At 44.6% G+C, this 1,153,433-nt stretch overlaps 2 protein-coding genes across 3 annotated transcripts; one reads left to right on the plus strand and one right to left on the minus strand.

Moving 5' to 3' along the window:
- Positions 1–399,358: 399,358 nt before the first annotated feature.
- On the minus strand, positions 399,359–407,555 carry LOC123398603 (serine/threonine-protein phosphatase 2A 65 kDa regulatory subunit A beta isoform). 2 transcript variants are annotated; one of them, XM_045093056.1, is made up of 13 exons: positions 407,412–407,555; positions 405,590–406,006; positions 405,073–405,319; positions 404,084–404,196; positions 403,853–403,932; positions 403,560–403,701; positions 403,394–403,474; positions 401,806–401,910; positions 400,997–401,179; positions 400,409–400,501; positions 400,002–400,141; positions 399,852–399,918; positions 399,359–399,761 (listed from the first exon to the last, which is right to left on the minus strand). In XM_045093056.1, exons 2-13 carry the CDS (start codon positions 405,980–405,982, stop codon positions 399,642–399,644), a joined length of 1,764 nt encoding a protein of 587 aa, XP_044948991.1. In that variant the 5' UTR covers positions 405,983–406,006; positions 407,412–407,555; the 3' UTR covers positions 399,359–399,641. The 2 variants fall into 2 exon arrangements, with proteins under 2 accessions (XP_044948991.1, XP_044948992.1); XM_045093057.1 differs by having other exon boundaries at positions 399,359–399,749; positions 407,412–407,550.
- A 429,675-nt stretch (positions 407,556–837,230) lies between these two features.
- On the plus strand, positions 837,231–848,900 carry LOC123395691 (protein ACTIVITY OF BC1 COMPLEX KINASE 7, chloroplastic). The gene is made up of 18 exons (XM_045090727.1): positions 837,231–837,514; positions 837,922–838,544; positions 838,797–838,940; positions 839,132–839,257; positions 839,682–839,769; positions 840,213–840,306; positions 840,868–840,961; positions 841,714–841,768; positions 842,449–842,540; positions 845,824–845,994; positions 846,145–846,201; positions 846,291–846,374; positions 846,463–846,547; positions 847,404–847,465; positions 847,786–847,860; positions 847,963–848,067; positions 848,236–848,377; positions 848,572–848,900. The coding sequence occupies exons 2-18, from the start codon at positions 837,939–837,941 to the stop codon at positions 848,643–848,645; spliced, it is 2,154 nt and encodes a 717-aa protein (XP_044946662.1). The 5' UTR covers positions 837,231–837,514; positions 837,922–837,938; the 3' UTR covers positions 848,646–848,900.
- Positions 848,901–1,153,433: the final 304,533 nt, after the last annotated feature.

Consider the following 1,153,433-nt stretch of genomic DNA (forward strand, 5'->3'; position numbering starts at 1 on the left):
GTGCGGCAGGAAATATAACAATAACCACTTTCTTATTGTCTCTAGGGCATATTTCCAATGGTCTCCCACTTGAACTAGAGTCAATAATCTAGCTCACATTACTATGTGATTTACATTGTAATGATTCTAACACCCATACAGTTGTGGTGTTGATCATGTTTCGCTCGTGGAAGAGGTTTAGTCAACGGTTCTGCAACATTCAGATCCGTGTGCACTTTGCAAATACTTATGTCCTCTTCCTTTATGTAATCATGGATGGAATTGAAGCGTCACTTTATGCGTTTGGTACTCTTGTGAATCCTTGGTTCCTTGGTTAGAGCAATGGCACCAATGTTGTCACAGAACAAAGTCATTGGATCAAGTGCACTCGGCACAACTCCAAGATATGTCATGAACTCCTTCATCCAGACACCTTCTTTAGCGGCCTCCGAGGCAGCTATGTACTCCGCTTCACATGTAGAATCAGCTACCACCCTTTGCTTGAAACTCCACCAGCTTACCGCTCCCTCATTGAGAATAAATACGAGTCCGGTTTGAGACTTAGAGTCATCCGGATCAGTGTCAAAGCTTGCATTGACATACCCCTTTACAAAGAGCTCTTGATCACCTCCATACACGAGAAACATTTCCTTAGTCCTTTTTAGGTACTTCAAAATATTCTTCACCGCTGTCGAATGTTCCATTCCTGGATCACTTTGAAACCTTCCCGTCATACTTATCGTAAGGCTGACATCACGTCTTGTGCACATCATTGCATACATGATAGAGCCTATGGCTAAAGCATAGGGGACGACACTCATCTTTTCTCTATCTTCTGTAGTCATTGGGCGTTGAGTTTGACTCAACTTCACACCTTGCAATACAGTCAAGAACCCTTTCTTGGATTGATCCATTTTGCACTTCTTTAAAACTTTGTCAAGTGATGTGCTCTGTGAAAGACCTATTAAGCATCTCGATCTATCTCTATATATCTTGATGCATAATATGAAAGCATCTTCTCCTAGGTCCTTCATTGAAAAACTATTATTCAAATATTATTTTACGCTTCCCAAAAATTCTATATTGTTTCCAATTAGCAATATGTCATCCACATATAATATTAGAAATGCTATAGAGCTCCCACTCACTTTCTAGTAAATACAAGCTTCTCCATAAACTTGTATAAACCCACACGCCTTGATCACCTCATCAAAGCGTTGATTACAATTCCGAGATGCTTGCACTAGTCCATAAATGGATCGCTGGAGTTTGCATACTTTGTCAGCATTCTTTGGATCAAAAAAACTCCTGCTTCCATGATATACAACTCTTCCTTCAGAAAACCGTAAAGGAATGTTGTTTTTACATCCATCTGCCAAATTTCACAATCAAAAAAACCTTCCGGTTGCATCATAATTGAAAAATGCAGCTATTCTAACATGATTGTGACGGACTTAAGCATCACTACGGGTCAGAAAGTTTCATCATAGTCAACTACATGAACTTGTGAAAACCCCTTTGCCACAAGTCGAGCTTTATGGACGGTGATATTACCGTCCGCGTTCGTCTTCCTTTTTAAAATCCATTTATTCTAAATGGCCTTTGGCCCTTCAAGTAATACTTCCAAAGTCCACAATTTTTTCATACATGGATCCTATCTCGGATTTCATGGCCTCTAACCATTTGTTGGAATCCGGGCTACCATTGCTTCTCCATAGCTCATAGGTTCATTGTTGTCCAACAATATGACTGTTAAGACAGGGTTACCATACCACCGAGGAGCAGTGCGTGCCCTTGTCGACCTACAAGGTTTGATAGCAACTTGATCCAAAGCTCCATGATCATCATCATTAGCTTCCTCTTCAATTGATGTAGACTCCACAGAAACATATTTTTGCGCCGCACTACTTTCTCGTTGAAGTAAAGGTTCAACAACCTCACCAAGTTATATCTTCCTCCCACACAATTCTTTCGAGAGAAAGTCTTTGTCAAGAAATTTTCCGTTCTTAGCGACAAACACTTTGCCTTCGGATATGAGATACAAGGTATACCCAACTGTCTCTTTTGGGTATCCTATAAAGATGCATTTTTTCGCTTTGGGTTCCAGCTTTTCTCGCTGAAGCTTTTTGACACAAGGATCACATCCCCAAACTTTAAAACAACAACAACCTTGGTTTCTTGCCAAACCACAGTTCATATGGCGTCATCTCAGCGGATTTTGATGATGCCCTATTCAAAGTGAATACAGCTACCTCTAATGCATAACCCCAAAATGATAATGGATAATTGGCAAGAGACATCATAGAACGTACCATATACAATAAGTACGATTACATCGTTCGGACACACCATTACGATGTGGCGTTCCAGGCGGTGTCAAATGTGAAACAATTCCACATCGTCTTAAGTAAGTGCCAAACTCATAACTTAGATATTCTCCGCCTCGATCAGATTGTAGGAAATTAATCTTCTTATTACGATGATTCTCAAGTTCACTCTGAAATTGCTTGAACTTTTCAAACGTTTCAGACTTGTGTTTCATTAAGTAAATATATCCATATCTACTTCAGTCATCGTTGAAAGTGAGAAAATAATGATATCCACCGCGTGCCTCAATACTCATCGGACCGCACACATCATTATGTATGATTTCCAACAAGTCACTTGCCCGCTCCATTATACTAGAAAACGGGGTCTTAATCATGTTGCCCATGAGGCATGGTTCACATGTGTCAAGTGATTCAAAATCAAGTTACTCCAAAAGTCCATCGACATGGAGCTTCTTCATGTGTTTTACACCAATATGACCTAAGCAGCAGTGCCACAAGAAAGTGGTATTATCATTATTAACTTTACATCTTTTGGCATCAATGTTATGAACATGTGTGCTATCACTATCAAGATTCAATAAGAATAAACCCCTCACAATGGGTGCATGACCATAAAAGATATTACTCATATAAATATAACAACCATTATTCTTTGATTTAAATGTGTAACCATCTCGCAATAAACAAGATCGAGATATAATGTTCATGCTGAACGCATGCACTAAATAACAATTATTCAGGTTCATCACTAATCTCGATGGTAATTGAAGTGTGAGTGTGCTGACGGCGATTGGATCAACCTTGGAACCATTTCCCACGCGCATCGTCACTTCGTCCTTCACCAACCTCCTTCTATTTCGTAGTTCCTACTTTGAGTCACAAATTTGAGCAACCCAGCCGGTATCAAATACCCACGCACTACAACAAGAGTTGGTGAGGTACACAATAATAACATCTATATCACATATACCTTGTTTGGTGTTGGCTGCCTTCTTGTCAGCCAAATACTTGGGGCAGTTCCGCTTCCAGTGACCAGTCCCCTTGCAAAGAAAGCACTCACTTTCTGGCTTAGGTCCAGTCTTGGGTTTCTTCATGGGAGGGGCAACTGCTTTGCCACTCTTCTTGGAGTTACCCTTCTTGCCCTTGCCATTTTTCTTGAAACTAGTGGTTTTATTGACCATCAACACTTGATGTTCCTTCTAAAATTCTAACTCAGCGACTTTCAGCATCGTAAATTGCTCGGCAGCTGATTTATTCATCCTTTGCATGTTATAGTTCAACACAAAGCCTTTGTAGCTAGGTGGCAATGATTGAAGAACTCTGTGAGTGATTGCCTCTGGCAGGAGAACAATTCCCAACTCAGTCACACAGTTGGAATACCCAGACATTTTGAGTATGTGTTCACTTATAGACCCGTTCTCCTCCATCTTGCAAGCATATAATTTATCGAAGGTCTCATACCTCTCGATCCAGGCATTCTTTTCAAAGATAAACTTCAACTCCTGGAACATATCATATGCTCAATGACGTTCAAAACGTGTTTGAAATCCCGGTTCTAAGCCATATAAGATTGCACATTGAACTATTGAGTAGTCAGCAGACCACGCCTGCCAGACGTTCGAAACGTCTTCACTCTCCGGGAGGATAGGTGCATCACCAAGCAGTGCATCAAGGACATAAGCCTTTTGGGAAACCATGAGGACAATCCTCATATTTCGGGCCAAGTCTACAAAATTACTCCCATCATCTTTCAACTTGGCTTTCTCTAGGAACACATTAAAATTCAAGGGTGCTATTGAGCGAGCCATTGATCTACAACATAAATTTGCAAATATTACTTAGACTATTGTTCAAGATAATGAGTTTAGTTAATGATATTACTAAAAATGTCCTAATCAAATTGAAATTCCTCTAATTATTCGAGTGATACATGATCCAAATCCACCAACCCAAGTCCGATCATCACGTGAGATGAGGTGGTTTCAATGGTGAACATCTTCATGTTGATCATATCTACTATATGATTCATGTTCGACCTTTTGGTCTCTTGTGTTCTGAGGCCATATGTGTACATGCTAGGCTTGTCAAGTTTAACCCTGAGTGTTCCGCATGTGCAAAACTTTCTTGCATGTGTTGTATGTGAACGTAGAGTCTATCACACCCGATCATCACGTGGTGTCTTGAAACGATGAACTTCTGCAATGGTGCACACTCGGGGAGAACACGATTTTATCTTGAAATTTTAGTGAGGCGTCACCTTATAATGCTATCGTCGTCCTAAGCAAAACAAGGTGCATAAAAGGATTAACATCACGTGCAAATCATAAGTGACATGATATGGCCATCAACTTGTGCTTTTGATCTCCATCTCCAATGCACTGGCATGATCTCAATCGTCACCGGCACAACACCATGATCTCCATCATCGTGTATCCATCAAGGTTGCCGCGCCAACCATGCTTCTACTACTATTTCTACCATTTAGCGATAAAGTAAAGCATTACATAGCGCTTAATGATTGACACTCATGTCATACAATAATTAAAGACAACCCTATGGCTCCTGCCAACTAACGTAGCATCCACATGCAAGTCAATATTAACTATTACAACATGATCATCTCATACATCAAATATATATCATCATGTCTCTGGCCATATCATATCACCACATACCGTGCAAAAACAAGTTAGACATCCTCTAATTTGTTGTTGCATGTTTTACGTGGCTGCTATGGGTATCTAGCAAGAACGCTTCTTACCTACGCAAAAACACAACGGTGGGAAAGTTGCTATTCAACTAAGGTGGGAGACACACACACCTGCCAGCCATGTTATGCAACAAAGTTACATGTCAGTCGATGGAATCGGTCTCTCGTACATGGACGAGTAAAGTTGATTTGGGCCCCTTCATCCCACAATACCACTAAATCAAGAAAAGACTAAGGAGGGAAGAAATCTGAATATCAACGCCCACAAACTCTTTTGTGTTCTACTCGTGATGTCGTCCACACATAGACCTAGCTCATGATGCCACTATTGGGGAACATTGCATGGGAAACAATAAAATTCCTACGCGCACCAAGATCGATCTAGGAGATGCACATCTATGAGAGGAGACATTGAATCTACATACCCTTGTAGATTGCTAAGTGGAAGCGTTCAAGAACGCGGTTGATGTAGTGGTACGTCTTCGCGATTCGACCATGATCCGTCCCACGAACTCCCAATCAACCGCCAAATGGACGGCACCTCTGCGTTCAACACACGTAGGCTTGATGAATCCTTCACCTCCTCGATCTAGAGAGCGATGGTGAAGTAGCAGCCTAAGTCTCAAAAAGCATGACTGCATGGTGAGGTGATGGTGGCGACAGCTTAGCACGGCTTCACCGCGCGATTTTTAAAGGAGAAGAGCTATGAGGAAGAGGAGGAGCAGCGCGTAGCATGTTTGTGGTGCGGCTTCCCTCTCTCTCCCTCTTTATATTTAGGGGAAAGGGAGGAGGGGACGGCATCCTAGGGTTTCCCCTAGGGGCCGGTGGCCAAGAGGTGGAGGCGGCGACCAGATTGGGCCCTCTCACCTAGGCGCCTTGCCAACCAAGTTGGGCTCGCCAGCTGCCCTAGGGGGTGAGGCCCTCCCTTGGCCGAAGTGGGTTGGGGTGTGGGTGGTGCCCAGCCCCCTCTAGGCTGGTGTGCCACCTCTCCTTGGCCCATGAGCCCCCCAACACTTGTCGGGCCCCCCCAAAACTCCTTTTGGCACTCCGTCGTTTCCCCGATATGCCCGGGAACACTTTTGGACTTTCATACCCATCATCCTATATATGAATCTTCACCTCCGGACTATTCCCGAGTTCCTCAACACGTTCGGGATCTCATTCGGGACTCTGAACAACCTTCGATCGCCAATACAATGACTCGATTATGCTTATATCGTCACCAAACATGAAGTGTGTAAACCCTGCGGGGTCGAGAACTATGTAGACATGACTGAGACACTCTCTGGTCAATAACCAATAGCAGGACCTGGATGCCCATATTGTGTAGCGACCCGACTCAACGAGTCAAGCCTCTGGTGTTTCTGTACCATCCCAAGATCATGCTGGTACACACACAGTACATAATGTATATATTCAAGAGTGCAATCACACAGCTTTATTAATCGAAATCTCATAAAGAGTACTTTATTACAATAAAGGAGTACAATAAAGTGGCTTAAGGCCAACTCATGAGATTATCTAACGAAGACTAAGCGGAAGCATCAGGTAGACGAGTCCATCCGACTCCAAGGGCATGTCGCTGAGCGTAGAACGGTAGCCTCACTCCTGGTCGGAAAAGTACTCTGCAACATGATACGTTGCAGCCGTTTAGGTCAGCATATTGAATATGCTGGCAAATCATCAAGAGAGGGAGTAAAATAATCACTATCTCTACATGCATATTTGGCCGGTGGAGCTAAGTTTTTTTTTTGCATAAAGCTAGTTTTATCCTACAACAAAAGGGTTTGAAAGCAAAATATTACTACATAGTTTGTTGTTAACGAGATGGTTCCGCCAACCAATTCTCGTACCCGAATAGTTGTTAACACCCACATCATTATTAAGTTGTGTCGAGAGTTCAGGGGAAATTCAATGCCTTCGGCTCAAGTTGTCCATGACCGTGGACACGGCTAATCGATTAGGTTGAGTACTCTGCAGAGTTTTGCACACGTTCCCCACAAGATTTGATCGCCTCCGGGTTTGTCCTCGCACTTCAGGGTGTTTGAAGACCGGATGATCAAAACATGGTCTTTCAACGGGTCCCTCTGAATCCCTGTCGGTGCCCATCCATTCCTACCGTTCGTCTACATCTGCTAGCACCGCCTGTCCAGAGTCGCCGCGTTGTCCAACCAAGCCAGAGCCCATAATGACTTGTGGCTGTGCAGGTAAGCCTTGAGTCTTGAAGTCTCCGTCCGTCCCTTTGAGCCTGGGTGAAGCTTTCCGCAGGATGACATGGCCTCTCCAGCATCCCGGGCATCCACTGGGTTTTCCAGGGAGCCGATCAACCGTCCTTCACCCAGTGTTGCATTGCGTCCGAGGTCTTGAAAATCTTGTCTTAGTCCGGTCTTGATTATTATATCAACCTCGCATCACTCGTGGAATACGCTCAACCGATAACCCGTCTACTAGAGCATAGCATATATAACATTGTCGTCCCGGGGCCAAGTATCGGGGTGTTGGTGTTCCTACCACATGATACTACACCTATGACTAAAGTTTCCAAGTACCTAGGCAGCATGCAAATAGGGCAAAGAAGGTGATCTACTATGCATTGAAAACATAGGTAAAATAACATGATCAAAGATGACTTGCCTTGATGATAGTTGTCCTGCTCGAGCGTCTCTAATTAACACGCTTCGCACTCCGGATGATCTACCGATACAAACACAAAGCACACCATAAGCAATTCAATCATTCCACGAGAAAAAAAAATAACATCACATGCAAAGATTGGCAAACGACTACGCAAAAGAATTTTATCGCACGTCGGTAGGACAGAAACTTGTTTCTGTTGAAAACACTAGTAAAAATACTTGGAAAATTCTGAAAATTCTACTAAAGTAAGGTTTTATCACTAGAAAACAGCAGCAAAAAGAATCAACTCAATATCATTTTTCAAACTCCTGGAATAGGCAAAACAGTGTTTAAACTAAATCTGCTCTAACTTATATTTGAAAATTCCCAACACAGAACAATTATATATTTTTAAAAACTACAGGAAATTTGTGAGCTACTGGAAAAAAGAATCAATGTCATTGGACGTAGGGATAAAAAGTTGTGATCAAAACAAGATTGAAAGTTTCTGTTTTCGAAATCTGGACAGAAATTACGAAACTGCTAGTGCTAATGAGAGGCACACGTGGCAAGCTTCTAATGGCTGAGATGGAGTGCATGAAATAGAGAGAGAGAGGTTGCTACCTGCTGCTGGAGGTGTTGCACCGGCAAGAAAAGAGATGGCCGGCGAGGAAGGAGGGAGTAGCTACGGGCGGTGGGGCGTCGGGCGGCGGCGGTGAGGTTCCTCCTCCGCGGGGAAGAGGCGGCGGTGGAGAGAGAGTTCGGGGAGGGCTCCTCCTCCGCGGCGAGGCCGAGGTGCAGCAGCTTTCGGGCTGCTGCCGCCGCTCGCGGCGGCGGCTAGGGCGGCGGTGGGGTGAGGCGCCGGCGGCGGCTTGTGGAGGCGGCGGTGGAGAGACGGCGGCTAGGGTTGGGGAGAGGTGGAGGTGGGGGGGGGGGTTTATATAGGCTTAGGGGAGGAGAGTAGAAAGGAAGGAGAGGGAGAACTTTGGGAAGGAGATCATGGGAGAGAAAAATAGGAAAGAGAGGGAGGAGAAAGAAGGAAGAGAGAAATAAGGAAAAGGGAGAGAAAATAGGAAAAAGTAGACGTGGGGAGGGAAGAGAACGTGGGAAGGGGTGCATGCATGGCTGCATGCGTGCATGCATGGGGTGGCTGGGCTGTTTTGTTTTGTTTTTTGAAAAAAAAAACAAACAAACAGCAGCAACAAAAAGAAAGAAAAAGAAAAAAAACAAAACAGAAAAAAATATTTTCCTAGCTAACAAAAATACTAGAAACAGAGTAGGTACTAATATACGTATATGCGCTAGAATACTTAGGAAAACAAAATACATATACAACTAATATATATATAATACATATAGGAACCCTAGTTCCACCTAATGCAATTTTAAAAAAAAGTTTTATGCACTAGGATCACACAACGCGATCGAAAAAAAAACTCGACCAAAATAATTCGGAGTTTGGAAAAATTTGCAAAAATAAAAAAATGATGACTTTAACTCACAGGGGAGAAGTCATATTATCTCCGCTCCGATAAATTGCCTGCAGTCACATAACGATAAAAATTTTCAGAGGAACACAATGATGCATAAAATGTGGGATGCAAATGAATGATCTATTAACATCCGAATTTACGAAAATTGGGATGTTACAAACCTACCCACCTTAAGATGAATCTCGCCCTCGAGATTCGGGTTGACTAGAAAATAGGTGCGGCTGGTCTCGACGAAGATCCTCTTCTCGTTCCCAGGTGGCTTCTTCCTCGGTGTGGTGGCTCCACAACACCTTGCAGAACGTGATGATCTTGCTGCGGGTAACTCTGTTGGCGGTCTCGAGAATTCGGACGGGTTTCTCCTCATACGTCAGATCGCTGTCAAGCTGTATGGCCTCTAGGGGCACTGTATCTCTCAACGGAACATCGGCCATCTCAGCGTGGCATTTCTTCAACTGGGAAACATGGAAGACATCATGAACTCCGGACAATCCTTCCGGCAGTTCCAGTTTGTATGCAACTTCGCCTCTACGTTCAAGAATTTTGTAGGGGCCAATGAAACGTGGTGCTAGTTTTCCTTTCACACCGAATCTCTTGATTCCTCGAAGTGGAGACACCCGAAGATATGCTCGATCTCCCACTTCGTATGTTACTTCCTTGCGTTTGCTGTCGGCATAACTCTTCTGCCTGGACTGAGCTATCTTGAGTCGGTCACGAATAAGCTTGACCTTCTCTTCAGAATCTCGGATGAGGTCGGGACCAAAAAGTTGTCGGTCGCCAACTCCATCCCACGTCAATGGTGTTCTGCACCTCCTTCCGTATAGAGCTTCGAAAGGGGCCATCTTCAGACTGGTCTGGTAGCTGTTGTTGTATGAGAACTCGGCATACGGTAAATTGTCATCCCAACTAGACCCATAGTCTAGTGCGCAAGCTCTCAACATGTCTTCCAGAATTTGATTAACTCTCTCGGTCTGTCCATCTGTCTGCGGGTGAAATGCTGTGCTGAACTCCAATCTTGTTCCCAAGGTTTCGTGCAGTTGGTGCCAAAATTTTGATGTGAACTGAGTCCCTCTATCAGACACAATGCTCTTTGGTACTCCGTGCAGACATATGATCCTCGTCATATAAATCTTGGCCAGCTTGGCACTAGTGTAGGTAGTCTTCACCGGAATGAAGTGAGCTACCTTGGTCAACCGATCGACCACAACCCAAATAGAATCATAGCCAGAACGGGTCCGAGGTAATCCTGTGATGAAGTCCATACCAAGCTTTTCCCATTTCCATTCGGGTATCGGCAGAGGTTGGAGCAAACCTGCTGGCTTCTGATGCTCGGCTTTTACTCGCTGACAAACATCGCATATAGCTACGTACTCGGCAATGTCTTTCTTCAATCCTGTCCACCAGAAACTTTCTTTCAGATCCAGATACATCTTGGTGTTACCAGGGTGTATCGAGTACGGGGAATCATGAGCTTCCTGAAGTATCAACTTCCTGAGTTTGGGATCATTGGGCACATAGATGCGATCCTCAAACCATAAAGTTCCGTGTTCATCCTCACGAAAACCTTTAGCTTTCCCGTCTTCCATTTTCTGCTTAATCTCAGCTATCTCTTTGTCAGCTTTCTGTGCTTCACGGATCTTTTCCGTCAAAGTAGACTGAATTTCCAGTGTGGCAACAAATCCTCTTGGAACTATCTCCAATTTGAGATCTCGGAGATCATCGACTAACTCCTGGGGTAATCCTCCCGCTGTGAGCGTGTTCACATAACTCTTGCGGCTCAACGCATCGGCTACAACATTTGCCTTGCCTGGGTGATAATGCAATCTCATGTCGTAGTCCTTGATCAACTCTAGCCATCGCCTCTGTCTGAGGTTCAACTCCTTCTGCGTGAAGATATATTTCAGGCTCTTGTGATCAGTGTAAACATCACAACTATTTCCGATCAGGAAATGTCTCCAGGTCTTGAGAGCGTGCACTACGGCAGCTAGTTCCAAGTCATGTGTGGCATAATTCAACTCATGAGGTCTGAGCTGTCTGGATGCATAGGCTACAACTTTGCCTTCTTGCATGAGCACTCCTCCAAGTCCTTGACGAGAAGCATCACAGTAAACCTGGAAATCCTTCTGAATGTTCGGCAATATCAGCACTGGGGCTGTCACAAGACGTTTCTTCAGCTCTTGAAAACTGGTTTCACAATCCTCAGTCCAAACATACTTGGATTCCTTCTTCAATAACTCTGTCATGGGCTTGGCAATCTTTGAGAAATTCTCAATGAACCTCCGGTAATATCCGGCAAGTCCGAGGAAACTGCGGATCTCCTTGACTGAAGTGGGTGCTACCCATTCGGTGACTGCTGCGACCTTGGTAGGGTCCACTGCTATGCCTTCTCCTGAGATGACATGTCCGAGAAATCCGACATCCTTCAACCAAAACTCACATTTGCTGAACTTTGCATATAGCTTATGCTCTCGAAGCTTCTCCAGAACTAGACGCAGATGTTCCTTGTGTTCCTCTTCGTTCTTGGAGAATATCAGTATGTCATCGATGAACACCACGACAAACTTGTCCAAGTACTCCATAAATACCTTGTTCATCAGATTCATAAAATATGCCGGAGCATTAGTCAGTCCAAATGACATGACCGTGTACTCATACAAGCCGTACCGAGTGGTAAAGGCTGTCTTGGGTATATCCTGTTCACGAATCTTCAACTGATGATACCCGGATCGAAGATCGATCTTTGAGAATATGTGAGCTCCAACTAACTGATCAAACAGATCATTGATCATCGGCAAGGGGTACTTGTTCTTGATGGTCACATCGTTCAATGCACGATAATCGACAACCATTCTCAGGGACTTGTCCTTCTTTTCAACCAAGAGCACTGGGGCTCCCCAAGGGGAAGAACTTGGGCGAATATACCCTTTGTCCAATAACTCTTTAATTTGCTTCTTGATTTCTATCAAGTCATTTGCGGGCATCCGATAGGGTCTCTTGGATATCGGGGCTGTTCCGGGTAATAGCTCAATCAAGAACTCAATCTCTCTATCGGGTGGCATGCCCGGCAATTCTTCCGGAAATACATCTGGGTACTCCTGTACAATCGGTACTTCCTCCTGGACTACTCCCGTGAGAGAGTTTACTCGCTTACTCCGTGTCGGGCGCTGTGACACGTACTTAATCCGCTTCTGCTCGGGGGTGGTGAGCAAAATAGACTTAAGGGCACAGTCGATATTCCCTTCATACTTGGCCATCCAATCCATGCCTAGGATTACATCCAATCCCTGGGACTCTAATACGATGAGGTCGGTGGGGAAATTATGGTTCCCGATGTTGAGACTCAAAGCATGGCATCCTATCCCGGCTGTCATCATGCCTCCTGGGGAACTGACCTTAATAGGTTGGCTGAGGGTTCTAGTTGGCAAACTATACTTTTCCACAACTACCCTTGATATGAATGAATGCGTTGCACCAGAATCAAAAAGTACCAATACTGGATGTGAATTTAGCAAAAACTTACCAACCACAGTATCGGGGTGATCATAGACCTCTTCCACATCAATGTGGTTCACCTGAGCTCGAGGAAAAGGATTGGGCTTCTTTGCTGCAGAGTTGCCGTTGCCGTTGCCGTTTCCATTTCCCTCCTTGTTCTGGGGACAATCAGTGGCATAGTGTCCCTTCTTCTGACACTTGAAGCAAGTGATGTGAGTCAGATCCTTCTGAGCTGGAGCTGACTGCTGCTGAGTGCCAGTACCGCCATTCTTGAAGTTGCTGTTGTTGCGATGGTTCCCATTTCCTCCATGGTTGTGCACATGGTGGTTATGCTGAACATGTCCACCAAACTTACCGGATCCAGTCCCGGTATTCCCTGAATAGGGGGTGTAGCGAGGCTTCTGCTGAGTGCCGGAGTTGAACTTTCCAACCCCATACTTTCGCTTGCGGTTCTCCATCTGCTGATGTTTCCCCTCCAAGATGAGGGCCTTATCAACCAGCTCCTGGTAGTTGTTGAAGGTGGCTACCATCAACTGAATGCTCAGCTCATCATTCAGTCCTTCCAAGAACTTTTCCTGCTTGGCCGCATCATCGGCCACATCTCCGGGTGCATAACGGGCGAGCATGCTGAAATCATCAACGTACTGGGCCACAGTGCGACTCCCCTGGCGTAAGTTGCGAAACTCACGCTTCTTCAGACTCATTGCACCAGCTGAGACATGCGCGGTGCGGAAGGCTTGCTTGAATTGCTCCCAAGTGACTCCAGCAATGGGATAAGTGGTGGTGTAGTTCTCCCACCAAGCAGCTGCAGGGCCTTCAAGTTGATGCGCGGCAAAACGCACCTTCTCAGCTTCAGAACAACCAGCGGTGACGAGCTCATGCTCCATCTTGCGAAGCCAATCATCTGCCACAATGGGCTCAATGCTGCTGGAGAAAGTTGGAGGGTTCAACCTCAGAAAACGGGTAAGGTTGTCGGCCTGGGGTGGATGATGGTTGTTGTTGTTCTGGTTCTGGATGATCAGTTGCATCAAGGTGTTTTGTTGCTGGATCAACTGGGTGAGTTCCGGCGGAAAGTTGGAGGTAGGGGCGCGTCTTGGAGGCATCTGATGTTTGTAGAGGGGTGAGATTAGCATAGAACAATGGTCTAGAGGAATTACACTACCCATATGAATGCAACACACAAATATCACACCACACATTTTATTCAAACATCACAAAGGTTCACACGAGGATACAAAATCGATAATCCTAAACATCGGCCTAAAACGTAAAACGATAAAGTAAAAATTGGTGGTCTAGTCTAAGTGTCCTCCTCAAAATAGCATAGTGTCGGGTCCTTCGGTGGAGCTTTCTTCATAGTCCTCGTCGTTGCTGATCACGGGGGCTACGTCTCCTTCAGGATGAAGGTTCTCGCCCATGTCCAGTTCCTCCTCCAGGTATGCAACTCGAGTCTTCAGCTTCTCGATCCGCTCCAGAAAGTCCTTCACTTCCAGCTCATGCTCATAGTGGGCTTCCTGGGCTGCATCTTCAAGCTCAAGCTCGCGGAGTGACAGTTGCTTGATCTTCTTGGCGTCCTTGATCGCGTGATACTCTAGAGTTACGCTGTGCTTCTCCAAGGTCTGGGCATAAGATAAGAGAGCGTCGTTGGTCTTGCTTGAGATGATGTCTCCGTCTTCATTTCTCCAGGATACAACGAATAGGTCTGGAGAAATAGGGCAGCCTTTGTATTTATCCTTGATACGTCCGAGTGCACAATGGATCGCCATGTCCCTTCCGAGAATCCAGCTGGGTGCGATGAACTTGAAATCCATCGGCTCAGTGCGCGGCTCGAATGTCCTTCCGGGAATATGCACCTCGATCCTGTAGCGTGAATCCTCCGGGTAAGATGAAGTTGGCTTCCCTGTGATAGTCGGCACAGCAATCCTCAAGTCTTTGGTGATCTGCACCAGCTCTTTTCCGAACGGCATAGTGGTGTCGGGCTGGCAAAACTCCGTGAACATAACAGGGATGAAGGTGGCCATCTAAACATTGGAAAATCGGAGAGAAGTCAGAAATGATCAGAAGAGGAAATAGAAGATTTTAGAGAAAATAGTTTTCTTCCTAAGGCTTTTCCATTCCTAGAGGTTACGTCCTAAGGTCAGCGTGTGCTCTGATACCATTTCTGTAGCGACCCGACTCAACGAGTCAAGCCTCTGGTGTTTCTGTACCATCCCAAGATCATGCTGGTACACACACAGTACATAATGTATATATTCAAGAGTGCAATCACACAGCTTTATTAATCGAAATCTCATAAAGAGTACTTTATTACAATAAAGGAGTACAATAAAGTGGCTTAAGGCCAACTCATGAGATTATCTAACGAAGACTAAGCGGAAGCATCAGGTAGACGAGTCCATCCGACTCCAAGGGCATGTCGCTGAGCGTAGAACGGTAGCCTCACTCCTGGTCGGAAAAGTACTCTGCAACATGATACGTTACAGCCGTGTAGGTCAGCATATTGAATATGCTGGCAAATCATCAAGAGAGGGAGTAAAATAATCACTATCTCTACATGCATATTTGGCCGGTGGAGCTAAGTTTTTTTTTTGCATAAAGCTAGTTTTATCCTACAACAAAAGGGTTTGAAAGCAAAATATTACTACATAGTTTGTTGTTAACGAGATGGTTCCGCCAACCAATTCTCGTACCCGAATAGTTGTTAACACCCACATCATTATTAAGTTGTGTCGAGAGTTCAGGGGAAATTCAATGCCTTCGGCTCAAGTTGTCCATGACCGTGGACACGGCTAATCGATTAGGTTGAGTACTCTGCAGAGTTTTGCACACGTTCCCCACAAGATTTGATCGCCTCCGGGTTTGTCCTCGCACTTCAGGGTGTTTGAAGACCGGATGATCAAAACATGGTCTTTCAACGGGTCCCTCTGAATCCCTGTCGGTGCCCATCCATTCCTACCGTTCGTCTACATCTGCTAGCACCGCCTGTCCAGAGTCGCCGCGTTGTCCAACCAAGCCAGAGCCCATAATGACTTGTGGCTGTGCAGGTAAGCCTTGAGTCTTGAAGTCTCCGTCCGTCCCTTTGAGCCTGGGTGAAGCTTTCCGCAGGATGACATGGCCTCTCCAGCATCCCGGGCATCCACTGGTTTTCCAGGGAGCCGATCAACCGTCCTTCACCCAGTGTTGCATTGCGTCCGAGGTCTTGAAAATCTTGTCTTAGTCCGGTCTTGATTATTATATCAACCTCGCATCACTCGTGGAATACACTCAACCGATAACCCGTCTACTAGAGCATAGCATATATAACATTGTCGTCCCGGGGCCAAGTATCGGGGTGTTGGTGTTCCTACCACATGATACTACACCTATGACTAAAGTTTCCAAGTACCTAGGCAGCATGCAAATAGGGCAAAGAAGGTGATCTACTATGCATTGAAAACATAGGTAAAATAACATGATCAAAGATGACTTGCCTTGATGATAGTTGTCCTGCTCGAGCGTCTCTAATTAACACGCTTCGCACTCCGGATGATCTACCGATACAAACACAAAGCACACCATAAGCAATTCAATCATTCCACGAGAAAAAAAAATAACATCACATGCAAAGATTGGCAAACGACTACGCAAAAGAATTTTATCGCACGTCGGTAGGACAGAAACTTGTTTCTGTTGAAAACACTAGTAAAAATACTTGGAAAATTCTGAAAATTCTACTACAGTAAGGTTTTATCACTAGAAAACAGCAGCAAAAAGAATCAACTCAATATCATTTTTCAAACTCCTGGAATAGGCAAAACAGTGTTTAAACTAAATCTGCTCTAACTTATATTTGAAAATTCCCAACACAGAACAATTATATATTTTTAAAAACTACAGGAAATTTGTGAGCTACTGGAAAAAAGAATCAATGTCATTGGACGTAGGGATAAAAAGTTGTGATCAAAACAAGATTGAAAGTTTCTGTTTTCGAAATCTGGACAGAAATTACGAAACTGCTAGTGCTAATGAGAGGCACACGTGGCAAGCTTCTAATGGCTGAGATGGAGTGCATGAAATAGAGAGAGAGAGGTTGCTACCTGCTGCTGGAGGTGTTGCACCGGCAAGAAAAGAGATGGCCGGCGAGGAAGGAGGGAGTAGCTACGGGCGGTGGGGCGTCGGGCGGCGGCGGTGAGGTTCCTCCTCCGCGGGGAAGAGGCGGCGGTGGAGAGAGAGTTCGGGGAGGGCTCCTCCTCCGCGGCGAGGCCGAGGTGCAGCAGCTTTCGGGCTGCTGCCGCTGCTCGCGGCGGCGGCTAGGGCGGCGGTGGGGTGAGGCGCCGGCGGCGGCTTGTGGAGGCGGCGGTGGAGAGACGGCGGCTAGGGTTGGGGAGAGGTGGAGGTGGGGGGGGTTTATATAGGCTTAGGGGAGGAGAGTAGAAAGGAAGGAGAGGGAGAACTTTGGGAAGGAGATCATGGGAGAGAAAAATAGGAAAGAGAGGGAGGAGAAAGAAGGAAGAGAGAAATAAGGAAAAGGGAGAGAAAATAGGAAAAAGTAGACGTGGGGAGGGAAGAGAACGTGGGAAGGGGTGCATGCATGGCTGCATGCGTGCATGCATGGGGTGGCTGGGCTGTTTTGTTTTGTTTTTTGAAAAAAAAAACAAACAAACAGCAGCAACAAAAAGAAAGAAAAAGAAAAAAACAAAACAGAAAAAAATATTTTCCTAGCTAACAAAAATACTAGAAACAGAGTAGGTACTAATATACGTATATGCGCTAGAATACTTAGGAAAACAAAATACATATACAACTAATATATATATAATACATATAGGAACCCTAGTTCCACCTAATGCAATTTAAAAAAAAAGTTTTATGCACTAGGATCACACAACGCGATCGAAAAAAAAACTCGACCAAAATAATTCGGAGTTTGGAAAAATTTGCAAAAATAAAAAAATGATGACTTTAACTCATAGGGGAGAAGTCATATTATCTCCGCTCCGATAAATTGCCTGCAGTCACATAACGATAAAATTTTTCAGAGGAACACAATGATGCATAAAATGTGGGATGCAAATGAATGATCTATTAACATCCGAATTTACGAAAATTGGGATGTTACATATTGGTTCCTACATACTCTACAAAGATCTATTTCGGTTGAACCTCGATGTCAAGTATTCGATCAATCCCATATACAATTCCCTTTGCCCATCGGTATGTACTTGCCCAAGATTCGATCAGTAGTATCTCTATACCTAGTTCAATCTCGTTACAGGCAAGTCACTTTACTTGTTATGTAATACAAGATCATGTGGCTAACTCTTTAGTCACATTGCTTGCAAGCTTGTTGTGATGTTGTATTACCAAGTGGGCCCTGAGATACCTCTCCATTATATGGAGTGACAAATCCTAGTCTTGATCCATGCCAACTCAACAAACACCCTCAGAGATACTTGTATAGCACCTTTATAGTCAGCGAGTTACGTTGTGACATTTGATACACACAAGGTACTCCTCCAGTGTCAGTGAGTTGCATGATCTCATGGTCATAGGAACACATACTTGACATGCAGAAAACAATACCAATAAACTGACACGATCATATGCTACATTCATAGTTTGGGTTTTGTCCGTCACATCATTGTCCTAATGATGTGACCCCGTTATCAAATGGCAACTCATGTCTATGGCTAGGAAACCTTGACCATCTTCGATCAGCATCCTAGTCCTTTAGAGGCTCACTAGGGGTAGTGTGTTGTCTATGTATCCACACATGTATTTGAGTTTCCAATCAATCCAATTCTAGCATGGATAATAAACGATTATCATGAACAAGCAAATATAACAATAACCACTTTATTATTGTCTCTAGGGCGTATTTCCAACAAGTTGAGTATGTGAACTTGCTACAGTAAAAAGCTCTTACATAGACTCTTCTCTCGAATATGATGAATTATGATTATATCAATAACTAATAATATAGATTATTTTGATTGTCAATAGTGATTATGCCTTATACTTCAAATATTGTGGATGGATTGTTACTTGCTTATGAGAAGCTATATGATGAAAATCTTGCCGCTATGTCAATATTCATGACGCCCTCGTGTCCGTGTTCTATTTTTATTGACACCACTCTTTCAAATCACGTGTTCATTATTATCGAGTACGACTTTCGCTTGAGGCCAAGCAAGGTCTAAGCTTAGTTATGAAACTTTGACCTATGTACCTTGTAGCACGTATTGTTTGTTCACCATAACTCATGAACCCAGTTACCATAGGGAACATATTCATTCTAAATATCTATGAAAAACATATGTTTCTTTCTCTTGTTTGGGAGAGCTTTTGTGTTGAAAATGTACAATTCTTATGCCTTTTCTCTCTAAATATGCAAGGTACACCACGAAGAGGGTGTAGGATTCAAAGCATTTCTAAAGGGGGGTGACTAGACTACTTGACCAAATAAAACTTAGCATTTTCCCAATTTTAGTTGTGGGAAAGTTTTAGAAATTGTAGCAAGTCAAGCACACCCTACACGTGCAAGTTTAAGAGTACAGTAGTGGAAAGTAAAGACATGCACATGTAAATAGAGGGTGGGGATCGGAAGATCAAACGCAAAGATTAACACGGAGATTTTTGGCGTGGTTCTGATAGGTGGTGCTATCGTACGTCCACGCTGATGGAGACTTCAACCCATGGAGGGTAATGGCCACACGAGTCCACGGTGGGCTCAACCCATGAAGGGTCCACAGAGAAGCAACCTGTCTATTCCATCACGGCTTACGTCCACGAAGGAGTAGCCTCACTCGAGGTAGATCTTCACGAAGTAGGCGGTCTACTCGCCCCTACAAACTTCTTGGTTCAAATCCACAACACGAAGGAGGAGGCTTCCAAGCGACACCTAACGAATATAGGAGACACCACTCTCCAAAAGGTAATAGATATGGTAGTATGATGAACTCCTTGCTCTTGTGCTTCCAAAGATAGTCTGCTCAACACTCAATCACTCTCTCACAGATTTGGCTTGGGTAGAAGAGATTGATTGGGTGGAAAGCAACTCTGCGGAGGCTAGAAATCAAGATTCATATGGTAGGAATATAATATCTTGATCTTAACACATGACTAGGTGTATCTCTCTCGAAAAATGGATATGGAATGTGTTGGTTCACTCTGAGTGCTTCCTCTATGAATGAGCGGTGTGGAGGGTATATATAGGTGATGTCACACAAGCGTATGGGATCGCAACAGTTTTCGAGGGTAGAGTATTCAACCTAAATTTATTGATTCGCTCACAAGGGGAAGCTAAAGAATATTCTCAAGTATTAGCAGCTAACGTGTCAGATTCAACCACACCTGAAAGATTAGTGTCTGCAAGAAAAGTATCAGTAGCAAGGTAGTATGATAACAACAGAGCCAGAAACGATCTGGTGACAAGGCAGACTATTCCTAACTGTTGTATCAATGGCGCCAGTAAAAGCTTTGACAATCCCCAGCAATGGCGCTAGGAAAAGCCTTGTTGACAGTATGTTAGCGCCAACAAAGTCTTGCAACAAGTAACAGCGGACTAGCAAGGAACAATAGTAGCAGCAACAACAAAGTAACAAGTAACAGCAGTAGTGACAGCAGCAAAGTGGCCCAATCCCTCTTGTAGCAAGGGACAAGCCTAAGCAAAGTAATGTAGCGAGAACCAGTAGTAAGAGACTCGTAGGCAGTGGATCGGTGACGGATGAGTGTGACGGATGTGATTCATCATGTAACAGCTATAACACAGAGAGATATGTGGCTAGCTCCCATTCATCAATCTAATGTAGGCATGCATTCCGTATGTAGTCATACGTGCTTAGGTAAAAGAACTTGCATGACATCTATTGTCCATCCCTCCCGTGGCAGCGGGGTCCTAATGGAAACTACGGGATATTAAGGTTCTCCTTTTAATAAAGAATCGGACCAACGCATTAACACGCGGTGAATACATGAACTCCTCATACTATGGTCATCTCTGGGAATGGTTCCGGCTATTGTCACTCCGGGGTTGCCGGGTCATAACACATAGTAGGTGACTACAACTTGCAAGATAGGATCTAAGACACACATATATTGGCGACAACATCATAGGTTCAGATCTGAAATCATGGCACTCGGGCCCTAGTGACAAGCATTAAGCATAGCCAAGTAGTAGCAACATCAATCTAGAACATAGTGGTTACTAGGGATCAATCCCCGTCAAGAACTAACTCGATTACATGATAGATCTCATCCCACTCATCACCGTCCAGCAAGCCTACGATGATATTACTCACGAACGATGAAGAGCATCATGGAATTGTCGATGGAGAAAGGTTGATGATGACGATGGCGACGATTTCCCCTCTCCGGAGCCCGAAACGGACTCCAGATCTGCCCTCTAGATGAAGAACAGGATTTGGCGGCGCTTCCGTATCGCAAAACGCGATGAAACCTTCTCTCTGATTATTTTACAGGCGAAACGGAAGATATAGAACTGAGATTGGGGGCGGTGGTGCCACGTGGGCCCCACAAGCCCTCATGGCGCAGCCATAGGGGGTGGCCGCGGCCCAGGGGCTTGTGGCCTACTGGCATGCCCCCTCACGTGGAACTTTGCACATGTATTTTTATTTTATTCCAAAAAAATCTCCGTAAAATTTTAGGACATTCCGAGAACTTTTATTTCTGCACAAAAACGACACCATGGCAATTCTGTTGAAAACAGCGTCAGCCCGGGTTAGTTCCATTCAAATCATGCAAATTAGAGTCCAAAACAAGGGCAAAAGAGTTCGGAAAAGTAGATACGACGGAGACGTATCAACTCCCCCAAGTTTAAAGCCTTGCTTGTCCACAAGCAACTCAGTTGACAAACTGAGAGAGACAAAAGAAAAACTTTGACGAACTATGTTTGATCTTGTTGTTGCAACTATGTCTAACTAATAACCAGAATTTAAGCAACATCACAAGCAAACCACATAAGCAAATGAGATCTAGGTCTCACAGTAAACTCATATCAATGGCATAATCAACCAGCGAGCAAATTATAATAAGCCTCAAATGTCAACACTTCAATCAAAACAACATGAAGCAGTACGAATAGATGGTATCTCGCTAGCTCTTTCTAAGACCGCAAAACATAAATGCAGAGCACCTTAAAAGACCAAGGGCTAACTAAACATTGTAATTCATGGCAATGAAGATCCAGTCATAGTCATACTCAACATAGTTAAAAGCAAAGCACAAAAATGACAGAGGTTCTCTCTAATTGGTGCTTTTGTAAGAGGAGGATGACTCAACATGAACATAAATGGACAGGCCCTTCGCAGAGGGAAGCATTGATTTGCAGAGGTGCCAGAGCTCAAGCTTTGAAAACAGAGATAATAATTTTGGGTGGCATGCTTTCATTGTCAACGCAATGACTAAGAGTTCTCAACATCTTCCACGCTACACATGCTATAGGCGGTTCCCAAACAGAAAAGTAAAGTTTTGACTCCCCCACCACCAATCAATCACACTCCACGGCTAGCCGAATCCTCGGGTACCGTCCATACAACAACAATCCTGGGGGAGTTTTGTTTGTAATTATATTTTCGATTTGAGCATGGAACTGGGAATTCCAATTACCGGCCCCTTTCTCGTGAATGATAATGAATAAACACATATCGAGGATAACACGCCTAGCATGGAATATACCAATGGCCCCCTGTCACCACATGAGCGGTTCGGGCATGCAAAACAGATTATTTCTTGAAGATTTAGAGATTGGCACATGCAAATTTACTTGGAATGGCACGTAGATACCGCACATAGGTAGGTATGGTCGACTCATATGGCACAACTTTGGGTTTATGGGAGGTGGATGCACAAGTAGTATTCCCGCTTAGTACAAGTGAAGGCTAGCAAAAGACTGGGAAGCGACCAACTAGAGAGCGACAACAGACATCAAAATGCATTGAGAGTAACTAACATTGAGTGCAAGCATGAGTAGGACATAAATCACCATGAGCATGAACATCATAGAGGCTTTGTTGATTTTGTTTCAACTACATGCGTGAACATGCGCCAAGTCAAGCCACTTGAAACATTCAAAGGAGGATACCATCCTATCATACTACATCATAGTCATCTCAACATTCATGTTGGCAACCAAGACAAACCATTATAAGCTCCTAGCTAAGTAAGCATGGCATAATCAACTATGATCTCTAAGTTTTCATTGCAAACATGTTTCTCTCACAACAAAGTTGAATCAGGCATGATGAGCTAGGCATATTTACAAAAACAAAATAGAGCAAGTTCATACCAGCTTTTCCAGGCTCAATCACTTCATCATATATCGTTATTATTGCCTTTCACTTGTACGACCGAACGATGTGAAAAATAATAAGCATGCTCATGCATTGGACTAAAGCTGGAATCTGCAGGCAAACACAAAGGAGAAGACAAAGTAATATGGCTCTTTGAAAGATAAACAGGTATGCATGCAAGAGCCACTAAACATTGTAACCAATATCTTCTACCTTGACCCAAAGAAAAAGAAAACTATCTACACGGGAAAGCTCCCAACAAGCAAAAGAAGAAAAGAAAATCTTTTTGGGTTTTCTCAAACTAGACAGACACACGAAAAGAAAATGAGAAAAAGAAAATAAACTAGCATGGATGATACAGTGGCAAAGTGTGAACACCGGCTAACAAAGTGAAAGCATAAGCAAGAATGTAAAGTCGGTGAGAACACGTACTCCCCCAAGCTTAGGCTTTTGGCCCAACTTGGTCTACTCCCAAGGATGGTCCTGGAAAAACCCAAAATCATAATGGGGGTTATACGGGAGTGCTGCAGCCACTGCCTGAATAGCTGCCTTACGGAGACGAGCAGCCTTTGCCTCCCTCTCATAATCCACTGCCTCTTCTCTGGTTATGTAATATCTCCGTTTTACCTGAAAGTCAAAGAGAGCAGGAGCAGGAAGGGTAATATGGAAAACACGCTGCCGGTTAAATATCACTCGGTATATGAGGGATTCATCATCCCTCTCAAGGAACTGGTAGCGTGTAGCGACCCGACTCAAAACGAGTCAAGCCTCTGTGTATCTGTGCCATCCCTTGATCAGTATGCTGGCACACACAGTACATCAATGTATATATCAAAGTGCAATCACATGTAAATAGCGTAAAACTGATATATACCTTAATTATTTCAGCGGAAGCAGTCAAGGGAGTGGAGTCCCAATAAACACCAACGACAAGTTGAGTGTAGACCGTAACCCTGAATCGTACTCTTACTCGTCGAAGAAAAATATCTGCAACATGAGACGTTGCAGCCGTGTAGGTCAGCATATTGAATATGCTGGCAAGTCACATAAGAGAGGGGTGAAAAGTAATCATCTATACTATATGCATATATGGCAGGTGGGGCTATAAGTTTTTAGCGTAAAGCAAAATTTTCTCCTACAACAAGAGGGGCTAAAAGCAAAATATTACTACAAAGGTTGATTGTTAACGAGATGGTTCCGCCAACCAGTTCTCGTACCCAAGTTGTCAATAATTACCCTCATCAAATATATTTAATGGTGTTGAGAAGTCCAGATAACTTCAGTTCCTTTGGCTCAAGTTGTCCATGACCGTGGACACGGCTAATTGATTAGGTTTGAGTACTTTGCAGAGTTTTGCACACGTTCCCCACAAGATTTGATCGCCTCCGTGTATGTCCTCGCACTTCAGGGTGTTTGAAGACCGGATGATCAAAACATGGTCTTTCAACGGGTCCCTCTGAATCCCTGTCGGTGCCCATCCATTCCTACCGTTCTTCTACATCTGCTAGCACCGCCTGTCCAGAGTCGCCGCGTTGTCCAACCAAGCCAGAGCCCATAATGACTTGTGGCTGAGCAGGTAAGCCTTGGGTCTTGAAAATATCCGTCTGTCTCTTTGAGCCTGGGTGAAGCTTTCCGCAGGATGTCATGGCCTCTCCAGCATCCCGGGTCATCCACTGGGTTCTCCAGGGAGCCGCTCAACCGTCCTTCACCCAGAGTTGCATTGCGTCCAAGGTCTTGAAAATCTTGTCTTAACCGGTCTTGATTATTTAATCAACCTCGCATCACTCGTGTTATGCACTCAACCGAAATCCCGTCTACTCAAGCATAGCAATATGAAATTTGTCGTCCCGGGACCAAGTATCGGGGTTGTTGTGTGCCTACCACATGATACTACAATCTATACTAAAATTTCCAAGTACCTACTCAGCATGCAATTGGGCATAGGATGGTAGAACTACGATGCATAAAACATAGGTGATAGTATGATCAAAGTGACTTGCCTGGTGATGTTGACGAAGAAGAATTTCTCGAGAAATAACTTGATAGACTGCTCGTCACTCTCCAATGACATCTATATAACAAACATATCATTCACATAAGCACTCATACTAGCAATCATTCTAGCAATCAAAACAAAAGAGAGAGAGCGAATAGGAAACCGAAAGAAACTTCACTAAAGCTAGGAGTCTTCCACTACGTCAAACACTAAATAGTTTTTGTCTAACAGAAAATAATAACAAGGAACTAAGATATAAGTTTAACTAAGATAAAATAAAGTATTTTTCACAAAACTTTTTGAAAGTATTCCCAAACGGGATTTGAAACAGTGCGGAAAACAATTGCAAGTTACTAAGGAACTAGAATTGATTTCATGAAAACAAATAAAAATAAAATAAAAACTTGTTGCAAAACTACTGTTTATCTAACAGAAACAAAACATAATATTTCTGAAATAATAAATAAAATATTTTAAAACAAAGCTAGAAAGGAATTTAGCCGAAATCCTAAAAGAGGTGAAACACAAATTGTTTCACATGAAACAGTGAGTTAAGATACTCAAACAAATCAGAAATTTTTACCACTGATACATAAGATCACTAGTGATCAGTACCAAAAGGAATCAAATTAAAAGCTATTTTTAAACTCCTGGAATAGGCAAAACCAGGTTTAAACTAAATCTGATCTAACTTATATTTGAAAATTTCAAACATAGACAAATTATATGTTTTTAGAAACTACAGGAAATTGGTGAGCTACTGGAAAAAGAATCAACTCTATTGGACTTCGGGATCAAAAGTTGTGGCCAAAACAAAACAGAAACTTTCTGTTTTTGTAATTTAGACAGAAAAACTGAAGTTGACTAGCTAACAAATAGGGGGTAGACGTGGCGTGCTATGATAGGCTGCGGGGTGTGTTTGTTGCAAGGTTAGGAGCAAACGGCCTAGCTCTAACCGAAGCTACCGGCTAAAAGATTAAGTGAATTAAAAACCGCCGGTTTTCTACTCTAAACCGAAGGGTTACACTGGGATCTAATCTAGACCATCTAATAGAGATCCAAAGGCTACAAAAGAGAAAAAAAAGAAACAACAGAGAAGAGGAGAGAGTCCTTACCGTGGCTGGAGCTGCTCCCGTGGCTGATGGTGGCCGAGGTGGGAAGGAGGTGCTGCGGTGGGGAGGGGGTCCGGTGGGAGGTGGGGAAGGGGGGGCGAAGGTGGGGGCTCCAGGGAGGGGTGGTGGGCGAGGTGGAGGGAGGGCTGCAGGGAGGGGGCGAGGTGGGAAGGGAAAACTGCTGGTGGTGCTGGTCGCTGGTTCCAGGGGAGGAACCGAAGGGTGGAGGGCGACGGGGTGGCAAGGGGGTGGCGGTGGAGGGGGCCGAGGTGGTGGGGAGAGGTGGCCGAAGGGTGGAGGTGGAGGAGGTGCAGGGAGGTGGCGAGGTGGAGGAGTTCTCTGGTGATGGGAGGAGTTCTGGGAGGTTTTCTGGTGTCGACTCCGGCGAGGGGTGCGCGAGCTAGAGGCGAGGAGAGGCGGCGGTTTCAACAGGAATGGAACGAGGAGGACGTGGGGCTTCTTATAGAGGCGACGGGAGGCGCTGGGAAGGGATGTGCTTCGCGAATCCCGGAGGTGGGGATCTCCCTCTCCATGGATGGAAGATTTCCTGTCACGTGAAGAAGAGATGGAGGTAGGAGATGATGTAGATTGGGCCAAATAGGATAGTGTCTTAATTGGGCCAGCTCCTATTTCCTAATAAAAGTGATTCTATTCCTATTTTCAAAACTAGGAAACTAAAACGTTAAAAAGGAAATCAAATCAATCAGGAATAAAGAGTTTTTATATACTAAAATTATCAGAAAAATAAAATATAGATGATGGGCATTTTTCCACGGCAAAAATAAAAACTTCAGAAAAATTATTTTCACAAAATTGCCTAAAAGATTTATTTTCTTTTGCAAATAATTTTCAAATGACCCTCCAAGTTTTAGGGTTCAAATAAATTTCAAAATGCCCGTGTGTTTGAGGGTCATGTTCCTCCTCTCTAGAATGTATTTCCTGGCATTTCTTGCATGAAGAAAACGAATGGAAATGCAAGGAAATTCAAATGCAAACATCTCCGTTCAAATTCTTTATAGTTGAAGAAGTCATGTAATCTTCTCTCGTTGCTTTTAAAAAATTGAATTTGAATTCACCGGAGAAGGGGAAAGTCATTTTATTCCCTCTCATTCAAAAGTTTCGAAAAGTTTCAAATTTCACACAAGTTTCATTCACTCAGCAAACAAACAAACAATCAATCCAATAATTATATTAACATTCCAAAATTTATAATTTTGGGATGTTACAAACTACCACACTTAAAATGAATCTCGTCCTCGAGATTTGAAGAGGCTAGAAAGAAAGGTTAGGGTTTGGGGGTCTTCTAACAATTCCAATCTCCGGCAAAGTGGGATGCTACCACACTTAAAATGAGAGGTACTGGTCCCTTAGGATTTTAACAATCCTCTGGGGTTTTGGCATCTGACTCTTCACAGTCTTCATACCTTCCGCTATATTCATAACGTTTCCATTAAAACGAGGGTCCTTCTGTTGATATAAGCCTCTTCCTTTACTGGGTCTTCTTAACTGACAAGTCTCGTGACCATTCTAAATAACCTATCGATGATTCTCATGGTGGTCTACCATTTGTGGCTATCCTGCAGGGAGAGGGGTCTTGGTTTCATTCTCACCGTAAAATTTCCTACGTGTGACAACAAATGCCATGTACTTGGGGCTTTCCGTGTACCATTCTAAGGCTTAAACAAAAGCTTCAAAGAACGTCGTCTCTCTATATGTGTAAGTCTCTCAGATTTACCATTCCGAATAGCAAGATAAATGATAAGAGTAAGTCGTCATGGTGATCAATCCATTCTGCACCCAAATCATTTCTCTGTATAAGGTTTAGCGAATCTCGCATTCTAACACTTCGGCATCCTCACAAGCGTTGCAGAATTTCTCTTGTCCACGAACGAAGTTCGGATAATCCATTGGTTCTGCAAGCTGAACGAAACATCTATCGTATCTTCACAACTCTCAGGTTTTCGTATGCTCCTAAGAAAACGTTTTGCTGATCCATCATAGCTTCTTCCATAAATCATATCCATTTCATAATCAATCCTTTATTACATCCTCAAAAACTCCAATTCAAAAGTACTTTATACAAATGCTGCCATCCACATGGTTCGTTATGGTCGAGCATTTCTGCCAACTTTATTCATCTGCCTCTCTTGGAGGTACTTTAGTTCCACTAGAACTTTCCGATGTGCTCCTTGAAATCATCCATCTTTTGCTTCATCATGGTGGTCATGAGCTTCATCTCCATCATTTCCGCGTGCACTTCACTCAGGTATTCCTGGGTATGATGGAGTCTTGCTTCAAGTATTTCTCCGATCTGACGGATGGCTTCCATGGCAGCTTCACGAACAGCATCAAAGAAGGTTGCTCGTGGTTCACGTGAAATGAAAAAGTATTGCCCCATAGTCTTTGGACAAACTCCTTTCACATGGTGGAGGTGTACTTCCACATACCAAAGTTCTACTCCATTTTCCATGAATGGGCAGCCTTTGTAGACTGCATCTCCTTCAAGGTGAATGTGCTTCATCATGTCCTTCAGGATTTTCGGGTAATCATGATCACTGGTCAGGGTCATGATCGTTTCTGGGCCCTTGAGGAATGACTCGTAGAGAGTTGTCATCTGCAGGTGTCAGTAAATAGGTACTCAGAGGAATGTATGTGTCTCCTTGGTAATCATGGTACACTCCTACTCAATGGATCCTGTGGGTTTACCGATTACTACCACACTTAAATGAATTATACTCATGCCTGCATAGACCATATTTTCTCATATCCTCATAATTGTTCAGAGATCTTTGTTCGAAGAGAAACAACGCATACAGTTTCAACATAGACAATCATGAGACAATAAATTCCATTTATTCATGATGTTGTTACAATCTCAGGGACTTCTGCTACAAAAATTTCCCTCCATGATCTCATGAAAAACAAGAGTGCTTCAGATTACACTTATTGCCATGGTCAAAACTTAACTACTCCATTCTAGCTTTCTTCCTTTGTGGACAATCGCTGGCAAAATGTCCCGCTTCCTTGCAACAAAAGCAAATGATTTCTGACAAGTCTCGAGGCTTCTTAGCTTCTGCTTTTGCTCCTTGGATTCCCGGCTTCCTTCCTGAGCACATGTATTTGTGGTGGGCAAATTTCATACACTTGTAACATCTGACATGACTCAGGTCTATGTCTGCAGAGATTTGGTTCTTCCGAGGGTACTTTTTCTTCTTTCTGGACTCCTTCATTTTGGCCAGTTCTTCTATTTCAAGTGGATCAAACTCCACTTTTTCCGTCGGGAAGTTTCCCAGATACTCTTGGCTCTCTTCGTGCAATCCTGTGAATAATGTCCTTCTTCTCCACATGAGTAGCATGCATTGGAGAAAAATCTGGTCAGACCTTGTCCTTCAGGGTCTTCAATATATTCGATCATCACCGGTTCTTCTAGAATCTTCTTCTTGAGGGTTTCCTTCACTGCATCTTTCTGCTGCTTGACAACTTGTTGCACCTTGGGGTAAATGTGACACTGAGCTGGGTAGTGGGTGGTTCCTTCACACAAGAAACAAGTCACCTGACTACTTGGGCACTCCTCAGCTGGGTGATTTTCTTCACAATGAGTGCATCCATGCTTGTGTTCTTCCTGAGTGTGTCCTATTTCTCCACAGATCTTGCATGCACAAGTCTTCTCCTTCGGATTATCATAGCACTTCTGAATAAGACGGGATCTTAACAAAGTCTTCTTGAATTCGTCCCAGGTTTCTGCTCCACTAAATCCTTGTATGGCATGATGCATTTTCCACCAGATTGCCGCACTTTGTGTAAAGTACTGAAGAGCGTGTTCCACTTCATACTTCCTTGAGATCAAGTTTCTCCCGAAGTGGTTCTCCATGTTTTGCATCCATATATCAACCTCCAGCTGGGTCACTGGTCCAGAGACTACAAGTCCAGCTTCATACTCCATCTGGTAGGGTTGAGGTTTTGGGGATGAGACGGGTAAGAGAGAGGGAGATACACACAATACAAGCAATATTTTTGAGAATAGGTTTTAGTTGTGGCCGTCGAAAAACACACACCAATGACGGCTCACAAATCATCGTAACTAACGTGGGTATATAATTGGGGTTTGGACTTCTAATGGTCATATAAATATTCGAACGCTTCAGGGTCTTCGAGTTCTTTGGGTCTTGAGAGTCTTCAACTTGTGTAGCTTCAATTGCATGATGAAATCCTCTTTACTTTGAAGTAGAACACCGTTGATTCTTCATGAGGTCAAAGGGGTAAGGGGATTGTATAACTATTTGTGGTGAGAGAGAACATTTGATGAAATCAGAAGAGATGAGAAGTGAAAGGTGTTCTCGAAAATAAGATTTTTGAGAGATCCTATCCTAGGAAGTTTCCAGTTTCTAGGGTCACGTCCTACAGTCAACATGTGCTCTGATACCTTTTCTATAGCGACCCGACTCAAAACGAGTCAAGCCTCTGTGTATCTGTACCATCCCTTGATCAGTATGCTGGCACACACAGTACATCAATGTATATATCAAAGTGCAATCACATGTAAATAGCGTAAAACTGATATATACCTTAATTATTTCAGCGGAAGCAGTCAAGGGAGTGGAGTCCCAATAAACACCAACGGCAAGTTGAGTGTAGACCGTAACCCTGAATCGTACTCTTACTCGTCGAAGAAAAATATCTGCAACATGAGACGTTGCAGCCGTGTAGGTCAGCATATTGAATATGCTGGCAAGTCACATAAGAGAGGGGTGAAAAGTAATCATCTATACTATATGCATATATGGCAGGTGGGGCTATAAGTTTTTAGCGTAAAGCAAAATTTTCTCCTACAACAAGAGGGGCTAAAAGCAAAATATTACTACAAAGGTTGGTTGTTAACGAGATGGTTCCGCCAACCAGTTCTCGTACCCGAGTTGTCAATAATTACCCTCATCAAATATATTTAATGGTGTTGAGAAATCCAGATAACTTCAGTTCCTTTGGCTCAAGTTTTCCATGACCGTGGACACGGCTAATCGATTAGGTTTGAGTACTCTGCAGAGTTTTGCACACGTTCCCCACAAGATTTGATCGCCTCCGTGTATGTCCTCGCACTTCAGGGTGTTTGAAGACCGGATGATCAAAACATGGTCTTTCAACGGGTCCCTCTGAATCCCTGTCGGTGCCCATCCATTCCTACCGTTCTTCTACATCTGCTAGCACCGCGTGTCCAGAGTCGCCGCGTTGTCCAACCAAGCCAGAGCCCATAATGACTTGTGGCTGTGCAGGTAAGCCTTGGGTCTTGAAAATATCCGTCTGTCTCTTTGAGCCTGGGTGAAGCTTTCCGCAGGATGTCATGGCCTCTCCAGCATCCCGGGTCATCCACTAGGTTCTCCAGGGAGCCGCTCAACCGTCCTTCACCCAGAGTTGCATTGCGTCCAAGGTCTTGAAAATCTTGTCTTAACCGGTCTTGATTATTTAATCAACCTCGCATCACTCGTGTTATGCACTCAACCGAAATCCCGTCTACTCAAGCATAGCAATATGAAATTTGTCGTCCCGGGACCAAGTATCGGGGTTGTTGTGTGCCTACCACATGATACTACAATCTATACTAAAATTTCCAAGTACCTACTCAGCATGCAATTGGGCATAGGATGGTAGAACTACGATGCATAAAACATAGGTGATAGTATGATCAAAGTGACTTGCCTGGTGATGTTGACGAAGAAGAATTTCTCGAGAAATAACTTGATAGACTGCTCGTCACTCTCCAATGACATCTATATAACAAACATATCATTCACATAAGCACTCATACTAGCAATCATTCTAGCAATCAAAACAAAAGAGAGAGAGCGAATAGGAAACCGAAAGAAACTTCACTAAAGCTAGGAGTCTTCCACTACGTCAAACACTAAATAGTTTTTGTCTAACAGAAAATAATAACAAGGAACTAAGATATAAGTTTAACTAAGATAAAATAAAGTATTTTTCACAAAACTTTTTGAAAGTATTCCCAAACGGGATTTGAAACAGTGCGGAAAACAATTGCAAGTTACTAAGGAACTAGAATTGATTTCATGAAAACAAATAAAAATAAAATAAAAACTTGTTGCAAAACTACTGTTTATCTAACAGAAACAAAACATAATATTTCTGAAATAATAAATAAAATATTTTAAAACAAAGCTAGAAAGGAATTTAGCCGAAATCCTAAAAGAGGTGAAACACAAATTGTTTCACATGAAACAGTGAGTTAAGATACTCAAACAAATCAGAAATTTTTACCACTGATACATAAGATCACTAGTGATCAGTACCAAAAGGAATCAAATTAAAAGCTATTTTTAAACTCCTGGAATAGGCAAAACCAGGTTTAAACTAAATCTGATCTAACTTATATTTGAAAATTTCAAACATAGACAAATTATATGTTTTTAGAAACTACAGGAAATTGGTGAGCTACTGGAAAAAGAATCAACTCTATTGGACTTCGGGATCAAAAGTTGTGGCCAAAACAAAACAGAAACTTTCTGTTTTTGTAATTTAGACAGAAAAACTGAAGTTGACTAGCTAACAAATAGGGGGTAGACGTGGCGTGCTATGATAGGCTGCGGGGTGTGTTTGTTGCAAGGTTAGGAGCAAACGGCCTAGCTCTAACCGAAGCTACCGGCTAAAAGATTAAGTGAATTAAAAACCGCCGGTTTTCTACTCTAAACCGAAGGGTTACACTGGGATCTAATCTAGACCATCTAATAGAGATCCAAAGGCTACAAAAGAAAAAAAAAGAAACAACAGAGAAGAGGAGAGAGTCCTTACCGTGGCTGGAGCTGCTCCCGTGGCTGATGGTGGCCGAGGTGGGAAGGAGGTGCTCCGGTGGGGAGGGGATCCGACGGGAGGTGGGGAAGGGGGGGCGAAGGTGGGGGCTCCAGGGAGGGGTGGTGGGCGAGGTGGAGGGAGGGTTGCAGGGAGGGGGCGAGGTCGGAAGGGAAAACTGCTGGTGGTGCTGGTCGCTGGTTCCAGGGGAGGAACCGAAGGGTGGAGGGCGACGGGGTGGCAAGGGGGTGGCGGTGGAGGGGGCCGAGGTGGTGGGGAGAGGTGGCCGAAGGGTGGAGGTGGATGAGGTGCAGGGAGGTGGCGAGGTGGAGGAGTTCTCTGGTGATGGGAGGAGTTCTGGGAGGTTTTCTGGTGACGACTCCGGCGAGGGGTGCGCGAGCTAGAGGCGAGGAGAGGCGGCGGTTTCAACAGGAATGGAACGAGGAGGACGTGGGGCTTCTTATAGAGGCGACGGGAGGCGCTGGGAAGGGATGTGCTTCGCGAATCCCGGAGGTGGGGATCTCCCTCTCCATGGATGGAAGGTTTCCTGTCACGTGAAGAAGAGATGGAGGTAGGAGATGATGTAGATTGGGCCAAATAGGATAGTGTCTTAATTGGGCCAGCTCCTATTTCCTAATAAAAGTGATTCTATTCCTATTTTCAAAACTAGGAAACTAAAACGTTAAAAAGGAAATCAAATCAATTCGGAATAAAGATTTTTTATATACTAAAATTATCAGAAAAATAAAATATAGATGATGGGCATTTTTCCACGGCAAAAATAAAAACTTCAGAAAAATTAGTTTCACAAAATTGCCTAAAAGATTTATTTTCTTTTGCAAATAATTTTCAAATGACCCTCTAAGTTTTAGGGTTCAAATAACTTTCCAAATGCCCGTGTGTTTGAGGGTCATGTTCCTCCTCTCTAGAATGTATTTCCCGGCATTTCTTGCACGAAGAAAACGAATGGAAATGCAAGGAAATTCAAATGCAAACATCTCCGTTCAAATTCTTTATAGTTGAAGAAGTCATGTCATCTTCTCTCGTTCCTTTTAAAAGATTGAATTTGAATTCACCGGAGAAGGGGAAAGTCATTTTATTCCCTCACATTCAAAAGTTTCGAAAAGTTTCAAATTTCACACAAGTTTCAATCACTCAGCAAACAAACAAACAATCAATCCAATAATTATATTAACATTCCAAAATTTATAATTTTGGGATGTTACATAGCGTGTCATAGCGACGCGGTCAAGGAAAACTGTATGGAGCAGGGGGTCTCCTGCGCGGATGGGTACTCCAAGAAAATTTGCTATGCGAGTGGCATAGATGCTGCCAAAGAAATCCCCATCAATAGCATTCTTATTCAGCCTCCTTGCTATAATAGCTCCCATGTTGAAGCTTTTGTCACCCGTCACTACGCTCTTAAGGATACTAAGGTCGGGTGCACAGAGGTGAGAATGCTCAATCTTGCCATTAATGCATCTCCCTGTGAAGAGGGCAAAGTAATGCAAGGCAGGAAAATGAATACTCCCCATGGTAGCTTGCGTAATGTCTCTAGTTTCTCCAACCGTAATAGCAGCGCAAAAATCTCGAACCGAAGATTTAGGAGGATCACTGAGGCTACCCCAAGTGGGTATTTTGCAAATTCTACTGAAATCCTCTAAGTCCATGGTATACGATTTATCATAGAGATCAAACAGTACCGATGGCTCACGGCTAGCTGAAAATTTGAATCTACGAACAAAAGAGGCAGTGAGAGCAACATACTGTTCACATTTATTGGAGATGAATTCTTCGAGTCCGACATTGTGAACAAGTGCATCGAACTCATCTTTGAAGCCTACCTCAATCATAAATTCGTCAGAAGGCCATTCACACAGTTGTACGTGCGTGTCTCTAGGCTGGTAAGGATCAGGCTCCCGAATTGCCAGACGAGGACCTCTCTTGCTTGAGAAACCACCATGAAAGTTTCTCCTGAACATCTTCCTTTTCTGAAATTTTCAGTGACCCAAAGGAAAGGTGAACAAGGTTCAACTAAACTTGTAGCAACTACTCCCACAAGTGCCTAGAGACCATATTACGCATCAAAACTACTTGGGACTAGCTAGAATCAGCATAGAAATCTCAAGAACATGGTAACCAAGGCAGTAAAAATATGCGGAGTATAAGGCACTAGAGCAAAAACTAATTAGACCAATGGAGGAGTCACTTACCAAGGAGTAATTTCACTAAAACAGTTCGTAGAACGGTGATTTGAGCAAAGAGATCGAAAATCCCAGCAAGAGGAGCAAGAACACGGGTTTGAGCTACGAAACGATTTTTTCTGGAGGTAGGAGAACAGGATGGGAGCAAGAATGAGTGGAGGGGGTGCCTGTGGGCCCCACAAGCCTGGGTGGCGTGACCAGGGGGTGCCCACGCCCCTAGGGCTTGTGACCCAGTCGTGTGGCCCGAGACAGACTCTTTGTCCAAGTATTTTTCAAATAATCCAGAAAAAATCATACTTGATTTTCACAGCGTTCGAAGAACTTTGATTTTTGGGGTACTTTTCTACCGGACGCTAAAACAGGAACCAGGGAAAACTAAACTAAATCTATAATTTTTCTTCTAAGCAACCCAAAGTTAAAGCTTGGAACAGAGGTTTGTGACTCCTCGATTCATCCATCTCATGGTGATCGAAAGAAGTCCGTCAATGGGGTTGATCAAATCCCCTCGACAAAACTTTCTCGAATCGCAAAAGAAGATGGAGAATTTTCGAATAGTCACTAGGCCACCTTAATGGGGATGTGTATCTCCCCAACAAGAAAATCATACTTCATCTTGACACGAGGAATAGGGCATTCAAAGCTCGCAATAAGAATCGATGAAGTTTTTTCGATAGCATTGATGCAATGTACTCGATATTGTTTCTTCGGAAAGTGCACCATATGCTCATTACCGTTGACATGGAAAGTGACATTGCCTTTGTTGCAATCTATAACAGCCCCTGCAATGTTTAAAAAGGGTCTTCCGAGGATGACAACCATGGCATCGTCCTCGGGAATATCCAAGATAACAAAGTCTGTTAAGATAGTGGTATTAGCAACCACAACACGCACATCCTCGCAAATGCCGATAGGGAAAGCTGTTGATTTGTCGGCCATTTGCAGAGAGATTTCAGTGGGTGTCAACTTATCCAGTTCGAGTCTACGATAAAGAGAGAGAGGCATAACACTAACACCGGCTCCAAGGTCACATAACGCAGTTCTAATGTAGTTGCCTTTAATGGAGCAAGGTATACTGGGCACACCGGGATCACCTAGTTTCTTCGGAGTTCCACCCTTGAAAGTGTAGTTGGCAAGCATGGGGGAGATCTCAAGATCAGGTATCCTCCTCTTATTAGTCACAATATCTTTCATGTGCTTAGCATACGGAGACATCTTGAGCATATCAGTCAAACGCATCTGCAGAAAGACAGGTCTGATCATTTCAATGAATCGCTCAAAATACTCATCATCCTTTTTCTTGGATGGTTTGGGAGGAAAGGGCATAGGTTTCTAAACCCACGGCTCCCTTTCTTTACCGTGCTTCCTAGCAGTGAAGTCATTCTTATCGTATCTTCTATTCTTAGGCTGTGGGTTATCAAGATCAACACTAGGTTCAATCTCCACATCCTTTTCATTGCTAGGTTGAGGACCTTCATGAACATCATTATTGATATTATCATTAGGCTCATGTTCATCACCAGATTGTGTTTCCGCATCAGAGACAGAGACATCGTTTGGACTCTCAAGTGTAGCAGCAACAGGGCTGCTAGCGTGCAGGTTCCTATCATCTTTCTTCTTCTTTCTAGGATGACTAGGTGCATCATTGCTAACTCCTTGAGAATCTTGTTCAATTCTCTTCGGATGACCCTCAGGATACAAAGGTTCCTGGGTCATTCTACCGCCTCTAGTGAAGACTCTGACGGAAGTGTCATTCATCTCATTGAGCAAGTAATTTTGATCTTTAAGTACTTGTTCTACTTGAGTAGTAACCATAGAGGCATGTTTACTCAGAAGTTTAAGATCGTTGACATTTCTGTCCATGCAAGCACTTAAATGACTAAGCATACGAGCATTCTGTTCCAATTGTCTGCTAACATAATCATTGAAACTTTGTTGCTTGACAATGAAGTTATCAAATTCATCCAGGCATAAGCTAGCAGGTTTATCAAAAGGAATATCACTCTCATCAAACCTACGCCGAGAATTTACTTCTACTACCTGTATCGGGTTATCGAGACCATGGATCTCTTCGATAGGTGGTAGATTTTTGACATCTTCAGATTTAATGTCTTTGTCTCACATAGATTTCTTGGCTTCTTGCATATCTTCAGGACTGAGGAATAGAATACCTCTTTTCTTCGGAGTTGGCTTAGGAGGTGGTTCGGGAATAGTCCAAGCATTCTCATTGCACAAGATGTTATTCAACAGAATCTCAGCTTGTTCTACAGTTCGTTCCCTAAAACACTACCGGCACAACTATCTAGATGGTCTTTGGAAGCATCGGTAAGTCCATTATAGAAGATATCAAGTATTTTGTTCTTCTCAAGAGGGTGATCAGGCAAAGCATTCAGTAGCTGGATAAGCCTCCCCCAAGCTTGTGGGAGACTCTCTTCTTCAGCTTGAGCAAAGTTGTATATTTCCTGCAAGGCAGCTTGCTTCTTATGGGCAGGGAAATATTTTTCAGAGAAGTAGTAGACCATATCCTGGGGGCTACGCAGACAACCAGGAGCAAGAGAAGTGAACCAGGTCTTAGCATCATCCTTTAGCGAGAAAGGAAACAGCTTGAGCATGTAGTAGTGGCGGATCTTTTCCTCACTAGTGAATAGGGTGGCTATATCGTGCAGTTTGGTAAGATGGGCTACAACCGTTTCAGACTCGTAACCGTGAAAGGGATCACATTCGACCAGAGTGATTAACTGAGGGTCGACAGAGAATTCATAATCCTTATCGGTCACAAAGATAGGTGAAGTGGAAAACTTCGGGTCGTATTTCTTCCTAGCATTCAGAGATTTTTCTTTCCACTTGCGCAGAAGTTTCTCAACATCATAGCTAGCCTTACACGCAAAAAAATCCTCAGCTATCTCTCCCTCCATAACATAGTGCGTATCAGGCATAACAGGCAATTCAGGCATAGTAGCAGGTTCTACTACAATAGTATCAGCAGTTTCAGAAGTATCATCACATCTAGCAGTAACTCTAGCAATATGTGCATCAAGGGCACCAAGTGGCAAAGCAGTATCAAGCATAGCATCATCAGGCATAGTATCAAGCATAGCATCAGGCATATTATCAAGCATAGTATCAGGCATAGTATCTAGCATAGCATCAGGCATAGTATCTAGCATAGCATCATCATAAGCATCATGGACAACAGAAGTAGCAACATCAAGCACAGACGACATATCAAGATTTCTAGCAGGAGGTGAAGTCGCAAACTTACTCAAAACTGAAGGTGAATCAAGTGCAGAGCTAGATGGAAGTTCCTTACCTCTCCTCGTAGTGGAAGGTAGGATTTTGGTTCTTGGATCTTTCGGATTCCTCATAGTGATCAGCAGATGTCAATCCCAAGTGACTCACAGAATATAGTTGTGCTTCCCCGGCAATGGCGCCAGAAAAAGCCTTGATGTCCCACAAGCGTATGGGATCGCAGCAGTTTTCAAGGGTAGAGTATTCAACCCAAATTTATTGATTCGCTCACAAGGGGAAGCTAAAGAATATTCTCAAGTATTAGCAGCTGAACGTGTCAGATTCAACCACACCTGAAAGATTAGTGTCTGCAAGCAAAGTATCAGTAGCAAGGTAGTATGATAACAATGGAGCCAGAAACGATCTGGTGACAAGGCAGACTATTCCTAACTGTTGTATCAATGGCGCCAATAAAAGCTTTGACAATCCCCAGCAACGGCGCCAGGAAAAGCCGTGTTGACGGTTTGTTAGCGCCAACAAAGTCTTGCAACAAGTAACAGCGGAGTAGCAAGGAACAGTAGTAGCAGCAGCAACAAAGTAACAAGTAACAGCAGTAGTGACAGCAGCAAAGTGACAACAGCAGCAAAGTGGCCCAATCCCTCTTGTAGCAAGGGACAAGCCTAGGCAAAGTAACGTAGCGAGAATCAGTAGTAAGAGACTCGTAGGCAGTGGATCGGTGATGGATGAGTGTGATGGATTTGATTCATCATGTAACAGCTATAACACGGAGAGATATGTGGCTAGCTCCCGTTCATCAATCTAATGTAGGCATGTATTCCGTATGTAGTCATACGTGCTTAGGGAAAAGAACTTGCATGACATATATTGTCCATCCCTCCCGTGGCAACGGGGTCCTAATGGAAACTACGGGATATTAAGGTTCTCCTTTTAATAAAGAACCGGACCAACGCAATAACACGCGGTGAATACTTGAACTCCTCATACTATGGTCATCTCCGGGAGTGGTTCCAGCTATTGTCACTCCGGGGTTGCCGGGTCATAACACATAGTAGGTGACTACAACTTGCAAGATAGGATCTAAAACACACATATATTGGCGACAACATAATAGGTTCATATCTGAAATCATGGCACTTGGGCCCTAGTGACAAGCATTAAGCATAGCCTAGTAGTAGCAACATCAATCTAGAACATAGTGGATACTAGGGATCAATCCCCGTCAAGAAATAACTAGATTACATGATATATCTCATCCCACTCATCACCGTCCAGCAAGCCTACGATGAGATTACTCACGAACGATGAAGAGCATCATGGAATTGTCGATGGAGAAAGGTTGATGATGACAATGGCGACGATTTCCCCTCTCCGGAGCCCGAAACGGACTCCAGATCTGCCCTCCATATGAAGAACAGGATGTGGCGACGCCTCCGTATCGCAAAACGCGATGTAACCTTCTCTCTGATTTTTTTTCCAGGCGAAACGGAAGATGTAGAACTGAGATTGGGGGCGGTGGTGCCACGTGGGCCCCACAAGCCCTCATGGCGCGGCCATGGGGGGTGGCCGCGGCCCAGGGGCTTGTGGCCCACTGGCACGCCCCCTCACGTGGAACTTTGCGCATGTATTTTTCTTTTATTCCAGAAAAAATCTCCGTAAATTTTCAGGACATTCCGAGAACTTCTATTTCTGCACAAAAACAACACCATGGCAATTCTACTGAAAACAACGTCAGTGCGGGTTAGTTCCATTCAAATTATGAAAATTAGAGTCCAAAACAAGGGCAAAAGAGTTCGGAAAAGTAGATATGACGGAGAACTATCAATAGGCATCTCCAAAAATCCAACCGTTACAACATTATTCCCCAACTCGGTGAAACCGAAGTAAAACTCTATGGCACCGACTTGTGCAAGATGTGGCAATTTTTTTCTTTTCGGTGAGACCGATATATGAATCTTGGTGGTACAAATTTTGGACCGATTCTCAAAACTCAAAAATTCTAATTTTAAGAAGTTGGTTAACAGAGCCGGGGGCACTAATTTCGGTTGCGTCGAAATGGAATTTGGTGGTATCGAGAATCTAGGATTTGTCATGGGATTTGTGTGGGGTAAAACTCGGTAGGGTCGAATGGAGAAGTTGGTGGTACCGAATTTTGGATATTTATGATTTGGACAGAATATTTGTGGGATAATTTCATGTGTATTTTTGGTGGCTAACTCAAGCACTTGAGAAAAGAGATCATCGTAGTCACCTCATCCCCTTTTAATAGTATTGGCTTTCCTATGGACTCAAATGTGATTTGTCACAAAATATAAAATGTAGAGTATTCAAGCTTGTTTCTAATAGATGTTCCTTGCATATAGGAGTTCTCCTCACAAACCTTATCCAATGCACCATTGAACTTTTCCTGAAATATACTATATAGAATCATTAGATCAATGACACATATGTTGTTATTAATTACCAAAACCACCTTGGGGAGAAGTTGTGCTTTCAATGTCCCCCTTTTTGGTAATTGATGACAACATATAGATCAAAGTTTCGACATAAGATATAATCAATGAATAGCATTATCGCTTTGAGAAGTATGTGAAAAGCCACAACTCCCCTAACTTTATGCATCATTTTAAATTTGCGGTTGAATACAAATGCGCAAAAGATTAGGATTATGGGAAACTCTTCCATGTCACATACATCTTGGTGGTGATTATAAATGACATGAATGAATAGTAATGCACATTAAACCAGTCAAATGAGTGAATGATCACCATATAGATAGATCAAGGATAGGAATTAGTAGCATCAACAATCAAAGCATATGATCAAACACGATAAAATTTAAGACTTCCAAAAGAACCAAATGTTCTAGAAAACCAAAGAGAGCAAAAGAAACAACACACACACACACACACTCTCTCTCTCTCTTGAAGCCCTATTGATCTATACACTTCCCCCCTTTGGCAACAAGTTACCAAAAAGATAAAAGATCTAGAACTATGCATCGCTCTGCGCTCGATCTCCTCCGATAGCAGTTGATGGAGTCGAAAGGAGAGCATTGGCAAAGGCTTCAGTAGATGTCCTCTAAGGTGGTGGTGTAGACACTAGAGGTGAAGGAGCTGGTGGAGTTAATGGAGTTGATGCTTGGGCTGATGAAGACGTTCTCGACTCTGGAACTGTTATAGTTGTAGATCTGGCCTGGGTCTTAAACTGAGTGGAAGTCTCAAGAGACGAATCATCATTATCATCACTGGTGGATCTAGGATTGGGAACTACATCAACTTCATGCTTCAACTGGTTGACTGTGGCTGTTAGCTTAGTCACCTTGATATCTAGGTCATGGAATTTGGTTTCCATGATCCTCTCAAGACTCTTCTGATTCAAAAAGATATTCGTGATGTTCTTCTCGATCCCTTGGATGGTGCTTATAAGAAATGCCATTTTATCTCCTTTGGATCTCATTGGTGGAGCACTAGCTGCTCTCGCTACCTCTACCTCTGCCTCATCACGTATCTCTGCCTATGTAGTAGCTGAAGTGGGATGACTCGGATCCATCACCACTTAATTGTCTTCAAAATCTAGTTTGAGTGGCGGGTGTTGACAATCAAGCAGATACACATTCTTCCCAATCTTGGAGTTGATCAGCATCTGAATGTATGGTGCATATCCGCAAGACCTCTTCTGATCAGCAGTAGTCCTTCTTATTGTCTCTACAATTAGGTGCATCACCCTGATCCTGGTGTCGGTGTCTACAACGTGGAGCATATTTATGGAGTACCCCCTGATCATCTTATCATCACCTAATTTAGGCATCAAGGTGTACCTCATTATGGCGTTGGTTGTGGGTAATCATGCTTGCAGAAAGTAGACAGAGCCTAGCTTGTGGGTCTTCGAGTATTGCGTTGGCACTCTCTTATACATGTTTTCCATATAGTTGTGGTTCATCTTGGCCTTAGTATAAACACCCAAGTCTCTCTCTTGTACCTCTAGGGATCCTAAGATGGTAGCCTACTCTTCAACTGTGGATTGGTACCTTGAGCCTTCAGTCATCCATAGAATTCTACCATCAAGATAAAAGTGAGTTGTGGAGTAGAATTGCATGATCATTTCGTTGTTTCATGTTGTCATCTTTCTACCATGTGATTGCTCCTCATTAATTCTTGCCATCCTCCTAATCACCTCCTCATTCCATGATCTCCTGCCTAATGATCATGCCATGTGTTTAGGATAAATATCTATTTTCACCAAATATTATTTTACCAAAAAGCATTTCTTTGAATTAAACTTTCAAACCCCTGAGATGAGGTTTGTACTACAAGTCCTCAAATTAGGGAAATTCTTTTGCACCAATTATTTTATTTAAAACCTATTATCAAAATGTCTTCCAAAAACAATCATATTATTATTTTAAAAGTTATTTTATTATTTTATTCAAAAGCCTTTCTGTGAGGCCAGAAATGGTCTCCTATGAAGGAAAGTTATTTTTATTGCTTTCAAAATATTTAAGAAAATTTAGGGAAACTCAGTGGATATATTTATTCCATATTTATGAGTTTCAACACATGGTCATGTTCAAAATATTGGGCAAACCCCTCCGAAACCATTCCTGCCTATTTCAAGCTTTTGGAATATTTCTATAAGAAATATTCTCAATAAATTCCAGTAAAATTCTAGCATGTCATCTATGATATTCTTGATGATCTTGCCAAGTTTCATTTTAATCCAGGTTAAGTTGACTCCCCTAATCACTCTAAAACCCTATCTATCCATAATCAAATTTGAGCAACTCTACATTGTGAAGTGTCTCCAATTGCGCTCAAATTTGGTGGACATGTTCCAATACTCCAATAAGGCATCCACACCAAGTGGTACATCAAGGAGAATAGAGGAACTTGTCCTAAGACCCCCAAAACCCTCTATGTTGATTCTGACTTTGGTAAACTTTACATTATAAAGTTTCTCCAATTGACCTCAAACTTTTTGTGCATGCTTTAATGCTCAATTAATGCCCCTACACCAAATATTGGATTTGTGGGAATTTATTTGAATAGGGTTGTAAGCAGAAATTCATTTCTGCCCATTTCAAGGGTTTTCCAAGCCTACATTGGAAAACTTCTCCAGCAAATCCAAAATTTGGTGTGCAAGCTTATTTTCATATATTATTTGACCCTGTTAAATTTCATAGCCATTGGAATCCATCTGGTAGCCTAACCACAGATCAAACACCTTGTGTGCACTCACTAAATTGGCTTCTTTGACCCCTTCCTCTTTTACCATTGAGCTCAATTTTCTACCACAGCCTCACATAGTTGCATTTTACCTCTAGTAGCATCCCCATGGCCACTGGTCCATTATTGGGGAAGGACCCTTTGTAACTTTCTCTCATTTTCACCCTTGGCAGCACTGTTTTACCCTTCTTCCCATTCTTCTGGTTAACCCAAGGCTCCCAACTCTTTCCAGAGCATCTATCCTATGCCAAAGCTTCATTTGGAACCCAGATATAGCATGCTCATGTGGAGAAAATGAGCAGCACCTTCTCAAGTTGATTTCTGGCCAAAATATAGGATTGCACTAGAAGTACTAGCTAGGCTCACTTTCCTGAGCTGAAATTTGGCAGGCTAGTAGTCCTTCTATTAACAAGAGTGTTGGACATGGTTTTCCCTCAATTAACTCCCTGTGCAAACTAGTTTTGCTAGCACTAAGTTTGTTGTTGCAAACTAAATCAAAGTCAGCACCCATTCAAACCTCTTTCACTTGGCTCCAAACTCCACCACTGACCTCGGGCAGGCATGCCTTGCATGAGAGTCATCTTTGTCAGGTCAAACGGTCACCCTGGACACGCGTGGCCATGCTGACCACGCTGTCAGCCTGCACTAATGGTGCTTTGCACCACTTCTTTGTCTCCTTGCTCATGTTTCGCAGCGGCAGTGTGCCCTAGAGCGCCAGAGCATCCCCTCCTCCACCTTTTACCCCTCCACGACGCTAGCAAGACTCCAAGGTGGCTAAGGGACGTGTGGCCGCCGTGCCCTGGGTGCACCAAAGAGCTCCGAGATCCTTCTGGTCTCCTCCCTCCCCACTTAGAGCATTCCTCGAGCACCTGAGCCTCCCAAAACCTCTCCCTCTCCTCCTGGGATCTGTCCTGGATCCTCCTCGAGCTCTCCCGTCTCCCCTAAGCCTTCCTCCCCTCCTCCTTCTTCCATGGCCGCGGGGTAGAGCTTCGGCCTCCTACGGGCTGGCGTGCTCGGAGCCTCCCCTCGCCTCCTTCCACCCCTGCCTGAGACCCCCAGGCCGCCGCAATTCCTCTACAGCCCCTCCAGCTCTCTCCCTTCGCTGCTGGTGCCGAAACCAGGGGGTAGAGGCCTCCCTGTATGCCTCGTCGGAGGCGCTCATGCAGCCCTCCCCTGCAGGTGCTGAGCAGGGGAACGGGTGCGGCTAACCGCCCCGAGTGTGCCGGTGGCCGGCGCACCGCCAGGGGGTGGCCGGAGCCATCTGAGGAGCCCCTCCCTCGGCCGGTCTTTCCTCCCCGCCTCCCCTGCGCTCGGGCAGGAGGTAGGAGAAGGCCCTGACGAGGGGACCCTCCCTGTAACTCAGTCGAGCCGGGCCTAGTGCCTTAAGTGGAGGCGGAACTCTCCCGGTGCGCCTACCCGCTTGGGAAGCGCATTCCACGGAGTGCGCCACTGGCGTGGCCCTCTGCTGGCGCTGGGAACCACTGGGCCGGCCCGAAGGCCTAACTAGCGCCTAGTGCGCAGGATAGCTAAGTCTGGAGGCCACTTTCCCTTTTTATTTATCTGCAATCTTCAAAATTCCATTATAAAATCACTCTGACTCCAAATCTGATGATTCAAATTTCTGCACGTCTCTAAAATGAAGATCTATCCAAATATTGACTTTGCACATTTTTCCAAACAACTTCCATAATGTATTTATATTTAAATACACATTTCGTATGCTTCTAGCTCCCCTTTCAAAAATCCCATAGGCTTCAGATCAACTCCAATTGGAGTGATTCAAATTTCCATAGCCTTCTTAAATCATTCCCTATTTTTAGAACCCTCGTCAACATTTTTGTGTGACTTATTTCTGTTGCATCAAATGAATAGCCCCCTTTGCTATTTATTCCACATTGTAAAATCTCTAGAATATTCATACCAACTCCAAATCCAGTGAAACCACTTCCTAAATGTTTCTAAAATCATTCTCTGTTAAATGGGTGCCTCCACTCATTTTTAACAGAATGATTTCTGTGAGCTTCTTCAATAATCACCTATGCCTCCTTTCCTCCATTCAAACACCCCTGATGATCCAAACCCCTTGGCAAAGATTCAGGTATTTTTCTTATGACCAAAGAGGTCCAAGAAAAATATAACTTCTATTTTTGTGGCACTTTTATTTCTGCTTGTTGTGTGGCTTACTGTGGTTGTTTCCAACGATAGTTGACGGTAGACGGAGTATTCGGAGTTGGAGCGGAAGACCTCGAGGACCCCGAGGACTTACGTGAGCAAGGCAAGAAGCCCTTTGACCATGACTGAGCATATGTTACTTTGCATGTTAAGATAGCAAGTATTCCCGTTGCATATGATCATAAGTGTCGGTAATCATTTGATATGATTTTATCGAAGGCTCCTCCAGAGTATTTGCATTGACCTTGACTCTACCCCTTGAGGGTCATGCTAATACCATGTTGACAAGTAAAAGTAGCAGTAGTTCTATCATGAGCATGATGTTGTCATAAAGCAAGAGTTGATGAAAACCCCATCGGGTGCCACTAATGCCCAAGGGTGATGATGAGTTGGTGGTCACTTTTGGTGAAGTGATTCACCCGGTATTTTTGTGAGTAAGGTTTCGGAAATGGGATTAGATTTATGATGTGTCGACCATCCCAACCTTACTAGTACGACCACGTTACCCCTTATGGGACGGGGCTATGTTAATTACTCTGGTCGGTGTTACCAAAGAGCCACATTACTAGTGGCGGGAGTGATTGTAGTCACTCTCGTGATGGGGTCCTGCCGGGTAGGATGACTATGCCATTTTTATGAGTTCCAGTCACACCGTTGGTCCCCGCATGGTCGGTACGGTCCAGAGTTGGTGCTACGTACGACATATGGGCTGGGTACCAATCGAGTGGACCTCTTTGTCTAGTATCGTCAAGGGAAATGCCTTGATCGGGTACTTACCTCGGCTATGTGAAATACCGCGAGTCGTGGATGACACGGAAGTTTCCCGCATCTCGTGGGTCCAGCATACTACCTCTGCAGAGTGTAAACTATTCGAATAGTCGTGTCCACGGTCAAGGACAGTTGGATAATCCTGCTTAAACTACGTCCTGATATTTCCGCATGAACCAAGTGTGTGTGAGTGTGTGTGTGTGTGGTGTTAAGAAAAGGTGTTGTTATGAAAGTAATAATATGACCAAGTTCGGCGACTTGGCATATAGGGTGAACCCGGGTGGTTCAACCCTCAACTGATATATCGAGGATATGACCAAGTATGGTGACTTGGCATATGGGGTGAGCTCGGATGGTTCATCCCTTAGCAGATATGTTGATATATATAACCTGTTCTTCAAGAGTAATTCTTTAACTTGATGCATATTCATGATCATTCCACCGAGATGAGTTACACTAAAGATGCATGATATTGTTATCCTTCACTCTTAATGTTCATATCATGGGCTGTTTGCGAGTACATTCAAAGTACTCATTGGCTTGCCACTGGTTATTTCATTGACCAGGTATGAGAGAACAGGATATGGTGAAGATTAACTCGGTGACGTTCTTGCAAGCTAGGACGCTTCCGAGTCAGAATGCCTGTAGGTTAAGGCTGATGGCATGGGTTCACGCTTTCAAGCAATAATTCCGCTATTGGTCTAGTTTGGTGTGTTGGCCTATAAGGCCCTGTATATCTAAGACTCGACCGAAGTGATCATTTATTGTATCAAACGGTATGTATGGATGTAAGACTCTTTTATTCGATATCTGTGTTCGGTGAACATCGATCTCTGGGATCACTTAGCATGGCAATCTCGACTCGTAAGTCGGGGTCCCCACAGAGCTGGTATCAGAGCCATCCTGACTGTAGGAAGCCCTTAGTTAGCACGGACGTTAGATAGGATAAAACTGCTTTCCAGATCCTTCAAAATACTTACAAAACCTGTATATTTTCTCGACTCTCCTAAATCTTTAAAGAAATTGAAGGTTATGCTCTAGCCTTCCACTCTTATTTTCTTGACACTCCTCGCCTACTTTTTGAAAAATTGCAATTGGTCGCTAGAACCTTATGCCCTCTAACCACGGGATAAATTGAAATCCTCATGGGCAGCCCGGAAGGAAGTAACCTTTCCAGGCAAACACCTGTGCTGAAAGACAGAGAAGGAAACTCTGCGACCATACGACACCAACAGAAGTACCTCCATGAGGAACAAGGACATCGAGGCTTAGAAGATGGTGAAACCTTGGGCACTGTTCCATGGTGATGCCACTTGCACCTACGATAATCTGGACATAATATATGCAAACCTTGATCTGCATCCCTAATAGAGCGACCCTGTCAGTTATAAGGAATTGTGTCAACCACCACCGGTGGATGATAACCTCGCCATTTGGTCTGCCTCACCTTAGTGAGCAGGAAAACAGTTCTCTTCATCCCCCGCTCTAGGTGTTGACATCGCAATTAGTAAGATTGACAGATCAGAACTCTATGATGTCATGCAAATATCGGTGCATGAAGATGTCCACTTGAGACTCTCAAAGCCTCGGAAGACAAGAAGACACTGACAAGATCATGAAGACAACAGAAGACCCTGTCAATGACAGCAATGAAGAACTACCTTCGACAACAACTCCCCAGATGCGAAGTCCGCAAGGATCCCTTCAACTCAACCCCAGAAGTTCGCCGAGCAACACCAAGAGACATGGCAACACCATGAGAAGGTCCAGAAGACTTAGCGGACTCCTCTCCGGAGCACGAAGCAAGCACGACTGTCGAGTCCCAGAACCTAGGATAGGATGAGTCGTGAATCCCTATGCGAAGTCGAGTCTGTGAAATGGTTCGGATGGACCATGTTATGTGTTGCTTGTTTTGTTGTTTGTGCTTTGATATAAGTAACACTTTTGCTTAGGCAACAAGCATGCGGTTATATCACTCGTCTTATTTTGATGTTCAAAATAATTTTAGCACTTGTTTGAGTTGACTTTTCAAAGCTTGTTTGATTACACTGAAACCCTTAGACACTCCCCTGTGTGCTCTATCTCTCTCACCCCTCTCGACAACTGAAGACGGCAAGGCAAGATGCACCAAAGATCCACTTCGAAGGATGGCTGACACTGAAGAAACTAACTATGCTATGCTTAACCACACGCAACCCGTAGTAGTTATGCTATCCCCTCAAGATTGGGAACCATACTAGACCAGACTAACCTCCACAAGCCTTTCTGGCTCAAAATTGCTGGTCACGTGTCTAGTACACGGATTTGCCACAACACGAGTAGGTCCCCGATAAACCCCGCCTAGCACCGGGTTCTTAATGGGACTAGTGAGCGCAGTGAACAAGTACCCTTCAATCTTAAGCTAGCACTGTAACCTTGATGCCATAAGAGGATCGTTCTTGGACATAGAGTATTAGTCTAAAGACTGTCATGGTGATGATGATATGTGTCTTGAGGATATAGCTAGACTATTTTGGTGGATCGTGAGAACCTTATAAAGGTAGGTGGATTTGGTGGAACGAGTTGATACAGTAGCATAACCTACATAATCTGGAGTAAGATTGGATTTAGTAGGATGATTATGATCGCGAACAACAATATTCTCGGTGGTATACATGACTCTAGCAAGTAGATGGCATGGTTTGGAGATAATTATCATGATGAATTGGGGTATCAAGTAGACTTCTTATTTGATTTGAGTCTTGGATTTAAATAGGTAATCTTAATAGAGGTACGAGGATGACATAGACCACATGGTTCGGAGTAAATTGGATTTAGCCCGATAATCTCGATCATGATACCATGTTTCTCGGTGGATATAGAGTGCGTGTACACGGAGTTGTCAAATTGATTTACAACATATGTGGTTTGGCCTTGGAGATTAGATGGCCATGATTATTGAAGTTGGTGGATATACTATGACGTAATCCTTGCCGTAATATGTGAATTATGAGGACTCTAAGAGATCATGTAGAACTCCATTAATGATGGATTTGTAGGAGTGATAAGTCCAATAATGATTGATCGGATTGATGGATCACTTGATCGGATTCGTAGCAGGGAAACCAAGATATTGGATTGGTATACTATGTGGTTCCTTAATATAGTAATGTAGTACCCTGTCCATTGGATGACTTAGATGGAAATTTTGGATTTGTTGTGTCTTAAATTCAATCATAGGAACTTGTATGCCTCCCCGAGGTTCTTGCCTAGTGATGCATGTGCATCGTAGCTACACCATACTTGTAGTGTTTGGGTTTAGTTCTTCACTCAACCCGGAATTGGCTAGCGTGAGCAGTGTGGAGTTGACCCACGTGGGATGGTACCTTTGATGAGATGAGGTGATATCGTCCCAAGATTAGAAGTCGAACTACTGGCATCTAAGGGAATGTGCTTAGAGATAAGATGATAACTGTTCACCCACATCGTAAGATCCTTAAGACCCTAAATCTTCGCTGAGCCACAAGGTGGACGGATTACGACCATAGAAGACGACTCTGAGTCGTTAAAATATGGCCAGTACCCGCCCATACAAAGGTCCGTTCTCCTCGCCTGACTTTTGAGCACTATGTTTATGTCTTGTTTGGGGAAAGTATGTGGTCATCCTCACTGATGACACACTTACTCACCCAGTAAGAGGAAGAACACCTTAGCCTTGTTTGGACGAGCCCCAGGAACGTCGATTGTTATGCCTCTTGAGGGTACAGTGTTATCTCGAGAAGGTGGGCTTCTCGAAGCAGTCCCAAGACGGTCGAAGTCTATCCTACTCAAGTCGAGACGAAGAACCGCCGTGATGAGGAAGCCACGACAACGACGATGAAGCAACAGAAGTCAACCACCGACCGCGCACCGATCACATCAACGACGTCAAGAAGCCTCGACAATTCAAGATGATGAAGCCTTTGGACAAGAGAAAGAATCAGAAGACCTTTCCTTGGTCCAAATCAAGGACGAGAGTACTAGTAGGTCGTGGTGAAGACCTGCCAAAGGCGATTCACCCACCCCCTGAGTCGCAGACCTTGGGAATGGATGACTGGTCTATACTCTTGGGTAGCCGGCTCATCCAGAATCCCTCGCAAGCCCACGAGATGGCAGGACCTGTTCTGGACTCTGAGCTTCCGAGCTTAGGCTCATAGGTGAGACCCAACCCGGACCCTTTCACGATAAGCCTTCGAAGACCATTTGCGACCATAGCGTGACTACCGAAAGGAAGTCGAGGACTTTCCTGTAAGCAGGAAGCTACCCGAAGACTTTGGCACTGCGTTCTAACACGAGACATCTTGATGTCACTAACCGGCATGCGAAGCCCGAGGACCAGAAACTGGACACCCCATCTTGCCACATATTCTGACTTCGGAATACACTTGCAAGCCAGAACCTTGCACAGACTTAGCTCACCAAGCCCTTGACCTCGGTCAAGCATAACTTATTGCTAGATCCCGCTCACGATCACACAAGGACGTGCGGACATTCGAAGTTGTATCATCAAGCACCTCAAGACCACAACAACAACATGGGGACATGAAGACTACCTCCGATTCAAGATTTTGAATCTCTCCAACCCCTTGCCAAGAATTCTCGGGGACGAGATTTTCTTAAGGGGGTAAGATTTGTCACACCCTGTTTTTGGACCTTCCTCACTAATTAACTTATTTCAAAAATTAGGACCAATTAAAATTTTTGTGAATGCTTGTGATGCTTGAGCTGACTATTGTTTGCGTGTTTGCTTGAATGCATGTGATTGCTCCCCATTAATTCTTGCCATCCTCCTAATCACCTCCTCATTCCATGATCTCCTGCCTAATGATCATGCCATGTGTTTAGGATAAATATCTATTTTCACCAAATATTATTTTACCAAAAAGCATTTCTTTGAATTAAACTTTCAAACCCCTGAGATGAGGTTTGTACTACAAGTCCTCAAATTAGGGAAATTCTTTTGCACCAATTATTTTATTTAAAACCTATTATCAAAATGTCTTCCAAAAACCATCATATTATTATTTTAGAAGTTGTTTTATTATTTTATTGAAAAGTCTTTCTGTGAGGCCAGAAATGGTCTCCTATGAAGGAAAGTTATTTTTATTGCTTTTAAAATATGTAAGAAAATTTAGGGTAACTCACTCGATATATTTATTCCATATTTATGAGTTTCAACACATGGTCATCTTCAAAACATTGGGCAAACCCCTCCAAAACCATTCCTGCCTATTTGAAGATTTTGGAATATTTCTATAAGAAATATTCTCAATAAATTCCAGTAAAATTCTAGCATGTCATCTATGATATTCTTGATGATCTTGCCAAGTTTCATTTTAATCCACGTTGATTTGACTCCCCTAATCACTCTAAAACCCTATCTGTCTAGAATCAAATTTGAGCAACTCTACATTGTAAAGTGTCTCCAATTGTGCTCAAATTTGGTGGACATGTTCCAATACTCCAATAAGGCATCCACACCAAGTGGTACATCAAGGAGAATAGAGGAACTTGTCCTAAGACCCCCAAAACCCTCTCTTTTGATTCTGAATTTGGTAAACTTTACATTATAAAGTTTCTCCAATTGACCTCAAACTTTTTGTGCATGCCTTAATGCTCAATTAATGCCCCTACACCAAATATTGGATTTGTGGGAATTTATTTGAACAGGGTTGTAAGGAGAAATTCATTGCTGTCCATTTCAAGGGTTTTCCAAGCCTACATTGGAAAACTTCTCCAGCAAATCCCAAATTTGGTGTCCAAGCTTATTTTCATATATTATTTGACCCTGTTAAATTTCATAGCCATTGGAATCCATCTGGTAGCCTAACCACAGATCAAACACCTTGTGTGCACTCACTAAATTGGCTTCTTTGACCCCTTCCACTTTTACCATTGAGCTCAATTTTCTACCACAACCTCACATATTTGGATTTTACCTCCAGTAACATCCCCATGGCCACTGGTCCATTATTGGGGAAGGACCCTTTGTAACTTTCTCTCATTTTCACCCTTGGCAACACTGTTTTACCCTTCTTCCCATTCTTCTGCTTAACCCAAGGCTCCCAACTCTTTCCAGAGCATCTATCCTATGCCAAAGCTTCATTTGGAACCCAGATATAGCATGCTCATGTGGAGAAAATGAGCAGCACCTCCTCAAGTTGATTTCTGGCCAAAATATAGGATTGCACTAGAAGTACTAGCTAGGCTCACTTTCCTGAGCTGAAATTTGGCAGGCTAGTAGTCCTTCTATTAACAAGAGTGCTGGATATGGTTTTCCCTCAATTAACTCCCTGTGCAAACTAGTTTTGCTAGCACTAAGTTTGCTGCTGCAAACTAAATCAAAGTCAGCACCCATTCAAACCTCTTTCACTTGGCTCCAAACTCCACCAGTGACCTCTGGCAAGCATGCCTTGCATGAGAGACATCTTTGTCAGGTCAAACGATCACCCTGGACACGCGTGGCCATGGTGACCATGCTGTCAGCCTGTACTAATGGTGCTCTGCACCACTTCTTCGTCTCCTAGCTCATGTTCCGCAGTGGCAGTGTGCCCCAGAGCGCCAGAGCATCCCCTCCTCCACCTTTGACCCCTCCACGACGCTAGAAAGGCTCCAAGGTGGCTCAGGGACGTGTGGCCGCCGTGCCCTGGGTGCACCACAGAGCTCCGAGATCCTTCTCGGCTCCTCCCTCCCCACTTAGAGCGTTCCCCGAGCACCTGAGCCTACCAAAACCTCTCCCTCTCCTCCTGGGATCCGTCCTGGGTCCTCGTCGAGCTCTCCCTTCTCCCCTAAGCCTTCCTCCCCTCCTCCTTCTTTCGTGGCCGTGGGGTAGAGCTTCGGCCTCCGCACGGGCTGGCACGCTCGGAGCCTCCCCTCGCCTCCTTCCACCCCTGCCTGAGACCCCCAGGCCGCTGCAACTGCTCCGCAACCCCTCCCGCTCTCTCCCTTCGCTGCTGGTGCCGAAACCAAGGGGTAGATGGCCTCCCTGTATGCCTCGTCATCAGCGCTCATGCAGCCCTCCCCTGCAGGTGCTGAGCAGGGGAACGGCTGCGGCTAACCGCCCCGAGTGTGCCGGTGGCCGGCGCACCGCTGGGGGGTGGCCGGAGCCATCTGAGGAGCCCCTCCCTTGGCCGGTCTTTCCTCCCCACCTCCCCTGCGCTCGGGCAGGAGGTAGGAGAAGGCCCTGACGAGGGGGCCCTCCCTGTAAGTGAGCCGAGCCGAGCCTAGTGCCTTAAGTGGAGGCGGAACCCTCCCGATGCGCCTACCCGCTTAGGAAGCGCATTCCATGGAGTGCGCCACTTGCGTGGCCCTCTGCTGGCGCTGGGAACCACTGGGCCGGCCCGAAGGCCTAACTAGCGCCTAGTGCGCAGGATAGCTAAGTATGGAGGCCACTTTCCCTTTTTATTTATCTGCAATCTTCAAAATTCCATTATAAAATCACTCTGACTCCAAATCTAATTATTCAAATTTCTGGCGGTCTCTAAAATGAAGATCTATCCAAATATTGACTTTGCACATTTTTCCAAACAACTTCCATAATGTATTTATATTTAAATACAGATTTGGGATGCTTTTAGCTCCCCTTTCAAAAATCCCATAGGCTTCAGATCAACTCCAATTGGAGTGATTCAAATTTCCAGAGCTTTCTTAAATCATTCCCTATTTTTAGAACCGTGGTCAACATTTTTGTGTGACTTATTTCTGTTGCATCAAATGAATAGCCCCCTTTGCTATTTATTCCACATTGTAAAATCTCTAGAATATTCATACCAACTCCAAATCTAGTGAAACCACTTCATAAATGTTTCTAAAATCATTCTCTGTTAAATGGGTGCCTCCACTCATTTTTAATAGAATGATTTCTGTGAGCTTCTTCAATAATCACCTATGCCTCCTTTCCTCCATTCAAACACCCCTGATGATCCAAACCCCTTGGCAAAGATTCAGGTATTTTTCTTATGACCAGAGAGGTCCAAGGAAAATATAACTTCTATTTTTGTGGCACTTCTATTTCTGCTTGTTATGTGGCTTACCGTGGTTGTTCCAACGATAGTTGACGGTAGACGGAGTATTCGGAGTTGGAGCGGAAGACCTCGAAGACCCCGAGGACTTACATGAGCAAGGCAAGCAGCCCTTTGACCATGACTGAGCATATGTTACTTTGCATGTTAAGATAGCAAGTATTCCCGTTGCATATGATCATAAGTGTCGGTAATCATTTGATATGATTTTACCGAAGGCTCCTCCAGAGTATTTGCATTGAGCTTGACTCTACCCCTTGAGTGTCATGCTAATACCATGTTGACAAGTAAAAGTAGCAGTTGTTCTATCATGAGCATGATGTTGTAATAAAGCAAGAGTTTATGAAAACCTCGTCGGGTGCCACTAATGCTTGAGGGTGATGATAAGTTGGTGGTCACTTTTGGTGAAGTGATGCACCCGGCATTTGTGTGAGTAAGGTTTCGTAAATGGGATTAGATTTATGATGTGTCGACCGTCCCAATCTTATCAGTACGACCACATTACCCCTTATGGGACGGGGCTATGTTAATTACTTTGGTCGGTGCTACCAAAAAGCCATATTACTAGTGGCGGGAGTTATTGTAGTCACTCTCGTGATGGGGTCATGCCGGGTAGGACGACTATGCTATTTTTATGAGTTCCAGTCACACCGTTGGTCCTCGCATGGTCGGTACGGTCCAGATTTGGTGCTCGTAAGACGTACGACATGGGGGTTGGGTACCAATCGAGTGGACCTCTTTGTCTAGTATCGTGAGGGGAAAGGCATTGATCGGGTACTTACCTCGGGTATGTGAAATACCGCGAGTCGTGGCTGACACGGAAGTTTCCCAGATATCGTGGGTCCAGCGTACTACCTCTGCAGAGTGTAAACTATTCAAATAGTCGTGTCCACGGTCAAGGACAGTTGGGTAATCCTTTTTAAACTATGTCCTGATATTTCTGCATAAACCAAGTACGTGTGAGTGTGTGTGTGTGTGGTGTTAAGAAAAGGTGTTGTTATGAAAGTAATAATATGACCAAGTTCGGTGACTTGGCATATAGGGTGAACCCGGGTGGTTCAGCCCTCAACTGATATATCGAGGATATGACCAAGTATGGTGACTTGGCATACGGGGTGAGCTCAGATGGTTCAGCCCTTAGCAGATATGTTGATATCTCTAACCTGTTCTTCAAGAGTAATTCTTTAACTTGATGCATATTCATGATCATTCCACCCAGATGAGTTACACTAAAGATGCATGATATTGTTATCCTTCACTCTCAATGTTCATATCATGGGCTGTTTGCGAGTACATTCAAAGTACTCATTGGCTTGCCACTGGTTATTTCATTGACCAGGTATGAGAGAACAGGATATGGTGAAGATTAACTCGATGACGTTTTTGCGAGCTAGGACGCTTCCGAGTCAGAATGCCTGTAGGTTAAGGCTGATGGCATGGGTTCACGCTTTCAACCAATAATTCCTCTATTGGTCCAGTTTGGTGTGTTGGCCTATAAGGCCCTATATATGTAAGACTCGACCGAAGTGATCATTTATTGTATCAAACGGTATGTATGGATGTAAGACTCTTTTATTCTGTATTTGTGTTCGTGAGCATTGATCTCTGGGATCACTGAGCATGGCAATCTCGACTCGTAAGTCGGGGTCCCCACATAGTCCCAATCTACATAACTCATATCGCTGACAGTTGGACTCTTGTCCAAAAGAACACACTCATGAAAATCCCGTTGCTCCTTAGTATGGAAGCGAGCATCAATGGCAGTCATCCTCCTGATAGGATACGGATCAACTGCTCTCCACTTTATGAGCCCTTGATGTTCTCTGCAATGGGGTGTTCATCGTTGTGTTCAGGCAGGTGAGGTCTGAGCTTCCTCAAAATTGTAAGTTCTTCCTCCTCTGCTGCATCATCCCTTGATGCAGAACCCTTGTTCTTTTCAGCTGCACGTACGTCTCTTGTATTCCTCTTAGTCTTAGGAGCTACAGGCTTCTTATCCTTGGGAGCAGATGTCTTGTCCTTGATAATAGGCTTGTTGGGCATAACATCTCCTATTATTGTCTTCTTCTTGGAAGGAGTTGGATTAGTTGGTTCATCTTCCTCTTCTTCCTCACATTCTGCTGGATCTTCATTCATGGAAGTTGGCCTTCCAACAACATGCACAATCCTCTTCCTGACTCTCTTCTGTCGTGGCTTCTTGTCTTACTTGGAGGTGGTAGTAGCCACTAGAGTTTTAGCTCCTCCTTTAGCAGTCTCAGGAGCTCTCATTGCATCTAGATTGGCATACTCTTTTCTCACGGTCTTCTTGATAGTGACTCTCTCCTTTTGCTTGTGAGAGATTCCTTCCTCACGGATGAAATAAGCACCTTCTTCATCTGAGTTGATCCCGTTCCTTGTCCTAGTTTCTACCTTGGGCACATCGTGTGATCTAGGAGTGCCTGGATGTGAATCACTCCTCGCAGGATTAGTGCCTGAGTCCACTTCCACACTCTGCTCTTTGTATGCATTCTGGCTTTCCTCAGACTCTGATCTACTGACAAGATGACCCTGTGAAGAGATATAGTAGAGTAGGAATAGATGAGCATCACAAAATACAAACTTCTGCAAAATTTTGAATTCAAACTTTTAGTTTTAAGTTTCAGCTAAGTGGGGTTTGGTTCCACTGAGTTGTAAATGTCTCTTAAACACAGACTTGGCCACTCTTTTCAGTTTCACCAAAAAGAGAGACTCGGTCTGAGTGAGACAGTTCTCAGAAACCCTAACAAAGAATCGGTGACACCAATGCAAACCAACTCGGTGACTCCAAGACACACAGAACGGAGACCCAAACCTAAAAAACTCGTTCGGCTAATCTACTGGATTTGTTTTGTGGATGGATCTATTTCAATCAATGGCACGATGGGGAACAAGTCCTAATGCGCAAGATTCGAATAAGTGGAGCGCAAGTGTGACGCCCTTGGCTTAATCGTACGCTAACCATACACGCAAATGCGTACGATCGAACCCAAGGACTCACGGGAGGATATCACAACACAACTCTAGACACAAATAAAATAACATCAGCTTCATATTACAAGCCAGGGGCCTCGAGGGCTAGAATACGAAAGCTCGATAAACACACGAGTCAGCGGAAGCAACAAATATCTGAGTACAGACATAAAACAAGGGGTGCCTTAGAGAAGGCTAGCACAAAAGATACAACGATCGAACGAGGCGAGGCCTCCTGCCTGGGAACCTCCTAACTACTCCTGATCATCAGCGGCCTCCACGTAGTAGTAGGCACCGTCGGGGTAGCAGTCGTCGGTGGCGGGGACCTCCATATCCTGGGCTCCATCATCTGGTCGCAGCAAACGGATCAAGGGGACAAGGGGGGAGCAAAGCAGCGGTGAGTACTCATCCAAAGTACTCGCAAGTCTTACCTCAGAACTATTCTAATTATGCATCAGTATCAAAGAAGGGGGGTTATATGTGGACTGACTGCAGCAATGCGAGAATAGAGAGAGAAGGCCTAGTCCTATCGAATACTAGCATCTTCAGGGTCTTGCAGCAATAGACGAGAGTAGAACAGGGGTAAAACATAAATAGTCATATTGTTGCAGCAATATTAAAGTGAGGTCACGCCTAAAGATCCTCCCTCGACTCCCTGCGAGGAAGCAATCCCGAGGAAAACTAACTCCAGTTAAGTAACAATTGTAGTTGTAAAAGATCGGGGCACAAGTCCAAGTCCTCCTGTAATCGTGGACACAGCTATCCGAATAGTTAATTTTCATCCCTGCAGGGGTGCACCACATGTCCCTTTCACGCTCGATAACAATCTGGCCGGACATACTTTTCTGGGTCCTGCCCGGCCTCGGAATATCGACACGTCGCAGCCCCACCTAAGACTAATCAGAGAGGCCAGCCCGCCGGTCTAAATCCTAAGCACAAAGGGTTCGTGGGCCCAGTTCCCCTTCACGCTCCTGCACGTGGCGTGGGCGGCCGACGTCAGTCCTAGCATCCCTTAATCACAAGCGCGATGCATCTCGGGACCACTCGGGCGCGCGCCGCTACATTGCTGGCATCTGAAAAGCTTCGGCTGATACCGCGACGCCGAGTACCCATAATTCTTCCTGCGTAGCCGGTTAGTGCGAAAAGGTCTCCGACCAACCCAGATCAAATACCCAAATCCATTAACATTTTAATTAGGCCAGCAACACAGTCTCACGGGAATCCACCCGTCTTACAACTAATCACCAATGATCCCAGTAACATGGTCGAGTAACTGTGTGGTTGTAACATCGGGGGGAATCCGAGGTATCACCCTCATTGGATTTCGAACGATGTACCCGTCAAGGTGGGCTTAGAGGAATCACCCTCGGGGGTCCCACACTTGAGGGGATGCACGACAGAGGCGTCATCGAGAATGGTGAAAGAGGAATCACCCTCGATAACCACGACCGACTAGCTATACTACAGAGATATCATCAGGAGTACTTAGCGAGGTGTCACCCTCGGTACCCGATAGTATCTCTGTAGCGTCGTACAACGAAGGGGGTGAATGTGTTGTGTCGGGTCTGGCTCGTCGATCAGAGATCGAGATTTGAAAACAAGCGGGGCAACTGAACTACGGGGTCAGAGGGGATGACTGCTCCACCTATACTAAGCAGATTAAAGGTAAGGACTGAAAGCAGGAGTTCATCAAAAACAGGCTATGCATCAGATATAGGAGCTAACTACAACAGTAGCAAAATACTAATTCAAGCAGTAGGAAGAAAGACATAGGCGATATAGGAATGATCAAGGGGGGTTTGCTTGCCTTGCTGCTCTGCGGCAAAGGACTGATCGGCGGGGTCGTAGATGTACCCGGCAGCAGCGTCAGTCTCGGGGTCTACCGGTAAGAAGAGGGGGAAGAAAAAATAAATAATAGCACCGATGCAACACAAAGTATGACATGGCAAGATGCAGGCTAGGCATGAGCTAACGCAGCAACATCCGTCATAGACGGGTCGGAAGAATATCTGACGATATTTTCCGGGTCTCGAGCTACTACCGGTTATAGTGGAAACGATGGAAAAGTTCCATGTTTGCTATGCTAGGGACGCGTGACAGACGAACGGGCCGTGTATCCGGGTTCGTCTCGATCTGCTGATCAACTTTCATGTTGAAAATAATTTGATGTGACTTACGGATTATTTTATATTAATTTTCAAAGTTTTATTAAACAACTAGGAATTAAAAACAGATTTAATTATTTTAATAAAATCCTATTATGACATCATCGCGATGTCATGCTGACATCAACATTTGACTGGTCAACTCACCAGTGGGTCCCGAACGTCATAGGCACAAGTTTTAATATCGATTAAATATTGATTTATCACATTAATTTAATGAGGGATCCACGTGGCATTCTCTCATTATTCTAATTAATTAATTAAACTAATATATATATTTAACTAATTCATTAACTCACTAATTAATTATTATATCTATTTATTTATTTATTTAATAAAAACATTATTTTTATTTTTATTTTAACTATCGCGTGGGGCCTCCCTGTCATAGACAGCGGGTGCGTTGGCCCCACCGGTAAGTGACCCTAGGCCAAAAACACATTTTTAATCACAAATACATAACCATACAAATGTCGTATTTCTCCACATGCCTATATACGCAAATAAATACATAAATACGGGTATTAAATACATACATACATACGGAATACAACATTTGTTTTTTTTTTATTTTCTCTCAAAACTCTCATCTCCCTCTCTATGTTAACAAATATAACACACAGGTTCTTTGCTAACTCCACATAGAAGAACCAAATGTTCAATCTTTCCTACCGGAGTCTACCATCGACGGATCGAAGCCTCGTTTGCCGGAACGGAACCGGGACGGCGAGGAGAATGACATAGTGGGAGGAGCCCGAGGAGGGGCTCACCGACGTTGACGGGAGGGGCCGGTGAAGCCGGAGTTCGCGGGAAGGGGCGGAGGAGACGGCGTGGAGGCGGACGAGGCGGTGACGGTGACGGTGACGGCGCGGTTCCGGTGGTGATGCCGGTGAGGACGGTCGCCGGAGAAGTCGTGCCGGCGAGGTCTTGCCGAGAGGGGCCCCGATGAGGAGGGCCCCCGGGATGGAGCCGCCGACGGGGAGGGGCTCGGCCTGCGGGGCTCCTGGGGTCGGTCTCCACGGGGGGGGGGGGTGCCGCGGGGTGAACAAGGGGCCTCGGCCGGCGGGGAATCTGGGGGCCGCCGGCGGGATGGAGGGCCGAGGGGGGAACACCGGAGGGAGGAGGTCAGGGTGGGGAGGTGCTGACGGGGGCTCGCCGGCGGGAGGGCTCACCGGCCAGGGAGGGAGTGGATCTGAGGGGGGGGCGACGGGAGGAGAGGAGGGTCGTGGGGGAGGGAGATGGGGTCTGCGAGAGGGAGTGGGCTCTCGTGGGCAGGGAGAGAGAGAGATTGCGAGAGGGGAGGGAGATGGGGGGCGCTGTCGGTGGGGGTGGGGCCCCCCACGAGGGGGAGGCTGGCGGCGCTAAGGGGAGGGAAGGAGCGAGGCAGAGGCTCCCTCGCCACGGGGGGGCGCTAGTGTTTGGAGGGGTGGGGTGGCCGGCTGGGCCATTTGGCCGAGTTGGGCCGGTTGGTTTTGTTTCTTTTTTTTTCTTTCTTTCACTATTTATTTTACTATTTGATTTTTCTTTTTAAATACTTTATTTTTCTTTATACCTTATTTTATCATTATTATTTTTAATACTTTCCTTTTTATATATATCCTTTTAATATTTGTAATGAACTTATAAAGTATTTTTCTTTTGTTTTCAAATTTTGAATCCGGATAGACTTGAATCAACGCGGGTCTGAGATGGGAATTCTCGGTGATGTGGCATCATTAGCGGGTGATCATTGTAGCTTAATTACAATAATTACTGTAGCAAAAGTCGAGGATGTCACAATTCTCCCCTACTAACAAGAATTCTCGTCCCGAAAATTAAGAGGTAGAGGGAAAGAGCCCGGGGTATTCATCACGAAGATGATCCTCGCATTCCCAAGTGGCTTCATCTTCAGAGTGATTTGACCACTGCACCTTAAGGAACTTAGTGACCTTGCGACGAGTCTTACGTTCAGCTTGGTCGAGAATGCGGACCGGATGCTCTTTATAAGAGAGGTCTTGTTGTAGTTCAAGCATATCGTGATCCACTGCTCGAATAGGGTCCTTGAAGCAGCGACGGAGCTGAGAAACATGGAAGACATCGTGAACCTGAGAAAGGTTCGCCGGCAGTTCCAATTGATAAGCCACTCTTCCACGCCTTTCGAGAATAGTGAAAGGACCAATATAACGAGGAGCTAACTTGCCCTTGATTCCGAAACGGTGTGCACCTCTCATTGGTGTGACACGAAGATAAGCCTTTTCGCCAGGTTGATAGACCATATCTTGATGATGACGGTCATACTGACTCTTCTGACGAGACTGAGCAGCCTTCAGATTCTCATGAATAATGCGGACTTGATCTTCGGCATGTTGAATAATATCCGGACCGAAGAGTGATCGTTCCCCAGTTTCTGACCAATTAAAAGGAGTTCGAGACCTTCGCCCATACAATACTTTGAAAGGGGCCAGCTTCAGACTAGCTTGATAGCTATTGTTGTAAGAGAACTCGGCATACGGGAGAGATTCCTCCCATTTCTTACCGAAAGTAATGACACAAGCTCGAAGCATGTCCTCGAGAATTTGGTTGACTCGTTCAACTTGTCCCTGGGATTGAGGATGAAATGTAGTGCTGAAGGACAGATGAGTCCCCATAGCCTTCTGAAAACTTTCCCAGAATTTTGAAGTGAACAAGCTGCCACGGTCCGAACTGATTACCAACGGAATACCGTGAAGTGAAACAACTCTTGACATATAAAGATCTGCGAGCTGACTAGCATTAATCGTTTCTTTGACGGCCAGGAAATGTGCAACTTTGGACAGTCGATCAATGACGACAAGAATAGCATCATTACCTTTCTGAGATCTGGGAAAAACCAGTGACGAAGTCCATTTCAACATGGTCCCATTTCCACTCAGGAATAGAGATAGGCTGCAGAGTTCCAGCAGGCTTTTGGTGTTTTGCTTTGATACGCCGGCATATATCACATTCTGCCACATAGCATGCAATGTCTTGTTTCATATTGGGCCACCAGAATCTTTGCCGGATGTCTTGGTACATCTTGGTACTACCCGGGTGAATAGACAATGGTGTGTCATGAGCTTCTTCCATCACCTTTCCAGTCATCCTGAGATTTTCCTTCTTATTTGGGACGAATAGGCGACCCTTGAAATACAAGGCGCCACCTTCATCAATAGTGAAAAAGGAGGGTTTACCCTTCGCAATATAGCTCTTAATCCTGTCGACATCATTGTCAAAGTCTTGCAGATTCTTTATGGAGCTCACAAGATCTGGTTCAACCACTAGGTTACTGAGGGAACCCTGATTAACAACACGAAGGTTCATCTTTTGACACTCTTCAGGAGGGGGAACAAGGTAACCTGAGGAACAATGTGGAGGTTCAACTTACAGAACTCCTCTTGCAGACGACCGTGAACCTGATGAACCTGAAGGTCGTTGCAGTATGACTTGCGACTCAAGGCATCAGCCATTACGTTAGCCTTGCCAGGGGTATATGATATACTACAGTCAAAATCTACTATACGCTCCATCCATCTTTGTTGACGCGGGTTCAGCTCCGGTTGAGTGAACAAGTACTTCAGACTTTGATGGTCGGTGTAGATTTCACAGCGATTACCGACAAGGTATTGTCGCCATTCCTTCAATGCATGAATGACTGCGGCAAGCTCGAGATCATGAACTGGGTAGTTCTCTTCATGAGCACGCAGTTGACGTGAAGCATAAGCGATCACCTTGCGATCCTGCATTAGGACACAACCTATTCCTTGACGAGAAGCATCACAGTATATGACGAAATCCCTTTTCGTATCTGGAGGAGCAAGTACTGGAGCGGACGTCAGTTTGTCCTTGAGCGCTTGGAAACTTTCCTGGCATTTATCAGTCCATTCATACTTAACACCTTTGTGAAGCAGGTTCGTTAAGGGCTTCGCAATCTTGGAGAAGTTCTCGACGAATCGACGGCAATAGCTGGCGAGTCCGAGAAAACTTCTGACTTGCTTGACATTCTTCGGGGGAGTCCAGTCAAGAATAGCTTGAATTCGTTCGGGGTTGACCGCAATACCATCCTTGGAAATCACATGACCAAGGTAAGTCACTTCTTCTAGCCAGAACTCACATTTGGAATACTTCGCATAGAGTTTATGCTCCCGAAGCTTATCCAGTACAAGACGAAGATGCTCAGCATGCTCTTCTTTGTTCTTCGAAAATACCAGAATATCATCTAGATATACCATGACAAATTTGTCGAGGTAGTCCATGAATATATAATTCATCAGTCGAGAGAAGGTTGCCGGTGCATTGGTTAAGCCGAAGGACATGACGGTGTACTCGTATGATCCATATCGAGTAACAAAGGTGGTCTTTGGAATATCCTCCTTGCGAACACGGATCTGGTGGTATCCCAACCTCAAGTCGAGCTTAGAGAAAACGGTGGAACCAGCAAGTTGATCATACAAATCATTTATCCGAGGGAGAGGATATTTGTTTTGAATAGTGGCCTGGTTGATAGGACGATAGTCTTGAACCAATCGATTTGTCCCATCCTTCTTAACAAAGAGAGAAGGTGCTCCCCAAGCAGAGGAACTCGGACGGATGAAACCCAGACGGAGCGAGTTGTCAATTTCTTGCTTAAGTTCAAGGAGTTCATGTGGCGGCATTTTATAAGGACGCTTGGCAATAGGAGTGGTACCGGGTACCAAGTCAATGACAAACTCGACAGCTCGAGCAGGGGGAATCCCCGGAAGTTCTTCTGGAAAGACATCTTGATATTCTCGGACCACTGGTATGTTTTCAATCCCTTCCAGAGGCGACGCATTTAATGCATTCAAAGCATACAGTCGTGCCTCAGCATTACGGACGAGATGCGCATGGTAGCTTATTACTTCATCTAAAGGGTGTAGGAGGTGGACGGTCTTGGTGGCACAAACGATCGATGTCGTATGAGCTTTCAACCAGTCCATCCCCAATATGAGATCAATGTTGGATGACTTTAGTAGGATGGGGTTGGCAAGGAATTCTAATCCTTCAATTTCAACTGGAACATGGGGGCAAACCACAGAGGTTCGGCATTCGCCCCCAGGGGTGTTTACCACTATCGGGATGTTCATCTCTTCGCTCCTAATGTCATGCATGTATGCAAAATTTTCCGACATAAAGGAATGCGATGCTCCTGTATCAAACAATACAGAAGCAGGTACTGAGTTAACGAGAAGTGTACCCATCACGGTAACAGGCTGGTCTTGAACTTGACCCATATCAATGTTGTTGGCCTGGCCACGAACATAAGCAGGCTTAGTGTTGAAGTTGCGGTTCTGGTTGTTGCCACTACCAGTTGCGGGAAGTGCCAGCTGATTCGGATTCTGCCTGCAGTCTCTAGCACGGTGACCTGGACGGCCACACTTGAAGCACAACCCGTCCTCAGGGCGGGAAGGAGGAACTCGAGGCGGTGGAGCTGGAATCCTCGGCTGCCTAGGTGGTGGAGGAGGCAGGCGAGGTGCAGCATAGGACGACCTCGGAGTAGGAGCACGTGCATGGTACATGTTGTTGGGATTCCAGATCTTCCGCTTCTGTGCAGATGAGCCTGAAGATGAGCCCATGTCACGGTTGCGCTTGCTGCTATCTTTGTATTCCTGCAGACCAGTCTCAACCTGAATAGCCTTGTTCACCAGGGTGGCGAAGTCAGCATTGTCCTGAACGAGGAGTGTCAGCTTGATATCAGGGTGGAGGCCTTCACGGAACTTCTCCTGCCTGCGTGCATCAGTCGCAATGTCTTCTTCAGCATAGCGAGATAATTCCAGAAATTCCCGCTGATAAGCATCCACAGTCTTGTTGCCCTGGACCAAGTTGCGGAACTCACGCTTCTTCCGGTCCATGATTCCCTGGGGAATGTATCGAGCACGGAAAGCAGCCTTGAACTCTGCCCAAGTGATGATAGTTCCATCGGGCTGAGAGCGCCTGTGGCTGTCCCACCATTGAGCAGCGGGACCCTTCAGAAAGTAGGCGGCAAAGTTGACATAGCTCGCCAGGGGCACATTGGCAGACTCCAGCTCATAGGAAATGTCATGGAGCCAGTCATCAACATCTAGAGGCTGAGTTGAGCTGCGGTAGATCGCAGGGTTGAGACGGCAGAAGTCTTGCAGTGTCACGCCTTGTGGTTGGTTCATGTTCGGCCTTTGGAACTGATCCATGAGCCCTTGCATAAACTGGCGGTTCAGCTCAAACTGTTGGATCATCCCCGCCATATACTCAAGAGGCGGGGGTGGTGCATCGTTGGTAGGGGCACGCGGGCGGCCAGCTGGTCTAACCATCCTGTTAAATATTTAGCAGGGGTAGTTTAGCTTAAAGTAATTGCAAAGGCATCGCACGCATTCATGAAGTAATTAAGCATAATGAAAGGGAAATGGGATAGATACTCCATAGTAGTTGAGTTCGACATACAGACCCATACATAAGTTCGATTACAGACTAACGATTACAAATTCGAAATTTGGCGATAGCCCGGACGCATTAGACGATACCCTGGACTCACTAGGCGGCGCGCAGGCACGCGGTGGAAGAGTACCACAACGAGATGTAGCGATAAGGCTACATCAACGTCGGAGAGGACGATCGAATCCTGGTAGTTGGCGGTGATAGAAGGTAGGGACAGGACCCTGTGTCCCGTTGTGACTCTGGTGAGGGTACCGCATCCAGTCGAGCAGCTGAGGTCCAAGTGCAGGGGTTCTACCCCCAACATCAGTCCACTAGAGAGCTGATGATAGCTCTGTCCTGCTCGGCTCGCGGATGCGCATAGGTGGAACCCTCGGACAGTATGATGGCTGTAGCTCTGTCAACGCGTCGTAAAGACGAGCGCGTGTAGTATACAGCTCCACAGTCAGAGCTCGGAGAGCATGATCCATTGCCTCAGTGTACTGCACCAGAACCCGCGCGTCGTAGCGACGCGTCACATAGGGGGCGCAGACAGCGACGTAGGAACGGTTGCTGCGCTCCCGAACGTCAGAAGCGTAGGCAGTGAGATCAGACCCAGTCTCATCCCGAGCAGGAGCATGCGGGATGTATCTGAAAGGGCTCTCCTCCAGGTGAGGGTACGCTCCACGAAGACGGGTGATGGCGATGTAGGCCGCATCATGGACGGCCATCTCGACCGACACTCCAATACCACAGAACACATGGCGCTCGAGGGTCTCGCCGCCCCTCTGGTCGAAGATGCGAACCTCAGCCTGGTACTGGTACTGGTTGTACTCGCGGAAATCCTCGAACACAGTGTACTCGGGGTACCAGCGATATCCCAGCCTGGTCATAAGATCGACCAAAATGGCCGGGAACCCAGTCGTCTCAGTGGCCTGTGTCAGGCGCACGTGTTGTCTTGCGGGATGCATCTGAAAATAAGATTGACGGATGTCAATGATAGTGTGTGTAATACATATTCAGGAGAAAAAGAGTAGATAGTCCAGCGCTCCGGATCGATGTGATTCGAGAACCTAATGTTAGAGTTAGTAAAATCTTTGACCCGAAAGAGAAGAGAAAGTAGAGCCCAGAGTATAGGAAAGGAGTAAAAGATACTAATACCACCCAATTGAGATGTGGGCCCGTAAGCCACAACATTAGTGTTAGTAAAGTTTTTCCAACACTAGACTCAACTTCGCCCAAGGAGTTGGAAAGGGGGCTACCTACAGGCAGTCGGCTCTGATACCAACTTGTGACGCCCTCGGCTTAATCGTACGCTAACCATACACGCAAATGCGTACGATCAAACCCAAGGACTCACGGGAGGATATCACAACACAACTCTAGACACAAATAAAATAACATCAGCTTCATATTACAAGCCAGGGGCCTCGAGGGCTAGAATACGAAAGCTCGATAAACACACGAGTCAGCGGAAGCAACAAATATCTGAGTACAGACATAAAACAAGGGGTGCCTTAGAGAAGGCTAGCACAAAAGATACAACGATCGAACGAGGCGAGGCCTCCTGCCTGGGAACCTCCTAACTACTCCTGATCATCAGCGGCCTCCACGTAGTAGTAGGCACCGTCGGGGTAGCAGTCGTCGGTGGCGGGGACCTCCATATCCTGGGCTCCATCATCTGGTCGCAGCAAACGGATCAAGGGGACAAGGGGGAGCAAAGCAGCGGTGAGTACTCATCCAAAGTACTCGCAAGTCTTACCTCAGAACTATTCTAATTATGCATCAGTATCAAAGAAGGGGGGTTATATGTGGACTGACTGCAGCAATGCGAGAATAGAGAGAGAAGGCCTAGTCCTATCGAATACTAGCATCTTCAGGGTCTTGCAGCAATAGACGAGAGTAGAACAGGGGTAAAACATAAATAGTCATATTGTTGCAGCAATATTAAAGTGAGGTCACGCCTAAAGATCCTCCCTCGACTCCCTGCGAGGAAGCAATCCCGAGGCAAACTAACTCCAGTTAAGTAACAATTGTAGTTGTAAAAGATCGGGTCACAAGTCCAAGTCCTCCTGTAACCGTGGACACAGCTATCCGAATAGTTAATTTTCATCCCTGCAGGGGTGCACCACATGTCCCGTCACGCTCGATAACACTCTTGTCGGACATACTTTTCTGGGTCCTGCCCGGCCTCGGAATATCGACACGTCCCAGCCCCACCTAAGACTAATCAGAGAGGCCTGCCCGCCGGTCTAAATCCTAAGCACAAAGGGTTCGTGGGCCCAGTTCCCCTTCACGCTCCTGCACGTGGCGTGGGCGGCCGACGTCAGTCCTGGCATCCCTTAATCACAAGCGCGATGCATCTCGGGACCACTCGGGCGCGCGCCGCTACATTGCTGGCATCTAAAAAGCTTCGGCTGATACCGCGACGCCGAGTACCCATAATTCTTCCCGCGTAGCCGGTTAGTGCGAAAAGGTCTCCGACCAACCCAGATCAAATACCCAAATCCATTAACATTTTAATTAGGCCAACAACACAGTCTCACAGGAATCCACCCGTCTTACAACTAATCACCAATGATCCCAGTAACATGGTCGAGTAACTGTGTGGTTGTAACATCGGGGGGAATCCAACGTATCACCCTCATTGGATTTCGAATGATGTACCCGTCAAGGTGGGCTTAGAGGAATCACCCTCGAGGGTCCCACACTTGAGGGGTTGCATGACAGAGGCGTCATCGGGAATGGTGAAAGAGGAATCACCCTCGATAACCACGACCGACTAGCTATACTACAGAGGTATCATCAGGAGTACTTAGCGAGGTGTCACCCTCGGTACCCCATAGTATCTCTGTAGCGTCGTACAACGAAGGGGGTGAATGTGATGTGTCGGGTCTAGCTCGTCGATCAGAGATCGAGATTTGAAAACAAGCGGGGCAACTGAACTACGGGGTCAGAGGGGATGACTGCTCCACCTATACTAAGCAGATTAAAGGTACAGGACTGAAAGTAGCAGTTCATCAAAAACAGGCTATGCATCAGATATAGGAGCTAACTACAACAGTAGCAAAATACTAAGCAAGCAGTAGGAAGAAAGACATAGGCGATATAGGAATGATCAAGGGGGGTTTGCTTGCCTTGCTGCTCTGCAGCAAAGGACTGATCGGCAGGGTCGCAGATGTACCCGGCAGCAGCGTCAGTCTCGGGGTCTACCGGTAAGAAGAGGGGGAAGAAACAATAAATAATAGCACCGATGCAACACAAAAGAAGAGGGGGAAGAAACAATAAATAATAGCGTCAGTCTCGTCTCGATCTGCTGATCAACTTTCATGTTGAAAATAATTTGATCTGAATTACGGATTATTTTATATTAATTTTCAAAGTTTTATTAAACAATTAGGAATTAAAAACAGATTTAATTATTTTAATAAAATCCTATTATGACATCATCGCGATGTCATGCTGACATCAACATTTGACTGGTCAACTGACCAGTGGGTCCCGAACGTCATAGGCACAAGTTTTAATATCGATTAAATATTGATTTATCAGATTAATTTAATGAGGGATCCACGTGGCATTCTCTCATTATTCTAATTAATTAATTTAACTAATATATATATTTAACTAATTCATAAACTCATTAATTAATTATTATATTTATTTATTTATTTATTTAATAAAAACATTATTTTTATTTTTATTTTAACTATCGCGTGGGGCCTCCCTGTCATAGACAGCGGGTGCGTTGGCCCCACCGGTAAGTGACCCTAGGCCAAAAACACATTTTTAATCGCAAATACATAACCATACAAATGTCGTATTTCTCCACATGCCTATATACGCAAATACATACATACATACATACATACGGAATACAACATTTGTTTTTTTTATTTTCTCTCAAAACTCTCATCTCCCTCTCTCTGTTAACAAATATAACATAGAGGTTATTTGCTAACTCCACATAGAAGAACCAAATGTTCAATCTTTCCTACCGGAGTCTACCATCGACGGATCGAAGCCTCGTTTGCCGGAACGGAACCGGGACGGCGAGGAGAACGACATGGTGGGAGGAGCCCGAGGAGGGGCTCACCGACGTTGACGGGAGGGGCCGGTGAAGCCAGAGTTCGCGGGAAGGGGCGGAGGAGACGGCGTGGAGGCGGACGAGGCGGTGACGGTGACGGTGATGGCGCGGTTCCGTTGGTGATGCCGGTGAGGACGGTCGCCGGAGAAGTCGTGCCGGCGAGGTCTTGCCGAGAGGGGCCCCGATGAGGAGGGCCCCCGGGATGGAGCCGCCGAGGGGGAGGGGCTCGGCAGCCAGGGAGGGAGGAGGTCGGGGTGGGGAGGTGCTGACGGGGGCTCGCCGGCGGGAGGGCTCGCCAGCCAGGGAGGGAGTGGATCTGAGGGGGGGGCGACGGGAGGAGAGGAGGGTCGTGGGGGAGGGAGATGGGGTCTGCGAGAGGGAGTGGGCTCTCGTGGGCAGGGAGAGAGAGAGATTGCGAGAGGGGAGGGAGATGGGGGGGCGCTGTCGGTGGGGGTGGGGCCCCCCACGAGGGGGAGGCTGGCGGCTCTAAGGGGAAGGAGGGAGCGAGGCAGAGGCTCCCTCGCCAGGGGGGGGGGGCGCTAGGATTTGGAGGGGTGGGGTGGCCGGCTCGGCCATTTGGCCCAGTTGGGCCGGTTGGTTTTGTTTCTTTCTTTTTTTTTCTTTCACTATTTATTTTACTATTTGATTTTTCTTTTTGAATACTTTCTTTTTCTTTATACTTTATTTTATCATTATTATTTTTAATACTTTCCTTTTTATATATATCCTTTTAATATTTGTAATGAACTTATAAAGTATTTTTCTTTTGTTTTCAAATTTTGAATCCGGATAGACTTGAATCAACGCGGGTCTGAGATCGGAATTCTCGGTGATGTGGAATCATTAGCAGGTGATCATTGTAGCTTAATTACAATAATTACTGTAGCAAAAGTCGAGGATGTCACAGCAAGAGGGGTGAGATCTTTACCCTAACTTGCTGAAGATCCCCTATGGCGGCAACGACAGGGTTGGTTACAGTCGCCGATGAAGGACTCCGGTGGCGAGGGCACACAGAGATGAAGTCGCGAGGTCCGTAGTCGCGAGCGCGGCAGCAAGGAGCTACGGAGAGCGATGGTTGAAGATTAATTTCAAAAGTCGGGTCCGTTGGATATATATCCCCTTACTGTCACTAACACCGATTATGAAATTTCCGTGGCACCGAGTTTCTTAATTACCAGGGGTATCGAAATTGGATGAGTCCAAGATTTAAAAATCGATAGTACCAAGGTTCATAAACCAGATTGTGACAGCCCGAAACCGACGTTCCAGAAGATTCCCCATTTATTCCGTTTTCGTCGTGTGATTATTTTTTACTTGTCACATCATCATCGCATCATGCGCATCATCCGCATTGCATCGGCATCCCATTGCCGCCAGTTTTCAAACTTGCATCTGTTATTAGTTTCCGGTGCTCTCCATTTTCGTCGTCGACCGTCTCGAGCCTGACCACACACCCACGCGCCCGCGGCATCGTCAAAACCTTGTTTTTAAAAGTGTGTTTAAAACTTTCTCTGATTGGGTTGAAACTTGGTGTGCGGCCTTATTTACATGTAGGTAGGCCGCCTCCCAAATTTCTTCGCAATTGGAGTCTGTCTGGTACCCGAACGGTCGACCGTAGCGGCACCGTATTCGGTCTATCATCGGACGTTTTTCGGTGTTTTAAAATCACGTTGCCCGGTGCCGTTTCCTTCTCTTTCCCGGCTAGCCTACTCTACACGGCCACTTAACATGTCCCCGTGTGCGAGACCGTCCGATTTAGATCGCGCGGTTGAAACCGGGCCGAACAAAATTCTAAACCTAGCACCCTCCATTGTTATAAGTAGACCCCCATGCCATTTTAGGCAGCAAACCCTCTCTCTCCCTCGTTTTCCGCGCCCACTTAACCCTAGCCGCCACCTCCACCTCCCTGTCTCCCTCCTCAGCCGCCGGGCCCTCCAGGCCCACAGCAGGCCCGTCCTGGCCCGGATCCCCGCCGCCGCCGCTCTGCCCTAGCCCCCAGCCGGCTCCCTCCTCCTGCTCGAGCGCCTCCAGCCGGCCATGCCTCGCAGCGCCGCCGCCTTGGGTCCCGCCGGCCAGCCAACCCGATCTGCGACGCCTCGCCGCCCCTCGGTTCCCGCTCCGCCCCCGGTCGCCGTCTTCACCACGGCAGCCATCCTCGAGCCCTCCCTGCCTGCGCTGCCGCCGCCGGAAACCGCCTCCAGTCTCCCCGCGCGTCGCTTTGCCAGCCCCGCCGTTGGATTCCGTGTCGCGTCGCCCGGCAGTAGCCCCCTCCTGCGTTGCCGCCGGCCGGATCCGGGCTAGATCTGGTCCGGGAGCCTTCCTCGCGACCGCCCTCTGTCTCCCGACCGCCTACCACGTCCCACCCTCGCCAGATCTGCAGCGCGCCGCCGCGCCTCTGCCTCGAGCGGGCGAGGAGGAGCCTCCCTGCTCGACCGTTCCTCGCACTCGCTCACCTCGAGCGTTGACCGCGTCGTCGCAGCGCCTGGTCGCGGCCCAGGCAGCGCCCACGCCGGGCCTTGGCCCACCAGGCGACCCCAGACGTGCCGCCCAGGCCGGCCTCCTCCAGGCCAGGCGCCGGCCTGCCTCGCTCCCCCGGCCCAATTCCTCTCCAGGCCGCCCTAGGCGTAAGGTGAGCCAACCCCGTGGCCCTCTGACATGCGCCGCCGACGAAGTTTTATTATCCCGCGCTTGCCCTGTTAAGCTCATGAACGATTTAGATCCGTTAGAATATTTTAGCATTTTAGGATTTATTAATTCTGAATATATTAAATATCTCGAACGCCCGTAGTTTATTAAGCATGCATCGGATCGGAACGAATTATATATGAAACTTGTGTAGTTTTTGCATAGATTCATAATTTGCAACTTGCATGCATGTTTGAAGTGATTTAACTTGCCATATGCCTAGAAACACGTGTTGTCCCAATAGGTTGCTTATCCCGTATTTATTTTCGTGCGTGTCCGTATTGCTCGATTCCCGTAGTTTAAATGCTCATGTTTTTAGGGACCTTTTGCCATGTATTTTAGAGTAGTTGTTTTTATGTTTGCATGTAGGATTCCGTCGCTAGTTTGCTATATCATGTTTAGGACATAATTTTGCATATTTGTGTGGCGTTATTTTTATTTTGCAACCTCTCATGTTATATGTGTTTTCGGGGTAGAAAAATCCATAGAATTTAACTGTGCATTTAGTTTTAGTTTTTTAGCAAGTTAGTGCACGTGATATTGTGCCATGTTGCCCTTTTGTTTATTTTGTGGGATTTAATCCGTGCATGATATGAATGAGTGGTCAACATGAGATATGTCCTTGGGTGTGTATGCTAGCCCTTGGTAATTTTGGTTGCAATAGAAATCCATGTTTAGGTGTTGTTTGCTTGCTCTCAACATGCTAGAAAATAATGTTGATTTGGAGATGCTGAAATATTTCTAAGTCTGAAATCTTTTATATTTTGTTGTTGTCTTGTCATGAGTTTATCTGATGATCTGTAGCTCTTTTGAGGTTGGTGCAATGGAGTTAGTTGTAGCACTTAAGATTCTCTATCATGCTGTGAATGCTCACGTTATTTGGAGCACTGTAGCTTATAGATTTGTTGCTATCAATATGCCTTCAAATCAAAAACTGCACTGTCAAAACTGTGTGTGCGATGCCATTTTGTGAGTTCTTTTCCTAGTGATCCATGCTTCCATGCTAGATGTTATTAGTAGTATGTTGTAGTGCATATTTCCCTGTACTGTGTCATGCCTTGTTTGAGCATTTTGGATTTGTCTAGCTAGTTGTTCGAGGGTATAGAAAATGCTATGTGGCTGATTTTGGCAGATTATGACTATTTCTTGTATAGCTTGTAGTTGTTGAACCGTTGCTCCGTTTTGATCGTGTCCTATATGACACTTGCTTAGAATATCGTTTAGTTTCATATTATCTTGCTGGGTGTATGTTTTGAAATGCTCGTGACTGTCGTTGCACACATATTGCATTCATGCCATCATATCTTGCGGTGTTCATATCTTTTGAACCGTAGCTCCGTTGGAGATGTTCTCTATGTGTAAATTGATTGAAACAACGCGTATAATCACGTGAACCTATTTGTTTTTCCATTTAACAAATATTTAAGCGTGTTAATTCAGAACTGGACAGAATTATAAATTGACGTATGAGGTCATCTCGGAGATGCTATATGTCATTTCTGAGCTCATTTAAAATGCCTAGATAGGTAGTTTAATTACGCTTCACCTCTTGCCATGTTTAACCAACATTTATTATTGTCGTGTACATAATCAGGATCGAACTAAATAATTCGTATGTGGAGTTTCGTCAATATGCAACTCGTGGCATATTGAACTTCACTTAATGTGTAGTGTTTGGTTTGTTGTGAATTGCCATGCAATGTCTTGCATATATTCAACTGTTTATCCATCATATGTGTTGTGGATCGTGTGGTGAATATTGTGTGTTGATTCTTGTTTTCGGTTTGCTTCGTCTCGATAGAGTTCCGACCGCTTCAGAGAGTGAGGATCCGTTTGACTACATCGGTTCGTCTGCGTCACAGAGTCATTCTTCTACCAACAGGGATCTCAGGAAAGATGACCATTTCCCTAGATACCATTACTATCATTGCCATGCTAGTTTTATCGTTTCTATCATTATGTCTCGTTGCCTACCACCTGTTAAATATCAGCCTCTCAACATTGCCATGAAAACCTTCAACCTGTTCACAACCTAGCAAACCACTGATTGGCTATGTTACTGCTTGCTTAACCATGTGTTAGCGTTGCTAGTTACAGGTGCACTTGCTTCCATGTGATAACATGGGTTCCTTGTTATATCACCATATTAAATGTTATTTAATTTAATGCACCTATATACTTGGTAAAAGGTGGAAAGCTCGGCCTTTCTAGCCTGGTGTTTTGTTCCACCATTGCCCCCTTAGTTTCGGCTACCGGTGTTATGTTGCATAATTGAGCGCTCCTAACAGGATCGGGGTTGTTATGGGGACCCCCTTGATAATTTGTTTTAGATTAAGACTGGTCTGGCAAGGCACAACATTGGTTTTTTACGTCTCCCTAATAACCTAATAAAATTGCATAGGGATTTTCCGGACCATGAGGATAATTAATCAACCCTGGGCCAGTGATCAGCATGAGTGTTGGTCCAAACTGGCAGACTAAGGGGCCACCGCGGGGCAACCCGAGGTTTGGTTTCTCCTAGTGTGACCCATCCGTCGTGTCCTGAGAACGAGATACGCGGCTCCTATCGGGTTCGTCGACACGTCGGGTGGCCTTGCTGGATTAGTTTTACCTTTTACAAAATATCTTGTGCATCGGGATTCCGATGATGCTTTGGGTAATCTCAGAGTTGACGTTTTCCACTAAGGAGTCTGACGAGATCGCGAGTTTCGTGATCAAGGATTTCTATGCGTCTTATGGTAATTTGTGATGACTAGTTGGAGCACCCCTACAGGGTTAAATCTTTAGGAAAGCTGTGCCCGCGGTTATGTGGCAATGTAGAAACTTTGTTTAACACTGGTTTTAGATAACTTGAAGTTAACTTAACTAAAACATGCCAACTGAGTGCGTAACCATGACTGACTCTTTCGTGAGTTCCTTCTCCGATCGAGGACACGGTGGGGTTATGCTTGACGTAAGTAGGTGTTCAGGATCATTCATTTGATCATTATTACTTCACGTCCGCTAAGCGTAGATCATCCCCCTCTTTATTCTTGTACTCGTAAGTTAGCCACCTCATATAATGCTTAGTCGCATGCTGCAGCCTCACCACTTAGCCATACCTCACCCATTAAGCTTTGCTAGTCTTGATACCTTTGGAAATGAGATTGCTGAGTCCCTTGTGGCTCATAGATTACTACAACACCAGTTGCAGGTACAGGTAAAGGTTACTTGACGCGAGCGCGTTGATTGTTCATTTGGAGTTTCTTCTTCTTCATCATCGGTCTAGGATGGGTTCCATGCCGGCAACCTGGGATAGCAAGGATGGACGTTGTTTTATTTTCTCGTTTGTTTTCATTCGTAGTCGGACCCTGCTCTTCTTTATGATATTTATGTATTGTACTGATGTGACTCTGATGTAGCTTGTGGCGAGTGTAAGCCAATTCCATATACTCTTCTCTTCAGTACATGTACTTGTAACAATATCCATTCTTGCGAAACAACGATATGCGCTTCTATCCCTGATTAGGCCCTCGTGCCAAATTAAGGATAGGGTCGCATCTTGGGCGTTACAAGTTTGTATCAGAGCAGTACCGACCTAGGAGCCCCCTTGATTGATCGAACCTGGCCGAGTCGAGTCTAGTGAAAAATTACTTTGAGTCTAGTTATATATCGGAGAGTAGGTTTATTTTTCTCCTCATCTATGCTCTTGTGAGGTTCACGACTTAGGAATTTTAATTCTACTCCTCTTCTCACTCAAAAAAAATTTAGGATCACGCAAATATTTTGGAATCTATATGATGTCGATGTGACGGAGTTCTGTCTTGGTGCCTCCTGTCTGACTAGATTTCTTCCGGGGAGTTGAGCTCCAGGGGATTCTCGAGCACATCGTTATCATTCAGATTTCTTAGTATCTCAGGACGAAGGATGTTCGAAATTGCTTCAATACTAGTCGTGGCGAGAGGAGTCCGGCTTCCCCAGTGCTGGTGCAGAGAGTTCCAGATGTATCGCCATACTTTGTATCGTTGTGATTACGAGTGTCTGAGATAGATGAAGTTCCGAGATTCTGGTTATGTGTAGATGGATGTGATACACTGGATGAGTTAGTATAGGAGTTGACTGATATATTACTCCTTGTATCCGTGGACCAGATTGCATGACCAGAAAATTCGAGAGTTCTTAGGTGGGAATTCAAGCAGTTACTTATTGGACAATCTTCCAACAAATGCATGATGTTAGGTTGGGGTTCGATATCTAGTGGATTCATTTGTTCACGGTCGACTTACAGCGGTTCTCGTTGTGTCTTAAAGAGTCCTTGTAGCTTGCTACGACTCTCGGATGCTTCGTATGTCGTGTGCACTTCCTTGCACATGATGGCTACTGTAAGGATTGAGCCCATGCGATCCTGTCCACGAAAATATCAAGCGAAATCTCTCTCATGCATTTGTTCTGGCTTGTTTCATAAGCCTCACCCCTTTGTTTTGTTGGAGTACGCTAGTTCGAGTTGCTTCGATGTCAAGTGGTGAATTAATTACCTTCCAAGAGGTGTTCTCGTGTCTTATGGGAATGCTAATTCTTTTGCTCAATCAATTGTCATATCAATTCCTTTTCAACCGGAGTTGTCATATCAATTCTGTTCAACCAGTATGCTTCTCTTCAAGTCAATTCCATCCTTTTCAAGTCTTGCAAGATCAATCTCTCTTTCTTTCCCGAGTTGTCTCATCCGTCCCAAGTTGTATTTGTTTTCCCGCCCTCCCGCCCTTTTTCTTCAGTGATTGGATTTCATCCAAGTGCATTTCATTTCTTTGATGCTTTCGCTATCTGTTCTTTTCTCTCTTAGCCGGTGATTCATTGGAAAGATTCTCAGGAGCTTCGTGTTCATCTTTATTCAATGTTGTTATCTTTTCCGGTGAATTCAGTTCAGTTATCCGTGTCATCATATCCTTTTCATCCTTGTAATTCTTTCCCATGTTGGAAATTATGTCACGTCTTTCTTGTTTTTCATCTCTCTTTGTTCTAACCGGAGTGCTGAAGTTATCTCAGAAGTTTCTTGTTTTCAATTCTTTCTATTATTTTGAGGTGCTAACCTCATCTGGTTTTCCTTATACCGGTGCAATATCTCTCTTTCCGAGCAATCTTTTCAACGGTGGTTTCTTTGAGTGGTCCCATAACCCACAGGTTCTTTCCCAGCATCTTAGCTAGCTCTTGTAATCTTTCCGGTGCTCTCTAATTATTTTCAACTATGACGTAAGTATGAATTTCATCAGTCATATTCCTTCTTCCAGATCAATTTGAATTGTTTCTCGTCTTTGGATCAACCTTTCATTCTTCATTATTCCGGAGTGTCTCAATATCCTTGGTGTTGTTTCTCGTCATCATTCTCAGCTTGGAAGACCGAAGGCGTGTTTCTATCAAATCTTAGTCCATTCTCTTGATGATTCATCATTTCAGCCTTGTGGCATCATCTTGAATTGTTCCCAATCATGAGTATCCCTTTCTTGCTAACCGGTGCTTTTCTGAGTTGTTTTCATTTATGATCCTCCGAAGGCCATCATTTTAGAAGATTTCTTCGTTCTCAGCTTTTAGCTTTCATCCTCAATTTTTTCTCAATTGTTGTCTCTTCGTTCGTCTCTCAATTATTCCGGTGCCTTGTTCTAGTTTTCTCTCAAGTGGATCATGATCTCTTCATTCTCATGTGTCTCCATACATTCCTGGTATCCATTTCGCTTGCATTCTTACCGGTGCTTCATTGAAGATTTCTTCAGTTTGTGCTCTATCTTTCTCTATTCAATCTTTTCAAGAAGAATAAGTGGTACGCTAAATCCGTTGCTTGTCATCAATTAAACTTGATGAAGGATAAGCATAACATAATTCATATTCTTGTTCAGAGTGATCTGAATTCTTCTTCTCATGATATCAATTATTTGTCTCAAGGTGTTCTTCAAGATTCTTGATGTAGTAGTTTTCATTTTATTCCTTGTTCTTTTCTTGCCAAGATCTAGTTTTTATTCGCTGTAACGGAGGCTTTCTCATGGTGCTCTCTTCAATCTATTATTTTGTCTTTTCAAGATCATTTTGTTCCCTTGCTCAATTTAGTTGTTTGTTGTGAATCTTGTCTAGTTCTCCTTTCTTATCAAATTTTTGTCCCCTTTTCCTACCAAAGTGCTACCGAAATTTTGTGTGAATTCTTGATTGTTCCTCATATCATTCTTCATCTCTTTCTAACCTCCAAGGACCGTTGTTTCCACTCGTTTGTCAGAAGCAACTAAATTTTCTTACCTCTTGCTTTCTCATCCTCTTCCCCTTTCATTCTTGGATCTCGGGTCGAGATCCTCTTGTAGTGTAGGAGAGTTGTGAGAGCCCGAGACCGACGTTCCAAAAGATTCCCCTTTTATTCCGTTTTTGTCGTATGATTATTTTTTATTTGTCGCATCAGCATCGCATCATGTGTATCATCTGCATTGCATCGGCATCCCGTTGCCGCCAGTTTTCAAACTTGCATCCATTATTAGTGGCCGGTGCTCTCTGTTTTCGTCGTTGACCGTCTCAGGCCCGACCACACGCGCACGCGCACGCTGCATCGTCAAAACCTTGTTTTTAAAAGTGTGTTTAAAATTTTCTCTGATTGGGATGAAACTTGGCGTGCGGCCTTATTTAGATGTAGGTAGGCCGCCTGCCAAATTTCGTCGCAATCGGAGTTTGTCTCGTACCCAAACGGTCGACCGTAGCGGTACCGTATTCGGTCTATCTTCGGACGTTTTTGGTGTTTTAAAATCACGTTCCCGGGTGCCGTTTCCCTCTCTTCCCCGGCTAGCCTACTCTACACGGCCACTTAACCCGTCCCCGCGTGCGAGACCGTCTAATTTAGATCGTGCGGTTGAAATTGGGGCAAAAAAACGGCTAAACCTAGCCCACCATTGTTATAAATAGACCCCCATGTCATTTTACGCAGCAAACCCTCTCTCGACCTCGTCTTCCGCGCCCACCTAACCCTAGCCGCCACCTCCACCTCCATGTCTCCCTCCTCAGCCGCGGGGCCCGCCAGGCCCGCAGCAGGCCCGCCCTGCCCTGGATCCCCGCCGCCGCCGTTCTGCCCTAGCCCCCAGCCGGCTCCCTCCTCCTGCCCGAGCGCCTCCCGCCGGCCATGCCTCGCCGCGCCGCCGCCTTGGGTCCCGTCGGCCAGCCAGCCCGATCTGCGACGCCTCGCCGCCCCCGGTCGTCGTCTGCGCCGCGACAACCGTCCTCGAGCCCTCCCTGCCTGCGCCACCGCCGCCGGCAACCGCCTCCGGTCTCCCCGCGCGCCGCTTCGCCAGCCCCGCCGTCGGATTCCGTGCCGCGCCACCTGGCCGTAGCCCCCTCCTGTGTCGCCGCCGACCGGTCCGGGAGCCTTCCCGCCGACCGCCCTCGGTCTCCCGGCCGCCTACCACGTCCTGCCCTCGCAAGATCTGCAGCGCGCCGCCGCGCATGTGCCTCGAGCGGGCGAGGAGGAGCCTCCCCGCTCGAGCGTTCCTCGCGCTCGCTCACCTCGAGCGTTGACCGCGCTGTCGCAGCGCCTGGTCGCGGGCCAGGCAGCGCCCCACGCCGGTCCTTGGCCCACGAGGCGACCCTAGGCGCGCCGCCCAGGCCAGGCGTCGGCCTGCCTCGCTCCCCCGGCCCGATTCCTCTCCAGGCCGCCTTAGGCCCAAGGTGAGCCAACCCCCTGGCCCTCTAATATGCGCCGTCGACGAAGTTTTATTATCCCGCACTTTCCATGTTAAGCCCATGAATGATTTAGGCCCGTTAGAATATTTTAGGATTGTCGGATTTATTATTTCTGAATATATTAAATATTTCAAACGCCCGTAGTTTATTAACCGTGCATTGGATCGGAACGAATTATATATGAAACTTGTGTAGTTTTTCGCATAGATTCATAATTTGCAACTTGCATGCATGTTTGAAGTGATTTAACTTGCCATATGGCTAGAAACACGTGTTGTCCCAATAGGTTGCTTATCCCGTTTTTATTTTCGTGCGTCTCCGGATTGCTCGATTCCCGTAGTTTAAATGCTCATGTTTTTAGGGACCTTCTCCATGGATTGTAGAATACTTGTTTGTATGTTTGCATGTAGGATTCCGTCGCTAGTTTGCTATATCATGTTTAGGACATAATTTCGCATATTTGTGTGGTGTTATTTTTATTTTGCAACCCCTCATGTTATATATGTTTTTGGGGTAGAAAAATCCATAGAATTTAACTCTGCATTTAGTTTTAGTTTTTGAGCAAGTTAGTGCACGTGATATTGTGCCATGTTGCCCTTTTGTTTATTTTATGGGATTTAATCCATCCATGATATGAATGAGTTGTCAACATGAGATATGCCCTTGGTTGTGTAGGTTAGCTCTTGGTAATTTTGGTTGCAATAGAAATCCATGTTTAGTTGTTGTTTGCTTGCTCTCAACATGCTAGAAAATAATGCTGATTTGGAGATGCTGAAATATTTCTAAGTCTGAAATCTATTATATTTTGTTGTTGTCTTGTCATGAGTTTATCTGGTGATCTGTAGCTCTTTTGAGGTTGGTGCAATGGAGTTAGTTGTAGCACTTAAGATTCTCTATCCCGCTGTGAATTTTCATGTCATTTGGATCCCTGTAGCTTATAGTTTTGCTGCTGTCAATATGCCTTCAGATCGAAAACTGCACTGTCAAAACTGTGTGTGAGATGCCATTTTGTGAGTTCTTTTCCTAGTGATCCATGCTTCCATGCTAGATGTTATTAGTAGTATGTTGTAGTGCATATTTCCCTCTACTGTCTCATGCCTTGTTTGAGCATTTTGATTTGTCTAGCTAGTTGTTCGAGGGTGTAGAAAATGCTATGTGGCTGATTTTGGCAGATTATGACTATTTCTTGTATAGCTATAGTTGTTGAACCATTGCTCCATTTTGATCGTGTCCTATATGAAACTTGCTTAGAATCTCGTGTAGTTTCATATTATCTTTCTGGGTGTATGTTTTCAAATGCTCGTGACTGTCGTTGCACACATATTGCATTCATGCCATCATATCTTGCGGTGTTCGTATCTTTTGAACCGTAGCTCCGTTGGAGATGTTCTCTATGTGTAAATTGATTGAAACAACGCGTAGAATCACGTGAACCTATTTATTTTTCCATTTAACAAATATTCAAACGTGTTAATTCAGAACTAGACAGAATTATAAATTGACGTATGAGGTCATCTTGGAGATGCTATATGTCATTTCCGACCTCATTTAAAATGCCTAGATAGATAGTTTAATTACGCTTCACCTCTTGCCATGTTTAACCAACATTTAATATTGCCATGTACCTAATCGGGATAGAACTAAATAATTCGTATGTGGAGTTTCGTCAATATGCAACTCGTGGCATATTGTACTTCACTTAATGTGTAGTGTTCGGTTGTTGTGAATTGACATGCCATGTCTTGCATATATTCAGCTGTTCATGCATCGTATGTGTTGTGCATCGTGTGGTGAATATTGTGTGTTGATTCTTGTTTTCGGTTCGCTTCGTCTCGATAGAGTTCCGACCGCTTCGGAGAGTGATGATCCATTCGACTACATCGGTTCGTCTGCTTCACGGAGTCATTCTTGTTCCAAGCAGGATCTCAGGCAAGATGACCATTTCCCCAGATACCATTACTATCATTGACATGCTATTTTTATCGTTTCTATTGTTATGTCTCGTTGCCTACCACCTGTTAAATATCAGCCTCTCAACATTGCCATGAAAACCTTCATCCTATTCACAACCTAGCAAACCACTGATTGACTATGTTACTACTTGTTTAACCATGTGTTAGTGTTGCTAGTTGCAGGTGCAGTTGCTTCCATGTGATAACATGGGTTCCTTGTTAAATCACCATATTAAATGCTATTTAATTTAATGTACCTATATACTTGGTAAAAGGTGGAAGGCTCGGCCTTTCTAACCTGGTGTTTTGTTCCACCTTTGCACCCTTAGTTTCGGCTACGAGTGTTATGTTGCATAATTGAGTGCTCCTAACACGATCGGGGTTGTTATGGGGACCCCCTTGATAATTTGTTTTAGATTAAGACTGGTCTGGCAAGGCCCAACATTGGTTTTTTACTTTTGCCTAATAACCTAATAAAATTGCATAGGGATTTTCTGGACCCCAAGGATAATTAATCAACCCCCGGGCCAGTGCTCCGCATGAGTGTGGGTCGAAACTAGCAGACTACGGGGCCACCGCGGGGCAACCCGAGGTTTGGTTTCTCCTAGTGTGACCCATCCGTCGTGTCCTGAGAACGAGATACACGGCTCCTATCGGGTTCGTCGACAAGTCGAGCGGCCTTGCTGGATTAGTTTTACCTTTTACAAAATATCTTGTGTATCGGGATTCCGGTGATGCTTTGGGTAATCTCAGAGTTGAGGTTTTCCACTAAGGAGTTCGACGAGATCGCGAGCTTCGTGATCGAGGATTTCTATGCGGCTTGTGGTAATTCATGATGGACTAGTTGGAGCACCCCTGCAGGGTTAAATCTTTCGGAAAGTTGTGCCCGTGGTTATGTGGCAATGTGGAAACTTTGTTTAACACTGGTTTTAGATAACTTGAAGTTAACTTAATTAAAAAATGCCAACTGAGTGTGTAACCATGACTGACTCTTTCGTGAGTTCCTTCTCCGATCGAGGACACGGTGGGGTTATGCTTGACGTAAGTAGGTGTTCAGGATCATTCATTTGATCATTATTAGTTCACGTTCGCTATGCGTAGATCATCCCCCTCTTTATTCTTGTACTCGTAAGTTAGCCACCTCATATAATTCTTAGTCGCATGATGCAGCCTCACCTCTTAACCATACCTCACCCATAAAGCTTTGCTAGTCTTGATACCTTTGGAAATGAGATTGTTGAGTCCCCTGTGGCTCATAGATTACTACAACACCAGTTGCAGGTACAGGTAAAGGTTACTTGACGCGAGCGCGTTGATTGTTCATTTGGAGTTTCTTCTTCTTCATCATCGATCTAGGATGGGTTCCAGGCCGGCAGCCTGGGATAGCAAGGATGGATGTCGTTTTCTTTTCTCGTTTTTTTTTTGTCCGTAGTCGGACCTGCTCTTCTTCATGATATTTATGTATTGTACTGATGTGACTCTGATGTACCTTGTGGCGAGTGTAAGCCAATTCCATATACTCTTCCCTTCAGTACATGTACTTGTAACGATATCCATTCTTGTGAAACGACGAGATGCGCTTCTATCCCTGACGAGGCCCTCGTGCCAAATTAAGGATAGGGTCGCATCTTGGGCGTTACACAGATCAACCCTAGTGCTTCAGTGGGTACGAGTTTGTGGAGTTGGTCACACCTAGTGGTACATGGAGGTTTTGGAAGTTAGCTCTTGTCAAGACTGAACTTCGAGTGCACCTCACACAGAGGGTCCGAAAAGTGCTTGCTCAAATTTTTTGATAAGCATGAATAGAATTTGAGACGAGAAACCATAGGTACCTAGAGAGGGGTACTTAGGCATTCTTGTATATCCAATTGGCCAAAGAAAATGAAAAACCAACTAACAACAATTGGATATCCTCGAATGATAAAAAAATGCATACCAACATGCTCACACAATAAGATGTCAAATAAAATATGGCAAACATGCACAACCACTCTAGTATCTACCAAGCACTTTGGCGATGGCGAAGTCATCTATATATGAGTATATTGGCATAGGAGCCATGTAAAATACTTGATCGTAGGTCATACTCATTGTTTAAGCACAAGTGGGGTTGTCACTTTTACATAAATCTTTCAATGTGTTCACATGTTAAGATATGCTTTCACTCAACTCTTAGAGTAAAGTACCCCCTTGATGTGACATCCCCCCTAAGAGGGACAAACTAACCTTGGGTTTTGTCATGGAAGACTTCATGTAGTTGTAGTAGTGATAGATGCTCATTGTTGATGAAGATCATCTTGAGTTGGGAGCAATTCTTGTTGTTTCATACTCTTCTCACCTACATGGGTTTGTCCCACACAAGGAAAAAATACAAGGATATCTATGGACATGGAGTGAAGTATATATGAGATGATGTCCATTGATACATTTATTACCTTGTCCTTTGCTTACCTTTAAGGGAATATGTGACTCCTTGAACTAACGCATAGGGTTGAAGTTGATTGCATATAGTTCTTGACAAAATGAATAAGAGTGAATTTTGTTGGCAGAGTTACCCCTCAAGAACTTCTCTAGTTCTTATTCTTAGGGAGGATCCTTGGAGTTGAGGTAGCGCTTGATGAAATAGAGATAGTGGTGGCCTTGGGAATCCACTTGACCATGGCTTGGGATTCTTCTTCAAATGGATCAATCTCCTCTTGAAGCTTGTCCTTGACCTTGAGCTTGTGGTCTTGTGGTGGAAGATCATCTTGAGCATTTGTTCCCTTTGGAAGAGTAATATCGTACTTTTCCTTTTGGGGAACAAACTTCGGGTTGGGGTATTGACCTTCTTTCCACTCAACTCCATTGACATTGAAGTAGCCAATGTCTTGTTTCTTCTGATATCCTCCTTGCTTGCATACAATATTCTCGAATTGCTTACTTCCGTCAAGGCTCTTGAAGACAACTATCTCTATAATTCCTATCAATAAATCGTTTTCTTGTTGAAGTGTAACTTGGCTAAGAGAATCATTAGTGGACTCAAGAGAGCTACTAGCAACAACATCATTATATTTAGCATTAGTGTTGTTGTTACTTGATGAAGAAACTTTCTTGCCTATGTTAATAGTTTCCTTAGGTTTAACTTGTGGAGCAAATATAGACAAGAGTAATCTTTTGGCTAGATAAGAAAAACTCTTCTTCCGAAGATCATCATTGATTGTTTTTAGGAACTCATGCTCTTTCTCTAAATTTAGTTTCTCGAAGCGTAGCTTCTCATGAGTTCTTGCAAGCTCTCTATGATCTTCTATAGTAGATTCATGGGCTAACTTAAGAGTGTTTAATTCTTTAGTTAGACCCCCAATCTCCTTCTTATCATAATCACACGACTTATCTTGACTAGCATGATTACCATCAAGTTCATTTTCATTGGTATCACTAGTTTTATCAAATAGCAAGTCATCATCTCCAAGTAAGTCATCCTCATCACTATTAAAGTCAAAGTAATAGTTAGACATGAAGCACTTTCCAGTTCCTTCATTTGGTGAATCAAATGTGTAATAGGAGTTGGAGGATACGAGTGGAAGACCGGAAACACCTTCATCTTGTATATAGTGGGAGTTGGAGTGGTAGCTTCTCTCGGATTGGTTGTTAGATTCGGAGCCGGATACCAATTCACCAACATGAGCTTGATGTATTCTTCTTGAGTGGCTCTTGGTGTACTTGTCCTTCTCCAATTTCGTGCTTCTCCGTGAAGGTCTTCGTTCATAACGATCTTCGCTACTCCTTCTCTCTCTTCGAGGTGACTCATCTCTTGAGCTTCATCTTCTAGGTGACTCTTTGATACGTCTCCATCGTATCTACTTTTCCAAACTCTTTTGCCCTTGTTTTGGTCTCTAATTTGCATGATTTGAATGGAACTAACCCGGGATGACGCTGTTTGCAACAGAATTGCCATGGTGTTGTTTTTGCACAAGAATAAAAGTTCACGGAATGACCTGGAAATTTATGAGGATTTTTTGTGTAATATATAAAAAATACTGGCGTGAGAATCACCTGGAGGGACGGAGCCATGAGCTCACAAGCCCACCAGGCCCCCCCTGGTCGGGCCTGGCAGGCTTGTGAGCCCCTCGTGGCTCCGCAGCCTCCAATTCTAGCTCTATATATTCTCCTTCGACCGGAAAAAAATCAAGGAGAAGAGTTCATCGCGTTTTAGGATACGGAGCCGCCGCCACCACCTGTTCTTCCTCTGGAGGGCAGATCTGGAGTCCGTTCTGGGATCCGGAAAGGGGGAATCGACGCCTTCGTCATCACCAACCATCCTTCATCGCCAATTCCATGATGCTCTTCACCGTTCGTGAGTAATCTCATCATAGGCTTGCTGGACAGTGATGGGTTGGATGAGATCTATCATGTAATCGAGTTAGTTTTGATGGGGATTGATCCCTACTATCCACTATGTTCTAAGATTGATGTTGCTACTACTTTACTATGCTTAATGCTTGTCACTAGGGCCTGAGTGCCATGATTTCAGATCTGAACCTATTATGTTTTCATCAATATATGTGTGTTCTTGATCCTATCTTGCAAGTTGTAGCCACCTACTATGTGTTACGACCCGGCAACCCCGGAGTGACAATAGCCGGAACCACTCCCGGAGATGACCATAGTATGAGGAGTTCATGTATTCACTAAGTGCTAATGCTTTGGTCCGGTTCTCTATTAAAAGGAGACCCTTAATATCCCTTAGTTTCCATTAGGACCCCGCTGCCACGGGAGGGATGGACAATAGATGGCAGGCAAGTTCTTTTCCATAAGCACGTATGACTATATACGGAATACATCCCTACATTACATTGACGAACTGGAGCTAGTTACAAATCTCCCCATGTTATAACTGTTGCATGATGAATGTCATCCAGCATAATTATCCATCACCGATCCAATGCCTACGAGTTTTTCCTACTGGTCCTTGCTACGCTACTTTATCGCTATTGTTGTCACTGCTGCTACTGTTACTGCTACTGCTGTTACTGTTGCTACTGTTATCGTTGCTACCGTTGCTATCACACTACTCTGCTACTGAAACTTTGCTGCAGATACTAAGTCTTTCAGGTGTGGTTGAATTGACAACTCAAGTGCTAATACTCGAGAATATTCTTTGGCTTCCCCTTGTGTCGAATCAACAAATTTGGGTTGAATACTCTACCCTCGAAAACTGTTGCGATCCCCTATACTTGTGGGTTATCACTCTTCTCTTCTTTTATGGGGGGGGGGTCGAGCACTCATTGGAGTAGTGTCCAGGCCTTCCACAATTGTAGCAGTTTCGGTCACGACTAGATGAACGTTTCTCTTCATATATTGAGTTGGAGCTTCTCTCTTTGCCTCTACTCTTGTAGAACTTGTTGAATTTCTTGACTATGAGGCTTATATCTTCATTAGTGATAAGATTTTCATTTGAATTATGGGAGTATCACTTAAAGCTTTGTAAGCACCGCTTGACTTGTTATGAAGCTCTTCTTTGTCCTTGAGTGACATTTCATGAGCAACAATCCTTCCAATGACTTCTGTTGGCTTGAGATCTTTGTAGTTTTGCATCATTTGGATCAATGTGCACACGGTGCCGTACTTTCCATCCAAATCTCTAAGGATCTTCTTGATGATAAATTTGTCACTCATTTCTTCGCTTCCTAAGTAGGCAATCTTATTTGTGATGAGAGCAAGCCTAGAGTGCATCTCAGCGACGCCTTCACCATCCTTCATCTTGACCTTGTCAAGTTGACTTTGTAGCACATACAACTTAGATTCTCTCATGGATTTGGTACCTTCCTGCATATCAACCAAAGTATTCCAAATATCCTTTGCATTCTCAAGACGGATAATCTTGCTGAACTCTTCGGGGCATAGGTAGTTGAATAGGATGTCGCATGCTTGAGCGTTGTATTGCAACATCTTCGATTACTTTGCGGTCGCTTCACAATCCGGTTCCCTTCCATCACCAAACAATTCACCTTGCAAACCAACACAAACAACAACCCAAACGGCGGGGATATGGAGAAGAATATGCATTTTCATTTTATGCTTCAGACTAGCAAAGTTTGTACCAACAAAGTATGGAATTCTACGGTGGTAATTTCCCTCACTAGATACCATACTCTCCTAGGTTGTGAAACTAATGCAATGGAGACCAAAGCTCTGATACCACTTGTAGGATCTGAAGTATGTCTAGAGCGAGCGTGATTAGACTACTTGACTAAATAAAACTTATCATTTCCCAATTTTAATTGTGGGCAAGTTTTAGCAATTGTAGGAAGTCAAGGACACCCTACACATGAGTATAGCAATGAAAAGTAATGACATGCACATGTAAATAAAGGGTAGGAATAGGAAGATCAAATGCAAACACATTATAAAGCCAAAGCATTTGAGGCCACCTCAATTCCATTTTTTTGTATTTTTGTTTAATAAAACTAAACTAGTGAAAAACAAGAAACTCGAAGATCTAATTGCAAGATCTGAATATATACCTTCATGCACTCACCTCCACGGCAACTGCGTGAGAAAAGAGCTTGATGTCTACTACACAACTTTATTCTCGTAGACTCTGATGGGCCTCCAAGTATAAGTTTTGTAGGAAGTAACAATTTTCCCTCAAGTGGATGACCTAAGGTTTATCAATCTGTGGGAGGTGTAGGATGAATATGGTATCTCTCAAACAACCCTGCAATCAAATACAAGAAATGTCTTGTGTGCCCAACACACCCAATACAATGGAAAATTGTATAGGTACACTAGTTCGGCAAAGAGATGGTGATACAAATGTAGTATGGATAGTAGATATAGTTTGTTATCATCTGAAAATATAAAACAACAAGGTAGAAAATAACAAAATTTATCATAAACGGTATTGTAATGCTTAGAAATAAGGCCTAGGGTTCATACTTTCACTAGTGCAATCTCTCAATAATGCTATCATAATAGAATCATATGATCACCCCTCAACGTGCGACAAAGAATCACTCCAAATTTCATAAGTAGCGAAGAACATAAGATCAAATTGTTGTAGGTAGTAGAACCACATCAAAACTATTATTTCCGATCAATCTATTGAGTTATTCCTATAAGTGTCACAAAGAGCCCTAGAGTTCGTACTAGAATGACACATGTGATACATATCAATCAGCCCTAATGTCACCTAGATAATCCAATGTCACCTCAAGTATCCGCAAGTTAATTATTTGACATGCATCAAACAATTTATGATTCGTCATATTCAATCAACACAAGGAACTTCAAAGAGTACCCCAAGATTCACTACCAGACTATTCCCCTATGCTGACGGCCCCCGGTCGTCGGCATAGGCCCTATTGCCACCGGCCTACCTCTATGCCGTCGGCATAGAGCCGCCGACGTAGAATACGTCAGCGTAGTTGTGTCAGACCGTTGGCATATATAAGCCGTCGGCATAAGGGTCTATGTCGATGGCTTTCGTATGGCTGTTGATACGTCTCAAACGTATCTATAATTTCTGCTTGCTCCATGCAAGTTTTGGGTGATATTGCTATGTGTTTTGTACACTTTATACCTTTTTAAACATATTTGGACTAACCTACTAACTCAGTGCACCCAGTGCCAGTTTCTGTCTGTTGATGTTTGTGAATTGCAGGTTTATACCCATATTTACAGTGCCCGAAAAATTCCACAAAAAATATATAAAAAATCAGCGTAGCAGAAGACTCCAGACGACCGAAGGAGGGCCAGAGGGGGCCACCAAGCCTCCAGGCGCCCTAGTGGCGCGGCCTGCCCCCTGGCCGTGCGAGGAGGCCGCGTGGGTGGGGGCCACCCCCTCTCGTGCCCTACCTTGGCTCCTATTTTTACCCCCGTGGAGGAAACCCTGATTCCTAAACCCTTTTCTCCAGAAGCAATTCCAATCTCCGGAGCCATCGCCAACAAGTTTCGGGGGACCAGAATTCTCGTGTCGGCACCGTGCCGGGACGGGGAAGTGCCCCCAGATTCATCTTCATCGACGTTGCTTCCTCCCTCCATGAAGCGGGAGTAGTTCCTACTCGGGGCTAAGGTCTTCTAAAGTAGCTATGTGGTAAACTCTCTCTCCCATCATGTGATCTTGATTGTGATCATAGGCTATGTTAATCTAGGGTGATCCCATGATGTTTCCCCTTCTTCTATGTATTGGATTGATGTACTCACTTGATCTTATCTAGTATAATCCCCGAGACCATGGTGACAGCGGTCTATTGGACATGGATTAGAAGAATATTTTCATTAGTGATTTCCTGTTTTGTGAATTGATTGAAGATTGAGAGTCTCTTGCTGCTTGTATTTGACTATCCTTGAGATACGTTGTGTGATTGTGGTACTCTGTTTGGATGGCCGCGGTGACATTGGGAAATCCATAGATGAGAACTACAAACTCTAAGGTGTGCTTTTGTAGCCCTACATAATTCTCGTCATCTCTTTATCACAAAGGAATGAACTCCGAGTACGTCACCATTGCATGTTTTAGTGGAAATATCATGTGATTAGACTATGTTAATGTTATTGGGAGTTGCCACTAGTGAAAGTATGAAGCCTAGGCCTTGTTTCTCACCATTGTTACACCGTTTATGCTCACTTTTGTCACTTGCTACCTTGCTGTAATTTTTATTACAGATTTATATTACCTTGCTTTGCCACACCTATCACCCATATTTTACCATCTCTTCGTTGAACTAGTGCACCTATACAATTTACCATTGTATTAGGTGTGTTGGGGACACAAGAGACTTCTTGTTTCTTAATTGCAGGGTTGCTTGAGAGAGACCATCTTCAACCTCTACTTCCCTGAGTTCGATAAACCTTAGGTCATCCACTTGAGGGAAATTGTTGTTGTCCTACAAACCTTTGCGCTTGGAGGCCCAACATAGTCTACAAGAATAGAAGCGTGCGTAGACATCAAGCTATTTCTGGCGTTGTTGCCGGGGAAGTGAGTGCTTGAAGGTATATCTTTAGATCTTGCAATTAAATCTTTTCGTTTCTTGTTTTTATTTTCACTAGTTAGGCTTACGGAAAACTGCACTCTTAGTTCACTACTTGAGGAAGGCCGCTTTACCACACCCGTGGTAGAGAAGTCTCCTCCACCTACGGAATGTATCACATTCAAAATACCACTTGGGATAATTGAAATAATTAGGAAAGATTGTTATGCAGGAGATGGAACACACAATCCTAGTAATCATTTGTTGAAACTTACAGAACTTTGTGAGTTGTTCAAGATTTCAGGTTTGAAAAGAGATGGAGTCATGAGGAAATTATTTGCGTTATCACTGAAAGGAAAAGAATTGGAATGATATAGGCTACTAGATGATTCTCACCTATGGGATTGGGAAGAGGTCCGGTTTCGCTTTTACTCCAAGTTTTATCCTCTTCATGAAATCCATGATAATAGGAATTATGTTTATAATTTCTAACCTCATGACGGAGAGAGCATAGCTCAAGATTGGGTGAGACTGAAAACTTTAATGCTAAAATGTCCTAACCATGGGATCCCCAAAGATATGATTATTACTAATTTCTATGTGAGGCTCTCTCGACAGGATAAAGACTTGCCCGATGCTTCCTCTATGGGTTCTTTCACAAACCAAAGGATTGATGCTAAATGGGAACTCCTTGAAAGAATTCACAGGCGTGTGGTTATTTTTATTTGTCGCATCATCATCGCACCATGCGCATCATCAGCATTGCATCGGCATCTCCGTTGCCGCCAGTTTTCAAAGTTGCATCCGTTGTTAGTTGCCGGCTCTCGTCGTTGTCCATTCTGAGCCCGACCACACACGCACGCGCCGCGGCATCATCAAACCCTGTTTTAAAAGTGTGTTGAAAACTTTCTATTATCGGGGTGAAACTTGGCATGCGGTCGTAATTAGTTATAGCTAGGTCGCCTGTCGAATTTCATCGCGATCGGAGTCCGTCTGGAACCTGAACGGTCGACCGTAGCGGCACCGTATTCGGTCTACCGTCGGACGTCTTTCGGTGTTGTTAATTATGTTGCCGCGCCGCCCGCTTTCCCTCTCGTCTCTGGAAACATACTCTACACAGCCACTCGTCTGTCACGCGTTCGGAATTAGTTGAATCCGACCGCACGGTTGGATCCGGGACGGAAAACCGCTAAACCTAGCCCCCCTTTCCTATTTAAACACACCTCCCCTTCCATTTTAGACCTCCCCTAATCCTGCGTCGAAAACCGTGCAATTTCGAAACCCTAGCAGCCATCTCTCTCTCCTCCCAGATCTGATCCAGACAGGGCACCGATCTGGACCGTCGGATCTCTGATCCAACGGCCCAGATCCGCCCCATGCCAACCCTTCTCCTTCCCCGAGCTCCTCTGCTCCTCGCCAGGACGCCCTCGTCACCGGAAGCCGCCCGTGCCCCGCGCCTAAGCCCCAGCCGCCGCCTGCCTGGGGTGGACCCCGCGACCTGCAGGTCCCTTCCAGGCTTGCCACGCCTCCTGGCAGCTACAGCCGCCGGACACGGCCACTGCCCGGCAGCCAGGAACCTCGCCGCGTCTTCCCCGCCGCCGATCTGCTCGCCCGATCGCCGCCTCGAGCCGCCACCACCGGGAACGGAGTCCCGGTGGCCAGATCTACCCCCGCCGCCAGTTCCTCGTCTCCTCTGCGTCTTCCCCGCCTCCGGCTGCAGCCGCCGCCGCCGGCAGCCACCAGCGTCTCAGGTCCCGTGCGGGAGGACGAGGCGCTCGATTTCCTCCCACGTTGAACGGCCCTCGCTCGCCTAGGCTCCCAACCGCTGCGGCCCAGGGAGCCAACAGCCAGCCCAGGCCAGGCCAGGGTGCCCCCGCAGTGGCCCAGCTGGCCGCCGGCTCCTCCCCTTCGGCCCACTGCCTTCTCCTCCGCTTGGGCCAAGCCCGCAAAGGTGAGGCCCCCTCTCTAGCCTATAACACGCACTAGGCGCTAGGTTTTAACCTGCGCCCCCCTGTGAAGCCCAATAGCGTTTTTTGTGTGTGTTAGTTTTAGAATTATAATAAATTCCAGAAATGGACGTATATATTAACGTCCGTATCTTTTATTCCGTAATTCGGATTGGAGTGATTTAGATATGGTTTTGGTGTAGAATTGCGCGTAGAATCCGATTATAAAACTTGCATATTTGTTTGACGTTGTTTAGCGTGCCAAATGCCTAGAAACATGTGCTGTCTTTATTGTTTTGTCCCGTAGATTTTTTTCGCGCAAGACCGGATTGCTCGTATGCCGTAGTAGAAATGCCCATGTTTTAGGAACCACTTTTCCATGTATTTTAGAGTACTCATTGGTATTCTTGCATGTAGGGATTTGTCGCTAGATTATTTTCTATGTCTAGGCATTATCTCGCATTTACGTGTGGTAATATTTTCGTGTTGCAACCCCACGTATTTTATATGTTTTCGGGGTAGAAAAATCCATAGGATTTTTATGTGCAATTAGTTTTAGCTTTTGAGCAAGTTAGTTCGCGTGATATTTTGCCATGTTGCCCTCTTGTCTTTTTTGTAGGATTTATTCTGTGCTTCGTTTGATTAAGTTGTCAACTAGGGAGTTGTTCTTGGATGTTTACTCTAGCCCCTGGCATTTTGGTTGCAATAGAAATGCATGTTTATGTGCTAGAAATAGTGCTGATTTGGAGGTGCTGAAATATTTCTAAGTCTGGAATCTGTTATATTTTGTTGCTGTCTTGTCTTGCTTCTAACTTGTGATCTGTAGCTCTTTTGAGGTTGGTGCAATGGAGTTAGTTGTAGACCTTGTGTTTCTCTATCATGCTGTGAATTTTCATGCCATTTGGAGTCATGTAGATATTGATTTTGCTGCTGTCAATATGCCTTCAGACCGAAAACTGCACTTTCATGAAGTGTTATTTTCACTAAGTCTGAAATAGTGTGTGAGACGCCATTTTGTGACTTCTTTCCCTAGTGATCTATGATGCCATGCTAGTTTTTGTTAGTTGTTTGTTGTAGTGCTTCTTGCCCTCTTTCTTGTCATGCCTTGGTTGAGTAGATTGGAGTTTTGTAGCTCGTAGTTGTGGGGTGTATTAAATGCTATGTGGCTGATTTTGGCAGATTGTAGTGATTTCTTGTTCTGCTCGTAGTTGTTGAACCGTAGCTCCGATTTGACCGTGTCCTATATGAAACTTGCTTAGAATCTCGTGTAGTTTCATTTTATCTTGCTGGTTGTATGTTTTGAAGTGTTCATAGCCGTCGTTGCACACATATTGCATTCATGCCATCATATCTTGCGATGCTTGTCTATTTTGAACCGTAGCTCCGTTGGAGATGTTCTCTATGTTTAAATTGCTTGTCACGACGCATAGAATCACGTGAACCTAATTGTTTTGCTGTTTAACAACTAATTATATGTGTTAGTTCAGATCTGGACAGAATTGTAAATTAACATATGAGGTGGTCTCGGAGGTGCTATATGTCATTTCCGACCTCATTTAAAGTGCCTAGATAGGTAGTTTAATTACGCTTCACCTCTTGCCATGTTTAACCACATTTAATATTGCCGTGTATCTAATCGGGATAGAACTAAATAACTCATACGTGGAGTTTTGTCAATATGCAACTCGTTGTATATTGAACTTCAGTTAAGGTGTAGCATTTGTTTGTCGTGAATTGTCATGCCGTGTCTTGCATGTGTTGAGATGCTCATGCATATTTTGTGTTGTGCATCGTGTGGTGAATATCGTGTGTTGATTCTTGTTTCCGGCTTCCTTCGTCTCGCTAGAGTTCCGCAAGTGTGTCGGATTGTGAGGACCCGTTCGACTACGTCGGTTTGTTTGCTTCACGGAGTCATTCTTCTTCCAAGCGGGATCTCAGGCAAGATGACCATTTCCCCAGATACCATTACTATCATTGCCATGCTAGTTTTATCGCTTCTATCGATTATGTCTCGTTGCCTACCACATGTTAAATATCAGCCTCTCAACAATGCCATGAAAACCTTCAATCTGTTCAACCTAGCCAACCACTGATTGGCTATGTTACCGCTTGCTTAACCATGTTGTTAGCGTTGCTAGTTGCAGGTGCAGTTGCTTCCATGTGATAACATGGGTTCCTTGTCATATCACCATATTAAATGCTATTTAATTTAATACACCTATATACTTGGTAAAAGGTGGAAGGCTCGGCCTTTCTAGCCTGGTGTTTTGTTCCACCTTTGCCCCCTTAGTTTCGGCTACTGGTGTTATGTTCCTTATTGAGCGCTCCTAACACGATCAGAGTTGTTATGCGGACCCCCTTGATAATTTGTTTTAGATTAAAGCTGGTCTGGCAAGGCCCAACATTGGTACTATTTGCCCAACATAATAATTCTGTTAATTTGAAATGCATAGGGAGTTAGCGCTACCCGAGGAGTAATTCTACATAATACAGGGGGCCAGTGCTGATGGTGTTGGTCCCAAACGGTCTGCCTGCGGGGCCACCACGAGGAAACTTGAGGTTTGGCAACCATAGCTAGTTCCATCCGTCGTGTCCTGAGAACGAGATACGCGGATCCTATCGGGATCATCAACACGTCGGGCGGCCTTGCTGGATTAGTTTTACCTTTGACGAGATATCTTGTGCATCAGGATTCCGGGGATGCTTTGGGTAATCTCAGAGTTGAGGTTTTCCACTAAGAAATCCGACGAGATCGCGAGTGTCGTGATCGAGGATTTCTATGCGGCTTGTGGTAATTTGTAATGGACTAGTTGGAGCACCCCTGCAGGGTTAAATCTTTTCGGAAAGCCGTGCCCGAGGTTATGTGGCAACGTGGAAACTTTGTTTAACACTGGTTCTAGATAACTGGAAGTTAACTTAATTAAAACATGCCAACCGTGTGCGTAACCGTGACTGTCTCTTTCGTGAGTTCTTTCTCCGATCGAGGATACGGTGGGGTTATGTCTGACGTAGGTAGGTGTTCAGGATCATTCATTTGATCATCAGTAGTCACGTCCGTTATGCGTAGATCATCGCCCTCTTATTTCTTGTACTCGTAAGTTTAGCCACCAAATATATGCTTAGCCGCTGCTGCAACCTCACCACTTAACCTTACCTCCCCCATTAAGCCACCATGTAATGTACTGATGTGACTCTGATGTAGCTTGTGGCGAGTGTAAGCCAATGCTATATATATCTCTTCTTTTCAGTACATGTACTTGTAATGATATCCATTCTTGCGACACGACAAGATGTGCTTCTATCCCTGACGAGGCCTTCGTGCCAAATTGAGGATAGGGTCGCATCTTGGGCGTGACAGCCACATCCCGTTCTTGCCCTGGAGGGCAGATCTGGAGTCCGTTTTGGGCTCCGGATCAAGGAGATCATCGCCATCATCACCATCAACCTTCTTCCCTCTCCAATTCCATGAAGATCTTCATCGTTCGTGAGTAATCTATTCGTAGGCTCGCTGGGCGGTGATGATTAGGATGAGATCTATCATGTAATCGAGTTAGTTTTGATGGGGATTGATCACTAGTATCCACTATGTTCTGAGATTGATGTTGCTAATACTTTGCCTTGCTTAATGCTTGTCACTAGGGCCCGAGTGCCATGATTTCAGATCTGAAATTATTATGTTGTCTCCAATATATGTGTGTTTTAGATCCGATCTTGCAAGTTGTAGTTACCTACTATGTGTTATGATCCGGCAACCCCGGAGTGACAATAACCGGAACCACTCCCAGTGATGACCATAGTTTGAGGAGTTCATGTGTTCACCAAGTGCTAATGCGTTGGTCTGGATCTTTATTAAAAGGAGAACCTTAATATCCTGTAGTATCCATTTGGACCCCGCTGCCACGGGAGGGATGGACAATAGATGTCACGCAAGTTCTTTTCCCTAAGCACGTATGACTACACACGAAATGCATGCCTACATCACATCGACGAACGGGAGATAGTCACATATCTCTCCGTGTTATAACTGTTGCATGATGAATGTCATCGGGCAAATCACCGGCCCATTGCCTACGAGTTTGTCCCACTTCTGCTGTTACTTGCTTTGCTCTGCCGTTACTACTATTGCTGCTACTCTTACTTGCTTCTACCGTGTGGCAGCCCGATGCCGACGTTCCCGAAGATTCCCCTTCTATTCCGTTTTCGTCGTGTGGTTCGTTTGTTTGTCGCATCATCATTGCATCGTGCGCATCATCTACATTGCATCGGTATCTTCGTTGCCGCCAGTTTTAAAACTTGCATCCGTTGTTAGTTGCCGGTTCTCGTCGTTGTCCGTTCCGAGTCCGACCGCACACGCACGCGCCCGCAGCACCGTCGAAACCCTGTTTTTAAAGTGTGCGTAAAACTTTCTCCGATTGAGCTGGAATTTGTCGTGCGGTATTATTAATATATAGGTAGGCGCCTGTCGAATTTCGTCGCGATCGTAGACCGTCTGGTACCCGAACGGTCGACCGTAGCCGCACCGTATTCGGTCTCCCGTCGGACGTCTGTCGGTGTTTTAAAATTCGTTGCCGCGCCGCCCGTTCTCCCTCTCGTCTCCGGTAAACCACCCTACACGGCCACGTACCCATTCCCGCGTTCGGAATCGTCAGAATCCGACCCCGCGGTTGGATCCGGAACGAAATTCCGGCTAACCTAGCCCCCCCTTTGCCTATATATAGACCTCCACCTTAATTTTAGGCAGCAACCCCTCTCTATCTCGAGATCCGTGCGAAACCCTAGCCTCTCCCACTCTCTCTCTCCTCCCTCCCTTCTCTGCGCAGCCGCCGGCCCACCCCAGCCCGGATTGGGCCCTCTCGGGCCCATCTGGCGAGCGCCGCCGCCTTCCCGGACAGCAGAGCCCCGAGCTCCCCCAGCGAGCCCGTGCCCCGCGCCTCAAGCGCCATGCCCGGTGACCGAGCTGCCCCGCGACCCTGTCCGACCCCGCCGCTGCGCCACTCCGACGAGGTCCCACCGCCGGCGAGCCTCGCCCCGTTCCTCTCTCTAGTCTCCTCTCTTTTCTCAACCTGACCGGCTTCTCTTTCTTCCCCCGCAGATCCGACGAGCCGCCATGGCAAGCTTCGCCGCGCCCCTCCAGTGATCCTGCCCGTAGCCGGTCGCGACCACCCCGCCGGAGATCCGACCAAGCCGCCGTTCAGAGCCGCCTCGCCGCGGGATCCAGAAACGGATTGAAGTCGAGACCGCCTCGTTCCTCGTTGACCCGCGCCGACGAGGTCAACACCCGCTCGAGCGCTCCGCCTGGGCCCCGAGCCGGCCCAGGGTCGCCAGGCCTCGCCCCGGCCCACCTCCAGCGCTGGCTGGCCAGCAAGCCAACTCCACCAACCGGCCAAGAGGCCCCCACTCAGGTGAGCTTATCCCTCGCCCTGAGCATCTTAGTTAGGTTGCGCCCCTGTCCGGTCCGTTAGCTATTTAGGTTTTTTTTGGAATAAATTAAATTCCAAAAAATAGCCGATTTTATAACGTCCGTAACTTTTAAACCGTGTAACGGTTCGCGACGTGTAGCATATGTATTTGATGTAGAATTTCGCGTAGTATCCAAATATTTAACTTGCATAGTTGTTCGATGTAGTTTTGCATGCCGTATGCCTAGGAACACGTGTTGTCCCATTATGTTTTGCCGGTAGTTTATTTTCTCGTGTATAGGTAATTATCTCGCATTTATGGGTGGCTTTATTTTGTTGTGCAACCCCACATATTTTATATGTTTTCGGGGTAGAAAAATCCATGATTTTTCTGTGCAATTATTTTTAGCTTTTGAGTAAATTTGTTCGCGCGATATTTTGCCGTGATGCCCTTTTGTTTATTTCGTAGGATATATTCCGTGCGTCGTGTGACGGAGTTGTCAACTAGGAAGTTGTTCTTGGGTGTTTAGACTAGCCCCTGGTATTTTTAGTTGCAATAAAAATGCATGTTTAGGTGTGTTTTGGTTGCCCTCAAGTTGCTAGAAATAGTGCTGTTTTGGACGTGCTGAAATATTTCTATGTCTGAGATCTGTTATATTTTGTTGCTGTCTTGTCTTGCTTGCATCTTGTGATCTGTAGCTCTTTTGAGGTTGGTCCAATGGGGTTAGTTGTACCCCTTGTGTTTCTCTAGCAGGCTATAAGTTTTCATGCCATTCGGAGTCCTGTAGCTATAGATTTTGCTGCTGTCAATATGGCTTCAGATCGAAAACTGCACTTTCATGAGGTGTAATTTTCACTAAGTCTGAAATAGTGTGTGGGATGCCATTTTGTGTCTTCTTTCCCTAGTGATCCATGATGCCATGCTAGATGTTGTTAGTTGTTTGTAGTAGTGCTTCTTGCCCTCTTCCGTGCCATGCCTTGATTGAGCATATCGGAGTTGTGTAGCTCGTAGTTGTGGGGCGTAGAATATGCTATGTGGCTGATTTTGGCAGATTGTAGTCATTTCTTGTTTTGCTCGTAGTTGTTGAACCGTAGCTCCGATTTGATCGTGTCCTATATGAAACTTGCTTGGAATCTCGTGTAGTTTCATGTTCTCTTGCTGTTTGTATGTTTTGAAGTGCTCGTGGCCGTCGTTGCACACATATTGCATTCATGCCATCATATCATGCGATGCTTGTAACTTTTGATCCGTAGCTCCGTTGGAGATGTTCTTTATGTGTAGATTGCTTGCCTTGACGCGTAGAATCACGTGAACCTATTTTTTTTCTGTTTAACAACCAATTAAATGCATTAGTTCAGATATGGACAGAATTGTAAATTAACTTGTGAGGTCGTTTCGGAGGTGCTATATGATATTTCCGACCTCATTTAAAATGTCTAGATAGGTAGTTTAATTACCGCTTCACCTCTTGCATGTTTGACAACATTAATATTGCCGTGTAATTAACAGGGAGTGAACTAAATAACTCATATGTGGAGTTTCGTCAATATGCAACTCGTTGCATATTGGACTTCACTTAATGTGTAGTATTTGATTGCGTGAATTGACAGGCCGTGTCTTGCATGTATTCAGCTGCTCATGCATCATATGTGTTGTGCATCGTGTGGTGAATTCCGTGTGTTGATTTGTGTTTCTGGTTTGCTTCGTCTCGTTAGAATTCCGCAGCGTGCCGGATTGTGAGGACCCGTTCGACTACATCTGTTCGTCTGCTTCACGGAGTCATTCTTCTTCCAAGCGGGATCTCAGGCAAGATAATCATTTCCCCAGATACCATTACTATCATTGCCATGCTCGTTTATCGCTTCTATCGCTTATGTCTCGTTGCCTACCACATGTTAAATATCAGTCTCTCAATCATGCCATGATAACCTTCAACCTGTTCGACCTAGCAAACCACTGATTGGCTATGTTACCGCTTGCTTAACCCTGTGTTAGCGTTGCTAGTTGTAGGTGCATTGCGTCCATGTGAAAGCATGGGTTCCTTGTTATATCACCATATTAAATGCTATTTAATTTAATGCACCTATACACTTGGTAAAAGGTGGAAGGCTCGACCTTTCTAGCCTGGTGTTTTGTTCCACCTTTGCCCCCTTAGTTTCGGCTACCGGTGTTATGTTCCATAAATGAGCGCTCCTAACACGATCGGGGTTGTTATGGGGACCCCCTTGATAATTCTTTTAGATTAAAGCTGGTCCGGCAAGGCCCAACATTGGTTCTACATTTGCCCAACAAAATAATTCTGTTAACATTGAAATGCATAGGGTGTCATGAACCCGAGGAGTGATTTTACATAAATAGGGGGGGACCAGTGCTGATGGTGTTGGTCCCAAACGGTCTGCCTGCGGGGCCACCACGGGGAAGCTCGAGGTTTGGCACCCGTAGCTAGTTCCATCCGTCGTGTCCTGAGAACGAGATACGCGGCTCCTATCGGGATCGTCGACACGTCGGGCGGCCTTGCTGGATTAGTTTTACCTTTGACGAGATATCTTGTGCATCGGGATTCCGGTGATGCTTTGGGTAATCTCAGAGTTGAGGTTTTCCACTAGGGAATCCGACGAGATCGCGAGCTTCGTGATTGAGGATTTCTATGCGGCTTGTGGTAATTTGTGATGGACTAGTTGGAGCACCCCTGCAGGGTTAAATCTTTCGGAAAGCCGTGCCCGCGGTTATGTGGCAACGTTTAAACTTTGTTTAACACTGGTTCTAGATAACTTGAAATTAACTTAATTAAAACTTGCCAACCGTGTGCGTAACCATGTGTGTCTCTTTTGTGAGTTCCTTCTCCGATCGAGGACACGGTGGGGTTATGTCTGACGTAGGTAGGTGTTCAGGATCATTCATTTAATCATCAGTGGTTCACGTCCGTTATGCGTAGATCTTCCCCCTCTTATTTCTTGTACTCGTAAGTTAGCCACCAAATAAATGCTTAGCCGCTGCTGCAACCTCACCACTTAACCATGCCTCACCCATTAAGCTTTGCTAGTCTTGATACCTTTGGAAATGAGATTGCTGAGTCCCCTGAGGCTCACAGATTACTACAACACCAGTTGCAGGTACAGGTAAAGGTTACTTGACGCGAGCGCGTTGGTTGTTCATTTGGAGTTGCTTCTTCTTCTTCTTCTTCATCGATCTAGGAGGGGTTCCAGGCCGGCAGCCTGGGATAGCAAGGATGGACGTCGTTCTTCTTTTCTCATTTGTTTTCGTCCGTAGTCGGACCTTGCTCTTACTCTTGATGTATATGTAATGTACTGATGTGACCCTGATGTAGCTTGTGGCGAGTGTAAGCCAATTCTATATATCTCTTCTTTTCAGTACATGTACTTGTAACGATATCCATTCTTGCGACACGACGAGATGTGCTTCTATCCCTGACGAGGCCCTCGTGCCAAATTGAGGATAGGGTCGCATCTTGGGCGTGACATACCGTTACTTGCTTTGTCCTGCTGCTGCTGCCACTACTATTACTACTATTGTTACTTGTTGTTGCTGTTACTTGCTACTGTTGCTACTTGCTACTGCAGTCACTACTGTTGCTCCTTGCTACCGTTGTTACTCGTTACACTGCTGCTACCTGCTACAATACTTTTCTGCCGCCGTTGATACAACCGTTAGGAATAGTCTGCCTTGTCACCAGATCGTTTCTGGCACCGTTGCTATCATAGTACTTTGCTTGCACACACTAATCTTTCAGGTATGGTTGAATCTGACACATTCAACTGCTAATACTTGAGAATATTCTTTCACTTCCCGTCGTGCGAACCAGCAAATTTGGGTTGAATACTCTACCCTCGAAAACTGCCACGATGCCACACGCTGGTGGGCCATTGCAAGACAATTGCTAATTGTTGAGCAACTGGAAGCAACTCTTTTCTGGCGCCGTTGCCGGGGAGGCATCAAGTCAGGAATAGTTGTCCGTCAACAGCATTTTTCTGGCGCCGTTGCCGGGGAAGGATAGCTATATTCTTTGAGTCACTTGGGATTTATATCTGCTCATCACTATGAAGAATTTGAAAGATCCAAGAACCAAAGTCTTGCCCTCAACTACGAGGGGAGGTAAGGAACTGCCATCTAGCTCTGCACTTGATTCACCTTCAGTTATGAGTAAGTTTGCGACACCACCTCCTGCTAGAAATCTTGATTTGTCACCTGTGCTTGATGATGCTTATGATGCTACTATGCCTGATACTGCTAGAGATGCTATGCCTGATACTGCTAGAGATGCTATGCCTGGTACTGCTAGAGATGCTATGCCTGATAGTGCTAGAGATGCTATGTCTGATACTGCTAGAGATGCTATGCTTGATACTGCTTTGCCTGATGATGCTAGAGATGCTATTTTGCCTAATGATGCTATGCTTGATACTGCTAGAGATACTACTTTGCCTGATATGCTACCAGGGGTATTCCTTGATGCTCATATTGCTTGAGTTACTGCCAATGCTCATGATGCTTCTGAAACTGCCGATACTGTTGAGATAGAACCTGCTTTTGCTCCTGCTAGATCTAGCTCTCCTAGGTATGAATTGCCTGATATACCTGAGGGTTATGTTATGGAGGGAGAGATAGCTGAGGATTTTCTTGCGTGTAAGGATGCCTATGACGCTGAGAAATTACTTCTCAAGTGGAAGGAAAAATCTCTGAAAGCTAGGATGAAATACGACCCGAAGTTTGCCACTTCACCTATCTTTATCACCGATGAGGATTATGAATTCTTCGTCGACCCTAAGATAATCTCTCTAGTCGAATATGATCCTTTCCACAGTTATGAGTCTGAGACGGTCGTACCCATCTTACCAAACTACACGATATAGCTACCCTTTTCACTAGTGAGGAGAAGATCCGCTACTACTATATCCTTAAGTTGTTTCCTTTCTCTCTAAAGGATGACGCTAAAGCCTGGTTCACTTCTCTTGCTCCTGGATGTGTGAGTAGTCCTCAGGATATGGTCTATTACTTCTGTGAGAAATATTTCCCTGCCCATAAGAAGCAAGCTGCCTTGCAGGAAATATACAACTTTGCTCAACTCAATGAAGAGAGTCTCCCACAAGCTTGGGGGAGGCTCATCCAGCTACAGAATGCTTTGCCTGATCACCCTCTGAAGAAGAACGAGATACTTGATATCTTCTATAACGGACTTACTGATGCTTCTAGAGACCACCTAGATAGTTGTGGCGGTTGTGTTTTTAGGGAACGAACTATAGAACAGGCTGAGATTCTACTGAATAACATCTTGATCAACGATAATGCTTGGACTATTCCTGAACCACCTCCTAAGCCAACTCCTAAGAAAAGAGGTATTCTATTCCTCAGTCCCGAAGATATGCAAGAAGCCAAGAAATCTATGCAAGAGAAAGGCATTAGATCCGAAGATGTCAAAAATCTACCACCTATCGAAGAGATCCATGGTCACGATAACCCGATACAGGTAGTATAAGTAAATTCTCTGCATAGGTTTGATGAGAGTGATGTTCCTTTTGATAAACCTGCTAGCTTATGCTTTGATGAATTTGACAACTTTGTTGTCAAACAACAGAGTTTCAATGATTATGTTAGCAGACAATTGGAACAAAGTACTCGTATGCTTAGTCATTTAAGTGCTTGTGTAGACAGAAATGTCAATGATCTGAAGCTTCTGAGTAAACATGCCTCTATGATTACTACTCAGGTAGAACAAGTACTTAAAGCTCAGAATGACTTGCTCAATGAATTAAATGACAACTCTGTCAGAGTCATTACTAGAGGAGGCAAAATGACTCAGGAACCTTTGTATCCTGAAGGCCATCCTAAGAGAATTGATCAAGATTCTCAAGGAATTAATGCTGATACACCCAGTCATCCTAAGAATAAGAAGAAGGATGATAGAAACCTACATGTCAGTTCACCAAATACTGTCACGCCTGAAGAACCAAATGATATTTCTGCGTCTGATGCAGAAACACAATCTGGTGATGAACATGAACCTGGTGACAATATGGACAGTGATGTTCATAATAATGCTCAACCTAGCAATGATAAGGATGTGGAGATTGAACCTACGGTTAATCCTGATAACCCACAACCTAAGAGATATGATAAGAATGACTTCACTGCTAGGAAGCATGGTAAAGAAAGGGAGCCATGGGTTCAGAGACCCATGCCCTTTCCTCCTAAGCCATCCAAGAAAAAGGATGATGAGGATTTTGAGCGCTTTATTGAAATGTTGAGACCCGTCTTTCTGCAGATGCGGTTAATTGATATGCTCAAAATGTCTCCATATGCCAAGTACATGAAAGATATCGTGACCAATAAACGGAAGATACCAGAACTTGAGATCTCCACCATGCTCGCCAATTACACTTTCAAAGGTGGAACTCCTAAGAAACTTGGTGATCCCGGAGTGCCCACTATACCTTGCTCCATTAAAGGAAACTACGTAAGAACTGCCTTATGTGACCTTGGAGCCGGTGTTAGTGTTATGCCTCTCTCTCTTTATCGTAGACTTGAACTGGATAAGTTGACACCCACCGAAATTTCTCTGCAAATGGCCGACAAATCAACTGCTTTCCCTGTCGGCGTTTGCGAGGATGTGCCTGTTGTGGTTGCTAATACCACTATCTTAATAGACTTTGTTATCTTGGATATTCCCGAGGATGATGCCATGGCTGTCATCCTCAGAAGACCCTTTTTAAACGCTGCAGGGGCTGTTATAGATTGCAACAAAGGCAATGTCACTTTCCATGTCAACGGTAATGAGCATACAGTGCACTTTCTGAAGAAACAATATCAAGTACATTGCATCAATGCTATCGAAAAAACTTCATCGATTCTTATTGGGAGCTTTGAATACCCTATTCCTCGTGTTAAGATGAAGTATGATTTGCTTGTTGGGGAGATACATATCCCCATTGAGGTGACTTAGTGGCTACTCGACAATTCTCCGTTTCCTTCTGCGATTTGAAAAAGTTTTGTCATGAGGATTTGATCAACCCCATTGACGGATTTCTTTCGATGACCATGAAATGGATGAATCAAGCAGTCACATACCTCCGTTTTAAGCTTTCACTTTCTGTTGCTTAGAAGAAAAATGATAGATTTAGTTTAGTTTTCCCTGTTTCCTGTTTTAGTGTCCCGCAGAAAAGTACCCCGAAAATAAAAGTTCTCCGATGGTCCTGAAAATCAAATATGATTTTTTTCTGGATTTTTTTGAAAAATACTGGGACTAAGAGCTGGCCTGGGGGCCACACCAGTGGGCCACAAGCCGTGTCGCCGCGGCCTCCCCCCTGGCCACGTCCACCAAGCTTGTGGGGCCCACAGGGACCCCCTCCACTCATTCCAGCTCTCATCCTCTTCTTCTACCTCCAGAAAAAATCGTTTCGCACCTCAAACCCGCGTTCTTGCTCATTTGGCTATGATTTTCGATCTCCTTGCTCAAAGCACCATTCTCCAAACCGTTTTGGGGAAGTTACTCCTTGGTAAGTGACTCCTCCATTGGTCCAGTTAGTTTATACTCTAGTGCTTTATCCTTCGCGTATTCTTGCTACGTTGGTGACCCTGTTCTTGAGCTTGAAATGTCGATTTTAGCTGGTCCCAAGTAGTTTTAGCGCGTGATACGGTCTCTAGGCACTAGTAGGAGTAGTTGCTACAAGGTGTGGTTGGTCTTTATTCACTTTTCTCTTGAACTTCAAAAATTTCAGCAAAAAGAAATTATGTTCAGGAGGAAGTTTCATGGTGGTTCCTCAAGTAAGAAGGGTCCCCGTCTTTCTATTCGGGAGCCTGATCCTTATAAACTAAGGGACGCACCTGTACAACCATGTGAATGGCCTTCCAATGAGTTCATGATCGAAGCAGGCTTCAAGGATGAGTTTGATACACTTGTCCGCAATGCCGGGTTAGAAGAATTCCTCTCAGATAAATGTGAACAGTATGCTATGCTCACTGCCTCTTCCGTGCGTAGATTTAAATTTTCAGTTGGCCGTGACTCATCCATACTGTTTGATCTGTATGATAAATCCTACACCATGGATTTGGAGGATTTCAATAGGATTTGCAAGATACCCGATGGGGGTAGTCCTAATGATCCTGCTAAGTCTTCGGTTAGAGATTTTGTCTCTAGTATAACTGTTGTAGAAACTCGAGACATCACGCAAGCTACCATAGGAAGCATTCATTTCCCTGCCTTGCACTACTTTGCCATCTTCATAGGTAGATGCATTAACGACAAGGTTGAACATTGTCACCTATGCGCATCCGACCTTAGTATCCTTAAGAGCGTAGTGACGGGTGACAAAAGCTTCAACATGGGAGCTATTATAGCAAGGAGGCTGAATAAGAATACTATTGATGGGGATTTCTTTGGCGGGATCTATGCCACTCACATAGCAAATTTTCTTGGAGTACCCATCCGCACAGGAGATCCCCCGCTCCATACAGCTTTCCTTGACCGCGTCGCTATGACACACTACCAGTTCCTTGAGAGGGATGATGAATCCCTCCTATACCGATTGATATTTAACCGACAACGTGTTTTCCATATTACTCTTCCTGCTCCTGCTTTCTTTGACTTTCAGGTAAAACAAAGATATTACATAACCAGAGGAGAGGCAGAGGAGTATGAGAGGGAGGCGAAGGCTGCTCGTCTCCGTGAGGCAGCTATTCAGGCAGTGGCTGCAGTGCTCCCGTATAACCCCGATTATGATTTTGGGTTTCGCGAGGACCGTCCTTGGGAGTACGTGTTTGCACCAACTTTACATTCATGCTTATGCTTTCACTTTGTTAGTCAGTGTTCACACTTTGCCACTGTATCATCCATGCTAGTTTATTTTCGTTTTCTTGTTTTCTTGTTTTGTGTCCTTCTAAGAAAACCCAAAAAGATTTTCCTTTCTTCTTTTGCTTGTTGGGAGCTTTCCCGTGTAAATAGTTTTCTTTTTCTTTGGGTCGAGGTAGAAGACCATGGTTACAATGTTTAGTGGCTCTCGCATGCATACCTGTTTAGCTTTCAAAAGAGCCATATTACTTTGTCTTCTCCTTTGTGTTTGCCTGCAGATTCCAGCTTTAGTCCAATGCACGAGCACTCTTATTATTGTTCACATCATTCGATCGTGCAAGTGAAAGGCAATAATGATGATATATGATGAAGTGACTGAGAATGGAAAAGCTGGTATGAACTCTTTTTATTTTGTTTTTGTAAATATGACTAGCTTGTCGTCCCAGATTCAGCTTTGTTGAGAGAGAACCATGTTTGCAATGACAACTTAGAGATCATAGTTTCTGATGCCATGCTTAATTAGCTAGGAGCTTATAATGGTTTGTCTTGAATGCCAACATAGATTTTGAGATGACTATGATGTAGTATGATAGGATGGTATTCTCCTTTGAATGATTCAAGTGGCTTGACTTGGCGCATGTTCATGCATGTAGTTGAAAAAAAATGAACATAGCCTCTATGATGTTCGTGTTCATGGTGATTTATATCCTGCTCATGCTTGCACTCAATGTTAGTCAAACTCATTGCATCTTGATGACTGTTGTCGCTCTCTAGTTGGTCGCTTCCCAGTCTTTTGCTAGCCTTCACTTGTACTAAGCGGAATACTGCTTGTGCATTCACTTCCATAAACCCAAAAGTTTTTCCATGAGAGTCCACCATACCTACCTATTTGCGGTATCTACCTGCCGTTCCAAGTAAATTTGCATGTGCCATTCTCTAAACCTTCAAGAAATAATCTGTTTTGCATGCCCGAACCGCTCATGTGGTGATTGGCGGCTATTGGTATCTTCCATGTTAGGCGTGTTATCCTCGACATGTATTTATTCACTGTCATTCACGAGAAAGGGGCCGGTAATTGGAATGTCCAGTTCCACGCTTAAATCGAAAACATAACTGTAAAACAAGACTCCCCCCGGATTGATGTTAGTATGGACGGTACCCGAGGATTCGGCTAGCCGTGGAGTGTGATTGATTGGTGGTGGGGGAGTTAAAACTTTACTTTTCTGTTTGGGAACCGCCTATAGCATGAGTAGCATGGAAGATATTGAGAACTCTTGGTCATTGCATTGACAATGAAAGCATGCCACTCAAAACTATTATCTCTATTTTCAAAGCTTGAGCTCTGGCACCTCTGTAAGTCAATGCTTCCCTCTGCAAAGGGCCTGTCTATTTATTTTCCCGTTGAGTCATCCTCTTCTTATATAAGCACCAATTAGAGAGCACCTCTGACATTTTTATGCTTTGCTTTTGATTGATATTGAGTATGACTATGACTGGATCTTCGTTGCTATGAATTACAATGTTTAGTCAGCCCTTGATCTTTGAAAGTGCTATGCATTTATGTTTTGCGGTCTCAGAAAGAGCTAGCGAGATACCACCTATTCATATTGCTTCATGCTTGTTTTGATTGAATTGTTGGTATCTTAAACTCATTATTATTTGCTCGCTAGCTGATTATGCCATTGATATTAGTTTACCGTGAGACCTTTCTGTCACTTGCTTATGTGGTTAACTTTTGATCTTGCTGAAATTCTGGTTATGAGTTAGACATAGTTGCAACAACAAGATCAAACAGAGTTTGTAGAAGTTTTTCTTTCTCTTTCAGTTTGTTAACTGAGTTGCTTGAGGACAAGCAAGGTTTTAATCTTGGGGGAGTTGATACGTATCCATCGTATCTACTTTTCCAAACTCTTTTGCCCTTGTTTTGGACTCTAATTTGCATGATTTGAATGGAACTAACCCGGACTGACACTGTTTTTAGCAGAATTGCCATGGTGTTGTTTTTGAGCAGAAATTAAAGTTCTCGGAACGTCCTGAAAATTAACGGAAAATATTTCTGGAAAATATGAAAAATACCTGCGCAAACATCCACCAGAGGGGGTGACCCAGTGGGCCACAAGCCCTGTCGCCACGACCACTGATACGTCTCAAACGTATCTATAATTTTTCATGGTTTCACGCTATTATCTTGTCATCTTTGGATGTTTTATGTACCTTTTATATCTTTTTTGGGACTAACTTATTAATTCAGTGCCAAGTGCCAGTTCCTGTTTTTTGTGTGTTTTTGACTCTTTTCAGATCTGATTTTGGAACGGAGTCCAAACGAAATAAAAACCCCAAAATGATTTTTTTCCGAACGGAAGAAGATTAGGGGGCCTCTGGGCCAAGCCAGGTGGGCTCGAGGGAGCCCACAAGCTCCCACTCCGCCACCAGGGGGAGGCGGCGGTGTCAGGGCTTGTAGTCTACCTGGCCACCCCCTGACCTAGATCCTTGGCCTATATATTCCCAAAAATTCAGCAAAAAATCAGGGGAGCCTCGAAAATACTTTTCCGCCGCCGCAAGCTTCCATTTCCGTGAGATCTCATCTAGAGACCTTTCCCGGCGCCCTGCCGGAGGGGACTTTGGACTTGGAGGGCTTCTTCATCATCATCATCGCCCCTCCAATGAATCGTGAGTAGTCCACTTCAGACCTACGGGTCCGTAGTTAGTAGCTAGATGACTTCTTCTCTCTCTTGGATCTCCAATACAAAGTTCTCCATGATCTTCATGGAGATCTATCCGATGTAATCTTCTTTGGCGGTGTGTTTGTCGAGATCCGATGAATTGTGGATTTGTGATCATATTATCTATGATATATATTTGAGTCTTTGCTGATTTCTTATATGCATGATTTGATATCCTTGTAAGCCTCTCCGAGTCTTCAGTTTTGTTTGGCCAACTAGATCTATGATTCTTGCTATGGGAGAAGTGCTTGGTTTTGGGTTCTACCATGTGGTGACCTTTCCCAGTGACAGTAGGGTCAGCAAGGCACACATTAAGTAGTTGCCATGAAGGGTAAAAATATGGGGTTTTCATCATTGGTTTGAGATTATCCCTCTACATCATGTCATCTTGCTTAAGGCGTTACTCTGTTCTTATGGACTTAATACACTAGATGCATGCTGGATAGCGGTCGATGTGTGGAGTAATAGTAGTAGATGCAGAAAGTATCGGTCTACTTGTTTTGGACATGATGCCTATAGATATAATCATTCCCATAGATATCGTCACGACTTTGCGCGGTTCTATCAATTGCTCAACAGTAATTTGTTCACCCACCGTCTACTTGCTTTCATGAGAGAAGCCACTAGTAAACACTACGTCCCCCGGGTCTATTCACATCCATCGTTGACACCTCCGCTTTTACTTTGCTTTGTTACTTTGTTGCTTTCAGTTCTCACTTGGCAAACAATGTATAAGGGATTGACAACCCCTTCATAGCGTTGGGAGCAAGTTTTTTGTGTTTGTGCAGGCTCTTGTGATACTCCTCCACTGGATCGATACCTTGGTTCTCAAACTGAGGGAAATACTTACCACTGCTACGCTACATCACCCTTTCCGCTTCGAGGGAACACCAACGAAAGGCTCCAAGGCCACTGGGGAAATCCTTTGCATACTTTCCTAGGAAGTCCCTTAAGGCGTAGCCGCAGCAGAAGGATCAAGCCAAGTGTTCTCCCGTCAACGTGCCTATTTCTGGCGCCATTGGAAGGTCTTTTGTTGAGTAGCAGAAGGATTTCTGGCGCCGTTGCCGGGGAGGAGAAATCAAGATCTATCCAAGTAGGTCTCACAAACTCATCTCCTGCATTTACTTTTTTTGCCAGTTGCCTCTCGTTTTCCTCTCCCCCACTTCACATTTGCCGTTTTCATTTGCCTTTTTTCGTTCGCCCTTTTCTCTCGCTTGCTTTCTGTTCGCTTGTGTGCCATGTGCCTTCAATATGCTTGCATCTTCGTTTGTTAATCTCTTTAAGAGACCCACTTATGTGGAACGAATTGCTAGTGAGTTGAGGACACTTGACTATCTTTATGGAGTTTTGCTTGAGATGCGTGAATCTGAAATTGTGTGGAAGAAATTCATGAAGTGATTCACGAGGGCTCCTTGGATGAAAAGCATGATTGCAATGATTTCACTATAAATCCTATTAGTGACAATCATGCTAAAAATATGCAAAACCCTAAGCTTGGGGATGTTAGCTTTGCTATGTCCACTACTTGTTGCAATAATCATGATTGGGGTGATGATCTTTCTTATGATCTTGAAAATTTGTTTAAGCCTCATGATGAGTGTGATGTTTGCAATATTATTGAAAGTGGGTTTGGAGACGTCATGACTTTAGTTGATGATAATCCCACTATTTTTGAAGAGCGTCAACTTTGCATGCATGTGGATCAAGAAAATAATATCCTATGGGATAGGTATATTGTTGAATTTGAATATGATCCCACATGTAATTGCTACGAGAGAGGAAAATATTTTGGTAGAAACTTTCATGTTACCAAATCACCTCTCGTGATGTTGAGATTGCTCTTGTCTCTTTCTTCTTCCTTGCATATGGCAGCTATTGGTTGTCTTGACAATTTGTTTTCCTATAAAATGCCTATGCATAGGAAGTATGTTAGACTTAGATGTGATTTTCACATGGTTTAGGATGCTCTAGTTGTGCTTCAATTCTTATCTTTTGTGAGAGCATCACTTTTTGCCTAGCTAAGGGCGTTAAATAAAAGCGCTTGTTGGGAGGCAACCCAACGAATCTATCCTTTTTCTTTCTATTTTGTGTTTTCCACACTTTCATAATTATTTTATATTGTGTTTTTTGTGTTTCTTTTTGCGTTTGTGCCAAGCAAAACCGTTATGATTAGTCTTGGGGATGATCGTTTGGTCATGCTGGAAAAGACAGAAACTTTCTGCTCACGAAAAGAATTTTCATTTTTTTGCTGTAAGAGCTTTTGAGTTGATTCTTTTTGCTGCTGATTTCTATGCAAATTCTTCAGACTGTCGTAATTGTTCAGAAATTTTGAAGTACCAGAGGTATACAAAATATACAGATTGCTACAGACTGGTCTGCTGTTAACAAATTCTGTTTTTGTTGTGTTGGTTGCTTATTTTGATGAAACTATGGATAGTATTGGGGGGTATTAGCCATGGAAGATTGAAAGTACAGTAACCCAACGTCAGCACAAGTAGAATTTAAGTTTTCTACAGTACCTAATGAAGTGGTGGTTTGCTTTCTTGTACTAATGTTATCACGAGTTTTTGTTTAAGTTTCATGTTGTGAAGTATTCAAGTTTTGGGTGAAGTTCTTATAGACAAAGAGATAAATAGTGGCAAGAGCTCAAGCTTGGGGATTACCAAGGCACCCCAAGAGATTCAAGGATGCCGTAAAAGCCTAAGCTTGGGGATGCCCTGAAGGCATCCCCTCCCTCGTCTTCAATCCATCGGTAACGTTACCTGGGGCTATATTTTTATTCACCACATGTTATGTGTTTTTGCTTGGAGCGTCTTGTATCGTTGGAGTCTTTTATTTTTGTTGTGTCACAATCATCCTTGCTGCACACCTAGAGAGAGAGAGAGACATGCACTCACCGTGATTTTGTCGAGCTTCACTTATATCTTTTGGTAGACAATTCACCTCACATGTGCTTCACTTATATCTTTTGAGCTAGATACTTTTGCTCTGTGTGCTTCACTTATATCTTTTAGATCACAGTGGTGCGTGGCTTGGTAGTTGATCTATGCTTTGAAAGTAGTCACAAAAGGGGTAGTTATCCAAAGGGATACGAAAACTTCCACCTTCATGTGCATTGAATAGTTAGAGAAGTTTGATTCATCTCAATTAGTTTTGAGTTGTGGTTATGGTAATATTGAAGTCATGCTAGTAAGGTGTTGTGGATCTAGAAATACTTGTGTTGAAGTTACTGATTCCCGTAGCATGCACGTATGGTGAACCTCTATGTTATGAAATCTGAGCATGATTAGTATATTCATTGTCATCCTTTGCGTGGCGGTCGGGATCACGCGATGGTTTATACCTACCAACCCATCCCCTAGGAGTATGCGTTAAATGCTTTGTTTCGATTACTAATAAAACTTTTGCAACAAGCATATGAGTTCTTCATGACTAATGTTGAGTCCATGGTTTAGATGCACTTTCACCTACCACCATCACTATCTTCTTAGTGTCGTGCAACTTTCGCCGGTGCACAAAACCCACCATTAGCCTCCCTCAAAACAGCCACCATACCTACCTACTATGGCTTTTTCAAAGTCATTCCAAGATATATTGCCATGCAAATACCACCATGACATGTGCCACCACGTCTACATTGCCATTGCATGATCATAGGATAGCTAGCATGATGTTTCCATTGATGTCTATGCCATGCTAGATCATTGCCATGGTACACTACCAAAGGCATTCCATATAGAGTCATAGTTGCTCTAAGTTTTGAGTTGAAAGTGTGATGATCATCATTAATGGAGCATTGTCCCATGTGAGGAAATAAAAGAGGCCAAAGAAGCCCACCAAAAAAAAGAGGCCAAAGAGCCCACCAAAAAAAATGAGAGAAAAACAGAGAAGGGACAATGCTACCACTTTTTCCACACTTGTGCATATTAAGCACCATGATCTTCATGATTGAGAGTCTCTCGTTTTGTCACCACCATATAGCTAGTGGGAAATTTTCATTATATAACTTGGCTTGTATCTTCCAATGATAGGCTTCCTCAAAATTTCCTTAGGTCTTCGTGAGCAAGCAAGTTGGATGCACACCCACTAGTTTTCTTTAAGAGCTTTCACTTACTCGTAGCTCTAGTGCATCATTTGTATGGCAATCCCTACTCATTCACATTGACATCTATTGATGAGCATCTCCATAGCTCATTGATATGCCTAGTTAATGTGACTATCTTCTCCTTTTCTGTCTTGCAACCTCCACCACATTCCACACCATCTATAGTGCTATAACCATGGCTCACGCTCATGTATTGCGTGAGAGTTGAAAAGGTTTGAGAAAGTAAAGGTGTGAAACAATTACTTGGCCAATACCGGGGTTGTGCATGATTTAAATTCGTTGTGCAATGATGATAGAGCAGAGCCAGACTATATGCTTTTGTAGGGATAACTTTCTTTTGGCCTTGTTATTTTGAAAGTTCATGATTACCTTGCTAGTTTGCTTGAAGTATTATTGTTTCCACGTCAATAGAAAACTATTGTTTTGAATCTAATGGATCTGAACATTCATGTCACATAAGAGGAATTACAAAGGACACCTATGCTAGGTAGCATGAAAGCATCAAAAATTCATTCTTTATCACTTCCCTACTCGAGGACGAGCAGGAGTTAAGCTTGGGGATGCTTGATACGTCTGAAACGTATATATAATTTTTGATGGTTTCACGTTGTTATCTTGTCATCTTTGTATGTTTTATGTACCTTTTATATCTTTTTTGGGACTAACTTATTAATTCAGTGCCAAGTGCCAGTTCCTATTTTTTCTGTGTTTTTGACTCTTTTGAGATCTGATTTTGTAACGGAGTCGAAACGGAATAAAAACCCCGAAATGATTTTTTTCCGAACGGAAGAAGATCAGGGGGCCTGTGAGCCAAGCCAGATGGGCTCCAGGGAGCCCACAAGCTCCCACTCCGCCACCAGGGGGGAGGCGGCGGTGTCAGGCTTGTGGCCTCCCTGGCCGCCCCCTGACCTAGATCCTTGGCCTATATATTCCCAAAAATTTAGCAAAAAATCAGGGGAGCCTCGAAAATACTTTTCCGCCGCAAGCTTCCGTTTCCGCGAGATCTCATCTGGAGACCCTTCTCGGCGCCCTGCCGGAGGGGACTTTGGAGTTGGAGGGCTTCTTCTTCATCATCATCGCCCCTCCAATGACTCGTGAGTAGTTCACTTCAGACCTACGGGTCCGTAGTTAGTAGCTAGATGGCTTCTTCTCTCTCTTGGATCTTCAATACAAAGTTCTCCATGATCTTCATGGAGATCTATCCGATGTAATCTTGTTTGGCGGTGTGTTTGTCGAGATCCGATGAATTGTGGATTTGTGATCAGATTATCTATGATATATATTTGAGTCTTTGCTGATTTCTTATATGCATGATTTGATATCCTTGTAAGTCTCTCCGAGTCTTGGGTTTTATTTGGCCAACTAGATCTATGATTCTTGCAATGGGAGAAGCGCTTGGTTTTGGGTTCTACCATGTGGTGACCTTTCCCAGTGACAGTAGGGGCAGCAAGGCACACATTAAGTAGTTGCCATCAAGGGTAAAAATATGGGGTTTTCATCATAGGTTTGAGATTATCCATCTACATCATGTCATCTTGCTTAAGGCGTTACTCTGTTCTTATGGACTTAATACACTAGATGCATGCTAGATAGCGGTCGATGTGTGGAGTAATAGTAGTAGATGCAGAAAGTATCGGTCTACTTATTTTGGACCTGATGCCTATAGATATAACGATTGCCATAGATATCGTCACGACTTTGCGCGGTTCTATCAATTGCTCGACAATAATTTGTTCACCCACCGTCTACTTGCTTTCATGAGAGAAGCCACAAGTAAACACTACTGCCCCCGGGTCTATTCACATCCATCGTTTACACCTCCGCTTTTACTTTTCTTTGTTACCTTGTTGCTTTCGGTTCTCACTTGGCAAACAATCTATAAGGGATTGACAACCCCTTCATAGCGTTGGGAGCAAGCTTTTTGTGTTTGTGCAGGCTCTTGTGATACTCCTCCACTGGATCGACACCTTGGTTCTCAAACTGAGGGAAATACTTACCACTGCTACGCCACATCACCCTTTCCGCTTCGAGGGAACACCAACGCAAGGCTCCAAGGCCACGGGGGAAATCCTTTGCATACTTGCCTAGGAAGTCCCTTAAGGCGTAGCCACAGCAGAAGGATCAAGCCAAGTATTCTCCCGTCAACGTGCCTATTTCTGGCGCCATTGTAAGGTCTTTTGTTGCAGTAGCAGCCACCCCCAGGCGGCGGCGTCAGGGCTTGTGGGGCCCACGTGGCTCTGCCGCCCCCAATTCCAGCGTTATTTATTCCCTTTCGTCCCAGAAAAAATCAGGAGAGAAGATTTCATCGCGTTTCACAATCCAGAGGCGCCGCCACATCCCGTTCTTGCCCTGGAGGGCAGATCTGGAGTCCGTTTTGGGCTTCGGATCAAGGAGATCGTCGCCATCGTCATCATCAACCTTCTTCCCTCTCCAATTCCATGAAGCTCTTCATCGTTTGTGAGTAATCTATTCGTAGGCTCGCTGGGCGGTGATGAGTAGGATGGGATCTATCATGTAATCGAGTTAGTATTGACGGGGATTGATCCCTAGTATCCACTATGTTCTGAGATTGATGTTGCTACTACTTTGCCTTGCTTAATGCTTGTCACTAGGGCCCGAGTGCCATGATTTGAGATCTGAAATTATTATGTTGTCACCAATATATGTGTGTTTTAGATCCGATCTTGCAAGTTGTAGTTACCTACTATGTGTTATGACCCGGCAACCCCGGAGTGACAATAACTGGAACCACTCCCGGTGATGACTATTGTTTGAGGAGTTCATGTGTTCACCAAGTGCTAATGCGTTGGTCCAGTTCTTTAATAAAAGGAGAACCTTAATATCCCGTAGTATCCATTTGGACCCCACTGCCACGGGAGGGATGGACAATAGATTTCATGCAAGTTCTTTTCCCTAAGCACGTATGACTACACACGGAATGCATGCCTACATCACATCGACGAACGAGAGCTAGTCACATATCTCTCCGTGTTATAACTGTTGCATGATGAATGTCATCTGACAAATTACCGATCCATTGCCCACGAGTTTGTCCCAGTGCTGTTGTTACTTGCTTTTCTCTGTCCTTACTACTGTTGCTACTACTGTTACTTGCTGCTACCGTTACTTGCTTTGTCCTGCTGCTGCTGCCACTACTGTTGCTACTACTGTTACTTGTTGTTGGTGTTACTTGCTACTGTTGCTACTTGCTACTGCTATTCCTTGCTACTGCTGTTACTCGTTACTCTACTGCTACCTGCTACAATACTTTTCTGGCGCCGTTTATACAACCGTTAGGAATAGTCTGCATTGTCACCAGATCGTTTCTGGCACCGTTGCTATCATACTACTTTGCTTGTAGACACTAATCTTTTAGGTGTGGTTGAATCTGACACATTCAGCTGCTAATACTTGAGAATATTCTTTCACTTCCCATCGTGCGAACCAACAAATTTGGGTTGAATACTCTAACCCTCGAAAACTGTCGCGATCCCACACGCTGGTGGGCCATTGCAAGACAATTGCTAATTGTTGAGCAACTGGAAGCAACTCTTTTCTGGCGCCGTTGCCGGGGAGGCATCAAGTCAGGAATAGTTGCCCGTCAACAGGTGACTACAACTTGCAAGATAGGATCTAAAACACACTTATATTGGTGACAACATAATAGGTTCAGATCTGAAATCATGGCACTCGGGCCCTAGTGACAAGCATTAAGCATAGCCAAGTAGTAGCAACATCAATCTAGAACATAGTGGATACTAGGGATCAATCCCCGTCAAGAACTAACTCGATTACATGATAGATCTCATACAACTCATCACCGTCCAGCAAGCATACAATGAGAATACTCACGAACGATGAAGAACATCATGGAATTGTCGATGGAGAAAGGTTGATGATGACGATGGCGACGATTTCCCCTCTCCGGAGCCCGAAACGGACTCTAGATCTGCCCTGCAGATGAAGAACAGGATGCGGCGGCGCCTCCATATCGCAAAACGTGATGAAACCTTCTCTCTGATTTTTTTTCCAGGCGAAACAGAAGATATAGGACTGATATTGGGGGCGGTGGTGCCACGTGGGCCCCGCAAGACCTCATGGCGCGACCATAGGGGGTGGCCGCGGCCCAGGGGCTTGTGGCCCACTGGCATGCCCCCTCACATGGATCTTTGCGCAGGTATTTTTCTTTTATTCCAGAAAAAATCTCCGTAAATTTTCAGGACGTTCCGAGAACTTCCATTTCCGCACAAAAACAACACCATGGCAATTCTACTGAAAACAGCGTCAGTCCGGGTTAGTTCCATTCAAATCATGCAAGTTAGAGTCCAAAACAAGGGCAAAAGAGTTCTGAAAAGTAGATACGATGGAGACGTATCAAACTGCGCCAGCTTACTGCACCCCCATTAAGAATAAATACGTATCCGGTTTGCGACTTAGAGTCATCCGGATCGGTGTCAAAACTTGCATCGACGTAACCTTCTACGACGAGCTCTTTGTCACCTCCATAAATGAGAAACATTTCCTTAGTCCTTTTCAGGTACTTCGGAATATTCTTGACCACCGTCCAGTGATCCACTCCTGGATTACTCTGAAACCTGCCTGCCATACTTACGGCCAAGCTGACGTCTGGTCTAGTGCACAACATTGCATACATGATAGAATCTACGGCTGAAGCGTAGGGGACGGAACTCATTTGTTCTCTATCTTCCGCACTTGCTGGGCACTGAGTCTTACTCAATTTTATACCTTGTAATACTGGCAAGAACCCTTTCTTGGACTGATCCATTTTGAACTTCTTCAAAACTTTATCAAGGTATGTGCTTTGTGAAAGTCCTATCAGGCGTCTCGATCTATCCCTATAGATCTTAATGCCTAGAATGTAAGCAGCTTCTCCTAGGTCCTTCATAGAGAAACATTTATTCAAGTAATCATTTATGCTCTCCAAAATCTCCATGTTGTTTCCAATTAGCAATATGTCATCCACATCTAATATTAGAAATGCCACAGAGCTCCCACTCACTTTCTTGTAAAGACAAGATTCTCCAACCACTTGTATAAACCCAAATGCTTTGATCACCTTTTCAAAGTGCTTATTCCAACTCCGAGATGCTTGCACCAGTCCATAAATGGATCGCTGGAGCTTGCATACTTTGTTAGCATTCTTTGGATGGACAAAACCTTCGGGTTGAATCATAGACAACTCTTCCTTAAGAAAACCGTTAAGGAATGTCGTTTTGACATCCATCTGCCAGATTTCATAATCGAAAAATGCAGCTATTGCTAACATGATTTGGACGGACTTAAGCATCGCTACCAGTGAGAACGTCTCATCGTAGTCAACTCCTTGAACTTGTGAAAAACCCTTTGCTACAAGTTGAGCTTTATAAACGGTCACATTACCGTCTGCGTCCGTCTTCTTCTGAAAGATCCATTTGTTCTGAATAGCCTTGCGGCCTTCAGGTAGTACTTCCAAAGTCCACACTTTGTTCTCGTACATGGATCCTATCTCGGACTTCATGGCCTCCAGCCATTTGTTGGAATCCGGACGCACCATTGCTTCTTCATAATTCACATGTTCATTGTTGTCTAACAACATAATTGATAAGACATGATTACCGTACCACTCAGGAGCAGTACATGATCTTGTCGACCTGCGAGGTCCGATAGGAACTTGATCCGAAGTTTCATGATCATCATCATCAACTTCCTCCTCAACCGGTGTCGCAACGGCACGGGTTTCCCCTTGCCCCGCGCCACCATCTAGAGGGATTAGAGGTTCGACAACCTCATCAAGTTCTATCTTCCTCCCACTCAATTCTTTCGAGAGAAACTCCTTCTCAAGAAAAGCTCTGTTTTTAGCAACAAACACTTTGCCCTCGGATTTGAGATGGAAGGTATACCCAAATGTCTCTTTTGGGTAACCTATGAAGACACACTTTTCCGCTTTGGGTTCCAGCTTTGCAAGCTGAAGCTTTTTGACATAAGAATCACATACCCAAACTTTAAGAAACGACAACTTTGGTCTTTTGCCATATGCTGCGGCAACAAAAGTCCTTCCTTGGCGTTTAGGAATTCTTCTTGTGACTTCTCTGGTTTGCGTCGGTTTTTCCCTTGAAGAGGAAAGGGTGATGCAGCACAGGAGCAGTAAGTATTTCCCTCAGTTTGAGAACCAAGGTATCGATCCAGAAGGAGGGCCTCGTCAAGTCCAGAGTACCTGCGCAAACACAAACAAGCTTGCACCCAACGCTTCAAAGGGGTTGTCAATCCCTTCAAGATTGTTTGCAAAGTGAGATCTGAAGGCGGAAAGTGCAACGAAGTAAAAAGTGTAAGGCTGAAAATATGGTGTGGAGTAGACCCTGGGGGCCATAGTGTTCACTAGAGGCTTCTCTCATAATAGAAAATATCACGGTGGGTGAACAAATTATTGTCGAGCAATTGATAGAACCGCGCAAAGTCATGACGATATCTAAGGCAATGATCATACATATAGGCATCACGTCCAAGACAAATAGACCGATACTTTCTGCATCTACTACTATTACTCCACACATCGACCGCTATCCAGCATGCATCTAGTGTATTGAGTTCATGACGAACAGAGTAGCGCCTTAAGCAAGATGACATGATGTAGAGGGATAATCTCAAACCAATGATGAAAACCCCATCTTTTTACCCTTGATGGCAGCAACACGATGCGTGCCTCGCTACCCCTTCTGTCACTGGGTGAGGTCATCGCACAGTATGAACCCAAAACCAAGCACTTCTCCCATTGCAAGAATCATAGATCCAGTTGGCCAGACAAAACCCACAACTCGAAGAGAAGTACAAGGATATGAAATCATGCATAAGAGAGATCAGAAGAAACTCAAATAAGATTCATAGATAATCTGATCATAAATCCACAATTCATCGAATCTCGACAAACACACCGCAAAAGAAGATTACATCGGATAGATCTCCATGAAGACCATGGAGAACTTTGTATTGAAGATCCAAGAGAGAGAATAAGCCATCTAGTTACTAGCTATGGACCCGTAGGTCTATGGTGAACTACTCACGCATCATCGGAGAGGTCATGGTGTTGATGAAGAAGCCCTCCGTGTCCGAATCCCCCTCCGGCAGGGCACCGGAATGTGCCCCAGATGGGATCTTGCGGAGACAGAAGCTTGTGGCGGCGGAAAATTGATTTCGATGATCTTGTGTTTTTTTTGGGATTTTTAGGGAATTTATAGGCGCAACCCCTAGGTCAGGGGGCACTCAGGGGGCCCACAAGCCTGGATGGCGCGGCCTCCCCCCTGGCCGCGGGGTGGGGGCTTGTGGGGCCCCTGAGGCTCCCCTGCCTTGGCTCCCAAGCTTCCCGATCTTCTTCTGTTCCAGAAAAAATCTTTTCGGTGATTTTCTTCCGTTTGGACTCCGTTTCAAAATCTCCTTTGAAAGGGGTCAAAAACATGGAAAAAACAGGAACCGGCACTTGGCACTGAGTTAATAAGTTAGTCCCAAAAAATATATAAAAGGCATGCAAAACATCCAAAGTTTGACAAGATAATAGCATGAAACCATCAAAAATTATAAATACGTTGGAGACGTATCAAGGATCCCCAAGCTTAACTCCTGCTCGTCCTCGAGTAGGGAAGTGATAAAGAATGAATTTTTGATGTGGAATGCTACCTAGCATAGTTGTCCTTTGCAACTTATTTCACGTGGCATGAATGTTCAGATCCGTAAGATTTAAAACAATAGTTTGCTATTGACATGAAAATAGTAATACTTCAAGCAAACTAGCAAAGTAATCATGAACTTTCAAAATAACAAGGCCAAAGAAGGTTATCCCTACAAAATCATATAGTCTGGCTATGCTCCATCATCCTCACACAACTAATGTAAATCATGCACAACCCCGGTATTGGCCAAGTAATTGTTTTCGCACTATTACTTTCTCAAACTTTTTATAACTATCACGCAATACATGATCGCGAGCCATGGATATAGCACTATAGGTGGAATAGAGTGTGGTGGTGGTTGTGAGACAAAAAGGAGGAGATGGTCACATTGACTCGGCGTATCAATAGGCTATGGAGATGCCCATTAATAGATATCAATGTGAATGAATAGGGATTTCCATACAAAGGATGCACTAGAGCTATAAGTATGTGAAAGCTCAAAAGGAAAACTAGTGGGTGTGCATCCAACTTGCTTGCTCACGAAGACCTAGGGCAATTTTGAGGAAGCCCATCATTGGAATATACAAGCCAAGTCATATAATGAAGATTCCCACTAGCATATGGTAGTGACAAAGAAAGAAGCTCTCAATCATGAATAACATGGTGCTATCATGACGCACAAGTGTGGAAAAACATAGTAGCATTGTCCCTTCTCTCTTTTTCTCTTTTTTTTTCATTTGGGCTCTTAGGCCTCTTTTTTTCTTTTCTTTTCTTTTCTCTTTTTTTTGTTTTTGTTTTTGGGATCTTTGGCCTCTTTTTTTATTTCCTCACATGGGACAATGCTCTAATAATGATGATCATCACAATTTTATTTACTCATAGCTCAAAGATCACAATGATGATGACAACAAAGGAAATGCCTCCGGCAGTGTACCGGGATTTGCAACGATCTAGCATGCCGTATGATGTTGAAACATCTCGCTAGCTATCTTACGATCATGCAATGGCAATATGATAGTGACGACACAAGTCATGAGACGGAACGGTGGGAGTTGCATGGCAATATATCTCGGAATGGCTATGAAAATGCCATAGTAGGTAGATATGGTGGCTGTTTTGAGGAAGGAATTTGGTGGGTTTGTGCACCGACGAGAATTGCGCGGCACTAGAAAGGCTATCAATGGTGGAAGGTGAAGGTGCATCTATACCATGGGCTCACATTAGTCATGAAGAACTCACATACTTGTTGCGAAAGTCCTTATTAGTAATCGAAACAAAGTGCTAAACGCATACTCCGAGGGGAAGGGTTGGTAGGTGTAAACCATCGCGCGATCCCGGCCTCAACACAAAGGATGACAATCAATAGATCAGTTATGCTCCGACATCCTAACATAGCGGTTCACCATACGTGCATGCTATGGGAATCACTAACTTCAACACAAGTATTTCTAGATTCACAACACCTTACTAACATAACTCTTAATATTACCAAATCCATGTCTCAAAACTATTTGAGAGGAATCGAAACTTCTCTTTCTACTCAATGCACATGAAGATGGAGGTTTTTGCATCCTCTTTGGGTATCTATCACTTTTGGGACTACTTTCATAGCATAAGCCAACTACCAAATCATGCACCGCCGTGCTCTAAAAGATATAAGTGAAGCACATAGAGCAAAAGTATCTAGCTCAAAAGATATAAGTGAAGCACTATGAGCAAAAGTATCTAGCTCAAAAGATATAAGTGAAGCACTATGAGCATTCTAGCAAAATCACGATCAGTGCATGTCTCTCTCTCTCAAAAGGGTGTGCAGCAAGGATGATTGTGACACAACAAAAGGAAAAGACTCCTACGATACAAGACGCTCCAAGCAAAAACACATATCATGTGGTGAATAAAAATATAGCTCCAAGTAATGTTACCGATGGATTGAAGACGAAAGAAGGGATGCCTTCCCGGGGCATCCCCAAGCTTAGGCTTTTTGGTGTCCTTGAATTTGGATTGGGATGCCTTGGGCATCCCCAAGCTTGAGCTCTTTCCACTCCTTATCTCTTTGTCCATGAGAACATCACCCAAAACTTGAAAACTTCACAACACAAAACTTAAACAGAAACTTGTGATAACATTAGTACAAGAAAACAAACTACCACTTCTTTTGGTACTGTAGAAAACTTGAATTCTATCTATATTGATGATGGGCTACTGTATTCTCACTTTTCCATGGCTAGTACCCCCCGATACTAACCAAAGTTTCATCAAAACAAGCAACCAACTCAACAAAAACAGAATCTGTCAAAAACAGACCAGTCTATAGCAAATTGTATACTTCGTATACTTCTGGTACCTCAAAAAAATCTGAAAAATTACGACGGCCTGGGCAAAAATCATATCAATCAGCATCAAAAATAATCAATTCAAAAGCTCTTTCTGAATAAAAATGAAAAATCATCTCGTGAGCGAAAAGTTTCTATCTTTTTCCAGCAGGATCAAACAACCATTACCAAGACTAGTCATAAAGGCTTTGCTTGGCTCAAACAAAAAAATAAACACAAAAAAACACAATCACAACAGAATTATGAAAGTGTGGACGCAACAAAACAGAAATAAAAAGATAAATTCATTGGGTTGCCTCCTAACAAGCGCTATTGTTTAACGCCCTCAGCTAGGCATAGAAGCGATAGAATCACATATCGTCGTCTTTGGTGCTCAAACCATAAGTGGCCCTCATCATGGATTCATAAGGCAATCTTATTTTCTTTCTAGGAAAGTGTTCCATGCCCTTCCTTCAAGGAAATTGAAATCTAATATTCCCTTCCTTCATATCGATGATAGCACCAATAGTCCTTAGGAAAGGTCTACCAAGAATAATGGGGCATGTAGGATTGCAATCAATGTCAAGCACAATGAAATCTGCGGGTACATAGTTCCTATTTGCAATAATAAGAACATCATTGATCCTTCCCATGGGTTTCTTGACAGTAGAATCAGCAAGATGCAAATTAAGAGAACACTCTTCAATCTCATTAAAACCCAGAACATCACATAAAGACTTTGGAATCGCAGAAACACTAGCACCCAAATCACACAAAGCATTGCATTCATAGTTTTTGATTTTGGTTTTTGATGGTAGGTTCCCACACATCATGAAGCTTTCTAGGGATAGAGACTTCCAATTCAAGTTTCTCTTCAAGAGATTTTATCATAGTTTCGACGATATGATCGGTAAAGGCCTTGTTTTGGCTATAAGCATGTGGAGAGTTCAACATGGATTGCATCGAAGAAATGCATTCAATCAAGGAGCAACTATCATAATTGAATTCCTTGAAATCCACGGTGGTAATTTCATTACTACTCACAGTTTTAACATCTTCTACTCCACTTTTAATGCTTTTAGCATCAAGATAGATGGACTCCGAATCATTGGGGCACTTTTCAACCAAAGTGGATTCATATCCAACCCCATAATCATTAGGTTTGACACAAGAAAACAAAGATTCAATGGGAGTCACACCAATCACTTTAAGATCTTAGTGATTCTCATCACGAGAACACGCCTTTTTAAGCCATTCATGTCTAGCACGAATTTGGGCGGTTCTTTCTTGGCTCTCAATCATGGAAACACGCATAGCTTTCAAAGTTTCATCCATGTTGATTTTGGTAGGAGCACATCTAACTTTCAAAGCATCAACATCACAAGAAATTCTATCAACGCTCTTAGCCAAATCGTCAATTTTGAGTAGTTTTTCCTCTATGAACGCATTGAAAATATTTTGAGAGTTGATGAACTCTTTGATATTACTCTCTAGATCAGAGGATAATCTATTGTAATTTCCATGAGTATTGTTGTAGGAGTTGCCAAAGTTATTAGTGGAGTTACTAGGAAAAGGCCTAGGAACACAGTTTCCTCTAAAAGCATTGTTGTTGCCAAAGTTATTCCTACCAACAAAATTAACGTCCAAGCTAGCGTTGCTACTCTCAATCAAAGAAGACAAGGGCATATCATTAGGATCCAAAGGAGCACTTCTACTAGCAACCAAATTCATTAACTCGTCCATCTTAGCACTTAACGAGTTAATTTCTTCTATAGCGTGTACCTTCTTACTAGTAGGTGACCTTTCAGTGTGCCACTGAGAGTAGTTTGTCATGATGTTGTCTAAGAGCTTTGTGGCTTCCCCTAACGTGATTTCCATGAACGTTCCACCTGAGGCGGATTCCAAGATATTTCTAGAAGCGAAATTTAAGCCAGCGTAAAAGATTTCAATAATCATCCAAAGACTCAAGCCATGAGCGGGACAATTTCTAATCATTAATTTCATTCTCTCCCAAGATTGTGCAACATGTTCACGATCAAGTTGCTTGAAATTCATGATATCATTACGGAGAGAGATGATCTTAGCCGGCGGAAAATACTTGGATATATAAGCATCTTTGCACTTATTCCAAGAATCAATACTATTTTTGGGCAAAGAAGAAAACCAAGTTTTTGCGCGATCTCGCAGCAAGAAAGGAAAAATCTTCAACTTAATCACATCATTATCCACATCTTTTTTATTTTGCATATCGCAAATCTCAATGAAGGTATTGATATGGGAAGCGGCATCTACACTAGGAAGGCCAGAGAATTGCTCTTTCATAACAAGATTCAGCAAAGCGGCGTTGATTTCGTATGAGTCCGCACTAGTGGCGGGAGCAATCGGAGTACTAATAAAATCATTATTATTAGTATTCGCGAATTCACAAAGTTTGGTGTTTTCGTTCATGGTGACTTCAGCAAGCAAGCAAGCACACAAGCAAGAAAGAACAGGCGAGAAAAAGGGCAATCGAAAAGGCGAACGGAAAAGGCAAACGAAAAAGGCAAATTGGTGAAGTGGGGGAGAGGAAAACGAGAGGCAACTCGCAAACAAAGTAAATGGAAGAGATGAGTTTGCGACACCTACTTGGATGAGTTCTTGACTTGATCTTCCTCCCCGGCAACGACGCCAGAAATTCTTCTGCTGCGGCTACAAAAGTCCTTCCTTGGCGCTTAGGAATTCTTCTTGTTACTTCTCCGGTTTGCGTCGGTTTTTCCCTTGAAGAGGAAATGGTGATGCAGCACAGGAGCAGTAAGTATTTCCCTTAGTTTGAGAACCAAGGTATCGATCCAGAAGGAGAGCCTCGTCAAGTCCAGAGTACCTGCCCAAACACAAACAAGCTTGCACCCAACGCTTCAAAGGTGTTGTCAATCCCTTCAAGATTGTTTGCAAAGTGAGATCTGAAGGCGGAAAGTGCAATGAAGTAAAAAGTGTAAGGCTGAAAATATGGTGTGGAGTAGACCCTGGGGGCCATAGTGTTCACTAGAGGCTTCTCTCATAATAGCAAATATCACGGTGGGTGAAAAAATTACTGTCGAGCAATTGATAGAACCGCGCAAAGTCATGACGATATCTAAGGCAATGATCATACATATAGGCATCACGTCCCAGACAAGAGAGTGATACTTTCTGCATCTACTACTATTACTCCACACATCGATCGCTATCCAGCATGCATCTAGTGTATTGAATTCATGAAGAATAGAGTAACGCCTTAAGCAAGATGACATGATGTAGAGGGATAATCTCAAACCAATGATGAAAACCCCATCTTTTTACCCTTGATGGCAGCAACATGATGCATGCCTCGCTACCCCTTCTGTCACTGGGTGAGGTCACCGCACGGTATGAACCCAAAACCAAGCACTTCTCCCATTGCAAGAATCATAGATCTAGTTGGCCAGACAAAACCCACAACTCGAAGAGAATTACAAGGATATGAAATCATGCATAAGAGAGATCAGAAGAAACTCAAAGAAGATTCATAGATAATCTGATCATTAATCCACAATTCATCGGATCTCGACAAACACACCGCAAAAGAAGATTACATCGGATAGATCTCCATGAAGATCATGGAGAACTTTGTATTGAAGATCCAAGAGAGAGATAAGAAGCTATCTAGTTACTAGCTATGGACCCGTAGGTCTATGGTGAACTACTGATGCATCATCGGAGAGGTCATGGTGTTGATGAAGAAGCCCTCCGTGTCCGAATCCCCCTCCGGCAGGGCACCAGAACATGCCCCAGATGGGATCATGCGGAGACAGAAGCTTGCGGCGGCGGAAAAATGATTTCGATGATCTCCTAATTTTTTTTGGGATTTTTAGGGAATTTATAGGCGCAACCCCTAGGTCAGGGTGCGCTCAGGGGGCCCACAAGCCTTGATGGCGCGGCCCCCCTGGCCGCGGGGTGGGGGCTTGTGGGGCCCCTGAGGCTCCCCTGCCTTGGCTCCCAAGCTTCCCAATCTTCTTCCGTTCCAGAAAAAAATCTTTTCGGGGATTTTCTTCCGTTTGGACTCCGTTTCAAAATCTCCTCTGAAAGGGGTCAAAAACATGGAAAAACAGGAACTGGCACTTGGCACTGAGTTAATAAGTTAGTCCCAAAAAATATATAAAAGGCATGCAAAACATCCGAAGTTTGACAAGATAATAGTATGAAACCATCAAAAATTATAGATACGTTGGAGACGTATCACCATACCATAGTTCGTATGGTGTCGTCTCAACGGATTTTGATGGTGCCCTATTTAAAGTGAATGCAGCTGTCTCTAATGCATAACCCCAAAACGATAACGACAAATCGGTAAGAGACATCATAGATGACACCATCTCTAATAAAGTACGATTACGATGTTCGGACACACCATTACGCTGTGGTGTTCCAGGCGGTGTCAATTGTGAAACAATTCCACATTGTCTTAAGTGAGCACCAAACTCGAAACTTAGATATTAACCCCCACGATCAGACCGTAGGAACTTGATCTTCTTGTTACGATGATTTTCAAGTTCACTCTGAAATTGCTTGAACTTCTCAAATGTTTCAGACTTGTGCTTCATCAAGTAGACATAACCATATCTACTCAAATCGTAAGTGAAGGTGAGAAAATAACGATATCCACCGCGCGCCTCCGCACTCATCAGACCGCACACATCTGTATGTATGATTTCCAGCAAGTCACTTGCACGCTCCATTGTTCCGGAGAATGGAGTCTTAGTCATCTTGCCCATAAGGCATGGTTCGCATGTGTCAAGTGAATCAAAGTCAAGTGACTCCAAAAGTCCATTGGAATGGAGTTTCTTCATGTGATTTACACCAATATGACCTAAGCAGCAGTGCCACAAAAACATGGCGCTATCATTGTTAACTCTAACTCTTTTGGTCTCAATGTTATGTATATGTATATCATCGCTATCAAGATTCAATATGAACAATCCTCTCACATTGGGTGCATGACCATAAAAGATATTACTCATAGAAATAGAACAACCATTATTCTCTGACTTAAACGAGTAACCGTCCCGCAATAAACAAGATCCAGATATAATGTTCATGCTTAACGTAAGCACTAAATAACAATTATTTAAGTAATCCTGATGGTAACTAAAGTGAAATTGTGCCAACGGCAATTGCATCAACCTTGGAACCATTTCCCACGCGCATCGTCACTTCATCTTTCGCCAGCCTTCGTTTATTCCACAGTTCCTGTTTTGAGTTGCAAATATGAGCAACAGAACCGGTATCGAATACCCAGGCACTACTACGAGAGTTGGTTAAGTACACATCAATAACATGTATATCGAATATACCTGATGTTTCCTTGGCCGCCTTCTTATCAGCCTGATACTTGGGGCAGTTGCGCTTCCAGTGACCGAGTCCCTTGCAATAATAACACTCCATTTCAGGCTTAGGTCCAGCCTTGGGTTTCTTCGTCGGATTGGCAATAGGCTTGCCGCTCTTCTTGAAATTACCCTTCTTGCCTTTGCCGTTTCTCTTGAAACTAGTGGTCTTATTGACCATCAACACTTGATGCTCTTTACGGAGTTCAGACTCTGCGACTTTCAGCATCGCAAACAACTCGCCGGGAGACTTGTTCATCCCTTGCATGTTGTAGTTCAACACAAAGCCTTTGTAGCTTGGCGGCAGTGATTGAAGAATTCTGTCAGTGATAGATTCTTGCGGGAGTTCAATCCCCAGCTCAGCTAGACGGTTTGAGTACCCAGACATTTTGAGCACATGTTCACTAACAGACGAATTCTCCTCCATCTTGCAAGCATAGAATTTATCGGAGGTCTCATACCTCTCGATCCGGGTGTTCTTCTGAAAGATAAACTTCAACTCCTGGAACATCTCAAATGCTCCATGACGCTCAAAGCGACGTTGAAGTCCCGACTCTAAGCCATACAAGACAACACATTGAACTACTGAGTAGTCCTCCTTATGTGTTAACCAAGCGTTCTTAACATCTTGGTCAGCCGTAGCGGGTGGTCATCTCCTAGCGCAGCATTAAGGACATAATCCTTCTTCCCAGCTTGCAGGAGCAACTTAAGATTACGAGCCCAGTCTACAAAGTTGCTTCCATCATCTTTCAACTTAGCTTTCTCTAGGAACGTATTAAAATTCAGGGTGACTGTCGCGTGAGCCATTGATCTATAACACAAATATTTCAAAGTGGACATAGACTATGTTCAAGATAATTAGAGTTTAACTAATCAAATTACTTGCTAAACTCCCACTCAAAAAGCACATATCTCTAGTCATTTGAATGGTTCATGATCCAAATTCACTAACTCAAGTCCGATCATCACGTGAGTTGAGAATAGTTTCAGTGGTAAGCATCTCTATGCTAATCATATCAACTATACGATTCATGCTCGACCTTTTGGTCTCTTGTGTTCCGAGGCCATGTCTGCACATGCTAGGCTCGTCAAGCTTAACCCGAGTGTTCCGCGTGTGCAACTGTTTTGCACCCTTTGTATGTGAACATTGAGTCTATCACACCCGATCATCACGTGGTGTCTCGAAATGACTAACTATAGCAACGGTGCACAGTCGGGGAGAACACAATTTCGTCTTGAAATTTTAGTGAGAGATCACCTCATAATGCTACCATCATTCTAAGCAAAATAAGTTGTATAAAAGGATTAACATCACATGCAATTCATAAGTGACATGATAGGGCCATCATCTTGTGCTTCGTGATCTCCATCACCAAAGCACCAGCACGATCTTCTTTTCACCAGCGCCACACCATGATCTCCATCATCATGATCTCCATCAACGTGTCGCCATCGAGGTTGTCGTGCTACTTATGCTATTACTACTAAAGCTACGTCCTAGCAATATAGTAAACACATCTGCAAACACAAAGGTTAGTTTAAAGACAACCCTATGGCTCCTGCCGGTTGTTGTAGCATCGACGTGCAAGTCAATATTAACTATTACAACATGATCATCTCATACATCCAGTATATCGCATCACATCATTGGCCATATCATATCACAATCATACCATGCAAAAACAAGTTAGACGTCCTCTAATTTGTTGTTGCATGTTTTACGTGGCTGCTATGGGTGTCTAGTATGATCGCATCTTACTTACGCAAAAACCACAACGGAGATGTGCAAATTGCTATTTAACCTCTCCAAGGACCGCTTCGGTCAAAACCAATTCAACTAAAGTTGAAGAAACCGACACCCGCCAGTCATCTTTATGCAACGAGGTTGCATGTCAATCGATGAAACCAGTCTCTCGTAAGCGTACGAGTTATGTTGGTCCGGGCCGCTTCAATCCAACAATACCGCCGAATCAAGAAAAGACTAAGGAGGGCAGCAAACTGAACATCACCGCCCACAAAACCTTTTGTGTTCTACCCGAGATAACATCTACGCATGAACCTAGCTCATGATGCCACTGTTGGGGAACTAGCATGGGAAACAAAAAATTTCCTACGCACATGAAGACCTATCATGGTGATGTCCATCTACGAGAGGAGATTTGTATCTACGTACCCTTGTAGATCGCACAATGCTACTTCTCAAACAACAGCGCCAAAAATTGACACGTTGACGGAGACTTGCTTGCGTTGTTTTTCCCTTGAAGAGGAAAGGGTGATGCTGCACAGGAGCAGTAAGTATTTCCCTCAGTTTGAGAACCAAGGTATCAATCCAGTAGGAGAATCTCGTCAAGTCCAGAGTACCTGCGCAAACACAAAAGATCTTGCACCCAACGCTATAAAGGGGTTGTCAATCCCTTCAAGATTGATTGCAAAGTGAGATCTGAAGGCGGAAAGTGCAATGAAGAAAAAGAGTAAGGCTGAAAATATGATGTGAAGTAGTCCCGGGGGCCATAGTGTTCACTAGAGGCTTCTCTCAAAATAGCAAATATTACGGTGGGTGAACAAATTACTGTCGAGCAATTGATAGAACCGCGCAAAGTCATGACGATATCTAAGGCAATGATCATACATATAGGCATCACGTCCGAAACAAGTAGACCGATACTTTCTGCATGTACTACTATTACTCCACACATCGACCGCTATCCAGCATGCATCTAGTGTATTGGGTTCATGATGAATAGAGTAACGCCTTAAGCAAAATGACATGATGTAGAGGGATAAACTCAAACCAATGATGAAAACCCCATCTTTTTACCCTTGATGGCAACAACACGATGCGTGCATCGCTACCTCTTCTGTCACTGGGTGAGGTCACCACACGGTATGAACCCAAAACCAAGCACTTCTCCCATTGCAAGAATCATAGATCAAGTTGGCCAAACAAAACCCACAACTCGAAGAGAATTACAAGGATATGAAATCATTCATAAGAGAGATCAGAAGAACCTCAAATAAGATTCATAGATAATCTGATCATAAATCCACAATTCATCGGATCTCGACAAACACACCGCAAAAGAAGATTACATCGGATAGATCTCCATGAAGATCATGGAGAACTTTGTATTGAAGATCCAAGAGAGAGAAGAAGCCATCTAGCTACTAGCTATGGACCCGTAGGTCTATGTGAACTACTCACGCATCATCGAAGAGGTCATGGTGTTGATGAAGAAGCCCTCCGTATCCGAATCACCCCTCCGGCAGGGCACCAGAACGTGCCCGAGATGGGATCTTGCGGAGGCAGAAGCTTGCGGCGGTGGAAAAGTATTTTCGTGGCTCCCGTGATTTTTTCTGGATTTTTTGGGAATAGGCGGAAGACCTAGGGCAGAGGAGGCCCAGGGAGCCCACAAGCCTGGGAGGCGCGCCCCCCTGGCCACGGCTAGGGGGCTTGTGGGGTCCCTGGTGGCCCCCTGCCTTGGTTCTCAAGTTCCTCGATCGTCTTTTGTTTTGGAAAAAATCTTTTTGGAAGTTTCGTTTCATTTGGACTCCGTTTAAAATCCTCCTGTGAAAAGGGTCAAAAACACGGAAAAAACAGGAACTGGCACTTGGCACTGAGTTAATAAGTTAGTCCCAAAAAAGATATAAAAGGCATACGAAACATCCAAAGTTTGACAAGATAATAGCATGAAACCATAAAAAATTATAGATACGTTGGAGATGTATCACACAACAGGAAGCGTTAATAAACGCTGTTGATGTAGTGGAACGTATTCACATCCCTCGAACCATCCCATGAACCGTACCTCGATCCGTCCCACGATCCGTTCCGATCTAGCGCCGAACGGACGGCACCTCCCCGTTCAGCACACGTACAGCTCAAAGATGATCTCGGCCTTCTTGATCCAACAAGCAAGAAGGAGAAGTATATGAGTTTCCCGACAGCATGACACGCTCCGGTGGTTGTGATGATCTACTCCTGTAGAGCTCCGCCCGAGCTGCGGAGAAATCCGATCTAGAGGAAAAACTATGTGATAGAGGTTTGAGTTGCACGTGGCAATGTTGTGTCTCAAATCAACCCTAAACCACCAATATATATAGGAGGGAGCGGGAGGGCTAGCCTTGAGGGACAAGGCCCCCAAGGGTGCGCCGGCCAAGGGAGGAGCAGGACTCCTCCTCCAATTCGGTTTGGGAAGGAGGACTCCTCCTCTTCCTTCCCACCTCCCTCTTTCCCTTTTTCTTTTATTTTCCTTTGGTATTTTCTTATGTGGCGCCATGGGCCCCTTGGGCTGATTCCACCAGCCCATTAAGGACTTGTGGAGCCACCCTAGTGCCTTGGGCTCACTCCCGGGTGGGTGAGCCCCTCCCGGTGAACTCCCGGAACCCATTCATCACTCCCGGTACACTGTCGGAATTGCCCGAAACTTTCTGGTGACCAAATGAAACCATCCTATATATCAATCTTTATTTACGGACCATTCCGGAAACCCTCGTGATGTCCGTGATCTCATACGGGACTCCGAACAACATTCAGTAACCACACATATAACTCAACTATACTAAAACATCATTGAACCTTAATTGTGCAAACCCTGCGGGTTCGAGAACTATGTAGACATGCCCCGAGGCACTCCTCGGTCAATATCCAATAGTGGGACCTGGATGCCCATATTGGATCCTACATATTCTCTAAAGATCTTATCGGTTGAACCTCAGTGTCAAGGATTCATATAATCCCGTATGTCATTCCTTTTGTCCTCCGGTATGTTACTTGCCCGAGATTTGATCGTCGGTATCCACATACCTATTTCAATCTCATTACCGGCAAGTCTCTTTACTCGTTCCATAATACAACATCCCGTGACTTACACTAAGTCACATTGCTTGCAAGGCTTGTGTGTGATGTTGTATTACCGAGTGGGCCCCGAGATACCTCTCCGTCACACGGAGTGACAAATCCCAGTCTTGATCCATACTAACTCAAGGGACACCTTCGGAGATACCTGTAGAGCACCTTTATAGTCACCCAGTTACGTTGTGACATTTGATGCACACAAGGTATTCCTCCGGTGCTAGTGAGTTATATGATCTCATGGTCATAGGAACAAATACTTGACACGCAGAAAACAATAGCAATAAAACGACACGATCAATATGCTACGTTCATAGTTTAGGTCTAGTCCATCACATGATTCTCCTAATGATGTGATCGAGTTATCAAGTGACAACACTTGCATATAGCCAGAAAACCTTGACTATCATTGATCAACTAGCTAGCCAACTAGAGGCTTGCTAGGGACATTGTTTTGTCTATGTATCCACACATGTATCTATGTTTTCATCCAATACAATTATAGCATGGATAATAAATGATTATCTTAGGAAATAGAATAATAACTATTTATCATTGCCTCTAGGGCATATTTCCAACACCCCTACCCCCGACCCCCGATGCGACTGACCCCCAACCCCCGACCCCCGACACCTCTTTGGCCTCTTGTTGACCGAAAAGACCCCAACCCCCGACGTCAGTGACCCTCGACCCCCGACGACATTGACCCCCGACCACCAACACAACTAACCCCCGACCCCCGACACCACTGATACCCGACACCACCGACCATCGACGCCACTAAGCCGACGGGGTCATAGTTTTGTAAATTATGAGTTAGGTCACATATTTTTCGATTATGTTAATTATAAAAACATCATATTTGTGTTGATCGGGTGAATTTCAATGTGGAGTTGTTTGACGACCTCCACGTGCGTTGGACGAGCTCCGCCCGTGCGTTTGTTGGTGAGCACAAATGACTTCTCCTCCTACCCCCTTAATTTGCTCTGTTCCGGTCTTCGTGCCGATGAAACTTGCTAGCTATAGGTTTCTTCAATCATGAGTATGCGTGACCACTATGTGTCTCCCGTTCGAAAGGGCGACATCTATAAATATGCATGTCTTTGCATATTTATAACCGCCATCCTTTCGAATTGTCCAACATTATCCATGGACAGCCCGAGTATGTGTAGATTGGGTTCGTTTTCCCGTATGTTGTGCTCTAGATCCGATGCGGAATTACGTCAGTGCCTCCCTGTTGTTCTCCGGGTACACATCCTCTCTGCTTATTGCGGAGACGTGTATTAGGAGAACAGCGTGGAGGTGTTGCCGAAATTCCGCGTCGCATCTGGAGCAGAGCATGGGAAAACGAACCCAATCTACACATACTCTGGTGGGATTAGGACATATCTTTACCTATTAGCGTGTAGGTTGCATGGACGTAATAAAACTGACAAACTTGATTAGCGGATGAATATAGATGAAGAATTATATATTTATTTCTTGTGCGCCCATAGGTAGCTAGGCAACATGAGTGATCGTTCTTGGATGTACACTGGTCACCCTAGTCAGAAATACATGACCCACGAATGGTTAACAAAAACCACGGGGTTTGTGTGAGCCGCATTTGCAAATGGCTAGCAAAAAACATGGTGCCCCTGTCCCAACTGCGACAACTGGAAAAAGTAGACAGAGTTTGAAATGGGTAAACACCTGCAGAAGTGGGGTTTTACGCCTAATTATACGTGCCAAAGCTGAGGTGATTCGTCGTTGCACCCACGAGCATGGTACCGGGATCGAAGACATGGTGCAAGACTATGATGATGCTCGGGATTCGTACAATGAGATGGAGGAATCTGCAAAGGCCTTCTATGAAATGTTGGAGTCTTCAAAACATCCTCTCCATGAGGAGACTGAGATTTGTCAGCTGGATGCCACCGTGCAAGTAATGGCTCTGAAGGCTCAATTCAACCTAGGCACATAATGCTACGACGCGATGATGACGATATTTGGACGCTTTCTACCCAAAGGACATGTACTGCGTGCAAACCTGTACCAGTCAGAGAAAATCCTCCGTGTACTTAAGATGCCCTATGAGAAGATACATGCATGTGAGAATGGATGTGCCTTATTTAGGCTTGAGTATGTGGCCTTGAACTATTGCCCCATTTGCAATTCTTCCAGGTATATTGTGGTAGACAACGGTATGGGTGAGAAGAATCAGACCAAAATCCCCATTAGTATTCTTTGGTATCTGCCAATCGTACCTAGACTTCAACGTCCTTTCATGGTCGAAGGGACGGCCAAACAGATGACATGGCACAAATTGGGCAAAAGAACCGAACTAGATACGGATGGTAACAAGATGCTGGTACACACTTCAGATGGTTTTGCGTGGAGGCACTTCGATGCATTACATAAGGATAAATCGGAAGATCCAAGGCATCCTAGAGTTGCCATCAGCACGGATGGGTTCACTGTGTATGTTATGACGGAAACACAATACAGTTGTTGGCCTGTATTTGTCATTCCACTCAATTTCCCACCCGGAGAGATTATGAAAAGAAAGAACATTTTTCTGACGTTGATAATTCCAGGGCCCAACTATCCGAGGAAGAATATGAATGTGTACATGCAGCCACTTAAGGATGAGTTGCAAGAAGCCTGGGATAATGGGATCAAGACGTACCACGCCGCTACCAAAACAAATTTCAAAATGCATGTGTGGTACATGTACTCGACGCATGATTATCCGGAGTTTGCGCTATTCGCTGACTGGTGTATGCATGGAAGGTTCCCATGCACCACATGCAAGGCAGCTCTTCAGTTCCGTTGGCTGTAGGCTGGTCGCAAGTTTTCTTTCTTCGACATGCATAGACAGTTCCAGGATCCTGACCATAAGTTCAGATAAGACAAGCAGAATTTCATCAAAGGTAGAGTTGTCAAAAACACTGCACCAGTGATACATCTCCAACGTATCGATAATTTTTGATGGTTCCATGCTATTATCTTGTCAAACTTTGGATGTTTTGTATGCCTTTTATATCTTTTTTGGGACTAACTTATTAACTCAGTGCCAAGTGTCAGTTCCTGTTTTTTCCGTGTTTTTGACCCTTTTCATAGGAGGATTTTAAGCGGTGTCCAAACGAAATAAAACTTCCGAAAAGATTTTTTCCGGAACAAAACATACACACGAGACTTGAGAACCAAGGCAGGGGCCACCAGGGGACCCCACAAGCCCCCTAGGTGCGGCCAGGGGGGCCTGCACCTAGCAGGCTTGTGGGCCCCCTATGGCTCGTCTGGCCTACCTCTTCCGGCTATAAATTCAGAAAAATTCCAAAACTAAAGAAGAGATCCACGAAAATACTTTTCCGCCACCGCAAGCTTCTGTCTCCGCAAGATCCCATCTCGGGCATGTTCTGGTGCCCTGCCGAAGGGGGGATTCAGATACGGAGGGCTTCTTCATCAACATCATGACCTCTCTGATGATGCGTGAGTAGTTCACCATAGACCTTCGGGTCCATAGCTAGTAGCTAGATGGCTTCTTCTCTCCCTTGGATCTTCAATACAAAGTTCTCCATGATCTTCATGGAGATCTATCCGATGTAATCTTCTTTTGCGGTGTGTTTGTCGAGATCCAATGAATTGTGGATTTATGACCAGATTATCTACGAATCTTATTTGAGTTTCTTCTGATCTCTTATATGCATGATTTCATATCCTTGTAATTCTCTTCGAGCTGTGGGTTTTGTTTGGCCAACTTGATCTATGATTCTTGCAATGGGAGAAGTGCTTGGTTTTGGGTTCATACCGTGCTGTGACCTCACCCAGTGACAGAAGGGGTAGCGAGGCACACATCGTGCTGCTGCCATCAAGGGTAAAAATATGGGATTTACATCATTGGTTTGAGTTTATCCCTCCACATCATGTCATCTTGCTTTAGGCGTTACTCTGTTTGTCATGAACTCAATACACTAGATGCATGCTGAATAATGGTCGATGTGTGGAGTAATAGTAGTAGATGCAGAAAGCATCGGTCTACTTGTCTCGGACGTGATGCCTATATGTATGATCATTGCCTTAGATATCGTCATGTCTTTGCGGGGTTCTATCAATTGCTCGACAGTAATTTGTTCACCCACCGTACTATTTGCTATTTTGAGAGAAGCCTCTAGTGAACACTATGGCCCCTGGGTCTACTTCACACCATATTTTCAGCCTTACAATTTTACTTCGTTGCACTTTCAGCCTTCAGATCTCACTTTGCAATCAATCTTGAAGGGATTGACAACCCCTTTATAGCGTTGGGTGCAAGCTCTTTTGTGTTTGCGCACGTACTCTGGACTTGGCGTGATTCTCCTACTGGATTGATACCTTGGTTCTCAAACTGAGGGAAATACTTACTGCTCCTGTGCTGCATCGCCCTTTCCTCTTCAAGGGAAAAACCAACGCAAGCTCAAGAGGCAGCGAAAAGATTTCTGCTGCCGTAGCAGAAGAATTTCTAGCGCCGTTGCCGGGGAGGATCAAGTCAATAACTCATCCAAGTAAGTGTCGCAAACTCATCTCTTGCATTTACTTATTCCTGCCTCTCGTTTTCCTATCCCCCACTTTTGAAAAACAGAAATTTACAAAAATATTTGCCTTTTTTGTTTGCCTTTTTCGTTTTCCCTTTTCTCTCGCTTGCTTTCTGTTCGCTTGTGTGCTTGCTTGCTTGCTGAAGTCACCATGACTGAAAACACCAAACTTTGTGACTTCTCGAATACTAATAATAATGATTTTATTAGTACTCCGATTGCTCCCGCCACTAGTGCGGAATCATACAAAATCAATGTTGCTTTGCTGAATCTTGTTATGAAAGAGAAATTCTCCGGCCTTCCTAGTGAAGATGCCGCATCCCATCTTAATACCTTCATTGAGCTTTGCGATATGCAAAAGAAGAAAGATGTGGATAATGATGTGATTAAATTGAAGCTTTTTCCTTTCTCGTTGCGAGATCGAGCAAAAACTTGGTTTTCGTATTTGCCCAAAAATAGTATTGATTCTTGGAATAAGTGCAAAGATGCTTACATATCCAGGTATTTTCCGCCGGCTAAGATTACCTCTCTCCCTAATGATATTATGAATTTTAAGCAACTTGATCATGAACATGTTGCACAATCTTGGGAGAGAACGAAATTGATGATTAGAAATTGTCCCACTCATGGCTTGAGTCTTTGGATGATTATACAAATCTTCTACGCAGGCTTGAATTTCGCTTTTAGAAATATCTTGGACTCCGCCTCAGGTGGAACGTTCATGGAAATCACGTTAGGAGAAGCCACAAAACTCCTAGACAATATCATGACGAACTACTCTCAGTGGCACACTGAAAGGTCACCTACTAGTAAGAAGGTACACACTATAGAAGAAATTAACTCGTTGAGTGCTAAGATGGATGAGTTAATGAATTTGGTTGCGAGTAGAAGTGCTCCTTTAGACCCTAATGACATGACCTTGTCTTCCTTGATTGACAGTAGCAACGCTAGCTTGGACGTTAATTTTGTTGGTAGGAATAATTTTGGCAACCACAATGCTTTTAGAGGAAACTATGTTCCTAGCCGTTTTCCTAGTAACCCCTCTAATAACTTTGGCAACTCCTACAACAATACTCATGGAAATTACAATATATTACCCTCTAATCTAGAGAGTAATACCAAAGAGTTTATCAACTCGCAAAAGATTTTCAATGCGTCCATAGAGGAAAAACTACTCAAAATTGACGATTTGGCTAGGAGCGTTGATAGAATGTCTAGTGATATTGATGCTTTGAAAGTTAGATGTGCTCCTACCAAGATCAATATGGATGAAACTTTCAAAGCTATGCGTGTTTCCATGAGTGAGAGCAAAGAAAGAACCGCCCAAATTCGTGCTAGACATGAATGGCTTTAAAGGGCGTGTTCTCGTGATAAGAATCACGAAGATCTTAAAGTGCTTGGTGTGACTCCCATGGAATCTTTGTTTTCTTGTGACAAACCTAATGATGATGGGGCTGGATATGAATCCACTTTGGTTGAAAAACACCCCAATGATTCGGAGTCCATCTATCTTGATGCTAAAAGCATTGAAAGTGGAGTAGAAGATATTAAAACCTTGAGTATTAATAAAAATACCACTTTGGATTTCAAGGAATTCAATTATGATAGTTGCTCCTTGATTGAATGCATTTCCTTGATGCAATCCATGCTAAACTCTCCACACGCTTATAGCCAAAACAAGGCCTTTACTGATCATATCGTCGATGCTATGATAAAATCTCTTGAAGAGAAACTTGAATTAGAAGTTCCTATCCCTAGAAAGCTTCATGATGAGTGGGAACCTACTATGAAAATCAAAATAAAAAACTATGAATGCAATGCTTTGTGTGATTTGGGTGCTAGTGTTTTCGCGATTCCAAAGTCTTTATGTGATGTTCTGGGTTTTAATGAGATTGAGGAGTGCTCTCTTCATTTGCATCTTGCGGATTCTACTGTCAAGAAACCCATGGGAAGGATCAATGATGTTCTTATTATTGCCAATAGGAACTATGTACTCGTGGATTTCATTGTGCTTGACATTGATTGCAATCCTACATGCCCTATCATTCTTCGTAGACCTTTCCTAAGGACTATCGGTGCTATCATCGATATTAAGGAAGGGAATTGTCGTGGGTATAGTCTGACAGTAGATGTGTAGGGTACGAAAGGATGGGCAGAGCCTTAGCTACGGCGTGGTTGTATGAGTTCAGGCCCCTCTACGGTGGAGGTAAAAGCCCTACGTCTCAGTGCTCTTGGAGCTTGTTGTCGAGTGGAATATGGATTACTATGAATTGCTAAGCCCTGCACCAATGGGGAAGGGCGGCTTATATAGAGTGTGCTGCCCTTCACAACGGTTTGGTGCACAGGGGTGGAGTAGTGGCGAATAACTGCATACGTTGCAGGTAACGTATGTCTTAAATGCTAATAAAGGTACATGGAAACGTATGACCGTTGCCCTCCAGGGGGGTTACGATGTATAGAGTGGAATCCAGTCGGTAAGTTTGATACGCTCCGAATGCTCATCTCCGACTGGATGATGTAGGAATCATCACCGACTGGATGATGGGAAGTCCTTAATTCAGTCGGAACTGACTAAGGGCCTTATCCCTTATGAAGGGTAGTCCTTGGGTAGGACCCATTAGGCAGGCCTATGACCCTACCCTAGGACTATAACCCCATCATTAGTCCCCGAATGGATTGGGGTTGGAACGACGAAGCGATGCTTGGAGTACGGATCCGACTGGTATGGATGCGACTTTGGCGTTGTTTGCCTCGATCCATTTTATCCGAGTGGATGTATTTGTGAAACGAACCGTCAGGGACCGAGTTTTCTATGGAGTCTTTTGATGTGACTAGTAAACTGACAGCGGCGGATTTTCTGGGATCCTCAAATTTCGGTTGCCGCGCGCTCGGCGGGGATGACGACATTGTAATAGAGTAGTATCTGCCGCCTCGATTTCCGCGCCTTCATCTCCTCCAGTAATATCGCAACGAACGGTCGGGGGATAAGATTTCGGGGCCACCTGCTAGTGACCCAGTCAGAACCTTATTTAAACCTCTTCAGTGAGGGTTTTTCGTTGCACTCGCCTGATAACTCGCACTTGCCCCGCTTCTCTCCTGACCTCCTGTGCATCCCAAGCTCCTTCCTTCAGAGGTGATCCATGTGGAGGAGGACGATCAGAAGAGGTCCGAGCAAGCAGCGACGCCTGTCCTTGAGGCTGTTCCGTCTGTTACTACTCCCGCCATGGACACGCCGCCAACCGAAACGATGCCGTCGACTGACACGGCGCTCGTCGTTGCTGAACCGACTGGAGCAGGACTTGGGATGCCCAAGGAGTCTCTTGTGGTGCCAGGTCCGTCGACCGTCCAGTTCGACGCCCAGCGCCTTCTGGAAGATCAGGTGGGAGCTGCCAAGGAGGCCATGGTGCAGGCGGAGTTGATGGCGGGTGATGCCAAGAGAGCGTACGACTCCATCGCGTCTGTATACAAGCGAAGCTTGCAACTCCGGGACGATATCCGAGTAAGTGGGCTAGTAAGTATTTGCTTTCCCCTTGTAACCCAGTGGGTGTTTAAGAAATATACTCGGATGCAAGATGATTATTTTGCAGTGGGTTCACTCTTAGTGAACCCAGTGGGTGTAGTCCCCGAGACTTCTGTCGAGTGCTTGCACCGGTAGTTGTCTTTATATACATTTTCTTTAAGTTGATCTGATCAAAACAAATCTGTTCGAATGTTACCGGTGGGGGCACTCCGAGTGCACCTACTGGATTAGTCCCCGAGAGTAATTTTACTCAGGTCGGGTAGTAGTAGCCTCATAGGCTTGTTTTTGTTATGTATCTCAATAGGGCGGACCTGTTTGAGCTTCATGGCAGTGGGGTCACTCTTAGTGAACCCACTGGGTGTAGTCCCCGAGACCGCTGTCGACTGCTTGCGTCGGCAGGGGTCTGAAGAACTTTGAGTTTTTATTGTTTTCCTTGCTGAATTTGTCTGATCGTCTCTTCGCGCTGACTTGCAGAGGACTTGCGAGATGGGATCGGCGTACAACACTGTGAAGGCTGAAAAGATTCAGTTTGCTGCGGAACTGGATGCAGCAATGCTTGCCTTGGCTGGTCTGAAGGGTGTTCTGGCTGAACGAGAAAAGTCCTTGGAGGAGTCCCGTGAGGCAAACAAGGCATTGGTGGCCGAAATGGAGAAAATGGGGAAACAAAGAACCGAGCTGATGGGGCAGATGAAGGTGATGAATAGGCGGTGCTTATCACACGAGAAGTACGTCAGTGACTGGGCAAGGAAGATGATTGCGCTTCTCGGTGGTAAGCTCTATTTTTCCGAGTGCTTCTTGACTGTGTATCTCATTCCGCGCTTACTTTCTGCTCGTCTTGTCTTTGTAGATTTTTGTATGGACGCTGAAGCTGAAGCAGCTGACGTTGAGCGGTCGGTTATTCCGAACGTTCCACTCGGCGAGGACGCCAACCGAGACCTGCTCCGAGCGCACATTCGCCTGGGTAAAGTGGGACCTTTCATCGGTCGACTGAGAGAGGTCGTCGGCCGAATCGACAAGGAGCTGTGGCCCGAAGACGAGTCCCGACATGAGATGGAAGGGTTGATGACTCGGCTGGAGGACGTCCCGAACCGAGTGCAGGCGTGGAAGAAGTCTGCTGCTCGCTGTGGTGTGGACGTGGCGCTGTCGCTGGTCCGAGTGCCTTGCAAGGAGGCTCGCGAAGAGAAGCTGAAGGCGCTGCAGGTCGCAAACACCAAGAAGCTTCGATTCGAAGATTTCATGGAGACCTTCCTTGAGAGCGCCACTCGCATCGCAGACGGGATCGACCTCGACACTTTCGTGGAGCCTGCCAGTCCCAGTGCCAGTCCTGACGACGCTTTAGAAAACTTTTACCTCGGTATGCCGAGTGTTAGTTGTATGAAACTTTGGCCACTGCTGTTGGCCGTCACATTCGTGGTTCGGTGTGGATAAGCTTGACCTACACCGAACCAACTATCTTTAGACGAACTTTGAATTTGAATCAAATCTTTTGCTCTTCCTTTGCCAAAGAGTTGTTGACACGATTTTGGCTCGTGGTTTTTTTTTGGTGTTTCTTGGTGAAGCCAACGGCAAACATGCGGAGCATGTAATTGTCAATTGTCTTGACATCGGCATGAGTCTCACTGAGGGTCTGCTGAGTCTCCGAGTGGATCTATAAGATACACTCGAAGGCAATTGTGTACTTAGGCGATTCGTGATCGCGAATAAGTCTTCGAGTGCGACTGTAAGGTCGTACTCGGAGCGAGTTGTTACTCATGTAATTGTCAGTTGTCTTGACATGTACATGAGCCTCAATGAGGTTCTGGTACTCATGTAATTGTCAGTTGTCTTGACATCTACATGAGCCTCAATGAGGTTCGTGCTACTCATGTAATTGTCAGTTGTCTTGACATCTACATGAGCCTCAATGAGGGTATGCAAAGCCTCCGAGTGGATCTGTAAGATACACTCGAAGGAAGATTTCTACTTAGGCGATTCTTGGTCGCAGACCAGTCCCCGAGTGCGACGTCTAGTGCACACTCGGAGAAAGCTAATACTTAGGCGATTCTGGATCGCGGCTAAGTCCCCGAGTGCAACGTTTAGTGCACACTCGGAGAAAGTTTGTACTTAGGCGATTCTTGATCGCAGCTAAGTCCCCGAGTGCGACGTTTAGTGCACACTCGGAGAAAGTTATTACTTAGGCGATTCTGGATCGCAGCTAAGTCCCCGAGTGCGACGTTTACTGCACACTCAGAGAAAGTAAGTACTTAGGCGATTCTGGATCGCAGCTAAGTTCCCGAGTGCGACGTTTAGTGCACACTCGGAGAAAGTTATTACTTAGGCGATTCTGGATTGTAGCTAAGTCCCCGAGTGCGACGTTTAGTGCTCACTCGGAGAAAGCTAATACTTAGGCGATTCTGGATCGCAGCTAAGTCCCCGAGTGCGACGTTTAGTGCACACTCGGAGAAAGTTATTACTTAGGCGATTCTGGATCGCAGCTAAGTCGCCGAGTGCGACGTTTAGCGCACACTCGGAGAAAGTTTGTACTTAGGCGATTCTTGATCGCAGCTAAGTCCCCGAGTGCGACGTTTAGTGCACACTCGGAGAAAGTTAGTACTTAGGCGATTCTGGATCGCAGCTAAGTCCCCGAGTGCGACGTTTAGTGCACACTCGGAGAAAGTTTATACTTAGGCGATTCTGGATCGCAGCTAAGTCCCCGAGTGCGACGTTTATTTCACACTCGGAGAAAGTTTATACTTAGGCGATTTTGGTTCGTAGCTAAGGTTTTTTTAGACCGGGGTCTGCAAACGCGGAAGGATTTTGAATCTGCAAAAGCTCAATCTGCTTTGTATTACTTCAACGATACTTGTTCTTTACATTGCTTCAGTCGACGGTCACGTGTAGAAGCGCTTCAGGAGATCTCCGTTCCATGCTCGCGGCGCGTCCATTTCCCTGTCGAGGTTGTAGAGTCGATATGCTCCATTGTTCAGCACCTTGGAGATGATGAAGGGTCCTTCCCAGGCGGGAGCCAACTTGTGAGGTCTCTGCTGATCCACTCGGAGCACCAGGTCGCCTGCTTGGAATGTACGACTCCTGACGTGTCGCGCGTGAAAGCGCCGCAGGTCTTGTTGTTAAATGGTTGAGCGAGTCAGTGCCATCTCGCGCCCCTCCTCTTAAAGATCCACTCCGTCTTGCCTTGCTTGCTCTGCTTCAGCTTCGGAGAAGAGTTCAACTCGTGGAGCGTTGTGAAGCAAGTCACTCGGAAGGACTGCCTCTGCTCCGTAAACGAGGAAGAACGGGGATCGCCCTATAGATCTATTTGGGGTTGTGCGGAGACCCCAAAGCACCAAAGGCAGCTCGGTGACCCATGCGCCGGCGGCATGTCCCACTTCTCGCAGGAGTCGAGGCTTCAAACCTTGCAGAATAAGTCCATTCGCCCGCTCTGCTTGCCCGTTTGTTTGGGGATGCGCCACAGATGCAAAATCCACTCGGATACCTTGGCCTGTACGGAAACCTTCGAATCTGTCCGAGTCAAAGTTTGTTCCATTGTTAGTGATTATGCTGTGAGGTACCCCGAATCTGGAGATGATGTCCCTGACAAACTTGATGGCCGTAAGGGCGTCGAGCTTTTTGATGCGCTTGGCTTCAATCCACTTTGTGAACTTGTCGACTGCCACCAACAGATGTGTGAATCCCCCTTGGTCTGTCCTGGATGGACCGACTGTATCTAATCCCCGTACTGCAAACGGCCAAACAAGAGGGATTGTCTTCAACGCAGATGTTTGTTTGTGGGACTTGTTAGAGTAGAACTGACAGCCTTCACATTGGTCGACCATATCTTTCGCCATCTCATTCGTCTGCAGCCAGAAGAAGCCAGCTCTGAATACTTTGGCGACGATTGCCCTTGAGGAGGCGTGATGACCGCAGGTTCCCGAGTGAATTTCTTCCAGGATTAACTGTCCCTCCTCAGGGGAGATGCATCGTTGAAGGACGCCTGAAACGCTTTCTTTGTACAACTGGCCATCAATGACAGTGAACGACTTTGACCTGCGGATGATCTGTTTGGCTTGGACTTCGTCTTCTCGTAATTCTTGCCTCAGGATGTATGCAATGAACGACACAGTCCAATCGGGGATGATAGCAAGAATCTCCATGATCGAATCAACCACAGCAGGGACTTCGACTTCAGCCGGATCTATCGAGCTCTTTGGTTGTACTGGTTCCTCTGTGAAAGGATCTTCTTTAACTGAAGGAAGGTGGAGATGCTCGAGGCAGACGTCACTCGGGACTGGTCTCCGAGTGGATCCGAGTTTTGCCAACTCATCAGCCGCTTGGTTTTTCAGTCGCGGAACATGGTGGAGTTCCAGACCTTCAAACTTTTTCTCGAGCTTCCTCTCTGCATTGCAGTATGTGGTCATGGTGGGCTTCCTGACTTCCCACTCCTTCATCACTTGATTAACCACCAAATCCGAATCACCATAGACCATCAGGCGACGGACGCCGAGTGCGATGGCCATGCGCACTCCATAAAGGAGAGTTTCATACTCTGCCTCGTTGTTGGAGGAATCAAAGTGTATCTGCAACACATACTTCAGTTTGTCACGCTTTGGTGATATGATCACAATGCCAGCGCTCGAGCCATTCAACATCTTGGACCCATCGAAGAACATTGTCCCATGAGCCGAGTAGATTTGGGTCGGTTGCTGTTGTTCTACCCATTCTGCTATGAAGTCAGCCAGAGCTTGAGACTTTATAGCTTTCTTGGCCTCGAACTTGATGTCGCAGTATAACATCTCCATTACCCACTTCACCACTCGGCCCGATGCGTCCCGGTTGTGTAGGATTTCCGACAACGGAGCATAAGAAACGACGGACACCGAGTGGTGTTGAAAATAATGAGCCACCTTCTTCGCAGTCATATAAATCCCGTAGATATGTTTTTGATAATGGGGATACCTCTGCTTGGAAGGAGTCAGGACTTCGGAGACATAATACACTGGCCGCTGAACCTTGTATGCTTTGCCTTCTTCTTCCCGTTCGACTGTGAGAACAGTGCTGATGACTTGATTTGTAGCCGCGATGTAAAGAAGAAGGGGTTCTTGACTGAGCGGAGCAGTAAGAACCGGCTGGGTGGAAAGTAGGACTTTGAGGTCGTCGAATGCGATTTGGGCTTCGTCTGTCCACTCGAAAGTATCTGATTTCTTCATGAGTCGGTACAGAGGAAGTGCCTTCTCGTCGAGTCGACTGATAAACCTGCTCAAAGCCGCTAGGCAACTTGTGAGTCTTTGAACATAATGTATTCTGACCGGCCGCTCCATTCGGACGATGGTCCCGATCTTTTCGGGGTTGACGTCGATCCCTCGTCTGGAAATGAAGAAACCGAGTAACTTTCCGCTGGGGACGCCGAATGAAAACTTGGCTGGGTTGAGCTTGATATCGTACCTACGAAGGTTGGCGAATGTTTCTGCCAAGTCAGACAGCAGGTCGGAACCTTTGCGTGACTTGACTATGATATCATCCATATACGCCTCCACATTCCGACCGATCTGGTTGAGGAGGCATTTTTGGACCATGCGCATAAAGGTTGCTACTGCATTCTTCAAACCAAATGGCATAGTGATGTAGCAGAAGCACCCGAATGGGGTGATGAAGGCTGTTTTTAATTCATCGGGGCCATACAGACGGATGTGATGATAGCCCGAGTAGGCATCAAGGAATGACAAACACTCGCAACCCGCAGTCGAATCGACAATTTGATCGATGCGGGGGAGCGGAAAATGGTCTTTTGGGCAGACCTTATTGAGATGCTTGAAGTCAATGCACATTCGGAGCGACTTGTATTTCTTGGGCACCATGACAACATTGGCGAGCCACTCGGAGAGGTGTACCTCGTGAATGAAGTTGGCTGCCAAAAGCTTAGCCACCTCTTCTCCGATTGCCTTCCTCTTTTGCGCGGCGGACCGACGCATGCGTTCTCGGACAGGCTGAGCGGCGGGATCCACATGCAGTCGGTGCTCAGCCAACTCCCTAGGTACACCTGGCATGTCAGCGGGCTTCCATGCGAAGATGTCCCAGTTCTCACGGAGGAATTGGATGAGCTCGGCTTCCTATTTAGGATCGAAGGTGGTGGAGATGTTCGTCGGGGCAGCGGTGTCGTCCGTCGGGTGGATGCTGACCTTCTTCGTCTCTCCCGCCGACTGGAATGCGGACTCCGAAGCTGGCTTCTTCGAACGCATCAAGTCGGCGGGGTCGACTATTTTCTTGTACTCGTCAAGCTCGAGGATAGCCATCTGCTGATCTCATAGTGATCACACCTTTTGGGCCTGGCATCTTCAGTTTAAGGTACACGTAACATGGATGGGCCATGAAACGCGCATATGCCGGGCGGCCCAGAATTGTGTGGTACGCACTCTGGAAGTCCACCACCTCGAACATCAGCTTTTCCTTGCGAAAGTTCTTGTCGGAGCCGAAAACGACGTCCAACGCGATCTGGCCGAGTGACTTGGCCTTTCATCCAGGGACGACTCCATGGAACTGCATGCTGCTCTCGCTAAGTTTGGACATCGGAATGCCCATCCCCTTGAGAGTGTCAGCGTACATGATGTTCAAGCCACTGCCGCCGTCCATGAGGACTTTGCACAGTCGGACTCCTTCCACCACCAGGTCGACGACCAGAGCCTGCCTCCCTGGGTGGGTACGTGTGCTGGATGATCCGACTGGTCAAAGGTGACCGCAGTCTGAGACCATTTGAGGAACGTGGGGTTGGTCGGCATGGCCATGTTCACCTCCCTGTTCACCAGCTTCAGTCGACTCTTGCTCTCAACGTCAACAAAAATCATCAGTGTTGCATGGACTTGGGGGAACGGATCATCCTTGTCCTCCTCATCCTATTCATTGTCATTTTCACTCGGCTGCCCTTCGCCGAACCCCTGGATCAGGAGGCGACATTGTCGAGTGGTATGCTTCGGGAGTATGGCGTTGCCCTCTTCATCCATCTTCGTGTGAATTGCACATGGCTGGTCCAGGATGTGGTTTCCGAACTGCTTCTTCTTGGGGGTGAACTGAGCCTTCCCCTTGCCCTTGAACTTGGCATTGGTAACGGCTGCGGCCTCTACCTGCAGAGTGGACGGAGCTTTCTGCTTCTGCTTCCGAGTGTTGTTCCCATCTCCATCGGCGGCTGTCTTGTGCTTGCCGCTACGGATGCGGTCCTCTTCTTCGCCATTTGCATAGCGTGCCGCTATCTCCATCATCTTGCTCATGGAGATGTCGCCTGTTCGACCGACTTTCAGGTACAGATCTTTGTACCGCACGCCTGCCTTGAAGGCGCAGACTGCTTGGTGCTCTGTGACGTTCTCCACCGTGTGGTAGAGGGTCGTCCAACGCTGAATGAAATCGTGCAGGGGCTCATTCTGCTTCTGGACACAGTGCTGGAGCTCCACGAGACCAGCAGGGCGTTTGCACGTCCCTTCAAAGGTCCTCTTGAAGACTCGGGCCAGATCTGCCCAGCTGTAGATGCTTGAAGGGGCCAACTGGTTCAGCCACGCTCGCGCCGAGCCATCGAGCATCAGGGGGAGATGTTTCATGGCGACCTGGTCGTCTCCACCGCCGATTTGGACTGCCACTCGGTAGTCGTCCAGCCACGTTTCTGGCTTGGATTCTCTTGTAAACTTGCTAATTCCCGTCGCCAATCGGAAGTTAGGAGGGATGTATCCTCTTGCGTTAGGCCCGTCGCCAATCGGAAGTTGAACGGATGGCTCGACTGAAACAATCGGGCCCAGAGATGATGGTCCTGCTTCCACTCGGACGGTCTATATCGTGTCCATCGCGATGGGCCCGGCCCCTGTCTACCCTCCTCTGGGCGATGTATCCTCTTGCGTTAGGCCTTGGATCATAAGTGTCACCGACCGAACGCCGATCATCATGATGTCGGGGCCCGTAGGGCCCACCCCACAGAGGGGTGCGTGAACGGCGACGATCTTCGGGATTCATGGAACGACTGCCTCCCCTGTGTCGCTCATGAAAACCGGGGTTGTGAACTGACCGATGCGTGTTTGCGCGAACAGAACTATTGTGGATCCTGTTGTGCGACTGGGAGACCGCCGAATTTTGCTGCTGCGCTGTGTGCAGCAGGGCACGGATCTTCTCGATCCCTCTGCCAGCCTCTGAATCAGTCGGCTGGAGGGAATCGGCTATCTTGGCGGCGACAACCAGGTTGAGGACGGGTGTGCGGAACACCTCCACGTTGCTCTGACGAGTGCGCCGACTGGCAGAACGGCGGGGCTGACGGCGAGAGCCGGAGGTTTCGCCGACCTCGTGCTCGTTCTGGCCGGTTTGGCGGGGACTTTCATGGGAGTTGGCCATGTGCACTTCAGCTGCAAGCCTGCGACCCACGTACCCGGAAGGAAACTCAGTCAGAACTGAGTCCGAGCGCTGGGACGGCGGCGCTACCACAACCGACTTGAGGACGGCCACTTGTGAAGACGCGCTCTGGCGCGCCTGGGCGTGTTGCACCCAACGCTGGAGCCGCGGACGGCGAGACTGCTTGTTGCGGCGCACGACAGGGGCGAAGGTCGACACCAGGGCCGACTGCTCGAGAAGAAGGATGCCGCGGGCGCCGGCACGGAAGTGCGTAGCCCCGCGACTGGGGAGCGCCTCGACATCGAGAGGAGCATCCCGAAGCCATGCCGAATCGTCGACGATGAAGGAGAGAGCGCCGAAGAGGATCTCATGACCCATGCACAAATCTCCACCGGACGACATGATGAAAAGATGTAGTCGCAAACTCGCAGAAAGTCGCTTAGACGCCTGCCCCAAGGTGGGCGCCAACTGTCGTGGGTATAAGTCTGACAGAGGATGTGTAGGGTACGAAAGGATGGGCAGAGCCTTAGCTACGGCGAGGTTGTATGAGTTCAGGCCCCTCTACGGTGGAGGTAAAAGCCCTACGTGTCAGTGCTCTTGGAGCTTGTTGTGGAGTGGAATATGGATTACAGTGAATTGCTAACCCCTGCACCAATGGGGAAGGGCGGCTTATATAGAGTGTGCTGCCCTTCACAACAGTTCGGCGCACAGGGGTGGAGTAGTGGCGAATAACTGCATACGTTACAGGTAACATATGTCTTAAATGCTAATAAAGGTACATGGAAACGTATGACCGTTGCCCTCTAGGGGGGTTACGATGTACAGAGTGGAATCCAGTCGGTAAGTTTGATACGCTCCGAATGCTCATTTCCGACTGGATGATGTAGGAATCGTCACCGACTGGATGATGGGAAGTCCTTAATTCAGTCGGAACTGACTAAGGGCCTTATCCCTTATGAAGGGTAGTCCTTGGGTAGGACCCATCGGGCAAGCCTATGACCCTACCCTAGGACTATAACCCCATCAGGAATATTATATTTAAATCTCCTTTAAAGAAGGGCATGAAACATTTTCCTAGAAAGAAAATAAGACTGCCTTATGAATCTATGATGAGGTGTACTTATGGTTTGACCACCAAAGACGACGATACGTGATTCTATCGCCTTATGCCTAGCTAAGGGCGTTAAACAATAGCGCTTGTTGGGAGGCAACCCAATGAATTTATCTTTTTATTTCTGTTTTTTTGCGTCCACACCATCATAATTCTGTTATGATTGTGTCTCTTGTGTTTTTTTTGTGTTTGAGCCAAGCAAAACCTTTATGACTAGTCTTGGTGATGGTTGTTTGATCGTGCTGGAAAAAGACAAAAACTTTTCGCTCACGAGATTATTTTTCATTTTTATTCAGATGAGCTTTTGAGTTGATTATTTCTGCTGCTGGTTGATATGCCTTTTTCCAAGGCAGTAATAAGTTTTCAGAATTGTTGAGGTACCAGAAGTATACGAAGTATACAGATTGATACAGACCGGTCTGTTTTTGACAGATTCTGTTTTTGTTGAGTTGGTTGCTTGTTTTGATGAAACTATGGATAATATCGGGGGGTACTAGCCATGGAAAAGTGAGAATACAGTAATCTAACACCAATATAAATATAAATCAAGTTTGCTACAGTACCTAAAAATGTGGTAGTTTGTTTTCTTGTGCTAATGATATCATGAGTTTCTGTTTAAGTTTTGTGTTGTGAAGTTTTCAAGTTTTGGGTGATGTTCTCATGGACAAAGGGATAAAGAGTGGAAAGAGCTCAAGATTGGGTATGCCCAAGGCATCCCAAGCCAAATTCAAGGACACCAAAAAGCCTAAGCTTGGGGATGCCCTGGGAAGGCATCCCCTCTTTCGTCTTCAATCCATCAGTAACATTACTTGGAGCTATATTTTTATTCACCACATGATATGTGCTTTGCTTGGAGCGTCTTGTATCATAGGAGTCTTTTCTGTTTGTTGTGTCACAATCATCCTTGCTGCACACCTTTTGAGATAGACATGCACTCATTGTGAATTTACTAGAATGCTCATCGTGCTTCACTTATATCTTTTGAGCTAGATAATTTTTGCTCTATGTGCTTCACTTAGATCTTTTAGAGCACGGCGGTGCATGACTTGGTAGTTGGTTTCTGCTATGAAAGTAGTCCCAAAGGTGATAGGTACAAAAGAGCATACAAAAAAACTTCCATCTTCATGTGCACTGAGTAGAAAGAGAAGTTTGATCCCTCTCAATTAGTTTTGAGACATGGATTTGGTAATATTAAGAGTTATGTTAGTAGGGTGTTGTGAATCTAGAAATACTTGTGTTGAAGTTAGTGATTCCCGTAACATGCACGTATGGTGAACCGCTATGTTAGGAAGTCGGAGCATAATTGATCTATTGATTGTCATCCTTTGTGTTGCGGTCGGGATCGCGTGATGGTTAACAGCTACCAACCCTTCCCCTAGGAGTATGATTTTAGCACTTTGTTTTGATTACTAATAAAAACTTTCGCAACAAGTATGTGAGTTCTTCATGACTAATGTGAGTCCATGGTGTAGATGCACTTTCACCTTCCGCCATTGCTAGCCTCTCTAGTACCGCGCATTTTTCGCCGGTGCACAAACTGAAAGTGTAGTCATGCCCTTAATCGTGTTTTTGGTGTTGCTGACAACACACATATAAATAATTAATCACTAACCCCCTTTTAAGCTATTGTGAATGATCATGTGTTGATAAGGACAAGCTCATGTGCTAACAAGGACAAGATCAAGATAAGCATTCCTGAGCACTACATGCTTGATCCTTGTGGATGTTCACATGGTGGACAAATGAAGATGAATATATAAGCTAGGCTTTCGACATTGTGTATGGGAGAGCTACTTGAAGACTTCATCATGTCTTGCTTTCAACATTGAGCCAAGAAGGAACAACAACATCAAGCTCAAGTGAAAGGGCTAACTCAAAGGTATCAGTTCCTTTGAAGTTAGCGGTGCGGAGTGATGATCGGCGAATAAAAGTATACACTCAAGTATGGATCATCGGTACCCCTTTTACAATTATTGAGTCTTTAGGGATCCCGCACTATTAAGAGGGGATCACAGGTTTTGTGATGAACTTGCTCAAACTAGATATCCACTGTTCGGCTCATACCACATCTCCACTGCTCTGCTGTTATCAGAAAACAGGACCAGTGCCTCGGACATACGGCCTCCTCCGGACGTCCGAGGGCCGGACGACCGACTGCTTTGGAAATCCGGAATCCTATACCAGAGAAATCAGAACCATATAACTAGGATTTCCGGCTCCCTCCGGACGTCCGAGGGCCGGACGTCCGACCAGCTTCGGAAATCCGGAGCTTCGCACCAGAGAAACTTGAGCCATATAACTCGGACTTCCGGCTCCCTCCGGACGTCCTAGGGCCAGACGTCTGTCCACTTTGGGAAATCCGGAATCGTGCACCAGAGAAGTTTGAGTCGAATAACTCGGATTTCCGGCTTTCTCCGGACGTCCGGTCCCTGTTCAACTACCTAGTGGGTCCAGATATATTTGCATCCCTCGGACGACCGACCCGTGTTGGACGTCCGACTCCTTGTGGACGCCCGGACATCCGTGAACTGCCGGATGTCCGACCCCTATGTGACTTAAAGTGTCCCCAACGGCTGTTTTACTCTCCCCACTATATATACCCCCTCCCACTTCGTGAGAGGGTGCCCAACACAGCCATATCCTCATAAGAACATATTTCTACCCCACATACATTTGCTCACACCAAATCTTAGATCCCAAGAGCATTTGTGAGCCCCTTTGAGAGTTGTTCCAATATAAAGATAGATCGTCTCCCTCTCCTTCTCTCAACCCAAGCTATTTGAGATTTGAGCAAGTTTTGAGCATTCCCCGTGATCTTGTTACTCTTGGAGGTTGGAGACTCCTAGGCGGTACGAGTTCTTCGGAGAGGAATTAATCCGTGTGATTACCCCCGGAAAAGTTTGTGAGGGTTTGGAAGCCACCTCAAAGGCTTACCACTAGTGGTTGAGAAACACCTTCGTGGTGTTATCCCAAAGGGAGAATAGGGTGAGCCTTCGTGGCGTTGGTGTGCCTTCGTGGTAACATCCACCTCTCTAACGGTGACTAGCTTCCCTCCAAGGAAGTGAACATCGGGATACATCTTCGTCTCAGTGACCTTGGTTATCCTTAACCCTAACTCCTTACTTGTGGTTTACTTGTGTTACTTGAGCATACATACATTGCATATTGTTTGTGCTCATTATATTGTGTTGGCTATTTCTTGTACAAGATTAATCATTCAAGCATACCCTCTATATCCACACGTTCACACTTGCAGCTTTTGATATATCGTGTGCTATAGTGTGATCTAGTATCTTGTGTCGTTCACCTACTTGTCGTGTGATATAGCTCAAGTAAGTTTGTGTAACTTACTTGTTCTTGTTAGTAACTGTATTGTGTCCATCTTGGTAGATCGTGTTGTTGATACACGTTGCAGTGCCTAGTGCATTTAGGATTTGTGCTTGACAAGTATCCTCTTAGTTTATTTCTGCATTAGGTTTAAGAAAAAACTGAAGAAGTTTTTTAAATAGCCTATGCACCCCCCTCTAGGCGTCATCGAGGTCTTTTCAATTGGTATCAGAGCAAGGTCTCTCTTTAATTAGGTTTCACGACCTAGAGAGTATCGATGTCGACTATTGGATTAGTGCACAATGACACCTTTGATTTTGATGGCACAAATTATACCCTATGGAGAATTCGTATGCCTCATCACTTTTGGGCCATGGGCCCAAATACTTTACGAATTGTTCTTGTAGGGATTGCCGACAAAAAGGGTGATGCATCTTCATCTACTAATGAAATGTATCTTGATTGTGAGGCTTTCTTGGCATTCATCGAACCATAAGTCCTGAAGTGTTTAAGTCTATCTCGACTTGCAAGTCAGCTCATGAAGTTTGGCCTAAACTTGAAGATATATATGGTGGGTCCAATCTTGATGAAGACGATATTATGATGAAGGAGTTGGTGCATGAGATCTTCACTCTTTTCAATCATAAAGAGTCCACCACTACTTCCATATCCGATTGCTTGCACACCTCAGCATCTTCAATCTCACAAGGTAACGACATGGTGAGTGAAGAAATACATGTTGATGAAAATGTCATAGCCTCCATGGACACGAGCATATCTAGCACCACACATAGTGTAAATTATTGTGCTGATAGGTCATGCATTTCATCTAAAGATCCCTCGACAAATGTTTGTGGTGATATGCCTGCTTTCCTGTGTCCTCTTGATCAAAATATCTTGTTTCTCCCTAGTTGTTCTATGACTAATCATTTAGGGGAAACCAAGAAATATGAAGTACTGTTGACTAAAGAAGAATCTGATTCACCAAAAGAATCATCATCAACTCTTCCAGTTCACATGTGCCTCATGGCAAGAGTTAATAATGAGGTATCATCTTCCCTGTGCAATAACGATGATATTTGCGATGAGGATGATGATGATGACTTGACTGAAAATATGTATGTGATCAGTAAAATTCTTCATAAAGCTAAAAATAACGCTCTTCAAAGAATCCAAGATGTTCTTGCTTACTTTGAAAATTTTAATGATCCACTTAATCATGAACAAGCTAAAAGTGAACAACTTGAACATGAACTTGAGAAGAGTCATCAAGCATGTAGAGACTTAAGATCTTCAAAAGGAGAGATTGAAGTTGCTCATGATAAACTTAAAAAGGATTTTGAGGTCCTTCTCCTTGAATGCAAGAATGCCAAGGGAGAGCTCATCAAAACCTCTAAGATCTATGAGGAGCTTCAATCTACTCATGAGAAGTCTCTAATCGCTACTTACTCCTCTCATATTGTTGATGATACTTGTACATCTAACCCTATCTCTTTTGAAGTATCAACATTGAAGGAGAATGTTGAGCTACGTGCTCAACTTGATTTACTAACTAGCAATTATGGGAAGTTGGAACAAAACCATGTAATGCTCACAAGCTCTCATGCCGATCTTCTAACATCCCATAATGTGCAAAAGTTAGCTCATGAGGCTATCATCACCAAGGTAACATCAAAGGAAATCGAAGAGCTCAAGGCCCAAGTCACTAATTTGAAGAAATACTTGGAACAGTGTCATGAAGGGATGTCCACACTCAACAACGTCCTGTGTGAGCAAACATCTCCGAATGACAAAAATGATGTTGGAGTAAACTCAAATAAGAACAAGAGTGACCTAGAACGAGTTAGGAATTCGGCCAAAATCATTTGCTTCAAGTGCAAAGTTAAAGGGCACCATGTTAGGTCTTGCCCTCTGAAGACGAAGTCTCAAAGTCACAAGCAACAAGGGAAGTGGCCACAAACTCAATCACACACTCAGCTACAAGTTGAAGGAAGGCCTATTCCCAATAAGACCCAAGCCAACACTCCCCGAGGTGAGAAATCAACTGGGAAGAAAACAAAGGGTAGATGTTGCTACTTATGTCGTGAGAAGGGTCATGTCGATTCGTCTTGCACGAGAGGTAACTTATCCAACCCAATCACTATTGATGATAGCTATTCCCTTGGGAAGGATAAGGTTGGCAATGTGTTTGCCAAGTTTGTTGGTACTCAAAATGGTGTCAAGAAAAGAACCATTTGGGTTGCCAAGCCTATTGTGACTAACCTTTTAGGACCCAACGTAGTTGGGGACCAACAAGCTCAAACTTGATCAATAGGTGACTTTGGAGGACATTGGAGACTTGGATACACAATGAAGATTTGAGGACTCTTCATCATTCGTATCATCTCAAGCCAAGTCACTTGGATTATCGAGCCCATATCCCATATCCAATGTGCCTCTTTGCGGTGATTTGTACTTAAATTGTTTACATTGAAAGTTGCCTCCCCCACTCCTTCTCATGTCTAGGTTTGGTACCTAGCATGTACTTTGACATGTTGCGCCTACTAGTATGATTGTTATATGTTATCTATCATGTATAGGTCATTATGTATGTCATATAGTTGTGTGTAGTCCTGATCATTACTTGCATCCTAGTTGCACCGTTGTGTGGGTCTTTTGAGACGTTAATAGCTCATCACATTAAGGGGGAGTGTTCTGCTCTACGCACACCACGAACCCAAAATGTGTATATATGTATTGGACTCCATGTAGTATTCACGGTGCAAGATTATGCAATCAATTAGTTTGATGTCAAAGCCATCCGAAGTTTAAATTGGCATCCACTTATCACCTTAGTTGGATGATTGATTGCCTCGTATGATAAACACATGGATTATCACATTATGGGAGTATGATATGCTTTGTGCATGTCACATCCCCTGGTAAGATAAAACATCCGATGTATGCCACTCAGAATCTACCACATGGGGTTATCCTATAACTGTGTGGCGTGTCATGCTCCACATATCTTAATTCGCATAATAAGCCCTGTTGGTATCTAAATCCCTTAGATGTGCGTGAGTATAATGTCCTACTACACCAATGCTCATGGCTTAGCCGCTAGATCGTATCTAAAAGAAGGGCATAGTTGATGCATGCCTTTCGAATTATTTCTCCACACTATGATCTAACTAATTGGGATGTTAACGTATGACATCTAAACATTATGCTTATGGTTGAACTCCCATATCACACTTGTGTGAGTATAAAACGATCTTTGTGCTCGTTTGGAACCTACCTCCACTGATAACTCTAAATGCCATTGTGTTCTCTCACACATGGTATCTCTGGCTTGGTAGTGTTTTTCATGGTCATTTTATTTTGGCTTTATCTTCAGTTGACCTACATAACTTGCCGAGAAATTCATGTGTCTCCCGGTAGAGCTCGCACTATTTATTTCATAATGTTGTGGGAGTTATAATCATATTACCTACACTTATACATCTACTCGGGTGAGACATGCATGTAAGGTTGTGCAAAATGCATGCCTTACATGGTTTGATGCCTTGACCGGTTCATGTGTTGAACTTGGGGTGCTACCATATGTTGATTTGTCACCCTGATCCATTTTGGACGACATGAATGTTCTGTAATAGAAAATTATGTGTTCATTTGTCCAAATTGTATATCCTTGGATTTTGATAGGATTGTGTAGGCATATCTACTATGTGTAGATGCACATGTCGTGTCTATTGTATCTTTGATCCAATATATGTATATGGTAAATCAGACGTATCCATTAAAAGGTTAGGGTGTGCTTGAAAGTAAAACTTATACCTATATGCACATAATTGAGTGATCTTACCCTATATATATTGTAGTTGGAATAACTACTTCGGACCCAATAAGTTTGGGGACCATATTGTGCTTAATTGGTGGTTTAGGTACTTTGGAGAAGCATTGCTATCTTGACTTATTCTCAGAAGAAGATGGTGCTGCTCACGAAGAAATTAGAGTCAAGACAGGACTCGGCTACTTCTACGCCATACCAATGCTTTTCCGGTAACAAGTATTTACTTCATGCATGTACAACATTAGAGTCAACACTGTGTAGGTTGCATCATGGCATGAACAAAATACCTTTTCCACTTTGTAATTTCCTGCATGTCCTTGTCAATCACACTGATGAAATGCTTAGTGTTGGTGTTCTCTTAGCTCCTCATGGTCATATGAATGAGACAAATTTGTGCCATGACCCTTGTGTCATGTGCCTTGCTCTTATAAGAGGATAACTTGTGCATGATTCTATGCACTGATGCGTTTGACGGTATTTTGGACCCACACTTATCATAGTAATCGTATTAAAAGACTTACATCAGACCATGTCCAAAATATGTTAGTTGAGAGGTCCCTTTGGTTGCTACACATGCGAGAATACTCCTTATCACCTCATCATCCAAGTCCCAGAAGTTGCCTCTGCCTTCTCTCTCGGTCGTCCGACGGATCTCGGACGTCCGACGGCTAAACGCACTCCGGTCATCCGGCACATGTCGGTCGTCCGACGACTAAACATTCTCCGGGCGTCCGACGCCCCTCGGACGTCCGACACTTCGGGAGCTCTATAAATAGAAGGGCGCGGGCTGGGCCTTTCCCTAGCCCCCACCCGCTTCCTGTTCTCCCAGCCGCCGCCGCCAGCGCCACAGGTGCTCGCCGGCACCACCACCAGGGGCCCTGCTCCGGGATCTGACTGATCTCCTCCACGGGATCCGATCTCCTCCGCGGGATCTGTCTTCCCTTCCTCTCCTCTCTCAATTTGCACGTATCCCCTCGGTCTCACTCATGTTTGGTTCCGCTTTCTCCCAAGATTCATGTGTTCGTTCATATGGTTTGACCGTCAATGTTCCCCATTGGGTTTCCAACCTTGTAGGCCTTGTTCACCATTCCCAAGACTAAGCACACCGCCTGGAAGAACACTGCTGGCTCATCCGCTCGTGCCCCTACTGGCACGGGGTCGGATGACTCCGATGGGCAACGCCGTCCCTTCAAACGGCTCGCCCGACGTCCTCCACCTCAATAGCTCCCCTCGTCGTCTGATGGCTCTGACTTCGAGGATGAGCTTGCAGCTGAGGACCGTGCTGAACAGCCTGCCGTTCGGAAGTCTATGCCGAAGCCTGGGACTCGCAGACCCTCCTATATGCCACCACCTCCTCCTGAACAGCCCGAAGGTGAAGCTCGTCGCATCTCTCTTGAACCTCCTGCTACTTTAGGTCGTGAAGTCAAGAACTTCACCACGGTTGCTAAGTCTTCCTACCTCGCTTTCTGCCGCGACGTTGACCAATTCTCTGTTGTACGTGACTCTATGTACTCACGTTTTCGCACAAACGTCTAGGCGAACATCTTTACTACGGTCATTGTTCCTAAGGGTCTCTTTGTCCATCACTTTATTGATGTTGAGCATATTCGCACGCACCCGACGAAATACCCGGGTGCCATTGAGCTCATTGAGTCATCGGGGCTTGCTGCCCCCTTTGCTTTTCGGTGCGATTTTAACGCTGCTGCTATTCACCAATTTTATGCCACATGTTTCTTTGGCCCAAACAACACTGTTAGCTGGATAACCTCGGACGTTCAGTTCACAGCCTCTTATGATAAGTTTGTTGCTGCACTCGGTTTCCCCGACTCCGGCTTCAAAATCCATAAGAATGATCCTAACCATGCACATAAGCCAATTGAGGCGTGTGGGTATCTCCTCAAACCACTCCGTGAACTTGATGGAGACGAACGGATGAAGGATCTTAACCAAGTATCCATCTGGCGCTCTCCCTACTTTATCATCTTTCAGTGTCTTATCCTCACCATCTATCCAAAGATGGGTGATAAGGGATCCTGCAGTGGCTACTTTATTGACATCATGTCACGTTTGCACGAGAACCCCAAGGGAAAAATTAATGTGCCTCACTTTCTATCCCATGAGATTCGGCTCGCTAGTTTTCAATACAAGCGAGCCTTCCCTCACGCCCACTTTATCCAGGCTTTTATTAACCATGTGGCTGAATTCACTGTTGCTGTCACTCACATGCATCACAAGTGGGTCATTCCTGCTCACATGGCGGATAACTATGCTCCCAAGAAAATCCAACCATCCACCTCCACTCGCCGCACTGCTGCCCGGACAGCAACCCCTTCATCCAGCTCAGCTCCTCTCGGTCGCTTTGCCAAATTCATTGGCAAGGCACATTCTGCTATGATGAAGGCCTTCTCTTTCCAGTGCGGTCAAACCCATGATGTGGTTTCTCGTCTCATCTCCTCCAAGAATGCCCTCAAGGCTCGTCTGAGAGACTCGGGCGCTCTTGATGTGAGTGACGATGAGGCCCTTCCTGATGCTCCTCCTTCCGACTTTGGCTTCCCATCTTGTCCTGAGTGGGCTGATTTTCTTGACGAGGCTGGTGGTAGTGGTTTGCCTAACAATGAGGATGATGATGATGAGGATGATATTTGAGTATGTGATAGCATTGTCGGTTTTCCCTCCTTTTTGGTCCTTGATGCCAAAGGGGGAGAACACTATCTTATCTTAGTTTTGATTTTAGTTTCTCTCACAATGTATGGTATGATGTATTATGTCGAACTTAATGATGTGTCATCATGTAACGATACTTATGGATGGTGTGCTATGCCATCACCTATGGATGGTGTATTGTTGAACTATCATGTGGTGATGAGATATCATGATATTATCGTTGTGTCATATGATGATGAGTTTTATGCTATCCTATTGATTCATATGATATGCTATGTATTGTTGAACTATTATGGTGTTATATCATGCTATTATCTTCAATGCACACATTAAGGGGGAGCTCCAGCACTTACCTATTTTACTATGCATATAATAAGGGGGAGCTTCATAAGCATCATAACAAATCTCTCCTAAGCCACACATGTCTATTACTATTTTTGAGAGCTATATGTATGTTGTCATCAACTACCAAAAAGGGGGAGATTGAAAGTGCAGTCATGCCCTTAATCGTGTTTTTGGTGTTGCTGACAACACACATATAGATAATTAATCACTAATCCCCTTTTAAGCTATTGTGAATGATCATGTGTTGATAAGGACAAGCTCATGTGCTAACAAGGACAAGATCAAGATAAGCATTCCTGAGCACTACATGCTTGATCCTTGTGGATGTTCACATGGTGGACAAATGAAGATGAATATATAAGCTAGGATTTACACATTGTGCATGGGAGAGCTACTTGAAGACTTCATCATGTCTTGCTTTCAACATTGAGCCAAGAAGGAACAACAACATCAAGCTCAAGTGAAAGGGCTAACTCAAAGGTATCAGTTCTGATGGGGTTATAGTCCTAGGGTAGGGTCGTAGGCCTGCCCAATGGGTCCTACCCAAGGACTACCCTTCATAAGGGATAAGGCCCTTAGTCAGTTCCGACTGAATTAAGGACTTCCCATCATCCAGTCGGTGACGATTCCTACATCATCCAGTCGGAGATGAGCATTCGTAGCGTATCAAACTTACCGACTGGATTCCACTGTGTACATCATAACCCCCCTGGAGGGCAACGGTCATACGTTTCCATGTACCTTTATTAGCATTTAAGACATACGTTACCTGTAACGTATGCAGTTATTCGCCACTACTCCACCCCTGTGCACCGAACCGTTGTGAAGGGCAGCACACTCTATATAAGCCGCCCTTCCCCATTGGTGCAGGGGTTAGCAATTCACTGTAATCCATATTCCACTCGACAACAAGCTCCAAGAGCACTGAGACATAGGGTTTATACCTCCACCGTAGAGGGGCCTGAACTCATACAACCTCGCGGTAGCTAAGGCTCTGCCCATCCTTTCGTACCCTACACATTTACTGTCAGACTTATACCCACGAAAGTTGGCGCTCACCTTGGGGCAGGCGTCTAAGCGACTTTCAGCGAGTTTGCGACTACATCTTTTCATCATGTCACCCGGTGGAGATTTGTGCATGGGTCATGAGATCCTCTTCGGCGCTCTCTCCTTCATCGTCGACGATTCGACATGGCTTCGGGATGCTCCTCTCGACGTCGAGAGGCTCCCCGGTCGCGGGGCTACGCACTTCCGTGCCGGCGGCCGCGACATCCTTCTTCTCCAGCAGTCGTCCCCGGTGTCGACCTTCGCCCCTGTCGCGCGCCGCAACAAGCGGTCTCGCCGTCCGCGGCTCCAGCGTTGGGTGCAACACGCCCAGGCGCACCAGAGCACGTCTTCACAAGTGGCGGTCCTCGAGTCGGTTGTAGTAGCGCCGCCGTCCCAGCGCTCGGACTCAGTTCCGACTGAGTTTCCTACCGAGTACGTGGGTCGCGGGCTTGCAGCCGAAGTGCACATGGCCAACTCCCAAGAAAGTCCCCACCAAACCGGCCGGAACGAGCACGAGGTCAGCAAAACCTCCGGCGCTCGCCGTCAGCCCCGCCGTTCTGCCAGTCGGCGCACTCGTCAGAGCAACGTGGAGCTGTTTCGCACACCCGTCCTCAACCTCGCTGCTGCCGCCAAGATAGCCGATTCCCTCCAGCCGACTGATTCAGAGGCTGGCAGAGGGATCGAGCAGATCCGCGCCCTGCTGCACACGGCGCAACAGCAAAATTCGGCGGTCTCCCAGTCGCACAATAGGATCCACAATAGTTCTGTTCGCGTGAACACGCATCGGTCAGTTCGCAACCCCGGTTCTCATCAACGACACAGGGGAGGCAGCCGTTCCATGAATCCCGAAGATCGTCGCCGTTCACGCACCCCTCCGCGGGGTGGGCCCTACGGGCCCCGACATCATGATGATCGGCGTTCGGTCGGTGACACTTATGATCCAAGGCCTGACGCAAGAGGATACATCGCCTAGAGGAGGGTAGACAGGGGCCGGGCCCACCGCGATGGACACGATATAGACCGTCCGAGTGGAAGCAGGACCATCGTCTTTGGCCCCGATTGTTTCAGTCGAGCCATCCGTTCGGCTGACATCCCTCCCAACTTCTGATTGGCGACGGGAATCAGCAAGTTTACAGGAGAATCCAAGCCAGAAACGTGGCTGGACGACTACCGAGTGGCAGTCCAGATGGGCGGTGGAGACGACCAGGTCGCCATGAAACATCTCCCCCTGATGCTCGACAGCTCGGCGCGAGCGTGGCTGAACCAGTTGGCCCCTTCAAGCATCTACAGCTGGGCAGATCTGGCCCGAGTCTCCATCAGGACCTTTGAAGGGACGTGCAAACGCCCCGCTGGTCTCGTGGAGCTCCAGCACTGTGTCCAGAAGCAGAATGAGCCCCTGCGTGATTTCATTCAGCGTTGGACGACCCTCTACCACACGATGGAGAACGTCACAGAGCACCAAGCAGTCTGCGCCTTCAAGGCAGGCGTGCGGTACAGAGATCTGTACCTGAAATTCGGTCGAACAAGCGACATCTCCATGAGATGGATGATGGAGATAGCGGCACGCTATGCAAATAGCGAAGAAGAGGACCGCATCCGTAGCGGCAAGCACAAGACAACCACCGATGGAGATGGGAACAGCACTCGGAAGCAGAAGCAGAAAGCCCCGTCCACTCCGCAGGCAGAGGTCGCAGCCGTTACCAATGCCAAGTTCAAGGGCAAGGGGAAGGCTCAGTTCACCCCCAAGAAGAAGCAGTTCGGAAACCACATCCTGGACCAGCCATGTCAAATTCACACGAAGATGGAAGAAGATGGCAACGCCATACTCCCGAAGCATACCACTCGGCCATGTCGCCTCCTGATCGAGGGGTTCGCCGAAGGGCAGCCGAGTGAAAAGGACAATGAACAGGATGAGGAGGAGAAGGAGGATCCGTTCCCCCAAGCCCATGCAACACTGATGATTTTTGCTGACGTTGAGAGCAAGAGTCGACTGAAGCTGGTGAACAGGGAGGTGAACATGGCCACGCCGACCAACCCCACGTTCCTCAAATGGTCTCAGACTACGAGCACCTTTGACCAGTCGGATCATCCAGCACACGCACCCACCCCAAGTAGGCAGGCTCTAGTCGTCGACCCGGTGGTGGAAGGAGTCCGACTGCGCAAAGTCCTCATGGACGGCGGCAGTGGCTTGAACATCATGTACGCTGACACTCTCAAGGGGATGGGCATTCCGATGTCCAAACTTAGCAACAGCAGCATGCAGTTCCATGGAGTCGTCCCTGGACGAAAGGCCAAGTCACTCGGCCAGATCGCGTTGGACGTCGTTTTCGGCTCCGACAAGAACTTCCGCAAGGAAAAGCGGACGTTCGAGGTGGTGGACTTCCAGAGTGCGTACCACGCAATTCTGGGCCGCCCGGCGTATGCGCGTTTCATGGCCCGTCCATGTTACATGTACCTGAAGCTAAAGATGCCAGGCCCAAAAGGTGTGATCACTATCACCGGCAATCGGCAGCGGGCCGAGGAGTGTCTGCAGCAGGGGTCGAGGATCGCCGATCAGCAGATGGCTGTCCTCGAACTTGACGAGTACAAGAAAACAGTCAACCCCGCCGACTTGATGCGTTCGAAGAAGCCAGCTTCGGAGTCCGCATTCCAGTCGGCGGGAGAGACGAAGAAAGTCAGCATCCACCCGACGGACGACACCGCTGCCCCGACGAACATCTCCACCACCCTCGATCCTAAATAGGAAGCCGAGCTCATCCAATTCCTCCGTCAGAACTGGGACATCTTCGCATGGAAGCCCGCTGACATGCCAGGTGTACCGAGGGAGTTGGCTGAGCATCGACTGCATGTGGATCCCGCCGCTCGGCCTGTCCGAGAACGCATGCGTCGGTCCGCCGCGCACAAGAGGAAAGCAATCAGAGAAGAGGTGGCTAAGCTTTTGGCAGCCAACTTCATTTGCGAGGTACACCACTCCGAGTGGCTCGCCAATGTTGTCATGGTGCCCAAGAAAGACAAGTCGCTCCGAATGTGCATCGACTTCAAGCATCTCAATAAGGTCTGCCCGAAAGACCATTTTCCGCTCCCCCGCATCGATCAAATTGTCGATTCGACTGCGGGTTGCGAGCGTTTGTCATTCCTTGATGCCTACTCGGGCTATCATCAGATCCGTCTGTATGGCCCCGATGAATTAAAAACAGCCTTCATCACCCCATTCGGGTGCTTCTGCTACATCACTATGCCATTTGGTTTGAAGAATGCAGGAGCAACCTTTATGCGCATGATCCAAAAATGCCTCCTCGACCAGATCGGTCGGAATGTGGAGGCGTATATGGATGATATCGTAGTCAAGTCACGCAAAGGTTCCGACCTGCTGACTGACTTGGCAGAAACATTCGCCAACCTTCGTAGGTACGATATCAAGCTCAACCCAGCCAAGTGTTCATTCGGCGTCCCCAGCGGAAAGTTACTCGGTTTCTTCGTTTCCGAACGAGGGATCGACGTCAACCCCGAAAAGATCGGGACAATCGTCCGAATGGAGCGGCCGATCAGAATACACGATGTTCAAAGACTCACAGGTTGCCTAGCGGCTTTGAGCAGGTTTATCAGTCGACTCGGCGAGAAGGCAGTTCCTCTGTACCGACTCAAGAAGAAATCAGATACTTTCGAGTGGACAGACGAAGCCCAAATCGCATTCGACGACCTCAAAGTCCTACTTTCCACCCAGCCGGTTCTTACTGCTCCGCTCAGTAAAGAACCCCTTCTTCTTTACATCGCGACTACAAATCAAGTCGTCAGCACTGTTCTCACAGTCGAACGGGAAGAAGAAGGCAAAGCATACAAGGTTCAGCGGCCAGTGTATTATGTCTCCGAAGTCCTGACTCCTTCCAAGCAGAGGTATCCCCATTATCAAAAACTTATCTACGGGATTTGTATGACTGCGAAGAAGGTGGCTTATTATTTTCAAGACCACTCGATGTCCGTCGTTTCTGATGCTCCGTTGTCGGAAATCCTACACAATCGGGACGCATCGGGCCGAGTGGCCAAGTGGGCAATGGAGATGTTATACTGCGACATCAAGTTCGAGGCCAAGAAAGCTATAAAGTCTCAAGCTCTGGCTGACTTCATAGCAGAATGGGTAGAACAACAGCAACCGACCCACATCTACTCGGCTCATTGGACAATGTTCTTCGATGGGTCCAAGATGTTGAATGGCTCCGGCGCTGGCATTGTGATCATATCACCAAAGGGTGAGAAACTCAAGTATGTGTTGCAGATACACTTTGATTCCTCCAACAACGAGGCAGAGTATGAAGCTCTCCTTATGGACTGCGCATGGCCATCGCACTCGGCGTCCATCGCCTGATGGTCTATGGCGATTCGGATTTGGTGCTTAATCAAGTGATGAAGGAGTGGGACGTCAGGAACCCCACCATGACCACATACTGCAATGCAGTGAGGAAGCTCGAGAAAAAGTTTGAAGGTCTGGAACTCCACCATGTTCCGCGACTAAAAAACCAAGCGGCTGATGAGTTGGCAAAACTCGGATCCACTCAGAGACCAGTCCCGAGTGACGTCTGCCTCGAGCATCTCCACCTTCCTTCAGTTAAAGAAGATCCTTTCACAGAGGAACCAGTACAACCAAAGAGCTTGACAGATCCGACTAAAGTCGAAGTCCCTGCTGTGGTTGATTTGATCATGGATATTCTTGCTATCATCCCCAATTGGACTGTGCCGTTCATTGCATACATCCTGAGGCAAGAATTACAAGAAGACGAAGTCCAAGCCAGACAGATCGTCCGCAGGTCAAAGTCGTTCACTGTCATTGATGGTCAGTTGTACAAAGAAAGCATTTCATGCATCCTTCAACGATGCATCTCCCCTGAGGAGGGACAGTTAATCCTGGAAGAAATTCACTCGGGAACCTGCGGTCATCACGCCTCCTCAAGGGCAATCGTCGCCAAAGCATTCAGAGCTGGCTTCTTCTGGCTGCAGGCGAATGAGATGGCGAAAGATATGGTCGACCGATGTGAAGGCTGTCAGTTCTACTCTAACAAGTCCCACAAACCAACATCTGCGTTGAAGACAATCCCTCTTGTTTGGCCATTTGCAGTATGGTGATTAGATACAGTCGGTCCATTCAGGACAGGCCAAGGGGGATTCACACATCTGTTGGTGGCAGTCGACAAGTTCACAAAGTGGATTGAAGCCAAGCCCATCAAAAAGCTCGACGCCCTTACGGCCATCAAGTTTTTCAAGGACATCATCTCCAGATTCGGGGTACCTCACAGCATAATCATTGACAATGGAACAAACTTTTAGTCAGACAGATTCAAAGGTTTCTGTACATGCCAAGGTATCCGAGTGGATTTTGCATGTGTGGCGCATCCCCAAACAAACGGGCAAGCAGAGCGGGCGAATGGACTTATTCTGCAAGGTTTAAAGCCTCGACTCCTGCGAGAAGTGGGACATGCCGCCAGCGCATGGGTCACCGAGCTGCCTTCGGTGCTTTGGGTCTCCGCACAACCCCAAATAGATCTACAGGGCGATCCCCGTTCTTCCTCGTTTACGGAGCAGAGGCAGTCCTTCCGAGTGACTTGCTTCAGAACGCTCCATGAGTTGAACTCTTCTCCGAAGCTGAAGCAGAGCAAGCAAGGCAAGACGGAGTGGATCTTCTAGAGGAGGAGCACGACATGGCACTGACTCGCTCAACCATTTATCAACAAGACCTGCGGTGCTTTCACGCGCGACACGTCAGGAGTCGTACATTCCAAGCAGGCGACCTGGTGCTCCGAGTGGATCAGCACAGACCTCACAAGTTGGCTCCCGCCTCGGAAGGACCCTTCATCATCTCCAAGGTGCTGAACAACGGAGCATATCGACTCTACAACCTCGACAGGGAAACGGACGAGCCGCGAGCATGGAACGGAGATCTCCTGAAGCGCTTCTACACGTGACCGTCGACTGAAGCAATGTAAAGAACAAGTATCGTTGAAGTAATACAAACTAGATTGAGCTTTTGCAGATTCAAAATCCTTCCGCGTTCGCAGACTCCGGTCTAAAAAAAACTTAGCTGCGAACCAGAATCGCCTAAGTATAAACTTTCTCCGAGTGTGCACTAAACGTCGCACTCGGGGACTTAGCTGCGATCCAGAATCGCCTAAGTATAAACTTTCTCCGAGTGTGCACTAAACGTCGCACTTGGGGACTTAGCTGCGATCCAGAATCGCCTAACTACTAACTTTCTCCGAGTGTGCACTAAACGTCGCACTCGGGGACTTAGCTGCGATCAAGAATCGCCTAAGTACAAACTTTTTCCGAGTGTGCGCTAAACGTCGCACTCGGGGACTTAGCTGCGATCCAGAATCGCCTAAGTAATAACTTTCTCCGAGTGTGCACTAAACGTCGCACTCGGGGACTTAGCTGCGATCCAGAATCGCCTAAGTATTAGCTTTCTCCGAGTGTGCACTAAACGTCGCACTCGGGGACTTAGCTACAATCCAGAATCGCCTAAGTAATAACTTTCTCCGAGTGTGCACTAAACGTCGCACTCGGGGACTTAGCTGCGATCCAGAATCGCCTAAGTACTAACTTTCTGTGAGTGTGCACTAAACATCGCACTCGGGGACTTAGTTACGATCCAGAATCGCCTAAGTATAAACTTTCTCCGAGTGTGCACTAAACGTCGCACTCGGGGACTTAGCTGCGATCCAGAATCGCCTAAGTACTAACTTTCTCCGAGTGTGCACTAAACGTCGCACTCGGGGACTTAGCTGCGATCAAGAATCGCCTAAGTACAAACTTTCTCCGAGTGTGCGCTAAACGTCGCACTCGGGGACTTAGCTGCGATCCAGAATCGCCTAAGTAATAACTTTCTCCGAGTGTGCACTAAACGTCGCACTCGGGGACTTAGCTGCGATCCAGAATCGCCTAAGTATTAGCTTTCTCCGAGTGTGCACTAAACGTCGCACTCGAGGACTTAGCTGCGATCCAGAATCACCTAAGTAATAACTTTCTCCGAGTGTGCACTAAACGTCGCACTCGGGGACTTAGCTGCGATCCAGAATCGCCTAAGTACTAACTTTCTCTGAGTGTGCACTAAACGTCGCACTCGGGGACTTAGCTGCGATCCAGAATCGCCTAAGTAATAACTTTCTCCGAGTGTGCACTAAACGTCGCACTCGGGGACTTAGCTGCGATCAAGAATCGCCTAAGTACAAACTTTCTCTGAGTGTGCACTAAATGTTGCACTCGGGGACTTAGCCGCGATCCAGAATCGCCTAAGTATTAGCTTTCTCCGAGTGTGCACTAAACATCGCACTCGGGGACTGGTCTGCGACCAAGAATCGCCTAAGTAGAAAGCTTCCTTCGAGTGTATCTTACAGATCCACTCGGAGGCTTAGCAGACCCTCATTGAGGCTCATGTAGATGTCAAGACGACTGACAATTACATGAGTAGCACAAACCTCATTGAGGCTCATGTAGATGTCAAGACAACTGACAATTACATGAGTACCAGAACCTCATTGAGGCTCATGTACATGTCAAGACAACTGACAATTACATGACTAACAACTCGCTCCGAGGACGACCTTACAGTCGCAGTCGAAGACTTAGCCGCGATCACGAATCTCCTAAGTACACAATTGCCTTCGAGTGTATCTTACAGATCCACTCGGAGACTCAGCAGACTCTCAGTGAGACTCATGCAGATGTCAAGACAACTGACAATTACATGCTCCGCATGTTTGCCATTGGCTTCACCAAGAAACGCCAAACAAAAACCACGAGCCAAAATTGTGTCAACAACTCTTTGGCAAAGGAAGAGCAAAAGATTCGATTCAAATTCAAAGTTCGTCTAAAGATAGTTGGTTCGGTGTAGATCAAGCTTATCCACACCGAACCACGAATGTGACGGCCAACAGTAGTGGCCAAAGTTTCATACAACTAACACTCGGCATACTGAGGTAAATGTTTTCTCAAGCGTCGTCAGGACTGGCACTGGGACTGGCAGGCTCCACGAAAGTGTCGAGGTCGATCCCCTCTGCGATGCGAGTGGCGCTCTCAAGGAAGGTCTCCATGAAATCTTTGAATCGAAGCTTCTTGGTATTTGCGACCTGCAGCGCCTTCAGCTTCTCTTCGCGAGCCTCCTTGTAGTGCACTCGGACCAGCAACAGCGCCACGTCCGCACCACAGCGAGCAGCAGACTTCTTCCACGCCTGCACTCGGTTCGGGACGTCCTCCAGCCGAGTCATCAACACTTCCATCTCATGCCGGGACTCGTCTTCGGGCCACAGCTCCTTGTCGATTCGGCCGACGACCTCTCTTCTTCGACTGATGAAAGGTCCCACTTTACCCAGGCGAATGTGCGCTCAGAGCAGGTCTCGATTGGCGTCCTCGCCGAGTGGAACATTCGGAATAACCGACCACTCAACGTCAGCTGCTTCAGTTTCAGCGTCCATACAAAAATCTACAAAGACAAGACGAGCGGAATGAGATACACAGTCAAGAAGCACTCGGAAAAACAGAGCTTACCACCGAGAAGCGCAATCATCTTCCTTGCCCAGTCATTGACGTACTTCTCCTGTGATATGCACAGTCTGTTCATCATCTTCATCTACCCCATCAGCTCGGTTCTTTGTTTCCCCATTTTCTCCATTTCGGCCACCAATGCCTTGTTTGCCTCACGGGACTCCTCCAAGGACTTCTCTCGTTCAGCCAGAACACCCTTCAGACCAGCCAAGGCAAGCATTGTTGCATCCAGTTCCGCAGCAAACTGAATCTTTTCAGCCTTCACAGTGTTGTACGCCGATCCCATCTCGCAAGTCTTCTGCAAGTCAGCGCGAAGAGACGATCAGACAAATTCAGCAAGGAAAACAATAAAAACTCGAAGTTCTTCAGACCCCTGCCGACGCAAGCAGTCGACAGCGGTCTCGGGGACTACACCCACTGGGTTCACTAAGAGTGAACCCACTGCCATGAAGCTCAAACAGGTCCGCCCTATTGAGATACATAACAAAAACAAGGCTATGAGGCTACTACTACCCGACCTGAGTAAAATTACTCTTGGGGACTAATCCAGTAGGTGCACTCGGAGTGCCCCCACCGGTAACATTCGAACAGATTAGTTTTGATCTGATCAACTTAAAGAAAATGTATATAAAGACAACTGCCGGTGCAAGCACTCGACAGAAGTCTCGGGGACTACACCCACTGGGTTCACTAAGAGTGAACCCACTGCAAAATAATCATCCTGCATCCGAGTATATTGCTTAAACACCCACTGGGTTACAAGGGGAAAGAAAATACTCACTAGCCCACTTACTCGGATATCGTCCCGGAGTTCCAAGCTTCGCTTGTATACAGACGCGATGGAGTCGTACGCTCTCTTGGCATCACCCGCCATCAACTCCGCCTGCACCATGGCCTCCTTGGCAGCTCCCACCCGATCTTCCGGAAGGCGCTGGGCGTCGAACTGGACGGTCGACGGACCTGGCACCACAAGAGACTCCTTGGGCATCCCAAGTCCTGCTCCAGTCGGTTCAGCAACGACGAGCGCCGTGTCAGTCGATGGCATCGTCTCGGTTGGCGGCGCGTCCATGGCGGGAGTAGTAACAGACGGAACAGCCTCAAGGACAGGTGTCGCAGCTTGCTCGGACCTCTTCTGATCGTCCTCCTCTACATGGATCACCTCTGAAGGAAGGAGCTTGGGATGCGCAGGAGGTCACGAGAGAAGCGGGGCAAGTGCGAGTTATCAGGCGAGTGCAACGAAAAACCCTCGCTGAAGAGGTTTAAATAAGGTTCCGACTGGGTCACTAGCAGGTGGCCCCGAAATCTTATCCCCCGACTGGTCGCTACGATATTAGTGGAGGAGATGAAGGAGCGGAAATCAAGGCGGCAGATACTACTCGATTACGATGTCGTCATCCCCGCCGAGCGCGCAGCAACCGAAATTTGAGGATCCCAGAAAATCCGCCGCTGTCAGTTGACTGGTCACGTCAAAAGATTCCACGGAAACACTCGGTCCCTGACGGTTCGTTTCACAAATACATCCACTCAGATCACTGGTCAAGAGGATAAAATGGATCGAGGCAAACAACGCCAAAGTCGCATCCATACCAGTCGGATCCGTACTCCAAGCATCGCTTCGTCGTTCCAACCCCAATCCATTCGGGGACTAATGATGGGGTTATAGTCCTAGGGTAGGGTCATAGGCCTACCCAATGGGTCCTACGCAAGGACTACCCTTCATAAGGGATAAGGCCCTTAGTCAGTTCCGACTGAATTAAGGACTTCCCATCATCCAGTCGGTGACGATTCCTATATCATCCAGTCGGAGATGAGCACTCGGAGCGTATCAAACTTACCGACTGGATTCCACTGTGTACATCGTAACCCCCCTGGAGGGCAACGGTCATACGTTTCCATGTACCTTTATTAGCATTTAAGACATACGTTACCTGTAATGTATGCAGTTATTCGCCACTAGTCCACCCCCGTGCACCGAACCGTTGTGAAGGGCAGCACACTCTATATAAGCCTCCCTTCCCCATTGGTGCAGGGGTTAGCAATTCACTGTAATCCATATTCCACTCCACAACAAGCTCCAAGAGCACTCACACGTAGGGCTTTTACCTCAACCGTAGAGGGGCCTGAACTCATACAACCTCGCCGTAGCTAAGGCTCTGCCCATCCTTTCGTACCCTACACATCTACTGTCAGACTTATACCCAAGACAAGTTCCTTTGAAGTTAGCGGTGCAGAGTGATGATCAGCGAATAAAAGTATACACTCAAGTATGGATCATCGGTACCCCTTTTACAATTCTTGAGTCTTTAGGGATCCCGCACTATTAAGAGGGGATCACAGGTTTTGTGATGAACTTTCTCAAACTAGATATCCACTGTTCGGCTCATACCACATCTCCACTGCTCTGCTATTATCAGAAAACAGGACCAGTGCCTGGGACATCCGGCTTCCTCCAGACGTCCGAGGGCCGGACGACCGACTGCTTCGGAAATACGGAATCCTATACCAGAGAAATGAGAACCATATAACTCGGATTTCCGGCTCCCTCCGGACGTCCGAGGGCCGGACGTCCGACCAGCTTCGGAAATCCGGAGCTTCGCACCAGAGAAACTTAAGCCATATAACTCGGACTTCCGGCCCCCTACGGACGTCCGAGGGCCGGATGTCCGTCCACTTTCGGAAATCCGGAATCGTGCACCAGAGAAGTTTGAGTCGAATAACTCGGACTTCCGGCTTTCTCCGGACGTTCGGTCCCTGTTCAACTACCCAGTGGGTCCAGATATATTTGCATCCCTCGGACGACCGATCCCTGTCGGACGCTCGACTCCTTGTGGACGCCCGGACATCCGTGAACTGCCGGACGTCCGACCCCTGTGTGACTTAAAGTGTCCCCAATGTCTGTTTTACTCTCCCCACTATATATACCCCCTCCCACTTCGTGAGAGGGTGCCCAACACAGCCATATCCTCATAAGAACACATTTCTACCCCACATACATTTGCTCACACCAAATCTTAGATCCCAAGAGCATTTGTGAGCCCCTTTGAGAGTTGTTCTAATCAAAAGATAGATCGTCTCCCTCTCCTTCTCTCAACCCAAGCTATTTGAGATTTGAGCAAGTTTTGAGCATTCCCCGTGATCTTGTTACTCTTGGAGGTTGGAGACTCCTAGGCGGTAGGAGTTCTTCGGAGAGGAATCAATCCGTTTGATTACCCCTGGAAAAGTTTCTGAGGGTTTGGAAGCCACCTAAAAGGCTTACCACTAGTGGTTGAGAAACGCCTTCATGGTGTTATCTCAAAGGGAGAATAGGGTGAGCCTTCGTGGCGTTGGTGTGCCTTCGTGGTAACATCCACCTCTCTAACGGTGACTAGCTTCCCTCCAAGGAAGTGAACATCGGGATACATCTTCGTCTCAGTGACCTTGGTTATCCTTAACCCTAACTCCTTAGTTGTGGTTTACTTGTGTTACTTGAGCATACATACATTGCATATTGTTTGTGCTCATTATATTGTGTTGGCTATTTCTTGTACAAGATTAATCTTTCAAGCATACCCTCTATATCCACACGTTCACACTTGCAGCTTTTGATATATCGTGTGCTATAGTGTGATCTAGTATCTTGTGTCGTTCACCTACTTGTCGTGTGATATAGCTCAAGTAAGTTTGTGTAACTTACTTGTGCTTGTTAGTAACTGTATTGTGTTCATCTTGGTAGATCGTGTTGTTGATACACGTTGCAGTGCCTAGTGCATTTAGGATTTGTGCTTGACAAGTATGCTCTTATTTTATTTTCGCATTAGGTTTAAGCCAAATCCGAAGAAGTTTTTTAAATAGCCTATTCACCCCCCTCTAGGCGTCATCGAGGTCTTTTCACAAACCCACCATATGCCTTCCTCAAAACAGCCACCATACCTACCTAGTATGGCATTTTCATAGCCATTCCGAGATATATTGCCATGCAACTCCCACCGTTCCACCTCATGACTTGTGCCGTCACTCTCATATTGCCATTGCATGATCGTAAGACAGCTAGCGAGATATTTCAACGGCATACACCAAGCTAGATCGTTGCAGATCCCGTTACAGTGCCGGAGGCATTTCCTATAGAGTTATCATCGTTCTAAGCTTTGAGATGTGAGTAAATAAAAGTGTGATGATCGTCATTATTAGAGCATTGTCCCATGTGAGGAAATAAATAAAAAAAGAGGCCAAAGAGCCCAAATAAAAAAAGGGAGAAGAGAAAAAAGAAGAAGAGGCCAAATAGCCCAAATAAAAAAGAGAGAAAAAGAGAGAAGGGACAATGCTACTATCTTTTTCCACACTTGTGCTTCATAATAGCACCATGTTCTTCATGATTGAGAGCCTCTTGTTTTGTCACCACCATATGCTAGTCACTACTGGAAAATAGTTTTTTGCCATCTGCCTAGTCTTTGCCTCCTGCTAGCTGATGGAAAGAGTGTCTTTGCCGTCAGCTTGAACAAAGCAGACGGCAAAGCACTGGCTGATGGCATAGATTGTTTTTGCCATCAGTCACATCTTTGCCGTCCGCTAGCAGACGGCAAAGAGTCGCATAGCAGACGGCAAAGATGTAGATGGGCCCACCTGACCGCGGGGTGGTTAGGTCAAATTGGAGTCCCTTCTTTGTTGTCTGCTAGCGGACGACAAAGAGTCCGGAGGCAGACGACAAAGAGTCCGGAGGCAGACGACAAAGAGTCTAGACTCTTTGCCGTCCGCCGGCAGACGACAAAGCGCTAACTCCGTTAACAGCTCCTTCCCCCCACCCCGCCCCTCTCTCTCTCTATAACGGCTCACCCCGCGCGCCCCTCTCTCTCTCCCAATCCCCGACACCCACCGGCCGCCGCCGCCACCGTCGCGCCGCCGCCCCTGTCGCCCCCACCACCGTCCCTGTCGCCCCCACCGCCGCCACCGTCGTGCCACCACCACCGTCCCACCGCTGCCCCACCTCGCCCCCGCTACCACTGCCCCACCACCGTCGTGCCGCCGCCCCTGGCGCCCTCGGCCCCGCCCCGCCACCCCCAACACCCCGACTCCTCCACAGTCGCCCCTCCCGATGAGCCCCCACACCCCCGCACCCGAATTATTTTTTAGTAGTTTTAGTAGTTTTAGTAGTTGTTATTGTTAGTACTTTTAGTGGTAGATTTAGTTAGTTGGTAGATTTAGTAGGTAGTTTAGTGGTAGATTTTGTTTTGTTAATTAGTGGCAGCTTGTTAAATTAGTTAGGTTAGTTAGTTAGTTTGGTTAGTTAGGTGGAGGAGGAGAAGAGGAGAAGAGGAGGAGGAGGAGGACGAGAAGAGGAGAAGAAGAAGAGGAGTAGGAGGAGGAGGAGGAGGAGAAGAAAAAGAAGAAGAAGAGGAGAAGAAAAAAATAAGAAGGAGAAGAAGAAGAAGAAGAAGAGAAGAAAAAATAAGAAGGAGAAGAAGTAAAGAAGAAGAGAAGAATAAGAGAAGAAGAGAATAAGAAAAAAATAAGAAGGAGAAGTTAGTTAGCTTGGTTAGTTAGCTAGATTCTTTTTTAGTTACTTAGTGGTAGATTCTATTTTTGTTATTTTTTTGCTGTTTAGTGCTATCTAGGTTTAGCGATAGGTTTAGTTAGTTTGGTTAGTTAGGTTAGTTAGTTAGTTAGCTTAATAGAAAGAATAGGAAGAAGAAGAAGAGGAGGAGGAGGAGAAGAGGAGAAGAGGAGGAGGAGAAGAAGAATAAGAATAATAATAAGAAGAAGAAGAGGAGGAGGAGAAGACAAAAATAAGAAGGATAAGTTAGTTAGCTTGGTTAGTTAGCTAGATTCTTTTTTAGTTACTTAGTGGTAGATTCTGTTTTTGTTATTTTTTTGCTGTTTAGTGCTATCTAGGTTTAGCGATAGGTTTAGTTAGTTTGTTAGTTAGGTTAGTTAGTTAGTTAGCTTAATAGAAAGAATAGGAAGAAGAAGAAGAGGAGGAGGAGGAGAAGAGGAGAAGAGGAGGAGGAGAAGAAGAATAAGAATAATAATAAGAAGAAGAAGAAGAAGAGGAGGAGAAGACAAAAATAAGAAGGAGAAGAAGAAAAGAAGAAGAAAAGAATAAGAGAAGAAGAAGAGAAGAAGATAATAAGAATACCTTATCCTCCTTCTCCTTCTTCTCCTCCTTCTTCTCCTCCTCCTGCTTCTCCTTCTTCTCGATTTCTTCTTCTTCTTCTCCTCGTCCTCTTTCTTCCCCTCTATCTTATTCTCCTTACCTTATTTTCCCGAACAATGAGATAATTAGCCCATTTAGCTACAAAATGGCATAAAAACCTTGGTTAGCTCATGAATATTATATTCTTAACTTGTTTTCCTCTAAAATGACATAATTAGAATATTTGTGTTGATCGGGTGGATTTACATGTGATAGTTGTCTCGTCGCTGTGAGGTCTGCTGTGCGAAGACCTCCCCGTGTGTTGTACGAGCTCCGCCCCTGCATTCGTGCGTGAGTACAAATTTCATCTCCTCCCCGCCCCTTCATTTACTGTGGCTCGGTTTCCGGATGAAACTTTCTAGATTTAGGTAATTAAATTAATTTATCAGTATGCGTGACCAGTATGCGTCTCCCGTTCGAAAGGGCGGCATCTATAAATATGCATGTCTTTGCATATTTATAACCGCCATCCTTTCGAATTGTCCAACATTATCCATGGACAGCCCGAGTATGTGTAGATTGGGTTCGTTTTCCCGTATGCTGTGCTCTGGATCCAATGCGGAATTTCGTCAGTGTCTCCCTGTTGTTCTCCGGATGCACATCCTCTCTGTTTATTGCGGAGACGTGTATCAGGTGAACAGCGGGGAGGTGCTGCCGAAATTTTGCGTTGGATCCGGAGCAGAGCATGGGAAAACGAACCCAATCTACACATACTCGGGTGGGATTAGGACCTATCTTTACCTATTAGCGTGTAGGTTGCCTGGACGTAATAAAAATGGCAAACCTGATTAACCGATGAATATAAATGCTAAATTATATATAAATATATTTCTTCTGTCTTTAGTAGCTAGGCAAGATGAGTGATCGTGCGTGGATGTATACCGGTCACCCTAGTCAGAAAGAGATGACGAAAGAATGGTTTGTAAAAACAAAGGAATTTTTGAAAGCCGCATTCGCAAATGGCCAGAAAAGAACTATTGCCCCTGTCCTGGATGCGACAACTATAAAAAGACGACAGAGGTTGTAATGATTAAACACCTGCAGAGGAGGGGTTTTAAGCCTAATTATACGGTGTGGACATTTCATGGTGAGTCTATACAACGCACAAGAGCTGAGGTGGTCCGTCGTCGCACGGACGAGCATGGTACCGGAATCGAAGACATGGTGCAAGACTTTGATGATGCTCGGGATTCGGAAGATGAGATGGAGGAATCTGCAAAGGCCTTTTATGAAATGTTGGAGTCTTCAAAACGTCCTCTCCATGAGCACACTAAGCTTTGTCAGCTGGATGCAATTGCACAAGTGATGGCTCTGAAGGCTCAGTTCAACTTGGGAAGAGAATGCTACGACGCGATGATGACACTATTTGGACGCTTCCTACCCAAAGGCCATGTCATGCCTCCAAACCTGTACCAGTCGGACAAAATACTTCGTGTACTTAAGATGCCCTATGAGAAGATAGATGCATGTGAGAAAGGATGTGTCTTATTTAGGAAGGAGTATGCACACTTGGACTATTGTCCCAATTGCGAGTCTTGCAGGTATCTTGTGGTAGACAACGGTATGATTGAGAAGAGGCAGACCAAAATCGCAGTTAGTGTTCTTCGGTATATGCCAATCATACCAAGACTTCAATGTCTTTTCATGGTCGAAGAGACAGCCAGACAGATGACATGGCACAAATTGGGCAAAAGAACCGAACTAGATGCGGATGGGAATAAAATGGTGGTACACACATCAGATGGGGAAGCGTGGAAACATTTCGATGGATTGCATCAGGATAAAGCGGCAGATCCAAGGAATCCTCGAGTCTGCATCGCCATAGATGGTTTTAATCCCTTCGGCATGACGACAACCAAATATAGTTGTTAGCCTGTATTTGTCATTCCACTCAATCTCCCCACCGGACAGATTATGCAAAGAAAGAACATATTTCTGATGTTGATAATTCTAGGGCCCAATTATCCGGGGAAGAATATGAATGTGTACCTGCAGCCGCTTAAGGATGAATTGGAAGACGCTTGGGATAATGGGGTCAAGACATACGATGCCGCTAGAAAACAAAACTTCAAAATGCATGTGTGGTACATGTACTCTATGCATGACTTGCCGGCGTATGCACTATTCTCTGGATGGTGTGTGCATGGAAGGTTCCCATGCCCCCAATGCAAGGCATCTCTTCAGTTTCATTGGTTGTAGGAGGGCCGTAAGTATTCTTGCTTTGACTTGCATAGACAGTTCCTCGATCCTGACCATCAGTTCAGAAAAGACAAGAAGAACTTTACCAAAGGTAAAGTTGTCAAAAACTTGGCACCACCTACGTTGACAGGCCAACAAATCTTGGATCAGTTAAATGCCCTCGAGCCTGATCCAGAGCGTCCAGGGTATTTCAAGGGGTATAATTCAAAACACGCCTGGACTCATAAGCCATGCTTCTGGATCTGCCTTACTTCAAAGACGTCCTTCTTCCACACAATATCGACATGATGCACACTGAAAAGAATATCGGAGAGGCTATTTTTGGTACATTGTTCGACATAGATGGGATGACAAAGGATAATACTAAGGCTAGAGTCGATCAATATACACTATGTCATAGACCGTTACAAAACATGCGAGAAGGCAAAGGAAAGCAGAAGTGGTCGAAGCCAAAGGCCTGGTTCAATCTTGGAAGGCCAGCTATGAGGGAAAATATCTTGTGGGTCAAAATGCACTTGATGTTCCCCGATGGGTATGCAGCGAATCTAAAGAGGGGAGCGAGTCTTGAAAAATTAAAAATCTTTGGTCTCAAGAGTCATGATTGGCATATATGGCTAGAGCAGGTAATGCTGGTGATGTTACATGGCTTTATTCCTGAGGATGAATGGCCAGTACTGGCGGAGCTGAGCTATTTCTTCCATGTTCTTTGTGCGAAAGAATTGTCGCCTGGCGTGGTAGAAGACATGGAGGAGTTTGCACCAGAGTTGTTGTGCAAGTTAGAGAAGATCTTTCCACCGGGCTTTTTTAATCCAATGCAGCATTTGATTTTACATCTACCGACCGAGGCAAGATTGGGTGGGCCCGTGCAATATCGTTGGTGCTATGCAACTGAGAGGATGCAGAAGACCCTTCGAGCTAAATGTAAAAATAAGCGTAGAACTGAAGCATCGATGGCTGAGGCATTCATTACTGAGGAGGTGGCAAACTTTGTGACAGCACACTACGAAGCCAAAAATCATCATTTGCATAATCCGAAGCCTGGGCACAATGATGCAGACCCTAAAAAGGTGGGTCCAACCTCAGCCTATTCAAAGGGAAGCTCGCACCAGCCGGTGCTTCGAAACCAATAATGTTGGATGTCGAAGAATGGCGGAACATTTTGTTGTATATCTTCAACAACCTAACAGAAGTGTGGCCGTACATCGAGTGAGTTCTCGGCACATTTTCCCGTAACTTCTAGTTCCTTTGAACTGCTCTTATTCCTGGATATTTCAAACATCCATTACGTCGCCAAATTCTCGGATGAAGCGGTGATCGAAAATGATTCCGTCGAAGAGTATGAGCTTCTGTCAAAGACAAGAGGCGGCTATCCCGGTTTCATCTCTTGGTTAAAACAAACCGTAATTATCAATAATGGACCATTTCATTTCTTGGTCTAACTTACGGCTAACGCAACAATCGTTTTGTATTAAACTTGTAGGCTAATTCAGAGTCTATGGACGCCGAATTGAGACAAGTCGCTAATGGTTTTCACTATAAGGTCCGTTCATTTGAGAAATACAACATCAACGGGTATCTCTTTCGTACCTTTGGCAAAGAACTATCTATGCCCGACCGGAAATCTACAAATTGTGGTGTCTCTGCTATCGGCAAAGGTGTTATCGAGTATTATGGAAGAGTTGAAGCAATTTATGAACTTCAATTCTATGGTGAAAACCCACCGAACGTCGTAGTCTTCAAATGTTATTGGTTCCATCCGAAGGAGACTAGAAGGACTCATGAACATATAGGACTAGTCAAAATCAATCCAAACACCCATTTAGATGTTCCCGATGTCTATATTACGGCTCAGCAGGCGACACAAGTTTTCTATCTACCGTGGGCATGCCAAACGGATAAGAATCTGGAAGGTAGGTATGTTGTTTATGAAGTGCCGCCACATGTCAGACCACCTCTCCCAAATGAACAGGATTATGAACCTCACATTAACCTAGACACATATGATGGAGAATTCTTCCAAGAAACACGTCTTTCGAAGAAACGTTTCAAGAACCGTCGTGCTTCACCCAAGAACATGGAAGTAGACAGCAACAATGAATCCGATTCCACCCCTGAGCCGGAACCAGAAGACCTCGAACTCGTAGAGGTTACTGATGCAGATGACCTGTCAATGCTTCAACGATTAAAGAAAGGCCTTTCACAACTTCACGCCGTTGAACCCGACGAGCAAGTCATTCATGAAGACATGCGTGATAGTGATGATGATGATGCATTTATTGATGATGATTATTAGTTTGTAAGATTCACAAGTTAAATTATATATATTTAAATGTTTATTATTCATGTACATATTATTATTCATGTCAGTTATTCAATTTTTTATGTTGTACTAATTTCTTTTAATCTTCATCGTGGCAGGTCACCAGGTGTTGAAAGATGGTGGGCGTTGGTCCAGAGCGCTCGACGGGTTCTTCCGAGCCGCCCCGCACGAGGGGTGGTACTTCCCTTCCACCCCTATGTCTCCATAGAGCCTTGGCAGACAGTCTGTCGACACCACCCGTGGGTTCTTATTCGTCGGCGGCATTGCCCACTGGAAGAGGTGCTGGTCGGGTAGGGAAGAATGGGAAGGGTACAGGGAGAGGTGGTGGCCACGGAAGATCCAGGAGGACTGTTGAGTCGTCCTCGCAACCACCACCAGCTCATTCACCCGAGCATAGGACTACTATGGTCGACCCGTTTGAGGAGGAGGCTATGGGGACTCCGGTCCAGGAGCCTGGTGTTGACAGGCATTCGTCCCATGAGACTCCGGTCCAGGATCAGCCTCGGGTCGAGGTGCATTCGGCCCACGAGACTATGGTTCCGGAGGCTTCACCCGACGTGGAGAGGCCCGGATGGGATACCTGGCCGGATCGGACCGAGTTGCCGGATTGGACCGAGGGTCCGGGTGGCTCAGGGGGCGGGGATGGTGGGGATGAGTTTAAGGATAGTGAGGGCGATGTGGAGGTGGACGGGGCCACCGTGTACAAGCGTGGTAGTACACGTCTCCCGGTCGTGCCAGCTACCCGCGAGCAGAGGCCGGTGATTAAACCTGAAGGAGATAGGTAAGTACATTTACTCTTTTTTTAGCTTTTGCCTTCAAGTTTGTTCAAATATCTAATGCGTTGACCTTATCATACTGCAGGGGATGGGTACACCCTCTTGGAGTCCGTAGGCCGAACTCCGTCCTTGGTGTGCTTTGCCGGACAAATTTCCCGGGGTTTGTCACGTTCCCTGGTGAGGGTCAGGTTCCTACACTAGGATTTTCCTGGGAGCACTACCAGGCTGCGCAGGCCCTGCCGGAGGATATTATAGATGGTGTCTTGTGCCACACGAGGGCCGAGATGGTGATCAAGAGCTTTTGGGTAAATTATCCTTTTACACAATCAAAAATTAACAATATAGCTTATTATTGTACTAATCGATGTGTTCACGTTTGATTGCATACCTTCTATAGGTGTGAGTATGGATATGAGGAGGCGGCGGCCAAGGTTCTCGAGGCCGAGTGTAGGTGGTTACTACAGAACTTACGCCACGAGGCTCGCCGCAGGTTATTCGAGACTACTACGCCACGCGTGGTATTAAGAACCAGAACAAGGATTGCCGCGGAAAGTTTCTGAAGAAGGAGCAATACATGAAGGTAATTACATATTCTTAAGTCCTTCTACGTAGTTTTCTTGATTTCATTCATACGCGTAGCGCTCAAAATTCTTTCTAATAACTTACAGGTGCCCCCGAGATGGTGTGCGGATAAGATGGATTGGTGGGAGGCATTGGTTGATGAGTGGTGCACAGGCAGCTGGCGAGCCGTCCACGAGAATGCGAAGGATCGGCGTAGCCAAATGGTTGGTGTGCCACACCATCAAGGCAACGCCAACTTACCTCAGTTCGGATGAAACTGGGTATGTGATTTGCTTCATGATTCATGCAATTCATTCTTCATGCTAATATTTTGTTCCTCTCTTTTAGGCGCATCACAATAAGACGGAGATGCCACACTTGTATGACCTTTATGACATGGCCCATACTGCCTCGTACAAGAAGGCGAAGACATTCTCTGAGTCTGACCTGGATGATCCCAATAACTTCACCAGCATATCATCCCACCACAAGCTCGTGGCATACAGGGACGCGGGGAAGGCTACGAAAGGGGATGACTTTAACCCTAGCCAGGAACCTTTAGATCAAGAGCTGGTGATGATATCTGGTGGCGGGAGGCCCCATGGCTCGATAGCCATTGGAGATGGGATAATACATTGTCCACTCACTCTCTCGGAGATCAAGGCGCGCCAGTCGAGCAGCTGTCCTGAGATAACGCGTCGTCCATGGCCAGTCGATCTCGCCATCGAGGTTAGTTGTACAGACTAAGAACACTTTCATCCATTTCATTATGTGTGTCGCCATAGATCATTACTATGGTAACGAGGAATGGTGTTTCAGGCTGCTCTTCAGAAAGAGAGATTGGCAAACTAGGCTGCTCTTGAGAAAGAGAGATTGGCAAACCAGGCTGCTCTTGAGAAAGAGAGATTGGCAAGCCAGGTTGCTCTTCAGGCTGCTCTTGATGAGAGGGACCAGACCACGGCACGATTGATTGAGGAGGAGAGGTCCCGGAATGAGGAGGGTCAACGGGCCCTGTACGAGATTTTTGTGGTAATTTTTTTTTCACATTAGCCAAATCATGTGTGTAATGTCTGTTTCATTAGTAACTAATACGACCCACTCTTCAGGGTCTGTGCGAGAAGAGCGGTCAAGTCCCTCCGCCGATGCCCGTCTTTTCTTTGATTGTCACGGTGAGTTTCATTATAAACTAGTATTAATAATTTAGTGTCATCATGCTAACTGAGACATTGCAAAATATCTATTCTGCAGAATAACTCCCGAGCGGCATCACACGACTCTTCTCCATGTGTTTCTCCTCCTTGATGACCACTACAGTAAGTTTCTCTTCTCCTCTTTCATATAATGACATAGTTAGCTAATTTAGCTCCAAGAAGAGGAGAATAGGAGAAATGAAAAGGAAGAAAAAAAGAAGAGAAAGAGAAGAGAAGGAGAAGGAGAAGAAGGAGGAGGAGAAGAAGGAGAAGGAGGAGGAGGAGGAGAAGGCCAATGACCTTCTAGTCCTTCTCCTCCTCCTCGTCCTTCTCCTCCTTCTTCTTTATTTCTTCTTCTTCTCCTCCTCCTCCTCTTTCTTCTCCTCTTTCATATTCTCCTTGCCTTAATTTACCCAACAATGACATAATTAGCCCATTTAGCTCCAAAATACCATAATAACCTCAAAATGGCATAAGAACCTTGGTTAGCTCATTAATATTATATACTTAGCTTGTTTTCCTCTAAAATGTGATAATTCGCCCATTTAGCTCCAAAAAGACACAGTTAGCTAATTTAGCTCCAAGAAGAGGAGAAGAGGAGAAGAAATAGGAAAAATGAAAACAAAGAAGAAGAAGAAGAAGAGAAGAAGGAGAAGGATGAGGAGGAGGAGGAGGAGGAGGAGAAGGAGAAGGCCAAGGACCTTCTAGTCCTTCTCCTCCTCCTCCTCCTTCTCCTCCTTCTTCTTTATTTGTTCTTCTTCTTCTCCTCCTCCTCTTTCTTCTCCTCTTTCATATTCTCCTTGCCTTAATTTCCCCAACAATGACATAATTAGCCAATTTAGCTCCAAAAAGACATTATAAGCTCAAAATGGCATAAGAACCTTGGTTAGCTCATTAATATTATATACTTAGCTTGTTTTCCTCTATAATGACATAGTTAGGTAATTTAGCTCCAAGAAGAGGAGAAGAGGAGAAATGAAAAGGAAGAACAAAAAGAATAAGAGAAAGAGAAGAGAAGGAGAAGGAGAAGAAAGAGAAGGAGAAGAAGGAGAAGGAGGAGGAGGAGGAGGAGGAGGAGAAGGAGGAGAAGGCAAAGGACCTTCTAGTCCTTCTCCTCCTCCTGCTCCTTCTCCTCCTTCTTCTTTATTTCTTCTTCTTCTCCTCCTCCTCCTCTTTCTTCTCCTCTTTAATATTCTCCTTGCCTTAATTTCCCCAACAATGACATAATTAGCCCATTTAGCTCCAAAATGCCATAATAACCTCAAAATGGCATAAGAACCTTGGTTAGCTCATTAATATTATATACTTAGCTTGTTTTCCTCCAAAATGGGATAACTAGCCCATTTAGCTCCAAAAAGACATAGTTAGCTAATTTAGCTCCAAGAAGAGGAGAAGAGTAGAAGAAATAGGAAAAATGAAAAGAAAGAAGTAGAAGAAGAAGAGAAGAAGGAGAAGGAGGAGGACGAGGAGGAGGAGGAGAAGGAGGAGGACGAGGAGGAGGAGAAGGAGGAGGAGGACGAGGACCTTCTAGTCCTTCTCCTCCTCCTCCTCCTTCTCCTCCTTCTTCTTTATTTCTTCTCCTTCTTCTCCTCCTCCTCTTTCTTCTCCTCTTTCATATTCTCCTTGCCTTAATTTCCCCAACAATGACATAATTAGCCAATTTAGCTCCAAAAAGACATTATAAGCTCAAAATGGCATAAGAACCTTGGTTAGCTCATTAATATTATATACTTAGCTTGTTTTCCTCTATAATGACATAGTTAGCTAATTTAGCTCCAAGAAGAGGAGAAGAGGATAAATGAAAAGGAAGAATAAAAAGAAGATGAGAAAGAGAAGAGAAGGAGAAGGAGAAGGAGAAGGAGAAGAAGAAGAGAAGAAGGAGAAGGAGGAGAAGGAGCTCTCCTTCTTGTTCCCTCCTTATTCTCCTCTTATTCTCTTCCTTCTTCCCTCCTTAGCTTATTTTCCCCAACAAAGACATACTTAGCCAATTATCATGCAAAATGACATAATTAGCTTAGTTAGGTAAAAACATCATAAGAACCTTGGTTAGCTCAATAAAATGACTAATTAAGCTCCTAAAAGACATAATAAGCTCAAAATGGCATAAGAACCTTGGTTAGCTCATTAATATTATATACTTAGCTTGTTTTCCTCTAGAATGACATAATTAGCCCATTTAGCTGCAAAAAAACATAGTTAGCTAATTTAGCTCCAAGAAGAGGAGAAGAGGAGAAATGAAAAGAAGGAAGAAGAAGAAGAAGAAGAGAAGAAGAAGAGAAGGAGAAGGAGAAGGAGAAGAAGAAGAAGGAGGAGGAGAAGAAGAGAAGAAGGAGAAGGAGGAGAAGAAGGAGAAGGAGCCCTCCTTCTCCTTCTTCTTCTCTCCTCCTTCTTCTCCTCCTTCTTCTCCTTCTTCTTCTCTTCTTCTTTTTTCTTCTCCTCCTCCTCCTTCTCCTTCTCCTTCCCCTCCTCCTCCTCCTCCTTCTTGTTTTTCTTCTCCTTGTTCTCTTCTTGCTTCTTCTCTTTCTTCTTCAATTTAGCTTATTTGTCATATATATGTTGCTGTTCTTCTTCTTCTGACTTTCTTATTCCCATTTTGCAGAATGGATGTACTACATGCATGGAAGCTGGCATTGGAGTGCTTTAGTTCCCGTTTTTTTTGAGTTGATGAACAATGTGGAACTATATGTATATGTATATATGGATGAACAATATATGTGCAACTATATGTATGTATATATGGATGAAACTTTGTATGTGTTGGTTCTTTTGATATATGGGATGTACATTGATGAACAAATGGCATTGATGAGCTTTATATGTATATAATATATGTGTTGTGACCTATTTATCATATATGTGCTATGAATTATATATATATATATGTTGTGAAATAGAAAAAATATATGTAACAATATAGGCTCTTTGCCGTCTGCCAGCTGATGGCAAAGGCCTTTGCCATCAGCTGGCAGACGACAAAGGTGCCACGTGGCGCCCAACTGTGCAACATGGGCAGCACCAGCTGGCCATATAGTATCTTTGTCGTCAGCTTCAAGGGGGGGGGGCAGACGGCAAAGAAGAGGGTACAAAGGAGGGGGGGGGAGGAGGTGGAGGCCGACGACAAAGAAGAGGGGGAGGCAGACGACACAGAAGAGGGGGGAGGCAGACGACAAAGAAGAGGGGGGAGGCAGACGACACAGAGGAGGGGGGAGGAGGACGGGGAGGCAGATGGCAAAGAAGAGGGGGGAGAGGCAGACGACATAGAAGAGGGGAGGCAGACGGCAAAGCCTCCGTTAGCCCCTAACGGAGGCAACGCCTGCCGGCTGCCGTCTCGACATATTTGCCGACTGCTCTCATGGAAAGCTGACGGCAAAGCTCTTTGCCGTCCGCTTCGGTGAGGAAGACGGAAAAGAAGCTACAATGCCTTCGTAGGCTGACGCAGAAATTTTGCCGATAGTAAGATTCTTTGCCGTCTGTGATATGCTCTTTGCCGTCTGTGATATACTCTTTGCCGTCTGTGATGGAAGACGGCAAAGAATCTAATTCCTGTAGTGAGTGGGAATTCTCATTATATAAATTGGCTTGTATATTCCAAGGATGGGCTTCCTCAAATTGCCCTAGGTCTTCGTGAGCAAACAAGTTGGATGCACACCCACTAGTTGTCCTTTTGAGCTTTCACATACTTATAGCTCTAGTGCATCCTTTGTATGGCAATCCCTACTAATTCACATTGATATCTATTAATGGGCATCTCCATAGCCCTTTAATACGTCGAGTCAATGTGACCATCTCCTCCTTTTTGTCTCACAGCCACCACCACACTCTATTCCACCTACAGTGCTATATCCATGGCTCACGCTCATGTATTGCGTGATAGTTGAAAAAGGTTTGAGAAAGTAAGAGTGCGAAAAGAATTACTTGGCCAATACCGGGGTTGTGCATGATTTAAATTAGTTGTACGGGGATGATGGAGCATAGTCAGACTATATGATTTTTTAGGGATAACTCTCTTTGGCCTTGTTATTTCAAAAGTTCATGATTACCTTGCTAGTTTGCTTGAAGTATTATTGTTTTCATGTCAATAGCAAACTATTGTTTTGAATCTTACGGATCTGAACATTCATGTTACATGAAAGAAGTTACAAAGGACAACTATGCTAGGTAGCATTCCACATCAAAAATTCAGTCTTTATCACTTCCCTACTCGAGAACGAGCAGGAGTTAAGCTTGGGGATGCTTGATACGTCTCCAACGTATCTATAATTTTTTATGGTTCCATGCTATTATCTTGTCAAACTCTGGATGTTTTGTATGCCTTTTATATCTTTTTTGGGACTAACTTATTAACTGAGTGCCAAGTGCCAGTTCCTGTTTTTTCCGTGTTTTGACCCTTTTCAGAGGAGGATTTTAAACAGTGTCCAAACGGAATAAAACTTCCGAAAAGATTTTTTCCGAAACAGAAGATACGCGTGAGACTTGAGAACCAAGGCAGGGGCCACCAGGGGACCCCCAAGCCCCCTAGGCGCGGCCAAGGGGGGGCACGCCTAGCAGGCTTGTGGGCCCCCCTGTGGCTCGTCTGCCCTACCTCTTCCGCCTATCAATTCAGAAAAATTCCAAAACTGAAGAAGAGATCCGCGAAAATACTTTTCCGCCGCCGCAAGCTTCTGTCTCTGCAAGATCACATCTGGGGCACGTTCTGGTGCCCTGCCGGAGGGGGGATTCGGTTACAGAGGGCTTCTTCATCAACACCATGACCTCTCCGATGATGCGTGAGTAGTTGACCATAGACCTTCGGGTCCATAGCTAGTAGCTAGATGACTTCTTCTCTATCTTGGATCTTCAATACAAAGTTCTCCATGATCTTCATGGAGATCTATCCGATGTATTTATTTGAGTTTCTTCTGATCTCTTATATGCATGATTTCATATCCTTGTAATTCTCTTCGAGTTGTGGGCTTTGTTTGGACAACTTGATCTATGATTCTTGCAATGGGAGAAGTGCTTGGTTTTGGGTTCACAACCGTGCGGTGACCTCACCCAGTGACAGAAGGGGTAGGGAGGCACGCATCATGTTGTTTTCATCAAGGGTAAAAAGATGGGGTTTACATCATTGGTTTGAGTTTATCCCTCTACATCATGTCATCTTGCTTAAGGCGTTACTCTGTTCGTCATGAACTCAATACACTAGATGCATGTTGGATAGAGGTCGATGTGTGGAGTAATAGTAGTAGATGCAGAAAGTATCGGTCTACTTGTCTCGGACGTGATGCCTATATGTATGATCATTGCCTTAGATATCGTCATGACTTTGCGCGGTTCTATCAATTGCTCGACAGTAATTTGGTCACCCACCGTATTATTTGCTATTTTGGGAGAAGCCTCTAGTGAACACTATGGCCCCCGGGTCTACTTCACACCATATTTTCAGCCTTACAATTTTACTTCGTTGCACTTTCCGCCTTCAGATCTCACCTTGCAATCAATCTTGAAGGGATTGACAACCCCTTTATAGCGTTGGGTGCAAGCTCTTTTGTGTTTGCGCAGGTACTCTGGACTTGGTGTGATTCTCCTAATGGATTGATACCTTGGTTCTCAAACTGAGGGAAATACTTACTGCTCCTGTGCTGCATTGCCCTTTCCTCTTCAAGGGAAAAATCAACGCAAGCTCAAGAGGCAGCAGAAGGATTTCTGCCACCGTAGCAACCAGCTGCGTTCACAGGCCAACAAACCCTTGATCAGTTAAATATTGTCGAGCCTGATCCTTTGCATCCAGGGTACTTCAAAGGGTATAATACGGAACACGCCTGAACTCACAAGTCATGCTTATGGGATATGCCTTACTTCAAAGACCTCCTTTGCCCACACAACATCGACGTGATGCACACTGAAAAGAATATTGCAGAGGCAATATTTGGTACATTGTTCGGCATAGAGGAGAAGTCAAAAGATAATCCTAAGGCTAGAATCGACCTGGAGGCTCTATGTGATAGACCGTTAGAAAACTTGCGACAACGGAAAGGAAAGCAAAGCATAGCGAAGCCGAAGGCATGGTTCAAGCTTGAAAGGCCAGCTATGACGGAAATGCTATTGTGGGTGAAAATGCGGTCGATGTTCCCCGATGGGTATGCTGCGAATCTAAAGAGGGGAGCGAGTCTTGAGAAATTGAAAATATTTGGTCTCAAGAGTCATGATTGGCACATATGGATTGAGCGGGTAATGCTGATGATGTTGCGTGGCTTTATCCCTGAGGATGAAAGGCGAGTACTGGCAGAGCTCAGCTATTTCTTCCGTTCTCTTTGTGGAAATAACTATCGCCTGGCGTGCTAGATGAAATGGAAGAGTTGGCGGCGGAGTTGATATGCAAATTAGAAAAGATCTTTCCACCGGGCTTCTTTAATCCAATGCAGCATTTGATTTTGCATCTCCCGACCGAGGCAAGATTGGGGGGGGGGGCGTTCAAAATCGATGGTGCTACTCAACTGAGAGGATGCAGAAGACGCTTCGAGCTAAGTGTAAAAATAAACGTAGAATTGAAGCATTGATGGCCGAGGCATTCATCACTGAGGAGGCGGCAAACTCCGTGACAACACACTACGAAGCCAAAAATCGTCATTTGCATAACCCGAAGCCTCGGTACAATGATGGCGATCCAAAAAAAGGTCGATACAACCTCAACCTATTCAAAGGGAAGCTCGCACCATCCGGTGCTTCGAAAGGGAAATCGTTGGATGTCGAAGAATGGCGGACCATTTAACTATATATCTTCACCAACCTAAGAAAAGTGCGGCCGTACATCGAGTAAGTTCTTGGTAAATTATTGTTCCGCAACTTCTAATTCCTTTCAACTACTCTTATTCCCAGATATTTGATATAGTCGGTACGTCGCCGAATTCTCGGATGGAGCGGTCATCGAAAAGGATTCCGTCGAAGAGTATGAGCTTCTAGCAAAGCATGGAGGCGATCATCTCGGTTTCATCTCTTGGTTCAACCAAAGGGTAATTAATTACCATTAATGGGCCATTTGATTTCTTGGTCTAATTTCCGGCTAATGCATCCATTCTTTCGTATTAAACTTGTAGGCTATTGCAGAGTCTATGGACGCCGAGTTGAGACAAGTCGCTAATGGTTTTGACTATAAGGTCCGTTCATTTGACAAATACAACATCAACGGGTATCACTTTCGTACCTTCGGCAAAGAGCTATCTATGCCCGACCTAAACACTACAAATTGTTCTGTCTCTGCTATCGTCGAAGGAGGCACCGAGTATTATGGAAGAGTTGAAGCAATTTATGAACTTCTATTCTATGGTGAAAACCCACCGACCGTCGTAGTCTTCAAATGTTATTGGTTTGAGCCGAGGGAGACTAGAAGGACTCATGAACATATAGGACTAGTCGAAATCAATCAAAACACCCCACTTAGTTGTTCCCGATGTCTATATTACGGCTCAATAGGCAACACAAGTTTTCTATCTACTGCGGGCCTGCCAAACTAATCCAAATCTGAAAGGTTGGGATGTCGTTTATGAAGTGCCGCCACATTTTAGACCACCTACCCTCAATGAAGAGGATTACGAACCTCACATTAACCCAGGCACATATGTAGGAGAATTCTTCCAAGAAACACGTATGTCCAAGAAACGTTTCAAGAACCGCTCTACTTCACCCCAGAACATTGAAGTAGACAATGACCGTGAATCCGTCTTAACCCGTGAGCCCAAACAGGAAGAGCCGGAAGAAGAAGAGGTTACTGCTGCGGATGATCTGTCACTTCTTGACCGATTACATAATGGTGGACTTCCACATGTTGTTCCTAATAGTGATGATGATGATGCATTTATTCATGATAGTGATGATCATGATGCATTTATGGACCCTGAAGCATATATAGACGAGCACGATTGTTATTAGTTCATGTCAGGTATTCAACTATTACTATATATAAATTTTGAGTTCATGTTAGGTATTCAATTTTTATTAGTCAGGTTCGTATTTATGACGATGATACACTTAAATTATATACATTTTATTACTCATGTTGGTATTTATGTTGTAATAATTTCATTTACTCTTATTCATGTCAGATGTTGAAAGATGGTGGGAAAGGGTCGAAAGCACTCTGCGGCTCCTTCTTCGTCGACGGGTGGTGGGATAGGTACTTCCATTCCTGCCTCGCCTCTTCGGAGAGCGTTGCTCTCTACTCTGCATGGAGTGGCCGCTTCTTCGACTCTCGCGGCCCCCGTGAGAGGAGGTCGACCCCCCGCGAAGCCGAGAGGTACTAAAGGTATTACTCATGTTGGTATTTATGTTGTACTCATGTTGGTATTTATATACATTTTATTACTCATGTTGGTATTTATGTTGTACTAAAGGTACACGTGGCCGCGGGACAGGTAGGGCGGTGGCTGCCACGCCTTCCTCGCCACTACCCCAAGCTGATTCACCTAAGCATAGGACTTCTAGGGTGGATTCGTCTGAGGTGGAGGCTACACGGTCTCCGGTTCGCGAGCCTCAGGTCAACGAGCCTCAGGTCGACGAGCCTTCGACCCATGAGACTTGTGTCCCAGAGGCTTTGTTCCAGGCAACTCCAGAGCAAAGCAGGGATGAGTGTACGTCCCCAGAGACCCAATGGGATACCTGGGCTGATCTGGGTCAGCCTGAGCCAAGTGGCCATGTTGATAGCGACGAGGAGCTGGGTGAGGGGGTCACCGTCTACCAGCATGGTAGTTCGGGGATCCCGCTCGTGCCGGCGACCCGCGAGCATAGGTGGTCGATTAATCCAAATGGGGACAAGTAAGTTAATTTACTATTACTTAACCTTTTGCCTTCACATTTTCCCATATATCTAGTGTTTTGGCTTTAATTTGCCATACTGCAGGGGTTGGATTGTTGCCAAAGGGTGTCCGCAAGCCCAACAACGTCCTTGGTGTGCTTTGCCGTCAAAACTTCCCAGGGTTTGTTATGTTTCCCGCTCGGGAGTGAGAGGTAGGAATGACCTGGGAGCACTACTTGGGTGCCCCGGCCCCGTCGGAGGTGGAGATCGACGGTGTTTTGTGCCACACGAGGACCGACATGGTGATCCGACAGTTCTGGGTAATTTCTCCTTTACACAATTATAAATCAACCATAGCTAGTTATTGTACTAATGGGTGTTGTCTCATTTGCAGACCTACTACAGGTGTGAGGAGGGATACGAGGAGGACGCGACAAAGGTTATCAAAACCGAATGTCGCCGCCTACTTCAAAACTTTCGGCATGAGGCTCGGGTGCAGGCTGTTCGAGACTACTATGCCTCGTGGCATATTAGGAAGGACAAGGCAAAGTGCCGCAATTCTAAGATGGAGAAGGAGCATTAGATGAAGGAAATTACATATTATTAAGGCCTTGTAGTTAGTTTCCTTTATTTGATTCTTACGCGTCGCGCTCAAATTTCTCTTTATTAACTTAGGTGCCCCGAGATGGTGTGTGGATAAGATGGATTGTTGGGAGGCCTTGGTGGATCCGTGGTGATCCGAAACGTGGGAGGCCAGCCACAACAATGCCAAGGAGAGGCGTGGAAAAATGGTTGGTGTGCCACACCATCAAGGGAGTGTCAACTTAATCCAATTTGGCGAGAATTGGGTATGTGGTTTGCTTCATGCCTCATGCAATTCATTCTTAATGCTATCTTGAGCCCTTTACTAATACATTTTTCTTCTCTCTCTCTTTTAGGCGTGTCACAATAAGACGGAGGTGCCACAGATGTACGACCTATATGCGATGGCCCATACTTCCTCGTACAAGAAGGTCAAGGCATTCTCTGAGTCTGACCTCGAGCATCCAGAAAACTTCACCAACATATCCTCCCACCACAAGCTCGTGAAGTACAGAGATCACGGGAAGACGAGGAAAGGGGAGGACTTTAACCCGAGCGAGGGGCCTATTGATCCAGAGCTGGTGATGATAGCTGGCAATGGGAGGCCACATGGCTCGATCACCATTGGGGACGGCCTTATATGTTGTCCTAGCACTCTCCGGCAGATAAAGGCACGCCAAACGAGCTCCTGTCCTGAGATAACACCTCGTCCACGGCTAGTCGAGCTCGCCATCGAGGTTAGTTTAATGGACTCAACTATATTTCCGCATTATGTTGTGTGTGGGAACCAATATGATTACAATGCTAACAATGAGTTGTGTTGCAGGCTGCTATTATGAAAGAGAGAGAGGCAATGCATGCGCTTTTGGCGGAGAAGGATAAGGAGATGAAGGAGCTGGAGGAGAGGACAACTGCATTGGTGGAGGCGGAGAGGGCACGGAATGATGCGTCTAACAGGGCCATGTACGAGCTCTTCGTGGTAAGTTTCTTCTTCATATTATTTCAAATCTTGCATTTTAATTTCCGTTTCATTAATAACTAAAAAGTTTTACTTGTCGAAGCCAAATGTACGGTCTATGTGCGAGAAGACCGGCCACGTCCCTCCGGCGATGTCAGTCATCAATATGGCGGGGACGGTGAGTTTCCTTTCAATGCAGTGATCTCAAGAGTGTCATCATGCTAACGACACATTGCAAACGATGTTTGGGGCAAAATATCTCCCGAAACGCATCGCATGACCCTTCTACAGTGGAGCCTTCTCGAGGGCAGCCTTCTCCAGGTGAAACAAGCCACAACCACCGTGCTTCACCGCCGTGATGACGATCATGGTATGTTATTTCTAGTGTTTTGCTTAACAACGACATAATGGTCCAAAATGGTTTATTAAGCATACTTAGCTCCAGAATGACATATTTAACCCAAGTTAGCTCCAAAATTACATATAGTTATCTTGGCTTCCACCTAAATAACATAGTTAGCTTAGTTAGCTCCAAAATGACCTATTTAATAAAAAATGACCTATACTAAGCTAAGTTCTCTCCTAAATGACATAATAAGGCTTCCGTAGATACAAGATGACCTATTCCCCAAAAATGACCTATACTTAGCTAATTATCCTCCAAAATGACATAATTAGCTCAAAAAGGCATAATTAGCTAATTTAGCTCTAAGAAGAGGACAAGAGGAGAAGAAAGAGGAAAAATGAAAAGAAGGAAGAAGAAGAAGAAGAGAAGAAGAAGGAGTAGAAGAAGGAGAAGGAGCCCTCCTTCTTCTTCTCTCCTCCTTCTCCTTATTTTCTTCTTCTTCTCCTCTTCCTTCTCCTTCTCCTTCTCATACTCCTCCTCCTCCTCCTCCTTCTTCCTCTTTTTCTTCTCCTTCTTCTTCTCTTCTTGCTTCTTCTCTTTCTTCTTCTCTTTCTTCTTCTACGTAGCTTATTTTCCCCAACAAAGACATACTTAGCTAATTATCCTCCAAAATGACATAATTAGCTTAGTTATGTAAAAAAATCATAATAACCTTGGTTAGCTCATTAAAATGGCTAATTTAGCTCCAAAATGACATAATAAGCTCAAAATGGTTTAATAACCTTTGTTAGCTCATCAATATTATATATTTAGTTTGTTTTCCTCTAAAATGACATAATTATCCCATTTAGCTCCAAAAAGACATACTTAGCTAACAATCAACTATTAAATAGCCTAAAATTAGCTTAGATAGCTCCAAAATGCCTTAATAATCATAGTTGGCTCCAAAATGACATATTTTATCCAAGTTAGCTCTAGAATGGCCTATACTTAGCTTGACTTCCACCTAAATGACGTAATTAGCTTAGTTAGCTCTAAAATGGCCTATTTAAATAAAAATGACATATACTTAGCTAATTATCCTCCAAAATGACATAATTAGCTCCAAAAAGGCATAATGTGCTAATTTAGCTCGAAGAAGAGGACAAGAGGAGAAGAAAGAGGAAAAATTAAAAGAAGGAAGAAGAAGAAGAAGAGAAGAAGAGAAGAAGAAGAGAAAAGAAGGAGAAGGAGAAGGAGAAGGAGGAGGAGAAGGAGAAGGAGCCCTCCTTCTTCTTCTCTCCTCCTTCTTCTCCTTCTTCTTCTCCTTGTTGTTTTCTTCTTCTTCTCTTCTTCCTTCTCCTTCTCCTTCTCCTCCTCCTCCTTCTTTTCTTTTCCTTCTCCTTCTTCTTTTTCTTCTCCTTCTTCTTCTCTTCTTGCTTGTTCTCTTTCTTCTTCTACGTAGCTTATTTTCCCCAACAACGACATACTTAGCTAATTATCCTCCAAAATGACATAATTAGCTTAGTTAGGTAAAAACATCATAAGAACCTTGGTTAGCTCACTAAAATGACTGATTTAGCTCCAAAATGACATAATAAGCTCAAAATGGCTTAATAACCTTGGTTAGCTCATGAATAGTATATATTTAGCTTGCTTTCCTCTAGAATGACATAATTAGCCCATTTAGCTCCAAAAAGACATACTTAGCTAACAATCAGCTATTAAATAGCCTAAAATTAGCTTAGCTAGCTCCAAAATGCCTTAATAATCATAGTTGGATCCAAAATGACGTACTTTACCCAAGTTAGCTCTATAATGGCCTATACTTAGCTTGGCTTCCACCTAAATGACATAATTAGCTTAGTTAGCTCCAAAATGGCCTATTTAATAAAAATGACCTATACTTAGCTAATTATCCTCCAAAATGACATAATTAACTCCAAAAAGGCATAATTAGCTAATTTAGCTCGAAGAAGAGGACAAGAGGAGAAGAAAGAGAAAAAATGAAAAGAAGAAGAAGAAGAAGAGAAGAAGGAGAAGGAGAAGGAGAAGGAGGAGAAGAAGGAGAAGGAGCCCTCCTTCTTCTTCTCTCCTCCTTCTTCTCCTTCTTTTCTTCTTCTTATCCTTCTCCTTCTCCTCCTCCTCCTCCTCCTCCTCCTTCTTCTTTCTCTTCTCCTTCTTCTTCTCTTCTTGCTTCTTCTCTTTCTTCTTCTACGTAGCTTATTTTCCCCAACAAAGACATACTTAGCTAATTATCCTCCAAAATGACATAATTAGCTTAGTTAGGTAAAAACGTCATAATAACCTTGGTTAGCTCATTAAAATGACTAATTTAGCTCCAAAATGACATAATAAGCTCAAAATGGCTTAATAACCTTGGTTAGCTCATGAATATTATATATTTAGCTTGTTTTCCTCTAAAATGACATAATTAGCCCATTTAGCTCCAAAAAGACATACTTAGGTAACAATCAGATATTAAATAGCCTAAAATTAGCTTAGCTAGTTCCAAAATGCCTTAATAATCATAGTTGGCTCCAAAATGACATATTTTACCCAAGTTAGCTCTAGAATGGCCTATACTTAGCTTGGCTTCCACCTAAATGACATAATTAGCTTAGTTAGCTCCAAAATGGCCTATTTAATAAAAAATTACCTATACATAGCTAATTATCCTCCAAAATGACATAATTAGCTCGAAAAAGGCATAATTACCTAATTTAGCTTGAAGAAGAGGACAAGAGGAGAAGAAAGATGAAAAATGAAACTAAGGAAGAAGAAGAAGAGAAGAAGAAGAAGGATTCCTTCTCCTTCTTCTTCTCTCTTCCTTCTTCTCCTTCTTCTTCTCCTTCTTCTTTTCTTCTTCTTCTCCTCTTCCTTCTCCTTCTACTCCTCCTGCTCCTCCTTCTTCTTATTTTTCTTCTCCTTCTTCTTCTCTTCTTGCTTCTTCTCTTTCTTCTTCTACGTAGCTTATTTTCCCCAACAAAGACATACTTAGCTAATTATCCTTCAAAATGACATAATTAGCTTAGTTAGGTAAAAACATCATAAGAACACTGGTTAGCTCATTAAAGTGACTAATTTTGCTCCAAAATGACATAGTAAGCTCAAAATGGCTTAATAATCATAGTTGGCTCCAAAATGACATATTTTATCCAAGTTAGCTCTAGAATGGCCTATATTGAGCTAAGTTTTCTCCTAAATGACATAATAAGGCTATGTAGCTCCAAGATGACCTATTCCACCTAACTTAGCTATTAAATGGCCTATAATTAGCTTAGCTAGCTCCAAAATGGCTTAATAATCATAGTTGGCTCCAAAATGACATATTTTTCCCTAAGTAGCTCAAAAATGTCATAATAAGGCTATGTAGATCCAAGATGACTTATTCCCCTAACTTAGCTATTAAATGGCCTATACTTAGCTAAGTTCTCTCCTAAATGACCTATACTTGTATTCTTCATCTAGTCTTATTCTTCTAACTTTGTTATTTGCCATTTTGCAGATTACATTCACTTCACGGGAAGCTTGGATTATATTGATGGAGTGCTTGAATATGGTTTCTTCTACCATGGCTTCACGGAAGCTTGGATTGAAACTATTGTAGTATATGGATATATATGAAACTTTGTATGCATGGATGACACTTGTGTATTATATGGTTTGGTACGGATGCAACTTGCATAATATGTATGTATTATGGATGAAAGTGTCATGCCCAAGATGCGACCCTATCATCAATTTGGCACGAGGGCCTCATCAGGGATAGAAGCGCATCTCGTCGTGTCGCAAGAATGGATATCGTTACAAGTACATGTACTGAAAAGAAGATATATATATATATATATATATAGAATTGGCTCACACTCGCCAAAAGCTACATCAGAGTCACAACAGTACAATACATAATCATCATGAAGAAGAGCAGGGTCTGACTACGGACGAAAACAAACGAGAAAAGAAAAATGACGTCCATCCTTGTTATCCCAGGCTGCCGGCCTGGAACCCATACTAGATCAATGAAGAAGAAGAAGAAGAAGAAGAAGCAACTCCAAATGAACAATCAACGCGCTCGCGTCAAATAACCTTTAGCTATGCCCGCAACTGGTGTTGTAGTAATCTATGAGCCACATGGGACTCAACAATCTCATTTCCCAAGGTATCAAGACTAGCAAAGCTTAATTGGGTGAGGTAAGGTTAAGTGGTGAGGTTGCAGCAGCGGCTAAGCATGTATTTGGTGGATAAACTTACGAGTACAAGAAATAAGCGAGGGGAAGATCTACGCATAAGAGACGTGAGCTACTGATGATCAAATGAATGATCCTGAACACCTACCTACGTCAGACATAACCCCACCGTGTCCTCGATCGGAGAAGGAACTCACGAAAGAGACAGTCACGGTTATGCACACAGTTGGCATATTTTAAATAAGTTAACTTCAAGTTATCTAGAACCAGTGTTAAACAAACTTTCCACGTTGCCACATAACCGCGGGCACGACTTTCCGAAATATTTAACCCTCCATGGGTGCTCCAACTAGTCCATCACAAATTACCACAAGCCGCATAGAAATCCTCGATCACGAAGCTCGCGATCTCGTCGGACTCCTTAGTGGAAAACCTCAACTCTGAGATTACCCAAAGCATCACCGGAATCCCGATGCACAAGATATCTCGTCAAAGGTAAAACTAATCTAGCATGGCCGCCCGACGTGTCGACGATCCAGATAGGAGCCGCGTATCTTGTTCTCAGGACACGACGGATGAGCGATGGTTACCACGCCAAACGCTGAGTTGCCCTGGGTAGCGTTAGTAAGCTGCTCTGTTTTGGACCAGCACCATCAGCACTGGCCCTCCCTGTATTATGTAGAATTACTCCTTGGGTAGTGCTAAATCCCTATGCATTTCAGTTTTAACACAATTATTATGTTGGGAAAATGTAGTACCAATGTTGGGCCTTGCAAGACCAGCTTTAATCTAAAACGAATTATCAAGGGGGTCCCCATAACAACCCTGATCGTGTTAGGAGCGCTCAAATATGGAACATAACACCGGTAGCCGAAACTAAGGGGGCAAAGGTGGAACCAAACACCAGGCTAGAAAGGCCGAGCCTTGCACCTTTTACCAAGTATATAGGTGCATTAATCTAAATAGCATTAATATGGTGATATAACAATGAACCCATGTTATCACATGGAAGCAATGCACCTGCAACTAGCAACGCTAACACAGGGTTAAGCAAGCGGTAACATAGCCAATCAGTGGTTTGCTAGGTTGAACAGGTTGAAGGTTTTCATGGCATTGTTGAGAGGCTGATATTTAACATGTGGTAGGCAACGAGACATAATCGATAGAAACGTAAAACTAGCATGGCAATGATAGTAATGGTATCTGGGGAAATGGTCATCTTGCCTGAGGTCCCGCTTGGAAGAAGACGACACCGTCACGCAGACGAGCCGATGTAGTCGAACGGGTCCTCACATCCGACACGCTTGCAAAACTCTATCGAGACGGAGGAAACCGGAAGCAAGCATCAACCCACGATATTCACCACACGATGCACAACACATATGATGCATCAGCAGCTGAAAACATGCAATACATGGCATGGCAATTCACAACACTCAAACACTACACATTAAGTGAAGTTCAATATGCAACGAGTTGCATATTGACGAAACTCCACGTTTAATTATTTAGTTCTGTCCCATTTAGATACACAGCAATATTAAATGTGGTTAAACATGGCAAGAGGTGAAGCGTAATTAATCTACCTATCTGGGCATTTTAAATGAGGTCGGAAATGAATATAGCATCTCCGAAACGACCTCACATGTTAATTTACAATTCTGTCCATATCTGAACAAACACATTTAATTAGTTGTTCAACAGCAAAACAAATAGGTTCACGTGATTCTACGCGTCGATACAAGCAATTTACACATAGAGAACATCTCCAACGGAGCTACCGATCAAAAGATACAAACACTGTAAGATATGATGGCATGAACGCAATATGTGTGCAAATGGCATCCACAACATTTCGAAACACACAAGAAGAAGGATAATATGAAACTACACAAGATTCTAAGCAAGTTTTACATAGGACACGATCAAAACAGAGCTACGGTTCAACAACTACGAGCAAAACAAGAAATCACTACAATCTGCCAAAAATAGCCACATAGCATTTTCTACACCCCACAACTACGAGCTACACAAATCCAATATGCACAACAATGGCATGACACGATAGAGGGCAGGAAGCACTACAACAAACAACTAACAACAACTAGCATGGAAGCATGGATCACTAGGAAAAGAAGTCACAAATTGGCTTCTCACACACAGTTTCAGACTTAGTGAAAAATAGCAGCTTAAGAAGCTGTAGTTTTCGATCTAAAGGCATATTGACAGCAGCAAAACCATATGCTACAGGACTCCAAATGACATGAAAACTCACAGCATGCTAGAGAATCCTAAAGTCTACAACTAACTCCATTGCGCCAACCTCAAAAGAGCTACAGATCACAAGATAGGAGCAGGACAAGACAGTAACAAAATATAATAGATTCAAACTTAGAAATATTTCAGCATCTCTAAAACATCATTATTTCCTAGCAAGAAACAAGAAAACCACACCTAAACATGGATTTCTATTGCAAACAAAAAAACCAGGGGCTAGACTAAACATCCAAGAGCAACTCTCTAGTTGACAACTCGTTCAAACGAAGCACGGAATAAATCCTACAAAATAGACAAGAGGGCAACATGGCAAAATATCGCGTGAACTAACTTGTTCAAAAGCTAAAACTAATTGCATAGATAAATCTTATGGATTTTTCTACCCCGAAAACATATAAAACATTTGGGTTTGCACAACAATAATATCGCCGCACGTAAATGCAAGATAAGGTCCTAAACACGGAAGATAAACTAGCGGAAAATCCCTACACGCAAAAATACCATTGACTACTCTAAAATACATGGCAAAGGGGTTCCTAAAACATGAACTTTTCTACTACGGAATTCGAACAATCCGGACACGCCCGAAAAATAACTACGGGCAAAAATATAATAGACATCACACGTTTCTAGGCATTCGGCACGCTAATCACGTCAAACAATTATGCAACTTACAAATTCGAATTCTACGCAAGATTCTACACAAAAACCATATGCTAGACGTCGCGATCCGACTTACGGAATAAAAGTTACGGGCATATTAATATCGTCTATTTCTCTGGAATTTAATTAAATTCCGAAAATTCCTAAACTATCTAACGGGCCGAACAGAGAGGGCGCAATATAGCGAAAAGGGCCTAGGCGGGGAATAGAGGCGGGAGCTGGCTTGGGCCACGAGGAGGATGTGGCCTGGAGGGGCCGAAGCTGCCGACGGGGCTCTGGGTCGCTGCGGGTCGGTAGACGCGGCCCACGTGGCGTTGCAGGTCAACGCGGGGGGGGGGGGAGCCCAACGAGCGCAACTCCTCGTCGTCCTCCCGTGCTCAGCAGGGCGGCGGTGCAGCACATGCCGGCAGCACGCGCCGGCGGGGATGGAGGCAGGCGGCGCTCCGACGGACGGTGCAGGCGGGCGCGGCGGCCAGCGGATTCGGTAGGCGAGCGACGACGAGGCAGCCGCCGCTGCTGCGGACTGACGGCGGAGGCCATGGCGCGGCTTGCAGGGAGGCGAGGTAGGGTGAGGTTCCGGTGGCGCCCGGAGGGAGGCGGCAGCGGCAACGAAGCTTGAGGCGCGGGGCACCGGCGCACGCGGCGGGCCACGCCATGATGCTCGGCACGAGCTCGGGCAGGGAGAGGAGCCGGCGGCGGCGCTGCCAAATGGGCTTGGCCGGGCCCGATCTGGGCCTGGCGGGCCCGGCGGCTGCGCAGAGGAGGGAGGGAGGAGAGAGAGAGTGGTTTAGGGTTAGGGTTAGGCACTGTTTTCGAGGTGGAGAGTGAGGGCTGTCTAAAAATGGCATGGGAGGTCCTATTTATTGGCAAAAGGGGGCTAGGTTTAGCGAAATTTCGACCCGGATCCAACCGCGCGGTCGGATTCGAATAATTCCCAACGCGGGACGGACAAGTGGTTGTGTAGAGTATATATCCGGAGACGAGAGGGAAAACGGGCGACCCGGCAATGCGAATTAAAATATCGAAAGACGTCCCATGATAGACCGAATACGGTGCCGCTACGGTCGACCGTTCGGTTACCACACGGACTCCGATTGCGACGAAACTTGATAGGTGGCCTACCTATATTAAAATAAGACCGCACGTCAAATCTCTACCCAATCAGAGAAAGTTTTACACACATTTTTCAAAAGAAGATTCGAAAGATGCCGCGGGCGCGTGCGTGTGTGGTCGGGCTGAGAACAGACAACGACGAGAACCGGCAACTAACAACGAATGCAACTTTTGAAAACTGGCGGCAACGGGGTGCCAATGCAATGCTAATGATGCGATGATGATGCGACAAAAGAAAATAGACACATGACGAAAACGGAATAGAAGGGGAATCTTCTGGAACGTCGGCATCGGGCTGTGACAACTCTCCTACACTACAAGAGGATCTCGACCCGAGATCCAAGAATGAAAGGGGGAGAGGATGAGAAAGAACAAGAGGTAAAAACTTAGTTGCTTCTTTGACAAACGAGTGAAACCAACGATCCTTGAAGGTTGCAAAGCGATGAAGAATGAAATGAGAAAGAAGCAAAAATTCACGGAAAATTTCGGCAGCACTTCGGTAGGAAAATGGGACAAATAAAATTTGATAAGACGGGAGAATTGGACAATATTCATAACAAACAACTAGAATAAGGGAACACCATGATCTTGATAGAACAACAAGATTGACCCAAAATAGCAACATCACAATGCCTCCGGAACAAGAGAATAAAACTAGATCATTGCGAACAAAGAACGAATAAGAGAATGACAACTACTATCACAAGAATCTTAAAGAACTCGGGAGAATGGATTGAAACCTTGATGAACCACCATGAAAAACCTCTTGGGGAACACTGGAATGAAATGATGAAAGAATAAGAATAAGACCTTGCAATGATTTAGATGAAGCTTCTCAAAGAGATACTTGAAAGAACTTGGAACTCCGGAAAAGAAAGATAAGCACTTGAGAAAAGAATTGATAACATGAGCCACTCCGGAAGAAGAATTCAGATTACTATTAACAAGAATAAGAATTATGTTATGTGTATCCTTCATCAAGTTTAATTGATGACAAGCAACGGATTTAGCACACCACTTAATCTTCTTGAAATGATTGAGGAGAGATATGAGCACAAACTAGAAGAAATCTTGAAAGAGACACCGGTGAGAATTGAAAGGAATGAGGCAACCATGAATGACTGGAGATACATGGGAAAGAAGAGATCATGAGCCACCTGAGAGAAAACTAGAACAAGGCACCGGATAATCGAGAGACGAATGAAGAGACAACAATTGAGAAGAATTGAGGACGAAAGCTGAAAGCTGAGAACGAAAAATCTTCTGAAATGATGTCCTTCGGAGGATCGAGAAATGAACACAACATAGAAATGCATCGGATTGCAAGAAAGGGATTACTCATGATTGGAACAATTAAGATGATGGCACCAAGCTGAAATGATGAATCTTCAAGAGAATGAACCAAGATTGAGAGAAACACTCCTTCGGTCTTCCAAACTGAAAATGATGAGGAGAACACCACCAAGAATAACTGAGACACTCCGGAATAAGGACAAGGAAATGTTGATACAATGACGAAAATAAATTTGCAACGATCTTGAAGAAGGAATATGACTGATGAAATACATACTTACGTCATAGTTGAAAAGAATTAAAGATCTCCGGAAAGATTACAAGAGCTATATAAGATCCTGGGAAAAAACCTGTGGGTTATGGGCCCACTCGAAGAAACCACTGTTGAAACAATTACTAACAAAGAAAGATACTGCAGCGGTAGAAATGAAAACTTGATGAGGTTGAGCAACTCAAAATAATTAAAGAATTGAAAACAAGAAAATTCTGAGATAACTTCAACGCTTTGGATAGAATAGAGATAACTGAATAAACCAGATATGTTGATAAGAATCTCCAACATGGGAAAGAATTTAAAGGATGAAGGATAAGAGAAACACGGATAGCTTGAACTGAATTCACCGGAAAGGATAACAAGATTGAAACAGATGAGCACGAAGCTCCTGAGAATCTTCACAATGAATCACCGGATAGGACACGAAAGAAAAGATAGCGGAAGCTATAAAGAAATGAAATGCACTAGGATGAAATCCAAGCACTGAAGAAAAGGGAGGGAGGGCTGGGAAAAACAAAGACAACTGGGACACATGAGATGAGCTTCGGAAAGAAATGAGAGAATGATCTTGCAAAATTGGAGAGGATAGACTAAACTTGGAGAGAAACACACCAGGTGGAAAAGAATTAACATGACGACTCCGGTCGACAAGAACTGATAAGACAACTGATTGAGAAAAAGAATTAGCGCTCACATAAAAATATGAGAACACAAATTAGGAAAGATCTGAAATCACCACTTGACATTGAAGCAACTTGAATTACCATATTCCAACAAAACAAAAGGTTAGGCTTATGAAACAAGCCAGAACAAACTCATGAGAGAGATTTCCGTTTGATATTTTCATGGACAGGATCGCACGGGCTCGAACCTTACCGTAGCCATCAAGTGCAAGGCAGTGCACCCGACATACGAAGCGTCCCCGAGTGGTAGCAAGCTACAAGGACTCTTTAAGACACAACGAGAACCGCTGTAAGACGACCTTCAACAAACAAATCCACTAAATGTCGAACCCCAACCTAACATCATGCATTTGTTAGAAGATTGTCCTATAAGCAACTACTCGAATTCCCACCTAAGAATTCCCAAATTTTTTGGTCATGCAATCTGGTACACGGATACAAGGAGTAATATGCCACATAACTCCTATACTAACCCGTCCAATGTATCACATCCGTCAACACACAACCAGAATCTCGGACCTTCATCTACTACAAACCCTCGTGATCACAACGTTACAAAGTATGGCAGTACTCCCGAACAATCTGCACCAATACTCGGGACATCGGGGTTATGTCGCCACTACTAGTACTGAAGAAATTCCAAACGTCCTTCGTTCTGAGATACTAAGAAATCTGAATGATAGCGATGTGCTCGAGAATCCCCTGGAGCTCAACTCCCCGGAAGAAATCAAGTCAGACAGGAGGCACCAAGACAAAACTCCGTCATATCGGCATTATATAGATTCCAAAAATATCCGCGTGGTCCTAAAAAATTTTGAGTGAGAAGAGAAGTAGGATAAATTATTACGTCAAAATTCCTCACCAGAGCATAGAAGAGGATAAAAAAGAATCCTACTCTCCGATATATAACTAGACGGAAAGTAGTTTTTCACTAGACTCGACTCGGCCAAGTTCGATCAATCAAGGGGGCTCCTAGGTCGGAACCTGGCTCTGATACCAACTTGTCACGCCCAAGATGCGACCCTATCCTCAAATTGGCATGAAGGCCTCTTCAGGGATAGAAGCGCATCTCGTCGTGTCGCAAGAATGGATATCGTTACATGTACATGTACTGATAAGAATATATATATATATATATATATATATATATATATATATATATATATATATATATATATATATATAGAATTGGCTTACACTCGCCACAAGCTACATCAGAGTTACAACAGTACAATACATAATCATCATGAAGAAGAGCAGGGTCCGACTACGGACGAAAACAAACGAGAAAAGAAGAACGACGTCCATCCTTGCTATCCCAGGCTGCCGGCCTGGAACCCATCCTAGATCGATGAATAAGAAGAAGAAGAAGCAACTCCAAATGAACAATCAACACGCTCGCGTCAAATAACCTTTACTTGTACATGCAACTGGTGTTGTAGTAATCTGTGAGCCACATGGGACTCAGCAATCTCATTTCCAAAGGTATCAAGACTAGCAAAGCTTAATTGGGTGAGGTAAGGTTAAATTGTGAGGTTGCAGCAGCGGCTAAGCATGTATTTGGTGTCTAAACTTATGAGTACAAGAAATAAGAGGGGGAAGACCTACGCATAACGGACGTGAGCTACTGATGATCAAATGAATGATCCTGAACACCTACCTACGTCAGACATAACCCCACCGTGTCCTCGATCGGAGAAGGAACTCACGAAAGAGACAGTCACGGTTACGCACAAAGTTGGCATATTTTAAATAAGTTAACTTCAAGTTATCTAGAACCAGTGTTAAACAAAGTTTCCACGTTGCCACTTAACCGCGGGCACGGCTTTCTGAAAGATTTAACCCTGCATGGGTGCTCCAACAAGTCCATCACAAATTACCACAAGCCGCATAGAAATCCTCGATCACGAAGCTCGCGATCTCGTCGGACTCCTTAGTGGAAAACGTCAACTCAGAGATTACCCAAAGCATCACCGGAATCCCGATGCACAAGATATCTCGTCAAAGGTAAAACTAATCCAGCAAGGCCGCCCGACGTGTCGACGATCCAGATAGGAGCCGCGTATCTCGTTCTCAGGACACGACGGATGAGCGATGGTTACCACGCCAAAGGCTGAGTTGCCCCGGGTAGCGTTAGTAAGCTGCTTTGTTTTGGACCAGCACCATCAGCACTGGCCCTCCCTGTGTTATGTAGAATTACTCCTCGGGTAGTGCTAACTCTCTATGCATTTTAGTTTTAACACAATTATTATGTTGGGAAAATGTAGTACCAATGTTGGGCCTTGCAAGACCAGCTTTAATCTAAAACGAATTATCAAGGGGGTCCCCATAACAACCCTGATCGTGTTAGGAGTGCTCAAATATGGAACATAACACCGGTAGCCGAAACTAAGGGGGCAAAGGTGGAACAAAACACCAGGCTAGAAAGGCCGAGCCTTGCACCTTTTACCAAGTATATAGGTGCATTAATCTAAATAGCATTAATATGGTGATATAACAATGAACCCATGTTATCACATGGAAGCAATGCACCTGCAACTAGCAACGCTAACACAGGGTTAAGCAAGCGGTAACATAGCCAATCAGTGGTTTGCTAGGTTGAACAGGTTGAAGGTTTTCATGGCATTGTTGAGAGGCTGATATTTAACATGTGGTAGGCAACGAGACATAATCGATAGAAACGTAAAACTAGCATGGCAATGATAGTAATGGTATCTGGGGAAATGGTCATCTTGCCTGAGGTCCCGCTTGGAAGAAGACGACACCGTCACGCAGACGAGCCGATGTAGTCGAACGGGTCCTCACATCCGACACGCTTGCGGAACTCTATCGAGACGGAGGAAACCGGAAGCAAGCATCAACACAAGATATTCACCACACGATGCACAACACATATGATGCATCAGCAGCTGTAAACATGCAATACATGGCATGGCAATTCACAACACTCAAACACTACACATTAAGTGAAGTTCAATATGCAACGAGTTGCATATTGACGAAACTCCACGTTTAATTATTTAGTTCTGTCCCGTTTACATACACAGCAATATTAAATGTGATTAAACATGGCAAGAGGTGAAGCGTAATTAATCTACCTATCTGGGCATTTTAAATGAGGTCGGAAATGACATATAGCATCTCCGAAACGACCTCACATGTTAATTTACAATTCTGTCCAGATCTAAACAAACAAATTTAATTAGTTGTTAAACAGCAAAACAAATAGGTTCACGTCATTCTACGCGTCGATACAAGCAATTTACACATAGAGAGCATCTCCAACGGAGCTACGGATCAAAAGATACAAGCACCGCAAGATATGATGGCATGAATGCAATATGTGTGCAAATGGCATCCACAACATTTCAAAACACACAAGCAGAAAGATAATATGAAACTACACAAGATTCGAAGCAAGTTTCACATAGGATACGATCAAAACGGAGCTACGGTTCAACAACTACGAGCAAAACAAGAAATCACTACAATCTGCCAAAAACAGCCACATAGCATTTTCTACACCCCACAACTACAAGCTACACAAATCCAATATGCACAACCAAGGCATGACATGATAGAGGGCAAGAAGCACTACAACAAACAACTAACAACAACTAGCATGGAAGCATGGATCACTAGGAAAAGAAGTCACAAATTGGCTTCTCACACACAGTTTCAAACTTAGTGAAAAATAGCAGCTTATGAAGCTGTAGTTTTCGATCTAAAGGCATATTGACAGCAGCAAAACCATAAGCTACAGGACTCCAAATGACATGAAAACTCACAACATGCTAGAGAATCCTAAAGTCTACAACTAACTCCATTGCGCCAACCTCAAAAGAGCTACAGATCACAAGATAGGAGCAGGACAAGACAGTAACAAAATATAACAGATTCAAACTTAGAAATATTTCAGCATCTCTAAAACATCATTATTTCCTAGCAAGTAAGGAACAAGCAAACCACACCTAAACATGGATTTCTATTTCAAACAAAAATACCAAGGGCTAGACTAAACATCCAAGAGCAATTCTCTAGTTGACAACTCCCGCAAACGAAGCACGGAATAAATCCTACAAAATAGACAAGAGGGCAACATGGAAAAATATCGCGTGAACTAACTTGCTCAAAAGCTAAAACTAATTGCACAGATAAATCTTATGGAATTTTCTACCCCGAAAACATATAAAACATGTGGGTTTGCACAACAATAATATCGCCGCACGTAAATGCAAGATAAGGTCCTGAACACGGAAAATAAACTAGCGGAAAATCCCTACACGCAAAAATACCATTGACTACTCTAAAATACATGGAAAAGGGGTTCCTAAAACATGAACATTTCTACTACGGAATTCGAACAATCCGGACACGCGCGAAAAAATAACTACGGGCAAAAATATAATAGACATCACACGTTTCTAGGCATTCGGCATGCTAAATCACGTCAAACAATTATGCCACTTGCAAATTCGAATTCTACGCAAGATTCTACACAAAAACCATATGCTACACGTCGCGATCCGACTTACGGAATAGAAGTTACGGGCGTATTAATATCGTCTATTTCTCCGGATTTTAATTAAATTCGAAAATTCCTAAACTATCTAACGGGCCGAACAGAGAGGGCGCAATATAGCGAAAAGGGCCTAGGCGGGGAATAGAGGCGGGAGCTGGCTTGGGCCACGAGGAGAAGGTGGCCTGGAGGGGCCGAAACTGCCGACGGGGCTCTGGGCCGCTGCGGGTCGGTAGACGCGGCCCACGAGGCGGTGCAGGTCAACGCGCGCGCGGGGGGGGGGGGGGAGCCCAACGAGCACAACTCCTCGTCGTCCTCCCGTGCTCAGCAGGGCGGCGGCGCAGCACATGGCAGCAGCACGCGCCGGCGGGGATGGAGGCAGGCGGCGCTTCGACGGACGGTGCAGGCGGGCGCAGCGGCTAGTGGATCCGGCAGGCGAGCGACGACGAGGCAGCAGCCGCTGTTGCGGACTGACGGCGGAGGCCATGGCGCAGCTTGCAGGGAGGCGAGGCAGGGCGAGGTTCCGGTGGCGCCCGGAGGGAGGCGGCAGCGGCGACCCGGGCAGGCGGCGAGGAAGTGGGAGGCGCGGGGCAGCGGCGCACGCGGCGGGCCACGCCATGGTGCTCGGCACGAGCTCGGGCAGGGAGAGGAGCCGGCGGCGGCGCTGCCAGATGGGCTTTGTCGGGCCCGATCTGGGCCTGGCGGGCCTGGCGGCTGCGCAGAGGAGGGAGGGAGGAGAGAGAGAGTGGTTTAGGGTTAGGGTTAGGCACTGTTTTCGAGGTGGAGAGTGAGGGCTGTCTAAAAATGTCATCGGAAGTCCTATTTATAGGCAAAGGGGGGCTAGGTTTAGCGAAATTTCGACACGGATCCAACCGCGCGGTCGGATTCGAATAATTCCGAACGCGGGACGGACAAGTGGTTGTGTAGAGTATGTATCCGGAGACGAGAGGGAAAACAGGCGACCCGACAACGCGAATTAAAATATCGAAAGACGTCCCATGATAGACCGAATACTGTGCCGCTACGGTCGACCGTTCGGGTACCAGACGGACTCCGATTGCGATGAAACTTGACAGGCGGCCTACCTATATTAAAATAAGACCGCACGTCAAATCTCAACCCAATCAGAGAAAGTTTTACACACATTTTTAAAAACAAGATTCGAACGATGCCTCGGGCGCGTGCGTGTGTGGTCGGGCTCAGAACGGACAACGACGAGAACCGGCAACTAACAACGAATGCAACTTTTGAAAACTGGCAGAAACGGGGTGCCAATGCAATGCTGATGATGCGCATGATGCGATGATGATGCGACAAAAGAAAATAGACACACGACGAAAACGGAATAGAAGGGGAATCTTCTGGAACGTCGGCATCGGGCTGTCACAACTCTCCTACACTACAAGAGGATCTCGACCCGAGATCCAAGAATGAAAGGGGGAGAGGATGAGAAAGAACAAGAGGTAAAAACTTAGTCGATTCTTTGACAAACGAGTGAAACCAACGATCCTTGAAGGTTTTAAAGCGATGAGGAATGAAATGAGAAAGAAGCAAAAATTCACGGAAAATTTCGGCAGCACTTCGGTAGGAAAAGGGGACAAATAAAATTTGATAAGACGGAAGAATTGGACAATATTCATAACAAACAACTAGAACAAGGGAACACCATGATCTTGATAGAACAACAAGATTGACCCAAAAGAGCAACATCACAATGCCTCCGGAACAAGAGAATAAAACTAGATCATTGGGAACAAAGAACGAATAAGAGAATGACAACTACTATCACAAGAATCTTAAAGAACTCGAGAGAATGGATTGAAACCTTGATGAACCACCATGACGAACCTCTTGGGGAACACTGGAATGAAATGATGAAAGAATAAGAATAAGACCTTGCAATGATTTAGATGAAGCTTCTCAAAGAGATACTGGAAAGAACTTGGAACTCCGGAAAAGAAAGATAAGCACTTGAGAAAAGAATTGATAACATGAGCCACTCCGGAAGAAGAATTCAGATTACTATTAACAAGAATAAGAATTATGTTATGCTTATCCTTTATCAAGTTTAATTGATGACAAGCAATGGATTTAGCATACCACTTAATATTCTTGAAATGATTGAGGAGAGATATGAGCACAAACTAGAAGAAATCTTGAAAGAGACACCGGTGAGAATTGAAATGAATGAGGCAACCATGAATGACTGGAGATACATGGGAAAGAAGAGATCATGAGCCACCTGAGAGAAAACTAGAACAAGGCACCGGATAATCGAGAGACGAACGAAGAGACAACAATTGAGAAGAATTGAGGACGAAAGCTGAAAGCTGAGAACGAAGAATCTTCTGAAATGATGTCCTTCGGAGGATCGAGAAATGAACACAACATAGAAATGCACCGGATTGCAAGAAAGGGATTACTCATGATTGGAACAATTAAGATGATGGCACCAAGCTGAAATGATGAATCTTCAAGAGAATGAACCAAGATTGAGAGAAACACTCCTTCGGTCTTCCAAACTGAAAATGATGAGGAGAACACCACCAAGAATAACTGAGACACTCCGGAATAAGGACAAGGAAATGTTGATCCAATGACGAAAATAAATTTGCAACGATCTTGAAGAAGGAATATGACTGATGAAATACATACTTACGTCATAGTTGAAAAGAATTAAAGATCTCCGGAAAGATTACAACAGCTATATAAGATCCTGGGAAAAAACCTGTGGGTTATGGGCCCACTCAAAGAAACCACCGTTGAAACAATTACTAACAAAGAAAGATACTGCAGCGGTAGAAATGAAAACTTGATGAGGTTGAGCACCTCAAAATAATTAAAGAATTGAAAACAAGAAACTTCTGAGATAACTTCAACGCTCCTGAAAGAATAGAGATAACTGAATAAACAAGATATGTTGATAAGAATCGCCAACATGGGAAAGAATTTAAAGGATGAAGGATAAGAGAAACACGGATAGCTTGAACTGAATTCACCGGAAAGGATAACAAGATTGAAACACATGAGCACGAAGCTCCTGAGAATCTACACAATGAATCACCGGATAGGACACGAAAGAAAAGATAGCGGAAGCTATAAAGAAATGAAATGCACTAGGATGAAATCCAATCACTAAAGAAAAGGGAGGGAGGGCGGGGAAAAACAAAGACAACTGGGACACATGAGATGAGCTTCGGAAAGAAATGAGAGAATGATCTTGCAAAATTGGAGAGGATAGACTACACTTGGAGAGAAACACACCAGGTGGAAAAGAATTAACATGACGACTCCGGTCGACAAGAACTGATAAGACAACTGATTGAGAAAAAGAATTAGCGCTCACATAAAAATATGAGAACACAAATTAGGAAAGATCTGAAATCACCACTTGACATCGAAGAAACTTGAATTACCATATTCCAACAAAACAAAGGGTGTGGCTTATGAAACAAGCCAGAACGAACTCATGAGAGAGATTTACGGTCGATATTTTCGTGGACAGGATCGCACGGGCTCGAACCTTACAGTAGCCATCAAGTGCAAGGCAGTGCACCCGGCATACGAAGCGTCCCCGAGTGGTAGCAAGCTACAAGGACTCTTTAAGACACAACAAGAACCGCTGTAAGACGACCGTCAACAAACAAATCCACTAAATGTCGAACATCAACCTAACATCATGCATTTGTTAGAAGATTGTCCTATAAGCAACTACTCGAATTCCCACCTAAGAATTCCCGAAATTTCTGGTCATGCAATCTGGTACACGGATAGAAGGAGTAATATGCCACACAACTCCTATACTAACGCGTCCAATGTATCACATCCGTCAACACACAACCAGAATCTCGGACCTTCATCTACTACAAACCCTCGTGATCACAACGATACAAAGTATGGCAGTACTCCCGAACAATCTGCACCAGTACTCGGGACATCGGGGTTATCTTGCCACTACTAGTATTGAAGCAATTCCGAACATCTTTCGTTCTGAGATACTAAGAAATCTGAATGTTAGCGTTGTGCTCGAGAATCCCCTAGAGCTCAACTCCCCGGAAGAAATCAAGTCAGACAGGAGGCACCAAGACAAAACTCTGTCACATCAGCATCACATATATTCCAAAAATATCCGCGTGATCCTAAAAAAATTGGAGTGAGAAGAGAAGTAGGATAAATTATTACGTCAAAATTCCTCACCAGAGCATAGTAGAGGATAAAAAATAAACCTACTCTCTGATATATAACTAGACTCAAAGTAGTTTTTCACTAGACTCGACTCAGCCAAGTTCGATCAATCAAGGGGGCTCCTAGGTCGGAACCTGGCTCTCATACCAACTTGTCACGCCCAAGATGCGACCCTATCCTCAAATTGGCATGAGGGCCTCTTCAGGGATAGAAGGGCATTTCGTCGTGTCGCAAGAATGGATATCGTTACATGTACATGTACTGATAAGAAGATATATATATATATATATATATATATATATATATATATATGTATATATATATATATATGTATATATATATATATATATATGTATATATATATATATAGAATTGGCTTACACTCGCCACAAGCTACATCAGAGTCACAGCAGTACAATACATAATCATCATGAAGAAGAGCAGGGTCCGACTACGGACGAAAACAAACGAGAAAAGAAGAACGACGTCCATCCTTGCTATCCCAGGCTGCCGGCCTGGAACCCATCCTAGATCGATGAATAAGAAGAAGAAGAAGCAACTCCAAATGAACAATCAACACGCTCGCGTCAAATGACCTTTACTTGTACATGCAACTAGTGTTGTAGTAATCTGTGAGCCACAGGGGACTCAGCAATCTCATTTGCAAAGGTATCAAGACTAGCAAAGCTTAATTGGGTGAGGTAAGGTTAAATGGTGAGGTTGCAGCAGCGGCTAAGCATGTATTTGGTGGCTAAACTTACGAGTACAAGAAATAAGAGGGGGAAGATCTACGCATAACGGACGTGAGCTACTGCTGATCAAATGAATGATCCTGAACACCTACCTACGTCAGACATAACCCCACCGTGTCCTCGATCGGAGAAGGAACTCACGAAAGAGACAGTCACGGTTACACACAAAGTTGGCATATTTTAAATAAGTTAACTTCAAGTTATCTAGAACCAGTGTTAAACAAAGTTCCCACGTTGCCACATAACCGCGGGCACGACTTTCCGAAAGAGTTAAAATATCGAAAGACGTCCCATGATAGACCGAATACTGTGCCGCTACGGTCGACCGTTCGGGTACCAGACGGACTCCGATTGCGACGAAACTTGACAGGTGGCCTACCAATATTAAAATAAGACCGCACGTCAAATCTCAATGCAATCAGAGAAATTTTTACACACACTTTTAAAAACAAGATTCGAACGATGCCGCGGGCGTGTGCGTGTGTGGTCGGGCTCAGAACGGACAACGACGAGAACCGGAAACTAACAACGGATGCAACTTTTGAAAACTGGCAGCAACGGGGTGCCGATGCAATGCTGATGATGCGCATGATGCGATGATGATGCGACAAAAGAAAATAGACACACGACGAAAACGGAATAGAAGGGGAATCTTCTGCAACGTCGGCATCGGGCTGTCATAGAAAGTTATTTTAATATGGTTATGAGTATGGAAACAAAATTATTTCTGTCAAATATATATATATGCTGATTATTGTGAAAATTATTCCTAATTTGTGTGAAAATTGCTGGATATAATAGAAAATAAAATAAATAGGGGCTGTTTCGAGCCTTTGCCGTCCGCCCATCGACGGCAAAGGGCTTAGGCTCCACAGCGTGGGACAAAACACACTGGGGGTGCCCCCTTTGCCGTCTGCCTCAAACATGGCTGATGGCAAAGGGGAAGGGGAAGACGGCAAAAGAGGGAGGGGCAGGCGGCGAAGGTGGAGGAGAGAGGGGTTGGGTGCCCCACTTTGCCGTCGGCCTCAAACATGGCTGACGACAAAGGGGGGAGGGCAGATGGTAAAGGACAGGTGGGCCCAGCAGGCTGCAGTTAGCACTTGACGGCAGCGCCTTGCGGATCTGCCGTCCCATTTTATTTGTCGTCACCCCCCATGGAAAAGATTCTTTGTTGTCCGCCATCTAAAGGCAGACGGCAAAGAACCTCTTCACCGGAAAAATCTTTACCGTCTAGTTTGCCATCTATTGACGGACGACAAAGGCTTTGTCGTCCGGGGTACCCCCCCCCCCTTTGACGTCTGCCGTGGCACATGGCAAAGTCTCAGATTCCTGTAGTGTATTGATCCGTCCATTTTCTATCATGCTTTTATGTTGATATTTATCGCTTTATGGGCTGTTATTACAGTTCGCGGTACAATACTTATGCCTTTTCTCTCTTATTTATAAGGTTTACATGAAGAGGGAGAATCAGGCAGCTGGAATTTTGGTCTTGAAAGGGAGCAAGTTTGAGATACCTATTCTGCACAACTCCAAAAGCCATGAAAATCAACGAGGAATTATTTTGGATTTTACAAAAAAATACTGGGCGGAAGAAGTACCAGAGGGGAGCTATGAGGAGGCCAAAAGCCTGCCAGGCGCGACCTACCCCCTGGCTGCGGCTAGGTGGCTTGTGGGCCCCCTGTTGCCCCTCCGGCTCCCATCTTCTCCTATAAGGAGGGTTTCATTCTAGAAAAAATCAGGGAGAGGCTTTTGGGAGGAATCGCCGCCGCCACGAGGCGGAACTTGAGCAGAACCAATCTAGAGCTCCGGTAGGGCACTCCTGCCGGGGAAACTTCCCTCCCGGAGGGGGAAATCATCGCCATTGTCATCACCAATACTCCTCTCATCGGAGGGGACTCATCACCATCAACATCTTCATCAGCACCATCTCATCTCCAAACCCTAGTTCATCTCTTGTATCCAATCTCCGTCTCACAACTCTGATTGGTACTTGTAAGGTTGCTAGTAGTGTTAATTACTCTTTGTAGTTGATGCTAGTTAAATTACTTGGTGGAAGATCATATGTTCAGATCCTTAATGCTATTCATTACCTCTCTGGTCATGAACATAATTATGCTTTGTGAGTAGTCACTTCTGTTCTCGAGGACATGAGATAAGTCTTGGTATAAGTAGTCATGTGAATTTGCTATTCGTTCGATATTTTGATGCGATGTATGTTGTCTTTCCTCTAGTGGTGTTATGTGAACGTCGACTACATAACACTTCACCATTGTTTGGACCTAGAGGAAGGCATTGGGAAGTAATAAGTAGATGATGGGTTGCTATAGTGACAGAAGCTTAAACCCTAGTTTATGCGTTGCTTCGTAAACGACTGATTTGGATCCACTAGTTTAATGCTATGGTTAGACTTTGTCTTAATTCTTCTTTAGTAGTTGCGGATGCTTGCGAGAGGGGTTAATCATAAGTGGGATATTTTTCCAAGTAAGGGCAGCACCCGAGCACCGGTCCACCCACATATCAAAATATCAAAGTAGCGAACGCGAATCATATGAACTTGATGAAAACTAGCTTGACAGAAATACCTATGTGTCATCGGGAGCGCTTCACCCCATATAAGAGTTTGTCCAGTCTTGTCCCTTGCTACAAAAGAGATTGGGCCATCTTGCTGCACCTTTGTTACTATTGTTACTTGCTACTTGCTACGAATTATCTTATCACACAACTATGTGTTACCGATAATTTCAGTGCCTGCAGAGAATACCTTGCTGGAAACCAGTTGTCAGTTCCTTCTGCTCCTCGTTGGGTTCGACACTCTTACTTATCGAAAGGACTACGATAGACCCCCTACACTTGTGGGTCATCAAGACTCTTTTCTGGCGCCGTTGCTGGGGAGTGAAGCGCCTTTGGTAAGTGGAATTTGGTAAGGAAAATTTATACAGTGTGCTGAAATTTATTGTCACTTATCACTATGGAAACTAATCCTTTGAGGAGTTTGTTTGGGGTATCTTCACCTCAAACGGAAGCACAAGGAGTTGCTCCTCAACCTACTACACCTACTGAAAATATGTATTATGAAATTCCTTCGGGTATGCTAGAGAAACTGTTGGCTAATCCTTTTACACGAGATGGAACATCACATCCCGACTTGCATCTAATCTATGTAGATCAAGTTTGTGGTTTATTTAAGCTTGCAGGTTTGCCCGAGGATGAGGTCAAGAAGAAGATCTTTCCCTTATCTTTGAGGTATAAATCATTGACATGGTATAGGCTATGTGATGATACTGGATCATGGAACTACAACCAATTGAAATTGGAATTTCATCAAAAGTTTTATCCTATGCATCTGGTAAATCGTGATCGGAATTATATTTATAATTTTTGGCCTCGTGATAGAGAAAGTATTGCTCAAGCTTGGCGGAGGCTTAAGTCAATGTTATATTCATGCCCCAACCATGAGCTCTCGAGAGAAATTATTATTCAGAACTTTTATGCTCGGCTTTCTCATGATAATCGCACCATGCTTGACACTTCTTGTACCGGTTCTTTTATGAAGAGAGATATTGACTTAAAATGGAATTTATTGGAAATAATTAAATGCAGCTCTGAATATTGGGAGTTTGATGAAGGTAAGGAGTCAGGTATGAATCTCAAGTTCGATTGCATTAAATCCTTTGTTGAAACAAATACTTTTTGTGATTTTAGCGCTAAACATGGACTTGACTTTGAGATAGTAGCTTCATTATGTGAATCATTTGCTGCTCATATTAATCTCCCTAAAGAGAAGTGGTTTAAATATCATCCTCTCATAGAAGTCAATGTAGTTAAATCCAATCCAATTGAAGAGAAAGTCATTCCTTATAATGATCCTATTGTTCCTAGTGCTTACATTGAGAAATCACCTTTCCCTGTTAGAATAAAGGATCATGCTAAAGCTTCAACTGTGATACGTAGGGGCTACATTAGAACACCTACACCCCGTGAGCAAATTAAGGTTGAACCTAGCATTGCTATTATCAAAGATCTCCTATCCGACAATGTTGATGGGCATGATATTCACTTCTGTGAAGATGCTCCTAGAATTGCTAAACCTCATGCTAGAGACAAAGATAGGCCTGTTGTTGGCACGCCTGTTGTTTCTGTTAAGATAGGAGATCATTGTTATCATGTTTTATGTGACGTGGGTGCTAGTGTTAGTGCAATACCTCAATATTTATATGATGAAATTAAAGACGAGATTGCACCTGTCGAGATGGAATCTACTCATGTTACTATTCAGCTTGCCAATAGAGATACTATCTGCCCTTTGGGGATTGTTAGAGATGTTGAAGTCTTGTGTGGTAAAACCAAGTATCCTGCTGATTTTCTCGTTCTTGCTACCACACAAGATAGCTTTTGTCCCATCATATTTGGCAGACCTTTCCTCAATACTGTCAATGCTCACATTGACTGTGAGAAGCAAACTGTCACTGTTGGCTTTGAAGGTGTGTCACATGAATTCAATTTCTCCAAGTTTGGTAGACAACCCCATGAAAAATAATTGTCTAGTAAGGATGAAATTATTGCCTTAGCTTCTATTGATGTGCCTCCTACTGATCCTTTAGAGCAATACTTGCTTGAGCATGAAAATGATATGCATATGGATGAAAGGAATGAGATAGATAGAGTTATATTTGAACAACATCCTATCCTTAAGAATAATTTGCATGTTGAACTACTTGGAGATCCACCCCCACCAAAGGGTGATCCTATGTTTGAGCTTAAACAATTACGTGATACACTTAAGTATGCTTATATTGATGAAAAAGAGATATATCCTGTTATTATTAGTGCTAGACTTTCGGCGCATGAAGAAAAGAAGTTATTGAAAACTCTGAGGAAGCACTGTGCTGCTATTGGATATACTCTTGATGATCTTAAGGGAATTAGTCCCACTCTATGCCAGCATAAAATTAAAGCGGATCCTGATTCCAAACCAGTTGCCGATCATCAACGGAGATTAAATCCTAAGATGAAAGAGGTAGTAAGAAAAGAAATACTAAAGCTCCTGGAAGCAGGTATTATCTATCCTGTTGCTCATAGAGATTGGGTAAGTCCGGTGCATTGCGTCCCTAAGAAGGGAGGTATTACCATCGTCCCTAATGATAAAGATGAATTGATCCCACACAGGATTTTTACTGGCTACAGGATGGTAATTGATTTTAGGAAATTGAATAAAGCCACTAGGAAAGATCATTACCCTTTGCCTTTTATTGACCAAATGCTAGAAAGATTGTCTAAAAACACACACTTCTGCTTTCTAGATGGTTATTCTGATTTCTCCCAAATACCAGTTGCACAATCTGATCAGGAGAAAACCACTTTTACCTGCCCTTTCGGTACCTTTGCTTATAGGCGTATGACTTTTGGTTTATGTAATGCACGTGCTACCTTTCAAACATGTATGATGGCTATATTCTCTGACTTTTGTGAAAATATTGTTGAGGTTTTCATGGATGACTTCTCCATTTACGGGTCTTCTTTTGATGATTGCCTCAGCAACCTTGATCGAGTTTTGCAGAGATGTAAAGATACCAACCTTGTCTTGAATTGGGAGAAGTGCCACTTTATGGTTAATGAAGGCATCGTCTTAGGACATAAATTTTTTGAAAGAGGTATTGAAGTCAATAAGGCTAAAGTTGATGCGATCGAGAAAATGCCATGCCCTACAGACATCAAAGGTATAAGAAGTTTCCTTGGTCATGCTGGTTTCTATAGAAGGTTCATTAAAGACTTCTCTAAGATTTCTAGGCCTCTTACCAATCTCTTGCAAAAGGATATTCCTTTGGTTTTTGACGATGATTATGAGGAAGCATTTGAAATACTTAAGAAGGCCTTGTTAACTGCATCTATTGTTCAACCACCTGATTGGAACCTACCTTTTGAAATTATGTGTGGTTCCAGTGATTATGTTGTTGGTGCTATTTTAGGACAAAGAGTTGATAAGAAATTGAATGTTATTAATTATGCTAGTAAAACTCTAGATAGTGCCCAAAGAAACTATGCTACTACTGAAAAGGAATTTTTAGCAGTCGTGTTTGCATGTGAAAAGTTCAGATCTTATATTGTTGATTCCAAGGTTACTATTCACACTGATCATGCTGCTATTAAGTATCTCATGGAAAAGAAAGATGCTAAACCTAGACTTATCAGATGGGTTCTCCTGCTACAAGAATTTGATTTGCATGTTGTTGATAGGAAGGGTGCTGAGAACCCCATAGCAGATAACTTGTCTAGGTTGGAGAATGTTCTTGATGACCCACAAATTATTGATGATAGCTTTCCTGGTGAACAATTGAATGTCATCAATGCTTCACGTAGCACACCTTGGTATGCTGATTATGCAAATTATATTGTTGTCAAATATATACCACCTAGTTTCACATACCAACAAAAGAAGAAATTCTTCTTTGATTTGAGACATTACTTTTGGGATGATCCTCACCTTTATAAAGAAGGAGTAGATGGTGTTATTAGAAGTTGTGTACCTGAGCATGAACAGGGATAGATCCTACAGAAGTGTCACTCCGAGGCTTACGGAGGACACCATGCGGGAGATAGAACTGCACATAAGGTATTGCTATCCAGATTTTATTGGCCTACTCTCTTCAAGGATGGCCGTAAGTTTGTCTTGTCTTGTCATGAATGTCAAAGAATAGGTAATATCAGTAAACGTGAGGAAATGCCTATGAATTATTCACTTGTCATTGAACCATTTGATGTTTTGGTTTTTGATTATATGGGACCTTTTCCAAAGTCTAACGGGTATAGGCATATTCTAGTTGCTGTTGATTATGTTACTAAGTGGGTAGAAGCTATCCCAACTAGTAGTGCTGATCATAACACCTCTATTAGGATGCTCAAAGAAGTTATTTTCCCTAGATTTGGAGTCCCTAGATATTTAATGACTGATGGTGGTTCACATTTTATTCATGGTGCTTTCCGTAAAACACGTGCTAAGTATGATGTCAACCATAGAATTGCATCTCCTTATCATCCTCAGTCCAGTGGTCAAGTAGAGCTAAGTAATAGAGAAATTAAACTAATTTTGCAAAAGACTGTTAATAGGTCTAGAAAGAATTGGTCTAAGAAGCTTGATGATGCAGTGCTGGGCTTATAGAACTGCTTATAAGAATCCCATGGGCATGTCTCCGTACAAAATGGTTTACGGTAAATCATGTCATTTACCTCTTGAGCTAGAGCATAAGGCCTATTGGGCAATCAAAGAGCTCAACTTTGATTTCAAACTTGCTAGTGAGAATAGGTTATTTGACATTAGGTCACTTGATGAATGGAGAACTCAGGCATATGAAAATTCCAAGTTGTTTAAAGAAAAAGTTAAGAGGTGCATGATAAAAGTTACAAAAGCGTGAGTTCAATGTAGGTGATTATGTCTTGCTATAGAATTCTCGTTTAAGATTTTTTGCAGGCAAGCTTCTCTCCAAATGGGAAGGTCCTTACATTGTTGAGGAAGTATATCGTTCCTGTGCCAGAAAGATCAACAACACGAAAGGGAATTTTCCTATAGTTGTAAATGGGCAAAGAATCAAGCATTATATCTCAGGTACTCCCATAAATGTTGAAAGCAATATTATTAATACCATAACTCCGGAGGAGTTCATAAGGGATATTTATCAGCCTGTTTCAGACTCCAAAAACGAAGAGGTATGTGATTGGTAAGTAAACCGACTCCAAAACTTTTCCAGTAGCAATTTTTCTCCGTTTTGGAATTTTTGGAAAAATAGAAAAATTTAAAGTAGTCCAAAAAGCGCACGAGGTGGCGACAAGCCTGCCAGGCGCGACCTACCCCTCTAGCCGTGCCTGGGAGGCTTGTGAGCACCTCGTGTGCCTCCCGGACTCCGTTTTCTTGCGGAGTACTCCTTCTAGTCGGGAAAAATTCGTTATATATTCTCCCGAAAGGTCTGACCCTCGTATCACGCAATTATCCTCTGTTTTTGTTTCGAGCTGATGTGCAGACAGATCTAGATCGCTATGGCATCCCCAAAAGTTCTAAAGGACAATTTCTTCGAGAAGGTCATCAATCCCTACCTCGCGGGAGTGCTGCAACACCCTCAATCTATCGAGATGCATGAGGGGGATGCACATCCGTGATGTTGAGGGGCCTAAGAAGACCGGAAGAATGGAGGCGAGGCTCGAAGCAATGGAGCAGCAAGTCTTCAAGTGCCAAGGGATGGTGGAACACGGACTCAACAACAACCACATGATGACCACGGAGTTCACCAACAAGCACAAGATCGATGCCAATGACATCGGGAAGCACCTCTCCAGGCTCTATGACAGAATTAATCACCTCCAAGCCCAGATCTACGACCTGCAGAACCAAAACTGTGAGTATGAGTATAGATTTATATCAATACAGTTGGCTGCAGATTTGAGGATTCCGGACACTCGATCATCTTTCCATGATGGAGCATCTATGCCTTGGAAGACGGAGGATCAACCCCAGATTGCAACAACTCCACCACCATCACCTTCGAAGGAAGACAATTAAGCACGGGTATGGGCACTCCTCTTGGCTTGTGCCAAGCTTGGGGGAGTTGCCCCGGTATCGTATCACCATCACGTCTTTTGCCTTTATCTTTTTCTTAGTTCGATCCTTTTTGGTTTTATCTTTCTCTAGTAGAATAAAGTTCTTAGTAATTTATAGGCTTGAGTTTTGCTTTGTGTCTCCCCCAATGTAATCGTGTTCGTGAGTCATATAATAAAGAGTGTTTTTGTTAAGGGCCTTGCTTCATGCCATGATCTAAAGAAAAGAATAATAAAAGAACAAAAGCATGAAAGATCATGTAATGATCTTATGGGAAGTGATGACTTCACATATAGAAAGAATGTTGATTGAAACTTGTTGTGGGTGGACAAACGTAGACCTTGGTCAATGTTGCAATTAATAGGAAGAAATAAAGAAAGAGAGATTCACATATAAATATATCATCTTTGACACCGTCCATAATTGTGAACACTCATTAAACTATTACATGCTCAGAAGTAGATGTTGGACAAGGAAGACAACATAATGAATTATGTTTTCTTGGTTCCGAACAATGTATATGACTAGAGATCCCTTAGCATGTGACGCTTGCTTACACCTCATCTCAGCCAAAACTTCCACACTAAGTAGAGATACTACTTGTGCATCCATAAACCTTCAACCTAGTTTTGCCATGAGAGTCCACCATACCTACCTATGGATTGGAGAAGATCCCTCAAGTAAGTTGTCATCGGTGCATGCAATAAAAATTGCTCCCTAAATATGTATGATCTATTAGTGTGTGGAAAATAAGATTTGTACGAACCTGTGATGAGGAAGACATAAAAGCGACAGACTGCATAATAAAGTTCTTTATCACAGGAGGAAATATAAAGTGACGTTCCTTCACACTAAGAGGTCACACATCCAAACCTCAAAAGCGCATGACAACCTCCGCTTCCCTCTCCGAAGGGCCTATCTTGTACCTTTACTTTTTATCCTGAAAAGAGTCATGGTGATCGACGCCAATTCCTTATTTCACCATTATCTTGGTTAACGTCATGTGCTAGGGAAAGATCTATATTCATATGTCAACTTGGAAGTAAGTATTCATGAATTATTATTGTTGACAGTACCCTTGAGGTAAGTAGTTGGGAGGCGAAACTATAAGCCCCTATCTTTCTCTGTGTCCGACTGAAACTTTGATCTCATGAGTACCACATGAGTTTTAGCAATTGTAGAGACGAAAGGATGATTGAGTATGTGGATTTGGTTTACAAGCTCTTATTTGACTCTTTCCGATGTTATGATAAATTGCAATTGCTTCAATGACTAAAGGCTATTGGTTGTTAATTCTCAATAAGGTTCTTGATCCATACTTTACTTTGTGAAGGAATTATCACTTTAGAATAAGAGATGATATGACGTTATTGTTGTTCTAATTATGATCATGATGCCTACATGTCCGTATTTTGTTTTTTCGACACCTCTATCTATAAACATGTGGGCATATTTATTGATCTCGGCTTCCGCTTGAGGACAAGCGAGGTCTAAGCTTGGGGGAGTTGATACGTCCATTTTGCATCATGCTTTTATGTTGATATTTAATGCTTTATGGGGCTGTTATTACACTTCATGGTACAATACGTATGCCTTTTCTCTCTTATTTTATAAGGTTTACATGAAGAGGGAGAATGCTGACAGCTGGAATTCTAGTCTGGAAAAGGAGCAAGTTTGAGATACCCATTCTGCGCAACTCCAAAAGCCGTAAAAATCAACGAGGAATTATTTTGGATTTTATAAACAATACTGGCCGGAAGAAGTACCGGAGGGGAGCCACCAGGAGGCCACAAGCTTGCCTGGCGCGACCTACCCCCCTAGCGGCGACTAGGTGGCTTGTGGGGCCCCTGTTTCCCCTCCGGCTCCCATCTTCTTCTATAAGGAGGGTTTCTTTGCAAAAAAATCACGGAGAGGCTTTCGGGAGGAATCGCCGCCGCCACGAGGCGGAACTTGAGCAGAACCAATCTAGAGCTCCGGCAGGGCAGTCCTACCAGGGAAACTTCCCTCCCAGAGGGGAAATCATCGCCATCGTCATCACCAACACTCCTCTCATCGGAGGGGACTCATCACCAGCAACATCTTCATCAGCGCCATCTCATCTCCAAACCCTAGTTCATCTCTTGTAACCAATCTCCGTCTCACGACTCCGATTGGTACTTGTAAGGTTGCTAGTAGTGTTAATTACTCTTTGTAGTTGATGCTAGTTGGATTACTCGGTGGAAGATCATATGTTCAGATCCTTAATGCTATTCATTACCTCTCTGGTCATGAACATAATTATGCTTTGTGAGTTGTCACATTTGTTCCTGAGGACATGTGATAAGTCATGCTAATAGTAGTCATGTGAATTTGGTATTCGTTCGGTATTTTGATGCGATGTATGTTGTCTTTCCTCTAGTGGTGTTATGTGAACGTCGACTACATAACACGTCACCATTGTTTGGGCCTAGAGGAAGGCATTGAGAAGTAATAAGTAGATGATGGGTTGCTAGAGTGACAGAAGCTTAAACCTAGTTTATGCGTTGCTTCGTAAGGGGCTGATTTGGATCCACTAGTTTAATGCTATGGTTAGACTTTGTCTTAATTCTTCTTTCGTAGTTGTGGATGCTTGCGAGAGGGGTTAATCATAAGTGGGATGTTTGTCCAAGTAAGGGCAGCACCCAAGCACCGGTCCACCCACATATCAAAATATCAAAGTAGCGAACGTGAATCATATGAAATTGATGAAAACTAGCTTGAGAGAAATTCCTATATGTCCTCGGGAGCACTTCACCCCATATAAGAGTTTGTCCAGGCTTGTCCCTTGCTACAAAAGGGATTGGGCCATCTTGCTGCACCTTTGTTACTATTGTTACTTGCTACTCGCTATGAATTATCTTATCACACAACTATCTGTTACCAATAATTTCAGTGCATGCAAAGAGTACCTTGCTAGAAACCACTTGTCAGTTCCTTCTGCTCCTTGTTGGGTTCGACACTCTTACTTATCGAAAGGACTATGATAGATCCCCTACACTTGTGGGTCATTGATACGTCTATTTTGCATCATGTTTTCATGTTGATATTTATCGCTTCTTTGGCTGTTATTTCACTTCCCGGTACAATTCTTATGCCTTTTCTCTCTTATTTTGAAAGGTTTACATGAAGAGGGAGAATACCGGCAACAGGAATTCTGGCGTGAAAGTGGAGCAAAGTAGAGATACCTATTCTGCGCAACTCCAAACGCCGAGAAAATCAACGGGGATTTTTTCCCGATTTATCAAAAATACTGGGCCGAAGAAGTGCGAGAGGGGCACCAGGGGGTGCCCACAAGCCTGCACGGCACGGCCACCCCCCCAGGCCGCGCCATGGGGGCTTGTGGGCAGCCCACTCGCCCACTGGCCCCCCTCTTTTGCTATATGGAGGGTTTCATCTAGAAAAAAAATCACAGAGGAGCTTTTTTGTCGTTTCGTCGCCGCCACGAGGCGGAACTTGAGCAGAACGAATCTAGAGCTCCGGCAGGATGATCCTACCGGGGAAAGTTCCCTCCCCGAGGGGAAATCGTCGCCATCGTCATCTCCAACACTCCTCTCATCGGAGGGGACTCGTCATCATCAACATCTTCATCAGCACCATCTCATCTCCAAACCCTAGTTCATCACTTGTAACCAATCTCCGTCTCGCGACTCCGATTGGTACTTGTAAGGTTGCTAGTAGTGTTGATTACTCTTTGTAGTTGATGCTACTTGGATTGTTTGGTGGAAGAGTTTATGTTCAGATCCTTGATGCTACTCATTACCTCTCTGGTCATGAATATAATTATGCTTTGTGAGTAGTTACTTTTGTTCCTGAGGACATGGGATAAGTCATGCTAATAGTAGTCATGTGAATTTGGTATTTGTTCGGTAATTTGATATGTTGTATGTTGTTTTTCCTCTAGTGGTGTTATGTGAACGTCAACTACATAACACTTCACCATTATTTGGGCCTAGAGGAAGGCATTGGGAAGTAGTAAGTAGATGATGGGTTGCTAGAGTGACAGAAGCTTAAACCCTAGTTTATACGTTGCTTCGTAAGGGGCTGATTTGGATCCACTAGTTTAATGCTATGGTTAGACTTTGTCTTAGTTCTTCTTTCGTAGTTGCAGAATGCTTGCGAGAGGGGTTAACCATAAGTGGGATGCTTGTCCAAGTAAGGGCAGTACCCAAGCGCCGGTCCACCCACATATCAAACTATCAAAGTAATGAATGTGAATCATATGAACATGATGAAACTAGCATGACAGAAATTCCCGTGTGTCCTCGGGAGCGTTTTTCCTCCTATAAGACTTTGTCTAGGCCTGTCCCTTTCTACAAAAGGGATTGGTCCAATTTTCTGCACCGTTGCTACTTTTGTTACTTGTGGCTTGCTACGATTGATCTCACCACACAATCACTTGTTACCGACAGTTTCAGTGCGTGCAGATTTTTCCTTGCTGAAAACCACTTGTCAAATCCTTCTGCTCCTCGTTGGGTTCGACACTCTTACTTATCAAAAGGACTACAATTGATCCCCTATAATTGTGGGTCATCAAGACTCTTTTCTGGCGCCGTTGCCGGGGAGTGAAGCGCCTTTGGTAAGTGGAACTTGGTAAGGAAACATTCATATAGTGTGCTGAAATTTGTTGTCACTTGTCACTATGGATACTAATCCTTTAAGGGGCTTGTTCGGGGTATCTTCACCTCGAACGGAAGCACAAAGAGTTGCTCCTCAACCTGCTGCACCTACTGAAAATATTTTCTTTGAATTTCCTTCGGGCATGCTTGATAAACTACTGGCTAATCCTTCTACAGGAGATGGAACATCACATCCAGACTTGCATCTAATCTATGTAGATGAAGTTTGTGGTCTATTTAAGCTTGCAGGTGTGCCCGAGGATGAGGTCAAGAAGAAGGTATTTCCTTTATCTTTGAAGGATAAGGCGTTGACATGGTATAGGCTATGTGATAATAGTGGATCATGGGACTACAGTCGGTTGAAATTGGAATTTCATCAAAAGTTTTATCCTATGCATTTAGTACATCGTGATCGAAATTATATTTACAATTTTTGGCCTCGTGACAGAGAAAGCATCACTCAAGCTTGGGGGAGGCTTAAATCAATGCTATATTCATGCCCCAATTATGAGCTCTCGAGAGAAATTATCATTCAGAACTTCTATGCTCGGCTTTCTCATGATGATCGCACCATGCTTGATACTTCTTGTACCGGTTCTTTTATGAAGAGAGATATTGACTTCAAATGGAATTTATTGGAGATAATTAAATGCAACTCTGAAGATTGGGAGCTTGAAGAAGGTAAGGAGTCAAGTATGAATTTCACTTTTGATTGCGTTAAATCCTTTGTTGAGACAAATACTTTTTGTGACTTTAGCGCTAAGTATGGACTTGAGTCTGAGATAGTAGCTTCATTGTGTGTATCCTTTGCTGCCCATATTGATCTCCCCAAAGAGAAGTGGTTTAAGTATCATTCTCCGGTAGAAGTCAATGTAGTTAAACCCACTCCAGTTGAACAGAAAGTCATTGCCTATAATGATCTTGTGGTTCCCAGTGCTTACACATTGAGAAACCACCTTTCCCTGTTAGGATAAAGGATCATTCTAAAGCTTCAACTGTGATACGTAGAGGCTATATTAGAACACCTACACCCCCTGAGCAAATTAGAGTTGAACCTAGCGTTGCTATCATCAAAGATATTCTGTCTGAAGAAGTTGAGGGACATAATATTCACTTCTGTGAAGATGTTGCTAGAATTGCTAAACCTCACGCTAGAGACAAACATAGGCCTGTTGTTGGCATGCATGTGGTTTCTACTAAGATAGGAGATCATTGTTATCATGGTTTATGTGACGTGGGTGCTAGTGTTAGTGCAATACCTCAATCCTTATATGATGAAATCAAAGATGAGATTGCACCTGTTGAGATAGAACCTATTGATGTCACTATTCAGCTTGCCAATAGAGATACTATCTGCCCTGTGGGAATTGTTAGGGATGTTGAAGTCTTGTGTGGTAAAATGAAGTATCCTGCTGATTTCCTCGTTCTTGCTACCGCACAAGATAGCTTTTGTCCCATCATATTTGGTAGACCTTTTCTCAATACTGTCAATGCTCATATTGATTGTGAGAAGCACACTGTCACTGTTGGCTTTGAAGGTGTGTCACATGAGTTCAATTTCTCGAAGTTTGGTAGACAACCTCATGAAAAGGAGTTGCCTAGTAGGGATGAAACTATTGCCTTAGCGTCTATTGCCGTGCCTCCTACTGATCCCTTAGAGCAATACTTTCTTGAGCATGAAAATGATATGCATATGAATGAAAGGGATGAGATAGATAGGGTTGTCTTAGAACAATATCCTATCCTTAAGAATAACTTGCATGTTGAACTGCTTGGGGATCCACCCCCACCAAAGGGTGATCCTGTGTTCGAGCTTAAACAGTTGCCTGATACTCTTAAGTATGCCTATCTTGATTGAAAAGGAGATATATCCTATCATTATTAGTGCTAGCCTCTCAAAGCATGAAGAAAAGAAGCTACTAAAAACTTTGAGGAAGCACCGTGCTACTATTGGATATACTCTTGATGATCTTAAGGGCATTAGTCCCACTCTATGCCAGCATAAGGTTAAAACCGATCCTGATTTCAAACCAGTTGCTGATCATCAAAGGAGATTAAATCCTAAGATGAAAGAACTAGTAAGAAAAGAAATACTAAAGCTCCTGGAAGCAGTTATCATCTATCATGTTGCTCACAACGATTGGGTGAGTCCGGTGCATTGCGTTCCTAAGAAGGGAGGCATTACCGTTGTCCCTAATGATAAGGATGAATTGATCCCACAGAGGATTATTACTGGCTATAGGATGGTGATTGATTTTAGGAAGTTCAATAAGGCCACTAGGAAAGATCACTACCCTTTTCCTTTTATCGACCAAATGCTAGAAAGGCTGTCCAAACATACACACTTCTGCGTTCTAGACGGTTATTCTAGTTTCTCCCAAATACCAGTTGCACAATCTGATCAGGAGAAAACCACTTTCACCTGCCCTTTCGGTACCTTTTCTTATAGACGTATGTCTTTTGGCTTATGTAATGCACCTGCCACCTTTCAAAGATGTATGATGGCTATATTCTCTGACTTTTGTGAAAAGATTGTTAAGGTTTTCATGGATGACATCTTCGTTTACGGGTCTTCTTTTGATGATTGCCTCGGCAACCTTGATCGAGTCTTGTAGAGATGTAAAGACACCAATCTTTTCTTGACTTGAGAGAAGTGCCACTTTATGGTTAATGAAGGCATTGTCTTGGGACATAAAATTTCCGAAAGAGGTATTGAAGTTGATAAGGCTAAGGTTCATGCAATCGAGAAAATGCCATACCCCAAAGATATCAAAGGTATAATAAGTTTCCTTGGTCATGCTGGTTTCTATAGAAGGTTCATTAAAGACTTCTCTAAGATTTGTAGGACTCTTACCAATCTCTTGAAAAAGGATATTCCTTTTGTCTTTGACGATGATTGTGAGGAAGCCTTCGAAATACTTAAGAGGGCTTTGATAACTGCATCTATTGTTCAACCACCTGATTGGAACTTGCCTTTTGAGATCATGTGTGACGCTAGTGATTATGCTGTTGGTGCTGTTCTAGTGCAAAGAGTTGATAAGAAGTTGAATGTTATTCACTATGTTAGTAAAACTCTAGACAGTGCCCAAAGAAACTATGCTACTACGGAGAAGGAATTTTTAGCAATTGTGTTTGCATGTGAAAAGTTCAGGTCTTACATAGTTGATTCCAAGGTCACTATTCACACTGATCATGCTGCTATTAAGTACCTCATGGAGAACAAGGACGCTAAACCTAGACTTATTAGATGGGTTCTCTTGCTAGGAGAATTTGATTTGCACGTTGTCGACAGAAAGGGTGCTGATAACCCAGTAGAAGATAACTTGTCTAGGTTGGAGAATGTTCTTGATTACCCACAACCTATTGATGATAGCTTTCCCGGTGAGCAACTGAATGTCATCAATGCTTCACGTAGTGCACCGTGTATGCTGATTATGCGAACTATATCGTTGCCAAATACATACCACCTAGTTTCACGTACCAGCAAAAGAAGAAATTCTTCTTTGACTTGAGACATTACTTCTGGGATGATCCTCACCTTTATAAGGAAGGAGTAGATGGTGTTATTAGACGTTTTGTACCTGAACATGAACAGGGACGGATCCTACAGAAGTTTCACTCCGAGGCCCACGGAGGACACCATGCGGGAGATAGAACTGCAGACAAGGTATTGCAATCAGGATTCTATTGGCCCACTCTCTTCAAGGATGCCCGTAAGTTTGTCTTGTCTTGTGACGAATGTCAAAGAATAGGCAATATTAGCAAACGTCAGGAAATGCCTATGAACTATTCACTTGTCATTGAACCATTTGATGTCTCGGGCTTTCATTATATGGGACCTTTTCCAAAATCCAATGGGTATACTCACATCTTAGTTGCTGTTGATTACGTCACTAAGTGGATAGAAGCTATCCCCACTAGTAGTGCTGATCACAACAGCTCTAGCAAGATGCTCAAAGAAGTTATCTTCCCTAGATTTGGAGTCCCTAGATATCTAATGACCGATGGTGGTTCGCACTTCATTCACGGTGCTTTCCGTAAAACGCTTGCTAAGTACGATGTCAACCATAGAATTGTGTCTCCCTACCACCCTCAGTCCAGTGGTCAAGTAGAACTAAGAAATAGAGAGATTAAACTTATTCTGCAAAAGACTGTCAACAGGTCTAGAAAGAATTGGTCTAAGAAGCTCGATGATGCATTGTGGGCTTATAGGACTGCCTATAGGAATCCCATGGGCATGTCTCCGTACAAAATGGTGTACGGTAAAGCATGTCATTTACCTCTTGAGCTAGAGCATAAAGCTTATTGGGCAATCAAAGAGCTCAACTTTGATTTCAAACTTGTCGGTGAGAAGAGGTTATTTGATATTAGCTCGCTTGATGAGTGGAGAACTCACGCATATGAGAACGCCAAGCTGTTCAAAGAGAAGGTTAAGAGGTGGCATGATAAGAGGATACAAAAGCGTGAGTTCAATGTAGGTGATTATGTCTTGCTATATAACTCTCGTTTAAGATTCTTTGCAGGGAAGCTTCTCTCTAAATGGGAAGGTCCCTATGTTGTTGAGGAAGTATATCGTTCTGGTGCTATCAAGATCAACGACATGGAAGGTAATTGTCCGAGAGTTGTAAATGGGCAAAGAATCAAGCATTATATCTCAGGTACTCCCATAAATGTTGAAAGCAATATCATCAATACCATAACTCTGGAAGAATACCCAAGGGACATTTATCAGCCTGTTTCACACTCCAAAAACAAAGAGGTATGTGATTCGGTAAGAAAACAGAGTCCAAACTTTTCGAGTAGGAATTTTTCTCCGTTTAGGAATATTTGAAAAAAATACAAAAATTGGAAGTAGTCCGGAAAGTGCGCGAGGAGGCGACAAGCCTGCACGGCGCGGGCCCACCCCGTGGCCTCGCCGTGAGGGCTTGTGGCCACCTCGTGCGCCTACCAGACTCTGTTTTCATGCAGGGGACTCCTTCTAGCCTGAAAAAAATCATTATATATACTCCCGTTTGGTCTGACCTCTGCATCACGCAGACTTCCTCTGTTTTTCGTTTTGAGCCTGTTTTCTGCCGCACATCTAGGTCAAGATGTCGTCCCAGGAATCTGTTGGGGAGAACAACCTCCGTCAAATCTATGGAGAAGTTCATGCTGATCTGAAAAGAATGGAGGTCATGGAGGCTAAGGAAAGGCTAACTAAAGAAACCAAGGGCAAAGCTAAGGAGAAGGATCAAGCATGGGACGAAGTGCAATCTGTGCTCAACAAGGAAGAAGTTGAAGAAGTGGATTTCCTCCAAACCTACCTCCACCTACTGTCTCCATCTTTGACTGAACTCTTGAGGTTTTGTGAAACAACTCGTGCTCGCAATACTTGTCTCACTTGTTAAGTTGTTTTGCTGGAAAAACATATCGCAGGTCTCCAAGGTATAAATCAAAGATTAATGGCCCTCTTGGAGTCAAAGATTGCAACAACTCCACCATCACCGCCAAAGGAAGACAACTGAGAATTGGTATGGGCAATCCCCTTGGCTTGTGCCAAGCTTGGGGGAGTTGCCCCGGTATCGTATTACCATCACATCTTTTGCATTTACCTTTGTTTTAGTTTTCCTTTTCAGTTTTCTCTTTCTATAGTAGTTTAAAAGTCTTAGTGTTTTAGTCTTGAGTTTTGCTTTGTGTCACCCCTGATGTATTCTTCCTCGTGAGCCATATAATAAAGAGTGTCTTAGTTGAAGGGCTTAGCCTGTTGCCATGATCAAAAGAGTGAGAATAGAACAAAAGCATGAAAGATCATGTAATGATCTTGTGGGAAGTGATGGCTTCACATATAAAAAGAATGAGGATTGAAACTTGTTGGGGGTAGGCAAACGTAGACCTTGGCCATTGTTGCAATTAATAGGAAGTGATAAGGAAGGAGAGGTTCACATATAAATATATCATCTCTGACACCATCTATGATTGTGAACACTCACTAAACTGTTGCATGCCTAGAAGTAGATGTTGGACAAGGAAGACAACGTAATGGATTGTGTTTGCTTGGCTCTGAACAATGTTATATGATTAGAGATCCCTTAGCATGTGACGATTGCTTCCACCTCATATTAGCCAAAACCTACCACACAAAGTAGAGATACTACTTGTGCATCCATAAACCTTCAAACCATTTTGCCATGAGTGTCCACCATACCTACCTATCGATTGAATAAGATCCCTCAAGTAAGTTGTCATCGGTGCAAGCAATAAAAATTGCTCTCTAATATGTATGGTCTATTAGTGTGTGGAAAATAAGCTTTATACAAACCTGTGATGAGGAATACATAAAAGCGATAGACTGCATAATAAAGTTCTTTATCACAGGGGGCAATATAAAGTGACGTTCCTCCGCACTAAGAGGACACGCATCCAAACCTCAAAAGCGCATGACAACCTCTGCTTCCCTCTGCGAAGGGCCTATCTTGTACCTTTACTTTTTGCCCTTGAAAGAGTCATGGTGATCTTCACCAATTCCTTAGTTTGCCTTTGTCTTGGCTACCGTCACATGCTTGGGAAAGATCTATATTCATATGTCAACTTGGAGGTAAGCATTCATGAATTATTATTGTTGACATCACCCTTGAGGTAAGAAGTTGGGAGGCAAAACTATAAGCCCCTATCTTTCTCTGTGTTCAGCTGAAACTTTGATCTCATGACTACCACGTGAGTTGTAGCAATTGTAGAGAACGAAAGAATGATTTGAGTATGTGGATTTGCTTTACAAGCTCTTATTTGACTCTTTCTGATGTTGTGATAAATTGCAATTGCTTCAATGACTAAAGTCTATCGGTTGTTACTTCTCGGTAAGGTTCTTGATCCATGCTTTACTTTGTGAAGGAATTTTTGTTGGGGAACGTCGCATGGGAAACAAAAATTTTCCTACGCGCACGAAGACCTATCATGGTGATGTCCATCTACGAGAGGGGATGAGTGATCTACGTACCCTTGTAGATCGTACAGCAGAAGCGTTAGAGAACGCGGTTGATGTAGTGGAACGTCCTCACGTCCCTCGATCCGCCCCGCGAACAATCCCGCGATCAGTCCCACGATCTAGTACCGAACGGACGGCACCTCCGCGTTCAGCACACGTACAGCTCGATGATGATCTCGGCCTTCTTGATCCAGCAAGAGAGACGGAGAGGTAGAAGAGTTCTCCGGCAGCGTGACGGCGCTCCGGAGGTTGGTGATGATCTCGTCTCAGCAGGGCTCCGCCCGAGCTCCGCAGAAACGCGATCCAGAGGAAAAACTATGGAGGTATGTGTTCGGGCAGCCATGAGAAAGTCGTCTCAAATCTGCCCTAAAAGCCCCATATATATAGGAGGAGGGAGGGGGACCTTGCCTTGGGGTCCAAGGGATCCCCAAGGGGTCGGCCGAGCCAGGGGGGAGGATTCTCCCCCCCCCAAACCGAGTTGGACTAGGTTTGGTGGGAGGGAGTCCTTCCCCTTTCCCACTTCCCCTCTTTTTTTTTCTCCTTTGATTTTTATCCTTGGCGCATAGGGGACTTGTGGGCTGTCCCACCAGCCCACTAAGGGCTGGTGTGGCTCCCCAAAAGCCTATGGGCTTCCCCGGGGTGGGTTGCCCCCCCCCCCCCCCGGTGAACTCCCGGAACCCATTCGTCATTCCCGGTACATTCCTGGTAACTCCGAAAACCTTCCGGTAATCAAATGAGGTCATCCTATATATCAATCTTCGTTTCCGGACCATTCCGGAAACCCTCGTGACGTCCGTGATCTCATCCGGGACTCCGAACAACATTCGGTAACCAACCATATAACTCAAATACGCATAAAACAACGTCGAACCTTAAGTGTGCAGACCCTGCGGGTTCGAGAACTATGTAGACATGACCCGAGAGACTCCTCGGTCAATATCCAATAGCAGGACCTGGATGCCCATATTGGATCCTACATATTCTACGAAGATCATATAATCCCGTATGTTATTCCCTTTGTCCTTCGGTATGTTACTTGCCCGAGATTCGATCGTCAGCATCCGCATACCTATTTCAATCTCGTTTACCGGCAAGTCTCTTTACTCGTTCCGTAATACAAGATCCCGCAACTTACACTAAGTTACATTGCTTGCAAGGCTTGTGTGTGATGTTGTATTACCGAGTGGGCCCCGAGATACCTCTCCGTCACACGGAGTGACAAATCCCAGTCTTGATCCATACTAACTCAACTAACACCTTCGGAGATACCTGTAGAGCATCTTTATAGTCACCCAGTTACGTTGCGACGTTTGATACACACAAAGCATTCCTCCGGTGTCAGTGAGTTATATGATCTCATGGTCATAGGAATAAATACTTGACACGCAGAAAACAGTAGCAACAAAATGACACGATCAACATGCTACGTCTATTAGTTTGGGTCTAGTCCATCACGTGATTCTCCCAATGACGTGATCCAATTATCAAGCAACAACACCTTGTTCATAATCAGAAGACACTGACCATCATTGATCAACTGGCTAGCCAACTAGAGGCATGCTAGGGATGGTGTTTTGTCTATGTATCCACACATGTAAATGAGTCTTCATTCAATACAATTATAGCATGGATAATAAACTATTATCTTGATACAGGAATTATAATAATAACTATACATTTATTATTGCCTCTAGGGCATAATTCCAACAGTCTCCCACTTGCACTAGAGTCAATAATCTAGCCCTCACATCACCATGTGAATCACATTGTAATAAATCTAACACCCATACAGTTCTGGTGTCGATCATGTTTTGGCCGTGGAAGAGGTTTAGTCAGCGGGTCTGCTACATTCAGATCCGTGTGCACTTTGCATATATTTACGTCCTCCTCCTCGACGTAGTCGCGGATGAGGTTGAAGCGTCGTTTGATGTGTCTGGTCTTCTTGTGAAACCTTGGTTCCTTTGCTAAGGCAATGGCACCAGTGTTGTCACAGAACAAGGTTATTGGATCCAGTGCACTTGGCACCACTCCAAGATCCGTCATGAACTGCTTCATCCAGACACCCTCCTTAGCCGCCTCCGAGGCAGCCATGTACTCAGCTTCACATGTAGAATCTGCTACGACGCTTTGCTTGGAACTGCCCCAGCTTACTGCACCCCCATTAAGAATAAATACGTATCCGGTTTGCGACTTAGAGTCGTCCGGATCTGTGTCAAAGCTTGCATCGACGTAACCTTTTACGGCGAGCTCTTCGTCACCTCCATACACGAGAAACATCTCCTTAGTCCTTTTCAGGTACTTTAGGATATTCTTGACCGCCGTCCAGTGATCCACTCCTGGATTACTCTGGAACCTACCTGCCATACTTATGGCCAGGCTAACATCCGGTCTAGTGCACAGCATTGCATACATGATAGAGCCTATGGCTGAAGCATAGGGGACGGAGCGCATATGCTCTCTATCTTCATCAGTTGTTGGGCACTGAGTCTTACTCAATCTCGTACCTTGTAACACTGGCAAGAACCCTTTCTTGGACTGTTCCATTTTGAACCTCTTCAAAACTTTATCAAGGTATGTGCTTTGTGAAAGTCCTATCAGGCGTTTTGATCTATCCCTATAGATCTTAATGCCTAGTATGTAAGCAGCTTCTCCTAGGTCCTTCATAGAGAAACTTTTATTCAAGTAACCTTTTATGCTCTCCAAAAGCTCTACGTTGTTTCCAATCAGTAATATGTCATCCACATATAATATCAGAAACGCCACAGAGCTCCCACTCACTTTCTTGTAAATACAAGATTCTCCAACCACTTGTATAAACCCAAATGCTTTGATCACCTCATCAAAGCGTTTGTTCCAACTCCGAGATGCTTGCACCAGTCCATAAATGGATCGCTGGAGCTTGCACACCTTGTCAGCATTTTTAGGATCGACAAAGCCTTCGGGTTGCATCATATACAACTCTTCCTTAAGGAAACCGTTAAGGAACGCCGTTTTGACATCCATCTGCCAGATTTCATAATCGAAAAATGCAGCTATTGCCAACATGATTCTGACGGACTTAAGCATCGCTACGGGTGAGAAAGTCTCATCGTAGTCAACTCCTGGAACTTGTGAAAAACCCTTTGCCACAAGTCAAGCTTTATAAACGGTCACATTACCGTCAGCGTCCGTCTTCTTCTTAAAGATCCATTTGTTCTGAATAGCCTTGCGGCCCTCAGGTAGTATCTCCAAAGTCCACACTTTGTTCTCATACATGGATCCTATCTCGGATTTCATGGCTTCTAGCCATTTGTTGGAATCTGGGCCCACCATTAATTCTTCATAATTTGCAGGTTCATTGTTGTCTAACAACATGATTGATAAGACGGGATTACCGTACCACTCTGGAGCAGCGCGTGATCTCGTCGACCTGCGTGGTTCAACAGAAACTTGAACTGGAGTTTCATGATCATCATCATTAACTTCCTCCTCAATAGGCGTCGCAACGACAGAGGTTTCCCCTTGCCCTGCGCCACCATCCAGAGGGATGAGAGGTTCGACAACCTCATCAAGTTCTATCTGCCTCCCACTCAATTCTCTCGAGAGAAACTCCTTCTCGAGAAAAGTTCCGTTCTTAGCAACAAACACTTTGCCCTCGGATTTGAGATAGAAGGTGTACCCAACCGTCTCTTTTGGGTAACCTATGAAGACGCACTTTTCCGCTTTGGGTTCCAGCTTTTCAGGCTGAAGCTTTTTGACATAAGCATCACATCCCCAAACTTTAAGAAACGACAACTTTGGCCTTTTGCCATACCACAGTTCATATGGTGTCGCCTCAACGGATTTCGATGGTGCCCTATTTAAAGTGAATGCAGCTGTTTCTAATGCATAACCCCAAAAAGATAATGGCAAATCAGTAAGAGACATCATAGATCGCACCATCTCTGACAAAGTACGATTACGACGTTCGGACACACCATTACGCTGTGGTGTTCCAGGCGGTGTTAATTGTGAAACAATTCCACATTGTCTTAAGTGAGTACCAAACTCGAAACTCAGATATTCACCCCCACGATCAGACCGTAGGAACTTGATCTTCTTGTTACGATGATTTTCCACTTCACTCTGAAATTGCTTGAACTTTTCAAATGTTTCAGACTTGTGCTTCATTAAGTAGACATAACCATATCTGCTTAAATCGTCAGTGAAGGTGAGAAAATAACGATATCCGCCGCGTGCCTCCACGCTCATTGGACCACACACATCGGTATGTATGATTTCCAACAAGTCACTTGCACGCTCCATTGTTCCGGAGAACGGAGTCTTAGTCATCTTGCCCATGAGGCATGGTTCGCACGTGTCAAGTGAATCAAAGTCAAGTGACTCCAAAAGTCCATCAGCATGGAGTTTCTTCATGCGCTTTACACCAATATGACCCAAGCGGCAGTGCCACAAAAATATGGCGCTATCATTGTTTACTCTAACTCTTTTGGTCTCAATGTTATGTATATGCGTATCGCTATCGAGATTCAATATGAACAATCCTCTCACATTCGGTGCATGACCATAAAAGATGTTACTCATAGAAATAGAACAACCATTATTCTCAGACTTAAAAGAGTAACCGTCTCGCAATAAACAAGATCCAGATATAATGTTCATGCTCAACGCAGGCACTAAATAACAATGATTTAAGTTCATCACTAATCCCGATGGTAGTTGAAGTGACACTGTGCCGACGGCGATTGCATCAACCTTGGAACCGTTTCCTACGCGCATCGTCACTTCGTCTTTCGCCAGCCTTCGTCTATTCCGCAGTTCCTGCTTCGAGTTGCAAATGTGAGCAACAGAACCGGTATCAAATACCCAGGCACTACTACGAGAGCCGGTTAAGTACACATCAATAACATGTATATCAAATATACCTGATTTTTCTTTGCCCGCCTTCTTATCTGCCAGATACTTGGGGCAATTGCGCTTCCAGTGACCCATACCCTTGCAATAGAAGCACTCTGTTTCAGGCTTAGGTCCAGCCTTGGGTTTCTTCGGCGGATTGGCAACAGGCTTGCCTCTCTTCTTCAAATTGCCCTTCTTGCCTTTGCCGTTTCTCTTGAAACTAGTGGTCTTGCTCACCATCAACACTTGATGCTCTTTACGGAGTTCAGACTCTGCGACTTTCAGCATCGCAAACAACTCGCCGGGAGACTTGTTCATCCCTTGCATGTTGTAGTTCAACACAAAGCCTTTGTAGCTTGGCGGCAGTGATTGAAGGATTCTGTCAGTGATAGCTTCTTGCGGGAGTTCAATCCCCAGTTCAGCTAGACGGTTTGAGTACCCAGACATTTTGAGCACATGTTCACTGACAGACGAGTTTTCCTCCATCTTGCAAGCATAGAATTTATCGGAGGTCTCATACCTCTCGATCCGGGCGTTCTTCTGAAAGATAAACTTCAACTCCTGGAACATCTCAAATGCTCCATGACGCTCAAAGCGACGTTGAAGTCCCGGTTCTAAGCCATACAAGACTGCACATTGAACTATTGAGTAGTCCTCCTTACGCGCTAACCAAGCGTTCTTAACATCCTGATCAGCCGTAGCGGGTGGTTCATCTCCTAGCGCAGCATTAAGGACATAATCCTTCTTTCCAGCTTGTAAGATTAGCTTAAGATTACGAGCCCAGTCTACAAAGTTGCTTCCATCATCTTTCAATTTAGCTTTCTCTAGGAACGTATTAAAATTCAGGATGACACTTGCGTGAGCCATGATCTACAACACAAATATATTCAAAGTGGACTTAGACTATGTTCAAGATAATTAGAGTTCAACTTAATCAAATTATATGCTAAACTCCCACTCAAAATGTACATCTCTCTAGTCATTTGAGTGGTTCACGATCCACTTACACTATCCCAAGTCCGATCATCACGTGAGTTGAGAATAGTTTCAGTGGTAAGCATCCCTATGCTAATCATATCAACTATATGATTCATGATCGACCTTTCGGTCTCATGTGTTCCGAGGCCATGTCTGCACATGCTAGGCTCGTCAAGCTTAACCCGAGTGTTCCGCGTGCGCAACTGTTTTGCACCCGTTGTATGTGAACGTTGAGTCTATGACACCCGATCATCACGTGGTGTCTCGAAACGACGAACTGTAGCAACGGTGCACAGTCGGGGAGAACACAATTTCGTCTTGAAATTTTAGTGAGATATCACCTCATAATGCTACCGTCGTTCTAAGCAAAATAAGGTGCAAAAAGGATTAACATCACATGCAATTCATAAGTGACATGATATGGCCATCATCACGTGCTTCTCGATCTCCATCACCAAAGCACCGGCACGATCTTCTTGTCACCGGCGCCACACCATGATCATCCATCAACGTGTTGCCATCGTGGTTGTTGTGCTACTTATGCTATCACTACTAAAGCTACATCCTAGCAAAATAGTAAACGCATCTGCAAGCACATATGTTAGTATAAAGACAACCCTATGGCTCCTGCCGGTTGCCGCACCATCGACGTGCAAGTCGATATTTCTATTACAACATGATCATCTCATACATCCAATATATCACATCACATCGTTGGCCATATCACATCACAATCATACCCTGCAAAAACAAGTTAGACGTCCTCTAATTTTGTTGTTGCATGTTTTACGTGGTGACCAAGGGTATCTAGTAGGATCGCATCTTACTTACGCAAACACCACAACGGAGATATATGAGTTGCTATTTAACCTCATCCAAGGACCTCCTCGGTCAAATCCATTCAACTAAAGTTGGAGAAACCGACACTTGCCAGTCATCTTTGAGCAAAGGGTGTTACTCGTAACGATGAAACCAGTCTCTCGTAAGCGTACGAGTAATGTCGGTCCAAGCCGCTTCAATCCAACAATACCGCGGAATCAAGAAAATACTAAGGAGGGCAGTAAAACGCACATCACCGCCCACAAAACCTTTTGTGTTCTACTCGAGAAGACATCTACGCATGAACCTAGCTCTGATACCACTGTTGGGGAACGTCGCATGGAAAACAAAAATTTTCCTACGCGCACGAAGACCTATCATGGTGATGTCCATCTACGAGAGGGGATGAGTGATCTACGTACCCTTGTAGATCATACAGCAGAAGCGTTAGAGAACGCGGTTGATGTAGTGGAACGTCCTCACGTCCCTCGATCCGCCCCGCGAACAATCCCGCGATCAGTCCCACGATCTAGTACCGAACGGACGGCACCTCCGCGTTCAGCACACGTACAGCTCGACGATGATCTCGGCCTTCTTGATCCAGCAAGAGAGACGGAGAGGTAGAAGAGTTATCCGGCAGCGTGACGGCGCTCCGGAGGTTGGTGATGATCTCGTCTCAGCAGGGCTCCGCCCGAGCTCCGCAGAAATGCGATCTAGAGGAAAAACTATGGAGGTATGTGTTCGGGCAGCCGTGAGAAAGTCGTCTCAAATCTGCCCTAAAAGCCCCATATATATAGGAGGAGGGAGGGGGACCTTGCCTTGGGGTCCAAGGGATCCCCAAGGGGTCGGCCGAGCCAGGGGGGAGGACTCTCCCCCCCCCCCAAACCGAGTTGGACTAGGTTTGGTGGGAGGGAGTCCTTCCCCTTTCCCACTTCACCTCTTTTTTTTTCTTTTCTCCTTTGATTTTTATCCTTGGCGCATAGGGGACTTGTGGGCTGTCCCTCCACCTACTGTCTCCATCTCTGACTGAACTCTTGAGGTTTTTTGAAACAACTCGTGCTCGCAATACTTGTCTCACTTGTTAAGTTGTTTTGCTGGAAAAACATATTGCAGGTCTCCAAGGTATAAATCAAAGATTAATGGCCCTCTTGGAGTCAAAGATTGCAACGCCAAAGGAAGACAACTGAGAATTGGTATGGGCAATCCCCTTGGCTTGTGCCAAGCTTGGGGGAGTTGCCCCGGTATCGTATTACCATCACATCTTTTGCCTTTACCTTTGTTTTAGTTTTCCTTTTCAATTTTCTCTTTCTATAGTAGTTTAAAAGTCTTAGTGTTTTAGTCTTGAGTTTTGCTTTGTGTCACCCCTGATGTATTCTTCCTCGTGAGCCATATAATAAAGAGTGTCTTAGTTGAAGGGCTTAGCCTGTTGCCATGATCAAAAGAGTGAGAATAGAACAAAAGCATGAAAGATCATGTAATGATCTTGTGGGAAGTGATGGCTTCACATATAAAAAGAATGAGGATTGAAACTTGTTGGGGGTAGGCAAACGTAGACCTTGGCCATTGTTGCAATTAATAGGAAGTGATAAGGAAGGAGAGGTTCACATATAAATATATCATCTCTGACACCATCTATGATTGTGAACACTCACTAAACTGTTGCATGCCTAGAAGTAGATGTTGGACAAGGAAGACAACGTAATGGATTGTGTTTGCTTGGCTCTGAACAATGTTATATGATTAGAGATCCCTTAGCATGTGACGATTGCTTCCACCTCATATTAGCCAAAACCTACCACACAAAGTAGAGATACTACTTGTGCATCCATAAACCTTCAAACCATTTTGCCATGAGTGTCCACCATACCTACCTATCGATTGAATAAGATCCCTCAAGTAAGTTGTCATCGGTGCAAGCAATAAAAATTGCTCTCTAATATGTATGGTCTATTAGTGTGTGGAAAATAAGCTTTATACAAACCTGTGATGAGGAATACATAAAAGCGATAGACTGCATAATAAAGTTCTTTATCACAGGGGGCAATATAAAGTGACGTTCCAACGCACTAAGAGGACACGCATCCAAACCTCAAAAGCGCATGACAACCTCTGCTTCCCTCTGCGAAGGGCCTATCTTGTACCTTTACTTTTTGCCCTTGAAAGAGTCATGGTGATCTTCACCAATTCCTTAGTTTGCCTTTGTCTTGGCTACCGTCACATGCTTGGGAAAGATCTATATTCATATGTCAACTTGGAGGTAAGCATTCATGAATTATTATTGTTGACATCACCCTTGAGGTAAGCAGTTGGGAGGCAAAACTATAAGCCCCTATCTTTCTCTGTGTTCAGCTGAAACTTTGATCTCATGACTACCACGTGAGTTGTAGCAATTGTAGAGAACGAAAGAATGATTTGGGTATGTGGATTTGCTTTACAAGCTCTTATTTGACTCTTTCTGATGTTGTGATAAATCGCAATTGCTTCAATGACTAAAGTCTATCGGTTGTTACTTCTCGGTAAGGTTCTTGATCCATGCTTTACTTTGTGAAGGAATTTTTGTTGGGGAACGTCGCATGGGAAACAAAAATTTCCTACGCGCACGAAGACCTATCATGGTGATGTCCATCTACGAGAGGGGATGAGTGATCTACGTACCCTTGTAGATCGTACAGCAGAAGCGTTAGAGAACGCGGTTGATGTAGTGGAACGTCCTCACGTCCCTCGATCCGCCCCGCGAACAATCCCGCGATCAGTCCCACGATCTAGTACCGAACGGACGGCACCTCCGCGTTCAGCACACGTACAGCTCGACGATGATCTCGGCCTTCTTGATCCAGCAAGAGAGACGGAGAGGTAGAAGAGTTCTCCGGCAGCGTGACGGCGCTCTGGAGGTTGGTGATGATCTCGTCTCAGCAGGGCTCCGCCCGAGCTCCGCAGAAACGCGATCTAGAGGAAAAACTATGGAGGTATGTGTTCGGGCAGCCGTGAGAAAGTCGTCTCAAATCTGCCCTAAAAGCCCCATATATATAGGAGGAGGGAGGGGGACCTTGCCTTGGGGTCCAAGGGATCCCCAAGGGGTCGGGCGAGCCAGGGGGAGGACTCCCCCCCCCCAAACCGAGTTGGACTAGGTTTGGTGGGAGGGAGTCCTTCCCCTTTCCCACTTCCCCTCTTTTGTTTTCTTTTCTCCTTTGATTTTTATCCTTGGCGCATAGGGGACTTGTGGGCTGTCCCACCAGCCCACTAAGGGCTGGTGTGGCTCCCCAAAAGCCTATGGGCTTCCCCGGGGTGGGTTGCCCCCCCCCCCCCGGTGAACTCCCGGAACCCATTCGTCATTCCCGGTACATTCCCGGTAACTCCGAAAACCTTCCGGTAATCAAATGAGGTCATCCTATATATCAATCTTTGTTTCCGGACCATTCCGGAAACCCTCGTGACGTCCGTGATCTCATCCGGGACTCCGAACAACATTCGGTAACCAACCATATAACTCAAATACGCATAAAACAACGTCGAACCTTAAGTGTGCAGACCCTGCGGGTTCGAGAACTATGTAGACATGACCCGAGAGACTCCTCGGTCAATATCCAATAGCGGGACCTGGATGCCCATATTGGATCCTACATATTCTACGAAGATCTTATCGTTTGAACCTCAGTGCCAAGGATTCGTATAATCCCGTATGTCATTCCCTTTGTCCTTCGGTATGTTACTTGCCCGAGATTCGATCGTCAGCATCCGCATACCTATTTCAATCTCGTTTACCGGCAAGTCTCTTTACTCGTTCCGTAATACAAGATCCCGCAACTTACACTAAGTTACATTGCTTGCAAGGCTTGTGTGTGATGTTGTATTACCGAGTGGGCCCCGAGATACCTCTCCGTCACACGGAGTGACAAATCCCAGTCTTGATCCATACTAACTCAACTAACACCTTCGGAGATACCTGTAGAGCATCTTTATAGTCACCCAGTTACGTTGCGACGTTTGATACACACAAAGCATTCCTCCGGTGTCAGTGAGTTATATGATCTCATGGTCATAGGAATAAATACTTGACACGCAGAAAACAGTAGCAACAAAATGACACGATCAACATGCTACGTCTATTAGTTTGGGTCTAGTCCATCACGTGATTCTCCCAATGACGTGATCCAGTTATCAAGCAACAACACCTTGTTCATAATCAGAAGACACTGACTATCATCGATCAACTGGCTAGCCAACTAGAGGCATGCTAGGGACGGTGTTTTGTCTATGTATCCACACATGTAAATGAGTCTTCATTCAATACAATTATAGCATGGATAATAAACTATTATCTTGATACAGGAATTATAATAATAACTATACATTTATTATTGCCTCTAGGGCATAATTCCAACAATTTTCACTTTAGCATGAGAGATTATATGTTGGTATTGTTGTTCTGATCATGATCATGATGCATGCATGTTCGTATCTTGTTTTGTCGACACCTCTTTCCCTAAACATGTGGTCATATTTATTGAACTTGGCTTTCGCTTGAGGACAAGCGAGGTCTAAGCTTGGGGGAGTTGATACGTCCATTTTGCATCATGTTTTCATGTTGATATTTATTGCTTCTTTGGCTGTTATTTCACTTCACGGTACAATTCTTGTGCCTTTTCTTTCTTATTTTGCAAGGTTTACATGAAGAGGGAGAATACCGGCAACTGGAATTCTGGCCTGAAAGTGGAGCAAAGTTGAGATACCTATTCTGCGCAACTCCAAACGCCGTGAAAATCAACGGGGATTTTTTTCCGATTTATCAAAAATATTGGGCCGAAGAAGTGCCAGAGGGGAACCACGGGGTGCCCACAATCCTGCATAGCGCGGCCACCCCCCAGGCCGCGCCATGGGGGCTTGTCGGCAACCACTGGCCCACTGGCCCCCTCTTTTGCTATATGGAGGGTTTCGTCCAGAAAAAAATAACAGAGGAGCTTTTTCGTGGTTTCGTCGCCGCTACGAGGCGGAACTTGAGCAGAACCAATCTAGAGCTCCGGCAGGACGATCCTGCCGAGGAAACTTCCCTCCCGGAGGGGGAAATCGTCGCCATCGTCATCACCAACATTCCTCTCATCAGAGGGGACTCATCACCATCAACATCTTCATCAGCACCATCTCATCTCCAAACCCTAGTTCATCACTTGTAACCAATCTCCGTCTCGCGACTCCGATTGGTACTTGTAAGGTTGCAAGTAGTGTTGATTAATATTTGTAGTTGATGCTAGTTGGATTGTTTGGTGGAAGAGTTTATGTTCAGATCCTTGTTGCTACTCATTACCTCTCTGGTCATGAATATGATTATGCTTTGTGAGTAGTTACTTTGTTCCTGTGGACATGGGATAAGTCATGCTAATAGTAGTCATGTGAATTTGGTATTCGTTCGGTAATTTGATATGTTGTATGTTGTTTTTCCTCCAGTGGTGTTATGTGAACGTCGACTACATAACACTTCACCACTATTTGGGCCTAGAGGAAGGCAATGGGAAGTAGTAAGTAGATGATGGGTTGCTAGAGTGACAGAAGCTTAAACCCTAGTTTATGTGTTGCTTCGTAAGGGGCTGATTTGGATCCACTAGTTTAATGTTATGGTTAGACTTTGTCTTAATTCTTCTTTCGTAGTTGCGGATACTTGCAACAGGGGTTAATCATAGGTGGGATGCTTGTCCAAGTAAGGGCAGTACCCAAGCACCAGTCCACTCACATATCAAACTATCAAAGTAACGAACGCGAATCATATGAACATGATGAAACTAGCATGACAGAAATTCCCGTGTGTCCTCGGGAGCGTTTTTCCTCCTATAAGACTTTGTCCAGGCTTGTCCCTTGCTACAAAAGGGATTGGGCCACTTTGCTGCTCCGTTGCTACTTTTGTTACTTGTTGCTTGCTACAATTCATCTCACCACACAATCACTTGTTACCGACAGTTTCAGTGCGTGCAGATTTTTCCTTGCTGAAAACCACTTGTCATATCCTTCTGCTCCTCGTTGGGTTCGACACTCTTACCTATCGAAAGGACTACGATTGATCCCCTATACTTGTGGGTCATCAGTCATCATGTATGCCATAGACCGGGATTCATACCAGACTCAACCCAAAGCCGACCTTTGGCACAAGATAGCCCAGACTGGAGGCACTGCACACCCACTATGCTTCACAAATGAAGTAATGCAACACCATTTTCCGGAGGGATTCAAACCCGCCAACATAGAGCAGTACGATGGAACTACGGATTTCGCCATGTGGATAAAAAACTTCCTTCTCCACATTCATATGGCGAGAGGAGATGATCTCCACACCATCAAATACTTACCCCTCTAGTTGAAAGGGCCAGCATGACACTGGTTAAACAACCTGCCCGAGGACTCGATCGGAAGCTGGGAAGATCTCGAAGAAGCCTTCGTGTCCAATTTCTAGGGGATCTATGTCCGACCCTCGGATTCCTCCGACCTAAGAAATGTTGTCGAAAAGGTGGGCGAGTCGGACAAAGAGTTCTGGAACCGGTTCTTAACGAAGAAAAAACAAATTGTGGACTGCCCGGAGGCCGAAGCAGTAGCCTCTTTTAGGAAAAACATTCGAGACGAGAGGTTGGCTCGCCGGCTCAGACAGGACAGGCCGAGGACAATGTCCTCCCTCACTTCCCTCATGGCCCTCTTTTGCGCCAGCGAGGACAACTGGCTAGCTCGGCGTAGCCACAACACGGACAACCATGTAACCTCTGAGGTTTGGGACGGAAACAGCAAGCCAAGGAAAAACAAGAACAAGCGTCGCCTCCGCGCTGGCGACGCCGAAGACACAACAGTAAATGCTGGATTCCACAGCTCCAAGCGAGGACAGCGGAAGAAACCCTTCAAAGGGAACAAAGACGGGCCAACCCAATGGGAAAGAATTATGGAACGACCCTGTCAAATCCACAACACCCAAGACAAGGCAGCCACTCACACGAACCGTAACTGTTGGGTATTCAAGCAGGCCGGCAAAGCAGCGGCCGAAGAACAAGGCAGGAGTCCTCGAAGCAAAGACGATGAGGAGCCCCATGGCCCAAACAATGGGGGCCAAAAATAGTTCCCTCCTGAGATAAAACCGTAAACATGATTTATGTGACTCACATACCCAAGAAGGAGAGGAAGCGAGCCTTCCGAGAAGTCTACATCGTAGAACCTGTAGCTGCAAAGTATAATCCATGGTCGGCATGCCCGATCACATTCGATCGCACGAATCATCCGACCAGTATCCGTCACGGAGGGTCGGCCGCCCTCTTTCTAGATCCCATCATAGATGGGTACCACCTCACTAGAGTCCTCATGGACGAAGGAAGTAGCCTTAATTTGATTTACGCAGATACGGTGAAAAAGATGGGCATTGACCCATCTAGAATAAAACCAAGCAACATTACCTTTAAAGGAGTGATTCTAGGCATTGAAGCCGCTGCTCTGGTACCATAACGATGGAAGTCGTGTTCGGATCACTCGATAACTTTCGCAAGGAAGACTTGATCTTTGACATTGTCTCCTTCCACAGCGGGTACCACACACTGCTCGGTCGCACCGCCTTCGCCCGATTCAACGCGGTGCCTCACTATGCCTATCGCAAGTTCAAGATGCTCGGACCCCGAGGAGTCATCGCCGCCAACGGCAATACAGAACAATCTCTCTAGACCGAAGAACACACCGCAGCCTTCGCGACCGAAAGCGAGCACGACGACGAAACGTCAAGTCAAAAGCCGATCAAGCCGCGACATGCAGGTAAGTGATCCCGAGATCAATCAGGTCCTCTGGAGAGTTCCTTGGCTCCGAATACATAGGGGCACCTCCCACATCATGCCCCGAGAACCTTCAAGGTATGTCCTTCGCGTACACAATTCCATTCACCGAATAACATGGGATGCTGTAGGAGCCTTCGAACAAGTATCATGTGCTCGGCTAGACCTAAATATGGTACCAACTTTTTCCCGGACACATAAGGGATACCATAAAGAAACTCCCAAGCGTCAAGCTCTATGTCATCGACAACTTCTCGTGGCTCTTCGATTGAAAGCCCGTCTGTCATATGCAACAACCTTTTAAGGTCCTACCCTCTCTTCAATGTTTTGTAGAATTAACGCAGACAGAAACCAGGTGTACGTGAAGTCACTCGCAAAAACATTGTAGGGAGGCATTGCTTAATTTCGATAGTTTCCTGTACACAACGGCTTTGGTGTCGAGAATTATCAAAATTCCTCGCTCATATCTGTCATAGATTCTCCTCTTTCCCCTTTTAATTTACTTATTTTTATGCATGTTTCTCTATTGCATGGCGCTGACAGGAGAAATTTATTTCATGATTGCTAAAAAAGTGTGAACGGCTACTAAACCAGGGCTGGGATAAATTAACCGCCTCGAGCACTACACCGTCATTCTTGCTTTTACATCTCTGTTCGGTTTCTCGGGATTTTGCATTATATCCATCGGTTCTGAATTATGTCTTGGGTCTACAGTTGTATTGCCCCGCTTCTGTGCTTACCCCCTTACGTTCCGTTAGTTTGGCTAAAGGGGTAAAGGGAGAACCACTGCGATTATATTCCTAGAGTACCTGGTTTTGAAATACCTCAGTGGAGAAAGCTAAAAATTGACAGTCATAATGAGTGAGAACTGGTTTGTAATCCGAGATTATTCACATAATCGATAGAGGCTATACCATGTCACACGGGCGGGTTTGCACCTAAACAAACCCCACGGTAATCATTCCGGTCTTCAGTTTTTTCGATTACTGCAAACAACGGGGGGGGCTTGTCATTAGCCCCCGCTTTATAACATTCCTAAGGCTAAGTGAAAGCGATAAAACCTCATAGTCCGATTGCCTCGTTTCCCTCCTACACTACCACCTTCGGGCGCTGACTAAATCGGCTAAGGGCTATGTGCAGACGATGAAACACCCTGAGTAGTATCTACATGGGGGCTGAAGCCGACAACCGGCAACTTTTAGATTAAAACGGTCACAACAGGAATCAAAATAATATAAAGCATACTCAACGTAGGACATGTATTGCTTAAGGCAGATTGTTCTTAGTTACATCAACATATATTTATTCTAATACTACATCCTTGGAGCATTGCGATTTGATCGCGTGAGCACCTTCCATGGCGGAAGAGAAGTATAACTCGGGGCGCGTGTGCTCCTTTCCAGCGGGCACAGATCAGTAGACATCTTCAGTGGCTTTACCCCTGGGAATTGCACCATCGTCCGCGCAAAGTCCATCTGAGCCCCCTCTATACATGTTGAGCGTTGTAGGGCTTCAATCTAAGGTGCAGCATTGATCAACTTCTGCACCAGGGCGAAGTAGCTGTTCGGCAAGGGCTCGGTAGGCCACGACCGAACACACAGGTCCTTCATAGCCAGCTCGGCAATCTTGTGTAGCTCCAGGAGCTGCTTCATCTGGTAGCTCAGACTGGGGTTAGACTCACGGGTCTCAAACTCAGCCCAGAATAGCCATTGCTTGACATCCCCGTCGTGAGCCGCAAAGTAATTGGCTGCATCTGTCGCATTCTGTGAGAGGTTGGTAGAAGCGCATGCGGAACGCCATATCCGCGTAAGAAAGGAAAATCGGTTCCCACCAAAGGCATACTGTAGTAAGTATGGCTTACCGGTTGCCATAAGCTTGGCCTGCGCACCTCTTCTTCATAGAACCTCCGCTCCACCTGCTCTGATTGGAGCTCGGTCGATAGCTTGGTCTGATCGGCTGCTTGATCTTTGGATTCTTGCTCAAAGGCCTCGCACGTCGCGCTCACCTCCTCCAGCTCTTGTTGGACCTCCGTCACCTTGGCCTCATATCACTTGTTAACGGTCTTGAGTGCGCCCAGCTCGACAGCCGCCTCCTTGTGGGAAATGGCCTCTTGTTTGGCCCTCTCCACCTTGTCCTGGAGCTTTTCAAGCTCTTTGTCTTGAGGTACTGACCAAAGATAAAATGACAAAGGTCAGACGGCACGGCCAGGACATTCCGTCAGATATTGCTAAAAGGCAGTACTCTTACACAACTTACCATGCTTCTCGTCAAACCGACCATTGATGCAGTCAAGCTCTTCATAGGATATTTGCACTTTCCGACTTAGTTCGACTATTTCCAACATATTAGCATTGACAGCCGATGATGAGGCCTACAAAGTGCACAATCCGTTAGCATGGTTTCGGCCTATTGAGCTAACCTTGCTTGACCACGTTTCTTAAAAACACGTATTCTAAGCAAAATATTTGGGCTATTTTTTGTGCATTCCCTTTTTGAGCCATGGGTTAGCTTTTCAAACTCGCCCGTGGATTGGGGGCTGTCATACCAGTAAAAGTATATTTCAAATATATAAAACAATATTGACAAATGAGTGATTTACTATAACATCCCAATTTTCCTAATTGGGAATGTTTTACATTGTAGCTAAGCATCTATGCATATTGTTTGAAATAAATTTAGCACATGAATTTTCCTTCGTCTTTGATTTGCATTTCCATTTTTTTCCTCGCAAGAGAAATGCCCGGAGAAAACTCTCTTGCACGCAAGAGAGAGAGCGGAGGAAAATGACCCTCCAAAGTGCGGGCAAATTTCTGAAATATTTGATCCAAGAAAACCCAAAGTTCTTTTGCAAAAATAATTGCAAAAAAGAAATAAAGCAAATTGGGAATTTCTGAAAAAAAACATTTTTTTAAAGTTTTTATTTTTGCTTTGGAAAAATGTTATTCGGCTAGAGATTTTTTTTCTGATTTTTTTGGTATATAATACCATATATTAATATTTTCATTTACTTTCCTTTTTTTCGTTTTATTTTCTATCTCGGAAAAGTTATAAATAGGAAGGTAATTTTTTTCTTTTGCCGCCGCCCCCGAGCGCCATATAGGCCGTGGGCCGATCCCCAGCGCCAGGGAAACAAATCCCCTACGGGCCGGCCGACCGACCCCTCTCTCCCCGCCCTTCTCTCACTGGCCAGTGGCCCCCCTGGCCGAGCCTACTCTCCCCAGCGGCCACCCTTCTTTCTCCTTCCAATTCCCAGCCCGAGACCGACTCCTCCCCAAGGACCTCGGGATTTCTTCCCCGTTTCTCTCCCTCTCCTTCCTTAGCACCCCCCTCCTAGCCTATATAAACCCAGCCCCGAGCCGACCCCGTTCCCAACCCTACCTCGCCGCCGCCGCCGCCCGAAGCCCCTGCACCACCTCGCCGGCAGTAGTGCTGCCCACCTGCTGCCCCGCCTCCAGGAGCAGCCCCGAGCCCCTCTCTCCCCCGAGCGCCCCCCCCCCCGAGGAGGAGGACTGCCCCACCGCCGCCTCCCCATCTCCCCCAACCCCCCCCCGGAGCTCCCTCAACCTCGCCGGCAACCGCCCCTCGCCGGAGTACTGCCCCCAGCCAGCCACGGTAGTTCTTCTCCCTCCCCTCTCTGTTATGTTTTTCTCTTTTTGTTAGTAGCCGTTGGATCTTAGCTATAGGGCTTAGATTAGATCTTAGGAATACCCCTTCGGTCTAAATCAGAAAACCAACGGTTTTATTTCCACTTATCTTTTAACTAGCAACTTTGCTTAGCCTCGGCCGTTTGCCCATATCATTGCAACAAACACCCTCCGCAGCCAATAGCAACTTGCCACGTGTACCCCAATAGCTAGCTAGTTGTTTTCAGTTTTTCTGTCAAAAATTACAAAAGGAGAAACTTTCTGTTTTGTTTTGCCCACAACTTTTTATCCCGAAGTCCAATGACATTGAATTGTTTTTCCAGTAGCTCAAAAATTTCCTGTAGTTTTTAAAAACATATAATTTGTCTATGTTTGAAATTTTCAAATATAAGTTAGAGCAGATTTAGTTTAAACCTTGTTTTGCCTATTCCAGGAGTTTAAAAAATGATTTTGAGTTGATTCTTTTTTCTACTGCTTTCTAGTGATAAAATCTTACTGTGGTAGAGGTTTCAGAATTTTTAAAGTATTGTTACTGGTGTTTTCAACAGAAACAAGTTTCTGCCATACCGGCACGCGATAAATTCTTTTACTTAGGCTTTCGCAAATCATTACTTGTGATGTTATTTTTACTTGTGGCATGATTGAGTTGCTTATGGTGTGCTTTGTGTTTGTATCGGTAGATCATCCGGAGTGCGAAGCGTGTTACTTAGAGGCGCTCGAGCAAGACAACTATCATCAAGGCAAGTCATTTTTGATCATGTTATTTTACCTATGTTTTCGATGCATGGTAGATCACCTTCTTTGCCCAATTGCATGCTGCCTAGGTACTTGGAAACTTTAGCTTAAGTTGTAGTATCATGTGGTAGGAACACAACAACCCCGATACTTGGCCCCGGGACGACAATTTCTTAATGCTATGCTTGAGTAGACGGGTTATCGGTTGAGTGTATACCACGAGTGATGCGAGGTTGATATAATAATCAAGACCGGACTAAGACAAGATTTTCAAGACCTCGGACGCAATGCAACTCTGGGTGAAGGATGGTTGATTGGCTCCCTGGAGAACTCAGTGGATGCCTGGGATGCTGGAGAGGCCATGTCATCCTGCGGAAAGCTTCACCCAGGCTCAAAGGGACGGACGGATATTTTCAAGACTCAAGGCTTACCTGCACAGCCACAAGTCATTATGGGCTCTGGCTTGGTTGGACAACGCGGCGACTCTAGACAGGCGGTGCTAGCAGATGTAGACGAACGGTAGGAATGGATGGGCACCGACAGGGATTCAAAGGGACCCGTTGAAAGACCATGTTTTGATCATCCGGTCTTCAAACACCCTGAAGTGCGAGGACATACACGGAGGCGATCAAATCTTGTGGGGAACGTGTGCAAAACTCTGCAGAGTGCCTAACCTAATCGATTAGCCGTGTCCACGGTCATGGACAACTTGAGCCGAAGGCATTGAATTTCCCCTGAACTCTCGACACAACTTAATAATGATGTGGGTGTTAACAACTATTCGGGTACGAGAATTGGTTGGCGGAACCATCTCGTTAACAACAAACATTGTAGTAATATTTTGCTTTCAACCCCTCTTGTTGTAGGATAAAACTGGCTTTATGCAAAACTTAGCCCCACCGGCCAAATATGCATGTAGAGATAGTTGATATTTATTTTACTCCTCTCTTTGATGACTTGCCGGCATATTCAATATGCTGACCTACACGGCTGCAACGTATCATGTTGCAGAGTACTTTTCCGACCAGGAGTGAGGCTACGATCTACGCTCAGCGACATGCCCTTGGAGTCGGATGGACTCGTCTACCTGATGCTTCCGCTAGTCTTCGTTAGATAATCTCATGAGTTGGCCTTCAGCCACTTTATTGTAATCCTTTATTGTAATAAAGTACTCTTTATGAGATTTCGATTAATAAAGCTGTGTGATTGAACTCTTGAATATATACATTATGTACTGTGTGTGTACCAGCATGATCTTGGGATGGTACGGAAACACCAGAGGCTTGACTCGTCTTGAGTCGGGTCGCTACAGAAATGGTATTCAGAGCACACGCTGACCTTAGGACGTAACCTCTAGGAATGGAAAATCCTTAGGAAGAAAACTATTTTCTCTTATGTCTATAAATCTTCTATTTCCTCTTCTGATCATTTCTGACTTCTCTCCGATTTTCCAATGTTTAGATGGCCACCTTCGTCCCTGTTAAGTTCACGAAGTTTTGCCAGCCCGACACCACTATGCCGTTCGGAAAGGAGCTGGTGCAGATCACCAAGGATTTGAGGATTGCTCTACCGACTATCACAGGGAAGCCAACTTTGTCTTACCCAGAGGATTCATGCTACAGGATCGAGGTGCATATTCCCGGAAGGACATTCCAGCCGCGCACTGAGCCGATGGATTTCAAGTTCATCGCACCCAACTGGATTCTCGGAAGGGACATGGCAATCCATTGTGCACTAGGACGTATCAAGGAAGAATACAAAGGCTGCCCTATTTCTCCAGACCTATTCACCGTATCCTGGAGAAACAAAGACGGAGAAATCATCTCAAGCAAGACCAAGGACGCTCTCTTGTCTTATGCCCAGACCTTGGAGAAGTACAGCGGGACTCTGGAGAATCACATGATCAAGGACGCCAGGAAGATCAAGCAACTGTCACTCCGCGAGCTTGAACTTGAAGAAGCAGCCCGGAAAGCCCACTATGAACATGAACTGGAGGCGAAGGACTTTCTGGAGCGGATCGAGAAGCTGAAGACTCGAGTTGCATACCTGAAGGAGGAACTGGACATGGGCGAGAACCTTGATCCCGAAGGAGACGTAGCCCCCTTGATCAGCAACGACGAGGACTATGAAGAAAGCTCCACCGAAGGACCCGTCACCATGCGTTTCTGAGGAGGACACTTAGACTAGACCACCAAATTTACTTTATCGTTATACGTTTTAGGCCGATGTTTAGGATTATCGATTTTTTTTATCCCCGTGTGAACCTTTGTGATGATTGAATGAAATGTGTGGTGTGATACTTGTGTGTTGCATCCATATGGGTAGTGTAATTACTCTTAGACCATTGTTCTATGCTAATCTCACCCCTCCACAAACATCAGATGCCTCCGAGACGCGCCCCTGAGTCCAACTTCCCGCCGGAACTCACCCAGTTGATCCAGCAACAAAACTCCCTGATGCAGCTGATCATCCAGAACCAGAACAATAACAACAACCGTCCCCCACCCCAGACTGATAACCTCACCCGTTTCTTGAGGTTGAACCCTCCAACTTTCTCCAGCAGCATTGAGCCCATTGTGGCAGATGATTGGCTCCGCAAGATGGAGCGTGAACTTATCACTACTGGTTGTACTGAAGCTGAGAAGGTGCATTTTGCCGCGCATCAACTTGAAGGCCCTGCAGCTGCTTGGTGGGAGAACTACACCACCACTTATCCCATTGCTGGAGTCACTTGGGAGCAATTCAAGCAAGCCTTCCGCACCGCGCATGTCTCAGCTGGTGCAATGAGTCTGAAGAAGCGTGAGTTTCGCAACTTACGCCAGGGGAATCGCTCTGTGGCCCAGTACGTTGATGAATTCAGCATGCTCGCCCGTTATGCACCTGGAGATGTGGCCGATGATGCGGCCAAGCAGGAAAAGTTCTTGGAAGGACTCAATGATGAGCTGAGCATTCAGTTGACTGTAGCCACCTTCAACAACTACCAGGAGCTGGTTGATAAGGCCCTCATCTTGGAGGGGAAACATCAGCAGATGGAGAACCGCAAGCAAAAGTATGGGATTGGGAAGTTCAACTCCGGCACTCAGCAGAAGCCTCGCTATACCCCCTATCCAGGGAATACCGGGACTGGATCCGGTAAGTTTGGAGGACACGTTCAGCATAACCACCCGGTGCACAACCATGGAGGCCACAACCATGGAGGAAATGGGAACCACCGCAACAACAACAACTTCAAGAATGGCGGTACTGGCACTCAGCAGCATTCAGCTCCAGCTCAGAAGGATCTGACTCACATCACTTGCTTCAAGTGTCAGAAGATGGGACACTATGCCACTGATTGTCCCCAGAACAAGCAGGGAAATGGAAACGGCAATGGCAACTCTGCAGCAAAGAAGCCCAATCCTTTTCCCCGAGCTCAGGTGAACCACATTGATGTTGAAGAGGTCTATGATCACCCCGATACTGTGGTTGGTAAGTTTTTGCTAAATTCACGTCCAGTATTGGTACTTTTTGATTCTGGTGCAACACATTCATTCATATCAAGGGTAGTTGTGGAAAAGTATAGTTTGCCAACTAGAACCCTCAGCCAGCCTATTAAGGTCAGTTCCCCAGGAGGCATGATGACAGACGGGATAGGATGCCATGCTTTGAGTCTCAACATCGGGAACCATGATTTTCCCACCGACCTCATCGTATTAGAGTCCCAGGGATTGGATGTAATCCTAGGCATGGATTGGTTGGCCAAGTATGAAGGGAATATCGATTGTGCCCTTAAGTCTATTTTGCTCACCACCCCCGAACAGAAGCGGATTAAGTACGTGTCTCAGCGCCCGACACGGAGTAAGCGAGTAAACTCTCTCACGGGAGTAGTCCAGGAGGAAGTACCGATTGTACAGGAGTATCCAGATGTATTTCTGGAGGAATTGCCGGGCATGCCACCCGATAGAGAGATTGAGTTCTTGATTGAGCTATTACCCGGAACAGCCCCGATATCCAAGAGACCCTATCGGATGCCCGCAAATGACTTGATAGAAATCAAGAAGCAAATTAAGGAGTTATTGGACAAAGGGTATATTCGCCCAAGTTCTTCACCTTGGGGAGCCCAAGTGCTCTTGGTTGAAAAGAAGGACAAGTCTTTGAGGATGGTTGTCAATTATCGTGCATTGAACGATGTGACCATCAAGAACAAGTACCCCCTGCCGATGATCAATGATATGTTTGATCAGTTAGTTGGAGCTCGCGTATTCTCAAAGATCGATCTTCGATCCGGGTATCATCAGTTGAAAATTCGTGAACAGGATATGCCCAAGACAGCCTTCACCACTCGGTACGGCTTGTATGAGTACACGGTCATGTCATTTGGACTGACTAATGCTCCGGCATATTTTATGAATCTGATGAACAAGGTATTTATGGAATACTTAGACAAGTTTGTCGTGGTCTTCATCGATGACATATTGATATTCTCCAAGAACGAAGAGGAACACAAGGAACATCTGCGTCTAGTTCTGGAGAAGCTTCGAGAGCATAAGCTATACGCAAAGTTTAGCAAATGTGAGTTTTGGTTGAAGGAAGTCGGATTCCTCGGACATGTCATCTCAGGAGAAGGAATAGCAGTGGACCCTGCCAAGGTCGCAGCAGTCACCGAATGGGTAGCACCCACTTCAGTCAAGGAGATCCGGAGTTTCCTCGGACTTGCCAGATATTACCGGAGGTTCATTGAGAATTTCTCAGTGATTGCCAAGCCCATGACAGAGTTGTTGAAGAAGGAATCCAAGTATATTTGGACTGAGGAATGTGAAACCAGTTTTCAAGAGCTGAAGAAACGTCTTGTTATAGCCCCAGTGCTGATATTGCCGAACATTCGGAAGGATTTCCAGGTTTACTGTGATGCATCTCGTCAAGGACTCGGAGGAGTGCTCATGCAAGAAGGCAAAGTTGTAGCCTATGCATCCAGACAGCTCAGACCTCATGAGTTGAATTATGCCACACATGACTTGGAACTAGCAGCCGTAGTGCACGCTCTCAAGACCTGGAGACATTTCCTGATCGGAAATAGTTGTGATGTTTACACTGATCACAAGAGCCTGAAGTATATCTTCACGCAGAAGGAGTTGAACCTCAGACAGAGGCGATGTCTAGAGTTGATCAAGGACTATGACATGAGATTGCATTATCACCCTGGCAAGGAAAATGTTGTAGCCGATGCGTTGAGCCGCAAGAGTTATGTGAACACGCTCACAGCGGGAGGATTACCCCAGGAGTTAGTCGATGACCTCCGAGAGCTCAAATTGGAGATAGTTCCAAGAGGATTTGTTGCCACTCTGGAAATTCAGTCCACTTTGACAGAAAAGATCCGTGAAGCACAGAAATCAGACAAGGAGATAGCTGAGATTAAGCAGAAAATGGAAGACGGGAAGGCTAAAGGTTTTCGTGAGGATGAACACGGAACTTTAAGGTTTGAGGATCGCATCTATGTGCCCAATGATCCCGAACTCAGGAAGTTGATACTTCAGGAGGCCCATGGTTCCCCGTACTCGATACACCCCGGCAACACCAAGATGTATCTAGATCTGAAAGAAAGTTTCTGGTAGACAGGATTGACGAAAGACATTGCCGAGTTCGTAGCAATATGCGATGTTTGTCAGCGAGTAAAAGCCGAGCATCAGAAGCCAGCAGGTTTGCTCCAACCTCTGCCGATACCCGAGTGGAAACGGGAAAAGCTTGGTATGGACTTCATCACAGGATTACCTCGGACCCGTTCTGGCTATGATTCTATTTGGGTTCTGATCGATCGTTTGACCAAGGTAGCTCACTTCATTTCGGTGAAGACTACTTACACGAGTGCCAAGCTGGCCAAGATATATATGACAAGGATCGTATGTCTACACGGAGTACCGAAGAGCATTGTGTCCGATAGAGGGACTCAGTTCACATCAAAATTTTGGCCCCAACTGCATGAAACCTTGGGAACGAGATTGGAGTTCAGTACAGCTTTTCACCCGCAGACAGATGGACAAACCGAGAGAGTTAATCAGATTCTTGAGGACATGTTGAGAGCTTGCGCACTAGACTATGGGTCTAGTTGGGATGACAATTTACCGTATGCCGAGTTCTCATACAACAACAGCTACCAGACCAGTCTGAAGATGGCCCCTTTCGAAGCTCTATACGGAAGGAGGTGCAGAACACCGTTGATGTGGGATGGAGTTGGAGACCGACAACTTTTTGGTCCCGACCTTATCCGAGATTCTAAAGAGAAGGTCAAGCTTATTCGTGACCGACTCAAGATAGCTCAGTCCAGGCAAAAGAGTTATGCCGACAGCAAACGCAAGGAAGTAACGTATGAAGTGGGAGACCGAGCATATCTTCGGGTGTCTCCACTTCGAGGAATCAAGAGATTCGGTGTGAAAGGAAAATTAGCACCTCGTTTCATTGGACCCTACAAAATTCTTGAACGTAGAGGCGAAGTTGCATACAAACTGGAACTGCCGGAAGGATTGTCCGGAGTTCATGATGTCTTTCATGTTTCCGAGTTGAAGAAATGCCACGCTGAGATGGCCGATGTTCCTTTGAGAGATACAGTGCCCCTAGAGGCCATACAGCTTGACAGTGATCTGACGTATGAGGAGAAACCCATCAGGATTCTCGAGACTGCCAACAGAGTTACCCGCAGCAAGATCATCAAGTTCTGCAAGGTGTTGTGGAACCACCACACCGAGGAATAACCCACCTGGGAACGAGAAGAGGATCTTCGTCGAGACCACCCGCACCTGTTTTCTAGCCAACCCGAATCTCGAGGGCGAGATTCATCTTAAGGTGGGTAGGTTTGTAACATCCCAATTTTCCTAATTGAGAATGTTTTACATTGTAGCTAAGCATCTATGCATATTGTTTGAAATAAATTTAGCACGTGAATTTTCCTTCATCTTTGATTTGCATTTCCATTTTTTTCCTCACACGAGAAATGCCCGGAGAAAACTCTCTTGCACGCAAGAGAGAGAGCGGAGGAAAATGACCCTCCAAAGTGCGGGCAAATTTCTGAAATATTTGATCCAAGAAAACCCAAAGTTCTTTTGCAAAAATAGTTGCAAAAAGAAATAAAGCAAATTGGGAATTTCTGAAAAAAAACATTTTTTTTAGTTTTTATTTTTGCTTTGCAAAAATGTTATTCGGGTAGAGATTGTTTTTCTGATTTTTTTGGTATATAATACCATATATTAATATTTTGATTTACTTTCCTTTTTTCGTTTTATTTTCTGTCTCGGAAAAGTTATAAATAGGAAGGTAATTGTTTTTCTTTTGCCGCCGCCCCCGAGCGCCATATAGGCCGTGGGCCGATCCCCAGCGCCAGGGAAACAAATCCCCTACTGGCCGGCCGACCGACCCCTCTCTCCCCGCCCTTCTCTCACTGGCCAGTGGCCCCCCTGGCCGAGCCTACTCTCCCCAGCGGCCACCCATCTTCCTCCTTCCAATTCCCAGCCGGAGACCGACTCCTCCCCACGGTCCTCGGGATTTCTTCCCCGTTTCTCTCCCTCTCCTTCCTTAGCACCCCCCCTCCTAGCCTATATAAACCCAGCACCGAGCCGACCCCGTTCCCAACCCTACCTCGCCGCCCGAAGCCCCTGCACCACCTCGCCGGCAGCAGTGCTGCCCCGCCTCCAGGAGCAGCCCCGAGCCCCTCTCTCCCCCGAGCGCCCCCCCCCAGGAGGAGGACTGCCCCGCCGCCGCCTCCCCATCTCCCCCAACCCCCCGGAGCTCCCTCAACCTCGCCGGAAACCGCCCCTCGCCGGAGTACTGCCCCAGCCAGCCACGGTAGTTCTTCTCCCTCCCCTCTCTGTTATGTTTTTCTCTTTTTGTTAGTAGCCGTTGGATCTTAGCTATAGGGCTTAGATTAGATCTTAGGAATACCCCTTCGGTCTAAATCAGAAAACCAACGGTTTTATTTCCACTTATCTTTTAACCAGCAATTTTGCTTAGTCGCGGCCGTTTGCCCATATCATTGCAACAAACACCCTCCGCAGCCAATAGCAACTTGCCACGTGTACCCCAATAGCTAGCTAGTTGTTTTCAGTTTTTCTGTCAAAAATTACAAAAACAGAAACTTTCTGTTTTGTTTTGGCCACAACATTTTATTCCGAAGTCCAATGACATTGAATTTTTTTTCCAGTAGCTCACAAATTTCCTGTAGTTTTTAAAAACATATAATTTGTCTATGTTTGAAATTTTCAAATATAAGTTAGAGCAGATTTAGTTTAAACCTTGTTTTGCCTATTCCAGGAGTTTAAAAAATGATTTTGAGTTGATTCTTTTTGCTACTGCTTTCTAGTGATAAAATATTACTGTGGTAGATGTTTCAGAATTTTTAAAGTATTTTTACTGGTGTTTTCAACAGAAACAAGTTTCTGCCATACCGGCGCGCGATAAATTCTTTTACTTAGGCTTTCGCAAATCATTACTTGTGATGTTATTTTTACTTGTGGCATGATTGAGTTGCTTATGGTGTGCTTTGTGTTTGTATAGGTAGATCATCCGGAGTGCGAAGCGTGTTACTTAGAGGCGCTCGAGCAAGACAACTATCATCAAGGCAAGTCATTTTTGATCATGTTATTTTACCTATGTTTTCGATGCATGGTAGATCACCTTCTTTGCCCAATTGCATGCTGCCTAGGTACTTGGAAACTTTAGCTTAAGTTGTAGTATCATGTGGTAGGAACACAACAACCCCGATACTTGGCCTCGGGACGACAATTTCTTAATGCTATGCTTGAGTAGACGGGTTATCGGTTGAGTGTATACCACGAGTGATGCGAGGTTGATATAATAATCAAGACCGGACTAAGACAAGATTTTCAAGACCTCGGACGCAATGCAACTCTGGGTGAAGGACGGTTGATCGGCTCCCTGGAAAACCCAGTGGATGCCCGGGATGCTGGAGAGGCCATGTCATCCTGCGGAAAGCTTCACCCAGGCTCAAAGGGACGGACGGATATTTTCAAGACTCAAGGCTTACCTGCACAGCCACAAGTCATTATGGGCTCTGGCTTGGTTGGACAACGCGGCGACTCTGGACAGGCGGTGCTAGCAGATGTAGACGAACGGTAGGAATGGATGGGCACCGACAGGGATTCAAAGGGACCCGTTGAAAGACCATGTTTTGATCATCCGGTCTTCAAACACCCTGAAGTACGAGGACATACACGGAGGCGATCAAATCTTGTGGGGAACGTGTGCAAAACTCTGTAGAGTGCCCAACCTAATCGATTAGCCGTGTCCACGGTCATGGACAACTTGAGCCGAAGGCATTGAATTTCCCTTGAACTCTCGACACAACTTAATAATGATGTGGGTGTTAACAACTATTCGGGTACGAGAATTGGTTGGCGGAACCATCTCGTTAACAACAAACATTGTAGTAATATTTTGCTTTCAACCCCTCTTGTTGTAGGATAAAACTGGCTTTATGCAAAACTTAGCCCCACCCGCCAAATATGCATGTAGAGATAGTTGATATTTATTTTACTCCTCTCTTTGATGACTTGCCGGCATATTCAATATGCTGACCTACATGGCTGCAACGTATCATGTTGCAGAGTACTTTTCCGACCAGGAGTGAGGCTATGATCTATGCTTAGCGACATGCCCTTGGAGTCGGATGGACTCGTCTACCTGATGCTTCCGCTAGTCTTCGTTAGATAATCTCATGAGTTGGCCTTCAGCCACTTTATTGTAATCCTTTATTGTAATAAAGTACTCTTTATGAGATTTCGATTAATAAAGCTGTGTGATTGAACTCTTGAATATATACATTATGTACTGTGTGTGTACCAGCATGATCTTGGGATGGTACGGAAACACCAGAGGCTTGACTCGTCTTGAGTCGGGTCGCTAAAGCGTGTCAATAACCGGTAAAGGCTTCATTCAATCCGCTATTAATTGACTGAGTGCTCCGCAAAACCACACCCATTAAGGTGTGGTGCTCATCAGCAATGAAGGAGTTGGCTAGGATCTCCTCCGTCACTGTCGACCCCTCGAATGTAGCCTGTTATGGCATGGGCGGCACCGAGGGTGGCGCGGAGGATGTTGGAGGGAGCTCGGGTGAATGACGACCCTCCCTTCCACCTTTCGATGGGCCAATCTCCCGGGTTGCATCGGCCGGGGAGCTGGCCTGAGCCAGAGCCTCCTGGTTCACGGTGAAAGTGCATTATATCGACTAGAGGGGGGTGAATAGGAGATTTTTAGAATTTCATCACTGAGGAAATTCCTTTTGAGGAAATTCCTCACTGATGACTAACTTACAGTGGAAACAGTAAAGGATCAGGAGTGCAAAGTTTCACTACATCAGTTTTTCAGTATGAAGAATGTGAAAACAGATTGCACGGTAAGGAGGCATGCAGAAAACAGATCAGGATTAACTTGCGTGAAGAATTTGGGGTTGAGGAATTTCAGAGAAAGTCTTCAGCAAATTCTTCAAACAGTGACAGTGAAAATCATCAACACATAATCTGAGGAATATAAAGAGTTGACGAATTAGAACCCGTTTCACAGCGAAGACAGTAGTTGATGACCCAGTTCCAACTATTGTGACAATTGTACATCTGGTTTGGAGCGGCTTGGTATTGAAACCAAAAGACACACAGTCCCAGGACACATAGTCCCTACCGTATTCTCCTTGGGCTAAGAACAAACAGTCCTCGCCCAACACTCGTGGTAAGTCTTCAGGGTAGACTTCCAAACCCTCACAAACTTGGTCACCCGGCGATCCACAATTGACTGCTGGATTGCTCTAGACCATGACGCCTAACCGTCTGGAGGATGCACTGTCCTCAAAGGTAAAAGGGTTCAGTCCCACACAGGAACAACTTCTCCAGTGATGGTCAATCACTTGGTTCTCGGTTTGTGGTTTGGTGTTTGGGGTATTTCCTCACTGATGAATTACTCTCGAAGACTCTGAGGAATTCGGGTTGCTCTTATGACAAGTGTCAATTTCTAACGGATCAGCCAACCAGCTAATGGTTGTGGGGGCGGCTATTTATAGCCTGGGAGCATCCCGACATGATTTGACAATAATGCCCTTAAATAATATGACTGTTGGTGTGGATAAGACTAATGATGTGGCGTGGCTATCGAAACGGTCGGGACCCTCATCTGTGAGAGTCATCATGTCACTCATATTCCTCACTTGAGGCTTTTGGTAGGATTAGGCTTGGGTTGAGCATCATGAGGAAATTCATTCCAATGTGTTCCTCGACCCCCTTTAACAGTACGATGTTCCTATTACTCAAGTGTGAAGAAAAGAAAACTGAAAGAGTAAATCTTCATGCTTCAAAGTCTTCGGAATGATTTTCTTCAGGACACACCGAATTCCTCAATTTCAATATCTTCATGAGGAATATCAATTTTCATCGCAGATTCTCCATGATTCAAATCTTTAGCTTCAGACCAATTTCTTCAACCGAAGATGTACATTTTTAGGGGTCGATATTCATCGAATATTTCAAACTCCTCAGCTACTTATAGATCCTGTGTACACTCATGAACACATTAGATACGTAACCTATAAGTCTTTAAACCACCAAAATCACTAAGGGGCACTAGATGCACTAACAATCTCCCCCTTTTTGGTGGTTGTTGACAATTAGGTTAAGTCTTCAACAGGGATAAAAATATGAAGTGTAAATACTCATTTGAGGAATTGAAATCAAGATTCAGAGAGACTCCCCCTAAAGACGTGCATATCTTGAGGATTTGCTTTTCACAGCAAATGCACATTGATGATTTATATCATGGAGATCGCCCCCTAAGTCTTACAAATCATGCATACATACGACATATAGTATGAAGAAATTGAGGATGCATGATGACAAATGGTATCTGACGAATTCCAGCATGCGTGCATTAAAATTTTGAGGAATAAGCATGCGAAGAAAAATGTTCAAAAGCGTCAGAGTACCATCGGGCTTAAGTTACAACTCATTACATAAACACTTTAGAAGAGCCAAGAGTTTGTAACTTAAATATAGTTCATAAGCCCCAAAATATCCCGCGTGAAGACTAACTCACAAGTTTCTCCCCCTTTGTCATCAAGTGACAAAAAGGGACAAACTGAGGACTAACGCCCGTGAAGACTTTCACTCCTTCGCGGTTGATGAAGACGCGTGAGGATTCTTGGGAGAAGTCTTCCTCCTTGGACGGGTGACAGTGTCTTGTTGTCCTTCATCAGATTCAGCAGTGCGGAGTGAAGAAAAAGAACTATCCTCAAGGTATGGAACTGGAATTGGCATGAATTTCTTCTTGGGTGGCCACGACCAGTCGAAGTCTCGTGCAAACTCCAATTCTTCAAGTTCCGCCGAAGTCTTCAGATGAGCCAGTGTAGCCCAGGTGCGATCAAAAACCTCATGAAGATAATAGTGGTTAAACTTCACAGGATTCCGCGTTTCATTGAGGGTTTTCACAATGGCGTCAAACTGGCGTTTGACCCACTTGTGATTCTGATCCACCTTTTGGTGAAGACTGAGAAGAAGCTCTCTGGTATTCAGCACACGAGGAGCAACAGGGCTTGGAGGATGAGTCTCTGTATCACCCCATGAAGAATATGGTCCAGGCTCTCTGAACTGGCCATCAAGGGGCCTATGGCCTTCATCAATGACAGACTTTCCTTTTCCTTCAACGGGCTCGAAGGTCTTCTTGTTGACCCTGATAGGAGGCATATAACCAACATGGTTGTTGCAATCAGCGTGAAAGTTGATGCTTGTCCTTGTCCTGATGAATCTCATGATCCATGGAGCATATATCTTGTGGTCAAAAGGACACATTGCATTGTCGGCCAAAGTCCTCAAGAAGAAATCATGGATGTTGATAGGAATACCATGAATGATGTTGAAGAGGATATTCTTCCTGAGGCCTACGACATCTTCTTCATCATCATGGCCCTTGATCGGCGCAAGAACACTACAGAGGATTCTCTAAACAGTCCTTGGTTCATATTTGAGCTCATGGATGAGGAAAGTCGTTCTTGGTGGTTTTCCTTTAGCCAAAGGCTTCATGAGGACTTCCATCATCCCGTTGGGCAGCTCACGTTCATCATAAAGCTTCACAGCTTGCTCTGAGGGAATTGACACTGGCAGTTCACGCAGGAGCTCAATGGTAGGAGCCTTGTGGTGTGTTGTTTGCGTCATCCAGTCAAACACCCAGGTGTTGATGTGTGCGGGATCTCCAGAAATGTGAAGAGTGGCATAGAATTGAAGAATAAGCTCACTGTTCCAATCACAGATATCTAAGCACATTGGGAGGAGTCCAGCTTCATGAAGGACGTTGAGGACTCGAGCCAGGCATGGTATTTCTTCAAGCTCAACCTGAGGAACATGCCTGTGCTGGAAAATCTTGTTTCTTCCACACAACACAGAGGCATAGTAATTGAGTTGTGTCCTCGTCCAAAACTTCACATGCCTAATTAGAGGCTTGTCATAGGGATTTTCTCTGATGAAGAACATGCGTTCTTCAAAGAAGGCCTCCTTTTGAAATTTTGGCCGCTTGGAGAATGGCTGACGCTGCATTGGCTAAAGATTTTGCTGTTGGACTTGAGGGGATACAACAATTGCTGACTCTGGGTTGAGCACGACGAAAGCATTGTTTGGGTTTGGTGCATTTTCCTCGGCATGGTCCTCAGGGTGAGGAATTTCATCAGCTTGAGCTTCAAGCTGAGGAGCATGCTCTTGTTGCGCTTCAGGCTGAGGAATGGGATCTGGCTGAGCTTCAGGCTGAGGAATGTCGTCAACTGGAGCATCCTGTTGAGGGTTTTGCTCCGGAGGAGGAATGAGTTCATCCTAAGCCTCAGTTTGAGGATCTTCCTCCGGAGGAGGAGTTGGGTGAGCCTGATCCTCAGGTTGAGGATCTTGCTCAGGACTCTGAATTTCATCAGCTTGAGGATTTTCACTTTGTTCTTCCTCAGCTTGCTTGGTGACAGAGCCAGATTCATGAGCTGGTGCAGCTGATCCTTGAGCAGTCTCTTCATGAGGAATGGAGGGCTGAGGACTATCATCAATGCGAATTTGTTCATCAGTATGTTCCTCAGATGCAGCATCCTTCATTTCCTCATCAGGCCCTTGCTCCTGGTCTTCGCTTACGAAGGTAACCATTTCATAAGATGGAGCGATGTTGAGTGGTACAGGATCTAGTGGAGCATTTTCTTCAAGTGCTTTGAGGCGCTTGGCCTGAGCGTGTTCTTCTGCTGAAGAGGCCTTTCTCTTCTTGGCTTCCTTTTCAGCAGCCCTTGTCTTCTTCACGTCTGATGCAGACGGAGTCATCTTCTTCACCTTTGAAGCTTTTGGTGAAGGTGTTTTCTCAGCAGATTCATCAGCTGGCTTTGAGGAACCAGCTGGAGCAGAGTCATTAGCTGGCTTTAAAGCAGCAGCTGGAACAGATTCATTAGCTGGCTTGGAAGCAGCAGCTGGAGCAGGGTCTGTTTCACCAGCTGTAGCAGATTCATCAGCTGGATTGTCAGTGGTGATTTCCTCAATTTCCGGTTCATCCACACGGCTTTCTTGAGGGATTTCCTCAGCTTGAGCAGTTTCATCAGCTGGTTCTTCAATCATAGGCTGAGGAGTTGGTACTGGAGGGGCACCTTTCTTATTGTAGTCATTAACAGCTTGAGTAGCAAGTTTGATGAAATTGCTTTTGAGACTTTGGCGATCAGAAAGCTTGGAGTACTTATCTGTCAAAGTCTTCAACTCTGCTTGTGTTGACACAAGGTCATCAAGCGTCAGATTGAGGAGATTCTGCTTGAGGAATTTCTCCTTCTTGAGCTTAGCCACCTTGGCCTGTTTAGCTTGCTGCTCCTTCCACTTGGCCTCATTGATGAATGTGGCCACCATGTGGCTGATGCGAGGGGGAAGTTTCAAATCATCAAGTGGAGTGTTGGGGTCCTCATACCAGATATTGATGTAGTTGAGGAGGACTTTTGGGTCCATGGCCAGAGGAATGGAGCTGCCAGAAGCTTGAGCTACCCTCTCTTGCTTGTTTGTGATCATTGCTTGCAGAGTTTTATCATCAAATTCATCACTACCCCTCTGATGCAAAAGGGACCGTGATGATTTTGCTTGGGCTGGGTCTTGTTCTTCTCCCAGCAGTCACCTTAGTCTTCAGAGGAGTTGGTGAAGACTTTGTCTCCGAGCTTGTTGCAGCTGGGAGTGAGGAGCTGGAGGTAGCACGCAGTGGCTTCACTACCGGCTTCTGTTCAGGTTTTGAAGCCTGTGGTGGTGCTGAGGACTTTGGTGCTGAGGGTTTTGGCGCAAATGGTTTTGGAGCTGATGCTGGAGCTGGTTTCTCTTGAGGCTTTGTAGCCTTTGGTTTTGGTGGCACAGACTTTTTTTGAGGAATGGCCGTACCAGAGGTCTCAGCAGCAGAGGAAGTAACTGCAGTTGATGCAGCAGCAGATGATTCGTTGAATTTCCTCACAGCAGCCTCTGCCTGCTTCTTGAGCTTTGCCAAGTGTTTTTCCTTTTCATCAGGATAATCATCAAGCGTCTTGAGGCTTGAGGGATGTGCTTCTTGATAATCCTCAAGTGGAGCCCGTTTGCCAAGAGGCTTCAGAGCGAATTCCTTCGCATATTTGGGAGTGACGAATCTGTACTCCTTCCACTCCTTAGCCCATCGGCATTCTATCTTCTGAAGCCAAATCTTTCTCTTGGGCATAGTTTCATTTTCATCAGGGGTGCATTAATCCAGGTATATATCCTCAGGGATGTCTATGGCTGTATTCTTCTCAAGTTTCTTGCCTCCCTTTTGCTTCGTGTCATCCTCCATTTTCTTCACCTCAGGATTTTGCTGATTAGATTGATCTCTTGAGGACTCTGATGAGACTTGAAGATTTTCTTCAAGAAACGCTGCAAAGGAGTTAATTTGATGAGAACTGAGAGATTCATCAGCTGACATGTGTGTACGTGTGAACACATTTGAAGAAATTGAAAAAATTGACAGTTGAGGAATTTGACCAGTGGTTGAGGAATTTGCCTAAGCATACTGTTCTTGGTTTCCAGAGTTGTACAGATCCGAAAATTCACACAACTGAGGAATCTCGTGAAAATCTTGGATGCTTAGTGAAGTTCATCAATAGTGTGGTGATAGGCAGTGTTTGAGGAAAAGGAACAGATGGATTCTTGAGGAAAAACAGATTTCACATCTCAGAGGTAAAATAGTAGATCAAACTTACTGTAAAAATAGGGTTTTTATTTACCCTAGATGGCGCGCACGAAGAACAGAGAAGAGTAGCAGGGAGAAGCTCTTTCGGTGCGGGTCCAATGCGCCCTAACTTGGCAGCAGAGGACGTCTACGGCGGCGGAGGACGAGGATGGTCCGACTCCGGCGTGGTGTCGGCGACGGAAAAGTCGAGGCAGTGAAGCTCTTCTTCGCCGGCGTCGAGACTTCCAGCGGTGGCACCAGGGTTTGGAGTTTTGCTATAGCAGGAGTGCCATGGAACGAAGAAGTGTTTACCGAGGGAGATGGGGACATATTTATAGCCCGACAGTTACTGTTGGCGCGAGGAAATCGGACCAAATAGCCCATGCCTCTACGTCTCCGCAGGACACGTGTAGCTCACGAGCAAAGCGGTCGAGATCGTGGAGATCCGAACGAGGAAAGTGGGGTTCAGTTACTGTTCATTAAAAAACATTTTTGAAGATTTGAGGATTTTGTTTCAAAATCATCAGCTGGCAGGACGCAGTGAGGATTTTGAACAAGGTTTCAAGTAGAACGCATATGAAGAATTGAATAGACTGGATGAGAATAGCATAGAGGGAAAGTAGGGTCCGATCACATTCACTTAGATGAAATATCAAGTTGAAGAAATAGCTATAAGTGAATGTTGTTCAGGACTTGAAATCACAGTCTATCTAGGTAAACGAAAGTCATCAAGTGTTTTTGAAGATTTGAATAACTTGAGGATTTTGTGATAAAGCGTCATGATGTTGAATTTCAGTTTTGAAGAAATACGATGTTGAAGAAAATAAAATTTTGAAGAAATGAAACTTTGAAGAAATTCAACTTGAGGAATTTCACGTTGGGCGTTGGCGTGACCCACCATATAAGGATGTTGATTACAGACGCCGCATACAATTGTCGTAGGGCCGTGAGAATCAATTTCTTCGTTGATTTCTTCACACTAAGAGTGATATTCTTCATTGGTTGAAGAAAATCGATTCATCATGTGTTGCACATCTAAGTCGTCAATTTTGCAGAAGTGTTAGGATGTGTGCATATTTTACAAAACATTTGAAGATTCTAAGATATTTAGCTCACACCGCAACTTGCAAAACCTTTTCTCATCCAAGGGCTTAGTGAAGATATCTGCCAGTTGATCATCAGTTGTTCACATGGTCGATGAGGATATTGCTCTTGAGGACATGGTCCCGAAGAAAATGATGACGAATCTGGATGTGCTTGGTCTTCGAGTGTTGTACTGGGTTGTATTCAATCTTGATTGCGCTCTCATTGTTGTAGTAGAGAGGCACATTCTTCATGTTGATGCCATAGTCCTTGAGGGTTTGCTTCATCCATAGCAATTGAGCACAACATGAACCAGCAGCAATGTACTCAGCTTTGGCAGTGGAGAGTGATACGCAATTCTGCTTCTTTGAGGACCAGCAGACTAGTGATCTTCCGAGGAAATGGCATATGCCAGATGTTGACTTGCGATCCACACGGTCACCAACATAGTCAGAATCAGAATACCCTACCAGATGAAGATTTGAGCCCTTGGGGTACCATAATCCTAGTGTTGGTGTGTGAGCTAAGTATCGAAGAATATGCTTCACAACCTTATGGTGTGATTCCTTCGGTTTTGCTTGAAAACGTGCACACATACAAACACTAAGCATTATATCTGGCCTAGATGCACATAAATACAATAAAGAGCCAATCATAGAGCAATATACGTGCTGATCGAATTCTTTACCATTTTCGTCGGTGCAGAGGTGGCCGTTGGTAGGCATTGGTGTCTTGGCACCTTTGCATTCATGCATGTTGAATTTCCTCAGAACATCCTTGAGGTATTTCTCCTTTGATATGAAGACTCCATTGCGTTGTTGACGAATTTGAAGACCTAAGAAGAATTTCAGCTCCCCCATCATAGACATCTGATATTCTTCACTCATCATGTAAGCAAAATCATCACTGTATCATTTGTCAGTACAGCCAAATATAATGTCATCGACATATATCTGGCACACAAATAGCTCATTATCATAGGATCTAGTGAAAAGAATTGGATCGAGTGAACCAGGTTTGAAGCCTTTCTTCATGAGGAATTACTTCAATGTATCATACCATGCCCGAGGGGCTTGCTTGAGACCATAGAGCGCCTTTTTGAGTCTGAAGACTTTGTCTGGATTCTTTGGATCCTCAAAACCTGGGGGCTGAGCAACATATACTTCTTCCTCAAGCTTACCATTGAGGAATGCACTTTTCACATCCACTTGATATAAGATGATGTTATGATGATTAGCATAAGCAAGTAGTATTCGAATAGCTTCAAGTCTAGCAACAGGTGCAAACGTTTCATCGAAATATATTCCTTCAACCTGGGTGTAGCCTTGAGCTACAAGTCGTGCCTTATTCCTCACCACTTGACCATCCTCATCTTGCTTGTTTCGTAAAATCCACTTGGTTCCGATGATATTGTGCTTGCGAGGATCTGGTCGTTTGACGAGCTCCCATACGTCATTCAGCTTGAATTGAAGAAGTTCGTCTTGCATAGCTTGGATCCACTCCGGTTCTAGGAAGCCTCAACAAATTTTGAGGGTTCTGTGATAGATACAAAGGAGAAATGCCCACAAAAGTTAACTAAGTGTGAAGCTTTTGAGCGAGTAAGAGGACCTGGCGCGTTGATGTCATTGAGGATTTTTTTCAAGTTCCACTTCATTTGCAATCCTCGGATGAGCTGGTTGAGGATTTCGTCTGGGCTGAGGAAGTGGTTCTCGAGCAATTTCCTCGGGAGCACCTTCTTTATTTTCATCAGTGATGGGGATGGTTTCTTCATCAATTTCCTCAGTGGGAACAATGTCTTCAGTAGGTTTGAGCTTTATTGCTTCCTCAGGAGAAAACTTATCTGGATCAGAAGGCAAATGCTCTCTTTGCGAGCCATTAGTTTCATCGAACCGCACATCTACAGTCTCAACAACTTTGTTGTGAAAGTTGTTGAAGACTCTGTAGGTGTGCGAGTCCTTTCCATAACCGAGCATAAAACCCTCATGTGCCTCAGGTGCAAATTTTGAGCTATGGTGAGGATCTCTAATCTAACATTTTGCACCGAAGACTTTGAAATAACTTACATTGGGTTTCTTATCAGTGAGGAGTTCATACGAGGTTTTCTTGAGGAATTTGTGAAGATATACCCTGTTGATGATATGGCATGCAGTGTTGATTGCTTCAGGCCAAAAGCGACGAGGAGTCTGATATTCTTCAAGCATGGTTCTTGCCATCTCAACCAGAGTCCTGTTCTTTCTTTCGACGACACCATTCTGTTGAGGAGTATAAGGAGCAGATAATTCGTGAGTAATACCAAGTTCATCAACATAATCATCAAGACCAGTGCTTTTGAACTCAGTTCCATTATCACTCCTGATATGTTTGATCTTAATGTCGAAGTTCGTCGAGGCCCTTGAAGAAAATCGTTTGAAGATTTCCTGCACTTCAGTTTTATATAAGATGATATGCACCCATGTATATCTGGAATAATCATCAACTATGACGAAGCCATATAATGATGTTGCATTTGTTAGTGTGGCATAGTGAGTAGGTCCAAATAGGTCCATGTGAAGCAATTCGAATGGACGAGTAGTGGTCATGATAGTCTTCGAGGGATGCTTGGATCTGGTCATTTTCCCAGATTCACATGCACCGCAGAGATGATCCTTGAGAAATTTGACTGATTCGATGCCGATGACATGCTTCTTCTTCGCGAGCATGTGCAAATTCCTCATGCCTGCATGGCCGAGTCTTTGATTCCACAACCATCCTTCTGAGGTTTTTGCTAGTAAGCAAGTGGTTGGTTGAGGACCTGTAGAAAAATCAACAATATACAAATCCCCTCTTCTGACACCTTCGAAGACTTTGGATTTTTCAGATTCCATGATGACAACACATCTATATCTACCAAAGATAACAATCATATCAAGTTCACAACGCATCGAGACTGACATGAGGTTAAAACCAAGGGATTCAACCAGCATCACTTTGTCCATATGCCTATCCTTGGAAATAGCCACTTTGCCAAGTCCCAATACCTTGCTTCTACCTTTGTCAGCATATGTGATTTGCTTCAGAGGTGATGGAGTTAGTGGCATATTCCTCAGCAAGCTTTTATCACCAGTCATGTGATGTGTGCAGCCACTATCAAGAACCCACTCAGTACTCTTGGGTTTATCATCCTGCAGATGAATTAGTACGGCTTACCATCTCATATGCTTCAGACTTGAAGAATATGATATCAATTTCATCAGATAGGAATTTCATCATAACAGCATTATAAGGACGTGTGAAATATTTCTATTTCATCAATATTAGCTTGCGTCCTATCAAGTATTTCCTTTGGTCTCCAGCAACTTCTTCAGATGATGATTTTCATCTGGAGACCTGACCTGCAGAAGTGATTAGTTCAATTTCTTCACCACCCACATCTGAAGGGGTGGTAAAGCATTCATCATCCTGCGAGCACCAGATGAGAAAGGAGGCATTGAAGCTAATGCACTTCTCTTAGCAGTAGGGGGGGTTAAAGTACTCATATGAATATGCAGAGAACTGGTTTGAGGATTTATGAACATAATGATTTGAAGAGTAACGCTCATATTCATATTCCTTGTAGTTTCCCTGCATGTTAGAAGCATTAGCACGGGTACAAGCATAGTTTTGACCAGTTGAGGATTTTGATACTCTTGAAGACTTTGGTCCTCCTGAGGAATTTGATCTGGGGTTCATATTCTTCATTGGTGGTGTCATGAGGACATTCACCTGAAGATTTTCAAGACAACTTTTGGGAACCCAGATTTTCCTCAAGGGAGGGCCATTCCTGCAGTTAGTTCCAACATATCGAGCAAACACTTCACCAGATTGATTTTTGAACAATTTATAGTTGGAGTCAAATGACTCATGTGAGGAAGAGGATAGTTCACATGAAAACCCGGTTAGATTGGATGGATCAAAAGGAGGCCCAGTAGCAGCAACCCATGAGGCTTTGGGATACTGCTCAGGTTTCCAATAAGATCCATCGGCATTCAATTTCCTCTCAAAGGCAATTCCTTCTTTCCTCGGGTTCCTGTTCAAGATCTTCTTTTTGAGCACATCACAAAGGGTTTGATGTCCTTTGAGACTTTTGTATATGCCTGTCATATACAATTCCTTCAGCCCTGCATTTTCATCAGTGACATTTGTGTTTTCCTCAAGCGAGGAATTTGACACTACAGGAGCAGTTGAAGAATTTGTAGCAATAGAAGCATTTGATGATTCTGGTGAAGAATTAGCAGTTTCACGTTCAATGCATTTAATACAAGGAGGAATGAATTCAGCTTGAGCAGCGCTGATCTGTTGAGCTAGTAATGAATCATTTTCCATACGAAGATCATCATGAGAAATCCTCAACTTCTCTAGATCAAGCTTCCTTTGAAGAAATTCATAGGAAAGTTTCTCATGATCAGCAAGGAGTGTATCATAACGATCTTGAAGATTATCAAATCTACACTGAAGACTTTTCACATCTTCAGTGAGGATTTGGCTAAGATTCATTTCATCATTCAAAAGATCATCAGTTCTATCTATCAGTTTCAGAAGCTTTTCCAGGGCAGTTTGTTGTTTAGTGGCAATGATAGCAAGTTTACTGTAACTGGGTTTTTTATAATCATCAGGTTCACAGTCACTTGAATCAGAGGAGGAAGCATCATTCGGTACCTTTGAACCTTTTCCCGTGAAGCAATAGGTTGGAGCGAAGTCATCAGCATAGTCATCAGTGTGGATGGTGTTATCATCTTCTTCAAGGTTGAAGATTGACTTGCTGACGAAAGTGGTTGCAAGTGCAAGACTAGCCTGTCCGGATTCTGAGTCTTCATCAGAACCCTCCTCTTCATCACATTCCTCTGATTCTGCCTCAGAATCCATTTCCTTGCCAATAAGTGCCCGAGCCTTTCTGAAACTAGTCTTCTTGTGCGATGAGGGCTTTGAAGATGAGGATTTTGAAGATTCTTCTTCTTCTTCGAGTCATCAGAACTGTCATCCTTGTATTTCTTCTTCTTTGATTCCTTTCCCCAACGGGGACAATCAGCAATGTAGTGACCTGATTTCTTGCATTTGTGGCAGGTTCTTTTCTTGTAGTCCTCAGATGAAGATTCTGATTTCCTCATATCTCTTCTTGAAGATTTTCCGAACTGGCCGCGTCGTGTAAACCTCTGGAATTTCCTCACGAGCATTGCAAGCTCCTGTCCAAATTCTTCAGGATCACCAATGCTATCATCTGAGTCTTCTTCCTCAGATGAGGAAATTGCTCTAGCCTTCAGTGCACGTGGTCTAGAATAGCTTGGTCCATATAGATCTTTCTTTTCTTCTTGATGGAATTCATGAGTATTGAGTCTTTCGAGTATATCAGCTGGATCAAGCATCTTGTAGTCTGGTCTTTCTTGAATCATCAGGACTAAAGTATCAAATGAAGAATCCAAAGATCTTAGCAGTTTCTTCACAACTTCGTGATCAGTAATGTCTCGAGCTCCCAGTGCTTGCAATTCATTTGATATGTCAGTGAGGCGATCAAAGGTATCTTGGCAGCTTTCATTGTCAAGCCTCTTGAAGCGATTGAAGAGATTGCGAAGAACATCAACACGAGAATCACGCTGGGTTGATACTCCTTCATTTACTTTGCACAGTCTCTCCCAGATAAGTGTCGCTGAGCCCAAAGCACTCACTCTTCCAAACTGGCCTGGGCTCAGATGGCCACATATGATATTCTTCGCTTGAGAATCAAGTTGCTTGAATTTCTTCACATCAGCAGCAGAGACACTAGCAGAGATGATGGGGACGCCATGTTCCACAATATACGAGAGATCATTGTCAATAGCTTGTAGATGCATCTGCATCTTGGTCTTCGAGAAGGGAAAGTTCTTTCCTTCGAAAGTAGGACATGCTGCAGTAACCTTAATCATGCCTGCAGTCGACATAACTAAAACTCCACGTGGTTAAACCAAAATCACACAGAACAAGGGAGTACCTTGCTCTGATACCAATTGAAGGTGCGTTATATCGACTAGAGGGGGGTGAATAGGAGACTTTTAGAATTTCATCACTGAGGAAATTCCTCACTGATGACTAACTTATAGCGGAAACAGTAAAGGATTAGGAGTGCAAACTTTCACTACAGCAGTTTTTCAGTATGAAGAATGTGAAAACAGATTGCACAGTAAGCACGCACGCAGAAAACAGATGAGGATTAACTTGCGTGAAGAATTTGGGGTTGAGGAATTTCAGAGAAAGTCTTCAGCAAATTCTTCAAACAGTGACAGTGAAAATCATCAACACATAATCTGAGGAATATAAAGAGTTGAGGAATTAGAACCCGTTTCACAGCGAAGACAGTAGTTGATGACCCAGTTCCAACTGCTGTGACAGTTGTACATCTAGTTTGGAGCGGCTTGGAATTGAAACCAAAAGACACACAGTCCCAGGACACACAGTCCCTACCGTATTCTCCTTGGGCTAAGAACACATAGTCCTCGCCCAACACTCGTGGTAAGTCTTCAGGCCAAACTTCCAAACCCTCACAAACTTGGTCACCCGGCGATCCACAATTGACTGCTGGATTGCTCTAGACCATGACGCCTAACCGTTTGGAGGATGCAAAGTCCTCAAAGGTAAAAGGCTTCAGTCCCACACAGGAACAACTTCTTCAGTGATGCTCAATCACTTGGTTCTCGGTTTGTGGTTTGGTGTTTGGGGTATTTCCTCACTGATGAATTACTCTCGAAGACTCTGAGGAATTTGGGTTGCACTTATGACAAGTGTCAGTTTCTAACGGAGCAGCCAACCAGCTAATGGTTGTGTGAGGCGGCTATTCATAGCCTGGGAGCATCCCGACATGATTTGACACTAATGCCCTTAAATAATATGACCGTTGGTGTGGATAAGACCAATGATGTGGCATGGCTATGGAAACGGTCGGGAGCCTCAACTGTGAGAGTCCTCATGTCCCTCATATTCCTCACTTGAGGCTTTTGGTAGGATTAGGCTTGGGTTGAGCATCATGAGGAAATTCATTCCAATGTGTTACCTCGGCCCCCTTTAACAGTACGATGTTCCTATTACTCAAGTGTGAAGAAAACAAAACAGAAAGAGTAAATCTTCATGCTTCAAACTCTTCAGAATTATTTTCTTCAGGACACACCGAATTCCTCAATTTCAATATCTTCATGAGGAATATCAATTTTCATCGCAAATTCTCCGTGATTCAAATCTTCAGCTTCAGACCAATTTCTTCAACCGAAGATGTACATTTTTAGGGGTCGATATTCATCGAATATTTCAAACTCCTCAGCTACTTATAGATCATGTGTACACTCATGAACACATTAGATACTTAACCTATAAGTCTTCAAACCACCAAAATCACTAAGGGGCACTACATGCACTTACACACGATGGCTGGCACATCTTTGGGAGCCGGGACCTCATGGTCCTCAGCGTTCGAGGTGTTCACCTCGGCCATCACCTCCTCGGCCCTCGCATCAGGCGGGGCTTGATGGGCAGCCACCTCCACGACCTCATCAGAGGCCTGGGGAAGGGAGGTGCAGGACACGTTCCCGCTCTCCGCCAGCTCGGTTGGCAGCGAATCTCCCCCCGAGACCTGATCTATTGGCACGTCTCGAACGGGGCTGCGATAAGTAAGACATATGACCGACTAGTTAAACATAAAACTCGGTGTGGAGTTCACTCAATAAAGTCATCGGATTCCATACCTTCGGGCCAAGGGCTTGACCCTGGGGGCTTGGCCGGGAACCATCTCGAACTCCCCGACCTCGTCGTCGGAGTCCGGACAATCATCAAGAAGAATAACCTTGCTTTTGTAAGGCCTCTTCGGATCCCGAGGAGGCAGAGCCACTTTGGCCCCCCTCTGGCAGGGCTTTCTTCCTTGATTGAGAGGAGTCCTTCTCCTCCTCATCTTCTGCATCCTCCACCTCTCGGGTAGAGGAAGCACGTGTGTCCCCGGACTTTGTGTCCGGGGGTCCTTGGGAACGGAGACCCCCACGAGTCTCCTTCTCTTTTTTCTTTGGCTCCGATGCCATGTACGGCATCGCAACCAGCATCACGGTCAACAAATATGACCGAGTCCCTTCGGGTAGAGGGGCTGGTTTGTGGATATTCACGGCTTTGGCCAGCCATTCCTTTTGGAATAATATGAGGAAAAATCAGACTTCCATTAAAAAATAGAAGCATTGGGCATGTACATGCTCGCACATACCTCGACTGGGGGTGTCTTGTCATCCAAACCGATGTCTTCTTCCTCGGTCGGCCATTCCTACTAGGGTTTGAACAATGTCCGCCATATATCCTCGTGGGTGGTGCGGAAGAATTCTTTTATCACCTGAGGGTCGTCAGGCTTGTAAACCCACATCGGGTTGGCCCGGTAATGGCAGGGTAGGATGCACCGATGAAGAGCGACCTGGATCACGTCAGTCAAATGGATGTTTCTCGCCACCATCTGTTTGAGGCATTTCTGCATCATATTTACATCTGGAGGCGACTCCCAATCTATGCCTTTTCTGATCGAGGAGGTTAGCCTCACTGGTCGGCGGGACTTGAATTCGTCGAGTGCTTTCCAGTTTGCTTCTCATGGTTCGGTGATATAGAACCACTCCTTCTGCCAGCCCTTGATAGTGTCTATGAAGGTGACCACCGGCCATACGACTTTGCAAAGCTTGCTTATCATCGCCCCGCCACAATCGGCGTGCTGGCTGCTCACCGATTTTGGCTTGACGCTGAACGTCTTAAGCCAGAGTCCGGAATGCGGATGAACCAGCAAGAAAGCTTCGCATAAAATGATGAAGAAGCTGATGTGCATGATGGAATTGAGAGGAAGGTCATGGAAATCTAATCCATAGTATAACATGACACCCCTGATGAAAGGATGGAGGGGAAAGCCAAGGCCCTGGAGTAAATGGGGAATGAACACTACCTGATCACCCAGACTTGGTGTAGAAATCACCTCGCCCACCTCCGCCGCTCGGTGAGCAATGTCGGGGGAAAGATACCCGGAGCGCTTTTGCTCTCGGATGTCAGCGTCAGATATGGTTGATACCTCCCACTTGCCGTGAGAGCCAGCCATGGTGCAAGCTCGAAGGTGGCGACAGGAAAGGAAAATGGAAAGGGCATTAGATCTCGGCGCTCGAGCTTTCAGAAGGCAAGAGAGAAGGCGGGGATGCACGTGATAAAGATTTGTGCATGTTCGTTCCTTTTTATAAGGGACCGTAATGCCAAGGGTCCCTCTTATCGCGCTGGTTGCTCCGCCACTCCCCGAGAATTAACAAGCCGTTGCACACGTAGGTAAGCCTATGCAGTTATTCGTATCCCAGTAAATGTGGAGGCATGATCTCATCGTTGAGAGAACGTTCCCCTCGAAACATGGCCTCGAGCCGCGGTTCGAGTCGACCTTTTGTCAAAAAAGCCTGTCAGTTGAGGGACTATTCTCACATGGGCTTTTAAATGCATTTGTTGAAAAAGATACTAGTTTTAAAGACATGCAGGTTACTCAAGCGATCAAATCATAGTCACCGAACATGAGGGGAACTCACCTTGCAAAACGATTACTATCAATATGTGGGGCAGCCAAAGACTGAACACACCACCGTTGAAGGCTAGTTCGGGGGCTACTAAGGGAGTCTGGGATTCTGGGGTCCTCGGGCGACCGGTTAGTCTATGTCGGGTTGGCCCATTGGGCCGTACTATTGAAGATCAGGCCTTATCATGACCTCTACTCTCGAAGGAATGTTCCAAAGATTGGCGTGTACTTCAAGCTTAGAAGGACAAGGTTGGCTCATCTACCCCTGATTGCGGTCGGTAACTTGTAACCCGAGGGTCCCTCGTGTCCATATAAACCAGAGACCCCTATCTGTGTAGAGGAGGCTGAATCATCTAAGGTTTAGCATATATGATCTTGAGGTAGATCTACTCTGTAATCATCTTCATCAATACAATCAAGCAAGATGTAGGGTATTACCTCCATAAGAGGGACCAAACCTGGTTAAACCGGTGTCTCCCCCTTCTTCCTACAACCCATCGATCCAAGGTCCACACTTCGGGACCCCCTACCCGAGATCTGCCGGTTATGACAATGACATTGGTGTTGTCATTGAGAGCTCCACTGCTGATCGCTGAGAAGATTGATGGCTTGGTTAATCGTCAGCGACACAATCAGCAACGGAGACATCTTTGTCCCCATGCAGTTTCTCTCATTCGGCGGCATTACGTTGCATGGAGACCCAACCGACCATCTTGGCTAGATTAGAGATTTCATCTCCGATCAACAAACAAGTATAGGGAGTTTTGAATTCCCAACCCATTCGCGGACCGATCTGGTCCTCGCAAGAATCCTGGCTTCGGCCGATGAGATCAAAAAACCCGAAGCTTTAACTTCGGGTCCTGCGTACGGCCATGTCCTCGGATCCCTCTCTTCTGAAGAGTCGGCCCCTAGATCAGATCCGACCCTGACGCCTAGATCACAACAAACGACCTTTGTCGAACACGCCTCCCTCACGCAGGCCCCTGAAGCTAACTCCGAAAACCATCCAATGATGTGTCATGACGAGTCCTCAGTGTTAAACGAGATCCTCAGCTAGATCCAATCGTTGCACATCTCAACCAGCGCGACCCGCTCGCAGTACGGCTCTAAGTCAGAATATGGGGACTTTTACAACGCACCCACCACCCACTTGGTAGCTACCATCGAAGATTTAACCGACGCGTTAGACTATGGCTCCAAGGAGCTTGAGTGCATGGACAACGAGGCCGATGAACCCACTCCCGCAAATACAAGGCGATGGGCCGCAACTTATACTTATGACATCTACATGGTGGACACACCTAGTAACAACGGCGACTCCCCCCCAGCCAAACGAGGACAAATCAGGGGAGGAGCAATCGAAGCGCCAAAGTAGCGTAAGCGTGCTAAGGCGAACAAGGGAAAAATCTCGGCACAAGGCACTGGGAAAAATTAAACCCTAGAGGACCACGATAACCTCGGAATTCCAGAACATCCACAAGAGGATGCGGACAAGCCCAAGGAGCAGGGCGACCCCGACGACAACAACAAGTCGGATGACGATGATTACTCCCCCCCCTTCGACGACTACCTGGAGAATGAAGACTTTGCAGTTCCCGATGACATTGGTGGTCAGGAAGAGTTTCAGCAGCTACTCCTAGCTATTGAGAAATGCTTAAAAGTGAAGGAAAAAAAACTCCAAGCCAAACAAGACACTATAAACAACGGGTGGACCAAGGCACTGGCTGCCGAAGAAGAATACGACCCTGGATGGCCGGATCAGAAGAAGAGTTACCCACGTCGCCGACTGCTGCCACAATTCGATGACGAGGCCCCAAAGCCCGTAACTGTTGAGCGCATAGATCACGACCAACCTGATCGCTGATGACAAGATGATGTATATACTTCTAGCCCCTCATTAGTTACCCCAAGTGGAAGGTGGAGATGTAGTCAGCAGCAAATTTCCCTTACATGGAGACTATAATGTTTATCGAACCAGGAGGACTCCTAGGCTCAACAAGTAGGTGTCTCCTGTCCTGGTCAGCAGAAGACGTGGACCTGCACACACAACAAATAATTTTGCTCCCAACGAGTATAGAGAGGTTTTCAATCTCTCCGGCCTTGTAGTTTGCAAAGGATCAAAAAATAAGCGGGAAGGCAATAGTGATTGCAACGGAAAACTAAATGAAAAGCAGTAAATGATGGAGGTGTAAACAATGATGGTGATATGGACCGGAGTCACATGATGTTCACTAGTGATATCTCTCTCCCAAAAGACGATAAACAACTATGCTAGGGTAAACAAATCAGAGCTGGGCAATTGACAGAATTATGATCACACCGCAATGCTAATTATGCTCCTTGATAGTTAGAGGTTCAATAGTAATGGGCAGTACGCCAAGACAAGTAGACCGTTTATTCATCAGCATCTACTTACTAATCATCTAGCTTGAGATATCTATCCAGAACATCTCTCCGCTATTAAGTTGCGAGCCCCACCCAAAGTGTAAACTCAAAGCAACAGACTACTGCATTAACGAACTATGGGTAAGGTAAACAATTCTTGCAACCGTGGTCACAAGCACCGTTGTTTTCTCCCTGGTGGCAACAAGCACATCCCCTAGTCTCATGTTTCTGTCACTCAAGCTAGACATCAAGGAGCCCGAACCCACAATCATGCATAACGCTCCCTCTTGGAGTTACGATCTACTACTTGGCCAAAGCAATAAAAAACAACGGAGAACATGCAAGAATCACTAAGGAACATAATATAAAAGCATAATCAAATATATAACTCATAACAATCTGAACATAATCTCATAATCCATCGGATCCCAACAAACCGAGCATAGAAAAAGCAAGAGGATTACATAGATGCCTTGATCATGTAGGGCACCTCACAAGGACTAACCGTTGAAGCACAAGATTGGAGAGAAGACATCACATAGCTACTGGTCATGGACTCATGGTCCAAGCAGGACTACTCACGGCACGTCCGGGAAGCGTCCATGGCAGTGGAGAAGCTCCCGGAGGTCATTCCTCCCTTTGGCAGGGTGCCGGGAAGAGGTCTCCTGATGCTCCCGATCTTGGAAGCGCTGCGGCGGTAGAACGATGGAGAAATTCGTGATTCGAGAAAGTCTGCGAGGGTTTCCTCATGGAACACTAAATATAGGCCAAAGTCGGGCACCGGAGGAGGTGGGGCCCACCCAGGCGACCTCCTGGCACAGCCTAGGGCCTGGCTGTGTCAGCAGGCCGCCTGGGAGGCCCCTGGCCCCCCTGTGGCCCTCCTTTGGTGATCCCGAAGCTTCTGTTTCACTAATTTTTTTATATATTTTTCTGGATTTTTTCGGGTTTCGGAAAATTGGGTAAAAGCCCCTGCAATATAGACATCAGCAGACAGAAACTGGCACTGAGTTAGTAGGTTAGTCCAAATATGTGTAAAATGAGATAAAAGTGTAGCAAAACAAATAACAATGTCACCCAAAAGATCAGGGAACAAGCAGAAATTATAGATACGTTTGGGACGTATCAACATCCCCAAGCTTAATTTATGCTCGTCCTGGAGTAGATAAATGATAACACAATAATTTCTGTGGTGACATGCTAGCACACATATAAGAACTTCAAAGTAAAGCAAGCGAGATATGCAATTCAAGTCAAGACAATAAGAAGCAAGAGTCTATATCTAGTATTGGATTTAGCAAACTAACATCATAAAGGTGCAAGAGCTCTCACTGTCCGTGACTCGAATGTCTCCAAATGGTGTTTGCGTGCAAGAACTGGGAGATGGGTTCAGAGATAAAATATTTTTTTAATTGAGAACTCAATCTACGAAACCTCACACTTAGTCTCCTTCGGAATCTTATTTTGACTCATCCCCAGACCACTTGTCAGGCACAAGTCAAAATGATCCTTTCCCTTTCGATTTTGAGCACTCATGCAATGGATGAGCGTAAGCAAGATATGTTGGCACTTAGGATGGCAAATAGAATAATGATGGGGAAGGAAGACGAAAAGGCGTGAAAGACTCACATCAATGAGGACAACCATAGGCGAGAGAAAGCCAAATGATAGATATGATGTGAGGAGTAGGGATTGCCATGTAACGGATGCACATATGAGCTAAGGTAAGCTCTCCAATGGAACTAGTGTGGGTGCATCCAACTTGTTTGCTCATGAAGACCTAGAGCTCATTTGAGGAGGCTCATCACTGGAATATGCAAACCAAGTTCTATAGTGTAAGGGTCCCCACATAGTTATGCATGAATGATAATCTCTATGTAGTACCAATATAGTAATGGAGTACGAGTGTGGATCTTTCAAAAGGAATAGTAGTGTTGCCCCTTTCTCTCTCTTTTTTTTCTTTTTCTTTTTCTCTTTTTTTATTTTTATGTGGCCTCTTTGGCTCTTTTTTTATCTCTCATTTGTCATCTTTGGGATCTTTTATTTTGTCCACTTTTGGATCTTTTGCTCTCTTAAGGGCAACACTCTATGTTTTACATGAATAGAAAAAAAAACATCATACTTTATAAGAAGTACTCAACATAAAGACACGTGAAAACTATCATGATGTATGCAAATGTATGCCTCTGCCAATGTAGCAGGATATGCAATGATATTAGCGCGTCACGTAGCAGTAATGAGGGCATGGCCCAACTATCATGCGGCTGTATGATCAAGCAAAAGTATGTATGACATGAAGATAAAGACATGAGATGGTGGATGTTGCATGGCAATGTATCTCGGAAAGGCTAAGGAAATGCCTTAGTAGGTAGGTATGGTAGCTGTTTTGAGGAAAGATATAATGAGGCTTATGTATGACAGAGCGTATCATGTCATGGGTTTGGATGCACCAGCGGAGTTTGCACCAACTCTCAGTGTGAGAAAGGGCAATGCACGGTACCGAAGAGGCTAGCAAAATATGGATAGTGGAGTTACGATCTACTACATGGCCAAAGCAATAAAAAGCAACGGAGAACATGCAAGAATCACTAAGGAACATAATATAAAAGGATAATCAAATATATAACTCATAACAATCTGAACATAATCTTATAATCCATCGGATCCCAACAAACCGAGCATAGCAAAAGCAAGAGGATTACATAGATGCCTTGATCATGTAGGGCAGCTCACAAGGACTAACCGTTGAAGCACAAGATTGGAGAGAAGACATCACATGGACACTGATCATGGACTCATGGTCCAAGGAGGAGTACTCACGGCACGTCCAAGAAGCGTCCATGGCAGTGGAGAAGCTCCCAGAGGTCAATCCTCCCTCCGGCAGGGTGTTGGGAAGAGGTCTCATGACGCTCCCGATCTTGGAAGCGCTGCGGCGGCGGAACGATGGAGAAATTTGCGATTCCAGAAAGTCTGCGAGGGTTTCCTCATGGAACACTAAATATAGGCCAAAGAGGGCACCGGAGGAGGTGGGGCCCACCCAGGCGACCTCCTGGCGCGGCCTAGGGCCTGGCCACGCCAGCTGGCTGCCTGGGAGGCCCCTGGCCCCCTGTGGCCCACCTTCGGTGATCCCGAAGCTTATGTTTCGCTTATTTTCTTATATATTTTTCTGGATTTTTTCGGGCTTCGGAAAATTGGGTAAAAGCCCGTGCAAAATAGACATCAGCAGACAGAAACTGGCACTGGGTGCACTGAGTTAGTAGGTTAGTCAAAATATGTGTAAAATGATATAAAAGTGTAGCAAAACATATAACAATGTCACCTAAAAGATCATGGAACAAGCATAAATTATAAATACGTTTGGGACGTATCAACCGCCCGCCCCGAGGGTGCGATAGGGCGGCGACAGACGCCGAATACTATCCTGGGCCTCCCCATAGGAAGGGGAAGGAAAGAGTGCACCATCGGGGAAGACACGAGTTGCGATACAACCTGGATAACAATACAGGTTGCAACAAGTCCATTTACGGGTCCAGAAGGTACTCCTCCACTAGATGGGATGGAGATCCACCTTGGGTATCCTACTATGCAAGAGACCGGGATTCATACTGGACTCAACCCAAAGCCGAACTTAGGCACAAGATTGCCCGGACTAGAGGCAGCGCACACCCATTATGCTTCACAGACGAAGTAATGCAACACCAATTTTTGGAGGGATTCAAACCCGTCAACATAGAGCAGTACCACAGAACCACGGATCACCCCGTGTGGATAGAAGACTTCCTTCTCCATATTCATATGGCGAGAGGAGATGATCTCCACACCATCAAATACTTACCCCTCAGGTTGAAAGGGCCAGCATGACACTAATTAAACAGCCTGACCGAGGACTCGATCGGAAGCTGGGCAGATCTCGAACAAGCCTTCATGTCCAATTTCCAGGGAACCTATGTCCGACATTCAGATTCCTCCGACCTAAGCAATGTCGTCCAAAAGGCGGGTGAGTCGGCCAGAGATTTCTGGAACCGGTTCTTAATGAAGAAAAAATAAATTGTGGACTGGTCGGATGCCGAAGCAATAGCCTCGGGCGGCCGATTAGTCTATGTTGGGTTAGCCCATTGGGTCGTCTATTAAAGATCGGGCCTTATCGTGACCTCTACTCTCGAAGGAATGTTCCAAAGATGGGCGTGTACTTCAAGCTCAGAAGGTCTAGGTCGGCATCTACCCCTGACTGCGGTCGGTAACTTGTAACCTAGGGTAACTGGTGTCTATTGATGACCCAAGTATAGGGGATCAATCGTAGTCCTTTCTATAAGTAAGAGTGTCGAACCCAATGAGGAGCAGAAGGCTCTGCTAAACAGTTTTCAGCAAGGTAATAATTGCAAGCACTGAAAGTAGCGGTAACAAGTGATGGTGTAGTGAGGTGAAACGTAGCAAGTGAAAAGTAACAAGTAACAAGTAGTAGCAACGATGCAGCAAAGTGGCCCAATCCCTTTTGTAGCAAGGGACAAGCCTGAACAAAGTCTTATAGGAGGAAAAGCACTCCCGAGGACACACGGGAATTTCTGTCGTGCTAGTTTCATCATGTTAATATGATGCGCGTTCGTTACTTTGATAGTTTGATATGTGGGTGGACCGGCGCTTGGGTACTGCCCTTACTTGGACAAGCATCCCACTTATGATTAACCCCTCTCGCAAGCCGCAACTACGAAAGAAGAATTAATACAACTTGTAACCATAGCATTAAACTAGTGGATCCAAATCAGCCCCTTACGAAGCAATGAATATACTAGGGTTTAAGCTTCTGTCACTCTAGCAACCCATCATCTACTTACTACTCCCCAATGCCTTCCTCTAGACCCAAATTATGGTGAAGTGTTATGTAGTCGACGTTCACATAACACAACTAGAGGAAAAGACAACATACAGCATATCAAAATACCGAACGAATACCAAATTCACATGACTATTATCATCATGACTTATCCCATGTCCTCGGGAACAAAAGTAACTACTCACTAAGCATAATCATAATCATGATCAGAGGTCTAATGAGTAGCATCAAGGATCTGAACATAAACTCTTCCACCAAGTAATCCAACTAGCATCAACTACAAAGAGTAATCAACACTACTAGCAACCTTACAAGTACCAATCGGAGTCGCGAGATGGAGATTGGTTACAAGAGATGAACTAGCGTTTGGATAGGAGATGGTGCTGATGAACATGTTGATGGAGATGACTCCCCTCCGACGAGAGGAGTGTTGGTGATGACGATGGCGACGATTTCCCCCTCCGGGAGGGAAGTTTCCCGGTAGGATCGTCCTGTCGGAGCTCTAGATTGGTTCTGCTCAAGTTCCGCCTCGTGGCGGCAGAGAATCCACGAAAAAGCTCCACCCTAATTTTTTCCTGGACGAAACCCTTCTTATAGCAAAAGAGGGGGGCCAGTGGGCCGCCAGGGTGCCCACAAGCCCTGTAGCCGCCAACAGGGGCGGCGGCTACCAGGCTTGTGGGCCCCTGGTAGCGCCCCTCTGCCACTTCTTTCCCCCATAATTTTATATATAATCCCAAAAAATTCCACGTTGATTTTCAGGGCATTTGGAGTTGCGCAGAATAGAGGACTCACACTTGCTCCTTTTCTAGTCCAGAATTCCAGTTGCCGGTAGTCTCCCTCTTCAAATAAACCTTGCAAAATAAGAGAGAAAAGGAATGAGTATGGTACCACAAAGTAATATAACAGTCCATAAAGCGATAAATATCAACATGAAAGCATGATGCAAAATGGACGTATCAACTCCCCCAAGCTTAGACCTCGCTTGTCCTCAAGCGAAAAGCAAGATCCATAAACATGTCCACATGTTTAGGGATGAAGGTGTCGATAAATCATAATACGGACATGAGGGCATCATGATCACACATAGAATAGCAATACATCATAAAGATTCTTATGGGAAAGTAACAATTCCTTCACAAAGCAAAGTATGAAGCAAAAACCTTGCCGAGAAGTAGCCAAGAAAAGTCTATAGTCATTGAAGCAGTTGCAATTTATCATAACATCATAAAGAGTCAAATAAGAGCTTGTAAAGCAAACCCACATACTCAATCATCTCTTTTGTTTTCCACAATTGTTACAACTCACGTGGTACTCATGGTATCAAAGTTTCAGCTGGACACAAAGAAAGATAGGGGCTTATAGTTTTGCCTCCCAACCATTTACCTCAAGGGTAAAGTCAACAATAATAAAGCATAAGTACTCACCACCAAGTTGATATATGAATATAGATCTTTCCCTAGCTTGTGACGGTAGCCAAGACAAAGGCAAGATAAGGAATTGGTGAAGATCACCATGACTCTTTCAAGGGCAAAAAGTAAAGGTACAAGATAGGCCCTTCGCAGAGGGAAGCAGAGGTTGTCATGCGCTTTTGAGGTTAGGATGTGTGTCCTCTTAGTGCGGAGGAACGTCACTTTATATTGCCTCCTGTGATAAAGAACTTTATTATGCAGTCTGTCGCTTTTATGTCTTCCTCATCACAGGTTCGTACAAAGCTTATTTTCCACACACTAATAGATCATACATATTAGACAGCATTTTTTATTGCTTGCACCGATGACAATTTACTTGAGGGATCTTATTCAATCCATAGGTAGGTATGGTGGACACTCATGGCAAAACTGGGTTGAAGGTTTATGGATGCACAAGTAGTATCTCTACTTGATGCGGGAGTTTTGGCTAATATGAGGTGGAAGCAATCGTCACATGCTAAGGGGTCTCTAGGCATATAACATTGTTTGGAACCAAGCAAACACAATTCATTATGTTGTCTTCCTTGTCCAACATCTACTTCTAAGCATGTAATAGTTTGGTGAGTGCTCACAATTGTAAAAAGTGTCTAAGATGATATATTTATATGTGAACCTCTCTTTCCTAATTACTTCTTATTAATTGCAACAATGACTGGGGTCTATGTTGGTCTATTCTCAACAAGTTTCAATCATCATACTTGTCATATGTGAAGCTATCACTTTCCATGAGATCATCTCATGATCTTTCATGCTATCGTTCTTTTAATACTTTTGATCACGGCACAAAACAAAGCCCTTGACTAAGATACTCTTTATTATATAGCTCGCGAGCTCGAATACATCGGGGGAGAAACAAAGTAAAAGACTCAAACTGAACACTAAAGACTTATTCCACTAAGAGAAGAAATAAAAACTTAAAAGGAAAGAACTAAAACAAAGGTAACATCAAAAGATATAAAGGTGATACGATACCAGGGCAACTCCCCCAAGCTTGGCAGAAGCCAAGGGGATTGCCCATACCAATGCTTAGTTGTCTTCCTTTGGTGGTGATGGTGGTGGAGTTGTTGAAGTAGTCTAATCCTCCGTCTTCCAGGGCATAGGTGCTCCATCATGGCAGGATGAACGAGTCGCCGGAATCCTCAAATCTGCAGTCAATCATATTGATTTAAATCTATACTCATACTCACAGTTTTGGTTCTGCAAGTCATAGATCTGGCCCTGAAGTTGATCAACCCTGTCATAGAGCCTGGAGAGGTGCTTTCCAATGTCAATGGCATCCATCTTGTGATTGCTGGTGAACTCCGTGATCATCATGTGGTTGGCGTTGAGTCCACCTCCACCATCCCTTGGCACTTGAAGACTTGTTGCTCCATTGCTTCGAGCCTCGTCTCCACGCTTCCGGTCTTCTTAGGCCCCTCAACATCACGGATGTGCAACATCCCCTCACTCATCTTGATAGATTGAGGGTGTTTCAGCACTTCCGTGAGGTAGGGATTGATGACCTTCTCGAAGATCTTGTCCTTAGGAGCTTTTGGGAAAGTCATGACGATCTAGATCTGCGACAGAAACAGGCTCGAAACGAAAATAGAGGAAAACTGCACGATACGGAGATCAAAACCCTCTGGCGTATATACAATGATTTTTTCTGGACCAGAAGGAGTGCTCCACAAGAAAACGGAGTCCGGAAGGCACACGAGGTGCCCACAAGCCCTCTAGCCGCCGCGAGGGGGGTAGATGCCGGCTACCAAGCTTGTGGCCGCCTCGTGCTCTCTCCGGACTGCTTTCTATTTTTCTATTTTTCCAAAAATTCCAAAACGGAGAAAATTTCCTATTGGAAAAGTTTGGGAGTCCAATTACTTACCGAAACACATACTTCTTCGTTTTCAGGGTCAGAAACAAGATGATAAACATCCCTTATGTACTCTCTGGAGTTATGATATTGATGATATTGGTCTCAACATTTATGGGAGTACCAGAGATATAATGCTTGATTCTTTGCCCATTTACCGCTCTAGGAAAATTACCTTTTGTGTTATTGATTTTGATGGCACGGGAACGATACACTTCCTCGACAATGTAAGGACCTTCCCATTTAGAGAGGAGCTTGCGTGCGAAGAACCTTAAGCGAGAATTGTATAGCAGGACATAGTCTCCTACATTGAACTCTCGTTTTTGTATTCTTTTATCGTGCCATCTCTTAACCTTTTCCTTGAAAAACTTGGCATTCTCATATGCCTAGGCCCTCCATTCATCTAATGAGCTGATATCAAACAACCGCTTCTCACCGGCAAGTTTGAAATCGAAGTTGAGCTCTTTGATTGCCCAATAAGCTTTGTGTTCCAACTCAAGAGGTAAATGACACACCTTACCGTAAACCATTTTATACAGCAACATGCCCATGGGATTCTTATAAGCTGTCCTATAATCCCATAGTGCATCATCAAGTTTGCTAGACCAATTCTTCCGAGATCTATGGACAGTCTTTTGTAAGATCAATTTGATATCCCTATTACTCAACTCCACTTGACCACTAGACTGAGGATGATAAGGAGATGCAACTCTATGGTTGACATCATACTTAGCAAGCATCTTGCGGAAAAGACCATGAATGAAGTGTGAACCGCCATCAGTCATCAGATATCTAGGGACTCCAAATCTTGGGAAAATGACTTCTTTAAGCATCTTAATAGAGGTGTGATGATCAGCATTTCTAGTGGGGATAGCTTCTACCCACTTAGTGACGTAATCCACAACAACTAAGATGTGAGTATACCCATTGGAACTCGGGAAGGGTCCCATATAATCAAAGCCCCAGACATCAAATGGTTCAATGACAAGTGAATAGTTCATAGGCATTTCCTGACGCTTACTGATGTTCCCTATTCTTTGGCATTCGTCACAAGACAAGACAAACTTACGGGCATCCTTGAAGAGAGTAGGCCAATAGAAACCTGATTGCAATACCTTATGAGCAGTTCTATCTCCAGCATGGTGTCCTCCGTAGGCTTCGGAATGAAACTTCTGCAGGATCTGTCCCTGTTCATGTTCAGGCACACAATGTCTAATAACACCAGCTACTCCTTCCTTATAAAGGTGAGGATCATCCCAAAAGTAGTGTCTCAAGTCAAAGAAGAATTTCTTCTTTTGCTGGTAGGTGAAACTGGGTGGTATGTATTTGGCTACAATATAGTTTGCGTAATTAGAATACCACGGTGCACTATGTGAAGTGCGGATGACATTTAATTGCTCATCAGGAAAGCTGTCATCAATAGGTCGTGGGTCATCAAGGACATTCTCTAGCCTGGACAAGTTATCTCCTACAGGGTTATCAGCACCCTTTCGGTCAACAACGTGCAAATCAAATTCCTGTAGCAGGAGAACCCATCTGATTAGCCTAGGCTTAGCGTCCTTCTTCTCCATAAGGTACTTAATAGCAGCATGATCAGAGTGAATAGTGACTTTGGAGTCAACTATATAAGATCTGAACTTTGCACATGCAAACATGACTTCTAAAAATTCCTTCTCCGTAGTGGCATAGTTTCTTTGGGCACTGTCTAGAGTTTTACTAGCGTAGTGAATAACATTCAACTTCTTGTCAACTCTTAGTCCTAGAACAGCACCAACATCATAATCACTAGCATCACACATAATTTCAAAGGGCAAGTTCGAATCAGTTGGTTGAACAATAGGTGCGGTTATCAAGGCCTTCTTAAGTATTTCGAAAGCTTCCTCACAATCCTCATCAAAAACAAAAGGAACATCCTTCTGCAAGAGGTTGGTAAGAGGCCTAGAAATCTTAGAGAAGTCTTTAATGAACCTTCTATAGAAACCAGCATGACCTAGGAAACTTCATAACCTCTGATATCTATGGGGCAAGGCATTTCTTAAATTGCATCAACCTTAGCCTTATCAACTTCAATGCCTTTCTCAGAGATTTTGTGTCCTAAGACGATGCCTTCGTTAACCATGAAGTGGCACTTCTCCCAGTTCAAGACGAGGTTGGTATCTTTGCATCTCTGTAAGACTCGATCAAGGTTGTTGAGGCAATCGTCAAAGGAAGAACCGTAAACAGAGAAATCATCCATAAAAACCTCAACAATCTTTTCACAAAAGTCAAAGAATATAGCCATCATACATCTTTGAAAGGTGGCAGGTGCATTGCATAAGCCAAAAGGCATACGTCTATAAGCAAAGGTACAGAAGGGGCAGGTGAAAGTGGTTTTCTCCTGATCAGATTGTGCAACAGGTATTTGCGAGAAACCTGAATAACCGTCTAGAAAGCAGAAGTGTGTGTGTTTAGATAACCTTTCTAGCATTTGGTCGATAAACGGCAAAGGATAATGGTCTTTCCTGGTTGCCTTGTTCAGTTTCCGAAAGTCTATCACCATCTTATAGCCAGTAATAATCCTCTGTGGGATTAGTTCGTTCTTATCATTAGGAACGACGGTGATACCTCCCTTCTTAGGTACGCAATGTACTGGACTTACCCAATCGCTATGAGCAACAGGATAAATGATTCCTGCTTCCAGAAGCTTTAATATTTCTTTCCTCACGACCTCTTTCATCTTAGTATTTAATCTCCTTTGATGATCAGCAACTGGTTTAGAATCAGGGTCAGTTTTAATCTTGTGCTGACATAGAGTGGGACTAATACCCTTAAGATCATCAAGAGTATATCCAATAGCTTCACGGTGCTTCCTCAAAGTTTTTAATAACTTCTTCTCTTCGTGGTTAGAGAGGTGATCACTAATAATAACAGGATATATCTCCTTCTCATCAAGGTAGGCATACTTAAGAGTATCTGGTGACTGTTTTAGCTCGAACACACGAGCACCCACTAGTGGGGGAGGATCCCCAAGCAGTTCAACAGGCATATTATTCTTGAGAATAGGATATTGTTCGAAAATAATTATATCTATCTCCTCTCTTTCATCCATATGCATATCATTTTCATGCTCAAGCAGATATTTCTCTAAAGGATCCGTAGGAGGTACGGCAATAGAGGCAAGAGCAATTATTTCATCCCTACCAGATGACTCTTTTTCATGGGGTTGTCATCCAAACTTGGAGAAGTTAAACTAATGAGACCCTCCCTCAAAACTAACAGTGACGGTCTGTTTAATGCAATCAATATGAGCACTGAAAGTGTTGAGAAAGGGTCTACCAAATATGATGGGACAAAAGCTATCTTGTGCAGTAGCAAGGACGAGGGAATCAGTAGGATACTTCATCTTACCACACAGGACTTCTACGTCTCTCACAATTCCCAGAGGGCAGATAGTGCCTCTATTAGCTAGCGTAACAGTGACATCAATGGGTTCTAACTCAACATGTGCAATCTCATCTTTGATTTCATCATATAGGGAACGGGGTATTGCACTAACACTAGCACCCATATCACATAAACCATGATAACAGTGATCTCCTATCTTGACAGAAACAACGGGCAGGCCAACTACAGGTCCGTATTTGTCTTTCGCGTGAGGTTTAGCAATTCTAGCGGAGTCCTCACAGAATTTGATAACATGCCCGTCTATGTCTTCGGCTAAGAGGTCTTTGATAATAGCAACACTAGGTTCGACTCTAATTTCCTCAGGGGGTGCAAGTGGTCTAATGTAACCCCTACGTATCATAGTTGGAGCTTTAGAATAATCTTTTTTCCTAGCAGGGTAAGGTGGTTTCTCAGTGTAGGCACAAGGAACAATAGGATCACTAAAGGCAATGACTTTCTCTTCAACTAGATTGGGTTTAACTATGTTGACTTCTACAGGAGGATGATACTTAAACCACTTCTCTTTGGGAAGATCAACATGAGCAACAAAAGATTCACATAGAGAAGCTACTATCTCACAGTCAAGTCCATACTTAACGCTAAAATCTCTAGAAGTGTTTGTTTCAACAAAAGATTTAACGCAATCAAACTGGAAATTCATACCTGACTCCTTACCTTCTTCAAGCTCCCAATCTTCAGAGTTATGTTTGATTCTTTCCAATAAATTCCACTTGTGGTCAATATCCTTCTTCATAAAATAACCGGTACAAGAAGTGTCAAGCATGGTACGATTTTCATGAGAAAACCGAGCATAAAAGTTTTGAGTGATAATTTCTCTCGAGAGCTCATGTTTGGGGCATGAATATAGCATTGATTTAAGCCTCCCGCAAGCTTGAGCTATGCTTTCCCTATCACGACGCCAAAAGTTATAAATATAATTCCGATCACGATGTACTAAATGCATAGGATAAAACTTTTGATGAAATTCCAATTTCAACCGATTGTAGTCCCATGATCCAGTATCATCACATAGCCTATACCATGTCAACGCCTTATCCTTCAAGGATAAAGGGAAGAATTTCTTCTTTAACTCATCCTCGGGCAAACCTGCAAGCTTAAATAAACCACAAACTTCTTCTACATAGATTAGATGCAAGTCTGGATGTGAAGATACATCTCCTATAAAAGGATTAGCCAGCAGTTTCTCAAGCATACCTGAAGGAATTTCATATAAGATATTTTCAGTAGGTACCTCAGTTTGAGGAACAACTCCTCGTGCTTCCGTTCGTGGTGAAGATACCCCGAACAAATTCCTCAAAGGTACGGTTTCCATAGTGAGAAGTGACAATAAATTTCAGCACAGTATATAAATGTTTCCTTACAAATTCCACTTACCAAAGGCGCTTCACTCCCCGGCAACGGCGCCAGAAAAGAGTCTTGATGACCCACAAGTATAGGGTATCAATCATAGTCCTTTCGATAAGTAAGAGTGTCGAACTCAACGAGGAGCAGAAGGCTATGGTAAACAGTTTTCAGCAAGGTAATAACTGCAAGCACTGAAAGTAGCGGTAACAAGTGACGGTGTAGTGAGGTGAAACGTAGCAAGTGAAAAGTAAAAAGTAACAAGTAGTAGCAATGGTGCAGCAAAGTGGCCCAATCCATTTTGTATCAAGGGACAAGCCTGAACAAAGTCTTATAGGAGGAAAAGCGCTCCCGAGGACACACGGGAATTTCTGTCATGCTAGTTTCATCATGTTCATATGATTCGCGTTCGTTACTTTGATAGTTTGATATGTGGGTGGACCGGCACTTGGGTACTGCCCTTACTTGGACAAGCATCCCACTCATGATTAACCCATCTCGCAAGCATCCGCAACTACGAAAGAAGAATTAAGACAACTTCTAACCATAGCATTAAACTAGTGGATCCAAATCAGCCCCTTACAAAGCAACGCATAGACTGGGGTTTAAGCTTCTGTCACTCTAGCCACCCATCATCTACTTACTACTCCCCAATGCCTTCCTCTAGGCCCAAAGATGGTGAAGTGTTATGTAGTCGATGTTCACATAACACCACTAGAGGAAAAGACAACATACATCATATCAAAATACCGAACGAATACCAAATTCACATGACTATTATCAGCATGACTTATCCCATGTCCTCGGGAACAAAAGTAACTACTCACAAAGCATAATCATAATCATGATCAGAGGTGTAATGAGTAGCATCAAGGATCTGAACATAAACTCTTCCACCAAGTAATCCAAGTAGCATCAACTGCAAAGAGTAATCAACACTACTAGCAACCTTACAAGTACCAATCGGGGTCACGAGACGGAGATTGGTTACAAGAGATGAACTAGGGTTTGGAGAGGATATGGTGCTGATGAAGATGTTGATGGAGATGACTCCCCTCCGATGAGAGGAGTGTTGGTGATGACGATGGCGACGATTTCCCCCTCCGGGAGGGAAGTTTCCCTGGCAGGATCGTCCTACCGGAGCTCTAGATTGGTTCTGCTCAAGTTCCGCCTCATGGCCGCGGAGAATCCACGTTCAAAACTTCACCGAGCTATCAGCTCTGGTACGCAAATATTGCGCCATGGAAATTGATGCTTGTGCTCTGCGTTGTGTTTTTCGTGAAGAGGAACGGTCTATCATAGAATAATGCGGGTAAGTATTTCCCTCAATTAAGAAACCAAGGTTTATCAAACCAATAGGAATATCAATCCTCAACCATCTTCAGTGGTTCCACACAAAAGAGCAAACAACTTGCACCCAACGCGGACAAGAGGGTTGTCAATCCCCTTGATCTCATTATTTGCAAGCGAATGAGGTGTGTAGATAATTGTAGATAGTTTTCAATTGCAAAATAAATAAAATAAAAATAATAACAGCGAGGAATTATAAGTTTAATGAATATATAAGTTAATAGACCAGTGGGCATAGTTTTTTCTAGTGGTATCTCTCATGAAAGCAACATATGGTGGGTAAACAAATTATTGTTGGGTAATTGATAGAACAACGGTTAGTTATGAGATTTTCACGGCAATGATCATGTGTATACAGACATCACGTCCATAAGAAAACAGGCCGACTCCTGCCTGTACCTACTACTATTACTCCACACATGGGTTGTTGTCCAACATGCATCTAGAGTATTAAGTAAAAAATAGAGTAATGCTTGGGGAACAATGACATGATCTAGACAAAGTAAACTCAATCAATATGAACAAACCCCATAGTTTTATTCTTAGTGGAAGTAACCCAAAGACGTGTCTTGTCCCCTTGTGTCACTGGGATATAGAAATTCGCCAGGTTGAACCCACTACAACACACATCTACCACTGAAGAAAGATCAAACTACTTGGCCAAAGGAATCCAATAGACCGGATAGATTTATGAAGCTATGATGATCATGCAAATAAGAATCATAAAACTCATAGAAGATTCAAATAGTTTTCATGAATAATCTGAATATAAACCCACAATTCATTGGATCACAACAAACATACCATACAAAAGAATTACATCGGATACATCAAATTGAAGATGCGATGATCATTGCATTTAAGACCAAGAGAGAGATAGCCATCTAGATACTAACTACGGACAAGTAGGAATGTGGTGAACTACTCACACATCATCAAGAGGGAACCATGGTTGATGAACATGCCCTCTGTGATCGACCCCCCTCCGAGAGAGTGCCAAAACAGAGCTCTAGATGGGGTCGCCATGGAAGAGAGACTTGTGGTAAAAAGTTTCCATGGATATATTTAGGGTTTCTGAAATATTTGGGAATTTATAGGCAAGAGAACGAGGCAAGAGGGGACACAGGGAGGCGACAAGGAATCAGGTCGCGCCCTGTTTCCTTATGGGCTCATCGTGTAGCTTCAGATCTTCTCCCGAAGCTTGCACGTCTTCTTTTGGTCCTGGAAAATCATAAAAGAAGTTTCGGAGCAATTGGACTTCGTTTGGTACTAAAAACCTAAAACAAAACATGCAAAAACAACAACTGGCACTCGACACTGGGTTAATAGGTTAGTACTCAAAAATAATATGAATTGGTGCATTATGACCGAGAAAGTATCTTAAGATTATAATATAACAACATGGAACAATCAAAAATTATAGATACATTGGAGATGTATCAAGCATCCCCAAGCTTAATTCCTGCTCATCCTCGAGTAGGTAAATGATAAAAATATAATTTTTGATGTGGCATGCTATCCAATATGTAACCTTTTGCATGTATCTCACTAAGAAACGATGAATTAACAAAAATCAACATAGTAATAACTATAGGTACAAGCAACAAAATCATCAATCTTATACGATCCTAAAAGAATGGTTTACCCCCAATAATCTTTCATATTAGCAAAGCATGGCTCCGTCTTCACCACATTAATACAAATGTTAAGCACCACAGTGTCCAAGTCACACAATTGGATCATACTTTTTCAAAGTGAATCAACTTTTTATTCTTCACGCAATACATTAGCGTGAACCATGGACATAACATATGGTGGTAGATATCAAAGGGGTAAAAGTGGAGAAGATAGTCTCACATCAACTAGGCATACAAACGGGCTATGGAGATGCCCATCGGTAGATGTCAATGCAAGGAGTAGGGATTGTCGTGCAAATGATGCACTAGAGCTATAAGTGTATAAAAGCTCAAATGAAGCTAAGTGGGGTGTGCATCTAACTTGCTTTCTCATGAATACCTCGGGAATTTGAGGAGGCCCATCATCGGAATATGCAAGCCAAGTTTATAGTAATGATAATATGATTCCCACTAGCATATGAAAATGACATATCATCAGACTTTCAACATCAGGAACATGGTGCCACTTTGAGGCACACGTGTGGTAAAAGATAGTTGCAAAGTCCCTTCTCTCTTTTCCTATCATTCATTTTTTTCATTTTTATGGTGGGCTCATTTGGCCTCCCTAATTTTTCATTTTTCATCTCGAGTGTCTTCCAGACTTGTGGAGGAATCATAGTCTCCATCATCCTTTCCTCACTGGGATAATGCTCTAATAATGACGATCATCACACTTTTATTTACTTACAACTCATGAAAGCTCGATATGACTCAATATGAATACCTATGGCAGTGTAGCAGGATGTGCAATGATCTAGCGTGACATGTATCAGCAATATAATGAATGGTGGCTTTTCCACAAATGCTATGTCGGCTCTATATGGTCATGCAAAGCAATATGATGATGAATGAACTAGTCATATGTTGTAATGATGAAATTTGCATGGCAATATATCTCGGAATGGCTATGGAAATGCCATGATAGGTAGGCATGATGGCTGTTTTAAGGAAGATAAAGAAAGGTTTATGTGTGACAGAGCATATCATGCCACGGGGTTTGGATGCACCGGCGAGGTTAGCACCAATCCTTGAGGTGAGGATGGGCAATGCATGGTACCGAAGAGGGTAGCAAAATATGAGGAGGTGAGATTGCTATGTCCATGGTTTCACATTAGTCATGAAGAACACATATAGTTATTGCAAAGTTTCATTAGTTTTGTCACAAATAAAAGCACTACCCGCATGCCCTGAGCGAGAGGTTGGGAGGAGTTAACCATCGCATGACTCCGACTCTAAACAACACTAGGATTTCAACGAGGAATAGAAATGCTCACACAACCCCGCCATGCCTTTTTAATATTCAGTGAAACAAGGAATTAACATCTCTTCATATTACTACTTCTACGAATCAACAATGATGCACATACACCTTTTTCATATTACCACATCAATATCAATAAGCTACAAATTATCTTTATGTGCTACAAGATGGTTTTGATTATCATACATTGGATACTTATTATTTTTGGACTAGGTTTACGACCCATGCAAATTACCGTTATTGTTCATTAAATCTCAAACAAATATAAGTGAAGAACGGGAGTTCAAATATTTCTATAAAATCTACACGCCACCATGCTCAAAAAGATGTAAGTGAAGTACTAGAGCAATGTTTAGCTCAAAAGATATAAGTGAAGCACAAAGAGGATTCTAGCAAATCATGATAAATGTGTATATCTCTAAGTTTGGTGTGTCCAGAAAACTATGATTGTGGCAAACTAAAAATAAAAATCAAACTAAAGCAAACAGCGCTCCCAGCAAAATTCATATCGTGTGATGAATAAAAATGTAGCTTCATGTGACATACCGATGGATTGAGACGAAAGAGGGATACCTTCCGGGGCATCCCCAAGCTTAGACGCTTCAGTCTTCCAAGAATATTACCTTGGGTGTCTTGGGCGTCCCCAAGATTAGGCTCTTGCTACTCCTTATTCCATTGTCCATCGCGATAACACCCAAAACTTGAAAACTTCAATCACACAAAACTCAACAAAACTTCATGAGATCTATTAGTATAAGCAACATAACAAATACTTATGTACAATTGTAAATTGATTATTATTTCATTATTTAATAATAGGTGATGTATTCTAACTTCTCCACTGCTTATACCCCCCGATACAATCCATAACATCATCAAAACAAGCAAACTATGCAAGCAAAAACGAAATATGTATAAAATAGAATAGTTTGTTGTAATATGTAATGAACCTATACTTTTGTAACTCCAAAAGTTATAAAACATTAGGACGACCTAATGAATTTTTCCAAAAATAACGTGTAAAACATTTAGCTTACAAAGACCTTCTGATAAAATGAGAGAAATTCTGCACTAGACGTCAAAGTTTATGTTTTCGCATCATATCAATTATACTTATCATACAAGTCATCCCAAAGGTTTAACTTGGCACAAACACTAATTTAAACACAAAAACACAATCATTAGAAAGGCAATAATCATGTCATAACAACAAAGCATAAACTAAAAAAGCAAAAAATTAAGATAACTCTTGGGTCGCCTCCCAACAAGCGTTATTGTTTTATGCCCCTAGCTAGGCATAATGCATATGATCAAGTGGTCTCATCTTTGAAACTCAATCCATAAGTAGCCCTCATGATAGATTCATAAGGTGGTTTGATTATCTTTCTAAGTAAGTGTTCCATCCCTTTTGAATGAAAATTGGAACATTCTGTTGCCCTCTTTCATATCAATAATTGCACCTATAGTTCGTAGGAAAGGTCTTCCAAGTATTATTGGACAAGTAGGATTGCAATTATTATCAAGCACAATGAAATCTATAGGCACATAATTTTTATTTGCAATAATCATAACATCATTAGTTGTACCTAAGGGTTTCCTAATGGTAGAATCCGCAAGATGCAAGTTTAGGGAACACTCATGAATAGTAACGAGACCAAGCACATCACATGGAGATTTATGTATTGTTAAAACACTAGCACCAATGTCATACAAAGCATTACATTAATATTTATTTATATTTATTTTGATAGTAGGTTCCCACTCATCATGCAATTTTCTAGGAATAGAAACTTGAAGTTCAAGGTTCTCATCAGAATCTTTTATCATCGCTTCCACTATATGATTAGTGAGGGCCTTATTTTGTTCATAAGCATTGGGTGAACTAATAATGGATTTAAACAAGGAAATACATTATATTAAATAGAAATTTTAATAATTAAAGTCCTTGTAATCCAAGATAGTGGGCACATCACTATTTAAAATGTTGACCTCTCCAAACCCACTTTTTTAGTTTTAGCACTAGAATCATCACCCTCCAAGCAAACAGGGCCCTCGCGAGCTGAAGTTGACTCATCTTGAGTCTCTTTACCATTAAAATTCATAGAAGTAAATAATTATTCAATAGGAGAATTTCCAATCATTTTAAGATCTTCATCATGGTTTTGGTAAGAACCGAGTTGGAGAGCTTTTTCTAGGAATTCCCGCTTAGCTTTCAACTTAGCGGTCTTCTCCCTACTTTCATTCATAGATATTTGGATAGATTTAGTAGTCTCATTAAAATCATGCTTGGATGGCAAAGCTTTAATTTTAAGAGTTTTACATCAAGAGCAATTCTATCCATGCTCTTAGCCAAATTATCGAGCGCATGCAACTTTTCCTCTACCATAGTATTGATTTTTTTAGAAGGAATAAATTATTTAATAGTGTTTTCAAGATTAGAGGATAATGTATTATTATTGGTATAAGGATTCCCATAATAATTGCCATAACCACTAGAAGCATTACCAGGATATGGCCTAGCATTGAAATTACCCCTATATGCATTTTATTGAAATTATTTCGCGAGATAAAATTCACATCAATGGCATTATCATTTTGCTCAATCAAAGTAGACAAAGGCATGTCATTAGGATCAACATGAGCATTTTTATTAGCAACCAATTTCATAAGAGCATCCACTTTCTCACTCAAGGTAGTGATTTCCTCAACAGAATTTACCTTCTTACGATTTGGAGCTCTTTCGGTATGCCATTGAGAATAGTTTGCCATGATGTTTTCCAGAAGTTTGGTGGCCTCTCCTAAGGTCACCTCCATGAAGGTACCGCCCGCGACAGAATCTAGAATATTTCTGGATACAAAGTTCACTCACGCATAGCCATGTTGTGATAACCTGGCTTATTAGGGATGATAGACTACTCATATCAATAAGGAATTCCTTATTTTCCAGGATCCCATTCGAACAAAACTCCCAGGTTAAGCATGCTCAGCTTGGAGTAGTTCTAGGATGGATGACCGACTGGGAAGTTGATCCCAGGTGCGCATGAGTGAGGACAAAGTGCGTAGAAAAGACTAGTATTGATATGTGGGGCCAGTCTAGATCCCACCAGGAGTAACGACCGCCGGCGGGTGTGTCCGGGGCGTTACAAGTTGGTATTAGAGACGACCCTCATGGTTACACGGATGTTTGCGGATAGGTGTGCGGTCATGTAGTTCATGACGTGTGTGACCCGTCATGGCTCACGGCATGGCACATGTACTGGACTGGATGCACAGACGTTTGTGCCAAGAGGGAATGCTCCTGTGGCCCGAAGAGGACGCCGGTTCCTCTGAGTGGTGGTGTTTGTGATAGCCTGGCTTATTAGGGATGATAGACTACTCATATCAATAAATAATTCCTTCTTTTTCGGGAGCCCATTCAAACAGAACTCCTAGGTTAAGCGTGCTCAGCTTGGAGTAGTTCTAGGATGGGTGACCGACCGGGAAGTTGATCCCAGGTGCGCATGAGTGAGCACGAAGTGCACATAAAAGAATAGTATTGATATGTGGGGCGAGTCTAGATCCCGCCAGGAGTAATACTATTACGTGGTGAAGATGAAAACCAAGACTTAGCTTTATATCTTAGCAGAAAATGAAATAATTTTAATTTCTCAATATAATTATCCATATCCTTTTTATTTTGCATATCACAAAGTTCAACAAAGGTATGAAGATGAGCAGTGGGATCCTCGTTAGGACTTCCCAAAAATTGTTCTTTCATGACAAGATTCAGCAATGCAACATTAATATCAAAGGCATCCGCACTAGTGGCGGGCAATATTGGAGTAATAATAAATTCATTATTATTAGTATTTGAGAAGTCACACAACTTAGTAGTATCTTGAGACATGGTGATCGAGCAAGCAAAGTAACAAGCAGGACCAGTAAACTAGAGAGCGAAGATGCAAACTAGTGACAAGCTAAGCAAGCAAAGGTAAATATTTTTTATTTTTTATTATTTTGAAGCAAGCAAGATATAGCAGAAAATAAAAAGAAGAACAAGTGAATGATAATTTGTGTGAAGTTACTTGATAGTTCGTGATGATATTCCCCGGCAACGGCGCGAGAAATCCTTCCCGATGCTTGTGATTTGCGTTGGGTTTTTCCATGAAGAGGAACTCGCTATTACAAAATATTGTGGATAAGTATTTCCCTCGATTAATAAACCAAGGTTTATAAAACCAATAGGAATATAAATCCTCAACCGTCTTTAGCGGCTTCACACAAAAGAGCAAACAACTTGCACCCAACGCGGGCAAGAGGGTTGTCAATCCCCTTGATCTCGTTATTTGCAAGCGCATGGCGTGTGTAGATAATTGTAGATAGTTGTGAATTGAAAAAAGATACAAATAATAAAAATGAGGAAATTATAAGTTTTCTGAATATATAAGTTAATAGACCGGGGGGGCATAGTTTTCTCTAGTGGCATCTTTCATGAAAGCAACATATGGTGGGTAAACAAATTATTGTTGGGCAATTGATAGAACAGTGGATAGTTATGCAATTTTCACAGCAATGATCATGTGTATATAGACATCACGTCCATAAGCAAATAGGTCGAGTCCTGTCTGTACCTACTACTATTACTCCACCCATCGACTGTTGTCCAACATGCATCTAGAGTATTAAGTAAAACAGAGTAATGATTGGGGAACGATGACATGATGTAGACAAAGTAAAACTCAATCAATATGAATAAACCCCATCTTTTTTTCCCCTGTGGAAGCAACCCAAAGATGCATCTTGTCCCCTTCTATCGCTGGGATATAGAGATTCACCAAGTTCAACCCACTACAACACACATCTACCACTGAAGAATGATCAAACTACTTGGCCAAAGCAATTCAATAGATCGGATAGATTTACGAACCTATGATGATCATTCAAATAAGAATCATAAAACTCATAGAAGATTCAAATCATTTTCATGAATAATCTGAACATAAACCCACAATTTGTCGGATCCCAACAAACACACCATACAAAAGAATTACATCGGATAGATCAAAGTGAAGATGCGATGATCATTGTATTGAAGATCAAGAGAGAGAGAGCCATCTAGATACTAACTACGGACCCGTAGGTGTGTAGTGAACTACTCACACATCATCACAAAGGCACCAAGGTTGATGTACAGGCCCTCCATGATCTATCCCCCTCCCACAGAGTGCCGGAACGGAGCCCAGATGGGTTCGCCGTGGAACAGAGACTTGTGGTAGCATAAAAAGTGTTTGGTGGATATATTTAGGGTTTCTGGAATATTTGGGAATTTATAGGCTAGAGAACGAGGCAAGAAGAGCCATAGGGAGGCGACAAGGCATCAGGGGGCGACCACCCCCTCGTTGCACCATGTTGCCTTGTGGGCTCATCGTGTGGCTTCACGTCTTCTCCAGAAGCTTCCAGGTCTTCTTTGGGTCGAGGAAAAAATCATAAAAAAGTTTGGGGCAATTCGACATTGTTTCGTATTGAAAACCTGAAAAACAAAAATCATGCATAAAACAACAACTGGCAGTGGGCAGCGGGTTAATAGGTTAGTGCTCAAAAATAATATAAATTGGTGCATTATGACCCAAAAAGTATCGTAAGATGATAATATAACAACATGGAACAATAAAAATTATTGATACATTGGAGATGTATCAGAAAGTACGTGGCAGGCTTAACAGATATTCATGGAGTCAATCCATGCCGAAAAATCAGAAGAGCTTGAAGGAAGCACATACCCCCATGACTGTCAGCTTAACACGAGCCCGCCAAGAAAAAGAATAAACCTCTTTGAGGATCCAAAACAGTCCTTGACGAACTATTGGACAAGCCATGCCCCATACTCTCCACCCTACTGAATACGAACCCAACTCACAACCTTCGAGCTTGTTGGGTCAATAGGCAAGTCGCAAAAAGCGGATAGACCATCCTTGGGGTCTCGCCCTCAAGCATACGTTCAGCAATGCTACCAGATAACAACGTCGAGATAATCATCTACGAGACATTTCCTTCAAAGAATCAAAGGAAGAGAGAGCTTTGAGAACTTGACCAAATACACCAGGTGGTAGCAACGAATTCATGGACAAACACACCCATTACCTTCGACGAGGCAGATCAGTCGAGAACCCACCCCGATCGAACACATGTCGCTCTGGTCCTCAATCCCACAGTAGACGGCTTCAGACTCCACAAGGTCCTAATGGATGGCGACAATGGTTTAAACCTCATTTATGAGGATACCCTCGACAAAATGCAATTCGATAGATCTCGCATCGAACAAAGCCACACCACTTTTCGAGGGATCATCCCCAGAAAAGAGGCACGTTGCACTGGACGAGTTACTCTTGATGTGGTATTCCACACCCGTGAGAACTACAGGTCCGAAGAACTTATCTTCCATATTGCGCCATTTCACAACGGTTATCATGCCCTATTGGGGTGTGACGCCTTCACAAGATTTCAGTCCATACCACATTACAGGTATATGAAGCACAAAATGCCAGGGCCCAATGGCGTGATCAGAATTATAGGTGACCCAGATAGAGCTCTTCGGGCCAAAAACAAAACAACATCACTGCCCTCGAGACACTCGTCGAGACTCTCATGGCACATGAATCAACTACACTTCGCTCAACGGTAGATAGGGATGATGTAATCCTCAGTAAGAGTCCCAAATCCACATCCTTCAAACCAACAGGTGGTATCGTCATATTTCAGGTGCATCCAATGGACCCCAAGAAAATAGCGTCCATTGGATCTCAGCTAGACCCTGATACGTCTCCATCGTATCTACTTTTCCAAACTCTTTTGCCCTTGTTTTGGACTCTAATTTGCATGATTTGAATGGAACTAACCCGGACTGGCGTTGTTTTCAGCAGAATTGCCATGGTGTTGTTTTTGTGCAGAAATGAAAGTTCTCGGAACGTCCTGAAAATTTACAGAGAATATTTCTGGAAAATATGAAACATACCTGCGTAAAGATCCACCGGAGGGGGTGAGCCAGTGGGCCACAAGCCCTGTCGCCGCGGCCACCACCACCCCCCCCCCCCCCCCAGGCCACGCTGTCAGGGATTGTGGGGCCCACGTGGCTCTGCCGCCCCCAAGTCCAGCGATATTTATTCCCTTTCGTCCCAGAAAAAATCAGGAGAGAAGATTGCAACGCGTTTCACGATCCAGAGGCGCCGCCACATCCCGTTCTTGCCCTGGAGGGCAGATCTGGAGTCCGTTTTGGGCTCCGGATCAAGGAGATAGTCGCCATCGTCATCATCAACCTTCTTCCCTCTCCAATTCCATGAAGCTCTTCATCGTTCGTGAGTAATCTATTCGCAGGCTCGCTGGGCGGTGATGAGTAGGACGAGATCTATCATGTAATCGAGTTAGTTTTGACGGGGATTGATCCCTAGTATCCACTATGTTCTGAGATTGATGTACCTACTACTTTGCCATGCTTAATGCTTGTCACTAGGGCCCGAGTGCCATGATTGCAGATCTGAAATTATTGTGTTGTCACCAATATATGTGTGTTTTAGATCCGATCTTGCAAGTTGTAGTTACCTACTATGTGTTATCATCCGGCAACCCCGGAGTGACAATAACCGGAACTACTCCCGATGATGACCATAGTTTGAGGAGTTCATGTGTTCACCAAGTGCTAATGCGTTGGTCCGTTTCTTTATTAAAAGGATAACCTTAATATCACGTAGTATCCATTTGGACCCCGCTGCCACGGGAGGGATGGACAATAGATGTCATGCAAGTTCTTTTCCCTAAGCATGTATGACTACACACGGAATGCATGCCTACATCACATCGACGAACGGGAGCTAGTGACATATCTCTCCGTGTTATAACTGTTGCATGATGAATGTCAACTGACAAATCACCGATCCATTGCCTACGAGTTTGTCCCATTGTTGTTGTTACTTGCTTTGCTCTGCCGTTACTACTGTTGCTGCTACTGTTACTTGCTGCTACCGTTACTTGCTTTGTCTTGCTGCTGCTGCCACTACTGTTGCTACTACTGTTACTTGCTACTGCTGCTACTTGCTACTGCTGTCACAACTGCTGTTCCTTGCTACTGTTGTTACTCGTTACACTGCTGCTACCTGCTACAATACTTTTCTGGCGCCGTTGATACTATCGTTAGGAATAGTCTGCCTTGTCACCAAATCGTTCCTGGCACCGTTGCTATCATACTACTTTGCTTGCAGACAATAATCTTTCATGTGTGGTTGAATCTGACACATTCAGCTGCTAATACTTGAGAATATTCTTTCACTTCCCGTTGTGCGAACCAACAAATTTGGGTTGAATACTCTACCCTCGAAAACTACCGTGATCCCACACGCTGGTGGGCCATTGCAATACAATTGCTAATTGTTCAGCAACTCGAAGCAACTCTTTTCTGGCGCGGTTGCCGGGGAGGCATCAAGTCAGGAATAGTTGCCCGTCAACAGACCCCGCGGTTGACGAATCACTGTGTACATTCTTGCGTGAAAACTGGGACATATTTGCGTGGCACCCCTCGGATATTCTAGGAATCCTACGAAGTCTAGCAAAGCATATACTGAACATAATCACAGGCTTCAAGCCAGTCAAACAGGCGCTATGCCAATTTTCCGAACCCAAGCGTCAAGCTATGGGTGAAGAACTAGAAAAACTAAGCGAAGCCGGATTCATCCAAGGAATCAAACACCCCTAGTGGTTGTCAAATCTGATCATGGTGCCATATAAAGACAATTCCTGGTGGTTGTGCGTCGATTTCAAAGACCTAAATAAAGCCTGCCCTAAGGATCCCTTTCCTTTACCCTCGAATAGACCAAATAATCGACGCCACCGCCGGGCACGAATCACTGTGCTCCCTCGATTCCTACTCCAGATACTATCAAATGAAAATGAAGGAATCCAACCATGCGCACCATCCCAATCCGATCAATGGGATACGCACCATTTTATGGTGTACGGGGAAGAAGCAATCCTCCATATGACGTCATCCATAACACGTCTAGAGTGCGCAAGTATGAAGAAAAGGAGGTTGAGCTAGATTGACATGACGACTTGGATGCCCTGGAAGGAGAGCACGATATAGCTCGGGACCGCTCTACATTTTATTAACAGCACGCTCGGTGCTACCAGAATAGGGAAGTTCGAGCAAATTTATACAATGTGGGCTAACTTATTTTACGCCTCTCGGAGAAGCACAAGAATAAACTCTCGCCCAAATGGGAGGGTCCTTTCATAATTGGTGCAGTACTTGCATGAGGAGCATATCGCATTCGCAACCCACCGGACAATCGCCTCGAACCGAACCCATGGAACGCAGCTCGTCTTCGGTGCTTCTACAGCTAGACCAGTGTCGTCACCCTCACTAGACTTTTCCCCTTTTATAGTTTTCCCTTCCTTTTTTACTATTTTGGATTGGTTAGCATTTCCTAGGCTATGTTCGTCTAAATTGAGCTACGTTAAGTTTTCCCCCATAGACATCTTCAAATATACTACCCGATTACACCTGGGGGCTTCTTAACAAAGTTGATCGTTATATTTTTCGTACATCTATTCGTCTTTGTCGTGTATGAACCTTCCGGCATCATTTTAAGAAACAATATGCATAAATTTAACTTAAGATTTGGCCAAGATGGGTTGCCTTGCTCTTGTGCTTACCCTCTATGTTCCCGATTGTTCGGCTAGGGGGTAAAGGGAGCACCTCTGTGATTGTTACAACCAGATCTCTCGAGTACATACCTCAGACGGACGAAGTTGAAAGCTAGCATTCTTAAGAAGACAATTGGTCAGACACGAGGGAAGTGAAAATAATCGGTGATCATCACCAAAACTCGGGGTTATTTTCCCTAAGTGACCATCACCTTCATACTGCGGGTATCGGCTTATAATGTCTACGGTTAACATAGCAACCCAAATAAAGGAACCCATGGAGGAACTATTTTCTTTGGAGGATGTTTCTTATGTTAAACAGTAATATAACATAACTCCCCGAGCACGTTTTGTCTGTTTGCATGAGATGGCTAGATTGCGTGGTTCTCCGAAGTGATTTCCTGTTACCTCGGGTCACATTGTACGAGACACTCCCTCGCCACTGGTAGGGGAGGTAGAAGCCGATGGCCGGTTAAGACAACGTTTATAGCATGGACAAAGTATGTTTGATGTAAAGTACATAGCTACATAGAACCAAACACCTAGTTGTTGGTCAAGATTATCTATTATGGTATCCAGGGTGCTATCTTCTTGCGAGATACGTGCGACAGGCATCACTTGGTCATACACGAAATGAAGTGGCACCTCTTGACCATCCAGCCCTACCGGCACAATTCAAGCCAAATGCTCTCGGTCAAGTTTGGTAAAGCGGATCTTCACCGTTGCCCATGCCTCCCGTGCTCCTTCTTGACAAGACGATGGGTCTGTTTGGTTGAGACTAATTTTGCCAAGCCAAAGTGTGGCTGAAAAAACGAACGCCAAACTTTGGCAAAAGTTGGCAAAAAAATTGACTCTATGAAAAATGGGCCATAGCGACAATAAAGTGTGGCAAGCCAAAGTGTGGCAAAAACCAAACATATGCCAACTAAACTGTGGGTGCCAAATTTTGGCTTGGCAAAGTGTGGCTGGGAACCAAAAAGACCTGATATCTTCCATAGCTCAAAGCGATGTTGTGCTCCTTTAAATCGATTGGCTAGCTCGGACATCCCTTCCAGAGGCGTCTCGGTCGGCCATAGTACCTTGACAATGCTCTTCATAGCTTTTCGACCTCGCTCATGCATGATGGACAGTTCCTTTAGATGGTTCCCTCCAAACGAGTTGGCGTCTTCTTCGGGGAACCCAGTCAGGAGGCCTAACAAGAGACTTGGGATGTCTCATAGATTGGCATAATACGCATATCTTATGGAATTACAAGTTAAAATTTCACTCACCGGACATGCCACCTTTCAATCTCTGGTTCTCCTCAGGGCTTGTGCCAGTTGAGTTTTTGACCTCTCAATTTCTTCGGCATGTTGCTAGATTTCTGCCTTGAGCTTGTTCTTTTCATCAAAACTCCGTGACAGTAGCCAGCGGCTGGCTTTGTCCTGTGATTCAGCATACCTTTGATATTCTCTAGCCGCATCCAGATCTTTCTACAGCTGACCTATGGACTCGACTGCTAAAAGGCAATCTTTCCTTAGAAAAGGTTCCCCAAGCAAATGTGCATGTTACACTTCTTACTCACTATGTTCCTCTATGGTGAACTATTTAACCTCCTCTAGTTCGGCCTTCACACCAGCCAATCGTGTTCGGTTAAACTCAAGGTCATCGGACAAATTTTTGTTTTGTTCCCTCGAGGCCTACACCATGTGTCATGGTTTCTATCACGACATATGTCCTCGTGATAGAACTTAGGTGTGAGTCCATCAAAGCTATGGTGCGGCTTGAGAGGGGTTGGTCGAAATCGAGAGACGCGAGTTTACCCAAGTTCGGCCCCTCCTATGGAGGTAAAAGCCTACGTCCTGCTTGTCCTTCATTTATGAAGATGATGATCTTGATTACAAGGGTGCGGAATCGCTACCTCTAATCTCGAGGGTGTCTAATCTGTCTATCTCTAATGACTTGAACTTATGAATATGTCTACCTTGGGGCGCCTTACCCCTCCTTATATAAGTGGAAGGGGTTAGTTTACATGTAGAGTCTACTATGAGTAGGTTTAGGACTAGTCTCTCTTGAATCCCAATCTGAGTCTTGTTTCCTTTGCGAGGGTGTCTTTCCTCTTCTTGGGCCTTCTTTTGTGAGCCGGCCCTCCTGGCCTCTCTATGACTCGCCTTATGCCAGGGTGCATGTCGGTCCTTGGGCCTTCGTCGTTTGTCTTAGTCGCGTGCGGGATCTTGTATGAGCCGCCCGCCAGGTCATTGATGTGTCACTAGTGAGCCTCCAAGTCCGAGTCGGGTCATACTTCAAGCCGGGTTATACCGCGGGGTATATCCCCGACATTAGCCCCTAGGTTAGCTTGAATTTATTCATGGTAAGCTCCTGAAATAAGAATAATAAGTATGTTTAAGGGACCGGCTTGCTCCTTGGTCGTCTTCTTTCAATAAAGGGGCTCCTCAAAAATCCTGGTTTCTTTGAACCGTCTTCACAATCATCTTGCAGGTACGTGTACTTTGCAATAAAATACATATGCCATTGAGTCGTCCTCCAATGCTTTAGCTTTATGAAAATTTTAGACTTAAAATACCCTTCTGGTGCTGAGCCAGCTTCGAATACTTCCGTCTTGAGGATGTTTAGAAGTTGTGTGGTTGCGATCGTCGAAGTTGCCGAGTTATGATTGATAATGTCGGGTCATGATTGTTGGCAATGCCCAGTCAAACAACTAAACTCCAATTGATTTGATCAAATTATCGGGGACAAATAAATCCATGTGATGTCGAACTGGTCTTTCAATGCTTCAACTAAATAAAAATATGTTGAGCCGGTCTCGCAATTAACATCTTGAAAGTGCTCTTCAATTTTTTTGATATATCCATATTACCTGTAGCCCCCAATCTCCAAGTTTATCAGTTCGTGATGACTTGGTGGTTTGTAATAATATCTTTGACCATGTAGCCCCTAAGTGTCGGGTTGTCTTGCTTGCAGCAGCCTGGGACTTGTATCTGTCTTATATTTATAAAGCCTCAGCTAGTGTAGCCCCCAAGGGCCGGCTCATCGGTGTGTGATTGGTGGGTCTTCAATTTGTACCTCATGATCTATGAAACAACTAAGTGTTGTAGCCCCCAAGTGTCGGGTTGATTGCTTGCGGCGACTCGGGATTTACACGTTCTTCTCCTTTGAAAATAAAACATCATATGATGTAGCCCCCAAGGGCCGGGTCATTATGCAATAATGATCATGCACTTTGTAGATGTGATTATGTAACCTTGAGCAGCAATGTGTAGCCCCCAAGGGTCGGGTAATAATAAAAGTGATGAGACAATTCTTCCTTGAATCCATACTTGAATAAAGAGCGACATGTAGCCCCCACGGCCGGCTTATCTCCTTGAAATAGCTGGGTGTGTTGGTGATGTGATGATTCAAAAGAGCAATTTGCATTAGTCCCCAAGTGTCATGGTGCATGCTTGCAGCGACATGAGGTTTTCATACTTTGATGTAATCTTGATTTGGATAATGTAGCCCCCAAGTGTCGGTTTGTGTGCCTGCAGTGACTAAAGACTATTCCTTCGTTTGTAGAATAAAATCATATCCACTCTGTGAACTGATGATCCCTTCGTTATGAAAGAAATCCTTAAATGTGATTGTAATGTAACCCGTCAAATATATCCTTGAGAAAATCCATAAGTGTTGTAGTTTACTACAGAGCACAAGTTGAAAAAATTCAAGAGCCAGTCAATTAGATGACCCGACATTATATGTAATAGGGCAGCTCTTCAAAAATAATCAATTCTTCCGAGATGACTTAGAAACCCCAATTATTTAACACTGGTTATGATAAACCATGATGAAGATCCAACCACATTGGCTATCAAAGATCTAATTTCTCCTGCAAAATTTTATGCTTTGACCCGGTTTGAAGACCGGCATGATATGTATGTATGATGCAATGCAAAGATGATGCATGTATAAGCCGCCCTTCTGACCTTTATGGATGATGAACCTTTTGGCATTACCTTTTAATATAAGCCGCCCTTCTAAGCTTTGTTGCCTTGCAATTTGGACTTTCCCTTTATGAGAAAAAGAACTTCATAGTCACCATGCTTTGCATGAGCCGGTAAGAATATTGAATCCTTGCCTAAAAAGATAACACCATATAGGGTATTGCATGGTTATAAATAAGTCGGCTCAGTGAGTCACGGCGGGTAGACGGGCATGCAAGGCTCTAGTTGTACCCTAAGAGGTTTTTGCAAAAACCTTTATGATTTAGACTAGCGGATCAGGCTCAAGTCAGGCTTCAGTGAAGCAGGTTCGATGAACCCATGGTTTGTCTGTTTTCCATATGCTGGCTCTCGCAAGCACATCAATGTTTTAACTTTGGGAAGTTCAGGGTCCAAGATTGAATTGACTCGCCAAGAGTACACAGGGACTATAGGGCGAGTCGCAAAACATATAGTACAGTATAACCATTATAATGCGTTAATTTTTCCCTAGCCAAGAGGGTATTCAGGCTAAACCCGGTGAGTTGGAAGCCCCCAAATGACCTATGATCAAGGAAAAACGGGCATCGGATTGCAGAAGACAATGCCATTACTGCTAAACAGTATGGGGACTAGTAGCCCCCAAGTAAGCCGTTTTTTATCGTTCATGATCATACATTGGCGCCTATGTTTGAACCGTGCATCGTGGCAACTTTGATCCTCTTTGGCTTACCAGTATCCATGTTTGAATGAGCGCAACGTGGTGGCTTATCCTCTTTGATACTGATAGCACCCATGTTTGAATGACCTCCTTGGCGGGGGCTCATCCTCTTGGGCGGTTTTAAATCATCCACCAATGAGGCGGGGCACCCATGTTTGGGCGGTCGCATTATGGCGACTTGTCTTCTTGGGCGACCTAAAATCTTTTCGCCAATGAAGGAGCAGTCGCCGAGACCGGCTTATCTTTCCTGTAATGGCCCGTGGTTCTTGAATTATTTAGCCTCTTTGAATGTGCCGAGCCATGTCCATGTAGCCCCCGAGTCTTAAGTTGACTCAAGGAGGCGGCTTGAGAATCTCCATACTTGATTGTGACATAAACCGGCATAAAGTTGATGGTTGAACGATAGATTTTATCTAGATTGGAGACGATGTACTGAGGCGATGATCTTTGTGACGCTCATCTTACGTCCTTGGCAAATATCGTGGCCAAATTGAGTGTATACGCCTTTGGCCCGTGCTTAATTCTCAGGTAGTCCAGCTCTCGTGGTTCCTCCAGGGCCACTTTCCTTTTCTTTTGTTGCCTGCTTTGAATTACCGGCTCAATGATGGCCGGCTCAATTTGTAGCTTTCACCAGGGATGTTTCCTTCATGACAAGCTCTCATGTTTCTTTCAATATGTTGATGGAGAACAGACCATGGGGACGGCGGCTTGCACGCGTCTGTTGGGCGGCTCATATAAGTGAGCATTGCACCGATATGTTGATGTCGTCCGGACCGCAAGGGCGGCGTCCTGCATCTGTCTATTGGGCGGCTCGTACACGCGAGCACTGCACCGGCGGGTTGATATAAAATAGACCATGGGGGCGGCAACTTGCGTTCGTCTCTTGGGCGGCACGTACAGGCGAGCACTACATCGGCGGGTTGAGTTGAATGCGAGAGTTGTTTGGCGATTTGACACGAACTCAAGAATCAGTCGCGGCATTATAAGCCGCCTTGGTCGTCAGAACTGACTGCGTGAGTGTAAGCCGTCTTGGTCGCGCGGATGTGAGAGTTGGCCGTATCATTGTAAGCCAGCGTGGACGGTGAGTCGGCTACGTCGGGTTGATGTAGATCATACCGCGGGGGGCGGCGGCTTGAGCGCGTTCGTTGGAAGATGTGGCATGGACGGATGCCTGCGCATGGTAATATTAGCGCGAGCTCCATATCCGTAATATTATATCACCTTTGTAGTGAGCACCTTCCCTAAGTAGGAAAATATTGCAGACAAACTAATTGTTCTCCAAAAGTAAAATTATACTGATAGAACAAATAAGATGGATAGCACCTAGTATTTTCATGGATGAGCGTCAGAAAATCTTCTGACATATTTGATATAGACGAGGTCGCGGGGGCGGCGGCTCACGCGCATCCATTGGGAAGCTTGAGCGAGTAGGTGTGACATCGGTGTAATGATGTAGACCGGACCATGGGGTTGTAAGCCGGTGCGGACAACGAGTCGGTTGCGTCGAAAACCGGTGCCGATGCTCGAGGTGGCCACGGCGTTGTTTGAGTTTAAGCGGAGCATGTTCACGTGATGTAACACCACTTCTATCATTCATAATTGTCCTGTGGAAAAATATATCGCAAGACGGAGTAATTGTTCTCAAAGAAAATAATATGTATTAATAAAACCGGATGGATATCACGTGATTTATTTGGACAAGAGGTGAGCCATGTGTAACATCCATCGGGATGTTTCAATTGATGAGATTCGTCGTAATATTTCCGTGACGGTGTAAGTTGGTGCGGACGGCGAGTCGTCTGTGACGCTTTAGGATGGCACAAACGACGAGTCGGCCGTGGCGTGTTGATGTAGACGCAAGACACGACACCAGTGTGCAGCACGGCATGGACGAACATCAATGCAGAATGATGCTGATGCGTGCTCCGTATCCGCGGTATAATATTTGTCCTCTGTTGTGTTGATGGTACAAATGCATTTGTCTATAGGAAATCGTGCCCAAGGTAACACCTTTGCTTGAACTATCTTGAGACTTCATGTGGGAGGTGCAAGCAGTGGTTTCTCATAAACTCCCATGCCCAATCCCTCAAGATGCCAAACACGCTGTTAGTGTTGGCCACCTTAGAAATGCAACAACCACCTGTCCTTAGGCTGGTTTGGCCGTGAACGCATGCACTGGATGGCTCGTTGTTGCGTGTGCGGTTGTCGGGGCGAGCTCTAGTGCAGGCGTGGGAGGAAGTAGAGATTGGCGCGGTGAGGCGAGGCGAAGCCAGGCGACTCGGTTGTGCGGCAACGGTGGATGGCGACGCGACGGCTCAAAGCACGGCGGCTCAAGGCGAGGTGACTCAAGGTGAGGCGAGGTGCGGCGACTCGGACGTGATGTGGCAGTGGCCGGCTCAGCGGGGCGATGTCGAAGACCGAGTTCGTGGTCGTGTGTTTTTCCGGATAGTGGCTGAATCCTCCTCCGTATTCTCCTCCAGTTCGTGGCTTTCTTTTTGTTATTGTTTTGGGTGGCTCACTCCATCATGGCATGCTGGAATCTGGCATTGATGCGTCTCGGAATAGTACTTCCTCCATCACAGTTTAAAAGGCATGATGTGTATTTTGATCGTAAATTTGATTTATATAAAATATATTGTTTAACTTAAAAATTATATCATTAAAAAATAGGACATCTAATGTTTTTAATGATATTTTTTTTGTAACATATGTTTATCATTAAGTTGATCAAATTAACGATCTAAATATATGTACCGGACTTATAAATTGAGACGGAGAAAGTAATTGAAGACCAAAAGTTGTGACGCGTAGGTTCACCTGTTAGTACTAGTAATTTACGGATAGTACTAGCAACCATGTAATCTAGTAGTACTTTTTTGATCAGGAAACGGATTAGAAAACAATCCGGACCCAGCGGCTTCACGTGGAGAACTATGACTACGCTGGTGAAAAAAACTTTTCCCTTCATATATGAGAGTAGCGGTGTAGTAGATGGCCTAAGTTCTGCCTGTTGCTACCGCTTTGGAATTCATCGGGACTCTGAAACGTAGTGCACGACAACCACACGAACGCGGCAGATAGGCCGGCTGATTAACACATCAACAATCGTATTCGTCCACTGAATCTGCAGTAGAAAACACGATGAGTTATATACTCCTGTTTGTATGTTGTTTCGGCCGAAAAAACTCATATCAACTTTGACAGAATTAATTTGATGGCTCGCACAAGCGGCGGCGGCTCGCCTAGGCAGGAAACCTCTGTTGAACTCAAACCTCGTACTGCCACCTTCAAAGCTTAATCAGGATCTTGATCACAAAACAATGACTTTGCAAACTCTGCCCAAGGTTAGCCCTCGCCGGGTTATCCTGTGCAACTATTCTGTCCCGGCTCTTCTTCATTTGATCGATCGCGAGCTCTTAGTTTTCTGGGAGAGTTTCCTCCAAAAACACAATACCACCATGCAATCGGCCCCACGGTGGACGCCAAATGTCGTGGTTTCTATCACGGCATATGTCCTCGTGAGAAAACTTAAGTGTAAGGCCATCGCAGCTATGTGGCGGTTTAAGAGGGGTTGGTTGGAATCGAGAGACGCGACTTTACCCAGGTTCGGCCCCTCCGATGGAGGTAAAAGCCTACGGCATGCTTGTGTTTCAATGATGAAGATGATGATCTCGATTACAAGGGTGCGGAATCGCTACATCTAATCTCGAGGGTGTCTAATTTGTCTATCTCTAATGACTTTAATTTATGAATCTGTCTACCTTGGGGCGCCTTACCCCTCCTTATATAAGTGGAAGGGGTAAGTTTACATGTTGAGTCCTACTATGAGTAGGTTTAGGACTAGTGTCTCTTGAATTCTAATTCGGGTCTTGTTTCCTTTGTGAGGGAGTCTTTTCTCTTCTTGGGCCTTCTCTTGTGAGTCGGCCCTCCTGGCCTCTCGATGAGTCACCTTATGCCAGGGTGCACGCCGGTCCTTGGGCCTTTGTCATTTGTCTGAGTCGTCTACGGGGTCTTGTATGAGCCGCCCGCCAGGTCAATGATGAGTCGTCAGTGAGTCTCCAAGTCCCAGCCGGGTCATACTTCAAGCCCAGTTATACCGCGGGGTATATTCCCAACACCATGTCACAACAATATTCAAACCCTTAACTCAGGCGTCCTGGCCAAATTAAGGCTCGGGGTGCTACTAGGTTAGGATTTGTGTTCGGTTGTCAAAACCAATCACTCACCTACAGGCTGGTCGACATAATGCTGGCGGCTCACCCAAGTCCTGCTCACGCAACTCCGAGATATGCGTCCATCGAATTAAGAGCATTAAACTCATGTTCGGAAAATGCAGGGTGATGCGGTGACACCTTCTATTGTCGATGATTCATCACACTTTTGACTTTAGAATAGGTAACCGAGACTTTCTTGAGATCCTCTAGAAAATGGTATACGGTGTGGACCTCCGCACTGACCCCGACCTTTGCCAAAGACCTCTGCTCAGGATTACCGCCTGACACCTCTTTGACGTCTAGACGAAGGTGGCTATGTCTGTCTCCTACAGATTTCGGCAAAGGTTATAAATGCTCTTGGTCAGGGGCTATAACAATGACCGAACTATGAGTTCAATATATTACCTGTTGGTCGGGGGCGCGGTCGAGGTAGTTCTCGTGGCCGCCGCATGCTTGGGAGCCCTAATGTCATTTGGGGCGGACTCGACAGGTGCCGCTCTTGCCAGTGTTTGGCGCTTGGTGCGACGACCCTTGGGAGTAGAAGTCAGCATACTTGAAACGACGGGAGGCGAGCGCCCTTTTCGAGAAGAGGCCTTCTTGTTATTTATAGCGGTGGAAGGGGGTGTCCCAGGGTGATCAGCCAAAAGGGCCACCTTAGAGCGGTCAAGACTCTCTTGGTAAAAGACTCCGTCCTCAAAGTCGATTAATGTATCTGAATCGTCATGGAATACTCGGTCATCGTCACGGGAATAACTCTTCAGTTGAGGAGGAGGGTAGTTGATTGTCTCGATCCAACGTCTCTAGTTCTATTTGGAAAAGTTCAAACATTCAATCAGCAAAAATGGACATAACATCTGGATTATGAATATATAGCTGGACTTACGCATTCGATGGGATTATAACTCGAGTAGCCATCCCTGGTCCTGAGGCGGGCAAACTCTTCCTTTTCTCCTTTAAAGAGATCGGCCAGTATGGCTGCCATTGCTGCTTGGTTGTAGGACCTTTCCATTTGTAGCGGGTCGCGTCGTTTGCCCCATTGTAATGCCATAAGGGATGTGTCATTTGTTGAAGAGGTTGGACACATTGAGTAATAGCAGCGGCTATCACGTCAATGATGGTTAACTTACAGTGAGCACCTGAGTGGCCACATGCTTTACTTACGCGCTCTCTCTTGGGAAGGGCTTTTCGGTCGCCACTTAAACCATTTCTTTAAAGGAGCGTCTCAGTATTCGGGTAGACCCCTCCAAGATGGAATGAGTAGGAGGACGTCCTTAATATAAAACCATTCTGAGGTCCACTCTTCGGAATGCTTCTTTGAGGCCCTAATAGGGTACCCCGTCCCGGCTATGCACCATACTTCGGCTCCGCCAACTCCAAAAGTTGTTCCTCCCCGGGTGCACGGGACGAGGCAAAAAATGTTCTCCATAATTCGAAATGGGCCTCGTAGGCCAGAAACATCTCGAAGGGCGACATAGCCCGAGATATGGAGAATGGATCCAGGAGTAAGATGATGCGGTTGGATCCCATAAAACTCTAGCAAACCCTTCAGGAAGGGGTGAATAATGGGGAAGCCCAAGCCTCGTAAGAGGAAGGGTACAAAGCATATCCTCTGTTCCTTGCGAGGAGCGGGGAAGTTTTCTGCAAAGGCCTCGTTGTTCACGGAAGTTAATCTGGGGCAGGTGGACGCTAGATCTGAAGTAGGAGGGTACCCTTGCGCTTCAAGGGCGGTCAATTGGAGATGGGAGTCTGAACAACTTGCCCAGTCGCCTGGGAGGGGGCATGAGGGCATGAGGAAGAGCCTCGAACGCTTGCCAAGTCTCTGGGCTCCCTGATTTTTTTCAATGTTGTGGAATAGGATGTGTTGCTTGTAGCATGACCAACCTATTTAATAGACGTTTTCCTCTCACCCGCGAGGGACATTTCTGTAAAAGACTGCTGGACCGCCTACCTCCCATTGATGCACGACAATTGAGGGGTGTCATTAACCTTGAGCAGAAAAGTTAATGTTGTGGGCCATGTGATGCTTCGACAATGGGGAACATGTCGGTGGTTGAATTGGTGTCAGCCAAACATAGAAGGAGAGAAGAACTCGCCCCGCATACCGGAGACCATGGGCATGTGAACCCTGACATTGGAGGCTAGTTCGGGGGCTACTGAGGGAGTCCAGGACTAAGGGGTCATCGGCCTGCAGGTCTATCTCTTATGGGTCGGACAGGTGGCCCGCTTTGTGGAAGTCTGAGCTATAAAAATAACTCCGTGTTCAGGAAGGAAACCTCCAAAGCCTTGGTCTGACCTCCAAGTCAAGATGGTAGAATCGACATGTTTATTCCCTGATGCCAACCGACCATGTGTAACCCTAGGTACCCTTGGTGTCTATATAAACTGGAGGGTTTAGTTCGAGGACCATTATCCTACTCATCTAGGGTTTAGTTCATCTCATATTGTGGTAGAGTGACTCTGTAATTGTCATACGCACATCAATATAATCAAGGAGGACGTAGGGTTTTAGATCTTCGAGAGGGCCTAAACCTGGGTAAATAATGTTCGTGTGTTTCATGTTCCCAGTTGGTCCAAGATCCACAGCTCGGGACCCCCTACCCGAGATCTACCGGTTTTTCACCAACACTCGTGCCCGGGTTCCGTCCCGAGATGGGGTCGCTTCATCCCGTAAGTCTTCTTTTGAATTATTTTTCTAGGGTAAATGAGACCATATAGGAGACGATGGGCATCGGTAGACCTTCATGGGCTTCATAAGCTCACATGGCATGATCAAGGGGGTAGCCACGTGAGCTTGTGGGCCCGCGGTCGTGTAACAGCACTGGACTAACGCTTCAGATGCCTTCCATTTATTTCGAGTTCATCTTGTGTTTTATTTATTTGTAGCATTCATCATCGCATGATTCACATCATCCACATAGCATCGGTACCCCGTTGCCGTCATTTTTCAAAAATTGCATCTGTTCGTAGTAGCCGGTTCTCTCCGTTCTTGTCGTTGACCGTTTAGAGACCAAACACACTCACACGTGCCCCGGCATCGTCAAAATCTTGTTATATAAGTGTAATAAAAACTTTATCGTGATGGGTAGAAAGTTGGCATGCGGTCTTAATTTATTATAGGTAGACCATTTGCCAAATTTTGCCACATTCGAAGGTTGTTTGATACCCAAGTGTTAATCATATAACGGGGCTATAGCCGGTTTAATTGTGAGACATTTTCGGTGTTCAAAACATGCGTCGAGTCACAAAGTTTCCCTCTCATCTCAGACAAGCCCATCTACAAAACCCACCACAGCCCACCTAACCCACCCCTTTGACCGGACCATTAGATCACGATCGGAGGGTCAAAAAATGCCCCAAAAACACTCCTAAATCTAGCCCCCTGCTATATAAGGAAGGCATGCTCCTTCATTATTTGGAACCCTAGCCCCCATCGAATTACGTGCCTGACCAGCCCCCAGCCACCCAACTAGCCTCCTCCTCCAACCTCCCAGCACTTCAGCCCACCAGGCCCATCTGGAGCCCGCCCCTGGCCCGAATCGGGTCGAGGCAACCACCGCGACAACTCCCATCGGGAGTCCCTCCCATGGCGCCCAAGGGTCCCCGATCTCCCTGCCTCGACCTCGTCACCACCTTGTCGAAGCACTCCGCTAGAGCCGACGACCGGACTCCTCGCTCGCGAGCCAAAAACCACTAGGTCGGACCCCTTCGTCCTCGTCCTCCTCCCATTCCGCTCTCCCTCTCCCAACTCTCTCCCTCATCTCTCTCCCTCATGCCGCGCATGAGCTTTGCTGCCGCCCTTGGAGTTCATCATCGGCTATGGGCTTCGCCAGATCCATCCATGTCGGACCAGAACCCCCATCCCTGCACCCTCTGCACTTGCCCTGTCGCTACCCTATGGACTAGCAGCGTCGCTGCCGTTTGTCTCTAGCTCGAGAACGGACAGGGGGACAAGTCGCCCGATTCAACGAGCGTGTCGCTCGTGTCACCCATGTGGGTTGCACCGAGCCGAGCCGACCCAGCTTCCTTCACCCCGCAAGCCTGGCCCAGCCGCCTCCAGTGCTCCGTGGGATGGCCTCGGCCGTTGATAACCCACAAGTATAGGGGATCGCAACAATTTTCGAGGGTAGAGTATTCAACCCAAATTTGTAGATTCGACACAAGGGGAAGCCAAAGAATATTCTCGAGTATTAGCAGTTGAGTTGTCAATTCAACCACACCTGAAAGACTTAGTATCTGTAGCAAAGTATCAGTAGCAAAGTAGTGCGATAGCAATAGTAGCAACGGTAACAGTAGCAGTGACAGCAGTAGCAGTAACAGTAGCAGAAGTGACAGCAGTAGCAGCAAAGTAACATAGCAAGGACCAGTAGGAAAAGACTCGTAGGCATTGTATCGGTGATGGATAATTATGCCGGATGACATTCATCATGCAACAGTTATAACATGGGGAGATATGTAACTAGCTCCAGTTCGTCAATGTAATGTAGGCATGTATTCCGTATATAGTCATACGTGCTTAGGGAAAAGAAGTTGCATGACATCTATTGTCCATCCCTCTCGTGGCAGAGGGGTCCTAATGGAAACTACGGGATATTAAGGTTCTCCTTTTAATAGAGAACCGGAACAACGCATTAGCACTTAGTGAATACATGAACTCCTCATCTATGGTCATCTCCGAGAGTGGTTCCGGCTATTGTCACTCCGGGGTTGCCGGGTCATAACACATAATAGGTGACTACAACTTGCACGATAGGATCAAGAACACACATATATTGACGAGAACATAATAGGTCCTGATCTGAAATCATGGCACTCGGGCCCTAGTGACAAGCATTAAGCACGGCAAAGTAGTAGCAACATCAATCTCAGAACATAGTGGATACTAGGGATCAATCCCCATCAAAACTAACTCAATTACATGATAGATCTCATCCAACCCATCACCGTCCAGCAAGCCTACGATGAGATTACTCATGAACGGTGAAGAGCATCTTGGAATTGGCGATGAAGGAAGGTTGGTGATGACGATGGCGACGATCTCCCCTCTCCGGAGCCCAGAACGGACTCCAGATCTGCCCTCCAGAGGAAGAACAGGTGGTGGCGGCCCTTCCTTATCGTAAAACGCGATGAACTCTTCTCCTTTATTTTTTTTCCGGACGGAAGGAACTAAATAGAGGTGGAGTTGGAGGCGACGGGGCCCTGAGGGCCCCACAAGCCTGCTAGGCGCGGTCAGGGGGGCCGCGCCTCCTCGGCTTGTGGGCTATCATCAATAGTGATTGGGTTGGATAAGTTACCTCTCGTGCAAGACGAAGCGATGTGACCCTTCTCACGGCATAAGTAGCAACATCTACCCTTTGCTTTCTTCCCAGTTGATTTCTCACCTCGGGGAGTGTTGGCTTGGGTCTTATTGGGAAAAGGCCTTCCTTCAACTTGTAGCCGAGTATGTGATTGAGTTTGTGGCCGCTTCCCTTGTTGCTTGTGACTTTGAGACTTAGTCTTCAGAGGGCAAGATCTAACATGGTGCCCTTTAACTTTGCACTTGAAGAAAATGATTTTGGCCGAATTCTTGACTTGTTCTAGGCCACTCTTGTTCTTGTTTGAGTTCACTCCAACATCATTTTTGTCATTCGGAGATGTTTGCTCACACAGGACGTTGTTGGGTGTGGACATCCCTTCATGACACTGTTCCAAGTCTTTCTTCAAAGAAGTGACTTGGTCCTTGAGCTCTTCGATTTCCTCTGCACGGTTAGTATCAATGCAAGTACTAGAGGAAGTGTAAGCTTCAATGTTAGAGCAACAAGGCAAGGAAAGTAATTCATCACACGAGGTAGCAACATTATGAGTAGACGAATTACGAGGACTAGCACATGGAGATATAGTACTTTGACTAGAAGTAGTGCCATTGTCCACATGAGGCTCACTTGATGTTACCTTGGTGATGATAGCCTCATGAGCTAACTTTTGCACATTATGGGATGTTAGAAGATCGGCATGAGAGCTTGTGAGCATTACATGGTTTTCTTCCAACTTCCCATAATTGCTAGTTAGTAAATCAAGTTGAGCACGTAGCTCAACATTCTCCTTCAATGTTGATACTTCAAATGAGGTAGAGTTAGATGTACAAGTATCATCCACAATATGAGAGTAGTAAGTAGCAATTAGAGACTTCTCATGAGTAGATTGAAGCTCCTCATAGATCTTAGAGGTTTTGATGAGCTCTCCCTTGACACTATTGCATTCAAGGAGAAGGACCTCAAAATCCTTTTTAAGTTTATCATGAGCAACTTCAATCTCTTCTTTTGAATATCTTAAGTCTCTACATGCTTGATGACTCTTCTCAAGTTCATGTTCAAGTTGTTCACTTTTAGCTTGTTCATGATTAAGTGAATCATTACAATTTCCAAAGTAAGCAAGAACATCTTGGAATCTTTGAAGAGCGTTATTTTTAGCTTTATGAAGAATTTTACTGATCACATAGATATTTTCAGTCAAGTCATCATCATCATCCTTATCGCAAATATTATCGTTATTGCACAGGGAAGATGATACCTCATTATTACCTCTTGCCATGAGGCACATGTGAACTGGAGGAGTTGATGATGATTCTTTTGGTGAATCAGATTCTTCATTAGTCAAAAGTACTTCATATTTCTTGATTTTCCCTAAATGATTAGTCATAGAGCAACTAGGGAGAAACAAGATATTTTTATCAAGAGGACAGGGGAAAGCAGGCATATCACCACAGACACTTGTCGAGGGATCTTTAGGTGAAATGCATGGCCTATCAGCACAATAATTTACACTATGTGTGGTGCTAGATATGCTCGTGTCCATAGAGGCTATGACATTTTCATCAACATATATTTCTTCACTCACCATGTCATTACCTTGTGAGATTGAAGATGCTGAGGTGTGCAAGCAATCGGATATGGAAGTAGTGGTGGACTCTTTATGATCGAAAAGAGTGAGGAGCTCATGCACCAACTCCTTCATCATAATATCGTCTTCATCGAGATTGGACCCATCATATAAATCTTCAAGTTTAGTCCAAACTTCATGAGCTGACTTGCAAGTCGAGATAGACTTAAACACCTCAGGACTTATGGTTCGATGAATGGCAAGAAAAGCCTCACAATCAAGATACATTTCATTAGTAGATGAAGATGCATCATCCTTTTTGTCGGCAATCCCTACAAGAACAATTTGTAAAGTATTTGGGCCCATGGTCCGAAAATGATGAAGCATACGAATTCTCCATAGGGTATAATTTGTGCCATCAAAGTCAAAGGTGTCATTGTGCACTAATCCAATAGTCGACATTGATACCTTCTAGGTTGTGAAACCCAATTAAAGAGAGACCTTGCTCTGATACCAATTGAAAGGACCACAATGACGCCTAGAGGGGGGTGAATAGGCTATTTAAAAACTTCTTCAGATTTGGCTTAAACCTAATGCGGAAATAAACTAAGAGGATACTTTTCAGGCACAAATCCTAAATGCAATAGGCACCGCAACATGTACCAACAACATGATTTACCAAGATGGACACAACACGGTTACTAACAAGCACAAGTAAGTTACACAAACTTACTTGAGCTATATCACACGACAAGTAGGTGAATGACACAAGATACTAGATCACACTATAGCACACGATATATCAAAAGCTGCAAGTGTGAACGTGTGGATATAGAGGGTATGCTTGAACGATTAATCTTGTACAAAGAAATAGCCAACACAATATAATGAGCACAAACAATATGCAATGTATGTATGCTCAAGTAACACAAGTAAACCACAAGTAAGGAGTTAGGGTTAGGGATAACCAAGGTCACTTGAGACAAAGATGTATCCCGATGTTCACTTCCTTGGAGGGAAGCTAGTCACCGTTAGAGAGGTGGATGTTACCACGAAAGCACACCAACGCCACGAAGGCTCACCCTATTCTCCCTTTGAGATAACACCACGAAGGCGTTTCTCAACCACTAGTGGTAAGCCTTTGAGGTGGCTTCCAAACCCTCACAAACTTTTCCGGGGGTAATCACACGGATTGATTCTTCTCCAAAGAACTCCTACCGCCTAGGAGACTCCAATCTCCAAGAGTAACAAGATCACGGGGAATGCTCAAAACTTGCTCAAATCTCAAATAGCTCGGGTTAAGAGGAGGAGAGGGAGACGATCTATCTTTTGATTGGAACAACTCTCAAAGGGGCTCACAAATGCTCTTGGGGTCTAAGATTTGGTGTGAGCAAATGTGTGTGAGGTAGAAATGTGTTCTTATGAGGATATGGCTGTGTTGGGCACCCTCTCACGAAGTGGGAGGGGGTATTTATAGTGGAGAGGGGAAAGTGGTCGTTGGGGTCACTTAAGTCTGACAGTGGTCGGACGTCCGGCAGTTCTCGGATGTCCGGACGCCCACAAGGGGTCGGACGTCCGACAGCGGTCGGTCGTCCGAGAGATGTATATATATCAGGAATCACTGTATAAATGAACAGGGACCGGACGTTCGGAGGGAGCCGGATGTCCGAGACTTTGGCTCTGTACACGGGCACCGGTTTTCCGAAGTGGTCGGGCGTCCGGCCCTCGGACGTCCGGAGGGAGCCGGAAGTCCGAGTTATTTGACTGTGGATTTCTCTGGTATAAGGTTCCGGATTTCCGAAATGGTCGGGCGTCCGGCCCTCGGACGTCCGGAGGAAGCCGGATGTCCGAGGCATTGGTTCTGTTTTCAGATAAAAGCGGAGCAGTGGAGATGTGGTATGAGCAGAAAAGTAGAGATGTAGTTTGAGCAAGTTCATCGCAAAACCTGTGATCCCCTCTTAATAGTGCGGGATCCCTAAAGACTCAAGAATCATAAAAGGGTACTGATGATCCATACTTGAGTGTATACTTTTATTCGCTGATCATCACTCCACACCACTAACGTCAAAGGAACTGATACCTTTGAGTTAGCCCTTTCACTTGAGCTTGATGTTGTTGTTCCTTCTTGGCTCAAGTTCAAAGCAAGACATGATGAAGTCTTCAAGTAGCTCTCCCATACACAATGTGGAAAGCCTAGCTTATGTATTCATCTTCATTTGTCCACCATGTTGTGGCATCCCCGGATTAGGCTACAGTAATCCCGGTAATTGAACTACAGTAAAACTATGCAAAGGATGCCACGTCACCGTGTTTCCTATCATTGATCTCGCGATTGTTTGAGGCAGTTCGAATTTAAGACTTAAGTTTAAAATGAAACGAGAAAAGTTATAGGGTTGAAATAAAAATGTCGGGGAAGTTATATATAAATTTCCCAAATGAATTATATAACTCAACCGGGCTTCTTAAGACTTATTTCAATAACCATATAATTAAAACAGAAAGCTATATATATTTATATATAAAAATAGAATGAAAGAAAATATTAAATAAATATAATAAATAGTAAGAGAATAATAATAACAATAATAAAGATAAAAAGATGAAAGAAACAACAACAAAAAAGGACCACCCCCCCCCCCCGGCCCAGCTGGGCGTGGTGGCCCAGCTGGCCACCACCCACCGGCCCAACAGGGGGGGCGAACCCTAGCGAGCGACCCCCTGATCCCTCCCCTCGCCCCCCTGGCCGCCGCCGCCAGTTTTGCCCCCCACTCCCACCGACACCCTCCCCCTCGATCCCTCCGAGCGAACCCCCTCAAGGGCCTTCTCCTGTCAGTCCTCTTCCCTTCTCCCCCACGAGGCCGATCCCACCTACACCCCACGTGAGGAAACCCGACGACCCCCCTGCCCTCTCCCTCGGCTCCAGTCCCTGCCCAGATCTCTCCCCACCTCGCCTCCCACCTCGGCACCCCTCCCGTCGGCCCCCTGTCCTCCCGTCGGCGGCCCCCTGCCGCCTCTCTCCCTGCTCGCCCGAGCCCCATCCCCGCCGGCCGACCTCCCCATCTCCGGGAGCCCCATCTCCGGCGGACCTAACCTCCCCGGTGGCCGCCCCTCCCCACCAGCGCCTCGGTCGGGGCCCCCACCGGCCACGGCGGCCCCGTCACCGGGCCCCTCCCCGCCGATCCTCCTCCGGTCCACCGCGACCCCCGCGCCACCGACGGTCACCGCCACCTCGGGCTCCTCCTCGCCGGCACCGTACCATCGGCCTCCTCGTCATCCTCCACAATGGCCGACCCCGAGCCTCGACGCCCCGTTCCCCGGCAACGTCGGTGAGCCCTTTTACGGGCTCCTCCCACCCTCTCCTTCCGTTTTCCGCCCCGGTTCCGTTCCGGAAGTTAGTTTCTCTTTCCGACGTCGTTGAGGTCTCTTAGGTGTAGTGGAGATTTGCCCCCTTCCTCTCTGTTGAGAGATGAAGTTGAGAGATGAACATAGAGATGCCAGAGATGAGAGTTAGAAAGAAATAAAAACAAGTGATGTATTCCGTAAGTATGTATGTATGTATGTATGTATGTATGAGATGCGATGTATGTATTGTGTATATAGGTATTTGGAGGAATACGATAATTGCTTGATTATGTATCTGTGAAAAAAAATGAGTATATGGCCTAAAGTCACTTACCGGTGGGGCCAACGCACCGGTTGTCTATGACAGGGAGGCCCCACGCGATAATTAAAAAAATAAAGATAATGTTAATGTTTTTATTAAATAAATAAATAGATATATTAGTTAAATTAATTAATTATATAATTAGAATAATTAGAGTATGACACGTGGGTCCCCCACTAAATTAATCTGATTAATTAATATTTAATCTTAATTAAAACTTGTGCCTATGACGTTCGGGACCCGTTGGTCAGTTGACCGGTCAACTGTTGATGTCATGATAGCTTTTTATTAAATTATTTAAATCTGTTTTTAATTCCTAATTATTGAATAAAACTTTAAAAAATAATATTAAATAATCCATAAGTCAAATCAAAATATTTTCAACATGAAAGTTGATCAGCAGAACGAGACGAAACCGGCTACACGGCCCATTCATGTGTCACGCGTCCCTAGCATAGCAAACGTGGAACATTTCCATCGTTTCCAGTATGACCGGTAGTAGCCCGAGACCCGGAAAATATCGTCAGATATTCTTCCGACCCGTCTATGACGGATGTTGCTGCGTTAGCTCATGTCTAGCCTGCATCTTGTCATGTCATGCTTTGTGTTGCACCGTTGCATTTATTTATTGTTTCTTCCCCCTCTTCTTACCGGTAGACCCCGAGACTGACGCTGCTGCCGGGTACATCTACGACCCTGCCGATCAGTCCTTTGCCGCCGAGCAGCAAGGCAAGCAAACCCCCCCTTGATCATTCCTATATCGCCTATGTCTTTCTTCCTACTGCTTGCATTAGTATTTTGCTACTGTTGTAGTTAGCTCCTATATCTAATGCATAGCCTATTTTTGATGAACTGCTACTTTCAGTCCTGTACTTTAAATCTGCTTAGTATAGGTGGAGCATTCATCCCCTCTGACCCCGTAGTTCAGTTGCCCCGCTTGTTTCAAATCTTGATCCCTGATCGACGAACCAGACCCGACACAGCACATACACCCCCTTAGTTGTACGACGCTACACAGATACTATCGGGTACCGAGGGTGACACCTCGCTAAGTACTCCAGATGATATCTCTGTAGTATAGCTAGTCGGTCGTGGTTATCGAGGGTGATTCCTCTTTCACCATTCCCGACGATGCCTCTGTCATACAACCCCTCAAGTGTGGGACCCCCGAGGGTGATTCCTCTAAGCCCACCTTGACGGATACATCGTTCGGAATCCAACGAGGGTGATACCTCGGATTCCCCCCGATGTTATACCCACACAGTTACTCGACCATGTTACTGGGATCTTTGGTGATTAGTTGTAAGACGGGTGGATACCCGTGAGACTGTGTTGATGGCCTAATTAAAATGTTAATGGATTTGGGTATTTGATCTGGGTTGGTCGGAGACCTTTTCGCACTAACCGGCTACGCGGGAAGAATTATGGGTACTCGGCGTCTCGGTATCAGCCGAAGCTTCTCAGATGTCAGCAATGTAGCAGCGCGCACCCGAGTGGTCCCGAGATGCATCGCTCTTGTGATTAAGGGATGCAAGTACTGACGTCGGCCGCCCACGCCACGTGCAGGAGCGCAAAGGGGAACTGGGCCCATGAACCCTTTGTGCTTAGGAGTTAGACCGGCGGGCTGGCCTCTCTGATTAGTCTTAGGTGGGGCTGTGACGTGTCGATATTCCGAGGCCGGGCAGGACCCAGAAAAGTATGTCCGGCCAGAGTGTTATCGAGCGTGACGGGACATGTGGTGCACCCCTGCACGGATGAAAATTAACTATTCGGATAGCCATGTCCACGGTTACAGGACAACTTGAGTTGTGCCCTGATCTTATACAACTACAATTTTTACTTAACTGGAATTAGTTTGCCTCGGGATTGCTTCCTCCCAGGGAGTCAAGGGAGGATCTTTAGGCGTGACCTCACTTTAATATTGCTGCAACAATATGACTATTAATGTTTTACCCCCCCCCCCCCCGTTCTACTCTCGTCTATTGCTGCAAGACCCTGAAGATGCTAGTCTTCGATAGGACTAGGCCTTCTCTCCCTTTTCTCGCATTGCTGCAGTCAGTCCACATATAACCCCCCTTCTTTGATACTGATGCATAATTAGAATAGTTCTGATGTAAGACTTGCGAGTACTTTGGATGAGTACTCACCGCTGCTTTGCTCCCCCCTTGTCCCCTTGATCCGTTTGCTGCGACCAGATGATGGAGCCCAGGAGATGGAGGTCCCCGCCGACGACGACTGCTACCCCGACGGTGCCTACTACTGCGTGGAGGCCACTGATGATCAGGAGTAGTTAGGAGGTTCCCAGGCAGGAGGCCTCGCCTCGTTTGATTATTGTATCTTTTGTGCTAGCCTTCTCTAAGGCACCCCATGTTTTATGTCTGTACTCAGATATTTGTTGCTTCCGCTGACTCGTGTGTTTATCGAACTTCCGTGTTCTAGCCCTCGAGGCCCCTGGCTTGTAATATGAAGCTGATATTGTTTTATTTGTGTCTAGTGTTGTGTTGTGATATCTTCCCGTGAGTCCTTGGGTTTGATCGTACGTATTTGCGTGTATGTTTAGCGTATGATTAAAACGAGGGCGTCACAAGTTGGTATCAGAGCCGACTGCCTGTAGATAGCCCCCTTTCCAACTCCTTGGCCGAAGTCGAGTCTAGTGTTTGAAAAACTTTACTAACACTGATGTTGTGGCTTACGGGCCCACATCTCAATTGGGTGGTATTAGTATCCTTTACTCCTTTCCTATACTATGGGCTCTACTCTCTCTTCTCTTTTGGGTTAAAGATTTTACTAACTCTAACATTAGGTTCGCGTAAATATTTCCTCCCGGGGAGTCTCGTATTTTAGACGATGGCTTGATCCATCAGAAGACTCCGAAGTTACTCTGTGATGTTATCTCGAGAACTAGTGCCCACCGCTCTTGCGATTTCCCTTCCTCCGTCAACCCCTATGGACGACGACATACAAATGTCGTCCATACTTTCTTTTCCAATTGCTCTTGTTTTACAAGATGCAATGAATTATCTTATCGGGAATCCGTCCATCATCAATTGTCATGGGTTTCGATAGCTCTCCGAATTACTATTCGGTCTTCCGAAATCCTCCGTAGCCTAATGTTCATGACCTTTCTCACCTACTTGCATTATGGTTAAATCCATATGTCTAGCAGCATTCATTAAAATCCTTTGTGATTTTCCTGTGATCTTGTTGATTCTACCTTTGTGTGAATGCACACAATCATCTGTTGTGATTCATAAATTATCTGCCGGCTCAGACATCCTTCCAGACCGAGCTGGTTCAAGACAAATCAATTTTTGGTTGGTTGTCCATCTAAGTCCATTCAACCTACTTGTATTTGATCGGAGCATCTGATTATGATACGCCAACCTGGAAATCATAATTCCTTTGGTAATTAAGTATCGATAATTTTCTGATGTTCTATTAACACGATGCATTGCATCCTATATCCCTCTGATTGAGTACCGATACTCACATCAGATCTTTGTGGACTGCCAGACTCATTCTGGGTTATTATCCGATGACATCTTTTGCTTTTGAAAATTCTTGTGAATGCTTCCCCTGACACATGATGCCATTGGTAAATTGTGTCTTCTCCCTCTGATAAATTCTAGCCTATACTTTTGTCGGCCATGCGCTGTTTTCAAGCATGTGTTAATTACTCTTGGAGTGTATGGTATATGTTCCTAAGATGCCCCTATGGGTTGAACCTATGCCTTACTAAATCAATATGATCCGAAGAGTTTTCATGAGTCTTGCTCTTCTGGTGTTTGGCGAATATTCTTTCAAAGCTACAATTTATCAAAGGCGAGGAATAAATGGCAGGTGATGCATTGATGAAGTGGGAGGCGACCTTGAACTTTGTGTTCATGCGCACTGTTGTGGGTATAAGCCTGACAGTAGATGTGTAGGGTACGAAAAGGATAGGCAGAGCCTTAGCTACGGCGAGGTTGTATGAGTTCAGGCCCCTCTGCGGTGGAGGTAATAGCCCTACGTCTTAGTGCTCAGGGAGCTTGTTGTCGAGTGGAAATTCGGAATACCGTGAGTTGCTAACCCCTCTACCAGTGGGGGAGGGTGGCTTATACAGAGTGCGCTGCCCTCCACAACGGTTCCGGTACAGGGGTGGAGTAGTGGCGATTGAATGCGTACGTTACAGGTAACGTATGCCCTAAATGCTAATAAATGCACCTGGAAACGTACGACCGTTTCCCTCCAGGGGGGTTACGATGTACCGAGTGGTATCCAGTCGGTTAGCTTGATATCCTCCGAATGCTAGTCTCCGACTGGATGATCGAGGACCTATTACCAACTGGATGATGGGGACTCCTTAATTCAGTCGGAGCGGACTAAGGGCCTTGTCCTTTGTGAGGGGTAGTCCTTGGGTAGGACCTACAGGGCAGGCCTATTACCCTACCCTAGGACTATAACCCCATCATTAGTCCCCGAATGGATTAGGGTTGGAACGATGAAGCGATGCTTGAAGTTTGGATCCGACTCGAACGGACTTGGCTTGGGCGTTGCTTGCCTCGATCCATTTTATCTTTTTTGACCAACGATCCGAGTGGAAATCTCCGTGGAACAAACCGTCGGAAACCGAGTGTATTCTGGGTATCTCTTGACGCGACCCGTCAACTGACAGCAGCGGATTTTCCGGGTTCTTCAAATTTCGGTTTCCGCGCGCTCAGCGGGGATGACGCGAGCGCGCTCGATTAGCGCCTAACGCCTCGATTCTCGCGCCTTCAACTCCTCCACCGATATCGCTGCGGCCGGTCGGGGGATAAGATTTTGGGGCCACCTGCCAGCGACCCAGTCGAAACCTTACTTAAATCCCGGCGGCAAGGGTTTTTCATTACGTCCGCCGGATCTTTTGCCATTGCTTCGTCCTCCTCGCCTCCTTCAGCGCACCTAACCTCCCCACTCCTCCTCTCTCTCCGCGAACTCGCGACTTCCGCCATGACCAAGGGTCAAACCAGCAAGATGGAGGCGAGGAAGAAGAAGGGGAAGGCGGCGGCTCCTGCTCAACGGCGGCAGCGGCCGTTGCCGGCGGGGTGGATTCAAGGCGACTTCCTCCCCTCCACGGTGACGGAGGGGGATCTGCTGCAGCTGGTGGAGGACGGTATGATCATCCACAAGTCTTGGAGGCTGCCGGCTGAGGACGAGGTCAAGCTGGCACCCCGGGAGGGGGAGCGCGTCTTGCTGCCCAGCCATGTCTACCGAGGTTTCTCCGTGCCCCCGCATCCTTTCTTTAAGGGCATCATGAACCACTTCGGGGCACAGCTTCACCACTTTCCTCCGAATGCTATCGCCCATCTCTCTGCTTTCATCGTTATGTGCGAGTGTTTCATCGGCTGCCCCCCCCCATTGGGGTTTGTTCAAACACATATTTTCTGCTAGATCCCAAACCATCAAACGACTCAGCCAGTCGGATGATAAGACACGTCTTCTCCAGCTCTGCGGGGGCTTAGGTTTCCAGAAAAAGAGTCGGAGTAGTTATCCTGCTCTTCAGCTGAGTGAGTCGGTCAGGAACTGGTAGTCGACGTGGTTCTACTGCCAAGACGTTGCCTGTCCGAACGCCTCTTTAGGGTTGCCCCCTTTTAGCCTTGATCGTCCCGCTCAACCTAAGTAGCTCGCGCTCATGAAGGCGGAGAAGCTCGACATCCAGCCCTTGGTCGACGCACTCGTAGACGTCGTCAGGAGGGGAGTCACTGGCATGGATTTGCTAGAGACTTTCCTTGGTCGGCGCATACAACCACTGCAGGCTCGCGACCACGCCATGTGGCACTACTCGGGGACCGAGGACTCCACTCGGACAAACGTCTTGAGTGTGACCGAGGAGAAGGTGGCGTCGTGGGTGCTCCAGATCACGGGCGCCTGCGAGAACCCCAGAGGGTCTCGGCGAGTGAGGGCTTTCAGCGCGGACAATCCTCCTCCGAATCAGGTGAGTACCATGTGTCGAGTGCATGTATCTGTTTTAGTTTTATCGCTTTCTTGAATCTCTTCTTGTCGCCTGATGTCGCCGACTGTATTTCACGCAGAAGTGGACCAACTGGTTTTCTCCCGTCTCGAACGGGAACCCGGCCGAGGAGCAGGAGGAAGGCAGCCAGGAAGGCAGCGTGGAGAGCGCTGAGTATGTCTCCGACAGCGGGGAGTCGGAGGAAGAGACTAGCGAGGAAGAGGAGGAAGACGAAGAGCAGGACTCGCCGCCTCCGCAATTAGAGCATCGGACCAAGCGCCGACACGAGCATGTCGTTCCCTCGGTCCCTCCGGCATCTTCGAGTGCTCCGCCCACTGCCCCAGTGGCCCCGAGTGCTTGGAGCACCAAGAGGGCCAGGGATGCTGCCGCTGAGCCTGCGGGTCAGTCTTCCAAGGCGGCCAAACCGAGTGGGTCCAAACCTCGGAAGGCTCTGCCGCGGATGAGGGTTGTTGTCCCCGTCACCTCCACGTAAGTGTATCGATCTTCTAATTTCTTCTGATATCTGAGTGAACTCCTGTTTATTGGTCGAATGGATTTCACTCGACAGGGTCGCTACTTCTGCCACCTCTCCGGCGCGCCAGGAGGATGACCCCATGGACACGGACAACGTTGTCTCGTCCTAGCCAGGTGCGTTGTAGTGACTCCGAGTGTTTTATACTATCGCGTCTCGGATTCTATCATAGGTTCTGCCTCTTTCTTTTTCTGAGATCTCACGTCGTTCGGTCTATCAGGGGCGATTTGCGTTGACGAGGGTGATCAGGGGAGAGCTGAACAAGCTGCGGAGCCTGTTCTTGAGGCTGCTCCGCCTGTTGCTGATCTCGCCGCCGACGTGCTCCCGACTGAGGCTCTGCCGCCGACTGAACCGGCGTTGGTGGTTGAAGAGCCGACTGGAGCGGACCTTGGGATGCCTCAGAAACTTCCGATGATGCCAGGCTCGTCGAATGTCGAGTTCAACATCCAGCGTCTCCCGGAGGAGCAGGTGGGAGCGGCCAAGGGAGCCATGGTGCAGGCGGAGCTGATGGCTGGGGAAGCCAAGAGGGCTTACGACTCCGTCGCATCCTTGTACCAGCGGAGCTTGGAGCTACGGGATGACATCCGAGTAAGTGGGCTAGTAAGTATTTACTTTTCTCTTGTAACCCACTGGGTGTTTTTGGAGAGCATCTGTTGTTTGCAATGGGTTCACTCTGAGTGAACCCAGTGGGTGTAGTCCCCGAGACTTCTGTCGAGTGCTTGCACCGGCAGTTGTCTTTATACATATTGTCTTTGCTTTGGTCAAGTCTGTAAAGAATATGACCGACTGCGAGTAGTTGTGGCACTCGGAGTGCACTTACTGTAAGAGTCCCCGAGAGTAATTTGTACTCAGGTCGGGTAGTATTGGCCTCGTAGGCGTAGGTGGTAACATGCATCTCAATAGGGCGGGCCTGCTTGAGTTGCATGCGAGTGGGGTCGCTCTTAGTGAACCCACTGGGTGTAGTCCCCGAGACCGCTGTCGACTGCTTGCGTCGGCGGGGGTCTGAAGAACTTAGACTTTTATTGTTGAATTTTCTGATTATCCCTTGGTGTTTGCTGGCAGAAAACTTGTGAAATGGGGACAGCATATGAGACTCTGAGGGCGGAGAAGATTCAGTTTGCTGGTGAGCGGGATGCGGCACTGCTTGCAATGGATGGTATGAAGGTGGTTCTGGCGGAGCGAGAGAAATCGTTGGAGGAGGCTCGTGAAGCGAACAAAGTGCTGACTGAGGAAGTTGAGAAGATGGGGAAACAAAGGACTGCTCTGGTCGGACAAATGAATGTGCTGAACAAACGCTGCAAAGCGCAGGAGAAATATGTCAGCGACTGGGCTCGGCAGATGATGACGCGTTTGGCTGGTAAGTCCTGCTTTTTCTGAGTGCTTGTGTTATGCGCATCACACTCAGCGCTTATTGTTTGCTTGTCCTGTTGTCACAGATTTTTGCTTTGACGCTGAAGCTGAAGCAGCTGATGTGGAGCGGTCGATTCTTGAGAACGTTCCACTCGGCGAGGATGCCAATCGGGATCTGCTCCGGGCGCACATCCGCGTGGGCAAAGTTGGCCCTTTCATCGGTCGACTGCGAGAAGTTGTCGGCCGAATCGACAAGGAGGTTTGGCCAGAAGATGAGTCGCGGCAGGAGATGGAGAACCTGATGGCTCGACTGGAGGAGATTCCGAACCGAGTGCAGTCATGGAAGAAATCTGCAGCTCATTGTGGTGCAGATGTTGCTCTGTCCCTGGTCCGAGTCCATTGCAAGGAGGTGCGCGAGGAGAAGCTGAAGACATTGAAGGTCGCCAACACGAAGAAACTTCGATTCGAAGACTTCATGGAAACCTTCCTTGAAAGTGCCACCCGCATCGCCGACGGAATCGACCTCGACACCTTCGTGGAGCCCTCCAGTCCTGGCGCTACTCCAGACGACGCGTAAGAAAACTTGATCCTCGGTATGCCGAGTGTTGATTTGTAAGAAACTTTGGCCACTGTTGTTGGCCGTCACATTCTTGTTTCGGTGTGGGTCAACTTGATCCACACCGAGGCACTATCTTTGGTTGAACTTTGAATCGAATATTTTGCTCTTCTATTGCAATTGTGACTCGAGTTTTTGTTTGGCGTTTCTTGGTGAAGCCAAAGGCAAACATTCGGAACATGTCAATTGTCTTGACATCTGCATGAGCCTCATTGAGGGTCCGTGGAATTTCCGATTGGGTCTGTATTGTCACCGAGTGGATCGGTAGGATCGCCGCTAGGTTGTCGAGTGCGACTATCAGGTCGCACTCGGGGCGAGTTGGTACTGATGTAGTTGTCAGTTGTTTTGACATCCACATGAGCCTCAATGAGGGTCTGCAACTCATGTAGTTGTCAGTTGTTTTGACCTCCACATGAGTCTCAATGAGGGTCTGCAACTCATGTAGTTGTCAGTTGTTTTGACATCCACATGAGCCTCAATGAGGGTCTGCAACTCATGCAGTTGTCAGTTGATTACCCGAGTGTACCTGTAGGATACAGTCGAAGGCATGTGGGTCCTTAGACGATTCTGCATCGCATCTAAGTCCCCGAGTGTGGCGTTAAGTGCACACTCGAAGAAAGTTAATACTTAGGCAATTCGTGATCGCAGCTAATGTCCCCGAGTGTGAAGTTAAGTGCACACTCGGAAAAAGTTCATACTTAGGTGATTCTGGATCGCAGCTAAGTCTCCGAGTGTGACGTTAAGTGCACACTCGGAGAAAGTTCATACTTCGGCGATTCTGGATCGCAGCTAAGTCCCCGAGTGTGACGTTAAGTACACACTCGGAAAAAAGTTCATACTTAGGCGATTCTGGATCGCAGCTAAGTCTTCGAGTGTGACGTTAAGTGCACACTCGGAGAAAGTTCATACTTAGGCGATTCTGGATCGCAGCTAAGTCCCCGAGTGTGACGTTAAGTGCACACTCGGAGAAATTTCATACTTAGGCGATTCTGGATCGTAGCTAAGTCCCCGAGTGTGACGTTAAGTGCACACTCGGAGAAAGTTCATACTTAGGCGATTCTGCATCGCAGCTAAGTCCCCGAGTGTGACGTTAAGTGCACACTCGGAGAAAGTTCATACTTAGGCGATTCTGGATCGCAGCTAAGTCCCCGAGTGTGACGTTAAGTGCACACTCGGAGAAAGTTCATACTTAGGCGATTCTGGATCGCAGCTAAGTCCCCGAGTGTGACGTTAAGTGCACACTCGGAGAAAGTTCATACTTAGGCGATTCTGGATCGCAGCTAAGTCCCCGAGTTTGACGTTAAGTGCACACTCGGAGAAAGTTCATACTTAGGCGATTCTGGATCGCAGCTAAGTCCCCGAGTGTGATGTTAAGTGCACACTCGTAGAAAGTTCATACTTAGGCGGTTCTGGATCGCAGCTAAGTCCCCGAGTGTGACGTTAAGTGCACACTCGGAGAAAGTTCATACTTAGGCGATTCTGGATCGCAGCTAAGTCCCCGAGTGTGACGTTAAGTGCACACTCGGAGAAAGTTCATACTTAGGCGATTCTGGATCGCAGCTAAGTCCTCGAGTGTGACGTTAAGTGCACACTCGGAGAAAGTTCATACTTAGGCGATTCTGGATCGCAGCTAAGTCCCTGAGTGTGACGTTAAGTGCACACTCGGAGAAAGTTCATACTTAGGCGATTCTGGATCGCAGCTAAGTCCCCGAGTGTGACGTTAAGTGCACACTCGGAGAAAGTTCTGGATCGCAGCTAAGTCCCCGAGTGTGACGTTAAGTGCACACTCGGAGAAAGTTCATACTTAGGCGATTCTGGATCGCAGCTAAGTCCCCAAGTGTGACGTTAAGTGCACACTCGGAGAAAGTTCATACTTAGGCGATTCTGGATCACAGCTAAGTCCCCGAGTGTGACGTTAAGTGCACACTCGGAGTAAGTTCATACTTAGGCGATTCTAGATCGCAGCTAAGTCCCCGAGTGTGACGTTAAGTGCACACTCGGAGAAAGTTTATACTTAGGCGATTCTGGATCGCGGCTAAGTCCCCGAGTGTGACGTTAAGTGCACACTCGGAGAAAGTTCATACTTAGGCGATTCTCGATCGCAGCTAAGTCCTTTTTTTAGACCGGAGTGTGCGAGTGCGGAAGAACTTTGAACCTGCAAAAAACTCAATCTGCTTTGTATTATTTCACCCATACTTGTTCTTTACATTGCTTCAGTCGACGGTCACGTGTAGAAGCGCTTCAGGAGATCTGCGTTCCATGCTCGCGGCTCGTCTATCTCCCTGTCGACGTTGTAGAGTCTGTATGCTCCATTGTTCAGCACCTTTGAGATGATGAAGGGTCGTTCCCAGGCAGGAGCCAACTTGTGAGGTCTTTGTTGATCCACTTGGAGCACCAGGTCGCCCGCTTGGAACATACGACTCCTGACGTGTCGCGCGTGAAAACGCCGCAGATCTTGTTGATAAATGGTTGAGCGAGTCAGTGCCATCTCGCGCTCCTCCTCTAGAAGGTCCACTCCGTCTTGCCTTGCTTGTTCTGCTTCAGCTTCGGAGAAGAGTTCGACTCGTGGCGCATTGTGAAGCAAGTCACTCGGAAGGACCGCTTCTGCTCCATAAACGAGGAAGAACGGTGATCGCCCTGTAGATCTGTTCGGGGTCGTGCGGAGACCCCAAAGTACTGAAGGTAACTCGGTGACCCATGCGCCAGCGGCGTGTCCCACCTCTCGCAGGAGTCGGGGCTTCAAACCTTGAAGAATAAGCCCATTCGCCCGCTCTGCTTGTCCATTGGACTGGGGATGTGCTACGGAAGCAAAATCCACTCGAATACATGGGCTTGCACAGAAACCTTTGAATCTGTCCGAGTCAAAGTTTGTCCCGTTGTCCATGATTATGCTGTGAGGTACGCCGAATCTGGAGATGATGTCCCTGATAAACTTGACGGCTGTTGAGGCGTCGAGTTTCTTGATGGGCTTGGCTTCGATCCATTTCGTGAACTTGTCGACTGCCACCAACAGATGTGTGTATCCCCCTTGGTCTGTCTTGAATGGTGCAACTGTATCTAATCCCCAAACTGCAAACGGCCACACAAGAGGGATTGTCTTCAACGCAGATGTCGACTTGTGGGACTTGTTGGAGTAGAACTGACAGCCCTCACATCGGTCGACCATATCTTTAGCCATCTCGTTTGCCTACAGCCAGAAAAAACCAGCCCTGAATGCCTTGGCGACGATTGCTCTCGAAGATGCGTGATGACCGCAGGTCCCCGAGTGAATATCTTCTAGGATCAGCTGCCCCTCCTCTGGGGAGATGCATCGTTGGAGAACGCCTGAAACGCTCTCCCTGTACAATTGGCCATCAATGACAGTGAATGACTTCAACCTGCGGACTATCTGCCTGGCCTGGACTTCGTCTTGTTGTAGTTCGTGTCTCAGGATATATGCAATGATCGGCACAGTCCAATCGGGGATGACAGTAAGAATCTCCATGACCAGATCAACCACAGCAGGTACATTGACTTCAGTCGGATCTGTTGAACTCTTTGGTTGTACTGGTTCTTCTGTAAAAGGATCTTCTTTGACTGAAGGGAGGTGAAGCTGCTCGAGGCAGACGTCACTCGGGACCGGTCTCCGAGTGGATCCGAGTTTTTCCAACTCATCAGCTGCTTGGTTCTTCAGTCTCGGAACATGATAAAGCTCTAGACCTTCAAACTTCTTCTCAAGCTTTCTCACTGCATTGCAGTATGTGGTCATGGTGGGGTTCCTGACGTCCCACTCTTTCATCACTTGATTGACCACCAAATCCAAATCGCCGTAGACCATCAGGCGACGGACGCCGAGTGAGATGGTCATACGCAACCCGTAGAGGAGAGCTTCATACTCTGCCTCGTTGCTGGAGGAATCGAAGTGTATCTGTAGCACGTACTTGAGCTTGTCGCACTTTGGCGATATGATCACAACGCCAGCGCCGGAGCCATTCAACATCTTGGACCCATGAAAGAACATTGTCCAATGGGCCGAGTAGATGTGGGTCGGTTGCTATTGTTCTACCCATTCTGCTATGAAGTCAGCCAGAGCTTGAGACTTAATAGCTTTCTTGGCCTCGAACTTGATATCACAGTACAGCATCTCCATCGCCCACTTCGCCACTGGGCCTGACGTGTCTCGATTGTGGAGAATTTCCGACAATGGAGCATCAGAAATGACAGACACCGAGTGGTCTTGGAAATAATGGGCCACCTTCTTCGCAGTCATGTAAATCCCGTAGATAAGTTTTTGATAGTGGGGATACCTCTGCTTGGAAGGAGTCAGGACCTCGGAGACATAGTACACTGGCCGCTGAACTTTGTATGCTTTGCCTTCTTCTTCTCGTTCGACTGTAAGAACAGTACTGATGACTTGATTTGTAGCCACGATATACAGAAGAAGGGGCTCTTTACTGATCGGAGCAGTAAGAATCGACTGGGTGGAAAGTAGGACTTTGAGGTCGTCGAATGCGACTTGGGCTTCGTCTGTCCACTCGAAGGTATCTGATTTCTTCATGAGTCGGTACAGAGGAAGTGCTTTCTCGCCGAGTCGACTGATGAACCTGCTCAAAGCCGCTAGGCAACCTGTGAGCCGTTGAACATCGTGTATTCTGACCGGCCTCTCCATTCGGACGATGGTCCCGATCTTTTCGGGGTTGACATCGATCCCTCGTTCGGAAACGAAGAAACCGAGTAACTTTCCGCTGGGAACGCCGAATGAACATTTGGCGGGGTTGAGCTTGATATCGTACCTACGAAGGTTGGCGAATGTTTCTGCCAAGTCAGTCAGCAAGTCGGAACCTTTGCGTGACTTGACTACGATATCATCCATATACGCCTCCACATTCCGACCGATCTGGTCGAGGAGACATTTTTGGATCATGCGCATAAAGGTAGCTCCTGCATTCTTCAAACCGAATGGCATAGTGATGTAGCAGAAGCACCCGAATGGGGTGATGAAGGCTGTTTTTAACTCATCGGGACCATACAGACGGATCTGATGATAGCCCGAGTAGGCATCAAGAAATGACAGACGCTCGCAACCCGCAGTCGAATCGACAATTTGATCTATGCGGGGGAGCGGAAAATGGTCTTTCGAGCAGACCTTATTGAGATGCTTGAAGTCGATGCACATTCGGAGCGACTTGTCCTTCTTGGGCACCATGACAACATTGGCGAGCCACTCGGAGTGGTGAACCTCGCGAATGAAGTTGGCCGCCAACAGCTTGGCCACCTCTTCCCCGATTGCCTTCCTCTTGTGCGCGGCGGACCGGCGCAGGCGCTCTCGGACAGGCCGAGCAGTGGAATCCACATGTAGTCGGTGCTCAGCCAACTCCCTGGGTACACCTGGCATAAGGGCTTCCATGCGAAGATGTCCCAGTTCTCACGGAGGAATTGGGTGAGCTCGGCTTCCTATTTAGGATCGAGGATGGTGGAGATGTTCGTCGGGGCAGCAGTGGCGTCCGTCGGGTGGATGCTGACCTTCTTTGTTTCTCCCACCGACTGAAATGCAGACTCTGAAGCTGGCTTCTTCGAGTGCATCAGGTTGGCGGGGTCGACTATTTTCTTGTACTCGTCAAGCTCGAGGACGGCCATCTGCTGGTCGGCGATTCTTGATCCCTGCTGCAGACACTCTTCGGCCCGCTGCCGATTGCATGTGATGGTGATCACACCCTTCGGGCCTGGCATCTTCAGCGTCAGGTATACGTAACATGGACGGGCCATGAAACGCGCATACGCTGGGCGACCCAGAATTGCGTGATAAGCGCTCTGGAAGTCGACCACTTCGAACGTCAGCTTTTCCTTGCGGAAGTTCTTGTCGGAGCCGAAAATGACGTCCAACGCGATCTGGCCGAGTGACTTGGCCTTCCGTCCAGGGACGACTCCATGGAACTGCATGCTGCTCTCGCTGAGTTTGGACATCGGGATGCCCATCCCCTTGAGTGTGTCGGCGTACATGATGATCAAGCCGTTGCCGCCATCCATGAGGACCTTGCGCAGTCGGACTCCTTCCACCACCGGGTCGATGACCAGAGCCTGTCTCCCCAAGGTGGGTACATGTGCTGGATGATCCGACTGGTCAAAGGTGATCGCAGTCTGAGACCATTTGAGGAACTTGGGGTAGGCAGGGGTGGCCATGTTCACCTCCCTGTTCACCAGCTTCAGTCGACTCTTGCTCTCGACGTCAGCAAAAATCATCAGGGTTGCATGGACTTGGGGGAACGGATCCTCCTTATCCTCCTCATCCTGTTCATGGTCCTTCTCACTCGGTTGCCCTTCACTAAACCCCTGGATCAGGAGGCGACACTGTCGAGTGGTATGCTTCGCATATATGGGGTTGTACCGCACGCCTGCCTTGAAGGCACAGACTGCTTGATGCTCGGTGACGTTCTCCACCGTGTGGTAGAGAGTTGTCCAACGCTGGATGAAGTCTCGCAGGGGCTCATTCTGCTTCTGGACGCAGTGCTGGAGCTCCACGAGGCCTGCAGGGCGTTTGCACGTCCCTTCGAAGGTCTAGATGAACACTCGGGTCAGATCTTCCCAACTGTAGATTCTTGAGGGGGCCAACTGATTCCGCCACGCTCGCGCCGAGCCGTCGAGCATCAGAGGGAGGTGCTTCATGGCGACATGGTCGTCTCCTCCTCCGATCTGGACTGCCACTCGGTAGTCATCCAGCCACGTTTCTGGCTTGGACTCTCCTATAAACTTGCTGATTCCCGTCGCCAATCTGAAGTTTGGCGGGATGTCAGCCGACCGGATGGCTCGACTGAAACACTCGGGACCAGACACGATCGTCCTGCTTCCGCTCGGACGGTCCATATCATAACCCTCACGGTGGGCTCGGCCCCTGTCGACCCTTCGCTGAGCGATACGCCCTCTTGCGTCAGGCCTTGGGTCGTAAGTGTCACCGACTGAACGCCGATCATCATGATGTCGGGGCCCGTAGCGCCCACCCCGCGGAGGGGTGCGTGAACAGCGGCGATCTTCGTGATTTATGGAACGGCTGCCTCCTCTGTGCCGCTGATGGGAACCAGGGCTGTGAACCGACCGATGCGTATTCGCATGAACGGAACTATTATGGATCCTGTTATGCGACTGGGAGACTGTCGAATTCTGCTGCTGCTCCGTGTGCAACAGGGCTCGGATCTGCTCGATTCCCCTACCAGCCTCTGAATCAGTCGGCTGGAGGGAATCGGCTATCTTGGCAGCTGCAGCCAAGTTGAGGAGGGGTGTGCGGAACAACTCGACATTGCTCCGCCGAGTGTGTCGACTGGCAGAACGGCGAGGCGGATGACGCGTGCCGGACGCTTCGCCGATCTCGTGCTCGTTCCGGCCAGCTTGATAGGGATCTTCATGGGAGTTCGCCATGTTACTTCTGCTGCAGGCCCGCGACCCGCGTATTCGGAAGGAAACTCAGTCGGAACCGAGCCCGAGTGATGGGACTGCGGGGCAACCACAACAGACTCTAGAACTGCCACTTGTGAAGACGCGTTCTGGCGTGCCTGGGCGTGTTGCACCCAACGCTGGAGCCGCGGACGGCAAGACCGCTTGCTGCGGCGCGTGACGGCGGTGCAGGTCAACACCGGAGCCGACTGTTGGAGAAGAAGAATGCCGCGGGCGCCGGCATGGAAGTGCGTAGCCCCACGACAGGGAAGCGCCTCGACGTCGAGAGGAGCATCCCGAAGCCACGCCGAATCATCGATGATGAAGGGGAGAGCGCCGAAGAAGATCTGGTGACCCATGCTCGAACCTTCACCGGACGACATGACGAAAGGAAGTAGTCGCAAACTCGCCGGAAGTCGCTTAGATGCCTGCCCCACGGTGGGCGCCAACTATCGTGGGTATAAGCCTGACAGAGATGTGTAGGGTACGAAAAGGATGGGCAGAGCCTTAGCTACGGCGAGGTTGTATGAGTTCAGGCCCCTCTGCGGTGGAGGTAATAGCCCTACGTCTCAGTGCTCAGGGAGCTTGTTGTCGAGTGGAAATACGGAATACCGTGAGTTGCTAACCCCTCTACCAGTGGGGGAGGGTGGCTTATATAGAGTGCGCTACCCTCCACAACGGTTCCGGTACAGGGGTGGAGTAGTGGCGATTGAATGCGTACGTTACAGGTAATGTATGCCCTAAATGCTAATAAATGCACCTGGAAACGTACGACCGTTTCCCTCCAGGGGGGTTACGATGTACCGAGTGGTATCCAGTCGGTTAGCTTGATATCCTCCGAATGCTAATCTCCGACTCGATGATCGAGGACCTGTTACCGACTGGATGATGGGGACTCCTTAATTCAGTCGGAGCGGACTAAGGGCCTTGTCCTTTGTGAGGGGTAGTCCTTGGGTAGGACCTACAGGTCAGGCCTATGACCCTACCCTAGGACTATAACCCCATCACCCATGGAAACGACGTTGATCCTATCATACAAACTCCTCGTAACAATAATCAATAATTCTATGATTTGATCTGGTATCTGTTGTTTGGTACCTTACAATCGTGGTTCCGACCATGTTGTCCTACCTTGATTTCATTCTTAGACGAGTTAATGTACTTGTCTTCTTCAGATCAATACATCGGTCCAGGCCTTAATGTTGATCTACCTCCAAATATTATTCCTTGTAGCTCGAGGATATCGCGGAGCTATGGAACTTCTTGTGAGCTCCTCATAAACTATGATATTTTCCTTAATTCCAGTTGCCTCGTGTTTGAGTTGTTGGACATGCGAGTACATCGATAACTGAATCGAGTACGCATTGTGATTCAAAAAAATTAGTAATCTTCCTTGTTTACGAGTTTGTACTCGATCCTGTCATTCCAACTTGTTAAGCTACATCATCATCGTCATGTTGGAGCTCGACCATGCTATCTATACCCTTCATCCCTGGAACACAATTCCAACTGTGCGATAAGCTTGCATCGAGCTTTCCACATCATGTTGGTTGTCTTGAAAGGCAATCTCAATTCTAAGCTAGCAGTCTTATCTATGTTTTCGACAACCTCTAGCTTCATCATTCCCTTGCTTGATGTCGTTGCTAAACGATTACATCTTCATGACATTTCTCGACAAATGTGTCGTGATCATCATCAGCATTCTGAGCTCTTGCAGGGTATCAGTCGAATGCATGTTAACAAATACCATCGTTGCCCCTCGATGATTGTATTATCATCGGCATCATTGTTTACCTTCCTTCCAACACAAACGTGTTCATGTTTGTGTTGTCCCTTGAGTCCCTTGCTATTCAGCTTACGTTATGTTCTACCTTGGAGTATTACTATCTTTTCTGTCAAGAATGTGGTGAGCATCATTGCACCTCTTAAGAATTCTTGATATAGTGATACTTCTCGACATCACCATTCATTTCTTGGTCCCGTGTTGTTTTGAACCAGAATACCAACAAGTGAACTCTGAGGTGTGATTCCAATACTTCTTGCAACCCTGTTGCCTTGAGGTTAACAACTGATTGTTTCATTCTTAGTGTGTTGGGTGTTGACTCATCATTTTAGCATTTGTCGTGCTACTCACTCAGTAATTCCGAGTGCACCTTTTTACCAATGTTTAATTGTTGTTGTTCCCTCGAGCATGCGACATTATACCATTTGACTTGACAAATGCTATCTCCTTGATATTATAGATTTTGAAAATTCGTCTCTGTCAAAATCTTGAGGGATTGTTGTTGAGCCCATCGGCCGCACCCTCAAGTTCTCTGTGGTTCGCGATGAAGCTTTCGAAAGCACTATCTTTGTACCTAACTCATGAAGAATATGTTGGGTAGAAGAAGTGTATTTCCCAAAGTTCACGTGCACTCTTTCCGTCGGGAATATGTGAAAGTTTTGTTTCACTTCCACTTGGGAAATACCAAATATTTCACGCATGTGCGAAGTGTTATATGTTTTGGAGAATTGTTATCTTCACGTCATATAACTTCTCTTAGCACGCCAAGCCACTGACTGATTTGATCAAGGGAAAAGAAGTTCCCTCATAAGAACTAATCCAGACTTACACATGGAGCCTTGTTATCCCCGATGATGGTTCCCAAATGAGAACTCGGTTGCATTTGACGTAAGAATTCGACATGGACACGAATGTCTTGACATGATGTTCGTGTGTCTTACATATGGACTCATGGTTCAAGAATTTCTCGTGTAGCTCATATCATGAGAATCTTGCATCTTCATTTTTCTTCTCACGCATATTGAGTCTAAGGTGACCCGACACCAACCAGATTTGAATCTCGGGCAGATATGATGGTTGGAACATTTTCCCAATAATTATAACTTTGGTCTTTATGTAACCGGTACGGTGATGTCTTGTCTGGCACATCGGGCCGAAGGACCTATTGTTATAAATTCTCCCATATATAAGATTTGCCATCCTTTCATGCGGAAACTATATGACTTATTTCATAAGTTGACCCTCATGAATCCTCTTTGTGTACCCATTGGTCCGACCTTTATCTGGTGACCATGTCGATGCTACCCCGAAGCACGGATGTGGTACTTCAAATTTCACCAGTAACATTGGAAGCGCAATGCTAAATTGTTCCTGGTCAATTATCCAAACCGTATGGTATGGGTAAACATCATGGTTTTTCTCGCCTCCTTGTCTAAATGGTTATGTACTTGATGACCCATCAGGCATACCATACCCTATATTTCCTCGGGAATGGTATACTTTAAATTCTTGTGTGCGTGAACACATTCTCATTCCCATTGGTCTGTTTGACCTTTCTTGTGGCATTACTTATCTAAGCAGTGTTAATTCCCTGCTTAGGTAAAAACCTCTGGGTACAACTCTGTCGGTAAGACCGTGTTACTATTGTGGATAACATTCCGGTAGCCACCGTTGGACGAGAACCTTGCCTATTGGTTCGCCTCGTTTCAGCGAGCAGGAAAATGGTTCTAGTCGTCCCCCGCACTTGGTACCGACGATGTTGCCAACATAACTGATAGGCTATCCTCTGACATGTCTTGCTACCAAGACCGTATAATATGTCACCCCTCTACTTACTCCCGGCCCACATGGTGGAACCATAACCCAACGTTCCACAGGATTGAAACCTGACTCTCCTGTACATCTCTTGGCTCCGAATTATCCTTTACACTTGGCTTCGTATGGAATTCCCGATCCATCGTCCTATGGAATGATCACTCTTCGCTCTGGATATTATCCAACATGCCGAAGATCAAATTTGCATTATTCATGACAATCTGAAGGCTGCTCAGTCTCGTCAGAAGAGTCAGTATGACTGTCATCATCAAGATATGGTCTATCAACCTGGCGAAAAGGCTTATCTTCATGTCACACCAATGAGAGGCGCACACCGTTTTGTAATCAAGGGCAAGTTAGCTCCTTGCTATATTGGTCCTTTCGCTGTTCTCGAAAGGCGTGGAAAAGTGGCTTGTCAATTGGATTTGCCCACAAATCCTTCCTAGGTTCACGATGTCTTCCATCTGTCTCAGCTCCGCCGCTGCTTCAAGAATCCTATTTGAACAGTGAATCATGATATGCTACAACTGCAACAAAACCTCTCTTATAGAGAACACTCGATCCGCATTCTCGACCGGGCTGAATGTAAGACTCGTCGCAAAGTCATCAAGTTCCTCAAAGTGAAATGGTCAAATCATGCTGAAGATGAGGCCACTTGGGAACGTGAAGATCATCTTCGTGATGAATACCTCGAGCTCTTTCCTTCTACCTTTTAATTCTCGGGACGAGAATTCTTGTTAGTAGGGGAGAGTTGTGACATCCCCGGATTAGGCTACATTAATCCCGGTAATTGAACTACAGTAAAACTATGCAAAGGATGCCACGTCACCGTGTTTCCTATCATTGATCTCGCGATTGTTTGAGGCAGTTCGAATTTAAGACTTAAGTTTAAAATGAAACGAGAAAAGTTATAGGGTTGAAATAAAAATGTCGGGGGAGTTATATAAAAATTTCCCTAATGAATTATATAACTGAACCGGGCTTCTTAAGACTTATTTCAATAACCATATAATTAAAACAGAAAGCTATATATATTTATATAAAAAAATAGAATAAAATAAAATATTAAATAAATATAATAAATGGTAAGAGAATAATAATAATAATAATAAAGATAAAAAAATGAAAGAAACAACAACAAAAAAAAGGACCACCCCCCCGGCCCAGCTAGGCGTGGTGGCCCAGCTAGCCCGCACCCACCGGCCCAACAGGGGGGCCGAACCCTAGCGAGCGACCCCCCTGATCCCTCCCCTCGCCCCCTGGCTGCCGCCGCCAGTTTCGCCCCCCACACCCACCAACACCCTCCCCCTCGATCCCTCCCAGCGAACCCCCGCGAGGGCCCTCTCCTCTCGGTCCTCTTCCCTTCTCCCCCACGAGGCCGATCCCACCTACCCCCCACGTGAGGAAACCCCACGACCCCCCTGCCCTCTCCCGCGGCTCCAGTCCCTGCCCACATCTCTCCCCACCTCGCCTCCCACCTCGGCTCCCCTCCCGTCGGCCCCCTGTCCTCCCGTCGGCGGCCCCCTGCCGCCTCTCTCCCTGCTCGCCCGAGCCCCATCCCCGCCGGCCGACCTCCCCATCTCCGGGAGCCCCATCTCCGGCGGACCTAACCTCCCCGGTGGCCGCCCCTCCCCACCAGCGCCTCGGTCGGGGCCCCCACCGGCCACGGCGGCCCCGTCACCGGGCCCCTCCCCGCCGATCCTCCTCCGGTCCACCGCGACCCCCGCGCCACCGACGGTCACCGCCACCTCGGGCTCCTCCTCGCCGGCACCGTACCATCGGCCTCCTCGTCATCCTCCACAATGGCCGACCCCGAGCCTCGACGCCCCGTTCCCCGGCAACGTCGGTGAGCCCTTTTACGGGCTCCTCCCACCCTCTCCTTCCGTTTTCCGCCCCGGTTCCGTTCCGGAAGTTAGTTTCTCTTTCCGACGTCGTTGAGGTCTCTTAGGTGTAGTGGAGATTTGCCCCCTTCCTCTCTGTTGAGAGATGAAGTTGAGAGATGAACATAGAGATGCCAGAGATGAGAGTTAGAAAGAAATAAAAACAAGTGATGTATTCCGTAAGTATGTATGTATGTATGTATGTATGTATGAGATGCGATGTATGTATTGTGTATATAGGTATTTGGAGGAATACGATAATTGCTTGATTATGTATCTGTGAAAAAAATGAGTATATGGCCTAAAGTCACTTACCGGTGGGGCCAACGCACCGGTTGTCTATGACAGGGAGGCCCCACGCGATAATTAAAAAAATAAAGATAATGTTAATGTTTTTATTAAATAAATAAATAGATATATTAGTTAAATTAATTAATTATATAATTAGAATAATTAGAGTATGACACGTGGGTCCCCCACTAAATTAATCTGATTAATTAATATTTAATCTTAATTAAAACTTGTGCCTATGACGTTCGGGACCCGTTGGTCAGTTGACCGGTCAACTGTTGATGTCATGATAGCTTTTTATTAAATTATTTAAATCTGTTTTTAATTCCTAATTATTGAATAAAACTTTAAAAAATAATATTAAATAATCCATAAGTCAAATCAAAATATTTTCAACATGAAAGTTGATCAGCAGAACGAGACGAAACCGGCTACACGGCCCATTCATGTGTCACGCGTCCCTAGCATAGCAAACGTGGAACATTTCCATCGTTTCCAGTATGACCGGTAGTAGCCCGAGACCCGGAAAATATCGTCAGATATTCTTCCGACCCGTCTATGACGGATGTTGCTGCGTTAGCTCATGTCTAGCCTGCATCTTGTCATGTCATGCTTTGTGTTGCACCGTTGCATTTATTTATTGTTTCTTCCCCCTCTTCTTACCGGTAGACCCCGAGACTGACGCTGCTGCCGGGTACATCTACGACCCTGCCGATCAGTCCTTTGCCGCCGAGCAGCAAGGCAAGCAAACCCCCCCCTTGATCATTCCTATATCGCCTATGTCTTTCTTCCTACTGCTTGCATTAGTATTTTGCTACTGTTGTAGTTAGCTCCTATATCTAATGCATAGCCTATTTTTGATGAACTGCTACTTTCAGTCCTGTACTTTAAATCTGCTTAGTATAGGTGGAGCATTCATCCCCTCTGACCCCGTAGTTCAGTTGCCCCGCTTGTTTCAAATCTTGATCCCTGATCGACGAACCAGACCCGACACAGCACATACACCCCCTTAGTTGTACGACGCTACACAGATACTATCGGGTACCGAGGGTGACACCTCGCTAAGTACTCCAGATGATATCTCTGTAGTATAGCTAGTCGGTCGTGGTTATCGAGGGTGATTCCTCTTTCACCATTCCCGACGATGCCTCTGTCGTACAACCCCTCAAGTGTGGGACCCCCGAGGGTGATTCCTCTAAGCCCACCTTGACGGATACATCGTTCGGAATCCAACGAGGGTGATACCTCGGATTCCCCCCGATGTTATACCCACACAGTTACTCGACCATGTTACTGGGATCTTTGGTGATTAGTTGTAAGACGGGTGGATACCCGTGAGACTGTGTTGATGGCCTAATTAAAATGTTAATGGATTTGGGTATTTGATCTGGGTTGGTCGGAGACCTTTTCGCACTAACCGGCTACGCGGGAAGAATTATGGGTACTCGGCGTCTCGGTATCAGCCGAAGCTTCTCAGATGTCAGCAATGTAGCAGCGCGCGCCCGAGTGGTCCCGAGATGCATCGCTCTTGTGATTAAGGAATGCTAGGACTGACGTCGGCCGCCCATGCCACGTGCAGGAGCGCGAAGGGGAACTGGACCCATGAACCCTTTGTGCTTAGGAGTTAGACCGGCGGGCTGGCCTCTCTGATTAGTCTTAGGTGGGGCTGCGACGTGTTGATATTCCGAGGCCGGGCAGGACCCAGAAAAGTATGTCCGGCCGGAGTGTTATCGAGCATGACGGGACATGTGGTGCACCCCTGCACGGATGAAAATTAACTATTCGGATAGTTGTGTCCACGGTTACAGGACGACTTGGAGTTGTGCCCTGATCTTATACAACTACAATTGTTACTTAACTGGAATTAGTTTGCCTCGGGATTGCTTCCTCCCAGGGAGTCGAGGGAGGATCTTTAGGCGTGACCTCACTTTAATATTGCTGCAACAATATGACTATTAATGTTTACCCCCGTGTTCTACTCTCGTCTATTGCTGCAAGACCCTGAAGATGCTAGTCTTCGATAGGACTAGGCCTTCTCTCCCTTTTCTCGCATTGCTGCAGTTAGTCCACATATAACCCCCCCCCCCTTCTTTGACACTGATGCATAATTAGAATAGTTCTGATGTAAGACTTGCGAGTACTTTGGATGAGTACTCACCGTTGCTTTGCTCCCCCCCCCCTTGTCCCCTTGATCCGTTTGCCGCGACCAGATGATGGAGCCCAGGAGATGGAGGTCCCCGCCGACGACGACTGCTACCCCGACGGTGCCTACTACTACGTGGAGGCCGCTGATGATCAGGAGTAGTTAGGAGGTTCCCAGGCAGGAGGCCTCGCCTCGTTCGATCGTTGTATCTTTTGTGCTAGCCTTCTCTAAGGCACCCCATGTTTTATGTCTGTACTCAGATATTTGTTGCTTCCGCTGACTCGTGTGTTTATCGAACTTCCATATTCTAGCCCTCGAGGCCCCTGGCTTGTAATATGAAGCTGATATTGTTTTATTTGTGTCTAGTGTTGTGTTGTGATATCTTCCCGTGAGTCCTTGGGTTTGATCGTACGCATTTGCGTGTATGTTTAGCATACGATTAAACCGAGGGCATCACACATGTGAACATCCACAAGAATCAAGCATGTAGTGCTCAGGAATGCTTATCTTGATCTTGTCCTTGTTAGCACATGAGCTTGTCCTTATCAACACATGATCATTAACAACAGCTTAAAGGGGATTAGTGATTAGTTATCTATATGTGTGTTGTCAGCAACACCAAAACACGATTAAGGGCATGACTGCACTTTCAGCATCTACCTATGAAGAGGGTAAAATAATGCAAGGAAGGAAAGTGATTGCTCCCCATGGTAGCTTGCGTAATATCTCTAGTTTCTCCGATAGTTATACTAGAGATAAAATCTCTAACCGAAGACTTAGGAGGATCATTGAGACTACCCCAGTCAGGTATCTTGCAAATTCTATTGAAATCCTCTAAATCCATGGTGTACGATTTGTCATAGAGATCAAACAGTATGGATGTGTCACGGCCAGCTGCAAATTTAAATCTATGAACAAAAGAGGCAGTGAGAGTAGTATATTGTTCACATTATCGGAGATGAATTCCTCGAGCCTGGCATTGTGAACAAATATATCAAACTCGTCTTTGAAGCCTGCGTCAATCATGAATTCATCAGAAGGCCATTCACGTGGTTGTACCTGTGCGTTCCTCGGTTGGTAAGGATCGGGCTCCCGAATCGCGAGACGGGACCCCTCTTGCTCGAGGAACCACCATGATAATTTCTCCTGAACATCTTCCTTTTCTGAAATTTTGAGTGACTCAAAGGAAAAGTGAACAAGGCTCAATGAAACTCATAGCAACTACTCCTACAAGTGCTTAGAGGCCATATCATGCATCAAAACTACTTGGGACCAGCTAAAATTAGCATGCAAAGCTCGAACAGGGTCACCAAGGCAGCAAAAATACGCAACGAATAAGGCACTAGAGCAAAAACTAATTGGACCAATGGAGGAGTCACATACCAAGGGACAATTCCCCCAAAACAGTTTGGTGAATGGGACATTGCACAAGGAGATCGAAAATCGCAGCAAGAAGAGCAAGAACATGGGTTTGAGCTGTAGAAGGAATTTTTCTGGAGGTAGGAGAAGGAGATGGGAGCTGGAATAAGTGGAGCGGGGACACGTGGGCCCCACAAGCCTGGTAGGCGCGGCCAGGGGGTGCCCGCGCCTCCAGGGCTTGTGGCCCACTGGTGCATCCCCCTGACTAGCTCTCCATCTCAGAATTTTTTAAAAATTCTAGAAAAAAATCATACTTGATTTTCAAGGCATTTGGAGAACTTTTATTTTCGGGACACTTTTCTACGGGACGGAAAAAGCAGAAAACAGGAGAAACTAAATCTAAATCTATCATTTTTCTTCTAACAACGAAAGTAAAAGTTTGGAACAGAGGGTTGTGACTCTCAGATTCATCCATCTCATGGTCATCAAAAGAAATCCGTCAATGAGGTTGATCAAGTCTCCTTGACAAACTTTTTTTTAGAATCGCATAAAAACGGAGAATTTTTGAATAGTCACTAGGTCACCTCAATGGGAATGTGCATATCCCCAACAAGCTAATCATACTTCATCTTAACAATAGGTATAGGGCATTCAAAGCTCCCAATAAGAATCGATGAAGTTTTTTCGATAGCATTGATGCAATGTACTCGATATTGTTTCTTCGGAAAGTGCACCGTATGCTCATTACCATTGACATGGAAAGTGGCATTGCCTTTTTTGCAAGCAATAACAGCCCCTGCAGTGTTTAAAAAGGGTCTTCCAAGGATGACCGCCATGGCATCATCCTCGGGAATATCCAGGATAACAAAGTCTGTTAAGATAGTAACGTTAGCAACCACAACAGGCACATCCTCGCGAATGCCGTTAGGGAAAGCAGTTGATTTGTCGGCCATCTGCAAGGAGATTTCAGTGGGTGTCAACTTATCCAATTCAAGTCTACGTTAAGAGAGAGGGGCATAACACTAACACCGGCTCCAAGGTCGCATAAAGCAGTTCTAACGTAGTTGCCTTTAATGGAGCAAGGTATAGTGGGCACTCCGGGATCACCTAGTTTCTTAGGAGTTCCACCCTTGAAAGTGTAATTAGCGAGCATGGTGGAAATCTCAACCTCAGGTATCCTCCTCTTATTAGTCACAATATCCTTCATGTACTTAGCATAAGGAGACATTTTTGAGCATATCTGTCAAACGCATTTGTAGAAAGACAGGTCTAATCATTTAAACAAATCGCTCAAAATCCTCATCATCCTTTTTCTTGGATGGTTTGGGAGGAAAGGGCATGGGTTTCTGAACCCATGGTTCCCTTTCTTTACCATGCTTCCTAGCAGTGAAGTCGTTCTTATCGTATCTCCTATTCTTAGGTTGTGGGTTATCAAGATCATCTGGTTCAATCTCCACATCCTTATCATTGCTAGGTTGAGCATCAACATGAACATCACTATCGATATTATCATTAGGCTCATGTTCATCACCAGATTGTGTTTCGGCATCAGAAACAGAGATATCATTTGGATTCTCAGGTGTAACAGCAGCAGGTTTGCTAGCATGCAAGTTCCTATCATCTTTCTTTTTCATCCTAGGATGACTAGGTGCATCAGTGCTAACGCCTTGAGAATCTTGTTCAATTCTCTTAGGATGGCCCTCGGGATACAAAGGTTCCTGGGTCATTCTACCACCTCTAGTGACGACTCTGACAGAATTGTCATTCAACTCATTGAGCAAGTCATTTTGAGCCTTAAGTACTTGTTCTACTTGAGTAGTGACCATAGAGGCATGTTTACTCAAAAGCTTAAGGTCATTGACATTTCTATCCACACAAGCATTTAAATGACTAAGCATACGAGCATTTTGTCCCAATTGTGTGCTAACATATTCGTTGAAACTTTGTTGTTTGGCAACAAAGTTATCAAATTCATCCAGGCATAAGCTAGCAGGTTTATCAAAAGGAATATCACTCTCATTAAATCTACGAAGAGAATTTACCTCTACTACCTGTGTCGGGTTATCAAGACCATGGTTCTCTTCAATAGGTGGTAGATTTTTGACTTCTTCAGATTTAATGCCTTTCTCTTTCATAGATTTCTTAGCTTCTTGCATATCTTCAGGACTGAGGAATAGAATATCTCTTTTCTTTGGAGTTGGCTTCGGAGGTGGTTCGGGAATAGTCCAAGCATTCTCATTGCACAAGATGTTATTCAATAGAATCTCAGCTTGTTCCACGGTTCGTTCCCTGAAAACACAACCAGCACAACTATCTAGGTGGTCCCTAGAAGCATCGGTTAGTCCATTATAGAAGATATCAAGTATTTCATTCTTCTTAACAGGGTGATCAGGCAAAGCATTCAGTAGCTGGACAAGTCTCCCCCAAGCTTGTGGGAGACTCTCTTCTTCAACTTGCACAAAGTTATATATTTCCCGCAAGGCAGCTTGTTTCTTATGGGCAGGAAAATATTTTTCAGAGAAGTAGTAGATCATATCCTGGGGGCTACGCATACAACCAGGAGAAAGAGAAGTGAACCAAGTCTTAGCATCATCCCTTAGCGAGAAAGGAAACACCTTAAGGATATAGTAGTGGCGGATCTTTTCCTCACTCGTGAATAGGGTGGCTATATCGTGCAGCTTAGTAAGATGTGCTACAACCGTTTCAGACTCATAACCATGAAAAGGATCAGATTCGACCAGAGTGATTAACTCAGGGTCGACACAAAATTCATAATCCTTATCGGTCACAAAGATACGCGAAGTAGCAAACTTCGGGTCGTATTTCATCCTAGCGTTCAGAGATTTTTCTTTCCACTTGTGCAGTAATTTCTCAATATCGTAGCTATCCTTACAAGCGAGAAAGTACTCACCTATCTCTCCCTCCATAACATAACCCTCGGGTATATCAGGCAATTCATATCTAGGAGAGCTAGTTCTAACAGGTGACATAGTAGGTTCTACTTCAATAATCTCAGCAGTTTCAGAAGTATCATCACGTTCAGCAGCAACTCTAGCAATTTGTGCATCAAGGAATGCACCTAGTGGCAAAGCAGTATCAAGCAAAGCATCATCACAAGCATCATGGATAGCAGAAGTAGCATCATCAAGCACAGGCGACATATCAGAATTTCTAGCAGGAGGTGGTGTCGCAAACTTACTCATAACTGAAGGTGAATCAAGTGCGGAGCTAGATAGCAGTTCCTTACTTGTCCTCGTAGTTGAGGGCAAGACTTTAGTTTTTGGATCTCTCAGATTCCTCATAGTGATCAACAGACGTAAATCCCAAGTGACTCAGAGAATATAGTTATGCCTCCCCGAGAACGGCGCCAGAAAATAGTCTTGGTAACCCACAAGTATAGGGGATCGCAACAGTTTTCGAGGGTAGAGTATTCAACCCAAATTTGTTGATTTGACACAAGGGGAAGCCAAAGAATATTCCTGAGTATTAGCAGTTGAGTTGTCAATTCAACCACACCTGAAAGACTTAGTATCTGCAGCAAAGTATGAGTAGCAAAGTAGTGTGATAGCAACACTAGCAACGGTAACAGTAGCAGTGAGAGCAGTAGCAGTAACAGTAGCAGCAGTGACAGCAGTAGCAGCAAAGTAACGTAGCAAGGACCAGTAGGAAAATACTTGTACGCATTGCATCGGTGATGGATAATAATGCTAGATGACATTCATCATGCAACAGTTATAACATGGGGAGATATGTAACTAGCTCCAGTTCGTCAATGTAATGTAGGCATGTATTCCGTATATAGTCATACATGCTTAGGGAAAAGAAGTTGCATGACATCTATTGTCCATCCCTCCCGTGGCAGCGAGGTCCTAATGGAAACTACGAGATATTAAGGTTCTCCTTTTAATAGAGAACCGGAACAACGCATTAGCACTTAGTGAATACATGAACTCCTCATACTATGGTCATCTCTGGGAGTGGTTCCGGCTATTGTCACTCCAGGGTTGCCGGGTCATAACACATAGTAGGTGACTACAACTTGCAAGATAGGATCAAGAACACACATATATTGACGAGAACATAATAGGTTCAGATCTGAAAACATGGCACTCGGGCCCTAGTGACAAGCATTAACCATGGCAAAGTAGTAGCAACATCAATCTCTGAATATAGTGGATACTAGGGATCAATCCCCATCAAAACTAACTCGATTACATGATAGATCTCATCCAACCCATCACCGTCCAGCAAGCCTACGATGAGATTACTCACGAACGGTGAAGAGCATCATGGAATTGGCGATGAAGGAAGGTTGGTGATGACGATGGCGACGATCTCCCCTCTCCGGAGCCTAGAACGGACTCCAGATCTGCCCTCCAGAGGAAGAACAGGTGGTGGTGGCGCCTCCGTATCATAAAACGCGATGAACTCTTCTCCTTTATTTTTTTCCGGACGGAAGGGACTAAATAGAGTTGGAGTTGGAGGCGGCGGAGCCCTGAGGGCCCCACAAGCCTGCTAGGCGCGGCCAGGGGGGCCCGCGCCTCTTGGGCTTGTGGGCTCCTTGCTCCACTCCTCCGGTTGATTCTTGCGCCGGTATTTTTTATATATTCCACAAAAAATCCTCTTAAATTTCCAGGTCATTCCGAGAACTTCTATTTCTGCGCAAAAAACAACACCATAGCAATTCTGCTGAAAACAGCATCAGTCCGGGTTAGTTCCATTCAAATCATGCAAATTAGAGTCCAAAACAAGGGCAAAAGAGTTTGGAAAAGTAGATACGATGGAGACGTATCACCCGTCGATCAGCTGCACCTCCGCGTGAGCCTGCCCGGCACAGCCGCATAATACCCTTGCCCAGCGAGTGTCTCCATCGACCGGCCCATGAGGCCTGGTGAGCGCGCCTCCTCCGCCCAGTGCCTTGCGCGACTTGTTGTTTACGTGCACCCATGTCTAGTTTTGGCCCACTGTAGTTTCAGCCCCCTGGATGTATTTTTTTCCTGTGAACGAATTTTTCTATTATCCTTGGATTTCATAATAGAGAATATCCCATCATTTTCAATTGCTCATAATTAAATAACCGTGCATCGCATGAAAATGTTTTGTATATTTAAAATGTTAAGAATTTTGTATAGATTAATAATATCCAACTTCCATCCATGTTTAAAATATTTAAATGTTTTGTTTGTATCAAATTTGCATAATGCCATGTTCAAAACAGTTTATTTCACAACTAATTAACCGTAACTCCGATTCTAATGTTTGTGTATGCAACTTGCCTAGAAACTTGTGTAGAATCACATGGTGCCCTTTATTTTTCTGTAATAAATATAAAATATGTTTAGTTCAGATCTAGACTAATTTCGAAATTAACATATATGGTCATTTCGGAAATACTATTAGTTGTTTCTGACCTCATTTAAAATGCCTAGATAAATAGTTTGTTTATGCTTCACCGCTTGCCATGTTTAAAAACATTTAAAGTTGGTGAGTAACTAAAAAAAGTGTACTAAATAATTGAACATGGAGTTTCATCAATATGCAACTCTTTGCGTATTGAACTTCACTCAATGTGTAGTATTTGATTGTTGTGCTTGTCATATTTGCATATTTAAACTTTACATGCATCATCGTTGATTGTGCATCATGTCAAGCTTATGTTGTGATGTTTACCGTGTCATTTGCTTGTTTCTGGATTTCTTCTTCTCGATGGAGTTTCAAAACCAATTCGGAGTGTGAGGATTCGATCGACTATGCCTGATCGTCTACTTCTCCGATTCTTTCTTCTTCCAAGAGGTATCTCGAGCAAGATGATCATTTCCCTGGATACCGCTAATGTCATTGCTATGCTAGTTGTCTCGTTTTTATTGCTATATCTCACTTCCTACCACTTGTTTGTCAAGCCTCCCAAAATGCCATGATAAGCCTCTAATCCTCCACATCCTAGCAAACCATTGTTTGCCTATTTTACCGCTTGCTTAGCCCTTCTTATAGCGTTGCTAGGTGCAGGTTGTTCCATGTGATAACATGGATATCTTAGGATATCATAATGTTCTTGCTATTTAATTTAATGCACCTATATACTTAGTAAAAGGTGGAAGGCTTGGCTTTTTGCTCAGTGTTTTGTTCCACCTTTACCCTCCTAGTTTCTGTTTACCGGTGTTATGTTCCATATTGAGCACTCCTAACATGCTCGGGGTTGTTATGGGGACCCCCTTGATAATTCATCTTTGATTAAAACTTGACTAACAAGACCCAACTTTGGTTTTACCATTCTCCCACCTAATAAAAGTTGCATAGGGACTTTCCGGACTCCGTGGATAATTAATCAACAACCCGGGCCCATGATCCTCATGAGAGTTAGTCCAACTTGTCAACCGTCGATGGCCGCTAGGGGCAAATCTGTGATTGGCCTACCAGAAGTTTGGACAATCCGGTCGTGTCTTGGGAACGAGATACGAGGCTCCTATCGGGACTGTCGACACGACGGGCGGCCTTGCTGGATTTGTTTTACCATTGATGAAATATCTTGTGCACCTGTACTCTGAGGAAACCTTGAGATATCTCAACGTTGAGGTTCTCCGCGCGGCTTGTGGCTAGTTTCTGATGGATGAGTTGGAGCACCCCTATGGGGTTAAATCTTTCCGAGAGTTGTGCCCGCGGTTATGTGGCAACTTGGAATTTTTTTACACCCGGTTATAGAAAAATCGAAGTAAAATGAATTTCAATACACCAACCGTGTGTCTAACCATGACCGTCTCTTTTCGAGGGAGATTGGAAATAGAAATAGGTGTTCAGTATCACTTCTTGATCATTACTAGTTCATGTCTGGTTATGCGTAGATCACTCTTCTTATTCTTGTACTCATAAGTTAGCCACATATTCAAATGCTTAGTGCTTGGTGGAGCCTTCTCACTTAACCATACCTCACTCGTTAAGCTTTGCTAGTCTTGATACCCTCATAATTGAGATTGTTGAGTCCTTGTGTCTCACACGTTACTACAACAACAATTCTACGTACAGGTAATGCGGTACTTTGACACGAGCGTGATGATTTTTCTATTTGGAGTTTCTTCTTCTTCTTATAATTCTTTGATCACAGGATGGGTTCAAGGACGGTAACTTGGGATAGCAAGATGGATGTCGGTTTTATTGTTTGTATTTGTCCATATTCGGACCCTTGTTTTATGTATTATGATTGCTATGAATGATTGTATTGAGATGATCATGATTTAGCTTGTGGCGAGTCTAAGCTAATTCCATGTACTTGTAACGATATCCATTCTTACGAACGATGAGATGAGCTTATATCCCTATCGAGGCCCTCGAACCAGGATGCAGATAGTACCGCATCTTGGGTGTTACAAGTTGGTATCAGAGCCAGGTTCTGACCTAGGAGGCCCCATGATTGATCGAACTTGGTCGAGTCGAGTCTAGTAAAAAACCTATTTTGAGTCGAGTTATATATCAGAGAGTAGGATTCTTTTTACTCCTCTTCCTTGCTCTCTAAGGAATCTTGACTTGGGAATTTCAATTCTACCCCTCTTCTCACTCAATTTTTTTAGGATCACGTGGGTATTTTGGAACCTCTATGATGTCGTTGTGATCGGGATTTTGTTCCTGGTGCCTCCTGTCAATTTGGGTTAGAAGTGTCCCCGGGAGTTGAGCTCTAGGGTATTCTTTTCACACTCGCTATTTGTTCTGTTTTCTTAGTATCTCGGCATGAGGATGTTCGAAATTGCTTCAATACTATTTGTGGCAAGAGGAGTTTGGCATCACCCAGTACTAGGGAGAGCGTCCAGTCGTACTTCGACAATCAGTATCGTTGTGATTGCGAGGCTTTGAGGTAGATGAGTTTCTAAAGTTTCTCTGGTTATGTGTTGGCGGATGTGATACACTGGAGGTGTAGTGTTATTGCTAGGAGTTGAGTGATTTATTACATTAATTGCTCCGTCTATTCATTGGACCAGATTGCATAACAAGAAAGATTTCAGCGGCTCTCAAGTGGGAATTCAAGTAGTTACCTAGGATTATCCTTCCAACAAATGCATAATGGGTTATGTAATTGTTTCTAGCTTAACCTACAAACCTCATCCATTGTTTTGTTGAAGTATGGTAATTTGAGTTGCTTCGATGTCAAATGTTGATTTCATATATTTCCTAAGCGATGTTCCCATATTTATATTGGAGTGCTAATCTTCTACTCAATCAAGTTGTCATGTCAATTCTTTTCCATCCAGAGTGCTTCTCTTCAAGTTAATCCAATCATTTCCAATATTTGCAAGATCAACCCTCATATTTGTTTCCGGAGTTCTTTTCATCCATCCTAAGATGTCATTGTTTTCAACACCCTCCCGCTCTTTTTATTCAACGATTAAATTATCATCCAAGTGCTTTTCTTTTTATTGATGCTTCTGCTATCTTTTCTTGTGTGTTACATCCAGTAATCCATGTGAAGATTCTTAGGGGCTTCAAGCCCATCATTTCTCGTGCTTGCTTTTTCTCTCTGGTGAATTCAATTCAACCTTTTAGTGTTGATCATATCTTTTTCATTCATTAAATGTTTTCCCATGTTGGAAATTCTTATCCAAGCCTATCTTGTTTATTCAGCTCTTCTATTCTATCGAGAGTGGCAAAGATATCTCGGAAGACTTGTTGATCCGTTCAAATTTTCTTAAATTAGTTCAAGGGTCTCACCTCATCAAGTTCTTAATTTGTACCAGTACAATCTATTTTCTAAGCAATCATTTGAATGGTGTTTCCATTTAGTGGGCCCATAACTCACACATCTTTTCCAAGATCTTTCCTTGCTTTTCTAATCTTTTCCAGAGATGCCCTCAAGTTCTTTGCAAATGTGATGTAAGAATGAATTGCATCAGTCATATTCCTCACCTCAGATCCCTTTCATATCATTTTCATCGTTGGCTAATTTTCTTTATTCATGATTCCTAAGTATCTCTGTAATTGCTCGTGGTGTTCCTCGTCATCCTTCTCATCTTTCAAGACCGAAGGAGAGTTTCTCTTAAATCTTGGTCCATTGTCTTCAAGATTCAAGGTTTCAGCTTGATGCTATTATTTTATATTGTTTCTCATCATTAGAAATTCCCTTCATGTCTATCTAGAGCATTTCATAGTTGTTTTCATTTCTTGATCCTTCAAAGGCCATCATTTTAGAAGAATTCTTCGTTCTCAGCTCCCAGCTTTTGTAAGAGCATAATTTTCCCTAGGTAGTTTTGGTGGTTGATGAAAATGCCATTTGCGGACTAACCATGTGCATTAAGCTTTTAGAGATTAATAGGTGGCACGAGGTGGTTTTCTTCCCCTTAGTGGTTAAATGAAAAGGCAGTTATTTTCTCTCAATTTAGTGTTGGTGGACTTGAGTCATAGGAAAATCCGTACTATCAAGAGGAGGTCTGCATTTGGAAAGGTTGAGTGGAATAATCACATGCACACTTGCACACCTTTCCCTTCCCGACACTTTGGAGCTCCTGTCCCCTCTAAGATAGCCTCCGTTTCACCTAAGCGGAAGTACCGCTCTCCAGCAGTACTACTGCCTTATGGTGCACTAGCCACTACCACTTATATGAAGGGGTGGAGCCCTTTGCCTTTATTAAGCGAAAGTACCGCTGGGGTGGAAGCGGTAGTACAGCTCGGGCGGTACTACAGCCCTCCACTTTCGGACTACTACCACTTATTTTTTCTCCATGGGTGACTGCCTCACTCAAGCTAAATTAGAGCGACAGTAAACAGTGGTAGTACCACTGCGCGGGGTCTGTCATATTGCCTTCCTCTGATTTAGCTAAGCCCCTCTTCCTATAATGCTAAGCGGAATATCGCTCGCAAGGAAGCGGTAGTACCGCTCCGGCGGCACTACGCCCCCTCTAACTGTGTTAGTTGTAAGGTGATAACCCACAAGTATAGGGGATCACAACAATTTTCGAGGGTAGAGTATTCAACCCAAAATTATTGATTCGACACCAGGGAGCCAAAGAATAATTGGAAGTATTAGTAGTTGAGTTATCAATTCAACCAATCCTGAAGGCTAAATATCTATAGCAAGTGATTAGTAGCAAGATAATATGATAGTTTGATAGCAAGTAACCAAAGCAGCAGTAACAACAGTAGCGGTAACACTAGCAGATTGGTAGCAAGTGTAATAGTAGCAGCAGTAATCTATACCTATACTAATTAGAGACTCCCACAAAATTACCACGTTAATTAGATTTTTCGAGCCGTTCATCTGGTGGGACCGAATTATTACGGTGCAGATTCAATCATAAAGTCCTCAGCCAAAAAATACTATTTTCTCGGTTGTAAAAAACAAACAATCGGTTAAGATCTAATACAACAGCTAACCATATCTCATACGATTCCTCTGTGTAAAAGATAGCCCACCATAGCCAGCACACGTATTAGCTGACCCATCCTTCCTATACATAATTAGAATACGCAAGGCCATTGTTCGATTCCTCCCATTAACTCCGTCTGTTTTCCTCCCCGTCTCCTCTCACGCTCGCCGGCCTATTAGATCCAACAACAAATACAATTGCAGCACCTCATGGGATCATAGCGAAAGGGCTTGGCATGTTCCTGCCGGCCGGTGCCATCGGCTTCTCTCTCTCTCTCTCATCCTCGAGGATGCTGCCATCTGCTATATCACTTTCATCAGGCAATCTTCAGCAACCAAAAGATATCCTTGCCTCGGAGGTATTAGTCTGATTTGAATATAGTACTGTTTTTGCTACTTATGATTTCAAGTAACTGATTTCATCTAATAATAATACCTTTCCTTCTCCTAAACGGCAGCATCAATCTCCATCTAACCTTGACGGATTAATCATCTTCCTCTTAAAACGGCAGCATCAATCTCCATCTAACCTTGACGGATTAATCATCTTCCTCTTAAATTCTTTTTTGTGCATATTCTTGAATCGCTTCTGCGTGGCCTAGCAGGAGTAGTTCATCATCATCCCCGCACGATCTCATTGTCATCCCCTCATGTCTCAACATTGGAATCCTGTATGGATGCTCTAAACCAAGCCTAGCAGTGAGGTTAATTAGGGATTAAGAATCCCATCGATCCAGAAAGAGAGGCTGGTACGTAACAGCAGGGAGGCATCATGCATCATCGTCTTTTAACTGAGCAAAGCAAGTTATGGTACGATGGTCAGTGGAGACAGCTCACTTATTATTCTTTCGTCAAGTTCTAATCGACCTAGACATTCTGTGTTACTATAGTTACTTCTTCCTCTACGTGCAAGCTGACTGTGCTTTCAAACTCGATCCCCTTTGCGACTTACAAAACTTTAAAATAAAGTTTGATTTGCTAAATTTATTCACTAGGTTTGGTTATGTTTTGTGTAAATTTATAGTTTAGATGATAGTCTTCCCTCCGTAAACTAATATAAGAGCATTTAGAACACTATTTTAGTAATCTAAACACTCTTATATTAGTTTACAGAGGGAGTACAAAACAGTCTCCATGTTAGAAATCGATTCATTATTTGTCCTCTTTATAGGATATAAGATTTTGAACGGGTCAACTGTAATTAGTTCTCTGCTGCTGCACTGACATAATAAGCTTCAGATTTTTTATCACAGGTGCATCTATCTCTATTCTGCTAAGCCGACATTCATGTCCACGTGACTATTCTTTGAGGCTGCGCCAAGAATCCATCCACACCAAGATACACTTCCATGAAGACTGATGATGTACAATTAATGTACGAATCTGGTGCTCCTGGACCGACACGTGAAGAACCAATTACTCATCTAAAGTTATGATATACATCATGTAATTTGGTCGTCCCCCTTTTTTCGTTAATAAAATTGTTTTTCTATTTAATCATGATTGTTTTTCTAATTAATTGATACACTACTTTTCTCTTACTTTCTTCAGATTCTCTCCAGTATAAAATAAATTTGCTACCCCGAAAGTTGATCAGTGAGAAACTCTTGACGATAACCGGAGTTTTCGTCTCGGACTATCGGAAACCAACAGACAAATCATCAGCTTTGCCATATCCTCGGTCCATATTCAAGACCAATAGGTACATCCATATGTTGACATCACAGGAGTCGTCGCGTCGGTCTATCGGAAATCAGAGGATGTAAGTAGCAGTTTTCCGTCATAAGATTATTGCACAGATAAGCAACTAAGCATATGTTGACGCATAAGGTTTATTTGGTGTCTCCATAGTTGTTCAAGCCGTACAAATTCTCCATTAGTGGCTCTTAGTGAAGACAACATCACTAGATGGTACTAATTTGTTTCCATGGTCCTTTATTCCTTTCTCTCCCCCATCACCTATCAAGGAGAGGTCATCACGATATGCAATGCCTCACACAAGCTATGAACTACACTAGGCTGCTAAGGATGATCATACGACTTGGTGATGCTAGACGCAGGCGGATTCGTATTCTCTTTTAAACATAAATGTGCCCTTAGTGAGCCTTCCATATCTTTGTACCTCTTCATATATAAAAATAAGTAGTACATTTGTACGACGAAACATCTTTTCCAAATGCACATTTTATTTTTATTCTTGGGATCCCATATGCATGTCTATGATGACTATTAGTACATGAAAAATGTTAAATATTTATTCAGTATATTTTATGTTGGTCAATCATTATATCATGTCTATTATGGACTGCTCAAATTTAAGGATGGAAAAGACACCGACCTATAAAATTAATATAAGATTTTATCAGTGCCGGTGTAGATTAATTGTAGAATAGTAGTCTTCAACATGTATTACGTTTCCTCAAGATGGAAAACTAGAATTGCCATTTGGACTGGAAAAATTATCTAATGTCTATATGATAATAATTCTAACCTTTGGTATGACCATATTCGTAAGCTATGGCCTTTTGCTCTCCATCATCAGTACTACTTAAGTATGCCATCTATGTTCGGCCAAAGGAACAAACAAAATCGTGGCCACACTAGCATGTGCCACATAATAGTATTATCTCATATGTTCGGTTGTTCTATATTATCTCAGCAATAAAATTATTGATGCAAACAGAGGTATATGTTTCTATCAGAAAACATTTCAGTTCTTTGCAGCATTCTGAGCATTACCTATTTCTCCCTCTCTTCTAATATGATTGTGTTGTTACATCTTTTACCGAGACATATTTGGTACATCCACGTATTTATTTTATTTTCCTAATAAAATATTAGATGTGTTTGTGTACATGTTAAAAAGAACAAAATCCTTTCTCAAATTACTATTCTGTTTACAGTTCATTATAGATGCCTTTTGAACAGAAATAATTATATTATTCTGGCAATGCACTTGATCTCTAAGTGTAGAGCAATAATTTAATGTGCTGGTGGATTCAGGGAAGAGGTAATATATGTGTACAGCTGTCAAGAAGATTTGTTTACATTTCTTATTATGTACAAAAGCTTTTCATAATTGAATTCAGTTTCACAGAATATTGTAACAGTTTTGTGATCCTGATTTCTTATCATAGTTACCATTTTCAAAGGTACAACAATGTACACAAGTAAATTTATTTTGGTCAGTACAGATGAAGAAATCATATGTTTTTCAATGTATCATGTGCTCATGTTTTTTTAGTTGTTTGGAATGATGGCATGATTATATACACCAAACTACTCTATCTAGCACTATCATTATGCACCAAATTTAAGAAAGTAAAGAGCAGTTTTCTTTATTTGTTTTATTCGGAATATTGTTTGTTCCCATGATTGTATTTGTAATTTCGATATACTTACGAGAGATAGCAAATGAAGAACTTCTTGGGAATGGTATATATGAATGCATCGTTACAAAAATGGCCCCTCGTCATATAAAAGTACATTTTGAAGAGCTCAATACAAAGCCTCTGAATTTGTATTTTATTCATTTTTGTACGTATAACCAATATTTACTAAAGTCCACTAAGCTATTGTCTAAATAACTAGACCGTGCATTTGCACGGGTCGACGACTAGTAATAGTAACTTAGCAAGTATCAATATGTGGAAACTCGTAGGCACTGGATAGGTGATGTTGGGTATGTGTTGGATGATATCGACCATGTATATGTTATAACCTAGGGCGACACAGAGCTAGCTCCGGTTCGTCAATACAATGTAGGCATGTATTCCGTAAATAGTCATACACTCTTATAGAAAAGAACTTCCATGACATCTTTTGTCCTACCCTCCCGTGGCAGCGGGGTCCATAAGGAAACTAAGGAATATTAAGGCCTCCTTTTAATAGAGAATCGGAACAGAGCATTAACACATAGTGAATACATGAACTCCTCAAACTACGATAATCACCGGAAATAATCCCAGTTATTGTCACCCTGGGGATGCGGATCATAACACATAGCAGGTGCATACAACTTGCAACATCGTATGTAAAACACAAATATACTGGTGAAAACATAAACGGTTCAAATCTGAAATCATGGCACTCGGGCCCTAGTGACAAGCATTAAGCATAGCAAAGTGATAGCAACATCAATCTCAGAACATAGTGGATAATAGGGATCAAGCCCTAACAAAACTAACTCGATTACATGATCGATCTCATCCAACCCTACACCAACCAGCGAGCCTACGGAGAGATTACTCACTTCCTATGGGGAGCATCATGCAATTGGTTATGAAGAGAGGTTGGTGATGTCGAAGACCAAAGATTCCCCTCTCCGAAGCCGCAAACGGACTCCATATTTGGCCTCCCGATGTAGAACAGGAGGTGGCGGCGGCTCCGTCTCGTGAAACGCAATTATTCTTCCTCTCCAAAAAAATTCTCCACGAATTTGATTTCATAGGCTTGGAATTAGGGTCATATGGGCCACGAGGGGCCCACACAACACCAGGGCACTCCCCCCGAGGGGAGGTGCTGTGTGTGCACCCTGGTCCCCTCTTCGGTTGTTCTTTGCTCAAATATTCCAAATTAATTCCATAAAAATTCCTTGGGAAGTTTCATCTCATTTGAAGAACTTAGATTTGTACACAAAAAACAACACCATGGCAACTGTGCTGAAAACAACGTATGTCTGGGTTAGTTCCATTCATATCATGCACATTAGAGTCCAAAACAAGTGCAAAAGTGTTTGGAAAAGTAGATAGAACAGAGACATATCAACTCCCCCAAGCTTAACTCATTGCTTGTCCTCAAGCAATTTAGTTGGAAAACTAACAGTGATAAAGAAAAACTTGTACAAACTCATTTTGTTCTTGTGCTTATGATTGCATTCAAATAGCATCCAAGTTTTCAGCAAAGATTATAACTAACCATATTCATGATAACTCTTAGAAATCATATTCATTCATATACATGGCATAATCAACTAGTGAGCAATAATAAAGTATCTCAAGTGCCAACACTTTGTCAAAACAATCATGACGCAATATGACAATGATGGTATCTCGCTAGCCCTTTCTGAGACAGCAAAACATAAATGCAGAGCACCTCCAAAGTTCAAGCAGCGACTAAACATTGTAATTCATGGAAAAAAGGATCCAGTCATGATGCACTCAATGATTAACCACACACAATGCATGAGAATGAAAATAGTGCTTTCCAGTCTGGTGCTTATTTCAGAAGGTGATGACTCAACAATAAAAGTAAACATATAGGCCCTTCGTAGACGGAAGCATGGATTTGCAGTGGTGCCAGAGCTCAAAGTTTTAGAACATAGAAATTTAATTTTGGGTGACATGCCCTTCCTGTCAACGTTACGACCGAGATCTTTCAATATCTTCCATGCTAAACAAATTAGTGGCGGTTCCCAAGCGATAAAAGTAAAGTTTATTTTCTCTTCACCTTATCATAGTCCAAGGCAAATTTGGAAATCGTTTGCACTTCATTCTACTTACAATTCATAAGAGTTTGTTTAAATAATTGCAAGTTTGTTTGGGACAGGGAATCCCGATTACCACCCTTTTCTTGTGTGATGACAAGTGAATAAACACTCATCTGAGAATAACTCACTTAGCATAGAAGATATCGATTCATGCGTGTCGCTCCATGAGCGGTCTAGGCACACAAAACAGATGTTTGTTTGAATAGTTTAGAGGTGGCACATGCAAATTTACTTGGGACGGGAGGGTTATACCGCATATAGGTAGATATAGTGGACTCATCTGGAACAACTTAGGCTCCAGGATTTTGATGCACAAGCAGAATTCCCTCTTAGTACAGGTGGAGGCTAGCAATAAAGTTGGGAAGCGACCAGCTAGAGAGCGAATATGGTCATGGACATACAATATGCATAATCAACATTGGGTACTAGCATGAGTAGGATTTGAGCACCATGAACATAAATATCATAGAGGCTATGTTGGTTTTGATTCAACTACATGTATAAACATGTGCTAGGTCAGGCCACTTGAAACAATCAGAGGAGGATACCATACCATCATACCACATCACAATCATTTTAACTCCATGTTGATAACCAAGGTAAATAGTTATCAACCCTCTAGCTACTTAAGCATTGCATGAACAACTATAATCTCTAATTGTCATCACAAACATGTTTGATCATAATATGCTGAATCATGGACACCGATCTTAACACATTCATAAAGACAAGAACATGTTGAGTTCATACCCGCTTTTCTTCACCATGGTCACTCCACCAAATCATTGTCATTATTTCCTTTCACTTGCACAACCAAATGGTATAAAAATAATAATAGTGCAAGGGTGCCATCGACTAAGCTGGAATCTGCAACAATTTATTCAAAGGAGAAGACAAGGTAAAATAGGCTCTATGACAGACAATCAATAATGCGTAAGAGAGCCACACAACATTTTCATCGTGGTCTTCTCCTTATAAGAACTCAACCAAAAGAAAATAAAAGAAGTTCACAGAAACACACTAAAATATTTTTGGAGAATTTGGCTTTTTCTTGAAGAAGGCAAATTGAGGAAAGAAAAGCAAAAACGAGAAAAACTATTTATACTGGAAAGCTCCCAACAAGCAAAAGAAGAACAGAGAAATATTTTGGGGTTTTTGGTTTTTAAAGGCTACCACTAAATAAACTAGAAAGAAAAAAACAAAAAGAAGCTAACTATTTTGGGGGGGGTTCTAAAAGTTTTTTGAACACACAAAAAGGAAGCAGGAAAAATAAAACTAGCATGGATAATACAATGAAAAAGTATGAGCACCAACAATTAGAAGGAAACGTGTGACCATGAAAGAAATGTCGGTGGGAAATACGTACTACCCAAGCTGAGGCTTTTGTCCTAATCTTGGTTTACTGCCATCCAAAGAATCCATCTGGTCTCGACAGGAACTCCTCGGGAGGTGGGATCTGAGCATCCCAACCCTGTGGCTCATGCGCAGCTGCAGCCAACGCTGCTCAGTAAGCAACGATGTCTTCCGGCATAACAATATACCCGTTCCTGGCATGAACATCAAACAAAGCCCGAGCAGGCAACGGGATAATATCCATAGTATCCTCATTATAAACCAAGTTATAGCGGATACGATCAAAGTCATCCGGATCAGAAAGAAAGTGATGGTGCCTCATGGACTCAGAGTCTAAATGAACCTTAGGTAAAAGGGGATCATGTGGTATCATTAAAGTGACTCACTAAGTGAGTGGCATACATACCCCCATAAATCACACCTCTGTACCTATTAGTGTGCAAGCGGCGTGCAATGATAGCCCCTAAGTTGAAAGTGTTATCACCAAAAAGTACACGGTGTAAGATAGCAAAGTCAGGTGCACTAAGGCAGCTCGCAGCCTTGCTAGTAGTCAAGCATTTCCCTATGAATAAAGCGAAGTAATGCACAGCGGGGAAATGTAAACCAGTGGATTTAGCTGCTGATACTCCTCTTGTTTCTCCCACCATTAAGGTGTGAAGGAAATCTTGAACTCAGCTGGTTGAGGTTCTCTCAAATCCCCATTAGTAGGGATAAAAAAAATCTCACAAAACTGCTCGAGTGGGATTTGACATGTCTCCCCGTACAACCTGAAGTTCACTTCAAGGGGGTTGTTCCCACTTAAATAATGAAAACTTCGCAGAAAACAATTAGTGAGGATTTGGTATTGGTCACACTCATCTTCCACGAAGGCGTTCAGCCCGGCGTTGGTGATGAACTGTGCACACTCGTGGTGAAAGCCGGCTTCATCTTTGAAGGGTACATGTAACCATTCGCACGGTCGAACTTCCGCCTCACGGGGTAAGTTGAGGTCATTGTCCGAAGAGCCTCCCCGTATCCCCTTAGCACTCTTATTAGAGGAGCTCCTCCTGAATATGTTCATCTTCCTAAGAACAAATTTCTGAAATTGTTTGGTCCACAAAAAGATATTAGCAAAACTTCACAATATTGGTAGCAAGTACTCACACAAGTGCCTAAAGGTCATATCAAGCATTCAAACTACTTAGCACTCAGAGAATTCAACATGCAAGCTCATTTTCTGTAGTACCAAGAGTAGATAAATGCACAAAATATTAACCACTAAAACAAAAACTAATTGGAGCATTGGAGGAGTCACATACCAAGGAGCAATTCCTCAAAACAGTTTCGGAAACAGAGTTCCGAGCAAAGAGATCGAAAATGGCAGCAAGATGAGCTCAAACACGGGCAAGAACTGTGTAGGATTTTTTTTCTGAGGTAGGAGAAGGAGTTGGGTGGAGGGAATAAGTGAGGGGCCCCATAGGGCCCACACAACACAGGGGAACGCCCAAGGGGGGCTGGTGATGTGTGGCGACCTAGGTTGGCCTCTCACACTAGTTTTTATGCCATAAATTCTAATATATTCAATGAAAATTCATGTAAAAATTTCAGGACATATTGAGCACTTTTTTATTGCACAAAAAATATAGAAAATAGGGAAACATGACATTTTATTTTATTTAACTATTAAAAACAGAGAATATAAGGTGGGTACAGAAAGTTGTGCTTGCTAAATTCATCAACTTCATGTCTCTCAAAAATAATTCATTAATAAGGTTGATCAAGTATTATTAACGTCCGCCTTTCAATTAACATGAAACAGAAGAATCTTCGCAAAAACACTATGTTACCTCAATGGGGACATGCATGTCCCCTACCATAATGATTTCATATTTCCTTTTCATAGTAGGAATAGGTAGTTGAAAACTTCCAATAGTGATAGTGGGAGATTTTCCGATAACATTAATACCATTCACTTGAAGCTGTTTCCTCAGAAAATGCATCATGTGTTCATTACCATTAACATGAAAAGTGACTTTGCTTTTGTTGCAATCAATAATAGCCCCTGCAGTATTCATAAACGGTCTTCCAAGAATAATTGATAAGTTATCATCTTCGGGCATATCAAGTATAACAAAGTCCGTTAAGATAGTGACATTGGCAACCACAACGGGCACATCCTCACAAATACTGATAGGAATGGTTGTTGACTTGTCAGCCATCTACAAAGAAATCTCAGCACGAGTGAGTTTGTTCAAATCAAGTATTTTATATAAAGATAAAGGCATGACACTGACACCGGCTCCCAAATCACATAAAGCAGTTCTAACATAATTTCTCTTAATGGAACAAGGTATAGCAGGTATACCCGGGTCTCCCAATTTCTTAGGAACACCATCCTCAAAAGAATAATTAGCAAGCATAGTCGAAATTTCTGCTTCAGGAATTTTTCTTTTGTTTGTAACAATATCATTCATATATTTTGCATAAGGAGGCATTTTCAACATATCGATCAAGAGAGTACGTAAAACAACAGGTCTAAGTATTTCAACAAAGTGACCAAAGTTTTCCCGCTCCTTACTCTTGGAAGGTTTAGGAGGGAAAGGCATGGGCTTCTAAACCCATGGTTCTCTTTCCTTACCGTGCTTTCTAGAAACGAAATAATTTTTCTCGTACCTTTTGTTTTTAGGTTGTGGGTTGTCAAGATCCTCAGCTGGTTCAATATCGATATCATTATTTGGTTCTCCAACATTCTCTGGCTGAGCGTCTGCAAGAATCTCATTAGTAACATGACGTGTATGTTCATCACCTGATTGGGTTTCAGCATCAGAAACAGAAACATCACTTATTAGCATCAGTAGGTTTTTCTACCTTAGGTTCACTAGAAGCAATCAAAGTTCCATCATTTTTCTTTTTCTTCTTCTTCTTAGAGGAACTAGGAGTATCTACATTAGCTCTGTGACAATCTTGTTCAATTCTCTTGGGGTGTCCCTCGGGATAAAGAGGATCCTGGGTCATCCTACCATCCCTACTCATAACTCTAACAACATGACCATTCATATTTCTATTAATTTCAAATAGCAAATCACTTTGAGATTTAGCAACTTGTTCTAACTGAGTTTGAACCATAGAAGCATGCTTACTAACCCCCTTAACATCATTGGCAATTCTAAATAGCAAGTCACTCAAGTGATCAATAGCATGGACATTATGTTCTAACTGTTTCATAACACGAGCATTGAAATAATTTTGCTTGCCAATATAATTATCAAACTTGATATAACACTAACGAGGAGTCTTACCAAAAGGAACATCATCTTCATCAAACTTCAATAAAGAATTTACCTCTACCACCAGTGGTGGTGCATTAAGTCCATGTATTTCTTTGATAGGTGGTAAACTTTTAATATCTTCAGCTTTAATACCTTTTTGCTTCATGCACTTCTTTGCTTCTTGCATATCTTCGGGACTAAGAAACATAATACCTCTTTTCTTCAGAATGGGTTCAGGTGTTGGCTCGGGAAGTGTCCACTCATTATCATTCTTTAAAACATTCATTAATAATTCCTCCGCTTGAGTAACGGTTCTTTCCCTGAAAACACAACCAACACAACTATCTAGGTAGTCCCTAGAAGCATCATTAATACCATTATATAAGATATGGAGGATTTCATTCTTCTTCAAAGGATGATCTGGCAAAGCATAAGTAACTGGATAAGCCTCCCCCAAGATTGTGGGAGACTCTCTTCTTCAACCTGCACAAAGTTAAATATCTCCTAAGAGGCAACTTGTTTCTTATGAGCAGGGAAATATTTTTCAGAGAAGTAGTAAACCATATCTTGGGGACTACACACACAACCAGGAGCAAAAGTATTGTACCAAGCTTTAGCATCTCCCTTTACTGAAAAACGGAACAACTTAAGGATATAGTAGTAGCGAATCTTTTCCTCATGAGTAAACAAAGTAGCAATATCATTTAACTTATTAAGGTGAGACACAACAGTTTCAGACTCAGTACTATAGAAAGGATCACACTCAACCAAAGTAATCAACTCAGGATCAACGGAGAATTCCTAGTCCTTATTAGAAATAAAGATGGGAGAGGTAGCAAACCGAGGATCACACCTCATCCTCTACCTCATAAATTTTTCTTTTACCACAGCAATCACAGTTAGAACTTCTTCTCTAGTATTGCAATTTAGTATAGCTAAAGCAGATTCTTTATCTAAGCATTGTTGAAAGTGCGTTATATCGACTAGAGGGGAGTGAATAGGCGATTTTTCGAATTTCATCGCTAAGGAAATTCCTCACTGATGAATTACGTGCAGCTGATACGTCTCCGTCGTATCTACTTTTCCGAACTCTTTTGCCCTTGTTTTGGACTCTAATTTGCATGATTTGAATGGAACTAACCCGGACTAACGTTGTTTTCACCAGAATTGCCATGGTGTTTTTTTTGTGCAGAAATAAAAGTTCTCGGAATGACCTGAAAATCTACAGAGAATTTTTCTGGATTTAATGAAAATACCTGCGCAAAGATCCATCGGAGGAGGTGAGCCAGTGGGCCACAAGCCCAGGGGGCGCGGCCACCCCCCGTGGCCGCGCCGTGAGGGATTGTGGGGCCCACGAGGCTCCACCGCCTCCAATCTCAGCTCTATATATTTTGTTTCGCCCGGAAAAAACCAGAGAGAAGGATTCATCGTGTTTTACGATACGGAGGCGCCACCACCTCCTGTTCTTCATCTGGAGGGCAGATCTGGAGTCTGTTCTCGGCTCCGGAGAGGGGAAATCGTCGCCATCGTCATCATCAACCTTCCTCCATCGCCAATTCCATGATGCTCTTCACTGTTCGTGAGTAATCTCATCGTAGGCTTGCTGGACAGTGATGAGTTGGATGAGATCTATCATGTAATCGAGTTAGTTTTGACAGGGATTGATCCCTAGTATCCACTATGTTCTGAGATTGATGTTGCTACTACTTTTCCATGATTAATGCTTGTCACTAGGGCCCGAGTGCCATGATTTCATATCTGAAACTATTATGTTGTCGCCAATATATGTGTGTTTTTGATCCTATCTTGCAAGTTGTAGTCACCTACTATGTGTTATGACCCGGCAACCCCGGAGTGACAATAGCCGGAACCACTCCCGGAGATGACCATAGTATGAGGAGCTCATGTATTCACCAAGTGTTAATGCGTTGGTCCGGTTCTTTATTAAAAGGATAACCTTAATACCCCGTAGTTTCCATTAGGACCCCGCTGTCACGGGAGGGATGGACAATAGATGTCATGCAAGTTCTTTTCCCTAAGCACGTATGACTACATACGGAATACATGCCTACATTAGATTGACGAACGGGAGCTAGTTACATATCTCTCCGTGTTATAGCTGTTACATGATGAATCACATCTGGCATAATCATCCATCACCGATCCAATGCCTACGAGTCTTTTACTACTGGTCCTTGCTACGTTGCTTTGTCACTACTGCTGTTACTTGCTACTTCTCTCACTACTGTTGTTACTTGCTACTTTGTTGTTACCTGTTGCAAGATATTTTTCTGGCGCCATTGATACAACAAGTTAGGAATAGTCTGCCGTCAACGGACCTTTTTCTGACATCGTTGCTATCATACCACTTTGTTACTGATACTTTGCTTGCAGACACTAATCTTTCAGGTGTGGTTGAATTGACAACTCGGCTGCTAATACTTGAGAATATTCTTTCGCTTCCCCTTGAGTCGAATCAATAAATTTGGGTTGAATACTCTACCCTCGAAAACTGTTGCGATCCCCTATACTTGAGGGTTATCAGCAGCGGAAATAGCGAAGGATCAGAAGTGCAAAGACTACTACAGCAGATTACTTGGTTAAGATTATGAGAATTGGTTTGCACAGTATGCAGGTACACAGAACGCAGGTGAAGATTAACTCGAGTGAAGTATTTGAGGTTGAGGAAATTCAGAGAAAGTCTTCAGACAAATTCTTCAAACAGTACACATGAATGTCTTCAACATACAATTTTGAGGAAATGAAAGAGTTGAAGAAATAGAACCCGTAGCTCGATGAAGATAGTGGTTGATGACCCAGTTCCAACTGTTGTGACAGTTGTACGTCTGGTTTGGAGCGGCTTGGTATTAAAATCAAAGGACACACAGTCCCGAGACACACAGTCCCTACCGTATTCTCCTTGAGCTAAGGACACATAGTCCTTGCCAAACACTCATTCTAAGTCTTCAGGGCAGACTTCCAAACCCTCACAAACTCGGTCACTCGGCGATCCACAATTGACTGTTGGATGCTCTAGACCATGACGCCTAACCTTCTCGAGGATGCAAATTCCTCAAAGGAAAAAGGCTTCAGTTCCACACAGGAACAAATTCTTCAGTGATGCTCAAACACTTGGTTTTTGGTTTGGGTTTGGTGTTTGGGGTATTTCCTCACTTCATGATTTTCTCTCGAAGACTCTCAGGAATTTGGGTTGCTCTAAATGACAAGTATCGATTTCTCTCGGAGCAGCCAATCAGCTAGGTTGTGGGGCGGCTATTTATAGCCTGGGAGCATCCCGACATGATTTGACTTAAATGCCCTTAACTATTGTGACCGTTGGGTGGATAAGACAGTGAGGTGGCGCGTGTCACGGCAACGGTCGGAACTTTCTACTGTGAAAGTCCTCATGTCTCTCATATTCCTCACTTGAGGCTTTTGTAGGTTTGGCCTTGGATTGAGCATCATGAGGAAATTCATTCCGTAGTATTTACTTCGACCCCCTTTAGCAGTACGGTATTCCTATGACTCAAGAGTAAAGAAAATGAAACAGAAAGAGTAAATCTTCACGCTTCAAAATCTTCAGACTGATTTTCTTCAGGACACTCCGAATTCCTCATCTTCAATATCTTCAGGAGGAATATCGATTTCATCGCAATTTCTTCGCGATCAAAGTCTTCAACTTTAGACCAATTTCTTGAGCCGAAGACGTACATTTTTAGGGGTCGATATTCATCGTATAACTCAAACTCCTCAGCGACTTATAGAGCCTGTGTACACTTACAAACACATTACTCACTTAACCTATAAGTCTTCAAACCACCAAAATCACTAAGGGCACTAGATGCACTTACAATCTCCCCCTTTTTGGTGGTCGATGACAATTAGGTTAAGTTTTCAACGGGGATAAAAATATGAAGTGTAAATACTGAGTTTGAGGAATTTGAAATCAAGATACTGAGAGACTCCCCGTGAAGATGTGCATATTTTGAGGAATTTGCTTTGCATAGCAGATGCACATTGATGATTTATATCATGGAGATCTTCCTTGTATCTTGTAAATCATGCATACATTTGACATATAAAATGAGGAATTTGAGAATGCATAATGAGAAATGGTGTCTGACGATTTTCAACATGCCTACATTAATATACTTTGAGGAATAAGCATGCGAAGAAAAACGTTCAAAAGAGTCAGAGCACCATCGGGATTAAGTTACAACTCATTACATCAAAACACTCAGAAGAACTAAGAGTTTGTAACTTAATAATGTTTATAAGCCCCAAAATAGATCCCGCTTGAAGACTAACTCTCAGATTTCTCCCCCTTTGTCATCAAGTGACGACAAGGGACAAAACTAAGGACTAACGCCCTTTGAAGAAATTCACTACTTGGCTGATGAAGTGGCGTGAGGATTCTTGGAGACAAGCTTCTTCCTTGGACCAGTTGTAGTGTCTTCTCGTTCTTCATCTGACTCCGCAGTGCGGAATGAAGAAAATGAGTTGTCCACCAAGTCAGGAACTAGAATTGTCTTAAATTTCTTCTTTGGAGGCCACGACTAGTCGAAGTCTTGAGTAAACTCCAATTCCTCAAGTTCCTCTTGAGTCTTCAGATGAGCCAAGGTGGCCCAGGTTCGATCAAACACCTCATGAAGATAATAGTGAGTTTTCTTCACTGCATTCTGAGTTTCGTTGAGGGTTTTCACAATGGCATTGAACTGACATTTAACCCACTTGTGATTGTGATCGACCTTTTGATGAAGACTGACGAGTAGCTCTATGTTATTCATCACTCTGGGGGCAGTTGGGCTTGGTGGATCTTGGGTAGCAGTGTCATCGTATGAAGAATATGAGTCTCCCTTACGAAATTGGCCATCAAGGGGCCGATTTCCTTCATCAATTACAGATTTGCCTTTGCCTTCAACAGGCTCAAATGATTTCTTGACTTTGATCGGCGGCAGATATCCGAGGTGATTCTGAAAATCAGCTGGGTAGTTGATGCCTGACTTGTTTCTGATGAATCTCATAATACACGACGCATAAATCTTCAATTCAAATGGCGACAGGGAATTGTCAGCCAAAGTCCTCAAGAAGAAATCATGAAGGTTCATCGGTATGCCATGGATGACATTGAACAGGATATTCTTCATGATGCCTATGACATCTTATTCATCATCATGCCCTTTGATAGGAGCAATGGCATAAGACAAGATTCTGTAGACTGTTCTTGGTTCATACTTCAAGTCTTGTACCAGAAATCGAGTCCTTGTAGGTTGGTCCTTGGCCAAAGGCTTCATGAGGACTTCCATCAGTTTGTTGGGCAGTTCACGTTCATCATACATCCGAACTGCATCCTCTGAGGGAATTGAGATTGGAAGAGCTCGAAGCAATTCAGTTGCAGACACTTTGTAGTGCGTGTACTGAGTCATCCAATCCAAAACTCAAGTGTTGACATCCTTTGGATCGCCAGAGATGTGCAGAGTGGCGTAGAACTAAAGAATGATGTCAGTGTCCCAATCGCCAATGTCAGTACAAAAAGGCATTAATCCATCTTCGTGAAGAACGTTGAGGACTAGAGCAAAGCAAGGAATTTCCTCCATATCACAGTGAGGAATATGGGTATGCTCAAATATCTTGTTTCTCCCACAAAGCACTGAAGCATAATAGTTGAGTTGATTCTTTGTCCAAAACTTCATGTGTCTGATGTGAAGCTTATCATATGGATTTTCGCCAGTGAAGTCCATGTGTTCTTCATGGAATGCCTCTTTCTGAAACTTTGGCCTTTTGGAGAAAGGTTGATTCTGTTGTGGTTGAAGATTATGCTGCTGCTCTTGAGGAGTAGCCACTATCATTGTTGTTTATGTGTTTACCACAACAATAGCAGTTTCAGTGTTGGGCGCAGTAGCATTTTCTTCAGTCTGAGCATTTTCCTCAGCTTGAGGAATTTTCTTGTTGGAGGAGGCAGTTGCAGTATTCGTCGCTCCATTGTCTTCAGCTGATTCAGCTGATTCTTGAGCAGATTCCTCACGAAAGGTTTTCCCATCAGAACTTGTGAGGATTTTAGTTGCAGCAGGAGTCTGAGGAATTTGAGTTGACCTGGGTGACCAAGGATGAGTCTCTTCCCAGAAATCATCATGAATCACTAGAGTGTTGCACCCAGTTTCATCATCACCCACTTGTTCTTCAGTGGTCTTTGGAGGAATAGTGGACTGAGGAATATCGTCTATCTGTATTTCCTCATCCATTATTTCTTCATCTTCAGCATCCTCCATTTCTTCATCATCTTCAGGAATGACATAGTCAACTCCGAAGGGAACGATCAAGTAAGATGGAGCTACATTCAGAGGAGTAGCATCCACCCAGGCAGTTGAAGACTCTGACTGAGTGACCTTCTCGCATTTGGCCTCTGAGGTTTCTGAGGTCATTGAAGCTTTTCTCCTCTTTGCTTCTTTCTAAGCCGCTTTAGCCTTCTTCACGTATGATGCAGACGGAGTCACTTTCTTCACCTTTGAGGGTTGTGGTGAAGGAATAGTTTCTTCAGGTACTGGTGCAGTGTCAGGTCTGGCAGTCTCGTCAGCTGGAGCATTTTCTTCAGCTGGAATATCTTGAGAAATTTCCTCAGCAGCAGGTTCATCAGTTTCATCTTCCTCCTGAAACTGAACAGTGTAGCTTGCCTGAGGTGTTGTTTGCTGCTTTGGAGGGGCCATTCTCCTGTTTTATTCATCAACTGCAGCTGATGCAGACTTGATGAAATTCACCTTGACGCCTTGACGATTAGTGTGAAGACTTGTGTACTTATATGTGAGAGTTTTAAGTTCAGCCTGAGTTAATACAAGAGCTTCAGGCGTCAGCTTGAGGAGATTCTTCTTAAGGAATTTCTCCTTCTTGATTTTTGCAGCCTTTGCTTGTTTGGCTTGCTGCTCTTTCCACTTTGCCTCATTGATGAAAGTGGACACCATGTGGCTTACACCAGGGGGAAGTTTTAAGTCATCAACAGGGGTGTTTGGATCTTCATACCAGAGGTCGATAAAGTCCAGCAAAACCTTCGGGTCCATGGCTAGAGGAATGGAGCTGCCTGAGGCTTGAGCAACTCATTCCTTCTTGTTTCTGATGATAGCTTGAAGTATCTCCTCATCAAATTCTTCACTTCCTTTTGATGCAGAAGGAACGTTGATGACTTTGATAGGACTTGGCCTGATGCCTCTTCCAGCAGTCATTTTAGTCTTCAATAAAGGTGGTGAAGACTTTGCAGCAGAGCTAGTGGCAGGCGGCACTCAGGAACTTTATTGAGCAGGCTCATGCTTAATGAATTGCTTCTGTTGAGGTTGTGAAGACTGTGGTGTTGTTGAAGATTTTGCTACCATTGTAGCCTTCTGAGGTATTTGCTCTTTAGGCACTGAGGCTTTGGGTTTCTTCAGCACAATCTTTTTCTGAGGAATTGTTGTAGCACATGCCTCAGCAGCTGAAGAGATGGCGGCAGTACCTGCAGCAGCAGAGTCATCATTGAATTTCTTCACAGCTGCTTCTGCCTTCTTCTGTAACTTAGACAGATATTTGCTCTTCTCATGTGGGTAATCCTCAACGGTTTCAACGCTTGAGGGATAAGCAACTTGTTGATCACCCTAAGGAGGCCTCTTGCAAGGTGGCTTGAGGGTGAATTTTTTCGCATACTCAGGAGTAACATATATGTACTCCTTCCACTCCTTAGCCCACCTACGTTCAATTTTCTGAAGCCTTATCTTGCGCTTAGCCATGGTTTCTTTGCCATGAATTTCCTCATCTGGAGTGCAGTAGTCAGCATATATGTCTTCTCGTATTTCAAAAGTTGTGTTCTTTTCAAGCTTCTTTCCTTCCTTCTTCTTCTGGCCATCCTCCATTTTCTTCAACTGAGTCTTTTGCTCAAGATTATGAACTCTTGAAGATTCTAATGACACAAGTAAAGTTTCTTCGAGAAATGCTGCAAATGAGTTAAGTTGATGAGAACCTAGTGATTCATCAGCTGACATTTTTGTACCTGTGAATGGAGTATAGGTGCGAAGAATTTGGAGAGGTCATATGCGTTCTCAGATTTGAAGAAATTGAAAATTTTAGTAGTTGAGGAATTTGACCAGTGGGTTGAAGAATTTGACTAACCATTCTGATCTTGGGTTCCAGAGTTGTGCAGATTCAAAAATTTACACAATTGACGAATCTCATGAAGAATTTGAGTGGCTTAGTGAAATTCATCAAGTATTTGAGGAATGAGTGTGCATGGCTGACAGACACTCTAAGGAAAAACAAATTTTGCGAGTCTAAAGTGAAGTAATAGATCAACAGAGGTAGTAAAATAAGATTTTAATTACCCTAAGCGAAGAACACGAAGAACTGGAGCAGTAAAAGAGGGAAGTTCCTCGGTTCAGATCCTCAGCGCCCTAACTTGGCAACTAAAGACAGCTACGGCGGCGGCGGAAGACGACTTTCCACACCCGGCGTGAGTCCGGCAATGGCGAGGGCAAGGCAGCAAAGCTTTTCCTCACCGGCAACGAGATTGCTAGCGATGGCGCTAGGGTTGATCTCGAGCGGAGAAGAAGAGTTTTGACTAAGGGGGTAAGGGCCTATTTATAGCTCACGTGAAAAATTGTTCGGCCGAAACTTTCGGACCGAACTGCCCTTGCCCATTTGTCTCTGCATGACACGTGGAGCCCACGACTGAAGCGGTGGAGTTCGTGGTTATCCGATGAAGAAATGAATAGACTAGGTTGAGCTTAGCATAGAGGGGAGTCGGGTCCAATCACATTCACTTAGATGAAATATCAAATTGAATACTGAGCTATAAGTGAATGATGTTGAGGACTTTGAAATCTTGGTGTGTGTGTGTGTGTGTGTGTGTGTGTGCAAATGAAAATCATCAACCGTTTTGAAGATTTTGAAGATTTTGAAAAACTTGAGGATTTTGTGACAAAGTGTCAGATTGATGAATTTGAACTTTGAAGAAAAACAACTTGAAGAATTTCAAAGTTGGGTGGTGGCGTGACCCACCGTATAAGAATGATGATTTCTGACGCCGCGTACAATTGTCGTAGGGCCCTGAGAACCAAATTTTTCATTAATTTCCTCACACTAAGAGTGATATTCTTCATTGATTGACGAAGGTCGATTCTTCATGTGTTGCACATCTAAGTCATCAATTTTGCATAAGTGTTAGGATGTGTTCAGGTTTTCATAAAACATTTGAAGACTCTAGGATATTTAGCTCACACCGCAACTTGCAAAACCTTATCTCATCCAAGGGCTTGGTGAAGTATCAGCTAGTTGATCATAAGTCTTCACATGATCGATGATGATATTGCCCTTGAGTACATGGTCATGAAGAAAATGATGACGAATCTGGATGTGCTTAGTCTTCGAGTGTTGTACTAGGTTGTAGGCGATCTTGATTGAACTCTCATTGTCACAGTAGAGATACACATTCTTCATGTTGATGCCATAGTCTCTGAGGGTTTGCTTCATCCATAGTAGTTGAGCACAGAAGGATCCACCAGCAATGTACTGAGCTTCGGCAGTGGAGACAGAAACACATTTTTGCTTCTTTGAGGACCAGCAGACTAATGATCTTCCGAGGAAATGGCATGTGCCAGATGTTGACTTGCGATCCACACGGTCACCGGCATAATCAGAATGAGAATATCCAACGAGATGAAGATTTGAGCCTTTGGGGTTCCATAATCCTAGTGTTGATGTGTGAGCTAAGTATCGAAGAATATGCTTCACGGCCTTATGGTGTGATTCCTTCGGTTTTGCTTGAAAACGAGCACACATGCAAACACTAAGAATTATATCTGGCCTAGATGCACATAGATACAATAAAGAACCAATCATCGAGCGATATACCTGCTGATCGAAATCTTTACCATTTTCGTCAGTGCAGATGTGGTGTTGGTAGGCATAGGAATCTTGGGGCCTTTGCATTCATGCATGTTGAATTTCCTCAGAACATCCTTGAGGTATTTCTCCTGTGATATGAAGATGCCATTGCGTTGTTGATGAATTTGAAGACCTAAGAAGAATTTCAGCTCCCCCATCATAGACATCTGATATTCTTCACTCATCATGTAAGCAAATTCATCACTGTAATGTTTGTCAGTACAACCAAAGATCATGTCGTCGACATATATTTTGCACACAAATAGTTCATTGTCATAAGATTTTGTGAAAAGAGTTGGATCGAGTGAACCAGGTTTGAAGCATTTCTTCACGAGGAATTCCTTCAATGTATCATACCACGCCCGAGGGGCTTGCTTGAGGCCATAGAGTGCCTTTTTGAGTCTAAAGACTTTGTCTTGATGCTTCGGATCCTCAAAACCTGGGGCTGAGAAAAATATACTTTTTCCTCAAGCTTACCATTGAGGAATGCACTTTTCACATCCATTTGATATAGAGTAATGTTATGATGATTATGATAAGCAAGTAGTATTCGAATAGCTTCAAGTCTAGCAACACGTGCAAAGGTTTCATTGAAATCAATTCCTTCAACCTGTGTCTAGCCTTGGGCTACAAGTCGTGCCTTATTCCTCACCACTTGACCATCCTCATCTTGCTTGTTTCGGAAAATACACTTGGTGCCGATGATATTGTGCTTGCGAGGATCTGGTCGTTTGACGAGTTCCCACACGTCATTTAGCTTGAATTGAAGAAGTTCATCTTGCATGGCTTGAATCCACTCTGTAAGTGCATCTAGTGCCCTTAGTGATTTTGGTGGTTTGAATACTTATAGGTTAAGTGACTAATGTGTTTATAAGTGTACACAAGCTCTATAAGTCGCTGAGGAGTTTGAGTTATACGATGAATATCGACCCCTAAAATGTATGTCTTTGACTAAAGATTTTGGTCTTACCTTGAAGACTTTGATCACGAAGAAATTGCGATGAAATTGATATTCCTCATGAAGATATTGATGACGAGGAATTTGGTGGTTCCTAAAGTCTGAAGACTTTGAAGCATGAAGATTTATTATTTCTGTTTCATTTTATTTACTCTTGAGTCATAGGTACACCGTACTGTTAAAGGGGGTGAAGGTAATACTACGGAATGAATTTCCTCATGATGCTCAACCCAAGCCTAAACCTACAAAAGCCTCAAGTGAGGAATATGACAGACATGAGGACTTCCATAGTTGAAAGTTCCGACCGTTGCCGCGACACGCGCCACCTCACTGATCTTATCCACACCAACGGTCACATTATTTAAGGGCATTTATGTCAAATCATGTCGGGATGCTCCGAGGCTATAAATAGCCACCCCCCACAACAACTAGTTGGTTGGCTGCTCCGAGAGAAACTCACACTTGTCATTTAGAGCAACCCAAATTTCGTAGAGTCTTTGAGAGTAAATCATCAATTGAGGAAATACCCCAAACACCAAACCACAAACCAAAAACCAAGTGATTGAGCATCACTGAAGAATTTGTTCCTGTGTGGAACTCAAGCTTTTTTCCTTTGAGGACTGTGCATCCTCGAGACGGTTAGGCGTCATGGTCTAGAGCATCCAGCAGTTAATTGTGGATCGTCGGGTGACCAAGTTTGTGAGGGTTTGGAAATCTGCCCTGAAGACATACCACGAGTGTTGGCGAGGACTGTGTGTCCTTAGCTCAAGGAGAATACGGTAGGGACTGTGTGTCCCGGGACTGTGTGTCCTTTGGTTTCAATACCAAGCCGCTCCAAACCAGACGTACAACTATCACAACAGTTGGAACTGGGTCATCAACAACTGTCTTCGTCAAGCTACGGGTTCTATTTCTTCAACTCTTTCATTTCCTCAGAATTGTATGTTGAAGACTTTCATCTGTGTTGTTTGAAGAATTTGTCTGAAGACTTTCTTTGAATTTCCTCAACCTCAAATTCTTCATTCGAGTTTATCTTCACCTGCGTCCTGTTTACCTGCGTACTGTGCAAACCGATTCTCATAATATTCACCAAGTAATCTGTTGTTGTAGTCTTTGTACTTCTGATCCTGCGCTATTTCCGTTGCACGTAATTCATGAGTGAGGAATTTCCTCAAAAGGAATTTCCTCAGCGATGAAATTCTAAAAATCGCCTATTCACCCCCCCCCCCTCTAGTCGATATAACGCACTTTCAATTGGTATCAAAGCAAGGTACACCCTTGTTCTGTGTGATTTTGGTTTAACCACGTGGAGTTTTAGTTATGTCGACTGCAGGTATGATCAAGGTTACTGCAGGATGTTCTACCTTCGAAGGAAAGGACTTTCCCTACTAGAAGACCAAGATATAGATGCATCTTTAGGCTATTGATAATGATCTTTGGTACATTGTGGAACATGGTATTCCCTCCATCGCTGCTACTGTCGGTGTTGCTGATGTGAAGAAATTCAAGCAGCTTGATTCTCAAGCGAAGAATATCATATGTGACCATCTGAGCAAAGGTCAGTATGGCAGAGTGAGTGTTTTGGGCACAACTAAGCTTATATGGGATAGGTTGTCCAAACTCAATGAAGGAATTTTAACTCAGCGTGACTCTCGTGTTGATGTTCTTCGCAATCTCTTCAATCGCTTCAAGAGGCTTGACAATGAAAGTTTCCAAGATACCTTTGATCACATCACTGACATCTCAAATGAACTGCAAGCACTGGGAGCTCGAGACATCACTGACCATGAAGTTGTGAAGAAACTGCTAAGATCCATCATTTGATACACTGGTTCTGATGATTCCAGAAAGAGGAGACTATAAAATGCTTGATCCTGTTGATATACTTGAAAGACTCAATACTCATGAATTCCAACAGGAAGAAAAGAGAGATTTGTATGGACCAAGCTACTCAAGACCTCGCGCGCTGAAGGCCAAAGCAATTTCCTCATCTAAAGAAGAAGACTCAGATTGTAGCATTGGTGATCCTGAAGAACTTGGACAGGAGCTTTCAATGGTCGTGAGGAAATTCCAGAAGTTTACAAGGCGTGGTCAGTTTGGTAAATCCTCAAGAAGAGATATGAGGAAATCAGAATCTTCATCTAAGGACTACAAGAAAAGAACCTGCCACAAATGCAAGAAATCTGCTCACTACATTGTTGATTGTCCTCGTTGGGTGAAGGAATCAAAGATGAAGAAAAACAAGGATGAAAGTTCTGGTGACTCAAAGAAAAAGAAGAAATCTTCAAAATCCTCATCCTCAAAGTCCTCATCGCACAAGAATACTAGTTTCAGAAAGGCTCCGGGCACTCATTGGCAAGGAAATGGATTCTGAGGAAGAATCTGATGAATGTGATGAATAGGAAGGTTCTGAAGAAGACTCAGAGTCTGGCATGGCAAGTCTTGCACTGGCTACCACATTCGTCAGCAAGTCAATCTTCAACCTTGAAGAAAATGACAACGCTATCTACACTGATGGCTATGTGATGACTTCGCTCCAACTTATTGCTTCATGGCAAAAGGTTCAAAGGTGCCGAATGAAAATTCCTCCTCTGATTCAAGTGACTGTGAACCTGATGATTATAAAAAACCAGTTACAGTAAACTTGCCAACATTGCAACCAAACAACAAAGTGTCGTTGAAAAGCTTCAAAAACTGCTAGACAGAAGCGATGATCTGTTGAATGATGAAATAAATATTACTCAAATCCTCACTAAAGATGTGAAAAGTCTTCAGTCTATATTTGATAGTATTCAAGATCGTTATGGCACACTCTTGGTTGATCATGCGAAACTTTCCTATGAATTTCTTCAAAGGAAACTTGATCTTGAGAGTTGAAGATGTCTCATGATGATCTCCGAATGGAAAACGATTCATTGCTTGCTCAACAGATCAGTGCCGCTCAGGTTGAATTCACTCCACCATGTCTCAAATGCATCGAGCGTGAAAGTGCCAATTCTTTACCAGAATCATCAAATGCTTCTATTGCTACAAATTCTTCAACTGCTCATGTGGTATCAAATTCCGCACTTGAGGAAACCACAAATGTTACTGAAGAAAATGCAGGCTGAAGGAATTGTATGTGACAGGCATGTACAAAAGTCTCAAAGGGCATCAAACCCTTTGCGATGTGCTCAAAAAGCAGATTTTAAACAGGAACCCGGGAAAAGAAGGAATTGCCTTCGAGAGAAAATTGAATGCTGATGGATCATACTAGAAACCTGAGCAGTACCCCAAAACCTCATGGGTTGCTGCTAAAGGACCCTCTATTGATCCATCTACTCTTACAGGCTTTGCATGTGAATTATCCTATTCCTCAAATGAGTCATTTGACTCCAACTATAAACTGTTCAAAAATCAATCTGGTGAAGTATTTGCTCGATATGTTGGAACTAACTGCAGGAATGGACCACCCCTGAGGAAAATTTGGGTCCCCAAAAGTTGCTTGGAAAATCTTCAGGTGAATGTCCTCATGACACTACCTCTGAAGAACCTTAACCCCAGATCAAATTCCTCAAGTGGACCAAAGTCTTCAAGAGGATCAAAATCCTCAACTGGTAAAAATTATGCTCGTACTTGTGCTAGTCTTCTAATATGCACGGAAATTACAAGGGATATGAATATGAGCATTATACCTCAAATCATTATGTTCATAAATCCTCAAAGAACTTCTCTGCTATTCATTTGAGTACTCTAACCCCCCTACTGTGAAAAGAAGTGCATTAGCTTCAACGCCCCCTTTCTCATATGGTGCTCGCAGCATAGTGCATCCTCGCACTATAGCCAAAGCATCTCGATGCTCCCGACAGTATTGGGAGGCGCGGCTATGCCTCCCAAGGCGGACTCGACGTCCGCAACACGCCATGTTGCTGGCCCCCTCCTCTCTCTTCCTCTCTCTCCTCCTACCGTGTGTACCGAGTGTCGCCGGCTCGGCCAACCAAGAGCATCACATGCGTGAAGCCCTTGGCTCCCCTCCTCTCTCTCTCTCTCCCCTGGTCGTAGACCACTTCCTCCAGCACCACCGACTCGAATTCGAGCTCTTCCACGGCCTCCGGAGCCTCCCCGACACACTACGGCGGACCACACCCACGGTGCGCCGGTGCCAACCTATAAAAGGTCTCCCCGAACCTTCTCCTCCCCTCCAGACTCCTTCACCTCCCAATCGCACTCCAAGGCCACCCTAGCGAGCCCCAGAGCCCCCTGTGCTCGGGATCGACCGTAGCTCCATCGCGTCAGGACTCCGTTGATCTCCACGTACAACCCCTCTGGTGATCATTTCTCTCCCTCTGGTCTCCCCTCGCTCTCCTGATCATTTCCCCTCTCTCTCTCCCGCCCATTTTTGGTGGTGAACCATCGAGTGCGACCTCTCCCAGAGTTGTGCCTCCACGGCCTTATCGTCGTCGGTGACCCACGCCACCCCGGAGACCCCCTCCACACCTACCGAATAGCGGCAGCCTCCTGAAATTGTTCCCACGATCGCTCGCCCTCGCCATGCCCTAGAGCCTCGCCGATGAGCTCGTCGTCCTCCTAGTTAGGCGGTTGACGGCGACCTGGTGGGATCATCTCGTTAGCCTCCCACCTCTCTCATTGACATTGGGCCCCGCCCCTCAGGTTTGAACCTGGTGTGCACGAGAGCACCAAGCCGCCTAGGCCTAATTCGTTGGATGGGTCGCCTCGGCCAGTCACTTATGGCCCGAAGACACAGTGCCATTTTTTCCTTCTCTAATATTTTTTATGAAACTCTCATGGATTAAATAATTGTCCAAACCCAATAATTCCACCTCCTAAATTATTGTTCAAATCCAAGCTATTTAATGATAGCACTTGGGTATCATTTGGAAAATATTTTAGGTACTTTTTGTATTTAAAACCTTGTTTTGAATATTTCAAATCTATGTTAAAGTGCCTTTCACCATTTTTGATACTTCAAACCAAAACCTAATAATTTTTGCAATGATAGTTTTCACCCTAGTATTTTACAAAAGTGGTTTGGCATTTTTAGGAGTGATGTATTTCTCTTGTTTTTGTTGTGGCCTTATTTTTGCCCGTTATATTGCGACGATGAATTGCGTTGTTGACAAAGAGGTTGGAACAGAAGGATTTGAGACCTCGAAGACTTTGTTTAGCGAGGCAAGAAGCCCTTTGACTATGTCTATGAAACCCATTTTATGCATGGCATATAGCACTTACTTGTTGCATCGAATCATGATGAAATGGTGACCACCTCGGTGGATTGCCTTTGTTACTTTTCTCGTTGATACTTGCATTGTGCATGACCATGCCTTCCTATGAGGGTTGTGTGGGTGGGAAATAGTTAGGATGCTAAGTAGTTGTTGCGCAAGTGGGATGGGGATATGCACGGTGTTGGAAACAAAAGTGTCTTCAAGGACTTTTCGAAAACCCCGTCGGGTGCCACTAATGCCCAAGGGAGATGATGATGTGATAGGAAACCACTTGAGAAAGAAGTTGTGTACCGAGTTAAGTGGGTGTGTGTGGTTTTCGAATCACAAACAAAACTAGTGAATGCCCAAACAGCAGCAACAACACGTCTATCCTCGGGAAATTGTAGGCATGTAAAACATTGTCCTGTTTCTAACTCCCAAGTAAGATATATATTAGGAACATATCTGCCATCAAATGTTGGAATATTCAATTTAAGTTTTGGGAGATGGTCATGATCTCATACCTGAGGGGGTGGTGCATCCCTACCGTTGCAATTGTACCGATGTGGACGACATGGTGCTTGTGGTGGTGGTTGTCTCTGGTGTTGAGTTAGAGAAACATATCCCTCATCATTGTAATCACCTTCATAATTCGCATTCTGCCCAAGGACAGTAGCAACGTCACCAGAACTCTGGCCTTGGTCGAGAGGCACACATTGCGCTCGTCCCACAAAATTCGGGTATTGTTGATGTTGTTGTTGTTGTTTGAGAGGAATGGTAGTTGCAGCTGGTGGTGGTAGATGGGCAAGCACCACATTGAACTTGGTGTCCATATTGGTGTCAAATGTATTCTCCAAACTATCTAGATTATCCATGGCCTCTCCAAGGCTGGTCATGAAGTCTTGTACCTGGTCAGCCATCATTTGCTGAAATTTATCATGGAGCTCCTTGTTGGTCATGCCCTCCTAGTCAATCTCATCATCTTGTGATCCTGACATGGTTAGAAACAACAGGAACACACAAGAATATGAACCTACAGACTACTAGGAAGTGGTGGTAGTGCTGGTGAGGATGTGTCTCAAATCCGTCAAGCAAACTCAAATTCTAACCAGTTCTTACCGAGCAACACGCGGTAATCGACAATTGTTGTAGTTAAAAATTTCAAAGCTTGGATAAAGCGATTGCCACGTAGTGTCAAACACACGAAGTAGATGTATGTGGATCCGGGAAGTCTTATAATATGGTAGCAAAAAGGGGCAGCAATAATCAATTCAGAGATTTAAAGTTGAAAAGACGCTCAATGACGGTACCATGTTGGTCCTAGGCTAGATTGTGCTAGAGATGCGAGCCTAGAACACTAACAAAATCATCGCGCTGCACGTAAATTAGGAGCACACTCTAAATATATATTTTTGCTCTTTTTTTTACTTTTGGGGGTTTTTTTTTTGCTCAGCAACATTTTTTTCCTGAAAAGGTCTTAGAATAGTCTAAAATTGTCTAGCCAATTTTTTTTAAACTGGACCTATTTCTTTACTGCGGGCAACATGGAAATTAGGAATCCAACTTGATCACGACACGTAGTAAGGCGTGATCTGGAAATCAACAACAAAGCAGCAAATACTGGATTCGTACTAGGATTGGTTGCGGATATGAATCGGGTGGAACTCCGACTAGTGGCAGATGTATGTAGGGGTGGTGGAACACATACTGGTGGCGATTCTATGATGGAGCTAGACTCGGATTGGCGTGGTGGCAGATATGTGGTGGTATATATGGACCTGAATAGGCAGATATGCGGTGGTGGTATATGGCAGCGGTGATGTATCTCGTGTGGTGGTGGTATCTGGTAGTGGTGATATATCTCCTGTGGTGGTTGTATATGGCAGCGATGAAGATGGTGCGATAATGGCATGAGAACCTATGAACAGAACTTGAAACTCTAAAAGACTAGACGCTCAGACCAGCAGCAACTCGACACGACGATACAACCACAAATTCAACGAAGCAAAACACTGAACAAAAAATTGCAACACCTCAGATTGGTTCGGATAGGATGAGCTAACCTTAAATGTTTTGTGGCTTTTTCATGGACTATAGGTACGAAGAACAGATGCGATCTAAACTATGAAAAACTAGTAAAATCTCATCGAAAAACGTGGAGCTCTGATACCACCTGATAGAGGCAAAGTTGTCCATGTCTTTTGATGAGATGGTGCCTATCGTTTTCGATGGAATAGACTTTGGTGATCCGACAACAAACGTGTGAGGACGGTGTGCCTTAGCACTTGCTAAACCAACTCCGGGAGGTTATTGACCACATCGGAGCACGATCAACGTGACCACGAAGGTCTATTTCCTACACGCAAACGAAGAACAAGCAAGAAACTCAAATTGCAATCTGGATATTGCGAATATAAGAGGAAAACTTTATTGATGAAGTGGGGTTCTGTGACGCCTTGGTCTAGTCGTAGAACACAAACGAAGGATGTGAAGTTGCAGCTATGGCAAACTTGTAATCTAAACAAAACCATAAGTCTAAACGACGCCCTAAGGGTTGTATATATGTGGGAATAGAATGGGATTTTCGTGACCCCTTGGAGGAGGGGTCCAAAAACAACCCTAAATCGGTTTCCCCACACATACGGACTCTAAAAATAATCTATATTGTATTATTTCGAAATTATATGGGCTTGGCCCAAAAATAAGGTGACCTAACACCTATATTAGCATATGGACAAAATTTATGAAGTGGCATCTTGTATATTACATTCAAGCCTTCATGATCTCCTTATGGTGGCTTCAAAGTGCGAAAATCACCACTAGAAACCCCATTGTTCTTTCCCGCATGCACACCTTCTTCTCCATGCTTGATCCCGCTCCAATGGCCATCCTTTGTATCCATGCTAGGTCCTACATTCATAAGTAAAACCAAAGTATCTAATTTAGGCAGCATCAGATGTTCATGAACATTAGAAGGATTTCCAAGAAACGAAAGTACCTGATAATTCCATTGGCGTGCGCGAGCTCTAGTAATTGGTCCAGTATGTATAGCAGCAGGGACTGTGGGTGTAACAATGGTATCGATGTCCTCATCACCAAGTATTTCCCATCTACGGTAATAGTTAGAAATATGCCCTAGAGTCAATAATAAATTGGTTATTATCATACTTCCTTATTCATGATAATCATTTATTATCCATGCTATAATTGTATTGTTTCCAATCATTTATTATCCATGCTATAATTGTATTGTTTGGAAACTCAAATACATGCTATAATAGCAAAGTATCCCTAGTAAGCCTCTACTAGACTAGCTCGTTGATCAAAGATGGTTAAGGTTTCCTAACCATATACATGAGTTGTCATTTGATAATGGGATCACATCATTAGGAGAATGATGTGATGGACAAGACCCAACTGTAAGCATAGCATGTGATCGTATGACTAAGTTTATTGCCATAGCTTTCTGCATGTCAATGTATTTGTTCCTGTGACCATGAGATCATGCAACTCCACGACACCGGAGGAATGCCTTGTGTGTATAAAACATCACAACGTAACTGGGTGATCATAAAGATGCTATATAGGTATCTCTGAGGGTGTCTATTGGGTTGGCATGGATCAAGACTGCGATTTATCACTCCATATGACGAAGAGGTATCTCTCAGCCCTCTCAGTAATACAACATCACAAGAAGTTTGCAAGCAATGTGACTAAGGAGTTAGTCACGGGATCTTGTATTACAGAACGAGTAAAGAGACTTGCCGGTAATAAGATTGAAGTAGGTATAGAGATACCGACGGTCGAATATCGGGCAAGTAACATACCTCTGGACAAAGGGAACTGCATATGGGATTGACTAAATCCTTGACACCGTGGTTCGACCGATAATGATCTTCGTGGAATATGTGGGAACCAATATGGACATCCAGGTCACGCTATTGGTTATTGACCGGAGAGGTGTATCGGTCATGTCCACATGATTCTCGAATCTGTAGGGTCCGCGTGCTTAACGCTCGATCGATGCTAGAGTAGTACTCGGATATGTACGTTGGTGACCCAATGATGTTCGGAGTCCCGGATGAGATCCCGGACATCACAAGGAGTTCTAAAATGGTCCGGAGGTAAATATTTACATATGGGAAGTCCTATTTTTCCTACCGGAAAATTTCGGGCATTACCGGTAGTGTACCGGGGTGCCGAAAGGGTTCCGGGGGTCCACGAGCGGGGTCCACCTGCCCCGTGTGTCCACATGGGATGTAGGGTGGCGCCCTAGCCACCCTAGGCCAGGGGCACCAGCCCCTAGAGGCAAAATTGGCTTGGGGGCAAGAGTCCCAAAGGGACAAGGCACCCCGGAGGTGCCTTGGAGGAGGGGGACTCCTCCCTTCCTTGTGAAGGGAGGACTCCACCCTAGCCGTCGGCCCTCCTTGGAGGAGGGGCCAAGGGCTACGACCTAACCCTGCCCCTTGCCTCCTATATATATTATAGGAGAGGGAGAGGGATGGACACAACAATTCCCACGCCCTGCGGCCTCCCCTCTCTCTCATTCTTCCTCGTTCGCAGTTCCGAAGGCGCTTGGCGAAGCCGTGCTGAGATTTCTCCACCACCATCTCCACCAAGCCGTTGTGCTTGTTGAGATCCCATCTACTTCTCCTTCCTCTCTTGTTGTATCAAGAAGGAGGAGACGTCATAGAGCCGCACGTGTGTTGAACGCAGAGGTGTCGTCCGTTTGGCGCTAGATCGGATCGGATCGCGATTGGATCGTGAAGATTACGACTACATCAACCGCATCATATACACTTCTGCTTAGCGATCTACAAGAGTATGTAGATGCACTCCCCCTCTCATATACATCAACCGCATCACATGGGAAGTTATTCAAGGCCAATACGTTGATTCAATGAGGAACATTTCAACGCATTAGGGGGAGATTTCATGTACCATAAAGAATGCCGGGAAATTAGTGGAATGTTCAACACATTTCTGCCTCAAATCCATATACTCAAAGATCCGAACCATGCTTTCAGAACATTTTCAACACATTGCAAATAACTTCCCAGATTCATTTACTGGCTAAAAAGGTGTCACACAATCCTACAATCCTGCAAAAAAATGTCGGAAAGCGTGGAGGTACCAACTAAAACCACTCAACTCCCCGTTCAAAGCAACAGGGGGAGAAGTACGGCAATAGTAAATCAAGATTTAGCTTCTCGCAAGCAAGGATATCAAGGCCTCTGAATCAGTAAATGCAAGTCAACTTCACGTTGACACGCACCTAATGGGTAGTATGATGGGAAACCTCCACCAACCCAGGTCATAGTGCACACAATGAGTGGGACATCGGAATGCACGACTCAACCGCATTGGGAAATCGCGAGTAGTCACCATGGGTAACGATATTTCCATCAACTATATATATATATATATATATATATATATATATTCTGGAGAAACATATAAGTGGAAGTCTACAATTGTCGACATACATTTCTCAACTAGATTGCAAAAACCTTTCAAATGATTCAGATCCAAAGATCATGGCCATGGCAAAGCGTGAATAACACTCGGACTGTACTCAAGCAAAGGGTATAATCTAGGTACAAATAAGCTTGCTCAATAATGGGAAGGTATTCATAAGCAACACCTACACCAGTTTTCTTCTTGAAATAGAATTGAGAACAACAAGGTGGTGAAACATAGAACAAGTATTATAGCACAAGGGTTCACGCACATACCCAACTATTCTTTAGAAGTGGAATCTTAATCCGGTAACTTATACCATTGGTAGTACAAACTCATCTATCTGCGTTGAAAAATGTAGTGACTACATATCCATGTGGATCACTAGAATCGGGTATAGATGGTTCCCGGTGGAATCTCACTTCTGAATCGAAATGCCAAACGCAACATACATTGCATAAAATCAATAAGTTGCCATATGGCTTATTATTGTAGGTACATTTGGTACAACTGACATAGTGAGTTCTTTGCATACAAAGATTGCTCCTACACTCATGATTACTCATACATGTTAAACATCTAATCATCTAAATGGCGGAATATGAGATGAAGGATTTGGGTAAAACCTTGAGCACCTTCACTCATGCATATGATACACAATGTTGTCTACTCCCTCCGTTCCTAAATATAAGTCTTTTAAGTGATTTCACTAAATGTCTACATACGGAGCAAAATGAATGAATCTATACTTTTAAATATGTCTATATACATCCGTATGTAGTCTATTAGTGAAACCTCTAGAAAGACTTATATTTAGGAACGGAGGGAGTATATCCATATTATATTGGAGAAAGTCATTGTGGATAAGTCTATCCATCCATAATTTCCATGTTTGTTCATTCTCTAGATGTAGAGAAAGGTTCATTTGGACCATGAGGAAATGGAAATATGATGTTGGGACATAAAGTTCCATTTAACAGTTCATGCATTGGATCCACCAAACACCATTGGTTGCGAGTCAAGAATATCTTTTGATATCTCCAATGCATCAAACATTTTGTCCTAATCTTTCAGTTTCAGAGAAATCTAGACACCAGTATCATTTGATACATCGATCAGACCTCGTGGAAGTTTGTGTTCCTGTCAGGTGTGGTAGCTCCCATGAAAGTCTTGGAAACAAACCTCGTGACTACATCCACCAACCATTATCTCAACGATAATGTTCCTTGTATTGCGTGGATGCAAACAGGTTACTTAATAAGCAATATCACTATATTGCATATCTTGCAAGCCAAATCATGTGACTGATTTGTTCACGAAGTCTCTACGAACTTTTACATGCCAGAAATATCTTCATGAAATTGGTATGAGACAGTTATGAAATTTGCAAGAATCGGATGATATGACATGGACAAGACTAGATTAGGAGGAGTGTTGGGATTTAATTATGACACTTAATTAAAGGGAAACCTTCCCTTGTCCTAACCAACACTCTTAATTACCGCATCCCTCTGTTGCGTCCTTTCAGATTGTATATAAGCCTAATCATTAATGAAAGAGATCAACTATTAATTCATCTATCATCTCCCTCATCCGATATAAAACACTTCTACTACCTGGTTTAAAAGGCACGATTAAATTTACGTGCATTTTCACGATAAACAAGGTTTAAGGCGCATTGCATTTATTCCTAACATCTAATTAATAATACTTTTATATGCATGCATAATGTGAATGTTATTTTTTAACTTATTTCACAATCAATCAATAACCATTACATTTTAAAGAATCTTGCATTCTAAACCGTGACGAAGTGAGTAACATTCATGTGGCTAGCACACATCCAGCTAATGTGGCTAGCACACATCCAGCTAACACCTAGAACGCTGATTATTGGCTAGCTATGAAAACGTTTTCTTACATTTTAATACGGATTGGTGCTTTTTGGGTGCACATCTTATATTTTTACACGGTAACCTAGAAAATATACTTATATTGATGTGGATTGGTGCTTTCTGGGTCCGCGTCCTAGATTTTGATGCGGATTGGTTCTCAAACAGAACTAGATATATTTTAATGTTATTAAACACATCCACTTGAGCGATAAGTAATATGGATAGTAAGGAATAATAGAAATTTAAAAAAAGTGCAATACAGTCAGAATCAACGGACAATGGTTGCGTTCAGTAAAATCACACCAACACATGGAATGACAGAAATCAAGTTCAAACTACCAATGTATGCACACCATTGAAACAACGTGTCCCGTTGCTCAATTATACAACATTAATAACAACAAAAGGGGAACGGAGCCCATCCATTATCAGCATGGAAGTATAGGTCGGTTACTGGGCTAGAAAGAACTCTTGGACTCATAAGGTAAATTACATGTACTCCAAAGCTGGACTAAGAATAGCTTCTAAAGAACGTGACAGCAGCAGCTTAGTTAGCTAGACATCATGATTTGGTCACAAGCCTGCAGGGCCTGGTTTGCATAGTATCGTACATCCACATCAGGGTCCTCGCTGAGCTCGACGAGGCATGGTTTCACAGTCTTTTCAGCGACCTGCAAAGTAAGTATTCATTTCCCCAATAACCAATAACCAAACTATATACTAAAGAAATCAGATCATGCAGAAGAAACTGAAGAACTCACAGATTGATCAAGGATTGGCACAAGCGACTGAAGAACTTTCGCGACATTGAACTTGATGTTCGGCACTCTGAAAATTTCAATGTATGTTAGTGAAGCTCTAAGTGAAGCTCTAAAATGACAAGTTCTGTCAATATGCTAGTTGCCGCTGACCTGTCCTTCGATGAATTGATGACAACAGGGAGAAGCTTTTGGCATGTTATTTCTGCACCCATGACAGGGGCTAGCAACGAAATGGCTTGGAGGATGGTCATGCGATACAGATAATGTGGGTTGTTTATCTTCTCCAACACCTAGAAAATAGAACATGTAAGCTTTCAATACAATGGGTCTGGTCTGGCATGCAGAGTAAAAAAAAAAAAGAGGAAGTGAACATTTTCTAGAATGTGTCAAAACATCGTAAATGAAAAAATTATTATTAATATTTTTCACTAGGGAATGACAGAACCTGTTCAGGCATAAATACGAACCCCCAAAATAAGATGCCTGCTTAGCGCGGGTGTGCTGGCTTTAGTGTATGTTAAAAAGTATGCCTACTGTTTAGAGAGTACATAAAGAACCTGAGGAATAATATGTTGCATTGCCCACTCTGGACCAAACTCCTCCGCCAGTCGCTTCAAGTTGTTTGCGGCAGCTTCTCTGATCGAGAAAACCTGAAATATGCAAGCCACATTTTGTTTATGACCAGAGAAAATTAGCAATCCAACTAAATATTTGATAGTGCATAGGGTTTCACTAAAACTGAATTCCTGGTAAATGAGGGGAAAACCACATGTAAAAGTTGTTAAATAACAAGCTCCTACATGCTGGAACAAAATCTTTTGATATGCCAAAATTGCAGCAGTGTATTCCTTTGTTTATTTCCAAGTCTTTTAAAGAAACAAAGGGGCTGTTTGGTTCCCAGGCACAGCTTTGTCCCCCTTAACCTTAGGAGCACAACAGTTTCTTAGATGTGTGTTTGGCTAGTTGCCACAATTTATTATCCATATGGCCCATGTGTCACAATACAACTTTTTGCCATCTTTTTCCACGCACCTGGATTCTAATTTATTGGCCACATTTATGGGAATACAGACGTTGCCTAAACTTAGCTGTGGGAAAATTAACCTTGAACCAAACATGTCCTTAGATATCAGAATGGTATGTACCTTATCTTCCAACCATTGCATGCAAAGTGCCCCCAGTTTGTCATCAAAAAACCCAACACCTAACTGACTAGCCAGCAGAGGGATGTACTCTATTATTGCAAGGCGAACCCTCCAATGCCTATCCTCCGCAAGTTCTACAATAGCCGGTAATAGAGATTGCGACAGCAAGTCAATTCCAATGACCTGAAAGATTGCAAAAGCGTCAGAAAATGTGAAATGGGCAAAGAGAAATATGCATCACCTATCAGTCAATAGGAGAAACAGACTTGATGAAGGGGATAGTTGTTACTGCTTCTGTCTTCCGTATGTATGTGTCTTAGAACATTACACTCAGCATGATACAGGTAAAAGATGGCATTACTCACCTTTATTATACAGCATGATACATTTAACGGCGAGTGTTACTTTAGTCCATCCTGATTAATGGCATTGCAATAGCCAAAGGGAGGGATGTGCAAGGGGAAACTGGTGTAAGAGTGACTTTAAATGGTACTATGACCTGCACTCAGAAACGTAATTTGGTGCCAGATGACATGAATTTATCACGAACTTATTACACTGGGAGGCGTTAAGACCCAAAGTATTGCAGGTAAAGGCCTAGGGCAAGTGGACCAAGACCGACTCATCTCACTTGTATAGTAGCTAACTTTTGTACATGTCCCTCGCATTTGGGGTAAACAAAATGGTAGGATCCATCCCACTTACACGAAGGGTAAAGCAAAGAAGATCATGCTGGAAGTGTAACAAAAATATCACAAATGAACCAGCTATTAATTGTACGAGAAGCAAGCGACAAAAATAGTGCTCACCTGATTAACTTGATCAAGCTTGCTGATTATGTTGAGTCGAACATCAGGAAATTCGTCCTTCAGCAAAGAAAGAAAAATAGGAAGAAGTTGTTCGATGGTAGCATCCTGCAGAAAGCCAAAGAAGAAGCTGATCAGTTTCCAACGACTGAATTGCTGATAGTAATGAATGAAGAGCAGAAACTATTGACAACAAATTATACTAGTATCACACAGATACACGAAATAAATAGATTTGATTTGTGGCAACTAGCAATAGAGGAGTAAACTAAAGAACAAGCCTTTCACATGCTGGATACAAATATCGTAACAAAACATGCACATGTAACTGGCAGATGGACCAGTGCATATGGAAGACAAACCAAAAACATTTGCATTGTTCTAGCTGACACTCTGAGAAATCCAAGATAACAACAATTCGAAGAAGTGATTACATATCAAATGTTTTTAAAAATATTCATATCTTTTAAACCGTAACTCCAAATTTAACATTTTATATATGGAATTTAATTAGAAAACTATGTAGAATATGAATATGATGTTATTTGACGCGTTAACCATTAAAAAAAAGTACTATCTTGGGTGCAATCCTAATCAATAATGCATTATCTCTCTTTCTTTCATACCAGTATTGATTCGGATTGTGGATGAACATCTCAGCAAAATTAGGATTGGAGATAAAATTGAGGATCACTTACCCGTTTCTTTGTATGTATTAAATCAACATGCAAGCCGTGTTTAAAAAACCCGTGGAATCTTGAACTGCATTTTTATAGTATAAGATGATCTTTGTTGGAGCCGTAGCTACAAATAGTCAGATTATAAACCTTTTTTTTTAAATAAGAACGTGTGTTATTCTTTTCTCCCGTTGCAACGCACGGACCTTTTTGCTAGTATGTTATATATTACTAAAGGAAATAGGTATTCTTAGTCCATCATGCTATTTTATAGAAAACCCCTTGATGTTTCTGACATTAAACCCGCAATACATATCAAATGTTTTTTAAAATACTCGTATCTTCTAAACCGTGACTCCAAATTTAACATGTTATATATGGAATTTGATTACAAAAATATGTAGAATCTGAATATGATGTTAATTTTACCTGTTAAACATTTTAAAAAACTACTATCTAGGGTGCAATCTTAATCAGTACTGATCCGGATTGTGGATGAACATCTCAGCAAAATCACGATTGGAGATGAAATTGAAGATCACTTGCCTGTTTCTTTGTATGTGTTAAATCTACATGCAAGCCGTGTTTAAATAGAAGACCCATGGGATCTTAAATTGCGCTTTTGTAGGCTAAGATCAACTTTGTTCGGGACGTAGCTACAAATACTCGGATTATAGATTTTTTTTTGTCAATTAAGAGCGGCTGGTATTCTTTTCTCCTGTTGCGACCCACGGGCCTTTTGCTAGTAATGATAATGGAAACAGGTATTTATAAAATATTCATAAGAATATTCATAGGTCTAGAGCCACCAGATGGATACTCATTATAATTTAAAGCGCATTAATTTGTCTGTAAACATGTTTGCAACACTGAAATGCACTTCAAGAAAATCATGGATGCATCATTGCACGTACCTTCCCCAAGACAGGGGCCATTCCCATGATTACTGAAGCCAAAGCTGAGCGAACATGCTGAGACGAGTCTGATGATAATTCCTGCAGATGCAATTGGCAAGAGTTAGCCTATTAACAATAACAGCAGCAGAATACAAATGATTTTCAGTAACTGTCCTGGATGCACCTTAACACATGGCAGAATGTGCTGAATTGCAAGCTGTGGACTTAATATCCTACAGAACTTAGTAACTTTTCCGGCAGCTGCTATCCTCACTTCAGCTTCATTATCACGAAGGAGACGAACATATGCAGGCACCAGGTCCGCTCTGTTAACAAATATATGAACACATCAGTCAGTCAGATTAAATCTATTTTATTTACATGTAATATAACAACTTGCCCATGGAAATCGAAATACACTTCACAGATAGTATTAAAAATTCAAGCATGTGACAATTGATGAAGAAGGTCGCTAACCTTGTAGGCTCGGGGCCAACTGCCTCGCAGAGCTCATACAATTGATTTGCAACCATATAACGGACACGCCAAGATTTATCCTAAGAGGAGTTGTGAAACAAGTGTAAGTAGTAGCACAACTGTGATAATGAACTTAATAACATTGTTAAACAAAGAAAATTCTGGATAACATGAAACTATAGCAATCACAAAGTTATATCCCAATACCATATAGTTAAGTTGGTAATGTACCTGGGAGAAATTGACAATGACAGGAAGGATATGTGCTACACAATCTTGGGGTTCTAACAATTTTCCAAGAGCGGCACAGCCTTCAACTGCCAACAAACGTACTGAATCTTGATCTGCATATGAAGACCAATAACAGCGCATAATCAATATCTCAAACTCTCAACTGGTTCACCATTGTACAAAATGTTGGAGAAGAAAGTTCATTGAGACTGTTTTATGGCTCATACATATATATTTTGGTACATTCAAGTAAAAAAGATTAGCCTCTTAGTTTTAAGAGTACATTTTGATATCTTGGAGCATAGACAGAGTGATATCATGTTCAGAATGACGCAGGTAAAATATAGCAGGATACTTTTGGTTTCAGTCCTAAAGGATTCATAGCAAATCACAAGGAACCTAACCTACTACTCCCTCCGTTTCTAAATACATGTCTTTTTAGAGATTCCACTACAGACTACATACAGAGCAAAATGAGTGAATCTACACCTTAAAGTATGTATATATACATTCATATGTAGTTCGTAGTGGAATCTCTAAAAAAACTTATATTTAGGAATGGAGGAAGTACACTACACTGTCATACAGGACTACTTACTATGAGACCATATGATAAATTAACAATAATAAAGCAGAATCGCAAAATTTGAAACATGCATTACAACCATACAAAATGATAAACTACTAAATGGTACTTGAAAAAATATGTCAAATTAACTGCAACAAGGCTAGAGATAAGCTACATGTAACAATCACTGACTACACTGATAAGCACAATCACTGTCTCAGATCAATATGGAGATCTCCACAGCAGATTAATGAGATCACATGATTACAAACACAATCATTCAGAGAAACAATAACTGTTTGATGGCAACATCAGCAACTACAATAAATGTGTTTTATTCCACTTTTTGAACAGCTAACTATTTGCATGGACTAGACAATTATTTCATTAAACAGTAAGTCAAAGATGTATGAGCAAGTACCATCTTGGGTAAGATCATCAAAGATCGACATGATTTCTGTCTTCAAATGGCTCTGTTCTACAGTGGCAGCAAACTTCCCAAGATTTGATGCAGCTGCCCTTCTGACCATAGGCATATCATCTTGGCATAACTGGCCATAAATAGTCCTCAATTCTGTTTTCAACGGATCGGTGGCACTTGGATAGGCTATATGGAAAAGACCACAGGATGACACTCGAGCTGTAAACCACTCACCAGCTGCTAGCCTCTGAAAAGAGTAAAGACCGGTTGAACGAACAGGCATAAAGATACCAGCAGGAAATAAAACTGCATTGCTATTTTGGAGCAAGTCATTATGCAGAAGAATATAATACAAACGCAGTTAGCTAAAAAGCACGGATGTAGAAATATCATGCAAATATACATCTTACAGAAGAAATATAATGATGAGGTCAAGGAGTGCCACAAATACAAGATAGTACTGTCAGCACACTTGACAACAATCAATTGAATGTCTTGCCGTATATAAATGTGTTACCTTTACTACTGGAATGAAATAGTCAACAATGTCGTTTTCTTTCATCTGTGCACCAATGCGGCACAGCGACTCAACTGCTTTGTCTCGGACACAGGTTTCCTCCACCGTAGACAATGTCTCCAATGGTGGAAGCAAAACATGAGCATGCTCTACACCACCAACATAAGGAATGAACACACCCAATTCTTCAGCCATTGCAAGAAGCACTTCATCTTCATCATCATTGTTTTCGCTGAGGAAAGGAATCAGTTCCTTCCTGGTTCGCTCTTCTCCAAGTGCCCGTGCAATAGTGGAAAGTCTTCTGATGGAGTTCAGGCGCAACTGAATATCTTCATTTTTAAGCTCATCTATCAGCACAGCAATTGGATAGAGAGGCTCATCGACCATAGCCATCAGGCTAATCAGTTACTTCTACAACTGCAAAATGAGACAGAAGATTAGGACAGTGTGACCACTAGAACTGAGCACATACGCTCAGCATGTGTGCACACGGATATGTGTCCTGCAGTACAAAATATGTTGCATGATCAAAGGCAAGAGCAAATTAAAATGGCAGACTCTGGTTTCAATGAGAAATCAACCAGATCTCCTCCCTTTCAAGGAGTTAGATATGTCAACCTATTACAGTTATAGTTTCAAAATAGATAGATTTTCAAGACATCCATACAACTCCAATACACATATGACCATTGGTTTCACAGCAATATACATATTAATATAAAGTGAGAACTAGGAAGACGCATAAAACTTAAGGAGCACTTTCATGAAATCAACCAATATTTAATATGACTGCAAATATTTTATTGATATCAGAGGTCAAAGTCTAGAAAGTAGCACATCCAAACACATGTCTGGTTAACTTGCACGATCAACAAACGTGGAATCATTGTCGGACTGGGCATGATCATTTAAGGACAACAAATCAAAATCGCACAGCACAATAAATTTAAGAGGTCAAAAACCTTTCAATTAGCATATGCTTTACACAACCCAAACAGCAAAAACATTTGTTTGCCTAATAAATTATTTTTTGATTTTCCCCAAATGTCAAAGAAAGATGCAATTTATTGTCTACAAATGGTTTCAGGGCGAAACAATCATAATCTTTGTAGCATTCCAAAGGCTGCAATTATTATTTTCCCATCAACAGATCTACAAGCAAGGGTCAGAATACATAGCTTCTGTTGGCTGTGCCAGTAAATCAAAGCAAGATGTATGAAACTATAGCAATCTCCATAAGATCCAATACAGTATCTACATTTTATGCTTCCAAATTATCACCGTTCGAACAAAAATACAACATATTAAGCAGCGCATGTTGGGGGGGAAAGCATAACAAAAAAATCGTGTATTCTGGAACTTCCTGATAGAGGTGCGCAATCGTGCACCATCTGGGAGACCATGCGAACCGAAAGAGTGCGGTACAACCACGACGAGCAGCAAGGGCAAAACAACGATCCAAGCAACAAGCGACAAACGTATCAACTCTACCGCTCATCCCACATCCTGCTTGTCTAGCAAAATCATCCCACATCCAAATTCCCCAGACAGAATCCCCAGATCCATCCCGAATCGGGGCGAGATCAGCGCAACCCCACAAAAATGGCGCAGATCTGGGCGGAGGAACCATTGATACACAAGGAAAAAAGCTTGACCGACGCCGGAAGGCCGCCGTACAGATTCTGATTTCCCGACACCCGGGCCGGGACCGTGGAGCCGATGCGACGGGCGAGGGCGACGGGGGCGAGGCGTCCCGGCTCAGACCGCAGATCTAACAACGGGGAGAAGAGGGGGCGGAACAGATGGTGGCGAGGGATCTCACCTGACGGGATCAGAACGGGTCCCCGCGGCGGCGAAGGGGGGCGAGGAGGCGAGGAGGTCGCGAGGCGTCGCCGGTAAGATTGTGTCTGGACGCGGTGGATGGAATGGGACGGGGAACCGGAGAACGAGGTAAAGGCACCACACGGGATTGGGCTGGGCCGGGTGGTGGAACGACCTTTTCTGCACTCGCCTCGGTGAAACTGGTCGAATATTTTTTCTTCCTACTTCCTAACAAATATAAACGTTAATAACCACGGTATTATTGGATATTGTATATTTTTACTATAATTTTGAGAAATATATTGTTAACTGCAATACCACTCGAGCACACAATATTAAGACGGTACTATCTAACACACATCATACACCAAAATACTATTTGTTTGAAACAAAGGCTCTAATAAACATTTCAGCCATTGTTTAGATCATAAATAACGTTACGGAAACCCTACCGGTCCAAGGTTTAAATCATGAAAGAGCCATACCTTTACACATCCAGCAAAAGATATCTAGAGAGTGAACTTTCAGTCCCATATACCATTACAATAACAAAAATTCAGTATAAATAACCATACTACTCAATAGCAATGCATACCACCTAACAAATGCTCTCATAGTCGTTAGAAATCAGGGCAAGCAGCTACTATTTTAGCAAATTAATTAGAATCCATAGTTTCATACAGATAACAAAGATAAACACACATCCCAGGAAGACAATCTCAACATGATTGACAGCATGAATTCGTCACCACTCCTGAGCGTGCCAACAATAGGATCCCACAACCCAGAAGCTGCAAAGAGAATTGACAAATCAGTGTATTAATCTTTAAGAACATACATCACTGACATAAAATTCCACATATAGTTTCGGTGTGGAGAAGCTTCGTAAGATCTGACACAACCCCTTGGCCTTGCTTTCCGTGATCGAGGGTTGAAAAGATATTGTCATTTTTTTAAGGCCATTGCCCAACTGAATAAGCGTTGCGCAAAACCACTTTCACCCTTAGTTTCTGATAGTTCACTAATTTCTACTTCCAGACACGATCGGGCACAAGTTCCTTAGTTGTCCAGCGTATTGGCTAATCACAAATGCAACTCAGTGGACATGGAGTCTGTGCCTGAAGTGAGGAGTATATCAAATTTGTAAGATTAACCGATACGTTTCTGGACGCAATTATAAATTATCAGAGTCCCTAAGTACTTCGACATGCATCAGCACAATTTACAAAAGAACACAGGGAAATAGTTTGAAGCTAGGATACTGCAGAAAATATGTTTTGTTCTGTAAAAGAGATGATGGTACGACAAACACTATTATAGACTCCAAGCATGATGATGTTTGGTTCAATGTTTATCTTCAACTAGATCATGAAAGGCGTGCGTTGCTGCGCCCGTCTATTATGAATTTAGTATGAAATTAGTGTTGATATATTTTTCCTACAAAATATATTATATTATGGTTTGCAATGTTTATGTGGAAGCATGTATTTTGTTTTATTTATGAATAACATTTGGGCTGTTATGGGCCACATAATACTCCCTCCGTCCCAAAATAACTGTCTTAAGCTTAGTACAAATTTATACTAGATCTAGTATAAAGTTGAGACAGTTATTCTGGGACGGAGGGAGTAGTAGTTTTGTTATTTGTTCCTATTATTTTACTTGGGCTAATATGGGCCTGTTGTCGTTTTAATTATTTTATAGAAGCTGTTTTTCTCGATTTATGTAGATGTAAAACGTTTTTACTGAAACCTTAAACTTTGGAGATTTATGTAGGAGTGGAACCGCTGTAAGTTTTCTATAAGTATTTATAAATTTGTTGACCCTTGTGTTTATGAACAGGGGAATTAATTATTAGAGCTACGTTGGTAGCTTAGTTGCCATCTTGGTGTATTCAGTTTTTACATTCTGAACTGAAACTTCCTTTTTTCAATTGTGTTGGCTATAAGTACAATCATACGTTTTAAACTTTGTTCTGCTCAATTCTTCAACTTATGCAAAAATGATAAATTCTTATTTGTTAAATTTGTTGCAGTTATATTGTGTATTGTAGTGTTTTTTTGTTGGAAGAAAGTTACCGTGAATGGCATGAGTTGCAAGAGGTAATATATTTTAATCTGTTTAATATTGCAGTTTTTGTTTTATTTTTTAATTGCAGATTTTATATAGTAACTATGTATGTTTCATTATAGTTTTTGATGTTGTAGATAGTCTGTCAGTCATTCGCATTCCACGAAAGTTTGTGTTAGATGAAGTTATTAAAAAACTTGGGGGAAAGAAAGCAGAGTATAGAAGTTTTTTGAATGGAAGAATGTATGAATGCAATGTAAGGACTGTTATCAGAACAAATGAAGAAAATAATATGGTAAATTAGAGCAAGCTTTTGTCCATTTAGCAAACAATATAGCTGATGCCGAGGAGCCAACATCAGTTGCTTTGATTGTGGTGTTGAAGGTGACATATAAATTTGAAATTGATGATGTTAACTTTTGCGAAAAGGCCGGGAATGAGTTATGCAAAAAAAAATTGGAAAAAGAGTTGGTTGTTGTTAAGAATTTACAGCAGAGACAAGCTGAAGGTATGAAATTATTGAAGAAAGAATGGGGCATGGTGCTTGATGATATGGAATATGTCATCGATGGCGCGCGTTGCCGCGTCCGTCTTTTTAAATACCAAATGTTAGGTATATATGCAATGGTGTATAGGTATTTGATTGAAAGTTAACAATATGTAATTATGTATACAATTTTAATTTACCATGCCACCTGTCCTCCCGGATCTCAAAGCACCCTTCTTTGCCAGTGTATTATTTTTCAAGATCATGCACGTCAAGATCCTCTTGGACTTTCAGCCTACAAAGGGCACTCCACTTGGCTGGCTAGATGATACTTTTTTTCTTAGGATCACCACCTTGCCCGTGGGAATATGAACTTGAAGTATCTACTATTTGTAGCAAACAAAAAGATGACAAAACATCATAACTGATTTGCAATGTGCACTTGAGACGCCGATATTCAGTTAAAAAGGGAAAATATCAACACTAATAGAGAAGTTGTACGACTACCAATAAAATAAAGAATAGTATATATGACAACACAAGAGTGTTTGTTCTTTGTGATAAAAAAGGGCTTGACACATGGTGTCTCACAACTACATTATTACTTGAGGGAAGATCTTATAAGCATTTTCCCTATGTTTCTCAAGCACCAAATCTAAAAGAAACAAGGGACATGACAAAAGAAGAAGCTCAGTCTAGTTTTTTTGCGGGGGAGGAAGCTCAGTCTAGTTATCCATTATCCTAAAAAAAACACTCCCTCCTCTCGAGAATGATGAACGCAAGTTGATCTGTTAGAAAGGTCCGATGTGCATGATGAACTTCTCCAGCTCCAGCTCCTCCTCGTGTACATCTTGACGGTGTCTGGAAGGTTGGTGTGTTGTAATTTCCAAAGAAGGCACCTTTAAAGGTCTTTACGTTGAGGATGTTAATCGGTGGGTATTGAACGCCGCCACCTTGTGCGGGACACCGGCCAGGCTAAGGATGCCCCCCTGCACTCAAACTTCATGACTGAGTTCAAAGCAGAAGACACATGAATGCTCACAATGATCAAATTACAAGTGTGTCGAGTACATACAACATGAATGCATTCAAAAGCAGATATCGTAGCATCGACATGGCAAAAGTGCAACCCATGGCTCTGTCGAGTCCATAGTTTGTCATCTCTACAAGCACAGGAAGTATAATTTGCGAGCATTTGATACAATTGCATCCCATAAAAAAATAATGGATTAATGTATGTTCAAGCAGAGAACTTAACATACCTCTTGCACTGTCTTGGTGTGATTGTTTGGGTTTACAAAGTCGGTGCAGCCAAAAAATTTAGCTGTCTTTTTTACAGAAGTTCAACATGGGTCCATAAACACTTATCAAAATGCACATATGTTTTCTTCCTGAAGATAACAATAGTAGTACCTTGTTCTTATTTTGCAGGGTTCAAGTCCACAATGGTAATAATGGATGCCCTATCCAGCCTGGCCCCTTCCATACCCTTATCATGTGAAAAGAACATGCAACAATTACTGATGGTTATAGAAATAATCCTCATCACCCTCGAGCAGTATATTGCGGAAGATAAAATATCATGTCTCGCTTACAGCAAGGTTTACAACTCCAAGGCCGAAAATTGCCACCGTCAAACCCTTTGTTAGTTTCACGAGGCATTCTAAATCTAAATATGGTGCTTCAATGGGAAAAAATGGCATCAGAACAATCACTGAATATGTTGAATAATTCCTCAATTAGGCTCTGATAACCAGACAGTATGCTTGAGGAATTGCACCTGTATTAGTCAAACAAACACACACATTTAGATTCACAAGACCAATTTGCTCAAACAAAGCGATGTCTGAATACTCTTAACTCGATAGCCCTGGATAAAAACAATAATCGTGTTCTCAGTCGATTTTGTACAAAACATGAAAATAGGCCAAACCAATGAAGGGGTAGTCCACAGAAAGAAAGCATAAATCTTCACATAGCACAAAAATAGTACCACTTCCTTTCTCGAGCAAGTAAAAACAAACCATTGCAAACAATTATATGTCCCAACTACACTGGGTGATTGTTTGCCTTAGTCTCCATACTATATTATTAAGGTTGGACAACCTTTTTTTGACCATTAGGAGAACCAAAAAGCCCCTTCCTCCCGGTTCATTTTAATTAATGAAACCAGACAAGTTCAGGTAACGAGGTTCTGAGAAAAATAAAAGAAGGTCGGGGGCAACACTTTTTCCTGCCCTCAAAGTAGCTACAAAATGATATCACGGTTGTCTGAAACATGGAGATGGAGAGATAACCATCCTAGCAATGTCTTGCTCCAGAGCAGCTTCAACGCCATCAAAGCTTTGTTCATTGGCGTATACATGAACAAAAAATTAAAGTTGACTGCTAACATGGTAATAGCATGACGTACTAAATCAAGTTGGTTAAGAAAAAGTACACCCCATAATTCATTGGTGTATACATGAACCAGAAAGTTGAACCAGCCCAAATTGATTGGCGCACAAACGATTGAAAAACTCTGAAAGCTTATTTCAACAGTCAAGTTTTGTAACACCACAACACCAATGAATTGTACTGAAATAACACACACTATGATATTTGCAGTATGGATTTCTTAAAACCTTTGCCACACATAAATATTTTCAATACCTACAAAAATTGTACTATTTTATTTTCTGAAAATAATACTGGCCAAACAATTTTCCTTTCCATGTCACGTTGGGTACTTCGGAAAAAAATTATCCAACGAATTGTTGGCCTTTGCTCGTTTATTAATAAAGTAGAAGATGTTGAGGCCTCGCCTTCCTTCTAAGACAGCATGGCTACACTTTTTGTGCATTGTAAAATTAATTTTCTAATTGTCCTGTTCTATACAGAAGCATCATATGAACAACAGGGGAATGTAAGTAATTGTGTGGTGTAGTAAAATTGATGGTAAAACATGGAAGGATAATGTGTGGTGTAGTTACCTATCCAAAAGCCATCTCAGATTATGAACTGGTTATCAACAATCCACAACACGAAGCTCCAGAATCTTTCCAAATCAATATCCCAGACATACCATGAACATCACCCGAACATTATTTTTTTGGTATGAGAGGATATGAGGACAATGTAACTGTTTGATGCAATTAACAGGAAAAACATACCCTAGCATGATGCTGAAAGATGTTGCTGTCGTAGAGTGTAGAGCATGGGCAAACAATGGCAGGGAAGGAAGCATGATATAGTGCCACAGGGCATAGGAACGGACTGCCCCATTATAAATCATGAATGCGGATCCTGATTGGAGAAGGAAGCAGTTTCTTGGAGAGGAGGCGTCTGCCATTATCACCCTTGTCCCCACCTTTCTTCACCCACGCGCCTCCGCGGATCCCTCGCGCTTTGGCTGGAGCAGGACCCTACTTCTGGGTCCATCCCAGCGTGCCATGGAATTGCCTCCATCCCACACCTCCGGTGGATCGAATCGACCGATGCAGATTGGTTGTTCCTGTGCGCGCCTCGCATCGGTCGATCCCAGCGCGCCCATCGAGTTACCTCGATCTCGCACCTCCATTGGATCGAATCGACGGACACACGTCGGAAACTAATCTGTGTGTGCCTTGCATTTGGAACTAATTTGGACGCGGTCGCTTCTGTGCACATCGATGAAACCAGCGACTCCTGTGTGTGGCTCGCGTGGGCATATTTTTTGGCTAATCCTTGCATCGGCAGCTGGAGTTTGGCGGCAGTCGCTCCGATCCTTGGAGCCCACGCGGTATAATGGGCTAAGCAACAACCCAGTGCACCACATGCCTTCATTTCGGCCTCTGGAGCAGCAGCCCAGGACAGTTGGCCTAAATTTTACACAGTGCGAGACAAATTTCTTATCACACGAAATCAAACGATCAAAAAACTCGTAGATCGTGAAACGGATGGCTGAAAACGCAAATCGCTGAGAGAGCTTGGTTTAGGCTTAGCTTTACTGTCATTAATGTCAAAAAAACTTCTTAAAAAACATATTGTACGTTAACAAAAATTCTCCGGGTACTTTAATTCTTTTGGGCAGAAGATAACAATTATTTAATTAAATATTTCCTTGGACAAATCACCAACTATATACATAAGTAAACATACTTATATACTAATATATGGGATAAAACCAAATCATGTTTCCTAGAATAGAGTTTAGGAGATGATGGGCATTGGCAACAGCTTAATTTATGCATTGCACGATGAACACAAAACATTCCAAAAATCTATTTTTAGACGTTGTACTCCTGATGTCTTGTACAAAAGCAGTAACACGTAAGACCATTTAGGCTTGCATTGAAAAAACAGTTTAGAATTAAGGCCTCAAAGATTACAAGGAATTGAGGAAGGCATACCAAAGATGACAAGACCTTCTAGACGCCATGTTTATGCTATCCATTCCCTAGCTATTCATGGCTTCACAAAACCTGAAATTCGATATCACATTTCTTTCAACAATTTGTGAAACTGCATTCATGTGAATGTATACATCTCAAATTTCTTAGGACAGTTACAATTGCCATTGGACAAGCAAGTATCAGAAGGGGGTGCGGGGTGGCAAGGTGAGATGCACAACGCATCGATTGTTAGGAGGGATCCAGAGGCATTCAGGGGGTTGGTGGACTTTCAGGTGGCCGGGAAGCAGCGGGGGGATGCAGGCCATCGCGGGAGAAGTGAGATGTGGGGCGTCGTGAGACGGACGGTGCCGCGAGATGTGGGTTCTTATTTAATCAAATTCCATCATACAACCAGAACAGAATTAGAGAAAAAAAATTAGGTACATCACATAGACCATCCAACACGTCCCAATTTCACGAAAAACAGGCAGATCATCAACAAGCTCTCACAACACTGCTCATGAGGCTCTAAACTCTGAATTTGAGTGTGTCTTGTATTGTAATTGTTCAGCTCACAGAGATAGCCCTTGTAGGATCATAGATTCTATCGGTTGTAGGCATATGTTGCAGGCTATGTAATTCACGCTGTAATTGACTGAAAATTTGGCACCTCTCCCTATTAAAGAAAAGGTTGTCATGTAGAATAGTGGTATAGAAATTGTAAGATCAAAGGAACTACAAATTACCAAGAAGAAGAAATAATAAGTGTGAACCAGATCAGTGTCACCTTTGTGACGTACTCGCCTACACCCTTCCAAAAGTAATAATCAGAGCAAGCGGCTGCAGATTCAAAAAGGAAGCACATGTGCACAGTTTGAGTTCTCTTGCATTTTTTGGTATGAAGAGAGAAAAAAATGATGATAGCTTACAGAAAAACAAGTATACCAAATTAAAGGAACACATTTTTTTATTTGCAAAGAAAGCAACCAGGCAACTATGCAATTCAAGGGTGTGTTTGGTTGCTGTCATGGAGAGGAATGTCACGGGTCGAACCCGTTCCCATGCCTCGTTCCAGCGTTTGGTTTAGCAAGCAGAACAGAACCCACTCATTCCACTTTTGGGAATATTCCATCTAGATCCAGAATGTGCCAATACCACCAAATTGACGGAATCACGCGGAACCATTCTCTCCCTCGACCGGCTCCTTCTTCCTCTCGTCCTGCACAGCAGCACACGTGCGCCGCCGGCCTCTCCCTCCCTTCCCTGCGCCGCCGGCGTCTTCCTCCCTTCTTCCCTGCGCCGCCAGCCCTCTTCCTCCCTCCATTCCCTGCGTCGCCGGCCCACTTCCTCCCTCCCTCCCTCTGTCGCGCCGCCGTAAACCTCGAACTGCTGCTCCGCCGTGCTGTGCCGCCGTTCCGACGCCACCTCTCCCTCTCCGGTGCCGCAGCTCACGCGCCGCCTCTCCCTCTCCATCAGTACCTCTCCCCCTCCGACGTCACCTCTCCCTCTCCGGCGCCGCCTCTCCCATTCCGGCGCCGCCTCTCCCCTTCCGGCGTCGCCTCTCCCCCTCCGGCGTCGATGCAGATCTCCATGGGCTGAAGGTGGATCACCACAGGCATATCTCCATGGACTGAAATGGAGCCGTTCCACTACACCTAATTGCCAACCAAACATAGGAACGGAATCAACCCATTCCAGTGGAACGGAATGTCATGGAACGATGACATTCCATTCTACTTCGTTCTTCAACCAAACACACCCCAAAGGAACACATTTAGTTTTATTCTAACCTGGATCCAAGAGGACATCAAATGCATGAATCTAGTGTGGTGACACTCTCACGGAACAGAGGCAACATTCGCAGCAACTTGACAGAAAGATACGTTGTCGAACACACTGTATCTTAACAGTCATGTACTTGAACCAGTTGAAAATTCGTACTAAATGATTCGTCATTTCTTAACAAAAAGACAGACAAATGACAATCTCTTAATATGCTCAATAGAAAAGCATTGCCAAACAGAACTCCACTTGTGAGTCTAAAAGATTATGAGACTGCAAGCGACGAATAGCTTTCCATGTTCTATCCCCCCGGAATCAGATCCCAGCAAGTGGTGTTGATTGAGCCTACATGAGAGCGAAATCTCATTATAACTCATTGGTAAAACATAGACATGTTTTGCAACAACTAATCCGAGTGCTGTCATACAGAGACAAATAATAATTTATGAACTCTTGCCAAATGAGGATGCTAAAAAGAACACTATATTCCTCTTGCAATGCAAAAAATTTCAGTGGTTCCTAGAGTTTAGAAAGCTCGGAAATACTATGCATTCATCCGTTCCCAGAGTTCCTGTGAAAAAAAAAGAACAAGCATCTACTTGCAACCTCACATTTGAACACTTAGATTGAATGCACATGCTTTGAACCAGAAAAATTAAGTGCAGTAACATAACTGCGGACACGTAAGGTCACCACGCACCTGGGACCATGATCTCAGGGAGAAGGCGTTTGACATCAGCCAGCAACCGGGATCCCTTGTCCGACCAACCATACAACACCATCAGGTAGACCGCGACGGCGAGAGCGTGCGGGCGGATTTCTTCCACCTCCCATCCACTCTTGTCTTTTTTTCGCAGCCCTCCTAGAGAGTCCTCTAGCCACCACCTGGCCCTAGAGAGTAGGCCATGAAGCCAAGGGCGTCTCACTGCGGGGGCGGAAAAGCAAGGAAAAGGAGAGGGGCGGCAGCGCGAGGAACATGTCGTCGTCATCGCTGCCATCGCTGCCGTCGCTCCTTTCCCCATAGGCGGCGGCACCGGAGCGGATATCTCGAACCGCAGGTTGTAGTTGTAGCGGTGCACGGAGCCCACGCTTCGTCCGACGCCACCGATCAACTTGTCCTCGTCCGGCACGTCTCGCACCGACCTGTTCAGGCACGCGACGCAACCCGCCGCCGTGACGTTCCACGGGGCGCACTGCGCCACCGCGTGCAGCGTGCCGTTCGCCCCGAGGCTCGCGCTCTCTGCGGCCAGCATGCGCCCGGACCCTGAGCCCCCGGCGACGCGGGGCACCAGGGGCCGCGCCAGCTCGACCAGCGCCCCCACATCATAGAACTGGGGGTAAGCGACGACGTCGTAGGCCTCGAAGGTCATCCATCAGCGCACGTCGTCGTCCCGTTGACGTCGTCGTCCTCGGTGGACACGGGGGCGTCGGTGTCGGAGTAGGCCAGGAAGCAGCCGTCGTTCCAGAAGGCAGCGTGCCGGTTGCCGTCGCAGGGCCAGGCCCGCTTGACGGCGAGCGTGAGGCACTCGTGGCAGCCCTCCCACGTCGGGGAGTCGCCGTCGCCGAAGAGAGGCCTCGGGCGAAAGCTGTGCCCTTGCCGGACCCGGACTGGAGGGACGCGAAGCCAGATGGAGGAGATGCACGACATGGAGGAGATGGGGCTGCCCGACATCGGGGCTGCGGGCGAAGGGAGGCCAGTTTCCTTTTCTTCCTGCAATTATCGCGTGATGGGAGGGCCCGCGGATGCGGTGATTTTCCTCATGGTGGAGTACGCGGTCAGCCAAAATAAATTGCTAGACGTACACCAGACCGTGATTAGATTAATGATGACTGTTAGATTTAGATTTGTGGAACTAATCATGTGGTGTTGGTTGGTTGTGGGCCAATTTATTGGATGTACCTAAAAAATTCTTGTTTGCTTGTTTAATAGTAGTATAGATGAAAAAGGAAAGTTGGGATTGTAATAGGTTCTATGCCCCCTCTCACCGGGTTTTCTCTCTTTGTCTAAAAAACGGTTTTTCTCTCTCTCCCGCCATCGATTTGTTTTCTTCGCAACTAATACCCTCCTTTTTACAAGGAGAAATATAAAAAATACCTCATTATGTTTATTCTCTACTCCTAACATCGTGAGGGCTAGGTCAACAACTCCCGCTAACAGGGAGCAACAGACATGCTCCTATCCCCACGCGATTGATGAGGCTCTCCTGCTCGCGTCGTCGTCGCCCTTGTCCCTGCCTCACTCCTACATGATGCCATTGTCACCCCCCAAGCGCATGTTGTCGTCGCCACCATCCCACTAGCATGCGACCTCATCCTTCAACTAACTAAGCAACTGTGACCAAGACTCGCGCAATGGTATCATCTCATTCGTGTGCTTTACTGGATCACATAAGTTGTGTCTCGTCAACAAAGGTGTTGGAGTACCAAGATCCAGTTGCACAACCTTGTGTACAAGAACAGGGCCACGTAAATTGAGGAGTTCGCACACGTGAAGGGCTGAATTGTGTAGTTCCATCATAGATACATCATTTTTTGTTTTTAGAGGGAAACAACATGAGAAGCTTCTACTATATTTAATTAACAACATATATTAATGGTATATATTTATAAGAGGGTCGCCACTTGTTTGTTGTTTTGCCCCAGTTACTCTTGACGTATTGGTCTCTTATGTCATGCGATGTTGAAGGTGTTCACGAAGGAACGACACGGGATGGAGCGTCGGCGAGTCACACATGCGCCACGCCATCATGGCCTCCAATGGCACCACAAAATACGTCGAGGTTCATCCATCATTAACTAGTTGAAAATTAAGTTTCCCTTAAAAAAGTTGAAGATGAAGTTAAATTGGAGCGGCTCGTGACTCTGAATGTTAGCTCTTCCTTGCGCATACTTCTCAAGCTCGAGGATAACACATTGATTGAGACATTAGGAATCCCTGTTTATGTTTCGTCTTTTGTGTGCATTTATTGTGTTTGCTCCAAAATCTAAATATTCTAGCGAGTAGATGAGGTTCAAGCATGTGCAACATAGTTCCTTTTTTGCGTCTATTTTTATCGTTTAAATTTCTGCAAGCACTGTTATAAAATCCTATGAGAGAAGAGATGGTTTATGTGGCACAACGGTGGTTGCATGTTGGTGTGGGGGAATTGAAGGTTCATGTTGTTTGCAAGGATGGGTAGAAGTAAAGAGTAGCGACGCTGAGTAATGTTTCTTTATTTAGTAACTTGGTAATGCAACTTGTTTTCTCAAAAAGGTAAGTAACTATTTAGGTAAAAAAATATAGTTTGGTCTCAAATAGCATTTAAATATTCATATGGATTTCTCTTACAATGTGCTCGGTTGGGGTTGGAGATTCAGGTACATGAGATTTAAAATTCTTTGATTGGTTGTGGAATATATATGGGAAATAAGGAGGGAAGGGGACTCCGAGATCTCTTCCCATGGACTCATAACCCACGAGTATAGGGGATCGTGATCGCCTTCACGGGTAGTATTTCATCCTAAGTTATTGATTCGACACAAGAGGAGCCAAAGAATATTTATAGGCCTTGACAGTTGAGCTATCAATTCAATCGCACCTGGGATATCTCTCTGCGACAAAAGATTTAGTAGCATGGCAAATAATAGTAGAAGCGGTAACAGTGATATCAGCAATTTTGGTAACAACATTAACAGTAGCAATTGAGTAGCAGGCGTCACAGTAACAACACAGTAGTAACTTAGCAAGATTGGGTATTTGTAAAGCGTAGGCACATGGATCAACGATGGAAAGATATGGATGAGATCAATTATGTACTCCCTCCGTCCCAAAATAAGTGACTCAAAAATGACTCAACTTTGTACTAAAGTTAGTGTAAATTGGAGTCACTTTTGAGTCACTTATTTTGGGACAGAGGGAGTAACAGTTACACACTAGAGCGACATAGAACTAGCTCCAAATCATCAATATAATATAGGCATGTATTTCGTATATATTCATACGTGCTTGCGATAAGAACTTGTATGACATCTTTTGTCCTACCCTTCCGTGGCAGTGGGGTCCTATTGGAAACTTAGGAATATTAAGACCTCATTTTAATAGAGAACTGGAACAAAGCATTAACACATAGTGAATACATGAACTCCTCAAACTACGGCAATCACCGCAAGGAATCACAATTATTGTCACATTGGGGTATGCGGATCAAGACACGTAATAGGTGCATGCAATTTGCAAGATAGGATCCAAATCACTCTTATATTCATGAAAACATAATACGTTAAGATCTGAAATCATGGCACTCGGGCCCTAGTGACAAGCATTAAGCATAACAAAGTCATAGCAACATCAATCTCAGAACATAGTGGTAACTAGGGATCAAGCCCTATCAAACTTAACTCGATTACATGATCAGTTCCATCCAAACCTCATCACCATCTAGGGAGCCTACTAAGGAATTACTCACACCCGATGATGAGCATCATGGAATTTTTTATGGAGAAGGGTTGATGATGACGATGGCGGCGAATCCCCCTCTATGGAGCCCCAAACGGACTGCAGATCAGCCCTCCCAAGGAAGAACATGAGGTGGCGGTGGCTCTGTCTCGTAAAACACGATGAAATCTTCTCTCTCATTTTTCCTCCAAAGATGTAAATTATAGGAGTGGAATTAGGGTGGGAGGAGCCACGTGGCCCCCACAAGCCATCAGGGCGTGCCATGTTGGCTTGTGACCCACACGCAGCCCTCCTCCGTTGGCTCTTTGCTCCAAAATTCATTATATATTCCAAAAATAATTCGCAAAAAAAATCATCCAATTCCGAGAACTTTTATTTGTGCACAAAAATAATGCCAAGGTAGTTCTGCTGAAAAAATGTCAGTCCACGTTAGTTCCATTCAAATCATGCAAATTAGAGTCCAAAACCAAAGCAAAAGTGTTTGGAAAAGTATATATATTGGAGACGTATCAACCCCACCAAGCTTAACTCATTGATTGTCCTCAATCAATTCAGGTGATAAACTCAAAGTGATAAAGAAAACTTTTATAAACTCTTTTGTTTTCGTTGCCATATATACGCTTAGCTAGTTCAGGTTTTCAGCATAAATCATAAGTAATCATATCCATGATAACAATTAAGCATCATATTCAATCATGGCAATACATGTACTCCAACATATCAAATTGCACTTTTGAACATTACATTTTGCATGACTGATTTTTTTTAACACGAGATGGTTAAAACCTAGAATGGCAAAAGCTACAAGCACGATCATATGAAGTTTCCCCCCTTTGAGGAGGCACGGCAAACAAATCATGGGTTTCCTTAATTGTCACATATGGGCTCATTCCCCTTGGAAGAGCTCGGACGGTGGGTGTGCACCGTGCGCTCTGTGTTGTCGCAGCTTGGGTCCTTCGTTTTGGAAGAGCACAGTTGCAGGGGTGCTCTCCCTGATGTCGTGGATGGGCTATTTCCCCTCGGACGAGACAAACAGGGTGCCCTTGTCGTCATTGTCGCCGTCAGTGAGGCATGACTTGGTTGATGACGATGTCGAGACACCGCCATGGAACACAACCTTTAGAAATGAAGGCAAATTCCTAACCACAAACCAGAGTAGATCAGCGACGGGGCCATGGAGGAGTTCCATGTGGGTTGAACCCGAGGGGTGGGGGTGGGCCACTTAACTTGTGAGATAGCATGCGTCAAGCCATCACTATTGACAAGATCGATGTTGTAGCCGGCTACCGTGACATATAGACATGCACGAGAGTCCAACCTCTTATGATGGATCTTCATGAGGATAGTCGGACCTGGCGGTGGAAGCGACAACGGCGGTGACGGCAGCGGCGGCGAGCTAGCTAGGTTCGAGCAAGGGAGGAGTGGTGTGTGCGTGAGTGGAGGTTTTCCTCTTTTTTTTACGCAATCCAAGCAAAGTTTTGTGTGGTGGTGGTAGAGGGGAGCTGGTGTTTGAGGAAATTTCGTGGCTACTGAAAATTTTACTAGCCGGGAGTGTAGGGATGTCCGGGCTACTGAAAATTTAGATTACGCGATTGAAGCGGTGTGGCCCACGCGGGGAGTAACACACATCACACACTGTCCAAACATAATAAGTGTGTGCTATCAAATAGGAAAAATCTACGAAACCGTCATTTTTTAAACCGCTCAAGGTGGTAGATATTTTTGAGATTGTGAGGGAGGTATCGTGGAGCCCAATCATGTGACTTTGCTGATGTGACAGGGCATGACCGTGGCACACGGGCAGGCGGAGGAATGGTGTATGTTGAGTGTACAATTACAAACGGTCATTTTGTTCAAATCATCCTCTATTTACTCCTATAGTAATAATATAAATGAGCATTTCGCCAAAAAAATGCAAGAAATGGGTCAGAACACAAACACACCTGCATGTGGAACAAAGATATGCATGCAAAAATTGGTTTGATATGTTCAAATACCTAATGCGCAATTTTGACGTGGCACGTGTCTCGTGTGTTGCCAGTTCGTGTCGATGAGAGGGAATCCTAGCTACGAATACATGCCCCAACTAGGTCTCGCGTCTCACCCTACCGTAACATGAAAATGAAACCTACATGAATCCAACATGGTCAAACCACCCCCGTCTCGCTTCTGGTCGAAGGTGAACCGTGGCACATGCGCCTTGCAACACGGACACCCCTGACCCCAGCGAGGTTCATGACGTACATACGCATTATAGTCCCCCCATACACGCGCGCGCACACACACACACGATGAGAGAGATAGATAGAGAGGAGGGAGAGAGGGGATAGGGAGAGGAAGGGAGAGGGAAAGGGAGATAGAGATGGAGGGAGAGGGAGAGAGATGGAGGGAGGGAGGGAGGGGAGAGGGGGAAGGGAGCGAGAGAGCGAGGGGGAGAGAGAGATGAGGGAGGGAGGGGAATATGGAGAAAGAGGGAGGGAGGGAGGGCGTCGAACTTACAGAGGGGCGAGGGATACGACATTGGTGAGGTGGTGGTCGAGGGACACGGTGATGAGGAGGGGCTTGGGAAGACCGCAACGATGAGGAGGGTCTCGGGGGAGACCGCGACGACGAGGAAGGGTTCAAAGGAGACGGGGCATCGAAGGGGACACCTGCACAGAGGTGGCAACGACATGTGAGGAACGTGAAATGAGGAAGGGGAATGGAGAGAGAGGAGAAAGGACGGGAGCGGACATGTAGTAGGTAACACTTAGGAGTAGCGCGGAGTCCTATTATCGCGCTATAACTAAGTTAGCTATAACGCCAAGTAAGGTAACCCACGCAAGTGCTAACTGTACTACTCTTTAGCGCGACACTTTTTAAATTCTAAAGTTCACACAAGTGTAGCACGACACTTGCTACGTGACGATACAGCTAAGGTTTTATTATATATGTCTTTTTTATCTTTTTTCTTTCCTTTTTTTATTTTTCTTTTGTTTTCTTATTCCTTTTGTTTTCTCTTTTCTTTTCTTTTTTCTTTTTTCCTTTTCTTTTTATTATTTCTCTTTTTCTTTTATCTTTTGTTTTCCTTTTCCTTTTTTCCTTTTTTTCCTTTTTTCTTTTGTTTCCTTTTTCTTTTTATTATTTTTCCTTTCCTTTTTCTTTTTCATTACTTTCAAGCTAGGTTATTATTTTATTTTTTATTTTTTATTTTTTCTTTTGTTTATTTTTATTTTTATTTTAATTAACTTTCTTTTTTTACTTTTCATTTCATTTTCTTTTCTTTTCCTTTTTTTTATTTTTCTTGTCACTAGCACGGGGTGCGCACACAGCACTACTACTACCGTTTTACCTACACCGCGTGTGATTAGCCCAACGTTGTTCATAAGTGGGCTCCACTAGTTGTTCCCTCTAACTTTACCGTCACAGTTGGGTATATCACGTGTGTTGCTGCTAACTATTTACATGTAGCACTCGGTTCAGAGCACATGCTGCTATTATGGTTCGACCACGGAAGGGTGATACGTCTCCAACGTATCAATAATTTATGAAGTAGTCATGCCATGTTTGTCTATGTTTACAATATTTTTATACGTTTTTGCTGCACTTTATATGATCTATTTAAAACTAACTCGGACTGACGTTGTTTTCAGCACAACTACCGTGGTGTTGTTTTTTGTGCAGAAATAAAAGTTTTCGGAATTGGACGAAACTTTTTGGCGATTTTTTTTGCAGGAAAAGAGAAATACTGGAGCAAAGAACCACCAGAGGGCCCCCCTGGTGCCCACTAGACACGAGGCCGCGCCAGCCCCCCTAGCGTGGGATAATGTCTAGTAGGCACCTCGTGGCACATCTTGGAGTGATTCCAATGCCCAAAAATCCTATAAATATAGAAACCTCCAGAAATTACCCTAGATCAGAAGTTCCTCCGCCTTAGCTCTTTGTATCAATGAAAAACCAATCTGGAGAGAAATCAGTAGCGAAAATAGGAGAGAAACGGAGAAAGGGATCCAATATTGGAGGGGCTCTCGCCCCTCCAGGAGTCATGAAGGCCAAGGACCAGAGGGGAGAACCTCTCCTCATCTTGGGAGAGGCCATGGAGGAGGAGGCCTAAAGGAGGGAGACTCTCTCCATGTCGGGTCGATAGAAGAGGTTTCTAGAGGGGGTGAATAGACAACTCTTCTATCACCCATGGAGAGGCCATGGAGGATAGACACCTCTTTACACGTTACAACATTAAAATCCTAGCCTTTTCCCAATTTTAATGGTTGGCAGATTTTAGCAATTCTAACAAGTCTAGTGCACCCTACACATGCTAGTCAACAAATATGGGAGCGGAAAGTAAAGACTTTGCACATGTAGTAAGGAGTAGAGTTTAGGAAGATCAAACGCAAATAAGTTGACATGACGATTTTGGCATGGTTCCGATAGGTGGTGCTATCGTACGTCCATGTTAGTGGAGACTTCAACCCATGAAGGGTAATGGCTGCGGGACTCCACGGAGGGCTCCACCCACAAGGGGTCCACGAAGAAGCGGCCTTGTCTATTCCACCATGGATTCCGTCCACACAGGTATAGCCTCACTCACGGTAGATCTTCAGGAAGTAAGAGATCTCCTTGCCCGTACAAACTTCTTGGTTCAATTCCATGACACAAAGTAGGAGGATCCCAAGCGACACCTAACCAATCAAGAAGGCACCACCGTCCAAAAGATAATAGATGTGGTAGAACGATGAACTCCTTGCTCTTGTGCTTCAAATGATAGTCTCCTCAACACTCAATCACTCTCTCACAGATTTGGCATGGGTAGGAGAGATTGATCCTGTGGAAAGCAACTTGGGGAGGCTGGAGATCAAGTTTAAAATGGTTGGACTGGAATCTCTTGATCTCAACACATGAGTAGGTGGCTATCTCTCAGAAAAATAGATCTCGTAAGTGTAAGTGTGTTTTGAGTGCTTCCTTTGCGAGTGAGAGGAGGTGGAGGGTATATATAGGCATCTCCCGAAATCCAACTGTTACAACATTATTGCCCAACTCGGTGACACCAAAAAGAATCTTGGTGGTACAGAGTTGCACTAAATGTGGCAACTTTTGAATTCTCAGTGAGACCGATATATGAATCTCGATGGTACCGATACGATGACCTAGACTAGTTTCCAAATCTCGGTGGGGCCAATTTCAAACTCGCAAATTATAATTCTTGAAATCTTCTCAACATAAAGTTGGTCACTGAATCTCGATGGCACCGATGTGAAAGTTGGTGGTACCGAGATAGTAGGGTTTGGCATAGGACCTGTCAAGTGTAAAATCGGTAGGGCCGAATGGAAATAGTTGGTGGCACCGATTTGCTAATGTGGATTTGGACAAAGATATTTTGTGGGAGAATGGTTGAGTATTTTTGGTGGCTACCTCTAAGAACTTGAGCAATCAATTCATCATAATACCTCACACCCTTTTAATAGTATTGGCTTTCCTATGGACTCAAAGTGATTTCTCACAAATGTAAAATGTAGAGTCTTCTTGCTTGAATCTTGAGCCAATCCTATTTCTTTACTTGCATCAAGGGGCTTCTCCTCACAGTCCTATAGCCAATGCTCTATGTGGACTATACCTGAAATATACTAGGTAAAAGTGATAGTCCAAGAGACAACATATGTTGTCATGAATTATCAAAAACACCAAGGGAGCATATGTGCTTTCAATCTCCCCTTTTTGGTAATTGATGAAAACATACAATCAAAGCTTCAAATAAAGATAAGCATTAGAATATGAAAACTTTGAAAGATACATGACTAGTACAAGCTCCCCCTAAATGTGTGCAATCCATTTTTAAAGGATAGTTGCTTTGGACTGCATGGGCACACACATGGTAGAAGGACAAGACAAGTCATATAAATCTTGGCTATATGCATCAAACATATGTGAATGAAGAGCTTCCATGTTCAAGACTCACCCTTGCAAACAATTGCAAACAATATGTGCAAGAGACAAGAGATCATCATGAACAAGGATATGATGCATATACTTACCTTGAGGTTCTCGAGCGTCTTAGCACTAGGAGTATACTTGGGAAAACAAATGTTAGATAACACAAGAGTACTCTATTGTAAGGATGCAAAGAGCTTCAAAAGTACCAAGATATGGAGAACATATGAGAAATATGATTTGATGATAAATATGTCTCCAAGAGAATTTAGAATTTTCTCCCCTAAGGATGAATATGTAATAATTTCCTCTCCTCATGAATCATAGCATGTAGATATTTGGAGTAGGAAGGGTGAGACAAGTTCAATCCAAAGATAGAAATAAAACAATAATTATCTCCCCCCCCCTTAATGTTATTACTCCGCCTGAGTAAGGTTTGACATATCTCCCCCTTTGGCAGATCTCCCCGTAGGTAGACCTTCCCTTAGGAACATATATCTCCCCTTTGACTTAAGCTTATTGGAAGCTTTGATATTTCTTCCCTTTTGGCATTAATTTCCAAAAAGGTCAGAGGGAAAGGGATCATTGAGAGAAAGCAATCTTTGATTATTCTTTCTGTGATAAGGGTTCCTTGAATTTGACTTTTCTCCCCCTTAAGAATTTGTTAAGAGTTCCTTTAACTATCTCCCCCTATGTTAGGGATCCTGGATGATTCTCCCTCTTATATTGCATGGTATCACTGAGGATTTGTCCCCCTCGAAAATTTTGGGAAACAAGATTATATCCTCCTTTGGCGCAAATGGAAATGTTCAATAAGAGCTTAGGAGGTAATGAAACTTGGGAACATTGACAACCTTTCTCCCCTTAGGAAACATCCTAGAAAATATCAGAAAATCATAGGCAGTGATAAATATTGGAGTCACCGAGGCATTATGGTTCGGTAGAACCGAGAATGATAGTAGGCCTCTCGGAGAAATTGGTTAGACCGAGTTTCCCACATTGGTGAAACCGAGTTGCAATGAATATCAACTCCTTAACTTAAAATAGACGGAAAATATCCACAAACTTAAAAGGAAATATCCAAAGATTTATAAGATTTTTTTGAAATATACACACACATATATATGTGAGGGCAATGAAAATGTGAATCATACAAGAAACTACATCTAGATGTGGGGCGGTGACTAGGTCACCTATATTATAGCATATTGACTTGAGGAGTCAAGGAAGAATGCTTGATCATAGGTCATACTCATTATCAAGCGCAAAATGGGGTTACCATTTCTCGATTAAGCTTTTTAATGTCTTCATATCACTTGAGTTGCTTTTCCTCATGACTTGGTGCAAAGCTTTATCAAGGATATGAGTACATACCTTCGAATGATGTTGATTACGTGGCATGTAGGTGAACTTGTCGTGGATGCTGAAAGTTGATGAAGATCATCTTGCGTTGGGAGCTATCCTTGTCATTCTGGTTCACTTTTCACCTACAATGTTAGTCATGCAAGGAAGAACATAATATATCCAAATGACATGAGTGAATTTATTATCATATAATTGTCAAGGATATGATTTTGTTGTCTTCTTACTTCATTTTCGAAGAAGGAGCTGTTGATACTTGGCCATGGCAAGATTGCTTTTGATGTAGAGTCAATGGCAGTCTTGTGGAGTGTATTTCTTCCAAGTACCTACAAAAGGTTAGATGCAATACAAGGGAGCATAGTTTTCTAAGATATAAGATAGTATCATATCAATGGCATCATGGAATAGACAATCAAGCTCATGCCCTTGCATGCCTCTGAGTGAGCCTGGCTTAAGTTTGAAGCATCAATGATGTTCAACTCACTCCTCAAATGACAAAACATTTTCTCATCAAGTGGTTTGGTAAAGATATCAGCTAATTGTTTGTCGGTACGTACATGCTTGAGATCTATATCTCTTTTACCAACATGATCACAAATGAAATGATGTAGTTTGTTCGAGAATGTTGCACAGGAATATAGGCAATTTTAATAGCACTTCCATTGTCACATAATAATGGAACATGTCTCACATGAATGCATTAATCCTTAAGAGTTTGAGTCATCCATAGTAATTGCGCACAACATGATCCGGCGGCAATGTATTCCGGTTCGGAAGTAGATAAAGATACTGAGTTTTGTTTCCTAGATGACCAAGACACAAGAGATCTCCCAACAAACTGATATGTACCCGAGGTGGATTTTCTATCAGCCTTGTCTCCGGCATAGTCCGAGTCGGAATAGCCAACAAGATTAAAAGAAGATCCCTTGGGATACCATATGCCAAAGTTTGGTGTATGTATCAGGTATCTCACGATTCTTTTCACAACCAATAGATGACACTCTTTGGGTGCCGCTTGATATCGAGCACATATGCAAACACTCAACATGATATCAGGACAGGAGACACATATATATAACAATGAACCAATCATTGATCGATAAACCTTTTGATCAACTGGTTTGTCCTCCATAGTGAGGTCAACATGTCCACTAGTAGGCATGGGGGTTCTCATACCTTTGCACTCTTGCATGTTGAACTTCGTGATTAAGTCCTTGGTGTACTTAGTTTGAGAGACAAACGTACCTTCTCTCGATTATTTGATTTGCAATCCAAGGAAGAATTTCAGTTCACGCATCATAGACATGTCATACTTCTCTGACATCAACCTTCCAAATTTCTCACTAAAATGTGGGTTAGTACAACCAAAGATAATATCATCCACATATATTTGGCACACAAATAGTTCTCCATTAACTATTTTAGTGAATAAGTTTGCGTCAATTTTACCAATCTCAAAACCCTTTTAAATGAGAAATTTCGTTAGGCATTTGTACCAAGCTCTAGGGGCTTGTTTAAGACCATATAAATCTTTACGAAGTTTGTAAACATGATTAGGTTTATTGGGGTTCACAAAGCCGGGAGGTTGTTTGACATAAACCTCCTCCTCAATTTCACCATTTAGAAAAGCACTTTTGATATCCATTTGGTAAAGAGTAATGTCATGGTGATTGGCATAAGCGAGAAGACCGCGAATTGATTCAAGTCTAGCAACGGGGGCATAGGTGTCACCGTAGTCCATACCTTTGACTTGCGTGTATCCTTGGCTATGATACGTGCCTTGTTGCGTAAAATTTGACCATCTTCATGTTGCTTGTTCCGAAACACCCATTTTGTACCAATGATGTCGTGCTCGTCCTCGAGCTTTTCAATAAGTGTCCACCACATGATTCCTCTCGAAGTTGTGTAGCTCTTCGTTCATGACGTTCACCCAATCCGGTTCTTGAAGGGCTTATTATACCTTCATAGGCTCAATGCTAGAGATAAATGAATAATGCTCGCAAAAGTTAGTTAAACGAGATTTAGAGCGAGTGATTCTCCATGTTTGTCTCCATGTTTGTATGTGACCGAAGATTTGATTTAGCGGATGATCTTTTTCCACTCTTGCTCGAACTTGTGACAACTTATTCTTGTTGGATGGTGGAGATTCTTAATCATCATCATCATCTTGCTCGTTGTCGTTGACGGTGTCATCTCCTTGACTTGGTGGTGAGGAAGGTTGAGGTGGATCATTATGATCTACTTCTTCCTCTTTTTCATCATGTCGTGTACCGCTTGTGGATGTCTCCATGTTGTTTTGTGGTTCACCTTGATGCGAAGTAGGATCTTTCACTTGAGTTGATGAAGTACTTTCCTTCACCTCCATGGGACGAATCTTGCCGATAGGTAGATCTTGGATGGCTTTCGAAGGTTCCTTATCTTCTACATCATTTGGAAATTGTTCGACTTGCGAACCATTAGATTCATCAAACTTCACATCTACCATCTCTTCAACTTTTTGAGTGAAGCTGTTGTAGACACGGTAGGTATGAGAGTTTGATCCGTAACTGAGTAGGAATCCTTCATGCGATTTAGGAGCAAATTTAGTGCAACAATGCTTATCAAGAATGTAGCACTTAGAGCCGAATACTCGAAAGTATCCAACTTGGTTTTTTTACCGGTGAGTAGCACGTATGTCGTTTTACCCAGAAGCTTGTGTAAGTAGAGTCGGTTTATGGCGTGACAAGATGTTTCCACGACTTTTGCCCAAAAGTGTCTTTGCGTCTTGTAATCGTCAAGCATCGTTCTGGTCATCTCTATGAGAGTTCGGTTCTTCCTCTTAACAACTCCTTTTTGTTGAGGTGTGTACGTCGCCGATAACTCATGTGAGATACCTTCTTCGTCAAGAAAAGTATCCACATTTGTGTTCTTGAACTCCATTCTGTTGTCGCCCCGAACTTTCTTGATCTTCGCTTCAAACTGATTTTGAGATTTCCGAGCGAAGTTCGTGAAGATGTTTTGTACCTATGACTTATCATCAAGAAAGAATACCCATGTAAATCTGGAAAAATCAACAATGATGACAAAATCATATGAATTTCCTCCGAGGCTCTTGTAAGCATTGGGACCAAAGAGATCCATGTGAAGCAGCTCGAGTGGCCTTCTTGTAGTCATGATGTTATTCACGGGATGACTTCCACCGACTTGCTTTCCTGCTTGACAAGCACTACAAAGTCTATCTTTGTCAAATATAACATCTTTAACACCAACAATATGATCACCTTTGATAAGCATGTCAAGGTTACGCATACCAACATGTCCTAGCCTTCTATGCCATAACCAACCTTTAGAAGATTTTGCAATAAGACATGTACGCGGTTTGGATTTTTTTAGTGAAATCAACAATGTATAGATCACCTTTGCGAAAACCAGTAAATACCATGTTATGATTGTCGCGATGAAACACTTGGTAGTCAACTTTCGTAAATAGCACATTAAAAGCAAAGTCTGCTAGTCTATATACGGAAAGGAGATTGTCGCCAAGGGATTCAACAAGCATGACATTTTGAATGGAACTATCATGAGATATGGCTACCTTACAAACACAAAGCACCTCAACCTTGGATTTGTCTCCAAAAGTCCCATACCTTCGAGGTCCATGGTTTGGTGTGATCTCATGGAACATGTCTTTGTCTTTGGTCATGTGATCGATGCATCCACTGTCGAGTATCCACTCTTTTCCTCCGGCCATGTTGTCTCTAAGGTTCGCCATAAGACTAAGGCTCCTCCTGGTCTTCTCATACTAGATGTAAAACTCCTCATCTTCATCGTAGTAGTCATGCTCCACATTGCCATCGTCGGACAAAATATCCTCGTCATAAGAAACAAGAATTTCATCAGATTTTTGACTATGACAATGTTCATGTTTACGAATGCGAATGGCTTCAACAATGACATTGTTAATGGTAATGACATCTCCTTTAGCATGCATCAGGTCATTAAGCTCAAATAGGCATTTATCAAAATTAGGATCAGTTGGCTTCATTTTGTGAAAGGCAATGCACTTATGCAAAATGATCTCAAGATTTTTCAGTGAGTAGTTGGGATGTATTTTCTCTAAGTTTTTCCACAAAGTATGAGCACACTCAAATTTTTGCAATTGATTAAGCACATTTCTTGCCAATCATCTAATGATGAGATTTACAGATTTACGATTACCAAGCATATCAAGTTCTTCATGATGAGAAGGATGTAAAGGATCAATGGGAGTCACATAGGGATATTCAACATACTTGCACAAATGGAGTTCATCAAATGTACCAAGCATTACATCTTTCCATTGTCTATAAAGTGTTGGAAATATGCCCTAGAGGCAATAATAAATTAGTTACTATTATATTTCTTTGTTCATGATAATCGTTTATTATCCGTGCTATAATTGTATTGATTGGAAACACAATACTTGTGTGGATACATAGACAAAACACTGTCCCTAGTAAGCCTCTAGTTGACTAGCTCGTTGATCAAAGATGGCCAAGGTTTCCTGGCCATAGGCAAGTGTTGTTACTTGATAACGGGATCACATCATTAGGAGAATCATGTGATGGACTAGACCCAAACTAATAAGACGTAGCATGTTGATCGTGTCATTTTGTTGCTACTGTTTTCTGCGTGTCAAGTATTTGTTCCTATGACCATGAGATCATATAACTCACTAACACCGGAGGAATGCTTTGTGTGTATCAAACGTCGCAACGTAACTGGGTGACTATAAAGATGCTCTACAGGTATCTCCGAAGGTGTTAGTTGAGTTAGTATGGATCGAGACTGGGATTTGTCACTCCGTGTGACGGAGAGGTATCTCGGGGCCCACTCGGTAATACAACATCACACACAAGCCTTGCAAGCAATGTGACTTAGTGTAAGTTGCGGGATCTTGTATTACGGAACGAGTAAAGAGACTTGCCGGTAAACGAGATTGAAATAGGTATGCGGATACTGACGATCGAATCTCGGGCAAGTAACATACCGAAGGACAAAGGGAATGACATACGGGATTATATGAATCCTTGGCACTGAGGTTCAAACGATAAGATCTTCGTAGAATATGTAGGATCCAATATGGGCATCCAGGTCCCGCTATTGGATATTGACCGAGGAGTCACTCGGGTCATGTCTACATAGTTCTCGAACCCGCAGGGTCTGCACACTTAAGGTTCAACGATGTTTTATGCGTATTTGAGTTATATGGTTGGTTACCGACTGTTGTTCGGAGTCCCGTATGAGATCACGGACGTCACGAGGGTTTCCGGAATGGTCCGGAAACGAAGATTGATATATAGGATGACCTCATTTGGTTACCGGAAGGTTTTCGTGCATTACCGGAAAAAGTTTCGGGCTCATCGGTAGTGTACCGGGAGTGCCGGGAGGGGTGCCGGGGACCATCGGGAGGGGTGTCACGCCCCAAGGGGTCTCATGGGCTATGGGAAGAGATAAACCAGCCCCTAGTGGGCTGGAATAAGTTCCCACTAAGGCCCATAAGGTTTGAGAAGGAAAAAACACAAGGTGGAAAGAGTTTCCAAGTGGGAAGGTGGAATCCTACTCCAAGTAGGATTGGAGTAGGACTCCTCCACCTCCAATTTCGGCCAAACCTTTAGGTTTTGAGGCTGCCTCCTCCCCTCCCTCCCACCTATATATACGGAGGTTTTAGGGCTGATTTGAGACGATTTTTCCACGGCAGCCCGACCACATACCTCCACGGTTTTTCCTCTAGATCGCGTTTCTGCGGAGCTCGGGCGGAGCCCTGCTGAGACAAGGTCATCACCAACCTCCGGAGCGCCGTCACGCTGCCGGAGAACTCTTCTACCTCTCCGTCTCTCTTGCTGGATCAAGAAGGCCGAGATCATCGTCGAGCTGTACGTGTGCTGAACGCGGAGGTGCCGTCCGTTCGGTACTAGATCGTGGGACTGATCGCGGGATTGTTCGCGGGGCGGATCGAGGGACGTGAGGACGTTCCACTACATCAACCGCGTTCACTAACGCTTCTGCTGTACGATCTACAAGGGTACGTAGATCACTCATCCCCTCTCGTAGATGGACATCACCATGATAGGTCTTCGTGCGCGTAGGAAATTTTTTGTTTCCCATGCGACGTTCCCCAACAGTGGCATCATGAGCTAGGTTCATGCGTAGATGTCTTCTCGAGTAGAACACAAAAGTTTTTGTGGGCGGTGATGTGTGTTTTGCTGCCCTCCTTAGTCTTTTCTTGATTCCGCGGTATTGTTGGATTGAAGCGGCTTGGACCGACATTACTCGTACGCTTACGAGAGACTGGTTTCATCGCTACGAGTAACCCCGTTGCTCAAAGATGACTGGCAAGTGTCAGTTTCTCCAACTTTAGTTGAATTGGATTTGACCGAGGAGGTCCTTGGATGAGGTTAAATAGCAATTCATATATCTCCGTTGTGGTGTTTGCGTAAGTAAGATGCGATCCTACTAGATACCCATGGTCACCACGTAAAACATGCAACAACAAAATTAGAGGACGTCTAACTTGTTTTTGCAGGGTATGCTTGTGATGTGATATGGCCAACGATGTGATGTGATATATTGGATGTATGAGATGATCATGTTGTAATAGATAATATCGACTTGCACGTCGATGGTACGGCAACCGGCAGGAGCCATAGGGTTGTCTTTATAACTAACGTTTGTGCTTGCAGATGCGTTTACTATTTTGCTAGGACGTAGCTTTAGTAGTAATAGCATGAGTAGCACGACAACCCCGATGGCGACACGTTGATGGAGATCATGATGATGGAGATCATGGTGTGACGCCGGTGACAAGAAGATCGTGCCGGTGCTTTGGTGATGGAGATCAAGAAGCACGTGATGATGGCCATATCATGTCACTTATGAATTGCATGTGATGTTAATCCTTTTATGCACCTTATCTTGCTTAGAACGACGGTAGCATTATGAGGTGATCTCTCACTAAAATTTCAAGACGAAATTGTGTTCTCCCCGACTGTGCACCGTTGCTACAGTTCGTCGTTTCGAGACACCACGTGATGATCGGGTGTGATAGACTCAACGTTCACATACAACGGGTGCAAAACAGTTGCGCACGCAGAACACTCGGGTTAAGCTTGACGAGCCTAGCATGTGCAGACATGGCCTCGGAACACATGAGACCGAAAGGTCGAGCATGAATCGTATAGTTGATATGATTAGCATAGAGATGCTTACCACTGAAACTATTCTCGACTCACGTGATGATCGGACTTGAGATAGTGGATTTGGATCATGTACCACTCAAATGACTAGAGAGATGTACTTTTTGAGTGGGAGTTCTTAAGTAATATGATTAATTGAACTAATTGTCATGAACATAGTCTAATGGTCTTTGCGAATTACGATGTAGATTGCGCTATAGCTCTACTGTTTTTATATGTTCCTAGAGAAAATTTAGTTGAAAGTTGATAGTAGCAAACTTTGCAGACTGAGTCTGTAAAACCGAGGATTGTCCTCGTTGCTGCACAGAAGGCTTATGTCCTTAATGCACCACTCGGTGTGCTGCACCTCGAGCGTCGTCTGTGGATGCTGTGAACATCCGACATACACGTTTCTGATGACTACACGATAGTTCAGTACAAAATACTTAATGGCTTAGAAGCAAGGCGCCGAAAACGTTGTAAAACGTCACGGAACATAAGTTATGTTCTAAAGAGATGAAATTGTGATTTCATGCTTGTGCCCTTGTTAAGAGGTACGAGACCTCCGATAAGATTCTTTGTCCACAAAGCACAGGAGAAAAGGCTCAATCCTTGAGCATGTGCTCAGATTGTCTGAGTACGACAATCGCTTGAATCAAGTGGGAGTTAATCTTCCAAATGAGATAGTGATAGTTCTCCAAAGTCACTGCCACCAAGCTGTGAGAGCTTCGTGATGAACTATAACATATCAAGGATACATACAATGATCCTTGAGTGATTCGCGATGTTTGACACTGCGAAAGTAGAAATCAAGAAGGAGCATCAATAGTTGATGGTTTGTAAAGCCACTAAGTTTCAAGAAAGGCAAGGGCTAGAAGGGATACTTCGTGAAACGGCAAAACAGTTGCTGCACTAATGAAGAGACCCAAGATTAAACCCAAACCCGAGACTAAGTGCTTCTGTAATGAGGGGAACAATCACCGAGGCGGAGCAACTCAAGATACTTGGTAGATAAGAAGGCTGGCAAAAGTCGAAAGAAGTGTATTTGATATACATGATGTTGATGTGTACTTTACTAGTACTCCTAGTAGCACGAGGGTATTGGATACCGGTTCGGTTGCTAAGTGATTAGTGACGCGAAATGAAAGCTACGACATAAACGGAGACTAGCTAAAGGCGAGGTGACGATACGTGTTGGAAGTGTTTCCAAGATTGATATGATCAAACGTCGCACGCTGCCTCTACCATCGGGATTGGTGTTAAACCTAAATAATTGTTATTTGGTGCTTGCGATAAGCATGAACATGATTGGATCGTGTTTATTGCAATACGATTATTCATTTAAAGAGAATAATGGTTACTCTATTTTCTTGAATAATCACCTTCAATGGTTTATTGAATCTCGATCGTAGTGTTACACATGTTCATGATATTGGTGCCAAAAGATATGAGTTGATGATGATAGTACCACTTACTTGTGGCACTGCCGCTTGAGTCATGTTAGTATAAATTGCATGAAGAGGCTCTATGCTGATGGATCTTTGTACTCACCTGATTTTGAATCACTAGTGACATGCGAATCATACCACATGAGCAAGGCCTTGTTTTCATTGAGATGAAATAAGATAGTAACTTGTTGGAAGTGATACATTTTGATGTATGCAGTCCAATGGGTGCTGAGGCACGCAGTGGATATCATTATGTTCTTACTTCACTGACGATTTGAGTAGATACAGGAGTATTTACTTAATGAATCACAAGTCTAAAATGTTGAAAAGTTCAATTCCGTTTCAGAGTGAAGTTCGTCGTAACAAGAGGATAAACTGTCTACGATATGATCATGGAAATGAATATCTGAGTTACGAGTTTTGGTACACAGTTAAGACAATGTGGAAATTGTTTCGCAGTTCATGCCACCTAGAACATCATAGTGTGATGATGTGTCTGAACGTCATAGCCACGCACTATTTGTTATGGTGCATACTATGATGTCTCTTATCGAATTACCACTATCGTTTATGGGTTATGCATTAGAGACAACCGCACTCACTTTAAATAGGGCACCGCGTATTTCCGTTGAGATGACACAGTATAGACTGAGGTTTAGAGAAATCTAAACTGTCGTTTCTTGAAAGTTTGGGGTTTCGACACTTATGTGAAAAAGTTTCAGTCTGATAAGCTCGAACCCAAAGCAGATAAATGCATCTTCATAGGATATCCAAAGCAGTTGGGTACATCTCCTATCTCAGATCCGAAAGCAAAGTGTTTGTTTCTAGAAACGGATCCTTTCTCGAGGAAAGGTTTCTCTCGAAAGAATTGAGTGGGAGGGTAGTAGAACTTCATGAGGTTATTGAACCATCACTTCAACTAGTGTGTAGCAGGGCGCAGGAAGTTGTTCATGTGGCGCCTACACCAATTGAAGTGGAAGCTGATGATGATGATCATTGAGCTTCGAATCAAGTTACTACAAACCTCGTAGGTCGACAAGGTCGCGTACTGCTGCAGAGTAGTACGGTAACCCTGTCTTGGAGGTCATGTTGTTGAGCAACAGTGAACCTACGAGTTATGGAGAAAGCGATGGTGGGCCCAGATTCCGACAAATGGCTGGAAGCCATGAAATCCGAGAGAGGATCCATGTGTGAAAACAAAGTGTAGACTTTGGTAGAACTACTTGATGGTCATAGGACTATTGAGTAAAAATGGATCTTTAAAAGAAGACAGACGATGATGGTGATAAGTCACTATTAAGAAAAGCTCGACTTGTCGCAAAGATGTTTTCGATAAGATCAAACAGTTGACTATGATGAGACTTTCTCACTCGTAGCGATGCTAAAAGTCTGTTAGAATTATGTTAGTTGTTGATGCATTATTTATGAAATATTGCACGTAGGATGTCAAAACATTGTTTTCTCGACGGTTTCCTTGAGCAAACATTGTATGTGATACAACCAAAAGGTTTTGTCGATCCTAAAGATACTAGCAAGTATGCAAGCTCCAGTGATCCTTCAATGGACTGGTGCAAGCATCTCGGAGTTGGAATATACACTTTGATGAGATGATCAAAGATTTTGGGTTTGTACAAGGTTTATGAGAAACTTGTATTTCCAAAGAAGTGAGTGGGAGCACTATAAAATTTCTGATAGGTATATGTGGTTGACATATTGTGGATCAGAAGTAATGTAGAATTTCTGTAAAGCATACAAGGTTGTTTGAAAGAAGTTTTCAAATGAGTACCTGGATTACGCTACTTGAACGTTGAGCATCAAAGATCTATGGAGATAGATCGAAAGCGCTTAATAGAAGTTTCAACAAGATGCATGCCTTGACAAGTTTTTGAAAGAGTTCAAAATAGACCAGCAAAGAAGGAGTTCTTGGTTGCGTTGTGAGGTGTGAATTTGAGTAAGACTCAAAACCCGACCACGGCAGAATAAAGAGAATAGACGAAGGTCGTCTTCTATGCCTTAGCCGTAGAATCTAAAGTATGCCATGCTGTGTACCGCACCTGAAGTGTGCCTTGACTCAAAGTATGTTGAGAGGTACAGAGAGTGATCCATGATTGAATCACTAGCAGCGGTCGAAATTTATCCTTAGTAACTAATGGACTAAGGAATTTTTCTCGATTATGGAGGTGGTTAAAGAGTTTGTCGTAAAGGGTTACGTCAATGCAAGCTTTGACACTAATCCGGATAACTATGAGTAGTGAAACGGATTCGTATAGTAGAGTAGATATTTGGAGCATTTCCGAATAGCACGTAGTAGCAGCATCTATAAGATGACATAAAGATTTGTAAAGAACGCACGAATCTGAAAGTTTCAGAACCGTTGACTAAAACCTCTCTCACGAGCAAGACGTGATCAGACCCCATAACTATATGGGTGTTGGATTCGTTGGAATCACATGGTGATGTGAACTAGATTATTGACTCTAGTGCAAGTGGGAGACTGTTGGAAATATGCCCTAGAGGCAATAATAAATTAGTTACTATTATATTTCTTTGTTCATGATAATCGTTTATTATCCGTGCTATAATTGTATTGATTGGAAACACAATACTTGTGTGGATACATAGACAAAACACTGTCCCTAGTAAGCCTCTAGTTGACTAGCTCGTTGATCAAAGATGGCCAAGGTTTCCTGGCCATAGGCAAGTGTTGTTACTTGATAACGGGATCACATCATTAGGAGAATCATGTGATGGACTAGACCCAAACTAATAAGACGTAGCATGTTGATCGTGTCATTTTGTTGCTACTGTTTTCTGCGTGTCAAGTATTTGTTCCTATGACCATGAGATCATATAACTCACTAACACCGGAGGAATGCTTTGTGTGTATCAAACGTCGCAACGTAACTGGGTGACTATAAAGATGCTCTACAGGTATCTCCGAAGGTGTTAGTTGAGTTAGTATGGATCGAGACTGGGATTTGTCACTCCGTGTGACGGAGAGGTATCTCGGGGCCCACTCGGTAATACAACATCACACACAAGCCTTGCAAGCAATGTGACTTAGTGTAAGTTGCGGGATCTTGTATTACGGAACGAGTAAAGAGACTTGCCGGTAAACGAGATTGAAATAGGTATGCGGATACTGACGATCGAATCTCGGGCAAGTAACATACCGAAGGACAAAGGGAATGACATACGGGATTATATGAATCCTTGGCACTGAGGTTCAAACGATAAGATCTTCGTAGAATATGTAGGATCCAATATGGGCATCCAGGTCCCGCTATTGGATATTGACCGAGGAGTCACTCGGGTCATGTCTACATAGTTCTCGAACCCGCAGGGTCTGCACACTTAAGGTTCAACGATGTTTTATGCGTATTTGAGTTATATGGTTGGTTACCGACTGTTGTTCGGAGTCCCGTATGAGATCACGGACGTCACGAGGGTTTCCGGAATGGTCCGGAAACGAAGATTGATATATAGGATGACCTCATTTGGTTACCGGAAGGTTTTCGTGCATTACCGGAAAAAGTTTCGGGCTCATCGGTAGTGTACCGGGAGTGCCGGGAGGGGTGCCGGGGACCATCGGGAGGGGTGTCACGCCCCAAGGGGTCTCATGGGCTATGGGAAGAGATAAACCAGCCCCTAGTGGGCTGGAATAAGTTCCCACTAAGGCCCATAAGGTTTGAGAAGGAAAAAACACAAGGTGGAAAGAGTTTCCAAGTGGGAAGGTGGAATCCTACTCCAAGTAGGATTGGAGTAGGACTCCTCCACCTCCAATTTCGGCCAAACCTTTAGGTTTTGAGGCTGCCTCCTCCCCTCCCTCCCACCTATATATACGGAGGTTTTAGGGCTGATTTGAGACGATTTTTCCACGGCAGCCCGACCACATACCTCCACGGTTTTTCCTCTAGATCGCGTTTCTGCGGAGCTCGGGCGGAGCCCTGCTGAGACAAGGTCATCACCAACCTCCGGAGCACCGTCACGCTGCCGGAGAACTCTTCTACCTCTCCGTCTCTCTTGCTGGATCAAGAAGGCCGAGATCATCGTCGAGCTGTACGTGTGCTGAACGCGGAGGTGCCGTCCGTTCGGTACTAGATCGTGGGACTGATCGCGGGATTGTTCGCGGGGCGGATCGAGGGACGTGAGGACGTTCCACTACATCAACCGCGTTCACTAACGCTTCTGCTGTACGATCTACAAGGGTACGTAGATCACTCATCCCCTCTCGTAGATGGACATCACCATGATAGGTCTTCGTGCGCGTAGGAAATTTTTTGTTTCCCATGCGACGTTCCCCAACAGTGGCATCATGAGCTAGGTTCATGCGTAGATGTCTTCTCGAGTAGAACACAAAAGTTTTTGTGGGCGGTGATGTGTGTTTTGCTGCCCTCCTTAGTCTTTTCTTGATTCCGCGGTATTGTTGGATTGAAGCGGCTTGGACCGACATTACTCGTACGCTTACGAGAGACTGGTTTCATCGCTACGAGTAACCCCGTTGCTCAAAGATGACTGGCAAGTGTCAGTTTCTCCAACTTTAGTTGAATCGGATTTGACCGAGGAGGTCCTTGGATGAGGTTAAATAGCAATTCATATATCTCCGTTGTGGTGTTTGCGTAAGTAAGATGCGATCCTACTAGATACCCATGGTCACCACGTAAAACATGCAACAACAAAATTAGAGGACGTCTAACTTGTTTTTGCAGGGTATGCTTGTGATGTGATATGGCCAACGATGTGATGTGATATATTGGATGTATGAGATGATCATGTTGTAATAGATAATATCGACTTGCACGTCGATGGTACGGCAACCGGCAGGAGCCATAGGGTTGTCTTTATAACTAACGTTTGTGCTTGCAGATGCGTTTACTATTTTGCTAGGACGTAGCTTTAGTAGTAATAGCATGAGTAGCACGACAACCCCGATGGCGACACGTTGATGGAGATCATGATGATGGAGATCATGGTGTGACGCCGGTGACAAGAAGATCGTGCCGGTGCTTTGGTGATGGAGATCAAGAAGCACGTGATGATGGCCATATCATGTCACTTATGAATTGCATGTGATGTTAATCCTTTTATGCACCTTATCTTGCTTAGAACGACGGTAGCATTATGAGGTGATCTCTCACTAAAATTTCAAGACGAAATTGTGTTCTCCCCGACTGTGCACCGTTGCTACAGTTCGTCGTTTCGAGACACCACGTGATGATCGGGTGTGATAGACTCAACGTTCACATACAACGGGTGCAAAACAGTTGCGCACGCAGAACACTCGGGTTAAGCTTGACGAGCCTAGCATGTGCAGACATGGCCTCGGAACACATGAGACCGAAAGGTCGAGCATGAATCGTATAGTTGATATGATTAGCATAGAGATGCTTACCACTGAAACTATTCTCGACTCACGTGATGATCGGACTTGAGATAGTGGATTTGGATCATGTACCACTCAAATGACTAGAGAGATGTACTTTTTGAGTGGGAGTTCTTAAGTAATATGATTAATTGAACTAATTGTCATGAACATAGTCTAATGGTCTTTGCGAATTACGATGTAGATTGCGCTATAGCTCTACTGTTTTTATATGTTCCTAGAGAAAATTTAGTTGAAAGTTGATAGTAGCAAACTTTGCAGACTGAGTCTGTAAAACCGAGGATTGTCCTCGTTGCTGCACAGAAGGCTTATGTCCTTAATGCACCACTCGGTGTGCTGCACCTCGAGCGTCGTCTGTGGATGCTGTGAACATCCGACATACACGTTTCTGATGACTACACGATAGTTCAGTACAAAATACTTAATGGCTTAGAAGCAAGGCGCCGAAAACGTTGTAAAACGTCACGGAACATAAGTTATGTTCTAAAGAGATGAAATTGTGATTTCATGCTTGTGCCCTTGTTAAGAGGTACGAGACCTCCGATAAGATTCTTTGTCCACAAAGCACAGGAGAAAAGGCTCAATCCTTGAGCATGTGCTCAGATTGTCTGAGTACGACAATCGCTTGAATCAAGTGGGAGTTAATCTTCCAAATGAGATAGTGATAGTTCTCCAAAGTCACTGCCACCAAGCTGTGAGAGCTTCGTGATGAACTATAACATATCAAGGATACATACAATGATCCTTGAGTGATTCGCGATGTTTGACACTGCGAAAGTAGAAATCAAGAAGGAGCATCAATAGTTGATGGTTTGTAAAGCCACTAAGTTTCAAGAAAGGCAAGGGCTAGAAGGGATACTTCGTGAAACGGCAAAACAGTTGCTGCACTAATGAAGAGACCCAAGATTAAACCCAAACCCGAGACTAAGTGCTTCTGTAATGAGGGGAACAATCACCGAGGCGGAGCAACTCAAGATACTTGGTAGATAAGAAGGCTGGCAAAAGTCGAAAGAAGTGTATTTGATATACATGATGTTGATGTGTACTTTACTAGTACTCCTAGTAGCACGAGGGTATTGGATACCGGTTCGGTTGCTAAGTGATTAGTGACGCGAAATGAAAGCTACGACATAAACGGAGACTAGCTAAAGGCGAGGTGACGATACGTGTTGGAAGTGTTTCCAAGATTGATATGATCAAACGTCGCACGCTGCCTCTACCATCGGGATTGGTGTTAAACCTAAATAATTGTTATTTGGTGCTTGCGATAAGCATGAACATGATTGGATCGTGTTTATTGCAATACGATTATTCATTTAAAGAGAATAATGGTTACTCTATTTTCTTGAATAATCACCTTCAATGGTTTATTGAATCTCGATCGTAGTGTTACACATGTTCATGATATTGGTGCCAAAAGATATGAGTTGATGATGATAGTACCACTTACTTGTGGCACTGCCGCTTGAGTCATGTTAGTATAAATTGCATGAAGAGGCTCTATGCTGATGGATCTTTGTACTCACCTGATTTTGAATCACTAGTGACATGCGAATCATACCACATGAGCAAGGCCTTGTTTTCATTGAGATGAAATAAGATAGTAACTTGTTGGAAGTGATACATTTTGATGTATGCAGTCCAATGGGTGCTGAGGCACGCAGTGGATATCATTATGTTCTTACTTCACTGACGATTTGAGTAGATACAGGAGTATTTACTTAATGAATCACAAGTCTAAAATGTTGAAAAGTTCAATTCCGTTTCAGAGTGAAGTTCGTCGTAACAAGAGGATAAACTGTCTACGATATGATCATGGAAATGAATATCTGAGTTACGAGTTTTGGTACACAGTTAAGACAATGTGGAAATTGTTTCGCAGTTCATGCCACCTAGAACATCATAGTGTGATGATGTGTCTGAACGTCATAGCCACGCACTATTTGTTATGGTGCATACTATGATGTCTCTTATCGAATTACCACTATCGTTTATGGGTTATGCATTAGAGACAACCGCACTCACTTTAAATAGGGCACCGCGTATTTCCGTTGAGATGACACAGTATAGACTGAGGTTTAGAGAAATCTAAACTGTCGTTTCTTGAAAGTTTGGGGTTTCGACACTTATGTGAAAAAGTTTCAGTCTGATAAGCTCGAACCCAAAGCAGATAAATGCATCTTCATAGGATATCCAAAGCAGTTGGGTACATCTCCTATCTCAGATCCGAAAGCAAAGTGTTTGTTTCTAGAAACGGATCCTTTCTCGAGGAAAGGTTTCTCTCGAAAGAATTGAGTGGGAGGGTAGTAGAACTTCATGAGGTTATTGAACCATCACTTCAACTAGTGTGTAGCAGGGCGCAGGAAGTTGTTCATGTGGCGCCTACACCAATTGAAGTGGAAGCTGATGATGATGATCATTGAGCTTCGAATCAAGTTACTACAAACCTCGTAGGTCGACAAGGTCGCGTACTGCTGCAGAGTAGTACGGTAACCCTGTCTTGGAGGTCATGTTGTTGAGCAACAGTGAACCTACGAGTTATGGAGAAAGCGATGGTGGGCCCAGATTCCGACAAATGGCTGGAAGCCATGAAATCCGAGAGAGGATCCATGTGTGAAAACAAAGTGTAGACTTTGGTAGAACTACTTGATGGTCATAGGACTATTGAGTAAAAATGGATCTTTAAAAGAAGACAGACGATGATGGTGATAAGTCACTATTAAGAAAAGCTCGACTTGTCGCAAAGATGTTTTCGATAAGATCAAACAGTTGACTATGATGAGACTTTCTCACTCGTAGCGATGCTAAAAGTCTGTTAGAATTATGTTAGTTGTTGATGCATTATTTATGAAATATTGCACGTAGGATGTCAAAACATTGTTTTCTCGACGGTTTCCTTGAGCAAACATTGTATGTGATACAACCAAAAGGTGATTAAACCAAGGTTATGAAGACCTTTCTCTGATACCAATTGTCAGATCGATAGAAGAGGTGTCTAGAGGGGGGGGGGGTAGACTACTTGCATAAACTAAAATCCTAGCCTTTCCTAATTTTAATGGTTGTCAGATTTTAGCAATTCTAACAAGTCTAGTGCACCCTACACATGCTAGTCAACAAATATGGCAGCATAAAGTAAAGGCTTTGCACATGTGCTAAGGAGTATAGTTTAGGAAGATCACACACAAAGAATTTGACACAACGATTTTTGGCATGGTTTCGATAGGTGGTTCTATCGTACGTCCATGTTAGTGGAGATTTCAACCCACGAAGGGTAACGGCTGCGAGAATCCATGGAGCGCTCCACCCACAAGGGGTCCATGAATAAGCGGCCTTGTCTATTCCACCACGGCTTCCGAACACACAGGTCTAGCCTCACTCACGACAGATGTTCACGAAGTAAGCGATCTCCTTGCCCGTACATTCTTCTTGGTTCAACTCCACAACACTAAGTAGGAGGCTCCCAAGCGACACTTAACAAATCTAGGAGGCACCACCCTCCAAAAGGTAATAGATGCGGTAGAACGATGAACTCCATGCTCTTGTGCTTCAAAAGATAGCCTCCTCAACAATCAATCACTCTCTCATAGATTTTGCATGGGTAGGAGAGATTGATCTTGTGGAAAGCAACTTGGGGAGGCTAGAGATCAAGTTTCAAATGGTTGGATTAGAATCTCTTGACCTCAACACATGAGTAGGTGGCTATCTCTCAGGAAAATGGATCTCGTCAGTGTAACTATGTTCTTAGTGCTTCCTCTATGAATGAGAGGAGGTGGGCATCCCCCAAAATCCAACCGTTACAACATTATTGCCCAACTCGGTGACACCAAAAAGAATCTCGGTGGTACCAAGTTGCACTAAATGAGGCAACTTTTGAATTCTCGGTGAGGCCGATATATGAATCTCGGTGGTACCGATACGATGACCTAGACTAGTTTCCAAATCTCGATGAGACCAATTTCAAACTCGCAAATTCCGATACTTGAAATCTTCTCAACACAAAGTTGGTCATTGAATCTTGGTGGCCCCGATGTGAAAGTTGGTGGTACCGAGGTAGTAGGGTTTGGCATAGGATCTGTCAAGTGTAAAATCGGTAGGGCCGAGTGGAAATAGTTGGTGGCACCGATTTTGCTGATGTTGCTTTGGACAAAGATATTTTGAGGGAGAATGGCTGAGTATTTTTGGTGGCTAGTGATGACCCACAAGTATAGGGGATAAATCGTAGTCCTTTCGATAAGTAAGAGTGTCAAACCCAACGAGGAGCAGAAGGCTCTAATAAATGGATTTCAGCAAGGTAATAACTTCAAGCACTGAAAGTAGCGGTAACAAGTGATTGTGTAGCGAGGTGAAACGTAGCGAGCAAAGAGTAACAAGTAACAAGTAGTAGCAACGGTGCAGCAAGTGGCCCAATCCCTTTTGCAGCAATGGACAAGCCTGAACAAAGTCTTATAGGAGGAAAAACGCTCCCGAGGACACACGGGAATTTCTGTCATGCTAGTTTCATCATGTTCATATGATTCACGTTCGTTACTTTGATAGTTTGATATGTGGGTGGACCGGCGCTTGGGTACTGCCCTTACTTGGACAAGCATCCCAATTATGATTAAACTCTCTCGCAAGCATCCGCAACTACAAAAGAATAATTAAGACAAAGTCTAACCATATCATTAAACTAGTGGATCCAAATCAGCCCCTCACGAAGCAACACATAGACTGGGGTTTAAGCTTCTGTCACTCCAGCAACCCATCATCTACTTACTACTTCCCAATGCCTTCCTCTAGGCCCAAATATGGTGAAGTGTTATGTAGTCGACGTTCACATAACACCACTAGAGGAAAAACAACATACATCATATCAAAATACCGAACGAATATCAAATTCACATGACTATTATTAACATGACTTATCCCATGTCCTCAGGAACAAAAGTAACTACTCACAAGACATAGTCATAATAATGACCAGAGGTGTAATGAATAGCATCAAGGATATGAACATAAACTCTTCCACCAAAATAATCCAACAAGCATCAACTACAAAGAGTAATCTACACTACTAGCAACCTTACAAGTACCAATCGGAGTCGCGAGACGAAGATTGATTACAAGAGATGAACTAGGGATTGGAGAGGAGATGGTGCTGATGAAGATGTTGATGAAGATGCCTCCCCTCCGACGAGAGGAGTGTTGGTGATGACGATGGCGACGATTCCCCCCTCTGGGAGGGAAATTTCCCCGGTAGGATCGTCCTGACGGAGCTCTAGATTGGATCTGCTCAAGTTCCGCCTCGTGGCGGCGGCGAAACCATGAAAAAGCTCCCTATTGATTTTTTTTCCAGACCAGGACGCTTCATATAGCAAAAGAGGGGGGCTAGTGGGCCTTCAGGCAGCCCACAAACCTGCCCTGCGCCACTAGGGTGGTGGTGGCGGAGTGGGGGCTTGTGGGGCCCTGGTGGCCCCCCTCCGGTAGTTCTTTTGCCCATATTTTTAATATATTCCAGAAAAAATCCACGTAAATTTTCAGGGCATTTGGAGATGTGCAGAATAGTGGACTAGGATTTGCTCCTTTTCCAGTCCAGAATTCCAGCTGCGTGAATTCTCCCTCTTCAAATAAACATTGCAAAATAAGAGAGAAAAGGCATAAATATGGTACCACAAGTAATATAACAACCCAAAAAGCAATAAATATCAACATGAAAGCATGATGCAAAATTGACGTATCAACTCCCCCAAGCTTAGACCTCGCTTGTCCTTAAGCGAAAACCAAGTTCCGTAAACATCTCCACATGTTTAGGGACGAAGGTGTCGATAAAACATAATACGGACATGAGGGCATCATGATCACACATAGAACAACAATAAATCATAAAGAATCTTATGGGAAAGTAACAATTCCTTCACAAAGCAAAGCATGAAGCAAAAACCTTACCGAGAAGTAACCAACAATAGTCCATAATCATTGAAGCAATTGCAATTTATCACAACATCAGAAAGAGTCAAACAAGAGCTTGTAAGGCAAACCCACATACTCAATCATCTCTTTCGTTTTCCACAATTGTTACAACTCATGTGGTAATCATGGTGTCAAAGTTTCAGCTGGACACAAAGGAAGATAGGGGCTTACAGTTTTGCCTCCCAATGGTTTACCTCAAGGGTAAAGTCAACAACAATAAAGCATAAGTACTCAACTCCAAGTTGATATATGAATATAGATCTTTCCCAAGCATGTGATGGTAGCCAAGACAAAGGCAAAAAGGGAATTGGTGATGATCACCATGACTCTTTCAAGGGTAAAAAGTAAAGGTACAAGATAGGCCCTTCGCAGAGGGAAGCAGAGGTTTTCATGCGCTTTTGAGGTTTGCATGCGTGTCCTCTTAGTGCGGAGGAACGTCACTTTATATTGCCTCCTGTGATAAAGAACTTTATTATGCACTCTGTCGCTTTTATGTCTTCCTCATCACAGGTTCGTACAAAGCTTATTTTCCACACACTAATAGATCATACATATTAGAGAGCAATTTTTATTGCTTGCACCGATGACAACTTACTTGAAGGATCTTATTCAATCCATAGGTAGGTATGGTGGACTCTCATGGCAAAACTGGTTGGAGGTTTATGGATGCACAAGTAGTATCTATACTTGGTGCTGGAGTTTTGGCTAATATGAGGTGGAAGCAATCGTCACATGCTAAGGGATCTCTAATCATATAACATTGTTTGGAACCAAGCAAACACAATTCATTATGTTGTCTTCCTTGTCCAACATCTACTCCTAGGCATGTAATAGTTTGGTGAGTGCTCACAATTTCAAAAAGTGTCTAAGATGATATATTTATATGTGAACCTCTCTTTCCTTATTACTTCTTATTAATTGCAACAATGACTGAGGTCTATGTTGATTTATTCTCAACAAGTTTCAATCATCATACGTGTCATAAGTGAAGTTATCACTTTCCATAAGATCGTCTCATGATCTTTCATGCTATCATTCTTTTCATACTTTTGATCATGGCACAAAGCAAAGCCTTTGACTAAGACACTCTTTATTATATAGCTCGTAAGCTCGAATACAACGGGGGAGAGACAAAAGCAAAAGACTCAAACTAAAAACTAAAGACTTATTCCTCTAAAAGAAGAAATAAAAACTGAAAAGGAAAGAACTAAAACAAAGGTAAAAGCAAAAGATATAAAGGTGATACGATACCAGGGAAACTCCCCCTAGCTTGGCAGAAGCCAAGGGGATTGCCCATACCAATGCTTAGTTGTCTTCCTTTGGTGGTGGTGGTGTTGTTGTCGCCTTTGATTCCAAGAGAGCTATCAATCTTTGATTTAAACCTTTGAGATCTATGACAAAAACAAGCTCGAAACAAAAACAGAGGAAAACTACGCGATACGGAGATCAAAACCTTCGGGCGGCTCTATATTGATTTTTTCGGGGCCAAAAGGAGTCCTCCGCAAGAAAACGGAGTCCGGGAGGCACACGAGGTGCCCACAAGCTTGCCCACCGCCACCAGGGGGGTGGTGGCGGAGTGGGCCCTTGTGGCTGCCTCGTTTGCTCTCCGGACTGCTTTTTTATTTTTCTAATTTTCCAAAAATTCCAAAACTGAGGAAATTTCCTATTGGAAAAGTATCAGAGTCCAATTTCTTGCCGAAACAGATACATCTTCGTTTTCATGGGCTGAAACAGGATGATAAACATCCCTTATGTACTCCTTTGGAGTTATGACATTGATGATATTGGTCTCAACATTTATGGGAGTACCAGAGATGTAATGCTTGATTCTTTGCCCATTTACCACACTAGGAAAATTTCCTTCCGTGTTATTGATTTTGATGGCACCGGAACGATATACTTCCTCGACAACATAGGGACCTTTCCATTTAGAAAGAAGCTTGCCTGCAAAGAATCTCAAACGAGAATTGTATAGCAATACATAATCACCTACATTGAACTCTCATTTCTGTATTCGTTTGTCGTGCCATCTCTTAACCTTTTCCTTGAACAACCTGGCATTCTCATATGCCTGGGCTCTCGATTCATCCAACGAGCTGATATCAAACAACCGCTTCTCACCGGCAAGTTTGAAATCAAAGTTGAGATCTTTGATTGCCCAATAAGCTTTGTGTTCCAGCTCAAGAGGTAGATGACAGGCCTTACCGTAAACTATTTTATACGGTGACATGCCCATGTGATTCTTATAAGCAGTCCTACAAGCCCATAGTGCATCGTCAAGTTTGCTAGACCAGTTCTTTCGAGATCTATTGACGGTCTTTTGTAGGATCAACTTGATATCCCTATTACTCAACTCAACTTGACCACTAGACTGAGGATGATAAGGAGATGCAACTCTATGGTTGACATCATACTTAGCTAGCATCTTGCGGAAAACACCATGAATGAAGTGTGAACCGCCATCAGTCATCAAGTATCTAGGGACTCCAAATCTTGGGAATATGACTTCTTTAAGCATCTTAATAGAGGTGTGGTGATCAACATTTTTAGTGGGGATAGCTTCTACCCACTTAGTAACGTAATCCACAGCAACTAAGATGTGAGTGTACCCATTGGAACTCAGGAATGGTCCCATATAATCAAAGCCCAAGACATCAAATGGTTCAATGGCAAGTGAATAGTTCATAGGCATCTCTTGACGCTTACTGATGTTCCCTATCCTTTGGCATTCGTCACAAGACAAGACAAACTTACATGCATCCTTGAAGAGAGTGGGCCAATAGAAACCTGATTGCAATACCTTATGGGCAGTTCCATCTCGAGCATGGTGTCCTCCGTAGGCTTCGGAATGACACTTCTGCAGGATCTGTCCATGTTCATGTTCAGGCACACAACATCTAATAACACCATCTACTCCTTCCTTATAAAGGTGAGGATCATCCCAAAAGTAGTGTCTCAAATCAAAGAAGAATTTCTTCTTTTGCTGATAGGTGAAACTGGGTGGTATGTATTTGGCTACGATATAGTTTGCATAATCGACATACCATGGTGCACTATGTGAAGTGCGGATGACATTAGTTGCTCACCAGGAAAGCTGTCATCAATTGGTAGTGGGTCATCAGGGACATTCTCTAGCCTAGACAAGTTATCTGCTACAGGGTTATCAGCACCCTTTCGGTCAACAACGTGCAAGTCAAATTCCTGTAGCAGGAGAACCCATCTGATCAGCCTAGGCTTAGCGTCCATCTTCTGCATAAGGTACTTAATAGCAGCATGATCAGAGTGAATAGTGACTTTGGAGTCAACTATGTAAGATCTGAACTTTTCACATGCAAACACGACTGCTAAAAATTCCTTCTCCGTAGTGGCATAGTTTCTTTGGGCACTGTCTAGAGTTTTACTAGCGTAGTGAATGACATTCAACTTCTTGTCAACTCTTTGTCCTAGAACAACACCAACAGCATAATCACTAGCGTCACACATGATTTCAATGGGCAAGTTCCAGTCAGGTGGTTGAACAAGGTGCGGTTATCAAAGCCTTCTTAAGTATTTCAAAGGCTTCCTCACAATCCTCATCAAAAATAAAAGGAACATCCTTCTGCAAGAGGTTGGTAAGAGGCCTAGAAATCTTAGAGAAGTCTTTAATGAACCTTCTATAGAAACCAGCATGACCTAGGAAACTTCGTATACCTTTGATATCTGTGGGGCAAGGCATTTTCTCAATTGCATCAACCTTAGCCTTATCAACTTCAATGCCTCTTTCAGAGATTTTGTGTCCTAAGACGATACCTTCATTAACCATAAAGTGGCACTTCTCCCAATTCAAGACGAGGTTGGTTTCTTCGCATCTCTGTAAGACTCGATTAAGGTTGCTGAGGCAATCATCAAAGGAAGACCCGTAAACGGAGAAGTCATCCATGAAAACCTCGACAATCTTTTCACAAAAGTCAGAGAATATAGCCATCATACATCTTTGGAAGGTGGCAGGTGCATTACATAAGCCAAAAGGCATATGTCTATAGGCAAAGGTACCGAAAGGGCAGGTGAAAGTGGTTTTCTCTTGATCAGATTGTGCAACAGGTATCTATGAGAAACCTGAATAACCGTCTAGAAAGCAGAAGTGTGTACGTTTTGATAGCTTTTCTAGCATTTGGTCGATGAACAACAAAGGATAATGATCTTTCCTGGTTGCCTTGTTCAGTTTCCGGAAGTCTATCACCATTCTATAGCCGGCAATAATCCTTTGTGGGATTAGTTCATCCTTATCATTAGGAACGACGGTGATACCTCCCTTCTTAGGTACGCAATGTACTGGACTTACCCAATCACTATGAGCAACCGGATAAATGATTCCTGCTTCGAGAAGCTTTATTATTACTTTTCTAACAACCTCTTTCATCTTAGGATTTAATCTCCTTTGATGATCAGCAACTAGTTTAAAGTCAGGATCAATTTTAATCTTGTGCTGACATAGAGTAGGACTAATACCCTTAAGATCATCAAGAGTATATCCAATAGCAGCGCGGTGCTTCCTCAGAGTTTTTAGTAACTTCTTCTCTTCGCGCTTTGAGAGGAGAGCACTAATAATGACATGATATATCTCCTTCTCATCAAGATAGGCATACTTAAGAGTATCAGGAAACTGTTTAAGCTCGAAGACGGGATCACCCTTTGGTGGGGGAGGATCCCCAAGCAGTTCAACAGGAAGATTATTCTTGAGAATAGGATGTTGTTCTAAGACAATTCTATCTATCTCATCTCTCTGCTCCATATGCATATCATTTTCATGCTCAAGCAGATATTGCTCTAAAGGATCCGTAGGAGGTACGACAATAGAGGCAAGAGCAATGATTTCATCCCTACCAGACGACTCTCTTTCATGGGTTTGTCTTCCAAACTTGGAGAAGTTAAATTCATGAGACACACCCTCGAAACTTACTGTGACGGTCTGCTTAATGCAATCAATGTGAGCATTGACAGTGTTGAGAAAGGGTCTACCAAATATGATGGGACAAAAGCTATCTTGTGCAGTACCAAGGACGAGGAAATCAGTGGGATACTTCGTCTTACCACACATGACTTCTACGTCTCTCACAATTCCCAGAGGGCAGATAGTGTCTCTATTGGCTAGCGTAATACTGACATCAATGGGTTCTAACTCAGCAGGTGCAATCTCATCTTTGATTTCATCATAGAGAGAACGGGGTATTGCACTAACACTAGCTCCCATATCACATAAACCATGGTAACAGTGATCTCCTATCTTAATAGAAACAATGGGCATGCCAACTACAAGTCCGTGTTTGTCTTTCGCGTGAGGTTTAGCAATTCTAGTGGTGTCCTCACAGAATTTGATAACATGCATGTCTATGTCTTCGGCTAAGAGATCTTTGATAATAGCAACACTAGGTTCAACTCTAATCTCCTCAGGGTGTGCAAGTGGTCTAATATAACCCCTACGTATCACAGTTGGAGCTTTAGAATAATCCTTCATCCTAGCAGGGTATGATGGTTTCTCAGTGTAAGCACAAGGAACAACAGGATCACTAAAAGCTATGATTTTCTCCTCAACTAGATTGGTTTTGGCTATTTTTCTTTCTACAGGAGGATGATATTTAAACCACTTCTCTTTGGGAAGATCAACATGAGCAGCAAAAGATTCACATAGAGAAGCTACTATCTCAGAGTCAAGTCCAAACTTAGCGCTAAAATCTCTAGAAGTGTTTGTCTCAACAAAAGATTTAACGCAATCAAACTGGAAATTCATACCTGAGTCCTTACCTTCCTCCAGCTCCCAATCTTCAGAGTTGCATTTGATTCTCTCCATTAAATTCCACTTGTGGTCAATATCCTTCTTCATAAAAAAACGGGCACAAGAAGTGTCAAGCATGGTACGATCTTCATGAGAAAGCCGAGCATAAAAGTTTTGAGTGATGATTTCTCTCGAGAGCTCATGATTGGGGCATGAATATAGCATTGATTTAAGCCTCCCCCAAGCTTGTGCTATGCTTTCCCTGTCACGAGGCCAAAAGTTATAAATAATGTTACGATCACGATGTACTAAATGCATAGGATAGAACTTTTGATGAAATTCCAATTTCAACCGATTGTAGCCCCATGATCCAGCATCATCACATAGCCTATACCATGTCAACGCCTTATCCTTCAAAGATAAAGGAAAGACTTTCTTCTTTACCTCATCCTCGGGCAAACCTGCAAGCTTAAATAAACCACAAACTTCATCTACATAGATTAGATGAAAGTCTGGATGTGAAGATCCATCTCCTATAAAAGGATTAGCCAGCAGTTTCTCAAGCATACCCAAAGGAATTTCATAAAAGATATTTTCAGTAGGTACCCCAGGTTGAGGAGCAACTCCTCGTGCTTCCATTCGTGGTGAAGATACCCCGAACAAACTCCTCGAAGGAAGAGTTTCCATAGTGACAAGTGACAATAAATTTCAGCACAGTTAAAAATGTTTCCTTACCAATTTCCACTTACCAAAGGCGCTTCACTCCCCGACAATGGCGCTAGAAAAGAGTCTTGATGACCCACAAGTATAGGGGATCAATCGTAGTCCTTTCGATAAGTAAGAGTGTCGAACCCAACGAGGAGCAGAAGGCTCTGATAAACGGATTTCAGCAAGGTAATAACTGCAAGCACTGAAAGTAGCGGTAACAAGTGATTGTGTAGCGAGGTGAAACGTAGCGAGCAAAGAGTAACAAGTAACAAGTAGTAGCAACGGTGCAGCAAGTGGCCCAATCCCTTTTGCAGCAAGGGACAAGCCTGAACAAAGTCTTATAGGAGGAAAAACGCTCCCGAGGACAAACGGGAATTTCCGTCATGCTAGTTTCATCATGTTCATATGATTTGCGTTCGTTACTTTGATAGTTTGATATGTAGGTGGACCGGCGCTTGGGTACTGCCCTTACTTGTAAAAGCATCCCACTTATGATTAACCTCTCTCGCAAGCATCCGCAACTACAAAAGAAGAATTAAGACATAGTCTAACCATAGCATTAAACTAGTGGATCCAAATCAGCCCCTCACGAAGCAACGCATAGACTAGGGTTTAAGCTTCTGTCACTCCAGCAACCCATCATCTACTTACTACTTCCCAATGCCTTCCTCTAGGCCCAAATATGGTGAAGTGTTATGTAGTCGACGTTCACATAACACCACTAGAGGAAAAACAACATACATCATATCAAAATACCGAACGAATATCAAATTCACATGACTATTATTAACATGACTTATCCCATGTCCTTAGGAACAAAAGTAACTACTCACAAGACATAATCATAATCATGACCAGAGGTGTAATGAATAGCATCAAGGATCTGAACATAAACTCTTCCACCAAAATAATCCAACACGCATCAACTACAAAGAGTAATCAACACTACTAGCAACCTTACAAGTACCAATCAGAGTCGCGAGACGAAGATTGATTACAAGAGATGAACTAGGGATTGGAGAGGAGATGGTGCTGATGAAGATGTTGATGAAGATGCCTCCCCTCCGACGAGAGGAGTGTTGGTGATGACGATGGCGACGATTCCCCCCTCCGGGAGGGAAATTTCCCCGGCAGGATCGTCATGCCGAAGTTCTAGATTGGATCTGCTCAAGTTCCGCCTCGTGGCGGCGGTGAAACCACGAAAAAGCTCCCTATTGATTTTTTTTCCAGACCAGGACGCTTCATATAGCAAAAGAGGGGGGCTAGTGGGCCTTCAGGCAGCCCACAAGCCTGCCCTGCGCCAGCAGGGGGTGGTGGCGGAGTGGGGGCTTGTGGGGCCCTGGTGGCCCCCCTCCGGTAGTTCTTTCACCCAGTATTTTTAATATATTCCAGAAAAAATCCATGTAAATTTTCAGGGCATTTGGAGATGTGCAGAATAGTGGACTAGGATTTGCTCCTTTTCCAGTCCAGAATTCCAGCTGCCTGAATTCTCCCTCTTCAAATAAACCTTGCAAAATAAGAGAGAAAAGGCATAAATATGGTACCACAAGTAAAATAACAGCCCAAAAAGCAATAAATATCAACATGAAAGCATGATGCAAAATGGACGTATCAGCTACCTCTAAGCACTTGAGCAACCAATTCATCATAATACCTCACCCTCTTTTAATAGTATTGGGTTTCCTATGGACTGAAAGTGATTTCTCACAAATGTAAAATGTAGAGTCTTCTTGCTTGAAGCTTGAGCCAATCCTATACCTTTCCTTGCATCAAGGGGCTTCTCCTCACAATCCTATAGCCAATGCTCTCCGTGGACTATACCTGAAATATACTAGGTGTCGTGGTTTTGTCACGACAGATGTCCTCGTGAAAGGACTTAGTGAAGGAGCCATCTCACCTTGGTGGCGACTCAAAGGGGGTGAGCGAAAGTGAGACTCAGATTTACCCAGGTTTGACCCCTCGTGTGGAGGTAAAATCCTACGTCGTGCTTTGTCTAGATTGACGATGGATTCGATTACAAGGAGGGCGTAACTCGCTTGACCTAGCTCTCGATGATTTCTAACTTGCCCTATCCACCCTAGAGACTCGCCTTTATATATAGGTCGATGCCCTAGAGCTTACAAGAGTCCTAGCCATGCTACAGATCGTGGACTTCCATATCTCTAAGTCGCCGTGCTTTCCAAGACTGGAAACCTCCTTGGCGACTTATCTTCTGCATTAATCCTGAACCCCCTATCCGGCTCATGGGCCACTGGGCTTGTATTGAGAAAGTATGAGTCACCCTTTTAGGACCCGACCCAGTTAGGGCGGGTTACACCGCAGGTAATATCCCCAACATTAGGCCCCAGATTGACTTGAATTTATTCACGCCAATGGACTTCCGTGCTCACTTTGGGTGACGTGTATTGCTTCTACCTTTTTGACGAATGACAAGCCGTCGTCCATCATAAATTATCTGAGCCGCCTAGCTATTATTGATGACATCGCCCTTTCCCTACAGTTTCGGGATTTGCTAACATAATTACCCAACAGATCCTTTTTATTTACCATCACTTTATTATCCCAAAAATCCAGGCACCATCATTGCGAATTTTCGGTTTGTCGCCTCTATTCCCGCGCCAGCCGTTTTGTTTCCAGCTCCCGGCCTTTAAATAACCGCACGTGGGAGTGGGGGCGCCGTCACCTACCCCCACTTCGTCTTCCTCGCGTCTGCGCCTCGGCCTTCTCGTCGTTCCCGAAGCTCCATCGCCAACCGCTGCGGTCCGGGCGTCTCCAGGCCAACCGGAGGCACGGTCTCCGTCGTGGATCTTACGCATCCATCTCCGGGAACCATCTTCTTCTCTCAGGTAAAGATCCTTCCTCCATTAGAGCTAGACCTCGACCCCCATGTTCGTCTAGGTTAGCCTTGAAATGCGGTGAAGATCTCCTTTCTATTTTAGATCCGTCAATCATACTTCCGGTAGATCCTTCGTAGTAGTAAATCATGGTAGTATCACCACACCTCTCGGCCATTTTGACATTTTACTTCATAGATCCATACGACATCCCTGTCGCATTCTTGCGTTCATAGCCTTTGCGGTTTCGTCAGGCATTATTATTTTTAATTTGATCCACCCGTAGATCCATAATTTATTGCTCGCTTTTAGAAACATGTTTATCCTTCTCCCGGGAATATCCCTAAGGAGAAAATCGTTTTAGAGTCGCCACTCACCTTCTTCCACCACGGCGAGTTAGAACATCACCATAGCTACGCCATTGATTGCTGAATGGCGAGTCATAATGCCTTTGTAGACGTGCCATAAATCTCTCAACTTGCGAGTTAGAATATCCCCATATCCAGACCTTTGGTTACCGAACGGCGAGTCATAACGCCCCTACAGACATATTGTAGATCTCCCAACTAGCGAGTTACCACTTTTTATGGTTTTTAATAAGCCGCCTTGTTCCTTCCCTTTGTAGTCATGGTCAGTATCTCAAAATGCAATTGGTTACTGAAACGTCTCCAACGTATCTATAATTTTTGATGGTTTCATGCTATTATCTTGTCAAACTTTGGATGTTCTGCATGCCTTTTATATATTTTTTGGGACTAACTTATTAACTCGGTGCCAAGTGCCAGTTCCTGTTTTTTCCATGTTTTTGACCCCTTTCATAGGAGGATTTTGAACGGAGTCCAAATGGAATGAAACTGCCAAAAAGATTTTTTTCGAAACAGAAAAAAGATCGGGAAGCCGGATAATCAGGGCAGGGGGCGTGCTGGGACCCCACAAGCCCTCTAGCCGTGGCCAGGGGGGCCCGCGCCTCCCTGGCTTGTGGGCTCCCTGGGCCACCTCTGCCCTAGGTTTTGCGGCTATATATCCCCTAAAATCCAAGAAAAAAATCAGGAGATCATCGAAAGTACTTTTTCGCCGCCGCAAGCTTCTGTCTCCGCAAGATCCCATCTGGGGCACGTTGTGGTGCCCTGCCGGAGGGAGGATTCAGACACGAAGGGCTTCTTCATCAACACCATGACCTCTCCGATGAAGCGTGAGTAGTTCACCATAGACCTACGGGTCCATAGCTAGTAGCTAGATGGCTTCTTCTCTCTCTTGGATCTTCAATACAAAGTTCTCCATGATCTTCATGGAGATCTATCCGATGTAATCTTCTTTTGCGATGTGTTTGTCGAGATCCGATGAATTGTGGATTTATGATCAGATTATCTATGAATCTTATTTGAGTTTCTTCTGATCTCTCTTATGCATGATTTCATATCCTTGTAATTCTCTTCGAGTTGTGGGTTTTGTCTGGCCAACTAGATCTATGATTCTTGCAATGGGAGAAGTGCTTGGTTTTGGGTTCATACCGTGCGGTGACCTCACCTAGTGACAGAAGGGGTAGCGAGGCACGCATCATGTTGTTGCCATCAAGGGTAAAAAGATGGGGTTTTCATCATTGGTTTGAGATTATCCCTCTACATCATGTCATCTTGCTTAAGGCGTTACTCTGTTCGTCATGAACTCAATACACTAGATGCATGCTGGATAGCGGTCAATGTGTGGAGTAATAGTAGTAGATGCAGAAAGTATCGGTCTACTTGTCTCGGACGTGATGCCTATATGTATGATCATCGCCTTAGGTATCGTCATGACTTTGCGCGGTTCTATCAATTGCTCGACAGTAATTTGTTCACCCACCGTAATATTTGCTATTTTGGGAGGAGCCTCTAGTGAACACTATGGCCCCCGGGTCTACTTCACACCATATTTTCAGCCTTACACTTTTTCTTCGTTGCACTTTCCGCCTTCAGATTTCACTTTGCAATCAATCTTGAGGGGATTGACAACCCCTTTATAGCGTTGGGTGCAAGCTCTTTGTGTTTGTGCAGGTACTCTGGACTTGACAAGATTCTCCTACTGGATTGATACCTTGGTTCTCAAACTGAGGGAAATACTTACTGATCCTGTGCTGCATCACCCTTTCCTCTTCAAGGGAAAAACTGACGCAAGCAAGAGAAGTAGCAAGAAGAATTCCTGGCGTTGCCGGGGAAAGACTTTTGTTGCCATAGCAGTTACCAACCAAGATCACTGACGTCTACCTCGAGAAATATGTTTTGGCAGGTTATCTGGATCGCAAAGAAGTTGTTGGCTGGCGGACTGCCCCAGGCGAGGTGACTCCCAATCCTGCCGAGGGGGAGGTAGTTGTTTTTGTTGATCATTTTGAGCGAGGCTTCAAGCCTCCCGGGTCAAAGTTTTTCAAAGACGCCCTGCACTTCCTCAATGTTCACCCTCAAGACTTGGGGCCAAACTCCATTAGTAACCTCTGCCAGTTTCAAGTGTTCTGCGAGGCCTATCTGCAGACAGAGCCCACAGTGTTATTGTTTTGGAACTTCTTCTATCTGAACCGCCAGACCGAATTTACCAGCGGGCCTAACTTGGAACTTGGGGGGGTTAACATCCATCGGCATCGCGAATGTGGGTTCCCATCTGTCATCCTGCTCAACCACCCCAAAGGCTGGGCTGAGTCATGGTTTTATTGTCGTGATACTTCTCTTCCCGGCGAGAACCCACTTCCGGGTTATAGACAAGACCGCTTACCCATGGATTTCAAGCTGCCAGAGAAGCTTACTCAAGAAGAAGAATCGGAATTTATTCCCATCTTCTCCCAGCTAAGGTATTTGACCAATAATGGGCTCACTTGGGTTGACCTAGTCCGTTGCTGGGTGGAATGGAGAATTCTTCCTTTGCGTCGCCGAAATGGCCTGATGTGCGAGTTCGACGGCAGTGAGAACCACCCCCAATGTTTTTTTATACCAAACTCACCGAAGAAGACATCATCGACATGATCAGGAAGTTAACCAGTGAGTCCTTGGAGAACTGTGCCAAGATTGGGCTCAAACCTTTCTGCCTCACCAACCCGGCTCCGTCGGTAACAATCTAAGTCGCCTCCTTTTACATTTTCAACATATTCGCCAATGTTCCAGGTTTGAAATTGTCATTCTATCAACCAGAAAGGATCGACATTTTGGTCTCAAAGGCCAAAGGTGAATGTCCAGAAAACAACGAAGCTGCCATTGAAGAAGAAAAAGAAGAGCAAGGGCAAAGCAGCCGTCAAGGAGTCATCCGCCGTCGGCGAATCTCGAGCCGGCGAAGAACAATCAGAGGTAAAAGTTTACCCTTTTGTTTGTCATCACTATGTTCCGACTTATGCTTATGCCATGTTACCTTTGTGAGTAGGATGACGGTTATGAAAGCCAAGATGACGTCGTCGAGGTAATTTCTATTTCTTCCGACTCAACTTCCTCTTCTCCTAGGCCAGCCAGGCGGATTTGCGGAAAAGTTCCCATGTCTCACCGAAATGCTCATCTGGACTGAGATTTCCTTTTGAAGAAGGCGAGGTATGCCCCCAAACGTCAGACCCGAAGCCATTCTGGTGACTTAGTTTCTGGGTTACCCGAAAAGACAACTGGCCGGAAACGACCAAGTGAGGTATACTCCTGTTAACACCTCCTTCTTGTAAAAAATGTTATTCGCAATTCATTCACTCATTGAACTTTTGTCCTTCAGGTCACTCCTCCTTCATCAGGCGACTCAGTAATGTCGGCTCTTCCGCCAATGATTCGTGTACAGGGGTAAGTTCTTTTATTAACCTTTTTCCTTCCCAACAATGATACTTGTTCTAAATTTGATATCTTTTCATCTCAGAGCACAAGCAAAGAAGAGAAAGACTGGCGACTTGTCTTCTACTCCTAAGACAACTGAGGTGCTTGGTACAAGTACCTCCGTCCCAGAGCTTGACGAAGACCCAGCGGCGGCTCGTGATGATAATGTGGATGACATTCCTGACGTCCGGACTGACTCTCCAGGCCCTCCGAAAGAGACCACTGAAAATGTTAATCTGCCAAGTTCTTCCAGGGCGACTGAGGATCCAGATACCGTAATTGTTACTGGCACTGGCTACTCCAAGCCTGCAACAACGGTGTTATCCAAACATGCATCCCAAGAGGCTCATCCTTCTGCAGAGCAAGACATCACTAAGCTGAAGCTTCCCCATTATGAGAAGCTTGAATTTGAGCAACTCTGCTCTCGGTTCGTAAGTCACCTGGATACGAGTTATGAAATGGAGAAGAGCTTGGTGAACATGATGCGAGTCAAACATGAGGTACGTCCTTTGTTATGTGTACTTCCACCCATTAGCCTTCCAAAAGACTAGTCTTGTTTGATGAAGTGTGTTCGTTGCAATATCTGGTAGACCCATATCTGTCCACAGCCCCCCAAGGGCCGGGTCATCTTTTGAGAGATGAGCCGGGTCTTTAATTAGATGAAAACTTCAACCTGTAGCCCCCAAGGGCCGGCTCATCGTGTGAAAGATGAGCCGGGTCTTGAAGAATGGAAAAACTTCAACCTGTATCCCCCAAGGGCCGGGTCATCTTTTGAAAGATGAGTCGGGTCTTGAAGAAGGGAAAAAAAATTCAAACTGTAGCCCCCAAGGGTCGGGTCATCTTTAGAAAGATGAGCCGGGTCTTGAAGAAGAGAAAAACTTCAACCTGTAGCCCCCAAGGGCCAGGTCATCTTTTGAAAGATGAGCCGGGTCTTGAAGAAGGGAAAACTTCAACTTGTAGCCCCCAAGGCCCGGGTCATCTTTTGCAAGATGAGTCGGGTCTTGAAGAAGGGAAAAACTTCAACCTGTAGCCCCCAAGGGCCGGGTCATCTTTTGAAAGATGAGCCAGGTCTTGAAGAAGGGAAAAACTTCAACCTGTAGCCCCCAAGGGTCGGGTCATCTTTTGAAAGATGAGTCGGGTCTTGAAGAAGGGAAAAACTTCAACCCTTAGCCCCCAAGGGTCGGGTCATCTTATTGAAAGATGAACCGGGTCTTGAATTTTGTATGACTTCGAAAAGAATCATACATTAGCCCCCAAGTGTTAGGGATGTTGCTTGCAACAGTTCTGAAACTTGTCTCCCCAAAATTCGTTTGCAGAAATATGTGACCCGGGCCGAGTGATCCCTGGTTGACTTGAAGAAGAACTTAGCCGAACAGCATAATGCTCGGACTGAATCTGAAGAGAAATATCGGTTGGCCCTGGCTGATATGGATAAAATGAAGGCTGACCACCAAAAATTTGAGAAGAAAGCCAATGCTAACCAAGCCGCCATCATGAAGCGGGCGGAACAGGCTGAGGAAAAGCTAGAAGCCACCCTACAAGAGCTCTCCGGGTTAAAAAAGCACATCTCCAACATGACCCAAGCCATATTTGGTAAGGATCAATTCCCTTTGTGGGAAAGAAGAGCCACAATTTAGTTTTCAAATACTAATTGTCACAGTTTATGCTTTGTAGGTCCGCGATCCGCCAATCTCCAAAACGACTGCATCCTGAAGCTGAAGGAGGTTTACACCTTTACAGAGCAGTTGTATATGGGAAGCATGATGACAATGAAGGCAGTGATGGGCAACAAGGAGCCAATTAAATCCATCAAGAATATGCTGGGTTGCCTGTCAACGCTGCCACCCCAAGTAGATGAACTCGAAAAAGTCAGCCACCCGCAAGGGAGCTCTGACTACCCTAAGTCGGTGCCTGGCCTATGCTCCTGAACTCAAGCAGAGGAGGTACCTGCTGGATATCCTGAACTGAAATATGACGCATCGAAGTTCACCGAAGAAGATTACCACCGGGTTGTGAAAGAGTCGCGCTCCGCGGTGACTCAACTAGCGTCCAGCTTGGATTTGAACAAGTATCAGGTTGCGTATGACGACAATAATAAAAAGGTGACTCCTCCTTCGTTCAAAGTTACCAGCCTGACTCCCCGCCGGCACAAGAACCCTTTCGACTTTGAAGCAGATCTATCTGTCTTCCTGAACGACGAAGATGAATTTGTTGCCTTGTCCAAGTGCAATTGGAAATTGGGCGACTTACAAATCAAAGATGGAGAGAGCTCAAGGCAGGGTGACCCGGAGGCGGTTTGAGTTTACTCAGCATGTAACCAGTTCTTCAAAAAACAATTTGATCTTTTTGTGGCCGGGAGCTGACGCCCGGTATGCCCGAGTGCGCCATGTAATAGTCGTTTAGGTTTGAGGGAAACAATCTTCCAGCCATGCCTTCTGCTTGACAGTTCTGAATTGTTATCCTCTTTGCGAACCATGAACCGCCTGTCTTCATCCTCATGCTTGATAGTTAGGAAGAGATAAACCAACCCAATGGGTCATGGCGAGTTATAAATAAGGAGCCGGCTCAGTGAGTCACGACGGGTCATGAAAATACTTTATGAAACCTTGCGGCAGTGCCATGAAGATAATCATAAAAATTTGTCGCCTCGATGAGTTACGACAGGATAGGACGAGTTTGCAAAACTCTAGTGCTACCCCTAGAAGGCTTTTGCAATAGCCCGAGTTATTTAGACCGGCTGATGAGGCGCGAGTCAAGCTTCAGTGAAGCAGGTTCAATGAACCAATGGTTTCTCTATTTTCCACGTATGGCTCTGGACGGTACCTTTCATGTTTTAACCAGGGCGAGTTCAGGGTCCAAAAATCGGATTGACTCGCCAAGAGTACATGGGTCCATATGGCGACTCGTCCAACACACAGTCTAGTATAACCATTTGTAATGCGGTAATTTTTCGCTAGCCACGAGGGTATTCAAGTTGAACTCAGTGAGTGGAAGCCCCCAAGTGACCTATGATTAGGGAAAAGTCAGACATAGGATTGCAGAAGCATTTACGCTCTTACTGCAAAATGACTTGGGAACTAGTAGCCCCCAAGTAAGCCGGCTTAATTCTCAAAACCATATAAGGCGCCCATGTTTGAACCATGCAATGTGGCAACTTTGGTCCTCTTTGGCTTATCAGTACCCAGTTTTGAAACAAGGGCATCATGGCGACTTATGCTCTTTGGTACTGATAGCGTTCATGCTTGGACGACTCATAGAACAATAAAGACTCATGCTTTCAAGAAGCTGAAACGGCAAAGGACCCCGAATTTCGTGGGTGCCGACTTTACTGCTTTATAAATAAAAGATTACAAGTTTTGAGATTGCAGGAAAGAAAGGAGCTCATGGCTCTAGGTATAGTAAGGCCGCAAGCGGGCAATATTCCAGGGGCGAGTTGTCTCGACCTCTGTCGTTGGCCTATCAGGGCGAAGATCCACCAAGTAGTATGAGCCGTTTCGAAGATTCTTGCTGATGACAAACGGTCCTTCCCATGGGGGTGACAACTTATGCATACCAGTGTGGTCTTGAATCAACCGGAGCACTAAGTCGCCCTCTTGAAAAGTCCGGCTCTTGACGCGGCGGCTGTGATATCGTCGCAAATCCTGTTGATAGATCACCGATGTCGATGCAACCAAGTCTCGCTCTTCCTCCAAAGCATCCAACGAATCTTGACGTGCCAACTCATTGTCCTGTTCCACATAGGCGGCGACTCGCGGTGAATCATGTCGGATGTCACTTGGCAATACTGCCTCTGCCCCATAGACCAGGAAGAAGGGGGTAAAACTGTTGGAATTATGCCCTAGAGGCAATAATAAATATAATTATTATTATAATTCCTGTATCAAGATAATCGTTTATTATCCATGCTATAATTGTATTGAATGAAGACTTATATACATGTGTGGATACATAGACAAAACACTATCCCTAACAAGCCTCTAGTTGGCTAGCCAGTTGATCAAACATAGTCAGGGTCTTCTGATTATATACAAGGTGTTGTTGCTTGATAACTGGATCACGTCATTAGAAGAATCACGTGATGGACTAGACCCAAACTAATAGACGTAGCATGTTGATCGTGTCATTTTGTTGCTACTGTTTTCTGCGTGTCAAGTATTTGTTCCTATGACCATGAGATCATATAACTCACTGACACCGGAGGAATGCTTTGTGTGTATCAAATGTCGCAACGTAACCGGGTGACTATAAAGATGCTCTACAGGTATCTCCGAAGGTGTTCGTTGAGTTAGTATGGATCAAGACTGGGATTTGTCACTCCGTATGACGGAGAGGTATCTCGGGGCCCACTCGGTAGTACAACATCACACACAAGCCTTGCAAGCAATGTGACTTAGTGTAAGTTGCGGGATCTTGTATTACGGAACGAGTAAAGAGACTTGCCGGTAAACGAGATTGAAATAGGTATGCGGATACTGACGATCGAATCTGAGGCAAGTAACATACCGAAGGACAAAGGGAATGACATACGAGATTATATGAATCCTTGGCACTGAGGTTCAAACGATAAGATCTTCGTAGAATATGTAGGATCCAATATGGGCATCCAGGTCCCACTATTGGATATTGACCGAGGAGTCTCTCGGGTCATGTCTACATAGTTCTCGAACCCGCAGGGTCTGCACACTTAAGGTTCGATGTTGTTTTATGCGTATTTGAGTTATATGGTTGGTTACCGAATGTTGTTCGGAGTCCCCGATGAGATCACGGACGTCATGAGGGTTTCTGGAATGGTCCGGAAATGAAGATTGATATATAGGATGACCTCATTTGGTTACCGGAAGGTTTTCGTGCATTACCGAAAATTTTTCGGGCTCATCGGTAGTGTACTGGGAGTGCCGGGAGGGGTGCCGGGGACCATCAGGAGGGGTGTCACGCCGCAAGGGGTCTCATGGGCTATGGGAAGAGATAAACCAGCCCCTAGTGGGCTGGAATAAGTTCCCACTAAGGCCCATAAGGTTTGAGAAGGAAAAAACACAAGGTGGAAAGAGTTTCCAAGTGGGAAGGTGGAATCCTACTCCAAGTAGGATTGGAGTAGGACTCCTCCACCTCCAATTTCGGCCAAACCTTTAGGTTTTGAGGCTGCCTCCTCCCCTCCCTCCCTCATATATATAGTGGGGTTTTAGGGCTGATTTGAGACAACTTTTGCCACGGCAGCCCGACCACATACCTCCACGGTTTTACCTCTAGATCGCGTTTCTGCGGAGCTCGGGCGGAGCCCTGCTGAGATTAGATCACCACCAACCTCCGGAGCGCCGTCATGCTGCCGGAGAACTCATCTACCTCTCCGTCTCTCTTGCTGGATCAAGAAGGCCGAGATCATCGTCGAGCTGTACGTGTGCTGAACGCGGAGGTGCCGTCCGTTCGGCACTAGATCGTGGGACGGATCGCGGGACGGTTCGTGGGACAGGTTCGCGGGGAGTTTCGAGGGACGTGAGGACGTTCCACTACATCAACCGCGTTCACTAACGCTTCTGCTGTGTGATCTACAAGGGTACGTAGATCGTAAATCCCCTCTCGTAGATGGACATCACCATGATAGGTCTTCGTGCGCGTAGGAAATTTTTTGTTTCCCATGCGACGTTCCCCAACAAAACCCGTAAAGCGATTTGGGGTGGTCCTGATACTCCATACAACTGAGGGCAATTCTTCAACCCAACATCCCGGGTACGCTCCAGAGGTACCATAAGCCGGGGCTTGATTCCACGCAATATTTCTTGATTCGCCCTTTCTGCGTGTCCATTAGAGTGAGGGTGTGCGACTGCAGAAACGTCAAGCCGGATATGCTCTCTTCCGCAAAACTCTTGCAATGCGCCCTTTGATAGATTAGTACCATTATCAGTAATGGTACTATGAGGATATCCAAAACGGAAGATCAACTTTTTCAAGAATTTGACAGCCATGTCTGCATCAGAGCTACTAACTGGTTCTGCTTCGACCCACTTAGTAAACTTGTCAACCGACTCCAACAGGTCAGTCTTTTTGTTAGACGACATTTTGAAAGGACCAACCATGTCCAGCCCCGAGACCGCAAACGGCCAAGTAATTGGAATCATTCGCAATTCCTGAGCCGACACGTGCATCTGACGTCCAAATTTTTGACCGTCACATCGGCAAACTATATCTTCAGCATCTGCGTGAGCCGTCAGCCAATAAAACCAATGCCTAAAGGCTTTGGAAACCAGGGAGCATGACCCGACATGATGACCACAGTCGCCTGCATGAATTTCATTGAGAATTATACATCCTTCCTCGGAAGAGACACACCTTTGAAATACTCCTGAAGTGCTTGGCTTATGTAACTCGCCGTTATGTATGACCATGGATTTGCATCGATGAATGATTTGGCGAGCCAACAACTCATGAGTGGGTAACTCGCCTCGTGTGAGATACACGATGTAGGGAATGGCCCAATCCGGGGTAGCACGAAGAGCCGCTACGAGTTGAGACTCAGGATCTCGTACCGCCAAATCTTCCTGTGAAGGCAACCTCACCGAGGGATTATATAACACATCCAAAAAGACATTAGGGGGAACCGGCTTACATTGTGAACCGAGGCGCGAAAGGGCATCTGCTTCTTCATTAAGTCGCTGATCGATTGATCCACCTGATAACCATGAAAATGACCCGCCACGTGCGACACAGCTCGCTTGTAAGCCGACATCAAGGGATCTCTGGAATCCCAAGTGCTAGAAACCTGCTATGCCACCAGATCTGAGTCGCCCAAACATCTGACTCACGTGAGATTCATCTCTTTGGCGAGTCGCAACCCATTAAGCAGAGCTTCATATTCTGCTGCATTGTTGGTACATGGAAACAAGAGTCGGAGGACATAGCAAAATTTGTCACCCTAAGCGAAGTTAACTCCACGCCAGCCCCCGAGCCTGCCAACTGCCTAGATCCGTCAAAATGTATGGTCCAGTATGTGTGATCAGGCCTGTCCTCTGGAATCTGCAACTCGGTCCAGTCTTTGATGAAATCCACTAGTGCTTGAGACTTGACAGCCATACGAGGGGTATATCGCATGTGATGAGGTCCTAACTCGATGGCCCACTTAGCAATTCGTCGAGTCGCTTCTCGATTTTGTATAATGTCACCAAGGGGGGCAGAACTGACCATCGTGATGGGATGCTCTTGGAAGTAGTGTTTCAGCTTCCGACTCGCCATAAACACCCCAAAGACCAGCTTCTGCCAATGCGGGTAGCGTTGTTTGGAGAGGGTCAGGACTTCGTTGATAAAATATACTGGTCGCTGAACCGGGTATTCCTTTCCTTCTTCCTTCCGCTCGACGACCACTGGCACGCTCACTGCCTTAGAATTAGCCGCGATGTACAAGAGCACAGGCTCCTTGTCCGTTGGAGCACGCAATACTGGCGGCTTAGCTAGTTGTTGCTTCAGGGCTTCAAAGGCTTCGTTGGCTTCATCCGTCCAAACGAAATGATCAGTTTTCTTGAGTAACTGATAAAGAGGGATGGCCTTCTCCCCAAGGCGACTTATAAAGTGACTTAGAGCCGCGATACGACCCGCCATGCGCCGGACTTGATTGATATTGGTCGGCTTGCCTAGCGAAGTGATTGCTTCAATTTTATCTGGGTTGGCTTCAATGCCGTGTTCTGACACCAGAAAACCCAATAACTTTCTTGCGGGAACACCAAACACACAGTTGGTGGGGCTAAGCCTCATCTGGTATACGCGCAAATTGTCAAAAGTCTCCTTGAGATCTTCCAAGAGCGAATCCTTCTTCTGGGATCTAACGACAATGTCGTCAACATAAGCGTGGACATTACGTCCGATCTGGTTATGCAAACAATTCTAGATGCAACGCTGATAAGTCGCCCCCGCACTCTTGAGCCCGAGCGACATAGACACGTAACATAAGGCTCCGAAGGGGGTTATGAAGGATGTTTTCTCCTGGTCTGCCACAACCATCTTGATCTGGTGGTATCCTGAGTAAGCATCCAAAAAACACAAACGCTCGCAACCCGCCGTTGAGTCAATGATTTGATCAATGCGGGGAAGGGCGAAGGGGTCCTTTGGACAGGCTCTATTGAGGTCGGTGTAGTCGATGCATGATACGTCTCCATCGTATCTACTTTTGCAAACTATTTTGCCCTTGCTTTGGACTCTAATTTGCATGATTTGAATGGAACTAACCCTGACTGACGTTGTTTTCAGCAGAATTGCCATGGTGTTGTTTTTGCGCAGAAATAAAAGTTCTCGGAATGACCTAGAAATTTACGAGGATTTTTTGTGGAATATGTAAAAATACTAGCGCAAGAATTACCTGGAGGGACGGAGCCAGGAGCCCACAAGCCCAGGAGCCGCGCCCCCCTGGCCGCGCCTGGCAGGTCTGTGAGTCCCTCGTGGCTCCGCCGCCTCCAACTCCAGCTCTATATAGCCTCTCTCGCCCAGAAAAAATTAAGAGAGAAGAGTTCAGCGCGTTTTACAACACGGAGCCGCCGCCACCACCTGTTCTTCCTCTAGGGGGCAGATCTGGAGTCCGTTCTGGGCTCCGAAGAGGGGAGATCAACGCCATCGTCATCATCAACCATCCTTCATCGCCAATTCCAGGATGCTCTTCACTGCTCGTGAGTAATCTCATCACAGGCTTGCTGGACGGTGATGGGTTGGATGAGATCTATCATGTAATCGAGTTAGTTTTGATGGGATTTGATCCCTAGTATCCACTATCTTCCGAGATTGATGTTGCTACTACTTTGCTATGCTTCATGCTTGTCACTAGGGCCCGAGTGCCATGATTTCAGATCTGAACCTATTATGTTTTCATCAATATATGTGTGTTCTTGATCCTATCTTGCAAGTTGTAGTCACCTACTATGTGTTATGACCCGGCAACCCCGGAGTGACAATAGTCGGAACCACTCCCGGAGATGACCATAGTATGAGGAGTTCATGTATTCACTATGTGCTAATGCTTTTTCCGGTTCTCTATTAAAAGGAGACCTTAATATCCCTAAGTTTCCATTAGGACCCCGCTACCACGGGTGGGATGGACAATAGATGTCATGCAAGTTCTTTTCCATAAGCACGTATGACTATATACGGAATACATGCCTACATTACATTGACGAACTGGAGCTAGTGACATATCACCCCATGTTATAACTGTCACATGATGAATGTCACCCGACATAATTATCCTTCACCGATCCAATGCCTACGAGTCTTTTCCTACTAGTCCTTGCTACGTTACTTTACCGCTACTGCTGCTACTGTTACCGCTGCTACTGTTACTATCACACTACTTTGCTACTGAAACTTTGCTGCACATACTAAGTCTTTCAGGTGTGGTTGAATTGACAACTCAACTGCTAATACTCAAGAATATTCTTTGGCTTCCCCTTGTGTCGAATCAACAAATTTGGGTTGAATACTCTATCCTCGAAAACTGTTGTGATCCCCTATACTTGTGGGTTATCAATGCACATGCGGAAAGTGTTGTTCTTTTTAGCACGAGGACTGGGTTAGCCAACCATTAAGGGTGAAAAACCTCGATGATGAATCCGGTGGCCAAAATCCAGGCGACTTCCTCTCCAATTGCCTTACGCCGTTCTTCATTAAACCTGCGAAGATACTGCCGAACCGGCTTTACTTTGGGGTCAGTATTAAGATGGTGCTCAGCGAATTCTCTCGGTACACCTGGCATGTCGGAAGGTTTCCATGCGAAGATGTCCCAATTCTCACGGATGAATTTGATGAGTGCGCTTTCTTATTTGGGATCCAGACCCGTCCCAATGGTGAACTGCTTGGTTGAGTCGCCGCACGTGAAGTCTATCACCTTGGTGTCATCCATTGGTTTAAACTTGAGGGGCGGCTTGGAGTCGATCGGTTGTCTCTTGACTGACGTCATATCCGCCGGGTCAACATTGGCTTGATGAAACTTGAGCTCCTCAGCCGCGCAAGCCATCTCGGCGTAAGCTGCATCTCCTTCCTCGTACTCTTGGGCTATCTTCCTGTCTCCATTAATTGTGATGGTCCCCCTCGGACCAGGAATTTTGAGCTTGAGATAAACATAACATGGGTGAGCCACGAATTGAGCGTAAGCCGGCCTTTCAAACAATGCGTGGTAAGGGCTCTTGATTTTGACCACCTCAAACATGAGTGACTCGCTCCTGTAATTAGACTCTGTGCCAAAAGCCACATTAAGTTTAATCTGCCCAATTGGGTATGCCGACTTACCCGGAACGATGCCGTGGAAAACCGTGGATGATGGCATCAAGTCTTTCTCTGAAAAGTTCATCCTTCGAAAGGTATCGAAGTATAAGATGTTTATGCTGCTGCCACCATCCATAAGGACTTTGGAAAGGGTGTGCCCTCCGACTTGGGGAGCCACGACCAAAGCCAAGTCACCAGGGTTATCAACTCGGGGCGGGTGATCTTCCCTACTACAGGTGATGGGCTGCTCGGACCAATGGAGATACCTAGGAAGCGTCGGCTCAGCCATGATGAAAGTTCTATGTTTCACCTTCTGGTCCCGTTTGTAAGTGCTGGTGGTGAACACATGAAACTGTCCACTGTTCAGCTGCTTAGGGTTATTCTGAAAGCCGCTATTGTCATACTGCCGCTGGTGATCTCCTTGCGGGGGCGGTTGCTGAAACACACCCTGTGGGTTATACCGCGGTTGATTGTGAACTTGGTATTGTCCACTATTAGGCTGTGACCCGCCCTCCGGGGCCAGGTTAGGAAAACCACCGAACAGGCTTTGGTGCGACCGAGGCACGCCGAACTATTCCTGTCGCCCGCCTTGATCACCTCCTTGGCCTTTTTTGAGCGCCTCAGCTCGGAACTCCTGCATCACATAGCAATCCTCCCAGGAGTGGGTAGCCGGTCCTTCAGCAGTGGCGTGCTGTGGGCAGGGGCCTTTGAGCATCTCATGATACTTGCGTGGCTTCTTCCCGCTGAAGCCCCGCTTCTTCTGGCGTTGGTTCCCGTTGCCGACATTCGTATTGGCGACGAAGTCTGTGGGACCTTCTTGGTGTCTCCTTTTACCTTGCCCGCCATGGTTGTGGTTACCCCTCCCCTGAAACTAGGAGTTACCTTTTGACGACTCGCCTCTCCTGGTGGTGCTAACCTTGTCATCATCCTCCCCAGGATCCTTAGTGTCGTCTGACTCGGCATACCTGGTCAGGGTGTCCATCAACTAGCCCATATCCTGCACCTTACGCTTGAGTCGCCCAACCTTCACCACCAAAGGCTCGTAATGGCAATTTTTCTCCAGAATCAGCACTGCCTGAGCCGTCGAGATGCTGTCCGATGAATGAATAACCTCAGCAACTCGCCGTGTCCAATGATGGGCCGACTCATCGGGCCGCTGAACGCAGTGTTGTAAGTCGACGATGGTCATTGGGCGTTTGCAAGTCCCACGAAAATTCTTAATGAACCGCTCCTTTAACTCTGTGTAAGTGCATCTAGTGCCCCTTAGCGATTTTGGTGGTTTGAAGACTTATAGGTTAAGTATCTAATGTGTTCTTGAGTGTACACAGGATCTATAAGTCGCTGAGGAGTTTGAAATATTCGATGAATATCGACCCCTAAAAATGTATATCTTCGGTTGAAGAAATTGGTGTGAAGCTAAAGATTTGAATCGCGAATAATTTGCGATGAAATTGATATTCCTCATGAAGATATTGAAATTGAGGAATTTGGTGTGTCCTGAAGAAAATCATTCTGAAGACTTTAAAGCATGAAGATTTACTCTTTCTGTTTTGTTTTCTTCACACTTGAGTAATAGGAACACCGTACTGTTAAAGGGGGTCGAGGTAACACATTGGAATGAATTTCCTAATGATGCTCAGCCCAAGCCTAATCCTACCAAAAGCCTCAAGTGAGGAATATGAGTGACATGAGGACTCTCACAGTTGAGGGTCCCGACCGTTTCGATAGCCACGCCACATCTTTGGTCTTATCCACACCAACGGTCATAATATTTAAGGGCATTAATGTCAAATCATGTCGGGATGCTCCCAGGCTATAAATAGCCACCCCCACAACCATTAGCTGGTTGGGTGGTCCGTTAGAAACTAACACTTGTCATAAGAGCAACCCAAATTCCTCAGAGTCTTCGAGAGTAATTCATCAGTGAGGAAATACCCCAAACACCAAACCACAAACCGAGAACCAAGTGATTGAGCATCACTGAAGAAGTTGTTCCTGTGTGGGACTGAGGCATTTTACCTTTGAGGACTGTGCATCCTCCACACGGTTAGGCGTCATGGTCTAGAGCAATCCAGCAGTCAATTGTGGATCGTCGGGTGACCAAGTTTGTGAGGGTTTGGAAGTCTGCCGAGAAGACTTACCACGAGTGTTGGGCGAGGGCTGTGTGTTCTTAGCCCAAGGAGAATACGGTAGGGACTGTGTGTCTTTTGGTTTCAATACCAAGCTGCTCCAAACCAGATGTACAACTGTCACAGCCGTTGGAACTGGGTCATCAACTACTGTCTTCGCTGTGAAACGGGTTCTAATTCCTCAACTCTTTATATTCCTCAGATTATGTGTTGCTGATTTTCACTGTCACTGTTTGAATAATTTTCTGAATACTTTCTCTGAAATTCCTCAACCCCAAATTCTTCACGCAAGTTAATCCTCATCTGTTTTCTGCGTGCCTGCTTACTGTGCAATCAGTTTTCACATTCTTCATCCTGAAAAACTGCTGTAGTGAAACTTTGCACTCCCGATCCTTTACTGTTTTCGCTGTAAGTTAGTCATCAGTGAGGTATTTCCTCAAATTTCCTCAGTGATGAAATTCTAAAAATCTCCTATTCACCCCCTCTAGTCGATATAACGCACTTTTTCAATTGGTATCAGAGCAAGGTACTCCCTTGTTCTGTGTGATTTTGGTTTAACCACCTGGAGTTTTAGTTATGTCGACTGCAGACATGATTAAGGTTATTGTAGCATGTCCTACTTTCGAAGGAAAGAACTTTCCCTTCTGGAAGACCAAGATGCAGTTGCATCTACAAGCTATTGACAATGATCTCTAGTATATTGTGGAACATGGTGTCGCCATCATCTCTGCTGCTGATGTGAAGAAATTCAAGCAACTTGATTCTCAAGCAAAGAATATCATCTGTGGCCATCTGAGCCGAGGCCAGTTTGGCAGAGTGAGTGCTTTGGGCTCAGCGACACTTATCTGGGAAAGACTGTGCAAAGTAAATGAAGGAGTTGTTGGGAATGTCGCATGGGAAACAAAAATTTTCCTACGCGCACGAAGACCTATCATGGTGGTGTCCATCTACGAGAGGGGATTTCCGATCTACGTACCCTTGTAGATCGCATAGTAGAAGCGTTAAGAAATGTGGTTGATGTAGTGGAACGTCCTCACGTCCCTCGATCCGCCCCGCGAACCATCCCACGAACCGTCCTGCGATCCGTCCCACGATCCGCTCCGATCTAGTGCCGAACGGACGACACCTCCGCGTTCAGCACACGTACAGCTCGACGATGATCTCGGCCTTCTTGATCCAGCAAGAGAGACGGAGAGGTAGATGAGTTCTCCGGCAGCGTGATGGCGCTCCGGACGTTGGTGGTGATCTAATCTCAGCAGGGCTCCGCCCGAGCTCCGCAGAAACGCGATCTAGAGGTAAAACCGTGGAGGTATGTGGTCGGGCTGCCGTGGCAAAAGTTGTCTCAAATCAGCCCTAATACCTCAGTATATATAGGAGGGAGGGAGGGGAGGAGGCAGCCTCAAACCCTCAAGGTTTGGCCGAAATTTGAGGTGGAGGAGTCCTACTCCAATCCTACTTGGAGTAGGATTCCACCTTCCCACTTGGAAACTCTTTCCACCTTGTGTTTTTCCCTTCTCAAACCTTATGGGCCTTAGTGGGAACTTATTCCAGCCCACTAGGGGCTGGTTTATCTCTTCCCATAGCCCATGAGACCCCTTGGGGCGTGACACCCCTCTCGATGGTCCCCGTCACCCCTCCCGGCACTCCCGGTACACTACCGATGAGCCCGAAACTTTTTCGGTAACCAAATGAGGTCATCCTATATATCAATCTTCGTCTCCGGACCATTTCAGAAACCCTCGTGACATCCGTGATCCCATTCGGGACTCCGAACAACATTCGGTAACCAACCATATAACTCAAATACGCATAAAACATCGTCGAACCTTAAGTGTGCAGACCCTGCGGGTTCGAGAACTATGTAGACATGACCCGAGAGACTCCTCGGTCAATATCCAATAGCGGGACCTGGATGCCCATATTGGATCCTACATATTCTACGAAGATCTTATTGTTTGAACCTCAGTGCCAAGGATTCATATAATCCTGTATGTCATTCCCTTTGTCCTTCGGTATGTTACTTGCCCGAGATTCGATCGTCAGTATCCGCATACCTATTTCAATCTTGTTTACCGGCAAGTCTCTTTACTCGTTCCGTAATACAAGATCCCGCAACTTACACTAAGTCACATTGCTTGCAAGGCTTGTGTGTGATGTTTTATTACCGAGTGGGCCTCGAGATACCTCTCCGTCACACGGAGTGACAAATCCCAGTCTCGATCCCTACTAACTCAACGAACACCTTCGGAGATACCTGTAGAGCATCTTTATAGTCACCTAGTTACGTTGCGATGTTTGATACACACAAAGCATTCCTTCGGTGTCAGTGAGTTACATGATCTCATGGTCATAGGAACAAATACTTGACATGCAGAAAAGAGTAGCAACAAAATGACACGATCAACATGCTACGTCTATTAGTTTGGGTCTAGTCCATCACATGATTCTCCTAATGATGTGATCCCGTTATCAAGTGACAGCACTTGCCTATGGTCAGGAAACCTTGACCATCTTTGATCAACGAGCTAGTCAACTAGAGGCTTACTAGGGACAGTGTTTTGTCTATGTATCCACACATGCACTGTGTTTCCAATCAATACAATTATAGCATGGATAATAAACGATTATCATGAACAAAGAAATATAATAATAACTAATTTATTATTGCCTCTAGGGCATATTTCCAACAGTCTCCCACTTGCACTAGAGTCAGTAATCTAGTTCACATCACCATGTGATTCCAACGAATCCAACACCCATATAGTTATGGGGTCTGATGACGTCTTGCTCATGAGAGAGGTTTTAGTCAACGGTTCTGAAACTTTCAGATCCGTGTGTTCTTTACAAATCTTTATGTCATCTTATAGATGCTGCTACTATGTGCTATTCGGAAATACTCCAAATATCTACTCTACTATACGAATCCGTTTCACTACTCATAGTTATGCGGATTAGTGTCAAAGCTTGCATCGAGTAACTCTTTATGACGAACTTTTTAACCACCTCTATAATCGAGAAAAATTCCTTAGTCCATCAGTTACTAAGGATAAATTTTGACCGCTGCTAGTGATTCAATCATGGATCACTCTCTGTACCTCTCAACAGACTTTGAGTTAAGGCACACATCAGGTGCGGTACCCAGCATGGCATACTTCAGATTCTACGACCAAGGCATAGAAGACGACCTTCGTCTATTCTCTTTATTCTGCCGGGGTCGGGTTTTGAGTCTTACTCAAATTCACACCTCACAATGCAACCAAGAACTCCTTCTTTGCTAATCTATTTTGAACTCCTTCAAAAACTTGTCAAGACATGCATCTTGTTGAAACTTCTATTAAGCGCTTTCGATCTATCTCCATAGATCTTTGATGCTCAACGTTCAAGTAGCGCAATCCAGGTATTCCTTTGAAAACTCCTTTCAAACAACCTTGTATGCTTTACAGAAATTCTACATTACTTCTGATCCACAATATGTCAACCACATATACTTATCAGAAATTCTATAGTGCTCCCACTCACTTCTTTGGAAATACAAGTTTCTCATAAACCTTGTACAAACCCAAAATCTTTGATCATCTTATCAAAGTGCATATTCCAACTCCGAGATGCTTGCACCAGTCCATCGAAGGATTGCTGGAGCTTGCATACTTGCTAGTATCTTTAGGATCGACAAAACCTCCTGGTTGTATCACATACAATGTTTGCTCAAGGAAACCGTCGAGGAAACAATGTTTTGACACCCTATGTGCAATATTTCATAAATAATGCATCAACTACTAACATAATTCTAACAAACTTTTAGCATCGCTACGAGTGAGAAAGTCTCATCATAGTCAACTGTTTGATCTTGTCGGAAACATCTTTGCGACAAGTCGAGCTTTTCTTAATAGTGGCTTATCACCATCATTGTCTGTCTTCCTTTTGAAGATCCATCTTTACTCAATAGTCCTATGACCATCAAGTAGTTCTTCCAAAGTCTACACTTTGTTTTCATACATGGATCCTCTCTCGGATTTCATGGCTTCCAGCCATTTGTCGGAATCCGGGCCCACCATTGCTTTCTCCATAACTCGTAGGTTCACTGTTGCTCAACAACATGACCTCCAAGAGAGGGTTACCGTACCACTCTGCAGTAGTACGCGATCTTGTCAACCTACGAGGCTTGTAGTAACTTGATCCGATTCTCGATGATCACCATCATCAACTTTCACTTCAATTGGTGTAGGCGCCATAGGAACAACTTCCCGCGCCCTGCTACACACTGGTTGAAGTGATGGTTCAATAACCTCATCAAGTTCTACCACCCTCCCACTCAATTCTTTCGAGAGAAACCTTTCCTCGAGAAAGGATCCGTTTCTAGAAACAAACACTTTTCTTTCGGATCTGAGATAGGAGATGTACCCAACTGTTTTGGATATCCTATGAAGATGCATTTATCCGCTTTGGGTTCGAGCTTATCAGACTGAAACTTTTTCACATAAGTGTCGAAGCCCCAAACTTTCAAGAAACGACAGTTTAGATTTCTCTAAACCTCAGTCTATACTATGTCATCTCAACCGAAATACGCGGTGCCCTATTTAAAGTGAATGCGGTTGTCTCTAATGCATAACCCATAAACGATAGTGGTAATTCGATAAGAGACATCATAGCATGCACCATACCAAATAGTGCGTGGCTATGACGTTCAGACACATCATCACACTATGATGTTCCAGGTGGCATGAATTGCGAAACAATTTCCACATTGTCTTAACTGCGTACCAAAACTCGTAACTCAGATATTCATTTCTATGATCATATCGTAGACAGTTTATCCTCTTGTTACGACGAACTTCACTCGAAAACATAATTGAACTTCTCAATATTTAAGACTTGTGATTTATTAAGTAAATACTCTTGTATCTACTCAAATCGTCATTGAAGTAAGAACATAATTATATCCACTGCGTGGCTCAGCACCCATTGGACTGCGTACATCAAAATGTATCACTTCCAACAAGTTACTATCTTGTTTCATCTCAATGAAAACAAGGCCTTGCTCATGTGGTATGATTTGCATGTCACTAGTGATTCAAAATCAAGTGAGTATAAAGATCCATCAGTATGGAGCCTCTTCATGTAATTTATACCAACATGACTCAAGCGGCAGTGCCACAAGTAAGTAGTACTATCATCATTACCTCGTATCTTTTGGCACCAATATCATGAACATGTGTAACACTACGATCGAGATTCAATAAACCATTGAAGGTGATTATTCAAGCAAATAGAGTAACCATTATTCTCTTTAAATGAATAATCGTATTGCAATAAACACGATCCAATCATGTTCATGCTTAACGCAAGCACCAAATAACAATTATCTAGGTTTAACACCAATCCCGATGGTAGAGGGAGCGTGCGACGTTTGATCATATCAACCTTGGAAAAACTTCCAACACGTATCGTCACCTCGCCTTTAGCTAGTCTTCGTTTATGCCGTAGCTTTCATTTCGTGTTACTAATCACTTAGCAACCGAACCGGTATCCAATACCCTCATGCTACTAGGAGTACTAGTAAAGCACACATCAACATCATGTATATCAAATATACTTCTTTCGACTTTTGCCAGCCTTCTTATCTACCAAGTATCTATAGTTGCTCCGCCTCAGTGACCGTTCCCCTCATAACAGAAGCACTTAGTCCCGGGCTTGGGTTTAATCTGGGGTCTCTTCATTAGTGCAGCAACTGCTTTGCCGTTTCACGAAGTATTCCTTCTAGCCCTTGCCTTTCTCGAAACTTAGTGGTTTTACTAACTATCAACTATTGATGCTCCTTGTTGATTTCTACTTTCGCAGTGTCAAACATCGCGAATCGCTCAAGGATCATTGTATCTATCCTTGATATGTTATAGTTCATCACGAAGCTCTCACAACTTGGTGGCAGTGACTTTGGAGAACCATCACTATCTTATCTGGAAGATCAACTCCCACTTGATTCAAGCGATTGTCGCACTCAGATAATCTGAGCACACGCTCAACGATTGAGCTTTTCTCCTTTACTTCGTGGACAAAGAATCTTGTCGAAGGTCTCATACCTCTTAACAAGGGCACAAGCAAGAAATCACAATTTCATCTCTTTAGAACATCTCTTATGTTCCGTGACGTTTCAAAACGTCTTCGGCGCCTTGCTTCTAAGCCATTAAGTATTTTGTACTGAACTATCGTGTAGTCATCAGAAACGTGTATGTCGGATGTTCACAACATCTACACACGGCACTCGAGGTGCAGCACACCGAGTGGTGCATTAAGGACACAAGCCTTCTGCGCAGCAACGAGGACAATCCTCGGCTTTACAGACTCAGTCTGCAAAGTTTGCTACTATCAACTTTCAACTAAATTTTCTCTAGGAACATATAAAAACAGTAGAGCTATAGCGCAAGCTACATCGTAATTCGCAAAGACCATTAGACTATATTCATGACAATTAGTTCAATTAATCATATTACTTAAGAACTCCCACTCAAAAAGTACATCTCTCTAGTCATTTGAGTGGTACATGATCCAAATCCACTATCTCAAGTCCGATCATCACGTGAGTCGAGAATAGTTTAAGTGGTAAGCATCTCTATGCTAATCATATCAACTATACGATTCATGCTCGACCTTTCGGTCTCATGTGTTCCGAGGCCATGTCTGCACATGCTAGGCTCGTCAAGCTTAACCCGAGTGTTCCGCGTGTGCAACTGTTTTGCACTCGTTGTATGTGAACGTTGAGTCTATCACACCCGATCATCACGTGGTGTCTCAAACGAAGAACTGTCGCAACGGTGCACAGTCGGGGAGAACACAATTTCGTCTTGAAATTTTAGTAAGAGATCACCTCATAATGCTACCATCGTTCTAAGCAAGATAAGGTGCATAAAGGATTAACATCACATGCAATTCATAAGTGACATGATATGGCCATCATCATGTGCTTCTTGATCTCCATCACCAAAGCACCGGCACGATCTTCTTGTCACCGGCGTCACACCATGATCTCCATCATCATGATCTCCATCAACGTGTCGCCTTCGGGGTTGTCGTGCTACTCATGCTATTACTACTAAAGCTACGTCCTAGCAATATAGTAAACGCATCTGCAAGCACAAACGTTAGTTTAAAGACAACCCTATGGCTCCTGCCAGTTGCCGTACCATCGACGTGCAAGTCGATATTAACTATTACAACATGATCATCTCATACATCCAATATATCACATCACCTCGTTGGCCATATCACATCACAAGCATACCCTGCAAAAACAAGTTAGACATCCTCTAATTGTTGTTGCTTGTTTTACGTGGTGACCATGGGTATCTAGTAGGATCGCATCTTACTTACGCAAACACCACAACGGAGATATATGAATTGCTATTTAACCTCATCCAAGGACCTCCTCGGTCAAATCCGATTCAACTAAAGTTGGAGAAACCGACACTCGCCGGTCATCTTTGAGCAACAGAGTTACTGGTAGCGATGAAACCAGTCTCTCATAAGCGTACGAGTAATGTCGTTCCGAGCCGCTTCGATCCAACAATACCACGGAATCAAGAAAAGACAAAGGAGGGCAGCAAAACGCACATCACCGCCCACAAAAACTTTTGTGTTCTACTCGAGATTACATATACGCATGAACCTAGCTCATGATGCCACTGTTGGGGAACGTCGCATGGGAAACAAAAATTTTCCTACGCGCACGAAGACCTATCATGGTGATGTCCATCTACGAGAGGGGATTTCCGATCTACGTACCCTTGTAGATCGCACAGCAGAAGCGTTAAGAAACGCGGTTGATGTAGTGGAACGTCCTCACATCCCTCGATCCGCCCCGCGAACCATCCCACGAACCGTCCTGCGATCCGTCCCACGATCCGCTCCGATCTAGTGCCGAACGGACGGCACCTCCGCGTTCAGCACACGTACAGCTCGACGATGATCTCGGCCTTCTTGATCCAGCAAGAGAGACGGAGAGGTAGATGATTTCTCCGGCAGCATGACGGCGCTCCGGAGGTTGGTGGTGATCTAATCTCAGCAGGGCTCCGCCCGAGCTCCGGAGAAACGCAATCTAGAGGTAAAACCGTGGAGGTATGTGGTCGGGCTGCCGTGGAAAAAGTTGTATCAAATCAGCCCTAATACCTTAGTATATATAGGAGGGAGGGAGGGGAGGAGGCAGCCTCAAACCCTCAAGGTTTGGCCGAAATTTGAGGTGGAGGAGTCCTACTCAAATCCTACTTGGAGTAGGATTCCACCTTCCCACTTGGAAACTCTTTCCACCTTGTGTTTTTCCCTTCTCAAACCTTATGGGCCTTAGTGGGAACTTATTCCAGCCCACTAGGGTATCTCTTCCCATAGCCCATGAGACCCCTTGGGGCGTGACACCCATCTCGATGGTCCCCGTCACCCCTCCCGGCACTCCCGGTACACTACCGATGAGCCCGAAACTTTTCCGGTAATGCCCAAAAACTTTCCGGTAACCAAATGAGGTCATCCTATATGTCAATCTTCGTCTCCGGACCATTTCAGAAACCCTCGTGACATCCGTGATCCCATTCGGGACTCCGAACAACATTCGGTAACCAACCATATAACTCAAATACGCATAAAACATCGTCGAACCTTAAGTGTGCAGACCCTGCGGGTTCGAGAACTATGTAGACATGACCCGAGAGACTCCTCGGTCAATATCCAATAGCGGGACCTGGATGCCCATATTGGATCCTACATATTCTACGAAGATCTTATCGTTTGAACCTCAGTGCCAAGGATTCATATAATCCTGTATGTCATTCCCTTTGTCCTTCGGTATGTTACTTGCCCGAGATTCGATCGTCAGTATCCGCATACCTATTTCAATCTTGTTTACCGGCAAGTCTCTTTACTCGTTCCGTAATACAAGATCCCGCAACTTACACTAAGTCACATTGCTTGCAAGGCTTGTGTGTGATGTTGTATTACTGAGTGGGCCCCGAGATACCTCTCCGTCACACGGAGTGACAAATCCTAGTCTCGATCCATACTAACTCAACGGACACCTTCGGAGATACCTGTAGAGCATCTTTATAGTCACCCAGTTATGTTGCGACGTTTGATACACACAAAGCATTCCTCCGGTGTCAGTGAGTTATATGATCTCATGGTCATAGGAACAAATACTTGACACGCAGAAAACAGTAGCAACAAAATGACACGATCAACATGCTACGTCTATTAGTTTGGGTCTAGTCCATCACATGATTCTCCTAATGATGTGATCCCGTTATCAAGTGACAGCACTTGCCTATGGTTAGGAAACCTTGACCATCTTTGATCAACGAGCTAGTCAACTAGAGGCTTACTAGGGACAGTGTTTTGTCTATGTATCCACACATGCACTGTGTTTCCAATCAATACAATTATAGCATGGATAATAAACGATTATCATGAACAAAGAAATATAATAATAACTAATTTATTATTGCCTCTAGGGCATATTTCCAACAGGAGTATCAACCCAGCGTGATTCTCGTGTTGATGTTCTTCGCAATCTCTTCATTCGCTTCAAGAGGTTTGACAATGAAAGCTGCCAAGATACCTTTGATCGCCTCAGTGACATATCAAATGAACTGCAAGCACTGGGAGCTCGAGACATTACTGATCACGAAGTTGTGAAGAAACTGCTAAGATCTTTGGATTCTTCATTTGATACTTTAGTTCTGATGATTCAAGAAAGACCAGACTACAAGATGCTTGATCCAGCTGATATACTCGAAAGACTCAATACTTATGAATTCCAGCAAGAAGAAAAGAGAGATCTATATGGACCAAGCTATTCTAGACCACGTGCACTGAAGGCTAGAGAAATTTCCTCATCTGAAGAAGAAGACTCGAATGATAGCATTGGTGATCCTGAGGAATTTGGACAGGAGCTTGCAATGCTCGTGAGGAAATTCCAGAGGTTTACACGACGTGGCCAGTTCGGTAAATCTTCAAGAAGAGATATGAGGAAATCAGAATCTTCATCTGAGGACTACAAGAAAAGAACCTGCCACAAATGCAAGAAATCAGGTCACTACATTGCTGATTGTCCCCGTTGGGGAAAGGAATCAAAGAAGAAGAAATACAAGGATGACAATTCTGATGACTCGAAGAAGAAGAAGAAATCTTCAAAATCCTCATCTTCAAAGCCCTCATCGCACAAGAAGACTAGTTTCAGAAAGGCTAGGGCACTTATTGGCAAGGAAATGGATTCCGAGGCAGAATCAGAGGAATGTGATGAAGAGGAGGGTTCTGATGAAGACTCAGAATCCGGACAGGCTAGTCTTGCACTTGCAACCACTTTCGTTAGCAAGTCAATCTTCAACCTTGAAGAAGATGATAACACCATCCACACTGATAACTATGCTGATGACTTCGCTCCAACCTATTGCTTCATGGCAAAAGGTTCAAAGGTACCGAATGATGATTTCTCCTCTGATTCAAGTGACTGTGAACCTGATGATTAAAAAAAAACCTAGTTACAGTAAACTTGCTATCATTGCCACTAAACAACAAACTGCCCTGGAAAAGCTTCAGAAACTGCTAGATAGAAGCGATGATCTATTGAATGATGAAATGAATCTTACCCAAATCCCCATTGATGACATGAAAAGTCTTCAGTCTAAATTTGATAATCTTCAAGATCGTCATGTTACACTCCTCGTTGATCATGATAAACTTTCCTATGAATTTCTTCAAAGGAAGCTTGATCTAGAGAAGTTGAGGATTTCTCATGATGATCATCGAATGGAAAATGATTCATTACTAGCTCAACAGATCAGCGCCGCTCAAGGTGAATTCATTCCTCCATGTCTTAAAAGCATTGATCGTGAAACTGCAAATTCCTCGCCAGAATCATCAAATGCTTCAATTGTTACAAATTCTTCAACTGCTCCTGTAGTGTCAAATTCCTCACTTGAGGAAAACACAAATGTCACTGATGAAAATGCAGGGCTGAAGGAATTGTATGTGACAGGCATATACAAAAGCCTCAAAGGACATCAAATCCTTTAAGATGTGCTCAAAAAGCAGATTTTGAACAGGAACCCGAGGAAAGAAGGAATTGCCTTTGAGAGGAAATTGAATGCTGATGGATCTTATTGGAAACCTGAGTAGTATCCCAAAACCTCATGGGGTGCTGCTACTGGGCCTCCTTTTGATCCATCCAATCTAACTGGCTTTTCGTGTGAATTATCCTATTGCTCAGATGAGTCATTTGACTCCAACTATAAACTGTTCAAAATCAACCGGGTGAAGTATTTGCTCGATATGTTGGAACTAACTGCAGGAATGGCCCTCCCTTGAGGAAAATCTGGGTTCCCAGAAGTTGTCTTGAAAATCTTTAGGTGAATGTCCTCATGACATCACCCATGAAGAATTTGAACCCCAGATCAAATTCCTCAGGAGGACCAAAGTCTTCAGGAGGACCAAAATCCTCAACTGGTCAAAATTATGCTCGTACCCGTGCTAATGCTTCTAACATGCACGGAAACTACAAGGAATATGAATATGAGCGTTACTCTTCAAATCATCATGTTCATAAATCCTCAAACCAGTTATCTGCATATTCATATGAGTACTTTAACCCCCCTACTGCTAAGAGAAGTGCATTAGCTTCAATGCCCCCTTTCTCATATGGTGCTCGCAGGATGATGAATGCTTTACCACCCCTTCAAGTGTGGGTGGTGAAGAAATTGAACTAATCACTTCTGCAGGTCAGGTCTCCAGATGAAAATCATCATCTGAAGAAGTTGCTGGAGACCTGAGGAAATGCTTGATTGGACGCAAGCTAATATTGATGAAATAGAAATATTTCACACGTCCTTATAATTCTGTATTGATGAAATTCCTATCTGATGAAATTGTATCATATTCTTCAAGTCTGAAGCATATGAGATGGTAAGCTGTACTAATTCATCTGCAGGATGACAAACCCAAGAGTACTGAGTGGGTTCTTGATAGTGGCTGCACACATCACATGACTGGTGATAAAAGCTTGCTGATGAATATGCCACTAATTGCATCACCTCTGAAGCAAATCACATATGCTGACAAAGGTAAAAGCAAGGTATTGGGACTTGGCAAAGTGGCTATTTCCAAGGATAGGCATATGGACAAAGTGATGCTTGTTGAATCCCTTGGATTTAACCTCATGTCAGTCTCGATGCTTTGTGATCTTGATATGATTGTTATCTTTGGTAGATATAGATGTGGTGTGATCATGGAATCTGACAAATCCAAAGTCTTCGAAGGTGTCAGAAGAGGGGATTTGTACATTGTTGATTTCTCTACAGGTCCTCAACTAGCCATTTGCTTACTAGCAAAAACCTCAGAAGGGTGGCTGTAGCATCGAAGACTCGGTCATGCAGGCATGAGGAATTTGCAAACGCTCGCGAAGAAGAAGCATGTCATCGGCATCGAATCAGTCAAATTCCTCAAGGATCATCTCTGCGGTGCATGTGAATCTGGGAAAATGACAAGATCCAAGCATCCCTCGAAGACTATCATGACCATTACTCGTCCATTCGAATTGCTTCACATGGATCTATTTGGACCTACTCACTGTGCCACACTAACAAATGCAACATCTTTATATGGCTTTGTCATAGTTGATGATTATTCCAGATATACATGGGTGCATATCATCTTATATAAAACTGAAGTGCAGTAAATCTTCAAACGATTTTCTTCAAGGGCCTCGACGAACTTCGGCATCAAGATCAAACATATCAGGAGTGATAATGGAACAGAGTTCAAAAACACTGGTCTTGATGATTATCTTGATGAACTTGGTATTACTCACGAATTATGTGCTCCTTATACTCCTCAACAGAATGGTGTCGTCGAAAGGAAGAACAGGACTCTGGTTGAGATGGCAAGAACCATGCTTGAAGAATATCAGACTCCTCGTCGGTTTTGGCCTGAAGCAATCAACACTGCATGCCATATCATCAACAGGGTATATCTTCACAAATTCCTCAAGAAAACCTCATATGAACTCCTCACTGATAAGAAACCCAATGTAAGTTATTTCAAAGTCTTCGATGCAAAATGTTGGATTAGAGATCCTCACCATAGCTCAAAATTTGCACCTAAGGCACATGAGGGTTTTATGCTCGGTTATGGAAAGGACTCGCACACCTACAAAGTCTTCAACAACTATCACAACAAAGTTGTTGAGACTGTAGATGTGCGGTTCGATGAAACTAATGGCTCGCAAAGAGAGTAATTGCCTTCTGATCCAAATAAGCTGTCTCCTGAGGAAGCAATAAAGCTCAAACCTACTGAAGACATTTTTCCCACTGAGGAAACCGATGAAGAAATCATCCCCATCACTGATGAAAATCAAGAAGGTGCTCCTGAGGAAATTGCTCCAAAACCAATTCCTCAGCCCAGACGAAATCCTCAACCAGCTCATCCGAGGATTGCAAATGAAGTGGAACTTGACAAAATCCTCAATGACATCAACGCGTCAGGTCCTCTCACTCGCTCAAAAGCTTCACACTTAGTTAACTTTTGTGGGCATTTCTCCTTTGTATCTATCACAGAACCCTCAGGAGTTGCTGAGGCTTTCCTGGAACCGGAGTGGATCCAAGCTATGCAAGACGAACTTCTTCAATTCAAGCTGAATGACGTATGGGAGCTCGTCAAACGACCAAATCCTCGCAAGCACAATATCATCGGAACCAAGTGGATTTTCCGAAACAAGCAAGATGAGGATGGTCAAGTGGTGAGGAATAAGGCACGAGTTGTAGACCAAGGCTACACCCAGGTTGAAGGAATAGATTTCAATGAAACTTTTGCACCTATTGCTAGACTTGAAGCCATTCGAATACTACTTGCTTATGCTAATCATTGATTGCAATCTCTGGCGATAGCTAGACGAATGCTGATGACAACAAACCTTCCCTTGCAACGGGACCAGAAGAATGCTGCTAGCACTCCCCGGCAATGGAACTAGAAGAATGTTGTTGATGGCCCACCAGCGCGTGGGTTCGCAGCAGTTTTCGAGGGTAGAGTATTCGACCCAAATTTGTTGATCGCCTATAGGAGGTGAGAGAATGCTCTCGAGTATTAACAGCTGAATTTGTCAGATTCAACCACACCTGAAAGATTTGTATCTGCAAGCACAGTAGTAACAACAAAATAGTATGATAACAACGGTGTCAGAAACGATCTGTTGACGGCAGACTATTCCTAACGATTGTATCAATGGCGCCTCCGTTGTCGCGTTGATGGAAGTTGTCTGTTCCCGTCAACGTCCGGTGAACCAACAGTGTAGCAGGTAGCAGCAGTGTAACGAGCCATAGCAGTGGCAAGGAACAACAGTAGTGACAGCGGTAGCAAGTAGCAACAGTAGCAAGCGACAGTAGTAGCAACAGTAGCAGCAGAGCAAGACAAGTCACATCAGTAGCCACTACTGGGAAAACTGTTTTTAACGATAGTGTATGTGGTCGTTAAAAGTCAAATTGTGGTCGTTAAAGGTCATTAACGACCACAATCTGCTGGTCATAGTAGACCCCGTCGTTAAAAGTATAACGACCACATAGCTTTTGTGGTCGTTATTCTTATTACGATGACATGGTGTACCGTCGTTGATCCCAAGGCAATAACGACCAGAATTGTAGTATTAACGACCACTTTTGTCATCACTAATAATGTTGTCATGCTCGCCAAAGTATCATTAACGACCACTCTGTTCACACTTTGGTGTCCTTCCAAACAGTTATATTTAGTATAACATTACATTCAACAATCACTTTATGCACCAACCAACATTTTAATATTAACATCCACATTAATACAGAAAAAAGGTTTTGAATCGAAAGGACAATATCATCTTTTATTAATGTAAAAACCAATATTCTGACATTAAAATATGATGTAAAAAATTGAATCGGAAACACTCATTATATCACCAATGTACTTGATCATATCTATCTAGGAAAAGAAAACTAGAAAAGATAATATTTATTAATCTTCAATCGAGGGACACCATCGTTCTTTGAATGGATATCATCATCCATCAGCGATTACAATGCCACATTATGCTTCTATATATTACGGTGAACCATCATTCCTACAAAAAGTTGAGTAGTTTATGAAAGTAAGTCCATGTAAATAAATGGTCTCGAAGTTTAATGAAATGTAAATTCAATTTATGAAAACAACTTACTTGATTCGTCAGCAATGACTACAATGCCTCGTGACGCTTCTCTCATGGTGGACCATCTGTTATAATGAAAAATAATAATATAAGTTAGTACATGCAAATGAATGTTTCCAAAGGATAAGGTTTGCAGTTGAATTTATTTTATACTAATTAAAAATGTATACTCCATTTTGAAGGAGAAATATATTAAAACGGGCTATTCACAATGTGAATGAATATGCTCCATTATATCTACCAAAATCATTGTCATCCTTGATACCATTATCGTTGTCGTCATCATCGTCGTCATCGTCATTTGTGTATGCTTGACTAGTTTGGTATAGTGGCAGCAGGAAATAGATGTCGCACACGGTGTGGCTGATCAGGACTGCAGGTTACCATCGACCATTCAATCCTCACTGCAATAGATATCATACATGCACATCACATCAAAATCGGGCATCTTATACAATAATGCACATGAAGGAAGGGAAATGACGCACATACCTGCTACAACTACAAGTCGTGTTGGTGTTCATCATGAGAGTATCATTCATGGCCAATTACTCAGACTCTGCATCTCGGGATTGTCAGCCTACCCGGAACTGTCCTCTAGCTTGCACAAAACTATAACTATATACAAATTAAATAATTTGTTAATGGACTATGCATGTATAGAGCAACAAAGAACTTGCAATGTAGCTCAGGGATAGTACTACATACTCTACTCTTCTGACATGCGTATTACATTTGAGCAATATTCATTCAGAGTTGTAGGACACATGGAAAAATGTAAAAAGAGCCCCAAAATTAAGACCATTGTTTTCCCTACAGAATAGAACAAATATAACAATTGATGGATTAATCCCACGCATGTATTCTAACTTACATTGTGAAGAACAATCTAACTGTAGAGGGAGCGCCACATAAATAGAGTGGTTTGCTGAATGAAGTGGAAAATATACCTCTTTCCTTACCATAGTTGCGCTTGCCTCAGGCTCAAGTACTCAAAACTAAACGGGAAATGGAATGGAACAACAATTGCTGGCTCGAGAGAAGAAGCGGGTCGTGCTGGACGGGGTTGGATCTGAATCAACCGACAAAATTGGTGTGTTCCCGATGTTGTGGGCCGCACATGACGCCCGACGAACATGGAAACACCGATGATAGCAGAGAGGCATCGCAGAAGCGTCGTCTCCTGAAGAAGCCCAGCATTTTACCCCAGTGAACACCTCCGACGGCTCTGCCAACAACACGAGTACATGCCCGGTCTCCAGCCGCATGATCGGCGTTGCTAGATCGTTGTAGCTCCTCCTAGCAGCGTACGATGTAACTGGACCGCTGTAGGTCCTCCCACGACGGTGCTCGGCGGCGGATGGCATGTCTATCATCGGCAGCTCCTCTCGCAATGAGTCCTAGCGGCGGGCGGCGTTGCTTGACCATTGCAGGTCCACCTGTGGCAGTGCTCGGTGGTGGACGTCCTGTCTACAGTTGTCAGCTTCCTCGCCGACATCACCACACATGAAGAGAAACTAGATCGGGATCCGAGCAAGGGGAAAACAGGGGAAATGACGGGAGGAAAACAGGGATAATAACAACGTATTCTTCTGTTAGAGAGGGTTATCCGATGCACAATCCCAACAGTTTGCGGCAGAAAAAAGCACAAACAGTGATTAAGGGAATATATTAGATCGAAAACAATCGCACCCTAAGGCTTGGTTAGCCACGGGTAAACTGGTGGTCGTTAAATAAAGATCGACTAAGTGATTTTCACGGGTGGAGTTCTGCCCAGATTTTCAACGACCAAGTGTTTTTCGCCATCGTCGTTAATAATAGGTTTTCTAGTAGTGAGCAACAGTAGTAACAACATCAGAGCAAGACAAGTAACAGCAGTAGCAACAGTAGTAGCAGTAGCAGAGCAAGACAAGTAACAACAGTAGGACAAACTCGTAGGCAATGGGTCGGTGATTTGTTTGGATGATATTCATCATGCAATAGCTATAACACGGAGAGATATGTGGCTAGCTCCCGTTCGTCAATGTGATGTAGGCATGCATTCCGTGTGTCGTCATACGTGCTTAGGGAAAAGAAGTTGCATGACATCTATTTTCCATCCCTCCCGTGGCAGCGGGGTCCAAAAGGAAACTACGGGATATTAAGGTTCTCCTTTTAATAAAGAACCGGACCAATGCATTAGCACTTGGTGAGCACATGAACTCCTCAAACTATGGTCATCACCGGGAGTGGTTTCGGTTATTGTCACTCCGGGGTTGCCGGATCATAACACATAGTAGGTAACTACAACTTGCAAGATAGGATCTAAAACACACATATATTGGTGACAACATAATAATTTCAGATCTGAAATCATGGCACTCGGGCCCTAGTGACAAGCATTAAGCATGGCAAAGTAGTAGCAACATCAATCTCAGAACATAGTGGATACTAGGGATCAATCCCCATCAAAACTAACTTGATTACATGATAGATCTCATCCTACTCATCACCGCCCAGCGAGCCTACGAATAGATTACTCACGAACGACGAAGAGCTTCATGGAATTGGAGAGGGAAGAAGGTTGATCATGACGATGGCGACAATTTCCCCTCTCTGGAGCCCAAGACGGACTCCAGATCAGCCCTCGAGATGAAGAACAGGTGGTGGCGGCGCCTCCGTATCGAAAACGCGACGAAAACTTCTCTTTTTAATTTTTCTGGGACGAAAGGGATCTTATAGACCTGAGATTGGGGGCGGCAGAGCCGTGTGATCCCCACAAGCCTGCCCACCGCCGCAAGGGGGGGGGTGGCGGAGCAAGGGCTTGTGGCCCACTGACCCACCCCCTGAGGTGGAACTTGGCGCAGATATTTTTCTTATTTTCCAAAACTGCTCCCCGTAAATTTTCAGGACGTTTGGAGAACTTTGATTTCTGCACAAAAATAACACCAAGGCAATTCTGCTGAAAACAACGTCAATCTAGGTTAGTTCCATTCAAATCATGCAAATTAGAGTCCAAAACAAGGGCAAAAGAGTTTGGAAAAGTAGATACGACGGAGACATATCAACTCCCCCAAGCTTAAAACCTTGCTTGTCCTCAAGCAACTTAGTTGACAAACTGAGAGAGAAAGAAAAACTTTGACAAACTCTGTTTGATCTTGTTGTTGCAACTATGTGTAACTCATAACCAGAATTTTAGCAAGATCACAAGTTAACCACATAAGCAAATGACACAAAGGTCTCACGGTAAACTAATATCAATGGCATAATCAGCTAACGGCAAATAATAATGAGTTTCAAATACCAACACTCCAATCAAAACAAGCATGAAGCAATATGAACAGGTGGTATCACGCTAGCTCTTTCTAAGACCGCAAAACATAAATGCAGAGCACTTTCAAAGATCAAGGGCTGACTAAACATTGTAATTCATAGCAACGAAGATCTAGTCATAGTCATACTCAATATCAATCAAAAGCAAAGCATAAAAATGAAAGAGGTGCTCTCTAATTGGTGCTTATATAAGAGGAGGATGACTCGACAGGAAAATAAATAGACATGCCCTTCGCAGAGGGAAGCATTGATTTGCAGAGGTGCCAGTGCTCAAGCTTTGAAAATAGAGATAATAATTTTGGGTGGCATGCTTTCATTGTCAACGCAATGACCAAGAGTTCTCAATATCTTCCATGCTACTCATGCTATAGGCGGTTCCCAAACAGAAAAGCAAAGTTTTAACTCCCCCACCACCAATCAATCACACTCCACAGCTAGCCGAATCCTCGGGTACCGTCCATACTAACATCAATCCGGGGGAGTCTTGTTTTGCAGTTATGTTTTCGATTTAAGCGTGGAACTGGGCATTCCAATTACCGTCCCCTTTCTCGTGAATGACTGTGAAGATATCAATAGCCCCCTGTCACCACATGAGCGGTTCGGGCAAGCAAAACATATTATTTCTTGAAGGTTTAGAGAATGGCACATACAAATTTACTTGGAACGACAGGTAGATACCGCAAATAGGTAGGTATGGTGGACTCTCATGGAAAAACTTTTGGGTTTATGGAGGTGGATGCACAAGCAGTATTCCGCTTAGTACAAGTGAAGGCTAGCAAAAGACTGGGAAGCGACCAACTAGAGAGCGACAACAGTCATCAAGATGCAATGAGTTTGACTAACATTGAATGCAAGCATGAACAAGATATAAATCACCATGAACACGAACATCATAGAGGCTATGTTGATTTTGTTTCAACTACATGCATGAACATGCGCCAAGTCAAGCCACTTGAAATATTCAAAGGAGAATACCATCCTATCATACTACATCATAGTCATCTCAAAATCTATGTTGGCATTCAAGACAAACCATTATAAGCTCTCAGCTAAATAAGCATGGCATCAGAAACTATGATCTCTAAGTTGTCATTGCAAACATGGTTCTCTCACAACAAACCTAAATCTGGGTTGACAAGCTAGTCATATTTACAAAAATAAAATAGATAGAGTTCATACCAGCTTTTCAGTCTTAGTCACTTCATCATATATCATCATTGTTGCCTTTCATTTGCACGATCGAACGATGAAAACGATAATAGGCGCATTGGACTAAGCTGAATCTGCAAGCAAACACAAAGGAGAAGACAAATTAATATGGCTCTTTGAAAGCTAAACAGGTAAGCATATAAGAACCACTAAGCATTGTAACCAATATCTTCTACCTTGACACAAAGAAAAAGAAAACTATTTACACAGGAAAGCTCCCAACAAGCAAAAGAAGAAAGAAAAATCTTTTTGGGTTTTCTCAAAAGGACACAAAACAAGAAACACAAGAAAACAAAAAGAAACTAGCATGGATAATACAGTGGCAAAGTGTAAACACCGGCTAAAAAAGTGAAAGCATAAGCATGAATGTAAAGTCGGTGAGAACACGTACTCCCGCAAGCTTAGGCTTTTGGCCTAGCTTGGTCTACTCCCATGGCGGGAAATAACTAGCTCCAGGATACTCCGGAGCAGACTGTGGATGCCACTGCTGTGTGAGCTCCTCTGGCTCCCACTGATAAACTGGCGTCTGGTACTCGACTCGCAGCTTGGGCACAGGCGCGTGTGGTTGGGCCAAGCCCCAATATGCGTAGATGTCCACGGGCATAAAAATGTACCTGCCTGCATGAAGATCAAACAAAGAAGAAGCAGGCAAAGTAATAGTCTCTCGAGTACCCTAACTAAACACCAGGTTATAAATCATCCGTCTACTAGCATCTCTATCTAGAAAATCATGGCGAACCATGCTGTCGTAATCCAGATATCTCTCAGGGAGAAGCATCTCTCCTTCCTCTCCCAGTCTAATGGGTATCTCAAAGTGTCTGGCAAGATGGGTAGCGTAGATACCTCCATAGACAATACCTTTAGAACGGTTCAGGTTCAACCGTTGAGCTACTATAGCGCCCAGGCTATAAGTCTTATCATTATAAAGGCCTTCGCGCAAAACCGCAAGGTCTGGAGAACTAAGTGATCCAGCCTCCCCACGACCTATCAAACATTTTCCCACAAATAGTGAGAAGTACCGAAGCACAGGAAAATGTATGCTAGCAATTCTAGCGCGAGACACTCCTCTCTCCTCTCCAACAGCAATAGAACCAATGAAATCCTCCAAGTCCCGTGGACGAGGGTCACAGATATCCCTAACATAAGGTAATTTGCATACATTGCAAAAATCCTGTAGCGTCATGCACTGGGGGACATCGTATATCATGAACTCAACCATGGGAGGATTCTTCCTCGGATCAAAGTTGAAGCTTTGAACGACAATATTGGCGAGGAGGAGATATTGTGGGCACTTATCTTCAATGAATGCAGTAAGACCTGCGTTCTCCACCAAGTAATAAAAGTCTTCATAAAGTCCGGAGGCGCACAAAAATTCATCACTTGGCCACTCGCACGCTCGAACTTCTGTGACTCGAGGGACTACGTACTTGGGGTGGTTCTTCTCATCCTCCTTGTGGTTACGGCTTGAAGAGCCTCTCAAGAACCTCCTCATCTTTTCCCTTTTCTAGCTCTGAAAAATTCTGAAATTTTTAGAGACTTCGAAAGAAAAGTGCATAAGGATTAACCCAACTTGTAGCAACTACTCCTACTAGTGCCTAGAAACCATATCACGCGCTAAAACTACTTGGGACCAGCTAAAATCAACCTTTCTAGCTCAAGAACAGGGTCACCAAGGTAGCAAGAATTCCGAAGGATAATGCACTAGAGCAAAAACTAGTTGGACCAATGGAGGAGTCACTTACCAAGGAGTAATTTCCCCAAAACAGTTCGAAGAATGGTGCTTTGAGCAAGGAGATCGAAAATCGTAGCCAAATGAGCAAGAACACGGGTTTGAGCTGCGAAACAATTTTTTTTGGAGGTGGAAGAAGAGGCTGAGAGCTGGAATGAGTGGAGGGGGTGCCTGTGGGCTCCACAAGCTTGCACCCCGCCACGAGGGGGGTAGGTGGTGGTGGCAGGGCTTGTGTCCCACTAGTATGGCCCCCAGGCCAGCTCTCAAGCCCAGAAATTTTCAAAAATTCCAGAAAAAATCATACTAAATTTTCAGGACCATCGGAGAAATTTTATTTTTGAGGTATTTTTCTCCGGGACGCTAAAACAGAAAACAGGAAAAGCTAAACTAATTCTATCATTTTTCTTCTAAGCAAAAGAAAAGGAAAACTCAAAACAGAGGTATGTGACTTCTTGATTCATCCGTTTCATGATCATCGAAAGAAATCCATCAACGGGATTGACCGAGTCCTTATGACAAAACCTTCTCGAATCGCAAGAGAGAACGGAGAATTTTCTGATAGCCACTAAGTCACCTCAATGGGGATATGAATCTCCCCAAGAAGCAAATCATACTTCATCTTGACACGAGGAATAGGGCATTCAAAGCTCCCAATGAGAATCGATGAAGTCTTTTTGATAGCATTGATGCAATGTACTGGATGTCGTTTCTTCGGAAAGTGCACTGTGTGCTCATTACCGTTGACGTGGAAAGTGACATTGCCTTTGTTGCAATCTATAACAGCCCCTGAAGTGTTTAAAAAGGGTCTTCCTAGGATGATAGCCATGACATCGTCCTCGGGAATATCCAAGATAATAAAGTCTGTTAAGATAGTGGTATTAGCAACCACAACAGGCACATCCTCGCAAATGCCGATAGGGAAAGTAGTTGATTTGTCGGCCATTTGCAGAGAAATTTCAGTGGGTGTCAACTTGTCCAATTCAAGTCTACGATAAAGAGAAAGCGACATAACACTAACACCGGATCCAAGGTCACATAAGGCAGTTCTTACATAGTTTCCTTTAATGGAGCAAGGTATAGTGGGCACTCCGGGATCACCAAGTTTCTTAGGAGTTCCACCTTTAAAAGTGTAGTTGGCAAGCATGGTGGAGATCTCAAGATCTGGTATCTTCCATTTATTAGTCACGATATCTTTCATGTACTTGGCATACATAGACATCTTGAGCATATCAGTTAACCGCATCTGCAGAAAGACGAGTCTTATCATCTCAATGAAGCGCTCAAAATCTTCATCATCCTTTTTCTTGGATGGCTTAGGAGGAAAGGGCATAGGTCTCTGAACCCATGGCTCTCTTTCTTTACCATGCTTCCTAGCAGTAAAGTCATTCTTGTCGTATCTCTTAGGTTGTGGATTATCAGGATTAACCGTAGGTTCAATCTCCACATCCTCATCATTGCTAGGTTGAGCATTATTATGAACATCACTGTCCATATTGTCACCAGGTTCATGTTCATCACCAGATTGTGTTTCTGCATCACACGCAGAAATATCATTAGGTTCTTCCGGTGTGACAGTATTTGGTGAACTGGCATGTAGGTTTCTATCATCCTTCTTCTTCTCCTTAGGATGACTAGGTGTATCAGCATTGTTTCCTTGAGAATCTTGATCAATTCTCTTAGGATGACCTTCAGGATACAAAGGTTCCTGAGTCATTTTGCCTCCTCTAGTAATGACTCTAACAGAGTTGTCATTTAATTCATTGAGGAAGTCATTCTGAGCTTTAAGTACTTGTTCTACCTGAGTAGTAATCATAGAGGCATGTTTACTCAGAAGCTTCAGATCGTTGACATTTCTGTCTACACAAGCACTTAAATGGCTAAGCATACGAGTACTTTGTTCCAAATGTGTGCTAACATAATCATTGAAACTCTGTTGTTTGGCAACAAAGTTGTCAAATTCATCAAAGCATAGGCTAGCAGGTTTATCAAAAGGAATATCACTCTCATCAAACCTACGCAGATGATTCACTTCCACTACCTGTATCGGGTTATCGAGACCATGGATCTCTTCGATAGGTGGTAGATTTTTGACATCTTCATATCTAATGCCTTTCTCTTTCATAGATTTCTTGGCTTCTTGCATATTTTCGGGACTGAGGAATAGAATACCTATTTTCTTCGGAGTTGGCTTAGGAGGTGGTTCGGGAATAGTCCAAGCATTATCATTGATCAAGAGGTTATTTAGTAGGGTCTCAGCTTGTTCTACAGTTCGTTCCCTAAATACACAACCGACACAACTATCTAGGTGGTCTCTAGAGGCATCGGTAAGTCCGTTATAGAGGATATCAAGTATCTCATTCTTCTTAAGAGGGTGATCAAGCAAAGCATTCTATAGCTGGACGAGCCTCCCCCAAGCTTGTGGAAGACTCTCTTCTTGGAGTTGAGCAAAGTTGTATATTTCCTGCAAGGCAGCTTGCTTCTTATGGGCATGGAAATATTTCTCACAGAAGTAATAGACCATCTCCTGGGGACTACGCACACATCCACGAGCAAGAGAGGTGAACCAGGCTTTAGCGTCATCCTTTTGAGAGAAAGGAAACAACTTAAGGATATAGTAGTGGCGGATCTTCTCCTCATTAGTGAAAAGGTTGGCTATTTCGGATAGTTTGGCAGGATGGGCTTTGACCGTCTCAGACTCATAACTGTGAAAAGGATCAGATTCAACTAGAGAGATTATCTCAGGGTCAACAGAGAATTCATAATCCTTATCGGTGACAAAGATAGGCGAAGTGGCAAACTTCGGGTCATTTTTCATCCTAGCTTCCCGAGATTTTTCCTTCCACTTGAGAAGTAATTTCTCAGCGTCATAGGCATCCTTACACGCAAGAAAATCCTCATCTATCTCTCCCTCCATAACATAACCCTTGGGTATATCAGGCAATTCTTATCTAGGAGAGCTAGATCTAGTAGGAGCAAAAGCAGGTTCTATCTCAATAGTATCGGCAGTATCAGAAGCATCACGAGCATTGGCAGTAACTCTAGCAATATGAGCATCAAGGAACACTCCTAGTGGAACATAAGGCAAAACAATATCTCTAGCAGTATCAAGCATAGCATCATCAGGCAAAATAGCATCTCTAGCATCATCAGGCAAAGCAGTATCAAACATAGCATCTCTAGCAGTAACAGGCATAGTATCAAGCATAGCATCATCAGGCATAGTATCAAGCATAGCATCATCAGGCATAGTATCAAGCATAGCATCATCATGCATAGTATCAAGCATAGCATCTCTAGCAGTAGCATCATAAGCATCATCAAGCACAGGCGACATATCAAGATTTCTAGCAGGAGGTGATGTCGCAAACTTACTCATAACTGAAGGTGAATCAAGTGCAGAGCTAGATGGCAATTCCTTACCTCCCCTCGTAGTTGAGGGCAAGACTTTGGTCTTCGGATCCTTCAGATTCTTCATAGTGATCAGCAGATATAAATCCCAAGTGACTCAGAGAATATAACAATACCTCCCCGGCAACGGCGCCAGAAAAATGCTGATTGCAATCTCTCGCGATAGCAAGACGAATGCTGATGACAACAAACCTTCCCTTGCAACGACACCAGAAGAATGCTGCTAGCACTCCCCGGCAATGGAACTAGAAGAATGTTGTTGATGGCCCACCAGCGCGTGGGTTCGTAGCAGTTTTTGAGGGTAGAGTATTCGACCCAAATTTGTTGATCGCCTATAGGAGGTGAGAGAATACTCTCGAGTATTAGCAGCTGAATTTGTCAGATTCAACCACACCTGAAAGATTAGTATCTGCAATCACAGTAGTAACAGCAAAGTAGTATGATAACAACGGTGTCAAAGACGATCTGTCGACGGCAGACTATTCCTAACGATTGTATCAATGGCGCCTCCATTGCCGCGTTGACGGAAGTCGTCAGTTCTCGTCAACGTCCGGTGAACCAACAGTGTAGCAGGTAGCAGCAGTGTAACGAGCAATAGCAGTGGCAAGGAAAAATAGTAGTGACAGCGGTAGCAAGTAGCAACAGTAGCAAGCGACAGTAGTAGCAACTGTAGCAGCAGAGCAAGACAAGTAACAACAGTAGCAACAGTAGTAACAGCAGCAGAGCAAGACAAGTAACAACAGTAGCAATTGTAGTAGCAGCAGCAGAGCAAGACAAGTAATAGCAGTAGGACAAACTCATAGGCAATGGGTCGGTGATTTGTTTGGATGATATTCATCATGCAACAACTATAACACGGAGAGATATGTGGCTACCCCCCGTTCGTCAATGTGATGTAGGCATGCATTCCGTGTGTCATCATACGTGCTTAGGGAAAAGAACTTGCATGACATCTATTGTCCATCCCTCCCGTGGCAGCGGGGTCCAAAAGGAAACTACGGGATATTAAGGTTCTCCTTTCAATAAAGAACCGGACCAATGCATTAGCACTTGGTGAACACATGAACTCCTCAAACTATGGTCATCACCGGGAGTGGTTCCGGTTATTGTCACTCCGGGGTTGCCGGATCATAACACATAGTAGGTAACTACAACTTGCAAGATCGGATCTAAAACACACATATATTGGTGACAACATAATAATTTCAGATCTGAAATCATGGCACTCGGGCCCTAGTGACAAGCATTAAGCATGGCAAAGTAGTAGCAACATCAATCTCAGAACATAGTGGATACTAGGGATCAATCCCCATCAAAACTAACTCGATTAGATGATAGATCTCATCCTACTCATCACCGCCCAGTGAGCTTACGAATAGATTACTCACGAACAACGAAGAGCTTCATGGAATTGGAGAGGGAAGAAGGTTCATGATAACGATGGCGACGATTTCCCCTCCCCGGAGCCCAAGACGGACTCCAGATCTGCCCTCCAGATGAAGAACAGGTGGTGGCGGCGCCTCTGTATCGAAAACACGACGAAAACTTCTCTTTTTATTTTTCTGGGACGAAAGGGATCTTATAGACCTGAGATTGGGGGCGGCAGAGCTGTGTGGGCCCCACAAGCCTGCCCACCGCCACCAGGGGGGTGGTGGCGGAGTAAGGGCTTGTGGCCCACTGGCCCACCCCCCTGAGGTGGAACTTGGCGCAGATACTTTTCTTATTTTCCAAAACTAATCCCCGTAAATTTTCAGGACATTAGGAGAACTTTGATTTTTGCAGAAAAATAACACCATGGCAATTCTGCTGAAAACATCGTCAGTCCAGGTTAGTTCCATTCAAATCATGCAATTTAGAGTCCAAAACAAGGGCAAAAGAGTTTGGAAAAGTAGACACGATGGAGATGTATCAATCATCATAACATCATATTATATCAAATGGATGTGAAAAGTGCATTCCTCAATGGCAAGCTTGAGGAAGAAGTATATGTTGCTCAGCCCCCAAGTTTTGAGGATCCAAAGAATCTAGACAAAGTCTTCAGACTCAAAAAGGCGCTCTATGGTCTCAAGCAAGCCCCTCGGGCATGGTATGATACATTGAAGGAATTCCTCATGAAGAAAGGCTTCAAACCTGGTTCACTCGATCCAACTCTTTTCACTAAATCCTATGATAATGAGCTATTTGTGTGCCAGATATATGTCGATGACATTATTTTTGGCTGTACTGACAAACGATACAGTGATGAATTTGCTTACATGATGAGTGAATAATATCAGATGTCTATGATGGGGGAGCTGAAATTCTTCTTAGGTCTTCAAATTCGTCAACAACGCAATGGAATGTTCATACCACAGGAGAAATACCTCAAGAATGTTCAGAGGAAATTCGACATGCAGTCATGCAAAGGTGCCAAGACTCCAATGCCTACCAACGACCACCTCTGCACTGACGAAAATGGTAAAGAATTCGATCAGCAGGTATATCACTCTATGATTGGCTCTTTATTGTATTTATGTGCATCTAGGCCAGATATAATGCTTAGTGTTTGCATGTGTGCACGTTTTCAAGCAAAACCGAAGGAATCACACCATAAGGCTGTGAAGCATATTCTTCGATACTTAGCTCACACACCAACACTAGGATTATGGTACCCCAAGGGCTCAAATCTTGATCTGGTTGGGTATTCTGATTCTGACTATGCTGGTGACCGTGTGGATCGCAAGTCAACCTCTGGCACATGCCATTTCCTCGGAAGATCACTAGTTTGTTGGTCCTCAAAGAAGCAGAACTGCGTATCACTCTCCACTGGCGAAGATGAGTACATTGCTGCTGGTTCATGCTGTGCTTAATTGCTATGGATGAAGCAAACCCTCAAGGACTACGGCATCAACATGAAGAATGTGCCTCTCTACTGCGAAAATGAGAGTGCAATCAAGATTGCATACAACCCAGTACAACACTCAAAGACCAAGCACATCCAGATTCGTCATCATTTTCTTCGGGACCATGTCCTCAAGGGCAATATCCTCATCGACCATGTGAAGACTGATGATCAGCTGGCAGATATCTTCACTAAGCCCTTGGATGAGAAAAGGTTTTGCAAGTTGCGGTGTGAGCTAAATATCTTAGAATCTTCAAATGTTTTGTAAAAACATGCACACATCCTAACACTTATGCAAAATTGATGACTTAGATGTGCAACACACGATGAATCAATTTTCTTCAACCAATGAAGAATATCACTCTTAGTGTGAAGAAATCAACGAAGAAATTGATTCTCAGGGCCGTACGAAAATTGTACGCGGCGTTTGTAATCAACATTCTTATATGGTGGGTCACGCCACCGCCCAACGTGAAATTCCTCAAGTTGAATTTCTTCAAAGTTTCATTTCTTCAAAATTTGATTTTCTTCAACATCGTTTTTCTTCAAAACAGAAATTCATCATCATGACGCTTTATCACAAAATCCTCAAGTTATTCAAATCTTCCAAAACACTTGATGATGTTCATTTACCTAGATAGACTGTGATTTCAAGTCCTCAACAACATTCACTTATAGCTATTTCTTCAATTTGATAATTCATCTAAGTGAATGTGATCGGACCCTACTTTCCCTCTATGCTATTCTCATCGAGTCTATTCAATTCTTCACATGCGTTCTACTTAAAACTTTGTTCAAAATCCTCACTGCGTCCTTGTCAGCTAATGATTTTGTAACAAAATCCTAAAATCTTCAAAAATGCTTTTTTAATGAACAGTAACTGAACCCCACTTTCCTCGTTCGGATAACCACGATCTCCACGATCTCCACCGCTTCTCTCGTGAGCTACACGTGTCCTGCGGAGACGTAGAGGCAGGGGCTATTTGGTCCGATTTCCTCGCGCCAACAGTTACCGCCTGGCTATAAATATGTCCCTATCTCCCTCGGTAAAAATCTTCTTCGTTCCATTGCCCTCCTGCTACAGAAAAGCTCCGAACCCTAGCGCCGCCGCTGGAAGTCTCGACGCCGGCGAAGAAGAGCTTCACTGCCTTGACTTTTCTGTCGCCGAAACCACCCCGGAGTCGGACCATCCTCGTCCGCCGCCACCGTAGACGTCCTCTGCTGCCGAGTTAGGGTGCATTGGACATGCACCGAAAGAGCTTCTCCTGCTACTCTTCTCTGTTCTTCGTGCGCGCCATCTAGGGTAAATAGAAACCCTATTTTTACAGCAAGTTTGATCTACTATTTTACCTCTGAGATGTGAAATCTGTTTTTCCTCAAGAATCCATCCGTCTCTTATTCCTCAAACACTGCCTATCACCAAACTATTGATGAACTTCACTAAGCATCTAAGTTTTTCACGAGATTCCTCAGTTGTGCGAATTTTCGGATCTATACAACTCTGGAACCCAAGAAAAGCATGCTTAGGCAAATTCCTCAACCACTGGTCAAATTCCTCAACCGCCGCCGCCGTAGCCGTCCTCTGCTGTCGAGTTAGGGCGCATTGGACTCGCACCGAAAGAGCATCTACTGCTACCTCTTCTCTGTTCTTCGTGCGCGCCATCTAGGGTAAATAAAAACCCTATTTTTACAGCCATTTTGATCTACTATTTTACCTAAGTGATGTGAAATCTATTTTTCCTCACGAATCCATCAGTCTCATTTCCTCAAACACTGCCTATCACCAAACTATTGATGAACTTCACTAAGCATCTAAGATTTTCACGAGATTCCTCAGTTGTGCGAATTTTCGGATCTGTACAACTCTGGAACCCAAGAACAGTATGCTTAGACAAATTCCTCAACCACTGGTCAAATTCCTCAACTGTCAATAATTTTCATTTTCATCAAATCTGAGAACGCATATGACCTTTCCAAATTCCTCGCAACTATACTTTGTTCACAGGTACAAACATTTCAGCTGATGAATCTCTCGGTTCTCATCAAATTAACTCATTTGCAGCGTTTCTTGAAGAAAATCTGCAAGTCTCATCAGAATCCTCAAGAGTTCAATCTTATCAGCAAAAGCCTCAGCTGAAGAAAATGGAGGATGAAAGGAAGCAAAAGGGAGGCAAGAAACTCGAGCAGAACACTGCCGCAGATATCCCTCAGGATATATACCTGGATTACTGCACTCCTGATGAACATGAATCTATGCCCAAGGGAAAGATCAGGCTTCAAAAGATAGAACGCCAATGGGCTAAGGAGTGTAAGGAGTACAGATTCGTCACTCCCAAATATGCGAAGAAATTCGCTCTGAAGCCTCCTGGCAAACGGGCTCCACTTGAGGATTATCAAGCAGTAGATCCCTCAAGCCTCAAAACACTTGATGATTATCCTGATGAAAAGGAAAAACACTTGGCAAAGCTCAAGAAGCAGGCAGAGGCTGCTGTGAGGAAATTTAAGGAATCATCTGCTGCTGCTTCAACTGCTGCTGCTTCAACTGCCGCTACTTCCTCTGCTGCTGAGACTTGTGGTACGGCAATTCCTCAACAAAAGTCTGTGCCGCCAAAACCAAAGGCTTCAAAGCCTTAAGAGAAAACAACTCCAGCATCAGCACCAAAACCATCAGCGCCAAAACCCTCAGCACCAAAATCCTCAGCACCACCACAGGCTTCAAAACCTGAACAGAAGCCGGTAGTGAAGCCACTGCCCGCTACCTCCAGCTCCTCACTCCCAGCTGCAACAAGCTCGGAGACAAAGTCTTCACCAACCCCTCTGAAGACTAAGGTGACTGCTGGGAGAGGAACAAGACCCAGCCCAAGCAAAATCACCACGGTCCCTTCTGCATCAGAAGGTAGTGATGAATTTGATGATGAAACTCTGCAAGCAATTATCAGAAACAAGCACGAGAGTGTAGATCAAGCTTCTGGCAGCTCCATTCCTCTGGCCATGGACCAAAAAGTCCTCCTCGACTACATCAATATCTGGTATGAGGACCCCAACACTCCACTTGATGATTTGAAACTCTCCCCAGGCATCAGCCACATGGTGGCCACATTCATCAATGAGGCCAAGTGGAAGGAGCAGCAAGCCAAACAGGCCAAGGTTGCTAAGCTGAAGAAGGAGAAATTCCTCAAGCAAAATCTCCTCAATCCGATGCCTGATGACCTGGTGTCAACACAGGCAGAGTTGAAGACTTTGACAGATCAGTACTCCAATCTTTCTGACTGTCAAAGTCTCAAGAGCAGTTTCATCAAACTTGCTACTGATGCTATTAACAACTACAACAAGAAAGCTGCCCCTCCAGTACCAACTCCCCAGCCTCTGATTGAAGAACTAGCTGATGAAACTTCTCATGTTGAGGAAATCCCTCAAGGAAGCCGTGTGGATGAACCGACAATTGAGGAAATCACCACGGAAAATCCAGCTGATGAATTTGCTTCAAAGCCAGCTGATGAATCTGTTCCAGCTGCTGCTTCAAAGCCAGCTGATGACTCTGCTCCAACTGGTTCCTCAAAGCCAACTGATGAATCTGGTGAGAAAACACCTTCACCAAAAGCTTCAAAGGTGAAGAAAATGACTCCGTCTGCATCAGACGTTAAAAAGACAAGGGCTGCTGAAAAGGAAGCCAAGAAGAGAAAAGCTTCATCAGCAGAAGAACACACTGAGGTCAAGCGCCTCAAAGCGCTTGAAGAAAATGCTCCACTGGATCCTGTGCCTCTTAACAACGCTCCATCTTATGAAATGGTTACCTTCGCAAGCGAAGACTAGGAGCAAGGGCCAGATGAGGAAATGAAGGATGCTACATCTGAGGAACATACTAACGAGGAAATTCGCATTAACGACAGTCCTCAGCCTTCCATTCATCATGAAGAAACTACACAAGGATCAGCTGCACCAGCTGATGAATCTGGCTCCGTCACCAAGCAAGCCGAGGAAGAACAAAGTGAAAATCCTCAAGCTAATGAAAGTCACAGTCCTGAGAAAAATCCTCAACCTGAGGATCAGGCTGACCCAACTCCTCCTCCTCCTGAGCAAAATCCTCAACCTGAGGATCAGGCTGACCCAACTCCTCCTCCTGAGCAAGATCCTCAAGCTGAGGCTCAGGATGAACCTATTCCTCCTCAAGAGCAAAACCATCAATCGGATGCTCCAGTTGACGACATTCCTCAGCCTGAAGCTCAACTAGACCCCATTCCTCAGCCTGAAGCGCAACAAGAGCATGCTCCTCAGCCTGAAGCTCAAGCTGATGAAATTCCTCACCCTGAGGACCATGCTGAGGAAAAAGCACCAGACCCAGACAATGCCTTCGTCGTCCTCAACCCAGAGTCTGCAATCGTTGTCTCCCCTCAGGTCCAACAGCAAAACCTTCAGCCAATGCAGCGTCTGCCGTTCTCCAAGCGACCAAAGTTTCAAAAGGAGTCCTTCTTTGAAGAACACATGTTGTTCATCGGAGAAAATCCCTATGACAAGCCTCGCATCAGGCATCTGAAGTTTTGGACGAGGACAAAGCTCAATTACTATGCCTCTGTGCTGTGTGGAAGAAACAAGATTTTCCATCGCAGGCATATTCCTCACGTTGAGCTTGAAGAAATACCATGCCTGGCTCCAGTCCTCAACGTCCTTCATGAAGCTGGACTCCTCCCAATGTGCTTAGATATCTGTGATTGGAACAGTGAGCTTATTCTTCAATTTTATGCCACTCTCCACATATCTGGAGATCCCGCAAACATCAACACCTGGGTGTTTGGCTGGATAACGCAAACAACACACTACAAGGCTCCTGCCATTGAGCTCCTGCTTGAACTGCCAGTGTCAATTCCCTCAGAGCAAGCCGTGAAGCTTTATGATGAACGTGAGCTGCCTAACAAGATGATGGAAGTCCTCATGAAGCCTTTGGCTAAGGGGAAAACACCAAGAATGAATTTCCTCATCCATGAGCTCAAATATGAACCAAGAACAGTTTACAGAATCCTCTGCAGCGTTCTTGCACCGATCAAGGGCCATGACGATGAAGAAGATGTCATAGGCATCATGAAGAATATCCTCTTCAACATCATCCATGGTATTCCCATCAACGTTCATGATTTCTTCTTGAGGACTTTGGCCGACAATGCAATGTGTCCTTTTGACCACAAGATATATGCTCCATGGAACATGAGATTCATCAGAACAAGGTCATGCATCAACTATCACGCTGATTTCAACAGCCATGTTGGTTATATGCCTCCTATCAGGGTCAACAAGAAGACTTTCGAGCCTGTTGAAGGAAAAGGCAAGTCTGTAATTGATGAAGGCTGTAGGGCCCTTCATGGCCAGTTCAGAGAGCCCGAAGCTTATTCTTCATGGGATGACACTGAGACTCATCCTCCAAGTCCTGTTGCTCCTCGTGTGCTGAATACCAGAGAGCTTCTTCTCAGTCTTCACCAGAAGGTGGATCGGAATCACAAGTGGGTCAAACGCCAGTTCGGCGCCATTGTGAAAACCCTCAATGAAACGCAGAATGTTGTGAAGCTTAACCATCATTATCTTCATGAGGTTTTTGATCGCACCTGGGCCACACTTGTTCATCTGAAGACTCCGGCAGAACTTGCAGAATTGGAGTTTGTGCGAGACTTTGACTGGTCGTGGCCACCCAAGAAGAAATTCAGGCCAATTCCAGTTCCAGACCTTGAGGACAGTTCTTTTTCTTCATTCCGCACTGCTGAATCTGATGAAGAACAACAAGACACTTCACCGGTCCAAGGAAGAAGACTGCTCCAAAGAATCCTCATGCGTCTTCATCAACCACCAAGGAGTGAAAGTCTTCACAGCCGTTAGTCCTCAGTTTGTCCCTTTTTGTCACTTGATGACAAAGGGGAGAAACTTGAGAGTTAGTCTTCACGCGGGATATTTTGGGGCTTATGAACTATATTTAAGTTACAAACTTTTGGCTCTTCTGAAGTGTTTATGTAATGAGTTGTAACTTAAGCCCGATGGTACTCTGACGCTTTTGAACGTTTTTCTTCGCATGCTTATTCCTTAATGCACGCATGCTGGAATTCGTCAGATACCATTTGTCATCATGCATCCTCAATTTCTTCATACTATATGTCGTATGTATGCATGATTTAGAAGACTCAGGGGGAGATCTCCATGATATAAATCATCAATGTGCATTTGCTGTGAAAAGCAAAATCCTCAAGATATGCACATCTTCAAGGGGAGTCTCTCTGAATCTTGATTTCAAATGCTGTGAAAAGCAAATTCCTCAAGATTTACACTTCATATTTTTATCCCTGTTGAAGACTTAACCTAATTGTCATCAACCACCAAAAATGGGGAGATTGTAAGTGCATCTAGTGCCCCTTAGTGATTTTGGTGGTTTGAAGACTTATAGGTTAAGTATCTAATGTGTTCTTGAGTGTACACATGATTTATAAGTCGCTGAGGAGTTTGAAATATTCGATGAATATCGACCCCTAAAAATGTATATCTTCGGTTGAAGAAATTGGTCTGAAGCTGAAGATTTGAATCGCGAAGAATTTGCGATGAAATTGATATTCCTCATGAAGATATTGAAATTGAGGAATTTGGTATGTCCTGAAGAAAATCATTCTGAAGACTTTGAAGCATGAAGATTTACTCTTTCTGTTTTGTTTTCTTCACACTTGAGTAATAGGAACACCGTACTGTTAAAGGGGGTCGAGGTAACACATTAGAATGAATTTCCTCATGATGCTCAACCCAAGCCTAATCCTACCAAAAGCCTCAAGTGAGGAATATGAGTGACATGAGGACTCTCACAGTTGAGGGTCCCGACCGTTTCGATAGCCACGCCACATCTTTGGTCTTATCCACACCAACGGTCATATTATTTAAGGGCATTAATGTCAAATCACGTCGGGATGCTCCCAGGCTATAAATAGACACCCCCACAACCATTAGCTAGTTGGGTGGTCCGTTAGAAACTGACACTTGTCATAAGAGCAACCCAAATTCCTCAGAGTCTTCGAGAGTAATTCATCAGTGAGGAAATACCCCAAACACCAAACCACAAACCGAGAACCAAGTGATTGAGCATCACTGAAGAAGTTGTTCCTGTGTGGGACTGAGGCCTTTTACCTTTGAGGACTGTGCATCCTGCAGACGGTTAGGTGTCATGGTCTAGATCAATCCAGCAGTCAGTTGTGGATCGCCGGGTGACCAAGTTTGTGAGGGTTTGGAAGTCTGCCCTGACGACTTACCACGAGTGTTGGGCGAGGACTGTGTGTTCTTAGCCCAAGGAGAATACGGTAGGGACTGTGTGTCTTTTGGTTTCAATACCAAGCCGCTCCAAACATAATGTAAAACTGTCACAACAGTTGGAACTGGGTCATCAACTACTGTCTTCGCTGTGAAACGGGTTCTAATTCTTCAACTCTTTATATTCCTCAGATTATGTGTTGATGATTTTCACTGTCACTGTTTGAAGAATTTGCTGAAGACTTTCTTTGAAATTCATCAACCCCAAATTCTTCACGCAAGTTAATCCTCATCTGTTTTCTGCGTGCCTGCTTACTGTGCAATCAGTTTTCACATTCTTCATCCTGAAAAACTGCTGTAGTGAAACTTTGCACTCCTGATCCTTTACTATTTCCGCTGTAAGTTAGTCATCAGTGAGGAATTTCCTCAGTGATGAAATTCTAAAAATCTCCTATTCACCCCCTCTAGTCGATATAATGCACTTTCACTCTGCTCAAGTGTTGATGGAGTTGGGCGGCAGGTTCTTCAGCCACATACGCGCCGTTCCTTCGAGCATCATGGTAAAAATACTTGGCGCAGACCGCCTCGTTCACATTGAGCATATCCATTGCAAGCTCGTAACTCTCGATCCATGACCCGGACTCGAGATCTGGTGTGTAATTGGGTACCTCCCTCGGTCCTTTGAAATCCTTCGACATTCGCTCATTGCATAGAGCGGGCATGAGACAGGGCACCCAACGTGTCTGCCACCTGTATCGAGCGATGCGGGAGGTGCCTGGGCGTAAGCCGGATAGCCCTGACCCGCCACGGCCATCGTCTCCATCAGACGCGTGGCTCGTGCTGCATCCATGATGTCTTGGGCTCGAGTATCGTGCATCTCGGGCGGGTTGATTTGTGGTGGACGCCGTTGCCCGCTGGTCACCATGGGTTGGTCCTCATGACGACTCCTAGTGTGACTCGCCTCGGGTGTAGAGTGCAACTGGTCAAGGCTGTGCGAATATTGCGCGTGTTGGACCACCGCCGTTTTTAGCATCAAGATGGCGTTTCTCGCCTCCACCTCGGTCGGGGAGTTTCTGTAAATCGGGAGGGACTCCAAGTGGCGGGTTGCCGCCAACACGTTATCCACGAGATTCGATAAGTGGCCTCCTAGTGTCTCGAAGCGAGGTGAGCTAGTCTCTGTTGGTTGAGGTGGTGGCGGGTTAGGCGGTGGTTGAACCAGATCCCCCTGGAGCGGCCTGCAAAGGCTGGTCGGGCCCCATCCCGGGGGTGCGTGGGGTGTCTAAGAGGCGGGTCGGATGTAGATCGGCCGGGAGGCGACCATGATGCCTCCTCTGGTGAATAGCATCGGACGCATGCTGTTGTCTCTCGAGCCGCCAGCCTTCGATGTTTAGCCGTTCTGTCTTCGCGGTGATGCGGGCCTGCTGCGCCACCATCCCGGCGGCTTCTGCTTCCACGTCTCGCTGAGTCTTTGTCATCTCCTCCCTAAGCTTTGCCAGTTCGGCATTGATCGTTTCCCGATTCTCTGTCGTCACAACAGTTGCCACGAGTCTGGTGATTTCCGCCGTCAAGTCCACCATGGCTTGATCCGGAGTTTTTGACGATTCGCCAGTCTCATTATTGCCGGCCGGGTTTGGCTGAGGTTGTGCTGCCCCCGCCATGTCGATGGCGACTTGTCGACGGGGTCCTGCAAAGTCCTCGGAGTTTGTCGCCAGTGGCAACTGTGACATCCCGATGCCGACGTTCCAGAAGATTCCCCTTATATTCCGTTTTCGTCGTGTGTCTATTTTCTTTTGTCTCATCATCATCGCATCATGCGCATCATCTGCATTGCATCGGCATCTCCGTTGCTGCCAGCTTTCAAACTTGCATCCGTTGTTAGTTGCCGGTTCTCGTCATTGTCCGTTCTGAGCCCGACCGCACTCGCACGCGCCCGCGGCATCGTCAATCCCTGTTTTTAGAAGGGTGCGTAAAACTTTCTCTGATCGAGGTGAAACTTGGCAAGCGGTCACAATTAGTTATAGCTAGGCCGCCTCTCGAATTTCGTCGCGATCGGAGTCCGTCTGGTACCCAAACGGTCGGCCGTAGCGGCACCGTATTCGGTCTATCTTCAGAAATGTCCCGGTGTTTTAAATCTTGTTGCCGAGCCGCGCTATTTCCCTCTCACCCCTACATAGACCATCTACAAAAATCACTAGTTCCACCTAGCCACTTCCTCTGTTCGTGGTCATCGGATCGTGATCGGACGGACGAGGTCCACCCCACTAGAGACCAACCCTATATAAGTAACACCCCCCTAGAGAGAGCCCTCTCACTTCATTAGGGTTTCCCCTAGTCATTTTTGCAGCCACCCCCCTCAAAAACTCCACCTGCTAGCCCTCTCCCTTCAAAATCCCGCAGCCCAGACCCTCTGTACAAATCTGACAATTGGATTCACATCTAATGGATCAGATTCGCCTAGTTTCTCACCTACCGGACATGTCCGCGCCTCCAACCGGACACGTCCGGCATCAACAGGACCAATAGAGAAGCCCCGAGCCCTCCATGGCAGCGCCAAGGACGCCTCTCGCGGCTCCTCGTCGTCGCCGGCCGGAGCTCGCCGGAGCAGAGCCCCGCCGGACCTCCTCCTCCCTGCTCCTTCTTCCTTCCCTCTCCTCTCTCTCTCACTTCTTGTTCCTCTCTGTGTCCCGCAGGGGATCCATGGCGCCGGCCCCAACCTGCGACCCCGCCGCCGCAGAACCTTCTCCCGGTCCGGTCCAGCCCGGATCCGGCCGACCCCGCCGCCACAGGACCTCGCCCGGTCTGCTCGCTCGCGCTCGCCCAGCCTCCGCCGCCTTGCCTCGGTCCCGATCTGGACCGAGATGAGGAGCTCCTCGTCAGCGCGTTGACCGCGCCTGGGAACCGCTCGAGCACAGCCGCCTCGCCGCCCTGGGCCTCGCCCGGGCCAGTGCGCCCTACAGCCGCCAGCCCAGGCCGGCCTCTCCATCGCACCTGGTGGGCCGCCGCTTCTCCTTGGCCCAGAGGCAAGCCACTGCTTCCATCGCCCAGGCCGACCTTTGGCCCAAGGTGAGGACCCTTTCCCCTGCCTCTTTCCCTCGCGAAAGGCATCCGATTGCTACGTTGCGCCACTGATTATGCCCGTTAGTAATTTAGTAGTTTCAGAATTAATATAAATTCCAGAGAAATACACGTATAATAAAACCCCCGTAACTTTTTAACCGTGTGTCGGAACGAGGCGTGTAGTATATGGTTTTCGGGTAGTTTTGCGCGTAGAATACGATTTCAAAACTTGCATAATTATTTGACGTTGTTTGACGTGTCGAATGCATAGATTAGCGTGCTGTCTAGATAGGATAGACGCCGTATTTATTTTTCGCGCAAGGCCGGGTTGCTCGTATGCCATAGATAAAATGCCCATGTTTTAGGAACCTATTTTCCATGTATTTTAGAGAGGTAATTGGTATTTTGGCGTGTAGGGATTGCCGCTAGTTTATTTTCCCGTGTATAGGTTATTTTCTAGCATTTACGTGTGGCATTATTTTTGTTGCGGAACCCCACATACTTTATATGTTTTCGGGGTAGAATTTTTTTTCTGTGCAATTGGTTTTAGCTTTTGAGTAAATTAGTTCACGCGATATTTTGGTATGTTGCCCTCTTGTCTATTTCGTAGGATTTATTCCGTGCTTCGTTTGATTAAGTTGTCAACTAGGGAGTTGTTCTTGGGTGTTTAGTCTAGCCCCTGGTATTTTTAGTTGCAATAGAAATGCATGTTTAGGTGTGGTTTGCTTCGTCTCAAGTTGCTAGAACTAGTGCTGATTTGGAGGTGCTGAAATATTTCTAAGTCTGGAATCTGTTATATTTTGTTGTTGTCTTGTCTTGCTTGTATTTTTTGATCTGTAGCTCTTTTGAGGTTGGTCCAATGGAGTTAGTTGTAGCCCTTGTGTTTCTCTAGCACGCTGTGAATTTTCATGCCATTTGGAGTCCTGTAGCTATAGGTTTTGCTGCTGTCAATATGGCTTCAGGTCAAAAACTGCACTTCCATGAAGTGTAATTTTCACTAAGTCTGGAATAGTGTGTGAGATGCCATTTTGTGACTTCTTTCTCTAGTGATCCTTGCTGCCATGATAGTTGTTGTTAGTTGTTTGTGGTAGTGCTTCTTGCCCTCTTTCGTTTCATGCCTTGGTTGATTATATTTGAGATGAATGGTTCGTAGTTGTGGGATGTAGAAAATGCTATGTGGCTGATTTTGGCAGATTGTAGTGATATCTTGTTTTGCTCGTAGTTTGTGATCCGTAGCTCCGTTTTGGTGGTGTCCTACATGAAACTTGCTTAGAATCTCGTGTAGTTTCATTTTCTCTTGCTGGTTGTATGTTTTGAAGTGCTCGTGACCGCCGTTGCACACATATTGCATTCATGCCATCATATCTTGCGGTGCTTGTATCTTTTGAACCGTAGCTCCGTTGGAGATGTTCTTTATGTGTAAATTGCTTGTCTCGACGCGTAGAATCACGTGAACCTATTTGTTTTGCTGTTTAACAACTAATTAAATGTGTTAATTCAGATCTGGACAGAATTGTAAATTAACACGTGAGGTCGTCTCGGAGATGCTATATGTTGTTTCCGGTTTCATTTAAAATGCCTAGATAGATAGTTTAATTACGCTTCACCTCTTGCCATGTTTGACAACATTTAAAATTGGCGTGTATATAATTGGGATAGAACTAAATAAATAAACGTGGAGTTTCGTCAATATGCAACTCGTTGCATATTGAACTTCACTTAATGTGTAGTGTTTGATTGTGTGAATTGTCATGCCGTGACTTGCATGTGTTCAGCTGCTCATGCATCATTTGTGTTGTGCATCGTGTGGTGAATTTCGTGTGTTGATTCTTATTTCCGGTTTCCTTCGTCTCGATAGAGTTCCGCAAGCGTGTCGGATTGTGAGGACCCGTTCGACTACATCGGTTCGTCTACTTCACGGAGGCATTCTTCTTCCAAGCGGGATCTCAGGCAAGATGACCATTTCCCTAGATACCATTACTATCATTGCCATGCTAGTTTTACCGCTTCTATCGATTATGTCTCGTTGCCTACCACATGTCAAATATCAGCCTCTCAACAATGCCATGAAACCTTCAACTATTCAACCTAGCAAACCACTGATTGGCTATGTTACTGCTTGCTTAACCATGTTGTTAGTGTTGCTAGTTGCACGTGCAGTTGCTTCCATGTGAAAACATGGGTTCCTTGTCATATCACCCTATTAAATGCTATTTAATTTAATGCACCTATATACTTGGTAAAAGGTGGAAGGCTCGACCTTTCTAGCCTGGTGTTTTGTTCCACCTTTGCCCCCTTAGTTTCGGCTACCGGTGTTATGTTCCATAATTGAGCGCTCCTAACACGATCGGGGTTGTTATGGGGACCCCCTTGATAATTCGTTTTAGATTAAAGCTGGTCTGGCAAGGCCCAACATTGGTACTATTTGCCCAACATAATAACTTGATAAAACTGAAATGCATAGGGAGTTAGCGCTACCCGAGGAGTAATTCTACATAATACAGGGAGGGCCAGTGCTGATGGTGCTGGTCCAAAACAGAGCACTGTGCGGGGCCACCGCGAGGAAACTCGAGGTTTGGCACTCGTACGTGTCGCTCATCCGTCGTGTCCTTAGAACGAGATACGCGGCTCCTATCGGGATCGTCGACACGCCGGGCGGCCTTGCTGGATTAGTTTTACCTTTGACGAGATATCTTGTGCATCGGGATTCCGGTGATGCTTTGGGTAATCTCAGAGTTGAGGTTTTCCACTAGGGAATCCGACGAGATCGCGAGCTTCGTGATTGAGGATTTCTATGCGGCTTGTGGTAATTTGTGATGGACTAGTTGGAGCACCCCTGCAGGGTTAAATCTTTTCGGAAAGTCGTGCCCGCGGTTATGTGGCAACGTGGAAGCCTTGTTTAACACTGGTTCTAGATAACTTTAAGTTAACTTAATTTAAAATATGCCAACTGTCTGCATAACCGTGACTGTCTCTTTCGTGAGTTCCTTCTCCGATCGAGGACACGGTGGGGTTATGTCTGACGTAGGTAGGTGTTCAGGATCATTCATTTGATCATCAGTAGTTCATGTCCGCTATGCGTAGATCTTCCCCCTCTTATTCTTGTACTCGTATGTTTAGCCACCAAATATATGCTTACCCGCTGCTGCAACCTCACCACTTAACCATACCTCACCCATTAACCTTTGGAAACGAGATTGCTGAGTCCCCCGTGGCTCACAGATTACTACAACACAAGTTGCAGGTACAGGTAAAGGTTACATGACGCGAGCGTGTTGATTGTTCATTTGGAGTTGCTTCTTCTTCTTCTTCATCGATCTAGGATGGGTTCCAGGCCGGCAGCCTCGGATAGCAAGGATGGACGTCGTTCTTATTTTTCTCGTTTGTTTTCGTCTGTAGTCGGACCCTGCTCTTACTCTTGATGATTATGTAATGTACAGATGTGACTCTGATGTAGCATGTGGCGAGTGTAAGCCAATTCTGTAATATATCTCTTCTTTTCAGTACATGTACTTGCAACGATATCCATTCTTGCGACACGACGAGATGCGTTTCTATCCCTGACGAGGCCTTCGTGCCAAATTGAGTATAGGGTCGCATCTTGGGCGTGACAGCAACCCTCCGAGTTGTCCCTCATAGAGGGGGTGGATTGAATCTGTGTCGCCCACGGACGACTCATCGTCAGAGTTGACGGGGGTGATCTCGTGGACTGTCGGTTCGTCCTGTATGTTGGCTCCCTGCGTAAAGCCGACGAAAACGTGGCGTCTCCTGTCCTGATGTGTGATGGGGAAGGCGTACGTGGCCGGCTCGATGTTGTCGGTGGAGGTGTCCGGCTCAGGTACGGGCGCTCCAAACATGCCGATGAAGATGTTGACCTTGCCGAAGGGGACCCTGTAACCAGATTCGATTGAATTGGCTTCAGGCCCCCACTGTGAGTTGTCGATGTAGTATTTTCAACGGTGGCTCTTCCTCATGATGCCGACCGCATAGCTTCCTGACCCTGGTACGGCTCCCTTTGAGAACTCAACTCCACCGTGCGCTATCCCACGGTGGGCGCCAACTGTCGTGGTTTTGTCACGGCAGATGTCCTCGTGAAAGGACTTTGTGAAGGAGCCATCGCACCTTGGTGGCGACTCAAAGGGGGTGGGCGAAAGCGATACTCAGATTTACCCAGGTTCGACCCCTCGTGTGGAGGTAAAAGCCTACGTCCTACTTTGTGTAGATTGATGATGGATTCGATTACAAGGAGGGCGTAACTCCCCTGACCTAGCTCTTGATGATTTCTAACTTGCCCTATCCACCCCAGAGACTCGCCTTTATATACAGGTCAAGGCCCTAGGGCTTACAAGAGTCCTAGCCACGCTACAGATCGTGGCCTTCCATATCTCTAAGTCACCGTGCTTTCCAAGACTGGAAACCTCCTTGGCGGCTTATCTTCTGCATTAATCCTGAACCCCCTATCCGGCTCAAGGGCCAGTGGGCTAAGGCTTGTATTGAGAAAGTATGAGTCGCCCTATTAGTGACCCGACCCAGTTAAGGCGGGTTACACCGGAGGTAATATCCCCAACACTAGGTAAAAGTGTTAGTCCAAGATACAATGGATGTTATCATTAACTATAAAAACCACCAAGGGAGCGTATGTGCTTTCACTCCCCCTCTCTTCTGGTGGCGTCGGAGTGCTGCCGGGGGAACCATCGCCGCGGTTATCGTCTTCATCAACATCACCGTCTTCATTGCCTTTCTCGTGTATTTTCAGCGGCCCACTCTCCCGCCCCCGCTGTAACCCCCTACTTGAACATGGTGTTTAATGCCACAAAGTATTAATCAATGATTGATTGCTATCCTATGATGTTTGAGTAGATCGATGTTGTCCTTTGGGTTGATTTATGATCTTGATTTGTTTGGGTGTATGTTTTATTTTGGTGATGTCCTAAGGTGCTTTCCGTGAGGCGCATACGTGAAATATCCACACTGGAGGTTGTTGCAATATGTTCATGAATCTCTTATAGTGTGTGGTGAGAGTGAGAGAAACCTATACCCGAGTAAGAGAGTTGTGCGCGTATGGGAGTAAAGAGGACTTGATACTTAAAGCTATGGTTAGTTTTTACCTTAATGCTTTCTAGTAGTTGTGAATGCTTGCTAGAGGTCCAATCATAAGTTCATATGATCCAAGTATGGAAATTATGTTATCTCATGCCTCTCCCTCATATAAAATTCCAAGAATGATTACCGACCTTGTTATCAATTGCCTAGGATGATTCCCCACACCATTATTCCGCACTCGCTATTTGTAATATATTGTAATATATTCTAAATCTATGTAATGCAACAACTATTTTCATGTTTTAGTTCTCCAATATCATGCAATTATATCCTCTTTATACCCATAACACAATTTTATTTCTCTTTACTAGATAGAAGCAAACACTTGGTGTACGTAGAGTCGTATCGGTGGCAGATAGGAGTTGAGAGAATATTGGTCTTACCTTTATCTCCTTGTGGGTTCGACACTACATACTTACCACTTCCATCTTTGGAAAGTGCTACAATGATTCCTTGTACTTGGGGATTATCAAGTTGTTTTCTGGCGCCGTTGCTAGGGAGCAATAGCGTGGGGTTAATATTTTCGTGTATGCATGTTTGCTTCTATCACTAAGTAGATTTTGTTCTTGTTTTGTTTCTGTTTTCTTGTTTTCTTTCTTTAGTTGTGAGTGAAACAAACAAAAATAATAATAATGAAAAACACAACAAAAATACTTGCCTTTTATAAGAGAAGCGATTGGAAAGTTGTGCATTGGAGAAGTGAGGGTCGACCTTGAACACTTGTGTTCATGCTCATGAAAACAATGTAAAAGATTTCATGGAATTTTCTCACAAAAATAATTATCTCCTTGTACATACCACCGTACCATAAAAATAATGTTCATCATGCTCTTTTGCATTTTTCGTCTACTATCTTTATGTGAGCATCAATGAAATCATCATGTCTAGCTAAAAGACATTAAAGGAAAGCGCTTGTTGGGAGACAACCCATTACTTTTACTTTATGTTATTATGTGTTCTCATGATTAATATACTGTAGTAATCAAGTTTTGTGTCTTTTGTTTCAATAGATTGCCAAGTAAAGCCTTTGGGATAGTGTGGATGCTTGTTTGTTTGATTTTGTGCAAAAACAGAAAGTTTTGCATCCAGTAAATAAATTACGTGATTTTACTGGAGTGTCTAATGATTACGAAATTTTTACAAAATATTTCTATGAAAATCCGCTGCCTTGTCTTAACCTTTCAGAATTTTTAGAGTGAGGGAAGAATGGTTTTAATGCAGATCTTCATAGACTATTTTGTTTTTGACAGATTCTACTTTGCTTGCATAGTTTGCTTATTTAGTATTTCCATAACTTATATTGAGTGATATAAATTATGGGAATGATAGAATATACTAGGTATTATTTTAGAACAATCATGAATATTGTTTTGGTAATACCTAAGTGAATGATCTATATTTATCATACTAACCCATCTCACGAAGTTCCGTTAAGTTTTGCGTAATTGAAGTTTTCAAGTTTTGGGTGAGATAACAATATGAGGAAAATAAGGAGCAGCAAGAACCTAAGCTTGGGGATGCCAAGGCACGCCAAGGTAATATCCAAGGAAGACTCAAGCATCTAAGCTTGGGGATGCCCTGGTAGGCATCCCCTCTTTCATCTCAAACACTATCAGTATATCTTACTTGGAGCTATATTTTTATTCATCATATGATATGTGTTTTGCTTTGAGCATCGTTTTATTTTATTTTTATCTATTATATGTTATTAATAATCTTATTTTTCAATAAAAAGATCCAAGAATTGCCTTTAAAATGCTTGAATTACATGTGTGATGTGTGCTTTACAAAAATAGAAACTTATGCCGTAGTATTTGAATTATCATATTTTACCACAACGAGAAAAGTTTCCGAAATTTTTACACAGTAGTTTATACAGAAGTACATTTTTATATAGATTGCTACGCACTATCATGTTTAGATAGATTGTTGTCATAGTTTTGTTATATACTTATCCTATAGTTTCCATGGCTTATATTGGTACATATAAATTGTGGAAATGATAGTATAGAGTACCTAATGTTTGAAAATTATTATGCAACTTCTCTTGCCATTACATAAAGAGTTGATTTACTTTTATGTGCACTAACCTATCTCATGAGTTCATTTCAAGTTTTGTGTAGATGAAGTTTATGAGACTTAGGTGAAACCATGATATGAGAGGAATTAAGGAAACACAAAATCTCAAGCTTGGGGATACCCAAGGCACCCCAAGTAAATATTTTAAGAAGCCTCAAGCATCTAAGCTTGGGGATGCTACGCATCCCACCTCTCTTCATAAACAACTATCAGTTAGCCTATGTTGAGCCTAAATTTTTATTTGTCCACATGATATGTGCTATTCTTGGAATGCTTTTATGTTTAGTTTGCTATTTGAATAAAATTATCACATATGAAAATATTTATTGAGAGGGAGAGAGTCCTCACATAGGTACTTGATTGTTTAACTACTCATTGATCTTCACTTATATCTTTTGAGAGTAGTTTGATTGTTTGCTCTTATGCTTCACTTATATCGTATGAGTAAATTTTTGAATGAATTGAATATCATGAACTTGAAATTATATGTTCATGTCATGCCTAATAGTAGCTTCACATTGGGTTTAGAAAGTGAAATCTTTTGAAGCATGACAATCACAATATTGGTCATACAAGCAATTCATGAATGATTGGTATAAGGAAGAGAACTTTCACGTATAAATATATTATCTTGGACATCTTCTACGATTGTGAATACCTATTAATTATTTCAAAACTTGATCAAATTAATTTAAGTTGGACAAGGAAGACTACGTAATGAGTTATGGTTGTGTATATTTGCATTGAAGTTATATTGTATGGATCCTCCAACATGTGGTGTTTGTTTAGGATCTTTCGTTAGCCAAAAATTCATACTAAGTAGACATACTACTTGTGCATCCAAAAACCCTTAAACCTAGTTTCTTGCCGTGAGTGTCCACCGTACCTACCTATGGAGTGAATAAGATCCTTCAAGTAAGTTGTCATCAGTACAAAAAGGAAATAAAAATTGCTTCTAAATGTGTTTCATCATTTAGTGTAAGAGAAAACTGACGTTGTACAAACTTGTGATGGCAAAGTAATAAAAGCGACGTACTGCATATTAAAGGTTGCTATCATAAGTGGCAATATAGCGTGACGTTCTTTTTCATTAAGGGATTGTGCATGCAAAACCAAAAAGCGCATGACAACCTCTCTTCCCTATACGAAGGGCCTATCTTTTACCTTTTGATATTTACTTTTATGCAAGAGTCAATAGTATGCATTATCATTTCAACCTCAATTATTCTCTAGTTAGCAAGCATCATGTGGCGGGGAAAGTTCTAGGCACATATGTCCAGTCAAATATATTTGCTCATAACTTATTATTGTTGACAATTATCTCTATAATAAATGAGTTGGGAGGTGAAACATTAAGCTACTATCTTTCTTTATGTTTGATGGATGCCATTTGTTCCAAAAATATGCTTTGAGTACTAGAAATCATAGAACGCTATAAGATGATTGAGTATGTGGAGCTCTTACTTAGTCTTTCTTGAGAATAAGTCGGATAGCAATTGTTTGGTGACTAAGAACGTATGTTGTTAAGTTTCAAGAGAGTTCATTCTTTGAACCATAACATGTGAATTGGTTGCTACTATATCATGATGAGTTTTACGAGAAAGATTGCTATTATGATGTTAGGAAAAGTTATTGAAATTATCATTGATCAAACTTATGCACTATGCTAGCATTCATACTTCATAAATTGTTTCTTTTATCATTTACCTACTCATGGACGAGTAGGAATTAAGTTTGAGGATGGTGATACATCTCCAACGCATCAATAATTTATGAAGTATTCATGCCATGTTTGTCTATGTTTACAATACTTTTATATGGTTTTGCTGCACTTTATATTATTTATTAAGAACTAACCCGGAGTGACGTTGTTTTCAGCACAACTACCGTGGTGTTGTTTTTTGTGGAGAAATAAAAGTTCTCAAAATTGGAAGAATCTTTTTGACGATTTTTTGGAATAAAAAAGAAATACTGGAGCAAAGAACCACCAAAGGGGCCCCTCATGCCCACTAGACACGAGGCCGCGCCAGCCCTCGCTCGTGTGGGCTGATGTCTAGTGGGCACCTCGTGGCCCATCTTGGCGCGATTCCAATGCCCAAAAATCCTACAAATATAGAAACCTCTAGAAATTACCCTAGATCAGAAGTTCCTCCGCCGCATCTCACTGTATTGATGAAAAACTGAAAGCACAACTGCTCCCTAAGGTGGTTTTGGTAATAAATCACAACATATGCATCATTGGACTAATGAATTTATTCAAGTACATTTCAGAAAAGTTCAAAGCTGCTTTGGCTATAGGATTGTGTGGATATGCCCCCTTGATGCAAGAAAAGGAATAGGATTGGCTAAAGCTTCAAGCAAGAAGTCTTCATTTTATACCTTGTGAGAAATCCCTTTGAGTCCATAGGAAAGCCAATACTATTAAAAGGGGATGTGGTCTTATGATGAATTGGTTGCTCAAGTGCTTAGAGATAGCCACCAAAAATACTCAGCCACTTTTCCACAAAATATATCTATCCCAAGACACATATGCAAAATTGGTGCCACCAACATTTCCTACTCGGCCATACCGATTTTACACTCACACAGATCCTATGCCAAACCCTCCATCTTGGTACCACCAACATTTCTATCGGTGCCACCGAGATTGGGTGACCAACATTCTATTGAGATACTTTCAAGTTTCGAAATTTCCGAGTTTGAAGTCTGTCTCATCGAGTTTGGAAACTAGTATAGGTCATCGTATCTGATACGTTTCCAACTATCTACATCTCCAAACTCTTTTGCCCTTGTTTTGGACTCTAATTTGGATGATTTGAATGGAACTAACCCGGACTGACGTTGTTTTCAGCAGAATTGCCTTGGTGTTATTTTTGTGCAGAAATAGAAGTTCTCGGATTTACCTGAAAGTTTACGGAGAATATTTTTGGATTTAATAAAAAATACTGGCGAAAGAATCTACCGAAGAGGGGCCACCCGCAGGCCACAAGCCTGCAGGGTGCCCCCTAGGGCGCGCCTCGTGGCTTGTGGGGCCCCTGTAGCTCCATCGACCTTGTTTCCACTCCTATTTATTCCAATCTGTGGAGGAAACCTATACTGGTTTCCAAACTCGATGAGACATACTTCAAACTCGGAAATTTTGAAACTTGAAAGTATCTCAACAGAATGTTGGTCACCCAATCTCGGTGGCACCGATAGAAATGTTGGTTGTATCGAGGTGGAGGGTTTGGCATAGGATCTGTGTGAGTGTAAAATCGGTATGGCCGAGTAGGAAATGTTGGTGGCTACAATTTTGCATATGTGTCTTGGGATAAATATATTTTGTGGAAAAGTGGCTGAGTATTTTTGGTGGCTATCTCATCGAGTTTGGAAACCAGTATAGGTCATCGTATCTGATAGGTCTCCAACTATCTACACCTCCAAACTCTTTTGCCCTCGTTTTGGACTCTAATTTGCATGATTTGAATGGAACTAACCCGGACTGACGTTGTTTTCAGCAGAATTGCCTTGGTGTTAATTTTTCTGCAAAAATAATCTTTTGCTAGCCAAAAATTCATACTAAGTAGACATACTACTTGTGCATCCAAATACCCTTAAACCTAGTTTCTTGCCGTGAGTGTCCACCATACCTACCTATGGATTGAATAAGATCCTTCAAGTAAGTTGTCATCAGTACAAAAAGGCAATAAAAATTGCTTCTAAATGTGTTTGATCATTTAGTGTAAGAGAAAACTGAGCGTTGTACAAACTTGTGATGGCAAAGTAATAAAAGTGACGGACTGCATATTAAAGGTTGCTATCATAAGTGGCAATATAGCGTGACGTTCTTTTGCATTAAGGGATTGTGCATGCAAAACCAAAAAGCGCATGACAACCTCTCTTCCGTATACGAAGGGCCTATCTTTTACCTTTCGATATTTACTTTTATGCAAGAGTCAATAGTATGCATTATCATTTCAACCTCAATTATTCTCTAGTTAGCAAGCATCATGTGGCGGGGAAAGTTCTAGGCACATATGTCCAGTCAAATATATTTGATCATGAATTATTATTGTTGACAATTATCTCTATGATAAATGAGTTGGGAGGTGAAACATTAAGCTACTATCTTTCTTTATGTTTGATGGATGCCATTTGTTCCAAAAATATGCTTTGAGTACTAGAAATCATAGAATGCTATAAGATGATTGAGTATGTGGAGCTCTTACTTAGACTTTCTTGAGAATAAGTCGGATTGCAATTGTTTGGTGACTAAGAACATATGTTGTTAAGTTTCAAGAGAGTTCATTCTTTGAACCATAACATGTGAATTGGTTGCTACTTTATCATGATGAGTTTTATGAGAAAGATTTCTATTATGATGTTAGGAAAAGTTATTGAAATTATCATTGATCAAACTTATGCACTATGCTAGCATTCATACTTCATAAATTGTTTCTTTTATCATTTACCTACTCATGGACGAGTAGGAATTAAGTTTGGGGATGGTGATACATCTCCAACGCATCAATAATTTATGAAGTATTCATGCCATGTTTGTCTATGTTTACAATACTTTTATATGGTTTTCCTGCACTTTATATTATTTATTTAGAACTAACCCGGAGTGACGTTGTTTTCAGCACAACTACCGTGGTGTTTTTTTGTGGAGAAATAAAAGTTCTCAGAATTGGAAGAATCTTTTGACGATTTTTTTGGAATAAAAGAGAAATACTGGAGCAAAGAACCACCAAAGGGGCCCCTCATGCCCACTAGACACGAGGCCGCGCCAGCCCTCGCTCGCGTGGGGTGATGTCTAGTGGGCACCTCGTGGCCCATCTTGGCGTGATTCCAATGCCCAAAAATCCTACAAATATAGAAACCTCCAGAAATTACGCTAGATCAGAAGTTCCTCCGCCGCATCTCACTGTATTGATGAAAAACTGAAAGCACAATTGCTCCCTAAGGTGGTTTTGGTAATAAATCACAACATATGCACCATTGGACTAATGAATATATTCAAGTACATTTCAGAAAAGTTCAAAGCTGCTTTGGCTATAAGATTGTGTGGATATGCCCCTTTGATGCAAGAAAAGGAATATGATTGGCTAAAGCTTCAAGCAAGAAGTCTTCATTTTATACCTTGTGAGAAATCACTTTGAGTCCATAGGAAAGCCAATACTATTAAAAGGGGATGTGGTATTATGATGAATTGGTTCCTCAAGTGCTTACAGATAGCCACCAAAAATACTAAGCCACTTTTCCACAAAATATATCTATCCCAAGACACATATGCAAAATTGGTGCCACCAACATTTCCTACTCGGCCATACCGATTTTACACTCACACAGATCCTATGCCAAACCCTCCATCTCGGTACAACCAACATTTCTATCGGTGCCACCGAGATTGGGTGACCAACATTCTGTTGAGATACTTTCAAGTTTCCAAATTTCCGAGTTTGAAGTCTGTCTCATCGAGTTTGGAAACCAGTATAGGTCATCGTATCTGATACGTCTCCAAGTATCTACATCTCCAAACTCTTTTGCAGTTGTTTTGGACTCTAATTTGCATGATTTGAATGGAACTAACCCGGACTGACGTTGTTTTCAGCAAAATTGCCTTGGTGTTATTTTTGTGCAGAAATAAAAGTTCTCGGATTTACCTGAAAATTTACGGAGAATATTTCTGGATTTAATACAAAATATTGGCAAAAGAATCTACCGAAGAGGGGACACCCGCAGGCCACAAGCCTGCAGGGCGCCCCCCTAGGGCGCGCCTCCTGGCTTGTAGGGCCCCTGGAGCTCCATCGACCTTGTTTCCACTGTTGGAATTATGCCCTAGAGGCAATAATAAATATAGTTATTATTATAATTCCTGTATCAAGATAATAGTTTATTATCCACGCTATAATTGTATTGAATGAAGACTCATTTACATGTGTGGATACATAGACAAAACACCGTCCCTAGCATGCCTCTAGTTGGCTAGCCAGTTGATCAATGATGGTCAGTGTCTTCTGATTATGAACAAGGTGTTGTTGATTGATAACTGTATCACGTCATTGGGAGAATCACGTGATGGACTAGACCCAAACTAATAGACGTAGCATGTTGATCGTGCCATTTTGTTGCTACTGTTTTCTGCGTGTCAAGTATTTATTCCTATGACCATGAGATCATATAACTCACTGACACCGGAGGAATGCTTTGTGTGTATCAAACGTCGCAACGTAACTGGGTGACTATAAAGATGCTCTACAGGTATCTCCGAAGGTGTTAGTTGAGTTAGTATGGATCAAGACTGGGATTTGTCACTCCGTGTGACGGAGAGGTATCTCGGGGCCCACTCGGTAATACAACATCACACACAAGCCTTGCAAGCAATGTAACTTAGTGTAAGTTGCGGGATCTTGTATTACGGAACGAGTAAAGAGACTTGCCGGTAAACGAGATTGAAATAGGTATGCGGATACTGACGATCGAATCTCGGGCAAGTAACATACCGAAGGACAAAGGGAATGACATACGGGATTATATGAATCCTTGGCACGGAGGTTCAAACGATAAGATCTTCGTAGAATATGTAGGATCCAATATGGGCATCCAGGTCCCGCTATTGGATATTGACCGAGGAGTCTCTCGGGTCATGTCTACATAGTTCTCGAACCCGCAGGGTCTGCACACTTAAGGTTCGACGTTGTTTTATGCGTATTTGAGTTATATGGTTGGTTACCGAATGTTGTTCGGAGTCCCGGATGAGATCACGGACGTCACAAGGGTTTCCGGAATGGTCCGGAAACGAAGATTGATATATAGGATGACCTCATTTGATTACCGGAAGGTTTTCGGAGTTACCGGGAATGTACCGGGAATGACGAATGGGATCCGGGAGTTCACCGGGGGGGGGGGGGGGGAACCCACCCCGGGGAATCCCATAGGCCTTGGGGGAGACACACCAGCCCTTAGTGGGCTGGTGGGACAGCCCACAAGTGGTCTATGCGCCAAGAGAAGAAAAATCAAGAGGAAAAGAAAAAAAAAGGGAGGAGGTGGGAAGGGAGGAGGACTCCCTCCCACCAAACCTAGTCCAACTCGGTTTGGGGGGGGGGGGAGAGTCCTCCCCCTTGGCTCGGCCGACCCCCTTGAGGGTCCTTGGACCCCAAGGCAAGGCCCCCTCCCTCCCACCTATATATACGGAGGTTTTAGGGCTGATTTGAGACGACTTTTCCACGGCAGCCCGACCACATACCTCCACGGTTTTTCCTCTAGATCGCGTTTCTGCGGAGCTCGGGCGGAGCCCTGCTGAGACAAGGTCATCACCAACCTCCAGAGCGCCGTTACGCTGCCGGAGAACTCTTCTACCTCTCCATCTCTCTTGCTGGATCAAGAAGGCCGAGATCATCGTCGAGCTGTACGTGTGCTGAACGCGGAGGTGCCGTCCGTTCGGTACTAGATCGTGGGACTGATCGCGGGATTGTTCGCGGGGCGGATCGAGGGACGTGAGGACGTTCCACTACATCAATCGTGTTCTCTAACGCTTCTGCTGTACGGTCTACAAGGGTACGTAGATCACTCATCCCCTCTCGTAGATGGACATCACCATGATAGGTCTTCGTGCGCGTAGGAAATTTTTTGTTTCCCATGCGACGTTCCCCAACAGTGGCATCATGAGCTAGGTTCATGCGTAGATGTCTTCTCGAGTAGAACACAAAAGTTTTTGTGGGCGGTGATGTGCGTTTTTCTGCCCTCCTTAGTCGTTTCTTGATTCCGCGGTATTGTTGGATTGAAGCGGCTTGGACCGACATTACTCGTACGCTTACGAGAGACTGGTTTCATCGTTACGAGTAACCCCCTTTGCTCAAAGATGACTGGCAAGTGTCGGTTTCTCCAACTTTAGTTGAATCGGATTTGACCGAGGAGGTCCTTGGATGAGGTTAAATAGCAACTCATATATCTCCGTTGTGGTGTTTGCGTAAGTAAGATGCGATCCTACTAGATACCCTTGGTCACCACGTAAAACATGCAACAACAAAATTAGAGGACGTCTAACTTGTTTTTGCAGGGTATGATTGTGATGTGATATATTGGATGTATGAGATGATCATGTTGTAATAGAAATATCGACTTGCACGTCGATGGTACGACAACCGGCAGGAGCCATAGGGTTGTCTTTATACTAACATTTGTGCTTGCAGATGCGTTTACTATTTTGCTAGGATGTAGTTTTAGTAGTAATAGCATAAGTAGCACGACAACCCCGATGGCAACACGTTGATGGATGATCATGGTGTGGTGCCGGTGCTTTGGTGATGGAGATCAAGAAGCACGTGATGATGGCCATATCATGTCACTTATGAATTGCATGTGATGTTAATCCTTTTATGCACCTTATTTTTCTTAGAACGACGGTAGCATTATGAGGTGATCTCTCACTAAAATTTCAAGACGAAATTGTGTTCTCCCTGACTATGCACCGTTGCTACAGTTCGTCGTTTCGAGACACCACGTGATGATCGGGTGTGATAGACTCAACGTTCACATACAACGGGTGCAAAACAGTTGCGCACGCGGAACACTCGGGTTAAGCTTGACGAGCCTAGCATGTGCAGACATGGCCTCGGAACACATGAGACCGAAAGGTCGATCATGAATCATATAGTTGATATGATTAGCATAGGGATGCTTACCACTGAAACTATACTCAACTCACGTGATGATCGGACTTGGGATAGTGTATGTGGATCATGAACCACTGAAATGACTAGAGAGATGTACTTTTTGAGTGGGAGTTTAGCATATAATTTGATTACGTTGAACTCTAATTATCTTGAACATAGTCTAAGTCCACTTTGAATATATTTGTGTTGTAGATCATGGCTCACGCGACAGTCATCCTGAATTTTAATACGTTCCTAGAGAAAGCTAAGTTGAAAGATGATGGAAGCAACTTTGTAGACTGGGCTCGTAATCTTAAGCTAATCTTACAAGCTGGGAAGAAGGATTATGTCCTTAATGCTGCGCTAGGAGATGAACCACCCGCTACGGCTGATCAGGATGTTAAGAACGCTTGGTTAGCACGTAAGGAGGACTATTCACTAGTTCAATGTGCAGTCTTGTATGGCTTAGAACCGGGACTTCAACGTCGCTTTGAGCGTCATGGAGCATTTGAGATGTTCCAGGAGTTGGAGTTTATCTTTCAGAAGAACGCCCGGATCGAGAGGTATGAGACCTCTGATAAATTCTATGCTTGCAAGATGGAGGAAAACTCATCTGTCGGTGAACATGTGCTCAAAATGTCTGGGTACTCAAACCGTCTAGCTGAGCTGGGGATTGAACTCCCGCAAGAAGCTATCACTGACAGAATCCTTCAATCACTGCCGCCAAGCTATAAAGGCTTTGTGTTGAACTACAACATGCAAGGGATGAACAAGTCTCCCGGCGAGTTGTTTGCGATGCTGAAAGTCGCAGAGTCTGAACTCCGTAAAGAGCATCAAGTGTTGATGGTGAGCAAGACCACTAGTTTCAAGAGAAACGGCAAAGGCAAGAAGGGCAATTCGAAGAAGAGCGGCAAGCCTGTTGCCAATCCGCCGAAGAAACCCAAGGCTGGACCTAACCTGAAACAGAGTGCTTCTATTGCAAGGGTATGGGTCACTGGAAGCGCAATTGCCCCAAGTATCTGGTAGATAAGAAGGCGGGCAAAGAAAACAGGTATATTTGATATACATGTTATTGATGTGTACTTAACCGGCTCTCGTAGTAGTGCCTGGGTATTCGATACCGGTTCTGTTGCTCACATTTGCAACTCGAAGCAGGAACTGCGGAATAGACGAAGGCTGGCGAAAGACGAAGTGACGATGCACGTAGGAAATGGTTCCAAGGTTGATGCAATCGCCGTCGGCACAGTGTCACTTCAGCTACCATCGGGATTAGTGATGAACTTAAATCATTGTTATTTAGTGCCTGCGTTGAGCATGAACATTATATCTGGATCTTGTTTATTGCGAGACGGTTACTCTTTTAAGTCTGAGAATAATGGTTGTTCTATTTCTATGAGTAACATCTTTTATGGTCATGCACCGAATGTGAGAGGATTGTTCATATTGAATCTTGATAGCGATACGCATATACATAACATTGAGACCAAAAGAGTTAGAGTAAATAATGATAGCGCCATATTTTTGTGGCACTGCCGCTTGGGTCATATTGGTGTAAAGCGCATGAAGAAACTCCATGCTGATGGACTTTTGGAGTCACTTGACTTTGATTCACTTGACACGTGCGAACCATGCCTCATGGGCAAGATGACTAAGACTCCGTTCTCCGGAACAATGGAGCGTGCAAGTGACTTATTGGAAATCATACATACCGATGTGTGTGGTCCAATGAGCGTGGAAGCACGCGGCGGATATCATTATTTTCTCACCTTCACTGACGATTTAAGTAGATATGGTTATGTCTACTTGATGAAGCACAAGTCTGAAACATTTGAAAAGTTCAAGCAATTTCAGAGTGAAGTGGAAAATCATCGTAACAAGAAGATCAAGTTCCTACGGTCTGATCGTGGGGGTGAATATCTGAGTTTCGAGTTTGGTGCTCACTTAAGACAATGTGGAATTGTTTCGCAGTTAACACCGCCTGGAACACCACAGCGTAATGGTGTGTCCGAACGTCGTAATCGTACTTTGTTAGAGATGGTGCGATCTATGATGTCTCTTACTGATTTGCCGTTATCATTTTGGGGTTATGCATTAGAAACAGCTGCATTCACTTTAAATAGGGCACCATCAAAATCCGTTGAGACGACACCATACGAACTGTGGTATGGCAAAAGGCCAAAGTTGTCGTTTCTTAAAGTTTGGGGATGTGATGCTTATGTCAAAAAGCTTCAGCCTGAAAAGCTGGAACCCAAAGCGGAAAGGTGCGTCTTCATAGGTTACCCAAAAGAGACAGTGGGGTACACCTTCTATCTCAAATCCGAGGGCAAAGTGTTTGTTGCTAAGAACGGAGCTTTTCTCGAGAAGGAGTTTCTCTCGAGAGAATTGAGTGGGAGGAAGATAGAACTTGACGAGGTTGTCGAACCTCTCATCCCTCTGGATGGTGGCGCAGGGCAAGGGGAAACCTCTGTCGTTGCGACGCCGGTTGAGGAGGAAGTTAATGATGATGATCATGAAACTCCAGTTCAAGTTTCTGTTGAACCACGCAGGTCGACGAGATCACGCGCTGCTCCAGAGTGGTACGGTAATCCCGTCTTATCAATCATGTTGTTAGACAACAATGAACCTGCAAATTATGAAGAAGCAATGGTGGGCCCAGATTCCAACAAATGGCTAGAAGCCATGAAATCCGAGATAGGATCCATGTATGAGAACAAAGTGTGGACTTTGGAGATACTGCCTGAGGGCCGCAAGGCTATTCAGAACAAATGGATCTTTAAGAAGAAGACGGACGCTGACGGTAATGTGACCGTTTATAAAGCTCGACTTGTGGCAAAGGGTTTTTCACAAGTTCCAGGAGTTGACTACGATGAGACTTTCTCACCCGTAGCGATGCTTAAGTCCGTCAGAATCATGTTAGCAATAGCTGCATTTTTCGATTATGAAATCTGGCAGATGGATGTCAAAACGGCGTTCCTTAACGGTTTCCTTAAGGAAGAGTTGTATATGATGCAACCCGAAGGTTTTGTCGATCCTAAAAATGCTGACAAGGTGTGCAAGCTCCAGCGATCCATTTATGGACTGGTGCAAGCATCTCGGAGTTGGAACAAACGCTTTGATGAGGTGATCAAAGCATTTGGGTTTATACAAGTGGTTGGAGAATCCTGTATTTACAAGAAAGTGAGTGGGAGCTCTGTGGCGTTTCTAATATTGTATGTGGATGACATATTACTGATTGGAAACAACGTAGAACTTTTGGAGAGCATAAAAGGTTACTTGAATAAAAGTTTCTCTATGAAGGACCTAGGAGAAGCTGCTTACATTCTAGGCATTAAGATCTATAGGGATAGATCAAAACGCCTGATAGGACTTTCACAAAGCACATACCTTGATAAAGTTTTGAAGAGGTTCAAAATGGAACAGTCCAAGAAAGGGTTCTTGCCAGTTTTACAAGGTACGAGATTGAGTAAGACTCAGTGCCCAGCAACTGATGAAGATAGAGAGCATATGCGCTCCGTCCCCTATGCTTCAGCCATAGGTTCTATCATGTATGCGATGCTGTGCACTAGACCGGATGTTAGCCTGGCCATAAGTATGGCAGGTAGGTTCCAGAGTAATCCAGGAGTGGATCACTGGACAGCGGTCAAGAATATCCTGAAGTACCTGAAAAGGACTAAGGAGATGTTTCTCGTGTATGGAGGTGACGAAGAGCTCGCCGTAAAAGGTTACGTCGATGCAAGCTTTGACACAGATCCGGACGACTCTAAGTCGCAAACCGGATACGTATTTATTCTTAATGGGGGTGCAGTAAGCTGGTGCAGTTCCAAGCAAAGCGTCGTAGTAGATTCTACATGTGAAGCGGAGTAAATGGTTGCCTCGGAGGCGGCTAAGGAGGGTGTCTGGATGAAGCAGTTCATGACGGATCTTAGAGTGGTGCCGAGCGCACTGAATCCAATAACCTTGTTCTGTGACAACACTGGTGCCATTGCCTTAGCAAAGGAACCACGGTTTCACAAGAAGACCAGACACATCAAACGACGCTTCAACCTCATCCGCGACTACGTCGAGGAAGAGGACGTAAATATATGCAAAGTGCACACGGATCTGAATGTAGCAAACCCGCTGACTAAACCTCTTCCACGGCCAAAACATGATCGACACCAGAACTGTATGGGTGTTAGATTTATTACAATGTAATTCACATGGTGATGTGAGGGCTAGATTATTGACTCTAGTGCAAGTGGGAGACTGTTGGAATTATGCCCTAGAGGCAATAATAAATATAGTTATTATTATAATTCCTGTATCAAGATAATAGTTTATTATCCATGCTATAATTGTATTGAATGAAGACTCATTTACATGTGTGGATACATAGACAAAACACCGTCCCTAACATGCCTCTAGTTGGCTAGCCAGTTGATCAATGATGGTCAGTGTCTTCTGATTATGAACAAGGTGTTGTTGATTGATAACTGGATCACGTCATTGGGAGAATCACGTGATGGACTAGACCCAAACTAATAGACGTAGCATATTGATCGTGTCATTTTGTTGCTACTGTTTTCTGCGTGTCAAGTATTTATTCCTATGACCATGAGATCATATAACTCACTGACACCGGAGGAATGCTTTGTGTGTATCAAACGTCGCAACGTAACTGGGTGACTATAAAGATGCTCTACAGGTATCTCCGAAGGTGTTAGTTGAGTTAGTATGGATCAAGACTGGGATTTGTCACTCCGTGTGACGGAGAGGTATCTCGGGGCCCACTCGGTAATACAACATCACACACAAGCCTTGCAAGCAATGTAACTTAGTGTAAGTTGCGGGATCTTGTATTACGGAACGAGTAAAGAGACTTGCCGGTAAACGAGATTGAAATAGGTATGCGGGTACTGACGATCGAATCTCGGGCAAGTAACATACCGAAGGACAAAGGGAATGACATACGGGATTATATGAATCCTTGGCACTGATGTTCAAACGATAAGATCTTCGTAGAATATGTAGGATCCAATATGGGCATCCAGGTCCCGCTATTGGATATTGACCGAGGAGTCTCTCGGGTCATGTCTACATAGTTCTCGAACCCGCAGGGTCTACACACTTAAGGTTCGACGTTGTTTTATGCGTATTTGAGTTATATGGTTGGTTACCGAATGTTGTTCGGAGTCCCGGATGAGATCACGGACGTCACGAGGGTTTCCGGAATGGTCCGTAAACGAAGATTGATATATAGGATGACCTCATTTGATTACCGGAAGGTTTTCGGAGTTACCAGGAATGTACCGGGAATGACGAATGGGATCCGGGAGTTCACCGGGGGGGGGGGGGGGCAACCCACCCCGGGGAAGCCCATAGGCCTTGGGGGAGACACACCAGCCCTTAGTGGGCTGGTGGGACAGCCCACAAGTGGTCTATGCGCCAAGAGAAGAAAAATCAAGAGGAAAAGAAAAAAAGGGAGGAGGTGGGAAGGGAGGAGGACTCCCTCCCACCAAACCTAGTCCAACTCGGTTTGGGGGGGGGAGAGTCCTCCCCCTTGGCTCGGCCGACCCCTTGAGGGTCCTTGGACCCCAAGGCAAGGCCCCCTCCCTCCCACCTATATATACGGAGGTTTTAGGGCTGATTTGAGACGACTTTTCCACGGCACCCCGACCACATACCTCCACGGTTTTTCCTCTAGATCGTGTTTCTGCGGAGCTCGGGCGGAGCCCTGCTGAGAGAAGGTCATCACCAACCTCCGGAGCGCCGTCACGCTGCCGGAGAACTCTTCTACCTCTCCGTCTCTCTTGCTGGATCAAGAAGGCCGAGATCATCGTCGAGCTGTACGTGTGCTGAACGCGGAGGTGCCGTCCGTTCGGTACTAGATCGTGGGACTGATCGCGGGATTGTTCGCGGGGCGGATCGAGGGACGTGAGGAAGTTCCACTACATCAACCGCATTCTCTAACGCTTCTGCTGTATGGTCTACAAGGGTACGTAGATCACTCATCCCCTCTCGTAGATGGACATCACCATGATAGGTCTTCGTGCGCGTAGGAAAATTTTTGTTTCCCATGCGACGTTCCCCAACATCCACTCCTATATATTCCCATCCGTGGAGGAAAAAAATCAGAGAGAACAGTTCATCGTGTTTTACGATTCGGAGCCGCCGCCACCTCCTGTTCTTCCTTGGGAGGGCAAAACTGGAATTTGATTTGGGCTCCGGAGAGGGGAAATCGACGCCGTCGTCATCACCAACCATCCTTCATCACCAATTTCATGATGCTCTCCATCGTTCATGAGTAACTCCATCGTAGGCTTGCTGGACGGTGATGGGTTGGATGAGATCTATCATGTAATCGAGTTAGTTTTGTTAGGGTTTGATCACTAGTATCCATTATGTTCTGAGATTGATGTTGCTATGACTTTGCTATGCTTAATGCTTGTCACTAGGGCCTGAGTGCCATGATTTCAGATCTGAACCTATTATGTTTTCATGAATATATATGTGTTCTTGATCCTATCTTGCAAGTTATAGAGACCTATTACGAGTTTTGATTTGCATCCCCGAGGGCGATAATAACTCGGATTCTTTCCGGAGATTACCGTAGTTTGAGGAGTTCATGTATTCACTAATGCTAATGCTTTGGTTTGGTTCTCTATTAAAAGGAGGCCTTAATATCCCTTAGTTTCCATCAGGACCCCGCTGCCACGGGAGGGTGATACGTCTCCAACGTATCTATAGTTTTTTATTGTTCCATGCTATTATATTATATGTTTTGCATGTTTTATATGCATTTATATGTTGTGTTATATTATTTTTGGGACTAACCTATTAATCCAGAGCCTAGTGCCAGTTTTTGTTTTTTCCACGTTTTTGAATATTGCAGATAAGGAATATTAAACGGCGTCCAAACGAAATAAAATCTCCGGAAAGATTTATCTTGGACCAGAAGACACGCAACAAACTTGGACTAGGGGGCAAGGCACTTGCCGAGAGGCCACAATCCTACATGACGCGCCCTGGGGGTGGAGGCACCCCTGGCTTGTGGCCCCCTGCTTTTCTCCTAACCCTAATTCTTGGCCTATAAATTCCCAAATATTCCCGTCTCGCCAAAAAGAGCAACGAAAATACTTCTACACCGCCGGGAGCCTCTGTTCCCGAGAGATCCAATCTAGGAGCCTTTTCCGGTAATCTACCGGAGAGGGAATTGATTACGGAGGGCATCTACATCAACTCCATTGCCCCTCCGATGATGTGTGAGTAGTTCACCATATACCTATGGGTCCATATCTAGTAGCTAGATGGATTCCTCTCTCTCTTTGATCTTCAATACCATGTTCTTCATGATCTTCATGGAGATCTATCCGATGTAATACTCTTTTGCGGTGTGTTTGTCGAGATCCGATGAATTGTGAGTTTATGTTCAGATTATCCATGAATATTATTTGAGTCTCTTTTCAATTCTTATATGCATGATTTCAAATCTTTGCAAGTCTCTTCGAATTATTTGTTTGGTTTGGCCAACTAGATTGGTAATTCTTGCAATGAGAGAAGTGCTTAGTTTTGGGTTCAATCTTGCGGTGTACTCACCCAGTGACAGTAGGGGTAGCGAGGCACGTATTGTATTGTTGCCATCAAGGGTAAAAAGATGGGGTTTCATCACATTTCTTGAGTTTATCCCTCTACATCATGTCATCTTACTTAATGCGTTACTCTGTTCTTCATGAACTCGATACTCTAGATGCAGGCATGAGTCGGTCGATGTGTGGAGTAATAGTAGTAGATGCAGAATCGTTTCGGTCTACTTGATACGGACGTGATGACTATATGCATAATCATTGCCTTAGATATCTTCATAATTATTTGCTTTTCTATCAATTGCTCGACAGTAACTGGTTCACCCATCGTATTATTTTCCTTTCGGATAGAAGCCTCTAGTGGAACCTATGGTCCCCGAGTCTATTTTCCATATTACATTTTTAGATCTATAAACCAAAAATACCAAAAATACTTTGCTGCTATTTATTTACTTTAGTTTTACTTTCAGATCTATCAATATTTTATATCTATCTCTATTAGATCTCATCCTTGCAAATAAATCTGAAGGGATTGACAACCCCTTTATAGCATTGGCTGCAAGTGTTTGATTATTTGTGTAGGTACTACTATTGGAGCATTGCTTGTTCCTCCTACTGGATTGATACCTTGGTTCTCAATAAACTAAGGGAAATACTTATCTACTTTGCTGCATCACCCTTTCCTCTTCAAGGGTAAACCAACGCAAGTTCAAGAGGTAGCAAAGGGTAGGACAAAATATGCCATGCAAGTTCTTTTCCATAAGCATGTATGACTATATATGGAAGGCATGCCTACATTACATTGCGGAATTGGAGCTAGTTCTGTATCACCCTATGTTATGACCGTTGCATGATGAATGCCATCTGACATAATTATCCATCACTGATCCATTGCCTACGAGCTTTCCACATATTGATCTTTGCTAAGTTACTTTTCTGTTGCTACTATTACGAACACTACAAAACTGCTACTCTCACGCTTGCCACAGTTACTAAATACTTTGCTGTAGATATTAAGTCTTTCAGGTGTGGTTGAATTGACAACTCAGCTGCTAATACTCAAGAATATTCTTTGGCTCCCCTTGTGTCTAATCAATAAATTTGGGTTGAATACTCTACCCTCGAAAACTGTTGCGATCCCCTATACTTGTGGGTTATCAAGACCTTTTTCTGGCGCCGTTGCCGGGGAGCATAGCTTTATTCTCTGAGTCGCTTGGAATTTATATCTGTTGATCACTATGAAGAATGTGAAAGACTCTAAAACCAAGATCTACCTCTCAACTATGAGGGCAGGTAAGGAACTGCCATCTAGCTCTGCACTTGATTCACCGTGTGTTATGAGTAAATTTGCGACACCACCATCTACTACTGAATCTGATATGTCGCAGGTAATTGATGATGCTACTTCTACTATGCACATTGCTTATGATGATATTTTGCTTTATACTACTATGCCACTTGGTGAATTTCTTAATGAACAAATTGCTAGAGTGAATGCTGAAACTCGTAATATTGCTGAATCTGATGAAACTGAACACTATGATTCACCTACTAGACCTAGATCTCCTAGATATGAATTGCCTAATATACCCGAGGGTTATGCTATGGAAGGAGAAGTAGCTACAAACTTTCTTGCTTTTAAGGATAGAGATGATCTTAAGAAATTGCTATGCAAGTGGGAGGAAAAATCTTTGAATGCTAGAATGCAATATGATCCCAAGTTTGCTACTTCACCTATCTGTGTTACTGATAAGGATTATGAATTCTCGGTCGATCCTGAGTTAATTTCTTTGGTAGAATCTGATCCTTGTCATGGTTATGAATTTTAAATTATTGTGGCACACCTTGCTAAATTGAATGATATAGCCACCCTATTTACTCATGAGGAAAAAATTCGTTACTACTATATTCTTAAGCTATTTTCGTTCTCATAAAGGGTGATGCTAAGATATGGTTTAATTCTCTTGCTCCTGGGTGTGTGCGTAGTCCCCATGATATGATTTACTACTTCTTTGAAAAATATTTTCCTCCCCATAAGAAACAAGGTGCCTTGCAGGAAATATTTAACTTTGTGCAAATTAAAGAAGAGAGTCTCCGACAAGCTTGGGGGAGGCTTCTCCGCTTACTTAATGCTTTGCCTTATCACCCTCTCAAGAAAAATGAAATACTTGATATATTTTATAATGAACTAACCGATGCTTCTAGGGACCACCTAGATAGTTGTGCTGGTTGGGTTTTCAGGGAACGAACTGTTGAACAAGCCGAACTACTATTGAATAATATATTTAGAAATGATAATGATTGGACTATTCCCGGACCACCTCCAAAACCAACTCCGAAGAAAAGAGGTATTCTATTCCTTAGTCCTGAAGATATGCAAGAGGCAAAGGAATCTATGAAAGAAAAATGTATTAAAGCTGAAGATGTTAAGAATCTACCACCTATTGAAGAAATACATGGTCTTGATAACCCGGCACAGGTAGTAGAAGTAAATTCTCTTCGTAGATTTGATGAAGGTGATATTCCTCATAATAAGTCTTCTAGCCAATGCTTGGATGAATTTGATAACTTTGTTGTTAAACAAGAAAATTTCAATGCTTCTGTTAGTAGACAATTGAAGCATAATGCTTACATGCTTGATCGCTTGGGTGATTATATGAGTAGAACTGTTAATGACCTTAGGCTTATTAGTAAACATGCTTCCATGGTAACTACTCAAGTAGAACAGGTACTTAAGACACAGAATGATTTTCTCAATGAGATGACTAGTAAGAACAATGATCATTCTAGTAGAGTTGTGACTAGAGGTGGTAGAATGACTCAGGAACCTTTGTATCCTAATGGCCATCCTAAGATAATTGAGCAAGAATCACAGAGAGTTAATATTGATGTACCCGGTCCTTCTAATAAAAACGAATGATGATAGGACTTTACATGATGCTAGTCAACCTGATATAAAGTCACATGAAAACCCAAATGATACCTCTATTTCTAATGTTGAGGCAGAATCTGGTAATGAACATAAACCTAGTGATATTATTAATGATGATGTTCATATCGATGCTCAATCTAGTAATGACAATGATGTGGAGATTGAACGTGTTGTTGATCTTGATAACCCACATCCTAAGAATAAGAGATATGATAAAAGAGATTTTGTCGCTAGGAGGCATGGTAGAGAAAGAGAACCATGGGTTCAGAAACACATGCCCTTTCCTCCTAAATCATCCAAGAAAAAGGATGATGAGGATTTTGAGCGCTTTGCTGAAATGCCGAGACCTCTTTTATTACGTATGCGCTTAACTGATATTCTGAAAATGTCTACCTATGCTAAGTACATGAAAGATATTGTTACTAACAAAAGAAAGATACCTGAAGCTGACATTTCCACCATGCTTACTAATTATGCTTTTAAGGGTGGAATACAAAAGAAATTAGGAGACCCGGGAGTACCTACTATACCATGCTCCATTAAAGGAAATTATGTTAAAACTGCTTTATGTGACCTTGGAGCTGGTGTTAGTATTATGTCGTTCACTTTATATCAGAGAATTGACTTGAATAAATTGACACCTACTGAAATCTCTCTTCAAATGGCTGATAAATCAACTACTTTACCTATCAGTATTTGTGAGGATGTGTGTGTTGTGGTTGCAAACGTTACTATCTTAACGGACTTTGTTATTCTTGATATTCCCGAGGACGACAGCTTGTCGATCATCCTTGGTAGACCTTTTTGAATACTGTAGGGGCTGTTATTGGTTGCAACAAAGGCAATGTCACTTTTCATGTCAATGGTAATGAGCATACGGTACACTCCCCGAAGAAACAATATCAAGTTCATAGCATCAACTCCATTGAAAAAATTCCAACATTCACTATTGGAGACTTTGAATTCCCTCTACCTACTGCCAAGAAGAAATATTATATACTTATTGTTGGGGACATGCATATCCCCATTGAGGTAACCTAGTGTTATTCGAAAGTTCTCGAGTTCCATGACACTCGAAAAAAGTTTGTCAATAAGACTTGATCAACCTTATTGATGGATTCTTTTTGACGGGCATGAGATGGATGAATTTGGAAAGCACATTGTACCTGACTTTTTATTTCCGGTTCCTTAGTTCAATTTTAGTAAAAAAAATTATTGCTTCCCTATTTTCCATTTTGTCCGTGCAATAGAAAAATATCCTGAAAATTAAAAGTTCTCAGAACTCCCTAAAAATTTAGTATGATTTTTTTTGGAATATTTAAGAATTTCTGGTACTAAGAATACATCAGGGGTCTGCACCAGTGGGCCACAAGCCTGCAGGGTGCGGCCACCCCCCCTGGGCGCACCCCATGGCTTGTAGGTCCCACGTGAGGCCCCTTCACTTATTCCAGTACCTATCCACTCCTTCTTCCTCCAGAAAAAATCCCAGCATTGCTTAAACCCGTGGTTTAGCTCATCTTGCTGCCATTTTTGATCTCTTTGCACAAAGCTCCATTTGCAAAACTATTTTAGGGGATTGATCATCGATATGTAACTCCTCCAATGGTCCAATTAGTTTTTCTTCTAGTGCTTTATATATTGCAAAATCTTGCTGTTGTGGTGACCTTGTCCTTGAGCTTGCATGTCAAATTTGTATGGCCCCAAATAGTCTTGATGCATGATATAAGTTGGGGCCATATATGTATGGCCCCAAATAGTTTTTCTTCTAGGCACTTGTGGGAGTAGTTGCTATAAGTTTTGATTGAGTTTTTTCATTTTTATTTGGAGTCACTAAAAATTTCAGATTTTATTTTCAGAAAAAGAAAAGATGAGGATATTGTTGAGAGGCTCTTCAAGCCGGGGTTTAAAGAAAATGAAAATGAGAAGCCTAGATACAATATTCCTTGCATCGCGGAAGTTCGACCATGTGAATGGCCAAGTGAGGTATTCTTGAGGGCGGCCGAAATTTATGAAGATTTTTACTATCTAGCACAAAATACAGGCATCACCGACTTCCTCAACGATAAGTGTGACCAGTATCTCCGACTTACTAATACTTTCGTGCAAAATTTTATCTTTTATCCTAGGAAGAATCCTCCCATGGTAGAATTTCATTTATATGATGTGCCTAAGGAAATGTCACTTTATGATTTTTGCAATGTTTGCAAATTACCTTTTGAGGGCAACATGAGTGAACCACGTCCTAGAGACATGGATGATTTTATTCCCGCAATCACTATAGGGGAAGAAAGAGGGGTGTCAAAGGCAAGAGAGGCCATCGTACATTTTCCCATTCTATCTTATTATTCATTATTTGCATGGAGATGTTTAGTTGGTCGCGATGAGAGTGGAAGCCTCAGTGCCCTCAACCTCACTATTCCGCGCCATGCTTTACTTGTTGATAGAACTTTTAGTCTAGGCGCTATAGTGGCTCAACGGTTGAATTTAAACTGTTCGAAGGGCATGATACGTCTCCGTCGTATCTACTTTTCCGAACTCTTTTGCCCTTGTTTTGGACTCTAATTTGCATGATGTGAATGGAACTAACCCGGACTGACGCTGTTTTCAGAAGAATTGCCATGGTGTTGTTTTTGTGGAGAAATAAAAGTTCTCAGAATGTCCTGAAAATTTACGGAGATTTTTTCTGGAATAAAAGAAAAATATCTGCGCAAAGATCCATTGGAGGGGGCGTGCTAGTGGGCCACAAGCCCCTGGGCCGCGGCCACCCCCCTAGGCCGCGCCGTGAGGGCTTGTGGGGCCCACGTGGCACCACCGCCCCCAAACTCAGCTCTACATCTTCCGTCTCACCCGGAAAAAAAAGCAGAAAGAAGGATTCATCGCGTTTTACGATACGGAGGCGCCGCCACCTCCTGTTCTTCATCTGGAAGGGCATATCTGGAGTCCGTTCGGGGCTTCGGAGAGGGGAAATCGTCGCCATCGTCATCATCAACCTTCCTCCATCGACAATTCCATGATGCTCTTCATCGTTCGTGAGTAATCTCATCGTAGGCTTGCTGGACGTTGATGAGTTGGATGAGATCTATCATGTAATCGAGTTAGTTTTGACGGGGATTGATCCCTAGTATCCACTATGTTCTAGATTGATGTTGCTACTACTTGGCTATGCTTAATGCTTGTCACTAGGGCCCGAGTGCCATGATTTCACATCTGAACCTATTATGTTGTCGCCGTTATATGTGTGTTTTAGATCCTATCTTGCAAGTTGTAGTCACCTACTATGTGTTATGACCTAGCAACTCCGGAGTGACAATAGCCGGAACCACTCCTCGAGATGACCATAGTATGAGGAGTTCATGTATTCACCGCGTGTTAATGCGTTGGTCTGGTTCTTTAATAAAAGGAGAACCTTAATATCCCGTAGTTTCCATTAGGACCCCGCTGCCACGGGAGGGATGGACAATAGATGTCATGCAAGTTCTTTTCCCTAAGCACGTATGACTACATACGGAATACATGCCTACATTAGATCGACGAATGGGAGCTAGTTACATATCTCTTCGTGTTATAGCTGTTACATGATGAATCACATCCGTCACACTCATCCATCACCGATCCACTGCCTACGAGTCTTTTACTACTGGTCCTTGCTACGTTACTTTGTCCAGGCTTGTCCCTTGCTACAAAAGGGATTGGGCCACTTTGCTACTACTGTTGCTACTGTTGTTACTCTGCTGCTGCTGCTACTCCTATTCCTTGCTACTTCGCTGTTACTTGTTGCAAGATCCTTTTCATCTCCGTTGCCGGGGAAGAATAGTTACCTGTACACATGCAACTTACTGGCGCCTGATACGTCTCCATTGTACATACTTTTCCAAACTCTTTTGCCCTTGTTTTGGACTCTATTTTGCATGATTTGAATGGAACTAACCTGGACTGATGATGTTTTCAGCAGAATTGCCTTGGTGTTATTTTTGTGCAGAAATGAAAGTTCTCAGAACGTCCTGAAAATTTACGGAGAATATTTTCGGCAAATATGAAAAATACCTGCGCAAAGATCCACCAGAGGGGATGGGCCAGTGGGCCACAAGCCCTGTAGCCGCCACCCCTGGTGGCGGCTAGCAAGCTTGTGGGGCCCATGTGGCTCTGCTGCCCCCAATCTCAGCTCTATAAGCTCACTTTCTTTCAAGAAAAAATAAAAAAGAGAAGATTTCGTCGCGTTTACGATACGGAGGCGCCGCCACATCCTGTTCTTCATCTGGAGGGCAGATCTGGAGTCCGTTTTGGGCTCCGGAGAGGGGAAATCGTCGCCATCGTCATCATAATAATTCTTCCCTCTCCAATTCCATGAAGCTCTTCATCGTTCGTGAGTAATCTATTCGTAGAATCGCTGGGCGGTGATGAGTAGGATGACATCTATCATGTAATCGAGTTAGTTTTGACGGGGATTGATCCCTAGTATCCACTATGTTCTGAGATTGATGTTGCTACTACTTTGCCATGCTTAATGCTTGTCAATAGGGCCTGACTGCCATGATTTCAGATCTTAAATTATTATGTTGTCACCAATATATGTGTGTTTTAGATCCGATCTTGCAAGTTGTAGTTACCTACTATGTGTTATGATCCGGCAACCCCGGACTGACAATAACCGGAACCACTCCCGGTGATAACCATAGTTTGAGGAGTTCATGTGTTCACCAAGTGCTAAAGCGTTGGTCCGGTTCTTTATTAAAAGGAGAACCTTAATATCCCATAGTTTCCTTTTGGACCCCGCTGCCACGGGAGGGATGGACAATAGATGTCAGGCAAGTGCTTTTCCCTAAGCACGTATGATGACACACGGAATGCATGCCTACATCACATTGACGAACGGGAGCTAGACACATATCTCTCCGTGTTATAACTGTTGCATGATGAATATCATCCAAACAAATCCTTCAAAGCTTCAACTTTTATCCGAGGAAGAATCCTCCCATGGTTGAGTTCATGATATACGATGTTCCCCAGTGCATGACACTACAGGATTTTTGCAATGTATGCAAATTACCTTATATTGGGGATATCCGTGACCCTCGTCCACGGGACTTGGAGGATTTCATTGGTACTATTGTTGTTGGAGAGGAGAGAGGAGTGTCTTGCACTAGAATTGCTAGCATACATTTTCCTGTGCTTCGGTACTTCTCACTATTTGTGGGATAATGTTTGATTGTCCGTGGGGAGGCTGGATCACTTAGTTCTCCAGACCTTGCGATTTTGCGCGAAGGCCTTTATAATGATAGGACTTATAGCCTAGGTGCTATAGTAGCCCAGCGGTTGAATACCAACCGTTCCAAGGGTGTCGTCTATGGAGGTATCTATGCTACCCGTCTTGCCAGACACTTTGAGATACCCATTAGACTGGGAGAGGAAGGAGAGATGCTTCTCCCTGAGAAATATGTGGATTATGACAGCATGGTTCGCCATGATCTTCTGGATAGAGATGCTAGTAGACGGATGATTTATAACCTGGTATTTAGTCAGGGTACTCGAGAGACTATTACTTTGCCTGCTCCTTCTTTGTTCGATCTTCATGCAGGCATGTACACTATTATGCCCTCGGACATCTACGCATATTGGGGCTTGGCCCAACCACATGTGCCCATGCCCGAGCCGCCAGTCGAGTACTAGACGCCAGTTTATCAGTGGGAGCCAGAGGAGCTCACACAGTAGTGGCATCCACAGTCTGCTCCGGAGTATCCCGGAGCTGGTTATTTCCCACCTTGGGAGTAGACCAAGCTAGGCCAAAAGCCTAAGCTTGGGGGAGTACGTGTTCTCACCGACTTTACATTCATGCTTATGCTTTCACTTTGTTAGCCGGTGTTTACACTTTGCCACTGTATTATCCATGCTAGTTTATTTTCGTTTTCTTGTTTTATTTTTTTGTGTCCTTTTGAGAAAACCCAAAAAGATTTTTCTTTCTTCTTTTGCTTGTTGGGAGCTTTCCCGTGTAAATAGTTTTCTTTTTGTTTGGGTCAAGGTAGAAGATATTGGTTACAATGTTTAGTGGTTCTTGCATGCCTACCTGTTTAGCTTTCAAAGAGCCATATTACTTTGTCTTCTCCTCTGTGTTTGCCTGTAGATTTAAGCTTAGTCCAATGCACAAGCACGCTTATTATTGTTCACATCGTTCGATCGTGCAAATGGAAGGCAATAGTGATGATATATGATGAAGTGACTGAGACTGGAAAAGCTGGTATGAACTCTATCTATTTGTTTTTGTAATTATGACTAGCTTGTCATCCCAGATTCAGCTTTGTTGTGAGAAAACCATATTTGCAATGACAACTTAGAGATCATAGTTTCAGATGCCATGCTTATTTAGCTGAGAGCTTATAATGGTTTGTCTTGAATGCCAACATAGATTTTGAGATGACTATGATGTAGTATGATAGGATGGTATTCTCCTTTGAATGATTCAAGTGGCTTGACTTGGCGCATGTTCATGCATGTAGTTGAAACAAAATCAACATAGCCTCTATGATGTTCGTATTCATGGTGATTTATATCTTGTTCATGCTTGCATTCAATGTTAGTCAAACTCATTGCATCTTGATGACTGTTGTCGCTCTCTAGTTGGTCGCTTCCCAGTCTTTTGCTAGCCTTCACTTGTACTAAGCGGAATACTGCTTGTGCATCCACTTCCATAAACCCAAAAGTTTTTCCATGAGAGTCCACCATACCTACCTATTTGCGGTATCTACCTGCAGTTCCAAGTAAATTTGCATGTGCCACTCTCTAAACCTTCAAGAAATAATCTGTTTTGCATGCCCGAACCGCTCATTGGTGACAGGGGGCTATTGGTATCTTCCATGGTAGGAGTGTTATCCTCGACATGTTTTTATTCACTGTCATTTACGAGAATGGGGCCGGTAATTGGAATGCCCAGTTCCACGCTTAAATCGAAAACATAACTGTAAAACAAGACTCCCCCGGATTGATGTTAGTATGGAGGGTACCCGAGGATTCGGCTAGCCGTGGTGTGTGATTGATTGGTGGTGGGGGAGTTAAAACATTACTTTTCTGTTTGGGAACCGCCTATAGCATGAGTAGCATGGAAGATATTGAGAACTCTAGGTCATTGCGTTCACAATGAAAGCATGCCACCCAAAATTATTATCTCTGTTTTCCAAGCTTGAGCTCTGGCACCTCTGCAAATCAATGCTTCCCTCTGCGAAGGGCCTGTCTATTTATTTTCCTGTTGAGTCATCCTATTCTTATATAAGCACCAATTAGAGAGCACCTCTGTCATTTTTATGCTTTGCTTTTGATTGATATTGAGTATGACTATGACTGGATCTTCGTTGTTATGAATTAGAATGTTTAGTCAACCCTTGATCTTTGAAAGTGCTGTGCATTTATGTTTTGCGGTCTCAGAGATACCACCTATTAATATTGCTTCATGCTTGTTTTGATTGAATTGTTGGTATCTGAAACTCATTATTATTTGCTCGTTAGCTGATTATGCCATTGATATTAGTTTACCGTGAGACCTTTGTGTCACTTGCTTATGTGGTTAACTTGTGATCTTGCTGAAATTCTGGTTATGAGTTAGACATAGTTGCAACAACAAGATCAAACAGAGTTTGTCAAAGTTTTTCTTTCTCTCTCAGTTTTTCAACTGAGTGGCTTGAGGACAAGCAAGGTTTTAAACTTGGGGGAGTTGATACGTCTCCAACGTATCTACTTTTCCAAACTCTTTTGCCCTTGTTTTGGACTCTAATTTGCATGATTTGAATGGAACTAACCTGGACTGACGCTATTTTCAGCAGAATTGCCTTGGTGTTATTTTTGTGCAAAAATGAAAGTTCTCAGAATGTCCTGAAAATTTACGGAGAATATTTTTGGAAAATATGAAAAATACCTGCGCAAAGATCCACAGGAGGGGATGGGCCAGTGGGCCACAAGCCCTATAGCAAGCTTGTGGGGCCCACGTGGCTCTACCGCCACCAATCTCAGCTCTATAAATTCACTTTTGTCCAAGAAAAAAATAAAAAAGAGAAGATTTCGTCGCGTTTACGATACGGAGGCACCGCCACATCCTGTTCTTCATCTGGAGGGCAGATCTGGAGTCCGTTTTGGGCTCCGGAGAGGGGAAATCGTCGCCATCGTCATCATCAACCTTCTTCCCTCTCCAATTGCATGAAGCTCTTCATCGTTCGTGAGTAATCTATTCGTAGGCTCGCTCGGCGGTGATGAGTAGGATGAGATCTATCATGTAATCGAGTTAGTTTTGACGGGGATTGATCCCTAGTATCCACTATGTTCTGAGATTGATGTTGCTACTACTTTGCCATGCTTAATGCTTGTCACTAGGGCCCGAGTGCCATGATTTCAGATCTGAAATTATTATGTTGTCACCAATATATGTGTGTTTTAGATACGATCTTGCAAGTTGTAGTTACCTACTATGTGTTATGATCCGGCAACCCCGGAGTGACAATAACCAGAACCACTCCCGGTGATGACCATAGTTTGAGGAGTTCATGTGTTCACCAAGAGCTAATGCGTTGGTCCGGTTCTTTATTAAAAGGAGAACCTTAATATCCCGTAGTTTCCTTTTGGACCCCGCTGCCACGGGAGGGATGGACAATAGATGTCATGCAAGTTCTTTTCCCTAAGCATGTATGACGACACACGGAATGCATGCCTACATCACATTGACGAACGGGAGCTAGACACATATCTCTCCGTGTTATAACTGTTGCATGATGAATATCATCCAAACAAATCGCCGACCCATTGCCTATGAGTTTGTGCCACTGCTGCTGTTACTTGTCTTGCTCTGCTGCTACTGTTGTTACTACTATCGCTTGCTACTGTTGCTACTTGCTACTGCGGTCACTACTGATGTTCCTTGCCACTGCTATTACTCGTTACACTGCTGCTACGTGCTACAATTTTGCTTCGCTGGTCGTTGACGGGAACAGACAATTTCCATCAACGGGCAACTTCTGGCGCCATTGATACAATCTTTAGGAATAGTCTGCCGTCAACAGATCTTTTCTGACACCATTGTTATCATACTACTTTGCTGCTGACACTTTGCTTGCAGATACTAATCTTTCAGGTGTGGTTGAATCTGACTCATTCAGCTGCTAATACTCGAGAGTATTCTCTCACCTCCTGTCTGGCGTATCAACAAATTTGGGTTGAATACTCTACCCTCGAAAACTGCTGCGAACCCACGCGCTGGTGGGCCATCAACAACATTCTTCTAGTTTCGCTGCTGGGGAGTGCTAGCAGCATTCTTCTGGTGCCGTTGTAGGGGAAGGTTTGTTGTCACAGAGTCAGTGCCATTGATACGACAGTTAGGAATACTCTGCCGTCAACAGATCGTTTCTGGCACCGTTACTATCATACTACTTTTCTACTGATACTTTGCTTGCAGACACTAATCTTTCAGGTGTGGTCGAATGTGACAAACTCAGCTGCTAATACTTGAGAATATTCTTTCGCTTCCCCTTGTGGCGAATCAACAAATTTGGGTTGAATACTCTACCCTCGAAAGCTGTTGCGATCCCCTTTACTTCTGGGTTATCAAGACCTTTTTCTAGCGCCATTGCCGGGGAATCACAGCTATATTCTCTGAGTCACTTGGGATTTACGTCTGCTGATCACTATGAGGAATCCGATAGATCCAAGAACTAAATTCTTGCCTTCCACTACGAGGAGAGGTAAGGAATTGCCATCTAGCTCTGCACTTGATTCACCTTCAGTTATGAGTAAGTTTGCGACATCACCTCCTGCTAGAAATCTTGATATGTCGCATGTGCTTGATGATGCTACTTCTACTGCCTATGATGCTTATGATGCTATGCTTGATACTATGCCTGATGATGCTATTCCTGATACTGCTTTGACACTAGGTGCCCTTGATGCACAAATTGCTAGAGTTGCTGCTAGATGTGATGATACTTCTGAAACTGATGATGCCATTGAAGTAGAACCTGCTACTATGCCTGAATTGCCTATTATGACTGATACACGCTATGTTATGGAGGGAGAGATAGCTGAAGATTTTCTTGCGTGTAAGGATAGCTATGATGTTGAGAAATTACTGCGCAAGTGGAAATAAAAATCTCTGAACGTTAGGATGAAATACGACCCGAAGTTTGCCACTTCGCCTATCTTTGTGACCGATAAGGATTATGAATTCTTTGTCGACCCTGAGTTAATCACTCTAGTCGAATCTAATCCTTTTCACAGTTATGAGTCTGAAACGGTTGTATCCCATCTTACCAAACTGCACGATATAGCCACCCTATTCACTAGTGAGGAAAACATCCGCCACTACTATATCCTCAAGCCGTTTCCTTTCTCGCTAAAGGATGATGCTAAAACCTGGTTCACTTCTCTTGCTCCTGGTTGTGTGCGTAGCCCCCAGGATATGGTCTACTACTTCTCTGAAAAATATTTCCCAGCCCATAAGAAGCAAGCTGCCTTGCAGGAAATATACAACTTTGCTCAAGCTGAAGAAGAGAGTCTCCCACAAGCTTGGGGGAGGCTCATCCAGCTACTGAATGCTTTGCCTGATCACCTTCTTGAGAAGAACGAAATACTTGATATCTTCTATAATGGACTTATCGATGCTTCTAAAGACCACCTAGATAGTTGTGCCGGTAGTGTTTTTAGGGAACGAACCGTAGAACAAGCTGAGATTCTACTGAATAACATCTTGTGCAATGAGAATGCTTGGACCATTCCCGAACCACCTCCGAAGCCAACTCCAAAGAAAAGAGGTATTCTATTCCTCAGTCCTGAAGATATGCAAGAAGCTAAGAAATCTATGAAAGAGAAATGCATTAAATCTAAAGATGTCAAAAATCTACCACCTATCGAAGAGATCCATGGTCTCGATAACCCAATACAGGTAGTAGAAGTAAATTCTCTGCGTAGGTTTGATGAGAGTGATATTCCTTTTGATAAACCTGCTAGCTTATGCATGGATGAATTTGATAACTTCGCTGCCAAACAACAGAGTTTCAATGATTATGTTAGCAAACAATTGGAACAGAATGCTCGTATGCTTAGTCATTTAAGTGCTTGTGTAGACAGAAACATCAATGAACTTAAGCTTCTGAGTAAACATGCCTCTATGGTTACTACTCAGGTAGAACAAGTACTTAAAGCTCAGAATGACTTGCTCAATGAGTTGAATGACAATTCCGTCAGAGTCGTCACTAGAGGTGGTAGAATGACCCAGGAACCTTTGTATCCTGAGGGTCATCCGAAGAGAATTGAACAAGATTCTCAAGGAATTAGTACTGATGCACCTATTCATCCTAGAAAGAAGAAGAAAGATGATAGGAACCTGCACGCTAGCAACCCTGTTGCTGCTACACCTGAGAGTCCAAACGATGCCTCTGCTCTGATGCTGAAACACAATCTGGTGATGAACATGAGCCTAATGATAATATCTATAGTGATGTTCATGTTGATGCTCAACCTAGCAACGATAAGGATGTGGAGATTGAACCTGTTGATCTTGATAACCCACAGCCTAAGACCAAGAGATATGATAAGAATGACTTCGCTGCTAGGAATCATGATAAAAAAAGGGAACCATGGGTTCAGAAACCCATGCCCTTTCCTTCCAAACCATCCAAGAAAAGGATGATGAGGATTTTGAGCGCTTCGTTGAGATGATCAGACATGTCTTTCTGCAAATGCGTTTGACGGATATGCTCAAAATGTCTCCGTATGCTAAGTACATGAAAGATATTGTGACTAATAAGAAGAGGATACCTGATCTTGAGATCTCCGCCATGCTTGCCAATTACACCTTCAAGGGTGGAACTCCTAAGAAACTAGGTGATCCCGGTGTGCCCACTATACCTTGCTCCATTAAAGGTAACTATGTTAAAACTGCGTTATGCGACCTTGGAGCCGGTGTTAGTGTTATGCCTCTCTCTCTTTATCGTAGACTTGAACTGGATAAGTTGACACCCACTGAAATCTCTCTGCAAATGGCCGACAAATCAACTCCTTTCCCTATCGGCATTTGCGAGGATGTGCCTGTTGTGGTTGCTAACGTCACTATCTTAATAGACTTTGTTATCGTGGATATTCCCGAGGACGATGCCATGGTTGTCATCCTTGGAAGACCCTTTTTAAACACCGCAGGGGCTGTTATAGATTGCAACAAGGGCAATGTCACTTTCCATGTCAACGGTAATGAGCATACGGTGCACTTTCCGAAGAAACAATATCGAGTACATTGCATCAATGCTATCGAAAAGACTTCATCGATTCTTATTGGGAGCTTTGAATGCCCTATTCCTCGTGTCAAGATGAAGTATGATTTGCTTGTTGGGGAGATACACATCCCCATTGAGGTGACCTAGTGACTATTCGAAAATTCTCCGTTCTCTTTTGCGATTCGAAAAGTTTTTCAAGGGGATTTGATCATCCCGATTGACGGATTTCTTTCGATGACCATGAGATGGATGAATCAAGGAGTCACACACCTCTGTTCCAAGCTTTCACTTTAGGTTGCTTAGAAGAAGAATGATAGGTTTAGTTTAGCTTTCCATGTTTTCTGTTTTAGCGTCCGGTAGGAAAGTACCCCGAAAATAAAAGTTCTCCGAACGCCGTGAAAATCAAGTATGATTTTTTCCGGAATTTTTGAAAAATGCTGGGCCTGAGAGCTTGTCTCGGGGCTGCAGGAGTGGGCCACAAGCCCTTGGGGCGCGGGAACCCCCCGTGGCTGCACCATCCAAGCTTGTGGGGCCCACAGGCACCCCCTCCACTCATTCTTGCTCTCATCTGGTTCTCCTACCTCCAGAAAAAATTGTTTCGCAGCTCAAACCCATGTTCTTGCTCCTCTTGCTGGGATTTTCGATCTCTTTGCTCAAATCTGCGTTCTCCGAACTGTTTTGGGGAAATTACTTCTTGGTAAGTGACTCCTCCATTGGTCCAATTAGTTTTTGCTCTAGTGCCTTATACTCCGCGTATATTTGCTGCCTTGGTGACCATGTTCTTGAGCTTTGCATGCTAATTTTAGCTGGTACCAAGTAGTTTTGATTCGTAATATGGTCTCTAGGCACTTGTGGAAGTAGTTGCTACTAGTTTAGTTGAACCTTGTTCACTTTTCCTTTGGGTCACTGAAAATTTCCGAAAAGGAAGATGTTCAGTAGAAACTTTCATGGTGGTTCCTCAAGCAAGAGAGGTCCCCGTCTTGCGATTCGAGAGCCTGATCCTTACCAACCAAGGGACGCGCAGGTACACCCATGTGAATGGCCTTCCGATGAATTTATGATTGAGGCAGGTTTCAAAGACAAGTTTGATGCACTTGTTCGCAACGTCGGACTCGAAGAATTCATCTCCGATAAATGTGAACATTATGTTGCTCTCACTGCCTCTTTTGTTCGTAGATTCAAATTTTCAGTTGGCCGTGACACTTCGGTACTGTTTGATCTCTATGATAAATCGTATACCATGGATTTAGAGGATTTTAATAGAATTTGCAAAATACCTATTTGGGGTAGCTTCAATGATCCTCCTAAATCCTCCATTAGAGATTTTTGCTCTAGTATTACTATTGGAGAAACTAGAGACATTACGCAAGCTACCATGGGGAGTATTCATTTTCCTGCCTTGCATTACTTTGCCCTCTTCATAGGCACATGCATTAATGGCAAGATTGAGCATTGTCACCTCTGCGCACCCGACCTTAGTATCCTTAAGAGCGCAGTGACGGGTGACAAAAGCTTCAACATGGGAGCTATAATAGCAAGGAGGCTGAATAAGAATGCTAATGAAGGGGATTTCTTTGGTGGGATCTATGCCACTCGCATAGCAAATTTTCTTGGAGTACCCATCCGCGAAGGAGATCCCCCGCTCCATACAACTTTCCTTGACCGCGTCGCTTTGACACGCTACCAATTCCTTGAGAGGGATGACGAATCCCTCCTATACCGTTTGATATTTAACCGGCAGCGTGTTTTCCATATTACCCTTCCTGCTCCTGCCTTCTTTGACTTTCAGCTAAAACGGAGATATTACATAACCAGAGGAGAGGCAGAGGAGTATGAGAGGGAGGCAAAGGCTGCTTGTCTCTGTGAGGCAACTATTCAGGCAGTGGCTGCAGCGCTCCCGTATAACCCCCATTATGATTTTGGGTTTCGCCAGGACCATCCTTGGGAGTAGACCAACTTAGGCCAAAAGCCTAAGCTTGGGGGAGTATGTGTTCTCACCGACTTTACATTCTTGCTTATGCTTTCACTTTGTTAGCCGGTGTTCACACTTTGCCACTGTATCATCCATGCTAGTTTATTTTCTTTTTCTCGTTTTCTTTTCGTGTGTCTGTCTAGTTTGCAAAAAAAAACCAAAAATATTTTCTTTTTCTTTTTTTTCTTGTTGGGAGCTTTCCCGTGTAGATAGTTTTATTTTTCTTTGGGTCAAGGTAGAAGAGAATGGTTACAATGTTTAGTGGCTCTTGCATGCATACCTGTTTAGCTGTCATAGAGCCATATTACTTTGTCTTCTCCTTTGTGTTCGCGTGCAGATTCCAGCGTAGTCCAATGCACGAGCACTCTTATTATTGTTCACATCATTCGGTCGTGCAAGTGAAAGGCAATAATGATGATATATGATGAAGTGACTGAGCCTGGAAAAGCTGGTATGAACTCGATCTATTTTGTTTTTGTAAATATGACTAGCTCACTGTTCCTAGTTCAGCTTTGTTGTGACAGAAACATGTTTGCAATGACAACTTAGAGATCATAGTTGCTTATGCCATGCTTACTTAGTTAGGAGCTTATAATGGTCTGTCTTGGATGCCCACATGAATGTTGAGATGACTATGATGTAGTATGATAGGATGGTATCCTCCTTTGAATGATTCAAGTGGCTTGACTTGGCGCATGTTCACGCATGTAGTTGAAACAAAATCAACATAGCCTCTATGATATTCATGTTCATGGTGATTTATGTCCTACTCATGCTTGCACTCAATGTTAGTTAATCTCAATGCATTTTGATGACTGTTGTCCCTCTCTAGTTGGTCGCTTCCCAGTCTTTTGCTAGCCTTCACTTGTACTAAGCGGGAATACTGCTTGTGCATCCACTCCCATAAACCCAAAGTTGTGCCATATGAGTCCACCATACCTACCAATGTGTGGTATCTACCTGCCGTTCCAAGTAAATTTGCATGTGCCACTCTCTAAATCTTCAAGAAATAATCTATTTTGCATGCACGAACCGCTCATGTGGTGACAGGGGGCTATTGGTATCTTCCATGTTAGGTGTGTTATCCTCGATATGTGTTTATTCACTATCATTCACGAGAAAGGGGCCGATCATTGGAATTCCCAGTTCCATGCTCAAATTGAAAAGATAATTGCAAAAAAAACTCCCCCATGATTGATGTTGGTATGGACGGTACCCGAGGATTCGGCTAGCTCTGGAGTGTGATTGATTGGTGGTGGGGGAGTCAAAACTTTACTTTTCTGTTTGGGAACCGCCTATAGCATGTGTGGCGTGGAGGATGTTGAGAACTCTTAGTCATTGCGTTGACAATGAAAGCATGCCACCCAAAATTATTATCTTTGTTTTCAAAGCTTGAGCTCTCGCACCTCTGCAAATCAGTGCTTCCATCTGCGAAGGGCCTGTCTATTTATGTTCCTGTTGAGTCATGCTCCTCTTATAAAAGCACCAATTAGAGAGCACCTCTGTCATTTTTATGCTTTGCTTTTAACCGTGTTGAGTATGATTGTGACTGGATCTTCATTGCCTTGAATTACAATGTTTAGTCATCTCTTGGTCTTTAAAGATGCTCTGCATTTATGTTTTGCGGTCTCAGAAAGAGCTAGCGAGATACCATCTATTCGTACTGCTTCATGTTGTTTTGATTGAAGTGTTGACATTTGAGGCTTATTATTATTTGCTCGCTAGTTGATTATGCCATTGATATGAGTTTACCGTGAGACCTAGATGTCATTTGCTTATGTGGTTTGCTTGTGATCTTGCTGAAACTCTGGATATGAGTTAGACATAGTTGCAACAACAAGATCAAATAGAGTTCGTCAAAGTTTTTCTTTTGTCTCTTTCAGTATGTCAAATGAATTGCTTGAGGACAAGCAAGGCTTTAAGCTTGGGGGAGTTGATACGTCTCCATCGTATCTACTTTTCGAACTCTTTTGCCCTTGTTTTGGACTCTAATTTGCATGATTTGAATGGAACTAACCCGGACTGACATTGTTTTCAGCAGAATTGCCATGCTGTTGTTTTTGTGCAGAAATAAAAGTTCTCGGAATGTCCTGAAAATTTACGGAGAATTTTTATGGAATAAAAGAAAATTATCTACGCAAAGATCCACCGGAGGGGGCGTGCCAGTGGGCCATAAGCCCCTGGGCCGCGGCCACCCCCTAGGTCGCGCCGTGAGGGCTTGTGGGGCCCATGTGGCAGCACCGCCCCCAAACTCAGCTCTATATCTTCCGTCTCGCCCGAAAAAAATCAGAAAGAAGGATTCATCGTGTTTTATGATACGGAGGCGCCGCCACCTCCTATTCTTCATCAAGAGGGCATATCTGGAGTCCGTTCGGGGCTCCGGAGATGGGAAATCGTCGCCATCGTCATCATCAACCTTCCTCCATCAACAATTCCATGATGCTCTTCATCGTCCGTGAGTAATCTCATCGTAGGCTTGCTGGACGGTGATGAGTTGGATGAGATTTGTCATGTAATCAAGTTAGTTTTGACGGGGATTGATCCCTAGTATCCACTATCTTCTAGATTGATGTTGCTACTACTTGGCTATGCTTAATGCTTGTCACTAGGGCCTGATGACCCACAAGTATAGGGGATCAATCGTAGTCCTTTCGATAAGTAAGAGTGTCGAACCCAACGAGGAGAAGAAGGCTCCGATAAACGGTTTTCAGCAAGGTAATAACTACAAGCACTGAAAGTAGGGGTAACAAGTGATGGTGTTGTAAGGTGAAATGTAGCAAGCGAAAAGTAATAAGTGACAAGTAGTAGCAACGGTGCAGCAAAGTGGCCCAATCCCTTTTGTAGCAAGGGACAAGCCTGAGCAAAGTCTTATAAGAGGAAAAACTCTCGTGAGGACACACGGGAACTTCTGCCATGCTAGTTTCCCCATGTTCATATGATTCGCGTTCGTTACTTTGATAGTTTGATATGTGGGTGGACCGGCGCTTGGGTACTGCCCTTACTTGTACAAGCATCCCACTTATGATTAACCCCTCTCGCAAGCATCCGCAACTACGAAAGAAGAATTAAGACAACGTCTAACCATAGCATTAAACTAGTGGATCCAAATCAGCCCCTTACGAAGCAACGCATAGACTGGGGTTTAAGCTTCTGTCACTCTAGCAACCCATCATCTACTTACTACTCCTCAATGCCTTCCTCTAGGACCAAATATGGTGAAGTGTTATGTAGTCGACGTTCACATAACACCACTAGAGGAAAAACAACATACATCATATCAAAATACCGAACGAATATCAAATTCACATGACTATTATTAGCATGACTTATCCCATGTCCTCAGGAAAAAAAGTAACTACTCACAAAGCATAATCATAATCATGATCATAGGTGTAATGAATAGCATCAAGTATCTGAACATAAACTCTTCCACCAAGTAATCCAACTAGCATCAACTACAAAGAGTAATCAACACTACTAGCAACATTACAAGTACCAATCGGAGTCGCGAGACGGAGATTGGTTACAAGAGATGAACTAGGGTTTGGAGAGGAGATGGTGCTGATGAACATGTTGATGGAGACGACTCCCCTCCGACGAGAGGAGTGTTAGTGATGACGAAGGCGACGATTTCCCCCTCCGGGAGGGATGTTTCCCCGGCAGGATCGTCCTGCCGGAGCCCTAGATTGGTTCTGCTCAAGTTCCGCCTCGTGGCGGCGGCAAATCCACGAAAAATCTCCACCTTGATTTTTTCTTGGACGAAACCCTTCATATAGCAAAAGAGGGGGGCCAGTGGGCCACCAGGGTGCCCACAAGCCCTGTTGCCGCGGTCAGGGGGGTAGGTCGCGGCAACCAGGCTTGTGGGCCCCTGGTAGCTCCCCTCTGACACTTCTTTCACCCAGTATTTTTTATATATTCCCAAAAAATTCCACGTTGATTTTCACGGCATTTGGAGTTGCACAGAATAGAGGACTCAGACTTGCTCCTTTTTCCAGTCCAGAATTCCAGTTGCCGGTATTCTCCCTCTTCAAATAAACCTTGCAAAATAAGAGAGAAAAGGCATAAGTATGGTTCCACAAAGTATAATAACAGTCCATAAAGCGATAAGTATCAACATGAAAGCATGATGCAAAATGGACGTATCAACTCCCCCAAGCTTAGACCTCGCTTGTCCTCAAGCGAAAACCAAGACCCAAAACATGTCCACATGTTTAGGGATGAAGGTGTCGATAAAACAAAATACGGACATGAGGGCATCATGATCACACATAGAACATCATTACATCATAGAGATTCTTATGGGGAAGTAACAATTCCTTCACAAAGCAAAGTATGAAACAAAAACCTTACCGAGAAGTAGCCAACAACAGTCCATAGTCACTGAAGCAATTGCAATTTATCATATTATCAGAAAGAGTCAAATAAGAGCTTGTAAGGCAAATCGACATACTCAATCATCTCTTTTGCTTTCCACAATTGTTACAACTCACGTGGTACTCATGGTAGCAAAGTTTCACTTGGACACAGAAAAAGATAGGGGCTTATAATTTTGCCTCCCAACCATTTACCTCAAGGGTAAAGTCAACAATAATAAAGCATAAGTACTCAGCTCCAAGTTGATATATGAATATAGATCTTTCCCAAGCATATGACGGTAGCCAAGATAAAGGCGAAAAAAGGAATTGGTGAAGATCACCATGAATCTTACAAGGACAAAAAGTAAAGGTACAAGATAGGCCCTTCGCAATGGGAAGCAGATGTTGTCATGCACTTTTGAGGTTTGAATGCGTGTCCTCTTAGTGCGGAGGAACGTCACTTTATATTGCCCCCTGTGATAACGAACTTTATTATGCAGTCTGTCGCTTTTATGTCTTCCTCATCACAGGTTCGTACAAAGCTTATTTTCCACACACTAATAGATTATACATATTAGAGAGCAATTTTTATTGCTTGCACCGATGACAACTTACTTGAAGGATCTTATTCAATCCATAGGTAGGTATGGTGGACACTCAAGGCAAAACTAGGTTGAAGGTTTATGGATGCACAAGTAGTATCTCTACTTGGTGCGGGAGTTTTGACTAATATGAGGTGGAAGCAATCGTCACATGCTAAGGGATCTCTAATCATATAACATTGCTCAGAGCCAAGCAAACACAATTCATTATGTTGTCTTCCTTGTCCAACATCTACTTCTAGGCATGCAATAGTTTGGTGAGTGCTCACAATTATAGGAAGTTTCTAAGATGATATATTTATATGTGAACCTCTCTTTCCTTATTACTTCTTATTAATTGCAACAATGACTGGGGTCTATGTTGGTCTACTCTCAACAAGTTTCAATCATCATACTTGTTATATGTGAAGCTATCACTTTCCATAAGATCATCTCATGATCTTTCATGCTATCGTTCTTTTCATACTTTTGATCACGGCACAAAACAAAGCCCTTGACTAAGATACTCTTTATTATATAGCTCGCAAGTTCGAATACATCGGGGAAGACACAAAGCAAAAGACTCAAACTAAACACTAAAGACTTATTCCACTAAGAGAAGAAATAAAAACTGAAAAGGAAAGAACTAAAACAAAGGTAAAAGCAAAAGATATAAATGTGATACGATATGAGGGCAACTCCCCCAAGCTTGGCATAAGCCAAGGGAGTTGCCCATACCAATGCTTAGTTGTCTTCCTTTGGTGGTGATGGTGGTGAAGTTGCAACATGAGTTTGATCCTCCATCTTTGATTCCAAGAGAGCTATCAATCTTTGATTTATACCTTTGAGATCTGCGACATGGTTTTCTAGCAAAACAACTTCACGAGAAAGGGAAATATTGCGAGCACGAGTTGTTTCACAAAACCTCAAGAGTTCAATCAAGGATGGAGACATCACGTGGAGGAAGGGTTGGAGAAAATCTACTCCTTAAACGTCTTTGATACGTCTCAAACGTATCTATAATTTTTGATGGTTTCACGTTGTTATCTTGTCTTCTTTGGTTGTTTTATGTACCTTTTATATCTTTTTTGGGACTAACTTATTAATTCAGTGTCAAGTGTCAGTTCCTGTTTTTTCCGTGTTTTTGACTCTTTTCAGATCTGACTTCGGAACGGAGTCCAAACGGAAGGAAAACCCCGAAATGATTTTTTCCCGAACGGAAGAAGACCAGGGGGCTTTTGGGCCAAGCCAGGTGGGCTCCAGGGAGCCCACAAGCCCCCACTCCGCCACCAGGGGGAGGCGGCGGTGGGCAGGCTTGTGGCCTCCCTGGCCGCCCCCTGACCTAGGTCTTTGGCCTATAAATTCCCAAATATTCCGCAAAAAGCCAGGGGAGCCTCGAAAATACTTTTCCGCCGCCGCAAGCTTCCGTTTCCGCGAGATCTCATCTGGAGACCCTTCCCGGCGCCCTGCCGGAGGGGACTTTGGAGTTGGAGGGCTTCATCATCATCATCATCGCCCCTCCAATGACTCGTGAGTAGTTCACTTCAGACCTATGGGTCCGTAGTTAGTAGCTAGATGGCTTCTTCTCTCTCTTGGATCTTCAATACAAAGTTCTCCATGATCTTCATGGAGATCTATCTGATGTAATCTTCTTTGGCGGTGTGTTTGTCGAGATCTGATGAATTGTGGATTTGTGATCAGATTATCTATGATATATATTTGAGTCTTTGTTGATTTCTTATATGCATGATTTGATATCCTTGTAAGTCTCTCTGAGTCTTGGGTTTTGTTTGGCCAACTAGATCTATGATTCTTGCAATGGGAGAAGTGCTTGGTTTTGGGTTCTACCATGTGGTGACCTTTCCGAGTGACAGTAGGGGCAGCAAGGCACACATCAAGTAGTTGCCATCAAGGGTAAAAAGATGGGGTTTTTATCATTGGTTTGAGATTATCCCTCTACATCATGTCATCTTGCTTAAGGCGTTACTCTGTTCGTATGGACTTAATACACTAGATGCATGCTGGATAGCGGTCGATGTGTGGAGTAATAGTAGTAGATGCAGAAAGTATCGGTCTACTTGTTTTGGACGTGATGCCTATAGATATAATCATTGCATAGATATCGTCACGACTTTGTGCGGTTCTATCAATTGCTCGACAGTAATTTGTTCACCCACCGTCTACTTGCTTTCATGAGAGAAGCCACTAGTAAACACTACGGCCCCCAGGTCTATTCACATCCATCGTTTACACCTCCACTTTTACTTTGCTTTGTTACTTTGTTGCTTTCAGTTCTCACTTGGCAAACAATCTATAAGGGATTGACAACCCCTTCATAGCATTGGGAGCAAGCTTTTGTGTTTGTGCAGGATCTTGAGATACTCCTCCGCCGGATTGATACCTTGGTTCTCAAACTGAGGGAAATACTTACCACCGCTGTGCTACATCACCCTTTCTGCTTCAAGGGAACACCAACGCAAGGCTCCAAGGCCACGGGGGAAATCCTTTGCATACTTTCCTAGGAAGTCCCTTAAGGCGTAGCCGCAACTGAAGGATTCCTGGTGCCGTCAACACGACTATTTCTGGCGTCGTTGCAAGGGATACACAGCAGGCATCAGAAGTATTTCTGGCGCCGTTGCGGGGGAGGAGAAATCAAGATCTATCCAAGTAGGTCTCACAAACTCTTCTCTTGCATTTACTTTTGTTGCCAGTTGCCTCTTGTTTTCCTCTCCCCCACTTCACATTTGCCGTTTTCATTCGCCTTTCGCCTTCGCCGTTTTCTTTTGCCTTTGCCAGTTTTCTTGCTTTCTTGTGTGCTTGTTTCGTTGTTGAAGTCATCATGTCTTAAAACACCAAACTTTGCGGCTTCTCGAGCACTAATAATAATGATTTTATTAGTACTCCAATTGCTCCCGCCACTAGTGCGGAATCGTATGAAATCAACGCAGCTTTGCTGAATCTTGTTATGAAAGAGAAATTCTCTGGCCTTCCTAGTGAAGATGTCGTGTCCCATCTCCATACCTTCATTGAGATTTGTGATATGCAAAATAAAAGAGATGTGGATAATGACGTGATTAAGTTGAAACTTTTTCCTTTCTCGTTGCGAGATCGCGCAAAAACTTGGTTTTCTTCTTTGCCTAAAAATAGTATCGATTCTTGGGATAAGTGCAAAGATGCTTACATATCTAAGTATTTTCCGCCGGCTAAGATCATCACCTTACGTAACGATATCATGAATTTCAAGCAACTTGATCATGAACACGTTGCACAATCTTGGGAGAGGATGAAGCTTATGATTAGAAATTGTCCCGCTCATGGCTTGAGTTTGAGGATGATTATACAAATCTTTTACGCTGGCTGGAATTTCGCTTCTCGCGATATCTTGGACTCCGCCTCAGGTGGAACGTTCATGGAAATCACGTTAGGAGACGCTACAAAACTCCTAGACAATATCATGACCAACTACTCTCAGTGGCACACTGAAAGGTCGCCTGCTAGCAAAAAGGTGCACGCTATAGAAGAGATTAACTTGCTTAGTGCTAAGATGGACGAGTTGATGAATTTGGTTGCTAGTAGAAACACTACCGTAGATCCTAATGACTTGCCACTATCTTCTTTGATTGAGAGTAGCAACGCTAGTTTGGACGTGAATTTTGTTGGTAGGAACAATTTTGGCAACAACAATGCTTTTAGGGGAAACTATGTTCCTAGGCCTTTTCCTAGTAACTCCTCTAACAATTATGGCAATTCCTACGGCAACCCTTATGGAAATCACAACAAATTACCGTCTGATTTAGAGAGTAATATCAAAGAGTTCATCAACTCTCAAAAGATTTTCAATGGGTCCATAGAGGAAAAACTACTCAAAATAGACGATTTGGCTAAGAGCGTTGATAGGATGTCTTGTGATATTGATGCTTTGAAAGCTAGATGCGCTCCTCCCAAGGTCAACTTGGATGAAACTTTGAAAGCTATGCGTATCTCCATGAATGAGAACAAAGAAAGAACCGCCCAAATTCGCGCTAGACATGAATGGTTTAAAAGGGTGTGTTCCAGTGATGCAAATCACGAAGATCTTAAAGTGCTTGGTGTGTCTCCTCTTGAACCTTTGTTTTCGCGTGTCAAACCTACTTATGGAGGGGCTGGATATGAATCCACTTTGGTTGAAAAACGCCCCAATGATTCGGAGTCCACCTATCTTGATGATAAAGGTGTTGAGAGTGGAGTGGAAGAAGTCAAAATTTTGGGTGGTAATGAAACTCCCACTTTGGATTTCAAGGGATTCAATTATGATAATTGCTCCTTGTTTGAATGCATTTCTTTGATGCAATCCATTGCAAACTCTCCACATGCTTATAGCCAAAGCAAAGCCTTTACCGCGCATATCGTAGATGCTATGATGAAATCTCTTGAAGAGAAGCTCGAACTAGAAGTCTCTAAACCTATAAATCTTCATGATGAGTGGGAACCTACTATCAAAATCAAGATAAAAAACTATGAGTGCAATGCTTTGTGTGATTTGGGTGCTAGTGTTTCCGCGATTCCAAAGTCTTTATGTGATATTCTTGGTTTTCATGAGATTGAAGAGTGTTCTCTTAATTTGCATCTCGCGGATTCTACTGTCAAGAAACCCATGGGAAGGATCGATGATGTTCTTATTGTTGCAAATAATAACTATGTACCCGTGGATTTCATTGTACTCGACATAGATTGCAATCCTTCATGTCCCATTATTCTTGGTAGACCTTTCCTAAGGACTATTGGTGCTATCATCGATATGAAGGAAGGGAATATTAGATTTCAATTTCCTTTAAAGAAGGGCATGGAGAACTTTCCTAGAAAGAAAATAAGATTGCCTTATGAATCTACGATGAGGGCTACCTATGGTTTGAGCACCAAAGATGACTATACGTGATTCCATCACTTTCGCCTAGCTAAGGGCATTAAACAAAAGCGCTTGTTGGGAGGCAACCCAACGAATCTATCATTTTTCTTTCTGTTTTGTGTTTTCCACACTTTCATAAATCTGTTATGATTGTGTTTTTTGTGTTTCTTTTTGCGTTTGTGCCAAGCAAAACCATTATGATTAGTCTTGGGGATGATCGTTTGGTCTTGCTAGAAAAGACAGAAACTTTCTGCTCACGAAAAGAATTTTCATTTTTTGATGTAAGAGCTTTTGAGTTGATTCTTTTTGCTGCTGATTTCTATGCGAATTCTTCCGACTATCGTAATTTTTCAGAATTTTTGAAGTACCGCAGGTATACGAAATATACGGATTGCTACAGACTGGTCTGCTGTTAACAGATTCTGTTTTTGTTGTGTTGGTTGCTTATTTTGATGAAACTATGGATAGTATCGGGGGGTATTAGCCATGGAAGACTGAAAGTACAGTAACCCAATATCAACACAAGTAGAATTTAAGTTTGCTACAGTACCTAAGGAAGTGGTGGTTTGCTTTCTTGTACTAATGTTATCACGAGTTTCTGTTTAAGTTTCGTGTTGTGAAGTTTTCAAGTTTTGGGTGAAGTTCTTATGGACAAAGAGATAAAGAGTGGCAAGAGCTCAAGCTTGGGGATGCCCAAGGCACCCCAAGAGATTCAAGGATGCCGTAAAATCCTAAGCTTGGGGATGCCCCGGGAAGGCATCCCCTCTCTCGTCTTCATTCCATCGGTAATGTTACTTGGGGCTATATTTTTATTTACCACATGTTATGTGTTTTTTGCTTGGAGCATCTTGTATCGTAGGAGTCTTTTATTTTTGTTGTGTCACAGTCATCCTTGCTGTACACCTAGAGAGAGAGACATGCACACACCATGATTTTGTCGAGCTTCACTTATATCTTTTGGTAGCCAATTCAGCTCACATGTGCTTCACTTATATCTTTTGAGCTAGATACTTTTGCTCTATGTGCTTCACTTATATCTTTTAGAGCACATCGGTGCGTGGCTTTGTAGTTGATCTATGCTTTGAAAGTAGTCTCAAAAGGGGTAGTTATCCAAAGGGATACGAAAACTTCCACCTTCATGTGCATTGAATAGTTAGAGAAGTTTGATTCATCTCAATTAGTTTTGAGTTGTGGTTATGGTAATATTGAAGTCATGCTAGTAAGGTGTTGTGGATCTAGAAATACTTGTGTTGAAGTTAGTGATTCCCATAGCATGCATGTATGGTGAACCTCTATGTGATGAAATCTGAGCATGATTAGTATATTGATTGTCATCTTTTGCGTGGTGGCCGGGATCGCGCGATGGTTTATACCTACCAACCCTTCCCCTAGGAGTATGCGTTGAATGCTTTGTTTCAATTACTAATAAAACTTTTGCAACAAGTATATGAGTTCTTCATGACTAATTTTGAGTCCATGGTTTAGATGCACTTTCACCTTCCACCATCTTTATCTTCTTAGTGCCGTGCAACTTTCGCCGGTGCACAAAACCCACCATTAGCCTCCCTCAAAACAGCCACCATACCTACCTACTATGGCTTTTTCAAAGTCATTCCGAGATATATTGCCATGCAACTACCACCATGACATGTGACACCACGTCTACATTGCCATTGCATGAACGTAAGATAGCTAGCATGATGTTTCCATTGATGTCTATGCCATGCTAGACCATTGCTACAGTACACTACCAAAGGAATTCCATATAGAGTCATAGTTGCTCTAAGTTTTGAGTTGAAAGTGTGATGATCATCATTAATGGAGCATTGTCCCATGTGAGGAAATAAAAAGAGGCCAAAGAAGCCCGCCAAAAAAAGAGGCCAAAGAGCCCACCAAAATAAAAAAATGAGAGAAAAAGAGAGAAGGGACAATGCTACCACGTTTCCCACACTTGTGCATATTAAGCACCATGATCTTCATGGTTGAGAGTCTCTCGTTTTGTCTCCACCATATAGCTAGTTTGAAATTTTCATTATATAACTTGGCTTTTATATTCCAATGATAGGCTTCCTCAAAATTGCCGTAGGTCTTCGTGAGCAAGCAAGTTGGATGCACACCCACTAGTTTTCTTTAAGAGCTTTCACATACTCGTAGCTCTAGTGCATCATTTGTATGGCAATCCGTACTCATTCACATTGATATCTATTGATGAGCATCTCCACAGCTCATTGATATGCCTAGTTAATGTGACTATCTTCTCCTTTTCTGTCTTGCAACCTCCACCACATTCCACACCATCTATAGTGCTATAACCATGGCTCACGCTCATGTATTGTGTGAGAGTTGAAAAGGTCTGAGAAAGTAAAGGTGTGAAACAATTACTTGGCCAATACCGGGGTTGTGCATGATTTAAATTCGTTGTGCAACGATGATAGAGCATAGCCAGACTATACGATTTTGTAGGGATAACTTTCTTTTGGCCTTGTTATTTTGAAAGTTCATGATTACTTTGCTAGTTTGCTTGAATTATTATTGTTTCCACGTCAATAGCAAACTATTGTTTTGAATCTAATGGATCTGAACATTCACGTCACATAAGAGGAATTACAAAGGACACCTATGCTAGGTAGCATGAAAGCATCAAAAATTCATTCTTATCACTTCCCTACTCGAGGACGAGCAGGAGTTAAACTTGGGGATGCTTGATACGTCTCAAATGTATCTATAATTTTTGATGGTTTCACGCTGTTATCTTGTCTTCTTTGGTTGTTTTATGTACCTTTTATATCTTTTTTGGGACTAACTTATTAATTCAGTGCCAAGTGCCAGTTCCTGTTTTTTCCGTGTTTTTGACTCTTTTCAGATCTAATTTTGGAACGAAGTTCAAACGGAACAAAAACCCCGAAATGATTTTTTCCCGAACGGAAGAAGACCAGGGGCTTTTGGGCCAAGCCAGTTGGGCTCCAGGGAGCCCACAAGCCCCCACTCCGCCACCAGGGGGAGGCGGCGGTGGACAGGCTTGTGGCCTCCCTGGCCGCCCCCTGACCTAGGTCTTTGGCCTATAAATTCCCAAATATTCCGCAAAAAACCAGGGGGAGCCTCGAAAATACTTTTTCGCCGCCGCAAGCTTCCGTTTCCACGAGATCTCATCTGGAGACCCTTCTCGGCGCCCTTCCGGAGGGGACTTTGGAGTTGGAGGGCTTCTTCATCATCATCATCGCCCCTCCAATGACTCGTGAGTAGTTCACTTCAGACCTACGGGTCCGTAGTTAGTAGCTAGATGGCTTCTTCTCTCTCTTGGATCTTCAATACAAAGTTCTCCATGATCTTCATGGAGATCTATCCGATGTAATCTTCTTTGGCGGTGTGTTTGTCGAGATCCGATGAATTGTGGATTTGTGATCAGATTATCTATGATATATATTTGAGTCTTTGCTGATTTCTTATATGCATGATTTGATATCCTTGTAAGTCTCTCCGAGTCTTGGGTTTTGTTTGGCCAACTAGATCTATGATTCTTGCAATGGGAGAAGTGCTTGGTTTTGGGTTCTACCATGTGGTGACCTTTCCGAGTGACAGTAGGGGCAGCAAGGCACACATCAAGTAGTTGCCATCAAGGGTAAAAAGATGGGGTTTTTTAATTGGTTTGAGATTATCCCTCTACATCATGTCATCTTGCTTAAGGCGTTACTCTTTTCTTATGGACTTAATACACTAGATGCATATTGGATAGCGGTCGACGTGTGGACTAATAGTAGTAGATGCAGAAAGTATCGGTCTACTTGTTTTGTACGTGATGCCTATAGATATAATCATTGCATAGATATCGTCACGACTTTGCGTGGTTCTATCAATTGCTCGACGGTAATTTGTTCACCCACCGTCTACTTGCTTTCATGAGAGAAGCCACTAGTAAACACTACGGCCCCCAGGTCTATTCACATCCACCGTTTACACCTCCGCTTTTACTTTGCTTTGTTACTTTGTTGCTTTCGGTTCTCACTTGGCAAACAATCTATAAGGGATTGACAACCCCTTCATAGCATTGGGATCAAGATTTTATGTTTGTGCAGGATCTTGAGATACTCCTGCGCCGGATTGATACCTTGGTTCTCAAACTGAGGGAAATACTTACCACCGCTGTGCTACATCACCCTTTCCGCTTCGAGGGAACAAAAACGCAAGGCTCCAAGGCCACGGGGGAAATCCTTTGCATACTTGCCTAGGAAGTCCCTTAAGGCGTAGCCACAGCTGAAGGATTCCTGGTGCCGTCAACACGACTATTTCTGGCGCCGTTGCAAGGGATACACAACATACATCAGTCTTCAATGTTGAACTTCCTCCCTAGCTTGGGTTTTCTCCTTAGGTTTGTCCCTGGCTTCCGTGACTTCTACTCTTTTCAGATAAGCATCTACTTCTTCATGAACTTGAGGGAGATTATTCTCCCCAATAGATTCCTGAGACATCTTTGCTCTAAATCTGCGGCAAACTATAGGCTCGAAACGAAAATAGAGGAAAACTGCGCGATACGGAGATCAAAACCCTGGGGCGTATATATAATGATTTTTTCTAGACCAGAAGGAGTGCTTCCCAAGAAAACGGAGTCCGGGAGGCAGACGAGGTGCCCACAAGCCATGTTGGCGTGGCCAGGGGGGAGGCCGCGGCAACCAAGATTGTGGCCGCCTCGTGCGCTCTCCGGACTGCTTTTTATTTTTCTAATTTTCCATAAATTCCAATACGGAGAAAATTTCCTATTGGAAAAGTTTCGGAGTCCAATTACTTACCGAAACACATACCTCTTCATTTTCAGGGTCTGAAACAGGTTGATAAACATCCCTTATGTACTCCTCTGGAGTTATGATATTGATGATATTGGTCTCAACATTTATGGGAGTACCAGAGATGTAATGCTTGATTCTTTTCCCATTTACCACTCTAGGAAAATTACCTTCCGTGTTATTGATTTTTATGGCACCGGAACGATATACTTCCTCGACAACGTAGGGACCTTCCCATTTAGAGAGAAGCTTGCCTGCGAAGAATCTTAAACGAGAATTGTATAGGAGGACATAGTCACCTACATTGAACTCTCGTTTTTGTATTCTTTTATCGTGCCATCTCTTAACCTTTTCCTTGAAAAACTTGGCATTCTCATATGCCTGGCCCCTCCATTCATCTAATGAGCTGATATCAAACAACCGCTTCTCACCGGCAAGTTTGAAATCGAAGTTGAGCTCTTTGATTGCCCAATAAGCTTTGTGTTCCAGCTCAAGAGGTAAATGATAGGCCTTACCATAAACCATTTTATACGGCGACATGCCCATGGGATTCTTATAAGCAGTCCTATAAGCCCATAGTGCATCGTCAAGTTTGCTAGACCAATTCTTTCGAGATCTATTGACGGTCTTTTGTAAGATCAATTTGATCTCCCTATTACTCAACTGCACTTGACCACTAGACTGAGGATGATAAGGAGATGCAACTCTATGGTTGACATCATATTTAGCGAGCATCTTGCGGAAAACACCATGAATGAAGTGTGAACCGCCATCAGTCATCAGATATCTAGGGACTCCAAATCTTGGGAAATGACTTATTTAAGCATCTTAATAGAGGTGTAGTGATCAACATTTCTAGTGGGGATAGCTTCTACCCACTTATTGACATAATCCACATCAACTAAGATGTGAGTATATGCTAGTGCGACAATAGACCTTCCCTGGTACGGCGCCAGGAATCCTGCTGCTACGGCTACGCCTTTAGGGACTTCCTTGGAAAATATGCAAATGATTTCCCCGCGGCCTTGGAGCCTTGCGTTGGTGTTCCCTTGAAGAGGAAAGGGTGATATAGCACAGCGGCGGTAAGTATTTCCCTCAGTTTTGAGAACCAAGGTATCGAACCAATGGAAGATCTCGTCAAGTCACAAGTACCTGCACAAACACAAAGAGCTTGCACCCAACGCTATGAAGGGTTATCAATCCCTTATAGATTGTTTGCAAAGTGAGAACTGAAAGCAACAAAGTAAACAAGGAAAGTAAAAGTGAAAGTGGAAACGATAGTTGTGAATAGACCCCGGGGCCGTAGTGTTCACTAGTGGCTTCTCTCATGAAAGCAAGTAGACGGTGGGTGAACGAATTACTGTCGAGAAATTGATAGAACCGCGCAAAGTCGTGACGTTATCTAAGGCAATGATTATATCTATAGGCATCACGTCCAAAACAAGTAGACCGATACTTTCTGCATCTACTACTATTACTCCACACGTCGACCGCTATCCAACATGCATCTAGTGTATTAAGTCCAAAAGAACAGAGTAACGCCTTAAGCAAGATGACATGATGTAGATGGACAATCTCATATCTACGATAAAAGCCCATCTTGTTACCCTTGATGGTAACAACACGATGCGTGCCTTGCTGCCCCTTCTGTCACTGGGAAAGGTCACCACACTGTATGAACCCAAAACCAAGCACTTGTCCTATTGCAAGAATCATATATCTAGTTGTCCAAACAAAACCCAAGACTCGGAGAGACTTACAAGGATATAAAATCATGGATATAAGAAATCAACAAAGACTCAAATATAATTCACAGATAATCTGATCACAAATCCACAATTCATCGGATCTCGACAAACACACCGCCAGAGAGGATTACATCGGATAGATCTCCATGAAGATCATGGAGAACTTTGTATTGAAGATCCAAGAGAGAGAAGAAGCCATCTAGCTACTAACTACGGACCCGTAGGTCTGAAGTGGACTACTCACGAGTCATTGGAGAGGCGATGATGTTGATGTAGAAGCCCTCCAACTCCAAAGTCCCCTCCGGCAGAGCACCGGGAAGGGTCTCCAGATGAGATCTCGCGGAAACGGAAGCTTGCGGTGGCGGAAAAGTGTTTTCGTGGATGCCCTGATTTTTTTTGGATTTTTAGGGAATTTATAGGCCAAAGACCTAGGGCAGGGGAGCGCCAGGGGGGCCACAAGCTTGGTTGCCGCGGCCTCCCCCCTGGGCGCGGCAACACGGGTTGTGGGCCCCCTGTGGGCCCACTGCCTTGGCCCTCAAGCCTCCTGATCTTCTTCCATTCTGGAAAAAAAATATTTCGGGGATTTTATTCCGTTTGGACTCCGTTCCAAAATCAGATCTGAAAAGAGTCAAAAACACAGAAAAAACAGGAACTGGCACTTGACACTGAATTAATAAGTTAGTCCCCAAAAAGATAAAAGAGGTAAACAAAACATCCAAAGTTGACAAGATAACAACGTGAAACCATCAAAAATTATAGATACGTTTGAGACGTATCAGTATACCCATTGGAACTCGGGAAAGGTCCCATATAATCAAAGCCCCACACATCAAATGGTTCAATGACAAGTGAACAGTTCATAGGCATTTCCTGACGGTTACTGATATTCCCTATTCTTTGGCATTCGTCACAAGACAAAACAAACTTACGGGCATCCTTGAAGAGAGTGGGCCAATAGAAACCTGATTGCAATACCTTATGTGCAGTTCTGTCTCCAGCATGGTGTCCTCCGTAAGCTTCGGAATGACACTTCTCCAGGATCTGTCCCTGTTCATGTTCAGGCACACAACGTCTAATAACACCATCTACTCCTTGCTTATAAAGGTGAGGATCATCCCAAAAGTAGTGTCTCAAATCAAAGAATAATTTCTTCTTTTGCTGGTAGGTGAAACTGGGTGGTATGTATTTGGCTACGATATAGTTTGCGTAATCAACATGCCACGGTGCACTATGTGAAGTGCCGATGACATTCAATTGCTCATCAGGAAAGCTGTCATCAAGAGGTCGTGGGTCATCAAGGACATTCTCTAGCCTAGACAAGTTATCTGCTACAGGGTTATCAGCACCCTTTCGGTCAACAACGTGCAAATCAAATTCCTGTAGCAGGAGAACCCATCTGATTAGCCTTGGCTTAGCGTCCTTCTTCTCCATAAGGTACTTAAAAGCAGCATGATCAGAGTGAATAGTGACTTTGGAGTCAACTATATAAGATCTGAACTTTTCACATGCAAACACGACTGCTAAAAACTCCTTCTCCGTAGTGGCATAGTTTCTTTGGGCACTGTCTAGAGTTTTACTAGCCTAGTGAATGACATTCAACTTCTTGTCAACTCTTTGTCCTAGAACAGCACCAACAACATAATCACTAGCATCGCACATGATTTCAAAGGGCAAGTTCCAATCATGTGGTTGAACAATAGGTGCGGTTATCAAGGCCTTCTTAAGTATTTCGAAAGCTTCCTCACAATCCTCATCGAAAACAAAAGGAACATCCTTCTGCAAGAGGTTGGTAAGAGGCCTAGAAATCTTAGAGAAGTCTTTAATGAACCTTCTATAGAAACCAGCATGACCTAGGAAACTTCGTATACCTCTGATATTTGTGGGGCAAGGCATTTTCTCAATTGCATCTACCTTAGCCTTATCAACTTCAATGCCTTTCTCAGAGATTTTGTGTCCTAAGACGATGCCTTCATTAACCATGAAGTGGCACTTCTCCCAGTTCAAGACGAGGTTGGTATCTTTGCATCTGTGTAAGACTCGATTAAGGTTGCTGAGGCAATCGTCAAAGGAAGAACCGTAAACGGAGAAATCATCCATGAAAACCTCAACAACCTTTTCACAAAAGTCAGAGAATATAGCCATCATACATCTTTGAAAGGTGGCAGGTGCATTGCACAAGCCAAAAGGCATACGTCTATAAGCAAAGGTACCGAAGGGGCAGGTGAAAGTGGTTTTCTCCTGATCAGATTATGCAACAGGTATTTGCGAGAAACCTGAATAACCGTCTAGAAAGCAGAAGTGTGTGTGTTTAGATAGCCTTTCTAGCATTTGGTCGATAAACGGCAAAGGATAATGGTATTTCCTGGTTGCCTTGTTCAGTTTCCGGAAGTCTATCACCATCCTAAAGACAGTAATAATCCTCTGTGGGATTAGTTCATTCTTATCATTAGGAACGACGGTGATACTTCCCTTCTTAGGTACGCAATGTAGTGGACTTACCCAATCACTATGAGCAACAGGATAAATGATTCCTACTTCCAGAAGCTTTAATATTTCTTTTCTCATGACATCTTTCATCCTCGGATTTAATCTCCGTTGATGATCAGCAACTGGCTTAGAATCAGGATCGATTTTTATCTTGTGCTGACATAGAGTGGGACTAATACCCTTAAGATCATCAAGTGTATATCCAATAACAGCACGGTACTTCCTCAAAGTTTTTAGTAACTTCTTCTCTTCGTGATTCGAGAGGTGAGCACTAATAATAATAGGATATATCTCCTTCTCATCAAGGTAGGCATACTTGAGTGCATCTGGTAACTGTTTTAGCTCGAACACGGGATCACCCTTTGGTGGGGGAGGATCCCCAAGCAGTTCAACAGGTAGATTATTCTTGAGAAAAGGATATTGTTCTAAAACAATTTTATCTATCTCATCTCTTTCATCCATATGCATATCATTTTCATGCTCAAGCAGATATTTCTCTAAAGGATCCGTAGGAGGTACGACAATAGAGGCAAGAGCAATGATTTCATCCCTACCAGACGACTCTTTTTCATGGGGTTGTCTTCCAAACTTGGAGAAGTTAAATTCATGAGACACACCCTCGAAACTAACAGTGACAGTCTGTTTAATGCAATCAATGTGAGCATTGACAGTGTTGAGAAAGGGTCTACCAAATATGATGGGACAAAAGCTATCTTGTGCAGTAGCTGTTGGGGAACGTCGCATGGGAAACAAAAAATTTCCTACGCGCACGAAGACCTATCATGGTGATGTCCATCTACGAGAGGGGATGAGTGATCTACGTACCCTTGTAGATCGTACAGCAGAAGCGTTAGAGAACGCGGTTGATGTAGTGGAACGTCCTCACGTCCCTCGATCCGCCCCGCGAACAATCCCGCGATCAGTCCCACGATCTAGTACCGAACGGACGGCACCTCCACGTTCAGCACACGTACAACTCGACGATGTTCTCGGCCTTCTTCATCCAGCAAGAGAGATGGAGAGGTAGAAGAGTTCTCCGGCAGCGTGACGGCGCTCCGGAGTTTGGTGATGACCTTGTCTCAGCAGGGCCCCGCCCGAGCTCCGCAGAAACGCGATCTAGAGGAAAAACCGTGGAGGTATGTGGTCGGGCTGCCGTGGAAAAGTCGTCTCAAATCAGCCCTAAAACCTCCGTATATATAGGTGGGAGGGAGGGGGCCTTGCCTTGGGGCTCAAGGAGCCCCAAGGGGGTCGGCCGAGTCCAAGGGGGAGGACTCTCCCCCCCCAAACCGAGTTGGACTAGGTTTGGTGGGAGGGAGTCCCCCTTCCTTCCCACCTCCTCCTTTTTTTTTCTCTCTTGATTTTCTTCTCCTTGGCGCATAGGGCACTTGTGGGCTGTCCCACCAGCCCACTAAGGGCTGGTGTGTCTCCCCAAAGGCCTATGGGCTTCCCCGGGGTGGGTTGCCCCCCGGTGAACTCCCGGAACCCATTCGTCATTCCCGGTACATTCCCGGTAACTCCGAAAACCTTCCGGTAATCAAATGAGGTCATCCTATATATCAATCTTCGTTTCGGGACCATTTCGGAAACCCTCGTGACATCCGTGATCTCATCCGGGACTCCGAACAACATTCGGTAACCAACCATATAACTCAAATACGCATAAAACAACGTCGAACCTTAAGTGTGCAGACCCTGCGGGTTCGAGAACTATGTAGACATGACCCGAGAGACTCCTCGGTCAATATCCAATAGCGGGACCTGGATGCCCATATTGGATCGTACATATTCTACGAAGATCTTATCGTTTGAACCTCAGTGCCAAGGATTCGTATAATCCCGTATGTCATTCCCTTTGTCCTTCGGTATGTTACTTGCCCGAGATTCGATCGTCAGTATCCGCATACCTATTTCAATCTCGTTTACCGACAAGTCTCTTTACTTGTTCAGTAATACAAGATCCCGCAACTTACACTAAGTTACATTGCTTGCAAGGCTTGTGTGTGATGTTGTATTACCGAGTGGGCCCCGAGATACCTCTCCGTCACACGAAGTGACAAATCGCAGTCTTAATCCATACTAACTCAACTAACACCTTCGGAGATACCTGTAGAGCATCTTTATAGTCACCCAGTTACGTTGCGACGTTTGATACACACAAAGCATTCCTCCGGTGTCAGTGAGTTATATGATCTTATGGTCATAGGAATAAATACTTGACACGCAGAAAACAGTAGCAACAAAATGACACGATCAACATGTTACGTCTATTAGTTTGGGTCTAGTCCATCACGTGATTCTCCCAATGACGTGATCCAGTTATCAAGCAACAACACCTTGTTCATAATCAGAAGACACTGACTATCATCGATCAACTGGCTAGCCAACTAGAGGCATGCTAGGGACGGTGTTTTGTCTATGTATCCACACATGTAAATGAGTCTTCATTCAATACAATTATAGCATGGATAATAAACTATTATCTTGATACAGGAATTATAATAATAACTATATTTATTATTGCCTCTAGGGCATAATTCCAACAGTCTCCCACTTGCACTAGAGTCAATAATCTAGCCCTCACATCACCATGTGAATTACATTGTAATAAATCTAACACCCATACAGTTCTGGTGTCGATCATGTTTTGGCCGTGGAAGAGGTTTAGTCAGCGGGTCTGCTACATTCAGATCCGTGTGCACTTTGCATATATTTACGTCCTCTTCCTCGACGTAGTCGCGGATGAGGTTGAAGCGTCGTTTGATGTGTCTGGTCTTCTTGTGAAACCGTGGTTCCTTTGCTAAGGCAATGGCACCAGTGTTGTCACAGAACAAGGTTATTGGATTCAGTGCGCTTGGCACCACTCCAAGATCCGTCATGAACTGCTTCATCCAGACACCCTCCTTGGCCGCCTCCGAGGCAGCCATGTACTCCGCTTCACATGTAGAATCTGCTACGACGCTTTGCTTGGAACTGCACCAGCTTACTGCACCCCCATTAAGAATAAATACGTATCCGGTTTGCGACTTAGAGTCGTCCGGATCTGTGTCAAAGCTTGCATCGACGTAACCTTTTACGGCGAGCTCTTCGTCACCTCCATACACGAGAAACATCTCCTTAGTACTTTTCAGGTACTTCAGGATATTCTTGACCGCTGTCCAGTGATCCACTCCTGGATTACTCTGGAACCTGCCTGCCATACTTATGGCCAGGCTAACATCCGGTCTAGTGCACAGCATCGCATACATGATAGAACCTATGGCTGAAGCATAGGGGACGGAGCGCATATGCTCTCTATCTTCATCAGTTGCTGGGCACTGAGTCTTACTCAATCTCGTACCTTGTAAAACTGGCAAGAATCCTTTCTTGGACTGTTCCATTTTGAACCTCTTCAAAACTTTATCAAGGTATGTGCTTTGTGAAAGTCCTATCAGGCGTTTTGATCTATCCCTATAGATCTTAATGCCTAGAATGTAAGCAGCTTCTCCTAGGTCCTTCATAGAGAAACTTTTATTCAAGTAACCTTTTATGCTCTCCAAAAGCTCTACGTTGTTTCCAATCAGTAATATGTCATCCACATATAATATTAGAAACGCCACAGAGCTCCCACTCACTTTCTTGTAAATACAAGATTCTCCAACCACTTGTATAAACCCAAATGCTTTGATCACCTCATCAAAGCGTTTGTTCCAACTCTAAGATGCTTGCACCAGTCCATAAATGGATCGCTGGAGCTTGCACACTTTGTTAGCATTCTTAGGATCGACAAAACCTTCGGGTTGCATCATATACAACTCTTCCTTAAGGAAACCGTTAAGGAACGCCGTTTTGACATCCATCTGCCATATTTCATAATCGAAAAATGCAGCTATTGCTAACATGATTTTGACGGACTTAAGCATCGCTACGGGTGAGAAAGTCTCATCGTAGTCAACTCCTGGAACTTGCGAAAAAACCTTTGCCACAAGTCGAGCTTTATAAACGGTCACATTGCCGTCAGCGTCCGTCTTCTTCTTAAAGATCCATTTTTTCTAAATAGCCTTGCGGCCCTCAGGTAGTATCGCCAAAGTCCATACTTTGTTCTCATACATGGATCCTATCTCGGACTTCATGGCTTCTAGCCATTTGTTGGAATCTGGGCCCACCATTGCTTCTTCATAATTTGCAGGTTCATTGTTGTCTAACAACATGATTGATCAGACGGGATTACCGTACCACTCCGGAGCAGCACGTGATCTCGTCGACCTGCGTGGTTCAACAGAAACTTGAACTGGAGTTTCATGATCATCATCATTAACTTCCTCCTCAACCGGCGTCGCAACGACAGAGGTTTCCCCTTGCCCTGCGCCACCATCCAGAGGGATGAGAGGTTCGACAACCTCGTCAAGTTCTATCTTCCTCCTACTCAATTCTCTCTCGAGAAACTCCTTCTCGAGAAAAGCTCTATTTTTAGCAACAAACACTTTGCCCTCGGATTTGAGATAGAAGGTGTACCCAACTGTTTCTTTTGGGTAACCTATGAAGACGCACCTTTCCGCTTTGGGTTCCAGCTTTTCAGGCTGAAGCTTTTTGACATAAGCATCACATCCCCAAACTTTAAGAAACGACAACTTTGGCCTTTTGCCATACCACAGTTCGTATGGTGTCGTCTCAACGGATTCTGATGGTGCCCTATTTAAAGTGAATGCAGCTGTTTCTAATGCATAACCCCAAAATGATAACGGAAAATCAGTAAGAGACATCATAGATCGCACCATCTCTAACAAAGTACGATTACGACGTTCGGACACACCATTACGCTGTGGTGTTCCAGGCGGTGTTAACTGTGAAACAATTCCACATTTTCTTAAGTGATCCCCAAACTCGAAACTCAGATATTCACCCCCACGATCAGACCGTAGGAACTTGATCTTCTTGTTACGATGATTTTCCACTTCACTCTGAAATTGCTTGAACTTTTCAAATGTTTCAGACTTGTGCTTCATCAAGTAGACATAACCATACCTACTCAAATCGTCAGTGAAGGTGAGAAAATTACGATATCAGCCGCGTGCCTCCATGCTCATTGGACCACACACATCGGTATGTATGATTTCCAATAAGTCACTTGCACGCTCCATTGTTCCGGAGAACGGAGTCTTAGTCATCTTGCCCATGAGGCATGGTTCGCACGTGTCAAGTGAATCAAAGTCAAGTGACTCCAAAAGTCCATCAGCATGGAGTTTCTTCATGCGTTTTACACCAATATGACCCAAGCGGCAGTGCCACAAAAATATGGCGCTATCATTGTTTACTCTAACTCTTTTGGTATCAATGTTATGTATATGCGTATCGCTATCAAGATTCAATATGAACAATCCTCTCACATTCGGTGCATGACCATAAAAGATGTTACTCATAGAAATAGAACAACCATTATTCTCAGACTTAAAAGAGTAACCGTCTCACAATAAACAAGATCCAGATATAATGTTCATGCTCAACGCAGGCACTAAATAACAATGATTTAAGTTCATCACTAATCCTGACGGTAGCTGAAGTGACACTGTGCCGACGGCGATTGCATCAACCTTGGAACCATTTCCTACGCGCATCGTCACTTCATCTTTCGCCAGCCTTCGTCTATTCCACAGTTCCTGTTTCGAGTTGCAAATATGAGCAACAGAACCGGTATCGAATACCCAGGCACTACTACGAGAGCCGGTTAAGTACACATCAATAACATGTATATCAAATATACCTGATTTTTCTTTGCCCGCCTTCTTATCTGCCAGATACTTGGGGCAATTGCGCTTCTAGTGACCCATACCCTTGCAATAGTAGCACTCCGTTTCAGGCTTAGGTCCAGCATTGGGTTTCTTCGGCGGATTGGCAACAGGCTTGCCGCTCTTCTTCGAATTGCCCTTCTTGCCTTTGCCGTTTCTCTTGAAACTAGTGGTCTTATTCACCATCAACACTTGATGCTCTTTACGGAGTTCAGACTCTGCGACTTTCAACATCGCAAACAACTCGCCGGGAGACTTGTTCATCCCTTGCATGTTGTAGTTCAACACAAAGCCTTTATAGCTTGGCAGCAGTGATTGAAGGATTCTGTCAGTGATAGCTTCTTGCGGGAGTTCAATCCCCAGCTCAGCTAGACGGTTTGAGTACCCAGACATTTTGAGCACATGTTCACTGACAGATGAGTTTTCCTCCATCATGCAAGCATAGAATTTATCGGAGGTCTCATACCTCTCGATCCGGGCGTTCTTCTGAAAGATAAAATCCAACTCCTGGAACATCTCAAATGCTCCATGACGCTCAAAGCGACGTTGAAGTCCCGGTTCTAAGCCATACAAGACTGCACATTGAACTATTGAGTAGTCCTCCTTACGTGCTAACCAAGCGTTCTTAACATCCTGATCAGCCATAGCGGGTGGTTCATCTCCTAGCGCAGCATTAAGGACATAATCCTTCTTCCCATCTTGTAAGATTAGCTTAAGATTACGAGCCCAGTCTACAAAGTTGCTTCCATCATCTTTCAACTTAGCTTTCTCTAGGAACGTATTAAAATTCAGGGTGACTGTTGCGTGAGCCATGATCTACAACACAAATATATTCAAAGTGGACTTAGACTATGTTCAAGATAATTAGAGTTCAGCTTAATCAAATTATATGCTAAACTCCCACTCAAAAAGTACATCTCTCTAGTCATTTGAGTGGTTCATGATCCACTTACACTATCCCAAGTCCGATCATCACGTGAGTTGAGTATAGTTTAAGTGGTAAGCATCCCTATGCTAATCATATCAACTATATGCTTCATGATCGACCTTTCGGTCTCATGTGTTCCGAGGCCATGTCTGCACATGCTAGGCTCGTCAAGCTTAACCCGAGTGTTCCGCGTGCGCAACTGTTTTGCACCCGTTGTATGTGAACGTTGAGTCTATCACACCCGATCATCATGTGGTGTCTCAAAACGACGAACTGTAGCAACGGTGCACAGTCGGGGAGAACACAAGTTCGTCTTGAAATTTTAGTGAGAGATCACCTCATAATGCTACCGTCGTTCTAAGCAAAATAAGGTGCATAAAAGGATTAACATCACATGCAATTCATAAGTGACATGATATGGCCATCATCACGTGCTTCTTGATCTCCATCACCAAAGCACCGGCACAATCTTCTTGTCACCGGCGCCACACCATGATCATCCATCAACGTGTTGCCATCGGGTTGTCGTGCTACTCATGCTATTACTACCAAAGCTACATCCTAGCAAAATAGTAAACGCATCTGCAAGCACAAACGTTAGTATAAAGACAACCCTATGGCTCCTGCCGGTTGCCGTACCATCGACGTGCAAGTCGATATTTCTATTACAACATGATCATCTCATACATCCAATATATCACATCACATCGTTGGCCATATCACATCACAAGCATACCCTGCAAAAACAAGTTAGACGTCCTCTAATTTTGTTGTTGCATGTTTTACGTGGTGACTAAGGGCATCTAGTAGGATCGTATCTTACTTACGCAAACACCACAACGGAGATATATGAGTTGCTATTTAACCTCATCCAAGGACCTCCTCGGTCAAATCCGATTCAACTAAAGTTGGAGAAACCGTCACTTGCCAGTCATCTTTGAGCAAAGGGGGTTACTCGTAACGATGAAACCAGTCTCTCGTAAGCGTACGAGTAATGTCGGTCCAAGCCGCTTCAATCCAACAATACCGCGGAATCAAGAAAAGACTAAGGAGGGCAGCAAAACGCACATCACCGCCCACAAAAACTTTTGTGTTCTACTCGAGAAGACATCTACGCATGAACCTAGCTCATGATGCCACTGTTGGGGAACGTCGCATGGGAAACAAAAAATTTCCTACGCGCACGAAGACCTATCATGGTGATGTCCATCTACGAGAGGGGATGAGTGATCTACGTACCCTTGTAGATCTTACAGCAGAAGCGTTAGAGAACGCGGTTGATGTAGTGGAACGTCCTCACGTCCCTCGATCCGCCCCGCGAACAATCCCGCGATCAGTCCCACGATCTAGTACCGAACGGACGGCACCTCCGCGTTCAGCACACGTACAGCTCGACGATGATCTCGGCCTTCTTGATCCAGCAAGAGAGACGGAGAGGTAGAAGAGTTCTCCGGCAGCGTGACGGCGCTCCGGAGGTTGGTGATGACCTTGTCTCAGCAGGGCTCCGCCCGAGCTCCGCAGAAACGCGATCTAGAGGAAAAACCGTGGAGGTATGTGGTCGGGCTGCCGTGGAAAAGTCGTCTCAAATCAGCCCTAAAACCTCCGTATATATCGGTGGGAGGCAGGAGGCCTTGCCTTGGGGCTCAAGGAGCCCCAAGGGGGTCGGCCGAGTCCGAGGGGGGGGACTCTCCCCCCCCCCAAACCGAGTTGGACTAGGTTTGGTGGGAGGGAGTCCCCCTTCCTTCCCACCTCCTCCTTTTTTTTCTTTATCTCTTGATTTTCTTCTCCTTGGCGCATAGGGCACTTGTGGGCTGTCCCACCAGCCCACTAAGGGCTGGTGTGTCTCCCCAAAGGCCTATGGGCTTCCCCGGGGTGGGTTGCCCCCCCGGTGAACTCCCGGAACCCATTCGTCATTCCCGGTACATTCCCGGTAACTCCGAAAACCTTTCGGTAATCAAATGAGGTCATCCTATATATCAATCTTTGTTTCCGAACCATTCCGGAAACCCTCGTGACGTCCGTGATCTCATCCAGGACTCCGAACAACATTCGGTAACCAACCATATAACTCAAATACGCATAAAACAACGTCGAACCTTAAGTGTGCAGACCGTGCGGGTTCGAGAACTATGTAGACATGACCCGAGAGACTCCTCGGTCAATATCCAATAGCGGGACCTGGATGCCCATATTGGATCCTACATATTCTACGAAGATCTTATCGTTTGAACCTCAGTGCCAAGGATTCGTATAATCCCGTATGTCATTCCCTTTGTCCTTCGGTATGTTACTTGCCCGAGATTCGATCGTCAGTATCCGCATACCTATTTCAATCTCGTTTACCGGCAAGTCTCTTTACTCGTTCCGTAATACAAGATCCCGCAACTTACACTAAGTTACATTGCTTGCAAGGCTTGTGTGTGATGTTGTATTACCGAGTGGGCCCCGAGATACCTCTCCGTCACACGGAGTGACAAATCCCAGTCTTGATCCATACTAACTCAACTAACACCTTCGGAGATACCTGTAGAGCATCTTTATAGTCACCCAGTTACGTTGCGACGTTTGATACACATAAAGCATTCCTCCGGTGTCAGTGAGTTATATGATCTTATGGTCATAGGAATAAATACTTGACACACAGAAAACAGTAGCAACAAAATGACACGATCAACATGCTACGTCTATTAGTTTGGGTCTAGTCCATCACGTGATTCTCCCAATGACGTGATCCAGTTATCAAGCAACAACACCTTGTTCATAATCAGAAGACACTGACTATCATCGATCAACTGGCTAGCCAACTAGAGGCATGCTAGGGACGGTGTTTTGTCTATGTATCCACACATGTAAATGAGTCTTCATTCAATACAATTATAGCATGGATAATAAACTATTATCTTGATACAGGAATTATGATAATAACTATATTTATTATTGCCTCTAGGGCATAATTCCAACAGTAACCTCCCCGGAGGGGAACTGCCGTACGTTTCCGGGTGCATCTATTAGCATTTAGAGCATACGTTACCTGTAACGTCCGCATTCAATCGCCACTACTCCACCCCTGAGTCAGAACCGTTGTGGGGGGCAGCGCACTCTATATAAGCCGCCCTCCGCCACTGGTAAAGGGGTTAGCAAATCTTTGTACTCCATATCGCACTCGGTAACAAGCTCCGAGAGCACTGAGACGTCGGGCTGTTACCTCCACCGCAGAGGGGCCTGAACTCATACAACCTCGCCGTAGCTAGGACTCTGCCCATCTCATTCGTACCCTACACATCTACTGTCAGGCTTATACCCACGACAGTTGGCGCCACCTTGGGGTAGGCGTCTAAGCGACTTCCGGCGAGTTTGTGACTACTTCCTTTCGTCATGTCGTCCGGTGGAGGTTCGAGCATGGGTCGCCAGATCCTCTTCGGCGCTCTCTCCTTCGTCGTCGACGATTCGGCGTGGCTTCGGGATGCACCTCTCGACGTCGAGGCGCTTCCCTGTCGCGGGGCCACGCACTTCCGTGCCGGCGCTCGCGGCATTCTTCTTCTCCAACAATCGGCTCCATTGCCCGCTTGCACCTTCGTCACGCGCCGCAGCAGGCGATCTCACAGTCCGCGTCTGCAATGTTGGGTGCAGCATGCCCGAGCACGCCAGTTCGCGTCCTCGCAAGTGGCGGTTCTGGAGTCTGTTGTGGTCGCCCCGCATCCCCAGTGCTCGGGCTCGGTTCCGACTACGCTCCCTTCCGAGTACGTGGGTCGCGGGCCTGCAGCAGAAGTTCACATGGCCAACACCCATGAAGATCCCCGTCAGGCTGGCCGGAACGAGCGCGAAGCCGGTGAAGCATCCGGTGCACGCCGTCCGCCTCACCGTTCTGCCAGTCGGTACACCCGGCAGAGCAACATAGAGTTGTTCTGCACACCTCTCCTCAACTTGGCTGCGGCAGTCTAGATCGCCGACTCCCTCCAGCCGACTGATTCAGAGGCAGGAAGAGGCAGCAGAATTCGGCAGTCTCCCAGTCACACAATCGGATCCCCAACAGTTCCGCCCATGCAAACACGCATCGGTCGGTCCACAGCCCCGGCTCCTATCAGCACCACAGGGGAGGCAGTCGTTCCATGATCCGTGAAGATCGCCGCCGTTCACGCACCCCTCCGCGGGGTGGACCCTATGGGTCCCGACATCATGATGATCGGCGTTCAGTCGGCGACACTTACGACCCGAGACCCGACGCAAGAGGGCGAATCGCCCAGCGAAGAGTCGACAGGGGTCGAGCCCACCGCGATGGCCACGATCTGGATCGTCCAAGTGGCAGTAGGACCATCGTGTCCGGCCCCGAGTGTTTTAGTCGAGCCATCCGCTCGGCTGACATCCCGCCCAACTTCCGATTGGCTGCAGGAATCGATAAATTTATAGGGGAGTCCAAGCCCGACACATGGCTAGACGATTACTGAGTGGCAGTCCAGATCGGAGGAGGGGACGACTATGTCGCTATGAAGCACCTCCCTCTGATGCTCGACGGCTCGGCGCGAGCTTGGCTGAACCAGTTAGCCCCCTCAAGCATTTACAGTTGGGCAGATCTTGCCCGAGTGTTCATCAGGACCTTCGAAGGGACATGCAAATGCCATGCAGGCCTTGTGGAGCTCCAGCACTGTGTCCAGAAGCCGAATGAGCCTTTGCGCGACTTCATCCAGCGATGGACGACTCTTTACCACACGGTGGAGAGCGTCACCGAGCATCAGGCAGTCTGCGCATTCAAGGCAGGCGTACGGTACAGAGAGTTGTACCTAAAGTTCGGCCGGACAGGCGACATCTCCATGAGCAAGATGATGGAGATAGCTACTCGTTATGCAAATGGCGAGGAAGAAGACCGCATCCGGAGCGGCAAACACAAGACAGTCGGCGATACCGATGGAGGTAACACTCGGAAGCAGAAACAGAAGGTTCCACCCACACCACAGGCAGAAGCTACAGCTGTGACCACCGCCAAGTTCAAGGGCAAGGGGAAAGCGCAGTCTGCCCCCAAGAAGAAGCCGTTCAACAATCCCATCCTGGATCAGCCTTGTCCAATACACACGAAGATGGACGAAGAAGGCAATCCCATATACGCGAAGCATACCACTCGGCAGTGTCGTCTCCTGATCCAGGGGTTCAGCGAAGGACAACCGAGTGAGAAGAATCCCGAGCAGGACGAGGAGGACAAGGAGGATTCGTTCCCCCAAGTCCATGCAACCCTCATGATTTTTGCTGATGTCGAAAGCAAGAGTCGTTTGAAGTTGGTGAATAGAGAGGTCAACATGGCCGTTCCGACTGTTCCTAAGTTTCTGAAATGGTCTCAGACTGCGATCACCTTTGATCAGTCGGATCATCCAACGCATGTCCCCACTCCAGGAAGACAGGCTCTAGTCGTCGACCCGGTGGTGGAGGGAGTCCGTCTGCGCAAAGTCCTCATGGACGGCGGTAGCGGACTGAACATCATGTACGCCGACACCCTCAAGGGAATGGGCATTCCGATGTCCAGACTCAGCGAGAGCAATATGCAGTTCCACGGAGTCGTCCCCGGACGGAAGGCCAAGTCACTCGGCCAAATCGCGTTGGACGTCACTTTCGGCTACGACAAGAATTTTCGCAAGGAGAAGCTCACATTCGAGGTGGTGGATTTTCAGAGTGCTTACCATGCAATTCTGGGCCGCCCGGCGTACGTGAGTTTCATGGCACGCCCGTGCTATGTGTACTTGAAGCTGAAGATGCCGGGCCCAAAGGGCGTTATCACCATCACCGGCAACCGCCAGCGAGCCGAGGAATGCCTGCAAGAGGGATCAAGAATCGCCTACCATCAGATGGCGGTACTCGAGCTCGACAAATACAAGAAGACAGTCGACCCTGCCGACCTCATGCGCTCGAAGAAACCAGCTTCTGAGTCCGCGTTCCAGTCGGCGGGAGAGACGAAGAAAATCAGCATCCATCCGACGGACGAGTCTGCCACCCCGACGAACATCTCCACCACCCTCGATCCTAAATAGGAAGCCGAGCTCACCCAATTCCTCCGTGAGAACTGGGACATCTTCGCATGGAAGCCTTCTGACATGCCGGGTGTTCCCAGGGAGTTGGCTGAGCACCGACTGCATGTGGATCCCGTCGCTCGACCTGTCCGAGAGCGCCTGCGTCGGTCCGCCGTGCACAAGAGGAAGGCAATCGGAGAAGAGGTGGCCAAGCTGCTGGCTGCCAACTTCATTCGTGAGGTTCACCACTCCGAGTGGCTCGCCAATGTCGTCATGGTGCCCAAGAAGGACAAGTCACTCCGAATGTGCATTGACATCAAACATCTCAATAAGGTCTGCCCGAAAGACCATTTTCCGCTCCCCCGCATAGATCAAATTGTCGATACGACTGCGGGATGCGAGCGTTTTTCATTCCTTGATGCCTACTGGGGTTATCATCAGATCCGTCTGTATGGTTCCGATGAGTTGAAAACAGCCTTCATCACCCCGTTTGGGTGCTTCTGCTACACCACCATGCCTTTCGGTTTGGAGAATGCAGGAGCTACCTTTATGCGCATGATCCAAAAATGCCTCCTCGACCAGACCGGTTGCAATGTGGAGGCATATATGGATGATATCGTAGTCAAGTCACGCAAAGGTTCCGACCTGCTGACTGACTTGGCAGAAACATTCGCCAACCTTCGTAGGTACGATATCAAGTTAAACCCAGCCAAATGTTCATTCGGCGTTCCCAGCGGAAAGCTACTCGGTTTCTTCGTTTCCGAACGAGGGATCAATGTTAACCCCGAAAAGAACGGGACCATCGTCCGAATGGATAGGCCGGTCAGAATACACGATGTTCAACTGCTCACAGGTTGCCTGGCGGCTTTGAGCAGGTTTATCAGTCGACTCGGCAAAAAAGCACTTCCTCTGTACCGACTCATGAAGAAGTCAGATACCTTTGAGTGGACAGACGAAGCCCAAATCGCATTCGACGACCTCAAAGTCCTACTTTCCACCCAGCCGGTTCTTACTGCTCCGCTCAGTAAAGAGCCCCTTCTTCTATATATCGCGGCCACAAATCAAGTGGTTAGTACTGTTCTTACAGTCGAGCGAGAGGAGGAAGGCAAAGCTTACAAAGTTCAGCGGCCAGTGTACTACGTCTCCGAGGTCCTGACCCCTTCCAAGCAGAGCTATCCCCATTATCAGAAGCTTATCTATGGGATCTATTTGACTGCGAAGAAGGTTGCCCATTATTTCCAAGACCACTCGGTATCTGTCGTTTCTGATTCTCCTTTGTCGGAAATTCTCCACAATCGAGACGCGTCAGGCCGAGTGGCGAAGTGGGCGATGGAGATGCTGTACTGTGACATCAAGTTCGAGGCCAAGAAAGCTATTAAGTCTCAAGCCTTGGCTGACTTTATAGCAGAATGGGTAGAACAACAGCAACCGACTCACATCTACTCGGCTGATTGGACAATGTTCTTCGATGGGTCTAAGATGTTGAATGGATCCGTCGCTGGTGTTGTGATCATATCACCCAAAGGCGACAAGCTCAAATACGTGCTCCAGATACACTTTGATTCCTCCAACAACGAGGCAGAGTATGAAGCTCTCCTCTACAGATTGCGCATGGCCATCTCACTCGGCATCCGTCGCCTGATGGTCTACGGCGATTTAGATTTGGTGGTCAATCAAGTGATGAAAGAGTGGGATTTAAGGAACCCCACCATGACGACATACTGCAATGCAGTCAGGAAGCTGGAGAAGAAGTTTGAGGGTCTAGAACTTCATCATGTTCCAAGACTGAAGAACCAAGCGGCTGACGAGTTGGCAAAGCTCGGATCCACTCGGAGACCAGTCTCGAGTGATGTCTGTCTCGAGCACCTCCATCTTCCTTCAGTCAAAGAAGATCCCTTCACGGAAGAACCAGTACAACCTAAGAGCACAACAGATCCGACTAAAGTCAATGTGCCTGGTGTGGTTGATCTAGTCACACAGATTCTGGTAGCCATTCCCGAGTGGACTGTGCCGATCATGGCATATATCCTAAGATAGGAACTTCCAGAAGATGAAGTCCAAGCCCGGCAAATAGTTCGTAGGTCGAAGGCATTCACTGTCATTGACGGTCAATTGTACAAGGAGAGCGTTTCAGGCATCTTCCAACGTTGCATTTCCCCAGAGGAAGGACAGTTGATCCTAGAGGAAATCCACTCGGGTACCTGCGGTCATCACGCTTCTTCGAGAGCAATCTCGCCAAGGCGTTCAGGGCTGGATTCTTCTGGCTGCAGGCTAACGAGATGGCCAAAGCTATGGTCGACCGATGTGAAGGCTGTCAGTTCTACTCCAACAAGTCCCACAAGCCAACATCTGCACTAAAGACAATCCCACTTGTGTGGCCATTTGCAGTTTGGGGATTAGACACGGTCGGACCATTCAAGATAGGCCAAGGAGGCTACACACATCTGTTGGTGGCAGTCGACAAGTTTACCAAATGGATAGAAGCCAAGCCCATCAAGAAACTCGATGCCTCAACAGCTGTCAAGTTTGTCGGAGACATCATTTCCAGATTCGGGGTGCCTCACAGCATAATCACGGACAATGGGACAAACTTTGACTCGGACAGATTCAAAGGCTTCTGTGCGAGTCAGGGTATCCGAGTGGATTTTGCTTCCGTAGCACATCCGCAATCCAATGGACAAGCTGAACGTGCAAATGGACTTATCCTTCAAGGTTTGAAGCCTCGACTCTTGCGAGAGGTAGGACACGCTGCTGGTGCATGGGTCACCGAGTTACCTTCAGTACTTTGGGGCCTCCGCACCACTCCAAATCGATCAACGGGGCGATCACCGTTCTTTCTCGTCTATGGGGCAGAAGCGTTCCTTCCGAGCGACCTGCGTCACAATGCCCCGCGAGTCGAACTCTTCTCCGAAGCTGAAGCAGAACAAGCAAGGGAAGATGGAGTCGATCTTCTAGAGGAGGAGCGCGAGATGGCACTCACTCGCTCAACCATTTACCAGCAAGATCTGCGACGCTTTCACGCACGTCACGTCAGGAGTCGCACGTTCCAAGCTGGCGATTTGGTGCTCCGAGTGGATCAGCAAAGACCACACAAGTTGGCTCCGGCCTGGGAAGGGCCTTTCAACATTTTCAAGGTGCTGAACAACGGAGCATACAGACTCTACAATATTCAGAGGGAGATAGATGAGCCGCGCGCATGGAACGGAGATCTCCTCAAGCGTTTTTATACATGATCGTCGACTGAAGCAGTGTAACGAACAAGTTTGAAGAAATAATATATTCCGTAGATTCAGTTTTGTGCAGATTCAGAGTTCTCACACAAAAAAAAACTTAGCTGCGATCATGAATCGCCTAAGTATTAACTTCCTCCGAGTGTGCACTATACGTCACACTCGGGGACTTAGCTGCGATCCTGAATCGCCTAAGTATTAACTTCCTCCGAGTGTGCACTATACGTCACACTCAGCGACTTAGCTGCGATCCTGAATCGCCTAAGTATTAACTTCCTCCGAGTGTGCACTATACGTCACACTCGGGGACTTAGCTGCGATCCTGAATCGCCTAAGTATTAACTTCCTCCGAGTGTGCACTATACGTCACACTCGGGGACTTAGCTGCGATCCTGAATCGCCTAAGTATTAACTTCCTCCGAGTGTGCACTATACGTCACACTCGGGGAATTAGCTGCGATCCTGAATCGCCTAAGTATTAACTTCCTCCGAGTGTGCACTATACGTCACACTCGGGGACTTAGCTGCGATCCTTAATCGCCTAAGTATTAACTTCCTCCGAGTGTGCACTATACGTCACACTCGGGAACTTAGCTGCGATCCTGAATCGCCTAAGTATTAACTTCCTCCGAGTGTGCGATATACGTCACACTCGGAGACTTAGCTGCGGTCCTGAATCGCCTAGGTATTAACTTCCTCCGAGTGTGCGATATACTTCACACTCGGGGACTTAGCTACGATCCTGAATCACCTAAGTATTAACTTCCTCCAAGTGTGCACTATACGTCACACTCGGAGACTTAGATGCGATCCTTAATCGCCTAAGTATTCACTTCCTCCGAGTGTGCGATATACGTCACACTCGGCGACTTAGACGTGACCAAGAATCACCCTAGTCTTAATCTTCTCCGAGTATGCACTAAGTGTTGCACTCGACACAGCATTCAAACAATAGAATAAATGTTTTCATTCCGACAACATAAGTTCAAAAATGATAGCTGACTCGGTGCGGATCAAGCTTACCCGCACCGATTTAAAAGTACGACCGCCAACAAAAGTGGCAAGAGTATATTACAGGTAAACACTCGGCATACCTAGGATACAGTTCGATCACGCGTCAGCTGGGCCGGCGTCAGGACTGGAGGGCTCCATAAAAGTGTCCAAGTCAATTCCATGTGCGATGCGGGTAGCAGTCTCAAGGAACGTCTCCATGAAGTCTTCGAATTGAAGCTTCTTCGTGTTGGCGACCTTCAATGCTTTCAGCTTATCTTCCCGCACCTCCTTGCAATGGACTCGGACCAAGAACAGCGCAACGTCAGCATCGCAACGCGCTGCCGATTTCTTCCAGGATTGCACTCGGGCCGGAATCTCATCCAGTCGCGCCAACAGACTTCCCATCTCCTGCCGCGACTCGTCTTTCGGCCAAAGCTCCTTCCCAATGCGGCTGAAGACTTCTCTCAATCGGCTGATGAAAGGACCCACTTTGCCTACGCGGATAGGCGCCCGGAGCAGATCCCGGTTGGCGTCCTTGCTGAGTGGCACATTGTCCTTCATGGACCGCTCCACAGCCGCTGCTTCAGCTTCGGCATCAGTACAAAAATCTGCACCAAACGAGCAAATAGACAGTAAAAACCGAGTGTTCGTCACATGGTACAACCACTCGACAAAGCATAAGACTTACCTGCCAGACGAGACATCATCTGGACAGCCCAGTCGTTGACATACTTCTCCTGAGCTGTCCATCGTTTGTTCCGAACAGCCATTTGATTGTGCAGTTCGGTCCTCTGTTTCTTCAGCCTTTCCACCTCCGCCACCAGCACCCTGTTTGCCTCCAGCGCCTCCTCCAAGGACTTCTCTCGTACTTCCAGCGCACTCTTCATGCCGGCCATGGCGAGCATTGCAGCTTCTAGTTCACCAGCGTACTGGTTCCTCTCCGCTCTCAAGGCTTCATAAGCAGTTCCCATTTCACAAGTTTTCTGCATCAAGAAGCAAAGGGTAATCAGCAAGTTTATCAGTTCACAGGCTAAGTTCTTAAGACCCCTGCCGACGCAAGCAGTCGATAGCGGTCTCGGGGACTACACCCAGTGGGTTCACTGAGACTGACCCCACTGGCATGCACCTCACGCCGGTCCGCCCTGTTGAGATGCATGTTTTTCTACGCCTCAAAGGCTAATTCTACTCCACCTACGTGCAACTTACTCTCGGTGACTCTTAACGCAAGAGCGCTCCGACTGCAATAAGTACTCGCACTCGGACATATTGTCTACGGATACAACCCAAAATAAAGACCAAATATATAAAGACAACTGTTGGTGCAAGCACTCGACAGAAGTCTCGGGGACTACACCCACTGGGTTCACTCGGAGTGAACCCATTGCCACAACAACAACACCTAGTGGGCTACAGAAGAAAAGTAAGTACTTACTAGGCTACTTACTCGGATGTCATCGCGCAGCTCCAAGCTCTGCCGATACAAGGCCGCAACGGAGTCATAAGCCCTCTTGGCCTCTCCGGCCATCAGCTCCACCTGGATCATGGCCCCCTTGGCCGCCCCCACCTGCTCCTCTGGGACATGCCGAATGCTGAATTCAGCATTCGACGAACCGGGAATCGTGTAAAGTTCGTGGGGCATCCCAAGGTTCGCCCCAGTAAGTTCTTCACCCACCGGCACCGGTTCAGTCGGTGGAGGCACTTCAGTCGGGGGAGGCATTTCGGTCGGGGGAGCGTTGGCGGCGGGGGCGGCAGCAGGAAGAGCGGCCTCAAGGACAGGCTCCAGGACATGCTCTTGGGCAGGCTCCACGACGGGGTCAGCTCGCCCCTGGTCACCCTCGTTCAGGCAGATCGCCCCTGACAAGCCAAATAACATAACGCCTCAGAAAAAGAAAAGGATGGCGCAGTCTACAGAAATAAAATACCCGACTCTCCCACAGCATACCTGGTTGAGACGAAACGACGTCGTCCGTGTCCATGGGGTCGTCCCCTTGGCGGGCCGGCGAGGTCACAGAAGTGGCAACCCTGTCGAGTGAAGTCCATTCGACTTGTAAAACAGGAGTTCACTCGGTCAACAGAAAGAGCCGAAAGCTAGATTCACTTACGTAGAGGTGACGGGGACGGCCATCCTCATCCGCGGCAGAGCCTTCTTAGGTTTGGGCCCACTCGGCTTGGGCGCCCTGGAGGACTGACCTGCAAGTTCAGTGGCTGCGTCCCTGGCCCTCTTGGTGCCTCTAACTCTCGGCACCGCCGGAGCAGCAGGCGGAGCACTCGACAACATAGGAGGGGCTGAAGGGACGGCAGGCTCATGCCGACGCTTACTCCGATGCTCTGGCCGCGGAGGTGGCGAATCTGACTCTTCGTCCTCTTCCTCTTCCTCGCTGCTTTCCTCCTCCGACTCCCTGCTGTCGGAGACGTATTCGGCGCTCTCCACGCTCCCCTCCTGGCTTTCTTCTTCCTCCTCCTCCTCCGGATTCCCGTTCAAGACGGGGGAAGACCAGTTGGTCCACTCCTGCATGAGGTTCGGTCGGAAACATTAATCATCACACGGAGATATAAATAAACGACTGAAATCAAGACAGTTCAATGCGCTCGGCTAAGGCTGCTCACCTGATTCGATGGAGGGTTGTCCGCGCTGTAAGGCGCCACTCGGCGGGCTCCTTTGGGGTTCTCACAGGGACCCGTGATTTGGAGCACCCATGAGGTCACCTTCTCCTCGAGAATGCCCTCCACGTTGGTCCGAGTGGAATCCTCGGGCCCTGAGTAGTGCCACATAGCGTGGTGGCGGGCCTGCAGAGCCTGGACTCGCCGACCGATGAAGACTTCCAACAAGTCAATACCGGTGACCCCCCTCCTGACAACATCCACGAGTGCCTCAACCAAAGGCTGGATGTCGTCCTTCTCGGCTTTCGAGAGGGCGAGTTGCTTGGGTGGAGCAGGGCGGTCTAGACTAAATGGAGGCAGCCTAGTCGACGCGTTCGGATAGGCTATGTCCTGGCAGTAGAACCACGTCGACTGCCAGTTCCTAACCGACTCGCTCAACTGGAGAGCAGGGTAGCTACTCCGACTCTTTTTCTGAAACCCTAAACCCCCGCAGAGCTGGAGGAGATGCGTCTTGTCATCCGACTGACTAAGACGTTTGATGGTTTGAGAGCGGGCGGAGAAGATATATTTGAATAAACCCCAATGGGGGGGCAACCGATAAAGCACTCGCACAAAACGATGAAGGCAGAAAGGTGGGCGATGGCATTCGGAGGGAAGTGATGGAGTTGAGCACCAAAATGATTCATGATACCTTTGAAGAAAGGATGCGGGGGCAGAGAGAAACCTCTGTGAACATGGCTGAGAAGCAGGACGCGCTCCCCCTCCCGTGGCGCCGGCTCGACCTCGTCGTCCGCCGGCAGCCTCCAGGACTTATGCACGAGCTGACCATACTCTACCAGCTCCAGCAGGTCCCCCTCTGTCACCGTGGAGGGGAGAAAGTCTCCCTGGATCCATCCCGCCAGCAACGGCCGCTGCCGCCGCTGCGCATCCGCCGCCTTGTTCTTCTTCTTCCTTGCCTCCATCTTGCTGGTCTGACCTTTGGTCATGGCGGCGACGGCGAGCTCTCAAGAAAGAGGGGAAGGGAAGGGCGTACAGGCGCAGGAGGTGGCGAGGAAGACGGAGCAAGCAAGAGCAAAGGATTCGGTGATTGTAACCGAAAGGTCTCGTCGCCTAGAGTTAAATAGAACACCGACTGGGTCGCTGGCGAGCGGGCCCGAAATCTTATCCACCCAACCAACCGCGACGATATCGGTGGAGGAGTTAAAGGCACGAGGATCGAGGAGTCAGGCGCTACTCGAGCGCGCTGACGTCGCCCCCGCTGAGCGCGCGGAACCCGAAATTTGAGATCCCGGAAAATCCGCCGCTGTCAGTTGACCGGTCGCGTCAAAAGATGCCGTGGAAGCACTCGGCTCCCAACTGTCTGTTTCGCAAGCACTTCCACTCGGAGCGTTGGTCGAGAGACATAAAATGGATAGAGGCAAGCAACGCTCAAGCCGAACCTAGTTCAGTCGGATCTGAACCTCAAGCACCGCTTCTACGTTTCAACCCTAATCCATTCGGGGACTAATGATGGGGTCATAGTCCTAGGGTAGGATCATAGGCCTGCCATACAAGTCCTATCCAAGGACTACCCCACACAAAGGACAAGACCCTAAGTCTGCCCCGACTAAATCAAGGTATCCCCGTCATCCAGTCGGTAACAGGCCCTGAATCATCCAGTCGGTAACTAGCATTCGGAGAACACCAGGCTCACCGACTGGATACACTCGGTACGTCGTAGCCTCCCCGGAGGGAAACTGCCGTATGTTTCCGGGTGCATCTATTAGCATTTAGAACATACGTTACATGTAACGTCCGCATTCAATCGCCACTACTCCACCCCTGAGTCAGAACCGTTGTGGGGGGCAGCGCACTCTATATAAGCCGCCCTCCCCCACTGGTAAAGGGGTTAGCAAATCTTTGTACTCCATATCGCACTCGGTAACAAGCTCCGAGAGCACTGAGACGTAGGGCCGTTACCTCCACCGCAGAGGGGCCTGAACTCATACAACCTCGCCGTAGCTAGGACTCTGCCCATCTCATTCGTACCCTACACATCTACTGTCAGGCTTATACCCACGACAATGATCATCGAGATGCAAATGGGTGACACGGTGGTTTTATCGAGTTCGGGCCTCTCACGGTGGAGATAACAACCCTACGTCTCGTGCTCCGGAGAGGCTTTGCTTATTTGTCATGAACACGGAGTTACGTGGTGTATTAGAGAGAGAGGGAGAAGAACATGTCTCCAAACTAAGTCCTGAGACTAGAGAGAGCCAGGGCTTCATGAGAAAGAATGAGCCTCGGGGGGGGGGGGAGAAGAAGCTAACTGAGCTATGTTGTGGGGGGTGGCTTATATAGAGTGCGCCAGCCCCTCGCCTCCTATGTTACAATGTAGGTAATTAATGCCATGATGTCAGCCCACTACAAAAACTACACTATGAGGACGATGCTCCGACTGCCTTGCTGACTGTTGATCCTTGCATATCCGTGTGAGTCGTACGACCGAGTGGATAGGCTATACTCGTCCGAGTGGATAAGCTGTAGTATGTATGTATTTGTCTGGGCCCACCTCATGTGTGGAACCCATACTATTATGGTATTTCGACCTTTCATGGGCCTACCCATTTTGTGTATCCCCAACAGTAGCCCCTGAGACTCTGACTGATCGCTGGTAGTCAGTTGGAGTGTGTTGGACTTGAATGTTGTTGTTGGACCTGACCAAGCAGAATGTTTGTTTTTTGTATTTCTCTTCCAGTGGGAGCATGCTCAGTGCATCCACTGGGTGTAGTCCCCGAGCCTCTATCGGACTAGATGAGTCTGGCAGAGGGTTTAAGTTTTCTAGTGCTCGCCATGCTGAATGTTTGTTGAGTCTTCCTTTATATGATTTCTGGATCAAGGTCGAGTCCCCCGAGTGTATTTTTTAACTTAGGCCATACGGGGTCGCAGCTAAGCCCCCGAGTGTGAATGATGTCTGTACTCGAAGTTGTTTTTAACTTAAGCGATACAGAATCGTAGCTAAGTCCCCGAGTGTGGAGCATGTCCGTACTCGGAGTTGTTTTTAACTTAGGCGATACGGAGTTGCAGCTAAGTCCCCGAGTGTGCAACATGTCCGTACTTGGAGTTGTTTTTAACTCGGTTATGCGGAGTCTCAACTAAGTCCCCGAGTGTGGAGCATATCTGTACTCGGAGTTGTTTTTAACTTAAGCGATACAGAATCGCATCTAAGTCCCCGAGTGTGGAGCCTCTCCATACTCGGAGTTGTTTTTAACTTAGGCGATACGGAATCGCAGCTAAGTCCCCAAGTGTGGAGCATGTCCGTACTCAGACTTGTTTTTAACTTAGGCGATACGGAATCGCAGCTAAATCCCCGAGTGTGGAGCATATCCGTACTCAGAGTTGTTTTTTAACTTAAGCGATACGGAATCGCAACTAAGTCCCCGAGTGTGGAGCATGTCCGTACTCAGAGTCGTTTTTAACTTAGGCGATACAGAATAACAACTAAGTCCCCGAGTGTGGAGCATGTCCGTACTTGGAGTTGTTTTTAACTTAGGCGATACGGAATCGCAGCTAACTCCTGGAGTGTGGAGCATGTACGTACTCGGAGTAGTTTTGAACATAGGCGAAATCAAGTTCGTGGCTAAGTCGTTCACCTACTGAGGGTTATGTTATATATGTGTCCAGCTGAGCGATGGCGCGTAGAGCGGTCAGGTGATGAAGATAGGCCGCACGGAGTGGCGATACGCGGGGCATCGGAGTGAAGTCGACACGTCCGGCTGAGTGGCGATGCACGGGGTGGCCAAGTGACGAAGGCGTGTCTCGCCAAGTGGCGATGCGCGGAGGTGCCGAGTGATGACGACGCGTCCAGCAGAGTGACGGCGTATGGGGTGGCCAAGTGACGAAGGCGTGTCTCGCCGTGTGACGATGCGTGGAGCTGCCGAGTGAGGACGACACATCCAGCAGAGTGACGACGCACGTGATGGCCGAGTGAGGAAGGCGTGTCCAGCAGAGTGACGGCGCACGGGACAACCGAGTGAGGAAGACACATTCAGCAGAGTGACGATGCACGGGGCGGCCGAGTGCCGAAGACGTGCTCCATGGTTGAGCAACATCGGCGTGCGGGGCGACCGAGTCGAACATGTTGATCAAGTCGCGGACATCGGAAGGAGTAGTGAAGATGACGCGTTGGCGGCCGAGTGCCTGCGGATTGTCCGAGTGGATGTCACATGATGTAGATGTGTGCTGTAATCATGTAACTGAGTGTCTTCATGCCGAAGTTGGCCCAATTAAAAATTCGTCATGTGAACTGTCCGACTAGATGAGTCTGGCAGAGGGTTTAAGTCTCCCGATAAACCTCCATGCAGTCGGCACGGTGAATATCGTTTAGTCTAAAATTGAGTCAATCAGATGGATCTTCGGGTGCTTGGCATGGTAAGTAAGCTCAGCCTGGAGTTGAATCAGTCGGACTGATCTTCGTGCACTTAGCACGGTAAATAAATTCAACCTGGAACTGGACCAATCAAGCGAATCTTCGCGCACTCGGCACGATGAATGAATTCGGCCTTGAAACTAGGTGTAGTCCTCGAGTGATGCTCGAAAGAGGTAAGCTTGCTACAACGTGTGATATGAGGTTTTGATCATATGAGTGACTTAGTCATTCCCATGTTGGGGTTGTAGTGGTGAATACATATCCAATTGATGGAGGACTACGTGTCCAGCCAAGTGACGAAAATGGTCTTCGAAGGACTTAGCCAGATGCTCTCGAAGCTGATGTAGCGACGAGGTAGGTGTAATGTGGTTGCGATGCAACAAGACCGGCGCGACAACTGAGAGGGTGCTTGGATACGTTTTAGTCCCATGACTAAAAGTAGTGGGACTAAAACTTGCTAGTTTCACCCATGCTTGGATCCAAATACTAAAGAGACTAAAATCAAGTTAATGAGCATTTATTATCCTACAAACCCTCCAATCCAGAACTTGCATAAAGAGTTAAATGAGGAGAGAGAGGACTAATGCACATTTTAGTAGGGGTACCCCTGACTAAAAGATTTTAGCCTCAAGACTAGTTTTAGTCTCTCTTTAGTCAGGGGTGCTTGGAACTTTAGCCTCTTAAAGAGACTAGTTTTAATTAGACTACTTTTAGTCTTTTGGATCCAACCACCCTTTGAGTCTAAGTTGGAACCAAGTCTAAGTTGGAACCAAGATGGGACACAAAGCGTTTGAGTGGTTATGTAACTTGTCAAATTGGCGGATATGAATGCACTTGTTGAAGTGAAGGATCTAACTGGTGATGAAGGATTCGACCACTTAGGAGAGTGTGATTCCGAATGAGCTGTAGCCCCCGGGCGTACTACAGGCTCGATGGTGGACCTGTCGGAATACGACAAATATAGTTTTGAATGGATACGCTGCAATTCATCGAGTAGGACTCGGGTAAAGGTGAGGAGCAGCTTCCGAGTGATGCTGGAAAGAGGCAAACTTGCAAAGGAGTGAAATATGTAGTTTAATTACAAAAGGGACTTATCTGTCTCATGCCCAACGAGACGACGAGGTCAATATCGTTGACACGATGAACAGGACACCATGGTGGGGTTGATCCATGTGTTCAAACTCAACAGAGCGACAAGGTCGGTGTTGCCGTGTGCTAGGATCGACACGGTGACCGAGACTGAGAAGCGATGAAGTTGGCGCATAGGGCCGACGAGTGATCGCGCAACTTGTATATGAAAAATAGCACAAGCCAACGTAATAATTTATCGAGATAATTTGATGTGTGTTAAAATGATTTGTGGAAATAACACCCATAGACATCCGGTGGGAGTGCAACGGGCTTGCTGATTGAGAACCAGCAAGAGTCTAAAAGAGTGAATGATCCGATCAAGCGTGTCGAAGTGAAGGGTCCGCCTAAAGTCGTTGGGTTACTAGACCCAAATAAAACGGAAGTGTAGTGTTCCGACTGAGTTGCAGCCCCCGAGGACCAATGCAAACTCGAAATGAAGAACACATGGTGTTCATGAATGACATACGCGTTAAAATGGAAGTTGGAATCGGGAGTCAAATAGCCAGTACTAAGCCAGTATGTGAAAACAAACAACCGAATGTAGAGGTACACTCGATGATGTAGCCTCCGAGTGAATGTAGTGTGTGAAGTATGGGACACTCAAGAACGTGGAAATAACATAATGCAGTGCATGTAGAATGACTTAGCTGTTTGACGACGCGCTAGTGGCCGAGTGGGCATGTTGATGAAGACGTGCCCAACCGAGTGGCGGCGCGTGGATGGCCAAGTGATGTAGATGTGTCTCACCTAATGGCGACGCGCGGGGTGATCGAGTGGCGAAGAAGTGTCTCACCGAGCAACCATGCAAGGGGCGGCCGAGTGGTCAAGAAGTGTCTCACCGAGTGGCGACGCACGGGGCTTTTTTTTGTTCGATCTGAATGCTTCAGGAGCACTCGAAATATGTTTCCAAATCATGGCTAGTTGCGCCTTGGATGAAAACACAACTGATTCCAGACTGAAAGGTTCTCTGAATGATCGGATGTTGTTGATCGTCGAACAAAACTTGGTGGCATTCATATGTCTCTCGGAAGAGACAAACTTGAGGTCCGAGTGTGGACATGCCATAAAAACTCAAGTGACGATACTAGCACGTGGTCTGATTCTCTGGGGAGATGCCACTCCTTATCCCGGGGGAACACCAGCGCAGGCCATCTACGAGTCAAGTTTACGAGGCATGCGCCTTGGACCCTAGTGGAAGGGCCAAGTTAACCCGTGGAGGGGCATCAAGCTCATCTCATAGCGATACTGAAGGTGACTTCAGTCGGGTGTTTTACGTGTTCGAGTGCACGGGTCCCCATGGAGGGTGGTCAGTCCGACTAACAGACATCCTTCTGGAAAGGAACTGTGGGCAATCAATCAGACCGATTTTCCACGGAAATTTCTGGTGAGGCCTAGCCCAACCGGGTGGCGATGTGTGGGGTGTCTAAGTGGTACGTATCCAGCTGAATGACGACGAAGCACGGGGCGACCGAGTGATTGTTGGAGCAAAACGTCCCTGTCCGACTGTTGTAGTTGTTTGTTAACTATGTGAGTAAATTCGTCCGAGCATGCGTGCGAGTCGTTCGAGTGGACGGTCATTCAAGTGAGCTTTATTCACGTCCGAGTGAACCTGGGTTCGAACGGAAAAGGGACTGTTAAGCAATTATATAGTAATTTGAGAACTAAACTATAAAATGGTCGGAGAGGATGAGGTCCTTAATCCTGTGTCGAGTGGCTGGAGACTTGTTCCGCCGGGTTCGTCGTTATCAAAACGGAGTACCGCCAGCCCCCGGAGGGAGGGGCTACCGCACGGTCAGGGCACGGTCGGCCTCCGAATTCGAGCTGCGCCGGGCCTGCTCCCCCTGTCGTGGGAGCTGCTACCGAGCAGTTGATGCATGGGGGGGGGGGGGGAGGCGTACGTGGGGGTTCGTTGATGACGTTGCAGGTGAGGCTGGAGACTACGACAAGACGGACGGCGCCGGTGGCCATGCATGGAGGTTCAACGACGGCTTCGCAAACGAAGCCGGACATGATGACGAGGCGTATGGTGCCGGTGGCTGCATGTTGAAGCTAACCAACGAAGTAACCTGCACGTTAATTGCCCAAAGTGCAAAAATCATCTTAGGGCTAGCCGGCCGAGTGAACCTGTTCGTTAACCGACCGAGTAAAAAGGGGAATCAGCTGAGTGAACCACAGCTGGGCTGCGATCCGGTCGCCACGGCATTAGCCGAGTGGAATAAACGATGAGTAGATCGGACGACGTTATTCGTCTCAGTAAGCCTGCAAGTTAGAAAATACACGTACATCCACGAATCTTTTTTGCTAGACTAAAGTGTCCATGCATGGATGCTATTTTGCAGGGAGTAAAGACCACGGATGATCGGGCATGCATGCACAAATTAATCAATGTGGAAACCAAAAGGTGAGAAATTAAGCCATTAATTTGCAAAAAAAGCGCAGGCAATCAATCGCCCTAATTAGGTACAGTAACGGAATCCTCGCCTAATTGGCCGCTTAATGAGGTGATTACCTTAGTGTGTGCACGCATGGAATGGTAACTCGCACATGGCATGTAATTGGGTTAAGAGCAATTGCCAATTGAGTGTACGCATGCACTAGCACAACCACACGGGAGTGTATGGATGCATGCAAGGCGGTGGAGCATCGTGCGATGAGCACTAATCGGTTGCGGTAATTAGGCCTTCACTCCATGGAGTAGCCGGCATTGGAAATCCTCATCTAATTGGCTGCTTGATTGCCTCAACGAAACGGCTAACCCACTATACGAAGAATTTTGGATACCACGTTACGCACTTGAGATTGCGGGTACGTACTCTCCGATGTAGACGACACAGATGAAGGAGAAGGAGGTGGCCAGGTAGCGCATGCTACCGGTGATGTAGGCAAGGGCCGTCGAGCGCGCCCCTAAGCGGCACCCGTGGCGCGGGGCCACCGAGCGCGCTGCACGACAGACGAGCACAACGATGGGCTGGCGAGTGCGAAGCCGGTGAGTGCGGCGCAGCACTTCAGTGCTCCAAGGGTCGCACGGGTCCGAGCTCTTCGCCTACTCGTCCGCATGTGGTCCAGCCGTGTGCGAGAGAGCGGCGACGACATTCTCATACGAGATCGAAGACGACGAGTGAATGGCGCAGAAGCGCAACACAATTGATGAAATAACCATCTACACCATGGCTCGATAGACGCCAAGCCCAATGGTGGGCGCCAAATGTCGTGGGAATGATTCCGACATTAGAGAGGGGTAGGATAACGGAGCATGATCTATCGAGATGCAAATGGGTGACACGGTGGTTTTATCGAGTTCGGGCCTCTCACGGTGAAGATAACAACCATACGTCTCGTGCTCGAGAGAGGCTTTGCTTATTTGTGATGAACACAGAGTTACATGGTGTATTAGAAAGAGAGGGAGAAGAACAAGTCTTCAAACTAATTCCGGAGACTAGAGAGAGCCAGGGCTCCATGAGGAAGAATGAGCCCGTGGGGGAGAAGAAGCTAACCAAGCTATGTGGTGGGGCTGGCTTATATAGAGTACGCCACCCCCTCACCTACTATGTTACAATGTAGGGCATTAATGCCAAGATGTCATCCCACTAAAAAACTACACTATGAGTCTGATGCTCCGACTGCCTTCCTGACTGTTGATCCTTGCATATCTGAGTGAGTCGTACGACCGAGTGGATAGGCTATACTCGTCCAAGTGGATAAGTTGTAGTATGTATGTATTTGTCTGGGCCCACCTCATGTGTGGACCCCATACTACTATGGTATTTCGACCTTTCATGGGCCTATCCGTTTTGTGTATCCCCAACAATGCCCAAGGCAGCTATCAAGTTCAGGAAGAAGTTGAATTCTGATAAAGAAGATTCTGATTTTGTTCCTGAAGTTCCCGCTCCCTAGAAGCAAAAAGAGAAGGTTGCTGTCAGGAAGGTAGTGAGGAAGGAGTATACCAAACCTTCTTAGGTTAAGCTTACTAAGAAGCCAGGTGTGAAGAGATCCAGGAAGAGGGTTATTCGTGTTGTTGGAAGACAAACCTCAATGTTTGAAGATCCAGCAGAAACTGCTCATGCTGATGATGGGGAGGAAGAGATACGAGTTGAGGCCCCTCCTCCAAAGAAGAAGAAGCTCATGACTGATGCCATTCTTACAATATACCTGAGACATACCCCTACCAAAACTATCCTGAGACATACCCTGCTGCCCAAATCAGGTGATGACAAAATGATTAGAAGTTATTCCATCAATATGCTGCATCATGTAGACACCCACACTTGTTTCAATGTCATGGATTTGATTGCTGAGATTGTTAGGAGAACTTCTGCATACTAAAAGAGATCATGCAGATATGCACCATACATTCACATGCTCATCTGGCAAGATTGACAAGCACGCATATCAGCTTGATCGTCCTCATTTGCCACTTCAGCCAGAGTTTGAGGATAATATAGTTGTGATGGATGACACCCATTCCAGCTCAGCTACAGCTAGAGAGGCTGCACAGGTAGTAGCTGTAGAGGCTGCTAGGAATGCTCCAACTCCACCACCCCAGCTCAAAACCAGAGATGAGCAGATGTCCTTCTTGATCAGCACCATCCGAGGGATGGAGAAGAATATTTCAGAGATCTTGCTAAACCAAAAGAATTTAGAGAGGATCATGGAGATGAAATTCCATGACCTGGATGTGAAGGTGACGGAGTTGACCACTACTGTTGAGCAGCTTCAACATGAAGTTGACTTAGGGAAGATTCCACGCTCAGATGTTGAAGATGATGATGACGATGATGATGATGATTCACCTCTTCGTACTACCACACAGTTCATGACCCACACCCGGTTAGTAGTTGTGCCAGTACCAGAAGAAAGACCATCTTCATCAACTCAAGCTTCAACTCCTGCTCCAGCACCTTGATACGTCTCCAACTTATCTATAATTTTTGATTGTTCCATGCTATTATATTATCTATTTTGGATGTTTTATATGCATTAATATGTTGTTTTATATTATTTTTGGGACTAACCTATTAATCTAGAGCCTGGTGATAGTTTATGTTTTTTTCCATGTTTTTGAGTATTGCAGATAAGGAATATTAAACGGAGTCCAAACAGAATAAAATCTCAGGAATGATTTTTCTTGGACCAGAAGAAACCGAGAAGACTTGGAGTAGGGGCAGGACACTTGTCTGGAGGCCACAAGCCTACAGGGCGTGCCCTGGGGGGGCCCTTGGCTTGTGGGTCCCATGCAGGTCTCCTAACCCTATTTTTCAGCCTATAAATTCCCAAATATTCCCCCATTGCAAAAGGGAGCCACGAAAATACTTTTCCGCCGCCGAGAGCCTCTGTTCCCGTGAGATCCAATCTAGGAGCCTTTTCCGGTAATCTGCTGGAGAGGGAATTGATCATGGAGGGCATCTACATCAACTCCTTTGCCCCTCCGATGACGCGTGAGTAGTTCACCATAGACCTATGGGTCCATAGCTAGTAGTTAGATGGCTTATTCTCTCTCTTTGATCTTCAATACCATGTTCTTCATGATCTTCATGGAGATCTATCTGATGTAATACTCTTTTGCAGTGTGTTTGTCAAGATTCGATGAATTGTGAGTTTATGTTCATATTATCTATGAATATTATTTGAATCCCTTCTGAATTCTTATATGAATGATTTCATATCTTAGCAAGTCTCTTCGAGTTATTGGTTTGGTTTGGCCAACTAGATTGGTAATTCTTGCAACGGGAGAAGTGCTTAGTTTTGGGTTCAATCTTGCGGTGTCCTCACCCAGTGACGTAGTAGGGGTAGCGAGGCACGTATTGTATTGTTGCCATCAACGATAAAAAGATGGGGTTTTCATCATATTGCTTGAGTTTATCCCTCTACATCATGTCATCTTACTTAATGCGTTACTATGTTCTTCATGAACTTAATACTCTAGATGTAGGCGGAAGCCGGTCGATGTGTGGAGTAAAAGTAGTAGATGCAGAATCATTTCGGTCTACTTGACATGGACGTGATGCCTATATGCATAATCATTGCCTTGGATATCTTCATAATTATTCGCTTTTCTATCAATTGCTCGACAGTAATTTGTTCACCCACCGTATTATTTTCCTTTATGAGAGAAGCCTCTAGTGAAACCTATGTCCACCGGGTCTATTTTCCATATTATACTTTCAGATCTACAAACCAAAAATACCAAAAATATCTTGCTGCAATTTATTTACTTTTGTTTCCGCAATCTTTTATATCTATCTCTATCAGGTCCCATCCTTGCAAATAACTCTGAAGGGATTTACAATCCCTTTTTAGCGTTGGGTGCAAGTGTTTGATTGTTTCTGTAGGTACTACGATTGGGGCCTTTCTTGTTCCTCCTACTGGATTGATACCTTGGTTCTCAACAAACCGAGGGAAACACTTATCTACTTTGCTGCATCACCATTTCCTCTTCAAGGGAAAACCAACGCAAACTCAAGAAGTAGCAAGGAGGATTTCTGGCACCATTGCTGGGGAGGATACACATCAAGATCAAGCATACCAAGTACCCATTACAAACTCATCTCTTGCATTTACTTTATTTGCCATTTTCCTCTCATTTTCCTCTCCCCCACTTCACCAATTTGCCGTTTTATTCACCTTTTTCTCGCCGGATCTCTTTTTTTCTACTTGTGTTACCATGTGCCTTCTATTTTCTTGCATCTTTGCTTGCTAAAAATCTATTGATATGGATCCTCATCCACTTGCTAATCTTTTCAAGCGATCCAATTATGATGAACCAATTGCTAGTGAGTTGAGTGTACTTGATTATCTCCATGAAGTTTTGCTTGAGATTCGTGAATCTGCAAATTGTGAAGTGACTCACGATGTTTCCTTGAACGAAAAGCATGATTGCAATGATATTGTTATAAATTATATCAATATCAATTGTGCTAATGATATGCAAACCCGCAAGCTTGGGGATGCTATATTTGATGAGTTTGCCATGACCACTACTTATTGCAATGATCATGATTGGGGTGATAGTGGTTCTTATGATCTTGATAATTTATTTAATACTCTTGATGAATATGGTACCAAAAGTGGGTTTGGAATAGTGCCAATCTTAGGTAAAAATAATCCCACATATTTGGAGAGTGTTCAATCTAATGATTTCTTTGAGAAAAGTGGGTTCGGAGGGGTCATGACTTTAGTTAATGTTAATCCCACTACCTTGGAAGATTGTAAGACTTTTATGCATGTGGATCATGAAATAATGTTTTATGTGATAGCTATATTGTTTAATTTATTCATTATGCTACTGAAAATTACTATGAGAGAGGAACATAACTTTTACATATTGCAATAATATGAAGTTTCTTCTCTATGTGTTGGAAATTTTGAAGTTATACTTGTTTTCCCTTCATATGCTAATTGGTTCTTGTTCCCGTAACTTGTTTCCTCAGAAAATACCCATGCATATGAAGTGGGTTAGACTTAAATATGCTTGCCCTTCATGATACTCTGTTTATGTTTCAGTTCTTTACCTTTCTGTGAGCATCATTGAAATCGTTATGCCTAGCTAGGGGCATTAAACAATAGCGCTTGTTGGGAGACAACCGAATTTTATTTTTATGTTTTTGTTTTTGCTTCTGTTTTTGAGTCCTGCACACATTATTACCTCTGTAATAATTGTGTTTTCTTGTTTTAGTTAGTGTTTGAGCCAAGCAAGACCTTTGGGATGGTCTACGGTGTTTGCAAGTTTATTTTGCTGAAAAACAGAAACTTTCGCTCTAAGTACATGAATTTTGTAAATTCACTGGAACGTTCTTTTGATCTGATTTTTTTACAAAAGATTTATATATGAATTGCCCAGATTTTCCTAACGTTTCAGAATTTTTGGAGTTACAGAAATATTTGAAGTATACAGATTGCTACAGACTGTTCTGTTTTTGACAGATTCTGTTTTCTTTGTGTTGGTTGCTAATTTTGATGAATCTATGGGTTGTATAGGGGGGGTATGAACCATGGATAAGTTGGAATATAGTAAATATTATATCAACATAAATAAATAATGAGTTCACAACAGTACCTAAAGTGGTGATTTATTTTTCTTATACTAACGGATCTCATGAGTTTTCTGTTGAGTTTTGTGTTGTGAAGTTTTCAAGTTTTAGGTAAAGATTTGATGGACTATAGAACAAGGAGTGGCAAGAGCCTAAGCTTGGGGGATTCCTAAGGCACCCCAATCCATGTTCAAGGATACCAGAGAGCCTAAGCTTGGGGATGGCCTGGAAGGCATCCCCTCTTTCGTCTTCAATCCATCGGTAAATTTACTTGATGCTATATTTTTATTCACCACATGATATGTGTTTTGCTTGGAGCGTCTCGTATGATATGAGTCTTTACTTTTCATTTTTCCACAGTCATCCTTGCTGCACACATATTTTGAGGGAGACATGCTGAATCGTGAATTTATTAGAATACTCTTTGTCCTTCACTTATATCTTTTGAGCTAGGCAATGTTGCTCTAGTGCTTCACTTGTATCTTTTGGAGCACGGAAGTGTTTTGTTTTATAGAAATTATTAAACTCTCATACCTCACTTATATTATTTTGAGAGTTCTTTAAACAACATGGTAATTGGCTTAGGTTATGAATTTAGTCCTAATATAATGGGCATCCAAGAGGGATATAACAAAAACTATCATATTAAGTGCATTGAATATGATGAGAAGTTTGATTCCTTGCATATAGTTTTGAGATATGAAGATGGTAATATTAGAAGAAATACTCGTGTTAAAGCTTGTGATTCCCGTAGCATGCACGTACGGTGAACCGTTATGTGATGAAGCTGGAGCATGATTTGTTCAATGATTGTCAACCTTTGTGTGGAGGTCGGGATCGTGCGATGGTTAACTCCTACCAACCCTTCCCCTAGGAGCATGCGTCTAATACTTTGCTTCAATAACTAATAGGCTTTTGCAATAAGTATGTGAGTTCTTTATGACTAATGTGGAGTTCATGGATTATACGCACTCTCACCCTTCCACCTTTGCTAGCCTCTCTAAGTACCGTGCAACTTTCGCCGGTACATTAGACCCACCTTCCTCAAAACAACCACCGCATATTTTCCTCAAAACAGCCACCATATCTACCAATTATGGCATTTTCATAGCCATTCCGAGATATATTGCCATGCAACACCACCGTCCCATTTTTTATGACACGCACCATCACTTCCATATTGCTTATAAAGTCATATTTTGATCTAGATATCGAGTTGTAATCTTTGAGTTGTAAGTAAATAAGAGTGTGATGATTTGTATTATTAGAGCATTGTCCCGTGTGAGAAAAGGATGATGGAATCTATGATTCCGTCACAAGTTGGGATGAGTCTCCGGACTTTACAAAAAATAAAAGAGGCCAAAGAAGCCCACCAAAAAAAGAGAGAGAAAGTAAGAGACAAGGGACAATGTTACTATCTTTTTTCCACACTTGTGCTTCATAATAGCACCTTGTTCTTCATAGAGAGTCTCCTATTTTGTTACTTTCGTATAACTAGTGGAATTTCATTATGCAAAAACCACTTGGTTTTATTTTTGAGCTTTCATACACTTTTAGCTCTAGTGCATTTTTTGCATGGCAATCCCTACTCACTCACATTGATATCTATTGATGGGCATCTCCATAGCTCGTTGATATGCCTAGTTGATGTGAGACTATCTTCTCCTCTTTCTTTTTGCAACCTCCACCATATTCTGTTCCACCTATAGTGGTATATCCATGGCTCACGCTCATGTATTGCGTGAGAGTTGAAAAGGTTTGAGAACATAAAAAGTGTGAAACAATTGCTTGACTTTCATCGGGGTTGTGCATGATTTAGATACTTTGTGTGGTGAAGATGGAGCATAGCCAGACCATATGATTTTGTTGGGATAACTTTCTAATACCATGTTATTTCGAAAGGAAGCAATTGCCTTATTAGTATGCTTGAAGTATTATTGTTTTTATGTCAATATTAGACTTTTGTTTTGAGTCTTATGGATCTGAATATTCATGCCACATTAGAGAATATTAAATGGATAAATATTTTAGGTAGCATTCCACATCAAAAATTCTGTTTTTATCATTTACCTACTCGAGGACGAGCATGAATTAAGCTTGGGGATGCTTGATATACCTCCAATGTATCTATAATTTTTGATTGTTCCATGCTATTATATTATCTGTTTTGGATGTTTTATATGCATTAATATGATGTTTTATATTATTTTTGGGACTAACCTATTAATCTAGAGCCTAGTGCCAGTTTTTGTTTTTTTCCATGTTTTTGAATATGGCAAATAAGGAATATTAAACACAGAACAAGCAAAAGAAAATCTCCGGAATGATTCTTCTTGGACCAGAAGAAACCCACAAGACTTGGAGTAGGGGGCATGACATCTGTTGGGAGGCAACAAGCCTACAGGGGGCACCATAGGGGGCCCCCTGGTTTGTGGGTCCCCAACAGGTCTCCTAACCCTATTCTTCGGCCTATAAATTCCCAAATATTCCCCCATTGCAAAAGAAGCCACGAAAATACTTTTCCGCCGCCGATAGCCTGTGTTCCCGTGAGATCCAATCTAGGAGACTTTTCCGGTAATCTTCCGGAGAGGGAATTGATCACGGAAGGCATCTACATCAACTCCATTGCTCCTCCGATGATGCGTGAGTAGTTCACCACAGACCTACGGGTCCATAGCTAGTAGCGAGATGGCTTATTCTCTCTCTTTGATCTTCAATACCATGTTCTTCATGATCTTCATGGAGATCTATCCGATGTAATGCTCTTCTGTGGTGTGTTTGTCGAGATACGATGAATTATGAGTTTATGTTCGAATTATCTATGAATATTATTTGAATCTCTTCTGAATTCTTATATGCATAATTTCATATCTTAGCAAGTCTCTTTGAGTTATTGGTTTGGTTTGGCCAACTAGATTGGTAATTCTTGCAATGGGAGAAGTGCTTAGTTTTGGGTTCAATCTTGCGGTGTCCTCACCCAGTGACATAGTAGGGGTAGCGATGCACGTATTGTATTGTTGCCATCAAGGATAAAAAGATGGGGGTTTCATCATATTTCTTGAGTTTATCCCTCTACATCATGTCATCTTACTTAATGCGTTATGGTGACCCACAAGTGTAGGGGATCTATCGTAGTCCTTTCAATAAGTAAGAGTGTCGAACCCAAGGAGGAGCATAAGGAAATGACAAGCGATTTTCAGTAAGGTATTCTGTGCAAGCACTCAAATTATCGGTGACAGATAGTTTTGTGATAAGGTAATTTGTAACGGTTAACACGTATCAATTGTAAGTGAGGTGCAACAAGGTGGCCCAATCCTTTCTGTAGCAAATGACAAGCGTGGACAAACTCTTATATAAATAAAAGCGCTCCCAAGGACACATGGGAATTTATGTCAAGCTTGTTTTCATCATGCTCGTATGATTCACGTTCGTTACTTTTGGTAATTTGATATGTGGGTGGACCGGCACTTGGGTGCTGCCCTTACTTAGACAAACCTCCCACTTATGATTAACCTCTCTCGCAAGCATCCGCAACTATGAAATAGGAATTAATATAAATCTAACCATAGCATTAAACATATGGATCCAAATCAGCCCCTTACGAAGCAACACATAAACAAGGGGTTAAGCTTCTGTCACTCTAGCAACACATCATCTACTTATTACTTCCCAATGCCTTCCTCTAGTCCCAAGTAATGGTGAAGTGTCATGTCGTCGACGTTCACATGACACCACTAGAGGATAGATAACATATAACTTATCAAAATATCGAACGAATACCAAATTCACATGATTACTTATAACAAGACTTATCCCATGTCCTCAGGAACAAACGTAACTACTCACAAAGCATATTCATATTCATGATCAGAGTAGTATTAATAATCATTAAGGATCTGAACATATGATCTTCCACCAAATAAACCAACTAGCATCAACTAAAAGGAGTAATCAACATTACTAGCAATCCACAGGTACCAATCTGAGGTATTGAGACAAAGATCGGATACAAGAGATGAATAAGGGTTTGGAGAGGAGATGGTGCCGATGAAGATCTTGATGGAGATTGACCCCCTCTCAATGAGCGGATCGTTGGTGATGACGATGGCTTCAATTCCCCCTCCGGGAGGGAAGTTTCCCCGGCGGAAAAGCTCTGTCGGAGCTCCAGATTGGTTCTATGGAACTTCCGCCTCGAGACGGCCATGTCGCGTCCCGAAAGGTCTGATATGATTTTTCCAGGTCAAAACCCTTCAAATAGCAGAGGATGGGAACCCGAGGCCTGCCAGGGGGCCACAAGCCTGCAGGGCGCGGCCAGGGGGTAGGTGCCGCCCCTGGCTTGTGGCCACCTGGTGGGTCCCCTCCGGTACTTGTTTTGCCCATTATTTTTTGTATATACCAAAACAATTCTCCGTAAATTTTCAGGACTTTTGGAGCTGTGCATAATAGGTCTCTCAGATTTGCTCCTTTTCCAGTCCAGAATTCCAGCTGCCGGCACTCTCCCTCTTCATGTAAATCTTGTAAAATAAGAGAGAAAAGGCATAAGTATTGTACCATAATGTGTAATAATATCCCACAATGCAATAAATATTGATATAAAAGCATGATGCAAAATGGACGTATGAACTCCCCCAAGCTTACACGTCGCTTGTCCTCAAGGGAAAGCCGAAATCAATAAATATGTCCACATGTTTAGATATAGAGGCGTCGATAAAATACGGACATGCAGGAATGATTATATTTAGAAAAACAACACATATTGACAAAGAATATCTTATACTAGAGTAACAATTCATTCACAAGGCAAAATATGCATCAAGAACTCTATTGAGAACTAACAAACTATGATTTCAGTCATTGAAGCAATTCCAATTTATTGCAACATAGGAAAGAGTCAATATAAGAGCTTGTAAATCAAATCCACATACTCAATCATCTTATAGTCTTTCATAATTGCTAACACTCACGCGATAACTATGAGGTCAAAGCATCAATCATACACAGAGAAAAGATAGGGGCTTTTAGTTTTGCCTCCCAACTATATACCTGAAGGATAATGTCAACAATAATAACTCCTGATCACCCACATCTGAGTGGATATATTTGTCTAGATCATTCCCCAACACATGACGCTTGCCAAAATATAAAGGCGAAATTAAGGAAATGGTGAAAATCACCACGACTCTTGTATAAAGGTAAATACTAGAAAGTAAAAGTAACAGATAGGCCCTTCGTAGAGGGAAGTAGAGGTAGTCATGCGCTTTTATAGTTGGATGCACAATCTCTTAATGCAAAAGAACGTCACTTTATATTGCCCCTTGTGATAAAGAACTTTATTATGCAATCTGTCGCTTTTATTTCTTATATATCACAAGTTCGTATAAAGTTTATTTTCCTCGCACTAATAAACCATACATATTTAAGGAGCAATTTTTATTGCTTGCACTGATGACAACTTACTTGAAGGATCCTACTCAATCCATAGGTAGGTATGGTGGACTCTCAAGGCAAAACTGGGTTAAAGGTTTTTGGATGCACAAGTAGTATCTCTACCTGGTGCAGGAGTTTCTTTTGGCTAATATGAGGTGGAAGCAAGCGCACATGTTGAAGGATCTTCAACCATATAACTTCTATTCGTAAATAAGAAAACATAACTCATTATGTTGCCTTCCTTGTCCAACGTCAACCTTTTAGCATATAATATTTTAATGAGTGCTCACAATCATAAAAGATGTCCAAGATAGTATATTTACATGTGAACCTCTCTTTCTTTATTACTTCCTTTTAATTGCAACAATGGCCAATAGCTTTGTTTGCCAACTCACAACAAATTTCAATCAACATACTTTTTATATCTGAAGTCATCACTCCCCATAAGATCATTATGTATGCTCTATTGCTTTTATTCTATACTTATTTCTATTTCTTTTTCTCATGATCATAGCAAGCAAGCAAAGCACTTGACTCAAAACCAGTATTTATTATATAACTCTCGGACTTGCTTACATAGGGGGGACAAAAAGAAAAACTTAAAACTAGATCACACTAAAACTTTATTCTACTAGATCAGGATATAGCAAAAAGGATCAAACGAAAAGAAAAAAGAAAAAATGAAAAATAAAAACAAATAAAAGGTGTGATGGTGATACGATACCGGGGCACCTCCCCCAAGCTTGGTACAAGCCAAGGGGATTGCCCATACCCATGTGTTCAGTTGTCTTCCATCGTTGGTGGTTTTGGTGATGTTGAAGGTTTGTCCTCCGTGTTCCAAGGCATGGGCTCACCATCGTGAAAAGATGAACTAGTCTTCGGGATCCTTAAGCCTGCAGCCAAACTCGTTTTCTTAAATCTGCATTCATACTCATAGTTTTGGTTTTGCAGGTCATAGATCTCGGCTTGGAGGTGCTCGATTTTCTCGTAAATCTTGAAGATGTGATCCCAAAGGTCCTTGGCGTCTAGCTTGTGCTTATGGGTAAACTCCATGATCATCAGGTGATTGGCATTAAGTCCTTGTTCAACCATCCCTTGGCACTTGAAGACTTGTTGCTCCATCGCTTCGAGCCTTGTCTCCATGCTTTCGGTCTTCTTTGGCCCCTTAACATCACGGATGTGCAGCACCTCCTCATGCATCTCAATGGTTTGAGGGTGTTGCAAGACCTCCAAAAGGTAGGGGTTGATGACCCTATCAAAGAACTTGTCCTTCACGGAACTTGAAGACGTCATGTTGGTCTAAATCTGTTACAGAAACAGCTCGAAATGAAAACAGGAGATATTGTCTAGATACAGAGGTCAAAACCTCCAGGAGATTATATAATGAATTTTTGCCGACCCAAAGGAGTATTCTACAAGAAAATGGAGTCTGGAGGGCGCACGGGGTGGCCACAAGCCCGCAGGGCACGACCAGGGGGGTAGGCCGCGCCCCCCGGGCTTGTCGCCTCCTCGTGCACGCTTCGGACTGCTTCATATTTTCTTAAATTTTTAAATATTCCAAAACTGTTAAAAATTGCCATTGAAAATGTTTTGGAGTCGATTTGCTTACCGTAGCACATACCTATTCCTTTTCGAGGTCCGAGACGTTCTAATAGGTCTCCCTACTGTACTCTTCCGGAGTTATGGTATTTGTAATATTAGTTTCAACATTTATGGGAGTACCTAAGATATAATGCTTGATTCTTTGCCCATTTACCACCTTCGTATTTGTGCCTCCGACATTGTTGATCTTGATGGCATCGAAACGATATACTTCCTGAATAATGTAAGGACCTTCCCATTTAGAGAGAGGTTTTTCTGCAAAAAATGTTAAACGAGAGTTGTATAGCAAGACATGATCACCTACATTAAATGCACGCTTTTGTATCCTTCTATCATGCCATCTCTTAACTTTTCTTTAAACAACTTGGCATTCTCATAGGCATGGGTTCTCCATTCATCAAGCGAGCTAATGTGAAATAACCTCTTCTGACCAGCAAGTTTAAATTCATAAATAAGCTCTTTAATTGCCTAATAGGCTTTATGTTCTAGCTCTAGAGGTAAGTGACATGCTTCACCATAAACCATTTTATAAGGAGACATACCCATAGGGTTTTTGTAAGAGGTTCTATACGCCCATAATACATCGTCAAGTTTATTAGACCAATTCTTTCTAGATCTATTAACGATCTTTTGCAAGATCAATTTTATTTCTCTATTGCTCAATTCTACTTGCCCACTAGACTGAGGATGATAAGGAGACGCAACTCTATGATTAACATCATACCTAGCAAGCAATTTATGTTGGAAATATGCCCTAGAGGCAATAATAAATTATTTATTATTATATTTCTTAGTTCATGATAATCGTTTATTATCCATGCTATAATTGTATTGAATGAAGACTTATATACATGTGTGGATACATAGACAAAACACTGTCCCTAGCAAGCCTCTAGTTGGCTAGCCAGTTGATCAAAGATAGTCAGGGTCTTCTGATTATGAACAAGGTGTTGTTGCTTGATAACTGGATCGCGTCATCAGGAGAATCACGTGATGGACTAGACCCAAACTAATAGACGTATCATGTTGATCGTGTCATTTTGTTGCTACTGTTTTCTGCGTGTCAAGTATTTGTTCCTATGACCATAAGATCATATAACTCACTGACACCGGAGGAATGCTTTGTGTGTATCAAACGTCGCAACGTAACTGGGTGACTATAAAGATGCTCTACAGGTATCTCCGAAGGTGTTAGTTGAGTTAGTATGGATCGAGACTAGGACTTGTCACTCCGTGGGACGGAGAGGTATCTCGGGGCCCACTCGGTAATACAACATCACACACAAGCCTTGCAAGCAATGTGACTTAGTGTAAGTTGCGGGATCTTGTATTACAGAACGAGTAAAGAGACTTGCCGGTAAACGAGATTGAAATAGGTATGCGGATACTGACGATCGAATCTCGGGCAAGTAACATACCGAAGGACAAAGGGAATGACATACGGGATTATATGAATCCTTGGCACTAAGGTTCAAACGATAAGATCTTCGTAGAATATGTAGGATCCAATATGGGCATCCAGGTCCCGCTATTGGATATTAACCGAGGAGTCACTCGGGTCATGTCTACATAGTTCTCGAACCCGCAGGGTCTGCACACTTAAGGTTCGACGTTGTTTTATGCGTATTTGAGTTATATGGTTGGTTACCGAATGTTGTTCGGAGTCCCGGATGAGATCACGGACGTCACGAGGGTTTCCGGAATGGTCCGGAAACGAAGATTGATATATAGGATGACCTCATTTGATTACAGGAAGGTTTTCGGAGTTACCGGGAATGTACCGGGAATGACGAATGGGTTCCGGGTGTTCACCGGGGGGGGGGGGGCAACCCACCCCGGAAAAGCCCATAGGCCTTGGGGGTGGCGCACCAGCCCTTAGTGGGCTGGTGGGACAGCCCAAGAAGGCCCTATGCGCCATAGGAAGAAAATCAAAGAGAAAAAAAAGAGGAGGTGGGAAAAAAGGGGAAGGACTCCTCCTTCCAAACCTAGTTGGATTCGGTTTGGAAGGGGAGGACTCCCCCCCTTGGCTCGGCCGAACCCCTTGGGGGTCATTGGACCCCAAGGCAAGGCTGCTCCTCTTCCCCCTATATATACGGAGGTTTTAGGGCTGATTTGAGACAACTTTTGCCACGGCAGCCCGACCACATATCTCCATGGTTTTACCTCTAGATCGCGTTTCTACGGAGCTCGGGCGGAGCCCTGCCGAGATAAGATCATCACCAACCTCCGGAGCGCCGTCATGCTGCCAGAGAACTCATCTACCTCTCTGTCTCTCTTGCTGGATCAAGAAGGCCGAGATCATCGTCGAGCTGTACGTGTGCTGAACGCGGAGGTGCCGTCCGTTCGGCACTAGATCGTGGGACTGATCGCGGTACGGTTCGCGGGGCGGATCGAGGGACGTGAGGACGTTCCACTACATCAACCGCGTTTCTTAACGCTTCTGCTGTGCGATCTACAAGGGTACGTAGATCGGAAATCCCCTCTCGTAGATGGACATCACCATGATAGGTCTTCGTGCGCGTAGGAAAATTTTTGTTTCCCATGCGACGTTCCCCAACAATTTACGCAAAGCACCATGAATAAAGTGCGAACCACCATCAGTCATTAAATATCTAGGGACTCCAAATCTAGGGAAAATAACTTCTTTCAGCATTTTAATAGAAGTGTTATGATCAACACTACTAGTTGGAATAGATTGTAGCCACTTAGTAACATAATCAACAACAACTAGAATATGAGTATACCCGTTGGATTTTGGAAAAGGTCCCATATAATAAAAACCCCAAACATCAAATGGTTCTATAACTAGAGAGTAAATCATAGGCATTTCCTGACGTCTACTAATATTACCTATTCTTTGACATTCATCACAAGACAAGACAAACTTACGAGCATCCTTGAAGAGAGTAGGCCAATAAAAACCAGATTGTAATACCTTGTGTGCAGTTCTATCTCCAGCGTGATGTCCTTCGTAGGCCTCGGAGTGACACTTGTATAGGATATGTCCCTATTCATGCTCAGGTACACAACGTATAAAAATACCATCTACTCCTTTATAAAGGTTTGGATCGTGCCAAAAGTAATGTCTTAAATCATAGAAGAACTTTTTCTTTTGTTGGTATGTGAAACTAGGCGGTATAAATTTCGTAACAATGTAATTAGCATAATCAACATACCAAGGAGCATTGCGTGAAGCATTTATAACAGCTAGTTGTGCATCAGGAAATCTATCATCAATAGGTAGTATGTCATCAAGAACATTTTCTAATATAGACAAGTTATCCGCTACGTGGTTATCAACGCCCTTTCTATCAATAATATGCAGATCAAATTCTTGTAGCAGAAGGACCCATTGATACGTCTCCATCGTATCTACTTTTCCAAACTCTTTTGCCCTTGTTTTGGACTCTAATTTGCATGATTTGAATGGAACTAACCCGGACTGGCGCTGTTTTCAGCAGAATTGCAATGGTGTTGTTTTTGTGCAGAAATGAAAGTTCTCGGAACGTCCTGAAAATTTACAGAGAATTTTTCTGGAACATATGAAAAATACCTGCGCAAAGATCCACCAGAGGGGATGTGCCAGTGGGCCACAAGCCCTGTTGCCGCGGCCACCCCCTGGCCGCGGCAACCAAGCTTGTGGGGCCCACGTGGCTCTGCCGCCCCCAATCTCAGCTCTACAAATTCACTTTCGCCTAGAAAAAAATCAGAAGAGAAGATTTCGTCACGTTTGCGATACGGAGGCGCCGCCACATCCTGTTCTTCATCTGGAGGACAGATCTGGAGTCCGTTTGGGCTCTGGAGAGGGGAAGTCGTCGCCATCGTCATCATCAACCTTTTTCCCTCTCCAATTCCATGAGGATCTTCATCGTTCGTGAGTAATCTATTCGTAGGCTCGCTGGGCGGTGATGAGTAGGATGAGATCTATCATGTAATCGAGTTAGTTTTGACGGGGATTGATCACTAGTATCCACTATGTTCTGAGATTGATGTTGCTACTACTTTGCCATGCTTAATGCTTGTCACTAGGGCCCGAGTGCCATGATTTCAGATCTGAAATTATTATGTTGTCACCAATATATGTGTGTTTTAGATCTGATCTTGCAAGTTGTAGTTACCTACTTTCTGTTATGACCCGGCAACCCCGGAGTGACAATAACCGGAACCACTCCCGGTGATGACCATAGTTTCAGGAGTTCATGTGTTCACCTAGTGCTAATGCGTTGTTCCGGTTCTTTATTAAAAGGAGAACCTTAATATCATGTAGTATCCTTTTGGACCCCGCTGCCACGGGAGGGATGGACAATAGATGTCATGCAAGTTCTTTTCCCTAAGCACATATGACTACACACGGAATGCATGCCTACATCACATTGACAAACGGGAGCTAGCCACATATCTCTCTGTGTTATAACTGTTGCATGATGAATATCATCCAAACGAATCACCAACCCATTGCCTACGAGTTTGTCCCACTGCTGCTGTTACTTGTCTTGCTCTGCTGCTACCGTTGTTACTGCTGCTACTTGCTACCGCTGTCACTACTGCTGTTCCTTGCCACTTCTGTTACTTGTTACACTGCTGCTACCTGCTACAATTCTGGTTCGCTTGGCGTTGACGGAAAAGACAATTTCCATCAACGGGCAGCTTCTGGCGCCATTGATACGACAGTTAGGAATAGTCTGTCGTGTCAACATATCATTTCTGACACCGTCGTTATCATCCTACTTTGCTGCTGATATTTTGCTTGCAGATACTAATCTTTCAGGTGTGGTTGAATCCGACAAATTCATCTGCTAATACTCGAGAATACTCTACCCTCGAAAACTAGCGCGAACCCACGCACTGTTGGGCCATCAACAATATTCTTCTAGTTTCGTTGCCGGGGAGTGCTAACATCATTCTTCTGGTGCCGTTGCAGGGGAGGGTCTGTTGTCACAGTAGCACCCATCTAATAAGTCTAGGCTTAGCATCTTTCTTTTCCGTAAGGTACTTAATAGTAGTGTGATCAGTGTGAACAATTACTTTGGAATCAACAATATAAGGTCTAAACTTATCGCAAGCAAACACAACTGCTAAAAATTACTTTTCAGTGGTAGCATAGTTTCTTTGAGCACTGTCTAGAGTTTTACTGGCATAATGGATAACATTTAATTTCTTATCAACTCTTTGTCCTAGAACAACACCAACAGCATAATCACTAGCATCACACATAATTTCAAAGGGTGGGTTCCAATCAAGTGGTTGAACAACAGGTGCAGTTATCAAGGCTTTCTTAAGAATTTCAAATGCTTCTACACAATCATCATCGAAAATGAATGGAATATCCTTTTGCAAAAGATTAGTGAGAGGCTTAGAAATTTTAGAGAAGTCTTTAATAAATATCCTATAGAAACCAGCATGACCAAGGAAACTTCTTATACCTTTAATATCTGTTGGACACGATATTTTTTCAATAACATCTACTTTAGCTTTATCAACTTTAATACCTCTTTTGGAGATTTTGTGTCCCAAGATGATGCCTTCATTAACCATAAAGTGGCACTTCTCCCAATTCAAGACAAGATTAGTTTCTTCACATCTCTGCAAAACTCGATCAAGGTTGCTCAAGCAATCATCAAAGGAAGTTCCGTAAACGGAAAAAACATCCATGAAAGCCTCAACAATCTTTCCACAAAAGTCACAGAATATAGCCATAATACATCTTCGAAAGGTACAAGGAGCATTGCATAAACCAAAAGGCAGACATCTATAAGCAAAGGTACCGAAAGGGCAAGTAAAAGTGGTTTTCTCTTGACCCTCTTTTGATACAGGTATTTGAGAGAATCGAGAGTAACCATCTAGAAAGCAAAATGTGTATGTTTGGATAGTCTTTCTAGCATTTGTTCAATAAAAGGTAGAAGGTAATGATCTTTCCTAGTAGCTTTATTTAATTTCCAGATAGTACATGGGACTAACCCATCTACTATCAGCAATAGGATAAATTATACCCGCCTCCAGAAGTTTAAGTATTTCATTTCTTACCACTTCCTTCATTTTAGGATTTAATCGTCGTTGGTGATGAACTACTCATTTAGCATCAGGCTCCATATTGATTTTGTGCTGACATAGAGTGGGACTAATGCCCTTAAGATCATCAAGAGTATATCCAATAGCGGCATGATGCTTCCTCGGAGTTTTCAATAATCGCTTTTCTTCATGCTCTCAAAGGTTAGCACTAATAATAACATGATATATCTCCTTTTCATCAAGATAAGCATACTTCAGAGTATCAAGTAATCGTTTAAGCCCAAACATGGGATCACCCTTGGGTGGAGGAGGATCCCCAAGTATTTCAACAGGTAGGTTGTTTTTCAGAATTGGCTGCTGCTGCCTCTTGAGCTTGCGTTGGTTTTTCCCTTGTAGAGGAAAGGGTGATGCAGCACAGGAGCAGTAAGTATTTCCCTCAATTTGAGAACCAAGGTATAAATCCTGTAGGAGAACCAAGCCAAGTGTAGAGAGTACCTGCGCAAACACAAACAAGCTTGCACCCAACGCTATAAAGGGGTTGTCAATCCCTTCAAGATTGTTTCCAAAGTGAGATCTGAAGGCGGAAAGTGCAACGAAGTAAAAGTGTAAGGCTAAATATATGAAGTGAAATAGACCCGGGGGCCATAGTGTTCACTAGAGGCTTCTCTCAAAATAGCAAATATTACGGTGGGTGAAAAAATTACTGTCGAGCAATTGATAGAACCGCGCAAAGTCATGACGATATCTAAGGCAATGATCATACATATAGGCATCACGTCCGAGACAAGTAGACTGATACTTTCTGCATCTACTACTATTACTCCACACATCGGCCACTATCCGTCATGCATCTAGTGTATTGAGTTCATGACAAACAGAGTAACGCCTTAAGCAAGATGACATGATGTAGAGGGATAAACTCAAACCAATGATGTAAACCCCATCTTTTTACCCTTGATGGCAACAACATGATGCGTGCCTCGCTACCCCTTCTGTCACTAGGTGAGATCACCACACGGTATGAACCCAAAACCAAGCACTTCTCCAATTGCAAGAATCTTATATCAAGTTGGCCAAACAAAAACCACAACTCAAAGAGAATTACAAGGATATGAAATCATGCATATAAGAGATCAGAAGAAACTCAAATAACATTCATAGATAATGTGATCATAAATCGACAATTCATCGGATCTCGACAAACACACCGCAAAAGAAGATTACATCAGATAGATCTCCATGAAGATCATGGAGAACTTTGTATTGAAGATCCAAGAGAGAGAAGAAGCCATCTAGCTAATAGCTATGGACCCGAAGGTCTATGGTGAACTACTCACGCATCATCGGAGAGGTCATGGTGTTGATAAAGAAGCCCTCCGTGTTCGAATCCCCCCTCCGATAGGGCACCGGAACGTGCCCCAGATGGGATTTTGTGGAGACAGAAGCTTGCAGCAGAAGAAAAGTATTTTCGTGGATCTCTCGCGCAGTTTTGGATTTTTCGGGAATTTATAGGCGGAAGAGGTAGGGCAGACGAGCCACAGGGGCCCACAAGCGTGCTAGGCGCGCCCCTGGCCGTGCCTAGGGGGCTTGTGGCCTCCCCTGGTGGCCTCTGCCTTGGTTCTCATGTCCCGTACGTATCTTCTGTTTTGGAAAAAATCTTTTCGGAAGTTTTATTCCGTTTGGACACCATTTCAAATCCTCCTGTGAAAAGGGTCAAAAACACGAAAAAACAGGAACTGACACTTGGCACTAAGTTAATAAGTTAGTCCCAAAAAAGATATAAAAGGCATACAAAACATCCATAGTTTGACAAGATAAATAGCATGGAACCATAACAAATTGTAGATACGTTGGAGACGTATAAAGCATCCCAAGCTTAACTCCTGCTCGTCCTCGAGTAGGGAAGTGATAAAGAATGAATTTTTGATGTGGAATGCTACCTAGCATAGTTGTCCTTTGTAATTCTTTTAGGTGACTTGAATGTTCAGATCCGTAAGATTCAAAACAATAGTTTGCTATTTTACATGAAAACAATAATACTTCAGGAAAACTAGCAAGGTAATCGTGAACTTTCAAAATAACAAGATCAAAGAAAGTTATCCCTACAAAATCATATAGTCTCGCTATGCTCCATCATCCCCCCACAACTAATTTAAATCATGCACAACCCGGTATTGGCCAAGTAATTGTTTTCTCACTCTTACTTTCTCAAACCTTTTTCAACTCGCACGCAATATATGAGCGTGAGCCATGGATATAGAACTATGGTGGAATAGAGTGTGGTGGAGGTTGTGAGACAAAAAGGAGGAGATGGTCACATTGACTCGGTGTATCAAAGGGCTATGGAGATGCCCATTAATAGATATCAATGTGAATGAGTAGGGATTGCCATACAACGGATGCACTAGAGCTATAAGTATGTGAAAGCTCAAAAGGAGAACTAGTGGGTGTGCATCCAACTTGCTTGCTCACGAAGACCTAGGGTAATTTTGAGGAAGCCCATCATTGGATAGTAGCATTGTCCCTTCTCTCTTCTTCTTTTTTTTGTTTGGGCTATTTGGCCTCTTTCCATATCTCTTTTTTTTGTGGGCAACTTTGGCCTCTTTTTTTTATTTCCTCACATGGGACAATGCACAAATAATGATGATCATCACACTTTTATTTACTCACAGCTCAAAGCTTAGAACGATGATGACTCTATAGGAAATGCCTTCGGCAGTGTACCGGGATGTGCAACGATCTAGCTTGGCGTATGACCTTGAAACATCTCGCTAGCTATCTTACGATCATGCAATGGCAATATGAGAGTGACGGCACAAGTCATGAGACGAAACAGTGGGAGTTGCATGGCAATATATCTCGGAATGGCTATGAAAATGCCATAGTAGGTAGGTATGGTGGCTGTTTTGAGGGAGGCATATGGTTGGTTTGTGCACCGGCGAAAATTGCATGGTACTAGAGAGGCTAGCAATGGTGGAAGGTGAAAGTGCATCTATACCATGGACTCACATTAGTCATGAAGAACTCACATACTTATTGCGAAAGTTTTTATTAGTAATTGAAACAGAGGGCTAAACACATACTCCCAGGGGAAGGGTTGGTAGGTGTTAACCATCGCGCGATCCCGACCACAACACAATGGATGACAATCAATAGATCAATTATGCTCCGACTTCCTAACATAGTGGTTCACCATACGTGCATGTTACGGGAATCACTAATTTGAACACAAGTATTTCTAGATTCACAACACCCTACTAACATAACTCTTAATATTACCAAATCCACGTCTCAAAACTAATTGAGAGGAATCAAACTTCTCTTTCTACTCAATGCACATGAAGATGGGAGTTTATTGTATCCTATTTGGATATCTATCACCTTTGGGACTACTTTCATAGCACAAGCGAACTACCAAGTTACGCACCACTGTGCTCTAAAAGATCTATGTGAAGCACGTAGAGCAACATTGCCTAGCTCAAAAGATATAAGTGAAGCACAAAGAGTATTCTAGCAAATTCACGATGAGTGCATGTCTCTCTCAAAAGGTGTGCAGCAAGGATGATTGTGACACAACAAAAATAAAAGACTCCTACGATACAAGACGCTCCAAGCAAAACACATATCATGTGGTGAATAAAAATATAGCTCCAAGTAATGTTACCGATGGATTGAAGACGAAAGAGGGGATGCCTTTTCGGGGCATCCCCAAGCTTAGGCTTTTTGGTGTCCTTGAATTTGGCTTGGGATGCCTTGGTCATCCCCAAGCTTGAGCTCTTTCTAGTCTTTATCCCTTTGTCCATGAGAACATCACCCAAAACTTGAAAACTTCACAACACAAAACTTAAACAGAAACTCGTGATATCATTCGCACAAGAAAACAAGCTACCACCTCTTTAGGTACTGCAGCAATCTTGATTTCTATTTATATTGATGTTAGATTACTCTATTCTCACTTTTCCATGGCTAGTACCCCCTGATACTATCCATAGTTTCATCAAAACAAGCAACCAACACAACAAAAATAGAATCTGTCAAAAACAGACCAGTCTGTAGCAATCTGTATACTTCGTGTACTTCTGGTACCTCAAAAATTCTGAAACCTTACAACAGCCTGGGAAAAAGGCATATCAACCAGCATAAAAAAGAATCAACTCAGAAGCTCTTTCTGAATAAAAATAAAAAATAATTTCGTGAGTGAAAAGTTTTTGTCTTTTTCCAGCAGGATCAAACAACCAACACCAAACTAGTCATAAATGTTTTGCTTGGCTCAAACAAAAAAAGAAACACGAATAACACAATCATAACAGAATTATGATGGTGTGGACGCAACAAAACAGAAATAAAAAGAGAAATTCATTGGGTTGCCTCCCAACAAGCGCTATTGTTTAACGCACTTAGCTAGGCATAAGGTGATGGAATCACGTATCGTCGTCTTTGGTACTCAAACCATAAGTATCCCTCGTCATGGATTCATAAGGCAATCTTATTTTCTTTCTAGGAAAATGTTCCATGCCCTTCTTTAAAGGAAATTGAAGTCTAATATTCCCTTACTTCATATCGATGATAGCACCAATAGTCCTTAGGAAAGGTCTACCAAGAATGATAGGGCATGTAGGATTGCAATCAATATCAAGCAAAATGAAATCCATGGGTACATAGTTCCTATTTGCAATAATAAGAACATAATTGATCCTTACCATGGGTTTCTTGAAAGTAGAATCCGCAAGATGCAAATTAAGAGAGCACTCCTCAATCTCATTAAAGCCTAGAACATCACATAAAGACTTTGGAATCGCGGAAACACTAGCACCCAAATCACACAAAGCATTGCATTCATAGTTTTTGATTTTGATTTTGATAGTAGGTTCCAACTCATCATGAAGATTTCTAGGAATAGAAACTTCCAACTCAAGTTTCTCTTCAAGAGATTTTATCATAGCTTTGACGATATGATTGGTAAAGGCCTTGTTTTGGCTATAAGCGTGTGGAGAGTTTAGCACGGATTGCATCAAGGAAATGCATTAAATCAAGGAGTAATTGTCATAATTGAATTTCTTGAAATCTAAAGTAGTAGTTTCATTACTACTCAAAGTTTTGATATCTTCTACTCCACTTTCAATGCTTTTAGCATCAAGATTGATGGACTCCGAATCATTCGGACGTTTTTCAACCAAAGTGGTTTCATATCCAGCCCCATCATCATTAGGTTTGACACTAGAAAACAAGGATTCAATGGGAGTCACACCAAGCACTTTAAGATCTTCGTGATTCTTATCACGAGAACACGCCTTTTTAAGCCATTCATGTCTAGCACGAATTTGGGCGGTTCTTTCTTTGCTCTCACTCATGGAAACACACATAGCTTTGAAAGTTTCATCCATATTGATCTTGGGAGGAGAACATCTAACTTTCAAAGCATCAATATCAATAGACATTCTATCAACGCTCCTAGCCAAATCATCAATTTTGAGTAGTTTGTCCTCTATGGACGCATTGAAAATCTTTTGAGAGTTGATAAACTCTTTGATATTACTCTCTAGATCAGAGGGTAATTTATTGTAGTTTCCATGAGTATTGTTGTAGGAGTTGCCAAACTTATTAGACGGGTTACTAGGAAAAGGCCTAGGAACATAGTTTCCTCTAAAAGCATTGTTGTTGCCAAAATTATTCCTACCAACAAAATTAACGTCCAAGCTCGCATTGCTACTCTCAATCAAGGAAGACAAGGGCATATCATTAGGATCTAAAGGAGCACTTCTACTAGAAACCAAATTCATTAACTCGTCCATCTTAGCGCTCAATGAGTTAATTTCTTCTATAGCGTGTACCTTCTTACTAGTAGGTGACCTTTCAATGTGCCACTCAGAGTAGTTTGTCATGATATTGTCTAGGAGTTTTTATGGCTTCTCCTAATGTGATTTCCATGAACGTTACACCTGAGGCGTAGTCCAAGATATTTCTAGAAGAGAAATTCAAGCCAGCGTAGAAGATTTGTATAATCATCCAAAGACTCAAGCCATGAGAGGGAGAATTTCTAATCATCAATTTCATTCTCTCCCAAGATTGTGCAACATGTTCATGATCAAGTTGCTTAAAATTCATGATATCATTACAAAGAGAGATAATCTTAGCCGGCGAAAAATACTTGGATATATAAGCATCTTTGCACTTGTTCCAAGAATCAATACTATTTTTGGGCAAAGACCAAGTGTTTGCTCGATCTCGCAACGAGAAAGGTAAAAGCTTCAATTTAATCAAATCATTATCCACATATTTCTTCTTTTGCATATCGCAAAGCTCAATGAAGGTATTAAGATGGGATGCGGCATCTTCACTAGGAAGGCCGGAGAATTGCTCTTTCATAACAAGATTCAGCAAAGCAGCATTGATTTCGTATGATTCTGCACTAGTGGCGGGACCAATCGGAGTACTAATAAAATCATTATTATTAGTATTCGAGAAGTCACAAAGTTTGGTGTTTTCAGTCATGGTGACTTCAGCAAACAAACAAGCACACAAGCGAACAGAAAGCGAGCGAGAGAAAAGGGCGAACGAAAAAGGCAAATATTTTTGTAATTTTTTGTTTTTCAGAAGTGGGGGAGAGGAAAACGAGAGGCAAAAAAGTAAATGCAAGAGATGAGTTTGCGACACTTACTTGGATGGGCTTCACTTAGAACTTGATCCTCCCCGCCAACGGCGCCAGAAATCCTTCTGCTGCCTCTTGAGCTTGTGTTGGTTTTTCCCTTGAAGAGGAAAGGGTGATGCATCACAGGAGCATTAAGTATTTCCCTCAGTTTGAGAACCAAGGTATCAATCCCGTAGGAGAACCAAGCCAAGTTTCCAGAGTACCTGCGCAGACACAAACGAGCTTGCACCCAACGCTATAAAGGGGTTGTCAATCCCTTCAAGATTGATTGCAAAGTGAGAATTGAAGGAAGAAAGTGCAACGAAGTAAAAGTGTAAGGCTGAAAATATAAAGTGAAATAGACCCCGGGGCCGTAGTGTTCACTAGAGGCTTCTCTCAAAATAGCAAATATTATGGTGGGTGAACAAATTACTGTCGAGCAATTGATAGAACCGCACAAAGTCATGACGATATCTAAGGCAATGATCATACATATAGGCATGACGTCCGAGACATGTAGACTGATACTTTCTGCATCTACTACTATTGTGACATCCCCGGATTAGGCTACAGTAATCTCGGTAATTGAACTACAGTAAATCTATGCAAAGGATGCCACGTCATCGTGATTCTATTGTTGATCTCGTGATAGTCAAAACCGAGTCAAAATTCGAAGTTTAAAAATAAATCCAACGGGAAAAAGTTTTACAATGTTTAAAATAAAAATTGTCGGGAAAGTTATTAAAACTTTCCTAATAAGTTATAAAAACAAATCGGGATTTTTTGAAAATATTCAAAGTCCTATATAATTAAGACAGAAAGATATATATATACTATATATATATATGTATATATATATATATATAAGAAAAGAAGAAGGAAAAAGCCCCTTGCCCAACTTGGCCAAGTTGGCCCAGCCGGCCAAGCTCCCAGCGAACCCTAGGGCGCCCCCGCCCCGCCTCCTTTTTTCCCTACAGCCGCCGCCAGGGCAATCCCCCTCGCCACCAACTCCCCGCTCCCACCTAACCCCCCCACACACCAGAACCCTTCCCACCGACAGCCCCCTCGTGGCCTCGTCCCAAACCCCACCTACCGCCAGCACCGTCGCCCCACCTACCACCATCGTTACTCCCTCGTTCACTCCCAGATCCCGCGACCGAGCCTCCCGCTCATCGCCCCTGGCCACCGCGCCCCCCTCGCTCACCCTGCTCCTCCTCTCATCACTCTCTCCATCCCCCAGCGCCGCCTCTCGCCAGATCCTGGTCACCCTCAACCCCCGAAGCTCACTGCGTCCCGCGGCCTCGCCCCGTGCTGGCGGAACGCCCCCGTCGCCCTACCCCCACACAACCGGCGGCCAGTGCCCCGATGTTGTCGACTCCCTTCTCCTCTCTGGCACGGCGCCCCCCCATACGGCCGCCACCGGGGCCCCTTCACCACGCCTCCCTCCGCCTCGGGCCCCCACCGATGACCTCACCTCCGAAGGTCCTCACCTCCGGCCTCCCTCGACCCGACGGCTCCGCCTCGCCACCGGATTGGCCACCTCCGCCACAACTTCCACGTCGGAGCTCCTCCGCCTACCTCGCCGGAACCGCGACGCACCCCACAGTCGGCTCCTCCGCTTCCCCGTCGGTTCCACCACGCCCCACCGCCCCTCTTCCCGGCAATGCCGGTGAGCAACGGGCCTTCACCGTCCCCTTTCGTCCTTCCCTCTATGGCGACCTCACCACCTCGCCTCTACGCCATTCCCCTCCTGCTTACCAGGAGGAGGAGGAGGAGGAGTTGCCTCTTGTGAGTTGAGAGAAGAAATTAAAGAAAAGAAAGAAATTAGAGGGAGAGATGTATGTATGTGTGCATAGTGTGATAAATGTATTTATGTATAAATGCATATGTATGTATTTTGTGTATACGTGGATGTATGTACGTAGGCCTATATATGTGTGAACTGAATGTGTGTGCGTGTAGTGTTTGTGTGATCACTGCCCCAAATGACATGCGGGTCCCACGCTTCTAAGACAAGAATTTAAATAAATAGAAATAGTTTTGTAATTAATTAATATTAATAATTTAACAAATTTGACTAATCAATTATTTAAATAGTAAATACTGTTTTGGAATAATTAGGACTTAATATAATAATAATATAAGAAAATGAATAATTAGTTATATTAATTAATTAGTTAATTAATTAAATAGGTAATTACAATAATCATAGGATGACACGTAAGTCCCCCACTAAATTAATCTGATTAATTACTATTTAATCTTAATTAAAAACTGAGTCTATGACGCACGGGACCCACTGGTCAGTTGACCAGTCAACTGCTGATGTCAGCGTGCATCATGCTGGTGTCATAATTGCTTTTATTCAATTTATTTAAATCTGTTTTTAATTCCTAATTTTTGAATAGAACTTTAAAAATTAATATAAAATAATCCGTAAGTCAGATCAAAATATTTTCAACATGAAAGTTGATCAGAAGAACGAGACGAACCTGGATACATGGTCCATTCGTTTGTCACGCGTCCCTAGCATAGGAAACGTGGAACTTTTCCATCGTTTTTCGTGTGACCCATAGTAGCCCGAGACCCGGGAAAATATCGTCAGATATTCTTCCGACCCGTCTATGACGGATGTTACTGCGTTAGCTCATGTCTAGCCTGCATCTTGCCATGTCATGCATTGTGTTGCACCGTTGCTATTATTTATTATTTCTTCTGCCTTTTCTTACCGATATACCCCGAGACTGACGCTGTTGCCGGGTACATCTACGACCCTGCCGATCAGTCCTTTGCCGCAGAGAAGCAAGGCAAGCAAACCCCCTTGATCATCCCTATATCGCCTAAGTCTTTCTCCCTCATGTTTGCATTAGTATTTTGCTACTGTTGTAGTTAGCTCCTATATCTGATGCATAGCGTAATTTTGATGAACTCCTACTTTCAGTACAATACCTTTAAATCTGTTTAGTATAGGTGGAGCAGTCACCCCCTCTGACCCCGTAGTCCAGTTGCCCCGCTTGTTTTCAAATCTCGATCTCTGATCGACGAGCCATACCCGACACAACACATACACCCCCTTAGTCGTATGACGCTACAGAGATACTATCGAGTACTGCTACTGCAACAAAAGACCTTCCAACGGCGCCAGGAATAGGCACGTCGACGGGAGAATACTTGGCTTGATCTTTCTGCTGCGGCTACGCCTTAAGGGACTTCCTAGGCAAGTATGCAAAGGATTTCCCCCGTCGCCTTGGAGCCTTGCGTTGGTGTTCCCTTGAAGCGGAAAGGGTGATGTTGCATAGCGGTGGTAAGTATTTCCCTCAGTTTGAGAACTAAGGTATCAATCTAGTGGAGGAGTATCTCAAGATCCTGCACAAACACAAAAGCTTGCTCCCAACGCTATGAAGGGGTTGTCAATCCCTTATAGATTGTTTTCCAAGTGAGAACTGAAAGCAACAAAGTAACAAAGCAAAGTAAAAGCGGAGGTGTAAACGATGGATGTGAATAGACCCGGGGGCCGTAGTGTACTAGTGGCTTCTCTCATGAAAGCAAGTAGACGGTGGGTGAACAAATTACTGTCGAGCAATTGATAGAACCGCGCAAAGTCGTGACGATATCTATGCAATGATTATTTCTATAGGCATCACGTCCAAAACAAGTAGACCGATACTGTGTGCATCTACTACTATTACTCCACACGTCGACCGCTATCCAGCATGCATCTAGTGTATTATGTCCATAAGAATAGAGTAACGCCTTAAGCAAGATGACATGATGTAAAGGGATAATCTCAAACCAATGATAAAAACCCCATCTTTTTACCATTGATGGCAACTACTTGATGTGTGCCTTGCTGCCCCTACTGTCACCAGGAAAGGTCACCACATGGCAGAACCCAAAACCAAGCACTTCTCTCATTACAAGAATCATAGATCTAGTTGGCCAAACAAAACCCAAGACTCGGAGAGACTTACAAGGATATCAAATCATGCATATAAGAAATCAGCAAAGACTCAAATATATATCATAGATAATCTGATCACAAATCCACAATTCATCGAATCTCGACAAACACACCGCCAAAGAAGATTACATCGGATAGATCTCCATGAAGATCAGGGAGAACTTTGTATTTAAGATCTAAGAGAGAGAAGAAGCCATCTAGATACTAACTACGGACCCGTAGGTCTGAAGTGAACTACTCACGAGTCATTGGAGGGGTGATGATGATGATGAAGGAGCCCTCCAACTCCAAAGTCGCCTCCGGTAGGGTGCTGGGAAGGGTCTCCAGATGAGATCTCACGGAAGCTTGCGGCGGCGGAAAAGTATTTTCGAGGCTCCCCTCATTTTTTGTGGAATATTTGGGAATTTATAGGCCAAAGACCTAGGTCAGGGGGCGGCCAGGGAGGCCACAAGCCTGCCCACCGGCGCCTCCCCCTGGTGGCGGGGTGGGGGCTTGTGGGCTCCCTGGAGCCCACCTGGCTTGGCCCAAAGGCCCCCTGATGTTCTTCCGTTCGGGAAAAAAACATTTCGGGGTTTTTATTCCGTTCGGACTCAGTTCCAAAATCAGATCTGAAAAGAGTCAAAAACACGGAAAAAAAAGGAACTGGCACTTGGCACTGAATTAATAAGTTAGTCCCAAAAAGATATAAAAAGGTACATAAAACATCAAAAGAAGACAAGATAACTGCGTGAAACCATCAAAAATTATAGATACGTTTGAGACGTATCAAGTACCGAGAGTGACACCTCGCTAAGTACTCCTGATGATATCTCGGTAGTACAGCTAGTCGGTCGTGGTTATCGAGGGTGATTCCTCCTTCACCACTCCCGACGATGCCTTTGTCGTGCAACCCCTCAAATGTGGGACCCCCGAGGGTGATTCCTCTAAGCCCACCTTGACGGATACATCGTTCGGAATCCAACGAGGGTGATACCTCGGATTCCCCCCGATGTTACAACCACACAGTTACTCGACCATGTTACTCGGATCATTAGTGATTAGATGTTAGACGAGTGGATTCCCGCGAGATTGTGTTGATGGCCTAATTAAAACGATAATGGATTTGGGTATTTGATCTGGGTTAGTTGGAGACCTTTTCGCACTAACCGGCTACGCGGGAAGAATTATGGTTACTCGGCGTCGCGGTATCAGCCGAAGCTTTTCAGACCTCAGCAATGTAGCGGCGCGCTCCTGAGTGGTCCCGAGATGCATCGCGCTTGTGATTAAGGGATTCTAGGACTGACGTCAGCCGCCCACGCATCATGCAGGAGCGCGAAGGGGAACTGGGTCCACGAACACTTTGTGCTTAGGAGTTAGACCGGCGGGCTGGCCTCTCTGTTGAGTCTTAGGTGGTGCTGCGACGTGTCGATATTCCGAGGCCGGGCAGGACCCGGAAAGGTGTGTCCGGCCAGAGTGTTATCGAGCGTGTCGGGACATGTGGTGCCCCCTACAGGGATGCAAATTAACTGTTCGAATAGCCGTGTCCACGGTTACAGGACGACTTGGAGTTGTGCCCTAATCTTATACAACTACAAATGTTACTTAACTAGAGTTAGTTGCCTCGAGATTGCTTCCTCGCAGGGAGTCGAGGGAGGATCTCTGGGCGTGACCTCACTTTAATAATGCTGCAACAATATGACTTATTTGTGTTACCTTGTTCTACTCTCGTCTATTGCTGCAAGACCCTCAAGATGCTAGTATTCGATAGGACTAGTCCTTCTCTCTCTATTCTTGCATTGCTGCAGTCAGTCCACATATAACCACCCCCTTCTTTGATACTGATGCATACTTAGAATAGTTCTGATGTAAGACTTGCGAGTACTTTGGATGAGTACTCACCGTTGCTTTGCTCCCCCCTTTGTCCCCTTGATCCGTGCTGCGACCAGATGATGGAGCCCAGGAGATGGAGGTTCCCGCCGACGACGACTGCTACTCCGACGGTGTCTTTCTTCATGGAGGCCGCTGAACACCTGGAGTATTTTAGGAGGTTCCCAGGGAGGAGGCCTCGCCTCGTTCGATCATGTTTCTTTTGTGCTAGCCTTCTCTAAGGCACCCCATGTTTTATGTCTGTACTCAGATATTGTTGCTTCCGCTGACTCGTGTGTTTATCGAGCTTCTGTATTCTAGCCCTCGAGGCCCCTGGCTTGTAATATGAAGCTTGTATTATTTATTTGTGTCTAGAGTTGTGTTGTGATATCTTCCCGTGAGTCCTTGGGTTTGATCGTACGCATTTGTGTGTATGATTAGCGTAAGATTGAATCGAGTGCGTCACAACTATTAATCCACACATCGACCGCTATCCAGCATGCATCTAGTGTATTGAGTTCATGACGAACAAAGTAACGCCTTAAGCAAGATGACATGATGTAGAGGGATAAACTCAAACAATGATGTAAACCCCACCTTTTTACCCTTGATGGCAACAACATGATGCGTGCCTCGCTACCCCTTCTGTCACTGGGTGAGGTGACCACACGGTATGAACCCAAAACCAAGCACTTCTCCCATTGCAAGAATCATTGATCAAGTTGGTCAAACAAAACCCACAACTCGAAGAGAATTACAAGGATATGAAATCATGCATATAAGAGATCCGAAGAAACTCAAATAAGATTCTTAGATAATTTGATCATAAATCCACAATTCATCGGATCTCGACAAACTCACCGCAAAAGAAGATTACATCGGATAGTTTTCCATGAAGATCATGGAGAACTTTGTATTGAAGATCTAAGAGAGAGAAGAAGCTATCTAGCTACTAGCTATGGACCCGAAGGTCTATGGTGAACTACTCACGCATCATCGGGGAGGTCATGGTGTTGATGAAGAAGCCCTCCGTATCCGAATCCCCCCTCCGGCAAGGCACCAGAACGTGCCACAGATGGGATCTTGCGGAGACAGAAACTTGCGGTGGCGGAAAAGTATTTTCGTGGATCTCTCACGTAGTTTTGGATTTTTTGGGAATTTATAGGCGAAAGAGGTAGGGCAGACGAGCCACAAGGGGCCCACAAGCCTGCTAGGCGCGACCCCCTTGGTCGCGCCTAGGGGGCTTGTGGCCTCTCCTGGTGGCCTCTGCCTTGGTTCTCATGTCCCGTGCGTATCTTCTGTTCCAGAAAAAATCTTTTCGGAAGTTTGATTCCGATTGGACACCGTTTAAAATCCTCCTCTGAAAAGGGTCAAAAACACGGAAAAAACAGGAACTGGCACTTGGCACTAAGTTAATAAGTTAGTCCCAAAAAAGATATAAAAGGCATACAAAACATCCAAAGTTTGACAAGCTAATAGCATGGAACCATAAAAAATTATAGATACGTTGGAGACGTATCAGCTGCTGATCAAAGAAAATCTTATCTGTTTCATTCATATGCATATCATTTTCATGTTCTAGCATATATTGTTCTAATGGATCGGTAGGAGGCACATCGATAAAAGTGAGACCAATAATTTCATCTTTACTAGGAAATTCCTTGTCATGGGGTTGTCTATGAAATTTAGAGAAATTGAACTCATGAGATGCATCCCCAAAACTTACATGAACCGTTTCTTCTTCACAATCAATCTTAGCATTAAAAATATTCAAGAAGGGTCTACCAAATATAATGTGACAAAAATCATCTTGTGGGGAACCAGGAACAAGAAAATTAGTAGGATATTTTATTTTCCCACACAGGACTTCAACATCTCTAACAATCCCAATTGGTGAAATAGTATCTCTGTTAGCAAGCTTGATGGTGACATCAATTTCCTCTAATTCGGTTGGTGCATTATCATTCATAATTTCTTGGTATAAGGTAAATGGAATTGCACTCACACTAGCACCCACATAATAAGCCATGATAACAATGAACTCCTATCTTAACAGAAACAACAGGCACACCAACTATAGGTCTATGTTTGCCCTTAGTATTAGGTCTAGCAATTCTAGCGGCTTCATCACATAAATGAATGACATGCCCATCAATATTATCAACCAAGAGATCTTTAACCATAGAAATAAGGTTCTACTTTAATTTGCTCAGGAGGTATAGGTGTTCTAGTACAACTCTTACGAACCACAGTTGAAGCTTTAGCATGTTCCTTTATCCTAACAGGAAAGGGTTGATGGGGTCATAGTCCTAGGGTAGGGTCATAGGCCTGTCCTACAGGTCCTACCCAAGGACTACCCCACACAAGGGACATGACCTTAAGTACGCCCGACTGAATTAAGGTGCCCCCATCATCCAGTCGGTAACAGGCCCAGAATCATCCAGTCGGAGACTAACATTCGTAGGACACCGGGCCTACCGACTGGATAACTCGGTGCGCCGTAACCTCTCTGGAGGGAAACTGTTGTACGTTTCCGGGTGCATTTACTAGCATTTAGAGCAGACGTTACCTGTAACGTACGCATTCAATCGCCACTACTCCACCCTTGAATCAGAACCGTTGTGGAGGGCAGCGCACTCTATATAAGCCGCCCTCCCCCACTTGTAAAAGGGTTAGAAAAAACATTGTACTCCATATTACACTCGGTAACAAGCTCCGAGAGCACTGCGACGTAGGGCTATTACCTCCACCGTAGAGGGGCCTGAACTCATACAACCTCGCCGTAGCTAGGACTCTGCCCATCTCATTCGTACCCTACACATCTACTGTCAGGCTTATACCCACGACAGTTGGCGCCCACCGTGGGGCAGGCGTCTAAGCGACTTCCGGCGAGTTTGTGACTACTTCCTTTCGTCATGTCGTCCGGTGGAGTTTCGAGCATGGGTCACCAGATCCTCTTATGTGCTCTCTCCTTCGTCGTCGATGATTCGGCGTGGCTTCGGGAGGCACCTCTCGACGTCGAGGCGCTTCCCCGTCGCGGGGCCACGCACTTCTGTGCCGGCGCTCGCGGCGTTCTTCTTCTTCAACAATCGGCTCCATTGCCGGCTTGCACCTTCGTCACTCGCCGCAATAAGCGGTCCCGCAGTCCATGTCTCCAACGTTGGGTGCAACATGCCCGAGTGCGCCAGATCGCGTCTTCTCAGGTGGCAGTTCTGGAGTCTGTTGTGGTCGCCCCACGCTCCCAGTGCTCGGGCTCAGTTCCGACTGAGCCTCCTTCCGAGTACGCGGGTCGTGGGCCTGCAGCAGAAGTACACATGGGAAACTCCCACGAAGATCCTCGTCAAGCCGTTCGAGGTGAAATCGGCGAAGCATCCGGTGCGCGCCGTCCGCCTCGTCGTTCTGCCAGTCGACACACTCGGCGGAGCAACGTGGAGTTGTTCCGCACACCTCTCCTCATCTTGGCCGCGGCTGCCCAGATTGCCGATTCCCTCCAGCCGACTGATTCAGAGGCGGGAAGGGGAATCGAGCAAATCCGAGCTCTGTTGCGCACGGCGCAGCAGCAGAATTCGGCAGTCTCCCAGTCACACAATCGGATCCACAATAGTTCCGTCCATGCAAACACGCATCGATCGGTTCACAGCCCTGGTTCTCATCAATATCGCCGCCGCTCACGCACCCCTCCGCGGGGTGAACCCTATGGGTCTCGACATCATGATGATCGGCGTTCGGTCGACGACACTTACGACCCAAGACCCGACGCAAGGGGGCGAATCGCCCAGCGAAGAGTTGACAGGGGTCGAGCCCACCGCGATGGTCACAATATGGACCGTCCGAGTGGAAGCAGGACCATCGTGTCTGGCCCCGAGTGTTTTAGTCGAGCCATCCGCTCGGCTGATATCCCGCCCAACTTCCGATTGGCAGCGGGAATCGGTAAATTCTCAGGAGAGTCCAAGCCCGAAACATGGCTAGACGACTACCAAGTGGCAGTCCAGATCGGAGGAGGGGACGACCATGTCGCTATGAAGCACCTCCCTCTGATGCTCGACGGCTCGGCCCGAGCTTGGCTGAACCAGTTGGCCCCCTCAAGCATTTACAGTTGGGCAGATCTAGCCCGAGTGTTCATCAGAACTTTCGAAGGGACGGGCAAGCACCCTGCAGGTCTTGTGGAGCTTCAACACTGTGTCCAGAAGCCGAATTAGCCCTTGCGCGACTTCATCCAGCGATGGACGACTCTTTACCACACAGTGGAGAGTGTCACCGAGCATCAAGCAGTCTGCGCATTCAAGGCAGGCGTCCGGTATAGAGAGTTGTACCTAAAGTTCGGCCGGACAGGCGACATCTCCATGAGCAAGATGATGGAGATAGCTGCTCGTTATGCAAATGGCGAGGAAGAAGACCGCATCCGGAGCGGCAAACACAAGATAGTCGGCGAGACCGACGGAGGTAACACTCGGAAGCAGAAGCAAAAGGTTCCGCCCACACCGCAAGCAGAAGCTGCAGCTGTAACCAGCGCCAAGTTCAAGGGCAAAGGGAAAGCACAGTTCACCCCCAAGAAGAAGCCTTTCAACAATCCCATCCTGGACCAGCCTTGTCCGATTCACACGAAGATGGACGAGGAAGGCAACCCCATATACGCGAAGCACACCACTCGACAGTGCCGTCTCCTGATCCAGGGGTTCAGTGAAGGGCAGCCGAGTGAGAAGAATCCCGAACAAGATGAGGAGGACAAGGAGGATCCGTTCACCCAAGTCCATGCAACCCTCATGATTTTTGCTGACGTCGAAAGCAAGAGTCGACTGAAGTTGGTGAACAGAGAAGTCAACATGGCCGTTCCGACTGCCCCCAAGTTTCTCAAATGGTCTCAGACTGCGATCACCTTCGACCAGTCGGATCATCCAACACATGTCCCCACCCCAGGAAGGCAGGCTCTGGTCGTCGACCCGGTGGTGGAAGGAGTCCGACTGCGCAAAGTCCTCATGGACGGCGGCAGCGGACTGAATATTATGTACGCCAACACTCTCAAGGGGATGGGCATTCCGATGTCCAGACTCAGCGAGAGCAATATGCAGTTCCACGGAGTCGTCCCAGGACGGAAGGCCAAATCACTCGGCCAGATCGCGCTGGAAGTTATCTTCGGCTCTGACAAGATCTTTCGCAAGGAGAAGCTCACGTTTGAGGTGGTGGATTTCCAGAGCGCTTACCATGCAATTCTAGGCCGCCCGGCATACGTGAGTTTCATGGCACGCCCGTGTTATGTGGACTTGAAGTTGAAAATGCCCGGTCCAAAAGGCGTTATCACCATCACCGACAACCGCCAGCAAGCCGAGGAGTGTCTGCAAGAGGGATCAAGGATCGTCGACCAGCAGATGGTTGTACTCGAGCTCGAAGAGTACAAGAAGACAGTCGACCCTGCCGACCTGATGCGCTCGAAGAAACCAGCTTCTGAGTCCGCGTTCCAGTCGGCGGGAGAGACGAAGAAAATCAGCATCCACCCGACGGACGAGTCTGCCGCCCCGACGAACATCTCCACCACCCTCGATCCTAAATAGGAAGCCGAGCTCACCCAATTCCTCCATGAGAACTGGGACATCTTCGCATGGAAGCCATCTGACATGCCGGGTGTACCTAGGGAGTTGGCTGAGCACCGACTGCATGTGGATCCCGCTGCTCGGCCCGTCCGAGAGCGCTTGCGCCGGTCCGCCGCGCACAAGAGGAAGGCAATCGGAGAAGAGGTGGCTAAGCTGCTAGCTGCCAAATTCATTCGCGAGGTTCACCACTTCGAGTGGCTCGCCAATGTAGTCATGGTGCCCAAGAAAGACAAGTCACTCCGAATGTGCATTGACTTCAAGCACCTCAATAAGGTCTGCCCGAAAGACCATTTTCCGCTCCCCCGCATAGATCAAATTGTCGATTCGACTGCGGGATGCGAGCGTTTGTCATTCCTTGATGTGTTTGGGTGCTTCTGCTACATCACTATGCCTTTCGGTCTGAAGAATGCAGGAGCTACCTTTATGCGCATGATCCAAAAATGTCTCCTCGACCAGATTGGTCGCAATGTGGAGGCATGTATGGACGATATCGTAGTCAAGTCACACAAAGGTTCCGACCTACTGACTGACTTGGCAGAAACATTCGCCAACCTTCGTAGGTATGATATCAAGCTAAACCCAGACAAATGTTCATTCGGTGTTCCCAGCGGAAAGTTACTCGGTTTCTTCGTTTTCGAACGAGGGATCGATGTTAACCCCGAAAAGATCGGGACCATCGTCCGAATGGATAGGCCGGTCAGAATACACGATGTTCAATGGCTCACAGGTTGCCTAGCGGCTTTGAGCAGGTTTATCAGTCGACTCGGCGAAAAAGCACTTCCTCTGTACCGACTCATGAAGAAGTCAGATACCTTCGAGTGGACAGACGAAGCCCAAGTCGCATTCGACGACCTCAAAGTCCTACTTTCCACCCAGCCGGTTCTTACTGCTCCGCTCAGTAATGAGCCCCTTCTTCTATATATCGCGGCTACATATCAAGTCGTCAGTACTGTTCTTACAGTCGAGCGAGAAGAAGAAGGCAAAGCATACAAAGTTCAGCGGCCAGTGTACTACGTCTCCGAAGTCCTGACTCCTTCCAAGCAGAGGTATCCCCATTATCAGAAGCTTATCTATGGGATCTATTTGACTGCGAAGAAGGTGGCCCATTATTTCCAAGACCACTCGGTATCTGTCGTTTCTGATGCTCCATTGTCGGAAATCCTCCACAATCGGGACGCATCGGGCCGAGTGGCGAAGTGGGCGATGGAGATGCTGTACTGCGACATCAAGTTCGAGGCCAAGAAAGCTATTAAGTCTCAAGCCCTGGCTGACTTTATAGCAGAATGGGTAGAACAACAGCAACCAACCCACATCTACTCGGCTCATTGGACAATGTTCTTCGATGGGTCTAAGATGTTGAATGGATCCGGCGCTGGTGTTGTGATCATATCACCCAAAGGCGACAAGCTCAAGTATGTGCTTCAAATACACTTTGATTCCTCTAACAACGAGGCAGAGTATGAAGCTCTTCTCTACGGATTGCGAATGGCCATCTCACTCGGCGTCCGTCGCCTGATGGTCTACGGCGATTCGGATTTGGTGGTAAACCTAGTGATGAAAGAGTGGGACGTAAGGAACCCCACTATGACAACATACTGCAATGCAGTCAGGAAGCTGGAGAAGAAGTTTGAAGGTCTAGAACTTCATCATGTTCCAAGATTGAAGAACCAAGCAGCGGACGAGTTGGCGAAACTCGGATCCACTCGGAGACCCGTCCCGAGTGATGTTTGCCTCGAGCACCTCCATCTTCCTTCAGTCAAAGAAGATCCCTTCACGGAAGAACCAGTACAACCCAAGAGCACAACAGATCCGTCTGAAGTCGATGTGCCTGCTATGGTGGATCTGATCACAGAGATTCTGGTAATCATCCCCGATTTGACTGTGCCAATTATGGCATATATCCTGAGACAAGAACTTCGAGAAGATGAAGCCCAAGCCCGACAAATAGTTCGCAGGTCGAAGGCATTCACTGTCATTGACGGTCAATTGTACAAGGAGAGTGTTTCAGGCGTCCTCCAACGTTGCATTTCCCCAGAGGAAGGACAATTGATCTTAGAGGATATCCACTCGGGAACCTGCGGCCATCACGCTTCTTCGAGAGCAATCGTCGCCAAGGCGTTCAGAGCCAGATTCTTCTGGTTGCTGGCCAACGAGATGGCCAAAGCTATGGTCGATCGATGCAAAGGCTGTCAGTTCTACTCCAACAAGTCCCACAAGCCAACATCTGCACTAAAGACAATCCCACTAGTGTGGCCATTTGCAGTTTGGGGATTAGACACAGGAGGACCATTCAAGACAGGCCAAGGATGCTACACACATCTGTTGGTGGCAGTCGACAAGTTTACAAAATGGATAGAAGCCAAGCCCATCAAGAAACTCGACGCCTCCACAGCCGTGAAGTTTGTCAGAGACATCATCTCCAGATTCGGAGTGCCTCACAGCATAATCACGGATAATGGAACAAACTTCGACTCAGACCGATTCAAAGGTTTCTGTGCGAGTCAAGGTATCCGAGTGGATTTTGCTTCCGTAGCACATCCGCAATCCAATGGACAAGCTGAGCGTGCGAATGGACTTATCCTTCAAGGTTTGAAGCCTCGACTCTTACGAGAGGTAGGACATGCTGCTGGTGCATGGGTAACTGAGTTACCTTCAGTACTTTGGGGTCTCCGCACCACTCCGAACAGATCAACAGGGCGATCACCGTTCTTCCTCGTCTATGGAGCAGAAGCGGTCCTTCCGAGTGACTTGCTTCATAATGCCCCGCGAGTCGAACTCTTCTCCGAAGCTGAAGCAGATCAAGCAAGGCAAGATGGAGTCGATCTTCTAGAGGAGGAGCGTGAGATGGCACTTACTCGCTCAACAATTTACCAACAAGATCTGCGACGTTTTCATGCACGACATGTCAGGAGCCGCACGTTCCAAGCTGGCGATTTGGTGCTCCGAGTGGATCAGCAAAGACCACACAAGTTGGCTCCAGCCTGGGAAGGGCCTTTCATCATTTCCAAGGTACTGAACAACGGGGCATACAGACTCTACAACATTCAGAAAGAGACAGACGAGCCACGCGCGTGGAACGGAGACCTCCTCAAGCGTTTTTATACGTGATCGCCGACTAAAGCAGTGTAACGAACAAGTTTTGACGAAATAATATACAGCAGATTCAGTTTCTTTTGCAGATTCGGAGTTCTTCCGCTGTTGCAGACTACGATCACACACACACAAAAACTTAGCTGTGATCAAGAATCACCTAAGTAATGCCTTCCTACGAGTGTGCACTTCACGTCGCACTCGGGGACTTAGCTGCGATCCTGCATCGCCTAAGTACTAATCTCTCATTCTAGTGTGTACTATACGTCGCACTCGGGGACTTAGCTGTGATCCTGAATCGCCTAAGTAATAACTTCCTCCGAGTGTGCACTAAACGTCGCACTCGGGGACTTAGCTGTGATCAAGATCACCTAAGTACTAACCTCCTCCGAGTGTATACTATACGTCGCACTCGGGGACTTAGCTGCGATCCTGAATCGCCTAAGTAATAACTTCCTTCGAGTGTGCACTATACGTCGCACTCGAGGACTTAGCTGCGATCCTGAATCGCCTAAGTAATAACTTCCTTCGAGTGTGCACTATACGTTGCACTTGGAGACTTAGCTGTGATCAAGAATCACCTAAGTACTAACGTCCTCCGAGTGTGTACTATACGTCGCACTCGGGGACTTAGCTGCGATCCTGAATCGCCTAAGTAATAACTTCCTTCGAGTGCACACTATACGTCGCACTCGGGGACTTAGCTGTGATCAAGAATCACCTAAGTACTAACCTCCTCCGAGTGTGTACTATACGTCGCACTCGGGGACTTAGCTGCGATCCTGAATCGCCTAAGTAATAACTTCCTCCGAGTGTGCACTATACGTCGCACTCGGGGACTTAGCTGTGATCAAGAATCACCTAAGTACTAACCTCCTCCGAGTGTATACTATACGTCGCACTCGGGGACTTAGCTGCGATCCTCAATCACCTAAGTAATAACTTCCTTCGAGTGTGCACTATACGTCGCACTCGGGGACTTAGCTGCGATCCTGAATCGCCTAAGTAATAACTTCCTTCGAGTGTGCACTATACGTTGCACTCGGAGACTTAGCTGTGATCAAGAATCACCTGAGTACTAACCTCCTCCGAGTGTATACTATACGTCGCACTCGGGGACTTAGATGCGATCCTGAATCGCCTAAGTAATAAGTTCCTTCGAGTGTGCACTATACGTCGCACTCGGGGACTTAGCTTCGATCCTGAATCGCCTAAGTAATAACTTCCTTCGAGTGTGCACTATACGTTGCACTCGGAGATTTGCTGTGATCAAGAATCACCTAAGTACTAACCTCCTCCGAGTGTGTACTATACGTCGCACTCGGGGACTTAGCTGCGATCCTGAATCGCCTAAGTAATATCTTCCTCCGAGTGCGCACTATACGTCGCACTCGGGGACTTAGCTGTGATCAAGAATCACCTAAGTACTAACCTGCTCCGAGTGTGTACTATACGTCGCACTCGGGGACTTAGCTGTGATCCTGAATCGCCTAAGTAATAACTTTCTCCGACTGTGCACTTCACATCGCACTCGGGGACTTAGCTGCGATCCTGCATCGCCTAAATACTAATCTCTCCTTCGAGTGTGTACTATAGGTCGCACTCGGGGACTTAGCTGCGATCCTGAATCGCCTAAGTAATAACTTCCTCCGAGTGTGCACTATACGTCGCACTCGGGGACTTAGTTGTGATCACGAATCACCTAAGTACTACCCTCCTCCGAGTGTGTACTATACGTCGCACTCGGAGACTTAGCTGCGATCCCGAATCGCCTAAGTAATAACTTCCTCCGAGTGTGCACTATACGTCGCACTCGGAGTCTTAGTTGTGATCAAGAATCATCTAAGTACTAACCTCCTCCGAGTGTGCACTATACGTCACACTCGGGAACTTAGCTGTGATCACGAATCACCTAAGTCTTAATATTCTCCGAGTACACACTAAGTGTTGAACTCGAAACAACATTCCAGTAAAAGACTAAATGTTTCCATTGCGACTCCAACAGTCTAGAAACAATAATTGACTCGGTGCGGATCAAGCTTACCCGCACCGATTTAAAAGTATGACGGCCAACAGAAGTGGCCAGAGTATCTTACAGGCAAACACTCGGCATACCGAGGATAAAGTTTGATCACGCGTCAGCTGGGCCGGCGTCAGGACTAGAGGGCTCCACAAAAGTGTCCAAGTCAATTCCATCAGCGATGCGGGTGGTAGTCTCGAGGAACGTCTCCATGAAGTCTTTGAATTGAAGCTTCTTCGTGTTGGCGACCTTCAATGCTTTCAGCTTATCTTCCCGTACCTCTTTGCAATGGACTCGGACCAAGGACAGTGCAACGTCAGCACCGCAATGCGCTGCCGATTTCTTCCACGATTGCACTCGGGCCGGAATCTCCCCCAGTCGCCCCAACAGAGTCTCCATCTTCTGCCGCGACTCGTCTTCCGGCCAAAGCTCCTTCTCAATGCGGCCGAAGACTTCTCTCAGTCGGCTGATAACTGACCCACTTTGCCTACGCGGATATGAGCCCGGAGTAGATTCCGGTTGGCGTCCTCGCTGAGTGGCACATTGTCCTTCATGGATCGCTCCACAGCCGCCGCTTCAGCTTCGGCGTCACCACAAAAATCTGCACCAAACGAGCAAATAGACAGTAAAAACCGAGTGTTCATCACACGATACAACCACTCGACAAATCATAAGACTTACCAGCCAGACGAGTCATCATCTGGACAGCCCAGTCGTTCACATACTTTTCCTGAGCTGTCCATCGCTTGTTCCGAACAGCCATTTGATTGTGCAGTTTGGTCCTCTGTTTCTTCAGCCTCTCCACCTCCGCCACCAACACCCTGTTTGCCTCCAGCGCCTCCTCCAAGGACTTCTCTCGAACTTCCAGCGCGTCCTTCAAGCCAGACATGGTGAGTGTGGCAGCTTCTAGCTCACCAGCATACTGGTTCCTCTCCGCCCTCAAGGCTTCATAAGCGGTTCCCATTTCACAAGTTTTCTACACCACGAAACAAAGGGTAATCAGCAAGTTTCTCAATACACCGTATAAGTTCTTCAGACCCCTGCCGATGCAAGCAGTCGACAGCGGTCTCGGGGACTACACCCAGTGGGTTCACTAAGAGTGACCCCACTGGCATGCTCCTCAAGCAGGCTCGCCCTATTGAGATGCACATTTTCACCTACGCCTCCGAGGCCAATACTACTCGACCTGCGTGCAGTTTACTCTCGGAGACTCTTACCGCAAAAGTGCTCCGACTGTAGTAGGTACTCGCACTCGGAAATCTTGTCTACAGACGCAACCAAACTAAAGACAACTGTCGGTGCAAGCACTCGACAGAAGTCTCGGGGACTACACCCACTGGGTTCACTCGGAGTGAACCCATTGCAAACAACAGACAACGACAACACCCAGTGGGTTACAGAAGAAAAGTAAGTACTTACTAGATTACTTACTCGGATGTCATCGCGCAGCTCCAAGCTCCGCTGGTACAAAGCCGCAACGGAGTCATAAGCCTTCTTGGCTTCTCCGGCCATCAGCTCCACTTGGACCATGGCCCCCTTGGCCGCTCCCACCTGCTCCTTTGGTACACACCGAATGCTGAATTCAACATTCGACGAACCGGGAATCGTGGGAAGATCCTGGGCCATCCCAAGATTCGCCCCAGTCGGTTCCTCACCCACCGGTACCGGTTCAGTCGGTGGAGGCACTTCGGTCGGTGGAGCATCGACGGCAGGGGCGGCAGCAGGAGGAGCAGCCTCAACGACAGGATCCACGACAAGCTCCACGGCCGGGTCGACTCTCCCTTGCCCGTCCTCGTCCAGGTGAATCGCCCCTGACAAGCCGAATGGCACGACGATTCAGAAAAAGAAAAGGATGGTACAATCTACAGGAATAAAACACCCGACTCTCCTACAACGTACCTCGCTGGGATGAGACGACGTTGTCCGTGTCCATGGGGTCATCCCCTTGGCGGGCCGAAGAGGTTGCAAAAGTGCCGACCCTGTCGAGTGAAGCCCATTCGACTTGTAAAGCAGGAGTTCACTCGGATAACATAAAAAGCCGAAAGTTAGATTCACTTACGTGGATGTGACGGGGATGGCAACCCTCATGCGCGGTAGAGCCTTCCGAGGTCTGGGCCCACTTGGTTTGGGCACCCTAGAAGACTGGCCCGCGGGCTCAGCGGGGGTGTCCTGGACCTCTTCGTGCCTCGAGCGCTCGGGGCCACCGGAGCGGCAGGTGGAGCACTCGACGCCGCAGGAGGAGCTGAAGGGACGACAGGCTCGTGTCGACGCTTACTCCGATGCTCTGGCTGTGGAGGCGACGAGTCGCGCTCTTCGTCTTCTTCCTCCTCCTTGCTGTCCTCCTCCTCCGACTCCCTGCTGTCGGAGACATATTCGGCGCTCTCCACGCTCCCCTCCTGGCTGCCTTCTTCCTCCTCCTCAGGATCCCCGTTCGAGACGGGGGAGGACCAGTTGGTCCACTCCTGCATGAGGTTCAGTCGGAAACATTAAGCATCACACGAGGATGTAAATGAACGACTGAAATCAAGATAGTTCAATGCACTCGGCTAATGCTACTCACCTGATTCGGTGGCGGGTTGTCCGCGCTGTAAGGCGCCACTCGGCGAGCTCCTTTAGGGTTCTCACAAGGTCCCGTGATTTGGAGCACTATCGAGGTCACCTTCTCCTCGAGTATGCCCACCGCGATGGTCCGAGTGGAGTCCTCGGGCCTTGTGTAGTGCCACATAGCGTGGTGGCGGGCTTGCAGAGGCTGGATTCGTCGACCGATGAAGACTTCCAGCAAGTCAATCCCAGTGACCCCCCTCCTGACAACATCCATGAGTGCCTCGACCAAAGGATGGATGTCGTTCTTCTCAGCTTTCGAGAGGGCGAGTTGCTTGGGCGGAGCAGGACGGTCTAGACTAAATGGAGGCAGCCCAATCGACGCGTTCGGACATGCTATGTCCTGGCAGTAGAACCACGTCGACTGCCAGTTCCTAACCGACTCGCTCAACTGGAGAGCAGGATAGCTGCTCCGAATCTTCTTTTGGAACCCTAAACCCCCACAGAGTTGGAGGAGATGCGTGTTTTCATCCGACTGACTAAGACGTTTTATGGTTTGGGAGCGGGCGGAGAAGATGTGTTTGAATAAACCCCAATGGGGAGGACAACCAATAAAGCACTCGAACAAAACAATGAAAGCAGAAAGGTGGGCGATGGCATTCGGAGGGAAGTGATGGAGTTGAGCACCAAAATGATTCATGATAACTTTGAAGAAAGGATGCGAAGGCAGAGAGAACCCTCTGTGAACATGACTGAGGAGCAAGACGCGCTCCCCCTCCCGTGGCGCCGGCTCGACCTCGTCGTCCGCCGGCAGCCTCCAGGACTTATGCACGATCTGACCGTGCTCTACCAGCTCCAGCAGGCCCCCCTCCGTCACTTTGGAGGGGAGAAAGTCTCCCTGGATCCATCCCGCCGGCAATGGCCGCTGCCGCCGCTGAGCAGCCGCCGCCTTGTTCTTCTTCTTCCTTGCCTCCATCTTGCTGGTCTGACCTTTGGTCATGGCGGCGATGGCGAGCTCTCGAGAAGGAGGGGAAGAGAAGGGTGTATGAGCGCAGGAGATGGCGAGGAAGACGGAGCAAGCAAGAGCAGAGGATTCGGCGAGCGTAACCGAAGGGTCTCGTCGACCAGAGTTAAATAGAGCACCGACTGGGTCGCTGGCGAGTGGGCCCGAAATCTTATCTGCCCAACCAGCCGCGGCGATATCGGTGGAGGAGTTGAAGGCGCGAGGATCGAGGAGTCAGGCCTACTCGAGCGCGCTGACGTCGCCCCCGGTAAGCACGCGGAACCGGAAATTTGAGATCCCGGAAAATCCGCCGCTGTCAGTTGACCGGTCGCGTCAAAAGATGTCACGAAAGCACTCGGTTCCCGACAGTCTGTTTCGCAAAACACAACCACTCGGATCATTGGTCAGGAGAGATAAAATGGATAGAGGCAAGCAACACCCAAGCCGAGCCTAGTCCAGTCGGATCTGAACCTCGAGCACTGCTTTGACGTTTCAACCCCAATCCATTCGGGGACTAATGATGGGGTCATACTCCTAGGGTAGGGTCATAGGCCTGTCCTACAGGTCCTACCCAAGGACTACCCCACACAAGGGACAGGACCTTAAGTACGCCCGACTGAATTAAGGTGCCCCCATCATCCAGTCGGTAACAGGCCCAGAATCATCCAGTCGGAGACTAACATTCGGAGGACACGGGCCTACCGACTGGATACACTCGGTGCGCCGTAACCTCTCTGGAGGGAAACTGTTGTACCTTTCCGGGTGCATTTACTAGCATTTAGAGCAGACGTTACCTGTAACGTACGCATTCAATCGCCACTACTCCATCCTTGAATCAGAACCGTTGTGGAGGGCAGCGCACTCTATATAAGCTGCCCTCCCCCACTGGTAAAAGGGTTAGAAAAAACATTGTACTCCATATTACACTCGGTAACAAGCTCCGAGAGCACTGAGACGTAGGGCTATTACCTCCACCGTAGAGGGGCCTGAACTCATACAACCTCGCCGTAGCTAGGACTCTGCCCATCTCATTCGTACCCTACATACATCTACTGTCAGGCTTATACCCACGACAAGGGTGGCTTCTTAATATAAGCAGTAGGAATAATAGGATCAGTATTATAAATAATAGTTTCTTCTTCAACTTTAATAGGTTCTACCATTTTAAATTCAATGGGAGGATGATATTTAAACCACTTCTCCTTGGGGAGATCAACATGAGTAGCAAAAGATTCATAAAATGAAGCTACTACCTTAGAGTAAAGTCCATATTTAGTACTAATATCACGAAGAGCATCGGTGTCTATAAAGGATTTAACACAATCAAACTTAAGGCTTATACCTGACACATTACCTTCGTCGAGTTCCCAATCTTCAGAGTTGCATTTAATTCTTTCCAATAAGTCATATTTGAATTATGAATAAAGGAACCAACACAAGAAGTGTCTAGCATGGATTGATCATTACGAGGAAGCCGAGCATTAAAATTATGAATAATAATTTCTCTCAGGAGCTCATGATTGGGGCATGAATATAACATTGACTTAAGCCTCCCCCAAGCTTGAGCAATTATTTCTCCTTCACGAGGCTAAACAATATATATATAATTCCAATCACGATGAACTAGATGCATAGGATAAAACTTCTGATGAGATTCCAATTTCAATCAGTTGTAATTCCATGATCCAATATCATCACATAGCATACACCATGTCCATGCATTTTACTTCAAATATAAAGGAAATACTTTCTTCTTGACATCATCCTCGGGCAGACTTGCAAGCTTAAATAATCCACAAACTTCATCCACATAGATTAGGTGCAAATCAGAATGTAGTGTTCCATCTGCTGCATAAGGATTAGCTAGCAGTTTTTCTATCATACCCGAAATAATTTCATAATAAATATTTTTAGTAGGTGCAGCAGGTTGAGGATCATCTCTTTGTGCTTCCGGTCGGGGTGAAGATACCCCGAACAAGCTCCTCAAAGGACTATTTTCTGTAGCGACAAGTGGCAGTAAATTTTAGCACAATAAATAATTTTTTCCTTACCAAGTTCCACTTACCAAAGGTGCTTCACTCCTCAACAACGGCGCTAGAAAAGAGTCTCGATGACCCACAAGTGTAGGGGATCTATCGTAGTCCTTTCAAAAAGTAAGAGTGTCAAACCCAACGAGGAGCAGAAGGAAATGACAAGCGGTTTTCATTAAGGTAATCTGTGCAAGCACTGGAATTATCGGTGACATATAGTTTTGTGATAAGGTAATTTGTAACGGGTAAAAAGTAACAATTGTAACTTAGGTGCAGAAAGGTGGCCCAATCCTTTTTTAAGCAAAGGACAAACCTGGAAAAACTCTTATATAAAGAAAAGCGCTCTCGAGGACACATGGGAATTTATGTCAAGCTACTTTTCATCATGCTCATATGATTCCCGTTCGTTACTTTGATAATTTGATATGTGGGTGGACTGACGCTTGTGTGTTGGCCTTACTTGGACAAACCTCCCACTTATGATTCACCTCTCTCGCAAGCATCCACAACTATGAAATAGGATTTAAGATAAATCTAACCATAGCATTAAACATATGGATCCAAATCAGCCCCTTACAAAGCAACACATAAACTAGGGTTTAAGCTTCTGTCACTCTAGCAACTCATCGTCTACTTATTACTTCCCAATGCCTTCCTCTAGGCCCAAATAATGGTGAAGTGTCATGTAGTCGACGTTCACATGACACCACTAGAGGAGAGATAACATATAACTTATCAAAATATCGAACGAATACCAAATTCACATGATTACTTATAACAAGACTTGTCCCATGTCCTCAGGAACAAATGTAACTACTCACAAAGCATATTCATATTTATGATCAGAGGAGTATTAATAATCATGAAGGATTTGAACATATGAATTCCACCAAATAAACCAACTAACATCAACTACAAGGAGTAATCAACACTACTAGCAACCCACAGGTACCAATCTAAGGTTTTGAGACAAAGATTGGATAAAAGAGATGAACTCGGGTTTGGAGAGGATATGGTGCTGATGAAGATGTTGATGGAGATTGACCCCCTCTCGATGAGAGGATCGTTGGTGATGACGATGGCTTCGATTTCCCCCTCAGAGAGAGAAGTTTCCCCGGCGGAATAGCTCCGCCGGAGCTCTAGATTGGTTCTCTCGAAGTTCCACCTCGAGAAGGCGGTGTTGCGTCCCGAAAGGTCTGATATGTTTTTGCCAGGTCAAAACCCTTCATATAGCACAAGATGGGCATCGGAGGCCTGCCAGGGGGCCACAAGCCTGCAGGGCGCCACCAGGGAGGTAGGCCGCACCCCTGGCTTGTGGCCACCTAGTGGGTCCCCTCCGGTACTTCTTTCGCCCATTATTTTTTATAAATTTCAAAACAATTCTCCGTAACCTTTCACGACTTTTGGAGCTATGAAGAATAGGTCTGTCAGATTTGCTCCAAAAATACCAAAAATATCTTCCTGCAATTTATTTACTTTTGTTTCCGCAATCTTTAATATCTATCTCTATCAGATCTCATCCTTGCAAATAACTCGGAAGGGATTGACAACCCCTTTTTAGCGTTGGGTGCAAGTGTTTGATTGTTTGTGTTGGTACTACAATTAGGGCCTTGCTTGTTCCTCCTACTGGATTGATACCTTGGTTCTCAACAAATCGAGGAAAATACGTATCTACTTTGCTGCATCACCCTTTCCTCTTGAAGGGAAAACCAACGCAAGCTCAATAAGTAGCACACCTCTAGTGTCTACACCTCTAGCTCCTGCTCCAGCGACATATACCAAAGCCTTCGTCGATGCTCTCTTGTCTACTCCAACTTCTGCTATCGGAGGAGATCGTGCCCAGAGAGACGCTTAGATTATACCTTTGAACTTTTTGGCACTTGTTTCCAAAAGGTGAGATGTGTATAGATCAATGGGGCTTTGAGAGGGGGAGCTTTTAACTTTATTTGCTCTCGTTTGGTTTTCAAAACTTTTGGTCTTTTGTATGACTTTATCCATTTAGATGTTTGTTTAACCGTATGCTTTGATTGTTTGATGCTACCACATTATTACTTTTGAGCTATCCACATCATTATCATTCACTTGTTTGTTGGTGCTATGTGCATTGCTATTCATTCATACCATTTATGCGCACCACCAAGTTGTATGTGACATGGCAGAGTAACCCATGTTCCTAATCGATTGTGCATTTGCATTCAAATGAAACTCTAAAATAATGAACAAATTTAGGGGGAGCTCTTGCTTTTCACATACCTCTCAAAGCGTTGATGTAATCATTGATTATATCTTTTGTCGAAGCTTTGATATATATGTTGTTGTCAATTACGAAAAAGGGGAGATTGAAAGCACAATTCCTCCCTATGGTGGTTTTGGTAATTAATCACAACATATGCATAATTGGACTAATGAATTTATTCAAGTACATTTTAGAAAAGTTCAAAGATGCTTTGGCTATAGGATTGTGTGGAGATGCCCCCTTGATGCAATAAAAGGAATAAGATTGGCTAAAGCTTCAAGCAAGAAGACTCTTCATTTTATATATATTGTGATAAATCACTTTGAGTCCATAGGAAAGCCAATACTATTAAAAGGGGATGAGGTATTATGATGAATTCGTTGGTCAAGTGCTTAGAGATAGCCACCAAAAATACTCAGCCACTTTCCCACAAAATATATCTGCACAAGTCACATATGCAAAATCGGTGCCACCAACGTTTCCTACTCAGCCATATCGATTTTATACTTAGACAAATCCTATGCCAAACCCACCATCTCGGTACAACGAACATTTCTATCGGTGCCACTGATATTGGGTGACCAACATTCTTTTGAGATAATTTCAAGTTTCTGAATTTCCAAGTTTGAAGTCGGTCTCACCGAGTTTGGAAACCAATCTAGGTCACCGTATCGGTACCATCGAGATTCCCACATTTAGTACAACTCGGTATCATCGAGATTCATTTCGATGTCACCAAGTTGGGAAATAATGTTGTAATGGTTGGATGTTGGGGGATGCCTATATATATCCCTCCACCTACCTCTCATTCATAGAGGAAGCACTTAGAACACACTTACACTTGCCAGATCCATTTTTCTGAGAGAGAGCCACCTAGTCATGTGTCGAGATCAAGAGATTCCATTCCAACCATTTGAACCTTGATTTCTAGCATCCCATGTTTCTTTCCACAAGATCAATCTTTCCTATCCCTGCCAAATCTGAGGGAGAGTGATTGAGTGTTGAGGAGACTATCTTTTGAAGCACAAGAGCAAGGAGTTCATCATTCTACCAAATCTATTACCTTTTGGAGGATGGTGCCTCCTAGATTGGTTAGGTGTCGCTTGGGAGCCTCCTACTTCGTGTTGTGGAGTTGAACCAAGATGTTTGTAAGGGCAAGGAGATCGCCTACTTCGTGAAGATCTACCGTGAGTAAGGCTAGTCCAGTGTGGACGGAAGCCGTGGTGGAATAGACAAGGCCGCTTCTTCATGGACCCCTTGTGGCTGGAGCCCTTCGTGGACTCTCGCAGCCGTTACCCTCTGTGGGTTGAAGTCTCCACTAACATGGACGTATGATAGCGCCACCTATTGGAACCATGCCAAAAATCGTTGTGTCAACCTTTGCGTTTGATCTCCCTACCTTACCCTCTATTTACACTTGCATGTTTTACTTTCCGCTGCAATACTCTTAGATATGGATGTGTAGGGTGTACTTGACTAGTAATAGTTGCTAAGACTAGCCCACACTAAAATTTGGGAAAAGGCTAAGCTTTTATATTGTCAAGTAGTCTAATCACCCCCCTCTAGAAATACATTCGATCCTACAAAAACCAATATGGAGAGAAAACAATAGCAAAAATAGGAGACAAACAAAGAGAAGGATCCAATCCCAGAGGGGCTCTCGCCCCTCTGGGAGCCTTAGAGGCCAAGGTCCAGAGGGGAGAACCTCTCCCCATACTGGTAGAGGCCATGGCGGAGGAGACCTAAGGGGGGAGACTCTCTCCCCCTCTCTTCCGGTGGTGCCGGAGTGCCGCCAGGGGAACAATCGCCACACTGATCGTCTTCATCAACATCACCGTCTTCATCGCCTTCCTCATGTCTTTACTGTAGTCCACTCTCCCACACCCCGCTGTAATCCCTACTTGAACATGGTGTTTCATGCCACATATTTTTAATTAATGATTGATTGCTATCCTATGATGTTTGAGTAAATCTATGTTGTCCTTGGGGTTGATTGATGATCTTGATTGGTTTGAGTGTATGTTTTATTTTGGTGATGTCCTAAGGTGCTTTCCGTGAGGCGCACACGTGAAATATACAAACCGGAGAGTCTTGCAATATGTTCATGATTCTCTTATAGTGGGTGACGGGAGTGAACGAAACTTACACCCAAGTAAGAGAGATGTGCGCGTATGGGAGTAAAGAGGACTTGATACTTAAGGCTATGGTTGGGTTTTACCTTAATGATTTCTAGTAGTTACAGATGCTTGCTAGAGGTCAAATCATAAGTTCATATAATCCAAGTACAGAAATTATGTTAGTTCATGCCTCTCCCTCGTATATAATTGCAAGAATGATTACCGTTCTTTTATCAATTGCCTTGGATGATTCCGCACACCATACCATCATTATTCCACACTCGCTATTTGCAATATATTGTAATATATTCTAACTCTATATAGTTTAGCAACTATTTTCATATGTTAGTTCTCCAATACCATGCAAAGCTATCCTCTTTCTACCCACAACACAATTTTATTTCTCCTTACTAGATAGAAGCAAACACTTGGTGTACGTAGAGTCGTATCGATGGAAGATAGGACTTGAGAGAATATTGACCTTACCTTTATCTCCCTGTGGGTTCGACTCTCCGTACTTAACACTTCCATATTTGGAAAGTGTTACGATGATTCCTTGCACATGGGGGTTATTAGAGGCCATTAGTACAATGCATGAGAATTTCCCAAATATGACAAGGATGTCTAGATCACAAAGAATTGAGACATACATTAAGTTATAACAAGGGTACTTGACAAGCATAACATTTCCATGTGTGTACCCCTTGTGATATCAATTCTACATAGTCCCAGGTGATTTTGTCGGCAAATATGATGTGATATTTGGATGAAGGTCGAAGAGTTGAATTCATCAATAGGCTTCGATCACTAGCCATATGACTAGTGCATCCACTCTCCAATATCCATTCGATTGGATTGGTATTTTCTTCTTGCATTGGGAATTAGTCTCTTTCACCAAGGCATGCAACAACATCATGCATTGATGAAGATACGGTAGCGTAAGTAATAGTAGAAATGGACGATATAAATGGTAACACAATTTTCATTAGTTTTCTTGTGTCCACGCAAGAATGTTTTCGGTTATCTAGGGATAGTATTCAAGATAGGCTTCATCCCTTCTAGAGATGCGATGCTGTGGGAGGATGTTAGTTCTTCTTAACCACCCACATCGTGAGGAGTGGCTTATAATCAATGAGACATAAAGAAATGCTACCTCTTGAGCTTGCGTTGGTTTTTCCCTTGAAGAGGAGAGGGTGATGCAGCATAGTAGCAGTAAGTATTTCCCTCAGTTTGAGAACCAAGGTATCAATCCAGTAGGAGTATCAAGACAAGTCACCAATGTACCTGCGCAAAAACAAACAAACTTGCACCCAACACTATAAAGGGGTTGTCAATCCCTTCACGATTAATTGCAAGGTGAGATATGAAGGTGGAAAGTGCAACAAAGTAAAAGTGTAGAGCTGAAAATATGATGTGAAGTAGACCCCGGGGCCATAGTGTTCACTAGAGGCTTCTCTCATGATAGCAAGTATTACGGTGGGTGAACGAATTACTATCGAGCAATTTAGCTCGCATGTGCCTCACTTATATCTTTTGAGCTAAATAACTTTGCTCTAGTGCTTCACTTAGATCTTTTTAGAGCACGTCGGTGTCATATTTTGAAGAAATAAAAACTCTCGATCTTCACTTATATCTTTTTGATTGTGCTCTCTCTCAGTAACTTGGTAATTGGCTTGTGCTATGAAAGTAGTCCTAAAGATGATAGACATCCATAGAGGATATAATAAAAACTTCCATATTCAAGTGCATTGATTAGTAAGAGAAGTTTGATTCCTAACAATTTGTTTTGAGATATGGATTTGGTAATATTAGAGTTATATTAGGAGGGTGTCGTGAATCTAGAAATACTTGCGTTGAAGTTAGTGATTCCCGTAGCATGCACGTATGGTGAACCGCTATGTTAGGAAGTCGGAGCATAATTGATTTATTGATTGTCATCCTTTGCGTGACGGTTGGGATCGCGTGATGGTTAACACCTACCAACCCTTCCCCTAGGAGTATGCGTTTAGCACTTTGGCCAAAACCAAACACTTCTCCCATTGCAAGAATTATAGATCAAGTTGGCCAAACGAAACCCACAACTCGAAGAGAATTACAAGGATACGAAATGATGCATATAAGAGATCAGAGGAGACTCAAATAATATTCATAGATAAACTGATCGTAAATCCACAATTCATCAGATCTCGACAAACACACCGCAAAAGAAGATTACATCGGATAGATCTCCATGAAGATCATGGAGAACTTTGTATTGAAGATCCAAGAGAGAGAAGAAGCCATCTAGCTACTAGCTATGGACCCGAAGGTCTATGGTGAACTACTCACGCATCATCAGAGAGGCAATGGTGTTGATGAAGAATCCCTCCGTGTCCGAATCCCCCCTCCGACAGGGCACCAGAACGTTCCCCACATGGGATCTTGCGGAGACAGAAGCTTGCGGCGGCGGAAAAGTATTTTCGTGGCTCTCTCCGGTAGTTTTGGATTTTTAGAGAATTTATAGGCGAAAGAAGTAGGGCAAAGGAGCCACAGGGGGCCCACAAGCCCGGTAGGCACGCCCCAGGCCGCAGCTAGGGGACTTGTGACCTCCCTCGGGGTCCTTTGCCTTGGTTCTCAAGTTCCCTGCGTATCTTCTGTTACGGAAAAAATCATTCCGAAGATTTTATTCCGTTTGGATTTCGTTTAATATTCTCCTCTAAAAAAGGTCAAAAACACGGAAAAATAGAAACTGGCACTTGGCACTGAGTTAATAGGTTAGTCCCAAAAAAGATATAAAATAGCATATTCATGCATACAAAACATCCAAAGTTGACAAGATAATAGCATGGAACCATAAAAAATTATAGATACGTTGGAGACGTATCAAGCAACATCAAAGAATTTAGGCAATGTTTCCCTAATAGCATGTTTCACAGGAGGGTTAGAATACTCAAATGAATATGCACAAAAGTTTTTAGATGGATGAATATAAAGGTTCATGACGTACAACTCATATTCATGAGTCTTTTTAGTCCTCCCATGTGAAACATAGTTGTTAGTGCGATGATATGAAGGTCTTTTTCTTCTTGAAGACATTGATCTTGACAATGTCTTCTTCTTGAGAGATGTCATCTTGACATTCACAAGAAGCTTCTCACAGCACCGTTGAGGGAGTCTGGGACTAAGGGGTCTTCGGACGGTCCTAATGGGCCATATTGTTGAAGACCAGATTGTATGAAGACGTCGTATTCAAGAAGGAAATCTTTGAAGACTGGCTTGTCATCCAAGTCTAGTAGTCTAGGTTGGCGCCTCTGCCCCCGACTCGAGGATGGTTGTATGTAACCCTAGGAACCCCTCGTGTCTATATAAACTAGAGGTTTTCATCTACATAGGTAGGTCGATTCATCCAAGGTTTTAGTTCATACGATCTCAAGGTAGATCAACTCTGTAATCCTCATACACATCAATATAATCAAGAAGGACGTAGGGGTTTACCTCCTCAAGAGGGCCCGAACCTGGGTAAACATTATCTCCTTCATCCCATGTAACCCATCGATCCAAGGTCCACACCTTGTGACCCCCTACCCGAGATCCGCCGATTTTGACACCGACATTGGTGCTTTCATTGAGAGTTCTGCTGTAGGATCGCAGGAAGGATTGATGGCACACTTAGTCATCCGCGAAGAGATCCTCAACAAGGACATCTTTGTCCCTGGACAGATCTTCACGTTCGGAAGCATGGTTCTGCATGCTGATCCAGCCGGCCACCATGGCCAGGTTAGAAGTTTCGCCCCTGATGAGGAAGTAAGGTTCAGGAGCCTAGAGTTCACCATCGACCCCCGGGGGTTGTTGTGTTAACAAGGCTCCTAGCTCCTTTCGAGGAGCCCACAAGCCCTGATGCCATCACTTCAGAAGCCGTGGATCCCACTACCGGGGTGATTTTTACCCTTGGTCCGGCCTTAGAGCTTGACATGGTCGATACGCCCAAACTCGGCTCAGCTGAACACAGCCCGAGAACATCCTTGAGTGACCCCGTGGCACCAGTGGTGCAGGCGAACCCCGAGAACTCAAACGATATGGACTCCACCGAGACCCCGTTACTACACAAGTTACTCGACCGGATCCAATCTATGGGCATGATTAGCGATCAACCTCCGATCTACGATCGAGTCGAGCTTAGACCCGACGATAGGGAAATTCCTGTCCCACCCATCACGCATTTGGTCGCAATCGTCAACTGCCCGACTAAGGGCTCCCCGCATCAACTACCGGGATTAAGGATGGTCTACATCCCGGTTACCGATCATAGGACTTCTCCGATAATCCGAAACCCGAATCTCGTCCCGAGATAAACTCGGGGCCAGTGTCTGGTCGAGCACGCGACCCAGAACTAGTGCAGCAGGGTCTCGTCGTAACCACGGACCCCAAGACTCCCGTGCTAAACCCCACTAAAGCGCGGGACACAGTCGCCAAGGTCTCGGACTCACATCTCATGGGAACACAAAATTTCATCCCACCCACAACCCAACTCGAGCATCCCTCGGGAAACGTGGAAGGGTTCGGTTTACTGGACCCACACAAGGTTATAGAACGGCGAAGGGAATCAATACACCACTTTTAGGCTGGATTCCTCCTCAACAAGGATAGGGCACAGGGTCATGGTGAGAAGGATATCATCAACGCCTTCTAACATAGCTCCCATGATGAGGGCATCGTCAACGCCTTCGCCCGTTGCCGAATTCAAACCTTCACCGAGTTGTCAAACCTGGTGCTCAAATTTTGCACCATGGAAAGCACGTGGCAAATACAGAAAATGTGCAGGGATCCTGGACATATCGAGCAAACCAGAGGAACCCTAAGAAGGCACACTCCCCCATTCATGGGGCCGATTACCTCCGGGCCCGTAGAGAAAAGGAACAAAACACGAACGAGATCTAGATCAGTCCTCGAGATACTACTGGACCAGCCTTGCCACATACACTCGGCCCCGCCAAACACAAGCTTCACTCACAGCCTCCGAGCATGTTGGGTCATCACGCAAGTTGGAAAAGGTGGAGAAGCCGTCCTCAAGGCCCCACTTACGGAGGAATGGTTGGGAATGCCACCTAATAGCAACATGGAGATCCTAACGATCTATGAAACATTTTCCTCAAAAAATGAAAGAAAGAGAGCTCTTCGAGAGATCCATCAAATCCACCATGTAACGACGACAAACCCATGGTCAAACGCACCAATTACTTTCAACAAGGATGACCAGCCGATCACCAGCACAGGCTGAGCACCTGCCGCCCTAGTATTAAACCCCATAGTCGATGACTTCACAGTAAATAAGGTGCTAACAGACGGGGCAGCGGTCTAAACCTCATTTACGAGGACACTCTAAGAAAAATGCAGTTCGATAGATCCTGAATCGAACAAAGCAACACTGATACGTCTCCAAAGTATGTATAATTTTTGATTGTTCCATGCTATTATATTACATGTTTTGGATGTTCTATATGCATTTATATGTTGTTTTATATTATTTTTGGGACTGACCTATTAATTTAGAGCCTAGTGCCAGTTTCTGTTTTTCCACGTTTTTGAATATTGCAAATAAGGAATATTAAAAAGAGTCCAAACAGAATAAAATCTTCGGAAATTTTTTTGTTGGACGAGAAGACACACAACAGACTTGGAGTAGGGGGCAAGGCAATTGCCGATAGGCCACAAGCCTGCAGGGCGCGCCCTGGGGGTGGCCGCGCCCCTGGCTTGTGGGCCCCCTGCAGGTATCCTAACCCTACTTCTTGGCCTATAAATTCCCAAATATTCCTGTATCACAAAAAAGAGCAACGGAAATACTTTTACGCTGCTGGGAGCCTCTGTTCCCGAGAGATCCAATCTGGGAGCCTTTTCCGGTAATCTGCCGGAGAGGGAATTGATCACGGAGGGCATCTACATCAACTCCATTGACCCTCCGATGATGTGTGAGTAGTCACCACAGACCTATGGGTCCATAGCTAGTAGTTGGATGACTTCTTCTCTCTCTTTAATCTTCAATACCATGTTCTTCATGATCTTCATGGAGATCTATCCGATGTAATACTCTTTTGCGGTGAGTTTGTCGAGATTCGATGAATTGTGAGTTTATGTTCGGATTATCCATGAATATTACTTGAGTCTCTTCTGAATTCTTATATGCATGATTTCATATCTTTGCAAGTCTCTTCAAATTATTTGTTTGGTTTGGCCAGCTAGATTGGTAATTCTTGCAATGGGAGAAGTGCTTAGTTTTGGGTTCAATCTTGCGGTGTCCTCACCCACTGATAGTAGGGGTAGTGAGGCACGTATTGTATTGTTTCCATCAAGGGTAAAAATATGGGGTTTTCATCATATTGCTTGAGTTTATCCCTCTACATCATGTCATCTTACTTAATGTGTTACTATGTTCTTCATGAACTTAATACTCTGGATGGAGGCAGGAGTCGGTCGATGTGTGGAGTAATAGTAGTAGATGCAGAATCATTTTAGTCTACTTGACACAGACGTGATGCCTATATGCATAATCATTACCTTGGATATCTTCATGATAATTTGCTTTTCTATCAATTGCTCGACAATAATTTGTTCACCCATCGTATTATTTTCCTTTATGAGAGAAGCCTCTAGTGAAACCTATGCCCCCCTGGTCTATTTTCATATTATATTTTCAGATCTATAAACCAAAAATACCAAAAATACTTTGTTGCAATTTATTTACTTTATTTTTACTTTCAGATCTATCAATATTTTATATCTATCTCTATGAGATCTCATCCTTGCAAATAACTCACAAGGGATTAGAAACCCCTTTATAGCGTTGGGTGCAAGTGTTTGATTATTTGTGTAGGAACTACAATTGGAGCCTTTCTTGTTCCTCCTACTGAATTGATACCTTGGTTCTCAACAAACTAAGGGAAATACTTATCTACTTCGCTGCATCACCTTTTCCTCTTCAAGGTAAAACCAACGCAAGCTCAAGAGGAAGCAAGAATAATTTCTCGCGCCGTTGTCGGGGAGGATACATATCAAGATCACGCCTACCATGTACCCATCACAAACTCATCTCTTGCATTTACTTCATTTTCCATTTGCCTCTCGTTTTCCTCTCGACCACTTCTAAAAAGATTTTCAGAAAATACCAAAAGATTTGCCTTTTTATTCGCCTTTTTTCCGTTCGTCTTTTTGTTTGCTAGCTTGTGTTCTAGATTGCTTGTTTTGTCACGATGGCTCATGAGAATACCAAGTTATGTGGTTTTTTCACTACTACTAATAATGATTTTATTAGTACTCCGTTTGCTCCCGCCACTAGTGTGAAATCTGTGAAATTAATGCTGCTTTGCCGAATCTTGTTATGAAAGAACAATTTTTTGTCCTTCCTAGTGAAGATGCCGCATCCCATCTAAATACTTTCATTGAGTTGTGTGATATGCAAAATAAGAAATATGTGGATAATGAAATTGTTAAATTAAAGCTATTTCCTTTCTCATCACGAGATCATGCCAAAACTTGGTTTTCATCGTTACCTAAAAATAGTATTGATTCATGGAATAAGTGTAAAGATCCTTTTATTTCCATGTACTTTCCACCCACTAAGGTTATCTCCCTTGGGAACGATATAATGAATTTTAGGCAACTTGATCATGAGCATGTTGCACAATCTTGGGAGAGGATGAAACTAATGATTAGGAATTGCCCCGCACATGGCTTGAGTTTATGGATGATCATACAATATTTTTATGCGGGATTGAATTTTCCTTCTAGAAATCTTTGAGATTCCGCCGCGGGTGGTACTTTTATGGAAATCACGATAGGAGAAGCTACTAAACTCCTAGATAATATTATGGCTAATTATTCTCAATGGCATACCGAAAGATCTCCTACTAGTAAAAAAGTGCATGCTATGGAAGAAATAAATACTTTGGGTGCAAAGATGGATGAATTAATGAAATGTTTTGCTGGTAAGAGTCCTCGTATTTATCCCAATGATATACCTTTGCCTTCTTTGATTGGAAATAATAATGAATCTATGGATGTGAATTTTGTTGTTAGGAACAATTTTGGCAATATCGCGTATAGAGGTAATTTGAATCCTAGGCCGTTTCCTAGTAATCCCTCTAATAATTATGGTAATTCCTACAACAATTCTTATGGAAATTATAATAAGATGCCCTCTAATCTTGAGAATAATATGAAAGAATTCATTAGTTCTCAAAAATGTTTCAATGCTATTATTCAAGAAAAATTGCTCAAGATTGATGATTTCGCTACGAACGTTGATAGAATTTCTCTTGAGATTGATTATTTGAAAATTAGATCTATTCCACCCAATCATGATATTAGTGAGTCTTTAAAAGCTATGAGAATTTGCTATTAATGAGTGTAAGGAAAGAACCACTAGAATACGTGCTAAGTGTGAATGGCTTGAAAAAGTGTTCTCTCGTGATAATATTGATGAAGATCAAAAAGTTATTGGTGTGACACCTATTGAATCTTTGTTTTCCAGCATAAATCCTGAGAAAGATGGGACTCGAGATGAGTCAACTTTAGTTAAGAGGCGTCCCAATGATTCAGAGTTCATAGATCTTAGTTATAAAATTGATAAATGTGGGATGGAAGAGGTCAAAACTTTAAATAGCAATGAGCCCACTCTTTCGGATTTCAAGGATTTTAATTGTGATAGTTGCTCTTTAATTGATTGTGTTTCCTTGTTGCAATCGATGTTCAATTCTCCGCATGCTTATAGTCAAAATAAAGCTTTTACTAAACATATTGTGGATGCCATGATGAAATATTTTGAAGAGAAACTTGAGTTGGAGGTCTCTATACCTAGAAAGCTTTATGATGAGTGGTAACCTACCATTAAGATTAAAATTAAAGATTATGAGTGCCATGCTTTGTGTGGTTTGGCTGCTAGCGTTTCCACAATTCCAAACACTTTATGTGATGTGTTAGGATTCCATGAATTTGCGGCTGTTCTCTAAATTTGCATCTAGAGGATGATGTTCTTATTGTTGCTAATAGGAATTATATGCATGTAGATTTCATTGTTCTTGATATAGAATGCAATCCTACATGTCCTATTATTCTTGGTAGACCCTTCCTTAGAACGATTGGTGCAATTATTGACATGAAAGAAGGTAATATTGGATTCCAATTCCCATTAAGGAAAGGCATGGAGAACTTTCCTAGAAAGAAAATAAGATTACCTTATGAATATATAATGAGAGCTGCCTATGGATTGCATATCAAAGATGATAATACCTAGATCTATTGCATTATGCCTAGCTAGGGGCGTTAAACAATAGCGATTGTTGGGAGGCAACCCAATTTTATTTGTTTTACTTTTGTTTTTGTTTCTGTTTTTGTGTGCTGAACACATTATTACCTCTGTAATAATTGTGTTTTCTTGTTTTAATTAGTGTTTGAGTGAAGTAAGACCTTTGGGATGGTCTATGGTGTTTGCAAGTTGATTTTGCTGAAAACAGAAACTTTCGCTCTCAGTCCAGGAATTTTATAAATTCACTGGACATGATTTTGATCTGCAATTTTTAAACAAGATTGGTTTACAACTTGCCCAGATTGTCCTAATTTTTCAGAATTTGTGGAGTTACATAAGTATTCAAAGTAAAAAGATTGCTACAGCCTGTTCTGTTTTTGATAGATTCTATTTTCTTTGTGTTGCTTGCTTATTTTGATGAATCTATGGGTTGTTCGGGGGGTATGAATCATGGAGAAGTTAGAATACAGTAACTAGTACATCAATATAAATAAAGAATGAGTTCACAATAGTACCTAAGTGGTGATTTATCTTTCTTATACTAACGAATCTCATGAGTTTTCTGTTGAGTTTTAAGCTGTGAAGTTTTCAAGTTTTGGGTAAAGATTTCATGGACTACGGAATAAGGAGTGGAAAGAGCCTAAGCTCGGGGATGCCCAAGGCACCCCCAGCCATATTCAAGGATACCAAAGAGCCTAAGCTTGGGGATGCCCCAGAAGGCATCCCCTCTTTCGTCTTCAATCTATCGGTAAATTTACTTGAGGCTATATTTTTATTCACCACATGATATGTGTGTTGCTTGGAGCGTCTTGTATGATATGAGTCTTTACTTTTTAGTTTGCCACAATCATCCTTGCTGCACACATCTTTTAAGAGAGTGAGACACACTGGATCATGAATTTATTAGAATACTCTTTATGCTTCACTTATATCTTTTGAGCTAGGCAATGTTGCTCTAGTACTTTACTTATATCTTTTAGAGCACAACGGTGTTGTGAAATTATTAAACTCTCGTACTTCACTTATATTATTTTGAGAGTTCTTTAAACAACATGGTAATTGGTTTAGGTTATGAATTTAGTCCTAATATAATAGGCATCCAAGAGGGATATAATAAAAACTTTCATATTAAGTGCACTGAATATGATGAGAAGTTTGATTTCTTGCATATAGTTTTGAGATGTGGAGATGGTAATATGAGAGTCATGATAGTAATTAATTGTGAATTAGAAAAAAATACTTGTCTTAAAGCTTGTGATTCCCGTAGCATGCACGTATGGTGAACCGTAATGTGATGAAGTCGGATCATGACTTGTTTAATGATTGCCAACCTTTGTGTGGAGGTCGGGATCGCGCGATGGTTAACTCCTACCAAACCTTCCCCTAGGAGCATGCGTCTAATACTTTGCTTCGATGACTAATAGGCTTTTGCAATAAGTATGTGAGTTATTTATGACTAATGTTGAGTTCATGGATTATTGATGACCCACAAGTGTAGGGGATCTATCGTAGTCCTTTCGATAAGTAAGAGTGTCGAACCCAACGAGGAGCAGAAGGATCTGACAAGTGGTTTTCAGCAAGGTAATCTGTGCACGCATTGAAATTATCGGTAACAAGTAGTTGTGTGATAAGATGATTCGTAGCAAGTAGCAAGTAACAATAGTAACAACGGTGCAGCAAAGTGGCCCAATCCCTTTTGTAGCAAGGGACAAGCCTGGACAAACTCTTATAGGAGGTAAAGCGCTCCCGAGGACACATGGGAATTTCTGTCAAGCTAGTTTTCATCATGTTCATATGATTCGCGTTCACTACTTTGATAGTTTGATATGTGGGTGGACCGGTACTTGGGTTCTGCCCTTACTTCGACAAACATCCCACTTACGATTAACCCCTCTTGCAAGAACCCGCAACTACGAAAGAAGAATTAAGACAAAGTCTAACCATAGCATTAATCTAGTGGATCCAAATCAGCCCCTTACGAAGCAACGCATAAACTAGGGTTTAAGCTTCTGTCACTCCAGCAACCCATCATCTACTTACAACTTCCCAATGCCTTCCTCTAGGCCCAAATAATGGTGAAGTGTTATGTAGTGGACGTTCACATAAAACCACTAGAGGAAAAACAACATACAACGCATCAAAATATCGAACGAATACCAAATTCCCATGACTACTTATAGCATGACTTATCCCATGTCCTCAGGAACAAAAGTAACTACTCACAAAGCATAATTATGTTCATGACCAGAGAGGTATTGAATAGCATCAAGGATCTGAACATATAATCTTCCACCGAGTAATCCAACTAGCATCAACTACAAAGAGTAATCAACAGTACTAGCAACCTTACAAGTACCAATCGGAGTCGCGAGACGGAGATTGGTTACAAGAGATGAACTAGGGTTTGGAGATGAGATGGTGCTGATGAAGATGTTGATGGTGATGATTCCCCTCCGATGAGAGGAGTGTTGGTGATAACGATGGCGACGATTTCCCCCTCGGGGAGGGAAGTTTCCCCGGCAGGACGACCCTGCCGGAGCTCTAGATTGGTTCTGCTCAAGTTCCCCCTCGTGGCGGCGACGATTCCTCCCGAAAGCCTCCTCCTGATTTTTTCTGGAACGAAACCCTCCTTATAGCAAAAGAGGGGAGCCAGAGGGCCAGCTGGGAGCTGATACGTCTCCGTCGTATCTACTTTTCCGAACTCTTTTACCCTTGTTTTGGACTCTAATTTGCATGATTTGAATGGAACTAACCCGGACTGACGTTGTTTTCAGCAGAATTGCAATGGTGTTGTTTTTGTGCAGAAATAAAATTTCTCAGAATGTCCTGAAAATTTACGGAGATTTTTTCTAGAATAAAAGAAAAATACCTGCGCAAAGATCCACCGGAGGGGGCGTGCCAGTGGGCCACAAGCCCACGGGCCGCGGCCACCCCCTATGGTCGCGCGGTGCAGGCTTGTGGGGCCCACGTGGCACCACCGCCCCCAATATCAGCTCTATATCTTCCGTTTTGCCTGGAAAAAAATTAGAGAGAAGGTTTCATCGCGTTTTGCGATACGGAGGCGCCGCCACATCCTGTTCTTTGTATGGAGGGTAGATCTGGAGTCCGTTTCGGGCTCCAGAGAGGGGAAATCGTCGCCATCGTCATCATCAACCTTTCTCCATCGACAATTCCATGACGCTCTTCATCGTTCGTGAGTAATCTCATCGTAGGTTTGATGGACGGTGATGAGTTGGATGAGATCTATCATGTAATCGAGTTAGTTCTTGACGGGGATTCATCCCTGGTAGCCACTATGTTCTAAATTGATGTTGCTACTACTTGGCTATACTTAATGCTTATCACTAGGGCCCGAGTGCCATGATTTCAGATCTGAAACTATTATGTTGTCGCCAATACATGTGTGTTTTAGATCCTATCTTGCAAGTTGTAGTCACCTACTATGTGTTATGACCCGGCAACCCCGGAGTGACAATAGCCGGAACCACTCCCAGAGATGACCATAGTATGAGGAGTTCATGTATTCGCCGCGCGTTAATGCATTGGTCCGATTCTTTATTAAAATAAGAACTTTAATATCCCGTAGTTTCCATTAGGACCCCGCTGCCACGGGAGGGATGGACAATAGATGTCATGCAAGTTCTTTTCCCTAAGCACGTATGACGAACGGGAGCTAGTTACATATCTCTCCGTGTTATAGCTGTTACATGATGAATCACATCCGTCATACTCATCCATCACCGATCCACTGCCTACGAGTCTTCTACTACTGGTTCTCGCTATGTTACTTTGCCTAGGATTGTCCCTTGCTACAAAAGGGATTGGGCCACTTTGCTGCTACTGTTGCTACTGCTGTCACTTTGCTCCTGCTGCTACTACTGCTATTCCTTGCTACTTCGTTGTTACTTGTTGCAAGATCTTTTCTGACACTGTTGTCGGGGAAGAATAGTTACTCGCCCATGTGCAACCTACTGGCGCCATTGATACAACAGTTAGGAATAGTCTGCCTTGTCAACAGATCGTTTCTGGCACCGTTGTTATCATACTACTTCGCTACTGATACTTTGCTTGCAGACACTAATCTTTCAGGTGTGGTTGAATCTGACACATTCAGCTGCTAATACTTGAGAATATTCTTTCGCTTCCTATCTTGGCGAATCAATAAATTTGGGTCGAATACTCTACCCTCGAAAACTGTTGCGATCCCATACGCTTGTGGGACATCAGGAGCCCACAAGCCCCCTAGGCGTGGCTAGGGGGTAGGCCACGCCTAGCATGCTTGTGGCCTCCTGGTGGCTCCCCTCTAGTACTTCTTCGGCCCAGTATTTTTTATAAATTCCAAAATAATTCCTCGTTGATTTTCACGGCTTTTGGAGTTGCGTAGAATAGGTATCTCAAACTTGCTCCTTTTTCAGGCCAGAATTCCAGCTACCGGCATTCTCCCTCTTCATGTAAACCTTGCAAAATAAGAGAGAAAAGGCATAAGTATTGTACCATGAAGTGTAATAACAGCCCAAAAAGCGATAAATATCAGCATGAAAGCATGATGCAAAATGGACGTATCAACTCCCCCAAGCTTAGACCTCGCTTGTCCTCAAGCGAACGCCGAGATCAATAAATATGCCCACATGTTTAGAGAGAGAGGTGTCGACAAAACAAGATATGGACATGCAGGCATCATGATCTTAATCAGAACAACAATACCATCGTATAATCTCTCATGCTAAAGTGACAATTCCTTCACAAGGTAAATTTAGGATCAAGAAGCTTAATGAGAATTAACAACCGATAGCCTTTAGTCATTGAAGCAAATGCAATTTATCATAACTTCGAAAAGAGTCAAATAAGAGCTTGTAAAGCAAATTCACATACTCAATCATCATTTCGTCTTCTACAATTGCTACAACTCACGTGGTACTCATGAGATCAAAGTTTCAGTCGGACACAGAGAAAGATAGGGGCTTATAGTTTCGCCTCCCAACTATTTACCTCAAGGGTAATGTCAACAATAATAATTCATGAATACTTACTTCCAAGTTGACATATGAATATAGATCTTTCCCTAGCATATGACGTTAGCCAATATAATGACGAAGTAAGGAATTGGTGTAGATCACCATGACTCTTTTAGGGATAAAAAGTAAAGGTACAAGATAGGCCCTTCGCAGAGGGAAGCAGAGCGAAGCACTTTTAAGGTTTGGATGTGTGTCCTCTTAGTGCGAAGGAACGTCACTTTATATTGCCTCCTGTGATAAAGAACTTTATTATGCAGTTCGTCCCTTTTATGTCTTCCTCATCATAGGTTCGTACAAAGCTTATTTTCCACACACTAATAGATCATACATAATTATGGAGCAATTTTTATTGCTTGCACCGATGCCAACTTACTTGAGGGATCTTATTCAATCCGTAGGTAGGTATGGTGGACTCTCATGGCAAAACTGGGTTGAAGGTTTGTGGATGCACAAGTAGTATCTCTACTTAGGGCGGAAGTTTTGGCTAATATGAGGTGGAAGCAAGCGTCACATGCCAAGGGATCTCTAATCATATAACATTGTTTGGAACCAAGCAAACATAATTCATTATGTTGTCTTCCTTGTCCAACATCTACTTGTAAGCATGTAATAGTTTAGTGTGTGTTTACAATCATAGGTGGTGTCAAAGATGATATATTTATATGTGAACCTCTCCTTCTTTATCACTTCCTATTAATTGCAACAATGACCAAGTTCTACGTTTGTCCACCCTCAAAAAGTTTCAATCAACATTCTTTTTATATGTGAAGCCATCACTTCCCATAAGATCATTACATGATCTTTCATGCTTTTGTTCTTTTATCATTCTCTTGATCATGGCATGAGGCAAGGCGCTTAACTAAGACACTCTTTATTATATGACTCACGAACTCGAATACATAGGGGGTGACACAAAGCAAAACTCAAGCCTAAAACACCAAGGACTTTATTCTACTAGAGAAAGATAAAACCAAAAAGGATCGAACTAAGAAAAGGTAAAGGCAAAAGATGTGATGGTGGTACGATACCGGGGCAACTCCCCCAAGCTTGGCACAAGCCAAGGGGATTGCCCATACCCATGCTTAGTTGTCTTCCTTCGAAGGTGATGGTGGTGGAGTTGTTTTTTCTTTTGATTCCAAGAGGGCCATCAATCTTTGATTTATACCTTGGAGCTCTGTGATATGTTTCTCCAGCAAAACAACTTCACAAGTGAGATAATTACTATGAACACGAGTTATTTCACATAACCTCAAGAGCTCGATCAAGGATGGAGGTAAAAGGTGGAGGTAAGGTTGAAGAAAATCCTCTTCCTCCACTTCTTCCTTGTTGAGCACAAATTCCCCTTCGTCCAACATCGGATTCTTCTCCTTACGTTTGCCCTTAGTTTCTTTAGGTAGCCTTTCCTTGGCCTCCATGACCTCCATTCTTTTCAGATCAACATTTACTTCTTCATAGACTTGAGGGAGATCGTTCTCCCCTACAGATTCCTGAGACGACATCTTGCTCTAATTCCACGGCAGAAAACAGGCTCGAAACGAAAATAGACGAAAATTGCGTGATATGAGGGTCAGACCTTTCGGGAGAATATATAATAATTTTTTTCCGACCAGAAGGAATACTCTACAAGAAAATGGAGTCCGGGAGGCACACGAGGTGGTCACAAGCCCCCCAGGCACGGCTAGGGGGTGGCCCATGCCTGGCAGGCTTGTTGCCTCCTCGTGCGCTTTCCGGACTACTTTAATTTTTTCTATTTTTCCAAAAATTCCTACTGGAAACTTTTTGGAGTCGGTTTACTTGCCGAATCACATACATCTTCGTTTTCGGAGTCTGAAACAGGCTGATAAATATCCCTTATGTACTCCTCTGGAGTTATGGTATTGATAATATTGCTTTCAACATTTATGGGAGTACCTGAGATATAATGCTTGATTCTTTGCCCATTTACCACTCTCGGAAAATTACCTTCCGTGCTGTTGATCCTGATGGCACCAGAATGATATACTTCCTCAACAATGGAAGGACCCTCGCATTTAGAGAGAAGCTTACCTGCAAAAAATCTTAAACGAGAATTATATAGCAAGACATAATCACCTACATTGAACTCACGTTTTTGTATCCTTTTATCATGCCACCTCTTAACCTTTTCTTTGAATAACTTGGCATTTTCATATGCCTAAGGTCTCCATTCATCAAGTGAGCTAATATCAAATAACCACTTCTCACCAGCAAGTTTGAAATCAAAGTTGAGTTCTTTGATTGCCCAATAAGCCTTATGCTCTAGCTCAAGAGGTAAATGACATGCTTTACCGTAAACCATTTTGTACGGAGACATGCCCAAGGGATTCTTATAAGCATTTCTATAAGCCCACAGTGCATCATCGAGCTTCTTAGACCAATTCTTTCTAGACCTATTGACAGTCTTTTGCAGAATTAGTTTAATCTCTCTATTACTTAGCTCTACATGACCACTTGACTGAGGATGATAGGGAGATGCAATTCTATGGTTGACATCGTACTTAGCAAGCGTTTTACGGAAAGCACCATGAATGAAATGTGAACCACCATCAGTCATAAGATATCTAGGGACTCCAAATCTAGGGAAAATAACTTCTTTAAGCATCCTGATAGAGGTGTTATGATCAGCACTACTAGTTGGGATAGCTTCCACCCACTTAGTAACGTAATCAACAGCAACTAGGATATGAGTATAGCCGTTGGATTTTGGAAAAGGTCCCATATAATCACAGACCCAAACATCAAATGGTTCAATGACAAGCGAATAATTCATAGGCATTTCCTGACATTTACTGATATTACCTATTCTTTCACATTCGTCACAAGACAAGACAAACTTACGGGCATCCTTGAAGAGAGTGGGCCAATATAAACCTGATTGCAATACCTTGTGGGCAGTTCTATCTCCCGCATGGTGTCCTCCGTAAGACTCAGAGTGACACTTCTGTAGGATCTGTCTCTGTTCATGTTCGGGTACACAACGTCTAATAACACCATCTACTTCTTCCTTATAAAGGTGAGGATCATCCCAAAAGTAATGTCTCAAATCAAAGAAGAATTTCTTCTTTTGCTGGTATGTGAAACTAGGTGGTATATATTTGGCAATGATATAATTTGCATAATCAGCATACCTCGGTGTACTACGTGAAGTATTGATGACATTCAATTTCTCATCAGGAAAGCTATCATCAATAGGTTGTGGGTCATCAAGAACATTCTCCAACCTGTACAAGTTATCTGCTACAGGGTTCTCAGCACCCTTCCTGTCGACAACATGAAAATCAAATTCTTGTAGCAAGAGAACCCATCTGATAAGTCTAGGTTTAGCATCTTTCTTTTCCATGAGGTACTCAATAGCAGCATGATCAGTGTGAATAGTGACTTTGGAATCAACTATGTAAGATCTGAACTTTTCACATGCAAACACGACTGCTAAAAATTCCTTTTCTGTAGTAGCATAGTTTCTTTGGGCACTGTCTAGAGTTTTACTAGCATAGTGAATAACAGTCAACTTCTTATCAACTCTTTGTCCTAGAAAAGCACCAACAGCATAATCACTAGCATCACACATGATTTCAAAAGGTAAGTTCCAATCAGGTTGTTGAAAAATAGGCGCAGTTATCAAGGCCTTCTTAAGTATTTCGAAGGCTTCCTCACAATCATAGTAAAAAACAAAAGGAATATCCTTTTGCAAGATATTGGTAAGAGTCCTAGAAATCTTAGAAAAGTCCTTAATGAACCTTCTATAGAAACCAGCATGAACAAGGAAACTTCTGTAGGGCATGGCATTTTGTCGATCGCATCAACCTTAGCCTTATCGACTTCAATACTTCTTTCAGAAATTTTATGTCCTAAGAAGATGCCTTCATTAACCATAAAGTGGCACTTCTCCCAATTCAAGACAAGGTTGGTGTCTTTACATCTCTGAAAGACTCGATCAAGCTTGCTGAGGCAATCATCAGAAGAAGACATGAAATGGAGAAGTCATCCATGAAAACCTCAACAATATTTTCACAAAAGTCAGAGAATATAGCCATCATGCATCTTTGAAAGGTAGCAGGTGCATTACATAAGCCAAAAGGCATACGTCTGTAAGCAAAGGTACCAAAAGAGCAGGTGAAAGTGGTTTTCTCCTGATCAGATTGTGCAACTGGTATTTTGGAGAAACCAGAATAACCATCTAGGAAGCAGAAGTGTTTGTGTTTAGACAGTCTCTCTAGCATTTGGTCGATAAAAGGCAAAGGGTAATGATCTTTCCTAATGGCTTTATTCAAGTTCCTAAAATCGATCACCATCCTATAGCCAGAAATAATCCTCTGTGGGATCAATTCATCCTTATCATTAGGGACAATGGTAATACCTCCCTTCTTAGGGACGCAATGCACCGGACTCACCCAATCACTATGAGCAACATGATAGATAATACATGCTTCCAGGACCTTTAGTATTTCTTTTCTTAGTACATCTTTCATCTTAGGATTTAATCTCCGTTGATGATCAGCAACTGGTTTGGAATCAGGATCGGTTTTAATTTTGTGCTGTCATAGAGTGGGACTAATGCCCTTGAGATCATCAAGAGTATATCCAATAGCAGCATGGTGCTTCCTCGGAGTTTTAATAACTTCTTTTCTTCATGCTCTGAGAGGCCAACACTAATAATATCTCTTTTTCATCAAGATAAGCATACTTAAGAGTATCAGGCAACTGTTTAAGCTCGAACACAGGATCACCCTTTGGTGGGGGTGGATCTCCAAGCAGTTCAACAGGCAAATTATTCTTAAGGATAGGATATTGTTCAAAGATAACTCTATCTATCTCATCCCTTTCATCCATATGCATATCATTTTCATGCTCAAGCAAGTATTGTTCTAAGGGATCAGTAGGAGGCACAGCGATAGAAGCTAGAGCAATAATTTCATCCTTACTAGGCAACTATTTTTCATGAGGTTGTCTACGATACTTGGAGATATTGAACTCATGTGACACACCTTCAAAGCCAACAATGACAGTTTGCTTCTCACAGTCAATATGAGCATTGACAGTATTGAGAAAGGTCTGCCAAATATGATGGGACAAAAGCTATCTTGTGTGGTAGCAAGAACGAGAAAATCAGCAGGATACTTCATTTTACCACACAAGACTTCAACATCTCTAACAATTCCCAAAGGGCAGATAATATCTCTATTGGCAAGCGGAATAGTGACATCAATAGGTTCCATCTCAACAGGTGCAATCTCGTCTTTAATTTCATCATATAAAGATTGAGGTATTGCACTAACACTAGCACCCACGTCACATAAACCATGGTAACAATGATCTCCTATCTTAACAGAAACAACAGGCGTGCCAACAACAGGCCTATGTTTGTCTCTAGCATGAGGTTTAGCAATTCTAGCAACATCTTCACAGAAGTGAATATCATGGCCATCAACATTGTCGTACAGAAGATCTTTGATAATAGCAATGCTAGGTTCAACTCTAATTTGCTCAGGGGGTGTAGATGTTCTAATGTAGCCTCTACGTATCACAGTTGAAGCTTTAGAATGATCCTTTATTCTAACGGGGAAAGGTGGTTTCTCAATGTAAGCACTAGGAACAATAGGATCATTATAGGCAATGACTTTCTCTTCAACTGGATTGGGTTTAACTACATTGACTTCTAAGAGAGGATGATATTTAAAGCACTTCTCTTTAGGGAGATCAATATGAGCAGCAAATGATTCACACAATGAAGCTACTATCTCAGAGTCAAGTCCATACTTAGCGCTAAAATCACAAAAAATATTTGTTTTGACAACGGATTTAACGCAATCAAACTTGAGATTCATACCTGACTCCTTACCTTCTTCAAACTCCGAATCTTTAGAGTTGCGTTTAATTCTCTCCAATAAATGCCATTTGAAGTCAATATCTCTCTTCATAAAAGAACCGGTACAAGAAGTGTCAAGCATGGTGTGATCATCATGAGAAAGCCGAGCATAGAAGTTCTGAATGATAATTTCCCTCGAGAGCTCATGGTTGGGGCATGAATATAACATTGATTTAAGCCTCTCCCAAGCTTGAGCGATGCTTTCTCTATCATGAGGCCAAAAATTATAAATATAATTCCAATCACCATGTACTAGATGCATAGGATAAAACTTTTGATGAAATTCCAATTTCAACCGGTTGTAGTTCCATGATCCAGTATCATCACATAGCCTATACCATGTCAATGCTTTATCCCACAAAGATAAGGGAAATACCTTCTTCTTGACCTCATCCTCGGGCAAACCTACAAGCTTAAATAAACCACAAACTTCATCTACATAGATTAGATGCAAGTCGGGATGTGATGTTCCATCTCCTGTAAAAGGATTAGCCAGCAGTTTCTCAAGCATACCCGAAGGAAATTCATACCAAATATTTTCAGTAGGTGCAGCAGGTTGAGGAGCAACTCCTTGTGCTTCCGTTCGAGCTGAAGATTCCCCGAAGAAGCTCCTCAAAGGATTAGTTTCCATAGTGACAAGTGACAATAAATTTCAGCACACTATATAAATGTTTCCTTACCAAATTCGACTTACCAAAGGCGCTTCACTCCCCGGCAACGGCACCACAAAAGAGGCTTGATGACCCACAAGTGTAGGGGATCTATCGTAGTCCTTTCGATAAGTTAGAGTGTCAAACCCAACGAGTAGCAGAAGGATCTGACAAGTGGTTTTCAGCAAGGTAATCTCTACAAGCACTGAAATTATCGGTAACAAGTAGTTGTGTGATAAGATGATTCGTAGCAAGTAGCAAGTAACAATAGTAACAACGGTGCAGAAAAGTGGCCCAATCCCTTTTGTAGCAAGGGACGAGCCTGGACAAACTCTTATAGGAGGTAACGCGCTCCCGAGGACACATGGGAATTTCTGTCAAGCTAGTTTTCATCATGTTCATATGATTCGCGTTCGCTACATTGATAGTTTGATATGTGGGTGGACGGGTGCTTGGGTGCTGCCCTTACTTGGACAAACATCACAGTTATGATTAACCCCTCTCGCAAGCATCCCCAACTATGAAAGAAGAATTAAGACAAAGTCTAACCATAGCATTAAACTAGTGGATCCAAATCAGCCCCTTACGAAGCAACGCATAAACTAGGGTTTAAGCATATGTAACTCTAGCAACCCATCATCTACTTACTACTTCCCAATTCCTTCCTCTGGAATATTTGAGGAATATTGGAGCAAATAAGTACCAGAGGGGGCCCACCAGGTGGGCACAACCCACCTGGGCGAGCTAGAGAGCCCTGGCGCGCCCCAGTGGGTTGTACTCACCCAGGCCCACATCCGGTGCCCCTCTTCTGGTATATAAGTCATTTTGACCTAGAAAAAAGGAGGAGAGGACTTCCGGTATGAAGCGCCGCCGTCTCGATGCAGAACTTGGGCAGGAGCACTTTTGCCCTCCGGCAGAGCGATTCCACCGAGGGAACTTCCGCCCGGGAGGGGGAAATCATCGTCATTATCATCACCAACAACTCTCCTATCTTGTGGAGGTCTATCTTCATCAACATATTCAAAAGCACCGACTCCTCTCAAACCCTAGTTCATCTCTTGTGTTCAATCTTTGTACCGGAACTATAGATTGATGCTTGTGGGTGACTAGTAGTGTTGATTACATCTTGTAGTTGATTACTATATGGTTTATTTGGTGGAAGATTATATGTTCATATACATTATGCTATTTAATACCCCTCTAATCTTGAGCATGATTATCATTTGTGAGTAGTTACTTTTGTTCTTGAGGTCACGGGAGAAATCATGTTGCAAGTAATCATGTGAACTTGATATGTGTTCGATATTTTGATGATATGTATGTTCGGATTCCCTTAGTGGTGTCATGTGAACATCGACTACATGACACTTCACCATATTTGGGCCTAAGGGAATGAATTGTGGAGTAGTTATTAGATGATGGGTTGCGATAGTGACAGAAGCTTAAACCCTAGTTTATGCGCTATTCCGTAAGGGACCGATTGGATCCAAAAGTTTAATCCTATGGTTAGAATTTATTCTTAATACTTTTCTCTTAGTTGCGGATGCTTGAGAGAGGGTTAATCATAAGTAGGAGGTTTTTTCAAGTAAGAACATGACCTAAGCACCGGTCCACCCACATACCAAATTATCAAAGTAGTGAATACGAATTATGCCAACATGATGAAAGTGACTAGATGAAATTCCCGTGTACCCTCAAGAACACTTTGCTTATCATAAGAGACCGTTTTGGCCTATCCTTTGCCTCAAAAGTATTGGGCTACCTTGCCACACTTTTCTTACTACTATCATTACTTGCTCGTTACAAATTATCTTGCTATCAAACTACTCTGGTACTTACAATTTTAGCACTTGCAGACATTACCTTTTTAAAACCACTTGTCATTTCCTTCTGCTCCTCGTTGGGTTTGACACTCTTACTTATCGAAAAGGCTACAATTGACCCCATATACTTGTGGGTCATCAAGGCTATTTTCTGGCGCCATTGTCGGGGAGTGAAGCGCTCTTGGTAAGTGGAAATTGGTAAGGAAACATTATTACTACGTGCTGAAATTTATTGTCACTTCTTACTATGGAAAACAATCCGTTGAGGGGTTTGTTCGGGGTATCTTCACCTCGACCGGAACCACAATTAGTTGCACCTCAACCTACCGCACCTATTGAAAATTTTGAATATGAAATTCCTTCAGGTATGGTAGAATAACTTCTAGCTAATCCTTATGCAGGAGATGGAACCGAACATCCTCATATACACTTGATATATGTGGATGAAATTTGTGGATTGTTTAAGCTTGCAGGTTTACCCGGAGATTAAGCTAAGAAGAAGGTTTTCCCTTTATATTTCAAGCGAAAAGCATTGACATGGTATAGGCTATGAAGTGATATTGGATCTTGGAACTGGAATCGGTTGAAATTGGAATTCCATCAAAAAAACTATCCTATGCATCGAGTTCATCGTGATCGGAATTATATATATAATTTTTGGCCTCGTGAAGGAGAAAGTATCGCTCTAGCTTGGGGGAGGCTTAATTCAATGTTATATTCATGCCCCAATCATGAGCTCTCAAGAGAAATTATTATTCAGAATTTTTATGCTCGGCTTTCTCGTAATGATCAATCCATGCTCGATACTTCTTGTACTGGTTCTTTTATGAAGAAGACTATTGAATTCCGGTGGGATATTTTAGAAAGAATTAAATGCAACTCTGAAGATTGGGAACTCAACAAAGGTAAAGAGTCAGGTATTGAACCTAAGTTTGATTGTGTTAAATCTTTCATGAATACCGATGCTTTTCAAAAGTTTAGCACTAAATATGGACTTGACTCTGAGATAGTAGCTTCCTTTTGTGAATCTTTTGCTACTCTTGTTGATCTCCCTAAGGATAAGTGGTACAAATATCACCCACCTATTAAAGAAGAAATTAAAGAACCGGTAAAAGCTAAATAAGAAACTATCATTTACAATGTTGATCCACTTGTTCCCACTGCTTATATTGAGAAGCCACCTTTCACTGTTAGGATGAAGGAACATACTAAAGCTTCAATTGTGGTTAAGAAAAGTTATGTTAGAACACCCAAACCAGCTGAACAAATCAGAGTTGAACCTAGTTTTGCTATGATTAAAGATCTCTTGGTCGATAATATCAATGGGCATGTCATTTACTTCTCTGATGAAGCTTCTAGAATTGCCAAACTGGATAAAAAAGATAAACATAGACCAGTTGTTGGCATGCCTGTTGTCTCAGTTAAGATAGGAGATCACTATTATCATGGGTTATGTGACCTAGGTGCTAGTGTGAGTGTTATTCCTTTTTCCTTATATGAAGAAATTAAGAATGAAATAGCACCTGCTGAAATAGAAGACATAGATGTTACTATTGAACTTGCCAATAGAGATACTATATCACCAATTGGGATTCTCAGAGATGTTAAAGTCTTGTGTGGGAAGATAAATACCCTACTGATTTTCTTGTTCTTGGCTCCCCACAAGATTTCTTTTGTCCCATTATCTTTGGTAGACCTTTCTTGAACACCGCAAATGCCAAAATAGATTGTAAGAAACAAACTGTCGGTGTTAACTTTGGTGATGAATCTCGTGAATTTAACTTTTCCAAGTTTAGTAGACAACCGCATAAGAAAGATTTGCCTAGTAAGGACGAAATTATTGGTCTTGCTTCTATTGTTGTACCTCCTACTGATCCTTCAGAAAAATATTTTCTAGACCATGAAAATGATTTGCATATGCGTGAAGGAAATGAAATAGATTGAATCTTTTTCGAACAACAACCTCTGCTTAAACACAATTGGCCTATTGAAACTCTAGGCGATCCTCTGTTTGAATTAAAACAATTGCCAGACACTTTGAAATACGCTTATCTTGATGAGAAAAATATATATCCTGTTATACTAGTGCTAACCTTTCAGAACATGAAGAAGAAAGATTATTGTAAGTTCTAAGGAAGCACCGAGCTTCTATTGGATATACTCTTGATGATCTTAAGGGCATTAGTCCCACTCTATGTCAGCACAATATTAATATGGAACCTGATGTTAAACCCGTTGTTGATCACCAACGTCGGTTAAATCCGAAGATGAAAGAAGCGGTAAGAACGGAAATATTGAACTTCTGGAAGCACGTATAATCTATCCTATAGCTGATAGTAGATGGGTAAGTCTTGATCATTGTGTCCCTAAGAAGGGAGGTATTACTGTTGTTCCTAATGATAAGAATGAACTTATTCCACAAAGAATTTTCACAAGCTATAGAATGGTAATTGATTTTAGAAAATTAAACAAAGCTGTCGGATTTCGGGCTCCACAAAACCCTAAGGATTCAAACACTCGGGCGTGTGCTTCGCCTCACCTAACTCACTGCTCGATGGAAACGATGAAGGACTCACTCGATGGCAAGGGGAACACTAAACACAACAGTTTACCCAGGTTCGGTCCACTGTGAAGCGTAATACCCTACTCCTGCTTTTGGTGGATTGCCTCTCACGGAGGTGGTGGATGAATTAGTACAGTGTTCTTGAGCCTCCGGAGGCCGAGCGACTTGGTGTATTGTTCTACCGTCTGAATCAACTCCCTCTCTCAAGTGTCCTTCCCTATGTATTTATAGCGGAGGCCCAGGTCCTCTTCCCTCATAGATTCGGCGGGAAGGGATCCCACAGTGGCCAATTTTGAAGGGGAACAAGGGAACATGCTCCCCTGCCCAAGGGTGGTCTTCGCCTGCAAAGTAACTGTCCGCGCCACAGAAACGGCACCGTGGATGAAGTTTGCCCCACTAGTGGGAAGCTGCGGCTTTGTTGCACCGGAAGGGAAACCTTTGGAAGATGCCTTTGGAAAACCTATACGCTCCCGCCTCCTTTGCACCAAAGGCGAAACTGTACCGTCCTGCCATCTGCTGCTTGCCTGTCCTTTCCTCGAGTCACCCTTCATTCCAGAGGCCTGGCCTTGCCTTGGAATATCCGCCGCTCCGGGTCCATGAGGAGGCCCCCTGCGGGTCTTGACGCTCCTCCTCCTCATGAGGCTTCACCCTTCACAAGGGCCTTTCCTTGAACGGTGTCGGGCCCGCTGGTTTCCTCCGGTGAGGCGGGCCCGCCCTGGGCCACACGGAGGCAGGTCTGGGTACCCCCAATCCCGGAACACCGATAGTAGCCCCCAGGCCAGCGACGTGCTCGGGTTGGCTTCAGGGCGGAGCCCCGGGGGGCAGGATGAGATGCCGTGGGCCCTCAAATGCCTGTGGGGCAGGTTGGCGCGCGTCGGGCGAGTGATGTCTGGTCCCCCTTGTCCTCTATCTCTGCCCCCCTTTATTTGGTGCCCTTCTTGTAGCTTCGGTGCCTTATTGCCTTCCTTTTTCTGCACTCGCCTTTCTTCTTACATCTTCGACTCCAACAGGCGCCTCCCAGATCCAGCGCCGCATAGTTCCTTGCCAATCCAGCAATGGCGCCCGCCGGCAAGCAGAAGCTAGAGGGGCATGCTTCGGCTCCGGCTTCTCTGATCCTCAACTGCGCCCTCTCCAAGGACGCGGATCTCGTCTCAGTGCTTCCATGGACCGTGGCCGAGTCCAGCGAGCACGGGCGAACCCTAATTTGGCTCAGCGCCATGGAGGAGCAGCCCGCGCCTGGGGCAGTATACCCCTTCTTCCTTGACAGTATTTATGATGGGCTGGTGCCGCCTTTCTCTCGATTCTTCTCCGCTGTCTTAGACCACTATGGGATCCAAGCCCTTCATCTCCAACCCAAGTCCACCTTGCTTCTATCCGTCTTTTCCTTCTACTGTGAGGCTTTCGTTGGCGTGCAGCCTTCGGTTCCCTCCTCTGCCACTTCTTCAGCCTACGCCTGCACGACGGCGCTCACTTGTCGGCGTGCGTTTCCTTCGTGGTGGCCCAGAGCGGCAACATCCTCTTGAAGGTCGGGAAGAAGGTGGAGAACTTCAGGCACCGTTGGGTTCTCATGTGTCTCAAGGATGCCAACCCCCGGCTGGAAGAGCCGAAGGGGTTGCCGGAGAAGACCTCCGCCTGGATCTCGGCGAAGCACTCCGACCCTCGGGTTGTGCCCGTACTGGAGCGCTTTTCCCGTGACATCAGCGCCAAAAGGCTGACCGGGGGAATGATAGTGAAGGAGTTCCTGGTGCAGTGCTTGGTGCCCCTCCAGGCACATTCCAGGCCCGTGTGGGAGCATCGGGCTGGCGATGACGAACTTCGGCTTCGGTCCCAGGACCTTCCCGCAGAGGACCTGAGCAGAGTCTTGGCAATTCCGCTGGGCCGCGACCCTGGCGACCTTCCTGAGGATCTAGGTCCGCTCTATCTTCGTGACGACCGGACCGATCTGGTCGCCGCGATGCCCGTCTTCAACGAGCGGGGACTTCTCCTGGCTGAAGGCTCCCGTCCGGTGGAGGTGTCATCCGGTGACATCTCCGGTGAGGGGGCTCGGAGAAGATCGTCGACGACCGCGCGGTGAGTGTGCACCTCCCGTCGCAATCTGTCCTTCTGCGTGAGCTTGAGGACGATGGCGCCACTGATGATACCTCCACCGGGACCCCCTTGCACCCGGCCAGGGCCTCGAGGGGGCCTGTGCCGACCCCGCGCGCCACGCGGTCTGCGTGCGTGCATGCTTCCCGGAAATTTGGGGCTGAACCGTCCCCGACGCACCCCGCTTCTGCCGGTGGGAGATTCAAGGCGCCGAGCTCACCTCCCTCTGTGGGGGCCTCATTTCCTCCATCGTCGCTGGGGCAGAGAAGAGGAAGAGATGGCGCGATGTCGAAGAGTAAGTTTCCTGCTGGGGCGCGCCTTGTGTGTCTATTGTCTGCGCTTGGCTACGTCTCGCCGGTGGCGAAGAGGAAGAAGACAGTCACCAAGACGCTCCGCCTGCTCTCGTCGGCACGTCGCCGTCTGTGGGTGGGGAGGAGGAGGCTCCTGGGGCGGCCTCCCTGGCCTTGGTCCCAAAGCCCCGCCGAGCCCCCGAAGCATCCTGAGGCGACCGTGGGGATGCCCCTGCCCGGGCTCCGGAGGTGTTGACGCCGGCAACTGTTGAGCAGTCTTCGGGGTCCCTTGTTCTTCGTGGCGCTGCTCCTCCGGTTGCGCCATCTGCGCCAGTGTTGGAAGATCCTCAGGAGGGGGTCCAGAAGGCCTCAGTGCTACCCCGAGGCATACTGGATGCGGCCTTCACCGCCCTGAGTGGCGTCGCAGCTGCGATGAGGAGGGTCGAGGAAGAGGCCGTGGCCGTCCGTGTCGCGCATGAGGGGGTGCTGAAGGAGGCCAAGGCAGCTGTCGAGCACTGCGAAGAGGTGGAAGCCCGCTGATACGTCTCCAACGTATCTATACTTTTTTATGGTTTCATGCTATTATCTTGTCAAACTTTGGATGTTTTGCATGCCTTTTATTTATTTTTTGGGACTAACTTATTAACTCAGTGCCAAGTGCTAGTTCCTGTTTTTTTCCATGTTTTTGACCCCTTTTAGAGGAGATTTTGAAACGGAGTCCAAACGGAAGAAAATCCCCGAAAAGATTTTTTCTGGAACGGAAGAAGATCGGGGAGCTTGGGAGGCAAGGCACGGGAGCCCCAGGGGCCCCACAAGCCCCCACCCCACAACCAGGGGAGGCCGTGCCATCCAGGCTTGTGGGCCCCGTGAGCGTCCCCTGACCTAGTGGTTGCGTCTATATATTCCCTAAAAATCCCAAAAAATCAGAAGATCATCGAAAGTACTTTCCCGCCGCCGCAAGCTTCTGTCTCCGCAAGATCCCATCTGGGGCACGTTCTGGTGCCCTGCCGGAGGGGGGATTCGGACACGGAGGGCTTCTTCATCAACACCATGACCTCTCCGATGATGCGTGAGTAGTTCACCAAAGACCTACGGGTACATAGCTAGTAACTAGATGGCTTCTTCTCTCTCTTGGATCTTCAATACAAAGTTCTCCATGATCTTCATGGAGATCTATCCGATGTAATCTTCTTTTGCGGTGTGTTTGTCGAGATCCGATGAATTGTGGATTTATGATCAGATTAACTATGAATCTTATTTGAGTTTCTCCTGATCTCTCTTATGCATGATTTCATATCCTTGTAATTCTCTTCGAGTTGTGGGTTTTGTCTTGCCAACTAGATCTATGATTCTTGCAATGGGAGAAGTGCTTGGTTTTCGGTTCATACCGTGCAATGACCTCACCCAGTGACAGAAGGGGTAGCGAGGCACGCATCGTTATGTTGCCATCAAGGGTAAAAAGATGGGGTTTTCATCATTGGTTTGAGATTATCCCTCTACATCATGTCATCTTGCTTAAAGCGTTACTCCGTTCGTCATGAACTCAATACACTAGATGCATGCTGGATAGCGGTCGATGTGTGGAGAAATAGTAGTAGATGCAGAAAGTATCGGTCTATTTGTCTCGGACGTGATGCCTATATGTATGATCATTGCCTTAGATATCGTCATGACTTTGTGCGGTTCGATCAATTTCTCGACAATAATTTGTTCACCCACCGTAATACTTGCTATTTTGAGAGAAGCCTCTAGTGAACACTATGGCCCCAGGGTCTACTCCACACCATATTTTCAGCCTTACGCTTTTTACTTCGTTGCACTTTCCACCTTCAGATCTCACTTTGCAAACAATCTTGAAGGGATTGACAACACCTTTGAAGCGTTGGGTGCAAGCTTGTTTGTGTTTGCACAGGTACTCTGGACTTGACGAGACTCTCCTTCTGGATCGATACCTTGGTTCTCAAACTGAGGGAAATACTTACTGCTCCTGTGCAATTTCTCTTCAAGGGAAAAACCAATGCAAGCCCAGCCTCTGTCAACGTGTCAATTTCTGGCGCCGTTGCCGGGCAAGGATTTCTGGCGCCGTTGCCGGGGAGGAAGATCAAGTCAAGAACTCATCCAAGTAGGTGTTTCAAACTCATGTCTTGCATTTACTTTGTTTGCCAGTTGCCTCTCGTTTTCCTCTCCCCCACTTCACCAATTTACCTTTTTCGTTCGCCTTTTCGTTCGCCTTCGCGTTCGCCCTTTTTCTCGCCTGCTCTTTGTTTGCTTGTGTGCTTGCTTGCTTGCTGAAGTCACCATGAACGAAAACACCAAACATTGTGACTTCTCGAATACTAATAATAATGATTTTATTAGTACTCCAATTACTCCCGCCACTAGTGTGGAGTCATACGAAATCAATGCCGATTTGCTGAATCTTGTTATGAAAGAGCAATTCTCTGGCCTTCCTAGTGAAGATGTCGCATCCCATCTCAATACCTTCATTGAGCTTTGCGATATGCAAAAGAAAAAAGATGTGGACAATGACGTGATTAAATTGAAGTTGTTTCCTTTCTCGTTGCGAGATCGCGCAAAAACTTGGTTTTCTTCTTTGCCCAAAAATAGTATCGATTCTTGGGATAAGTGCAAAGATGCTTATATATCCAAGTATTTTCCGCCGGCTAAGATCATCTCTCTCCGTAATGATATCATGAATTTCAAGCAACTTGATCATGAACATGTTGCACAAGCTTGGGAGAGAATGAAATTAATGATTAGAAATTGTCCCGCTCCTGGCTTTTGCCTTTGGATGATTATTCAAATATTTTACGCTAGCTTGAATTTCTCTTCTAGAAATATCTTGGACTCCGCCTCAGGTGGAACGTTCATGGAAATAACGTTAGGGGAAGCCACAAAGCTCTTAGACAACATCATGAAAAACTACTCTCAATGGCACACTGAAAGGTCACCTACTAGTAAGAAGGTACACGCTGTAGAAGAAATTAACTCGTTGAGTGCTAAGATGGATGAGTTAATGAATTTGGTTGCTAGTAGCAGTGCTCCTTTGGATCCTAATGATATGCCTTTGTCTTCTTTGATTGATAGTAGCAACGCTAGCTTGGACGTTAATTTTGTTGGTAGGAATAACTTTGGCAACAACAATGCCTTTAGAAGAAACTATGTTCCTAGGCCTTTTCCTAGTAACTCCTCTAATAACTTTGGCAACTCCTACAACAATACTCATGGAAATTACAATAGATTACCCTCTGATCTAAAGAGTAATATCAAAGATTTCATCAACTCTCAAAAGATTTTCAATGCGTCCATAGAGGAAAAACTACTCAAATTTGACGAGGATATAATTTCTTGTGATGTTGATTCTTTGAAAGTTAGATGTCCTCCTCCAAAAATCAACATGGATGAAACTTTGAAAGCTATGCGTGTTTCCATGATTGAGTGCCAAGAAAGAACCACCCAAATTCGTGCTAGACATGAATGGCTTAAAAAGGCGTGTTCTCGTGATGAGAATCACGAAGATCTTAAAGTGCTTGGTGTGACTCCCAATGAATCTTTGTTTTCTTGTGTCAAACCTAATGATTATGGGGCTGGATATGAATCCACTTTGGTTGAAAAGTGCCCCAATGATTCGGAGTCCATCTATCTTGATGCTAAAAGCATTAAAAGTTGAGTAGAAGATGTTAAAACTTTGAGTAGTATTGAAATTACTACCGTGGATTTCAAGGAATCCACTTATGATAGTTGCTCCTTTATTGAATGCATTTCTTTGATGCAATCCATGTTGAACTCTCCACACGCTTACAGCCAAAACAAACCCTTTACCGATTATATCGTCGAAGCTATGATAAAATCTCTTGAAGAGAAACTTGAATTGGAAGTCTCTATCCCTAGAAAGGTTCATGATGAGTGGGAACCTACCATCAAAATCAAAATCAAAAACTATGAGTGCAATGCTTTGTGTGATCTGGGTGCTAGTGTTTCTGCGATTCCAAAGTCTTTATGTGATGTTCTGGGTTTTAATGAGATTGAAGAGTGTTCTCTTAATTTGCATCTTGCTGATTCTACTATCAAGAAACCCATGGGAAGGATCAATGATGTTCTTATTATTGAAAATAGGAACTATGTACCCGTGGATTTCATTGTGCTTGACATTGATTGCAATCCTACATGCCCTAGTATTCTTGGTAGACCTTTCCTAAGGACTATTGGTGCTATCATCGATATGAAGGGAGGGAATATTAGATTTCAATTTCCTTTAAGGAAGGGAATGGAACACTTTCCTAGAAAGAAAATAAGATTGCCTTATGAATCCATGATGAGGGCCACTTATGGTTTGACCACCAAGGATGACGATACGTGATTCTATCACTTTTATGCCTAGCTAAGGGCGTTAAACAATAGCACTTGTTGGGAGGCAACCCAATGAATTTATCTTTTTCTTTCTGTTTTGTTGCGTCCACACTTTCATAATTCTGTTGTGATTGTGTCTTTTGTGTTTTTTGTTGTGTTTGAGCCAAGCAAAACCTTTATGACTAGTCTATGTAATGGTTGTTTGATCCTGCTGGAAAAAGACAGAAACTTTTTGCTCACGAGTTGACTTTTCATTTTTTATTCAGAAAGAGCTTTTGAGTTGATTCTTTTTGCTGCTGGTTGATATGCCTTTTGCCCACTTAGTCCTAATTTGTCAGATTTTTTGAGGTACCAGAAGTATACAAAGTATATAGATTGCTACAGACTGGTCTGTTTTTGACAAAGTCTGTTTTTGTTGAGTTGGTTGCTTGTTTTGATGAAATTATGGTTAGTATCGGGGGTACTAGCCATGGAAAAGTGAGAATACAGTATCCCACCACCAATATAGATAGAATTCAATTTTGCTATAGTACCAAAATAAGTGGTAGTTTGTTTTCTTTTGCTAATATTATCACGAGTTTCTATTTAAGTTTTGTGTTGTGAAGTTTTCAAGTTTTGGGTGATGTTCTCATGGACAAAGAGATAAGGAGTGGAAAGAGCTCAACCTTGGGGATGCCCAAGGCATCCCAAGCCAAATTCAAGGACACCAAAAATCCTAAGCTTGGGTATGCCCCGGGAAGGCATCCCCTCTTTCGTCTTCAATCCATCGGTAACATTACTTGGAGCTATATTTTTATTCACCACATGATATATGTTTTTCTTGGAGCCTCTTGTATCATAGGAATCTTTTCTTTTTGTTGTGTCACAATCATCCTGGCTGCACACCTTTTTGAGAGAGAGAGACATGCACTCATCGTGATTTTGCTAGAATGCTCATAGTGCTTCACTTATATCTTTTGAGCTAGATACTTTTGCTCTAGTAATTCACTTATATCTTTTGAGCTAGATACTTTTGCTCTACTGCTTCACTTATATCTTTTGAGCTAGATACTTTTGCTCTAGTGCTTCACTTATATCTTTTGAGGTAGATACTTTTGCTCTTGTGCTTCACTTATATCTTTTGGAGCACGGCGGTGCGTGATTTGGTAGTTGGCTTATGCTATGAAAGTAGTCCCAAATGTGCTAGGTACCCAAAGAGGATGCAAAAACCTCCATCTTCATGTGCATTGAGTAGAAAGAGAAGTTTCGATTCCTCTCAATTGGTTTTGAGATGTGGATTCGGTAATATTGAGAGTTAGGTTAGTACGGTGTTGTGAATCTAAAGATACTTGTGTTGGAGTTAGTGATTCCCGTAGCATGCACGTATGGTGAACCGCTATGTTAGGAAGTCGGAGCATAATTGATGTCACATTCCTGGATCCCTAACTAGGATTTAGTATCTGTGCTCATGTCTTCTTCCATTGCATTCAAGAAGTTGAAACAAAATCAAAGGAAGTGGTGAAACTCAAACCAAAAACCCTAGCCACTTCTTATTCAAAGGAAATTCAAATCTTGCCAAAACCAATGAACCCAAAATAGCCTTCTTAAAAGTTCAATATTTCTGATAAATATTGAAAACAAATTATCAGGGGAGAAAACTATTTTCAAAACACCCTTGGCATTTTATTTAACATCAGAAAGCCCCTGAATTCAACCTTATATTTCAATTCAAAAATATTCAAGTTTTCAAAAAATTTGCAAACTTTAGGAGTAGTTGGGAATATTCCAACTAACACTATGGTATCTTTCAAACTATTTTTAGGAATAGTTTGGAGCCAAAAATAATTGAAACAATATCAGAAAGAGTAGAACAGAAACAGAAACAGAAACAGAAAAGAAATGCAAAAATGCTTACCTGGCGCTCACCTAAGGCCCAGCCCACCTAGCGCCTGTCGTCTTCCTCCCTGCCAGTCGGAGCAGGAGGTGGCCGCCGCTCGATCCGACGCACCCACGCAGCTGCGTGCCTGCCTGGCCGCCTCGTCGCGCTGGCGTGGTCGGGGATAAGCTCCCCGAGGCCTCCCCGTGCTCATCCCCTCCCCATTCGCCCTGCTCTCTTCTCCGCCTCTCGGCCGCCATGACCGAAGCTTGAGCTCGAGCTCACCGTCGCTCATGTCCCTCTCCCTCTCACCTGAGCCATGCATCAGCATCGCTGTAACCCCCTGAAGCTCTCCAGCCAGTTGCTCGACGCTGAGAAGCCCTGGAACGCTGTGAAGCCGTCGTCTTCTTCCTTGGGTCACCGGAGCTTCACCGCCGTCGTTCTCCCTCCTCAGGCCATCCCCGAGCCCACTCTCGACGCCTCTGCACTCCTCGTGAGCTCAGGGTTCTTTCCCCTAAGATTTCCCCCTCGATCCCTTCCTCTAGACCCCGATTCCACCGGAGCCCGACGAGATCCGCCGCGGGACCTCGTCGTCGGTAGCTCTCCAGTGATCGGCTGGTCCATCTAAGGCCACCAATGGTTTCAGTGCGTCGCGTAGGTGCTGTAGGAGCCTAGCCCCGTGCGTGATGCCCCCTGTTTCGTTGACCCCGATGATGCCCGAGCTTCGGCCGCCGCCAAGCTCATCGCCGGCGTCATCTCCGGCCATTTCATCCCCGGCTACGTGCAAAAATGGAGCCGCGGGTGAAGTGTCGTTCATCTGGTGCTCTCTGCGTGAAGTTTGGTCATCGGAGAGGCATTTCCGAGCCCCTCCGCCGTTCTGGTGGTCGACAGAGGCTCACCGCCGGCGAGGACGACCTCGCCGCCGGTGGATCTGACCCCCCCCCTGAGCCTATGACACGTGGGGCCAGCCCCTGGTTAATTAAGTTTAGGATTAGTAAAAATATTTAATTAAATAAAAACTTAAACAGTCACTCACATGTGGGTCCAGCCCTGATAATTAATCTATTAAGTGAAATTTAAACTAAAACTGGCCAGAGTCACTGACTAGTGGGTCCCACTGGTCAGGTTTGACATTCAACGGCCAGTTGGACCTGCTGATGTCATGCTGATGCAATAAAGCTTTTTCTGTTTAAAAATAATTCCAGAATAAGTTCAAAACTTTGGAAATTCATAGAAAATTGAATATAACTCCAAATTTGACAAATAATATATGTAAATGGATCAGAAAAATTCAAGGAATCCAATGGTGCTATTTTCATGCATGAAAAACAAAGTTATGAAACAGCATCAGGTCAAATCAATTAAAAGAATGTAATAAATTATAATTCAAATGACTCATTTGAATTATGATTTCAAATCAAGATCACCCTAAAGGCTTCTGTTGTTCATCTCAAACCATGCTAGATTGCATTTCATGCATCATTTGGTTGCATATGTTTGATATTGATTGATTGTTGTTATTCCGGTAGGCTCCGCCGCTCCGGATACGTGTGATTATCCGACTGACGGATATCACCCCTCTGCTGAGCAACAAGGCAAGCAACCATTTTGATCATCCCGATAGATCCCATGTTCTCGCTCCCGCTCTTATTTCTTGCATTAGGGAAAATGCTTTCACTGCTTTTACCACGTTAGTTGAACCCACTTCCTTTGCATGACCTGTCCTTGTCATAGTAAATAGATGAACCTTGCAACCTAGCATACCTGGTAGATGCTTGAGCCATGATGTGCCTTATCCTGCTATGCATGCTACGCTTAGAGTTGTGTATGGTCTGTCATCTGGGTGATGAACAGAATTGTGAGAATGCGTTCAGTAAGTAAAGGTTGTGTGTTGAACCTGATTTGGTAAAGGTACCGGTGAAAGCCTATGTAGGAGTACATGGCGGGTTGTTTCATTGGAACCGTCCTTAGGAATTGAGTTCCGTGTATGTAATCCAAGATGAGATACTACCACATGTTGGGCCCTGAAATATGACCCCACTCGACTTATTAATCGCTTAGTACTCGGTCCAGGAGTTGCAAGTAGTTTCTGGTGTTTATAGTCATGCTAGAGGCCATGCGTAGCGCTGACCTTAGAGGTGGGCTATGATGCGGTAGGCAGTGGCACGGTGTACCAAGTGGCACCCGTATGGTGGGCTTGGGAACCCTGCGCACATTGTTTGGGGCCGTGGCGGAAACCTCGGCCGGACATCCGTGCGGGTTACCCTCAGATAGGCGATAGACCTGGACTAAGTATTAACGTGGTTAACGGTCGTGGCCGACTCCCTCGCTGGGCTTCCACTTGAAGGTTGCCGAGGTGCATGACATGCACATGGTGATAAGTGGCGAGAGCGTGTGTGAAGAAGTACACCCCTGCGGGGTTATGATCTATTCGAATAGCCGCGTCCGCGGATATGGACTACTTGGAAACATATGTTGTTCATAGATAACTATAATGGCTACTCATAAAATTGTCAAGATAAGCGTGAGTGTCGTGGACGGCATTTCCGTATGGAGACGGAATGATTCCATGATGGAGTATTGTTGTGGTGTTAGTGGACTCGTGTGCGAGAAATCAAAGTTGTGAAAACTATTTAAAAATGCAAGTCGTCTAGCCATGAGTCAAATGCTGGCTTTCCGCATGAACCCCACAATTCCTTATTGATACATTGCATGAGTAGATAGTTTATCCTAAAGTCTTGCTGAGTACTTTTGTACTCATGTTTGCTTAATAAATTGTTGCAGAGGTTGTTAATGACCCTAACGGAGGGTTCTAGCTAGACATCGACGACGACGAGTAGCTGGTATCCCAGCTACGATCTGGCCCTAGGATGGGTCTGTAGATAGTCAGGCCATGTGCCTTTATCTTTCCATCTGTGTGTACTCAGACAGTTATAAATCTTCCGCTGGCTTGTAATAACTGTGTGTATGACTTGTGATGATGGGTCATGAGACCCCTACCTTGTAATATAATGTGTGTGGCTCTTCCGAGCCTTCTAAATAAAGTTTGTATGTTTGTGGTTATGTTGTGATGCCATCGATGTATCTATACATATCAGTATGCCATGTGTACGTGTGTTGTACTTGATATGTATGGCGTTCGAATACCTAGCCGTAGGCTTTAGTAGCAATCCTTATAGGGAAATGCCCCTTTGTGATTCCAACAAGCCATGGTAGTTCGCTACTGCTCCGGACACATTGGTTGACCGGCATGTGTCCTTCTTAGCTGCTGTGTCTGTCCCCTTTGGGGAAATGTCACGCAATGTAATGGAGTCCTTGTAGCTTGCTACGACTCGTCTACATTCGCTGGTGATCGACATCTGCTTTGTTGGGTCATGTATGCCTGTCCCCGTGCGGAACTGCCGCTTTGGTTTATGACTAGACATGTCGATCCGGGTTCTTTGTCAATGGATTGCTAGCGACACAATTGCATACGTGAGTCAAAAGGCGCAAACGGTCCCGGCTAAGGTAAGACTGCAGCCGTGGGGATAACCATGCGTGAGACCGCAAAGAGATGTGATGTGTTACAGGCTGGATTCCTATGGCTTAGGATCGGGGTCCCGACAATTGATCTATTGATTGTCATCCTTTGTGTAGAGATCGGGATCGCGCAATGGTTTACACCTACCAACCCTTCCCCTCAGAGTATGCGTTTAGCACTTTGTTTCGATTACTAATAAAAACTTTCGCAATAAGTATGTGAGTGCTTCATGACTAATGTGAGTCCATGGTATAGATGCACTTTCACCTTCCACCATTGCTAGCCTCTCTAGTGCCGCGCAATTCTCGCCGGTGCACAAACCCACAAAATTCCTTCCTCAAAACAGCCACCATATCTACCTACTATGGCATTTTCATAGCCATTCAGAGATATATTGCCATGCAACTACCACCGTTCCGTCTCATGACTTGTGCCGTCACTCTCATATTGCCATTGCATGATCGTAAGATAGCTAGCGAGATGTTTCAACGTCATACGCCATGCTAGATCGTTGCACACTGCCGGAGGTATTTCCTATGGAGTCATCATCATTGTGATCTTTGAGTTGTGAGTAAATAAAAGTGTGATGATCATCGTTATTAGAGCATTGTCCCATGTGAGGAAATAATAAAAAAAGAGGCCAAAGAGCCCAAAAAAACAAAAGGAGAGAAAAGAGAAAAGAAAAAAAAGAGGCCTAAGAGCCCAAAAAAAAGAAAAGGGAGAAAAAGAGAGAAGGGACAATGATACTATATTTTTCCACACTTGTGCTTCATAATAGCACCATGTTCTTCATGATTGAGAGCTTCTTGCTGTGTCACTTCCACATGCTAGTGGGAATTTTCATTATATAACTTGGCTTGTATATTCCAATGATGGGCTTCCTCAAATTTGCCCTAGATCTTCGTGAGCAAGCAAGTTGGATGCACACCCACTAGTTCTCCTTTTGAGCTTTCACATACTTATAGCTCTAGTGAATCTCTTGTATGGAAATCCCTACTCATTCACATTGATATCTATTAATGGGCATCTCCATAGCCTATTGATACGCCAAGTCAGTGTGACCATCTCCTCTTTTTTTTGTCACACAACCACCAGCACACTCTATTCCACCTATAGTGATATATCCATGGCTCGCGCTCATGTATTGCATGATAGTTATGAAAAGTTTGAGAAAGTAAGAGTGCGAGAACAATTAATTGTCCAATTCCGGGGTTGTGCATGATTTACATTAGTTGTGTGAGGTTGATGGAGCATTGCCAGACTATATGATTTTGTAGGGATAACTTTCTTTGGCCTTGTTATTTTGAAAGTTCATGATTACTTCGCTAGTTTGCTTGAAGTATTACTATTTTCTTGTCAATAGCAAACTATTGTTTTGAATCGTACGGATCTGAACATTCATGTCACGTGAAAGAAGTTGCAAAGGACAACTATGCTAGGTTGCATTCCACATCAAAAATTCATTCTTTATCACTTCCCTACTCGAGGACGAGCGGGAGTTAAGCTTGGGGATGCTTGATACGTCTCCAACGTATCTATAATTTTTTATGGTTTCATGCTATTATCTTGTCAAACTTTGGATGTTTTGTATGCCTTTTATTTATTTTTTGGGACTAACTTATTAACTCAGTGCCAAGTGCGAGTTCCTGTTTTTCCATGTTTTTGACCCCTTTCAGAGGAGATTTTGAATGGGGTCCAAACGGAAGAAAATCCCCGAAAAGATTTTTCTGGCACGAAAGAAGATCGGGGAGCTTGGGAGCCAAGGCAGGGGAGCCCCAGAGGGGAGGTCGCGCCATCCAGGCTTGTGGGCCCCCTGAGCGTCCCCTGACCTAGGGGTTGCGCCTATATATTCCCTAAAAATCCCAACAAAATCAGGAGATCATCGAAAGTACTTTTCCGCCGCCGCAAGCTTCCGTCTCCACAAGATCCCATCTGAGGCACGTTCTGGTGCCCTGCCGGAAGGGGGATTCGGACACGGAGGGCTTCTTCATCAACACCATGACCTCTCCGATGATGCGTGAGTAGTTCACCATAGACCTACGGGTCCATAGTTAGTAACTAGATGGCTTCTTCTCTCTCTTGGATCTTCAATACAAAGTTCTCCATGATCTTCATGGAGATCTATCTGATGTAATCTTCTTTTGCGGTGTGTTTGTCGAGATCCGATGAATTGTGGATCTATGATGAGATTATCTATGAATCTTATTTGAGTTTCTTCTGATCTCTCTTATGCATGATTTCGTATCCTTGTAATTCTCTTCGAGTTGTGGGTTTTGTCTGGCCAACTAGATCTATGATTCTTGCAATGGGAGAAGTGCTTGGTTTTGGGTTCATACCATGCGGTGACCTCACCCAGTGACAGAAGGGGTAGCGAGGCACGCATCATGTGGTTTCCATCAAGGGTAAAAAGATGGGGTTTTCATCATTGGTTTGAGATTATCCCTCTACATCATGTCATCTTGCTTAAAGCGTTACTCTGTTCGTCATGAACTCAATACACTAGATGCATGCTGGATAGCGGTCCATGTGTGGAGTAATAGTAGTAGATGCAGAATGTATTGGTCTACTTGTCTCGGACGTGATGCCTATATGTATGATCATTGCCTTAGATATCGTCATGACTTTGCGCGGTTCTATCAATTTCTCGACAGTAATTTGTTCACCCACCGTAATACTTGCTATTTTGAGAGAAGCCTCTAGTGAACACTATGGCCCCCAGGGTCAACTCCACACCATATTTTCAGCCTTACACTTTTTACTTCGTTTCACTTTCCGCCTTCAGATCTCACTTTGCGAACAATCTTGAAGGGATTGACAACCCCTTTGAAGCGTTGGGTGCAAGCTTGTTTGTGTTTGCGCAGGTACTCTGGACTTGACGAGACCCTCCTTCTGGATCGATACCTTGGTTCTCAAACTGAGGGAAATACTTACTGCTCCTGTGCTGCATCACCCTTTCCTCTTCAAGGGAAAAACCAATGCAAGCCCAGCTTCTGTCAACGTGTCAATTTCTGGCGCTGTTGTCTGTGGGATAGGACCCGCCTGAACGCCCTCCAAGGGGAACATGCCAAGCTGGTCGGGCAACACCGCTCGTAGGAGGAGGAACTCAAGGCGCTCGAGACCAAGCTCACTGCCCTGGAGGAAGAGCTATCCCAGAAGGTGTGCTGTTTGGACACGGAATAGGTGCACTTGGGGGAGCGGGAGAAGGATGTCACCAAGAGGAAGGCTCTCCTTGAGGTCCAGGAGAAAGCTCTCGCCGTGGCCGAGGAAAGAAAGGCCGCCGAGCTAGCTTGCTTCCCAGACGTTGAGCTTGGGCTTTATAAGGCGCTCTGGTCCCTCTGTCGGGATGGGTTTGACGGGCCTCTGGCCACCTCGGAGGACGGCTTTGTCGCGCTCGTTATGGGGCTCATCGTGGAGCTGGAGGCTGCTGTCACGTGGATGGACAAGGTCTTGGACACCGAGTGTCGCGACCTCTTCTTTGCGGCTGCGACTCACGTCTTTAGTCATCTTCATCTTCGCCACCCCAGGTTTGATTTGAGCTCCGTGATCATGTCGGTTCCTGCCGAGGCCCACGACCGCGCCGCAGAGGCGGTGAAGGGTCCTGTGGAGGCGCTGGAGAGGAGGTTCGCCCGCGTCGTGCCCCCTTTGACTCCAGGTACCGCTGGAGCCGATAATCGGGATGATGATGCCTCTGACGTCGACGACAGCCCCTTGCAGAGGGGGTGACTCGCGGCGGCTCCTCCTGATCCCTTACACCTGTTATCTTCCTGCAATGCACATCATGCCTCGTGGAGGCGTCAAACTTATTTGCATTTTATGAACTGGCTCATGGTCTGTAATAATTGAATGCTTGAATGTTTTTCCCGCCTTGTTCCTGTCATGCTTGCTGTGTTACTCTGCGTTGGCAGGGACCGCCTCGGGTGTACCTTCCCACGATTGAACCGACCGGAAACCAAGGACGGCCCAAAGGGGGAAGGGACTATGAGCGTAGTTAGGCTCCTGAGTCGCGATGCTCAGGAGTCCCCCTTGATGCTCGAGCTTCCATCGTGAGGAGAACGTGGCGAAAATTCTGAAACTCGGGACACCTTCTGCACTCCGCCTCGGCAGGGCCCGCCCCGCGATTGAACCGACCGGAAACCAAGGACGGCCCAAAGGGGGAGGGGCTACGAGCGTAGTTAGGCCCCCCGAGTTGCGATGCTCAGGGGTCCCCCTTGACGTGTGAGAGACTCCGAAACCGATGATATAAGACTCTCGAACTCCTTCAGCACTCTGCGTCTGCAGGGCCCGCCCCGTGCGTACCTCCCCGCAGTTGAACTGACCGGAAAGGACGGCTCAAAAGGGAAATGTGATACGGGGCGCAGTTCAGGCTCCTGAGTCGCGATGCTTAGGAGTCCCCCTTGACATACGAGTGACTCCAGCGTTCTTCTTAAGGGATCCGAAGTGATTTGTTTAGCGCACTGGGCTCTGGGTCGGCAGGGCCCACCCCACGCGTACCTTCCCGCGATTGAACCGTCCAAGGACGGTCCAAAGGGGGAAGGTGTTACGAGAATAGTTAGGCCCCTGAGTCGCGATGCTCAGGGGTCCCCCTTGACGTGCGAGTGGCTCCGTACCTTCAACTATTTTCCCCACGCGCTAGGCGCGGATGAAGTCACGGGTGGACTGCGTTGGTCTCCTTGCCGGTGTAGCCATTGACGGGATGTGTTGGTGCCAGCTGGGGCGTAGTCATTGGTGGACTGCATTGGTCCGAGCTGAGGGCGTAGTCATTGGCGGACTATGTTGATTGCCCCTATCTGTACCCAACACAGAGCTTAGGTCTTCCACTAGGCATGGGATGGACCCCTCCGCATCCTCGGGGAGGGGGGGCTGGGTGTATACAGCCTCAGCTCGTTATTACATGAGAGTGTCACGGTGGGGGTGTATATGAGAGATCGCGAGGACGTTATGGCCTTGCGAGTGTCCCTAACACCAAGGCATTGGGGCCTGATCATCTCCCTAGCACGGAGCGCAGGGCTGCCACTAGGCTTGGGATGGACCCCCTCCGCGTCCTCGGGGGTCCATGGGCATATACAGCCTTGGCTCGTTATTACGTGAGAGTGTCACGGTGGGGGTATATATGGGAGGTCGCGAGGACGCTATGGCCTCGCGAGTGTCCCTACCCCCGAGTCATTGGTGGACTGAGTTGACTTGGTTTGGGTCATTGGCAAACCCTGCTGACTTCTTCTTCTATGGGTGCGAGGCTGCGTATCTGCATGGGCAAACTTTGACCGGAGCCCCCAAGCGGGGGGGGGGGGGGGGGGCGACCGCCCGAAAAATCATCACACTTTATAAGAAGTACTCAACATAAAGACAAGTGAAAACTATCATGATGTATTCAAATGTATGCCTCTGCCAGTGTAGCAGGATATGCAATGATACGAGTGCATCATGTAGTAGTAGTAATAAGGGCAAGGCCCAACTAGCATGCGGCTCCTCGATCAAGCAAAAGCATGTATGACATGAAGATCAAGTCATGAGATGGTGGATGTTGCATGGCAATGTATCTCGGAAAGGCTATGGAAATGCCTTAATAGGTAGGTATGGTGACTGTTTTGAGGAAAGATATAATGAGGCTTATGTATGACAGAGCATATGATGTCATGGGTTTGGATGCACCGGCAGATTTTGCACCAACTCTCAATGTGAGAAAGGGCAATGCACGATACCGAAGAGGCTAGCAAAACATGGATGGTGGAAGTGCCAACAATCGAATACTCACATTAGTTTGAAGAACCCATACACTTATTATCGGTAACTCTGTGTCTAGCTAGGAAATTCACAAAGGGACAAGTACCCCGAGGAAGAGTGTTTGGGGTTTGGTTATCCTTGCGCATCCTCGACTCATGGTAACGTGAGGGTACTCTATATATTCCAACCCCTCCAAAGGTTAGCGATCAATTTAGTAGCTAGAGTTCTAAACTAATTTTTAGTTTTTGAAAAACACACGGATTTCCCAAAATATGACACCTATCACTAACAGGCTCAAGCTCTTGGCACCAATAGTCCAAGCATTACTCAAATCAATACCTCAAAACTATTGCAAGTTACTACTATACTTAAATAGCAACCTCAGTTACCTACTCCTGCAAGACACACAACTCAGTGCAACGAGCCAACTCTCTAAACAAGATAAGCATGATAACTCTAGAAAGTTCCAGAAGCAACCTAAATAAAAGCCCTTAAAAATATAAGCATGAAAACTAAGAGCTAAGCATGACAGTAGCTATGGAAAGATGAAGAACACACAAAAAACATAAGCATGAAAACATATGTTGTGTTTTAGAGTGGAATGGAGCGTGTGTCTCTCCAAACAAGGTAGTCTAGGTTTCGACTTGTTATGAACATCAATCAAAACTAAAACTATTTAAAAAGTAAAGAGTGGGATGCTCCAAGCATAACGCATAACATATGAAGTGATAAAAATATAACTTGGAGATGGACGAACTGATGATTGTTGATAGAGAAGGGGATGCGAGGGGGCATCCCCAAGCTTAGACGCTTGAGTCTACTTGAATATTTCTTGGGGTGCATGGGGGAGTCCCCAAGCTTGAGCGCTTGACAATCATGTATCTTCTTTCATCATCTCCCATCGCATACTCGAAAACTCCCTTCATACGAAACTCATCATAAGCTGATTAAAGTGGTTAGTACCCTTAATAAAATAATTCATTACCTGCTAGAAATAAAGATTTCATGAAAAACTTCTGTTTCTCATGATTCCTAAAAGGTTTTTGCAAATAAAAAGTAAGCTTAGGATTCGCAAACAATGAAAACGCAAAATATGGCAGAATCTGTGAAAAACAGAACAACAGGTAGTAAATAATTTATTCGGGGCACTTCTGCTACTCAAATAAAAAATTCAGAACAGATGCCTGAAAGGAAATTATATAGAGCATCCTATCAAAAACATTCAGATCAAAAAGACGATCTGGTGATTTTTGGCGATTTTTCCGTCAAGAAGACAGAATCTGTTTCTGGACAATATGTCACAATTTTTGAACTTTCTTGCAATCGGAGGCTATAACTTGGCACAAAGCGTAAAAATAAAGATACAATGATGTTGCTACAGTAGTAACACACATCAAGACCACTAAAATTGAAAGTAAAAACAAATTGGGTTGCCTCCCAACAAGCGCCTTCTTTTATGCCTTTGAGCTAGGCATGAGATTTTAAAGGTACTCTCATAGGAATAACAGTTGTAGAACAAAAGAGAGCATCAAGAAGCAAATACCAAACACATTTAAGTCTAAAATGCTTCCTATGCATAGGAATATTGCAATAGAATAATTTACAGAAGCACAAAGAAATAAGCATAGGAAGGCAAAACAAGTGCAGCTTCAAAACCTTCAACATAAAGAGAGGGAACTTGATATTATTGAAATATCTATAAGCATATGTTACCTTCTCATAATAATTTTTAGTGGGATCATGAAAAACTCAACAATATAAGTATCACATAAAGCATTGTTACCATGATCCACATGGACTTCATGAAGAGGATAAAACTTGGAGTAAAAGAGAGACTGAATCTCTTCCCAATCCTGTAGCTGAGAATCATCTACTAGCCTATACCATTTCAATGCTCTTCCATTCAGTGAGAAGGCAAATAATTTCCACATGACTCCATCTCTTGTAAAACCTGAAATATTAAACAACTCACAAAGTTCTGTAAGTTTCAACAAATGAATACTAGGATTGACTGTTCCATCTCCTGCATAACAATCATTCCTAATTATTTCAATTATACCAAGTGGTATTTTGAATGGGATACATTCAGTAGGTGGAGGAAACTTCTCTACCACGGGTGTGGTAAATCGGCATTCCCCAAGCAGCGAACTAAGAGTGCAGTTTTCCATAAGCCTAACTAGTGAAGTCACACAACTTGGTGTTTTCAGTGGAACCCGTAGCAGCGACAACAAGCAAGAACAAAGCAACTATTTTTTGTGGTTTTTGGTATAAGACTCTAAAGCAAAAAGAAGAAAGCAAACTAACAAGACTAAAAACCAAAAGTAAAGGATAGTGTGCAACTCCCCTATATTGAAGATTGGAGTCCCCGGGAACGGCGCCAGAAAACTTTGCTTGATGATGAGATGATGTATATACTTCTCACTCCTCGTTGGTTACCCCAAGTGGTAGGTTGAGATGTAGTCAACACCAAATTTTCCATCACACGGAACTGTAAGGTTTATCGAACCAAGAGGACTCCTAAGCTCAACAAGTAGGTGTCTCCCACCCTGGCGCTAGTAGAAGACGTGGACCTGCACACACAACAAATAACTTTCCTCCCAACGAGTACAAAGAGGTTGTCAATCTCTCCGGCCTTGTAGTTTGCAAAGGATCAAACACAAGCGGGAAAAGTAATAGTGATTGCAACGGAAAAGTAAATGAAAGCGGTAATTGATGGAGGTGTGAGCAATGATGGTGATATGGACCGGAGTCACATGATGTTCACTAGTGATGTCTCTCTCCCAAAAGACGATAAACAACTATGCTAGGGTAAACAAATCACAGTTTGGCAATGCTAATTATGCTACTTGATAGTTAGAGGTTCAATAGTAATGGGTAGTACGCCAAGACAAGTAGGCAGTTTATTCATCAGCATCTACTTACTAATCATCCACCTTGAGATATCTATCCAGAACATCTCGTCGGTATTAAGTTGCCAGCCCCACCCAAAGTTTAAACTCAAAGCAACGGACAACTGCATTAACGAACTATGTGTAAGGTAAACAATCCTTGCAACCGTGGTCACAAGCATCGTTGTTTTCTCCCTGGTGGCAACAACACATCCCCTGGTCTCATGTTTCTGTCACTCAAGCTAGACATTGAGGGGCATGAACCCACAATCATGCATAACGCTCTCTGTTGGAGTTACAATCTACTACTCGGCCAAAGCAATAAATAACAACGGAGAGCATGCATGAATCACTAAGGAACATAATATAAAAGAATAATCAAATATATAACTCATAACAATCTGAACATAATCTCATAATCCATCGGATCCCAATAAACCGAGCATACCAATAGCAAGAGAATTACATAGATGCCTTGATCATGTAGGGCAGCTCATAAGGACTAACCATTGAAGCACAAGCTTGGAGAGAACACATCACATAGCTACTGGTCATGGATCCATGGTCCAAGGAGGACTACTCATGGTATGTTCGGGAAGCGTCCATGGCAGTGGAGAACCTCCCGGAGGTCAATCCTCCGTCCAGCAGGGTGCCGGGAAGAGGTGTCCTCACGCTCCCGATCTCGGAAGCGTTGCGACGGCGGAACGATGGAGAAATTCGTGATTCTGGAAGTTGTCGAAGGGTTTCCTCTCGGAGGACTAAATATTGGCCAAAGGAGGGCACTATAGGAGGTGGGGCCCACCCAGGCGGCCTCCTGGCGCGGCTAGGGGGTAGGCCGCGCCAGCAGGTCATCTGGACGGCCCCTGGCCCCCCTCTAGCCCATCTTCTGTGATCTGGAAGCTTCCGTTTCGCTGATTTTTTATATATTTTTCCTGGAATTTTTCGGGCTTCAGAAAATTGGGTAAAATCCCCTTGGAAAATAGACATCAGCAGACAGAAACTGGCACTGGGTGCACTGAGTTAGTAGGTTAGTCCAAATATGTGTAAAATGATATAAAAGTGTAGGAAACATAAAACATTGTCACCCAAAAGATCATGGAACAAGAAGAAATTATAGATACGTTTGGGACGTATCAAGTGCGCATCCCTATGCGATGCGGGGCAGGGCGCCGTCCCCAGGCACGGAGCCCGAAGCCCCGAGGCGCTCCATGGAGAGGAGCTCCTTCTTCTTCTTGTGTGCGTCCTCGCGAGGCAACTCGTCGTCTTCATCGTCCGAGCATTCCGCTATTGACGCGCGGTACGCTCGCTCCAGTGCATAGATGTCATCCTTCTCGTGAGAGGGAATGGTGATGACGCCGCCGCTCCCGGGCACCTTGAGGACATTGTATCCATGGTGGACCACTGCCGTGAACTTGGCGAGCTCGGGGTACCCGAGGATGGCATTGTATGGCAGGTGGATGTGCGCGACGTCGAAGACGATGACCTCAGTGTGGTAGTTCTGGCCCTCGCCGAAGGTGACGGACAGATGCACTTGCCCAATGGGTACGGTGGATCCCTCTGTCACTCCTGAGAAGGGCTTGGTCGGCAGGAGCTGCTCATACGGCAGCTGGAGTTTCTCGAAGGTCTCGATTCAGAGGGCGTTGAGCCGAGCTCCACTGTCAATGAGGGTCTTGGTGACGAGGATGTTGCTGATAGTTTGCGTGCACATCATTGGGAGCTTGCCGGTCATGAATGAGCACCTGAGCTGGTCGCTTGGGTCGAAAGCAATGGTGGTCTGGGACCAGTTGAGGGGATGCATTACTTTAGGCATCGGGAGGGCGACATTCACCTCCCCGGCAAACTGCTTGACGACGTGGTTGGAGGAAGGGGTCTGGGCGCCGCCCAGGATGGAGTCCACTGCCCTGGCCTCTTGGAAGCCCCCAGCCTCGTCGTCTTGCCTGTCTTCATCCCTCCTCCTGGGCTGCGGAGGCAGCGGGGGCAGCCCGACCTCCCGAGGGCGAGCCTCACGAGGTTGGTCATGTCGTTGCCCCTCCTGAGGATTATCACGCCATCGGTCCTCCTTAGGCTGGCCACACCAGGGGTCCTCCTGAGGTTGTTCACGCCACCCCTGACGCAGCTCACGGTCATCCCAGTGGCCCCCCATTGCGACCTCCTCCGCGTGCAGGGTTCCGTCGAACAGTTCGGGGCACCTGTTGAAGTGCTCATCATGAACCAAATGGAGTTCTTGACATTCACAGGTGTCGTGGCCTCTGGTGCCATGGAAGATGCTTTTCCTCAGGCTCGGCGTCAAGCATCGCGGGGCCTTGCGCTTCACCTCCTTGGCTTTGGCTTTCTTCTCTTCTAGGTCCACCGCCTGGGGCCCGAGGAGCGAGAGACATCCTTCTTCCGCCTTACCGCATTTGCTTGCCAAGTTGAACATCTCTAGTGCGGTGCTCATTTCATCATTCATGGCGAACTCTTCCTTCATCTTGAGGTCGGTGACTCCGTCAGAGAAAGCCGAGATGACGGCCTCGTTCCATGCCTTGGGGATATTGAGGCGCATGACAGTGAAACGTTGTATGAACTTGTGCAGGGTCTCTCCCTCCTGCTGCTTGACGCGCCGCAGGTCGTTCACGGTGGGAGCGCGGTCGCGGGTGCCCTGGAAGTTGGCGATGAAGCGCTCGCGCAGGCCGTCCCAGGAAGTGATGGATGCCGTCGGGAAGTTGAGGAGCCATGAGAGTGCGTCTCCCTTAAGCGCCATCGGGAACCAGCATGCCATGATCTTGTCGCCTACTCGTGCCGCCCTGATGCTCAGCATGTAGAGTTGCAGGAACTCAGCCGGGTCTTGGGTGCCATCGTAACATGGGGGCAGGTCGGGCTTGAACTTGCATGGCCACGCAACGGGATAGAGCTCGGGGGCGATGGCGAAGCACCCCAGTGGTCCAATGGGCATGGTACACGCGGGGGCTGCCGGGTCTTGTTGCTCCACAGGGTCTGCTTCGAGCGGGGGGGCTCCTGGCGCGGGATCTAGAACGTCGGGGGTGCGCACACATTGGCACGGGGCCAGGGGATCATCTGGCAGCTCGCTTCATCCCCAGGCCCCGTCCTGGGTTCACGATGCCGGACACGGGGTCGCGCTTCCGGCCCGGGCTCGAGGTCCGCGACACGCCGTGGTGGTGGGAGCGGCGCGTCTTGTTCCTCGTTGTTTGCCAGGGATGACTGAGGCCGGAGTGAGCATGAGAGTGCCACTGAGTCACCAGCGGCGGCGATGAGCTCCTCGATGCGATGGAGCCAGTCGTCATGGAGGTCTGGAGCGGGCCGGTAACGGAGCAGCTCGGTGGCCATGGCAAGCGCGCGGCGGCCGTGGGGCATCTCTGGCCGAGCGCGCGATGCCGACCCCGAAGGCCTGGCGAGCGACAGCGTGGCGGTGCGGCCGTCGATCAGTTCGATCGCCGGCTGGGAGGAGCCATGTTGCTCTTAAGCTTTGGGGCCGGTGGGATCATTCACCACGGGTGACGGCAACCGGCGCACGGCGGCTGCACCGACGGGAGCGATCTAGGCGATGCGGGTGGCGCGTCGTTCTACGCGAACCTGGCGAGCGTTAGCCATCGAAGCCGTGGAGCTTGGTGAGGGCGGAGCTTGGAGGAAACCTCGACACGCCCCTACCTGGCGCGCCAAATGTCGGATTTCGGGCTCAGCAAAACCCTAAGGATTCGAACACTGGGGCGTGTATGAAGGTCTCTCCCTGCTTCGCCTCGCCTAACTCACTACTCGATGGAAACAATTAAGGACTCACTCGACGGCAAGATGAACACTAAACACAACAGTTTACCCAGGTTTGGGGCGCTGCGAAGCGTAATACCCTACTCCTTTTGGTGGATTGCCTCTCACGGAGGTGGTGGATGAATTAGTACAGTGTTCTTGAGCCTCCGGAGGCCGAGCGACTTGGTGTATTGTTCTATCGTCCGAATCAACTCCCTCTCTCAAGTGTCCTTCCCTATCCATTTATAGCGGAGGCCCAGGTCCTCTTCCCTCATAGCTTCGGCGGGAAGGGATCCCACAGTGGCTAATTTTGAAGGGGAACAAGGGAACATGCTCCCCTGCCCAAAGGTGGTCTTCGCCTGCAAAGTAACTGTCCGTGCCGTAGAAACGGGCCCGTGGATGACGTTTTCCCTACTGGTGGGAGGTTGCGGCCTTGTTGCACCAGAAGGGAAACCTTTGTAAGATGCCTTTGGAAAACATGTACGCTCCCGCGTCCTTTGCACCAAAGGGGAAACTATCCCGTCCTACCATGTGCTGCTTGCATGTCCTTTCCTGGCATCACCCGTGACTCCTCAGGCCTGGCCTTGCCTTGGAATATCCGCTACTCCGGAGGGGTCCTGAGGAGGCCCCCTGCAGGTTTGGATGCTGCTCCTCCTCGTGAGGCTTGGCGCCTCACGAGGGCCTTTCCTTGAACGGTGTCGAGGCCGTTGGTTTGCTCCGGTGAGGCGGGCCCGCCCTGGGCCACAGGCAAGCAGGTCTGGGTACCCCCAATCCCAGAACACCGACAAAAGCAACTAGAAAAGATCATTACCCTCTGCCTTTTATTGATCAAATGTTAGAAAGACTATCTAAGCACACACATTTTTGCTTTCTTGATGGATATTCTGGTTTTTCGCAAATACATGTTTCACAACCTGATCAAGAAAATACCACTTTTACTTGTCCTTTTGGAACTTAAGCTTATAGACGTATGCCTTTTGGTTTATGTAGTGCACCTGCTACCTTTCAAAGATGTATGACTCCTATATTCTGTGATTTCTGTGAAAAGGTTGTTGAGGTTTTCATGGATGACTTTTCTGTTTATGGGAAGTCTTTTGATGATTGTTTAAGCAATCTTGATCGAGTTTTGCATTGATGTGAACAAACAAATCTTGTCTTGAATTGCGAGAAGTGCCACTTTATGGTTAACGAAGGTATTGTTATGGGCCATAAATTTCCTGAAAGAGGCATTGAGGTGGACCAAGCCAAGGTTGATGCAATTGAGAAAATGCCATGTCCTAAAGATATCAAAGGTATTCGTAGTTTCCTTGGTCATGCTTGTTTCTATAGGAGGTTTATCAAAGACTTCTCTAAAATTTCTCGGCCTCTTACAAATCTTTTGTGATTGATCATGATTGTTTGGAAGCCTTCGAAACACTAAAGAAAGCCTTAATTATAGCACCTGTTGTTCAACCACCTGATTGGAACTTGCCTTTTGAAATTATGTGTGATGCTAGTGATTATGTTGTTGGTGTTGTTTTAGGACAAAGAGTTGATAAGAAATTGAATGCTATCCATTATGCTAGTAAAACTCTAGACAGTGCTCAATGAAATTATGATACTACTTAAAAAGAATTCTTAGCCGTAGTGTTTGCTTGTGATAAATTCAGATCTTACATTATTGATTCCAAAGTTATTGTTCACACCGATCATGCTGCTATTAAATATCTTATGGAAAAGAAAGATGCTAAACCTAGACTCATTAGGTGCGTTCTTCTGTTACAAGAATTTCATTTGCATATCATTGATAGGAAAGGAGCAGAGAACCCCGTAGCTGATAACTTGTCTAGGCTTGAAAATATTCTTGATGACCCACAACCTATTAATGATAGCTTTCCTGATGAAAAATTAGCTGCAATAAATGTTTCTAATAGTACACCTTGGTATGTTGATTATGCTAATTTGCTAATTATATTGTTGCTAAATACATACCACCTAGCTTCACATACCAACAAAAGAAAAGAAATATTCTATGATTTAAGACATTACTTTTGGGATGACCCACATCTTTATAAAGAAGGAGTAGATGGTATTATTAGACGTTGTGTACATGAGCATGAACAGGAACAAATCCTACGGAAATGTCACTCTGAAGCTTATGGAGGGCATCATGCGGGAGACAGAACCGCTCATAAGGTATTGCAATCTCGTTTTTATTGGCCTACTCTCTTCAAGGATGCTCCTAAGTTTGTCTCATCTTGTGATGAATGTCGAAGAATAGGTAATATCGGTAAGCGTCAAGAAATGCCTATGAATTATTCACTTGTTGTTGAACCATTTGATGTTTGGGGATTTGATTTCATGGGACCTTTTCCTTCCTCTAATGGGTATACACATATTTTGGTTGCTGTAGATTATGTTACTAAGTGGGTAGAAGCTATTCCAACTAGTAGTGTTGATCACAACACCTCTATTAAAATGCTTAAGGAAGTTATTTTCGCAAGGTTTGGAGTCCCTAGATATTTAATGACTGATGATGGTTCACACTTTATTCATGGTGCTTTCCGTAAAATTCTTGCTAAGTATGATGTTAACCATAGAATTGCATCACCTTATCATCCTCAGTCTAGTGGTCAAGTTGAACTTAGCAATAGAGAAATAAAACTAATCTTACAAAAGACTGTCAATAGGTCCCGGAAGAATTGGTCTGATAAATTAGATGATGCACTTTGGTCTTATAGAACAACAGATAAAAATCCTATGGGTATGTCTCCTTATAAAATGGTTTATGTAAAAGCTTGTCATTTGCCTCTTGAGTTAGAACATAAAGCATATTGGGCAATCAAAGAACTCAACTATGAGTTCAAACTTGCCGGTGAAAATAGGTTATTTGATATTAGCTCATTAGATGAATGGAGAACCCAAGCTTATGAAAATGCAAAGTTATTTAAAGAAAAAGTTAAAAGATGGCATGACAAAAGAATCGAAAAGCATGAGTTCAAATTTGGAGAATATGTTCTTTTGTACAACTCTCGATTAAGATTCTTTGCAGGAAAACTCCTCTCCAAATGGGAAGGACCCTATGTTATCGAGGAGGTCTATCGATCCGGAGCTATCAAAATAAATAATGCCAAAGGTACTAACCCAAAGGTTGTCAATGGGCAACGAGTAAAACATTATATCTCAGGTACGCCCATTAACGTTGAAAGCAATATTATCCAAACTATGACACTGGAAGAAGACATAAAAGAAACCTTACGGAACAATCTAGAATCGTGAAAAAAGGGAGGTACGTGATACGGTAAGTAAACAGACTCCAAAAAATCCGCAAAAATATTTTTGTCAGTTTTGGAATATTTAAAAAATCGTAAAATAAGAAATTTCCAGGAAAGTGACCCTGGTGGGCACAATACACCAGGGCACGCATGGCTTGCCAATCATGCCCCGGTGGGTTGTGCCCACCTCGAGTACTTTTCGCACTCTGTTTTTCTTCTATTCTGCTTGTTCCTCAAGATAAAAAATCTTTATATACCCCCCGAACCTGTTGACCTCCGTATCATAGAGAAATCTCCTCTTTTCTTTTCTTGCTGTTTTCTGTCAAATCCAATCCACCCTGTCCGCTTCAAGCTCCTCCAAGGACAAGTTCTTCAACAATGTCATCAACCCATATCTGCGGGAAGTGATGCAGCACCCTCAAGCTAGCCAGATGCGCAATGGGGTGTTGCACATCCGCGATGTGCAAGAACCCAAGGGGACTGGATCCATTGAGGCCAGGCTTGAAGCTATGGAGCAGGAAGTCTTCCGGTGCAAGGGGATGGTGGAACGTGGGCTCAATGCCAATCACCTCATGATCGCTAACTACACCCGTGATCTTAAGGTGGATGGCGAGTCCATGAAGGACATCGGCTTCTCCCTCAACGAGCAAATCAACTTCCTCCATAGCCAGATCCACGACCTTCAAAGCCAAGTCTTTGAATATGAGGCAAGGTTTAAAGGTATGAGTTTGGCTGCCAGTTGCAGGACCCGAGAGACTCACTCTTCCTCTTCTGATGGCGAGCCTCTGCCATGGAAATTAGAGGAAAAGATTGCTTCTACTTCATCACCGCCTCCTCCTTCTTCATCACCCAAAGAAAATTGAGTATCGGGTATGGGCATGCTACTTCTCAAACAACAGCACCAGAAATTGACACGTTGATAGAGACTTGCTTGTGTTGGTTTTTCCCTTGAAGAGGAAAGGGTGATGCAGCAAAGGAGCAGTAAGTATTTCCCTCAATTTGAGAACCAAGGTATCGATCCAGTAGGAGGGTCTCGTCAAGTCCAGAGTACCTACACAAACACAAACGAGCTTGCACCCAACGCTTCAAAGGGGTTGTCAATCCCTTCAAGATTGTTTGCAAAGTGAGATCTGAAGGCGGAAAGTGCAACGAAGTAAAAAGTGTAAGGCTGAAAATATGGTGTGGAGTAGACCCGGGGGCCATAGTGTTCACTAGAGGCTTCTCTCAAAGTAGCAAATATCACGGTGGGTGAACAAATTACTGTCGAGCAATTGATAGAGCCGCGCAAAGTCATGACGATATCTAAGGCAATGATCATACATATAGGCAACACGTCCGAGACAAGTAGACCGATACTTTCTTCATCTACTACTATTACTCCACACATCAACCGCTATCCAGCATGCATCTAGTGTATTGAATTCATGACGAACAGACTAACGCCTTAAGCAAGATGACATGATGTAGAGGGATAATCTCAAACCAATGATGAAAACCCCATCTTTTTACCCTTGATGGAAACAACACGATGCGTGCCTCACTACCCCTGCTGTCACTAGGTGAGGTCACCGCACGGTATGAACCCAAAACCAAGCACTTCTCCCATTGCAGGAATCATAGATCTAGTTGGCCAGACAAAACCCACAACTCGAAGAGAATTACAAGGATATAAAATCATGCATAAGAGAGATCAGAAGAAACTCATATAAGATTCATAGATAATCTGATCATAAATCCACAATTCATTGGATCTCGACAAACACACCGCAAAAGAAGATTACATCGGATAGATCTCCATGAAGATCATGGAGAACTTTGTATTGAAGATCCAAGAGAGAGAAGAAGCCATCTAGTTACTAGCTATAGACTCGTAGGTCTATGGTGAACTACTCACGCATCATCGGAGAGGTCATGGTGTTGATGAAGAAGCCCTCCGTGTTCGAATCCCCCCTCCGGCAGGGCACCAGAACGTGCCCCAGATGGGATCTTGCGAAGACAAAAGCTTGCGGCGGTGGAAAAGTACTTTCGATGATCTCCTAATTTTTTTGGGATTTTTAGGGAATATATAGGTGCAAAACCTAGGGCGAAGGGGCCTCAGGGAGCCCACAAGCCTGGTGGCCGCGGGCCCCGCTGGCCACGCCGTGAGGGATTGTGGGGTCCCTAGTGGTCGCCTGCCCTGATTCTTCGGCTCTCCGATCTTTTTCTGTTCCGGAAAAAATCTTTTTGCCAGTTTCATTCCATTTGGACTCCATTCAAAATCATCCTCTGAAAGGGGTCCAAAACATGGAAAAAACAGGAACTGGCACTTGGCACTGAGTTAATAAGTTAGTCCGAGAAAATATATGAAAGGCATACAAAACATCCAAAGTTGGACAAGATAATAGCATGAAACCATCAAAAATTATAGATACGTTGGAGACGTATCAGGGCACTCCCCTTGGCTTTCGCCAAGCTTGGGGGAGGTGCCCCGGTATCGTATCATCTCCACTATCTTTTGCCTTTACTTTTCTTAATTTGATATATGGTTATCTTTTGCTTTAGATGAATGAAAGTTTAGTTCGATCCTTTCTTTCCAAGAGTTTTCTTAGTGATCAATCTATGTAGGAGTGTGTGAGATATATAATAAAGTTTAGTTTGAGTTTTGCCTTCTTTACTTTCTTGTTTCAATAAAAAGAAAGTAAATAAATGAAAAAGATCATATGCTAATCTTATGGTAAGTGATGACATTACACAAGGAAAAGTATAAGTAGAAAATTTTATTGTAGATTGACAAACATAGCATTGGTCAATGATGCAACTCATGAAAGAGTTAATAAGGGAAGAGAAGATTCACATGCAAATACACTATCCTGGAAATCTTTTGTGATTGTGAGCACCCATCAAAATATTATATGCCAAAATTGTTGACGTTGGACAAGGAAGACAACATAATGAATTATGTTTGTTCATATTCACATAGAAGTTATATTCTCATGGATCCTTCAACATGTGGTGCTTGCAGCTATCTTTGCTAGCAAAAACTCCGCACTAAGTAGAGATACTACTTGTGCATCCAAAACCCTTAAACCCAAATCTTGTTTGAGAGTCCACCATACCTACATATGGATTGATTAAGATCCTTCAAGTAAGTTGTCAACGGTGCAAAAAGGGCAATAAAAATTTCTTCTAATAGTGTAAGATCATCTAGTGTAAGGGAAAATTGAGCGTTGTATGAACTTGTGATGGTCAAGAATAAAAGCGACAAACTGCATAATAAAGGTTGCCATCACAAGGGGCAATATAACGTGACATTCTCTTGCACTAAGGGGTTGATCATACAAACAAAAAGCGCATGGCAACCTCTGCTTCCCTTTGCAAAGGGCCTATCTTTTACTTTTATGTATTTACTTTCATGCAAGAGTCAAAGTTTTTCTCTCTATTACTTTTTATTTTCTCCTTTGACAAGCATTATGTGGTGAGGAAAGATCTAGGCACATATATCCAGTTGAATATGGGTAGCATGAGTTATTATTGTTGACATCACCCGTGAGGTGAATTCGTTGGGAGGCGAAACTATAAGCCCCTATCTTTCTATGTGTCCAGCTGAAACGTTTTGCTCATGTGTATGCGGTGAGTATTAGCAATCATAGAAGACTAAATGATGGTTGAGTATGTGGACTTGCCTAAAGGCTCCGATATGTGACCCTTCCTAAAAAGATGATGAATTGTAGTTGCAAAGTTGACTGAGAACATAGTTTGTTGGTTTCCAATAGAGTTTATGCTTTATACTTCGATGTTGTGATGAATTGTCACTTGTTCATTAGAAGCCTATGATAAAAGTTCTATGATAAAAGTTTTATGTTAAAGTTTGTTGTCGTTATAATAAGTTACATGATGCTGCTATGTCCGTATTTTTGATTTTATAGACACCTCTCTCTCTCTAAGCATGTGGACATGTTTCTCAATTTCGGTTTTCGCTTGAGATCAAGCAAGGTCTAAGCTTGGGGGAGTTGATACGTCCGTTTTGCATCATGTTTTCCTAGTGTTATTTATGTTGTTTTATTTTATAATAATGCTTTCTGGAGTAATTCTAATGCCTTTTCTCTCATAATATGCAAGGTATACACAACGGGGGAGAATTCTGGCAGTTGGAAATCTGGACCTGCAAAAGCTACGTCACGCTACCTATTCTGCACAACTCCAAATGAGTTGAAACTTTACGAGGAATTTTTATGGAATATAGGAGAAAATAAGTACCAGAGCGGTCCCACCAGGTGGGCACAACCCACCTGGGTGAGCCAGGGAGCCCAAGCGCGCCCCGGTGGGTTGTGCTCACCCAGGCCCACCTCCGGTGCCCCTCTTTTTATATATAAGTCATTTTGACCTAGAAAAAAGGAGGAGAGGATTTTCAGGATGAAGCGTCGCCGTTTCGAGGCGGAACTTGGGTGAGAGCACTTTTGGCCTCCGGCGGAGCGATTCTGCCGGGGGAACTTCCCTTCCAAAGGGGGAAATCATCGTCATCATCATCACCAACAAATCTCCCATCTTGGGGAGGGATATCTTCATCAACATCTTCAACAACACCAACTCCTCTCAAACCCTAGTTCATCTCTTGTGTTCAATCTTTGTACCTGAACTATAGAATGCTGCTTGTGGGCGACTAGTAGTTTTGATTACATCTTGTAGTTGATTACTATATGGTTTATTTGGTGGAAGATTATATGTTCAGATCCATTATGCTATTTAATACCCCTCTGATCTTGAGCATGATTATCATTTGTGAGTAGTTACTTTTGTTCTTGAGGTCACGGGAGAAATAATGTTGCAATTAATCAAGTGAACTTGATATGTTTTCGATATTTTGATGATATGTATGCTATGATTCCCTTGGTGGTGTCATGTGAACGTCGACTACATGACACTTCACCATATTTGGGCCTAAGGGAATGCATTGTGGAGTAGTTATTAGATGATGGGTTGCGAGAGTGACAAAATCTTAAACCCTAGTTTATGCGTTATTCCGTAAGGGACCGGTTGGATCCAAAAGTTTAATGCTATGGTTAGAATTTATTCTTAATACTTTTCTCATAGTTGCCGATGCTTGCGAGAGGGTTAATCATAAGTAGGAGATTTGTTAAATTAAGAACAGCACCTAAGCACCGGTCCACCCACATTTCAAATTATCAAAGTAGCGAACACGAATTAAGCCAACATGATGAAAATGACTAGATGAAATTCTCGTGTACCCTCTGTCACACCCTGTTTTTACTATCACTTATCTTTATTGTGAAAATCTGAGCTTGTTAAAAACTTTTTCTAATTTAATGTTGTGAGTGCCATGATTTACATTGTATGCTTGTGTGTTTGATCATGTGAGGATAAAACCCTATTTCATAACATTGATTTCCAAAAACCGTTATTATTTCTGATCAAGGTAAAACCCTACTTTGAGTTGCACTACATGCCCTTGGTAGCAAGCAGTGCTTCTACTCAAAGTTGGTGATCTAATTTCAACATATCTTTATATTTCAAAACCACAAAGATAATTATATTTGTAATTATTTTCCTAATTAAATAACATGTCCATTTCTGAGGCCAGAATTGGTATTCCTACATGGAAAAATACTTTTCTGCCTTAGAAAAATCTGATTAAATTTGGAGAGGATCAAAAGGACATATATTTTCCATACATAGGATTTTAAACCCCATATTATATTATATTTCTGAATAAAAACCCTGAGAGCTATTTCTGTCTGTTTTGGCATTTTGAAATATTTCCAAAGGAAATATTCTCAATAAATTCCTAGAAAATTCCAGTGATATCCCTAAGTCCTATTTGGTGTCCACATAAAGTTTCACCTTGATCAAAGGTTAATAAGGACCCCAAATAACCCAAAACCCCCTTCTATCCAAAATCAAGTTAGAGCAACTCTACATAGCAAAGTTTGTCCAATGATGCTGGAACTTTGCAGGAGTGCCTAATACCTCAAATGAGGGTTCCACACCAAAAATGGAATTTGTGGGACTTAGTTTGCCCACACTCCCTTTGGATGGGACAAATCTGGTCATATTGGAGTATTTTCAAGTTTACAAAACTAAACTTGTCCATTGGAGCTCAAATTTGGTGAAACCCCATGGTTTACCACCAAACCCAAACTTGTTAAGTTGCAACACCAGTGGTGGGATGCAACCCCCTTAACCCACTGTCGAACACCTTCTGACAGATAGGAAAAAGATACCTTAGCCACAGCTAAACCAAACATCTTTGCTTCAAACTCATAGATTAAGCGGCCAGCATCTGTGTCTAACCCCAGTCAACTGGCCCCTCACTCGTTCAAAGTGGAAATGCCAAAAACCCCAATTTAGATTTCAGTTCAAGGCTGACAGCACCAGTATTTCTTGTCTCCCTTGACCAGTCGAAGCTCCCACAAGACCCAAACGGCTAACTACACTCCCAGCCAGTGCCAGGACATGCTAGACACGTCCAAAGTGCCTCGGAACGCGCCAGCATGCCGTGACATGCCAAAACTGCGCTCTGGGCACGCTACAGGAAGTCACCGAGGTGGGGGCGACGTTCTTGGCCAGTTCCAACCTCCCCTGAGATGTCCAACCTCTTCCCCGACAACCCATCTGTGTCAAGCAAGCCTCAGGGCCCCTCCTCTCCGGCGCTAGAGCTCGTGCGAGTGTGCCCGCGCGCACCAGAACCGGCCAAGGTTGCGCGGCCACGGATGCTCGACTTCTCTCTCTCTCCCTCTGCTGCAGATGGTTCAGGCAGTCCAAAACCACGTCCTGAGACCGTGTTTTCGACCCCAGCCTCTTTCTGCACCCCCATGCGCACCACGGTGAGTCACCGGCGCTCCTGAATCGTCTCACCATCGCGGGCCTATAAATAGCCCTCCCCCTCGCTCCAGCACCCCTCAGATAGCTTCACCATGATCCCTAGTACCTCCCTAGCCACCCCAGCAACCCAGCAGAGCCCCGGTGCTCGAGATCGACCGAGGCCCCTCCGCCTCGGAGCTCCAATCGATCTCCGGCTACACGACGGCTCCTGAGCCCCTCGACCCACCAAACTAACCCTCTCAACCCCAGGAAGCTTTCCCCCAACTCGCCCAAGCATTTCCGTGTCTCTAGCCACCTCCTCGACCACCTCCAGAAACTCCTCCGCCACGGCCTCCTCGTCACTGACGAACCCCTGCCTCCCCATCGTTGTTCCGACCACCAGCAGGTAGGCGGCAGTAAGGCGAACCCATTCCAGTCCTCGTTGGGGCTTGAGAGTTACGCCAACCACGCCGGCGTCCTCCTCCTCCTCCTCTCTGGCCAGTGGTAGGAGATGACCCCGACAGTTGTGCCCCACCTATCGGTGGCCCAGCCTCCTCCCCCGCGCTGCCCTCAGCCACTGACCGCAGGGCCCCGCACGTCAAGTTCAAACCTGACGGCGCGCGCGCCTGGGCAGGCTGTCGGTTGGCCATGGGCCAGCCGAGCTCCGGGCCGAGCCAGGCCGGGAGCTTAGCCGATTTTCTTTTATTTTTAAAACCCTAGTTTCTAAGATTTTTATAAAAACATTTAACCAGTGTAAAACTATAATTTTTCCATTGTTATTCTTCTAAAAATATTAGTATTTAATAATATGCTTGGATGAATTTTTCAACAACTATACTATTTTACATTAATAGAAAAGACTAAATTGAAATAGCTTTGCTTCTTTTTGGTTGATTTCAAAAATATTCCTTCAAGGAAAATTTGGCAGATATTTTTCAAAATGATACCTTAGATTTATCAGTAATAAAGAACATTTTTAATATGACTTTGTGATCTGTTTTTGTGTGAGCTATTTCTTCTTTATTGTTTTATCGACGATAGAAAATCCGTGTGACGAGGGAATCAGAGCGAAAGACTGGTACGTCTCCGTCGTATCTACTTTTCCGAACTCTTTTGCCCTTGTTTTGGACTCTAATTTGCATGATTTGAATGGAACTAACGCGGACTGACGCTGTTTTCAGCAGAATTGCCATGGTGTTGTTTTTGTGCAGAAATGAAAGTTCACGGAACGTCCTAAAAATTTACGGAGATTTTTTCTGGAATACAAGAAAAATACCTGCGCAAAGATCCACATGAGGGGGCGTGCCAGTGGGCCACAAGCCCCTGGGCCGCGGCCACCCCCTATGGTCGCGCCATGAGGGCTTGTGGGGCCCACATGGTACCACCGCCCCCAATCTCAGTCCTATATCTTCCGTTTCGCCTGGAAAAAAATCAGAGAGAAGGTTTCATCGCGTTTTGTGATACGGAGGCGCCGCCACATCCTGTTCTTCATCTAGAGGGCACATCTGGAGTCCGTTTCGGGCTCCAGAGAGGGGAAATCGTCGCCATCGTCATCATCAACCTTTCTCCATCGACAATTCCATGATGCTCTTCATCGTTCGTGAGTAATCTCATCGTAGGTTTGCTGGACGGTGATGAGTTGGATGAGATCTATCATGTAATCGAGTTAGTTCTTGACGGGGATTGATCCCTAGTATCCACTATTTTTAGATTGATGTTGCTACTACTTGGCTATGCTTAATACTTGTCACTAGGGCCCGAGTGCCATGATTTCAGATCTGAACTTATTATGTTGTCGCCAATATATGTGTGTTTTAGATCCTATCTTGCAAGTTGTAGTCACCTACTATGCGTTATGACCCGGCAACCCCGGAGTGACAATAGCCGGAACCACTCCCGGAGATGACCATAGTATGAGGAGTTCATGTATTCACCGCATGTTAATGCGTTGGTCCGGTTCTTTATTAAAAGGAGAACCTTAATATCCCGTAGTTTCCATTAGGACCCCGCTGCCATGGGAGGGATGGACAATAGATGTCATGCAAGTTATTTTCCCTAAGCACGTATGACTACATACGGAATACATGCCTACATTAGGTTGACGAACGGGAGCTAGCCACATATCTCTCCGTGTTATAGTTGTTACATGATGGATCACATCCATCACCGATCCACTGCCTGCGAATCTTTTACTACTGGTCCTCGCTACGTTACTTTGCCTAGGCTTGTCCCTTGCTACAAGAGGGATTGGGCCACTTTGATGCTGTTGTCACTTTGCTGCTACTGTTACTACTGCTGTTACTTGTTACTTTGCTGCTGCTACTACTGTTCCTTGCTACTCCGCTGTTACTTGTTGCAAGACTTTGTTGGCGTTAACATCCCGTCAACAAGGCTTTTTCTGGCGCCGTTGCCAGGGATTGTCAAAGCTTTTTCTGGTGTCGTTGCTATCATACTACCTTGCTACTGATACTTTGCTTGCAGACACTAATCTTTCAGGTCTGGTTGAATTGACAACTCAGCTGCTAATACTTGAGAATATCCTTTAGCTTCCCCTTGTGAGCGAATCAATAAATTTGGGTTGAATACTCTACCCTTGAAAACTGTTGCGATCCCATATGCTTGTGGGACATCAAGGCTTTTTCTGGCGCCGTTGCCGGGGAGGCATAGCTATATTCTCTGAGTCACTTGGGATTGACGTCTGCTGATCACTATGAGGAATCCGAAAGATCCAAGAACTAAAATCCTACATTCCACTACGAGGAGAGGTAAGGAACTGCCATCTAGCTCTGCACTTGATTCACCTTCAGTTCTGAGTAAGTTTGCGACTTCACCTCCTCCTAGAAATCTTGATATGTCGCATGTGCTTGATGATGCTACTTCTACTGCACATGATGCTTATGATTCTATGCTTGATACTATGCCCGATGATGCTCTGCTTGATAATATGCCTTATGATGCTATGCTTGATACTATGCCTGATGATGCCATGCTAGATACTATGCCTGCTATGCTTGACACTGCTTTTCCACTTGGTGCTTTCCTTGATGCACATATTGCTAGAGTTGCTGCTAGATGTGATGCTACTTTTGAAACTGCTGATACTCTTGAAGTAGAACCTGCTACTATGCCTGTTATGCCTGATACGCGCTATGTTATGGAGGGACAGATAGTTGAGGAGTTTCTTGCGTGTAAGGATAGCTATGATGTTGAGAAACTTCTACGCAAGTGGAAAGAAAAATCTCTGAACGCTAGGATGAAATACGACCCGAAGTTTGCCACTTCGCCTATCTTTGTGACCGACAAGGATTATGAATTATCTATCAACCCTGAGTTAATCACTCTGGTCAAATCTGATCCCTTTCACGGTTATGAGTCCGAAACGGTTGTAGCCCATCTTACCAAACTGCACGATATAGCCACCCCATTCACTAGTGAGGAAAAGATCTGCCACTACTATATGCTCAAGCTGTTTCCTTTCTCGCTAAAGGATGATGCTAAAACCTGGTTCACTTCTCTTGCTCCTGGTTGTGTGCGTAGCCCCCAGGATATGGTCTACTACTTCTGTGAAAAATATTTCCCTTCCCATAAGAAGCAAGCTGTCTTGCAGGAAATATACAACTTTGCTCAGGCTGAAGAAGAGAGTCTCCCACAAGCTTGGGGGAGGCTCATCCAGCTACTGAATGCTTTGCCTGATCACCCTCTTGAGAAGAATGAGATACTTGATATCTTCTATAATGGACTTACCGATGCTTCTAAAGACCACCTAGATAGTTGTGTCGGTAGTGTTTTTAGGGAACGAACCGTAGAACAAGCTGAGATTCTGTTGAATAACATCTTGTGCAATGAGAATGCTTGGACTATTCCTGAACCACCTCCTAAGCCAACTCCAAAGAAAAGAGGTATTCTATTCCTCAATCCTGAAGATATGCAAGAAGCTAAGAAATCTATGCGAGAGAAAGGCATTAAATCTAAAGATGTCAAAAATCTACCACCTATCAAAGAGATCCATGGTCTCGATAACCCGATACAGGTAGTAGAAGTAAATTCTCTGCGTAGGTTTGATGAGAGTGATATTCCTTTTGATAAACCTGCTAGCTTATGCATGGATGAATTTGATAACTTCGTTGTCAAACAACAAAGTTTCAATGATTATGTTAGCAGACAATTGGAAAAGAATGCCTCTATGCTTAGTCATTTAAGTGCTTCTGTGGACCGAAATGTCAATGATCTTTAGCTTCTGTGTAAACATGCTTCTATGGTTACTACTCAAGTAGAACAAGTACTTAAAGCTCAGAATGACTTGCTCAATGAGTTGAATGACAATGCCGTCAGAGTCGTTACTAGAGGCGGTAGAATGACCCAGGAACCTCTGTATCCTAAGGGTCATCCGAAGAGAGTTGAACAGGAGTCTCAAGGAGTTAGCACTGATGCACCTAGTCATCCTAGAAAGAAGAAGAAAGATGATAGGAACCTGCACGCTAGCAACCCTGTTGCTGCTACCCCTGAGATTCCAAACGATGCCTCTATCTCCGATGTTGAAACACAATCTGGTGATGAACATGATCCTAATGATAATATCAATAGTAATGTTCATGAAGATGCTCAGCCTAGCAATGAAAAGGATGTGGAGATTGAACCTAATGTTGATCTTGATAACCCACAGCCTAAGACTAAGAGATACGATAAGAATGACTTCGCTGCTAGGAAGCATGGTAAAGAAAGGGAACCGTGGGTTCAGATACCTATGCCCTTTCCTCCCAAACCATCCAAGAAAAAGGATAATGAAGATTTTGAGCGCTTCATTGAAATGAGCAGACCTGTCTTTTTGAAGATGCGTTTGACAGATATGCTCAAAATGTCTCCGTATGCTAAGTACATGAAAGATATTGTGACTAATAAGAGGAGGATACCTGAGGTTGAGATTTCCGCCATGCTTGCCAATTACACTTTCAAGGGTGGAACTCCTAAGAAACTAGGTGATCCCGGTGTTCCCACTATAACTTGCTCCATTAAAGGTAACTACGTTAGAACTGCGTTGTGCGACCTTGGAGCCAGTGTTAGTGTTATGCCTCTCTCTCTTTATCGTAGACTTGAATTGGATAAGTTGACACCCACTGAAATCTCTCTGCAAATGGCCGACAAATCAACTGCTTTCCCTATCGGCATTTGCGAGGATGTGCCTGTTGTGGTTGCTAACACCACTATCTTAACAGACTTTGTTATCTTGGATATTCCCGAGGACGATGCCATGGATGTCATCCTCGGAAGACCCTTTTTAAACACTGCAGGGTCTGTTATAGATTGCAACAAAGGCAATGTCACTTTCCATGTCAACGGTAATGAGCATACGGTGCACTTTCCGAAGAAACAATATCGAGTACATTGCATCAATGCTATCGAAAAGACTTCATCGATTCTTATTGGGAGCTTTGAATGCCCTATTCCTCGTGTCAAGATGAAGTATGATTTGCTTGTTGGGGAGATACACATCCCCATTGACGTGACCTAGTGACTGTTCGAAAATTCTCCGTTCTCTTTTGCGATTCGAGAAAGTTTTGTCGAGGGGATTTGATCAACCCCATTGACGGATTTCTTTCGATGACCATGAGATGGATGAATCAAGGAGTCACAAAACTCTTTTCCAAGCTGTCACTTTAGGTTGCTTAGAAGAAAAATGACAGATTTAGTTTAGTTTTCCCTGTTTTCTGTTTTAGTGTCCGGTAGAAAAGTACCCCGAAAATAAAAGTTCTTCGAACGCTGTGAAAATCTAGTATGATTTTTTCTGGAATATTTGAAAAATACTGGGACAAAGAGTCTGTCTGGGGGCCACACCAGTGGGCCACAAGCCCTAGGGGTGCGGGCACCCCCCTGGCCGCGCCACCTAGGCTTGTGGGGCCCACAAGCACCCCCACCACTCATTCTTGCTCCCATCCACTTCTCCTACCTCCAGAAAAAAAATCATTTTGCAGCTCAAACCCGTGTCTTGCTCCTCTTGCTAGGATTTTCGATCTCTTTGCTCAAATCACCAGTCTCCGAACTGTTTTGGGGAAATTACTCCTTGGTAAGTGACTCCTCCATTGGTCCAATTAGTTTTTGCTCTAGTGCCTTATACTTCGTGTATTTTTGCTGCGTTGGTGACCATGTTCTTGAGCTTTGTATGCTGATTCTAGCTGGTCCCAAGTAGTTTTGATGTGTAATACGGTCTGTAGGCACTTGTGGGAGTAGTTGCTACGAGTTTTGTTCAGCCTTGTTCACTTTTCCTTAGAATCACTAAAAGTTCAGAGATAGAAAAGGGAAAAGATGAGGAGGTTCTTAAGAGGCTCGCCAAGCCATGACCCCAAGGATGATGGGAGTCAGAATAAACCCAAGTATCCGGTCCCTCAAGTCGCGGAAGTTCGAGCGTGCGAGTGGCCAAGCGACGTGTTCTTACGTGCCGCTGGAATTTATGAGAACTTTTATCATTTGGTGGAGAATTCAGGCCTTACCGCCTTCGTTGAAGATAAGTGTTTGCAATACCTCTTCCTCACTAATATCTTCGTACAAAGCTTTAACTTCTATCGAGGAAGAATCCTTCTATGGTTGAGTTTAAACTTTATGATGTCCCCCAGCGCATGTCACTCCAGGATTTTTGCAATGTTTGCAAATTACCTTACGTTGGGGATATTCATGAACCTCATACACGTGACTTGGAAGCTTTCATCGGTACAATTGATGTAGGAGAGGAGAGAGGAGTGTCTTGCACTAAAGCTGCTAGCATTCATTTTCCCGTGCTTCGTTACTTCTCACTATTTGTGGGAAAATGTTTGATTGGCCGTGGAAAGGCTGGGTCACTTAGTTCCCTAGATCTTGCGGTCTTGTGCGAATCCCTTTATAACGATAAAACTTATAGCTTGGGCGCTATAGTAGCTCAACGGTTGAACCTTAACCGTTCTAAAGGTGTTGTCTATGGAGGTATCTACGCTACCCGTCTTGCTAGACACTTTGAGATACCTATTAGACTAGAGGAGGAAGAAGAGATTCTTCTTCCCGAGAGATATCTAGATTACGATAGCATGGTTCGCCATGACTTTCTTGATAGAGATATAGGTGGTAGGATGATTTATAACCTGGTATTTAGTCAGGGTACTCGTGAGACTATTACTTTGCCTGCTCCTTCTTTGTTCAATGTTCATGCAGGCAGGTACATTATTATGCCCTCGAACATCTACGCATATTGGAGCTTAGCCCAACAACAGGTGCCTGTGCCTGAGCCGCCAGTCGAGAATCAGACGCTAGTTTATCAGTGGGAGCCAGAGGAGCTCACACAGCAGTGGCATCCATAGTCCACTTCGGAGTACCCAGGAGCTGGTTATTCCCCTCCTTGGGAGTAGACCAAGTTAGGCCAAAAGCCTAAGCTTGGGGGAGTACGTGTTTTCACCGACTTTACATTCTTGCTTATGCTTTCACTTTGTTAGCCAGTGTTCACACTTTTCCACTGTATCATCCATTCTAGTTTATTTTCTTTTCTCGTTTTCTTTTTGTGTGTCTGTATAGTTTGAAAAAAAACCAAAAAGATTTTCTTTTTATTCTTTTGCTTGTTGGGAGTTTTCCCGTGTAAATAGTTTTCTTTTTCTTTGGGTCAAGGTAGAAGACCATGGTTACAATGTTTAGTGGCTCTTGCATGCATACCTGTTTAGCTTTCAAAGAGCCATATTACTTTGTCTTCTCCTTTGTGTTTGTCTGCAGATTCCAGCTTTAGTCCAATGCATGAGCACGCTTATTATTGTTCACATCGTTCGGTCGTGCAACTGAAAGGCAGTAATGACGATATATGATGAAGTGACTGAGCCTGGAAAACCTGGTATGAACTCGATCTATTTTGTTTTTGTTAATATGACTAGCTCATCATGCCTAGTTCAGCTTTGTTGTGAGAGAAACATGTTTGCAATGACAACTTAGAGATCATAGTTGCTTATGCCATGCTTACTTAGCTAGGAGCTTATAATGGTTTGCCTTGGTTGCCAACATGAATGTTGAGATGACTGTGATGTAGTATGATAGGATGGTATCCTCCTTTGAATGTTTCAAGTGGGTTGACTTGGCGCATGTTCACGCATGTAGTTGAAACAAAATCAACATAGCCTCTATGATGTTCATGTTCATGGTGATTTATGTCCTACTCATGCTTGCACTCAATGTTAGTTAATCTCAATGCATTTTGATGACTGTTGTCGCTCTCTAGTTGGTCGCTTCCCAGTCTTTTGCTAGCCTTCACTTGTACTAAGTGGGAATACTGCTTGTGCATCCACCTCCATAAACCCAAAGTTGTGCCACATGAGTCCACCATACCTACCTATGTGCGGTATCTACCTGTTGTTCCAAGTAAATTTGCATGTGCCACTTTCTAAATCTTCAAGAAATAATCTGTTTTGCATGCCCGAACCGCTCATGTAGTGACAGGGGGCTATTGGTATCTTCCATGCTAGGCGTGTTATCCTCGATATGTGTTTATTCACTATCATTCACGAGAAAGGGGTCGGTAATTGGAATTCCCAGTTCCATGCTCAAATCGAAAAGATAATTACAAACAAAACTCCCCCAGGATTGATGTTGGTTTGGACGGTACCCGAGGATTCGGCTAGCCGTGGAGTGTGATTGATTGGTGGTGGGGGAGTCAAAACTTTACTTTTCTGTTTGGGAACCGCCTATAGCATGTGTAGCGTGGAAGATGTTGAGAACTCCTAGTCATTGCGTTGACAATCAAAGCATGCCACCCAAAATTATTACCTCTGTTTTCAAAGCTTGAGCTCTGGCACCTTTGCAAATCAATGCTCCCCTCTGCGAAGGGCCTGTCTATTTATGTTCCCGTTGAGTCATCCTCCTCTTACAAAAGCACCAATTAGAGAGCACCTATGTCATTTTAATGCTTTGCTTTTAACTATGTTGAGTGTGACTATGACTGGATCTTCATTTCCATGAATTACAATGTTTAGTCAGCCCTTGGTCTTTTAAGGTGCTCTGCATTTATGTTTTGCGGTCTCAGAAAGCGCTAGCAAGATACCATCTATTCGTACTGCTTCACGTTGTTTTGATTGAAGTGTTAACACTTGAGGCTTATTATTATTTGCTCGCTAGTTGATTATACCATTGATATGAGCTTACCGTGAGACCTAGATGTCATTTGCTTATGTGGTTTGCTTGTGATGTTGCTGAAATTCTGGTTGTGAGTTAGACATAGTTGCAACAACAAGATCAAACAGAGTTCGTCAAAGTTTTTCTTTTGTCTCTCTCAGTTTTTCAACTGAGTTGCTTGAGGACAAGCAAGGCTTTAAGCTTGGGGGAGTTGATACGTCTCCGTCGTATCTACTTTTCCGAACTCTTTTGCCCTTGTTTTGGACTCTAATTTGCATGATTTGAATGGAACTAACCCGGACTGATGCTGTTTTCAGCAGAATTGCCATGGTGTTTTTTTGTGCACAAATGGAAGTTCTCGGAACGTCTTCAAAATTTACGGAGATTTTTTCTGGAATAAAAGAAAAATACCTCCGCAAAGATCCACGTGAGGGCACGTGCGAGTGAGACACAAGCCCGTGGGCCGCGGCCACCCCCTATGGCCACGCCATGAGGGCTTGTGGGGCCCACGTGGCACCACCGCCCCCAATCTCAGTCCTATATCTTCCGTTTCGCGTGGAAAAAAATCAGAGAGAAGGTTTCATCATGTTTTGCGATACGGAGGCGCCGCCACATCCTGTTCTTCATCTGGAGGGCAGATCTGGAGTCCGTTTCGGGCTCCGGAGATGGGAAATCGTTGCCATCATCATCATCAACCTTTCTCCATCGACAATTCCATGATGCTCTTCATCGTTCGTGAGTAATCTCATCATAGTCACCTACTATGCGTTATGACCCGGCAACCCCGGAGTGACAATAGCCGGAACCACTCCCAGAGATGGCCATAGTATGAGGAGTTCATGTATTCACCGCGTGTTAATGCGTTGGTCCAGTTCTTTATTAAAAGGAGAACCTTAATATCTCGTAGTTTCCATTAGGACCCCGCTGCCACGGGAGGGATGGATAATAGATGTCATGCAAGTTCTTTTCCCTAAGCACATATGACTACATACAGAATACATGCCTACATTAGATTGACGAACGGGAGCTAGCCACATATCTCGCTGTTTCGTAGGTGTTACATGATGAATCACATCCATCACACTCATCCATCACCGATCCACTGCCTACGAGTCTTTTACTACTAGTCCTCGCTACGTTACTTTGCCTAGGCTTGTCCCTTGCTACAAGAGGGATTGGGCCACTTTGCTGCTACTGTTGCTAGTGCTGTTATTTGTCACTTTGCTGCTGCTACTACTGTTCCTTGCTACTCCGTTGTTACTTGTTGCAAGATTTTGTTGGTGTTAACATCCCGTCAACAAGGCTTTTTCTGGCACCGTTGCCAGGGATTGTCAAAGCTTTTTTTGGTGTCGTTGCTATCATACTACCTTGCTACTGATACTTTGCTTCCAGACACTAATCTTTCAGGTGTGGTTGAATCGACAACTCAGCTGCTAATACTTGAGAATATCCTTTAGCTTCCCCTGTTGAGCGAATCAATAAATTTGGGTTGAATACTCTACCCTCGAAAACTGTTGCGATCCCATACACTTGTGGGACATCAAAGACCTCGAAGACCCCGGATACTTAGTTGACCAAGGCAAGCAGCCCTTTGAACATGACTGAGCATATGTTACTTTGCATGTTAAAATAGCAAGTATTCCCGTTGCATATGACCATAAGTGTCGGTAATCATTTGACATGATTTTACCGAAGGCTCCACCGGAGCACATGCATTGAGCTTGACCCTACCCCTTGAGGGTCATGCTAATACCATGTTGACAAGTAAAGATAGAAGTAGTATTATCATGAGCATGTTGATGACATAAAGCAAGAGTTTATGAAAACCCCGTCGGGTGCCGCTAATGCCCGAGGGAGATGATGAGTTAGGTGGTCACTTTTGGTGAAGTGATGCACCCGGTATTTGTGTGAGTATGGTTTCGGAAATGGGACTAGATTTATGATGTGTCGACCGTCCCAACCATACCAGTACGACCACGTTACCCCTTATGGGACGAGGCTATGTTAATTACTCTGGTTGGTGCTAGCAAAGAGCCACATTACTAGTGGCGGGAGTGATGTGTGGTCACTCTTGTGATGGGGTCGTGCCAGGTAGGGCGACTATGCCATTTTTATGAGTTCCAGTCACACCGTTGGTCCCCGCATGGTGGGTATTGTCCAGAGTTGGTGCTCGTAAGACCAACCACATGTGGGATGGGTACCAATCGAGTGGACCTCTTTGTCTAGTATCGTCAGGGGAAAGACATTGATCGGGTACTTACCTCGGGTATGTTATATGCCGCGAGTCATGGATGACACGGAAGTTTCCCGGATCTCATGGGTCCAGCGTACTACCTCTGCAGAGTGTAAACTATTCGAATAGCCGTGTCCACGGTCAAGGACAGTTGGGTAATCCTGCTTAAACTACGTCCAGTTATTTCCGCATAAACCAAGTGTGAGTGTGTGTGGTGTTGGAAAAGGTGTTGTTGTGACAGTAATGATATGACCAAGTTCGGTGACTTGGCATATAGGTTGAACCCGGATGGTTCAGCCCTCGACAGATATATTGATATATGTAACCTCTTCTTCAAAAGTAATTCTTAAACTTGATGCATATTCATGATCATTCCACCAAGATGAGTTACACCAAAGATGCATGATATTGTTATCCTTCACTTTCAATGTTCATATCATGGGCTGTTTGCGAGTACATTCAAAGTAATCATTGGCTTGCCACTAGTTATGTTATTGACCAGACATGGAAGGACCGGAGTTTGGAGATGAGTACGTCTTCGAAGACGCCCCTGCGAACTGCTACGGCAACAAAAGACCTTCCAACGGCGCCAAAAACAATGATGACGGGAGACTGTTCTTTACTCCTCAGCAACGGCACCAGGAATCCTTCTGGTACGGCTACGCCTTTAGGAACTTCCTAGGCAAATATGCAAAGGATTTACCCACGGCCTTGGAGCCTTCCTTTGTTGTTCCCTCGAAGAGGAAAGGATGATGTAGCGCAGCGGTGGTAAGTATTTCCCTCAGTTTTGAGAACCAAGGTATCGATCCAGTGAAGGAGTATCACAAGTGCCTGCACAAACACAAAGAGCTTGCTCCCAACGCTATGAAGGGGTTGTCAATCCCTTATAGATTGTTTGCCAAGTGAGAACTGAAAGCAACAAAGTAACAAAGCAAAGTAAAAGCGAAAGTGGAAACGATAGGTGTGAATAGACCCGGGGGATGTAGTGTTCACTAGTGGCTTCTCTCATGAAAGCAAGTAGACGGTGGGTGAACGAATTACTGTCGAGCAATTGATAGAACCGTGCAAAGTCATGACGATATCTATGGCAATGATTATATCTGTAGGCATCACGTCCAAAACAAGTAGACCGATACTTTCTACATCTACTACTATTACTCCACACGTCGACCGCTATCCAGCATGCATCTAGTGTATTAAGTCCAAAAGAACAGAGTCACGCCTTAAGAAAGATGACATGATGTAGATGGACAATCTCATATCTACGACAAAGACCATCTTGTTACCCTTGATGGCAACTACACGATGTGTGCCTTGCTGCCCTACTGTCACTGGGAAAGGTCACCACAAGGTAAGAACCCAAAACCAAGCACTTCTCCCATTGCAAGAACCATAGATCTAGTTGGCCAAACAAAACCCAAGACTCGGAGAGACTTACAAGGATATCAAATCATGCATATAAGAAATCAGCAAAGATTCAAATATATATCATAGATAATCTGATCACAAATCCACAATTCATCGGATCTCGACAAACACACCGCCAAAGAGAATTACATCGGATAGATCTCCATGAAGATCATGGAGAACTTTGTATTGAAGATCCAAGAGAGAGAAGAAGCCATCTAGCTACTAACTACGGACCCGTAGGTCTGAAGTGAACTACTCACGAGTCATTGGAGGGGCGATGATGTTGATGAAGAAGCCCTCCAACTCCAAAGTCCCCTCCGGCAGGGCACCGGGAAGGGTCTGCAGATGAGATCTCGCGGAAACGAAAGCTTGCGTCGGTGGAAAAGTGTTTTCGTGGACGCCCTGATTTTTTCTGGATTTTTAGGGAATTTATAGGCCAAATACCTACGGCAGGGGGGGCGCCAGGGAGGCCACAAGCTTGGTTGTTGCAGCCTCCCCCTGGCTACGGCAACAGGGCTTGTGGGCTCCCTGTGGGCCCACTTGCTTGGCCCTCAAGCCTCCCGATCTTCTTCCGTTCTGGAAAAAATCATTTTGGGGATTTTATTCCGTTTGGACTCCGTTCCAAAATCAGATCTGAAAAGAGTCAAAAACACAGAAAAAACAGGAACTGGCACTTGACACTGAGTTAATAAGTTAGTCCCAAAAAAGATATAAAAGGTAAACAAAACATCCAAAGTTGGCAAGATAACAGCGTGAAACCATCAAAAATTATAGATACGTTTGAGACGTATCACGAACTAGGACGCTTCCGAGTCAGAATGTCTGTCGGTGTAGGCTTGATGGCATGGGCACCCGCTTTGCCCCTATGTTTTCCGCTACTAGTGTATCTGAGTGATTTAACCTTAGGCCCTGCCTTGTGAACTTGACCCTTCGGTCATGTGTTGTAATAATCAGTACTTGGATGTAAGACTCTTTTATTTTGGTATCTGTGTTCGGTGAGCATTGATCTCTGGGATCACTGAGCACCGCGATCTCGACTCGTAAGTCGGGGTCCCCACAGAGCTAGTATCAGAGCGTTCCTGACTATAGGAAGCCTTAGGTAACATGGACGATAGCCGAAAAGATTAGTGCACAAAAGATTGACCCGAGAACCTGCACCCACTAAAAAATTCTAACCCTCTCCTCTACACACTGTAGATGGCCGCCGTACCTGAGATGCTTCCGGAGACGGGCTTTCCTCTGCTTTTGAGCGATAGCCTCGAGAAGTGTCAAGTACGTCGCACACCCATCTTCCTCTACCACGAACACTGGGTCAACGCCGACACCAAGGAGTATCACGTGGACGTGATAGTGAAGGCTAACGACTCCCCAACTAGCTGGTCCTTTGAGGGATCACAGATGGAGGATCTGATGTTGGCCGTGGAGACTGCGACACGAGAGGCACTCGTGCGACTCCGCGACATCCTTCCTGAGATGACTGACGAGCCAGCTACTCGTCACCTACCTTTTGTTAAAGATAAGGTAGATGGGACTTGGACACTCAACCCATCTTCCAAGGACGGGACGCCACTGAGGTTTCAGACCTACTTCAGTCTCTCCTCAGACACCTTGACGCATCTTTTGATCAAGGAGTCGACTAGGATCCGCCAAGAGATGCACCAAGTCAAGGACCTACTTCGCACGGAGAAGATGAAGAATCGCAAGGTGAAGAAAGAAGGAGCACCCGTAGGACCACCTGGTTTTTCTTTCCGAGGAGGAATACCACCGCTTCATGCTATTCCTCTTCAGAGTCGTCGCTTAACCGCGGAAGAGTACACCAAACTCTTTGCTACCTCGCCAACCAAGATACGTCGTGATGGTCCGCTTCCTTCCCCTACTCCTTCAAGGAAGGAAAGCACTAATGAAGATGAAGATAGAGATGAAGACGAAGACGAAGATCCCACGGAACCGTTTTATGAGACCGCGCAGTCGATCGCTTAACAACGTAGGCAACTAGGATGTACCGAGCGTAGGAGTTCTTGTATCAGGATTGTATGACCCCGGATGTTGTGTAAGCATGTTGGATGCAAGTCGCATTCTGCCTTAGGCAGCTCGTGAGCGACTACATCGCTTGTTTTCAAATTTAATGCAGTAATTCTTTCCAAAACCATTGCCTTAAAAATCTTGCACACTAGCACGACACCAGACCCCCTCTTAACTAGAACATCATCCCTTTCGAATGCAGCCAATTCGGCAAAATTGACTTGTCTACTCCCCTGACAGGATGGTGAATGCAACTCGCAACGCACCTTCGGCAACCCCGGCTCTGCCTCTTCAGGATAGCAGCAGGGAACCGGAGGGGAAGCTCAAGCTGGAGATCACCACGAGCAGCAAGACGATGTTCCACCGCCACCGCCTCCTCCTGAAAGTTTGACCATGGCTCAGTTCCTTCAAGCTCTTCGAGAGGAGCGTCAAGTCAACAATGCCGCTATCCAGCAGCTGGCTCAAACCTTGGTGAACCACCCACCGCAGAACAGGATTGGAACGGTCGCTCAACTCTCTCTGAGTTTATGCGAACTACGCCACCCATATTCACGGAGACGACTAAACCCTTGGATGCCGGTGACTGGATCCTCACTATTGAATACCTTCTCGCGCTGGTCAAGTGCATTGATGACCATGAGAAAGTCCTCTATGCAACTCACTGTCTCAGAGGCACAACCAGAGCTTGGTGGGATGGATTTCAGATCATGCGAGCAGGGCAAGTCATCACTTGCGCTGTGTTTAAGGATGGATTCCGCGCTGCACACATTCCTTCGGGAATGATGACCATTAAGAAGCGGGAATTTCGAGCCTTAAGGCAAGGCAGTGGATCTGTCAAGGAGTATTTGCAGAAGTTCAACCTCCTATCAAGGTACGCACCTGAAGACGTCAGCACTGAGGCCGCCAAAGTGGAAGGCTTTATGGAAGGACTGCAGCAGTCACTCCAGTATCAGCTGGTTGTTTGTGAATGTCGGACCTTCAGTGACCTGGTTAATAAGGCCCTTATGTTGGAAGACAAGCGTCGTGCGATGGACGACACCCGTAAGCGCAAGCTAATGGGTAGTCGAGGACCAAGTAGCCCGAAGCCACGACCATGGCAGACAGCTCCAACAAGACCCAACTATCAGCAGCAATAGTACAAGTATCCGACATTTCGCCAGAATTACCAGCCTCAGCAGCAAGTCAACGCCAAGCCAGCAAGCAATCCGCCAAACAACGGTGGGGTCAAGACCAATCTTCCAGCGCAAGTTACATGTTTTGGATGTGGACAAACAGGGCACTATTCCAGGCAGTGCCCCAACAACAAACCCGATGCTCCGCGCCCCAATGCGCCAAATCGAGGCCAAGGAGCACCAGGCAGGAATCAGGTTCCCCGCAATCAGCAGTATCATAGCAAGGGGCGGATTAACCATATTTCCGCAGAAGAGGCACAGGAAGACCCGGACTGCATTCTGGGTACGTTCCTCGTCAACTCTACCCCAGCAACAGTATTGTTTGATTGTGGTGCTTCGCATTCTTTTGTTACGCAGAAGTTTGCGGAAAAGTGTGGTTTTGAACCTACCTTGCTTCATGGGCATATGGCAATTCAAACCCCGAGATCAGTTTTGAGGACCAACCTAGGATATTGGAAGGTCGGGATAGTTATCAATGGGACGAGCTTCTCAGCAGATCTCATTGTGCTTAAGTCGCAAGGCCTAGAAGTAATTCTCGGGATGGATTGGTTGGCCAAGCATCAAAGCATCTTGGACTGTGCCAACAGGGCCATTACCATGATAAGTGACCAAGGGGTCAAACTCAAGTATGTCTCTCAGCCAGTACCCGCTCGAGTACCACGGGTTAACAGCCTGTCAGAGGAAGGACTCGATCGAGTGCCAATAGTTTGTGAATACCCGGCCGTCTTTCCTGATGAGCTACCAGGGATGCCTCCTGACAGAGACATCGAGTTCATCATCGAACTCATGCCCGGAACAAGGCCTATCTATAAGAAGCCTTACAGGATGGGATCCGAAGAGCTAGCGGAGTTGAAGAAGCAACTCGATGAGCAACTCAGGAAAAGGTTTATTCGTCCGAGTGCATCACCTTGGGGATCACCTGTTCTTTTCGTGTCCAAGAAGGATGGGACAATCACATTTTGCGTCGATTACCGTTCTCTCAATGAGGTCACGATCAAGAACAAGTACCCCCTCCCCAAGAATGAAGACTTGTTCGATCAGCTAAATGGAGCTAAGGTATTCTCCAAGATCGACCTCCGATCTGGATATTACCAACTAAAGATCCGACCCGAAGACATACCGAAGACAGCATTTGTGACCCGATACGTTCTGTATGAATGCACTGTCATGTCTTTTGGATTGACTAATGCCCCAGCTTACTTCATGTACCTCATGAATAAGGTCTTCATGGAATACCTAGACAAGTTTGTCGTCGTATTCATTGATGACATATTAATCTTTTCCATGTCTGAAGAAGAGCATGAGCAACACTTGAGGTTAGTATTGGAGAAGCTTCGAGAGCACCAACTGTATGCCAAGTTCAGCAAATGCCAGTTTTTGCTGAACGAAGTTGGATTCTTGGGTCATACCATGACAGCAAGTGGATTGGCAGTTGATTCCTCTAAGATTACCACGGTAACCAACTGGGAAGGAAGTCAGGAGCTTCCTCGGACTCGCAGGATATTACCGCAAGTTCGTAGAAGGATTCTCCCACATCGCGCGACCTATGACTCAGCTCTTGAAGAAGGACGCCGGAATGTGAAGCGAGCTTCCAAGAGTGGAAGAAGAGACTAACCACCGCCCCGGTATTGGCCACTCCAGATATCAGCAAGGAGTTTGTGATATATTGCGATGCCTCAAGGACCGGGCTAGGTGGGGTTCTAATGCAGGATGGCAGAGTCTTGGCATACTTGTCATGGCAACTGTGCCCGCATGAGGAGAACTATGCCACCCATGATCTCGAATTGGCAACAGTAGTGCATGCTCTGAAGACATGGCGACATTACCTTCTGGGGAAGCGATGTGAAATATACACTGACCACAAGAGTCTGAAGTATATCTTCACCAAAAGGGAATTAAACATGAGGCAACGAAGATGGTTACAGTTAATCAAGGACTACGACCTCAGCATTCAATATCATCCCGATAAGGCTAATGTAGTGGCTGATGCCTTGAGCCGGAAGACTAGCACCTTGAACGTCATGCTTAAGGAAAGGTAGCCCGCCTTGTATGAAGAATTGGAGAACTTTGGGTTGGAACTAGTGGAATCTGGATTCCTAGATAACCTCATAGTCAAACCAACGCTGGTAGACAACATCAAGGAGGCCCAGAACGGTCAGAAGAGCATTGAAGGTATCAAGAAGAAGATTCAAGAAGGCAAGGCCCCAGGATTCTTGGAGGATGAACAAGGAGTGGTGTGGTTTGGGAAGCGTTTATGCGTACCCAACAAGGCTGAACTCAAGGATTTAATCCTACGGGAAGCACATGATACACCCTACTCCATTCACCCCGGTGCTACCAAGATGTATCAAGATTTCCGAGGAAGATTCTGGTGGCACGGCATGAAGAGGGAAATAGCGTCTTATGTGGCCAAGTGCGACGTGTGCTAGCAAGTCAAGGCTGAGCATCAGCAACCCGCAGGACTGCTACAACCTCTCAAGGTGCCGGAATGGAAGTGGGACAAGGTAGGCACTGATACGTCCAGTTTGCATCATGTTTTCATGTTGATATTTATCGCTTCTTTGGCTGTTATTTCACTTCACGGTACAATTCTTATGCCTTTTCTCTCTTATTTTCCAAGGCTTACATGAAGAGGGAGAATACCGGCAACTGGAATTCTGGCCTGAAACTGGAGCAAACTTGAGATACCTATTCTGCGCAACTCCAAATGCCATAAAAAATCAACGAGGATTTTTTTTTCCCGATTTATCAAAAATACTGGGCCGAAGAAGTGCCGGAGGGGCACCCGGTGGTGCCCACAAGCCTGCACGGCGCGGCCACCCCCCAGGCCGCGCCATGGGGGCTTGTGGGAGCCCACTGGCCCACTTGCTCCCCTCTTTTTCTATATGGAGGGTTTCGTCCAGAAAAAAATGAGGGAGGAGCTTTTTCGTGGTTTCGCCGCCGCCACCAGGAGGAACTTGAGCAGAACCAATCTAGAGCTCCGGCAGGACGATCCTGCTGGGGAAACTTCCCTCCCGGAGGGGGAAATCATCGCCATCATCATCAGCAACACTCCTCTCATTGGAGGGGACTCTTCACCATCAACATCTTCTTCAGAACCATCTCATCTTCAAACCCTAGTTCATCTCTTGTAACCAATCTCCGTCTCGCGACTCCGATTGGTACTTGTAAGGTTGCTAGTAGTGTTGATTACTCTTTCTAGTTGATGCTAGTTGGATTATTTGGTGGAAGAGTTTATGTTCAGATCCTTGATGCTACTCATTACCTCTCTGGTCATGAATATGATTATGCTTTGTGAGTAGTTACTTTTGTTCCTGAGGACATGGGATAAGTCATGCTAATAGTAGTCATGTGAATTTGGTATTTGTTCGGTATTTTGATATGTTCTATGTTGTTTTTCCTCTAGTGGTGTTATGTGAACGTCGACTACATAAAACTTCACCATTATTTGGGCCTAGAGGAAGGCATTGGGAAGTAGTAAGTAGATGATGGGTTGCTAGAGTGACAGAAGCTTAAACCCTAGTTTATGCGTTGCTTCGTAAGGGGTTGATTTGGATCCACTAGTTTAATGCTATGGTTAGACTTTGTCTTAATTCTTCTTTCGTAGTTGCGGATGCTTGCGAGAGGGGTTAATCATAAGTGGGATGCTTGTCCAAGTAAGGGCAGTACCCAAGCGCTGGTCCACCCACATATCAAACTATCAAAGTAACGAACGCGAATCATATGAACATGATGAAAACTAGCATGACAGAAATTCCCGTGTGTCCTCGGGAGCGTTTTTCCTCCTATAAGACTTTGTCCAGGCTTGTCCCTTGCTACAAAAGGGATTGGGCCACTTTGCTGCACCGTTGCTACTTTTTTTACTTGTTGCTTGCTACGAATCATCTCACCACACAATCACTTGTTACCGACAATTTCAGTGCGTGCAGATTTTACCTTGCTGAAAACCACTTGTCACATCCTTCTGCTCCTCATTGGGTTCTACACTCTTACTTATCGAAAGGACTACGATTGATCCCCTATACTTGTGGGTCATCAAGACTCTTTTCTGGCGCCGTTGCCGGGGAGTGAAGCGCCTTTGGTAAGTGGAACTTGGTAAGGAAACATTCATATAGTGTGCTGAACTTTATTCTCACTTGTCACTATGGATACTAATCCGTTGAGGGGCTTGTTCGGGGTATCTTCACCTTGAATAGAAGCACAAATGGTTCCTCCTCAACCTTCTGCACCTACTGAAAATATTTGCTTTGAATTTCCTTCGGGTATGCTTGAGAAACTGCTGGCTAATCCTTTTACAGGAGATGGAACATCACATCCAGACTTGCATCTGATCTATGTAGATGCAGTTTGTGGTTTATTTAAGCTTGCAGGTGTGCCCGAGGACGAGGTCAAGAAGAAGGTGTTTCCTTTATCTTTGAAGGATAAGGCGTTGACATGGTATAGGCTATGTGATTATACTGGATCATGGGACTACAATCGGTTGAAATTGGAATTTCATCAAAAGTTTTATCCTATGCATTTAGTACATCATGATCGGAATTATATTTATAATTTTTGGCCTCATGACAGAGAAAGCATCGCTCAAGCTTGGGGGAGGCATAAATGAATGCTATATTCATGCCCCAATCATGAGATCTCGAGAGAAATTATCATTCAGAACTTCTATGCTCGGCTTTCTCATGATGATCGCACCATGCTTGACACTTCTTGTACCTGTTCTTTTATGAAGAGAGATATTGACTTCAAATGGAATTTATTGGAGAGAATTAAATGCAACTCTGAAGATTGGGAGCTTGAAGAAGGTAAGGAGTCAGGTATGAATTTCACGTTTGATTGCGTTAAATCCTTTGTTGATACAAATACCTTTAGTGATTTTAGCGCTAAGTATGGACTCGATTCTTAGATAGTAGCTTCATTGTGTGAATCCTTTGGTGCTCATATTGATGTCCCCAAAGAGAAGTGGTTTAAATATCATCCTCCTTTAGAAGTCAATGTAGTTAAACCCACTCTAGTTGAAGAGAAAGTCATTGCCTATAGTGATCCTGTTGTTCCCAGTGCTTACAATGAGAAACCACCTTTCCCTGTTAGGATAAAGGATCATTCTAAAGCTTCAACTGTGATACGTAGAGGCTATATTAGGACACCTACACCCCCTGAGCAAATTAGAGTTGAACCTAGCATTGCTATTATCAAAGATCTTCTGTCTGAAGAAGTCGAGGGACATACTATTCACTTCTCTGAAGATGCTGCTAGAATTGCTAAACCTCACGCTAGAGACAAACATAGGCCTGTTGTTGGCATGCGTGTGGTTTCTGATAAGATAGGAGATCATTGTTATCATGGTTTATGTGACGTGGGTGCTTGTGTTAGTGCAATACCTCAATCCTTATATGATGAAATCAAAGATGAGATTGCACCTGTTGAGATAGAACCTATAGATGTCACTATTCAGCTTGCCAATAGAGATACTATCTGCCCTGTGGGGATTGTTAGGGATGTTGAAGTCTTGTGTGGTAAAACGAAGTATCCTGCTGATTTCCTCGTTCTTGCTACTGCACAAGATAGCTTTTGTCCCATCATATTTGGTAGACCCTTTCTCAATACTGTCAATGCTCATATTGATTGTGAGAAGCAAACTGTCACTGTTGGCTTTGAAGGTGTGTCACATGAGTTCATTTCTCTAAGTTTGGTAGACAACCTCATGAAAAGGAGTTGCCTAGTAGGGATGAAACTATTGCCTTAGCCTCTATTACCGTGCCTCCTACTGATCCCTTAGAGCAATACTTGCTTGAGCATGAAAATGATATGCATAATGATGAAAGGGATGAGATAGATAGAGTTGTCTTAGAACAATATCCTATCCTTAAGAATAACTTGTCTGTTGAACTGCTTGGAGATCCACCCCCACCAAAGGGTGATCCTGTGTTCAAGCTTAAACAGTTGCCTGATACTCTTAAGTATGCCTATCTTGATGAAAAAGAGATATATCCTGTCATTATTTGTGCTAGCCTCTCAGAGCATGAAGAAAGGAAGTTACTGAAAACTATGAGGAAGCACCGTGCTGTTATTGGATATACTCTTGATGATCTTAAGGGCATTAGTCCTACTCTATGCAAGCACAAGATTAAAACTGATCCTGACTTCAAACCAGTTGGTGATCATCAAAGGAGACTGAATCCTAAGATGAAACAAGTAGTAAGAAAAGAAATACTAAAGCTCCTGGAAGCAGGTATCATTTATCATGTTGCTCACAGCGATTGGGTGAGTCCAGTGCATTGCGTTCCTAAGAATGGAGGCATTACCGTTGTCCCTAATGATAAGGATGAATTGATCCCACAGAGGATTATTACTGGCTATAGGATGGTGATCGATTTTAGGAAATTGAATAAAGCCACTAGGAAAGATCATTACCCTTTATCTTTTATCGACCAAATGCTAGAAAGGCTGTCCAAACACACACACTTCTGCTTTCTAGACGGTTATTCTGGTTTCTCCCAAATACCAGTTGCACAATCTGATCAGGAGAAAACCACTTTCACCTGCCCTTTCGGTACCTTTGCCTATAGACGTATGCCTTTTGGCTTATGTAATGCACCTGCCACCTTTCAAAGATGTATGATGGCTATATTCTCTTACTTTTGTGAAAAGATTGTTGAGGTTTTCATGGATGACTTCTCCGTTTACGGGTCTTCCTTTGATGATTGCCTCAGCAACCTTGATCGAGTCTTACAGAGATGTAAAGACACCAATCTTGTCTTGAATTGGGAGAAGTGCCACTTTATGGTTAATGAAGGCATCGTCTTAGGACATAAATTTTTCTGAAATAGGTATTGAAGTCGATAAGGCTAAGGTTGATGCAATCGAGAAAATGCCATACCCCACAGATATCAAGGGTATAAGAAGTTTCCTTGGTCATGCTGGTTTCTATAGAAGGTTCATTAAAGACTTCTCTAAGATTTCTAGGCCTCTTACCAATCTCTTGCAAAAGGATATTCCTTTTGTTTTTGACGATGATTGTGAGGAAGCCTTCGAAATACTTAAGAGGGCTTTGATAACTGCACCTATTGTTCAACCACCTGATTGGAACTTACCGTTTGAAATCACGTGTGATGCTAGTGATTATGTTGTTGGTGTTGTCCTAGGGCAAAGAATTGATAAGAAGTTGAATGTTATTCACTATGCTAGTAAAACTCTAGACAGTGCCCAGAGAAACTATGCTACTACGGAGAAGGAATTTTAGCAGTCGTGTTTGCATGTGAAAAGTTCAGGTATTACATAGTTGATTCCAAAGTCACTATTCACATTGATCATGCTGCTATTAAGTACCTCATGGAGAAGAAAGACACTAAACCTAGACTTATCAGATGGGTTCTCTTGCTACAAGAATTTGATTTGCACGTTGTCGACAGAAAGGGTGCTGATAACCCTGTAGCAGATAACTTGTCTAGGTTGGAGAACGTTCTTGATGACCCACAACCTATTGATGATAGCTTTCCTGATGAGCAATTGAATGTCATCAATACTTCACGTAGTGCACCATGATATGCTGATTATGCAAACTATATTGTTGCCAAATACATACCACCTAGTTTCACATACCAGCAAAAGAAGAAATTCTTGTTTGACTTGAGACACTACTTTTGGGATGATCCTCACCTTTATAAGGAAGGAGTAAATGGTGTTATTAGACGTTGTGTACCTGAACATGAACAGGGACAGATCCTACAGAAGTGTCACTCTGAGGCCTACGGAGGACACCATGCGGGAGATAGAACTGCACACAAGGTATTGCAATCAGGTTTCTATTGGCCCACTCTCTTCAAGGATTCCCGTAAGTTTGTCTTGTCTTGTGACGAATGTCAAAGAATAGGTAATATTAGCAAACGTCAGGAAATGCCTATGAACTATTCACTTGTCATTGAACCATTTGATGTCTGGGGCTTTGATTATATGGGACCTTTTCCAAAATCCAACGGGTATACTCACATCCTAGTTGTTGTTGATTATGTCACTAAGTGGGTAGAAGTTATCCCCACTAGTAGTGCTGATCACAACACCTCTATCAGGATGCTGAAAGAAGTTATCTTCCCTAGATTTGGAGTCCCTAGATATCTAATGACCGACGGTGGTTCACACTTCATTTATGGAGCTTTCCGTAAAACGCTTGCTAAGTACGATGTCAACCATAGAATTGTGTCTCCCTATCACCCTCAGTCCAGTGGTCAAGTAGAGCTAAGTAATAGAGAGATTAAACTGATTCTGCAAAAGATTGTCAATAGGTCTAGAAAGAATTGGTCTAAGAAGCTCGATGATGCACTGTGGGCTTATAGAACTGCCTATAAGAATCTCATGGGCATGTCTCCGTACAAAATGGTGTATGGGAAAGCATGTCACTTACCTCTTGAGCTAGAGCATAAAGCTTATTGGACAATCAAAGAGCTCAACTTTGATTTCAAACTTGCCGGTGAGAAGAGGTTATTTGATATTAGCTTGCTTGATGAGTGGAGAACTCAGGTATATGAGAATGCCAAGCTTTTCAAAGAGAAGGTTAAGAGGTGGCATGCTAAGAGGATACAAAAGCGTGAGTTCAATGTAGGTGATTATGTCTTGCTATATAACTCTCGTTTAAGATTATTTGCAGGAAAGCTTCTCTCTAAATGGGAAGGTCCCTATGTTCTTGAGGAAGTATATCGTTCCGGTGCTATCAAGATCAACAACACGGAAGGTAATTGTCCAAGAGTGGTAAATGGACAGAGAATCAAGCATTATATCTCAGGCACTCCCATTAATGTTGAAAGCAATATTATCAATACCATAACTCCGGAAGAATACCTAAGGGACATTTATCAGCCTGTTTCAGACTCCGGAAACGAATAGGTATGTGATTCATAAGAGAACAGAGTCCAAAACTTTCCCAGTAGGAAATTTTCTCCATTTTGGAATATCTGAAAAAATACAAAAATTGGAAGCAGTCCGGAAAGTGCGCGACGAGGCGATTCGTGTAGGGTACTCCTTCTGGTCTGGACAATCATTATATATACTTCCGTTTGGTCTGACCCCTGCATCATGTAGATTTCCTCTGTTTTTCGTTTTGAGCCTGTTTTCTGTCGCAGATCTAGGTCAAGATGTCGTCCCAGGAATATGTGGGGGAGAACAACCTCCGTCAAATCTATGGAGAAGTTCATGCTGATCTGAAAAGGATGGAGGTCATGGAGGCTAAGGAGAGTGTACCTAAAGACACCAAAGGCAAAGCTAAGGAGAAGGATCAGGCATGGACGAAGTGCAATCTATGCTCAACAAGGAAGAAGTTGAAGAAGTGGATTTCCGCCAACCCTGCCTCCACCTACTGTCTCCATCTTTGATTGAACTCTTGAGGTTTTGTGAAACAACTCGTGCTTGCAATACTTGTCTCACTCGTGAAGTTGTTTTGCTGGAAAAACACATCACAGATCTCCAAGGTATAAATCAAAGATTAATGGCCCTCTTGGAGTGAAATATTGCAACAACTCCTCCACCTTCACCACCAAAAGAAGACAACTGAGCATTGGTATGGGCAATCCCCTTGGCTTGTGCCAAGCTTGCGGGAGTTGCCCCGGTATCGTATCACCATCACATCTTTTGCCTTTACCTTTGTTCTAGTTTTCCTTTCCAGTTTTCTTTTTCTCTAGTAGTTTAAAGGTCTTAGTGTTTTAGTCTTGAGTTTTGCTTTGTGTCACCCCCGATGTATTCTTGCTCGTGAGACATATAATAAAGAGAGTCTTAGTTGAAGGGCTTTGCCTCTTGCCATGATCAAAAGAGTGAGAATAGAACAAAAGCATGAAAGATCATGTAATGATCTTATGGGAAGTGATGGCTTCACATATAAAAATAATAAGGATTGAAACTTGTTGAGGGTAGGCAAACGTAGACCTTGGTCATTGTTGCAATTAATAGGAAGTGATAAAGAAGGAGAGGTTCACATATAAATATATCATCTCTGACACCATCTATGATTGTGAACACTCACCAAAGCATTGCATGCCTAGAAGTAGATGTTGGACAAGGAAGACAATGTAATGAATTGTGTTTGTTTGGCTCTGAGCAATGTTATATGATTAGAGATCCCTTAGCATGTGACGATTGCTTCCACCTCATATTAGCCAAAACCTCTCGCACCAAGTAGAGATACTACTTGTGCATCCATAAACCTTCAAACCAGTTTTGCCATGAGTGTCCACCATACCTACGTACGGATTGAATAAGATCCCTCAAGTAAGTTGTCATCGGTTCAAGCAATAAAAATTGCTCTCTAATATGTATGATCTATTAGTGTGCGGAAAATAAGCTTTGTACGAACCTGTGATGAGGAAGACATAAAAGCGACAGACTACATAATAAAGTTCTTTATCACAGGAGGCAATATAAGTGACGTTCCTCCGCACTAAGAGGACACGCATCTAAACCTCAAAAGCGCATGACAACCTCTGCTTCCCTCTGCGAAGGGCCTATCTTGTACCTTTACTTTTTGCCCTTGAAAGAGTCATGGTGATCTTCACCAATTCCTTATCTCGCCTTTATCTTGGCTAATGTCATATGCTAGGGAAAGATCTATATTCATATGTCAACTTGGAGGTAGGCATTCATGAATTATTATTGTTGACATTACCCTTGAGGTAAGTAGTTGGGAGGCAAAACTGTAAGCCCCTATCTTTCTTTGTGTCCAGCTGAAACTTTGATCTCATGAGTACCACATGAGTTGTAGCAATTGTAGAGAACGAAAGAATGATTGAGTATGTGGATTTGCTTTACAAGCTCTTATTTCACTCTTTATGATGTTGTGATAAATTGCAATTGCTTCAATGACTAAAGGCTATCAATTGTTACTTCTCGGTAAGGTTCTTGATCCATGCTTTACTTTGTGAAGGATCTATCACTTTAGCATGAGAGATGATATGTTGGTATTGCTGTTCTGATCTTGATCATGATGCATGCATGTTCGTATCTTGTTTTGTCGACACCTCTCTCCCTAAACATGTGGACATATTTATTGAGCTCGGCTTTCTCCTGAGGACAAGCGAGGTCTAAGCTTGGGGGAGTTGATACGTCCATTTTGCATCATATTTTCATGTTGATATTTTGTCGCTTCTTTGGCTGTTATTTCACTTCACGGTACAATTCTTATGCCTTTTCTCTCTTATTTTACAAGGTTTACATGAAGAGGGAGAATATCGGCAACTAGAATTCTGGCCTGAAAGTGGAGCAAAGTTGATATACCTATTCTGCGCAACTCCAAACGTCGTAAAAATCAACAAGGATTTTTTTCCCGATTTATCGAAAATACTGGGCCGAAGAAGTGCTAGAGGGGCACCATGGGGGCTTTTGGGCAGCCCACTGGCCCACTTGCTCCCCTCTTTTGCTATATGGAGGGTTTCGTCCAAAAAAAAATGAGGGAGGAGCTTTTTCGTGGTTTCCCCGCCGCCACAAGGCGGAACTTGAGCAGAACCAATCAAGAGCTCCGGCAGGACGATCCTGCCGGGGAAACTTCCCTCCCGGAGGGGGAAATCGTCGCCATCCTCATCACCAACACTCCTCTCATCGGAGGGGACTCGTCACCATCAACATCTTCATCAGCACCATCTCATCTCCAAACCCTAGTTCATCTCTTGTAACCAATCTCCATCTCGCGACTCCGACTGGTACTTGTAAGGTTGCTAGTAGTGTTGATTACTCTTTCTAGTTGATGCTAGTTGGATTATTTGGTGGAAGGGTTTATGTTCAGATCCTTGATGCTACTCATTACCTCTCTGGTCATGAATATGATTATACTTTTTGAGTAGTTACTTTTGTTCCTGAGGACATGGGATAAGTCATGCTAATAGTAGTCATGTGAATTTGGTATTCGTTCGGTATTTTGATATGTTGTATGTTGTTTTTCCTCTAGTGGTGTTATGTGAATGTCGACTACATAACACTTCACCATTATTTGGGCCTAGAGGAAGGCATTTGGAAGTAGTAAGTAGATGATGGGTTGCTAGAGTGACAGAAGCTTAAACCCTAGTTTATGCGTTGCTTCGTAAGGGGCTGATTTGGATCCACTAGTTTAATGCTATGGTTAGACTTTGTCTTAGTTCTTCTTTCGTAGTTGCAGATGCTTGCGAGAGGGGTTAATCATAAGTGGGATGCTTGTCCAAGTAAGGGCAGTACCCAAGCACTGGTCCACCCACATATCAAACTATCAAAGTAACGGACGCGAATCATATGAACATGATGAAAACTAGCATGAGAGAAATTCCCGTGTGTCATCGGGAGCATTTTTCCTCCTATAAGACTTTGTCCAGCCTTGTCCCTTGCTACAAAAGGGATTGGGCCACTTTGCTGCACCATTGCTATTTTTGTTACTTGTTGCTTGCTACGAATCATCTCACCACACAATCACTTGTTACCGACAATTTCAGTGCGTGCAGATTTTACCTTGCTGAAAACCACTTGTCAGATCCTTCTGCTCCTCGTTGGGTTCGACACTCTTACTTATCAAAAGGACTATGATTGATCCCCGATACTTGTGCGTCATTAGGCATGGACTTTGTTACCGGCTTACCAAGGTCTAGCAAGGGCCATAACTCGATATGGGTTGTTGTCGACCATTTGACCACAGTGGCCCATTTCATCCCTGTCAACACCACTTATGATGGGAACAAGTTGGCTAGTCTCTATATTGAGCGTATAGTAAGCCTTCATGGAATTCCCAAGGAGATTGTATCTGACCGAGGCACGCAATTCACCTCAAGGTTTTGGAGGAAATTCCAAGAGGCCCTCGGGACCAAGCTCTCTTTTAGAACCGCTTTCCACCCGCAAACAGGAGGACAAACGGAAATGGTGAATCAGATACTCGAAGATATGCTCCGCGCATGCGTCCTAGCGCATGGAGCCAAATGGGAAGACTATCTGCCGTTCGCTGAGTTTTCATACAACAACTACTACTAGTCCAGTCTCCAGATGGCCCCGTTCGAAGTATTGTACGGACAGAAGTGCCGCACCCCGTTCAAGTGGTCTGAAACCGGTGACGGGCTGATTTTCGGACTGGAAGTCTTGCACAAGGCAGAAGAGAAGGTGCAACTAGTCCGAGAAAATCTGAAAGCAGCCAAGTCACGACAAAAGAGATATGCGGACTCTCGCCGCAGGAATGTGGAGTTAATTCCCGAAGATCTGGTGTACCTCCGTGTCACACCTCTCAAGGGAACCAAACGTTTCCACGTCAAGGGGAAACTCGCTCCAAGGTTCATTGGACCTTTTAAGATCATGACAAGGCATGGAGAAGTTGCTTATCAGTTGGAGCTACCTCTGGAACTTTTGGGTGTGCACAACGTCTTCCACGTGTCGCAACTTCGGAAGTGTCTTCAAGCGCCAAGTCGTCCTGATCTTTACAAGGACATTGACCACCAGGCCATTGACCTTCAGCCTGACCTCACCTACCACGAGAGGCCGATCCGCGTTCTAGATGAAGCAGAGCGTTGCACCAGGAGCCGCACTATCAAGTATTTCAAGGTTCAATGGAGCAACCACACCAAAGCTGAAGCTACATGGGAGCATGAAGACTATCTCCGATATGAGTTTCCAGATCTTTTTAGCACCTAGCTTAGGAATCTCGGGGACGAGATTCTTGTAAGGGGGATAGGTCTGTCACACCCTGTTTTTACTATCACTTATCTTTATTGTGAAAATCTGAGCTTGTTAAAAACTTTTCAAAATTTAATGTTGTGAGTGCCATGATTGACATTGTATGCTTGGGTGTTTGATCATGTGAGGATAAAACCCTATTTCATAACATTGATTTCCAAAAACCTTTACTTATTTCTGATCAAGGTAAAACCCTACCTTGATTTGCACTACATGTCCTTGGTAGCAAGCAGTGCTTCTACTCAAAGTTGGTGACCTGATTTCAACCTATCTTTATATTTCAAAACCACAAAGATAATTATATTTGTAATTATTTTCCTAATTAAATAACATGTCCATTTCTGAGGCCAGAATTGGTATTCCTACATGGAAAAATACTTTTCTGCCTTAGAAAAATCTGATTAAATTTGGAGATGATCAGAAGGACATATATTTTCCATACATAGGATTTTAAACCCCATTTTATATTATATTTTTGAATAAAAACCCTGAGAGCTATTTCTGTCTGTTTTGGCATTTTGAAATATTTCCAAAGGAAATATTCGAAAAAAATTCCTAGAAAATTCCAGTGATATCCCTAAGCCCTATTTGGTGTCCACATAAAGTTTCACCTTGATCAAAGGTCAATAAGGACCCCAAATAACCCAAAAAACCCCTTCTGTCCAGAATCAAGTTAGAGCAACTCTACATAGCAAAGTTTGTCCAACGATGCTGGAACTTTGCAAGACTGCCTAATACCTCAAATGAGGGTTCCAAACCAAAAATGGGATTTGTGGGACTTAGTTTGCCCACACTCCCTTTGGAAGGGACAGATCTGGTCATATTGGAGTATTTTCAAGTTCACAAAGCTAAACTTGACCATTGGAGCTCAAATTTGGTGAAACCCCATGGTTTACCACAAAACCTAAACCTGTTAAGTTGCAGCACCAGTGGTGGGGTGCCACCCCCTTAACCCACTGTCGAACACCTTCTGATAGATAGGAAAAAAGCCACCTTAGCCACAACTAAACCAAACATCTTTGCTTCAAACTCATAGATTAAGTGGCCAGCATCTGTGTCTAACCGCAGTCAACTGGCCCCTCACTGGTTCAAAGTGGAAAGGCCAAAAACATCAATTTAGATTTCAGTTCAAGGCTGGCAACACCAGTATTTCTTGTCTCCCTTGACCAGCCGAAGCTCCCACAAGACCCAAACGGCTAACTACACTCCCAGCCAGTGCCAGGACGTGCTAGACACGTCCAAAGTGCCTCACAGCGCGCCAGCATGCCGTGTCATGCCAAAACTGTGCTCTGGGCGCGCTACAGGAAGTCACCGAGGTGGGGGCGACGTTCTCGGCCAGTTCTAGCCTCCCCCGAGATGTCCAGCCTCTTCCCCGACAACCCTTCTGCGTCGAGCAAGCCTCAGGGCCCCTCCGCTCCCACGCTAGAGCTTGTGCGATGCGTGCCCGCGTGCACCAGAACCGGCCAAGGTTGCGCGGCCACGGATGCTCGAATTCTCTCTCTCTCCCTCTGCTGCAGATGGTTCGGGCAGTCCAAAACCACGTCCTGAGACCGTGGTTTCGACCCCAGCCTCTCTCTGCACCCCCATGCGCACCACGGTGAGTCACCGGCGCTCCCGAATCGGCTCACTGTCGCGGGCCTATAAATAGCCCTCCCCCTCGCTCCAGCACCCCTCAGATAGCTTCACCACGATCCCTAGTACCTCCCTAGCCACCCGAGCAACCCAGCAGAGCCCCGGTGCTCGAGATCGACCGAGGCCCCTCTGCCTCGGAGCTTCGATCGATCTCCAGCTACACGACGACTCCTCCGCCCCTCGACCCACCAAACTAACCCTCTCAACCCTAGGAAGCTTTCCCCCAACTCGCCCGAGCATTTCTGTGTCTCTAGCCACCACCTCGACCACCTCCCGAAACTCCTCCGCCACGGCCTCCTCGTCGCCGACGAACCCCTGCCTCCCCATCGTTGTTTCGACCACCAGTAGGTAGGCGATAGTAAGGCGAACCCATTCCAGTCCTCGTTGGGGCTTGAGAGCGTTGGCAACCTCGTCGGCGTCCTCCTCCTCCTCTCTGGCCAGACGTAGGAGACGACCCCGACAAGTGTGCCCCACCTATCGGTGGCCCCGCCTCCTCCCCCACGCTGCCCTCAGCCACTCACCGCACGGCCCCGCATGTCAAGTTCAAACCTGACGGCCCGCATGCCTGGGCAGGCTGTCGGCTGGCCATGGGCCAGCCCAGCTCCGGGCCGAGCCAGGCCGGGAGTTTAGCCGATTCTCTTTTATTTTTAAAACCCTGGTTTCTAAGATTTTTATAAAAACATTTAACTAGTGTAAAAATATAATGTTTCCACTATTATTCTTCTAAAAATATGTAGTATTTAATAATATGCTTGGATTAATTTTTCAACAACTATTATATTTTACATTAATAGAAAAGACTAAATTGAAATAGTTTTGCTTCTTTTGGTTGATTTCAAAAATATTCCTTCAAGGAAAATTTAGGCACATATTTTCAAAATGATACCTTAGATTTATCAGTAATAAAGAACATTTTTAAAATGACTTTGTGATCTGTTTCTGTGTGAGCTATTTCTTATTTATTGTTTTATCGACAATAGAAAATCTGTGTGACGAGGGAATCAGAGCGGAAGACCTCGAAGACCCCGTATACTTAGCTGACCAAGGCAAGCAGCCCTTTGACAATGACTGAGCATATGTTACTTTGCATGTTAAAATAGCAAGTATTCCCGTTGCATATGATCATAAGTGCCGGTAATCATTTGACATGATTTTACCGAAGGCTCCCCCGGAGCACATGCATTGAGCTTGACCCTACCCCTTGCGGATCATGCTAATACCATGTTGACAAGTAAAGATAGAAGTATTATTATCATGAGCATGTTGATGACATAAAGCAAGTGTTTATGAAAACCCCGTCGGGTGCCGCTAATGCCCGAGGGAGATGATGAGTTAGGTGGTCACTTTTGGTGAAGTGATGCACCCCGCATTTGTGTGAGTATGGTTTCAGAAATGGGATTAGATTTATGATGTGTCGACCGTCCCAACCATACCAGTACGACCACGTTACCCCTTATGGGACGGGGCTATGTTAATTACTCTGGTCGGTGCTAGCAAAGAGCTACATTACTAGTGGCGAGAGTGATGTGTGGTCACTCTCGTGATGGGGTCATGCCAGGTAGGGCCACTATGCCATTTTTATGAGTTCTAGTCACACCGTTGGTCCCCGCATGTTGGGTATTGTCCAGAGTTGGTGCTCGTAAGACGTACCACATGTGGGATGGGTACCAATCGAGTGTACCTCTTTGTCTAGTATCGTCAGGGGAAAGACATTGATCGGATACTCTCCTCGGGCATGTTATATACCACAAGTCGTGGATGACACGGAAGTTTCCCGGATCTCGTGGGTCCAACGTACTACCTCTGCAGAGTGTAAACTATTCGAATAGCCGTGTCCACGGTCAAGGACAGTTGCGTAATCCTTCTTAAACTACGTCCAGTTATTTCCGCATAAACCAAGTGTGAGTGTGTGTGGTGTTGGAAAAGGTGTTGCTGTGACAGTAATGATATGACCAAGTTCGGTGACTTGGCATATAAGGTGAACCCGGATGGTTCAGCCCTCGACAGATATATTGATATTTGTAACCTGTTCTTCAAAAGTAATTCTTAAACTTGATGCATATTCATGATCATTTCACCAAGATGAGTTACACCAAAGATGCATGATATTGTTATCCTTCACTTTCAATGTTCATATCATGGGCTGTTTGCGAGTACATTCAAAGTACTCATTGGCTTGCCACTTGTTATGTTATTGACCAGACATGGAAGGACCGGAGTTTGGAGATGAGTACGTCTTCGGAGACGCCCCTGCGAACTAGGACGCTTCCAAGTCAGAATGCATGTCGGTGTAGGCTTGATGGCATGGGCACCCGCTTAGCCCCTATGTTTTCCGCTACTAGTGTATCTGAGTGATTTGGCCTTAGGCCCTGCCTTGTGAACTTGACCCTTCGGTCATGTGTTGTAAGAATCGGTACTTGGATGTAAGACTCTTTTATTTCAGTATCTGTGTTCGGTGAGCATTGATCTCTGGGATAAATGAGCACGGCGATCTTGACTAGTAAGTCGGGGTCACCACACCCTTAAGAACACTTTGCTTATCATAAGAGATCGTTTTGGCATGTCCTTTGCCTCAAAAGTATTGGGCTACCTTGCTGCACTTCTGTTACTACTATCATTACTTGCTCGTTACAAACTATCTTGCTATCAAACTACTCTGCTACTTACAATTTTAGCACTTGCAGATATTACCTTGCTGAAAACCACTTGTCATTTCCTTCTGCTCCTCGTTGGGTTCGACACTCTTACTTGTTGAAAAGGCTACAATTGACCCCATATACTTGTGGGTCATCAATGTGTGCCTTGCCATGAGTCTGTCAAGGGGTACAAAGAGTGATCCTGGATTGAATCACTGAAGAGTGGTCAAAGTTATCCTTAGTAACTTGTGGACTAAGGAATTTTTCTTGATTATGGAGTTGATAAAAGAGTTCCTCATAAAGGGTTACGTCGATGCAAGCTTTGACACTAATCCGGATAACTCTATGTAGTAAACCGGATTCGTATAGTGGAGCAGTCATTTGGAATATTTCCAAATGGCGCGTGGTAGCAGCATCTATAGGATGGAATAAAGATTTGTAAAGCACACACGGATCTGAAAGGTTTAGACCCGTACACTAAAACCTCTCTCACAAGAAAGACATGATCAAGCCCCAGAACTATATGGGTGTTAGATTCATTACAATCACATAGTAATGTGAACTAGATTATTGACTCTAGTGCAAGTGTCACACTGTTGAAAATATGCCCTGCTAGACTAGCTCCACCATCGCCGTCACGCCATTGTGCTGCCGGGGAACTCATCTACCTATCCGCCCCTCTTGCTAGATCAAGAAGGTGGAGATCACCGTCGAGTTGTACGTGTGCTGAGCGTGGAGGTGTCGTCCGTTCAGCAATAGATCGGGACGGATCGTGGGACGGCGGCGAATTCGATCGCGAAGACGTTCCACTACATCAACCGCATTTCTTAATGCTTCCCGCTTAGCGATATACAAGGGTATGTGCTCCGATCTCCCTCTCGTAGATGATCATCACCATGATAGGTCTTCGTGTGCGTAGGAATTTTTTTGTTTCCCATGCAACGTTCCCCAACACCGAACTGGGTCGAATAAGGGGATGTCCTCAATACAAAACAATTCCGAAGACCACTCGTTGGTTTCCTTCTTTGTAGTCCGACCGGGTATCCGGTACCGGCTATACGCCACACTCGGCTCCATCCACTTCCCCGATTGATGTTCCCCTAGTTCGGGGAACGAGGCACATGTATTTTCTCCATAGGTTGAAGTGGGGTTCGCAACCCAAGAACATGTCGCACAGGGTTAAGAAGCCTGAGATGTGAATGACTGAGCGAGTGGTAAGATTATGAAGTTGTAGCCCATAGAATTCCAGCAAGCCCCTCAGGAAGTGGTGGGCCGGAAAGCCGAGACCTCGCAGCAGGAAAGAGAGGAAGCAGCCCTTTCACCCTTTTGCGGGGTACGGAAATTCTCTGCGAAGGGCTTGCCATTTGAGGAGAGCAATCCAGCACGAGTGGGTGCAAGATCCGACATAGGAAGATACCCTTGCACTTTGAGGTTGCACAACTGCAGTAGGGAAACAGAGAAGCTTGCCCAATCTCCTCGGAGGGGACCAATGTGTTGCAAGGAGGAACCCGCCATGGCTCTACGCGCTGAACCTTTAGGGTTTCTTCGTGGTGCTTGGAAGGTGATTGTCACTCAAGGATGGATTTGATCTTCTTATAAAGGGTGTTTTATCCCTCGGTTATGAGGAGCAGTTCCATGAAGAACTGTTGGATTGCTTGTCTTTATTAATGCGCATAGAAATTGAGTGTCGCTATCGATCTTCGAGCAGAAAGGTTAGAGGCCATGGGCCCCACGATGCTTCGATGATCGAGAATTGGGTGTTGGCTAAATCATAATTCTGCGAATCAGAAGGGATAGAGGAACTTGCCTCGCAAGCCGATTACTCCGGATACAAGGAGCTACCGAAGACCATATACATCGGCTTTGGATGCTAGTTCAGGGGCTACTGAGGGAGTCCGGGGCTAAAGGGTCCTTGGATGATCGGCCCATCTCTTAGCGACCGACCTAATGGGTCGTGTTGTTGAAGACCGGATTGTATGACGACCTCGTATTGAAGAAGGAAATCTCCAAAGACAGGTGTGTCATCCAAGTTTAGTAGTCTAGGTCAGCGCGTGTGCCCCCGACTCGAGGTCGGTTGTATGTAACCCTAGGAACCCATGGTGTCTATATAAACGAGAGGTTTTCATCCGCATAGGCATGTCGATTCATATAGGGTTTTAGTTTATATGACCTCGAGGTAGATCAACTCTGTAATCCTCGTACACATCAATATAATCTAGTAGTACGCACGGTTTACCTCCTCAAGAGGGCCCAAACTTGGGTAAACATTGTCTTCTTCATCCCGTGTAACCCATCGATCCAAGGTCCACATCTCGGGACCCCCTACCCAAGATCCACCGATTTTTACAACTATTAATATTTTGTTTTTAAAAGTGTGTATAAAACTTCCTCTGAATGGGTTGAAATTTGGCGTGCGGTTTTATTTTAATGTAGGTAAACTGCAATTGGAGGTTGTTTGCATCACAATTGGAGGTTGTTTGATACCCCAATCCGAGATCCATCGCAATTGGAGGTTGGTTGATACCCCAACGGATAAACATATAGCGACACTATCTCTTAACCCTAACCCTCTCCGCTTTCGGACCGTCCAATCGGGATCTAACGGTCCAAAAATGGACTAAACTGCTAACCCTAGCCTCTCCTACTATAAATAGAATCCCCTCCGTTCCTATTTTGGACTTCTCCCATCTCCCACCTCGCATTCCGTGCCTCCCACCCGTCCGCCGCCACTTGGTGCTGCAACATCGGACACGCACGCACGTGAGCCGCCCCAGCCGCCTTCCACGACCAATGGGAGCGTGCCACGTCGCCCCGCCGTCCCCTTTCTCCTCCCCGCGCCGCCAGGCCTGAAGCCGGCCCGTCTCAGGCCCGATCTGGGCCGTGCTAACCCGCAGTCGCCCACCTCGCGCTAGCCCTGAGCGCTGCCTCTGTAGCAGGACCTTGCCGCCACCGCCCCGAGCCGCCCCCGTGAGAGCTCCTCCATCCCCGCAACGCCCCGCCCCGCCGAGCTGCTACCCACTGTCGGAGCCGTGCCATCCTCGAGCCCCGCTGTCGTGGGTCGCCTGTAGACGATGTCCGCCGCTGTTGCCCGAATCCGGTGTGGTACGCCCACATCCGCTCGCCCCCGACGGCCGCGTGCCTCGTTGTCCCACCACTGCAGCGTTGCCGGAGCCAAGGCCGCCGTTTCCATGACCTCCTGTCGAGCGAGGGAGACGAGCTCCACCTCGTTGACCCACACCAGCGTCGCGTGGGCCGCTCCCTTCGCCTTGGCCCATCTAGCCCAACCCAGCCGCTGCACCCAGCCAACCTCTCGACAGCTGTCGTGAGCGCCTCGAGTCCCATCTATCCATCGTCGAGTGTGTGGTATTGCTATTTGGCGCTCATGCACTATTGCCCCAATATCGCACTAGATTCAGCCCGTTATTTATTTATTTTATTCTCACGATTTTAGCTATTATCGAGGGAATTAAATATTTTCAGAAAAAATCGTCTAGTTCATGGATCAATAAATAATTAATCGTGCATCGCATGTGAAAACTTTATATATGTGAAATGTGTAGAATATTGTGTAAATTATCAATATCCCAGTTTCACACATGATAAAAATATTTAAGCTTGCTATTTGCATTGTTTTACGTGTTGCCATATTAAAATGATTTAATTTGTAGCAAAATAATTGTGCATCGGATTTAAAAACTTTATACATGAAAAATGCTCAGAATTTTGTGTAGTTTCACAATATCCAACTATCAACCATAGTTAAAATGTTTAAACATGTTGTTTAGCTAAATTTGTGTAGATGTCATGTTGAAATGATTTAGTTCATAACTAATTAACTGTAGCTCAGACTAAAATGATCCACGTATGTAACTTGTCTAGAAAAATGTGTAGAACAACATGGTGGCATTTATTTTGCTACTTATTAACTCTAAAATTGTGTTATATATAGAGCATGCTGATTAAAATGATCCACATATGTAACTTTCCAGAATTTTTATTCGTTGTCCCGGCCTCATTGAAACTTGCCTAGAATTTCATGTACTATCACAATATCTCGTTCATCCATGTTTTAACATGATTGTGGCTGTCATTTGCATACATTTTGCATTCATGACATATCATCTTGTGTTGCTCATATCTTTTAGACCGTAGCTGCCTTTAGATGACCTATATATGTAAATCGACTAGAATGACGTGTAGAATCACATGGTACACTCTATTTTGCTGTTTAATATATATAAAATATGTTTAGTTCAGATCTGTACCAATTACATATGGGGTCATTTTGGAAATGATATATGTTATTTCCGACCTCATTTCAAATGCCTAGATAGTGTAGTTTATTTATACTTCACCTCTTGCCATGTTTAACGACATTCAACATTGTCATGTACCTAAACGGGAGTGAACTAAATAATTCAAATATGGAGTTTCATCAATATGCAACAAGTTGCATATTGAGCTTCATTTAATGTGTAGTAATAAATTGTTGTGCTTTGTCATGTCATGCATAATTAAATGGACATGCATCATAATTGCTTGCACACCATGTCATGAATATGTTGTGGTGTTTATCGTGTGTTGATTGTTTGTTTTCCGGATTGTTTCTTCTCGATATAGTTCCAAACTGCTTCGAAGTGTGAGGATTTGTTCGACTATGTTGGTTCGTCTAATTCACGGATTTGTTCTTCTTCCAAGCGGGATCACAGGCAAGATGACCATTTTCCTAGATACCACTACTATCATTGTTATGTTAGTTGTCTCGTTTCTATCGCCATGTCTCATTGCCTACCACCTGTTATGTCAAGCCTCCCAACATTGCGATAAAAATCCTCTAACCCTTCCACAACCCAGCAAACCTTGTTTGGTTATGTTATCACTTGCTCCACCTTATAGCGTTGCTAGTTGCAGGTGTAGATGCTTTCATGTGAAAACTTGGATTCCTTGTTATATCACCATATTACTGCTAATTAATTTAATACACCTATATAGTTGGTAAAAGGTGTAAGGCTTGGCCTTCTAGCTCGGTGATTTGTTCCATCTTTGCCACCCTAGTGAGTTGTGTACTCGTGTTATCTTCGATAATTGAGCGCTTCTAACATGCTTGGGGTTGTTATGGGGACCCCCTTGATTTTTGTTTTGGGATAAAACTCTTCTGGCAAGGCCCAACATTGGTACTATATGTGCCCAACATAATAATACTGAATATCGTTATTAAAACATAGGCCGTCATGAACCCAAGGAGTAATTCAACATAATACAGGGGGAGTGATGATGGTGTTGGTCCCAAACAGAGCCATCTGGGGCAACTCGGGGATTTCTATTCGGCCACCGTATGTATTGCTCATCCGATTGTGCCCTAAGAACGAGATACGCGAATCCTATTGGGATCATCAGCACGTCGGGCAGCCTTGCTGGATTTGTTTTACCCTTCTCGAACGTCTTGTGCGAGGGATTCCTAGGATACTTTGGGCTATCTCAGGGTTGAGGTTTTCCACCAGGAATCCGAGGAGATCACGGGTTTTCGACGCAGCTTGTGGTAGTTTGTGATGGACTAGTTGGGGCACCCGTGCAGGGTTAAATCTTTTGAAAATTCGTGCCCGCGGTTATGTGCTAACTGTTGGGGAACGTCGCATGGGAAACAAAAATTTCCCTACGCCCACAAAGGCCTAAAATGGTGATGTCCATCTACGAGAGGAGATTTGGATCTACGTACCCTTGTAGATCGCACAGCATGAAGCGTTAAGAAACGCGGTTGATGTAGTGGAACGTCCTCACGTCCCTCGATCCGCCCCGCGAACCGTCACACGAGCTGTCCCGCGATCCGTCCCACGATCCGCTCCGATCAAGTGCCGAACGGACGACACCTCCGCGTTCAGCACACATAAAGCTCGACGATGATCTCATCCTTCTTGATCCAGCAAGCAAGACGAAGAAGTAGATGAGTTCTCCGACAGCGTGACGACGCGGTGGCGGTGAAGGATCTACTCCTGCAGGGATCCGCCCAAGCTCCGCAGAAATACGATCTAGAGGAAAAACCGTTGTGTTTGTGGTCGGGCTGTCGTGGCAAAAGTTGTCTCAAATCAGCCCTAAAACTCCACTATATATAGGAGGAGGGGAGCGGAGGCTTGCCTTGGGGTCCAAGACCCCAAGGGTGCGCCGGCCAAGGAGGTGGAGGAGTCCACCTCCAATCCTAGTCCAAGTAGGATTGGAAGGTGGAGTCCTTCCCTTCCTTCCCACCTTTTTTTTCTTTTTCTCTTTGATTTTTTATCCTTGGTGTGTAGGGCCTCCTTGGGATGTCCCACCAGCCCACTAAGGGCTGGTGCGCACCCCTAGGGCCTATGGGCTTCCCCAGGTGGGCTGGCCCCCTCCCGGTGAACATCCGGAACCCATTCGTCACTCCTGGTACATTCCCGGTAATGCCCGAAAACCTTCCAGTAATCAAATGAGGTCATCCTATATATCAATCTTCGTCTCCGGACTATTCCGGAAACCCTCGTGACGTCCGTGATCTCATCTGGGACTCCAAACAACATTCGGTAACCACGCATATAACTCAACTATACTAAAACATCGCCAAACCTTAAGTGTGCAGACCTTGCGGGTTCGAGAACTATGTAGACATGCCCCGAGGTACTCCTCGGTCAATATACAATAGTGGGACCTGGATGCCCATATTGGATCCTACATATTCTCCGAAGATTTTATCGGTTGAACCTCAGTGTCAAGGATTCATATAATCACGTATGTCATTCCCTTTGTCCTTCGGTATGTTACTTGCCCGAGATTCGATCGTCGGTATCCGCATACCTATTTCAATCTCGTTACCAACAAGTCTCTTTACTCGTTCCTTAATACAAGATCCCGTGACTTACACTTAGTCACATTGCTTGCAAGGCTTGTGTGTGATGTTGTATTACCGAGTGGGCCCCGAGATACCTCTCCGTCATGCGGACTGACAAATCTCAGTCTTGATCCATACTAACTCAATGGACACCTTCAGAGATAACTGTAGAGCAGCTTTATAGTCCCCCAGTTACGTCGTGACATTTGATACACACAAGGCATTCCTCCGGTGCCAGTGAGTTATATGATCTCATGGTCATAGGAACAAATACTTGACACGCAGAAAACAATAGCAATAAAATGACACGATCAATATGCTACGTATATAATTTGGGTCTTTGTCCATCACATGATTCTCCTAATAATGTGATCCCGTCATCAAGTGACAACAATTGCCTATGGTCAGGAAACCTTGACCATCTTTGATCAACGAACTAGTCAACTAGAGGCTTACTAGGGACAGTGTGTTGTCTATGTATCCACACATGTATTTGAGTTTCCAATCAATACAACTCTAGCATGGATAATAATCGATTATTATGAACAAGGAAATATAATAATAACTAATTTATTATTGCCTCTAGGTCATATTTCAAACAGTCTCCCACTTGCACTAGAGTCAATAATCTAGTTCACATCACCATGTGATTTCAACGAATCCAACGCCCATATAGTTCTGGGGTCTGATCTCGTCTTGCTCGTGAGAGAGGTTTTAGTCAACGGTTCTAAAAATTTCAGATCCGTGTGTGCTTTACAAATCTTTATGTCATCTAACAGATGCTGCTACTACGTGCTATTCAGAAATACTCCAAATATCTACTCTACTATACGAATCCGTTTTACTACTCATAGTCATTCGGATTGGTGTCAAAGCCTGCATCGACGTAACCCTTTACGACGAACTCTTTAACCACCTCCATAATCAAGAAAAAAAATCCTTAGTCTATTAGTTACTAAGGATAACTTTGACCACTGTTCAGTGATTCAATCCTGGATCACTCTCTGTACCTCTTAACAGACTTGTGGCAAGGCACGCATTAGGTGCGGTACACAGCATGGCATACTGTAGAGTCTATGGCTAAGGCATAGGGGACGACCTTCGTCCTTTCTCTTTCTTCTGCCGTGGTTGGGCTTTTGAGTCTTACTCATATTCACACCTTACAACACAGCCAAGGACTCTTTCTTTGTTGATCTATTTCGAACTCCTTCAAAAACTTGTCAAGGCATGCATTTCATTTGAAAGTTATGTTTAGCATTTTGATCTATCTCCATAGATCTTGATGCTCAATGTTCAAGTAGCTCTATCCAGGTCTTCCTTTGAAAACCCCCTTTCAAACAACCTTTATGCTTTATAGAAATTCTACATTACTTCCGATCAACAATATTTCAACCACATATACTTATCAGAAATTCTATAGTGCTCCCACTCACTTCTTGGGAAATAAAGTTTCTCATAAACCTTGCACAAACCCAACAGCTTTGATCATTTCATCAAAGCGTATATTCCAACTCCGAGATGCTTGCACCAGTCCATAAAAGGATCGCTGGTGCTTGCATACTTGTTAGTATCCTTAGGATCGACAATGTTTTGACTTCCTATGTGCAATATTCACAAATAATGCAACAACTACTAACATAATTCCAACAAACTTTTAGCATCGCTACGAGTGAGAAAGTCTCATCATAGTCAACTCTTTGATCTTGTCGAAAACATCTTTGCGACAAGTCGAGCTTTTATCTAATGGTAAATAGTCACCACCATCGTCTGTTTTCTTTTAAAGATCCATCATTACTTAATAGTATTACTACCATCAAGTAGTTCTTCCAAAGTCTACACTTTGTTATATACATGGATCCTCTCTCGGATTTCATGGCCTCCAGCCATTTGTCGGAATCCGGGCCCACCATTGCTTCTCCATAACTCATAGGTTCATTGTTGTTCAACAACATGACCTCCAAGACAGGGTTACCGTACCACTCTGTAGTAGTACGCGACCTTTGTCGACCTACGAGGTTTGCAGTAACTTGATCCGAAGCTCTAATGATCACCATCATCAGCTTCCACTTCAATTGGTGTAGGCACCACAGAAACATCTTCCTGCGCCCTGCTACACACTGGTTGAAGTGACGGTTCACTAACCTCATCAAGTTCCACCACCCTCCCACTTAATTCTTTCGAGAGAAACCTTTCCTCGAGAAAGGACCCGTTTCTAGAAACAAACACTTTGCTTCCGGATCTGAGATAGGAGATGTATCCAACTGTTTTGGATATCCTATGAAGATGCATTTATCCGCTTTAGGTTCGAGCTTATAAGACTGAAACCTTTTCACATAAGCATCACAACCCCAAACTTTCAAGAAACGACAACTTAGGCTTCTCCGAACCATAGTTTATACTATGTAATCTCAACGGAAATACGCGGTGCCCTATTTAAAGTGAATGCGGTTGTCTCTAATGTATAACCCATAAACGATAGTGGTAATTCGATAAGAGACATCATAGTATGCACCATATAAAATAGGGCATGGCTAGGACGTTCAGACACACCATCACACTACGGTGTTCCAGGTGGCGAACTGCGAAACAATTTTCACTTTGTCTTAACTGCGTACCAAAAACTCGTAACTCAGATATTCATCTCTATGATCATATCGTAGACAGTTTATCCTCTTGTCACGATGATCTTCACTCTGAAATTGCTTTGAACTTTTCAATATTTCAGACTTGTGATTCATCAAGTAAATACTCCAGTATCTACTCAAATCGTCAGTGAAGTAAGAACATAACGATATCCACTGCGTGCCTTAGCACTCATTGGACTGCACACATCAAAAATGCATTACTCCCAACAAGTTACTCTCTTGTTTCATGTGGCATGTTTTGCATGTCTCAAGTGATTCAAAATCAAGTGAGTCCAAACAATCCATCTCTATGGAGTTTCTTCATGCATTTTATACCAACAGGTATGGTTTGCATGTCCCAAACGTTTCAAAAATGAGTGAGTACAAAGATCCATCGGCATGGAGCTTCTTCATGCATTTTATACCAACATGACTCAAGTGGCAGTGCCACAACTAAGTGGTACTATCATTATTACTTTGTATCTTTTGGCACCAATATTATGGACATGTGTAACACTACGATCGAGATTCAATAAACCATTGAGGGTAATTATTCAAGCAAATAGAATAACTAGTATTCTCTTTAAATGAATAATCGTATTGCAATAAACACGGTCCAATCATGTTCATGCTCAACGCAAAAACCAAATAAAAATTACTTAGGTTTTACCACCAATCCCGATGATAGAGGGAGCGTGCGATGTTTGATCACATCAACCTTGGAAACACTTCCAACACGTACCGTCACCTCGCCTTTAGCTAGTCTCCGTTTATACCGTAGCTTTCATTTCGAGTTACTAATCACTTAGCAACCGAACCGGTATCCAATACCCTCGTGCTACTAGGAGTACTAGTAAAGTACACATCAATATCATGTATAACAAATATACTTCTATCGACTTTGCCAGCCTTCTTATCTACCAAGTATCTAGGGTAGCTCCGCCTCAGTGACCGTTCCCCTCATAACAGAAGCACTTAGTCTCGGGTTTGGGTTCAATTTTGGGTTTCTTCATTAGAGCAGCAACTGGTTTGCCATTTCATGAAGTATCCCTTCTAGCCCTTACCCTTCTTGAAACTAGTGGTTTTACTACCCATCAACAATTGATGCTCCTTCTTGATTTCTACTTTCGCAGTGTCAAACATTGCGAATCACTCAAGGATCGTCATATCTATCCTTGATTTGTTTATAGTTCATCACAAAGCTCTAGTAGCTTAGTGGCAGTGACTTTGGAGAACCATCACTATCTCATCTGGAAGATTAACTCCCACTTGATTAAGGCGATTGCTGTACTCAGACAATCTGAGAACATGCTCAACAATTTGAGATTTTCTCCTTTACTTTGTAGGCAAAGAATCTTGTCGGAGGTCTTATACCTCTCAACAAGGGCATGAACATGAAATCTCAATTTCATCTCTTTGAACATCTCCTATGTTCTGTGACGTTTTCAAAACGTCTTCGGCGCCTTGCTTCTAAGCCATTAGGTATTGCGCACTGAACTATCATGTAGTCATCAAAGACGTGTATGTCAGATGGTCGCAACACCCACAGACGACGCCCGAGGTGCAGCACACCGAGTGGCGCATTAAGGACATAAGCCTTCTGCGCAGCAATGAGGACAATCCTCAGTTTTACGGACTGACTCCGCAAAGTTGCTACTATCAACTTTCAACTAAATGTTCTCTAGGAACATATAAAAACAGTAGAGCTATAGCGCAAGCTACATCGTAATTCGCAAAGACCATTAGACTATGTTCATGATAATTAGTTCAACTAATCATATTACTTAAGAACTCCCACTCAAAAAGTACATCTCTCTAGTCATTTGAGTGGTACATGATCCAAATCCACTATCTCAAGTCCGATCATCACGTGAGTCGAGAATAGTTTCAGTGGTAAGCATCTCTATGCTAATCATATCAACTATATGATTCATGCTCGACCTTTCGGTCTCATGTGCTCTGAGACCATGTCTGCACATGCTAGGCTCGTCAAGCTTAACTCGAGTGTTCCGCGTGTGCAACAGTTTTGCACCCGTTGTATGTGAACATTGAGTCTATCACACCCGATCATCACATTGTGTCTCGAAACGACGAACTGTCGCAACGGTGCACAGTCGGGGAGAACACAATTTTGTCTTGAAATTTTAGTGAGAGATCACCTCATAATGCTACCGTCGTTCTAAGCAAAATAAGGTTCATAAAAGGATTAACATCACAAGCAATTCATAAGTGACATGATATGGCCATCATCATGTGCTTCTTGATCTCCATCACCAAAGCACCGGCACGATCTTCTTGTCACCGGCGCCACACCATGATCTCCATCATCATGATCTACATCAACGTGTCGCCATCGGGGTTGTCGTGCTACTTATGCTATTACTACTAAAGCTATGTCCTAGCAATATAGTAAACGCATCTGCAAACACAAACATTAGTTTAAAGACAACCCTATGGCGCCTGCCGGTTGCCGTACCATCGGCGTGCAAGTCGATATTAACTATTACAACATGGTCATCTCATACATCCGATATATCACATCACGTCATTGGCCATATCATATCACAAGCATACCCTGCAAAAACAAGTTAGACGTCCTCTAATTTGTTGTTGCATGTTTAACGTGGCTGCTATGGGTATCTAGTATGATTGCATCTTACTTACGTAAAAATCACAACGGAGATATGCAAATTGCTATTTAACCTCTCCAAGGACCGCCTCGGTCAAAACCAATTCAATTAAAGTTGAAGAAACCGACACCCGCCGGTCATCTTTATGCAACGAGGTTGCATGTCAAGCGATGAAACCAGTCTTTCGTAAGCGTACGAATAATGTCGGTTCGGGCCGCTTCAATCCAACAATACCGCCAAATCGAGAAAAGACTAAGGAGGGCAGAAAATCGAACATCACCATCCACAAAACCCTTTGTGTTCTACTCGAGATAACATCTACCCATGAACCTAGCTCATGATGCCACTGTTGGGGAACGTCGCATGGGAAACAAAACTTTCCCTACGCGCACGAAGACCTATCATGGTGATGTCCATCTACGAGAGGAGATTTGGATCTACGTACCCTTGTAGATCGCACAACAGGAAGCGTTAAGAAACGCGGTTGATGTAGTGGAATGTCCTCACATCCCTCGATCCGCCCCGCGAACCGTCCCGCGATCCGTCCCACGATCTGCTCCGATCTAGTGCCGAACAGACGGCACCTCCGCGTTCAGCACACGTACAGCTCGACGATGATCTCGGCCTTCTTGATCCAGCAAGCAAGACGTAGAAGTACATGAGTTCTCCAGTAGCGTGACGTCGCTCCGGTGGTGGTGAAGGATCTACTCCTGCAGTGCTCCGCCCGAGCTCCGCAGAAATTCGATCTAGAGGAAAAACCGTTGTGTTTGTGGTCGGGCTGCCGTGGCAAAAGTTGTCTCAAATCAGCCCTAAAACTCCACTATATATAGGAGGAGGGGAGGGGAGGCTTGCCTTGGGGTCCAAGACCCCAAGGGTGTGCCGGCCAAGGAGGTGGAGGAGTCCACCTCCAATCCTTGTCCAACTAGGATTGGAAGGTGGAGTCCTTCCCTTCCTTCCCACCTTTTTTTTATTTTTCTCTTTGCTTTTTTATACTTGGCGCATAGGGCCTCCTTGGGCTGTTCCACCAGCCCACTAAGGGCTGGTGCGCCACCCCTAGGGCCTATAGGCTTCCCTGGGTGGGCTGGCCCCCTGCTGGTGAACATCCGGAACCCATTCGTCACTCCCGGTACATTCTCGGTAATGCCCGAAAACCTTTCAGTAATCAAATGAGGTCATCCTATATATCAATCTTTGTCTCCGGACTATTCCGGAAACCCTCGTGACATCCGTGATCTCATCCGGGACTCCGAACAACATTCGGTAACCACACATATAACTCAACTATACTAAAACATTGCCAAACCTTAAGTGTGCAGACCTTGCGGGTTCGAGAACTATGTAGACATGCCCCGAGGTACTCCTCGGTCAATATCCAATAGCGGGACCTGGATGCCCATATTGGATCCTACATATTCTCCTAATATTTTATCGGTTGAACCTCAGTGTCAAGGATTCATATAATCCCGTATGTCATTCCCTTTGTCCTTCGGTATGTTACTTGCCCGAGATTCGATCATCGGTATCCGCATACCTATTTCAATCTCGTTACCAGCTAGTCCCTTTACTCATTCCTTAATACAAGATCCCGTGACTTACACTTAGTCACATTGCTTGCAAGGCTTGTGTGTGATGTTGTATTACCGAGTGGGCACCGAGATACCTCTCTGTCACACGGAGTGACAAATCCCAGTCTTAGTCCATACTAACTCAATGGACACCTTCGGAGATACCTGTAGAGCACCTTTATAGTCACCCAGTTACGTTGTGACATTTGATACACACAAGGCATTCCTCCGGTGCTAGTGAGTTATATGATCTCATGGTGATAGGAAAAAATACTTGACACGCAGAAAACAATAGCAATAAAATGACACAATCAATATGCTATGTATATAATTTGGGTGTTTGTCCATCACATGATTCTCCTAATAATGTGATCCCGTCATCAAGTGACAACACTTGCCTATGGTCAGGAAACCTTGACCATCTTTGATCAACGAACTAGTCAACTAGAGGCTTACTAGGGACAGTGTGTTGTCTATGTATCCACACAAGTATTTGAGTTTCCAATCAATACAATTCTATCAAGGATAATAAACGATTATTATGAACAAGGAAATATAATAATAACTAATTTATTATTGCCTCTAGGGCATATTTCCAACAGTAACTTGGAAACTTTGTTTTAGACCCGATCATTGCAAACTTGAAGTAAGTTTAATTAAAGCTTGCCAATTATGTGCGTAACCGTGACTGTCTCTTCTCGTAAGCTCTGTATCTGAGAGATGACACGGTGAGGTTATGTTTGACGCAAGTAGGTGTTCGGGATCACTTCGAGATCATTATAGTTCACGTCCTTTATGCATAGACCCCTCTTATTCTTGTACTCGTAAGTTAGACACTCAAATAAATGCTTACTTGCTTGATGCAGCCTCACCACTTAACCATGCCTCACCCATTAAGCTTTGCTAGTCTTGATACCTTTGGAAATGAGATTGCTGAGTCCTTGTGGCTCAGAGATCACTACTAAAACAGTTGCAGGAACATGTAAAGCGACACTTTGACATGAGCGTGATGATTGTTCTAATTGGTGTTTCTTCTTCTTATTATTATTCATCGATCATAGGATGGGTTCCACGCCGGCAGCCTGGGATATCAAGGATGGACAACGTTCTTTTATCATTCGTTTTCGTCCGTAGTCGGACCCTTCTCTTCTACACAATGATTGAAAGTACTGTTGTATTGAGATGTTCATGATGTAGCTTGTGGCGTGTGTAAGCCAATTCCATATACTCATCTCTTCTGTACATGTACTTGTAACGATATCCATTCTGGCAAAACAACGGGATGTGTGTCTATCCCGTTGTCGTGGTTTTGTCATGGCAGATGTCCTCGTGAACAGACTTAGTGGTGAGGCCATCTTTGCGGTGTGGCGAATGGAAGGGTTTGATTGGGAACCGAGAGGCGGATTTACCTAGGTTTGTCCCCTCCGATGGAGGTAAAAGCCTACATCATGTTTTGTGTTTGTATTGATGGGAATCTCGATTACAAGGGTGCAGAATCGCTAAGCTAGCTCTCGAGGATTTCTTACTTGATCTTTCTAACTTGATGGCTCTCCTTTATATAGGTAGATGCCCCTAGTTTACAATAATGTCCGTGTTGAATACACACCCATGACCTACTACAAATCCACCTTATCTTTCTTCCCGAGTCAGGAAAGCTTCTGGCGTCTCTTGCCTCTTGTACGTCTTTTGGTCGTTGCCTTGTGGTGATGGTCTGCTTGGTGGCTCATCGACTAAGTTCCCCGGCCCATCTTCTCACATTTTCTTTGCGACTTGACCCGCCTCCATAAGGCGGGTTAAATCCTGGGGTTATATCCCCGACATTAGGCCCCAGATTGATTTGAACTTGTTCATGTTAATCTATCTTGATAGATCAATGAGCCGGCCAAAGATGTCGGGTCATTATCCATTCTTTGAGACTTAACATTCCCTTGGTCTTTTATCAATATGACGTCATCAAATCGTCTGATATCATCCTAGGTCATTATGGCGAATCCTTTCGAAAACAACAGTAAATCCGGTGTGGCGCAAAAATCTAGGCGCAAACTTAGCCACTTATTTCCTACGACCGTTCCATTTCGGTCCTTATTTTCCTTATAAATATGTGGGAAACCCCCGGTGTTATTGTTTCCACCTCCTTCTTCCTCGCGTCTTCCTCCATTACCACGCGTGTCAGATCTTGATTGCAGCAAACAGAATCTCTCTGAGCAGCTTGCCGGTCCATAAACCTTTCCTATCCTCGTTGAACTACCCTAAGCCGTCAGTCTTCTCTTCGGTTACATCAAGTACACATACTTCTCGCCGAGGTTTTGTAGATTTCTCAACAAGTTCATGCCAAGTTTTTCGGATTACCGCAAAAGAAAATGCTCCTCGGATATATAACCTGGTGCATCCATATTGTTGTTGCGGCCTTACCCCAACTTGCTCGGTGCACAAATTTGAACCAAAAACCCTTTTAGAACAGCTTTATTCAAAAATACTGATGTCGGCCTCTCAGCCACCTTAGAACATACATTTTTCTTATTTTCTATTCATGTTTGTATCATTCATGATAAGAGCCACTTGTTTGTAACTTGTTTGTGAGGAAGTTTTGTGCCAAGTCTTTCTTGGATCTTTCCCTCTGAATTCCCCTCTTTGTCCTACCGGCTTAAAACCTAGTTGCAACATTGGCCAGCTTAAGGTGTCCTTGGCGATAGTTTTGGCGACTTTAGCAACCAATAAATCTCTCAATATCTTGTCCCTTAGTTTACTTCTGCTTGTTTTCTTTTGTAGCTATCTTGAGTCACAGATGGCCCCCAAAAACTCCAAGGCTTGTAACTGGGCCAGATCTCAAGAATTCAAGCTTACCTTAGATAATCTGGTAAGTGAAGGACTTCTGCCACCCAAGAAGGAGATAAGTGATAACCTACAAGTATAGGGGATCACAACAGTTTTCGAGGGTAGAGTATTCAACCCAAATTTATTGATTCGACTCAAGGGGACCAAAGAATATGCTTGAGTATTAGCAGCTGAGTTGCCAATTCAACCACACCTGAAAAACTTAATATCTGCAACAAAGTATTTAGTAGCAAATTAGTATGGAAGTAACGGTAACGGTGGCAAACGTGACAGTAGCAGTTTTGTAGTGATTGTAACAATAGCAACAGAAAAGTAACTTAGCGAAGATCAATATGTGGAAATCTCGTAGGCAATGGATCAGTGATGGATAATTATGTCGGATGGCATTCATCATGCAACAACGATAACATAGGGTGATACAGAACTAGCTCCGATTCATCAATGTAATGTACGCATGTATTCCATATATAGTCATATGTGCTTATGGAAAAGAACTTGCATGACATCTTTTGTCCTACCCTCCCGTGGCAGAGAGGTCATAATGGAAACTAAGGGATATTAAGGCCTCCTTTTAATAGAGAACTGGACCAAAGCATTAGCACTTAGTGAATACGTGAACTCCTCAAATTACGATAATCACCGGAAAGAAACCCAATTATTGTCAACCTGGGGGATGCGGATCATAACTCGTAATAGGTGTCTATAACTTGCAAGATAGGATCAAGAACACATGTATATTCATGAAAACATAATAGGTTCACATCTGAAATCATGGCACTCGGGTCGTAGTGACAAAAATTAAGAATAGAAAAGTCATAGCAACATCAATCTTAGACATAATGGATACTAGGGATCAAACCCTAAAAAACTAACTCGATTACATGATAGTTCTCATCCAACCCATCACCGTCCAGCAAGCCTACGATGAACTTACTCACGAACGATGGAGAGGATCATGAAATTGGTGATGAAGGATGGTTGGTGATGACGACGACGTAGATTTCCCCTCTCCAGAGCCCAAATCAGACTCGAGATCTGCCCTCCCGAGGAAGAACATGAGGTGGCGGCGGCTCCGTATCATAAAACGCGATGTACTTTTCTCTCTGATTTTTTCTCTCCCCCGATAGGAATATATAGAAGTGGAAACAAGGTCGGTGGAGCCTCAGGGACCCCACAAGCCACGGGGCATGGCCTAGGGGGGGCGCCCTGCAGGCTTGTGGCCACGGAGTGGCCCCTCTCCGGTAGATTCTTTCACCAGTATTTTTATTAATTCCAGAAATGTTCTCCATAAATTTTCAGTTCAATCCGAGAACTTTTATTTATGCACAAAAATAACACCAAGGCAATTCTGCTGAAAACAGCGTCAGTCCAGGTTAGTTCCATTCAAATCATGCAAATTAGAGTCCAAAACAAGGGCAAAAGAGTTTGAAAAAGTAGAAACGTTGGAGACGTGTCAATAAGCTGGCGAGCTCCCAAAGAAGAGCACTATTCTCAACGTCGGGAAGGGGAAGTCATCATCTTTACTGATCATTTGCGAAGAGGTTTTCGTCCTCTTGGCTCAAAATTCTTCAGAGATCTTCTACACTATTTCAACCTCAGGCCCCAAGACATTGCTCCTAATTCATTGACCAATATATGTCTGTTCTAGGATTTATGTGAATTCTATCTTCAAATTGAGCCGACAACAACCTTATTCAGGGAATTCTTCTATGCCAACCGCCAGCCCGAGGTAAAAAATGGTCCATCTTGTGAACTTGGTAGAATTTATTATCAGAACAGGAATAACAACCAATTTCCTGAGTCAAAATTGGCGAGTCATCCCAAAGGATGGTACAAAACTTGGTTTTACTGTAAGAATACCACCCTCGCAAATGAAAATTCCTTGTCAGGTTATAGGCTAGAATGGATTGATAAAAACGTGGAGCTGCTTGTTTGGCCGATAGAAAAAGAGAGAGATAAAATGGCTCCCATCCGCACAAAGCTACGGGTCTTAATCACCCATGATCTAACTGGATCGATTTGATCCTCTGCTGGCTTCAGTGGCGTATTCAACATTTTAGTGTGAGACCCGACCTGATGTGTGATTATTCAGGCTGATCATGTGACCCTCAACGCTCTTCCTCCAACAATATAACCAATGATGTTGTTGTCAAAGAGACGAAGAAGTTCTTTTATGATTCTAAGGAACGATGCAGTACCTCCGGCTTGAACCCATTTTATTTGCTGAATCCTCCTCCCAAGGTATTGCCCTTTTATTATTTATATACGCTTTGTTTCTCTGCTAGACTTATCTTTGACCCGCCTTTTTGCCATACTTGTCTATTCTATACAAGGGTACTAGCTTTTGGAATGTTACACCTCAAGCTCATGTTCCCTCTGTGAGTCAAGGGAATGATCCGACTCAAGATGGCCCGACTCCTGGTTCATCTTCAAAGGAATCATCGAAGGTAGAACTTGACTCACTTAGTCACTTATTTATTGAACTTGCTGATAAGCCTCCTTCTGAGGACGAATCTAAAGCCCACCACGTCATCAATGTTGAGGTAATTGCCATCTCTTCCAGCTCTTCAGAAAAGTTTATTGCAACAAGGGCAAAACAAGTCGTTCGAAAGGTAAAAAATGTCAAATCAAGCTTATCTAGCTACCAATTTTCTCTTGAAGAAAACACAGAGGTTGGTTAATCCAAACGCAAGACTTGGAGAAATGCGGGTGAGCTAGATCCAGGCTTGCCTCATGCACCACTAGCTCGCAAACCTCGTGTTGAGGTAATAAATTTGGCTGCTGCTTACTCAGGCTGATATTGGTTCAATACAATCTTTGAAACTTGAATCCCTTTAAATTTTAGGAATCTTCCCCATCTTCGGGCACCCCATCAGCGGCTTTACTTCCCGCTTTCGACATTAATCGTGGGTAAGTTTCTAAGAACAACTTGACTTCTTATTTTACTTTTTTCAGAATATTTACTTGCCTTATAACTTTGTGCAGGGTGAACCTACTTTATCCAACCGCATGGTAGGGTCATGTTCTATTATTGAGAAGCAAGATATCTTGGACCCTCAAGCCAAAAAGGCAGCCGCCAAAGTTGACACTCCTGAAATACATGTCCCAGACATCACAATTGACCTGACAACTGTTGGTGAGGCACCCCCTCCGGGTGAGCCGGTTTTAATTGACGAAGCACCAAAACTCGTGGCTTCCCCTGCTAACCCGATGAGCCTGGCTCAAGATCCCAGCATCGCGGCTTCTGCTGAGGACCCTACTCCCTCGGTTAATCCAAGTGCCTCCGAAGTTGTCTTTACAAAAAACAGTTTAGAGCTCCCACTTCTTCCACTACTCTTGCTAAGATTGTGGCAAAAGAAGAGATAGTGAATCTTGCAAAAGGGAAAGACCAATTGGAAATCCCAAACATATCTTTGCTAAGTATTGAAGAAATTCACCAACAATATTTGACCCGGTTATCTGAGAACCGGGATACTGAAGCTGATATGATCCGTTTTTCGCAGGAGAATTATGAGGTAAAACCCTTTGCTTACTTGTTTCAAATGTCACTTTTAGCCTTTCTTTCTCTATGTATTGTCTTTAGCCCCCAAGGACCGGCTCATCTCCTTGAGTTGAGTTGGGTCTTTATATTTGAAAAAGCTTCGACCTGTAGCCCCTAAGGGTCGGCTCATCACCTTGAGTTGAGTCGGGTCTTTATATTTGAAAAAGCTTCGACCTGTAGCCCCGAAGGGTCATCTCATCTCCTTGAGTTGAGTCGGGTCTTTATATTTGAAAAAGCTTTGACCTATAGCTCCCAAGGGTCATCTCATCTCCTTGAGTTAACTCGGGTCTTTATGGTATGTTCTTTTAAATAATTGACACACATTAGCCCCCAAGTGTCAAGCACATTGTTTGCAATCTGCTTTGAACTTGCTTATGCTTTTATTATGCTCTGCCTTCAACTTATCAACACTTTCCTATTTTTGCATAATAACCCATCTTTTAGGCATTGTCAAAATCCATTTTCCCTGATAAAGTTGTCCTTTTATCAGAAATTCATGGGGCATGTTCAATCCGCGGCTGTACATTTGCAAGTCCTACTTAAGAAGGAGAAAGGGCTTCAAATTGAAGATGAATAAAAACGGCTCTTCACCGGAGTTCTGTCAATCAAGCTCAGGATCGTCTTGATCAAGTCAAAAAAGATTTTGAAGCAGAAAGAACTGTTCTATTAAACTGTGCTGAAAAATCTCAAGGGAAACTTGGCCCTCTTAAAGAGAATTATTACACCCTAAACAAATCAATGATCTGCTGACCGCCATCTTTGGTAAAGTCTTGCAACTTTTATCTCTTTGTTTTTGTTTCGGATGCTCAAAAGGACGACTTAAAAATGTTTCATATCTGTTCTTCTACAGGCCGAACGGATCAATCCCTAGTACAACCGCATTTGATGAAGTTAAAAACCATTTTTCCTATGTGGAAAAATTGTATACCGGGTGTGTGTACTCTATCATGGCTGCGAAGAATCCCAAATATCCTCAACGAACCATCAAAGATATGCTGAAAAATCTCTCTATCGTGCCGCAGTGGGTTTTCGAATTGGGGCAAATTTGGCCCTCACACGCGCCAAAGCATATTTATGAGAATTGGACTTGGCGGCTTTAAAAGACGGGTTTCCTGAATACAAGTTGGATGTCTCGGAATTCACCCGAGAATATTTTGCTCGTGTCATGAAGGACACCCGGCCTCTCGCGGCCATTCTTGCAGAGCAGGTTGACATATCTCAGTATTACCCGACATATACCGCTGATAATGAGTGTGTTCCAGTGCCGAAAGATGAGCCCTCCGAGCTCGTCCCACCTCATTATAAGAAGAAGACTACTTCTGACACCGGAACTTCTACTTGAGCTAGGACCACTTCAAATTTTGAATCTTTGGGATCAATTCTGCGGATCCAACAAGACCATGAGCATATTGATGATGATGATGAGTTGGAAGAATCGGGCGCTGAATCGACCGATGGTGAAAACTAATGGCGGGTCATAAATTACTTGCCTAGCTGAAAAAACTTTATCCTCTCGTGTTTTTTTTATCAAAACAACTTTGGGTTTTAATGACTTCTAATGTGAGTGTGTAATAGGTTAGTGATGACCCACAAGTATAGGGGATCAATCGTAGTCCTTTCGATAAGTAAGAGCGTTGAACCCAACGGGGAGCAGAAGGATCTGACAAGTGGTTTTCAGCAAGGTAAAATCCGCACGCACTGAAATTGTCGGTAACAAGTGATTGTGTGGTGAGATGATTCGTAGCAAGCAACAAGTAACAAAAGTAGAAACAGTGCAGCAAAGTGGCCCAATCCCTTTTGTAGCAAGGGACAAGCCTGGACAAAGTCTTATAGGAGGAAAAACGCTCCCGAGGACACACAGGAATTTCTGTCATGCTAGTTTCATCATGTTCATATGATTCGCGTTCGTTACTTTGATAGTTTGATATGTGGGTGGACTAACGCTTGGGTACTGCCCTTACTTGGACAAGCATCCCACTTATGATTAACCCCTCTCGCAAGCATCCGCAACTACGAAAGAAGAATTAAGGCAAAGTCCAACCATGGCATTAAACTAGTGGATCCAAATCAGCCCCTTACGAAGCAACGCATAAACTAGGGTTTAAGCTTCTGTCACTCTAGCAACCCATCATCTACTTACTACTTCCCAATGCCTTCCTATAGGCCCGAATAATGGTGAAGTTTTATGTAGTCGACGTTCACATAACACCACTAGAGGAAAAACAACATACAACATATCAAATTACCGAACGAATACCAAATTCACATGACTACTATTACCATGACTTATCCCATGTCCTCAGGAACAAAAGTAACTACTCACAAAGCATAATAATATTCATGAACAGAGAGGTAATGAGTAGCATCAAGGATCTGAACATAAACTCTTCCACCAAGTAATCCAACTAGCATCAACTACAAAGAGTAATCAACACTACTAGCAACCTTACAAGTACCAATCGGAGTCGCGGTATGGAGATTGGTTACAAGTGATGAACTAGGGTTTGCAGATGAGATGGTGCTGATGAAGATGTTGATGGTGACGAGTCCCCTCTGATGAGAGGAGTGTTGGTGATGACGATGGCGACGATTTCCCCCTCCGGGAGGGAAGTTTCCCCGGCAGGATCGTCCTGCCGGAGCTCTAGATTGGTTCTGCTCAAGTTCCGCCTCGTGGCGGCAGCGAAACCACGAAAAAGCTCCTCCTCGATTTTTTTTCTGGACGAAACCCTTCATAAAGCAAAAGAGGGGGGCAAGTGGGCCAGCAGGCTGCCCACAAGCCCTCATGGCGCAGTCTGGGGGGGTGGACGCGCCGTGCAGGCTTGTGGCCAACCCCTGGCGCCCCTCTGGCACTTATTCGGCCCACTATTTTTGATAAATCAGGAAAAAAATCCTCGTTGATTTTTATGGCGTTTGGAGTTGCGCAGAATAGGTATCTCAATTTTGCTCCACTTTCAGGCTAGAATTCCAGTTGTCGGCATTCTACCTCTTCATGTAAACCTTTTAAAATAAGAGAGAAAAGGCATAAGAATTGTACCGTGAAGTGAAATAACAGCCAAAGAAGCGATAAATAGCAACATGAAAACATGATGCAAAATGGACATATCAGGTAGCAACAACTCTGAGATGCCTCTGGTCACGTCATCGAGCGTGTATATCTTTAGCCAATCATCGGAATCTTTATGGCCATATCTATTGTGACCTAGATGTCCATCTCCTTATGTCATTATTATAGGATAAATTAAAATTTATTTAAGAATAAAAATGGTTGCAACATGTCATGATCTTGTTTTTATGACAATTTTTAGAACGTACTCCGTGTTGAAAGATTTCTAAAAAAGAAAATAACATACCACACAGAGTATTAGTCATGATTCACACGCCGGCTCAGTGAGACACAACTAAAAATAAAGACTGACTTTTGAGGCCTAGCCTTGCTTCAACTAAGCAGGCATAATAACCCATGATTTATCCTAGCTTTCAATATGTCGGCTCTCACATGACATACCTATGTTTTAACCTTACTGATTCAGGGTCCATAATGGATTGATCACTCAAGAGTACATAGAGTCACCTTCTTCGGAGTCGCCAAAACAACCAGCAGGTTTAATCATTTTGTGGCATCTTTGCCGATCAAGAGGGTAAGAAGTTGGACTCTTTGAGTTAGAAGCCCCCAAGTGACCTATGATCAAAATAGAAAGGCCTAGCATAGGATTGTAGAAAACAATGCTATTACTGCTAAACAACCCGGGGGCAGGTAGCCCCCAGATAAGCTGGCTTAATTCTATTGACCATGATAATTTATTTGAACTTTGTAGCCCCCAGCTAACATATTGGATGGTAAAAACTCATGCTCAATTTTTGGCTAAAAACGAGCTTTATTAAATTCAAATATTATAGAAGTATGTATAGAATTTGGGGATCGGTACAAAAGATAATGAGCCGGTAGCTCCTAGTATGATAGGGCCAAAAAATTGGTCGGGTTGGATTTCTCAAACTGATGGCTTACTTGAGAGAGGCTTTACTATAGTTGTCTATGAAGGATTTCATCTTTTCAGCAACACATGCCGACTCAGCATAAGCCGTGTCTCCTTCTTCGCATTCTTGAGCTATCTTTCTGTTGCCTCTTACTGTTATGGTGACTTTGGGACCCGACATCTTGAGCTTGAGGTAGATATAACAAGGACGGGCCATAAATCGAGCATAAGCCGACCTTCCAAAGAGAGCATGATAAGGACTCTTTATTTTCACCACCTCAAACATTAGGGGTTCACATCTGGAATTATGTACATCCCCAAAAGCAACATTAAGCTTGATCTGCCCAACCGGGTGTGCTCACTTCCCACGAACGATTCCATGAAATACTATGGACGAAGTTTGCAAGTTGTTGTCCCGCAGGTTCATCCTCCAGAAAGTGTCATAATATAAGATGTTGATGTTGCTCCCTCCATCCATGAGGACTTATGTGAGGGTGTATCCACCAACCTGAGGTGCTACTACCAAAGCTAGATCTCTCGGGTTATCAAACTGGGGTGGGTGATCCTCACGACTTCAAACAATTGGTTGCTTGGACCAGTTGAGATATCTGGGGACTACCGGCTCAATCACGTTGATGGATGTCTGCTTACGCTTCCTATCCTCTTTGCAGCCATTGGTGGTAAAAATATGGTATTGACCATTATTCAGTTGTTTAAGGTTGCTCTGAAACCCACACTAATTGCTATTTCGTTGATTTCCTTGGTCAGAACGCTCCCTATTATCAGTATTACCTTCGTGTTGATAATCTGATCTAGAGCCGCGTGGTTCATTAAATCCTGACCCTGGGAAACCTCCAGACGAGCCGCCTTGCGGGCCGGGTTGTTTATACTGACCCAAGTGGCCACCATTAGCCCCCACGTGGCCCTGAAAGGCTTTATTCTAAACTCCTGCATCATAAGAAATTTTCCAATGAATGATTAGATGGATTATCCTGAGTGCTATACCTTGGGCAAGGCGCCTTGAGCGGCTCTTCATAGTTGCATGGCTTATTCCCGTTATAAGGCCCTTCGGAACGACGCTGGTGTTTGAACGCAATGTTGGTATTGGCCACAAACTCTAAACCACCTTCAGTCTGCTTTTGTTTATTATTGTGGTTTCCCTGGTTTCCACTTTGTTGGTTACCCTTGACACATTATCCTTTCTTGCACTTGATGGTCTTGTCCTCGTCTGACCCAGGGTCTTTTGTGCCATCTGACTCGGCATACCTAGTCAGAACGTCCATCAAGTCGCCCATATCTTGAGTCTTTTGCTTCAAACAACCCAACTTAAGCACAAGTTGGTGGAAATGAAGATTCTTTTCCAGGATCAGAACGACTTGTGAGGTGATACGTCTCCAACGTATCTACTTTTCCAAACTCTTTTGCCCTTGTTTAGGACTCTAATTTGCATGATTTGAATGGAACTAACCCGGACTTACGCTGTTTTCAGCAGAATTGCCTTGGTGTTATTTTTGTGCAGAAATAAAAGTTCTCGGAATGTCCTGAAAATTTACGGAGAATTTTTCTTGATTTAATAAAAAAATACTGGCAAAAGAATCTACTGGAGAGGGGCCACCCCAGGCCACAAACCTGCAGGGCGCCCCCCTAGGTCGCGCCCCTGGCTTGTGGGGCCCCTGAAGCTCCACTGACCTAGTTTCCACTCCTAAATATTCCTATCTACGGAGAAAAAAATCAGAAAGAAGAGTTCATCGCATTTTACGATATGGAGCCGCTGCCACCTCCCGTTCTTCCTCGGGAGGGCAGATATGGAGTCAGATTTGGACTCCGGAGAGGGGAAATCGACGCCATCGTCATCACCAACCATCCTTGATCACCAATTTCATGATGCTCTCCATCATTCGTGAGTAATTCCATCATAGGCATGTTGGACGGTGATGGGTTGGATGAGATCTATCATGTAATCGAGTTAGTTTGGTTAGGGTTTGATCCCTAGTATCCATTATGTTCTGAGATTGATGTTGCTATGACTTTGTTATGCTTAATGCTTGTCACTAGGGCCCGAGTGCCATGATTTCAGATCTAAACCTATTATGTTTTCATGAATATATATGTGTTCTTGATCCTATCTTGCAAGTTATAGACACCTATTCCGAGTTATGATCCGCATCCCCAGGGTGACAATAACTGGGATTCTTTCCGGTGATTACCGTAGTTTGAGGAGTTCATGTATTCGCTAAGTGCTAATGCTTTGGTCCGATTCTCTATTAAAAGGAGGCCTTAATATCACTTAGTTTCCATTAGGGCCCCGCTGCCACGGGAGGGTGGGACAAAAGATGTCATGCAAGTTCTTTTCCATAAGCACATATGACTATATATGGAATACATGCCTATATTACATTGATGAATTGGAGCTAGTTCTGTATAACCCTATGTTAGGACTGTATCATGATGAATGCCATCCAACATAATTATCCATCACTGATCCATTGCCTACGAGCTTTCCACATTTTTTTTTGCTAAGTTACTTTTCCGTTGCTATTGTTACAATCACTACAAAACTGCTACTATTACGGTTGCCACCATTACCGTTACTTCCATACTACTTTGCTACTAAATACTTTGCTGCAGATATTAAGTTTTTCAGGTGTGGTTGAATTGACAAGTCAGTTGCTATTCTCGAGAATATTCTTTGGCTCCCCTTGTGTCAAATCAATAAATTTGGGTTGAATATTCTACCCTCGAAAACTGTTGCGAACACCTATACTTGTGGGTTATCAAGATCTTTTTCTAGCGCCATTGTCGGGGAGCATAGCTATATTCTCTCAGACAGTTGGAATTTATATCTGGTTATCACTATGAAGAATCTGAAAGATGCTAAAACCAAGATCTACCCCTCAACTACGAGGGCAGGTATGGAACTGCCATCTAGCTCTGCACTTGATTCGCCGTGTGTTATGAGTAAATTGGCGACACCACCACCTACTACTGAATCTGATATGTCGCAAGTAATTGACGATGCTACTTATTATATGCATGGTGCTTATGATGATACTTTGCTTGATACTACTATGCCACTTGGTAAATTTCTTGATGAACAAATTGCTAGAGTGAATGCTGAAAGTGATAATATTGTTGAATCTGGTGATATTGAACACTATGATTCACCTGCTAGACCTAGCTCTCCTAGATATGAATTGCCTAATATACCTGAGGGTTATGTTATGGAAGGATATGTAGCTAGGTACTTTCTTGCTTGTAAGGATAGAGATGATCTTAAGAAATTGCTATGCAAGTGGAAGGGAAAATCTTTGAATGTTAGAATGCAATATGATCCCAAGTTTTCTACTTCACCTACGTGTGTTACTGATAAGGATTATGAATTCTATGTCGATCCTGAGTTAATTACTTTGGTAGAATATGATCCTTTTCATGGTTATGAATCTGAAACTATTGTGGCACACCTTACTAAATTGAATGATATAGCCACCCTATTTACTCATGAGGAAAAAAATCGTTACTGTTATATTCTTAAGCTTTTTCTGTTCTCATTAAAGGGTGATGCTAAGATATGGTTTAATTCTCTTGCTCCTAGTTGTGTGCGTAGTCCCAGGAAATGATTTATTACTTCTTTGGAAAACATTTTCCTGTCCATAAGAAACAAGCTGCCTTGTAGAAAATATTTAACTTTGTGAAAATTGAAGAAGAGAGTCTCCCACAAGCTTGGGGGAGGATTCTCTAGTTACTTAATGCTTTGCCTGATCACCCTCTCAAGAAAAATGAAATACTTGCTATCTTTTATAATGGACTAACCGATGCTTCGAGGGACCACCTAGATAGTTGTGCTGGTTGTGTTTCCAGGGAACAAACTATTGAACAAGCTGAACTACTATTGAATAATATACTGAGCAATGATAATGATTGGACTATTCCCGAACCACCTCCGAAACCAACTCCGAAGAAAAGAGGCATTCTATTCCTGAGTCCTCCAGATATGCAAGAGGCAAATAAATCTATGAAAGAAAGAGTATTAAAGCTGAAGATGTTAAGAATCTACCATCTATAGAAGAAAGTCATGGTCTTGATAACCCGACACAGGTACTAGAGGTAAATTCTTTTCATAGATTTGATGAAGGTGACAATCCCTATAATAAATCTGCTAGCCAATGCTTGGATGAATTTGATAACTTTGTTGTTAAACAAGAAAATTTCAATGCTTATGTTAGTAGACAATTGAAGCATAATGCTTACATGCTTAATCGCTTGGGTGACTATATGAGTAGAACTGTTAATGACCTTTTGCTTATTAGTAAACACGCTTCCACGATAACTACTCAACTAGAACAGGTACTTAAGGCACAAAATGATTTGCTCAATGATATGATTAGTAAGAACAATGATCATTCTATTAGAGTTGTGACTAGAGGTGGTAGAATGACTCAGGAACCTTTGTATCCCGAGGGCCATCCTAAGAGAATTGAGCAAGAATCTCAAAGAGTTAATATTGATGTACCCGGTCCTTCTAACAAAAAGAAAAAGAATGATGATTGGACTTTGCATGCTACTAGTGAACCTGTTATAGAGTCACATGAAAACCCAACTGATATCTCTATTTCTCATGCTGAGACACAATCTCGTAATGAACATGAAACTAGTGATAATATTAATGATGATGTTCATGTCGATGCTCAACCTAGTAATGACAATGATGTGGAGACTGAACCTGTTGATTGATACGTCTCAAACGTATCTATAATTTTTGATGGTTTCATGTTGTTATCTTGCCTTCTTTGGATGTTTTATGTACATTTTATATCTTTTTTGGGACTAACTTATTAATTCAGTGTCAAGTGCAGTTCCTGTTTTTTCCGTGTTTTTGACTCTTTTCAGATCTGGTTTTGGAACGGAGTCCAAATGGAAGAAAAACCCCGAAATGATTTTTTCCCGAACGGAAGAAGATCAGGGGGCCTTTGGGCCAGGCCAGGTGGGCTCTAGGGAGCCCACAAGCCCCCACTCCGCCACCAGGGGGAGGCGGCGGTGGGCAGGCTTGTGGCCTCCCTGGCCTCCCCCTGACCTAGGTCTTTGGCATATAAATTCCCAAATATTTGGCAAAAAATCAGGGGAGCCTCGAAAATACTTTTCCGCCGCCGCAAGCTTCCGTTTCCGCGAGATCTCATCTCGAGACCCTTCCCGATGACCTACCGGAGGGGACTTTGGAGTTGGAGGGCTTCTTCTTCATCATCATCGCCCCTCCAACGACTCGTGAGTAGTTCACTTCAGACCTACGGGTCCGTAGTTAGTACCTAGATGGCTTCTTCTCTCTCTTGGATCTTCAATACAAAGTTCTCCATGATCTTCATGGAGATCTATCCAATGTAATCTTCTTTGGCGGTGTGCTTGTCGGGATCCGATGAATTGTGGATTTGTGATCAGATTATCTATGATATATATTTGAGTCTTTTCTGATTTCTTATATGCATGATTTGATATCCTTGTAAGTCTCTCCGAGTCTTGAGTTTTGTTTGGCCAACTAGATCTATGATTCTTGCAATGGGAGAACTGCTTGGTTTTGGGTTCTGCTATGAGGTGACCTTTCCCAGTGACAGTAGGGGCAGCAAGGCACACATCAATTAGTTGCCATCAAGGGTAAAAAGATGGGGGTTTTATCATTGGTTTGAGATTATCCCTCTACATCATGTCATCTTGCTTAAGGCGTTACTCTGTTCTTATCGACTTAATACACTACATGCATGCTGATAGTGGTCGACGTGTGGAGTAATAGTAGTAGATGTAGACAGTATCGGTCTACTTGTTTTGGACGTGATACCTATAGAAATAATCATTGCATATATATCGTCACGACTTTGCGCGGTTCTATCAATTGCTCGACAGTAATTTGTTCACCCACCGTCTACTTGCTTTCATGAGAGAAGCCACTAGTAAACACTATGGCCCCCGGGTCTATTCACATCCATCGTTTACACCTCCGCTTTTACTTTGCTTTGTTACTTTGTTGCTTTCAGTTCTCACTTGGCAAACAATCTATAAGGGATTGACAACCCCTGCATAGCGTTGGGAGCAAGTTTTTGTGTTTGTGCAGGATCTTGAGATACTCCTCCACTGGATTGATACCTTGGTTCTCAAACTGAGGGAAATACTTACCACCGCTACGCTACATCACCCTTTCCGCTTCGAGGGAACACCAACGCAAGGCTCCAAGGCCACGGGGGAAATCCTTTGCATACTTTCCTAGGAAGTCCCTTAAGGCGTAGCCGCAACAGAAAGATCAAGCCAAGTATTCTCCCGTCGACGTGCCTATTTCTGGCGCCGTTGGAAGGTCTTTTGTTGCAGTAGCAGAAGTATTTCTGGCACCGTTGCCGGGGAGGAGGATCGCTTGCCGAGGAGATCAAGACAAGAGTAATCTCCCGTCAACACGCCTATTTCTGGCGCCGTTGCCGAGGAGGAGAAATCAAGATCTATCCAAGTAGGTCTCACAAACTCTTCTCTTGCATTTACTTTAGTTGCCAGATGCCTCTCTTTTCCTCTCCCCCACTTCACATTTGCCGTTTTCATTCGCCCTTCACCTTTGTCGTTTTCTTTTGAGTTTGTTGGTTTTCTTGCTTGCTTGTGTGCTTGTTTGTTTGTTGAAGTCATCATGGCTGAAAACACCAAACTTTGCGACTTCTAGAGCACTAATAATAATGATTTTATTAGTACTCCGATTGCTCCCGCCACTAGTGCGGAATCGTATGAAATCAACGCAGCTTTGCTGAATCTTGTTTTGAAAGAGCAATTCTCTGGCCTTCCTAGTGAAGATGTCGCATCCCATCTCAATACCTTCATTGAGCTTTGCGATATGCAAAAGAAAAGAGATATGGATAATGACGTGATTAAGTTGAAGCTTTTTCCTTTCTCGTTGCGAGATCGCGCAAAAACTTGGTTTTCTTCTTTGCCTAAAAATAGTATCGATTCTTGGGATAAGTGCAAAGATGCTTACATATTCAAGTATTTTCCGCCGTCTAAGATCATCTCCTTACGTAACTATATCATGAATTTCAAGCAACTTGATCATGAACATGTTGCACAATCTTGGAAGAGGATGAAGCTTATGATTAGAAATTGTCCCGCTCATGGCTTGAGTTTGTGGATGATTATACAAATCTTTTACGATGGCTTGAATTTCGCTTCTCGCAATATCTTGGACTCCACCTCAGGTGGAACATTCATGGAAATCATGTTAGGAGATGCTACAAAACTCCTAGACAATATCATGACCAATTACTCTCAGTGGCACACTGAAAGGTCGCGTGCTAGCAAAAAGGTGCACGCTATAGAAGAGATTAACTCGCTTAGTGCTATGATGGATGAGTCGATGAATTTGGTTGCTAGTAGAAACGCTACCGTGGATCCTAATGACATGCCACTATCTTCTTTGATTGAGAGTAGCAACGCTAGTTTGGACGTGAACTTTGTTGGTAGGAACAATTTTGGCAACAACGATGCTTTTAGAGGAAACTATGTTCCTAGGCCTTTTCCTAGTAACTCCTCTAGCAATTATGGCAATTCCTACGGCAACACTTATGGAAATCACAACAAATTACCGTCTGATTTAGAGAGTAATATCAAAGAGTTCATCAACTCTCAAAAGATTTTCAATGCGTCCATAGAGGAAAAACTACTCAAAATAGACGATTTGGCTAAGAGCGTTGATAGGATGTCTTGTGATATTTATGCTTTGAAAGATAAATGCGCTCCTCCCAAGGTCAACTTGGATGAAACTTTGAAGGCTATGTGTATCTCCATGAATGAGAGCAAAGAAAGAACCGCCCAAATTCGCGCTAGACATGAATGGTTTAAAAGGGTGCGTTCTAGTGATGCAAATCACGAAGATCGTAAAGTGCTTGGTGTGTCTCCTCTTGAATCTTCGTTTTTGCGTGTCAAACCTACTTATGGAGGGGCTGGATATGAATCCACTTTGGTTGAAAAACGCCCCAATGATTCGGAGTCCACCTATCTTGATGATAAAGGTGTGGAGAGTGGAGAAGTAGAAGTCAAAATTTTGGGTAGTAATGAAACTCCCACTTTGGATTTCAAGGAATTCAATTATGATAATTGCTCCTTGTGTGAATGCATTTCTTTGATGCAATCCATTGCAAACTCTCCACATGCTTATAGCCAAAGCAAAGCCTTTACCGCGCATATCGTAGATGCTATGATGAAATATCTTGAAGAGAAGCTTGAACTAGAAGTCTCTATACCTAGAAAACATCATGATGAGTGGGAACCTACTATCAAAATCAAGATCAAAAACTATGAGTGCAATGCTTTGTGTGATTTGGGTGCTAGTGTTTCCGCGATTCCAGAGTCTTTATGTGATATTCTTGGTTTTCATGAGATTGAAGAGAGTTCTCTTAATTTGCATCTTGCGGATTCTACTATCAAGAAACCCATGGGGAGGATCGATGTTGTTCTTATTGTTGCAAATAAGAACTATGTACCCGTGGATTTCATTGTACTTGACATAGATTGCAATCCTTCATGTCCCATTATTCTTGGTAGACCTTTCCTAAGGACTATTGGTGCTATCATCGATATGAAGGAAGGGAATATTAGATTTCAATTTACTTTAAAGAAGGGCATGGAGCACTTTCCTAGAAATAAAATAAGATTGCCTTATGAATCTATGATGAGGGCTACCTATGGTTTGAGCACCAAAGATGACTATACGTGATTTCATCACCTTTCGCCTAGCTAAGGGCGTTAAAAAAAAGCGCTTGTTGGGAGGCAACCCAACGAATCTATTCTTTTTCTTTCTGTTTTGTGTTTCCCCACTTTCATAATTCTGTTATGATTGTGTTTTTTGTGTTTCTTTTTGTGTTTGTGCCAAGGAAAATCGTTTGGTCATGCTCGAAAAGACAGAAACTTTCTGCTCACGAAAAGATTTTTTTTTCTGTAAGAGCTTTTGAGTTTATTATTTTTGCTGCCGATTGCTACGCAAATTCTTCAAACTGTCGTAATTTTTCAGAATTTTTGAAGTACCATAGGTATACGAAACATACAGATTGCTACAGACTGGTCTGCTGTTAACAGATTCTGTTTTTGTTGTGTTGTTGCTTATTTTGATGAAACTATGGATAGTATCGGGGGGGTATTAGCCATGGAAGATTGAAAGTACAGTAACTCAACATCATCACAAGTAGAATTTAAGTTTGCTACAGTACCTAAGGAAGTGGTGGTTTGCTTTCTTGTACTAATGTTATCATGAGTTTCTGTTTAAGTTTCGTGTTGTGAAGTTTTCAAGTTTTGGGTGAAGTTCTTATGGACAAAGATATAAAGAGTGGCAAGAGCTCAAGCTTGGGGATTCCCAAGGCACCCCAAGAGATTCAAGGATGCCGAAAACCCTAAGCTTGGGGATGCCCCGGGAAGGCATACCCTCTCTCGTCTTCAATCCATCGGTAACGTTACTTGGGGCTATATTTTTATTCACCACATGTTATGTGTTTTTGCTTGGAGCGTCTTGTATTGTATGAGTCTTTTATTTTTGTTGTGTCACAATCATCCTTGCTTCACACCTAGAGAGAGAAACATGCTTCACTTATATCTTTTGGTAGACAATTCAGCTCACATGTGCTTCACTTATATCTTTTGAGCTAGATACTTTTGCTCTGTGAGCTTCGCTTATATCTTTTAGAGCACAGCGGTGCGTGGCTTGGTAGTTGATCTATGCTTTTAAAGTACTCTCAAAAGGGGTAGTTATCCAAAGGGATACGAAAACTTCCACCTTCATGTGCATTGAATAGTTAGAGAAGTTTGATTCATCTCAATTAGTTTTGAGTTGTGGTTATGGTAATATTGAAGTCATGCTAGTAAGGTGTTGTGGATCTAGAAATACTTGTGTTGAAGTTAGTGATTCCCGTAGCATGCACGTATGGTGAACCGCTATGTGATGAAATCTGAGCATGATTAGTATATTGATTTTCATCCTTTGCGTGGCGGTCGGGATCGCGTGATGGTTTATACCTACCAACCCTTCCCCTAGGAGTATGCGTTGAATGCTTTGTTTTGATTACTAATAAAACTTTTGCAACAAGTATATGAGTTCTTCATGACTAATGTTGAGTCCATGGTTTAAATGCACTTTCACCTTCCACCATCATTATCTTCTTAGTGTCGTGCAACTTTCGCCGGTGCACAAAACCCACCATTAGCCTCCCTCAAAACAGCCACCATACCTACCTATTATGGCTTTTTCAAAGTCATTCTGAGATATATTGCCATGCAACTACCACCATGACATGTGCCACCACGTCTACATTGCCATTGCATGATCGTAAGATAGCTAGCATGATGTTTCCATTGATGTCTATGCCATGCTAGATCATTGCCACGGTACACTACCGAAGGCATTCCATATAGAGTCATAGTTGCTCTAAGTTTTGAGTTGAAAGTGTGATGATCATCATTAATGGAGCATTGTCCCATGTGAGGAAATAAAAGAGGCCAAAGAAGCCCACCAAAAAAGAGAGGCCAAAGAGCCCACCAAAAAAGTAAAAATAAAAAAATGAGAGAAAAACAGAGAAGGGACAATGCTACCAATTTTTCCACACTTGTGCATATTAAGCACCATGATCTTCATGATTGAGAATCTCTCGTTTTGTCACCACCATATAGCTAGTGGGAAATTTTCATTATATAACTTGGCTTGTATATTCCAATGATAGGCTTCCTCAAAATTGCCTTAGGTCTTCGTGAGCAAGCAAGTTGGATGCACACCCACTAGTTTTCTTTAAGAGCTTTCACATACTCTTAGCTCTCGTGCATCATTTGTATGGCAATCCCTACTCATTCACATTGATATCTATTGATGAGCATATCCATAGCTCATTGATATGCCTAGTTAATGTGACTATCTTCTCCTTTTTGTCTTGCAACCTCCACCACACTCCACACCATCTATAGTGCTATAACCATGCATCACGCTCATGTATTGCGTGAGAGTTGAAAAGGTTTGAGAAAGTAAAGGTGTGAAACAATTACTTGGCCAATACCGGGGTTGTGCATGATTTAAATTCATTGTGCAATGACGATAGAGCATAGCCAGACTATATGCTTTTGTAGGGATAACTTTCTTTTGGCCTTGTTATTTTGAAAGTTCATGATTACCTTGCTAGTTTGCTTGAATTATTATTGTTTCCACGTCAACAGCAAACTATTGTTTTGAATCTAATTGATCTGAACATTCACGTCACATAAGAGGAATTACAAAGGACACCTATGCTAGGTAGCATGAAAGCATCAAAAATTCATTCTTTATCACTTCCCTACTCGAGGACGAGCAGGAGTTAAGCTTGGGGATGCTTGATACGTCTCAAACGTATCTATAATTTTTGATGGTTTCATGTTGTTATCTTGTCTTCTTTGGATGTTTTATGTACCTTTTATATCTTTTTTGGGACTAACTTATTAATTCAGTGCCAAGTGCCAGTTCCTGTTTTTTGTGTTTTTGACTCTTTTCAGATCTGATTTTGGAACTGTCGTGGGTATAAGTCTAACAGTAGAAGTGTAGGGTACGGAAGGATGGGCAGAGCCTTAGCTAGAGCGATGATGTATGAGTTCAGGCCCCTCTACGGTGGAGGTAAAAGCCCTACGTCTCAGTGCTCTTGGGAGCTTAGTGTCGAGTGGAATATAGGATTACAGTAAATGCCAACCCCTGCACCAGTGGGGAAGGGCGGCTTATATAGAGTGCGCTGCCCTTCATAATGGCCCGGTGGACAGGGGTGGAATAGTGGCGAGTAAATGCCCACGTTACAGATAATGTAAGCCTTAAATGCTAATAATGGTGTATGGAAACGTATGACCGTTGCCCTCCTCGGAGGTTACGATATACAGAGTGGATTCCAGTCGGTACGTTAAATATGCTCCGAGTGCTCGTCGCCGACTGGATGGTGGGGGAGTCCTTAGTTCAGTCGGAACCGTCTAAGGCTCTTGTCCTCTATGAAGGGTAGTCCTTGGGTAGGACCTATAGGGCAGGCCTATGACCCTACCCTGGGGCTATAACCCCATCATTAGTCCCCGAATGGATCGGGGTTGGAACGATGAAGTGATGTCTGGAGTATGGATCCGACTGGTATGGAGGTGACTTTGGAGTTGTTTGCCTCGATCCATTTTATCCTTTCAACCAGTGATCCGAGTGAATATATCAGTGAAATGAACCGTCAGAGACCGAGTGCTTCCACGGAATCTTTCGACGTGACTGGTCAAACTGACAGCGCCGGATTTTCCGGGATCCTCAAATTTCGGTTGCCGCGCGCTCAGCGGGGATGACGACATCGCCATCGAGTAGGTTTTGCCGCCTCGATTACCGCGCCTTTATCTTCTCCACTAACATCGCAGCAGCCGGTTGGGGAGATAAGATTTCGGGTCCACCTGTTAGTGACCCAGTCGGAAGCTTATTTAAGCCTCTCCGGTGGGATTTCTTGTTGCGCTGCTCATCTTCCTCGCATTAATCCCGCTCCTCCCGCAGCTCTCTGCACGCCTCAAGCCTCCTCCTTCCCCTCCTCCTCTGCGGATCCATCGCCTTCGCCATGACGAAGGGGCAGACCAGCAAACTTGAGTCGCAGAAGAAGAAGAAGAAGGGGGCGGCCCCCTACTCAGCGGCGGCAGCGGGCGCTGCCGGCGGGTTGGATCCACGGGGATTTCCTCCCCTCCTCGGTGACGAAGGACGACTTGCTGGAGCTGGTGGAGCACGGCATGATCGTCAACAAGTCGTGGGGGCTGTAGGAAGGCGAGACAGAGCCGGCGCCGAAAGAGGGGGAGCGCGTCCTGCTGCTCAGCCACGTGTTCACGGGCTTTTCCTTGCCTCCCCACCCCTTCTTCCGATATATCATGACCTACTTCGGGGCGTAGCTCCATCATTTTCCTCCAAACGCAATAGCCCACCTTGTTGCATTCGTCACCCTTTGCGAGTGCTTTATTGGATGTCCCCCTCACTGGGGGCTCTTTAAGTACGTCTTCTCCGCTAGATCCCAAACCGTCAAAAAGCTTAGCCAGTCGGATGATAAGACCCATCTCCTCCAGCTCTGCCGGGGTTTAGGTTTCCAGTAGAAAACAAAGAGTAGCTACCCCCTCCAGTTGTCCGAGTCAGTTAGGAACTAGCAATCGAGCTGGTTCTATTGCCAGGACATTGCTTGTCCGAATGCCTCGAGTGGGTTGCCACCTTTTAGCCTAGACCGTCCGGGCCCTCCCAGGAAGCTTGCGCTCTCTAAGGGGGAAAGGATCCAGATCCAGCCTTTGGTCGACGCGCTGATAGCCGTCGTCCGCAAGGGAGTCACCGGCACGGACCTGCTGGAGACTTTTCTGGGTTGGCGCATCCAGCCGCTGCAGGCCCGACACCACGCCATGTGGCACTACGCGGGGCCTTCGGACTCCACTCGGTCTCATCCAGAGTGCGTGACCGGGGAGACTGTGAGGGCGTGGGTCCGCGGCATCACAGGCGCGTGTGATAACCCCGAAGGAGCCCGGCGGGTGAAGCCCTTCCGCGCCGACAATCCTCCTCCGAATGAGGTAAGCGCATCTTGTCGAGTGTTTTTAATCTTCTTAGACTTATTGCTTTTCTTGTCCTGCTGGCTGACGTTGTTGACTGCGTTTTCTGCTGTCTCGAACGGGAATCTGGCCGAGGAAGAGGAGGGCAGCCAGGAGGGCAGTATGGATAGCGCCGAGTACGTCTCCGGTAGTGGGGAGACGGAGGAGGAGATGGAAGAGGAGGAGGAGGAGGATGGGGAGCAAAGCTCGCCACCTTCACCACCAGAGCACCGAACTAAGCGCTGTCACGATCCCGCTGCTCCGCCGGCTCCTCCAGCGGCCCCGAGTGCTCCACTAGCCCCTCACGTGGCTCCGAGTGCTCGGAGTGTGAAGAGGACCAGGGACACTGTTGCCGAGCCCACGGACCAGCTGTCCAAGGTGGCCAAACCTAGCGGGCCTAAGCCTCGGAAAGCTTTGCCTCGGATGAGGATCGTTGTTCCAGTCGCCTCAGCATAAGTGTCTTGTTCTTCCATCTTCCTTCAGTATCTGATTGAACTCATGCTTATCCGTCGAGTGGATTTCACTCAACAGAGCTGCTACCTCCGCCACCTCTCTGCCGCGTCAGGACGATGATCCCATGGACGCGGATAACGCCTCCACGTCCCAGAAAGGTACGTAGTCACGACTCCGAGAGTTTGTACTATTGTTTCGCGAGTGATGTCTTTGATCTTGCCCTTTTTCTGTAATTTCATGTTGTTCAGTCGGGCTTCCTTCGGAGGTGATCCATCCGGAGGATGACGACCAAAGGGGGTCGGAGCCAGCTTTGGCGCCTGTCCTTGAGGTTGTCCCATCTACTGCTGCTACCACCATGAACGTGCCGCCGACTGAGACGGTGTCCCTCATGGTGGAACCGACTGGAGTAGAGCTCAGGATGCCCAAGGGGTCTTCTGTCGCGCCGGGTCCGTCAACCGTTCAATATGACGCCCGACGCCTCCCGGAAGACCAGGTGGGGGCCGCCAAGGACTCCATGGTGCAGGTGGAGCTGATGGTGGGTGACGCCAAGGGAGCGTATGACTCCATCGCGTCTTTGTACAAGAAAAGCTTGGAACTCCGGGACGATATCCGAGTAAGTGCGCTAGTAAGTGTTTACTTTCCTCTTGTTACCCACTGGGGGTTTCAGCGACATACTCGGATACAGTAGGATGATTTTGTAGTGGGTTCACTCCAGTGAACCCAGTGGGTGTAGTCCCCGAGACTTCTGCCGAGTGCTTGCACCGGCAGTTGTCTTTATATGTATTTTCTGTAATCTGAGCAGATCAGAGCTGATCTGCCCGAATGGTACCAGTGGGGGCACTCCGAGTGCACCCACTAGGTGTAGTCCCCGAGAGTAGTGTTACTCAGGTCGGGTAATAGTAGTCTCATAGTGTTGTTTGTTCGCTATGGAGCTCGATAGGGCCGGCCTGTTCGAGCTGCATATCAGCGGGGTCACTCTTAGTGAACCCACTGGGTGTAGTCCTCGAGACCGCTGTCGATTGCTTGCATCAGCAGGGGTCTGAAGAATTTTGGACTTTGATTGTTTTGTCATATGTGTCGATACTTTTTCCTTGTTGAATGTGCCTGATCCTCCCTTTGTGCCTATTTGGCAGAAGACTTGCGAAATGGGATCTGCGTACAATGTTGTGAAGGCTGAGAAGATTCGGCTTGCTGCGGACTTGGAGGCGGCTGTGAATGACCTGGCTGGTGTGAAGGAGGCTCTTGCTGACCGAGAGAAGTCTTTGGAGGAGTATCGGGAGACCAACAAGGCATTGGTAGCCGAAGTTGAAAAATTGAAGAGTCAGAGATCCGAATGGATGAGCCAGCTGAAGGTGATGAATACTCGGTGCATGGCGCAGGAGAAGTACGTCAGCGACTAGGCAAGGAAGATGGTTGCACTGCTTGGTGGTAAGTTGTTGCCGAGTGCTTCTTGACTTTGGAGTTCACTCTGCGCTTACTTTCTGCTTGTCTTTTCTTTGCAGACTTCTGTCGGGGCGTTGAGGCTGAAGCAGCCGACATTGAACGGTCGGTTGTTCCGAACGTTCCACTCGGCGACGAAGCCAACCGGGACTTGCTCCGAGCGCATATTCGCCTTAGCAGGGTGGGACCTTTCATTGGCCACCTGAGAGAAGTCATCGACCGGATCGACAAGGAGCTGTGGCCTGAAGACGATTCCCGGCAAGAAATGGATGGGTTGATGACTCGGCTGGAGGACGTCCCGAGCAGAGTACAGGCATGGAAGAAGTCTGCCGCTCGTTGTGGTGCGGACGTGGCGCTATCTCTGGTCTGAGTGCACTGCAAGGAAGCTCGCGAAGAAAAACTAAAGACGTTGCAGGTCGCCAACACCAAGAAGCTTCGATTCGAAGATTTCATGGAGACCTTCCTCGACACAGCCACTCGCATTGCAGACGGAATCGACCTTGACACCTTTGTGGAGCCTGCCAGTCCTAGTGACGCTTGAAAAACTTTATGGTGAACGCACATTTACCTCGGTATGCCGAGTGGTATCTGTATTAAATTTTCGCCACTGCTGTTGGCCGTCACATTCGTGGTTCGGTGTGGATAAGCTTGATTCACGCCGGGCCGACTGATCGTCGATCCAACTTTGAATTCGAATTGGATATTTTGCTCTTCTTTCGCTAAGTTTTTTTTGACACGATTTTGGCTCGTGGTTTTTGTTTGGCGTTTCTTGGTGAAGCCAATGGCAAACATGCGCAGCATGTAGTTGTCAGTTGTCTTCACATCCACATGAGCCTCAATGAGGGTCTGCCAAGTCTCCGAGTGCGCGCTCGGATCGAGCTTTTACTTAGGCGACTCTGGGTCGCGGCTAAGTCTCCGAGTGCGACTGTTAGTGCGCACTCGGAGCGAGTTGTTACTTAGGCGACTCTGGGTCGCGGCTAAGTCCCCGAGTGTGACTATAAGCGCGCACTTGGAGCGAGTTGTTACTCATGTAGTTGTCAGTTGTCTTCACATCCACATGAGCCTCAATGAGGGTCTGCTAAACCTTCGAGTGTATCTCGAGTACACACTCGGAGGAAGCTTTTTACTTAGGCAACTCTGAGTCGCAGCTAAGTCCCCGAGTGTGACTTTTCATGCACACTCGGAGTGAGTTGTTACTCATGTAGTTGTCAGTTGTCTTCACATCCACATGAGCCTCAATGAGGCTCTGCTAAGCCTTCGAGTGTATCTCGAGTACACACTCGGAGGAAGCTTTTTACTTAGGTGACTCTGAGTCGCAGCTAAGTCCCCGAGCATGTCTTTTAGCGCACACTCGGAGCGAGTTTGTACTTAGGCGACTCTGGGTCGCAGCTAAGTCCCCGAGTGTGACTTTTAGTGCGCAGTCGGAGCGAGTTTGTACTTAGGCGACTCTGGGTCGCAGCTAAGTCCCCGAGTGTGACTTTTAGTGCGCACTCGGAGCTAGTTTTTTACTTAGGCGACTCTGGGTCGCAGCTAAGTCCCCGACGTGTCTTTTAGCGCACACTCGGAGTGAGTTTGTACTTAGGCGACTCTGGGTCGCAGCTAAGTCCCCGAGTGTGACTTTTACTGCGCACTCGGAGCGAGTTAGTACTTAGGCGACTCTGGGTCGCAGCTAAGTCCCCGAGTGTGACTTTTAGTGCGCACTCGGAGCGAGTTTTTTACTTAGGCGACTCTGGGTCGCAGCTAAGTCCCCGAGTGTGACTTTTAGAGCGCACTCGGAGCGAGTTTTTTACTTAGGCGACTCTGGGTCGCAGCTAAGTCCCCGAGTGCGACTTTTAGTGCGCACCCGGAGCGAGTTTTTACTTAGGCGACTCTGGGTCGCAGCTAAGTCCCCGAGTGCGACTTTTAGTGCGCACTCGGAGCACGTTTTTACTTAGGCGACTCTGGGTCGCAGCTAAGTCCCCGAGTGCGACTTTTAGTGCGCACTCGGAGCGAGTTTTTTACTTAGGCGACTCTGGGTCGCAGCTAAGTCCCCGAGTGTGACTTTTAGTGCGCACTCGGAGAGTGTTTGTACTTAGGCGACTCTGGGTCGCAGCTAAGTCCCCGAGTGCGACTTTTAGTGTGCACTCGGAGCGAATTTTTTAGACTGGAGTCTGCAAACGCGGAAGAATTTTGAATTGGCAAGAAATCAATCTACTTTGTATTACTTCAATGATACTTGTTCTTTACATTGTCCCTGTCGGCGGTTATGTGTAGAAGCGCTTCAGGAGATCTCCATTCCATGCTCGCGGCTCGTCCGTTTCCCTGTCGAGGTTGTAGAGTCGATATGCTCCGTTGTTCAGCACCTTAGAGATGATGAAGGGTCCTTCCCAGGCGGGAGCCAACTTGTGTGGTTTCTGCTGATCCACTCGGAGCACCAGGTCGCCTGCTTGGAATGTGCAACTCCTGACGTGCCGCGCGTGAAATCGCCGCAGATCTTGTTGATAAATTGTTGAGCGAGTCAGTGCCATCTCGCGCCCTTCTTCTAGAAGATCTACTCTGTCTTGCCTAGCTTGCTCTGCTTCGGCTTCGGAGAAGAGTTCGACTCCCGGAGAGTTGTGAAGCAAGTCACTCGGAAGGACTGCCTCTACTCCATAAACGAGGAAGAACGGGGAGCTCCCTGTAGATCTATTCGGAGTTGTGCGGAGGCCCCACAGCATCGAAGGCAACTCGGTGACCCATGCGCCGGCGGCATGTCCAACTTCTCGCAGAAGTCGAGGATTCAACCCTTGAAGAATAAGCCCATTCTCCCGCTCTGCTTGCCCGTTTGTTTGGGGGTATGCCACGGATGCAAAATCCACTCGGATACCTTGGCCTGTGCGAAAACCTTTGAATCTGTCCGAGTCAAAGTTTGTGCCATTGTCGGTGATTATGCTGTGCGGAACCCCGAATCTGGCGATGATGTCTTTGATAAATTTGATGGTCGTAAGGGCGTCGAGCTTCTTGATGGGCTTGGCTTCAATCCACTTGGTAAACTTGTCGACTGCTACCAGCAGATGAGTGAATCCTCCTTGGCCTGTTCTGAATGGTCCGATTGTATCTAATCCCCACACGGCGAATGGCCAAACAAGAGGACTTGTCTTCAGTGCAGACGTTGGCTTGTGGGACTTGTTGGAATAGAACTGGCAGCCTTCGCAACGGTCGACCATATCTTTCACCATTTCATTCGCCTGCAACCAGAAGAAACCAGCTCTGAATGCTTTGGCGACGATTGCCCTTGAGGAGGCATGATGACCGCAGGTTCCCGAGTGAATTTCTTCCAAGATTAACTGTCCCTCCTCAGGGGAGGTACACCGCTGAAGGACGCCCGAAACACTTTCCTTGTACAACAGACCATCAATGACGGTGAAGGACTTCGACCTGCGGACGATCTGCCTAGCTTGGACTTCGTCTTCTGGTAACTCTTGCCTCGGGATGTACGCAATGAACGGCACGGTCCATTCGGGGACGACAGCAAGAATTTCCATGATCAAATCAACCACAGCGGGGACCTCGACTTCAGTCGGATCTGTTGAACTCTTCGGTTGTACTGGTTCCTCTGTGAAAGGATCTTCTTTCACCGAGGGGAGATGTAGGTGCTCGAGGCAGACATCACTCGGGACTGGTCTCCAAGTGGATCCAAGTTTTGCCAATTCATCAGCTACTTGGTTTTTCAGTCGGGGAACATGGTGAAGGTCCAAACCTTCAAACTTCTTCTCAAGCTTCCTTACTGCGTTGCAGTATGCAGTCATGGTGGGGTTCCTTATGTCCCATTCCTTCATCACTTGATTAACCACCAGATCTGAGTCGCCATAGACCATCAGGCGACGGACGCCGAGTGTGATGGCCATGCGCAATCAGTAAAGGAGAGGTTCGTACTCTGCCTCGTTGTTGGAAGAATCAAAATGTATCTGCAACACATACTTGAGTTTATCACCTTTTGGCGATATGATCACTACACCGGCGCCGGAGCCATTCAACATCTTGGACCCATCGAAGAACATGGTCCAATGAGCCGAGTAGATGTGAGTCGGTTGCTGTTGTTCTACCCATTCTGCTATGAAGTCAGCCAGATCTTGAGACTTTATAGCTTTCTTGGCTTCGAACTTGATGTCGCAGTATAGCATCTCCATTGCCCACTTTGCCACTCGGCCCGATGCATCCCGATTGTGGAGAATTTCCGACAACGGAGCATCAGATATGACAGACACCGAGTGGTCTTGGAAGTAATGAGCCACCTTCTTTGCAGTCATGTAGATCCCATAAATAAGATTCTAATAATGGGGATACCTCTGCTTTGAAGGAGTCAGGACTTCGGAGACATAATATACTGTCCGCTGAACCTTGTACGCTTTGCCTTCTTCTTTGCGTTCGACTGTCAGAACGGTGTTGACGACTTGATTTGTAGCCGCGATGTTCAGAAGAAGGGGTTCTTTACTGAGCTGGGCAGTAAGAACCGGCTGGGTGGAAAGCAGGGCTTTGAGGTCGTCGAATGCAATTTGGGCTTCGTCTGTCCACTCGAAAGTATCTGATTTCTTCATGAGTCGGTACAGAGGTAACGTCTTCTCGCCGAGTCGAGTGATAAACCTGCTCAAAGCCTCTAGGCAACCTGTGAGCCTTTGAACATCGTGTATTCTTTCCGGCCGCTCCATTCGGACGATGGTCGCGATCTTTTCGGGGTTGACATCAATCCCTCGTTCGGAAACTAAGAAACCAAGTAACTTCCCGCTGGGAACACCGAATGAACACTTGGCTGGGTTGAGCTTGATATCGTACCTACGTAGGTTGGCGAATGTTTCTGCCAAGTCAGTCAGTAGGTCGGAACCTTTGCGTGACTTGACTACGATATCGTCCATATATGCCTCCACATTTCGACCGATCTGGTCTAGGAGGCATTTTTGGGTCATGCGCATAAAAGTTGCTCCTACATTCTTCAAACCGAATGGCATAGTGATGTAACAGAAACACCCGAATGGGGTGATGAAGGCTGTTTTTAATTCATCCGGACCATACAGACGGATCTGATGATAGCCCGAATAGGCATCAAGGAAGGATAAACGCTCGCAACCCGCAGTCGAATCAACAATTTGATCAATGCGGGGGAGCGGGAAGTGATCTTTCGGATAGACCTTATTGAGATGCTTGAAATCGATGCACATACGGAGGGACTTGTCCTTCTTGGGCACCATGACAACATTAGCGAGCCACTCGGAGTGGTGAACCTCGCGAATGAAGTTGGCTGCCAAAAGTTTAGCCACCTCCTCTCCGATTGCCTTCCTCTTGTGCGCGGCGGACCGACGCAGGCGTTCTCGGACGGGCCGAGCAGCATGATCCACATGCAGTCGGTGCTCAGCCAACTCTCTGGGTACACCTGGCATGTCAGCGAGCTTCCATGCAAAAATGTCCCAGTTCTCACGGAGGAATTGGATGAGCTCGGCTTCCTATTTTGGATCAAGGGTGGTGGAGATGTTTGTCGGGGCAGCGGCGTCGTCCGTCGGGTGGATGCTGACTTTCTTCATGTCTCCTGCCGACTGGAATGCGGACTCGGAAGCTGGCTTCTTTGAATGCATCAGGTCAGCGGGGTCGGCGGTCTTATTGTACTCATCCAGCTCGAGAATAGACATCTGCTGATCAGCAATCCTCGACCCCTGCTGCAAACACTCCTCGGCTCGCTGCCGATTGCCTGTGATCGTGATCACACCTTTGGGACCTGGCATCTTCAGCTTCAAAATACACGTATCATGGACGGGCCATGAAACGCGCATACGCCGGACGGCCCAGAATCGCGTGGTATGCACTCTGGAAGTCCACCACCTCGAATGTCAGCTTCTCCTTGCGGAAGTTCTTGTCAGAGCCGAAGACGACATCCAACGCGATCTGGCCGAGTGACTTGGCCTTTCGTCATGGGGCGACTCCGTGGAACTGCATAGTGCTCTCGCTAAGTTTGGACATCGGAATGCCCATTCCCTTGAGAGTGTTGGCGTACATGATGTTCAAACCGCTGCCGCCGTCCATGAGGACTTTGCGCAGTAGGACTCCTTCCACCACCGGGTCGACGACCAGAGCTTGCCTCCCTGGGGTGGGTACATGTGCTGGATGGTCCGACTGATCAAAGGTGATCGCAGTCTGTGACCACTTGAGGAACGTGGGGGTGGTTGGGGTTTCCATGTTCACCTCCCTGTTTACCAGCTTCAGTCGACTTTTGCTTTCCACATCAGAAAAAATCATCAGCGTTGCATGGACTTGGGGGAACGGTTCCCCCTTGTCCTCATCATCCTGCTCGGTGTCCTTTCACTCGGCTCACCTTCACCGAAAACTTGGATCAGGAGGCGACACTGCCGAGTGGTATGCTTCGGGAATATGGCGTTGCCTTCTTCGTCCATCTTCGTGTGGATTAGACATGGATGATCCAGGATGGAATTCCCGAACTGTTTCTTCTTGGGGGTGTACTAAGCTTTCCCCTTGCCTTTGAACTTGGCGTTTGTAACAGCAGCTGCCTCTGCCTGCGGAGTGGATTGAGCCTTCTGCTTCTGCTTCCGACTGTTGTTTCCATCTCCATCGGCGACTGTCTTATGCTTGCCGCTACGTATGCGGTCCTCCACTTCGCCATTTGCATAGCGTGCGGCTATCTCCATCATCTTGCTCATGGAGATGTCGCCTGTCCGACCGAACTTCAGGTACAGATCTCTGTATTGCACGCCTGCCTTGAAGGCGCAGACTGCTTGATGCTCCGTGACGTTCTCAACCGTGAGGTAGAGGGTCGTCCAGCGCTGGATGAAATCGCGCAAGGGCTCGTTCTGCTTCTGGACGCAGTGCTGGAGCTCCACGAGACTAGCAGGGCGTTTGCACGTGCCCTCGAAGGTCCTGATGAAGACTCGGGACAGATCTGCCCAGCTGTAGATGCTTGACGGAGCCAACTGGTTCAGCCAAGCTCGCGCCGAGCCGTCGAGCATCAGGGGGAGATGTTTCATGGCGACCTGGTCATCTCCGCCACCGATTTGGACCGCCACTCTGTAGTCGTCCAACCACATTTCTGGCTTGCACTCTCTTGTGAACTTGTTGATTCCCGTCGCCAATCGGAAGTTGGGAGGGATGTCAACTGAACGGATGGCCTGACTGAACCACTCGGGGCCAGAGACGACGGTCCTGCTTCCACTCAGACGGTCTCTATCGTGACCATCACGGTGGGCTCGACTCATGTCGACCTTCTTCTGGGCGATGTACCCTCTTGCGTCGGGCCTTGGATCATGCGCGTCGCCGACTGAACGATGATCATCGTGATGTCGAGGTCCGTAAGGCCCACCCCGCGGAGGGGTGCGTGAACGGCGACGATCTTCGGGATTCCTGCAACGGCTGCCCCCTCTGCGTCGCTGATGAGAGTCGGGGCTGAAAACCGACCGATGCGTGTTCGCGTGAACAGAACTGTTGTGGATCCTGTTGTGCGGCTGGGAGACTGCCGAATTTTGCTGTTGCGCCGTATGCAACAGGGCACGGATCTGCTCGATCCCTCTGCCAGCCTCTGAATCAGTCGGCTGGAGAGAATCGGCTATTCTGACAGCCGCAGCCAGGTTGAGGATGGGTGTGCGGAACACCTCGACGTCGCTCTGGCGAGTGCGTCGACTGGCAGAACGACGGTGTTGACGACAAGCGTCAGATGATTCTCCGACCTCATGCTCGTTCCGACCAGTCCGGAGGGGACTTTCATGGGAATCGGCCATGAGAACTTCGGCTGCAGGCCCGCGACCCACGTACTCGGAAGGTAGCTCAGTCGGAACTGAGTCCAAGCACTGGGATGGCGGCGCGACCACAATCGACTCGAGCACCGCCACTTGAGAGGACGCGCTCTGTCGCGCCTGGGCGTGTCACACCCAACGCTGGAGCCGGGGGCGACGGGATCGCTTGTTGCGGCGCGTGACGGGGGCGAGGATCGACACCGGGGCCGATGGCTGGAGAAGAAGGACGCCACGGGAACCGGCACGGAAGTGCGTAGCCCCACGGTTGGGGAGCGCCTCGACGTCGAGGGGCGCATCCCGAAGCCATGCCGAATCGTCGACGACGAAGGAGAGTGTGCCGAAGAGGATCTCATGACCCATGCACAGATCTCCGCCGGACGACATGATGAAAAGATGAAATCGCAAACTCGCCGGAAGTCGCTTAGACGCCTGCCCCAAGGTGGGCGCCAACTGTCGTGGGTATAAGTCTGACAGTAGAAGTGTAGGGTACGGAAGGATGGGCAGAGCCTTAGCTACGGCGAGGATGTATGAGTTCAGGCCCCTCTATGGTGGAGGTAAAATCCCTACGTCTCAGTGCTCTTGGGAGCTTAGTGTCGAGTGGAATATAGGATTACAGTAAATGCCAACCCCTGCACCAGTGGGGAAGGGCGGCTTATATAGAGTGCGCTGCCCTTCATAATGGCCCGGTGGACAGGGGTGGAATAGTGGCGAGTAAATGCCCACGTTACAGGTAACATAAGCCTTAAATGCTAATAATGGTGTATGGAAACGTATGACCGTTGCCCTCCTGGGAGGTTACGATGTACAGAGTGGATTCCAGTCGGTACGTTAAATATGGTCCGAGTGCTCGTCACCGACTGGATGGTGGGGGAGTCCTTAGTTCAGTCGGAACCGTCTAAGGCTCTTGTCCTCTGTGAAGGGTAGTCCTTGGGTAGGACCTATAGGGCAGGCCTATGACCCTACCCTGGGGCTATAACCCCATCATTAGTCCCCGAATGGATCGGGGTTGGAACGATGAAGTGATGTCTGGAGTATGGATCCGACTGGTATGGAGGTGACTTTGGAGTTGTTTGCCTCGATCCATTTTATCCTTTCAACCAGTGATCCGAGTGAATATATCAGTGAAATGAACCGTCAGAGACCGAGTGCTTCCACGGAATCTTTCGACGTGACTGGTCAAACTGACAGCGCCGGATTTTCCGGGATCCTCAAATTTCGGTTGCCGCGCGCTCAGCGGGGATGACGACATCGCCATCGAGTAGGTTTTGCCGCCTCGATTACCGCGCCTTTATCTTCTCCACTAACATCGCAGCAGCCGGTTGGGGAGATAAGATTTCGGGTCCACCTGTTAGTGACCCAGTCGGAAGCTTATTTAAGCCTCTCCGGTGGGATTTCTTGTTGCACTGCTCATCTTCCTCGCATTAATCCCGCTCCTCCCGCAGCTCTCTGCACGCCTCAAGCCTCCTCCTTCCCCTCCTCCTCTGCGGATCCATCGCCTTCGCCATGACGAAGGGGCAGACCAGCAAACTTGAGTCGCAGAAGAAGAAGAAGAAGGGGGCGGCCCCCTACTCAGCGGCGGCAGCGGGCGCTGCCGGCGGGTTGGATCCACGGGGATTTCCTCCCCTCCTCGGTGACGAAGGACGACTTGCTGGAGCTGGTGGAGCACGGCATGATCGTCAACAAGTCGTGGGGGCTGTAGGAAGGCGAGACAGAGCCGGCGCCGAAAGAGGGGGAGCGCGTCCTGCTGCTCAGCCACGTGTTCACGGGCTTTGTTTGGCCAACTAGATCTATGATTCTTGCAATGGGAGAATTGCTTGGTTTTGGGTTCTGCCATGTGGTGACCTTTCCCAGTGACAGTAGGGGCTGCAAGGCACACATCAAGTAGTTGCCATCAAGGGTAAAAAGATGGGGTTTTTATCATTGGTTTGAGATTATCCCTGTACATCATGTCATCTTGCTTAAGGCGTTACTCTGTTCTTATGGACTTAATACACTAGATGCATGCTGGATAGCGGTCGACGTGTGGAGTAATAGTAGTAGATGTAGACAGTATCGGTCTACTTGTTTTGGACGTGATGCCTATAGAAATAATCATTGCATAGATATCATCACGACTTTGCGCGGTTCTATAAATTGCTCGACAGTAATTTGTTCACCCACCGTCTACTTGCTTTCATGAGAGAAGCCACTAGTAAACACTACGGCCCCCGGGTCTATTCACATCCATCGTTTACACCTCCGCTTTTACTTTGCTTTGTTACTTTGTTGCTTTCAGTTCTCACTTGGCAAACAATCTATAAGGGATTGACAACCCCTTCATAGCGTTGGGAGCAAGTTTTTTTGTTTGTGCAGGATCTTGAGATACTCCTCCACTGGATTGATACCTTGGTTCCCAAACTGAGGGAAATACTTACCACCGCTACGCTATATCACCCTTTCCGCTTCGGGGGAACACCAACGCAAGGCTCCAAGGCCACAGGGGAAATCCTTTGCATACTTGCCTAGGAAGTCCCTTAAGGTGTAGCCGCATCAGAAAGATCAAGCCAAGTATTCTCCCGTCGACGTGCCTATTTCTGGCACTGTTGGAAGGTCTTTTGTTGCAGTAGCACTGATGGTCTTGATAACCCACAACCTAAGAATAAGAGATACTACAAAATAGATTTTGTTGCTAGGAAGCATGGTAGAGAAAGATAACCATGGGTTCAGAAACCCATGCCCTTTCCTCCTAAACCATCCAAGAAAAAGTATGATGAGGATTTTGAGCTCTTTGTTGAAATGGTGAGACCTATTTTCTTACGTGTGCACTTAACTGATATTCTGAAAATGTCTCCCTATGCTAAGTACATGAAAAATATTGTTACTAATAAAAGAAAGATACCAGAAGCTGAGATCTCCTCCATGCTTGCTAATTACACTTTTAAGGGTGGAATACCAAAGAAATTAGGAGATCCTAGAGTACCTACTATACCATGCTCCATTAAGGGGAATTATCTTAGAACTGCTTTATGTGACCTTGGAGCTGGTGTTAGTGTTATGTTGTTCTCTTTATATCATAGACTTGACTTGAATAAATTGACACCTACTGAAATCTCTCTTTAAATGGCTGATAAATCAACTGCTTTTCCTATCGGTATTTGGGAGGATGTGCCTGTTGTGGTTGCAAACGTTACTATCTTAACGGACTTTGTTATTCTTGATATTCCCGAGGACGACGGCTTGTCGATCATCCTTGGTAGACCCTTTTTGAATACTGCAGGGCTCTTATTGATTGCAACAAAGGCAATGTAACTTTTCATGTCAATGGTAATGAGCATACAGTACACTTTCCGAAGAAGCAATCTCAAGTTCATAGCATCAGCTCCATTGGAAAAAATCCAATGTTCACTATTGGAGACTTTGAATTCCCTCTTCCTACAATCAAAATTGAATATGATATACTTATTGTTGGGGACATGCATATCCCCATTGAGGTAACCTAGTGTTAGTCGAAAGTTCTCCGATTCCATGTCATTCGAAAAAAGTTTGTCAATAAGACTTGATCAACCTTATTGATGGATTCTTTTTTACGGACATGAGATGGATGGATTTAGAAAGCACAACCTTTTGTACCCAAGTTTTATTTGCTGCTCCTTAGTTTCATTTTAGTAAAAAAGTTATTATTTCGTTGTTTTCTGTTTTAACCGTACAATAGAAAAATGCCCTGAAAATAAAAGTACTCAGAACACCCTAAAAATTTAGTATGGTTTTTTCTGGATTATTTAAGAACTTCTGGTACTAAGAACACATCAAGGGGCTACACCAGTGGGCCACAAGCCTGCAGGGCGTGACCACCCCCCTCGATGCGCCCCGTGTCTTGTGGGTCCCACGTGGGCTCCTTCACTTACCCAGTACCCATCCACTCCTTCCTCCAGAAAAAATCCCACCATTGCTCAAACCAATGTTTTAGCTCATCTTGCTGCCATTTTCGATCTCTTTGCCCAAAGCTCCGTCTGCAAAACTATTTTAGGGGATTGATCATCGGTATGTGACTCCTCCAATGGTCCAATTAGTTTTTGTTCTAGTGCTTTATATATTGCAAAATCTTGCTGTTGTGGTGACCTTGTTCTTGAGCTTGCATGTCACATTTGTAGGGTCCGAAGTAGTTTTGATGCATGATATAGCTTCTAGGCACTTGTGGGAGTAGTTGCTATAAGTTCTGATTGAGTTTGTTCATTTTTATTTGGAGTCACCAAAAATTTCAGATTTATTTTAGAAAAAGAAAATATGAGGAGATTTCTAGGAGGCTCTTTAAGCCGGGCTTCCAAAGAAAATGAAAATGAGAAGCCTAGATACAATATTCCTCGCACCATGGAAGTTTGACCATGTGAATAGCCAAGTGAGGCATTCTTGAGGGTGGCCGGAATATATGAAGATTTTTACTATCTAGCAGAAAATGCAGGCATCACCGACTTCCTCAACGATAAGTGTGACCAGTATCTCCTACTTACTAATACCCTCGATCCGTATCAAGTTCCAGTTTTTCAGTGGGAGCCGTAGGAACTCGCAAACCAGTGGAACCCTTAGTATTCTCCGGAGTATCCACGAGAGGGTTATTTCCAGCCATGGCCTTAGACCGACTTAGGCCAAAAGCCTAAGCTTGGGGTAGTACGTATTTCTCACCAACATTACATTCATGTTCACACACACACATTCCAATTGTCGGTGTTCATACTTTTTCATTGTATCATCCATGGTAGTTTATTTCTTATTTTTTGTTTTATTCTTGTGTGTGTTTCATTAACCTTGAGAAAATCCAAAAAAAATCGTTTTAGATTTACCCTCTAGTTGTTTAGTTGTAGTGTTAAAATAAAAACCAAAAAGATTTTTCGTTCTTCTTTTGCTTGTTGGGGGCTTCCCCGTGTAAATAGTTTTTTCTTTCTTCTTTGGGTTGTAAGCAGAAGACCACGATGACATGCCGAGTGGCTCTCATATTCATTATAGTTTATCTTTCAGAGAGTCCATGTTACCTTGTTTTCTCCTTTGAGTTATTGCTTGCGGATTCCAGCTTAGTCCAATGCACGTGCACTCTTATTATTATTTTTCACACCATTCGGTCGTGCAAGTGAAAGGCAATAATGACGATATATGATGAAGTGACCGAGATGGAGAAAATCTGGTGTGAACTCAACCTATTTTGTTTTGGTAAATATGATTAGCTCATCGTTCTGAATTCAGCTCATTATAGATTGAACATATTTGCAATAGCAAGTAGAGATTATAGTTACTTATGCCATGCTTAATTAGCCAGGAGAGAATAATGGTTTGTCTTGAGTGCCAACATGCATATTAAAATGGTTGTGATGTTGTATGATAGAATGGTATCCTCCTACGAATAATTCGAGTGGCTTGACTTGGCACATGTTCACGCATGTTATTGAAACAAAATCAACATAGCCTCTACGATGTTTATGTTCGTAGTGATTCATATCCTACTCATGCTTGCATTCAATGTTGGTTAATCTCAAAGCATGTTTATGACTCTTGTCGCTCTCTAGTTGGTCGCTTCCCAGTCTCTTGCTAGCCTCCACTTGTACTAAGCGGGAATATTGCTTGTCCTACTTGTGCATCCATTTTCATAAACCCAAAGTTGTTCCATATGAGTCCACCATACCTACCTATATGCGGTATTCACCTGCCGTCCTAACTAAATTTGCATGCGCCATACTATAAACCTTCAAATAAATATTTTGTTTTGTATGCTCGAATCGCTCATGTAGTGACTAGGAGCTATCGGTATCTTCCATGCTAGGTGGGTTATTCTCAAGATATGTGTTGATTCACTATCATTCACGAGAAAGTGGCTGGTAATCGGGATGCCCAGTTCCATGCTCAAAAGTCAAAACAAATTTAATGAAACAAAGCTCCCCCAGGATTGTTGTTTGCATGGACGGTACCCCTGGATGCGGCCCGTCGTGGAATGTGATTGATTAGTGGAGGGGGACTACAAACTTTACTCTTATGTTTGCGAACCGCCTATAATGTATTTAGCATGGAAGATATTGAGAACTCTTAGTTGTTACGTTGACAATCAAAGCATACAACCCAAAAATTTGATTCATCCCTATTTTCAAATCTCGACCTCTGGCACCTCTGCAAATTGATGCTTCCCTCTGCGAAGGGCCTATCTATTTTACTTTATTGTTGAGTCATCCTCTTCTTATAAAAGGCACCAGTTATAGAGCACCCCGTCATCTATATGCTTCGATATTAATTGATATTGAGTATGAGTATGACTGGATCTCTTTTACCATGAATTACAATGTATAGTCAGTCCTTGTTCTTTGGAGGTGCTCTGCATTTACGTTTTGCGGTCTGATACGTCTCCACCTTATCTATAATTTTTTATGGTTCCATGCTATTATCTTGTCAACTTTGGATGTTTTGTATGCATGAATATGCTATTTCATATCTTTTTTGGGACTAACTATTAACTCAGTGCCAAGTGCCAGTTTCTGTTTTCTCCATGTTTTTGACCTTTTTCACAGGAGAATATTAAACGGAGTCCAAACGGAATAAAACCTGTGGAATGATTTTTCCATAACAGAAGATACGCAGGAGACTTGAGAACCAAGGCAGGGGACCACGGAGGAGGTCACAAGCCCCCTAGCCCGGCCTGGGGGGGCGGGCCTAGCAGGCTTGTGGGCTCCCCGTGGCTCCTCTGCCCTACTTCTTCCGCCTATAAATTCTCTAAAAATCCAAAACCACCAGAGAGAGCCACAAAAATACTTTTTCACCGCCGCAAGCTTCTGTCTCCACAAGATCCCATCTGGGGCACGTTCTGCTGCCCTGCCGGAGGAGGGATTCGGACACAAAGGCCTTCTTCATCAACACCATTGCCTCTCGATGATGCGTGAGTAGTTCACCACAGACCTTCGGGTCCATAACTAGTAGCTAGATGGCTTCCTCTCTCTCTTGGATATTCAATACAAAGTTCTCCATGATCTTCATGGAGATCTATCCGATGTAACTTTCTTTTGCGGTGTGTTTGTCGAGATCCGATGAATTGTGGAATTATGATCAGATTATCTATGAATATTATTTGAGTCTCCTATGATCTCTTCTATGCATGATTTCGTATCCTTGTAATTCTCTTCGAGTTGTGGGTTTCGTTTGGCCAACTTGATCTATAATTCTTGCGATGAGAGAAGTGCTTGGTTTTGGGTTCATACCGTGCGGTGTCCTCACCTAGTGACAGAAGGGGTAGCGAGGCACGCATCGTGTTGTTGCCATCAAGGGTAAAAAGATGGGGTTTATATCATATTGCATGAATCTATCCCTCTACATCATGTCATCTTGCTTAAGGCGTTACTCTGTTTGTTATGAACTCAATACACTAGATGCATGTTGGATAGTGGTCGATGTGTGGAGTAATAGTAGTAGATGCAGAAAGTATCGGTCTACTTGTCTCGGACATGATGCCTATATGTATGATCATTGCCTTAGATATCATCATGACTTTGCGCGATTCTATCAATTGCTCGACAGTAATTCGTTCACCCATCGTAATACTTGCTATCATGAGATAAGCCTCTAGTGAACACTATGGCCCCCGGGTCTACTTCACATCATATTTTCAGATCTGAACTTTTACTTTGTTGCACTTTCCACCTTAAGATATCACCTTGCAAATAATCGTGAGGGGATTTACAACCCCTTTATAGTGTTGGGTGCAAGTTTGTTTGTTTTTGCGCAGGTACATTGGTGCCTCATCTTGATACTCCTACTGGATTGATATCTTGGTTCTCAAACTAGGGGAAATACTTATCGCTACTGTGCTGCATCACCCTTTCCTCTTCAAGGGAAAAAGCAAACGCAATCTCAAGAGGTAGCAAGAAGAATTTCTGGCGCCGTTGCCGGGGAGGAGGATCAAGTCAAGAATAGTCTCCCATCAACGTGCCAATTTCTGGCGCCGTTGCCGGGAAGTATTCAAAGTGAAGCTTATCCAAGTAACTATCGCAAACTCATCTCTTGCATTTACATTATTTTCCTTTTGCCTCTCGTTTTCGTCTCCCCCACTTCTGAAAAAACAAAATTTACAAAAATATTTGCCTTTTTCGTTTGCCTTTCATTTGCTTGTGTGCTATGTGCCTTCAATATGCTTGCATCTTCGCTTGCTGAAAATCTATTGATATGGATCCTCATCCACTTGCTAATCTAATCTCTTTAAGAGATCCAATTATGTTGAACCAATTGCTAGTGAGTTGAGTGCACTTGACTATCTTTATGAAGTTTTGCTTGAGATGCGTGAATCTGAAAATTGTGATGAAGAAATTTATGAAGTGATTCACGAGGGCTCCTTGAATGAAAAGCATGATTGCAATGGTTTCACTATGAATTCTATTAATGTCAATCATGCTAAAAATATGCAAAACCCTAAGCTTGGGGATGCTAGTTTTGCTATGTCCACTACTTGTTGCAATGATCATGATTGGGGTAATGATTTTTCTTATGATCTTGAAAATTTGTTTAAGCCTCATGGTGAATATGATATTTGCAATAATATTGAAATTGGTTTGGAGAAGTCATGACTTTAGTTGATGATAATCCCACTATTTTTGAAGAGCGTCAACTTTGCATGCATGTGGATCATGAAAAGAATATCCTATGTGATAGCTATATTGTTGAATTTGAATATGATCCCACATGTAATTGTTATGAGAGAGGAAAATATTGTGGTAGAAACTTTCATATCACTAAATCACCTCTCGTTATGTTGAGATTGCTATTGTCTCTTTCTTCTTCCTTGCATATAGTAGTTATTGCTTGTCTGGATAATTTGTTTTCCTATAAAATGCCTATGCATAGGAAGTATGTTAGAATTAGATGTGATTTTCAGATGCTTTATGATGCTCTCGTTGTGCTTCAATTCTTGTCTTCTATATGAGCATCATTGAATTATCAATGCCTAGCTAAGGCGTTAAACAATAGCGCTTGTTGGGAGGCAACCCAATGAATTTATCTTTGCTTTTTGCTTTCTGTTTTGTTGTGTCCACACCATCATAATTCTGTTATTATTGTGTTTTTCGTGTTTCTTTTTGTGTTTGTGCCAAGTAAAACCTTTATGATTAGTTTTGGTGATGGTTGTTTGATCAGGCTGAAAAAGACAGAAACTTTGTACTCTAGAAATTATATTGAATTCCTATCCAGAAAGAGATTTTGAGTTGATTATTTTTGCTACTGGTTGATATGAAAATTGCACTAATTGTCAAAATTGTTCAGAATTTTTGGGATACCAGAAGTATACGAAGTATACAGATTACTACAGACTGGTCTGTTTTTCACAGATTATGTTTTTGTTGTGTTGATTTCTTATTTTGATGAAACTATGGATAGTATCGGGGGGTACTAGCCATGGAAAAGTGAGAATACAGTAATCTAACATAAATCTAAATAGAAATCAAGTTTACTACAGTACCTAAAGAGTTGGTAGTTTGTTTTCTTATGCTAATGATATCACGAGTTTCTGTTTAAGTTTTGTGTTGTGAAGTTTTCAAGTTTTGGGTGATGTTCTCATGGACAATGGGATAAAGAGTGGAAAGAGCATAAGCTTGGGGATTCCCAAGGCATCCCAAGCCAAATTCAAGGACACCAAAAAGCCTAAGCTTGGGGATGCCCCGGGAAGGCATCCCCTCTTTCGTCTTCAATCCATCGGTAACGTTACTTGGAGCTATATTTTTATTCACCACATGATATGTGTTTTGCTTGGAGCGTCGTGTATTATAGGAGTCTTCTCTTTTTGTTTTGTCATAATCATCCTTGCTGCACACCTTTTTGAGAGGGACATGCACTCATCGTGAATTTGCTAGAATACTCACTCAGCATCACTTATATCTTTTGAGCTAGATAATTTTGCTCTAATGCTTCACTTAAATATTTGTAGAGCACGGCGGTGTCATACTTTGTAGAAATAAAAACTCTCGATCTTCACTTATATCTTTTTGAGAGTTCTCTCTACCAGTAACTTGGTAATTGGCGTGTGCTATGAAATTAGTCCTAAAGATGATAGGCATCTGCTACTGCAACAAAAGACCTTCCAACGGCGCCAGAAACAAGCGTGCTGACGGGAGACTATTCTTGTCTTGATAGTCCTCAGCAACGGCACCAGGAATCCTTCTGCTACGGCTACGTCTTTAGGGACTTCCTTGGCAAATATGCAAAGGATTCCCCCGTGGCCTTGGAGCCTTGCGTTGGTGTTCCCTCGAAGCGGAAATGGTGATGTAGCACAGCGGCGGTAAGTATTTCCCTCAGTTTTGAGAACCAAGGTATCGATCCAGTGAAGGAATATCACAAGTACCTACACAAACACAAAGAGCTTGCTCCCAATGCTATGAAGGGGTTGTCAATCCCTTATAGATTATTTGCCAAGTGAGAACTGAAAGCAAAAAAGAAACAAAGCAAAGTAAAAGCAAAAGTGGAAACGATAGGTGTGAATAGACCCGGGGGTCGTAGTGTTCACTAGTGGCTTCTCTCATGAAAGCAAGTAGACGGTGGGTGAACGAATTACTGTCGAGCAATTGATAGAACCGCGCAAATTCGCGATGTTATCTATGGCAATGATTATATCTATAGGCATCACGTCCAAAACAAGTAGACCGATACTTTCTGCATCTACTACTATTACTCCACACGTCGACCGCTATCCAGCATACATCTAGTGTATTAAGTTCATGAGAACAGAGTAACGCCTTAAGCAAGATGCATGATGTAGATGGACAATCTCATATCTACTATAAAAGCCCATCTTGTTACCCTTGATGGCAACAACACGATGTGTGCCTTGCTGCCCTTTCTGTCACTGGGAAAGGTCACCACACGGTATGAAACCAAAACCAAGCACTTCTCCCATTGCAAGAATCATAGATCTTGTTGGCCAAACAAAACCCAAGACTCGGAGAGACTTAAAAGGATATTAAATCATGCATATAAGAAATCAGCAAAGACTCAAATATATATCATAGATAATCTGATCACAAATCCACAATTCATCGGATCTCGACAAACACACCGCCAAAGAGGACTCCATCGGATAGATCTCCATGAAGATCATGGAGAACTTTGTATTGAAGATCCAAGAGAGAGAAGAAGCCATCTAGCTACTAACTACAGACTCGTAGGTCTGAAGTGAACTACTCATCAGTCATTGGAGGGGCGATGATGTTGATGTAGAAGCCCTCCAACTCCAAAGTCCCCTCCGGCAGGGCACCGGGAAGGGTCTCCAGATGAGATCTCGCGGAAACGGAAGCTTGTGGCGGCGGAAAAGTGTTTTCGTGGATCCCTTGATTTTTTCTGGATTTTTAGGGAATTTATAGGCCAAAGACCTAGGCAGGGGAGTGCCAGGGGGCACAAGCTTGGTTGTCGCGGCCTCCCCCCTGGCCGCGGCAACAGGGCTTGTGGGCCCACTTGCTAGGCCCTCAAGCCTCCCGATCTTCTTCCGTTCTGGAAAAATTTATTTTGGGGATTTTATTCCGTTTGGACTCTGTTCCAAAATCAGATCTGAAAAGAGTCAAAAACCCAGAAAAAACAGGAACTGGCGCTTGGCACTAAATTAATAAGTTAGTTCCAAAAAAGATATAAAAGGTAAACAAAACATCCAAAGTTGACAAGATAACAGCGTGAAACCATCAAAAATTATAGATACGTTTGAGACATATCAAGCATCCCCAAGCTTAACTCCTGCTCGTCCTCGAGTAGGGAAGTGATAAAGAATGAATTTTTGATGCTTTCATGCTACCTAGCATAGATGTCCTTTGTAACTCCTCTTATGTGACGTGAATGTTCAGATCCATTAGATTCAAAACAATAGTTTGCTATTGACGTGGAAACAATAATACTTCAAGCAAACTAGCAAGGTAATCATGAACTTTCAAAATAACAAGGCCAAAAGAAAGTTATCCCTACAAAATCATATAGTCTGGCTATGCTCTATCATCATTGCACAACGAATTTAAATCATGCACAACCCCGGTATTGGCCAAGTAATTGTTTTCACACCTTTACTTTCTCAAACTTTTTCAACTCTCACACAATACATGAGCGTGAGCCATGGTTTTAGCACTATAAGTGGTGTGGAGTGTGGTGGAGGTTGCAAGACAAACAAGGAGAAGATGGTCACATTGACTAGGCATATCAATGAGCTATGGAGATGCTCATCAATAGATATCAATGTGAATGAGTAGGGATTTCCATACAAATGATGCACTAGAGCTAAGAGTATGTGAAAGCTCTTAAAGAAAACTAGTGGGTGTGCATCCAACTTGCTTGCTCACGAAGACCTAAGGCAATTGGAGGAAGCCTATCATTGGAATATACAAGCCAAGTTATATAATGAAAATTTCCCACTAGCTATATGGTGGTGACAAAACGAGAGACTCTCAATCATGAAGATCATGGTGCTTAATATGCACAAGTGTGGAAAGGTGGTAGCATTGTCCCTTCTCTCTTTTTCTCTCATTTTTTTGGATGGGCTCTTTGGCCTCTTTTTTTATTTATTTTTATTTTGGTGGGCATCTTTGGCCTCTTTTATTTCCTCACATAGGACAATGCTCCATCAAGGATGATCATCACACTTTCAACTCAAAACTTAGAGCAATGATGACTCTATATGGAATGCCTTCGGTAGTGTACCGTGACAATGATCTAGCATGGCATAGACATTAATGGAAACATCATGCTAGCTATCTTACGATCATGCAATGGCAATGTAGACGTGGTGGCACATGTCATGGTGGTAGTTGCATGGCAATATATCTCGGAATGACTTTGAAAAAGCCATAGTAGGTAGGTATGGTGGCTGTTTTGAGGGAGGCTAATGGTGGCTTTTGTGCACCGGCGAAAGTTGCACAACACTAAAGAAGATAGTGATGGTGGAAGGTGAAAGTGCATCTAAACCATGGACTCAACATTAGTCATGAAGAAATCGTATACTTGTTGCAATAGTTTTATTAGTAATCGAAACAAAGCATTCAACGCATACTCCTAGGGGAAGGGTTGGTAGGTATAAACCATCTCGCGATTCCGACCGCCACACAAAGGATGACAATCAATAGACTAATCATGCTCAGACTTCATCACATAGCGGTTCACCATACGTGCATGCTACGGGAATCACTAACTTCAACACAAGTATTTCTAGATCCACAACACCTTACTAATATAACTTCAATATTACCATAACCACAACTCAAAACTAGTTGAGATGAATCAAACTTCTCTAACTATTCAATGCACATGAAGGTGGAAGTTTTCGTATCCCTTTGGATAACTACCCCTTTTGAGACTACATTCATAGCATAGATCAACTACCAAGCCACGCACCGCCGTGCTCTAAAAGATATAAGTGAAGCACATAGAGCAAAATCAACTAGCTCAAAAGATATAAGTGAAGCACATGTGAGCTGAATTGTCTACCAAAGGATATAAGTGAAGCTCGACAAAATCACGGTGAGTGCATGTCTCTCTCTCTAGGTGTGCAGCAAGGATGATTGTGACACAAAAAAATAAAAGACTCCTACGATACAAGACGCTCCAAGTAAAACACATAACATGTGGTGAATAAAAATATAGCCCCAAGTAACGTTACCGATGGATTGAAGACGAAAGAGGGGATGCCTTCCCGGGGAATCCCCAAGCTTAGGCTTTTACGGGATCCTTGAATCATCTTGGGGTGCCTTCGGCATCCCCAAGCTTGAGCTCTTGCCACTCTTTATCTTTTTGTCCATAAGAACTTCACCCAAAACTTGAAAACTTCACAACACGAAACTTAAACAGAAACTCGTGATAACATTAGTATAAGAAAACAAACCACCACTTCCTTAGGTACTGTAGAAAACTTAAATTCTACTTATGTTGATGCTGGGTTACTGAATTTTCAATCTTCCATGGCTAATACCCCCCGATACTATCCATAGTTTCATCAAAATAAGCAACCAACACAACAAAAACAGAATCTGTTAACAGCAGACCATTCTGTAGCAATCTATATACTTCGTATACTTCCGGTACTTCAAAAATTCTGAAAAATTACGACAGTCTGAAGAATGTGCGTAGCAATCAGCAGCAAAAAGAATCAACTCAAAAGCTCTTAGATAAAAAAATGACAATTCTTTTCGTGACCCGAAAGTTTCTGTCTTTTCCAGCATGACCAAACGATCATCCCCAAGACTACTCATAACGGTTTTGCTTGGCACAAACGTAAAAAGGAACACAAAAAACACAATCATAACAGAATTATGAAAGTGTGGAAAACACAAAACAGAAATAAAAAGGATACATTCATTGGGTTGCCTCCCAACAAGCGCTATTGTTTAACGCCCTTAGCTAGGCAAAAGGTGATGGAATCACGTATAGTCATCTTTGGTGCTCAAACCATAAGTAGCCCTCATCATAGATTCATAAGGCAATCTTATTTTCTTTCTAGGAAAGTGCTCCATGCCCTTCTTTTGAGGAAATTGAAATCTAATATTCCCTTCCTTCATATCGATGATAGCACCAATAGTCCTTAGGAAAGGTCTACCAAGAATAATGGGACATGAAGGATTTCAGTTTATGTCAAGTACAATGAAATCCACGGGTACATGGTTCTTATTTGCAACAATAAGAACATCATCGATCCTTCGCATGGGTTTCTTGACAGTAGAATCCGCAAGATGCAAATTAAGAGAACACTCTTCAATCTCATGAAAACCAAGAATATCACATAAAGACTTTGGAATCGCGGAAACACTAGCACCCAAAGCACACAAAGCATTGCACTCATAGTTTTTGATCTTGATTTTGATAGTAGGTTCCCACTCATCATGAAGTTTTCTAGGTATAGAGACTTCTAGTTCGAGCTTATCTTCAAGATATTTCATTATAGCATCTACGATATGCGCGGTAAAGGCTTTGCTTTGCTATAAGCGAGTTTGCAATGGATTGCATCAAAGAAATGCATTCAAACAAGGAGCAATTATCATAATTGGATTCCTTGAAATCCAAAGTGGGAGTTTCATTACTACCCAAAATTTTGATTTCTTCTACTCCACTCTCCACACCTTTATCATCAAGATAGGTGGACTCTGAATCATTGGGGCATTTTTCAACCAAAGTGGATTCATATCCAGCCCCTTCATCAATAGGTTTGACACGCGAAAACAAAGATTCAAGAGGAATCACACCAAGCACTTTAAGATCTTCGTGATTTGCATCACTAGAATGCACCCTTTTAAACCATTCATGCCTAGCGCGAATTTGGGTGGTTCTTTCTTTGCTCTCATTCATGGAGACACGCATAGCTTTCAAAGTTTCATCCAAGTTGACCTTGGGAGGATCACATCTAACTTTCAAAGCATCAATATCACAAGACATCCTATCAACGCTCTTAGCCAAATCGTCAATTTTGAGTAGTTTTTCCTCTATGGACGTATTGAAAATCTTTTGAGAGTTGATGAACTCTTTGATATTACTCTCTAAATCAGAGGGTAATTTGTTGTGATTTTCGTAAGTGTTGTTGTAGGAATTGCCATAATTGTTAGAGGAGTTACTAGGAAAAGGCCTAGGAACATAGTTTCCTCTAAAAGCATTATTGTTGCCAAAATTGTTCCTACCAACAAAATTAACGTCCAAACTAGCGTTGCTACTCTCAATCAAGGAAGATAGTGGCATATCATTAGGATCTAAAGGAGCGTTTCTACTAGCAACCAAATTCATCAACTCGTCCATCTTAGCACTAAGCGAGTTAATTTCTTCTATAGCGTGTACCTTTTTGCTAGCAGGTGACCTTTCAGTGTGCCATTGAGAGTAGTTGGTCATGATATTGTCTAGGAGTTCTGTAGCGTCTTCTAACGTGATTTCCATGAATGTTCCACCTGAGGCGGAGTCCAAGATATTGCGAGAGGAAAAATTCAAGCCAGCATAAAATATTTGTATAATCATCCACAAACTCAAGCCATGAGCGGGACAATTTCTAATCATTAACTTCATCCTCTCCCAAGATTGTGCAACGTGTTCATGATCAAGTTGCTTGAAATTCATGATATCGTTACGTAAGGAGATAATCTTAGCTGGCGGAAAATACTTGAATATGTAAGCATCTTTGCACTTATCCCAAGAATCGATACTATTTTTAGGCAAATAAGAAAACCAAGTTTTTGCGCGATCTCGCAACGAGAAAGGAAAAAGCTTCAACTTAATCACGTCATTATCCATATCTCTTTTCTTTTGCATATCGCAAAGCTCAATGAAGGTATTGAGATGGGATGCGACATCTTCACTAGGAAGGCCAGAGAATTGCTCTTTCATAACAAGATTCAGCAAAGCTGCGTTGATTTCATACGATTCCGCACTAGTGGCGGGAGAAATTGGAGTACTAATAAAATCATTATTATTGGTACTCGAGAAGTCGCAAAGTTTGGTGTTTTCAGCCATGATGACTTCAACAAACAAACAAGCACACAAGAAAGCAAGAAAATCGGCAAAGGAAAACGGCAAAAAGGCAAAAGGCAAAAGAAAACGGCAAAGGAGAAAGGCAAATGAAAACGGCAAATGTGAAGTGGGGGAGAGGAAACGAGAGGCAACTGGTAAAAAAGTAAATGCAAGAGATGAGTTTGTGAGACCTACTTGGATAGATCTCTCCTTCCCCGGCAACGGCGCCAGAAATACTTCTGCTACTGCAACAAAAGACCTTCCAACGGCGCCAGAAACAAGCGTGCTGACGGGAGACTATTCTTGTCTTGATACTCCTCAACACGGCACCAGGAATCCTTCTGCTACGGCTACGCCTTTAGGGACTTCCTTGGCAAATATGCAAAGGATTCCCCCGTGGCCTTGGAGCCTTGCGTTGGTGTTCCCTCGAAGTGGAAAGGGTGATGTAGCACAGCAGCGGTAAGTAGTTCCCTCAGTTTTGAGAACCAAGGTATCAATCCAGTGAAGGAATATCACAAGTACCTGCACAAACACAAAGAGCTTGCTCCCAACGCTATGAAGGGGTTGTCAATCCCTTATAGATTGTTTGCAAAGTGAGAACTGAAAGCAAAAAAGAAACAAAGCAAAGTAAAAGCGAAAGTGGAAACGATAGGTGTGAATAGACCCGGGGGCCGTAGTATTCACTAGTGGCTTCTCTCATGAAAGCAAGTAGACGGTGGGTGAACGAATTACTGTCGAGCAATTGATAGAACCGCGCAAAGTCATGACGTTATCTATGGCAATGATTATATCTATAGGCATCGTGTCCAAAACAAGTAGACCGATACTTTCTGCATCTACTACTATTACTCCACACGTCGACCGCTATCCAGCATGCATCTGGTGTATTAAGTTCATGAGAACAGAGTAACGCCTTAAGCAAGATGACATGATGTAGATGGACAATCTCATATCTACGATAAAATCCCATCTTGTTACCCTTGATGGCAACAACACGATGTGTGCCTTCCTGCCCTTTCTGTCACTGGGAAAGGTCACCACACGGTATGAAACCAAAACCAAGCACTTCTCCCATTGCAAGAATCATAGATCTTGTTGGCCAAACAAAACCCAAGACTCGGAGAGACTTAAAAGGATATTAAATCATGCATATAAGAAATCAGCAAAGACTCAAATATATATCATAGATAATCTGATCACAAATCCACAATTCATCGGATCTCGAATAACACACCGCCAAAGAGGATTACATCGGATAGATCTCCATGAAGATCATGGAGAACTTTGTATTGAAGATCCAAGAGAGAGAAGAAGCCATCTAGCTACTAACTACGGACCCATAGGTCTGAAGTGAACTACTCACGAGTCATTGGAGGGGCGATGATGTTGATGTAGAAGCCCTCCAACTCCAAAGTCCCCTCCGGCAGGGCACCGGGAAGGGTTTCCAGATGAGATCTCGCGGAAACGGAAGCTTGCGGCGGTGGAAAAGTGTTTTCATGGATCCCCTGATTTTTTCTGGATTTTTAGGGAATTTATAGGCCAAAGACCTAGGGCAGGGGAGTGCCAAGGGGCACAAGCTTGGTTGTCGCGACCTCCCCCTTGGTCGCGGCAACAGGGCTAGCGGGCCCCTTGTGGGCCCACTTGCTTGGCCCTCAAGCCTCCCGATCTTCTTTCGTTCTGGAAAATATTATTTTGGGGATTTTATTCCGTTTGGACTCCGTTCCAAAATCATCGCTGAAAAGAGTCAAAAACACAGAAAAAACAGGAACTGGCGCTTGGCACTGAATTAATAAGTTAGTCCCAAAAAAGATATAAAAGGTAAACAAAACAACCAAAGTTGACAAGATAACAGCGTGAAACCATCAAAAATTATAGATACGTTTGAGGCGTATCAGCATCCAAAGAGGATATAATAAAAACTTCCATAATTCAAGTGCATTGATTAGTAAGAGAAGTTTGATTCCCAACAATTAAGTTTTGAGACATGGATTTGGTGATATTAGAGTTATGTTAGTAGGGTGTTGTGAATCTAGAAATACTTGTGTTGAAGTTAGTGATTCCCGTAGCATGCACGTATGGTGAACCGCTATGTTAGGAAGTTGGAGCATAATTGATTTATTGATTGTCATCCTTTGTGTGGCGGTCGGGATCGCGCGATGGTTAACACCTACCAACCCTTCCCCTAGGAGTATGCGTTTAGCACTTTGTTTTGATTACTAATAAAAATTTTGCAATAAGTATATGAGTTCTTCATGACTAATGTGAGTCCATGGTATAGATGCACTTTCACCTTCCACCATTGCTAGCCTCTCTAGTGCCGCGCAAATTCGCTGCTGCACAAACCCACCATATACCTTCCTCAAAACAGCCACCATATCTACCTATTATGGCATTTTCATAGCCATTCCGAGATATATTGCCATGCAACTCCCACCGTTCCGTCTCATGACTTGTGCCGTCACTTTCATATTGCCATTGCATGATCGTAAGATAGCTAGCGAGATGTTTCAACGTCATACGCTAAGCTAGATCGTTGCACATCCCGGTACACTGCCGGAGGCATTTCCTATAGAGTCATCATTGTTCTAAGTATTGAGTTGTGAGTAAATAAAAGTGTGATGATCATCATTATTAGAGCATTGTCCCATGTGAGGAATAAAAAAAGGCCAAACATGCCGACCAAAAAAATGAAAAGAGGCCAAAGAGCCCAAACAAAAAAAAAGAGAAAAAGAGAGAAGGGACAATGCTACTATATTTTTCCACACTTGTGCTTCAAAATAGCACCATGTTCGTCATGATAGAGAGTCTCTTGTTTTGACACTTCGATATACTAGTGGGAATTTTCATCATGTAACTTGGCTTGTGTATTCCAATGATGAGCTTCCTCAAAATTGCCCTAGGTCTTCGTGAGCAAGCAAGTTGGGTGCACACCCACTAGTTTTCCTTTTGAGCTTTCACACACTTATAGCTCGTGTGCATCCATTGCATGGCAATCCCTACTCATTTACATTGATATCTATTGATGGGCATTTCCATAGCCCATTAATACGCCAAGTCAATGTGACCGTCTCCTCCTTTTTTCCTCACAACCTCCACCACACTCTATTCCACCTATAGTGCTATATCCATGGCTCACGCTCATGTATTGCGTGAGAGTTGAAAAAGTTTGAGAAAGTAAGAGTGCGAAAACAATTACTTGGCCAATACCGGGGTTGTGCATGATTTAAATTCGTTGTGTGGGGATGATGGAGCATAGCCAGACTATATGATTTTGTAGGGATAACTTCCTTTGGCCTAGTTACTTTAAAAGTTCATGATCACTTTGCTAGTATGCTTGAAGTATTATTGTTTTCATGTCAATAGTAAACTATTGTTTTGAATCTTACGGATCTGAATATTCATGCCACAAGAAAAAAGTTACAAAGGACAAATATGTTAGGTAGCATTCCACATCAAAAAATCAGTCTTTATCACTTCCCTACTCGAGGACGAGCAGGAGTTAAGCTTGGGGATGCTTGATACGTCTCCAATGTATCTATAATTTTTTATGGTTCCATGCTATTATCTTGTCAACTTTGGATGTTTTGTATGCATGAATATGCTATTTCATATCTTTTTTGGGACTAACCTATTAACTCAGTGCCAAGTGCCAGTTTCTATTTTTTCTGTGTTTTTGATCTTTTTCAGAGGAGAATATTAAACGGAGTCCAAACGGAATAAAACCTGAGGAATGATTTTTTCCATAACAGAAGATACGCAGGAGACTTGCGAACCAAGGCAGGGGACCTCGGAGGAGGTCACAAGCCCCCTAGCCCCGGCCTGGGGGGCGGGCCTAGCAGGCTTATGGGCTCCCCATGGCTCCTCTGCCCTACTTCTTCCGCCTATAAATTCTCTAAAAATCCAAAACCACCAGAGAGGGCCACGAAAATACTTTTCCGCGGCCTCAAGCTTCTGTCTCCGCAAGATCCCATCTGGGGCACATTCTGGTGCCCCGTCGGAGGGGGATTCGGACACGGAGGGCTTCTTCATCAACACCATTGCCTCTCCGATGATGCGTGAGTAGTTCACCACAGACCTTCGGGTCCATAGCTAGTAGCTAGATGGCTTCTTCTCTCTCTTGGATCTTCAATACAAAGTTCTCCATGATCTTCATGGAGCTCTATCCGATGTAACTTTCTTTTGCGGTGTGTTTTTCGATATCCGATGAATTGTGGATTTATGATCAGATTATCTATGGATATTATTTGAGTCTCATGTGATCTCTTATATGCATGATTTCGTATCCTTGTAATTCTCTTCGAGTTGTGGGTTTCGTTTGGCCAACTTGATCTATAATTCTTGCAATGGGAGAAGTGCTTGGTTTTGGGTTCATACCGTGCGGTGTCCTCACCTAGTGACAGAAGGGGTAGCGAGGCACGCATCGTGTTGTTGCCATCAAGGGTAAAAAGATGGGGTTTATATCATATTGCATGAATCTATCCCTCTACATCATGTCATCTTGCTTAAGGCGTTACTCTGTTTGTTATGAACTCAATACACTAGATGCATGCTGGATAGCGGTCGATGTGTGGAGTAATAGTAGTAGATGCAGAAAGTATCGGTCTACTTGTCTCGGACATGATGCCTATATGTATGATCATTGCCTTAGATATCATCATGACTTTGCGCGATTCTATCAATTGCTCGACAGTAATTCGTTCACCCACCGTAATACTTGCTATCATGAGAGAAGCCTCTAGTGAACACTATGGCCCCCGGGTCTACTTCACATCATATTTTCAGATCTACACTTTTAATCTGTTGCACTTTCCACCTTCAGATCTCACCTTGCAAATAATCGTGGAGGGATTGACAACCCCTTTATAGCGTTGGGTGCAAGTTTGTTTGTTTTTGCGCAGGTACATTGGTGCCTCATCTTGATACTCCTACAGGATTGATACCTTCGTTCTCAAACTGAGGGAAATACTTATCGCTACTGTGCTGCATCACCCTTTCCTCTTCAAGGGAAAAACCAACGCAAGCTCAAGAGGTAGCACGGTCTCAGAAAGGGCTAGTGAGATACGAGTTTATCATATTGTATTATGATTGTTTTGATAAAATTGTTGTCATCCGAGACTTATTATTATTGCTTGCTAGTTGATTATGCCATTGATATAATTAAATATGAGACCTAAATATTATTGTGAATATGGTTAGTCTATAATCTGAGCAGAAAATCTAAACATAAGTTATACGTATTTACAACAACAAGATCAAACAGAGTTTGTAAAAGTTTTTCTTTATCACTTTCAGTTTATCAACTGAATTGCTTGAGAGCAAGCAAAGGTTTAAGCTTGGGGGAATTGATACGTCTCCAACGTATCTACTTTTCCCAACTCTTTTTCCCTTATTTTGGACTCTAATTTGCATGATTTGAATGGAACTAACCCGGACTCACGTTGTTTTCACCAAAATTTCCTTGGTGTTATTTTTTTGCAGAAATAAAAGTTCTCGGATTGACCTGAAAATTTACGAAGAATATTTGTGGATTTAATAAAAATATACCGGCGAAAGAATCTACCAGAGAGGGGCCACCTCCACGCCAGAAGCATGCAAGGCACACACCCCCCCCCCTAGGTCGCGCCCCCTAGCTTGTGGGGCCCGTGAATCTCCACCGACCTAGTTTCCACTCCTATATATTCCTATCTACAGAGAAAAAAATCAGAAAGAAGAGTTCATCGTGTTTTACAATATGGAGCTACCGCCACCTCCTGTTCTTCCTCGGGAGGGCACATCTGGAGTCTGATTTGGGCTCCGCAGAGGGGAAATCGACGTCGTCGTCCTCACCAACCATCCTTCATCACCAATTTCGTGATGCTCTCCATCGTTCGTGAGTAATTCCATCATAGGCTTGCTGGACGGTGATGGGTTGGATGAGATCTATAATGTAATCGAGTTAGTTTTGTTAGGGTTTGATCCCTAGTATCCATTATGTTCTAAGATTGATGTTGCTATGACTTTGTTATGCTTAATGCTTGTCACTAGGGCCCGAGTGCCATGATTTCAGATCTGAACCTATTATGTTTTCATGAATATATATGTGTTCTTGATCCTATCTTGCAAGTTATAGACACCTATTACGAGTTATGATCCGCATCCCCAGGGTGACAATAACTGGGATTCTTTCCGGTGATTGCCGTAGTTTGAGGAGTTCATGTATTCGCTAAGTGCTAATGCTTTGGTCCGGTCCTCTATTAAAAGGAAGCCTTAATGTCCCTTAGTTTCCATTAGGACCCCGCTGCCACAGGAGGGTAGGACAAAATATGTCATGCAAGTTCTTTTTCATAAGCACGTATGACTATATATGGAATACATGCGTACATTACATTGATGAATTGGAGCTAGTTCTGTATCACCCTATGTTATGACTATTGCATGATGAATGACATCCAACATAATTATCCATCACTAATCCATTGCCTACGATCTTTCCACATATTGGTCTTTGCTAAGTTACTTTTCCGTTGCTATTGTTACAATCACCACAAAACTGCTACTATTATGTCTGCCACCGTTATCGTTACTTCCATACTACTTTGCTACTAAATACTTTGCTGCAGATATTAAGTTTTTCATGTGTGGTTGTATTGACAACTCAGCTGCTAATACTCGAGAATATTCTTTGGCTCCCCTTGTGTCGAATCAATAAATTTGGGTTGAATAATCTACCCTCGAAAACTGTTGTGATCCCCTATACTTGTGCGTTATCATGAGGTTGTTATACTATCCGATGAATGGATTATTTCTGCAACCCGACGAGTCCAATGATGGGCTGGCTCGCGCGTGCGCTGCATGTAGTGCTGGAGATCCACAATTGTCATCGGGCGCTTGCACGTTCCTTGAAAAATCTTGATGAAACGTTCCTTTAGCTCTACCAAAATGTTGATGGAGTTAGGTGGAAGATTTTTAAACCAAGTTCGGGTTGGGCCTTCTAATATGATCATAAGATACTTTGCACATACCGCATCGCTGGCATCGAGCATGTCCATGGCTAGCTCATAACTTTCAATCCATGCCACCGGCTCGAGATCTCCTCTATAGTTTGGCACCTTGCGAGGTCCTTTGAAGTCTTTAGGCATGGGCTCGCTGAGAAGAGCCGGAGATAAGCATGGAACATCGATCATCATGGTGCTACTTCTGGCTCCATGTGTTGCTGACTAGGGTTCCGTTACATGCGGTTGAGCCGCCTGCCTCATGGCAGCTTCTTCCTCCACCTGGCGGGCGGCTCTTGTTGCGTCCACCAAGTCTTGGGCATTCTATAAACCTGGACGGGTTGAGGAAACCCGAGGCTGTTGTCATCGCACGTTACTAGAAACAACCGGCGAATCCCCATGGCGGTTGACATAAGGTGTAGAGTGCATTCGACCTCGACTGTATGAGTATTGCACCTGTTGGGCCACTGCCATCTTCAGCATCTCAATGGCGTTCCTAGCTTCAATTTCTACCGAGGTGTGTCTGTGTATAGGGAGTGCCTCCATGTGACGCGTCGCAGCCAACATATTGTCAACGGGGTTGGGAAAATGATCATGCGGTGTGTGAAAATGCTATGGCGATCCCAGAGCCGGTTGTGCCTGAGTCGGCTGTCCCTGATCATGCGGTGGGTTTTGTGCAGCGCGAGGGATGCGTGGACTAGTGAGTAGGCGTGTCAGTTTTATCTCTGGTGGTAACCAAGATTGATGCCTCCTCAGGTGAACCGCCTCATTGGTTTGTTGTCGAAGTCCAAGCTGCCATGCCTCTACCCGTAGACAATCCGACTCATCACGGATTCGAACTTGCGTCTCTACCATCCGAATTATTTCGACATCGATCTCTTTCTGAACCTTGATCATCTCTACGCTGAGTTTTGCTAGTTTTGCATTACGTTCTTCCTGGTTCTCCTCGGTGACTGTATCCTCCAAGAGTTTAGTCATCACGTCCACGAGGTCATTCATGGCTTGAGCCAGCGTTTTACTCTACCCGCCAGCCTCATTGGTAGCTCCTGCCGCAGCATGATCTGGTGCAAGCGCAGCTCGAGCCATGTAAATAGTGACTTGCCAAGGCGGGTCATCTCATCCCTGGTAGCTTCTTCCTTCGGAGCTTCCCCAAGCTCGTTGTTGAGGGGAAAGATGGATTCGGTGTCTCCCGTGGAGGACTCACCATCATGGTTGTGATTGTCGAGGATGTCCTCACCGCTTGATGGTTCATCCGCAAGGCTGAGTCCCTGGGTGAATCCAATAAACACGTGACGACTACCTGTTTGGAAATGACCGCGTTGGTCATGCCGAGTCGGCTCTTTAATGATGGTGTAGATGTACGACCCAGGCGTCGTTGCGAAGATCTGGCCGAAAGGATCTACGAATTAGTTTCCGCTAAGCTGGCCTTAAAGCCCTAACCTGCGTTGTTGATGTAGCGATTGTTGCGACGACTCTTGATCATCATGGACACCACGCAACTCACAAATCCCGGAAGGGTTCCCTTCGAGAACTCAACTCCACCTTTCGATTGCCCCACGGTAGGCGCCAACTGTCGTGATTTTTTTATGGCAGATGTCCTCGCGAAGGGACTTAGTGGTGAGGCCATCGCCGCGGTGTGGCGACTCGAAGGGGTTGATTGAGAAACGAGAGGCGGATTTACCCAGGTTCAGCCCCTTCAATGGAGGTAAAAGCCTATGTCCTGCTTTCTGTTTGTATTGATGGGAATCTTGATTACAAGGGTGCGCAATCGCTAACCTAGCTCTCGAGGGTTTCTTACTTGATCTTTCTAACTTGATGACTCTCCTTTATATAAGTAGAGGCCCTAAGTTTACAACAGTGTCCGGGTTGAATAAACACTCGTGGCCTACTACAAATCCACCTTATCTTTCTTCCTGAGTCAGGAAAGCTTCTGGCGTCTCTTGCCTTGTATGTCTTTGAACCACCGCCTTCTAGTGATGGGCTGCTTGGTGGCTTGTCGACTAAGTTCCCCGGCCCATCTTCTCATCTTGTCTTTGCGGCTTGACCCGCCTCCATAAGGCGGGTTAAATCATGGGGTTATATCCCCGACACCTGTCGAGGCCCTCGAGCCAAAATAAGGATAGGGTCGCATCTTGGGTGTTACAAGGCCTAAAGGAGGGAGACTCTCTCCCCTATCTTCCGGTGGCGCCAGAGTGCCGCTGGGGGAACCATCGCCGCGGTGATCATCTTCATCAACATCACCGTCTTCATCGCCTTCCTCATGTATTTTCAGCGGTCCACTCTCCCGCACCCCAGTGTAATCCCCTACTTGAACATGGTGTTTCATGCCACATAGTATTAATCAATGATTGATTGCTATCCTATGATGTTTGAGTAGATCAATGTTGTCGTTTGGGTTGAGTGATGATCTTGATTGGTTTGAGTGTGTGTTTTATTTTGGTGTTGTCCTAAGGTGCTTTCCATGAGGCGCACACGTGAAAGATCCACACTGGAGGGTGTTGCAATATGTTCATGAATCTCTTATAGTGGATGACGAGAGTGACAAAAACTTACACCCGAGTAAGAGAGTTGTGCGTGTATGGGAGTAAAGAGGATTTGATACTTAATGCTATGGTTGGGTTTTACCTTAATGATTTATAGTAGTTGCAGATGCTTGCTAGAGGTCGAATCATAACTTCATATGATCCAAGTACGAAAAGTATGTTAGCTCATGCCTCTTCCTCATATAAAATTGCAAGAATGATTACCGATCTCATCATCAACTACATAGGATGATTCCGCACACCATACAATCATTATTCCACACTTGCTATTTGTAATATATTGTAATATATTCTAACTCTATATAATGGATCAACTATTTTCATATTTTAGCTCTCCAATATCATGCAAAGCTATCCTCTTTATACCCACAACGCAATTTTATTTCTCGTTACTAGATAGAAGCAAACACTTGGTGTACGTAGAGTCATATCGGTGGTAGATAGGACTTGAGATAATATTAGTCTTACCTTTAGCTCCTTGTGGGTTCGACACCCTATACTTACCACTTCCATCTTTGTAAAGTGCTACGATGATTCCTTACACTTGTGGATTATCAAAGGGCCATGTGGCCAATATAGCAGCAGCATCGGGAGGACCATCCCACGCTACGACTACCATATACGTGCAGTATTGGTCGCGTACCCACACTACTACTAACTAATAGTGGCGGTGTACACACATCCCACGTTATTACGAGTGATCTACCTATACGCATTTTCCTAGTAGTGTCTTGTTCATGAGGAGTACATATTTGCAGGTTAAGATGACGGTGATGGTGAACATCTGGGTATGGACGTCATTGTTGTACACGCCACTACCTCCTCCTTCACACCGACCTCTTTGACTCCCTCAACGAGAACATGCCCATCACTCATTGTTTTCTCATGGCCAAAGGGATAAAAGAAAAGTCCAACTCTGCTAACCCATGTTCCACACTCCTAATGTCTCATGTGAGGTGTTGCAGGACGGGTGTGGGGCAAAAGAGAGTCAAACTCCTCGGGCATGGACTAAGTGAAGAGAGCCTCATGAGGGCATCACTTGAGAAAGGTGTATCATCTTATCAAATTCATTTTGCTAAAACCAATGATGCCTTGGAAACCACGCTTGAGAATAAAGATGTCCTTAAGGCCAAAAATGAAAAGCTTCTACTTGATCACACGAGACTTGACGAGGACCTACTACGAGACGATGCGAGATATAGCTCGTGAATAGTATATCTCCCTATAAGGAGACTAGCATTCGTCACAACTTAAGGGCTCGCGCTTATCGGTCCGTTAGCGTTGTCGCTCGTTCTCGTTTTTTCTTTTTTCTTTTCTATTTTTCATCATTTTTATTTTCCAGATTTTACTGACTTTTTTGTTTTTCTTTCTTTGTTTCCTTTTTGTGTTTCTTTTTATGTTTTCATAGGTTTGCTTTGTTTTCTTTGTACATTAGTCGTATACACCGGGAACTATTTTTTAGACACGTTTTCAAATACACGATTAACATTTTTAACAACTTATATTTTTTACGGCAACTTCTTCCGTACACATGTTACATCTTTTTTGTTTACACTAGGAACATTCTTTTATATACACATTCAACATTTTAAAAATACATGGTTAAGAACTTTTTAAAACATATAATTTGCATGTCTACTTTATTCATAAACATTGCACATTTTTTGTATACATCAGGACCATTTTATATATACACGTTTAACGTTTTCCAAATTTAGGATTAACATATTTGAAAACATAAATTTTTATGTCTACTTTTCCCATAGACATTCTACATTTTCTGTATACATCAGGGACATTTTTATATACTTGTTTAACATTGTTCACATATATATATATATAATTTTTGAAAACTTGTAATTTTCAAATCTAGTTTTTCCGTACACACTGTACATTTTGTGAATACACCGGAATATATTTTTCTGTACACATTTAATATTTTTAAATGCATGGTTATCATTTTCCAAAAAAAACTGAAAACTTATATGTTTTCAATTTTTAATTTTCCCATGCGCATTGTACATTTTTTTATACGTCGAGAACATTTTTCTATACTCACTTAACAAATTGTGAATGCATGATCAACGTTTTTTAACTATTGTATACGGAGTAATTTCATGACAGACATATTTTGAATATTTTGATGTACAAACACAAGTAAAAAAATAGAGAATGCAAAAACAGAAAAGACAGGAGGAAAAAAGCACTGAGAAGTTGTTTGTCTCGGGAGGTGGGGAATGAGAATCTAAAGGTCGTGACACATAATTCATGGGAATCGTTTCCCACCCGCGCGTCGGCCGAACCGACGCGTCGGTCGCCCCCTGGCGCGCGTGGGCCTTTGCAACATTTTTGCCATCCGCGCGTTTCTTCGGTCAATGGATGCAACATTTTTCGTCTAAATATGTTGCAACCTGCGTCATTTTTGCTGCAAACGTTTTTTTACTATATTTATCACAGTAAAAAAACTGCATATACGTTTTGTTGCAACTCTAGTTCGTCGAATTTTTTGTTACAATCGATGTTTTTTTACTTTTTGCTACAACCGTGTTAATTTTTGCTACAACCGGCATCATGTTTTACTGCAACCATTTACTAAAAAGTTGCATACACGTCACGTAAATTTTTGTTACAACCGGCGTTTGACTTTTGCTACCACGTATCATCAGCTTCGTTTTTTTGCTACGATCACGTAGATATTTTTTTTGCTACAAATTTTGTTTTTTGTTGCAACCGTTGAAAAAATTGCTGCATGGCATTGAAATTTTGCTGCATATGGGGGAAAATGTTGCATGCGGATCCAACGGTGCGGACGACGCGGGGTTGGTGGATCCTGTGCCCCGCGCGCGGCCGGCCGAAAATCTGGGCCGGCGCGCCGGCGTAGATCACCCCACTTCATAATTCATTGTTTGAATGTTTTTTTTTGGGGGGGGTAAGGGAGTTGGGATGCAAGCGGAGTTAAGAGGTCAATTTCCATGTATCTTTTCCTTCTCATGCTAATTCATGCGGGAAGTTATTTTCTCTCATTATTAAAATATGTTTCAGCACACATCAAATATGGAATTGAGACTTAAAATCAACTTTCCATGCCTAATCCTTTACCAAACTCCCACATGTAAACTCTCATTCCTTTTTCCATTCTAGCTGAACACGGTGTGAAGGCTAGTGTCCGCGCTGAGCCGGCTCATTCGAGACGTTCTATTGTGTCGTTCCAAGCGAGGCATAAAAGCGGCTGATATAGCTGCCACGTGTGCTAAGAGCATCTCTAGCAAATTTTGTAAAAATCAACTCTTAAAAATGTATATACAAAACACTGTAAACTGCATTTAAGATGTGAAATTATCTCGGACAGAGCAGACTCTCGTAAATGAAACGGTATCCTATTGTAGCTTTTTTTTTCTTTTTTCCTCCCGACTCGGCAAGCCGTCTCCGGCCACGGCGTGCCTCGCCCTCGTACCCTGGCTCGCCCCGACGCCACCCGCCTTGTCCTAGCGCCGCCTATTTTGGGCCACGCATGCAGTGGAGGAGCCCTGCGGCTTCTTTCAACATGCGACGATGGATTTCAATAAGTTTCAGGTAGATTCCGGCCAGTTTCGCGACGATGCGTTTGCTCCGACGAGGTTTGACCAGTTTACATGTTAGAACTGTATACTATCTTTAAAACTGTACATATAAGATTTTTACGGATGGATTTACTGTGCCCTTTAAAAAATTATGAATCGAACAAGTTTTACGGGGTCTGCTTCGCATCATTTTTCTAACAAAAACTATAAACACGTCGTTTTTTTTACAGATTTAATCATTATATACTGAGTCTGTTAGAAACGGTCTAATAAAGGCTGCCACGTCGTTGACATGACTTATGGGGCTATTACTATGTTTATCTCCGGAACAAATATCAATGCGATTCGGATGCACAAACGAAGTAGGGCGAGACTACCTGCGACGTCTCGTCCATGGAACCGGACGCGGTGCCGCTGGCTCCACACCGTGCCGGCGGGAAGGCAGGGAGCGCAGCCACTCGCTGGCCGCCCGGGCGTCGTCTTGCGCACGACGGCAGTTCCGCAGCCCCACGCTTTCTCTCGAGTGAGATTGCGGTCCATCCGTCTCCTCTGGTACTTCTTGTGCTGTGTCGTCCTCCACTTGGCTAGCCCTGCTACCTTCCAAGCTAGCCGTCTTGGCAGGGTGGAGAAAGCGTATGCAAAAATAAGAATGGTCCGAGAACTTGAACGCATTTTACTTCCTCGAAACACTTGGTGTGATAATCAGCAACCACAGGGTTTTATGCGAAGATGTCAGCACGCACCAATTTAGTATGGTCTACTCTTCGTCGGTCATGTGCTCATTTCGTGTTTCATGTCCTGCTCTTCTTTGGGTATGGATGACATTTTAGTCCTAGTTGGACTCCGCCGCTTGATCATGAACGTCATCGGTGAAAGTGAGGTCGACAATTGACATGAACGGTCTGGCTTTATGGTTGTTTGCGGTCCGACATGGACGATGCAAAGTTGTCGACGTTGGCAACATTCTTGTGTGCCACGATCTCTTCGAACACGTGGTCGCACTCCGTCTAATTGATGCGGAGACGTCATCGATCGAAGCCTGATGCCCATCTACAATGTTAGATTTCCCGTGGCCATGGCCGCGACGACCTCCTCATATGTCTGCTCGTCAGTGTTCTGTCCCTCCACGAGTCGGTGTTGTTATAAGTTGTATTGTTACTCTTCCTACAACACCTGGAACGCAAAGACCGACGATGTTGACTGCTCCACCTCCTCCATGACGCCTCGAAGTATGCCTGCACCATGATGAACCTGACGACCAACGCGGGCACCTGCTCCTTGTCGGACGCCTCCTTCATCATCGGGTCCTCGACGGCCGAGCTCTCCTCCAGCGAGCTCGAAGGCAGTCTAACCTCTATGCATGCACAAGGTCCATGATCTTGTGACGGGCGAAATGCGTCAATTGAATGCTACATCATTCGGTCGACGTGCGGTAGTGGTTGGTCACGTTCATTCTGAATCGACATGAATGTGCGACGAGAGTAGATCGACTTCTGGAGCGAAAGATGTTGGAAATATGCCCCAGAGGTAATAATAAAATGATTATTATTATATTTTCTTGTTCATGATAATTGTCTATTGTTCATGCCATAATTGTATTAACCGGAAACCATAATACATGCGTGAATACATAGACCACACCATGTCCCTAGTGAGTAAGGATGACAATGGGTAGGGTATGGACAGGGTTGAGCAATACCATACCCATACCCGTATAGTTAATGGGTATAAAATTCTACCCATACATATACCCACGGGTATAAAACTTTACCCATACCCATACCCGACGATTAACTGTATCCATTGGGTATCCAGCGGGTAGAACAAATAGTACACAAGTTGTTCGCAATTTTACACTCACTGATAGCACATTTGATACAAAATTGAATTATCTTGGCTCGATAAGAGGTAGATGATTACATGACCATGATAAAAATTGAGAAATCACAACATACTCATAAGTTAATAGGAGTAGATGAGTCACATGACAAATTAATGATTAATTGGTGATAACATAACATTAGTTCACAAATGGGTAGGATATGGGTATACCCACAGGTACAAGGTTATACTCGTACCCTACCCATGATTTAACAGGTAAGGTATGGTGAAAGGATCGATATGGTTGACTAGAGGGGGGTGAATAGGCAACTACCAATTTTTAGCTTTTCTAAATTAATAAGGAGTAGCAATCATAAAGGTTCACTAACATGACACTAGGTGGACAACCTATATGATGCTACTTAGCAACGAGTAAAGAAGCACGTAAGAGATACTCTACAACACCAACAAATACAAAGTAAAGGTAAGAGATAACCACAAGTGAAACCGATGAAGACGAGGATGTGTTACCGAAGTTCCTTCCCTTTGACACGAAGTACGTCTTCGTTGGAGCGGTATGGAGGCACAATGCTCCCCAATAAGCCACTAGGGCCACCGTATTCTCCTCACGCCCTCGCACAATGCAAGGTGCCGCAATTCCACTATAGGTGCCCTTGAAGGCGGCGATCGAACCTTTACAAACAAGGTTGGGGCAATCTCCACACAAAGCTTGGAGGCTCCCAACAAGACCACGGAGCTTCACCACAATGGAATGTGGCTCCGAGGTGACGTCAACCGTCTAGGGTGCTCAAACACCCAAGAGTAACAAGATCTGCAAGGGATTAGTAGGGGGAATCAAAAATCCTTTGGTGGAAGTGTAGATCAAGGCCTTCTCAAGCAATCCCTAGAAAATCAACAAGGTTGATTGGCTAGGGAGAGAGATCGGGCTAAAATGAGCTTGTGGAGGGGTTGAAGGTAAGCTCTAGGAAGAAGAAGATGCCTTTATATAGTAGGGGGCAGATCCACCCGTTACCCACCTACCACATAAATGCACGAGCGGTACTACCGCTACCCAGAGCGGTACTACCGCTCAGCTTCTCACCAACCACGGTAGTACCGGGATACTACCGTGCCACCACCTCCGTGGAAAAGTATGCGAGAAAAAAACCCGTCGGTGCGGTAGTAAATTAATACTACTGCACTAAGGGCGGTAGTACCGCCCTTGGAGCGGTAGTAAAAAACTACTACCGTACTTCGGGCGGTAGTACCGCTCCTGGAGCGGTAGTAAATGTTTACTACCGCACCTGGGACGGTAGTACCGCTCCTGAGCGGTAGTAAAAATTTACTACCGATCTGAGAGCGGTACTACCGCTGGTACAGCGGTACTACCGCTTACCCTTTTTCGCATAGGCATAGAAAACACATTGGTGCTCCATTGAAGCCAAAATATGGGTGGGTGCATGAGGTGTGTGCGTGAGGATTCCACCCAAACCTTTCCGACGCGGACTCCCTCTTGATAAGAAGACTTTCCTATGACTGAAACTAGGAAGAGAAATGTAGAAGAAAATCCGTCTTCGAGAACCTCCGAGGGGCGTCGAGTCATCTTGTGCCTAGAAGAGAACATTCTGAAATGCTCAGGACACAAGATTAGTCCGCACAACAATTGTCATCAATCACGAAAACCACTTAGGAGAAATATACCCTAACAATCTCCCCCTTTTTGGTGGATTGATGACAATGTTGGATTTGCACAGAACAATAGAGAAAGGTATATGCAAACTCCAAAGATATCACAAGGGGACTAGTTTCCTCTGGATATGTGCATACCAACAACTAACCACAGAGAGAACACTCCCCCTATATTATATAGACTAAGCCATCCTTACTACATACGTACGAGAGATGAAGAATATTGAAGCATGGCAAAGCATGTGAGCAAAGGAATACTGGCACAAGATACTATGTCTCACAGGTTAATAACAATATGGATAAAACTGATAATACTGAGACAAAAGATAAGGAAGATAAAACATATATCTCACATCATGATAGGGTCTGACAACTCATAGTCTCAACCATAAAGCAAAAGCAACGAACGAAAGCAACAAAGTTTTATCAAACCAAATAACCAGAAAAACTAGAGAACGAGCAAATCCTACACTCTCTCCCCCTTTGGCATCGGAACACCAAAAAGGCAGAGAGGAGCCCTACGACCCAGGTGGTAGAAACATTAGTCGGTGTCCTCCTCATCACGATACTCCTCATCTGAGTCATCGTCGGTGTCCTCCTCAGATGCAGCCCACTGAAACCGGTGCTTCTCCATCCATTCAGCCTCGGGGGTGATCTCGTGCTCAGAACTGCTGGAGAAGGGCAGGTCAAGCTTCCTCATGATCAATTTGTCGTGCTGGCGACTCTCCTTCTGAGCAACATGGGTCCAGTACTCGCCCTTGGCCTGCATGCAGAACAAGGTCTTCATCCTATCCGTGAGCCATGTGGCCCATGATGGTTCCGCAGAGGCAGGCGTGTGGGAACCCTCACCCTGTCGGTGTGCCTCTGGAGGGGCCTCATCCTCAGCGCCAGGCAGATCTTCATCAGAATCCCTTGGGGCAGCAGGACGAGAGGAGGTGTTGGCCCATTTGTCCTTCTGACGCAGTTTGATGGGCTCATGGCGGACCCAATCAGGAGCAAGAAACTCAGCCCCGGGGAAAGTCTTGGTCCAAGTGGCCTTGATGAAGTAGAACAGGTAGGGGCCGTAGATTGGGACCTTACGGTTAATGACTGCAGAGTAGAGCTCAGTCCACATGACATGAGAAACATCAAGGGGCTGACACTGATGATGCTTCCCTTTCTGACACATGAGAAGCATGTCTACCAGGTAAGAGTGAACCTGGTCCTTTTTGCCAACCCTGGGAAACAACGTGTTGCGAAAAATCCGGTGCATCACATCCAAAAAGGGGTTCATGACATAGGATACCTCGCCAGCTGGGGCGTGCTTCACAGAGAGGTAAGGGTGCAGCTTCTCCTTTGTAGCAACTTGAGGCTTGGCATGGGGACGCAAGCCAACAGGAGTAGTGAGGCCCTCATCCCTGACCTGAAGAAGATCCATGAAATCTTTCCAGGTAGCAGTCAGCTGCACTCCATTGGTCAACCAAGTCATAGTACGAGCCTCATCATGGTGAAAGTGCACTGTAGCAAAGAAGTGAGCCACAATGGAAATATCAAAATCTTGATGAACCGAGATGAGGTCCGCAATCTGAAGTTGTTCCACCATAGCGATGGCCTCCCCAAAGTAAGACATGTCCTTCCTCAAGTGATCAAGATCAATCCATTGCACCAATACATATAGGTTCTTCTTCGATCTGAGAACGTCTTCATAGATCAAGAATTGATCGCGATTCCAAAACATTTCACCGCCAGGGAAAGTCTCCCTATTGTTGGCATAAGGGTTGAGCTTGCGACGGTGTTGGAACTCAGCAAGCGGCATGGTGTTCTAGTTGACTGAGGGCTTCTTCGGAGTAGGCTTCTTGAAAGTGCGCTTGGGGGCATTGGAGCCTTCAGATGGATCGGAGGAAGGTCGCTTGGAGCTGGCAGTGCGAGATGGGTTGGAACGTCGGGAACCACCACCTGGGACACGCAAACAACACACAAACACGAAAGAGAAGAGAAACAAGTCAATGCAAAGATCAAGAAGAACCGAAAAACCCATCTAACACAAGAGAGAAGTGTGTGTCCACAAAGGGGAGCGGTAGTACCGTAGATTTTACTACCGCTCTACGAGCGGTAGTACCGCTCCTTGAGTGGTAGTACCGCGCCACGAGGGGCGGTAGTACCGCACGGGGAGGCCTAATCACAGATCTATACATATTTGAAAGGAAAAACTTGTGAAGGAAGGTTTAAAGCCTCAGATCTGGATCCTATGCACTCCTAGACACACACACCTCCTATGCAAGGAATCATACTACCAAAAAGCTGCCACTAAATCCCAATCACGGTGCCATGTGACCATATGCCCTAACCCTAGATTGAATCAACAAGAAAGCATAAGGGCGCAGATGAGGGGCACTACCGGTGTCCATGGCGCGTGGGGAAGAGTCCCACCGGTCGGAATTGGAGGACGATGGTCGGATAGGGAGATCCGGCGATGCCTTAGGGCAGTTTTTGAGGAGAGGAGAGAGAGAGACAGAGAAGAACTCGGGGCTGAGGGGAAAAGAGAAAGGCCTCCCAGCCCTTTAAATAGCCCCCTGGTCGAGGCGGCGTGGTAGTACCGCAGTCATCGCGGTAGTACCGCTCCTCATGCGGTAGTACCGCGCCCATAGCGGTAGTAAAAAATTACTACCGTGCTGGGGGCGGTAGTACCGCTTGGTGAGCGGTAGTACCGCTCCCCCAGCGGTAGTAAAATTTTACTACCATGCTGGGGGCGGTAGTACCGTGCTCGAAGTCACAAAATAGCCACAAAATGAACTCTCTATTCCTTAGGTGGTGGAAAAAACTTGATCAAGCCAAGAGAAACAAAACACGGAAGCAAGAAGGAATTACCGAAAGAAAAGAAACAACACAGAGTCTCCAACGGAGAGGGCGGTGGCCGAGGCCACCTATGTTTGAGACAAATGGTATGACACCGCGAAGAATTATCCTTGGGTTCATGACCATATCTCGTCTTTGAAGCACAAGTGCCATTTGGTAATGGCCAAAGTGAAAGACTCGATCGATCTATGCATAATGGGGGGAGGGAAAGTTCATTGAGAGAACAACACTCCCCCTATGTCCATGCCTACATCTAGAGCAAGATGTAATGTAGAGTGAGGTGCAAAGTGCCTAGTTTCAATCCACATTACTTGAATCAATGATATTTAGCTCATTCCTTAACTCCCGGAACCTTGCTTCATCTAGGGGCTTAGTGAAAATATCTGCAAGTTGCTCTTCAGTGTTGATGAAGTGAATCTCAATATCACCTAGCTTGATATGTTCACGAATGAAGTGATGGCGAATATCAATGTGCTTGGTCTTGCTGTGTTGAACCGGATTGAGAGAAATCTTGATAGCACTTTGATTGTCACATAGAAGAGACACTTTGTCACAAGTGACATCGTAGTCCTTTAAAGTTTGCCTCATCCATAGCAACTGGGCACAACAACTTGCAGCTGCTACATACTCAGCTTCGGTGGAGGATAGTGAGACACAATTATGCTTCTTTGAAGACCAACTTACCAGTGAACGACCAAGGAATTGGCATCCTCCAGAGGTTGACTTCATATCCACACAGTCTCCTGCCCAATCTGAGTCAGAATAGCCCACTAGGTTAAAGTTTGCTCCTTTGGGATACCATAGACCAAAGTTTGGGGTATGAGCCAAATATCGAAAGATTAGTTTGACAGCCATGTAATGGCTTTCCTTTGGTGCATATTGAAACCATGCACAAATCCCTACACTCAACATGATATCTGGTCTAGATGCACAAAGATAAAGGAGGGATCCAATCATGGAGCGATATAACTTTTGATCCACTACTTTACCATTGGGATCACTGTCAAGCTTGCATCTTGTTGGCATGGGAAACTTGACCGGCTTGACATCCTCTAGCTCAAACCTCTTGAGCATGTCTTGAGTGTACTTGGCTTGTTTAATGAAGGTCCCTTCTAAGCCTTGTTTGATCTCGAACCCGAGGAAGAACTTCAACTCACCCATCATAGACATCTCAAATTTCTCGGTCATCAGTGCAGCAAATTCTTCATTGAAAGATTTGTTAGGAGAACCAAAAATGATATCATCAACATATAGTTGGCATATGAACAAATCCCTTTGACCCTCTTAGTAAAAAGAGTGGGATCAATCTCCCCAATTTCAAACCCACGATCTTGTAACAACTCAGTAAGATACTCATACCACGCACGTGGGGCTTGTTTAAGGCCATAGATTGCCTTATTGAGTTTGTACACATGATTGGGGAGCTTGGGATGTTCGAACCCCGGGGGTTGTTTGACATAGACCAACTCATTTAAAGGACCATTAAGAAAGGCACTTTTCACATCCATTTGTTGTAAGTTGAAATTATGATGAGAAGCAAATGCAAGCAGCATGCGAATAGATTCTAGACGAGCAACAGGGGCAAAGGTTTCACCGTAGTCGATACCCTCGACTTGGGAGTAGCCTTGAGCCACCAATCTTGCCTTGTTTCGAATCACAATCCCATTGGCATCTTGCTTGTTTTTGAAGATCCATTTGGTCCCGATGACATTGTGTTCCTCCTTTGGCCTTGGCACTAAATCCCAGACTTGATTACGCTCGAAATTGTTGAGTTCTTCATGCATGGCCATAAGCCAATCCTCATCATCGAGCGCTTCCTCCTGTTGAGGTTCACAATACGAAACAAACGTGTGATGCTCACAATAATTCCAAATTTGTTGACGAGTGGATACTCCCCTTTTCAAACTACCAAGTACATTATTCATAAGATGTGACTTGACTCTTAGCTTGTTCGCAATCTTGGCTGCGCGACTCCAAGAGTTCTTCATTGGATAACTGGGGAACATCGACTTGATTGCTTTGCTTGCCCTTGCGTTTTGATCCTCCCTTGGCACCAGTAGCCTTTTTAGGCGCCGCAGAAGGAAATTGAGAGACAACATCCTGATCAACTTGATCTTTGACTTGAGCAGGTTCACTAGTTTGTCCTTGTTCTTGTGGTTGCTCTTGATCTTGATCTTGTGCTTCTATTTGGTCTGGATCATGTGGTTGCACTTGATCTTGATCTTGAGCAGGTTCGGAACCTTGGGTGAGTGCTTGTACCTCATGGGACACGTCACCATCTTTAGGCAATTGATCTTGTTCTTGAGTTTGTTCAACTTGTTGAGGGTCTTCTCTTTGTTCATCGAAAGCGTGTGGGACTTGTGAGGATGATGGCTCCACTTGAGTAGAGCATTGTCCTTCTCCTTCGGCCACAAGGGGTTCCTCAATGGGGAGTATTTGACCAATCCCCATTCTTCTTATGGCTTGGGGAGGAATTTCATCACCTACATCACAAAGACCACTTTGCTGCACTTGGGAGCCATTATTTTCATCAAACTCCACGTTACACGTCTCCTCAATGAGTCCGGTGGACTTGTTGAGGACACAGTAAGCATGAGAGTTTGTAGCATAACCAACAAAGATGCCCTCATGTGCTCTAGAATCAAATTTAGCTAAACGTGCACCTTTCTTGAGAATAAAACACTTACACCCGAATACCCGGAAGTACTTGAGATTCGGTTTGTTTCCGGTGAGAATCTCATATGGGGTCTTGTTCAAGCCTTTGCGGATATAGAGCCGAAACGCATGACATGTTGTGTTGATGCCTTTGGCCCAAAAGTTATATGGAGATTGGAATTCCGCCATCATTGTTCTTGCAGCGTCCATCAGTGTCCGGCTCTTCCTTTCCGCCACACCATTTTGTTGAGGGGTATATGGTGCCGAATATTGATGTTTTATTCCCTCATCACCTAGAAACTCATCCAAGGTGTAGTTCTTGAACTCGGAGCCGTTGTCACTTCTGATCATCAAAATCTTTGCTTCATGTTGACGTTGAGCTTCATTAGCAAAGTTGATAACAATTTGTTGAGTCTCACTCTTCCTCTTGAAGAAATATACCCAGGTGTATCTTGAGTAATCATCAACAATCACCAAGTAGTACTTTTTGCCCCCAAGACTATCAAATGATGGGGGACCTAAGAGATCCATATGAAGGAGCTCCAACGATCTCTTAGTGTAAATGAGAGTCGTTGGACGATGAGCAGTTTCATGGATCTTTCCTTCAATGCAGGCACTGCAAGCACGATCGCTGGCAAAACTCACATTTGTTAGTCCACGAATATGGTCCCCTTTGAGGAGACTTTGCAAAGATGTCATATTGACATGAGCTAGTCGGCGATGCCAAAGCCAGCCCACATCAACTTTAGCCATTAGACACGTCGCAGTCTTAGTGGGTCGCTTTGAAAAGTTCACCACATAGAGACCATTTTAGACATATCCAACATAGGCTACTTTAAGAGTCTTGCTCCACAAAAGGACCACAATATCAAGATTAAATAATGTGGAAATCCCATAATTGCAAGTTGACAAACCGAAAGTAAATTATAAGCAAGGGACTCAACAAGCATGACCTTCTCAATAGATAACTCTTGAGAGATGACCACCTTACCAAATCCCAATACCTTTGACGATGATGCATCGGCGAATTGGACATGGGTGGGCATAGACCGGGAAGGATGCACATCCACCACTAAATCCTTGCTTCCGGTCATATGATTTGTTGCTCCACTATCGAGCAACCATGACACCCCACCGGAAGCAAACTCCTGCAATAGATCAAGGCTTGGTTTTAGGTACCCATTTTTGAATAGGTCCTTTAATGTTAGAGACAAGGGTCTTAGGAACCCAAATAGCACATTCAATGTACTCATAGTAAGAACCAACAAATCTGGCATAAACATACCCATCACTAGCACGACATAAAACATAGGAAGGATTTAGTTTGCCGGCTGTGTTGGTAGGAATGGTTTTGCCCTTCTTGATGCTCCCATTTTCCACCTTGTTCCTGTTCACCTCCTGAGTCCCTTCGCCCTCTTTGACAAAGATGTCCATGAGGGTGGGGGGTCGGTTGTTCTTGTTCTTCCTTTTTCTTTTAGACTTGGATGTAAGTCCAAGCCCCTCCTTTCCTACCACACCCTTTTGATTGCTCAAAAGGTCGTTCAGGCTCTTCTTGCCTTGGATGCATGACACAAGGCCCTTCTCAAGTTTATCCTTCAACTTGGCATTTTCCTCCACAAGATGTACATGCTCACAACAAGGGTTAGTTGTACAAGCATTATCAATTAAAACAAAAGGAGGACAAGTAGAGATTTCCTTGGTAAGCTTTGCTTGGAGTTGATCATGAGACTCTTTCAGGGAGAAATGACTACCTTTCAAGACCTTGTGAGCCTTGTCAAGTGTGTCAAATTCCATTTTGAGTCTGCCATGGTCAACCCCAAGAGCATCCTTTTCATACTTAAGCATACGAGTAAGAACAGTAGCATGATCTAGTTTCTTTTGCAATTTAGCGCAGTCATCGTTGTATGACTCCTCAGGAGCCAAAAGAAGAGTGCGCTCCTTTTCTAGTGCAATAGAAAGTTCAGCAATCTCATCGGCATAGTCACGACTATGACCTTGCATCTCGGAGATGGTCTCCTCATGAGACTCGATGAGGTCATTAGCCTCACCCAGTTGTTCCAAAAGGGCAACAAAGTGCCTCTTGGTTTCTCCTTTGATAGTACACAGAAATTTGTCAAGATCATGCTCATTAAGTTCCACAACATCACTATCATCAACACAATTCAACAATGAGGGAGCACTAGTGATGTTGGTCTTAATGGTGGGTGTTACCTGATTGATACCTTTGGCCATGAGGCACTTGGCGATGTGATTATCGTTGGGGGCTTTGAAGAGAGACACATTCTTGGGAGAAGGGGTGGCGATAGCGACAGTCGCAGTTGCCACCATATCATCATCATCATCATCATCGGAGGGGTACTCTTCAAGCGCCACCATACCCTTTGGATGGGGTTTCTTGACAAAGTTGTTCTTGCTTGGGAATGACTTTGTTTTGTCTTTGCGAATGAGCTTGCCTCCGTTGTCTTCCCTCTTCTCATAGGGACATTCCACCACGAAGTGGCTCACATTACCGCAGTTATAGCATGTCCTCACTCGTTGCTTGGGTTTGAACCCACTTGAGTTGTTCTTGGTGAAGTTGGGTCTTGAGTTCCTCTTGTTGCCCCAGAATTGCCTTGACGCAAGAGCCATGTGCTCGTGATAAGCATACTTAGTGTCTTCAGGGCAGCTCTCCTCTTCCTCATCCTCCTCTTCTTCTTCAGAAGCAGCCTTTGCCTTCAAAGCAAGGTTAGGTGAAGCTGTCTTTGACCGAACTCGAGCAAGTGCATTGTCAGCGGTCTCGTTCATGATTGACATTGCAATGAATTCATCCAGCACCTCACTGGAAGACAAGGAGTGGAAATCTGGTCGTTGGCGAATGACTGATGACATGGCTTTGTTGAAAGGCATGATGGCCTTGAGAAACTTGCGCTTGACCCATGTGTCATCCACATCCTTGCTCCCATGATCCTTGAGAGCAACAGCAATAGTAGTCACCCTCCGATAGAGATCACGAGGGTCCTCATATTCCTTCATTACAAACTCATCGGCCTTATCAAGTACCACTTCATAGTTTGACCGTTGAATGCTTGAGCTTCCCTTGTATAGCACCATAATGTGCTCCCAACAGTCCTTAGCCAGAGTAAAGGGGCGCAAGTGAGGAAGATCTTTAGGCGGTACTGCGGACTGTAGAATAAACAATGCGGAGTGATTATATTGATTGTTCGCTTCTTCTCTTGGAGTGAGGTTGCTTGGGTCATGAGGATAGTAGCCTTGCTCGATGATTCTCCATAAATTTGTTGAGCTGTGATTCAAATGAGACTTAATAGAAAACACCCAGTTAGCAAAATCACCTTAATAAGCTTAGGAGGAGGACCAATAGGGTTAAGACGCGGTGTGGGAACAGATCCTCCATAGACCATGGGAGGTGGAACTGAGGCATAGGTTCCAGTCCCATCCTTTTCGAGAGAAGAGGAAGGTCGCATACCTTTAGCCGCTTCCTTAGAGGAATTGGCCTCCGAATCGGTGTTGGTGGGTTTAACCACCAACGCAGGTTTGGGTGAACTTTTAATTCCCTCAATTAACTCTTTAAGCATGGTCTTGACTTCGTTCGTCAAGGACGTCTTGAGGGAGGCCATAGCCGTATTCAAGTCGTCCCTTGTGACCGAAGTCAAGTCCATGGCCTCGGGTTGCCCATGGGGAACTCCCTCTTCGCCTTCCATACTCTTCGGGTGGTGAAACCCTTAATAAAGAGACGTGGCTCTGATACCAATTGAAAGGATCGATATGGTTGACTAGAGGGGGGGTGAATAGGCAACTACCAATTTTTAGCTTTTCTAAATTAATAAGGAGTAGCAATCATAAAGGTTCACTAACATGACACTAGGTGGACAACCTATATGATGCTACTTAGCAACGAGTAAAGAAGCACGTAAGAGATACTCTACAACACCAACAAATACAAAGTAAAGGTAAGAGATAACCACAAGTGGAACCGATGAAGACGAGGACGTGTTACCGAAGTTCCTTCCCTTTGACAGGAAGTACGTCTCCGTTGGAGCGGTGTGGAGGCACAATGCTCCCAATAAGCCACTAGGGCCACCGTATTCTCCTCACGCCCTCGCACAATGCAAGGTGTCGCGATTCCACTATAGGTGCCCTTGAAGGCGGCGACCGAACCTTTACAAACAAGGTTGGGGCAATCTCCACACAAAGCTTGGAGGCTCCCAACAAGACCACGGAGCTTCACCACAATGGAATGTGGCTCCGAGGTGACCTCAACCGTCTAGGGTGCTCAAACCCCAAGAGTAACAAGATCCGCAAGGGATTAGTAGGGGGAATCAAATATCCTTTGGTGGAAGTGTAGATCAAGGCCTTCTCAAGCAATCCCTAGAAAATCAACAAGGTTGATTGGCTAGGGAGAGAGATCGGGCTAAGATGAGCTTGTGGAGCAACAATGGAGCTTAGAGGGGTTGAAGGTAAGCTCTAGGAAGAAGAAGATGCCTTTATATAGTAGGGGGGCAGATCCACCCGTTACCCACCTACCACATAAATGCACGAGCGGTACTACCTCTCCTGGAGCGGTACTACCGCTCAGCTTCTCACCAACCATGGTAGTACCGGGATACTACCGTGCCACCACCTCCGTGGAAAAGTATGCGAGAAAAAAACCCGTCGGTGCGGTAGTAAATTAATACTACCGCACTGAGGGTGGTAGTACCGCCCTTGGAGCGGTAGTAAAAAACTACTACCGTACTTCGGGCGGTAGTACTGCTCCTGGAGCGGTAGTAAAAGTTTACTACCGCACCTGGGACGGTAGTACCGCTCCTGGAGCGCTAGTAAAAATTTACTACTGCTCTGAGAGCGGTACTACCGCTGTGCCAGCGGTACTACCGCTTACCCTTTTTCGCATAGGCATAGAAAACACATTGGTGCTCCATTGAAGCCAAAATATGGGTGGGTGCATGAGGTGTGCGCGTGAGGATTCGACCCAAACCTTTCCGACGCGGACCCCCTCTTGATAAGAAGACTTTCCTATGCCTCAAACTAGGAAGATAAATGTAGAAGAAAATCCGTCTTCGAGAACCTCCGAGGGGCGTCGAGTCATCTTGTGCCTATAAGAGAATATTCTGAAATGCTCAGGACACAAGATTAGTCCGCACAACAATTTTCATCAATCACTAAAACCACTTAGGAGAAATATGCCCTAACATATGGGTACTACCCATGGGTATAAAAGTGTGCCCATACCCTGCCCATGCGGGTACGGTACCCGCGGGTACCCATACCCGTGGGTAAAATTGCCATCCTTACTAGTGAGCCTCTAGTTGACTAGCTCGTTGATCAATAGACGGTCATGGTTTTCTGACCATAGATATTGGATGTCGTTGATAACGGGATCACATCATTAGAAGAATGATGTAATGGACAATATCCAATCCTAAGCATAGCACAAGATCGTGTAGTTCGTCTGCTAGAGCTTTTCTAATGTCAAGTATCATTTCCTTAGACCATGAGATTGCGCAACTCCCGGATACCGTAGGAATTCTTTGGATGTATCAAACGTCACAGCGTAACTGGGTGACTATAAAGGTGCACTACAGGTATCTTCGAAAGTGTCTGTTGGGTACGAATCGAGATTGGGATTTGTCGCTTCGTATGACGAAGAGGTATCTCTGGGCCCACTCGGTAATACAACATCATAATGAGCTCAATGTGACTAAGGAGTTAGCCACGGGATCATGTGTTACGGAACGAGTAAAGAGACTTGTCGATAACGAGATTGAACAAGGTATAGGGATACCGACAATCAAATCTCGGGCAAGTATCATATCGATAGACAAAGGGAATTGTATACGGGATTAAGTAAATCCTCGACATCGTGGTTCATCCGATGAGATCATCGTGGAACATGTGGGAGCCAATATGGGTATCTAGATCCCGCTATTGGTTATTGGCCGGAGAGGTGTCTCGGTCATGTCTGCATGGTTCCCGAACCCATAGGGTCTACACATTTAAGGTTCGGTGACACTAGAGTTGTAATGGGAATTTTATGTGGTTATCAAAAGTTGCTTGGAGCCCCGGATGAGATCCCGGACGTCACGAGGAGTTCCAAAATAGCCCGGAGGTGGCGCAAGGGGGGAGTGAGGAGGGAGAGAGGGAGAGAGTGATGGGCGTGTGTGGGAAGATGATAAGTCCACGGGGGCATTAATTAGCGGTAGCGCGGGTCCGAGAATGGCGCTACTGCTACAGCTTTAGCAATAGTGTTGCTCTCTAACAACCGCTACTACTACAGGTCGCCCGAGTCGGCCGCGATGGGACCGATTAGCAGCAGCGCGTGTTGAACATCCAGCGCTATTGCTAATTGGATACCTACAACGCTTGTCACCGCCCGCGCTACTACTATCTATCAGTAGAGTTATCCTTTTAACCGACGCTACTGCTAAAATCCTATCTATAAGCATTCTCCTAGTAGTGACGACAAACAGGTCGTTGCCGCACATCTTGCAGGCCGCCACGCGCGATCACCCGACGGAGCATCGACCGAAGCTGCAATTGCTCGTGCAACGCCACCACCACATCAATAACGCCAGCATACCTCCCGCCCATGAGCAACCATGGCGACATCGTCATGTCACCGTCCCTCCCAAGGAGCAGCGCGCGGACCTCGTGTCGGCCCGTCGAAATCAACTAGAATCGCTCCGAATCGGGCCCGTCCGCTGGTAATTTAGCTAGAATTGGGACTGGAACAATGGATATCGATCGGAATGGAGACTATTCTGACACGTGGACATGAAACTTCCTTCTTCAGTGCTTGTAGTCATTGCTAGATGGTCTACGAATTTGAATGTAATTTTTATTATATTGTGCTTCTATGAGTGTCCTGAACATATGAGGGATTAGAGGCTCGTTTTAATAAGGTTTATATAAAGAAAATAGGGAAAATCTAAAGAGAAGCGTGCGTACATGAGCGATCCCGTGCAGCGGGCTCACACTGGATTTCGTCTCTATGACCAGAATTTAAACTTTTATCTCTTACACCGTTAATTCGACCGATGATCTGTTTTCGTTGTTGACTTTGTTTCGACAAAATCTTCAAAACTATATCCCATGTCGACATGTTTCGACAACTTTTTTTTTTCTCGTACTCATCACATTTGTTGCACTTACTTATCGTATTAGTAAGTACTTACTTGTCTGATAAAAAATAACTTAGTTGTCATATTTTTGAAAATTGCGTATAACTATGACATCTCGACATAATCAAACTGACAAATACAAATAACTTGTTTTAGGCAATTACACGTAAAAATATGACAAACTCAACATATTTAAAATTGGTGACCACAAGAAATCTTTTTTGATCATCGTTTGTAAATATGATAATTCGACATAGTTGAACTAACAAGCACATAAAATAATTTTCTGACAAAGTTGTATGTAAATATGACAAGTTGACATATTTTCAAATTAGCAAACACAACTCATGACATACTTTTATATCATGTATAATGAAAACTACTACAAGGCTTTGTACGAAACAACATTAAAAAGTGTCAATCAAGTTATTTTTTCAGGCCAGTAAGTGGTTAATAATATGACAACTCGATAAAAAAAGTGGCAGGTATGAACGGTAAAAAAATAGTTGATGAAACATGTCGATATGGGATCTAGTTTCGAAGAACTCGTCGCGAGAAAGTCAATGGTGAAAACGGATCATCGATTGAATTAACGTTTTGTAGATAAAACTTTTTAAATTTCAAACATCAAAGAAAATCTTACGTGTGGCGTTGTATTCATGCGAGAGGCCAAACCTAAAAAAGAGTACATCGAGCCCAGCTAGCCAACGTATTTGCAGATCGCATGCATTAATCGGCTCCAGCGGCAGTCACACCGTAACGCAAATATGCGGCGCGGCTGGCTAGTTAGGTCGAAGAAAATATGGGCCCGTTATTTTGAAGGATACGATGGTCCGGACAGTTTTTTTTTCGTTCAATCCCCTAAAAGAGTTATTTTACAGTTTTGAAAGGGGTCTGTTACAGATCCTCTAACAGTGTTAAACTATATATAAAAAATCCTGGTGCGCCTCATTTTCCTCTCCACTTCCTGGTGGAGTGGTGTCCTCTTCCCAGCCAAAGCCAGCTGAGCCGAAGCAGCAGTTGCGAATCAGAGAAGTCACCGGCCTCCCCTCCTCTCTCTTCTCCAGGCCCCGAGAAATCAAAAGCCCACGTGAGGTACCCCTTGCTTGCCAAACTCCCACTTCCCCGCATCCACTCATTTCGCCCCGCTGTTCCGCCGAACCCTTTTTCGTTTTTTCCGGAATCTGATGCTTGATTCCGCCGGCCCGCAGCGCCTTGGGTGAAACTGATTTACCGAAGGTGTGTTTTTTGGGATTCTGTATGTTCGCTGCATCTCTTTCTGGTAGATGCTCAGGCAATCTTGCTGGACGAAATTCATGATTTTGATAATTTGGCCGTTAACGGACCATATGTTCTTTTCTGCCCTTATATATATATATGTTTCTGATGAATTTCTTGACTAACTCATTGGGGACAATCTGTAGATGTTCCTTCTTTCCTAAGAACATCTGCTGAAAGAAAGTGTCTAGTCGATATGCAGTAACCATGTGGAACCAGGCCATTACTTATTTTGTTGGAAACTGGGAAGATCTTGTACTATAATTTACGGCCTTCTCGTTATTTTCTCTACCTTGTACTTGTGGTTAGAATGACATTTCATTGTGTTCCATATTTGTTTCATACTAATGGCAAGGTACTACAAACAGGGGCTTTTGATTGTCCAATGGCGATGATGGTGGCTGATCTTAGCTTCTCAGCGTCTATATCCAGTGCCAAGCTACCAAGGTATGGAAATGACTCTTCCTTAGCTAGGAGATCTTCGATGTTCCGAGCAGAAGCCCGGTCCACGGATTCTGAGAAATATACTACGAATGGCCGGTCGAGGAAGATGGTTCCGACAACTGAATTGATGAAGAACAAGGCTGGTGGCCGTGCAAGAACAGATACAGTTAATGGTTCTCTGAATGGAGCTGTCAATGGCTCGACCAAGGCAGTCATCAATGGTTCTACGAATGGCGTTGTCAACGGTTCGACCAGAGCAGTCATTAACGGTTCTCCTAAGGTGGCTGTTGCTGGGACCAGTTTGGTGAATGGCAGCAACGTGTCTGCTCTAGTTAAGACCCAGAAGCAAATGAGTGCTAGAGATGATCCCTTTGAAGAGGAGCTCAAGGTTTTGCCATCTGACGAGGGATTCAGTTGGGCAAAAGCTAACTACAACTCTGTGCAGAGGAGTATAGATATCTGGTCTTTTGTGCTTTCTCTTCGAATACGTATTTTATTCGACAATGCAAAATGGGCCTATCCAGGTGGATTCTCAGAGGAAAATCAGGTACATTAACAATGAAATAGCTAAGCAATTTGTTCAGTAATTCTATAAGTTCAGTCAAGTCAGGAAAGGAAAAATACTGTAAGCTGGCATTTCCTTGACAGCCCCAATGTGAAGGTGGTCTTAAAGTCATGTTGTTAGCACATGAGCATTTTGCTTTAGTAATGGTGCAAAACTGCATCAGATTTGACTGCTGAAATGGGTGTATTCCTGTTTTACTGCACATGTTGACTGGAGCCGCCTTTGAATCCGCAGAAAATCCGGAGGAGAAATACTGCTTCATGGTTAAGAGAACAAGTATTGCAGCTTGGCCCAACTTTTATCAAGCTTGGACAGCTATCCTCCACAAGATCTGATTTGTTCCCGAAAGAATTCGTTGATGAGCTTGCAAAATTACAGGTATTCATTTTTTATCCAGGCAATTTAGTTGAAGGTTTCCTTTCTTTATCTCCTCTCTTCAGTTAAACTAGGATTATTTCTTTCTCGCAAAGGATTATTCCTGTTTACTGGTTGTAGTAGTTTGTTACATGGTCTACTTCTTCTTTAACAAAATAGTAAATATGCACCACGTACCTTTTGCTTTTCTGCAGGACAGAGTACCTGCATTTTCTCCTGAGAAGGCAAAGGCTTTCATAGAGAAGGAAATGGGGTGTTCAGTTGATGTTGCGTTCAAAGAATTTGAGGACCGTCCAATAGCTGCTGCTAGTCTTGGTCAGGTGCTTAGTTCCTACATTATCCAGCATACACATTTTCCCTACCCATTGACAATTCAGGCAGTGTCATATTATATCATTATTTTCTTAAGGATTTATTGTCCATTATTCTCTTTGTTCAAGCCATTAGTGCTGGAGAGAGTAGCACATCTCTAGTATTTAAGAGGAAAATAAAACATACATATTTTTTCTTTCATGCTAGAGAAACTGTTTAATTATCATATACACTGTTCTTATTTTCATATGTACAATGTTGGCCTATAATTTCTGCCAGTTTATATCTGGTGTCTTTGTCATCTACTCTGACATACTGATGATACTACACAACTGACATTGATGGTCATATTTGTCTAATATCAGTCTTGATGATCTTTATGCCGTGTTTCTTCAAATTGTACTTACAAATTCCCGTGATATCAATTTTCAGGTACATCGTGCGGTGCTTCATAATGGAGAGAGAGTTGCAGTGAAAGTTCAGCGACCAGGGCTCAGAAAACTTTTTGATATTGACCTAAGTAAGAGACATGTGTGTTATTGGTGTTCTTAAGTAGAGAACTATTTCTTATTTAACAAACACAAATAACTCCCATATATGTTGGTGGTGTTCTTAAATCGAAAACTATTGCTTATTTAACAAATAAAACTAATATCAGTTGAGAACTTATGGAAAGGGCTAGGCAATCCACATATACACTTCAACAGCGGTCACTATTCTAATTAGTTCCATACTTCCAGTGAATTTGATAGTTATTTTTATCTTTTATACATGCAGAAATAGGTGAAATTAAGAACTTATGCCTTTCTTCTTTGTTAACCTTTTCCTCTCATTTCTTGCATAAGTTTATAAAAGTTACCATTATTTCCTGTTTATTATTTACCCAAACTGTTTTATGTTAAATGATTTATAATTTTCTTAATAATTCCAGTCATCTCAAAACTATTCTTTGCTTTCTTCTAGGGAATCTAAAGCTAGTAGCCGAGTATTTTCAGAGAAGTGAAAAGTTCGGAGGTCCTTCAAGGGACTGGATTGGTATTTATGATGAATGCTCCAAGTAAGTATATATCAATGTATTGGACCATCCATATGTAGTATTTGTGATAATCCATTAGTCAGCTATGGATACAATGTTCTTATTCTATGTCAGTCCCTGTTCAGTACCCAGTTTCTTGCGAGAAATTTGTTGGTTCAGTGGAATGACTTTGTCTGCCATTTTATCTCATATTGTGACCTCAATATTTTTTCTAATCAATAAGTGTTGACTTGGTCATGCCAGTGTGCAATTTCATCATGTCTACTTTGGCATTTATCCATGTAAGTAACTGATAAGTTGACAAAGAAAACATGATATCAAATTGGGAAGGTTCAGGTAATTTATTACATATATTACCTATTTGGCTAGGTAGTACCTTACAAAGGTTACATTCACTAACTTGTAAGAGAGGGTGAGATATCATACACGGAACATCTTTGATTACGAAAACAGAGAATGCATTGCAATAACAGTAGTGATTGTCAGCTCTGTTTGAAGACAGGATCTCAAATTATTCTAGTTTTTAATATTGAAATTGAGCTTACAAACAGAAGTTGACCACCCTGATTTCTGCGATTTCAGAATTTTGTATGAAGAAATTGATTACATCAATGAAGGAAAGAATGCAGACAGATTTCGTCGAGATTTCAGAAACATAAAATGGGTTCGCGTGCCAGTAAGTCTTTTGGACCCCAAATGCAATGTTTCTGAGGGCTTTGTTTCAGTACTCCACTTTGAAGATATCCAAAATCATATAGCCCTACTCGCATTACTTAATCAAATTAAGAACTGGCAAACATCCCCATGGGGAATGTTTTGAGTATTTAATGTACAGTGATCAATCTGTCTGCTTGGTCCGTCTGCCTCCAGCAGGCATCCTCTTGCATATCACCTGCCTGGTTTCATCCTAGTCCGCATGCAGCTTGTGATAATTGATACGAAAAGCTGCAGCATGCCAAATAACCTTTTGATTGATTAGTTCAGTACTGTGGTTTCTGCATATGAATGTTGTGAGGCACGGTATGGAGCATAAATCCTTTCTGTAGCATTAATTTATTTGGTTTTCAGACCTTGTACATTTCCCATTCTTCTGTTTTGCCTCCCTAGGAAGGCCAATAGCAGATAATGTGGGGACGTTTCTTGACTTTCTGTTGCGTGTAACAGCCTATGATATGTTTGGGTTGATTGCTAGTGGGTAATCCAAGCAGTAAAGGTTTAGTCAGGACTCAGGACAGATTGTACTCTTGGACGTGGCATGTGGCTTGTTGTACCCCTTTAAATTGTAGTTGATGATTTTACTTGCATTCAATCAGCATAGAGATGTCTAAACTTTAGTTAAAGTCGAGTACTAAACAAAATCCTTCTGCTTTTCTTTGTGAAATCTTGCTTCAAAGTTTAAAATGACTTGCCATTATGCTGCTTCTGTAGCTTATCATGTGGGATTACACAACTGAAAAGGTGTTAACCCTGGAGTATGCTCCTGGTACGTGTTAATTATTTCTTGTAATTTAAAGTAACCTGAGTTAACTTTTTCTTGAGAGTTTGTATTTCACAATGGTTATCCATTTATAAAGTGGTTTATTAGACATGTTAGTTACTATTTAGTGAAATCAATTATGATGCGATACAGCTTCTTTTTCTTGTATAGATTTGAGGTACTCCCTCCAATCCAAATTAATTTTCACAACTTTAGTACAAAGTTGTAATAAATCTGCGACGATTAATTTGGATCGGAGGGAGTAATATATACATGCATATTACCTTGTCATGCAGAATAGGCTTACACAAACTAATCTACTTTCAGTTACTTATTATATGGTTATGACAATTATTGATCTTCAATCTTCTGTCTCGTCTGAGAGAATTCTAATAAGTACATCAATAAATCCATTATATCTAGCCATGCATGATCACATATATTTCTACACACCAAATTAATGTGACTACCTTCTGGTTCAGCTTTTGCTGTCAAAAAGATTTTACATATTTCTGTTGTCTTTTCACTTAAATATACAACAAGATCAAGCACAGTTTTTAGTAGACGATTGTCCTTTCAGTTGTTACTCACACCAAAATTTTCCAGTTATAACACGGAAGTATATGTTTTTATAACATTCTTTACCATGAAATATTCTATTTTAATCTGATTTGTCATTTATACAGGTATTAAGATAAACAACTTGGCGGTGCTAGACAGCCGGGGATATAGTCGTTCTCTGATTGCATCTCGTTCAATAGAGTCGTACCTAATTCAGGTCAATGTTTTCTTAGTGTACTTGTTATATTTGTACAAAGCTCAGTTTAGTTGCTTGTGATCTTTTACATCATTTATAGAAAATGCTTCTCACAACACAATGTCTACGAAAACTAATAGAAGACTTGTTTAATAACCCATTGTTGGGCTATTGCCTTTGTAATTTTCCTATTTGTTGCCTGTCAAGTGTGACCAAAAGCTGCGGGGACCATGTTTTAACACCGGGCTTGTTTTTAGTTGAAGAATTTTTATCTGGGAAGTATTAACCATGCAGTTTGGGCTATTAACTGGATGGTTTCAAGAGAGTTTGCATGATCTTATTAGATTATTTTTGTTTTGTTAAATGAGAGTTCAGGGTAAACAGGGCACACTTGACATTGTGTATAAAAAAATAGATGGTCTGGCTCTGCTTCAGTACTAGTCTCGTTTTTTTAAGCCTGCACTCTTTGGCTGCCTTTACTCCATGATTCCACAATTTTGCCTAGTAAAAATCTCAAAGGATGCTATTGGCAATAATTTGAGAAATACATATCGACCACACATGTCGACTCGTAAGTATCAAACCATGCATTCCTTATAATTTCAAAGAAGTTTTTTTTTCTTCGAGAAAATGCAGTGAGATACATGCGTTTCTTTGTATTGAAAAGGTAGAGTTTATGTTACAATCCTCCTAGGAGGGGCATTACTGGTAATGGAAAATCTATAGCTAGTGTACATCCCAGGTCTGGGGGAAGATGACGCGGAGACCAGCCGCTCCTGCCTTGGTCCAGAGGGACGCTTTGTCTTTGATCCTCGTAACCAGGTCGTTCACCGAGGGTTGGGTGCCCTCGAACACGCAGCTGTTGCAGTGCTTCCAAATCATCCACGTGGTCAGCAGGGTCACGGAGGCGAAGCCTTTGCGCATGGGCTGCGGCATACTCCGCTTGGCGCGATGCCACCAGGTAAGAAGGGAAGGCTCGTGGCTGGGGGCGGTGCACGGCAAGCGGAGCCAGGCGATGACGTCTTGCCATACCTGCCTGGAGAAGGGGCAGCGGAGGAGCAAGTGGTCCATCATCTCGGGGTCCTGGCAGCACAAGAGGCAAGGGTCGTGGTGCTGCAGCCCACGACGAGCTAGGCGATCGGAGGTCCAACATCTATCCTGGTCAGCAAGCCAATGGAAGAAGCGCACCCGGGGTGGTGCCCAGCTCTTCCATATGAGCTTCCAGGAGGCGCTGGGGATGGATCCCTAGAAGGTAGCCTTGTAGCAGGACTTGGCAGAGTACGATCCATTCCTGGTCCACTTCCAGGTGAGCTGGTCGGGCGTGTTGAGCAGGATGGTGTGCTCAATGGCATTCCAGAGGCGGATGTACTGGCCAATCTCGTGGACGCCGAGAGTGCCCTCGATGTCGCGAGCCCAAGCATTGGCATTGAGCCCCTCCGCGACGGTCCGCGCCTTCCTCTTGCGCGTGGGGATGCAGGCGAGGAGCCGCGGTGCTATCTCGCCGACGGATCAGCCGCCGATCCAGCGGTCGTCCCAGAAGAGGGCCGAGAGGCCGTTCCCCAGGGACATCGTGGTGCAGGCGAAGAACTGCAGGTCGAGCCCACTCCATGCTCTGTTCTGGTCGGTGTGGCTGAGCCATAGCCATCGCAGGCGGAGAGCCAACCTGGTGCGCTCGAGGTCCAGGATGCCAAGGCCTCCAAGCTCGATGGGGCGGCAAGTTCGCCGCCAGTTTACATGGCAGTTGCCCCCATTGGCTGTCTCACGGCCAGCCCACAAGAAGCCGCGCTCAATCTTTTCTAGTTGCTTGATGGTTTTCTTGGGCGGTGCAAAGACGAGCAGTTGGTGAATGGGGATTGCGCAGAGGACGGATTTCACCATCGCGAGGCGCCCAGCCTTGTTCATGAGCCAGGCCTTCCAAGACGGCAGTTGGCCCCGCACCTTGTCCACCAGGGGCTGCAGCTGCGCCGCCGTCGGTCGCTGGATCGTGAGTGGAATTCCCAGGTAGGTGACCGGGAGCTCGGCGATGGGACAACCGAGCAGCTGTACTGCAGTGGTTGCCGCATCCTCGTCGCAGCGAATGAGGGTTGCCGTGCTCTTGGCGAAGTTGACGTGGAGTGCGGAGGCGCGGCCGAAGAGGTGCAGGATACCCTTGACTGCGGTGATCTCGGCCGGCGATGGATGGCAGAACAGCACGACGTCGTCTGCGTACAGCGAGATCGCCGGTACCGTGCGCCGCGGGTGGAGCTGCTGCAAGATACCCAGCGAGGTGGCCCGGTTGACGAGCCGGCCGAGGACGTCGACGGTGAGGACGAAGAGCTGCGGGGACAGCGAGTCGCCCTGCCGGAAGCCTCGACGATGCCAAATGGGGGGGCCCGGGTCGCCATTGAGCAGCACCCGAGTGCTTGCTGAAGATAGCAGGATGGCCATCCATGCTCGGAAGCGAGTACCAAAGCCGTAGTGCTGCAGCACCTCGAAGACGAAAGGCCAGAAGATCGAGTCAAATGCCTTCGTCAGGTCCGGCTTAAGGAGGGCACGTGGGGCTTTGAGCTGATGGAGTAGCCGCGTAGATTGCTTGACGAGGACGAAGTTGTCATGAAGGCTGCGCCCGGGGATGAATGCATTCTGGTTCGGGCTGACGAGGCGATCTAGTTGTGGACCAAGGCGGAGTGAGAGCACTTTGGCGAACACCTTGGCGACGAGATGGATAAGGCTGATCGGCCTGTAGTCCCCGAAGGTGGCGGCGTCGGCACGCTTGGGGAGCAAGGTGAGCAGCGCCTGGTTAAGGCAGGCGAAACCTCGGCCGCGCATGTCGTAGAGCTGCTGGAAGACATCCACCAAGTCTTGCCGCACCATGGGCCAGCAAGTGCGCAGAAATTCTGCAGTGAAGCCGTCGGGGCCCGGCGCCTTGTGCGCAGGCAGTCGCTGTATAGCGGGCCAGATTTCCTCGGCGGCGAACGGCTCCTCGAGGACGAGGAGGTCGTCGGCGGGCTCGATGAGCTCGTCAAGGTGGAGCGAGCACTCGCGGTCGACGGCGGTACCAAGAAGGCCATCAAAGAAGTGGGGGTATTGCTAGATGATATAAAATTCCTGGATCCTGTACAATGGTGCAGTTGGCTGCCTGGTTATCTTAATAGATGTTTAAGCATGCACAACCTTCACTCACTCATTCTCCAAAGTTTTGTGTTATATATTTTGTATATTCCGTTTTATGCTCAATATTGACACCAAGTTATTTCTTTTTTTTAGTGGATCAGTACATGTGATAGTTATTTGCACTAATATTTTTATTCCATGTAAAACACAGATACTGAAGACCGGTTTCTTCCATGCTGATCCGCATCCTGGAAACCTTGCCATAGACAAGGATGGCTCTCTAATATATTATGATTTTGGAATGATGGGTGAAATCAAATCATTCACTCGAGATAGATTACTCTCCTTGTTCTATGCTGTGTATGAGAAGGACGCGAACAAGGTATCTTCATATCTTCGTATGAGTGGTGCACACATAATAGTTTTCTGTATTCACCTAACATCTTATTTTTCATGGTGTTGAGTAATTTAAGATGCTCATTTTTTGGGCAGTTCATCTATTCTCCTTTTCTCAGTCAGCTCCATCTTACAGGTTATAAAAGCTTTAATTGACCTGGAAGCTCTTCAGCCAACAGGAGACCTCTCACCGGTTTGTAGGACATGCTATTTCCTGGGCAGAAAAGTTATAACAGAAATTTCATTTAAAATTTATTTTCTGACTCCTTTTTTGTTATACAGGTAAGAAGATCTGTACAATATTTCTTGGACAATCTGCTGAGCCAGTCACCGGATCAACAGCAGACTCTAGCTGCAATTGGAGAGGTTGCCTGACCTTATAATTTTACAAGAATCAGTTTGCATGTAAAAAAAACTGAGATATTGAAGTTAATCCTTTGTTTTACCTTCACAGGACTTGTTTGCAATTGCTCAAGATCAACCGTTCCGTTTTCCTTCCACATTTACCTTCGTCATAAGAGCATTCTCAACTCTTGAAGGTTCCGCATTCTCATATATCCTGACAACATTACAATATCTTGAGATCCATTTCTTTCGATAGTATTACTTCTGATTTCTTCTGCATTTTTTATGAATGCAGTATCTTTATCCTTTGGTACAGACATCTCAGTATGTTCTTGGTTATAAGCGTTGCAAAATGCTCCTCATTTGCTAACTGTTGTTAAAACGATATAATGGCTCTAAGCTGCAAAACATATTCATTTCTACTTTGAAGAATCTTCTCATCATTAGAAGGTCATTAGTTATTTGTAGTAAGGGGTGACATGTTTTGTTTTTTTTCTTTTCGAGAAAACGCAAAAGACTTTTGCGTTTCATTTCATTGAAAGTATGTGGTTCAGATCGAGACCTGAGAGTGGACTTTGTGCAGTGCGCAACATATACATTGTTGGATGGATTGTGAACCTACAAAATTTGAGCCAAAATGTGTCCATTTGCGTCCTGTATAAATAAAGAAGAACAACTCTGTAACTGCACATAATCTTTTTGGTGCATAACACAAATGAACATGTTTTTTCGCCACAATTTTACATGTGTAATTTTGTTTGAACACATAGAGTTTCGCATTTTTTATTCAGAACTTGCATACTGTGAGTGATTTTTCTAATTCTACTGCCCACTTCCCAGAACTTAACGTTTGTATTTTGGGAACAGAATTAGCATAGAAGTTAAGGTTTCTAGGGAATGACGAGCCGGGTGAAATAAAGTTTATATCTTGAGGACCCTAAATGCTCATGCTGCTATACAAATTATTAGCTATACGACTAACTTCATAAAAAGTTCACCTATTTACTGTTTGTTGGTCAATGATTGTGATGGTATATTCATGTTTCACAGGCATCGGGTACATACTGGATCCTGATTTTTCCTTTGTCAAAGTTGCTGCACCATATGCACAGGTTAGGACTATTGTCCATCCTACCATTACATTATGTTTTCTCTTCTTTATCCTTTAAAAAAAATGGAAGCTTTTATTATTCTTTTATATGACTTGGTTCATGTTTTCTCTGCTCTCTTAAATGTTTCCAGAAGTGGACTGCAACTTGCTTTACCGTATAGAAGTTGTTACCAAGATAGATCATCTTGTAAATATGATATGCTTGTGTGCGGCCTGTTATTTCTGCTAACATAGTTCTGTTCCATTTTCCTCATAACAGCAGAAACTCTATCCTTTCAACATCTATCTGTGAATTCTAACCTTGTTCCATTTGAACTCCAGGAACTGCTAGACTTGAAAACGAGACGAAGAGCTGGACCTGAACTAGTCCAGGAGATAAGAAAGCAAGCAAATGATGTAAAGACATAAAGCTGTGATCGATATGATTTTCTCATTTCCTCTCGTTTCTACGCTTCTAGTTGTTCTGCATGCCATTAACTGCTATCTCCATACATACAGGCCCGTGATTCTACGATCTCAATGCCCTACAGAATCCAACGGATCGAGGATTTTGTGGGGCAACTCGAGTCGGGTGACCTGAAACTCAGAGTCAGAGTACTTGAGGTATGGCTGTGCTGATGACTTCACTTCTGTCTAGCGTCCTTTTCTGCCATCATAAGTTCATGACAAACACTTGTGTGCTCATTAACTCCTAGTTTGAAAACCTAGTGTTTCCATTATTTGTTGCTTTGGTCGGAAGTCAACCTGAAACCTATATAATGGCATTTGCAGTCGGAACGAGCTGCTCGTAAAGCTAACGTACTTCAGATGGCGACCATGTATACAGCCATGGGTGGTACTCTCTTGAATATTGGGGTCGTCATGGCTAGTCAAGGAAACCAAATAGTCGCAAATGGGTCTTTCGTCGGCGCAGGTAGGATCTGTTGCTTGTTTCCTGAATAAATCGTTCAACAAATTCTCCATAATACGACGACAATTTTCAATCTTATGTGAAACCTTTCATTATCTTTGCTTGTATTTGTAAGCTCAACCTGAATTTAAACTACTGATGTTTTCAACATGTCCTTTCTTCATTGGGCCAATTCTTGCTCCCAACTGAATTTGCAGGCATTTTATTGGCATTACTGGTTGCATCGATGCGAAGAGTGAAGAAACTCGAGAAATTCGAGACGATGATGTGATCGCTGTGCTTCATTATGGAAATGTGCATAAAAACCAAGACAAATGGTTCACTTCTGTAAAGAAATTAAATGGGAACTGCTTTCTCATTCATAGGTAAATAATATATGTAGATCATGTAGGAGCCACATTCTTCCTGAAAATGTTGTAACTTGTTGCAACCTGTAATTTTTTTCCAAACAGTATACATTCTTTTAGCAGAAAGCTCAGACTATTCAGCCGCAAATGATTAAGAAAGCTGGAGAATTTTATGCCTTTTTCTTACAGTTCCTGATTCTGTACCCTAATGCCCCGAAAATACTGCCCTTTGTTGTTTTGCTTTCCAAGAAGATTGGTGCAATCCAGCCAGGAAATTTCGGTCCGGTTTCTCTCCAGAATTGCGCGGTTAAAATCGCTTCCAAATGCCTATCCAATAGGGCTCAACCTTTCATATCTCAGCTCATTCATCATGATAAAACGGGTTTCGTTAGGGGGGTGGGGATAACTAAAACCTCCACTTACGCTGCTGATATGGTCCAATCCTGTTTCAAAAGGCGAAAACCTGCTATTGTTCTAAAGCTCAATTTTCAGAAAGCTTTTGACTCCTTTTCCTGCTCAGTTCTATCGACTATCATGGGGGTCAGAGGGTTTCCATATGTTTAGTGTCGTTGGATTAAAAACCTTAATGTGTCGAGTCATTCAGCGGTGATGCTAAACAGGAAGCCAGGCCCTTGGTTCCAGCCTCGTCGTGGTCTTGACGAAAAAGGGTTTCCCCCCGCTTTATATTATAAAGCAACCACACCAAGCATCCGAACATCTTTCAAAATAAGTCAAGAGCGACAAAAGAAGTCAAGAGCGAAAATAAGTTCAGTTGGGACACAACACAACACGGCCCAAAGAAACAAAAGCTAGCATCTAATCAGGTTCCCGTGGAGGTGGAGGGGCGGTGAAGTGAAGAAGGACGCGCGGGAGCGGAGACCAGTGCTGATGATGTCGATGAACCCCTGATGTCGCCGCTTGCTAAGTGACCGCCATAGCTGCAAGAAGCCACACAATTTATATACGGCATCAGTCTTGCGATGTGGAATCACATGCTCTATCACAAGTTTGTTTCATGCTAGCGCCCCAATAGCAACCCATAGAGCGGGACGGGACTCACAAGGGGATGCAATGACCTCGCTAAATAAGTCTGGGAGGTTATCATGATACCAATTATCACCCACAACATCCCGGAGGCATTCCCACAGAAAGGTTGCGACCGGACACGGCAAGAAGATGTGGTTGGTGTCCTCCGCCACCTCTCAAAGGGGACACAATCTGTCACTAGGGCTGTTGCATTTCAGCACCTTGGTCCCTGAGGGTAGACGCCCACGAACCCATTGCCAAAGAAAGATCCTAATCTTTAGGGTCAGCTTAAGCTCCCAAAGGAGGTTAAGCTCCCGCGGTCCCAGAGTAGCCAAAATGGCCTTATAGAGGGACTCAGTGGAGAAGGAACCAGTCGGTTCGAGATGCCAATAAGTGGCATCCGACTCCAGGGAGGGGAAGTGCAGGGCAATGCACTCCAGCATCTCTTCCCACTCAGCGTGTTCCAACGGGCCAAAGGTACGTCGGAACGCCACTGATCCAAGATCCGTTAGGGCTGCTTCAACCATAAGTTGTGGTCGGGTACAAATACAAAACAACGAGTAGAATCGCTCCGCAAAGGGTCTAGTGCCAGACCACCGGTCAAGCCAGAAGAGGGTGCTGGCACCCGAGCCAATCCTAATGGATGAACCAATCCAGAGAATCGGTAGAAGCTCGATTATCGACTGCCAGAACTGAGAGCCTCTAGTCCTGGGGGCAAATGCAAGTGGTTGAACACGCAAATATTTGGCACGTATAATGTCAAGCCACATTCCGCCATCCCTGGTTTCAATCCGCCAAAGCCACTTGGACAATAGGGCTATGTTCATACGCTTCGAGGAAATAACGCCGAGGATACCCTAGTCCTTAGGTTTGCCAACCTCCGACCATTTGACCATATGGTATTTTTGTTTGTCACCCTTCCCGCCCAAAAGAACCGGGATTGGTACTTCGCAATATCCCGATGGAGGGATTCATGCAAACTATATAATCCCGTTGGGTACATCAATAGGCTAGTCATGGAGGAGTTGATAAGTACCACTCTAGCCACTTCCGATAGCTAGCGTCCTTGCCAAGGTTCTACCCATGCGGGACCATGGCCACCGAGGGGCGCAGGTCTTGCAACCATGAGTCACTGATCGACATGCCAAGACAAGTCGTCGGGAAGGACCCTAATCGGCAGTTTAGGCGATTAGCTATAAGGTGGGATTCCTCATCGGAATAACCCAACACCATAACTTCACTCTTTGCGAAGTTAATCTTCAATCCTGACATCTCCTGAAAGCATAGGAGGAGAAACTTCACGTGAGCAATATCCTCATCTGAGCCCTCCACCATCAAGACGTGTCGTCGGCATACTGCAGATGGGTTAGCTCACCCTCGGGGATGAGGTGGGGACAGATACCCCTAATATGACCCGCCCTCTTGGCCAAGTCCAAGATCGCTGCTAGGGAGTCCACTACAAGGTTAAAGAGAAATGGGGACAGCGGGTCACCCTACCGAACCCCCTGCTGCATCGGGAAGAACAGGTCCACCTTAATGTTGATTGCGATGCGAACCACTCGACATGAGTTGCATGACACGCACAATCCAATGGTGGTCGAAGCCACACCTCCACAGGACTTCCCTAATGAAGGACCAATGAACCATATCATATGCCTTATGGAAGTCTATTTTGAAGAACACCGCCTTAGGGTGTTTCCTCTTCACTTCATGGAGCATCTCGTGGAGGACGAGAATCTCGTCCAGGATAAATCGTCCTTTAGTGAACGTAGTCTCGTTAGGGTGATGTATCGGGGAGCAATCTGGGCCGCCCTAGTGGCGTACCCCTTGGCCAATATCCGAAAGATCACATTGATCACCGTGATCAGCGAAAACTGCCTAATGTCCACCTCCCCATGACCTTCAGAATAAGGGAGATCATCCCATAGTTTAGGTGGGATATGTCCAACGTTCCTCTATAGAACTCTTGGAACAACGCTAGGACATCCTGTAACGACTAAGATGTGGCCCTTTCCTATTTTGGGGGCGAGGCCTCAAAAGGGAAAGGGGCGCATCTAAACATTTCGCAAGCGAGATAATCATAACATTACATAACTGAAAGAGTGACAAGTAGGGCATACACTTGCTATCTGATAAGAGTATAGCATAAAGCTTACAAACACACATTACTCAGAGCATAGTTTAGTCCCGCTACGGACAACATGAAACAAGTAAAACTATGAAATCCCGCATGTTGGCCCCACGATCACGACCACAACCTCAGTCCTCCGGGTAGTTCACGTACAGTTTGCAAGAGTCCTCATCGAACTCCCACTTCCGCCGGCTGTCATCAGGATCTCCTGCGTCAGGCGTACCTGTACCTGTTGGTGTTTGTAGTAATCTGTGAGCCACGGGGACTCAACAATCGAATGACCTTGGTATCGAATCTAGCCAAGTTAATGGGTGAGGAAGGTTAAGTGTATGAGTTTGCAGCAACCTAAGCATATATGGTGGCTACCTTGCGATGATCAGAGTAACATATGGTGGTCTACTCAAGCGACCGAAGACTAGGTTGATCACTAAGTGATCCTGAACACCTACTTACGTCAGACATAACCCCACAATGTTCTCGATCAGAGAACGATCTCCGAAAGAGACAGTCACGGTTACGCACACAGTTGGCAGTTTTATTAGAGTTACTTTAAGTTGTCTAGAACCGGATGTTAACAAAATATCCACATTTGCCACATAACCGCGGGCACGGCTTTCCGAAAGATTAAACCCTGCAGGGGTGCTCCAACTAGTCCATTACAAATTACCACATGCCGCATAGTAATCCTCTATCACGAAACTCGTGATTTTGTCGGATTTCTAAGAGGAAAACCTCAACTTTGAGGAGACCCAAAGTTTCACCGAAATTCCAATGCGCAAGATATATCGCTAAGGTAAGACAAAACTAGCAGGACCTCCCGACGTGTCGACGACCCCGATAAGAGTCGCGTATCTCAGTCTCAGGACACGACGGATGGAACTAGCTACGGGAACCAAACCTCAAGTTTCCTCGCGGTGGCCCCGCAGGCAGTCCAGTTTGGACCAACACTCATGAGGAGCACTGGCCCGGGTTGTTGATTAAATCCTCGGGGTAGCCATTCCCTATGCATTTAATTATTAAGTTGTTAGCAGATCAAAGCCAAAGTTGGGTCCTGCCAGACAAGCCTTAACACTACACGATTTGTCAAGGGGGTCCCCATAACAACCCCGAACGTGTTAGGAGCGATCAGTTATGGAATCAAACACCGGTAGGCGAAACTAAGGCGGCAACAACGGAAAAAATCACCCGGCAAAAGGCTAGGCCTTCTGTTATTTACCAAGTATATAGGTGCATTAATTAAATACTAGTTGACATAATGATATCAAAATACCCATGTTACCACATGGTCCAACTGGCACCTGCAACTAGTAAAGCTATCCATTAGAGGTTGAGCAAGCCTACTTAGCCAAACAACATTTGCTAGGAGAGGGAAGTGTTTGGGGTTCATGGAAAGACAGGTGGCATTTATATCAAGTGTTAGGCAGCGAGCATGTAACGAAGGAAACGTGATTCTAAGCATAACAAAGCTAGAAACGGTGTCAAGGTCACGGTCATCTTGCCTGTGATTTCTTCAGCCTGGAACTGCTCTTGTTCTTCCTGCACATACTCTCTAGAATCCACGTACTCGCTCTCCGATCCCGATGCTACCCAAGATAAGATAACAGCCAATGAACACCAGCAAAACATAATGCAACAACCAATATGATGCATGTGTGAAGAAGGAAGCATGCATCACTATTCTAGTCACTTTCATATGCATTAGTTGAGTTAATTAAATTCTGGACAGAACCTCATATTAAGTTATCTTGACATGCATGAACATGGAATGAACATGTGCATCACGAGAAAACAATGCGAAAACATATAAAGAACGTAATGAACGGAGTCACGGATCAACCGGAAACTACAAAACAAGTTTCAAAGGCCTGCGGTTCAAAACAGCCACAACACAAACATATGGGCTCTCACTGGTGTAACCAGGTTGCCACATGATCAAGCAACAAAATACAAGTGGAATGGTGCTTGGAATCACACCACACCAACAACCAATACCCACACAAGCTCTAAAACCACATAAGCATACAATCTGTTTTCAACAGCATCATAACAGTTTGGCTGCAAGATCTTTAGTAGCTACAACCCTCTAAATAAATCAAACAAGGCATGAAACTGAAGCCATCCAAAAACATTACAATCCTGGACACAAAGCTAAGGCAAAAGAGTCACCCATGAGCAGATCTAAAGCCACTAACTTGGCCAAAATTATCACAGATTGGGACTTAGTGAAAATTACAGATTTTCACGAGCTCCTTATGCTCTGAAGCATTTTGCAAGCCTCCAAAATGATATCTACAGGAGGTGTATAAGCATGAAATTTTGCACGGAGCTAGAAAAACACAACATATAACAAACATTAGTTTGTTGTATGGGCTAATTCCCAACACAGGAGCTAATTCACATAAGACAACAGAGGAAGAAAATAACTCGAAATTCCCAGACTTAGTGAAATTCTCAGGGTTTCACAAATGTGACAGATTCAGCCAAGTGTCCACTTTGACAGGGCACAATAGGTGCACACAAAAACCTAAGAACAAAATGAATGTCCCATGTTGTAGAGGGGCTCACCCACTACCATCCCATCAAGGAATCATCCCCAAAGGATCAAAGCATCACCTAATGTAAATCACTAAACATGACATCACATCAGAAAATAACACCTTTATGAAGTTAATCTAAAGTGGAATCTGATTGCACCAATGGATTCTTGGGATGATTCTACCCCAAAACTCATATTTATACATAGGTGCTTGCATGAAACATCAATGCACAAAGCTTGCTCGAAAATACCACAAGGATTCCTATAAGCTCCAAGTGACTTATTGTCACATGTAGCAGCTACCATATTTGGCAATATCTACATATGGACACTTACTAGGAAAAGATTTAAACTAACTAGGCATAGCATAACATCATCAACAAGGTTATCCTATCATGGGGGAATGAGTTCATCCACACACACACACACATGAGCACACACATGCCCAAGTGTATATGTGTCCACACATGCACATGCATATGTGTCCACACACCACACACACCTACATCTAGACATGCATCCACACACAAGGAACTACCCACACACACACTCACATAGTAGAAACACCCATCACACTATATGTGAATATGCACACATACATGATCATAACTACTAGCTCAAGTGTATGTGCAAACACATGCACACATACACCCCACTCCTACATCTACAACACCCACACACACCTACTACAAACCCTAGTGTATCAGGGAAAAAAAAACAACAAGCAAAACCCTGGCAGTAAATAAAACAAAACAAAATAAAAGCAAAAGGAAAATAAAATAAAAGGGGGGATGTGGATTCGAACCCACAACCTACTGGTTGCACCCCAGTCACACCACCACTGCGCTAGTCGATCGGAACTTAACAGAGAGGGGGGTGTTGCTCTTTTGAGCAGCCCCCTCTGCTCTACCTCGACCCTGGCGACCGAAACAGAGGACACGGCGGTGGCACTCCGGCGACGCTCCGGTGACCTAATCAACATGGCGACCCTTGGCGCTAGACGCGGGGTTCCTGGGGAACCCATTCCCCGGCTTAGATCGGCGGGAGGGAGCCTGCAACGACGGCTGGCCGGCGTGGCTCTTCCCTGCCATGGCGGCGACAGCAGAGCGGCGAGAAGGTACGGGAGAAGGAGGATGGGGGAGGAGACGACGTGCTCACCCTGGAGTCAAACGTAGTCGACGGAGGGGAGAAGATGGGTTGGGGAAGCCTGCCAGAGCCGAAGCAGGACGACCACGCGCGGAGCAACACGACGGCGATGCTCACGAGGACGTAGCCGTCGCCGTGGAGGATCTCCGGGGCTCCTAGCGCCGGGAACGGAACGCGGGGAACCACCTCGAGCCCCTGGACATGCTCGCGGACGCCGGGGACGACGGCATCGCGGAGGTAGACGGCGGCGAGCTCCTCTCTCTCTCTCGGGTCTGCTCTCTGATCTACCTACAGAAACTTCCGTGGGAGGGAGAGAGATGGAGAAGGAGGAGGATAGGGTGGCGGCGATAGGGGGAAAACTAGGCACGGACGCCCACACGCTTATAAAGGGGAAGGAGAGGGAGGAACGGCGCACGACAGAGCCATGTGCTTGCACGAGTAGAGGAGAGGGACGACGGGAGGAAAACTGTGGCGGGGAGGAGCCACTGACGAGCGGTCCCTGACTGCCGCGCTGGGAAGGAAGAAGAAGCGTGGCCTCTCTCTCTTGCGTCGCTAGACCATGGGCCAAGCCCACTGATCTTCCATGCACAACGAAAAAAATAAGCAGGGGAGAAAAGGTTTTCTTTTTAAACAAAGTTTCAAACCTAAACAATTCAAACAAAGGCAAGCAAAGGGATTTGGAAAAAAATAAAAATAGATAGGGCATGAGGGAAATATGCCCTATTTAACAAAAATATAAACCAGTTTTTTAGGACAAAGTAAAACACACCTAAAACAGGAAATTAAATGTTGTTTAATTTTAAAACCCTCATAAAACAAAGTCCAAAATAATAGTGAGAGCTACCCTCTCATCCACAAACAAATCCTCTGAAGTATTAACATTTTAAAAATAGGATCAAGGAAAGTTTAAAACACAAGTTAAATAATTAATGGGGCAAGGGTTTTAGCATTGTTTTGAAAAAAATACCACATACAACCCACACACTTATAATCACACTAGCACTCCCATGAAGGATCAAACACTAGCAACACAAGAATGGGATTGACATAATGCAAATGAATGTCATGATGCAAGATGATGACACAAATGATGCCACATGAAATGATAACCTTTATATAACATCCACACATGATTCAACAAAGTATCCACAACCAAGGAAAGGAAAGGAGTACAAATAAGGAAGGGAAACATCTGGGTCGTTACAACTCTCCCACAGTACAAGAAGATCTCGACCCGAGAACTAGGACTGAAAGAACTCTAGAAATTCGGAACAGAGGTGATCCGCGCGCTCCCAAGTGGCCTCTTTGTCGGAATGATGTGATCATTGCACCTTGAGAAACTTGATTGACTTATTGCGGGTCTTGCGCTCAGTCGCCTCAAGAACTGCCACTGGATGCTCACGACAGGATAGGTCGGGTTGGAGGTCGATATCCTGAAGATCAACTGTGCGCTCGGGAGTCTTGAAGCATCTTCGGAGCTGAGAGGCATGGAACACATCATGCACATTTGAGAAGTTTGAAGGGAGCTCTAATTGATATGCAAGGTCACCTCTCTTGCCAACAATTCTGAAAGGTCCAACAAAACGAGGGGCAAGCTTTCCTTTGATGCCGACACACTGAGTGCCCTTCATGGGAGACACTTTGAGATAGACGAAATCATCGAGCTGATAAACCATGTCATGATGCTTGCTATCGTAGTAGCCCTTCTGACGAGACTGCGCTGCTTTGAGATTATCTCGAATGACATGGCACATTTCTTCTGCTTCAGCAATCATGTCATTCCCAAGAATCTAACGCTCACCAGTCTCTGACCAATTGAGCGGGGTACGACACTTCCTGCCATAAAGAATCTCGAACGGAGCTTTGCCTGAACTTGCCTGATAACTGTTGTTGTATGAAAACTCAGCAAAAGGTAGGCAGTCTTCCCACTTCATGCCAAAGGAAATGACACATGCTCCTAGCATATCCTCGAGGACCTGATCGACTCTCTCAACTTGCGCACTAGTCCGAGGATGGAAGGTTGTACTGAATCGAATCTTAGTACCCATCGCAGACTGAAATGAATCCCAGAACTTGGAAGTAAAGATGCTTCCTCGATCCGAAGAAATCAGCATTGGAACACCATGCAATGAGACTATCCTTGACGTATACAGCTCTGCAAGCTGAGCTACCGAGATAGACTCCTCGACTGGAAGGAAATGAGTGACTTTGCTCAACTTGTCAATGACAACGAAGATGGCATCATTACCTTTTTTGGACTTCGGAAACCCGGTGATGAAATCCATCTCAACATGGTCGAATTTACACTCGAGAATGGGCAAAGGATACAAAATACCTGCTGGACGTTGATGCTCTGCTTTCACTCTTCGATAGACATCACATTCATTTATGAACTGAGCGATTTCACGCTTCAAGCGAGTCCACCAGAAGGTCTGTTTCAGATCCTGATACATCTTGGAACTTCCTGGATGTATCAAGAGAAGAGAGTTATGAGCTTCTTCCATGATAACCTTTCTGAGATCCCCTTTCGAAACGACAAGGCGATCCTCAAAGAACAATGTATCATTGGCATCAACACCGAAGCACCTATATTTGGGGATGCTCTTTGCCAAGTCAATCTTAACTTTCTTCACCATTGTATCAAGAAGTTGAGCTTGTCCGACTTGGTCTTCCAAGGTCGGAGAAATCTGAAGATTAGCAAGAAATCCCTGAGGTACTAACTGAAGGTTGAGCTTTCTGAAAGAATCACAAAGATCAGGCTGGATAGGCTTTAGAATGAGACTGCTGCAGTAAGCCTTTCTGCTCAAAGCATCTGCAATTACATTAGCTTTGCCTGGAGTGTAGTCGACGCTCGGATTAAAATCTTGGAGCATTTCCACCCAACGAGTTTGCCGAAGATTGAGGTTAGGCTGGGTGAAGATGTATTTGAGGACTCTTGTGATCGGTGAATACTTCAACCTTTATTTCCAACAAGAGGTGTCTCCAAGTCATCATAGCATGTACCACTGCCGCCAACTCAAGATCATGAGTGGGGTAATTCTTCTCACTTGGCTTCAACTGCCTCGAGGTATAAGCTACCACTTTCTTGTCTTGCATCAAAACTACACCAAGACCTTGAAGAGAGGCATCGCAGAATACTTGATAAGGTTTGGAATCATCAGGAGGAACCAAGACTGGAGTAGATGTGAGCTTCTCTTTGAGTGTGTCGAAGGCCAACTGACACTCTGGAGACCAGACATAGTTCACACCCTTCTGAAGAAGACTTGAGAGAGGCTTAGCAATCTTGGAGAAATTCTCAATGAATCTTCTGCAATAGCTTGCAAGCCCGAGAAAGCTTCGAAGCTGCTTCACATTCTGCGGATGTTCCCACTTAACAATGCCCTGCACCTTTGATGGATCAACTTTGATGCCCTCGGCAGAGATGATGTGCCCAAGGTACACAACTTCCTTCAACCAGAACTCACATTTGGAAAACTTAGCATAGAACTTATGCTCTCTTAGCTTATCAAGCACAACATTGAGATGTTCTTCATGCTTTTCCCCAGTTTCCGAAAAGACCAGAATGTCATCAAGATACAACAAGACAAATTCATTCTTGAATGGGGAGAAGATATAATTCATCATCCCACAGAAGGTCGGTGGAGCATTGGCCAGACCGAAAGACATCACCGTGTACTCATACGAGCCAAAGCTTGTCCTGAAAGCAATCTTTGGAATGTCCTGTTCGCGAATGCGAATATGATGATAACCCATCCTAAGGTCAAGCTTCGAGAAGATCTTAGCCCCATTCAATTGCTCAAACAATTCACTGATGTTGGGAAGTGGATACTTGTTTTTGATCGTCTTCTTATTCAATGGACGGTAATCGACACAGAGTCGTTTCGTGCCATCCTTCTTCTTGACGAAAAGAACTCCACAACCCCAAGGAGATGAGCTTGGTCTGATCAGACCCAGACACTCTTTCTCATCAAGTTGTTTCTTCAGCTCCTTCAGCTCTTCTGGACCCAGTTTGTACGGCCGCTTGCACACTGGTTCAGTACCCGGTTCAAGCTCAATTACGAACTCAACTACTCGGTGCGGAGGCATTCCTCGCAGTTCTTCCGGAAAAACATCTTCATACGCGCAGACCATTGGAACTTGAGAAATTGGAGAGATCTCACCCTTCTCATTCAAGGAAAATAGACGGACCGTGTCATCACACGCCGTGAAGATAATCACGTCCTCCAAAGAATGAGTTAGCTTCACTTCTTTAGCTTCACAATCAATAGATGCCTTGTTCATAGCCAACCAATCCATCCCAAGGATCAAATCAATATCCGAGTTGCCAAGGACAATAGGAGAAGCTAGAAAGGCATAATCACCCATCTTGACACAGACCTCCCGGACCACCATATTGGAACTGAGACGACTACCCGGAGACACAACTTGCAACGTCTTTGGTAAAAACTCAGTCGCAAAATTATTGCCAGATGTAAAGGGAAATGACATAAAAGTATGCGATGCAGCTGAATCAAATAAAACCTTTGCAGGAATATCATTAACCAGGAGATTACCCATTATCACGTCTGAGGAGTTCTCTGCTTCAGCTACATTCACCATATTGACTCTCGCAGACCTGGGGTTGAACTTCACCATAGCATTGCTTGGAGGCTTCCCTGGAGGAGGGGGTGGAAGACGCAACTGAGAGGTGCACTTGTTGGAGTAGTGACCCTTCTGCCCACACTTGTGACAAGTAACATCTGACAGCGGACGGAACTGCACCTGAGGATTCCCTTGCTTGTGCTGCTGAAACCTCTGTTGGAAAGCTAAGTTGGGTGGGTGGGAAGAACCACGACCACCTGATTGCTTGAACTGCTGAGTCTGCCGAGGAGGAGGAGGAGGAGACACCCAGTATTTCTGCTGCTTTTGGACCACCTGAGTTGAGGGCGATGAACTAGAATCTTTGAAACGCTTCCTCGAATTCTCCACTCTGAGCAAAGCTGCCTCAGCCCTGAGAGCCAAGTTATATAACTTATCAAACTCATCAGGACCGTGCAAGGCAAGGGCCAGCTGCAAGTCCTCTCCCAGACCACCTCTGAACTGATAGATCTTGCTCTTATGATCTGGAATGTCCTGCAAGGCATATTGAGCCAACTCGTGGAACTCGACGTTATACTTGTACACAGAGGATCCTCCTTGCTTCAAGCGTTTGAACTTCTCACGCATCTCTTCCACAAAGCTAGATGGGATATAGTGAGACCTAAAATCTTTGCAGAAATCATCCCAACTGATCATTCTGCCTCCCCTGGAGTCCTTCAACTGCTGCCACGAGACTGCTCCGTGCCCCTTGAGCTGAAACGTTGCAAACTGGACAAAGTCCTCTGGACGGACATTGCTGCACTCAGAGTGTTTGGTTATGTCCCGAATCCAGTCCTCAGCGTCGAACGGCTGGTCACAAGACGTGAAGGACCTCGGCTGGTTCGCCAGGAATTGATTCAGAGATGCAAACTGATGAACACCATGGTTGAAATTGCCCTGCTGCTGATTGGTCCTCTCTTGCAACAGCTGAATTAACATCTAGGTGTTAGCATTTGTTGCAGCCATCATCGCTTGCCAAGCCTCTGCAGGAGGAGGCGGCGGAGGAGGTGGTTGCGGAGCATCAACACCCTCGCGACCTAGATTCTGGCGAGTTGGTGGAGCCATCCTGAAGACGGACAACACATTAGCCTAGAGAATAACATTCAAGGGAAAGCTGAATCAATGGGCAGAAATACCTGAACAAGAATATTTAGCAATTGCACTCGAACAAAATAGTAAGAATGCTTTCTCAACGTGACTGCCGACAACATCTGATTAAAGACCACTTGCAAACCAAGTATGAGCTAGAACTGCTCGGAACAAACGTATGACAGAGGTTCCATCTGATATCTTCATGGATATGATCACACGGGCTCGAATTTATAGTAGCCATCCTGTGCAAGGCAGTGCACACGACTTACGAAGCGTCCCCGAGTCGTAGCAAGATACAAGGACTTTTTAAGACACAACGAGAACCGCTGTAAGACAAGCGTGAACAAACGTACCCACTGAATGTCGAATCCCAGCCTCACATCATGCATCTGTAGGAAGATTGCCCTATAAGACACTACCTGATATCCCCCCTATGAATTCCCGAAATATCTGGTCATGCAATCTGGTCCACGGATACAAGGAGTAATATGTCACACAACTCCTATACTAACCCGTCCAGTGTAACACATCCGTCAACACATAACCAGAATCTCGGACCTTCATCTAACACAGACCCTCGTAATCACAACGATACAAAGTGTGGCAATACATCCGGAACTCTCTGCACCAGTACTGGGGAAGCCGGACTCCTCTCGTCACTACTAGTATTGAAGCAATTACAAACATCCTCCGTCCTGAGATACTAAGAAACCTGAATGATAGCGATGTGCACAAGAATCCCCTGGAGCTCAACTCCCCGGAAGAAATCAAGTCAGACAGGAGGCACCAAGATAGAACTCCGTCACATCGATATCATATAGATTCCAAAATATCCGCGTGATCCTAAATATATTTTTTGAGCGAGAAGAGGAGTAGAATTCAGATTTCCTAAGTCGAGAACCTCACCAGAGCAAAGAAGAGGAGAAAAAAGAAACCTACTCTCCGATATAACTAAGACTCAAATCATTTTACTAGACTCGACTCGGCCAAGTTCGATCACACAAAGGCTCCTATGGTCATAAGGCTGTGATTACCAACTTGTAACGACTAAGATGCGGCCCTTTCCTATTTTGGGGGCGAGGCCTCAAAAGGGAAAGGGGCGCATCTAAACGTTTCGCAAGCGAGATAATCATAACATTACATAACTGAAAGAGTGACAAGTAGGGCATACAATTGCCATCTGATAAGAGTATAGCATAAAGCTTACAGACACACATTACTCAGAGCATAGTTTAGTCCCGCTACGGACAACATGAAACAAGTAAAACTATGAAATCCCGCATGCTGGCCCCACGATCACGACCACGGCCTCAGTCCTCCGGGTAGTTCACGTACAGTCTGCCAGAGTCCTCATCGAACTCCCACTTCAGCTAGCTGTCATCAGGATCTCTTGCGTCAGGCGTACCAATACCTGTTGGTGTTTGTAGTAATCTGTGAGCCACGGGGACTCACCAATCGAATGACCTTGGTATCGAATCTAGCCAAGTTAATGGGTGAGGAAGGTTAAGTGTATGAGTTTGCAGCAACCTAAGCATATATGGTGGCTACCTTGCGATGATCAGAGTAACATATGGTGGTCTACTCAAGCGACCGAAGACTAGGTTGATCACTAAGTGATCCTGAACACCTACTTACGTCAGACATAACCCCACCGTGTTCTCGATCAGAGAACGATCTCCGAAAGAGACAGTCACAGTTACGCACACAGTTGGCAGTTTTATTAGAATTACTTTAAGTTGTCTAGAACCGAATGTTAACAAAATATCCACATTTGCCACATAACCACGGGCACGGCTTTCCGAAAGATTAAACCCTGCAGGGGTGCTCCAATTAGTCCATTACAAATTACCAAAGGCCGCACAGTAATCCTCTATCATGAAACTCGTGATCTCGTCGGATTTGTAAGAGGAAAACCTCAACTTTGAGGAGACCCAAAGTTTCACCGAAATTCCAATGTGCAAGATATATCGCTAAGGTAAGACAAAACTAGCAGGACCTCCCGACGTGTCGATGACCCCGATAAGAGTCGCGTATCTCAGTCTCAGGACACGACGAATGGAACTAGCTACGGGAACCAAACCTCTAGTTTCCTCGCGGTGGTCCTGCAGGCAGTCCAGTTTGGACCAACACTCATGAGGAGCACTGGCCCGGGTTGTTGATTAAATCCTCGGGGTAGCTATTCACTATGCATTTATTTATTAAGTTGTTAGCAGATCAAAACCAAAGTTGGGTCCTGCCAGACAAGGCTTAATACTACACGATTTGTCAAGGGGGTCCCCATAACAAGCCCGAACGTGTTAGGAGCGATCAGTTATGGAATCAAACACCGGTAGCCAAAACTAAGGCGGCAACAACAGAAAAAATCACCCGGCAAAAGGCTAGGCCTTTCCGTTATTTACCAAGTATATAGGTGCATTAATTAAATAGTAGTTGACATAATGATATCAAAATGCCCATGTTACCACATGGTCCAACTGGCACCTGCAACTAGCAAAGCTATCCATTAGAGGTTCAGCAAGCCTACTTAGCCAAACAACATTTGCTAGGAGAGGGAAGTGTTTGGGGTTCATGGCAAGATAGGTGGCATTTATATCAAGTGGTAGGCAGCGAGCATGTAACGAAGGAAACGTGATTCTAAGCATTACAAAGCTAGAAATGGTGTCAAGGTCACGGTCATCTTGGGTGTGATTTCTTCAGCCTGGAACTGCTCTTGTTCTTCCTGCACGTACTCTCCTGAATCCACGTACTCGCTCTCCGATCCCGATGCTACCCAAGAAAAGATAACAACCAATGAACACCGGCAAAACATAATGCAACAACCAATATGATGCATGTGTGAAGAAGGAAGCATGCATCACTATTCTAGTCACTTTCATATGCATTAGTTGAGTTAATTAAATACTGGACATAACCTCATATTAAGTTATCTTGACATGCATGAACATGGCATGAACATGTGCATCACGAGAAAACAATGCGAAAACATATAAAGAACGTAATGAACGGAGTCACGGATCAACCGGAAACTACAAAACAAGTTTCAAAGGCCCGTAGTTCAAAACAGCCACAACACAAACATATGGGCTCTCACTGGTGTAACCAGGTTGCCACATGATCAAGCAACAAAATACAAGTGGAATGGTGCTTGAGATCACACCACACCAACAACCAATACCCACACAAGCTCTAAAACCACATAAGCATACAATCTGTTTTCAACAGCAACATAACAGTTTGGTTGCAAGATCTTCAGTAGCTACAACCCTCTAAATAAATCAAACAAGGCATGAAACTGAAGCCATCCAAAAGAATTACAACCCTGGACACAAAGCTAAGGCAAAAGAGTCACCCATGAGCAGATCTAAAGCCACTAACTTGGCCAAAATTATCACAGATTGGGACTTAGTGAAAATTACAGATTTTCACGAGCTGCTTATGCTTTGAAGCATTTTGCAAGCCTCCAAAATGATATCTACAGGAGGTGTATAAGCATGAAATTTTGCACGGAGCTAGAAAAACACAACATATAACAAACATTAGTTTGTTGTATGGGCTAATTCCCAACACAGGAGCTAATTCACATAAGACAACAGAGGAAGAAAATAACTCCAGATTCCCAGACTTAGTGAAATTCTCAGGGTTTCACAAATGTGACAGATTCAGCCAAGTGTCCACTTTGACAGGGCACAATAGGTGCACACAAAAACCTAAGAACAAAATGAATGTTCCATGTTGTAGAGGGGTTCACCCACTACCATCCCATCAAGGAATCATCCACAAAGGATCAAAGCATCACCTAATGTAAATCACTAAACATGGCATCACATCAGAAAATAACACTTTTATGAAGTTAATCTAAAGTGGAATCTGATTGCACCAATGGATCCTTGGGATGATTCTACCCCAAAACTCATATTCATACATAGGTGCTTGCATGAAACATCAATGCACAAAGCTTGCTCGAAAATACCACAAGGATTCCTATAAGCTCCAAGTGACTTATTGTCACATGTAGCAGCTACCATATTTGGCAATATCTACATATGGACACTTACTAGGAAAAGATTTAAACTAACTAGGCATAGCATAGCATCATCAACAAGGTTACGCTATGATGGGGGAATGTGTTCATCCACACACACACACACATGAGCACACACATGCCCAAGTGTATACGTGCCCACACATGCACATGCATATGTGTACTCACACCACACACACCTACATCTAGACATGCATCCACACACAAGGAACTACCCACACACACACTCACATAGTAGAAACACCCATCACACTATATGTGAATATGCACACATACATGATTATACCTACTAGCTCAAGTGTATGTGCAAACACATGCACACATACACCCCACACCTACATCTACAACACCCACACACACCTACTACAAACCCTAGTGTATCAGGGGAAAAAGAAAAACAACAAGCAAAACCGTGGTAGTAAATAAAACAAAACAAAATAAAAGCAAAAGGAAAATAAAATAAAAGGGGGGATGTGGGATTCGAACCCACAACCTACTGGTTGCACCCAGTCACACTACCACTGCGCTAGTCGATCGGAACTTAACACAGAGGGGGGTGTTGCTCTTTTGAGCAGCCCCCTCCGCTCTACCTCGACCCAGGCGATCGAAACAGAGGACATGGCGGCGACACTCCGGTGACGCTACGGTGACCTAATCGACACGGCGACCCTTGGCACTAGACGCGCGGTTCCTGGGAAACCCATTCCCCGACTCAAATCGGTGGGAGGGAGCCCGCAACGACGGCTGGCCGGCGCGGCTCTTCCCTGCGACAGCGGCGATAGGAGAGCGACGAGAAGCTATGGCACGCCTATGGGAGAAGGAGGAGGGGGAGGAGCCGGCGTGCTCACCCTGGAGTCAAACATAGTCGATACAGGGGAGAAGAAGGGTTGGGGAAGCCTGCCGGAGCCGAAGCAGGACGACCACGCACGGAGCAGCACGACGGCGATGCTCGCGAGGACGTAGCCGTCGCCGTGGAGGATCTCCGGGGCTCCTAGCGCCGGGAACGTAACGCGGGGAACCACCCCGATCCCCTGGACATGCTCGCGGACGCCGGGGACGACGACAACGCGGAGGTAGACGACGGTGAGCTCCTCTCTCTCACTCGGGTCTGCTCTCTGATCTACCTACATAAACTTACCTGGGAGGGACAGAGATGGAGAAGGAGGAGGAGAGGGTGGCGGCACTAGGGGGGAAACCCTAGGCACGGACGCCCACACGCTTATAAAGGGGAAGGAGAGGGAGGAACGGCGCACGACATGCTCGCACGAGCAGAGGGGAGGGACGACGGGAGGAAAAAGGTGGCGGGGAGGAGCCACTAACGAGCGGGCCCTGACTGCCGCGCTGGAAAGGAAGAAGAAGCGCGTCCTCTCTCTCTTGCGTCGCTAGACCATGGGCCAAGCCCACTGATCTTCCATGCATAGCGAAAAAATAAGCAAGGGAGAAAAGGTTTTCTTTTTAAACAAAGTTTCAAACCTAAACAATTCAAACAAAGGCAAGCAAAGATATTTGGAAAAAAATAAAAATAGATAGGGCATGTGGGAAATATGCCCTATTTAACAAAAATATAAACCAGTTTTTTAGGACAAAGTAAAATAAACCTAAAACAGGAAATTAATTGTTGTTTAATTTTAAAACCCTCAAAGAAAAGTCCAAAATATCAGTGAGAGCTACCCTCTCATCCACAAGAAAATCCTCTAAAGTATTAACATTTTTAAAACTGGATCAAGCAAAGTTTAAAACACAAGTTAAATAATTAATGGGGTAAGGGTTTTAGCATTGTTTTGAAAAAAATACCACATACAACACACACACACTTATAATCACACTAGCACTCCCATGATGGATCAAACACTAGCAACACAAGAATGGGATTGACATAATGCAAATGAATGTCATGATGCAAGATGATGACACAAATGATGCCACATGAAATGATAACCTTTATGTAACATCCACACATGATTCAAAAAAGTCTCCACAACCAAGGAAAGGAAAGGAGTACAAATAAGGAAGGGAGACATCTGGGCTGTTACACATCCCCCTTGGTAGTTCTCGAGAACACCTAGAAGAAGCGTACTAGCAAGCCATCGGGGCCCAGGGCCGAATTCAGGTTCATGGACTTGATGATAGCCTCCACTTCCGCCTCCTCAGATGGAGCCAAGAAAACGTCGTTCTCAACCATAGACACGTGCTGCTCCTCAGATCAAATGGAGTCCGCCAGTGAAATGTCGGCTACGAAGCTCATCCGGGTCCTGGATCATCCTCACCCCATCCCAAAGAAGGTGGATGGTGCATCGCCTACGCCGACCATTCGTGATGGCCTGAAAGCAAGATGTATTGGCATCGCCAAATAGGACCCATTTCAGGGACCCCCTGCGTCGCCAATATTCTTCCTCCTTAGAATAGATGTCTATCAGGGAATCTCCGAGGCTATATCGCAGAGCCCGTTCGTGTGAGAAAAGGCCGGGGCCGTCGGCCCGGAGATCATGGGTTTGGATTTGCGCCAGCAAGGAGCTCTTTAGGACCCTCATGTCGCGACCCACATTCGCAGCCCAACCCTTCATGAATTGTCTAGACCATTTGGCAAGGTGGATCCATTCGTCCATTATGGACATCGCTCTATGCGGTTCAGCTCTGGTTGTCATCCAATGCTTCCTGACTGCAGCGATCAAGCCCGGTTTGTGGAGCCAAAAGGTCTTAAATCTGAAACAAGGAGGAGAGCGAGGCCGCTCATCTTGTGATGATAGAACTAGCGGAACGTGATCCGAGCCGATCCTAGTGATCGCAGATACGTCTCCAACGTATCTATAATTTTTGATGGTTTCATGCTATTATCTTGTCGAATTTGGATGTTTTGCATGCCTTTTATTTATTTTTTGGGACTAACTTATTAATCTAGTGCCAAGTGCCAGTTCCTGTTTTTTCCATGTTTTTGACCCCTTTCAGAGGAGATTTTGAAACGGAGTCCAAACGGAAGAAAATCCCCGAAAAGATTTTTTCTGGAACGGAAGAAGATCGGGGGACTCCGGAGCCTAGCCAGAAGAGCCCCAGGGGCCCCACAAGCCCCCACCCTGCGGCCAGGGGGGTCGCGCCATGCAGGCTTGTGGGCCCCCTGGAGGTCCCCTGACCTAGATCTTGCGCCTATAAATTCCCAAATATTCCCAAAATATCAGGGGAGCATCGTAATCACTTTTCCGCCGCCACAAGCTTCTGTCTCCGCAAGATCCCATCTGGGGCAGGTTCTGGTGCCCTACCGGAGGGGGGATTCGGAGACGGAGGGCTTCTTCATCAACACCATGATCTCTCCGATGATGCGTGAGTAGTTCACCATAGACTTACGGGTCCATAGCTAGTAACTAGATGGCTTCTTCTCTCTCTTGGATCTTCAATACAAAGTTCTCCATGATCTTCATGGAGATCTATCCGATGTAATCTTCTTTTGCGGTGTGTTTGTCGAGATCCATGAATTGTGGATTTATGATCAAATTATCTATGAATCTTATTTGAGTTTTTTCTAATCTCACTTATGCATGATTTCATATCCTTGTAATTCTCTTCGAGTTGTGGGTTTTTTGTGGCCAATTAGATCTATGATTCTTGCAATGGGAGAAGTGCTTGGTTTTGGGTTCATACCGTGCGGTGACCTCATCCAGTGACAGAAGGGGTAGCGATGCATGTATCGTGTTGTTGCCATCAAGGGTAAAAAGATGGGGTTTTCATCATTGGTTTGAGATTATCCCTCTACATCATGTCATCTTGCTTAAAGCGTTACTCTGTTCTTCATGAACTCAATACACTAGATGCATGCTGGATAGCGGTCGATGTGTGGAGTAATAGTAGTAGATGCAGAAAGTATCGGTCTACTTGTCTAGGACGTGATGCCTATATGCTAGATCATTGCCTTAGATATCGTCATGACTTTGCGTGGTTCTATCAATTGCTAGACAGTAATTTGTTCACCCACCGTAATACTTGCTATTTTGAGAGAAGCCTCTAGCGAACACTATGGCCCCCAGGGTCTACTTCACACCATATTTTCAGCCTTACACTTTTTACTTCGTTGCACTTTCCGCCTTCAGATCTCACTTTGCAAACAATCTTGAAGGGATTGACAACCCCTTTGAAGCGTTGGGTGCAAGCTTGTTTGTGTTTGCGCAGGTACTCTAGACTTGACGAGACCCTCCTTCTGGATCGATACCTTGGTTCTCAAACTGAGGGAAATACTTACTGCTCCTGTGCTGCATCACTGTTTCCTCTTCAAGGAGAAAACCAACGCAAGCCCAATATCCGTAAACGTGTCAATTTCTAGCGTTGTTGTTTGAGAAGTAGCAGAAGGATTTCTGGCACCGTTGCCGGGGAGGAAGATCAAGTCAAGAACTCATCCAAGTAAGTGTTGCAAACTCATCTCTTGCATTTACTTTGTTTGCCAGTTGCCTCTCGTTTTCCTCTCCCCCACTTCACCAATTTGCCTTTTTCGTTCACCTTTTCATTCGCCCCTTTTTCTCGCATGCTTTTTGTTTGCTTGTGTGCTTGCTTGCTTGCTGAAGTCACCATGAACGAAAACACCAAACTTTGTGACTTCTCGAATACTAATAATAATGATTTTATTAGTACTCCGATTGCTCCCGCCACTAGTGTGGAGTCATACGAAATCAACGCCGCTTTGCTGAATCTTGTTATGAAAGAGCAATTATCTGGCCTTCCTAGTGAAGATGCCGCATCCCATCTCAATACCTTCATTGAGCTTTGTGATATGCAAAAGAAAAAAGATGTGGATAATGACGTGATTAAATTGAAGCTTTTTCCTTTCTCGTTGCGAGATCGCGCAAAAACTTGGTTTTCTTCTTTGCCCAAAAATAGTATCGGTTCTTGGGATAAGTGCAAAGATGCTTATATATCCAAGTATTTTCCGCCAGCTAAGATCATATCTCTCCATAATGATATCATGCATTTCAAGCAACATGATCATGAGCATGTTGCACAAGCTTGGGAGAGAATGAAATTAATGATTAGAAATTGTCCCGCTCATGGCTTGAGCCTTTGGATGATTATTCAAATCTTTTACGCCGGCTTGAATTTTGCTTCTAGAAATATCTTGGACTCTGCCTGAGGTAGAACATTCATGGAAATCACATTAGGAGGAGCCACAAAGCTCTTAGACAACATCATGACAAACTATTCTCAATGGCACACTGAAAGGTCACCTACTAGTAAGAAGATACATGCGGTAGAAGAAATTAACTCGCTGAGTGCTAAGATGGATGAGTTAATGAATTTGGTTGCTAGTAGAAGTTATCCTTTGGATCCTAATGATATGCCTTTGTCTTCTTTGATTGAGAGTAGCAACGCTAGCTTGGCGTTAATTTTGTTGGTAGGAATAACTTTGGCAACAACAATGCTTTTAGAGAAAACTATGTTCCTAGGCCTTTTCCTAGTAACTCCTCTAATAATTTTGGCAACTCCTACAACAATACTCATGGAAATTACAATAGAATACCCTCTGATCTAGAGAGTAATATCAAAGAGTTCATCAACTCTCAAAAGATTTTCAATGCGTCCATAGAGGAAAAACTACTCAAAATTGATGATTTGGCTAAGAGCGTTGATAGGATTTCTTGTGATGTTGATGCTTTGAAAGTTATATGTGCTCCTCCCAAAATAAAAATGGATGAAACTTTGAAAGCTATGCGTGTTTCCATGATTGAGAGCCAAGAAAGAACCGCCCAAATTCGTGCTAGACATGAATGGCTTAAAAAGGCATGTTCTCGTGATGAGGATCACGAAGATCTTAAAGTGCTTGGTGTGACTCCCATTGAATCTTTGTTTTCTTGTGTCAAACCTAATGATTATGGGGCTGGATATGAATCCACTTTGGCTGAAAAGTGCCCCAATGATTCGGAGTCCATCTATCTTGATGCTAAAAGCGTTAAAAGTGGAGTAGAAGACGTTAAAACTTTGAGTAGTAATGAAATTACTACCGTGGATTTCAAGGAATTCAATTATGATAGTTGCTCCTTGATTGAATGTATTTCTTTGATGCAATCCATGTTGAACTCTCCACACGCTTATAGCCAAAACAAAGCCTTTACCGATCATATCGTCGAAGCTATGATTAAAGCTCTTGAAGAGAAACTTTAATTGGAAGTCTCTATCCCTAGAAAGCTTCATGATGAGTGGGAACCTAGCATCAAAATCAAAATCAGAAACTATGAGTGCAATGCTTTGTTTGATTTGTGTGCTAGTGTTTCTACGATTCCAAAGTCTTTATGTGATGTTCTGGGTTTTAATGAGATTGAAGAGTGTTCTCTTAATTTGCATCTTGCTGATTCTACTGTCAAGAAATCCATGGGAAGGATCAATGATGTTTTTATTCTTGCAAATAGGAACTATGTACCCGTGGATTTCATTGTGCTTGACATTGATTGCAATCCTACATGCCCTATTATTCTTGGTAGACCTTTCCTAAGGACTATTGGTGCTATCATCAATATGAAGGAAAGGGGATATTAGATTTCAATTTCCTTTAAGGAAGGGTATGGAACACTTTCCTGGAAAGAAAATAAGATTGCCTTATGAATCCATGATGAGGGCCACTTATGGTTTGAGCACCAAAGACGACGATACGTGATTCTATCGCTTCTATGCCTAGCTAAGGGCGTTAAACAATAGCGCTTGTTGGGAGGCAACCCAATGAATTTATCTTTTTCTTTCTGTTTTGTTGCGTCCACACTTCCATAATTCTGTTGTGATTGTGTTTTTTGTGTTTATTTTTGTGTTTGAGCCAAGCAAAGCCTTTATGATTAGTCTTGGTAATGGTTATTTGATCCTGCTGGAAAAAGACAGAAACTTTTCGCTCACGAGATGATTTTTCATTTTTATTAAAAAGAGCTTTTGAGTTGATTCTTTTTGCTGATGATTGATATGCTTTTTCCCCAGACCGTCGTAATTTTTCAGATGTTTTGAGGTACCAGAAGTATACGAAGTATACAGATTGCTACAGACTGGTCTGTTTTTGATAGATTCTGTTTTTGTTGGGTTGGTTGCTTGTTTTGATGAAACTATGATTAGTATCGGGGGGTTCTAGCCATAGGAAAGTGAGAATATAGTAGACCATCATCAATATAGATAGAATTCAAGTTTTCTACAGTACTAAAAGAAGTGGTAGTTTGTTTTCTTGTACTAATATTATCACAAGTTTCTGTTTAAGTTTTGTGTTGTGAAGTTTTCAAGTTTTGGGTGATGTTCTCATGGACAAAGAGATAAGAAGTGGAAAGAGGTCAAGCTTGGGGATGCCCAAGGCACCCCAAGCCAAACTCAAGGACACCAAAAAGCCTAAGCTTGGGGATGCCCCGGGAAGGCATCCCCTCTTTCGTCTTCAATCCATCGGTAACATTACTTGGATCTATATTTTTATTCACCACATGATATGTGTTTTGCTTGGAGCGTCTTGTATCTTAGGAGTCTTTTCTTTTTGTTGTGTCACAATCATCCTTGCTACACACCTTTTTGAGAGAGAGAGAGACATGCACTCATCGTGATTTTGCTAGAATGCTCATAGTGCTTCACTTATATCTTTTGAGCTAGATACTTTTTCTCTAGTGCTTCACTTATATATTTTTGAGCTAGATAGTTTTGCTCTTGTGCTTCACTTATATATTTAGAGCACGGTGGTGCATCATTTGGTAGTTGGCTTATGCTATGAAAGTAGTCCCATGTGCTAGGTACCCAAAGAGGATGCAAAAACCTCCATCTTCATGTGCATTGAGTAGAAAGAAAAGTTTCGATTCCTCTCAATTAGTTTTGAGACATGGATTCGGGAATATTAAAAGCTATGTTAGTAGGGTGTTGTGAATCTAGAAATACTTGTGTTGAAGTTAGTGATTCCCGTAGCATGCATGTATGGTGAACCGCTATGTTAGGAAGTCGGAGCATAATTGATCTATTGATTGTCATGCTTTGTGTTGAGGTCGGGATCGCGCGATGGTTTACACCTACCAACCCTTCCCCTCGGAGTATGCGTTTAGCACTTTGTTTCGATTAGTAATAAAACCTTTCGCAACAAGTATGTGAGTTCTTTATGACTAATGTTGAGTCCATGGTATAGATGCACTTTCACCTTCCACCATTGCTAGCCTCTCTAGTGCCGCGCAATTCTCGCCGGTGCACAAACCCACCAAATTCCTTCCTCAAAACAACCACCATACCTACCTACTATGGCATTTTCATAGCCATTCCGAGATATATTGCCATGCAACTACCACCGTTCCGTCTCATGACTTGTGCCGTCACTCTCATATTGCCATTGCATGATCATACTAGATCGTTGCACATCCCGGTACACTGCTGGAGGCATTTCCCATGGAGTCATCATCATTGTGATCTATGAGCTTTGAGTAACTAAAAGTGTGATGATCATCATTATTAGAGCATTGTCCCATGTGAGGAAAAAAGAGAGGACAAAGAGCCCAAAAACAAAAAAAAAGTGAAAAAAGAGGCCTAAGAGCCCAAATAAAAAAAAGAAATGAGAGAAAAAGAGAGAAGGGACAATGCTACTATCTTTTTCCACACTTGTGCTTCATATTAGCACCATGTTCTTCATGATTGAGAGCTTCTTGCTTTGTCACTACCATATGCTAGTGGGAATCTTTTATATAACTTGGCTTGTATATTCCAATGATGGGCTTCCTCAAAATTGCCCTAGGTCTTCTTGAGCAAGCAAGTTGGATGCACACCCACTAGTTTCCCATTTGAGCTTCCACATACTTATAGCTCTAGTGCATCTCTTGTATGGAAATCCCTACTCATTTACATTGATATCTATTAATGGGCATCTCCATAGCCTATTGATACGCCAATTCAATGTGACCATCTCCTCCTTTTTGGTCTCACAACCACCACCACACTCTATTCCACCTATAGTGCTATATCCATGGCTCGCGCTCAGGTATTGCATGATAGTTATAAAACGTTTGAGAAAGTAAGAGTGCGAAAACAATTACTTTGCCAATTCCGGGGTTGTGCATGATCTACATTAGGTGTATGAGGATGATGGAGCATAGCCAGACTATATGATTTTGTAGGGATAACTTTCTTTGGCCTCGTTATTTTGAAAGTTCATGATTACTTTGCTAGTTTGCTTGAAGTATTACTGTTTTCATGTCGATAGCAAACTATTGTTTTGAATCGTATGGATCTTAACTTTCATGCCACGTGAAAGAAGTTGCAAAGGACAACTATGCTAGGTAGCATTCCACATCAAAAATTCATTCTTTATTACTTCCCTACTCGAGGACGAGCAGGAGTTAAGCTTGGGGATGCTTGATACGTCTCCAACGTATCTATAATTTTTGATGGTTTCATGCTATTATCTTGTCAAACTTTGGATGTTTTGCATGCCTTTTATTTATTTTTTGGGACTAACTTATTAATCTAGTGCCAAGTGCCAGCTCCTGTTTTTTCATGTTTTTGACCCCTTTCAGAGGAGATTTTGAAACGGAGTCCAAACGGAAGAAAATCTCCGAAAAGATTTTTTCTAGAACGGAAGAAGATCGGGGGACTTGGGAGCCAAGCGAGAAGAGCCCCATGGGCCCCACAAGCCCCCACCCCGCGGCCCGGGGGGCGCCATGCAGGCTTGTGGGACCCTTGGAGGTCCCCTGACCTAGATCTTGCTTCTATAAATTCCCAAATATTCCCAAAAAATCAAGGGAGCGTCGTAATCAGTTTTCCGCCGCCGCAAGCTTCTGTCTCCGCAAGATCCCATCTGGGGCATGTTCTGGTGCCCTGCCGGAGGGGGGATTCGGACACGGAGGGCTTCTTCAACAACACCATGATCTCTCCGATGATGCGTGAGTAGTTCACCATAGACCTACGGGTCCATAGCTAGTAACTAGATGGCTTCTTCTCTCTCTTGGATTTTCAATACAAAGTTCTCCATGATCTTCATGGAGATCTATCCGATGTAATCTTCTTTTGCGTGTGTTTGTCGAGATCCGATGAATTGTGGATTTATGATCAGATTATCTATGAATCTTATTTGAGTTTCTTCTGATCTCTCTTATGCATGATTTCATATCCTTGTAATTCTCTTCGAGTTGTGGGTTTTGTCTGGCCAACTAGATCTATGATTCTTGCAATGGGAGAAGTGCTTGGTTTTGGGTTCATACCGTGCGGTGACCTCACCTAGTGACAGAAGGGGTAGCGATGCACATATCGTGTTGTTGCCATCAAGGGTAAAAAGATGGGGTTTTCATCATTGGTTTGAGATTATCCCTCTACATCATGTCATCTTGCTTGAAGCGTTAATTTGTTCGTCATGAACTCAATACACTAGATGCATGCTGGATAGCGGTCGATGTGTGGAGTAATAGTAGTAGATGCAGAAAGTATCGGTCTACTTGTCTCGGACGTGATGCCTATATGCTAGATCATTGCCTTAGATATCGTCATGACTTTGCACGGTTCTATCAATTGCTCGACAGTAATTTGTTCACCCACCGTAATACTTGCTATTTTGAGAGAAGCCTCTAGTGAACACTATGGCCCGAGGGTCTACTTCACACCATATTTTCAGCCTTACACTTTTTACTTCGTTGCACTTTCCGCCTTTAGATATCACTTTGCAAACAATCTTGAAGGGACTGACAACCCCTTTGAAGCGTTGGGTGCAAGCTTGTTTGTGTTTGCGCAGGTACTCTGGACAAACTGAGGGAAATACTTACTGCTCCTATGCTGCATCACCCTTTCCTCTTCAAGGGAAAAACCAACGCAAGCCGAATCTCCATCAACGTGTCAATTTCTGGCGCTGTTGTTTGAGAAGTAGCAATCGCCTCGAGAGATGCTAGGGGAAAACGGAGTTCCCAATTCGAAGACATGAATACCCGGTCAAGGACACTTAGGGTGGGGGACACCTGTCTATTAGTCCAAGTGTATCTCGCCCCCACCCGATCAATCTCACGGAGACTGTCACACCCTGTTTTTGCTATCACTTGTCTGTGTTGTAAAATTTTTGTGATTATTTGCCTAATTATATAACCTATCCATTTCTGAGGCCAGAATTGGTATTCCAACATGGAAAAATACTTTTCTGCCTTGGAAAAATCTGATTAAATTTAGAGATGATAAGAAGGACATATATTTTCCATACATAGGATTTTAAACCCCATTTTATATTATATTTATTGATTAAAACTATAAAAGCTATTTGTGTCTGTTTTGGCATTTTGAAATATTTCCAAAGGAAATATTATCAATAAATTCCTAGAAAATTCTAGTGATATCCCTAAGCCTTGTTTGGTGTCCACATAAAGTTTCACCTTGATCAAAGGAGGATAAGGATCCCAAATAACCTAAAACCCTGTGTGTCCAGAATCAAGTTAGGACAACTCTACATAGCAAAGTTTGTCCAATGATGCTAAAACTTTGCAGTAGTGCCTAATACCTCAAATGAGGGTTCCACACCAAAAATGGGATTTGGGGGACTTAGTTTGCCCACACTCCCTTTGGAAGGAACATATCTGGTCATATTGTAGTGTTTTCAAGTTTACAAAGCTAAACTTGTCCTTTGGAGCTCAAATTTGGTGAAACTCCATGGTTTACCACCAAACCCAAACCTGTTAAGTTGTAGCATCAGTGGTGGAGTGCAACCCCCCAAACCCACTGTTGAACACCTTCTGACAGATAGGAAAAAACCACCTTAGCCACAACTAAACTAAACTCCTTTGCTTCAAACTCTTAGATTAAGTGGCCAGCACCTATGTCTAACCCCAGTCAACTGGCCCCTCACTGGTTCAAAGTGGAAAGGCCAAAAACCCCAATTTAGATCTTAGTTCATGACTGACAGCACCAGTATTTCTTGCCTCCCTTGACGAGCCGAAGCTCCCACAAGAACCATACAGCTAGCCACAGCCCCAGCAAGTGCCAGGACATGCTAGACACGTCCAAAGTGCCTCAGAGCGCACTAGCATGCCGTGGCATGCCAAAACTGCGCTCTGTGCGCGCTACAGGGAGTCATCGAGGTGGGGGCGACGCCCTCGGATAGTTCTAGCCTCCCCCAAGATGTCCAACCTCTTCCCCGACAACCCCTCTGCATCGGGCAAGCCTCAGGGCCCATCCTCTCCCGCGCTAGAGCTTGCGCGACGCGTGCCCGCGCGCGCCAGAACCGGCCAAGGTAGCGCGACCACGAATGCTCGACTTCTCTCTCTCCCTCTCTGCTGCAGATGGTTCGGGTAGTCCAAAACCACGTTGTGAGACCGTGGTTTTGACCCCAACCTCTCTCTGCACCCCCATGCGCGCCACGGTGAGTCACAGGCGCTCTCGAATCTGCTCACCGTCGCGGCCCTATAAATGCCCTCCCCCTCGCTCCAGCACCCCTCAGATAGGTTTGCTACGACCACTAGTACCTCCCTAGCCACCCAACAAACCAGCAGAGCCCCGGTGCTCGATATCAACCGAGGCCCCCCTGCCTCGGAGCTCTAGTCGATTTCCGGCTACAAGACGGCTCCTACGCCCCTCGACCCACCAAACTGACCCCCTTGATCCCAGGAAGCTTCCCCCCAACTCGCCAGAGCTTTTCCGTGTCTCTAGCCACCCCCTCGACCACCTCCAGAAACTCCTCCGCCATGGCTTCCTCGTCGCCGGCGAACCCCTGCCTCCCCGTCGTTGTTCCGACCACCAATAGGTAGGCGACGGTTAGGCAAACCCATTCCCGTGTTCGTTGGAGCATGAGCGCGTCGGCAACCTCGTCGGCGTCCTCCTCCTCCTCTCTAGCCGGAGGTAGGAGACGACCCCGACAGGTGTGCCCCACCTCTCGGTTGCCCAGCCTCCTCCCTCGCGCTGGCCTCGGACACTGACCGAAGGGCCCCGCGCGTTAGGTTCAAACCTGACGGCGCGCGCGCTTGGGCAAGCTGTCGGCTGGCCATGGGCCAGCCCAACTCTGGACCGAGCCAGGCCGGAGTTAGCCAATTTTTCTTTGTACTTTAAACCCTGGTTTCTAAGATTTTTATAAAAACATTTAACCAGTGTAAAAATATAATTCTTCCACTGTTATTCTTCTAAAAATATGTAGTAATTAATAGTATGCTTAGGTGAATTTTTCCAGCAACTATTCTATTTTATATTAATAAAAAGGACTAAAATGGAATAGTTTTGATTCTGCTTGGTTGTTTTCAAAAATATTCCTTCAAGGAAAACTAAGGCAAATATTTTTAAAATGATATCTTAGATGTATGAGTAATAGAGAACATTTTTAAAATAACTTTGTGGACTGTTTCCGTGTGAGCTATTTCTTATTTATTGTTTTATCGATGATAGAAAATTCGTGTGACGAGGGAATCGGAGCGGAAGACCTTGAAGATCCCGGATACTTAGCTGACCAAGGCAAGCAGCCGTTTGACCATGACTGAGCATATGTTACTTTGCACGTTAAGATAGCAAGTTATTTCCGTTGCATACGATCATAAGTGCCGGTAATCATTTGATGTGATTTTACCGAAGGCTCCTCCGGAGCACATGCATTGAGCTTGACCCTACCCCTTGAGGGTCATGCTAATACCATGTTGACAAGCAAAGATAGAAGTAGTATTATCATGAGCATGTTGTTGACATAAAGCAAGAGTTTATGAAAACCCCGTCGGGTGCCACTAATGCCCAAGGGTGATGATGAGTTAGGTGGTCAGTTTTGGTGAAGTGATGCACCCGGTATTTGTGTGAGTAAGGTTTCGGAAACGGGATTAGATTTATGATGTGTTGACCGTCCCAACCTTATCGGTACGACCACGTTACCCCTTATGGGACGGGGCTATGTTAATTACTCTGGTCGGTGCTAGCAAAGAGCCACATTACTAGTGGCGGGAGTCATATGTGGTCACTCTCGTGATGGGGTCTTGCCGGGTAGGAGGACTATGCCATTTTTATGAGTTCCAGTCACACCGTTGGTCCCCGCATGGTTGGTATTGTCCAGAGTTGGTGCTCGTAAGACGTACAACATGTGGGCCGGGTACCAATCGAGTGGATCTCTTTGTCTAGTATCGTTAGGGGAAAGGCATTGATCGGGTACTTACCTCGGGTATGTGATACACCGCGAGTCGTGGATGACACGGAAGTTTCCCAGATCTCGTGGGTCCAGCGTACTACCTCTGCAGAGAGTAAACTATTCGAATAGCTGTGTCCATGGTCAAGGACAGTTGGGTAATCCTGCTTAAACTACGTCCTGATATTTCCGCATAAACCAAGTGTGCGTGAGTGTGTGTGTGTGTGTGTATGGTGATGAGAAAGGTGTTACTATGAAAGCAATGATATGACCAAGTTCGGTGACTTGGCATATAGGGTGAACCCGGATGGTTCAGCCCTCGACAGATATATTGATATATGTAACCTGTTCTTCAAGAGTAATTCTTTAACTTGATGCATATTCATTATCATTCCACCCAGATGAGTTACACTAGAGATGCATGATATTGTTATCCTTCACTTTCGTTGACTATATCATGGGCTATTTGCGAGTACATTCAAAGTACTTGTTGGCTTGCCACTGGTTATGTTATTGACCAGACATGGAAGGATCGGAGTTTGGATATGAGTACGTATTCGGAGACACCCCTACGAACTAGGACGCTTCCGAGTCCGAATGACTGTCGGTGTAGGCTTGATGGCATGGGCACCGCTTAGCCCCTTTGTTTTCCGCTATTAGTGTACTCGTGTGATTTGGCCTTAGGCCGAGTCTTGTGAACTTGACCCTTCGGTCACGTGTTTTAATAATTGGTACTTGGATGTAAGACTCTTTATTCAGTATCTGTGTTCGGTGAGCATTGATCTCTGGGATCACTGAGCACGGCGATTCTCGACTAGTAAGTCGGGGTCCTCAAAGAGCTGGTATCAGAGCCATCCTGACTATAGGAAGCCTTAGGTAGCATGGGCGATAGCCGAAACAATTAGTGCACACAGATTGACCCGAGAACCGCAGCCACTAAATATTTCTAACCCTCTCCTCTACACCTTGTAGATGGCCGCCGTACCCCAGATGCTTCTGGAAACAGGCTTTCCTCTGCTTTTGAGTGATAGCCTCGAGAAGTGTCAAGTGCGTCGCACGCCCATCTTTCTCTACCACGAACACTGGGTCAACGCCAACGCCAAGGAGTATCACGTGGACGTGATAGTGAAGGCTAACGACTCCCTAACTAGCTGGTTCTTTGAAGGGCCACAGATGGAGGATCTGATGTTGGTCGTGGAGACAACAACACGAGAGGCACTCGTGCAACTCCGCGACATCCTTCCTGAGATGGTGGACGAGCCCGCTACTCGTCACCTACCTTTTGTTAAGGATAAGGTAGACGAGAGTTGGACACTCAACCCCTCATCCGAGGATGGACGCCATTGAGGTTTCAGACCTACTTTAGCCTCTCCTCAAACACCTTGACACATCTTTTGATCAAGGGGTCGACTAGGATCCGCCAAGAGCTGCACCAAGTCAAGGACCTACTTCGTATGGAGAAGATGAAGAACCGCAAGGTGAAGAAAGAAGGAGCACCCGTAATATCACCTGGCTTTGCTTTCCGAGGAGAAATACCTCCGCTTCAGGCTGTTCCTCTTCAAAGTCGTCGTTTAACCGCGGAAGAGTACACCGAGCTCTTCGCTACCTCACGAACCAAGAGACGTCGTGATGGTCTGCTTCCTTCCCCTACTCCCTCGAGGAAGGGAAGCACTAACAAAGATGAAGACATAGAGGAAGATGAAGACGAAGATCCCACAAAGCCGTCTTATGAGACCGCGTAGTCGATCGCTTAGCAGCGTAGGATGTACCGAACGTAGGAGTTCTTGTATCAGGATTTTAAGACCCAAATGTTGTGTGAGCCTGTTGGATGCAAGTCGCATTCTGCCTTAAGCAGCTTGTGAGTGATTACATCACTTGTTTTAAATTAATGCAGTAGTTATTTTTAAAAGCCTTTGTCGTAAACCTTGCACACTAGCACAACACCAGACCCCCCTCTTTACTAGAACGTCATCCCTTTCGAGTGCAACCAGCTCGGCAAAAATTGACCTGTCTACTCCCCTGACAGGATGGTGAATGCAACTCGCAACAACACTTTCGGCAACCCCGGCTCTGCCTCTTTAGCACAGCAACAGGGAACCGGAGGGGAAGCTCAAGCTGGAGATCACCATGTGCAGCAAGACGATGTTCCACCGCCGCCGCCTCCCCCTGAAAGCTTAACCATGGCTCAGTTCCTTCAAGCTCTTCGGGAGGAGCGTCAAGCCAACAATGCCGCTATCCGGCAGCTGGCTCAAACCTTGGTAAACCACCCGCCGCAGAACGAGAATGGCAATGGTCGCTCAACTCTTTGTGAGTTTATGCGGACTACGCCGCCCATATTCACGGAGACGACTGAGCCCTTGGATGCCGATGACTGGATCCGCACTATTGAAGACCTTCTCACGCTGGTCAAGTGCACTGACGACAACGAGAAAGTCCTCTATGCAACCCACTGTCTTGGAGGCACAGCCAGAGCCTGGTGGGATGGATTTCAGATCATGCGAGCCGGCCAAGTCATCACTTGGGCCGTGTTCAAGGATGGATTCCGTGCCGCTCACATCCCTCCGGGAATGATGACCATTAAGAAGCGTGAATTCCGAGCCTTAAAGCAAGGCAGTGGATCTGTCAAAGAGTATTTGCAGAAGTTCAACCTCCTATCAAGATATGCACCTGAAGACGCCAGCACTGAGGCTGCCAAAGTGGAACGCTTTATGGAAGGGTTGCAGTAGTCACTCCAATATCAGCTGGTTGTTTGTGAATGTCGGACCTTCAGTGACCTAGTTAATAAGGCTCTTATGTTGGAAGAAAAGCGTCGTGAAATGGACGACACCCGTAAGCGCAAGCTAATGGGCAGTGGAGGACCGATTAGCTCGAAACCACGACCATGGCAGTCAGCCCCGACAAGACCCAACTATCAGCAGTAGCAGTACAAGCATCCAACATTTCGCCAGAATTACCAACCTCAGCAACAAGTCAACGCCAAGCCAGTAAGCACTCCACCGAACAATGGTGGGAGCAAGACCAACCTTCCAGCACAAGTTACCTCTTTCGGGTGTGGACAACCAGGGCACTATTCCAGGCAGTGCCCCAACAAGAAACCCGATGCTCCGCGCCCCAATGCGCCAAATCCAGGCCAAGGAGCACCAGGCAGGAACCAGGCTCCCCGCAATCAGCAGTATCATGACAAGGGGCGGATTAATCATATTTCCGCAGAAGAGGCACAGGAAGACCCGGACTGCATTCTGGGTACGTTCCTCGTGAACTCTACCCCAACAACAATATTGTTTGATTGTGGTGCTTCACATTCCTTTGTTACGCAAAAGTTTGCGGAAAAGTGTGGTCTAGAACCTACCTTGCTTCGTGGGCATATGGCAATTCAAACCCCAGGAGCAGGTTTGAGGACCAACCTAGGATGTAGGAAGGTCGGGATAGTTATCAATGGGACGAGCTTCTCAGCGGATCTCATTGTGCTTAAGTCGCAAGGCCTAGAAGTAATTCTAAGTATGGACTGGTTGGCCAAGCATCATAGTATCTTGGACTATGCTAACAGGGCCATTACCATGACAAGTGACCAAGGGGTCAAAGTCAAGTATGTCTGTGAGCCAGTACCCACTCGAGTGCCACGAGTTAACAGCCTATCGGAGGAAGGACTCGACCGAGTGCCAATAGTCTCTGAATACCCGGACGTCTTTCCTGATGAGCTACCAGGGATGCCTCCTGACCGAGACATCGAGTTCATCATCGAACTCATGCCAGGATCAAGGCCTATTTATAAGAAGCCTTACAGGATGGGATCCGAAGAGCTAGCGGAGTTGAAGAAGCAACTGGATGAGCAACTCAGGAAAGGGTTTATTCGTCCGAGTGCATCACCTTGGGGATCACCTGTTCTCTTTGTGTCCAAGAAGGATGGGACAATCCAACTTTGTGTCGATTACCGTTCTCTCAATGAGGTCACGATCAAGAACAAGTATCCACTCCCCAAGATCGAAGACTTGTTCGACCAGCTAAATGGAGCAAAGGTATTCTCCAAGATCGACCTCCGATCTGGATATTACCAACTAAAGATTTGACCCGAAGACATTCTGAAGACGACATTTGTGACCCAGTACGGTCTGTATGAATGCACTGTCATGTCCTTTGGATTGATGAATGCCCCAGCTTTCTTCATGTACCTCATGAATAAGGTCTTCATGGAATACCTGGACAAGTTCGTCGTCGTGTTCATTGACGACATATTAATATTTTCCAAGTCTGAAGACGAGCATGAGCAACACTTGAGGTTAGTATTGGAAAAGCTTCAAGAGCACCAACTGTATGCCAAGTTCAGCAAATGCCAGTTTTGGCTGAACGAAGTTGGATTCCTGGGTCATATCATGACAACAAATGGATTGGCAGTTGATCCCTCTAAGATTACCACGGTAAACAACTGGGAATCGCCAATCGATGTGAAGGAAGTCAGGAGCTTCCTCGGACTCGCAGGATATTACCGCAAGTTAGTAGAAGGATTCTCCCACATCGCGCGACCTATGAATCAGCTCTTGAAGAAAGGCAAGAAGTTCGAATGGATGCCGGAATGTGAGGCAAGCTTCCAAGAGTTGAAGAAGAGGTTAACCACCGCCCCGGTATTGGCCACTCCAGATATCAGCAAGGAGTTCGTGATATATTGTGATGCCTCAAGGACCGGGCTAGGTGGGGTTCTAATGCAGGATGGTAGGGTCGTGGCATACTTGTCACGGAACTGCACCCGCATGAGGAAAATTATGCCACCCATGATCTCGAGTTGGCAGCAGTAGTGCATGCCCTGAAGACATGGCGACATTAACTTCTGGGGAAGCGATGTGAAATATACACCGACCACAAGAGTCTGAAGTATATCTTCACCCAAAGGGAATTGAATATGAGGCAACGGAGATGGTTGGAGTTAATCAAAGACTATGACCTCAGCATTCAATATCACCCCGGTAAGGCAAACGTAGTGGCTGATGCCTTGAGTCGGAAGACGAGCACCTTAAACGCATGCTTAAGGAAGGCAGCCCGCCTTATATGAAGAATTGGAGAACTTAGGATTGGAACTAGTGGAACCAGGATTCCTAGATAACCTTGAAGTCAAACCAACGCTGGAAGACGACATCAAAGGAGCCCAGAAGGGTCACTAGAGCATCGAAGGTATCAAGAAGAAGATTCCAGAGGGCAAGGCCCCAGGATTCTTGGAGGATGATGAAGGAGTGGTGTGGTTTGGGAAACGTTTATGCGTACCCAACAAGGCTGAACTCAAGGAACTCATCCTACGGGAAGCTCATGATACACCCTACTCCATTCACCCCGGTGGTACCAAGATGTATCAAGATCCCCGAGAAAGATTTTGGTGGCACGACATGAAGAGGGAGATCACATCGTATGTGGCCAAGAGCATTGTGTGTCAGCAAGTTAAAACTGAGCATCAGCGACCTGCAGGGCTGCTACAACCTCTCCAGGTGACGGAGTGGAAGTGGGACAAGGTAGGGATGGATTTTATTACCGGCCTACCAAGGTCTAGCAAGGTCCATAACTCGATATGGGTTGTTGTCGACCATTTGACCAAAGTGGCCCATTTCATCCCTGTCAACACCACTTATGACGGGAACAAGTTGGCTAGTCTCTATATCGAGCGCATAGTAAGCCTTCATGGAGTTCCCAAGGAGATTGTATCTGATTGAGGCATGCACTTCACCTCAAGGTTTTGGAGGAAACTTCAAGAGGCCCTCGGTACCAAGCTCTCCTTTAGCACCGCCTTCCACCCACAGACGGGAGGACGGACGAAAAGGGTGAATTAGATACTCGAAGATATGCTCCGCGCATGCATCCTAGCGCACGGAGCCAAATGGGAAGACTGTCTGCCGTTCGCTGAGTTCTCATACAACAATAGCTACCAGTCGAGTCTCCAGATGGCCCCGTTCGAAGTGCTGTATGGACGGAAATGCCGCACCCCGCTCAACTGTTGAGAAACCGGAGATGGGCTGATTTTCGGACCAGAAGTTTTGCACAGGGCAGAAGAGAAGGTGCAACTAGTCCAAGAAAATCTGAAAGCGGCCAAGTCGCGACAAAAGAGTTATGCGGACTCTCGCCGCAGGAATGTGGAGTTCGTTCCCGGAGATCTGGTGTACCTCCGTGTCTCACCTCTCAAGGGAGCCAAGAGTTTCCACATTAAGGGAAACTCGCTCCAAGGTTCATTGGGCCATTTAAGATCACGGCAAGGCGTGGAGAGGTTGCTTATCAGTTGGAGTTACCTCCGGAACTTTCTGGTGTGCACAATGTTTTCCACGTGTCACAGCTTCGGAAGTGTCTCCAAACACCAAGTCGTTCTGATCCTTACAAGGGCATTGACCACCAAGCCATTGACCTTCAGCCTGATCTCACCTACCGCGAGAGGCCAATCCACATTCTGGATGAAGCAGAGCGATGCACCCGAAGTCGCACCATCAAGTATTTCAAGGTTGAATGGAGCAACCACACTAAAGCCGAAGCTACATGGGAGCGTGAAGACTATCTCCGATCTGGGTTTCCAGACCTTTTTAGCACCTAGCTTAGGAATCTCGGGGACGAGATTCTTGTAAGGGGGATAGGTCTGTCACACCCTGTTTTTGCTATCACTTGTCTTGGTTGTAAAATTATCAGCTTGTTAAAACTTTTTCAAAACCAATGTTGTGAGTGCCATGATTGACATTGTATGCTTGTATGCTTGATCATGTGAGGATTTAAAACCCTAAATTCCTTGGTATTATACTAATTTCCAAAAACCTTTGCTTATTGCTGACCAAAGTAAAACCACCTTGAGTGGCACTACATGTCCTTGATAGCAAGCAGTGCTTCTACTCATATTTGGTAATCTAATTTTTACCTATCTTTATATTTCAAAACCACAAAAATAATTATTTTCGTGATTATTTTCCTAATTATATAACCTGTCCATTTGTGAGGCCAGAATTGGTAATCCAACATGGAAAAATACTTTTCTGCCTTGGAAAAATATGATTAAATTTAGAGATGATCAAAAGGACATATATTTTCCATACATAGGATTTTAAACCCCATTTTATATTATAATTATTGATTAAAACTATAAAAGCTATTTCTGTCTGTTTTGGCATTTTGAAATATTTCCAAAGGAAATATTCTCAATAAATTCCTAGAAAATTTCACTGATATCCCTAAGCCTTGTTTGGTGTCGACATAAAGTTTCACCTTGACCAAAAGAGGATAAGGACCCCAAATAACCCTAAAACCCTGTCTGTCCAGAATCAAGTTAGGACAACTCTACATATTGGATGTATGAGATGATCATGTTGTAATAGATAATATCGACTTGCACGTCGATGGTACGGCAACCGACAGGAGCCATAGGGTTGTCTTTATACTAATTTTTGTGCTTGCAGATGCGTTTACTATTTTGCTAGGATGTAGCTTTAGTAGTAATAGCATGAGTAGCACGACAACCTCGATGGCAACACATTGATGGAGATCATGGCGTGGCGCCGGTGACAAGAAGATCATGCCGGTGCTTTGGTGATGGAGATCAAGAAGCACGTGATGATGGCCATATCATGTCACTTATGAATTGCATGTGATGTTAATCCTTTATGCACCTTTTTTTGCTTAGAACGACGGTAGCATTATGAGGTGATCTCTCACTAAAATTTCAAGACGAAATTGTGTTCTCCCCGACTGTGCACCGTTGCTACAGTTCGTCGTTTCGAGACACCACGTGATGATCGGGTGTGATAGACTCAACGTTCACATACAACGGGTGCAAAACAGTTGCGCACGCAGAACACTCGGGTTAAGCTTGACGAGCCTAGCATGTGCAGACATGGACTCGGAACACATGAGACCGAAAGGTCGATCATGAATCATATAGATGATATGATTAGCATAGGGATGCTTACCACTGAAATTATACTCAACTCACGTGATGATCGGACTTGAGCTAGTGTAAGTGGATCATGAACCACTCAAATGACTAAGAGAGATGTACTTTTTGAGTGGGAGTTTAGCGTATAATTCTGATTAAAGTTAAACTCTAATTATCTTGAACATAGACTAAGTCCACTTTGAATATATTTGTGTTGTAGATCATGGCTCACGCGACAGTCACCCTGAATTTTAATACATTCCTAGAGAAAGCTAAGTTGAAAGATGATGGAAGCAACTTTGTAGACTGGGCTCATAATCTTAAGCTAATCTTACAAGCTGGGAAGAAGGATTATGTCCTTAATGCTGCGCTAGGAGATGAACCACCCGCTACGGCTGATCAGGATGTTAAGAACGCTTGGTTAGCACGTAAGGAGGACTACTCAGTAGTTCAATGTCCAGTCTTGTATGGCTTAGAACCGGGACTTCAACGTCGTTTTGAGCGTCATGGAGCATTTGAGATGTTCCAGGAGTTGAAGTTTATCTTTCAGAAGAACGCCCGGATCGAGAGGTATGAGACCTCCGATAAATTCTATGCTTGCAAGATGGAGGAAAACTCGTCTGTCAGTGAACATGTGCTCAAAATGTCTGGGTACTCAAACCGTCTAGCTGAGCTGGGGATTGAACTCCCGCAAGAGGCTATCACTGACAGATTCCTTCAATCACTGCCGCCAAGCTATAAAGGCTTTGTGTTGAACTACAACATGCAAGGGATGAACAAGTCTCCCGACGAGTTGTTTGCGATGCTGAAAGTCGCAGAGTCTGAACTCCGTAAAGAGCATCAAGTGTTGATGGTGAATAAGCCCACTAGTTTCAAGAGAAACAGCAAAGGCAAGAAGGGTAATTCAAAGAAGAGCGGCAAGCCTGTTGCCAATCCGACGAAGAAACCCAAAGCTGGACCTAAGCCTGAACGGAGTGTTACTATTGCAAGGGTATGGGTCACTGGAAGCGCAATTGCCCCAAGTATCTGGCAGATAAGAAGGCGGCCAAAGAAAAATCAGGTATATTTGATATACAAGTTATTGATGTGTACTTAACCGGCTCTCGTAGTAGTGCCTGGGTATTCGATACCGGTTCTGTTGCTCATATTTACAACTCGAAACAGGAACTGCGGAATAGAAGAAGGCTGGCGAAAGATGAAGTGACGATGCGCGTAGGAAATGGTTCCAAGGTTGATGCAATCACCGTCGGCACAGTTTCACTTCAGTTACCATCAGGATTAGTGATGGACTTAAAACATTGTTATTTAGTGCCTGCGTTGAGCATGAACATTATATCTGGATCTTGTTTATTGCGAGACGGTTACTCTTTTAAGTCAGAGAATAATGGTTGTTCTATTTCTATGAGTAACATCTTTTATGGTCATGCACCCAATGTGAGAGGATTGTTCATATTGAATCTTGATAGCAATACACACATACATAACATTGAGACCAAAAGAGTTAGAGTTAACAATGGTAGCGCCATATTTTTGTGGCACTGTCGCTTAGGTCATATTGGTGTAAAGCGCATGAAGAAACTCCATGCTGATGGACTTTTGGAGTCACTTGACTTTGATTCACTTGACACGTGCGAACCATGCCTCATGGGCAAGATGACTAAGACTCCGTTCTCCGGAACAATGGAGCGTGCAAGTGACTTGTTGGAAATCATACATACCGATGTGTGTGGTCCGATGAGCGTGGAGGCACGCGGCGGATATCGTTATTTTCTCACCTTCACTGACGATTTGAGTAGATATGGTTATGTCTACTTGATGAAGCACAAGTCTGAAACATTTGAAAAGTTCAAGCAATTTTAGAGTGAAGTTGAAAATCATCGTAACAAGAAGATCAAATTCCTACGGTCTGATCGTGGGGGTGAATATCTGAGTTTCGAGTTTGGTGCTCACTTAAGACAATGTGGAATTGTTTCACAATTAACACCGCCTGGAACACCATAGCGTAATGGTGTGTCCGAACGTCGTAATCGTACTTTATTAGAGATGGTGCGATCTATGATGTCTCTTACCAATTTGCCGTTATCGTTTTGGGGTTATGCATTAGAAATAGCTGCATTCACTTTAAATAGGGCACCATCAAAATCCGTTGAGACGACACCATACGAACTGTGGTATGGCAAAAGGCCAAAATTGTCGTTTCTTAAAGTTTGGGGATGTGATGCTTATGTCAAAAAGCTTCAGCCTGAAAAGCTGGAATCCAAAGCGGAAAAGTGCATCTTCATAGGTTACCCAAAAGAGACAGTTGGGTACACCTTCTATCTCAAATCCGAGGGCAAAGTGTTTGTTGCTAAAAACGGAGCTTTTCTCGAGAAGGAGTTTCTCTCAAGAGAATTGAGTGGGAGGAAGATAGAACTTGACGAGGTTGTCGAACCTCTCATCCCTCTGGATGGTGGCGCAGGACAAGGGGAAACCTCTGTCGTTGCGACGCCGGTTGAGGAGGAAGTTAATGATGATGATCATGAAACTCTGGTTCAAGTTTCTGTCGAACCACGCAGGTCGACGAGACCACGTGCTGATCCAGAGTGGTACGGTAATCCCGTCTTGTCAATCATGTTGTTGGACAACAATGAACCTGCAAATTATGAAGAAGCAATGGTGGGCCCGGATTCCAACAAATGGCTAGAAGCCATGAAGTCCGAGATAGGATCCATGTATGAGAACAAAGTGTGGACTTTGGAGGTACTTCCTGAGGGCCGCAAGGCTATTCAGAACAAATGGATCTTTGAGAGGAAGACGGACGCTGACGGCAATGTGACCGTTTATAAAGCTCGACTAGTGGCAAAGGGTTTTTCGCAAGTTCAAGGAGTTGACTACGATGAGACATTCTCACCCGTAGCGATGCTTAAGTCCGTCAGAATCATGTTAGCAATAGCTGCATTTTTCAATTATGAAATCTGGCAGATGGATGTCAAAACGGCGTTCCTTAACGTTTTCCTTAAAGAAGAATTGTATATGATGCAACCCGAAGGTTTTGTCGATCCTAAGAATGCTAACAAGGTGTGCAAGCTCCAGCGATCCATTTATGGACTGGTGCAAGCATCTCGGAGTTGGAACAAGCGCTTTGATGAGGTGATCAAAGCATTTGGGTTTATACAAGTGGTTGGAGAATCTTGTATTTACAAGAAAGTGAGTGGGAGGTCTGTGGCGTTTCTAATATTATATGTGGATGACATATTGCTGATTGGAAACAACGTAGAGTTTTTGGAGAGCATAAAGGATTACTTGAATAAAAGTTTCTCTATGAAGGACCTAGGAGAAGCTGCTTACATTCTAGGCATTAAGATCTATAGGGATAGTGTCACGCCCAAGATGCGACCCTATCCTCAATTTGGCACGGGGCCTCGTCAGGGATAGAAGCGCATCTCGTCGTGTCGCAAGAATGGATATCGTTACAAGTACATGTACTGAAGAGGAGAGATATATAAAGAGTTGGCTTACACTCGCCACAAGCTACATCAGAGTCACATCAGTACATTACATAATAATCAAGAGTAAGAGCAGGGTCCGACTACGGACGGAAACAAACGAGAAAAATAAGAACGACGTCCATCCTTGCTATCCCGGGCTGCCGGCCTGGAACCCATCCTAGATCGATGAAGAAGAAGAAGAAGAGGCAACTCCAAATGAACAATCAACGCGCTCGCGTCATGTGACCTTTACCTGTACCTGCAACTGTTGTTATAGTAATCTGTGAGCCACAAGGGGACTCAACAATCTCATTTCCAAAGGTATCAAGACTAGCAAAGCTTAATGGGTGAGGTAAGGTTAAGTGGTGAGGTTGCAGCAGCGGCTAGCATATATTTGGTGGCTAACTTACGAGTACCAGAAGGAAGAGGGGGCAGAACTACGCATAGCGGACGTGAACTACAGATGACCAAATGAATGGTCCTGAACACCTACCTATGTCAGACATAACCCCACCGTGTCCTCGATCGGAGAAGGAACTCACGAAAGAGACAGTCACGGTTACGCACACAGTTGGCATATTTTATTTAATTAACTTCAAGTTATCTAGTACCAGTGTTAAACAAAGCTTCCACGTTGCCACATAACCGCGGGCACGGCTTTCCGAAAGATTTAACCCTGCAGGGGTGCTCCAACTAGTCCATCACAAATTACCACAAGCCGCATAGAAATCCTCAATCACGAAGCTCGCGATCTCGTCGGATTCCCTAATGGAAAACCTCAACTCTGAGATTACCCAAAGCATCACCGGAATCCCGATGCACAAGATATCTCGTCAAAGGTAACACTAATCCAGCAAGGCCGCCCGACGTGTCGACGATCCCGATAGGAGTCGCGTACCTCGTTCTCAGGACACGACGGATGGGTCACACTAGGAGTACCAAACCTCGGGTTGCCCCGCGGTGGCCCCGTAGTCTGCCAATTTGGACCAACGCTCATGAGGAGCACTGGCCCGGGGGTTGATTAAAATAGTCCGCGGGTGCCGGCGGGTCCCTATGCAATTTTATTAGGTGATTAGGCAAATGTAGTACCAAAGTTGGGCCTTGCCAGACCAGTCTTAATCTAAAGCGAATTATCAAGGGGGTCCCCATAACAACCCCGATCGTGTTAGGAGCGCTCATTTATGGAACATAACACCGGTAGCCGGTAACTAAAAGGGGGCAAAGGTGGAACAAAACACCAGGCTAGAAAGTCCGAGCCTTCCACCTTTTACCAAGTATATAGGTGCATTAAAATTAGATAGCATTAATATGGTGATATAACAAGGAACCCATGCTTTCACATGGAAGCAACTGCACCTGCAACTAGCAACGCTAACACAGGGTTAAACAAGCGGTGACATAGACAATCAGTGGTTTGCTAGGTTGAACAGGTTGAAGGTTTCATGGCATTGTTGAGAGGCTGATATTTAACATATGGTAGGCAACGAGACATAATCGATAGCATCGAAATAACTAGCATGGAAATGATAGTAATGGTATCTGGGGAAATGATCATCTTGCCTGAGATCACGCTTGGAAGAAGAATGACTCCGTGAAGCAGACGAACCGACGTAGTCGAACGGGTCCTCACATCCGACACGCTTGCGGAACTCTATCGAGACGAAGCAAACCGGAAACACAATCAACACACGGAATTCACCACACGATGCACAACACAAATGATGCATGAACAGCTGAAAACATGCAAGTCACGGCATGACAAATCACACAATCAAACTCTACACATTAAGTGAAGTTCAATATGCAACGAGTTGCATATTGACGAAACTCCACGTTAGTTATTTAGTTCTATCCCGATTAGGTACTCGGCAATATTAAAAGGTTGTTAACATGGCAAGGGGGTGAAGCACAAATTAATCTACCTAGCTAGGCATTTTAAATGAGGCCGGAAACGACATATAGCATCTCCGAAATGACCCCACGTGTTAAATTCTAATTCTGTCCAGATTTGTCCTAATCACATTTTAAGTTTGTTAAACAGCAAAACAAAGTGGTTCACGTGATTCTACTCGACGTTCTGGTCCATTTACATATATGGCACAACTCCAACGAAGCTACGGATAAATAGTTACGTCCTAAACCGTTTTCAACACGTCGAGACGCAAACCGATGCAAACAGCACACTAAACAGATCTGATTATGCATGAGAGTTGGTTTTTGTGAAACTACAGAAAAATCCAAGCAACTTATATGTTGAGATCATTTTAATCCGGTGCACGGTTTAGAAACTACGCTGGTTTGAAAAAACAATGCCTTTTCTGACAAAAACAAAATCCCTGAGAATTGGAAAAATCACAAGACGTTTTAAAAAAAACATAATGGGCCGAATTGCACCATTGTGCAGTGGCCCAGGGCTGAAACCGCCTCAAAGAACTGTGTGTGCCAGCGTGCGTGCAAAAAATATCAGGCACCAGCAAAAATTGGGGGTGCCCAGGGCTCGAGCTCGGGACCTCCAGTTCAGTAGACTTGCTGCGCTAGCCAGCTCGGCTAGCGTTGTGTTCGTGCTCAAAAGTGGTGGCTACACTGAATAATTTGGACAGACATAATGGATCTAGGCAAAACAAACAAAGTTCAGACCGGGACACTTCCTTACAGCAGACAGAAGGGGTCGGCGGGGATGTAGGCTAGGGGCGGCGCTAGGACTTCGGCGAGAGCGAGATGGGGAGGAGTCAGCGCTGGAGCTTGGCGGCGTCCTGGCCCGCGAGCAACGAGGGCAGAGGGGGCCCTAGCACGGCCACGAGATGCACCTGGGGCGAGCTCGAGGACCTACGTCCATGGCGGAGCAGCACATCCTAGCTGCATCCAACAGAGAGAGAGAAAGTTTGGTTAGAGGGGGAGCGATGGGGCGACCGAGCGGCGGAACTGGGCGTAGGATTCGTTCCGGACCCGTTCCCGTCAAGAGATGAGGCCCGGGCGGTGGAGCTCCTTGCTCGTGCGGGGCTTCACCGTAGACATACGATTCCTGCTGGTCTCCATGTCAACGATCCTGGCAGCGAGAAAACAGAGAGAGAGAGGAAGAGATGAGAAACAGAGAGAGAGAAACACGAGACAGGGAGGCAATTTGGACCACCGCGCCATGGGTACTGCTAAAGGCAAAGGGGCGGCGCGACCTCGGGCTGCTGCTGCTCCTGCTAGGCGCGGCGCTGCCTGCTGCTACTACTGCTAGGCGCTGCGTTGTGGGGAAGGTGCGGCTGCGTGCTAGCAACTCTGGTTGGCTAAGGGGGATCGGGCCATCTGGGAGGATCCCGAGGAGGGAGACACCGGGCGGCGGCAGGAGGAAGAGAAGGGAAAAATGGAAGGAGGAGGGAACCCTAGGCCCGCCGGTTGCTCTAATATGACTATAGGAGGAAGGGAGGGCCGTCTGATCGAGCTCCAGGAGATCAATGGTGATCCCCTGGTTCATACAGGAGATGACGTAGGAAGAAGAAGGTGTCGTGGGCTTGATGGGCTCAGATCAAACAGGTAAGAGTTGGGCCTGCTCTGTTTATATTCTTCCTTAGCCAATAATTCAACAACCCGATTTGGAGAAAAAGAAAACGATAGGTAGAGAGAGAAATAGAGTTGGAGAAATATTTTTGTGGAACCATAAAAATATACTCTATTTCATCAAATCGGTTTGGAGATTTTTACAGGAAACATATTCAAACAAGTTTGATTAAAACTCATGCTTGCCTGAATTTAAAACCTAACCAAACCAATGTCCAACGGGATGAAATTTTGGAGGGTCACCCTACATAATTAATATGATTTATGGGAATAAGATGAACATTTAAGAAGGAAGTAAAAAAAAATACCAAACATAATGAATTAAATTCGTTATGTTTGAATTCAAGCTCCCTTTTAAACGAACTATGGATGGGGTGAATTTTGAGAGGGTGGCTGGACATAAAGCAAAGGAATTATGGGCAAAGTTGAAGGCAAGAATTAAGATAGGAAAGAATGGAGTTAAATTGCAAGTGTGTTATGATTAGAATATTTCATTATAGCCCCCTTATAATATTGGGAGGATATGTTATATAGAGAAATCACCATGTGAATCCCTTGATTTAAATAGATCCAAGATCCATGCAATTTATTTATTTGGGGTGCAGAAACAAATTAATGACATGATGGCATGATGACATGATGAATGTTACAAACAAATAATCACAAGGCGACAATGGAACGAAAGGGGAATCTTCTGGAGCGTCGGTCCCGGGCTGTCACAACTCTCCCACACTAACAAGAGATCTCGCCCCGAGATCCAAGAATGAAAGGGGGGAGAGGATGAGAAAGAACAAGAGGTAAAAACTTAGTCGCTTCTCTGACAAACGAGTGAAACCAATGATCCCTGAAGGTAGCAAAGAGATGAGGAATGATATGAGAAAGAAGCAAGAATTTACGGAAAATTTCGGCAGCACTTCGGTAGGAAAATGGGACAAAGAATTCAATAAGAAGAGAGAATTACACAATATTCATAACAAACAACTGAATAGAGCAAGGTGACACCATGATCTTGGCAGAACAAGAAGCTAGACCCAAAAGAGCAACAACACAATGCCTCCGGAACAATAGAATAGGAACTAACTCATACGGAAGAAGAGAATGAAGAAACGAATGACAACTATCATCACCATAGACTTGAAGAGCCTCCGGACAGAGAATTGACGTAGTAGATGGAAAAAAATCAACATCGAGGAACAAGATAGTAGTGGCTTATGAAAATCATCTCCACAAATATGAAGTGACAGTCAACCACTAAAAGAAACAAGGATTGATTGGGAGAAACAAAATATGAACAATTTCTTACACCAAGAGGATACATTGAGAACTTAGATTAAAGACAAGCACCATGATAGCAACAATCCATAGAAAAGGCTTTAGGTGAAATCTAAACCAAGATAGCTCAATGAATAAATCATGGATTGAAATATCTCATGACCATAGAACTGGTGGGTTTAATTATCTCACTCTTGAAAGGAAAACTCTTCGAGGCTCCTACACTAACAAGAAGGCTATAATACCACCTCAAAGGATAAAGGAAGAACAATTGCACTGGAGATGCACGAGAAAGAATACTTGAGGTATTCCAACAAGAATCTTGAAGAACACTTTGAGAATGAATTGATATGATGATGAACCACCATGAAGGACCTCCGTATGAATGAATGATGCAAAGATATCAAGGTAGAAAGGATAAGATTATGACCTTGCCAAAATTTAAATGAAGATTCACAAAGAGATACTTAAAAGAACTTGAAACTCCGGAAAAGAAAGATAAGCGCTAGAGAAAAGAATTGATATCAAGAGCCACTCCAGAAGAAGAATTGAAATCATTATTAACAAGAATAAGAATTATGTTATGCTTATCCTTCATCAAGTTAAACTGATGACAATCAATGGATTTAGCATACAACATATTCTTCTTGAAAGAACCTTGAAGAGATAGAGAGATAAGCACCACTTGAGGTATGATTGAAGGACGCACCGGTAAGAATTCACAAATAAATGGGAACACCACGAATTACTGGAGATACATGAGAATGAAGAGATCATAAGCCACCTGAGAGAAAACTTGAACAAGGCACGAGATAAACGAGAGACGACGAAGAGACAACAATGGAGAAGAATTGAGGATGAAAGCTGAAAGATGATGATGGCCTTCGAAGGATCGAGAAATAAAACAACTCAAAGAAGCACCGGATAACAAGAAGGGATCACTCATGATTGGAGCAAATTCAAGATGATAACATGAAGCTGAAATGATGAATATCCAAGAGAATGGACCAAGATTGAGAGAAACACTCCTTCGGATTGCAAGCTGAGAATGATGACGAGAACAACACCACCAAGAATTAATGAGACACTCCGGAATAAAGAAGACTGAAAGGTTGAGCCAATATGAGAATTAATCCAAATTGATCTTGAAGAAGGAATATGACTGATGAAAATCATACTTACGTCATAGTTGAAAATAATTAGAGATCTCCGGAAAAGATTAAAAGAGTAATAACAGATCCTGGGGAAAACCTGTGGGTTATGGGCCCACTCAAAGAAACCACCGTTGGAAAAGATTACTTGGAAGAGAGATATTGCACCGGTATGAAGAGAACTAGATGGGGTTGAGCACCTCGAAATAATTGAAAGATTAAAAACAAAAATTACCGAGATAACTTCAACGCTCCGGGTCGAAAAGAGAGTAATAAAAGAGCAACATAGGCTGAAAAGAATCTCCAACATGAAAAAGAATTACAAGGATAATTAGGATATGATGAACACGGATAGCTGAACTGAATTCACCGGTAAGGATGACAAGAATGAACAAAGATGAACATGAAGCTCCTCAGAATCTTCACAACGAATCACCAGGTAAGAGAGAAAAGAACAGACACCGGAAGCACAATGAAATGAATGCACTTGGATGAAAACCAATCACCGAAGAAAAAGGGCGGGAGGGCGGGGAAAAACAAAGACAACTCGGAACAGATGAGACAAACTCCGGCATAAAATGAGAGAATGATCTTCAAAAATTTGAGAGGAATGAATTCACTGAAGAGACGCACACCGGTTGAATGGAATTGATATGATGACTCCGGTTGACAAGAATTGATAAGACAACTGATTGAACAAAAGAATTAGCGCTCACATAAAAATATGAGAACACAAATTAGGAAAGATCTGAAATCACCACTTGACATCGAAGCAACTTGAATTACCACATTCCAACAAAACAAAGGGTGAGGCTTACAATTAGCCAGAACAAACTTATGAGAAATATTTCGTCCGATATTTTCGTGGACAGGATCGCACGGGCACGATTTACAGAAGCCATCAAGTGCAAGGCAGTGCACCTGACATACGAAGCGCCCCCGAGTCGTAGCAAGCTACAAGGACTCTTTAAGACACAACGTGTACCGCTGTAAGTCGACCGTGAACAAACAAATCCACTAGATGTCGAACCCCAACCTAACATCATGCATCTGTTGGAAGATTGTCCTATAATAAACTAATTGAATTCCCACCTAAGAATTCCCGAAATATCTGGTCATGCAATCTGGTACACGGATACAAGGAGTAATATCACACAACTCCTATACTAAACCGTCACTTGTATCACACCCGTCAACACACGACCAGAATCTCAGACCTTCATCTACAACAGACCCTCGTGCTCACAACGATACAAAGTATGGCAGTACTCCCGAACAATCTACACCAGTACTGGGGACATCGGGGTTATCTCGCCACTACTAGTATTGAAGCAATTACGAACATCCTTCGTACTAAGATACTAAGAAATTTGAATGATAACGATGTGCTCAAGAATCCCCTGGAGCTCAACTCCCCGGAAGAAGATCAAGTCAGACAGGAGGCACCAAGACAGAACTCCGTCACATCGGCATCATATAGATTCCAAGAATATCCGCGTGATCCAAAATTTTTTTTTGAGTGAGAAGAGGAGTAGAATAAATTATTACGTCAAGATTCCTCACCAGAGCATAGAAGAGGAGAAAAAAGAGTCCTACTCTCCGATATATAACTAAGACTCAAATAGTTTTTCACTAGACTCGACTCGGCCATGTTCGATCAATCAAGGGGGCTCCTAGGTCGGTCCTCGCTCTGATACCAACTTGTCACGCCCAAGATGCGACCCTATCCTCAATTTGGCACGGGGCCTCGTCAGGGATAGAAGCGCATCTCGTCGTGTCGCAAGAATGGATATCGTTACAAGTACATGTACTGAAGAGGAGAGATATATAAAGAGTTGGCTTACACTCGCCACAAGCTACATCAGAGTCACATCAGTACATTACATAATCATCAAGAGTAAGAGCAGGGTCCGACTACAGACGGAAACAAACGAGAAAAATAAGAACGACGTCCATCCTTGCTATCCCAGGCTGCCGGCCTGGAACCCATCCTAGATCGATGAAGAAGAAGAAGAAGAGGCAACTCCAAATGAACAATCAACGCGCTCGCGTCATGTGACCTTTACATGTACCTGCAACTGTTGTTATAGTAATCTGTGAGCCACAAGGGGACTCAGCAATCTCATTTCCAAAGGTATCAAGACTAGCAAAGCTTAATGGGTGAGGTAAGGTTAAGTGGTGAGGTTGCAGCAGCGGCTAGCATATATTTGGTGGCTAACTTACGAGTACCAGAAGGAAGAGGGGGCAGAACTACGCATAGCGGACGTGAACTACAGATGACCAAATGAATGGTCCTGAACACCTACCTATGTCAAACATAACCCCACCGTGTCCTCGATCGGAGAAGGAACTCACGAAAGAGACAGTCACGGTTACGCACACAGTTGGCATATTTTATTTAATTAACTTCAAGTTATCTAGTACCAGTGTTAAACAAAGCTTCCACGTTGCCACATAACCGCGGGCACGGCTTTCCGAAAGATTTAACCCTGCAGGGGTGCTCCAACTAGTCCATCACAAATTACCACAAGCCGCATAGAAATCCTCAATCACGAAGCTCGCGATCTCGTCGGATTCCCTAATGGAAAACCTCAACTCTGAGATTACCCAAAGCATCACCGGAATCCCGATGCACAAGATATCTCGTCAAAGGTAACACTAATCCAGCAAGGCCGCCCGACGTGTCGACGATCCCGATAGGAGTCGCGTACCTCGTTCTCAGGACACGACGGATGGGTCACACTAGGAGTACCAAACCTCGGGTTGCCCCACGGTGGCCCCGTAGTCTGCCAATTTGGACCAACGCTCATGAGGAGCACTGGCCCGGGGGTTGATTAAAATAGTCCGCGGGTGCCGGCGGGTCCCTATGCAATTTTATTAGGTGATTAGGCAAATGTAGTACCAAAGTTGGGCCTTGCCAGACCAGTCTTAATCTAAAGCGAATTATCAAGGGGGTCCCCATAACAACCCCGATCGTGTTAGGAGCGCTCATTTATGGAACATAACACCGGTAGCCGGTAACTAAAAGGGGGCAAAGGTGGAACAAAACACCAGGCTAGAAAGTCCGAGCCTTCCACCTTTTACCAAGTATATAGGTGCATTAAAATTAGATAGCATTAATATGGTGATATAACAAGGAACCCATGCTTTCACATGGAAGCAACTGCACCTGCAACTAGCAACGCTAACACAGGGTTAAACAAGCGGTGACATAGACAATCAGTGGTTTGCTAGGTTGAACAGGTTGAAGGTTTCATGGCATTGTTGAGAGGCTGATATTTAACATATGGTAGGCAACGAGACATAATCGATAGCATCGAAATAACTAGCATGGAAATGATAGTAATGGTATCTGGGGAAATGATCATCTTGCCTGAGATCACGCTTGGAAGAAGAATGACTCCGTGAAGCAGACGAACCGACGTAGTCGAACGGGTCCTCACATCCGACACGCTTGCGGAACTCTATCGAGACGAAGCAAACCGGAAACACAATCAACACACGGAATTCACCACACGATGCACAACACAAATGATGCATGAACAGCTGAAAACATGCAAGTCACGGCATGACAAATCACACAATCAAACTCTACACATTAAGTGAAGTTCAATATGCAACGAGTTGCATATTGACGAAACTCCACGTTAGTTATTTAGTTCTATCCCGATTAGGTACTCGGCAATATTAAAAGGTTGTTAACATGGCAAGGGGGTGAAGCACAAATTAATCTACCTAGCTAGGCATTTTAAATGAGGCCGGAAACGACATATAGCATCTCCGAAATGACCCCACGTGTTAAATTCTAATTCTGTCCAGATTTGTCCTAATCACATTTTAAGTTTGTTAAACAGCAAAACAAAGTGGTTCACGTGATTCTACTCGACGTTCTGGTCCATTTACATATATGGCACAACTCCAACGAAGCTACGGATAAATAGTTACGTCCTAAACCGTTTTCCACACGTCGAGACGCAAACCGATGCAAACAGCACACTAAACAGATCTGATTATGCATGAGAGTTGGTTTTTGTGAAACTACAGAAAAATCCAAGCAACTTATATGTTGAGATCATTTTAATCCGGTGCACGGTTTAGAAACTACGCTGGTTTGAAAAAACAATGCCTTTTCTGACAAAAACAAAATCCCTGAGAATTGGAAAAATCACAAGACGTTTTAAAAAAAACATAATGGGCCGAATTGCACCATTGTGCAGTGGCCCAGGGCTGAAACCGCCTCAAAGAACTGTGTGTGCCAGCGTGCGTGCAAAAAATATCAGGCACCAGCAAAAATTGGGGGTGCCCAGGGCTCGAGCTCGGGACCTCCAGTTCAGTAGACTTGCTGCGCTAGCCAGCTCGGCTAGCGTTGTGTTCGTGCTCAAAAGTGGTGGCTACACTGAATAATTTGGACAGACATAATGGATCTAGGCAAAACAAACAAAGTTCAGACCGGGACACTTCCTTACAGCAGACAGAAGGGGTCGGCGGGGATGTAGGCTAGGGGCGGCGCTAGGACTTCGGCGAGAGCGAGATGGGGAGGAGTCAGCGCTGGAGCTTGGCGGCGTCCTGGCCCGCGAGCAACAAGGGCAGAGGGGGCCCTAGCACGGCCACGAGATGCACCTGGGGCGAGCTCGAGGACCTACGTCCATGGCGGAGCAGCACATCCTAGCTGCATCCAACAGAGAGAGAGAAAGTTGGGTTAGAGGGGGAGCGATGGGGCGACCGAGCGGCGGAACTGGGCGTAGGATTCGTTCCGGACCCGTTCCCGTCAAGAGATGAGGCCCGGGCGGTGGAGCTCCTTGCTCGTGCGGGGCTTCACCGTAGACATACGATTCCTGCTGGTCTCCATGTCAACGATCCTGGCAGCGAGAAAACAGAGAGAGAGAGGAAGAGATGAGAAACAGAGAGAGAGAAACACGAGACAGGGAGGCAATCTGGACCATCGCGCCATGGGTACTGCTAAAGGCAAAGGGGCGGCGCGACCTCGGGCTGCTGCTGCTCCTGCTAGGCGCGGCGCTGCCTGCTGCTACTACTGCTAGGCGCTGTGTTGTGGGGAAGGTGCGGCTGCGTGCTAGCAACTCTGGTTGGCTAAGGGGGATCGGGCCATCTGGGAGGATCCCGAGGAGGGAGACACCGGGCGGCGGCAGGAGGAAGAGAAGGGAAAAATGGAAGGAGGAGGGAACCCTAGGCCCGCCGGTTGCTCTAATATGACTATAGGAGGAAGGGAGGGCCGTCTGATCGAGCTCCAGGAGATCAATGGTGATCCCCTGGTTCATACAGGAGATGACGTAGGAAGAAGAAGGTGTCGTGGGCTTGATGGGCTCAGATCAAACAGGTAAGAGTTGGGCCTGCTCTGTTTATATTCTTCCTTAGCCAATAATTCAACAACCCGATTTGGAGAAAAAGAAAACGATAGGTAGAGAGAGAAATAGAGTTGGAGAAATATTTTTGTGGAACCATAAAAATATACTCTATTTCATCAAATCGGTTTGGAGATTTTTACAGGAAACATATTCAAACAAGTTTGATTAAAACTCATGCTTGCCTGAATTTAAAACCTAACCAAACCAATGTCCAACGGGATGAAATTTTGGAGGGTCACCCTACATAATTAATATGATTTATGGGAATAAGATGAACATTTAAGAAGGAAGTAAAAAAAAATACCAAACATAATGAATTAAATTCGTTATGTTTGAATTCAAGCTCCCTTTTAAACGAACTATGGATGGGGTGAATTTTGAGAGGGTGGCTGGACATAAAGCAAAGGAATTATGGGCAAAGTTGAAGGCAAGAATTAAGATAGGAAAGAATGGAGTTAAATTGCAAGTGTGTTATGATTAGAATATTTCATTATAGCCCCCTTATAATATTGGGAGGATATGTTATATAGAGAAATCACCATGTGAATCCCTTGATTTAAATAGATCCAAGATCCATGCAATTTATTTATTTGGGGTGCAGAAACAAATTAATGACATGATGGCATGATGACATGATGAATGTTACAAACAAATAATCACAAGGCGACAATGGAACGAAAGGGGAATCTTCTGGAGCGTCGGTCCCGGGCTGTCACAACTCTCCCACACTAACAAGAGATCTCGCCCCGAGATCCAAGAATGAAAGGGGGGAGAGGATGAGAAAGAACAAGAGGTAAAAACTTAGTCGCTTCTCTGACAAACGAGTGAAACCAATGATCCCTGAAGGTAGCAAAGAGATGAGGAATGATATGAGAAAGAAGCAAGAATTTACGGAAAATTTCGGCAGCACTTCGGTAGGAAAATGGGACAAAGAATTCAATAAGAAGAGAGAATTACACAATATTCATAACAAACAACTGAATAGAGCAAGGTGACACCATGATCTTGGCAGAACAAGAAGCTAGACCCAAAAGAGCAACAACACAATGCCTCCGGAACAATAGAATAGGAACTAACTCATACGGAAGAAGAGAATGAAGAAACGAATGACAACTATCATCACCATAGACTTGAAGAGCCTCCGGACAGAGAATTGACGTAGTAGATGGAAAAAAATCAACATCGAGGAACAAGATAGTAGTGGCTTATGAAAATCATCTCCACAAATATGAAGTGACAGTCAACCACTAAAAGAAACAAGGATTGATTGGGAGAAACAAAATATGAACAATTTCTTACACCAAGAGGATACATTGAGAACTTAGATTAAAGACAAGCACCATGATAGCAACAATCCATAGAAAAGGCTTTAGGTGAAATCTAAACCAAGATAGCTCAATGAATAAATCATGGATTGAAATATCTCATGACCATAGAACTGGTGGGTTTAATTATCTCACTCTTGAAAGGAAAACTCTTCGAGGCTCCTACACTAACAAGAAGGCTATAATACCACCTCAAAGGATAAAGGAAGAACAATTGCACTGGAGATGCACGAGAAAGAATACTTGAGGTATTCCAACAAGAATCTTGAAGAACACTTTGAGAATGAATTGATATGATGATGAACCACCATGAAGGACCTCCGTATGAATGAATGATGCAAAGATATCAAGGTAGAAAGGATAAGATTATGACCTTGCCAAAATTTAAATGAAGATTCACAAAGAGATACTTAAAAGAACTTGAAACTCCGGAAAAGAAAGATAAGCGCTAGAGAAAAGAATTGATATCAAGAGCCACTCCAGAAGAAGAATTGAAATCATTATTAACAAGAATAAGAATTATGTTATGCTTATCCTTCATCAAGTTAAACTGATGACAATCAATGGATTTAGCATACAACATATTCTTCTTGAAAGAACCTTGAAGAGATAGAGAGATAAGCACCACTTGAGGTATGATTGAAGGACGCACCGGTAAGAATTCACAAATAAATGGGAACACCACGAATTACTGGAGATACATGAGAATGAAGAGATCATAAGCCACCTGAGAGAAAACTTGAACAAGGCACGAGATAAACGAGAGACGACGAAGAGACAACAATGGAGAAGAATTGAGGATGAAAGCTGAAAGATGATGATGGCCTTCGAAGGATCGAGAAATAAAACAACTCAAAGAAGCACCGGATAACAAGAAGGGATCACTCATGATTGGAGCAAATTCAAGATGATAACATGAAGCTGAAATGATGAATATCCAAGAGAATGGACCAAGATTGAGAGAAACACTCCTTCGGATTGCAAGCTGAGAATGATGACGAGAACAACACCACCAAGAATTAATGAGACACTCCGGAATAAAGAAGACTGAAAGGTTGAGCCAATATGAGAATTAATCCAAATTGATCTTGAAGAAGGAATATGACTGATGAAAATCATACTTACGTCATAGTTGAAAATAATTAGAGATCTCCGGAAAAGATTAAAAGAGTAATAACAGATCCTGGGGAAAACCTGTGGGTTATGGGCCCACTCAAAGAAACCACCGTTGGAAAAGATTACTTGGAAGAGAGATATTGCACCGGTATGAAGAGAACTAGATGGGGTTGAGCACCTCGAAATAATTGAAAGATTAAAAACAAAAATTACCGAGATAACTTCAACGCTCCGGGTCGAAAAGAGAGTAATAAAAGAGCAACATAGGCTGAAAAGAATCTCCAACATGAAAAAGAATTACAAGGATAATTAGGATATGATGAACACGGATAGCTGAACTGAATTCACCGGTAAGGATGACAAGAATGAACAAAGATGAACATGAAGCTCCTCAGAATCTTCACAACGAATCACCAGGTAAGAGAGAAAAGAACAGACACCGGAAGCACAATGAAATGAATGCACTTGGATGAAAACCAATCACCGAAGAAAAAGGGCGGGAGGGCGGGGAAAAACAAAGACAACTCGGAACAGATGAGACAAACTCCGGCATAAAATGAGAGAATGATCTTCAAAAATTTGAGAGGAATGAATTCACTGAAGAGACGCACACCGGTTGAATGGAATTGATATGATGACTCCGGTTGACAAGAATTGATAAGACAACTGATTGAACAAAAGAATTAGCGCTCACATAAAAATATGAGAACACAAATTAGGAAAGATCTGAAATCACCACTTGACATCGAAGCAACTTGAATTACCACATTCCAACAAAACAAAGGGTGAGGCTTACAATTAGCCAGAACAAACTTATGAGAAATATTTCGTCCGATATTTTCGTGGACAGGATCGCACGGGCACGATTTACAGAAGCCATCAAGTGCAAGGCAGTGCACCTGACATACGAAGCGCCCCCGAGTCGTAGCAAGCTACAAGGACTCTTTAAGACACAACGTGTACCGCTGTAAGTCGACCGTGAACAAACAAATCCACTAGATGTCGAACCCCAACCTAACATCATGCATCTGTTGGAAGATTGTCCTATAATAAACTAATTGAATTCCCACCTAAGAATTCCCGAAATATCTGGTCATGCAATCTGGTACACGGATACAAGGAGTAATATCACACAACTCCTATACTAAACCGTCACTTGTATCACACCCGTCAACACACGACCAGAATCTCAGACCTTCATCTACAACAGACCCTCGTGCTCACAACGATACAAAGTATGGCAGTACTCCCGAACAATCTACACCAGTACTGGGGACATCGGGGTTATCTCGCCACTACTAGTATTGAAGCAATTACGAACATCCTTCGTACTAAGATACTAAGAAATTTGAATGATAACGATGTGCTCAAGAATCCCCTGGAGCTCAACTCCCCGGAAGAAGATCAAGTCAGACAGGAGGCACCAAGACAGAACTCCGTCACATCGGCATCATATAGATTCCAAGAATATCCGCGTGATCCAAAATTTTTTTTTGAGTGAGAAGAGGAGTAGAATAAATTATTACGTCAAGATTCCTCACCAGAGCATAGAAGAGGAGAAAAAAGAGTCCTACTCTCCGATATATAACTAAGACTCAAATAGTTTTTCACTAGACTCGACTCGGCCATGTTCGATCAATCAAGGGGGCTCCTAGGTCGGTCCTCGCTCTGATACCAACTTGTCACGCCCAAGATGCGACCCTATCCTCAATTTGGCACGGGGCCTCGTCAGGGATAGAAGCGCATCTCGTCGTGTCGCAAGAATGGATATCGTTACAAGTACATGTACTGAAGAGGAGAGATATATAAAGAGTTGGCTTACACTCGCCACAAGCTACATCAGAGTCACATCAGTACATTACATAATCATCAAGAGTAAGAGCAGGGTCCGACTACAGACGGAAACAAACGAGAAAAATAAGAACGACGTCCATCCTTGCTATCCCAGGCTGCCGGCCTGGAACCCATCCTAGATCGATGAAGAAGAAGAAGAAGAGGCAACTCCAAATGAACAATCAACGCGCTCGCGTCATGTGACCTTTACATGTACCTGCAACTGTTGTTATAGTAATCTGTGAGCCACAAGGGGACTCAGCAATCTCATTTCCAAAGGTATCAAGACTAGCAAAGCTTAATGGGTGAGGTAAGGTTAAGTGGTGAGGTTGCAGCAGCGGCTAGCATATATTTGGTGGCTAACTTACGAGTACCAGAAGGAAGAGGGGGCAGAACTACGCATAGCGGACGTGAACTACAGATGACCAAATGAATGGTCCTGAACACCTACCTATGTCAGACATAACCCCACCGTGTCCTCGATCGGAGAAGGAACTCACGAAAGAGACAGTCACGGTTACGCACACAGTTGGCATATTTTATTTAATTAACTTCAAGTTATCTAGTACCAGTGTTAAACAAAGCTTCCACGTTGCCACATAACCGCGGGCACGGCTTTCCGAAAGATTTAACCCTGCAGGGGTGCTCCAACTAGTCCATCACAAATTACCACAAGCCGCATAGAAATCCTCAATCACGAAGCTCGCGATCTCGTCGGATTCCCTAATGGAAAACCTCAACTCTGAGATTACCCAAAGCATCACCGGAATCCCGATGCACAAGATATCTCGTCAAAGGTAACACTAATCCAGCAAGGCCGCCCGACGTGTCGACGATCCCGATAGGAGTCGCGTACCTCGTTCTCAGGACACGACGGATGGGTCACACTAGGAGTACCAAACCTCGGGTTGCCCCGCGGTGGCCCCGTAGTCTGCCAATTTGGACCAACGCTCATGAGGAGCACTGGCCCGGGGGTTGATTAAAATAGTCCGCGGGTGCCGGCGGGTCCCTATGCAATTTTATTAGGTGATTAGGCAAATGTAGTACCAAAGTTGGGCCTTGCCAGACCAGTCTTAATCTAAAGCGAATTATCAAGGGGGTCCCCATAACAACCCCGATCGTGTTAGGAGCGCTCATTTATGGAACATAACACCGGTAGCCGGTAACTAAAAGGGGGCAAAGGTGGAACAAAACACCAGGCTAGAAAGTCCGAGCCTTCCACCTTTTACCAATTATATAGGTGCATTAAAATTAGATAGCATTAATATGGTGATATAACAAGGAACCCATGCTTTCACATGGAAGCAACTGCACCTGCAACTAGCAACGCTAACACAGGGTTAAACAAGCGGTGACATAGCCAATCAGTGGTTTGCTAGGTTGAACAGGTTGAAGGTTTCATGGCATTGTTGAGAGGCTGATATTTAACATATGGTAGGCAACGAGACATAATTGATAGCATCGAAATAACTAGCATGGCAATGATAGTAATGGTATCTGGGGAAATGATCATCTTTCCTGAGATCCCGCTTGGAAGAAGAATGACTCCGTGAAGCAGACGAACCGACGTAGTCGAACGGGTCCTCACATCCGACACGCTTGCGGAACTCTATCGAGACGAAGCAAACCGGAAACACAATCAACACACGGAATTCACCACACGATGCACAACACAAATGATGCATGAACAGCTGAAAACATGCAAGTCACGACATGACAAATCACACAATCAAACTCTACACATTAAGTGAAGTTCAATATGCAACGAGTTGCATATTGACGAAACTCCACGTTAGTTATTTAGTTCTATCCCGATTAGGTACTCGGCAATATTAAAAGGTTGTTAACATGGCGAGGGGGTGAAGCACAAATTAATCTACCTAGCTAGGCATTTTAAATGAGGCCGGAAACGACATATAGCATCTCCGAAATGACCCCACGTGTTAAATTCTAATTCTGTCCAGATTTGTCCTAATCACATTTTAAGTTTGTTAAACAGCAAAACAAAGTGGTTCACGTGATTCTACTCGATGTTCTGGTCCATTTACATATATGGCACAACTCCAACGAAGCTACGGATAAATAGTTACGTCCTAAACCGTTTTCAACACGTCGAGACGCAAACCGATGCAAACAGCACACTAAACAGATCTGATTATGCATGAGAGTTGGTTTTTGTGAAACTACAGAAAAATCCAAGCAACTTATATGTTGAAATCATTTTAATCCGGTGCACGGTTTAGAAACTACGCTGGTTTGAAAAAAACAATGCCTTTTCTGACAAAAACAAAATCCCTGAGAATTGGAAAAATCACAAGACGTTTTAAAAAAAACATAATGGGCCGAATTGCACCATTGTGCAGTGGCCCAGGGCTGAAACCGCCTCAAAGAACTGTGTGTGCCAGCGTGCGTGCAAAAAATATCAGGCACCAGCAAAAATTGGGGGTGCCCAGGGCTCGAGCTCGGGACCTCCAGTTCAGTAGACTTGCTGCGCTAGCCAGCTCGGCTAGCGTTGTGTTCGTGCTCAAAAGTGGTGGCTACACTGAATAATTTGGACAGACATAATGGATCTAGGCAAAACAAACAAAGTTCAGACCGGGACACTTCCTTACAGCAGACAGAAGGGGTCGGCGGGGATGTAGGCTAGGGGCGGCGCTAGGACTTCGGCGAGAGCGAGATGGGGAGGAGTCAGCGCTGGAGCTTGGCGGCGTCCTGGCCCGCGAGCAACGAGGGCAGAGGGGGCCCTAGCACGGCCACGAGATGCACCTGGGGCGAGCTCGAGGACCTACGTCCATGGCGGAGCAGCACATCCTAGCTGCATCCAACAGAGAGAGAGAAAGTTGGGTTAGAGGGGGAGCGATGGGGCGACCGAGCGGCGGAACTGGGCGTAGGATTCGTTCCGGACCCGTTCCCGTCAAGAGATGAGGCCCGGGCGGTGGAGCTCCTTGCTCGTGCGGGGCTTCACCGTAGACATACGATTCCTTCTGGTCTCCATGTCAACGATCCTGGCAGCGAGAAAACAGAGAGAGAGAGGAAGAGATGAGAAACAGAGAGAGAGAAACACGAGACAGGGAGGCAATCTGGACCACCGCGCCATGGGTACTACTAAAGGCAAAGGGGCGGCGCGACCTCGGGCTGCTGCTGCTCCTGCTAGGCGCGGCGCTGCCTGCTGCTACTACTGCTAGGCGCTGCGTTGTGGGGAAGGTGCGGCTGCGTGCTAGCAACTCTGGTTGGCTAAGGGGGATCGGGCCATCTGGGAGGATCCCGAGGAGGGAGACACCGGGCGGCGGCAGGAGGAAGAGAAGGGAAAAATGGAAGGAGGAGGGAACCCTAGGCCCGCCGGTTGCTCTAATATGACTATAGGAGGAAGGGAGGGCCGTCTGATCGAGCTCCAGGAGATCAATGGTGATCCCCTGGTTCGTACAGGAGATGACGTAGGAAGAAGAAGGTGTCGTGGGCTTGATGGGCTCAGATCAAACAGGTAAGAGTTGGGCCTGCTCTGTTTATATTCTTCCTTAGCCAATAATTCAACAACCCGATTTGGAGAAAAAGAAAACGATAGGTAGAGAGAGAAATAGAGTTGGAGAAATATTTTTGTGGAACCATAAAAATATACTCTATTTCATCAAATCGGTTTGGAGATTTTTACAGGAAACATATTCAAACAAGTTTGATTAAAACTCATGCTTGCCTGAATTTAAAACCTAACCAAACCAATGTCCAACGGGATGAAATTTTGGAGGGTCACCCTACATAATTAATATGATTTATGGGAATAAGATGAACATTTAAGAAGGAAGTAAAAAAAAATACCAAACATAATGAATTAAATTCGTTATGTTTGAATTCAAGCTCCCTTTTAAACGAACTATGGATGGGGTGAATTTTGAGAGGGTGGCTGGACATAAAGCAAAGGAATTATGGGCAAAGTTGAAGGCAAGAATTAAGATAGGAAAGAATGGAGTTAAATTGCAAGTGTGTTATGATTAGAATATTTCATTATAGCCCCCTTATAATATTGGGAGGATATGTTATATAGAGAAATCACCATGTGAATCCCTTGATTTAAATAGATCCAAGATCCATGCAATTTATTTATTTGGGGTGCAGAAACAAATTAATGACATGATGGCATGATGACATGATGAATGTTACAAACAAATAATCACAAGGCGACAATGGAACGAAAGGGGAATCTTCTGGAGCGTCGGTCCCGGGCTGTCACAGATAGATCAAAACGCATGATAGGACTTTCACAAAGCACATACCTTGATAAAGTTTTGAAGAGGTTCAAAATGGAACAGTCCAAGAAAGGGTTCTTGCCAGATTTACAAGGTACGAGATTGAGTAAAACTCAGTGCTCAGCAACTGATGAAGATAGAGAGCATATGCGCTCCGTCCCCTATGCTTCAGCCATAGGTTCTATCATGTATGCAATGCTGTGCACTAGACCGGATGTTAGCCTGGCCATAAGTACGACAGGTAGATTCCAGAGTAATCCAGGAGTGTATCACTGGACAGCGGTCAAGAATATCCTGAAGTACCTGAAAAGGACTAAGGAGACGTTTCTCGTGTATGGAGGTGACGAAGAGCTCGCCGTAAAAGGTTACGTCGATGCAAGCTTTGACACAGATCCGGACGACTCTAAGTCGCAAACCGGACACGTATTTATTCTTAATGGGGGTGCGGTAAGCTGGTGCAGTTCCAAGCAAAGCGTCGTAGCAGATTCTACATGTGAAGCGGAGTAAATGGTTGCCAGACACATCAAACGATGCTTCAACCTCATCCGCGACTACGTCGAGGGAGAGGACGTAAATATATGCAAAGTGCACACGGATCTGAATGTAGCAGACCCGCTGACTAAACCTCTTCCACGGCCAAAGCATGATCAACACCAGAACTGTATGGGTGTTAGATTTATTACAATGTAATTCGCATGATGATGTGAGGGCTAGATTATTGACTCTAGTGCAAGTGGGAGACTGTTGGAATTATGCCCTAGAGGCTATAATAAATATAGTTATTATTATAATTCTTGTATCGAGATAATCGTTTATTATCCATGCTATAATTGTATTGAATGAAGACTCATTTACATGTGTGGATACATAGACAAAATACCGTCCCTAGCAAGCCTCTAGTTGGCTAGCCAGTTGATCAAAGATAGTCAGTGTCTTCTGATTATGAACAAGGTGTTGTTGCTTGATAACTGGATCACGTCATTAGGAGAATCACGTGATGGACTAGACCCAAACTAATAGACGTAGCATGTTGATCATGTCATTTTGTTGCTACTGTTTTCTGCGTGTCAAGTATTTATTCCTATGACCATGAGATCATATAACTAACTGACACCGGAGGAATGCTTTGTGTGTATCAAACGTCGCAACGTAACTGGGTGACTATAAAGATGCTCTACAGGTATCTCCGAAGGTGTTGGTTGAGTTAGTATGGATCAAGACTGGGATTTGTCACTCCGTGTGACGGAGAGGTATCTCGGGGCCCACTCGATAATACAACATCACACACAAGCCTTGCAAGCAATGTAGCTTAGTGTAAGTTACGGGATCTTGTATTACGGAACGAGTAAAGAGACTTGCCGGTAAACGAGATTGAAATAGGTATGCGGATACTAACGATCGAATCTCGGGCAAGTAACATACCGAAGGACAAAGAGAATGACATACGGGATTATATGAATCCTTGGCACTGAGGTTCAAACGATAAGATCTTCGTAGAATATGTAGGATCCAATATGGGCATCCAGGTCCCGCTATTGGATATTGACCGAGGAGTCTCTCGGGTCATGTCTACATAGTTCTCGAACCCGCAGGGTCTGCACACTTAAGGTTCGACGTTGTTTTATGCGTATTTGAGTTATATGGTTGGTTACCGAATGTTGTTCGGAGTCCCGGATGAGATCACGAACGTCATGAGGATTTCCGGAATGGTCCGGAAACGAAGATTGATATATAGGATGACCTCATTTGATTACCGGAAGGTTTTTGGAGTTACCGGGAATGTACCGGGAATGACGAATGGGTTCCGGGAGTTCACCGGGGGGGGGGGGCAACCCACCCCGGGGAAGCCCATAGGCCTTGAGGGTGGCGCACCAGCCCTTAGTGGGCTGGTGGGACAGCCCAAAGGGCCCTATGCGCCTAGGAAAGAAAATCAAAGAGAAAAAAAGAGGAGGTGGGAAGGGAAGGAAGGACTCCCACCCACCAAACCAAGTCCAACTCGGTTTGGGGGGAGCCTTCCCCCTTGGCTCGGCCGACTCCCTTGGGGCTCCTTGAGCCCCAAGGCAAGGTCCCCTCCCTCCCACCTATATATACGGAGGTTTTAGGGCTGATTTGAGACGATTTTTCCATGGCAGCTCGACCACATAGCTCCACGGTTTTTCCTCTAGATCGCGTTTCTGCGGAGCTCGGGCGGAGCCCGGCTGAGACAAGGTCATCACCAACCTCCGGAGCGCCGTCACGCTGCCGGAGAACTCTTCTACCTCTCCGTCTCTCTTGCTGGATCAAGAAGGCCGAGATCATCGTCGAGCTGTACGTGTGCTGAACGCGGAGGTGCCGTCCGTTCGGTACTAGATCGTGGGACTGATCGCGGGATTGTTCGCGGGGCGGATCGAGGGACGTGAGGACGTTCCACTACATCAACCGCGTTCACTAACGCTTCTGCTGTACGATCTACTAGGGTACGTAGATTACTCATCCCCTCTCGTAAATGGACATCACCATGATAGGTCTTCGTGCGAGTAGGAAATTTTTTGTTTCCCATGCGACGTTCCCCAACAGGGCAAGCCTCAGGGCCCCTCCTCTCCCGCACTAGAGCTCGCGCGATGATGTTTGCTGTGTATCCCTAGCAAGTGCGCTAGAAATACTTCTGCTACTGCAATAAAAGACCTTCCAACGGCGCCAGAAATAGGCACGTCGACGGGAGAATACTTGGCTTGATATTTGTGCTGCGGCTACACCTTAAGGGACTTCCTAGGAAAGTATGCAAAGGATTTCCCCCGTGGCCTTGGAGCCTTGCGTTGGTGTTCCCTCGAATCGGAAAGGGTGATGTAGCGTAGCGGTGGGAAGTATTTCCCTCAGTTTGAGAACCAAGGTATCAATCCAGTGGAGGAGTATCTCAAGATCCTGCACAAACACAAAACTTGCTCCCAACGCTATGAAGGGCTTCTCAATCCCTTATAGATTGTTTGCCAAGTGAGAACTGAAAGCAACAAAGTAACAAAGCAAATTAAAAGTGGAGATGTAAACGATGGATGTGAATAGACCCCGGGGCCGTAGAGTTTACTAGTGGCTTCTCTCATGAAAGCAAGTAGACGGTGGGTGAACAAATTACTGTCGAGCAATTGATAGAACCGCGCAAAGTTGTGACGATATCTATGCAATGATTATTTCTATAGGCATCACATCTGAAACAAGTAGACCGATACTTTTTGCATCTACTACTATTACTCCACACGTTGACCGCTATCCAGCATGCATCTAGTGTATTAAGTCCATAAGAACAGAGTAACGCCTTAAGAAAGATGACATGATGTAGAGGGATAATCTCAAACCAATGATAGAAACCCCATCCTTTTACCCTTGATGGCAACTACTTGATGTGTTCCTTGCTGCCCCTACTGTCACTGGGAAAGGTCACCACATGGTAGAACCCAAAACCAAGCACTTCTCCCATTGCAAGAATCATAGATCTAGTTGGCCAAACAAAACCCAAGACTCGGAGAGACTTACAAGGATATCAAATCATGCATATAAGAAATCAACAAAGACTCAAATATATATCATAGATAATCTGATCACAAATCCACAACTCATCGGATCTCGACAAACACACCGCCAAAGAAGATTACATCGGATAGATCTCCATGAAGATCATGGAGAACTTTGTATTGAAGATCCAAGAGAGAGAATAAGCCATCTAGCTACTAACTACGGACCCGTAGGTCTGAAGTGAACTAGTCACGAGTCATTGGAGGGGTGATGATGATGATGAAGAAGCCCTCCAACTCCAAAGTCCCCTCCGGCAGGGTGCCGGGAAGGTACTCCAGATGAGATCTCGTGGAAACGGAAGCTTGCGGCGGCGGAAAAGTATTTTCGAGGCTCCCCTGATTTTTTGCGGAATATTTGGGAATTTATAGGCCAAAGACCTAGGTCAGGGGGCGGCCAGGGAGGCCACAAGCCTGTCCACCGCCGCCTCCCCCTGGTGGCGGAGTGGGGGCTTGTGGGCTCCGTGGAGCCCACCTGGATTGGCCCAAAAGCCCCTTGGTCTTCTTCCGTTCGGGAAAAAAATCATGTCGGGGTTTTTCTTTCGTTTGGACCCTGTTCCAAAATCAGATCTTAAAAGAGTAAAAAACACGGAAAAACAGGAACTGGAACTTGGCACTGAATTAATAAGTTAGTCCCAAAAAAGATATAAAAGGTACATAAAACAACAAAGAAGACAAGATAACAGCGTGAAACCATAAAAAATTATAGATACGTTTGAGACGTATCACACGACGCGTGCCCGCGCGCGCCAGCACCAGCCAAGGTTGCGCGGCCATGAATGCTCGACTTCTCTCTCTCCCTCTATGCTGCAGATGGTTCGGGCAGTCCAAAACCACGTCCCGAGACCGTGGTTTCGACCCCAACCGCTCTCTACACCCCCATGCGCGCCACGGTGAGTCACCGGCGCTCCCAAATCTGCTCACCGTCGCGGCCCTATAAATAGCCCTCCCCCTCGCTCCAGCACCCCTCAGATAGCTTCGCTACGACCACTAGTACCTCCCTAGACACCCCAACAAACCAGCAAAGCCCCGGTGCTCGAGATCGACTGAGGCCCCTCCGCCTTAGAGCTCCGGTCGATCTCCGGCTACACGACGGCTCCTGCGCCCCTCGACCCACCAAACTGACCCCCTTGATCCCAGGAAGCTTTCCCCCAAGTCGCCCGAGCTTTTCCGTGTCTCTAGCCACCCCGTCGACCACCTCCCGAAACTCCTCCGCCATGGCCTCCTCGTCGCCGGCGAACCCCTGCCTCCCCGTCGTTGTTTCGACCACCAGCAGGTACGCGACAGTCAGGCAAACCCATTCCCGTGTTCGTTGGAGCATGAGCGCGTCGGCAACCTCGTCGGCGTCCTCCTCCTCCTCTCTGGCCAGAGGTAGGAGACGACCCCGATAAGTGTGCCCCACCTGTCGGTGGCCCAGCCTCCTCCCCCGCGCTGGCCTCGGCCACCGACCGCAGGGCCCCACGCGTCAGGTTCAATCCTGGCGGCGCACGCACCTGGGCAAGTTGTCGGCTAGCCATGGGCCAGCCCAACTCTAGGCCGAGCCAGGCCGGAGTTAGCCTGTTTTTCTTTTTATTTTAAACACTAGTTTTTAAGATTTTTATAAAAACATTTAACTAGTGTAAAAATATAATTCTTCCACTGTTATTCTTCTAAAAATGTGTAGTAATTAATGGTAAGCTTAGGTGAATTTTTCCAGAAACTATTATATTTTATATTAATAAAAAGGACTAAAATGGAATACTTTTGCTTCTCCTTGGTTGTTTAAAAAAATATTCCTTCAAGGAAAACTAAGGCAGATATTTTTGAAATGATATCTTAGATTTATCAGTAATAGAGAACATTCTTAAAATAAATTTGTGGACTGTTTCTGTGTGAGTTATTTTCTTATTTATTGTTTTATTGACGATAGAAAATCCGTGTGACGAGAGAATCGGAGCGGAAGACCTCGAAGACCCTGGATACTTAGCTGACCAAGGCAAGCAGCCCTTTGACCATGACTGAGCATATGTTACTTTGCACGTTAAGATAGCAAGTTATTTCCATGGCATACGATCATAAGTGCCGGTAATCATTTGATGTGATTTTACCGAAGGCTCCTCCGGAGCACATGCATTGAGCTTGACCCTACCCCTTGAGGGTCATGCTAATACCATGTTGACAAGTAAATATAGAAGTAGTATTATCATGAGCTTGTTGTTGACATAAAGCAAGAGTTTATGAAAACCCCGTCGGGTGCCACTAATGCCCGAGGGTGATGATGAGTTAGGTGGTAACTTTTGGTGAAGTGATGCATCCGGTATTTGTTTGAGTAAGGTTTCGGAAATGGGATTAGATTTATGATGTGTCGACCGTCCCAACCTTACCAGTACGACCACGTTACCCCTTATGGGACGGGGCTATGTTAATTATTCTGGTCGGTGCTAGCAAAGAGCCACATTACTAGTGGCGGGAGTGATATGTGGTCACTCTCGTGATGGGGTCTTGCCGGGTAGGACGACTATGCCATTTTTATGAGTTCCAGTCACACCGTTGGTCCCCACACGGTTGGTATTGTCTAGAGTTGGTGCTCGTAAGACGTAAAACATGTGGGCCGGGTACCAATCGAGTGGATCTCTTTGTCTAGTATCGTTAGGGGAAAGGCATTGATCGGGTACTTACCTCGGGTATGTGATATACCGCGAGTCGTGGATGACACAAAAGTTTCCCGGATCTCGTGGGTCCAGCATACTACCTCTGCAGAGTGTAAACTATTCGAATAGCCGTGTCCACGGTCAAGGACAGTTGGGTAATCCTGCTTAAACTACGTCCTGATATTTCCGCATAAACCAAGTGTGCGTGAGTGTGTGTGTGTGTATGGTGATGAGAAAGGTGTTACTATGAAAGCAATGATATGACCAAGTTCGGTGACTTGGCATATAGGGTGAACCCGGATGGTTTAGGCCTCGACAGATATATCGATATCTGTAACCTGTTCTTCTAGAGTAATTCTTTAACTTGATGCATATTCATGATCATTCCACCCAGATGAGTTACACTAGAGATGCATGATATTGTTATCCTTCACTTTCGTTGATTATATCATGGGCTGTTTGCGAGTACATTCAAAGTACTCATTGGCTTGCCACTGGTTATGTTATTGACCAGGCATGGAAGGACCGGAGTTTGGAGATGAGTACGTCTTCGGAGACACCCCTACGAACTAGGACGCTTCCGAGTCAGAATGACTGTCGGTGTAGGCTTGATGGCATGGGCACCGCTTAGCCCCTTTGTTTTCCGCTATTAGTGTACTCGTGTGATTTGGCCTTAGGCCCAGTCTTGTGAACTTGACCCTGCGTCACATGTTATAATAATTGGTACTTGGATGTAAGACTCTTTATTCAGTATCTGTGTTCGGTGAGCATTGATCTCTGGGATCATTGAGCACGGCGATTCTCGACTAGCAAGTCGGGGTCCCCACAGAGCTGGTATCAGAGCCACCCTGAATAGTTGCAATTTGTTCTAACGCATGACCTTCTCTCCATGAAACACAATCATTGAGTCTGCCGCAATCTTCCCAAGATGACCAAGGGAACACCAGCCACGGCCGAAAAGGACTCCTTGTTGGGGAACGTAGCATGGGAAACAAAAAATTTCCTACGCACACGTAGTACCTATCCATGGTGATGATCATCTATGAGAGGGGAGAGTGAATCTACATACCCTTGTAGATTGCTAAGCGAAAGCATATATAACGCGGTTGATGTAGTGGAACATCTTCGTGATTCAAATTGCAGCCCGTCCCGCGATCTCATCACGATCCGTCCCGAGATCTCATCACGATCCGTCCCGCGATGCCATCACGATCCATCCCGATCTAGTGCCGAACGGACGACACCTCCGCGTTCAACACACGTACAACTCGATGACGACCCTCGCCTTCTCGATCCATCAAGATAGACGGGGAAGTATATGAGTTCTCCGACAGCGTGACGGCGCGCCGATGATGGTGGTGATATATTCCTGCAGGGCTTCGCTTAAGCACCGCAAAAATCCGATCTAGAGGAAGAACTACAAACTAGAGGAGAGGGTAGCACGTGACTGAAATTGCGTGTCTCAAAAACCCTTAATACCTCTAGTATATATAGGAGGGAGGGAGGGGAGGAGGCAGCCTCAAACCCTCAAGGTTTGGACGAAATTGGAGGTGGAGGAGTCCTACTCAAATCCTACTAGGAGTAGGATTCCTCCTTTCCACTTGGAAACCCTTTCCACCTTTTCCACCTTTGGGTTTTTGCCTCTCAAACCTCATGGGACTTAGTGGGATCTTATGTCAGCCCACTAGGGGCTGTTTTGTGTCCTCCCACATCCCATAAGGCCCCTCGGGGCGTGACACCACTCCCGATGGTCCCCGGTACCCTCCCGGCACTCCCGGTACACTAACAATGAGCCCAAAACTTTTCCGGTGACCAAAACAGGACTTCCTATATATCAATCTTTACTTCCCGACCATTCCGGAGCTCCTCGTGATGTCCAGGATCTCATACGAGACTCCAAAAAACCTTCGGTCACCAACACCTATAACTCAACTATACCGAAACATCACCGAACCTTAAGTGTGCACACCCTGCGGGTTTGAGAAATATGCACACATGACATGAGACATTCTCTGGTCAATAACCAATAGCGGGACCTGGATGTCCATATTGGCTCCTACATATTCTACGAAGATCTCTATCGGTTGAACCTCTATGTCAAGGATTCAGTTAATCCCGTATGATGTTCCCTTTGTCCTTCGGTATGTTACTTGCCCAAGATTCGATCGTCCGTATCTCCATACCTAGTTCAATCTCGTTACTGTCAAGTCTCTTTATTCGTTCTGTAATACAAGATCCCATAACTAACTCCTTAGTCACATTGCTTGCAAGGCTTGTTGTGATGTTGTATTACCGAGTGGGCCCCGAGATACCTCTCCATCACACGGAATGACAAATCCCAGTCTTGATCCATGCCAACCCAACAGACACCTTTGGAGATACCTGTAGAGCACCTTTATAATCACTCGGTAACGTTGTGACATTTCATACACACAAGGTATTCCTCGGGTGTCTGGGAGTTGCATGATCTCATGGTCATAGGAACACATACATTGACATGCAGAAAAACAGCAGCAATAAACTGACACGATCATATGCTACATTTATAGTTTGGGTCTTGTCCATCACATCATTCTACTAATGATGTGATCCCGTTATCAAGTGACAACACTTGCCTATGGCTAGGTGATACGTCTCCAACGTATCTATATTTTTTGATGGTTCCATGCTATTATCTTGTCAAACTTTGGATGTTTTGTATGCCTTTTATATCTTTTTTGGGACTAACTTATTAACTCAGTGCCAAGTGCCAGTTCCTATTTTTTCCGTGTTTTTGACCCTTTTCAGAGGAGGATTTTAAACGGAACCAAACGGAATAAAACTTCCGAAAAGATTTTTTCCAGAACAGAAGATACGCAGAAAGCTTGGGAACCAAGGCAGGGAGTCCCGGAGGAGGCCACAAGTCCCCATGGCGCGGCCAGGGGGGCCCGCGCCTCCCAGGCTTTTGGGCTCCCTGGGCCTCCCCTTCCCAAGCTCCTTCGCCTATAAATTCCCTAAAATCCCTAAAAAAATAGAGATACACACGAAAATACTTTTCCACCTCCGCAAGCTTCTGTCTCCGCAAGATCCCATCTGGGGCACGTTCTGGTGCCCTGTCGGAGGGGAGATTTGGAAACGGAGGGCTTCTTCATCAACACCATGACCTCTCCGATGATGCGTGAGTAGTTCACCATAGACCTACGGGTCCATAGCTAGTATCTAGATGGCTTCTTCTCTCTCTTGGATCTTCAATACAAAGTTCTCCATGATCTTCATGCAGATCTATCCGATATAATCTTCTTTTGCGGTGTGTTTGTCGAGATCCGATGAATAGTGGATATATGATCAGATTATCTATGAATCTTACTTGATTTTCTTCTGATCTCTCTTATGCATGATTTCATATCCTTGTAATTCTCTTCGAGTTGTGGGTTTTGTTTGGCCAACTTGATCTATGATTCTTGCAATGGGAGAAGTGCTTGGTTTTGGGTTCATACTGTGCGGTGACCTCACCCAGTGACAGAAGGGGTAGCAAGGCAAGCATCATGTTGTTGCCATAAAGGGTAAAAAGATGGGGTTTTCATCATTGGTTTGAGTTTATCCCTCTACATCATGTCATCTTGCTTAAGACGTTACTCTGTTCGTCATGAACTCAATACACTAGATGCATGATGGATAGCGGTCGATGTGTGGAGTAATAGTAGTAGATGCATAAAGTATTGGTCTACTTGTCTCGGACGTGATACCTATATGTATGATCATTGCCTTAGATATCGTCATGACTTTGTGCGGTTCTATCAATTACTTGACAATAATTTGTTCACCCACCGTAATATTTGCTATTTTGAGAGAAGCCTCTAGTGAACACTATGGCCCCCGGGTCTATTTCACACTATATTTTCAGCCTTACTCTTTTACTTCGTTGCACTTTCGGCCTTCAGATCTCACTTTGCAATCAATCTTGAAGGGATTGAAAACCCCTTTATAGCATTGGGTGCAAGCTCTTTTGTGTTTGCACATGTACTCTGGACTTGACGCGATTCTCCTACTGGATTGATACCTTGGTTCTCAAACTGAGGGAAATACTTACTGCTCCTGTGCTGCATCACCCTTTCCTCTTCAAGGGAAAAACCAACGTAAGCCAAGTCTCCATCAACGTGCCAATTTCTGGCGCTGTTGTTTGAGAAGTAGTAGAAGGATTTCTGGCGCCGTTGCCAGGGAGGATCAAGTCAAGAACTCATCCAAGTAAGTGTCGCAAACTCATCTCTTGCATTTACTTTTTTTCCTCTTGTTTTCCTCTCCCCCACTTCTGAAAAACAAAAATTTACAAAAATATTTACCTTTTTCGTTTGCCTTTTTCGTTCGCCCTTTTCTCTCGCTTGCTTTCTATTCACCTGTGTGCTTCCTTGCTTGCTGAACTCACCATGGGTGAAAACACCAAACTTTGCGACTTCTCGAATACTAATAATAATGATTTTATTAGTACTCCGATTGCTCCCGCCACTAGTGCGGAATCATACAAAATCAATGCTGCTTTGCTGAATCTTGTTATGAAAGAGCAATTCTCCAGGCTTCCTAGTGAAGATGCCGCATCCCATCTTAATACCTTCATTGAGCTTTGCGATATGCAAAATAAGAAAGATGTGGATAATGATGTGATTAAATTGAAGCTTTTTCCTTTCTCGTTGCGAGATCGAGCAAAAACTTGGTTTTCGTATTTTCCCAAAAATAGTATTGATTCTTCGAACAAGTGCAAAGATGCTTATATATCCAAGTATTTTCCGCCGGCTAAGATTATCTCTCTCCGTAATGATATCATGAATTTTAAGCAACTTGATCATGAACATGTTGCACAATCTTGGGAGAGAATGAAATTGATGATTAGAAATTGTCCCGCTCATGGCTTGAGTCTTTGGATGATTATACAAATCTTCTACGCTCGCTTTAATTTCGCTTCCTGAAATATCTTGGACTCCGCCTCAGGTGGAACATTCATGGAAATCACGTTAGGAGAAGCCACAAAACTCCTAGACAATATCATGACGAACTACTCTCAGTGGCACACTCAAAGGTCACCTACTAGTAAAAAGGTACACGCTATAGAAGAAATTAACTCGTTAAGTGCTAAGATGGATGAGTTAATGAATTTGGTTGCTAGTAGAAGTGCTCCTTTAGATCCTAATGAAATGCCCATGTCTTCCTTGATTGAGAGTAACAACTTTAGCTTGGACGTTAATTTTGTTGGTAGGAATAATTTTGGCAACAAAATGCTTTTAGAGAAAACTATGTTCCTAGATCTTTTCCTAGTAACCCCTCTAATAAGTTTGGCAACTCCTACAACAATACTCATGGAAATTACAATAGATTACCCTCTCATCTAGAGATTAATATCAAAGAGTTTATCAACTCACAAAAAAATTTCGATGCGTCCATAGAGGAAAAACTACTCAAAATTGACGATTTGGCTAGGAGCGTTGATAGAATGTCTAGAGATATTGATGCTTTGAAAGTTAGATGTGCTCCTTCCAAGATCAATATGGATGAAACTTTGAAAGCTATGCGTGTTTCCACGAGTGAGAGCAAAGAAAGAACCACCCAAATTCGTGCTAGACATGAATGGCTTAAAAAGGCGTGTTCTTGTGATAAGAATCACGAAGATTTTAAAGTGCTTGGTGTGACTCCGATTGAATCTTTGTTTTCTTGTGTCAAACCTAATGATGATGGGGCTGGATATGAATCCACTTTGGTTGAAAAACGCCCCAATGATTCGGAGTCCATCTATCTTGATGCTAAAAGCATTGAAAGTGGAGTAGAAGATATTAAAACCTTGAGTAGTAATGAAACTACTACTTTGGATTTCAAGGAATTCAATTATGATAGTTGCTCCTTGATTGAATGCATTTCCTTGATGCAATCCATGCTAAACTCTCCACACGCTTATAGCCAAAACAAGGCCTTTACCGATCATATCGTCGAAACTATGATAAAATATCTTGAAGAGAAACTTGAATTGGAAGTTTCTATCCCTAGAAAGCTTCATGATGAGTGGGAACCTACTATCAAAATCAAAATCAAAAACTATGAATGCAATGCTTTGTGTGATTTGGGTGCTAGTGTTTCCGCGATTCCAAAGTCTTTATGTGATGTTCTAGGTTTTAATGAGATTGAGGAGTGTTCTCTTAATTTGCATCTTGCGGATTCTACTGTCAAGAAACCCATGGGAAGGATCAATGATGTCCGTATTATTGCAAATAGGAACTATGTACCCCTGGATTTCATTGTGCTTTACATTGATTGCAATCCTACATGGCCTATCATTCTTGGTAGACCTTTTCTAAGGACTATCGGTGCTATCATCGATATGAAGGAAGGGAATATTAGATTTCAATTTCCTTTAAAGAAGGGCATGGATAATTTTCCTAGAAAGAAAATAAGATTGCCTTATGAATCCATGATGAGGGCTACTTATGGTTTGAGCAGCAAAGACGACGATACGTGATTCTATCGCTTTATGCCTAGCTAAGGGCGTTAAACAATAGCGCTTGTTGGGAGGCAACCCAATGAATTTATCTTTTTATTTCTGTTTTGTTGCGTCCACACCATAATAATTCTGTTATGGTAGTGTCTTTTGTGTTTATTTTTGTGTTTGAGCCAAGCAAAACCTTTATGACTAGTCTTGGTGATGGTTGTTTGATCCTGCTGGAAAAAGACAGAAACTTTTCGCTCACGAGATTATTTTTCATTTTTATTCAGAAAGAGATTTTGAGTTGATTTATTTTGCTGCTTGTTTATATGCCTTTTTCCCAGGTATTCGTAATGTTTCAGAATTTTTGAGGTACCAGAAGTATACTAAGTATACAGATTGCTACAGACTGGTCTGTTTTTGACAGATTCAGTTTTTGTTGAGTTGGTTGCTTGTTTTGATGAAACTATGGATAGTATCGGGGGGTACTAGCCATGGAAAAGTGAGAATATAGTAATCTAACACCAATATAAATAGAAATCAAGATTGCTACATTACCTAAAGAGGTGGTAGTTTGTTTTCCTGTGCTAATGATATCACGAGTTTCTGTTTAAGTTTTGTGTTGTGAAGTTTTCAAGTTTTGGGTGATGTTCTCATGGACAAAGGGATAAAGAGTGGAAAGAGATCAATCTTGGTATGCCCAAGGCATCCCAATCCAAATTAAAGGATACCAAAAAGCCTAAGCTTGGGGATGCCCCGGGAAGGCATCCCCTCTTTCGTCTTCAATCCATCGGTAACATTACTTGGAGCTATATTTTATTCACCACATGATATGTGTCTCACTTGGAGCGTCTTGTATCGTAGGAGTCTTTTATTTTTGTTGTGTCACAATCATCCTTGCTGCACACCTTTTGAGAGAGACATGCACTCATCATGATTTTGCTAGAATGCTCATCGTGCTTCACTTATATCTTTTGAGCTAGATAATTTTGCTCTGTGTGCTTCACTTAGATCTTTTAGAGCACGGCAGTGCGTGACTTGGTAGTTGGTTTGTGCTATGAAAGTAGTCCCAAAGGTGATAGGTACCCAAAGAGGATACAAAAACCTCCATCTTCATGTGCATTGAGTAGAAAGTGAAGTTTTGATTCCTCTCAATTAGTTTTGAGACGTGGATTTGGTAATATTAAGTGTTATGTTAGTAGGGTGTTGTGAATCTAGAAATACTTGTGTTGAAGTTAGTGATTCCCGTAACATGCACGTATGGTGAACCGCTATGTTAGGAAGTCGGAGCATAATTGATCTATTGATTTTCATCCTTTGTGTTGCGGTCGGGATCGCGCGATGGTTTACACCTACCAACCCTTCCCCTAGGAGTATGCCTTTAGCACTTTGTTTCGATTACTAATAAAAACTTTCGCAAAAAGTATGTGAGTTCTTCATGATTAATGTGAGTCCTTGGTATAGATGCACTTTCACCTTCCACCATTGCTAGCCTCTCTAGTTCCGCGCAACTTCCGCCGGTGCACAAACCCACCATATATGCCTTCCTCAAAATAGCCACCATACCTACCTACTATGTCATTTTATAGCCATTCCGAGATATATTGCCATGCAACTCCCACCGTTCCGTCTCATAACTTGTGCCGTCACTCTCATATTGCCATTGCATGATCCTAAGATAGCTAGCGAGATGTTTCAACGTCATACGCCAAGCTAGATCGTTGCACATCCCGGTACACTGCAGGAGGCATTTCCTATAGAGTCATCATTGTTCTGAGCTTTGAGATGTGAGTAAATAAAAGTGTGATGATCATCATTATTAGAGCATTGTCCATGTGTGGAAAAAAGAGGCCAAAGTTGCCCACATAAAAAAGAGAGGCCAAAGAGCCCAAATAAAAAAAAGAGAGAAAAGGAGCGAAGGAACAATGCTACTATCTTTTTCCACACTTGTGCTTCATAATAGCACCATGTTCTTCATGATTGAGAGCCTCTTTCTTTGTCACCACCATATAATAGTGGGAATCTTTATTATATAACTTGGCTTGTATATTCCAAGGATGGGTTTCCTCAAATTGCCCTAGGTCTTCGTGAGCAAGCAAGTTGGATGCACACCCACTAGTTGTCCTTTTGAGCTTTCACATACTTATAGCTCTCGTGCATCCTTTGTATGGAAATCCCTACTCATTCACATTGATATCTATTAATGGGCATATCCATAGCCCTTTGATACGCCGAGTCAATGTGACCATCTCCTCCTTTTTTTCTCACAACCACCACACTCTATTCCACCTATAGTGCTATATCCATGGCTCACGCTCATGTATTGCGTGATAGTTGTAAAAGGTTTGAGAAAGTAAGAGTGCGAAAACAATTACTTGGCCAATACATGGGTTGTGCATGATTTAATTTAGTTGTGTGAGGATGATGGAGAATAGCCACACTATATGATTTTGTAGGGATAACTTTCCTTGGCCTTGTTATTTCGAAAGTTCATGATTACCTTGCTAGTTTGCTTGAAGTATTATTGTTTTCATGTCGATAGCAAACTATTGTTTTGAATCTTATGGATCTGATCATTCATGTCACACTAAAGAAGTTACAAAGGACAACTATGCTAGGTAGCATTCCACAATAAAAATTCAGTCTTTATCACTTCCCTACTCGAGGACGAGCAGGAGTTAAGCTTGGGGATGCTTTATACGTCTCCAACGTATCTATAATTTTTGATGGTTTCATGCTATTATCTCGTTACCGTCAAGTCTCTTTTTTCATTCCATAATACAAGATCTCGTAACTAAATCCTGAGTCACATTGCATGCAAGGCTTGTTGTGATGTTGTATTACCGAGTGGGCCCCGAGATACCTCTCCGTCATACGGAGTGACGTATCCGAGTCTGGATCTATGCCAACCCAACAAACACCTTTGGAGATACCTGTAGAGCACCTTTATAGTCACCCAGTAATGTTGTGACATTTCATACACACAAGGTATTCCTCCAGTGTCCGGGAGTTGCATGATCTAATGGTCATAGAACAGATACATTGACATGCAGAAAAACAGTAGCAATAAACTGACACGATCAAATGCTACGTTTATAGTTTGGGTCTTGTCCGTCACATCATTCTCATAATGATGTGATCCCGTTATCAAGTGACAACACTTGCCTATGGCTAGGTGATACGTCTCCAACGTATCTATAATTTTTGATGGTTCCATGCTATTATCTTGTCAAACTTTGGATGTTTTGTATGCCTTTTATATCTTTTTTGGGACTAACTTATTAACTCAGTGCCAAGTGCCAGTTCCTGTATTTTCCGTGTTTTTGACCCTTTTCAGAGGAGGATTATAAACGGAGTCCAAACGGAATAAAACTTCTGAAAAGATTTTTCCGGAACAGAAGATACGCAGAAAGCTTGGGAACCAAGGGAGGGAGTCCCGGGGGAGGCCACAAGCCCCCACGGCGCGGCCAGGGGTGCCCGTGCCTCCCAGGCTTGTGGGCTCCCTGGGCCTCCCCTGCCCTAGCTCCTTCACCTATAAATTCCCTAAAATCCCAAAAAAATAGAGAGACACACGAAAATACTTTTCCGCCACCGCAAGCTTCTGTCTCTGCAAGATCCCATCTGGGGCACGTTCTAGTGCCCTGCCGGAGGGGAGATTCGGATACAGAGGGCTTCTTCATCAACACCATGACCTCTCCGATGATGCGTGAGTAGTTCACCATAGACCTACGGGTCCATAGCTAGTAGCTAGATGGCTTCTTCTCTCTCTTGGATCTTCAATACAAAGTTCTCCATGATCTTCATGGAGATCTATCCGATGTAATCTTCTTTTGCGGTGTGTTTGTCGAGATCCGATGAATTGTGGATTTATGATCAGATTATCTATGAATCTTATTTGAGTTTCTTCTGATCTCTCTTATGCATGATTTAATATCTTTGTAATTCTCTTCGAGTTGTGGGTTTTGTTTGGCCAACTTGATCTATGATTCTTGCAATGGAAGAAGTGCTTGGTTTTGGGTTCATACTGTGCGGTGACCTCCCCAGTGACAGAAGGGGTAGCGAGGCATGCGTCGTGTTGTTGCCATCAAGGGTAAAAAGATGGGGTTTTCATCATTGGTTTGAGTTTATCACTCTACATCATGTCATCCTGCTTAAGGCGTTACTCTGTTCGTCATGAACTCAATACACTAGATGCATGTTGGATAGAGGTTGATGTGTGGAGTAATAGTAGTAGATGCATAAAGTATCGGTCTACTTGTCTCGGACGTGATACCTATATGTATGATCATTGCCTTAGATATCGTCATGACTTTGCGCGGTTCTATCAATTGCTTGACAATAATTTGTTCACCCACCGTAATATTTGCTATTTTCAGAGAAGCCTCTAGTGAACACTATGGCCCCCGGGTCTACTTCACACTATATTTTCAGCCTTACTCTTTTACTTCGTTGCACTTTCCGCCTTCAGATCTCACTTTGCAATCAATCTTGAAGGGATTGAAAACCCCTTTATAGCATTGGGTACAAGCTCTTTTGTGTTTGCGCAGGTACTCTGGACTTGACGCGATTCTCCTACTGGATTGATACCTTGGTTCTCAAACTAAGGGAAATACTTACTGCTCCTGTGCTGCATCACCCTTTTCTCTTCAAGGGAAAACCAACGCAAGCCAAGTCTCCGTCAACGTGCCAATTTCTGGCGCTGTTGTTTGAGAAGTAGCACTAGGAAACCTTGACCATCTTTGATCAATGAACTAGTCAACTAGAGGTTCACTAGGGAAAGTGTGTTTTCTATGTATCCACACATGTAATTCAGTTTCCAATCAATACAATTCTAGCATGGATAATAAACGATTACCATGAACAAGGAAATATATTAATAACCAATTTATTATTGCCTCTAGGGCATATTTCCAACAGTCTCCTACTTGCACTAGAGTCAATAATTTAGTTCACATCACTGTGTGATTGTAATGAATCTAACACCCATACAGTTCTGGGGTTCGATCATGTCTTGCTTGTGAGAGAGGTTTTTAATCAATGGATCTGAACCTTTCAGATCCGTGTGTGCTTTACAAATCTCTATTTCATCCTATAGATGCTGCTACTACATGCCATTTGGAACTATTCCAAATGATTGCTCCACTATACGAATCCGGTTTATTACTCAGAGTTATTTGGATTAGTGTCAAATCTTCCATCAGTGTAACCCTTTATGACAAACTCTTTAATCACCTCCATAATCGAGAAAATTCCTTAGTCCACTAGTGATTCAATCCTGGACCACTCTTTGTACCCCTTGACAGACTCATGGCAAGGCACACATCAGGTGCGGTACACAACATGGCATACTTTAGAGCCTACGACTAAGGCATAGGGGACGACCTTCGTCCTTTCTCTTTCTTTTGCCGTGGTCGGGCTTTGAGTCTTACTCAAATTCACACCTTACAACACAACCAAGAACTCCTTCTTTGCCGATCTATTTTGAACTCCTTCAAAAACTTGTCAAGGCATGCATTTCTATGAAAGTTCTATTTAGCGTTTTGATCTATCTCTATTGATCTTGATGCTCAATGGTCAAATAGCTCTATCGAGGTTTTCCTTTGAAAAACTCCTTTCAAACAACCCTTTATGCTTTCAAGAAATTCTACATTACTTCCGATCAACAATATGTCAACCACATTGATACGTCCATTTTGCATCATGCTTTCATGTTGATATTTATCGCTTCTTGGGCTGTTATTTCACTTCACGGTACAATACTTATGCCTTTTCTCTCTTATTTTGCAAGGTTTACACGAAGAGGGAGAATACCGGCAACTGGAATTCTCGCATGAAAAAGGAGCAAGTTTGAGATGCCTATTCTACGCAACTCCAAAAGCCGTGAAAATCAACGTGGATTTTTTGGGGAATATATAAAAAATAATGGGCGGAAGAAGTGCGAGAGGAGCGCAACCAGGGGGCCACAAGCCTGGTAGGCGCGGCCTACCCCCTGGCCACGCCTAGGGGGCTTGTGGGCTCCCTGTTGGCCCACTGGCTCCCCTCTTCTGCTATATGAAGGGTTTCATTCCGAAAAAATCAGGAGGAGGCTTTTCGGAGGATTCGCCGCCGCCACGAGGCAGAACTTGAGCAGAACCAATCTAGAGCTCCGGCAGGACGATCCTGCCGGGGAAAGTTCCCTCCCGGAGGGGGAAATCGTCGCCATCGTCATCACCAACACTCCTCTCATTGGAGGGGACTCATCACCATCAACATCTTCATCAACACCATCTCATCTCCAAACCCTAGTTCATCTCTTGTAACCAATCTCCGTCTCGCGACTCCGATTAGTACTTGTAAGGTTGCTAGTAGTGTTAATTACTCTTTGTAGTTGATGCTAGTTGGATTACTTGGTGAAAGAGTTTATGTTCAGATCCTTGATGCTACTCATTACCTCTATGGTCATGAATATGATTATGCTTTTTGAGTAGTTACTTTTGTTCCTGAGGACATGGGATAAGTCTTGCTATAAGTAGTCATGTGAATTTGGTATTCGTTCGATATTTTGATGTGTTGTATGTTGTTTTTCCTCTAGTGGTGTTATGTGAACGTCGACTACATAACACTTCACCATTATTTGGGCATAGAGGAAGGCATTGGGAAGTAGTAAGTAGATGATGGGTTGCTAGAGTGACAGAAGCTTAAACCCTAGTTTATGCGTTGCTTCGTAAGGGGCTGATTTGGATCCACTAGTTTAATGCTATGGTTAGACTTTGTCTTAATTCTTCTTTCGTAGTTGCGGATGCTTGCGAGAGGGGTTAATCATAAGTGGGATGCTTGTCCAAGTAAGGGCAGTACCCAAGCGCCGGTCCACCCACATATAAAACTATCAAAGTAACGAACACGAATCATATGAACATGGTGAAAACTAGCTTGACAGAAATTCCCATGTGTCCTCGGGAGCGTTTTTCCTCCTATAAGAGTTTGTCCAGGCTTGTCCCTTGCTACAAAAGGGATTGGGCCACTTTTCTGCACCGTTGTTACTTTTGTTACTTGTTGCTTGCTACGAATCATCTCACCACACAACCACTTGTTACCGATAATTTCAGTGCCTGCAGATATTACCTTGCTGAAAACCACTTGTCAGATCCTTCTGCTCCTCGTTGGGTTCGACACTCTTACTTATCGAAAGGACTACGATAGATCCCCTATACTTGTGGCGCCGTTGCCGGGGAGTGAAGCGCCTTTGGTAAGTGGAACTTGGTAAGGAAACATTCATGTAGTGTGTTGAAATTTATTGTCGCTTGTCACTATGGAAACTAATCCTTTGAGGGGCTTGTTCGGGGTATCTTCACCTCGAACAGAAGCACAAAGAGTTGCTCCTCAACCTGATGCACCTACTGAAAATATTTGCTTTGAATTTCCTTCGAGTATGCTTGAGAAACTTCTGGCTAATCCTTTTACAGGAGATGGAACATCACATCCAGACTTGCATCTAATCTATGTAGATGAAGTTTGTGGTTTATTTAAGCTTGCAGGTTTGCCCGAGGATGAGGTCAAGAAGAAGGTCTTTCCCTTATCTTTGAGGGATAAGGCATTGACATGGTATAGGCTATGTGATGATACTGGATCATGGAACTACAATCGGTTGAAATTGGAATTTCATCAAAAGTTTTATCCTATGCATTTTGTACATCGTGATCGGAATTATATTTACAATTTTTGGCCTCGTGATAGAGAAAGCATCGCTCAAGCTTGGGGGAGGCTTAAGTCAATGTTATATTCATGCCCCAATCATGAGCTCTCGATAGAAATTATCATTCAGAACTTCTATGCTCGGCTTTCTCATGATGATCGCACCATGCTTGACACTTCTTGTACCGGTTCTTTTATGAAGAGAGATATTGACTTCAAATGGAATTTATTGGAAAGAATTAAACACAACTCTGAAGATTGGGAGCTTGAAGAAGGTAAGGAGTCAGGTATGAATTTCAAGTTTGATTGCGTTAAATCCTTTGTTGAAACAAATACCTTTTGTGATTTTAGCGCTAAGTATGGACTTGACTCTGAGATAGTAGCTTCATTGTGTGAATCATTTGCTGCTCATATTGATCTCCCCAAAGAGAAGTGGTTTAAATATCATCCTCCCTTAGAAGTCAATGTAGTTAAACCCAATCCAGTTGAAGAGAGAGTCATTGCCTATAATGATCCTGTTGTTCCCAGTGCTTACATTGAGAAACCACCTTTCCCTGTTAGGATAAATGATCATTCTAAAGCTTCAACTGTGATACGTAGAGGCTACATTAGAACACCTACACCCCCTGAGAAAATTAGAGTTGAACCTAGCATTGCTATTATCAAAGATCTCCTGTCTGACGATGTTGAGGGACATAATATTCACTTCTGTGAAGATGCTGCTAGAATTGCTAAACCTCACGCTAGAGACAAACATAGGCCTGTTGTTGGCACGCCTGTTGTTTCTGTTAAGATAGGAGATCATTGCTATCATTGTTTATGTGATGTGGGTGCTAGTGTTAGTGCAATACCTCAATCCTTATATGATGAAATCAAATACGAGATTGCACCTGTTGAGGTAGAACCTATTGATGTCACTATTCAGCTTGCCAATAGAGATACTATCTTCCCTGTGGGAATTGTTAGGGATGTTGAAGTCTTGTGTGGTAAAACAAAGTATCCTACTGATTTCCTCGTTCTTGCTACTGCCCAAGATAGCTTTTGTCCCATCATATTTGGCAGACCCTTCCTCAATACCGTCAATGCTCATATTGACTGTGAGAAGCAAACTGTCACTGTTGGCTTTGAAGGTGTGTCACATGAGTTCAATTTCTCCAAGTTTGGTAGACAACCTCATGAAAAAAAGTTGCCTAGTAAGGATGAAACTATTGCCCTAGCTTCTATTTCTGTGCCTCCTACTGATCCCTTAGAGCAATACTTGCTTGAGCATGAAAATGATATGCATATGGATGAAAGGGATGAGATAGATAGAGTTATCTTTGAACAATATACTATCCTTAAGAATAACTTGCGTGTTGAACTGCTTGGGGATCCACCCCCACCAAAAGGTGATCCTGTGTTCCAGCTTAAACAGTTGCCAGATACCCTTAAGTATGCTTATCTTGATGAAAAAGTGATATATCCTGTTATTATTAGTGCTAGCCTCTTAGAGCATGAAGAAAAGAAGTTACTAAAAACTCTAAGAAAGCACCGTGCTGCTATCGGATATACTCTTGATGATCTTAAGGGCATTAGTCCCACTCTATGCCAGCACAAGATTAAGACTAATCCTGATTCCAAACCGGTTGCTGATCATCAATGGAGATTAAATCCTAAGATGAAAGAGGTAGTAAGAAAAGAAATACTAAAGCTCCTGGAAGTAGGTATTATCTATCCTGTTGCTCATAGTGATTGGGTGAGTCCGGTGCATCGTGTCCCTAAGAAGGGAGACATTACCTTAGTCCCTAATGATAAGGATGAATTGATCCCACAGAGGATTATCACTGGCTATAGGATGGTGATCGATTTTAGGAAATTGAATAAAGCCACTAGGAAAGATCATTACCCTTTGCCTTTTATCGACCAAATGCTAGAAAGACTGTCTAAACACACACACTTCTGCTCTCTAGACGGTTATTCTGGTTTCTCCCAAATACCAGTTGCACAATCTGACCAGGAGAAAACCACTTTCACCTGCCCTTTCGGTACCTTTGCGTATAGACGTATGCCTTTTGGCTTATGTAATGCACCTGCCACCTTTCAAAGATGTATGATGGCTATATTCTCTGACTTTTGTGAAAAGATTGTCGAGGTTTTCATGGATGACTTCTCCGTTTACGGGTCTTCTTTTGATGATTGCCTCAGCAACGTTGATCGGGTCTTGTAGAGATGTAAAGATACCAATCTTGTCTTGAATTGGGAGAAGTGCCACTTTATGTATAATGAAGGCATCGTCTTAGGTCATAAAATTTCTGAAATAGGTATTGAAGTCGATAAGGCTAAGGTTGATGCAATCGAGAAAATGCCATACCCCACAGATATCAAAGGTATAAGAAGTTTCCTTGGTCATGCTGGTTTCTATAGAAGGTTCATTAAAGACTTCTCTAAGATTTCTAGGCCCCTTCTCAATCTCTTGCAAAAGGACATTCCTTTTGTTTTTGACGATGATTGTGAGGAAGCCTTCGAAATACTTAAGAAGGCCTTGATAACTGCACCTATTGTTCAACCACCTGATTGGAACTTACCTTTTGAAATCATGTGTGATGCTAGTGATTATGCTGTTGGTGATGTCCTAGGGCAAAGAGTCGATAAGAAGTTGAATGTTATTCACTATGCTAGTAAAACTCTAGACGGTGCCCAAAGAAACTTTGCTACTACGGAGAAGGGATTTTTAGCAGTCGTGTTTGCATGTGAAAAGTTCAGGTCTTACATAGTTGATACCAAAGTCACTATTCACACTGATCACGCTGCTATTAAGTACCTCATAGAGAAGAAAGACGCTAAACCTAGACTTATCAGATGGGTTCTCTTGCTACAAGAGTTTGATTTGCACGTTGTCAACAGGAAGGGTGCTGATAACCCCGTAGCAGATAACTTGTCTAGGTTAGAGAACGTTCTTGATGACCCACAACCTATTGATGATAGCTTTCCCGATGAGCAATTGAATGTCATCAATGCTTCACGTAGTGCACTGTGGTATGCTGATTTTGCAAACTATATTGTTGCCAAATATATACCACCTAGTTTCACATACCAGCAAAAGAAGAAATTCTTTTTTGACTTGAGACATTACTTCTGGGATGATCCTCACCTTTATAAGGAAGGAGTAGATGGTGTTATTAGACGTTGTGTACCTGAACATGAACAGGGACATATCCTAGAGAAGTGTCACTCCGAGGCCTACGGAGGACACCATGCGGGAGATAGAACTGCACACAAGGTATTGCAATCAGGTTTCTATTGGCCCACTCTCTTCAAGGATGCCCGTAAGTTTGTCTTGTCTTGTGATGAATGTCAAATAATAGGTAATATCAGTAAACGTCAGGAAATGCCTATGAACTATTCACTTGTTATTGAACCATTTGATGTTTGGGGCTTTGATTATGTGGGACCTTTTCCAAAATCCAACTGGTATATTCACATCCTAGTTGCTGTTGATTACGTCACTAAGTGGGTAGAAGCTATCCCCACTAGTAGTGCTGATCACAACACCTCTATCAGGATGCTTAAAGAAGTTATTTTCCCTAGATTTGGAGTCCCTAGATATCTAATTGCCGACAGCGGTTCGCATTTCATTCATGGTGCTTTCCGTAAAATGCTTGCTAAGGACGATGTCAACCATAGAACTGCGTCTCCCTATCACCCTTAGTCCAGTGGTCAAGTAGAGCTAAGTAATAGAGACATTAAACTGATTCTGCAAAAGACTATCTACAGGTCTAGAAAGAATTGGTCTAAGAAGCTCGATGATGCACTGTGGACTTATAGAACTGCCTATAAGAATCCCATGGGCATGTCTCCATACAAAATGGTGTACGGCAAAGCATGTCATTTACCTCTTGAGCTAGAGCATAAGGCTTATTGGGCAATCAAAGAGCTCAACTTTGATTTCAAACTTGCTGGTGAGAAGAGGTTATTTGATATTAGCTCGCTTGATGAATGGAGAACTCAGGCATATGAGAATTCCAAGTTGTTCAAAGAAAAGGTAAAGAGGTGGCACGATAAAAGGATACAAAAGCGTGAGTTCAATGTAGGTGATTATGTCTTGCTATATAATTCTCGTTTAAGATTTTTTGCAGGCGAGCTTCCCTCTAAATGGGAAGGTCCTTACATTGTTGAGGAAGTATATCGTTCCGGTGCTATCAAGATCAACAACACGGAAGGTAATTGTCCGAGAGTTGTAAATGGGCAGAGAATCAAACATTATATCTCAGGTACTCCCATAAATGTTGAAAGCAATATTATCAATACCATAACTCCGGAAGAATTCCTAAGGGATATTTATCAGCCTGTTTCAGACTCCGAAAACGAAGAGGTATGTGATTCGGTAAGAAAACAGACTCCAAAACTTTTCTAGTAGAAATTTTTCTCCGTTTTGGAATATTTGAAAAAATAGAAAAATTGGAAGTAGTCCGGAAAGGCACGAGGAGGCGACAAGCCTGCCAGGCGCGGGCCCACCCCATGGCCGCGCCTGGGGGCTTGTGGCCACCTCGTGTGCCTCCCGGACTCCGTTTTCTTGTGGAGTACTCCTTCTGGTCGAAAAAAACATTATATATTCTCCCGAAAGGTCTGACCCTCGTATCACGCAAATTTCCTCTTTTTTCGTTTCGAGCCCGTTTTCTGCCGCAGATTTAGGTCAAGATGTCTTCTCAGGATTCAGAGGGGGAGAGCTATGTGGCTGATTACCTTGCTAACACGAAGGTCTATGGGGACTTGGATCATTATGGCTGGACCACTCATGAGGAAGAAGATTATGAACCCAAGGGGAAGGAAGGAACAAGTTCCGATGAGGAGGAGGCTCCTCTACCTCCACCTGGAAACACCCATGTGGAGTTCAAGAAGTCGAGCCTCCCTAACTCAAGGAAGAAGCCTAAGACTCTGTTTATCCCTTCTCGTTTCTTACAGGAGAGTAAGCAGGAATTATGCCAAAGGGTGTTAAGGCTTGAAGAGGAAAATGATGATCTGAGGGAGCAGAATTTTATACTCAAGTGGAAATTAAACAAGGTCAAGGCCTCTGCAACAACGCCACCACCATCACCTCCAAAGGAAGACAACTAAGCATGGGTATGGGCAATCCCCTTGGCATGTGCCAAGCTTGGGGGGTTGCCCCGGTATCATATCACCATCACATCTTTTGCCTTTACCTTTGTTTTAGTTTGTTCCTTTTCAGTTTTCTCTTTCTCTAGTAGAATAAAGGTCTTAGTGTTTTAGGCTTGAGTTTTGCTTTCTGTCACCCCCGATGTATTCGAGCTCGTGAGCCATATAATAAAGAGTGTCTTAGTTGAAGGGCCTTGCCTCTTGCCATGATCAAAAGATTGAGAAAAGAACAAAAGCATGAAAGATCATGCAATGATCTTATGGGAAGTGATGGCTTCACATATAAAAAGAATGTTGATTGAAACTTGTTGAGGGTAGACAAACGTAGACCTTGGTCATTGTTGCAATTAATAGGAAGTGATAAAGAAGGAGAGGTTCACATATAAATATATCATCTTTGACACCATCTATGATTGTGAACACTCACTAAACTATTGCATGCTTAGAAGTAGATGTTGGACAAGGAAGACAACATAATGAATTGTGTTTGCTTGGTTCCGAACATTGTTACATGATTAGAGATCCCTTAACATGTGATGATTGCTTCCACCTCATATTAGCCAAAACTCCAGCACTAAGTAGAGATACTACTTGTGCATTGATACGTCTCCATCGTATCTACTTTTCCAAACTCTTTTGCCCTTATTTTGGACTCTAATTTGTATGATTTGAATGAAACTAACATGGACTGACGCTGTTTTCAGCAGAATTGCCTTGGTGTTATTTTTTTGTAGAAATCAAAGTTCTCCAAACGTCCTGAAAATTTACGGAGATCATTTTTGGAAAATATGAAAAATACGTGCGCGAAGATCCACCTGAGGGGGTGGGCCAGTGGGCCACAAGCCCTGCCTCCGCCACCCCCCTGGTGGCGGTGGGCAAGCATGTGGGGCCCACACGGCTCTGCCGCCCCCAATCTCATCTCTATAAGTTCACATTTGTCCTAGAAAAAATAAAAGAGAAGTTTTTGTCGCGTTTGCGATACGGAGGCGCCGCCACAACCTGTTCTTCATCTGGAGGGCAGATTTGGAGTCCGTCTTGGGCTCCGGAGAGGGGAAATCGTTGTTGGAATTATGCCCTAGAGGCAATAATAAATATAGTTATTATTATAATTCCTGTATCAAGATAATCGTTTATTATCCATGCTATAATTGTATTGAATGAAGACTCATTTACATGTGTGGATACATAGACAAAACACTGTCCCTAGCAAGCCTCTAGTTGGCTAGCCAGTTGATCAAAGATAGTCAGTGTCTTCTGATTATGAACAAGGTGTTGTTGCTTGATAACTGGATCACGTCATTAGGAGAATCATGTGATGGACTAGACCCAAACTAATAGACGTAGCATGTTGATCGTGTCATTTTATTGCTACTGTTTTGTGCGTGTCAAGTATTTGTTCCTATGACCATGAGATCATATAACTCACTAACACCGGAGGAATACTTTGTGTGTATCAAACGTCGCAACGTAACTGGGTGACTATAAAGATGCTCTACATGTATCTCCGAAGGTGTTCGTTGAGTTAGTATGGATCAAGACTGGGATTTGTCACTCCGTGTGACGGAGAGGTATCTCGGGGCCCACTCGGTAATACAACATCACACACAAGCCTTGCAAGCAATGTGACTTAGTGAAAGTTGCGGGATCTTGTATTACGGAACGAGTAAAGAGACTTGCCGGTAAACGAGATTGAAATAGGGATTGATCCCTAGTATCTACTATGTTCCGAGATTGATGTTGCTACTACTTTGCCATGCTTAATGCTTGTCACTAGGGCCCGAGTGCCATGATTTCAGATCTGAAATTATTATGTTGTCACCAATATATGTGTGTTTTAGATCCGATCTTGCAAGTTGTAGTTACCTACTATGTGTTATGATCCGACAACCCTGGAGTGAGAATAACCGGAACCACTCCCGGTGATGACCATAGTTTGAGGAGTTCATGTGTTCACCAAGTGCTAATGCGTTGGTCCGGTTCTTTATTAAAAGGAGAACCTTAATATCCCGTAGTTTCCTTTTGGACCCCGCTGCCAGGGGGCGATGGACAATAGATGTCATGCAAGTTCTTTTCCCTAAGCACGTATGACGACACACGGAATGCATGCCTACATCACATTGACGAACGGGAGCTAGCCACATATCTCTCCGTGTTATAACTGTTGCATGATGAATATCATCGAAACAAATCACCGACCCATTGCCTACGAGTTTGTCCTACTGCTGCTGTTATTTGTCTTGCTCTGCTGCTGTTACTACTGCTGTTACTGCTATTACTTGTCTTGCTCTGCTGCTACTGTTTCTACTACTGTCGCTTGCTACTGTTGCTACTTGCTACTGCTATCACTACTGCTGTTACTTGCCGCTACTATTGCTCGTTACACTGCTGCTACCTGCTACAATCTTGATTCTCTGGTCGTTAACGGGAACTCACAATTTCCGTCAACGAGGTAACTTGGCGCCATTGATACGACCGTTAGAAATAGTCTGCCGTGTCAACAGATCGTTTCTGACACCGTTGTTATCATACTACTTTGCTACTGATACTTTGCTTGCAGATACTATTCTTTCAGGTGTGGTTGAATCTGACATATTCAGCTGCTAATACTTGAGAGTATTCTCTCACCTCCTGTTTGGCGATCAACATATTTGGGTCGAATACTCTACCCTCGAAAACTGCTACGATCCCATGCGCTGGTGGGCCGTCAACAACATTCTTCTAGTTTCGATTGCCGGAGAGTGCTAGCAGCATTCTTCTGGTGCCATTGCAAGGGAAGGCCTGCTGTTACGGAGTCAGCATTTTTCTGGCGCCGTTGTCGGGGAGGTATTGCTATATTCTCTGAGTCACTTGGGATTTATATCTGTTGATCACTATGAAGAATCTGAAGGATCCCAAGACCAAAGTCTTGCCCTCAACTACGAGGGGAGGTAAGGAATTGCCATCTAGCTCTGCACTTGATTCACCTTCAGTTATGAGTAAGTTTGCGATATCACCTCCTGCTAGAAATCTTGATATGTCGCCTGTGCTTGATGATGCTTATGATGCTACTGCTAGAGATTCTATGCTTGATACTATGCCTGATGATGATATGCTTGATACTACTTTGCCTGATGATGCTAGAGATGCTATTTTGCCTGATGATGCTATGCTTGATATTGCTAGAGATGATATGCCTGATGATGCTATGCTTGATACTGCTAGAAATACTACTTTGCCTGATGTTCCACTAGGGGTATTCCTTGATGCTCATATTGCTAGAGTTACTGCCAATGCTCGTGATGCTTCTGAAACTACCGATACTATTGAGATAGAACCTGCTTTTGCTCCTGCTAGATCTAGCTCTCCTAGATATGAATTGCCTGATATACCTGAGGGTTACGTTATGGAGGGAGAGATAGCTGAGTATTTTCTTGCGTGTAAGGATGCCTATGACGCTGAGAAATTACTTGTCAAGTGGAAGGAAAAATCTCTGGAAGCTAGGATGAAATACGATCCGAAGTTTGCCACTTCACCTATCTTTATCCCCGATAAGGATTATGAATTCTTTGCCAACCCTGAGATAATCTCTCTAGTCGAATCTTATCCTTTTCACGGTTATGAGTCTGAGGCGGTCGTAGCCCATCTTGCCAAACTGCACGATATAGCCACCCTTTTCACTAATGAGGAGAAGATCCGCCACTACTATATCCTTAAGATGTTTCCTTTCTCTCTAAAGGATGACGCTAAAGCCTGGTTCACCTCTCTTGCTCCTGGATGTGTGAGTAGTCCCCAGGATATGGTCTATTACTTCTGTGAGAAATATCTCCCTGCCCATAAGAAGCAAGCTGCCTTGCAGGAAATATACAACTTTGCTCAACTCCAAGAAGAGAGTCTTCCACAAGCTTGGAGGAGGCTCGTCCAGCTACAGAATGCTTTGCTTGCTCACCCTCTTAAGAAGAACGAGATACTTGATATCCTCTATAACAGACTTACCGATGCCTCTAGAGACCACCTAGATAGTTGTGCCGGTTGTGTTTTTAGGGAACGAACTGTAGAACAAGCTGAGACTCTACTGAATAACATCTTGATCAACGATAATGCTTGGACTATTCCCAAACCACCTCCTAAGCCAACTCTGAAGAAAAGAGGTATTCTATTCCTCAGTCCCGAAGATATGCAAGAAGCCAAGAAATCTATGCAAGAGAAAGGCATTAGATCTGAAGATGTCAAAAATCTACCACCTATCGAAGAGATCCATGGTCTCGATAACCCGATACAGGTAGTAGAAGTGAATTCTCTGCGTAGGTTTGATGAGAGTGATATTCCTTTTGATAAACCTGCTAGCCTATGCTTTGATGAATTTCACAACTTGTTTGCCAAACAACAGAGTTTCAATGATTATGTTAGCAGACATCCGGAACAAAGTACTCGTATGCTTAGCCATTTAAGTGCTTGTGTAGATAGAAATGTTAATGATCTGAAGCTTCTGAGTAAACATGCCTCTATGATTACTACTCAGGTAGAACAGGTACTTAAAGCTCAGAATGACTTGCTCAATGAATTACATGACAACTCTGTCAGAGTCATTACTAGAGGAGGCAAAATGACTCAGGAACCTTTGTATCCTGAAGGTCACTCTAAGAGAATTGATCAAGATTCTCAAGGAATCATTGCTAATACACCCAGTCATCCTAAGGAGAAGAAGAAGGATGACAGAAACCTACATGCTAGTTCACCAAATACTGTCACACCTGAAGAACCTAATGATATTTCTGCGTCTGATGCAGAAACACAATCTGGTGATGAACATGAACCTGGTGACAATATGACACTGATGTTCATAATAATGCTCAACCTAGCAATGATGAGGATGTGGAGATTGAACCTACGGTTAATCCTGATAACCCACAACCTAAGAAATACGATAAGAATGACTTCACTGCTAGGAAGCATGGTAAAGAAAGGGAACCATGGGTTCAGAAATCTATGCCTTTCCTCCTAAGCCATCCAAGAAAAAGGATGATGAGGATTTTGAGCGCTTCGTTGAGATGATAAGACCCATCTTTCTGCGGATGCGGTTAACTGATATGCTCAAGATGTCTCCGTATGCCAAGTACATGAAAGATATCGTGACTAATAAACGGAAGATACCAGATCTTGAGATCTCCACCATGCTTGCCAATTACACTTTCAAAGGTGGAACTCCTAAGAAACTCGGTGATCCCGGAGTGCCCACTATACCTTGTTCCATTAAAGGAAACTACGTAAGAACTGCCTTATGTGACCTTGGAGCCGGTGTTAGTGTTATGCCGCCCTCTCTTTATCGTAGACTTGAATTGGATAAGTTGACACCCACTGAAATTTCTCTGCAAATGGCCGACAAATCAACTGCTTTCCCTATCGGCATTTGCGAGGATGTGCCTATTGTGGTTGCTAACACTACTATCTTAACAGACTTTGTTATCTTGGATAATCCCGAGGACGATGCCATGGCTGTCATCCTTGGAAGACCCTTTTAAAACACTGCAGGGGCTGTTATAGATTGCAACAAAGGCAATGTCACTTTCCATGTCAACGGTAATGAGCACACGGTGCACTTTCCGAAGAAATGATATCAACTACGTTGCATCAATGCTATCGAAAAGATTTCATCGATTCTCATTGGGAGCTTTGAATGCCCTATTCCTCGTGTCAAGATGAAGTATGATTTGCTTGTTGGGGAGATTCATATCCCCATTGAGGTGACTTAGTGGCTACTCGAAAATTCTCCGTCCTCTCTTGCGATTCGAGAAGGTTTTGTCATGAGGACTTGATCAACCCCATTGACGGATTTCTTTTGATGACCATGAAACGGATGAATCAAAGAGTCACAGACCTCTCTTTTAAGCTTTCATTTTCTGTTGCTTAGAAGAAAAATGATAGATTTAGTTTAGTTTTTCCTGTTTTCTGTTTTAGCGTCCCGGAGAAAAATACCTCGAAAATAAAAGTTCTCCGATGGTCCTGAAAATCTAGTATGATTTTTTCTGGATTTTTTGAAAATTACTGGGCCTGAGAGCTGGCCTGGGGGCCAGACCAGTGGGCCACAAGCCCTGCCACCGCCACCCCCCTGGTGGCGGAGTGCAAGCTTGTGGGGCCCACAGGGACCCCCTCCACACATTCCAGCTCCTAGCCTCTTCTTCCACCTTCAGAAAAAATTGTTTCGCAGCTCAAACCCGTGTTCTTGCTCATTTGGTTGTGATTTTTGATCTCCTTGCTCAATGCACCATTCTCCTAACCATTTTGGGGAAATTACTCCTTGGTAAGTGACTCCTCCATTGGTCCAATTAGTTTTTGCTCTAGTGCTTTATCCTTCGCGTATTCTTGCTACCTTGGTGACCCTGTTCTTGAGCTAGAAAGGTTGATTTTAGCTGGTCCCAAGTAGTTTTAGCGCGTGATACGGTCTCTAGGCACTAGTAGGAGTAGTTGCTACAAGTTGGGTTAATCTTTATTCACTTTTCTTTCGAAGTCTCTAAAAATTTCAGAATTTTTCAGAGCTAGAAAAAGGAAAAGATGAAGAGGTTCTTGAGAGGCTCTTCAAGCCGTAACCCCAAGGAGGATGAGAAGAACCACCCCAAGTACGTAGTCCCTCGAGTAACAGAAGTTCGAGCGTGTGAGTGGCCAAGTGATGAATTTTTGCGTGCCGCCGGACTTTATGAAGACTTTTATTACTTGGTGGAGAACGTAGGTCTTACCGCGTTCGTTGAAGATAAGTGATCACAATACCTCCTCCTCACCAATATTTTCTTTCAAAGCTTCAACTTTTATCCGAGGAAGAATCCTCCCATGGTTGAGTTCATGATATACGATGTCTCCCTGTGCATGACGCTGCAGGATTTTTGCAATGTATGCTAATTACCTTATGTTGGGGATATCCGTGACCCTCGTGAACGGGACTTGGAGGATTTCATTGGTTCTATTGCTGTTGGAGAGGAGAGAGGAGTGTCTCATGCTAGAATTGCTAGCATACATTTTCCTCTCCTTCCGTACTTCTCATTATTTGTGGGAAAATGTTTGATTGGCCATGGGGAGGCTGGATCACTTAGTTCTCCAGACCTCGCGGTTTTGCACGAAGGCCTTTATAACGATAAGACTTATAGCCTAGGTGCTATAGTAGCCTAGCGATTGAACACCAATCGTTCCAAGGGTATCGTCTATGGAGGTATCTATGCTACTCGTCTTGCCAGACACTTTGAGATACCCATTAGACTGGGAGAGGAAGGAGAGATGCTTCTCCCTGAGAAATATCTGGATTATGACATCATGGTTCGCCATGATTTTCTGGATAGAGATGCTAGTAGACGGATGATTTATAACCTGGTATTTAGTCAGGGTACTCGAGAGACTATTACTTTGCCTGCTCCTTCTTTGTTCGATCTTCATGCACGCAGTTACATCTACGCATATTGGGGCTTGGCCCAACCACAGGCGCCCGTGCCCGAGCCGCCAGTCGAGTACCAGACGCCAGTTTATCAGTGGGGGCCAGAGGAGCTCACACAGCAGTGGCATCCACAGTCTGCTCCGGAGTATCCTGGAGCTGGTTATTTCCCACCTTGGGAGTGGACCAAGCTAGGCCAAAAGCCTAAGCTTGGGGGAGTACGTGTTCTCACCGACTTTACATTCATGCTTATGCTTTCACTTTTTTAGCCGGTGTCTACACTTTGCCACTGTATTAACCAAGCTAGTTTATTTTCTTTTTGTGTCCTTTTGAGAAAAGCCAAAAATATTTTTCTTTCTTCTTTTGCTTGTTGGGAGCTTTCCCGTGTAAATAGTTTTCTTTTTCTTTCGGTCAAGGTAGAAGATATTGGTTTCAATGTTTAGTGGCTTTTGCTTGCTTACCTGTTTAGCTTTCAAAGAGCCATATTACTTTGTCTTCTCCTTTGTGTTCGCCTGCAGATTCCTCTTAGTCCAATGTTCTTATTATCGTTCTCATCGTTCGATCATGCAAATGAAAGGCAACAATGATGATATATGATGAAGTGACTGAGACTGGAAAAGCTGGTATGAACTCTATCTATTTTGTTTTTGTAAATATGACTAGCTTGTCAACCCAGATTCAGCTTTATTGTGAGAGAACCATGTTTGCAATGACAACTTAGAGATCATAGTTTCGGATGCCATGCTTAATTAGCTGAGAGCTTATAATGGTTTGTCTTGAATGCCAACATAGATTTTGAGATGACTATGATGTAGTATGATAGGATGGTATTCTCCTTTGAATGTTTCAAATGGCTTGACTTGGCGCATGTTCATGCATGTAGTTGAAACAAAATCAACATAGCCTCTATGATGTTCGTGTTCATGGTGATTTATATCCTGTTCATGCTTGCACTCAATGTTAATCAAACTCATTGCATCTTGATGACTATTGTCGCTCTCTAGTTGGTCGCTTCCCAGTCTTTTGCTAGCCTTCACTTGTACTAAGCGGAATACTACTTGTGCATTCACTTCCATAAACCCAAAAGTTTTTCCACGAGAGTCCACCATACCTACCTATTTGCGGTATCTACCTGCCGTTCCAAGTACATTCTCTAAACCTTCAAGAAATAATCTATTTTGCATGCCCGAACCGCTCATGTGGTGACAGGGGGCTATCAGTATCTTCCATGTTAGGCGTGTTATCCTCGACATGTGTTTATTCACTGTCATTCACGAGAAAGGGGCCGGTAATTGGAATGCCCAGTTCCATGCTTAAATCGAAAACTTAACTGTAAAACAAGACTCCCCCTGGATTAATGTTAGTATGGACGGTACCCGAGGGTTCGGCTAGCCGTGGAGTGTGATTGATTGGTGGTGGGGGAGTTAAAACTATTAAAGCGTTGACAATGAAAGCATGAGTAGCATGGAAGATATTGAGAACTCTTGGTCATTGCGTTGACAATGAAAGCATGCCACCCAAAATTATTATCTCTGTTTTCAAAGCTTGAGCTCTGGCACCTCTGCAAATCAATGCTTCCCTCTGCGAAGGGACTGTCTATTTATTTTCCTGTTGAGTCATCCTCTTCTTTTACAAGCACCAATTAGAGAGCACCTCTGTCATTTTTATGCTTTGCTTTTGATTGATATTGAGTATGACTATGACTGGATCTTCGTTGCTATGAATTACAATGTTTAGTCAGCCCTTGATCTTTGAAAGTGCTCTGCATTTATGTTTTGCGGTCTCAGAAAGAGCTAGCGAGATACCACCTATTCATATTGCTACATGCTTGTTTTGATTGAAATGCTGGTATTTGAAACTCATTATTATTTGCTCGTTAGCTGATTATGCCATTGATATTAGTTCATCGTGAGACCTTTGTGTCACTTGCTTATGTGGTTAACTTGTGATCTTGCTGAAATTCTGGTTACGAGTTAGACATAGTTGCAACATCAAGATCAAACAGAGTTTGTCAAAGTTTTTCTTTCTCTCTCAGTTTGTCAACTGAGTTGCTTGCGGACAAGCAAGGTTTTAAGCTTGGGGGAGTTGATACGTCTCCATCGTATCTACTTTTCCAAACTCTTTTGCCCTTGTTTTGGACTCTAATTTGCATGATTTGAATGGAACTAACCTGGACTGACGCTCTTTTCAGCAGAATTGCCTTGGTGTTATTTTTGTGCAGAAATCAAAGTTCTTCAAACGTCCTGAAAATTTACGGAGATCATTTTTGGAAAATATGAAAAATACGTGCGCGAAGATCCACATAAGGGGGTGGGCCAGTGGGCCACAAGCCCTGCCTCCGCCACCCCCCTGGTGGCGGTGGGCAAGCTTGTGGGGCCCACATGGCTCTGCCGCGCCCAATCTCAGCTCTATAAGTTCACTTTCGTCCCAGAAAAAAATAAAAAGAGAAGTTCTCGTCGCGTTTGCGATACGGAGGCGCCGCCACAACATGTTCTTCATCTGGAGGGAAGATCTAGAGTCCGTCTTGGGCTCCGGAGAGGGGAAATCGTCGCCATCGTCATCATGAACCTTCTTCTCTCTCCAATTCCATGAAGCTCTTCGTCGTTCGTGAGTAATCTATTCATAGGCTCGCTGGGCGGTGATGAGTAGGATGAGATCTATCATGTAATCGAGTTAGTTTTGATGGGGATTGATCCCTAGTATCCACTATGTTCTGAGATTGATGTTGCTACTACTTTGCCATGCTTAATGCTTGTCACTAGGGCCCGAGTGCCATGATTTCAGATCTGAAATTATTATGTTGTCACCAATATATGTGTGTTTTAGATCCGATCTTGCAAGTTGTAGTTACCTACTATGTGTTATGATCCGGCAACCCGGAGTGACAATAACCGGAACCACTCCCGGTGATGACCATAGTTTGAGGAGTTCATGTGTTCACCAAGTGCTAATGCGTTGGTCCGGTTCTTTATTAAAAGGAGAACCTTAATATCCCGTAGTTTCCTTTTGGACCCCACTGCCACGGGAGGAATGGACAATAGATGTCATGCAAGTTCTTTTCCCTAAGCATGTATGACGACACACAGAATGCATGCCTACATCACATTGACGAACGGGAGCTGGCCACATATCTATCCGTGTTATAACTGTTGCATGATGAATATCATCCAAACAAATCACCGACCCATTACCTACGAGTTTGTCCTACTGAAAAGACCTCGATGACGCCTAGAGGGGGGGGGTGAATAGGCTATTTGAAAACTTCTTCGGATTTGGCTTGAAACTAATGAGGAAATAAACTAAGAGGGTACTTGTCAAGCACAAATACTAAATGCACTAGGCACTGCAACGTGTATCAATAACATGATCTACCAAGATGGACACAATATAGTTACTAACAAGCACCAGTAAGTTACACAAACTTACTTGAGCTATATCACACGACAAGTAGGTGAACAACACAAGATACTAGATCACACTATATCACACGATATATCAAGGGCTGCAAGTATGAACGTGTGGATATAGAGGGTATGCTTGAATGATTAATCTTGTACAAGAGATAGCCAACACAATATAATGAGCACAAACAATATGCAATGTATGTATGCTCAAATAACACAAGTAAACCACAAGTAAGGAGTTAGGGTTAAGGATAACCAAGGTCACTGAGACGAAGATGTATCCCAATGTTCACTTCCTTGGAGGGAAGCTAGTCACTGTTAGAGAGGTGGATGTTACCACGAAGGCACACCAACGCCACGAAGGCTCACCCTATTCTCCCTTTGAGATAACACCACGAAGGCGTTTCTCAATCACTAGTGGTAAGCGTTTGAGGTGGCTTCCAAACCATCACAAACTTTTCCGGGGGGTAATCACACGGATTGATTCCTCTCCGAAGAACTCCTACCGCCTAGGAGTCTCCAACCTCCAAGAGTAACAAGATCACGGGGAATGCTCAAAACTTGCTCAAATCTCAAATAGCTTGGGTTGAGAGGAGGAGAGGGAGACGATCTATCTTTTGATTGGAACAACTCTCAAAGGGGCTCACAAATGCTCTTGGGATCTAAGATTTGGTGTGAGCAAATGTGTGTGAGGTAGAAGTGTGTTCTTATGAGGATAAGGCTGTGTTGGACTACCCTCTCACGAAGTGGGAGGGGGGGTATTTATAGTGGGGAGAGAAAAACAGCCGTTGCGGACACTTTAAGTCACACAGGGTCCGGACGTCCGACAATTTCCAGAAGTCTGAGTGTCCGCGAGGGGTCGGACGTCCGACAGGGGTCGGTCGTCTGAGGCCTGTATATATCACTGAAAATACTATGAATTGAACAGCGACCGGACGTCCGGAGAAGGCCGGAAATCTGAGTTATTCGACTCAACTTCTTCTGGTGGGAGGTTCCGGATTTCCGAAAGGGGACGGACGTCCGGCCCTCGGACGTCCGGAGGGAGCCGGAAATCCGAGTTATAGAGCTCATGTTCTTCTGGTGCAGGGCTCCGGATTTCTGAAGCTGGTCGGTCGTCCGACCCTTGACCGGCCCTCGGACGTCCGGAGGGCGCCGGAAGTTCGAGTTATATGGCTCAAGTTTCTCTGGTGCATAGTTCCGGAATTCCGAAGCTGGTCGGATATCCGGGCCTCGGATGTCCGGAGGGAGCCGGAAGTCCGAATTATATGGTTCTGATTACTCTGGTATAGGATTCCGGATTTCCGAAGCAGTCGGTCGTCCGGCCCTCGGACGTCCGGAGGAAGCCGGATGTCCGAGGCACTGGTTCTGTTTTCAGATAACAGCAGAGGAGTGGAGATGTGGTCTGAGCAGAAAAGTGGAGATGTAGTTTGAGCAAGTTCATCGCAAAACATGTGATCCCCTCTTAATACTGCGGGATCCCTAAAGACTCAAGAATCATAAAAGGGGTACTGATGATCCATACTTGAGTGTATACTTTTATTCGCTGATCATCACTCCGCACAACTAACGTCAAAGGAACTGATACCTTTGAGTTAGCCCTTTCAGTTGAGCTTGATGTTGTTGTTCCTTCTTGGCTCAAGTTGAAAGCAAGACATGATGAAGTCTTCAAGTAGCTCTCCCATACAAAATGTGGAAAGCCTAGCTTATGTATTCATCTTCATTTGTCCACCATGTGAACATCCACAAGAATCAAGCATGTAGTTCTCAGGAATGCTTATCTTGATCTTGTCCTTGTTAGCACATGAGCTTGTCCTTATCAACACATGATCATTAACAATAGTTTCAATGATATATTCGTGCTGATCCACTTGAACTTGCACACCACAATCTTGATGACGATCACCACTTGACGTCATCCTTCATGGGTTGTATGAGATCTTCCTTTTGACGCAAGCCCATGGAAGCACACCTAACCCCCACATAGGACTCTCACAAAGACCATGGGTTAGTACACAAACACGTAATGGACAATGCTTACCATACCATGGGATCACTTGATTCCTCTCAATACATCTTATACGCTTTGTGTGTTGATCATCTTGATTTACTCTTTGTCTAAGATCTTGATCAGCCTAGTGTATCTATGACCATTCTTTGGATAATACCTTGAATACCATCTTGGTCATAATATAAACTCCTTGAACCCAACAGATGGACTTCAAGAAGTGCCTATGGACAAATCCTATAAATATAACTTAAGACAACCATTAGTCCATAGGAATTGTCATCAATTACCAAAACCACATATGGAGATATATGCTCTAACACCTACTGCTGCTGTTACTTGTCTTGCTCTGCTGCTGTTACTACTGCTATTACTGCTGTTACTTGTCTTGCTCTGCTGCTACTGTTGCTGCTACTGTCGCTTGCTACTGTTGCTACTTTCTACTGCTGTCACTACTGTTGTTCCTTGCCGCTGCTATTGCTCGTTACACTGCTGCTACCTGCTACAATCTTGATTCGCTGGTCGTTGGCGGGAACTCACAATTTCCATCAACGAGGCAACTTGGCGCCATTGATACGACCGTTAGAAATAGTCTGCCGTGTCAACAGATCGTTTCTGACACCGTTGTTATCATACTACTTTGCTACTGATACTTTGCTTGCAGATACTAATCTTTCAGGTGTGGTTGAATCTGACATATTCAGCTGCTAATACTTGAGAGTATTCTCTCACCTCCTGTTTGGCGATCAACAAATTTGGGTCGAATACTCTACCCTCAAAAACTGCTACGATCCCACGCGCTGGTGGGCCGTCAACAACATTCTTCTAGTTTCGATTGCCGGAGAGTGCTAGCATGCATCCATAAACCTTCAACCCAGTTTTGCCATGGGACTCCACCATACGTACCTATGGATTGAATAAGACCCCTCAAGTAAGTTGTCATCGGTGCAAGCAATAAAAATTGCTCCCTAATATGTATGATCTATTAGTGTGTGGAAAATAAGCTTTGTACGAACCTGTGATGAGGAAGACATAAAAGCGACAGACTGCATAATAAAGTTCTTTATTACAGGAGACAATATAAAGTGACGTTCCTCCACACTAAGAGGACACGCATCCCAACCTCAAAAGCGCATGACAACCTCTGCTTCCCTCTACAAAGGGCCTATCTTGTACCTTTACTTTTTGCCCTTGAAAGAGTCATGGTGATCTTCACCAATTCCCTATTTCGCCTTTATCTTGGCTAAACGTCATATGCTTGGGAAAGATCTATATTCATATGTCAACTTGGAGGTAAGTATTCATGAATTATTATTGTTGACATTACCCTTGAGGTAAGCAGTTGGGAGGCGAAACTATAAGCCCCTATCTTTCTCTGTGTCCAGCTGAAACTTTGATCTCATAAGTACCACGTGAGTTGTAGCAATTGTAGAGAACAAAAAGATGATTGAGTATTTGGATTTGCTTTACAGGCACTTATTTTACTCTTTCTGATGTTGTGATAAATTGCAATTGCTTCAATTACTAAAGGCTATCAGTTGCTAATTCTCGGTAAGGTTCTTGATCCATACTTTACTTTGTGAAGGAATTGTCACTTTAGCATAAGAGTTGATATGATGGTATTGTTGTTCTGATCATGATCATGATGCCTGCATGTTCGTATCTTGTTTTGTCGACACCTCTCTCCATAAACATGTGGGCATATTTATTGAGCTCGGATTTCGCTTGAGGACAAGCAAGGTCTAAGCTCGGGGGAGTTGATACATCCATTTTGCATCATGCTTTCATGTTGATATTTATCGCTTCGTGGGCTGTTATTTCACTTCACGGTACAATACTTATGCCTTTTATCTCTTATTTTGCAAGGTTTACATGAAGAGGGAGAATGCCGACAGCTGGAATTCTGGCCTGAAAAAGGAGCAAGTTTGAGATGCCTATTCCGTGCAACTCCAAAAGCCGTGAAAATCAACGTGGATTGTTTGGGAATATATAAAAAGTACTGGGCGGAAGAAGTGCCAGAGGAGCGCACCTAGGGGGCCACAAGCCTGGTAGGCGCGGCCTACCCCCTGGCCGCGCCTAGGGGGCTTGTGGGCTCCCTGTTGGCCCACTGGCTCCTCTCTTATAATATATGAAGGGTTTCGTTCCGAAAAAATCAGGAGGAGGCTTTTCGGAGGATTCGCCGCCGCCATGAGGCGGAACTTGATTATAACCAATCTAGAGCTCCGGCAGAACGATCCTGTCGGGGAAACTTCCCTCCCGGAGGGGGAAATCGTCGCCATCGTCATCACCAACACTCCTCTCATCGGAGGGGACTCATCACCATCAACATCTTCATCAGCACCATCTCATCTCCAAACTCTAGTTCATCTCTTGTAACCAATCTCTGTCTCGCGACTCCGATTGGTACTTGTAAGGTTGCTAGTAGTGTTAATTACTCTTTGTAGTTGATGCTAGTTGGATTACTTGGTGGAAGAGTTTATGTTCAGATCCTTGATGCTACTCATTACCTCTATAGTCATGAATATGATTATGCTTTGTGAGTAGCTACTTTTTTTCCTGAGGACATGGGATAAATCTTGCTATAAGTAGTCATGTGAATTTGGTATTCGTTCGATATTTTGATGTGTTGGATGTTGTTTTTCCTCTAGCGGTGTTATGTGAACCTCGAATACATAACACTTCACCATTATTTGGGCCTAGAGGAAGGCATTGGGAAATAGTAAGTAGATGATGGGTTGCTAGAGTGACAGAAGCTTAAACCCTAGTTTATGCGTTGCTTCGTAAGGGGCTGATTTGGATCCACTAGTTTAATGCTATGGTTAGACTTTTTCTTAATTCTTCTTTCGTAGTTGCGGATGCTTGCGAGAGGGGTTAATCATAAGCAGAATGTGAATCATATGAACATGATGAAAACTAGCTTGACAAAAATTCCCATGTGTCCTCGGGAGCGTTTTTCCTCCTATAAGAGTTTGTCCAGGCTTGTCTCTTTCTACAAAAGCGATTGGGCCACTTTGCTGCACCGTTGTTACTTTTGTTACTTGTTGCTTGCTACGAATCATGTCACCACACAACCACTTGTTACCGATAATTTCAGTGCCTGCAGATATTACCTTGCTGAAAACCACTTGTCAGATCCTTCTGCTCCTCGTTGGGTTCGACACTCTTACTTATCGAAAGGACTACGATAGATCCCCTATAATTGTGGGTCATCATACATATACTTATCAAAAATTCTATAGTGCTCCTGCTCACTTCTTTGCAAATACAAGTTTCTCATAAACCCTGTATAAACCCAAAAGCTTTGATCATCTCATCAAAGCATATATTCCAACTCTGACATGCTTGCACCAGTCCATAGAAGGATCGCTGGAGCTTGCATACTTGTTAGCATCCTTAGGACCGACAAAAACTTTTGGTTGTATCACATACAACCTTTCCTCAAGGAAACCGTCGAGGAAACAATGTTTTGACATCCTATGTACAATATTTCATAAATAATGCAGCAACTGCTAACATAATTCCAACAGACTTTTAGCATCTCTACGAGTGACAAAGTCTCATCATAGTCAACTCTTTGAACTTTTCGGAAACATCTTTGCGACAAGTCGAGCTTTTCTTAATGGTGACTTTTCATCATCATTGTCTGCCTTCCTTTTAAAGATCCATATGTACTTAATAGTCTTACGACCATCAAGTAGTTCTTCCAAAGTCTACACTTTGATTTTATACACGGATCATCTCTCGGATTTCATGGCCTCCAGCCATTTGCTGGAATCCGGGCCCACCATCGCTTCTCCATAGCTCGTAGGTTCATTGTTGTTCAACAACATGACCTCCAAGACAGGGTTACCATACCACTCTATAGAAGTACGCGACTGTATCGACCTACGAGGTTTGTGGTAACTTGATCCAAAGCCTAATGATCACTATCATCAGTTTCCACTTCAATTGGTGTAGGCGCCACAGGAACAACTTCATGCGCCCTGCTACACACTGGTTGAAGTGACGGTTCGGTAACCTCATGAAGTTCCACCACCCTCCCACTCAATTCTTTCGAGAGAAACTTTTCCTCGAGAAAGGACCCGTTTCTAGAAACAAACACTTTGCTTCCGGATCTGAGATAGGAGGTATACCCAACTGTTTTGGGTGTCCTATGAAGATGCATTTATCCACTTTGGGTTCGAGCTTATCATGCTGAAACTTTTCCACATAAGCATCGCAACCGCAAACTTTTAAGAAACGACAACTTAGGTTTCTCCAAACCATAGTTCATACGGTGCCATCTCAACGAAAATACGTGGTGCCCTATTTAAAGTGAATGCGGTTGGCTCTAATGTATAACCCATAAACGATAGTGGTAATTCGATAAGAGACATCATAGTATGCACCATATCAAACAGGGCGCGACTATGATGTACGGACACACCATCACACTATGGTGTTCTAGGTGGCACAAGTTGTGAAACAATTTTCACATTTGTCTTAATTGTGTACCAAGCTCCCAACTCAGATATTCATCTCTATGATCATATCGTAGACATGTTACCCTCTTGTCACGACGATCTTCAACTTCACTCTGAAACTGATGGGGTCATAGTCCTAGGGTAGGGTCATAGGCCTGCCATACAGGTCCTACCCAAGGACTACCCCACACAAAGGACAGGGCCCTAAGAGTGCCCCGACTGAATTAAGGAGTCCCCATCATCCAGTCGGTAACATGTCCTCAATCATCCAGTCGGAGACTAGCATTCGGAGGATACCAGGCTAACCGACTGGCTACACTCGGTACATCGTAACCTCTCTGGAGGGAAACGGCCGTACGTTTCCGGGTGCATTTATTAGCATTTAGAGCATACGTTACGTGTAACGTACGCATTCAATCCCCACTACTCCACCCCCGTACCGGAACCGTTGCGGAGGGTAGCGCACTCTATATAAGCCGCCCTCCCCCACTGGTAGAGGGGTTAGCAAATCATTGTATTCCATATTACACTCGACAACAAGCTCCGAGAGCACTGAGACGTAGGGCTGTTACCTCCACCGCAGAGGGGCCTGAACTCATACAACCTTGCCGTAGCTAGGACTCTGCCCATCTCATTCGTACCCTACACATCTACTGTAAGGCTTATACCCACGACAGTTGGCGCCCACCGCGGGGCAGGCGTCTAAGCGACTTCCGGCGAGTTTGCGACTACTTCTTTTCGTCATGTCGTCCGGTGGAGATTCGAGCATGGGTCACCAGATCTTCTTCGGCGCTCTCTCCTTCATCGTCGACGACTCGGCGTGGCTTCGGGATGCGCCCCTCGACATCGAGGAGCTTCCCCGTCGCGGAGCTACACACTTCCGTGCCGGCGCCCGCGGCATTCTTCTTCTCCAGCGGTCGGCTCCCGTGTCGACCTACATCGCCGTCACGTGCCGCGTCAAGCGGTCCCGCCGTCTGCGGCTCCAGCGTTGGGTGCAACACGCCCAGGCGCGCCAGAACGCATCTTCGCAAGTGGCGGTTCTTGAGTCCGTTGTGGTTGCCCCGTCGGCCCAGCACTCGGACTCGGTTCCGACCGAGTTTCCTTCCGAGTATGCGGGTCACGGGCCCACAGCAGAAGTACACATGGCCAACTCCCATGAAGATCCCCGTCAGGCTGGCCGGAACGAGCACGAGATCGGCGAAGCGTCCGGCGCACGTCGTCCACCTCGCCGTTCATCTAGTCGGCACACTCGGCGGAGCAACGTGGAGCTGTTCCGCACACCCCTCCTCAACTTGGCTGCAGCTGCCAAGATAGCCGATTCCCTCCAACCGACTGATTCAGAGGCTGGTAGAGGGATCGAGCAGATCCGAGCCCTGTTGCACACGGCGCAGCAGCAGAAGTCGGCAGTCTCCCAGTCGCACAACCGGATCTATAACAGTTCCGTCCACGCGAATACGCATCGGTCGGTTCACAACCCTGGTTCCCATCAGCGCCACAGGGGAGGCAGTCGTTCCATGATTCATGAAGATCGCCGCCGCTCACGCACCCCTCCGCGGGGTGGGCCATATGGGTCCCGACATCATGATGATCGGCGTTCAGTCGGCGACACTTACGACCCAAGACCCGACGCAAGAGGACATATCGCCCAGCAAAGAGTCGACAGAGGTCGAGCCCACCGCGATGGTCGCGATACCGACCGTCCGAGTGGAAATAGGGCCACCGTGTCTGGTCCCGAGTGTTTTAGTCGAGCCATCCGTTCGGCTGACATCCCTCCCAACTTCCGATTGGCGACCGGGAATTAGCAAGTTCACAGGAGAGTCCAAGCCAGAAACGTGGCTGGATGACTACCGAGTGGCAGTCCAGATCGGAGGAGGGGACGACCATGTCGCCATGAAGCACCTCCCTCTGATGCTCGACGGCTTGGCGCGAGCGTGGCTAAACCAGTTGGCCCCCTCAAGTATCTACAGTTCAGCAGATCTGGCCCGAGTGTTCATCAGGACCTTCGAAGGGACGTGCAAGCGCCCTGCTGGCCTTGTGGAGCTCCAGCACTGCGTCCAGAAGCAGAATGAGCCCCTGCGTGACTTCATCCAGCGCTGGACAACTCTCTATCACACGGTGGAGAGCGTCACCGAGCACCAAGCAGTCTGTGCTTTCAAGGCAGGCGTGCGGTACAGGGATCTGTACCTGAAGTTCGGCCATACAGGCGACATTTCCATGAGCAAGATGATGGAGATAGCAACACGCTACGCAAATGGCGAAGAAGAGGACCGCATCCGGAGCGGCAAGCACAAAACAGTCACTGATGGCGATGGGGGTAACACTCGGAAGCAGAAGCAGAAAGTTCTGATCGCTCCGCAAGCGGAGGCTGCAGCCGTAACCAATGCCAAGTTCAAGGGTAAAGGGAAGGCTCAGTTCACCCCCAAGAAGAAGCAATTCAATAATCCCATCCTGGACCAGCCCTGTCCGGTTCACACGAAGATGGATGAAGAAGGCAACCCCATTTATGCGAAGCATACCACTCGACAGTGTCGCCTCCTGATCCAGGGGTTCAGCGAAGGGAAACCGAGTGAGAAGGACCACGAACAGGATGAGGAGGATAAGGAGGATCCGTTCCCCCAAGTCCATGCAACCCTGATGATCTTTGCCGACGTCGAGAGCAAGAGCCGACTGAAGCTGGTGAACAAAGAGGTGATACTGGCCACCCCTTCCAACCCCAAGTTCCTCAAATGGTCCCAAACTGCAATCACCTTCGACCAGTCGGATCATCTGGCACATGTACCCACCCCGGGGAGACAGGCCCTGGTCGTCGACCCGGTGGTAGAAGGAGTCCGACTGTGCAAAGTCCTCATGGATGGCGACAGCGGCTTGAACATCATGTACGCCGACACCCTCAAGGGGATGGGCATCCCGATGTCCAAACTCCGCGAGACCAGCATGCAGTTCCACGGAGTCATCCCTGGACGGAAGGCCAAGTCACTCGGCCAGATCGCGTTGGACGTCGTTTTCGGCTCCGACAAGAACTTCCGTAAGGAAAAGCTGACGTTCGAAGTGGTTGACTTCCAGAGCGCTTATCACGCAATTTTGGGTTGCCCAGCGTATGCACACTTCATGGCCCGTCCATGTTAAGTGTACCTGAAGTTGAAGATGCCGAGCCCGAAAGGTGTGATAACCATCACAGGCAATCGGCAGCGGGCTGAAGAGTGTGTGCAACAGGGATCAAGGATCGCCGACCAGCAGATGGCCGTCCTCGAGCTGGACGAGTACAAGAAAATAGTCGACCCCGCCGACCTGATGCGCTCGAAGAAGCCAACTTTAGAGTCTGCATTTCAGTCGGCGGGAGAGACGAAGAAGGTCAGCATCCACCCGACGGACGCCACTGCTGCCCCGACGAACATCTCCACCACCCTCGAGGCTAAATAGGAAGCCGAGCTCACCCAATTCCTCCGTGAGAACTGGGACATCTTCGCATGGAAACCCTCTGACATGCCAGGTGTACCCAGGGAGTTGGCTGAGCACCGACTACACGTGGATTCCACGGCTCGGCCTGTCCGAGAGCGCCTGCGCCGGTCTGCCGCGCACAAGAGGAAGGCAATCGGGGAAGAGGTGGCCAAGCTGCTGGCAGCCAACTTCATTCGCGAGGTTCACCACTCCGAGTGGCTCGCCAATGTTGTCATGGTGCCCAAGAAGGACAAGTCGCTCCGAATGTGCATCGACTTCAAGCATCTCAATAAGGTCTGCCCGAAAGACCATTTTCCGCTCCCCGCATAGATCAAATTGTCGATTCGACTGCGGGCTACGAGCGTCTGTCATTTCTCGATGCCTACTCGGGCTATCATCAGATCCGTCTGTATGGTCCCGATGAATTAAAAACAGCCTTCTTCACCCCATTCGGGTGCTTCTGCTACATCACTATGCCATTCGGTCTGAAGAATGCGGGAGCTACCTTTATGCGCATGATCCAAAAATGTCTCCTCGATCAGATCGGTCGGAATGTGGAGGCATATATGGATGATATCGTAGTCAAGTCACGCAAAGGTTCCGACCTGCTGACTGACTTGGCAGAAATATTCGCCAACCTTCGTAGGTACGATATCAAGCTCAACCCCGCCAAATGTTCGTTCGGCGTTCCCAACGGAAAGTTACTCGGTTTCTTCGTTTCCGAACGAGGGATCGATGTCAACCCCGAAAAGATCGGGACCATCGTCCGAATGGAGAGGCCGGTTAGAATACATGATGTTCAACGGCTCACAGGTTGCCTAGCGGCTTTGAGCAGGTTCATCAGTCGACTCGGCGAAAAAGCACTTCCTCTGTACCGACTCATGAAGAAATCAGATACTTTCGAGTGGACAGATGAATTCCAAGTCGCATTCAACGACCTCAAAGTCCTACTTTCCACCCAGCCGGTTCTTACTGCTCCGCTCAGTAAAGAGCCCCTTCTTCTATATATCGCGGCTACAAATCAAGTCGTCAGTACTGTTCTTACAGTCGAACGAGAAGAAGAAGGCAAAGCATACAAAGTTCAGCGGCCAGTGTACTACGTATCTGAAGTCCTGACTCCTTCCAAGCAGAGGTATCCCCACTATCAAAAACTTATCTACGGGATTTACATGACTGCGAAGAAGGTGGCTCACTATTTCCAAGACCACTCGGTGTCTGTCGTTTCTGATGCTCCATTGTCGGAAATTCTCCACAATCGAGATGCGTCAGGCCGAGTGGCAAAGTGTTCGATGGAGATGCTGTACTGTGACATCAAGTTCAAGGCCAAGAAATCTATTAAGTCTCAAGCTCTGGCTGACTTCATAGGAGAATGGGTAGAACAACAGCAACCGACCCACATCTGCTCGGCCCATTGGACAATGTTCTTTGATGGGTCCAAGATGTTGAATGGCTCCGGCGCTGGCGTTGTGATCATATCGCCAAAGGGCGACAAGCTCAAGTACGTGCTACAGATACACTTCGATTCCTCCAACAACGAGGCAGAGTATGAAGCTCTCCTCTACGGGTTGCGTATGGCCATCTCACTCGGCGTCCGTCGCCTGATGGTCTACGGCGATTCGGATCTGGTGGTCAATCAAGTGATGAAAGAGTGGGACGTCAGGAACCCCACCATGACCACATACTGCAATGCAGTGAGGAAGCTTGAGAAGAAGTTTGAAGGCCTAGAACTTCACCATGTTCCAAGACTGAAGAACCAAGCAGCTGACGAGTTAGCAAACCTCGGATCCACTCGGAGACCAGTCCCGAGTGACGTCTGCCTCGAGCCCCTCCACCTCCCTTCAGTCAAAGAAGATCCTTTCACAGAAGAACCAGTACAACCAAAGAGTTCAACAGACCCGACTGAAGTCGATGTACCTGCTGTGGTTGATCTGGTCATGGAGATTCTGGTTGTCATTCCCGATTGGACTGTGCCGATCATTGCATATATCTTGAGGCAAGAATTTCCAGAAGATGAAGTCCAAGCCAGGCAGATAGTCCGTAGGTCAAAGTCATTCACTGTCATCGATGGCCAATTATACAAGGAAAGTGTCTCGGGTGTTCTTCAACGATGCATCTCTCCAGAAGAGGGGCAGCTGATTCTAGAGGATATTCACTCGGGAACCTGTGGTCATCACGCTTCTTCGAGAGCAATCGTCGCCAAGGCGTTCAGAGCCGGTTTCTTATGGCTGCAGGCAAGCGAGATGGCTAAAGATATGGTCGACCAATGTGAAGGCTGTCAGTTCTACTCCAATAAGTCCCACAAGCCGACGTCTGCGTTGAAGACGATCCCTCTTGTGTGGCCGTTTGCAGTGTGGGGATTAGATACAGTCGGCCCGTTCAAGACGGGCCAAGGTGGATTCACACATCTGTTGGTGCAGTCGACAAGTTCACGAAGTGGATCGAAGCGAAGCCCATCAAGAAGCTCGACGCCTCAACAGCCGTCAAGTTTGTCAGGGACATCATCTTCAGATTCGGTGTACCTCACAGCATAATCACGGACAACGGGACAAACTTTGACTCGGACAGATTCAAAGGTTTCTGTTCAAGACAAGGCATCCGAGTGGATTTTGCTTCCGTAGCACATCCCCAGTCCAATGGACAAGCAGAGCGGGCAAACGGACTTATTTTGCAAGGTTTGAAGCCCCGACTCCTGCGAGAGATAGGACATGCCGCTGGCGCTTGGGTTACCGAGCTACCTTCAGTGCTTTGGGGACTTCGCACGACCCCGAACAAATCTACAGGGCGATCACCGTTCTTCCTCGTTTATGGAGCAGAAGCAGTCCTTCCGAGTGACTTGCTTCACAATGCGCCACGAGTCGAACTCTTCTCCGAAGCCGAAGCAGAACAAGCAAGGCCATATGGAGTGGATCTCCTGGAGGAAGAACGCGAGATGGCACTAACTCGCTCGACCGTTTATCAACAAAATCTGCGGCGTTTTCATGCACACCACGTCAGGAGTCGGACGTTCCAAGCAGGCGACCTGGTGCTCCGAGTGGATCAACAAAGACCTCACAAGTTGGCTCCGGCCTGGGAAGGACCCTTCATCATCTCCAAGGTGCTGAACAACGGGGCATGCAGACTCTACAACATCGAGAGGGAGACAGACGAGCCGCGCGCATGGAACGGAGATCTCCTGAAGCGTTTCTACACGTGACCATCGACTCAAGCGATGTAAAGAACAAGTATTGGCGAAATAATATAAAGCAGATTGAGTTTTTTGCAGGTTCAAAGTTCTTCCGCGGTCGCAGACTCCGGTCTCAAAAAAAAGAAATCTTAGCTGCGATCCAGAATCGCCTAAGTATTAACTTTCTCCGAGTGTGTACTTCCCGTCACAGTCGAGGGGCTTAGCTGCGATCCAGCATCGCCTAAGTATTAACTTTCTCCGAGTGTGCACTTCACGTCACACTCGGGGGCTTAGCTGCGATCCAGCATCGCCTAAGTATTAACTTTCTCCGAGTGTGCACTTAACGTCACACTCGGGGGCTTAGCTGCATCCAGCATCGCCTAAGTATTAACTTTCTTCGAGTGTGCACTTAACGTCACACTCGGGGGCTTAGCTGCGATCCAGCATCGCCTAAGTATTAACTTTCTCCGAGTGTGCACTTAACGTCACACTCGGGGGCTTAGCTGCGATCCAGCATCGCCTAAGTATTAACTTTCTCCGAGTGTGCACTTAACATCACACTCGGGGGCTTAGCTGCGATCCAGCATCGCCTAAGTATTAACTTTCTCCGAGTGTGCACTTAACGTCACACTCGAGGGCTTAGCTGCGATCCAGCATCGCCTAAGTATTAACTTTCTCCGAGTGTGCACTTAACATCACACTCGGGGGCTTAGCTGCGATCCAGCATCGCCTAAGTATTAACTTTCTTCGAGTGTGCACTTAACGTCACACTCGGGGGCTTAGCTGCGATCCAGCATCACCTAAGTGTTAACTTTCTTCGAGTGTGCACTTCACCTCACACTCGGGGGCTTAGCTACGATCCAGCATCGCCTAAGTATTAAACTTCTCCGAGTGTGCACTTAACGTCACACTCGGAGGCTTAACTGCGGTCCAGAATCGCCCACGTACTAACCTTCTCCGAGTGTGCATTACACGTCACACTCGGGGGCTTAGCTGCGATCCAGAATCGCCCACGTACTACCCTTCTCCGAGTGTGCACTACACGTCACACTCGGGGGCTTAGCTGCGATCCAGGATCGCCTAAGTATTACCCTTCTCCGAGTGTGCACTTCACGTCACACTCGGGGGCTTAGCCGCGATCCAGCATCGACTGTTTGCCTTTGGCTTCACCAAGAAACGCCAAACAAAAACTCGAATCAACATTGCAACAGAAGAGCAAAAAAAATGGATTCCAAAATTCTCGCAAAGATAGCTAACTCGGTGCGGATCAAGCTTACCCGCACCGATTTAAAAGTGTGACAGCCAACAGAAGTGGCCAAAGTACCTTACAGATAAAACACTCGGCATACCGAGGATAAAGTTTTCTTACGCGTCAGCAGGGTTAGCGCCAGGACTAGAGGGCTCAACGAAGGTGTCCAAGTCGATTCCATCGGCGATGCAGGTAGCAATCTCCAGGAACGTCTCCATGAAGTCTTTGAATCGAAGCTTCTTCGTGTTGGCGACCTTCAGTGTCTTCAGCTTTTCCTCACGCACCTCCTTGCAATGGAATCGGACCAAGGACAGAGCAACATCTGCACCGCAACGAGCTGCAGATTTCTTCCACGACTGCACTTTTTTGGGAATCTCCTCCACTCGGGTCATCAGGTTCTCCATCTCCTGCCGCGATTCATCTTCTGGCCAAAGCTCCTTGTCGATTCGGCCGACGACTTCTCTCAGTCGACCGATGAAAGGACCAACTTTGCCCACGCGGATGTGCGCACAGAGCAGATCCCGATTGGCGTCATCGCCGAGTGGAACGTTCTCAAGAATCGAACGCTCCACGTCAGCTGCTTCAGCTTCGGCGTCAAAGCAAAAATCTGCGACAATAGGACAAACAGACAATAAGCGCCTAGTGTTACGCGCATAGCACAACCACTCGGAAAAAGAAGGACTTACCAGCCAGACGCGTCATCATCTGCCGAGCCCAGTCGCTGACATATTTCTCTTGCGCCCTGCATCGTTTGTTCAGCACATCCATCTGACTCATCAGCGCAGTCCTCTGTTTCCCCATCTTTTCCACTTCCTCAGTCAACACCTTGTTCACTTCACGCGCCTGCTCCAATGACTTCTTCCGTTCCGCCAGAGCATCCTTCATGCCGGCCATTGCAAGCATGGCCGCATCAAGTTCACCAGCAAACTGATTCCTCTCCGCCTTGAGAATCTCATAGGCTGATCCCATTTCACAGGTTTTCTGCCACCAAACACCAAGAGACAATCAGAAAGTTCAACAGTTAAAAGTCTAAGTTCTTCAGACCCCTGTCGACGCAAGCAGTCGACAGCGGTCTCGGGGACTACACCCAGTGGGTTCACTGAGAGTGACCCCACTGGCATGCAGCTCAAGCAGGCCTGCCCTATTGAGATGCATGTTATCACCTACGCCTACGAGGCAAATGTTACCCGACCTGAGTACAACTTACTCTCGGAGACTCTTATAGTAAGTGCACTCCGACTGCCACAACTGCTAGCAGTCGGTCATATTATTTACAGACACGACCAAAGCAAAGACAATATGTATAAAGACAACTGTCGGTGCAAGCACTCGACAAAAGTCTCAGGGACTACACCCACTGGGTTCACTAAGAGTGAACCCATTGCAAACAACAACTGCTATTCAAGAACACCCAGTGGGTTACAGGAGAAAAGTAAATACTTACTAGACCACTTACTGGGATATCATCGCGCAGCTCCAAGCTCCGCTGGTACAAGGCCGCAACGGAGTCGTAGGCCCTCTTGGCTTCTCCAGCCATCAACTCCGCCGGCACCATAGCCCCCTTGGCCGCTCTCACCTGCTCCTCCGGAAGACGCTGGATGCTGAATTCAGCATTCGATGAACCTGGAATCGTCGGAGGTTCCTGAGGCATCCCAAGGTCCGCCCCAGTCGGCTCCTCACCCACCAGCACTGGTTCAGTCTGTGGCAGCGCCTCAGTCGGCAGCATGTCGGCGGCGAGAGCGGCAGCAGGAGGAGCAGCCTCGAGAACAGGCTCCACAGCTGAGTTGGCTCTCCCCTGGTCGCCCTCACCCAGACAAATCGCCCCTGACAGACCGAATGACACGAGGTCTCAGAAAAAGAAAGAAGCACCTGACTGGGACACGATAGTATAAAACATTCGACGTCCCTACAACTCACCCGGCTGGGATGAGAAGACGTTGTCCGTGTCCATGGGGTCGTCTTCCTGACGCGCCGGAGAGGTGGCAGAAGTAGCGACCCTGTCGAGTGAGACCCATTCGGCTAGTAAACAGAAGTTCACTCGGATATCAGAAAGAATTGCAAACTGTGTACACTTACGTAGAGGTGACGGGGACAGCAACCCTCATTCGCGGCAGAGCCTTCCGAGGCTTAGGCCCACTCGACTTGGCCACCTTAGAAGACTGAACCGCAGGCTCAGCGGCGGCATCCCTGGTCCTCTTAGTGCTTCGAACAATCGGGACCGCCGGAGCAGCAGGCGGAGCACTCGAAGACGCAGGAGGAGCCGAGGGGACGGCGGGCTCGTGTCGATGCTTGGTCCGATGCTCTGGGTTCGGAGGTGGCCAGTCTTGCTCTTCGTCTTCTTCCTCCTCCTCGCTGGTCTCCTCCTCTGATTCCCCGCTGTCGGAGACGTATTCGGCGCTCTCCATGCTGCCCTCTTGGCTGCCTTCCTCCTCTTCCTCCGCCGGATTCCCATTCGAGACGGGGGAGAACCAGTTGGTCCACTCCTGCATAAATTTCAGTCGGCAATATCAGACATCACACAGAGATATAGACAAACGACAAGAATTGGGACAGTTCAGTGCACTCGTCAATGTCATTCACCTGATTCGGTGGAGGATGATCCGCGCTGTGAGGCCTCTCTCGCCGAGATCCTTTGGGATTCTCGCAGGGGCCCGTGATTTGGAGCACCCACGAGGTCACCCTCTCCTCAGTCACGGCCACCACGTTGGTCCGAGTGGAGTCCTCGGGGCCTGTGTAATGCCACATGGCATGGTCGCGAGCCTGCAGAGGCTGGATCCGTCGACCAAGAAAGACCTCCAGCAAGTCTATGCCGGTGACCCCCCTCCTGACGACGTCCACGAGTGCCTCAACCAAGGGCTGCACGTCGTTCTTCTCCGCCCTGGTGAGCGCGAGTTTCTTAGGTGGGGCAGGCCGATCCAGACTGAAGGGAGGCAGCCCTGTCGAAGCATTCGGACAGGCGATATCCTGGCAGTAGAACCATGTCGACTGCCAGTTCCTGACCGACTCACATAACTGGAGAGTAGGATAACTGCTTCGACTCTTTTTCTGGAAACCTAGACCCCTGCAGAGCTGGAGAAGATGTGTTTTATCATCCGACTGGCTAAGTCGTTTGATGGTCTGGGATCTAGCAGAAAATATGTGCTTGAACAGCCCCCAATGGGGGGACAGCCAATGAAACACTCGCACAAGACTATAAAGGCAGAAAGGTGGGCGATGGCATTCGGAGGGAAATGGTGAAGTTGGGCACCGAAGTGATTCATGATACCCTTGAAGAAAGGATGCGGGGGTAAAGAAAAACCTCGATGGACGTGGCTGAGAAGCAAGACGCGCTCCCCCTCCCGGGGCGCCGGCTCGACCTCATTCTCCGTCGGCAGCCTCCAGGACTTATGCACAATCATTCCTTGCTCCACCAGCTGCAGCAGATCTCCCTCCGTCACCGTGGAGGGGAGGAAGTCTCGTTGGATCCACCCCGCCGGCAGCGGCCGCTGCCGCCGCTGAGCAGGCGCCGCCGCCTTGCCCTTCTTCTTCCTCGCCTCCATCTTGCTGGTCTGACCCTTGGTCATGGAGACGACGGCGAACCCTCGAGAGGAAGGAGAAGGAAGGAGTGTAGGAGCACTGGAGGTGGCGAGGAAGACGGAGCAGGCGAGAGCAAAAGATTCGGCGAGCGTAACGAAGAAGCCTCGCCGCCCAGATTTAAATAGGGTTCCGACTGGGTCACTGGCGGGTGGCCCCGAAACCTTATCCGCCCGACCGGCCGCGGCGATATCAGTGGAGGAGTTGAAGGCGCGAGAATCGAGGCGTTGGGCGCTACTCGAGTGCGCTGGCGTCATCCCCGCTGAGCGCGCGGAACCCGAAATTTGAGATCCCGGAAAATCCGCCGCTGTCAGTTGACCGGTCGCGTCAAAAGATGCCGCAGAAACACTAGGCTCCCGACAGTCTGTGTCGCAAGCACTTCCACTCGGATCGTTGGTCAGAAAAGATAAAATGGATAGAGGCAAGCAACGGCCAAGCCGAATCTAATCCAGTCGGATCTGAACTTTAAGCACCGCTTCGTCGTTTCAACCCCAATCCATTCGGGGAGTAATGATGGGGTCATAGTCCTAGGGTAGGGTCATAGGCCTGCCATACAGGTCCTACCCAAGGACTACCCCACACAAAGGACAGGGCCCTAAGTTTTCCCCGACTGAATTAAGGAGTCCCCATCATCCAGTCGGTAACAGGTCCTCAATCATCCAGTCGGAGACTAGCATTCGGAGGATACCAGGCTAACCGACTGGCTACACTCGGTACATCGTAACCTCTCTGGAGGGAAACGGCCGTACGTTTCCGGGTGCATTTATTAGCATTCAGAGCATACGTTACCTGTAACGTACGCATTCAATCCCCACTACTCCACCCCCGTACCGGAACCGTTGTGGAGGGTAGCGCACTCTATATAAGCCGCCCTCCCCCACTGGTAGAGGGGTTAGCAAATCATTGTATTCCATATTACACTCGACAACAAGCTCCGAGAGCACTGAGACGTAGGGCTGTTACCTCTACCGCAGAGGGGCCTGAACTCATACAACCTTGCCGTAGCTAGGACTCTGCCCATCTCATTCGTACCCTACACATCTACTGTCAGGCTTATACCCACGACAGAAACTACTTGAACCTTTCAAAAATTCAGACGTGTGTTTCATCGAGAAAATACACTAGTATCTACTCAAATCATCTGTGAAGTAAGAACATAATGATATCCACTGCAAGCCTCAACACTCATTGGACTGCATACATCCAAATGTATTACTTCCAATAAGTTACTTTCTAGTTCCATCTCACTGGAAAACGAGGCCTTCAGTCATCTTGCCCATGTGGAATGCTTTGCATGTCTCAATTGATTCAAAATCAAGTGAGTCCAAACGATCCATATGCATGGAGTTTCTTCATGCGTTTATACCAATAGGTATGGTTTGCATGTCTAAAATGTTTCAAAAATGAGTGAGTACAAAGATCCATCAGCATGGAGCTTCTTCATGCATTTTATACCAACATGACTCAAGCTGTAATGCCACAAGTAAGTGGTACTATCATTACTACTTTGTATCTTGTGGCATCAATATTAAGAACATGTGTAGCACTACAATCGAGATTCAATAAACCATTGAAGGTATTTATTCAAGCAAATAGAATAACCATTGTTCTCTTTAAATGAATAATCGTATTGCAATAAACACAATCTAATCATGTTCATTCTCAACGCAAACACCAAATAACAATTATTTAGGTTTAACACTAATCCCGATGGTAGACGGAGCGTGCGATGTTTGATCACATCAACCTTAGAATTACTTCCAAGACACATCACCACCTCACCCTTTCTAGTATCCATTTAATTTGTAGCTATAATTTTGAGTTACTAACACTTAGCAACTGAACCGGTATCTAATACCCTGGTGCTACTAGGAGTACTAGTAAGGTAGACATCAATATCAGGTATATCCAATATACTTTTGTCGACTCTGCCAACCTTCTCATCTACCAAGTATCTAGGGTAGTTCCGCCTCAGTGACCGTTCCCCTCATAAGAGAAGCACTTAGTCTCGGGTTTGGGTTCAACCTTGGGTTTCTTCACTAGAGCAGCGACTGGTTTGCCGTTTCATGAAGTATCCCTTCTTGCCCTTGCCCTTCTTGAAACTAGTGGTTTTACTAACCATCAACAATTGAGGCTCCTATTTGATTTCTACTTTTGCGATGTCAAACATCGTGAGTAGCTTAAGGGTCATCATATCTATCCTTGATATGTTATAGTTCATCACGAAGCTCTAGTAGCTTGGTGGCAGTGACTTTGGAGAACCACCACTATCTCATCTGGAAGATTAACTCCCACTCGATTCAATTGATTGTAGCACTCAGACAATCTGAGCACATGCTCAATGATTGAGCTTTTCTCCCTAACTTTGTAGACAAAGAATCTTGTCGGAGGTCTCATACCACTCAACAAGGGCACGAGCATGAAATCCCAATTTCATCTCTTGGAACATCTCGCATGTTCTGTGACGTTCAAAACGTCTTCGGTGACTCAATTATAAGCCGTTTAAGCATTACACACTGAACTATCATGTAGTCATCAAAAAACGTGTATGTCAGATGTTCGCAACATCCACAGACGACGCTCGAGGTTCAGCACTCCGAGCGGTGCATTAAGGACATAAGCCTTCAGCGCAACAATGAGGACAATCCTGAGTTTAATGACCCAGTCCGCATAATCGCTACTATCATCTTTCAACTGAATTTTCTCTAGGAACATATCAAAAACAGTAGAGCTACAACACAAGCTACAACATAATTTGCAAAGACCTTTTGACTATGTTTATGATAATTGAGTTTAGCTAATCATATTACTAATAACTCCCACTCAAAATAGACATCCCTCTAGTCATTCGAGTGGCGGATGATCCAAATCCACTAACTCAAGTCCGATCATCATGTGAGTTGAGTATAGTTTCAGTGGTGAACATCTCCATGTTGATCATATCAACTATATGATTCATGCTCGAGATTTTGGTATCTTGTGTTCGGAGGCCATGTCTGTACATGCTAGGCTCGTCAAGTTTAACCCGAGTGTTCCGCGTGTGCAACTGTTTTGCACCCGTTGTATGTGAATGTTGAGTCTATCACACCCGATCATGACGTGGTGTCTCGAAACGACGAACAATCGCAATAGTGCAAAGTCGGGGAGAACACAATTTTATCTTGAAATTTTAGTGAGAGATCACCTTATAATTCTACCGTCCTTCTAAGAAAAATAAGGTGCATAAAATGATATCGCCATGATCTTGTGCTTCTTGATCTCCATCACCAAAGCACCGACATGATCTTCATCGTCACCGGCGCAAAACCATGATCTCCATCATTGTGTCGCCATCGAGGTTGTCGTGCTATCTATGCTATTACTACTAAAGCTACTACCTAGCAATATAGTAAACGCATCTGCAAGCACAAACGTTAGTTTAAAGACAACCCTATGGCTCCTGCCGGTTGCCGTAGCATTGACGTGCAAGTCGATATTTAACTATTACAACATGATCATCTCATACATCCAATATATCATATCATGTCTTTTAGCATATCACATCACATGCATACCCTGCAAAAACAAGTTAGACGTCCTCTAATTTGTTGTTGCATGTTTTACGTGGCTGCTATGGGTATCTAGTATGATCTCATCTTACTTCCGCAAAGCCACAACGGTGATATGCAATTTTCTATTTAACCTTCTCCAAGGACCGCCTCGGTCAAATCCGATTCAATGAAATTTGAAGAAACATGCACCCGCCAGTCATCTTTATGCATGTTAGTCGATGAAATCGGTCTCTCGTAAGCGTACGCGTAAGGTTGGTCCGGGCCGCTTCAATCCAACAATATCGCCGAATCGAGAAAAGACTAAGGAGGGCAGAAAATCGAACATCAACACCCACATACTCTTTTTTGTTCTACTCGAGATATCTTCTACGCATGAACCTAGCTCTGATACCACTGTTGAGGAATGTAGCATGCGAAATAAAAAATTTCCTACGCACACACAATACCTATCCATGGTGATGATCATCTACGATAGGGGAGAATGAATCTACATACCCTTGTAGATCGCTAAGCGGAAGCGTATATAAAGCGGTTGATGCAGTGGAACATCTTCGTGATTCAAATTGCAGCCCGTCCCGCGATCCCATCACGATCCATCCTGATCTAGTGCCGAACGGACGACACCTTCGCATTCAACACACGTATAGCTCGATGACGACCCCCGCCTTCTCAATCCAGCAAGGGAGACCGGGAAGTAGATGAGTCCTTCGGCAGCGTGACGGCGCGCTGGTGATGGTGGTGATCTATTCCTACACCGCTTCGCCTAAGCACCGCTAAAATCCGATCTAGAGGAAGAACTACAAACTAGAGGAGAGGGTAGCACGTGGCTGAAATTGTGTGTCTCAAAAACCCTCAATACCTCTAGTATATATAGGAGGGAGGGAGGGGAGGAGGAAGCCTCAAACCCTCAAGATTTGGCCGAAATTGGAGGTGGAGGAGTCCTACTCCAATCCTACTAGGAATAAGATTCCTCCTTTCGAGTTGGAAACCCTTTGCAACTTTTCCACCTTTGGGTTTTTGCCTCTCAAACCTCATGGGCCTTAGTGGGAGCTTATGTAAGCCCGTTAGGGGCTGGTTTGTATCCTCCGACACCCCATAAGGCCCCTCGGGGCGTGACACCCCTCCCGAGGGTCCCCAGTACCCTCCCGGCACTCCTGGTACACTACCGATGAGCCCGAAACTTTTCCGGTTACCAAAACAGGACGTCCTATATATCAATATTTACCTACGGACCATTCCAGAGCTCCTCGTGATGTACATGATCTCATCCGGGACTCGAACAACTTTCGGTTACCAACACCTATAACTCAACTATGCTGAAACATCACCGAACCTTAAGTGTGCACACCCTGCGGGTTCGAGAAATATGCAGACATGACCTGAGACATTCTCCGGTCAATAACCAATAGCGGGACCTGGATGTCCATATTGGCTCCTACATATTCTACGAAGATCTCTATCGTTTGAACCTCTATGTCAAGGATTCAATGAATCCCGTATGCTGTTCCCTTTGTCCTTCGATATGTTACTTGCCCGAGATTCGATCGTCGGTATCTCCATACCTAGATCAATCTCATTACCGGAAATTCTCTGTATTCGTTCCGTAATACAAGACCCCGTAACTAACTCTTTAGTCACATTGCTTGAAAGGCTTGTTGTTATGTTGTATTACCGAGTGGGCCCCAAGATACCTCTCCATCGCACGAAGTGACAAATCCTAGTCTTGATCCATGCCAACCCAACAAACACCTTTGGAGATACCTGTAGAGCACCTTTATAATCACCCAGTAATGTTGCGACATTTGATACACATAAGGTATTCCTACGGTGTCCGAGAGTTGCATGATCTCATGGTCATAGGAACACATACATTGACATGCAGAAAAACTGTAGCAATAAACTGACATGATCATATGCTATGTTTATAGTTTGGGTCTCGTTATCAAGTGACAACACTTTCCTATGGCCCAGAAACCTTGACCATCTTTGATCAACGAGCTAGTCAACTAGAGGCTCACTAGGGACAGTGTGTTTTCTATGTATCCACATATGTATTTGAGTTTCCAATCAATACAATTCTAGCATGGATAATAAACGATTATCATGAACAAGGAAATATAATAATAACCAATTTATTATTTCCTCTAGGGCATATTTCCAACACTCCTCCCCCTCAACATTAAGAGAGCACAAATCTACAAGGGTAAGGGACGGACCTGCGTCAAGGTTCCAAACCGCAGCCCGATGTTTTGCCTTGTCGACCAGGTTGGGGGAGGCACCCCCAGTCCAACCACCGCCCCCAACCATGAGCTCTTTCACGTGGGCATCGCCACAGAGGAATGGGCCTGACCTCGGCCTGGTGGTGAGAGCACAGCCGAAGGGCCCGTGGAAATCCAGCCACAGGCTGGAGAAGTCTCCATCAGCGGAGGCGAGTCCTCGTTGGTGATGGGAGTCGTGGAAGAAGCGTGGATGGGAAAGGCCAGGTGCGGGGAGGACGGCAGGCAGCCTCCACCCCAACACTGCCAGCCTGACTGTCATCACCGTCATCCATCGACGAGACCGGGGAGGAGTGATGGAGAGATAACGCACATCCTGGAGGGATGGAGGCCGCCTCCTCAAGCATGGAAGCGATGGCCGCCACATCCTCCTCCTCTCGCGGTACCTCCTTGGCGTCCTCTGTCAACCTAGAGCGCTTGGACCGCTCGGGCTGTTTGGCAACTAGGTGGGAAGGGGAGGTATCCGGTACTGGCGACTCATCACCGATCTCCTCCGATCCAGGAGAGCGGGAGCGGCGGTAGGGTGATTTGTCGTTCTCCGCCCCGGCACCAGGTCCATCATCACGCCTAGACTGGTTTATAGAGCCATCCTCCTATGGGTGAGATGGTAAACCATGGGTCGCGTCCTCCACTGAGATATGGAGGTCATAGCTTGAGTCGTTGAAGAACATCCGCAGGGAGGTTTGAAGCTTGGATGGATCTGGATACTTCACCCTAGCATGCACAATCTTTTCCCGCGCAAGGGAGGTAAGGTCCACCTCAATGATCATGGCCAACATTTCAGACATGCTCCGAATCACCCAATCCTGCCTGGCGATTGGAGGGAGACCATGAATCTGGATCCACACCATCGAGAGGGTGGCAACCGTCGTGAGGTCTCTTGTAGGAACCTTGATGTTGATGGCGAGGTTGTTGAGGGCGAGGGTGAGCTCCGCACTATGAGTGGCATATCGTAGGCAGACCGGGTCTGGGAAGACAACCGTGAACTCGTGGTCCAAAACTGGAGTCACCTTCCAGTCGTAGACTGGGCAGAATAGGTGCAAGAGCTCATTCATGATGATCGCCGGAGAAGCTGTCTTGCCACAACAGATGGTGATGAGAGACAATAACGACGACGCAACCTTCGCCATGGGGGTGTTCATCTGAAACAAGCGGAAGTCGTCCAGGGCATACCCGAACAACCTCAACTCCCCTCCGTAGAAACACGGGGACAAAGCAGCGTCGGGTGGTCAGTGCCCTTGCACTTGTAGCAGGCCAGAGGCAGCTTGCAGTCCACCTGACCGTGCCTCTCCTTCCTGTAGTTAAAGCAGATCACACTAACAGGAGGGTCAATGATCATCGTCGTGAACTCGAGGACGCTGGTGGGATCCGTGACTGAGGATGAGTTCCCAGCCATACCACCTTGCTACAACAAACCTTTCTTCTTCTTCTTCTTCCTATGAAAGGCCCCTTTGTGGCGATTGTTGACCCCAACCAATGGGAATTGCGCCTGCCGACGTGGGGGTTGTAGTGCCTCATATATGGATCACCAAGGCTAGAGCGCGCTGGAGACCGAGAGCAGCAAGGTGGGAGCGGCGACCTAGGCCACGACCGCGACTGCGCAAATGATCCGGTGACCGCTCCTGGCCCTCGTCGTCACGCCGGTCAGACCCTTCCCCCTCCACCACCTTGCCCTTGAGCATCATAGAGCACAAGTCAACTTCGTGACGCTCAGCGTCGGGAGACGGACGCCACACCCCACCTCTATGTCGGTCCTCCCGGCCATCCGCCCGGCGCTTGAGACGGGCACCGCCATCGCCAAGTTTACGCGACATGTCCCCCGGGGCAGGCCGGCGGAAGAGCTGTGGGAGTCGGGGAGAACGCGACGAAGGGACCGGAGGGCCGGATGCATGAGTTGGAGCAGCGGTCGGGGACGGACCGAACACGGAGGTGGGAGAGACACGCAGGAAGGGGTGGAGGGAAGGAAGCGACGCGAGATGGGAAGGGATAGGGACGGGGTCGCTGGGAGGGGGCAACCCTATCCTTCCGACCGGACGTGGGCCAGGTCAAACCAACCGAAAAGCCCATCGTACCAACCAAGCCCAAGCCACCTAAGGGACCACCCCCAACACATGCAACCCATCCATCATGTGCCGGTTCATCCCACCATGCAAGACAAAAGGGCGAGTGGGAAGGGTTTCCCCTCGTATGACCTCGGCGGGACAACGTAACCCTCGCCAGCGTCCACACATGAGTGCTTGGGAGCAGGAAGGAAGGGGTGGAACCGTCTCCCACCAGTTCTGCAATTCCCTGTGGGATCCATCGAAGAGCCCCCGGAGTGCATTGCCAGGGGAGCCGCCTTCAATCCGTTGTCTTACCTCCGCTAGGACGTTGTGGCGTGACCGTGTTCAGCAGTCCAACACCCCCAAGCTCGCACTCGGTCCCCGGGCCCCCAACGGACGACACAGAGGCTAGCACCAGGGGTCGGCGAGGAATGTGAGGGTCGAGAGTGCGACATAGAGGGATCACCGAGCAGCACACCAACAAATGTTGCGGCCGGCAGGTCCCTAAAACAGCGCGGGCGTCCCACCACCAGTGTCGCCACGTCGGCCGCCTCCTGCTCCAAGGCCAGGTCCACCCAGGAGCCGGGGCCGGCCGCCGGATCCACAGGAGGCCCGATGACCAGACCGAGGGAAGGGGTGAGGAGAGACTCGGGTGCCGTGGGCGGAGCTGCAGGGGAGCTCGGGGAGGCAACATCACCGGTGGGGGAGGGGGGTGAGCGCCGGGGGCATGCCTGCGGTGGGGGAGGCCCAGCCTCCTGAATCGCCCGTCGCGTCGCTAGCTAGCCTCGACATGGCACATATACGATCAGGCAGACTGACGACTAATGTTTTATCCAAGATGTTTTACTAAACTGCACATATTTTTAATGTAAATGGCATGAGTGCTTGTATTGACTAGGAAAATCAATTAGCTCACGTAAGATTAGCCCCTCGTCGTGGGCTTAGGCTGCTCGTAATGGGAGTATCATAGGTAGTATCATGCATGCCAACTAGGCAATTTTGATGAGGTGGCATAGAATTAAATGAAGAAAGAGAGGGTTGAGTATCATATCATGATACCGTATCATATTAAATGATGTGCTACTATGTGTCTTGCATGGCAATAAATGAACTATCTTATGATACTAACATATGATACTATGCATTACGGATGTGGTATCATAGACTAGTATCATATGCATGATACTAGTATATGATACTACCCATTACATCCAGCCTTAGGCAAGAAGACGTGCTTTTGCATTACCTATTTATAATGGGCGCATCTAAGCGAGTAGTCGTTGGCTCGCTCACAATCACGAGCAAACACCCATATTAACACTACTGGAATCACAAAATTTGTCATCAGTCCATTCTTTGTCGTCTGCGAGCTTCTTTGTCGTCACCTTGCACAAAATAGACGACAAAGAATGGACTCATGGCAAAGATACTATTTTCCATCAGTACATTCTTTGTCGTCCGATGGCGGGTGATAAAGAGCCTAAAGGCAGACAACAAAGAACCCAACTAGGCCCCAGTGGACCGTGGAGCTGGCTAGGTCAAATGGATGGTGCGGATGTCGTCCGCTATTTCTTTGCCATATGCGTTTATACTCTTTGTCGTCTACTAGCAGACAACAAAGAGGATGCCTATCTAACGGTCGTTCCCCTATCCCCTCTCTCCCCCTCCCCCCTCTCCCCCCACCTTCTTCCACCCCCATAACCGTCGGTGGCACACCACTCCCCCGACCACCTCCGGCCACCACCTCACACCTCCCTCCCTTCCCCACCTCCTTCCCCCACCGCCGCATCTCGTCCCTCCCTTCCCCGACCACCGCACCTCCTCCCTCCCTTCCCCCACCCTCGCAACCATCGGCGCCACCCCTCCCCCGACCACCTCCGGTCATCACCGCACACCTCCCTTCCTTCCTCACCTCCTTGCCCCACCATTGCACCTCATCCCTTCCTTCCCCCACCCCCGCAACCGGCACCACCCCTCCCTCGAGCACCTCCCAGCAGGATCTCGGGCTGAATCTAGGATGCGACGCCCCACCGCTGGAGCCAGGCCATGGTGCCCCCCTCCCCACAATGCTCCTCCACCACACCAACCCTCCTCCACCACCGCAGAGCCATCCCCCCTCCAAGGTTCAGTGTAAGTATTTTTTGTAGTTTTGGTAAATTTGATGACATGCATGGGTGGACATCGTAAGCCTGAAAGCAATGGCATTACCACACTATAACAACATGCTCATGGTTGTCTGAACTTTGAACAACTAGCCACTTGGATCATAGCTATATTTTCTATCAGTCTCCTGGTCATGACATGCAAATTTATAGGGGGGCAATCAAAGGCTTCGTGTTATTTTTTAGGATGCAAATAAATAACATAGTACAGATTGGCATGGCCAAAGCAAGGGGAAAGTAATTTGAGAAAGCATGGGGCGTCATGGCACCATGAGAAGCGTAAACGCATGTCTATGCGAGTGTCTTTTGCAAATGCTTGGCGTATACTCCCATTGCCAAAGCAACATGCTTGTTGTTTATTGCGCTGCTGGCGGTTGTTTCATACATGCATCCAACAACCAAAGGCATATCCTTGGTACCGCGGTTGATTGGTTTTTGTGAAGGTGGTGGTTGTGGTGCATTTCATCTCTCTAGCTAGAACGTCCCTTGCTCACACTATGGTGAGTCGGACAAGTGTTTTTGTTTCTTAAAGTTATCAGAAAAGGGAATGATTATATTGATCTCTGCATCAGGTTTCACAACACAAAGTATGTTAAACTTCAGAGGTTGCAAACAAAAGACCTGAATAGATTAGAAGTGAGGACAAAATTTAAATTTGAGGCCACTAACTAGAATAGTTATATAGTCCTAAAAAATGAAGTTATTTATTCTACTTACAAAGTTCATCAGTATGTTTGTGTGTGTAAGTACAAGAGCACCAAATTATGAAAATCAATTAATATCCTTTGGATAATACACAATTAATATCCTTTGGATAATACAGATCGCGGGAAAACGACATGCACTACATAGCACAAGTGTGAACGCCATCAACATCACAATTTTTTCAACTCTTAATGTCAGAACCAACACGACAAGAAGTAATAACTGGTGTTAAACCTATATTGTTGACATAGGAACTGCAACACATAACCACATCATAATATCACAAATGTACAAGAGCCCTAGGAATCAACTACCGTGTCATCAATAGTAGATACAATAAGAGATAAACTTGAGAGCAAAACCAATGTTACTGTCTATTGTACCAGTGTCACAAGTGTTCACCATTGCAAACCATCAACACAACTCGAAACTAAATAAATTGCCATGGCATCAAATTTACCACAACTCGATGGTCGTGGGCACATATCCAACAAGTTGCCTCGTGCCCAAGAAATAATCTACTTACAAGAATTAGAGTCGACTTCTTATCTGCTTCCTTGTATTCACCAGTTATCCTCTCGGAGAGAATATAATCATCATTTTGGATATTTAGCTTGTCGTGCAGTTCGAGTACAAGGTAGTAGTATGCTCAATAATATAGTAAGCAAAACATGTTGAAAAAGTATTTCCATTCTTTGCCTCAATAGTATGCTCAAGTACCACTATCGATTCACACTATTTTTGTATAGTTGATTACAATATTATTGAAGTGAGAAGGTAAATACAGAAAACATGGTGCGTATGTTGGTCGTGTTGGTGCTTTTCACATGGAGGGATCTTCTCTTCACCTCCAGGAGCACCATCGGTCTCGTTGCTGTTGATGTCATCAGTCGACTGTCACCTCTACGGTCTAGGGTGAGCTCGACTATCATGTTCCCCCTTCCCTATTTGCTTTGTTCGAGTCATCGTGCCAATGCCATTAGATTTTACTTCCATGTCAAGTCTCGTAACCTAGGCTTATCCCGTTCGAATGGGAGACAACTATAAATATGCATGTATTTGCATATTTATAACTGCCATCCTTTTGAATTATCCATGTTATCCATGGACAGCCCGAGTATGTATAGATTGGGTTTCATTTCCCGTTCTCTACGTCGGTTTGAGGCAAAATTTCGTCAGCGTCACCCCGTTGTTCTCCGGGTACACATTCTCTTGGCTTGTTACTGAGACGTGTACGAGGAGAACAACGGGGAGGTGCTACCAAAATTTTGCGTTGGATTCAGAGCAGAGCATCGGAAACGTACCCGATCTAGAAGTATTTAGGTGGGATTAGGACCCATCTTTACCTATTAGAGATAGATTCAATTGATGAATGTCCGTTTCCCTATTGTATGGTAAAAAATAAAACTGTGGCGTAAAAAATACAAGAAAAGTAATTAGTTCTGTATCTAGTCGCAATTACATTATACATAACATGATGAATATGAATTTGGTGCACCTACTATTAGTGCAAGTACCAACATGGGTGATCGTGCGTGGATGTACACCGGTCACACTAGTCAGAAAGAGAAGACCAGTGAATGGTTAGCAAAAACCAAGGGGTATATGAAAGCCGCATTTGCAAATGTCTAGATAAAAACCCGGTGCCCATGTCGTGGGTGCGACAACTTTAAACAGATGACAGATGATGAAATGGGCAAACACCTACAGAAGAGGGGTTTTACATTTGATTATAAGGCATGGACAATTCAGGGTGGGCCTGCCCAACGTACCAGAGTTGAGGTTGTTCGTCGTTGCACCGAAAAGCATGGTATCGGGATGGAAGACATGGTGCAAGACTTTGATGATGCTCCGGATTCGGACGGCGAGATGGAGGAATCTGTAAAGGAATTCTATGAAATGTTTGAGTCTTCAAAACGTCCTCTCGACGAGCACACTGAGCTTTGTCAGCTGGATGCCATCTTACGAGTAATGGCTCTGAAGGCTCAATTCAACTTGGGCAGTGAGTGGTATAACGCGATGATCACACTATTTGGATGCTTTCTACCCAAAGGCCATGTCATGCCTGCAAACATGTACCAGTCGGACAAAATACTCCGTGTACTTACACTAGTAGGGAAAACCTTATAGGTAGGAGCCTAGTAGTAGAGCTGGAAAATACAACGCGCTGCTTCTACTTAGCAGTAGCGCTGGAAATAGTAAGCGCTACTGATAACTACTGTAGTAGTAGCGCTGGCTGTAGTTCCAGCGCTACTACTAAACGGAGCCCAACGAAGCCACCCACAATATCTGTAGTAGTAGCGCTTCCCTGGAACCAGCGCTCCTGCTAATTTCCATAGTAGTAGCGCTTCCCTAGAACCAGCGCTACTGCTAAACGGGGCCCAATGAGGCCACCGATAGTATCTGTAGGAGTAGCGTTGGTCTGTAAAAAGTGCTACTGCTAATTTCCGTGGTCGACTCCAACGACACAACTGAAAGATTCTACGGAAGGGCCGAAGAGATCTAGGAGCTTAACTATGCTGGAAAGCATGATGCGACGATGTTCCGTGTCAGGTGGGCTAAGGCTGTCATAAGAGAAAACAAGTATTTCACTACCATGTCTATACCCGACGCAAAGAGCGCTACTGTCAACGTTATCATCATCGCCAAAACTGAGCCATGGATTCACACTAAGCACGTGACACAATGCTTCTTCATAACCGACTCGACCAATCCCAGCCGTGTTGTCGTGAGTAGAGGCAGAAGGAACATCGTCGGAGTGGATGGAGTCGCCAACGAGGAAGACTATGACCAATAGGGCAACCCGATGAGGGAAGATGACGATGACGATGAAGCATACGTGAAAAGAAGAATCAAGACTACATTACCTATGAAAGATCATACTCCATGGTGTCGGAAAATAAAAATCAAGACAACGAAAAAGAAAGGGAAGAAGCTCAACATGAAACGTCTTCGACCCAGCTGAGAAACAATCATTCATATATATGTACATATTTTGTGTATGCAACAACACATGGTTTTGGTAATATTTGCGTAGTTTGGGAGGGAGATGTTCTCGTCATCGACTGCATGCGCGAGAGGCCGTCGGGAGAAAAACAAAAAACAAAAAGGGAGAAAGCAATACAAAAGAAAAAGAAAAGGAAAGGAAAATAATAAAATGGAAAGAAAGGTAATAAAAATAAATTAATAAATAAAAATAACTAAAATAAATTAATAAAGGAAAGCAATAAAGAAAATAAAGTTATCAGTAGCGCTGGTTTGGCGCCAGCGCTACTGATAACTTAGTAGTAGCGCTGTAACCAAACCAGCGCTATTGCTATATAACCTAGGTCATTTAGCAGTAGCGCTGGGTTAGTACCAGCACTACTGCTAACTTAGCAGTAGCGCTGGAGCCAATCCAGCGCTACTGCTACCTACGGCTAACCCTACCCAAAATCCCCTAACTCCCCTAGTCCCTCCACTCCTTCCTTCTCCCCCTCTCCCACTCGCGCTCAACTCCCCGTGTCGCCGCCGCCGCTGCTGGAGCCCTCCCCGCCGCCCCCGCTGGAGCCCTCCCCACCTCCCCCGGAGCCCTCCCCAACCAAAGCCCTCCCCGCCTCCACCGGAGCCCTCCCCCACCAGAGCCCTCCCCACCGGAGCCCTCCCCACCTCCCCACCCGAGACATACAATTTGTTTTAGAAAAAAAAATCTACAATATGTATGTCTAGGGCAAATTTGTAGCTAAATCTACAATATGTATGTCTAGGGAAAGTTTTGGTTTTAGTGTTGATGATTATGATGCTCGTCACTTTTAAATCAATTATGGGTGAATAAAAAGGGCATGGATGCAACAAAATATAAGCAAACATTTCAATTTCAAGTTCTTACTCATTTTATATGCAATCTTTGTATTTTGTATTTTCAAGGAAAACCATCAGGTGTATTTTAAATGCGAGTGATATGATTTACATGTAGTCTTTGAATATTGAAACCAGAATTTTTTTATATGCAATTTTGAATATTGAAAGTAGAAACCGGAATTGTATATGCAATCTTTGAATATATGCAATCTTACTCATTTTATATGCAATCTTTGAATATTGAAGGTAGAAACCAAATTTTTTTGTATGTACATTTATGCATCTTCATGAGAAGAATTTAGCCCATCTGTTGTACTTGTTCATTGTCTCTATATCTGAGGAGCCTATGTTTTGCCGGAATGTTGATTTATTTCAGTTCTGGCAAATTTTAGGCGCTCCATATATCCACTTTTTAGCAAAGGTCATGCCGAAAGTTTTCGTGAATTTCGGCATGACTGGTGCTAGAAACTAGGACAGATGGAGTGCCCTAGAATTGCCGGAAATAGGAATGAATCAACATTCCGACCAAATATAGGTCCCTTTTTATTATTCATGCTTCTGTTTATATATATATATGTTCAATTCTTTTGATATAGTGTCACGGTTGTTGTTTACGCATTTACGAACATGTTCCATGGATTATAAGTTAAATTACCATTAAAACAGGACGCAATGATGACTAGTGTTTTTTCGTAATTAAGCATGCATGACTTCTGTTTTTTGCTTCAACGTGTAATTTTTATTTTATACAATTCGACTAGTTCATCCCTTGCCATGCAAGAAGATATGTGTTGGAGATGCTCGGTTTCGAAGACCACGAGAGTATGGAGACGGGGAGTGTTAACCTGAGGACTATACATGGTCACACATTTGTGATCAAAGTATTTAATTCAGTTTTTAACACAGAAATAGGGTGCCCAAATTGGGAAGATCTTTTCAAGGCATATGGATTTCAGGAGGGTATGGAAATAACCTTCGATCTTCATCCTGAAGATAATATGCCACGCAACATCGACATTTGGGTGGTTGTAGATATGCTTCCTGTTTGACCTCCATGTGAGTTTCTCAACCATATTTGTCAAGTAATTTGCATTCTATATTTAGAAATAGTTGGTGTTCATCCATATACTAAATTTGTTAAATTATAATTACATCTTATTTCGTTTCTTCGAGTGAATTATGGACATTAATTGACACGACACACTACACGTATGGATCACATCTAACTTGGGAGGAGAAGGATGTTCTTATCTACTTTCTTGTTGGTGTCCTGGTAGGTAAGGAGAACTTCCCGTATAATTTGGGAATTATCCTAAATTATACATTTTACATGCCACTAGTGCATAGGTTGAGGCCGGATGACATTCGCCAAAATAACTTGGTAAGAGTTTCCTAATTAAGTACGCTCTACTATTGCATAAATGGTGTTGATTACATTGCTAACTAGGTTATTATTATGTTCTTCAACAACAGTAGCCAAATGATGTAGTGCCTCTGTTGATGCACCCAGAAGTGTTGGAAATATGCCCTAGAGGCAATGATAAAATAGTTATTATTATATTTCCTGTTTCAAGATAATCGTTTATTATCCATGCTATAATTGTATTGAATGAAAACATAAATGCGTGTGTGGATATATAGATAAAACTATGTCCCTAGTAAGCCTCTAGTTATCTAGCCAGTTGACCAAGGATGGTTAAGGTTTTCTGACCATATCTAAGTGTTGTCACTTGATGACTGGATCACATCATTGGGAGAATGATGTGATGGACAAGACCCAAACTATAAACGTCGCATGTGATCGTGGCATTTTGTTGCTATTGTTTTCTGCGTGTCAAGTATTCATTCCTATGACCATGAGATCATGTAACTCACTGACACCGGAGGAATACCTTGTGTGTATCAAACGTCGCAACGTTACTGAGTGACTATAAAGGTGCTCTACACGTATCCGCGAAGGTGTCTATTGAGTTAGCATGGATCAAGACTGGGATTTGTCACTCCGGGTGACGGAGAGGTATCTCGGGGCCCACTCGGTAATACAACATCACATATAACCCTTGCAAGCAATGTGGCTAAAGTGTTAGTCATGGGATCCTGTATTACAGAACGAGTAAAGAGACTTGCCGGTAACGAGATTGAAATAGGTATAGGGATACCGACGATCAAATCTCGGGCAAGTAATATATCGAAGGACAAAGGGAATGGTATACGGGATTATATGAATCATTGGTACAGAGGTTCAACCAATAAGATCTTCGTAGAATATGTAGGATCCAATATGGACATCCAGGTCCCGCTGTTGGATATTGACCGGGGAGTGTCTGAGGTCATGTCTGCATAGTTTTCGAACCCGCAGGGTCTGCACACTTAAGGTTCGGTGATGTTTCAGTATAGTTGAGTTACAGGTGTTGGTGACCGAAGGTTTGTTCGGAGTCCCGGATGAGATCACGGACGTCATGAGGGTTTTAGGAATGGTACGGAAACGAAGATTGATATATAGGATTGTTTCATTTGGCCTCCGCAAAGATATCGGGCATTACCGGTAGTGTACCGGGAGTGAAGAATAGGTTTTGTATTTTTATCGGGAGGGGCCACCCACCCAGGAGAGAACCTAATAGCCCATGGGTGGTGCACCAGCCCTTGGTGAGATGGTGAGGTCATCCCAATAGGGCTATTTTGTTTAAGGAAAAAAATCTAAGGAGAAAGAAAAAAAGAAGGAGGTGGGAATAAAGGAAGGGACTCCACCTTCCAAACCAAATTGGAGTGGGAGTCCCTCCTCCTCCCTTCGGCCGACGCCCTAGGGGCTCCCTTGATCCCCAAGGCTAGCCCCTCCCCTCCTCCTATATATACTAGAGGTTTTAGGGTTTTTGAGACACGACTTTGCCACGTGCAACCCTAAACCTCTACTTCATAGTCTTCTTCTAGATCGGTTTTTTGCGGAGCTCGGGCGGAGCCCTGCACGAATAGATCATCACCATCACCAGCGCGCCGTCACGCTGCCAGAGAACTCATATACTTCCCCGTCTCTCTTGCTGGATCAAGAAGGCAGAGATCATCATCGAACTGTACGTGTGCTGAACGCGGAGGTGTCGTCCATTCGGTGCTAGATCGGGACGGATCGTGGGACGACGGTGATTTCAATCACGAAGTTGTTCCACTGCATCAACCGCGTTTCTTAACACTTCCCGCTTAGCGATCTACAAGGGTATGTGGATCTGATCCCCCTCTCATAGATAAACATCACCATGATAGGTCTTCGTGTGCGTAGGAAAGTTTTTGTTTCCCATGCAACGTTCCCCAACAGTGGCATCATGAGCTAGGTTCATGCGTAGATGTAATCTCGAGTAGAACACAAAAGTATTTGTGGGCGTTGATGTTCGATTTGCTTTCCTCCTTAGTCTTTTCTCGATTTGGCGGTATTGTTGCATTGAAGCGGCCGAGACCAACCTTACTTGTATGCTTACGGGAAACCGGTTTCATCGACTAACATGCAACTTGTTGCATAAAGATGACTGGCGGGTGCGTCTTTCTTCAACTTTAGTTGAATCGGATTTGATCGAGGCGGTTCTTGGAGGGAGGTTAAATAGCAATTTGCACATCACCATTGTGGTTTTGCGTAAGTAAGATGCGATCATACTAGATACCCATAGCATCCACGTAAAACATGCAACAACAAATTAGAGGACGTCTAACTTGTTTTTGCAGGGTATGCATGAGATGTGATATGGCCAAAGACATGATGTGATATATTGGATGTATGAGATGATCATGTTGTAATAGTTAAATATCGACTTGCACGTCGATGCTACGGCAACCGGCAGGAGCCATAGGGTTGTCTTTAAACTAATGTTTGTGCTTGCAGATGCGTTCAGTATATTGCCAGGTTGTAGCTTTAGTAGTGATAGCATAGATAGAACGACAACCTCGACGGCGGCACGATGATGGATATTATGATGATGGAGATCATGGTGTGGCGCCGGTGACGATGAAGATCATGTCGGTGCTTTGGTGATGGAGATCAAGAAGCACAAAGATCATGGCCATATCATGTCATTTATAAATTGCATGTGATGTTAATCCTTTTATACACCTTATCTTGCTTAGAACGATGGTAGCATTATAAGGTGATCCCTCACTAAAATTTCAAGATAAAATTGTGTTCTCCCCGACTGTGCACCATTGCGACAGGTCGTCGTTTCGAGACACCACGTGATGATCGGGTGTGAGTCTACTCAACGTTCACATACAATGGGTGCAAAACAGTTGCACACGCGGAACACTCGGGTTAAACTTGATGAGCCTAGCATGTACAAACATGGCCTCGGAACACAAGAGACCGAAAGGTCGAGCATGAATCGTATGGTTTATATGATTAGCATAGAGATGTTTACCAATGAAACTACACTCAACTCACGTGATGATCGGACTTGAGTTAGTGAATTTGGATCATGCCACACTCAAATAACTAGAGGGATGTCTATTTGAGTGGGAATTTATTAGTAATATGATTAGCTGAACCCTAATTGTCTTGAACATAGTCTAAGCACACTTTGCAATATTTTATGTTGTAGATCAATGGCTCGCGCAGTAGCAACCCTGAATTTCAATACGTTCCTAGAGAAAGCTAAGCTGAAGGATGATGGTAGCAACTTTGTAGACCGGGCTCATAATATGAGGCTTATCCTACAAGCTGGGCAAAAGAATTATGTCCTTGATGCAGCGCTAGGAGATGAACCACCCGCTACGGCTTATCAAGATGTTTTGAACGTTTGGCAAGCGCGTAAAGAGGACTACTCAGTAGTTCAATGTGCAGTCTTGTATGGCTTAGAACCGGGACTTCAACGACGCTTTGAACGTCATGGAGCATATGAGATGTTCCAGGAGTTGAAGTTTATCTTTTTGAAGAATGCCTGGATCAAGAGGTATGAGACCATCGATAAATTCTATGCTTGCAAAATGGAGGAGAATTTGTCTTTCAGTGAACATGTGCTCAAAATGTCTGGGTACTCAAACCGTCCAGCTGAGCTGGGGATTGAAGTCCCGCAAGAGGCTATCACTGACATAATTCTTCAATCACTGCCACCTAGCTACAAGAGCTTTGTGTTGAACTATAACATGCAAGGGATGAATAAGTCACCCGGTGAGTTATTTGCGATGCTGAAACTCGCGGAGTCAGAAATCCGAAAAGAACATCAAGTGTTGATGGTCAATAAGACCATTGGTTTCAAGAGAAACGACAAAGGCAAGAAGGGTAACTCCAAGAAGAGCTGCAAAACTGTTGCCCCTCCGACGAAGAAACCCAAGGATGGACCTAAGCCGGAAACTGATATTATTGCAAGGGGATGGGTCACTGGAAGCACAACTACCCCAAGTATTTGCCTGATAAGAAGGCGGCCAACGCCAAACCAGGTATATGTAATATACATGTTATTGATGTGTACCTAACCAACTCTCGTAGTAGTGGCTGGGTATTTGATACCGGTTCTGTTGCTCATATTTGCAACTCGAAGCGGGAACTGTGGAATAAACGAAGGCTGGCGAAGGATGAAGTGACGATGCACGTGGGAAATGGTTCCAAGGTTGATGCAATTGCCGTCGACACGGTCTCACTTCAGTTACCATCGGGATTAGTTATGAACTTAAATAATTGTTATTTTATGCCTGCGTTAAGCATGAACATTATATTTGGATCTTGTTTATTGTGAGACGGTTACTCTTTTAAGTCAGAAAATAATGGTTGTTCTATTTATATGAGTAATATATTTTATGATCATGCACCCAATGTGAGGGGTTTGTTCATATTAACTCTTGATTTCAGAGTGAAGTTGAAAATCATCGTAGCAAGAAGATAAAGTTCCTACAATCTGATCGAGGCCGCGAATATCTGAGTTTTGAGTTTGGTGCTCACTTAAGACAATGTGGAATCATTTCACAGTTGACACCGTCTGGAACACCATAGAGTAATGGTGTGTCCGAACGTCGTAATCGTAGTTTGTTAGATATCGTGTGATCTATGATGCCTCTTACCGATTTGCCATTATCGTTTTGGGGTTAAGCATTAGAGACAACTACATTCACTTTAAATAGGGCACCATCAAAATCCGTTGAGACGACACCATATGAGCTATGGCATGGCAGGGGGCCAAAGTTGTCGTTTCTTAAAGTTTGGGGATGCGATGCTTATGTGAAATAGCTTCAGCCTGAAAAACTAGAACACAAAGCAGAAAAGTGCGTCTTCATAGGTTACCCAAAAGAGACAGTTGGGTACACCTTCTATCTCAGATCCAAGGGCAAAGTGTTTGTTGCTAAGAACGGAGCTTTTCTTGAGAAAGAGTTTCCCTCGAAAGAATTGAGTGGGAGGAAGATAGAACATGATGAGGTTGTGGAACCTCTGCTCCAACAGGATGGTGGCGCAGGGCAGAGGAAATCTCTGTCGAGGCAACACCAGTTGAGGAGGAAGCTAATGATGATGATCATGAAGCTTCAGATCAAGTTACTGCCGGACCTCGCAGGTCGACAAGATCACGTACTGCTCCTGAGTGGTACCGGAATCCTGTCTTATCTATCATGTTGTTAGACAACAATGAGACTGCAAATTATGAAGAAGCAATGCTGGGCCCAGATTCCAACAAATGCTTAGAGCCCATGAAATCCGAGATAGGATCTATGTATGAAAACAAAGTATGGACTTTGGAAGTATTACCTGAAGGTCGCAAGGCTATTCAGAACAAATGGATCTTTTAGAAGAAGACGGACATGGACGGTAATGTGACTGTTTATAAAGATTGACTTGTGGCAAAGGGTTTTTCACAAGTTCAAGGAGTTGACGACGATGAGACATTCTCACCGGTAGTGATGCTTAAATCCGTCCGAATCATGTTAGCAATAGCTGCATTTTTCGATTATGAAATCTGGCAGATGGATGTCAAAACGGCGTTCCTTAATGTGTTTCTTAAGGAAGAGTTGTATATGATGCAACCCGAAGGTTTTGTCAATCCAAAGAATGCTAACAAAGTATGCAAGCTCCAGCGATCCATTTATGGACTGGTGCAAGCATCTCGGAGTTGGAACAAGCGCTTTGATGAGGTGATCAAGGCGTTTGGGTTTATACAAGTTGTTGGAGAATCTTGTATATACAAGAAAGTGAGTGGGAGCTCTGTAGCATTTCTAATATTATATGTGGATGACATATTGCTGATTGGAAACAATGTGGAGTTTTTGGAGAGCGTAAAGGATTACTTGAACAAAAGTTTTTCAATGAAGGACCTATGAGAAGCTGCTTACATATTAGGTATTAAGATCTATAGAGATAGATCGAAACGCCTGATAGGACTTTCACAAAGCACATACCTTGAGAAAGTTTTGAAGAAGTTCAAAATGGAACAATCCAAGAAAGGGTTCTTACCTGTGTTACAAGGTATAAAGTTGAGTAAGACTCAATGTCCTGTAACTGCAGAAGATAGAGAAAAGATGAGTACCATCCCCTATGCTTCAGCCGTAGGGTCTATCATGTATGCAATGTTGTGCACAAGACCGGACGTCAGCCTGGCCATAAGTATGGCAGGCAGGTTTGAAAGTGATCCAGGAGTGGAACACTGCGCGGCGGTCAAGAATATTCTGAAGTACCTGAAAAGGACTAAGGAAATGTTTCTCATTTATGGAGGTGATGAAGAGCTCATCGTAAAGGGTTACGTCGATGCAAGCTTTGACACTGATCCAGATGACTCTAAGTCTCAAACCGGATACGTATTTATTCTCAATGGGGGTGCGGTAAGCTGGTGCAGTTCCAAGCAAAGTATCGTAGCAGATTCTACATGTGAAAAGGAGTGCATGGCTGCCTCGGAGGCGGCTAAGGAGGGTGTCTGGATGAAGAAGTTCATGACAGATCTTGGAGTTGTGTCGAGCGCACTAAATCCAATAACTCTGTTCTGTGACAACACTGGTGCCATTGCTCTAGCCAAGGAACCAAGGTTTCACAAGAAGACCAAGCACATCAAACAACGTTTCAACCTGATCCGCGACTATGTCGAAGGAGAAGATGTAAATATTTGCAAAGCGCACACGGATCTGAATGTTGCAGCTCCGCTGACTAAACCTCTTCCACGAGCAAAGCATGATCAACACCAGAAGTGTATGGGTGTAAGATTCATTCCAATGTAAATTGCATAGCGATGTGAGACTAGATTACAGACTCTAGTGCAACTTGGAGACTGTTCAAAATATTCCCTAGAGGCAATGATAAAATAGTTATTATTATATTTCCTGTTTTAAGATAATCGTTTATTATCCATGCGATAATTGTATTGAATGAAAACATAAATGCATGTGTGGATATATAGACAAAACTGTGTCCCTAGTAAGCCTCTAGTTAACTAGCCAATTGATCAAGGATGGTTAAGGTTTTCTGACCATAAAGTGTTGTCACTTGATGACTAGATCACATCATTGGGAGAATGATGTGATGGACAAGACCCAAACTATGAACGTAGCATGTGATCGTCTCATTTTGTTGCTATTGTTTTCTGCGTGTCAAGTATTCATTCCTATGACCATGAGATCATGTAACTCACTGACATCGGAGGAATACCCTGTGTGTATCAAACGTTGCAACGTTACTGGGTGACTATAAAGGTGCTCTATAGGTATCTCCGAAGTTGTCCATTGAGTTACATGGATCAAGACTAGGATTTTTCACTCCGTGTGACGGAGAGGTATCTCGGGGCCTACTCGGTAATACAACATCACATAGAAGCCTTGCAAGCAATGTGTCTAAAGTGTTAGTCATGGGATCTTGTATTACGGAACGAGTAAAGAGACATGCCAGTAACGAGATTGAAATAGGTATAGGGATACCGACGATCCAATCTTGGGTAAGTAACATACCGAAGGACAAAGGGAATGGTATAAGGGATTATATGAATCCTTGGCACAGAGGTTCAACCGATAAGATCTTTGTAGAATATGTAGTATCCAATATCGACATCTAGGTCCCGCTGTTGGATATTGACCGGGGAGTGTCTCAGGTCATGTGTGCATAGTTCTCGAACCCACAGGGTCTGCACACTTAAGGTTCTGTGACGTTTCAGTATAGTTGAGTTATAGGTGTTGGTGACCGAAGGTTTGTTCGGAGTCCCGGATGAGATCACGGACATCACGAGGGTTTCCGGAATGGTCCCGAAACGAAGATTGATATATTGGATTGTTTCATTTGGCCTTCGGAAAGATTTCGGGCATTGCTGGTAGTGTACCGGGAGTGACGAATTGGTTCCGGGTTTTTACCGGGAGGGGCCACCCACCCGGGAGAGAACCTAATAGCCCATGGGTGGCGCACCAGCCCTTGGTGGGCTGGTGAACCCAGCCCAATAGGGCTATTTCGGCTAAGGAAAAAAATCTAAGGAGAAAGAATAAAAAAGAAGGAGGTGGGAAGGAAGGAAGGGACTCCACTTTCCAAACTGAATTGGAGTGGGAGTCCCTCCTCCTCCCTTCGGCCGACGCCCTAGGGGCTCCCTTGAGCCCCAAGGCTAGCCCCTCACCTCTTCCTATATATACTAGAGGTTTTAGGGTTTTTGAGACACAACTTTGCCACGTGCAACCCTAAACCTCTACTTCGTATTTCTTCCTCTAGATCGGTTTTCTACATAGCTCGGGCGGAGCCCTGCAGGAATAGATCATCACCATCACCGGCGCGCTGTCATGCTACCGGAGAACTCATCTACTGCCCCGTCTCTCTTGCTGGATCAAGAAGGCGGAGATCATCGTCAACCTGTACGTGTGCTGAACACGGAGGTGTTGTCCATTCGGTGCTAGATCGGGACGGATCGTGGGACGACGGTGATTTGAATCACGAAGCCGTTCCACTACATCAACCGCGTTTCTTAACGCTTCCCGCTTAGCAATCTACAAGGGTATGTGGATCCGATCTCCCTCTCGTAGATGAACATCACCATGATAGGTCTTCGTGTGCGTAGGAATTTTTTTGTTTCCGATGCAACGTTCACCAACAAGAAGGTCATATGAAAATTAAAAGCCCGCTGAGGGTTGAGTTCGATGCTCCATACTCGACTAACCGCAAATCAAAAAGGCTCCAAATTGAAGCATGGAGAGAAATAAAGAAGGATCGCACGCCACAAGTTGGAGACCATTTGATCTCTGTGCTTCATCATGGAGACATAGGTGTTATTCTGTTTTATGACATTAGACCTAGGAGCGAGGACTAGGTCTTATGAGAGACAAGTTTTTCTGGTTTATATTAACTTGGCATGATCAATTAGGATGCATGCGTATGATGACTATTATGATGTTTTTCTGTTTTACGAGATGTTAACTTCATATATGATTAAGATGATGATGAGTTGTTAGATGAGTACGTAAGATGATGATGAGTTATATGACATGATACTTTATGTGTACGCTATGATGAGAGTAATGCATGTTTATTATGATACGATGAAACTATTGTTTAGAGCATGCAGAAATATGTAGAGGGGGCATAAGGGGAAGAAGGAGTAGCGACCATCATCGGCGGTCGAAAAATCAGTGAGGGAGTGGCCACCATATATGAGAGAAGAAGAATGCCGACTCTTGTCATGGGGGTCGCTTCTCCTTCTTCTCCTTGTGCTCGATATTTGTTATGCACTAGGGGAAGTAGGAGTAGCGACCATCATCGACGGTCGAAAAATTGGTGAGGGATTGTCCACCATATACGTAAGATAACAGTTTAGGAAGGAGGACTCAACAGACCTAAAGTCAACCTGTTGCATATTGAGTAATAGTTCCTCAACCATATTTATTAAGTAATTTATATTCTTTATTTAAAATAGTTGACAACTTATTTCTATTGACAGCTTATTTCCATTCAAGCAAACATGTCCAGCGCTTGGTAGACAACACCTACTACTGTCCCGGGGCTGAACTAAACTGCAAGGAGATAGGTCATTATGTTTCATGGCTTGAGGATATTGATACTGTCAAGACAGGTTATTTTCCTGGACTTCGAAATATTAGTACTCAAAACATGCGATACTAGTGTGCGTATCAAACTACGGTCACATCTATTTAGGAAAGATGATAAGATTTTTACTATTTGTGCTCAGTGCATCTTTTGCATACATTATTTTTTATGCTAAACTTCATTACTATGTATGTTACATCTATGTATTGAACAGAGACTCCTGATGAGTGTTGTGCCTTGTTGGATCGAAAATGATGTATCATGCAAGAAAATGATGATGATGAGGACTTGTTATATGACAATGATGTATTATGATGATACTTTATGAAAGCCTATATAATGGCCCTGCTAATACGACGGGAATTAAATATTCAAAACAGTAACATTAGCAGTAGCACCGGAATATTAGTAGTAGCGTTGGGTTATCAGTAGCGCTTTATCTGCTCCAGCGCTACTGCTAATGTGTATACCAGTAGCGCTGTTTTATCCAGTGCTACTGCTAACAGATTAGTTGTAGCGCGGGCACCAGCGCTACTCGTAAGGGACAAACCAGTGCTATCGGTAGCCTTTCTCCTACTAGTGTTAAGATGCCCTATGAGAAGATAGATGCCTGTGAGAAAGGATGTGCCTTATTTAGTCTTGAGTATGCGGGATTGAACTATTGTCCCATTTGCAAATCTTCCAGGTGTGTTGTGGTTGACAACAATATTGGTGAGAAGAGGCAGACCAGAATCCAAGTTGATGTTCTTCGGTATTTGCCAATCATACCAAGACTTCAACGTATTTTCATGGTCGAAGAGATGACCAAACAGATGACATGCCATAAATTGGGCAAATTAACCGAACTAGATGCATATGGGAATAAGATGTTGGTACACACATCAGATGTTTTTGTGTGGAAGCACTTTGATGCATTACATCCAGATAAAGCGGCAAATCCAAGGCATCATCGAGTCTGCATCGCAACGGATGGGTGCAATCCCTTTGGCATGACGGCAACCCAATACAATAGTTGGCATGTATTTGTCATTCCACTCAATCTCCCCCCGGACAGATTATGCAAAGAAATAACATATTCCTAACGTTGATAATCCGAGGGGCCAACTATGCGGGGAAGAATATGAATGTGTACATGCAACCGCTTAAGGCTGAATTGCAAGAAGCTTGGGATTATTAGTTTGTATGCATCCCAACTTAAATTATGTACATATTATTATTCATGTCAGGTATTAAATTTTTTATGTCAGGTATTAAAACTTTGGAGAAGAAATACAAGTCTATACTAAATCATGCATAAAAGAGATCAGCAAACAACTCAATAAAACAAGGATAGATCTGATCATAAACTCACAATTCATTGGATCCCAACAATCACACCGCTCAAAGTCATTACATCGAATGAATATCCATGAAGATCATGGAGACCGTTGTATTGAGATACAAATATAGCGAGATCAAACATACAACTACTAGTACATACCCCTAGACTCGAGGGTGGACTACTCCCTCCTTGTCATGGTGGCTGTCGGGATGATGAAGATGGCTTCCGGTGATGATTCCCCCATCCGACAGGGTGCTAGAACAGGGTCCAGATTGGTTTTTGGAGGATAGAGAGGCGTGCAGCCACGGGGTCCAAGTTCTAGGTTATCCATCGGAGGTTTCTATATATATGTGATTTTTTGTCGTTGCATTTGGAGAACTTTTATTTCTGCACAAAAAACAACACAACGGTAGTTCTGCTGAAAACAGCGTTAGTCCAGGTTAGTTGGAATCAAATCATACCAAAACCATATAGAATTGTGATTAGCATGGCATGAATACTTCATAAATTATAGATATGTTGGATACGTATCAGCATCCCCAAGCTTAATTCATGCTCGTACTGAAGTAGGTAAATGATAAAAGAAATAATTTATGAAGTGTGAATGCTAGCATAGTGCATAAGTTTAATCAATGGTAATTTCAGTCACTTTCTCTAACATCATAACAACAAATTATTCTCATAAAACTTATGATGACCAAGTAGCAACTAATTTACAAGTTATGGTTCAAACAAAGCATTCTCTTGAAACTCAACAACCTATGTTCTTAGTCACCAAGCAATTGTAATTCAACTTAATTCAACGAAGTCTAAGAAAGAGCTCCACATACTCAATTATCATTTAGTCTACCATGATTGCTACTACTCAAAGCATATTTTTAGAGAAAATGGAATCCATCGAACACAAAGAAATATAGGGGCATAATGTTTCGCCTCCCAACTTATTTATCATAGAGATAATTTTCAACAATAATAATTCATGATCAAATATATTTGACTGGTCATATCTGCTTAGATCTTTCCCCACCACATGATGCTTGCCAACTAGAGAATAGGTTGGGGGAAGGAATTGACTCAACATGAAAGTAAATAGCATACAATTAAATAACATGAAAGTAAAAGATAGGCCCTTCGCAGAGGGAAGAGAGGTTGTCATGCGCTTTTTATTTTTGGATGCACAAACTCTTAATGCAAAGGAACATCACGTGATGTTGCCCCTTGTGATAGCAGCCTTTATTATGCAGTCCTTTGCTTTTATTGCTTTACCATCACAAGTTCATACCACGCTTATTTTCCTTTACAATAAAATATCATATTTAATTTAGGAGCAATTTTTATTGCTTTTTGCACCGATGACAACTTACTTGAAGGATCTTATTCAATCTATAGGTAGATATGGTGGACACTTATGGCAAGGAACTGGGTTTAAGAGTTTTTGGATGCACAAGTAGTATTTCTACTTAGTCCGAATTTTTGTATGGCAAAAGATCCTAAGCAAGCACCACATGCTGGAGGATCCATAACAATATAACATCTATGCAAATATACCCAAACATAACTCATTACGTTGCCTTCCTTGTCCAACTTCAACTAATTTTCTCAAGTTCAAAAATAATTAATGAGTATTCACAATCATAAAAGATGTCCAAGATAATATATTTATATGTGGAAGTTCTCTTCCTCATACTATTCATTCATGAATTGCTTGTATGGCCAATATTGTGATTGTCAAGCTTCAAAAGATTTCACCATCTAAACTCAATGTGAAGCTACCATTAGGCATGCTACAATCATATGAAGCTCATAATACTTTACTTTATGATATTAAATTCATTCACAATTTACTCATAGGATACAAGTGAAGAACAAGAGTAAATGACAAACTACTCCAAAAATATATAAGTGAAGATCAAATGAGTAGTCAAACAATTAAGTAGCTATGTGAGGACTCTCTATAAATAAATATATCATATCTTGATGATCTTATTAAAACATAAAAAAGGGAAATAAAATGGCACACTAAGTATAACACAACTCATTTGAAGAAGCAAAAACTTAGGCTCAACGAAAATTAACCGATAATTGTTGAAGAAGAAAGGTGGGATGCCTACCAGGGCATCCCCAAGCTTAGTTGCTTGAGACTTCTTGAAATATATTTTTGGTATGCCCTGGGCATCCCCAAGCTTGAGATTTTGTGTCTCCTTAATTCCTATCATATCATAGTTTTTTCTGAATTTTAAAAACTTCATCCACATAAAACTCAACAAGGACTCGTGAGATAAGTTAGTAAAGGTCAATGCAAAACCTTATCATTATCTACTATAAAATATCACTAAAATTATAATTTAACCTTTCATACTAAATGCCTGTGCATATTTAATGCTGCTATCCTCAAATAGGACCATTAAACAAGCCAACATATGCAAACATAACAACAAGTTGTCTAAACAGGGCAGTTTGTAAAGAATGCCAAAAGATACATGCTTAATTAACTCCAATTTTTTTGAAAATTTATCACACTGTATAGAATTTATATGAGCATGCTGTATCAAAATTTCAAGATTTAATGACATACTGACTTTTCTAGGGAATGTTTGGACTAGAAACAAACTTTCTGTTTTGAAACAGCAACTCATTCACTTGCAAATTGAGCATGGTAAAGGCTACACTTGACATTTTTATTGAAATAAAGGATACAAAAATTGATTATAAATAACATAAAGCAAATATAAAAAAATAATGCTCCAAGCAAAACACATATCATGTGAGGAATAAAAATATAGTCCCAAGTGAGGTTACCGATAATGTTGAAGATGGAAGAGGGGATGCCTTCCGGGTTATCCCCAAGCTTAGTGGCTTGGGTGTTACTTGAGTATTACCTTGGGGTACTTGGGAATACCCAAGCTTAGGGTCTTTCCACTCCTTATTCTCCTCATATTGATATCTCAACCAAAACTTGAAAACTTCAATCACACAGAACTTAATGGAACTTCGTGAGATGGGTTAGTATGATAAAGAGGAAATCATTCACTTAGGTACTGTCAAAGAAAAGATCCATAATTGTTCTCACGCAATGACTACTGTAATATATCATTTCCACAATTTATATCACTTAATATAAGCTACTGAAATGCTAAAACAAGCAAACTATGCAAACAAGGCAGATTCTATCAAAAACGGAACATTCTGTAATGATGTGAACAATCAACAAACTTCTGCAACTCCAAAAATTCCGAAAAATGAGGACAACGTGAGGAATTTGTATATAAATCATGTGTAAATCATTAAGAAGCTTTTTACACTCTGATGAATTTATAAAAATTATGCACTGGGCACAAAAGTTTCTGTTTTCGCATAGAATCAAGCCAACTATCATCCACACTATCCCAAAGGCTTTACTTGGCACATTATTGAAATAAAAGATATAAAACCGTATTAATACAGTAGATTAATCATGTGAACACACTTTTCTCTAATGCCTTTCAAGCTAGGCATGATGATTTCAATGATGCTCACACAAAAGATAAGAATTGAAACACAAAGAGAGCATTGTGAAGCATATGACTAGCAAATTTATGTCTAACCCACTTCCTATGCATAGGGATTTTGTGAACAAATAATTTATTGGAGTCATAATCAACTAGCATAGGAAGGCAAAACAAGCATGACTTCAAAACTTTCAACACATAAAGAGGAAACTTGATATTTTTGCAATAAGTAAAAAACATATGTTCCTCTCTCATAATAATTTTCAGTAGCATCACGAATGAATTAAACAATATAACCAGCAAATAAAACATTATTTTCATGATCCACGAGCATAGGTAATTTATTACTCTCCACACAAGAAAAAAAATTCTCATCAATAATAGTGGGAGCAAACTCAACAAAATAACTATCATGAGAAACTTGATTGACATAATACAATTGAAAATAAAAATCATGATGACAAGTTTCATCATTATTCTTTATAGCATACATGTCATCGCAATCATCATAAATAGGAGGCATGCTTTCATCATAATAAATTTGCTCATCAAAACTTGGGGGACTAAATATATCATCTTCATCAAACATAGCATTCCTAAGATTGTGGCTTTGCACATCATTAGCATCATGGGTATTCATAGAAAGCATACTAACAACATTGAAATCATCCTCATTATTGAAATTAAACATTTTATATAATTCTTCTTCAATCAATTGAGAACATTTTTCAGAATCCTTATTTTCAAGGAAGACATCATAAAGGTAAAGTATTTCATGCAACTACAATTCCATTTTTTAGTTTTCTTTTATAAAACTAAACTAGTTATAAAACAGGAAACTAAAAGACTCAATTGCAAGATCTAAAGATATACCTTCAAGCACTCACCTCTCAGGCAACGACCCGAAAAAAGAGCTTGATGTCTACTACACAACTTGTTCTTGTAGACACATGTTGGACCTCCAAGCGTAGAGTTTTGTAGGACAGTAGCAATTTTCCCTCAAGTGGATGACCTAAGGTTTATCAATCCGTGGGAGGCATAGGATGAAGATAGTCTCTCTCAAGCAACCGTGCAATCAAATACAAGAAATCTCTTTTGTCCCCAACACAACCACATACAATGGTAAATTTTATCCGTGCACTAGTTCGGCGAAGAGATGATGATAAAAGTGTAGTATGGATAGTAGATATGAGTTTTTGCTGTGCGAACAATAAAAAATAGCAAGGTAGTAAATAATAAAAGGAGCACAAACGATATTGCAATGATAGAATATGAGGCCTTGGATACATACTTTCACTAGTGCAATCTCTCAACAAGAAAATAGCATACGGTGGGAAACAAATTAATGTTGGGCAATTGATAGAAAAAATAATAATTATGATGCTATCCAAGGTAATGATCATGATATAGGCATCACTGATACGTCTCCATCGTATCTACTTTTCCAAACTCTTTTGCCCTTGTTTTGGACTCTAATTTTCATGATTTGAATGGAACTAACCCGGACTAACGTTGTTTTCAACAGAATTGCCATGGTGTTGTTTTTGCATAGAAATAGAAGTTCTCGGAATGACCTGAAAATTTACGGAGAATTTTTGTGGAATATATAAAAAATACTGGCGCAAGAATCAACGGAGGAAGTGGAGCCTGGAGCCCACAAGCCCACCAGGCGCGGGGCCCCCCTGGCCGCACCTGGCAGGCTTGTGGGGCCCACAACGCTCCACCGCCTCCAATCTCAGCTCTATTTAGCCTCTTTCGTCTGGAAAAAATAAAGGAGAAGAGTTCATCGCGTTTTACGATACAGAGGCGCTGCCACCTCCTGTTCTTCCTCTAGAGGGCAGATCTGGAGTCCGTTCTGGGCTCCAGAGAGGGGAAATCGTTGCCATCGTCATTATCAACCTTCCTTCATCGCCAATTCCATGATGTTCTTCACCATTCGTGAGTAATCTCATCGTAGGCTTGCTGGAAGGTGATGGGTTGGATGAGATCTATCATGTAATCGAGTTAGTTTTGACGGGGATTGATCCCTAGTATCCACTATGTTCTGAGATTGATGTTGCTACTACTTTGCCATGCTTAATGCTTGTCACTAGGGCCCGAGTGCCATGATTTCAGATCTGAACCTATTATGTTCTCGCCAATATATGTGTGTTCTTGATCCTATCTTGCAAGTTGTAGTCACCTACTCTGTGTTATGACCCGGCAACCCCGGAGTGATAATAGCCAGAACCACTCCCGGAGATGACCATAGTATGAGGAGTTCATGTATTCACCAAGTGTTAATGCGTTGGTTCGATTCTTTATTAAAAGGAGAACCTTAATATCCCGTCGTTTCCATTAGGACCCCGCTGCCACGGGAGGGATGGGCAATAGATGTGATGCAAGTTCTTTTCCCTAAGCACGTATGACTACATACATAATACATGCCTACATTAGATTGACGAACTGGAGCTAGTTACATATCTCTCTGTGTTATAACTGTTGCATGATGAATAGCATCCGGCATAATCATCCATCACCGAACCAATGCCTACGAGTTTTTCCTACTGGTCCTTGCTACGTTACTTTGCCGCTACTGCTATCACTGCTCCTACTGTTACTCTGTTGCTACTGCTGTCACTTTGCTGCTACTGGTTACTGTTGCTACTGTTGCTATCATACTACCTTGCTACTGATACTAAATCTTTCAGGTGTGGTTGAATTGACAACTCAACTGCTAATACTTGAGAATATTCTTTGGCTTCCCCTTGAGTCGAATCAATAAATTTGGGTTGAATACTCTACCCTCGAAAATTGTTATGATTCCCTATATTTGTGGGTTATCAAGACCATTTTCTGGCGCCATTACCAGGGAAGCACATCTATATTCTCTGAGTCACTTGGGATTTACGTCTGCTGGTCACTATGAGGAATCCAAAAGATCCAAGAACTAAAGTCTTGCCCTCAACTACGAGGACAGGTAAGGAACTTCCATCTAGCTCTGCACTTGATTCACCTTCAGTTATGAGTAAGTTTGCGACACCACCTCCTGCTAGAAATCTTGATATGTCGCATGTGTTTGATGATGCTACTTCTGCTGCCCATGATGCTTACGATGATGCTATGCTTGATACTTCTTTGCCTAATGATGCTATGCTTGATACTGCTTTGCCTGATGATGCTATGCTTGATACTATTTTGCCTGATGATGCTATGCTTGATACTCCTTTGCCACTAGGTGCATTCCTTGATGCACAAATTGCTAGAGTTGCTGCTAGATGTGATGATACTTCTGAAACTGCTGATACTATTGAAGTAGAACCTGCTATTTTGCGTGCTAGAACTAGCTCTCCTAGATATGAATTGCCTGATATGCCTGAGCGTTATGTTATGGAGGGAGAGATAGCTGAGGACTTTCTTGCGTGTAAGGATAGCTATGATGTTGAGAAATTACTGCGCAAGTGGAAAGAAAAATCTCTGAACGCTAGGATGAAATACGACCCGAAGTTTGCTACTTCGCCTATCTTTGTGACCGATAAGGATTATGAATTCTCTGTCGACCCTGAGTTAATCACTCTGGTCGAATCTGATCCTTTTCACGGTTATGAGTCTGAAACGGTTGTAGCCCATCTTACCAAACTGCACGATATAGCCACCCTATTCACGAGTGAGGAAAAGATCCACCACTACTATATCCTCAAGCTTTTTTCCTTTCTCACCAAAGGATGATGCTAAGACCTGGTTCACCTCTCTTGCTCCTGGTTGTGTGCGTAGCCCCTAGGATATGGTCTACTACTTCTCTGAAAAAATTTCCCTGTCCGTAAGAAGCAAGTTGCCTTGCAGGAAATATACAACTTTGCACAAGTTGAAGAAGAGAGTCTCCCACAAGCTTGGGGGAGGCTCGTCCAGTTGCCGAATGCTTTGCCTGATCACCCTCTTGAGAAGAATGAAATACTTGATATCTTCTATAATGGACTAACCAATGCTTCTAAGGACCACCTAGATAGTTGTGCTGGTTGTGTTTTTAGGGAACAAACCGTAGAACAAGCTGAGATCCTATTGAATAATATCTTGTGCAATGAGAACGCTTGCACTATTCCCGAACCACCTCCGAAGCCAACTCCTAAGAAAAGAGGTATCCTATTCCTCAGTCCTGAAGATATGCAAGAAGCTAAGAAATCTATGAAAGAGAAAGGCATTAAATCTGAAGATGTCAAAAATCTACCACCTATCGAAGAGACTTATGGTCTTGATAACCCGATACAGGTAGTAGAGGTAAATTCTCTTCGTAGATTCGATGAGAGTGATATTCCTTTTGATAAACCTGCTAGCTTATGCTTGGAAGCATTTGATAACTTTGTTGCCAAACAACAAAGTTTCAATGATTATGTTAGCAGACAATTGGAACAGAATGCTCGTATGCTTAGTCATTTAAGTGCTTCTGTGGACAGAAACGTCAATGATCTTAAGCTCTTGAGTAAACATGCCTCTATGGTTACTACTCAAGTAGAACAAGTACTTAAGGCTCAAAATGACTTGCTCAATGAGTTGAATGACAATTCTGTCAGAGTCGTCACTAGAGGTGGTAGAATGACCCAGGAACCTTTATATCCTGAGGGTCATCCTAAGAGAATTGAACAAAATTCTGAAGGAGTTAGCACTGATGCACCTAGTCATCCTAGAAAGAAGAAGAAAGAGGATAGGAATTTGCACGCTAGCAACCCTGTTGTTGTTACACTTGAGAGTCCAAACGTTGTCTCTGTCTCTGATGCTGAAACGCAATCTGGTGAAGAACATGAGCCTAATGATAATATCGATAGTGATGTTCATGACGATGCTCAACCTAGCAATGATAAGGATGTGGAGATCGAACCTGTTGATCTTGATAACCCACAACCAAAGAATAGAAGATACGATAAGAATGACTTCACTGCTAGGAAGCATGGTAAAGAAAGGGAACCATGGGTTTAGAAACCCATGCCCTTTCCTCCCAAACCATCCAAGAAAAAGGATGATGAGGATTTTGAGCAATTTGTTGAAATGATTAGACCTGTCTTCCTGCAAATGCGTTTGACAGATATGCTCAAAATGTCTCCGTATGCGAATTACATGAAAGATATTGTGACTAATAAGAGGAGGATACCTGATGTTGAGTTTTCCACCATGCTCGCTAATTATACCTTCAAGGGTGGAACTCCTAAGAAACTAGGTGATCCCGGAGTGCCCACTATACCTTGCTCCATTAAAGGCAACTACGTTAGAACTGCTTTATGCGATCTTGGAGCCGGTGTTAGTGTTATGCCTCTCTCTATTTATTGTAGGTTTGAACTGGATAAGTTGACACCCACTGAAATCTCTCTGCAAATGGCCGACAAATCAACTGCTTTCCCTATCGTCATTTGCGAGGATGTGCCAGTTGTGGTTGCAAACGTCACTATCTTAACAGACTTTATTATTCTGGATATTCTCGAGGACGATGCCATGGCGGTCATCCTTGGAAGACCCTTTTTAAACACTGCAGGGGCTGTTATAGATTGCAACAAAGTCAATGTCACTTTTCATGTCAATGGTAATGAGCATACGGTGCACTTTCTGAAGAAACAATATCGAGTACATTGCATCAATGCTGTCGAAAAAACTTCATCGATTCTTATTGGGAGCTTTGAATGTCCTATTCCTCCTGTTAGATGAAGTATGATTTGCTTGTTGGGGAGATTCACATCCCCATTGAGGTAACCTAGTGACTATTCGAAAATTCTCCGTTCTCTTTTGCGATTCAAAAAAGTTTGTCAAGGAGACTTGATCAACCTCATTGACGGATTTCTTTCGATGACCATGAATGGATGAATCGAGGAGTCACAAACCTCTGTTCCAAGCTTTCACCTTTGGTTGCTTAGAAGAAAAATGATAGATTTAGTTTAGTTGTCCCTATTTTCTGTTTTTGCGTCCCGTAGAAAAGTACCCCAAAAATAAAAGTTCTCCGAATGTCCTGAAAATCAAGTTTGATTTTTTCGGGAATTTTTGAAAAATACTGAGACAGAGAGCCAGTCAGGGGGCTGCACCAGTGGGCCACAAGCCCTGGAGGCGCGGGCACCCCCCTGGCCGCGCCTACCAGGCTTGTGGGGCCCACGTGCACCCCCTCCACTCATTCTAGCTCGCATCTGCTTCTCCTACCTCTAGAGAAAATCGTTTCGCAGCTCAAACCCGTGTTCTTGCTCTTCTTGCTGGAATTTTCGATCTCCTTGTGCAAAGCCTCATTCACCAAACTGTTTTGGGGAAATTGCCCCTTGGTATGTGACTCCTCCATTGGTCCAATTAGTTTTTGCTCTAGTGCCTTATACGTCGCGTATTTTTGCTGCCTTGGTGACCCTGTTCTTGAGCTTTGCATGCTAATTTTAGTTGGTCCCAAGTAGTTTTGATGCGTGATATGGCCTCTAGGCACTTGTGGGAGTAGACCAACTTAGGCCAAAAGCCTAAGCTTGGGGGAGTACGTGTTTCTCACCGACTTTATATTCTTGCTTACACTTTCACTTTGTTAGTCGGTGTTCACACTTTGCCACTGTATCATCCATGCTAGTTTATTTCTTTTTCTCTTTTTCTTTTTGTGTGTCTGTCTAGTTTGAGAAAACCCAAAAATATTTTCTTGTTCTTATTTTGCTTGTTGGGAGCTTTCCCGTGTAAATAGTTTTCTTTTTCTTTGGGTCAAGGTAGAAGACCATGGTTACAATGTTTAGTGGCTCTCGCATGCATACCTGTTTATCGGTTAAAGAGCCATATTACTTTGTCTTCTCCTTTGTATTTGCATGCAGATTCCAGCTTAGTCCAATGCATGAGCACTCTTATTATTGTTCACATCGTTAGGTCGTGCAAGTGAAAGGCAATAATGACGATATATGATGAAGTGATTGAGCCTGGAAAAGATGGTATGAACTCGATCTATTTTGTTTTTGTTAATATGACTAGCTCATCGTTCCTGATTCAGCTTTGTTGTGAGAGAAACATGTTTGCAATGACAACTTAGAGATCATAGTTTCTGATGCCATGCTTAATTAGCTAGGAGCTTATAATGGTTTGTCTTGGATGCCAACATGAATTTTGAGATGACTATGATGTAGTATGATAGGATGGTATCCTCCTTTGAATGTTTCAAGTGGCTTGACTTGGCGCATGTTCACGCATGTAGTTGAAACAAAATCAACATAGCCTCTATGATATTCATGTTCATGGTGATTTATGTCCTACTCATGCTTGCACTCAATGTTGGTTAATCTCAATGCATTTTGATGACTGTTGTCGCTCTCTAGTTGGTCGCTTCCCAGTCTTTTGCTAGCCTTCACTTGTACTAAGCGGGAATACTGCTTGTGCATCCACTTCCATAAACCCAAAGTTGTTCCATATGAGTCCACCATACTTACCTATATGCGGTATCTACCTGCCGTTCCAAGTAAATTTGCATGTGCCACTCTCTAAACCTTCAAGAAATAATATGTTTTGCATGCCCAAACCACTCATGTTGTGATAGGGGGCTACCAGTATCTTCCATGCTAGGCGTGTTATCCTCGATATGTGTATATTCACTATCATTCACGAGAAAGGGGCCGGTAATTGGAATGCCCAGTTCCATGCTCAAATTGAAAAGATAATTACAAACAAAACTCCCCCTGGATTGATGTTGGTATGGACGGCACCCGAGGATTCGGCTAGTCGTGGTGTGTGATTGATCGGTGGTGGGGGAGTCAAAACTTTACTTTTTTGTTTGGGAACCGCCTATAGCATGTGTAGCGTGGAAGATGGTGAAAACTCTTAGTCATTGCATTGACAATGAAAGCATGCCACCCAAAATTATTATCTCTGTTTTCAAAGCTTGAGCTCTGGCACCTCTGCAAACCAATGCTTCCCTCTGCGAAGGGCATGTCTATTTATGTTCCTGTTGAGTCATCCTCTTCTTATAAAAGCACCAATTAGAGAGCACCTCTGTCATTTTTATGCTTTGCTTTTAACTGTGATTGAGTATGACTATGACTAGATCTTCTTTGCTATGAATTACAATGTTTAGTCAGCCCTTGGTCTTTGAAGGTGCTCTGCATTTATGTTTTGCGGTCTCAGAAAGAGCTAGCAAGATATCATCTGTTCGTACTGCTTCATGATTGTTTTAATTAAAGTGTTGACATTTGAAACTTATTATTGTCTGCTCGCTAGTTGATTATGCCATTGATATGAGTTTGCCATGAGACCTAGATGTCATTTGCTTTTGTGGTTAGCTTGTGATCTTGTTGAAATTCTGGATATGCGTTAGACATAGTTGCTAGAACAAGATCAAACAGAGTTCGTAAAAGTTTTTCTTTTATGTCTTTCAGTTTGTCAACTGAATTGCTTGAGGACAAGCAAGGTTTTAAGCTTGGGGGAGTTGATACGTCTCCATCTTATCTACTTTTCCAAACTCTTTTGCCCTTGTTTTGGACTCTAATTTGCATGATTTGAATGGAATTAACCCGGACTAACGCTGTTTTCAGCAGAATTGCCATGGTGTTGTTTTTGCGCAGAAATAAAAGTTCTCGGAATGACCTAAAAATTTACGGAGAATTTTTGTGGAATATATAAAATATACTGGCTCAAGAATCAACGGAGGAAGTGGAGCGTGGAGTCCACAAGCCCACCAGGCGTGGGGCCCCCTGGTTGCGCCTGGCAGGCTTGTGGGGCCCACAACGCTCCACCGCCTCCAATCTCAGCTCTATTTAGACTCTTTTGTCTGGAAAAAAAATCAAGGAGAAGAGTTCATCGCGTTTTACGATACGGAGGCGCCGCCACCTCATGTTCTTCCTCTGGAGGGCAGATGTGGAGTCCGTTCTAGGCTCCAGAGAGGGGAAATCGTCGCCATCGTCATCATAAACCTTCCTTCATCACCAATTCCATGATGCTCTTCACCGTTCGTGAGTAATCTCATCGTAGGCTTGCTGGACGGTGATGGGTTGCATGAGATCTATCATGTAATCGAGTTAGTTTTGACGGGGATTGATCCCTAGTATCCACTATGTTCTGATATTGATGTTGCTACTACTTTGCCATGCTTAATGCTTGTCACTAGGGCCCGAGTGCCATGATTTCAGATCTGAACCTATTATGGTCTCGCCAATATATGTGTGTTCTTGATCCTATCTTGCAAGTTGTAGTCACCTACTCTGTGTTATGACCCGGCAACCCCGGAGTGACAATAGCCGGAACCACTCCCGGAGATGACCATAGTATGAGGAGTTCATGTATTCACCAAGTGTTAATGCGTTGGTCCGGTTCTTTATTAAAAGGAGAACCTTAATATCCCGTAGTTTCCATTAGGACCCCGCTGCCACGGGAGGCATGGACAATAGATGTCATGCAAGTTCTTTTCCCTAAGCACGTATGACTACATACGGAATACATGCCTACATTAGATTGACGAACTCGAGCTAGTTACATATCTCTCCGTGTTATAACTGTTGCATGATGAATAGCATCCGGCATAATCATCCATCACTGATCCAATGCCTACGAGTTTTTCCTACTGGTCCTTGCTACGTTACTTTGCCGCTACTGCTGTCACTGCTGCTACTGTTACTCTATTGCTACTGCTGTTACTTTGCTGCTACTGCTGTCACTTTGCTACTACTGGTTACTGTTGCTACTGTTGCTACCATACTACCTTGCTACTGATACTTTGCTGCAGATACTAAATCTTACAGGTGTGGTTGAATTGACAACTCAACTGCTAATACTTGAGAATATTCTTTGGCTTCCCCTTGAGTCGAATCAATAAATTTGGGTTGAATACTCTACCCTCGAAAACTGTTGCGATCCCCTATACTTGTGGGTTATCAGTCACATCCAAATCAAGTAAACCGACTCCTACCTGCGTCTACTACTATTACTTCACACATTGACCGCTATCCATCATGCATTTAGTGTATTAAGTTCATAAGAACAAAGTAATGCATTAAGAACGATGACATGATGTAGTCAAGACAAAAGCATATAATAATTCATCCAAACTTGTTATCCTTAATGGCGCTAACACATGCGTGTCAACTCCCCTTCTGTCACTAGGACTGAACACTGAAAGATCGAACCCATTACCGAACACCTCTTCCCATTGCAAGAAGATCTAATCTAGTTGGCCAAACCAAACCAAAACTTCGGAGAAGAAATACAGCGCTATAGTAAATCATGAATAAAATAGATCAGCAGAGAACTCAAATAAAACAAGGATAGATCTGATCATAAACTCACAATTCATCAGATCCCAACAAACACACACCACAAAGTAATTACATCGAATGGATCTCCATGAAGATCATGGAGACCGTTGTATTGAGATACACAGAGAAAGAGATCAAACACATAGCTACTAGTACATACCCCTAGCCTCGAGGGTGGACTACTCCCTCCTTGTCATGGTGGCCGTTGGGATGATGAATATGGTCTCTGGTGATGAATCCCCCATCCGACAGGGTGCCGGAACAGGGTCCAGATTGGTCATGCGGCGGTGGAGTCCAAGGCATCCTCGAGTCTGTGTCGCCACCGATGGGTGCAATCCCTTTGGTATGATGGCAACCCAATACAGTAGTTGGCATGTATTTGTCATTCCACTCAATCTCCCCCCGGATAGATTATGCAAAGAAAGAACATATTCCTAACGTTGATAATTGGAGGGGCGAACTATGCAGGGATGAATATGAATGTGTACATCCAGCCGCTTAAGGATGAATTGCAAGAAGCTTGGGATTATTAGTTTGTATGCATCCCAACTTAAATTATGTACATATTATTATTCATGTTAGGTATTCAATTTTTTATGTCGTACTAATTTCTTTTATTATTTGTCATGCAGGTGCTGAAAGATGGTGGGCGTGGGTCTAGACCGCTCCACGGGTACTTCTTCTTCGTCGGCCCATGGGAGGCCTGATGTCTACTACACAACTTGTTCGTGTAGACACGTGTTGGGCCTCCAAGCGCAGAGTTTTGTAGGACAATAGCAATTTTCTCTCAAGTGGATGACCTAAGGTTCATCAATCTGTGGGAGGCTTAGGATGAAAAAGTCTCTCTCAAGCAACTCTGCAATCAAAAACAAAAAATCTCTTATGTTCCCAACACACTGAATACAATGGCAAATTGTATCGGTGCACTAGTTTGGCGAAGAGATGATGATAAAAGTGTAGTATGGATAGTAGATATGAGTTTTTGTAGTGCGAACAATAAAAAACAGCAAGGTAGTAAATAATAAAACAGAGCACATACAGTATTGCAATGATAGAAAATGAAGCCTAGGGTACATACTTTCACTAGTGCATCTCTCAACAAGAAAATATCATACGGTGGGTAAACAAATTACTGTTGGGAAATTGATAGAAAATCAAATAATTATGACGCTATCCAAGGTAATGATCATGATATATGCATCACATCCAAATCAAGTAAACTGACTCCTACCTGCATCTACTACTATTACTTCACACATCGACCGCTATCGAGCATGCATCTAGTGTATTAAGTTCATAGGAACGAAGTAATGCATTAAGAACCATGACATGATGTAGTCAAGACAAAAGCATATAAAAATTCATCCCAAGTTGTTATCCTTAATGGCAATAACACATGCGTATCAACTCCCTTTCTATCACTAGGACTGAACAGCGCAAGATCAAACCCATTACCGAGCACCTCTTCCCATTGCAAGAAGATCTAATCTAGTTGGCCAAACCAAACCAAAACTTTGGAGCAGAAATACAAGTCTATACTAAATCGTGCATAAAAGAGATCAGCAAAGAACTCAAATAAAACAAGGATAGATCTGATCATAAACTCACAATTCATCGGATCCCAACAAACACACCGCACAAAGTCATTACATCGAATGGATCTCCATGAAGATCATGGAGACCGTTGTATTGAGATACAAAGAGAGAGAGAGATCAGACACATAGCTACTAGTACATACCCCTAGCCTCGAGGGTGGACTACTCCCTCCTTGTCATGGTGGCTGCCGGGATGATGAATATGGCCTCCGATGATGATTCCCCCTCCGGCAGGGTGCCAGAAGAGGGTCCAGATTGGTTTTTGGAGGATATAGAGGCGTGTTGCGGCAGTGTCCAAGTTCTAGGTTATCCATCAGAGGTTTCTACATATATGTGAATTTTTGGCATTGTTTTCATGCGAAGGGGAGCCTCAGGGGGCCCTCACAACATCAGCCCAGGCCCAAGGGGGGGTCTCGGTGTTGTGTGGGCACCCTGAGCATCTTTTGGTCCTTCCTCGAAGCTTCCTGGGGCTCTGTCCTTACATAAAAATCGTCAACAAGTTTCGTTGCATTTGGAGAACTTTTATTTCTGCACAAAAACAATGCCACAGTATTTCTGTTGAAAACAGCGTCAGTCTGGGTTAGTTCTAATCAAATCATACCAAACCCATATAGAATTGTGATAAACATGGCATGAATACTTCATAAATTATGGATACATTGGAGACGTATCAAGGCCTACTTCCATTCCACCCCTATCTCTCCGAAGAGCGTTTCTAGACAGTATGGGGACACCCTTGGGCGCTTCTTCGTTGACGTCATTGCACATCGAGAGAGGAGGTCAGGGAGGGAAGAAGCAGAGAGGTACATGACGTGGTCGCAGGAGAGGTAGGCGGACTGGTACGCCTTCCTTGCCACCACCCCCAGCTCATTCACCCGAGCACAGGGCTGCTAAGGTGGACCCCATCTGAGGTGGAGGCTATGGGGATTCTGGACTACAAGCCTCAGGTCAACGGGCCTTCGGCCCATGAGACTCCAGTCCTAGGGGCTACATCCCAGGAGATTCTGGTCCTAGAGGCTTCGGCCCACGAGACTTCCGAACTGGGGGCTATGTCCGAGGAGACGTCTGGATGGGGTACCTGGCCGGATCTGCCTGAGGGGCCGGGTGGCGATGCTGATGGTGGTGGGGATGAGTCTAGTGATAGTGAGGGTGAGGTAGTTGAGGGGGTCCCCGTGTACCAGCATGGTGGTACATGGCTCCCGCCCGTGCCGGCGACCCGCAAGTAGAGGCTGGTGATTAGGCCTGATGGGGAGAAGTAAGTGCATTTACTCTTTTTGTACCTGTTTTCTTCACGTTTCTTCAAATATCTAATGTGTTGGCCTTGTCATACTACAGGAGTTGGCATCACCCCCATGGAGTCTGCAGGCCGAACACCATCCTTGGTGTGCTTTGCCGGCTAAATTTCCCGAGGTTTGTCATGTTGCCCGGTGAGGGTGAGCTTCCTCAACTAGGATTGAGTTGCGAGCACTACAAGGCTGCCCAGACCCTGTCAGAGGAGATGATCGATGGTGTCTTGTGCCACACGAGGGCCGAGATGGTGATCAAATGCTTTTGGGTAATTTCTCCTTTACACAATCTGAAATTAACAATAGCTAGCTATTGTATTAATCAGTGTTGTCTCATTTGTTTGTAGACCTTCTACAGGTGTGAGGGCGGATACGAGGAGGAGGCGGCCAAGGTTTTCAATACCGAATGCAAGCGCCTATTACAGAACTTATCCCACGAGGCTTGGCTGCAGGTTGTTCGAGACTACTACGCCACACGTGGTATTGAGAAGGACAGGTTATCATGCCGCGAAAAGTTTCTGAAGAAGGAGCAGTACATGAAGGTAATTGCCTATTCTTAAGGCCTTGTTCTTAGTTTCCTTGATTTGATTTGTAGGCGTATTGCTCAAATTTCTCTTTACTAACTTTGGTGCCCCCGAGATGGTCTGCGGATAATATGGGTTGTTGGGAGGCATTGGTGGATGAGTGTGCATAGGCTAATGGTGAGCCGTCCACGATAATCCAAAGGACCGGCATGCCCAAATGGTTGGTGTGCCACACCATCAAGGCAGTGGCAACTTAGTTCAGTTCAGGCGGAACTGGGTATGCGGTTTTCTTAATGATTCATGCAATTCATTCTTCATGTTATCTTGAGCCCTTTACTAATACTTTGTTCCTCTCTTTTAGACGCAACACAATAACGCAGAGGTGCCAGAGGTGTACAAACTCTATGCCATGGCCCATACTGCCTCGTGCAAGAAGGCCAAGGCATTCTTTGAGTCTGATCTCGATCATCTAGAGAAGTTCGCCAACATCTCCTCCCCCCACAAGCTCATGAGGTACAACGAGGAGGAGGAGGTGAGGAAAGGGGAGGGCTTTAACCTGAGCTAGCAACCTTTGGATCCAGAGCTGGTGATGATAGCTGGTGGCAGGAGGCCCCATGGCTCGATAGCCATTGGAGATGGGTTGATGCGTTTTCCTCTCACTCTCCCGGAGATCAAGGCGCATCAAACGAGCTCTTGTCCTAAGATAAGGACTTGTCCATGATTAGTCGATCTCGCCATTGAGGTTAGTTATACGGACTCACATAACTTTCCTCCATTACAATGTGTGTGTGGCCATTGATGATTACAATGCTAACGAGGAGTGTTGTTGCAGGCTGCTCTTCAGAGAGAGAGAGAGAGAGAGAGCGACAACCCAGGTGCTTTTGCAGGAGAGGGATTGGGTGGCGGCGGAGAAGGAACTATCCTTGAAGGAGAACATATCTCGTTTGTTGGAGGAGGTGAGGGCATGGAATGAGGCGGCTCACCGGGCCATGTGCGAGCTCCCCGTGGTAAGTTTCTTCTTCATATTAGCCAAATCATGCATGTAATGTTCATTTCATTACTAACTAATATGACCGACTTGTCAAAACCAAATGTGGAGTGTGTGTGCAAGAAGACCGGTCAGACCCCTTCGCCGATGCGAGTCATTATTGTGGCAGGAACGGCGAGTTTCATTTGATTGGTCATTTGTTACTAGTCTTAACATTTGAGTGTCATCATGCTAACGAGACATTGCAAGTGATCTTTGGTGCAGAATAACTCCCGAGCCACATCGCACACCCCTTCTCTAGGTGAAACTAGCCTGAGCAACCCCGGTGCTTCACATATGTCATGATGACGACATTAAGTTTTCTCTAGTGTTCTACTTAACAAATGCATACTTAGCTTCGTACGTGCTAGTTAGCCCTATTATGCCACGTACTTAGCTTATTTCCCCCCAAAATACATACTTAGCTAATTGTCCTCCAAAATGACATAATTAGCTTATTTAGTTCATTTGTGACATAATTAGCTTAGTTAGGTCAAAAATGGCATAATAACCTTGATTAGCTCATAAATGTCATATACTTAGCTTGTTTTCCTCTAAAATGACATAATAAGGTTAGTTAGCTCTAAAACGACATAATTACCTAATTTAGATATAAAATGACACAAACAAGTAATAAGAAGAATAAAAAAAGGAAGAGGATAAAAATAAATAATATAAGAAGAAAGAGAAGAAAAAGAAAGAATAAAAGAAGAAGAATTAGAAGGAAAAGGATAAAAAGTGAGAAGAAGAGAAGAAAGATGAGCTTCTTCTTTCTTTCTTATTATTATTTTCCTTCTATTTCTTCTTCTTCTTCTTCATCATATATTCTTCTTCTTGTTCTTGTTCTTGTTCTTCTTCTTCTTCTTCTTCTTCTTCTAGTCTTATTCTTCTCCTTCTAGTCTTCTTCTTCTTCTTCTTCTTCTAGTCTTCTTCATCTTCATCTTCATCATCATCATCATCACCATCTTCTTCTTCTTCTTCTTCTTCTAGTATTCTTCTTCTTCTTCTAGTCATCATCTTCTTCTTCCTCCTCTTCTTATGGTCTTCTTCTTCTTCTTCTTCTTCTTCTTCTTGTACTACTTCTTATTCTTCTACTCCTCTAACTTTCTTGTTCCCATTTTGCAGGTTTGATTCACTACATGGAAGCTGGCATTGATGTAGTGCTTTAGTTCTTGTTTTGATTTGTGTTTATGAACAATGTGGAACTATATGTATGTATATATGGATGAACAGTGTTAAACTTTGTATGTATTTGTTCTTTTTTATGTATTGGTTCTTTTGATCTAAGCTAGCTCTCCATATATCATATATGTGTTGTGAACTCTATATATTATATATGTGATGTGAAAATGCAGGGAATAACACAAAACAAATAAAAAGGGGTAATATAGGCACTTTGTCGTCTGCCAGCCAATGGCAAAGGCCTTTGTCGTCTGCCAGCTGATGGCAAATGTGACACGTGGCACCAACCTGTGTAACGTGGGAGCACCAGGTGTGACCCATCTGGTCATTTTGTCGTCCGCTGGCAGACGACAAAGGCTAAGGCTAGCAGACGTCCCCGCTTGCACATGGCAAAGGCCACGTGTAAGGTATATTTCTACCTTAGTGGTTTTCAATGCGTTTGTGGACTAATCGTGTGCACTAAGCCTTTCAGGTATTTTATCATTTGGCACAATACGATTCATGCCCCTCGGTGTATTAATATGAAGATGGTTTTCTCTCCTTCGTTTCTTTGTTGGTGGACTTGAGTCGTAGGAAAAGCCATACTCTTAAGAGGGCATCCACATAGCAAAGGTTTGGGTGAAATCATCACGTACACATTCCCACGCACCCTCCTTCCTACCTTAATGGACAATCTGACCTTGCCCCAGCCATGCCTCGAAGGATCCAAGCTTTAGTACCGCTCCCTCAAGCGGTACTACCTCTTATGATCGGTACTACTGCCCTCGCGGTGGTAGTACCGCTATGTGGCAGATTTTCTCTGGCCAGTTCCATTGACTAGCGCTACTGCCCGTGGGTCTTGACACTTTCCGGGTCGGACTCAGTGCTTTCTAGAGTGGTAGTGATGGGCAGTACTACCGCCTAGCAAGCGATAGTACCACTTGTTACTACCGTGCAAGAATCTCTTGTTCTTTTGGATAGGTTTTGCAGCTTGTCCGAAGCGGATATAGGAGGCGGTACTACCTATTATGATAGATAGTACCGCTCCTGGCAGCGGTAGTACTGCTCCAGGGTACCGCCAGCCTCTGCCTCCCGCATGGACTGCCGCCCTCTGCCCCAAGCGGTAGTATTGCTCCCCTTGGAGCGATACTACCTCTTATGATCGGTAGTACTGCTTCGTGGAGAAGTTGTACTGCTCATGTGTGGGCTGAGGAGGTGGCTAATGGTTGGATTTGTCCTCCCACTATATAAAGGGGTTCGTCTTCCCTTAGAAGCTCAACTTTCCCAACCCTAAGCTCCATTGTTGCTCCAAGCTCCATTTTCACCCGATCTCTCTCCCTAGCCAACAGAACTTGTTTATACTGTAGGGTTTGCTTGAGAGGGTCTTAATCTACACTTCCACCAAGAGAAATTTGATTCCCCCCACCAATCCCTCGTGGACCTTGTTACTCTTGGGTGTTTGAGCAACCTAGACAGTTGAGGTCACCTCGAAGCCATATTCCATTGTGGTGATGCTTCGTGGTTTCGTTGGGAGCCTCCAATTCAGTTGTGGAGATTGCCCCAACGTTGTTTGTAAAGGTTCGGTCGCCGCCTTCAAGGGCACCACTAGTGGAATCATGACACTTTGCATTGTGTGAGGGCATGAGGACAAACGGTGGCGTTAGTGGCATCTTGGGGAGCATTGTGCCTTCACACCGCTTCAATAGAGATGTACTTCCCCTCAAAGGGAAGGAACTTCGAAAACACATCCTCGTCTTCATTGGTTCCTCTTGTGGTTACTTCTTACATTTACTTGTATTAGTTACTTACTTGTTATTATTGTTACTAGCATCATATTGGTTGGTCACTTAGTTGCATATCCAGACAACATATTTGTTGCTGAACTTAATTTGTTAAAGAAAATCTTAAAATTGTTAGTTGCCTATTCACCCCCTGTAGTCAACCATATCGATACTTTCAATTGGTATCAGAGCCTCGTCTCTATATTAAGGGTTTCACCACCCAAAGAGTATGGCTGACAATGAGAGTATGGGATGTGGAGTTGCCGGAGGCAGCGGTTGCGAACTCGATCACCCAAGAGGATTTAAATGAGGCTATGTCCACCTTCAGATCCTCAATGGCTATCAAGGTCAAAAACATGCTCAAAGATTTTCATGATGGCTTCAAACTCTCTACCGATCTATTGCATGTGGTTAATCTCACAACTTTAGATTCGGGGGCCAACTCGAAAAAGGAAAATGCTAGCAGTGATAGAAATAAATTGCCTCAAGGAAAGAGTGGAGCAAATACCTTTGCCTCGGTTCCTCTCCCGTGGTTTATGGATGTCGTGGTATTTCCAGGACAGATACCATGGGGTGGCTTAACTCATGGGTTGGGGCTGATGGGCGCTGACGGCGTCTAGGAACGGGTGTAGGCACAGCACACACGACGCCGGTTTACCCAGGTTCAGGGCCCTCCGATGAGGTAAAATCCCTAGTCCTACATGTGTGACTATATGGGAATCACAATACAAAGGTTGCTCCTTGAGTTGTTCATGAGGAGGGAGACGGAGCTCGAGCTGTCGGTCTCGCTGCCTAAGTTAGCGTTCTATGTGTGGTTGTGGGACTCTAAACTGAGTCAATGTGGGAATGTTTTTTGTCTCCACCTGCCCCTCTTAGTGGGAAGGGGGCGTGGCTTTATAGTGCAGCCAGATGTTAAAGTGGCAACAGTAGGATTGTGAGGTGGGTGCTGGGTGCCAGCCTCGTGGGCCGGTTGCGGGGCCCATCTACGGTTGAGTCTTGTCGAGGGTCCTGCCATTCCTGTGCATCAGCGATCGATGCGCCGAGTTGTCAAGGCATGGGCGACAAAGGGGAACATGGCTATAGGACCGCCTCGCCCGGTCAGGGTCAGGGTCCCATTATTACGCTGCAACACGGCCTTACATGTCAGCGCGTACTGCTGCCATGATAGCCTCTAATCATTTGTCTTGTCTTGTCTACATACGGCGGTACGGCCGTATAGGACGGGAGCCGGCCGTCCAGCTGGCGGTGGGCCAGTCCGCCGATCGAGCCTCGCCAGGCGGCTGGGTACGCGTGAAGAGGTGGCCGGCTACCTCCAGTCGGCCATGTAGGTGTGGGCCAGGAGGGGGCCGGCTGTCGCCAGTCGGCCAGGCATGCGTGGGCCAAAAGGGGGATGGTTGTCGCCAGCCGGCCGGCTATAGCCAGCCGGCCGGACTTGGGTTGGCCGAATGGGCCGGCTGTCGCCAGCCGGCCTGGGGGGGGGGGGCAGGAAGCCCCAAATGTCTTGGAGACGGCTAATCTCCGCTCTTGGTATACCCGGGGGTAGTATCCCCGTCAGTAGCCCCCGAAACCGTTGGGGTCCGGAGACCTACGGGCGAGGGGGGCTAGCAGCCCCCCCCCCCCCCACACACACCTGAAGGACTTGTTGAGGTGGGTCGACCAGCCAGAGCCGGTAGGCAGCAAGGCTCAGTGCGAGCTGGAGTGGGAGTCGGCCGGACTGCAGCCGACCCTAGTCGCAGCTGGCCGCTTCCCATCTCGCGGCCATGGCGCCTCGAGTTCTTCGTGTCGCCTCGGTTTCGGCGCCAAATGGAAGGCGCCACACGTGAGCCAATGACGGGCGGCGGGCCCGCCACTTTCTACGCCATGGGACTATGCTACAGGGCCAGCCTGGCCCGCCTTAGCCCACGCACGGATCTTCCATGGACACGCCCCATTGGTTGGTTTTCCCCATGCTTCTTAATGTTCCATGATCATGGCAGAGGTGGGGATCGTGGCCGTAACGGATCCCGCACGCCCCTCCACCTCCCGGGGCTTTAAAAGGGGGAGGGAGGACGCTGAGGTCGCCATTGCCTCACCTTCCCACCTCTCTCGCACCGTGCTCTCCGCCTCCTTCCTCCTCCGTGCACTCACAGCACCCCTCCGCCTCCTCCCTTCTACATCGTGCTCGCAATGCCTCCCCCGCGGCGGATACGACGGGTGTCCGTCTCTCGAGCCTCTTCTCGCCCAGCTCACCGTCGGCGACTGTCGAGATGTCGAGGGTCCCCGGTGGCTCGTGGGAGGGGTCCATTATCAACAATGGGCACATCGAGTATCTCTGTCGGACGCGGAAGCTCCGATCCGAGGAAGTGGTTGAGGCCCGCACGCCCGGGGACAAGCTCGGGCCGGAACTCCGCGACAGCGAGCGCGTTGTCTTCGACAGCCACTTCCTCGTCAGCTTCGGGTTACAGACGAGCTCCTTCCTGCAGCACTTCCTCCATAGTTATGGCCTCCAGATGCATCATCTGGGGCTGAACTCTATCTTGTACATCACATGCTTCGGCACGCTGTGGATTACTCCATTTCTTCTACTTCCGCAGCCAGAAGCACGGCGCGGTTTATTACTCATGCGGCTGCACGGTGATCTACACGTGGAGAGGCCCGAAGGTGCCAAGTATAAAGTTCAAGGAGTCCTTCAAGAAGTGGCAGTGGACCTTTTTCTACGTCCGCAACATCGGATAGGGGCGCGTCTGGGTCGGCCTCCCTGCCTTCTCCGACGCGCCGCCGAATGTGGTGAACTAGTCCGCCAACCTGTTTACCCCGGACATGGCGCCCTTGGTCGGCTGACTGAAGTTGCTCAAGTCTTCGATGGGGTTGATGGGCCCGGACGTGATAGCAACCTTCATCTCTCGCCGTGTGCAGCCCTTGCAGGCAAGGCCACACCGGATATGTGATACATCTCCAACGTATCTATAATTTTTGATGGTTTCATGCTATTATCTTGTCAAACTTTGGATGTTTTGCATGCCTTTTATTTACTTTTTGGGACTAACTTATTAATCCAGCGCCAAGTGCCAGTTCCTGTTTTTTCCATGTTTTTGACCCCATTCAGAGGAGATTTTGAAACGGAGTCCAAACGGAAGAAAATCCCCGAAAAGATTTTTTCTAGAACAGAAGAAGATCGGAGAGCTTGGGGGCCAAGCCAGAAGAGCCCTAGGGGCCCCACAAGCCCCCACCCCGCGGCCAGGGGGTCGCGCCATGCAGGCTTGTGGGCCCCCTGGAGGTCTCCTGACCTAGATCTTGCGCCTATAAATTCCCAAATATTCCCAAAAAAATCAGGGAACATCGTAATCACTTTTCCGCATCTGGGGCACGTCCTGGTGCCCTGCCGGAGGGGGGATTCGGACACGGAAGGCTACTCCATCAACACCATGACCTCTTCGATGATGCGTGAGCAGTTCACCATAGACCTATGGGTCCATAGCTAGTAACTAGATGGCTTCTTCTCTCTCTTGGATCTTCAATACAAAGTTCTCCATGATCTTGATGGAGATCTATCCGATGTAATCTTCTTTTGCGGTGTGTTTGTTGAGATCCGATGAATTGTGGATTTATGATCAGATTATCTATGAATATTATTTGAGTTTCTTCTGATCTCTCTTATGCATGATTTCATATCCTTGTAATTCTCTTCGAGTTGTGGGTTTTGTCTGGCCAACTAGATCTATGATTCTTGCAATGGGAGAAGTGTTTGGTTTTGGGTTCATACCGTGCGGTGACCTCACCCAGTGACAGAAGGGGTAGCGAGGCACGTATTGTGTTGTTGCCATCAAGGGTAAAAAGATGGGGTTTTCATCATTGGTTTGAGATTATCCCTCTACATCATGTCATCTTGCTTAAAGCGGTACTCTGTTCGTCATGAACTCAATACACTAGATGCATGCTGGATAGCGGTCGATGTGTGGAGTAATAGTAGTAGATGTAGAAAGTATCGGTCTACTTGTCTCGGACGTGATGCCTATATGCTAGATCATTGCCTTAGATATCGTCATGACTTTGCGCGGTTCTATCAATTGCTCGACAGTAATTTGTTCACCCACCGTAATACTTGCTATTTTGAGAGAAGCTTCTAGTGAACACTATGGCCCCCAGGTTCTACTCCACACCATATTTTCAGCCTTACACGTTTTACTTTGTTGCACTTTCCGCCTTCAGATCTCACTTTGCAAACAATCTTGAAGGGATTGACAACCCCTTTGAAGCGTTGGGTGCAAGCTTGTTTGTGTTGGCGCAGGTACTCTGGACTTGACGAGACCCTCCTTCTGGATCGATACCTTGGTTCTCAAACTGAGGGTAATACTTACTGCTCCTGTGATGCATCACCCTTTCGTCTTCACGGGAAAAAACCAACGCAAGCCCAATCTCCGTCAACGTGTCAATTTCTGGCGCTGTTATTTGAGAAGTAGCAATATGCGACATGAGCGGCCCTAAGGATCTTTGCCGGCTGTCGATGGTGGAGCTGTCGCTGCACAAGGTGGCCGCCTGGGTGAACCGCATCACCAACTTTCAGTTGGACGAGGAGGAGTGGAGCTTCGGCAAGGAGTCGTTCCACCATGGCAATCGAGCACCCCTCGTAAGTATTCGGCCGACAGGTACTGTCGTGGGTATAAGCCTGACAGTAGATGTGTAGGGTACGAATGAGATGGGCAGAGTCCTAGCTAAGGCGAGGTTGTATGAGTTCAGGCCCCTCTGCGGTGGAGGTAACAGCGCTACGTCTCAGTGCTCTCGGAGCTTGTTACAGAGTGCGATATGGAGTACAAAGATTTGCTAACCCCTTTACCAGTGGGGGAGGGCGGCTTATATAGAGTGCGCTGCCCCCCACAACGGTTCTGACTCAGGGGTGGAGTAGTGGCGATTGAATGCGGATGTTACAGGTAACGTATGCTCTAAATGCTAATAGATGCACCCGGAAACGTACGGCAGTTTCCCTCCGGGGAGGTTACGACGTACCGAGTGTATCCAGTCGGTGAGCCTGGTGTTCTCCGAATGCTAGTTACCGACTGGATGATTCAGGGCCTGTTACCGACTGGATGACGGGGATACCTTGATTCAATCGGGGCAGACTTAGGGTCTTGTCCTTTGTGTGGGGTAGTCCTTGGATAGGACTTGTATGGCAGGCCTATGATCCTACCCTAGGACTATGACCCCATCATTAGTCCCCGAATGGATTGGGGTTGAAACGTAGAAGCGGTGCTTGAGGTTCAGATCCGACTGAAGTAGGTTCGGCTTGGGCGTTGCTTGCCTCTACCCATTTTATGTCTCTCGACCAACGCTCCGAGTGTAAGTGCTTGCGAAACAGACAGTCGGGAGCCGAGTGCTTCCACGGCATCTTTTGACGCGACCGGTCAACTGACAGCGGCGTATTTTCCGGGATCTCAAATTTCGGGTTCCGCGCGCTCAGCGGGGGCGACGTCAGCACGCTTGAGTAGCGCCTGACTCCTCGATCCTCACTCCTTTAAATCCTCCACCGACATCGTCGCGGTTGGTTGGGTGGATAAGATTTCGGGCCCGCTCGCCAGCGACCCAGTCGGTGTTCTATTTAACTCTGGGCGACGAGACCTTTCGGTTACAATCGCCGAATCCTTTGCTCTTGCTTGCTCCGTCTTCCTCGCCACCTCCTGCGCCTTTACGCCCTTCCCTTCCCCTCTTTCTCGAGAGCTCGCCGTCGCCGCCATGACCAAAGGTCAGACCAGCAAGATGGAGGCAAGGAAGAAGAAGAACAAGGCGGCGGCTGCGCAGCGGCGGCAGCGGCCGTTGCCGGCGGGGTGGATCCAGGGAGACTTTCTCACCTCCACGGTGACGGAGGGGGACCTGCTGGAGCTGGTAGAGCATGGTCAGCTCGTGCATAAGTCCTGGAGGCTGCCGGCGGACGACGAGGTCGAGCCGGTGCCACGGGAGGGGGAGCGCGTCCTGCTTCTCAGCCATGTTCACAGAGGTTTCTCTCTGCCCCCGCATCCTTTCTTCAAAGGTATCATGAATCATTTTGGTGCTCAACTCCATCACTTCCCTCCGAATGCGATCGCCCACCTTTCTGCCTTCATCGTTTTGTACGAGTGCTTTATCGGTTGCCCCCCCATTTGGGTTTATTCAAACATATCTTCTCCGCCCGCTCTCAAACCATCAAACGTCTTAGTCAGTCGGATGACAAGACGCATCTCCTCCAGCTCTGCGGGGGTTTAGGGTTTCAGAAAAAGAGTCGGAGTAGCTACCCTGCTCTCCAGTTGAGCGAGTCGGTTAGGAACTGGCAGTCGACGTGGTTCTACTGCCAGGACATAGCCTGTCCGAACGCGTCGGCTGGGCTGCCTCCATTTAGTCTAGACCGCCCTGCTCCACCCAAGCAACTCACCCTCTCGAAAGCCGAGAAGGACGACATCCAGCCTTTGGTCGAGGCACTCGTGGATGTTGTTAGGAGGGGGTCACCTGTATTGACCTGTTGGAAATATTCATCGGTCGGCGAGTCCAGCCTCTGCAGGCCCGCCACCACGCTATGTGCCACTACTCAGGGCCCGAGGATTCCACTCGGACCAACGTGAAGGGCATTCTCGAGGAGAAGGTGACCTCATGGGTGCTCCAAATCACGGGTCCCTGAGAGAACCCCAAAGGAGCCCGCCGAGTGGCGCCTTACAGCGCGGACAACCCTCCACCAAATCAGGTGAGCAGCATTAGCCGAGCGCATTGAACTGTCTTGATTTCAGTCGTTTATTTATATCTCCGTGTGATGATTAATGTTTCCGACCGAACCTCATGCAGGAGTGGACCAACTAGTCTTCCCCCGTCTCGAACGGGAATCCGGAGGAGGAGGAGGAAGAAGGCAGCCAGGAGGGGAGCGTGGAGAGCGCCGAATACGTCTCCGACAGCAGGGAGTCGGAGGAGGAAAGCAGCGAGGAAGAGGAAGAGGACGAAGAGTCAGATTCGCCACCTCCGCGGCTAGAGTATCGGAGTAAGCGTCGGCATGAGCCTGCCGTCCCTTCAGCCCCTCCTACGTTGTCGAGTGCTCCGCCTGCTGCTCCGGCGGTGCCGAGTGTTAGAGGCACCAAGAGGGCTAGGGACGCAGCCACTGAACTTGCAGGTCAGTCCTCCAGGGCGCCCAAGCCGAGTGGGCCCAAACCTAAGAAGGCTCTGCCGCGGATGAGGATGGCCGTCCCCGTCACCTCTACGTAAGTGAATCTAGCTTTCGGCTCTTTCTGTTGACCGAGTGAACTCCTGTTTTACAAGTCGAATGGACTTCACTCGACAGGGTTGCCACTTCTGCGACCTCGCCGGCCCGCCAAGGGGACGACCCCATGGACACGGATGACGTCGTTTCGTCTCAACCAGGTATGCTGTGGGAGAGTCGGGTATTTTATTTCTATAGACTGCGCCATCCTTTTCTTTTTCTGAGGCGTTATGTTATTTGGCTTGTCAGGGGCGATCTGCCTGAACGAGGGTGACCAGGGGAGAGCTGACCCCGTCGTGGAGCCTGCCCAAGAGCCTGTCCTGGAGCCTGTCCTTGAGGCCGCTCTTCCTGCTGCCGCCCCCGCCGCCAACGCTCCCCCGACCGAAATGCCTCCCCCGACTGAAGTGCCTCCACCGATTGAACCGGTGCCGGTGGGTGAAGAACTTACTGGGGCGAACCTTGGGATGCCCCACGAACTTTACACGATTCACGGTTCATCGAATGCTGAATTCAGCATTCGGCGTGTCCCAGAGGAGCAGGTGGGGGCGGCCAAGGGGGCCATGATCCAGGTGGAGCTGATGGCCGGAGAGGCCAAGAGGGCTTATGACTCCGTTGCGGCCTTGTATCGGCAGAGCTTGGAGCTGCGCGATGACATCCGAGTAAGTAGCCTAGTAAGTACTTACTTTTCTTCTGTAGCCCACTGGGTGGTGTTGTTGTGGCAATGGGTTCACTCCGAGTGAACCCAGTGGGTGTAGTCCCCGAGACTTCTGTCGAGTGCTTGCACCGACAGTTGTCTTTATATATTCGGTCTTTATTTTGGGTTGCGTCCGTAGACAATATGTCCGAGTGCGAGTACTTATTGCAGTCGGAGCGCTCTTGCGTTAAGAGTCGCCGAGAGTAAGTTGCATGTAGGTGGAGTAGAATTAGCCTTTGAGGCATAGAAAAATATGCATCTCAACAGGGCGGACCTGCGTGAGGTGCATGCCAGTGGGGTCACTCTCAGTGAACCCACTGGGTGTAGTCCCCGAGACCGCTGTCGACTGCTTGCGTCGGCAGGGGTCTTAAGAACTTAGCCTATGAACTGATAAACTTGCTGATTACCCTTTGCTTCTTGATGTAGAAAACTTGTGAAATGGGAACTGCTTATGAAGCCTTGAGAGCGGAGAGGAACCAGTACGCTGGTGAACTAGAAGCTGCAATGCTCGCCATGGCCGGCATGAAGAGTGCGCTGGAAGTACGAGAGAATTCCTTGGAGGAGGCGCTGGAGGCAAACAGGGTGCTGGTGGCAGAGGTGGTAAGGCTGAAGAAACAGAGGACCGAACTGCACAATCAAATGGCTGTTCGGAACAAACGATGGACAGCTCAGGAGAAGTATGTCAACGACTGGGCTGTCCAGATGATGTCTCGTCTGGCAGGTAAGTCTTATGCTTTGTCGAGTGGTTGTACCATGTGACGAACACTCGGTTTTTACTGTCTATTTGCTCGTTTGGTGCAGATTTTTGTACTGATGCCGAAGCTGAAGCAGCGGCTGTGGAGCGGTCCATGAAGGACAATGTGCCACTCAGCGAGGACGCCAACCGGGATCTGCTCCGGGCGCATATCCGCCTAGGCAAAGTGGGTCCTTTAATCAGCCGATTGAGAGAAGTCTTCGGCCGCATTGAGAAGGAGCTTTGGCCGGAGGACGAGTCGCGGCAAGAGATGGGAAGTCTGTTGGCGCGACTGGATGAGATTCCGGCCCGAGTGCAATCCTGGAAGAAATCGGCAGCGCGTTGTGGTGCTGACGTTGCGCTGTCCTTTGTCCGAGTCCATTGCAAGGAGGTGCGGGAAGATAAGCTGAAAGCATTGAAGGTCGCCAACACGAAGAAGCTTCAATTCGAAGACTTCATGGAGACGTTCCTTGAGACTGCTACCCGCATCGCAGATGGAATCGACTTGGACACTTTTGTGGAGCCCTCCAGTCCTGACACCGGCCCAGCTGACGCGTGATTGAACTGTATCCTCGGTATGCCGAGTGTTTACCTGTAATATACTCTGGCCACTTCTGTTGGCGGTCGTACTTTTAAATCGGTGCGGGTAAGCTTGATCCGCACCGAGTCAGCTATCATTTTTGAACTTATGTTGTCGGAATGAAAACATTTATTCTATTGTTTGAATGCTGTGTCGAGTGCAACACTTAGTGCATACTCGGAGAAGATTAAGACTGACGTGATTCTTGGTCACGTCTAAGTCCCCGAGTCTGACGTATATCGCACACTCGGAGGAAGTTAATACTTAGGCCATTAAGGATCGCAGCTAAGTCCTCGAGTGTGACGTATAGTGCACACTCGGAGGAAGTTAATACTTAGGCGATTCAGGATCGCAGCTAAGTCCCCGAGTGTGACGTATATCGCACACTCGGAGGAAGTTAATACTTAGGCGATTCAGGATCGCAGCTAAGTCTCCGAGTGTGACGTATATCGCACACTCGGAGGAAGTTAATACTTAGGCGATTTAGGATCGCAGCTAAGTCCCCGAGTGTGACGTATAGTGCACACTCGGAGGAAGTTAATACTTAGGCGATTCATGATCGCAGCTAAGTTTGTTTTGTGAGAACTCTGAATCTGCACAAAACTGAATCTCCGGAATATATTATTTCTTCAAACTTGTTCGTTACACTGCTTCAGTCGACGATCATGTATAAAAACACTTGAGGAGATCTCCGTTCCATGCGCGCGGCTCATCTATCTCCCTTTGAATATTGTAGAGTCTGTATGCTCCGTTGTTCAGCACCTTGGAAATGATGAAAGGCCCTTCCCAGGCCGGAGCCAACTTGTGTGGTCTTTGCTGATCCAGTCGGAGCACCAAATCGCCAGCTTGGAACGTGCGACTCCTGACGTGACGTGCGTGAAAGCGTCGCAGATCTTGCTGGTAAATTGTTGAGCGAGTGAGTGCCATCTCGCGCTCCTCCTCTAGAAGATCGACTCCATCTTCCCTTGCTTGTTCTGCTTCAGCTTCGGAGAAGAGTTCGACTCGCGGGGCATTGTGACGCAGGTCGCTCGGAAGGACCGCTTCTGCCCCATAGACGAGAAACAACGGTGATCGCCCCATTGATCGATTTGGAGTGGTGCAGAGGCCCCAAAGTACTGAAGGTAACTCGGTGACCCATGCACCAGCAGCGTGTCCTACCTCTCGCAAGAGTCGAGGCTTCAAACCTTGAAGGATAAGTCCATTTGCACGTTCAGCTTGTCCATTGGATTGCGGATGTGCTACGGAAGCAAAATCCACTCGGATACCCTGACTCGCACAGAAGCCTTTGAATCTGTCCGAGTCAAAGTTTGTCCCATTGTCCGTGATTATGCTGTGAGGCACCCCGAATCTAGAAATGATGTCTTTGACAAACTTGACAGCTGTTGAGGCATCGAGTTTCTTGATGGGCTTGGCTTCTATCCATTTGGTAAACTTGTCGACTGCCACCAACAGATGTGTGTAGCCTCCTTGGCCTATCTTGAATGGTCCGACTGTGTCTAATCCCCAAACTGCAAATGGCCACACAAGTGGGATTGTCTTTAGTGCAGATGTTGGCTTGTGGGACTTGTTGGAGTAGAACTGACAGCCTTCACATCGGTCGACCATAGCTTTGGCCATCTCGTTAGCCTGCAGCCAGAAGAATCCAGCCCTGAACGCCTTGGCGACGATTCCTCTCGAAGAAGCGTGATGACCGCAGGTACCCGAGTGGATTTCCTCTAGGATCAACTGTCCTTCCTCTGGGGAAATGCAACGTTGGAAGACGCCTGAAACGCTCTCCTTGTACAATTGACCGTCAATGACAGTGAATGCCTTCGACCTGCGAACTATTTGCCGGGCTTGGACTTCATCTTCTGGAAGTTCCTGTCTCAGGATTTATGCCATGATCGGCACAGTCCACTCGGGAATGGCTACCAGAATCTCTGTGACTAGATCAACCACAGTAGGCACATCGACTTCAGTCAGATCTGTTGTGCTCTTAGGTTGTACTGGTTCTTCCGTGAAGGGATCTTCTTTGATTGAAGGAAGATGGAGGTGCTCGAGACAGACATCACTCGGGACTGGTCTCCGAGTGGATCCGAGCTTTGCCAACTCGTCAGCCGCTTGGTTCTTCAGTCTTGGAACATGATGAAGTTCTAGACCCTCAAACTTCTTCTCCAGCTTCCTGACTGCATTGCAGTATGTCGTCATGGTGGGCTTCCTTACATCCCACTCGTTCATCACTTGATTGACCACCAAATCTAAATCGTCGTAGACCATCAGGCGACGGACGCCGAGTGAGATGGCCATGCGCAATCCGTACAGGAGAGCTTCATACTCTGCCTCGTTGTTGGAGGAATCAAAGTGTATCTGGAGCATGTATTTGAGCTTGTCGCCTTTGGGTGATATGATCACAACACCAGCGCCGGATCCATTCAATATCTTAGACCCATCGAAGAACATTGTCCAATGAGCCGACTAGATGTGAGTCGGTTGCTGTTGTTCTACCCATTCTGCTATAAAGTCAGCCAGGGCTTGAGACTTAATAGCTTTCTTGGCCTCGAACTTGATATCACAGTACAGCATCTCCATCACCCACTTCGCCACTCGGCCTGACGCGTCTCGATTGTGGAGAATTTCCGACAAAGGAGAATCAGAAACGACAGATACCTAGTGGTCTTGGAAATAATGGGCAACCTTCTTCGCAGTCAAATAGATCCCATAGATAAGCTTCTGATAATGGGGATACCTCTGCTTGGAAGGGGTCAGGACCTCGGAGACGTAGTACACTGGCCGCTGAACTTTGTAAGCTTTGCCTTCCTCCTCTCGCTCGACTGTAAGAACAGTACTAACCACTTGATTTGTGGCCGCGATATATAGAAGAAGGGGCGCTTTACTGAGCGGAGCAGTAAGAACCGGCTGGGTGGAAAGTAGGACTTTGAGGTCGTCGAATGCGATTTGGGCTTCGTCTGTCCACTCGAAGGTATCTGACTTCTTCATGAGTCGGTACAGAGGAAGTGCTTTTTCGCCGAGTCGACTGATAAACCTGCTCAAAGCCGCCAGGCAACCTGTGAGCCGTTGAACATCGTGTATTCTGACCGGCCTATCCATTCGGACGATGGTCCCGATCTTTTTGGGGTTAACATCGATCCCTCGTTCGGAAACGAAGAAACCGAGTAACTTTCCGCTGGGAACGCCGAATGAACATTTGGCTGGGTTTAACTTGATATCGTACCTACGAAGGTTGGCGAATGTTTCTGCCAAGTCAGTCAGCAGGTCGGAACCTTTGCGTGACTTGACTATGATATCATCCATATATGCCTCCACATTGCGACCGATCTGGTCAAGGAGGCATTTTTGGATCATGCGCATAAAGGAAGCTCGTGCATTCTTCAAACCGAAAGGCATGGTGATGTAGCAGAAGCACCCAAACGGGGTGATGAAGGCTGTTTTCAACTCATCGGGACCATACAGACGGATCTGATGATAACCCGAGTAGGCATCAAGGAATGACAAACGCTCGCATCCCGCAGTCGAATCGACAATTTGATCTATGCGGGGGAGCGGAAAATGGTCTTTCGGGCACACCTTATTGAGATGTTTGAAGTCAATGCACATTTGGAGTGACTTGTCCTTCTTGGGCACCATGACGACATTGGCGAGCCACTCGGAGTGGTGAACCTCGCGAATGAAGTTAGCAGCCAGCAGCTTGGCCACCTCTTCTCCAATTGCCTTCCTCTTGTGCGCGGCGGACCGACGCAGGCGCTCTCGGACAGGTCGAGCGACGGGATCCACATGCAGTCGGTGCTCAGCCAACTCCCTGGGAACACCCAGCATGTCAGAAGGCTTCCATGCAAAGATGTCCCAGTTCTCACGGAGGAATTGGGTGAGCTCGGCTTCCTATTTAGGATCGAGGGTGGTGGAGATGTTCGTCGGGGCGGCAGACTCGTCCGTCGGATGGATGCTGATTTTCTTCGTCTCTCCCGCCGACTGGAACGCGGACTCAGAAGCTGGTTTCTTCGAGCGCATCGGGTCGGTAGGGTCGACTGTCTTCTTGTATTCGTCGAGCTCGAGTACCGCCATCTGATGGTCGGCGATTCTTGATCCCTCTTGCAGGCATTCCTCGGCTCACTGGCGGTTGCCGGTGATGGTGATAACGCCCTTTGGGCCCGACATCTTCATCTTCAAGTACACGTAGCACGGGCGTGCCATGAAACTCACGTACGTCGGGCGGCCCAGAATTGCATGGTAAGCACTCTGAAAATCCACCACCTCGAATGTGAGCTTCTCCTTGCGAAAATTCTTGTCGGAGCCGAAAGTGACGTCCAATGCGATTTGGCCGAGTGACTTGGCCTTCCGTCCGGGGACGACTCCGTGGAACTGCATATTGCTCTCGCTGAGTCTGGACATCGGAATGCCCATTCCCTTGAGGGTGTCGGCGTACATGATGTTCAGTCCGCTACCGCCGTCCATGAGGACTTTGCGCAGACACACTCCCTCCACCACCGGGTCGACGACTAGAGCATGTCTTCCTGGAGTGGGGACATGCGTTGGATGATCCGACTGATCAAAGGTGATCGCAGTCTGAGACCATTTCAGAAACTTGGGAGCAGTCGGAACGGCCATGTTGACCTCTCTGTTCACCAACTTCAAACGACTCTTGCTTTCGACATCAGCAAAAATCATGAGGGGTTGCATGGACTTGGGGGAACGGATCCTCCTTGTCCTCCTCGTCTTGCTCGGGATTCTTCTCACTCGGTTGTCCTTCGCTGAACCCTTGGATCAGGAGGCGACACTGCCGAGTGGTATGCTTCGCGTATATGGGATTTCCTTCTTCGTCCATCTTCGTGTGTATTGGACAAGGCTGATCCAGGATGGGATTGTTGAACGGCTTCTTCTTGGGGGCAGACTGCGCTTTCCCCTTGCCCTTGAACTTGGCGGTGGTCACAGCTGCAGCTTCTGCCTGCGGTGTGGGTGGAACCTTCTGTTTCTGCTTCCGAGTGTTGCCTCCATCGGTATCGCCGACTGTCTTGTGTTTGCCGCTCCGGATGCGTTCTTCTTCCTCGCCATTTGCATAACGAGTAGCTATCTCCGTCATCTTGCTCATGGAGATGTCGCCTGTCCGGACGAACTTTAGGTACAACTCTCTGTACCGTATGCCTGCCTTGAATGCGCAGACTGCCTGATGCTCGGTGACGCTCTCCACCGTGTGGTAACGAGTCGTCCATCGCTGGATGAAGTCGCGCAAAGGCTCATTCGGCTTCTGGACACAGTGCTGGAGCTCCACAAGGCCTGCAGGGCGTTTGCACGTCCCTTCGAAGGTCCTGATGAACACTCGGGCAAGATCTGCCAAACTGTAAATGCTTGAGGGGGCTAACTGGTTCAGCCAAGCTCGCGCCGAGCCGTCGAGCATCAGAGGGAGGTGCTTCATAGCGACATAGTCGTCCCCTCCTCCGATCTGGACTGCCACTCGGTAATCGTCTAGCCATGTTTCGGGCTTGGACTCCCCTGTAAATTTATCGATTCCTGCAGCCAATCGGAAGTTGGGCGGGATGTCAGCCGAGCGGATGGCTCGACTAAAACACTCGGGGCCGGACACGATTGTCCTACTGCCACTTGGACGATCCAGATCGTGGCCATCGCGGTGGGCTCGACCCCTGTCGACTCTTCGCTGGGCGATTCGCCCTCTTGCGTTGGGTCTCGGGTCGTAAGTGTCGCCGACTAAACGCCGATCATCATGATGTCGGGACCCATAGGGTCCACCCCGTGGAGGGGTGCGTGAACGGCGGCGATCTTCACGGATCATGGAACGACTGCCTCCCCTATGGTGCTGATAGGAGCTGGGGCTGTGGACCGACCGATGCGTGTTTGCATGGGCGGAACTGTTGTGGATCCGATTGTATGACTGGGAGACTGCCGAATTCTGCTGCTGCACCGTGTGCAACAGAGCACGGATCTGCTCGATTCCTCTTCCTGCCTCTGAATCAGTCGGCTGGAGGGAGTCGGCGATCTTGGCTGCCGCAGCCAAGTTGAGGAGAGGTGTGCGGAACAACTCTATGTTGCTCTGCCGGGTGTGCCGACTGGCAGAATGGCGAGGCGAACGGTGTGCACCAGATGCTTCACCGGCTTCGCGATTGTTCCGGCCAGCCTGACGGGGATCTTCATGGGTGCTGGCCATGTGAACTTCTGCTCCAGGCCCGCGACCCACGTACTCGGAAGGGAGCTCAGTCGGAACCGAGCCCGAGCACTGGGGATGCGGGGCGACCACAACAGACTCCAGAACCGCCACTTGCGAGGACGCGAACTGGCGCGCTCGGGCATGCTGCACCCAACATTGCAGACGCGGACTGCGAGGTCTCCTGCTGCGGCGCGTGACGAAGGTGCAAGCCGGCAATGGAGCCGATTGTTGGAGAAGAAGAATGCCGCGAGCGCCGGCACGGAAGTGCGTGGCCCCGCGACGGGGAAGCGCCTCGACATCGAGAGGTGCATCCCGAAGCCATGCCGAATCATCGACGACGAAGGAGAGAGCGCCGAAGAGGATCTGGCGACCCATGCTCGAACCTCCACCGGACGACATGACGAAAGGAAGTAGTTGCAAACTCGCTGGAAGTCTCTTAGACGCCTGCCCCAAGGTGGGCGCCAACTGTCGTGGGTATAAGCCTGACAGTAGATGTGTAGGGTACGAATGAGATGGGCAGAGTCCTAGCTACGGCGAGGTTGTATGAGTTCAGGCCCCTCTGCGGTGGAGGTAACAGCCCTACGTCTCAGTGCTCTCGGAGCTTGTTACCGAGTGCGATATGGAGTACAAAGATTTGCTAACCCCTTTACCAGTGGGGGAGGGCGGCTTATATAGAGTGCGCTGCCCCCCACAACGGTTCTGACTCAGGGGTTGAGTAGTGGCGATTGAATGCGGACGTTACAGGTAGCGTATGCTCTAAATGCTAATAGATGCACCTAGAAACATACGACAGTTTCCCTCCGGGGAGGTTATGACGTACCGAGTGTATCCAGTCGGTGAGCCTGGTGTTCTCCGAATGCTAGTTACCGACTGGATGATTCAGGGCCTGTTACCGACTGGATGACGGGGATACCTTGATTTAGTCGGGGCAGACTTAGGGTCTTGTCCTTTGTGTGGGGTAGTCCTTGGATAGGACTTGTATGGCAGGCCTATGATCCTACCCTAGGACTATGACCCCATCAGGTACTGTTTTCTCTTTGTCGTCTTCTCTCTTTATTCGCAGCACCTGACGTGCGTGCGTGGTGCTCCCCAGATGTTCAGCCAATAGAACACCCCAGACGACCCGCATCCGACGATTTCCTCGCGTATTGGGAGGATTCTGACGCCGAGGACTATGAGTCGGACGGGGGTGGCCCCGACGCCCCCGAAGGCTCGAACGTGCCGGTGGAGGAGGATGACGAAGGGGACGAGGGCGACAAAGCGGATGAGCCGGCCAATGCCCTAGCAAACGAGGCGGATTCATCGTGCAACCCTCCCAAGGGGTCCGTCAGGGACTGGACAGACGATGACGACGAGCTACAGGTGCTCGACGAGCCGCCGCCCACGACCCAGAACCGCCGCCGAGGAGGGAGCACGGAGCGTCCAGCTAGAGGCCGGCTGTCTGTCACCCAGCCGGCCCATCGCCAAGCGGTAGAGGAGCACCACTGCGATAATCGGTCGGCCGACGGCTCATCCGGCGGTCCGATCCCTAAGAGGTCGCGGTCGGCGGTTGTGCCAATAGGCACCCCTTCGCCGGTGCGGAGGAGGCTTGGGCGCGGGCCCCGTGTGATCCCTCTCACCGAAGGGTAAGGCTCTCTGCGAGGCTCGTGCCTCTGTTTTCTTTTCTTGGTTGTCGCATGGCATTTTGAACTCGTGACCATTGCTCTGTCTTGGAGTGACGCCATCGAGCTGTCGGATGCGGACGCGGTGGCCCTCGAAACCGAGCAGGTCGCGTCGCTTGCCGCAGAGCATGCTGCAATGACGTGGCTCGAGCGGGAGCAGAGCGCGAATGCTAAGGCCACTCCGACCGCGTCAGCTAACATTGGTGGACCCTCGACCGAAGCGGCGAGGGACGCCCCCCCGCTGCCGTCGCCCGAGCCTCGCGATGCGAGGATCTCTCATACGCCCGCCGATGCACATCCGGAGCCACCTCTCGAGGTGGTGGTTTCGCAAGCTGGTGTGTCGGCTGCCCAAGAGGTGGTCCGCCCTGTGTCCGACCCAGGGCAGCGGACCGGTGCCGAGGCCGAGGCCCCTGGCGACGGCAGTCGAGCCATCGTTGCCTCAACAGCGTAGGCGCCTCCGACTGCGCCGGCTGTCAGCGGTAGCAATGGTAGCCGGACCCGTTCGCTGTCGTCGGTGACGGTCGCATGGGAGCAGTTGCACAACGCCCCTCCTGAGACCAAGATGGGCCACCTGGCCCCTGGATAGACGGTGCCCATGCCGCGAGTGACAGGGGTGATGGCCCGCTACAAGAAGAACGTTGTCAGCTTCGCACAGTCAGCGGTGGCCAACTTCAAGACCTTGGAGAGGGCGCTCAAGGTTAGCTTATTGCCTAAGGTTCTTCCTTCGTTTGCTTGGTGGTGGGTGCGTGCGAGCGCACCTACTAGGTGTAGTCCCCGAGATTTGGGCCGGCTGCGCGGCTTCGTGGCAGCCGGGCCAAATTTTATCCCTTCTCCTTTTTTGTCCTTCCACACCGAGCAGACACAACGTGAGGCGATCTTCCGAGATGCCATAGACATCGGTCAGTGTTGGAAATATGCCCTAGAGGCAATAATAAATTGGTTATTATTATATTTCCTTGTTCAAAGATAATGGTTTATTATCCATGCTAGAATTGTATTCATTGGAAACTAAAATACATGTGTTGATACATAAACAACACACTGTCCCTAGTGAGCCTCTAGTTGACTGGCTCATTGATCAAAGATAGTCAAGGTTTCCTGGCCATAGACAAGTGTTGTCACTTGATAACGGGATCACATCATTAGGAGAATGATGTGATGGACAAGACCCAAACTATAAACGTAGCATATGATCGTGTCATTTTATTTTTTACCATTTTCTGCATGTCAATGTATCTGTTCCTATTACCATGAGATCATGCATCTCCCGGACACCGGAGGAATACCTTGTGTGTATCAAACGTCACAACGTTACTGGGTGACTATAAAGGTGCTCTATAGATATCTTTGAAGGTGTCTGTTGGGTTAGCGTGGATCAAGACTGGGATTTGTCACTCCGTGTGACGGAGAGGTATCTCAGGGCCCACTTGGTAATACAACATCACAACAAGCCTTCCAAGCAATGTGACTAAGGAGTTAGTCACGTGATCTTGTATTACAGAACGAGTAAAGAGACTTGCCGGTAATGGGATTGAACTAGGTATGGAGATACCGACGATCGAATCTCGGGCAAGTAACATACCAAAGGACAAAGGGAACATCATACAGGATTAACTGAATCCTTGACATAGAGGTTCAACCGATAGAGATCTTTGTATAATATGTAGGAGCCAATATGGACACCCAGGTCCCGCTATTGGTTATTGACCGGGGAGTGTCTCAGGTCATGTCTGCATAGTTCTCGAACCCGTAGGGTCTCCATACTTAAGGTTCGGTGACGTTTCGGTATAGTTGAGTTATAGGTGCCGGTGACCGAAGATTGTTCGGAGTCCCGAATGAGATTCTGGACATCACGAGGAGCTCTGGAATGGTCCGGAGGTAAAGATTGATTTATAGAAGTCATGTTTTGGTCACTAGAAAAGTTTGGGACTTATCTGTAGTGTACCAGGAGTGTCGGGAGGGTGCCGGGGAACCACCGGAATGGGTGTGACTTCCCAAAGGCTTCATGGGCTGTGTGAGGAGGTAGACCAGCCATTGGTGGTCTAGACGAGGCCGCCCCTAAGGGCCCATGTGTCTAGGAGTGGAGATAAAAGGGAAAAGTCCTTAAAAGGAAAGGAAGGAGGAGTCCTCCCAAAGTAGTCCACCTCCCTATGGGAAGGTGGACTCTTCCTTTAGAGTTCGGCCGACCCCTTCTCCTTGGAGTAGGGGCCAAGGCTGCCTCCTCTCCCCTCCTCATACATATACTAGAGGTATTGAGGGTTTTTGCACAACACATAAAATCAGCCATGGCTACCTCTCTCTCTCTAGATCTGTTTCTCCTCTAGTGTAGTTCGGCAGTGCTTAGGAGATGCGCTGTTGGATTAGTTCACCACCACCACCACCACACTGCCATGCTAGAGAACTCAGCTACCTCTCCGCCCCATCTTGTTGGTTCAAGAATGCGGAGGTCGTCATTGAGTTGTACGTGTGCTGAACGCGGAGGTGCCATCTGTTCGGCACTAGATCGGGATGAATCGCGACGGGATCGCGGGATGGATCATGATGAGATCGCGGGACAGGCTGCGATTTGAATTGCGAAGATATTCCAGTACATGAACCACGTTATATACACTTCCGCTAAGCGATCTACAAGGGTATGTAGATTCACTCTCCCCTCTCGTAGATGATCATCACCATGGATAGGTATTACGTGTGTGTAGGAATTTTTTATTTCCCATGCTACGTTACCCAACATTGGTATCATGAGCTAGGTTCATGTGTAGATGATATCTCGAGTAGAACACAAAAGAGTTTGTGGGCGTTGATGTTCAATTTTCTGCCCTCCTTAGTCTTTTCTTGATTCGGACGTACTGTTGGATTGAAGCGGCCCTGACCAACTTTACTCGTATGCTTACGAGGGAACGGTTTCATCGACTGACATGAAACTTGTTGCATAAAGATGACTGGCGGGTGTCTGTTTCTTCAACTTTAGTTGAATCGGATTTGACCGAGGCGGTCCTTGGAGAAGGTTAAATAGCAACTTGCATATCACCTTGTGGATTTGAGTAAGTAAGATGCGATCATACTAGATACCCATAGCAGCCACGTAAAACATGCAACAACCAATTAGAGGATATCTAACTTGTTTTTGCAGGGTATGCATGTGATACGATATATTGGATGTATGAGATGATCATGTTGAAATAGTTAAATATTTACTTGCACGTCGATGCTACGGCAACCGGCAGGAGCCATAGGGTTGTCTTTAAATTTTTTGCGCTTGGTGATGCTTTGCTTTATCACTAGTAGTAGCTTTAGTAGTAACAACATAATTAGCATGACAACCACGATGGCAGCACACCGATGGAGATCATGGTGTGGCGCCGGTGATGATGGAGATCATGCCGGTGCTTTGATGCTGGAGATCAAGAAGCACAAGTTCATGGCCATATCATGTCACTTATGATTTGCATGTGATCTTAATCCTTTTTTGCACCTTGTTTTGCTTAGGACGATGGTGGCATTATAAGGTGATCCCTCACTAAAATTTCAAGATGAAATTGTGTTCTCCCCGACTGTGCACCGTTGCAACAGTTCGTTGTTTCGAGACACCACGTGATGATCGGGTGTAATAGACTCAATGTTCACATACAACGGGTGCAAAACAGTTGCACACGCGGAACACCCGGGTTAAACTTGACGAGCCTAGCATGTACAGACATGGCCTCGGAACACAAGAAACCAAAAGGTCGAGCATGAATCATATAGTTGATATGATCAACATGGAGATGTTCACCATTGAAACTATACTCAACTCACGTGATGATCGGACTTGAGTTAGTGAATTTGGATCATGCGACAATCGAATGACTAGAGGGATGTCAATTTGAGTGGGAGTTTATTAGTAATATGATTAGCTAAACTAAATTACCATGAAAATAGTCAAAAGGTCTTTTGCAAATTATGTTGTAACTTGCGTTGTAGCTCTACGGTTTTTGATATGTTCCTAGAGAAAATTTAGTTGAAAGATGATAGTAGCAATTATGCGGACTGGGTCTATAAACTGAGGATTGTCCTCATTGCCGCGCAGAAGGCTTATGTCCTTAATGCACCGCTCGGTGTGCGGAACCCCGAGCGTCGTCTGTGGATGTTGCGAACATCTGACATACACGTTTTTATGACTACATGATAGTTTAGTGCATAATGCTTAAAAAGGCTTAGAATTGAGGCACTAAATATGTTTTGAACGTCGCGGGATATACGAGATGTTCCAAGATATGAAATTGGGATTTCAGGCTCGTGCCCGTGTTGAGAGGTATGAGACTTCCGACAAGATTCTTTGCCTACAAAGTAAGGGAGAAAAGCTCAATCGTCGAGCATGTGCTCAGATTGTCTGAGTACTACAATCGCTTGAATCGAATGGGAGTTCTTCTTCCAGATAAGATAGTGATTGACATAGTTCTCCAAAGTCACTGCCACCAAGCTACAAAGCTTCGTTATGAATTATAACATATCAGGGATAGAGACAATGATCCTTGAGTTACTCGCGATATTTGACACCATGAAGGTAGAAATCAAGTAGGAGCATCAAGTGTTGATGGTTAGTAAAACCACTAGTTTCGAGAAGGGCAAGGGTAAGAAGGGATATTCATGAAAGGCAAACCAGTTGCCGCTCTAGTAAAAGAAACCCAAGGTTAAACCCAAACCCGAGACTAAGTTCTTCTATAATGAGGGGAACAATCACTGGAACGGAACTACCCTAGTTACTTGGTAGATGAGAAGGCTGGCAAAGTCAACAAAAGTATATTGGATATACATGATATTGATGTGTACTTTACTAGTACTCCTAGTAGCACCAGGGTATTAGATATCAGTTCGGTTGCTAAGTGTTAGTAACTCGGAATAAAAGCTACGGAATAAACGGAGACTAGCTAAAGGCGAGGTGACTATGTGTGTTGGAAGTGTTTCCATAGTTGATGTGATCACCATCGCACGCTCCCTCTACTTTCGAGTTTAGTGTTGAACCTAAATAAATGTTATTTGGTGTTTGCGTTGATCATGAACATGATTAGATCATGTTTACTGCAATATGATTATTCATTTAAAGAGAATAATGGTTATTCTATTTGCTTGAATAAATACTTTGAATGGTTTATTGAATCACGATCGTAGTGACACACATGTTCATGATATTGATGCCAAAAGATACAAAGTAGTAATGATAGTACCACTTACTTGTGGCACTGTCGCTTGATGTTTGCTGTGTATCTCCGGCAAGGTGCCAGAGAAGCTTCTGATGTCTGTTATGCTACTTCACAAAAGACCTTCCAGTGGCGCCAAAAATGAGCACGTTGACGGCACCAGGGATCCTTCTACGTTGGTGTTCCCTCGAAGAAGAGAGGATGATCTAGCACAGCGGAGGTAAGTATTTCCCTCAGTTTTGAGAACCAAGGTATCAATCCGGCGGAGGAGTATCTCAAGATCCTGCACAAACACAAAAACTTGCACCCAACGCTATGAAGGGGTTGTCAATCCCTTATAGATTGTTTGCCAAGTGAGAACTGAAAGCAACAAAGTAACAAAGCAAAGTAAAAGGGGAGTTGTAAACGATGGATGTGTATAGACCCGGGGGCCGTAGTGTTTACTAGTGGCTTCTCTCATGAAAGCAAGTAGACGGTGGGTGAACAAATTACTGTCGAGCAATTGATAGAACTGTGCAGAGTCGTGACGATATCTATGCAATGATTATTTCTATAGGCATCACGTCCGAAACAAGTAGACCGATACAGTCTGCATCTACTACTATTACTCCACACGTCGACCGCTATCCAGCTTGCATCTAGTGTATTAAGTCCATAAGAACAGAGTAACGCCTTAAGCAAGATGACATGATGTAGAGGGATAATCTCAAACCAATGATAAAAACCCCATCTTTTTACCCTTGATGGCAACTGCTTGATGTGTACCTTCCTGCCCCTACTGTCACTCGGAAAGGTCACCACATGGCAGAACCCAAAACGAAGCTCTTCTCCCATTGCAAGAATTGTAGATCTAGTTGGCCAAACAAAACCCAAGACTCAGAGAGACTTACAAGGATATGAAATCATGCATATAAGAAATCAGCAAAGACTCAAATATATATCATAGATAATCTGATCACAAGTCCACAATTAATCGGATCTCGACAAACACATCTCCAAAAAAGATTACATCGGATAGATCTCCATGAAGATCATGGAGAACTTTGCATTGAAGATCCAAGAGAGAGAAGAAGCCATCTAGCTACTAACTACGGACCCGTAGGTCTGAAGTGAACTACTCACGAGTCATTGGAGGGGCGATGATGATGATGAAGAAGCCCTCCAACTCCAAAGTCCCCTTCGGTAGGGCGCCAGGAAGGGTCTCCAGATGAGATCTCGCGGAAACAGAAGCTTGCGGCGGCGGAAAAGTATTTTCGAGGGTCCTCTGATTTTTTGCGGAATATTTGGGAATTTATAGACCAAAGATCTAGGTCAGGGGGCGGCCAGGGAGTCCACAAGCCTGCCCACCGCCGCCTCCCCCTGGTGGCGGAGTGGGGGCTTGTGGGCTCCCTGGAGCCCACCTAGCTTGGCCCAAAAGCCCCTGGACTTCTTCCGTTCGGGAAAAAATCATTTTGAGGTTTTTCTTCCGTTTGGACTCCGTTCCAAAATCAGATCTGAAAAGAGTCAAAAACATGGAAAAAACAGGAACTGGCACTTGGCACTGAATTAATAAGTTAGTCCCAAAAAGATATAAAAAGGTACATAAAACATACAAAGAAGGCAAGATAACAGCGTGAAACCATCAAAAATTATAGATACGTTTGAGACGTATCAAGCATCCCCAAGCTTAACTCATGCTCGTCCTCGAGTAGGGAGGTGATAAGAATGAACTTTTGATGCTTTCATGCTACCAAGGATAGGTGTCCTTTGTAATTCCTCTTATGTGACGTGAATTTTTAGATCCATTAGATTCAAAACAATAGTTTTCTATTGACATGGAAACAATAATAATTCAAGCAAACTAGCAAAGTAATCATGAACTTTCAAAATAACAAGGCCAAAAGAAAGTTATCCCTACAAAAGCATACAGTCTGGCTATGCTCTATCATCAATGCACAACGAATTTAAATCATGATCAACCCCGGTATTAGCCAAGTAATTGTTTCACACCTTTACTTTCTCAAACATTTTCAACTCTCACGCAATACATGAGCGTGAGCCATGGTTATAGCACTATAGATGGTGTGGAATGTGGTGGAGGTTGCAAGACAAAAAGGAGAAGATAGTCACATTAACTGGGCATATTAATGAGCTGTGGAGATGCTCATCAATAGATATCAATGTGAATGAGTAGGGATTGCCATACAAGTGATGCACTAGAGCTACAAGTATGTGAAAGCTATGAAAGAAAACTAGTGGGTGTGCATCCAACTTGCTTGCTCACGAAGACCTAAGGAAATTTTGAGGACGCCTATCATTGGAATATACAAGCCAAGTTATATAATGAAAATTTCCCACTAGCTATATGGTGGTGACAAAACGAGAGACTCTCAATCATGAAGATCATGGTGCTCAATATGCACAAGTGTGGAAAAAGTGGTAGCATTGTCCCTCTCTCTTTTTCTCTCATTTTTTTATTTTTATATTTTGGTGGGCTCTTTGGCCTATTTTTTTATGGGCTTCTTTGGCCTCTTTTATTTCCTTAAATGGGACAATGCTCCAATAATTATGATCATCACACTTTCAACTCAAAACTTAGAGCAACTATGACTCTATATGGAATGCCTTCGGTAGTGTACCGTGGCAATGATCTAGCATGGCATAGACATGAATGGAAACATCATGGTAGCTATCTTACGATCATGCAATGGCAATGTAGATGTGGTGGCACATGTCATGGTGGTAGTTGCATGGCTATATATCTCGGAATGACTTTGAAAAAGCCATAGTAGGTAGGTATGGTGGCTGTTTTGAGGGAGGCTAATGGTGGGTTTTCTGCACCGGCGAAACTTGCACGGCACTAAGAAGTTAGTGATGGTGGAAGGTGAAAGTGCATCTAAACCGTGGACTCAACATTAGTCATGAATAACTCATATACTTGTTGCAAAAGTTTTATTAGTAGTCGAAACAAAGCATTCAAGGCATACTCCTAGGGGAAGGGTTGGTAGGTATAAACCATCGCCCGATCCCGACCGCCACGCAAAGGATGACAATCAAAAGGCTAATCATGCTCAGACTTCATCACATAGAGGTTCACCATACGTGCATGCTACGGGAATCACTAACTTCAACAAAAGTATTTCTAGATCCACAACACCTTACTAGCATGACTTCAATATTACCATAACCACAACTCAAAACTAATTGAGATGAATCAAACTTCTCTAACTATTCAATGCACATGAAGGTGGAAGTTTTCGTATCCCTTTGGATAAATACCCCTTTTGAGAATAATTTCAAAGCATAGATCAACTACCAAGCCACGCACCGCTGTGCTCTAAAAGAATAAGTGAAGCACATAGAGCAAAAGTATCTAGCTCAAAAGATATAAGTGAAGCACATGTGAGCTGAATTGTCTACCAAAAGATATAAGTGAAGCTCGACAAAATCATGGTGTGTGGATGTATCTCTCTCTAGGTTTGCAGCAAGGATGATCGTGACACAACAAAAATAAAAGACTCCTACGATACAAGACGCTCCAAGCAAAAAACACATAACATGTGGTGAATAAAAATATAGCCCCAAGTAACGTTACCGATGGATTGAAGACGAGAGAGGGGATGCCTTCCCGGGGAATCCCCAAGCTTAGGCTTTTACGGCATCTTTGAATCTCTTGGGGTGCCTTGTGCATTCCCAAGCTTGAGCTCTTGCCACTCTTTATCTTTTTGTCCATAAGAACTTCACCCAAAACTTGAAAACTTCACAACACGAAACTTAAACAGAAACTCGTGATAACATTAGTACAAGAAAGCAAACCACCACTTCCTTAGGTACTGTAGCAAACTTAAATTCTACTTGTGCTGATGTTGGGTTACTGTACTTTCAATCTTCCATGGCTAATACCCCCCCCCCCCCGATACTATCCATAGATTCATCAAAATAAGCAACCAACACAACAAAAACAGAATCTGTTAACAGCAGACCAGTCTGTAGCAATCTGTATGTTTTGTATACCTATGTTACTTCACAAATTCTGAAAAATTACGACAGTCTGAAGAATGTGCTTAGCAATCAGAAGCAAAAAGAATCAACTCAAAATATCTTACAGAAAAAAATGAAAATTCTTTGCGTGAGCAGAAAGTTTCTGTCTTTTCGAGCATGCCAAACGATCATCCTCAAGACTAATCATAACGGTTTTGCTTGGCACAAACGCAAAAAGAAACACACAAAACACAATCATAACAAAATTATGAAAGTGTGGAAAACACAAAACAGAAAGAAAAAGGATAGATTCGTTGGGTTGCCTCCCAACAAGCGCTTTTGTTTAACGCCCTTAGCTAGGCGAAAGTGATGGAATCACGTATAGTCATCTTTGGTGCTCAAACCATAGGTAGCCCTCATCATAGATTCATAAGGCAATCTTATTTTATTTCTAGGAAAGTGCTCCATGCCCTTCTTTAAGGGAAATTGAAATCTAATATTCCCTTCCTTCATATCGATGATAGCACCAATAGTCCTTAGGAAAGGTCTACCAAGAATAATGGGACATGAAGGATTGCAATCTATGTCAAGTACAATGAAATCCACGGGTACATAGTTCTTATTTGCAACAATAAGAACATCATCGATCCTCCCCATGGGCTTCTTGAGAGTAGAATCCGCAAGATGCAAATTAACAGAACACTCTTCAATCTCATGAAAACCAAGAATATCACATAAAGACTTTGGAATCGCGGAAACACTAGCACCCAAATCACACAAAGCATGGCACTCATAGTTTTTTATCTTGATTTTGATAGTAGGTTCCCACTCATCATGAAGTTTTCTAGGTATATAAACTTCTAGTTCGAGCTTCTCTTGAAGAGATTTCATCATAGCATCTACGATATGCGCGGTAAAGGCTTTACTTTGGCTATAAGCATGTGGAGAGTTTGCAATGGATTGCATCAAAGAAATGCATTCAAACAAGGAGCAATTATCATAATTGAATTCCTTGAAATATAAAGTGGGAGTTTCATTACTATCCAAAATTTTGACTTCTTCTACTCCACTCTCGACACCTTTATCATCAAGATAGGTGGACTCCGAATCATCGGGGCGTTTTTCAACCAAAGTGGATTCATATCCAGCCCCTCCATAAGTAGGTTTGTCACGCGAAAACAAAGATTCAAGAGGAGACACGCCAAGCACTTTAAGATTTTCATGATTTGCATCACTAGAACGCACCCTTTTAAACCATTCATGTCTAGCGCGAATTTGGGCGGTTCTTTCTTTGCTCTCATTCATGGAGATATGCATAGCTTTCAAAGTTTCATCCAAGTTGATCTTGGGAGGAGCGCATCTAACTTTCAAAGCATCAATATCACAAGACATCCTATCAACGCTCTTAGCCAAATCGTCTATTTTGAGTAGTTTTTCCTCTATGGACGCATTGAAAATCTTTTGAGAGTTGATGAACTCTTTGATATTACTCTCTAGATCAGAGGGTAATTTCTTGTGATTTTCATAAGTGTTGCCGTAGGAATTGCCATAATTGTTAGAGGAGTTACTAGGAAAAGGCCTAGGAACATAGTTTCCTCTAAAAGCATTGTTGTTGCCAAAATTGTTCCTACCAACACAATTCACGTCCAAACTAGCGTTGCTACTCTCAGTCAAAGAAGATAGTGGCAGGTCATTAGGATCTACAGTAGCGTTTCTACTAGCAACCAAATTCATCAACTCATCCATCTTAGCACTAAGCGAGTTAATCTCTTCTATAGCGTGCACCTTTTTGCTAGCAGGCGACCTTTCAGTATGCCACTGAGAGTAGTTGGTCATGATATTGTCTAGAAGTTTTGTAGCGTCTCCTAACATGATTTCCATGAACGTTCCACCTGAGGCGGAGTCCAAGATATTGTGAGCAGCGAAATTCAAGCCAGCATAAAAGATTTATATAATCATCCACAAACTCAAGCCATGAGCGGGACAATTTCTAATCATAAGCTTCATCCTCTCCCAAGATTGTGCAACGTGTTCATGATCAAGTTGCTTGAAATTCATGATATCGTTACATAAGGAGATGATCTTAGCCGGCGGAAAATACTTCGATATGTAAGCATCTTTCCACCTATCCCAAGAATTGATACTATTTTTAGGCAAAGAAGAAAACCAAGTTTTTGCGCGATCTTGCAACGAGAAAGGAAACAGTTTCAACTTAATCACGTCATTATCCACATCTCTTTTCTTTTGCATATCACAAAGCTCAATGGAAGTATTGAGATGGGATGCGGCATCTTCACTAGGAAGGCCAGAAAATTGCTCTTTCATAACAAGATTCAGCAAAGTTGCGTTGATTTCATACGATTCCGCACTAGTGGCGGGAGCAATCGGAGTACTAATAAAATCATTATTATTAGTGCTCGAGAAGTCGCAAAGTTTGGTGTTTTCAGACATGATGTCTTCAACAAACAAACAAGCACACAAGCAAGCAAGAAACCGGCAAAGGAAAACGGCAAGGGCAAGATAAAACGGTGAAGGAGAAAGGCAAATGAAAACGGCAAATGTGAAGTGGGGGAGAGGAAAACGAGAGGCAACTGGCAACAAAAGTAAATGCAAGAGAAGAGTTTGTGAGACCTACTTGGATAGATCTTGATTTCTCCTCCCTGGCAACGGCGCCAGAAATACTTCTGATGTTTGTTGTGTATCCCCGGCAAGGTGCCAGAGATGCTTCTGATGTCCGTTATGCTACTGCACAAAAGACCTTCCAGTGGCGCCAGAAATGAGCACGTTGACGGCACCAGGTATCCTTCTGCGTTGATGTTCCCTCGAAGCGGACATGACGATGTAGCACAGCGGAGGTAAGTATTTCCCTCAGTTTTGAGAACCAAGGTATCAATCCGGCGGAGGAGTATCTCAACATCCTGCACAAACACAAAAACTTGCACCCAACACTATGAAGGGGTTGCCAATCCCTTATATATTGTTTGCCAAGTGAGAACTGAAAGCAACAAAGTAACAAAGCAAAGTAAAAGTGGAGTTGTAAACGATGGATGTGAATAGACCCGGGGTCGTAGTGTTTACTAGTGGCTTCTCTCATGAAAGCAAGTAGACGGTGGGTGAACAAATTACTGTCAAGCAATTGATAGAACTGTGCAGAGTCGTGACGATATCTATGCAATGATTATTTCTATAGGCATCACGTCCAAAACAAGTAGACCGATATTGTCTGCATCTACTACTATTACTCCACACGTCAACCACTATCCAGCATGCATCTAGTATATTAAGTCCATAAGAACAGAGTAACGCCTTAAGCAAGATGACATGATGTAGAGGGATAATCTCAAACCAATGATAAAAACCCCATCTTTTTACCCTTGATGGAAACTGCTTGATGTGTGCCTTCCTGCCCCTACTATCACTAGGAAAGGTCACCACATGGCAGAACCCAAAACCAAGCACTTCTCCCATTGCAAGAATCATAGATCTAGTTGGCTAAACAAAACCCAAAACTCAGAGAGACTTACAAGGATATCAAATCATGCATATAAGAAATCAGCAAAGACTCAAATATATATCATAGATAATCTGATCACAAGTCCACAATTCATCGGATCTCGACAAACACACTGCCAAAGAAGATTACATCGGATAGATCTCCATGAAGATCATGGAGAACTTTGTATTGAAGATCCAAGAGAGAGAAGAAGCCATCTAGCTACTAACTACGGACCCGTAGGTCTGAAGTGAACAACTCTCGAGTCATTGGAGGGGCGACGATGATGATGAAGAAGCCCTCCAACTCCAAAGTCCCCTCCCGCAGGGCACCGGGAAGGGTCTCCAGATGAGATCTCGCGGAAACGGAAGCTTGCGGCGGCGGAAAAGTATTTTTGAGGCTCCCCTGATTTTTTTGCGGAATATTTGGGAATTTATAGGCCAGAGATCTAGGTCAGGGGGCGGCCAGGGAGGCCACAAGCCTGCCCACTGCCGCCTCCCCCCTGGTGGCGGAGTGGGGGCTTGTGGGCTCCCTGGAGCCCACTTGGCTTGGCCCAAAAGCCCCGTGGACTTCTTCCGTTCGGGAAAATATCATTTCGGGGTTTTTCTTCCGTTTGGACTCCGTTCCAAAATCAGATCTGAAAAGAGTCAAAAATACGGAAAAAACAGGAACTGGCACTTGGCACTGAATTAATAAGTTAGTCCCAAAAAGATATAAAAAGGTACATAAAACATACAAAGAAGGCAAGATAACAGTGTGAAACCATAAAAAATTATAGATACGTTTGAGACGTATCACCGCTCGAGTCATATTGGTGTAAAACACATGAAGAAGCTCCATGCTGATGGATCTGTGGACTCACTCATTTTTTAATCGTTTGAGACGTGCGAACCATGCCTATTGGTGTAAACGCATGAAGAAACTCCATGCAGATGGATTGGTTGGACTTACTTGATTTTGAATCACTTGAGACGTGCAAATCATGCCACATGGGCAAGATGACTGAAGGCCTCGTTTTTCCAGTGAGATGGAACAAAAAAATTACTTATTGGAAGTAATACATTTTGATGTATGCGGTCCAATGAGTGCGATGGCACGCGGTGGATATCGTTATGTTCTTACTTCATAGATGATTTGAGTAGATACTAGTATATTTACTTGATGAAACACAATGCTGAATTATTGAAAGGTTCAAGTAATTTCAGAGTGAAGTTGAAGATCATCGTGACAAGAGGATAAAATTTCTATGATATGATCATAGAGATGAATATCTGAGTTGTCAGTTTGGTACACATTTAAGACAATGTGAAAATTGTTTCACAACTCATGCCACCAGGAACAACATAGTGTGATGATGTGTCCGAATGTCATAGCCGCACCCTATTGGATATGGTGCATACTATGATGTCTCTTATTGAATTAACACTATCGTTTTTGGGTTATGCATTAGAGACAACCGCATTCACTTTAAATAGGGCACCACGTAAATCCGTTGAGATGACACCGTATGAACTATAGTTTGGAGAAACCTAAGCTGTCATTTTTTTAAAGTTTGCGGTTGCGACGCTTATGTGAAAAAGTTTCAGTCTAATAAGCTCGAACCCAAAGCGGATAATTGCATCTTCATATGATACCTAAAATAGTTGGGTATATCTCCTATCTCAGATCCAGAAGCAAAGTGTTTGTTTCTAGAAACGGGTCGTTTCTCGAGGAAAAGATTGTCTCGAAAGAATTGAGTGGGAGAATGGTGGAAACTTGATGAGGTTATTGAACTGTCGCTTCAACCAGTGTATAGAAGGGCGCATGAAGCTGTTCTTGTGGCACCTACACCAATTGAAGTGGAAGCTGATGATAGTGATCATGAAGCTTCGGATCAAGTTACTACAAACCTCGTAGGTCGACAAGGTCACGTACTGCTCCAGAGTGGTACAATAACCCTACCTTAGAGGTCATGTTGTTGGACAATGATACGTCCATTTTGCCTCATGCTTTCATGTTGATATTTATCGCTTTATGGGCTGTTATTATACTTCGTGGAACCATACTTATGCCTTTTCTCTCTTATTTTGCAAGGTTTATTGGAAGAGGGAGAATACCGGCAACTGGAATTTTGGACTGGAAAAGGAGCAAGTCTGAGTCCTCTGTTCTGCGCAACTCCAAATGCCCTGAAAATCAACGTGGATTTTTTTGGGAATATATAAAAAATACTGGGTGGAAGAAGTGTCACAGGGGAGCAACTAGGGGCCCACAAGCCTGGTTGCCGCGGCCTAGCCCCCTAGCCGCAACAACAGGGCTTGGGGCACCCTGGTGGCCCACTCGCCCCCCTCTTTTGCTATATGAAGGGTTTCGTCCGAGAAAAAATCAGGGTGGAGCTTTTTCGTGGATTCGCCGCCGCCACGAGGTGGAACTTGAGCAGAACCAATCTAGGGCTCCGGCAGGACGATCCTGCCGGGGAAACTTCCCTCCCGGAGGTGGAAATCATCGCCTTCGTCATCACCAACACTCCTCTCATCGGAGGGGAGTCATCTCCATCAACATCTTCATCAGCAACATCTCCTTTCCAAACCCTAGTTCATCTCTTGTAACCAATCTCCGTCTCGCGACTCCGATTGGTACTTGTAAGGTTGCTAGTAGTGTTGGTTACTCTTTGTAGTTGATGCTAGTTGGATTACTTGGTGGAAGAGTTTATGTTCGGATCCTTGATGGTATTCATTAAACCTCTGATCATGATTATTATTATGCTTTGTGAGTAGTTACTTTTGTTCCTGAGGACATGGGATAAGTCATGCTAATAATAGTCATGTGAATTTGGTATTCGTTCGGTATTTTGATTTGATGTATGTCGTTTTTCCTCTAGTGGTGTTATGTGAACGTCGACTACATAACACTTCACCATATTTGGGCCTAGAGGAAAGCATTGGGGAGTAGTAAGTAGATGATGGGTTGCTAGAGTGACAGAAGCTTAAACCCCAGTCTATGCGTTGCTTCGTAAGGGGCTGATTTGGATCCACTAGTTTAATGATATGGTTAGACGTTGTCTTAATTCATCTTTCGTAGTTGTGGATGCTTGCGAGAGGGGTTAATCATAAGTGGGATGCTTGTCCAAGTAAGGGCAGTACCCAAGCGCCGGTCCACCCACATATCAAACTATCAAAGTAACAAACGCGAATCATATGAACATGATGAAACTAGCATGATAGAAATTCCCGTGTGTCCTCGGGAGCGTTTTTCCTCTTATAAGACTTTGCTCAGGCTTGTCCCTTGCTACAAAAGGGATTGGGTCACTTTGCTGCACCGTTGCTACTACTTGTCACTTGCTACTTTTCGCTTGCTACGTTTCACCTCACCACACCATCACTTGTTACCGCTACTTTCAGTGCTTGCAGTTATTACCTTGCTCAAAACCATTTATCTGAGCCGTCTCCTCCTCGTTGGGTTCGGCACTCTTACTTATCGAAAGGACTACGATTGATCCCCTATACTTGTGGGTCATCAAGACTCTTTTATGGCGCCGTTGCCGGGGAGGGAGGCGCCTTTGGTAAGTGGAATTTGATAAGGAAACATTTATATACTGTGCTGAAATTTATTGTCACTTGTCACTATGGAAACTGTACCTTTGAGGAGTTCGTTCGGGGTATCTTCACCACGAACGGAAGCACGAGGAGTTGTTCCTCAACCTGAGGTATCTACTGAAAATATCTTTTATGAGATTCCTTCGGGTATGCTTGAGAAACTGCTGGCTAATCCTTTTACAGGAGATGGATCTTCACATCCACACTTGCATCTAATCTATGTAGATGAAGTTTGTGGTTTATTGAAGCTTGCAGGTTTGCCCGAGGATGAGGTAAAGAAGAAAGTATTTCCTTTATCTTTCATGGATCTTCACATCCACACTTGCATTTAGTACATTGTGATTGAAATTATATTTATAGCTTTTGGCCTCGTGACAGGGAAAAGCATAGCTCAATCTTGGGGGAGGCTTAAATCAATGCTATATTGATGCCCCAATCATGAGCTCTCGAGAGAAATTATCACTCAAACTTTTATTCTCGGCTTTCTCATGAAGATCGTACCATGCTTGACACTTCTTGTACCAGTTCTTTTATGAATAAGGATATAGACCACAAGTGTAATTTATTGGAAAGAATCAAACGTAACTCTGAAGATTGGGAGCTTGAAGAAGGTAAGGAGTCAGGTACGAATTTCCAGTTTCATTGCGTTAAATCTTTTGTTGAAACAAACACTTCTAGAGATTTTAGCGCTAAGTATGGACTTGACTCTGAGATAGTAGCTTCTCTATGTGAATCTTTTGTTGCTCATGTTGATCTTCCCAAAGAGAAGTGGTTTAAGTATCATCCCCCTGTAGAAATCAACATAGTTAAACAAAATCTAGTTGAGGATAAAGTCATTGCTTTTAGTGATCCTATTGTTCCTTGTGCCTACGCTGAGAAACCACCTTACCCTGCTAGGAAAAAGGATTATTCTAAAGCTCCAACTGTGATACGTAGGGGTTACATTAGACCACTTGCACCCCCTGAGGAGATTAGAGTTGAACCTAGTGTTGCCATTATCAAAGATCTCTTAGCCGAAGACATAGACGGGCATGTTATCAAATCCTGTGAGATTGCACCTGCTAGAATTGCTAAACCTCACGCGAAAGACAAATACGGACATGTAGTTGGCCTGCCCGTTGTTTCTGTCAAGATTTGAGATCACTGTTATCATGGTTTATGTGATATGGGTGCTAGTGTTAGTGCAATACCCCGGTCCCTATATGATGAAATCAAAGATGAGATTGCACCTGCTGAGTTAGAACCCATTGATGTCACTATTACGCTAGCTAATAGAGACACTATCTGCCCTCTGGGAATTGTGAGAGACGTAGAAGTCCTGTGTGGTAAGACGAAGTATCCTACTGATTTCCTCGTCCTTGCTACTGCAAAAGATAGCTTTTGTCCCATCATATTTGGTAGACCCTTTCTCAACACTGTCAATGCTCACATTGATTGCATTAAACAGACTGTCACTGTTAGTTTCGAGGGTGTGTCTCATGAATTTAACTTCTCAAAGTTTGGAAGACAACCCCATGAAAAAGAGTCATCTGGTAGGGATGAAATCACTGCTCTTGCCTCTATTGCCGTACCTCCTACGGATCCTTTAGAGCAATATCTGCTTGAGCATGAAAATGATATGCATATGGATGAAAGAGATGAGATAGATAAAATTGTTTTAGAACAATATCCTATTCTCAAGAATAATGTGCCTGTTGAACTGCTTGGGATCCTCCCCCACCAAAGGGTGATCCTGTGTTCGAGCGAAAACAGTTACCAGATGCTCTTAAGTATGCCTATATTAATGAGAAGGAGATATATCCTGTTATTATTAGTGCTCACCTCTCGAATCACGGAGAGAAGAAGTTATTAAAAACTTTGACGAAGCACCGTGCTGCTATTGTATATACTCTTGATGATCTTAAGGGTATTAGTCCCACTCTATGTCAGCACAAGATTAAAACCGATCCTAATTCTAAGCCAGTTGCTGATCATCAAAGGAGATTAAATCCTAGGATGAAAGAAGTTGTGAGAAAAGAAATATTAAAGCTTCTGCAAGCAGGAATCATTTATCCTGTTGCTCATAGTGATTGGGTAAGTCCAGTACATTGCGTACCTAAGAAGGGAGGTATCACCGTCGTTCCTAATGATAAGAATGAATTAATCCCACAGAGGATTATTACTGGCTATAGGATGGTGATAGACCTCCGGAAACTGAACAAGGCAACCAGGAAAGACCATTATCCTTTGTCGTTTATCGACCAAATGCTAGAAAGGCTATCTAAACACACACACTTCTGCTTTCTAGACAGTTATTCAGGTTTCTCTCAAATACCTGTTGCACAATCTGACCAGGAGAAAACCACTTTCACCTGCCCCTTCGGTACCTTTGCTTATAGACGTATGCCTTTCGGCTTATGCAATGCACCTGCCACCTTTCAAAGATGTATGATGGCTATATTCTCTGACTTTTGTGAAAATATTGTTGAGGTTTTCATGGATGATTTCTCCGTTTACGGTTCTTCCTTTGATGATTGCCTTAGCAACCTTCATCGAATCTTACAGAGATGCAAAGATACCAACCTCATCTTGAACTGGGAGAAGCGCCACTTCATGGTTAATGAAGGCATCATATTAGGACACAAAATCTCTGAGAGAGGCATTGAAGTTGATAAGTCTAAGGTAGATGCAATTGAGAAAATGCCTTGTCCCACAGATATCAGAGGTATACGAAGTTTCCTAGGTCATGCTGGTTTCTATAGAAGGTTCATTAAAGACTTCTCTAAGATTTCTAGGCCTCTTACCAACCTCTTGCAGAAGGATGTTCCTTTTGTTTTCGATGAGGATTGTGAGGAAGCTTTCGAAATACTTAAGAAGGCCTTGATAACCGCACCTATTGTTCAACCACCTGATTGGAACTTGCCCTGTGAAATCATGTGCGATGCTAGTGATTATGCTGTTGGTGCTGTTCTAGGACAAAGAGTTGACAAGAAGTTGAATGTCATCCACTACGCTAGTAAAACTCTAGGCAGTGCCCAAAGAAACTATGCCACTACGGAGAAGGAGTTTTTGGCAGTCGTGTTTGCATGTCAAAAGTTCAGATCTTATATAGTTGACTCTAAAGTCACTATTCACTCTGATCATGCTGCTATTAGGTACCTTATGGAGAAGAAGGACGCTAAGCCTAGGCTTATCATATGGGTTCTCCTGCTACAGGAATTTGATTTGCACGTTGTTGACCGAAAGGGTGCTGATAACCCTGTAGCAGATAACTTGTCGAGGCTAGAGAATGTCCTTGATGACCCACGACCTATAGATGACAGCTTTCCTGATGAGCAATTGAATGACATCCGCACTTCACATAGTGCACCGTGGTATGCTGATTACGCGAACTATATCGTAGCCAAATACATACCACCCAGTTTCACCTACCAGCAAAAGAAGAAATTCTTCTTTGATTTGAGACACTACTTTTGGGATGATCCTCACCTTTATAAGGAAGTAGTAGATGGTGTTATTAGACGTTGTGTGCCTGAACATGAAAAGGGACAGATCCTGCAGAAGTGTCATTCCGAAGCCTACGGAGGACACCATGCTGGAGATAGAACTGCTCATAAGGTATTGCAATTAGGTTTCTATTGGCCCACTCTCTTCAAGGATGTCCGTAAGTTTGTCTTGTCTTGTGACGAATGCCAAAGAATAGGGAACATCAGTAGGCGTCAGGAAATGCCTATGAACCATTCACTTGTCATTGGACCATTTGATGTCTGGGGCTTTGATTATATGGGACCTTTCTCGAGTTCCAATGGGTATACTCACATCTTAGTTGCTGTGGATTACGTCACTAAGTGGGTAGAAGCTATCCCTCTAGAAATGTTGATCTCCACACCTCTATTAAGATGCTTAAAGAAGTCATTTTCCCAAGATTTGGAGTCCCTGGATATCTGATGACTGATGGCGGTTCAAACTTAATACATGGTATTTTCCGCAAGATGCTCGCTAAGTATGATGTGAACCATAGAGTTGCATCTCCTTATCATCCTCAGTCTAGTGGTCAAGTGGAGTTGAGTAATAGGGAGATCAAATTGATCTTACAAAACACCGTCAATAGATCTCGAAAGAATTGGTCTAGCAAACTTGACGATGCACTATGGGCTTATAGGACTGCTTATAAGAATCCCATGGGCATGTCGCCGTATAAAATGGTTTACGGTAAGGCCTGTCATTTACATCTTGAGTTGGAACACAAAGCTTATTGGGCAATCAAAGAGCTCAACTTCGATTTCAAACTTGCCGGTGAGAAGCGGTTGTTTGATATCAGCTCATTAGATGAATGGAGGGCCCAGGCATATGAGAATGCCAAGTTGTTCAAGGAAAAGATTAAGAGATGCCACGATAAAATAATACAAAAACGAGAGTTCAATGTAGGTGATTATGTCTTGCTATACAATTCTCGTTTAAGATTCTTCGTAGGCAAGCTTCTCTCTAAATGGGAAGGTCCCTACGTTGTCGAGGAAGTATATCGTTCCGGTGCCATCAAAATCAATAACACGGAAGGTAATTTTCCTAGAGTGGTAAACGGCCAAAGAATCAAGCATTACATCTAAGGTACTCCCATAAATGTTGAGACCAATATCATCAATATCATAACTCCAGAGGAGTACATAAGGGATGTTTATCACCCTGTTTCAAACCCTGAAAATGAAGAGGTATCTGTTTCGGTAAGTAATTGGACTCTGAAACTTTTCCAATAGGAATTTTTCTCCGTTTTGGAATTTATGCAAAATTAGAAAAATAAAAAGCAGTTCGGAGAGCGCACGAGGCGGCCACAAGCTTGGTTGTCGCGCCCCCTGGCCGGGGCAACAGGGCTTGTGGGCACCTCGTGTGCCTCCCGGACTCTGTTCTCTTGCGGAGCACTCCTTCTGATCCAGAAAAAATCATTATATATACGCCCGAGGGTTTTGATCTCCGTATCGCGCAGTTTTCCTCTGTTTTCGTTTCGAGCCTGTTTCTGTTGCAGATCTAGATCGTCATGACTTCCCCAAAAGCTCCTAAGGACAAGATCTTCGTGAGGGTCATCAATCCCTACCTCACGGAGGTATTGTAGCACCCTGAATCTATCAAGATGAGCGAGGGGATGTTGCACATCCGTGATGTTGAGGGGCCTAAGAAGACCGGAAGCATGGAGAGGAGGCTTGAGGCAATGGAGCAACAAGTCTTCAAGTGCCAAGGGATGGTGGAGCGTGGACTCAACACCAACCACATGATGATCACGGAGTTCACCAACAATCACAAGATGGATGCTATTGACATTGGGAAGCACCTCTCCAGGCTCTATGACAGGATTGATCAACTCCAGGGCCAGATCTATGACCTGCTGAACCAAAACTGTGAGTATGAGTATAGATTTAAATCAATAAGGTTGGCTGTAGATTTGAGGATTCCGGCGACTCGTACATCCTGCCATGATGGAGCACCTACGCCTTGGAAGATGGAGGATCAAACTCATGTTGCAACTCCACCACCATCACCACCAAAGGAAGACAACTAAGCATTGGTATGGGAAATCCCCTTGGCTTTTGCCAAGCTTGGGGGAGTTGCCCTGGTATCGTATCACCTTTATATCTTTTGCTTTTACCTTTGTTTTAGTTCTTTCCTTTTTAGTTTTATTTCTTCTCTTAGTGGAATAAGTTTTTAGTATTTTAGTTTGAGTCTTTTGACTTGTGTCTCCCCCGATGTATTCGAGCTTGCGATCTATATAATAAAGAGTATCTTAGTCAAGGGCTTTGTTTTGTGCCGTGATCAAAAGTATGAAAAGAACGATAGCATGAAAGATCATGAGATGATCTTATGGAAAGAGATAGCTTCACATATAACAAGTATGATGATTGAAACTTGTTGAGAATAGATCAACATAGACCCCAGTCATTGTTGCAATTAATAAGAAGTAATAAGGAAAGAGAGGTTCACATATAAATATATCATCTTAGACACTTTCTATAATTGTGAGCACTCACCAAACCCACAATTGTGGAAAACAAAAGAGATGATTGAGTATGTGGATTTGCTTTGCAAGATCTTATTTGACTCTTTCTGATAATATGATAAATTGCAATTGCTTCAATGACTATGGACTGTTGTTGGCTACTTCTCGGTAAGGTTTTTGTTTCATACTTTGCTTTGTGAAGAAATTGTTACTTTCCCATAAGAATCTCTATGATGTATTGTTGTTCTATGGGTGATCGTGATGCCCTCATGCCCGTATTATGTTTTATCGATACCTTCACCCCTAAACATGTGGGCATGTTTTGGGTCTTGGTTTTCGCTTGAGGACAAGCGAGGTCTAAGCTTGGGGGAGTTGATACGTCCATTTTGCATCATGCTTTCATGTTGATATTTATCGCTTTATGAGTTCTTATTATACTTCGTGGAACCATACTTATGCCTTTTCTCTCTTATTTTGCAAGGTTTATTTGAAGATGGAGAATACCGGCAACTGGAATTCTGGACTGGAAAAGGAGCAAGTCTGAGTCCTCTATTCTGCGCAACTCCAAATGCCGTGAAAATCAACGAGGAATATTTTGGGAATATATAAAAAAATACTGGGCGGAAGAGCTTGGGGGAGTTGATACGTCCATTTACTTGGTGGAATTGTTTATGTTCGGATCCTTGATGCTATTCATTACACCTCTGATCATGATTATGATTATGCTTTGTGAGTAGTTACTTTTGTTCCTGAGGACATGGGATAAGTCATGCTAATAATATTCATGTGAATTTGGTATTCGTTCGGTATTTTGATATGATGTATGTTGTTTTTCCTCTAGTGGTGTTATGTGAACATCGACTACATAACACTTCACCATATTTGGGCCTAGAGGAAAGCATTGGGGAGTAGTAAGTAGATGATGGGTTGCTAGAGTGACACAAGCTTAAACCCCAGTCTATGCGTTGCTTCGTAAGGGGCTGATTTGGATCCACTAGTTTAATGCTATGGTTAGACGTTGTCTTAATTCTTCTTTCGTAGTTGCAGATGCTTGCGAGAGGGGTTAATCATAAGTGGGATGCTTGTCCAAGTAAGGGCAGTACCCAAGCGCCGGTCCACCCACATATCAAACTATTAAAGTAACGAACGCGAATCATATGAACATGATGAAACTAGCATGACAGAAATTCCCGCGTGTCCTCGGGAGCGTTTTTCCTCTTATAAGACTTTTCTCAGGCTTGTCCCTTGCTACAAAAGGGATTGGGCCACTTTGCTGCACCATGGCTACTACTTGTCACTTGCTACTTTCCGCTTGCTACATTTCACCTCACCACACCATCACTTGTTACCGCTACTTTCAGTGCTTGCAATTATTACCTTGCTGAAAACCGTTTATCTAAGCCTTCTCCTCCTTGTTGGGTTCGACACTCTTACTTATCCAAAGGACTACGATTGATCCCCTATACTTGTGGGTCATCAGACAACAATAAGCATACGAGCTATGGAGAAGCGATGGTGGGCCTGGATTCCGACAAATGGCTGGAGGCCATAAAATCCGAGGTAGGATCCAAGTATGAAAACAAAGTGTAGACTTTGGAAGAACTACTTGATGGTCGTAAGATTGTTAAGTACACATGGATCTTTAAAAGGAAGACATATGATGATGGTGAAAAGTCACCATTAATAAAGCTCGACTTGTCGCAAAGATGTTTCTGACAAGTTGAAAGACTTGACTATGATGAGACTTTGTCACTCGTAGCGATGATAAAAGTCTGTTGGAATTATACTAGCAGTTGATGCATTATTTATGAAATCTTGCAGATAGGATGTCAAAACAGTGTTTCCTCGATGGTTTCCTTGAGTAAAGGTTGTATGAGATACAACCATAAGGTTTTGTCGATCCTAAGGATGTTAACAAATATGCAAGCTCCAGCGATCCTTCTGTGGACTGGTGCAAGCATCTCGGAGTTGGAATATACGCTTCGATGAGATGATCAAAGCTTTTGGGTTTATACAAGGTTTATGAGAAACTTGTATTTCCAAGGAAGTGAGTGGGAGCACTATATAATTTCTGATAAGTATATGTGGTTAACATATTGTTGATCGGAAATAATGTACAATTTCTGGAAAGCATGAAGGGTTGCTTGAAAGGAGTTTTTCAAAGGAAAACCTGGATTAAGCTACTTGAACATTGAGCATCAAGATCTATGGAGATAGATCAAAATGCTTAATAGAACTTTCAACGAAATGCATGCCTTGACAATTTTTTGAACGAGTTCAAAGTATATCGGCAAAGAAGAAGTTCTTGGCTGTGTTGGAAGGTGTCAATTTGGGTAAGACTCGAAGCCTGACCACGGAAGAAGAAAGAGAAAGGACGAAGGTCGTCCCCTATGCCTTAGTCATAGGCTCTAAAGTATGACATGTTGTGTACCGCACCTGATGAGTGCCTTGCCATGAATCTGTCAAGGGGGTACGAGAGTGATCCAGGAGTGGATTACTGGACAACAGTCAAAAGTTATCCGTATTAACTAGTAGAATAAGGATTTTTTTTTTCTCGATTATGGAGGTGATTAAAGAGTTTGTTGTAAAGGGTTACGTCGATGCAAGCTTTGACACCAATCCGAATAACTCTGAGTAGTAAACCGGATTCGTATAGTGGAGCAGTCATTTGAATAGTTCCAAATGGCGGGTGGTAGCAGCATCCATAGGATGACATAGAGATTTGTAAAGCACACACGGATCTGAAAGGTTCAGACCGGTTGATTAAAACCTCTCTCACAAGCAAGGCATGATCAAGCCCCAGAACTGTATGGGTGTTAGATTCATTACAATCACATAGTGATGTGAACTAGATTATTAACTATAGTGAAAGTGGGAGACTCTTGGAAATATGCCCTAGAGGCAATAATAAATTGGTTATTATTATATTTCCTTGTTCATGATAATCGTTTATTATCCATGCTAGAATTGTATTGATTGGAAACTCAAATACATGTGTGGATACATAGACAACACACTGTCCCTAGTGAGCCTCTAGTTGACTAACTCGTTGATCAAAGATGGTCAAGGTTTCCTGGCCATAGACAAGTGTTGTCACTTGATAAAGGGATCACATCATTAGGAGAATGATGTGATGGACAAGACCCAAACTATAAACGTAGCATATGATCGTGTCAGTTTATTGTATCCATTTTCTGCAACTCCTAGACACCGGAGGAATACCTTGTGTGTATCAAACGTTGCAACGTTACTGGGTGACTGTAAAGGTGCTCTACAGGTTTCTCCGAAGGTGTCTGTTGGGTTGGCGTGGATCAAGACTGGGATTTGTCACTCCGTGTGACGGGGAGGTATATCGGGGCCCACTCGGTAATACAACATCACAACAAGCCTTGCAAGCAATGTGACTAAGGAGTTAGTCATGGGATCTTGTATTACGGACTGAGTAAAGAGACTTGACAGTAACGAGATTGAACTAGGTATGGAGATACCGACGATCGAATCTCGGGCAAGTAACATACCGAAGGACAAAGGGAACATCATACGGGATTAACTGAATCCTTGACATAGAATTTCAACCGATAGAGATCTTCGTAGAATATGTAGGAGCCAATATGGACATCCAGGTCCTACTGTAGGTTATTGACCGGGGAGTGTCTCACGTCATGTATGCATAGTTCTCGAACCCACAGGGTCTGCACACTTAAGGTTCAATGACGTTTCGGTATAGTTGAGTTATAGGTGCTGGTGACTGAAGGTTGTTTGGAGTCCCGGATGAGATCCTGGATGTCACGAGGAGCTCCGGAATGACTCGGAGGTAAATATTGATATATAGGAAGCCCTGTTTTGGTCACTGGAAAAGTTTTGGACTAATCGGTAGTGTACGGGAGTGCCGGGAGGGTGCCGGGGGACCACCGTAAGGGGTGTGATGACCCAAAGGCTTCATGGGTTGTGTGAGGAGTTCGACCAGCCCCTGGTGGGATGGATGAGGCCTCCCCTAAGGGCCCATGTGGCTAGGAGTGGAGATAAAAGGCAAAAGTCCTATAAAAGGAAAGGAAGGAGCAGTCCTCCCAAAGTAGTCCACCTCCCTTGTGGGAAGGTGGACTCTTCCTTTAGTGTTTGGCCCACCCCTTCTCCTTGGAGTAAGGTCCAAGGCTGCCTCCTATCCCCTCCTCCTATATATAAGAGAGGTATTGAGGGTTTTTGCACAACAGAGAAATCAGCCACGGCTGCCTCTCTCTCTCTCTCTAGATCTGTTTCTCCTCTAGTCTAGTTCAGCAGTGCTTAGGAGAAGTCCTGCTGGATTACTTCACCACCACCACCACGCCTCCGTGCTGGAGAACTCATGTACCTCTCTGCCCCCTCTTGATAATTCAAGAATGCAAAGATCATCATCGAGCTGTACATGTGCTGAACGCGGAGGTGACGTTCGTTCGACACTAGATCGTTATGAATCATGATGGGATCGCGGGACGGGCTGCGATTTGAATCGCGAAGATGTTCCATTACAGCAACCGCATTATATACGCTTCTGCTTAGCGATCTACAAGGGTATGTAGATTCACTCTCCCCTCTACTAGATGATCATCACCATCGATAGGTATTGTGTGTGTAGGAAATTTTTTGTTTCCCATGCTACATTCCCCAACAGCCTGTACGCCAATAACTGCTACCTCTAGGTCCGTCAGGACCTCACGGCTCGGACGTCCGAGCTAGAGGCGGTCAAGGCCGAGCTGGAAGTGGCCAAAGATAACTCTCTTCCTCTTTTGTTGGTGGGTGTAGTCCCCAAGATTCAAGTCGGCTGCGCGGCTTTGCAGCAACCAGACCAAATCTTATTGCTTTGTGTTGTTGTAGTCCAGCTGGCTGCTAACTTTTTCTCCTGTAGCAGCGGCCATTCCCACGACTAAGGTGGAGCAGCTGCGCCAGACGCTCACCAAGGTCCGGGGCAAGCGCGACGAGGTCACTGGGGAGCGCGACCGACTGCAAACGGGCCTGAGCACCGAGTAGGCAGCGACGGCGCAGCTGAAGGCGGAAGTGGAGCGGCTCGGCAGCGTGCTACAGGCAGCGGAGGCGGTGAAGGAGGTCGCGCAATAGGCGACGGCTGCCAGCGACGGGATGGCGGAGACCCTCCAAGACGAGGTGGCTTGGCTCGGTGAGGAGGCATGCTTGGCCAAGGAGCTCGAGAAGGGAGCCGACCTGGAGGCAGCTAGCACCCTCGGCCTTGTTCGTGGGGTGGACGGCGTCTTTGCTGGTAGGCATCACCATGTTTGCACGTCGCGTTTAGCTGGCCTCCTCCTTGTTTCTTACTCTCTTTCTATGGGACAACTCACTTTGCAGAGGCGCAGGCACATGCAGACCGCGCCGTGATGGCCTACCGGGAGGAGCAGCACCGAGCCGGTGTTGAGCCGGGCGAGGGTGCCGACTGGTCAGCGGCGGAGGCGCCGCATGCCTGCGAGGCTCGGGTGGTCTATCTTCGGGCCCTCTGGGACCGACTGCTACAGGCAGGCCGAGGCATTGTTCAGGCCCTTTGGTTCGAACGAGCTGAGGGTATTCTTGAGGACCGGATCACGACGTGGCTAGGGCACACCGCTGACCGGTTGGATGCATGAAGGGCATCGGCTGCCTGGGCCGGCGCCATGGTCGCCCTGAACTTCGCCCTCTCTTGGTACTCCTGCATCAACTTGTGTCGGCTGAGCAGCTTGAGGGCGGTGTCGCAGGCAGACCTGGCGCGACGCGAGGAGGAGATCGGGTTTCGAGCTCGCGAGCTACGTAGCGCTGGACACCTACTTCCCCGAGCTGGGTGAGAACGACGTGCCCATCCTGGAGGACGACTACGGCGTTCCCATCATCGACGGCGAGGAAAAGGTGGCGTCCATCTCGGAGGAGCCTGATGGCGATGAGGGAGCTGCCAAGAAGGCCTCTGAGGGTGCAGCCGAGTCGTCCGCCCAAGGAGAGCAGCCGCCTGCCTGAGCGACTGAGCTGCTGTCGGCTGGTGACCTGGAGGCGCCGTCGGCTGGCGGTGGTGGAGCACCACCGGCTGCCGAGGTGAAGGCCAGCAAGGAAGCACCGCATGCTCTCTAGATGAGCCGGACGCCCATGCCGACTAAGACCGGGAGGTGGCACTTCCGTATTCAGACATGTATCTTTCCTAGTTTTTCTTAAGCATCTAAAGTTGTTATGAACAAGTCCACCCACTGGGGGTGTATTGTAAAGTACTCTAGGCCATGTGCCTTAATCTTGTTATCTATGCACTTCACTTTAGTTTAAACATATTGTTGCCTGCCCTTTTGTTCGCTTATCTTTCTTGCTCTGAATCTTTGTTTTCCCATGTGCCCCGCTCCTTTGCCTTTGTTCCTGTCGGCCAGCCGGTTTGCGGACTATGGCCGAGCAAAGAGTGGGCTGCAGAGGCGGGGTATTGGTACTTTAGATTTTTCGCAAGTTAGATTTTTGAACCGTCTGGGCAGCGCGGCTGGACCTGGCCCGCCCTTTGTCGATGTTTCCCATGTGCCCCGCCTCCCTTTGCTTGTGCGCCTGCCAGGCAGGCAGCCAAGTTGTGGTCTATAGCCATCTAGGGTTAGGCCGTCCAGGAGGAGAAGCTATTGTACTTTGCCGAGGATGGGTGGGGGTTGGGTGAGCTAGCAGTCCCCGGGTTGGGCGAGCCGAATCGGGGGGCAGCCAGCGCGAAGGAAAAAAACTTCACAGTTAAGATAGGAAGGCAGTCCCCAAGTCCTGCTCTGGGGTGTCGGCTGTTCATTGATTGAAAGTAGGGTAGATACATATGTACACATCTAACTGTAAAACGGGCGGAGGAGCTCCATGGCCGCTCTGTCTCGGAGCCGGAGGCATCCTTCTTGTTCTTTTGGGCCTTCTCAGCATCGATTAGATAGTAGGTGTTGTTGCTCAGGGCTTTGCTGATGATGAACGGGCCCTCCCATGGGGCGGACAGCTTGTGCTGGCGGCTGTCCGTTGGATCAGCCGGAGCACCAGGTCACCCTCTCGGAACGAGTGTGGCTTGGCCCGCCGATGTTTTGGCGGCGCATGGCTGGTAATCCACAAGTGTAGGGGATCACAACAGTTTTCGCGGGTAAAATAACCCAATTTATTGATTCGACACAAGGGGAGCCAAAGAATATTTATAAGCTTTAACAGTTGAGTTTTCAATTCAACCGCACCTGAAAGATACTTGTTTGGAAAAGAAATATTAGTAGCAACGGTGATATAGAAGTGATGGTGGCAACGGAAATAATGGTGGCAAAACAACAAAAGTAAAACAGCAAAAGTAAAGCTACTTGTGACCAGCATGATTATAATAATGTAGGCTAGGGAGATGGATCGATGGTTGGTCATGGATGAGAGATATCATGTATTTTACTTGGGTCAAGGCACATAGAAAATTAATGATCATCTAGGCATATATCAAACATTAGGCATGTATCCCGAGGTAGTCATGTGTGCTTGCAATAAAAACTTGCACAACATCTTTTGTCCTACCATCCCACTATCAACGGGGCCAAAATGAAGTTATGGCGATTAAGGTGCTCCTGTCAAAGAGCACCCGAACAAAGCATTAACAATCAATGGATACATGGAATCCTCAAACTATAGTCTATCCCCTTTGGTGTCCCAAGCTGTCACCATTGGGATCGCCGGTTCCGGACTATAATAGGTGCATACTACTCATAGATAGGACATAGAACACAAATACATTCATGAAAACATAAGGTATTCAGATCTGAAATCGAGGCACTCGGGCTCAAAGTGACAAGCATTAAGAGTAAAAAGTAGTAGCAAATATGATAAACACCATAGTAGATGATAGGCAACATGCCCCCAACAATCCGACAAACTATTACATGATCTAACTCATCCAATCTCTCCCATCCCCTTCACCTACAGCAGGGAATTACTCACACATGATAGGAGAAGCCATGAAAGTATGATGGAGTGGTGATGGTGATGACGATGGCGAAGATTTCCCCTCACCGGAGGCCAAAACAGCCTCCAGATTAGCCCTCCAGAAGAAGAACCGAGGGTGGCGGCGGCTCCGCGTCGAGAACTTGCAAAACGACTTATGTTCTAGAATTTCCTCATCACGGGTAAAAATAGGAGCCAGGGTAGGGCACCAGAGGGGGTGGGCCCCACCCAGGCAGCCTCCCGGAGCGGCCAGGGGGCAGGCCGCGCCAACAGGTCGCCTAGGGGCCCTGTGGCTCCCCTCTCGCCCATCTTCTGGCCCATGGTTCCCCCGGTGCGTGGATTTTGTCTATTTTTTATGGGAATTTTCTAGGACGTCTAAATATCCATTTTCTTGCGCACAAGAAAACCAAATAAACAGCTCTGTTGAAAACAGTGTCAGTCCGGGTTAGTTTCATTCTAATCATGCAAGAATGAGGCCAAAACTATAGCAAAAGTGTTTGGAAAAGTCGATACGTTTGAGACGTATCAAGGGCCTGCTGGTAGATTGTTGTTCTGGACAGCGCCAGCTCACGTGCCTCCTCGAGGAGGTCGACGTCGTCTTCGCTGGCTTCCTTTGCGTCGGCTTCGGTGTACAGGGTGACCAGAGGCGAATCGAACTCGACGTCGGTGGGGATGATCACTGTCAATGTAACAACTAAGAGATCTCAATATCTTCCATGTTAAATACATTATAGGCGCTTCCAAAGCAGAAAAATAAAGTTTTAACTCCCCCTCCACCAATCGATCACACTCCACGGCGGGCCAAATCCACGCGTACCGTCCATTCAAACAACAATCCTAGGGGAGTTTTGATTCATTAAATTTGATTTGACTTTAAGCATGGAACTGGGCAACCCGGTTGCCAGCCACTTTCTCGTGAATGATAGTGAATCAACACATATCTTGAGAATAACCTACTTAGCATGGAAGATACTGATAGCCCCTAGTGACTAGATGAGTGATTCGGGCTTACAAAACAAATATTTATTTGAAAATTTAGAACACGACACATGCAAATTTACTTAGGATGGCACAAAAATACTGCAAATAGGTAGGAATGCTGGACTCATATGGCGCAACTGGTTTTAAGGATTTTGGATGCACAAGCGGTCAGTCCGCTTAGTACAAGTGAAGGCTAGCAAAAGACGGGGAATTGGCCAACTAGAGAGCAATAATGGTCATAATCATGCAAAGTGAGAAAGCAACATTGAATCGGGCATGAAAGCGATATAACTATTCTGAAATAAAAAGATCGTCAAGGCTTCATAGACTTCTAGTCATAAACATGTGTAAGCATGTGCCAAGTCAATCCAAAAACTCTCCGAAGGGAAACACCACTCTAATATGCCAAACCATGAACAATGGAATGCATGCTAAACATTTCAGTAACACATTATGCACTCCACCTATTTGAGACTAGTCACAATGAAAGCATGAACTATTGGGAGAGCATTGTAATCATAGCACTATGTCGCTACAAGTTGGTCTCTAGATCATAAGTATATGCATATGTACAAAAGTAGAAACAAATAGAGTTCATACTGGCTTTCCTTGTTACATTCCTTCCGTCGATCTTCGTCATTATTGCATCGTCACTTGTACGATCGAACATAGAAAGATATAATCAAGTGCAATTGCAACCATGGACGTGAGCTGAACTCTGCAAACAAATCAAACTAAAGAGAGAAAAGAAATGTTTTTGGGTTTTCCAAAGGTTAAACGAAAGTGAAAGAAAAGAGAAATCTTTTTGTTATTTTTGCAAAGAGAGAACAAAGAAGAACAGGCAAAAACTCTGAAAATACTTACAAAGGATACTGCAGATGATACAATGAAAGGGGAGAAGGATACGTACTCCCCCAAGCTTAGGCTTTTGGCCTAAGTTGAGCTTGGCTACTGTGGGCTCCAGGAGCTTCCTCCGGCTCCAGAGTGGTACTGGTGTCTCCATGAATCATACGAGACCACGGGCGAGTACACTGATGCCCGGCCGGCCTCCCAAGGAGAAGGCTCTTCTTCCTCGGGAACAACCTCCTCCATGGGGTTGTGGAACTACTGCTGGATCACGAACTCGTCCATCTCAATCGAGGTGAAAGACCACCCGTTCTTGCTAGTGTAATCAAACAAAAGTGGTGCATGAAAACGGATCTCGCGAGTAGTAAGCTCGCCATACCTCATAATATAAACAAGGTTACTAAACTCGAAAGTCCTAGTAACAAACTCATGCGTCTTCATAGCGGTAAGATCAAAGCTTATGAATGAAAAAGGTGTATCATCTGTGCGCATTGTGCGCCCGAGGTGCTCGAGGATAAGCGTGGCATAAATGCCACCAAAGTGAGGCCCTTTGCCACTGTTAGCGACGAGGCGACGAGCAATCAAAGCACCAATATTATACGTGTTGTCTCCTAAGAGGGTGACTGCCAAGATAGCGAGATCCGGAGCCGAAATGTTGCTTGTGTTGTCACGAGCTAACACCCCTCGAGCAATATAATATGCGAAATACCTGATGTGGGGAAACAAGATGCTGGAGAACTTGCCCTGGTGAATTTCTCGTGGGTCCTTACTACAAAGGGAAGCGAATAGGGATTTCAGCTCGTATGGCTGAACGTTCATTTGGTCGTCTTCCCGACATTCCGCACACCTATAATATCACAAAATTCTGCCAAAGACATGGTAAAGACATCCTCATATAATCTGAATTCAATCATGGAAGTTTTATCATTATATCTAAACGAGTTGACAAAATAATAAGTGATTTTTGGATATTGTTGCACACGTCGTGTTACGAGATGTGTCAAACCTACACCTGCACAGAGGTTATCAAACTCATCCTTAATACCTGCCGCCATAAGGAAATCTGAACACGGGTATGCCATGGCACGTGCCATGTCTGTCTCGTGGAACAACTCTGGTGGCACGGTATCATCCTTGTAACTTGTCTTCACAGTAGAGGATGAAGCTGCAGCTCTAGTTAGTCTATCAGTAGGCTCGGGTCTCTTCTTCCCAAGCCATCCTTTTTCTTTTCCAAACAAGCTCATTTCTGAAGAAAAAATCAACAAAAAAATGGAGGCTTAAGCAAAAATGAGTTGGAGCAAACTATTCTACTCACTTCCTTCATGCATAATCTTGCATAAAAACTTCACAAATCAATTTCTAAGCATGCATGCAAGTTCATATTAACAGCACCAAGAGCTCCTAAATACTCACAAATAAGACCACCAATCAAAATTTTAATTGGAGGAGTGGATGAGTCACATACGGGGGAGCAAATGCTCAAATTCTCAATGCAAATGATGGGCTGTAGAGAGAGACCGAATTTTGTCACCAAGAACGGCAAGAACTCAAGCTCCAGCAGAAAAACGGGATTTTTGGAGTGAGAGAGAGAGAGAGAAGGGGGGAATAAGTACCTGGAATGGAGCCTAGGTGGGCCCAGGCGACCTATGGGCGCGGCCAGGCGGCAGGCCGCGCCAGCTAGCCGCCTGGACCAAGGGTGCCCCCCTTGGCTGGCTCCAGGTTCCCATGCGTCTCTTTTTTGATGGAAATTTTTATTTTAATTTTTTTGGAATTTTCCTGACAAATTCACTTTAAAAAAAAATCAAAATACTGAAAGCTGCAAAACTTCCGGAAAGCTCGAAACAATGGTTAAACATATGAAGCTTCAAAAATATAAAACTTTGATACAGCAAGGAGGAAGAAAGATAAAGGAAATGAAAACATAACAAGCTTCTCTTTTTACTCATATCAAACATATTTGTTACCAAGGTTGATCAAGTCTTACTACCAAATAGGTGTTATATTTGAGCAAAAAGTTTCACTTCTTATAAAGCAATCATGGTACCTTTATTTCAATGGATATTGTCCCCACCATATACTGGTTTTGCATTTGTGGTGCACATGTAGAGGACAATCCCACTCTCCAACCTTCATGGTCTCAATATTCTCAATAGAATTAAGGCCATGCCTTTTATCAATCTTCTTCGGAAAATATACCGTGTGCTCCTTCTCATTAACATTGAAGGTCACCTTTCCTTTATTGCAATCAATAATAGCACCTGCGGTGTTAAGAAAAGGTCTACCAAGAATAATAGACATGCTCCCATCCTCGGGCATGTCAAGCACAACAAAGTCATTAAGGATCAAGCAATTAGCAACTTCAACAGGAACATCCTCACAAATACCTACACGAACGACTGTTGACTTATCAACCATTTGAAAAGAGATATATGTAGGGATTAGTTTATCTAGACAAAGCCTTTTGTAAAGAGAGAAAGGCATAACACTCACTCCTGCACCAAGGTCACATAAAGCAGTCTTGACATAATTATTTTTATGGAGCAAGGAATGGTGGGTATACCTGGATCACCAAGCTTCTCGGGAATCTTGCCACTGAAAGAGTAATTAGCAAGCATAGTAGATATTGCCTCATTAGGAACTTTTCTTTTATTAGTGACAATATCATTCATATACCTCGAGTATGGAGGCAACTTAACAGCATGGGTCAAAGGGATTTGAAGAAAAAGAGGTTTCATCCATTCACAAAATTTATTGTAATGCTCTTCTTCTTTAGTTTTGAAAGACTTACCTAGAAAGGGCATTGATTTTTGTACCCATAGTTCTCTTTCCTTCCCATGTTTTCTTGCAACAAAATCTTCGCTAGTATGCCTCTTGCGCTTGTCGGGTGCTTCTTCTTCTCGTATCTCGGGAGGATCAATCTTCTCATTATCTTTATCAGGTTCAGCACCATCTTCAGTTTCAGCATCAAAAATAGATATACTATTAGGATCAACAATAGGTTCTTCATCAATTATGGGATCATTGGAGTTGCCAGCCTCCTTGTGTTTCTGCTTCTTCTTCGGGGAGCTGACAATGTCTTCTTCCTGCAATTGAGAATCTTGATCGATCCTCTTTGGATGCCCCTCCGGATAAAGGGGGTCCTGGGTATGTGTACCTCCTCGGGTCTTTGTACCATATTCCTGCGTATCAACTTGTTTGGCATTGTTAGCAAGCAAATCTTTTTTGCACATTAGAAATTTGTTCAAGCGGAGTTTGAACCATATGAAAATTCTTAACAAGACCTTTAACATCATTAACAGTTCTACTTAAAACATCAAGAAAACTTTTGGTAGAAAGGGAATTATCATGCAATTGGCTTTGAATCCGCTTATTAAAGTGATTTTGCTTGACAATGAAATTATCAAGCTCATCTAAACATTGATCAGGAGGCTTACCATGAGGGACGTCACTTGCGTTGAATTCTAAAAGAGAGTGTACCTCTACCATAGGTGGGTGAGTGGTAGGCTCACATAATTCCTCAATAGGAGGTAGATTCTTCACATCTTCAGTTTTAATACCTCTCTCTTTCATAGACTTCTTGGCTTCTTGCATAACTTCTGGGCTCAAGAAAAGCATACCTCTCTTCTTGGGTGATGGAGGTGGTTCAGGAACGGACCAACCATCATGATTCTTAGCTATCTTGCCCATTAATTCTTCGGCATCGTCTGGTGTTCTTTCCCTAAAAACACAACCAGCACAACTATCCAGATAGGTTCTAGATTCATCAGTTAGACCAGCATAAAATATATCAAGCAATTCATTCTTAGGCATTCCATGTACCGGTCTAGCCTTAAGCAAAGTGCAATACCTCCCCCAAGATTTAGGGAGGTGCTCATCCTGCAACTGTTTAAAGTTATAAATTCTTTGTAAAGCAGCATGTTGCTTATGAGCAGGAAAATATTTCGCAACAAAAAATTGAGCTAAATCTTGAGGACTCTTAATGGAACCACATGGTAGTGCATCATACCATGCTTTAGCATCTTCCTTCAAAGAGAAAGCAAGTAGCTTAGTAACATAATATTTTCTCTTCTTGTCCTCTGTAGTGAATAAGCCACCCAACTCAGTGAGTTTGGTAAGGTGTGCAATAGCATCGTCATCTTCTCTGCCATAAAAAGGGTCAGCTTCAACTGTGGATATAAGTGAAAGATCGACAGAGAAATCAAAATCAACATCCTCAATGCAAATAGGAGATGAAGCAAACTTAGGATCAGGAGTAAACTTGTTCTTCATAGAATGCTTTTCAAGCAGCTTCTTAACAGAAGCAGGATCAGAGTCAGCACACTCTGTAAGTTCCCTACATAAATCATCATCAAGTTCAATATAATCATCATCAAGAATTATTTCCTTGAGACCACTCAAGTCTGGGTAACCAAAAGATCTACCAATGGGGTAGCGTGTAACAGGAAGTTCGATTTCAGACTGTTTAGCAGCCATAGCAATCTGAGACACAATAAAATAACCAAGTAAACCAGGCTCATCAATAGTAGTGGAAGCATCATCAAAAGTATCAGGCATAGTAACAGACTCGGTAGAAGTAGCATGTGATGGTGGTGAAGCGAACTTACTCATAACAGAAGGTGAATCAACCGTAGCACTGGTGCTAAGAACAGTACCTTTTCTCGTAGAGGATGGTAAAATTGGAACCTTTGGGTCTCCTTTCTTATCCATAGTGAATAAATCGCAGCAAGCAAAATAACTCCAAGTAGACTTGTAAATAAAGCTATGCTCCCCGGCAACGGCGCCAGAAAATGGTCTTGATAACCCACAAGTGTAGGGGATTGCAACAGTTTTCGCGGGTAAGATAACCCAATTCAATGATTCGACACAAGGGGAGCCAAAGAATATTTATAAGCTTTAACAGTTGAGTTGTCAATTCAACCGCACCTGAAAGATACTTGCTTGGCAACGAAATATTAGTAGCAACGGTGATATGGAAGTGATGGTGGCAACGGAAATAATGGTGGCAAAGCAACGAAAGTAAAACAGCGAAAGTAAAGCTACTTGTTACCAGCAGGATTAAAACACTGTATGCTAGGGAGATGGATGGCTGGTCATGGATGAGAGATATCATGTATTTAACTTGGGGCAAGGCACATAGAAAAGTAATGATCATCTAGGCATATATCAAACATTAGGCATGTATCCCGAGGTAGTCGTGCGTGCTTGCAATAAGAACTTGCACAACATATTTTGTCCTACCATCCCGCTATCAATGGAGCCAAAAGGAACTTATGGAGATTAAGGTGCTCCTGTCAAAGAGCACCGGAACAAAGCATTAACAATTAATCGATACATGGAATCCTCAAACTATAGTCTATCCTCTTTGGTGTCCCAAGCTGTCACCATTGGGATCGCGGTTCCGGACTATAATAGGTGCATACTACTCATCGATAAGATCTAGAACACAAATATATTCATGAAAACATAAGGTATTCAGATCTGAAATTATGGCACTCGGGCCCAAAGTGACAAGCATTAAGAGTAACAAGTAGTAGCAAATATGATAAACAACATAGTAGATGATATGCAACATGCCCCCAACAATCCGACGAAGTATTACATAATCTAACTCATCCAATCTCTCCCATCCCCTTCACCTACAGTAGGGAATTACTCACACATGATGGGAGAAGCCATGGAAGGATGATGGAGTCGTGATGGTGATGACGATGGCGACGATTTCCCCTCACCGGAGGCCAAAACAGCCTCCAGATTAGGCCTACCAAAGAAGAACCGAGGGTGGCGACAGCTCCGGGTCGGGAACTTGCAAAATGACTTTTGTTCTGGAATTTCCTCATCGCGGGTAAAATTAGGAGCCAAAATTGGGCACCAGAGGGGGTGGGCCCCACCCAGGCTGCCTCTTGGCACGGCGAGGCGGCAGGTCGCCTGGGGGCCGTGTGGCTCCCTTGTGGCCGATCTTGTGGCCCATGGTTCCTCCCGGTGCGTGGATTTTCTCTATTTTTTATGGTAATTTTCCGGGACGTCGAAATATCCATTTTCCTGCGCACAAGAAAACCAAACAAATAGCTCTGCTGAAAACAGCGTCAGTCCGGGTTAGTTTCATTCTAATCATGCAAGAATGAGGCCAAAACAATAGCAAACGTGTTTGGAAAAGACGATACGTTTGAGACGTATCAAGGGCATGCTGGTAGATTGTTGTTGTGGACAACGCTAGCTCGCGTGCCTCCTCGAGGAGGTCGACGTCGTCTTCGCTGGCTTCCTTTGCGTCGGCCTTGGTGTACAGGGTGACCCGAGGCGAATCAAACTCGATGTCGGTGGGGATGATCGCCTCGGGCCCATACACTAAGAAGAATGGGGTGAACCCAGTCGACCGGTTGGGCGTGGTTTGCAGACTCCATAGCACAGCCGGCAGTTCTTCAACCCAGGCGCCGAGTGCTACTTCTCAAACAACAGCGCCAGAAATTGACACGTTGACGGAGATTGGGCTTGCGTTGGTTTTTCCCTTAAAGAGGAAAGGGTGATGCAGCATAGGAGCAGTAAGTATTTCCCTCATTTTGAAAACCAAGGTATAGATCCAGAAGGAGGGTCTCGTCAAGTCCCAGTACCTGCGCAAACACAAACAAGCTTGCACCCAACGCTTCAAAGGGGTTGTCAATCCCTTCAAGATTGTTTGCAAAGTGAGATCTTAAGGCGGAAAGTGCAACGAAGTAAAAAGTGTAAGGCTGAAAATATGGTGTGGAGTAGACCCTAGGGGCCATAGTGTTCACTAGAGGCTTCTCTCAAAATAGCAAGTAATACGGTGGGTTAACAAATTACGGTCGATTAATTGATAGAACCGCGCAAAGTCATGACGATATCTAAGGCAATGATCTAGCATATAGGCATCACGTCCGATACAAGTAGACCGATACTTTCTGCATCTACTACTATTACTCCACACATCGACTGCTATCCAGCATGCATCTAGTGTATTGAGTTCATGACGAACAGAGTAACGCATTAAGCAAGATGACATGATGTAGAGGGATAATCTCAAACCAATGATGAAAACCCCATCTTTTTACCCTTGATGGCAACAACACGATACGTGCCTCGCTACCCCTTCTGTCTTTGGGTGGGGTCACCGCACGGTATGAACCCAAAACCAAGCACTTCTCCCGTTGCAAGAATCATAGATCTAGTTGGCCAGACAAAACCCACAACTCGAAGAGAATTACAAGGATATGAAATCATGCATAAGAGAGATCAGAAGAAACTCAAATAACATTCATAGATAATCTGATCATAAATCCACAATTCATCGGATCTCGACAAACACACCGCAAAAGAAGATTACATCTGATGGATCTCCATGAAGATCATGGGGAACTTTGTATTGAAGATCCAAGAGAGAGAAGAAGCCATCTAGTTAATAGCTATGGACCCGTAGGTCTATGGTGAACTACTCACGCATCATCGGACAGATCATAGTGTTGATGAAGAAGCCCTCCCTTTCCGAATCCCCCCTCCGGCAGGGCACCAGAACGTGCCCCAAATGGGATCTTGCGTAGACAGAAGCTTGGGGCAGCGGAAAAGTGATTAGGATGCTCCCCTGATTTTTTGGGAATATTTGGGAATTTATAGGCGCAAGATCTAGGTCAGGGGACCTCTAGGGGGCCCACAAGCCTGCATGGCGCGGCCCCCCTGGCCGCAGGGTGGGGGCTTGTGGGGCCCCTGGGGCTCTTCTGGCTTGGCTCCCAAGTCCCCCGATCTTCTTCTGTTCCAGAAAAAATCTTTTCGAGGATTTTCTTCCGTTTGGACTCCGTTTCAAAATCTCCTCTGAAAGGGGTCAAAAACATGGGAAAAAACAGGAACTGGCACTCGGCACTGGATTAATAAGTTAGTCCCAAAAAATAAATAAAAGGCATGCAAAACATCCAAAGTTCGACAAGATAATAGCATGAAACCAACAAAAATTATAGATACGTTGGAGACGTATCAAGCATCCCCAAGCTTAACTCATGCTCGTCCTCGAGTAGGGAAGTGATAAAGAATGAATTTTTGATGTGGAATGCTACCTAGCATAGTTGTCCTTTGCAACTTCTTTCACGTGGCAGGAATGTTCAGATCCGTATGATTCAAAACAATAGTTTGCTATTGACATGAAACAGTAATACTTCAAGCAAACTAGCAAAGTAATCATTAACTTTCAAAATAACGAGGCCAAAGAAAGTTATCCCTACAAAATCATATACTCTGGCTATGCTCCATCATCCTCACACAACTAATGTAAATCATGCACAACCCCGGAATTAGCCAAGTAATTGTTTTCGCACTCTTACTTTCTCAAACTTTTTATAAAAATCACGCAATACATGAGCGCGAGCCATGGATATAGCACTATAGGTGGAATAGAGTGTGGTGGAGGTTGTGAGACAAAAAAGGAGGAGATGGTCACATTAACTCGGCGTATCAATAGGCTATGGAGATGTCCATTAGTAGATATCAATGTGAATGAGTAGGGATTTCCATACAAGAGATGCACAAGAGCTATAAGTATGTGGAAGCTCAAAAGGAAAACTAGTGGGTGTGCATCCAACTTGCTTGCTCACGAAGACCTAGGGCAATTTTCAGGAAGCCCATCATTGGAATATACAAGCCAAGTTATATAAAAGATTCCCACTAGCATCTGGTAGTGACAAAGCAAGAAGCTCTCAATCATGAAGAACATGGTGCTAATATGAAGCACAAGTCTGGAAAAAGATAGTAGCATTGTCCCTTCTCTCTTTTTCTCTCTCTTTTTTTATTTGGGCTCTTAGGCCTCTTTTTTCTTTTCTCACTGTTTTTTCTTTTTGGGCTCTTTGGCCTCTTTTTTTTCCTCACATGGGACAATGCTCTAATAATGATGATCATCACACTTTTAGTTACTCAAAGCTCAAAGATCACAATGATGATGACTCCATAGGAAATGCCTCCAACAGTGTACTGGGATGTGCAATGATCTAGTATGATCATGCAATTGCAATATGAGAGTGACGATACAAGTCATGAGACGGAACGGTGGTAGTTGCATGGCAATCTATCTCGGAATGGCTATGAAAATGCCATAGTAGGTAGGTATGGTGGCTGTTTTAAGGAAGGAATTTGGTGGGTTTGTGCACCGGCGAGAATTGCGCGGCACTAGAGAGGCTAGCAATGGTGGAAGGTGAAAGTGCATCTATACCATGGACTCAACATTAGTCATAAAGAACTCACATACTTGTTGCAAAAAAAATTATTAGTAATCGAAACAAAGTGCTAAATGCATACTCCGAGGGGAAGGGTTAGTAGGTGTAAACCATCGCGCGATCCCGACCTCAACACAAAGGATGACAATCAATAGATCAATTATGCTCCGACTTCCTAACATAGCGGTTCACGATACGTGCATGCTACGGGAATCACTAACTTCAACACAAGTATTTCTAGATACACAACACCCTACTAACATAGCTTTTAATATTCCCGAATCCATGTCTCAAAACTAATTGAGAGGAATCAAAATTTTTCTTTCTACTCAATGCACATGAAGATCGAGGTTTTTGCATCCTCTTTGGGTACCTAGCACATGGGACTACTTTCATAGCATAAGCCAACTACCAAATCATGCACCGCCGTGCTCTAAAGATATAAGTGAAGCACAAGAGAAAAAGTATCTAGCTCAAAAAGATATAAGTGAAGCACTAGAGAAAAAGTATCTAGCTCAAAAGATATAAGTGAAGCACTAGAGCAAAAGTATCTAGCTCAAAAGATATAAGTGAAGCACTATGAGCATTCTAGCAAAATCATGATGAGTGCATGTCTCTCTCTCTCAAAAAGGTGTGCAGCAAGGATGATTGTGACACAACAAAAATAAAAGACTACTAATATACAAGACGCTCCAAGCAAAACACATATCATGTGGTGAATAAAAATATAGCTCCAAGTAATGTCACCGATGGATTGAAGACGAAAGAGGGGATGCCTTCCCGGGGCATCCCTAAGCTTAGGCTTTTTGGTGTCCTTGAATTTTTCTTGGGGTGCCTTGGGCATCCCAAAGCTTGAGCTCTTTCCACTCCTTATCTCTTTGTCCATGAGAACATCACCCAAAACTTGAAAACTTTACAACACAAAACTTAAACAGAAACTTGTGATAACATTAGTACAAGAAAACAAACTACCACTTATTTTGGTACTGTAGCAAACTTGAATTCTATCTATATTGATGATGGGCTACTGTATTCTCACTTTCCCATGGCTAGTACCCTCCGATACTAACCATAGTTTCATCAAAACAAGTAACCAACCCAACAAAAACAGAATCTTTCAAAAACAGACCAGTCTGTAGCAATCTGTATACTTCGTATACTTATGTTACCTCAAAAAATCTGAACAATTCCGACGGTCTAGGGAAACAGCATATCAATCAGGAGCAAAAAGAATCAACTCAAAAGCTCTTTCTCAATAAAAATGAAAAATCATCTCGTGAGCGAAAAGTTTCTGTCTTTTCCAGCAGGATCAAACAACCATTACCAAGACTAATTATAAAGGCTTTGCTTAGCTCAAACACAAAAAGAAACACAAAAAAACACAATCATAACAGAATTATGATGGTGTGGATGCAACAAAATAGAAAGCAAAAAGATAAATTCATTGGGTTGCCTCCCAACAAGCGCTATTGTTTAACGCCCTTAGCTAGGCATTGATAATTCAATGATGCTCACACAAAAGACAGGAAGTGAAGCACAACGAGAGCATCATAAAGCATGTGAAAATCACATCTAAGTCTAACATAATTCCTATGCATAGGCGTTTTATCGGAAAATAAATTGGCAAGACAACCAATAGTTACCAAATGCAAGGAAGAAGAAAGAGACAATAGCAATCTCAACATAACGAGAGGTAATTTTGTAACATGAAAGTTTCTACCACAATATTTTCCTCTCTCATAGCAATTACATGTGGGATCATATTCGAATTCAACAATGTAACTATCACATAGGATATTCTTTTCATGATCCACATGCATGCAAAGTTGACGCTCTTCAAAAATAGTGGGATTATCATCAACTAAAGTCATGACTTCTCCAAACTCACTTTCAATAATATGGCAAATATCATATTCATCATGAGGCTTAGACAAATTTTCAAGATCATAAGATAATCATCACCCCAATCACGATCATTGCAACTAGTCGTGGACATAGCAAAACTAGCATCCCCAAGCTTAGGGTGTTGCATATTTTTAGCATGCTTGACACTAATATGATTTATAGTGAAACCATTGCAATCATGCTTTTCATTCAAGGAGCCCTCGTGAATCACTTCAGATTCACGCATCTCAAGCAAAACTCCATAAAGATAGTCAGGTGCACTCAACTCACTAGTAATTGGATCAACATAATTGGATCTCTTAAAGAGATTAGCAAGTGGATGAGGATCCATATCAATAGATTTTCAGCAAGCGAAGATGCAATCATATTGAAGGCACATAGCACACAAGCGAACATAAAGCAAGCAAAAGAAAAGGGCGAATGGAAAAGGCAAATTGGTGAAGTGGGGGAGAGGAAAACGAGAGGCAACTGGCAAACAAAGTAAATGCAAGAGATGAGTTTGCGACACTTACATGGATGAGTTCTTGACTTGATCTTCCTCCCCGCAACAGCGCCAGAAATCCTTCTGCTACTTCTCAAACAACAACGCCAGCAATTGACACGTTGACGGAGATTGGGCTTGCGTTGGTGTTCCCTTGAAGAGGAAAGGGTGATGCAGCACGGGAGCAGTAAGTATTTCCCTCAGTTTGAGAACCAAGGTCTCGATCCAGAAGGAGGGTCTCGTCAAGTCCAGAGTACCTGCGCAAACACAAACAAGCTTGCATCCAACGCTTCAAAGGGGTTGTCAATCCCTTCAAGATTGTTTGCAAAGTGAGATCTGAAGGCGGAAAGTGCAATAAAGTAAAAAGTGTAAGGCTGAAAATATGGTGTGGAGTAGACCCCGGGGCCATAGTGTTCACTAGAGGCTTCTCTCCAAATAGCAAGTAATACGGTGGGTGAACAAATTACCGTCAAGAAATTGATAGAACCGCGCAAAGTCATGACGATATCTAAGGCAATGATCTAGCATATAGGCATCACGTCCGAGACAAGTAGACCGATACTTTCTGCGTCTACTACTATTACTCCACACATCGACCGCTATCCAGCATGCATCTAGTGTATTGAGTTCATGATGAACAGAGTAACACTTTAAGCAAGATGACATGATGTAGAGGGATAATCTCAAACCAATGATGAAAACCCCATCTTTTTACCCTTGATGGCAACAACACGATACGTGCCTCGCTACCCCTTCTGTCACTGGGTGAGGTCACTGCATGGTATGAACCCAAAACTAAGCACTTCTCCCATTGCAAGAATCATAGATCTAGTTGGCTAGACAAAACCCACAACTCGAAGAGAATTACAAGGATATGAAATCATGCATAAGAGATATCAGAAGAAACTCAAATAAGATTCATAGATAATCTTACCATAAATCCACAATTCATCGGATCTTGACAAACACACCGCAAAATAAGATTGCATCGGATAGATCTCCATGAAGATCATGGAGAACTTTGTATTGAAGATCCAAGAGAGAGAAGAAGCCATCTAGTTACTAGCTATGGACCCGTAGGTCTATGGTGAACTACTCATGCATCATCGGACAGATCATGCTGTTGATGAAGAAGCCCTCCGTGTCCGAATCCCCCCTCCGGCAGGGCACCAGAACGTGCCCTAGATGGGATCTTGCGGAGACAGAAGCTTGCGGCGGCGGAAAAGTGATTACGATGCTCCCCTCATTTTTTCGGGAATATTTGGGAATTTATAGGCGCAAGATCTTGGTCAGGAGACCTCCAGGGGGCCCGCAAGCCTGCATGGCGTGGCCCCTCCCCCTGGTCGCGGGGTGGGGGCTTGTGGGGCCCCTAGGGCTCTTCTAGCTTGGCTCCCAAGTCCCCCGATCTTCTTCCGTTCCAGAAAAAATATTTTCGGGGATTTTCTTCCGTTTTGACTCCGTTTCAAAATCTCCTCTGAAAGGGGTCAAAAACATGGAAAAAAAACAAGAACTGGCACTTGGCACTGGATTAATAAGTTAGTCCCAAAAAATAAATAAAAGGCATGCAAAACATCCAAACTTTGAAAAGATAATAGCGTGAAACCATCAAAAATTATAGATACGTTGGAGACGTATCACCGACCGAGAGCTCGAGCAGCTCAACCAGCCTGGGCTTAAGGTCAACCAGGATGAGGCCGTTTGCCTCTTCCGTCTGTCCATTTGACTGCGGGTGGGCCATGGATGCGAGGTCCAGCCAGACTCCGTGCTTGCTGTAGTAGCGGGAGAGCGCATCCTTGGCGAAATTGGTGTCGTTGTCGATGATGATGTTGTTGGGGAGGCTATAGCGGACGAAGATGTCCTTGATGAAAGTGACGTCCCTCGGGCGATCAAGCTTCTTGATTCACCAAGCCTCGATCCACTTTTTGAATTTGTCGACCACCACTGACAGGTGTGTCACGCCACCCCGGGCGGTCTTGAATGGTCCTACCATGTCCAGGCTCCACATGGAAAACGACCATGTGAGGGGGATGGTTTGCAGAGCCGCAACCAGCTGATGGTTGCGCGCCTTTAAGTGCTCGCAGCCATTGCACTTGTCGATTAGCTCCTTGGCGTCCTTTAGAGCAGTCGGCCAGTAGAACCCTTGGCGGAATGCCTTGGCCACCAGCGAACGTGAGGTAGTGTGGTGGCAGCACTTGCCCTGGAGGATGTCTGGAGAATCTGGCAGCCTTTGTCCGGCTTGACGCAGCGCTGGAAGATTCCAGACATGCTGCCCTTCACGAGCTCGTTGTTGATGATGGTGTAGGCGGCGGAACGCCTTTTGATCTATCGGGCCTCGACCTCGTTAGCAGGCAGAGTGCCGCTTTCGAGGTACTCGAGGAACGGTTGCCCCAGGGATGGGGCCGTGACCACAGTGAGTACTGCTGATGTGGCGTTTTCTTGGTCATGGGCGGCAGGCAGCTGACCGGCTGCCGCAGCCCGCGGGTCAGGCGAGAGGGACACCGAGGGAGCTAGGGTCGACAGCCCCCGTGATGGGACCCCGATCCTAAGCCATAGGAATCCAGCCTGTAACACATCGCATCCCTTTGCGGTCTCACGCACGGTTAACCCCTGAGTTTGTATCAACATTCCCCGGGACTGGCGGCGTAGCCCCCGGGTCTGCCGGGACGAAGATGGAATCGGACTCTGGACAAGGTGTAATGGAGGTCTTGCGCAGGTGCTCCACGGACACGCCGTCTGGGATTGGCTGCCTGGTGGAGTCGATCTTTGCGAGTGTGTCGGCAGCCTCGTTGTCGGCTCGCATGATGTGGTGGAACTAACACCCTTAGAAGTCGTCGGTCAACTGTTGGACCAGGAAGCGGTAGCTGGCCATGTTTGCATTCCTAGCATCCCACTCGCCAGTGACTTGCTGCACCACCAGGTCGGAATCGTCGAAGCAGAGGAAGCGTCGGACTCCGATCTCCTTGGCCAGACGAAGGCCGTGGGTGAGCGCCATGTACTCCGCTACGTTGTTGGACGAGGCGAAGTAGATCTGCAAGACGTACTGCAGCTGGTCTCCCTTGAGGGATGAGAGAACGATGCAGGCCCCGAGGCCGGTGCGCATCTTCGAGCCGTCGAAGTGCATGCGCCAATGGGTGGAGTCGGGAGGCGGTGGCAGTTACTCCATCTCCGCCCAGTCGACGAGGAAGTCCGCCAACCCTTGTGACTTCCGGCAGTGCGGGACTCGTACCTGATGTCGTGGTCGGCCATCTGGAGGACCCACTTGGCGATGCGGCTGGTCGCGTCCTTGTTGCCCATGACCTCCCCGAGGGGAGCGGTGCTCACCACCGTGACCGGGTGCTCCTGGAAGTAGGGCTTGAGCTTCCGGGCCGCCAAGAACACACCGTAGCACATCTTCTGGTAGTGCAAGTAGTTCTGCTTCGAGGCACACAACACCTCGCTCAGGTAGTAGACCGGTTGCTGGACCGGCTAGGCTCGGCCTGGCTCAGAGTGTTCGACAGTCATGATGATGCTGACGACGCGGCTGGTTGCCACAATGTAGAGAAGCATCGGCTCTATGTACGCCGGTGCGGCTAGCACCGATGTCGTGGTCAGTGTGCGCTTGAGGCCGCCTAGGGCCTCGTCGGCTTCGTCACCCTAGACGAATCTGGCTGCCTCCTTGAGCAGGCGGTAGAGTGGGAGGGCTTTCTCTCCTAGCCGGCTGATGAAGCGGCTGAGCGAGGCAAGGCAGCTGGTGACCTTCTGGACGCCTGCCAGGTCGGTCGGCCGGGCCATTCGCTGGATGGCCCGAATCTTCTCTAGGTTGGCCTTGATCCCTCGTTCGGAAATGAGGAAACCCGGGAGCTGTCCGGCCGGCACGCCGAACATGCACTTCTCTAAGTTCAGCCGGATCTCAAGCTCGGGCAGGCTCACGAACGTCTCCTTGAGATCGTCCAAGAGGGTGCGGCTTTCTTTGGTTTTGACCACAACGTCGTCCACATAAACATGTACGTTGTGGTCGAGCTGCTTGTAGAGGCATCACTGCATGCATCGCTGGAACGTGGCGTCCGCATTCCTAAGCCCGAACGTCATCGTGATGTAGCAAAACGCCCCGAAGGGTGTAATGAAAGTTGTCTTCAGCCGATCGACTAGATTTAGCTTGATCTGATGGTAGCCTGAATAGGCATCCAGGAAGGACAACAACTCACAGCCGGCCGTCGAGTCGATCACTTGATCGATACGGGGCAGAGCAAATGGATCCTTGGGGCATGCCTTGTTTAGGCTCGTGTAGTCGATACACATGCGCCAAGTCTTATTCTTCTTCAGCACCAGGACAAGGTTCAACAACCAGTCCGGGTGGAAGACTTCCATGATGAAGCCAGCTGACAGCTGCCGGGCAACTTCTTCATCGATGGTTTTTTATACGTCTCCAACGTATCTATAATTTTTTATTGTTCCATGCTATTATATTATATGTTTTGGATGTTTTATATGCATTAATATGTTGGTTTATATTATTTTTGGGACTAACCTATTAACCAAGAGCCCAGTGTCAGTTTCCGTTTTCTCCACGTTTTTGAATATTGCAGATAAGGAATATTAAACGGAGTCCAAAAGGAATAAAATCTCCGGAAATATTTTTTCCTGGACCAGAAGACACGCAACAGACTTGGAGTAGGGGGCAAGGAAGTTGCCGAGAGGCCACAAGCCTGTCGGGCGTGCCCTGGGGTGGTCGTTGATACGTCCATTTTGCATCATGCTCTTATGTTGATATTTATCGCTTTATGGGCTGTTATTACACTTCACGGTACAATACTTATGTCTTTTATCTCTTATTTTATAAGGTTTACATGAAGAGGGAGAATGCCGGCAGCTGGAATTCTGGTCTGGAAAAGGAGCAAGTTTGAGATATCTATTCTGCGCAACTCCAAAAGCCGTGAAAATCAACGAGTAATTATTTTGGATTTTATAAAAATTACTGGGCAGAAGAAGTACTGGAGGGGAGCCACGAGGAGGCCACAAGCCTGCCACGCGCGGCCTACCCCCTGGCCGCGGCTAGGTGGCTTGCGGGCCCCCTGTTGCCCCTCCGGCTCCCATCTTCTGCTATAAGGAGGGTTTCGTCCCAGAAAAAATCAAGAGGAGGCTTTCGGGAGGAATTGCCGCCGCCACGAGGCGGAACTTGAGCAGAACCAATCTAGAGCTCTGGCAGGGCAGTCCTGCCGGGGAAACTTCCCTCCCGGAGGGGGAAATCGTCACCATCGTCATCACCAACACTCCTCTCATCGGAGGGGACTCATCACCATCAACATCTTCATCAGCACCATCTCATCTCCAAACCCTAGTTCATCTCTTGTAACCAATCTCCGTCTCACGACTCCGATTGGTACTTGTAAGATTGCTAGTAGTGTTAATTACTCTTTGTAGTTGATGCTAGTTGGATTATTCGGTGGAAGATCATATGTTCAGATCCTTAATGCTATTCACTACCTCTCTGGTCATGAACATAATTATGCTTTGTGAGTAGTCACTTTTGTTCCTGAGGACATGGGATAAGTCTTGCTATAAGTAGTCATGTGAATTTGGTATTCGTTCGATAATTTGATGCGATGTATGTTGTCTTTCCTCTAGTGGTGTTATGTGAACGTAGACTACATAACACTTCACCACTATTTGGGCCTATAGGAAGGCATTGGGAAGTAATAAGTAGATGATGGGTTGCTAGAGTGACATAAGCTTAAACCCTAGTTTATGCGTTGCTTCGTAAGGGGCTGATTTGGATCCACTAGCTTAAAGCTATGGTTAGACTTTGTCTTAATTCTTCTTTCATAGTTGCGGATGCTTGCGAGAGGGGTTAATCATAAGTGGGATGTTTGTCCAAGTAAAGGCAGCACCCAAGCACCGGTCCACCCACATATCAAAATGTCAAAGTAGCGAACGTGAATCATATGAACATGATGAAAACTAGCTTGACAGAAATTCCTATGTGTCATTGGGAGCGCTTCACCTCATATAAGAGTTCGTCCAGGATTGTCCCTTGCTACAAAAGGGATTGGGTCATCTTGCTGCACCTTTGTTACTATTGTTACTTGCTACTCGCTACGAATTAGCTTATCACACAACTATCTGTTACCGATAATTTCAGTGCCTGCAGAGAATACCTTGCTGGAAACCACTTGTCAGTTCCTTCTGCTCCTCGTTGGGTTCGACACTCTTACTTATCGAAAGGACTACGATAGATCCCCTACACTTGTGGGTCATCGGTCGCGCCCCCTGGCTTGTGGGCCCCCTGCAGGTCTCCTAACCCTAATTCTTAGCCTATAAATTCCCAAATATTCCAGAAACGTCAAAAAGAGCCACGAGAATATTTCTACGCCGCCGGCAGCCTCTGTTCCTGAGAGATCCAATCTGGGAGCCTTTTCCGATAATCTGTCGGAGAGGGAATTGATCATGGAGGGCATCTACATCAAGAATTGGAATCAAGAGAGCTACTAGCAACAATATCATTTGATTTAGCTTTAGCATTCTTGTTACTAGAAGAAGAAACTTTCTTGCCTTTGTTACTAGTGTTCTTAGGTTTAACTTGGGGAACAAAAGTAGACAAGAGTAATCGTTTGGCTAGATAAGAGGAACTCTTCTTTCGAAGATCATCATTGTTTGCTTCTAGGAACTCATACTCTTGCTCTAAATTTAGCTTCTCGAAGCATAGCTTCTCATGAGTTCTTGCAAGCTCTCTATGATCTTCTAGAGTAGTTTCATGAGCAAACTTAAGAGAGTTTAATTCTTTAGTTATTCGTTCAATTTCTCTCTTATCATCATCATTCGATTTCTCTTGACTAGGATGAAAATTAGCAAGTTCATTTTCAGCATTATCACTAGTCTTATTGGGGAGCAAGTCATCTTCTCCTAACAAGTCATCCTCATCATTATAAAAGTCAAAATACTCGGGTTGTGATACCTTGGGGCCTTTTGACATGAAGCAGTTTCCAATCCCTTCAGATGGTGAATCAAATATGCCATAGGAGTTGGAGGAAACAAGTGCAATGCTGACAACACCTTCATCTTGACTATAGTCAGAGTTGGAGTGATAGCTTCTCTCAGATTGGTTGTCAGATTCAGATCCAGAAACCCATTCACCAACATGAGCTTGATGTCTTCTTCTAGAGCTTATCTTGGTATATTTTTCCTTCTTCTCCGACTCCTTGCCTTTTTGGGAGTGTCTTCGTTCATAATGATCTTCTCTACTCCTTCTCTCTCAGCGAGGTGACTCATTTCTTGAGCTTCGTCTTCGAGGTGACTCTTCTCTTTGTTTGTAGGGAGCTGAGCAATCATTGGAGTAGTGTCCCGGATTCCCACAGTTGCAGCAGTTTCGGTCACGACTGGACGAACGCTTCTCATCATGTCTTGAGCTTGAGCTTCTCTCTTTGCTTCTACTCTTGTAGAACTTGTTGAATTTTCTGACCATGAGGCTTATCTCTTCATTGGTAACAAGGTTGTCACTTTAAGTAGCGGGAGTATTGATTGAAGCTTTGTAAGCACCGCTTGGCTTGGTGTGCAACTCATCTTTGTCTTTGAGAGACATTTCATGAGCAACAATCCTTCCAATGACTTCAGTAGGCTTGAGATCTTTGTAGTTGGGCATCATTTGGATTAATGTGCACATGGTGTCATATCTTCCATCCAAAGCTCTAAGTATCTTCTTGATGATGAATTTATTAGTCATCTCTTCACTTCCTAAACCGACAATTTCATTTGTGATGAGAGCTAGTGTAGAGTACATTTCAACGACTCCTTCACCATCCTTCATCTTGAACTTGTTAAGCTGACTGTGAAGCACATCCAACTTAGATTTTCTAACACAATCGGTACCTTTGCGCATATCAATCAAAGTATCCCAAATTTCCTTTGCATTCTCAAGGCGACTGATTTTGTTGAATTCTTCGAGACATAGGCAGTTGAATATGATGTCACAGGCTTGTGCATTGAATTGCAACATCTTCAATTCTTCCGTTGTCGCATCACGATCCGGTTCTTGCCCTTTTCCAAAGAAATCACCTTGCATGCCAACACGAACAATGCCCCATACGGCAGGATTATAACCAAGAAGATGCAATTTCTATTTATGCTTCCAACTAGCAAAATTAGTTCCATCGAAGTATGAACCTCTACGGTGATAACTACCCTCACTAGACGTCATACTCTCATAGGTTGTGAAACCAATGCAATGGAGACCAAAGCTCTGATACCATTTGTAGGATCGAAAGTATGTCTAGAGGGGGTGATTAGAGTACTTCACAAGATAAAACTTAGCCTTTTCCCAATTTTTAGTGTGGGTCAGTTTTAGCAATTATGACTAGTCAAGTACACCCTACACATGCACATCTAAGAGTATAGCAGCGGAAAGTAAAACATGCAAGTGTAAAGTAAGGAAGGTAGGGAGATCAAATGCATGAGGTTGACAAGGCGATTTTTGGCATGGTTCCGATACGTGGAACTATCATACGTCCATGCTAGTGGAGACTTCAACCCATGGAGAGTAATGGCTGCGAGAGTCCACGGAGGGATCCACCCACAAGGGGTCCACAAAGAAGCGGCCTTGTCTATTCCACCACGGCTTCCGTCCACATAGGACTAGCCTCACTCATGGTAGATCTTGACGAAATAGGCAATCTCCTTGCCCTTACAAACATCTTGATTCAACTCTACAACACGAAGTAGGAGGCTCCCAAGCGACACCTGACCAATCTAGGAGGCACCACCCTCCAAAAGGTAATAGACATGGTAGAACGATGAACTCCTTGCTCTTGTGCTTCTAAAGATAGTATCCTCAACACTCAATCACTCTCTCTCGGATTTGGAAGGGGTAGGAGAGATTGATCTTGGGGAAAGCAACTTGGAGAGGCTAGAAATCAAGGTTCAAATGGTTGGAATTTAATCTCTTGATCTCAACACATGAGTAGGTGGCTCTTTCTCAGAAAAATGAATCTAGCAATGAAGTGTGTGTTCTGAGTGCTTCCTGTGCGAATGAGAGGTAGGTGGAGGGGTATATATCGGCAGCACACAAAATCCAACTCTGCCGAGCCATGTCCGTGTAGCCCCCGAGTCTTAAGTCGACTCAAGGAGGCGGCTTGAGACTCTCCATACTTGATTGTGGCATAAACTGGCATAAGACTTGACAGTTGATGATGGATGTTTGACCCATGCTTAATTCTCGGGTGGTCCGGCTCTCGTGGTTCGTCCATGACCACTTTCCTTTTTCTTTGTTGCTTGCTTTGAATTGTCGGCTCAATGATGGCTGGCTCAAATTGTAGCTTCATCATGGATGGATCCTTCATGACAAACTCTCATGTTTATTTTGACATGTTGAAGTAGATAGTATTGATCAATGCGTCTATCCATTGAGAAACCCGGCGCGAATAGGAGCTGGTCCGTGTTTTGATGATGTCGTGTAAGATATGAACGCCATTTTTCCTTTGCTCAAATGTTGTTAGGGGAGATGGGCCGCAGAGGCGACTTGCATGCGTCCATTGGGCGGCTCGTATAGGCGAGCACTGCATCGATATGTTGGTGTGGATAGGATCGTGGAGACGACGGCTTGCACGCGTCTGCTGGCCGGCTCGTATAAGCGAGCACTGGAACGGCGGGTTGATGTCGTCCGGACTGCGAGAGTGGCGTCTTGCATCCATCTGTTGGGCGGCTCGTATAGGCAAGCACTGCACCGATATGTTGATGTCGTCCGGACCGCGAGGGTGGCGTTTTGCGTCCGTCTGTTGGGCGACTCGTACAGACGAGCACTGCACCGATATGTTGATGTCATCCGGACCGCGAGGGTGGCATTTTGCGTCCGTGTGTTGGGCGACTCGTACAGGAGAGCACTGCATCAGCGAGTTGTTGTGGAATGCGAGAGTTGTATGGACCCGAGAATCGGTTGCGTCATTGTAATCCGTCTTTGATCACGCGGACGTGAGAGTTGGCCGCGATATTGTAAGTCTCCTTGATTGCGCGGACGTGAGAGTTGACCGCCGCGTCATTGTAAATCGGCATAGATGGTGAGTCGCCCATGACGTTAATTGACATGAGCTTTGCACTCGCAATATGACGTCGTTTTTTAATGAACAATTGTCCTGCACATAAAAAATACTATAGGCGAGAGTGATTGCTCTCGGACAAAACATATATATAACGAAAAAAATAAGTAGGATAAATATCACCTGATAAGTTTGCCGGATGAACATGGACGGCGCGGCGGCTCGTCGGGCCGCGACGTCAATGCGTGCATGTAGCTGTCGGTTGGTCCCTTGGCGACTCCCTGAGGCGGCTGTTTCTGCGACGCCGGCGGGCCCGGAGGCCTCGCAGTTGTGCGCGGACGAACCGCCGCTGGCCATGCTCTTCCTGCAGCGGATGGTGGCGACGGTGTCCGTGGAGACTCAGCTGATGGCATCGATGTAGCACTGGCCAGTCTCGTCAATGACGGCGGCGGCGGTGAGGTGCGGCTCGTAGGCACAGGAGAGCCGACTGATGCAGAGCGGCGAGCTGGTCGGGTGGCTTGAGGAGCAATGAGGGTTGCTGAGGAGCAGTGAGCCGACATAGCAATAGAGGCCAGAGCGAGCCATCCATCGTCCACAACATCCCCCCGCTAAGGCAGCCATAGGTCAATCCATCATGCAGGAGCCATCCATCGTCTTCATAAATAATGCATGCATCCGTCCATCACGCACCGCCGAAGAAGAAAACCATCCAACGCTCGCAACATTTTTGTAATGAAGAATTGTCCAGTACTTCTTTGCCTTCACGCCTCGAGACTTGATCCAGCAGCTTGTAACTCAGGCGATCACGAGTGGAGCAGATAAACTCCCCCGCGTCTCGTACATACGTGCGGTCAGCGGCCACCAAATTGAGCGCCTTCACTGGATTTAATTCACGTCAGATTGTAATTAGTGTTGAGTAGCAGAATACCTGAACGATCCTGGGAGCTGCAATCGAGAAACAATGCTCTTTGTCGGCTTCGACAGATCTGACAACTCGAGGAAGGTCCGATCTAATCGATTGTCTGATGATTTTTTGGTCGTCACGATAGAAATTTCCTTTGCTCCCGATGTACGCCACAGCTAAACTTCCCTTACCATCGATGAAAAACGAGGGTTGATGTAAATCCGTCAGAAGCAGTTTTTCTTCGTATGGCAAACCGCGAGCTTTCTTAATCCCTGAAAAATAAATTCCCTCCAAAAACACAATACCACCGTACGATCTGCCCCATGGTGGGACCGATATACACAACTCGGTGGCACCGAAAAGGTGACTAACGGTCAGATGACACAACTCGGTGACACCAATACTCAAATTCAGAAATTCTGATTTTGTGTACCGAGGCAACAGAAAGTTGGTCACCTAAACTCGGTAGCACCGATGCAGTTTCGGTTGGACCGAAATGGTAGGGTTTGGCTGGGATCTGTCTAAGCCTGAGATTGGTAGGGCCGAGTGGAAACTGTTGGTGGCACCAATTTTAGATATTTGTCTTGAGATAGATATATTTGGTGGAAGAGTGGCTGAGTATTTTTGGTGGCTAACTCTAACACTTGAGCAACCAATTCATCATAACACCTCATCCCCTTTTAATAGTATTGGTTTTTCCTATGAACTCAAATGTGATTTCTCGCAAAGTACAAAATGAAGAGTCTTCTTGCTTGAAGCTTTAGCCAATCCTATTCCTTCCTTCATCAAGAGGCTTCTCCACTCAATCCTATAGCCAAAGCATCTTTGAACTTTTCCGAAATATACTTGAATAAACTCATTAGTTCAATGATGCATATGTTGTGATTAATTACCAAAACCACCTTAGGAAGAAATTATGCTTTCAAGAGGTCTTGATGATTCGTTCAAGGCATAGTCAGAGTCGCTTGCTCAGAGAGAAGTGATGACGATGACATTGTAGCACTAGCGGAGCTACGTGTTGGTAAAATCGGCCCTTCCCCGCCCAACTCATAGGAATTATAATGGAGATTAAGAGTAAACTCGGCCATTTTTCGATAAAGGGCGATTTTATTATCTGAGAATGTAGCATCAAGTGGATACAAAGAATTATGAGTAGCACCCAACCTCTGCATAATTAAGATGCACACACCCGATTCAAAAGTCAATCGAAAACATGAAATAAAAATCGACATTTGGGCAAGAGTAAGTCCTATAGACTGACACTATGCCTATGTCGAAGGTGGTGGTGGATCAATCCGGAGGTTATGCTGCCACCCATGTTAGAAAAAACCTCCGTAGCCACCTGCTCCAACTGCGTACACACTGCCTTGAATAGCAGTTGGTTCTCCTGTGTTGTAGCATAGACCACGTATGAAGCGGGTGCGTATAACGGAAAATAATATGCAGAGTAGAAGCACTTTTTCCATTAAAAATTAAATCGTTTCTACATAGCCAGAGCGACCAAATTAAGGCATACGCTCCCACCCATATAAGTTTTTTGAACTTATTTGGAATACCGTCCAACCAGTTACCAAAAATATTAGCGACAATTACGGGAGGATATATAAATTTGATGCTATTTGGATGACTGACCACGTAGAACATGCAAACTTGCATTGGCAAAAGAGGTGTTTGATTCTCTCGCCATGAGTACCAAAAGCACACTTCATACTCCCTTGCGAGTTGCATGGACAAAGGTTGTCTTTTGTTAACACAACTCCCCTATGAAAATACCACATGAATATCTCACTTTTAGTGGAACCTTGGACTACCAAATTTTCTTATTATTACTCACTTGTACATCACAATGCGTGAGCTCACGGTACATAGAGTCTACTATGAAAGATCCTGATGTAGTAAGGTTCCAGCAAAATACATCCCAGCCTTGTGCCGGATTAATCGAGTCCAGTCGGGACAAAAGATTATGCCATGACAAAAGTCGGGGGCCAATCAAATCCCGCCTAAACGAAATATTTGGCGGGGATGAACTGTGCACTTGCGTAGTAGTGTTGTTCTTATCGCAAGCAATGTTATATAAGGCTGGATATTGTTTTCTCAGACTGGCATTGCCTAGCGAGATGTCTTCCCACAAACTAATTTCCGACTCGTCTTTTATTGTGAAAGACCCAAAGCGAAAATGTTGTTTCTTCACCGCCATTAGGCCAGCCCAAAAGTAAGAGTCGCCAAGTTTCCAATATGCCCAAGACAACGTCTTTTGGCCTAGATACTTGTTGTGCAACATGGTTTGCCAAACACCATCCTCAGTAAGAAGTTTGAACAACCATTTACTGAACAGGGCCTCGTTCTTGACCTACAGGTCATGAATTCCAAGGCCGGCTTGGTCTTTCGGCCTACAAACCATGCTCCATTTGGCCAACATGTAATTTTCTTTTCTCCATCTCCTTGCCGAAAAAATGTGGATCTAAAATAATCCAGTCTTTGCAGGACCCTTTTGGTAGTTGGAAGAAAGAAAGCATATAGAGAGCCATATTTGTGAGCACAAAGCTAATCAAAACCAACTGTCTTCCAACTGACAGCAGCTTGCCTTTCCAACTGCTTAATCATTTCTCTAGACACCTCTACATGCTTCCACTCCGCAATGGTTAGACGCCGATACTGGATTGGTATTCCAAAATATTTAATCAAGAATTCTCCATGTGCACAACCAAAGAGGCCAACATAATCGGCAGCCGCCTCAACGGCTTCTCCAAAGCTCAGAAGTTCGCTTTTATGAAAGTTAATTTTGAGACCGGACATTTTCTCAAACGCTGAAAGCAAGAGTTTTAGGTTTCGAGCCTTGTTCAGGTCATGTTCCATATGAAGACTGGTGTCATTGGCATATTGCACAATAGAGACGCCACCATCAACAAGATGTGGCACTACTCCTACTATCTGGCCGCCCTGCTTGACATGCTCAATCAGAATAGCCAACATGTCAGCAACAATGTTAAATAACATTGGGAACATGGGTCACCTTGACGTAGTCCTTTTTTTGGTCTGAAAGTAATGTTTCTACATGGGTCACCCTGACATGAACTCAATCATTTGGTTAAAAATTATGGGTCTTCCTTTGTACCGTGATAGAGGTGAAGTTTTCCCTATCTTTCGATGAGATGGTGGCTATCGTTTTTGGTGGAGTAGACTTTACAATCCGACTACAAACGTGCGAAGACGCCGCGTCTTAGAAATCGCTAAACCAACTCCGAGAGGTTATTGACCATGCAGGAACACGATCAACCTGACCACGAGGGTATGTTTCCTGCACACAAATGAAGAACAAGCAACAAACTAAAACTGCAATCTGGATATTGCGAATATAATAGGAAAGCTTTATTGATGAAAGTGGGGTTCTGTGACGTCTTGATCTAGTCGTAGAACACAAACGAAGAACGCGAAGCTGTAGCTATGGCAAACTTGTAATCTAAACAAAACCCAAGTCTAAACGGTGCCCTAAGGGCTATATATATGAGGGAATGGAGAGGGATTTCCGTCACCCTTGGAGGAGGGGTCCGAAAACGACCCTAAACTCGATTTCCCGAGACATACGGACTCTAAAAAGAGCCTATGTGGTAGTATTTAGAAATTACATGGGCCTGGCCCAAAAATAAGGTGACGCGGTACCTATAATAGCCTATGGATGAAATTTATTAAGTGACATCTTGTATATTTCTTCCAAGCCTTCATGCTTTCCTTATGGTGGTCCGAAAATAACCACTAGAAGCACCCTTGTTATTTCCCGGGTGTGCACCTTCCCCTCCATGCTTGATCCCGCTCCAATGGCCATTCTCCTTGTCCATGCTATGTCCTTCATTCCTAATCAAAAGAAAAGTATTTAATGTAGGCAGCTGATACGTCTCCAACGTATCTATAATTTTTGATGGTTTCATGCTATTATCTTGTCAAACTTCGGATGTTTTGCATGCCTTTTATTTATTTTTTGGGACTAACTTATTAATCCAGTGCCAAGTGCCAGTTCCTGTTTTTTTCATGTTTTTGACCCCTTTCAGAGGAGATTTTGAAACGGAGTCCAAACGGAAGAAAATCCCCGAAAATATTTTTTCTGGAACGGAAGAATATCGGGGGACTTGGGAGCCAAGCCAAAAGAGCCCTAGGGGCCCCACAAGCCCCCACCCCGCGACCAAGGGGAGGGGCCATGCCATGCAGGCTTGCGGGCCCCCTGGAGGTCTCCTGACCAAGATCTTGCGCCTATAAATTCCCAAATATTCCCGAAAAAATGAGGGGAGCATCGTAATCACTTTTCCGCCGCCGCAAGCTTCTGTCTCCGCAAGATCCCATCTGGGGCACGTTCTGGTGCCCTGCCGGAGGGGGGATTCGGACACGGAGGGCTTCTTCATCAACACCATGATCTGTCCGATGATGCGTGAGTAGTTCACCATAGACCTATGGGTCCATAGCTAGTAACTAGATGGCTTCTTCTCTCTCTTGGATCTTCAATACAAAGTTCTCCATGATCTTCATGGAGATCTATCCGATGTAATCTTCTTTTGCGGTGTGTTTGTTAAGATCCGATGAATTGTGGATTTATGGTAACATTATCTATGAATCTTATTTGAGTTTCTTCAGATATCTCTTATGCATGATTTCATATCCTTGTAATTCTCTTCGAGTTGTGGGTTTTTTCTGGCCAACTAGATCAATGATTCTTGCAATGGGAGAAGTGCTTGGTTTTGGGTTCATACCGTGCGGTGACCTCACCCCGTGACAGAAGAGGTAGCGAGGCACGTATCGTGTTGTTGCCATCAAGGGTAAAAAGATGGGGTTTTCATCATTGGTTTGAGATTATCCCTCTACATCATGTCATCTTGCTTAAGGCGTTACTCTGTTCATCATGAACTCAATACACTAGATGCATGCTGGATAGCGGTCGATGTGTGGAGTAATAGTAGTAGATGCAGAAAGTATCGGTCTACTTGTCTCGGACGTGATGCCTATATGTATGATCATTGCCTTAGATATCGTCATGACTGTGCGCGGTTCTATCAATTGCTCGACAGTAATTTGTTCACCCACCGTAATACTTGCTATTTTGAGAGAAGCATCTAGTGAACACTATGGCCCCCAGGGTCTACACCACACCATATTTTCAGCCTTACACTTTTTACTTCGTTGCACTTTCCGCCTTCAGATCTCACTTTGCAAACAATCTTGAAGGGATTGACAACCCCTTTACAGCGTTGGGTGCAAGCTCTTTTGTGTTTGTGCAGGTACTCTGGGCTTGACAAGATTCTCCTACTGGATTGATACCTTGGTTCTCAAACTGAGGGAAATACTTACTGCTCCTATGTTGCATCACCCTTTCCTCTTCAAGGGAAAAACCAACGCAAGCTCGAGAGACGACAGAAGGATTTCTAGCACCACTGCCGGGGAAGGACTTTTGTTGACGTAGCAGAAGGATTACTGGCGCCATTGCCGGGGAGGATCAAATCAAGAACTCATCCAAGTAGGTGTCGCAAACTCATCTCTTGCATTTACTTTGTTTGCCAGTTGCCTCTCGTTTTCCTCTCCCCACTTCACCAATTTCCCTTTTTCGTTTGCCTTTTTCGTTCGCCTTTGTCTGCGCTTGATTTTGGTTTGCTTGTGGGCTATGTGCCTCCAAAATGCTCGCATCTTCTCTTGCTAAGAATCTAGTGACATGGATCCTCATCCACTTGCTAATCTTTTCAAGAGGTCCAACTATCTTGAACCAATTGCTAGTGAGTTTTGCTTACTAGATTATCTTTATGAAGTTTTGCTTGAGATACGTGAATCTGAAAATTGTGAGGAAGAAATTTATGAAGTGATTCACGAGGGTTCCTTGGATGAAAAGCATGATTGCAATGGTTTCACTATAAATTCTGTTAGTGACAATCATGCTATAAATATGCAAAACTCTAAGCTTGGGGACGCTAGTTTTGCTATGTCCATTACTGGTTGCAATGATCATGATTGGGGTGATGATTTTTCTTATGATCTTGAAAAAAAGTTAAGCCTCATGATGAATATGATATTTCCAATATTACTGAAAGTGGGTTTGGAGAAGTCATGACTTTAGTTGATGATAATCCCACTATTTTTGAAGAGCGTCAACTTTGCATGCATGTGGATCATGAAAAGAATATCCTATGTGATAGTTACATTGTTGAATTCGAATATGATCCCACATGTAATTATTGTGAGTGAGGAAAATATGGTGGTAGAAACTTTCATATCACTAAGTCACCTCTCGTTATGTTGAGATTGCTCTTGTCTCTTTCTTCTTCCTTGCATTTGGTAACTATTGGTTGTCTTGACAATCTGTTTTCCTATAAAATGCCTATGCATAGGAAGTATGTTAGACTTAGATGTGATTTTCACATGTTTCATGATGCTCTCTTCGTGTCCGATTGCTATCTTTCATGTGAGCATCATCGAATTATCAATGCCTAGCTAAGGGTGTTAAACAATAGCGCTTGTTGGGAGGCAACCCAATGAATTTATCTTTTTCTTTCTATTTTGTTGCGTCCACACTTTCATAATTATGTTGTGATTTTGTTTTTTGTGTTTATTTTTGTGTTTGAGCCAAGCAAAACCTTTATGACTAGTCTTGGTAATGGTTGTTTGATCCTGCTGGAAAAAGACAGAAACTTTTCGCTCACGAGATGATTTTTCATTTTTTTTCAGAAAGAGCTTTTGAGTTGATTCTTCTTGCTGCTAGTTGATATGCCTTTTGCCCAGGCCGTCGTAATTTTTCAGATTTTTTGAGGTACCATAAGTATACGAAGTATACATATTGCTACAGACTGGTCTGTTTTTGACAGATTCTGTTTTTGTTGAGTTGGTTGCTTGTTTTGATGAAACTATGGTTAGTATCGGGGGGTACTAGCCATTGAAAAGTGAGAATAAAGTAGCCCAACACCAATAAGATAGAATTCAAGTTTGCTACAGTACATAAAGAAGTGGTAGTTTGTTTTCTTGTGCTAATGTTATCACGAGTTTCTGTTTAAGTTTTGTGTTGTGAAGTTTTCAAGTTTTGGGTGATGTTCTCAAGGACAAAGAGATAAGGAGTGGAAAGAGCTCAAGCTTGGGGATGCTCAAGGCATCCCAAGCCAAATTCAAGGACACCAAAAAGCCTAAGCTTGGGGATGCCCCGGGAAGGCATCCCCTCTTTCGTCTTCAATCCATCGGTAACATTACTTGGAGCTATATTTTTATTCACCACATGATATGCTTTTTGCTTGGAGCGTCTTGTATCGTAGGAGTTTTTTCTTTTTTTTGTTCTGTCACAATCATCCTTGTTGCACACCTTTTTGAGAGAGAGAGACATGCACTCATCGTGATTTTTGCTAGAATTCTTATAGTGCTTCACTTATATCTTTTGAGATAGATACTTTTGCTCTATGCGCTTCACTTATACCTTTTAGAGCACGGCGGTGCGTGACTTGGTAGTTGGCTTATGTTATGAAAGTAGTCCCAAATGTGATAGGTACCCAAAGAGGATGCAAAAACCTCCATCTTCATGTGCATTGAGTAGAAAGAGAAGTCTTGATTCCTCTCAATTAGTTTTGAGACGTGGATTTGGTAATATTAAGAGCTATGTTAGTAGGGTGTTGTGAATCTAGAAATACTTGTGTTGAAGTTAGTGATTCCCGTAGCATGCACATATTGTGAACCGCTATGTTAGGAAGTCGGAGAATAATTGATCTATTGATTGTCATCCTTTGTGTTGAGGTCGGGATCGCGCGATGGTTAACACCTACCAACCCTTCCCCTCGGAATATGCGTTTAGCACATTGTTTCGATTACTAATAAAAACTTTCGCAACAAGTATGTGAGTTCTTCATGACTAATGTGAGTCCATGGTATAAATGCACTTTCACCTTCCACCATTTCTAGCCTCTCTAGTGCCGCGCAATTCTCGCTGGTGCACAAACCTACCATATGCCTTCCTCAAAACAGCCACCATACCTACCTACTATGGCATCTTCATAGCCATTCCGAGATATATTGCCATGCAACTCCCACCGTTCCATCTCATGACTTGTGCTGTCACTCTCATATTGCCATTGCATGATCGTAATATAGCTAGTGAGATGTTTTAACGTCATACACCATGCTAGATCGTTGCACATCCCGGTACACTGCCGGACGCATTTCCTATAGAGTCATCATCATTTTGAGCTTTGAGCTGTGAGTAAATAAAGGTGTGATGATCATCATTATTGGAGCATTGTCCCATGTGAGGAAATAAAAAAAGAGCCCAAAAAAAAAGAGAAAAGAGAAAAAAAGAGGCCTAAGAGCCCAAATAAAAAAAAGAAGAGAGAAAAAGAGAGAAGGGACAATGCTACTATCTTTTTTCACACTTGTGCTTCATAATAGCACCATGTTCTTCATGATTGAGAGCTTCTTGCTTTGTCACTACCATATGCTAGTGGGAATCTTTGTTATATAACTTGGCTTGTATATTCCAATGATGGGCTTCCTCAAAATTGCCCTAGGTCTTCGTGAGCAAGCAAGTTGGATGCACACCCACTAGTTCTCCTTTTGAGCTTTCACACACTTATAGCTCTAGTGCATCTCTTGTATGGCAATCCCTACTCATTCACATTGATATCTATTAACACGCATCTCCATAGCCTTTTGATACGCCGAGTAAATGTGACCATCTACACCTTTTTTGTCTCACAGCCACCACCACACTCTATTCCACTTATAGTGTTATATCCATGGCTCGCGCTCATGTATTGCGTGATAGTTATAAAAAGTTTGAGAAAGTAAGAGTGTGAAAGCAATTACTTGGCCAATACCGGGGTTGTGCATGATTTACATTAGTTGTGTGAGGATGATGTAGCATAGCCAGACTATATGATTTTGTAGGGATAACTTTCCTTTGCCTTGTTATTTTGAAAGTTCATGATTACTTTGCTAGTTTGCTTGAAGTATTATTGTTTTCATGTCAACAGCAAACTATTGTTTCAAATCTTACGGATCTGAACATTCATGTCACGTGAAAGAAGTTGCAAAGGACAACTATGCTAGGTAGCATTCCACATCAAAAATTCATTCTTTATCACTTCCCTACTCGAGGACGAGCAGGAGTTAAGCTTGGGGATGCTTGATACGTCTCCAACGTATCTATAATTTTTGATGGTTTCATGCTATTATCTTGTCAAACTTTGGATGTTTTGCATGCCTTTTATATATTTTTTGGGACTAACTTATTAACTCAGTGCCAAGTGCTAGTTCCTGTTTTTTCCATGTTTTTTACCCCTTTCAGAGGAGACTTTGAAACGGAGTCCAAATGGAATAAAATCGCCGAAAAGAATTTTTCTGTAATGGAAGAAGATCAGGAGACTTGAGAACCAAGGCAGGGGGGCCAGGGGCCCCACAAGCCCTCACCCCGCGGCCAGGGGGGAGGCCGCGGCCCACAGGCTTGTCGCCCCCCTGGACCTCCTTTTCCCTAGGGTTTGCGCCTATATATCCCCAAAAATTCCACAAAAAATTAGGAGATCATCGAAAGTACTTTTCCGCCGCCGCAAGCTTCTGTCTCCGCAAGATCCCAACTGGGGCACGTTCTAGTGCCTTGGCAGAGGGGGGATTCGGACACGGAGGGCTTCTTCATCAACACCATGACCTCTTCGATGATGCGTGAGTAGTTCACCATAGACCTACGGGTCCATAGCTAGTAACTAGATGGCTTCTTCTCTCTCTTGGATCTTCAATACAAAGTTCTCCATGATCTTCATGGAGATCTATCCGATGTAATCTTCTTTTGTGGTGTGTTTGTCGAGATCTGATGAATTGTGGATTTATGATCAGATTATCTATGAATCTTATTTGAGTTTCTTCTGATATCTCTTATGCATGATTTCATATCCTCGTAATTCTCTTCGAGTTGTGGGTTTTGTCTAGCCAACTAGATCTATGATTCTTGCAATGGGAGTAGTGCTTGGTTTTGGGTTCATACCGTGCGGTGAACTCACCCAGTGACAGAAGGGGTAGCGAGGCAAGTATCGTGTTGTTGCCATCAGGGGTAAAAAGATGGGGTTTTCATCTTTGGTTTGAGATTATCCCTCAACATCATGTCATCTTGCTTAAGGCGTTACTCTGTTCGTCATGAACTCAATACACTAGATGCATGCTGGATAGCGGTTGATGTGTGGAGTAATAGTAGTAGATGCAGAAAGTATCGGTCTACTTGTCTCGGACGTGATACCTATATGTATGATCATTGCCTTAGATATCGTCATGACTTTGCGCAGTTCTATCAATTGCTCGACAGTTTTGTTCACCCACCATAATACTTGCTATTTTGAGAGAAGCCTCTAGTGAACACTATGGCCCCCAGGGTCTACTCCACACCATATTTTCAGCCTTACACTTTTACTTCGTTGCACTTTCCGCCTTCAGATCTCACTTTGCAAACAATCTTGAAGGGATTGACAACCCCTTTACAGCGCTGGGTGCAAGCTCTTTTGTGTTTGTGCAGGTACTCTGGACTTGACGAGATTCTCCTACTGGATTGATACCTTGGTTCTCAAACTGAGGGAAATACTTACTGCTCCTGTGCTGCATCACCCTTTCCTCTTCAAGGGAAAAACCAACACAAGCTCGAGAGACGACAGAAGGATCTCTGGCACCACTGTCGGGGAAGGACTTTTGTTGACGTAGCAGCGGCATCCTATGTTCATGAAAATTAGAAGGATTTCCAAGAAACCAAAGTACCTAGTAACTTAATTGGCGTGCGCGAGTTCTAGTAACTGGTCCAGTAGGTATAGCATGTGTAACAATGGAATCGATGTCCTCATCATCCTCCCCCTATTGAATTGAAGTCGTCCTCGAGGGAAGCTGATCTTCCTCTCCCAAATAAGGGTTCAAATTTGCAACGTTAAAAGTGGGACTAACCCCAAACTCTGGAGGCAGCTCAAGTTTATATGCATTATCATTTATTTTCTGTAACACCTTAAAAGGACCATCAGCACGTGGCATTAGCTTTGACTTGTGCAAATCAGGAAATCTATCCTTACGCAAATGCAACCAAACAAGATCTCCAGGGGCAAAGGCAACATGGTTTCTACCCTTATCCCCAACAAATTTGTATTTAGCATTCATACGCTCAATGTTTTCCTTAGTTACCTCATGCATTTTAATATCAATTCAGCATGTTACTTAGCATCAAAATTAACCTTCTCCGAAGATGGAACATGCAACAAATCAATAGGTGCGCGAGGTATGAAACCATACACAATTTTAAAAGGGCACATCTTAGTAGTAGAATGCAATGAACGATTATAAGAAAATTCAATATGAGGCAAACATTCTTCTCACATTTTCAAGCAATTCTTCAAAACAGCCCTAAGCATAGTAGACAATGATCTATTGACTACTTCAGTTTGTCCATCTCTTTGGGGTGACATGTAGTAATGAAAAGTAATTTAGTCCCCAACTTAGCCCATAAACATATCCAAAAGTGGCTAAGAAATTTAACATCATGACATGAAACAATTGTATTTGGCACACCATGCAAGTGAATAATTTCATGAAAGAACAAATGAAAAACATTAGCATCAGCATCACTTTTATGACATGGTATGAAGTGTGCCATTTTTGAAAATCTATCCATGATAATAATATGCTATCCCTCCCTTTCTTTGTTTGAGGTAAATCTAAAACAAAGTCCATAGCTATACCCTCCCAAGGAACACTAGGTACAAGCAAAGGCATATAAAAACCATGAGGATTGAGTCATGACTTAGCTTTTTGACATGTAGTGCAGCGAGCAACAAAACACTCAACATCCCGTCTCATCTTTGGCCAAAATAAATGTGTAGCAAGTATGTCCTCTATCTTCTTCATGCCAAAGTGTCCAATTAATCCTCCTCCATGCGGCTACTGCGACAACAAAAGATGAACGGAGCTAGCTAGAATGCATAGCTTGTTATCACGAAACACAAATCCATCACTAATGACAAACGTGTTCCATGTTCTCCCTTCTTTACAATTCTGCAACACATCTTTAAATTCAGCATCATTCACCTATTGATCTTTGATGGTCTCAAAACCAAATATTTTAAAGTCAAGTTGTGAAAGCATAGTATAATGACAAGAGAATGCATCAGCAATAGCATTTTCTTTACCCTTCTTTTGTTTAATGACATAAGAGAAAGTTTCAATGAATTCAACTCATTTAGCATGTTGACGGTTCAGTTTTGCTTTACTTATAATATGTTTCAAACATTCATGATAAAATGTATAACAAATTCTTTGGGCCATAAATATTGTTGCCATGTTTTCAAAGTCCGAACAAGAGCATATAAGTCCTTATTATAAGTAGAATAATTCGGACTAGGCCCACTCAATTTTTCAGAAAAGGATGCAACAGGTTTACCATCTTGTAGTAACACACCTCCTAATCCAATTCCACTAGCATCACATTCAAGCTTGAATGTCTTATTAACATAGGAAGTTGGAGTAAAGGAGCATGTGTTAACTAATCTTTCAATACCCTGAAGGCTTCTTCCTGTGCGGTACCCCAAGCAAAAGGTACATCCTTCTGATACGTCTCCAACATATCGATAATTTATGAAGTATTCATGTCATATTTGTCTATGTTTATAATAACTTTATATGGTATTGATGCACTTTACATAATTTATTTAGAATTAACTCGAACTGACGCTGTTTTCAGCAGAATTACCGTGGTGTTGTTTTTTGTGTAGAAAATGAAAATTCTTGGGATCGCCCGATTTTTTTATGATTTTTTCTGGAACATATGCGCAACGTTGGAGCCAAGAACCACTAGAGGACGGCTGCCACGGAGGCACAAGCCAATAGGGCGCGACCTGGGACTTGGTCGCGCCCTGATGGCTTGTGGGGCCCACGTGGCTCCGTTGCGCGTGATTCCAACGCTGCAAAATCGTGTCAATCCTAGAAACCCCAGAAATAAAGAGAGAACTTCAGCTCCACCGCCGCAACTCTCTATATCACTGAAAAACTAATATGGAGCGATTCCAGTAAACTACCGAGGCCGCGACGAGAAGAGAGTAGTTCACCCTCGAGGTTGAGGGTATATACCAGTAGCTATGTGTTCAATCTCTCTCTCTCTCTCTCTCATGTTCTTGAGATGGCACGATCTCAAGAACACGGGCTTTGTTAATATAGTTGGATCATATGACGTATTTCCCTTACCATCTAATTGTGATGAATTGAGTCTTTTCCTTTAAGATCTCATCATGATGGATTGAGCATATTGGTATGACAACACTTGATGTAAGTCTTGCGTGGGATACCCGTAGTGACATTGGGGTATTCTATTGATTCACTTGACATATGTTGAGGCATCAACTTGCGGGTTCCGGTGAACTTGGGGATCTATGCGTAGGGGTTGACTGCACGTTTTCATACCATGTTCTCCGATAGAAATCTTGGGGTGCTCCTTGCACGTTCTTTGTGTTGGATTAAATATGATAGCTCTGAAATTGTTTGATGCATGTTGCATAATTTAACCACGGATACTTGAGGTGACATTGGAGTATCTAGGTGACATTAGGGTCGATTGATATGTATCATTGGTGTTATTCTAGTATGAACTCTTAGATAGACTGAACAGAAAGGATAGCTTGATGTTATCTGACTATGAACTCTTGAATAGATTGAACGGAAAGGATAGCTTGATGTTATCTTAGTACGAACTCTTGAATAGGTTGATCGGAAAGAATAACTTTGAGGTGGTTCTACTACCTACACCAATTTCATTTTATTGTTCTCCACTAGATACGAACATTGGAGTGATTCTTTATTGCATGTTGAGGGATCCAACTATGTTAGCATTGTTGAGAAATTGCACTAGTGAAAGTATGTACCCTAGGCCTTATTTCCAAGCATTAATACAACATTTTGCTCGGTGTTTGCCACTTGTCACCTTGCTGTTTTTATATTTTCAGACTACAAAAACCTATATCTACCATCCATATTGCACCTGTATCACCATCTCTTCGTCGAACTAGTGCACCTATACAATTTAGCATTGTATTGGGTGTGTTGGGGACACAAGAGATTTCTTGTATTTGATTGCAGGGTTGCTTGAGAGAGACCATCTTCATCCTAAACCTCCCACGGATTGACAAACCTTAGGTCATCCACTTGAGGGAAAATTGCTACTATCCTACAAAACTCTGCGCTTCGAGGCCCAACACGAGTCTACAAGAATAAAGTTGTGTAGTAGACATCAAGCTATTTTCTAGAGTCGTTGTCGGGGAGGTGAGTGCTTGAAGGTATATCTTTAGATCTTCCAATTAAATCTTTATTTTCTTGTTTTTCACTAGTTTGGTTTCATAAAATATAACTACAAAAAAAGGAGTTTACATTGCCTCAATGGTTTAATCTTTTTAACGCCTTCTGTGAAAATAATGGTTTGGAAAATTGTGCTCAATTGTTAGACGAAGAAATAGTGATAATATTTAATGAGATTTCCTTGAATGATGAGCATGATTGCAATGTTGTTAGTTTGAATTATCTGAATGTCCATGATTTTAATGATATGCAAAGCCATAAGCTTGGGGATGCTACGTTTGATGAAGATGGTATTTTTAGTCCCCCAAGTTTTGATGAGCAAATTTATTATGATGATGGCATGCCTCCTATTTATTATAATTATGATGATGACATGTATGCTATAAATAGTAATGATAAGCATGAAACTTGTCATCATGATTTTAATATTCAATTTATTATGTCAATCAATTTTCTCGTGATAGTTATTTTGTTGAGTTTCCTCCCACTACTATGAATGGGGGGAAAATACTTATGTGGAGAGTAAAGTAAATTATATGCTTGTGCATCATGAAGATAATGCTTTATGTTATATTTATATTGTTGAATTCCTTCGTGATGCTACTGAAAATTATTATGAGGGAGGAACTTATGCTTATAGGAATTGCAATAATATCAAGTTTCGTCCCGATGTGTTGAAAATCTTGAAGTTTTGCTTGTTTTGCCTTCCTGTTCTAGTTGATTCTTGTTACCAAAAATTGTTTGCTCAAAAAATACCTATGAATAGGAATAGTGTTAGACTTAAATGTGCTTTTCATATGCTTCATGATGCTCCCAATGTGTTCCAATTCAATATTTGTACGTGAGCATCATTGAAATCATCATGCCTAGCTAAAAAGGTTTTAAAGAAAAATGCTTGTTGGGAGATAATCCAACACTTTTACATTATGTTCTTGTATGTTCACATGATTAATCTAATTTATTAATCATGTTTTTATATTTTGTTTCAATAAAGTTCCAAGTAAATTATTTGGGATAGTGTGGAAACTTGTTAGTTTGAATCTGTGCAAAAATAGAAACTTTTGCCTCCAATATACGAATTATGTGATTTTACTGGAAAATCAAAAAATTCTGAAATTTTTACACAGTTTTTATATGAAAACTATATGCGTTGTATTAATGTTTGAAAAAAATTGGAGTCAGGTAAGTATGGTGTTTAGTGAGATCTTCACAGACTGGTCGGGTTTTTGACAGATTCTGTTTTGCATGCATAGTTTGCTTGTTTTAGTGTTTATATAGCTTATATTGAGTGATAATACAGTAGGTATCATGTGGTAACAATTATGAATCATGTCTTGATAGTACCTAAGTGAATGATCTATGTTTATTATACTAACCCATCTCACGAAGTTCCTTTAAGTTTTGTGTGATTGAAGTTTTCAAGTTTTGGGTGAGATACCGATATGAGGAGAATAAGGAGTGGAAAGACCCTAAGATTGGGGATGCCCAAGGCACCCCCAAGGTAATATTCAAGGAAGACCCAAGCGTCTAAGCTTATGGATGCCCCGGAAACCATCCCCTCTTTCGTCTTCGATACTATTGGTATATCTTACTTGGAGCTATATTTTTATTCATCACATAATATGTGTCTTTCTTGGAGCGTCATTTTGTTTTGTTGTTCTATGTTAGATTTTATTTGTAATCTTGCTTTTCCATAAAAAGTTCCAAGAATTGACTTTAGAATGCTTGAATTGCATGTGTGATTTGTGATGTATAAAAACAAAAATTGTTGCTGCAGTATTTGAATTATGTAATTTTACTGGAACATGGAAAGTTTCTGAAATTTTTACACAACAGGTTCATAAAAATTCTTTATCATGTCCTAAATTTTCATCATGTTTGGAGATACATAAGTACACTTTTTAATAAATTGCTACATACTGTCCTGTTTAGACAGATTGTTGTCATAGTTTTGTTATCTACTTATTCTATAGTTTTCATGACTTATATTGGTAGATATAAATTATGGAAATGATAGTATACAGTAGATAATGTTAGAAATTATTATGCAACTTGTCTTGGTTGTACATGAAGTGTTGATTTATTCCTATGTGTACTAACCTATCTCACGAGTTCTTTTCAAGTTTTGTGTGGATGAAGTTTTTGAGACATAGGTGAAACCAGGACATGAGAGGATTGAACGATCTACAAAATCTCATGATTGGGGATGCCCAAGGCACTCCAAGACAATATTACAAGAAGTCTCAAGCATCAAATCTTGGGGATGCTATGCATCCCACCCCTCTTCATCAACTATCGGTGAGCCTATGTTGAGCCTAAATTTTTATTCGTTCAAATGATATATGCTATTCTTGGAGTGCTATTTTTGTTTTGTTTGCTATTTGAATAAAATATCAAGATCTAAAAATCTTTACTGATAAACAGTCCTCATATATCTACTTAATTGTTTGACTACTCATTGAGCTTCACTTATATCCTAAGAGTAAAACGTTGAATGAATTGAATATCATAAATGTGAAATTATATATGTGCTTCATATGCCTATCCCATGGGGAGTAGTGAATTCACATACTAGGAGTATACGCGGTAAAATTTATTGGAAGTTAGCAAACATAACATTGGTCATTTAAACAATTCATGAAAGAACATTGAAGGAAGAGAGATTTCACATATAGATTTACTATCTTGGACATATTCTATGATTGTGAGCCCCATTAATTATTTTCAAACTTGATCAAGTAGTTGACATTGGACAAGAAAGACAACTTAATGGTTATGTTTGTTTATATTCACATAGCAGTTATATTGTCATGGATCCTCTAACATGTGGTGCTTGTTTAGAACCTTTTGCTAGCCAAAACTTCGTACTAAGTAGAGATAGTACTTGTGCATCCAAATCCTTGAACCTAATTTCATTCCATGAGAGTCCAACATATCTACCTATGGATTGAATAAGGTCCTTCAAGTAAGTTGTCATCGGTGCAAAAAGCAATAAAAATTGCTCCTAAATATATATGATCTTTTATTGTAAGGGAAAATAAGCTTTGTACAAACTTGAGATGGTGAAGAAATAAAAGCAACAGACTGCATAATAAAGGTTGCCATCACAAGGGGCAATATAAAGTGACATTCCTTTTCATTAACATGTTGCACATCCAAAAATAAAAAGCACATGACAACCTATGCTTCCCTCTGTGAAAGGCCTATCTTTTACTTTTCATGTCGAGTCAACTTCTTATTCCAATCTATTAATTCCTTAGTTGGCAAGTATCATGTGGTACGGAAGGATCCAGACACATATACCCAATGAATATAGGTGATCATGATTCATTATTTGTTGACATTATCCCCAAGATAAATAAGTTGGGAGGCGAAACTTTAAGCCCCTATCTTCCTTGCGTTTGACTGAAACTGTTTGTTCTAAAAATATACTTTGAGTGTCAGCAATCATGGAAGACTAAATGATAGTTGAGTATGTCCAATTTGCTGAACCAAAGCTCTTACATAGACCCTTCCTGAAAATAAGATGAATTGTAATTCTTTGATGACTAAAAATATAGTTTGCTATTTTTCAAGAAAGTTTATGGTCTATACTTTAACATGTGAATAACTTGCTACTCGATCTTGAGAAGCTTTATGAGAAATACTTGCTGGTTATGATGCTAGAAAAACTGCTGAAATTATCCTTGATTAATATTATACATTATGCTAGAATTCACACTTCATAAATTTGTTCTTTTATCATTTACCGACTCAAGGAAGAGTAGGAATTAAGCTTGGGGATGATGATACGTCTCCAACGTATCGATAATTTATGAAGTATTCATGCCATATTTGCCTATGTTTATAATAACTTTATATGGTATTAATCCAGTTTATACGATTTATTTAGAACTAACTCAGACTGGCGATGTTTTCAGCAGAATTACTGTGGTGTTGTTTTTTGTAAAGAAAATGGAAGTTCTCGGAATCGCCTGAAACTTTTTTATGATTTTTTCTGGAACATATGCGCAATGTTGGAGCGAAGAACCACCAGAGGAGGGATGCCACAGAGGCACAAGACAATAGGGCGCGGCCTAGGCCTTGGCCACGCCCTGATGGCTTGTGGGGCCCACGTGGCTCCGTTGCGCGTGATTCCAACGCTGAAAAATACTATAAATCCGAGAAACCCCAGAAATAAAGAGAGAACTTCCACTATGCTGTCGCAACTCTTTGTATCGCTGAAAAACCAATCTGGAGCGATTCCAGTACCCTTCCAGAGAGGGAAAACCATCACTGATAGCCATCTTTATCATCCCTGCGGAGGCCATGACGAGTAGTTCACCCTCGAGGCTGAGGGTATATAACAGTAGCTATGTGTTCAATATCTCTCTCTCTCTCTCACGTGTTCTTGAGATGGCACGATCTCAAGAACACGGGCTTTGTTAATATAGTTGGATCATATGATGTATTTCCCTTACCATCTAGTTGTGATGAATTGAGTCTTTTCCTTTAAGATCTCGTCATGTTGGATTGAGCATATTGGTATGACAGCACTTGATGTAAGTCTTGCATGGGATACTCGTAGTGACATTGGGGTATTCTATTGATTCACTTGATATATGTTGAGGCATCAACTTGCGGGTTCCAATGACCTTGGGGATCTATGCATAGGGGTTGATTGCACGTTTTCATACCATGTTCTCCGATAGAAATCTTGGGGTTCTCCTTGCACGTTCTTTGTGTTGGATTGAATATGATAGCTCTGAAATTGTTTGATGCATGCTGCAAATTTACCCACGGATACATGAGGTGACATTGGAGTATCTAGGTGACATTAGGGTCGATTGATATGTATCATTGGTGTTATTCTAGTACGAACTCTTAGATAGATCTAACGTAAAGGATAGCTTGATGTTATCTTAGTACGAACTCTTGAATAGATTGACGGAAAGGATAGCTTGATGTTATGTTAGTACGAACTCTTGAATAGATTGACGGAAAGGATAGCTTGATGTTATGTTAGTACGAACTCTTGAATATATTGATTGGAAAGAATAACTTTGAGGTGGTTCTACTACCTACACCAATTTTATCTTATTGTTGTCCACTAGATAGGAACTTTGGAGTGATTCTTTGTTGAACGTTGAGGGATCCAACTAAGTTAGCATTGTTGAGAGATTGCACTAGTGAAAGTATGTACCTTAGGCCTTATTTCCAATCATTAATACAACGTTTTGCTCAGTGTTTGCCACTTGTTACCTTGTTGTTTTTATATTTCCAGATTACAAAAACCTATATCTACCATCCATTCTGCACTTGTATCACCATCTCTTCGCCGAACTAGTGCACCTATACAATTTACCATTGTATTGGGTGTGTTGGGGACACAAGGGATTTCTTGTATTTGATTGCAGGGTTGCTTGAGAGAGACCATCTTCGTCCTACACCTTCCACTGATTGATAAACCTTAGGTCATCCACTTGAGGGAAAATTGCTACTGTCCTACAAAACTCTGTGTTTGGAGGCCCAATACGAGTCTACAAGAATAAAGTTGTGTAGTAGACATCACATTCTTTGTAAGCTCATTGAGAGGTGCAGCAATCACTACACCATGACACTCAAAGCAGTGTCAAACAATGTTTCGGTATAGGTCACCTAAGGCGACACATTTAGTGTCGGCAAAGACCTTTGCCGGTATAAAAGAGTTGTCCCCTATAGTCCTGTCGGGAAAGGTCTTCACCGACAAAAAAACTAACTCCGACACATAGTATGACAGTGTTGGTGAGATCTATGGCGACATGCATTTTTATACCGACAGACAACTCTGTACCAACGGTTTCTTTGACACAGTCCAAGGCTGACACATACTATGCCACCATATCTACGCCGACAGTTTATCTGATACAACATGTGCCAACAGATATTGCAACGGCCCTTTCTACTACATGTGCCGACAGATGGCACATTTCTACGCCGACGGTTTATTTGCCATGCAACGCTTCTGTGACACACTTGTTGCGAGGGTTATACATTTAAGCATAAATGCAAATGCAGACTATATTAACATGAAACTAAAATTATAATATTAAATTCATGTCCAGTTCGCAATATAATTGCACTTCTCCATTCATCAAAATATACCAGTAGACAATGCATTCATTCAACATATGTATAAGATTCATATGTTATCTTCACTCAAGTTAGCTACATCGTCCATTAAGGAAATACACAAGTCGACATTCAGGTCATGGTCTATTACATAACATTAGCTACATCCATTAAGGAAATACACAAGTCGACATTCAGCTCCTGGCTTGTTGCAAAATATGATGAGCAAGTTTCAAGAGACTGATTGTTTGATCACTTGAGTACTATACAGTATAACAAAAGATACCCAGTCTTCGATCAGCTGAACATCATAAATCAACTTTTGTACTCTCTACTTCCTCCCATTTGTCCCTGCAAAATAACTTGTATCTTTGAGCAATTTAGAAAATAAGAAGCAATCTATTATCTACTAAAAGCAAAATACAGGTCAAAATAAAGATATTGGCTAGAAAATTCAACGTTAATCAGAAAATACCAACCCTTGATCTAATAAATACTTAGAATAAAAAGATTAGAACTGTTCAATCTATGTAACATGGAGAAGACTAAATTTTCAATCCAATGCAAATAAAAGGTATAGTCGTCCAACACGTCTACCTTGGTACACACAAATCATTTTTGATGAGGCTAGGAACGCACAATCCAACATGTCTACAACAAACACGCCTAGCTACCCGCAAAAAGAGCTGCCAGCTTCCTAAAAAACACGGCTGCAACAAGCTAAAATGACATGACCAGCTTAAAATAAAGGCACGGCCGTTGTACAGAAAAAGGGCCATAGCTGCCCACTATAAATAATATGAGCGCCCTGCTGCCAGATCCGGTGGAACAAAAAAGTACGGAGCATCCATGTGAAGGAAAAAAAAGGGAACGACTACCAACTATATAGAGTCCAAGTTGAAAGTGCAGTCATGCCCTTAATCGTGTTTTGGTGTTGCTGACAACACACATATAGATAACTAATAACTAATCCCCTTTAAGCTGTTGTTAATGATCATGTGTTGATAAGGACAAGATCATGTGCTAACAAGGACAAGATCAAGATAAGCATTACTGAGCACTACATGCTTGATTCTTGTGGATGTTCACATGGTGGACAAATGAAGATGAATACATAAGCTAGGCTTTCCACATTGTGTATGGGAGAGCTACTTGAAGACTTCATCATGTCTTGCTTTCAACTTGAGCCAAGAAGGAACAACAACATCAAGCTCAAGTGAAAGGTCTAACTCAAAGGTATTACTTCCTTTGACGTTATTGGTGCGGAGTGATGATCAGCGAATAAAATTATACACTCATGTATGGATCATCAGTACCCTTTTATGATTCTTGAGTCTTTAGGGATCACGCACTATTAAGAGGGGATCACATGTTTTGCGATGAACTTGCTCAAACTAAATCTCTACTTTTGTTCTCATACCACATCTCCACTGCTCGGCTTTGATCTCAAAAACAGAACCAATGCCTCGGACATCCGGCTGCCTCCGGACGTCCGAGGGACGGACGCCCGACCACTTCGGAAATCCGGAACCTTATACCAGAGCCAAAGTCTCGGGCACCCGGCTCCCTCCGGACGACCGACCACTTCAGAAAATCGGAACCTTGCACCAGAGAAATCCTGAGTCATATAACTCGGACTTCAGGCCTCCCCTGTCGTCCGAGGGTCGGACGTCCGACCACTTTCGGAATCAGGTGCCCTTGAACAGAGCTGAACTCTCGGACATCCGACCTTCTCTTTGGTCGTCCGGTCCCTGTTCGTCTATACAGTGGTTCCTGATATATATATACATCCCTCGGACGACCGACTCCTGTCGGACGTCCGACCCCTTGTGGGCGTCCGGACATCCGAGAACTGCCGGACGTCCGACCACTGTCAGACTTAAGTAACCCCAACGGTCACTTTCCCCTCTCCACTATAAATACCCCCTCCCACTTCGTGAGAGGGTGACCAACACAGCCATATCTTCATAAGAACACGTTTCTACCTCACACACATTCGCTCACACCAAATCTTAGATCCCAAGAGCATTTGTGAGCCCCTTTGAGAGTTGTTCCAATCAAAAGATAGATCGTCTCCCTCTCCTCCTCTCAACCCTATCTATTTGAGATTTGAGCAAGTTTTGAGCATTCCCCGTGATCTTGTTACTCTTGGAGGTTGGAGACTCCTAGGCGGTAGGAGGTCTTCGAAGAGGAATCAATCCGTGTGATTACCCCCGAAAAAGTTTGTGAGGGTTTGGAAGCCACCTCAAAGGCTTACCACTAGTGGTTGAGAAACGCCTTCGTGGTGTTATCTCAAAGGGAGAATAGGGTGAGCCTTCGTGGCGTTGGTGTGCCTTCGTGGTAACATCCACCTCTCTAATGGTGACTAGCTTCCCTCCAAGGAAGTGAACATCGGGATACATCTTTGTCTCAGTGACCTTGGTTATCCCTAACCCTAACTCCTTACTTGTGGTTTACTTGTGTTACTTGAGCATACATACATTGCATATTGTTTGTGCTCATTATATTGTGTTGGATATTTCTTTGTACAAGATTAATCGTTCAAGCATACCCTCTATATCCACACGTTCACACTTGCAGCTTTTGATATATCGTGTGCTATAGTGTGATCTAGTATCTTGTGTCGTTCACCTACTCGTCGTGAGATATAGCTCAAGTAAGTTTGTGTAACTTACTTGTGCTTGTTAGTAACCGTGTTGTGTCCATCTTGGTAGATCGTGTTGTTGGTGCACGTTGCGGTGTCTATTGCATTTAGGATTTGTTCTTGAAAAGTATCCTCTTAGTTTATTTCCGCATTAGGTTTCAGCCAAATCCGAAGAAGTTTTTAAATAGCCTATTCACCCCCCCCTCTAGGCGTCATCGTCGTCTTTTCACATGTGCCAGCAAAAACAAGAGTCTGATTATTATACTACATATGATGGCATCATCTATGATCTCAGGGAGAAGAAATAGGGCATTATTTATCAAATTAATAAAGTTTCACTACTTCATTAAGGCTTCACGTGGCATACAAAACGTTTTGTAGTCATGTGCGGTAACCAAATTTCTCTAGCTAAATAAAAATGTACTCCCTCTGTAAATTAATATAATAGCATTTAGATTATTAAAGTAGTGTTTTAAATGCTCCTATATTAGTTTATGGAGGGAGTACAAGTAGGTAGGGTCCCCAAATAATACACACTATGGATTTAAACGGGAGCTAGAAAATTGCAGGTTTTGGCCCGAATATGAGCGTACTATATTCCTTCTATCTGTAGTACTTTGACAGCTTTTTGGCAATGCTAAATAGTAGGGAGAAACTACGGTGGCAAGTTCACACAGAGAAAATTGCTGAACTTTAAGCACAGGACAGAAGGTGACACACAAGCAATTATGAACCAATACACCAAGCACACACAGATATACTGAAAATCTGAAATATCTAAAGCATTTACAGAGAGGAGGGATGGGGCGTATTGTCGCACACTTAGGATCCGAAATATACTGATAAATTCAGATTATACACTAACAAGGTTGTGTTTGACAACAAGTATTTCAAAATCTATAGTCTACGGCCTAAAATATATTGGCATGTCAAACTGTGGTATCATGCACCTAGAGCCTAAAATATTGTGGTTTTGCAATACTTTGAGTTTTTCAATACTTTGCTATCAAACACAGCCTAAGCTTCATTTAGAAAATTGTAATCTGTTGGTATGATACTCATAGAATGTCATGCTTCATGATATAAAAAGTAAGAGCTCTGCGATGGGATATAATACCTGGACTCTGCGATGTCGTCAACCATGACTTGTTGCAAGGTTTGATCCACAAAATTAACAATTAGTTAGCATCAGGTGATACCGTAAACTAAAATAGGAAAATGTATTTACCCTATTAACAAAATTAACAATTAGTTAGCATCACATTTACGCTATTCGATGGCCATGCAATGGCCATGTGGTGAGCATCACCCATAGTTTTCATTCCATCATATCCACGAGCAATCTCCACCTCTCTTTTCAATACAACATTCACAAGAACTTCATAATATTGCAGCTCAAGAACTTCACCTCCCACTATGGTGTCTTGGTTGGTTTAGATAACCATTGCCTTCCCCACCGGATCGGATCTCACCAAATGATATAATATGACATCCCTACCAACCTAAATCATGCATCGTCTATCAAAAATATGAATAATAGCAAGCAACACAACAAGATATATGTAGTTAAGAGATGACATGGTTACAAGGCTTTTTTCTTGATTGAGAGAGGCTTGACGGACGCTAGGAGTGGTGCATGGCTTCTTGGTGGTACATGTGTGGATGCAACATTATGGCTAGATGGTATACACTTCTGGATGAACAAGCCTTCGCCCTCGTGGACTGTACCATGATGATCATCATGTTCCTCTTCCTCCTCATCATCATCCGGCGCAATACACGAGTACTATGGAGGGCCACAAATAGAAAATTAATTGGTGTACATATGATTCACATGTCTTAACAAGAGTAGATAACTAAGCACTTTACCACTGGTCTCGAGATTGAATTAGGAGGCGAAGGAGTGGGTGTTTCCACACCGTGACTTCCTTTTGAAAACATGACTTGTTGCATCTATGAGACTTGTCGTTGCAGTTCTTGCATTTGCTCCTTTAAAGTTGAAACTTTTTGTTCAGCTCTTTGACGAAGTTGAATTTGCATTGCAAGCTTTGTGGGCAATTTAGCTTTTGTTCCAAGTGCATCTACACTCCGAGGAGTTGGATCCAGACCCAACATATGAACACGTCCTCTTGGTTCCTTCTCTCCAAAAGTATGTGCATAAAGATCACCTTCTTCAATAGAATTCCCATCCAATTTTGGGTGGAGTGCAACTTCAGTTTGAAGTTTCTTCTACAAAAACAAAGCAAATGTGGTACCTCAAGTTATTTCCAAAATGAAGCCACAAGCATGATATTATTACAGAAAACAGATGATGAATGATACATGTGACTTACAACTAGTAGCACTGCTAGTGGAGTAACAACTCTAGTTTTATTGCTTGTATGTACTTCGATAAAAAAAGTGTCTCTTCCTGGAGAATACCCAAGTTTCAATAATAAGAAAAACTGAACTGATACACCACTTTTAAAAATATGTGCTTCAGTAGTTTAGTTTACCATTTCATGACCAACACGAGCAAAACTCTTGCTGCCAGCTACATGTAGCAATTTTCAATTGGAACGATTTTGTTTGTTTCTAGCAGTGATAGCCTAAAATAATATGCAAACACTGAGTCAAGCAAGGATATAGCATGAAGACACTAGTTCATTCTAACCCCAAGTAAAACTGATTCTCCCTTGCCTCAGATTCTGGTTTTCTCCAGTGATCAATAAGCTTTATCCAATCTTCTTTTGCAATTCTTCCATCTCGTATTTCCATAAGTTCCTCATATGTCAATGTGGCATCAAACTTCTCCTTGAGGTCTGACTTAAATATTTCCATTTTTTTGCAGTCGCGGCCATACAGTAATCAAAAGCAGCTTCATCCACCTCAAAATATGACTTCACAAACATGAAAAAGAATCCATTTAGCAAAACACAACTAGCAAAAATTGAATACTACAGGAAAACAATATTTTGACAATCTAAACTACCTTCATGTCATCCCATAGCTTAAACTTTGCCTCGGGTTCAATATATCTCCAGTCCTCAATTAGCACCGATAATTCCTTCCTTACGAGTGTTCCAATGAAATTAGCAAATGTTTTACCATTGGTCCCGACACGCTGACCATGCTCATTTAGTTCGACCTTTTGTTTAGGTTGGTCTCTATCATATATCTTCTTCAATTCAGAGGGACCCCTTCCTCTTTTTTTTATACAGTCATATTTAAAGCATTTGCTTTACAATGCAAAAGGAATGAGTGAGAATCTTCAAGGAGAAATGAAAATTATGGGGAGCACTAAAATACCTTGAATGTCATCTGAGCCATGTCGTATGGATTCATTATTGGGATCTTCAACATCATGATTCAACCTTAACTGGGAACATAGGTTACATCCTCCAATCGCAACTTCACTTGTGTTGTTATTTGGATAGAAAAAAGCATAAATATGTGTGAATGATGGTACATAATGGTTATGAACAATGAGTACATAGAATGTAAGCAATCAGAAGTACAACCTTTTTCCTTTTCTTGGATGGATGTGATGAGCCGGATTCTTGTTTCCTCCCAATGCTTCATTCCTTTTGAGTTCTACTAGATCTCTCACTTTCCTCTCATTTTCTACAATATTGGCAAGCCTTGTAGCTTCAAGTAGAGGGACCTCCCTTCCTCCTCTTGTTCCTACCATCTTTTTTCCTGCAAGTGATAAATGTTAGAACAAGATGCTTAATAGACAATACTCGATAAATATACATAGCAAGCAGATTAAAACACAAGGCATCAACAAATAGCAAGCATATTAAAATAAAAGACAACAACAAAATAAAATGCAAATGACCCTTAGTTTCTAGATTTTTTAGCATGCACAATTCTCCCATCTATGTCTGTTCTAGAACACTCAATGCTTTGAAGATCATCATGAAAACATGAATAGATATGTGGTTCAACCATTGGCATAGCGGTCTCTAGATCCTCATCTTCAACTTCATGCATGGCATATGAGCCCTGTGGATTGTAGTGGCTAACGCTAACCCATTCAACATCAATTGGGTCTTCAACATAGAAAACTTGAGTTGCTTGTGACGCTAAAATGAAAGGCTCATCCGATATATTTTCACCGATATTATCCAAATGCTTGAAATTCAGAGAAATTACCCCAAGGTGGTCAACTTTCACCCACTTGTCTTTCCTACGGTTGTCAACCCAATCACATTTGAAGATAATTATTTTTCCTTTATTTTGATAGTTCAACTCAAGAATTTCCTTTATGATACCGTAAAATGTTTGGTTTCCTATTATAATATTATCATTGCTTCCTTTTTCAAAACGAGTAATCTGTGCAACTAGATCTACACCACTATTTTGCATTGACCAACCATCATCACAGGACTGCGTATGAAAATATACCCCATTTCTAGTATAACTACTAAACTGTTGGGCAACTTATGATGGCCCCTGAGCTAACACACTTATCTCCTCTCGCACTTTGTCACCCATTTCTTCAACCTGTGAATATAGAATATAGCATATTTAAAATTGGATGGAACTCTCTACATATATATACATCACAAGAAAACATAGACATGTGACAACTTACATGCTTCTTAAACCACTCATGAAAGGACTCGTGCTGGGCACGACTAGTTTGTCGATTATTTTTAAGACCAGTTGAGGAAAGATATTCCTTACGCTTGCTCCAAAGTATTCAACACCTCACCAACAAGCATAAATAAATTCCAAATTGCAAAATAAAAATGAATATCTTACTTCAAATAAGGTTCTATATGGTCATAGTTGAACAAGACATATCTATAAGTTTGAAGCCAAGTCTTGTTGTGCAATGAGACAATGTTTGCCAACTAATCCTCGACCAAAGTTGCTGAATAAAGGTGTGATACTATTGGTTTCCATAGCCAAACCTTGATCATTTCTAACTTGTCGAGTAAATTTAGTTTCACCTTGTAAATATTGAGAACAATATGTAAGAGTCTCATCAAATAAATAGCTCTCAGCAATAGATCCCTCTGGATGACTTCTAGTATGAACAAAGCCCTTACACCGGCACAAATACCTACAGAGGGATAAACAAATCATATGTATGTGGCTATTTTCACAACTATAATTTTGATGTTATAAAAGTGGACGCCTACAATTACCTATATGTAGGGAACATGTTGCGAAAATGCACTGGGTGGGCTATTTTTTCATGGGCTGGAAGATGCACCATCAACTGTACCACGACATCAAAAAAAGATGGTGGGAATATAGTCTCAAGAATGCTCAAGGTCTTAGCTATTCAGCCTCTAGTTTTTCCATATCACTAAAAGAAATAACATGTGAGTAAATCTGCTTAAAAAAATTGCTAACACGAATCAGTGCTACACTAACTTTTTCAGGCAATAGCCTTCTCACATCAAGTGGTAGCAAATGTTGCATTAAGATGTGGTTGTCATGGCTCTTTAGCCTGATTATTTTCCTTTCCTTAACATGCACATTACCACGTATACGAGCTGCTAACCTGTAAGGGAACCTAGCCCCTTCAAATACTCCACAAAATAGCTTATGTTGGGCAACATTCATTTCATAAGGTGCTGGAGGTAAATAAAATTTATCTTCTACTTCAAGTTCAACAGGATGAAAGTCACTTCTAATGTTTAGAACTTGAAGGTCCAAGCGAGAGTTCAGATTATCCTTAGATTTCCCATCAATGCACAACAATGTGTTGATTATGTTCTCGCTTACATTTTTCTCTATGTGCATAACGTCTAAGTTGTGACGCAACAACAAGCTCTCCCAATATGATAGCGTGAAGAAAATAGATTTCCTTTTCCAAACAATTAATGGCTCATCATCCTTGCGCTTTCGCTTGGTCTTCTTCTTCTCGGATGGATCCTTCCCAAAAACCGTATGCATATCTTTTGTCCGAGCAACAATTTCTGGTCCAGAGAGAGGAATAGGTGTTGGCCTATGCTCAACAATGCCATCAATAGAATGGGCATTGGACCTAAAGGGGTGGGCATCATGTAAGAACCTACGGTGCCCATGCAGCCTGTCTTGGTGCCATTATTCAGCCTAAGATAACATGTGTTAGAATGACATTCAGGACAAGCTCCTTCACCGGATGTGCTACAACCAGTTGTACACCCTAGGCCCGGGAAATCATGAATGGTTCATAGTATGGCAGTTTTCAAATAAAAAAATCTTCTTTCGAAGCATCGTATGTTCTGATACCGTGAAGAAACATATCTACCATGTCATCAACCAGCGGCTCTAGATAAACATCCATATCACTACCATGAGCATATTTACCAGGAATCAACAATGTTAGAAGAAAATTTGATTGCTTCATGCACATCCAAGGTGGGAAGTTATAAGGAATCAAGATAACACGCCAAACATTATAATTAATGTTATTGGATCTAAAAGTATTAAAACCATCTGTTGCATATCCAAGCCTAAAATTGCAGTTGTCCTTGGCAAAGTCCTTATGCACCTCATCAAAATGCTTTCATTGAGCAGAATTAGATGGATGCCTAACCAAGCCATCTTTTGTTGTGCCCTTCATCATGCCATCTAAAGAGAGTTGCTGTTCTAGAACACATAAACAACATGTGGAGCCTTTTCTTTATTGGAAAATAGTGTAGAACCTTCCTAGGTACCTTGTGGACACATTTTCCATCTAGACTCTTCTTTTCAGATTTCCATCGTGAAGTGTTGCATATTGGACAAACATCAGCCTTAGCATTGTTTTTCCAGAAGAGGATGCAATCATGTTCACATGCATGAATACTAACATATCCAAGTACTAGGCATTTCACCAATTTCTTAGCTTCATTATAGTTCTTGGCTAGTGAGGACCCTTCAGGAAAAAGCATCATTAAGTAGATCTAGTAGCAGGTTAAAACTTTTATCTGACCAACCACCAAGCAATTTCATATGAAGTAGTCTAATTATGAAACGCAATTTTAAGAACTTCTTACACCCATGATATACCTCTTGACCAGAGTCATTTTTCAACTTTCCAAGAACTTTTAAATATGAATCAGTCTCCTCAGAAACCGTGTTATCTTCGAAGTCCCCCTCCTTATCTAAACCACCCCCTAAGTCTTGAAGCAAATCAGAAATGTCATCCTCTTTGGGGTGAATCCTCCTCAACCTCACTCTCATGAGCGTCGAGAACATTCAACAAATAAGAACTAAATTCTCCATGAAAAATCCAAGTTTTATACCCCACGGAGAAACCCCTTACATACAAGATGCTCCCGCACCTCTCTTTCTTCATTCCAAACTGAGTTTGAACATCTCCTATAAGGACACAATATTTTGTTTCCGAATGAATTACTAAATGCAAAGCTTAAGAATTTTTCCACCCCTTCCAAATACACCTTTGTGTGCCTACATGTTATACATATGCATCAGATCAGATGCAGTTAAATAGTTCTAAGCGCCCTATAAGCACTAAAATTGTGTGTTATACCTAGGCTCATCCATCCACCTTTTGTCCATGGTGACTGCACCTTCACAAGTGATTCACATACTACTAGGTAAAATGTAGAGATTCACACAATCAATGTTGCTGTAAAAATTGGCATTCACTATGAACATACATATCAAATAGAAAAATAAACATAAAACATGGACAAAATGAACAACAAGCAATTGGAAGTCTGAAACTTAAACATACCGTGGAGGTGGATCCTTGAGAGTGGTGGTTGACGACGTGGCGAACCATACTGCTGCAACTGAAAATGTGTTGACGGTCGGGCTGCTTCTCCAAGCGAGTGGCGCGGGATGGAGTTGCTGCTCCTGGCGTGGCAGACAAAGATGCTCCTCCTTAGAGGTTGGTGCACATCGGTGTTAGATCCCTGCTTAGAGTAACTTGGAAACAAAGGAAAAATAATAATAGCAAAAAGAGGAAACACTGACAGCCGTACTGCGAGTAGAGCGTGGAGGGGTTGGCAGGTCGGTTGGTCGGAGGGCCAACACGATTGGTCGGAGCGAGGGCACGGTGGTCGGGACAGGGATGGGCGGTGTGGGGTGTGGTGGGCCGGGCGGATGATTGGGGAGGGGTGGCGCGGGGCGTGGTGGATCAGGGAGGGGCGGCGCGGGGCGTGGTGGATCAGGGAGGGGCGGCGCGGGGCGTGGTGGGTCGGGGCAGCGGTGCGGGGTGCGGTGGGTCGGGGAGGGGCGGCAACATGGTCGGGGCGATGGCGTGCTCGGGTGGCAGGTTAGGTCGCGCGGGTGGTGGTGCGAGAGAGATGGTGGCTCGGGGTGAGAGTATAAGAACATTTTTAACTTGTGTCAATTTTTTCCTACTCGCATGGCGCGCGGATGGCTCATTTTCGCACCATATGTTTCGGGTGCGGCCTGAGGTGAACAATGCCAACACTTTTATTGTCCATGCGAATCGGCCACACAGTCCATCACTAAATACACAATCTACGGACAGAAATTGTGTCGGTGTTTCTTAGAAGTTTTGCCGACAGATAATTTGCTATCAGCATATATAACTCTGATATACGGTGTGTCGGTACAGTTTGAAACAAAAAATGTGTCGGTGATGCTCACCTATACCAATAGATGCATGTTGCCTTTGTAGTGTCGTGGTGTAGTGAATGGTGCTGAAATCTCTCACAAAACGCCTATAGAAACAGCAAGGCCAAGAAAATTCCTCACTTGTGTGACCGTTTTGGGTTGCGACCAATGCTCAATAGCTTCAATCTTGGCATTATGAACTTCAATTCCCTGTGGAGTAACAACATAGCCAAGAAAATATACTCGGTCGGTGCAAAAAGGTGCACTTCCCAAGGTTACCAAACAAACGTGCGTCACGTAGAGTAAGAAAAACAGCACGCAAATGTTCCAAATGTTCATCCAAAGATCTACTATAAATCAACATATCATCAAAATAGACTACCATGAATCGTCCAATGAAAGCACATAAAACCTCGTTCATTAATATCATGAAAGTGCTAGGTGCATTAGTTAACCCAAAAGGCATGACTAACCACTCATATAATCCAAACTTAGTTTTAAATGTTGTTTTCCATTCATCTCCCAATTTCATACGAATTTGATGGTATCCACTACACAAATCAACTTTGGAGAAAATGGTAGAGCCACTTAATTCATCAAGCATATCACCTAACCTAGGAATAGGATGACGACAACAAATAGTAATATTATTGATGCCTCCATAATCAACAAACATTCGCGATGTACCATCCTTTTCTCGCACTAGAATAATAGGAACAACACAAGTACTAAGGGATTCGATTACATGATAGATCTCATCGAACCCATCACCGTCCAGCAAGCCTACGATGAGATTACTCATGAACGGTGAAGAGCATCATGGAATTAGTGATGAAGGAAGGTTGGCGATGACGATGGGGATGATCTCCCCTCTCCGGAGCCCAGACCAGACTCCAGATCTGCCCTCCATAGGAAGAACAGGAGGTGGCGACGCCTCCGTATCATAAAACGCGATGAACTCTTCTCCTTGATTTTTTTCCGGACGAAAGGGACTAAATAGATCTGGAATTGGAGGCCGTGGAGCTCTCAGGGCCCCACAAGCCTGCTAGGCGCGGCCAGGGCGGCCCACGCCTGGTGGGCTTGTGGGCTCCTCGCTCCACTCCTCCGATTGATTCTTGCGCCAGTATTTTTTATATATTCCACAAAAAATACTCGTAAATTTCCAAGTCATTTCGAGAACTTTTATTTCTGCGCAAAAACAACACCATGACAATTCTGCTGAAAACAGCGTTAGTCCGGGTTAGTTCCACTCAAATCATGCAAATTAGAGTCCAAAACAAGGGCAACAAGTTTGGAAAAGTAGATACGATGGAGACGTATCAACTCCCCCAAGCTTAAAGCCTTGCTTGTCCTCAAGAAATTCTGTTGACAAACTAAAAGAGACAAAAGAAAAACTTTTACGAACTCTGTTTGATCTTGTTGTTGCAATTATGTAAACTCATTTTCAGATTTTCAGCAAGATCATAAGCTAACCACATAAGCAATGACATTTAGGTCTCATGGCAAACTCATATCAATGGCATAATCAACTACCAAGCAATAATAATAAGTTTCAAACATTAACACTTCAATCAAAACAATCATGAAGCAATGTGAACAGATGGTATCTGGCTAGCTCTTTCTGAGACCGCAAAACATAAATGCAGAGCACCTTCAAAGACCAAGGGCTGACTGAACATTGTAATTCATGGCAAAGAAGATTCAGTCACAGTCATACTCAATATCAGTTAAAAGCAAAGCATAAAAATGACAGAGGTGCTCTCTAATTGGTGCTTTTATAAGAAGAGGATGACTCAACAGAAACATAAATAGACAGGCCCTTCACAGAGGGAAGCATTGATTTGCAGAGGTGCCAGAGCTCAAGCTTTTAAGACAGAGATAAACAATTTTCGGTGGCATGCTTTCATTGTCAACGCAATGATCAAGAGTTTTCACCACCTTCCATGCTACACATACTATAGGCGGTTCCCAAACAGAAAAGTAAGGTTTTGACTCCCCCACCACCGATCAATCACACTCCATGACTAGCCGAATACTCGGGTGCTGTTGGGGATATTATCTGTGGTGTGACCCGCCCTAGTTGGGCCGGGTCACCTAGCGGGCGACTCATCCTTTGGCAATTCAAGATTTGGCCCAATAGGCCCAGGAGCTGGATGGCGGTTCAAGATCCTCGTGGAGAATCAATTATCGGGGAGTTCTCCAGTCTTGGAAAGCACCAGGACTTAGAGATAGAAAGAATCACGACTTGTGTGATGGCAAGGACTCTTGTAAACCCTAAGGGCTCGACCTGTATATAAAGGCGAGTCCCAGGGAAGGAGAGAGGAGGTTAGAAATCATCGAGAGCTAGGTCAGGCGAGTTACACCCTCCTTGTAATAAAAACATCATCAATACAACACAAAGCAGGACGTAGGCTTTTACCTCCTCACGAGGCGCCGAACCTGGGTAAATCTGGGTCCCGCTCCCGTTCAACCCCTTTGAGTCGCCACCAAGGTGCGATGGCTCCAACACTAAGTCCTTTCACGAGGACTTCTGCCGTGACAAAACCACGATAGTTGGCGCCCACCTTGGGGCCTACGCACGGTGGAGTTGAGTTCTCAAAGGGATCCCTACCAGGGTCAGGGAGCTACGCGGCTGGGCTCATGACCCGGAGCCGCCGCGGAAAGTACTACATCAACAACTCGTTGTGGGTCCCGAGGCCGATTCAATCGAATCCGGCTACACAGTCCCCTTCGGCAAGATCAACATCTTCGTCGGCATGGTTGGAGCACCCGTGCCTGAGCCGGACATCTCCACCGACACCGTCGAGCCGGCCAGGTATGTCCGTCCCGTCGTGATGCCAAACCTGACGTGCCCGGTCTTCGTTGGCTTCACGCAGGGATCTGCGGAACCAGAGCGATCGGTGACTCAGGAGACTACGCCGGTTAACACTGATGACGAGTCATCCATGGGTGACACAGATTCAATTCAGTCTCTGCACGAGGGCTGCCTCGGAGATTTGTCGCTGGCAACGGATCCTGACGTCCTCGATCAGACTGTCGTATACATGGCGGGGGCGACACAGTCCCAGCAAAATCCCGTAGGCCATAACGAGGCTGGCGAGCCATCTAAGAGCGCTGCCGCGGTCCTGGTGGACCTGACGGCGGAGGTAACAAGGATCATGGCGAGCCAAGTAACGGCAGAAAACCAAGGAACGATAAACGCTGAGTTGGGAAAGCTGTGAGACGAGATGGCGAAGGCCCGGCGAGACGCAGAGGCAGAAGCCGCCAGAATCGAGACTCGGAAAGCTCAGATCACTGCCGAGATGGCCTGCTTGAACACCGAGAACTGGCGACTTGAAAGGCACGAGCGCGCGTCCGACGTTGTCCATCAGAGGAGGCACCAGGGGCGTTTACCCCCTGATCTGAACCCTACCCGTCTTTTCGACACTCCGCGCACCCCCGAGGCCGGAACCGTTCCAGGAGGAGGGCCGGCTCAGCCACCAAACCCGCCGCTTCAGCCAGCAGATAATCACGTTCCCCGTTTCCAGACGCCTCAGGGCCACTTTTCCAACCCCGTGGACAACGTGCTTGCCGCAACTCGCCACCTAGAATCCCTTCCGATTTATGGCAACACCCCGACAGAGATAGAAGCAAGAAACGCCATTGAGATGTTAAAAACGGAGGTGGTTCAGAACGTGCAATTCTCACACAGCCTCGATCGGCTGCACTCCACCCCCCAGGCGAGTCGCACCAGAAGCCGACCTGAGGACCAACCCGCCATAACCAGCGGACCGCGACACCTACCTCAGGGTAACCCGCCTGACTATCGGGATCCGCCTCGCCAGGATCACCAGGACATCCAAACCCGCCCAGCGCCACTTAGCGGAGGCAGCACGCAAGTAGGGGTGCCATGCTTGGCCCCTGCCCTACGCAACGAGCGGATGCCGAAGGACTTTAAAGGACCGAGGAAGGTGCCCAACTACACTCCGGACCTTGAGCCGGCATCATGGGTTCAGAGTTACGAACTCGCAATGGACATGCTCAACGTAAGTGAAGCAGTATGTGCCAGGTACTTCACAATGATGCTCGAAGGGACGGCGCGCACTTGGTTGAAAAACATGCCACCCAATTCCATCCAGACTTGGGCTGAACTGAAGGAAAGATTCATCAGAAACTTCTGGGAACTTGCAAACGCCCGATGACGATCGTCGACTTACAGCACTGCGTTCATCGCCCCGATGAGTCGGCCCACCACTGGATGCGGCGGGTTGCGGAAATCATCCACTCATCAGATGGCATCACGGCGGCTCAAGCCGTGCTAATCCTGGAGCAAAACTGCCACTATGAGCCCTTGGTACAAAAGTTGGGTCGACTCAAGCGCAAGGTCTAGGATATGGGCGAATTGATGGACAACCTCACTCGGTACGCCGAAGCAGACGATACTAAAGATCCAAGAGAGGACGGCAGCAAAGCCAACTCGTCGAGGAAATGCGAGTCATCCAAGAATCACTCCCGGTTTCAGGGACGCGCCCACCATAATCATGGTGGAAACGGCAAGAGAAGGCAGCAGGAAGGATCCACGGACTTCGTCGCCAACACCAATGCTAACAACGGCAATCAGCGCCAGAAGAAGAGGGGTTACAGTGGCAAGAAGCCGCGCAACTACAACGAGATACTTAAGGGCCCCTGCCCGCACCATGCCATGGCGGATGGACCGGCGACTCACTCTTGGGAAGACTGTTACATAATGCTGGAATTTCGGGCGGAGGCGATCAAGAAGGGCCAAACCGGTGACCAGCGCCAACGGCAGGAACAGTTCGGTGCGCCTAATCAACGTCAGAACCCGTTCGGCGGCTTTCCCGAACCAGGGGCCCAGGGCGTCTCGCAACCAAGCAGTGGCCAGTACCCTGTGCATAACCAGCAGCGATATAACCCGCCCGGAGTGTTTCAGCAGCCACCCCCGCAGGGGCAAGATGATAATGGCGGATTCCGCAGCAATCCCAAACAGTTAAGCAGCGGACAATACCACGTTTTTACCACCAGCGCCTATAAGCGAGACAAGAAGGTGAAGCACCAGACGTATAGCGTGTCCGCGCCGGCACTCCCCAGGTATCTCCATTGGTCTGAGCAGACTATCTCGTGGAGTAGGGAGGATCACCCGCCCAGAATCGACAATCCTGGCGACTTGGCATTGGTCGTGGCCCCCCAAGTCGGGGGATATACCCTTTCAAAGGTTCTTATGGATGGTGGAAGCAGCATCAACATATTATATTTTGACACCTTTCGAAGGATGAACCTCTCAAAGAAAGACCTACTGCCGTCTACCACGGTATTCCATGGTATCGTCCCAGGTAAGTCGGCATATCCAATTGGGCGGGTCAAACTTAATGTGGCATTTGGTACAACATCCAATCACAGGAGCGAGTCGCTTATATTCGAGGTGGTCAAGCTAAAGAACCCTTATCATGCATTGTTCGGGCGGCCGGCTTACGCTCGGTTCATGGCTCGCCCCTGTTATGTCTACCTTAAACTCAAGATGCCTGGCCCTAAGGGACCCATCACAGTTGATGGTGACAGGAGGATAGCAAAGGAGTGCGAAGAAGGAGATGCGGCTTATGCGGAAATCGCCTGTGTTGCAGAAGAGATCAGGTATCACCAAGCCAACATTGACCCGGCAGACATGTCACCTCTCAAGAAGCCAACAGCTCATGTTGAACCACCCCTCAAATTTAACCCGACCGATGACACTAATATGGTGGACTTCACTCCTGGCGATTCATCCGAGCAGTTCACCATCGGGGCGGGTCTGGATCCCAAATAGGAAAGCGCGCTCATCGAATTCATCCGTGAGAATCGGGACATCTTCACATGGAAACCTTCTGACATGCCTAGTGTACCGAGAGAATTCACTAAGCACCATCTTAATGTTGACCCTAAAGCAAAGTCGATTCAGCAATATCTTCGCAGGTTCAATGAGGAGCGACGCAAGGCGATCGGGGAAGAAGTCGCCCGTCTTTTGGCTGTCGGATTCATCGTGGATGTCTTCCACCCTAAGTGGTTGGCTAACCCGGTCCTGGTGCTCAAAAAGAACGGCACTTTCCGCACGTGCATCGACTACACCAACCTCAACAGAGCTTGCCCAAAGGATCCTTTCGACCTTCCCCGCATTGATCAAATCATTGATTCAGTGGCGGGCTGCGAGCGTTTGTGTTTCTTGGACGCCTACTCCGGATATCACCAAATCAAGATGGTTGTGGAAGATCAAGAGAAGACAGCTTTCATAACCCCATTTGGGGCTTTTTGCTATGTATCCATGCCATTCGGGCTCAAGAGCGCTGGGGCGACTTACCAGCGCTGTATCCAAAACTGTCTCCGCGGCCAAATCGGACGCAACGTTCACGCTTACGTTGATGACATCGTGATTAAATCTCGCAAGAAGGATACGCTCTTGGAGGATCTCAAGGAAACTTTTCACAATCTGCGGGTGTATCAGATGAAGCTTAATCCCACCAAATGTGTCTTTGGCGTTCCCGCAGGAAAGCTGTTGGGTTTCTTGGTGTCGGAACGCGGCATTGAAGCCAACCCGGACAAAATCGAGGCAATTACTTCACTCGGGAAACCAGCAAATATTAATCAAGTTCAACGCATGGCGGGTCGTATCGCGGCCTTGAGTCGCTTTATAAGCCACCTGGGGGAGAAAGCTATTCCCCTCTATCAGTTGCTCAAAAAAGCCGATCGTTTTGTTTGGACGGACGAAGCCAACGAAGCCTTTGAAGCTCTGAAGCAGCAGCTGGTCAACCCGCCAGTTCTGGCCGCCCCGACTGAAAAGGAGCCTATGCTTTTATACATCACGGCGAATTCCAAGGCGGTGAGCATGGCGGTGGCTGTCGAACGGAAGGAAGAAGGAAAGGAATACCCGGTGCAGCGTCCGGTGTATTTTATCAATGATGTGCTAACCCTCTCCAAACAACGTTACCCGCACTGGCAGAAGTTGGTTTATGGGGTCTTTATGGCGAGTCGGAAGCTCAAACACTATTTCCAAGAACATCCTATCACGGTGGTTAGCTCCGCCCCTCTTGGGGACATCATCCAGAACCGAGAAGCAACGGGGCGAATCGCCAAATGGGCGATTGAGCTTGGGCCGCACCACGTGCGGTATACGCCTTGCACGGCCATCAAGTCCCAGGCATTGGTTGACTTCATCAATGATTGGACCGAGTTGCAGATTCCAGAAGACAGGCCTGACCTCACGTACTGGACTATTTATTTTGATGGGTCTAGGCAATTGGAAGGCTCGGGGGCTCGCGTGGTGTTGATTTCACCCCAGGGATACAAGTTCTGTTATGTTCTCCGACTCATGTTCCCGTGTACCAATAACGATGCGGAGTATGAAGCCTTGCTTCATGGTTTGCGACTCGCCAAGGAGATGAACCTCACGCGCGTTAGATGTCTTGGCGATTCTGATCTCGTGGCTCAACAAGTTTTAGGCACATGGGACTCCCGGGACCCCTTGATGGCGGCTTACAGAAGGGCCGTGTCTGATGTGGCGGGTCATTTCCATGGCTACCAAGTTGATCATATCGACCGGCGACTTAACGAAGCAGCTGATGCCCTCTCACGTCTCGGCTCGCAACGTAAGTCGGTTCCTCCTAATGTTTTTCTGGATATTTTGTATAATCCTTCCGTGAGTTTGCCTTCAGAAGAGGAGTTGGCGATACCAGATCCTGAGTCCCAGTTTGTGGTGGCTCTCCGTGTTACGCCGAATTGGGTTCTTCCTTATTTGGCATACCTTACACGAGGCGACTTACCTTCGGATGAGGTGTTGGCCTGCCAAATTGTTCGTCGGAGCAAATCCATGGTCATCATCAACGGCGAATTATATAAGCGAAGTACTTCTAGGGTATTTCAACGATGCGTTTCTTCCGATGAAGGGTGTGTAATTCTGAACGACATCCATGTCGGAGATTGTGGGCATCATGCCGGGTCACGTTCCCTGGTCTCAAAGGCGTTCCGACATGGATTCTTTTGGTTGACGGCTCATGCGGATGTAGAAGAGATAGTTCGTCGATGTGATGGTTGTCAACGTTACGGACGACAGGCTCATGTGCCGGCTCAAGAACTTTGGATCATCCCTATCACTTGGCCTTTCGCGGTCTAGGGGTTAGATATGGTTGGCCCCTTTAAGATGTCATCCAATAAAAAAACTCATCTACTGGTGGCGGTTGATAAATTCACCAAGTGGGTCGAAGCAGAACCTGTTGGCAGCTGTGATGCAGAAACGGCCGTCAAATTCTTGAAAAAGTTGATCTTCCGGTTTGGATACCCACACAGCATTATCACTGATAATCGTACCAATTTATCACAAGGAGCGATGCAGGAGTTTTGCCACCGTGAGCACATCCGGCTTGATGTATCTGTGGTTGCTCATCCACAGTCTAATGGGCAGGAGGAACGGGCGAATCAGGAAGTACTACGAGGAATCAAGCATCGACTTATGGTTCCCCCGGAGCGCACCCCACGGTATTGGGTTGAGGAGTTGCCTTCAGTATTATGGAGCATCCGAACCACCCCGAACCGTTCTACGGGTTTTACTCCCTTTTTCCTGGTGTACGAAGCAGATGTCGTTCTTCCAAGTGACATTAGGCATGACTCGCCCAGAGTCGCTGCTTATGTGGAACATGACAACGAGTTGGCACGTCGGGATTCTTTGGATGCTTTGGAGGAAGCACGCGATTTGGCTGCCTCCCGATCGGCTATCTATCAGCAGGACTTGCGGCGTTATCATAGCCGCGGGTCAAGAGACGAGCTTTTCAGGAGGGCGACTTAGTGCTCCGTTTGATCCAAGATCGCACTGGCATGCATAAGTTGTCACCACCATGGGAAGGACCGTTCGTCGTCAGCAAAAACCTTCACAACCGGTCATACTATTTGGTGGATCTTCGGCCTGATCGGCCAACCACGGAGGCTGAGTCAACTCGCCCCTAGAACATAGCCCACCTGCGGCCTTACTACACTTGAACTATTGGCTCCGTTTTATCTTTTCTCTCTCATCTTTGAAGATTGTAAGTCTTTCATTTATATAAAGCAATAAAGTTGATACCCAAGAAATTATGGGTCTTTCCTGCCACTTGATCTTCTTGAAAGCATGGATCTTTATTGCTCTTCGATAAAGTCGCCCAAGCATGGACGCTATCAATACCAAAGAGCATAAGTCGCCATGCTGCACTTATTACAACACTGGGTATCGATAAGCCAAAGAGGATCAAGTCGCTACAAGCGCACGATTCAAACATGGGCGCCTTATATGATTCTGAGGATCAGGCCGGCTTACTTGGGGGCTATCAGCTCCCAAGTCGTTTTGTGGTAAGAGCGTATACGCTTCTACAATCCTATTACTGGCCTTTCCCCTAATCATAGGTCACTTGGGGGCTTCCTCTAACTGAGATCAGCCTAACTACCCATTTGGCTAGCGAAAAATTACCGCATTACAAATGGTTATACTGGACTGTGTGTTGGCCGAATCACCACATAGACCCATGAACTCTTGGCGAGTCAATCCGCTCTATGGACCCTGAACTCACCTTGGTTAAAACATGCATGGTATCGGCTAGCGCCCCACATGGAAAATAGAGACACCATTGGTTCATTGAACCTGCTTCACTGAAGCTTGACTCGTGCCTGATCAGCCGGTCTAAGTACTTTAGCTTTTTTACACAAAAAAGTCTCCCTCGGGTAGCACTTGAGTTTATCTAACTTGTCCTATCCTGTCGCAACTTGAACGAGCCGACGAAATTTTTACTCTCACCTTCCTGGCACTGCCACGAGGTTTCACAAATTTTTACGACTCGCCGGATCTTTTTGAACCATGCTCTTCTGCATATAATTCGCTAGAACACCTTGAGTCGGTTATTATTTATTATCATCCATTACTCATTGAGATGGTTTGATTTATGTTTTTAGACCAATAGGTTGATGATCAAAATCTCTACTGACATGGCGGGTCAAGCATCATAAGGCGCCCCAAGGGCGACACAAGGTTTTTAAAAGATCACAGAAAAGTTCCGCAACATGCATAAGCAAGGGATTGTTTTCTACAATAACCTATTACATGGCTCGGATGGCCAATTCAGTAAAGATCTATTCTGCTGGTGCCTCCGGGTCAGCTTGCCCTGAGCTCTGGCCGACTTCAAGTTGTAAGTCGCCCAGCACCCAATTGCACTTGGACAGAGCGGCAAATTCGTCTTCATCATTCAAGAATGCCGAGAGGTCCGCCTCCAAATCAAAAGGGTTTTTGGGCCGACGAGGAGTCAAGCTGGTTGTCACGAAGGTTGGCGGGTTTACTTTCTTGTTCTTATCGTCATAACCAGCTTGGTACTTTGACAAATCCAAGCTTGCTGCCAGCTGAGTCGCCTCCGAGCGTGATTCTTTGACGACACGCTCATAATCATCTTGAGTAAATTCTGACTCGTCGTCCTTGAGTTGTGGGAACCCTGCTGCTACTTCTTCGGGTTTCAGTTCTGGAGCATATGCTAAACACCGACTCAACGTAGTCAGCACCCCTTTCCGGGCGGCTGATTGGGTTAGCTCACCTATCTGAGGCGGAAGGGTAGATAAGCAGCCAAGCATCTTTTTGATTGATGTTATGGGTTCCTTGGCACCCATCACTGCCTTTACGGTCAGCACGCTCCCAGTATACAGCTGCTCAGTCAATGTGTAAATCACCTTTAACCTCAAGATGCAGTCGTCCTGAAGGTTGCCGCCTCTCGGACCTGTATAAGGGACAATAACGGTCAGTGCTCTTTTTCACACTAAGTTTTTCTTTTACAAAGTACAAGATCAGGGATTCCTTCTTACCAAAGATCGCTTGCGCCATGTTGGAGATATGTCTCTTTAAGCCGGCCAGTTCTTGTTGCATGGCTTCCAGTTTTGTTTCAGCCTTTTCCGCTTTCTTTAGCGCGGCGGCCTGATCATCTTGAGCCTTCTTGTTGGCGGCCTTCAGCTTTTCCATCTCAGCTAAGATCACCTGGTATTTTTCTTCCGCTTTAGCCCGCGCGTCTTGTTGCTCGGCTAAACTTTTCTTTAAGTCGCCCAACGTCGACTCAGCTTGGGCTAGAGATTCCTGTCAACATATTATCAAGGGACAAGTCTTAGAATTATTGCAAGCAACACCCCTGACACTTGGGGGCTAATGTATAATTTTAGACAAAATTATATCATATCAAGACCCGGCTCATCTTTCAAAAGATGACCCGGCCCTTGGGGGTTACAGGTCGAAAGTTTTTCTAAACATCAAGACCCGACTCATCTTTCAAAAGATGACCCGGCCCTTGGGGGTTACAGGTCGAAAGTTTTTCTAAACATCAAGACCCGGCTCATCTTTCAAAAGATGACTCGGCCCTTGGGGGTTACAGGTCAAAAGTTTTTCTAAACATCAAGACCCGGCTCATCTTTCAAAAGATGACCCGGCCCTTGGGGGTTACAGGTCAAAAGTTTTTCTAAACATCAAGACTCGGCTCATCTTTCAAAAGATGACCCGGCCCTTGGGGGTTACAGGTCGAAAGTTTTTCTAACATCAAGACCCGGCTCATCTTTCAAAAGATGACCCGACCCTTGGGGGTTACAGGTCGAAAGTTTTCCTACACATCAAGACCCGGCTCATCTTTCAAAAGATGACCCGACCCTTGGGGGTTGCAGGGCGAAAGTTTTCTACATCAAGACCCGGCTCATATTTCAAAAGATGACCCGGCCCTTGGGGGCTAATGAGGAGGGTATGCATTAAGGCGTACCTCATGTTTATTCTTCATCATATGGAGCGTATTCTTCTCCATTTCATAACTTGTCTCCGGGCGACTCGCGAAGCCGGAGCAGAGCTCTTTAAACTCAAGATTTTCATACTAAGAGAGTTTGGCCTTGGAAATTTCATGTCCAGTGGAAGGATGGGACGATGTTGATACATGCTTCGATAAGACTGCCGAAGTCGGCTTAGAGAAGCCAGTACCAGTAATGATTACAACGTCAGGATCTTCAGCCGTCTTCAACGGACTTCACGGGTTGGGTGTCTCCATGCCTTCCTTGGGAGAACTTGGAAGGTCAGCTTGGTCATCAGGTTTATCCTTTGCCGGGATAGCATGAGCCGGCGCTGGTTTTTCTTTAGGTTCTGGAGCCGGAGTGGAAGTTGATCCGCCAGTTTTTCTCTTCTTCGCTTGCGCTCTAAAAGAAAAAAAGGGTTATGCTTAAAAGAAAGCATCATCATCATCAGGACAAACATAATTATTATAAGGACTTACCCTTGAACGCGAATCATTGGCGGAAGGGCCGACATCACTGAGTCGCCCGACAAAGGGGGAGAAGTCTGCAAAAGTAATATCTCAAAATATGAGCGAGTTACAAGTATGATCCAAAAGAAAACAAAGGGGGACATTGATAAAGGATACCTCATTCTGCCGTTTCTTGGTAGGAGTCTTCACTGGTAACCCGGACACCAAATCTCCTGAGTGGCTCCGAGTCTTCCGATAGGAAGCGTGTTGTGCCTTCTTCAAGAGGAATTTAGGATCCAGACAAGCATTCGGGTGAGACATGGGAACTTTCCCACAAACCCGCCTGGTCGGCTTAGGCGGAGGAGAAGATGAGTCGAAAGAAATAGAAATTACCTCTACGGTGTCATCTTGGCTTTCGTTGTCATCATTCTATAAATAAGAGATGCAGAGATATAAGCACAAATTAGAGCAACGGATGTCAAGACAAAGAAGATAGAATTTTACCTCTGAAGACGCCTCGCCCACTTGGGATTCGTCCACATCGGACGATCCGGTGATGACGGCTTTGTTTTTTCCCTTGGTTTTCCTCTTTGGAGGTGGTCTGGCTTGCTTCACGGCCATCTTCTTTGGCCTCTTTGACCAAAATCGGTCGCCTTTCTGAAGTGGAATTTTCATTATGCAAATCAGAATTTGAGTAAGTTGGTAAGAATGAACCAAGGGCGGGTTAAATTATTTACCTTAGAAGTCGGGTTAATCTTGCAGAATGGCTTAAGCCCTATCTGGCTACACTTGGCCAAGGGCTCGCCAGTTAGCTTCTTGATAATGGTCACAATATCTTCCTCTATGAGTGTTGTGCGGAAGTAGCATTGGGGGTGGTCCAAAGTACCATCAAACTCACACATCAAGCCATCCCGTTGACTCAAGGGAAGGATGCGCCATTCCACCCAGCAGCGGATCAGATCAATTCCACTAAGACCGTTGTTTGTTAAAGATCGTAACTCGGATAGCACTGGAATGAAGTCCGACTCCTCTTCTTCGGTGAGCTTGTCTGGAAGTTTGAAGTTTGTGGGCAGACGTTCCTTCCTATAGCCGAGGAGTTTGTTTTCACCCGGAGGGGAAGTTTCCTGGCAATAAAACCAAGACTCGCCCCAGCCTTTGGGATGGCTAGGCATGGCGAGTGACGGGAATGAGCTGTCCCTGCGGCGTTGAACATTGACCCCTCCAAGTTCTAAGCTAGGGTCGTTGGCAAACTTGGTCTGGCGATTCAAATGGAAGAAATACCAAAACAAAGGGACAGATGGTTCCATCTGCAAGTAGGCTTCACAGAATACTTGGAACTGGCATATGTTGCTGATCGAGTTGGGGCCCAGGTCTTGGAGGCGGACGTTCATGAAAGCCATAGCATCTCTGAGGAATTTTGATCCAGGCGGCTTAAAACCCCGTTCGAGGTGCTCAGGAAAAACAACTATCTCCCCTTCCTTTGGGTTGGGGATTTCTTTGCCTAATCCGGATCGCCATACGATAACTTCTTTTGGGTCAAGATTCCCCGTTTTCACGCAGTCGTTGAGGAAGGCGTCGTCAACTTCGGTTGGGAGCCAATCGGCCTTGAACACGGTACCCATAGCTATAGAGGAAAGGTCACAGGTAAAATAACTCGCCGAACACTTATTGAGTGGCTAAGAGGATCTATTAACCCGCCGAACATTTGTCGAGTGGCTAAGGGAATCTGTTAACTCGCCAATAAGGAACCAGATCTGGACACAGGGGCGACTTAGGAATTTCCTATTGTTTAGGGGAGACATCTCAGAGCATCAGAGATGTTCGGTAAAATGGTGAAGTGCGGATCTATAAACAGGTTTCTACACGACCGGTAGTAAGATATAGATCTACGAACAAGTTAAAAAGAATGGAAAAGGGTCTGGATAAGGTAAAACAGTCTATGGCTAGGGTAAAACCAGTAAGGGTGATTTGATAGAAGCCTTTTTTAGTTCCTCAAACAGGAGCTAATCGATTGAGGATATGGTCGCTGCTATCATACCTACTACTACTGTGAATCAATCAGCATATATGGAGGCATTCGGGGTGTTCTAAGAAACCGGCAGACGACGAACATCGAGGAGCTGAGATCTGTTTCTAAATGGCGAGGAACTGACATGATGATGGCGTCCGGAGGCGACCGTGGAAGATCCGCGGTGAGTGCTGCGTTCTTGGTCGGCCTGGAGATGCGTCGGACACGGTGGCCGGTGACGGAGTTCCTCGAGTGGCGATGGAGTTCTTGGTGCGGTCGCGAGGAAGAAGAGGCCGACGGAATGGGTAGGTGAAGATGTTCTCTGCTCCCTTTCCCAAGCATATTTATTGGGTCGGGCGCTGGAATCAAGGCGCCTCGCGCGGGAACTGAATTGACAGGATAAAGATTCGCCATAATAGTGCCAAGATTTTCGGGATATCTCTGCCGAGAGATCCGTTGGGGATTGCGTCATCATTTCTTCCGAGATTAAAGGGATAAAATGATGTCATCAAGAAACGGTTCGGCGACTTGGATATTTCCACGAAGGATGGCGGTTTAAGTGTATGATACATAAAAGGAGCAGAATGAGTCGCCCCTAACTAGGTAAGAGTATTGGCGTGAACAGGTTCAAGTCAATCTTGGGCCTAATGTTGGGGATATTATCTGCAGTGTGACCCGCCCCAGTTGGGCCGGGTCACCTAGCGGGCGACTCATCCTTTGGCGATTCAAGCTTTGGCCCAATAGGCCCAGGAGCTGGATGGCGGTTCAAGATCCTCGTGGAGAATCAATTATCGGAGAGTTCTCCAGTCTTGGAAAGCACGGCGACTTAGAGATAGAAAGAATCATGACTTGCGTGATGGCAAGGACTCTTGTAAACCCTAAGGGCTCGACATGTATATAAAGGCGAGTCCCAGGGAAGGAGAGAGGAGGTTAGAAATCATCGACAGCTAGGTCAGGCGAGTTACGCCCTCCTTGTAATCGAAACATCATCAATACAACACAAAGCAGGACGTAGGCTTTTACCTCCTCACGAGGGGCCGAACCTGGGTAAATCTGAGTCCCGCTCCCGTTCAACCCTTTTGAGTCGCCACCAAGGTGCGATGGCTCCAACACTAAGTCCTTTCACAAGGACATCTGCCGTGACAAAACCACGACAGGTGCCGTCCATACCAACAACAATCCAGGGGGAGTTTTGTTTGCAATTATCTTTTCGATTTGAGCATGGAACTGGGCATTCCAATTACCGACCCCTTTCTCGTTAATGATAGTGAATAAACACATATCGAGGATAACACGCCTAGCATGGAAGATATTGATCGCCCCCTGTCACCACATGAGCGGTTCGGGCATGCAAAACAAATTATTTGTTGAAGGTTTAGAGAGTGGCACATGCAAATTTACTTGGAACGGCAAGTAGATACCGCATATAGGTAGGTATGGTGGACTCATATGGAACAACTTTGGGTTTATGGAAGTGGATGCACAAGCAGTATTCCCGCTTAGTACAAGTGAAGGCTAGCAAAATATTGGGAAGCGACCAACTAGAGAGCGAGAACATCCATCAAAATGCATTGAGATTAACCAACATTGAGTGCAAGCATGAGTAGGACATAAATCACCATGAACATGAATATCATAGAGGCTATGTTGATTTTGTTTCAACTACATGTGTGAACATGCGCCAAGTCAAGCCACTTGAATCATTCAAAGGAGAATACCATCCAATCATACTACATCATAATCATCTCAAAAATCATGTTGGCATCCAAGACAAACCATTATAAGCTCCTAGCTAATTAAGCATGCATCAGAAACTATGATCTCTAAGTTGTCATTGCAAACATGTTTCTCTCACAACAAAGCTGAATCTGGAATGATGAGCTAGTCATATTTACAAAAACAAAATAGATCAAGTTCATACCAGCTTTTCCATGCTTAGTCACTTCATCATATATCGTCATTATTGCCTTTCACTTGCACGACCGAATGATGTGAACAATAATAAGAGTGCTCGTGCATTGGACTAAGCTGGAATCTACAAGCAAACACAAAGGAGAAGACAAAGTAATATGGCTCTTTGACAGATAAAGATATATGCATGCGAGAGCGTGTAACATCCCAATTTTCTTAAATTAGGATGTTAATAGATCATTCTTATGCATCTCATATTTTTATGCATTATTTTTGTTCTTCTAAAAATTCTATTCATTATGTGACTGCGGGCAATTTATTGGAGTGGAGATAATATGACTTCTCCCCTGTCGAATTAAAGTGCATAACGTTTCGAATATTATTTGGAGTTACCAACCTGGTTTTGCAAATTTTTATAATGTCCGAAATTATCTTTAGTTAAGTTTTCAAATGCTTTTTGTGTGGCCTATTGCATAAAACTTATTTTAAAATTTCATTAGGAGGAACTAGGGTTCCTTTATTATTTATTAGGTGGATTTATTTTATATATATTTATGTCTATATTAGCATTTTAATATATATATATATATATATTACTATATGCGTATATATCTTTATCTTTATATATATATTGTATATGTATATATTTTTGTATACGTATATTGTTATTATTTTCTGTTTGTTTTTCTTTTAAAAAATATTTAGTTATTTACTTTTGTGGTTTTACTTAAAAAAATGGACTAGCCGGCCCAGCTGGCCAGGCCAGGACGGACCGCACCAGCCAGCAAACCCCAGCGTACGAGCAGCCCGTGCGTTGACCGAGCCCCAGCTCCCTGTTTCCCATCGTGCCCAGGACCGAGGCCACTTGCCCCACGTGCTCTAGGTGCCCAGCACCGAGCCCCAGCACGATTCCACCGAGGCAGCACCAGCACCGAGTCCCAGGGACTCCTGTCCCGAGCCGGCATGGCTCGACAGCCTCGCCTCGTTTTCTCTCAGGAACCGAGCAGGACTCTTGTTCCTCGCGAGGCAATAAGTCCCACAACTGAATCCCCTGCTCCGATTTCTTTTCCCTGCTCCTGATTTGCCCCGCCGCCGTCTCGCACGCACAGCGCCACCGCCTCGCACACGCAGTAGGCTCGAGCATCGCAGGAACACGCCGCGCACGTCCGAGTTCGTCCGTGTTCGTCAGAGTTCATGGAGCCGCCGTCACCGGAGTCCGTTCGACCGCCACCGGAGCAACATCGGAGGAGCCACACCGAGACGGTTCCGTTTTTCCCCGCTGTTTGTGGTAAGAACGCACGCACGAGCTGATTCATCAAACCCTGGTGAACAGCTTCATGATGAAATTCAATCAGTTTTTAATCTGTTTTAGCTCTGTCAGATTCTCGGTATAATTTTGAAACGCGTTTATCTTTTTACTCGTAACTCCGATTCAGGAAATTCTTTTTCCTGTGATCTCGTATTGATGAGTAGAACATGTTAGAACCAGTAGTTTTCAGTTTTACGAAAATTAATTTTTTTGTTAAAACAGATTTATTTTAGAACTACCGGAGGCCATATTTTGCAAACCGTTCATCCGGTTTAGTTGATTCTTTTTGCGTTGTCATCGTATCAGCATGTAGATGATTTTATACCTGCTGCCATGCTATTTATGCTTTGGTTTTAAACAAGTTGTTTTATTGCCGATGGTTTTATTTGGTCTTATGTGATTGTGGTGATTGATTGGTGTGATTGTTTGCAACGTGTAGATTGTGCGGAGTGCGACGCAAACTATTGTCAGAAGTGTGACTTTTTGAACCAGAATCAAGGCAAGTTACATGTTGATCATCCTTTACCTATTACTTTCTATGCATGTAGTATTATATCACCCTATGAAAATTTTGCATGTACAGGAAGATTATTATTGCTATGCTATTGAGCTATATCCCCTCGTCATTGAAGATCGTGGTATTTGTAGTTTTGCTATGCTATGTAGACGGGGATTGGTTCCTGTTTTCATTGAGATTATGTGAGGATTACTACAAAATAAATTGAGTAGTAATTCAGGATATAATACACCTCTGGACGGATATGGTATTGCTGGGTGGTTTCAAGAACATCATGGTTTCTACCCTATGAATGTAAGTGGAATGCCGCCCAGGTTCAAAAAGATCAAACAGACTTAGTGACTAGTAGCTTCCTTGTGCGACCACTGGCTATTATGGGCTCTGGCTTAGTTGATCAGTCGTGGAAACCTTACCCGGATGTGCCAGCTGATGTAGCTATGATAGGTGGGATGGGCCTTCTGTGGGACTAGGTGACTGCTTCTGAAAGACTTCGTCTCAATCTTCGGGTTGGGTCCAGTGGGTACAGCGTACTAACCTCTGCAGAGTGTATAAACTAATCATGATTAGCCGTGTCCCCGGTTATGGACAATTTTGAGCAGCTAGGCCATTACAGTTGTTGGATGATCTTGATAGATGACACACTTAATAAAACTTGGTGGGAAACTTAATAATGGTAATAGGTTAGAGTTGGAGATGCCAATTCAACCATATGTGAGTTTTTGTAGCAAATAAATTAAAACTTGACTATTAGGTAGCTATGAGGATAAAATCAGCTTTCTGCAAAATAACCATCAGCCTTTCTCTTGTTATACTATGCATATACATGTAGGTCTGTTATATTACTTTTCCTATGTAACTTGCCAATACATTCAAAGTATTGACCTATATGGCTGCAACGTATCATGTTGCAGGATATTCAGACGAGGAGTAAGGTACCGTTAGGGTCGCGAGTCTTCACTCAACATCGCCAGTGGGCTATGATGGGACTCATCGTTATTATTCTTCTACTTTTCCGCTGTTTAATACAATAAAGCTAGCTAAGTGCTATGCAGATTGTTATATTTTATAAATTCTGGATCATACGTTATTATAAATGATGCACTTGCTATATCTGGTTTTCATCTATACCGTGTGTGCTAGCGAGTCGATCCAGGGATTAGCACAGTAAAGCACAGAGACTCAAATCCTTCGAGGTTTGGTCGTTATAGAGCCACTAAACATTGTAACCATAGTCTTCTACCTTGACCCAAAGAAAAAGAAAACTATTTACATGGGAAAGCTCCCAACAAGCAAAAGAAGAACAAGAAATCTTTTCGGGTTTTCTCAAGCTAGACAAACACACGAGAAGAAAACGAGAAAAAGAAATAAACTAGCATGGATGATACAGTGGCAAAGTGTGAACACCGACTAACAAAGTGAAAGTGTGAACATGAATATAAAGTCGGTGAGAAACACGTGCTCCCCCAAGCTTAGGCTTTTGGCCTAAGTTGGTCTACTCCAATGGATGGTCCGGGCGATACCCAAAATCATAATGGGGGTTGTACGGGAGCGCTGCAGCTACCGCCTGAATAGCTGCCTCACGGAGGCGAGCAGCCTTTGCCTCCCTCTCATACTCCTCTGCCTCTCCTCTGGTTATGTAATATCTATGTTTTACCTGAAAGTCAAAGAAGGCAGGAGCAGGAAGGGTAATATGGAAAACACGTTGTCGGTTAAATATTAACCGGTATAGGAGGGATTCATTGTCCCTCTCAAGGAACTGATAGCGTGTCATAGCGGCGCAATCAAGGAAAGCTATATGGAGCGGGGGATCTCCTTCGCGGATGGGTACTCCAAGAAAATTTGCTATGTGAGTGGCATAGATCCCACCAAAGAAATCCCCTTCATTAGCATTATTATTCAGCCTCCTTGCTGTCATAGCTCCCATGTTGAAACTTCTATCACCCGTTACTGCGCTCTTAAGAATACTAAGGTCAGGTGCGCAGAGGTGACAATGCTCAATCTTGTCGTTAATGCATCTACCTATGAAGAGGGCAAAGTAATGCAAGGCAGGAAAATAAATGCTCCCCATGGTAGCCTGCATAATATCTCTAGTTTCTCCAACGGTTATACTAGAGAAAAAATCTCTAACCGAAGATTTAGGAGGATCATTGAGACCACCCCAATCAGGTATCTTGCAAATTCTATTGAAATCCTCTAAATCCATGGTATACGATTTGTCATAGAGATCAAACAGTACAGATGTGTCACGGCCAGCTGAAAATTTGAATCTACGAACAAAAGAGGCAGTGAGAGTAGTATACTGTTCACTTTTATCGGAGATGAATTCTTCAAGTCCAACATTGTGAACAAGTGTATCAAACTCGTCTTTGAAACCTGCATCAGAAGGCCATTCACATGGTTGTTCCTGTGCATTCCTCGGTTGGTAAGGATCGGGTTCCCGAATCGCAAGACAGGGACCCCTCTTGCTTGAGGACCCACCATGATAGTTTCTCCTGAACATCTTCCTTTTCTGAAAAAAAATAGTAACTCAAAGGAAAAGTGAACAAGGCTCAACGAAAGTCATAGCAACTACTCCGACAAGTGCCTAGAGGCCATATCACACATCAAAACTACTTGGGACCAGCTAAAATTAGCATGCAAAGCTCAAGAACAGGGTCACCAAGGCAGCAAAAATACGCAACGAATAAGGCACTAGAGCAAAAACTAATTGGACCAATGGAGGAGTCACATACCAAGGAGCAATTTCCCCAAAACAGTTTGGTGAATGGGGCTTTGCACAAGGAGATCGAAAATCGCAGCAAGAAGAGCAAGAACACGGGTTTGAGCTGCGGGATGATTTCTTCTGGAGGTAGGAGAAGGAGATGGGAGCTGGAATAAGTGGAGGGGGGACACGTGGGCCCCACAAGCTTGGTAGGCGCGACCAGGGGGTGCCCGCGCCTCCAGGGCTTGTGGCCCACTGGTGCATCCCCCTGACTAGCTCTCCGTCTCAGAATTTTTCAAAAATTCCAGAAAAAATCATACTTGATTTTCACGGCATTCGGAGAATTTTTTTCGGGACATTTTTCTACTGGACGCAAAAAGCAGAAAACAGGAAAACTAAAGCTAAATCTATCATTTTTCTTCTAAGCTACCGAAGGTAAAGGTTTGGAACAGAGGGCTGTGACTCTCTGGTTCATCCATCTCATGGTCATCAAAAGAAATCCGTCAATCAGGTTGATCAAGTCTACTTGACAAAAAATTTAGAATCGCGTAAAAACACAGAGAATTTTCGAATAGTCACTAGGTTACCTCAATGGGGATGTGCATATCCCCAACAAGCAAATCATACTTCATCTTAACAGTAGGTATAGGGCATTCAAAGCTCCCAATAAGAATCGATGAAGTTTTTTCAATAACATTGATGCAATGTACTTGATATTGTTTCTTTGGAAAGTGCACCGTATGCTCATTACCATTGACATGGAAAGTGACGTTGCCTTTGTTGCAATCAATAACAGCGCCAGCAGTTTTTAAAAAGGGTCTTCCAAGGATGACCGCCATGGCATCATCCTCGGGAATATCCAGAATAACAAAGTCCGTTAAGATAGTAACGTTAGCAACCACAACAGGCGCATCCTCGCAAATGCTGATAGGGAAAGCAGTTCATTTGTCGGCCATTTGCACAGAGATTTCAGTGGGTGTCAACTTATCCAGTTCAAGTCTACGACAAAGAGAGAGAGGCATAACACTAACACCGGCTCCAAGGTCGCATAAAGCAGTTCTAACGTAGTTGCCTTTAATGGAGCAAGGTATAGTGGGCACTCCGGGATCACCTAGTTTCTTAGGAGTTCCACCCTTGAAGGTGTAATTAGCGAGCATGGTGGAAATCTCAACCTCAGGTATCCTCCTCTTATTAGTCACAATATCCTTCATGTACTTAGCATACAGAGACATTTTGAGCATATCTGTCAAACGCATTTGCAGAAAGACATGTCTATTCATTTCAAAAAATCGCTCAAAATCCTCATCATCCTTTTTCTTGGATGGTTTGGGAGGAAAGGGCATGGGTTTCTGAACCCATGGTTCCCTTTCTTTACCATGCTTCCTAGCAATGAAGTCGTTCTTAACGTATCTCCTATTCTTAGGTTGTGGGTTATCAAGATCAACAGGTTCAATCTCCACATCCTTATCATTGCTAGGTTGAGCATCAACATGAACATCACTATCGATATTGTCATTAGGCTCATGTTCATCACCAGATTGTATTTCGGCATCAGAAACAGAGACATCGTTTGGATTCTCAGGTGTAACAGCAACAGGGTTGCTAGCATGCAAGTTCCTATCATCTTTCTTTTTCTTTCTAGGATGATTAGGTGCCTCGGTGCTAACTCCCTGAGAATCTTGTTCAATTCTCTTAGGGTGACCCTCACGATACAAAGGTTCCTGGGTCATTCTACCGCCTCTAGTGATAACTCTGACAGAATTGTCATTCAACTCATTGAGCAAGTCATTTTGAGCCTTAAGTACTTGTTCTACTTGAGTAGTAACCATAGAGGCATGTTTACTCAAGAGCTTAAGATCATTGACATTTCTATCCACACAAGCACTAAAATGACTAAGCATACGAGCATTCTGTTCCAATTTTCTGCTAACATAATCATTGAAACTTTGTTGTTTGGCAACAAAGTTATCAAATTCATCCAGGCATAAGCTAGCAGGTTTATCAAAAGGAATATCACTCTCATTGAATATACGAAGAGAATTTACCTCTACTACATGTATCAGGTTATCAAGACCATGGATCTGTTCTATAGGTGGTAGATTTTTGACATCTTCAGATTTAATGCATTTCTCTTTCATAGATTTCTTAGCTTCTTGCATATCTTCGGGACTGAGGAATAGAATACCTCTTTTCTTCGGAGTTGGCTTCGGAGGTGGTTCCGGGAATAGTCCAAGCATTCTCATTGACAAGATATTATTCAATAGGATCTCAGCTTGTTCCACAGTTTGTTCCCTAAAAACACAACCGGCACAACTATCTAGGTGGTCCTTAGAAGCATCGGTTAGTCCATTATAGAAGATATCAAGTATTTCATTCTTTTCAAGAGGGTGATCAGGCAAAGCATTCAGTAGCTGGACGAGCCTCCCCCAAGCTTGTGGGAGACTCTCTTCTTCAACTTGCGCAAAGTTGTATATTTCCTGCAAGGCAGGTTTCTTCTTATGGGCAGGGAAATATTTTTCAGAGAAGTAGTAGATCATATCATGGGGACTACGCACACAACCAGGAGCAAGAGAAGTGAACCAAGTCTTAGCATCATCCTTTAGCGAGAAAGGAAACAGCTTAAGGATATAGTAGTGGCGGATCTTTTCCTCACTCGTGAATAGGGTGGCTATATCGTGCAGTTTGGTAAGATGTGCTACAACCGTTTCAGACTCATAACCGTGAAAAGGATCAGATTTGACCAGAGTGATTAACTCAGGTTCGACAAAGAATTCATAGTCCTTATCAGTCACAAAGATAGGTGAAGTAGCAAACTTCGGGTCGTATTTCATCCTAGCATTAAAAGATTTTTCTTTCCACTTGCACAATAATTTCTCAAGATAATAGATATCCTTGCAAGCAAGAAAGTCCGCATCTATCTCTCCCTCCATAACATAACCCTCAGGCATATCAGGCAATTCATATCTAGGAGAGATAGTTCTAACAGGCGAAATAGCAGGTTCTACTTCAATAGTCACAACAGTTTCAGAAGTATCATCACATTCAGCAGCAACTCTAGCAATTTGTGCATAAAGGAATGCACCTAGTGGCAAAGCAGTATCAAGCAAAGCATCATCACAAGCATCATGAATAGCAAAAGTAGCATCATCAAGCACAGGCGACATATCAAAATTTCTAGCAGGAGGTGGTGTCGCAAACTTACTCATAACTGAAGGTGAATCAAGTTCAGAGCTAGATGGCAGTTCCTTGCATGTCCTCATAGTTGAGGGCAAGACTTTAGTTTTTGGATCTTTTGGATTCCACATAGTGATCAGCAGAAGTTAATCCCAAGTGACTCAGAGAATAGAGCTATGCCTCCCCGGCAACGGCGCCAGAAAATAATCTTGATAACCCACAAGTATAGGGCATCGCAACAGTTTTCGAGGGTAGAGTATTCAACCCAAATTTGTTGATTCGACACAAGGGGAAGCCAAAGAATATTCTCGAGTATTAGCAGTTGAGTTGTCAATTCAACCACACCTGAAAGACTTTGTATCTGCAGCAAAGTATCAGTAGCAAGGTGTTGTGATAGCAACAGTAGCAACAGTAACAGTAGCAGCAGTGACAGCAGTAGTGACAGAGTAACAATAGCAGCAGTGACAGCAGTAGCAGCAAAGTAATGTAGCAAGGACCAGTAGGAAAAGATTCGTAGGCATTGGATCGGTGACGGATAATTATGTCGGATGATATTCATCATGCAACAGTTATAACATGGAGAGATATGTAACTAGCTCCAGTTCGTCAATGTAATGTAGGCATGTATTCCGTATGTAGTCATACGTGCTTAGGGAAAAGAACTTGCATGACATCTATTGTCCATCCCTCCCGTGACAGCGGGGTCCTAATGGAAACTATGGGATATTAAGGTTCTCCTTTTAATATAGGACCGGAACAAAGCATTAGCACTTAGTGAATACATGAACTCCTCATACTATGGTCATCTCCGGGAGTGGTTCCGGCTATTGTCACTCCGGGGGTGTCGGGTCATAACACATAGTAGGTGACTACAACTTGCAAGATAGGATCAAGAACACACATATATTGATGAGAACATAATAGGTTCAGATCTGAAATCATGGCACTCGGGCCCTAGTGACAAGCATTAAGCATGGCAAAGTAGTAGCAACATCAATCTCAGAACATAGTGGATACTAGGGATCAATCCTCATCAAAACTAACTCGATTACATGATAGATATCATCCAACCCATCACCGTCCAGCAAGCCTACGATGAGATTACTCACGAACGGTGAAGATCATCATGGAATTGGTGATGAAGGAAGGTTGGTGATGACGATGGCGACGATCTCCCCTCTCCGGAGCCCAGAACGGACTCTAGATCTGCCCTCCGGAGGAAGAACAGGAGGTGGTGGCGCCTCCGTATCGTAAAACGTGACGAACTCTTCTCCTTGATTTTTTTTCGGGCGAAAGGGACTAAATAGAGCTGGAATTGGAGGCGGTGGAGCTCTGAGGGCCCCACAAGCCTGCTAGGCGCGGCTAGGGGGACCCACGCCTGGTGGGCTTGTGGGCTCCTCGCTCCACTCCTCCGGTTGATTCTTGCGCCAGTATTTTTTATATATTCCACAAAAAATCCTCGTAAATTTCCAGGTCATTCCGAGAACTTTTATTTCTGCGCAAAAACAACACCATGGCAATTCTGCTCAAAACAGCGTTAGTCCGAGTTAGTTCCACTCAAATCCTGCAAATTAGAGTTCAAAACAAGGGCAAAAGAGTTTGTAAAAGTAGATACGACGGAGACGTATCAGTTACCAGATCACAATCAACATAATCAAAATATGTAGCAATGCTAAAATGCACAAGAACAGTACATGTGACCTTAACCTTGCCACTGTTATTGAATCATTGGATGTAATAAGGATGAGGATGTGGTCTGGTTGTGAGAGGCAACTTCTCTACCATCTCCATGCTAGCCAAGTTATTGCAACTCCCTCCATCGATGATGACGCGAACAAAACGTTCCTTCACAACACCCTTTGTATGGAACAAATTGTGCCGCTGATTTTGCTCAACCTATGTTACCTGCACACTCAAAACACGTTGAACAACTAAATTTGCATACCTGTAGACGTAGTCAGCGGCCATGTATCGTGTTTCCTGTCCACTATTGTGGACACCCTGTTCGTCACTGGCAAGAAGAGCCAAAGTCTTCTCATCATAATCATTAGCGGAGTCATATCCAGCATCCTGAGTAACAATCATCACATGCTTGGATGGATGGTAACCTCATGTGTTCGCCGTGTGGATGCAATGGATGAAGACACGCTCTTTGCAGGCCCGGAAGGTGTGATCTTGGCATAAGGTGGGGCATGTGCCTATTTCCTGCTATCTCGGCTAGACTTAGTGTTTGAAATAGGTGGTACCGCAGCAGGACGTGTGGAAGAACATGAGGTTCATGGCATCCATGATGAAGTGTGACCTGCAAAAAATTTAGTTCTGGCCAATGCATGTCGATCCTGCACTTCACGTTCAGCTTTGCAAGCAAGATGGAATAAACGAGTGATAGTGTTATACACCTTATACTCTAAAATAGTCTGAATATCTGTATTTAATCCACCCATAAAACGTGCAAGCATAGCTTCATTGTCCTCAACAATACCACATCTAATCATGCCAGTTTGTAATTCCTGATAATATTTTTCTACATAATTATTTCCTTGTCTTAAACATTCCAAATTTTGAAGTAATTCACGTTGATAATATGGTCGAACCCAACGAGTATGCATAACAGTTTTCAAAGCACCCCAAGTAGTTGGAATAGTAGCATGATGCATTCCACAATGTTCAGACCACCAAACACAAACAAAACTAGTGAATGAACAAACATCAGGAGCAACACGGCTATCCTTAGGAAATTGTAAGCATGTAAAACGTTGATATGTTTCTAGCTCCCAAGTAAGATGTATATCAGGAACATATCGACCATCAAATAAAGGAATATTCAGTTTAAGTTTAGGGAGATGGTCATGATCCCGTACCTAAGGGGGTGGCGCAGCCCTACCATTGTGATTGTATCCATGTGGATGACCTGATGCTTGTGGTGGTAGTCGTTGTCCCTGGTGCTGATTTGGAGCAACTTCTCTCCCATCATCGTAATCACCATCATAATCCTCATTCTGCTCAGCCACAAAAACCTCAGTAGTAGCAGCATGAGCAGCAACACCAGAATTCTGGCTTGGCCGGAAGGCACATGTCGCGCTTGTCCCACAAAATCCGGGCCTCGTTGTTGTCATTGTTGTTGTTGTTGTTGGAGAGGGGCGGAAGCTGCCGCTAGTGGTGGTAGACGGGCAAGCACCTCATTGAACTTGGCGTCCATCTTGGTGTCGAATGTCTTCTCCAAACCGTCTAGCTTCTCCATGGCCTTTCCAAGGCTGGTCACGAAGTCTTTTTCCTCGTCAGCCATCATTTGTTGAAATTTATCATGGAGCTCCTGGTTGGTCAGGATCTCCTAGTCGATCTCGTCGGCTTGTGATCCTGGCATGGTTAGAAGCAATAGGAACACAGAAGAATATGAACCTACATACTAGTAGGAAGTGGTGGTGGTAGTGGTGGTGGTGTGTCACAAATCCGGCAAGCAAATCTCAAATTATTACCAGTTCTTACCCACCAGCGGGTGGTGATTGGCAACAGGTGTAGTCAAAACTTTCAAAGCTTGGATAGAGATGCCAGGTGGTGTCAAACACACGATGTAGATGTATGTGGAGCTCAGAAGGCTTATAATATGTAGCAAAAAGGGTCAGCAATAATCAGTTCATAGATGCAAAGTTGAAAGGACGCTCAACGACGGTATCGTGCTGGTCCTAGGCTAGACCCTACTAGAGACGCGAGCCTGGAACACCAACAAAATCACGATGCTACACGTAATCAAAGGAAGATGACACTTTTTGGTCCAGATTTGTCAAATTTTTTGCTGCAACTTTGCGGAACTTTTTTTTTGGGAAACCTACTCAGGTAAGGAATGTTGGAATTACGCCCTAGAGGCAATAATAAATATAGTTATTATTATAATTCCTGTATCAAGATAATCGTTTATTATCCATGCTATAATTGTATTGAATGAAGACTCATTGACATGTGTGGATACATAGACAAAACACCGTCCCTAGCAAGCCTCTAGTTGGCTAGCCAGTTGATCAAAGATAGTCAGTGTCTTCTGATTATGAACAAGGTGTTGTTGCTTGATAACTGGATCACGTCATTAGGAGAATCACGTGATGGACTAGACCCAAACTAATAGACGTAGCATGTTGATCGTGTCATTTTGTTTGTACTGTTTTCTGCGTGTCAAGTATTTATTCCTATGACCATGAGATCATATAACTCACTGACACCGGAGGAATGCTTTGTGTGTATCAAACGTCGCAACGTAACTGGGTGACTATAAAGATGCTCTACAGGTATCTCCGAAGGTGTTAGTTGAGTTAGTATGGATCAAGACTGGGATTTGTCACTCCGTGTGACGAAGAGGTATCTCGGGGCCCACTCGGTAATACAACATAACACACAAGCCTTGCAAGCAATGTAGCTTAGTGTAAGTTACGGGATCTTGTATTACGAAGCGAGTAAAGAGACTTGCCGGTAAACGAGATTGAAATAGGTATGCGGATACTAACGATCAAATCTCGGGCAAGTAACATACCGAAGGACAAAGGGAATGACATACGGGATTATATGAATCCTTGGCACTGAGGTTCAAACGATAAGATCTTCATAGAATATGTAGGATCCAATATGGGCATCCAGGTCCCGCTATTGGATATTGACCGAGGAGTCTCTCGGGTCATGTCTACATAGTTCTCGAATCCGCAGGGTCTCCACACTTAAGGTTCGACGTTCTTTTATGCGTATTTGAGTTATATGGTTGGTTATCGAATGTTGTTCGGAGTCCCGGATGAGATCACGGACGTCACGAGGGTTTCCGGAATGGTCCGGAAACGAAGATTGATATATAGGATGACCTCATTTGATTACCGGAAGGTTTTCGGAGTTACCGGGAATGTACCGGGAATGACGAATGGGTTCCGGGAGTTCACCGGGGGGGCAACCCACCCCGGGGAAGCCCATAGGCCTTGAGGGTGGCGCACCAGCCCTTAGTGGGCTGGTGGGACAGCCCAAAAGGGCCCTATGCGCCTAGAAAAGAAAATCAAAGAGAAAAGAAAAAAAAGAGGAGGTGGGAAGGGAAGGAAGGACTCCCACCCACCAAACCAAGTCCAACTCGGTTTGGGGGGGAGCCTTCCCCCCTTGGCTCGTCCGACCCCCTTGGGGCTCCTTGAGCCCCAAGGCAAGGTCCCCTCCCTTCCACCTATATATACGGAGGTTTTAGGGCTGATTTGAGATGACTTTTCCACGGCAGCCCGACCACATACCTCCACGGTTTTTCCTCTAGATCGCGTTTCTGCGGAGCTCGGGCGGAGCCCGGCTGAGACAAGGTCATCACCAACCTCCAGAGTGCCGTCACGCTGCCGGAGAACTCTTCTACCTCTCCGTCTCTCTTACTGGATCAAGAAGGTCGAGATCATCGTCGAGCTGTACGTGTGCTGAACGCGGAGGTGCCGTCCGTTCGGTACTAGATCGTGGGACTGATCGCGGGATTGTTCGCGGGGTGGGTCGAGGGACGTGAGGACGTTCCACTACATCAATCGCGTTCACTAACGCTTCTGCTGTATGATCTACAAGGGTACGTAGATCACTCATCCCCTCTCGTAGATGGACATCACCATGATAGGTCTTCGTGCGCGTAGGAAAATTTTTGTTTCCCATGCGACGTTCCCCAACAGTGGCATCATGAGCTAGGTTCATGCGTAGATGTCTTCTCGAATAGAACACAAAAGTTTTTGTGGGCGGTGATGTGCGTTTTGCTGCCCTCCTTAGTCTTTTCTTGATTCCGCGGTATTGTTGGATTGAAGCGGCTTGGACCGACATTACTCGTATGCTTACGAGAGACTGGTTTCATCGCTACGAGTAACCCCGTTGCTCAAAGATGACTGGCAAGTGTCAGTTTCTCCAACTTTAGTTGAATCGGATTTGACCGAGGAGGTCCTTGGATGAGGTTAAGTAGCAACTCTTATATCTCCGTTGTGGTGTTTGCGTAAGTAAGATGCGATCCTACTAGATACCTGTGGTCACCACGTAAAACATGCAACAACAAAATTAGAGGACGTCTAACTTGTTTTTGCAGGGTATGCTTGTGATGTGATATGGCCAACGATGTGATGTGATATATTGGATGTATGAGATGATCATGTTGTAATAGATACTATCGACTTGCACGTCGATGGTACGGCAACCGGCAGGAGCCATAGGGTTGTCTTTATACTAATGTTTGTGCTTGCAGATGCGTTTACTATTTTGCTAGGATGTAGCTTTAGTAGTAATAGCATGGGTAGCACGACAACCTCGATGGCAACACATTGATGGAGATCATGGCGTGGCGCCGGTGACAAGAAGATCGTGTCGGTGCTTTGGTGATGGAGATCAAGAAGCATGTGATGATGGCCATATCATGTCACTTATGAATTGCATGTGATGTTAATCCTTTATGCACCTTATTTTGCTTAGAACGACGGTAGCATTATGAGGTGATCTCTCACTAAAATTTCAAGACGAAATTGTGTTCTCCCCGACTGTGCACAGTTGCTATAGTTCGTCGTTTCGAGACACCACGTGATGATCGGGTGTGATAGACTCAACGTTCACATACAACGGGTGCAAAACAGTTGCGCACGCAGAACACTCGGGTTAAGCTTGACGAGCCTAGCATGTGCAGACATGGCCTCGGAACACATGAGACCGAAAGGTCGATCATGAATCATATAGATGATATGATTAGCATAGGGATGCTTACCACTGAAACTATACTCAACTCACGTGATGATCGGACTTGAGCTAGTGTAAGTGGATCATGAACCACTCAAATGACTAAGAGAGATGTACTTTTTGAGTGGGAGTTTAGCGTATAATTCTTATTAAAGTTAAACTCTAATTAGCTTGAACATAGTCTAAGTCCACTTTGAATATATTTGTGTTGTAGATCATGGCTCACGCGACAGTCACCCTGAATTTTAATACGTTCCTAGAGAAAGCTAAGTTGAAAGATGATGGAAGCAACTTTATAGACCGGGCTCGTAATCTTAAGCTAATCTTACAAGCTGGGAAGAAGGATTATGTCCTTAATGCTGCGCTAGGAGATGAACCACCCGCTACGGCTGATCAGGATGTTAAGAACGCTTGGTTAGCACGTAAGGAGGACTACTCAGTAGTTCAATGTCCAGTCTTGTATGGCTTAGAACCGGGACTTCAACGTCGCTTTGAGCGTCATGGAGCATTTGAGATGTTCCAGGAGTTGAAGTTTATCTTTCAGAAGAACGCCCGGATCGAGAGGTATGAGACCTCTGATAAATTCTATGCTTGCAAGATGGAGGAAAACTCGTCTGTCAGTGAACATGTGCTCAAAATGTCTGGGTACTCAAACCGTCTAGCTGAGCTGGGGATTGAACTCCCGCAAGAGGCTATCACTGACAGAATCCTTCAATCACTGCCGCCAAGCTATAAAGGCTTTGTGTTGAACTACAACATGCAAGGGATGAACAAGTCTCCCGACGAGTTGTTTGCGATGCTGAAAGTCGCAGAGTCTGAACTCCATAAAGAGCATCAAGTGTTGATGGTGAATAAAACCACTAGTTTCAAGAGAAACGGCAAAGGCAAGAAGGGTAATTCAAAGAAGAGCGGCAAGCCTGTTGCCAATCCGACGAAGAAACCCAAAGCTGGACCTAAGCCTAAAACGGAGTGTTACTATTGCAAGGGTATGGGTCACTGGAAGCGCAATTGCCCCAAGTATCTGGCAGATAAGAAGGCAGCCAAAGAAAAATCAGGTATATTTGATATACAAGTTATTGATGTGTACTTAACCGGCTCTCCTAGTAGTGCCTCGGTATTCGATACCGGTTCTGTTGCTCATATTTGCAACTCGAAACAGGAACTGCGGAATAGACGAAGGCTGGCGAAAGATGAAGTGACGATGCGCGTAGGAAATGGTTCCAAGGTTGATGCAATCGCCGTCGGCACAGTTTCACTTCAGTTACCATCAGGATTAGTGGTGAACTTAAAACATTGTTATTTAGTGCCTGCGTTGAGCATGAACATTATATCTGGATCTTGTTTATTGCGAGACGGTTACTCTTTTAAGTCAGAGAATAATGGTTGTTCTATTTCTATGAGTAACATCTTATATAGTCATGCACCCAATGTGAGAGGATTGTTCATATTGAATCTTGATAGCAATACACACATACATAACATTGAGACCAAAAGAGTTAGAGTTAACAATGATAGCGCCATATTTTTGTGGCACTGCCGCTTAGGTCATATTGGTGTAAAGCGCATGAAGAAACTCCATGCTGATGGACTTTTGGAGTCACTTGACTTTGATTCACTTGACACGTGCGAACCATGCCTCATGGGCAAGATGACTAAGACTCCGTTCTCCGGAACAATGGAGCGTGCAAGTGACTTGTTGGAAATCATACATACCGATGTGTGTGGTCTGATGAGCGTGGAGGCACGCGGCGGATATCGTTATTTTCTCACCTTCACTGACGATTTGAGTAGATATGGTTATGTCTACTTGATGAAGCACAAGTCTGAAATATTTGAAAAGTTCAAGCAATTTCAGAGTGAAGTTGAAAATCATCGTAACAAGAATATCAAATTCCTACGGTCTAATCGTGGGGGTGAATATCTGAGTTTCGAGTTTGGTGCTCACTTCAGACAATGTGGAATTGTTTCACATTTAACACCGCCTGGAACACCACAGCGTAATGGTGTGTCCGAACGTCGTAATCGTACTTTACTAGAGATGGTGCGATCTATGATGTCTCTTACCGATTTGTCGTTATCGTTTTGGGGTTATGCATTAGAAACAGCTGCATTCACTTTAAATAGGGCACCATCAAAATTCGTTGAGACGACACCATACGAACTGTGGTATGGAAAAAGGCCAAAGTTGTCGTTTCTTAAAGTTTGGGGATGTGATGCTTATGTCAAAAAGCTTCAGCCTGAAAAGCTGGAACCCAAAGCGGAAAGGTGCGTCTTCATAGGTTACCCAAAAGAGACAGTTGGGTACACCTTCTATCTCAAATCCGAGGGCAAAGTGTTTGTTGCTAAAAACGGAGCTTTTCTCGAGAAGGAGTTTCTCTCGAGAGAATTGAGTGGGAGGAAGATAGAACTTGATGAGGTTGTCGAACCCCTCATCCCTCTGGATGGTGGCGCAGGACAAGGGGAAACCTCTATCGTTGCGACGCCGGTTGAGGAGGAAGTTAATGATGATGATCATGAAACTCCGGTTCAAGTTTCTGTCGAACCACGCAGGTCGACGAGACCACGTGCTGCTCCAGAGTGGTACGGTAATCCCGTCTTGTCAATCATGTTGTTGGACAACAATGAACCTGCAAATTATGAAGAAGCAATGGTGGGCCCAGATTCCAACAAATGGCTAGAAGCCATGAAGTCCGAGATAGGATCCATGTATGAGAACAAAGTGTGGACTTTGGAGGTACTGCCTGAGGGCCGCAAGGCTATTCAGAACAAATGGATCTTTAAGAGGAAGACGGACGCTGACGGCAATGTGACCGTTTATAAAGCTTGACTTGTGGCAAAGGGTTTTTCGCAAGTTCAAGGAGTTGACTACGATGAGACATTCTCACCCGTAGCGATGCTTAAGTCCGTCAGAATCATGTTAGCAATAGTTGCATTTTTTCGATTATGAAATCTGGCAGATGGATGTCAAAACGGCGTTCCTTAACGGTTTCCTTAAGGAAGAATTATATATGATGCAACCCGAAGGTTTTGTCGATCCTAAGAATGCTAACAAGGTGTGCAAGCTCCAGCGATCCATTTATGGACTGGTGCAAGCATCTCGGAGTTGGAACAAGCGCTTTGATGAGGTGATCAAAGCATTTGGGTTTATACAAGTGGTTGGAGAATCTTGTATTTACAAGAAAGTGAGTGGGAGCTCTGTGGCGTTTCTAATATTATATGTGGATGACATATTGCTGATTGGAAACAACGTAGAGTTTTTGGAGAGCATAAAGGATTACTTGAATAAAAGTTTCTCTATGAAGGACCTAGGAGAAGCTGCTTACATTCTAGGCATTAAGATCTATAGGGATAGATCAAAACGCTTGATAGGACTTTCACAAAGCACATACCTTGATAAAGTTTTGAAGAGGTTCAAAATGGAACAGTCCAAGAAGGGGTTCTTGCCAGTTTTACAAGGTACGAGATTGAGTAAGACTCAGTGCCCAGCAACTGATGAGGATAGAGAGCATATGCGCTCCGTCCCCTATGCTTCAGCCATAGGTTCTATCATGTATGCAATGTTGTGCACTAGACCGAACGTTAGCCTGGCCATAAGTATGGCAGGTAGGTTCCAGAGTAATCCAGGAGTGGATCACTGGACGGCGGTCAAGAATATCCTGAAGTACGTGAAAAGGACTAAGGAGATGTTTCTCGTGTATGGAGGTGACGAAGAGCTCGCCGTAAAAGGTTACGTCGATGCAAGCTTTGACACAGATCCGGACGACTCTAAGTCGCAAACCGGATACATATTTATTCTTAATGGGGGTGCGGTAAGCTGGTGCAGTTCCAAGCAAAGCGTCGTAGCAGATTCTACATGTGAAGCGGAGTACATGGCTGCCTCGGAGGCGGCTAAGGAGGGTGTCTGGATAAAGCAGTTCATGACGGATCTTGGAGTGGTGCCAAGCGCACTGAATCCAATAACCTTGTTCTGTGACAACACGGGTGCCATTGCCTTAGCAAAGGAACCACGGTTTCACAAGAACTCCAGACACATCAAACGACGCTTCAACCTCATCCGCGACTACGTCGAAGGGGAGGACGTAAATATATGCAAAGTGCACACGGATCTGAATGTAGCAGACCCGCTGACTAAACCTCTTCCACGGCCAAAGCATGATCAACACCAGAACTGTATGGGTGTTAGATTTATTACAATGTAATTTGCATGATGATGTGAGGACTAGATTATTGACTCTAGTGCAAGTGGGAGACTGTTGGAATTATGACCTAGAGGCAATAATAAATATAGTTATTATTATAATTCTTGTATCAAGATAATCGTTTATTATCCATGCTATAATTGTATTGAATGAAGACTCATTTACATGTGTGGATACATAGACAAAACACTGTCCCTAGAAAGCCTCTAGTTGGCTAGCCAGTTGATCAAAGATAGTCAGTGTCTTCTGATTATGAACAAGGTGTTGTTGCTTGATAACTGGATCACATCATCAGGAGAATCACGTGATGGACTAGACCCAAACTAACAGACGTAGCATGTTGATCGTGTCATTTTGTTGCTACTGTTTTCTGCGTGTCAAGTATTTGTTCCTATGACCATGAGATCATATAACTCACTAACACCGGAGGAAAACTTTGTGTGTATCAAACGTCGCAACGTAACAGGGTGACTATAAAGATGCTCTACAGGTATCTCCGAAGGTGTTCGTTGAGTTAGTATGGATCAAGACTGGGATTTGTCACTCCGTGTGACGGAGAGGTATCTCGGGGCCCACTCGGTAATACAACATCACACACAAGCCTTGCAAGCAATGCAACTTAGTGTAAGTTGCGGGATCTTGTATTACGGAACGAGTAAAGAGACTTGCCGGTAAACGAGATTGAAATAGGTATGCGGATACTGACGATCGAATCTCGGGCAAGTAACATACCGAAGGACAAAGGGAATTACATACGGGATTATATGAATCCTTGGCACTGAGGTTCAAACGATAAGATCTTCGTAGAATATGTAGGATCCAATATGGGCATCCAGGTCCCGCTATTGGAAATTGACCGAGGAGTCTCTCGGGTCATGTCTACATAGTTCCCGAACCCGTAGGGTCTGCACACTTAAGGTTCGACGTTGTTTTATGCGTATTTGAGTTATATGGTTGGTTACCGAATGTTGTTCGGAGTCCCGGATGAGATCACGGACGTCACGAGGGTTTCCGGAATGGTCTGGAAACGAAGATTGATATGTAGGATGAGCTCATTTGATTACCGGAAGGTTTTCGGAGTTACCGGGAATGTACTGGGAATGACGAATGGGTTCCGGGAGTTCACCGGGGGGGGCAACCCACCCCGGGGAAGCCCATAGGCCTTGAGGGTGGCGCACCAGCCCTTAGTGGTGTGGTGGGACAGCCCAAAAAGGCCCTATGCGCATTGGAAGAAAAATCAAAGAGAAAAGAAAAAAAAGGAGGAGGTGGGAAAGGAAAGAAGGACTCCACCCACCAAACCAAGTAGGACTCGGTTTGGGGGGGAGTCCTTCCCCCCTTTTTGGCTCGGCCGACCCCCTTGGGGCTCCTTGAGCCCCAAGGCAAGGTCCCCTCTCTCCCACCAATATATACGGAGGTTTTAGGGCTGATTTGAGACGACTTTTCCACGGCAGCCCGACCACATACCTCCACGGTTTTTCCTCTAGATCGCGTTTCTGCGGAGCTCGGTCGGAGCCCTGCTGAGACGAGATCATCACCAACCTCCGGAGCACCATCATGCTGCCAGAGAACTCTTCTACCTCTCCGTCTCTCTTGCTGGATCAAGAAGGCCGAGATCATCGTCGAGCTGTACGTGTGCTGAACGCGGAGGTTGTTGGAATTATGCCCTAGAAGCAATAATAAATGTATAATTATTATTATAATTCCTGTATCAAGATAATAGTTTATTATCCATGCTATAATTGTATTGAATGAAGACTCATTTACATGTGTGGATACGTAGACAAAACACCGTCCCTAGCATGCCTCTAGTTGGCTAGCCAGTTGATCGATGATAGTCAGTGTCTTCTGATTATGAACAAGGTGTTGTTGCTTGATAACTGGATCACGTCATTGGGAGAATCACGTGATGGACTAGACCCAAACTAATAGACGTAGCATGTTGATCGTGTCATTTTGTTGCTACTGTTTTCTGCGTGTCAAGTATTTATTCCTATGACCATGAGATCATATAACTCACTAACACCGGAGGAATGCTTTGTGTGTATCAAACGTCGCAACGTAACTGGGTGACTATAAAGATGCTCTACAGGTATCTTCGAAGGTGTTAGTTGAGTTAGTATGGATCAAGACTGGGATTTGTCACTCCGTGTGACGGAGAGGTATCTCAGGGCCCACTCGGTAATACAACATCACACACAAGCCTTGCAAGCAATGTAACTTAGTGTAAGTTGCGGGATCTTGTATTACGGAACGAGTAAAGAGACTTGCCGGTAAACGAGATTGAAATAGGTATGCGGATACTGACGATCGAATCTCGGGCAAGTAACATACCGAAGGACAATGGGAATGACATACGGGATTATACGAATCCTTGGCACTGAGGTTCAAACGATAAGATCTTCGTAGAATATGTAGGATCCAATATGGGCATCCAGGTCCCGCTATTGGATATTGACCGAGGAGTCTCTCGGGTCATGTCTACATAGTTCTCGAACCCGCAGGGTCTGCACACTTAAGGTTCGACGTTGTTTTATGCGTATTTGAGTTATATGGTTGGTTACCGAATGTTGTTCGGAGTCCCGGATGAGATCACGGACGTCATGAGGGTTTCCCGAATGGTCCGGAAACGAAGATTGATATATAGGATGACCTCATTTGATTGCCGGAAGGTTTTCGGAGTTACCGGGAATGTACCGGGAATGACGAATGGGTTCCGGGAGTTCACCGGGGGGCAACCCACCCCGGGGAAGCCCATAGGCTTTGGGGAGACACACCAGCCCTTAGTGGGCTGGTGGGACAGCCCCAAAGGGGCCTAGGCGCCAAGAGAAGGAAATCAAAGGAAAAGAAAAAAAAAGAGGGAGGAAGTGGGAAGGGAGGGGGACTCCTCCCACCAAACCAAGTCCAACTCGGTTTGGGGGGGGAGTCCTCCCCCCCTTGGCTCGGCCGACCCCTTGGGAGTCCCTTGGACCCCAAGGCAAGGTCCCCCTCCCTCCTCCTATATATATGGGGCTTTTAGGGCAGATTTGAGACGACTTTCTCACGGCTGCCCGACCACATACCTCCATAGTTTTTCCTCTAGATCGCGTTTCTGCGGAGCTCGGGCGGAGCCCTGCTGAGACGAGATCATCACCAACCTCCGGA

This window comes from Hordeum vulgare, chromosome 5H (assembly GCF_904849725.1).
Source record: "Hordeum vulgare subsp. vulgare chromosome 5H, MorexV3_pseudomolecules_assembly, whole genome shotgun sequence".
NCBI classification, from domain to species: domain Eukaryota; kingdom Viridiplantae; phylum Streptophyta; class Magnoliopsida; order Poales; family Poaceae; genus Hordeum; species Hordeum vulgare.

Excerpts from the sequence above, each read along its gene's own strand:
- LOC123398603 (XM_045093056.1), bottom strand. The coding sequence starts at position 405,982 with ATGGCTATGGTCGATGAGCCTCTCTATCCAATTGCTGTGCTGATAGAT. Across the intron at positions 403,702-403,852 it reads GTTGGCCCCGAGCCTACAAG|AGCGGACCTGGTGCCTGCAT; the intron begins GTTAGCGACCTT and ends ATTTGTTAACAG. Across the intron at positions 401,911-403,393 it reads TGGCCCCTGTCTTGGGGAAG|GATGCTACCATCGAACAACT; the intron begins GTACGTGCAATG and ends GGCTTTCTGCAG.
- LOC123395691 (XM_045090727.1), top strand. The coding sequence starts at position 837,939 with ATGGCGATGATGGTGGCTGATCTTAGCTTCTCAGCGTCTATATCCAGT. Across the intron at positions 842,541-845,823 it reads TAGAGTCGTACCTAATTCAG|ATACTGAAGACCGGTTTCTT; the intron begins GTCAATGTTTTC and ends TGTAAAACACAG. Across the intron at positions 846,375-846,462 it reads CTCTAGCTGCAATTGGAGAG|GACTTGTTTGCAATTGCTCA; the intron begins GTTGCCTGACCT and ends TTACCTTCACAG.